At 33.8% G+C, this 1,153,433-nt stretch overlaps 6 protein-coding genes and 3 long non-coding RNA genes across 12 annotated transcripts; 7 read left to right on the top strand and 2 right to left on the bottom strand.

Moving 5' to 3' along the window:
* Positions 1 to 398: 398 nt before the first annotated feature.
* LOC139863198 (uncharacterized) lies at positions 399 to 809 on the top strand. Its single transcript, XM_071851845.1, has one exon. The coding sequence runs from the start codon at positions 399 to 401 to the stop codon at positions 807 to 809; it is 411 nt and encodes a 136-aa protein (XP_071707946.1).
* Positions 810 to 15,661: 14,852 nt separating this feature from the next.
* Positions 15,662 to 16,890, top strand: LOC139863071 (transcription factor MYB14-like). Its single transcript, XM_071851715.1, has 3 exons — positions 15,662 to 15,834; positions 16,123 to 16,252; positions 16,411 to 16,890. Exons 1-3 carry the CDS (start codon positions 15,702 to 15,704, stop codon positions 16,793 to 16,795), a joined length of 648 nt encoding a protein of 215 aa, XP_071707816.1. The 5' UTR covers positions 15,662 to 15,701; the 3' UTR covers positions 16,796 to 16,890.
* Positions 16,891 to 17,338: 448 nt separating this feature from the next.
* Positions 17,339 to 21,043, bottom strand: LOC139864804 (beta-fructofuranosidase, soluble isoenzyme I-like). The gene is made up of 7 exons (XM_071853372.1): positions 20,647 to 21,043; positions 20,079 to 20,087; positions 18,620 to 19,479; positions 18,363 to 18,527; positions 18,030 to 18,265; positions 17,852 to 17,939; positions 17,339 to 17,761 (listed from the first exon to the last, which is right to left on the bottom strand). The coding sequence occupies exons 1-7, from the start codon at positions 21,011 to 21,013 to the stop codon at positions 17,555 to 17,557; spliced, it is 1,932 nt and encodes a 643-aa protein (XP_071709473.1). The 5' UTR covers positions 21,014 to 21,043; the 3' UTR covers positions 17,339 to 17,554.
* A 424,563-nt stretch (positions 21,044 to 445,606) lies between these two features.
* Positions 445,607 to 451,031, top strand: LOC139862093 (uncharacterized). 3 transcript variants are annotated; one of them, XR_011764047.1, is made up of 7 exons: positions 445,613 to 445,938; positions 446,042 to 446,122; positions 446,216 to 446,380; positions 446,617 to 447,663; positions 450,578 to 450,655; positions 450,813 to 450,881; positions 450,971 to 451,031. It is a non-coding gene; the product is annotated as an uncharacterized lncRNA (long non-coding RNA). The 3 variants fall into 3 exon arrangements; XR_011764048.1 differs by having other exon boundaries at positions 445,607 to 445,938; positions 446,216 to 447,663; positions 450,733 to 450,881; XR_011764046.1 differs by having other exon boundaries at positions 446,216 to 447,663.
* A 103,043-nt stretch (positions 451,032 to 554,074) lies between these two features.
* Positions 554,075 to 558,699, top strand: LOC139864847 (uncharacterized). The gene is made up of 2 exons (XM_071853416.1): positions 554,075 to 554,934; positions 558,008 to 558,699. Exons 1-2 carry the CDS (start codon positions 554,075 to 554,077, stop codon positions 558,645 to 558,647), a joined length of 1,500 nt encoding a protein of 499 aa, XP_071709517.1. The 3' UTR covers positions 558,648 to 558,699.
* Positions 558,700 to 673,183: 114,484 nt separating this feature from the next.
* Positions 673,184 to 677,219, bottom strand: LOC139861717 (uncharacterized). 2 transcript variants are annotated; one of them, XR_011763909.1, is made up of 5 exons: positions 677,020 to 677,219; positions 676,671 to 676,826; positions 675,341 to 675,561; positions 673,793 to 673,838; positions 673,184 to 673,645 (listed from the first exon to the last, which is right to left on the bottom strand). It is a non-coding gene; the product is annotated as an uncharacterized lncRNA (long non-coding RNA). The 2 variants fall into 2 exon arrangements; XR_011763908.1 differs by having other exon boundaries at positions 673,184 to 675,561; positions 677,020 to 677,218.
* Positions 677,220 to 687,886: 10,667 nt separating this feature from the next.
* Positions 687,887 to 690,056, top strand: LOC139861431 (uncharacterized). The gene is made up of 6 exons (XR_011763764.1): positions 687,887 to 687,999; positions 688,692 to 688,904; positions 689,084 to 689,175; positions 689,259 to 689,287; positions 689,744 to 689,831; positions 689,952 to 690,056. It is a non-coding gene; the product is annotated as an uncharacterized lncRNA (long non-coding RNA).
* Positions 690,057 to 824,369: 134,313 nt separating this feature from the next.
* On the top strand, positions 824,370 to 826,497 carry LOC139863195 (uncharacterized). Its single transcript, XM_071851843.1, has 3 exons — positions 824,370 to 824,492; positions 824,880 to 824,947; positions 825,927 to 826,497. The coding sequence occupies exons 1-3, from the start codon at positions 824,370 to 824,372 to the stop codon at positions 826,495 to 826,497; spliced, it is 762 nt and encodes a 253-aa protein (XP_071707944.1).
* Positions 826,498 to 1,006,601: 180,104 nt separating this feature from the next.
* Positions 1,006,602 to 1,009,028, top strand: LOC139863194 (uncharacterized). Its single transcript, XM_071851841.1, has 4 exons — positions 1,006,602 to 1,007,225; positions 1,007,271 to 1,007,626; positions 1,007,722 to 1,008,101; positions 1,008,508 to 1,009,028. Exons 1-4 carry the CDS (start codon positions 1,006,602 to 1,006,604, stop codon positions 1,009,026 to 1,009,028), a joined length of 1,881 nt encoding a protein of 626 aa, XP_071707942.1.
* The last annotated feature ends 144,405 nt before the right edge of the window (positions 1,009,029 to 1,153,433 follow it).

Raw genomic sequence — 1,153,433 nt, 5'->3', positions numbered from 1 at the left:
TTAGTTCTTATCATGTCGGTCCTCTCGAGCCTCCCGTTGTACTACTTCTCGCTCTTCCGAGCCCCGCCTTGCGTAATTAAATCTCTCGAGTGTGTAAGAAAATCTTTCTTTTGGGGCGGGACGGGGTCGGGCTCTAAAATTTCATGGATCAAGTGGGAAAATGTTTTAAATACGTACGGGAACGGGGGTTAACTATCGGGTCTTTGAAAAATAAAAACCTTGCATTACTGGGAAAGCGGTGGTGGAGGTTTAAAACCCAAACCAACACTTTATGGGTTAAGGTTATTCATAGCATCTATGGTTCTAGTGGCGGTCTTATGCCGGGAAGTGAGATATCTCACTCCCCGACATCCGGTACTTAGCGAAACATTATTTTCTTGAGTTCTCTGATCGATGATATGCAAGTGCCCTTTAGAAGTTCATTTGTCAAATCTATTGGAGATGGCGGTGATACATCTTTTTGGCATGAACATTGGATCGGTGAGGATATGTTATGTAACCTTTTTCCTAGACTTTACATGCTTGAAATCGACAAAGATACTTTGATAAAAGAAAGAATGAAAGTGGAAGGCGGGTGTACTAATTTCGAATGGAACTGGATGCGTCAACCAAGCGGGCAAACTTCGAGCAAATTCGATCAGCTGCTGCAGCTCGTTTCTTATCATACTCATGACAACAACAGTAACGATCAATGGAAGTGGGTGTTAGCTTCGAATGGGCAGTTTACCGTTAAAAGGCTATCCTCCTTTATTGATGAGCATTTGATCGGTGCATTTTCTCTCCACAACCTACTATACGCAATAATCTAATCCCAAAAAAATTGAAATAATGGTTTGGAGGCTGATAAAAAAACGTATGCCCGTGCAGATGGAACTCGATAAAAGAGGTATAGACTTATATACGGTACGTTGTCCTATTTGTGATGACGATTTAGAGTCGGTGGATCATCTTTTCATCTTTTGCAAACATAGTCGTGACATTTGGGATATGGTATTTAAATGGTGGAACTTGGGTAATGTCAATTCATATAACCTACCCGATCTTCTAAATGATACGACGCCCATCCCATCTTTGTGTTTTGGTACCAAAATTTGGCAAGCTCTTAAATGGGTTTGCGCATACATGATTTGAAAATTGAGAAATGATGTGGTCTTCAAAAGAAAAGAGTGGTGTGTTCCGGTTGTTCTGTAAGACCCGTTTATCCGTACGACTTATATATGTATATATATATATATATATATATATATATATATATATATATATATATATATATATATATATATCGTATATATATACACGTGGAGTTCATGCGACGTATAAATAATACATGTAAATGTATATATATGCTATATATATGTAGCGTACGATAGGTAGACAAAACGTGTATGTACATGGTGCGTATCGAAGTTATGAAGTGTATGTACGCACGCATGAATGAGAATAGATGTGTGCATGGGAATGTATATATATACATATATGAATGGCGAGATTATGAAAGTATTCATGCGTTGGAACGAGACGTGTAAGCACATGTGCGTATATGTATAGAAAATACCTACAGCGAGTATCGAATACATATATGGTTATAGAGTGCGTGGATTGTTCAAGGCATGGTTTAAGTGTTTTTATATGGATGTAAGTTGCATGAATGAAGGGCACATGTGTGTATGCATGAGTACGTGTTTGACGAGTTAAAAACTGGACGAAACACGCCCAAGGTCGTGGCGCGACCGAGGGAACCGCGACTCGGTTAACCAAGCAATCCAGGATCAGGAGCCCGACAAAACAACCACCAGACCATGACTAATCTCGTAGCACGGAGAAAGGTGGCCGTGGCGCGGCTCTTCTGGGAGTCTGGTTCCAGATTTTTGTAATTTTAAAGGGGGAAGTGAGGGCGTTTTGGTCATTTAACGTATAAGGCAGAATTAAGCCCCAATTCTGGTCCACTCATTCATTTTATTTCATTTCTTTTTCTTCTCCATTTTCTCTCATTTCCTTCAAAACCTCAATTGATTCAAAGTGTGATTTGGAAGGGAAGAAGCGGGTTTCAATCTTTGGAGCAAGAAGAAACGTTGTTCTCCCCGTTCTTAGCTACGTATTGATACCAGCGGTAAGCTCTAACTCCGAATTTTTTTTGCGTGTTCATCATCTAAATTTAGGGCTTTAGATTGTATGTTCATAAATGGAACCCCACTAGTTGTTAATAGAATATGATAACTAGGGTTCGGGTTTATAAGTGATGAAGGCGGGTTTTGGGTTTGGTATGCAAGTTTAAACATGTGAGACTTGCAAAGAGTGAATAATCACTAGTATTACTGATTATTGATGTATTGGAAACCATTTGAGTTCGATTGGTTGACTAATTTTGAATATAGTCAAAATTAGGGTTTGATGATGATTGTGGCTCGATTGTCATTTTAGTTGAGTTTATAAACTTAAAATGAGTTAAGTTAAAGTATAAACTTGAGTTAATGGCGTTTTGAAGTCAAAACTAGCAAATGGTGAGATGTTGACTTTTAAGGGTCAAAATGAGTTTTCGAGCGAAACTCGAGTTAAAATGTGTTCGAGTGCTAAAGTTGGTACTTTTAGGTATGTTGGGTACGCGGGAATTGGTCTTGTTGGTTTCGGACCTTCGAGTAGCGTTAAAAGTGCAGAAGGGTGTAATTTGCACTTGTTGTTCATTTGGGCGGGTCGAGAGTTCAAATGAGTTTATATTGATGATTATGTGATAAATGGAATAGGTACGTTCCATTGGCGAGTTGCTGGATTGGATTGCACTTCATCGAGGCGTTTAAGGTGAGTGTAAATTTACTATACGTGTATGTATGCATAGGATGGGTGCGTGTGTGTAGAGTGACCCTTGCCCGGGTTTACTCTATATTTGTGTAGGAGAATGGACCCCTCTTGTGCTTCGGGACCATGTGACGCCTATGCGTTTTGGGTTACTACCATTGATGTTGTGATTGGCTAGCGTATTGGATAAAAACTTTGGCGATGGATTTTGCTAGCATTTGTCGTGGAGATGATTCAGGTAGTGAATCGCGTGAAGTTCGGATTCACTAAGGCGCGTGAAGTTCGACCAACCCTATTGTGATGTTTGACTAAGGTATGAGTCGCGTGATGTTCGGATTCATAAAGGCGCGTGAAGTTCGGCCATCCTTAATAGACAAGTTGTTTGAAGGTAGTGAGTCGCGTGAAGTTCGGATTCACTAAGGCGCGTGAAGTTCAGCCAACCTTCATGTGATTTAGGTTAAGGGGTTAACCTTATTGATGTTGTTGATTATATTTATTGTATATGCGTATATACTTATTGTTGTGTTGTAGCTAATCTTGTGGCGTTAGCTTGGTGATTACGTAGTGTGTAGCTACTTTGTGTATGTGCTCTTTTGTAGCTTGTTTACCATGCGGAGGCGTTATGTGTTTACTTTTGTGCTTGGTGATGCGTAGTCATTTTATGCATATGTATGTGTATATTTGCATTCACTAAGCATTAGCTTACCCTTTCGTTGTTGATATTTTTATAGGCTCGCGTGATGGCGGCTCGGGTAAGCGTGGTGATTTGAGATCTTGGCTAGGATGCTTTAGAAGATTTTGCTTTTGGTTAGGATTGGGTAGCGTAGTCCCAATCACCATGCTCGGTTTTGTGTAAAAGTAACTAGTCGGGTCATGAGTAATAACCCAGTTTATGATTTAATTATGTAATGTACGTTTTATTAAAGTCGTTAGACGTAATGTGATAACAAATACGTTTTGGAGATTGTGTAATGAGACCTAAAGTGTTATTTAATGTATATTAAAAAGGAAAATTTTTTATGGGCCGGAAATCGACGGGTTGGGTCGTTACATGTTCTAAACGATATTCAAGTTAAATCCTTCGAGTGGATCTCTTCAAGATCAAAGGCGAAAAATCTCGATTGGCTCATGTGGTTATCAAATCCTTCGGTTTATTTAAATATCTCGTGATTATTTTATTTTCTATTAGTTTGCTAGTTGCGGTCTTTGCAACTTGTATTGTTTTTTCTATGTAATTGTTAGCTAGTGGTCGTGGTCATGTGATCCATTGTTGTAAGGATCACATGTTGTACTCGCTCGTGTATTCTTTTCGTTTTGTTTAATGAAATTTACCTTTGATGGAAAATCGTGTGTACTTTTACCAAAACAGATTAACGCAGCGGATAGTTAAAATAATAATCTTTTATTATTTTATGAACAAAATTTAACAAGATTAAATTTTCACTTATTTAATGAAACATGCACATGATTAACGATCCCAAAAATCCAGTTACACCATAATAATTGTCATGAATATAAATCATAAGATGAGTAAACGATATACCTTTCTTGAAGAAACTGATTGAAGGAGAGAAACCTTTCTTGAAGAACCTGATTGAAGGAGAGAAACCTACGATCAAAAATATGACCGTCTCTTTGGATAGTCCACACTACACTTCAAACAACGTCAATGGATGCTAGTCCAAACCCAAGTAATAATCAATCAACCTTTGATTAATATTATGAACCCAAAATATGTAATATGTGTTTTTCCTTTTAGTTCATCGAAAGCATTAGAATGATTCAAAAATTACTTCGTAATATGATACACATATATGAATATATAATATATCCCATTTGTTTGGTAGCATAAAGTAAATCAAAAGAAATCAAGATTCGTTTGTTTGATAGCAAAAAGCAAATCAAAAGAAATCAAGATCATTTTCAAATACAATGCTATATTTTAAAAAGTCGTATTTCTCAAATACTTTAGGGGTAGTTTATGAAACTTATAATTAATAATTTCTATCATGTCACTTTCATGTGAATAGTAAATTAATTAATTTCGTTTCATTTACTATTCACATGAATAGTAAATGAATTAATTTCGATTTACTATTTTGTTACTTGAGTAATATATATACATCATATATATATTTTATTTGACGTCTCGGTGTATATGTGTGTGACCCCGAAGGCTCAAATGAGGTTGGCCATATAGTTATATGTTGTACCTTGCACATTAATCCTTCAGACTCCCACTTGTGCATGGCACAACACCAAGTAACTATACAAACAATGATAAGCGTCTAGCAACACGTCATTGTCCCCAAATTCACGTGAGGATAGTTTCTCGAAACCGTTTATGGTAAGTGTTAAATGTCATTCGTTCTTTTGTTTCAGATACTTTAGTTAAACTTGAGATATGGATCATCGGTCATTCTCATTTGTTTAACAATTTTGTTTCTCGATCTTAGAACTGAATTAGATCACCAATTTAATTAAGTATCATCTTAATTACATCTGGGTGCGGCCACACAAATATCTTATTCATTCATCGAGGAGCTCAAAAAGTATCTAACTCCAAACATTTTAGAGGAACAAATCCTATATTGCATACACGTGTCTATCACGAGCTTTACATTATACCCAATAATGGCCTTTATAACAGCCTTATTCAGGACAGCGTTTAACCATATCAAAGTACAATGCTACACTCATCAAGACGGGCGTGCATCTCAAGTCTAAGGACACAAAAACATAATCACTAAAAGATTCACTACTGACTATTATCCATGTAGTGACATCTCATGGTTGGGTCATTCCAATATTCATCATCAACGAATACATATGAATTTTGGTCTCAACAAGTTGACTATTCATCATCAATGAATATAACCAAAATTTCACATTAATCTTAATTCATGTTATTCCCATAACATGGCCGATTATGGAGATTTTGAATAATCAACAATTATTCATGGATTAAACATGCTAATATAGAACACAGTGATATAAATGAAAACGACCATATCAAGTATTTCAATTCATTAATATAAAACTGCTTAATGTTCCAAAAATATTCAAATATTAAATTACAAATGAAAAGGATCAGCAGCATAACGAAGTCCAATACTACTAGCATGATCATCATGCTTGTTGTGCATCATGGGCTTCGTGAACGGGTCAACCACATTATCATTTGTATAAACCTTTAAGAATACTAATATCATTCCTCTTAATGACTTAATGAATGTAGTCAAATTTTTTGAAGAATGTGCCAGATACTTTTATGTACATGTGATTCTTTCAAAAGTATATTAACACTCGAACTATCACAGTACATATTATAGAAGGTTAAATGTTGTGTACTACTCTGAGTATAACAACAAACTTCCTTATCCAGACAGCTTTCTGAGCAGCTTCTCAGTCAACAATGTATTCTACTTTTGTTGTAGATTGTTCAATAGTGCTCTGCCTAGAGCTCTTCCAATCAACTGTCTTGCCCATCATGACAAAGAAACAACGTGACTGGATCGAGAATCATCTTGATCAGTTTGGAAACTAGAATCAGTATAAAACTTAATACTTAACTCTTCTTTCAAACCACCGTAAACCAAGAACATGTCATTAGTACTCTGCAATACTAAAGAATATTCTTAACAAGAATCCAATATACTTTACCTGGATTATGTTGACAATGACTCGTCAAACTCAAAACTAATGAAACATCGAGTATAGTACATATCATGGCATACATAATGGATCATATAGTCGAAGCATATGTGATACATTTCATTTGTCTCATCTCATCTGTTGTGATAGGACTTTTGAGACTTTCTCACGATTATGCCCTTTTGCATTGGCAAAGCTCCATGCTTGGAGTTTTGCATGCTAAATCTCTTCAAGATAATGTATGTACTTTGATTCAAACTAATAAGCCAATTGAATCTATTGTATAGATCCTCATTCCAATAATATAAGTAGCTTCATCAAGATCCTTTATGGAAATACATTTTCCAAGCCAAGACTTGACATCTTGCAAGTTGGAATGTTATTTCTAATAAGTAATATGTCATCAACATATAAGATCAAGAAGACTACTTTGCTCCCACTAGCTCTAATGTAAACTCAGGACTTATCTTAGTTTTGAGAAAAATTAAATACTTTGATTTTCTCATTAAACTTAAGATTCTAGCTCCTGGATGCTTGCTTTTATCCATAAATGGATTTTAGAAGATTGTATACTTTATTAGGATGCTTAGGATTCATAAACCCTTCCGGATGAACCATATATACGTCCTCGCTTAGGTCGCCATTTAGGAAAGCGGTTTTGATATCCATTAGCCATATTTTATTATCATGAAAAGTAACTATGACAATAAGTATCCTAATTGTTTTAAGGCTCGCGACTGGTGAAAAACTTTCATCATAACATTTTGTCACCAATCGAGCTTTAAAAGTGTTTACATACCGTCCATATCAGTCTTCTTTTGAAGACCCATTTTTACCTCATTGTCTTACAATTGGGTAGAAGATCAATCAAGTCTCATACTTGATTATCCTTCATGGACTGCATATCTGTATTCATAGAATCTAGTCATTTTCAGATTCAGGATCTGATATGGCCTCACACAGCTAGAGGGTTTATCAAAATCCCTTAGTTGAGGTTTATCTGAATTAATCAGATAATTAAACCTCATAAGCCGATGAGCTCTACTAGATCTATAAAGTGCAGGTGTAACACGTTCTGGATTACCAACAGTGTGCTCAGTTTCAACGTGTGGATTGCTAGTGCTTATTGAAGGTATGTTACTTTAAAGTACTTGAATTTCTTCAAGATCTACTTTACTCCCACTGACTTCTTGTAAGAGAAGATCTCTTTCTAGGAATTCAGTAGACCGAGCAGAAAACACGTTGTCTTCAGCTTGGTAGTAAAAGTAGTAACATATTGTTTCCTTTATGTATCATACAAAGTAACATTGGATAGTTCTGGGTACTAATTTGTTTGAAGTGTCATGCTTCACATACGCTTCACAACCCCAGACTTTGAGATAAGACAACTTGGGATTCTTCCCATGCCATAACTCATATGGTGTCTTTTCTACCTTCATAGTTGGAATCACATTGAGTATGCCTCCATCAGACTCTCATACATATCCCTAAAAGACGGTAGTAGAGAAATCAGACTCATCATAAATCAAACTATATCAAGTAAAGTTGATTCCTCTTACTCAGACACACCATCATGTTGTGGTGTGTAAGGTAGAGTGAACCATGAGACAATCCCACAATTCTTTAGGTGGTCCAAAAACTCTTGACTCATAAACTCACTTACTCCATCGGAGCGAAGTGCTTTAATGGTCTTTCCAAGCTGATTATCTACTTCATTTTGGAATACTTTTGAATGGTAAAATAGTTGTATGTTTATGTTTCAGCAAGTGAACATAATCATAGCTACTGTACTCATCAGTAAATGTAATGAAGTAAAATTAACTAAATCTATACATTGTTCTTAAAGGGCTACATACAACAGTATGTATTAGTCCTAAAAGATCTTTAGCTCTTTTACCTAAATCGGAGAAAGAAGCATTTGTCATCTTTTCACATAAACATGACTCGCATACATCAAATGACTCAGAGCCAATTGATTCCAAAAGTCCATTAGACTGGAGTTTTGAAATGCATTGTTTGTTTATATGACTCATATGACAATGTCATAGATAGGTCTTATTCAAGTCTTGCTTGAAGACTTTGGCGATGTAGGTATACACAGAATTCTCATTTGAAATTACACTATGCATATCAATTTCAAAAATACCATCACGTTGATAGGTATTAAGATAAATATATTATCCTTAGAAACTGAAATATCTAAGTGTGTAAATGCAAGTTCAAAACTAGCATCTTTCAAACTATGTCGCTCGCAGTATTGAGAGCATAATGCTATTGTTCCAACAAAACAATAAGACCACTTAGAGAAGTAAGTTCAGAGGTACCAATAGCTTTAACAAAAGCTTGATCCCCCTTGCCTACTTGTAAATCCAGTGTGCCTTTCTTTAGTCTATTACTTCTTCTCATTCCCTTCATATTGTTACAGGTGTGAAGGCCACAACCAGTTAACAAAGATATAGGAATCACTAGAAGAAGTATATAACTATTTATGGAATATACCTGATTTGCTAGTCTCACCAGCGTTGCCTTTTCTCAGCTCAGATTGGAAGATAGGACAACTTCCTTCTCCAATTGCCAACCTTTCCACAATAGAAACATTCGGCGTCTTTTGTTGGGCTTTCCTTCTTGGAAGGTGGAATATTTTTCCTAGCAAATGATTTGTCATTTTCCTTCCACAAAATATTCGGCTTATTCTTTTTCACCCTTCAATCATATTTCTTCCTGATCATCGAACAACATCCGATAGGAATTTTGCTGAGCAGCAGCAACTGCCACAACAGGAAGTATGAATAAGGGTTCTAAATTTTGTTCAACTTCCATGTATGCTTGAGAACAATTCTCAGGTTGCAGTGTCAGTCTAGGAAGTTTGAACATTGAGTTTATCCTTCTCCAACAAAGAAGGAAGTGTGTTTTGGTTTACGTTTTGATTATTTGACATCTACAATAGATATAAGATTCAATTTAGTATTTTCGATATTGAGCTTTAATAAATTAACTACCCAAGTTTTTTTATAATATTTTAAAAAATAATTAATTTACGAAAGCCTAAGATCCACATAGAGGTTCCATAGCCACATCTGTTGATCAGCTAGCAGTTATGGAGTCTATTGGTAGGTAACGGGTACCAATTGCATTACAAGTGCAACTCTTAGATCTTTATGAGACCTTGAGATATGTGTAGTTCAACAAACCACTATTATCTACTAACATGTTTGTCTCATCCTTGCCTCGAACTCAGGTCTCACCGTGAATACGATTAAGTCGTCCAATTTGAAAACAGTGGAAATTCACGCTAGTCTCACTAGATCGAAAAATCCACCTCGTGGCTATAATTCAGCCTAGTCTCACTAGATCAGAAAAATAACGAGGAGTGTTTGCAAGCTCATTGGATGGCATGACTTAAATTTAACGGGTATTTTGGAAAAAGTTTGTGTCAACGAATAATGCATGCACACAAGATTCGTTACACTATTAGTTAAAAAACATTTTAACCAATTGTATATGTCGATTATGTTTGTGATCTAATTTGTTATTTAATTTATAGGATATAAAAATAACAAATACACAAACGTGTATCGTTTTAAAACAGTTTTAAAAGATGTCGTCCATATATTTTATTTGAGTTTCAAAATCATTTAACATTAAACTCGTTAGAGTTTAACTTATTTTAAAATCATCAATTTTAATCTTTGAAACTCGTTTAGAGTTTTAGTTAATGTTTTCATCAAAAAACATATATATAATTTGAGTCTCAAAATTATTTAACTTTAAACTCGTTAGAGTTTAACCTTTTAAAATCATCAATTTTAATATTTGAAACTCGTTACCAGTTTTATTTAATGTTTTCATCAAAAACATTTAGCATATATTATAATCAACCATTAAATATAAATGCGTAAAATAAAACACAACCATGCATCACACACACATAGCCTAGCCCAAAAATCCTATGCTTGATCCCATGAGCCGACATGGGATCAAGAGGTCAAACTAAGGGTAATATCGTAGCTCCCACTTAATTCAAGAATCAAGTGAAAACTTGACAAACGCCATCGTTGTCAAATTGACCTGTTCGCCATCTTCTAAGTCAAACTTCGCGTTGCATCCTTATCTTCAATTTTCATCTTGTTACATTTATTTAAAATTGAAAAATATAACTAATCTAATACTTTTACAATTTAGAATAAACTTAAAAACAGTACTATGAAAATGAAAAATAAATACAATACAACTTTGGCTTCAAAATGGCCTTTCTAATAAAATAAATAATCAACATGATATAATATTGCCGTAATCAACAATCACAACAATCACATAGGTCGGGGCATTACGGGCTATGTATGCAATCACAATTTTAATAACTACATTATTAAAACCTATATATGGCTTGTCCATGGTTACAATGCATGTGTATAACCATGGAATATAACAATCAATAATTATAATAAATATTCAAGCCATAACAATTAAATCTACAATTTAAAATAGTGATATTCTTTCAATCATATTTGTGCGTCATGAGGTTATGTCTAAATCAACCGCGTTGACTTTAAAAACCAAAAAGGTTTCGACTTTTACCAATTCACCACAAAGCTAAATTTAAAGAAAATCACGCGACAATTAAGATGGTGTAAAAGCGGCTCGGATACCACTGATGGAAAATCGTGTGTACTTTTACCAAAACAGATTAACGCAGCGGATAGTTAAAATAATAATCTTTTATTATTTTATGAACAAAATTTAACAAGATTAAATTTTCACTTATTTAATGAAACATGCACATGATTAACGATCCCAAAAATCCAGTTACACCATAATAATTGTCATGAATATAAATCATAAGATGAGTAAACGATATACCTTTCTTGAAGAAACTGATTGAAGGAGAGAAACCTTTCTTGAAGAACCTGATTGAAGGAGAGAAACCTACGATCAAAAATATGACCGTCTCTTTGGATAGTCCACACTACACTTCAAACAACGTCAATGGATGCTAGTCCAAACCCAAGTAATAATCAATCAACCTTTGATTAATATTATGAACCCAAAATATGTAATATGTGTTTTTCCTTTTAGTTCATCGAAAGCATTAGAATGATTCAAAAATTACTTCGTAATATGATACACATATATGAATATATAATATATCCCATTTGTTTGGTAGCATAAAGTAAATCAAAAGAAATCAAGATTCGTTTGTTTGATAGCAAAAAGCAAATCAAAAGAAATCAAGATCATTTTCAAATACAATGCTATATTTTAAAAAGTCGTATTTCTCAAATACTTTAGGGGTAGTTTATGAAACTTATAATTAATAATTTCTATCATGTCACTTTCATGTGAATAGTAAATTAATTAATTTCGTTTCATTTACTATTCACATGAATAGTAAATGAATTAATTTCGATTTACTATTTTGTTACTTGAGTAATATATATACATCATATATATATTTTATTTGACGTCTCGGTGTATATGTGTGTGACCCCGAAGGCTCAAATGAGGTTGGCCATATAGTTATATATTGTACCTTGCACATTAATCCTTCAACCTTGTCTTAAAAAAAAAAAAAAAAAAAATACAAACGTTTAACGTCGTAAGTTAGTTGGCCAAAGATTGAACCCATGATCATAAAAGAAAGTTCGGTTGACATATTAAGCTATGATTTTTGCCCAAAAAAAAAAATAATAATAAAAAAAAAAATCAATGATTTATGAGCATTAATTACCATATTTAATCAAGAACATATATACACAAGATTGGCAATCGGAGGTGATACAATTATTTTCCATTCTTATTCTTATCTCCATCTATTTCTAAAAATGTCTCATAACTATTACTAACTATTACTCGTAAAAGGTTTATGGGTCAGAAAAAAAAAAGGGACCATAGTAACCATAGTAAACATGCTTAAATGTATTCCAGTGGCAAAATCAGAATTTTTTTTCTTAGGGTGAAATTTTTATAAAAGTGTAGCAATTTTTTTAACAAAATATGTAGATTTTTGAGGAAAATATAAAGGTTTTAAAAGATAATATGAAGTCTTTTAAATAAAATATAGAGACTACCAGGGCAAAATATGAAAACTTTTGGGTAAAAAAAGTTCACTTGGGCATATGCCCCATCACCCCTATGTAGTTTTGCCAATGTGCATACGTATTTTTAAAATGAAATTATGTTCAAAAAATTATCATGATTACATACATACACTTGTTCATCACGAATATACAAATTTTCCCAACCCTAAAACTCGAAGTTTCAATTTTATTATTGTTGTAAATCCAATTGATAGTTTTGTGATTGAAATTTTCCCAGTAGATATCAAAGGTTTTTTTTTTTTTTTTTTTTTTTTTTTTAGAAAGGCAGTAGATATCAAAGTTTAATCCTTATAGACTACAACTTTATGGTCTTGCTATAAGAAAATTTATTGACTTTTTTTATTTTTATTATTTTTTTATGAACGGGAGCTAATGACTTTTTAATGAATATTACTACATCCAACTCATTGTAATAGATGATTGAAATTATTTAACAATAGTAATTTGAGATGAACAACTAGTTAATTCAATTAAAATTCATTGTACACCTTTACACTTCAAAGTCCACACGTTTATACTTGAACAATATTAAGGGGTCATTTTTGTTCTCTAAAAACTGCAGGGTTTCATATGTAACGTTGACAAATAATAGAAGTACGAGTTTTGTAATTCATGGTAATAAATTATTATTAAGGTTAGGTAGAGTATGGTATGACTAATGACCTTTTTATTCAACAACTCTAGAAAACAAAAGGTGGCATACAATAATAATATTAAATTAATTAATGGAGTGGAAGTGTTGGGTGAATCAAATCCGCCTGGCCGGTACAGAAATTAAATAATGAGGGTCGCCACAAAATCGCGGCTAAGTTACATTTAGATGCCTTAACGAATCATATATTTACTTTTAGGGCAACTAAATTATACGAAATAAATTACTACATCTATCATTTTTTGTACAGGACCAAGACCAAAAGTAGACTCAAAAGGTGTTTGAATCTAGATTTTAGAAGATAATTATATATTTTAGATAATTAAAATTAAATAATCAGCTGTAAGAAAACTTGTCACAATATAAATTAAAGTTGTTTGGATTTGATTTCGCTGTTTGATAATGCAATATCAAATAATCAGTTTTTAGGTGTTTGGTAAATCAGATTACCACGAGTATTTGTTAACAAGTTAATATGGGGAAAATAGGTGGAAAGAGAAAATCTGATTATAATGTTTTGGTGTAGTAATGAGTGACTTACTTTTTCATTTTTATTACTATAATTTTGTTGTTTAACTAGTCAAACATTAATATTTAATTATATACGATTTTTAATGTTTAAAAATTAAATTTTTTTTTATCCTAAACGCAAATCCAAAAACACATGTACATATTAAAAACATGTTATTATTTTAATTGTTAGATCTTATGAGCATCTTTACTCAAGTTTCCGTCAAGAAGGTTATTATTTTGAGTAAACTAAGTCATCGTATAAAGGAGATAGTGCGTGTTTAAATTACATATTACATAAACTTTTTATATGTAATGGATAACTTGTAAATAAAGATGGTTTCGTTGTTCAAAGTTATATAGGGAGAACAAATATATATTATTTTAGATGTGCGTGATTTAATTGAACTTGTTCTAAAACGCAAATTCAAAAACTTCATATACATACTAAAAACATATCATTATTTTATATGTTAACCCTTTTGAGCATTGTTATTCAAGTTAGCGTTAAGAAGGTTGTAATTTTTGAGTAACTAAGTTAGCGTATAAAGAAGAAAGTGTGGGTTTAAATTACATAAATTTTTTATTTCTAATGGATAGCATGTAAATAAAGATGGTTTCGTTGTTCAACTTATATAGTGATAACAAATATACTTTATTTAGATGTATGTGATTTAACCCAACTATTAGTGATCGTTTACAAATTTTTTCCTTTTTTTTTTGGTTAACCAGGGAACCCGCCCCGCAACACCCACATTGGAGCCCTACGGACCGGTAAACCCTCAGGTACCCGAGCCCCCAGGCTTACCCGGATCCCAGATGAAGCATCCTCAGGTGAGCTCCCTTTTTGAACGAAATGACTTCACCAAGATTCGAATCAGGGTGGCTCCCTTCACAGGAAGTCCTGGTGGTCATCCAAGCTATACCTTAGTCATTTCAAGTTACACTATTTGTAGGGTTTGAACCTTAAACTTTTTTCCATTGAGGTAAATTTGTAACAAAAAAGTTTAATTATGTCAATGAAGAATAGAAACATGTTGATTTTTTTCTTCAACCTTTCCAACAATTGAACATGGTTATATCATTAACATGAATGAAAATAGTACTCCCCTTAGTTCCTAAATAATTGTTTCATTATAAAGTTATGAGTATTTTTTCTTCAACTTTAGCTTTGAATATAATTATTTGTATTATAAATTTTCTCAATATTATATAACATAAATAATATATATAATATATATATATATATTTTACCTGGGTTTTCTCCACGCTATGCGAGTCGACTATATCCCAGGGCGACTACCCGCTTTGCGGGCAGCCCAGAGTCATCGCGGGTGAACCTCTGTGGCCAAGAGGGGGTTTAATAGCTTGCATGGACTGGAACCTATGATTCCCTACTTAGAAGGTAGGCCCTTGTCCACTCCACCACCACCAACTTGGTTAATAAAATATTTAATGTATGTAAAAGTTAAGAAAGAAAAACTTTTAAAAGTAAAAATAACACAACTATTTTGAAAAAGAGAAAATACATTGAAGAATGAAGTTTTATTTTAGGTAGCACTAACAATGTAATTTTTTTTTTTTTTTTAACATCAATCTATCTTAAAGAAGGAAAAGTACCAAGTCAAATAATATAAGTTTAGGTTACTAACATGATAAATTTAATAGTGGTCCTACATTTATAATGCAAAGAGACAATAAATTAGTAATGCTTGATTCATTTTAATCATGAACTTGTTAATATTATGAATAAATTGTACAACCGAGTTATGGTGGCTAAGCGACTGACCCATACGCCATATATTACATAACATGAAGGGCTGAACAGTAAACTCATCAGATCTAAAAGGGGATATTTAGTAAATGACATAAGATGAGGTGGTAAGACTGTAAATCAAAAAATAAAATAAAATAATGAATGCTGATTGCTAACAAACCTAGAGTTGGAGTCATGATGAAAGAGAAGAAAAAAGAAGAGAGATCTGAAGAAGAAAATGGTTCGGGCACCTTGCATCGACAAAAATGGCATGAAAAAAGGAGCGTGGAGTGAAGAAGAAGATAACAAGTTACGTGATTACATTGAACGCTATGGTCACTGGAATTGGCGTGAACTCCCTAAATATGCAGGCATGTATCACAATCATCAATCATCAATCATCTTCAATTTTTCATTAATTCATTTTGATTAGATTGATTTAGAAACGAAATTTTGACCTAGCGGTATCTGTAGTTCCTTCTATTTTGTTAAATTATTTGATTTGATGAACTGAATGTGGAAATTAATGTTCGATTTGAAATTAGGTTTGACTATAGAGTTATGATATGCGTTTATGTATAGATTTTGGTTTGATCTGTTCAGTTTCTGATAGTTTGATTTGATTTGGGGAATCTGAAGGTATTAATTTGTGTAATTAGGTTTAGCAAGATGTGGCAAGAGTTGTAGATTGAGATGGATGAATTATCTTAGACCGAGTGTAAAACGAGGGAATTTCACTAAGGAAGAAGAAGAAGTCATTATCAAATTTCATCAGGATATGGGAAACAGGTATGTGATTATAATTATATCTTGAATTGTACATATATTTGTAATAAATGAATCAGGGGAAATATTTAGGACTGTAAATGAACAGTTTGTTTTGCAAATTGTTACTGTATTTTAATTTGCTATAAGAATAAGATATAAGATTTTAATGCGATCTGTAGATGGTCAGCAATTGCTGCACTATTACCAGGCAGAAGCGATAACGAGATCAAGAATCACTGGCACACACACTTGAAAAAACGCAGCAACAAACTAAATCATCAGGCTGTTAATGAAGTGAAACATGAACCAAAATTCAACGTTGATCGGATGATCAACTTTTCTTCTTTAGCTTTGAGCGTTGTGTCAACGTCGAGTGAGAACAGGATTTCAAATGAATCTACAGCGTCTCACATTGTATCTCATGGGTCTACAACATCACAAAGAGTCTGTGATGATTCAACGTCCCGACCCTGTTTGCAACAACGATTGTTGATTGATTTGAATCAAGAATATGTAGAGTCTTGGGAGGAGGATTCCAGTTTAAAGAAAGAGTTTGAATGTTGATACAATTTTAATTAGGAAGATACAATTGTTGTTTACCAAATAGGTTACATCTTTCATTCCCCAATTAGAGGATTGAAAACTATCTAAAATGTTGTTTTGTACATGAACATCAATTCCTTCAAGTTTTGATATATAAAATTGTTATTTCTTTTGAATTTTGGGTTTATATGTACCAGAATTGTACTTTAGAAATAATCAATGTTGTTAGTATGTTTTGATGGACTTTTTGGTCCACAAACACTAACAGCCAAATCTTTATAAGATGTAGTATCTTTGTAATTTGATTGATAATTTGTTTTTTTCTTCTAAAACTTTAGTCTCAACACTCATTATGAGAATGCACAACTGAGTGATTTACAAAGGCAAATGATATCATAATAGACTATGATCAAAATGTTGAATACCTTATCAAAGGGGATGTTTAAAATTACTTATGCAAGTGTTTATGCTTGTATGAAGAAGAAGAATAGTTGAACTTACACACTAGTTATTTATTAAGCAGATAAACACTTTAATATATCAAAAAACACCCCAAGGGACGAAATAAGCTACTTTTTATTTTGCATAGAAATAGTTTCAAACAGGAACAATAATTGAATTAATAACCTCACAAAGAGAAGTACAGAAACAAGGTACATTAAATTACCAAAACACCCCCACCAATCATGCATCGTGCCACTATACCCCACAATAGTGTCGTACATTCATCTTCATCTTCGTCTTCATTCTTCATTATCATAATATCTAAACTCTACAGAATCAAGAAGCCCATCCAGGAAGAGGAAATGGATCAAGTTGTGCTTCTGCCATTTTCCATATTTTTAAAGATGCCTTCACACTTATTCCTGTTGCATTGTTGAACAAAAACAACTTAGCAGCACCATATATAGCCTTTGTCGGATACACCCTTGATGTCACAACCGTTCTTCCGCCTTGTGCAAAACCCTCAACTATCGAATGATCCACCTATAACCAATGTCCACATTTATATTAAAGTTACTAAGCTGAAAATTAAAACGTATTTTAATGTATTAACAGTTATTTATTGTCACATACCAGTAGCCTCATGTTGAAATTTTCGCCTTCTAGAACAGGAACACTGCTTCCGTATACCCATTTCCCTACTTGCTTATCCTTTGATGATCTGCATAAGTTCATATTTAAGAATGATCAATTTTTAAATATACAAAAAACTCAAATGACTGAAATAATTGTTTTGGTATAGGCTAGAAACCTTGTTTCATCAGCACAAAAGTAAGTTTTTGAGGATCCATCTGTATCTTTTGCAATATAGAAGTAAACAGGAAGTTGCTCAGTTCGTTCAGCATCCGCTAGAACCACTATACCAAATGGTCCCAATACGCCTCTCCCCACTGAACCTTCACTAGTCGTGCAATTAAACAAAACGTCTGCTTCAAGTGTTGATTCTAGCTTCTTTTGATCAATTTCAAATGTCGCAACTATATCCAGCTGCAACAAAAATCAAGAAAAAAATACAAACAGTATAAGTTAAGGATGTTATAATAACATAAGAATGAAAACCAAATACGACGATAGGTCTAGTCACCTGTGTGGCCGAGCCTATCTCAAGTGGAATGAGTGATCCGGGTTGGAGCTCCACATTTTTAAATTCATTATACGTTTTAGATCTCAGTTTATCTGTTTCCTCAATTGGCCACTGTATCAAATTTGATTGTGTTTTTGTATCCAAAACGATCGTCCTTGGCATATTCTGCAGACAAAAAGATTTTTTTTTCTTTAATTTTAATTATTTCATATGGCCGCGCTTAAAAATGAGATTATTTGCGGTTTAGAGTTGCATACCAAAATGTTAGCCCATCCTTTCTTAAGGTCATATGTTTGGGGGTCGGTTTCTCCGACGTAACCCCAAAGTACCCTTCGCTTCTTATGTTGGTCATAAAACGTCTTAGACGCATAAAATTTTCCAAAATCGTATCTCAACCCAATACCCACATCATTTTCCGGGTCATCCGGATACCACTTATCATTAACCACGTCATAGGACCCAATTGCATACCAATCATGTCGATCTTCATCTCCACTTTGTTTCAACACATATTTAACATTCTGATCATGATCCCCCATGGCTAGCCCGTTTGTGTGTTCAGTCGAAACTGGATACAGATCCACACATTCCCACATACCCGTATGTTCAACACCATGAAGTACCTCCTCGTTAAGTTCAAAATGTGTAAAATTAGTAGTATGGTAAATCAAAGCACAACCAATTGTCACATTGTGCTTTGACCCCATTACCATTCTATATTCACCATCCGGACCCAACCATAATGTGGATGGATCCCGAAAATCCTTTAATCCCACCCCAGGTGGTGGGAACAGAATAGGGTTACCCTCGTATTTTTTCCACTCTAATAAGAGTGGATCAGATGAGTTGACAGCGTACGCTAAGCATTGTAATTGAGATAAATCATAAGCGTTGCCCGTGTAGAGCATGATGATTTGACCGTTTGGGAGTACTGTGGCGGACCCAGTCATAACTCCTTCGATATCGTACCAGTGGTCCGGGACCATGGCGAAAGGGAGATGGAACCAGTTGATCATGTCTTTGGATACTGAGTGGCCCCATGTGATGTTGCCCCAGATGGCAGATTCTGGGTTGTACTGATAGAACAGATGATACCACCCCATGTGATACATTGGGCCTGCATCACATTCAATCATTTTCGTTTATTTTAGGAAACATTCCTAACATCCTTAAATTTTGTCCGTACAATAATTGAACAATGAACATCATATGAAATCACCAACAACAATTATGTCTTGTCTTTTCTTTTTTTCCTTATTTATTTTTTTATTCTAACTCTTCTCTTGATAACATATTTAAATCAAGCTTTTATCATAACAAAAGTTTCCCGGAATAAATGTATTCATTTTTCTTGAAAGAACATATTATTGCTTTAATTAAAAATTGGAAAATGATGGTTTTATTATTCAACAGTGTTACTTTTTTCAAAAATTTCTATAAAGATATTCTCATTAACATCTTTGGTTTTTCAATTAACTTGGTTTCATATTACAAGTGGGCTTAGAGTTAATTTACTATTTCATAATGTCTTTACTTTAATTGAATTCTAAAAGAAATTGGATTCTAAAAGAAATTATCTACTTTCTAAGTGTAGCTATTACTGTGTCCTTAATAATTACTAGCAAAAAGCAATAAGAATAAAGTAAACAAATAATATAATATATGAATATGATTATCATGAGTATAATTAATTATGTTCAGATGTTGAAAGCTTACCATCAGGATCTGAAAGCCGGAATCGTCAATATCATCAAGAATATGTCGTCAACATGACAAAAAGACAAGGTAAAGAATATGTATCAGTTGAAAGAAACTTGAAATAAATATTAAATTAATAAAATAGCACTTTGAATCTTGCAAAATATCACTTATAAAGTCATGTATCTCTTTCAACTATATACATAACTATATTCAAGAATGTTTATGATTCAAGAAATTTAGTCTAGTATCATATCTTTTGACTTTAATTGATTTATTAAATTTATTCACAATATTTTTTTTAGATTTTATCTATTCAAAGAACATGATAAGAATAACACGAAGAAAAAGCTTTTTTGAAACATATAGAATTCCAAAACATGGATCATAATTTAATCTCATTTTTTTTTGCTCTGCAGTTTATCAACTTTTTATAAGTTTTTTTCATGGTCTTTTTACTAGCTAGTAAAACGTTTATATATTTTTTAACGATTAAAAAGTTTGTGAAGGCCGGCTGTATTTTATTGAAAATGTTACAAGTTAATTATTACTGTATTACTCTACATTTTATTAGCATCATTCGTACCGCTAATAAAATTTTTATCAGGCTGAAAATGGTACGCAGAGCGTTGCCACACTTCAGCATTAGCATCCGAAATTCCAGGAAACCGCTCTTTCAACTCGATTATTGGCAACTCCTCAGTAATTTCAAACTTAGTATCAGTGGAGGATTTAATGATATATCCTCCATGAACGTTGTTTTCCACCCGCGCTTGTTGTTGTTGTGGTTGTTGCGTTTGGTTGTTGAATACAACAAGCGCACAAATTACTAGTACGGAAACAAGGATCCCGGAAACAACTTTGGTCGTAGATAAACTACGACCAGCTTCCGATGATCCGGAAAGTTCTTTCCGATTTTGCTGGGGAATGAGAGGGGTGGTAGAGGAAGCCATAAATGTGATATAGTGTACACACAGTTGAGTGTGTTGTGGTAATTAGTGTGTGAAATAAGGTATGGTTAATGGAGGCTTTTATAGAATATTGGATTGGAATTGAAGTTTGATACAAGAAAGGGACGTATTGTTTTTGTGAAGTATCAACAGGAATATACGTCGTGTATTTGTTGGACATATACATATATACATATAATGGAAATATAAAAAAGGTAGTGACTTTTTGTTTTTGAACAGCAATACTTTATATAGTAATAAATGATAAATGATAAAGACGTACTTTTAAATATATTGTTTCAAGTTGGTCATAGAGATTAATTTTAATTTTAATTTTAATTTTAATCATCTGATGACTGTTGATGGTGTCAAAACCATGCCAAAAGAAAGATTTTTTTAAAACAGATTCAAGATCTTTCTAAGGTGACGTACTCAGGTAAATATTTTGGCATGGTTTGTTTGTGTTTACGAATGGGTTAAGTTATGTTCAATTTTAAGTATTAGTGTTCGAGTTAATTGAAATTTAAAGTCAAGTTGGCCGGGTCAAAAGTGTCATGTTAAGTTAATTTAGATTTAAGGTTTCGTATTACGAAAAACGTGTAGATTACTGGCAGGGACACGCTGACCCTTTGTTGCTATGCAACCCACGACTCCATACTCGATAGTATTATGCCTCACTATACCCTATCAACGAACCATACTGAGTATTAGGAGTGAACTAACCCCCTTCAAACACAAAGTATAAATACTTTGAGTTTCCAAGGACTCGAACTTGCGCTTGCATCTTCCAAAAGCGTGGCTTCCACTCAGTAGGGCCTAATGGCATTTGCAGGTACGAGTAGCGTTGAACCACAAGTTCTTTCGTATTACCAAATACTTAACATTCCTAAGACCAGTTTTATGGCAACAGCAAACATGGCCGTTAGGTGAGCTACAAATCAAGTGATGAACTTTGACGGAATTAACGCAGCAGTAGATGGAGGCATGAGTCAGGTAGGTGACGAAATCAGATGGAGGCGTGACATCCTCAACAACCAATCAGATTTTAGCACTCAATTAAATAAATATATATTTATATTATTAATTTATTTTTTCTACTCAACTCTTAATCAGATTTTATCACATCACCGTACAAATATTTGAGATAAAAATTTAACTTTTTGGATTAATGAAGGTCAAATATATTCACAGTAAAACACTCACTTTTTTCACAAATAAAGTGCACAAATTGCCTCTAACTTTACAGTCAGGTTAGAAATGATTTAACCACGTTAATTATTGGAAGTGTGACATATAGTTATTGGATCTATTCCCTCCCATAATTTTTTGATCAAACTAATTGTCAATAACTATCCGAGTCCCAACGAAAAGTGAATCTAGGCACAGAGCATTTTTGGGGGCGACCCTCCTTTTTTTGATAAATAGCTAGGTAAAATAGTTAGAAGGATAAATTATTTAAAAGTAAAATTTCAATGTTTGATTGTCAGAGTTATTTGATTTGTTGGAGTATAATTTTCTTAATTAAATTACGAAATGAATAATGAATTTTCTTATTTTTCTATGTGACACGCATGGTGTTGAAATAATTCATTACGGTATATTTTCAGTACTAAGAATAAGATAAAAACATTAAAGTATTTGGATATGTCCCTTATACATGGGAGGATGAGTGAAAAGAAATATAGTTTACTTTTAATACTCGAAATTGTCGACAGTCGACACTCCACTTGTCTCGTGTGAGTGACTTTGTGAAGGGATCTTTTTTATATTACAAAATGTTTAACACTCATCAGTCATCACACTTGCATGTGCTCAAAATTGAACTATTATAAAGTATTCACCCTTTGAAACTCTTACTTTAGTCACAAAATTATAAAATTCTTCGATTAACTTTATTTTTGTTCATAAAATATCATTTTTATTATTGAAATCACTTTTGATTGGTTATAAAAAGAAAATAGACACATATTGTTGTTGGAAATTTAGTGTAATTAAGGGATTTAGTCTACACTTCTAAATGAGAGGATATACGGAGTGTACACCCATTAAGTGATAGATTACCCGGACCCAAGTGATTTTTCTTTAGTCACTATAATGACTTAGTCAGCTCGAAATTTAACTAAGTGTTTTCGTGCTTAGTCTTTTTAGTAAGCACGAATTGTGGTGCTTAGTCTTCTTAGTAAGCACGATATGTTTTCGTGCTAGGTATTCTTAGTCAGCACGAAATTTCGTGCTTGGTATTCTTAGTCAGCACGAAAATGACTAAGTGTTTTCGTGCTTGATCTTCTTAGTAAGCACGAAATGTTGACTAAGTGTTTTCATGCTAAGTGACTAAAAGGATTGTGGTTAAAAAGCAATAATGATCTAATCATGAGTTAGTATCATTATGATGAGACTTTTAACCTTCTTGAAGATCAAAGGTCTTTGTGACTCTTGAGATGGATATACTTATGAAGGATCAATTGGCCATTAATTCACATAATGTCTTCCATGTTTTGGTGCCTATATAAGGAGAATGAACTATTCATGAGAAGAACACACAAGAAAATCACCTAATACTCTCTAGCATACAGGTTCTTACTTTGTGCCAAAAGTTAGAACATAATCTATTTCTTATCCCAAAGTGAATTCGTGTAACCCAGGCAATAAGGGTCGAATAGTTACTTTCAAAAAGTGATACCACGATTCAGTGATTTATCCGGTCATCGATTATTTTACCCTATCCAAAAACTCCAAAACCTCCAACACATATAACGTAATAGCTCATAATCAAAATTTCTAACATTCATAATGGTACGAAGGTCGTAAAAGCACGAGGAGTGGAGAATGTTTATTATCAGTGTTCGATGTTGAGTGTGAAGTTCGAATTAAACAAGAAAAACAAGTCGACTAAAACAAGGGTTCTGAATTGTGGGATTATCGCGACCGCGAGAATTAAAAGGAGAAGACCTTCGCGATCCAGAAGAAGAATCTAGGCAGCCAGAATTGTTACAGGATTTGGAGTTCACGTTTGATTCTAATTCGTCTTAGTTTAGCACTATAAATATATTCTAGACAAAATTACACGGGAGGTCCCTGTGGTATGTTCATAACTACAATCAGAGTCCAAAAGAATTTTTTCGACATTAGGGTCACTGTGGTATAAATGTCTCCGTTAAATCTCATCATGTGCCAATCATGTAAGTAACTAGAGAGCGGGGGGGGGGGGGGGGGTTGAATAGTTACTTAATACGACTTTTAAAGCTTTTTCGATGATTAATAAGATTTGAACAATACTTGATCACATTAATCAACTCAAACCATTGTGTGGTGTGTTTATGTTTGTAATAGTGCGGAATGTAAAGTAAAGAACATAAACACGAGGATTTATAGTGGATCGGGTGGATGTTAACTAATCCACCTTAATCCACTCCTCGATTCACTAATCGGAATTTTTGCTTCACTAAGCACTTTTCTCCAAATCCGGTGGAGATCTGATTTACAAGCCTTGTACTTATCCTTAGATAATAAACCTAATCCTTCCATCCCTTTGAAAGATTACCTCCATCTTAGATCAACTTGTCTTCACCTTGGACAAATATTAATTTCTAATGAGATTAATCAACTCCCTAATTCCCTTTAAGGAAGAAGATAGCTAAGCTAGTATATACTTCTAATTACAAAGTACAAAGACTCACCATTTTCTAGTTATGCCAATCCTAAGATAATTCTAAGGATTATTACAACACTATGCAAACTTACAAAGATAAGAATTTGAAAGTAAGTTTACAAACACCCCTTTTATAATCTATGAGATTATAAAACTTCTCTTGCTAATCACAAACATATGTAGAAGTGTTATGTTCTTGTGATTCTCTGATGATTTTGAGTTGTAGCATGCAAGAGGTCCAAGTCTTCAAAGTTCTCCAAGTCTTGCTATTTATATGGAGAGATAAACAAGTCAGCCGTCACTGCAGCTTGGACCACGGTCGACCGTGGGTTGAACGCACGTAGTCCAGTCCAAAATATGTATCCATTATATAGCCGTTTGAATCAGTTTTGGACATCACTCTTTGGACACTTTACTTCATTTAACACCTGCAAAAGATACCCAACATCCTATACAAGTACAATATGCATTAAATGTCCATTTACCTTAGATGTATTGCATTGATAGTGACTTATCATGCTCAAAGTGGAAAGTCTAACATTCTTGGATACAACTCATGATAATCATTTAAGGCAATATCAGTTTTGTCATAATCCTTTATTTGTAATTAACACATTTGCTAAATATCTATTGGTTGGTCAACATGTCATTGATGACACAAACCCACTTTAACCACAAAGCATGCTAGTATTCAAATTTGAACTTGTTTGCAATTAATTAAGTGTATTAATGATGTCTTGACAATTTAAGCAAGTAATAACAATTGAGCATGTTGCAAGACATCAAGTTAAATCAAGTTTAAACTTATTCATAAACTTAATTTTAGACTTAGACAAACCTATTGTTGAGTCCCCAAAATAATTAAGGATTTAATTATGACAAAACTGTAATTTATTTGCACTAAAATGTTATGTGCAACTAGCACAAGTTTGTTTATAGACAGCAAATATTGCTGTGTCAAGTGTTCAGTATGCTGCCTAGTCTACCAGCACAAGGTAGAGTGTATTCTTCGAATCAGCACAGGATGAGTACTCAGCAATTCAAGAATATCAAGTGACTCAGCATAAAAAGAACTAGTAAACCTGGTAAGCAGCATACAACACAAGACAGCTATGCTCCATTACAAGCATGGTGGTTTCCTGAGTGGTCTACATCAATTGTACTATTCAACAGAAGTCAAAGACAAAGTTGAACAGGAAAGGACACGCGTCGGCGGCTGACAAGTGACCTTACAAGACCACGTGGGAATGCAGAAGTTTAACGCATGTACAGACATGTGCTATACTTTGTCAATGCCTAGGGAACACAACATTCTATTTGTTTAAACAAATAGTGGTGCCAAACCAAATTGGGGTGTTCCTGCAAATAACTACCAAAGAGGAGAGCATGCTCTCTGATGCAGTTGTCCCCACAAGTACATACATCCTATGTACCAGTGGATAATAGAACCATTTCACGATCAATAGGACTACTATATGAAATGTCCCGTTCATATCAGTTATAAATGTTTCATATTAATTGGTTTCGTTGCGAGGTTTTGACCTCTATATGAGACGTTTTTCAAAGACTGCATTCGTTTTTAAAATAAACCATAACCTTTTTTTTTATCGATAAAGGTTTAAAACATTACGAAGATTATCAAATAATGATAATCTAAAATATAGCGTTTTCACTCGACCATTACATAATGGTTTACAATAATATTACACAATAACTTAAGTCTTCGAATGCAGTTTTTAAACAATATTATACAAGCATGCTGACTCCAATTCTTGTCCTTAATTTAGCATGCAACAGCGGAAGCTCTTAATAATCATCTGAGAATAAACATGCTTAAAACGTCAATAAAATGTTGGTGAGTTATAGGTTTAATCTATATATATCAAATTGTAATAATAATAGACCACAAAATTTCATTTTATAAACATAATCCTCAAGCAGAATCCTTTCGTCTGCATTAAGGTAAAATCATTCATATGATGAACACCTGGTAACCGATGTGACGATCGCTCCAAATTCATATGGACGAACACGTCATTTATCGATTTTATTGCGAGGTATTTGACCTCTATATGACACGTTTTGTAAACATTGCATTCTTTTGAAAAGGCACACTATAAATGAATATTTAAATCAAAGGTTTTCGACATCTGATGATTTCTACATATAGACAATCACCGTAAATAATAGTTTACAATAGTACTTCCGTTGACAATACAGTCAAAATAAGATACATGGTGATGATTTGGTGAATGCAACATTTCCTTGAAAAATATGCCATGTAAGACTCCATGCACATAGCTTGTCTAACATATAAGCAAACAGCGGAAGACTTCTAGGGAACCTGAGAATAAACATGCTAACAAGTGTCAACACAAAGGTTGGTGAGTTCATATTTTTAATGTTTTGCATAATCTGTACATAAAGGTGGATCACAAGATTTCAGTTGTTTCATCCAGAAACGTTTATCAAAATATTCTACAAAATTGAGCACCCTGGTAACTAAGCTTTAACGTTATAATAAGTACCCATGTTTTAACATACATGCAATCAACATGTACAATACACGCAAACCAATGTGCACGCTTCTCAAATAGCATACGTCCGTTAAAAGGCTAGTGCTCTAGCTCGGACGGGGATATCAAGCCCTATGGATCTATATACTACTACTCGCGCCCACCAGTTCTTATAACACTTTGTTACGTTTTCAAGGTATAGTATATGTATCTATTTACATATAATTGTTCGCGAATCGTTGAGAACAATCGAAGGGTAATTGAATAATTTAAAATTTTGAGATTCAACTTCATAGACTTTGCTTATCGTGTCAGAGACGTTAAAGATTAAGTTTAAATTTGGTCAGAAATTTCCGGGTCATCACAGTACCTCCCCGTTTAAGAAATTTCGTCCCGAAATTTGAGTGAGGTTGTCATGGATAACAATAAAAATGTTTTCATGACGAATATGAGTTGATAAATAGAATTTTTATTACTGTTGAATAATATGGATAAAAAAATCTAATTACCCGAAGCGTATGAGAGAAGTTATCGTAATAAAGTGAAATGAGGGAATAGAGATTCATCTTAACTTTTGACGTATTAACGATTGATTTCCGGAATTTAAGAAATAGAAAATCTTCATAATCTATATAAGATTTGATTCTTCGGAATTTTCGGAAATTAGGATTTTCTTTGATTAAATGCGTAATCTGCCTCGATTGCTATATCTGATATTTCGCTATAAATTGACCTCTTCCTTTTCATTTATTTTCACCACTCCTATAATCTTCTTTCTTATTTCATACATCCCAATAAATTGTGAAAATGCTTAATTCAGTTCTGATTCTTGATATTTTCCTGGCTATCGTATCCTTCATTCTTCTTTTTCATCTGCCACCAGAGGAAGTTATTTTCTTCTACTATTACCTTGGGGTTATAGTGTTTTTCATTCTCCCGTGTCTTTATATTGCAATACGCATTGATATACACAGTTTGTAATTTTGGGGTTGTTATCGGGCTTTATATTCTCCATTATATTTCGGAGCTTCATGCTTTCGTTTTCTCTTCCCGACCTTAAGTCAAGCGGATAATGGTCCAGAATTCATAGGTATGAAGTTTCAGATGAACATAACTAATGTTCTAAGAAAGAAATGGTAATAGCACGATCTTGATTTGTCAAATTATCAGAATTCACGGAAAAGACCGAATCATCAAGAAAAATATTTTCTTGATATTTTTAGAGATTATATAGAATGAAAGAGTTATGTAACATGGTTCATGATGAGAGTATGATCTGTGAACCTTTATCACGTTCTATTAGAAACTCAGCATGACTTACTGTAATATAATCACGTTGATCAGGTGTCATTATATTATACTAACTCATTCTTCAGTTCCCAAACACTACTTCAAAAACATTCGTATTTTAAATTCGAATTTTTCAGAATCTAGAAACTAAAACAGTTTCTTTTATGATATAACACAGATAGCGTGAAGAGATAAATAATCTCGGACAATGATAGTTATGAAGATATCTTCAGAAATATCGAAGATATTTATAATGAAAGATATGATAATATCTTAGAATTTCTAATATCAACAGATGGTGAAGAAGATTTATCTGTGAAGGTTTAGAGTCAGGAGTAAGGTATTCGTTAATGACTTCAGCAGACACTGAATCATTTGGATTCTTTGAAGGCACGTTTAGTATTTGTGATTTGTCCACAACCTTCTTCATAGTTTGCTCAATCCGTTTTCCAGTTCCAAACCTTCTCTTTTTCTGTGCTTTTCCAACACACTACTCTTTATCATCCAACTTTTGACTGTTAAGGTCGTTTATAGTTTTTGCTGCTTCATTAGCATTTTTCCAAAATTTGGAGGACTAGTTTCACAGTTTGGGGTGTTTTTCAGAAACTTCACATTCGAAGTAAGTAAGTCTAGGAGATAGACATTATATGTATATATATAACTGTTGGCGTAGAATTGCTGCGAGATTCAAAATACTGATTGCTAATTCCCGGTAGATGGTATGGAAATTATTGTTACAAGATGTGGATGAGTACATGATAGGGTTTCTATGAGTATAATGATTTTTCGAAACATCAAGGATAAATGAAGTTGTTGGTAAATTTACTGCTAATGTGGTGGAACATGAAAGGTTCCCCAGTAATAAGAACGTATATGTCAAGGTTACAATAAAGTTAATCTGAAAAGTTGAAGTTGACTGGTTGGAAGTGTGATGAAAATTGATATCTTGAAAAGAATTGCAAGATTATTTTTGGTATTAACAACATTAAAGGATCTTGCACAGTTTTGAAGTCAAAGTATAGCTTTGAAAGATGTAGAGATCTAAGAATGATGTCACCGGTTCAGAGTTATGACTTGGTTTCTGATTCGTCAATATCAGAATATGTAATTGAATTTGTATGAAAATGATTGTATATCGTTGTGAGTATTGTTAATAATTTTTGAATCAAAGTTGAAGAATGTACAGTGTAACATATTAATTGCAAACTTAAATATTTCCCGGGTATTACCTACCCGTAAAAAAAAAATTTCACAATTAATACTTTGTACAAAGAATTTTCATTACAGTCTTTATGAAAATATCTGTATGTATATTTTCTTCAGATGTAATACAGATTTAAAGAGTTAATATCATATTAAGCTCATTTGATTTTTGGCTTGAATTAGAAATGAATAATCTCCAAAACATTAGAGATTACCTAATCTTCGCGGAGTATTTCACTAATGAAATCAATACTTCATTATTTATTCTTATTGATATTCCTTGGTGAAGGATGTTGATGCTCGTGGAATTTTTTTGTGAACCTTACAAGGCACAGATGATGTTTTCTGGAAAGTTTCGAGTACATCGAAAATGAAAATGTAAAATCAATTATGTAATTGAATAATACACTTGGTTTATTATGAAATGGAATTCATTAAGTTGAAACAGAGATTGTAGTTAACAATGGTTAAGTTGTTAAGGAAGGATGTACATCATTGCATATTAGTAATATGAACTAGCCGAGTAGTACCTACCAGTTAAGATTCACACGTAATAGCTTAGTACGAAAAGATTTATTTTGATTTCAAAATTCATATATATTAAATATACATAAAATTTCTTCAGGGGAAATGAGTTAATACTTCATCGGTTATTGTTGCTGGTATTTCTTGGTAACTACGGTGAATATGACATTGATGCTCGTGGAACAGATTGTGAAGTTGAGGTTTGCGATGCGGTTGTTGTTGGTGGTGGTAATGGTACTGTTGGTGTTGTTGTCGGTGGTATTGTTGATGCCGGTGATGCTGCTGGTGCTTGTAACCTTTGCACCATATTCTCCAAAGCCACTACCCGAGCGCGAAGCTCGTTGACTTCTTCTATTACACAGGGATGATTGTTGATTCAGACGAGCGGATGAATAAGATCCAGAATTTGAGAGAGTATATAATCATGATGAGATACTCTGGAGATGAGAGAGAAAATGGTGTCTCGAACAGGTTCGTCGGTAAGTGCTTCAGGTTCTTCGCCAAGAGGGTAATGTGGTGGATGGAAGGGATCGCCTTCTTCTTGTCTCCAATGATTAAGTAAGCTACGAATCCATCCCCAATTCATCCAGAATAGGTGATGGCTGATTGGTTGATCCATTCCAGTTACACTGTCTTCGGAGTTCAGGTGAATATCCATATCGGAATAGCTCTCGGAGTTTAAGGAATTTGAACTAGATACGGGATCCATCTTGTATAATTAGAGAGATATTTTTGATATGAAATAGATTATAGAATTTAGATTGGTACTCTTCAATACATAATTTACATATGTATATATAATACCAAAATTTCATAAATCACGGAGGAATTTTCGGAAGATGTCAAGAAAAGTTTACAGTAACAGATACGCTAAGATATGAATTTTTGCCTATACATTATTTATGCAATAAATGCAGGAAAACGTGTCCAGACTTAAGAATGATAAGCATGTAATTTCCGACAAGAAATGATAAGCAAAACTTTTAACATGCAGACACGGTCGAAGTCCAGACTTACTAATGCATCCTAACCACTATCAGTTAGACACACTCATGCAAGACCTGATTCGCTAGGACCAACGCTCTGATACCAACTGTGACGATCGCTCCAAATCCATATGGACGAATAAGTCATTCATCGATTTCATTGCGAGGTATTTGACCTCTATATGATACGTTTTGTAAACATTGCATTCTTTTGAAAAGGCACACCATAAATGAATATTTAAATCAAAGGTTTTCGACATCTGATGATTTCTACATATAGACAATCACCGTAAATAATAGTTTACAATAGTACTTCCGTTGACAATACAGTCAAAATAAGATACATGGTGATGATTTGGTGAATGCAACGTTTCCTTGAAAAATATGCCATGTAAGACTCCATGCACATAGCTTGTCTAACATATAAGCAAACAGCGGAAGACTTCTAGGAAACCTGAGAATAAACATGCTAACAAGTGTCAACATAAAGGTTGGTGAGTTCATAGTTTTAATGTTTTTCATAATCTGTACATAAAGGTGGATCACAAGATTTCAGTTGTTTCATCCAGAAACATTTATCAAAATATTCTACAAAATTGAGCACCCTGGTAACTAAGCTTTAACGTTATAATAAATACCCCTGTTTTAACATACATGCAACCAACATGTACAATACACGCAAACCAACGTGTACGCTTCTCAAATAGCATACGTCCGTTAAAAGGCTAGTGCTCTAGCTCGGACGGGGATATCAAGCCCTATGGATCCATATACTACTACTCGCGCCTACCAGTTCTTATAACTGGCAGTTACTAGTTACCAAAGCTAAGGGATTTCGGTTTAAACTCAGTGTAGAATTTAGTATGTACTTGTATCCATTGCGTTTAAAATAAATTGCATGTATTCTCAGCCCAAAATATAGATTGCAAAAGCAATTAAAAAGGGAGCAAATGAAACTCGCCTTAGCAGCACATAAAGTCGTTCACCGAAATGTGACCGAAACTCGGAATACCAAATAACCGTAGATCTCAACCTAGAGAACATATGTTGGTCAATAAATGTATATCAAGCTAGGTCAGGTCATAGTGTAACACAATCCTAATGCTCGAGATCGACATACAAAAGTTATCCAAAGTCGTTTCAAAAAGTCAATTTTGACAATAGTTCAACAAAACGAGACGTACCTTATTTAAGGATTCATTTACTCGGTTGGTAATATACAAAAATCTCATTTATCAATCTTACAAAAAAGTTGTTTAAATATTAATTGCGGATTCAAAAGCAATTCCAATTAACGTCAATTATAATTCAGTTGACCATATCTTTTAATTCGTTCATCGAAATTACGCGATTTCTAAATGAAAAGTTATTGATTTTTCGCCAGCTTTCCAAAAACATGTATATCATATACATTTTACCAGTAATATATGTATTTAATTCGTGATTCATTGTAAACTGTTTAACGACAAAATTTAGCATACAAGCATGTATAAATATATATACTCGAGCACTAGACATAGATACACAATTAATATATAAAAGATAAGATATAAATTCTCACGTATCAATATTGTGATTCAATATTGCAGGAAAGTATGTAGATGCAACAGATATGATAAACACTAGTTTGACTTACGAGCAAAACCCTCAAACCATACCCATAACCTCCATAGCTATAACCCATAATTTCCTTAGCTATAACCCATAATTTCCTTAGCTCTATCCCGCTTGAAAAACCATTTTGAAAGTGACACGTTTATAACCTCGTCGTAGTATTTTATGTATAATACTAATAATAACGATATCTAAAAATACTAATAATAATAATAAGATTAATAATAATAATATTAATCTTAATAATAATAATAATAATAATAATAATAATAATAATAATAATAATAATAATAATAAATATAATATAGAGGGAGTACGAGATAGATAGAAGTGAAGAATGAATCACAAAACAGAAATCGTTCAAATTTATAGCACTTGGCCTGTCCCTGCCTTCCATGCGATCGCATGGGTCTGAGGCACAATGGCCATGCGATCGCATGGCCCCTTTTTCCAGCTCAGATTCGTTTTATCGTGTAGCTTGTCGGCATATTTAAATATTAATATAATATATATAATTTAAATTAATTAATTATATATTATATTATATTCTCGTGCATAGTTGATTTGTAATTTTTGTTCCGATAAGTCGTACGTCATCACGCGACTTATTTCCCGGTTCCGATTTTTCGAATGTCCCTTCGTACGCCGAGAAAATTGTACTTTACGTTTCGTGACTCGTACTTTTTCCAAAATATAGACTTAAATTATCAATAAACTATATCACTAGAATTGTAACTTATTCACTTAGGTGTTTTGGTCATTTACTTCTATAAATCATCTTCTCGTTATCAAAGTATATATAGTTTTAAATCAAAACGTTTTACAACCAAGTTAATATTATATTTTATCGTATTGTTAAATATATATTTTCAATATTAATAAACACGTTTTAAAATACATATCGCAAGTTATTCATATATCTAATTCCAACAGTTAATATTCCTTATTATTGTATGTGTTCAAATTACGTTATTTAAACAAATACTTTAACATTTATTTCGAATATCGTTAAAATGAACGATTTCCCAAATCAACGTGGACCTCACAACAGAGACTCATAATAATATTATAATCCTTAAGGGACTCAATAAATATCTTTTAATTCAATCGTTTGGCATAATCTTTTAACTCCGTAGTTAAATATATCAATGAGATAATCAAACCAATAAGTTTAATGCACAGTATCATTTACTTAACACTTTGTTACGTTTTCAAGTTATAGTATATGTATCTATTTACATATAATTGTTCGCGAATCGTTGAGAACAATCGAAGGGTAATTGAATAGTTCAAAATTTTGAGATTCAACTTCATAGACTTTGCTTATCGTGTCGGAAACCTTAAAGATTAAGTTTAAATTTGATCAGAAATTTCCGGGTCATCACAACCGACATTAACAAGATTCATATAGAATATCCCCAAAACAGAATCCTCTCGTCTGTATAATAGAATCCTCTCGTCTGTATAAAAATTGAAGTCCTAAAGCATCCGTACCTCGGATGGGGTTTGTTAGGCCCATAGATATATCTTTAAGATTCGCGTCAATTAGGGGTATTGTTCCCTAATTTTTAGGCTACCAAGCTAAAAAGGGAGATATTCGGTATTCATAATCCAACATAGAATATAGTTTCAAGTACTTGTGTCTATTTTGTAAAATATTTATAAAACTGCATGTATTCTCATCCCAAAAATATTAGATAGTAAAAAATGGGACTATAACTCACTTTCACAGATTTTTTCTTCGTTGGAAATAAGACTTGGCCACTGGTTGTAGTGACCCGTCCTAATCCACCTGGACGAAGTCTTCATCAGATGGTCCCATTGCGAGGTTCTGACCTCTATATGCCATGAACGACTCCATGTAATATCTTTAGAATGAGCAAATGCACAGCGGAAGATTTCTTTCGTACCTGAGAATAAATATGCTTTAAAGTGTCAACCAAAAGGTTGGTGAGTTCATAGGTTTATCATAAAACAATAAAATTCATCATTTTAATAGACCACAAGATTTAAATCCTGCATGGTACAAATGGGCCCGGATCCTTTACCCACCTGTAATGTACATGCTATATCTTTTAAATACAGTACACCTTTCTCGTGTACGAAATCATCTTTCATAAATCTTAGTAACCGTACACATATCTTGTGCACAAAAATAACATACACATAACCTGTGTATAAAATCATTCTCTCGATACATAACATTCACTTTTCATTCATTGCTTGGCTTGGTAACCGACCTTAACATATAATGCGCATAATAATATCCCCAAAACAGAACATCTCGTCTGTATAATAATCATATAAACTTCGAAGTACTAAACACCACGCCCACTAGCCCTTCCGTATAGTGAACATTTTGGGTGGGGGTGTTAAACTCGGTAGCTACCTTTAGGATTCGCGTCAATTAGGCGTGTACTAATTCTCAAAATTAGTGATGTTCTCTAATTCTTAGGTTACCAAGCAATAATAATCAGGGGAAAAATATTCATATCAATTGTGGCAATTATCACGTCCACATAATTCAATGGTGGCAATTATCATGTCCACATAATTCATTCGAGGAATGTTTTGCTTGTGTCTATCTCATCAAACATTTATAAAAGCATTTCATGTATTCGCAGTTCAAAAATGTATTTCAAAAGCATTTAATAAAGCAGTTGTAAAAGTAGCGCATGTATTCTCAGTTCCAAAAATGTAAAGAGTAAAAGGAAATCAAATGAACTCACAATACGATATTTTGTAAAAAAAATATGCATACCACGATACTGAACAATGCAGGATTGGCCTCGAATTCACGAACCTATATCATGTATATATATTAACACATATTATGGTAATCGAACAATTTATATATTATGAGTGATGTGATTTATACGCTTCATTGATTCTTTTATTAATATTAATATAATATATTTAAGGTAGTTTAATAATTTATTTGTAATTATAATATCTATCCTTCATTAGTAATAAGAACTTATTTTAAGGTTTATTTGACAAAAATATATATTAATTAATATAATTTATATATAGTTTAATTAATATCATTTTAGTGATAACATATAGTATTATGTAATTATGTATTATAGTTGTATGTATTTTTTTAAAAATATATATATTTGCAATAATAGTAATACTAATAATAATAATAATAATAATAATTAATAATAATAATAATAATAATAATAATAATAATAATAATAATGATAATAATAATGAATAATAATGGTAATAGTAGTACTACCTCACAGGAGTAGCCCTTAAAAATAATGCTCAAGTCCGGGTTTGAACTCGCGACGTCCCGCTAACCCAATAACATCTTTGACCATTCGTCCGTTTCAATTTTTCTGAAATAATATCACCTAAATTTATATATAACTCGTTCTTGCTAACAACACAACACCCTAACCATTAATCCGTTAACGTTTTTCTGATCTACTTAGCAATTTAATAGATTATAACCCATCGTAATTGCATCTAATCTTTCATTCATCATCATCAACATCATAACTTCATTATCATTATCAAATCATCTTATCATCATTTTCTATCATGACTCACAGGAACTATCATCATCATCGTTTACATCATAATACTATCATCATCTTCTACCATTCGATCATCATATCAACACCATCATAATACTTAATCTATTATTATCATCTAACTTACTCTATTTATCATCATTTTCATTCTTTCATCATCGCCACTCCATGTATCATGTATCATGTATCATTCATGAATCATCAAACTTATCACTACAACCCACTGTGATTTTATGTATTAACTTATAATATTCCTATCTTCATTGCGTAAATAAAAAGTATAGAAACAGAAATGTGGCTAGCGAGTACAACTCCAACAATTCACTTGGCCTAACATCTAAATTATAAACCGTGGCCCAAACCTAAAACGTCAGCCCAACAACCAATCTTGCCCAAACTTTCTGTTTTGTTTACATGGCACAAAGGGATTTGCAAATTGAAACTAGCAATCAATCACTTAAGCCACGTATAAAGTTAATCAATAACATAAAGGGAATTCGGTGCTTTTACTTTCTTTAAACAATGAATGTGGTTCGGTTACCAGAAAAGTAATAAACAACTCCTTCTTTACGTGATTTAATAATGCAATGAAACATTACCTCAAATATCCATGTCGGCCACTTAAATCTCTTTATGTTTCATTCTTATATTAAAACCGAGTTTTGTTTATTTCGAATAGAAAGATACAGCATCAGTTATTCATGATTTACAGCAGTAGCAGCTGTAGTCCTCAACGAAACAAGTGGGTTTCGTTGTGCTTCTATTTGAACACAATCAAGTAGCTACAGAAATAGAAAGAACAGTTGGTGATGGTTCGGGTTGGTGGTGAGAGGTTGTTATGGTGACGGGTTGATCCACAACATGGTTCGTGTTTTGGAGATTTCATGAAGGAGGAGGAGAAGAGTGAGAGGGAAGTGGTGTGAAGGTGATTGATCCTCGATGTTGGATGACCATGGTTATTTCAAGGTGATTCGATGATGTGCTGAAACAGAAATAAAAGAAGCAATAACATTATCAACCAAGTGGGTTTTGTTGGTGATAGAGGTGGATGATGTGTTTGAAATGAAAAAAGAAAAACAGCAGTAGTAGTCGTGAGTTCTTAGAAGAAAGAAAGAAGAGAGAGAGTGATGAGTGAGAGAGAAAGGTGAAGGAGATGGTGATAATCAAGTAAGTTTTGGTTTCGTAAATTTCTGTTTTCCTTCCCATTAGTAGGAGTTAATAGCAGTTATATAAACGAAACAAATGAGGTTAAACGTATAATTGTAGCTGTATACTTGTTTGTTATCTAGTAATGGTGGTCGACAGAAAATTCGAGGCCAGAAGGAATGAAACAACGAAAAAGAAAAGGATTTGATAAAGCTGATGCGATTGCTAACTGATTTCAATTATCTGACTGTATGATTATAGTGATAAATTTTGTTTGCATTGTGAAGGGATTTGGATGTGTAGCAAGAATCAGACAGGAAGTACATGATTTATTCGATCAGAGAAAATAATATAAAGCTTGATCATGATGGTTAACAGATTGGAATCAATTGCAGCTGTTTTGTAGTGAATGTAGTGATCAGCAGTTTCAATCAGTTTCAATCAAGAGCAGAGAAAACGAATCAAAGAAGAGAAGAAAGACAAAACTGAGAAATCGATGGCTAACAGAATTTGTCACCATGTCAATGATCAATTGTTTATAGTACTGAAAGAATAAAGATTGACAGAGATGTGTAACAAATTGTACTCGTAAGTATCTGTTGTTATTATCTGTTGTCCTTCGATTCTTGTAGACAAGAAACAAAAAAAATTGAAAAGTTTGACCGTGATTGGAAACAGAATTCAATTATCCGATTTATGTATCTATCAATTTTTATTTTGATAATGATAAAAGAATCATCCAGTTGTATTTAGCAGACAAGAAGGACAATAGAATAAGATAAATAAATAAATTGATGTTGATTTGAAACTGATTATTGCTTTATCTGTGATTCAATTGATATGGTAACGTGATTGAAGACAACTTAACACAATCATATACAGTTGAAAACGATTTGAAACCGAATTGGATCTATATTTCGTATGTATGAATTATATAATTATTATTAATATTTATAATCATATTAATAATAATCTAATTACAAATAATAATAATAATATTGGTAATAATAATAAGAGTAATATTAATAATAATTCATATTAATCTTAATGAAATTAATGATAATTATAGTAATACTACTAATTATGTTAATACTAATTATATTAATACTACTTATGATAATATTAATAATAAAAATAATAATATAACAATTAATATCATATTTGTATCATAATATCATGATATTAATATTTATTTCAAGAATGAAAGTAATAATATTATAACATATATATTTTAACTTGTATTTTATATATATATATTTATATTTATATATATATATATATATATTGATAAATTTTATTAGATAATTATTATTTATATATTTTATTACAATATAGAAATATAAAAATCTTATATATTTATATATAGATTCATTTTAAATTACATTTAATTACTTTGTATCTTATTTTACATATTCAATTCTAAAGATTAAGTTTTTAAATTTCAATATATTTTGGATACTTACATTTATATATACATATTTATTTACAAACAATTGTTCGTGAATCGTCGGGAATAGTCAAAGGTCAAATGCATATAAGAAACAGTTCAAAATTTTTGAGACTCAACATTACAGACTTTGCTTATAGTGTCGAAACTATATAAAGATCAAGTTTAAATTTGGTCGGAAATTTCCGGGTCGTCACACTGGTCGATTCATGAACCTATAACAAATGTGTACATATATATCAAAGTATGATTGAAATATATTCACAATATTTTTTATTACGTTTTTATGATTTAAGTTTGTTAAGTTAGCAGTCCTCATCAGTAACCTACAACTAGTTGTCCACAGTTAGATGTACAGAAATAAATCAATATATATTATCGACCTAGTGTATACACGTCTCAGGCTAGATCACAACTCAAAGTATATATATATATATATATATATATATATATATATATATATATATATATATATATATATATATATATATATATATATATATATATATATATATATATATATATATATATATTTGGAATCAACCTCAACCCTTTATAGCGAACTCGAACATTACAACATATAGAGTGTCTATGGTTGTTCCAAATAATATATATAGATGTGTCGATATGATATGTCAAAACATTGTATACGTGTCTATGGTATTCCAAGATTACATAATATATGTTAGAATACATGTATAATACAATATAAGTTAGCTAGGATATGATTAGTGTAGATTTGTTGTAAAATTTTCGTAGCTACAAAAATTTTCCAATTTTGTTTTACCCATAATTTCTTCGTTTTAAATCCTTTTTGAGTGATTCAAGTTGCTATGGTTTCATAATGAACTTTAATTTATGAAACTAAACAAAAAAAGTATAAGTTTATAGTCAGAAATACAGGTTACAAGTCATTTACTAAAGAGGTAGTCATTTCCGTCGAAAGAACGACATCTTGATGACCATTTTGAAAAACATACTTCCACTTTGAGTTTAACCATAATTTTTGGATATAGTATCTTGTTCATATGAAATATCATTTTTCCAGAAAACAAACTTCCAATTCAAAGATTAAGATAGTTTTTATTTTTCTAACCCAAAACAGCCCCCGGTTTCACTACGACGGCGTATGTCCAGTTTTACGGTGTTCATCGTGTTTTCAGGTTTTAAATCATTAAGTTAGCATATCATATAGATATAGAACATGTGTTTAGTTGATTTTAAAAGTCAAGTTAGAGGGATTAACTTTATTTGCGAACAAGTTTAGAATTAACTAAACTATGTTCTAGTGATTACAAGTTTAAATCTTAGAATAAGATGGTTTTATATGTATGAATCGAATGATGTTATGAACATCATTACTACATTAATTTTAGTAGGTAAACCTACTATAAATAAGAAATATAGATCTAGTTTCAAAGGATCCTTGGATGGCATGAACGTTCTTGAAGCAGAATCATGACACGAAAACAAGTTCAAGTAAGATTTCCACTCGAAATAAGATTGTTATAGTTATAGAAATTGATTCAAAGTTTGAATATGAGTATTACCTTGAATTAGAAAGATATCTTATTGTAAATAAGAAAGATTTCTTGAGATTAGATGATCACTTGAAATGGATTTGCAAGATTGGAAGTAAGCTAGTAAACTTGAAAGTGTTTTTGGTGTGTTCTTGAGTAGTTATTTTGTAAGTTGATCTAGGTTAGGATTTATGAGCTAGATTGAGCTAGATTTTGAAGAAGGTGATGAAGAACACTTAGAACATCAAGAGAGAACAAGAGAGAGATAAGTTTGATGCATGAAAGTTGAAAAATGAAAGTGTAATGGTTGGTGAAGAAAAATGTGATCCTACCCTTGAATATAAGGTTCCATTAGTTTGTATTTTTGTTAGATAATTCATGCTAGTTGCCAAATGATGGTTCCCACATGTTTAGGTGACTCATTAAGGCTGCTAAGAGCTGATCATCGAAGTGTATATACCAATAGTATATACGTCTAGAGGCTGGGTATTGTACGAGTACGAATACGAGTAAATTGTGTTTACTGTAGCAAATAGTATTTCAATGCAGCAAATAGTGTTTTAATGTAGCAAATAGTGTTTTACTGTAGCAAATAGTGTTTTACTGTAACAAATAGTGTTTTACTTGTACATCTTTGATTTAATTGTATTTCTTCATATATATATATATATATATATATATATATATATATATATATATATATATATATATATATATATATATATAAAATAAAAACTTACATCATAAAAAAATAAAACGATTATATAATTATCACAAGTTATGATGTTCGTGAATCATCAGGCAAACTGGGTGGTCAATTGTCTACATGAAACTCATTTCAAATAATCAAGTCTTAACAAGTTTGATTGCTTAACATGTTGAAAACATTTAATCATGTAAATATCAATTTCATTTAATATATAATCATGAAAAAGTTCGGGTCACTACAGTACCTACCCGTTAAATAAATTTCGTCCCGAAATTTTAAGTTGTTGAAGGTGTTGACGCATCTTCTGGAAATAGGTGCGGGTATTTCAGCTTCATTTGATCTTCAAGCTCCCAGGTGAACTCGGGTCCTCTACGAGCATTCCATCGAACCTTAACGATTGGTATTTTATTTTGCTTAAATCTTTTAACCTCAAGATTCATTATTTCGACGGGTTCTTCAATGAATTGTAGTTTTTCGTTAATTGTAATCTCGTCTAATGGAATGATGAGATCTTCTTTAGCAAAGCATTTCTTCAAATTCGAGACGTGAAAGGTATTATGTACACCCGCGAGTTGTTGAGGTAACTCAAGTTGGTAAGCTACTGGCCCGACACGATCAATAATTGAATGGTCCAATGTACCTCGGATTTAATTTCCCCCGTTTACCAAATCGAACAACGCCTTTCCAAGGTGAAACCTTAAGCATGACCATGTCACCAATTTCAAATTCTATATCCTTTCTTTTACTGTCCGCGTAGCTCTTTTGTCGACTTTGAGCGGTTTTCAACCGTTGTTGAATTTGAATGATTTTCTCGGTAGTTTCTTGGATAATTTCTGGACCCGTAATTTGTCTATCCCCCACTTCACTCCAACAAATCAGAGACCTGCACTTTCTGCCATAAAGTGCCTCAAACGGTGCCATCTCAATACTCGAGTGGTAACTATTGTTGTAGGAAAATTCTGCTAACGGTAGATGTCGATCCCAACTGTTTCCAAAATCAATAACACATGCTCGTAGCATGTCTTCAAGAGTCTATATCGTCCTTTCACTTTGCCCATCAGTTTTTGGATGATAGGCAGTACTCATATCTAGACGAGTCCCCAATGCTTGTTGTAACGTTTGCCAAAACCTTGAGACAAATCTGCCATCCCTATCAGAGATAATAGAGATTGGTATTCCATGTCTGGAGACAACTTCCTTCAAGTATAGTCGTGCTAACTTCTCCATTTTATCATCTTCTCTCATTGGCAGAAAGTGTGCTGACTTGGTGAGACGATCGACTATTACCCAAATAGTATCATAACCACTTGCAGTCCTTGGCAATTTAGTAATGAAATTCATGGTAATGTTTTCCCATTTCCATTCCGGGATTTCAGGTTGTTGAAGTAGACCTGATGGTTTCTGATGTTCAGCTTTGACCTTAGAACACGTCAAACATTCTCCTACGTATTTAGTAATATCGGTTTTTATACCCGGCCACCAAAAGTGTTTCTTTAGATCTTTGTACATCTTCCCCGCTCCGGGATGTATCGAATATCTGGTTTTATGTGCTTCCTTAAGTACCATTTCTCTCACATCTCTAAATTTTGGTACCCAAATTCTTTCAGCCCTATACCGGGTTCCGTCTTCCCGAATATTAAGATGTTTTTCCGATCTTTTGGGTATTTCATTCTTCAAATTTCCCTCTTTTAAAACTCCCTGTTGCGCCTCCTTTATTTGAGTAGTAAGGTTAGTACGAATAATTATATTCATAGCTTTTACCCGCATAGGTTCTCTGTCTTTTCTACTCAAAGCGTCGGCTACCACATTCGCCTTTCCCGGGTGGTAACGAATCTCAAAATCGTAATCATTTAACAATTCAATACACCTACGCTGCCTCATGTTTAGTTGTTTCTGATTAAGTATGTGTTGGAGACTTTTGTGATCGATATATATAATACTTTTGACCCCATATAAGTAGTGCCTCCAAGTTTTTAATGCAAAAACAACCGCGCCTAATTCCAAATCATGCGTCGTATAATTCTGCTCGTGAATCTTCAATTGTCTAGACGCATAAGCAATTACCTTTGTTCATTGCATTAATACACAACTGAGGCCTTGCTTTGAGGCGTCACAATATATCACAAAATCATCATTCCCTTCAGGCAATGACAATATAGGTGAAACGCTTTCTCCTGCTCATCCTTCCATTCAAATTTCTTCCCTTTATGCGTTAATGCAGTCAAGGGTTTTGATATTTTGGAAAAATCTTGGATGAATCTTCTGTAGTAACCAGCCAATCATAAAAATTGACGTATATGCTTCGGAGTTTTTGGGGTTTCCCACTTTTCAACGGTTTCAATCTTTGCCGGATCCACCTGAATACCTTCTTTGTTCAATATGTGACCGAGGAATTGAACTTCTTCTAACCAAAATGCAAACTTTGAAAACTTAGCGTACAGGTTTTCTTTCCTCAGCAACTCTAGCACTTTTCTCAAATATTCTTCGTGTTCTTGATCATTCTTTGAGTAAATGAGTATGTCATCAATGAAAACAATGACAAACTTGTTAAGGTATGGTCCACACACTCGGTTCATGAGGTCCATGAACACGGCTGGTGCGTTAGTTAAACCAAACGGCATAACCATAAACTCATAATGACCATAACGTGTTCTAAATGCAGGCTTTGGAATATCATCCTCCTTCACCCGCATTTGATGATACCCAGAACGTAAATCGATCTTCGAATAAACCGACAAACCTTGCAGTTGATCGAATAAGTCGTCGATTCTCGGTAGTGGATAACGGTTCTTGATGGTAACTTTGTTCAACTCTCGGTAGTCGATACACAATCTATATGTACCATCTTTCTTCTTGACAAACAAAACAGGAGCTCCCCATGGTGATGTGCTTGGTCGAATGAAACCACGTTCCAAAAGTTCTTGTAATTGGCTTTGTAATTCCTTCATTTCACTGGGTGCGAGTCTGTATGGAGCACGAGCTATTGGTGCAGCTCCGGGTACAAGATCTATTTGAAATTCAACGGATCGATGTGGAGGTAGTCCCGGTAATTCTTTCAGAAATACATCGGGAAATTCTTTTGTGACGGGAACATCACTGATGTTCTTTTCTTCGGTGTTGACTTCCTCGATGTGTGCTAAAATGACATAGCAACCTTTTCTTATTAGTTTTTGCGCCTTCAAGCTACTAATAAGATTTAACATCGCGTTGCTCTTTTCTCCGTACATCATTAAGGGTTTTCCTTTTTCGCGTACAATGCGAATCGCGTTTTTGTAACATACAACCTCTGCTCTCTCCTTTTTCAACCAATCCATGCCAATTATCACATCGAAACTCTCTAACTCTACTGGTATCAAATTAATCTTAAATGTTTCGCCAACTAATTTAATTTCCCAGTTCTGACATATTTTATCCGCTGTAATAAATTTACCGTTTGCTAGTTAGAGTAAAAACTTATTATCCAAAGGCATTAATGGACAATTCAATTTAGCACAAAAATCTCTACTCATATAGCTTCTATCCACACCCGAATCAAATAAAACATAAGCAGGTTTTTCATCAATAAGAAACGTACCCGTAACAAGCTCTGGGTCTTCCTGTGTTTCTGCCGCATTAATATTGAAGACTCTTCCATGGCCTTACCCATTAGTATTCCCTTGGTTCGGGCAGTTAGTCCTGAAGTGGCCCGGTTTCCCACATCCATAACAAATAATGGCGGCATTATTTGTTCCGACATTATTTGTTCTGACGTTATTTGTTCTTTTAATTCTGTTGGTCATTGGTCCGTAGACTTCACACTTCATCGCACTATGACCATTTCTCTTACACTTGGTGCAAAATATCGTGCAGAACCCATTCGGATGGTATCCTTCACACCTCTGGCACGGTTTCTGCCCCCTTGTTGTTATTGTTGGGATTGTTGTTGTTGTTGTGGTTGTTATTGTTGTTGGAACGGTTGTTGTAGTTGTTGTTGTAGAGATGGTTGTTGTTGCATTTGTTTTTGCGAAAAATGGTGAGATTGTAGTTGTGATTGTTGGGCTGACTGTTGAAGCGATAGTTACTGTTGTTGTGTTGGTGACCCTTGTCACTGTTTTCTTCCCACTTCCTCTTGACTTGTTTCATTTTGGCCTCCTCGGCCGCCTGCTCTTTAATCCTCCCCTCGATCTGATTTATAAGTTTGTGAGCCATTCGACTTGCCTTTTGCATTGAGGTAGGCGCGATCGCACTCACATCCTCCTGAATTCTCTCTGGTAACCCTTTTACAAACGCATCGATCTGCTCTTCTTCATCTTTGAACACTCTTGGACACAATAAACACAACTCTGTGAATCATCGTTCGTATGTGGTAATATCGAATCCTTGCGCTCGTAATTCTCTAAACTCTGTCTTGAGCTTATTGACTTCATTTCTGGGACGATACAGCATCTTGTCCCACCTGTTCGAGGCAGGTGTTCCACCATGTTAACGCAGTACCTGTGAAGGTATGCGTGGCGTACTTAACCCTGTCTTATTTGGCACATTTGCTTATAGCAAACACAGATTCGACCTTCTCGGTCCATCATTTCAGTTCGACTGGTCCTTCAGTTCCATCAAATTCTAGAGGTTTACAGGCAGTGAAAGCCTTGTAGGAGCATCCTACACGGTTTCCTGTGGAGTTAACTCCACTGCTAGACCCAGAGTTATTGTTATTGTTTTGCATCGTAGCCTGAACTGCAGCTATGTTTGCTGCAAGGAATGCACGGAAATCTTCCTCACTCATATTCAAATTCTGACGAGTAGTCGGTGCCATTTCCTTCAAAAATAGCCAAAAGAATTGAGTTAATCATATAGAATTTTAAGAGTAGTCAATAGTATTTCATAGCATAATATGAACTTATTTATAAAAGCTTTTTCTTCATATTAGCGTTTTATAATTTTTAATTCGGGTAGTACCTACCCGTTGTGACGACCCGGAAATTTTCGACCAAATTTAAACTTAATCTTTATATGTTTCCGACACGATAAGCAAAGTCTGTAATGTTGAGTCTCGAAAACTTTGGAACAGTTACATGAATGCATTTGACCTTTGACTATTTTTCGACGATTCACGAACAACTAATTTTAAATAGATTTGTGTGTATATATTTGTATTGAAAAGCTATTCTTTCTTTCTTGTTATCTGTCCACTTCACCTCCCACTTGAAACTGGAATGAGAGCATTCTAATTTTTATTTTCTCTATTACACGTTTAATTTTTTTCTTTATAGTTTTGTATTCATATCCACTAGCTTAATTAATACTACCTCCGTCCCATTACAAGTGTCCACTCACTTTTTGCACACAGTTTAAGGAAATCCCACTAACTCCATTCTCCACCAATCAGAAATTTTCTCTCTCCAGAATAACCCCTTCTCATTGGTTGAAATACAAAGTGGACACTTGAAATGGGACATTCCAAAATGGAAATGTGGACACTTATGGTGAGACGGAGGGAGTAATTATTATGTATACATGCATATGTTGACAATTATCACCAATTATTATCACAATTTTTTTTTCCTTCAACAAACCACTTGTGAAATAATAACATTTTGTGATAATTGATTTGTGATTGAACATTTTTGTGTTTACTTTATGTTGTATTCATCAACTTGAGGGATATAGATATATTATATATATACATCCACAACTTATAAGACAAACACATAAACACACACACAAAATATCACTCGGAGAATTATTCAACCCGTGATTGAAATTACTAATTGATGGGATTACTTTTCTTTCAATCAACATCTAAAAAGCTATGTAATTACATAAGCATGTGAGGTATACTTATTTATGATAGATTCCTTCCATCACTCATTAACCTCTTTTCTTTTTCTGCATTATCCTCAAACCCATATAATTACTTGATACTACCATTTCTGTTTCTAAACTAACCAAAAACCACCGCTTGAAAACCTTTGTTGATCGTTGGACACAAACCCAACTTCATCACTCTTGTGAAACCACTCGATCACCACATCTATTTCACCTCTTAAATACTCGGTCCACTTAAATGACCAAGTTACCAATTACTCCAACACCTGCTGCTGTTTTACCACAGAACACCCTCCACATTCGACCAACATCCACCATAATTACCATTTAAACACCACTTGCCATCCTAACCTTTACATTGAACCCACTAATCTGAAAAACCCTCGGAAGACTGCTGTAGCTAGACTCTAATGTTCTATTATCATCGAATACCCAACACCGCCATTAAACCTCATCAAACTGCCACCATAGTTGCTGCAGTCAATATGAGCCAAACCACCATTATCGTTTGTTTACTTCTGTCCGTCCCAGAACAAGCCTGCAATGATAAAAGATGGTTAGTATCGATAATAACTGCTATTGTAATGTCTCTATTTTCTATCGAAATAATCAAATCCCACAAATCATTGAGCAGACTACTGCTATTTAATTACGGTCACTGTAGTTTCATCATTCTATTAATGTTTCGAGCTTCATTGTTGCTACTGCTGCTTAGTTGTTGCTATTATTAATCGAAACACCCTGGTCAAATAATTGTTACTGCTACTACCTTTTCCTAATTCAAGCTCGACATAAAAATACATCCATCAAAACTCAAATTCAAAATTAAACGCAGAACACAATTCACAAATACTTCTGAGATCATATCAAATAAATTATCATCTTCAATTCATCTCAGATTCTAAAAACCGAAACATAAGTATCAAATTCATATATTCAAATTCTACAACTTCAGTTCTTCGAGTTTAACAACTTAGGTTCAAATACTCAAACTTACAACTGATTTCTTTTAATCCTATTTAACTCCGAATTAGTGATTCTAATCCTACACCGAAACATCTTCTATCCTTCTAATCTATTAACAGCTTCAAATTTGTAGAAATTTAGATTGATGTTCTTCTCTTAACCGAACACGTGACTAATTGGATCACTAAATCTTTCTACAACGATTGAAGACTAACAATACCAAATTATCGTGGGTTATACTATTTTTGCTTCTTGTTCTAAAACCATAAACATAACCATAATCATAATCGAAGTTATTACCTGTAATTGTGATCCTGATCAACGAATTCCTTCACCATCAGGATCATCTCTTTTTCTGCTGCTCGAAGTCATGGGTTGATTGAAGATGTTGATTGCTAATATTCAGTCGCTAACCTTGGTTACTTCTCTGTCTCGGGTATGATGAGGAATTATGAAGATGATGAAACGATGATAATGATGCAACGATGGCCGATTATATTTCATTAATTGTTGCTTGATCGATTGAAGAACCAAAGGCCAAGAACTGTGAGGGTTTCCTGCATTTTGGGTTTCTGCTTCTTCGATCTATTTTGGAGCCAACAACGAGATCCCCAATTTCCTCCTTATTAGGTATAAATATAAATATAATTATAATTATAATAATAATTATTACTATTATATTATATTATTCTAATTCTTATTATTATTATTTTATTATTATTATTAATGTTATTAAAATTGTTAAAATTATTGTTATTATAAGTATTGTATGACAAATAATACGAATATCATCATCATTATTACTAATATGTATAAGATTTATTATTATTAAGAATTATTGTTATTCATTATTATTATTATTATTATTATTATTATTATTATTATTATTAATATTATTATCATTATAATTATTAATAAATATTAGTATTATTATTATTAATAAAATAATGAATTTTTTATCGTTAGTAAATGTAATAATAATTATTATTATCATTAATATTATCATTTTTATTGTCATTATCAATTTTTATTAGAAGTATCTTTATTATTAAAATTTTCATTTTTATTAAAACTACCTTTTTTATTTAAAATTTCATTATCATTATTATTATTATATTATCATAATAAATAAATATTTTGTATATAAATATATACTCATACTATAATAATATTAATATTACCTATAATTACATATGAAAAATATTTACATTTCTATTATGTATATACAAAATAAATACATATATAACACGTAATTTAAGATATAATATATATTAGAATTTAGTACAAATTATTTATAAACTACAACACTAAATATATGAATATTATATAATTAATAGATTGAATTATTTGATTTTCATTATATATATTAATATAAATATAAATGATATAGGTTCGTGAATCCGAGGTCAACCCTACTCTTGTTCAATGTCGTCATATGTATTTTTACTACAAAATACATTAAGTGAGTTTCATTTGCTCCCTTTTTTAAATGCTTTTGCAATATATATTTTTGGGACTGAGAATACATGCGCTGCTTTTATAAATGTTTTACGAAATAGACACAAGTACTTAAACTTACATTCTATGGTTGGATTATTAACCGAATATCGCCCTTCAAGTCTGGTAACCTAAGAATTTAGGGAAATGGCCCCTGATTGACGCGAATCCTAAAGATAGATCTATGGACCTTGACAAGTCCCATTCGGGGTACGAATGCTTTAGTACTTCGAGATTATTATTATACAGACGAGAGGTTCTATTTTGGGGATATTCTATGCATTAAGTTAACGTCGGTTACCAGGTGTTCAATCCATATGAATGATATTTTTGTCTCTATGCATGGGACGTTTATTTATGAGAACTGAAAATAAAAATCTTGTGGTCTATTAAAATAATGGAAATGATTATTTATGTTAAACTAATGAACTCACCAACCTTTTGGTTGACACTTTAAAGCATGTTTATTCTCAGGTATGAAAGAAATCTTCCGCTGTGCATTTGCTCATTTTAGAGATATTACTTGGAGTCATTCATGACATATTTCAAAAGACGTTGCATTCGAGTCATTGAGTTCATCAAGATTATTATTAAGTCAATTATAATTGGATATATTATGAAATGATATGCATTCCGTCAACTTTCGATGTAAAGCAAGTTTATCTTTTAAAAACGAATGCAATGTTTGTAAAATGTATCATATAGAGGTCAAGTACCTCGCGATGTAATCAACTATTACGAATCGTCTATAATCAATATGGACTTCGTCCAAATGGATTAGGACGGGTCTCTACAGTTGGTATCAGAGCGGTGGTCTTAGCGAACCAGGTCTTGCATTAGTGTGTATAACTGATAGTTGTTAAGATCCATTAGTGAGTCTAGACTTCGACCGTGTCTGCATGTCAAAAGTTTTGCTTATCATTTCGTGTCGAAAATTATCTGCTCATCATTCTTAGAGAATCACTTGCTTATCATTCTTAGTCTAGACACGTTTTACTGCATTGACTGCATGAATAGTGTATAGACAAAATTCATATCTTAGCGTATCTGCTACTTCATATCTTAGCGTATCTGTTACTGTAACTTTGCCTGACATATTCTGTAGATTCCTCCGTAACTTATGGGATTTTAGTATTATATATGCATATGTAAATTGTGTATTGCAGGGTACTAATCTACATCCTATAATCTATTTCTTATCGAAAATCCTTCATCTGATTGTACGAGATGAATCCCTCAACCAGTTCGAGTCCCTCAGATTTTGATAGCTATTCCGATAGTTATTCCGGCAGCTATTCCGACATAGATATTCATCTAAGCTCTGAAAGCGGTGTCACCAGAATGAATCAATCAATCAGTCATCCCCAATTCATCTGATGCATTCGTAGTCGACTTAATCAATGGAGACGCGAAGAAGGCGATCCCTTCCACCAACCGAATTCACCTCTTGACAATGAACCTGAAGCGTTTACCGACGAACCTGTTCGAGACACCATTTTCTCTCTCATTTCTAGAATATCTCGTCACGATCATATACTATCTCAGATTCTAAACCTCATTCATCCGCTCGTTCCGACCGACAATCATCCCGGAATAATAGAAGAAGTCAACGAATTTCGCACTCGAGTATTTGGAGAATATGGTGCAAAATGTACCAGCTTCAGCAACATCACCGGCACCAACAGTACCATCAGTAACAGCACCAGTATCATCAACAATCCAAGCCTCAATATCTCATTCTGTACCTCGAGTATAATTATCGTTCTACGAATCGTTCTACATCATTTATCTTCGTTCGACATGGCGATTATGTAATCTCTAATGTTTTAGAGGTTATATATTCTTATTCTAACCGTAAATCAAATGAGTCTAATATCTTATTGACTCATTAAATCCCTGACTACATCTGAAGAAAATATATATGTTTTCATAAGGATTGTAATTAAAAATTCTTTCGTACAAACTGTTAATGGTGAAAATATTTTAACGGGTAGGTAATACTCGAGAAATATTCAGATTTCACATTAATAAGTTACACTGTACATTCTTCGAAGCTGATTCAACAGTCATTTACTATCCTACTTACATTCACCGATATACAAATCCGTTCACCACAGAATAACCATATTCATCCAATTTCATATTTGGATTTTGATTTATCAGAATCCAACAAGTGGCATAATGAAGAAAACATTTGACAAAATAAAATTTGTTAGAAACAAACAAATTAACTATGAGAAATTTTGTTAAGAATCCACGCTAACTGTTCCTAGCTAATTGTTCCCAGCTAACTGATTACACTTTATTTATCGCAATTTAATTATCGCAAATTACATTCTCACAATTTTATTTAGCGTCATTTAATTTCTGTTATTTACTTTACGTATTTTATTTATCGTCATTTAAATTCTGTATTTATTTTACGCACTTTAAATATCGGGACACGTATACTAGGTTTTGACATATCATATCGACGCATATATATATATATATATATATATATATATATATATTATTTGGAATAACCATAGACACTCTATATGCAGTAATGATCGAGTTCTCTATACAGGGTTGAGGTTGATTCTATAATAATATATATACTTTGAGTTGTGATCGAGTCTGAGACATGTACACGGGTCACGATACGTATTAATTAATTCAAATATTATATATTAAATTATATATGAAGTATTGGACTGTCAACTGTGGACTATCGACTGTGGACTAATAACACTGGACAATTAAAATAAATTAAAATATTGAATATAACATATGAAACTAAACATTTCTTCAAGTTTGCCACTTGATTTCATCTTAAACCTCATTTGTATCTTGACGATTACAACATGCGTTCAAACCTTTCATAATTCTTGAAAACACCTCAATCGAGAGGATGAACCAACCGCATTTCATCTACATAAGAAAAGGTTAATGTATATAGTATTGCACCTAACTCTCGTAAACTGAGTAAACGTTTAACGTGTAGCTGTGCTAATTCCTTTAGCGTTACTATTACTGAAAATAACTTTGCAATCCCTCTCTAAAGTAGCCAATTTTGTCACAGCTCCAGCAAGTCAACTTCGACTTTTCAATCGTACTAGTCATATTATAACCTTGATGTATACGATTGCCTTTTTCGTCATCGTTACCGGAGAACCGTTTATATTCCACCACATTAGCAGAAAACTTACCAGCAACTTCATTAATCTTTGACTTCCTGAATGGTTATTATATTCATTGAAACCCTATCACCTACTCATTCGCATCTTGTAATGAGAAATGTCATACCAATTACCAGGAATTAGAAATCAGTACTTTGAAAACTCACAGCATGACTACATCAACAGTTATACGTATACATATAACATTTATCTCTTAGAATTATGATCCTTCATTCTGAAATTCTGAAAAGCACTCTAGCCTACGAATCAGTTCTTTGAATTTTGAGAAAGCTAATAAAGCAGCGAAAACTGTTGATGACTTTAACAGTCAAAAGTATGATGATAAAGAATAGTATGTTGGTAAAGTTCAGAAAAGTGGGAACTGGAAAACGAATTGAGCTAATCACGAAGGAGACCAAGGATAAATACAAGGACCATACCCTATATTCAAAGAATCCAGGTAATTCTGGATTCGTTAAAATCTTTAGAGAATATCTTGCTCCGAATTCATGTTAAAATCTTGCGAAAAATTTTTCTTCATCAACCATCGAAATTAGAAATTCCAAGATATCATCGTATTTTTCATTATAAATATCCTCCATATCTCTAAAGATATTTTCATAACTATTCTTATCTGAATCATTAATCTATTAGTGCTATCAGTGTTACATCATATAGAAACTGTTAGTTTCTATATTCTATAAACTTTCGAGCTTAAAATATGAATGTTATTGAAGTAATGTTGGGAACTGATGCATGAGTTAGTATAATATAATGACACTTGATCAACGTGATTATATTACAGTAAGTCATGCTGAGTTTCTAATGGAACATGATGATTCACAGATCATAACGTCATCATGTGCCATGTTACATGACTCTTTCATTCTGCTTAACTTCTGAACATATCAAGAAAGTATATTCTTGATAGTTTTATTCTCAATGATTCTAATAATTTGACAAATCAAATCGTACGATTTCGTTCTTTCTTGGTTAGAACATTAAGTTCATTCGAAACTCCGTACTTACGAATTCTGGACCGTTGCTCGCTTTACTAGAGGTCGAGAGGATAATAAAAAGGCAAAGAGATCCAAAATATAAGAGAAAATATAAAGCCCAATAACAACACGGAAGTTACAAACCATGGATATTAATAAGAATAGCAATATAAAGACACGGTATAATTAAGAATAGTATCATCTCAAGGTAATAGTAGAAGTAAATAGATTCTTTTGGAGAAAGATTGAAAAGAAGGATGACAGAAATGATAATTAGGAAAATATCAAGGATTAGAACGGGATTAAGCATTTTCACAATCTTTTGGATTTAAGAATTAAGAAAGAAAGTATAGGAACGGTGAGAATAATAGAACAAAAGAGCTTAATTTATAATGGAAATATCAGATAGAGTAATCGAGGCAGATCACCGTATTTAATTATAGAAATCTTAATTTCCTTACTCGCCGAAGAATCAAATCTTTTAGATTTCGAAGATTTCCTTTAATCCCTTGAATTCCGAAATTCAACCAAGACAACGTCAAAAGTGAAGACTCACCTTATTTTCTAAATTCAACCCTGACTCTGTCAAAAGTTAAGACGAATCTTTACTTTTCCTATTTCAATCTTTTGAGGTAGCTTCACTCATACGCTTCAAGTAACCGAATCGTTTAATCTATATTACTCGGTAATGATTAAAATCTATATATCAACTCATATTCGTCATGAAAACATTTTTATTGTTTGCCATGACCACCTCACTCAAATTTCGGGACGAAATTTCTTTAACGGGTAGGTACTGTGACGACCCGAAAATTTCCGACCAAATTTAAACTTAACTTTTCTATGTTTCCGGCACGATAAACAAAGTCTGTAATGTTGAGTCTCGAAAACTTTGGAACAGTTACATGAATGCATTTGACCTTTGACTATTTTTCGACGATTCACGAACAACTAATTTTAAATAGATTTGTGTGTATATATTTGTATTGAAAAGCTATTCTTTCTTTCTTGTTATCTGTCCACTTCACCTCCTACTTGAAACTGGAATGAGAGCATTCTAATTTTTATTTTCTCTATTACACTTTTAATTTTTTCTTTATAGTTTTCTATTCATATCCACTAGCTTAATTAATAATTATTATGTATACATGCATATGTTGACAATTATCACCAATTATTATTACAATTTTTTTTTCCTTCAACAAACCACTTGTGAAATAATAACATTTTGTGATAATTGATTTGTGATTGAACATTTTTGTGTTTACTTTATGTTGTATTCATCAACTTGAGGGATATAGATATATTATATATATACATCCACAACTTATAAGACAAACACATAAACACACACACAAAATATCACTCGGAGAATTATTCAACCCGTGATTGAAATTACTAATTGATGGGATTACTTTTCTTTCAATCAACATCTAAAAAGCTATGTAATTACATAAGCATGTGAGGTATACTTATATATGATAGATTCCTTCCATCACTCATTAACCTCTTTTCTTTTTCTGCATTATCCTCAAACCCATATAATTACTTGATACTACCATTTCTGTTTCTAAACTAACCAAAAACCACCGCTTGAAAACCTTTGTTGATCGTTGGACACAAACCCAACTTCATCACTCTTGTGAAACCACTCGATCACCACATCTATTTCACCTCTTGAATACTCGGTCCACTTAAATGACCAAGTTACCAATTACTCCAACACCTGCTGCTGTTTTACCACAGAACACCCTCCACATTCGACCACCATCCACCATAATTACCATTTAAACACCACTTGCCATCCTAACCTTTACATTGAACCCACTAATCTGCAAAACCCTCGGAAGACTGCTGCAGCTAGACTCTAATGTTCTATTATCATCGAATACCCAACACCGCCATTAAACCTCATCAAACTGCCACCATAGTTGCTGCAGTCAATATGAGCCAAACCACCATTATCGTTTGTTTACTTCTGTCCATCCCAGAACAAGCCTGCAATGATAAAAGATGGTTAGTATCGATAATAACTGCTATTTAATTACGGTCACTGTAGTTTCATCATTCTATTAATGTTTTGAGCTTCATTGTTGCTACTGCTGCTTAGTTGTTGCTATTATTAATCGAAACACCCTGGTCAAATAATTGTTGCGGCTACTACCTTTTCCTAATTCAAGCTCGACACAAAAACACATCCATCAAAACTCAAATTCAAAATTAAACGCAGAACACAATTCACAAATATTTCTGAGATCATATCAAATAAATTATCATCTTTAATTCATCTCAGATTCTACAAACCGAAACATAAGTATCAAATTCATATATTCAAATTCTACAACTTCAGTTCTTCGAGTTCAACAACTTAGGTTCAAATACTCAAACTTACAACTGATTTCTTTTAATCCTATTTAACTCCGAATTAGTGATTCTAATCCTACACCGAAACATCTTCTATCCTTCTAATCTATTAACAGCTTCAAACTTGTAGAAATTTATATTGATGTTCTTCTCTTAACCGAACACGTGACTAATTGGATCACTAAATCTTTCTACAACAATTGAAGACTAACAATACCAAATTATCGTGGGTTATACTATTTTTGCTTCTTGTTCTAAAACCATAAACATAACCATAATCTTAATCGAAGATATTACCTGTAATTGTGATCCTGATCAACGAATTCCTTTACCATCAGGATCATCTCTTTCTCTGCTGCTCGAAGTCATGGGTTGATTGAAGATGTTGATTGCTAATATTCAGTCGCTAACCTTGGTTACTTCTTTGTCTCGGGTATGATGAGGAATTATGAAGATGATGAAACGATGATAATGATGCAACGATGGCCGATTATATTTCATTAATTGTTGCTTGATCAATTGAAGAACCAAAGGCCAAGAACCGTGAGGGTTTCCTGCGTTTTGGGTTTCTGCTTCTTCGATCTATTTTGGAGCCAACAACGAGATCCCCAATCTCCTCCTTATTCGGTATAAATATAAATATAATTATAAATATAATAATAATTATTACTATTATATTATATTATTCTAATTCTTATTATTATTATTTTATTATTATTATTATTATTAATGTTATTAAAATTGTTAAAATTATTGTTATTATAAGTATTGTATGACAAATAATACGAATATCATCATCGTTATTACTAATATGTATAAGATTTATTATTATTAAGAATTATTGTTATTCCTTATTATTATTATTATTATTATTATTATTATTATTATTAATATTATTATCATTATAATTATTAATAAATATTAGTATTATTATTATTAACAAAATAATGAATTTTTTATCGTTAGTAAATGTAATAATAATTATTATTATCATTAATATTATCATTTTTATTGTCATTATCAATTTTTATTAAAAGTATCTTTATTATTAAAATTTTCATTTTTATTAAAACTACCTTTTTTATTTAAAATTTAATTATCATTATTATTATTATATTATCATAACAAATAAATATTTTGTATATAAATATATACTCATACTATAATAATATTAATATTACCTATAATTACATATGAAAAATATTAACATTTCTATTATGTATATAAAAAATAAATACATATATAACACGTAATTTAAGATATAATATATATTAGAATTTAGTATAAATTATTTATAAACTACAACACTAAATATATGAATATTATATAATTAATAGATTGAATTATTTAATTTTCATTATATATATTAATATAAATATAAATGATATAGGTTCGTGAATCCGAGGTCAACCCTACTCTTGTTCAATGTCGTCATATGTTTTTTTACTACAAAATACATTAAGTGAGTTTCATTTGCTCCCTTTTTTAAATGCTTTTGCAATATATATTTTTGGGACTGAGAATACATGCGCTGCTTTTATAAATGTTTTACGAAATAGACACAAGTACTTAAATTTACATTCTATGGTTGGATTATTAACCGAATATCGCGTTTCAAGTCTGGTAACCTAAGAATTTAGGGAAATGGCCCCTGATTGACGCGAATCCTAAAGATAGATCTATGGATCTTGACAAGTCCCATTCGGGGTACGAATGCTTTAGTACTTCGAGATTATTATTATATAGATGAGAGGTTCTGTTTTGGAGATATTCTATGCATTAAGTTAACGTCGGTTACCAGGTGTTCAATCCATATGAATGATATTTTTGTCTCTATGCATGGGACGTTTATTTTTGAGAACTTAAAATGAAAATCTTGTGGTCTATTAAAATGATGGAAATGATTATTTATGTTAAACTAATGAACTCACCAACCTTTTGGTTGACACTTTAAAGCATGTTTATTCTCAGGTATGAAAGAAATCTTCCGCTGTGCATTTGCTCATTTTAGAGATATTACTTGGAGTCATTCATGACATATTTCAAAAGACGTTGCATTCGAGTCATTGAGTTCATCAAGATTATTATTAAGTCAATTATAGTTGGATATATTATGAAATGATATGCATGCCGTCAACTTTCGATATAAAGCAAGTTTGTCTTTTAAAAACGAATGCAATGTTTGTAAAATGTATCATATAGAGGTCAAGTACCTCGCGATGTAATCAACTATTACGAATCGTCTATAATCAATATGGACTTCGTCCGGATAGATTAAGACGGGTCTCTACACCTGTTAAGTTCATACTTAGTAGCTAACATACAATTCAACGACTACAATTCTATATGAAAAACTGATTATAATAATATTTTGCGTTCAAACTTTTATACAATATTTTACAAACTTACAATACCGCTATTATACATATAGCATGAAATATAGCACACAATAACTTTGATACAAAATAGTTGTGGCAACAATCCTAGTTAATACGCAAGTCATTCAACAAAGGCAATAAAAACACGTAATTCATAAGTCCAGAAACAAGTCATGCATTCTGGTTTTACTAAGACTACTTCCCATCCTTGGTCTTGTGGAACATAACCATTGTGGCCGTTGACAAGACAGCATGTTGTAACGTCATCAAAGGGACGAGGGTTTCGTAATGTCCAACAGCCCCATAATAATCTAAAAACGTTGTTTTTCACCCCAACTACTGAATCCGTCACTTGTGGGAAGGTTTTATTTAAAAGTTGTAATCCGATGTTCTTTTTCTCACTTTTTTGAGAAGCGAACATCACTAACCCGTAAGCATAACACGCTTCTTTATGTTGCATGTAAGAAGCTCTTTCTAACTCACGAAGTCCTACGTTGGGATATGTTGAGTCAAAATAGGTTCTTAACCCGTAGCGTAAAATTGCATTTGGGTTCCCCGCATTTAACGCTTTAAAGAAAACACGGCGTAACTTACGGTGTCCCCAATGTGATATACCCCATCTTTCAAATGAAAGCCTTTTATAAACTAAGGCATGCCTGGAACGTTCTTTAAATGTTCTACAAACTAATTTTGCCGTAAATAATTGCACCGACGAATTCTGACTGACTTTAGACAAGGTTTCATCATTCATGTCCCTGGGTAGGTCTTCTAAAATATTCGGTTGTCTATCCTTAACGTCCATTGTGTGTTTTTATACTGTGAAATAGACGAGGATTAGATTCGTAAAAGATAATTAACAAACAATACAAGCAATTTTTACATATAACATGAAAATACAAGCACACTACAATACATATATTACACAACATGATTACAACTCTTTATTCCGACTCACTCGTTTCTTCCTCTTCGGACTTGGTTCGTTTTGCTAATTTCCTAGGGATATATGATGTTCCTCTAATATGAGCCGTTGTTTTCACAAATGGTTTAGAAAAATCTGGTAGCTTAGAGGTTCCCGGGTTATTGTTAAAACTTAAGAAATACGGGTGTTGACGATACATATAAAATTCATCGGGGTTGGAATCAGGTTTCTCTATTTTGATGCCCTTTTCCTTATTATTTTCTTTTGCTTTTTCAAATTAGGTCGAGGTAATTTCTATAACATCATCGGAATCCTCATCGGAATCCGATTCATCAGAAAATTGGTAATTTTCCCAATATTTTGCTTCCTTAGCGGAAACACCATTGACCATTATTAACTTTGGTCCATTGGTTGAGGATTTTCTTTTATTTATCTGTTTTTCTGTGGTTCCTAATATTTCCCCCACCGGAATCTCTTCTTCCGGTTCCTCCTCTTCCGGTTCCTCTTCTTCCGGTTCCTCCTCTTCCGGTTCCTCCTCTTTCGGTTCCTCTTCTTCCGGTTCCTCCTCTTCCGGTTCCTCTTCTTCCTGTTCCTCCTCTTCCGGTTCCTCTTCGAGAATTTGTGAATCTTCCTAATATATATTCGACTCTTCATTATTATTATGTGAGTCGATGAGATTTGTACTAGAGGTAGACATCTATCACACAATATCAAACACGTTAAGAGATTAATATATCACCTAATAGTTACATGTTAACAATATATAGTTTCCAACAAAAAAATGTTAAGCAATCATTTTTCAAGTAAACACGGTCGAAGTCCAGAATCACTAATGCATCCTAACGAACTCGATAAGACACACTAATGCAAATTTCTGGTTCTCTAAGACTGTAACGACCCGGAAATTTCTGACCAAATTTAAACTTTATCTTTAAAATCATTTAATGTTTTTGACACGATAAGCAAAGTCTGTAATGTTGAGTCTCAAGTTTTGGAACTATATTCATGTAATCAATTATTCTTTGATTGTTCTCGAAGATTCACGAACAATATATATAACTTAATGTGCATATATATATATATGATTTCAAGTTATTTAGTAAACGATAGTAACATTCGATTATTGATTTGATTGATATTTAGATAAGTTAACTAAAACGTTTAAGATGAACCAGTAAAACACTAATTTGCTACAGTATTTTGGAATTTCTACAGTACCCGAAAAGCTACAGTGTTTTCGAAAATCACTATTTGCTACAGTAAAAAATGTATATATGTATATGTATATGTATATACTACGAGACGATGATTTATAGAAGCAAATAACCAAAACACTTAATTGATTGAAGCTACACTTCGAGTGACATAGTTTATCAATGATTAAGTTTAATTTTTGATAAGGTACACGTCGCGTAACGAAAAGTACTAGTTTTCTAAGCATACGAAAATGCATTCGAGAAACCGGAACCAGGACATAAGTCGAGTGACAACGTACGAGTCAACGGACCAAAAATTATAAGTCAACTATGCACGTGAATATAATATAATATATAATTAATTATATAAATTAAATATATTATATATATATTATATTTAAATACGTCGACAAGCAAAACAACAAAATAATGTGAGCTGTAAAGAGAGGCCATGCGATCGCATGGCCAAAGGCCTTCGAAACCATGCGATCGCATGAGGCAAAATTTCAGGAAAGGCCTATAAAAGTCGAGCTCGTTCACTGAATTGCACACACACATATATCATCCATCTTACTCTGTATTTATTTATTTAATTATTATTATTATTATTATTATTATTATTATTATTATTATTATTATTATTATTATTATTATTATTATTATTATTATTATTATTATTATTAAGATTAATATTATTATTATGATTATGATTATTAGTATTATTATTAGTAGTATTATTATACATAAATTACTACGACGAAGTCATGAGCGTGTCACTTTCAAAATGGGTTTTCAAGCGGGATAGATCTAAGGAAATTATGGGTTATAGCTATGGAGGTTATGGGTAATGTACGTGGGTATTATTGGCAAGTCAAACCTAGTGTTTATCATCTCTGTTGCGTCTATGTACTTCCCTGCAATATTGAATCACGATATTGATACGTGAGCATTCATATTTTATCTTTTATATATTAATTATGTATCCATGTCTAGTGCTCGAGTATATATATTTATGCATACTTGTATGCTAAATTTCTTCGTTAAACAGTTTATAATGAATCATGAATTAAATACATATATTACTAGTAAAAGGTATATGATATACATGTTTTTGGAAAGCTGGCGAAAAATCAATAACTTTTCATTTAGAAATCGCGTAATTTCGATGAACGAATCAAAAGATATGATCAACTGAATTATGATTGACGTTAATTAGAATTGCTTTTGAATCTGCAATTAATATTTAAACAACTTGTTTGTAAGATTGATAAATTAGATTTTTGAATATTACCAACCGAGTAAATGAATCCTTATATAAGGTACGTCTCGTTTTGTTGAACTATTGTCAAAATTGACTTTTTTAAACGACTTTGGATAACTTTTGTATGTCGATTTCAAGCATTAGGATTATGATACACTATGACCTGACCTAGCTTGATAGACATTTATTGACCATCATATGTTCTCTAGGTTGAGATCTACGGTTATTTGGTAATCCGAGTTCGGTCACATTTTGGTGAACGACTTTATATGCTACTAAGGTGAGTTTCATTTGCTCCCTTTTTAATTGCTTTTGAAATCTATATTTTTGAGCTGAGAATACATGCACTTTATTTTAAATGCAATGGACACAAGTACATACTAAATTCTACACCGAGTTTGAACCGAAAATCCCTTAGCTTTGGTAACTAGTAACTACCGATTATAGGAACTGGTGGGCGCGAGTAGGTATATATGGATCCATAGGACTTGATATCCCCGTCTGAGCTAGAGCGCTAGCCTTTTAACGGACGTATGCTATTTGAGAAGCGTACACGTTGGTTTGCGTGTATTATTAAGATGATTATACAAAGGGTACAAATTATATATACGTTAAGTTTAGTTACCAGGGTGCTCATTTTCATAGAATATTTTGATAAATGTTTCTGGATGAAACAACTGAAATCTTGTGATCCACCTTTATATACAGATTATACGATACATTAAAACTATGAACTCACCAACCTTTGTGTCGACACTTGTTAGCATGTTTATTCTCAGGTTCCCTAGAAGTCTTCCGCTGTTTGCTTATATGTTAGACAAGCTTTGTACATGGAGTCATACATGCTTTATTCAAGAAAACGTTGCATTCACAAAACCATCATCATGTATCTATTTTGACTGCATTGTCAACGGAAGTATTATTGTAAACTATTATTTACGGTGATTGTCTATATGTAGAAATCATCAGATGTCGAAAACCTTGGATTTAAATATTCATTATGGTATACCTTTTCCAAAGAATGCAATGTTTATAAAACGTATCATATAGAGGTCAAATACCTCACAATGAAATCAATGAATGACGTATTCGTCAATATGGATTTGGAGCGATCGTCACAAAGACTAACTCTCTGATACCAACTGAAATGTCCCGTTCATATCAATTATAAACGTTTCATATTAATTGGTTTCGTTGCGAGGTTTTGACCTCTATATGAGACATTTTTCAAAGACTGCATTCGTTTTTAAAACAAACCATAACCTTTTTTTATCGATAAAGGTTTAAAACATTACGAAGATTATCAAATAATGATAATCTAAAATATAGCGTTTTCACTCGACCATTACATAATGATTTACAATAATATTACACAATAACTTAAGTCTTCGAATGCAGTTTTTAAACAATATTATACAAGTATGCTGACTCCAATTCTTGTCCTTAATTTAGCAAGCAACAGCGGAAGCTCTTAATAATTATCTGAGAATAAACATGCTTAAAACGTCAACAAAATGTTGGTGAGTTATAGGTTTAATCTATATATATCAAATTGTAATAATAATAGACCACAAGATTTCATTTTATAAACATGATCCTCAAGCAGAATCCTCTCGTCTGCATTAAGGTAAAATCATTCATATGATGAACACCTGGTAACCGACATTAACAAGATGCATATAGAGTATCCCCAAAACACAATCCTCTCGTCTGTATAACAGAATCCTCTCGTCTGTATAAAAATCGAAGTACTAAAGTATCCGTACCTCGGATGGGGTTTGTTAGGCCCATAGATCTATCTTTAGAATTCGCGTCAATTAGGGGTACTGTTCCCTAATTCTTAGGCTACCAAGCTAAAAAGGGCGATATTCGGTATTCATAATCCAACATAGAATGTAGTTTCAAGTACTTGTGTCTATTTTGGAAAACATTTATAAAACTGCATGTATTCTCATCCCAAAAATATTAGATAGTAAAAAATGCGACTATAACTCACTTTCACAGATTTTTCCTTCGTTGGAAATAAGACTTGGCCACTGGTCGATTCACGAACCTATAACAAATGTGTACATATATATCAAAGTATGATTGAAATATATTCACAACATTTTTTATTACTTTTTTATGATTTAAGTTTGTTAAGTTAGCAGTCCTCGTTAGTAACCTACAACTAGTTGTCCACAGTTAGATGTACAGAAATAAATCAATATATATTATCTTGAATCAATCCATGACCCAGTGTATACACGTCTCAGGCTAGATCACAACTCAAAGTATATATATATATATATATATATATATATATATATTTGGAATCAACCTCAACCCTGTATAGCGAACTCGAACATTACAGCATATAGAGTGTCTATGGTTGTTCCAAATAATATATATAGAAGGGTCGATATGATATGTCAAAACATTGTATACGTGTCTATGGTATCCCAAGATTACATAATATATGTTAGAATACATGTATAATACAATATAAGTTAGCTAGGATACGATTAGTGTAGATTTGTTGTAAAATTTTCGTAGCTACAACAAGTAAAATTTTCCAATTTTGTTTTACTCATAATTTCTTCGTTTTAAATCAGTTTTGAGTGAATCAAGTTCCTATAGTTTCATAATGAACTGTAATTTATGAAACTAAAAAGAAAAATTATAAGTTTATAATCGGAAATACAGGTTACAAGTCATTTACTAAAGAGGTAGTCATTTCAGTAGAAAGAACGACATCTTGATGACCATTTTGAAAAACATACTTCCACTTTGAGTTTAACCATGATTTTTGGATATAGTATCTTGTTAATATGAAATATCATTTTTCCAGAAAACAAACTTCCAATTCAAAGATTAAGATAGTTTTTATTTTTCTAACCCAAAACAGCCCCCGGTTTCACTATGACGACGTATGTCCGGTTTTACGGTGTTCATCGTGTTTCCAGGTTTTAAATCATTAAGTTAGCATATCATATAGATATAGAACATGTGTTTAGTTGATTTTAAAATTCAATTTAGAGGGATTAACTTTATTTGCGAACAAGTTTAGAATTAACTAAACTATGTTCTAGTGATTACAAGTTTAAATCTTAGAATAAGATGGTTTTATATGTATGAATTGAATGATGTTATGAACATCATTACTACCTTAATTTTAGTAGGTAAACCTACTGGAAATGAGAAATATAGATCTAGCTTCAAAGGATCCTTGGATGGCTTGAAAGTTCTTGAAGCAGAATCATGACTCGAAAACAAGTTCAAGTAAGATTTCCACTCGAAATAAGATTGTTATAGTTATAGAAATTGAATCAAAGTTTGAATATGAGTATTACCTTGAATTAGAAAGATATCTTACTGTAAATAAAAAAGATTTCTTGAGATTAGATGATCACTTGAAATGGATTTGCAAGACTGGAAGTAAGCTAGTAAACTTGAAAGTATTTTTGGTGTGTTCTTGAGTAGTTGTTTTGTAAGTTGATCTAGGTTAGGATTTATGAGCTAGATTGAGCTAGATTTTGATGAAGGTGATGAAGAACACTTAGAACATCAAGAGAGAACAAGAGAGAGATAAGTTTAATGCATGGAAGTTGAAAAATGAAAGTGTTATGGTTGGTGAAGAAAAACGTGATCCTACCCTTGAATATAAGGTTCCATTAGTTTGTATTTTTGTTAGATATTTCATGCTAGTTGCCAAATGATGGTTCTCACATGTTTAGGTAACTTATTAAGGCTGCTAAGAGCTGATCATTGAAGTGTATATACCAATAGTATATACGTCGAGAGGCTGGGTATTGTATGAGTACGAATACGGATTGAATACGAGTAAATTGTGTGTACTGTAGTAAATAGTATTTTACTGTAGCAAATAGTATTTTACTGTAGCAATTAGTGTTTTGCTGTAACAAATAGTGTTTTACTTGTACATCTTTGATTTAATTGTATTTCTTCTCATATATATATATATATATATATATATATATATATATATATATATATATATATATATATATATATAAAATAAAAACTTACATCATAAAAAAATAAAACGATTATATAATTATCATAAGTTATGACGTTCGTGAATCATCAGGAAAACTGGGTGGTCAATTGTCTACATGAAACTCATTTCAAATAATCAAGTCTTAACAAGGTTGATTGCTTAACATATTGAAAACATTTAATCATGTAAATATCAATTTCATTTAATATATAATCATGGAAAATTTCAGATCACTACACTATAAATTGTTGTATCTACTATTGTAACAACTAGTGGTGTGGGTTTATTTATTTAGAGTCTAAAACGTGTAATAGCTTTAAGTTTATCCTCATAGCTATACTTAGGTAATTCTGTATCAACCAACTATCATTTCGCCAAGGATAGTTGTAATTCTTTGTGATTTAATCAATAAAGAATAACAGTTGAAAAATTACCTTTGATTCTATTTACATTACATGCTTGAATACTAAACTGTGTTTAATTGGTTAGTTAATTAAAAGAAATTGTATTCTCCCCCTACAATACTCCTGTTGTTAAACAAGGGACCAACAACTGGTATCAGAGCTTCAGTCTTGATAATTTAATATCTTGGATCTGAATTCTCTCATGGCTACATACTCAAATACAACTTACCTTGAAAATGGCTCATCCAATAGACCACCCAAATTTGATGAAGATGAGTATGAATCTTGGAAGGCAAGGTTCATGCTTCACCTGGAGTCTATTGACCCACTTATGCCTGGTATTGCCACAGATGGTCCATTTATCCTAACTGAGACTATTGATAGCATCCCAGCTACTGCTGACACTCCTGCCGTTCCTGGCAGAGAGTTTATTCTCACTCCAGCCAGATGGCATGCTGAGGACAAACGTCGTGTTGGACTTGACCCTAAGATCAGAACTCTGTTAGCTATAACTTTACCTAACCACCTGTTCAAACTGATTAAGGGAAAGCTAAATGCTAAGCTTATGTTAGACTATCTAGATGTCACTTATGAAGGCATGGATAAGGTTAGGCAGAACAAGATTATTGCTTTGAAAAGAGAGTATGAAATGTTTTTTTGCCTATAAGAATGAGACCCTTAAGCAAACCTTCATTAGGTTTAACTCCTTAGTTGCTAACTTGCTTACTTTAAAAACCACATATACTGATTTTGAACAAGTAAACAAATTCATTGACTCACTGCCTACTAAATGGAAACCTGTCACTGACCCCTTAAGAACCACCCAGACCTTAAAGAACTTTAACATGTCCTCTCTTTATGGTAAACTTTGGAACCATGAGAAGGCAGAAGCTAAACGTGAACTGAATTTAAATGAAAACTTTAAGTCTGCCCCCACCACCTCAAAATCCTCAAAAACTGATGATACTGCTCTTATTGCGGCTGTTAAAAAGAAAGATCAAAAAGCTTTACTGGTTCAAAAGTTGATGGCAGAAGATGAGTCAGCTGAAGATGAGGTGGATAGTGGTACTGGGTCTGAAGAAAGCAGTGATGATGAAGATGATGTGGAAGGGTTTGCTGAAGGTATGGCTTTACTGGCTAGGCAGTTCAAAAGGTTCAATTGTAATAGAACCAGCAAGTCATACAAAGGGAGTAAGAAACTAAGTGCTAGGTATATCAGCAAATCAATCAAGGGTCCTAAATCTGAGTGTTACAATTGTGGGAAGGTTGGACATTTTGCTGCTGAATGCATGTCCAGGAAACCTTCAACATCACATGCTAACTCCTTCTTAAAAGCTAATAAATACAAGAACAAGTACAAAGCTATGAAGTCTCAGATAAAGGAAAGTGCAAAGGCTGATAAGAAGGGAAAGAAGACAGAAAAGGTTCTAGTTGCTGAGCATCATGATTGGGATGAAACCTGCTCTTCTTCATCTTCTGACAGTGATACTGATGATGATGATGCTGGTTATGCTTCTGGTAAAAAGCTGTGTTTGATGGCCAAGGAGGTCGAGGAGTCTGATGAGGATGATAATGGTAGTATGTTTTTGGCTGATATGAGGGAAGTTGATCAGAAAAAGGATTCACCTCAATGAAAATCTGAAATGCTGTATAAGGTTGATAATTTTCGAACTTATACTGATGATGAAAAAGCTGAAATGTTTGAGTACCTAAGAGTTGATTTATGTAGAGGCAGTAAACGTGAAAAAGTTTTTAAAAATGATAACAAATCTTTAAATGTTAATCTTAAAAGCAAAATTGATGAAATTAAGATCTTGAAGGATGAAATTTCAAAACTTGAAAAACAAAATTTTGCTTTAAAGTCTCTTCATGTTGACGCAACAGATGTTAAGAACAAGCTAAAAGACCTCAAGAAGGTTGTTGCTTCATGGTGTACATCTGCTCAACGCACAGCTAAGTGTGTAAATGAGCAGGTGCCTACCCAAGTTGAAGCTTTCTTTGCTGGTGACTATGCTGCTGCTGCTGCTCTCGCAGAAGTTACTTACATGGACCCCATTCTTAAAATAGATCCTAAAGCTGTCTTGCCAAATACCTTTGCCAAGATAGTTAAGGGTAAAAAGGTCTTAACAAATAAGTTTGTCAGACCTACTGAGATCTCACCACCGTCCATGAAAGAAATTTTGGAGGATGAAGTAAAAGCCAAGGAAACCAGTACTTCAATTGATGAAACTACTGATCCCTCAAGCATTTACTATATGACTCCAAAGGAAAGACGCATTAAAAGGGAAATCACTGAAAACAATCAAAGAAAGTTAAAATCAATTGATTCCCCTTCGTGTTCAAATTCCACCAATGCTGAGCCAGCTGATGAAAATTGTACTGGTAAACCAGTAGCTGCTAACAAGACAGCAAAACACAATATTGGCAAGTCAAAGGCAGCAATCAAGATTCACAAGAATTGACCAGCATCAGCTGACGGGTCAGTAACTTCCCACACTGACTCATCAAACAAAGGCAAAGCAGTATACCATGATTATGGTACTGGTTCTAAAAGGAAAGCTGCCCTTAAGGGAAAAGCTAAAGTGAACCAAATTGTGGAATCAAGTGTTGGGTCATCTATCACTGAGATAATGACTGTCAAGCTTGACCAGCTCATAGCTGCCATATCTAAAAGTAGACCCAATCTTACTGCACCCATTTACTCAGTGTATGACCAGTCACCGATACCAAATGTGAGAAAATGCTACAAATGTGGCAGCAAGTTTTACTTAGCCAACCGGTGTACTCTAACCCTAACCCCATCTGCTACTGCTTCTTCAAGCAAACTAGCTGATAGGAAGAGATCATCAAAGATGACCCTTCTAGAACCCATCCTTGGATGGGTTCCCAAAAAGAACTAATTTCTTAGCTACTGTGCAGGGCATTCAAAACAAGCAAATCTGGTGTAAGATCCTAATATTTATTGTACAGAGATGTAAATAGGGTACATGAAGTGTGGGTGACCTTGTGTATTTAAACAGAAGTCAGAGAGTGATCTGGGTAAGGTGCGCTCAGCGCACACCTAATGGTGCGCGTGGCGCACTGTTCACTGTAGCCGGGTTCTGCCTGTTTTAATCAGATATTTTGATGGGCTTTTTGGTAATTTCACTTGGGGACGAGTTAAAGACTACCAGATCAATTTGGGGAGAGTCATAACTCCATTATCAACAACCTTATCCTTTTCCACTTCAATTTTAGAGAGAGAGTGAGATTCTTGTGTGAGAAAGTTCAAGCAAGGGAAGAAGGAGCTAGTTTTAAGTCTTAGCTCGAGTTATAAAGTTGTTCATCTCCTCTCTAGCTACATTTTGGTTGTAGTGGTATGTTCTAACTTTGATTTCCTTACTTTGATTTTGTGTAAGGGTTAGGGTTTAGGTAAATGAAGAACACAAAACCCATATTTGTTGATCTTGGGTGTTCTTGGGTAAGATTGAGTCATGAGGACTCAAGAATGACTAACCTAGGGTTTCAAAGTGTTAATTGGTGTTCATGAACCTTAATTGGTTAGTTAATTACTAGCACACCTAGTTATTTAGCAAATGGGTGTGTTGGTTTTAAAATGGTCAAAATGTTAATGATTGACCTAGTTGGGAAATATGGGTATAAAATACCCTTATTGTGTATTAGTTAGTGTTGTGGGATCTTAATCACTAGCTTTGAGTGATTTATGATGGTCTTGACCTTAATGGGATAGTTTTGGCGATAATGGGGCATTTAATGCATTTAAGTCATTAAATGCACATAAGTGAATTGTTAGTATTTAATCCGACTAGTTTGTGTGTTGATTGAGTACTTATTGTATTAGGTACTTTGCCTTGAAGCTTATGGAAGTATAAAACATTCACCGAAGCGTTAAGGTGAGTGGAATGATTATATGCGTATGTATATAATGTATTTATTTGTATGCTATGGTATGCACCAAAGAGCCGGTAGTGCCATAGTATGTGCGATTGTGCTATGATGTGAACCAAAGAGCCGGTAGCATCATAGTACGTGTGTTGTAGTGTGAACCAAAGAGCCGGTAGCACTACGGCACGAGTTGTTAGAGTGTGAACCAAAGAGCCGGTAGCACTTTAACGCGAGTATGACTCGGGTTGTGATGTGAACCAAAGAGCCGGTAGCATCATAACCGATGCGTATGGTGTGAACCAAAGAGCTGGTTGCACCATGACGCGAGAATGGTTAGCCATGGTTGTGTTTTGTTTTGTAGCATTTTGTATTATGTCGATTATATGTTATTGATTACGCTAGTTGTGGTTTGTTGGAGATTATTAGCTTTGTACATGAGATGGTATGCTAATTGTATTGCTAGCGTGTATGCAGTATATGTGTAAGTGATTGCAAGTAGGTATATTATATATATATATATATATATATATATATATATATATATATATATATATATATGTGTATAATTATTGCATTCACTAAGCTTTGCTTACCCTCTCGTTGTTTATCTTTTTATAGGCTCCGGCGGAGACAAGGGTAAGGGCATTCGTACGGATTAGAGATCCCGTTTGTTTGTTAGGGGACGCTTTTGGATGTTATAGCTTTTGGAGTTCGGCCGAGATTTGGGTAGTTTAACCCCCAAACACCATGCTCATAGTGTCGTTTGGAATTTAAACTAGTGTAGTCGAAACTCATATTTTTGTACGAAACTCTTATTACGGAATATGTGGGCCCGGTTTCGTAAAACTTATTTTGTTATTGAATCGTGTGAGTTTTAACCATTATAACGTGTTGTGAAAAGCGTTTCATCTAAATATGTCGGGAAGTGAGAGATCTTTATTTGAAAATTGACAAAACCGGACAGAACTGAATTGGGCGGCGCGCACCCTGAGGTGGTGCGCGTGGCGCACTCTTCTGAAATAAAAAAAAAATTTGTTTCGCGTAATCGGTTGGTTATTGGTTTGGGTTGTTACAAGTGGTATCAGAGCATGGTCTAAGGGATTTAGGCGACTTGAGATAGGTGCCTAGACTTAGACTTATTTGTGTATGCGCTTTATGTGGGACTTTTAGGAGACGGGTCGGACCGAAAGTTGACTTGTGTTTAGGTTTATGAGAACTAACCTTGCGCTAATTTGTGTTGTGTTAACAATCATCAAGCGAGTTAGACGTTGTACTATCAAGTTAATGCGACGTGCTCGCGTAACAATGATTAACTACCATTGTTACGGGTTCAAATCGTGTCAAACAAGCGATGTACAATGATTGTTGAGCAAAATGTGGTAGTGTGGTGTATATGTATATACATATGTGTTAAGTCCTTTCGTTTCGTTGCTTAATCTTTTCCGTTTTATAGTATGAAGACGGAAACGGACCCGAGAACAATGAAGGGGGTACGAGTGAGGATGTTGAGTTTACGGCCAAGGTTGAGGCCATTATGCAAAGGCGTCATGCGGCCTTCTTAGAGGATGTTAAGAAGATGTTCTTGGATTCGATTGACGAACAAGTAGTCAATCTAGTCAATGAACAAGTTAAGATTGTTCTTAAAGAGGATAACGCCGGAAAGCGAGATTTCCACTATAAAAACTTCAAAGATGCTCAACCTCCCACCTTTGAAGGTGAACGAGACCCACTCAAGAGTGCTCGATGGATCTCTGATAATGCTAAAAACCAACATATATTTCATAGCATTATCCATCAAGAAAGACAAGCTTTCAGTTGCAATTGTTCTATTTACAAGTGATATTCGTTTAAATAATAAAAGGTGAAGACAAAAGACAGATTCGACGAATTGAAGACGCAAACGACCAAAAAGCTCAAAAGTACAAAGTACAATCCAAGAGGTCCAAATTTTTGAGAAACATCTAAAAGTTACAAAAGTACGAGCCGCGAAACACAAAATACAAGATATTAAATTGTACGAAAGGACGTTCGAAAATCCGGAACCGGGACCAGAGTCAACTCTCAACGCGCGACGCAACGGAGCTAAAATTACAAGTCAACTATGCATATAAATATAATATAATATAAATATAATTATATAAAAATTATATATATATTATATTTATATTTATAAGTGTCGGCAAGCTAGGAGCCAAGAGTACCTGAGCTGGAAAAAGAGGCCATGCGATCGCATGGCCTGGAAGTGAAAAACCCATGCGATCGCATGGTGAACAGTATCACGTGACATCCTATAAATTTCGCAGTTTTTGGTTGAACTTAACACATCTTTATCTTTCTCCATCTCTCAAACGTATATATATATATATATATATATATATATATATATATATATATATATTATAATTTTAATTTTAATTTTAATTTTAATAATAATAAGGTTATGTTAGCGAATGTTGTAAGTGTGTAAGTCGAAATTCTGCCCGTGTAACGCTACGCTATTATTAATCATTGTAAGTTATGTTCAACCTTTTTAAATTAATGTCTCGTAGCTAAGTTATTATTATGCTTATTTAAGCCGAAGTAATCGTGATGTTGGGCTAAATATTAAAATTGGGTAATTGGGCTTTGTACCATAATTGGAGTTTGGACAAAAGAACGACACTTGTGACTATGGGCTATTAATGGGCTTTATATTTGTTTAATTAAATGATAGTTTGTTAATTTAATATAAAGATTTACAATTGGACGTACCTATAAATAACCATATACACTCGATCGGACACGATGGGCGGGATATTTATAAGTACTAATAATCGTTCATTTAACCGGACATGGGAATGGATTAATAGTCTATGGACTTATAAAAACAGGGGTGAATTATATACAAGGAAAATTGGTGTAATTATAGTTTAAGTCACCAATTATTTGGAATATTTGACTTCGGATATAAGAATAATTTGACGAGGACACTCGCACTTTATATTTATGACTGATGGACTGTTATGGACAAAAACCAGACGGACATATTGAATAATCCAGGACAAAGGACAGTTAACCCATGGTAATAAACTAAAATCAACACGTCAAACATCATGATTACGGAAGTTTAAATAAGCATAATTCCTTTATTTCATATTTAATTGCACTTTTAATTATCGCACTTTAATTTATTGTCATTTTATTTATCGTACTTTTTAATTATCGCAATTTTATTTTATCGCACTTTTATTTATCGCAATTTCATTATCGTTATTTACTTTACGCTTTAAATTAAGTTATATTTATTTTTAATATTTTACATTAGGTTTTAACTGCGACTAAAGTTTTAAAATCGACAAACCGGTCATTAAAAGGTAAAAAACCCCCTTTTATAATAATAATACTACTTATATATATTTATATATTTACAAATATAGTTTTAAAAATATAGCGTTAAACTTGGCGAGTTCCCTGTGGACGAACCGGACTTACTAAAAACTACACTACGGTACGATTAGGTACACTGCCTATAAGTGTTGTAACAAGGTTTAGGTATTTCCACTCTATAAATAAATAAATAACTTGTGTAAAATTGTATCGTATTTAATAGTATTTTGTAGTAAAAATACAACTATTTTGTACCCCTTCGCTTTAACATCAATCTCCGATATGGAGGGGGCTTTTCGTACTAGTGAGCGCCCTCTCGATAAAAAGACGAGGTTTGGTAGTAGCATGATGAGAGGTGATGCCAAGTTGTGGTGGGACGCAAAAATCCGACTTTATGGCGAAGAACAAAGTATGGGTTTGACGTGGGACTAGTTTAAGGAAGAATTTTTCAAGGAGTACCGAACTTTGGCCGATCTTTCAAAGCTTAAGGACGAGTTACGTACTTTTAGGTAAGGGTCAATGGATTTGAACACTCTCAAGTCCACTTTCTTATCAAAGACACAATTTTGCCCGGAGTACGACGGGAATGATCATATGTTGAAAGAAGATTTCTACCGAACCTTGAATGATAACTATCAAGAAAGGATTAGTAGGAATTCGGTGAAGACTTTTGATGAATTAGTTGATATCGCTAAGGGTTTTGAGTCGCTTGCTCCAAGAAAGAGTGACTTCACCTTTGGCAAACGAAAATTTGAAGCTACTAGCCACTCGAACAAGAAGAGCAAGAGTGTGACCGAGAGCGTCGGTAGTGTGAGGAAGGGGGCTTCTAAGAGTTTTGGACCCACGTGCTACAATTGTGGTCGACAAGGGCACTTGGCTCGTGATTGTACGAACTCATCTTCCAACAAAATCGTTTGTTTTAATTATAATAAAGAAGGGCACAAGAGGCCGGAGTGTCCCGATTTGCGCAACGATAATGTTAAGCGGCTAGAGAAGGCGGCGGGTACGGCTAGGGGTCACAATTATTTGATGACCAATGAGGAAGCCAAGCAATCTAACAAAGTCGTCTCAGGTACTTTCATGGTTAATTCTAATCCGGCAAGGATACTCTTTGATAGTGGTGCAAACTTGTCGTTTGTGTCACCAAAATTTGTGTCTAAACTTAATAAACCGTTAGCTAAGTTAAGTCATTCGATAGAAGTTGAAATAGTGGATGGCAAGACGGTGCTAGTGGTTGATGTGTGTAAAAATTGTAATGTTGTGTTTGGTGCCGAAAACTTTAAAATTGATCTCGTTCCGATGACTTTGGGTGATTTTAAAATCGTGGTTGGTATGGATTGGCTCGACCATAATAAAGCCGATATTGCATGCCATGAAAAATCTATTCGTGTGAAAACCCCCTAGTGGGGGAGAGTTAATTATTCATGGCGATAAGCGAAGAAGACTTGTGCCGATATGCACTTTTGCACGGACACGTCGTTTCCTTGTTAGTGGTGACATGGATTTTCTTGCCCATGTTGTTGATACTCGTGATAAGCCACCACCCATTCATGAAATTCCGGTGGTTAATGAATTTGAAGACGTTTTTCTGGATGAGTTACCGGGTGTTCCGGCGGAAAGACAAGTTGAATTTCGCATTGAGTTGGTTCCGGGGGCTACCCCCATTGCTAAAATTCCTTATCGTTTAGCGCCGACAGAAATGCAAGAGTTGTTAAATCAAACCCAAGAGTAACTTGAGAAGGGTTTTATTAGACCGAGTGCTTCGCCATGGGGCGCTCCGGTTTTATTCGTGAAGAAGAAGGATGGTAGTATGCGGATGTGCATCGATTATCGGGAGTTGAACAAAGTGACGATCAAGAATCGTTATCCATTGCCTAGGATTGACGATTTGTTTGACCAAATCCAAGGTGCAACGTATTTCTTTAAAATCGACCTACGGTCCGGTTATCACCAAATGCGGGTCCGTGAGGAAGATATTGAGAAAACGGCTTTTCGAACGCGTTATGGGCATTTTGAGTTTGTGGTAATGCCTTTTGGTCTTACGAATGCACCGGTGGCATTTATGGATCTTATGAACCGAGTGTGCCAACCTATGTTGGACAAGTCGGTAATTGTGTTCATTGACGAGATACTTGTTTATTCGAAGAGTATGAAGGAACACGAACATCATTTGCGTGGTGTGTTAAAGTCGTTGCGGAAGGAGAAGTTGTATGAAAAATTCTCCAAATGTGAATTTTGTCTAAGGGAAGTTCAATTCCTTGGCCATATTGTGAACAAGGATGGTATTCAAGTAGATCCGGGGAAGATATAGACGGTGAAGAGTTGGGGACGACCGACTACGCCTACGGAAATTCGAAGTTTTCTCGGATTGGCCGGTTATTATCGTCGGTTTATCCAAGACTTTTCTAAGATCGCTTCTTCATTGACGAAATTGACGAGGAAGAACGCGAGATTTAATTGGGAAAACGAGCAAGAAATTGCTTTTCAATTGTTAAAAGAGAAATTGTGTCAAGCTCCAGTGTTAGTGTTACCGGAAGGTGTGGAAGACATGACGGTTTATTGTGATACTTCTCTAAATGGGCTCGGGTGTGTTCTAATGCAAAGGGGTAAAGTCATCGCTTACGCCTCTCAACAATTAAAGGAACACGAAAAGAGATACCTGATGTTTTAGCAGAGTAGTATATAAAATAGCTTATATTTTTACAGGAAATACTATTAAATACGATACAATTTTACACAAGATATTTATTTATTTATTGAATGGATATACTTAAACCTTGCTACAACACTTATAGGCAGTGTACCTAATCGTAAAGTAATGTAGTTTTTAGTAAGTCCGGTTCGTTCCACAGGGAATCTTTTTAAACAAAGTTTAACGCTATATTAGTTTACTTTTATAAAAATACAAATATATATATAAGTAATATTATTATTATAAAGGGGGGGGGGGGGTTTTACCGTTTAATGACCGGTTTGTCGATTTTAAAACTTTAGTCGCAGTTAAAACCAAATGTAAAATAATAAATAAATACAAGACTTAATTTAAAGCGTAAAGTAAATAACGATAATGAAATTGCGAATAATAAAAGTGCAATAAAATAAACTTGCGATAATTAAAAAAATACGATAATTAAAAGTGCAATTAAATAAAATAACAATAAAAATGCGATAATTAAAAGTGCAATTAAATATAAAATAAAGGAAATTAAATATGAAATAAAAGAATTATGCTTATTTAAACTTCCGTAATCATGATGTTTGACGTGTTGATTTTAGTTTTATGCCCATGGGTTAATTGTCCTTTGTCCTGGATTATTTAATATGTCCATACGGATTTGTCCATAATAGTCCATCAGTCATAAATATAAAGAGCGAAAGCCTTCGTCAAATTATTCTTATTCCCGAAGTCAAATATTCCAACTAATTGGGGATTCGAATTGTAACAAGGTTTTAATACTTTGTTTAATGAATACACCAGGTTATCGACTGCGTGTAAACTAAGGTTTTACTACTTTGTTAACAATTACACCAATTACCCTTGAATGTAATTCACCCCTGTTTCAACAAGTCTATTAACTATTAATCCAGTTCCGTGTCCGGTAAAATGAATAATTATTGGTATTTATAGATATCCCGCCCACCGTACCCAGTCAAGCATATGTGGTTATATATAAATACGTCGAATTATAAGTTTGTATATTAAATTAACAAGGTATTGTTTAATTAATATAAAACCCATTAATAACCCATAGTCTAATTTCCACAAGTGTCGTTCTTTTATCCAAACCCCAATTATGGTACAAAGCCCAATTACCCAATTTTAGTAATTAGCCCAACATCATGATTACTTCGTTTAAATAAGCATAATAATAACTTAGCTACGAGACATTAATGTAAAAAGGTTGAACATAACTTACAATGATTAAAAATAGCGTAGCGTTACACAGACAGAATTTCGACTTACACCCTTACAACATTCGCTAACATACCCTTATTATTAGAATTAAAATTAAAATTAAAATTAAAATTATAATATATATATATATAATACGTTTATGAGAGAAGAAGAAAAAAAGATGATTTTTACGATCAGAATGCGCGAGCTTTATAGGGACTTTCAGAATTTGGGCCTCCGCGACTCGTGGCCCATTTTGCCTTCAAACTCCGCGAGTCGCGGAGTTTGCTTTTACAGCTCACACAAGTTTGGCTCTTTGTTTACCGACGGTTTTATAAATAAATATAATATATTAAATAATTATAAGAATTATTTAAATATTATATTATATTTATGTGCATAGTTGACTTGTAATTTTTAGTCCGTTGCGTCGAGCGTTGAGAGTTGACTCTGGTCCCGGTTCCGGATTTTCGAACGTCCTTGCGTACAATTTAATATTTTGTACTTTGCGTTTTGAATCTTGTACTCTTGTAATTTCGAGACGTTTCTTATCAATAATTGGAACCTCTTTGATTGTATTTTGTACTTTTGAGCTTTTTGGTCGTTTGCGTCTTCAATTCGTCGAATCTGTCTTTTGTCTTCACCTTTTATTATTTAAACGAATATCACTTGTAAATAGAACAATTGCAACTAAAAGCTTGTCTTTCTTGAGGAATAATGCTATGAAATATATGTTCGTTTTTAGCATTATCAAATATTCCCACACTTAAGCGTTGCTTGTCCTCAAGCAATATCGTCTTGAAATACTAGAATCACTTCTTTATTCTTCACACTTTGTACATCAGTGATTTCTATACGGCGATATAAACAATGGTAGTAACGATATGGTTTACAGTCCCACATGACTATAAAAATTTAGATCCATTAAGGAAATTGGATCTTTATGAAAACATTTGATCTTTTGAAAATTAAATCTAGTTTTTACCCTAGATAAGTTTTCCGGAATAACCCTTTACCGGTGTTTGCAAATTATTTTTGTGGGTTTGGTGGGTTTCAGATTTGAAAATTTTAGCTCAAAACTTGCGGTTTTGTGTCACCCACTTGCTAACCTTGTATTTGGAAAGCAACACATCCAGTTTACTTGTCCCGTATATTACCTTTCGATAAACTACCGTCCGGTTGTAAAGGAAAGCGTTGAACAAGCAACTGTTAAGGCAATGTCCCCTGACATGCTTTTAATTATGGTCTATAACGTGTCGGACGCAATTACTATCCTTGGTAGGAGCAATAGTAAAGCTCACCCTTATGATTTTTCGGTCTGGCACAAGGTCCTGTCTTTGACCACTATGCAACCACCGTTCTTACGGTTGACACCCGATTTGGTTCAGGTGACCTAATGAATTCCAGGTGAATTCCTAGGATTTTACGTTCAATGGTAATGAACGCATTGAAAATAGGGTTTTCAGAAAACAAATCGGTTTTATTTTTGATCAAAATATTTTCTCGTTCAAGCTCGAGTTTAGATATCATTGAATTCCATGAGTTTGAATTCTCAATCTTTAAGGTCAATCTCTAGGATTGAGTAATATCAGTCTTAAAAGCTGATTTTTAATCTTTAAGGAGATTATCCTTTCTGGGGATCTGATTCATTAGTCTTATCCAGCTAATTTGCATGGTGCCCCCCATTGTACGAGATAAATCCTTCTCATGGTTAGGATAAATATGACCACTTGCAGACCCTGTTTGATGCTGAGGTCCGTGGATTTCCTGCTGATTTTAGTGATGACTTTTCTAGATTTTTCGTCAACCTACAGCTGGTCTGGACGACAACTTCTTGACCTAAATCAAGAAGCGCGTTTCTTTTTCGGAAGACTTTACTTCCTTTTAATGATGGAATTGATTCATCGTGTAGATCCATCTTTCTTACAGTAAATCAGGTAAAACCTTTTAGTTTAGTTCCAAAGCAAAAGTATTTTCAGTTATTTGTACAAAAATATGTGATATATGTTTTGAATAACTTGGAGAATTTTCCCACACTTGGCTTTTATTTTCCTTTTTATTGTCCTCTATTCCATTTTAAATGAATTTTAACATTTTGGTTTGTTTCTCAATTTATGTCCTTTCCGAAGTAACAATAATTTCGGTGTTAAAACCTAGTTTTATCGTTCATAAATATGTATAAACATGATTTTGAGTTCATTTAATTGAAAATTTTGAAAATTTTTACTAGAATTGGGTAGTCAGTATATAAGACTAGGGCTGTTCTTTATTATCAGAGAGCACTAGATTCTAATACAACTACTGCTTTACTAGTATTTTTAATGGTAACCAAGTGTTTAAGATAAAAATTTTAAAATCCGAAAGAATTTAACCCCTTCCCACACTTAAGATCTTGCAATGCCCTCATTTGCAAGAAATCAGTAACAATTTAAATTATTGAGGGTGATTTGTGTGAAAATGATTAAATTTTTACCAAAGTTTCTAAATATATTGGCGTTTGTTTGCTGAATGATAAATGGTGCACATCATTTGTTCATTCCGTCTTGTTGTTATTTCACATATATTTTGCATCTTGTCATCAAAATTAGTTGCTTTTGCTGAACTTAATGCCAGTCTTTGAAAATGCGTTGTTTTACCCTGTTGTGTACATAAGATAAACTGCAAACATATATACATATTTTTGAAATTTGGTATATTACCCCACATTCAAAAATTATTAAAATCTAAGAATAAAAGTTAGAAAATTATAAAAACTATTACAATATTAACATAAGTATTAAACGTATCAATATTACAAATTACAAAATAAATAAAACTAAGTAGACTAGGGATGATATTGATACCAATAGGGGTTCCAAGCATAACCATAGGTGCTATAAAATGCTTCGGCAGGGTTATACGTAGGATACGGTGGTTGCATCTCTATTGACCAGGGAGGGAATATGGGTTTTGGTGTAGGAATATAGTTTCTACCTATATGTTGGCAATGAGCTATGATTTGGTTTTGATGAACTTGCCAATCTTCAAATGCTCTCTGTCTAGCATTTTCGTACTCCTGTGAAGCTATAAACCATTGCATTTCTTGCATCTCATTTCCCCCTCCTACATTACCTTGCTGTTGGTTTCTCTCAACCTGTGGATGTCTACCATGGTATTGTACTGCGGCGTTATTTCGCCTCTTCAAAACTTTCGCACCATGGTATACATTTAAACCTATTGTATCGCGGGGTTCTGGTTCTTCGACTAATAATCCCCCCCGACTTATATCCACACCGAGATATTCAGCAATCAAAGTAATAAAAATACCACCTCCTATTATGCTATGCGGTCTCATCCCCCTAACCATAGCTGATAAATAATAACCCACACAATAAGGTATACTTACAGTGCTTTGTGGGTCTCGAATACACATATGGTAAAACAAATCCTGTTCATTTACCTTTTCCTTGTTCTTACCTCTTTGTGTAATCGAATTAGCTAAAAACCTATGAATTACTCTTAATTCAGCTCTATCTATATCCAAATAAGAGTAATTTCCCCCTTTGAATCGGTGATGGCTTGTCATTTGACTCCATACACCGTGTGTATCAAAATTTTCATCTATCTTTCTACCATTTAGTATCAACCCTCTACAATCGGCAGATGCTAACTCCTCAGGCGTATATATATGTAAAGCCTGAGCCATGTCTAGTAAAGACATGTGACGCATCGAACCTCCTAACAAAAATCTAATAAAAGATCGATCGGTTAAACTAGCTACCCGATCATTTAATTCTATACTACACAACAATTCTTCACACCATACTTTATATACAGGTCTACGCATGGTGAATAAACGTACCCAGTCGTCAAAAGTAGAATTACCATACCTCTGTGCAAGTAATTCCCTAATTGGCCCGGCCAATTCTACAGCTTCTAAGGGTCCCCATTCTATGACCCTAGGTACCTCAACAACTTTAGAATGAAGAGTATGCAACCCCCTTTGATACTTTGGATAATCTATCCAAAGTCTGTCAAATCTCAGGTTCGGGTGCAATTCTTCCAAGTGCATATCAGAAAATGTCATGACTGGGTGAGGTATATCTTGCTTGTAGTAGTTATCCACCTCCTGTTGTTCCGCATTCTCAGCAGGAGCATTGCGAGCTTGGGATGAAGATTCACCCCTTTCAGTCTGCAAAACACATCAAACACAATTTTTGTGCATCCAAATATGCATTAGTGTCAGCAAAATCATCAATCTAAATAATTACAATGACGTGATCAATTTATATCAAACTTAAGCTCATTTTCACATTTTCATCAAATCTACACTTTTTCAAATAAGCATATACGAAAATGTTCGCCAAGTTCATAAGCATTCGACTCAAATAACATGTCAAAATAATCATTATTAGCAATTAAACAAGTTTCAAATGGCATTATCTTTCAAAAATCAAGTTCATGAATTTTAGACTTGAAAAAGTCCACTTTAATTCTCAAAATCATGTTTAGGCTCAAAGTTTGGATCATTTAACTACCTAAACATGTTACACTACTTAATTTAGCAACAATTCATGACAAAAATCGGCCATAACCTGTTTATATCAAAAAGCCCCAAATTTGCTCAAGAACACAAACCCTAGATTACTCTAAATTTGAAGTTTAAGGCTTCTAATCATGTTAAATAGCATCAATCTAGGTTATACAAGCATAATACATAAACAATTTAAGCATAATTACACTAAAAAGCATCAAAATCAAATTGGGGAAAAAATTGCTCAAGAACACAATTTTCGGATTAAATGGTGTTTAGGTGTAGAAATTTACCGTTTTTCTTGAGTAATTCCTTGATAGCATCCTTCTCAACATGATTTTAGTAAAATATTTGATGATTAACGGTTAAAAATTGTGATTTTGGGGGTGTATTTTCGAGTTTTTTCGGAGTGTTTTCGCAGTGTTTTCTGTTTTTGTGGGTTGGGACTGAGCTGTTCGACCAGTATAAATTTTTTTTGGTTTTTTCATCCTCCGCGAGTCGCGGTGTTTGGACCCTTCAAACTCCGCGACTCGCGGAGTTTGTATTTTTATTTATTTATTTATTTATTTATTTTTTTTACATCTTATACTAATTAAAACAATTATGTAATTAATTTTAAAATTTTGTTTCCCTTGTTATTTAGGACGAGGTCGTTTCGGATCGATGTCCTAGTCCGTCCCTCGACAAAATTTTAAAATTTGTCTTTTTGTAGCTATTGTTTTAAAAGCTAAGATTTTTGGTTTTTTTTAATGTTTTTGGCATACCTTAATTCAATAAGATTAAAAATAATGATAATAAAAGTTCTCGTCCCTCCCTTGGGTAAAGCAATTTCGGTTCAAAGACCTAGTCTTCAACTTACGACGAATTTTAAAAATCATATTTTTAACTTAATGAGATAAAGTAAATTTTTATTTTTAAATTCACACAACTTAAATATAAAATTCAAAATTAATATTAAAAATTCACACCAAACTTACAATTTAAAATGCATAAAATTAAAAATTCATATTTTAAAAAAAAAAATTCACACCAATCTTAATTTAAAAATTCATATTATAAATTCACACCAAACTTATATTAATTTTTCAAATATTTACAATTTTAAATATATTGTTTTTACAAAGTTTACAATATTAATTTAAGATTTATGTATTAATTTTAAAAACATGGTAAAAATAAAATTAAAAATCTTGTTAGCTTTTTATCCCACTTTTATCAATCAAATATTATCAAAAATATGCGCCCCTATTTTCGGTAAAGTAATTTCGGTTCCAAGACCTAATTTAACTCATGACGAATTTTTGAAATATTTTGGGTTGATTGATTAAAGATATTTATACCTTAAGAATAAACGTTAAATTTCGCAGTGATGTAATAAATTTTTGAATGACATCAATAATTTCGGTCGCCAAACCTAATTTTATTCAATACCAATTTAATACTTTATAGTGAACAAATTAGCGTTTATTATCAAAAGGTTAAAAATAAAAAAATAAAATAAAAACTGTACAAACATACCTGTGAAATAGATTTCTTAGTTATATGATCTATCCCATTCATAAGATAGTCGGTTTAATTGGTTTTCCATGGCTACATAGGCGTAACCTCGAGCATTCAGTGTCTTTTCTTCTAAACATATGAACGGTCCGTCTCTACATAAAGTAAGAAATTCGGTGTTTGAATAGGTTTGATTATTTGAACATTTACCTCCATGTGACCATTTTCCGCATTTGTGACATCTTTCTAGGTGCCGTGCTCTTCTTTTCGCTGCGGATTTTGATTTTCCTTTACCAAATTGTAACTTATTATCTTCGCATCTGGATTCTTTTCTAACTCCGTCCATTCTTTCTCTGATTACTGATACTATTTCACTCGGTAGTATGTCATTATTACGTTTAGTGATCAAAGCGTGTAGCATTAGACCATGGTTTAGTTCACAGGCAGTCTTCATTTTGTAAAAACCTAAAAAAATAAAAATTCAGAATGGGGGGAGAAGACTAGTTCTTTAGGGTCTGCTAGGGAAAGACCATTCGGGTTCCATTTTCGAGAACTACACGAAAACAGACAATCTAACTCTAACAGAAATACATAAATCCCCTATACTTAGTTGAAATTGTGATTAACATTATTTTCAATTGAATCATCAACAACTTGTATATCTTTGACCTTTACTTCAATCCATTTGTTGATTTCCTCCGTAACTTTCACAAATTCAACAAACATTGCCTTTTCTTTTGACGATAAATTGGATATTAATCGGTTATATAACTTAAAGTTTCCTTTAATCTTAGCATCGTGAATCCGTTTATAAAGTTTCTTCGTTGAACTGTTAAAAATGGGTTCATCTAATTTCGTATCATCAACGGCATTCTTTGTGATTGGATCATCATTAAGTGTTTCTTCATCTTCCCCACACTTATGCATTTTTATTGGTCTAACAGTTTTGGTTTGTGGAGATCTAAACTTTCGGTTCACAAAGGTGATCGATGTATCACCATCCCTAAGTGTTATTCTACCTTCTCTTACATCAATGAATGCCTCGGTGGTTGCTAAAAATGGGCGACCTAGAATTAGAGGAATATCAAGGTTTTCCTCCATATTAATCACTATGAAGTTTGCAACAAAGGTCAAACTTCCCACGTTAACAAGTAAATTATTTGCTATTCCAACCGGGTGTTTAATGGTTTGGTCAAATGATTGAACACCTATTTTGGTTGGTTTTAATTTACCCATGCCTAATCTTTTGTATAAGGAAAGAGGCATAATATTTGCACTTGCTCCTAAATCTGCGAGTCCATTATATACAGCACCATCATTAAGTAAGCAAGAAATGATAAATTCACCCGGGTCTCCTGCTTTAGTAAGTCGAGTTGGTTTGTAAACTCTTTTCAGGTGTTCTTTCCTTGATTCTTTCATTTCTATTTGAATTTCTTGTTCACATTTTTCTTCGTTTCTTGGAATGGGAGGTTTGTATAGGAATTCTTCTTCATCACTCAAATTTGAATCCTCCCTATATTTCAATTTTGATTTTTCATATGTTGTTGATAACATATTTATGTTTTCATTTTGAAGGTTTCCTTGGGTGGTGAAATTATGATTAACTTCATTGTCAACTTCCATCGGACCATGTATGTAATGTTTAACTCTGTGACCATTAACTTTAAATTCAATCCCATTTGAATTTATTAATTCTATTGTTCCGTATGGGAAAACTCTTTTGACTATGAATGGTCCAGACCATCTTGATTTCAATTTTCCAGAAAATAGCTTGAATCGTGAATTGAAAAGAAGAACTATGTCTCCTTCTTTAAATTCTTTTGAACTTCTGATTCTTTTATCATGCCATTTCTTCGTTCTTTCTTTATAGATTAACGAATTATCGTATGCTTCATGTATTAATTCTTCTAATTCGTTTAGTTGACTTAATCGTAAACGTCCAGCTTCATGTAAATCAAGATTACATGTCTTCAAAGCCCAAAATGCTTTGTGTTCAATTTCTACTGGAAGATGACATGCTTTTCCATAAACAAGTCTAAAAGGTGTGGTTTCAATTGGAGTTTTGTAGGCTGTTCTAAAAGCCCATAGTGCATCCTCCAATTTAATGGACCATTCCTTCGGATTTGATCCTACGGTTTTCTCTAGAATACGTTTTAAAGCTCGGTTGGTATTTTCAACTTGTCCACTTGTTTGTGGATGATATGCGGTGGAGATTTTATGAGTTACTCCATATCTTTTAAGAACTTTCTCAAGTTGATTATTACAGAAATGAGTACCCCGATCACTTATTAAAGCTTTCGGTGTTCCAAACCTTGCAAAAAGACATTTTAAAAAGTTGACTACAACTCGTGCATCGTTAGTTGGGAGAGCTTGTGCTTCCGCCCATTTAGATACATAATCAATGGCTACGAGTATATATAGATTATTATGAGATTTTGAAAATGGACCCATAAAGTCAATACCCCAAATGTCAAATACTTCACATACTTGGATGACATTTGGGGCATTTCATCACGTTGACTTATTTTTCCGGCCCTTTGACAAGCATCACAGGATTTGCAAAGAAGGTGTGCGTCTTTGTAAATTGTAGGCCAATAGAATCCAGCATCATAAACTTTTCTTGCTGTTAGTTGAGGCCCATAATGCCCTCCTGTTGGTCCTGTGTGACAATGGTTTAATATTTTACTAGCTTCATCTCCAAATACACATCGGCGTATTATTCCATCTGGACAACTTTTAAACAGATGCGGATCTTCCCAAAAATAGTGTTTTATATCACTGAAGAATTTCTTTCGTCTTTGGTACGATAATCCTTTTTCAAGGAATCCACATACTAAATAGTTTGCATAGTCTGCAAACCATGGAATTTATTTATAATCTATCTTCAATAGATATTCATCAGGAAAGTTGTCTTGTATGGCCGATTCATTTAGAACTTCTAACTCAGGATTTTCAAGACGAGAAAGATGATCAGCGGCGAGATTTTCTGCTCCTCTTTTATCTCGGATTTCAATATCAAACTCTTGTAAGAGTAAGATCCAACGGATTAATCTTGGTTTAGCATCTTGTTTCGAAAATAGGTATCTAAGAGCAGAATGGTCGGTATAGACCACCGTTTTTGCTAGAACGAGATATGATCGAAATTTGTCAAAAGCAAAGACAATAGCAAGGAGTTCTTTTTCAGTAGTTGTATAGTTCGTTTGTGCTCCTTGTAACGTCTTACTAGCATAATATATAGGTTGAAATCGTTTTTCAATCCTTTGTCCTAAAACGGCTCCCATTGCAAAATCACTTGCATCGCATATTAGTTCAAATGGTAGATTCCAATTTGGTGTTATCATGATCGGCACATTAGTGAGTTTCTCTTTAAGAATATTAAAAGATTTGATACACTCATCTGAAAAGATGAATGGAGCATCCTTTTCTAGGAGTTTATTCATAGGAGTGGCAATTTTTGAAAAATCTTTTATGAAACGTCGGTAAAAACCGGCATGCCCTAGAAAACTCCTAACTCCTCTAACATTGGTGGGATGTGGAAGTTTAGCAATTACATCTACTTTAGCTCTATCCACTTCAATTCCTTCTTTTGAAATTTTATGACCAAGAACGATGCCTTCTTTAACCATGAAATAGCATTTCTCCCAATTAAGAACTAGATTTGATTTTTCGCATCTAATAAGCATTCGTTCCAGATTAACTAGACATGATTCAAATGTATCACCGAAGACTGAAAAGTCATCCATGAAAACTTCCATGCATTCTTCTATCATGTCGTGAAAAATCGCCATCATACACCTTTGAAAGGTTGCAGGGGCGTTGCAAAGTCCAAATGGCACGCGTTTGTAAGCAAAAGTACCATAAGGGCACGTGAATGTGGTTTTCTATTGATCTTCGGGTGCTATTGGAATTTGAAAATATCCGGAAAATCCATCTAGAAAACAATAGTAACTATTTCCGGCTAATCTTTCCAACATTTGATCTATGAAAGGTAAGGGAAAGTGATCTTTTCTGGTGGCGTCATTTAATTTTCTATAATCAATACACACACGCCATCCTGTTACAGTCCTAGTAGGAATAAGCTCATTTTTTTCATTTGTAATGACAGTCATGCCACCCTTCTTAGGTACGCATTGAACTGGGCTTACCCATGGACTATCAGAAATTGGATATATCAAACCTGCATCTAGCAGTTTAATAATCTCTTTCTTAACTACATCTTGCATATTAGGATTTAGTCTTCGTTGGCGTTGCACATACGTTTTATGACCTTCTTCCATAAGGATTTTATGTGTGCAATACGAAGGACTTATTCCTTTAATATCATGAATCTTCCATGCAATGGCTGGTTTATGAGCTTTCAATACAGAAATGAGTTGTGATTTCTCATTTTCAGTAAGAGAAGACGATATTATTACAGGTAATTCAGATTCACCATGTAAATAAGCGTATTCTAAATGGTTTGGAAGTGGCTTTAACTCTAATTTCAGAGGTTCTTCTATCGATGATTTGTATCGATATCTGTCTTCTTCTTTTACCATTTGAATTTCTTCTGTTGTTGGTTCATATCCATTAGCTATAAGTGTAGCTAACATTTCAGCTTCATCAATTAGTTCATTACCTTCTCCTAAAGAACATTATCATGTTCCTTGTAATTCTGGAAATTCTTCTAATAATTCTGCATGTGCATCTATAGTTTGAATATAATAACATGTATCATCTGCAGATTGTGGTTGTTGCATTGCTCTATCAACTGAAAAGGTAACACTCTCATCCTCTATACTTAGGGTCAATTTCTTACCGAACACGTCTATCATTGCTTTAGCCGTGTTTAAGAATGGTCTTCCTAATATGAGAGGAACTTGAGAATCTTCTTCCATGTCCAAAACAACAAAATCTACTGGAAATACTAAAGTACCAACTTTAACTAGCATGTTCTCCATTATCCCTCTAGGATATTTTATTGATCTATCGGCTAGTTGTATGCTTATTCTGGTTGGTTTCAATTCTCCAAGGTCTAGTTTAGTGTATAGTGAATACGGCATTAGATTTATACTAGCACCTAAGACTGCCAATGCTTCTATTGAACTAAGACTACCCAGAAAACATGGAATCGTGAAACTTCCTGGATCAGATAATTTTTCTGGTATCTTATTCAACAGCACTGCTGAACAATTAGCATTCATAGTAACAGCCGAGAGTTCTTCCATTTTCTTTCTATTTGAGATTAGATCTATCAAGAATTCAGCATATCTAGGCATTCCTGAAATCACATCAATGAAAGGAAGATTTACATTTATCTGTTTAAACATATCCAAGAAATTGGATTGCTCGGCTTCAAGTTTCTCTTTCTTCATTTTACTCGGGTAAGGAAGTGGTGGTTGGTATGGTTTAACATAAGGTTTAGCCTTAACTGTGTTATCTTCATTAACCTTTTCAACTACCGGTTCTTTTTCCTTATCTTGATCAGGTTGTGGTTCTTGTGGAGTAGGAATAGTTTCATCAGAAGTTACAGGTATTTCAGGTGGTTTAAGTGTTGTACCACTTCTTGTGGTAATGGCTTTAGCTGTTTCATTCCGGGGGTTAGCATTTGTATCACTAGGTAGACTTCCCGGTTTTCTTTCACCTATTAACCTTGCTAGGTTACTTACTTCTTGTTCCAGATTTTGAATAGAAGCTTGTTGATTTCTAAATGCTTGAGCATTTTGTTCATTGGTTTGTTTTTGAGATGTGAAAAACTGCGTTTGAGTTTCAACTAGCTTTGTCATCATATCTTCTAAATTCGGCTTTTTATCATCGGTTTGTTGTGGTGGTTTGTTTTGAAAATTAGGTCTTTGCTGATTATAAGTATTATTGGATACTTGTTGATTGCTAGGACCTTGTTGGTTGTTGTATGGAATATTTCGGTTATAATTCTGGTTTTGATTGTAAATCGGTCTTGGCGGTTGATAATTATTCTGATAATTATTTCCAGGCCTTTGGTTTATGTATGAAATATTCTCTCTTTGTTCCATTGTTAATTCAATACTGAGACAATCTTTTGTTAAATGTGGTCCTCCACACTGCTTACAACTAATTCGTATTGAGTGAATATCCTTAGTCATCTTTTCCATTCGTCTCTCGACAGCATCTATCTTTGCGGAAATGGAATCTAAGTCGTGGCTAGAATCGGCTCTAGCTGCTTTAGATGATCTAACGATATCTTTTTCTTGGTGCCACTCATGTGAGTGGGAAGCAGTGTTATCAATAATTTTGTAAGCATCAGTTTCGGTTTTCTTCATAATAGAACCACCAGCTGCTATATCTATGTCTTTCCTTGTAGTGATGTCGCATCCTTGGTAGAATATTTGTACTATTTGACAGGTGTCTAAACCATGTTGCGGACATCCTCTTAATAACTTTCCATATCTTGTCCACGCCTCATATAGAGTTTCATTCGGCTTCTGTGTGAACGTAACAATTTCTGCTTGAAGTCTTACGGCTTTAGATGCAGGAAAGAATTGTTTAAGAAAATTTTCAACTAAAACGTCCCATGTATCGATCGCCCCTTCAGGTAACGATTCCAACCAATCTTTGGCTTCTCCCTTTAAAGTCCAGGGAAATAACATGAGATATATCTGTTCATCCTCCACTTCTCTTATTTTAAATAGTGTGCAGATCCTATTAAAGGTACGTAGATGTTCATTTGGATCTTCCTTCGGCGCACCACTAAATTGGCATTGATTAGTCACCATGTGTAGAATTTGTCCTTTGATTTCATAATCTGGCGCATTAATGTCTGGATGAGTAATTGCGTGACCTTGGCCAGTGCGTTTAGCTCTCATTCGGTCTTCCATACTTAAAGGTTCCAGATTCTCCATAATTGAATTTGTTGAATCGGAATCACTAGAGGATTCTGATTTAATGGTTCGTTCCTCAACAATCTCTGTTTGAATGATTGGTGGTTCCGGAGGAAAGTTTAGTGGTTCAGGATCTACGAATCGTTCCTGAATATTCTCCGGATTCTCAATTGTGAGGTCGGGTTCAAAAAATGGATTATCGGAAATTTGAACTGGAGTACTTGGTCGACTGGATGACGATTCTAAAGAAAAATCAACGGCAGTAATATTTGCTAAATGTCTTGATCTAGTTACAGGTGGTGAACGTACAAAAGGTGGTGAACGTCTTGCTCGGTGCATTCACTGAATATCCTATTAGTTTTTAAAAGGAAAGAAAAATTATAATAAGTTATCCAATCAATAGACTTTTTCTGATTTTGCCCACGTTTCGAATAGCCAAAAGATGCAGAAGAGGGGCAGGATTCGTTTGGTCTCAATATAATTGAGGACTGTTTGGCTCCAATAACCCGGTCCACGTACAAATCCAACTATTACTACGAACCAGAAAATTTTGATGTCTATCAATTTAACCACTTAAAATAAATTTTCGTAATTTTAAGAAATTTAGATAAGAAGTAGAATAAAAATCTATGTCCTAAAACTAGAATAGCGAGAAATAAGAAAGAAAAAGAGCGTGTCGGAAAAAGGTCGAAAAAGAAAAATGGTTGAAAAATAAAAGGTGACAGAAAAATAAAAGAAACTTATAAAATTTAAAAACACTTGACTAACCTAACCTTATTACTACAACTAACTTAAAATTATAATCGCAAATTGAGATTACTAATTGGAATGATAATTGATACATAGGTAAAAGTCGTCTAAAAATATTAAAGCTTACAGGAAAAACTATATCCCAAATGGAAATAACTTAAAAAGAAACTAAAACTTAAAAAGGCGTCTCAAAATTCTAAAGTACTTAAATCTTAGTCTAAAGAAAAAGTACTTAAGGAATTCTACGGCAAGGCCTAAAAATCTAGAAGTAAAAATAACTATGGCAAAAACTAAGTTTAAAACTAAATATGAGTTAAAAATACAAATATTACGCTAAAACGATTAAAAAGGGACAAAATATAAAAATATACAAAAAGTTGTAAAAAGTACAAATTTTTATAAAAATATTATTTTTATATTATTTATTTATTAAAACTATTAATTTTATATTTAAATTAAACTAATTAAACTAAATACATAAATTAATTAAAACTTAAATTAAATACTAAATTAATTAAATATTTAACCCTAATAAAAATTAATTAATAATAATTAATAATACTCCGTATTTAAAGCAGATTAGGGTTCTGTCAGGCGCGTGTCAGAGTGTCTCCGCGAGTCGCGGTATATAAAGCAGCAAACCCCGCGAGTCGCGGGGTTCCAGTTTTCAACTCTGGTACAGTTTAAATTGACGCGTTTTTTTTTTATTTTCTGTTTATAAAATCTAAATATTTGTATAATAAAAACTTATATTTAAAAACTTAAATAAAAATAGAACTACTTTATAATTTTATAAATAAAAATCTTAAAGCTAGATTTATATATATATTTTTTTTCGGTTTTATATTTATAAAATATATTTATAAAATAAATTAAATAAAACTTATATTTTTACAAACTAAAGAAACTTAATAAAACTTAAATATTTATCATACTCCTAAAAATATTTATATTTTTGTTTTTCTTTTTATATTTTCGAATATTTAAAACGTATTTTTATAAAAACGAATTTTAATAAAAGTAAACTAAATTTTTTTTTTTTATATTAGCGTTGCGCTTCCGGCTTTTAAGCGAGATTCCCCGGCAGCGGCGCCAAAAATACTTGATGTTTTAGCAGAGTAGTATATAAAATAGCTTATATTTTTACAGGAAATACTATTAAATACGATACAATTTTACATAAGATATTTATTTATTTATTGAATGGATATACTTAAACCTTGCTACAACACTTATAGGCAGTGTACCCAATCGTACAGTAGTGTAGTTTTTAGTATGTCCGGTTCGTTCCACAGGGAATCTTTTTAAACAAAGCTTAACGCTATATTAGTTTACTTTTATAAAAATACAAATATATATATAAGTAATATTATTATTATAAAGGGGGGGGGGGAGGTTTACCGTTTAATGACGGTTTGTCGATTTTAAAACTTTAGTCGCAGTTAAAACCAAATGTAAAATAATAAATAAATACAAGACTTAATTTAAAGAGTAAAGTAAATAACGATAATGAAATTGCGAATAATAAAAGTGCGATAAAATAAACTTGTGATAATTAAAAAAATACGATAATTAAAAGTGCAATTAAATAAAATAACAATAAAAATGAGATAATTAGAAGTGCAATTAAATATAAAATAAAGGAAATTAAATATGAAATAAAAGAATTATGCTTATTTAAACTTCCGTAATCATGATGTTTGACGTGTTCCTTTGTCCTGGATTATTTAATATGTCCATACGGATTTGTCCATAATAGTCCATCAGTCATAAATATAAAGAGCGAAAGCCTTCGTCAAATTATTCTTATTCCCGAAGTCAAATATTCCAACTAATTGGGGATTCGAATTGTAACAAGGTTTTAATACTTTGTTTAATGAATACACCAGGTTATCGACTGCGTGTAAACCAAGGTTTTACTACTTTGTTAACAATTACACCAATTACCCTTGAATGTAATTCACCCCTGTTTCAATAAGTCTATTAACTATTAATCCAGTTCCGTGTCCGGTAAAATGAATAATTATTGGTATTTATAGATATCCCGCCCACCGTACCCAGTCAAGCGTATGTGGTTATATATAAATACGTCGAATTATAAGTTTGTATATTAAATTAAAAAGGTATTGTTTAATTAATATAAAACCCATTAATAACCCATAGTCTAATTTCCACAAGTGTCGTTCTTTTATCCAAACCCCAATTATGGTACAAAGCCCAATTACCCAATTTTAGTAATTAGCCCAACATCATGATTACTTCGTTTAAATAAGCATAATAATAACTTAGCTACGAGACATTAATGTAAAAAGGTTGAACATAACTTACAATGATTAAAAATAGCGTAGCGTTACACGGACAGAATTTCGACTTACACCCTTACAACATTCGCTAACATACCCTTATTATTAGAATTAAAATTAAAATTAAAATTAAAATTAAAATTATAATATATATATATATATATATAATACGTTTATGAGAGAAGAAGAAAAAAAGATGATTTTTACGATCAGAATGCGCGAGCTTTATAGGGACTTTCAGAATTTGGGCCTCCGCGACTCGCGGCCCATTTTGCCTTCAAACTCCGCGAGTCGCGGAGTTTGCTTTTACAGCTCACACAAGTTTGGCTCTTTGTTTACCGACGGTTTTATAAATAAATATAATATATTAAATAATTATAAGAATTATTTAAATATTATATTATATTTATGTGCATAGTTGACTTGTAATTTTTAGTCCGTTGCGTCGAGCGTTGAGAGTTGACTCTGGTCCCGGTTCCGGATTTTCGAACGTCCTTGCGTACAATTTAATATTTTGTACTTTGCGTTTTGAATCTTGTACTCTTGTAATTTCGAGACGTTTCTTATCAATAATTGGAACCTCTTTGATTGTATTTTGTACTTTTGAGCTTTTTGGTCGTTTGCGTCTTCAATTCGTCGAATCTGTCTTTTGTCTTCACCTTTTATTATTTAAACGAATATCACTTGTAAATAGAACAATTGCAACTAAAAGCTTGTCTTTCTTGAGGAATAATGCTATGAAATATATGTTCGTTTTTAGCATTATCAATACCCGACTCATGATCTTGAATTGGCGGTGGTGGTTCATGCGTTGAAAATTTGGTGCCATTACTTGTATGGTGTCAAGTGTACGATTTATTCGGATCATAAGAGTTTGAAACATCTCTTTAACCAACGAGATTTTAATTATCACCAACGTAGGTGGATGGATGTAGTAAAAGATTATGACTGTGAAATACTTTATCATCCGGGCAAGGCGAATGTGGTCGCGGATGCGTTAAGTCGAAAGAGTCATCACCCGGCATTACGATTGGGATTGTTACGTATGATTATTACTAATGAATTTCTTGTAAAGCTTGGCGAGACTGAAATCGAAGATTTTGTTAACAATAAGCATGAGGAACGAGTCGTGGGACAAACGGAGTTTATTACCTTAGGTCCGCATGGTTTGTTATCTTTTCAAGGAAGGGTGTTGGTGCCTAAAATGGGTGATCATCGACGAGTGCTACTTGATGAAGCACATAAGTCAAAGTATTCCATTCACCCGGGCACGATGAAAATGTATCTTGATTTGAAGAAAGAGTATTGGTGGCCGAGCATGAAACGTGATGTTGTAAAGTATGTTGAACAATGTGTCACGTGCTTGCAAGTTAAAGCCGAACACCAAAAGCCGTATGGTAAGTTACAACCGTTGGAAATTCCGAAATGGAAATAGGAGCACATTACCATGGATTTTATTACAAAGTTACCAAAGACGGTGAGAACCCAATTTGACTCGATTTGGGTAATATTTGATCGATTGACGAAGAGTGCCTTGTTTCTTCCCATTCGGGAAGCGATATCGTCGGAGACCTTGGCTAAGTTATTTATCAATGAGGTGATACTGAGACACGGGGTTCCTATATCTATTATTTCGGATCGAGATACTCGTTTCACATCTTGGTTTTGGGAAAAGTTTCATGAAGATATGGGCACACAATTGAAATTGAGCACGGCGTATCATCCTCAAACTGACGGTCAAACCGAACGTACGAATCAAACTTTGGAGGATATGTTACGGGCGTGTATTATTGATTTCGGTGGTAGTTGGGATGAGTACTTACCTTTGGTGGAATTCTCGTACAATAATAGTTATCATACTAGTATCGGAATGCCACCTTACGAGATGCTCTATGGGCGGAGGTGTCAAACTCCGATTTGTTAGGGTGAATTGGGACAAAAGGAAATCGGGAGTACTGATTTGGTTTTAGAGACGAATAACAAGATTGATATGATTCGGACTCATTTGAAAAAGGCCCAAGATAGACAAAAATATTATGCCGATAAGCGAAGACGACAAATTGAGTTCCAAGGAGGTGACATGGTGATGCTTAAAGTTTCACCATGGAAAGGTGTTATTCGGTTTCGAAAATGGGGAAAGTTAGCTCCTCGGTTTATTGGGCCATTCAAGGTTTTAGCTCGTGTTGGTGAAGTCGCGTATCATTTGGAATTACCCGAAGAGCTTGCGGGGATCCATAATACATTTCATGTTTCCCATCTCCGTAAGTGTCTTGCGGATGATTCATCTTGGGTACCTTTAGACGAGATTGAGCTAAACAATAAGTTAGAGTATATTGAGGAGCCGATTGCTATACTCAATGAGAAGGTCAAAAAGTTGAGAAATAAAGAGGTGAGAACTTTTAAAGTTCAATGGCGTCGTAGTAAAGGTTCCGAGTTTACTTGGGAGCCCGAAGAGTTCGTATTGGTTTACCTTCCCTCTTGTCATGCAGCTTGGATCGCAAGGACGCGCTCCGATTCAAGTGGGGGAGAGTTGTAAGACCCTGATATTTATTGTACAGAGATGTAAATAGGGTACATGAAGTGTGGGTGACCTTGTGTATTTAAACAGAAGTCAGAGAGTGATCTGGGCAAGGTACGCTCAGCGCACACCTAATGGTGCGCGTGGCGCACTGTTCACTGTAGCCAGGTTCTGCTTGTTTTAATCAGATATTTTGATGGGCTTTTTGGTAATTTCACTTGGGGACGAGTTAAAGACTACCAGATCAGTTTGGGTAGAGTCATAACTCCATTATCAACAACCTTATCCTTTTCCACTTCAATTTTAGAGAGAGAGTGAGATTCTTGTGTGAGAAAGTTCAAGCAAGGGAAGAAGTAGCTAGTTTTAGGTCTTAGCTCGAGTTATAAAGTTGTTCATCTCCTCTCTAGCTACGTTTTGGTTGTAGTGGTATGTTCTAACTTTGATTTCCTTAATTTGATTTTGTGTAAGGTTTAGGGTTTGGGTAAATGAAGAACACAAAACCCATATTTGTTGATCTTGGGTGTTCTTGGGTAAGATTGAGTCATGAGGACTCAAGAATGACTAACCTAGGGTTTCAAAGTGTTAATTGGTGTTCATGAGCCTTAATTAGTTAGTTAATTACTAGCACACCTAGTTATTTAGAAAATGGGTGTGTTGGTTTTAAAATGGTCAAAATGTTAATGATTGACCTAGTTGGGAAATATGGGTATGAAATACCCTTATTGTGTATTAGTTAGTGTTGTGGGATCTTAATCACTAGCTTTGAGTGATTTATGATGGTCTTGACCTTAATGGGATGGTTTTGGCGATAATGGGGCATTTAATTCATTTAAGTTATAAATGCACATAAGTGAATTGTTGGTATATAATCCGACTAGTTTGTGTGTTGATTGAGTACTTATTGTATTAGGTACTTTGCCTTGAAGCTTACGGAAGTATAAAACATTCACCGAAGCGTTAACGTGAGTGGAATGATTATATGCGTATGTATATAATGTATTTATTTGTATGCTATGGTATGAACCAAAGAGCCGGTAGTGCCATAGTATGTGCGATTGTCCTATGATGTGAACTAAAGAGCAGGTAGCGTCATAGTACATGTGTTGTAGTGTGAACCAAAGAGCCGGTAGCACTACGACACGAGTTGTTAGAGTGTGAAACAAAGAGCCGGTAGCACTTTAACGCGAGTATGACTCGGGTTGCGATGTGAACCAAAGAGCCGGTAGCATCATAACCGATGCGTATGGTGTGAACCAAAGAGCCGGTAGCACCATGACGCGAGAATGGTTAACCATGGTTGTGTTTTGTTTTGTATCATATTGTATTATGTCGATTATATGTTATTGATTAAGCTAGTTGTGGTTTGTTGGAGATTATTAGCTTTGTACATGAGATACTATGCTAATTGTATTGCTAGCGTGTATGCGGTATATGTGTAAGTGATTGCAAGTAGGTATATTATATATATATATGGGTATAATTATTGTATTCACTAAGCTTTGCTTACCCTCTCGTTGTTTATCTTTTTATAGGCTCCAGCGGAGACAAGGGTAAGGGCATTCGTACGGATTAGAGATCCCGTTTGTTTGTTAGGGGACGCTTTTGGATGTTATAGATTTTGGAGTTCGACTGAGATTTGGGTAGTTTAACCCCCAAACACCATGCTCATAGTGTCGTTTGAAATTTAAACTAGTGTAGTCGAAACTCATATTTTTTTACGAAACTCGTATTACGGCATATGTGGGCCCGGTTTCGTAAAACTTATTTTGTTATTGAATCGTGTGAGTTATAACCATTATAACGTGTTGTAAAAAGCGTTTCGTCTAAATATGTCGGGAAGTGGGAGATCTTTATTTGAAAATTGACAAAGCCGGACAGAACTGAATTGGGCTTGTGCGCGCCGCACCCTGAGGTGGTGCGCGTGGCGCACTCTTCTGATATAAAAAAAAAATTTTGTCTCGCGTAATCGGTTGGTTATTGGTTTGGTTTGTTACATCTGGTATCTCGATAGTGGTTGTTCGAGACATATGACCGGATGTAAGTCCCTGCTGATGGACTATCAAGAAAAGGATGGTCCAGTTGTATCATATGGAGATAATTCATTGGGTTACACAAAGAGTTTTGGTACTTTAACAAATGGGAATGTTACTTTTTCAAATGTAGCATATGTCGTTGGGCTTAAACATAATCTACTCAGCATAAGCCAACTGACAAGCAAAAGTAAGATAGACCAGTTCAGAAGGAAGATTGGCACTATTTGTGATAAGACAGGGAAGCCACTGCTGACAGCAAAAAGACATGAGAACATGTATCAAATTGACATGAACACAGCAGTTACAACAACTGATACTTGCTTTTATTCAAAGGCAGCAGACAACCTCAAGTGGTTATGGCACAAGAGACTCTCACATCTCAACTTCAAAGATATTCATAGTTATCTAGTAAAAGTTTGGTGTCCGGGCTACCCACAATGTCTTATGTGAAGGACAGATTATGTCCTGGATGTGAAAAAGGGAAACATCACCATGCCTCATTCAAATCAAAGCAGATTTCATCTGTTGAGAAACCATTTCACCTTCTTCATATGGATCTTTTTGGTCCTGTTAATATAGCCAGCTGTATTGGGAAGAAGTATACACTGGTGATTGTTGATGAATATTCCAAATACACTTGGGTGTTCTTTTTGAAGCAAAAGAGTGAAGCTGCTGATGAAATTATCAATTTCATCAAAAGAATGGAACTACTGAATGGGCAATTGGTGAAGCAGCTTAGAAGTGATCATGGTACAGAATTCAGAAATGCAACATTGGAAGAATTTTGTGCTGACAATGTGAAGAATTTTGTGCTGACAAAGGTATTTCACAGAATTTTTCTGCTGTGAGAACACCTCAACAGAATGGTGTTGCAGAAAGAAGAAACAGAACTCTCATTGAAGCAGCAAGATCTATGTTGGCTGAGTCAGGGCTAAAAAATTCATATTGGGCAGAAGCTGTGAACACTGCATGTTTTACCCAGAATAGATCTTTAATAGTGAAAAGACATCAGAAAACTGCTTATGAAGTTCTCAAAGGCAGAAGACCCTCAATTTCATTTCTTCATGTATTTGGCACTCCCTGTTTCATTCTAAACAATAGGGATCAGCTAGGCAAGTTTGATGCTAAGGCTGATGAAGGTATATTCTTGGGATATTCCAACATGTCAAAGGCATATAGGGTTTTAAATAAAAGAAGGGGTTGTTTTGAAGAATCCATTAATGTTACCTTTGATGAAACTGCCCCTACTTCATCCTCTGATCAAGAAGATGAGGAGTTACTGTTTGAGGAGCCAACTCAGCAAGCTCTTGATGATGAAGAAGAACCAGCAGCAAATCCCTCACCAATCCATGTTGCTAGGTTCTCTGATGATGAGATGGAACACTCTGTTCCATCTATGTCTAAACCATGTCGACCAACTGGCTCTACTGAAGTTTTACAACTGGAGCATAGGTCTACTGGTTCTGAAGGATCTCAAGCTAGTACTGGTTACACTCAAAATGAACAGCTGTCTCCTACTGCTGCTCATTCCTCTGAGCCAGCTGATGATCAAGATGCTGTGTGTTCCACAACAAGCTCACCTGTCCATAACACTAGATGAACAAAGGAGCATCCAATTGAACAAGTTATTGGTAATCTGGCAAGCGGTGTTAAAACAAGAAGACATGTAACCAGCAACTTTTGTATGCATGTAAACTTTGTGTCTACCATTGAACCTACATGTCCTGATGAAGCAATCAAAGATCCAAGCTGGGCAGGAGCTATGCAAGAAGAGATCTCCCAGTTTGATAGGAATAAGGTTTGGACATTGGTACCTAAACCTAATGATGAAACTAAGAAGATCATTGGTACCAAGTGGGTTTTCAAGAATAAGATGGATGAAGATGGGATTGTGATCAGAAACAAAGCTAGATTAGTAGCTCAGGGTTTCAAACAGGAAGAAGGATTGGATTATGGAGAGATATATGCTCCAGTGGCTAGGATGAAAGCTATCAGATTGTTCATGGCATATGCTGCTAAGATGAACTTTAGGGTATTCCAGATGGATGTTAAATCTGCATTTCTAAATGGGAAGCTGCAAGAAGAAGTTTATGTCAAACAGCCTCCTGGTTTTGTAAGCAGTAAATATACAAACCATGTCTACAAGTTAGACAAAGCTCTTTATGGCCTCAAACAGGCACCAAGAGCATGGTATGAGACACTTCATGTGTATCTCACTGGTATAGGTTTTAAAGTTGGAACAATTGATACCACTTTGTTCTCAAAAGAGATAGATGGTGATCTCTTGCTGGTACAGATATATGTGGATGATATTATTTATGGATCTAAAAATGAGAAACATTGTCAAGATTTTTCAAAATTTATGTCGAAGACATATGAAATGAGCTTACAAAGAGATTTGCAATACTTTTTAGGATTGCAAATTAAACAACTTGATGATGGAATTTTTATAAGTCAAGATAAATATATCAAAGATATGTTAAAGAAATTTGGTCTGGCCTGTTTAAAAGATATAGGAACCCCAATGGCAGCATCTATTAAAATAGATGCTGATCCCAATGGTGAACCAGTCAATATCACTGAATATAGAGGTATGATTGGATCCCTACTGTATCTTACAGCCAGTAGACCAGATATTATGTTTGGCACATGTCTCTGTGCCAGATATCAAGCTGATCCTAAAGAGTCACACTTGCTAGCAGTAAAAAGGATATTTAGGTATCTGAAAGGTACTGCTAAACGTGGTCTTTGGTACCCCAAAGATCAGGATTTTGAGCTAATTGGGTATTCAGATGCTGACTTTGCAGGGTGTAAAATAGACAGGAAAAGTACTACTGGTGGTTGTCAGTTACTAGGTGGTAGGCTAGTCAGCTGGATGAGCAAAAAGCAAAATACTGTGTCCACATCTACTGCGGAGGCAGAATATGTTTCTGCTGGTAGTTGTACTACTCAAGTACTATAGATGCAAAGCAAGCTGAAGGACTATGGTGTTCATGTTACAAAAACTCCAATATATTGTGACAACACAAGTGCTATTGCTATCACCAACAATCCTATGATGCATTCAAGAACTAAGCACATTGACGTTCGATATCACTTCATAAGGGATCATGTTCAAAAGGGAGATGTGGAGCTACATTTTATTTTAACAGACCAGCAGTTAGCAGATCTTTTCACAAAGCCCTTAGATAAGAAATGTTTTAACTATCTCATCTCTGAGTTGGGAATGCTTGAACTTTAAAATAAAAGGCAACTTTGTTGGTGTGCTGGCTCTACAACATGTAGGGCAAACCAGTAAGTCAAAATTTCTTTCACTTACTGCCTACATGTTAAACAGCTTTTATATCATGGTTATTCAATGTTTAAAACGAAATAATAAATAGCTCACAATACTTAAATGATACCTTAAATCTGAAACTCATTTACTCCCAATGATTTAAAATTAAATTCATTACATATTAAATGTCACAAATAATTTTTGTATTTAATACAAAATTTATCTTATGGTTTTTAACTTCAAATTGATTTGAAAACTGGTGCATTTAATTCTTAATGAGAGGTATGAGTGTTCAAGCCAATTAAACGTCATGTCAACAGTCTGTGTCCCCTCGAAAATGTGCCAGCCTGTCACATCTGCCCACGCGCCTGCAGATGACAGTTGCCATTTTCTCTCTCATTCACTTTTTCCACCAATCTGAAAGGTTAAATAAGGTGATCAATTCCACATTATAACCTTCGGTTATTAACTCTTTAATTTACCTTTCAAATACACACTATTCTCTCTAAAAATCCCAAATCTTCAAATACTTCATACATTCATCTTCAACATTTCATCAAAGGTAGAACAACAACACCAATCACCACCTGCTGAGAATCATCCAGAGGAACAACAACAGCAATAACAACCGGTGAAACAACAACACCAACAACAACACCCTCCTCTGGTCATTAAGGAACAAGTTGTACAGGGGTTCACTATTCAACCTTCACCCCAATCTGATCAAGGCTGCTAATGCACCAGATCAAGCATTGATTTGCCTATCGAGAGGTAATGCAGCACATGCTCTTTCAATTCCCAAGTCTAAAGCCAACATTGGCTATGAGGCTTTGACCGACTACATCAGGCGTTGTCCCTTGGCAAGGTCCATCATTAGAGTTCCTTCCCGTCTCTATCCGGCATTTTTAGCAAGATTCTGGTATACTGCCACCATGGCCACCACTCAACAGGATGCTCAATGTATTCGTGGCATGGTGACTCAAACCCTCCACTGCTCGATCACTGTTGATGCCATCCGTCGTGCCCTTCAATTACCCGGTGGTCCATTTATTAATTCACCAACGAGTGATGATTTCAGGAGGGAAGTGCTGTAAACGATCGGATATGCTGGTCCAATTGCTCATACACCACTAAGGAAGAACATGCCACCTCTATGGTATTACTTCTTTGGACTGCTGACCCAGTGCATCAGCCAAAAGTCTGGTAGTTTTGATCAGTGCTCAGATTTTGAGCTCAAAATTGGTCATGGTTTACTGTTCAACAGGAACATTGAATACGCAGCTGAGATCTACCTCAAGTTAAGGGAAATGGTTCTTGCACCCAAACGAACACATCTAATCCCCTTTCCAAGGTTCTTGAGCCTTGTTTTTGAAAATGAGCTGGGTGAAGCTTACCAGCAGATTGCTGATCAATCATTCGACCTGCCTCCAAAACAAGGGGGAATGCCAAAAGATGCTCCTGCTGCTCCATATACTGGTTTAACACCAGGCATGCTCGAGTATCTTGCTGCTCGGGGTGGAGTAAACCCAATGACTACCTCTGGTGTTGCACCAGCTGAGGGAGAGGGACCTCAGTGAAAGCCAGCTGTGAAAAGAAAGAAGCTAGCTACCTTAACTAGTACAACCACCGTCTCACATACTGGTAAAGCAGTAGTTGTATTAGAATCTAGTGCTCTCTGATTATAAAGAACAGCCCTAGTCTTATATACTGAGTACCCACTTCTAGTATTGGAATCCTTTACTTAACTATTTCTTGGTAACAGGCAAATCAAATCGAGCTAATGTTGGCTCCAAGCAAACCACATGAGGGATTGCCCCAGTCTCAACTGCTGCTTCTGCAAAGAAAGCTGTTATGGAACCTGGTGCGTCTCTAGACCAAACAGCAGAAATCTCTAACTTAATTAAAAATCTTTTAACTGCCGACTTGAAAAATAAAAGTGGAGTTAAAGGCACAACCTTTACTCCCAAGCTGACTGGTTTTAAAACTAGTGTTAAGAAGAGTAGCAACCCATACTTTTCTAACTAGGCACTTCCACATGTTTCTAAAATGAACATAATGCAATATCCTCTGCTGACAGTACAACCAGCAGAGAACATAACTAACCCCCAAAGCAGTCTTGAGCTGGTTCCTCATCGTGTTGAATCAGCTCAGGCCACTGCACAGCCTAAATGTTACTTGGATCATGCTAAGAGTCTCACTCCTACATCATTACCAGCCAGAACTCTTACACTATCTGGGTCAAGATGTGTTACCAATGAGTTAGCAGAGTCACAGCTGTACTTACAGACACCTAACTCTGTCTCAATCGAAAGGCTGACTAAATCACCAGTCTGTCCTCAGAGACCAACAACAGATGCAATTGTTGAGTCAAATTTATTTCGTTCAATAGTTGTTAACATAAAATGTTCTTTTGTTTTAGTTCTTAGCAGGGTAGATGAACATGCAGAGGGGGAGCAAGAAAAGGATGTTATTGTTTCTACTAATGAGCTCTTCGTTTCTGCTACTGGTGTTGGTGCTACTGATTTGTCTACTGGTGGTACTGATACTGGTACTGTTGCTTCTACGGCTGCTGGCTCTACAGGAGACAATGTGGTTGCTAGTTCCACTGTTCTTACTGATAATGAGGAGCGAGCTACTGTTGATATTATTGCTACTCCTCCTACTGTCTGTGGTATTGCTGCTTCAACCACTGATTCTGTAGTGGTTGAGGAGATGTTAATGGAACCTCCTCCTGTACTTGAAAAGGTCACTGGTAATATTGTTAAGGAGGTTCTTGATGTTGATATTTCTGGCACTACCACTGTTACTTCTCCAACTGCTTCTATTGAGGAGATTATCACAGGTAATGACCAAGATGATGTGGCGCTGACTGATGAGCTTCTTGCAGCACATACTACCTATTCTACACATGTCCCTGGTTCTACGGAACCCACTATGGATGATGGTACCTCTGCTACTGCCACCACTGACTCTTCTCAGGCTACTGCTTCTGCTGAGAAGAAACCATATATGTGCCAGGTAACAGATCCTGATGAAGTTGTACCTAAATTCATCTATAGGGGAGCATCCATCACTTCCAGAGTTTCCTTACTGGTGGATCAGCTTACTATTGATCCCCAAAGTGCTATAGTCTCAGCCAGCAAGTTACCAGAAGAGGAGCTGACTGAGCTATTATCTCAGCTGGATCGACTAGCAAGAGAAGAGATATATGAGAGGTTGGCCACGCTACAACAAGTTAATGAGTAGCCATACTATCATTACTTTAGTATGGCTCCAGCTGCTTCTTCATGGCCTGGTACATGGAGACCTCTCAAGTTCATCATAGATCCTGCTACTGGTAAATGTGTTATGCAAAATGTCCCTGATTCGCCAGTACCTTCTGATTCATCAGCTTCTTCCTCATCACCTTCTTCATCTGATGGTGATGCTGATAAAGGTACTGGTAAGGGCGGACCAGTCACTCATGATAATGTGACTGGTTCCAAAGACAAACCAGTGGATCTAACTGATGATGCTGATAATGATGCTGACAAGAATACCAGTGGTTCTAAACCTTCGGGTGAAGGTAAAAATGATGGTAATCATGGTAACGAGTCAGATTCTGACCTTCCACCTCCACCACCCCACGGAGGTACTTCTATGTTAGCTGCTAGTGATCGCCCCTCAACCAGCAGTTTTAATGCTGATGAGGTGGCTGCCAACTTCACTCTGGCTGTCTATAAGACGTTAGCCGAGGTTACACCAGATCTACAAAGCACCATTTGCTCTGCCATTATTGATAGAATGACTGAACCCATACGCAGAGCTGAGGAGGTTACTACTTCTACCATTAAAAACCAGCTCAAACAAGTATGTGCTTTTGCTGATCTAGTGGTGAAAGCTATTGTCAAACAATTTAAAGAAGAGGAGGATCTCAAAAGGTGAATCCTCTCTCATAATGAATATGCTGATCATATTGCCCGTCTTCAAACTGATCTTGATGCTGCTAATCGAAGGAATCTTTTTCTTAATGAAGTGAATCGGGTATTGACAGAGAGGTTGGATTCGCAGGAACAGCAAATGGCCAACATGGTTCCTGTCTCTGCTTATCTTCAATTGGTGGAGACTATGCAACAAATGGTTGCCCTACAAGCAGATGCTAGGACCACTGTTAATCAAATGGCTATGGGTGTTGCAAGAAATGAAGTTTGAACTTCAAAACTGTGTCTCCGACAATATGGTGTAGATCCTGGTGCCCATCTTTCTCCTACTGATACTGACTGGAACAACTTTGCATTTTCGGTTCCTGAGTCAGATAGTGACCTTGATGCGCACGTTTCCCCTGATCACCCTTCTGCCCCTGCTGATGACAAAAAGGGGGAGAAGAAGTCTAAAAAGAAGTCTAAAAAGAGAAAACAATCTGCGGGGGAGCATGAGCATGAAAAGGCTCCTAAACAGCAAAGGAGAGATGGTGATGATGATGGTACTGGTACTGGTCAAGGTGCTAGCACTAAGTCTAGCAACGCTCATACTGAAGCTGGTGTACAGGCTGCTGGTGAATCTCAACCCAGTGTGTCTGCAACATCAGTGGATGATATTGGTTCTGGCAGTAAGCCCAGTGATGTTTCTGAGCTGGCTGTTGCTAAATCTTTTGTTGTCTCTCAAACGATTGAAAGGAAAATGAAAAGAAAACTGGAGAGACATCAGAAGAGACAGCAAGATTTAAATGATGCCTTTAATGCCAAATGGTAGGCTTATGTTGCTCGTAAACAACACAGAATTAAACATAGAAGAAGCCTGAACCCAGACAAGTTGGATATTAATGATGAACTAACCAGCATTAAAAAGTACAAAAGAGATGCTCATAAAAGAAATGCTAAGTTCATGGTTAAGTATGACAAGAAAAGGGAAAAGCTATACGCTGAGCGAGCAGACAGGATCAAAAGAATGACCCCTGAAGAAATGAAAGATTATCTGCAATCTACTGGGTCAGGAGGAGTCAGAGCTAACGTGTTCATGAAATGGCCAGATGAAATGTTAGAAACCAGCTCATCTTCTCGACCAGCATCTTCTGCTCAGCCACCTACACAACAACAGCCAGCAGAAATAACAGACTTTGATGTTGATGATGTTAAGGGGGAGCATCTTGCTATTGTTCCCTATCTGCCTCCACAAGAACCAGTATCAACACAAGAACCATCAGCTGAACCCATTCCAATCGACAGACAAAGGGTGAAATCTGCTCCTAGGGACAACCAGCCCCTAAGGAAAGGACCCGTATTTGAGGCAGCTGATGAAGATACTGTGGCAGGTGTGCCAGCTGATACTAATCAGTCAGTTGGTACTGAAGACATAGCAAGGAGTGTTGTTGTAGAAGACCCAGCCAGTAGTGTGCTGCTGGGTGAAACAAGTGTTGATGATCCAGCCAAGGCGGCAGAGCTGGGTGCTAAACAAGATGATGATACTGCTGATCCTGCTAACTTCACGGTCTGGGGTAGAGGAGATCACTTATTTGTTCAATCACCTATCTCTCCCCGGACTCTTGCTTATTTTAACAGAACACATGATGAACGTATTAATCAGTTTTTTGTGAGTTCTTCAGGCATATCAAAATCAATCATGTATCCTCCATCTTCCCCAAAACCACATGATAAATACACAACTTGGGAAGATGATTCAGTTGCCCGTGGTGAGCCAGATCTATTTAGGATGAATCCAGATGAAATAGAGGCTTACAGGTTGGAGATCACTAGTCCTGAATTACTTGAGCAAAGACAAGCAGCTATTTCTGAAAGGATACACCAAGTTAGATTGCTGCATCATCCTCTTGATCAGCCATTCTACGTCACTGCATTAACTTATGGCATTAAAATTGGCGTGAATCTAGATACCAGTGGTCAAAGGCTACATACTCATGAAGAGAAAGCTCAATTTCATGAGGCTCGACAGCTGGGTATGGATCTAAGGCAGTATCGTGATGCCCTTAGAACTGAAGAGGGAAGGAAAATGATTGAAACAGCAAAGTCCCTAAATATTACTGCCGATGATTATCTTTTGGGCTTAGAAGTTGAAAGGCAAAGAAGGGAGGATGCTGATGCTGAATATGCTGAAAGGGTAAGGCTTCAGGAAGTAGAAGCTAAATTGGCTGCTGATAGAAAGCAAGAAGGTGAGTCCCTCAAGCTAGCCAAAGCTATTGTTAAGGAACAAGATAAAGCTCTTGATAAACTGGAAGCTGCTGAGAAAGCACCTGCTACTGCTCCTATATAAACTGAACGAACTATTGAGATATCTGATCACTATTATAGGAGCAAGTATGGTGATGTACTAACCAGGAGATCAAATCCCAGCAAGATCATCAAAGTGCACAGAGGCACAAAAAGAGCTTTCAGTATCAGCAGGGAAGATAACATTCAAGAGAGGGTAGACTACATTGATTTGAGAACCTTTGGATTCAGTGAATGGATGGAGATATTGGAGTACTTCATTGGTAAAGCTGAAAGTGGTATTAAAAAGACATTGAACCCAGAACTCTAAGAGCTCTTCAACAAAATTTGGGAATGCACCAGTAGTAAATGTAGAAGAAGTTCTTTCTCAAAAGCCAAAAAGAAAGAAATCTACTGGTGAAGGCCCATACAGAAGAGATCCCATCATTCTACCTCCTCATGTTTCAGTTTATGACCCTGCTGAGCTGCCTTACTTGTTTCCTGAAGCCTGGGCTCCTTGAAAGTGAAAGAAGAAGAGCTATCTGGTGATGAACTAGAAAAGGATAAAGATAAAGACAGATAGCCTTCTAGTGCTTAAATTGTATCTTTGTTACTTCATTATTCATTATGATGTTTTGTAATTACTGTATATACTCTGTTGTAATGAAGATGAAATGAGTTATTCTTCAAAATCATATCAAGTTATAAGATATAGATAACTCAGCAAAAGATCCCAAAAAAAAACTTAAAAGGGACAAATTTACTGCCTATTTTTCATTAGGTCCCTCAGTACTGGCTTTAGTGTTTTCTCTAAATGTCATAAGTTTTGTCATCATCAAATAGGGGGAGATTGTTGAGTCCCCAAAATAATTAAGGATTTAATTATGACAAAACTGTAATTTATTTGCACTAAAATGTTATGTGCAGCCAGCACAAGTTTGTTTATAGACAGCAAATATTGATGTGTCAAGTGTTCAGTATGCTGCCTAGTCTACCAGCATAAGGTAGAGTGTATTCTTCGAATCAGCACAGGTTGAGTACTCAGCAATTCAAGAATATCAAGTGACTCAGTATAAGAAGAACCAGTAAACCTGGTAAGTAGCATACAACATAAGGCAGCCATGCTCCATTACAAGCATGGTGGTTTCCTGAGTGGTCTACATCAATTGTTGTTAGGACCCCGAAGTTGTATAGTGTTAATGTGAAAATAAGCTTAAATGAAGGTTCCTTAGAAGAGGGCTATATAAGGAACCTAAGTAGTCCTAATTAGATAGCCATTTCATTGTAAACGAGTTCTAGAAGCTGTGGAATGTAATTGTACCGATTCTCTCTAATACCGAGTCTCATGCTTACATACCGAATCTCTCTTTATCTTATCATTTCTCTCAATCTCAACATGATCTGACCTATCATTTGGTATCAGAGCTTCCAGGAAGTGATTCTACATCACTATATCTATCCAGAGATTGTAGATTACAGAATCTGAATACTCTCGGTATTTTGAATCACATTCGGTGTCATCGAATTTGATAATCTGACGTTCAGATTCTTGTGATAAGTGCAGCAAAGGTGCATTAGGTATTTTAGAAAGAGTTTCGATCATCATTACAGCTTTTTAACTTCAATTATGGAGAATCAAGTTGATTTTTAGAGTTTGTGGCTAAAACTCTCGGTATTGCTTAATTCAAGCTTGATTCTGGATTTTTGTGAAGATTTAAGGATTCAGTTGTGTTCGTGAGGTGTTAAATCACATTTCTGACGGTTCAATTTCTTCAATTCATTAAGTTTTGAAGATTTGATCAACACTCAGTATCGTAACTGTCATACCGAGTCTGCTTCATTACTTAAATTCATCTTAAGTGTTGCAGATTGTGGTGTGATTGTGATTCTATCACATTCGGTTTGATTATACGCAGCTAATTGGTGTGGTTTGAGAAAGGATTCTGTCAAATTTCTAAGTTTTAAACTTAGACTCGGTATTGTCAACTGCTACAGTTGACATTCGGTATCCTATACTTTCGGTATCTTTGATATTTTGTGTGATACTAATGTGTTTCCTTGTGCAGCAAGGTTACAGAATCTAATTCAAAAGGATTGAATTGAGTTTGAACTTCAAATTCATTCAGAATCTGACTACCGAATCAAATACAGAATCTGAGTTTCTGTATCACTTAATCCATTATTTTAAGTGGTTACAGGCTACAATTCTTGTGATTATCGAATCTATACTGAATCTGGGTGTGTCTCTTGTATTTTTGATCAGTTTCTTTTACAGAATCTGATATACAGAATCTTTACCGAATCTGCTACTTTACCGAATCTGCTACAGTACCGAATCTGTTACAGAATCTGACATTCTGATCAGATTGTTGTGATTTTTCATCTTAGATTTGTGTAATACAGAATCTTTACCGAATCTACCTCATTTTCAAGATGTCTACTCAAGATACTTTGATCATTGGATCAGATTCCCGTCCTCCAGTGTTGTTTGATGGCAAATACACTCAGTGGCTTCACTGTATCACTCAGTACATAGACTATAAGGGTGAGAAAGCAAAACACATTTGGGCTTCTCTGAGAGATGGTCCAGTTGTTGATTATCATCCGTGTGAAGACCCGTCCTAATCCATCCGGACGAAGTCCATATCGATTATAAACGATTCACAACAGTTGATTACATCGCGAGATACTTGACCTCTATATGATACATTTTACAAACATTGCATTCGTTTTTGAAAAGACAAACTTTCATTACATCGAAAGTTGACAGGCATGCATACCATTTCATAATATATCCAACTATAATTGACTTGATAATAATCTTGATGAACTCGACGACTCGAATGCAACGTCTTTTGAAATATGCCATGAATGACTCCAAGTAATATCTATAAAATGAGCAAATACACAGCGGAAGATTTCTTTCGTACCTGAGAATAAACATGCTTTAAAGTGTCAACCAAAAGGTTGGTGAGTTCATTAGTTTAACTTAAACAATCGTTTCCATCATTTTAATAGACCACAAGATTTCAGATTTCCATTTCTCATAAACATACGTCCCATGCATAGAGACAAAAATATCATTCATATGGATTGAACACCTGGTAACCGACATTAACAATATGCATATATAAGAATATCCCCATCATTCCGGGATCCTCCTTCGGACATGATATAAATTTCGAAGTACTAAAACATCCGGTACTTTGGATGGGGCTTGTTGGGCCCGATAGATCTATCTTTAGGATTCGCGTCAATTAGGGTGTCTGTTCCCTAATTCTTAGATTACCAGACTTAATAAAAAGGGGCATATTCGACTTCGATAATCCAACCATAGAATGTAGTTTCACGTACTTGTGTCAATTTCGTAAAACAGTTATAAAAGTTGCGCATGTATTCTCAGCCCAAAAATATAAAGGGTAAAAAGGCAAATGAAACTCACGATACTGTATTTTGTAGTAAAAATACATATGACGTCATTGAACAATGCAGGGTTGGCCTCGGATTCACGAACCTATATCAATTGTGTATATATTAATACGTATAATGTAAGTTACAAAATTTCATTTATTAATATGTATTATTTATATATTATAGTTTTGTAGAATTTATTCTAACCTTTATTTTAAAACGTATACTTATATTATATTTTAAGTTATATTTTATATATATATATCGATTTTATGTATATATATCTATAATGATTTACGTTTATATAAATAATGACATTAATATATTTATATACATATATTTGTGGTTAGTATTGTATTTATGAAATTTTATTAGTTTGTTATGTGAATTATTAATACAATCCTAGTATATACCATAAGTATATATATAGTGTACAAAAGATTTATTTGTTAAAATAATAATTTAGATAATAATGATTTACTAATAATAATAATAATTTTATTAATAATGATAATACTAATAGCAAAAAAAATGAAAATGATAACTGTTAATGATACTAATAATAATAACTCTAAAATAATATTAATACTAATACCATACTTATGTTAATAATAAGGGTTCTAATATTTATAAAATGATAAATGATAATCATAATAATACTAGTAAATATTAATGATGATACTGATAAATATGATATTATTAATTGTAAATGTACTGATGATACTATTATTTATAAACCGGTACAAATTCTAATATTGATGATAATAATATATTTTTATTTCCTTCATAATAATAATAATGATAATCATAATCCTAATGATGATAAAATACTAAAATGATAAGTTTATTACTAATAATAATATTATTAATACCTATCATAATAATAATAGTAATGTCTATAATACTTTCAAATATGATAACAAGTATGATACTAATAATAACAATAACAATAACAATCAAAACAATCACAATAATAATAATAATACTAATAATAATTAATATATAATAACAATAATAAAATTAGAAAAGAAAACTACCTCACATGAAAAGAGTTTCAAAAAAAAAAAGAAACTACCGTCCTCTGGACTCGATCTCGTGACCACATGCTCACACGCAAACACTCTCGACCATCCCACCAATTCTGATTCTCTGTACTAATATCGAATTTAAATTTTATATATAAACTGTTTTTCTTCTATTCCTCTTCTTCTCCACAAGTCTCATGGATTCAACAAAACATCAATAACCAAAAAAAAAAAAAAAAATCAGGGTTCCTTTTAAAGCTTCAAAACATTACAGAAAAAAAAATAATTTGGGTTCTAAAAAAAAAAAAAAAAAACACTAAAGGCCTACTGCAGCGTCGGTTCTTGGAACAAAACAAAAAAAATTGATTTCGTAATAGATAACATTATAGATAATGTTTATAACACGAAATAGTTTTCTAAACATGTATAAAAACTACTGGAATCGTCAATTTGATCAGAAACATATACACGAACGCGAATTTGTCTCAAGAACAATTGTTGACTTTTTTTAAACTAAACTTTGACTTCAAAATTCAAGATCGATATAAAGATTTGAGAGTTGAGATTTTGCAGATAGATTCAAAGAAAGATTTCTAACCTTTCTGCATTTTTAGATTTTGAAACTTTATTCGAAATTGAATTAAGAGAAAAAAAATTGGAGCGTGCAGAGAAGAAGAAAAAAAAAATATCGCTGTGCTCTTTAATCCCATTGGATTTCCTTTTTATTTGATTTGCAATTATACATAATCATTTTGTAATAATAGAGATCGGTTGATAAAAAATGGAGAAAATGTCAACACAGGTTCACGAGTTTGGAGCAGGAAAGAAACAAAAAAAATAATAATAATAGAGATAAAGGATACAGAGGTCAAGCGTATAATATAGATCCCTACTGTTTTTTTTAATTAATAATAATAATATATAATAACAATACTATTAATATCTAATAATATTATTAAAATTAATAATAATGATAAATATAATATTAATGATAATAATAATTGTAAAAATGATAATAATAATAATAATAATAATAATAATAATACCATACTAATTATGATAATATTAATATTTTATCGATAATAATAATATTAGTAATAATAATCTAATTTATACATCCAATTTCATCTTTATATGATATAAAGTGATATTATGAATACAAATATTGATATTTGACGATACAAATAACATTACTACAACAACTATATTTGTATTTAAATTTAATTTATTAATATCATCTATTATTATGTAATATTTAATAATTATGTAATATGTATTGTAACATATACTGAATATTATATATTTATGCATTTTAATATAAATATATTATAATATTTATTTACATACTAATTATATTATACTTATGTATGTAATTATGAAAAATATAAATGTTTTATATATGTAAGTATTATATATATTTATTAAAATAGTACATTATTTCATCATAGATATATTATAAATTTCTACATATACATAATATAATAATTATGTATAAAATCATATATATATAGTTATATTTATGTATATATGTATACTACCATATATATAAAATCATGTTTTAAATGTTGAGTAGATGATTAATTATGTATATTAAACAATTAACTACAAAGTATAACATTGTACATTTAATATTTTGATAACGTTGGTAAAATATGTTTGAATCATTTATATACAATATACTATATATATTCAAAATGAAAATCTTTAGTTATTAAATGTTATCTTTTATAATAACAAAATTACTTAATAGTTCATTAATACTAATATAATTAGTTTTATATATAATTATTTATATTTACATTCTTAGTTACAATTAAAGGTTCGTGAATCGTCGGAAATAGTTAAAGGTCAAATGTTATCATGAAATAGTTCAAACATAATGAGACTCGGTTTAATAGACTTTGCTTATCGAGTCGAATCATATAAGATTATGTTTAAATTTGGTCGGAAATTCCCGGGTCATCACAATCCGGATACTGGTATGCCAATTCCAGTCTATGAACTTTCTGGTGATAAGCGTGAGAGAGCTCAGGGTGACATAGAGGCAAATAATATTGTTATGCAAGCTATCCCGTATGAATTATTTGAAAATGTTGATAGCAACACAACAACAAAAGATATATGGGATGAGATCAAACGACAGCAAGAAGGTTATGACATGTCAGACGTTACTAAATTGAATAAGGCTCTGGGATTCTATGAAGATTTCAAGCAGGAAACTGATGAACCACTCAAGGATACCTATCGTCGTTTTAATGGTGTTCTCAATGAGTTTAAAAGGTGCAAGATCATAAAAGTAAATGCTGAAGTCAAAATGAAGTTTCTCAAAAAGCTCAATGCTGATTGGCTTCCTTATGGAACCATTGTTCGATCTACTAAAGAGATTGACAAGTTGACTATTCATGAGCTTGTTGGAGTTCTTATGCATTACCAACCTGAAGTGTCTAAACTTCAAGAAGGAAGGAAAGAGTCTTCTCCGGGCGATCCACTTGCCCTAATTGCCAAAAAGAAGAGCAAATCGTTGACGTCTTCCAAAAGCTTGTCCAAGAAAGTGCTTGTTGAAGAATCAACTGATTCAGAAGATTTGAATCTTTCTGATGTTGATGATTCTCATCTTGAATTAGTCAAGATGGCAGCCATGTTCACAAAAGCCTTGAACAAACACAAGTTTAAAGGCAAATCAAGCAATCAACGCAAAAACTCGTCATCTTCCTCGTACTACAAGAAAGGTGATCAATCTAAACAACAACGTGCTGATGATTCCAAGAAGGAAGATTCAATTTGTTTCAATTGTGGCAAAGCTGGTCATTACTCTCGTGAGTGCAAGATGCCTAAGAAGAAGGACGCAGCTTACTACAAGAAGAAAATGTTGATGGCTAAGATTGTGGAAACTGGGGGAGAGCTAAAACCGGTTGATGATACTTGGTTTAACTAGACTGACGATTCAGATTCAGAGGTGGAACATGCAAATGTTTGCAAGGTGACAAAGCTCATCAAAGCTAAAGAAGCAATGGAGAATTCTGACTCAACATCCGATGATGATGAGGTACAATCATCTGAAATCTCACCTGATTTTATAAAAATGCAAAATGACTTGATGAAGAATCTGGTCTCAATGTCAAAAGAAGTCAAAGGCTTAAAATCTGAAAACACAGTTTTAAAAGATAAAATCAAAATGAATGAGACCAGACCTTCCTCATCCAAATTGCAAACGGATGTGCAACAATTGACTCTCCAACTCAACTCTAAGGAAACTGAGTTGGAAGATCTGAAAAAGACAATTCATCCAATTAAAGTTGAAAGAACTGATTATCGTTTAAAATCAGAACGACTTGTAGAAAAAGTTCAATTTTTAGAAAAAGATCTTTCTGATTTGAAAAACCAACATGAACCCACACTTTCAAAACTAAACAAGAAAATCGTTCAATTGGAAAACACCATAATTGAAAAGAACACTGAAATTTCTTTATTGTCAAAAGAATCTTTTCAAATGAAAACACAACTTGCTCGATATGAGGAAAAACTCTATTGAACAGAGCAATCAAAAGCTATCATGGATATGGAACTTTCAAAACAAACGATTTTAATGAATAGACCAAAAATGATTCATGGTGAAAAGTGGGGGTTGGGTTATGAAGATCCAAAAATTTTGGAAGATGCTTCCAAAAAGATTCCAGGATTATATCATTATGATTATTTTCAAGCTGGTTTACCATCGCATTTTGTACATGCTTCTGATGCTGATTTTGATGATATTATTGTAAATCGTAAATCTAGGAAATACCATCAAATTAGCTTAATGTATGAAAAAATCAATGCTAAGATAGGTAAATCGAATCCTGATTTCTTGAAAAATCTTGTTGAAACTAAAAAGAACATGCAACATGAAGATTATGTGCCTAAGCGTAGACTGGTTTATATCCCAACACTCATGCTAGAGAAATACATTTTAATGCTTGAGAAGTGTTTAACAAACCTAGTTCTAGCATTACTGCAATAGATGAGGTGTTTGATGAACCAATTTTTGATGTGAAACCAATTCTACCAACTTTACCTGCATGTCCAGATGATGTTTTTCGTGCAGACCTAGCACATGAACTAACTGTCTTCTTTGAGACAGATTCTCTAGGTCAAAATTCTTTAGATGATAAAGTAGAACCTCAGGATGAACCGAACATTGAACCTTTGATAGATTTTGAAAGTCAACTTGATCCTTTGCATGATTATTACTTGCATTTGCCTGCTGTACGTAATTTGAATCGTATAGTAGCTCAACTTGAACAGGAGAATATTGACTTGCAACTTAAGTGCCAATCATTAGAACAAATGCTTGCTTTGTGTGATAAATTGCCTTCACTGCCTAAGAAAGAATGTACTTATGCTTTTAAGGAGGGTGAAGTGATAGTTTCTGCTGAAGAATTATGTCTTGAGATTAAAAGCTTAAAACAAAAGATAATTCAAATGAAACAGGCTAACACACTTAAGCAAACGTCTAATGTTGCAACCAATGTGCTTGAATGTACTGGTGGGATTACTAAGAAGGGGAAGGGAACAACAACATCTAAGGATGTAAAACCCATTACTATTCTTAAAAATCCTCTACGTTCTCAATTTGGCAATCATGGTTCAAAAGTTGTTTCTACAACTCAGTATATTGTTAAAAAGGTTTATTCTCCAAATGGTTCTGTGTTAACTGAAAAGATTCTTATGATTCCTATGACAAAAACTTCAAAAGAGAGTCTTTTAAAGAAATCAGTTAAGTCCACAACACACACAAGTTCTAAACCTGATTTAAGTGAGTATTGAAATGTCCCGTTCTTATTGATTAAAAACGTTCCATATTAATTGATTTCGTTGCGAGGTTTTGACCTCTATATGAGACGTTTTTCAAAGACTGCATTCATTTTTAAAACAAACCATAACCTTTATTTCATAAATAAAGGTTTAAAAAGCTTTAGGTAGATTATCAAATAATAATAATCTAAAATATCCTGTTTACACACGACCATTACATAATGGTTTACAATACAAATATGTTACATCGAAATCAGTTTCTTGAATGCAGTTTTTACACAATATCATACAAACATGGACTCCAAATCTTGTCCTTATTTTAGTATGCAACAGCGGAAGCTCTTAATATTCACCTGAGAATAAACATGCTTTAAACGTCAACAAAAATGTTGGTGAGTTATAGGTTTAACCTATATATATCAAATCGTAACAATAGACCACAAGATTTCATATTTCAATACACATCCCATACATAGAGATAAAAATCATTCATATGGTGAACACCTGGTAACCGACATTAACAAGATGCATATATAAGAATATCCCCATCATTCCGGGACACCCTTCGGATATGATATAAATTTCAAAGTACTAAAGCATCCGGTACTTTGGATGGGGTTTGTTAGGCCCAATAGATCTATCTTTAGGATTCGCGTCAATTAGGGTGTCTGTTCCCTAATTCTTAGATTACCAGACTTAATAAAAAGGGGCATATTCGATTTCGATAATTCAACCATAGAATGTAGTTTCACGTACTTGTGTCTATTTTGTAAATCATTTACAAAACCTGCATGTATTCTCATCCCAAAAATATTAGATTTTAAAAGTGGGACTATAACTCACTTTCACAGATTTTTACTTCGTCGGGAAGTAAGACTTGGCCACTGGTTGATTCACGAACCTATAACAATATATACATATATATCAAAGTATGTTCAAAATATATTTACAACACTTTTAATATATTTTGATGTTTTAAGTTTATTAAGTCAGCTGTCCTCGTTAGTAACCTACAACTAGTTGTCCACAGTTAGATGTACAGAAATAAATCGATAAATATTATCTTCAATCAATCCACGACCCAGTGTATACGTATCTCAGTATTGATCACAACTCAAACTATATATATTTTGTAATCAACCTCAACCCTGTATAGCTAACTCCAACATTCACATATAGAGTGTCTATGGTTGTTCCGAAATATATATAGATGTGTCGACATGATAGGTCGAAACATTGTATACGTGTCTATGGTATCTCAAGATTACATAATATACAATACAAGTTGATTAAGTTATGGTTGGAATAGATTTGTTACCAATTTTCACGTAGCTAAAATGAGAAAAATTATCCAATCTTGTTTTACCCATAACTTCTTCATTTTAAATCAATTTTGAGTGAATCAAATTGCTATGGTTTCATATTGAACTCTATTTTATGAATCTAAACAGAAAAAGTATAGGTTTATAGTCGGAAAAATAAGTTACAAGTCATTTTTGTAAAGGTAGTCATTTCAGTCGAAAGAACGACGTCTAGATGACCATTTTAGAAAACATACTTCCACTTTGAGTTTAACCATAATTTTTGGATATAGTTTCATGTTCATAATAAAAATCATTTTCTCAGAATAACAACTTTTAAATCAAAGTTTATCATAGTTTTTAATTAACTAACCCAAAATAGCCCGCGGTGTTACTACGACGGCGTAAATCCGGTTTTACGGTGTTTTTCGTGTTTCCAGGTTTTATATCATTAAGTTAGCATATCATGTAGATATAGAACATGTGTTTAGTTGATTTTAAAAGTCAAGTTAGAAGGATTAACTTTTGTTTACGAACAAGTTTAGAATTAACTAAACTATGTTCTAGTGATTACAAGTTTAAACCTTCGAATAAGATTGCTTTATATGTATGAATTGAATGATGTTATGAACATCATTACTACCTTAAGTTCCTTGGATAAACCTACTGGAAAAGAGAAAAATGGATCTAGCTTTAACGGATCCTTGGATGGCTCGAAGTTCTTGAAGCAGAATCATGACACGAAAACAAGTTCAAGTAAGATCATCACTTGAAATAAGATTGTTATAGTTATAGAAATTGAACCAAAGTTTGAATATGATTATTACCTTGTATTAGAATGATAACCTACTGTAAGAAACAAAGAATTCTTGAGGTTGGATGATCACCTTACAAGATTGGAAGTGAGCTAGCAAACTTGAAAGTATTCTTGATTTTATGTAACTAGAACTTGTAGAATTTATGAAGAACACTTAGAACTTGAAGATAGAACTTGAGAGAGATCAATTAGATGAAGAAAATTGAAGAATGAAAGTGTTTGTAGGTGTTTTTGGTCGTTGGTGTATGGATTAGATATAAAGGATATGTAATTTTGTTTTCATGTAAATAAGTCATGAATGATTACTCATATTTTTGTAATTTTATGAGATATTTCATGCTAGTTTCCAAATGATGGTTCCCACATGTGTTAGGTGACTCACATGGGCTGCTAAGAGCTGATCATTGGAGTGTATATACCAATAGTACATACATCTAAAAGCTGTGTATTGTACGAGTACGAATACGGGTGCATACGAGTAGAATTGTTGATGAAACTGAACGAGGATGTAATTGTAAGCATTTTTGTTAAGTAGAAGTATTTTGATAAGTGTATTGAAGTCTTTCAAAAGTGTATAAATACATATTAAAACACTACATGTATATACATTTTAACTGAGTCGTTAAGTCATCGTTAGTCGTTACATGTAAGTGTTGTTTTGAAACCTTTAGGTTAACGATCTTGTTAAATGTTGTTAACCCAATGTTTATAATATCAAATGAGATTTTAAATTATTATATTATCATGATATTATCATGTATGAATATCTCTTAATATGATATATATACATTAAATGTCTTTACAACGATAATCGTTACATATATGTCTCGTTTAAAAATCATTAAGTTAGTAGTCTTGTTTTTACATATGTAGTTCATTGTTAATATACTTAATGATATGTTTACTTATCATAGTATCATGTTAACTATATATATATATATCCATATATATGTCATCATATAGTTTTTACAAGTTTTAACGTTCGTGAATCACCGGTCAACTTGGGTGGTCAATTGTCTATATGAAACATATTTCAATTAATCAAGTCTTAACAAGTTTGATTGCTTAACATGTTGGAAACATTTAATCATGTAAATATCAATCTCAATTAATATATATAAACATGGAAAAGTTCGGGTCACTACAGTACCTACCCGTTAAATAAATTTCGTCCCGAAATTTTAAGCTGTTGAAGGTGTTGACGAATCTTCTGGAAATAGATGCGGGTATTTCTTCTTCATCTGATCTTCACACTCCCAGGTGAACTCGGGTCCTCTACGAGCATTCCATCGAACCTTAACAATTGGTATCTTGTTTTGCTTAAGTCTTTTAACCTCACGATCCATTATTTCGACGGGTTCTTCGATGAATTGGAGTTTTTCGTTGATTTGGATTTCATCTAACGGAATAGTGAGATCTTCTTTAGCAAAACATTTCTTCAAATTCGAGACGTGGAAAGTGTTATGTACAGCAACGAGTTGTTGAGGTAACTCAAGTCGGTAAGCTACTGGTCCGACACGATCAATAATCTTGAATGGTCCAATATACCTTGGATTTAATTTCCCTCGTTTACCAAATCGAACAACGCCTTTCCAAGGTGCAACTTTAAGCATGACCATCTCTCCAATTTCAAATTCTATATCTTTTCTTTTAATGTCAGCGTAGCTCTTTTGTCGACTTTGGGCGGTTTTCAACCGTTGTTGAATCTGGATGATCTTCTCGGTAGTTTCTTGTATAATCTCCGGACCCGTAATCTGTCTATCTCCCACTTCACTCCAAAAAATTGGAGACCTGCACTTTCTACCATAAAGTGCTTCAAACGGCGCCATCTCAATGCTTGAATGGTAGCTGTTGTTGTAGGAAAATTCTGCTAACGGTAGATGTCGATCCCAACTGTATCCGAAATCAATAACACATGCTCGTAGCATGTCTTCAAGCGTTTGTATCGTCCTTTCGCTCTGCCCATCAGTTTGTGGATGATAGGCAGTACTCATGTCTAGACGAGTTCCTAATGCTTGCTGTAATGTCTGAAAGAATCTTGAAATAAATCTACCATCCCTATCAGAGATAATAGAGATTGGTATTCCATGTCTGGAGACGACTTCCTTCAAATACAGTCGTGCTAACTTCTCCATCTTGTCATCTTCTCTTATTGGCAGGAAGTGTGCTGATTTGGTGAGACGATCAACTATTACCCAAATAGTATTAAAACCACTTGCAGTCCTTGGCAATTTAGTGATGAAATCCATGGTAATGTTTTCCCATTTCCATTCCGGGATTTCAGGTTGTTAAAGTAGACCTGATGGTTTCTGATGCTCAGCTTTGACCTTAGAACACGTCAAACATTCTCCTACGTATTTAGCAACATCGGCTTTCATACCCGGCCACCAAAAATGTTTCTTAAGATCCTTGTACATCTTCCCCGTTCCAGGATGTATTGAGTATCTGGTTTTATGAGCTTCTCTAAGTACCATTTCTCTCATATCTCCAAATTTTGGTACCCAAATTCTTTCAGCCCTATACCGGGTTCCGTCTTCCCTAATATTAAGATGCTTCTCCGATCCTTTGGGTATTTCATCCTTTAAATTTCCCTCTTTTAAAACTCCTTGTTGCGCCTCCTTTATTTGAGTAGTAAGGTTATTGTGAATCATTATATTCATAGATTTTACTCGAATGGGTTCTCTGTCCTTTCTGCTCAAGGCGTCGGCTACCATATTTGCCTTCCCAGGGTGGTAACGAATCTCAAAGTCGTAATCATTCAACAATTCAATCCACCTACGCTGCCTCATATTCAGTTGTTTCTGATTAAATATGTGCTGAAGACTTTTGTGGTCGGTATATATAATACTTTTGACCCCATATAAGTAGTGCCTCCAAGTCTTTAATGCAAAAACAACCGCGCCTAATTCCAAATCATGCGTCGTATAATTTTACTCGTGAATCTTCAATTGTCTAGACGCATAAGCAATCACCTTCGTTCGTTGCATTAATACACAACCGAGACCTTGCTTTGATGCGTCACAATAAATCACAAAATCATCATTCCCTTCAGGCAATGACAATATAGGTGCCGTAGTTAGCTTTTTCTTCAATAACTGAAACGCTTTCTCTTGTTCATCCTTCCATTCAAATTTCTTCCCTTTATGCGTTAATGCAGTCAAGGGTTTTGCTATTCTGGAAAAGTCTTGGATGAACCTTCTGTAGTAACCAGCTAGTCCTAAAAACTGGCGTATGTGTTTCGGAGTTTTCGGGGTTTCCCACTTTTCAACAGTTTCTATCTTTGCCGGATCCACCTTAATACCTTCTTTGTTCACTATGTGACCGAGGAATTGAACTTCTTCCAACCAAAATGCACACTTTGAAAACTTAGCGTACAATTCTTCCTTCCTCAATACTTCTAACACCTTTCTCAAATGTTCACCGTGTTCTTGGTCATTGTTTGAGTAAATAAGTATGTCATCAATGAAAACAATGACAAACTTGTCAAGGTATGGTCCACACACTCGGTTCATAAGGTCCATGAACACAGCTGGTGCATTAGTTAAACCAAACGGCATGACCATAAACTCGTAATGACCGTAACGTGTTCTGAAAGCAGTCTTTGGAATATCATCTTCTTTCACCCGCATTTGATGATACCCGGAACGTAAGTCAATCTTTGAATAAACAGACGAGCCTTGTAGTTGATCAAATAAGTCGTCGATTCTCGGTAGTGGGTAGCGGTTCTTGATGGTAAGTTTGTTCAACTCTCGGTAGTCGATACACAACTTGAATGTACCATCTTTCTTCTTGACAAACAAAACAGGAGCTCCCCACGGTGATGTGCTTGGTCGAATGAAACCACGCTCTAAAAGTTCTTGTAATTGGCTTTGCAGTTCTTTCATCTCGCTGGGTGCGAGTCTGTAAGGAGAACGAGCTATTGGTGCAGCTCCTGGTACAAGATCTATTTGAAATTCAACGGATCGATGTGGGGGTAATCCCGGTAATTCTTTCGGAAATACATCGGGAAATTCTTTTGCGACGGGAACATCATTGATGCTCTTTTCTTCAGTTTGTACTTTCTCGACGTGTGCTAGAACAGCATAGCAACCTTTTCTTATTAGTTTTTGTGCCTTCAAATTACTAATAAGATGTAGCTTTGTGTTGCCCTTTTGTCCGTACACCATTAAGGGTTTTCCTTTTTCTCGTATAATGCGAATTGCATTTTTGTAACAAACGATCTCTGCTTTCACTTCTTTCAACCAGTCCATACCGATTATCACATCAAAACTCCCTAACTCTACTGGTATCAAATCAATCTTAAATGTTTCGCTAACCAGTTTAATTTCTCGATTCCGACATATATTATCTGCTGAAATTAATTTACCATTTGCTAATTCGAGTAAAAATTTACTATCCAAAGGCGTCAATGGACAACTTAATTTAGCACAAAAATCTTTACTCATATAGCTTCTATCCGCACCCGAATCAAATAAAACGTAAGCAGATTTATTGTCAATAAGAAACGTACCCGTAACAAGCTCCGGGTCTTCCTGTGCCTCTGCCGCATTAATATTGAAAACTCTTCCGCGGCCTTGTCCATTCGTGTTCTCCTGGTTCGGGCAATTTCTAATAATGTGGCCCGGTTTTCCACATTTATAACAAACTACATTGGCATAACTTGCTCCGACACTACTTACTCCGCCATTACTCGTTCCGACACCATTTGTTCCTTTCGTTCTATTAACCCCTGGTCCGTAGACCTCACACTTCGCCACGCTATGACCATTTCTTTTACACTTGTTGCAAAATTTGGTGCAGAACCCCGAGTGATTCTTTTCACACCTTTGGCATAGCTGCTTCTGATTGTTGTTGTTGTTGCGGTTATTATTGTTGTTGGGATGATTGTTGTAGTTGCTGTTGTTGTTGTTGTTGTTGTTGTTGTTGGGCCGTTTGTTGTAGTTGCGATTGATGTTGCAATTGTTGGGATAATTGTTGCGATTATTGTTGTAATTGCTGTTGTTGTTGTATTGGTGATTCTTATCACCGTTTTCCTCCCACTTTCTTTTGACTTGCTTCACATTGGCCTCTTCAGCAGTCTGTTCTTTAATTCTTTCTTCAATTTGGTTCACGAGTTTGTGAGCCATTCTACATGCCTGTTGTATGGAGGCGGGCTCGTGTGAACTTATATCTTCTTGGATTCTTTCCGGTAATCCTTTCACAAACGCGTCGATCTTCTCTTCCTCATCTTCGAATGCTCCCGGACATAATAGGCACAATTCTGTGAATCGTCTTTCGTACGTGGTAATATCAAATCCTTGGGTTCGTAACCCTCTAAGTTCTGTCTTGAGCTTATTGACCTCGGTTCTGGGACGGTACTTCTCGTTCATCAAGTGCTTGAATACTGACCACGGTAGTGCGTACGCATCATCTTGTCCCACTTGCTCTAGATAGGTATTCCACCATGTTAATGCAGAACCTGTGAAGGTATGCGTAGCGTACTTCACTTTGTCCTCTTCAGTACACTTACTTATGGCAAACACCGATTCGACCTTCTCGGTCCACCGTTTCAATCCGATCGGTCCTTCGGTTCCATCAAATTCCAAAGGTTTGCAGGCAGTGAATTCTTTGTAGGTGCATCCTACACGATTTCCTGTACTGCCAGATCCAAGGTTATTGTTGGTATGTAGCGCAGCCTGTACTGCGGCTATGTTTGAAGCTAGAAAAGTACGGAATTCCTCTTCATTCATATTCACGGTGTGTCGAGTAGTCGGTGCCATTTCCTTCAAAATAGTCAAATGGAACAAGTTAATCATACAGAATATTAAGAGTAGTTAATAGTATTTCGTAGCATAATATGAACTCATTTATAAAAGCTTTTTCTTCATATTAGCGTTTTATAAGTTTAAATTCGGGTAGTACCTAGCCGTTAAGTTCATAATTAGTAGCTAATATACAATTCAACTACTACAATTCTATATGAAAAACTGATTGTAATAATATTTCGCGTTCAAACTTTTATACAATATTTTACAAACTTACAATACCGCTTATTTTACATAAAGCATGAAATATAGCACACAATAACTTTGATACAAGATAGTTGTGAAGATAATTCTAGCTAGTACACAAGTCGTTCAGCAAAGGCAATAAAGACACGTAATTCATACGTCCAGAAACAAGTCATGCATTCTGGTTTTACTAGGACTACTTCCCATCCTTGGTCTTGTGGAACATAACCGTTATGGCCGTTGATAAGACAGCGTATTGTAACGTCGTCAAAGGGACGAGGGTTACGTAATGACCAACAGTCTCGTAATAACCTAAAAACCTCATTTCTTACCCCAATTACCGACTCCGTCACTTGTGGGAACGTTTTGTTTAATAGTTGTAGCCCGATGTTCTTGTTCTCACTTTGGTGAGAAGCGAACATTACTAATCCGTAAGCATAACATGCTTCTTTATGTTGCATGTTAGCCGCTTTTTCTAAATCACGAAGTCCTATATTCGGATATACTGAGTCAAAATAATTTCTTAACCCGTTGCGTAAAATAGCATTTGGGTTCCCCGCAATATATGCGTCAAAGTAAACACATCGTAACTTATGGATTTCCCAATGTGATATCCCCCATCTTCCGAACGAAAGCCTTTCATAAACTAAGGCATTCTTGGAACGTTCTTCGAATGTCTTACAAACTGATCTCGCCTTAAATAGTTGTGCCGAGGAATTCTGACCGACTCTAGACAAGATTTCATCAATCATGTCTCTGGGTAGGTCTCTTAAAATATTGGGTTGTCTATCCATTTTGTGTTTTTATACTGTAAAATAGACAAGAGTTAGATTCATAAAAAAATACTTATTAATACAAGCAATTTTTACATATATCATAAAGCATAAGCACACTATATTACATATATTACACAACACGAATACAACTATCTTATTCCGACTCGCTCGTTTCTTCTTCTTCGGTTTTGGTTCGTTTTGCCAAGTTTCTAGGGATATATGATGTTTCCCTAATACGAGCCGTCGTTTTCCACATTGGTTTAGAAAAACCTGGTGGTTTAGAGGTTCCCGGGTCATTGTTACAACTTAAGGACTTCGGGGGTTGACGATACATATAAAGTTCATCGGGGTTGGAATTAGATTTCTCTATTTTTATGCCCTTTCCCTTATTATTTTCTTTTGCCTTTTTAAATTCAGTTGGGGTAATTTCTATAACATCATCGGAATTCTCGTCGGAATCCGATTCATCGGAGAATTGGTAATCCTCCCAATATTTTGCTTCCTTAGCGGAAACACCATTGACCATAATTAACCTTGGTCGGTTGGTTGAGGATTTTCTTTTACTTAACCGTTTTATTATTTTCCCCACCGGTTCTATTTCTTCACCCGGTTCCGATTCTTCTTCCGGTTCCGATTCTTCTTCCGGTTCCGACTCTTCTTCCGGTTCCTCTTCGGGAACTTGTGAATCAGTCCACGAATCATTCCAATTTACATTTGACTCTTCATTATTATTAGGTGAGTCAATGGGACTTGTTCTAGAGGTAGACATCTATCACATAATATCAAACACGTTAAGAGATTAATATATCACATAATATTCATATGTTAAAAATATATAGTTTCCAACAAAAATGTTAAGCAATCATTTTTAAAGAAAACACGGTCGAAGTCCAGACTCACTAATGCATCCTAACAAACTCGATAAGACACACTAATGCAAATTTTCTGGTTCTCTAAGACCAACGCTCTGATACCAACTGAAATGTCCCGTTCTTATTGATTAAAAACGTTCCATATTAATTGATTTCGTTGCGAGGTTTTGACCTCTATATGAGACGTTTTTCAAAGACTGCATTCATTTTTAAAACAAACCATAACCTTTATTTCATAAATAAAGGTTTAAAAAGCTTTACGTAGATTATCAAATAATGATAATCTAAAATATCCTGTTTACACACGACCATTACATAATGGTTTACAATACAAATATGTTACATCGAAATCAGTTTCTTGAATGCAGTTTTTACACAATATCATACAAACATGGACTCCAAATCTTGTCCTTATTTTAGTATGCAACAGCGGAAGCTCTTAATATTCACCTGAGAATAAACATGCTTTAAACGTCAACAAAAATGTTGGTGAGTTATAGGTTTAACCTATATATATCAAATCGTAACAATAGACCACAAGATTTCATATTTCAATACACATCCCATACATAGAGATAAAAATCATTCATATGGTGAACACCTGGTAACCGACATTAACAAGATGCATATATAAGAATATCCCCATCATTCCGGGACACCCTTCGGATATGATATAAATTTCGAAGTACTAAAGCATCCGGTGCTTTGGATAGGGTTTGTTAGGCCCAATAGATCTATCTTTAGGATTCGCGTCAATTAGGGTGTCTGTTCCCTAATTCTTAGATTACCAGACTTAATAAAAAGGGGCATATTCGATTTCGATAATTCAACCATAGAATGTAGTTTCACGTACTTGTGTCTATTTTGTAAATCATTTACAAAACCTGCATGTATTCTCATCCCAAAAATATTAGATTTTAAAAGTGGGACTATAACTCACTTTCACAGATTTTTACTTCGTCGGGAAGTAAGACTTGGCCACTGGTTGATTCACGAACCTATAACAATATATACATATATATCAAAGTATGTTCAAAATATATTTACAACACTTTTAATATATTTTGATGTTTTAAGTTTATTAAGTCAGCTGTCCTCGTTAGTAACCTACAACTAGTTGTCCACAGTTAGATGTACAGAAATAAATCGATAAATATTATCTTGAATCAATCCACGACCCAGTGTATACGTATCTCAGTATTGATCACAACTCAAACTATATATATTTTGGAATCAACCTCAACCCTGTATAGCTAACTCCAACATTCACATATAGAGTGTCTATGGTTGTTCCGAAATATATATAGATGTGTCGACATGATAGGTCGAAACATTGTATACGTGTCTATGGTATCTCAAGATTACATAATATACAATACAAGTTGATTAAGTTATGGTTGGAATAGATTTGTTACCAATTTTCACGTAGCTAAAATGAGAAAAATTATCCAATCTTGTTTTACCCATAACTTCTTCATTTTAAATCAATTTTGAGTGAATCAAATTGCTATGGTTTCATATTGAACTCTATTTTATGAATCTAAACAGAAAAAGTATTGGTTTATAGTCGGAAAAATAAGTTACAAGTCATTTTTGTAAAGGTAGTCATTTCAGTCGAAAGAACGACGTCTAGATGACCATTTTAGAAAACATACTTCCACTTTGAGTTTAACCATAATTTTTGGATATAGTTTCATGTTCATAATAAAAATCATTTTCTCAGAATAACAACTTTTAAATCAAAGTTTATCATAGTTTTTAATTAACTAACCCAAAACAGCCCGCGGTGTTACTACGACGGCGTAAATCCGGTTTTACGGTGTTTTTCGTGTTTCCAGGTTTTATATCATTAAGTTAGCATATCATGTAGATATAGAACATGTGTTTAGTTGATTTTAAAAGTCAAGTTAGAAGGATTAACTTTTGTTTGCGAACAAGTTTAGAATTAACTAAACTATGTTCTAGTGATTACAAGTTTAAACCTTCGAATAAGATAGCTTTATATGTATGAATTGAATGATGTTATGAACATCATTACTACCTTAAGTTCCTTGGATAAACCTACTGGAAAAGAGAAAAATGGATCTAGCTTTAACGGATCCTTGGATGGCTCGAAGTTCTTGAAGCAGAATCATGACACGAAAACAAGTTCAAGTAAGATCATCACTTGAAATAAGATTGTTATAGTTATAGAAATTGAACCAAAGTTTGAATATGATTATTACCTTGTATTAGAATGATAACCTACTGTAAGAAACAAAGAATTCTTGAGGTTGGATGATCACCTTACAAGATTGGAAGTGAGCTAGCAAACTTGAAAGTATTCTTGATTTTATGTAACTAGAACTTGTAGAATTTATGAAGAACACTTAGAACTTGAAGATAGAACTTGAGAGAGATCAATTAGATGAAGAAAATTGAAGAATGAAAGTGTTTGTAGGTGTTTTTGGTCGTTGGTGTATGGATTAGATATAAAGGATATGTAATTTTGTTTTCATGTAAATAAGTCATGAATGATTACTCATATTTTTGTAATTTTATGAGATATTTCATGCTAGTTTCCAAATGATGGTTCCCACATGTGTTAGGTGACTCACATGGGCTGCTAAGAGCTGATCATTGGAGTGTATATACCAATAGTACATACATCTAAAAGCTGTGTATTGTACGAGTACGAATACGGGTGCATACGAGTAGAATTGTTGATGAAACTGAACGAGGATGTAATTGTAAGCATTTTTGTTAAGTAGAAGTATTTTGATAAGTGTATTGAAGTCTTTCAAAAGTGTATAAATACATATTAAAACACTACATGTATATACATTTTAACTGAGTCGTTAAGTCATCGTTAGTCGTTACATGTAAGTGTTGTTTTGAAACCTTTAGGTTAACGATCTTGTTAAATGTTGTTAACCCAATGTTTATAATATCAAATGAGATTTTAAATTATTATATTATCATGATATTATCATGTATGAATATCTCTTAATATGATATATATACATTAAATGTCTTTACAACGATAATCGTTACATATATGTCTCGTTTAAAAATCATTAAGTTAGTAGTCTTGTTTTTACATATGTAGTTCATTGTTAATATACTTAATGATATGTTCACTTATCATAGTATCATGTTAACTATATATATATATATATATCCATATATATGTCATCATATAGTTTTTACAAGTTTTAACGTTCGTGAATCACCGGTCAACTTGGGTGGTCAATTGTCTATATGAAACATATTTCAATTAATCAAGTCTTAACAAGTTTGATTGCTTAACATGTTGGAAACATTTAATCATGTAAATATCAATCTCAATTAATATATATAAACATGGAAAAGTTCGGGTCACTACAAGTATGATGCAAAAGAACGTACAATCAAATTTGAAATTCTGCAAGATCAGTCATCTCATGTGTCAATTGAAAAGTTTGGACGTCTAACTAACAAAGGTGTTTTTTGTGTCACAGGTCATAATCCAAACATGAATTACAAATCTGTATGGGTTCCTAAGTCCATGACTAAGAAAGTAGCAACCAAACCAAAGCAATCTGCTAGTCGGCCTAGGAAATCATCTCATGTTTTTCAATTTTCGTCTGTGAACAAAACATCTACTTGGAATAAATTGTGTGTTAAGACTTCTGATAACGATGTAAAGATTGATATTGCGTATGATGCTTCATGTAATGTGGTTTTAAATGATGCTTTATTGTCTAAACTGCATGATGCTTTACGTGATTATTTCATCATTGATCCAAAGTTTGTTGTTAATCCAAAGTTTATTGTTGGTACTAACCGAAAAGGACCCAAAAAACTTTGGGTACCTAAACTCTAGGAAATTCACATTTACAGGGTTTCGACGTCTGTGTTTGGTATATCGATTCCGGTTGTTCTCGACACATGACGGGCGATAAATCCTTGCTTGTCAACTTCATTGACAAATTCCTAGGAACGATTACATTCGGAAATGATGAGATTGCAACAATAACGGGTTACGGAGATTTTGTGCAAAATGGCATAACAATTAAACGGGTTTCATATGTTGAGGGTTTGGGGTGTAGTTTATTTAGTGTGAGCCAATTCTGCGATGGAGATCTCAAAGTTTTGTTTGAACGTCGACAATGCTCGGTGCAATCCACCGGAGGGAATGATCTTCTTGTTGGTAAACGTTGTGCTTCACTATATACTATTGACCTCAATGATGCACCATCACATGCAACCATGTGTTTGGCCACTCGTTCTACCAAAGAAAATTCATGGTTATGGCATCATCGGATGTCACACCTGAATTACAAGGGTATCAATCGACTAGTCTCTAAAGATTTAGTTGATGGTATTCCAACCTTTCAATATGATAAGCATCATGTGTGTCCATCATGTGCGATGGGTAAGCTGAAACGGACTAATCATCCGCTTAAGCAAAACCCCTGTACTTCATCGTCTTTTCAATTATTTCATATGGACTTATGTGGACCCATGCGTATTTCTAGCCTCGGTGGCAAGAAACATGTGCTTGTCATTGTTGATGACTATACCCAGGTTACATGGATTTTTCTTTTGCGAACTAAGTCAGAAACCCCCGCCATTATCATTGAATTCATTAAAAAGATTCAACGCTCTTTTAACAAACATGTTAAGAGCATCAGAACTGATAATGGGACGGAATTTAAGAATGACCCACTTGATAGTTATTTGAAAGACAAAGGCATTGAACATCAGTTCTCTGCTGTTCGAACCCCCCAACAAAATGGAGTAGTCGAACGACGTAATCGTACGTTGTGCGAAGCAGCACGAACGATGCTTGCCTACTCCAAATTACCTCCAAAAATGTGGGGGGAGGCCATTTCAACTGCATGCTATACCCAAAATCGTTGTATTGTAAACAAACGTTTTGATAAAACTCCATATGAGTTATTATATGGTAGACGCCCGAATGTCAAATATTTCCGTGTTTTTGGTTGTATATGCTATGTGCTTAATGATTTTGACAGCCTCGGAAAGTTTGATCCTCATGGCGATCAGGCCATATTTCTTGGTTATTCCTCGAACAAAGTTGCTTATCGTGTTTATCATAAGCGGACAAAGATGATTAAAGAGAGCATTAACGTCAAGTTCGATGAATTTTCGGGAATGGCTTTTGAACAACTCAGTTCAAAACCCGATCCTAACCTGGCTATTACTTCTTCCGCGCAAAACTCAATTTTCTCGAAGAAGGGTGTTCCTACGGTTACATCAGAGGAACTGGATATCATGTTTGATAGTCTTTATACTCCTCAACGGGATTCAAATGTTCAAGCCGTACCGGTTAAACCATCACAGCCAACTACTGTGGAGACTCTTCAAAGTCTTTTTGATGAAGATTCAACACCAACTGATTCATATGTTGCTTCTTCATCCTCCCTCCAACCTCCTGTTACTGATAATCTTGAACCAATTCAAGATTCATCAGTTGATACAACTCCAGCTGTTTCTCTAGAAACTCTATTGAATCCATTAGTTAATGTTACATCAGATCCAGCGGATCAAGGCTCAACGTCAACAACGGTTGATGTTTCAATGGATACCACTGATGTACAACTTCTTCCACACACCCGATGGACTAAAAGTCATCCAATAGATCTTATTATTGGTGACGCATCTGCTCCAGTGTCAACTCGAAGGGCTACTCAGAATATGTGTCTATTCACAGCCTTTCTTAGTAAGATTGAACCAACAACGGTTGCTCAAGCTTTACTAGATCCATACTGGGTAGTTGCAATGCAAGATGAGATCAATCAATTTGAACGATTGAAAGTATGGCGATTAGTTCCAAGACGAACGGGTCAACGACCAATAGGGGTAAAGTGGATTTTCAAGAACAAGAAAGATTCTGATGGAATTATGGTTCGAAATAAGGCACATCTTGTGGCCAAAGGATATCGACAACAAGAAGGCATTGATTATGACGAAATGTTTGCTCCGGTCGCTAGGATTGAGGCAATTCGTCTTTTCCTTGCATTTGCTTCTCATATGTGTAGTGACCCGAACTTTTCCATGTTTATATATATATATATTAAATGAAATTGTTATTTACATGATTAAGTGTTTCCAACATGTTAAGCAATCAAACTTGTTAAGACTTGATTAATTGAAATAGGTTTCATATAGACAATTGACCACCCAAGTTGACCGGTGATTCACGAACGTTAAAACTTGTAAAAACCATACGATGACATATATATGGTTATATATATAGTTAACATGATTTTATTATAAGTATGTATCTCATTAGGTATTTTAACAATGAGTTATATACATAAAAATGAGACTATTAATTTAAGAAACTCGAAAACGATATATATAACGATTATCGTTATAACAACGTCTTACTAGGTACATATGAATCATATTAAGATATTGATACACTTGGTTAATTATGTTAAATGATAATTAAATATATTATTAAGTGTATTAACAATGAAATACATATGTAAAAATAAGACTACTAACTTAATGATTTCGAAACGAGACATATATGTAACGATTATCGTTGTAACGACATTTAACTGTATATATATCATACTAAGATATATTATATATCATAATATCATGATAAAATAACAATTTAACATCTCATTTGTTATAATAAACAATGGGTTAACAACAATCAACAAGATCGTTAACCTAAAGGTTTCAAAACAACATTTACATGTAACGACTAACGATGACTTAACGACTCAGTTAAAATGTATATACATGTAGTGTTTTAATATGTATTCATACACTTTTGAAAGACTTCATGACACTTATAAAAATACTTCTACTTAACAAAAATGCTTACAATTACATCCTCCTTCAGTTTCATCAACAATTCTACTGGTATGCACCCGTATTTGTACTCGTACAATACACAGCTTTTACATGTATGTACTATTGGTATATACACTCCAATGATCAGCTCTTAGCAGCCCATGTGAGTCACCTAACACATGTGGGAACCATCATTTGACAACTAGCATGAAATATCTCATAAAATTACAAAAATATGAGTAATCATTCATGACTTATTTACATGAAAACAAAATTACATATCCTTTATATCTAATCCATACACCAACGACCAAAAACACCTACACACACTTTCATTCTTCAAATTTCTTCATCTAATTGATCTCTCTTAAGTTCTATCTTCAATTACTAAGTGTTCTTCATAAATTCCAAAAGTTCTAGTTTCATAAAATCAAGAATATTTCCAAGATTGCAAGTTTACTTCCAAGTTTTCTAAATCCATTCCTAGTAATCATCCAAGATCAAGAAACCTTTGTTACTTATAGTAGGTTATATTTCTAATACAAGGTAATAATCATATTCAAACTTTAATTCAATTTCTATAACTATAACAATCTTATTTCGAGTGGAAATCTTACTTGAAATTGTTTTCGTGTCATGATTCTGCTTCAAGAACTTTCAAGCCATCCAAGGATCCTTTGAAGCTAGATCTATTTTTCTCATTTCCAGTAGGTTTATCCAAGGAACTTGAGGTAGTAATGATGTTCATAACATCATTCGATTCATACATATAAAGCTATCTTATTCGAAGGTTTAAACTTGTAATCACTAGAACATAGTTTAGTTAATTCTAAACTTGTCCGCAAATAAAAGTTAATCCTTCTAACTTGACTTTTAAAATCAACTAAACACATGTTCTATATCTATATGATATGCTAACTTAATGATTTAAAACCTGGAAACACGAAAAACACCGTAAAATCGGATTTACGCCGTCGTAGTAACACCGCGGGCTGTTTTGGGTTAGTTAATTAAAAACTATGATAAACTTTGATTTAAAAGTTGTTATTCTGGGAAAATGATTTTTATTATGAACATGAAACTATATCCAAAAATTATGGTTAAACTCAAAGTGGAAGTATGTTTTCTAAAATGGTCATCTAGACGTCGTTCTTTCGACTGAAATGACTACCTTTACAAAAACGACTTGTAACTTATTTTTCTGACTATAAACCTATAATTTTTCTGTTTAGATTCATAAAATATAATTCAATATGAAACCATAGCAATTTGATTCACTCAAAACGGATTTAAAATGAAGAAGTTATGGGTAAAACAAGATTGGATAATTTTTCTCATTTTAGCTACGTGAAAATTGGTAACAAATCTATTCCAACCATAACTTAATCAACTTGTATTGTATATTATGTAATCTTGAGATACCATAGACACGTATACAATATTTCGACCTATCATGTCGACACATCTATATATATTTCGGAACAACCATAGACACTCTATATGTGAATGTTGGAGTTAGCTATACAGGGTTGAGGTTGATTTCAAAATATATATAGTTTGAGTTGTGATCAATACTGAGATACGTATACACTGGGTCGTGGATTGATTCAAGATAATATTTATCGATTTATTTCTGTACATCTAACTGTGGACAACTAGTTGTAGGTTACTAACGAGGACAGCTGACTTAATAAACTTAAAACATCAAAATATATTAAAAGTGTTGTAAATATATTTTGAACATACTTTGATATATATGTATATATTATTATAGGTTCGTGAATCAACCAGTGGCCAAGTCTTACTTCCCGACGAAGTAAAAAATCTGTGAAAGTGAGTTATAGTCCCACTTTTAAAATCTAATATTTTTGGGATGAGAATACATGCAGGTTTTATAAATGATTTACAAAAAAGACACAAGTACGTGAAACTACATTCTATGGTTGAATTATCGAAATCGAATATGCCCCTTTTTATTAAGTCTGGTAATCTAAGAATTAGGGAACAGACACCCTAATTGACGCGAATCCTAAAGATAGATCTATTGGGCCTAACAAACCCCATCCAAAGTACCGGATGCTTTAGTACTTCAAAATTTATATCATATCCGAAGGGTGTTCCGGAATGATGGGGATATTCTTATATATGCATCTTGTTAATGTCGGTTACTAGGTGTTCACCATATGAATGATTTTTGTCTCTATGTATGGGATGTGTATTGAAATATGAAATCTTGTGGTCTATTGTTACGATTTGATATATATAAGTTAAACCTATAACTCACCAACATTTTTGTTGACGTTTAAAGCATGTTTATTCTCAGGTGAATACTAAGAGCTTCCGCTGTTGCATACTAAAATAAGGACAAGATTTGGAGTCCATGTTTGTATGATATTGTGTAAAAACTGCATTCAAGAAACTGATTTCGATGTAACATATTTGTATTGTAAACCATTATGTAATGCTCGTGTGTAAACATGATATTTTAGATTATCATTATTTGATAATCTACGTAAAGCTTTTTAAACCTTTATTTATGAAATAAAGGTTATGGTTTGTTTTAAAAATGAATGCAGTCTTTGAAAAACATCTCATATAGAGGTCAAAACCTCGCAACGGAATCAATTAATATGGAACGTTTTTAATCAATAAGAACGGGACATTTCAGTTGGTATCCGAGCATTGGTCTTAGAGAACCAGAAAATTTGTATTAGTGTGCCTTATCGAGTTTGTTAGGATGCATTAGTGAGTCTGGACTTCGACCGTGTTTTCTTTAAAAATGATTGCTTAACATTTTTGTTGGAAACTATATATTATTAACATGTATATATTATGTGATATATTAATCTCTTAACATGTTTGATATTGTGTGATAGATGTCTACTTCTAGCACAAATCCCATTGATTTACCTAATAATAACGAAGAGTCGAATATATATTGGACTGATTCACAAGTTCCCGAAGAAGAACCGGAAGAAGAATCAGAACCGGAAGAAGAATCAGAACCGGAAGAGGAGGAACCAGAGGAGGAAATAGAACCGGTGGGGGAAATAATAAAACGGTTAAGTAAAAGAAAATCCTCAACCAACCGACCAAGGTTAATTATGGTCAATGGTGTTTTCGCCAAGGAAGCAAAATATTGGGAGGATTACCAATTCTCCGATGAATCGAATTTCGACGAGAATTCCGATGATGTTATAGAAATTACCCCAACTGAATTTAAAAAGGCAAAAGAAAATAATAAGGGAAAGGGCATAAAAATAGAGAAATCTAATTCCAACCCCGATGAACTTTATATGTATCGTCAACCCCCGAAGCCCTTAAGTTGTAACAATGACCTGGGAACCTCTAAACCACCAGGTTTTTCTAAACCGTTGTGGAAAACGACAGCTTGTATTAGGGGAACATCATATATCCCTAGAAACTTGGCAAAACGAACCAAAACCGAAGAAGAAGAAACGAGCGAGTCGGAATAAGATAGTTGTATTCGTGTGGTGTAATATATGTAATATAGTGTGCTTATGCTTTATGATATATGTAAAAATTGCTTGTATTAATAAGTATTTTTTTTATGAATCTAACTCTTGTCTATTTTACAGTATAAAAACACAAAATGGATAGACAACCTAATATTTTAAGAGACCTACCCGGAGACATGATTGATGAAATCTTGTCTAGAGTCGGTCAGAATTCTTCGACACAACTATTTACGGCGAAATCAGTTTGTAAGACATTCGAAGAACGTTCCAAGAATGTCTTGGTTTATAAGAGACTTTCGTTTGAAAGATGGGGGATATCACATTGGGAAACCCATAAGTTACGATGTGTTTACTTTGACGCATATATTGCGGGGAACCCAAATGCTATTTTACGCAACGGGTTAAGAAATTATTTTGACTCAATGTATCCGAATATAGGACTTCATTGTAGTTACCCGAACTTTTCCATGTTTATATATATTAATTGAGATTGATATTTACATGATTAAATGTTTCCAACATGTTAAGCAATCAAACTTGTAAAGACTTGATTAATTGAAATATGTTTCATATAGACAATTGACCACCCAAGTTGACCGGCGATTCACGAACGTTAAAACTTGTAAAAACGACATGACGATATATATATATGGATATACATATGGTTAACATGAGAATATGATAAGTAAGTATCTCCATAAGTATATTAACAATGAGTTATATACATATAAACAAGACTACTAACTTAAGGATTTCGAAACGAGACATATATGTAACGATTATCGTTGTAACGACATTTAAATGTATATATATCATATTAAGATATATTAATATATCATAATATCATGATAATATAATAATTTAACATCTCATTAGATATAATAAACAATGGGTTAACAACATTAATTGAGATCGTTAACTTAAAGGTTTCAAAACAACACTTACATGTAACGACTAACGATGACTTAACGACTCAGTTAAAATGTATATACATGTAGTGTATTTAGATGTATTAAAATACTTTTGGAGGACTTCAAAACATATATCAAAACACTCATACTTAACGAAAATGGTTACAGTTACTTTTCCATTCTTTTCTTTCATCAAGAATTCTAGTCGTATTCTTACCCGTATTATACACAGCTTCAAAACGTACTTACTATGAGTATATACCAATAGGAACTAGCATGGGATTCCACTCTTGATTATGTCATGTATGACTAATCAATTTTAACTTCTACCATGAGCTAGTCAACTAACTAGAACTCCTTTTAACCCCACTCACCACTCACCAATTACCACTCATCATTCACTCCATTTCACTTCCAATTCTCTTTTTAATTCTCTCTCGACACACACACACACTATTATGAACGTATTTTTCCAGTAGTTAATCATCATCTTCATCAAAAATCACTTCAAGAATCAAGCTACAATCATCATAGGAAGAACACTTCAAGAACACTTCAAAAATCCCTTCAAGTTTACTAATTTACTTCCAAGCTTTCTAATCCATTCCAAGTAATCATCTAAGATCAAGAAACCTTTGTTATATACAGTAGGTTATCTTTCTTATTCAAGGTAATATTCATATTCAAACTTTGATTCAATTTCTATAACTATAAACTATCTTAATTCGAGTAAAAATCTTACTTGAACTTGTTTTTGTGTCATGATCCTACTTCAAGAACTTTCAAGCTATCCAAGATCCTTTGAAGCTAGATCATTTCTTGTCACTTCCAGTAGGTTTACCTACTAAACTTGAGGTAGTAATGATGTTCATAACATCATTCGATTCATATATATAAAACTATCTTATTCGAAGGTTTAAACTCGTAATCACTAGAACATAGTTTAGTTAATTCTAAACTTGTTCGCAAACAAAAGTTAATCCTTCTAACTTGACTTTTAAAATTAACTACACACATGTTCTATATCTATATGATATGCTAACTTAATGATTTAAAACCTGGAAACACGAAAAACACCGTAAAACCGGATTTACGCCGTCGTAGTAACACCGCGGGCTGTTTTGGGTTAGTTAATTAAAAACTATGATAAACTTTGATTTAAAAGTTGTTATTCTGAGAAAATGATTTTTATTATGAACATGAAACTATATCCAAAAATTATGGTTAAACTCAAAGTGGAAGTATGTTTTCTAAAATGGTCATCTAGACGCCGTTCTTTCGACTGAAATGACTACCTTTACAAAAACGACTTGTAACTTATTTTTCCGACTATAAACCTATACTTTTGTGTTTAGATTCATAAAATAGAGTTCAATATGAAACCATAGCAATTTGATTCACTCAAAACGGATTTAAAATGAAGAAGTTATGGGTAAAACAAGATTGGATAATTTTTCTCATTTTAGCTACGTGAAAATTGGTAACAAATCTATTCCAACCATAACTTAATCAACTTGTATTGTATATTATGTAATCTTGAGATACCATAGACACGTATACAATGTTTTGACCTATCTTGTCGACACATCTATATATATTTCGGAACAACCATAGACACTCTATATGTGAATGTTGGAGTTAGCTATACAGGGTTGAGGTTGATTCCAAAATATATATAGTTTGAGTTGTGATCAATACTAAGATATGTATACACTGGGTCGTGGATTGATTCAAGATAATATTTATCGATTTATTTCTGTACATCTAACTGTGGACAACTAGTTGTAGGTTACTAACGAGGACAGCTGACTTAATAAACTTAAAACATCAAAATATATTAAAAGTGTTGTAAATATATTTTAAATATACTTTGATATATATGTATATATTGTTATAGGTCCGTGAATCAACCAGTGGCCAAGTCTTACTTCCTGACGAAGTAAAAATCTGTGAAAGTGAGTTATAGTCCCACTTTTAAAATCTAATATTTTTGGGATGAGAATACATGCAGGTTTTATAAATGATTTACAAAATAGACACAAGTACGTGAAACTACATTCTATGGTTGAATTATCGAAATCGAATATGCCCCTTTTTATTAAGTCTGGTAATCTAAGAATTAGGGAACAGACACCCTAATTGACGCGAATCCTAAAGATAGATCTATTGGGCCTAACAAACCCCATCCAAAGTACCGGATGCTTTAGTACTTCGAAATTTATATCATATCCGAAGGGTGTCCCGGAATGATGGGGATATTCTTATATATATGCATCTTGTTAATGTCGGTTACCAGGTGTTCACCATATGAATGATTTTTATCTCTATGTATGGGATGTGTATTGAAATATGAAATCTTGTGGTCTATTGTTACGATTTGATACATATAGGTTAAACCTATAACTCACCAACATTTTTGTTGACGTTTAAAGCATGTTTATTCTCAGGTGAATACTAAGAGCTTCCGCTGTTGCATACTAAAATAAGGACAAGATTTGGAGTCCATGTTTGTATGATATTGTGTAAAAACTGCATTCAAGAAACTGATTTCGATGTAACATATTTGTATTGTAAACCATTATGTAATGGTCATGTGTAAACAGGATATTTTAGATTATCATTATTTGATAATCTACGTAAAGCTTTTTAAACCTTTATTTATGAAATAAAGGTTATGGTTTGTTTTAAAAATGAATGCAGTCTTTGAAAAACGTCTCATATAGAGGTCAAAACCTCGCAACGAAATCAATTAATATGGAACGTTTTTAATCAATAAGAACGGGACATTTCAGTTGGTATCCGAGCGTTGGTCTTAGAGAACCAGAAAATTTGCATTAGTGTGTCTTATCGAGTTTGTTAGGATGCATTAGTGAGTCTGGACTTCGACCGTGTTTTCTTTAAAAATAATTGCTTAGCATTTTTGTTGGAAACTATATATTTTTAACATATGAATATTATGTGATATATTAATCTCTTAACGTGTTTGATATTATGTGATAGATGTCTATCTCTAGAAAAAGTCCCATTGACTCACCTAATAATAATGAAGAGTCAAATGTAAATTGGAATGATTCGTGGACTGATTCACAAGTTCCCGAAGAGGAACCGGAAGAAGAATCGGAACCGGAAGAAGAATCGGAATCGGAAGAAGAAATAGAACCAGTGGGGGAAATAATTAAACGGTTAAGTAAAAGAGAATCCTCAACCAACCGACCAAGGTTAATTATGGTCAATGGTGTTTCCGCCAAGGAAGCAAAATATTGGGAGGATTACGAATTCTCCGATGAATCGGATTCCGACGAGAATTTCGATGATGTTATAGAAATTACCCCAACTGAATTTAAAAAGGCAAAAGAAAATAATAAGAGAAAGGGCATAAAAATAGAGAAATCTAATTCCAACCCCGATGAACTTTATATGTATCGTCAACCCCCGAAGTCCTTAAGTTGTAACAATGACCCGGGAACCTCTAAACCACCAGGTTTTTCTAAACCAATGTGGACAACGACGGCTCGTATTAGGGGAACATCATATATCCCTAGAAACTTGGCAAAACGAACCAAAACCGAACAAGAAGAGACGAGCGAGTCGGAATAAGATAGTTGTATTCGTGTGGTGTAATATATGTAATATAGTGTGCTTATGCTTTATGATATATGTAAAAATTGCTTGTATTAATAAGTATTTTTTTTATGAATCTAACTCTTGTCTATTTTACAGTATAAAAACACAAAATGGATAGACAACCCAATATTTTAAGAGACCTACCCGGAGACATGATTGATGAAATCTTGTCTAGAGTCGGTCAGAATTCCTCGGCACAACTATTTAAGGCGAGATCAGTTTGTAAGACATTCGAAGAACGTTCCAAGAATGCCTTGGTTTAGAAAAGGCTTTCGTTCGAAAGATGGGGGATATCACATTGGGAAATCCATAAGTTACGATGTGTTTACTTTGACGCATATATTGCGGGGAACCCAAATGCTATTTTACGCAACGGGTTAAGAAATTATTTTGACTCAGTATATCCGAATATAGGACTTCGTGATTTAGAAAAAGCGGCTAACATGCAACATAAAGAAGCATGTTATGCTTACGGGTTAGTAATGTTCGCTTCTCACCAAAGTGAGAACAAGAACATCGGGCTACAACTATTAAACAAAACGTTCCCACAAGTGACGGAGTCGGTAATTGGGGTAAGAAATGAGGTTTTTAGGTTATTATGAGACTGTTGGTCATTACGTAACCCTCGTCCCTTTGACGACGTTACAACACGCTGTCTTATCAACGGCCATAACGGTTATGTTCCACAAGACCAAGGATAGGAAGTAGTCCTAGTAAAACCAGAATGCATGACTTGTTTCTGGATGTATGAATTACGTGTCTTTATTGCCTTTGCTGAACGACTTGTGTACTAGCTAGAATTATCTTCACAACTATCTTGTATCAAATTTATTGTGTGCTATATTTCATGCTTTATGTAAAATAAGCGGTATTGTAAGTTTGTAAAATATTGTATAAAAGTTTGAACGCGAAATATTATTACAATCAGTTTTTCATATAGAATTGTAGTAGTTGAATTGTATATTAGCTACTAAGTATGAACTTAACGGGTAGGTACTACCCGAATTTAAACTTATAAAACGCTAATATGAAGAAAAAGCTTTTATAAATGAGTTCATATTATGCTACGAAATACTATTAACTACTCTTAATATTCTGTATGATTAACTTGTTCCATTTGACTATTTTGAAGGAAATGGCACCGACTACTCGACACACCGTGAATATGAATGAAGAGGAATTCCGTACTTTTCTAGCTTCAAACATAGCCGCAGTACAGGCTGCGCTACATACCAACAATAACCTTGGATCTGGCAGTACAGGAAATCGTGTAGGATGCACCTACAAAGAATTCACTGCCTGCAAACCTTTGGAATTTGATGGAACCGAAGGACCGATCGGATTGAAACGGTGGACCGAGAAGGTCGAATCGGTGTTTGCCATAAGTAAGTGTACTGAAGAGGACAAAGTGAAGTACGCTACGCATACCTTCACAGGTTCTACGTTAACATGGTGGAATACCTATCTAGAGCAAGTGGGACAAGATGATGCGTACGCACTACCGTGGTCAGCATTCAAGCACTTGATGAACGAGAAGTACCGTCCCAGAACCGAGGTCAATAAGCTCAAGACAGAACTTAGAGGGTTACGAACCCAAGGATTTGATATTACCACGTACGAAAGACGATTCACAGAATTGTGCCTATTGTGTCCGGGAGCATTCGAAGATGAGGAAGAGAAGATCGACGCGTTTGTGAAAGGATTACCGGAAAGAATCCAAGAAGATATAAGTTCACACGAGCCCGCCTCCATACAACAGGCATGTAGAATGGCTCACAAACTAGTGAACCAGATTGAAGAAAGAATTAAAGAACAGACTGCTGAAGAGGCCAATGTGAAGCAAGTCAAAAGAAAGTGGGAGGAAAACGGTGATAAGAATCACCAATACAACAACAACAGCAATTACAACAATAATCGCAAAAATTATCCCAACAATCGCAACATCAATCGCAACTACAACAAACGGCCCAACAACAACAACAACAACAGCAACTACAACAATCATCCCAACAACAATAATAACCGCAACAACAACAACAATCAGAAGCAGCTATGCCAAAGGTGTGAAAAGTATCACTCGGGGTTCTGCACCAAATTTTGCAACAAGTGTAAAAGAAATGGTCATAGCGCGGCGAAGTGTGAGGTCTACGGACCAGGGGTTAATAGAACGAAAGGAACAAATGGTGTCGGAACGAGTAATGGCGGAGCAAGTAGTGTCGGAGCAAGTTATGCCAATGTAGTTTGTTATAAATGTGGAAAACCGGGCCACATTATTAGAAATTGCCCGAACCAGGAGAACACGAATGGACAAGGCCGCGGAAGAGTTTTCAATATTAATGCGGCAGAGGCACAGGAAGACCCGGAGCTTGTTACGGGTACGTTTCTTATTGACAATAAATCTGCTTACGTTTTATTTGATTCGGGTGCGGATAGAAGCTATATGAGTAGAGATTTTTGTGCTAAATTAAGTTGTCCATTGACGCCTTTGGATAGTAAATTTTTACTCGAATTAGCAAATGGTAAATTAATTTCAGCAGATAATATATGTCGGAATCGAGAAATTAAACTGGTTAGCGAAACATTTAAGATTGATTTGATACCAGTAGAGTTAGGGAGTTTTGATGTGATAATCGGTATGGACTGGTTGAAAGAAGTGAAAGCAGAGATCGTTTGTTACAAAAATGCAATTCACATTATACGAGAAAAAGGAAAACCCTTAATGGTGTACGGAGAAAAGGGCAACACGAAGCTACATATTATTAGTAATTTGAAGGCACAAAAACTAATAAGAAAAGGTTGCTATGCTGTTCTAGCACACGTCGAGAAAGTACAAACTGAAGAAAAGAGCATCAATGACGTTCCCATTGCAAAAGAATTTCCCGATGTATTTCCGAAAGAATTACCGGGATTACCCCCACAGCGATCCGTTGAATTTCAAATAGATCTTGTACCAGGAGCTGCACCAATAGGTCGTGCTCCTTACAGACTCGTACCCAGCGAGATGAAAGAACTGCAAAGCCAATTACAAGAACTTTTAGAGCGTGGTTTCATTCGACCAAGTACATCACCGTGGGGAGCTCCTGTTTTGTTTGTCAAGAAGAAAGATGGTACATTCAGGTTGTGTATCGACTACCGAGAGTTGAACAAACTTACCATCAAGAACTGCTACCCACTACCGAGAATCGACGACTTATTTGATCAACTACAAGGCTCGTCTGTTTATTCAAAGATTGACTTACGTTCCGGGTATCATCAAATGCGGGTGAAAGAAGATGATATTCCAAAGACTGCTTTCAGAACACGTTACGGTCATTACGAGTTTATGGTCATGCCGTTTAGTTTAACTAATGCACCAGCTGTGTTCATGGACCTTATGAACCGAGTGAGTGGACCATACCTTGACAAGTTTGTCATTGTTTTCATTGATGACATACTTATTTACTCAAAGAATGACCAAGAACACGGTGAACATTTGAGAAAGGTGTTAGAAGTATTGAGGAAGGAAGAATTGTACGCTAAGTTTTCAAAGTGTGCATTTTGGTTAGAAGAAGTTCAATTCCTCGGTCACATAGTGAACAAAGAAGGTATTAAGGTGGATCCGGCAAAGATAGAAACTGTTGAAAAGTGGGAAACCCCGAAAACTCCGAAACACATACGCCAGTTTTTAAGACTAGCTGGTTACTACAGAAGGTTCATCCAAGACTTTTCCAGAATAGCAAAACCCTTGACTGCATTAACGCATAAAGGGAAGAAATTTGAATGGAATGATGAACAAGAGAAAGCGTTTCAGTTATTGAAGAAAAAGCTAACTACGGCACCTATATTGTCATTTCCTGAAGGGAATGATGATTTTGTGATTTATTTTGACGCATCAAAGCAAGGTCTCGGTTGTGTATTAATGCAACAAACGAAGGTGATTGCTTATGCGTCTAGACAATTGAAGATTCACGAACAAAATTATACGACGCATGATTTGGAATTAGGCGCGGTTGTTTTTGCATTAAAAACTTAGAGGCACAACTTATATGGGGTCAAAAGTATTATATATACCGACCACAAAAGTCTTCAACACATATTTAATCAGAAACAACTGAATATGAGGCAGCGTAGGTGGATTGAATTATTGAATGATTACGACTTTGAGATTCGTTACCACCCGGGGAAGGCAAATGTGGTAGCCGATGCCTTGAGCAGGAAGGACAGAGAACCCATTCGAGTAAAATCTATGAATATAATGATTCATAATAACCTTACTACTCAAATAAAGGAGGCGCAACAAGGAGTTTTAAAAGAGGGAAATTTAAAGGATGAAATACCCAAAGGATCGGAGAAGCATCTTAATATTCGGGAAGACGGAACCCGGTATAGGGCTGAAAGGATTTGGGTACCAAAATTTGGAGATATGAGAGAAATGGTACTTAGAGAAGCTCATAAAACCAGATACTCAATACATCCTGGAACGGGGAAGATGTACAAGGATCTCAAGAAACATTTTTGGTGGTCGGGTATGAAAGCCGATGTTGCTAAATACGTAGGAGAATGTTTGACGTGTTCTAAGGTCAAAGATGAGCATCAGAAACCATCAGGTCTACTTCAACAACCCGAAATCCCGGAATGGAAATGGGAAAACATTACCATGGATTTCATCACTAAATTGCCAAGGACTGCAAGTAGTTTTGATACTATTTGGGTAATAGTTGATCGTCTCACCAAATCAGCACACTTCCTACCAATAAGAGAAGATGACAAGATGGAGAAGTTAGCACGACTTTATTTGAAGGAAGTCGTCTCCAGACATGGAATACCAATCTCTATTATCTCTGATAGGGATGGCAGATTTATTTCAAGATTCTGGCAGACATTACAGCAAGCATTAGGAACTCGTCTAGACATGAGTACTGCCTATCATCCACAAACTGATGGGCAGAGCGAAAGGACGATACAAACGCTTGAAGACATGCTACGAGCATGTGTTATTGATTTCGGAAACAATTGGGATCGACATCTACCATTAGCAGAATTTTCCTACAACAACAGCTACCATTCAAGCATTGAGATGGCGCCGTTTGAAGCACTTTTTGGTAGAAAGTGCAGGTCTCCGATTTGTTAGAGTGAAGTGGGGGATAGACAGATTACGGGTCCGGAGATTATACAAGAAACTACCGAGAAGATCATCCAAATTCAACAACGGTTGAAAACCGCCCAAAGTCGACAAAAGAGCTACGCTGACATTAAAAGGAAAGATATAGAATTTGAAATTGGAGAGATGGTCATGCTTAAAGTTGCACCTTGGAAAGGCGTTGTTCGATTTGGTAAACGAGGGAAATTAAATCCAAGGTATATTGGACCATTCAAGATTATTGATCGTGTCGGACCAGTAGCTTACCGACTTGAGTTACCTCAACAACTCGCGGCTGTACATAACACTTTCCACGTCTCGAATTTGAAGAAATGTTTTGCTAAAGAAGATCTCACTATTCCGTTAGATGAAATGCAAATCAACGAAAAACTCAAATTCATCGAAGAACCCGTAGAAATAATGGATCGTGAGGTTAAAAGACTTAAGCAAAACAAGATACCAATTGTTAAGGTTCGATGGAATGCTTGTAGAGGACTCGAGTTCACCTGGGAGCGTGAAGATCAGATGAAGAAGAAATACCCGCATCTATTTCCAGAAGATTCGTCAACACCTTCAACAGCTTAAAATTTCGGGATGAAATTTATTTAACGGGTAGGTACTGTAGTGACCCGAACTTTTCCATGTTTATATATATTAATTGAGATTGATATTTACATGATTAAATGTTTCCAACATATTAAGCAATCAAACTTGTTAAGACTTGATTAATTGAAATATGTTTCATATAGATAATTGACCACCCAAGTTGACCGGCGATTCACGAACGTTAAAACTTGTAAAAACGACATGACGATATATATATGGATATACATATGGTTAACATGAGATTATGATAAGTAAGTATCTCCATAAGTATATTAACAATGAGTTATATACATATAAACAAGACTACTAACTTAAGGATTTCGAAACGAGACATATATGTAACGATTATCGTTGTAACGACATTTAAATGTATATATATCATATTAAGATATATTAATATATCATAATATCATGATAATATAATAATTTAACATCTCATTAGATATAATAAACAATGGGTTAACAACATTAATTGAGATCGTTAACTTAAAGGTTTCAAAACAACACTTACATGTAACGACTAACGATGACTTAACGACTCAGTTAAAATGTATATACATGTAGTGTATTTAGATGTATTAAAATACTTTTGGAGGACTTCAAGACATATATCAAAACACTCATACTTAACGAAAATGGTTACAGTTACTTTTCCATTCTTTTCTTTCATCAAGAATTCTAGTCATATTCTTACCCGTATTATACACAGCTTCAAAAAGTACTTACTATGAGTATATACCAATAGGAACTAGCATGGGATTCCACTCTTGATTATGTCATGTATGACTAATCAATTTTAACTTCTACCATGAGCTAGTCAACTAACTAGAACTCCTTTTAACCCCACTCACCACTCACCAATTACCACTCATCATTCACTCCATTTCACTTCCAATTCTCTTTCTAATTCTCTCTCAACACACACACACACTATTATGAACGTATTTTTCCAGTAGTTAATCATCATCTTCATCAAAAATCACTTCAAGAATCAAGCTATAATCATCATAGGAAGAACACTTCAAGAACACTTCAAAAATCCCTTCAAGTTTACTAATTTACTTCCAAGCTTTTTAATCCATTCCAAGTAATCATTTAAGATCAAGAAACCTTTGTTATATACAGTAGGTTATCTTTCTTATTCAAGGTAATATTCATATTCAAACTTTGATTCAATTTCTATAACTATAAACTATCTTAATTCGAGTAAAAATCTTACTTGAACTTGTTTTTGTGTCATGATCCTACTTCAAGAACTTTCAAGCTATCCAAGATCCTTTGAAGCTAGATCATTTCTTGTCACTTCCAGTAGGTTTACCTACTAAACTTGAGGTAGTAATGATGTTCATAACATCATTCGATTCATATATATAAAACTATCTTATTCGAAGGTTTAAACTCGTAATCACTAGAACATAGTTTAGTTAATTCTAAACTTGTTCGCAAACAAAAGTTAATCCTTCTAACTTGACTTTTAAAATTAACTACACACATGTTCTATATCTATATGATATGCTAACTTAATGATTTAAAACCTGAAAACACGAAAAACACCGTAAAACCGGATTTACGCCGTCGTAGTAACACCGCGGGCTGTTTTGGGTTAGTTAATTAAAAACTATGATAAACTTTGATTTAAAAGTTGTTATTCTGAGAAAATGATTTTTATTATGAACATGAAACTATATCCAAAAATTATGGTTAAACTCAAAGTGGAAGTATGTTTTCTAAAATGGTCATCTAGACGTCGTTCTTTCGACTGAAATGACTACCTTTACAAAAATGACTTGTAACTTATTTTTTCGACTATAAACCTATACTTTTCTGTTTAGATTCATAAAATAGAGTTCAATATGAAACCATAGCAATTTGATTCACTCAAAACGGATTTAAAATGAAGAAGTCATGGGTAAAACAAGATTGGATAATTTTTCTCATTTTAGCTACGTGAAAATTGGTAACAAATCTATTCCAACCATAACTTAATCAACTTGTATTGTATATTATGTAATCTTGAGATACCATAGACACGTATACAATGTTTCGACCTATCATGTCGACACATCTATATATATTTCGGAACAACCATAGACACTCTATATGTGAATGTTGGAGTTAGCTATACAGGGTTGAGGTTGATTCCAAAATATATATAGTTTGAGTTATGATCAATACTGAGATACGTATACACTGGGTCGTGGATTGATTCAAGATAATATTTATCGATTTATTTCTGTACATCTAACTATGGACAACTAGTTGTAGGTTACTAACGAGGACAGCTGACTTAATAAACTTAAAACATCAAAATATATTAAAAGTGTTGTAAATATATTTTAAACATACTTTGATATATATGTATATATTGTTATAGGTTCGTGAATCAACCAGTGGCCAAGTCTTACTTCCTGACGAAGTAAAAATCTGTGAAAGTGAGTTATAGTCCCACTTTTAAAATCTAATATTTTTGGGATGAGAATACATGCAGGTTTTATAAATGATTTACAAAATAGACACAAGTACGTGAAACTACATTCTATGGTTGAATTATCGAAATCGAATATGCCCCTTTTTCTTAAGTCTGGTAATCTAAGAATTAGGGAACAGACACCCTAATTGACGCGAATCCTAAAGATAGATCTATTGGGCCTAACAAACCCCATCCAAAGTACCGGATGCTTTAGTACTTTGAGATTTATATCATATCCGAAGGGTGTCCCGGAATGATGGGGATATTCTTATATATATGCATCTTGTTAATGTCGGTTACCAGGTGTTCACCATATGAATGATTTTTATCTCTATGTATGGGATGTGTATTGAAATATGAAATCTTGTGGTCTATTGTTACGATTTGATACATATAGGTTAAACCTATAACTCACCAACATTTTTGTTGACGTTTAAAGCATGTTTATTCTCAGGTGAATACTAAGAGCTTCCGCTGTTGCATACTAAAATAAGGACAAGATTTGGAGTCCATGTTTGTATGATATTGTGTAAAAACTGCATTCAAGAAACTGTTTTTGATGTAACATATTTGTATTGTAAACCATTATGTAATGGTCGTGTGTAAAAGGATATTTTAGATTATCATTATTTGATAATCTACGTAAAGCTTTTTAAACCTTTATTTATGAAATAAAGGTTATGGTTTGTTTTAAAAATGAATGCAGTCTTTGAAAAACGTCTCATATAGAGGTCAAAACCTCGCAACGAAATCAATTAATATGGAACGTTTTTAATCAATAAGAACGGGACATTTCATTCATGATTTAGAAAAAGCAGCTAACATGCAACATAAAGAAGCATGCTATGCTTACGGGTTAGTAATGTTCGCTTCTCACCAAAGTGAGAAAAAGAACATCGGGCAACAACTATTAAACAAAACGTTCCCACAAGTGACGGAGTTGGTAATTGGGGTAAGAAATGAGGTTTTTAGGTTATTACGAGACTGTTGGTCATTACGTAACCCTCGTCCCTTTGACGACGTTACAACACACTGTCTTATCAACGGCCATAACAGTTATGTTCCACAAGACTAAGGATGGGAAGTAGTCCTAGTAAAACCAGAATGCATGACTTGTTTCTGGACGTATGAATTACGTGTCTTTATTGCCTTTGCTGAACGACTTGTGTACTAGATAGAATTATCTTCACAACTATCTTGTATCAAAGTTATTGTGTGCTATATTTCATGCTTTATGTAAAATAAGCGGTATTGTAAGTTTGTAAAATATTGTATAAAAGTTTGAACGCGAAATATTATTATAATCAGTTTTTCATATAGAATTGTAGTAGCTGAATTGTATATTAGCTACTAAGTATGAACTTAACGGGTAGGTACTACCCGAATTTAAACTTATAAAACGCTAATATGAAGAAAAAGCTTTTATAAATGAGTTCATATTATGCTACGAAATACTATTAACTACTCTTAATATTCTGTATGATTAACTTGTTCCATTTGACTATTTTGAAGGAAATGGCACCGACTACTCGACACACCGTGAATATGAATGAAGAGGAATTTCGTACTTTTCTAGCTTCAAACATAGCCGCAGTACAGGCTGTGCTACATACCAACAATAACCTTGGATCTAGCAGTACAGGAAATCGTGTAGGATGCACCTACAAAGAATTCACTGCCTGCAAACCTTTGGAATTTGATAGAACCGAAGGACCGATCGGATTGACACGGTGGACCGAGAAGGTCGAATCGGTGTTTGCCATAAGTAAGTGTACTGAAGAGGACAAAGTGAAGTACGCTACGCATACCTTCACAGGTTCTACGTTAACATGGTGGAATACCTATCTAGAGCAAGTGGGACAAGATGATGCGTACGCACTACCGTGGTCAGCATTCAAGCACTTGATGAACGAGAAGTACCGTCCCAGAACCGAGGTCAATAAGATCAAGATAGAACTTAGAGGGTTACGAACCCAAGGATTTGATATTACCACGTACGAAAGACGATTCACAGAATTGTGCCTATTGTGTCCGGGAGCATTCGAAGATGAGGAAGAGAAGATCGACGCGTTTGTGAAAGGATTATCGGAAAGAATCCAAGAAGATATAAGTTCACACGAGCCCGCCTCCATACAACAGGCATGTAGAATGGCTCACAAACTAGTGAACCAGATTGAGGAAAGAATTAAAGAACAGACGGCTGAAGAGGCCAATGTGAAGCAAGTCAAAAGAAAGTGGGAGGAAAACGGTGATAAGAATCACCAATACAACAACAACAGCAATTACAATAATAATCGCAACAATTATCCCAACAATCGCAACATCAATCGCAACTACAACAAACGGCCCAACAACAACAACAACAACAACAACTACAACAATCATCCCAACAACAATAACAACCACAACAACAACAACAACAATCAGAAGCAGCTATGCCAAAGGTGTGAAAAGTATCACTCGGGGTTCTGCACCAAATTTTGCAACAAGTGTAAAAGAAATGGTCATAGCGTGGCTAAGTGTGAGGTCTACGGACCAGGGGTTAACAGAACAAAAGGAACAAATGGTATCGGAACGAGTAATAGCGGAGCAAGTAGTGTCGGAGCAAGTTATGCCAATGTAGTTTGTTATAAATGTGGAAAACCTGGCCACATTATTAGAAATTGCCCGAACCAGGAGAACACGAATGGACAAGGCCGCGGAAGAGTTTTCAATATTAATGCGGCAGAGGCACAGGAAGACCCGGAGCTTGTTACGGGTACGTTTCTTATTGACAATAAATCTGCTTACGTTTTATTTGATTCGGGTGCGGATAGAAGCTATATGAGTAGAGATTTTTGTGATAAATTAAGTTGTCCATTGACGCTGTTGGATAGTAAATTTTTACTCAAATTAGCAAACGGTAAATTAATTTCAGCAGATAATATATGCTGGAATCGAGAAATTAAACTGGGTAGCGAAATATTTAAGATTGATTTGATACCAGTAGAGTTAGGGAGTTTTGATGTAATAGTTGGCATGGACTGGCTGAAGAAGGTGAAAGCAGAGATCGTATGTTATAAAAATGCAATTCGCATTGTACGAGAAGAAGGAGAACCCTTAATGGTGTACGGAGAAAAGGGCAACATGAAGCTACATCTTATTAGTAATTTGAAGGCACAAAAACTAATAATAAAAGGTTGCTATGCTGTTCTAGCACACGTCGAGAAAGTACAAACTGAAGAAAAGAGCATCAATGATGTTCCCGTCGCAAAAGAATTTCCCGATGTATTTCCGAAAGAATTACCGGGACTACCTCCACATCAATCTATTGAATTTCAAATAGATCTTGTACCAGGAGCTGCACCAATAGCTCGTGCTCCTTATAGACTCGCACCCAGCGAGATGAAAGAACTGCAAAGCCAACTGCAAGAACTATTAGAACGTGGTTTCATTCGACCAAGCACATCACCATGGGGAGCTCCTGTTTTGTTTGTCAAGAAGAAGGATGGTACATTTAGGTTGTGTATTGACTACAGAGAGTTGAACAAACTTACCATCAAAAACCGTTATCCACTACCGAGAATTGACGACTTATTTGATCAACTACAAGGCTTGTCGGTTTATTCGAAGATCGATTTACGTTCTGGATATCATCAAATGCGAGTAAAGGAGGATGATATTCCAAAAACTGCTTTTAGGACGCGTTATGGTCATTACGAGTTTATGGTTATGCCGTTTGGATTGACTAACGCACCAGCTGTGTTCATGGACCTTATGAACCGAGTGTGTGGGCCATATCTTGACAAGTTTGTCATTGTTTTCATCGATGACATACTTATTTACTCAAAAAATGATCAAGAGCACGAAGAACATTTGAGAAAAGTGCTAGAAGTATTGAGGAAAGAAAAACTGTACGCTAAGTTTTCAAAGTGTGCATTTTGGTTGGAAGAAGTTCAATTCCTCAGTCACATATTGAACAAAGAAGGTATCCAGGTGGACTCGGCAAAGATCAAAACTGTTGAAAAGTGGGAAACCCCAAAAACTCCGAAGCATATACGTCAATTTTTAGGATTGGCTGGTTACTACAGAAGATTCATCCAAGATTTCTCCAAAATAGCAAAACCCTTGACTGCATTAACGCATAAAGGGAAGAAATTTGAATGGAAGGATGAACAAGAGAAGGCGTTTCAATTATTGAAGAAAAAGCTAACTACGGCACCTATATTGTCATTGCCTGAAGGGAATGATGATTTTGTGATTTATTGTGACGCATCAAAGCAAGGTCTCGGTTGTGTATTAATGCAACGGACGAAGGTGATTGCTTATGTGTCTAGACAATTGAAGATTCACGAGCAAAATTATACGACGCATGATTTGGAATTAGGCGCGGTTGTTTTTGCATTAAAGACTTGGAGGCACTACTTATAAGGGGTCAAAAGTATTATATATACCGACCACAAAAGTCTTCAACACATATTTAATCAGAAACAACTGAATATGAGGCAGCGTAGGTGGATTGAATTGTTGAATGATTACAACTTTGAGATTCCTTACCACCCGGGGAAAGCAAATGTGGTAGCCGACGCCTTGAGCAGAAAGGATAGAGAACCCATTCGAGTAAAATCTATGAATATAATGATTCACACTAACCTTACTACTCAAATAAAGGAGGCGCAACAAGGAGTTTTAAAAGAGGGAAATTTAAAGGATGAAATACCCAAAGGATCGGAGAAGCATCTTAATATTCGGGAAGACGGAACCCGGTATAGGGCTGAAAGAATTTGGGTACCAAAATTTGGAGATATGAGAGAAATGGTACTTAGAGAAGCTCATAAAATCAGATACTCAATACATCCTGGAATGGGAAAGATGTACAAGGATCTTAAGAAACATTTTTGGTGGCAAGGTATGAAAGCCGATATTGCTAAATATGTAGGAGAATGTTTGACGTATTCTAAGGTCAAAGCTGAACATCAGAAACCATCAGGTCTACTACAAAAACCTGAAATCCCGGAATGGAAATGGGAAAACATTACCATGGATTTCATTACTAAATTGCCAAGGACTGCAAGTGGTTATGATACTATTTGGGTAATAGTTGATCGTCTCACCAAGTCAGCACACTTCCTGCCAATAAGAGAAGATGACAAGATGGAGAAGTTAGCACGACTGTATTTGAAGGAAGTCGTCTCCAGACATGGAATACCAATCTCTATTATCTCTGATAGGGATGGCAGATTTATTTCAAAATTCTGGCAGACATTACAGCAAGCATTGGGAAATCGTCTAGACATGAGTACTGCCTATCATCCACAAACTGATGGGCAGAGCGAAAGGATGATACAAACGCTTGAAGACATGCTACGAGCTTGTGTTATTGATTTCGGAAACAGTTGGGATCGACATCTACCGTTAGCAGAATTTTCCTACAACAACAGCTACCATTCAAGCATTGAGATGGCGCCGTTTGAAGCACTTTATGGTAGAAAGTGCAGGTCTCCCATTTGTTGGAGTGAAGTGGGGGATAGACAGATTACGGGTCCGGAGATAATACAAGAAACTACCGAGAAAATCATCCAAATTCAACAAAGATTGAAAACCGCCCAGAGTCGACAAAAGAGCTACGCGGACAGTAAAAGAAAAGATATAGAGTTTGAAATTGGAGAAATGGTCATGCTTAAGGTTTCACCTTGGAAAGGCGTTGTTCGATTTGGTAAACGGGGGAAACTAAATCCAAGGTACATTGGACCATTCAAGATTATAGATCGTGTCGGACCAGTAGCTTACCAACTGGAGCTACCTCAACAACTCGCGGCTGTACATAACACTTTCTACATCTCAAATTTGAAGAAATGTTTTGCTAAAGGAGATCTCACTATTCCGTTAGACGAAATCCAAATCAATGAAAAACTTCAATTCATTGAAGAACCCGTTGAAATAATGGATCGTGAGGTTAAGAGACTTAAACAAAACAAGATACCGATTTTTAAGGTTCGATGGAATGCTCGTAGAGGACCCGAGTTCACCTGGGAGCGTGAAGATCAGATGAAGAAGAAATACCCGCATTTATTTCCAGAAGATACGTCAACACCTCCAACTGCTTAAAATTTCGGGACGAAATTTATTTAACGGGTAGGTACTGTAGTGACCCGAACTTTTCCATGTTTATATATATATTAAATGAAATTGTTATTTACATGATTAAGTGTTTCCAACATGTTAAGCAATCAAACTTGTTAAGACTTGATTAATTGAAATAGGTTTCATATAGACAATTGACCACCCAAGTTGACCGGTGATTCACGAACGTTAAAACTTGTAAAAACTATACGATGACATATATATGGTTATATATATAGTTAACATGATTTTATTATAAGTATGTATCTCATTAGTTATTTTAACAATGAGTTATATACATAAAAATGAGACTATTAATTTAAGAAACTCGAAAACGATATATATAACGATTATCATTATAACAACGTCTTACTAGGTACATATGAATCATATTAAGATATTGATACACTTGGTTAATTATGTTAAATGATAAGTAAATATATTATTAAGTGTATTAACAATGAAATACATATGTAAAAATAAGACTACTAACTTAATGATTTCGAAACGAGACATATATGTAACGATTATCGTTGTAACGCCATTTAACTGTATATATATCATACTAAGATATATTATATATCATAATATCATGATAAAATAACAATTTAACATCTCATTTGTTATAATAAACAACGGGTTAACAATATTCAACAAGATCGTTAACCTAAAGGTTTTAAAACAACATTTACATGTAACGACTAACGATGACTTAACGACTCAGTTAAAATGTATATACATGTAGTGTTTTAATATGTATTCATACACTTTTGAAAGACTTCAAGACACTTATAAAAATACTTCTACTTAACAAAAATGCTTACAATTACATCCTCATTCAGTTTCATCAACAATTCTACTCGTATGCACCCGTATTTGTACTCGTACAATACACAGCTTTTAGATGTATGTACTATTGGTATATACAATCCAATGATTAGCTCTTAGCAGCCCATGTGAGTCACATAACACATGTGGGAACCATCATTTCGCAACTAGCATGAAATATCTCAAATAGTTTAGTTAATTCTAAACTTGTAATCACTAGAACATAGTTTAGTTAATTCTAAACTTGTTCGCAAATAAAAGTTAATCCTTCTAACTTAACTTTTAAAATCAACTAAACACATGTTATATATCTATATGATATGCTAACTTAATGATTAAAAACCTGGAAACACGAAAAACACCGTAAAACCGAATTTACGCCGTCGTAGTAACACCGCGGGCTGTTTTGGGTTAGTTAATTAAAAACTATGATAAACTTTGATTTAAAAGTTTTTATTCTGGGAAAATGATTTTTATTATGAACATGAAACTATATCCAAAAATTATGGTTAAACTCAAAGTGGAAGTATGTTTTCTTAAATGGTCATCTAGACGTCGTTCTTTCGACTGAAATGACTACCTTTACAAAAATAACTTGTAACTTATTTTTCCGACTTTAAACCTATACTTTTTCTGTTTAGATTCATAAAATAGAGTTCAATATGAAACCATAGCAATTTGATTAACTCAAAACGGATTTAAAATGAAGAAGTTATGGGTAAAACAAGATTGGATAATTTTTCTCATTTTAGCTACGTGAAAATTGGTAACAAATCTATTCCAACCATAACTTAATCAACTTGTATTGTATATTATGTAATCTTGAGATACCATAGACACGAATACAATATTTCGACCTATCATGTCGACACATCTATATATATTTCGGAACAACCATAGACACTCTATATGTGAATGTTTGAGTTAGCTATACAGGGTTGAGGTTGATTCCAAAATATATATAGTTTGAGTTGTGATCAATACTGAGATACGTATACACTGGGTCGTGGATTGATTCAAGATAATATTTATTGATTTATTTCTGTACATCTAACTGTGGACAACTAGTTGCAGGTTACTAACGAGTACAGCTGACTTAATAAACTTAAAACATCAAAATATATTAAAAGTGTTGTAAATATATTTTGAACATACTTTGATATATATATATGTATATGTTATTATAGGTTCACGAATCAACCAGTGGCCAAGTCTTACTTCCCGACGAAGTAAAAATCTGTGAAAGTGAGTTATAGTCCCACTTTTAAAATCTAATATTTTTGGGATGAGAATACATGCAGGTTTTATAAATGATTTACAAAATAGACACAAGTACGTGAAACTACATTCTATGGTTGAATTATCGAAATCGAATATGCCCCTTTTTATTAAGTCTGGTAATCTAAGAATTAGGGAACAGACACCCTAATTGACGCGAATCCTAAAGATAGATCTATTGGGCCTAACAAACCCCATCCAAAGTACCGGATGCTTTAGTACTTCGAAATTTATATCATATCCGAAGGGTGTCCCGGAATGATGGGGATATTCTTATATATGCATCTTGTTAATGTCGGTTACCAGGTGTTCACCATATGAATGATTTTTATCTCTATGTATGGGATGTGTATTGAAATATGAAATCTTGTGGTCTATTGTTACTATTTGATATATATAGGTTAAACCTATAACTCACCAACATTTTTGTTGACGTTTAAAGCATGTTTATTCTCAGGTGAATACTAAGAGCTTTCGCTGTTGCATACTAAAATAAGGACAAGATTTGGAGTCCATGTTTGTATGATATTGTGTAAAAACTGCATTCAAGAAACTGATTTTGATGTAACATATTTGTATTGTAAACCATTATGTAATGGTCGTGTGTAAACAGGATATTTTAGATTATCATTATTTGATAATCTACGTAAAGCTTTTTAAACCTTTATTTATGAAATAAAGGTTATGGTTTGTTTTAAAAATGAATGCAGTCTTTGAAAAACGTCTCATATAGAGGTCAAAACCTCGCAACGAAATCAATTAATATGGAACGTTTTTAATCAATAAGAACGGGACATTTCAATATGAAGTTCACGGTGTTTCAAATGGATGTCAAAACTGCTTTTCTGAATGCATATCAACCAGAGGGCTTTATCGATCCCATTCATCCAAACCACGTTTACTACTTGGAGAAAGCTTTATACGGTCTGAAGCAAGCACCGCGTGCATGGTACGAGACCTTAACAAAGTATTTGCTGGACAATGGCTTCTCTTGTGGAACGATTGATACAACGCTATTCATCCGTAAAAACCACGGTCACATTCTCTTGGTTCAAATTTACGTTGATGATATTATTTTTGGTTCCACGTCCCCGGCCTTATGCAAAGAATTTGGTGACCTTATGGCCAGCAAATTCGAAATGAGCATGCTTGACCAGTTAACTTTCTTCTTGGGGTTACAAGTAAAACAATTACCAAATGGGATTTTTATCAGTCAAACAAAGTATATCAATGATATGCTAAAACGTTTTAAAATGACTGCTTTAAAACCAATGACAACCCCAATGAGGACTTTACTGGATGCTGATACTAATGGGGAACCCTTTGATATTACGCTTTATCGAAGCATGGTTGGTTCTTTAATGTATCTGACTGCAAGTCGACCAGACATTACACTTGCCGTAACTGTCTGTGCCCGCTTTCAGTCCAACCCTAAGAAATCTCACTCCAAAGCGGTTGTTAGGATTTTTCAATACCTTAAAGGTACACCTAACCTTGGGATCTGGTATCCTCATGGATCCGATTTCAATCTCACTGCTTATACTGATGCGGATCATGGTGGTTGCCATGTTGATAGAAAAAGCACATCTGGATCAATTCAGATGTTGGGGAATAGGCTAGTTGGTTGGTCATCCAAAAAGCAGAACTGTGTGTCTTTATCAACAGCTGAGTCTGAGTACATTGCTGCAGCTCACTGTTGTTCACAAGTTTTGTGGATGCAAACTCAACTCTTGGACTATGGATTTAAGATTTCTAAGACCCTGATCTATTGTGATTCACAAAGTGCTATTGCAATAACAAGTAACCCGGTTCAGCATTCTAAAACTAAACACATAGATATTCGTTATCATTTCATTAAGGACCATGTAGAGAAAGGGGATGTAGAATTATACTTTGTGCCTACTAAAGTGCAGTTAGCTGACATGTTCACTAAACCTTTAGATGAACTTAGGCTAAAATTCTTGATCAAAGAGATTGGCATGGTAGAGTATAGTGCTTGATATTCCTTAGATCTGTTGGGACTTATTTTTAGGATCTTGTGTTTAGGGGGAGTAGATACTTTCTAGGGGGAGCAACTAAGTTTCAGTGCTTTAGATAATTTTCCTTTAAGGGACTGCCTTTAGATTAATGATAACTTCCTAGGTACATTTGTTCAATGGTTACGCAAGGGGGAGGTAACTCATTGATATCCTATTTCAAGGGGGAGTTGATTCATTTTCTTGGGAACATAATCAAAATGTTGATTTACTTTCTTGTATATCACATTTTGAGGGGGAGAAAAAGGGAGAAAATGAGAAAATTATTCAAAAATATTGTTTTTCAAAAGTGAATTCAAAATTTCTTTGTTTTTATCTGAAATAATTCACTATGGCTTGTATACATCTCAGTATGCAACCCGTGTCAACAATTGGTATCACTGGAGATTTGTACTTTGTATAAAATTCAAAGTTCTTTTAAGTACAAATCTTATTTTGAAAAATTCATAAAAATTGGAAAAGATAAAATCCAAAAATATTTAAATTTTACTGAATAAATGCTATTTTTAGCATTTTACCGAGTCTGACAACCAACTGTACAGATTCGGTAAGTTCAAAGTTTTTTAAAAAAAAATTGTCTCAGAATTGTTTTTCATGAAAAGATTGAAATGGATTTCAAGAGGAAAAATCAATTTGTCAAGATTTGGAGTTAAATTGTTTATGTTTTGAAAAATTGACTGAATTCGGTATATTAGGCCCATTCTGTAAAGCCCATTCGGTATTTTACCTTCGGTATCTATAAAAGGAGAGTCAAAGTCAAACATTACTCTTACTGTTATTAATTACCTACCGAGTCTGTTGATTATACCGAATCTGCCTAATTCTACCGAGTCCGTCATTCTGTTTCTTCAAATTCTTGGTAATTGTTCATTTTAATCAATGTTTAAGATATATTATTGTAGATCTGAGATAATTATGTTTTTATCAACCAAAAAAGTTCAAAATAACTGGATTATGATCTTTAATTTTTGAAATCTTGTTGATTATACCGAGTCTGAGTCGATTTCAATTAATCTTTGATTAAACTCAATTAATTTGGAAAATCAACATGAAATCTTGTCTAATCTGAGTTAAATTGACTGATCTATCATTTGACCGAGCCTGATTACATGTTTAATTGCTTATTTGATGGATTCTGTATCTACCGAATGTGTTCTTATCTTGATAACGAATTTGTTCATACAATTAACATGTTAATATGCTTGTAATTGAATGGTTGTTTGATCATGGTTGTGAAATTACATGATATGTGATAGAATATGCATGTTTGAGTGACTTTCTGTTAATTGTTGAAGATACCGAATCTGGTTTTCCTTCTTGATACCGAGTCTGAAATTTGGTACCTTGAAATTTTTTGATTTTTATCTTCAAACACTTAACATGTTTATTCTATATTTTTCTGATATGAAAACTCAAGCTTATTTGGTTATAGAATCTAAAGTTTTCATAACTACCGAATCTGCTTGAATTGTGCTGAAATTGACTAAGTGTTGTTTTGATTCCTTGTGTTATATAATTGACTTTGGATGATGATTTTGTACCAAGATGAATATCATATGAATGTCATGGTTGTCAATTATTTGTTCATATTTGAGAATAAAAGACTTTTATATTTGAAAAACCATAAAAATCTTAAAATTTAAAAATATAAAAAGGATTTCAAAGGCAAATAAGAATAGAGATATATGCTTTTTGTTAAATATCTTGTGGTCTTCTATTTCTTATTTATACAGCTAAATGGCGAACAATCACTTTATAAACTCTGAAACCAATATTCCCTGCAAATATTGGACTGCAATTCTAGAGAGGCATACTTTATGGCCTGCTCTGAGCTCCACAGTTAGTGTGCCAGAAATAGACTTGGATATTCTTAACAGATCAATCAGATTTATGGAGGCCACACAACCAAATGCTACTAATCCACAGGGCGAACCAGCCAGATTTGAATTTAGGCTCAGAGGAGTACAAGGATTCAGGAGTATCACAAAAGCAGACTTCAGGAGGATATTCAGACTTCCTCTTGTACAGAATGCTCCTGCTTTTCCTGCTACTCAGCAAATGATGACTTATGTCTTTGATCTTGGTTATGTTGGAGCTACCAATGTTCCACCAGCTAAGTTTCAGAAGAAATATCTGCACTCAAGGTGGTATGTGATCTTCTCAATCATCAACAGATGCTTGTTGATGACAAGAAGTAGATCTGATAGCTTAACTGTGCCGATGCTCAAACTTTTCTACTCATTCACAAGAGTAGAGAATCCTGATTATGCAGAACTTATATGGGATTTGGTTCAGGCACAGGTTGAAAAGCCAAGGTGTTCATACATCCCTTGCGAAAGGTTTTTCTGTATCTTTATCCATGATGCTATCAATGCTTGCAGAAATGCAAATATCTTTGTACCAGGTACACATGGATTACAGATGAAAAGCTTTAGAGAGCTGAAGATGAACACCCCTATGGTATCTGATAATCAATTCACTGCGCCAATTTCAAATTGGCTAGTGAGGCTATCTGAACCCCAAGACGCTCGTATGCGTTCTTATTTTTAGGCTGTAGGAATACCTCTTCCGAACCCGGTACAACAAGAACAAGTTGAACCTGTCGTGGTTCCAGCCCCAGAGGTTGTAGAGGAACCTGTAGTTCAACCACCCGGGCCAGCTAATCCTCCACTTAGGGTGAACCTCAAACGATCTAGGGTAGCACACCAAGCTCAACCCGTGAGGATCAGGGAACCTAGTCCAACTAGGATTGAACCAACCCTTTCCACAACACCCGAAGTAAGTAGTGACACTTCAGCAACAACATCTGAATCATCTCATGAACATTCTCCTAAGAGAACTCGATACATGCCTGATGAGATGATTCAGACTCCGCCAACCCAACGAGTAACTAGATCTAAGACTTCGACACCCATCGTCCGCCAAACAGTTACTCCAACCAGTGGTGATACGGACCAAGACCTAGAGCCAATTAGGTCACCCTCACCCATCTCCGTATCACATTCAAGAATAATAGTAAGCCCTACGCTAAATGAAGCGCAAGCTTCGGTAGGCAAGAGATCTAAACGCACGGATGGTAAAACAACCACTAAGCCCATCCAATCTAAACAGGACTTAATAATAAATCCTACAAAGCAAGGTGCTTCGGCATCTAAGGAAGTAAAGTCTTCCTCTGCAGTAAAGTCTGCGTTGACTCAATCGATTGAGGAAACTCAATCATTGAAGTCCATAACGGCCGAAGGGGAGCCAAAAAATCTTGAAAAGGCACCCTGCGTATCGGCTGGAAATCCTCCTGTACTTCAACGTACAATAGGGTCTCGAGGTCCAGCTTATCTTGACGAGGAAGATCTGCCGCGTCCCATGGAAATGAGTCAACATGACAATCCTTCGGGATATTTATCAGACTTCTAGCAGACTGTTCCCTTGGTTCATGAAAGTGATCCATTGGTTCAAACCACTTCTCTTCCGGATTCTGAATCTCAGGGTCTGGAGGAAGAGTCTTTAACTGAAAGAGATGTGCCACCTCATGGTATATCAATGATTTCAGGAGTCGGGGATAGCAATATCTCTGCGAGAACTAAACAGACGGGTAGTTCTACTACTCTGTCAGAGTCCCATGAGACCAAAGTCATGGAGGCGGATGCTTCGAAAGAAACTTCGCCGGTGACAACTCCGGTTGTTACCCAACCTCCATTAGAAGGGGATATCAAGAATCTGACTAGTAGTATGTACAGCCCTACATATAAGAATAATATCGCACAATCATCCTTACCTGCCCTCACGGCAACTCAAACACTTCCACCGACATCGCCTTCAACAGTTGCTGCTGATGCTGCTTTTGTTCATGGTTACACTGTTGTTTCACCAACTGGGTCACCTTCTCGAAGTTTAAATAGATATGGATTACAGTATCTCTCTGACAATGAGGTGGAGGAGCTCTATCTTGCTGAGTTTGCTAAACGAACTGATCTTGATGAAGTTCATGAAACTATGATGATTTATCTTGAGCAAGCAAGGATAGTGTATCCTTTATCTCCATGCAAGTCACCTGGACCAATTCACATGCCTGATCATGATGATTTCGATCTCGAAAATCTTCATGAGGGGGAGAATAGACAAGGTGGTTATCGGTCCAGTGTTTTTCAAAGATCAACTTATGAAGCTGGTACATCTAGTCAACAGAAGGATAAAGATGTTGTTGATATATCTGATTCCAGTGATGAAATTGAAGAAATTTAGTGTGAAAGTTTTCTAGATGAATCGGAAAGTCAGAGAGAGGGTGACTCAGGAATGTTAATGATTATGGATTCAGCTGATCTATCATAGAAAAAGTTAACTCAAGAGGACAATCAAAACTTTGACAACATTGAAGATATTTTGAAGGGGTCATCGAGTGTCGCCAATGAATTCAATGATCATCAATTTGTTAATTTGACATCTCCAACTGACAAATTTGGAATACACTTCGAAAAGGAGATTTTCTCTAATGGCAAAGAAGATACCACGACTCCTCCCGATTTGAATGTTCCTTTTCAAATTGCAGAGATTGTTCTTAAACGTGATGCAAATTACCAACTGAGTGAGGATGAAGAGAAAAATATTCTTCGTTCACCATTCATTGAACAACAAGCATATAGAATTTATGGTAATTCTGATCTCGTCCTTTCTGCATCAATGAGTGTTCTGGGTGCATGGAAATATCATAAGAAACCAGAATTTCTCAAAGCTTATCTGAGTGTTCGTGACAAATTCAAATTGAAGAATGAAGAGAAACTTCAAATTCAGTGGAGTTCAGAGATTAAAAGCATAAATAAGATTTTGATGATTAATAAGGATGGAGTGAAGATGCCATTGTTTCAAGTTACAAGAATGGATGATGAGGATTATCAATTCTCAGAAGCGGATTTTGATAAACTGAAGATGGATGACATTATTTTCATTTACAACTATCTGATTAACTTGAATGAATCTGCAACAATTTATCATGCTACTGCAATGAAGGCAGTCTACAGGTTTATTCTTGATTCGATGAGATGGATGTCAGTTCATGATTTTCAGTGGGGATTGGAATCTGGACACAAAAAGCTCGGAATCAAACCACCAAATCAAGTGATTGAAGAGCTAAGATACATGTCCTTACTTGAAGTGAGCGACTGTCCATATGGGTTTGTATTTGTCAATTCTCACTATACAAAGATCTTCATCAGAGTCTCAGATTTCAGAAGATACTCAGACGGAACATTGATGTATGCTTTCAAGTACATGAGATGAAGATTGATCAATAACTGCTATTCAACTGAAGATATTGAGATTGTCAAATACATTCTCACAAGATTAAAAAGTCGTCTCAAAACAAGAGTGAATATACGATGATATGAGAATCTCAAGGGATTCAAATCTAAAGTTCACTTCAGAGGAACAAAGTTCCTTTAGATGTTTCAAAATAGGATTATGTTGTAAAGTTCACATTTACCACTAAGGGGGAGATTGTTAGGACCCCGAAGTTGTATAGTGTTAATGTGAAAATAAGCTTAAATGAAGGTTCCTTAGAAGAGGGCTATATAAGGAACCTAAGTAGTCCTAATTAGATAGCCATTGCATTGTAACTGAGTTCTAGAAGCTGTGGAATGTAATTGTACCGATTCTCTCTAATACCGAGTCTCATGCTTACATACCGAATCTCTCTTTATCTTATCATTTCTCTCAATCTCAACATGATCTGACCTATCAATTGTACTATTCAATAGAAGTCAAAGAAAAAGTTGAACATGAAAGGACACGCGTCGGCAGCTGACAGGTGACCTTACAAGACCACGTGGGAATGCAGAAGTTTAACGCATGTGCAGACATGTGCTATACTTTGTCAATGCCTAGGGAATACAACATTCTATTTGTTTAAACAAATAGTTGTGCCAAACCAAATTGGGGTGTTCTTGCAAATAGCTACCAAAGAGGAAAGAGGAGAGCATGCTCTCTAATGCAGTTGTCCCCACAAGTACAGACATCCTATGTACCAGTGGACAATAGAACCATTACACGGTCAATAGGACTGCTATAAATTGTTGTATCCACTATTGTAACAACTAGTGGTGTGGGTTTATTTATTTAGAGTTCATAACATGTAATAGCATTAAGTTTATCCTCATAGCTATACTTAGGTAATTCTGTATCAACCAACTATCATTCCGCCAAGGATAGTTGTAATTCTTTGTGATTTAATCAATAAAGAATAACAGTTAAAAAATTACCTTTGACTCTATTTACATTACATGCTTGAATACTAAACTGTGTTTAATTGGTTAGTTAATTAAAATAAATTGTATTTACCCCCCTCTACAATACTCCTGTTATTAAACAAGGGACCAACACCTATGTGTGTTAATTATTCATTGTCTTTTAAGATCATTAGATTATGACATTTTAAGCATTATCAAAGTAGCAAATGCATATATTGAAGTAGTCCAAATACTAGTTGGTGGAATCCAACTTGTAACACATAGCAAGACATGGTTCATACATACACATATTAAATAACTACGTAGCATTTAGCACTTAGCACATAGTCAAATAATACACATGTATTAATAGCAAGTAGTCAAGTAATATTCATGTAATGACTAGCAAGAGATCACTAAATAATTTAGAGTTAAACATATAGTGATAACATAGCATTAAGCTAAGGCTATGTAAGTTTTACTTGCAAAGTGACATTTGCAAGATTAATGTATAAGTATACATTATTATCCAACACATGTACAAGGAAGGAGCAATTCTTGGTTGGGACTTGGTGACCATCCTAAGAATCTCTAGATACATTTTAGATGTACATATTTTCCTAAAACACGTATGTATTATCCTTAATCAAGGCTTAATCGTCATTAAGATGTCATTAGGTGTGATTAAAAAAGGTTAGTGTTCTAGTGACAAAAACTCCTTTGGGTATGAAGGAGGCAACTATTCTAAGCATGTTTGAACAGGTTTCATGAATTATAGGTGCCCCGAAGTAGTCGAACTAAAATCCATGGAATTTGGGACAGAGGCTTCTACGGTCGACCCACGGTCAGCCGTGAAGTTTTAACGCCCCGTCCTAATCCATCCGAACGAAGTCCATATCGATTATAAATGATTCACAACAGTTGATTACATCGCGAGGTACTTGACCTCTATATGATACATTTTACAAACATTGCATTCGTTTTTGAAAAGACAAACTTTCTTTTCATCGAAAGTTGACAGGCTTGCATACCATTTCATAATATATCCAACTATAATTGACTTGATAATAATCTTGATGAACTCGACGACTCGAATGCAACATCTTTTGAAATATGCCATGAATGACTCCAAGTAATATCTATAAAATGAGCAAATACACAGCGAAAGATTTCTTTCGTACCTGAGAATAAACATGCTTTAAAGTGTCAACCAAAAGGTTGGTGAGTTCATTAGTTTAACATAAATAATCATTCCATAATTTTAATAGACCACAAGATTTCATATTTCCATTTCTCATAAACATACGTCCCATGCATAGAGACAAAAATATCATTCATATGGATTGAACACCTGGTAATCGACATTCACAATATACATATTAGAATATCCCCATCATTCCGGGATCCTCCTTCGGACATGATATAAATTTCGAAGTACTAAAGCATCCGGTACTTTGGATGGGGCTTGTTGGGCCCGATAGATCTATCTTTAGTGTTCGCGTCAATTAGGGTGTCTGTTCCCTAATTCTTAGATTACCAGACTTAATAAAAAGGGGCATATTAAGTTTCGATCATTCAACCATAGAACGTAATTTCGATTACTTGTGTCTATTTCGTAAAACAGTTATAAAAGTTGCGCATGTATTCTCAGCCCAAAAATATAAAGGGTAAAAAGGTAAATGAAACTCACAATACTTTATTTTGTAGTAAAAATACATATGACGACATTGAACAATGCATGGTTGGCCTCGGATTCACGAACCTATATCAAGTATTAACACATTATAGTATAAATCAATTAAGTTTATATATTTGTTATGTATTAATTATTCTTATAATATATTATGATACTTATTTGATATTTAATTAATGTTATATCAATAATATTAGTTGAAACATAATTTTATATAATATTAGTATATTTTATGTAATAATATATTTACATATATATCTTTTGTTTTGCAAAATTAATAATTGTATAAATACCTGACTAAGGATAATAATAATAATAATATTAATAATAATAATAATAATAATTTTTAAAAGTATAAAACTACCTTAGGAGTCAGTTTTAAAAAGATTGCACCAAGCCGGGCTCGAACCCGAGACCTCTCGCTCACTCATCAACACCCTTAACCATTCCTCCATTTCAGTTTTTCTGATTTATAATACAAACCCAAATACTTATCTATTACATGTTTCAACCCACTTCATCTTCTTCACCAAAATCTAAACAATCAAACAACTTCATTCTTAATAGTCAATCATCAAAATGGTTTTAGGACTTCTAAACAAACATGAAACAAAAAATAAAAATGTGTTCATGATATAAAAAAAATGAGAAAAAAAACAAAAAAAAATCCTACTGCTTGCTGGTAGCTAGAAAAAAAAATTTTGTTTTCAATTTTGAGTTCGTTTTGGACAATCTTTACAACATGAAACATGTTTCAAATCATTCCTAAAAACTATTGAAATCATCAATTGAACTTAAAACATCAAAACAAGCTCTAATTTCTCCAAGAACAAAACAGTTGACTTTTGACAATTTAACTTTGACTCGCAAATTCGAATTCGTTATTAAGAATTGGAACTTGAGATTTTGCAGGAAGTTTAAGTAAATGATTACTAACAACTCTGAATTTTTAGTTTTTGAAATTTGTTTCGAATTTACGTTAGTGTATATTACTGTGAAGAACTCAAGAACTCAAAAATTGATTTTTAGATTAAGAGTGTTATAGTTTATGATTACAACATGAATTGTGTTGCAAATCATTCCTATAAACTTTATGGATCATCAAATTAACTGGAGATATCAAAACAAACTCGAATTTGATTCAAGAACACTTAGTTGACTTTGAAAACCAAAACTTTGACTCTCAAATTAGAAATTGATAGAAAGAAATGAAGATTGAAAACTTACAGATAGTTTAGATAGACGATTCCTAACAAGACTGCATTATTACATTTTGGAAATTCATTCGAAATCAAAATATGGTGAAAAAGATGAATGTACAGAGTGTCAAGCTTATTTTGTGATTTTTTATGTTTTACTTAATGAATTGCAGAATAATTCTTTTATAGAGTGATTGCATTGATCCTAATTGAGTTGTGAAATGGACATCTAACAGATTACAGACAGAAAACAAAATTTGAAAAAGTTGGATTGAAATGGGTAACGGAATGGCACTAGTTCTTGACTTTTTTTTTTAGATTAATATTAATAATTAATAAATATATTAATAATAATAATAATAATAATAATAATAATAATAATAATAATAATAATAATAATAATAATAATAATAATAATAATAATAATAATCATCATAATAATAATAATAATAATAATAATAATAATAATAATAATAATAATAATAATAATAATAATAATAATAATAATAATAATAATAATAATAATAATAATAATAATAATAATCACCATCATCATCATCATCATTATATCCATAATAATAATAAGTAATAATGATACAAAAATCATAAAAAATGATAATAATATTATTAATGATAAAAAAAATAATGGTTTCTTTAATAATAATATCTAATTCACGGAGTATTATATTGTGTCCATTGCTAAACAGTTAACATATAAAAGTGTTCCTAAAAATCCCAATTTTTTTAATTAAACATATTTAATTATTTCACTCATTACCTGTTTGAAACCTGATCAAAAAGGTTCGAAAAATATTTATTTTCTGTTCCAATTTATATGTACGGAGTACAAAAACTTAGATTGAAATGGTAAAAAAAATATTTATCAAAACTATTGTCTTTTTAATCAAATTTTGAAACAACATTTATTTTAGAACTTCTTATATATATATATATATATTAGATCTATTTTAAAATAATTAAACGTCAACCGAAAGTTACAGACATTTACCATTTAAGCTCAAAATTAAATATATTTAATATACACTATGTATATATATAAACAGTTTTAAATAACAAAATTTACTATTCACATAAATATATATTAAATGATTAAAATATATATACATATAAAATAATAGTTTTTATTACAATGTATTTTATTGTACATATTTATTTATAACAATAAATGTATATAATAGTTTATTAATGTTCATGTTATTATATATATTATACATATATTTATATATACACATATTTATATATATCCACATATTTACAAGCAATGGTTCATGAATCATCGGAAACAGTCGAAAGTCAATTGAATATATGAACATTGTTTCAAAATTTTCTAGACTCAACATTACATACTTTGCTTATCGTATCGAAATCATATCAAGATTAAGTTTAAATTTAGTCAGAAATTCCCGGGTCATCACAGTACCTACCCGTTAAAGAAATTTTGTCCCGAAATTTGAGTGAGGTCGTCATGACTAACGATAAATATGTTTTCCTGACGAATATGAGCTGATAAATAGAGTTTTATCATTATTGCATAATACAGATAAAATAATTCGATTATTCGAAGAGCACGAATGAAGCTATCACCAAAGAGTGAAATAGGAAAGTAAAGATTCATCTTAACTTTTGACAGAGTCAGGGTTGAATTTAGAAAATAAAGTTTGTCTTAACTTTTGACGTCGTCTTGATTAAATTCCGGAATGAAAGGGATATAAAGAAAATCTTCGAAATCTAAAAGATTTGATTATTTGGCGAATAAGGAAATTAAGATCTCTATAATTAAATGCGACGATTTATCCCGATTACTACATCTGATATTTCCATTATAAATTTACCTTTTCGTTTCCATTAGTTTTCACCACTTCTATACTCAATTTCCAAATCCAGAAGATTGTGAAAATGCTTAATCCAATTCTAATCCTTGTCCTTATCCTGACTGTCGTAACAATCATTCTCTTTTTCCAACTTCCACAGAATGAATATGTTTATTTCTACTATGCTCTAGGGATTATTGTATTTATAATCCTCCCGTGTCTTTATATTGCTATACGCACTGATATCCACATTTTGTAATTTCGGTGTTGTTGTTGGGCTTTATATTCTTCCTTATATTTCAATGTCCCTATTCATGTCTCCTATAATCACTGTCATCCACAGTTAATACTTCTCCCCTTATTTGCTGCGATTTATACTCCAATTTATATTTCGGAGCTTTGTCCCTTCGTTTCTTCTTCTTCTTGCGATTGTGCATCTCTGATAATGGTCCAGAATTCGCAGATATAAGTTTCAGAATGAACATTGTTAGTGTCCTAAGAAAGAAACGGTAATAGCACAATTTGATTTGTTAAATTACCAGAATTCAAGGAAAGATAGGACTATTAAGAAAAATATGTTCTTAATATGTTTATAGATTAGACAGAACGTAAGAATCGTGTAACATGGCACATGATGACGTTATGATCTGTGAATCATCATGTTCCATTTAGAAACTTAGCATGACTTATTGTAATATAATCACGTTGATCAAGTGTCATTATATTATACTAATTCATGCTTTGGTTCCGAACATTACTTCAATAACATTCATATTTTAAGCTCAAAAGTTTACAGAATATAGAAACTAACAGTTTCTATATGATGTAACACTGATAGCACGAAGAGATTAATGATTTCAGATTAGAATAGTTATGAAAATATCTTCAGAAATATAGAGGATATTTATAATGAAAGATACGATGATATCTTGGAATTTCTAATATCGAAGGGTGGTGAAGAAAATTTATCCGCAAGAGTTTGGAGTCAGAAGCAAGGTATTCGCTAAAGATTTCATCAGAAACAGAATCATCAGGATTCTTAATGTACAAGCTTAGTTCTTGTGATTTGTTCAAAGACTCCTTCGTAGTTTGCTCAATCAGTTTTCCAGTTCTAAATTTTCTGAGCTTTTCCAACATACTATTCTTTATCATCAAACTTCCTATGATTAAGGGCGTTTATGGTTGTCTATGGTTTCTGCTGCTTCATTCAGGTTTTTTTCAACATTCAGAGTATTGATTTGTGACTGAGTGCTTTTCAGAATTTCAGAATGAGAGATCATAATTCTAAGAGATAAATGTCATACATATAACTGTTGATGTAGATATGTTGTGAGTTTTCAAAGTACTGATGGCTGATTCCCGGTAATTGGTATGGCAGTTCTCGTTACAAGATGCGGATGAGTATATGGTAGGATTTCAATGAATAAATATAATGATTTGTCAGAGAGATTTAAGCCAAGAAGCAACAAGGTTGCTGGTACATCTGCTGGTAATATGGTGGAATATAAAAGAATTCTCCGGTATCAAAAGGGTAATTGTATATATCAGGATTTATAGTAAGGTTACTTCGAATGAAAAGTCGAAGTTGACCTGCTGGAGCTGTGACAAAATTGGCTACTTTGAAAAGGGATCGCAAAGTTATTTTTGCTAATAAATGCCAAAGGATCTGATGCGGCTACGTGTTAAACTTTTACTCAATTGCCGAGAGTTTCTTAGGTGCATAACTATATGCATAAATATTTTCTTCCGTAGATGAAGTGTGGTTGGTTCATCCTCTCGATTGAGGTGTTTTCAAGAATCATGAAAGGTTTGAACGCAGACTGTAATCGTCAAGATACAAATGAGGTTTACGATGAGACTAAGTGGCAAACTTGAAGAAATGTTTAGTTTCATATGTTATAATCAATATTTTAATTCATTTTAATTGTCCAATGTTGATAGTCCACAGTTAGCAGTGTACAAATAATAATTCATATATAGTTTACTATATAATATTCGAATTAATTAATACGTGTCGTGACCCTTATACGTCTCAGACTCGATCACAACTCAAAGTATATATATTATTATAGAATCAACCTCAACCCTGTATAGCTAACTCCCGCATTACTGCATATAGAGTGTCTATGGTTATTCCAAATAATATATATAGATGGGTCGATATGATATGTCAAAACCTTGTATACGTGTCCCGATATTTAAAGTACGTAAAAATAAATAACATAAATTAAATAACGATAAATAAAGTGCGTAAAGTAAATAACAGAAATTAAATGACGATAAATAAAATTGCGAGAATGTAAATTGCAATAATTAAATTGCGATAAATAAAGTGTAATCAGTTAGCTGAGAACAATTAGTTAGGAACAGTTAGCGTGGATTCTTAACAAAATTTCTCATAGTTAATTTGTTTGTTTCTAACAAATTTTATTTTGTCAAATGTTTCCTTCATTATGCCACTTGATTTTTGATAAATCAAAATCCAAATATGAAATTGGATGAATATGGTTATTCTGTGGTGAACGGATTTGTATATCGGTGGACGTAAGTAGGATAGTAAACGACTGTTGAATTATATTCGAAGAATGTACAGTGTAACTTATTAATGTGAAATCTAAATACTCCTCGGCTATTACCTACCCGTTAAAATATTTTCACCATTAACAGTTTGTACACAAGAATTTTTAATTACAATCTTTATGAAAATATATATACATATATATTTTCTTCAGATGTAATCATGGATTTAATGAGTCAATATGATATTAAACTCATTTGATTTACCGTTGGAACAAGAATATATAATCTCTAAAACATTAGAGATTACATAATCGCCATGTCGAACGAAGATAAATGATGTAGAACGATACGTAGAACGATGATTATACTTGAGGTACAGAGTGAGATGTTGAGGCATGGATTGTTGATGGTACTGGTACTGCTATTGATGGTACTGTTGATGCCGGTGATGTTGCTGAAGCTGGTAAATTTTGCACTATCTTTTCCAAGGCTACAACTCGGGCGTGAAGCTCGTTGACTTCTTCTATTATACTAAGATGATTGTCGGTTCGAACTAGCGGATGAATGAGGTTTCGAATCTGAGATAGTATATGATCGTGACGAGACACTCTGGAAGTGAGAGAGAAAATGGTGTCTCGAATAGGTTCGTCGGTAAACGCTTCAGGTTCATTGTCAATAGGTGAATTCGTTTGATGGAAGGGATCGCCTTCTTCGCATCTCCATTGATTAAGTCGACTACGAACCCATCAGATGAATTGGGGATGACTGATTGATTGATTTATTCCGGTGACGCTGATAGGTGAAACTTCATATCGGAATAGCCATCGGAATCCGAGGAATTCGAACTGCTTGAGGAATTCATCTCGTACGATCAGATGAAGGATTTTCGATAAGAAATAGATTATAGGATGTAGATTAGTACCCTGCAATATATAATTTACATATGCATATATAATACTAAAATCCCATAAATTATGGAGGAATCTACGGAAGCTGTCAGGCAAAGGTAACAATAATATATACGCTAAGATTTGAACTTATCTATACACTGTCTATGCAATAGAGGCAGTAAGACGTGTCTAGACTTTAAGGATGATAAGCAAATAATTTTCGACACTAAATGATAAGCAAAACTTTTGACATGCAGACACGGTCGAAGTCCAGACTCACTAATGCATCCTAACGACTTATCAGTTAGGCACACTAATTCAAACCTGGTTCGCTAAGACCACCGCTCTGATACCAACTTTAACGCCCCGTCCTAATCCATCCGGACGAAGTCCATATCGATTATAAACGATTCACAACAGTTGATTACATCGCGAGGTACTTGACCTCTATATGATACATTTTACAAACATTGCATTCGTTTTTGAAAAGACAAACTTTCATTTCATCGAAAGTTGACAGGCTTGCATACCATTTCATAATATATCCAACTATAATTGACTTGATAATAATCTTGATGAACTCGACGACTCGAATGCAACATCTTTTGAAATATGCCATGAATGACTCCAAGTAATATCTATAAAATGAGCAAATACACAGCGAAAGATTTCTTTCGTACCTGAGAATAAACATGCTTTAAAGTGTCAACCAAAAGGTTGGTGAGTTCATTAGTTTAACATAAATAATCATTCCATAATTTTAATAGACCGCAAGATTTCATATTTCCATTTCTCATAACATACGTCCCATGCATAGAGACAAAAATATCATTCATATGGATTGAACACCTGGTAACCGACATTCACAATATACATATTAGAATATCCCCATCATTCCGGGATCCTCCTTCGGACATGATATAAATTTCGAAGTACTAAAGCATCCGGTACTTTGGATGGGGCTTGTTGGGCCCGATAGATCTATCTTTAGTGTTCGCGTCAATTAGGGTGTCTGTTCCCTAATTCTTAGATTACCAGACTTAATAAAAAAGGGCATATTCAGTTTCGATCATTCAACCATAGAACGTAATTTCGATTACTTGTGTCTATTTCGTAAAACATTTATAAAAGTTGCGCATGTATTCTCAGCCCAAAAATATAAAGGGTAAAAAGGTAAATGAAACTCACAATACTGTATTTTATAGTAAAAATACATATGACGACATTGAACAATGCATGGTTGGCCTCGGATTCACGAACCTATATCAAGTATTAACACATTATAGTATAAATCAATTAAGTTTATATATTTGTTATGTATTAATTATTCTTATAATATATTATGATACTTATTTGATATTTAATTAATGTTATATCAATAATATTAGTTGAAACATAATTTTATATAATATTAGTATATTTTATGTAATAATATATTTACATATATATCTTTTGTTTTGCAAAATTAATAATTGTAGAAATACCTGACTAAGGATAATAATAATAATATTAATAATAATAATAATAATTTTTAAAAGTATAAAACTACCTTAGGAGTCAGTTTTAAAAAGATTGCACCAAGCCGGGCTCGAACCCGATCAACACCCTTAACCATTCCTCCATTTCAGTTTTTCTGATTTATAATATAAACCCAAATACTTATCTATTACATGTTTCAACCCACTTTATCTTCTTCACCAAAATCTAAACAATCAAACAACTTCATTCTTAATAGTCAATCATCAAAATAGTTTTAGGACTTCTAAACAAACATGAAACAAAAAATAAAAATGTGTTCATGATATAAAAAAAATGAGAAAAAAAAACAAAAACAAATCCTACTGCTTGCTGGTAGCTAGAAAAAAAAAATTTTGTTTTCAATTTTGAGTTCGTTTTGGACAATCTTTACAACATGAAATATGTTTCAAATCATTCCTAAAAACTATTGAAATCGTCAATTGAACTTAAAACATCAAAACAAGCTCTAATTTCTCCAAGAACAAAACAGTTGACTTTTGACAATTTAACTTTGACTCGCAAATTCGAATTCGTTATTAAGAATTGGAACTTGAGATTTTGCAGGAAGTTTAAGTAAATGATTACTAACAACTTTGAATTTTTAGTTTTTGAAATTTGTTTCGAATTTACGTTAGTGTATATTACTGTGAAGAACTCAAGAACTCAAAAATTGATTTTTAGATTAAGAGTGTTATAGGTTATGATTACAACATGAATTGTGTTGCAAATCATTTATATAAACTTTATGGATCATCAAATTAACTGGAGATATCAAAACAAACTCGAATTTGATTCAAGAACACTTAGTTGACTTTGAAAACCAAAACTTTGACTCTCAAATTAGAAATTGATAGAAAGAATTGAAGATTGAAAACTTACAGATAGTTTAGATAGACGATTCCTAACAAGACTGCATTATTACATTTTGGAAATTCATTCGAAATCAAAATATGGTGAAAAAGATGAATGTACAGAGTGTCGAGCTTATTTTGTGATTTTTTATGTTTTACTTAATGAATTGCAGAATAATTCTTTTATAGAGTGATTGCATTGATCCTAATTGAGTTATGAAATGGACATCTAACAGATTACAGACAGAAAACAAAATTTGAAAAAGTTGGATTGAAATGGGTAACGGAATGGTACTAGTTCTTGACTTTTTTTTTTTTAGATTAATATTAATAATTAATAAATATATTAATAATAATAATAATAATAATAATAATAATAATAATAATAATAATAATAATAATAATAATAATAATAATAATAATAATAATAATAATAATAATAATAATAATCATAATCATCATCATTATATCCATAATAATAATAATAAGTAATAATGATACAAAAATCATAAAAAATGATAATAATATTATTAATGATAAAAAAAAATATTGGTTTCTTTAATAATAATATCTAATTCACGGAGTATTATATTGTGTCCATTGCTAAACAGTTAACATATAAAAGTGTTCCTAAAAATCCCAATTTTTTTGATTAAACATATTTAATTATTTCACTCATTACCTGTTTGAAACCTGATCAAAAAGGTTCGAAAAATATTTATTTTCTGTTCCAATTTATATGTACGGAGTACAAAAACTTAGATTGAAATGGTAAAAAAAATATTTATCAAAACTATTGTCTTTTTAATCAAATTTTGAAACAACATTTATTTTTGAACTTCTTATATATATATATATATATATATATATATATATATATATATATATATATATATATATATATATATATATATATATATATATATATATATATATATATATATATATTAGATCTATTTTAAAATAATTAAACGTCAACCGAAAGTTACAGACATTTACCATTTAAGCTCAAAATTAAATATATTTAATATACACTATGTATATATATAAACAGTTTTAAATAACAAAATTTACTATTCACATAAATATATATTAAATGATTAAAATATATATACATATAAAATAATAGTTTTTATTACAATGTATTTTATTGTACATATTTATTTATAACAATAAATGTATATAATAGTTTATTAATGTTCATGTTATTATATGAATTATACATATATTTATATATACACATATTTATATATATCCACATATTTACAAGCAATGGTTCGTGAATCATCGAAAGCAGTCGAAAGTCAATTGAATATATGAACATTGTTTCAAAATTTTCTAGACTCAACATTACATACTTTGCTTATCGTATCAAAATCATATCAAGATTAAGTTTAAATTTAGTCGAAAATTCCCGGGTCATCACAGAAGTCAACCGTGCAACCCTGATTTCATAAATCTGGGTTCAAGTCTCAACGGTCTGACCTGCGGCCGACCGTGGTCCTAATCGTGTAGCTCAGTTTTCATTTTAAGCTTTATTTGATTTTGGTCTTTTGCTAGAGTAAGTGTAGATTAGTGAGCTTGTATATTTATGTTAAGATGTCTACCATCACCTTTAGTTATGTTCATATGTCATCATCAAAACACTTATTATTATGGATTAAGATTAGTATAGTGATTAAGCATAATCCCACATTAACCCACATTCTTTCCCAACAAAGCACATGAGAGTAAAAAGGTCACATTCATTTTTCTCAATTATCTACCTATGTGGTAAATTACAAATCCGTCATCCCCCATCACCCCTCTTGCTTTTAGAGAGAGAAACATAGTTTAAAGAACCCATTTGAAGTACTCATCTCTCGATCTTTTTTCACTCACTAACAGTATAGCAAAATCAAATTCATATGCCTAAAAAACAATTGTTAAAACACCCATTTTACATAAACAAAAAGTATAAGTCAGTAATTCCAAAACATCAATTTTATTACTCAAAAATAGCACCGGTGGTAATGGTGGACTTCCATTTGCGAGAGGTTCCAAAAATTCTGATATGCATTAATTACGACGAGTTTCAATCCAGATCCGGCGAGTTCCATTAATCGGTCAAGCTCAGTAGTGTTTGACAGGAGCTCCGATGGCGGTGTTCAATATTGAGATGAGTGAGATGAGTTGCATGTTATGTTTGATGAGAAAAATTGACATATCAAATAGAAAAATAAAAAATTCAAAAGACAATTTTACCCTCACAAATTTGGCACATGAGATATTTAACGGACAAATTTAACAGCCATTAGTGAAATAGACTCCCCATGAAACAAGTGCATTCAGTGACCCCTAATGTCAAAAAAATTCATTTTGACTCCGGTTGTAGTTTTGAACATACCACAGGGACCCCCGTGTAATTTTGTCTATATTCTATCTACTTGTAACTTATGTGCACAAAATTTATGAAAGAAAATATCTGCTTTCCACCAGTGGACCACGTTAAATCTCGTTGGGATATAACCGCGTTTTGGAGTTGAGATATAACCACGTTAAATCTCGTGTCGTTTTATGCATTTATTTATCGTTCGTATGCTTTAGCAATATCGTTTATGCTTGCACGTGAGTGATTGGTTTAAGTCACTTATCTTCGGTCGAATAATCCGATCCTAACATTCGGGTGGAACACTAAAGGTGAAAAAGTGAAGATATGAATGTCAATGTTCAAATCAGTATACAAAAGTTAAAGACCAAAAAAAATAATAATAATAAAAATCAACCAAAAAGAAAATGGAGAAAGGAAAAAGTAAAAAGTGTTGCAAATTTAGTAGTTAAATATGGATGGTAATTAGTCAAATATGGATAGTAAAATTTGTACTATATATATGTGCATAATGTAAGTTACAAAAACATACATATACATTAAATACATCACACCTCTTCAACCTCTTTCTCTCCTATATCTTCTACAACACATCTCTCTTTTATTGGTTCTTTCAATTTGAATATATTGAACTAGGCCACTAAAGGTAGTTATAAGCCTACTAAAATATAACACGTTATCAGCACGAAGTGCTCCGTATAATCAAGGTTTATCTAAGCAAGCACATGTCACTAATCAAGGTAAGAAATTATCTAACTTTTATTAACTTCACTAACATTTATATTTAAGTTATATATGGTCGGTTATACCGCCTGAATTATATTTCTGTAATCTAACTTTTATTAACTTCACTAACATTTATATTTATGTTATTTAAGTTATATATGGTCGGTTATACCGCCTGAATTATATTTTCTGTAATCTAACTCTTATTAACTTCACTAACATTTATATTTATGTTAATAAGACCTCATGATTGTACGCAACACGTCATTTGATAATACGGTACTTTATGTACGCAACACGTAATTTGACAACACGGTACCATGGGTCGAGATTAATTCCGATCAATACGAATACGATGGGGTCTTTATATGTTATCTAACATTTATGATTACTTATGCAATTAATCATTATTTATTTCATGCATACTAATGTTTATTCTTAAAAGTAAATCTTAAAAGTTAAAATAAGAAAAAATAGTTTGTATTTTTATTAAAAGTAAATCTTAAAAGTTAAAATAAGAAAAAGTAGTTTATATTTTTATTAAAAGTAAATCTTAAAAGTTAAAATAAGAAAAAGTAGTTTGTATTTTTATTAAAAGTAAATCTTAAAAGTTAAAATAAGAAAAGTAGTTTGTATTTTTATTAAAAGTAAATCTTAAAAGTTAAAATAAGAAAAGTAGTTTGTATTTTTATTAAAAGTAAATCTTAAAAGTTAAAATAAGAAAAAGTAGTTTGTATTTTTATTAAAAGTAAATCTTAAAATTTAAAATTAAAAAAAAAAATCTTGTCCTTTATATTACTCATACGCGTTTTGATATAGTGACTTTATTCGTTAACGTCAACTAACGACGTTACAACGGTCATATATACATAACGGTTGTTAACGTCAACTGACGACGTTACAACAACTATATTTTTCAAATATAAAATAAACATCTCCGTTTTCACATTTTCACAAATCAATCTTCATTTTTCAGATTACTACTCTCAAAAAGTTTTTGCAAAAATGATTCACACAAGGATGATTTTTCCTATTGTATTGGTCATATTAACTATCATCATTGTTGCTAATATACCACCGGGTGAACCTATATTCTATCCTGCCCTTGTGGTTTTATTATTTGTAATCATACCATTATTCTGTTGTTTGCTACTTATGAATTTAAAATGATTCTAATTTCATTTTATTATTTGTCTATGAATAGAAGTTGATTATGATTATGATTTATGTTATTCATCTTTTTGATAATAGAAAATGTCGAATTTGAAAATGCTTAAATTTGCTCATTTAGAACAAGTGGGAACAACTACTTAACATGGGTTATGAATGTAGAAAAACATCTCGAATCAAACGGTATTTTAGAAACCCTGAATGAAAATAACAATTATTCCGAACAAGAGAAAGCAATAGTAAGTATTTTTCTTAGCAAACATATTGACGAGTCCTTAGAATCTACATATTATATGATCGAAAATCCAAGTGTATTATGGAAAATACTCAAAGATAGATACGATATTAATTATCAAAAAAAAATAATAATAATAACGGTGATCCATGAAAGAATAAAATTAAAGATATTAGTAGACGCTCTTATAAGAATTCCGGAGATTCTTATTAATGATCTGGTAACGTGGATCATCAGTCTAGTATTTCTTGAATACATGAACATCTTGTTTAGCTCTACAAATAAGTCCCAAAAGAAAAGAAAACGAGAGTGAATCTGTTGACAAATCTTGATTAAATTAACCCCGAGCTACCTTGAGACTTGAATGGTTTGAATTTTCTAAGATGCCTAGTTTTTTTTTTATGTATCACTCATAAATAAATGGTTTTAGACCATAACGCATATGTTTTATTAAGTGTTATCTTTTATGTACTTCAGATTATAACTTGTTTGCAGGTAATATAATTTGATTATCTTGCTAAAATATAACTCATTATTTGCTTATCTTATTTGAAGTTTTAGTATGAATCCTGCTGAAATACAACATCAATTAAATGGTAAAGACCTATGTATTGCAGATAGTAGTAACATACACACTATGATCAAATCTAAGAAATATTTCATTGATTTAAATCAAATGAAGGAATTATAAATACTATATCAGCTCTTGCAAACTTGATATAAGGAACGAAAAAGGCAAAATTTCATATTACCAAATGGTACGAATTTTTTGGTAAACAATGTCTTGTTTTCTCCCAAATCAAAGAGAAATTTGTTAAGTTTCTCTGATATATATCATAATGGATATGATTATCAGTCAATGATAATCGAAAATGAGAAATATCTATGTAGCACCGAAAAGCGCATATGATAAAAAGCGCATATGATGAAAAGCGCAGCGCATAGGATTAAAAGCGCATATGATAAAAGGCGCATATGATGAAAAGCGCAGCGCATATGATTAAAAGCGCATATGATAAAAAAACGCATATGATGAAAAGCGCAGCGCATATAATTAAAAGCGCATATAATGAAAAGTGCATATGACGAAAAGCGCAGCACATATGATTAAAAGCGCATATGGTGAAAATGATATATGATGAAAAGCACATATGGTGATTAATGAAAATCACATATGGTGATTAATGAAAAGCATATATAGTGATTAATGAAAAGCACATATAGTGATTAACGAAAAATACATATGGTGATTAATGAAAAGCACATATGGCGATTAATGAAACGCACATTGAGAAATATTCACCAATGTTTCTTGAAAGAATTCAAGGGTATATATATGGACCAATTCATCCATCATGTGGACCATTTTTCTAATAGACGCATCTAACGCATGGTCTCATGTTTGTGTGTTATCAAGCCGTAATATGGCATTTGCAAAGTTTCTTGCACAAATTATTAAATTAAGAACACATTATTCTGATTACACCATTAAAAGGATGAGACTTGACAATGCTGGTGAGTTAACATCTCAAGCTTTTAATGATTATTATATGTCTACAAGGATTGTTGTTGAACATCCAGTTGCTCATGTGCATACACAAAATTGGTTTAGCTGAATCAATAGATAAACGCTTACAGCTAATAACTAGACAATTAGAAATAAGTACAAAACTCTCAATATTTATATGGGGACATGTAAATTTACATGATGTGACATTAATTCGCATTAAATCAAGTGCAAGTTATAAATATTCTCCATTACCAACTTAATTTTGGTGGAGACCGAATATTTTCCATCTTAGAACATTTGGTTGTGCAGTGTATTTTTAATTGAACAATCACAACAAATGGTTCCTCAAAGAAGGATTGAAATATATGTTAGATATGAAACATCTTCAATCATAAGATATATTGAACCCATGACGGGTGATGTTTTTACAGCAAGTTTTGTCGATTGTCACTTTAATGAAACATTGTTCCCTATATTAGGGGGAGAAATGAAATATAAATAAAATGATGTTTCATGGTGTGAACATCAATTAAGGAATATTGATCATCGCACAAAAGAATGCGAAGAGAAAGTTCAAATATAATGCATATGCAAGAACTTGCAAATTAATTACTTTATGCATTTAAAGATACAAAAAATAAGTGACTAAATCATATATACCAGCAGTAAATGCTTCAGCTAGAATTGAAATTACAAAAGCTGGCAATAATGTCACTTATGAGTCTTTGCTACGGCAGAAATGTGGAAGACCAATTGGTTCCAAAGATAAAAATGCTCGAAAAAGAAAATCAGCTGATAATGAGGTAAAAGAAAGTGTTCAAGAAGAACCACAAATCAATACTCCTTCTGCAGAGGATATTGATAAATGTAAATACATAAATTGCAATAAATTATGCAATATTATGAAACTGAAATGAAATGAAAAATCTTGATGAGATATTTTCATATAATGTTACAATGACATCATGAATAAAGATGATGATCTGGAACCAAAATCTGTCATTGAATATCAAAATAGACGTGATTGAACTCAACGGAAAGGAGCAATACGAGCTGAATTAGAATCGCTCAATAAAAGAAAAGTTTTTGGATCAATCGTTATCACTTTTAAAGATGTGAAACAATGGGATACCAATGAATTTTTATCCGAAAAGAAATGTGCAAATGAAGTTACAAGGCAAAACTTGACTTGTAACTCAAGATTTCCCACAAAGGCCAGAAATGAATTAGGAGAAAAACTTATCCTCCTATAATGAATACAATTACTTATTAGATACTTAATCAACCTGGTAGTTATTTAAATGCATCTCATGGATGTTGTTACTACTTATCTGTATGGATCACTTAATAATGATATATATATATGAATATACCTGAAGGGTTAAGGTATCATAAGCATCTAATGCAAAACCCAATGGAATATATTCCATTAAATCACAAAGATTTCTAAATGGGTTTATACAATCGGGACGTATGTGGTATAATCGATTAAATTACTACTTGATAAGAAAAGGGTATACATATAAACTTATTTGCACGTGTGTTTTATAAAAACAATGTTCGGATATGTGATCATAGCTGTTTATATCAATTATCTTAAATAAATAAATCTATGAAGCCATTCAACTTCTAAAGAAAGATTTTAAAATATAAAAAAATCAAGTATTACGTTGATTTACATATTGAGCATATAACTAATGACTTACTTATACATCAAACAACTTATACCGAAAAGATTTTAAAATATTTTAATATGGACAAGACAAAAACCATTAAGTACTCATATGGTTGTTAGATCTTAATATTGATACTAATCCATTTCATCCTCTAGAAGATCATGAAGATCTTCTTGGTTCAGAAGTTCCATATTTTAGTGCAATTGGGGCTCTTATGTATCTTACAAATTATACAAGATCTGACATTTCTTTTACAGTTAATTTGTTGACAAGGTTCAACTCAGCCCCTACCAAAAGACATTGGAATGGGATCAAACAAATAGTTTGATACCTTCGGGGAACTACTGATTTATAATTATTTTATTCTAACAACTCGAAACAAGATTTGTTTGGTTATACAGATGCAGATTATTTATCTGATCTACATAAAGCTAAATCTCAAACTGGATATGTATTCCTAAATGGAGGCACCGCAATATCATGACGTTCTCAAAACAAACACTTATTGCAACATCATCAAATCATGCCGAAGTGATTGCATTACATGAAGCTACTCGGGAATGATTTTAGTTAAGATCAATGATACAAATCATTATTGATTCTTGTGGACTAGAACGCTATAAAAGCCCAACAACTATCTATGAAGATAATACAGCTTACATAGTACAAATGAAAGAAGAGTATCAAAAATGACAGAACAAAACATAAATGCTGACGAGGCGCTAAAGCTATAAACGGTCTTAACGGTCATAAGTTTGATGGAAAAGAATGGTATATTGGTAAGGCTCAGAAAAAGACTGAAAGGGAATAGGAATTGAAACAACAGTTTGAGCAAACCATGAAGGAGACTGTAGACAAATCACATGGGTCAAACTTGTACATAAAAGATTTAGATGATACAGTTTCAGATGAAAACCTCATATTCTTCTCATATACTCAAGATCGCGTAAAAGACAACCAGATTAAAATGAGATACGTTCAATCAACAACTCTACTGATCTTTATACCAAAGCACTGTCAATCGCTGTTTTCAAAACATACGTTCACAATATTGGCATGAGGCAAGTTCAAAAGATGTAACGACTCAGCGTTGTCTACTTGAGGGGGAGTCAACTCTATGCTGCACTCTTTTTCCCTTAGCTAAAGTTTTATCCCACTGAGTTTTCTTTAGCAAGGTTTTTAACGAGGCAGTATTAATTGCTCTTTAAAAAAATTACCATCCAAGGGGGAGTGTTGTAAATTTAGTAGTTAAATATGGGTGGTAATTAGTCAAATATGGATAGTAAAATTTGTACTATATATATGTGCATAATGTAAGTTACAAAAACATACATATACATTAAATACATCACACCTCTTCAACCTCTTTCTCTCCTATATCTTCTACAACACATCTCTCTTTTATTGGTTCTTTCAATTTGAATATATTGAACCAGGCCACTAAAGGTAGTTATAAGCTTACTGGAATATAACAAAAAGAAAATTTCATCGTCTTGTAGGGAATTCCTCGATGAAACGTCAAATGGGAGTGGGGAAAAGTCAGTGTCATGCGTTTCAGATGTTGAACACTAATGTAACTTTGCTGGCATGCTATAATTATTACTCGTACAATTTGAAGTAGTGAATTGAAGTGTATAACTTTCCATTAAAAGTACATGCAATTTCCATAATTTGATCATTCTTGTAGAGGTTTGTAAATTAATGGGAGAATGAAAATGTTAGTAAATCATCCTGAAAGTGGACATTTCTTATAAGGAGGTGCATCGTTAATTTGGAACTAAATTAATGGTCTGTTCAATTCGGTTGAACAAAATGTTTTGGCACAGAAACGATGTTGAATGTAATTCTAAGATCCTTCGAAGAGTTGGTCAATGGACCACTAGATGTTATTCTAAGTGCCTATGTAACGACCCGTCAAAATCGCTATTGACGCGGCACGTTAATTATTGATTCCACAGTGAGGTTTTGACCTCTATATGATACGTTTTGATAAAATATTACATTTATTAAAATAAGTGACTTTCTAAACATAGAAAGTTATAAGCATGTGGGCAAGTGCTTAGGTTGTAACGACCTAACCCGTTAATCCTTCCAAAAACGTGTCATAAAAAAAAAATTCTGGAACAACACATCTAGACGGCGTCCAGATTTCTGGACGGCGTCCAGCTCTGAAGGACTGGACGGCGTCCAAGCCCTTTGGACAGCGTCCAAATGGTCTGCTAGAATCTGATCAGTTTTACAATTACACACGGGCGAAAAACCCGCTTCCCGATACTTTTAAACCAAAACACTTTCGCAATATGTTATAATAGTTAAACCTAAGAGTTTTCCACAATAAAACCGATTTTTACAACACCGGGCCCACATCGACCCAATTTAGTTTATACAAAACATAGACCGAGCATGGGATTAGGGATACGCTACCCAATCCTAATCAAATCCAAAAGCAAGTCTTCTAAAGCAAACTACGCAAGTTCACTAGTTCCCACGCTTACCCGAGCCACCGCATCCATGCAATCTATAAAAATATAAACAACGAGAGGGTAAGCTAACGCTTAGTGAGTGAGAATATACTACATACATATATATGCATAAAATGGACACGCCACAACAATAAACAAATAACGCATACCGGAGCATCCAAATATAAGGCAAGCTAATCTAAGCATACCGTACGATCACTAAGCAACAAGCTAACAACAATAAAGTAAGTTCACCAACGACGATGTGAACAACGCCAATAATCTACACCCGGAGGGTTAGCTACATCACAACAATACATTAATATATATATATATATATATATATATATATATATATATATATATATATATATATATATATATATATATATATATATAACAATATATAAACATCCGAGGTTAACCCCTTAACCCAATATCGCAAACCGAATACCATAATGAAGATTGGCCGAACTACACGAGCCTTAGTAAATCCGCATCCACACGAGACTACTATCTTCACTATCACAACAACATCGAGGTTGGCCGAACTACACGCGTCATCGTGAATCCGAACTACACGAGACTCACTTCCGATAAGATGACCGAACTACACGCATCATCGTGAATCCGAACTACACGAGACTCACTTCTCCAACTCAAAACTCAAGGTCACGGGATTATAAAATCCACCACATCGGGGTTATCCACATCACAACAATATCAACCCTTCGCCATTGGGGTCATATCTCCACATCACAAACACGTGTGATAACGTACACACAAAAGGTGGTCAACTAAAACGCACAACCGTGCCATTTGGACCTATACACAAGTCCATCAAATCCACCTACATGTGGAGTGAGCTCTATAACCGAGAACCACTTCACCCGACGCGCACCCATCCTACACATACATATGCACATAGGATATTAACACTCACCTTGTCACCTTGAAGAAAGCAACCGAAAGATCCGCAACCCGTCGATGGAATGTACCTATTCCATAATCACAAATACAACAATACAATTAGGGTGGACTTACAAACCAACCCAATTGACACTTAGTGCAATTTCGACCCAAATGCACTTCCCAGCACAAACCGCGCCCAAACTAACCAACATTCACTAACACGAGTGAAAATGGTCCTAACACACCGATTAAACCCGAACACAAGTGTTAAACACGTGTCATACCCATTTTGACACCAAAACCCTAATTCGACCCTTTTCAAAATTAGGTAACCAACACACCCAAAAGTGTTCCAACACTTCCATAATCACTAAACCTAGTGATTAAAACTCAAGATCAAAGCCTTATCAAGGCCAAATCGTCAACCAACCCCAACCCCAAACTCGCCAAGTGACAAGAATAACTAGTCACCATGAACCTATTTCATTACCTAAAAGGGTTTCACAACAAATCTAGCTCAAACCCTAACTTGAATATCAAATCTAACAAATGAAATTCGGAGTTTGAACTTACCAATACTACCACGACGTAGCTAGGAGCGAGATGAACAACTTTAGAAGCCGAGCTTTAGCGAGAATCTGACTCCTTCTTCTCCAAATCAAGTTCTCTCTCTCTAAAACTCTCCTCTCTCACTAGATATGGATGAGAGTGTTTGTGTTGGTGAAGATAAGGTTGAATGAGCTCAACCTTTGCCCATTTGTAGCTTAAAACCGGCCACCAAGTGAAAACACCAACATACCCCTTATTAAAAACTAAAATATCACAAATGGCCCGACAGACCAACTGGACGGCGACCCAAATATTGGACGTCGTCCAGCTCTTCTTTGCTGGACGGCGTCCTGATCAACTGAAATGGAAACAAGGTCTTACAACTCACCCCCACTTAGACATGATCGCGTCCTCGCGATCTGCACCACTTAACCGAACGAACCACACTCAACGGTCCTCAAACATAAGTCCCAATCCGACTTTCCTAGACAATTCTTCCTAATGAATCGCCTTTAACAACCAAAATCGTCACACGCGATTTATCAAATCACAATCCGAGCACTAAACCTTGCTCAATCGCTCACATCGGGAAAAACTCAACCAATCTCGAACCGAGATAGCAACCCCTAGCATACCATACCAAGTACACCGTTAGTAACCACCGCTCATCAAAATAAAGTCAACCATCTAAACCGACGAAAACCGAATAGAAGTGAATCCCTACGGATAACACTCACCACTTAACATCCTTTGTAGTGCGCAACACGACCAATACGCAACTACCGTAACATCATAAACAAACGGCTAAAACCGATAGCGCCCAACGACTATGGCAATGCTATCCCAGGGTGTACAAAATCGACTATCGGCACACCCGTAACATCATGTGAGCGAAACACGGCTATTGCATCACGAATCCTACAACACGGTCCTCACGGCCCCACCATTGGCGTATAAAACAACCAATAGATCAAACATCATGGTCCTTACGACCCCACCATCGGTGTGTAAAACAACCGATAGATCAAACAACATGGTCCTTATGACCCCACCATCGGTGTATAAAACAACTGATAGATCAAACAACATGGTCCTTACGACCCCACCATTGGCGTATAAAACAACCAATGGATCACACATCCATCAACATGAAGGCTGGCCGAAAACTACACGCGCCTTAGTGAATCCGCAACCACACGCTACTCACCACCTCCACCGCACAACAATCGGGATTGGCCGAACTACACGCGCCTTAGTGAATCCGAACTACACGAGAGTAACTATCCCAATAGAATGACCGCAACCACACGCGTCACTTGTGAATCCGAACTACACGAGACTCACTTCTCAATACAATGACCGAAACCACACGAGTCATTTGTGAATCCGAACTACACGCGACTCACTTGCACAAAACAATGACCGAAACCACACGAGTCATTTGTGAATCCGAACTACACGCGACTCACTTCCACAATAAGATGACCGAAACTACACGCGTCATCGTGAATCTGCAAACACACGCGATCCACTTCCAAATCTCAACACCGGATGAAGTCAGCGGACCCCGTCAACGGTCATGCTTCACCGATATAACACTACACCCATGATGAAGTCAGCGGACCCCGAAGGTCATGCTTCACCAATATGGCACTACTCCCATGATGAAGTCAGCGGACCCCGAAGGTCATGCTTCACCAATCACATACTCCCATGATGAAGTCAGCGGACCCCGAAGGTCATGCTTCACCAATCAACGCCCTTTTGGCCTCGAACAACGAGTAGTGTAACATCGCGCTCTGCTATGCCATAGTGAATGCTAACCATTCACCTTGCTCGCCAAACACGTCCATTATCTCTCAACGAGATTTACCACATTACCACCTCGGTGATAATTCATATCCAAGATCGTAAGTATAATTTAACCGAAATTGTACTCTACCACAAATCGACCAAAACTAGGTCCCAACACAAATTTCGGATCAACTAAAAGCGTCATCCGAAATCTCACACTAAAACCTCCTCGTGCGGGAGTGTAACTCCCCCACTTGGAACTACGTTCCATAATCGCATCTTGTACAACCGTACAATGCTACCAAAGGTAGACTTTACCAACAACTGGGTTCACACGACCCATCATTACATCTTGCTCCAACCTTGAGCATACGAAGGATTTTAACCAATCCCTAAACACTTCGAACGAAGAGCTCATCACAAACTACACAAACTTTACTCTCGCAATCATCCAATTGCTATAGTTTTTCAAATTTCACCCATAACCTAAGGGTTTCACTTCGGTACCCTAAGTACAATGTAACCGCAATACAATCGAAGTCGAATCACCACGCTAGTAGGTATGAAAGAGGCACCTAATTTCACGTCACGTAGACTCCTTTACCAACATACATCGAGATCAAACACTCGATCTCTTTCGGGTTCCAATCCACCCGACGAACCTCATGGTTCATCAACTTCAACACGAAAGCGAACACGCGCTTAATAACCGAACACCAAAACCCAGGCTTGGTAGAAACATTTCCCAAATACTAAGGAATGCTTGGTTGCACCAAGTCTTACGCCCTTCGCCTGACAATCAAACGTCACCATAGGGTACCACCCGTGCTCACTGATAATGCTAAAAACGAACATATATTTCATAGTATTATCCCTCAAGGAAGACAAGCTTTTAGTTGCAATTGTTCTATTTATAAGTGATATTCGTTTAAATAATAAAAGGTGAAGACAAAAGACAGATTCGACGAATTGAAGGCGCAAACGACAAGAAGCTCAAAAGTACAAAGTACAATCAAAGTGGTTCAAATTATTGATGAGAAACGTCTCAAAATTACAAGAGTACAATACGCAAAACGCAAAGTACAAGATATTAAATTGTACGCAAGGACGTTTGAAAATCCGAAACCGGGACCAAAGTCAACTCTCAACGAGCGACGCAACGAAGCAAAAATTATAAATCAACTATGTACATAAATATAACATAATATATAAATAATTCTTAAATTTATTTATATATTATATTTATTTATTAAAACATCGGCAAATAAACAAACAAAATCATGTGAGCTGGAAAAGCAGGCCATGCGATCGCATGGCCTGGCAGTTATAATTCCATGCGATCGCATGGCACACTTTTTCAGCTCAGGTCCTATAAATTACAAAGTTTGGTCGACGAATTTTACATCCTTTTTCTATCTCTCACTCTACGATATATATATATATACATATATATATATATATATATATATATATATATATATATATACATATATATATATACATATATATATATATACATATATATATATATATCTATATATATTATAATTTTAATTTTAATTTTAATAATAATAAGGGTATGTTAGCGAATGTTGTAAGGGTGTAAGTCGAAATTCTGTCCGTGTAACGCTACGCTATTATTAATCATTGTAAGTTATGTTCAATCTTTTTAAATTAATGTCTCGTAGCTAAGTTATTATTATGCTTATTTAAGCCGAAGTAATCATGATGTTGGGCTAAAAGATTAAGACGGGGTACTTGGGCTTTGTACCATAATTGGGGTTTGGACAAAAGAACGACACTTGTGAAAATTAGACTATGGGCTATTAATGGGCTTTATATTTGTTTAATTAAATGATAGTTTGTTAATTTAATATAAAGATTTACAATTGGACGTACCTATAAATAACCACATACACTCGATCGGACACGATGGGCGGGATATTTATAAGTACTAATAATCGTTCATTTAACCGGACACGGGAATGGATTAATAGTCAATGCACTTATTAAAATAGGGGTGAATTATATACAAGGACACTTGGTGTAATTATAGTTTAAGTCCCCAATTAGTTGGAATATTTGACTTCGGATATAAGGATAATTTGACGAGGACACTCACACTTTATATTTATGACTGATGGACTGTTATGGACAAAAAAACCAGACGGACATATTGAATAATCCAGGATAAAGGACAATTAACCCATGGTAATAAAATAAAATCAACACGTCAAACATCATGATTACGGAAGTTTAAATAAGCATAATTCCTTTATTTCATATTTAATTGCACTTTTAATTATGGCACTTTTTAATTATCGCAATTTTATTTATCGTCATTTTATTTATCGCACTTTTATTTATCGCAATTTCATTATCGTTATTTACTTTACGCTTAAAATTAAGTTATATTTATTTTTAATATTTTACATTAGGTTTTAACTGCGACTTAAGTTTTAAAATCGACAAACCGGTCATTAAACTGTAAAAACCCCCTTTCTATAATAATAATACTACTTATCTATATTTATATTTTTACAAATATAGTTTTTAAAAATATAGCGTTAAACTTGGCTAAGATCCCTGTGGAACGAACCGGACTTACTAAAAACTACACTACTATACGATTAGGTACACTGCCTATAAGTGTTGTAGCAAGGTTTAGGTATATCCACTCTATAAATAAATAAATAACTTGTGTAAAATTGTATCGTATTTAATAGTATTTTGTAGTAAAAATACAACTATTTTGTATACCCCTCGAATAATATCAAGTATTTTTTGGCGCCGCTGCCGGGGAAATACTTAAAAGCCGGAAGCGAAACGCTATATATAAAAAAAAAGAAATAAAGTAATCGGGCCGAGAACTGTAGCAGCCCAACACCTTGCCCGAAACCCTACTCCATGCGACCGCATGGATTTATAACGCAAAGACCATGCGATCGCATGGCCTGATCTGACACGCCACATCTGATCCTAGTACTGCATTAATTACGGATTAATTATTATTATTATTATTAAAACCCTAATTAGGGTTTATTAGTTAATTAATTTCTAATATTAATTTAGTTTTTAGTTTTAATTTATAATTTAAGTTTTAATTAGTTTTATTAAATATAAAATTTATACTTTTATAAAATATTAATATAAAAATAATATTTTTATAAAAAATTGTACTTTTTATAACTTTAAGTTTATTTTTAAATTTTGTATCTTTTTATTTGTTTTAGCGTAATATTTGTATTTTTCGTTCGTATTTAGTTCTAAGTCATAGTTTTTGCCTTAGTTAATTTTATTTCTAGATTTTTAGGCTTTTCCGTAAAATCCCTTAAATACTTTTCCTTTAGACTAAGATTTAGGTGCTTTAGAATTTTGCGACGCCGTTTTAAGATTTTAGTACTTTTTAAGTTTATACCGTTTTGGATATAGAATTTCTTTTAAGCTTTAATACCTTTAGACGTAAGTTTTAATTTTTAGTTTTTAGACTTTTAAGTTTCGACGTGCTACGTTCTTTTTATTATTTTTCGACCTTTTATTTTTCTATGTTTTCCGACGCGCTCTTTTTCTTTCTTATTTTTCGCCGCTCTAGTTTTTAGGACATAGAATTTTGTATTTCTTCTCTAAAATTTCTTTAAATTTCAACGAAAAATTATTTTAAGTGGTTAAATTGATAGACATCCAAAATTTTCTGGTTCGTAGTAATAGTTGGATTTGTTAGTGGTGAGTTGTGGGCTTCCGATTTAAAGGGTCCTGGCTACCTGCTGCATCTATTGGCTATTCGAAACGTGGGCAAAATCAGAAAAGTCTATTAATTTGATAACTTATATAATTTTTATTTTTAAAACTAATAGGAAATTCAGTGAATGCACCGAGCAAAACGTTCACCACCTTTTATACGTTCACCACCTGTAACCAGATAAAGACATCTAGCCAATATTGTCGCCTTTGATTTTTCTTTAGAATCGTCATCCAGTCGACCAAGTACTCCAATTCAAATTTCCGATAATCCATTTTTTAAACCCGACCTCACAATTGAGAATCCGGAGGATATTCAGGGACAATTCAGAGATCCTGAACCACTAATCTTTTCTCTTGAACCACCAATCATTCAAATGGAGATTGTCGAGGAACAACCCATTAAATCAGAATCCTCTAGTGATTCAGATTCAACAAATTCAATCATGGAGAATCTGGAACCTCTAAGTATGGAAGACTGAATGAGAGCTAAACGCACTGGCCAAGGTCACGCAATTACTCAACCAGACATTAATGCGCCAGATTATGAAATCAAAGGACAAATTCTACACATGGTAACTAATCAATGCCAATTTACTGGTGCGCCGAAGGAAGTTCCAAATGAACATCATCGTACCTTTAATAGGATTTGTACTTTATTCAAAATAAGAGAAGTGGAGGATGAACAGATATATCTCATGTTATTTCCCTGTACTTTAAAGGGAGAAGTCAAAGATTGGTTAGAATCATTACCTGAAGGGGCGATTGATACATGGGACGTTTTAGTTGAAAATTTTCTTAAACAATTCTTTCCGGCATCTAAAGCCGTGAGACTTCAAGGAGAAATTGTTACGTTCACACAAAAGCCAAATGAAACTCTATATGAAGCGTAGACAAGATTTTGAAAGTTATTGAGAGGATGTCCGCAACATGGTTTAGACACTTGTCAAATAGTACAAATATTCTACCAAGAATTCGACATCACTACAAGAAAAGACATCGATATAGCAGCTGGTGGTTCCATTATGAAGAAAACCGAAACCGACGCTTACAAAATTATTGATAACACTGCTTCCCACTCACATGAGTGGAATCAAGAAAAAGATATTGTTAGATCATCTAAAGCAGCTAGAGCCGATTCTAGCCATGACTTTGATTCCATTTCTGCAAAGATAGATGCTGTCGAGAGATGAATGGAAAAGATGACTAAAGATATTCACTCAATACGAATTAGTTGTGAGCAGTGTGAAGGACCACATTTGACAAAAGATTGTCTCAGTATTGAACCAACAATGGAACAAAGAGAGAATGTTTCATACATGAACCGAAGGCCTGAAAATAATTATCAAAATAATTATCAACCGCCAAGACCAATCTACAATCAAAATCAGAATTATAACTGAAATGTTCTATACAACAACCAACAAGGTCCTAGCAATCAACAAGTATCCAACAATACTTACAATCAGCAAAGACCTATTTTTCAAAACAAACCACCACAAACCGATGATAAAAAGCTAAATTTAGAAGACATGATGTCGAAGCTAGTTGAATCTCAAACTCAATTTTTCACATCTCAGAAACAAACTAATGAACAAAATACTCAAGCATTTAGAAATCAACAAGCTTCTATTCAGAATTTGGAACAAGAAGTAAGCAACCTAGCAAGGTTAATAGGTGAAAGAAAACCGGGAAGTCTACCTAGCGATACAAATGCTAACCCCCGGAATGAAACAGCTAAAGCCATTACCACAAGAAGTGGTATTACACTTAAACCACCTGAAATACCTGTAATTTCTGATGACGCTATTCCCACTCCACAAGAACCACATTCTGAGCAAGAAAAGGAAACAGAACCGGTAGTTGAAAAGGTTAATGAAGATAACACAGTTAAGGCAAAACCTTATGTTAAACCATACCAACCACCACTTCCTTACCCGAGTAAAATGAGAAAAGAAAGACTTGAAGCCGATCAATTCAAATTCTTGGATATGTTTAAACAAATAAATGTCAATCTTCCTTTCATTGATGTGATTTCAGGAATGCCTAGATATGCTAAATTCTTGAAAGATCTAATCACAAATAGAAAGAAAATGGAAGAACTCTCGGCTGTTACTATGAATGCTAATTGTTCTGCAGTGCTGTTGAATAAGATACCAGAAAAATTATCAGATCCAGGAAGTTTCACGATTCCATGTTTTCTGGGTAGTCTTAGCTCAATAGAAGCATTGGCAGATTTAGGTGCTAGTATAAATTTAATGCCATATTCACTATACGCTAAACTAGACCTTGGAGAATTGAAACCAACACGAATAAGTATACAACTAGCCGATCGATCAGTAAAATATCCTAAAGGGATAATGGAGAACATGCTAGTTAAAGTTGGTACTTTAGTATTTCCAGTAGATTTTGTTATTCTGGACATGGAAGAAGATTCTCGAGTTTCTCTCATATTAGGAAGACCATTCTTAAACACGGCTAAAGTAATAATATACGTGTTTGGTAAGAAATTGACCCTAAGTATAGAGGACGAGAGTGTTACCTTTTCTGTTGATAGAGTCATGCAACAACCGCAATCTGTAGATGATACATGTTATTATATTTAAACTATAGATTCACATACAGAATTGTTAGAAGAATTTTTAGAATTACAAGGAACATGAGAATGTTCTTTAGGAGAAGGAACTGAACCGATTGATGAAGCTGAAATGTTAGCTACACTTATGGCTAATGGATATGAACCTACAACAGAAGAAATTCAAATGCTAAAAGAGGAAGATAGATATCGATATAACTCATCGATAGAAGAACCACCGACATTAGAGTTAAAGCCACTTCCAAACCATTTGGAATATGCTTATTTACATGGTGAATCTGAATTACCTGTAATAATATCATCTTCTCTTACTGAAAATGAAAAATCTCAACTCATTTCTGTGCTAAAAGCTCACAAACCAGCTATTGCATGGAAGATTCATGACATTAAAGGCATAAGTCCTTCATATTGCACACATAAAATCCTCATGGAAGAAGGTCATAAAACGTATGTGCAACGCCAATGAAGACTAAATCCTAATATGCAAGATGTTGTTAAGAAAGAAATAATTAAACTGCTAGATGCAGGTTTAATTTATCCAATCTCTGATAGTCCATGGGTAAGCCCAGTTCAATGCATACCTAAGAAGGGTGGCATGACTGTCATCACAAATGAGAAAAATGAGCTTATTCCTACTAGGACTGTAACAGGATGACGTGTTTGTATTGATTATAGAAAATTAAATGACGCCACCAGAAAAGATCACTTTCCCTTACCTTTCATTGATCAAATGTTGGAAAGATTAGTCGAAAATAGTTATTATTGTTTTCTTGATGGTTTTTCCAGATATTTTCAAATCCCAATAGCACCCGAGGACCAAGAGAAAACCACGTTCACGTGCCCTTATGGTACTTTTACTTACAAACGCATGTCATTTGGACTTTGCAACGCCCCTGCAACCTTTCAAAGGTGCATGATGGTGATTTTTCACGACATGATAGAAGAATGCATGGAAGTTTTCATGGATGACTTTTCAGTCTTCGGTGATACATTTGAATCATGTTTAGTTAATCTTGAACGAATGCTTATTAGATGCGAACAATCAAATCTAGTACTTAATTGGGAGAAATGCCATTTCATGGTTAAAGAAGGCATCGTTCTTGGTCATAAAATTTCAAAGGAAGGAATTGAAGTGGATAGAGCTAAAGTAGATGTAATTGCTAAACTTCCACATCCCACCAATGTTAGACGAGTTAGGAGTTTTCTAGGGCATGCTAGTTTTTACCGACGTTTCATAAAAGATTTTTCTAAAATTGCCACTCCTATGAATAAACTCCTAGAAAAGGATGCTCCATTCATCTTTTCAGATGAATGCATCAAATCTTTTAATATTCTTAAAGAAAAACTCACTAATGCTCCGATCATGATAACTCCAAATTGGAATCTACCATTTGAACTATTGTGTGATGCAAGTGATTTTGCAATAGGAGCCGTTTTAGGACAAAGGATTGAAAAACGATTTCAACCTATTTATTATGCTAGTAAGACGTTACAAGGAGCACAAACGAATTATACAATCCTTGACATTGTCTTTGTTTTTGACAAATTTCGTTCATATCTCGTTCTAGCTAAAACGGTGGTCTATACCGACCATTCTGCTCTTAGATACCTATTTTCGAAACAAGATGTCAAACCAAGATTAATATGTTGGATCTTACTCCTACAAGAGTTCGATATTGAAATCCGAGATAAAAAGGGAGCAGAAAATCTCGCCGCTGATCATCTTTCTCGTATTGAAAATCCTGAATTAGAAGTTCTAAATGAATCGGCCATACAAGACAACTTTCCTGATGAATATCTATTGAAAATAGATTATAGTGAAATTTCATGGCTTGCAGACTATGCAAACTACTTAGTATGTGGATTCTTTGAAAAAGGATTGTCGTACCAAAAACGAAAGAAATTCTTTAGTGATATAAAATACTATTTCTGGGAAGATCCACATTTGTTTAAAAGTTGTCCCGATGGAATAATACGCCGATCTATATTCGGGGATGAAGTCAGTCAAATCTTAAACCATTGTCACACAGGACCAACAGGAGGACATTATGGGCCTTAACTCACAGCAAGAAAAGTTTACGATGCTGGATTCTATTGGCCTACAATTTTCAAAGATGCACACCTTCTTTGCAAATCCTGTGATGCTTGTCAAAGGGCCGGAAAAATAAGTCAACGTGATGAAATGTCACAAAATGTCATTCAAGTATGTGAAGTATTTGACATTTGGGGTATTGATTTTATGGGACCATTTCCAAAATCTCATAATAATCTATACATTCTCGTTGCCATTGATTATGTATCTAAATGGGCGGAAGCACAAGCTCTTCCAACTAACGATGCAAGAGTTGTAGTCAACTTTTTAAAACATCTTTTTGCAAGGTTTGGAACACCGAAAGCTTTAATAAGTGATCGGGGTACTCATTTCTGTAACAATCAACTTGAGAAAGTTCTCAAAATATATGGAGTAACTCATAAAATCTCAACTGCTTATCATCCACAAACAAGTGGACAAGTTGAAAATACCAACCGAGCTTTAAAATGTATTCTAGAGAAAACAGTAGGATCAAATCCGAAGGAATGTTCCATAAAATTGGAGGATGCACTCTGGGCTTTTAGAACAGCCTACAAAACTCCAATTGGAACCACACCTTTCAAACTCGTTTACGGAAAAGCATGTCATCTTCCGGTAGAAATTGAGCACAAAGCATTTTGGGCTTTGAAGACATGTAATCTTGATTTACATGAAGCCGGACGTCTACGATTAAGTCAACTAAATGAATTAGAAGAATTAAGACATGAAGCATATGAAAATTCATTAATCTATAAAGAAAGAACGAAGAAATGGCGTGATAAAAGAATCAGAAGTTCAAAAGAAGTTAAAGAAGGAGACAGAGTTCTTCTTTTCAATTCACGATTCAAGCTATTTCCTGGAAAATTGAAATCAAGATGGTCTGGACCATTCATAGTCAAAAGAGTTTTCCCATACGTTACTGTAGAATTAATAAATTCAAATGGAGTTGAATTTAAAGTTAATGGTCACAGAGTTAAACATTACATAGATAATCTAATGGAAGTTGAAGATGAAGTTAATCACAATTTCGACACCACGGCTAACTAAGTGTGGGAAGGTTCGAATCTTTTTAGGGTAATATATATTTCTGTTAGAGTTAGATATTCTGTTTTCGTGTAGTTCTCTAGAATGGAATCCGAATGGTCTTTCCCTCGCAGACCCTAAAGAACTAGTCTTCTCCCCTCATTGTGAATTTTTATTTTTTTAGGTTTTACGAGATGAAGAATTCCTTTGATCTGAACCATGGTCTAATGCTACACGCTATGATTACTAAACGTAATAATGACACACTTCCGAGTGAATTGGTATCATTCATAAGAAGCAAAATGGACGGAGTAAGAAAAGAACTCAGAAAAGATCATCATAAGATACATTTTGGTAAAGGAAAATCAAAATCCGCAACAAAAAGAAAAGCAAGATACCTTGAAAGATGTTATAAATGCGGAAAATGGTCACACGAAGGTAAATGTTCAAATAATCAAACATATTCAAATACCGAATTTGTTACTCTATGCGGAGAAGGACCATTCATATGTTTAGAAGAAAAGATATTGAAGATTCGAGGTTATGCTTATGTAGCTATGGAAAACCAAATCACACGACTCTCATATGAGTCAGCTAAAGCAGGTCTCTGAGAATTCTATCTCACAGGTAAGTATGTACAGTTTTTATTTTTATTTTTATTGCTTTTAAACTTTTGATAATAAACGCTGAATCGTTCGCTATAAAGTATTAAATTGGCATTCAATAAAATTAGGTATGCGTAACCGAAATTATTGATATCATAAAAAAATTTATTACATCACTGCGAAATTTACCGTTTATTCTTAAGTTATAAATATCTTTAATCAATCAACCCAAAATATTTCAAAAATTCGTCAGGAGTAAAACTAGGTTATGGAACCGAAATTACTTTACCGAAAAGAGGGGCGTATATTTTTGATAATATTTGATTGATTAAAGTGGGATAAAAGACCAAAAAGATTTTTAATTTTATTTTTACTTTGTTTTTAAAATTAATATTAAATTATTATTGTAAACTTTTTAAAATTAATATATTTAAGTTTGTAAATATTTGAAAAAAATTAATATTTTTAATATAAAGTTTGTATGTATAAAAATATTAATAATATGAATTTTTAATTTTATTCATTTTAAATTTAAGTTTGGTGTGAATTTAAAAACAAAAATTTACTTTATTTCACTAAGTTAAAAATTTGATTTTTCAAATTCGTCGTGAGTTGAAAACTAGATCGTTGAACTGAAATTGCTCTACCCAAGGGAGGGACGAGAATTTTTATAATCATTATTTTTAATCTTATTGAATTAAAGTATGCAAAAAAAAAATCTTTACTTTTAAAATCGCGCTTAAAAATGACAAATTTTAAAATTATGTCAAGAGACGGACTAGGACAACAATCTGAAACGACCTCCTCCTAAATAAAAAGGAAAGCAAAATTTTAAAATTTAATTTAATTATTTTGTGTTAAAAGTAAAAGGTTTTATAAAAAAAAAAACAGTACCCGGACCCCATACGATCGCATGGGGTTTACACCTCAATTCCATGCGATCGCATGGAGAGAGAATACTGGTCAGGAACTTATACCCAGCGAGCTTGCCCTCTGTCTCTACTTCACACACACATAAACACACGAACTCACACACACAAATCACTCTAAATTCATCATTTTTACACCAAATTTCTCACAAAACTTCGCTACAATCATGCCTAGGTTCGGATTTTTCAACAAGAAGGTAAAAATTACACCCCTAAACTCTTAAATTTCTTAATTTCTGTGATATTTATCAATATTTTACCTAATTTGATTTTGTTAATTTCTAGTGTAATTAGAGTTAAATTGTTAGTATATTATGCATATATAACCTAGATTGATGCTATTTAACATGATTTGAAGCCAAAAACTTAAAAAAATTTAGGAATCTAGGGTTTGTGTTCTTGAGCAATTTGGGGCATTTTGATATAAACAGGTTATGATCGATTTTTGTCATGAATTATTGCTAAATTAAGTAGTGTAACATGTTTAGATAGCTAAATGATCCAAACTTTGATCCTAAACATGATTTTTGAGAATTAAAGTGGACTTTTAGGTCTAAAATTCATGAACTTGATTAAATTGATATAAATGCTATTTGAAACTTGTTTAATTGCTAGTAATGGTTATTTTAACATGTTATTTGAGTTGAATTCTTATGAACTTTGTAAACATTTTCATATATGCTTATTTGAAAAAGTGTAGAATTGTTAAAATTGTGAAAATGTGTATAAGTTTAATTTTGATTAAACATGTTATTGTAATTGTTTCAAGTTGTTATTTTGCTAACACTAATGCATATTTGGATGCACAAATCTTGTGTTTAATGTGTTTTGCAGAGAAATACCTATACTGATGGTGCTTCATCATCATCTAGACAACCTGCTCCAGAACCTGAACTAGAAATGCAATATGAACCTGAAGCTGAGCAACAACAGGAACAACAACAACAACAACTTGATCAACACATTCCATATTATGATCCGTAAATAGAATATGTTGATGCCTACATAGTATTTCCGATGCATCCAATAGTACAACACCCAACAATTCATGAAGAACAGTTGCATCCAAATCTGAGATTTGATCGAAGTTGGAGAGATTACCCATCATATCAAAGTAACAAATTCAAACTGGTACCGAAAAATGTAGAAGTACCAAGGATAATCGATTGGGAGCCTTTGGAAAGGGTCCAACTAGCTAACCGAGTTAGACTCCATCTGATCCAAAGGTATGGCAGCTCTTCTTTTCCCGATTGGGAACGTTTATTCACCATTCGTAGGCCTGTATATAAAGAATGGTGCGTTGAGCTTATGAGTACTATAGCGTTAAATGCGGATGTAGATAGGTTAGATGATAGAAGTTTTCTTAGATTTAAACTTGGCCGTAGGATGTACAGGATGTCCATGCTGGACATGGCCAGGGCTTTACAGATATATACGCCCGCTGAATTACTATTACCCGATTGTACAAACTTGATTTATCATGGTGAAAGGGTAGATAGGAATTTTGATGCTCACGCCGTCTGGAGGCGTATGTCAGATTTCAATGTTTTTGGGCGGGCAGGAACACATACCTACTTACATATTAACAAAGCCGAACTTCGTATAATTCATAGATTTCTGGCTAACTCGATTACACAGAGAGGTCACAACAAGGAGAAAATGACCTCACATGATTTATTTTACCTAAAGTGTATTCGAGACCCAAGAGGCTTTGTTAATATCCCTTACTGTGTTGGTTTTTATTTGTCTAAGATGGTGGAAGGAATACAGGAAGGGGGAGTAATAGGAGGAGGTATTTTTGTTACTCTCATTGGAGAGTATTTGGGTGTAGATAGGGAACAAGGGGGTCCACTTTTGTTATGTAGAGAACAGGTTGAGCCTTTAGGATTGAGGGTCTATCAGGGTGCTAAGGTATTAAAGAGCAGATGAAATCAGGCAGTACCATATGATGGTAATCATTCACAGGTAGAGAGAGGTTCAGATGAGGAAATGGAGGAAGCGGATGACATTAGGGATGTCATTAGGGAGGCTATGACTGATGTCTACCAGCGTATAGATGAGGTAGAAATGACAAACGAGGATAGATTTAGTCGGTTAGAGATGTGGCAAGCCCGGAATGATTACGAGCATTCCTGGCAATGACAGCATGATAGATGGGACTGTCATCAGTGTCAGATCATGAGTCGGCTATCACCTCAGGATCATTACGTACCGACCCGACCCGCTTACTATCCTCCACACTAGCCCGAGATGAGACCACCATATACTCTTTACGACCCTAACCAGGCCTACCAGTACACCTATCACCAACCATGGAACCCGACCGACGAAATGAACTGGAACCCCTATCCAGATTGATATGGTTCCCGTTGGTGATTTCTATGATTTTTATCTTTTTATTATTTTTATTTATTTATGTTTAAACATATAATATTTGTGATACTTTTATTGTAATGTTTAATATTTTTATTATGTTGTACTAATATTTCATATTTGATTTGAAAGTGGGATGTTAAAGTCCCATATCAAATTACCATGCATGTTATTATTTGTATTGTATGTATATTGTCCATTGTACACAACAGGGTAAAACAGCGCATTTTCAAAGACTGACATTAAGTTCAGCAAAAGCTACTAATTTTGACGACAAAACAAAAAACAAATGTGATGTAACAACAAGACGGAATGAACAAATGATGTGCATCATTTATCATTCAGCAAATAAACGCCAATATGTTTGAAAACTTTGGTAAAATTTAATCATTTTTCTACACTAATCACCCTCAATAATTTAAATTGTTACTGATTTCTTGCAAATAAGGGCATTGCAAGATCTTAAGTGTGGGAAGGGATTAAATTCTTTCGGATTTTTAAAATTTCAACTTATACACTTGGTTACCATTAAAAATACTAGTAACGCAGTAGTTGTATTAGAATCTAGTGCTCTCTGATAATAAATAACAGCCCTAGTCTTATTTACTGACTACCCAATTCTAGTAAAAATTTTCAAAATTTTCAAATAAATGAATTCAAAATCATGTTTATACATATTTATGAACGGTAAAACTAGGTGTTAACACCGAACTTATTGTTACCTCGGAAAAGACATAAATTGAGAAACAATCCAAAATCTTAGAATTCATTTAAAAAGGAATAGAGGACAATAAAAAGGCAAAGAAAGGAAAATAAAAGTCAAGTGTGGAAAAAATTTACCAAGTTATTTAAAACATATATCACATATTTTTGTACAAATAACTGAAGATACTTTTGTTTTGGACAATTTTATCAGTTTTACCCAATTTCTTAAAATATATTTGAAAGAAAAGATGGATCTACATGATGAATCAATTCCATCATTAAAAGGAAGTAAAGTCTTCCAAAAAAGACACGCGCTTCTTGATTTAGGTCAGGAAGTTGTCGTCCACACCAGTTGTAGAGTCTACGAAAAACCTTGAAAAGTTTTCTCGAAAATCAGCTGGAAATCCACGGACCTCAGCATCAAACAGGGTCGACAAGTGGTCAAACTTATCCTAACCATGAGAGGATCTGTCTCGTAAAATGGGGAGGGCGCCGTGCAAATTAGCTTGATAAGACTAATGAATCAGATCCCCAGAAAGGATAATCTCCTTAAAGATCAAAAATCAGCTTTTAAGACTGATATTACTCAATCCTAGAGATTGACCTTAAAGATTGAGAATTACAAACTCATGGAATTCAATGATATCTAAACTCGAGCTTGAACGAGAAAATATTTTGATCAAAATTACAAATCGATTTGTTTTCTAAAAACCCATTTTTAATGCGTTCATTACCATTGAACGTAAAATCTTAGGAATTCACCTGGAATTCATTAGGTCACCTGAATCAAATCGGGTGTCAACCGTAAGAACGGTGGTTGCATAGCATGGTCAAAGACAGGACTTTGTGCCAGACCGAAAAAGCATAGGGTGAGCTTTACTATTGCTCCTACAAAGGATAGTAATTGCATCCGACACGTTATAGACCATAATTAAAAGCATGTCACGGGACATTGCCTTAACAGTTGCTTGTTCAACGCTTTCCTTTACAACCGGACGGTAGTTTACCGAAAGGTAATATACGGAGCAAGTAAACTGGATGTGTTGCTTTCCCAATACAAGGTTAGCAAGTGGGTGACACAAAACTGCAAGTTTTGAGCTAAAATTTTCAAATCTGAAACCCACCAAACCCACAAAAACAATTTGCAAACACCGGTGAAGGGTTATTCCGGAAAACTTATCTTGGGTAAAAGATAGATTTAATTTTCAAAAGATTAAATGTTTTCATAAAGATCCAATTTCCTAAAGGATCTAAATTTTCATAGTCATGTGGGACTGTAAACCACATCGTTACTACCATTGTTTATACCGCCGTATAGAAATCAAGTGATGTACAAAGTGTGAAGAATAAAGAAGTGATTCTGGTATTTTTATGTCAAGACTATATTGCTTGAGGACAAGCAACGCTCAAGTGTGAGAATATTTGATAATGCTAAAAACGAACAAATATTTCATAGCATTATCCCTCAAGAAAGACAAGCTTTTAGTTGCAATTGTTCTATTTACAAGTGATATTCGTTTAAATAATAAAAGGTGAAGACAAAAGTCAGATTCGACGAATTGAAGACGCAAACGACCAAGAAGCTCAAAAGTACAAAGTACAATCAAAGTGGTACAAATTATTGATGAGAAACGTCTCAAAATTACAAGAGTACAAGACGCAAAACGCAAAGTACAAGATATTAAATTGTACGCAAGGACGTTTGAAAATCCGAAACCGGGACCAAAGTCAACTCTCAACGCGCGACGCTACGGAGCAAAAATTATAAGTCAACTATGTACATAAATATAATATAATATATAAATAATTCTTAAAATTATTTATATATTATATTTATTTATTAAAACGTCGGCAAATAAACAAACAAAATCATGTGAGCTGGAAAAGCAGGCCATGCGATTGCATGGCCGGGCAGTTATAATTCCATGCGATCGCATAGCAGACTTTTTCAGCTTAGGTCCTATAAATTGCAAAGTTTGGTCAACGAATTTTACATCCTTTTTCTATCTCTCACTGTACGATATATAAATATATATATATATATATATATATATATATATATATATATATATATATATATATATATATATATATATATATATATATATATATATATATATATATATATATATATATATATATATATATATATATTATAATTTTAATTTTAATTTTAATAATAATAAGGATATGTTAGCGAATGTTGTAAGGGTGTAAGTCGAAATTCTGTCCGTGTAACGCTACGCTATTATTAATCATAGTAAGTTATGTTCAACCTTTTTAAATTAATGTCTCGTAGCTAAGTTATTTGATAATGCTAAAAACGAACATATATTTCATAGCATTATTCCTCAAGAAAGACAAGCTTTTAGTTGCAATTATTCTATTTACAAGTGATATTCGTTTAAATAATAAAAGGTGAAGACAAAAGACAGATTCGACGAATTGAAGACGCAAACGACCAAAAAGCTCAAAAGTACAAAAGACAATCAAAGAGGTTCCAATTATTGATAAGAAACGTCTCGAAATTACAAGAGTACAAGATTCAAAACGCAAAGTACAAGATATTAAATTGTACGCAAGGACGTTCGAAAATCCGGAACCGGGACCAGAGTCAACTCTCAACGCTCGACGCAACGGACTAAAAATTACAAGTCAACTATGCACATAAATATAATATAATATTTAAATAATTCTTATAATTATTTATATATTATATAAATAAAATAAACCGTCGGCAAGAAAGACTCCAAAATGGAGTGAGCTGTATTTTCAAACTCCGCGACTCGCGGAGTTTGAAGGCAAAAAATACCGCGAGTCGCGGAGTATACCTGAACTCAATTCCCTATAAAGCCAACTGAATTCTGATCATTTTTTCACACATATATCCATCTCTCTATCTATATCGTAATATTTATATTTATAATTTATATTTTAATTTTTATTTTTATTATAATTCTAATAATAAGGGTATGTTAGCGAATGTTGTAAGGGTGTAAGTCGAAATTCTGTCCGTGTAATGCTACGCTATTTTTAATCATTGTAAGTTATGTTCAACCTTTTTAATTTAATGTCTCGTAGCTAAGTTATTATTATGCTTATTTAATCCGAAGTAATCATGATGTTGGGCTAATTACTAAAATTGGGTAATTGGGCTTTGTACCATAATTGGGGTTTGGACAAAGGAACGACACTTGTGGAAATTAGACTATGGGCTATTAATGGGCTTTATATTTGTTTAACTAAATGATAGTTTGTTAATGTTAATATAAAGATTTACAATTGGGCGTCCCTATAAATTACCATATACACTCGATCGGACACGATGGGCAGGGTATTTATATGTACGAATAATCGTTCATTTAACCGGACACGGGAATGGATTAATAGCCACTAGAATAATTAAAACAGGGGTGAAATTATGTACAAGGACACTTGGTATAATTGATAACAAAATATTAAAACCTTGGGTTACACTCAGTCGACATCCTGGTGTAATTATTAAACAAAGTATTAAAATCTTGTTATAGTTTAAGTCCCCAATTAGTTGGAATATTTAACTTCGGGTATAAGGATAATTTGACGAGGATACTCGCACTTTATATTTATGACTGATGGACTGTTATGGACAAAAACCAGACGGACATATTAAATAATCCAGGACAAAGGACAATTAACCCATGGGCATAAAACTAAAATCAACACGTCAAACATCATGATTACGGAAGTTTAAATAAGCATAATCCTTTTATTTCATATTTAATTTCCTTTATTTTATATTTAATTGCACTTCTAATTATAGCACTTTTATTTATTGTTATTATATTTAATTGCACTTTTAATTATCGTACTTTTTAATTATCGCAAGTTTATTTTATCGCACTTTTATTATTCGCAATTTCATTATCGTTATTTACTTTACGCTTTAAATTAAGTCTTGTATTTATTTATTATTTTACATTTGGTTTTAACTGCGACTAAAGTTTTAAAATCGACAAACCGGTCATTAAACGCTAAAAACCCCCCTTTATAATAATAATATTACTTATATATATATTTGTATTTTTATAAAAGTAAACTAATATAGCGTTAAGCTTTGTTTAAAGATTTTCCCTGTGGAACGAACCGGACTTACTAAAAACTACACTACTGTACGATTAGGTACACTGCCTATAAGTGTTGTAGCAAGGTTTAAGTATATCCATTCTCTAAATAAATAAATATCTTGTGTAAAATTGTATCGTATTTAATAGTATTTTCTTGTAAAATTTAATAGTATTTCGTACACACTCCGCTACCACATCAAGTTAATTTTGGCGCCGCTGCCGGGGAACTCTTAAACGCCGGAAGCGCAACGCTAAAAAAAAAAAGATTTTTAGTTTACTTTTATTAAAATTCGTTTTTATAAAAATACATTTTAAATATTCGAAAATATAAAAAGAAAAGCAAAAATATAAGTATTTTTAAGATTTTGTTAAATATTTAAGATTTAAAAAAGTTTCTTTATTTTTACATAAGTTTTATTTAAGTGTTTTGTTTTTATTTAAAACATATAAAAAAACCGAAAAAAATAAAATAAAATATATATATAAATCTAGTTTTACGATTTTTATTTATAATATTATAAAGTAGTTCTATTTTTATTTTAGTTTTTAAATATAAGTTTTTATTATATATTTAGATTTTAAAACAGAAAAATATAAAACAGAAAAAAAAACGCGTCAATTTAAACTGTACCAGAGTTGAATTTTGGAGCCCCGCGACTCACGAGGTTTTCTGCTTGGAATACCGCAACTCGCAGAGCCGTCTGACACGGGCACACAGCAACCCTAATTTGGCATTTATTACGGAATTTTAATTATTATTATTAATTAATTATTATTTAGGGTTAATTAATTTATTATTTAGTTTAAAGATTTAATTAATTTGTAATAATTATTGTTAATTAGTTTTATTATATGTAAAATTAATAGTTTTAATAAATAAATAATATAAAATTAATATTTTTATAAAATTGTACTTTTTACAACTTTTTGTATATTTTTATATTTTGTCCCTTTTTAATCGTTTTAGCATAATATTTGTATTTTTCGCTCATATTTAGTTTTAAACTTAGTTTTTGCCATAGTTATTTTTACTTCTAGATTTTTAGGCTTTGCCGTAGAATTCCTTAAGTGCTTTTTCTTTAGACTAAGATTTAGGTACTTTAGAATTTTGCGACGCTTTTTTTAAGTTTTAGTTTCTTTTTAAGTTATTTCCATTTGGGATTTAGTTTTTCCTGTAAGCTTTAATATTTTTAGACGACTTTTACCTATGTCTCAATTATCATTCCAATTAGTAATCTCAATTTGCGATTATAATTTTAAGTTAGTTGTAGTAATAAGGTTAGGTTAGTCAAGTGTTTTTAAGTTTTATAAGTTTCTTTTATTTTTCCGTCACCTTTTATTTTTCAACCATTTTTCTTTTTCGACCTTTTTCCGACGAGCTCTTTTTCTTTCTTATTTCTCGCTATTCTAGTTTTAGGACATAGATTTTTATTCTACTTCTTATCTAAATTTCTTAAAATTACGAAAATTTATTTTAAGTGGTTAAATTAATAGACATCAAAATTTTCTGGTTCGTAGTAATAGTTGAATTTGTACGTGGACCGGGTTATTGGAGCCAAACAGTCCTCAATTATATTGAGACCAAACGAATCCTGCCCCTCTGCTGCATCTTTTGGCTATTCGAAACGTGGGCAAAATCAGAAAAGTCTATTTGATTGGATAACTTATTATAATTTTTCTTTCCTTTTAAAAAACTAATAGGATATTCAGTGAATGCACCGAGCAAGACGTTCACCACCTTTTGTACGTTCACCACCTGTAACTAGATCAAGACATTTAGCAAATATTACCGCCGTTGATTTTTCTTTAGAATCGTCATCCAGTCGACCAAGTACTCCAGTTCAAATTTCCGATAATCCATTTTTTGAACCCGACCTCACAATTGAGAATCCGGAGAATATTCAGGGACGATTCATAGATCCTGAACCACTAAATTTTCCTCCGGAACCACCAATCATTCAAACAGAGATTGTTGAGGAACGAACCATTAAATCAGAATCCTCTAGTGATTCCGATTCAACAAATTCAATTATGGAGAATCTGGAACCTTTAAGTATGGAAGACCGAATGAGAGCTAAACGCACTGGCCAAGGTCACGCAATTACTCATCCAGACATTAATGCGCCAGATTATGAAATCAAAGGACAAATTCTACACATGGTGACTAATCAATGCCAATTTAGTGGTGCGCCGAAGGAAGATCCAAATGAACATCTACGTACCTTTAATAGGATCTGCACACTATTTAAAATCCGAGAAGTGGAGGATGAACAGATATATCTCATGTTATTTCCCTGGACTTTAAAGGGAGAAGCCAAAGATTGGTTGGAATCGTTACCTGAAGGGGCGATTGATACATGGGACGTTTTAGTTGAAAAATTTCTTAAACAATTCTTTCCGGCATCTAAAGCCGTAAGACTTCAAGCAGAAATTGTTACGTTCACACAGAAACCAAATGAAACTCTATATGAGGCGTGGACTAGATTTGGAAAATTATTAAGAGGATGTCCGCAACATGGTTTAGATACCTGTCAAATAGTACAAATATTCTACCAAGGATGCGACATCACTACAAGGAAAGACATAGATATAGCAGCTGGTGGTTCTATTATGAAGAAAACCGAAACTGATGCTTACAAAATTATTGATAACACTGCTTCCCACTCACATGAGTGGCACCAAGAAAAAGATATCGTTAGATCATCTAAAGCAGCTAGAGCCAATTTTAGCCATGACTTAGATTCCATTTCCGCAAAGATAGATGCTGTGGAGAGACGAATGGAAAAGATGACTAAAGATATTCACTCAATACGAATTAGTTGTGAGCAATGTAGAGGACCACATTTGACAAAAGATTGTCTCAGTATTGAATTAACAATGGAACAAAGAGAGAATATTTCATACATAAACCAAAGGCCTGGAAATAATTATCAGAATAACTATCAACCGCCAAGACCTATTTACAATCAAAACCAGAATTATAACAGAAATATTCCATACAACAACCAACAAGGTCCTAGCAATCAACAAGTATCCAATAATACTTACAATCAGCAAAGACCTAATTTTCAAAACAAACCACCACAACAAACTGATGATAAAAAGCCGAATTTAGAAGATATGATGACGAAGCTAGTTGAAACTCAAACGCAGTTTTTCACATCTCAAAAACAAACTAATGAACAAAATGTTCAAGCATTTAGAAATCAACAAGCTTCTATTCAAAATCTGGAACAAGAAGTAAGTAACCTAGCAAGGTTAATAGGTGAAAGAAAACCGGGAAGTCTACCTAGTGATACAAATGCTAACCCCCGGAATGAAACAGCTAAAGCCATTACCACAAGAAGTGGTACAACACTTAAACCACCTGAAATACCTGTAACTTCTGATGAAGCTATTCCTACTCCACAAGAACCACAACCTGATCAAGATAAGGAAAAAGAACCGGTAGTTGAAAAGGTTAATGAAGATAACACGGCTAAGGATAAACCTTATGTTAAACCATACCAACCACCACTTCCTTACCCGAGTAAAATGAAGAAAGAGAAACTTGAAGCCGAGCAATCCAAATTCTTGGATATGTTTAAACAGATAAATGTAAATCTTCCTTTCGTTGATGTGATTTCAGGAATGCCTAGATATGCTAAATTCTTGAAAGATCTAATCTCAAATAGAAAGAAAATGGAAGAACTCTAGGCTGTTACTATGAATGCTAATTTTTCAATAGTGCTGTTGAATAAGATACCAGAAAAATTATCTGATCCAGGAAGTTTCACAATTCCATATTTTCTGGGTATTCTTAGTTCAATAGAAGCATTGGCAGACTTAGGTGCTAGTATAAATCTAATGCCGTATTCACTATACGCTAAACTAGACCTTGGAGAATTGAAACCAACCAGAATAAGCATACAACTAGCCGATAGATCAATAAAATATCCTAGAGGGATAATGGAGAACATGCTAGTTAAAGTTGGTACTTTAGTATTTCCAGTAGAATTTGTTGTTTCGGACATGGAAGAAGATTCTCAAGTTCCTCTCATATTAGGAAGACCATTCTTAAACACGGCTAAAGCAATGATAGACGTGTTCGGTAAGAAATTGACCCTAAGTATAGAGGATGAGAGTGTTACCTTTTCAGTTGATAGAGCGATGCAACAACCACAATCTGCAGATGATACATGTTATTATATTCAAACTATAGATGCACATGCAGAATTATTAGAAGAATTTCCAGAATTACAATGAACAGGAGAATGTTCTTTAGGAGAAGGTAATGAACCAATTGATGAAGCTGAAATGTTAGCTACACTTATAGCTAATGGATATGAACCAACAACAGAAGAAATTCAAATGCTAAAAGAAGAAGACAGATATCGATACAAATCATTGATAGAAGAACCTCCGAAATTAGAGTTAAAGCCACTTCCAAACCATTTGGAATACGCTTATTTACATGGTGAATCTGAATTACCTATAATAATATCATCTTCTCTTACTGAAAATGAGAAATCACAACTCATTTCTGTGTTGAAAACTCATAAACCAGCCATTGCATGGAAGATTTATGATATTAAAGGAATAAGTCCTTCGTATTGCACACATAAAATCCTTATGGAAGAAGGTCATAAAACATATGTGCAACGCCAACGAAGACTAAATCCTAATATGCAAGATGTAGTTAAGAAAGAGATTATTAAACTGCTAGATGCAGGTTTGATATATCCAATCTCTGATAGTCCATGGGTAAGCCCAGTTCAATGCGTGCCTAAGAAGGGTGGCATGACTGTCATTATAAATGAAAAAAATGAGCTTATTCCTACTAGGACTGTAACAGGATGGCGTGTGTGTATTGATTATAGAAAATTAAATGACGCCACCAGAAAAGATCACTTTCCCTTACCTTTCATTGATCAAATGTTGGAAAGATTAGCCGGAAATAGTTACTATTGTTTTCTAGATGGATTTTCCGGATATTTTCAAATTCCAATAGCACCCGAGGACCAAGAGAAAACCACATTCACGTGCCCTTATGGTACTTTTGCTTACAAACGCATGCCATTTGGACTTTGCAACACCCCTGCAACCTTTCAAAGGTGTATGATGGCGATTTTTCACGACATGATAGAAGAATGCATGGAAGTTTTCATGGATGACTTTTCAGTCTTCGGTGATACATTTGAATCATGTCTAGTTAATCTGGAACGAATGCTTATTAGATGCGAAGAATCAAATCTAGTACTTAATTGGGAGAAATGCCATTTCATGGTTAAAGAAGGCATCGTTCTTGGACATAAAATTTCAAAAGAAGGAATTGAAGTGGATAGAGCTAAAGTAGATGTAATTGCTAAACTTCCACATCCCACCAATGTTAGAGGAGTTAGGAGTTTTCTAGGGCATGCCGGTTTTTACCGACGTTTCATAAAAGATTTTTCTAAAATTGCCACTCCTATGAATAAACTCCTATAAAAGGATGCTCCATTCATCTTTTCAGATGAATGTATCAAAACTTTTAATATTCTTAAAGAGAAACTCACTAATGCGCCGATCATGATAACACCAAATTGGAATCTACCATTTGAACTAATGTGCGATGCAAGTGATTTTGCAATGGGAGCCGTTTTAGGACAAAGGATTGAAAAACGATTTCAAACTATATATTATGCTAGTAAGACGTTACAAGGAGCACAAACGAACTATACAACTACTGAAAAAGAACTCCTTGCTATTGTCTTTGCTTTTGACAAATTTCGTTCATATCTCGTTCTAGCAAAAACGGTGGTCTATACCGACCATTCTGCTCTTAGATACCTATTTTCGAAACAAGATGCTAAACCAAGATTAATCCGTTGGATCTTACTCTTACAAGAGTTTGATATTAAAATCCGAGATAAAAGAGGAGCAGAAAATCTCGCCGCAGATCATCTTTCTAGTCTTGAAAATCATGAGTTAGAAGTTCTAAATGAATCGGTCATACAAGACAACTTTCCTGATGAATATCTATTGAAGATAGATTATAAAGAAATTCCATGGTTTGCAGACTATGCAAACTACTTAGTTTTTGGATTCCTTGAAAAAGGATTATCGTACCAAAGACGAAAGAAATTCTTCAGTGATATAAAACACTATTTTTGGGAAGATCCACATCTGTTTAAAAGTTGTCCGGATGGAATAATACGCCGATGTGTATTTGGAGATGAAGCTAGTAAAATATTAAACCATTGTCACACAGGACCAACAGGAGGGCATTATGGGCCTCAACTAACAGCAAGAAAAGTTTATGATGCTGGATTGTATTGGCCTACAATTTACAAAGACGCACACCTTCTTTGCAAATCCTATGATGCTTGTCAAAGGGCCAGAAAAATAAGTCAACGTGATGAAATGCCACAAAATGTCATCCAAGTATGTGAAGTATTTGACATTTGGGGTATTGACTTTATGGGTCCATTTCCAAAATCTCATAATAATCTATATATACTCGTAGCCATTGATTATGTATCTAAATGGGCGGAAGCACAAGCTCTCCCAACTAACGATGCACGAGTTGTAGTCAACTTTTTAAAACTTCTTTTTGCAAGATTTGGAACACCGAAAGCTTTAATAAGTGATCGGGGTACTCATTTCTGTAATAATCAACTTGAGAAAGTTCTTAAAAGATATGGAGTAACTCATAAAATCTCCACCGCATATCATCCACAAACAAGTGGACAAGTTGAAAATACCAACCGAGCTTTAAAACGTATTCTAGAGAAAACCGTAGGATCAAATCCGAAGGAATGGTCCATTAAATTGGAGGAAGCACTCTGGGCTTTTAGAACAGCCTACAAAACTCCAATTGGAACCACACCTTTTAGACTTGTTTATGGAAAAGCATGTCATCTTCCAGTAGAAATTGAACACAAAGCATTTTGGGCTTTGAAGACATGTAATCTTGATTTACATGAAGCCGGACGTCTACGATTAAGTCAACTAAACGAATTAGAAGATTTAAGACATGAAGCATACGAAAAATCGTTAATCTATAAGGAAAGAATGAAGAAATGGCATGATAAAAGAATCAGAAGTTCAAAAGAATTTAAGGAAGGAGACAGGGTTCTTCTTTTCAATTCACGATTTAAGCTATTTCCTGGAAAATTGAAATCAAGATGGTCTGGACCATTCATAGTCAAAAGAGTTTTCCCATACTGAACGATAGAATTAATAAATTCAAATGGGATTGAATTTAAAGTTAATGGTCACAGAGTTAAACATTACATACATGGTCCAATGGAAGTCGACAACGAAATTAATCACAATTTCGACACCACAGCTAACTAAGTGTGGGGAGAATCAAGTCTTTAAAGGATAATATGTATTTCTGTTAGAGTTAGATTGTCTGTTTTCGTGTAGTTCTCGAAAATGGAACCCGAATGGTCTTTCCCTAGCAGACCCTAAAGAACTAGTCTTCTCCCCCCATTCTGAATTTTTATTTTTTTTTAGGAAATGAAGACTGCCTGTGAACTAAACCATGGTCTAATGCTACACGATTTGATCACTAAATGTAATAATGACACACTTCCGAGTGAAATAGTATCAGTAATCAGAGAAAGAATGGACGGAGTTAGAAAAGAATCCAGATGCGAAGATAATAAGTTACAATTTGGTAAAGGAAAATCAAAACCCGCAGCGAAAAGAAGAGCACGACACCTAGAAAGATGTCACAAATGCGGAAAATGGTCACATGGAGGTAAATGTTCAAATAATCAAACCTATTCAAACACCGAATTTGTTACTTTATGCAGAGACGGACCGTTCATATGTTTAGAAGAAAAGACACTGAATGCTCGAGGTTACGCCTATGTAGCCATGGAAAACCAATTAAACCGACTATCTTATGAATGGGATAGATCATATAACTAAGAAATCTATTTCACAGGTAAGTCAGTACAGTTTTTATTTTTTTTATTTATTTATTTTTATTTTTAACCTTTTGATAATAAACGCTAATTTGTTCGCTATAAAGTATTAAATTGGTATTGAATAAAATTAGATTTGGCGACCGAAATTATTGATATCATTCAAAAATTTATTACATCACTGCGAAATTTAAACGTTTATTCTTAAGGTATAAATATCTTTAATCAATCAACCCAAAATATTTCAAAAATTCGTCATGAGTTAAATTAGGTCTTGAAACCGAAATTACTTTACCGAAAAGAGGGGCGCAAATTTTTGATAATATTTGATTGATTAAAGTGGGATAAAAAGCCAAAAAGATTTTTAATTTTATTTTTACCATGTTTTTAAAATTAATATTTAAATCTTAAATTAATATTGTAAACTTTGTAAAAACAATATATTTAAAATTGTAAAAATTAATATAAGTTTGGTGTGAATTTATAATATGAATTTTTAAATTAAGTTTGGTGTGAATCTTTAATTTTTAAAAAAATATGAATTTTTAATTTTATGCATTTCAAATTTTAAGTTTGGTGTGAATTTTTAATATTAATTTTGAATTTTATATTTAAATTGTGTGAATTTAAAAATAAAAATTTACTTTATCTCATTAAGTTAAAAATATGATTTTTAAAATTCGTCGTAAGTTGAAGACTAGGTCTTTGAACCGAAATTGCTTTACCCGAGGGAGGGACGAGAACTTTTATTATCATTATTTTTAATCTTATTGAATTAAAGTATGCCAAAAACATTAAAAAACCCAAAAATCTTAGCTTTTAAAACAATCGCTACAAAAAGACAAATTTTAAAATTTTGTCGAGTGACGGACCAGGACATCGATCCGAAACGACCTCGTCCTAAATAACAAGGAAAACAAAATTTTAAAATTAATTACTTAATTGTTTTAATTAGTATAAGATGTTTATAAAATATATATATATATATATATATATATATATATATATATATATATATATATATATATATATACAAACTCCGCGAGTCGCGAAGTTTGAAAGGGAAATCCACCGCGACTCGCGGAGAATGAAAAATCCAGAAAAAAAATATATACTGATCGAACTGATCAGTCCCAACACAGAAAAAAAAAACTGCGAAAATAAAGCCGAAAAAACCCGAAAAAACACCCCCAAAATCACAATTTTTAACCGTTAATCATCAAATCTTTTACTAAAATCATGTTGAGAAGGATGCTATCAAGGAATTACTCAAGAAAAACGGTAAATTTCTACACCTAAACACCATTTAATCCGAAAATTAGTGTTCTTGAGCAATTTTTTCCCCAATTTGATTTTGATGCTTTTTAGTGTAATTATGCTTAAATTGCTTATGTATTATGCTTGTATAACCTAGATTGATGCTATTTAACATGATTAAAAGCCTTAAACTTCAAATTTTGAGTAATCTAGAGTTTGTGTTCTTGAGCAATTTGGGGCTTTTTGATATAAATAGATTATGGCCGATTTTTGTTATGAATTGTTGTTAAATTAAGTAGTGTAACATGTTTAGGTAGTTAAATGATCCAAACTTTGAGCCTAAACATGATTTTGAGAATTAAAGTGGACTTTTTCAAGTCTAAAATTCATGAACTTGATTTTTGAGAGATAATGCCATTTGAAACTTGTTTAATTGCTAGTAATGATTATTTTGACATGTTATTTGAGTTGAATGCTTATGAACTTGGCGAACATTTTCGTATATGCTTATTTGAAAAAGTGTAGATTTGATAAAAATGTGAAAATGAGCTTAAGTTTGATATAAATTGATCATGTCATTGTAATTATTTTGATTGATGATTTTGCTGACACTAATGCATATTTGGATGCACAAAAATTGTGTTTGATGTGTTTTCCAGACTGAAAGGGGTGAATCTTCATCCCAAGCTCGCAATGCTCCTGCTGAAAATGCGGAACAACAGGAGGTGGATAACTACTACAAGCAAGATATACCTCATCCAGTCATGACATTTTCTGATATGCACTTGGAAGATTTGCACCCGAACCTGAGATTTGACAGACTTTGGATAGATTATCCAAAATACCAAAGGGGTTTGCATACTCTTCATTCTAAAGTTGTTGAGGTACCTAGGGTCATAGAATGGGGACCATTAGAAGCTGTAGAATTGGCCGGGCCAATTAGGGAATTACTTGCACAGAGGTATGGTAATTCTACTTTTAATGACTGGGTACGTTTATTCTCCATGCGTAGACCTGTATATAAAGTATGGTGTGAAGAATTGTTGTGTAGTATAGAATTAAATGATCGGGTAGCTAGTTTAACCGATCGATCTTTTATTAGATTTTTGTTAGGAGGTTCGATGCGCCACATGTCTTTACTAGACATGGCTCAGGCTTTACGTATATATACGCCTGAGGAGTTAGCATCAGCCGATTGTAGAGGGTTGATACTAAATGGTAGAAAGATAGATGAAAATTTTGATACACATGGTGTATGGAGTCAAATGACAAGCCATCACCGATTCAAAGGGGGAAATTACTCTTATTTGGATATAGATAGAGCTGAATTAAGAGTGATTCATAGGTTTTTAGCTAATTCGATTACACAAAGAGGTAAGAACAAGGAAAAGGTAAATGAACAGGATTTGTTTTACCATATGTGTATTCGAGACCCACAAAGCGCTGTAAGTATACCTTATTGTGTGGGTTATTATTTATCAGCTATGGTTAGGGGGATGAGACCGCATAGCATAATAGGAGGTGGTATTTTTATTACTTTGATTGCTGAATATCTCGGTGTGGATATAAGTCGGGGGGGATTATTAGTCGAAGAACCAGAACCCCGCGATACAATAGGTTTAAATGTATACCATGGTGCGAAAGTTTTGAAGAGGCGAAATAACGCCGCAGTACAATACCATGGTAGACATCCACAGGTTGAGAGAAACCAACAGCAAGGTAATGTAGGAGGGGGAAATGAAATGCAAGAAATGCAAAGGTTTATAGCTTCACAGGAATACGAAAATGCTAGACAGAGAGCATTTGAAGATTGGCAAGTTCATCAAAACCAAATCATAGCTCATTGCCAACATATAGGTAGAAACTATATTCCTACTCCAAAACCCATATTCCCTCCCTGGTCTATAGAGATGCAACCACCGTATCCTACGTATAACCCAGCCGAAGCATTCTATAGCACCTATGGTTATGCTTGGAACCCCTATTGGTATCAGTATCATCCCTAGTCTACTTAGTTTTATTTATTTTGTAATTTGTAATGTTGATAAGTTTAATACTTATGTTAATATTATAATAGTTTTTATAATTTTCTAACTTTTATTCTTAGATGTTAATAATTTTTGAATGTGGGGTAATATACCAAACTTCAAAAATATGAATATATGTTTGCAGTTTATCTTATGTACACAACAGGGTAAAACAACGCATTTTCAAAGACTGGCATTAAGTTCAGCAAAAGCAACTAATTTTGACGACAAAATGCAAAATATATGTGAAATAACAACAAGACGGAATGAACAAATGATGTGCACCATTTATCATTCAGCAAACAAACGCCAATATATTTGGAAACTTTGGTAAAAATTTAATCATTTTCACACAAATCACCCTCAATAATTTAAATTGTTACTGATTTCTTGCAAATGAGGGCATTGCAAGATCTTAAGTGTGGGAAGGGGTTAAATTCTTTCGGATTTTATAATTTTATCTTAAACACTTGGTTACCATTAAAAATACTAGTAAAGCAGTAGTTGTATTAGAATCTAGTGCTCTCTGATAATAAAGAACAGCCCTAGTCTTATATACTGACTACCCAATTCTAGTAAAAATTTTCAAAATTTTCAATTAAATGAACTCAAAATCATGTTTATACATATTTATGAACGATAAAACTAGGTTTTAACACCGAAATTATTGTAACCTCGGAAAGGACATAAATTGAGAAACAAACCAAAATGTTAAAATTCATTTAAAATGGAATAGAGGACGATAAAAAGGAAAATAAAAGCCAAGTGTGGGAAAATTTACCAAGTTATTCAAAACATATATCACATATTTTTGTACAAATAACTGAAAATACTTTTGCTTTGGACTAAACTAAAAAGTTTTACCCGATTTACTGTAAGAAAGATGGATCTACACGATGAATCAATTCCATCATTAAAAGGAAGTAAAGTCTTCTGAAAAAGACACGCGCTTCTTGATTTAGGTCAAGAAGTTGTCGTCCAGACCAGCTGTAGGTTGACGAAAAATCTAGAAAAGTCATCACTAAAATCAGCAGGAAATCCACGGACCTCAGCATTAAACAGGGTCGCCAAGTGGTCAGATTTATCCTAACCATGAGAAGGATTTATCTCGTACAATGGGGGGCACCATGCAAATTAGCTTGATAAGACTAATGAATCAGATCCCCAGAAAGGATAATCTCCTTAAAGACTAAAAATCAGCTTTTAAGCATGATATTACTCAATCCTAGAGATTGACCTTAAAGATTGAGAATTCAAACTCATGGAATTCGATGATATCTAAACTCGAGCTTGAACGAGAAAATATTTTGATCAAAATTACAAACCGATTTGTTTTCTGAAAACCCTATTTTCAATGCGTTCATTACCATTGAACGTAAAATCCTAGGAATTCAACTGGAATTCATTAGGTCACCTGAACTAAATCGGGTGTCAACCGTAAGAACGGTGGTTGCATAGTGGTCAAAAACAGGATCTTGTGCCAGACCGAAAAATTATAAGGGTGAGCTTTACTATTGCTCCTACCAAGGATAGTAATTGCGTCCGACACGTTATAGATTATAATTAAAAGCATGTCAAGGGACATTGCCTTAACAGTTGCTTGTTCACCGCTTTCCTTTACAACCGGACGGTAGTTTACCGAAAGGTAATATACGGGACAAGTAAACTGGACGTGTTGCTTTCCAAATACAAGGTTAGCAAGTGGGTGACACAAAACCGCAAGTTTTGAGCTAAAATTTTCAAATCTGAAACCCACCAAACCCACAAAAATATTTTACAAACACCGATAAAGGGTTATTCCGGAAAACTTATCTAGGGTAAAAACTAGATTTAATTTTCAAAAGATCAAATGTTTTCATAAAGATCCAATTTCCTTAATGGATCTAAATTTTTATAGTCATGTGGGACTGTAAACCATATCGTTACTACCATTGTTTATACCGCCGTATAGAAATCACTGATGTACAAAGTGTGAAGAATAAAGAAATGATTCTAGTATTTCAAGACTATATTACTTGAGGACAAGCAACGCTCAAGTGTGGGAATATTTGATAATGCTAAAAACGAACATATATTTCATAGCATTATTCCTCAAGAAAGACAAGCTTTTAGTTGCAATTGTTCTATTTACAAGTGATATTCGTTTAAATAATAAAAGGTGAAGACAAAAGACAGATTCGACGAATTGAAGACGCAAACGACCAAAAAGCTCAAAAGTACAAAAGACAATCAAAGAGGTTCCAATTATTGATAAGAAACGTCTCGAAATTACAAGAGTACAAGATTCAAAACGCAAAGTACAAGATATTAAATTGTACGCAAGGACGTTCAAAAATCCGGAACCGGGACCAGAGTCAACTCTCAACGCTCGACGCAACGGACTAAAAATTACAAGTCAACTATGCACATAAATATAATATAATATTTAAATAATTCTTATAATTATTTATATATTATATAAATAAAATAAACCGTCGGCAAGAAAGACTCCAAAATGGAGTGAGCTGTATTTTCAAACTCCGCGACTCGCGGAGTTTGAAGGCAAAAAATACCGCGAGTCGCGGAGTATACCTGAACTCAATTCCCTATAAAGCCAACCGAATTCTGATCATTTTTTCACACATATATCCATCTCTCTATCTATATCATAATATTTATATTTATAATTTATATTTTAATTTTAATTTTAATTATAATTCTAATAATAAGGGTATGTTAGCGAATGTTGTAAGGGTGTAAGTCGAAATTCTGTCCGTGTAACGCTACGCTATTTTTAATCATTGTAAGTTATGTTCAACCTTTTTAATTTAATTTCTCGTAGCTAAGTTATTATTATACTTATTTAATCCGAAGTAATCATGATGTTGGGCTAATTACTAAAATTGGGTAATTGGGCTTTGTACCATAATTGGGGTTTGGACAAAGGAACGACACTTGTGGAAATTAGACTATGGGCTATTAATGGGCTTTATATTTGTTTAACAAAATGATAGTTTGTTAATGTTAATATAAAGATTTACAATTGGGCGTCCCTATAAATTACCATATACACTCGATCGGACACGATGGGCAGGGTATTTATATGTACGAATAATCGTTCATTTAACCGGACACGGGAATGGATTAATAGCCACTAGAATAATTAAAACAGGGGTGAAATTATGTACAAGGACACTTGGTATAATTAATAACAAAATATTAAAACCTTGGGTTACACTCAGTCGACATCCTGGTGTAATTATTAAACAAAGTATTAAAATCTTGTTATAGTTTAAGTCCCCAATTAGTTGGAATATTTAACTTTGGGTATAAGGATAATTTGACGAGGATACTCGCACTTTATATTTATGACTGATGGACTGTTATGGCCAAAACCAGACGGACATATTAAATAATCCAGGACAAAGGACAATTAACCCATGGGCATAAAACTAAAATCAACACGTCAAACATCATGATTACGGAAGTTTAAATAAGCATAATCCTTTTATTTCATATTTAATTTCCTTTATTTTATATTTAATTGCACTTCTAATTATAGCACTTTTATTTATTGTTATTATATTTAATTGCACTTTTAATTATCGTACTTTTTAATTATCGCAAGTTTATTTTATCGCACTTTTATTATTCGCAATTTCATTTTCGTTATTTACTTTACGCTTTAAATTAAGTCTTGTATTTATTTATTATTTTACATTTGGTTTTAACTGCGACTAAAGTTTTAAAATCGACAAACCGGTCATTAAACGGTAAAAACCCCCCTTTATAATAATAATATTACTTATATATATATTTGTATTTTTATAAAAGTAAACTAATATAGCGTTAAGCTTTGTTTAAAGATTTTCCCTGTGGAACGAACCGGACTTACTAAAAACTACACTACTGTACGATTAGGTACACTGCCTATAAGTGTTGTAGCAAGGTTTAAGTATATCCATTCTCTAAATAAATAAATATCTTGTGTAAAATTGTATCGTATTTAATAGTATTTTCTTGTAAAATTTAATAGTATTTCGTGCACACCTCGCACGACATCATTATTATTATGCTTATTTAAGCCGAAGTAATCATGATGTTGGGTTAAAAGATTAAGATGGGGTAATTAGGCTTTGTACCATAATTGGGGTTTGGACAAAAGAACGACACTTGTGGAAATTAGACTATGGGCTATTAATGGGCTTTATATTTGTTTAATTAAATGATAGTTTGTTAATTTAATATAAAGATTTACAATTGGACGTACCTATAAATAACCACATACACTCGATCGGACACGATGGGCGGGATATTTATAAGTACTAATAATCGTTCATTTAACCGGACACGGGAATGGATTAATAGTCAATGGACTTATTAAAACAGGGGTGAATTATATACAAGGACACTTGGTGTAATTATAGTTTAAGTCCCCAATTAGTTGGAATATTTGACTTCGGATATAAGGATAATTTGACGAGGACACTCGCACTTTATATTTATGACTGATGGACTGTTATGGACAAAAAACCAGACGGACATATTGAATAATCTAGGACAAAGGACAATTAACCCATGGTAATAAACTAAAATCAACACGTCAAACATCATGATTACGGAAGTTTAAATAAGCATAATTCCTTTATTTCATATTTAATTATCGCACTTTTTAATTATCGCAATTTTATTTATCGTCATTTTATTTATCGCACTTTTATTTATCGCAATTTCATTATCGTTATTTACTTTACGCTTAAAATTAAGTTATATTTATTTTTAATATTTTACATTAGGTTTTAACTGCGACTTAAGTTTTAAAATCGACAAACCGGTCATTAAACGGTAAACACTCCCTTTCTATAATAATAATACTACTTATATATATATATATATATATATATATATATATATATATATATATATATATATATATATATATATATATTTATATTTTTACAAATATAGTTTTTAAAAATATAGCGTTAAACTTGGCTAAGATCCCTGTGGAACGAACCGGACTTACTAAAAACTACACTACTATACGATTAGGTACACTGCCTATAAGTGTTGTAGCAAGGTTTAGGTATATCCTCTCTATAAATAAATAAATAACTTGTGTAAAATTGTATCGTATTTAATAATATTTTGTAGTAAAAATACAACTATTTTGTATACCCCTCGAATAACATCACTCACGCTCGGACCCTTAGTCCTCTTACTTGGAGCACCATACGAAACAACCCTTCTCTCACTTGAAGGTTCACCCATCTTCGATCGCGAATACGACTCGAAACCTCTAGCCAAGTTGAATAATTCCGCAAACGATTTCGCTTGACCTCGGCTAATTTTACTCTTCAAGTAATCATTCAAGGTCCGATAGAAATCCCCCATCAACAAACGATCATTCCCCAAATACTCCGAGCAAAAACGAGCCTTCGCCATAAAGGTCGTCTTGAGAGTATTCAAGTCCATAGAACCCTGTTGCAAATTTCGCAACTCATTACGTAATTCCCACAAATCGGCTGAAGTCTGGAACTCCTCGAATAATTCCTCCTTAAATTCGTCCCACGATAACGCCATAAACGGTTCACCACCGACAAGATCAATCTTACCATCCAACCAATCCTTCGCCCTACCCCGCAACAAACTAGTAGCGAGTCTTGTCTTTTTCTCGGGAGGGCATTCAATAGTACGAAAACACCCTTCGACATCCGAGATCCAAGTTGTGCTTACCAAAGGATCCGGTTTTCCGTCATACATTGGGGGTTTAGTCCTCATAAAGCTCTTAAGACAACGCTCCATTTCACCACTACACTGAAGTTCGGAATACTTCCTATCCATCTCTTCTCAAAACGCACTCATTGGCTCCGCAACGGCGGCCGCAACTCTAGCGTCAAACTCCAAATCGTTCATCTCGATCCCGTTTCCCGTCGCCATTCTAAGGAATGCAAAGTGATTAGATCACGAACGTATAAAGCACATACACAACACCGCCCCCATCTTGCTAAACACTCGTCGTACATCACTTGCTAGACACGATTTGCACCCGTAATAAGGTTTGAAAATTCTTATTACGCACACACACCGTATCAACTCGTTAATACAACGACCGCCTCGCTCGATGATATGAACAAACACAAACAAAATTCTACGCGATATAAACACACACGAGAATTATTATCACAACACAATAGTATATTAATAATATCCGCATTACTAATATAACGTTAGTCCATCTACAAAGAAGGCACTAACTATAACCCATTCCGACTCGTACTCCTACAAGTCCCGAAACAAATAAGCACACACAAAAGTCTAAGTCTAGGCACCTACCTCAAGTCACCTAAATCCCTTAGACCATGCTCTGATACTACTTGTAACGACCCAACCCGTTAATCCTTCCAAAAATGTGCCATAAAAAAAAAATTGGAACAACACATCTGGACGGCGTCCAGATTTCTGGACGGCATCCAGCTCTGAAGGACTGGACGGCGTCCAAGCCCTTTGGACGGCGTCCAAATGGTCTGCCAGATTCTGATCAGTTTTACAATTACACGCGGGCGAAAAACCCGCTTCCCGACACTTTTAAACCAAAACACTTTCGCAATATGTTATAATAGTTAAACCTAAGAGTTTTCCACAATAAAATCGAGTTTTACAACACCGGGCCCACATCTACCCAAGTTACCACAAAGTGACCATTTCGACCCAATTTAGTTTATACAAAACATAGACCGAGCATGGGATTGGGGATACGCTACCCAATCCTAATCAAATCCAAAAACAAGTCTTCTAAAGCAAACTACGCAAGTTCACTAGTTCCCACGCTTACCCGAGCCACCGTATCCATGCAATCTATAAAAATGTAAACAACGAGAGGGTAAGCTAACACTTAGTGAGTGAGAATATACTACATACATATATATGCATAAAATGGACACGTCACAATAATAAACAAATAACGCATACCGGAGCATCCAAATATAAGGCAAGCTAATCTAAGCATACCGTACGATCACTAAGCAACAAGCTAACAACAATAAAGTAAGTTCACCAACGACGATGTGAACTACGCCAATAAGCTACACCCGGAGGGTTAGCTACATCACAACAATACATTAATATATATATATATATATATATATATATATATATATATATATATATATATATATATATATATATATATATATATATAAACATCCAAGGTTAACCCCTTAACCCAATACGCAAACCGAATACCACAATGAAGATTGGCCGAACTACACGAGCCTTAGTAAATCCGCATCCACACGAGACTACTATCTTCACTATCACAACAACATCGAGGTTGGCCGAACTACACGAGCCTTAGTGAATCCGAACTACACGAGATCACTACCTCAATAAGATGACCGAACTACACGCGTCATTGTGAATCCGAACTACACGAGACTCACTTCTGATAAGATGACCGAACTACACGAGACTCACTTCTCCAACTCAAAACCCACGGTCACGGGATTATAAAATCCACCACATCGGGGTTATCCACATCACAACAATATCAACCCTTCGCCATTGGGGTCATATACTCCACATCACAAACACGTGTGATAACGTACACACAAAAGGTGGTCAACCAAAACGCACAACCGTGCCAATTGGACCTATACACAAGTCCATCAAATTCACCTACATGTGGAGTGAGCTCTATAACCGAGAACCACTTCACCCGACCCGCACCCATCCTACACATACATATGCACATAGGATATTAACACTCACCTTGTCGCCTTGAAGAAAGCAACCGAAAGATCCGCAACCCGTCGATGGAATGTACCTATTCCATAATCACAAATACAACAATACAATTAGGGTGGACTTACAAACCAACCCAATTGACACTTAGTGCAATTTCGACCCAAATTCACTTCCAAGCACAAACCGCGCCCAAACTAACCAACATTCACTAACACGAGTGAAAATGGTCCTAACACACCGATTAAACTCGAACACAAGTGTTAAACACGTGTCATACCCATTTTGACACCAAAACCCTAATTCGACCCTTTTCAAAATTAGGTAACCAACGCACCCAAAAGTGTTCCAACACTTCCATAATCACTAAACCTAGTGATTAAAACTCAAGATTAAAGCCTAATCAAGGCCAAATCTTTAACCAACCCAAAACTCGCCAAGTGACAAGAATAACTAGTCACCATGAACCCATTTCATCACCTAAAAGGGTTTCACAACAAATCTTGCTCAAACCCTAACTTGAATATCAAATCTAACAAATGAAATTCGTAGTTTGAACTTACCAATACTACCACGACGTAGCTAGGAGCGAGATGAACAACTTTAGAAGCCGAGCTTTAGCGAGAATCTGACTCCTTCTTCTCCAAATCAAGTTCTCTCTCTCTCTAAAACTCTCCTCTCTCACTAGATATGGATGAGAGTGTTTGTGTTGGTGAAGATAAGGTTGAATGAGCTCAACCTTTGCCCATTTGTGGCTTAAAACCGGCCACCAAGTGAAAAGACCAACATACCCCTTATTAAAAACTAAAATATCACAGCTGGCCCGACAGACCAACTGGACGGCGTCCCAAATATTGGACAGCGTCCAGCTCTTCTTTGCTGGACGGCGTCCTGAATCCTGGGCGGCGTCCCAATCAACTGAAATAGAAGCAGGGTCTTACATAGGTATAAGAAAATCCCCAAAATACATAAGTCTTTATTTTACAGGTTGACATCACAGTCAATTTATTTATTACACAACGTGGTTTTGTTTTAAATGCAATAAACTTTATACAAAGCATGAGAGACTCCATGTAGACAACAAGCACATCACAACGGAAGCACTCTAAGGACCTGAGAATAAAACATGCTAAAAAGGTCAACACGAATGTTGGTGAGTTATAGGTTTAATTGCTCGAGTCATAAGTATATAAAGATAGACCACAAGATTTCATCAAAAGTTTATCAATAGATTCTACATAACAGAGTATCCTGGTAACTAAACTTAACATTATAATGATAATTACCCTATTCATTTTAATACACGCAAACCAACGTGCCATAAACTCAAATAACATACGTCCGTTAAAAGGATAGCGCTCTAGCTCGGACGGAGATGTCAAGCCCTATAGATCCATATACAATTATTGGCGCCCACCAGTCCATATCCTATGTCCTGGTAGCTACTAGTTACCAAAGCTAAGTTATTTTTGGTTTAACTCAGTGTAGAATTTATTATGTACTTGTGTCCATTGCGTTTAAAATAAATTGCATGTATTCTCAGCCTAAAAATATTTAAAGTATTTAAAAAGGGAGGCTATAAACTCATAGTTCAATATTGAGATTCAATATCGTAGGCAAGTAGCGTAGACGTAATGATGGTATACGACTGTATGGTTGGCCTTGGATTCAAGAACAATACCCCGATATTTTCTTATTTAAAAACGGTTTGAAACCCGAATTAAAACACCCTCGTATATATTTTATTATTATTAAACTTAAATTAATATTAAATTATAATTATAAATATAAATATAGATTACAGAAGAAAGAAAAGAAAGAGTGTGAAGGTGTAAAGAACTCGTCGAGCAAACTGGCGTATTTATAGTACTTTTCCATTTCCTGTAGCCCATGCGATTGCATGGGCTTTTGGTGTATCTGCCATGCGATCTCATGGCCAGTCTGGCCAGCTCACCTTGTTTTGTTTGCTAGTTTGTCGACATAATATTTACTGTAGTAAATAGTATTTTTGGTCCCCATGCGATCGCATGGGCTTTTGATGTATCTGCCATGCGATCGCATGGCTAGTCTGGCCAGCTCACTTTGTTTTGTTTGCTAGTTCGTCGACATAATATTTACTGTATCAAATAGTGTTTACTGTAGCAAAATGATTTTTACTGTAGCAAATAGTGTTTCACTTGTACATCTTATATTATATATATATATATATATATATATATATATATATATATATATATATATATATATATATATATATATACATATAATTGTTCGTGAATCGTCGAGAGCAGTCAAAGGTAATTGAATATATGAAACAGTTCTAAAATTTTGAGACTCAATCTAACAGACTTTGCTTAACGTGTCAAAATAATAAATCGTATAGAGAATTGGTTTAAATAAGTCGAAATTTTTCGGGTCATCACAGTACCTCTCCGTTAAAGAAAATTTCGTCCCGAAATTTTGAGTAGTACCTGTTTTATGAGCGATATCAGTGAACAAATGTGGATACTTTTGCTTCATTTGATCTTCACGTTTCCTAGTAAACTCGGGTCCTCGTCTTGCATTCCAACGAACTCTAAATATCGGTATTTTGCTTTGTTTTAATTGTTTGACCTCACGGTACATGATTTCAACAGGTTCTTCGATAAAATGGAGTTTATCATTGATTTGCATTTCGTCAAGAGGAATTACGACATCCTCTTCAGCTAAAAATTTCTTCAAATTTGACACATAAAATGTGTCGTGAACACTACTAAGTTCTTGCGGTAGTTTTAATCGATAAGCAACTACTCCAATTCTTTCGGTGATTTCAAAGGGTCCTACGTACCTAGGACTTAGCTTTCCTCGTTTACTAAATCGTACAATGCCTTTCCAGGGTTTTCAACATAACTTTGTCGCCCACTTGAAATTCTAGCGGTTTTCTTCTTACATCAGCATAACTCTTTTGGCGACACATGGCCGTTTTCAATCGCTGTTGTATTTGAATGATCTTTTCGGTGGTTTCATGAATAATTTCTGGTCCAGTCAGTTGTCTTTCTCCTACTTCACTCCAACAAATAGGAGATCTGCACTTTCTACCGTAAAGTGCTTCAAATGCCACTGCGTTGATGCTCGTATGATAGCTGTTATTATATGAGAATTCTGCCAAGGGTAAGTGTCGATCCCAACTGGTTCCAAAGTCAATCACGCATGTCTGTAACATGTCTTCTAATGTTTGTATTGTTCTTTCACTTTGACCATCTGTCTGTGGGTGATAAGCGGTGCTCATATCTAATCGAGTTCCTAATGCTTTTTGTAATGACTGCCAGAAATGTGATATGAATCGGGTGTCATGATCAGATATGATGGAGATAGGTACACCATGCATGGAAACTACTTCCTTCAAATATAAGCGTGCTAATCTCTCCATACTGTCTGTCTCCTTTATTGGTAGAAAGTGAGCTTATTTAGTTAAACGATCAACTATCACCCAAATAATATCGTGACTACTTGCAGTCCTCGGAAATTTCGTAATGAAATCCATGGTTATCCTTTCCCATTTCCACTGAGGAATTTCTAGTTCTTGTAGTAATCCTGACGGCTTTTGGTGCTCAGCTTTGACCTTGGCACATGTCAAACATTTGCTTACATAAGTAGCAATTTCTGTCTTCATATTAGGCCACCAATAGAACTTCTTAAGATCGTGGTACATTTTCCCGTTTCCTGGGTGAATTGAGTACCTCGTTTTGTGTACTTCATCCAGTACTAGCTGTCTTAGGTTACCATGTTTTGGTACCCATATCCTACCAGCAATATACAGGATTCCATCGGCTTTTACTTCAAGCTGTTTTTCTAACCCTTTACTCATTACGCCTTTTTCATTTTCTTCTTTTAAAGCTTCTAACTGTGCTGCTTGAATTTGCATTGTGAGATCAGTACGAATTGTAATGTTCAAAGCTCAGACCCTAAGAGGTTTTACTTTTTCTTTCCGACTTAGGGCATCAGCTACAACATTAGCCTTTCCGGGGTGGTAACGGATTTCACAATCGTAATTGTTCAATAACTCTACCCAGCGACGTTGCCTCATATTAAGTTGTTTTTGATCAAAAATATGCTGAAGACTCTTATGGTCGGTGTACACTATACACTTGGTGCCATATAGATAGTGTCTCCATATTTTGAGTGCAAAAACTACTGCTCCAAGTTCCAAATCGTGCGTCGTATAGTTCCCTTCGTGAATTTTTAATTGTCGTGAGGTGTATGCGATAACTTTTGTGCGTTGCATTAATACACATCCTAAACCTTAGCGCGAAGCGTCACAATAGATCACGAAATCATCATTTCCTTCTGGTAATGACAAAATGGGTGCAGACGTTAACTTCTTCTTTAATAACTGGAATGAGGATTCCTGTTCCGTGGACCAATCATACTTCTTTCCCTTTTGAGTCAATGCAGTTAAGGATTTGGCGATTTTAGAGAAATCTTGAATGAATCTTCGGTAGTAACCAGCAAGACCTAAGAATTGGCGGATTTGTGTTGGAGTCTTCGGTATTTTCCATTTACTAATGGCTTCGATCTTGGCAGGGTCAACTTTAATTCCATGTTTACTGACAACATGGCCTAAAAATTGTACTTCTTATAACCAGACACTTCGAAAATTTTGCTTACAGTTCTTCTTTCTTGAGTACCTCTAGTACCAGTCTTAAGTGTTGCTCATGTTCTTCCTTGTTCTTCGAGTAAATCAATATGTCGTCGATAAAAACAATAACAAATTTATCTAAATACGGTCTACAGATGCGATTCATTAGATCCATGAATACTGCTGGAGCATTAGTCAATCCAAAAGGAATGACTAAAAACTCATAGTGACCATAACGGGTTCTGAACGCGGTTTTAGGAACATCTTCTTCCTTCACTCTCAGCTGATGATATCCGGAGCGTAGATCAATCTTAGAATAAATACTTGATCCTTGCAATTGATCAAACAAATCATCAATCCTCAGTAATGGGTACCGATTCTTGATCATTAATTTTTTTAATTCCCGGTAATTTATGCACATCCTCATAGATCCATCCTTCTTCTTGACGAACAGAATAGGAGCACCCCAAGGTGAAAAACTGGGGCGAATAAATCCACGGTCCGATAATTCTTGTAACTGGTTTTACAATTCTTGCATCTCAGAAGGTGCAATTCTATATGGGGATCGGGCTACAGGTGCGGCTCCTGATACGAGATCAATCTGGAATTCTACACATCTATGTGGAGGTAGCCCTGGTAATTCTTCTGGAAATACTTCAGGATATTCTCTTACAACCGGCACGTCTTCAATACTTCTTCCTTCGGTATTGATCTTCTTCACGTGTGCCAGAATAGTATAACAACCTTTTATTATAAGTTTCTGAGCCTTCATACAACTGATAAGGTTCAGCTTCGAGTTGCTCTTATCCCCATAAATCATTAATGACGTTTCATCCTTTCGAGGGATGCGGATCGCTTTCTCAGTGCAAACAACTTCCGCTCTTGTTTTGGACATCCAGTCCATGCCAACAATTACGTCAAAACTTTATAATTCTACGGGTATCAAATCGATTTTGAAGGTTTCACCAGTGAGATTTATTTCACAACCATGTCAAATTTTATCGACTTTTATCAGTTTACCATTAGCTAATTCAATAGTGTATTTATCGTCTAGAGGCAATGATGCACATTTTAGTTTAGAACTAAAGTCTTTACACATATAACTTCTATCAGCACCCGTATTAAACATAATAGAAGCTAGTTGATTATTAACGGTAAATGTACCCGTAACAAGATTAGGGTCCTCACGTCCTTCGCTGACATTAATGTTAAATGCCCTCCCACATGCGGGTTCTTTGTTCTTCTCCTTATCAGGGCATTAATTTATAAAGTGACCAGACTTTCCGCATCCAAAATATTTCTTGACATCGGTCGGTTTCATCTTTACTTCAGAAATGGTGGCATAACAATCTTTAGCCACATGTCCTTTCTTATTGAACTTATTACAGACCACCTGGCAATAACCTAAATAGTGGGTGTAACATCTTTTGCAAAATGGATGGGGTCCCTTATAGTTTGGACTAGCAGTTGCCCCTTCTTGTTTACCTTTAAAAGTTTCTCGCCTCTTCAGGTGAGTACTTTTGCCCTTATAGTCTTCTCATTTCCTCTTTTCTTCAGTTGTCTTGACTTCGGTAATTGGTACCTTAATCGAACTCTCCGTGATCTGGTCCATGAGTTGGTGTGCCATTGTCATGGCTTCCTGCATCGTATTCGGTTTAGACGATGTAACATTTTCTTCGATATTGATCGATAAACCGTCAATATACATCTCTATCTTTCGTTTCTTGTTTGGCACCAATTCGGGACACAACAAGGCTAGTTCTATGAAACGCTTTTCATAGTTCTTGAGATTCGCACCGAAAACCTTCAGATTACGTAACTCATATTCCATTTTTCTGATCTCGTTTCGAGGACAGTATTCCTCGATTAACATCTTTTTCAATTCTTCCCAAGAGATATCGTATGCCGTATCTACTCCTTCTGCTTTAGCATAATTGTTCCACCAAGTAAGTGCACCATCTTGCAATGTGCACGAAGCATACTTTGACTTGTCTCCGTCCGCACAATTACTAATTTTGAAAACGGACTCCATCTTTTCGAACCATCAGGTTAGACCGACTGGTCCCTCGGTTCCACGAAACATCTGTGGTTTGCATCCTTGAAAAGTTTTGTATGAGCATCCGTTTCGTGAGTTTGTGTTCACAGCTGCTGCTTTGGCTGCTGCTTCAGTTGCTGCTTTTGCTGCCTCGGCTGCAACAATTCTTTCATTCACACGTTTCTCGACTAGTTCCTCAAACTCATCATCCGACATTTGAGACATGTTTCTTCAATAAACACAACAGAGATAAATTAATCATATAGAATATTATAGGTAAAATGAGTTGTCAATAGTTAATCGTAGCATATTAATAATATGAACCAATTATTATAAAAGCCTTTTCTTCTTATTAACGTTTTATAATTATTTCTAGGGTATAATTAATCGTAGCAATCTCTTTATTCGTCGAATCAGGAGAGGGAGGACTCTCTTCACTCTTGTGAGTGTTTCACTCGGGGTGGAGAAATGACTTCTCTTTATTCAATGATAGAGGAAGGATTGTCTACGTCTCACCTCCCCCATACCCCACATATATGGGATTGGGTTTTGTTGTTGTTGTTGTGTATTATCTACACGTTAAAGTTCATACTTAATAGCTTAGTACAACAATTAACTACTACAATTCAAATAATATTCTATTATGAAAAGCTAATGCATTATCATTTCACGCTTTATTCTTCAATGCATTATGGTACAACGATACAATACCACTTATTCACATAAGTTTATTTTACATAAAACATATGTAGAATAAAGTAAAGCACACTAATTAATATTATACAATACGTGAAGTGATGTCGTAGCGGAAATGGTTTTTAAAAGCGGCGAGACTTCTTGTTATCAGGTACTGGAATATCGCTTATTCGAGCGGTAGGTTTATATTTTTGTCGGGGTTCTGAGGTACTTGATACCTCAATAGAGTTGGTAAGAGAAGGGTGACTAGGGGTAGCAATATTAGGAGCAACAATTGCTTTATTAATTTTTGGATTCGGCAATTCTGGGTTGGTGACTACAGGTTCCTTTCCTTTGTTAACTTTTTTTTTCCAGTAATTTCCTTTACTTCCTCCTCCTCCTCCTCCTCACTGATCTCATCTAATGAACTGTCTGAGTCATGTGTAGGAGAATATGTTTGACCGGCGGTCATGAGCCGATATCTGCCAGGCGTAATCAGCACAACCCGCCCGTCGACGGTGTATCTGGCCCAGTGTCCATGTTCGTTAAGAAATGGACGGCCCTCATTTATCCCAGGGATCACGGTACCATCGAAACGATACTGTGGCTCCGGGAAACTAGAGCTGGGTGGAGTTGGGACCTCCTCTGGGTGAACCGGGAGTTGAGATTCCCCGGCTACCACAATTTCTTCTTTAATAGGTATTGGAACGCCCTTTTCAGTTATAGAGAGAATAGATTCAGTGTCCGATTCCGAGTCGCACAAAATGATAGGATTAGAAGAAGTCATCTATCACATAATTGAAACAATAATTACGTTAGCATATAAATATATCACATATAATGTTTTTGACAAAATGATAAGCAAAAATCGGTAAAAACAAATATAGTCATAGTCCAGACTCACTAATGCATCCTAACAATTACCAGTTAAACACATTAATGCAAATTCTGGTTCCCTATGACCTCAAGCTCGGATACCAACTGTAACGACCTGTCAAAATCGCTATTGACATGGCACGTTAATCATTGATTCCACAGTGAGGTTTTGACCTCTATATGATACGTTTTGATAAAATATTGCATTTATTAAAATAAGTGACTTTCTAAACATAGAAAGTTATAAGCATGTGGGCGAGTGCTTAGGTATAAGCAAATCTCCAAAATACATAAGTCTTTATTTTACAGGTTGACATCACAGTCAATTTATTTATTACACAACGTGGTTTTGTTTGGAATGCAATAAACTTTATACAAAGCATGAGAGACTCCATGCAGGAAACAAGCACATCACAGCGGAAGCAGTCTAAGGACCTGATAATAAAACATGCTAAAAAGGTCAACACGAATGTTGGTGAGTTATAGGTTTAATTGCTCGAGTCATAAGTATATAAAGATAGACCACAAGATTTCATCAAAAGTTTATCAATAGATTTTACGTAACAGAGCACCCTGGTAACTAAACTTAATGTTATAATGATAATTACCCTATTCGTTTTAATACACGCAAACCAATGTGTCATAAACTCAAATAACATACGTCCGTTAAAAGGCTAGCGCTCTAGCTCGGACGGAGATGTCAAGCCCTATGGATCCATATACAATTATTCGCGCCCACCAGTCCATATCCTATGTACTGGCAACTACTAGTTACCAAAGCTAAGGGATTTTCAGTTTAACTCAGTGTAGAATTTAGTATGTACATGTGTCCATTTCGTTTAAAATAAATTGCATGTATTCTCAGCCCAAAAATATTTAAAGTATTTAAAAAGGGAGACTATAAACTCACAGTTCAATATTGAGATTCAATATTGTAGGAAAATTGCGTAGATGTAATGATGGTAGACGACTGTATGGTTAGCCTTGGATTCAAGAACAATACCCCGATATTTTCTTAGTTTAAAATGGTTTGAAACCCGAATTAAAACACCCTCGTATATATTTTATTATTATTAAACTTAAATTAAAATTATAATTATAAATATAAATATAGATTACAGAAGAAAGAAAAGAAAGAGTGTGAAGGTGTAAAGAACTCGTCGAGCAAACTGGCGTATTTATAGTACTTTTCCATTTCCTGTAGCCCATGCGATCGCATGGGCTTTTGGTGTATCTGCCATGCGATCTCATGGCCAGTCTGGCCAGCTCACTTTGTTTTGTTTGCTAGTTTGTCGACATAAAATTTACTGTAGTAAATAGTATTTTTGGTCCCCATGCGATCGCATGGGCTTTTGATGTATCTGCCATGCGATCGCATGGCTAGTCTGGCCAGCTCACTTTGTTTTGTTTACTAGTTCGTCGACATAATATTTACTGTATCAAATAGTGTTTTACTTGTACATCTTATAATATATATATATACATATAATTGTTCGTGAATCGTCGAGAGCAGTCAAAGGTAATTGAATATATGAAATAGTTCTAAAGGTAATTGAATATATGAGACTCAATCTAACAGACTTTGCTTAACGTGTCAAAATAATAAATCGTATAGAGAATTGGTTTAAATAAGTCGAAATTTTCCTGGTCATCACAGCCTACAAGTAATTATCTTAAAGCATATTATACTTGATTATTGTGCAATCAATTAATCCACAAATTGCAACTTGGATAGTTGCGGGGGAGGCCCGACGGGAAAACAAAGTGAGCGATCGCTTAGAGTTGATGATTTTCAGGGGCCCAATTTTTTTTATATATACATACATTATCAGAGATTTGAGAAGTAGAGGAACTAGGGAAGCACAACTAAAACTGCGAAGGTAAAGCATAATAGGCCAAAAATAACAATCAAAGGCTCCAGTAAAAAAAATCTAAGTCCACTGCATTCTAGCAATAACGAAAGGGCCCTTTTTCTCACATTGTTCAAGGTACTTAAATTCTCGGGGCCGACCCTAGATGGTTGGATCAATTAGTAGAACACGAGTTATGATCATATGCGTAGTCATGCATATACTGAAATGTCCCGTTCTTATTGATTAAAAACGTTCCATATTAATTGATTTCGTTGCGAGGTTTTGACCTCTATATGAGACGTTTTTCAAAGACCGCATTCATTTTTAAAACAAAACATAACCTTTATTTCATAAATAAAGGTTTAAAAAGCTTTACGTAGATTATCAAATAATGATAATCTAAAATATCATGTTTACACACGACCATTACATAATGGTTTACAATACAAATATGTTACATCGAAATCAGTTTCTTGAATGCAGTTTTTACACAATATCATACAAACATGGACTCCAAATCTTGTCCTTATTTTAGTATGCAACAGCGGAAGCTCTTAGTATTCACCTAAGAATAAACATGCTTTAAACGTCAACAAAAATGTTGGTGAGTTATAGGTTTAACCTATATATATCAAATCGTAACAATAGACCACAAGATTTCATATTTCAATACACATCCCATACATAGAGATAAAAATCATTCATATGGTGAACACCTGGTAACCGACATTAACAAGATGCATATATAAGAATATCCCCATCATTCCGGGACACCCTTCGGATATGATATAAATTTCGAAGTACTAAAGCATCCGGTACTTTGGATAGGGCTTTTGGGCCCAATAGATCTATCTTTAGGATTCGCGTCAATTAGGGTGTCTGTTCCCTAATTCTTAGATTACCAGACTTAATAAAAAGGGGCATATTCGATTTCGATAATTCAACCATAGAATGTAGTTTCATGTACTTGTGTCTATTTTGTAAATCATTTATAAAACCTGCATGTATTCTCATCCCAAAAATATTAGATTTTAAAAGTGGGACTATAACTCACTTTCACAGATTTTTACTTCATCGGGAAGTAAGACTTGGCCACTGGTTGATTCACGAACCTATAACAATATATACATATATATCAAAGTATGTTCAAAATATATTTACAACACTTTTAATATATTTTGATGTTTTAAGTTTATTAAGTCAGCTGTCCTCGTTAGTACCTACAACTAGTTGTCCACAGTTAGATGTACAGAAATAAATCGATAAATATTATCTTGAATCAATCCACGACCCAGTGTATACGTATCTCAGTATTGATCACAACTCAAACTATATATATTTTGGAATCAACCTCAACCCTGTATAGCTAACTCCGACATTCACATATAGAGTGTCTATGGTTGTTCCGAAATATATATAGATGTGTCGACATGATAGGTCGAAACATTGTATACGTGTCTATGGTATCTCAAGATTACATAATATACAATACAAGTTGATTAAGTTATGGTTGGAATAGATTTGTTACCAATTTTCACGTAGCTAAAATGAGAAAAATTATCCAATCTTGTTTTACCCATAACTTCATCATTTTAAATCTGTTTTGAGTGAATCAAATTGCTATGGTTTCATATTGAACTCTATTTTATGAATCTAAACAGAAAAAGTATAGGTTTATAGTCAGAAAAATAAATTACAAGTCATTTTTGTAAAGGTAGTCATTTCAGTCGAAAGAACGACGTCTAGATGACCATTTTAGAAAACATACTTCCACTTTGAGTTTAACCATAATTTTTAGATATAGTTTCATGTTCATAATAAAAATTATTTTCCCAGAATAACAACTTTTAAATCAAAGTTTATCATAGTTTTTAATTAACTATCCTAAAACAGCCCGCGGTGTTACTACGACGGCGTAAATCCGATTTTACGGTGTTTTTCGTGTTTCCAGGTTTTAAATCATTAAGTTAGCATATCATATAGATATAGAACATGTGTTTAGTTGATTTTAAAAGTCAAGTTAGAAGGATTAACTTTTATTTGCGAACAAGTTTAGAATTAACTAAACTATGTTCTAGTGATTACAAGTTTAAACCTTCGAATAAGATAGCTTTATATGTATGAATCGAATGATGTTATGAACATCATTACTACCTTAAGTTCCTTGGAAAAACCTACTGGAAATGAGAAAAATAGATCTAGCTTCAAAGGATCCTTGGATGACTTGAAATTTCTTGAAGCAGAATCATGACACGAAAACAATTTCAAGTAAGATTTCCACTCGAAATAAGATTGTTATAGTTATAGAAATTGAATTAAAGTTTGAATATGATTATTACCTTTTATTAGAAAGATAACCTACTGTAAGTAACAAAGTTTTCTTGATCTTGGATGATTACTTGGAATGGATTTAGAAAACTTGGAAGTAAACTTGCAATCTTGGAAGTATTCTTGATTTTATGAAACTGGAACTTTTGGAATTTATGAAGAACACTTAGAACATGAAAATAGAACTTGAGAGAGATCAATTAGATGAAGAAAATTGAAGAATGAAAGTGTTTGTAGGTGTTTTTGGTCGTTGGTGTATGGATTAGATATAAAGGATATGTAATTTTGTTTTCATGTAAATAAGTCATGAATGATTACTCATATTTTTTTAATTTTATGAGATATTTCATGCTAGTTGCCAAATGATGGTTCCCACATGTGTTAGGTGACTCACATGGGCTGCTAAGAGCTTATAATTGGAGTGTATATACCAATAGTACATACATCTAAAAGCTGTGTATTGTACGAGTACGAATACGGGTGCATACGAGTAGAATTGTTGATGAAACTGAACGAGGATGTAATTGTAAGCATTTTTGTTAAGTAGAAGTATTTTGATAAGTGTCTTGAAGTCTTTCAAAAGTGTATGAATACATATTAAAACACTACATGCATATACATTTTAACTGAGTCGTTAAGTCATCGTTAGTCGTTACATGTAAATGTTGTTTTGAAACCTTTAGGTTAACGATCTTGTTGAATGTTGTTAACCCATTGTTTATTATAACAAATGAGATATTAAATTGTTATATTATCATGATATTATGATATATAATATATCTTAGTATGATATATATACAGTTAAATTTCGTTACAACGATAATCGTTATATATATGTCTCGTTTCGAAATCATTAAGTTAGTAGTCTTATTTTTACATATGTATTTCATTGTTAATACACTTAATAATATATTTACTTATCATTTAACATAATTAACCAAGTGTATCAATATCTTAATATGATTCATATGTACCTAGTAAGACGTTGTTATAACGATAATCGTTATATATATCGTTTTCGAGTTTCTTAAATTAATAGTCTCATCTTTATGTATATAACTCATTGTTAAAATACCTAATGAGATACATACTTATAATAAAATCATGTTAACTATATATATAACCATATATATGTCATCGTACAGTTTTTACAAGTTTTAACGTTCGTGAATCACCTGTCAACTTGGGTGGTCAATTGTCTATATGAAACCTATTTCAATTAATCAAGTCTTAACAAGTTTGATTGCTTAACATGTTGGAAACACTCAATCATGTAAATAACAATTTCATTTAATATATATATAAACATGGAAAAGTTCGGGTCACTACAGTACCTACCCGTTAAATAAATTTCGTCCCGAAATTTTAAGTAGTTGGAGGTGTTGACGTATCTTCTGGAAATAAATGCGGGTATTTCTTCTTCATCTGATCTTCACGCTCCCAGGTAAACTCGGGTCCTCTACGAGCATTCCATTGAACCTTAACAATCGGTATCTTGTTTTGTTTAAGTCTCTTAACCTCACGATCCATTATTTCGACGGGTTCTTCAATGAATTGAAGTTTTTCATTGATTTGGATTTCGTCCAACGGAATAGTGAGATCTTCTTTAGCAAAACATTTCTTCAAATTTGAGACGTGGAAAGTGTTATGTACAGCCGCGAGTTGTTGAGGTAGCTCCAGTTGGTAAGCTACTGGTCCGACACGATCTATAATCTTGAATGGTCCAATGTACCTTGGATTTAGTTTCCCCCGTTTACCAAATCGAACAACGCCTTTCCAAGGTGAAACCTTAAGCATGACCATTTCTCCAATTTCAAACTCTATATCTTTTCTTTTACTGTCCGCGTAGCTCTTTTGTCGACTCTGGGCGGTTTTCAATCTTTGTTGAATTTGGATGATTTTCTCGGTAGTTTCTTGTATTATCTCTGGACCCGTAATCTGTCTATCCCCCACTTCACTCCAACAAATCGGAGACCTGCACTTTCTACCATAAAGTGCTTCAAACGGCGCCATCTCAATACTAGAATGATAACTGTTGTTGTAGGAAAATTCTGCTAACGGTAGGTGTCGATCCCAACTGTTTCCGAAATCAATAACACATGCTCGTAGCATGTCTTCAAGCGTTTGTATCATCCTTTCACTCTGCCCATCAGTTTGTGGATGATAGGCAGTACTCATGTCTAGACGAGTTCCCAATGCTTGTTGTAATGTCTGCCAGAATCTTGAAATAAATCTGCCATCCCTATCAGAGATAATAGAGATTGGTATTCCATGTCTGGAGATGACTTCCTTCAAATACAGTCGTGCTAACTTCTCCATCTTGTCATCTTCTCTTATTGGCAGGAAGTGTGCTGACTTGGTGAGACGACCAACTATTACCCAAATAGTATCATAACCACTTGCAGTCTTTGGCAATTTAGTAATGAAATCCATGGTAATGTTTTCCCATTTCCATTCCGGGATTTCAGGTTGTTGTAGTAGACCTGATGGTTTCTGATGTTCAGCTTTGACCTTAGAACACGTCAAACATTCTCCTACATATTTAGCAATATCGGCTTTCATACCTGGCCACCAAAAATGTTTCTTAAGATCCTTGTACATCTTCCCCGTTCCAGGATGTATTGAGTATCTGGTTTTATGAGCTTCTCTAAGTACCATTTCTCTCATATCTCCAAATTTTGGTACCCAAATTCTTTCAGCCCTATACCGGGTTCCGTCTTCCCGAATATTAAGATGCTTCTCCGATCCTTTGGGTATTTCATCCTTTAAATTTCTCTCTTTTAAAACTCCTTGTTGCGCCTCCTTTATTTGTGTAGTAAGGTTAGTGTGAATCATTATATTCATAGATTTTACTCGAATGGGTTCTTTATCCTTTCTGCTCAAGGCATCGGCTACCACATTTGCCTTCCCCGGGTGGTAACGAATCTCAAAGTCGTAATCATTCAATAATTCAATCCACCTACGCTGCCTCATATTCAGTTGTTTCTGATTAAATATGTGTTGAAGACTTTTGTGGTCGGTATATATAATACTTTTGACCCCATATAAGTAGTGCCTCCAAGTCTTTAATGCAAAAACAACCGCGCCTAATTCCAAATCATGCGTCGTATAATTTTGCTCGTGAATCTTCAATTATCTAGACGCATAAGCAATCACCTTCGTTCGTTGCATTAATACACAACCGAGACCTTGCTTTGATGAGTCACAATAAATCACAAAATCATCATTCCCTTCAGGTAATGACAATATAGGGGCCGTAGTTAGCTTTTTCTTCAATAATTGAAACGCCTTCTCTTGTTCATCCTTCCATTCAAATTTCTTCCCTTTATGCGTTAATGCAGTCAAGGGTTTTGCTATTTTGGAGAAATCTTGGATGAATCTTCTGTAGTAACCAGCCAATCCTAAAAATTGACGTATATGCTTCGGAGTTTTTGGGGTTTCCCACTTTTCAACGGTTTCGATCTTTGCCGGGTCCACATGGATACCTTCTTTGTTCACTATGTGATCGAGGAATTGAACTTCTTCCAACCAAAATGCACACTTTGAAAACTTAGCGTACAGTTTTTCTTTTCTCAATACTTCTAGCACTTTTCTCAAATGTTCACCGTGTTCTTGGTCATTCTTTGAGTAAATAAGTATGTCATCAATGAAAACAATGACAAACTTGTCAAGGTATGGTCCACACACTCGGTTCATAAGGTCCATGAACACAGCTGGTGCATTAGTTAAACCAAACGGCATGACCATAAACTCGTAATGACCGTAACGTGTTCTGAAAGCAGTCTTTGGAATATCATCTTCTTTCACCCGCATTTGATGATACCCGGAACGTAAGTCAATCTTTGAATAAATAGACGAGCCTTGTAGTTGATCAAATAAGTCGTCGATTCTCGGTAGTGGGTAGCGGTTCTTGATGGTAAGTTTGTTCAACTCTCGGTAGTCGATACACAACCTGAATGTACCATCTTTCTTCTTGACAAACAAAACAGGAGCTCCCCACGGTGATGTGCTTGGTCGAATGAAACCACGCTCTAAAAGTTCTTGTAATAGGCTTTGCAGTTCTTTCATCTCGCTGGGTGCGAGTCTGTAAGGAGCACGAGCTATTGGTGCAGCTCCTGGTACAAGATCTATTTGAAATTCAACGGATCGATGTGGAGGTAATCCCGGTAATTCTTTCGGAAATACATCGGGAAATTCTTTTGCGACGGGAACATCATTGATGCTCTTTTCTTCAGTTTGTACTTTCTCGACGTGTGCTAGAACAGCATAGCAACCTTTTCTTATTAGTTTTTGTGCCTTCAAATTACTAATAAGATGTAGCTTCGTGTTGCCCTTTTCTCCGTACACCATTAAGGGTTCTCCGTCTTCTCGTACAATGCGAATTGCATTTTTATAACATACGATCTCTGCTTTCACTTCTTTCAACCAGTCCATACCGATTATCACATCAAAACTCCCTAACTCTACTGGTATCAAGTCAATCTTAAATGTTTCGCTAACCAGTTTAATTTCTCGATTCCGGCATATATTATCTGCTGAAATTAATTTACCGTTTGCTAATTCGAGTAAAAATTTACTATCCAATGGCGTCAATGGACAACTTAATTTAGCACAAAAATCTCTACTCATATAGCTTCTATCCACACCCGAATCAAATAAAACGTAAGCAGATTTATTGTCAATAAGAAACGTACCCGTAACAAGCTCCGGGTCTTCCTGTGCCTCTGCCACATTAATATTGAAAACTCTTCCGCGGCCTTGTCCATTCGTGTTCTCCTGGTTCGGGCAATTTCTAATAATGTGGCCCGGTTTTCCACATTTATAACAAACTACATTGGCATAACTTGCTCCGACACTACTTGCTCTGCCATTACTCGTTCCGACACCATTTGTTCCTTTCGTTCTGTTAACCCCTGGTCCGTAGACCTCACACTTCGCCGCGCTATGACCATTTCTTTTACACTTGTTGCAAAATTTGGTGCAGAACCCCGAGTGATACTTTTCACACCTTTGGCATAGCTGCTTCTGATTGTTGCTGTATGTTATTGTTGTTGGGATGATTGTTGTAGTTGCTGCTGTTGTTGTTGTTGTTGTTGGGCCGTTTGTTGTAGTTGCGATTGATGTTGCGATTGTTGGGATAATTGTTGCGATTATTATTGTAATTGCTGTTGTTGTTGTATTGGTGATTCTTATCACCATTTTCCTCCCACTTTCTTTTGACTTGCTTCACATTGGCCTCTTCAGCCGTCTGTTCTTTAATTCTTTCCTCAATCTGGTTCACTAGTTTGTGAGCCATTCTACATGCCTGTTGTATGGAGGCGGGCTCGTGTGAACTTATATCTTCTTGGATTCTTTCCGGTAATCCTTTCACAAATGCGTCGATCTTCTCTTCCTCATCTTCGAACGCTCCCGGACATAATAGGCACAATTCTGTGAATCGTCTTTCGTACGTGGTAATATCAAATCCTTGGGTTCGTAACCCTCTAAGTTCTGTCTTGAGCTTATTGACCTCGGTTCTGGGACGGTACTTCTCGTTCATCAAGTGCTTAAATGCTGACCACGGTAGTGCGTACGCATCATCTTGTCCCACTTGCTTTAGATAGGTATTCCACCATGTTAACGCAGAACCTGTGAAGGTATGCGTAGCGTACTTCACTTTGTCCTCTTCAGTACACTTACTTATGGCAAACACCGATTCGACCTTCTCGGTCCACCGTTTCAATCCGATCGGTCCTTCGGTTCCATCAAATTCCAAAGGTTTGCAGGCAGTGAATTCTTTGTAGGTGCATCCTACACGATTTCCTATACTGCTAGATCCAAGGTTATTGTTGGTATGTAGCGCAGCCTGTACTGCGGCTATGTTTGAAGCTAGAAAAGTACGGAATTCCTCTTCATTCATATTCACGGTGTGTCGAGTAGTCGGTGCCATTTTCTTCAAAATAGTCAAATGGAACAAGTTAATCATATAGAATATTAAGAGTAGTTAATAGTATTTCGTAGCATAATATGAACTCATTTATAAAAGCTTTTTCTTCATATTAGCGTTTTATAAGTTTAAATTCGGGTAGTACCTACCCGTTAAGTTCATACTTAGTAGCTAATATACAATTCAACTACTACAATTCTATATGAAAAACTGATTATAATAATATTTCGCGTTCAAACTTTTATACAATATTTTACAAACTTACAATACCGCTTATTTTACATAAAGCATGAAATATAGCACACAATAACTTTGATACAAGATAGATGTGAAGATAATTCTAGCTAGTACACAAGTCGTTCAGCAAAGGCAATAAAGACACGTAATTCATACGTCCAGAAACAAGTCATGCATTCTGGTTTTACTAGGACTACTTCCCATCCTTGGTCTTGTGGAACATAACCGTTATGGCCGTTGATAAGACAGCGTGTTGTAACGTCGTCAAAGGGACGAGGGTTACGTAATGACCAACAGTCTCGTAATAACCTAAAAACCTCATTTCTTACCCCAATTACCGACTCCGTCACTTGTGGGAACATTTTGTTTAATAGTTGTAGCCCGATGTTCTTTTTCTCACTTTGGTGAGAAGCGAACATTACTAACCCGTAAACATAGCATGCTTCTTTATGTTGCATGTTAGCCGCTTTTTCTAAATCATGAAGTCCTATATTCGGATACATTGAGTCAAAATAATTTCTTAACCCGTTGCGTAAAATAGCATTTGGGTTCACCGCAATATATGCGTCAAAGTAAACACATCGTAACTTATGGGTTTCCCAATGTGATATCCCCCATCTTTCAAACGAAAGTATCTTATAATCCAAGACATTCTTGGAACGTTCTTCGAATGTCTTACAAACTGATTTCGCCGTAAATAGTTGTGCCGAAGAATTCTGACCGACTCTAGACAAGATTTCATCAATCATGTCTCCGGGTAGGTCTCTTAAAATATTGGGTTGTCTATCCATTTTGTGTTTTTATACTGTAAAATAGACAAGAGTTAGATTCATAAAAAAAAATACTTATTAATACAAGCAATTTTTACATATATCATAAAGCATAAGCACACTATATTACATATATTACACCACACGAATACAACTATCTTATTCCGACTCGCTCGTTTCTTCTTCTTTGGTTTTGGTTCGTTTTGCCAAGTTTCTAGGGATATATGATGTTTCCCTAATACGAGCTGTCGTTTTCCACAACGGTTTAGAAAAACCTGGTGGTTTAGAGGTTCCCGGGTCATTGTTACAACTTAAGGGCTTCGGGGGTTGACGATACATATAAAGTTCATCGGGGTTGGAATTAGATTTCTCTATTTTTATGCCCTTTCCCTTATTATTTTCTTTTGCCTTTTTAAATTCAGTTGGGGTAATTTCTATAACATCATCGGAATTCTCGTCGGAATCCGATTCATCGGAGAATTGGTAATCCTCCCAATATTTTGCTTCCTTGGCGGAAACACCATTGACCATAATTAACCTTGGTCGATTGGTTGAGAATTTTCTTTTACTTAACCGTTTTATTATTTCCCCCACCGGTTCTATTTCCTCGTCCGGTTCCTCCTCTTCCGGTTCTGATTCTTCTTCCAGTTCTTCTTCGGGAACTTGTGAATCAGTGCAATATATATTCGACTGTTCGTTATTTTTAGGTGAGTCAATGGGATTTGTGCTAGAGGTAGACATCTATCACACAATATTAAATATGTTAAGAGATTAATATATCACATAATATATACATGTTAATAATATATAGTTTTCAACAAAAATGTTAAGCAATCATTTTTAAAGAAAACACGGTCGAAGTCCAGACTCACTAATGCATCCTAACAAACTCGATAAGACACACTAATGCAAATTTTCTGGTTCTCTAAGACCAACGCTCGGATACCAACTGAAATGTCCCGTTCTTATTGATTAAAAACGTTCCATATTAATTGATTTCGTTGCGAGGTTTTGACCTCTATATGAGACGTTTTTCAAAGACCGCATTCATTTTTAAAACAAACCATAACCTTTATTTCATAAATAAAGGTTTAAAAAGCTTTACGTAGATTATCAAATAATGATAATCTAAAATATCATGTTTACACACGACCATTACATAATGGTTTACAATACAAATATGTTACATCGAAATCAGTTTCTTGAATGCAGTTTTTACACAATATCATACAAACATGGACTCCAAATCTTGTCCTTATTTTAGTATGCAACAGCGGAAGCTCTTAGTATTCACCTAAGAATAAACATGCTTTAAACGTCAATAAAAATGTTGGTGACTTATAGGTTTAACCTATATATATCAAATCGTAACAATAGACCACAAGATTTCATATTTCAATACACATCCCATACATAGAGATAAAAATCATTCATATGGTGAACACCTGGTAACCGACATTAACAAGATGCATATATAAGAATATCCCCATCATTCCGGGACACCCTTCGGATATGATATAAATTTTGAAGTACTAAAGCATCCGGTACTTTGGATGGGGCTTGTTGGGCCCAATAGATCTATCTTTAGGATTCGCGTCAATTAGGGTGTCTGTTCCCTAATTCTTAGATTACCAGACTTAATAAAAAGGGGCATATTCGATTTCGATAATTCAACCATAGAATGTAGTTTCATGTACTTGTGTCTATTTTGTAAATCATTTATAAAACCTGCATGTATTCTCATCCCAAAAATATTAGATTTTAAAAGTGGGACTATAACTCACTTTCACAGATTTTTACTTCGTCGGGAAGTAAGACTTGGCCACTGGTTGATTCACGAACCTATAACAATATATACATATATATCAAAGTATGTTCAAAATATATTTACAACACTTTTAATATATTTTGATGTTTTAAGTTTATTAAGTCAGCTGTCCTCGTTAGTAACCTACAACTAGTTGTCCACAGTTAGATGTACAGAAATAAATCGATAAATATTATCTTGAATCAATCCACGACCCAGTGTATACGTATCTCAGTATTGATCACAACTCAAACTATATATATTTTGGAATCAACCTCAACCCTGTATAGCTAACTCCAACATTCACATATAGAGTGTCTATGGTTGTTCCGAAATATATATAGATGTGTCGACATGATAGGTCGAAACATTGTATACGTGTCTATGGTATCTCAAGATTACATAATATACAATACAAGTTGATTAAGTTATGGTTGGAATAGATTTGTTACCAATTTTCACGTAGCTAAAATGAGAAAAATTATCCAATCTTGTTTTACCCATAACTTCATCATTTTAAATCCGTTTTGAGTGAATCAAATTGCTATGGTTTCATATTGAACTCTATTTTATGAATCTAAACAGAAAAAGTATAGGTTTATAGTCAGAAAAATAAGTTACAAGTCATTTTTGTAAAGGTAGTCATTTCAGTCGAAAGAACGACGTCTAGATGACCATTTTAGAAAACATACTTCCACTTTGAGTTTAACCATAATTTTTGGATATAGTTTCATGTTCATAATAAAAATTATTTTCCCAGAATAACAACTTTTAAATCAAAGTTTATCATAGTTTTTAATTAACTATCCCAAAACAGCCCGCGGTGTTACTACGACGGCGTAAATCTGATTTTACGGTGTTTTTCGTGTTTCCAGGTTTTAAATCATTAAGTTAGCATATCATATAGATATAGAACATGTGTTTAGTTGATTTTAAAAGTCAAGTTAGAAGGATTAACTTTTATTTGCGAACAAGTTTAGAATTAACTAAACTATGTTCTAGTGATTACAAGTTTAAACCTTCGAATAAGATAGCTTTATATGTATGAATCGAATGATGTTATGAACATCATTACTACCTTAAGTTCCTTGGATAAACCTACTGGAAATGAGAAAAATAGATCTAGCTTCAAAGGATCCTTGGATGACTTGAAAGTTCTTGAAGCAGAATCATGACACGAAAACAATTTCAAGTAAAATTTCCACTCGAAATATGATTGTTATAGTTATAGAAATTGAATTAAAGTTTGAATATGATTATTACCTTGTATTAGAAAGATAACCTACTGTAAGTAACAAAGTTTTCTTGATCTTGGATGGTTACTTGGAATGGATTTAGAAAACTTGGAAGTAAACTTGCAATCTTGGAAGTATTCTTGATTTTATGAAACTAGAACTTTTGGAATTTATGAAGAACACTTAGAACTTGAAAATAGAACTTGAGAGAGATCAATTAGATGAAGAAAATTGAAGAATGAAAGTGTTTGTAGGTGTTTTTGGTCGTTGGTGTATGGATTAGATATAAAGGATATGTAATTTTGTTTTCATGTAAATAAGTCATGAATGATTACTCATATTTTTGTAATTTTATGAGATATTTCATGCTAGTTACCAAATGATGGTTCCCACATGTGTTAGGTGACTCACATGTGCTGCTAAGAGCTGATAATTGGAGTGTATATACCAATAGTACATACATCTAAAAGCTGTGTATTGTACGAGTACGAATACGGGTGCATACGAGTAGAATTGTTGATGAAACTGAACGAGGATGTAATTGTAAGCATTTTTGTTAAGTAGAAGTATTTTGATAAGTGTCTTGAAGTCTTTCAAAAGTGTATGAATACATATTAAAACAGTACATGTATATACATTTTAACTGAGTCGTTAAGTCATCGTTAGTCGTTACATGTAAATGTTGTTTTGAAACCTTTAGGTTAACGATCTTGTTGAATGTTGTTAACCCATTGTTTATTATAACAAATGAGATATTAAATTGTTATATTATCATGATATTATGATATATAATATATCTTAGTATGATATATATACAGTTAAATGTCGTTACAACGATAATCGTTATATATATGTCTCGTTTCGAAATCATTAAGTTAGTAGTCTTATTTTTACATATGTATTTCATTGTTAATACACTTAATAATATATTTACTTATCATTTAACATAATTAACCAAGTGTATCAATATCTTAATATGATTCATATGTACCTAGTAAGACGTTGTTATAACGATAATCGTTATATATATCGTTTTCGAGTTTCTTAAATTAATAGTCTCATCTTTATGTATATAACTCATTGTTAAAATACCTAATGAGATACATACTTATAATAAAATCATGTTAACTATATATATAACCATATATATGTCATCGTATAGTTTTTACAAGTTTTAACGTTCGTGAATCACCGGTCAACTTGGGTGGTCAATTGTCTATATGAAACCTATTTCAATTAATCAAGTCTTAACAAGTTTGATTGCTTAACATGTTGGAAACACTTAATAATGTAAATAACAATTTCATTTAATATATATATAAACATGGAAAAGTTCGGGTCACTACATATACGAAATAAATTTTATGCGTTGCGCAACAAGAATTGCGTAAATATCATACGCTTGCGTACTAATTAGCATATAATCCGCATGATTCGGTTGTATCAATGCACAGTACGCATGATTTAAGAAACTTACAAATAGAAGACTTTAGTTCCCATTTTAAGGTTGTTAAACCCGAATTCTTAGAGAACATATTGTTGCTATTTCATGTGTTCATCTCAACTCAAGTAATCGTAACGTCTTTGTTAAAGGTTTCAAAGGTTCAACACCGAGACATGGTGATTGACTGTTCGAGATTATATTTCGAATAAAAAATGACCATAAGGTCTCCAAAACATCACAACAACACCAACATCAATGCAGTAGATCCTAGTTTAATTAGTAATAGTTGAATTTGAGCTCGATCTAGTGACAAGTAACAGAGCAGCAATTTCAACAAAGTTTAATGTTGAGAACGGTATTCTACGTTAATATTCTATGGCAGTTTCGGCTCTACGTTATGTTTCATATTTTATTCTTTCAATTCTTTTCATTGATTGTAACGAGTTGATAGATAGTCGCGCGTTGCTGCGAAAATTATTTTCGCTAAATACTTTAAATGCAGTCTCTTTATTTATAATTACATTACGCACATCGACGATTGCTACAAACAGTTTATCATAAGAAACGTATGAAAATAAAATACACCGCAAATATAGTAACCAAATTAGAAAGGCACACGGAGAAATGGTTTCGTTCTATACCTTTTTATTACAATCTAGTGAAATGACCCGTGGAAACACGGGTTTGTTTAAACGAAACAGTTTAATGATATGTTTTACGTATTAAATGAATGAAAATGTTAAAGTCATTTAGTTTATTGCCCCGTGGAACCACGGATTCTGACTAAGAAACTTGTCGTTGATTTAACCAACATAAAGTTCCCTCAAAATTGAGTATTTATATTTATATTTTTAATAATAATAATAATAATAATAATTAATAATAATAATAATAAATTCCTTTTAAGTTTTTTAGAAAAAAATTACAATTTAAGGGAGATTAATATTTCCTTTTATAAAAGATTTTGTATTATTTTTTAAATTAAATTAATATATAATTATGACATCATCATTATGAAAATTAAGTTTAATGATAACATCATCATTTTAGAGGTTTATTAGACTATATAGATTCGTACATCGACGATTAGTACAATATATAATATTGTAGTAGTAGTAGTAGTAGTAGTAGTAGTAGTAGTAGTAGTAGTAGTAGTAGTACTACTACTACTACTACTACTGAAATGTCCCGTTCTTATTGATTAAAAACGTTCCATATTAATTGATTTCGTTGCGAGGTTTTGACCTCTATATGAGACGTTTTTCAAAGACTGCATTCATTTTTAAAACAAACCATAACCTTTATTTCATAAATAAAGGTTTAAAAAGCTTTACGTAGATTATCAAATAATGATAATCTAAAATATCCTGTTTACACACGACCATTACATAATGGTTTACAATACAAATATGTTACATCGAAATCAGTTTCTTGAATGCAGTTTTTACACAATATCATACAAACATGGACTCCAAATCTTGTCCTTATTTTAGTATGCAACAGCGGAAGCTCTTAGTATTCACCTGAGAATAAACATGCTTTAAACGTCAACAAAAATGTTGGTGAGTTATAGGTTTAACCTATATATATCAAATCGTAACAATAGACCACAAGATTTCATATTTCAATACACATCCCATACATAGAGATAAAAATCATTCATATGGTGAACACCTGGTAACCGACATTAACAAGATGCATATATATAAGAATATCCCCATCATTCCGGGACACCCTTCGGATATGATATAAATTTCTAAGTACTAAAGCATCCGGTACTTTGGATGGGGTTTGTTAGGCCCAATAGATCTATCTTTAGGATTCGCGTCAATTAGGGTATCTGTTCCCTAATTCTTAGATTACCAGACTTAATAAAAAGGGGCATATTCGATTTCGATAATTCAACCATAGAATGTAGTTTCACGTACTTGTGTCTATTTTGTAAATCATTTATAAAACCTGCATGTATTCTCATCCCAAAAATATTAGATTTTAAAAGTGGGACTATAACTCACTTTCACAGATTTTTACTTCGTCGGAAAGTAAGACTTGGCCACTGGTTGATTCACGAACCTATAACAATATATACATATATATATCAAAGTATGTTTAAAATATATTTACAACACTTTTAATATATTTTGATGTTTTAAGTTTATTAAGTCAGCTGTCCTCGTTAGTAACCTACAACTAGTTGTCCACAGTTAGATGTACAGAAATAAATCGATAAATATTATCTTGAATCAATCCATGACCCAGTGTATACGTATCTCAGTATTGATCACAACTCAAACTATATATATTTTGGAATCAACCTCAACCCTGTATAGCTAACTCCAACATTCACATATAGAGTGTCTATGGTTGTTCCGAAATATATATAGATGTGTCGACATGATAGGTCGAAACATTATATACGTGTCTATGGTATCTCAAGATTACATAATATACAATACAAGTTGATTGAGTTATGGTTGGAATAGATTTGTTACCAATTTTCACGTAGCTAAAATGAGAAAAATTATCCAATCTTGTTTTACCCATAACTTCTTCATTTTAAATCCGTTTTGAGTGAATCAAATTGCTATGGTTTCATATTGAACTCTATTTTATGAATCTAAACAGAAAAGTATAGGTTTATAGTCGGAAAAATAAGTTACAAGTCGTTTTTGTAAAGGTGGTCATTTCAGTCGAAAGAACGACGTCTAGATGACCATTTTAGAAAACATACTTCCACTTCGAGTTTAACCATAATTTTTGGATATAGTTTCATGTTCATAATAAAAATCATTTTCTCAGAATAACAACTTTTAAATCAAAGTTTATCATAGTTTTTAATTAACTAACCCAAAACAGCCCGCGGTGTTACTACGACGGCGTAAATCCGGTTTTACGGTGTTTTTCGTGTTTCCAGGTTTTAAATCATTAAGTTAGCATATCATATAGATATAGAACATGTGTGTAGTTAATTTTAAAAGTCAAGTTAGAAGGATTAACTTTTGTTTGCGAACAAGTTTAGAATTAACTAAACTATGTTCTAGTGATTACGAGTTTAAACCTTCGAATAAGATAGTTTTATATATATGAATCGAATGATGTTATGAACATCATTACTACCTCAAGTTTAGTAGGTAAACCTACTGGAAGTGACAAGAAATGAACTTGCTTCAAAGGATCTTGGATGGCTTGAAAGTTCTTGAAGTAGGATCATGACACAAAAACAAGTTCAAGTAAGATTTTTACTCGAATTAAGATAGTTTATAGTTATAGAAATTGAATCAAAGTTTGAATATGAATATTACCTTGAATAAGAAAGATAACCTACTGTATATAACAAAGGTTTCTTGATCTTAGATGATTACTTGGAATGGATTAGAAAGCTTGGAAGTAAATTAGTAAACATGAAGGGATTTTTGAAGTGTTCTTGAAGTGTTCTTCCTATGATGATTATAGCTTGATTCTTGAAGTGATTTTTGATGAAGATGATGATTAACTACTGGAAAAATACGTTCATAATAGTGTGTGTGTGTTGAGAGAGAATTAGAAAGAGAATTGGAAGTGAAATGGAGTGAATGATGAGTGGTAATTGATGAGTGGTGAGTGGGGTTAAAAGGAGTTCTAGTTAGTTTACTAGCTCATGGTAGAAGTTAAAATTGATTAGTCATACATGACATAATCAAGAGTGGAATCCCATGCTAGTTCCTATTGGTATATTGTAACGACCCGTCAAAATCGCTATTGACGCGGCACGTTAATCATTGATTCCACAGTGAGGTTTTAACCTCTATATGATACGTTTTGATAAAATATTACATTCATTAAAATAAGTGACTTTCTAAACATAGAAAGTTATAAACATGTGGGCGAGTGCTTAGGTATAAGCAAAACCCCGAAATACATAAGTCTTTAATTTACAGGTTGACATCACAGTCCAATTATTTATTACACAACGCAGTTTTATTTTGAATGCAATAAACTTTGTACAAAGCATGAGAGACTCCATGCAGGCAACAAGCACATCACAGCGGAAGCATTCTAAGGACCTGAGAATAAAACATGCTAAAAAGTCAACACGAATGTTGGTGAGTTATAGGTTTAATTGCTCGAGTCATAAACATGTATAAAGATAGACCACAAGATTTCATCAAAAGTTTATCAATAGATTCTACGTAACAGAGCACCCTGATAACTAAACTTAACGCTATAGTGATAATTACCCCATTCGTTTTAATACACGCAAACCAACGTGTCTTAAACTCAAATAACATACGTCCGTTAAAAGGCTAGCGCTCTAGCTCGGACGGGGATGTCAAGCCCTATGGATCCATATACAATTATTCGCGCCCACCAGTCCATATCCTATGTACTGGCAGCTACTAGTTACCAAAGCTAAGGGATTTTCGGTTTAACTCAGTGTAGAATTTAGTATGTACTTGTGTCTTATCGCGTTTAAAATAAATTGCATGTATTCTCAGCCCAAAAATATTTAAAGTATTTAAAAAGGGAGACTATAACTCACAGTTCAATATTGAGACTCAATATTGTTGGCAAATTGCGTAGACGTAATGATGGTAGACGACTGTATGGTTGGCCTTGGATTCAAGAACAATACCCCGAACAATACCCAATATTTCCTTAGCTTAAAGCGGTTTGAAACCCGAATTAAAATACCCTCGAATATACTTTATTATTATTAAACTTAAATTATAATTATAATTATAAATTAAAATTTAAGTTACAGAAATAATTATGAAAAATTTCGTCGAGCAAAACTGACCTTTTATAGTACTTTTCGATTCACTGTAGCTCATGCGATCGCATGAGTTTTCAGTGTTTTTGCCATGCGATCGCATGGCCGCCCTTTCTGTTTTTGTTTGCTAGTTCGTCGACATCAAATAGTGGTATCAAATCAATCTTAAATGTTTCGCTAACCAGTTTAATTTCTCGATTCCGACATATATTATCTGCTGAAATTAATTTACCATTTGCTAATTCGAGTAAAAATTTACTATCCAAAGGCGTCAATGGACAACTTAATTTAGCACAAAAATCTCTACTCATATAGCTTCTATCCGCACCCGAATCAAATAAAACGTAAGCAGATTTATTGTCAATAAGAAACGTACCCGTAACAAGCTCCGGGTCTTCATGTGCCTCTGCCGCATTAATATTGAAAACTCTTCCGCGGCCTTGTAGTTGCGATTGATGTTGCGATTGTTGGGATAATTGTTGCGATTATTGTTGTAATTGCTGTTGTTATTGTATTGGTGATTCTTATCACCGTTTTCCTCCCACTTTCTTTTGACTTGCTTCACATTGGCCTCTTCAGCAGTCTGTTCTTTAATTCTTTCTTCAATCTGGTTCACTAGTTTGTGAGCCATTCTACATGCCTGTTGTATGGAGGCGGGCTCGTGTGAACTTATATCTTCTTGGATTCTTTCCGGTAATCCTTTCACAAACGCGTCGATCTTCTCTTCATCATCTTCGAATGCTCCCGGACACAATAGGCACAATTCTGTGAATCGTCTTTCGTACGTGGTAATATCAAATCCTTGGGTTCGTAACCCTCTAAGTTCTGTCTTGAGCTTATTGACCTCGGTTCTGGGACGGTATTTCTCGTTCATCAAGTGCTTGAATGCTGACCACGGTAGTGCGTACGCATCGTCTTGTCCCACTTGCTCTAGATAGGTATTCCACCATGTTAACGCAGAACCTGTTAAGGTATGCGTAGCGTACTTCACTTTATCCTCTTCAGTACACTTACTTATGGCAAACACCGATTCGACCTTCTCGGTCTACCGTTTCAATCCGATCGGTCCTTCGGTTCCATCAAATTCCAAAGGTTTGCAGGCAGTGAATTCTTTGTAGGTGCATCCTACACGATTTCCTGTACTGCTAGATCCAAGGTTATTGTTGGTATGTAGCGCAGCCTGTACTGCGGCTATGTTTGAAGCTAGAAAAGTACGGAATTCCTCTTCATTCATATTCACGGTGTGTCGAGTAGTCGGTGCCATTTCCTTCAAAATAGTCAAATGGAACAAGTTAATCATACAGAATATTAAGAGTAGTTAATAGTATTTCGTAGCATAATATGAACTCATTTATAAAAGCTTTTTCTTCATATTAGCGTTTTATAAGTTTAAATTCGGGTAGTACCTACCCGTTAAGTTCATACTTAGTAGCTAATATACAATTCTACTACTACAATTCTATATGTAAAACTGATTATAATAATATTTCGCGTTCAAACTTTTATACAATATTTTACAAACTTACAATACCGCTTATTTTACATATAGCATGAAATATAGCACACAATAAATTTGATACAAGATGGTTGTGAAGATAATTCTAGCTAGTACACAAGTCGTTCAGCAAAGGCAATAAAGACACGTAATTCATACGTCCAGAAACAAGTCATGCATTCTGGTTTTACTAGGATTACTTCCCATCCTTGGTCTTGTGGAACATAACCGTTATGGCCGTTGATAAGACATCGTGTTGTAACGTCGTCAAAGGGACGAGGGTTACGTAATGTCCAACAGTCCCGTAACAATCTAAAAACCTCATTTCTTACCCCAATTACCGACTCCATCACTTGTGGGAACGTTTTGTTTAATAGTTGTAGCCCGATGTTCTTGTTCTCACTTTGGTGAGAAGCGAACATTACTAATCCGTAAGCATAACATGCTTCTTTATGTTGCATGTTAGCCGCTTTTTCTAAATCACGAAGTCCAATATTCGGATATATTGAGTCAAAATAATTTCTTAACCCATTGCGTAAAATAGCATTTGGGTTCCCCGCAATATATGCGTCAAAGTAAACACATCGTAACTTATGGATTTCCCAATGTGATATCCCCCATCTTTCGAACGAAAGCCTTTTATAAACCAAGGCATTCTTGGAACGTTCTTCGAATGTCTTACAAACTGATCTCGCCTTAAATAGTTGTGCCGAAGAATTCTGACCGACTCTAGACAAGATTTCATCAATCATGTCTCCGGGTAGGTCTCTTAAAATATTGGGTTGTCTATCCATTTTGTGTTTTTATACTGTAAAATAGACAAGAGTTAGATTCATAAAAAAAATACTTATTAATACAAGCAATTTTTACATATATCATAAAGCATAAGCACACTGTATTACATATATTACACCACACGAATACAACTATCTTATTCCGACTCGCTTGTTTCTTCTTCTTCGGTTTTGTTTCGTTTTGCCAAGTTTCTAGGGATATATGATGTTCCCCTAATACGAGCCGTAATTTTCCACATTGGTTTAGAAAAACCCGGTGGTTTAGAGGTTCCCGGGTCATTGTTACAACTTAAGGACTTCGGGGGTTGACGATACATATAAAGTTCATCGGGGTTGGAATTAGATTTCTCTATTTTTATGCCCTTTCCCTTATTATTTTCTTTTGCCTTTTTAAATTCAGTTGGGGTAATTTCTATAACATCATCGGAATTCTCGTCGGAATCCGATTCATCGGAGAATTGGTAATCCTCCCAATATTTTGCTTCCTTGGCGGAAACACCATTGACCATAATTAACCTTGGTCGGTTGGTTGAGGATTTTCTTTTACTTAACCGTTTTATTATTTCCCCCACCGGTTCTATTTCTTCATCCGGTTCCGATTCTTCTTCCGGTTCCGATTCTTCTTCCGGTTCCGACTCTTCTTCCGGTTCCTCTTCGGGAACTTGTGAATCAGTCCACGAATCATTCCAATTTACATTTGACTCTTCATTATTATTAGGTGAGTCAATGGGACTTGTTCTAGAGGTAGACATCTATCACATAATATCAAACGCGTTAAGAGATTAATATATCACATAATATTCACATGTTAAAAATATATAGTTTCCAACAAAATTTGTTAAGCAATCATTTTTCAAGTAAACACGGTCGAAGTTCAGACTCACTAATGCATCCTAACAAACTCGATAAGACACACTAATGCAAAATTCTGGTTCTCTAAGACCAACGCTCGGATACCAACTGAAATGTCCCGTTCTTATTGATTAAAAACGTTCCATATTAATTGATTTCGTTGCAAGGTTTTGACCTCTATATGAGACGTTTTTTTCAAAGACTGCATTCATTTTAAAACAAACCATAACCTTTATTTCATCAATAAAGGTTTAAAAGCTTTACGTAGATTATCAAATAATGATAATCTAAAATATCCTGTTTACACACGACCATTACATAATGGTTTACAATACAAATATGTTACAACAAAATAAGTTTCTTGAATGCAGTTTTTACACAATATCATACAAGCATGGACTCCAAATCTCATCCTTATTTAAGTATGCGACAGCGGAAGCTCTTAATAATCACCTGAGAATAAACATGCTTAAAACATCAACAAAAATGTTGGTGAGTTATAGGTTTAACCTATATATATCAAATCATAATAATAGACCACAAGATTTCATATTTCAATACACATCCCATACATAGAGATAAAAATCATTCATATGGTGAACACCTGGTAACCGACATTAACAAGATGCATATATAAGAATATCCCCATCATTCCGGGACACCCTTCGGATATGATATAAATTTCGAAGTACTAAAGCATCCGGTACTTTGGATGGGGTTTGTTAGGCCCAATAGATCTATCTTTAGGATTCGCGTCAATTAGGGTGTCTGTTCCCTAATTCTTAGATTACCAGAGTTAATAAAAAGGGGCATATTCGATTTCGATAATTCAACCATAGAATGTAGTTTCACGTACTTGTGTCTATTTTGTAAATCATTTATAAAACCTGCATGTATTCTCATCCCAAAAATATTAGATTTTAAAAGTGGGACTATAACTCACTTTCACAGATTTTTACTTCGTCGGGAAGTAAGACTTGGCCACTGGTTGATTCACGAACCTATAACAATATATACATATATATCAAAGTATGTTCAAAATATATTTACAACACTTTTAATATATTTTGATGTTTTAAGTTTATTAAGTCAGCTGTCCTCGTTAGTAACCTACAACTAGTTGTCCACAGTTAGATGTACAGAAATAAATCGATAAATATTATCTTGAATCAATCCACGACCCAGTGTATACGTATCTCAGTATTGATCACAACTTAAACTATATATATTTTGGACTCAACCTCAACCCTGTATAGCTAACTCCAACATTCACATATAGAGTGTCTATGGTTGTTCCGAAATATATATAGATGTGTCGACATGATAGGTCGAAACATTGTATACGTGTCTATGGTATCTCAAGATTACATAATATACAATACAAGTTGATTAAGTTATGGTTGGAATAGATTTGTTACCAATTTTCACGTAGCTAAAATGAGAAAAATTATCCAATCTTGTTTTACCCATAACTTCTTCATTTTAAATCCGTTTTGAGTGAATCAAATTGCTATGGTTTCATATTGAACTCTATTTTATGAATCTAAACATAAAAAGTATAGGTTTATAGTCAGAAAAATAAGTTACAAGTCATTTTTGTAAAGGTAGTCATTTCAGTCGAAAGAACGACGTCTAGATGACCATTTTAGAAAACATACTTCCACTTTGAGTTTAACCATAATTTTTGGATATAGTTTCATTTTCATAATAAAAATAATTTTCTCAGAATAACAACTTTTAAATCAAATTTTATCATAGTTTTTAATTAACTAACCCAAAACAGCCCGCGGTGTTACTACGACGGCGTAAATCCGGTTTTACGGTGTTTTTCGTGTTTCCAGGTTTTAAATCATTAAGTTAGCATATCATATAGATATAGAACATGTGTTTAGTTGATTTTAAAAGTAAAGTTAGAAGGATTAACTTTTGTTTGCGAACAAGTTTAGAATTAACTAAACTATGTTCTAGTGATTACAAGTTTAAACCTTCGAATAAGATAGCTTTATATGTATGAATCGAATGATGTTATGAACATCATTACTACCTTAAGTTCCTTGGATAAACCTACTGGAAAAGAGAAATATGGATTTAGCTTCAACGGATCCTTGGATGGCTCGAAGTTCTTGAAGCAGAATCATGACACGAAAACAAGTTCAAGTAAGATCATCACTTGAAATAAGATTGTTATAGTTATAGAAATTGAACCAAAGTTTGAATATGATTATTACCTTATATTAGAATGATAACCTACAGTAAGAAATAAAGATTTCTTGAGGTTTGATGATCACCTTACAAGATTGGAAGTGAGCTAGCAAACTTGAAAGTATTCTTGATTTTATGAAACTAGAACTTTTGGAATTTATGAAGAACACTTAGAACTTGAAGATAGAACTTGAGAGAGATCAATTAGATGAAGAAAATTGAAGAATGAAAGTGTTTGTAGGTGTTTTTGGTCGTTGGTGTATGGATTACATATAAAGGATATGTAATTTTGTTTTCATGTAAATAAGTCATGAATGATTACTCATATTTTTGTAATTTTATGAGATATTTCATGCTAGTTGCCAAATGTTGGTTCCCACATGTGTTAGGTGACTCACATGGGCTGCTAAGAGCTGATCATTGGAGTGTATATACCAATAGTACATACATCTAAAAGCTGTGTATTGTACGAGTACGAATACGGGTGCATACGAGTAGAATTGTTGATGAAACTGAACGAGGATGTAATTGTAAGCATTTTTGTTAAGTAGAAGTATTTTGATAAGTGTATTGAAGTCTTTCAAAAGTGTATAAATACATATTAAAATACTACATGTATATACATTTTAACTGAGTCGTTAAGTCATCGTTAGTCGTTACATGTAAGTGTTGTTTTGAAACCTTTAGGTTAACGATCTTGTTAAATGTTGTTAACCCAATGTTTATAATATCAAATGAGATTTTAAATTATTATATTATCTTGATATTATCATGTATGAATATCTCTTAATATGATATATATACATTAAATGTCTTTACAACGATAATCGTTACATATATGTCTCGTTTAAAAATCATTAAGTTAGTAGTCTTGTTTTTACATATGTAGTTCATTGTTAATATACTTAATGATATGTTTACTTATCATAGTATCATGTTAACTATATATATATATATCCATATATATGTCATCATATAGTTTTTACAAGTTTTAACGTTCGTGAATCACCGGTCAACTTGGGTGGTCAATTGTCTATATGAAACATATTTCAATTAATCAAGTCTTAACAAGTTTGATTGCTTAACATGTTGGAAATATTTAATCATGTAAATATCAATATCAATTAATATATATAAACATGGAAAAGTTCGGGTCACTACAGCGTTGATGCTCGTATGATAGCTGTTATTGTATGAAAATTCTGCCAACGGTAAGTGTCGATCCCAACTGGTTCCAAAGTCAATCACGCATGCCCGTAACATGTCTTCCAATGTTTGTATTGTTCTTTCACTTTGACCATCTGTCTGTGGGTGATAAGCGGTGCTTATATCTAATCGAGTTCCCAATGCTTTTTGTAATGACTGCCAGAAACGTGATGTGAATCGGGTGTCGCGATCAGATATGATAGAGATGGGTACACCATGCCTGGAAACTACTTCCTTCAAATATAGGCGTGCTAATTTCTCCATACTGTCTGTCTCCTTTATTGGTACAAAGTGAGCTGATTTAGTTAGACGATCAACTATCACCCAAATAGTATCATGACTACTTGCAGTCCCTGGCAATTTCGTAATGAAATCTATAGTTATTCTTTCCCATTTCCATTGCGGAATTTCTGGTTGTTGCAGTAATCCTGACGGCTTTTGGTGCTCAGCTTTGACCTTTGCACACGTCAAACATTTGCTTACATAAGTAGCAATTTCTGTCTTCATATTAGGCCACCAATAAAACTTTTTGAGATCGTGGTACATTTTCCCGTTTCCTGGGTGAATTGAGTACCTCGTTTTGTGTGCTTCATCTAGTACTAGTTGCCTTAGATTACCATGTTTTGGTACCCATATCCTATCAGCAAAATACAGGGTTCCATCTGCTTTTACTTCAAGCTGTTTTTCTAACCCTCTGCTCATTTCGCCTTTTTCATTTTCTTCTTTTAAAGCCTCTAACTGTGCTGCTTGAATTTGCTTTGTGAGATCAGTACGAATTGTAATATTCAAAGCTCGGACCCTAAGAGGTTTTACTCTTTCTTTTCGACTTAGGGCATCAGCTACAACATTAGCCTTTCCGGGGTGGTAACGGATTTCACAATCGTAATCGTTTAACAACTCTACCCAGCGACGTTGCCTCATATTGAGTTGTTTTTGATCAAAAATATGCTGAAGACTCTTATGGTCGGTGTACACTGTACACTTGGTGCCATATAGATAGTGTCTCCATATTTTGAGTGCAAAAACTACTGCTCCAAGTTCCAAATCGTGCGTCGTATAGTTCTTTTCATGAATTTTTAGTTGTCGTGAGGCGTATGCGATGACTTTTGTGTGTTGCATTAATACACATCCTAAACCTTGGCGTGAAGCATCACAATAGATCACGAAATCATCATTTCCTTCCGGTAATGACAAAATGGGTGCAAACGTTAACTTCTTCTTTAATAACTGGAATGAGGATTCCTGTTCTGTGGACCAATCATACTTCTTTCCCTTTTGAGTCAATGCAGTTAAGGGTTTGGCGATTCTAGAGAAATCTTGAATGAATCTTCGGTAGTAACCAGCAAGACCTAAGAATTGGCGGATTTGTGTTGGAGTCTTCGGTGTTTCCCATTTACTAATGGCTTCGATCTTGGCGGGGTCAACTTTAATTCCATGTTTACTGACAACATGGCCCAAAAATTGTACTTCTTGTAACCAGAAATCACACTTCAAAAATTTTGCGTACAATTTTTCTTTCTTGAGTATCTCCAGTACCAGTCTTAAGTGTTGCTCATGTTCTTCCTTGTTCTTCGAGTAAATCAATATGTCGTCGATAAAAACAATGACAAATTTGTCTAAATACGGTCTACAGATGCGATTCATTAGATCCATGAATACTGCTGGAGCATTAGTTAATCCAAAAGGCATGACTAGAAACTCATAGTGACCGTAACGGGTTCTGAACGCGGTTTTAGGAACATCTTCTTCCTTCACTCTCAGTTGATGATATCCGGAGCGTAGATCAATCTTAGAATAAACACTTGATCCTTGCAATTGATCAAACAAATAATCAATCCTCGGTAATGGGTACCGATTCTTGATCGTTAATTTGTTTAATTCTCGGTAATCTATGCACATTCTCATAGATCCATCCTTCTTCTTGACGAACAGAATAGGAGCACCCCAAGGTGAAAAACTAGGACGAATAAATCCACGGTCCGATAATTCTTGCAACTGGTCTTGTAATTCTTGCATTTCTGAAGGTGCAAGTCTATATGGAGATCGGGCTACAGGTGCAGCTCCTGGTATGAGATCAATCTGGAATTCTACACATCTGTGTGGAGGTAGCCCCGGTAATTCTTCTGGAAATACTCCGGGATATTCTCTTACAACCGGCATGTCATTAATGCTTCTTTCTTCAGTATCGATCTTCCTTACATGTGCCAGAATAGCATAACAACCTTTTCTTATAAGTTTCTGGGCCTTCATACAGCTGATAAAGTTCAGCTTTGAGTTGCTCTTCTCCTCATAAATCATTAATGACGTTTCATCCTTACGAGGGATGCGAATTGCTTTCTCAGTTCAAACAACTTCCGCTCTTGTTTTGGACATCCAGTCCATGCCAACAATTACGTCAAAACTTCCTAATTCTACGGGTATCAAATCAATTTTGAAGGTTTCACCAGCGAGATTCATTTCGCAACCATGGCAAATTTTATCGGCTTTTATCAGTTTACCATTAGCTAATTCAATAGTATATTTATCGTCTAGAGGTAATGATGCACATTTTAGTTTAAAACTAAAGTCTTTATACATATAACTTCTATCAGCACCCGTATCAAACATAATAGAAGCTAGTTGATTATTAACGGTAAACGTACCGACAAGATTAGGATCCTCACGTGCTTTACTGGCACTAACATTAAATGCCCTCCCACGTGCGGGTTCTTTGTTCTTCTCCTTATCAGGGCATTGATTTATAAAGTGACCAGACTTCCCGCATCCAAAACATTTCTTGATATCGGTCAGTTTTGTCTTTACTTTAGAAACGGTAGCATAACAATCTTCCGCCACATGTCCTTTCTTGTTGCACTTATCACAGACCACTTGACAATAACCTGCATGATGTGTGTAACATCTTTTGCAGAACGGATGGGGTCCCTTATAGTTTGGACTTGCAATTGCCCCATCTTGTTTACCTTTAAAAGTTTCTTGTTTCTTCAGGTGAGTACTTTTGCCCTTATAGTCTTCCCATTTCCTCTTTCCTTCAGTTGTCTTGACTTCGGTAATTGGTGCCTTAATCGAACTCTCTGTGATCTGGTCCATGAGTTGGTATGCCATTGTCATGGCTTCCTGCATCGTATTCGGTTTGGACGATGTAACATTTCCTTTGATATTGATAGATAAACCGTCAATATACATTTCTATCTTTCGTTTCTCGTTTGGCACCAATTCGGGACACAACAAGGCTAGTTCCATGAAACGCTTTTCATAGTTATTGAGATTCGCGCCGATAACCTTCAGATTACGTAACTCAGATTCCATTTTTCTGATCTCGTTTCGAGGACAGTACTCCTCGATTAGCATCTTTTTCAGTTCTTCCCAAGAGATATCATATGCCGTATCTATTCCTTCTGCTTTAGCATAATTGTTCCACCAAGTAAGTGCACCATCTTGCAACGTGCACGAAGCATACTTTGACTTGTCTCCGTTCGCACAATTACTGATTTTGAAAACGGACTCCATCTTTTCAAACCATCGGGTTAGACCGACTGGTCCCTCGGTTCCACTAAACGTCTGTGGTTTGCATCCTTGAAAAGTTTTGTATGAGCATCCTTTTCGTGAGTTTGTGTTTACGGCTGCTGCTTTGGCTGCTGCTTCGGCTGTTGCTTTTGCTGCTTCGGTTGCAGCAATTCTTTCATTCACACGTTTCTCAACTAGTTGCTCAAACTCAGCATCCGACATTTGAGACATGTTTCTTCAATAAACACAACAGATATAATTTAATCATATAGAATATTATAGGTAAAATGAGTTGTCAATAGTTAATCGTAGCATATTAATAATATGAACCAATTATTATAAAAGCCTTTTCTTCTTATTAGCATTTTATAATTATTTCTAGGGTATTACCTACCCGTTAAGTTCATACATAATAGCTAGTACAAGGAATTAACTACTAAAATCCTAATAATATTCCACTATGAAAAATTATAGCGAGTTACTACATTATTATGTAATAATAATAATAAGAAGTAGTAATAATAATACAAATAATCATTCCATGCATTTATTATTAATAAACCAAAATAATACAATACCATACAATACTGATATTTTACATATGCTTATTTTACATAACAAGATAGAGTAGCACACATAAGCAATAAAATAGCGCATGGAAGATTTATGGTTGCGAGGTCGTTTATTCAGAAGTATCAGAAACTTCTTCCCATTTGGCTCTCTCTGCCAATTGTTTGTGTGCACATGGTCCGACAGACATTCTGGCAGTGTATTTTATTTTTAGTTGGGGTTTTGAGGTACCCGTTACCTCAGTGGGTTTAATACAATAAGGGTGGTTACGGATCGAATGGTCCTGTTCTTTTTTAATAATTAAGGACATTTTATTATTGTGGTTGTTTTTATTATCTATAGCAAGTTGGAATTTCTCCTTAGTGATCTCTTTTATTTCATTAGCGAAATCCTCCTCCTTACTGATCTCGTCTGATGACGAACTGTCTGAGTCATGTGTAGGAGAATATGATGACGAACTGCAAGAATATGTACCGGTGGTCATGAACCGAAATCTGCCAGGCGTAATCGGCATAACCCGCCCGTCGGCGGTATATCTGGACCAATGTCCATATTTGTTTAGAAATGGACGATCCTCGTTTACTCCAGGGATCATAGGTCCATGCCAACGATACTGTGGCTCCGGAAAACTAAAGCTGGGTGGAGCTGGAACCTCCTCTGGGTTTACCGGGAGTTGAGATTCCCCGGCTAACACAATTTCTTCTTTAATAGGTATTGGAACGCCCTTTTCAGTTGTGGATAGAATAGATTCAGTGTCCGATTCCGAGTCGTACAAAATGATAGGATTAGAGGAAGTCATCTATCACATAATTGAAACAACAATTACGTTAGCATATAAATATATCACATATAATGTTTTTGACCAAATAATAAGCAAAAATCAGTAAAAACAGATATGGTCATAGTCCAGACTCACTAATGCATCATAACAATTACCAGTTAAACACACTAATGTAATTTCTGGTTCCCTATGACCTCAAGCTCGGATACCAACTGTAACGACCCGTCAAAATCGCTATTGACGCGGCACGTTAATCATTGATTCCACAGTGAGGTTTTGACCTCTATATGATACGTTTCGATAAAATATTGCATTCATTAAAATAAGTGACTTTCTAAACATAGAAAGTTATAAACATGTGGGCGAGTGCTTAGGTATAAGCAAAACCCCGAAATACATAAGTCTTTAATTTACAGGTTGACATCACAGTCCAATTATTTATTACACAACGCAGTTTTATTTTGAATGCAATAAACTTTGTACAAAGCATGAGAGACTCCATGCAGGCAACAAGCACATCACAGCGGAAGCATTCTAAGGACCTGAGAATAAAACATGCTAAAAAGTCAACACGAATGTTGGTGAGTTATAGGTTTAATTGCTCGAGTCATAAACATGTATAAAGATAGACCACAAGATTTCATCAAAAGTTTATCAATAGATTCTACGTAACAGAGCACCCTGGTAACTAAACTTAATGCTATAGTGATAATTACCCCATTCGTTTTAATACACGCAAACCAACGTGTCTTAAACTCAAATAACATACGTTCGTTAAAAGGCTAGCGCTCTAGCTCGGACGGGGATGTCAAGCCCTATGGATCCATATACAATTATTCGCGCCCACCAGTCCATATCCTATGTACTGGCAGCTACTAGTTACCAAAGCTAAGGGATTTTCGGTTTAACTCAGTGTAGAATTTAGTATGTACTTGTGTCTTATCTCGTTTAAAATAAATTGCATGTATTCTCAGCCCAAAAATATTTAAAGTATTTAAAAAGGGAGACTATAACTCACAGTTCAATATTGAGACTCAATATTGTTGGCAAATTGCATAGACGTAATGATGGTAGACGACTGTATGGTTGGCCTTGGATTCAAGAATAATACCCCGAACAATACCCAATATTTCCTTAGCTTAAAGCGGTTTGAAACTCGAATTAAAACACCCTCGAATATACTTTATTATTATTAAACTTAAATTATAATTATAATTATAAATTAAAATTTAAGTTACAGAAATAATTATGAAAAATTTCGTCGAGCAAAACTGACCTTTTATAGTACTTTTTGATTTACTGTAGCTCATGCGATCGCATGAGTTTTCAGTGTTTTTGCCATGCGATCGCATGGCCGCCCTTTCTGTTTTTGTTTGCTAGTTCATCGACATCAAATAGTGGTATCAAATCAATCTTAAATGTTTCGCTAACCAGTTTAATTTCTCGATTCCGACATATATTATCTGCTGAAATTAATTTACCATTTGCTAATTCGAGTAAAAATTTACTATCCAAAGGCGTCAATGGACAACTTAATTTAGCACAAAAATCTCTACTCATATAGCTTCTATCCGCACCCGAATCAAATAAAACGTAAGCAGATTTATTGTCAATAAGAAACGTACCCGTAACAAGCTCCGGGTCTTCATGTGCCTCTGCCGCATTAATATTGAAAACTCTTCCGCGGCCTTGTCCATTCGTGTTCTCCTGGTTCGGGCAATTTCTAATAATGTGGCCCGATTTTCCACATTTATAACAAACTACATTGGCATAACTTGCTCCGACACTACTTGCTCCGCCATTACTCGTTCCGACACCATTTGTTCCTTTCGTTCTATTAACCCCTGGTCCGTAGACCTCACACTTCACCGCGCTATGACCATTTCTTTTACACTTGTTGCAAAATTTGGTGCAGAACCCCGAGTGATACTTTTCACACCTTTGGCATAGCTGCTTCTGATTGTTATTGTTGTTGCGGTTATTATTGTTGTTGGGATGATTGTTGTAGTTGCTGTTGTTGTTGTTGTTGTTTTTGTTGGGTCGTTTGTTGTAGTTGCGATTGATGTTGCGATTGTTGGGATAATTGTTGCGATTATTGTTGTAATTGCTGCTGTTGTTGTATTGGTGATTCTTATCACCGTTTTCCTCCCACTTTCTTTTGACTTGCTTCACATTGGCCTCTTCAGCAGTCTGTTCTTTAATTCTTTCTTCAATCTGGTTCACTAGTTTGTGAGCCATTCTACATGCCTGTTGTATGGAGGCGGGCTCGTGTGAACTTATATCTTCTTGGATTCTTTCCGGTAATCCTTTCACAAACGCGTCGATCTTCTCTTCCTCATCTTCGAATGCTCCCGGACACAATAGGCACAATTCTGTGAATCGTCTTTCGTACGTGGTAATATCAAATCCTTGGGTTCGTAACCCTCTAAGTTCTGTCTTGAGCTTATTGACCTCGGTTCTGGGATGGTATTTCTCGTTCATCAAGTGCTTGAATGCTGACCACGGTAGTGCGTACGCATCGTCTTGTCCCACTTGCTCTAGATAGGTATTCCACCATGTTAACGCAGAACCTGTTAAGGTATGCGTAGCGTACTTCACTTTGTCCTCTTCAGTACACTTACTTATGGCAAACACCGATTCGACCTTCTCGGTCTATCGTTTCAATCCGATCGGTCCTTCGGTTCCATCAAATTCCAAAGGTTTGCAGGCAGTGAATTCTTTGTAGGTGCATCCTACACGATTTCCTGTACTGCTAGATCCAAGGTTATTGTTGGTATGTAGCGCAGCCTGTACTGCGGCTATGTTTGAAGCTAGAAAAGTACGGAATTCCTCTTCATTCATATTCACGGTGTGTCGAGTAGTCGGTGCCATTTCCTTCAAAATAGTCAAATGGAACAAGTTAATCATACAGAATATTAAGAGTAGTTAATAGTATTTCGTAGCATAATATGAACTCATTTATAAAAGCTTTTTCTTCATATTAGCGTTTTATAAGTTTAAATTCGGGTAGTACCTACCCGTTAAGTTCATACTTAGTAGCTAATATACAATTCTACTACTACAATTCTATATGAAAAACTGATTATAATAATATTTCGCGTTCAAACTTTTATACAATATTTTACAAACTTACAATACCGCTTATTTTACATAAAGCATGAAATATAGCACACAATAAATTTGATACAAGATGGTTGTGAAGATAATTCTAGCTAGTACACAAGTCGTTCAGCAAAGGCAATAAAGACACGTAATTCATACGTCCAGAAACAAGTCATGCATTCTGGTTTTACTAGGATTACTTCCCATCCTTGGTCTTGTGGAACATAACCGTTATGGCCATTGATAAGACATCGTGTTGTAACGTCGTCAAAGGGACGAGGGTTACGTAATGTCCAACAGTCCCGTAACAATCTAAAAACCTCATTTCTTACCCCAATTACCGACTCCGTCACTTGTGGGAACGTTTTGTTTAATAGTTGTAGCCCGATGTTCTTGTTCTCACTTTGGTGAGAAGCGAACATTACTAATCCGTAAGCATAACATGCTTCTTTATGTTGCATGTTAGCCGCTTTTTCTAAATCACGAAGTCCAATATTCGGATATATTGAGTCAAAATAATTTCTTAACCCATTGCGTAAAATAGCATTTGGGTTCCCCGCAATATATGCGTCAAAGTAAACACATCGTAACTTATGGATTTCCCAATGTGATATCCCCCATCTTTCGAACGAAAGCCTTTTATAAACCAAGGCATTCTTGGAACGTTCTTCGAATGTCTTACAAACTGATCTCGCCTTAAATAGTTGTGCCGAAGAATTCTGACCGACTCTAGACAAGATTTCATCAATCATGTCTCCGGGTAGGTCTCTTAAAATATTGGGTTGTCTATCCATTTTGTGTTTTTATACTATAAAATAGACAAGAGTTAGATTCATAAAAAAAATACTTATTAATACAAGCAATTTTTACATATATCATAAAGCATAAGCACACTGTATTACATATATTACACCACACGAATACAACTATCTTATTCCGACTCGCTTGTTTCTTCTTCTTCGGTTTTGGTTCGTTTTGCCAAGTTTCTAGGGATATATGATGTTTCCCTAATACGAGCCGTAATTTTCCACATTGGTTTAGAAAAACCCGGTGGTTTAGAGGTTCCCGGGTCATTGTTACAACTTAAGGACTTCGGGGGTTGACGATACATATAAAGTTCATCGGGGTTGGAATTAGATTTCTCTATTTTTATGCCCTTTCCCTTATTATTTTCTTTTGCCTTTTTAAATTCAGTTGGGGTAATTTCTATAACATCATCGGAATTCTCGTCGGAATCCGATTCATCGGAGAATTGGTAATCCTCCCAATATTTTGCTTCCTTGGCGGAAACACCATTGACCATAATTAACCTTGGTCGGTTGGTTGAGGATTTTCTTTTACTTAATAGTTTTATTATTTCCCCCACCGGTTCTATTTCTTCATCCGGTTCCGATTCTTCTTCCGGTTCCGATTCTTCTTCCGGTTCCGACTCTTCTTCCGGTTCCTCTTCGGGAACTTGTGAATCAGTTCACGAATCATTCCAATTTACATTTGACTCTTCATTATTATTAGGTGAGTCAATGGGACTTGTTCTAGAGGTAGACATCTATCACATAATATCAAACGCGTTAAGAGATTAATATATCACATAATATTCACATGTTAAAAATATATAGTTTCCAACAAAATTTGTTAAGCAATCATTTTTCAAGTAAACACAGTCGACGTTCAGACTCACTAATGCATCCTAACAAACTCGATAAGACACACTAATGCAAAATTCTGGTTCTCTAAGACCAACGCTCGGATACCAACTTAAATGTCCCGTTCTTATAGATTAAAAACGTTCCATATTAATTGATTTCGTTGCGAGGTTTTGACCTCTATATGAGACGTTTTTTTCAAAGACTGCATTCATTTTAAAACAAACCATAACCTTTATTTCATCAATAAAGGTTTAAAAGCTTTACGTAGATTATCAAATAATGATAATCTAAAATATCCTGTTTACACACGACCATTACATAATGGTTTACAATACAAATATGTTACAACAAAATAAGTTTCTTGAATGCAGTTTTTACACAATATCATACAAGCATGGACTCCAAATCTCGTCCTTATTTAAGTATGCGACAGCGGAAGCTCTTAATAATCACCTGAGAATAAACATGCTTAAAACGTCAACAAAAATGTTGGTGAGTTATAGGTTTAACCTATATATATCAAATCATAATAATAGACCACAAGATTTCATATTTCAATACACATCCCATACATAGAGATAAAAATCATTCATATGGTGAACACCTGGTAACCGACATTAACAAGATGCATATATAAGAATATCCCCATCATTCCGGGACACCCTTCGGATATGATATAAATTTCGAAGTACTAAAGCATCCGGTACTTTGGATGGGGTTTGTTAGGCCCAATAGATCTATCTTTAGGATTCGCGTCAATTAGGGTGTCTGTTCCCTAATTCTTAGATTACCAGACTTAATAAAAAGGGGCATATTCGATTTCGATAATTCAACCATAGAATGTAGTTTCACGTACTTGTGTCTATTTTGTAAATCATTTATAAAACCTGCATGTATTCTCATCCCAAAAATATTAGATTTTAAAAGTGGGACTATAACTCACTTTCACAGATTTTTACTTCGTCGGGAAGTAAGACTTGGCCACTGGTTGATTCACGAACCTATAACAATATATACATATATATCAAAGTATGTTCAAAATATATTTACAACACTTTTAATATATTTTGATGTTTTAAGTTTATTAAGTCAGCTGTCCTCGTTAGTAACCTACAACTAGTTGTCCACAGTTAGATGTACAGAAATAAATCGATAAATATTATCTTGAATCAATCCACGACCCAGTGTATACGTATCTCAGTATTGATCACAACTCAAACTATATATATTTTGGAATCAACCTCAACCCTGTATAGCTAACTCCAACATTCACATATAGAGTGTCTATGGTTGTTCCGAAATATATATAGATGTGTCGACATGATAGGTCGAAACATTGTATACGTGTCTATGGTATCTCAAGATTACATAATATACAATACAAGTTGATTAAGTTATGGTTGGAATAGATTTGTTACCAATTTTCACGTAGCTAAAATGAGAAAAATTATCCAATCTTGTTTTACCCATAACTTCTTCATTTTAAATCCGTTTTGAGTGAATCAAATTGCTATGGTTTCATATTGAACTCTATTTTATGAATCTAAACAGAAAAAGTATAGGTTTATAGTCAGAAAAATAAGTTACAAGTCATTTTTGTAAAGGTAGTCATTTCAGTCGAAAGAACGACGTCTAGATGACCATTTTAGAAAACATACTTTCACTTTGAGTTTAACCATAATTTTTGGATATAGTTTCATTTTCATAATAAAAATCATTTTCTCAGAATAACAACTTTTAAATCAAAGTTTATCATAGTTTTTAATTAACTAACCCAAAACAGCCCGCGGTGTTACTACGACGGCGTAAATCCGGTTTTAAGGTGTTTTTCGTGTTTCCAGGTTTTAAATCATTAAGTTAGCATATCATATAGATATAGAACATGTGTTTAGTTGATTTTAAAAGTAAATTTAGAAGGATTAACTTTTGTTTGCGAACAAGTTTAGAATTAACTAAACTATGTTCTAGTGATTACAAGTTTAAACCTTCGAATAAGATAGCTTTATATGTATGAATCGAATGATGTTATGAACATAATTACTACCTTAAGTTCCTTGGATAAACCTACTGGAAAAGAGAAATATGGATTTAGCTTCAACGGATCCTTGGATGGCTCGAAGTTCTTGAAGCAGAATCATGACACGAAAACAAGTTCAAGTAAGATCATCACTTGAAATAAGATTGTTATAGTTATAGAAATTGAACCAAAGTTTGAATATGATTATTACCTTGAATTAGAATGATAACCTACAGTAAGAAATAAAGATTTCTTGAGGTTTGATGATCACCTTACAAGATTGGAAGTGAGCTAGCAAACTTGAAAGTATTCTTGATTTTATGAAACTAGAACTTTTGGAATTTATGAAGAACACTTAGAACTTGAAGATAGAACTTGAGAGAGATCAATTAGATGAAGAAAATTGAAGAATGAAAGTGTTTGTAGGTGTTTTTGGTCGTTGGTGTATGGATTAGATATAAAGGATATGTAATTTTGTTTTCATGTAAATAAGTCATGAATGATTACTCATATTTTTGTAATTTTATGAGATATTTCATGCTAGTTGCCAAATGATGGTTCCCACATGTGTTAGGTGACTCACATGGGCTGCTAAGAGCTGATCATTGGAGTGTATATACCAATAGTACATACATCTAAAAGCTGTGTATTGTACGAGTACGAATACGGGTGCATACGAGTAGAATTGTTGATGAAACTGAACGAGGATGTAATTGTAAGCATTTTTGTTAAGTAGAAGTATTTTGATAAGTGTATTGAAGTCTATCAAAAGTGTATAAATACATATTAAAATACTACATGTATATACATTTTAACTGAGTCGTTAAGTCATCGTTAGTCGTTACATGTAAGTGTTGTTTTGAAACCTTTAGGTTAACGATCTTGTTAAATGTTGTTAACCCAATGTTTATAATATCAAATGAGATTTTAAATTATTATATTATCTTGATATTATCATGTATGAATATCTCTTAATATGATATATATACATTAAATGTCTTTACAACGATAATCGTTACATATATGTCTCGTTTAAAAATCATTAAGTTAGTAGTCTTGTTTTTACATATGTAGTTCATTGTTAATATACTTAATGATATGTTTACTTATCATAGTATCATGTTAACTATATATATATATCCATATATATGTCATCATATAGTTTTTACAAGTTTTAACGTTCGTGAATCACCGGTCAACTTGGGTGGTCAATTGTCTATATGAAACATATTTCAATTAATCAAGTCTTAACAAGTTTGATTGCTTAACATGTTGGAAATATTTAATCATGTAAATATCAATATCAATTAATATATATAAACATGGAAAAGTTCGGGTCACTACAGTACCTACCCGTTAAATAAATTTCGTCCCGAAATTTTAAGCTGTTGAAGGTGTTGACGAATCTTCTGGAAAAAGATGCGGGTATTTCTTCTTCATCTGATCTTCACGCTCCCAAGTGAACTCGGGTCCTCTACGAGCATTCCATCGAACCTTAATAATTGGTATCTTGTTTTGCTTAAGTCTTTTAACCTCACGATCCATTATTTCGACGGGTTCTTCGATGAATTGAAGTTTTTCGTTGATTTGGATTTCATCTAACGGAATAGTGAGATCTTCTTTAGCAAAACATTTCTTCAAATTCGAGACGTGGAAAGTGTTATGTACAGCCGCGAGTTGTTGAGGTAACTCAAGTCGGTAAGCTACTGGTCCGACACGATCAATAATCTTGAATGGTCCAATATACCTTGGATTTAATTTCCCTCGTTTACCAAATCGAACAACGCCTTTCCAAGGTGCAACTTTAAGCATGACCATCTCTCTAATTTCAAATTCTATATCTTTTCTTTTAATGTCAGCGTAGCTCTTTTGTCGACTTTGGGCGGTTTTCAGCCGTTGTTGAATTTGGATGATCTTCTCGGTAGTTTCTTGTATAATCTCCGGACCCGTAATCTGTCTATCCCCCACTTCACTCCAACAAATCGGAGACCTGCACTTTCTACCATAAAGTGCTTCAAACGGCGCCATCTCAATGCTTGAATGGTAGCTGTTGTTGTAGGAAAATTCTGCTAACGGTATATGTCGATCCCAACTGTTTCCGAAATCAATAACACATGCTCGTAGCATGTCTTCAAGCGTTTGTATCGTCCTTTCGCTCTGCCCATCAGTTTGTGGATGATAGGCAGTACTCATGTCTAGACGAGTTCCTAATGCTTGCTGTAATGTCTGCCAGAATCTTGAAATAAATCTACCATCCCTATCAGAGATAATAGAGATTGGTATTCCATGTCTGGAGACGACTTCCTTCAAATACAGTCGTGCTAACTTCTCCATCTTGTCATCTTCTCTTATTGGCAGGAAGTGTGCTGATTTGGTGAGATGATCAACTATTACCCAAATAGTATCAAAACCACTTGCAGTCCTTGGCAATTTAGTGATGAAATCCATGGTAATGTTTTCCCATTTCCATTCCGGGATTTCGGGTTGTTGAAGTAGACCTGATGGTTTCTGATGCTCAGCTTTGACCTTAGAACACGTCAAACATTCTCCTACGTATTTAGCAACATCGGTTTTCATACCCGGCCACCAAAAATGTTTCTTGAGATCCTTGTACATCTTCCCCGTTCCAGGATGTATTGAGTATCTGGTTTTATGAGCTTCTCTAAGTACCATTTCTCTCATATCTCCAAATTTAGGTACCCAAATCCTTTCAGCCCTATACCGGGTTCCGTCTTCCCGAATATTAAGATGCTTCCCCGATCCTTTGGGTATTTCATCCTTTAAATTTCCCTCTTTTAAAACTCCTTGTTGCGCCTCCTTTATTTGAGTAGTAAGGTTATTATGAATCATTATATTCATAGATTTTACTCGAATGGGTTCTCTGTCCTTCCTGCTCAAGGCATCAGCTACCACATTTGCCTTCCCCGGGTGGTAACGAATCTCAAAGTCGTAATCATTCAATAATTCAATCCACCTACGCTGCCTCATATTCAGTTGTTTCTGATTAAATATGTGTTGAAGACTTTTGTGGTCGGTATATATAATACTTTTGACCCCATATAAGTAGTGCCTCCAAGTCTTTAATGCAAAAACAACCGCGCCTAATTCCAAATCATGCGTCGTATAATTTTGTTCGTGAATCTTCAATTGTCTAGACGCATAAGCAATCACCTTCGTTCGTTGCATTAATACACAACCGAGACCTTGCTTTGATGCGTCACAATAAATCACAAAATCATCATTCCCTTCAGGCAATGACAATATAGGTGCTGTAGTTAGCTTTTTCTTCAATAACTGAAACGCTTTCTCTTGTTCATCATTCCATTCAAATTTCTTCCCTTTATGCGTTAATGCAGTCAAGAGTTTTGCTATTCTGGAAAAGTTTTGGATGAACCTTCTGTAGTAACCAGCTAGTCCTAAAAACTGGCGTATGTGTTTCGGAGTTTTCGGGGTTTCCCACTTTTCAACAGTTTCTATCTTTGCCGGATCCACCTTAATACCTTCTTTGTTCACTATGTGACCGAGGAATTGAACTTCTTCCAACCAAAATGCACACTTTGAAAACTTAGTGTACAATTCTTCCTTCCTCAATACTTCTAACACCTTTCTCAAATGTTCACCGTGTTCTTGGTCATTCTTTGAGTAAATAAGTATGTCATCAATGAAAACAATGACAAACTTATCAAGGTATGGTCCACACACTCGGTTCATAAGGTCCATGAACACAGCTGGTGCATTAGTTAAACCAAACGGCATGACCATAAACTCGTAATGACCGTAACGTGTTCTGAAAGCAGTCTTTGGAATATCATCTTCTTTCACCCGCATTTGATGATACCCGGAATGTAAGTCAATCTTTGAATAAACAGACGAGCCTTGTAGTTGATCAAATAAGTCGTCGATTCTCGGTAGTGGGCAGCGGTTCTTGATGGTAAGTTTGTTCAACTCTCGGTAGTCGATACACAACCTGAATGTACCATCTTTCTTCTTGACAAACAAAACAGGAGCTCCCCACGGTGATGTGCTTGGTCGAATGAAACCACGCTCTAACAGTTCTTGTAATTGGCTTTGCAGTTCTTTCATCTCGCTGGGTGCGAGTCTGTAAGGAGCACGAGCTATTGGTGCAGCTCCTGGTACAAGATCTATTTGAAATTCAACGGATCGATGTGGGGGTAATCCCGGTAATTCTTTCGGAAATACATCGGGAAATTCTTTTGCAATGGGAACATCATTGATGCTCTTTTCTTCAGTTTGTACTTTCTCGACGTGTGCTAGAACAGCATAGCAACCTTTTATTATTAGTTTTTGTGCCTTCAAATTACTAATAAGATGTAGCTTCGTGTTGCCCTTTTCTCCGTACACCATTAAGGGTTTTCCTTTTTCTCGTATAATGCGAATTGCATTTTTGTAACAAACGATCTCTGCTTTCACTTCTTTCAACCAGTCCATACCGATTATCACATCAAAACTCCCTAACTCTACTGGTATCAAATCAATCTTAAATGTTTCGATAACCAGTTTAATTTCTCGATTCCGACATATATTATCTGCTGAAATTAATTTACCATTTGCTAATTCGAGTAAAAATTTACTATCCAAAGGCGTCAATGGACAACTTAATTTAGCACAAAAATCTCTACTCATGTAGCTTCTATCCGCACCCGAATCAAATAAAACGTAAGCAGATTTATTGTCAATAAGAAACGTACCCGTAACAAGCTCCGGGTCTTCATGTGCCTCTGCCGCATTAATATTGAAAACTCTTCCGCGGCCTTGTCCATTCGTGTTCTCCTGGTTCGGGCAATTTCTAATAATGTGGCCCGATTTTCCACATTTATAACAAACTACATTGGCATAACTTGCTCCGACACTACTTGCTCCGCCATTACTCGTTCCGACACCATTTGTTCCTTTCGTTCTATTAACCCCTGGTCCGTAGACCTCACACTTCGCCGCGCTATGACCATTTCTTTTACACTTGTTGCAAAATTTGGTGCAGAACCCCGAGTGATACTTTTCACACCTTTGGCATAGCTGCTTCTGATTGTTGTTGTTGTTGCGGTTATTATTGTTGTTGGGATGATTGTTGTAGTTGCTGTTGTTGTTGTTGTTGTTGTTGTTGTTGTTGTTGTTGGGTCGTTTGTTGTAGTTGCGATTGATGTTGCGATTGTTGGGATAATTGTTGCGATTATTGTTGTAATTGCTGTTGTTGTTGTATTGGTGATTCTTATCACCGTTTTCCTCCCACTTTCTTTTGACTTGCTTCACATTGGCCTCTTCAGCAGTCTGTTCTTTAATTCTTTCTTCAATCTGGTTCACTAGTTTGTGAGCCATTCTACATGCCTGTTGTATGGAGGCGGGCTCGTGTGAACTTATATCTTCTTGGATTCTTTCCGGTAATCCTTTCACAAACGCGTCGATCTTCTCTTCCTCATCTTCGAATGCTCCCGGACACAATAGGCACAATTCTGTGAATCGTCTTTCGTACGTGGTAATATCAAATCCTTGGGTTCGTAACCCTCTAAGTTCTGTCTTGAGCTTATTGACCTCGGTTCTGGGACGGTACTTCTCGTTCATCAAGTGCTTGAATGCTGACCACGGTAGTGCGTACGCATCGTCTTGTCCCACTTGCTCTAGATAGGTATTCCACCATGTTAACGCAGAACCTGTTAAGGTATGCGTAGCGTACTTCACTTTATCCGCTTCAGTACACTTACTTATGGCAAACACCGATTCGACCTTCTCGGTCTACCGTTTCAATCCGATCGGTCCTTCGATTCCATCAAATTCCAAAGGTTTGCAGGCAGTGAATTCTTTGTAGGTGCATCCTACACGATTTCCTGTACTGCTAGATCCAAGGTTATTGTTGGTATGTAGCGCAGCCTGTACTGCGGCTATGTTTGAAGCTAGAAAAGTACGGAATTCCTCTTCATTCATATTCATGGTGTGTCGAGTAGTCGGTGCCATTTCCTTCAAAATAGTCAAATGGAACAAGTTAATCATACAGAATATTAAGAGTAGTTAATAGTATTTCGTAGCATAATATGAACTCATTTATAAAAGCTTTTTCTTCATATTAGCGTTTTATAAGTTTAAATTCGGGTAGTACCTACCCGTTAAGTTCATACTTAGTAGCTAATATACAATTCTACTACTACAATTCTATATGAAAAACTGATTATAATAATATTTCGCGTTCAAACTTTTATACAATATTTTACAAACTTACAATACCGCTTATTTTACATATAGCATGAAATATAGCACACAATAAATTTGATACAAGATGGTTGTGAAGATAATTCTAGCTAGTACACAAGTCGTTCAGCAAAGGCAATAAAGACACGTAATTCATACGTCCAGAAACAAGTCATGCATTCTGGTTTTACTAGGATTACTTCCCATCCTTGGTCTTGTGGAACATAACCGTTATGGCCGTTGATAAGACATCGTGTTGTAACGTCGTCAAAGGGACGAGGGTTACGTAATGTCCAACAGTCCCGTAACAATCTAAAAACCTCATTTCTTACCCCAATTACCGACTCCGTCACTTGTGGGAACGTTTTGTTTAATAGTTGTAGCCCGATGTTCTTGTTCTCACTTTGGTGAGAAGCGAACATTACTAATCCGTAAGCATAACATGCTTCTTTATGTTGCATGTTAGCCGCTTTTTCTAAATCACGAAGTCCAATATTCGGATATATTGAGTCAAAATAATTTCTTAACCCATTGCGTAAAATAGCATTTGGGTTCCCCGCAATATATGCGTTAAAGTAAACACATCGTAACTTATGGATTTCCCAATGTGATATCCCCCATCTTTCGAACGAAAGCCTTTTATAAACCAAGGCATTCTTGGAACGTTCTTCGAATGTCTTACAAACTGATCTCGCCTTAAATAGTTGTGCCGAAGAATTCTGACCGACTCTAGACAAGATTTCATCAATCATGTCTCCGGGTAGGTCTCTTAAAATATTGGGTTGTCTATCCATTTTGTGTTTTTATACTATAAAATAGACAAGAGTTAGATTCATAAAAAAAATACTTATTAATACAAGCAATTTTTACATATATCATAAAGCATAAGCACACTGTATTACATATATTACACCACACGAATACAACTATCTTATTCCGACTCGCTTGTTTCTTCTTCTTCGGTTTTGGTTCGTTTTGCCAAGTTTCTAGGGATATATGATGTTCCCCTAATACGAGCCGTAATTTTCCACATGGGTTTAGAAAAACCCGGTGGTTTAGAGGTTCCCGGGTCATTGTTACAACTTAAGGACTTCGGGGGTTGACGATACATATAAAGTTCATCGGGGTTGGAATTAGATTTCTCTATTTTTATGCCCTTTCCCTTATTATTTTCTTTTGCCTTTTTAAATTCAGTTGGGGTAATTTCTATAACATCATCGGAATTCTCGTCGGAATCCGATTCATCGGAGAATTGGTAATCCTCCCAATATTTTGCTTCCTTGGCGGAAACACCATTGACCATAATTAACCTTGGTCGGTTGGTTGAGGATTTTCTTTTACTTAACCGTTTTATTATTTCCCCCACCGGTTCTATTTCTTCATCCGGTTCCGATTCTTCTTCCGGTTCCGATTCTTCTTCCGGTTCCGACTCTTCTTCCGGTTCCTCTTCGGGAACTTGTGAATCAGTCCACGAATCATTCCAATTTACATTTGACTCTTCATTATTATTAGGTGAGTCAATGGGACTTGTTCTAGAGGTAGACATCTATCACATAATATCAAACGCGTTAAGAGATTAATATATCACATAATATTCACATGTTAAAAATATATAGTTTCCAACAAAATTTGTTAAGCAATCATTTTTCAAGTAAACACGGTCGAAGTTCAGACTCACTAATGCATCCTAACAAACTCGATAAGACACACTAATGCAAAATTCTGGTTCTCTAAGACCAACGCTCGGATACCAACTGAAATGTCCCGTTCTTATTGATTAAAAACGTTCCATATTAATTGATTTCGTTGCGAGGTTTTGACCTCTATATGAGACGTTTTTTTCAAAGACTGCATTCATTTTAAAACAAACCATAACCTTTATTTCATCAATAAAGGTTTAAAAGCTTTACGTAGATTATCAAATAATGATAATCTAAAATATCCTGTTTACACACGACCATTACATAATGGTTTACAATACAAATATGTTACAACAAAATAAGTTTCTTGAATGCAGTTTTTACACAATATCATACAAGCATGGACTCCAAATCTCGTCCTTATTTAAGTATGCGACAGCGGAAGCTCTTAATAATCACCTGAGAATAAACATGCTTAAAACATCAACAAAAATGTTGGTGAGTTATAGGTTTAACCTATATATATCAAATCATAATAATAGACCACAAGATTTCATATTTCAATACACATCCCATACATAGAGATAAAAATCATTCATATGGTGAACACCTGGTAACCGACATTAACAAGATGCATATATAAGAATATCCCCATCATTCCGGGACACCCTTCGGATATGATATAAATTTCAAAGTACTAAAGCATCCGGTACTTTGGATGGGGTTTGTTAGGCCCAATAGATCTATCTTTAGGATTTGCGTCAATTAGGGTGTCTGTTCCCTAATTCTTAGATTACCAGACTTAATAAAAAGGGGCATATTCGATTTCGATAATTCAACCATAGAATGTAGTTTCACGTACTTGTGTCTATTTTGTAAATCATTTATAAAACCTGCATGTATTCTCATCCCAAAAATATTAGATTTTAAAAGTGGGACTATAACTCACTTTCACAGATTTTTACTTCGTCGGGAAGTAAGACTTGGCCACTGGTTGATTCACGAACCTATAACAATATATACATATATATCAAAGTATGTTCAAAATATATTTACAACACTTTTAATATATTTTGATGTTTTAAGTTTATTAAGTCAGCTGTCCTCGTTAGTAACCTACAACTAGTTGTCCACAGTTAGATGTACAGAAATAAATCGATAAATATTATCTTGAATCAATCCACGACCCAGTGTATACGTATCTCAGTATTGATCACAACTCAAACTATATATATTTTGGAATCAACCTCAACCCTGTATAGCTAACTCCAACATTCACATATAGAGTGTCTATGGTTGTTCCGAAATATATATAGATGTGTCGACATGATAGGTCGAAACATTGTATACGTGTCTATGGTATCTCAAGATTACATAATATACAATACAAGTTGATTAAGTTATGGTTGGAATAGATTTGTTACCAATTTTCACGTAGCTAAAATGAGAAAAATTATCCAATCTTGTTTTACCCATAACTTCTTCATTTTAAATCCGTTTTGAGTGAATCAAATTGCTATGGTTTCATATTGAACTCTATTTTATGAATCTAAACAGAAAAAGTATAGGTTTATAGTCGGAAAAATAAGTTACAAGTCATTTTTGTAAAGGAAGTCATTTCAGTCGAAAGAACGACGTCTAGATGACCATTTTAGAAAACATACTTCCACTTTGATTTTAACCATAATTTTTGGATATAGTTTCATTTTCATAATAAAAATCATTTTCTCAGAATAACAACTTTTAAATCAAAGTTTATCATAGTTTTTAATTAACTAACCCAAAACAGCCCGCGGTGTTACTACGACGGCGTAAATCCGGTTTTACGGTGTTTTTCGTGTTTCCAGGTTTTAAATCATTAAGTTAGCATATCATATAGATATAGAACATGTGTTTAGTTTATTTTAAAAGAAAAGTTAGAAGGATTAACTTTTGTTTGCGAACAAGTTTAGAATTAACTAAACTATGTTCTAGTGATTACAAGTTTAAACCTTCGAATAAGATAGCTTTATATGTATGAATCGAATGATGTTATGAACATCATTACTACCTTAAGTTCCTTGGATAAACCTACTGGAAAAGAGAAAAATGGATTTAGCTTCAACGGATCCTTGGATGGCTCGAAGTTCTTGAAGCAGAATCATGACACGAAAACAAGTTCAAGTAAGATCATCACTTGAAATAAGATTGTTATAGTTATAGAAATTGAACCAAAGTTTGAATATGATTATTACCTTGAATTAGAATGATAACCTACAGTAAGAAATAAAGATTTCTTGAGGTTTGATGATCACCTTACAAGATTGGAAGTGAGCTAGCAAACTTGAAAGTATTCTTGATTTTATGAAACTAGAACTTTTGGAATTTATGAAGAACACTTAGAACTTGAAGATAGAACTTGAGAGAGATCAATTATATGAAGAAAATTGAAGAATGAAAGTGTTTGTAGGTGTTTTTGGTCGTTGGTGTATGGATTAGATATAAAGGATATGTAATTTTGTTTTCATGTAAATAAGTCATGAATGATTACTCATATTTTTGTAATTTTATGAGATATTTCATGCTAGTTGCCAAATGATGGTTCCCACATGTGTTAGGTGACTCACATGGGCTGCTAAGAGCTGATCATTGGAGTGTATATACCAATAGTACATACATCTAAAAGCTGTGTATTGTACGAGTACGAATACGGGTGCATACGAGTAGAATTGTTGATGAAACTGAACGAGGATGTAATTGTAAGCATTTTTGTTAAGTAGAAGTATTTTGATAAGTGTATTGAAGTCTTTCAAAAGTGTATAAATACATATTAAAATACTACATGTATATACATTTTAACTGAGTCGTTAAGTCATCGTTAGTCGTTACATGTAAGTGTTGTTTTGAAACCTTTAGGTTAACGATCTTGTTAAATGTTGTTAACCCAATGTTTATAATATCAAATGAGATTTTAAATTATTATATTATCTTGATATTATCATGTATGAATATCTCTTAATATGATATATATACATTAAATGTCTTTACAACGATAATCGTTACATATATGTCTCGTTTAAAAATCATTAAGTTAGTAGTCTTGTTTTTACATATGTAGTTCATTGTTAATATACTTAATGATATGTTTACTTATCATAGTATCATGTTAACTATATATATATCCATATATATGTCATCATATAGTTTTTACAAGTTTTAACGTTCGTGAATCACCGGTCAACTTGGGTGGTCAATTGTCTATATGAAACATATTTCAATTAATCAAGTCTTAACAAGTTTGATTGCTTAACATGTTGGAAATATTTAATCATGTAAATATCAATATCAATTAATATATATAAACATGGAAAAGTTCGGGTCACTACAGCGTTGATGCTCGTATGATAGCTGTTATTGTATGAAAATTCTGCCAACGGTAAGTGTCGATCCCAACTGGTTCCAAAGTCAATCACGCATGCCCGTAACATGTCTTCCAATGTTTGTATTGTTCTTTCACTTTGACCATCTGTCTGTGAGTGATAAGCGGTGCTTATATCTAATCGAGTTCCCAATGCTTTTTGTAATGACTGCCAGAAACGTGATGTGAATCGGGTGTCGCGATCAGATATGATAGAGATGGGTACACCATGCCTGGAAACTACTTCCTTCAAATATAGGCGTGCTAATTTATCCATACTGTCTGTCTCCTTTATTGGTAGAAAGTGAGCTGATTTAGTTAGACGATCAACTATCACCCAAATAGTATCATGACTACTTGCAGTCCTTGGCAATTTCGTAATGAAATCTATAGTTATTCTTTCCCATTTCCACTGCGGAATTTCTGGTTGTTGCAATAATCCTGACGGCTTTTGGTGCTCAGCTTTGACCTTTGCACACGTCAAACATTTGCTTACATAAGTAGTAATTTCTGTCTTCATATTAGGCCACCAATAAAACTTTTTGAGATCGTGGTACATTTTCCCGTTTCCTGGGTGAATTGAGTACCTCATTTTGTGTGCTTCATCTAGTACTAGTTGCCTTAGATTACCATGTTTTGGTACCCATATCCTATCAGCAAAATACAGGGTTCCATCGGCTTTTACTTCAAGCTGTTTTTCTAACCCTCTGCTCATTTCGCCTTTTTCATTTTCTTCTTTTAAAGCCTCTAACTGTGCTGCTTGAATTTGCTTTGTGAGATCAGTACGAATTGTAATATTCAAAGCTCGGACCCTAAGAGGTTTTACTCTTTCTTTTCGACTTAGGGCATCAGCTACAACATTAGCCTTTCCGGGGTGGTAACGGATTTCACAATCGTAATCGTTTAACAACTCTACCCAGCGACGTTGCCTCATATTGAGTTGTTTTTGATCAAAAATATGCTGAAGACTCTTATGGTCGGTGTACACTGTACACTTGGTGCCATATAGATAGTGTCTCCATATTTTGAGTGCAAAAACTACTGCTCCAAGTTCCAAATCGTGCGTCGTATAGTTCTTTTCATGAATTTTTAGTTGTCGTGAGGCGTATGCGATGACTTTTGTGTGTTGCATTAATACACATCCTAAACCTTGGCGTGAAGCATCACAATAGATCACGAAATCATCATTTCCTTCCGGTAATGACAAAATGGGTGCAGACGTTAACTTCTTCTTTAATAACTGGAATGAGGATTCCTGTTCTGTAGACCAATCATACTTCTTTCCCTTTTGAGTCAATGCAGTTAAGGGTTTGGCGATTCTAGAGAAATCTTGAATGAATCTTCGGTAGTAACCAGCAAGACCTAAGAATTGGCGGATTTGTGTTGGAGTCTTCGGTGTTTCCCATTTACTAATGGCTTCGATCTTGGCGGGGTCAACTTTAATTCCATGTTTACTGACAACATGGCCCAAAAATTGTACTTCTTGTAACCAGAAATCACACTTCAAAAATTTTGCGTACAATTCTTCTTTCTTGAGTATCTCCAGTACCAGTCTTAAGTGTTGCTCATGTTCTTCCTTGTTCTTCGAGTAAATCAATATGTCGTCGATAAAAACAATGACAAATTTGTCTAAATACGGTCTACAGATGCGATTCATTAGATCCATGAATACTGCTGGAGCATTAGTTAATCCAAAAGGCATGACTAGAAACTCATAGTGACCGTAACGGGTTCTGAACGCGGTTTTAGGAACATCTTCTTCCTTCACTCTCAGTTGATGATATCCGGAGCGTAGATCAATCTTAGAATAAACACTTGATCCTTGCAATTGATCAAACAAATAATCAATCCTCGGTAATGGGTACCGATTCTTGATCGTTAATTTGTTTAATTCTCGGTAATCTATGCACATTCTCATAGATCCATCCTTCTTCTTGACGAACAGAATAGGAGCACCCCAAGGTGAAAAACTAGGACGAATAAATCCACGGTCCGATAATTCTTGCAACTGGTCTTGTAATTCTTGCATTTCTGAAGGTGCTAGTCTATATGGAGATCGAGCTACAGGTGCAGCTCCTGGTATGAGATCAATCTGGAATTCTACACATCTGTGTGGAGGTAGCCCCGGTAATTCTTCTGGAAATACTCCGGGATATTCTCTTACAACCGGCATGTCATTAATGCTTCTTTCTTCAGTATTGATCTTTTTTACATGTGCCAGAATAGCATAACAACCTTTTCTTATAAGTTGCTGGGCCTTCATACAGCTGATAAAGTTCAGCTTTGAGTTGCTCTTCTCCCCATAAATCATTAATGACGTTTCATCCTTACGAGGGATGCGAATTGCTTTCTCAGCGCAAACAACTTCCGCTCTTGTTTTGGACATCCAGCCCATGCCAACGATTACGTCAAAACTTCCTAATCATTTTCACTGTAGAACTGTAGCAAAATACGGTTTCACTGTAGCAAATAGTGTTTTACTGTAGCAAATTGTGTTTTACTGTAGCAAAGTAACTTTTACTGTAGCAAATAGGGTTTTACTGTAGGAAAGTCGTTTTTACTTGTACATATATATATACATACATATAATTGTTCATGAATCGTCGAGAGTAATCAAAGGTAATTGTATATATGAAACAGTTCTAAAATTTTGAGACTCAATCTAACAGACTTTGTTTCGCGTGTTAAAATAATAAATCGTATAGAGAATTGGTTTAAATAAGTCAAAAAATTTCGGGTCATCACATATATACTCATAGTAAGTACGTTTTGAAGCTGTGTATAATACGGGTAAGAATACGACTAGAATTCTTGATGAAAGAAAAGAATGGAAAAGTAACTGTAACCATTTTCGTTAAGTATAAGTGTTTTGTTATATGTCTTGAAGTCTTCCAAAAGTATTTTAATACATCTAAATACACTACATGTATATACATTTTAGCTGAGTCGTTAAGTCATCGTTAGTCGTTACATGTAAGTGTTGTTTTGAAACCTTTAAGTTAACGATCTCAATTAATGTTGTTAACCCATTGTTTATTATATCTAATGAGATGTTAAATTATTATATTATCATGATATTATGATATATTAATATATCTTAATATGATATATATACATTTAAATGTCGTTACTGTAGTGACCCGAACTTTTCCATGTTTATATATATTAATTGAGATTGATGTTTACATGATTAAATGTTTCCAACATGTTAAGCAATCAAACTTGTTAAGACTTGATTAATTGAAATAGGTTTCATATAGACAATTGACCACCCAAGTTGACCGGTGATTCACGAACGTTAAAACTTGTAAAAAACTATATGATGACATATATATGGTTATATATATAGTTAACATGATATTATGATAAGTAAACATATCATTAATTATATTAACAATGAACTACATATGTAAAAACAAGACTACTAACTTAATGATTTTGAAACGAGACATATATGTAACGTTTATCGTTGTAACGACATTTAATGTATATATATCATATTAAGAGATATTCGTACATCATAATATCATGATAATATAATAATTTAAAATCTCTTTTGATATTATAAACATTGGGTTAACAACATTTAACAAGATCGTTAACGTAAAGGTTTCAAAACAACACTTACATGTAACGACTAACGATGACTTAACGACTCAGTTAAAATGTATATACATGTAGTGTTTTAATATGTATTTATACACTTTTGAAAGACTTCAATACACTTATCAAAATACTTCTACTTAACAAAAATGCTTACAATTACATTCTCGTTCAGTTTCATCAACAATTCTACTCGTATGCACCCGTATTCGTACTCGTACAATACACAGCTTTTAGATGTATGTACTATTGGTATATACACTCCAATGATCAGCTCTTAGCAGCCCATGTGAGTCACCTAACACATGTGGGAACCATCATTTGGCAACTAGCATGAAATATCTCATAAGATTACAAAAATATGAGTAATCATTCATGACTTATTTACATGAAAACAAAATTACATATCCTTTATATCTAATCCATACACCAACGACCAAAAACACCTACAAACACTTTCATTCTTCAATTTTCTTCATCTAATTGAACTCTCTCAAGTTCTATCTTCAAGTTCTAAGTGTTCTTCATAAATTCCAAAAGTTCTAGTTTCATAAAATCAAGAATACTTTCAAGTTTGCTAGCTCACTTCCAATCTTGTAAGGTGATCATCCAACCTCAAGAAATCTTTGTTTCTTACAGTAGGTTATCATTCTAATACAAGGTAATAATCATATTCAAACTTTGGTTCAATTTCTATAACTATAACAATCTTATTTCAAGTGATGATCTTACTTGAACTTGTTTTCGTGTCATGATTTTGCTTCAAGAACTTTGAGCCATCCAAGGATCCATTGAAGCTAGATCCATTTTTCTCTTTTCCAGTAGGTTCATCCAAGGAACTTAAGGTAGTAATGATGTTCATAACATCATTCGATTCATACATATAAAGCTATCTTATTCGAAGGTTTAAACTTGTAATCACTAGAACATAGTTTAGTTAATTCTAAACTTGTTCGCAAACAAAAGTTAATCCTTCTAACTTGACTTTTAAAATCAACTAAACACATGTTCTATATCTATATGATATGCTAACTTAATGATTTAAAACCTGGAAACACGAAAAACACCGTAAAACCGGATTTACGCCGTCGTAGTAACACCGCGGGCTGTTTTGGGTTAGTTAATTAAAAACTATGATAAACTTTGATTTAAAAGTTGTTATTCTGAGAAAATGATTTTTATTATGAACATGAAACTATATCCAAAAATTATGGTTAAACTCAAAGTGGAAGTATGTTTTCTAAAATGGTCATCTAGACGTCGTTCTTTCGACTGAAATGACTACCTTTACAAAAACGACTTGTAACTTATTTTTCCGGCTAGAAACCTATACTTTTTTTGTTTAGATTCATAAAATAGAGTTCAATATGAAACCATAGCAATTTGATTCACTCAAAACGGATTTAAAATGAAGAAGTTATGGGTAAAACAAGATTGGATAATTTTTCTCATTTTAGCTACGTGAAAATTGGTAACAAATCTATTCCAACCATAACTTAATCAACTTGTATTATATATTATGTAATCTTGAGATACCATAGACACGTATACAATGTTTCGACCTATCATGTCGACACATCTATATATATTTCGGAACAACCATAGACACTCTATATGTGAATGTTGGAGTTAGCTATACAGGGTTGAGGTTGATTCCAAAATATATATAGTTTGAGTTGTGATCAATACTGAGATACGTATACACTGGGTCGTGGATTGATTCAAGATAATATTTATCGATTTATTTCTGTACATCTAACTGTGGACAACTAGTTGTAGGTTACTAACGAGGACAGCTGACTTAATAAACTTAAAACATCAAAATATATTAAAAGTGTTGTAAATATATTTTGAACATACTTTGATATATATGTATATATTGTTATAGGTTCGTGAATCAACCAGTGGCCAAGTCTTACTTCCCGACGAAGTAAAAATCTGTGAAAGTGAGTTATAGTCCCACTTTTAAAATCTAATATTTTTGGGATGAGAATACATGCAGGTTTTATAAATGATTTACAAAATAGACACAAGTACGTGAAACTACATTCTATGGTTGAATTATCGAAATCGAATATGCCCCTTTTTATTAAGTCTGGTAATCTAAGAATTAGGGAACAGACACCCTAATTGACGCGAATCCTAAAGATAGATCTATTGGGCCTAACAAACCCCATCCAAAGTACCGGATGCTTTAGTACTTCGAAATTTATATCATATCCGAAGGGTGTCCCGGAATGATGGGGATATTCTTATATATGCATCTTGTTATTGTCGGTTACCAGGTGTTCACCATATGAATGATTTTTATCTCTATGTATGGGATGTGTATTGAAATATGAAATCTTGTGGTCTATTGTTACGATTTTATATATATAGGTTAAACCTATAACTCACCAACATTTTTGTTGACGTTTTAAGCATGTTTATTCTCAGGTGATTATTAAGAGCTTCCGCTGTCGCATACTTAAATAAGGACAAGAATTGGAGTCCATGCTTGTATGATATTGTGTAAAAACTGCATTCAAGAAACTTATTTTGTTGTAACATATTTGTATTGTAAACCATTATGTAATGGTCGTGTGTAAACAGGATATTTTAGATTATCATTATTTGATAATCTACGTAAAGCTTTTTAAACCTTTATTGATGAAATAAAGGTTATGGTTTGTTTAAAAATGAATGCAGTCTTTGAAAAACGTCTCATATAGAGGTCAAAACTTCGCAACGAAATCAATTAATATGGAACGTTTTTAATCAATAAGAACGGGACATTTCAGTTGGTATCAGAGCGTTGGTCTTAGAGAACCAGAAAATTTGCATTAGTGTGTCTTATCGAGTTTGTTAGGATGCATTAGTGAGTCTGGACTTCGACCGTGTTTTCTTTAAAAATGATTGCTTAACATTTTTGTTGGAAACTATATATTTTTAACATATGAATATTATGTGATATATTAATCTCTTAACGTGTTTGATATTATGTGATAGATGTCTACCTCTAGAACAAGTCCCATTGACTCACCTAATAATAATGAAGAGTCAAATGTAAATTGGAATGATTTGTGGACTGATTCACAAGTTCCCGAAGAGGAACCGGAAGAAGAGTCGGAACCGGAAGAAGAATCGGAACCGGAAGAAGAATCGGAACCGGATGAAGAAATAGAACCGGTGGGGGAAATAATAAAACGGTTAAGTAAAAGAAAATCCTCAACCAACCGACCAAAGTTAATTATGGTCAATGGTGTTTCCGCCAAGGAAGCAAAATATTGGGAGGATTACCAATTCTCCGATGAATCGGATTTCGACGAGAATTCCGATGATGTTATAGAAATTACCCCAACTGAATTTAAAAAGGCAAAAGAAAATAATAAGGGAAAGGGCATAAAAATAGAGAAATCTAATTCCAACCCCGATGAACTTTATATGTATCGTCAACCCCCGAAGTCCTTAAGTTGTAACAATGACCTGGGAACCTCTAAACCACCAGGTTTTTCTAAACCAATGTGGACAACGACGGCTCGTATTAGGGGAACATCATATATCCCTAGAAACTTGGCAAAACGAACCAAAACCGAAGAAGAAGAAACGAGCGAGTCGGAATAAGATAGTTGTATTCGTGTGGTGTAATATATGGAATATAGTGTTCTTATGCTTTATGATATATGTAAAAATTGCTTGTATTAATAAGTATTTTTTTTATGAATCTAACTCTTGTCTATTTTACAGTTTAAAAACACAAAATGGATAGACAACGCAATATTTTAAGAGACCTACCCGGAGACATGATTGATGAAATCTTGTCTAGAGTCGGCCAGAATTCTTCGGCACAACTATTTAAGGCGAGATCAGTTTGTAAGACATTCGAAGAACGTTCCAAGAATGTCTTGGTTTATAAGAGACTTTCGTTTGAAAGATGGGGGATATCACATTGGGAAACCCATAAGTTACGATGTGTTTACTTTGACGCATATATTGCGGGGAACCCAAATGCTATTTTACGCAACGGGTTAAGAAATTATTTTGACTCAATATATCCGAATATTGGACTTCGTGATTTAGAAAAAGCGGCTAACATGCAACATAAAAAAGCATGTTATGCTTACGGATTAGTAATGTTCGCTTCTCACCAAAGTGAGAACAAGAACATCGGGCTACAACTATTAAACAAAACGTTTCCACAAGTGACGGAGTCGGTAATTGGGGTAAGAAATGAGGTTTTTAGATTATTACGGGACTGTTGGACATTACGTAACCCTCGTCCCTTTGATGACGTTACAACACGCTGTCTTATCAACGGCCATAACGGTTATGTTGCACAAGACCAAGGATGGGAAGTAGTCCTAGTAAAACCAGAATGCATGACTTGTTTCTGGACGTATGAATTACGTGTCTTTATTGCCTTTGCCGAACGACTTGTGTACTAGCTAGAATTGTCTTCACAACTATCTTGTATCAAAGTTATTGTGTGCTATATTTCATGCTTTATGTAAAATAAGCGGTATTGTAAGTTTGTAAAATATTGTATAAAGGTTTGAACGCGAAATATTATTACAATCAGTTTTTCATATAGAATTGTAGTAGTTGAATTGTATATTAGCTACTAAGTATGAACTTAACGGGTAGGTACTACCCGAATTTAAACTTATAAAACGCTAATATGAAGAAAAAGCTTTTATAAATGAGTTCATATTATGCTACGAAATACTATTAACTACTCTTAATATTCTGTATGATTAACTTGTTCCATTTAACTATTTTGAAGGAAATGGCACCGACTACTCGACACACCGTGAATATGAATGAAGAGGAATTCCGTACTTTTCTAGCTTCAAACATAGCCGCAGTACAGGCTGCGCTACATACCAACAATAACCTTGGATCTAGCAGTACAGGAAATCGTGTAGGATGCACCTACAAAGAATTCACTGCCTGCAAACCTTTGGAATTTGATGGAACCGAAGGACCGATCGGATTGAAACGGTGGACCGAGAAGGTTGAATCGGTGTTTGCCATAAGTAAGTGTACTGAAGAGGACAAAGTGAAGTACGCTACGCATACCTTCACAGGTTCTGCGTTAACATGGTGGAATACCTATCTAGAGCAAGTGGGACAAGATGATGCGTACGCACTACCGTGGTCAGCATTCAAGCACTTGATGAACGAGAAGTACCGTCCCAGAACCGAGGTCAATAAGCTCAAGACAGAACTTAGAGGGTTACGAACCCAAGGATTTGATATTACCACGTACGAAAGACGATTCACAGAATTGTGCCTATTGTGTCCGGGAGCATTCGAAGATGAGGAAGAGAAGATCGACGCGTTTGTGAAAGGATTACCGGAAAGAATCCAAGAAGATATAAGTTCACACGAGCCCGCCTCCATACAACAGGCATGTAGAATGGCTCACAAACTAGTGAACCAGATTGAAGAAAGAATTAAAGAACAGACTGCTGAAGAGGCCAATGTGAAGCAAGTCAAAAGAAAGTGGGAGGAAAACGGTGATAAGAATCACCAATACAACAACAACAGCAATTACAACAATAATCGCAACAATTATCCCAACAATCGCAACATCAATCGCAACTACAACAAACGGCCCAACAACAACAACAACAACAACAACAGCAACTACAACAATCATCCCAACAACAATAATAACCGCAACAACAACAACAATCAGAAGCAACTATGCCAAAGGTGTGAAAAGAATCACTCGGGGTTCTGCACCAAATTTTGCAACAAGTGTAAAAGAAATGGTCATAGCGCGGCGAAGTGTGAGGTCTACGGACCAGGGGTTAATAGAACGAAAGGAACAAATGGTGTCGGAACGAGTAATGGCGGAGCAAGTAGTGTCGGAGCAAGTTATGCCAATGTAGTTTGTTATAAATGTGGAAAACCAGGCCACATTATTAGAAATTGCCCGAACCAGGAGAACACGAATGGACAAGGCCGTGGAAGAGTTTTCAATATTAATGCGGTAGAGGCACAGGAAGACCCGGAGCTTGTTACGGGTACGTTTCTTATTGACAATAAATCTGCTTACGTTTTATTTGATTCGGGTGCGGATAGAAGCTATATGAGTAGAGATTTTTGTGCTAAATTAAGTTGTCCATTGACGCCTTTGGATAGTAAATTTTTACTCGAATTAGCAAATGGTAAATTAATTTCAGCAGATAATATATGTCGGAATCGAGAAATTAAACTGGTTAGCGAAACATTTAAGATTGATTTGATACCAGTAGAGTTAGGGAGTTTTGATGTGATAATCGGTATGGACTGGTTGAAAGAAGTGAAAGCGGAGATCGTTTGTTACAAAAATGCAATTCGCATTATACGAGAAAAAGGAAAACCCTTAATGGTGTACGGAGAAAAGGGCAACACGAAGCTACATCTTATTAGTAATTTGAAGGCACAAAAACTAATAAGAAAAGGTTGCTATGCTGTTCTAGCACACGTCGAGAAAGTACAAACTGAAGAAAAGAGCATCAATGATGTTCCCATTGCAAAAGAATTTCCCGATGTATTTCCGAAAGAATTACCGGGATTACCCCCACATCGATCCGTTGAATTTCAAATAGATCTTGTACCAGGAGCTGCACCAATAGCTCGTGCTCCTTACAGACTCGCACCCAGTGAGATGAAAGAACTGCAAAGCCAATTACAAGAACTTTTAGAGCGTGGTTTCATTCGACCAAGCACATCACCGTGGGGAGCTCCTGTTTTGTTTGTCAAGAAGAAAGATGGTACATTCAGGTTGTGTATCGACTACCGAGAGTTGAACAAACTTACCATCAAGAACCGCTACCCACTACCGAGAATCGACGACTTATTTGATCAACTACAAGGCTCGTCTGTTTATTCAAAGATTGACTTACGTTCCGGGTATCATCAAATGCGGGTGAAAGAAGATGATATTCCAAAGACTGCTTTCAGAACACGTTACGGTCATTACGAGTTTATGGTCATGCCGTTTGGTTTAACTAATGCACCAGCTGTGTTCATGGACCTTATGAACCGAGTGTGTGGACCATACCTTGACAAGTTTGTCATTGTTTTCATTGATGACATACTTATTTACTCAAAGAATGACCAAGAACACGGTGAACATTTAAGAAAGGTGTTAGAAGTATTGAGGAAGGAAGAATTGTACGCTAAGTTTTCAAAGTGTGCATTTTGGTTGGAAGAAGTTCAATTCCTCGGTCACATAGTGAACAAAGAAGGTATTAAGGTGGATCCGGCAAAGATAGAAACTGTTGAAAAGTGGGAAACCCCGAAAACTCCAAAACACATACGCCAGTTTTTAGGACTAGCTGGTTACTACAGAAGGTTCATCCAAGACTTTTCCAGAATAGCAAAACCCTTGACTGTATTAACGCATAAAGGGAAGAAATTTGAATGGAATGATGAACAAGAGAAAGCGTTTCAGTTATTGAAGAAAAAGCTAACTACGGCACCTATATTGTCATTGCCTGAAGGGAATGATGATTTTGTGATTTATTGTGACGCATCAAAGCAAGGTCTCGGTTGTGTATTAATGCAACGAACGAAGGTGATTGCTTATGCGTCTAGACAATTGAAGATTCACGAACAAAATTATACGACGCATGATTTGGAATTAGGCGCGGTTGTTTTTGCATTAAAGACTTGGAGGCACTACTTATATGGGGTCAAAAGTATTATATATACCGACCACAAAAGTCTTCAACACATATTTAATCAGAAACAACTGAATATGAGGCAGCGTAGGTGGATTGAATTATTGAATGATTACGATTTTGAGATTCGTTACCACCCGGGGAAGGCAAATGTGGTAGCCGATGCCTTGAGCAGGAAGGATAGAGAACCCATTCGAGTAAAATCTATGAATATAATGATTCATAATAACATTACTACTCAAATAAAGGAGGCGCAACAAGGAGTTTTAAAAGAGGGAAATTTAAAGGATGAAATACCCAAAGGATCGGAGAAGCATCTTAATATTCGGGAAGACGGAACCCGGTATAGGGCTTAAAGGATTTGGGTACCAAAATTTGGAGATATGAGAGAAATGGTACTTAGAGAAGCTCATAAAACCAGATACTCAATACATCCTGGAACGGGGAAGATGTACAAGGATCTCAAGAAACATTTTTGGTGGCCGGGTATGAAAGCCGATGTTGCTAAATACGTAGGAGAATGTTTGACTTGTTCTAAGGTCAAAGCTGAGCATCAGAAACCATCAGGTCTACTTCAACAACCCGAAATCCCGGAATGGAAATGGGAAAACATTACCATGGATTTCATCACTAAATTGCCAAGGACTGCAAGTGGTTTTGATACTATTTGGGTAATAGTTGATCGTCTCACCAAATCAGCACACTTCCTACCAATAAGAGAAGATGACAAGATGGAGAAGTTAGCACGACTGTATTTGAAGGAAGTCGTCTCTAGACATGGAATACCAATCTCTATTATCTCTGATAGGGATGGCAGATTTATTTCAAGATTCTGGCAGACATTACAGCAAGCATTAGGAACTCGTCTAGACATGAGTACTGCCTATCATCCACAAACTGATGGGCAGAGTGAAAGGACGATACAAACGCTTGAAGACATGCTACGAGCATGTGTTATTGATTTCGGAAACAGTTGGGATCGACATCTACCGTTAGCAGAATTTTCCTACAACAACAGCTACCATTCAAGCATTGAGATGGCGCCGTTTGAAGCACTTTATGGTAGAAAGTGCAGGTCTCCGATTTGTTGGAGTGAGGTGGGGGATAGACAGATTACGGGTCCGGAGATTATACAAGAAACTACCGAGAAGATCATCCAAATTCAACAACGGTTGAAAACCGCCCAAAGTCGACAAAAGAGCTACGCTGACATTAAAAGAAAAGATATAGAATTTGAAATTGGAGAGATGGTCATGCTTAAAGTTTCACCTTGGAAAGGCGTTGTTCGATTTGGTAAACGAGGGAAATTAAATCCAAGGTATATTGGACCATTCAAGATTATTGATCGTGTCGGACCAGTAGCTTACCGACTTGAGTTACCTCAACAACTCGCGGCTGTACATAACACTTTCCACGTCTCGAATTTGAAGAAATGTTTTGCTAAAGAAGATCTCACTATTCCGTTAGATGAAATCCAAATCAACGAAAAACTCCAATTCATCGAAGAACCCGTCGAAATAATGGATCGTGAGGTTAAAAGACTTAAGCAAAACAAGATACCAATTGTTAAGGTTCGATGGAATGCTCGTAGAGGACCCGAGTTCACCTGGGAGCGTGAAGATCAGATGAAGAAGAAATACCCGCATCTATTTCCAGAAGATTCGTCAACACCTTCAACAGCTTAAAATTTCGGGACGAAATTTATTTAACGGGTAGGTACTGTAGTGACCCGAACTTTTCCATGTTTATATATATTAATTGAGATTGATGTTTACATGATTAAATGTTTCCAACATGTTAAGCAATCAAACTTGTTAAGACTTGATTAATTGAAATAGGTTTCATATAGACAATTGACCACCCAAGTTGACCGGTGATTCACGAACGTTAAAACTTGTAAAAAACTATATGATGACATATATATGGTTATATATATAGTTAACATGATATTATGATAAGTAAACATATCATTAATTATATTAACAATGAACTACATATGTAAAAACAAGACTACTAACTTAATGATTTTGAAACGAGACATATATGTAACGTTTATCGTTGTAACGACATTTAATGTATATATATCATATTAAGAGATATTCGTACATCATAATATCATGATAATATAATAATTTAAAATCTCTTTTGATATTATAAGCATTGGATTAACAACATTTAACAAGATCGTTAACCTAAAGGTTTCAAAACAACACTTACATGTAACGACTAACGATGACTTAACGACTCAGTTAAAATGTATATACATGTAGTGTTTTAATATGTATTTATACACTTTTGAAAGACTTCAATACACTTATCAAAATACTTCTACTTAACAAAAATGCTTACAATTACATTCTCGTTCAGTTTCATCAACAATTCTACTCGTATGCACCCGTATTCGTACTCGTACAATACACAGCTTTTAGATGTATGTACTATTGGTATATACACTCCAATGATCAGCTCTTAGCAGCCCATGTGAGTCACCTAACACATGTGGGAACCATCATTTGGCAACTAGCATGAAATATCTCATAAGATTACAAAAATATGAGTAATCATTCATGACTTATTTACATGAAAACAAAATTACATATCCTTTATATCTAATCCATACACCAACGACCAAAAACACCTACAAACACTTTCATTCTTCAATTTTCTTCATCTAATTGAACTCTCTCAAGTTCTATCTTCAAGTTCTAAGTGTTCTTCATAAATTCCAAAAGTTCTAGTTTCATAAAATCAAGAATACTTTCAAGTTTGCTAGCTCACTTCCAATCTTGTAAGGTGATCATCCAACCTCAAGAAATCTTTGTTTCTTACAGTAGGTTATCATTCTAATACAAGGTAATAATCATATTCAAACTTTGGTTCAATTTCTATAACTATAACAATCTTATTTCAAGTGATGATCTTACTTGAACTTGTTTTCGTGTCATGATTTTGCTTCAAGAACTTTGAGCCATCCAAGGATCCATTGAAGCTAGATCCATTTTTCTCTTTTCCAGTAGGTTCATCCAAGGAACTTAAGGTAGTAATGATGTTCATAACATCATTCGATTCATACATATAAAGCTATCTTATTCGAAGGTTTAAACTTGTAATCACTAGAACATAGTTTAGTTAATTCTAAACTTGTTCGCAAACAAAAGTTAATCCTTCTAACTTGACTTTTAAAATCAACTAAACACATGTTCTATATCTATATGATATGCTAACTTAATGATTTAAAACCTGGAAACACGAAAAACACCGTAAAACCGGATTTACGCCGTCGTAGTAACACCGCGGGCTGTTTTGGGTTAGTTAATTAAAAACTATGATAAACTTTGATTTAAAAGTTGTTATTCTGAGAAAATCATTTTTATTATGAACATGAAACTATATCCAAAAATTATGGTTAAACTCAAAGTGGAAGTATGTTTTCTAAAATGGTCATCTAGACGTCGTTCTTTCGACTGAAATGACTACCTTTACAAAAATGACTTGTAACTTATTTTTCCGACTAGAAACCTATACTTTTTTTGTTTAGATTCATAAAATAGAGTTCAATATGAAACCATAGCAATTTGATTCACTCAAAACGGATTTAAAATGAAGAAGTTATGGGTAAAACAAGATTGGATAATTTTTCTCATTTTAGCTACGTGAAAATTGGTAACAAATCTATTCCAACCATAACTTAATCAACTTGTATTATATATTATGTAATCTTGAGATACCATAGACACGTATACAATGTTTCGACCTATCATGTCGACACATCTATATATATTTCGGAACAACCATAGACACTCTATATGTGAATGTTGGAGTTAGCTATACAGGGTTGAGGTTGATTCCAAAATATATATAGTTTGAGTTGTGATCAATACTGAGATACGTATACACTGGGTCGTGGATTGATTCAAGATAATATTTATCGATTTATTTCTGTACATCTAACTGTGGACAACTAGTTGTAGGTTACTAACGAGGACAGCTGACTTAATAAACTTAAAACATCAAAATATATTAAAAGTGTTGTAAATATATTTTGAACATACTTTGATATATATGTATATATTGTTATAGGTTCGTGAATCAACCAGTGGCCAAGTCTTACTTCCCGACGAAGTAAAAATCTGTGAAAGTGAGTTATAGTCCCACTTTTAAAATCTAATATTTTTGGGATGAGAATACATGCAGGTTTTATAAATGATTTACAAAATAGACACAAGTACGTGAAACTACATTCTATGGTTGAATTATCGAAATCGAATATGCCCCTTTTTATTAAGTCTGGTAATCTAAGAATTAGGGAACAGACACCCTAATTGACGCGAATCCTAAAGATAGATCTATTGGGCCTAACAAACCCCATCCAAAGTACCGGATGCTTTAGTACTTCGAAATTTATATCATATCCGAAGGGTGTCCCGGAATGATGGGGATATTCTTATATATGCATCTTGTTATTGTCGGTTACCAGGTGTTCACCATATGAATGATTTTTATCTCTATGTATGGGATGTGTATTGAAATATGAAATCTTGTGGTCTATTGTTACGATTTGATATATATAGGTTAAACCTATAACTCACCAACATTTTTGTTGACGTTTTAAGCATGTTTATTCTCAGGTGATTATTAAGAGCTTCCGCTGTCGCATACTTAAATAAGGACAAGAATTGGAGTCCATGCTTGTATGATATTGTGTAAAAACTGCATTCAAGAAACTTATTTTGTTGTAACATATTTGTATTGTAAACCATTATGTAATGGTCGTGTGTAAACAGGATATTTTAGATTATCATTATTTGATAATCTACGTAAAGCTTTTTAAACCTTTATTGATGAAATAAAGGTTATGGTTTGTTTAAAAATGAATGCAGTCTTTGAAAAACGTCTCATATAGAGGTCAAAACCTCGCAACGAAATCAATTAATATGGAACGTTTTTAATCAATAAGAACGGGACATTTCAGTTACAACGATAATCGTTACATATATGTCTCGTTTCGAAATCCTTAAGTTAGTAGTCTTGTTTATATGTATATAACTCATTGTTAATATACTTATGGAGATACTTACTTATCATAATCTCATGTTAACCATATGTATATCCATATATATATCGTCATGTCGTTTTTACAAGTTTTAACGTTCGTGAATCGCCGGTCAACTTGGGTGGTCAATTGTCTATATGAAACATATTTCAATTAATCAAGTCTTAACAAGTTTGATTGCTTAACATGTTGGAAACATTTAATCATGTAATTATCAATCTCAATTAATATATATAAACATGGAAAAGTTCGGGTCACTACAGTACCTACCCGTTAAATAAATTTCGTCGCGAAATTTTAAGCTGTTGAAGGTGTTGACGAATTTTCTGGAAATAGATGCGAGTATTTCCTCTTCATCTAATCTTCACGCTCCCAGGTGAACTCGGGTCCTCTACGAGCATTCCATCGAACCTTAACAATTGGTATCTTTTTTTGCTTAAGTCTTTTAACCTCACGATCCATTATTTTGACGGGTTCTTCGATGAATTGGAGTTTTTCGTTGATTTGGATTTCATCTAACGGAATAGTGAGATCTTCATTAGCAAAACATTTCTTCAAATTCGAGACGTGTACAGCCGCGAGTTGTTGAGGTAACTCAAGTCGGTAAGCTACTGGTCCGACACGATCAATAATCTTGAATGGTCCAATATACCTTGGATTTAATTTCCCTCGTTTACCAAATCGAACAATGCCTTTCCAAGGTGCAACTTTAAGCATGACCATCTCTCCAATTTCAAATTCTATATCTTTTCTTTTAATGTCAGCGTAGCTCTTTTGTCGACTTTGGGCGGTTTTTAACCGTTGTTGAATTTGGATGATCTTCTAGGCAGTTTCTTGTATAATCTCCGGACCCGTAATCTGTCTATCCCCCACTTCACTCCAACAAATCAGAGACCTGCACTTTCTACCATAAAGTGCTTCAAACGGCGCCATCTCAATGCTTGAATGGTAGCTGTTGTTGTAGGAAAATTCTGCTAATGGTAGATGTCGATCCCAACTGTTTCTGAAATCAATAACACATGCTCGTAGCATGTCTTCAAGCGTTTGTATCGTCCTTTCACTCTGCCCATCAGTTTGTGGATGATAGGCAGTACTCATGTCTAGACGAGTTCCTAATGCTTGCTGTAATGTCTGCCAGAATCTTGAAATAAATCTACCATCCCTATCAGAGATAATAGAGATTGGTATTCCATGTCTGGAGACGACTTCCTTCAAATACAGTCGTGCTAACTTCTCCATCTTGTCATCTTCTCTTATTGGCAGAAAATGGGCTGATTTGGTGAGACGATCAACTATTACCCAAATAGTATCAAAACCACTTGCAGTCCTTGGCAATTTAGTGATGAAATCCATGGTAATGTTTTCCCATTTCCATTCTGGGATTTCGGGTTGTTGAAGTAGACCTGATGGTTTCTGATGCTCAGCTTTGACCTTAGAACACGTCAAACATTCTCCTACGTATTTAGCAACATCGGCTTTCATACCCGGCCACCAAAAATATTTCCTGAGATCCTTGTACATCTTCCCCGTTCCAGGATGTATTGAGTATCTGGTTTTATGAGCTTCTCTAAGTACCATTTCTCTCATATCTCCAAATTTTGGTACCCAAATCCTTTCAGCCCTATACCGGGTTCCGTCTTCCCGAATATTAAGATGTTTCTCCGATCCTTTGGGTATTTCATCCTTTAAATTTTCCTCTTTTAAAACTCCTTGTTGCGCCTCCTTTATTTGAGTAGTAAGGTTATTATGAATCATTATATTCATAGATTTTAATCGAATGGGTTCTCTGTCCTTCCTGCTCAAGGCATCGGCTACCACATTTGCCTTCCCCGGGTGGTAACGAATCTCAAAGTTGTAATCATTCAATAATTCAATCCACCTACGCTGCCTCATATTCAGTTGTTTCTGATTAAATATGTGTTGAAGACTTTTTTGGTCGGTATATATAATACTTTTGACCCCATATAAGTAGTGCCTCCAAGTCTTTAATGCAAAAACAACCGCGCCTAATTCCAAATCATGCGTCGTATAATTTTGTTCATGAATCTTCAATTGTCTAGACGCATAAGCAATCACCTTCGTTCGTTGCATTAATACACAACCGAGACCTTGCTTTGATGCGTCACAATAAATCACAAAATCATCATTCCCTTCAGGCAATGACAATATAGGTGCCGTAGTTAGCTTTTTCTTCAATAACTGAAACACTTTCTCTTGTTCATCATTCCATTCAAATTTCTTCCCTTTATGCGTTAATGCAGTCAAGGGTTATGCTATTCTGGAAAAGTCTTGGATGAACCTTCTGTAGTAACCAGCTAGTCCTAAAAACTGGCGTATGTGTTTCGGAGTTTTCGGGGTTTCCCAGTTTTCAACAGTTTCTATCTTTGCCGGATCCACCTTAATACCTTCTTTGTTCACTATGTGACCGAGGAATTGAACTTCTTCCAACCAAAATGCACACTTTGAAAACTTAGCGTACAATTCTTCCTTCCTCAATACCTCTAACACCTTTCTCAAATGTTCACCGTGTTCTTGGTCATTCTTTGAGTAAATAAGTATGTCATCAATGAAAACAATGACAAACTTGTCAAGGTATGGTCCACACACTCGGTTCATAAGGTCCATGAACACAGCTGGTGCATTAGTTAAACCAAACGGCATGACCATAAACTCGTAATGACCGTAACGTGTTCTGAAAGCAGTCTTTGGAATATCATCTTCTTTCACCCGCATTTGATGATACCCGGAACGTAAGTCAATCTTTGAATAAACAGACGAGCCTTGTAGTTGATCAAATAAGTCGTCGATTCTCGGTAGTGGGTAGCGGTTCTTGATGGTAAGTTTGTTCAACTCTCGGTAGTCGATACACAACCTGAATGTACCATCTTTCTTCTTGACAAACAAAACAGGAGCTCCCCACGGTGATGTGCTTGGTCGAATGAAACCGCGCTCTAAAAGTTCTTGTAATTGGCTTTGCAGTTCTTTCATCTCGCTGGGTGCGAGTCTGTAAGGAGCACGAGCTATTGGTGCAGCTCCTGGTACAAGATCTATTTGAAATTCAACGGATCGCTGTGGGGGTAATCCCGGTAATTCTTTCGGAAATACATCCGGAAATTCTTTTGCAATGGGAACATCATTGATGCTCTTTTCTTCAGTTTGTACTTTCTCGACGTGTGCTAGAACAGCATAGCAACCTTTTCTTATTAGTTTTTGTGCCTTCAAATTACTAATAATATGTAGCTTCGTGTTGCCCTTTTCTCCGTACACCATTAAGGGTTTTCCTTTTTCTCGTATAATGCGAATTGCATTTTTGTAACAAACGATCTCTGCTTTCACTTTTTTCAACCAGTCCATACCGATTATCACATCAAAACTCCCTAACTCTACTGGTATCAAATCAATCTTAAATGTTTCGCTAACCTGTTTAATTTCTCGATTCCGACATATATTATCTGCTGAAATTAATTTACCATTTGCTAATTCGAGTAAAAATTTACTATCCAAAGGCGTCAATGGACAACTTAATTTAGCACAAAAATCTCTACTCATATAGCTTCTATCCGCACCCGAATCAAATAAAACGTAAGTAGATTTATTGTCAATAAGAAACGTACCCGTAACAAGCTCCGGGTCTTCCTGTGCCTCTGCCGCATTAATATTGAAAACTCTTCCACGGCCTTGTCCATTCGTGTTCTCCTGGTTCGGGCAATTTCTAATAATGTGGCCCGGTTTTCTACATTTATAACAAACTACATTAGCATAACTTGCTCCGACACTACTTGCTCCGCCATTACTCGTTCCGACACCATTTGTTCCTTTCGTTCTATTAACCCCTAGTCCGTAGACCTCACACTTCGCCGCGCTATGACCATTTCTTTTACACTTGTTGCAAAATTTGGTGCAGAACCCCGAGTGATACTTTTCACACCTTTGGCATAGCTGCTTCTGATTGTTGTTGTTGTTGCGGTTATTTTTGTTGTTGGGATAATTGTTGTAGTTGCTGTTGTTGTTGTTGTTGTTGTTGTTGTTGGGCCGTTTGTTGTAGTTGCGATTGATGTTGCGATTGCTGGGATAATTGTTGCGATTATTGTTGTAATTGATGTTGTTGTTGTATTGGTGATTCTTATCACCGTTTTCCTCCCACTTTCTTTTGACTTGCTTCACATTGGCCTCTTCAGCAGTCTGTTCTTTAATTCTTTCTTCAACCTAGTTCACTAGTTTGTGAGCCATTCTACATGCCTGTTTTATGGAGGCGGGCTCGTGTGAACTTATATCTTCTTGGATTCTTTCTGGTAATCCTTTCACAAACGCGTCGATCTTCTCTTCCTCATCTTCGAATGCTCCCGGACACAATAGGCACAATTCTGTGAATTGTCTTTCGTACGTGGTAATATCAAATCCTTGGGTTCGTAACCCTCTAAGTTCTGTCTTGAGCTTATTGACCTCGGTTCTGGGACGGTACTTCTCGTTCATCAAGTGCTTGAATGCTGACCACGGTAGTGCGTACGCATCAACTTGTCCCACTTGCTCTAGATAGGTATTCCACCATGTTAACGCAGAACCTGTGAAGGTATGCGTAGCGTACTTCACTTTGTCCTCTTCAGTACACTTACTTATGGCAAACACCGATTCGACCTTCTCGGTCCACCGTTTCAATCCGATCGGTCCTTCGGTTCCATCAAATTCCAAAGGTTTGCAGGCAGTGAATTCTTTGTAGGTGCATCCTACACGATTTCCTGTACTGCCAGATCCAAGGTTATTGTTGGTATGTAGCGCAGCCTGTACTGCGGCTATGTTTGAAGCTAGAAAAGTACGGAATTCCTCTTCATTCATATTCACGGTATGTCGAGTAGTCGGTGCCATTTACTTCAAAATAGTCAAATGGAACAAGTTAATCATACAGAATATTAAGAGTAGTTAATAGTATTTCGTAGCATAATATGAACTCATTTATAAAAGCTTTTTCTTCATATTAGCGTTTTATAAGTTTAAATTCGGGTAGTACCTACCCGTTAAGTTCATACTTAGTAGCTAATATACAATTCAATTACTACAATTCTATATGAAAAACTGATTGTAATAATATTTCGCGTTCAAACTTTTATACATTATTTTACAAACTTACAATACCGCTTATTTTACATAAAGCATGAAATATAGCACACAATAACTTTGATACAAGATAGTTGTGAAGATAATTCTAGCTAGTACATAAGTCGTTCAGCAAAGGCAATAAAGACACGTAATTCATACGTCCAGAAACAAGTCATGCATTCTGGTTTTACTAGGACTACTTCCCATCCTTGGTCTTGTGGAACATAACCGTTATGGCCGTTGATAAGACAGCGTGTTGTAATGTCGTCAAAGGGACGAGGGTTACGTAATGACCAACAGTCTCGTAATAACCTAAAAACCTCATTTCTTACCCCAATTACCGACTCCGTCACTTGTGGGAACGTTTTGTTTAATAGTTGTAGCCCGATGTCCTTGTTCTCACTTTGGTAAGAAGCGAACATTACTAACCTGTAAGCATAACATGCTTCTTTATGTTGCATGTTAGCCGCTTTTTCTAAATCACGAAGTCCTATATTCGGATATACTGAGTCAAAATAATTTCTTAACCCGTTGCGTAAAATAGCATTTGGGTTCCCCGCAATATATGGGTCAAAGTAAACACATCGTAACTTATGGATTTCCCAATGTGATATCCCCCATCTTTCGAACGAAATCCTTTTATAAACCAAGGCATTCTTGGAACGTTCTTCGAATGTCTTACAAACTGATCTCGCCTTAAATAGTTGTGCCGAGGAATTCTGACTGACTCTAGACAAGATTTCATCAATCATGTCTCCGGGTAGGTCTCTTAAAATATTGGGTTGTCTATCCATTTTGTGTTTTTATACTGTAAAATAGACAAGAGTTAGATTCATAAAAAAAATACTTATTAATACAAGCAATTTTTACATATATCATAAAGCATAAGCACACTATATTACATATATTACACCACACGAATACAACTATCTTATTCCGACTCGCTCGTTTCTTCTTGTTCGGTTTTGGTTTGTTTTTCCAAGTTTCTAGGGATATATGATGTTCCCCTAATACGAGCCGTCGTTGTCCACATTGGTTTAGAAAAACCTGGTGGTTTAGAGGTTCCCGGGTCATTGTTACAACTTAAGGACTTCGGGGGTTGACGATACATATAAAGTTCATCGGGGTTGGAATTAGATTTCTATATTTTTATGCTCTTTCCCTTATTATTTTCTTTTGCCTTTTTAAATTCAGTTGGGGTAATTTCTATAACATCATCGGAATTCTCGTCGGAATCCGATTCATCGGAGAATTGGTAACCCTCCCAATATTTTGCTTCCTTGGCGGAAACACCATTGACCATAATTAACCTTGGTCGGTTGGTTGAGGATTCTCTTTTACTTAACCGTTTTATTATTTCCCCCACCGGTTCTATTTCTTCTTCCGGTTCCGATTCTTCTTCCGGTTCCGATTCTTCTTCCGGTTCCGACTCTTCTTCCGGTTCCTCTTCGGGAACTTGTGAATCAGTCCACGAATCATTCCAATTTATATTTGACTCTTCATTATTATTAGGTGAGTCAATGGGACTTGTTCTAGAGGTAGACATCTATCACATAATATCAAACACGTTAAGAGATTAATATATCACATAATATTCATATGTTAAAAATATATAGTTTCCAACAAAAATGTTAAGCAATCATTTTTAAAGAAAACACGGTCGAAGTCCAGACTCACTAATGCATCCTAACAAACTCGATAAGATACACAAATGCAAATTTTCTGGTTCTCTAAGACCAACGCTCGGATACCAAATGAAATGTCCCGTTCTTATTGATTAAAAACATTCCATATTAATTGATTTCGTTGCGAGGTTTGGACCTCTATATGAGACGTTTTTCAAAGACTGCATTCATTTTTAAAACAAACCATAACCTTTATTTCATAAATAAAGGTTTAAAAAGCTTTACGTAGATTATCAAATAATGATAATCTAAAATATCATGTTTACACACGACCATTACATAATGGTTTACAATACAAATATATTACATCGAAATCAGTTTCTTGAATGTAGTTTTTACACAATATCATACAAACATGGACTCCAAATCTTGTCCTTATTTTAGTATGCAACAGCGGAAGCTCTTAGTATTCACCTGAGAATAAACATGCTTTAAACGTCAACAAAAATGTTGGTGAGTTATAGGTTTAACCTATATATATCAAATCGTAACAATAGACCACAAGATTTCATATTTCAATACACATCCCATACATATAGATAAAAATCATTCATATGGTGAACACCTGGTAACCGACATTAACAAGATGCATATATATAAGAATATCCCCATCATTCCGGGACACCCTTCGGATATGATATAAATTTCGAAGTACTAAAGCATCCGGTACTTTGAATGGGGTTTGTTAGGTCCAATAGATCTATCTTTAGGATTCGCGTCAATTAGGGTGTCTGTTCCCTAATTCTTAGATTACCAGACTTAATAAAAAGGGGCATATTCGATTTCGATAATTCAACCATAGAATGTAGTTTCACGTACTTGTGTCTATTTTGTAAATCATTTATAAAACCTGCATGTATTCTCGTCCCAAAAATATTAGATTTTAAAAGTGGGACTATAACTCACTTTCACAGATTTTTACTTCGTCGGAAAGTAAGACTTGGCCACTGGTTAATTCACGAACCTATAACAATATATACATATATATCAAAGTATGTTCAAAATATATTTACAACACTTTTAATATATTTTGATGTTTTAAGTTTATTAAGTCAACTGTCCTCGTTAGTAACCTACAACTAGTTGTCCACAGTTAGATGTACAGAAATAAATCGATAAATATTATCTTGAATCAATCCACGACCCAGTGTATACGTATCTCAGTATTGATCAAAACTCAAACTATATATATTTTGGAATCAACCTCAACCCTGTATAGCTAACTCCAACATTCACATATATAGTGTCTATGGTTGTTCCGAAATATATATAGATGTGTCGACATGATAGGTCGAAACATTATATACGTGTCTATGGTATCTCAAGATTACATAATATACAATACAAGTTGATTGAGTTATGGTTGGAATAGATTTGTTACCAATTTTCACGTAGCTAAAATGAGAAAAATTATCCAATCTTGTTTTACCCATAACTTCTTCATTTTAAATCCGTTTTGAGTGAATCAAATTGCTATGGTTTCATATTGAAATCTATTTTATGAATCTAAACAGAAAAGTATAGGTTTATAGTCGGAAAAATAAGTTACAAGTCGTTTTTGTAAAGGTAGTCATTTGAGTCGAAAGAACGACGTCTAGATGACCATTTTAGAAAACATACTTCCACTTTGAGTTTAACCATAATTTTTGGATATAGTTTCATGTTCATAATAAAAATCATTTTCTCAGAATAACAACTTTTAAATCAAAGTTTATCATAGTTTTTAATTAACTAACCCAAAACAGCCCGCGGTGTTACTACGACGGCGTAAATCCGATTTTACGGTGTTTTTCGTGTTTCTAGGTTTTAAATCATTAAGTTAGCATATCATATAGATATAGAACATGTGTGTAGTTAATTTTAAAAGTCAAGTTAGAAGGATTAACTTTTGTTTGCGAACAAGTTTAGAATTAACTAAACTATGTTCTAGTGATTACGAGTTTAAACCTTCGAATAAGATAGTTTTATATATATGAATCGAATGATGTTATGAACATCATTACTACCTCAAGTTTAGTAGGTAAACCTACTGGAAGTGACAAGAAATGATCTAGCTTCAAAGGATCTTGGATGGCTTGAAAGTTCTTGAAGTAGGATCATGACACAAAAACAAGTTCAAGTAAGATTTTTACTCGAATTAAGATAGTTTATAGTTATAGAAATTGAATCAAAGTTTGAATATGAATATTACCATGAATAAGAAAGATAACCTACTGTATATAACAAAGGTTTCTTGATCTTAGATGATTACTTGGAATGGATTAGAAAGCTTGGAAGTAAATTAGTAAACTTGAAGGGATTTTTGAAGTGTTCTTGAAGTGTTCTTCCTATGATGATTATAGCTTGATTCTTGAAGTGATTTTTGATGAAGATGATGATTAACTACTGGAAAAATACGTTCATAATAGTGTATGTGTGTGTTGAGAGAGAATTAGAAAGAGAATTGGAAGTGAAATGGAGTGAATGATGAGTGGTAATTGGTGAGTGGTGAGTGGGGTTAAAAGGAGTTCTAGTTAGTTGACTAGCTCATGGTAGAAGTTAAAATTGATTAGTCATACATGACATAATCAAGAGTGGAATCCCATGCTAGTTCCTATTGGTATATACTCATAGTAAGTACGTTTTGAAGCTGTGTATAATACGGGTAAGAATACGACTAGAATTCTTGATGAAAGAAAAGAATGGAAAAGTAACTGTAACCATTTTCGTTAAGTATAAGTGTTTTGATATATGTCTTGAAGTCTTCCAAAAGTATTTTAATACATCTAAATACACTACATGTATATACATTTTAGCTGAGTCGTTAAGTCATCGTTAGTCGTTACATGTAAGTGTTGTTTTGAAACCTTTAAGTTAACGATCTCAATTAATGTTGTTAACCCATTGTTTATTATATCTAATGAGATGTTAAATTATTATATTATCATGATATTATGATATATTAATATATCTTAATATGATATATATACATTTAAATGTCGTTACAACGATAATCGTTACATATATGTCTCGTTTCGAAATCCTTAAGTTAGTAGTCTTGTTTATATGTATATAACTCATTGTTAATATACTTATGGAGATACTTACTTATCATAATCTCATGTTAACCATATGTATATCCATATATATATCGTCATGTCGTTTTTACAAGTTTTAACGTTCGTGAATCGCCGGTCAACTTGGGTGGTCAATTGTCTATATGAAACATATTTCAATTAATCAAGTCTTAACAAGTTTGATTGCTTAACATGTTGGAAACATTTAATCATGTAAATATCAATCTCAATTAATATATATAAACATGGAAAAGTTCGGGTCACTACAACTACTACTACTACTACTACTACTAATAATAATAATAATAATAATAATAATAATAATAATAATAATAATAATAATAATAATAATACTGTAATAATAATAATAATAATAATAATAATAATAATAATAATAATAATAATAATAATAATAATAGTTAATAATATTAATAATTAATAATAATAATAATAATAATAAATAATAATAATAATAATAATAATAATAATAATAATAATAATAATAATATGTGTGATTTTAAAAAATATTTTAAAAAAGTGTCAAATCAGACTCGAAAATGATACCATCAACAACATCAACGCCATCTCAAGTCAATACACAACAAAGTCATCTCAAGTCGATACACAAGGCACAACAAACATCTCACTAAACTTCATTATGTATAAATTGGTTAAGTTAATTAGAATCGCTATAACAAACCCGTGCATATATCTATGTATATATATGTAATAGTGTAGGCTTTGTACGGTTAATGAATTCTTATAAAACCAATTCAATTCCACGTGATGTTATGGAAAATATATTTTCGGACTGGTTTTAACTACGATAACACTTTAAATTCAATGTTTTCATTTTCAATAACGATGCTTTCTTCAAACATTTATAAATAAAGTATGTTTTTTGTTAACATGACGATGAAGAAAGAGTTTTTTTTCTTTAATTCCTATTTGTAGTGTTTCTTTTGATTGAATTCATATTAGAAGTTCATGGAATTTGCGATGAGATTCTTGGCTCATGAAGCCATTGTAACCTTTTTTTCAACCTCTCATAATTTCTCGTTGGGGGGGCTAATAAAATTTGTTGTTCCAAATAAAAGGTTACTGGCGGGGGCCATTAGCCACCTGTCTGATCATTTCCAGGAAGTCACATGCTCACTTCCTATACCCGTTAAGAGGAAATCACAGGATATTGCACCCAAGGAAATCTCTGCCGAGAGAACCTTGCTAGATATGGACAGAATCTACAATTTGCAAGACATCCACAAAAGACTTCACAACCAACTGCAAGCAAATTGCATTATAAAATCGTCACGTGAGACTCGAACTCGATACCTCATGGACTCTTAAAAGAGTTGTAATCACTCAGCTAAATGGAGATGGTTGTATAAATAAAGCATTATTTTTTTAATGAAATATGTAATACATATTATATAACATATAATATATAAAATATATTATACAATACGGAGTATATGATATTAAATATTTAAGATAGTAGAATATGATACAATTTTTTTAATTAATGATAAAAGAACTAACGTATGTCATTTAATAATTTAATAGGTAGTAATATATAATAACATTAATATTTTTTTTGTGGTTATGTATATGTACATTTTTAGGGGATTTTTATTTTGATGATTCTTTCTATAAGTTATAAAACTTTTTCGTTTCTTCACCTAAAAGAAAATAAATAACAATAATATTAATGATTGAAGTCTCTCATAAATTAACTGTAGAGAGATTTTTCATTTTGAACAAACTGTAGTAACATTTCTAAGGACATGAAAAAAGACAAGAGTTAATATTTTTAAGAACTTGATGACAAATGAGTACGAAACCTTTATCAGCCGTCAAATAAAATTCTGGGAAAAAAATATATGAAAATTTGAGGAATAATAACCACCGTTGAGTGTTCTCAACCACTCCATAAATATATTTTTTTTTGAAAAGCAATTTTATTAAACACGAAAGAGTACACGATAGGGCAACCAAATATAGTTGCATATACACGAAATAGAACACTTAAATACAGCAGTGTGGTAATATGGGTTGCAAAGATTGCAACATCCACCTTTGGTCAATCTAGTGTTAAATAGTAGCTAGGATTTGAAAGCCACACATGCCAATCAAGCTTAATCTTCCGCGATCTAAGAGAGAGCCACTCGAAGGATTTGAGTTGAATTTCATTTAGGGACATTGGAACGTTCCATTTTTTGTTCCGAAAGACGAGGTTATTCCTATTCTTCCAAATGAAGTATGCACACATCCAACGGGTGGCTTGCCAAATCGATTTGCCAAAACTTGAGAAGTTATTTGAATCCGATAGCCTGAGAAGTTCATCGAGTGATACCGCATTGCATGGACCCAAATTCCACCACTTGAACACATTTTTCCAAAGATCCCGAACCTGTTTGCACGAAAGGAGCGCGTGATCAACCGATTCTAGACCGTCGTCACAGTTTGGGCACCGAATAGAGTGTAAATCGATGCCCCTTTTATCGAGTTCAGTTCTTGCCGGTAATCGGTTTTTTTGCGCCCTCCAAATAAAAATCTCCACTTTTTTAGGAACCAATTTATTCCTTAGTGTTTCCTGCACATTACTACTACCTTGAAGCAACGAACCGTCTATATTTTGAGACATTATCTTGACCGAGTATATCCCATCCGAAGCCAAGCTCCAGCGCCACGAATCTGACTTGTTTTCATCGAGTCTGACTTGTCCTATTAAAACTTTGAGCTGTTCGAATTCACTGTGTGTTCTACCAGTCGGTTCACGAATCCAGCTCCAGTTTCGATCATAGCCATTGAGACGATCAGAGACAGAGACTGATTTGAGTGCTTCTAACCTGTAGAGACGAGGGAAGAGCAGACAAAATTTTCCACAGCCTAACCAATCTTCCTCCCAAAATCGACATGTGGAGCCATTACCAATCCTTTTGACGAACGTATCCCGAAAAGAGACTTGAAGCTGGTCGAGTTTGCTTCCAACATTAATTATATCTTGCCAAGCGCCTGCACCACCTGAATAAATAGAGCTACCAGAATCGAGAACAAGACCCCCGCGGGGACCGTAAATACTTCGAATAACTTTTACCCAAAGAGTGTTGGTTTCGGTTAAAAACCTCCACCACCACTTTCCGAGCAAAGAAAGGTTTTTGCTTGAGAGCGACCCAATATTTAACCCCCCTCCCGCATAAGGTGACAGAACATAATCCCATTTAAACCAGGCCATTTTGTTATTGCCCGACCCCGACCCGCCCCAAAAAAAAGTACGCCTTAAACTTTCAAGGATACTGAGAACACTCGATGGAGCACGGAAAAGTGAGAAAAAGTACAACGGTAAACTCGATAGAACAGATTTCAACAAGACTAGTCTTCCCCCAAATGACATCGAACGCATTCGCCACTCCGAAAGCTTACCCTTTAACTTATCTATAACCGGTTGCCATGCTTTCACCTTATTCATTTTGGCACCTATCGGGATCCCAAGGTAAGTAAACGGAAAAGAGCCCATTTGACAACCGAATCTAGATGCAACATCATTAAGCTCAGATTGTGACACGCCTATTCCAAACAATGAACTTTTATGGAAGTTGACTCTTAGCCCCGATGCCATCTCAAAACACTTAAGAAGTTTCATTAGGTTAGAAATGTTTGCACGAGACCAATTACCGAAGAAAATTGTGTCGTCCGCATATTGGAGATGCGAGACTACAACGTTATCATTTCCCACTTCAACACCATTAAACATCCCGTTCTCCACCGCAGATTTAGCTAGGATATTGAGCCCTTCCGCTGCTAATATAAAAAGAAACGGGGATAAGGGATCACCTTGGCGGATTCCACGACTAATAGAGAATTCATTTGAAGGCGAGCCATTTATTAAGATAGAGATGCGAGCCGACATTACACAAGCAGATATCCACTTAATCCAACGATCTCCGAAACCCATTGATCGCATTGTTTCCACTAAAAAGTCCCAATTTAAGCTGTCGAAAGCTTTCTCGAAGTCGACTTTGAAGACGAAGCTTTTCGATTTATTTCTTCTCAAGAACCCGATTGTTTCGTTTGCAATTAATGCCCCGTCCAAGATGAACCTACCTTTTAGGAACGCACTTTGTTCCACACCAATTAAATCCGGAATGACACGTCTAAGTCTATTAGAAAGAATTTTAGCTACTATTTTATAGTAACTATTTATCAAACTAATAGGCCTATAATCGTTGAAAGTTAAAGGATCCGGTTTTTTTGGAATTAAAGTAACAAATGAAGAATTACAGCCTCTCGAAATTACTGCATTGCCCCAAAACCAGTTTAAAGCTTCGACGAGATCACCTTTTAAAACATTCCAAAACTTCTTGAAAAATTTAATGTTGAAGCCATCGGGCCCGGGTGCCTTGTTACTTCCACAATCTCGTATAGCGGAGAGTATCTCTTCTTCTGAAAATGCATCCTCGAGTTCTTTAGCCGCCTCTGCTGAAATTGACGGGTATGACAGCCCCTCAAAACAAGGTCTCTCTCCGCTTCGGTTTTCGAATAAGTTTTTAAAGTGTTGCATCGCTTCATTCTTGATATCCGATGGGTTTTCATTCCATACACCATTGATGTTGATCCCACGAATATTTTTCTTGTTGTAATTACCACGTATTACCGAGTGAAAATATCTCGTATTTTCATCCCCCTCTAATACCCATTTAATTCTCGCTTTCTGTTTCAACATACATGTTTTGATTTTTTCTTTTTCGAACCAAGTTTTTCGATACAACAGCCACTCTTTCTTTTCGGTTTCCGAAAGACTTTGCTGTTCCGCTTTTATCTCCAAGTCCATTGCCGCTTTTTTGGCCTGCACGATTTCTTGATCCAGTTTACCATAACTTTGCAAACTCCAGGCTCTCAAAGCACTTTTGACGCTTTTTAACTTATTACAAAATACCTTATCCTTAGCATTAATGTTCTGAGAGTTAGTATGCCAAGCTTCCAACACAACCTGCTCCACCTCTTTATTGTCTAACCATGCATCGAAGAATTTGAAAGGTTTGGGACCGAAATTCTTTTCTTCACTTTTTAAGATAATGGGGCAGTGGTCCGAATGTTTACGCTCTAGTGCAACTACCGAAATGTCTCCCCACGTGTTTAAGAACTTTTCAGAAACTAGGAACCGATCGATTTTGCTGAATTTAACCCCGTCATCACTAACCCTAGTGAAACTTCTCCCGCCAAGAGGAATGTCGATTAAATTATTTGCCTCAATAAAGTTGTTGAACATAGTTGCCCGATTCACAATGAAGTCACAGTTGAGCCTCTCCTCCGGATATCGAACCTCATTAAAGTCTCCGCACAATACCCACAGGTCATCGTTTATTGTCTTTGATAAGGTTTCCCAAAGTATCTTTTTCCTGGGATCATCATGCGGCCCATACACGTTTAACACATTAAGTTCTTCCCCACTAGTTTTCCAAATACCTCGAATGCCAATAACACGGTCAAAAACAATTGCGTTAGTGGCAGCAAAATAAGAAGTGTCCCAGATGAGAAGTTGCCCACCCGACTTCCCAATTTTCTCCTTTTGCAAAAAGTCACAGTTATTATTCCCCCAAAGTCTTTGAACCCACTCTCGATCAATCAAATTAAGCTTAGTTTCTTGAAACGCCACGAATATAGGTTTTTCTTTAAGTAACAATTGCTTTGCCCACGACAACTTATCCTCACCATTCCCAATCCCGAAACCCCTAATGTTTAGAGATAATATCTTCATAATTGAACATAAGATTCGAAGAAGAAAGGAAAAAAAACTTACATAGTGGTGGGTTTTTCCACCCACTTCAACCCAATTCGAGTGCCGTATTCCTTCACACCATTCGAGTTGATTGAGCAGAAAGAATCACTGCTATGGTTCTCAATTGGGTCAGGATGACTAGCACATGCGTTACACTTGGATTGTAATTGACTCGAATTTGGTTTGATTTTCCTGGCCGAATTCTTTGCGTTCATGAATCTGGACGAAGCACTCCAAGTTCTAATTTTTTCCCAGCAACAGTCTTTCTTTACACCATCTGAACGTTTGTATCGAATACCCTGCTTCGATGTTTCTTTTTTCTTAGGTTTGGAACCGATTGTCGGTGGTTTTCGGTTTTTATTGCATTGATTTGGGTTCACCGGATCATTGCTACCTTTGGCCTGTTTAGGCGAACCGCATTTTGGGCTTACAGGCCCACCAGACACTTCATCACTTTGGTTCTGAGAACAATTATGTAAAGGTGGGCTTTCCAGGGGTTTGGGCTTGTTTGTTGCTGGCCCATTTATGTTACTGGGTGAATAAAATATACCAGGTTGTTTAAAGGAATTTGGGGAGTCGTGGTTTGAAACCGTCTCCACGTCATCTTTATTAGAATTAAATGCCTCGTTAGTAGGGTTTTTGGGAATAGGTGAACCCGTGCCCCCAACATCATCGTTAGTAGGGTTTTTGGGAATAGGTGAACCCGTGCCCCCAACATCATCATGCTTGCCTTCGTTGAACAGCTCACGGATACCGAAACAGCCAGATTCTTCGTCTTCTCTGTTTGACTCACCGGAGCAATTTGGTTTGCCATTGACGACGTTATCCATCGGAAAAATGGTTTCTTGAACATCCATAAGAGAATCGTCATCATCATTCTCGTCTTCGGACTGATCGAATGTATCTTCCACAAAGTCTTCATCTGAAAAATCATCATTCTCCTTCTGACTTTCTTCATTATATTTGTTGAGAACTTCCATAGTGACAACTTTATCAGGAATTTCTTTGACATGAGCATGAACATAAATGTTATCTGCTATCAGATTTACCCACCCATCTATGTATGCCCTTTCTTTAGTTAGCAATAGAACTTGTCCTTCTAAGAGATTTTGATTACCCGGCTCTAATTTACAGTTCACCATATCGATTGGTTCGCCCCACCAGTTTGTTGCAGATCTGAAGGTAGTTTCATTCCAACATGTGACCGGAATGCCCTTAACACTAACCCATATTAAATTGCTTTGTGACCAGAAGGTTTTAGTTAGGATGTCTACTTCATCACACCACTTCCATATGGCATGATCCTTATTCTCAATCAATTTCGAGGCTTGTTCATTAGATGAGCAGACTAAAATAAAATGCAATCCTCCAATATATTTGATCGATACGTCTATCAAGCCTTCGGCTCTGCAAAGTGTGGGTAGTTGATCCAGCATATCCAAGCACTTCAATTTCCCAACAATGGAATTACCCAATATATTATGATTGTAATGGCAATCTTTGATGAACACTGTCCTATTGTCTTCGAATTTGGGTAGACCTACAGGCACCTCTTCTTGCTTAGCTTTATGATTATTGAGTTTTGCCCTAAGGTCACCTTTCTTCTTTGACAGCTTTTCACGAAGATCGCCTTTGTTTTTTGAAAGTTTTTCGCGAAGATCTTCATTACTAACAACATTGTAGAAGCTTCTGTCGTCCCGATACGAGTTGTTAGCAAACTGGAACTGCTTTCTATGTTGGTTATGATTATCACCATTTCTTCTATCAACCCCTTCACCTTCTTTCATTCTAACAACCCCTTCTTCTTCTTTCTGTCTATCTCTTGCCTTGAATATCCGAATGGGGTTATCATTGAATCGAATACCTTCCAAAGATCGTAGCAATTTATCAGCATACAAAACATTTGCATATCTAACAAATGCGAATCTTTGTCCACCTTTGAGTCTCTTGTTCGCCACATAAATGTCACGAAGGTCACCAAACGGTTTAAAGACCTTCCATAGATCTGCAACACTCCAGCGATCCGAGAAATTGAAGAACATGAACGACGTTAGTTGGATTCCGAATAGCCTTGCTGTGTAGTCTCGAGTAAAACCGTTGTACCTATCTCCTAAACCATTGCTCACACCTGATGAATCCCGCCTCTCTCTCCTCACTTTCTCTCTCCTCACTTTCTCTCTCACACACCCCATTTTTTGATTAAATGAGCTAACCACTCCATAAATATCAAGTCTTATACGATTAATTTTTAATATACTAAAGTAACATGTATATTACGAGTACGTTAACATATGTAATAATATTAATTTAATATCTACGTATTAAAATTGAATTGTGAATTCAACGGACCAAGTGATTCAACAAGGTTGAAAACATAATTAATAATTAATAATACTACATTACTACACCACACCAACCTCTAAATATGACTAACTGAGATGACACCACATTGTATTTTTTTTGTTGGTGATTTTAGTGTCATCCAACGTACATTTTAGTTAATTGCGATTTACTTGAATGCAGGTGTTAGCTAGCTATACTTACCAACGGGTTCGGAGAGTGTGGAGTACACGCCCGTAAGAGTTGGCTACTAACTGTCGCGTAAAATGCGGGGGTCAAGGGGGTTGCGCCCCCTTGCGGGGTCCAAGGGGCAGCGCCCCTGGCTGGGGTCTCGCTCCCAGGTGAGCGGGCAGGGGTCGAGGGGGCAGCGCCCCTCCCGGGGCTCGGGGCAGCGCCCCTCGCGGGGCTCGGGTGTGATGACCCGGAAAATTCTGACCAAATTTAAACTTAATCTTGTATGATTAACATTTCCGACACGATAAACAAAGTCTATGAAGTTAAATCTCAAAATTTTGAACTGTTCAATTAATCTTCGATTGTTCTCAACGAAACGCGAACAATTATATATAGATACATATACTATAACTTGAAAACGTAACAAAGTGTTGAGGATATGATACTGTGCATTAAACTTATTGGTTTAATTATCTGATTGATATATTTAACTACAGAGTTAAAAGATTATGCCAAACGATTCAAGTAAAAGATATTTACCGAGTCTCTTAAGAATTATGATATTATTACGAGTCTCTGTTGAGAGGTCTACTTGATTTGAGAAATCATTCATTTTAACGGTATTCGGAATAAATGGTGAATTATTTGTTTAAATAACGTAATTTGGACACATACAATAATAAGGAATATTAACTGTTAAGAATTAATTATATGAATAACTTGCGATACGTATTTTAAAACGTGTTTATAAATATTGAGAATAGATATTAACTTGGTTATGAAACGTTTGATAAATACTATTATATTAATAAATAACGAGACAATGATTTATAGAAGTAAATGACCAAAATACTCTAAAGTTTAAGATATACTCTGGGTGGTATAATTTAGGGATAATTTAAGGCTATATTTTGACAAAGGTACGTGTCCCAAAATGAAAATTACAAGTTTTCTCAGCGTACGAAGGGGCACTCAAAAAAACGAAACCGGGACATAAGTTGCGTAACAACGTACGACTTATCGGAATAAAAATTACAAGTTAACTATGCATGTGAATTTAATATAATATATATTTAATTATATAAATTAAATATATTATATATATTATTAATTATTATGTCGACAAACAAAAAAACAAAAATATGTGAGCTGGATCTGACGGCCATGCGATCGCATGAGAAATAGGCATAAAACCCATGCGATCGTATGGGCATCAGAATCAGGAATTATGCCTATAAATACCAGGTTTCTGCGCGAGTTGTTTTACACATATATTACTATGTGTAAATTTATTTATTTAAATTATTATTATTATTATTATTATTATTATTATTATTATTATTATTATTATTATTATTATTATTAAGATTATTATTATTTATTTTATTATTATTAATAGTATTATTATTATTATTAATTATATCACTTAAAATACTACGACGAGGTCATGAGCGTGTCACTTTCAAAATGGGTTTTCAAGTGGGATGGAGCTAAGGAAACTATGGGTTATTACTAAGGAGGTTATGGGTATTGTTCGAGGGTTTTGCTCGTAAGTCAAACCTAGTGTTTATCATCTCCGTTACTTCTACGTACTATCCTACAATATTGAATCTCAATATTGATACGTAAGCACTCATATTTTATCTTTTATATATTAATTGTGTATCCATGTCTAGTGCTCGAGTATATATATTTATACATACGTGTATGCTAAATTTCGTCGTTAAACAGTTTATAATAGATCACGAATTAAATACATATATTACTGTTAAAAGGTATATGATATACATGTTTTTGAAAAGCTGGCGAAAAATCAATAACTTTTCATTTAGATATCGAATAATTTCGATGAACGGATTAAAAGATATGAGCAACTGAATTATGATTGATGTTAATTGAAATTGCTTTTGAATCTACAATTAAGATTTAAACAACTTGTTTACGAGATTGATAAATTGGATTTTTGAATATTACCAACCGAGTAAATGAATCCTTATATAAGGTACGTCTCGTTTTGTTAAACTATTGTCAAAATTGACTTTTTGAAACGACTTTGGATAACTTTTATATGTCGATCTCGAGCATTAGGATTGTGATACACTATGACCTGACCTAGATTGATAGACATTTATTGACCAACATATGTTCTCTAGGTTGAGATCTACGATTCTTTGATATACCGAGTTTCGATTACATTACGATGAACAACTGTATGTGCTGCTAAGGTGTGTTTCATTTGCTCCCTTTTTAATTGCTTTTGCAATCTATATTTTTGGGCTGAGAATACACGCACTTTATTTTAAACGCAATGGATACAAGTACATACTAAATTCTATACTGAGTTTGAACCGAAAATCCCTTAGCTTTGGTAACTAGTAACTGCCGGTTATAAGAACTGGTGGGCGCGAGTAGTAGTATATGGATCCATAGGGCTTGATATCCCCGTCCGAGCTAGAGCACTAGCCTTTTAACGGACGTATGCTATTTGAGAAGCGTACACGTTGGTTTGCGTGTATTATTAAGATGATTATACAAAGGGTACAAATTATATATACGTTAAGTTTAGCTACCAGGGTGCTCAATTTCGTAGAATATTTTGATAAACGTTTCTGGATGAAACAACTGAAATCTTGTGATCCATCTTTATTTACAGATTATGCGAAACATACAAACTATGAACTCACCAACCTTTGTGTTGACACTTGTTAGCATGTTTATTCTCAGGTTCCCTAGAAGTCTTCCGCTGTTTGCTTATATGATAGACAAGCTATGTGCATGGAGTCTTATATGGCATATTTTTCAAGAAAACGTTTCATTCACCAATTCATCATCATGTACCTTATTTTGACTGCATTGTCAACGGAAGTACTATTGTAAACTATTATATACGGTGATTGTCTATATGTAGAAATAATCAGATGTCGAAAACCTTTGATTTAAATATTCATTTATGGTATGCCTTTTCAAAAGAATGCAATGTTTACAAAACGTATCATATAGAGGTCAAATACCTCGCAATGAAATCAATGAATGACGTGTTCGTCCATATGGATTTGGAGCGATCGTCACAGTTGGTATCAGAGCGTTGGTCCTAGCGAATCAGGTCTTGCATGAATGTGTCTAACTGATAGTTGTTAAGATGCATTAGTAAGTCTGGACTTCGACCGTGTCTGCAAGTTAAAAGTTTTGCTTATCATTTCTTGTCGGAAATTACATGCTTATCATTCTTAAGTCTAGACACGTTTTCCTGCATTTATTGCATAAATAGTGTATAGACAAAAATTCATATCTTAGCGTATCTGTTACTGTAAACTTTTCCTGATATCTTCCGAAAATTTCTCCGTGATTTATGGAATTTGGTATTATATATACATATGTAAATTATGTATTGAAGAATAACAAACTAAATTCTATAATCTAATTCATATCAAAAATCATCTCCCTATTTATACAAGATGGATCCCGTATCTAGTTCAAACTCTGACAGCGATTCCGATATGGATATTCACCTGAATTCCGAAGACAGTGTAACCGGAATGGATCAACCAATTAGCCATCATTTATTCTGGATGAATTGGGGATGGGTTCGTAGCCTACTTAATTATTGGAGACAAGAAGAAGGCGATCCCTTTCACCCACCACATTGCCCTCTTGGCAAAGAACCTGAAGCACTTACCGGCGAACCTGTTCGAGACACCATTTTCTCTCTCATTTCCAGAGTATCTCGTCACGATAATATACTATCTCAAATTCTGGATCTTATTCATCCGCTCGTCCGAACCGCCAATCATCCCGGTGTAGTAGAAGAAGTCAACGAGCTTCGTGCTCGGGTAGTGGCTTTGGAGAATATGGTGCAAAGGTTACAAACACCAGCAGCATCACCGGCATCAACAGTACCACCGACAACAACACCAACAGTACCATTACCACCACCAACAACATCCGCATCGCAAACCTCAACTTCACAATCTGTTCCACGAGCATCAACGTCATACGCACTGTAGTTACCAAGAAATACCAGCAACAATAACCGATGAAGTATTAACTCATTTCCCCTGAAGAAATTTTATGTATATTTAATATATATGAATTTTGAAATCAAAATAAATATTTTCGTACTAAGCTATTACGTGTGAATCTTAACTGGTAGGTACTACTCGGTTAGTTCATATTACTAATATGCAATGATGTACATCCTTCATTAACGGCTTAATCATCGATAACTACAATCTCTGTTTCAATTCAATGAATTTCATTTCATAATAAACCAAGTGTATTATTCAATAACATGGTTGATTTTACACTTTCATCTTCGATGCACTCGAAACTTTCTAGAAAACATCATTTGCACCTTGCGAAGTTTGCAAGAATTCCACGAATATCAACACCCTTCACCAAGGAATATCAATAAGAATAAATAATGAAGTATTGATTTCATTAGTGAAATACTCCGCGAAGATTATGTAATCTCTAATGTTTTAGAGATTATTCATTTCTAATTCAAGTTGAGCTTAATATGATATTAACTCATTAAATCTGTATTACATCTGAAGAAATATACATACATATATTTTCATAAAGACTGTAATGAAAATTCTTTTGTACAAAATATTAATTGTGAAATCTTTAACGGGTAGGTAATACTCGGGAATATATAAGTTCACAATTAATATGTTACACTGTACATTCTTCAACTTTGATTCAAAAATTATTAACTATGCTCACAGCGATATACAATCGTTTCTATACAAATTCAATTACATATTCTGATATTGACGGATCAGAATCCAAGTCAAGATTTAACGGGTGACATCATTCTTAGATCTCTACATCTTTCAAAGCTATACTTTGACTTCAAAAATGTGAAAGATCCTTTAGCATTGTTATTACTTTAAATAATCTTGCCATCCTTTTCAAAGTATCCAGTTTTATCACACTTTCAACCAGTCAACTTCGACTTTTCAGATTAACCTTATTGTAACCTTGACATATACGTTTTTGTTACCGGGAAACCTTTTATGTTCCACCACATTAGCAGTAAATTTACTAACAACTTCATTAATCCTTGACCTTCTGAAAAATCATTATACTCATTAAAACCCTATCATGTACTCATTCACATCTTGTAACAATAATTACCATACCAACTACCGGGAATTAGTAACCAGTATTTTGAATTTCGCAGCAATTCTACGCCAACAGTTATATATATATACATATAATGTCTATCTTCTAGACTTACATACTTCGAATGTGAAGTTTCTGAAAAACACCCCAAACTACGAAACTAGTTCTACGAATTTCGAAAAAATGCTGATGAATCAGCAAAAACTATAAACGACTTTAACAGTCGAAAGTTTGATGATAAAGAGTAGTGTGTTGGAAAAGCACAGAAAAAGAAAAGGTTTGAAACTGAAAAACGGGTTGAGCAAAGTATGAAGGAAGCTGTAGACAAATCACAAGGACGAAATCTACCTTCAAAGAATCCAAATGATTCAGTGTCTGCTGAAACCATTAGTAAGAATCTTACTTCTTATTCTAAACCTTCACAGACAGATTTTCCGCATCATCCTCCGATATTAAAAATTCTAAGATATCATCGTATCTTCCATTATAAATATCCTCCATATTTCTGAAGATATTTTCATAACTATTCTTATCTGAAATCATTTATCTCTTCACGCTATCTGTGTTACATCATAAAAGAAACTATTTTAGTTTCTAATTTCTGAAAATTTCGAAAAATGGATGTTTTTGAAGCAGTGTTGGGAATTGAAGCATGAGTTAGTATAATATAATGACACTTGATCAACGTGATTATATTACAGTAAGTCATGCTGAGTTTCTAATGGAATGTGATAAAGGTTCACAGATCATACCCTCATCATGAACCATGTTACATAACTCTTTCATTCTATATAATCTCTAAAAATATCAAGAAAATATTTTCTTAATGATTCGGTATTTTTCAAGGTATTCTGGTAATTTGACAAATCAGATTGTGCTATTACCGTTTCTTTCTTAGAACATTAATTATGTTCATTTCGAAATGTATAGCTACGAATTTAGGACCATTATTCGCTTGACTGAAAGTCGGGAAGAGAAAACGAAAGCATGAAGCTCCGAAATATAATGGAAAATATAAAGCCCGAAAACAACCCTGAAATTTACAAACCGTGTATATCAATACGTATTGCAACGTAAAGACACGGGAAAATTAATAACACTATAACCCCAAGATAAAAGTAAAAGTAAATAAAATCCTCCGGCGGTAAATGAAAGAGAAGAATGACAGATATGAAGGTTAGGAGTATATCAAGAATCAGAACTGGATGAAGCATTTCACAATCTTTTGGAAGTATGAAATGAGGAAGAAGATGTGGGAGTGGTGAAAATAATGAAACGGAAGTGGGCAATTTATAGCAAAATATCAGACATAACAATCGAGGCAGATTACGTAATTAATCAAAGGAAATCTTAATTTTCTTAATTCCCGAAGAATCAAATCTTATTTAGATTATGAAGATTTTCTATTCCTTAAATTCCGAAAATCAATCGTTACCACTTCAAGAGATAAGACACATCTCTATTCTCCATTTCACTTTATTACGACGGCTTCTCTCATACGCTTCAAGTAATTGGATTGTTTTATCCATATTATTCAACGGTGATAAAACTCTATTTATCTATTCATATTCGTCATAAAAACTTTTTTTTATTGTTAGCCATGACAACCTCACTCAAATTTCGGGACGAAATTTCTTTAACGGGTAGGTACTGTGATGACCCGGAAAATTCTGACCAAATTTAAACTTAATCTTGTATGATTAACATTTCCGACACGATAAACAAAGTCTATGAAGTTAAATCTCAAAATTTTGAACTGTTCAATTAATCTTCGATTGTTCTCAACGAAACGCGAACAATTATATATAGATACATATACTATAACTTGAAAACGTAACAAAGTGTTGAGGATATGATACTGTGCATTAAACTTATTGGTTTAATTATCTGATTGATATATTTAACTACAGAGTTAAAAGATTATGCCAAACGATTCAAGTAAAAGATATTTACCGAGTCTCTTAAGAATTATGATATTATTACGAGTCTCTGTTGAGAGGTCTACTTGATTTGAGAAATCATTCATTTTAACGGTATTCGGAATAAATGGTGAATTATTTGTTTAAATAACGTAATTTGGACACATACAATAATAAGGAATATTAACTGTTAAGAATTAATTATATGAATAACTTGCGATGCGTATTTTAAAACGTGTTTATAAATATTGAGAATAGATATTAACTTGGTTATGAAACGTTTGATAAATACTATTATATTAATAAATAACGAGACAATGATTTATAGAAGTAAATGACCAAAATACTCTAAAGTTTAAGATATACTCTGGGTGGTATAATTTAGGGATAATTTAAGGCTATATTTTGACAAAGGTACGTGTCCCAAAATGAAAATTACAAGTTTTCTCAGCGTACGAAGGGGCACTCAAAAAAACGAAACCGGGACATAAGTTGCGTAACAACGTACGACTTATCGGAATAAAAATTACAAGTTAACTATGCATGTGAATTTAATATAATATATATTTAATTATATAAATTAAATATATTATATATATTATTAATTATTATGTCGACAAACAAAAAAACAAAAATATGTGAGCTGGATCTGACGGCCATGCGATCGCATGAGAAATAGGCATAAAACCCATGCGATCGCATGGGCATCAGAATCAGAAATTATGCCTATAAATACCAGGTTTCTGCGCGAGTTGTTTTACACATATATTACTATGTGTAAATTTATTTATTTAAATTATTATTATTATTATTATTATTATTATTATTATTATTATTATTATTATTATTATTATTATTATTAAGATTATTATTATTTATTTTATTATTATTAATAGTATTATTATTATTATTAATTATATCACTTAAAATACTACGACGAGGTCATGAGCGTGTCACTTTCAAAATGGGTTTTCAAGTGGGATGGAGCTAAGGAAACTATGGGTTATTACTAAGGAGGTTATGGGTATTGTTCGAGGGTTTTGCTCGTAAGTCAAACCTAGTGTTTATCTTCTCCGTTACTTCTACGTACTATCCTACAATATTGAATCTCAATATTGATACGTAAGCACTCATATTTTATCTTTTATATATTAATTGTGTATCCATGTCTAGTGCTCGAGTATATATATTTATACATACGTGTATGCTAAATTTCGTCGTTAAACAGTTTATAATAGATCACGAATTAAATACATATATTACTGGTAAAAGGTATATGATATACATGTTTTTGAAAAGCTGGCGAAAAATCAATAACTTTTCATTTAGATATCGAATAATTTCGATGAACGGATTAAAAGATATGAGCAACTGAATTATGATTGATGTTAATTGAAATTGCTTTTGAATCTACAATTAAGATTTAAACAACTTGTTTACGAGATTGATAAATTGGATTTTTGAATATTACCAACCGAGTAAATGAATCCTTATATAAGGTACGTCTCGTTTTGTTAAACTATTGTCAAAATTGACTTTTTGAAACGACTTTGGATAACTTTTATATGTCGATCTCGAGCATTAGGATTGTGATACACTATGACCTGACCTAGATTGATAGACATTTATTGACCAACATATGTTCTCTAGGTTGAGATCTACGATTCTTTGATATACCGAGTTTCGATTACATTACGATGAACAACTGTATGTGCTGCTAAGGTGTGTTTCATTTGCTCCCTTTTTAATTGCTTTTGCAATCTATATTTTTGGGCTGAGAATACATGCACTTTATTTTAAACGCAATGGATACAAGTACATACTAAATTCTATACTGAGTTTGAACCGAAAATCCCTTAGCTTTGGTAACTAGTAACTGCCGGTTATAAGAACTGGTGGGCGCGAGTAGTAGTATATGGATCCATAGGGCTTGATATCCCCGTCTGAGCTAGAGCACTAGCCTTTTAACGGACGTATGCTATTTGAGAAGCGTACACGTTGGTTTGCGTGTATTATTAAGATGATTATACAAAGGGTACAAATTATATATACGTTAAGTTTAGTTACCAGGGTGCTCAATTTCGTAGAATATTTTGATAAACGTTTCTGGATGAAACAACTGAAATCTTGTGATCCATCTTTATTTACAGATTATGCGAAACATACAAACTATGAACTCACCAACCTTTGTGTTGACACTTGTTAGCATGTTTATTCTCAGGTTCCCTAGAAGTCTTCCGCTGTTTGCTTATATGATAGACAAGCTATGTGCATGGAGTCTTATATGGCATATTTTTCAAGAAAACGTTGCATTCACCAATTCATCATCATGTACCCTATTTTGACTGCATTGTCAACGGAAGTACTATTGTAAACTATTATATACGGTGATTGTCTATATGTAGAAATCATCAGATGTCGAAAACCTTTGATTTAAATATTCATTTATGGTATGCCTTTTCAAAAGAATGCAATGTTTACAAAACGTATCATATAGAGGTCAAATACCTCGCAATGAAATCAATGAATGACGTGTTCGTCCATATGGATTTGGAGCGATCGTCACATCGGGGCAGCGCCCCGAAACCTCAACAGAAATTGCACTATTCGTTAACTAGAAAAGTTGCGTTCGAATAAGTGTCAGCGAACAGGTATGCCTTTTGGTATAACCGATTTTCCCGCCAAAACTGAAGGGTTACACCCTTTCGGTTTAACTGTTTTCCTATAAACAGTTTATGAACGTCTTTGTTCATTCATTCTGCATTCATAAAAACCAACAGAAACACACACATATTCTCTAACAATTTGATCAGTGATTTCGTTGCCCAAAACACTGATTGCGTTCTTGTTTGATCCCTGTAAAGATTTCGTGCAACCGTGGCAATCGTAGGGTCGAAATACTTTATAGAGATAGTGATTACACGATTCAAGAACGAATCCGGCAGTCAATTCATACCCGATTTCTAACATTTTTTTTGTAATTTGTACGCTCTATTCTATTAATATTTATATTTAATTCCCATTAATTCAATTTAATATATTTCTTGATAAACAAGAATTCTAGATTTCATAAATAATAAATAATTGTTTATGAAAAAGGTAGTAAGTACAATGATTAAATATACTTCACTTTTCCAAACACAATAGTAATTAACAAAACACCGCGACATTCGGACCTAAAACTCTACTATGGTGTGCTTCATAAAACTGAATAATTTAACGCTAAATAGTTCATAATCTAAATGATTCAATGTTTCTGAATAAATCCGATTATAAATGAAGATACGTTGTTTCATTTTGAATGAACTATATGAATTGGATAAAATTACCTTATTAACATTTTACATGAATAAAAAAATCAATATATTTGATTGTTAAGTGTGCTAGATATTTTGTGTAGCATATTGGTGTGAATTCGGGTGCTTAATGGTTAAGAAAGTATTTCAACTCTTAATTATTCAACACTGAATCCTAAACCATTCAACATTATATGTCATTCAGAGACCATAAGCAAACGCGTCGGATGCTGAATGATTCAACATTCAGCGCTGAACCATTTAATTAGGAGGTAAACAAACACACCCTACGACCTAAAAGGGCATTGCAGCAAAAACTCAAATAACTACCACACATACTCCAAACAATATGAGAATCGACTCATTATCAGTGGCAGAACACAGATGGGGGCAGGGGCCACCTGCCTCCAGTGAATTTCATTATTTAGTGCAAAAAATTTGGGTTTTCTCATTTTACCTCTAGTGGATATATTTTTTTTGTCCAAAAATCTTTATATTTTGCCCCCAAAATTTTCAGATTTTGGCTAAAAACTTTCGTATTTTGCCCAAAAGCCTCCATATTTTGCCTCGAAACCATCTTATTTTTTCTAAAAACCTTCATATTTTGGGCAAAAAAAATTGCTACGTTTTTAATTTTTTTTACCACCGGTGAAGAAAATTTATGTTTTCGCCACTGCTCGTTATGCAAATCTACTTCACACAAGACCATATAAAGATAATCACTCACTAAAAAGCATGACAATGAATGAAAAACCTACCATGACCATCCCAAAGTTCATTAAGAAAAAAAAATCGTTAACCCTTTAAACCGAATAGTACCAAGCATATTACTTTTTCATGTGTATTAATTAAAAAAAGGTTGATATTGATGTTTAAAAACTATAAGAGCTCATTATATCCAACTCGTTACAAACTCATCATAAATTTGTTTAGAATGAGATAAGAAGCTTAAAATGAGCAAATAACAGGAACATGTAAATGATGTTGGGGGCTTGGGAGACTTAACTTACCGAAGAACACGAAAACACTACGGACTACGGAAGGGTTTCTGCAAGGTGTTAGTGATTTGTGGGCCCACGTATATCATAGTTGTCGTTTGTAGTATGGCCCACTATTAACTATCCGCCAAAAATGAAATTAAAACCCAGCTTCAATTATTGGATTATTGGATCTAAATTATCAAAGAAGTGTTAAAAAAACAAATGAGTGGCAGCTGAAAATGGACGTGATGGACTCCTCACTTCATGGCAGCCGTTCTTTTTCCCCTAATCATTATTTTATTTTCATCATTTCACGTTATTTATTTCCTTAATAATAATAAATTGTAAACTACTTTTTTTTTTTTTTTTTGAAAAGCAAGAAGGACTTATATTAAACAATCACGAATAGTACATGGTTGACTGGGCAACCTTAACAACACAATACATCACGAAAGAAATAGAGAAAACAAATTACACCGCCCTAAGCTAATTGCAAAGATTGCAACTAACAAAAGAGAGAAACTAAGGTTGTGAGAACCATTGAAGCCAATCCATAATATGACCCTTGCAACGTCGTGAAATCCAATCGTATGAAAGAACTTGAACCTCGCTAAATAAAGATGGGACCGTCTCGAGCTTATTCTTGAACACCTTTGCATTTCGATTCTTCCATATAATGTAACAAACCACCCAACAAACCGCTTGCCATTGGTTCCTTTTGTGATCATGTGCTACGTAGCCGAAGGTACCATTAAAAATATCCTCATACCCGAATAAAGCCGAATTATACCCCCACCATTTAAGGACTTGCGCCCATATGTCTTTGGCCATTTGACAAGAAAAAAGTATATGTTCCACCGTCTCAATGTCACCATCACAAATCGGACATCTCACGCTGTTCAAATCGATGCCCCGTTTATCTAACTCGAACCTTACCGGTATACGACCTAATCTCGCCCGCCAAATAAACACCTCTACTTTTTTTGGAACCAAACCATTTCGCAACGACTCAATTGAATTAACCGCACGTGGTAGGATGACTTTGTCCACTAGAACCGAACAGTCCTTGACCATATATGTACCCTTCGAATTGAGATTCCAGCTCCAACAGTCTTTTTTATCTTCGATCAGCTGCAAGTTCCGAACAGTATCTCGCAATTCAGTTAGTTCACTATTCGTTCGTCCCATAGGTGGATAGGCCCAATTGCCGAGCCCATCTCCCTTAAATTCTTCGGTTTTGTTACTGATGTTGATATCTTTGTCAATCTCGAGCCTGTATAATCTTTTGAATTTGTCTTTGAGGCTTGCGTTCCCCACCCAAATGTCATTCCAAAAGGAGGTGCTTTTCCCGTCCCCGAGCAAGCGTATGAAAGACTTAGAGAAAGAAATCCCTAACCCGTCCACATGTTTTCCTGCAACACAAATAGAATTCCACATGTTTCCCGTCCACATGTTTTTATATGTCGCCTGAATCTACTTGAGTAAACAGGTTAAATAAAGTAAGCATCATAAATATTTTACTTAGTTAGAATAACTTTATAAATTCGTTGACCGATCTTATATAAATAATAAAATACAATATTACGATTTGGCAAGCGCGGAAAATATCTTATTTCGACCATTGTAACATCAAGAAATGGAATAATCAAGAATCTCAAGTTCGGTCAGGATGCTAAATTAGCTAATGTAGTGATAAGTCATTTTGTGGTAAAATAGAGATTCATTTGGATATAAGCTTTCTTTGTTTGAATATTTTTTTGAATGATTTAATAGAATCCAAGAGGTATTTGATGGTTGGAGGCTTAGAATATTCAGAGAATGTCCTAGTTAAATTGCCATAGACCACAACTTTTAGGTGTTGAGTTTCACAACAAAAGCTATAAATAATAAATAAAAATAATAATAATAATGAATAAGAAAATACTGTCATAAGAAACTGCAAAATAGTTATATAAATATGGCATCTCCTTCCATTTGATGTTTCGATGGAGAAAATATAGTTTGTGTATTTAATAGTTTCATCTCTTAACGTTGTCTAATATGTGGGTAAAATTAGAAATTAAACATTTTACGTAGTAGCTGCAAAAGCAGCCCACAATAACGTGATTTTATATCTTAGTGTGGAAGTTGTGTATATGGGCCAGGCCCATGATATAGACTACTCGAAGAACTTGTCCAAAATATGAGATTTATCTCAATAGTTTGTTTTGTTTAGGTGTTCTTGTTTTTATAAGATGCTTTTATAAGAAATTCTTCAAACTATGTCTGATAGTGAAGAATGTTTTTATGTCTGCACAATGATATAATCATGTCTGTATCACTAATCAAAAAACATGTTTATAAGTTTGCGGGTATGCAGTCAGAATAAGACTATTATTTTATCTTAGATCATTCTTAATGGTGTGTTATACACCATGTCATCAAAAGTGTCACATGAGGGCGCCGATGGCATTGGTCCCGCCCTCGGCCGCCCTCAACCGCCCTCGTCACCATCGCCCTGAAAATTTTCATCCATAAGCATAATTGAGGACGGAAAGCTGCAATATTTTGGGGCTTTTTCAAGTTTATATCTAATGTTTAAGTGTATTTCTAATTAATTTTTACTCTTTGGTTGATGGCAACTGATTTTTTTTTTAATTTAAGAAAAATGGAGGTTTTAAAAAATGGGTTAAAGGAAGAAGATGAAGTAGGTGGCCATTTTTATTTTATATTTATATTTATATTTATATATTTAATTAATAATTAATATTTAATATATGAGGGACCCATAAACATTTACTCTTTGATTCCAGTTTTTTTTCTTACTAATTACCATTATTTGATTTATTTATTTAATTATTTATTTGATTTTATTTTATTCTAATACTAATGTAATTTTAAAAATAATAAAAATATGAGGAAGTATGTCAAGGTTGGCAATGGCGTGTCCTGTGTGTAGTGACCCGAACTTTTCCATGTTATATATTAAATGAAAACTATATTTGTATGATTAAATGTTTCCAACATGTTAAGCAATCAAACTTGTTAAGACTTGATTATTTGAAATGTGCTTCATATAGACAATTGACCACCCAAGTTGACCGGCGATTCACGAACGTTAAAAATTTATAAAAACTACATGATGATATATATATATGGATATATATATATGGTTAACATGAGATTATGATAAGTAAGTATCTCACTAAGTATATTAACAATGAGTGATATACATAAAAATGAGTTTATTGAATTAAGAAACTCGAAACGATATATATAACGATTATCGTTATAACAACGTCTTACTAAATACATATGAATCATATTAAGATATTGATACACTATGTTTAACATGATAAAATGATAATTAAGTATATCATTAAGTGTGTTAACAATGAACTACATATGTAAAACAAGACTACTAACTTAAGAATTTCGAAACGAGGCATATATGTAACGATTATCGTTATAACGACATTTTAATGTATATATATCATATTAAGATATATTCATACATTATAATATCATGATAATGTAATAATTTAACATCTCTTTTAAGTATAATAACAATGGATTAATTACATTTAACAAGATCGTTAACTTAAAGGTCTTAAAACAACACTTACATGTAATGACTAACGGTGACTTAACGACTCAGTTAAAATATATATACATGTAGTGTATTAAGATGTATTAATACACTTTTGAAAGACTTCAAGAAATATATCAAAGTATTTCTACTTAGCAAAAATGCTCAAAATTACATTCTCATTCGTTTCCATCAACAATTCTACTCGTGTACACCCGTATTTGTACTCGTACAATACACAGCTGCTAGATGTATTTACTATTGGTATATACACCTTTAATCATTCATTCTTAGCAGCCATCTTAGAGTCAAAAACATGTGGAACCATTATTTAACAACTTGTATGACTAATGAGATAAAAACAAACTTAAGGATTTTTTTTTCTTTATAACAAATAATTTCGTTTTTATGATTTCACCCCATTTTTTCATTCCATTTTCTCATACTTACACTCCAAATTCTCTCTCAAAATACTCCTAACATCATACTTGATCATCTCCAAGCATTTTCACCATCTTTTAGCTTCAATTACAAGCTTTAATCATCATAAAAACAACCATTCAAGAACACTTCAAGAAATCTTGCTAGCTTACTTCCAATCTTGCAAATCCATTTCAAGTGATCATCCAATCTCAATAAATCTTTCTTATTTACAGTAAGATATCTTTCTAATTCAAGGTAATACTCATATTCAAACTTTGATTCAATTTCTATAACTATAACAATCTTATTTCGAGTGGAAACCTTACTTGAACTTGTTTTCGTGTCATGATTCTGCTTCAAGAACTTTCAAGCCATCCAAGGATCCTTTGAAGCTAGATCCATTTTTCTCTTTTTCAGTAGGTTTATCCACAAAACTTGAGGTAGTAATGATGTTCATAACATCATTCGATTCATACATATAAATCTATCTTATTCGAAGGTTTAAACTTGTAATCACTAGAACATAGTTTAGTTAATTCTAAACTTGTTCGCAAACAGAAGTTAATCCTTATAACTTGACTTTTAAAATCAACTAAACACATGTTCTATATCTATATGATATGCTAACTTAATGATTTAAAACCTGGAAACACGATGAACACCGTAAAACCGGACATACGCCGTCGTAGTAACACCGCGGGCTGTTTTGGGTTTGATAATTAAAAACTATGATAAACTTTGATTTAAAATTTGTTCTTCTGGGTAAATAATTTTTCTTATGAACATGAAACTATATCCAAAAATCATGGTTAAACTCAAAGTGGAAGTATGTTTTTCAAAATGGTCATCAAGACGTCGTTCTTTCGACTGAAATGACTACCTCTTACAAAAATGACTTGTAACTTATATTTCTAACTATAAACCTATACTTTTTCTGTTTAGATTCATAAAATAGAGTTCAATATGAAACCATAGCAATTTGATTCACTCAAAACGAATTTAAAAAGAAGAAGTTATGGGTAAAACAAGATTGGATATTTTTTGATTGTTGTAGCTACGGGAAATATTGTAACAAATCTATATTAATCATATCCTAGCTAATTTATATTGTATTATACATGTATTCTAATATATTATGTAATCTTGGGATACCATAGACACGTATGCAAATGTTTTGACATATCATATCGACCCATGTATATATATTATTTGGAACAACTATAGACACTCTATATGCAGTAATGTTGGAGTTAGCTATACAGGGTTGAGGTTGATTCCAAAAATATATATACTTTGAGTTGTGATCTAGCCTGAGACGTGTATACACTGGGTCATGGATTGATTCAAGATAATATATATATCGATTTATTTTTGTACATCTAACTGTGGACCACTAGTTGTAGGTTACTAACGAGGACAGCTGACTTAATAAACTTAAAACAGTAAAACGTATTAAAAATGTTGTAAATATATTTTGAACATACTTTGATATATATGTACATATTTGTTATAGGTTCGTGAATCGACCAGTGGCCAAGTCTTACTTCCCGATGAAGTAAAAATCTGTGAAAGTGAGTTATAGTCCCATTTTTAAAATCTAATATTTTTGGGATGAGAATACATGCAGTTTTATAAATGTTTTACAAAATAGACACAAGTATGCGAAACTACATTCTATGGTTGGATTATTAAACCGAATATCGCCCTTCAAGTCTGGTAGCCTAAGAATTAGGGAAATGGCCCCTAATTGACGCGAATCCTAAAGATAGTTCTATTGGGCTTAACAACCCCCATTCAGGTTATGGATGGTTTAGTACTTCGAGATTATTATACAGACGAGAGGTTCTGTTTTGGGGATATTCTATGCATTAAGTTAACGTCGGTTACCAGGTGTTCAACATATGAATGATTTTTATGCACTTGCGAGTGTAATGATATTTATGAAAAATAAGAAATCTTGTTGTCTATTATTATGATTTGATAATATATAGGTTAAACCTATAACTCACCAACATTTTTGTTGACATTTTAAGCATGTTTATTCTCAGGTGATTATTAAGAGCTTCCGCTGTTGCATACTAAAATAAGGACAAGATTTGGAGTCCATGCTTGTATGATATTGTGTAAAAACTGCATTCAAGAAACTTACTTTGATGTAATATATTTTTATTGTAAACCATTATGTAATGGTCGTGTGTAAACGGTATATTTTAGATTATCATTATTTGATAATCTACGTAATGCTTTTTAAACCTTTATCGATAAAATAAAGGTTATGGTTGTTATAAAAATGAATGCAGTCTTTGAAAAACGTCTCATATAGAGGTCAAAACCTCGCGACGAAATCAATTAATATGGAACGTTTATAATCAATATGAATGGGACATTTCAGTTGGTATCCGAGCATTGGTCTTAGAGAACCAGAAAATTTGCATTAGTGTGTCTTATCGAAGTTGTTAGGATGCATTAGTGAGTCTGGACTTCGACCGTGTTTTCTTTAAAAATGATTGCTTAACATTTTTGTTGGAAACTATATATTATTAACATGTAAATATTATGTGATATATTAATCTCTTAACGTGTTTGATATTGTGTGATAGATGTCTACCTCTAGCACGAATCTCATTAACTCACCTAATAATAATGAAGAGTCGAATATATATTGGGAAGATTCACAAATTCCCGAAGAACCGGAAGAAGAAGAACCGGAAGAAGAGGAACCGGAAGAAGAGGAACCAGAAGAAGAGGAACCGGAAGAAGAAGAGGTTCCGGAGGGGGAAATATTAGGAACCACAGAAAAACGGTCAAATAAAAGAAAATCCTCAACCAATGGACCAAAGTTAATAATGGTCAATGGTGTTTCCGCTAAGGAAGCAAAATATTGGGAAGATTACCAATTCTCCGATGAATCGGATCCCGATGAGGATTCCGATGATGTTATAGAAATTACCCCGACCCAATTTAAAGAGGAAAAAGAAAATAATAAGGGAAAAGGTATAAAAATAGAGAAACCTGATTCCAACCCCGATGAACTTTATATGTATCGGCAACATCCGTATTTCCTAAATTGTAACAATAACCCGGGAACTTCTAAACCACCAGGTTTTTCTAAACCATTGTGGAAAACGACAGCTCGTATTAGGGGAGCACCATATATCCCTAGAAAATTAGCGAAACGAACTAAGTCCGAAGAAGAAGAAGAAACAAGCGAGTCGGAATAAAGGGTTGTAATCATGCGGTGTAATATATGTAATATAAGTGTGCTTGTACTTTTATGTTGTATGTAAAAAAAAATTTTGCTTGTATTATTTGATAATTATCTTTTACAAATCTAATCCTCGTCTGTTTTACAGTATAAAAACACAATGGACGTTAAGGATAGATAACCAAAAATTTTAGAAGACCTACCCGGGGACATGATTGATGAAATCTTGTCTAAAGTTGGTCAGAATTCGTTGGCACAATTATTTACGGCGAAATTAGTTTGTAGAACATTTGATGAAAGTATCAAGAATGCCTTAGTTTATAAAAGGATTTCATTTGAAAGTTGGGGTATATCACATTGGGGAGACCGTAAGCTACGCCGTGTTTTCTTTAAAGAATTAAATGCGGGGAACCCAAGTGCAATTTTACGCTACGGATTAAGAACCTATTTTGACTCAACTTATCCCAACATAGGACTTCGTGAATTAGAAAGAGCTTCTAACATGCAACATAAAGAAGCATGTTATGCTTATGGGTTAGTGATGTTCGCTTCTCACCAAAGTGAGAAAAAGAACATCGGATTACAACTATTAAATAAAATATTCTCACAAGTAACAGACTCAGTAGTTGGGGTGCGAAACAAGGTTTTTAGATTGTTACGGGGATGTTGGGCATTACGAAACCCTCGTCCCTTTGACGATGTTACAACATGCTGTCTTATCAACGGCCACAACGGTTATGTTCCACAAAACCAAGGATGGGAAGTAGTCTTAGTAAAACCAGAATGCATGATTTGTTTCTAAACTTATGAACTACGTGTCTTTATTGCCTTTGTTGAACGACTTGCGTATTAACTAGGATTGTCATCGAAACTGCTTTGTATCAATGATATTGTGTGCTATATTTTATGCTATATAGCAGTATTGTAAGTTTGTAAAATATTGTGTAATAGTTTGAACGTGAAATATTATTATAATCAGTTTTTCATATAGAATTGTAGTGGTTGAATTGTATAGTAGCTACTAAGTATGAACTTAACGGGTAGGTACTACCCGAATGAAAAAAAAAAACTATAAAACGCTAATATGAAGAAAAAGCTTTTATAAATAAGTTCATATTATGCTACGAAATACTATTGACTACTCTTGATATTCTATATGATTAACTAAATTTTTTTGGCTATTTTTGAAGGAAATGGCACCAACTACTCGACACACCCTGAATATGAGCGAGGAAGAATTCCGTGCTTTCCTTGCAGCAAACATAGCCGCAGTACAGGCTGCGATGCAAAATAACAATAACTCTAAATCCAGCAATGGAACTAACGCCACGAGAACTCGTGTAGGATGCTCCTACAAAGAATTCACTGCCTGTAAACCTTTGGAATTCGATGGAACCGAGGGTCCAATTGGATTAAAACGGTGGACTGAGAAGGTTGAATCGGTATTTGCCATAAGTAAGTGCACTGAAGAAGACAAAGTTAAGTACGCTACACATACCTTCACGGGTACTGCGTTAACATGGTGGAACGCTTATCTAGAACAGGTGGGACAAGATGCTGCTTACGCACTACCGTGGTCAGCATTCAAACACTTAATGAACTAGCAGTACCATCCCAGAAACGAGGTTGATAAGCTCAAGGTAGAGCTTAGAGGGTTACGAACACAAGGGTTTGATATTACCACGTACGAACGACGATTCACAGAGTTGTGCCTATTGTGTCCGGCAGCGTTCGAAGATGATGAAGAGAAAATCGACGCATTTGTAAAAGGGTTACCGGAAAGGATCCAAGAGGATATAAGTTTAAACGAGCCCGCCTCCATACAAAAGGCTAGTCAAATGGCTCATTATAAATCAAATTGAGGAAAGGATTAAAGAACAGGCGGCCGAAGAAGCCAATACGAAATAAGTCAAGAGGAAATGGGAAGAAACCAGTGACAAGGGTCACAATTTCAATAATCAACCCAACAATCATAACTACAATTGCACCAATTTTTGCAACAACAAACGCAACAACAACAACCACCCCAGCAACAACTACAACAACCGTTTCAACAATAATAACAACCGCAACAACAACAATCCCAACAATAACAACAAGAGGCAGAAATTCTGCCAGAGATGTGAAGGATACCATCCAACTGGGCTATGTACAGCAGTGTGTACTAAGTGTAATAGAAAGGGCCATGGTGCGACAAAGTGCGAAATCTACAGATCAATGGCTAAGGGAACAAATAATGTCGGAACAAGTTATGCCGACATTACCTGTTTTAGATGCGGGAAGAAGGGCCATTACAAAAATATGTGTCCAAATCAGGGGGATAATAATGGGCAAGGCCGAGGAAGAGTCTTCAACATTAATGCGGTTGAAGCACAGGAAGACCCGGAGCTTGTTACGGGTACGTTTCTTATTGACAATACATCTGCTTATGTTTTATTTGATTCGGGTGCGGATAGAAGCTATATGAGTAAGGATTTCTGTGCTAAATTAAGTTGTCCATTGACGCCTTTGGATAATAAGTTTATACTAGAATTAGCAAACGGTAAATTAATTGCAGCAGATAATATATGTCGCAATCGAGAAATTAAACTGGGTAGCGAAACGTTTAAGATTGATTTGATACCAGTAGAGTTAGGGAGTTTTGATGTGATAATCAGCATGGACTGGTTGAAAGAGGTGAAAGCAGAGATCGTATGTTACAAAAATGCAATTCGCATTGTACGAGATGAAGGAAAACCCTTAATGGTGCACGGAGAAAAGAGCAACGCGAAGCTAAATCTTATTAGTAATTTGAAGGCGCAAAAGCTAATAAGAAAGGGTTGCTATGCTGTCTAGCACAAGTCGAGAAAGTACAAACTGAAGAAAAGAGCATCAATGATGTTCCCGTCGCAAAAGAATTTTCTGTTGTATTTCTGAAAGAATTACTGGGATTACCTCCACACCGATCTGTTGAATTTCAAATAGATCTTGTACCGGGAGCTGCACCAATAGCTCGTGCTCCATACAGACTCGCACCCAGCGAAATGAAGGAACTTCAAAGCCAATTACAAGAACTTCTAGAGCGTGGTTTCATACGACCAAGTATATCAACATGGGGAGCTCCTGTTTTGTTTGTCAAAAAGAAGGATGGTACATTCAGGTTGTGTATCGACTACCGAGAGTTGAACAAACTTACCATCAAGAACCGTTACCCACTATCGAGAATCGATGAATTATTTGATCAACTACAAGGCTCGTATATTTATTCGAAGATCGATTTACGTTTCAGATATCATCAAATGCGGGTAAAGGAGGATGGTATTCCGAAGACTGCTTTCAGGACGCGATACGGTCATTACGAGTTTGTGGTTATGCCATTTGGTTTGACTAACGCACCAGCTGTGTTCATGGACCTCATGAACAGAGTGTGTGGACCATATCTCGACAAGTTTGTCATTGTCTTCATCGATGACATACTTATTTACTCAAAGAATGATCAAGAGCATGAAGAACATTTGAGGAAAGTACTGGAATTGTTGAGGAAAGAAAAACTGTACGCTAAGTTTTCAAAGTGTGCATTTTGGTTGAAAGAAGTTCAATTCCTCGGACATGTTGTGAGCAAAGAAGGTATTCAGGTTGATCCGGCAAAGATTGAAACCGTTGTAAACTGGGAAACCCCAAAAACTCCGAAGCATATACGTCAATTTTTAGGATTGGCTGGTTACTACAGAAGATTCATCCAAGATTTTTCCAAAATAGCAAAACCCTTGACTGCATTAACGCATAAAGGAAAGAAATTTGAATGGAAGGATGAACAGGAGGAAGCGTTCCAATTGTTGAAGAAAAAGCTAACTACGGTACCTATATTGTCATTGCCTGAAGGGAATGATGATTTTGTGATATATTGTGACGCCTCAAAGCAAGGTCTCGGTTGTGTATTAATGTAACGAATGAAAGTAATTGCTTATGCGTATAGACAATTGAAGATTCACGAGCAAAATTATACGACTCACGATTTGAAATTGGGCACTGTTGTTTTTGCATTAAAGACTTAGAGGCATTACTTATATGGGGTCAAAAGTATTATATATACCGACCACAAAAGTCTCCAACATATATTTGATCAGAAACAACTAAACATGAGGTAGCGTAGGTGGATTGAATTGTTAAATGACTACGACTTTGAGATTCGTTACCACCCGGGAAAGCCGAATGTGGTAGCCGATGCTTTGAGTAGAAAGGACAGAGAACCTATACGGGTAAAAGCTATGAACATAATTATTCGTACTAACCTTACTACTCAAATAAAGGAGGCGCAATAGGGGGTTGTAAAAGAAGGAAAGTTGAAGAATGAGATACCCAAAGGATGGGAGAAACATCTTAAAATTCGGGAAGATGGAACCCGATATAGGGCTGATAGAATTTGGGTACCAAAGTTTTTAGAGATGTGAGAGAAATGGTACTTAAGAAAGAACATAAAACGAGATACTCAATACATCCCGGAGCAGGAAAAATGTACAAAGATCTCAAGAAGCACTTTTGGTGGCCGGGTATGAAAGCCGATATTGCTAAATATGTAGGAGAATGTTTGACGTGTTCAAAGGTCAAAGCTGAAAATCAGAAACCATCAGGTCTACTCCAACAACCTGAAATCTCAGAATGGAAATGGGAAAACATTACCATGGATTTCATTACTAAATTGCCAAGGACTGCAAGTGGTTATGATACTATTTGGGTAATAGTCGATCGTCTCACCAAGTCAGCACACTTCCTGCCAATGAGAGAAGATGACAAAATAGAGAAGTTAACACATCTATACTTGAAGGAAGTTGTCTCCAGACATGGAATACCAGTCTCTATAATCTTTGATAGGGATGGCAGATTTGTTTCAAGGTTTTGGCAGACACTGCAACAAGCATTGAGGACTCGTCTAGACATGAGTACTGCTTATCATCCACAAACTGATGGGCATAGTGAAAGGATGATACAGACCCTTGAATACATGCTACGAGCATGTGTTATCGATTTCGGAAACAGTTGGGATCGACACCTACCGTTAGCAGAATTTTCCTACAACAACAGTTTTCATTCAAGCATTGAGATGGCGCCGTTTGAAGCACTTTATGGTAGAAAGTGCAGGTCTCCGATTTGTTGGAGTGAGGTGGGGGATAGACAGATTACGGGTCCGGAGATTATACAAGAAACTACCGAGAAAATCATCCAAATTCAACAACGATTGAAAACCGCACAGAGTCGACAAAAGAGCTATGCGGACAGTAAAAGAAAAGATATAGAATTTGAGATTGGAGAGATGATCATGCTTAAAGTTTCACCTTGAAAAGGCGTTGTTCGATTTGGTAAACAGTGGAAACTAAATCCAAGGTACATTGGACCATTCAAGATTATAGATCGTGTCGGACCAGTAGCTTACCAACTGGAGTTACCTCAACAACTTGCGGCTATATATAACACTTTTCATGTCTCGAATCTGAAGAAGTGTTTTGCTAAAGAAGATCTCACTATTCCGTTAGACGAAATCCAAATCAACGAAAAACTTCAATTTATTGAAGAACCCGTCGAAATAATGGATCGTGAGGTTAAAAGACTTAAGCAAAACAAGATATCAATTGTTAAGGTTCGATGGAATGCCCGTAGAGGACCCAAGTTTACCTGGGAGTGTAAAGATCAGATGAAGAAGAAATACCCGCACCTATTTCCAGAAGATGCGTCAACACCTCCAACTGCTTAAAATTTCGGGACGAAATTTAATTAACGGGTAGGTACTGTAGTGACCCGAAATTTTCCATGTTATATATTAAATGAAAACTATATTTGTATGATTAAATGTTTCCAACATGTTAAGCAATCAAACTTGTTAAGACTTGATTATTTGAAATGTGCTTCATATAGACAATTGACCACCCAAGTTGACCGGCGATTCACGAACGTTAAAAATTTGTAAAAACTACATGATGATATATATATATGGATATATATATGGTTAACATGAGATTATGATAAGTAAGTATCTCACTAAGTATATTAACAATGAGTGATATACATAAAAATGAGTTTATTGAATTAAGAAACTCGAAACGATATATATAACGATTATCGTTATAACAACGTCTTACTAAATACATATGAATCATATTAAGATATTGATACACTATGTTTAACATGATAAAATGATAATTAAGTATATCATTAAGTGTGTTAACAATGAACTACATATGTAAAACAAGACTACTAACTTAAGAATTTCGAAACGAGGCATATATGTAACGATTATCGTTATAACGACATTTTAATGTATATATATATATCATATTAAGATATATTCATACATTATAATATCATGATAATGTAATAATTTAGCATCTCATTTAAGTATAATAACAATGGATTAATTACATTTAACAAGATCGTTAACTTAAAGGTCTTAAAACAACACTTACATGTAATGACTAACGGTGACTTAACGACTCAGTTAAAATATATATACATGTAGTGTATTAAGATGTATTAATACACTTTTGAAAGACTTCAAGAAATATATCAAAGTATTTCTACTTAGCAAAAATGCTCAAAATTACATTCTCATTCGTTTCCATCAACAATTCTACTCGTGTACACCCGTATTTGTACTCGTACAATACACAGCTGCTAGATGTATTTACTATTGGTATATACACCTTTAATCATTCATTCTTAGCAGCCATCTTAGAGTCAAAAACATGTGGAACCATTATTTAACAACTTGTATGACTAATGAGATAAAAACAAACTTAAGGATTTTTTTTTCTTTATAACAAATAATTTCGTTTTTATGATTTCACCCCATTTTTCCATTCCATTTTCTCATACTTACACTCCAAATTCTCTCTCAAAATACTCCTAACATCATACTTGATCATCTCCAAGCATTTTCACCATCTTTTAGCTTCAATTACAAGCTTTAATCATCATAAAAACAACCATTCAAGAACACTTCAAGAAATCTTGCTAGCTTACTTCCAATCTTGCAAATCCATTTCAAGTGATCATCCAATCTCAATAAATCTTTCTTATTTACAGTAAGATATCTTTCTAATTCAAGGTAATATTCATATTCAAACTTTGATTCAATTTCTATAACTATAACAATCTTATTTCGAGTGGAAACCTTACTTGAACTTGTTTTCGTGTCATGATTCTGCTTCAAGAACTTTCAAGCCATCCAAGGATCCTTTGAAGCTAGATCATTTTTCTCTTTTTCAGTAGGTTTATCCACAAAACTTGAGGTAGTAATGATGTTCATAACATCATTCGATTCATACATATAAATCTATCTTATTCGAAGGTTTAAACTTGTAATCACTAGAACATAGTTTAGTTAATTCTAAACTTGTTCGCAAACAGAAGTTAATCCTTCTAACTTGACTTTTAAAATCAACTAAACACATGTTCTATATCTATATGATATGCTAACTTAATGATTTAAAACCTGGAAACACGATGAACACCGTAAAACCGGACATACTCCGTCGTAGTAACACCGCGGGCTGTTTTGGGTTTGATAATTAAAAACTATGATAAACTTTGATTTAAAATTTGTTCTTCTGGGTAAATGATTTTTCTTATGAACATGAAACTATATCCAAAAATCATGGTTAAACTCAAAGTGGAAGTATGTTTTTCAAAATGGTCATCAAGACGTCGTTCTTTCGACTGAAATGACTACCTCTTACAAAAATGACTTGTAACTTATATTTCCGACTATAAACCTATACTTTTTCTGTTTAGATTCATAAAATAGAGTTCAATATGAAATCATAGCAATTTGATTCACTCAAAACGGATTTAAAACGAAGAAGTTATGGGTGAAACAAGATTGGATATTTTTTGATTGTTGTAGCTACGGGAAATATTGTAACAAATCTAAATTAATCATATCCTAGCTAATTTATATTGTATTATACATGTATTCTAATATATTATGTAATCTTGGGATACCATAGACATGTATGCAAATGTTTTGACATATCATATCGACCCATGTATATATATTATTTGGAACAACCATAGACACTCTATATGCAGTAATGTTGGAGTTAGCTATACAGGGTTGAGGTTGATTCCAAAAATATATATACTTTGAGTTGTGATCTAGCCTGAGACGTATATATACTGGGTCTTGGATTGATTCAAGATAATATATATCGATTTATTTTTGTACATCTAACTGTGGACAACTAGTTGTATGTTACTAACGTGGACATCTGACTTAATAAACTTAAAACAGTAAAACGTATTAAAAATGTTGTAAATATATTTTGAACATACTTTGATATATATGTACATATTTGTTATAGGTTCGTGAATCGACCAGTGGCCAAGTCTTACTTCCCGACGAAGTAAAAATCTGTGAAAGTGAGTTATAGTCCCATTTTTAAAATCTAATATTTTTGGGATGAGAATACATGCAGTTTTATAAATGTTTTACAAAATAGACACAAGTATGCGAAACTACATTCTATGGTTGGATTATTAAACCGAATATCGTCCTTCAAGTCTGGTAGCCTAAGAATTAGGGAAATGGCCCCTAATTGACGTGAATCCTAAAGATAGATCTATTGGGGTTAACAACCCCCATTCAGGTTATGAATGGTTTAGTACTTCGAGATTATTATACAGACGAGAGGTTCTGTTTTGGGGATATTCTATGCATTAAGTTAACGTCGGTTACCAGGTGTTCAACATATGAATGATTTTTATGCACTTGCGAGTGTAATGATATTTATGAAAAATGAGAAATCTTGTGGTCTATTATTATGATTTAATAATGTATAGGTTAAACCTATAACTCACCAACATTTTTGTTGACGTTTTAAGCATGTTTATTCTCAGGTGATTATTAAGAGCTTCCGCTGTTGCATACTAAAATAAGGACAAGATTTGGAGTCCATGCTTGTATAATATTGTGTAAAAACTGCATTCAAGAAACTTACTTTGATGTAATATATTTTTATTGTAAGCTATTATGTAATGGTCGTGTGTAAACGGTATATTTTAGATTATCATTATTTGATAATCTACGTAATGCTTTTTAAACCTTTATCGATAAAATAAAGGTTATGGTTGTTATAAAAATGAATGCAGTCTTTGAAAAACGTCTCATATAGAGGTCAAAACCTCGCGACGAAATCAATTAATATGGAACGTTTATAATCAATATTAACGGGACATTTCACTGTGAGTGTTATGGGAGGAAGTGGTGAGAAATGAGGAGAGAGAAAGCTGACGTGGCGCTGAGGAAATGCCCATTACAGCGTCATGGCTGGGATTGGTCTTATGCCCTCAAAAAATAAATAGTGTTCTATAAAAACGTCCGTTGACGCACATACATAAGACAATAATGACATAATAATCTACAATAATGGCAGGAAATCTAGTTGTCTAATAAAATCTCTTCATCAACTAAATTTTTCTCCTCATTTCACATGGAATACGTAGCTTAATAGAATCTAAAAAACTTTTCGTATGATTAATTGATATGTTTATCTGATCGTCAGGTTTAACCTGTCCGGAGGTCGCCAAAACATAAGGTGAAATCAGGATGAACATGACGAGAAGCAATGGAAGGAGACGGGCGGGACGACGGTGAACATGTTTAGACATCGGTAATGTGTGAAATTGTGATGCAAAGGAGTTGAGACTTGATAGGAAGTAGTATAATGAGTAGAGAAATACTAATAAACAGTGTTGCAAAAGTCGGTCGATGCGTCAGCCGATACGTCGGGTTTTTAGGCATGGTCGATGCGGCGTGGCTAAAAAGTCAGCAATAGTAAAAAGTCGGTTAAAATCAGTCAAATTCGATCAAAATAAAAAATATTATATTTTTATTTTGTAATATTTATAATAATTGTTAATTGTTCATGTTTATTGTATATATAGTTTATATTTTAGGATTGGAATTCTATATAGCACGTGTCCCATTTAAAAGACCAAAATGCCCCCGTTACTGTTCACTGGTGCCGGTTGTTATACTTATTAGAGAATATATATATATATATATATATATATATATATATATATATATATATATATATATATATATATATATATATATATATAATAATAATAATAATAATAATAATAATAATAATAATAATAAACTATTTTAAAAAGTCAACGCTGGTCAACGCCTGACGCGTCCTCGTTGCGTCCACGTCTCGACCGACTTGCCTTCCAAGTTCTCGACCTACGCGTCCCCGACTCGCGTCTTTTACGACCTTGCTAATAAATATGGAATATTCGATTGATATATTGAATATATTTTTATTGATTATCGAAAACAAATGGATATACATGATTTGAGTCATGAGATAGGGAGAGGTCATGAGTTTGATCCTTAAGGATTACATGTTTTTCTTTAAATCAATTGAACAACAATAATGGTGATATATATTGACCTTACACAGAGGTTTCACCGGATTCATTCACGAATCTCTACCCAGAACACCGCCCGAATGAATGTGTTCTAGGGTACCGTCGACCGGGTTCGGGTTTCCACCCGAACGTGTGTGTTACGTGCAAATGATAAGGGTCGTTAAAATAAATGACCTCCTAATAACAAAAAATCGCGATTAAAAAAAATACATAAGAGGTTGAAAAATCATTTCTCGTATAATAAAAAATAAAATATAAATAAATTAATGCAAGTTTGAAAATGTCAAACGTGGTACAAAGTCAACGGGATGGATGGGAACTACTACGACTACGCCCTTTGCGGGTTTCGTTTGTGACTTCGTTATGGCGGTGGTCACAGGTTTTAATGGAAATTGGTTTTTGAAGTATGATTTGGTTATCAACAAGTATGAGTACAATTCATCGTCATCATACTCAATAAATAAAATATTAACAATTGAAAAAAATAATAATCACCATTCAGAGAGAATTTGTCAATTACACTAATACAACCTTAACATGTTAGGATAACTATCTTGAAGAATTGATAGAGGAAAAACAAGTATTTACATGTCAAGAACCCAATATCCGAAAGTTTTTAAGTTAAATTCTTTTTCAAGGGTAATTTCGAATGGAGAAAATACTTCATTTTGAAAAGATGTTTGGATTGACGATGTAATGCTTTGCGAAAAGTTTGAAATAATTTTCAGGTTAGAATCCAATAAAGATGTAACGATTGCGGATAGAATTGTATGGAATGGTTCAGAAATCTCGTTTGCGTGGCAATGGACAAGAAACCCTACGGGACGAGCACATGGTGATTTGCAACAACTTCAACAGTTGGTCCAGTCATACTCTTTCGGGAACGATGGCTCAGATTCATGGAGATGGAATCTTCGAAGTAACGGTATTTTTACTACCCATTCTCTAACTCTTATGATTGATGAAAAAATTGGTTCGAACTTGCCCGTGCAAGAAGAAACTTTGTGAAACCATTATTTGCCACAAAAGATTGGTTTATTTATTTGGAGAGTCCGGAAAAAAAAAATCCCCATCCGAGTGGAACTAGATAAGCGGGATATCGACCTCGATACGGTGTTGTGTCCATTTTGCAACTCATTTCCAGAATCTGTCGAGCACGCTATGTTACATTGTCCGGTTGTTAACGACTTATGGATCCGAATATTTCGTTGGTGGAATGGCAACAGATCATATTACTCCGATTTGGCACAAATGTTTTTAGGAAAGTCATCTACCTCATGTGCCAATGGCTCGATCGTACGGCAAGCGATATAATGGGTAACCGGTTATTTGATTTGAAAACATAGGAATATGAGGGTATTTGAAAACAAGAAGTTAAATGTTCCAATGGTGGTAAACGAAATACAAGCAAAAAGCTTCCTTTGGATAACCGCTCCATCGAAATATTTGAAGCTTGATTGGAATTCTTGGCTCCTCAATCCAAGCATCTATGATGATCACGGGTAACAGGGCGTTTCAAGATGGTTTTATTCGATGAGGCTCCTGGTTCATTGGCTCTCTTTCGATCTCATGTTCAAAAATTATGACGTGCTTATGTTCTTGTATATTTCCTTGTTTTGCTCTGTCCATTTTGTAGTTGGCTCTAGTTTCTTTTGCGCATTAGCTTAATGTGCTCTTTGTATCTGTATCTTTCTCTTATATTAATAAAAAATTTGCATTTACCTTTCCAAAAAAAAAAAAAAAAAAAAAAAAATAGAAAAAAACTAGTAAGATACTGTATAACAAGTATTGCACTTAGGCTACTCCCTATCGTAACTAAACTATTCATCCTCTTAACCTGCCACATCAGCGTCACATCAACATTCAAATTCTATAACTAACTCATAAAATCTTATAACTAAACCCTGCCTATCATGACTAAAACATATTTCCTCAACTGCCACCTCATTAATTAATTTATATTTATATTTATTTTAATTTTTAACTAGCACAAAAAATAAACATACATATAATCATATTTTGCGTAAAAAAAAGACAATTGAGAAGTGTGTCGGAGGTACAATTGGATAATACGGGGTAGTTTCTTCATCAATGTACAATGACTCATGCATAATGTACAACTAGTTATAACTATAATGAAAAGTTAAATATAAATGAAATATATACTCCGTAAATATCTATCTATCATCATTCATCACCTACCATCTTCAATCTTCTACTCATCTTTTTTTTTCACCTACCATAATAAAAGTTGTACAAAATGCATATCAACTTGTACAAATAGTGAAAGGGGGTGTTTTAATGTAAAAAGTGATATGTTGGGAACCAAGAAAGTTAAGAAACGTTCGTTAAATTCATGGTGAAGCCCTATGGTGAAGAGCTATGATGACTTGGTGCCTATGGCATCATGTGGGTAATGAATGATTTGGCAAGTTGGCAACTGGTAACGAAGGAAGAGGATACCATAGGGGGTGGTCTTAGTGACTTGTATGACTTTGATATGTTTCACCTTCTTCAGCTGCTTAGGCCACTCCCTATCGTAACTAAACTATTCATCATCTTAACATTCTACATCAGCGCCACATCAACACCAATATCATATAACTAACTCATAACTAAACACTCCCTATCATGGCTAAAACAATACTCCTCTTAATATACAACGTACAAGCAATAAAGCATCAAATCCAACAATAAAAATTCATTGGGACTCACAATTCATATAACTAACCAAAACTCTTCCATTAAATCCATGGTGAGTGCGGGTAACTAAGCCGTGTCTATGGTTCATTACGGGTAACTACGGGTAATGAGCGGGTAACTACGGGTAATGGAACTATAGGGAGTGGTCTTATATTAACTACGTATATTATAAATTTAGATTTTAAGATATCTCATACATAGGCCTAAACTTATGCTACCGGATCATGTGTGTAACACCCCGTCAAAAACCATTAACGGCGATGTTAACTCTGGTCCCAGTGCTTGGCTTGACTTCTATGTAACAGTAAAGTTTTACAGCGGAAACAAAAAGTACCTAGGAATAAACATGCTTAAAAAGTCAACACGAGGTTGAGTGAGTTCATAGGTTTGTCATAATTAATGATTTTGATAATAGTAATAGATCACAAGATTTCAATTTTCATAAATATCCTTACACCGCAGTGTAATAAAAAGATTCTACAACCATGGGCACCTGGTAACAGCCTTAACGATAATAATATAATAATGAATACCCCTGATGTCTATAGAGCACAGAATCAAGTGCGAAAAATACCCTCGAAGTACTAAACATCCGTTGACTGCTAGCGCGACTAGCCCGGATGGGTTGTCAAACCAGATAGATCTATCAATAGGATTCGCGCCTACGGTACAGAGACCAATAGATTACGTTACCAAGCTAGGGGAATATTTGTGATTCTAACTCACGTAGAATTAAGTTTAATACTTATATTTATTTTGTAAAACAGATATAAAATAGTGCATGTATTCTCAGCCCAACAATATATATAAAAAGGGAACTATGAAAACTCACGATACGATATTTTGTATTTTGTAGTAATTATGCATATGAGCGGCACTGAACAAGTGCAGAGTTGTCCTCGGATTCACGAACCTATATCAGTTTTATATATATTAAAACATGTAATCGTAATTGGACAATTTCACATTTTATAATTTATATTATATATTATGTATATTTAATTTGTGTATATGTATTTAAAATGATAAACGTTTATATAGTTATATTAATATATATTTCGTTAGTATTATATTAAAAATACCTAATTTGTTATATATGAATAGCGTATAAAAATTGTTAATATGGTTAATATATATTTATATGTAATATTACTTATAAATACGTTTTTATATACGTAATATTTATTTAGTAAAATAATATTAATATTGGTAATCAAAAGTTGTATTTGATTATAAGGGTAATATTTATAATAAAAATACTGATAGTAATTTATAACAATAATGATAATAATAATACTAGTAGTAAAAATGATAATAATAGTAATAATAATATAGTTTTGATGATAACAGAAATGATAATTTTTGTAAAAATGATAATAACGATAATACTTTTTAATAATAATAATACTAATAAAGATAATCATATTAGTAATAATAATAATGATAACATTAATAATAGTACTTATAAATATAAAATGATAATAATACTAATAAAATGATAATAATAATAATTTTTATTGTTTTCAAAATAATAATAATAATAATAATAATAATAATAATAATAATAATAATAATAATAATAATAATAATAATAATAATAATAATAATAATAATAATAATTCTACTCATAATAATGATAATAATGTTTAAAATGATAATAATTATGATAGTTAGTAATAATACTAATAATCTTAATGATATTAATAATAATACTTTTAATGATGTTAATAGTAATAATAATAATAATAGTAATAATAATAATAATAATAATAATAATAATAATAATAATAATAATAATAATAATAATAATATAGAAATAGAAAACTACCTTGAAAAGCTTTTCTAAAAAAAATGCCCAAGACGGGACTCGAACCCGTGACCTCTCGTTCAACACACAGTACCCAACAAATCCTCTATTTTATATTTTCTGTTTTAATAACCCATTTAAATTTATTTAACACTTTTCTGTTTCAAGTTCTTCTTCTTCTTCTCAAATTGAAAGTCGACCATGGTTGAAAACTTACAACCAATAAATTTTCGTTTTAGGTTTAGAAATTTCAGAGAAACAGATTAACAACCTTGTTGATGTTTAATAGACGCGAAAAAAGAATAAAAAAAATTTAAAACAGACTTGCTGTTCGACGAAAAGAAAAGAAACAAAATATATTGATTTCGATTTTTAGAGCTTTTTAGATCACGCTCTCTTCATGAAATATTTTCCAAATCACCATTATAACACTCTGGAACCATCAATTGAACTGGAAACAACATATAATTCGTGAATTCGAAGGAAGAAGAAACAGTTGACTTTTTGAAATTAAACTTTGACTTCAAAATTAAGAATCGTTACGAGGAATTGGGAGATCAAACTTTCCAGAAAGTTTGACTGGATGAATCCTAACACAAATACATTTATACATTTTGATATGGAATTCGAATTTGATTTATGGCAGAAATATACAAGAACAAAGGTTTAAAGGTATTTTTTTATTTCTGTTTGATTTCCAAGTAGCATCGATCATTACCAGTTATATAAACGATTATGATGATATTAAACAAATAATTAATGCAGCATACTTTGTTGTTATCAAGTGATAATCAGCGCACACAAGAAGAAAATAATAAAAAGCAGAATAAAAATAATCAGGAGAAAAGATAATATAAAAAAAATAGAAAGCTGATTGAGATCGATCTGGAGTTCATGAATAGCAGATAGGAATCACAATTAAATAAAAAATATATTAAAAAATAGATAATAAAAAAATGGAAGCAGGTAGATAAAAATAAAAAAATAATATAAAAGCAGAATCATGGGTTTAAAAAAATAAAAAGCTGATCAATGATATAAAAAAATAAACAGATTCGTACATGTATCTTGACTTTTAATTTATTTTTAATTAATATTAATAATTAGTATTAGTATTAATAATAATAATACTAATAATGATAATTATATTAATAATAATAATAATACTTTTAATATTATTAAGAGTAATACTGCTAATAATAATATAAATAATAATAATATAAATGACAAAATTATTAATAATATCAATAACGATAGTACTAGTTATTATAAAATGATACAAATTCTAATATTAATGATAATAATAATAAATTTTATTACTTTCATAATAATAATAATAATAATAATAATAATAATAATAATAATAATAATCATCATAATCATAATCATAATCATAATGATGTTAATAATACTAAAATGATAAGATTACTAATAATAATATTATTAATACTTATAATAATAATGATAATGATTATAATACTTTTACATACGGTAATGATAATAATAATTATAACACTAATAATAAAAATAATAATAATAATAATAAATAATAGATAATAATGAATATAATATTGATAATAATAATATTTGTAAATGATAATGATTAGTGATAAAAATGATATTAATAATATTATTAATATAACGAATTAATACAAATGCATAATTATTTATGAATAATTGTTCGTGAATCGTCGGAATTTGTTGAAGTTTAAATGAATCGTCTCAAAGATTTTGTTCAAATTTTGTCGAAAATTTCCGGATTGTCATAGTACCTACCCGTTAAAAGAAATTTCGTCCCGAAATTTAGTTGTTGCCATCAATCGGCGTTGTTTGTAAACAGGTGATGATATTTTCATTTTATTTGGTCTTCACGTTCCCAGGTATACTCGGGGCCATGCGTGAATTCCAACAGATAGAATATTGTTCTGTTTCAAACGTTTAAATCATACGAACCATAAATTCTACAGGTTCTTCGATGAAGTGCATTTTATTATTAATGTGGAGATCATTCAAAATGATGATGTTATACAAGTCATTTCAGTAAATTGGATACATGAAATGTGTTATGAATAATATTGAGCTCATTTAAACCTTGAGCGTTTATGTCACAATATTAGGGTAGACAAAATAGAGAGGAGTTCGTGAAAATCACGGTCATGAAATTTGATAGAGATCGTCATTGTTTACAACAAGAATGATGAATATGAGTTGAAAAATGAAATGTCCCGTTCATATCGATTATAAACGTTTCATATTAATTGATCTCTTTGCGAGGTTTTGACCTCTATATGAGACATTTTTCAAAGACTGCATTCGTTTTTAAAACAAACCATAACCTTTATTTTATCGACCAGGTTAAAAGGAAACCACCTAGTTTATCAAGAAATGATAATCTAAAAAATATCACACTTACACACTACCAATACATATTAGTTTATAATATTAATATGTTACAACAAAGTAAATCTCGAATGCAGTTTTAAACAATATTATACAAGCATGCTGACACCAAATCTTGTCCATATTTTAGCATGCAACAGCGGAAGCTCTTAATAATCACCTGAGAATAAACATGCTTTAAACGTCAACAAAAATGTTGGTGAGTTATAGGTTTAACCTATATATTTATCAAATCGTAATAATAGACCACAAGATTTCATATTTCAATATACATCCCATACATAGAGATAAAAATCATTCATATGGTGAACACCTGGTAACCGACATTAACAAGATGCAAATAAGAATATCCCCTATCATTCCGGGACATCCATCGGACATGATAAAAAAATTCGAAGTACTAAAGCATCCGGTACTTTGGATAGGGTTTGTTATGAAATGTCCCGTTCTTATTGATTAAAAACGTTCCATATTAATTGATTTCGTTGCGAGGTTTTGACCTCTATATGAGACGTTTTTTTTAAAGACTGCATTCATTTTTAAAACAAACCATAACCTTTATTTCATAGATAAAGGTTTTAAAAAAAACTTTACGTAGATTATCAAATAATGATAATCTAAAATATCCTGTTTACACACGACCATTACATAATGGTTTACAATACAAAAATGTTACAACAAAATAAGTTTCTTGAATGCAGTTTTTACACAATATCATACAAGCATGGACTCCAAATCTCGTCCTTATTTAAGTATGCGACAGCGGAAGCTCTTAATATTCACCTGAGAATAAACATGCTTAAAACTTCAACAAAAATGTTGGTGAGTTATAGGTTTAACCTATATATATCAAATCATAATAATAGACCACAAGATTTCATATTTCAATACACATCCCATACATAGAGATAAAAATCATTCATATGGTGAACACCTGGTAACCGACATTAACAAGATGCATATATAAGAATATCCCCATCATTCCGGGACACCCTTCGGATATGATATAAATTTCGAAGTACTAAAGCATCCGGTACTTTGGATGGGGTTTGTTAGGCCCAATAGATCTATCTTTAGGATTCGCGTCAATTAGGGTGTCTGTTCCCTAATTCTTAGATTACCAGACTTAATAAAAAGGGGCATATTCGATTTCGATAATTCAACCATAGAATGTAGTTTCACGTACTTGTGTCTATTTTGTAAATCATTTATAAAACCTGCATGTATTCTCATCCCAAAAATATTAGATTTTAAAAGTGGGACTATAACTCACTTTCACAGATTTTTACTTCGTCGGGAAGTAAGACTTGGCCACTGGTTGATTCACGAACCTATAACAATATATATATATATATATCAAAGTATGTTCAAAATATATTTACAATACTTTTAATATATTTTGATGTTTTAAGTTTATTAAGTCAGCTGTCCTCGTTAGTAACCTACAACTAGTTGTCCACAGTTAGATGTACAGAAATAAATCGATAAATATTATCTTGAATCAATCCACGACCCAGTGTATACGTATCTCAGTATTGATCACAACTCAAACTATATATATTTTGGAATCAACCTCAACCCTGTATAGCTAACTCCAACATTCACATATAGAGTGTCTATGGTTGTTCCGAAATATATATAGATGTGTCGACATGATAGGTTGAAACATTGTATACGTGTCTATGGTATCTCAAGATTACATAATATACAATACAAGTTGATTAAGTTATGGTTGGAATAGATTTGTTACCAATTTTCACGTAGCTAAAATGAGAAAAATTATCCAATCTTGTTTTACCCATAACTTCTTCATTTTAAATCCGTTTTGAGTGAATCAAATTACTATGGTTTCATATTGAACTCTATTTTATGAATCTAAATAGAAAAAATATAGGTTTATAGTCGGAAAAATAAGTTACAAGTCGTTTTTGTAAAGGTAGTCATTTCAGTCGAAAGAACGACGTCTAGATGACCATTTTAGAAAACATACTTCCACTTTGAGTTTAACCATAATTTTTGGATATAGTTTCATGTTCATAATAAAAATCATTTTCTCAGAATAACAACTTTTAAATCAAAGTTTATCATAGTTTTTAATTAACTAACCCAAAACAGCCCGCGGTGTTACTACGACGGCATAAATCCGGTTTTACGGTGTTTTTCGTGTTTCCAGGTTTTAAATCATTAAGTTAGCATATCATATAGATATAGAACATGTGTTTAGTTGATTTTAAAATTCAAGTTAGAAGGATTAACTTTTGTTTGCGAACAAGTTTAGAATTAACTAAACTATGTTCTAGTGATTACAAGTTTAAACCTTCGAATAAGATAGCTTTATATGTATGAATCGAATGATGTTATGAACATCATTACTACCTTAAGTTCCTTGGATAAACCTACTGGAAAAGAGAAAAATGGATCTAGCTTCAACGAATCCTTGGATGGCTCGAAGTTCTTGAAGCAGAATCATGACACGAAAACAAGTTCAAGTAAGATCATCACTTGAAATAAGATTGTTATAGTTATAGAAGTTGAACCAAAGTTTGAATATAATTATTACCTTGTATTAGAATGATAACCTACTGTAAGAAACAAAGATTTCTTGAGGTTGGATGATCACCTTACAAGATTGGAAGTGAGCTAGCAAACTTGAAAGTATTCTTGATTTTATGTAACTAGAACTTGTAAAATATATGAAGAACACTTAGAACTTGAAGATAGAACTTGAGAGAGATCAATTAGATGAAGAAAATTGAAGAATGAAAGTGTTTGTAGGTGTTTTTGGTCGTTGGTGTATGGATTAGATATAAAGGATATGTAATTTTGTTTTCATGTAAATAAGTCATGAATGATTACTCATATTTTTGTAATTTTATGAGATATTTCATGCTAGTTGCCAAATGATGGTTCCCACATGTGTTAGGTGACTCACATGGGCTACTAAGAGCTGATCATTGGAGTGTATATACCAATAGTACATACATCTAAAAGCTGTGTATTGTACGAGTACGAATACGGGTACATACGAGTAGAATTGTTGATGAAACTGAACGAGGATGTAATTGTAAGCATTTTTGTTAAGTAGAAGTATTTTGATAAGTGTCTTGAAGTCTTTCAAAAGTGTATGAATACATATTAAAACACTACATGTATATACATTTTAACTGAGTCGTTAAGTCATCGTTAGTCGTTACATGTAAATGTTGTTTTGAAACCTTTAGGTTAACGATCTTGTTGAATGTTGTTAACCCATTGTTTATTATAACAAATGAGATGTTAAATTGTTATATTATCATGATATTATGATATATAATATATCTCAGTATGATATATATACAGTTAAATGCCGTTACAACGATAATCGTTACATATATGTCTCGTTTCGAAATCATTAAGTTAGTAGTCTTGTTTTTACATACGTAGTTCATTGTTAATATACTTAATGATATGTTTACTTATAATAGTATCATGTTAACTATATATATATCCATATATATGTCATCATATAGTTTTTACAAATTTTAACGTTCGTGAATCACCGGTCAACTTGGGTGGTCAATTGTCTATATGAAACATATTTCAATTAATCAAGTCTTAACAAGTTTGATTGATTAACATGTTGGAAACATTTAATCATGTAAATATCAATCTCAATTAATATATATAAACATGGAAAAGTTCGGGTCACTACAGTACCTACCCGTTAAATAAATTTCGTCCCGAAATTTTAAGCTGTTGAAGGTGTTGACGAATCTTCTGGAAATAGATGCGGGTATTTCTTCTTCATCTGATCTTCATGCTCCCAGGTGAACTCGGGTCCTCTACGAGCATTCCATCGAACCTTAACAATTGGTATCTTGTTTTGCTTAAGTCTTTTAACCTCACGATCCATTATTTCGACGGGTTCTTCGATGAATTGGAGTTTTTCGTTGATTTGGATTTCATCTAACGGAATAGTGAGATCTTCTTTAGCAAAACATTTCTTCAAATTCGAGACGTGGAAAGTGTTATGTACAGCCACGAGTTGTTGAGGTAACTCAAGTCGGTAAGCTACTGGTCCGACACGATCAATAATCTTGAATGGTCCAATATACCTTGGATTTAATTTCCCTCGTTTACCAAATCGAACAATGCCTTTCCAAGGTGCAACTTTAAGCATGACCATCTCTCCAATTTCAAATTCTATATCTTTTCTTTTAATGTCAGCGTAGCTCTTTTGTCGACTTTGGGCGGTTTTCAACCGTTGTTGAATTTGGATGATCTTCTCGGTAGTTTCTTGTATAATCTCCGGACCCGTAATCTGTCTATCCCCCACTTCACTCCAACAAATCGGAGACCTGCACTTTCTACCATAAAGTGCTTCAAACGGCACCATCTCAATGCTTGAATGGTAGCTGTTGTTGTAGGAAAATTCTGCTAACGGTAGATGTCGATCCCAACTGTTTCCGAAATCAATAACACATGCTCGTAGCATGTCTTCAAGTGTTTGTATCGTCCTTTCGCTCTGCCCATCAGTTTGTGGATGATAGGCAGTACTCATGTCTAGACGAGTTCCTAATGCTTGCTGTAATGTCTGCCAGAATCTTGAAATAAATCTGCCATCCCTATCAGAGATAATAGAGATTGGTATTCCATGTCTGGAGACGACTTCCTTCAAATACAGTCGTGCTAACTTCTCCATCTTGTCATCTTCTCTTATTGGCAGGAAGTGTGCTGATTTGGTGAGACGATCAACTATTACCCAAATAGTATCAAAACCACTTGCAGTCCTTGGCAATTTAGTGATGAAATCCATGGTAATGTTTTCCCATTTCCATTCTGGGATTTCGGGTTGTTGAAGTAGACCTGATAGTTTCTGATGCTCAGCTTTGACCTTAGAACACGTCCAACATTCTCCTACGTATTTAGCAACATCGGCTTTCATACCCGGCCACCAAAAATGTTTCTTGAGATCCTTGTACATCTTCCCCGTTCCAGGATGTATTGAGTATCTGGTTTTATGAGCTTCTCTAAGTACCATTTCTCTCATATCTCCAAATTTTGGTACCCAAATCCTTTCAGCCCTATACCGGGTTCCGTCTTCCCGAATATTAAGATGCTGCTCCGATCCTTTGGGTATTTCATCCTTTAAATTTCCCTCTTTTAAAACTCCTTGTTGCGCCTCCTTTATTTGAGTAGTAAGGTTATTATGAATCATTATATTCATAGATTTTACTCGAATGGGTTCTCTGTCCTTCCTGCTCAAGGCATCGGCTACCACATTTGCCTTCCCCAGGTGGTAACGAATCTCAAAGTCGTAATCATTCAACAATTCAATCCACCTACGCTGCCTCATATTCAGTTGTTTCTGATTAAATATGTGCTGAAGACTTTTGTGGTCAGTATATATAATACTTTTGACCCCATATAAGTAGTGCATCCAAGTCTTTAATACAAAAACAACCGCGCCTAATTCCAAATCATGCGTCGTATAATTTTGCTCGTGAATCTTCAATTGTCTAGACGCATAAGCAATCACCTTCGTTCGTTGCATTAATACACAACCGAGACCTTGCTTTGATGCGTCACAATAAATCACAAAATCATCATTCCCTTCAGGCAATGACAATATAGGTGCCGTAGTTAGCTTTTTCTTCAATAACTGAAACGCTTTCTCTTGTTCATCCTTCCATTCAAATTTATTCCCTTTATGCGTTAATGCAGTCAAGGGTTTTGCTATTCTGGAAAAGTCTTGGATGAACCTTCTGTAGTAACCAGCTAGTCCTAAAAACTGGCGTATGTGTTTCGGAGTTTTTGGGGTTTCCAACTTTTCAACAGTTTCTATCTTTGCCGGATCCACCTTAATACCTTCTTTGTTCACTATGTGACCGAGGAATTGAACTTCTTCCAACCAAAATGCACACTTTGAAAACTTAGCGTACAATTCTTCCTTCCTCAATACTTCTAACACCTTTCTCAAATGTTCACCGTGTTCTTGGTCATTCTTTGAGTAAATAAGTATGTCATCAATGAAAACAATGACAAACTTGTCAAGGTATGGTCCACACACTCGGTTCATAAGGTCCATGAACATAGCTGGTGCATTAGTTAAACCAAACGGCATGACCATAAACTCGTAATGACCGTAACGTATTCTGAAAGCAGTCTTTGGAATATCATCTTCTTTCACCCGCATTTGATGATACCCGGAACGTAAGTCAATCTTTGAATAAACAGACGAGCCTTGTAGTTGATCAAATAAGTCGTCGATTCTTGGTAGTGGGTAGCGGTTCTTGATGGTAAGTTTGTTCAATTCTCGGTAGTCGATACATAACCTGAATGTACCATCTTTCTTCTTGACAAACAAAATAGGAGCTCCCCACGGTGATGTGCTTGGTCGAATGAAACCACGCTCTAAAAGTTCTTGTAATTGGCTTTGCAGTTCTTTCATCTCGCTGGGTGCAAGTCTGTAAGGAGCACAAGCTATTGGTGCAGCTCCTGGTACAAGATCTATTTGAAATTCAACGGATCGATGTGGGGGTAATCCCGGTAATTCTTTCGGAAATATATCGGGAAATTCTTTTGCGACGGGAACATCATTGATGCTCTTTTCTTCAGTTTGTACTTTCTCGACGTGTGCTAGAACAGCATAGCAACCTTTTCTTATTAGTTTTTGTGCCTTCAAATTACTAATAAGATGTAGCTTCGTGTTGCCCTTTTCTCCGTACACCATTAAGGGTTTTCCTTTTTCTCGTATAATGCGAATTGCATTTTTGTAACAAACGATCTCTGCTTTCACTTCTTTCAACTAGTCCATACCGATTATCACATCAAAACTCCCTAACTCTACTGGTATCAAATCAATCTTAAATGTTTTGCTAACCAGTTTAATTTCTCGATTCCGACATATATTATCTGCTGAAATTAATTTACCATTTGCTAATTCGAGTAAAAATTTACTATCCAAAGGTGTCAATGGACAACTTAATTTAGCACAAAAATCTCTACTCATATAGCTTCTATCCGCACCCGAATCAAATAAAACGTAAGCAGATTTATTGTCAATAAGAAACGTACCCGTAACAAGCTCCGGGTCTTCCTGTGCCTCTGCCGCATTAATATTGAAAACTCTTCCGCGGCCTTGTCCATTCGTGTTCTCCTGGTTCGGGAAATTTCTAATAATGTGGCCCGGTTTTCCACATTTATAACAAACTACATTGGCATAACTTGCTCCGACACTACTTGCTCCGCCATTACTCGTTCCGACACCATTTGTTCCTTTCGTTCTATTAACACCTGGTCCGTAGACCTCACACTTCACCGCGCTATGACCATTTCTTTTACACTTGTTGCAAAATTTGGTGCAGAACCCCGAGTGATACTTTTCACACCTTTGGCATAGCTGCTTCTGATTGTTGTGGTTGTTGCGGTTATTATTGTTGTTGGGATGATTGTTGTAGTTGCTGTTGTTGTTGTTGTTGTTGTTGTTGTTGTTGTTGTTGGGCCGTTTGTTGTAGTTGCAATTGATGTTGCGATTGTTGGGATAATTGTTGCGATTATTGTTGTAATTGCTGTTGTTGTTGTATTGGTGATTCTTATCACCATTTTCCTCCCACTTTCTTTTGACCTGCTTCCCATTGGCCTCTTCAGCAGTCTGTTCTTTAATTCTTTCTTCAATCTGGTTCACTAGTTTGTGAGCCATTCTACATGCCTGTTGTATGGAGGCGGGCTCGTGTGAACTTATATCTTCTTGGATTCTTTCCGGTAATCCTTTCACAAACGTGTCGATCTTCTCTTCCTCATCTTCGAATGCTCCCGGACACAATAGGCACAATTCTGTGAATCGTCTTTCGTACGTGGTAATATCAAATCCTTGGGTTCGTAACCCTCTAAGTTCTGTCTTGAGCTTATTGACCTCGGTTCTGGGACGGTACTTCTCGTTCATCAAGTGCTTGAATGCTGACCATGGTAGTGCGTACGCATCGTCTTGTCCCACTTGCTCTAGATAGATATTCCACCATGTTAACGCAGAACCTGTGAAGGTATGCGTAGCGTACTTCACTTTGTCCTCTTCAGTACACTTACTTATGGCAAACACCGATTCGACCTTCTCGGTCCACCATTTCAATCCGATCGGTCCTTCGGTTCCATCAAATTCCAAAGGTTTGCAGGCAGTGAATTCTTTGTAGGTGCATCCTACACGATTTCCTGTATTGCCAGATCCAAGGTTATTGTTGGTATGTAGCGCAGCCTGTACTGCGGCTATGTTTGAAGCTAGAAAAGTACGGAATTCCTCTTCATTCATATTCACGGTGTGTCGAGTAGTCGGTGCCATTTCCTTCAAAATAGTCAAATGGAACAAGTTAATCATACAGAATATTAAGAGTAGTTAATAGTATTTCGTAGCATAATATGAACTCATTTATAAAAGCTTTTTCTTCATATTAGCGTTTTATAAGTTTAAATTCGGGTAGTACCTACCCGTTAAGTTCATACTTAGTAGCTAATATACAATTCAACTACTACAATTCTATATGAAAAACTGATTGTAATAATATTTCGCGTTCAAACTTTTATACAATATTTTACAAACTTACAATACCGCTTATTCTACATAAAGCATGAAATATAGCACACAATAACTTTGATACAAGATAGTTGTGAAGATAATTCTAGCTAGTACACAAGTCGTTCAGCAAAGGCAATAAAGACACGTAATTCATACGTCCAGAAACAAGTCATGCATTCTGGTTTTACTAGGACTACTTCCCATCCTTGGTCTTGTGGAACATAACCGTTATGGCCGTTGATAAGACAGCGTGTTGTAACGTCGTCAAAGGGACGAGGGTTACGTAATGTCCAACAGTCCCGTAACAATCTAAAAACCTCATTTCTTACCCCAATTACCGACTCCGTCACTTATGGGAACGTTTTGTTTAATAGTTGTAGCCCGATGTTCTTGTTCTCACTTTGGTGAGAAGCGAACATTACTAACCCGTAAGCATAGCATGCTTCTTTATGTTGCATGTTAGCCGCTTTTTCTAAATCATGAAGTCCTATATTCGGATACATTGAGTCAAAATAATTTCTTAACCCGTTGCGTAAAATAGCATTTGGGTTCCCCGCAATATATGCGTCAAAGTAAACACATCGTAACTTATGGGTTTCCCAATGTGATATCCCCCATCTTTCGAACGAAAGCCTTTTATAAACCAAGGCATTCTTGGAACGTTCTTCGAATGTCTTACAAACTGATCTCACCTTAAATAGTTGTGCCGAGGAATTCTGACCGACTCTAGACAAGATTTCATCAATCATGTCTCCGGGTAGGTCTCTTAAAATATTGGGTTGTCTATCCATTTTGTGTTTTTATACTGTAAAATAGACAAGAGTTAGATTCATAAAAAAAAAATACTTATTAATACAAGCAATTTTTACATATATCATAAAGCATAAGCACACTATATTACATATATTACACCACACGAATACAACTATCTTATTCCGACTTGCTCGTTTCTTCTTGTTCGGTTTTGGTTCGTTTTGCCAAGTTTCTAGGGATATATGATGTTCCCCTAATACGAGCCGTCGTTGTCCACATTGGTTTAGAAAAACCTGGTGGTTTAGAGGTTCCCGGGTCATTGTTACAACTTAAGGACTTCGGGGGTTGACGATACATATAAAGTTCATCGGGGTTGGAATTAGATTTCTCTATTTTTATGCCCTTTCCCTTATTATTTTCTTTTGCCTTTTTAAATTCAGTTGGGGTAATTTCTATAACATCATCGGAATTCTCGTCGGAATCCGATTCATCGGAGAATTGGTAATCCTCCCAATATTTTGCTTCCTTGGCAGAAACACCATTGACCATAATTAACCTTGGTCGGTTGGTTGAGGATTTTATTTTACTTAACCGTTTTATTATTTCCCCCACCGGTTCTATTTCCTCCTCCGGTTCCTCCTCTTCCGGTTCTGATTCTTCTTCCGGTTCCGACTCTTCTTCCGGTTCCTCTTCGGGAACTTGTGAATCAGTCCACGAATCATTCCAATTTACATTTGACTCTTCATTATTATTAGGTGAGTCAATGGGACTTGTTCTAGAGGTAGACATCTATCACATAATATCAAACACATTAAGAGATTAATATATCACATAATATTCATATGTTAAAAATATATAGTTTCCAACAAAAATGTTAAGCAATCATTTTTAAAGAAAACACGGTCGAAGTCCAGACTCACTAATGCATCCTAACAAACTCGATAAGACACACTAATGCAAATTTTATGGTTCTCTAAGACCAACGCTCGGATACCAACTGAAATGTCCCCTTCTTATTGATTAAAAAAGTTCCATATTAATTGATTTCGTTGCGAGGTTTTGACCTCTATATGAGACTTTTTTTTTAAAGACTGCATTCATTTTTAAAACAAACCATAACCTTTATTTCATAGATAAAGGTTTTAAAAAAACTTTACGTAGATTATCAAATAATGATAATCTAAAATATCTTGTTTACACACGACCATTACATAATGGTTTACAATACAAAAATGTTATAACAAAATAAGTTTCTTGAATGCAGTTTTACACAATATCATACAAGCATGGACTCCAAATCTCGTCCTTATTTAAGTATGCGACAGCGGAAGCTCTTAATATTCACCTGAGAATAAACATGCTTAAAACGTCAACAAAAATGTTGGTGAGTTATAGGTTTAACCTATATATATCAAATCATAATAATAGACCACAAGATTTCATATTTCAATACACATCCCATACATAGAGATAAAAATCATTCATATGGTGAACACCTGGTAACCGACATTAACAAGATGCATATATAAGAATATCCCCATCATTCCGGGACACCCTTCGGATATGATATAAATTTCGAAGTACTAAAGCATCCGGTACTTTGGATGGGGTTTGTTAGGCCCAATAGATCTATCTTTAGGATTCGCGTCAATTAGGATGTCTGTTCCCTAATTCTTAGATTACCAGACTTAATAAAAAGGGGCATATTCGATTTCGATAATTCAACCATAGAATGTAGTTTCACGTACTTGTGTCTATTTTGTAAATCATTTATAAAACCTGCATGTATTCTCATCCCAAAAATATTAGATTTTAAAAGTGGGACTATAACTCACTTTCACAGATTTTTACTTCGTCGGGAAGTAAGACTTGGCCACTGGTTGATTCACGAACCTATAACAATATATACATATATATCAAAGTATGTTCAAAATATATTTACAACACTTTTAATATATTTTGATGTTTTAAGTTTATTAAGTCAGCTGTCCTCGTTAGTAACCTACAACTAGTTGTCCACAGTTAGATGTACAGAAATAAATCGATAAATATTATCTTGAATCAATCCACGACCCAGTGTATACGTATCTCAGTATTGATCACAACTCAAACTATATATATTTTGGAATCAACCTCAACCCTGTATAGCTAACTCCAACATTCACATATAGAGTGTCTATGGTTGTTCCGAAATATATATAGATGTGTCGACATGATAGGTCGAAACATTGTATACGTGTCTATGGTATCTCAAGATTACATTATATACAATACAAGTTGATTAAGTTATGGTTGGAATAGATTTGTTACCAATTTTCACGTAGCTAAAATGAGAAAAATTATCCAATCTTGTTTTACCCATAACTTCTTCATTTTAAATCCGTTTTGAGTGAATCAAATTGCTATGGTTTCATATTGAACTCTATTTTATGAATCTAAACAGAAAAAATATAGGTTTATAGTCGGAAAAATAAGTTACAAGTCGTTTTTATAAAGGTAGTCATTTCAGTCGAAAGAACGACGTCTAGATGACCATTTTAGAAAACATACTTCCACTTTGAGTTTAACCATAATTTTTGGATATAGTTTCATGTTCATAATAAAAATCATTTTCTCAGAATAACAACTTTTAAATCAAAGTTTATCATAGTTTTTAATTAACTAACCCAAAACAGCCCGCGGTGTTACTACGACGGCGTAAATCCGGTTTTACGGTGTTTTTCGTGTTTCCAGGTTTTAAATCATTAAGTTAGCATATCATATAGATATAGAACATGTGTTTAGTTGATTTTAAAATTCAAGTTAGAAGGATTAACTTTTGTTTGCGAACAAGTTTAGAATTAACTAAACTATGTTCTAGTGATTACAAGTTTAAACCTTCGAATAAGATAGCTTTATATGTATGAATCGAATGATGTTATGAACATCATTACTACCTTAAGTTCCTTAGATAAACCTACTGGAAAAGAGAAAAATGGATCTAGCTTCAACGGATCCTTGGATGGCTCGAAGTTCTTGAAGCAGAATCATGACACGAAAACAAGTTCAAGTAAGATCATCACTTGAAATAAGATTGTTATAGTTATAGAAGTTAAACCAAAGTTTGAATATAATTATTACCTTGTATTAGAATGATAACCTACTGTAAGAAACAAAGATTTCTTGAGGTTGGATGATCACCTTACAAGATTGGAAGTGAGCTAGCAAACTTGAAAGTATTCTTGATTTTATGTAACTAGAACTTGTAAAATATATGAAGAACACTTAGAACTTGAAGATAGAACTTGAGAGAGATCAATTAGATGAAGAAAATTGAAGAATTAAAGTGTTTGTAGGTGTTTTTGGTCGTTGGTGTATGGATTAGATATAAAGGATATGTAATTTTGTTTTCATGTAAATAAGTCATGAATGATTACTCATATTTTTGTAATTTTATGAGATATTTCATGCTAGTTACCAAATGATGGTTCCCACATGTGTTAGGTGACTCACATGGGCTGCTAAGAGCTGATCATTGGAGTGTATATACCAATAGTACATACATCTAAAAGCTGTGTATTGTACGAGTACGAATACGGGTGCATACGAGTAGAATTGTTGATGAAACTGAACGAGGATGTAATTGTAAGCATTTTTGTTAAGTAGAAGTATTTTGATAAGTGTCTTGAAGTCTTTCAAAAGTGTATGAATACATATTAAAACACTACATGTATATACATTTTAACTGAGTCGTTAAGTCATCGTTAGTCGTTACATGTAAATGTTGTTTTGAAACCTTTTGGTTAACGATCTTGTTGAATGTTGTTAACCCATTGTTTATTATAACAAATGAGATGTTAAATTGTTATATTATCATGATATTATGATATATAATATATCTTAGTATGATATATATACAGTTAAATGCCGTTACAACGATAATCGTTACATATATGTCTCGTTTCAAAATCATTAAGTTAGTAGTCTTGTTTTTACATATGTAGTTCATTGTTAATATACTTAATGATATGTTTACTTATCATAGTATCATGTTAACTATATATATATATCCATATATATGTCATCATATAGTTTTTACAAGTTTTAACGTTCGTGAATCACCGGTCAACTTGGGTGGTCAATTGTCTATATGAAACATATTTCAATTAATCAAGTCTTAACAAGTTTGATTGCTTAACATGTTGGAAACATTTAATCATGTAAATATCAATCTCAATTAATATATATAAACATGGAAAAGTTCGGGTCACTACATGTTAGGCCCAATAGATCTATCTTTAGGATTCGCGTCAATTAGTAGATCGGTTTACTAATTCTTAGGCTACCAAGCAAAATGGGCATATTAGGCTTCGATCATTCACCCATATAATGTAGTTTCATTTACTTGTGTCTATTTCGTAAAACATATATAAAACTGCATGTATTCTCATCCCAAAATATTAGATTTTTAACAGTGGGACTATAACTCACTTTCACAGATTTTTATTTCGTCGGGAAGTAAGACTTGGCCACTGGTCGATTCACGAACCTATAACAAATATGTACATATATATATCAAAGTATGTTCAAAATACATTTACAACATTTTTAATACGTTTTACTGTTTTAAGTTTATTAAGTCGGATGTCCTCGTTAGTAACCTACAACTAGTTGTCCACAGTTAGATGTACAGAAATAAATCGATATATATATTATCTTGAATCAATCCACGACCCTGTGTATACACGTCTCAGGCTAGATCACAACTCAAAGTATATATATTTTTGGAATCAACCTCAACCCTGTATAGCTAACTCAAACATTACTGCATATAGAGTGTCTATGGTTGTTCCAAATAATATATATACATGGGTCGATATGATATGTCAAAACATTTGTATACGTGTCTATGGTATCCCAAGATTATATAATATATTAGAATACATGTATAATACAATATAAGTTAGCTAGGATATGATTAATATAGATTTGTTACCAATTTTCACGTAGCTACAACAAGCAAAATTATCCAATCTTGTTTTACCCATAACTTCTTCGTTTTAAATCCGTTTTGAGTGATTCAAGTTGCTATGGTTTCATATTGAACTTAAATTTATGAATCTAAACAGAAAAAGTATAAGTTTATAGTCAAAAATACAGGTTACAAGTCAATATTATATGAGGAAGTCATTTCAATCGAAAGAACGACATCTTGATGACCATTTTGAAAAACATACTTTCACTTTGAGTTTAACCATGATTTTTGGATATAGTTTCATGTTCATAAGAAAAATCATTTTCCCAGAAGAACAACTTTTAAATCAAAGTTTATCATAGTTTTTAATTAACTAACCCAAAACAGCCCGCGGTGTTACTACGACGGCGTATATCAGTTTTTACGGTGTTTTTCGTGTTTTCATGTTTTAAATCATTAAGTTAGCATATCATATAGATATAGAACATGTTTCTAGTTGATTTTAAAAGTCAAGTTAGAAGGATTATGTCATAACCCGTCCTTAACCATAAGAACGAGTTAGATAACGTATGATTTCATTGCGAGGTATTGACCTCTATATGCGACATTTTTAAAAGAACAACTGCATTTATTTTACATTACAAACCATAACTCTTATGTTAATACAAGCTTTAGACAATATAAAGATGATTATCGTTTAGCGATAATCTTAGACTTACAAACTTTACATGTGATGATAACAATACGATTTCTAGCATATTTTACATTACAATTCCTCGGATATGCAGTTTTATTTTTGACACAAATATGCATACTCAAGATCTTGCTTAAATTCAACATGTTGCAGCGGAAGCTTTTAGTTATCACCTGAGAATAGACATGTTTAAAACGTCAACATAAAGTTGGTGAGATATAGGTTTAATGCCGGCAGCGGTATAAATATAGACCACAAGATTTCATATGTAAACATTTTAATAAAAATATTCTAAGTGGTTGAGCACTTGGTAACCATACTTAACATTTAATCACGTCGCATATTCCCTTTATTATGAAATCTTACTACACCGTACCAAGTGTAGTCACGAAACGAAGTACTGTGCAACCGTTGAATACTGGTCGTCCAGTCCGGTTGGGGTTGTCAGGCCCGATAGATCTATCAACAGGATTCGCGTTTACAATACCGCTATAAATAGTAGTTACCAAGCTACAGGGAAGTATGCCAGTGGTACAACTCAACTTAGAATATATTTTTCAGTTACTTGTGTCCATAACGTAAAACATAAAATACATGTATTCTCATCCCGAAATACTTAGAGTTTAAAAGTGGGACTATATACTCACTTTTGCCTTGAAGATATATATATTTTGACTTGGTCTCCGGTTGATATCACGAACCTATCCATATATAGTTTATCAATATATTTCCATTTTAAACAATCGTCACATATATATACTTATTATACTTTTAATAGTTTTAATAATTTCTTAGTCCGTAGTTAGCAGTCCGATGTTAGTAATTCAATTTTAATGGTTCATATTTAGGTGTTTAATAAATAAAACCCCCATCGAAATAAATAAAACCCCATCGTATTTGTATTGGTCGGGATTAATCTTGACCCACGGTACCGGTGTTGTCAAATGACGTGTTGCGTACATAAAGTACCGGTGTTGTCAAATGACGTGTTGCGTACAATCATGGGATCTTATGATTAATCTTCTCGTATTGTTTACGGGTGGTCCTGAAATATATAAAATTAAATTATGAGTACATATATATAAAATATCATGTTATTTTAGAAAGATGTGATTCATTTAATTTTTCTCCAATTATTTTCGTGGCTAAACTAGTTTTGGATATCCGATCTTGTTTTGGTCATAGTTTCTTCGTTACAACTCCGTTTTCGTTGGTTCAACTTGCCACTTCCTTGGATCGAGTCCCTCTTTAAGAATATGAACTGTAAATACCTTAGTTTGTATTCGAAATCACAGGTCATAGGTCAAACTTTGGTGAAACTTATGAAGTTAATCATTTTCCATCATATAAACAATATTAAATGATTATTTTTCTAAAAATACTTATACTTTGAGTTAAATCATGAAATTTTTATGTGTTATCATATTCATAGTAAATATCATTTTTCCAGAAAATAAACCTCCAATTCAAGGTTCAAAATAGTTTTTAATTATCCAACCCAAAACCGCCCCCGGTTGCACTCCGACGTTGTAAAAACAGTTTTTAAGGTGTTCTTTGAAAAACCAAGTTATACCTTGTTAAATTAGCATATATTTATGATATATTACATGTCTTGAAGTATTTTAAAAGTTAAGTTAGAAGGATCTATTTAGTTTGCAAACAAGTTTGAAAAAATTCAAACTATGTTCTTGTTGTTAAAATTTTATACCATAAAATAAGATAGCTATATATATATATATGAATCAAATAAGGTTATGAGCAAAGTTACTACCTCAAGTTACTTGGACAAGATTGCTGTAAAAGAGGAGTAAAAACCTAGAACCAAAAGAGTGATGGAATTGGATGAAAGATTGGAAGTAAACTTGTGTTCTTGGAAGGATTCTTGAAGTATTTTTGTAAGGGTTTTCTTATGATGATTAAGTGATGTTTTTGGAACTAGATCTTCATGGTTGTGAGCTGAGATGGTTAAGGGGTTTAAGGCTCATAAGTGTGTGTGTTTTTAGCTAGAGAATTGAAGTAAAAATGAATCAAAATGATGATCCCCCATGGCTCTTAAAAAACGTGAATGGGGGATGAACCAAGACAAAATTTTAGTTTGTAATTTTATGTATTTAGTCAAGCAATCATACAAAAGTAATTACCTTATACATAAGGCATGAACAAGGGCTGGTTGGTGGTGATTTGATGTTTATTTACTAATAGTAAATACGTATAGAAGCTAGGTATGATACGAGTACATATACTCTAGATATACGTATAGAAATCTTGTGAAAACGGAATGAGAATTCAAATATAGCTATCTTTTGTAAATATACTTATATGGTTTTATGTATTTAAGTCCTTAAAAAGTGATTAAATACATTATATATACGATATATGTATAAACATTATAGGTCATAAGTATTTATGTCAAATAACGTTACGTATGGTTATCGTTTTGAAAACTTAAGTTAGTAGTTTCAAAATATACTTATAACTTATTGTTATTAATACAAAATGAGATATTAAAACATCCATAAATCATGTTAAATATGTATATATACATATATATACACAAACGTATAATTATCATATATTATATAGTTCGTGATATCATCGGTCAAACTAGACGGTCAAACGTTGTGTAAAACTCTTTTCGAAAACATAAGTTTCAATAATTTGGATTGCTTATCATGTTGGTAAGGTTTAATTTATGTAAATATTAATCTTATAAGTATAAATTGATCGAAAAAGTCCGGGTCATTACAGTACCTACCCGTTAAATAAATTTCGTCCCGAAATTTTAAAATTTTACCTATTTTGTGTCATCGGGAAACAAATGTGGATATTTTTGTTTCATCTGATCCTCCCGTTCCCATGTAAACTCGGGACCCCTTCGAGCATTCCAACGAACCTTAACGATCGGTATATTGCTCTGCTTGAGCCGTTTAATTTCACGATCCATGATTTCGATTGGTTCTTCGATAAATTGTAGTTTCTCGTCGACATGGATTTCTTCAAGAGGAATGGTGAGATCTTCCTTTGCAAGACACTTCTTAAGGTTTGAGACGTGAAATGTATTATGTACTCCGGCGAGTTGTTGCGGTAACTCGAGTCGATAAGCTACCGGTCCAATGCGTTCGATGATCTTGAACGGGCCTACGTACCTTGGGTTCAGTTTACCCCTTTTGCCGAAACGTATTACACCTTTCCATGGTGATACCTTTAACATAACCATGTCACCGATCTGAAACTCTAATGGTTTCCTTCGAACATCAGCGTAGCTCTTTTGGCGACTACGGGCTGTTTTCAATCTCTCCTTAATTTGTACTATCTTTTCAGTAGTTTCATGTATGATCTTGGGACCAGTTAATTATCGATCTCCTACTTCATTCCAACAAATAGGAGATCTACACTTCCTTCCATACAGTGCTTCGAATGGTGCAGCTTTAATGCTCGCATGATAACTATTATTATACGAGAATTCTGCTAACGGTAAATACTTATCCCATCCGTTTCCAAAATCGATCACACATGCCCTGAGCATGTCTTCAAGAGTCTGAATTGTTCTTTCACTCTGCCCGTCAGTTTGCGGATGATATGCGGTACTCATATCCAAACGAGTTCCTAGTGCCTCCTGTAGTGATTGCCATAACTTTGAGGTAAATCTACTATCACGATCGGATATAATGGAAATAGGTATTCCATGCCTTGAAACAATTTCTTTTATATATAATCGTAATAATTTCTCCATTCTATCCGTTTCCTTTATAGGCAAGAAATGTGCAGATTTGGTAAGACGATCAACAATCACCCAAATGGTGTCGTATCCCCAGGCAGTCTTTGGTAACTTCGTGATGAAATCCATGGTAATACCATCCCATTTCCATTCTGGGATTTCTGGTTGTTGAAGTAACCCTGACGGCTTCTGGCGTTCTGCTTTGACCTTGGAACAAGTTAAGCACTCCCCAACATATGTTGCAACGTCTGTCTTTAAATTAGGCCACCAATAATGTGTCTTAAGATCTTGGTACATCTTTCCAACTCCAGGATGTATCGAGTATCTTGTCTTATGTGCCTCATTCAATATCAACTTCCTTAATCCACCCAACTTCGGTACCCAAATACGGTTTGCAAAATATCGAATTCCGTCTTCCCGTATAACGAGTTGCTTCTCATACTTCTTCATTATTTCATTTCTTATGTTTTCTCTAGTAAGTGCTTCTCGTTGAACTTCTTTGATTTGTGAGTTGAGATTCATGCGAATTTTTATGTTCATTGCTCGTACTCGAATTGGTTCTCGTTCCTTTCTGCTTAGAGCATCGGCCACCACATTCGCCTTCCCGGGATGATAACGAATTTCACAATCATAGTCGTTTATCAGCTCGACCCACCTACGTTGCCTCATGTTCAGCTGTTTCTGATCAAAAATATGTTGAAGACTTTTATGATCAGTGAACACAGTGCATTTAACCCCATACAAGTAGTGTCTCCATATCTTCAATGCAAACACGACTGCTCCCAGTTCTAAATCATGCGTCGTATAATTCCGCTCGTGAATCTTCAATTATTGGGATGCGTATGTAATAACTTTCTTCCGTTGCATAAGAACGCAACCAAAACCTTGTCGCGAAGCGTCACAATATATTTTAAAATCATCGTTCCCTTCTGGTAACGATAAAATAGGCGCCGTAGTTAACTTCTTCTTTAGTAATTGAAATGCACTCTCCTGCTCAGATGTCCATTCATATTTCTTCCCTTTTTGCGTTAACGCTGTCAACGGCTTAGCAATTCGGGAAAAATCTTGAATAAACCTTCTATAATAACCGGCTAAACCCAAAAATTGGCGTATCTGCGTTGGTGTCTTAGGAGTCTCCCATTTTTCAATGGCTTCAATTTATGCTGGATCAACCTGAATTCCTTTGCTACTAACAACGTGGCCAAGAAATTGCACTTCTTTCAACCAGAAAGCACATTTAGAAAATTTAGCATATAGCTGTTCTTTTCTCAACAACTCTAATATCAACCTTAAATGCTGCTCATGCTCTTGCTCACTCTTGGAATAGATAAGAATATCATCAATGAAAACGATAACAAACTTATCTAAATATGGACTACAAACTCGATTCATGAGGTCGATGAATACAGCTGGCGCATTTGTCAACCCAAACGGCATGACCAAAAATTCGTAATGACCATAACGTGTCCGAAAAGCAGTTTTCGGTATATCTTCTTCTTTGACGCGTAATTGATGATAGCCCGATCTTAGGTCAATTTTCGAGTACACACATGATCCTTGGAGTTGATCAAATAAGTCGTCAATTCTCGGTAGTGGATACCGATTCTTGATAGTTAACTTATTTAATTCACGATAATCTATACACATCCTAAAAGATCCATCTTTCTTTTTAACAAATAGAATCGGAGCTCCCCACGGTGAATTACTTGGTCGTATGAATCCCCGATCCAGTAATTCTTTTAACTGACTCTGAAGTTCTTTTAACTCGGACGGTGCAAGTCTATATGGAGCATGGGCAACTGGTGCAGCTCCTGGTACTAAATCTATTTGAAATTCTACAAATCTAAATGGAGGTAATCCCGGCAACTCTTCCGGAAAAACTTCAGGAAAATCTCTTGCCACAGGCACGTCGTTGATGCACTTCTCTTTTTCTTTCTTTTCAACTTTATTAACATGTGCTAGAATAGCATAACATCCCTTTTCTAAACACTTCTTGGCTTTCAAACAGCTAATGAGTTTTAGCTTTGAGTTACCCTTCTTTCCATAAATCATCACCGGCATTTTATCCTTACAAGGAATGCGAATTGCCTTCTTGGCACACACAACTTCAGCTCCTACTTTGGACATCCAGTCCATGCCGACTATTACATCAAAACTTCCTAATTCTACGGGTATTAAGTCAATTTTAAATGTTTCTCCGGCTAAATTTATTTTACAATCACGGCAAATTTTATCGGCTTTAATTAGTTTACCATTAGCTAACTCAATCATGTACTTAGCATCTAGAGGTAATGATGAACAATTCAATTTAGCGTAAAAGCCTCTACTCACGTAACTTCTATCGGCACCAGTATCAAATATAATAGATGCGGATAAGTTATTAATGGTAAACGTACCCGTAACAAGCTCCGGGTCTTCACACGCCTCTCTAGCATTAATAACAAATGCTCTTCCACGTGCAGATCCATTATTCTTCTCTGGATTCGGACACTGGCTCTTATAGTGACCTTGTTTTCCACACCCATAACAAGTAATGGTAGCCAAAGCAGTTCTATTTGCATTGGTGGCAGGAGTCTTGGTACCATTTGTATTTGTAACGAGAGCCCTACAATCTTCAGCAAGATGACCCTTTCGATTACATTTGTTGCATACCACATTACAGTAGCCAGAGTGATGTTTGTGGCATCGGTTACATAAAGGATTTTGTCCTTTGTAACCAAAGCTTAAACCACTACCCGCACCTTGCGTGATTTCTTGTTTCTTAAAAGATTGTTGTTGGTTACCTCGATCATAATTTCCATTCCACTTTCTTTTGTTACCTGATACCTTCACATCAGTATTGGATACTTTCTTATCCATGATGACCTGATCCATTAGCTCATTTGCCATGGTTATAGCTTCATGAATTGTCTTAGGTTTCGATGCTGTAACATTTGCCTTGACCTTTTTGGGCAAACCATCTTTGTACATTTCAATCTTCCGTTCTTCGGTTGGAACCAATTCAGGACATAGCAAAACTAATTCCAAGAATCGCTGATTGTAGTTGGTGATTTCAGTACCAACAACCTTCAGGCTTCGTAATTCATCTTCCAACTTCCTAACCTCGTTCCTTGGACAATACTCGTTGATTAACATTATTTTGAATTCTTCCCATGGGGTATCATAAGCTACATCTCCTCCTACAGCCTTCACGTAATTTTTCCACCACGTGAGTGCACTATCTTGTAAAGTGCACGATGCATACTTGGTCATGTCCTTTTCAACACAACCACTGATTTTAAACACAGTCTCCATCTTTTCTATCCACCGGGTTAAACCGATCGGTCCTTCCGTTCCACTGAATGATGAGGGCTTGCAAGCTTGAAAAGTCTTGTAGGTACATCCTACACGAGGATTTGGGTTAACTGCAGCAGCTCTTGCAGCTTCAACCCATAACATTCTGTCGTTCACTCGCTGGTTGATGAATTCCTCGACTTCTTGTTCCGTCATTCGATTCAATCGCGCCATTTCCTAATGAAAGAAAATAATTATTCACATGGAATATTATAGATGTAGTGTGTATTTATAGTACATTATAGCTTGTTAACAATATGAACCAGGTATTATTATAAAAGCCTTTTCTTCTTATTAGCATTTTATAATTATATCTAGGGTAGTACCTACCCGTTAATGTTCATACTTAATAGCTTAGTACAGAACCAATTACTACAATCTAAATAATACTTAACCATGGAAAATTATTGCATTTCATACTTCACTATTTTACCTATGCTTATCTTACATCGAACATTAAGCAAACCACACTAATAATATTATACAAAACATTATATGATCCCATGGTTTAATACGGCAGCGCATCGTTTGGTCTATTTTCTAGGACGTTTAGGTTCAAGGAATGGCCTAACGCTTATCCTAGCTGTCTGCCTATATTTTTGCTGTGGGGCTGAAGAACTAGATGCCGGGATAGAACGAATAGGAATAGCGGGAATAGGGGTGGTAGTGTCTAGTGGAGTTGGTGCCACATCATCCTTACTAAACTCAGGATTTGAATTTTCTAATTCATTAGCCTTTCGTTTCTTTCCTAGTTCGAACTTGTCTTTCGTAATTTCTTGTATTTCTTCCTCGGGTTCACTTTCCTCCTCGAGTTCACTTTCCTCCTCGGGTTCACTTTCCGGGTTCTTTATTGTTGGTTCATCCGGAATTTGTGAGTCTTCCCCAAAGATATTATTTTCGTCATCGGATAGGTTAATGACTGAAACACCATCTGAAGATTCTGATTCGGAGTCGCTGAATGTGATAATAAGTTTTGAGCCCGACATCTATCACACAACAACTAACCCATTAGTACTACATAATATTTACATATAAATTTTAACCAACAATGATAAGCAATGGTTGTTAAATCAGATCCGGTCAAAGTCCAGAATTACTAATGTATCCTAACGACTTATCAGTTAGACACACTAATGCAAACCTGGTTCGCTAAGACCACCGCTCTGATACCACATGTCATAACCCGTCCTTAACCATAAGAACGAGTTAGATAACGTATGATTTCATTGCGAGGTATTGACCTCTATATGCGACATTTTTAAAAGAACAACTGCATTTATTTTACATTACAAACCATAACTCTTATGTTAATACAAGCTTTAGACAATATAAAGATGATTATCGTTTAGCGATAATCTTAGACTTACAAACTTTACATGTGATGATAACAATACGATTTCTAGCATATTTTACATTACAATTTCTCGGATATGCAGTTTTATTTTTGACACAAATATGCATACTCAAGATCTTGCTTAAATTCAACATGTTGCAGCGGAAGCTTTTAGTTATCACCTGAGAATAGACATGTTTAAAATGTCAACATAAAGTTGGTGAGATATAGGTTTAATGCCGGCAGCGGTATAAATATAGACCACAAGATTACATATGTAAACATTTTAATAAAAATATTCTAAGTGGTTGAGCACTTGGTAACCATACTTAACATTTAATCACGTCGCATATTCCCTTTATTATGAAATCTTACTACACCGTACCAAGTGTAGTCACGAAACGAAGTACTGTGCAACCGTTGAATACTGGTCGTCCAGTCTGGTTGGGGTTGTCAGGCCCGATAGATCTATCAACAGGATTCGCGTTTACAATACCGCTGTAAATAGTAGTTACCAAGCTACAGGGAAGTATGCCAGTGGTACAACTCAACGTAGAATATATTTTTCAGTTACTTGTGTCCATAACGTAAAACATAAAATACATGTATTCTCATCCCGAAATACTTAGAGTTTAAAAGTGGGACTATATACTCACTTTTGCCTTGAAGATATATATATTTTGACTTGGTCTCCGGTTGATATCACGAACCTATCCATATATAGTTTATCAATATATTTCCATTTTAAACAATCGTCACATATATATACTTATTATACTTTTAATAGTTTTAATAATTTCTTAGTCCGTAGTTAGCAGTCCGATGTTAGTAATTCAATTTTAATGGTTCATATTTAGGTGTTTAATAAATAAAACTCCCATTGAAATAAATAAAACCCCATCGTATTTGTATTGGTCGGGATTAATCTTGACCCACGGTACCGGTGTTGTCAAATGACGTGTTGCGTACATAAAGTACCGGTGTTGTCAAATGACGTGTTGCGTACAATCATGGGATCTTATGATTAATCTTCTCGTATTGTTTACGGGTGGTCCTGAAATATATAAAATTAAATTATGAGTACATATATATAAAATATCATGTTATTTTAGAAAGATGTGATTCATTTAATTTTTCTCCAATTATTTTCGTGGCTAAACTAGTTTTGGATATCCGATCTTGTTTTGGTCATAGTTTCTTCGTTACAACTCCGTTTTCGTTGGTTCAACTTGCCACTTCCTTGGATCGAGTCCCTCTTTAAGAATATGAACTGTAAATACCTTAGTTTGTATTCGAAATCACAGGTCATAGGTCAAACTTTGGTGAAACTTATGAAGTTAATCATTTTCCATCATATAAACAATATTAAATGATTATTTTTCTAAAAATACTTATACTTTGAGTTAAATCATGAAATTTTTATGTGTTATCATATTCATAGTAAATATCATTTTTCCAGAAAATAAACCTCCAATTCAAGGTTCAAAATAGTTTTTAATTATCCAACCCAAAACCGCCCCCGGTTGCACTCCGACGTTGTAAAAACAGTTTTTAAGGTGTTCTTTGAAAAACCAAGTTATACCTTGTTAAATTAGCATATATTTATGATATATTACATGTCTTGAAGTATTTTAAAAGTTAAGTTAGAAGGATCTATTTAGTTTGCAAACAAGTTTGAAAACATTCAAACTATGTTCTTGTTGTTAAAATTTTATACCATAAAATAAGATAGCTATATATATATATGAATCGAATAAGGTTATGAACAAAGTTACTACCTCAAGTTACTTGGACAAGATTGCTGTAAAAGAGGAGTAAAAACCTAGAACCAAAAGAGTGATGGAATTGGATGAAAGATTGGAAGTAAACTTGTGTTCTTGGAAGGATTCTTGAAGTGTTTTTGTAAGGGTTTTCTTATGATGATTAAGTGATGTTTTTGGAACTAGATCTTCATGGTTGTGAGCTGAGATGGTTAAGGGGTTTAAGGCTCATAAGTGTGTGTGTTTTTAGCTAGAGAATTGAAGTAAAAATGAATCAAAATGATGATCCCCCATGGCTCTTAAAAAACGTGAATGGGGGGGGAACCAAGACAAAATTTTAGTTTGTAATTTTATGTATTTAGTCAAGCAATCATACAAAAGTAATTACCTTATACATAAGGCATGAACAAGGGCTGGTTGGTGGTGATTTGATGTGTATTTACCAATAGTAAATACGTATAGAAGCTAGGTATGATACGAGTACATATACTCTAGATATACGTATAGAAATCTTGTGAAAACGGAATGAGAATTCAAATATAGCTATCTTTTGTAAATATACTTATATGGTTTTATGTATTTAAGTCCTTAAAAAGTGATTAAATACATTATATATACGATATATGTATAAACATTATAGGTCATAAGTATTTATGTCAAATAACGTTACGTATGGTTATCGTTTTGAAAACTTAAGTTAGTAGTTTCAAAATATACTTATAACTTATTGTTATTAATACAAAATGAGATATTAAAACATCCATAAATCATGTTAAATATGTATATATACATATATATACACAAACGTATAATTATCATATATTATATAGTTCGTGATATCATCGGTCAAACTAGACGGTCAAACGTTGTGTAAAACTCTTTTCGAAAACATAAGTTTCAATAATTTGGATTGCTTATCATGTTGGTAAGGTTTAATTTATGTAAATATTAATCTTATAAGTATAAATTGATCGAAAAAGTCCGGGTCATTACAGATTAACTTTTGTTTGCGAACAAGTTTAGAATTAACTAAACTATGTTCTAGTGATTACAAGTTTAAACCTTCGAATAAGATAGTTTTATATATATGATTCGAATGATGTTATGAACATCATTACTACCTCAAGTTTTGTGGATAACCTACTGGAAATGAGAAAAATAGATCTAGCTTCAAAGGATCCTTGGATGGCTTGAAAGTTCTTGAAGCAAAATCATGACACGAAAACAAGTTCAAGTAAGATTTCCACTCGAAATAAGATTGTTATAGTTATAGAAATTGAATCAAAGTTTGAATATAAGTACTACCTTGTATTAGAGAGATATCTTACTGTAAATAAGAAAGATTTTTTAAGGTTGGATGATCACTTGAAATGGATTTGCAAGATTGAAAGTAAGCTAGCAAACTTGGAAGTGTTGTTGGTGTGTTCTTGAGTAGTTGTTTTGTAACTTAGTTTATGTATGGATTTATGAACTAGATTGAGCTAGATTTTGATGAAGATGATGAAGAACACTTAGAACAAAGGAAGAACACTTGAGAGAGAGTAATTTAATTCAAGAAAATTGCAAAGTGAATGTGTTTGTGGTACTCATCATTCACGTGAATATGGGGTAGTCATATAGGCTCCACTAGTTTGTAATTTTGTTAGATATTTCATGCTAGATGTTAAATGATGGTTCCCACATGTGTTGGTGACTCATAATGGCTGCTAAGAGCTGATAATTGGAGTGTATATACCAATAGTAAATGCATTTAGAAGCTGGGTATTGTACGAGTACGAATACAGGTGCATACGAGTAGAATTGTTGATGAAAATGAACGAGTATGTAATTGTAAGCATTTTTGTTAAGTAGAAGTACTTTGATAATCGTCTTGAAGTCTTTCAAAAGTGTATGAATATATATTAAAACACTACATGTATATACATTTTAACTGAGTCGTTAAGTCATCGTTAGTCGTTACATGTAAATGTTGTTTTGAAACCTTTAAGTTAACGATCTTGTTAAATGTTGTTAACCCATTGTTTATTATATCTAATGAGATGTTAAATTATTACATTATCATGATATTATGATGTATTAATATATCTTAATATGATATATATACATTTAAATGTCGTTACAACGATAATTGTTACATATATGTCTCGTTTCGAAATCCTTAAGTTAGTAGTCTTGTTTTTACATATGTAGTTCATTGTTAATACACTTAATGATATGTTTACTTATCATTTATCATGTTTATATATAGTGTATCAATATCTTAATATGATTCATATGTAATTAGTAAGACGTTGTTATAACGATAATCGTTATATATATCGTTTTCGAGTTTCTTAATTCAATAGTCTCATTTTTATGTATATAACACATTGTTAAAATACCTAATGAGATACATACTTATCATAATATCATGTTAACTATATATATATATCCATATATATGTCATCATATAGCTTTTACAAGTTTTAACGTTCGTGAATCGCCGGTCAACTTGGGTGGTCAATTGTCTATATGAAACCTATTTCAATTAATCAAGTCTTAACAAGTTTGATTGCTTAACATGTTGGAAACACTTAATCATGTAAATATCAATTTCATTTAATATATATAAATATGGAAAAGTTCGAGTCACTACAAAAAAATAGAGTCTTATCAACATTGGGTAATATGGATGAAATGATTCGATTACAGAAAGAATATAAACCAAGCTATCACAAAAGAGTGAAATGAGGAAATTAAATGTTCGCCTTAACTTTTGACATAGTTAAAGTTGATTTCCGGAATTCAAGGGATTTAAAGAAATCTTTGTAATCTTTATAAGATTCGATTTTTCGGTAATTAAGGAAATTAAGATTTTCTTTAATTTAATGCGGTGAATTTGCCTCAATTGCTGTGTCTGTAATTTCGCTATAAATTAGCTTCTTCCGTTTCATTATCTTCACCACTTCTATAATTTCTTCCTCAATTCATACTTCTAAAAGATTTGTTAATATGCTCAATCCAGTATTGATACTTGTTATTATATAGACCATATATGCAGTCATTCTTCTTTTTTATTTACCACCAGAGGAATCTGTTTACTTCTACTATGCTCTTGGTTTTATAGTGTTTTTAGTTCTCCCGTGTCTTTATATTGCTATACGCATTGATATACACGGTTTGTAATTTCGGTGTCGTTATCGGGCTTTATATTTTCCCTTATATGTCGAAGCTTCATGCATTTGTAAAGCAAGTAATGGTCCAGAATTCGTAGGTATGAAGTTTCGAGTGATTATGATGTTCTAAGTAGAAAGGAACATAATATCATGATTTAATTTGTTAAATTACCAGAATTACTGAGGATAGAACTATCAAGAATATATGTTCTTGATATGTTCAGAGGTTAAGTAGAATGTAAGAGTCGTGTAACATAGCAAATGATGATTATAAAGTCTATGAATCATCATCTTCCATTAAAAATTTAGCATAACTTAGTGTAATATAATCATGTTAGCCTAACGTCATTATATTATACTAACTCATGCTTCAATTTCCAACACTTCTTTAAAACATTTATAATTTAAACCTGAATTTTACAGAATATAGAAACTAAAACAATTTCCTTTATGATGTAATAAAGATATCGCAAAGAGATAATTAATTGCGGACAAGAATCGTTATGAAGATATCTTCAGAAATATAGAGGATATTTATAATGAAAGATACGATGATATCTTAGAATTTACTAAGATCAAATGATGAGGAAAATTCTTCTGTAAGGATTTAAGATAAATAAGGAGCAGGGTAATTGCTAATGATTTCAGCAGATACTGAATCATCTAGATTCTTTGAATACAGCTTTAGGAGGATAATACCCGCTAAAGTTTTACTCGGATTCTGATATGTCAAAATTAGAGTATGTAATTTGATTTGTATGTAAATGGTTGTTCTTTAGTGAACGGATACATATATCTGTGGATGTAAGTAGTATAGTTACTGATTATTGAATCAGAATTGAAGAATGTACGGTGTAACATATTAATGTGAAATCTAAATATTTCTCGAGTATTACCTACCCGTTAAAATATTTTCACAATTATCAGTTTGTACAACAGAATTTGTAATTACAATCTTTATGAAGATATACGTTCATATATACATTCTTCAGATAAAATCATGTATTTAATGAGTTTATATAACATTAAACTCATTTGATTTGCGGTTTCAAACGAGAATAAATAATCTTCAAAAATTTAGTGATTACATATCGTCGCGAATATTTCTTTAATGAAGTTATGAATCAATACTTCATCGTTCATTGTTATTGATATACCTCGGTATATGATGTTGGTGCTCGTGGATTTCTTGTGAAATTCACAAGGCACGAATAATGTTTTCTAGAAAGTTTCGAGTATATCGAAAATAAAAGTATATAATCAAACATGAATTTGAATAATACACTTGGTTTATTATGAAATGGAGTTTATTGTGTTGAAGCAGTGATTAACGACTGTTAAGTCATTAACGAAGGATGTACATTATAGCATATTAGTGATATGAATTAACCAAGTAGTACATACTAGTTAAGATTCACACGTAATAGCTTAGTACGAAAAGATTTATTATTGTTCCAAACCATATATATATAAAGTATACATATATAATTCTTCAGGAAGAATGAGTCAATACATCTTAACTCATTATTACTAATATTCCTTGGTATCTATGGGGCGTATGATGTTGATATCCGAGGTACCGAGTGTGATGTTGAGGCGTGGAATGCAGATGTTGTTGTTGGTGAAGCTGATGCTGTTGGGGGTGATGCTGATGGTACTAGTGGTGCTGGTTATGCTGCTGGTGCTGCTGATGCTCTCAGATTTTGCACCATATTCTCTAAAGCCACTACTCGAGTGCGAAGCTCGTTGACTTCTTCTATTATTCTGGGATGATTGGCGGTTCAGACGAGTGGATGAATAAGATCTAGAAATTTTGATATTATATAATCGTGACGGGATATTCTGAAAATGAGGGTGAAAATGGTGTTCCGAATTGGTTCGTCGGTAAGTGCTTCAGGTTCTTCGCCAAGTGGTGAATTCAGTTGGTGGAAGGGATCACATTCTTCTTGTCTCCATTGATTAAGTCGATTACGAACCCATCCCCAATTCATCCAAAATAGATGATGGCTAATTGGTTCGTTCGTTCTGGTTACGCTGCCATTGGAGCTCGAGGAATCAAGTGAGAATTCCATATTATGTGATTGGAATTAGGGTTTGATATGAAATGAGTGTTGAATACTGATTAATATATTTGTCTCCTCGAATACGTATATAGCAAAAAGATTTTTGAAATTTACGGAGAAAATTTAGGAAAAGTGTCAGACAAAGTCTATTGATATAGATAAGATATGATTTGTCTATACTCCATTTATGCAATAATTGCAGTATGACGTGTCTAGATTAAAAATGATAAGTATGTAATCAGATAAACTTTCGATTAAAGACTTTCAATTCGTAATGGCCTATTCAGGTCTAGGGGCTTGAGCTATAGGATCCTTTAAATCGGTAATCCAAACCCTTCCATTCTAGAGTTTCGTAGACGCCACCCGTCAAGAAAGTTCAATAATAAAAAATAACGAGAAAACAAAATTTTTAGAAGTAACGAATATGAATAGTGATGACATTATAATGTCTTTGAGTTATCGAGAATCTTTATGAGTCAATAATGACATTTTACGGTTCGCAAACTAATGTACAAAGGCATAAGGGCACATAGGTACGTGATATAACAAGGAGGTTATATACGTTTGAGTATGAGTAGTAACAAACATAGGAGTTTCAAAAATCAGGGATGACATTTCATGTAATACATACGTAATACACAAAACCAGGATAGATGACATAGGAATGTCAAGAATTTCAGAAATCATGAGTGACATCCCTCGGTTTCACCAACCGAGGTGATCTTATAAAGATAATGCGCGTGAGTTATAGAATATTGTGAATCACAATGGGATTTCCTCCCGGAGTGACAGAATAAGAGATATGCATATATGTGATGCAAGTAATAATGTTCTAAAGCTATAGGTCAGGCTGTAGACTAGACTTTAATGCACCCTATAAATCTGGGTTATCCATGAAATTTCAGCCAACATGTCCTAGATGACCCACTCATAAAAATTTGATTTTTTTTTATAAATTAGCCTGACGATTAAACGAGCGCGATTCGAAAAAAATACCGCTACGCAAATTAAATACGCGGGAAGAATAATAATTCAAGAAATAAAACATAGGAATATTTTATTAACTCATACGACATCGGAATATCGTATTAAAATAATTCGGATTTGGAAATCTCGAAAGTCTAATCGTTGGTTTGGAAACCGAGACGATTCATCGAATAAAAACATTATACGTAGGAACGTACAAACACATAGTCACACCTTTTTATTTAATAGATAATATAGGAATATTAGAATATAATATAGTCACATAAATGACTTCATAAAACCTTTCAAAATTTTGAGACTCATAATAACAAGTTTGCTCATCGAGTCGAAAGCATTCAATCATGTAGAGAATAGACTTAAAAATAAGTTGAAATTTTCCGGCAAGAAATGATAAGTAAATTTTAAAATAAACACGAACGGTCAAAGTTCAGACTCACTAATGCATCCTAACAACTACCGGTTAGACACACTAATGCAAATTCTGGTTCCCTAAGACCAAAGCTCTGATACCAACTGTAATACTCCATCAAAAACCATTAACGGCGATGTTAACTCTGGTCCCAGTGCTTGGCTTGACTTCTATGTAACAGCAAAGTTTTACAGCGGAAGCAAAAAGTACCTGAGAATAAACATGCTTAAAGAGTCAACACGAGGTTGAGTGAGTTCATAGGTTTGTCATAATTAATGATTTTGATAAAAGTAATAGATCACAAGATTTCAATTTTCATAAATATCCTTACACCGCAGTGTAATAAAAAAATTCTACAACCATGGACACCTGGTAACAGCCTTAACGATAATAATATAATAATGAATACCCCTGATGTCTATAGAGCACCGAATCAAGTGCGAAAAATACCCTTGAAGTACTAAACATCTGTTGACTACTAGCGCGACTAGCCCGGATGGGGTTGTCAAACCCGATAGATCTATCAATAGGATTCTCGCCTACGGTACATAGACCAATAGATTACGTTACCAAGCTAGGGGAATATTTGTGATTCTAACCCACGTAGAATTAAGTTTAATACTTATATTTATTTTGTAAAACAGATATAAAATCGTGCGTGTATTCTCAGCCCAAAAATATATATAAAAAGGGAACTATGAAAACTCACGATACGATATTTTGTATTTCGTAGTAATTATGCATATGAGCGGCACTGAACAAGTGCAGAGTTGTCCTCGGATTCACGAACCTATATCAGTTTTATATATATTAAAACATGTAATCGTAATTGAACAATTTCACATTTTATAATTTATATTATATATTATGTATATTTAATTTGTGTATATGTATTTAAAATGATAAACGTTTATATAGTTATATTAATATATATTTGGTTAGTATTATATTAAAAATACCTAATTTGTTATATATGAATATTCGTATAAAAATTGTTAATATGGTTAATATATACTTATATGTAATATTACTTATAAATACGTTTTTATATACATAATATTTATTTAGTAAAATAATATTAATATTGTTAATCAAAAGTTGTATTTGATTATAAGGCTAATATTAATAATAAAAATACTGATAGTAATTTATGTGACGACCCAAGAATTTTCGACCAAATTTAAACTTAATCTTTATATGATCTCGACATGATAAGCAATGTCTATTAAATCGAATATCAAAATGTTTGAACTATTTTTTTTAATGCATTTGACTATTCTCTACGATTCACGAACCTTTAATTGTAAATAGAGATGTATATATAAATAACTAAACGTATAAATATTTATATAGTAAATATATTAATGAACTATTTTATGATTATGAAAGAAACTTAAATTTGTTATTTAAACTATTTATGTAAATACAGAAAAGTAGATTGAATATATATATATATATATATATATATATATATATATATATATATATATATATATATATATATATATATATATATATATATATATATATATATATATATATATATATATTGTGTTAATATTAACAGCGTATTAAATGTTATACTCTCAAATTAATTATTTCAACATATATAAAATATTTACCTTCTTAATAATTAAAACTTAATTATTTATAGTAGTTGAAGAATTTTTGTGATATCTGTACCTGATTGGTACTGCGTGTATATTGTTAAAATGTATAAAATATATAAGATGCTATATAAATAATTAGTTAAAAATAAATGTAGCTACAATATAAGGTATAGATATTATATTAATATTGTTATTAATATTATTAGTAATATCATTATTAAGTATTACTTGTATGATTATTATTATTATTATCTTTATTTCATATTATTATTATTATTATTACTCTTGTCATTATTCTTATTCTTATTAGTATTATTTTGATATTATTATTAATATTATTTGTATTATTATTAGTTTCAATATTATTAATAGAATTAATATGAAATACTAATGATTATATAATGAATATTATTTTGTTTCTTTATATATATATATATATATATATATATATATATATATATATATATATATATATATATATACACACATATATAACATTTTATAATGATGCAAACGCAGATATATACGTACATACATATGCATATCCGAAATACAAGTATACATATAATACATGTACAGAACATATATATTTTATATATATATATATATATATATATATATATATATATACACCAGAATACAGTATCATACAAAATTATAGATAAAGCTATATTCTATTTAACATCACAATCCAAGGATCTTCCTTGTCTCTAATCTTGTAAAAAGAGTCGGATTAAATCTGATATATCTAAAAATCTAGCTAGGAATCGACATCAGACTCTATTATTCTCTTGCTACTTTATGTCTTTCCTCTCTAATTTGATTTTCTTTGTCAACCACTACCTTCACAACAAGACAAGAGTTGAATAATTCAGTCACAGCAAATATCATTCTAATGCACCCTTTAAGTCCTGTACTACTAATTGAGAAAATCAAACAAGAATTGAAGAAACTGCTTCTGCAGCTATAACAGTCGGGTACATTTTATTTCGAGATCAAGCTCAACACAAGCACCATCACTGTACTACTAAATTGCTGTTATTACACCTGCAAACCATCAAACCAACACATATATACGACTATATACATATATCCCAAATGGAAAACATTACTTACCTACTTGTTCAACCAAATAATTACCAAAAGACCTGCAGCTCGTTCCTGTCATCACTGCTACAGCCCTTGTTATTACTACAGCTACTCGAAACTTCTGTTTTCTGTTTAGTTCAATTCAAAACCACCAACAATAATCCATACCCAACTCATTGTGTTACCTGCTACTTCCACTATTATATATGCTCCTGGTAAACCTGCAACATAACCAAATACCTGTCAACCACTGTGGTACGTTTTCAATTTCTGATTTGAATAAAATATCAAACCACCTCTAATCACTGACATTTATATATATATTATCATTAACATTAACTAACAGAAACTAAATCATAATAATCACCATCAAACCGTAACTAATAAATCCTAATTGTCTTTGAACAAAAATTATGACCATCGTTGTGTTACACTAAATCAAAACCCATCAGGGACCCAATTTAATACGGTTTAGGTTTGATTTTTTTTAGAAATACAGAAAATTATAGAAGGATTAAAGAAATCTAGGAAAACATAATGAAAGGACCAGTTCATATACATTATAAACGATTCACAATAGTTGATTACATCGCGAGGTATTTGACCTCTATATGATACATTTTACAAACATTACATTCGTTTTTAAAAGACAAACTTTCTTTACAGCGAAAGTTGACGGCATGTACACCATTTCATAATACATCCAACTATAATTGACATAATAATAATCTTGATGAACTCAATGACTCGAATGCAACGTCTTTCAAAATATGCCATGAATGACTCCAAGTAATATCCTTAAAATGAGCTAATGCACAGCGGAATATTTCTTTAATACCTGAGAATAAACATGCTTTAAAGTGTCAACCAAAAGGTTGGTGAGTTCATAGGTTTATCATAACAATCATTTCAATATATTAATAGACCACCAGATTTCTGTTTATAAATATATGTACACTCGCAATTGTATAAAAGTATTCTATAAATTGTAGGCACCCGGTAACAAGCCTTAACGTTCATGTTTGACCCTCTGAAGTACACCAGATCAGGTGTGTTTAAAATAACCTCGAAGTACTAAAGCATCCCATAGTCAGGATGGGGTTTGTCAGGCCCAATAGATCTATCTTTAGGATTCGCGCCTACCGTACATAGACAAGTAGTTTAATGTTACCAAGCTAAGGGTATATTTCTGGTTTAAACCCACGTAGAATTAGTTTTAGTACTTGTGCCTATTTCGTAAAACATTTATAGAAACAGCGCATGTATTCTCAGTCCCAAAATATATATAAAAGGGAGCAAATGAAACTCACCATACTGTATTTCGTAGTAAAAATACATATAACGTCATTTAACAAGTGCAAGGTTGGCCTCGGATTCACGAACCTATATTAATTATATATATTTATATGTTGGTCAATATTTGTCTAACAATTTTTGGTCAAGTCATAGTGTACCACAATCCTAATGCTCGAGACTAATATGCAAAAGTCAACAAAAGTCAACTTGACCCAAAATGACTTTTAAAATTTATACGTGTTTATTATATAACTTAACTGTAATCGTTTTATATATTTAAATATATTTATTAGATTTTATAATAATAAAAGTCATTTATTAATAAAAATTTATATTAACGTTTATATATGATAAAATATACTTTTATATATCTTAAGTAGTAAAATTTATAAAGTTCACTTAATATCGTAAAACTATAGTGGTAAGTATTATTAATGTAATTATATTACGCGTGGTGAAAAATATCTGTGTATCCCCTATTTATTTGATAAAATAATATTGATCATAATAATAATAAGTAAAAGTTGTATTATTTTGTAATAATAATTATTATTATTCTATAAAAAATAACAATATTTATATTTACTAAAAATGTTATTATGATAAAATGATAATACTAACATAATAGTAATAATGATATTTTATAATAACAATGATATTTCTATTAAAATAATAACGACGATAGTAATAATAATCATTTTAACAATAATACTAAAATTCAGTTGACTATAACTTCAGATCCGTTCATCGAAACCATTCGATATCTAAATGAAAAGTTCTTAATTTTTCGCAAGCTTTCCAATGACATGCATATCATATACCCTATCTCAGTAGCATATGTATCTAATTCAGGATTCAACAAACCTATCTAAGGACAATATCGAATGTACAAGCATGCATAATCCTATATACTCGAGCACTAGTCAGGGATACACTATTGATATATAAAAGTTAAGTTATGAGTGCTCACTTATCAATATTGAGATTCAATATTGCAGGAAAGTACGTAGACGCAACAGAGATGATAAACACTAGATTGACCTCACGAGCATACCCATGAACCATACCCATCACCTCTATAGCTATAACCCATAATTTCCTTAGCTTCGACTCATTCAAAAAAACTATTTTGAAATCACTCGGACATCACTCCGTCGTAATATTTTATGTATACTAATAATATCTTGAAATAATACAGAGCAAATATATATATATATATATATATATATATATATATATATATATATATATATATATATATATATATATATATATATATATATATATATATATATATATATATGTGTGTGTGTGTGTGTGTGTGTGTGTGTAAATCGACTGAGAGAGTTTAGAGAAATATATTTTCAAGTTTCTATGAAATAATGAAACCTATTGAATTCTATTTATAATAGATTTTTGAATTATTAAATTGAATTATTAAAGTATGAATTATTAAAGTGAATTATTAAAGTATGAATTATTAAAGTGAATTATTAAAGTATGAATTATTAAAGTGAATTATTAAAGTATGAATTATTAAAGTGAATTATTAAAGTATGAATTATTAAAGTGAATTATTAAAGTTAAAGTATAGTAAAAGTATAAAAACTATGTATGTATAATACACGTATAAATATATATAATATTAATTTAAATCGTTATATATATTTAATGAAATAAAATATAAATATCGTTATATTTATTATACTGGTTAAGTAATGAGTTATCAAAAGTGATTCTAGATATTTATAAAAGTTATATACGTTTTAATAATAAAGTTCTTTTTAAACTGAAAACGTTTTTGTACGTTTGAAAATAGATTAATAGAATATTATGAAAACCAATTCTCCACTAGCTTTTGTCTAACTTTCGTAAATGACACTTTTAATTTTTATTTATAAATAGCTTTACAAATTATTCCGAATATCGTTAAGAGGAATAGATTTTCTCAAATCATAGTGGACCTCTCAACAGAGACTTGTAATCATAATTCAATGTTTCTGATAATTCAATCATTTAATATATTTTTTTAATTTCGTCGATAATCATATTGAAACAAATACGTTCATATAAAGCATTATACGTTTAAATACTTTGTTGACATTTTCAATTTATAACATATACACATATACATACATATTCATATATGTTCATTTAATGGTTCGTGAATCATTGGAATTTGGTCGAGGTTTAAATGAATGTATAAACATAGTTTAAAATCCTTGAGATTTAACTTAACAAACATTGCTTATCGTGTCAGAATAATATAAAGATAAAGTTTAAATTTAGTCGGAAATTTTCGGGTCGTCACAGTACCTACCCGTTAAAGAAATTTCGTCCCCGAAATTTGATAGAGGTCGTTATGGCTAACAATGAGAATGTTATTATGACGATTATGAAGTTTTATCATGTCTAAGAAGTATGGATAAAATAATTCGATTACTCGAAGCGTATGAGGGAAGTTATCGTAAATGAAGGAAATAAGATTATAGTGATTCGTCATATCTTTTGACGTCATCACAATTGATCTCCGAATTTAAAGAAAATTTTTGTAATCTATGTTGGATTTGATGCTTTGGTGATTAAGGAGATTATGATTCTCTTCGAATTAATACGATAATCCATCTTGATTTCTCTGTCGGGTATTTCACTATAAATCCACCTTCTTCATTTTCTTACAACTCACACCTTCTATTATTTCTCCCTCAACTCATATTTTAAAGTATTTGTCAATATGCTTCATCCAGTACTGATTCTCGATTATTCCTCACTTTCATATCTGTCGTTCTTCTTTTTCATCTGCCTCCGGAAGAATCTATTTACTTCTACTATACTCTCGGTTTTATAGTGTTTTTAGTTCTTCCGTGTCTTTATATTGCTATATGCATCGATATATACGGTTTATAATTTTTGGGTGGTTGTTGGGTTTTATATCTTCCCTTATATTTCAAAGCCCATGCTTTTGTCTTCTATAATCATTGACATCCACAGTTAATGCTCCCTTCTATTTGCTGCGATTTATACTCCAATTTCTATTTTGGAGTTTTGTCCTTTAGTTTCTTCATCTTGCGATTAAGCAACGTTTGTAATGGTCCAGTTTTCGCAGATATGAATTTCAGAACGAACATAGTTAATGTTCTAAGAAGGAAATGGTAATGGCACGATCTTGATTTGTTAATTTACCAGAATACCCTGAAAAGACCGAATCATCAAGAAAATATATTCTTGATATTTTTAGAGATTAAATAGAATACAAGAGTCATGTAACATGGAACATGATGACGGCATGGTCTGTGAATTGTCATGTCCCATTAGAAACTCAGCATGACTTACTGTAATATAATCACGTTGATCAAGTGTCATTATATTATACTAACTCATTCTTCAGTTCCCAACACTACTTCAAAACATTCATAATTTAAACTCGAAAGTTTATAGAATATAGAAACTAATAGTTTCTTATATGATGTAACACTGATAGCGCAAAGAGATAAATGACTTCAGATAAGATTAGTTGTGATAATATCTTCAGAAATATCGTGGATATTTATAATGAAAGATATGATAATATCTTAGAATTTCTAATATTGATGGATGATGATGAAGATTTGTCTGTAAAGGATTAGAATAAAGAGTAAGGTATTCGTTAATGACTTTAGCAGGCACTGAATCATTTGGATTCTTTGAAGGCAGATTTAGTCTTTGTGATTTGTCCACAGCCTCCTTCATAGTCTGTTCAATCCATTTTCCAGTTCCAAACCTTCTCTTTTTCTCTGCTTTACCACCTTACTATTCTTTGTCATCAAACTTTTTACTGTTAAGCTCGTTTACAGTTTTTGATGCTTCGTTAGTATTTCAAGAACTAGTTTGCAGTTCAAAATATTTTTCAGAACTTCACATTCAAAGTATGTAAGTCCAGGAGATAGACGTTTTACGTACACATATAACTGTTAGCGTAGACATGCTGCGAGATTTCAAAATACTGGTTACTGTTTTTCGATGATTCATATGACAATTCTCGTTACAAGATGCGAATGAGTAAAAGATGTGATTTCACTAAATATAATGATTTTTTGAAAAGTCAAAGATAATTGAAGTTGTTGGTAAGTTTATTGCTAAGGTGGCGAGATATGAAAGGTCCCCAGTAACGATGACGAAAGGGCAACGTATCTATCGAGGCTATAATAAGACTAGTCCGACTGAAAAGTCAAAGTTGACTTGCTGGAGCTGTGACAAAAATGTCTACTTTGAAAAGGAATTGAAAAGTCATTTTAGCTAATAAATGCCAAAGGGTCTGACACGGATACGCATCGAACTATGACTTTGGATTCGAGAGCTTTTTAGGTACATAAATGTGGGTAATATGTGGTTGGATCATCATCTCGATTGTTCATTGTTTGAAGTGTCTTCAAAAACTTCGGAGAGTTTGAACACAGTTTGTAATCGTTAATATACATATGATGTTCTAACACAGTTTTGAAGTCAAAGTTTAGCTTTGAGAGATGTAGGAATCTAAGAGTGATGTCTTCTGTTAAATCATGACTTGGATTTTGATTTGTCAAAATCAGAATGCGTAATCAAATTTGGGTGAGAATGGTTGTTTTGATTTCTATACAAGAATGTATATTGTTGTGAGATTTTGGGAGTATAGTTGATGATTTGCTTAATCAGATTCGAAAAATGTAACATATTAATTGTGAATTTATATATCTCTCGGGTATTACCTACCCGTTAAAAAAAATTTCACAATTAATATTTTGTACAACAAAATTTTATTACAGTCTTTATGAAAATATATATGTGCATATTTTCTTCAGATGTAACATAGATTTAATGAGTTAATATTAAATTAAACTCATTTGATTTACAGTTGAAACTAGAACTGAATAATCCCTAAAGACTTTAGAAATTACATAACTTTTACGGAGTATTTATTCAATAAAATTAAAATTATGAATTAATACTTCGTTATTTGTTGGTGTTTGTAACCCTTACACCATATTCTCTAAAGCCACTACTCGAGCGCGAAGCTCGTTGACTTCTTCTATTACACCGAGGTGACTATCGGTTCGGACGAGCGGATAAATAAAATCTAGAATTTGATGTAGTATATAATCGTGACGAGATACTCTGGAAATGAGAGAGAAAATGGTGTTTCGGACCGGTTCGCCGGTAAGTGCTTCAGGTTCATCGCCAAGAGGGCAATGTGGTGGATGGAAGGGATCACCTTCTTCTTATCTCCAATTATTGAGGAGGCTATGAACCTATCCCCAATTCATCCAGAATAGATGATGGCTAATTGGTTGATCCATTCCGGTCACACTGCTTTCGGAGCTTGAGTGGGAATCCATATCGGAATTCGAGGGACTTGAACTAATGACAAATTCCATTTCGTTCGATTGAATAAAGGATTTTTCGATATGAAATGATTTTTCGGCTATCGGGTGGTATTCTAATTACATAGAATATCTATATATATAGCGCAAAAGATTTCGTAGATTACGGAGGAAATTACGGGATATGTCAGACAAAGTTTACAGTAACAGATATGCTAAGATATGGATTAGCAGATATGCTAAGATATGAATTTTGTCTATACACTATTCATGCAATCAATGCAGTAAGACGTGTCTAGACTAAGAATGATAAGCAGGCAATTTCCGACAAAAATGATAAGCAAAACCTTTGACATGCAGACACGGTCGAAGTCCAAGCTCACTAATGCATCCTAACGACTATCAGTTAGACACACTAATGCAGACCTGATTCGCTAAGACCACCCCTCTGATACCAACTGAAAGGACCCGTTCATATACATTATAAACGATTCACAATAGTTGATTACATCGCGAGGTATTTGACCTCTATATGATACATTTTACAAACATTGCATTCGTTTTTAAAAGACAAACTTTCTTTACAGCGAAAGTTGACGGCATGTACACCATTTCATAATACATCCAACTATAATTGACATAATAATAATCTTGATGAACTCAATGACTCGAATGCAACGTCTTTCAAAATATGCCATGAATGACTCCAAGTAATATCCTTAAAATGAGCTAATGCACAGCGGAAGATTTCTTTAATACCTGAGAATAAACATGCTTTAAAGTGTCAACCAAAAGGTTGGTGAGTTCATAGGTTTATCATAACAATCATTTCAATATATTAATAGACCACAAGATTTCCGTTTATAAATATATGTACACTCGCAATTGTATAAAAGTATTCTATAAATTGTAGGCACCCGGTAACAAGCCTTAACGTTCATGTTTGACCCTCTGAAGTACACCAGATCAGGTGTGTTTAAAATAACCTTGAAGTACTAAAGCATCCCATAGTCAGGATGGAGTTTGTCAGGCCCAATAGATCTATCTTTAGGATTCATGCCTACCGTACATAGACAAGTAGTTTAATGTTACCAAGCTAAGGGTATATTTCTGGTTTAAACCCACGTAGAATTAGTTTTAGTACTTGTGCCTATTTCGTAAAACATTTATAAAAACAGCGCATGTATTCTCAGTCCCAAAATATATATAAAAGGGAGCAAATGAAACTCACCATACTGTATTTCGTAGTAAAAATACATATAACGTCATTTAACAAGTGCAAGGTTGGCCTCGGATTCACGAACCTATATTAATTATATATATTTATATGTTGGTCAATATTTGTCTAACAATTTTTGGTCAAGTCATAGTGTACCACAATCCTAATGCTCGAGACTAATATGCAAAAGTCAACAAAAGTCAACTTGACCCAAAATGACTTTTAAAATTTATACGTGTTTATTATATAACTTAACTATAGTCGTTTTATATATTTAAATATATTTATTAGATTTTATAATAATAAAAGTCATTTATTAATAAAAATTTATATTAACGTTTATATATGATAAAATATACTTTTATATATCTTAAGTAGTAAAATTTATAAAGTTCACTTAATATCGTAAAACTATAGTGGTAAGTATTATTAATGTAATTATATTACGCGTGGTGAAAAATATCTATGTATCCCCTATTTATTTGATAAAATAATATTGATCATAATAATAATAAGTAAAAGTTATATTATTTTGTAATAATAATTATTATTATTCTATAAAAAAATAACAATATTTATATTTAATAAAAATGTTATTATGATAAAATGATAATACTAACATAATAGTAATATTGATATTTTATAATAACAATGATATTTCTATTAAAATAATAACGACGATAGTAATAATAATCATTTTAACAATAATACTAAAATTCAGTTGACTATAACTTCAAATCCGTTCATCGAAACCATTCGATATCTAAATGAAAAGTTCTTAATTTTTCGCTAGCTTTCCAATGACATGCATATCATATACCCTATCTCAGTAGCATATGTATCTAATTCAGGATTCAACAAACCTATCTAAGGACAATATCGAATGTACAAGCATGCATAATCCTATATACTCGAGCACTAGTCAGGGATACACTATTGATATATAAAAGTTAAGTTATGAGTGCTCACATATCAATATTGAGATTCAATATTGCAGGAAAGTACGTAGACGCAACGGAGATGATAAACACTAGATTGACCTCACGAGCATACCCATGAACCATACCCATCACCTCCATAGCTATAACCCATAATTTCCTTAGCTTCGACTCATTCAAAAAAACTATTTTGAAATCACTCGGACATCACTTCGTCGTAATATTTTATGTATACTAATAATATCTTGAAATAATATATATATATATATATATATATATATATATATATATATATATATATATATATATATATATATATATATATATATATATATATATATATATATATATATATGTGTGTGTGTGTGTGTGTGTGTAAATCGACTGAGAGAGTTTAGAGAAATATATTTTCAAGTTTCTATGAAATAATGAAACCTATTGAATTCTATTTATAATAGATTTTTGAATTATTAAATTGAATTATTAAAGTATGAATTATTAAAGTGAATTATTAAAGTATGAATTATTAAAGTATGAATTATTAAAGTGAATTATTAAAGTATGAATTATTAAAGTGAATTATTAAAGTATGAATTATTAAAGTGAATTATTAAAGTATGAATTATTAAAGTGAATTATTAAAGTTAAAGTATAGTAAAAGTATAAAAACTATGTATGTATAATACACGTATAAATATATATAATATTAATTTAAATCGTTATATATATTTAATGAAATAAAATATAAATATCGTTATATTTATTATACTGGTTAAGTAATGAGTTGTCAAAAGTGATTCTAGATATTTATAAAAGTTATATACGTTTTAATAATAAAGTTCTTTTTAAACTGAAAACGTTTTTGTACGTTTGAAAATAGATTAATAGAATATTATGAAAACCAATTCTCCACTAGCTTTTGTCTAACTTTCGTAAATGACACTTTTAATTTTTATTTATAAATAGCTTTACAAATTATTCCGAATATCGTTAAGAGGAATAGATTTTCTCAAATCATAGTGGACCTCTCAACAGAGACTTGTAATCATAATTCAATGTTTCTGATAATTCAATCATTTAATATATTTTTTTAATTTCGTCGATAATCATATTGAAACAAATACGTTCATATAAAGCATTATACGTTTAAATACTTTGTTGACATTTTCAATTTATAACATATACACATATACATACATATTCATATATGTTCATTTAATGGTTCGTGAATCATTGGAATTTGGTCGAGGTTTAAATGAATGTATAAACATAGTTTAAAATCCTTGAGATTTAACTTAACAAACATTGCTTATCGTGTCAGAATAATATAAAGATAAAGTTTAAATTTAGTCGGAAATTTCTGGGTCGTCACACATAATCAACTAATTACCTCTTTCATCGATTAAAGAACCGATTTCATGAATGATGGATGGTGATGTGATGCAATCCCTGGTACTACCCGATGCGGTGATTAATCTTTCTTCTTAAGTTGAACGAACATCAATTACACCAACTGCTACTTTAATTATCTTTGATTGTTCTTCGATGACAAAGAGGATTAGGGATTGATGATGACGATGACCGAACGATGACGATAATGAATCGATGCGTATTAAACATTTATGATTATTGATTAATTGATCCGTTGATGGATCAAAAAACCCTAGATTGTGAATTGTTCTTCTCTGCTTTTCTTTTTATTTTTTTCTCTCGATCTGAATTGGGAACCGATACAAACGCGTACAGATCCTTATTTATTATTATTATTTATTTATTTATTATTATTATTATTATTATTATTATTATTATTATTATTATTATTATTATTATTATTATTATAAACATTACTAATAGAAATATCACTAAAAAGTGTATCATTATGATAGTTATTATTATTATTATTAAAATTTTCATATAAAGATTTCAAAATACATTACAAATTATTATATTTAATACGTTAATACTATTTAAATTTGCATATAATATTATTAATAACATGGATATAATTATTATATATTAACTAAATATATTCATAAAAGATAAATCGTAATATATATATTATAGAACATTGATATAATATTAATTAGACATTATTATAAAATTTTATAGATATAAATTAAAACATTATATAACTTTCATGAACATTAAAAAATAATACAGTATCAATAACATAAACATAAATATATTATAATAAGTTATAGATAAAATTATTAAAAGGTTTTACCGAAGAAATTCTATCTTTGTATTAATAATTGAATAATATGATTACTTAATATTAATGTATATAAAAAAAATATATTTAGTACACATATATAACATATAAATTAAGGATGTAATAAATAAATAAAGTACATATTGGAATTTAACCTAAAACTTTTATAAATATTAAATAATTAATATTTGATTTATTATCATTATACGTTTATGATATTAACTGATATATAATACTAATATAGGTTCGTGAATCCAAGGCCAACCCTACACTTGTTCATTGTCGTTAGATGTATTTTTACTACAAAATACAATATGGTGAGTTTCATTAATCCCTTTTTAAATGCTTTCGCAATATATATTTTTGGGACTGATAATACATGCGCTGCTTTTATAACTGTTTTACGAAATAGACACAAGTACTTAAAACTACATTCTATGGCTGGATTATTAAACCGAATATGCCCATTTTTAGTCTGGTAATCTAAGAATTAGGGAACAGACACCCTAATTGACGTGAATCCTAAAGATAGATCTATCGGGCCCAACAAGCCCCATCCAAAGTACCGGATGCTTTAGTACTTCGAAATTTATATCATGTCCGATGGAGGATCCCGGAATGATAGGGATATTCTTATATGTATATTGTGAATGTCAGTTACCAGGTGTTCAATCCATATGAATGATATTTTTGTCTCTATGTATGGGACGTTTATTTATGAGAAATGGAAATATGACATCTTGTGGTCTATTAAAACTTATGAAATGATTATTTATGTTAAACTAATGTACTCACCAACCTTTTGGTTGACATTTTAAAGCATGTTTATTCTCAGGTATTAAAGAATTCTTCCGCTGTGCATTTGCTCATTTTAGAGATATTACTTGGAGTCATTCATAACATATTTAAAAAGAAGTTGCATTCGAGTCGTTGAGTTCATCAAGATTATTATTAAGTCAATTATAGTTAGATATATTATGAAATGGTATGCATGCCGTCAACTTTCGATGTAATGAAAGATTGTCTTTTCAAAAATGAATGCAATGTTTGTAAAATATATCATATAGAGGTCAAGTACCTCGCGATGTAATCAACTGTTGTGAATCATTTATAATCGATATGGACTTCGTCCGGATGGATTAGGACGGGTCTTCACAGTTGGTATCAGAGCGGTGGTCTTAGTGAATCGGGTCTTGCATTAGTGTGTCTAACTGATAGTCGTTAGGATGCATTAGTGAGTCTGGACTTCGACCGTGTCTGCATGTCAAAAGTTTTGCTTATCATTTTTGTCAGAAATCATCTGCTTATCATCCTTAGGAAATTACATGCTCATTATTCTTAGTCTAGACACGTTTTACTGCATTGACTGCATGAATAGTGTATAGACAAAATTCATATCTTAGCGTATCTGACAATTCATATCTTAGCGTATCTGTTATTGTTACCTTTGCCTGACAGCTTCCGTAGATTCCTTCATAACTTATGGGATTTTAGTAATATATATGCATATGTAAATTATGTATTGAAGAGTATTAATCTACATCCTATAATCTATTTCTTATCGAAAATCCTTTGTCTGATCGTACGAGATGAATCCCTTAACCAGTTCGAGTCCCTTAGACTTCGATAGCTATTCCGATAGTTATTTCGATAACTATTCTGACATAGATATTCACCTAAGCTCCGAAAGCAGTGTCACCAGAATGAATCACCTAATTCATCTGATGAGTTCGTAGTCTATTAAATCAATGGAGATGCGCAGAAGGCAATCCCTTCCACCAACCGAATTTACCTCTTGACAATGAACCTGAAGCAGTTACCGGCGAATATGTTCGAAACACTATTTTCAGTCTCATTTCCAGGGTAACTCGACAAGATTATACTATATCCACAATTCTGAACCTTATTCATCCGCTCGTTCTGACCGACAATCATCCTGGAGTAATAAGTCAACGAACTTCGCGCTCGAATAATCAATTCGGAGAATATGGTGCAAAATGTACCAGTTTCAGCAACATCACCGGCACCAACAGTACAATCAATAACAGCACCAGTACCATCAACAATCCATGCTTCAATATCATCAAATGTACTTTGAGTATGATCTTCATTCTACGTATCGTTCTACCTCATTTATCTTCGTTCGACATGGCGAATATGTAATCTCTAAAGTTTTAGAGATTATTTATTCTAGTTCCAACCAAAAAGCAAATGAGTTTAATATCATATTAACTCATTAAATCCATGAATACATCTGAAGAAAATATATATGTGATGTCGTAGGGGGTGTATACAAAATAGTATTATTTTTAGTGCGAAATACTATTAAATATGCTACAATTTTACACAAGTTATTTATTTATTTATCGAGTGGATATACTTAAACCTTGCTACAACACTTATAGGCAGTGTACCTAATCGTATTATAGTATAGTTTTTAGTAAGTCCGGTTCGTTCCACAGGGAGCTCGTGAAGTTTAACGCTATATTTTTTACACACAATATTTGTAAAAATACAAAAATATATATGTACTAGTAGTATTATTATTATAAAGGGGGGTTTTTACCGTTTAATGACCGGTTTGTCGATTTTAAAACTTTAGTCGCAGTTAAAACCAAATGTAAAATATAAATACAAGACTTAAATTAAAGCATAAAGTAAATAACGATAATGAAATTGCGAATAATAAAAGTGCGATAAAATAAACTTGCGATAATTAAAAAGTACGATAATTAAAAGTGCAATTAAATACAATAACAATAAAAATGTGATAATTAGAAGTGCAATTAAATATAAAATAAAGGAAATTAAATATGAAATAAAAGAATTATGCTTATTTAAACTTCCGTAATCATGATGTTTGACGTGTTAATTTTAGTTTTATGCCCATGGGTTAATTGTCCTTTGTCCTGGATTATTTAATATGTCCGTCTGGTTTTTGTCCATAACAGTCCATCAGTCATAAATATAAAGTGCGAGTGTCCTCGTCAAATTATCCTTATACCCGAAGTTAAATATTCCAACTAATTGGGGACTTAAACTGTAACAAGATTTTAATACTTTGTTTAATAATTACACCAGGATGTCGACTGAGTGTAACCCAAGGTTTTAATATTTTGTTATCAATTATACCAAGTGTCCTTGTACATAATTTCACCCCTGTTTTAATTATTCTAGTGGCTATTAATCCATTCCCGTGTCCGGTTAAATGAACGATTATTCGTACATATAAATACCCCGCCCATCGTGTCCGATTGAGTGTATATGGTAATTTATAGGGACGCCCAATTGTAAATCTTTATATTAACATTAACAAACTATCATTTAGTTAAACAAATATAAAGCCCATTAATAGCTCATAGTCTAATTTCCACAAGTGTCATTCTTTTGTCCAAACCCCAATTATGGTACAAAGTCCAATTACCCAATTTTAGTAATTAGCCCAACATCATGATTACTTCGGATTAAATAAGCATAATAATAACTTAGCTACGAGACATTAATGTAAAAAGGTTGAACATAACTTACAATGATTAAAAATAGCGTAGCGTTACACGGACAGAATTTCGACTTACACACTCAAACGATCTCTATCATAAATCTTATTATTATCATAATTTAAAATTAAAATTAAGATTATTGTTATATCTGATTACATTAACATTATGATAGAGAATTATAGATATTGATATTGATAATAGATTTTTAGGATAGAAAAAGGGATCCTCTATCATAACGAAATACGTCGCCTTTTATAGGCAAAATATTAAATTGAATTTTCACTTATGACCCCTGAACTATGCTCAATTAACAACTTTTTATTATTTAATATTATTCTTGTTATGAATTATTTAAATATTATATTTTATTCTTGTGCATAGTTGACTCATAATTTTTACACCGTTGCGTCGAGCATTGAGAGTTGACTCATGTCCCGGTTCCGGATTTTCGAACGTCCTTGCGTACTATTTTATATCGTGTACTTTGCGTTTTGTAACTTGTACTCTTGTCATTTTTAGACGTTCTTCATCAATAATTTGAACCTTTTTGATTGTATCTTGTACTTTTGAGCTTTTTGGACCTTTGTGTCTTCAATTCGTCGTTTTCGCCTTTTGTCTTCGCACTTATTTAATATAAACGAATATTACTTGAAAATGGAACAATTGCAACTAAAATCTTATATTTCTTGGGGGATAATGCTATGAAATATATGTTCCTTTTTAGCCTTATCAATATTCCCACACTTAAGCGTTGCTTGTCCTCAAGCAATATAGTCTTGAAAAACACTTGAATCACTTCTTTATTCTTCACACTTTGTACATCAGTGATTTCAATATGGCGGTATGAACAATGGTAGTAACAATGTAACCATGGTTAAAGGTGGGTGTGTCATCCACATTTGCCTCGGGTTTAGGTCAACGACACTTGCAATCAAATAGCCGATTTACTTTCGGTTTCCAAAGCAAAGTGCACATTTGAAAGGCGGTTTACAGTCCCACATGACTATAAAAATTTAGATCCTTAAGAAAATTGGATCTTTATGAAAACATTTGATCTTTGGAAAATTCAAGCTAGATTTTACCCTAGACAAGTTTTCTGATTTGATCCATCATTGGTGTTGCAAAATATATTTGTGGATCAATATTTTGGCTAAAACTTTTAGGTTCGTGTAATCCACTGCTATCCCGGTATCGGAAAGCACACATCCAGTTTACTTGTTCCGTATATTACCTTTCGGTAAACTACCGTCCGGTTGTAAAGGAAAGCGATGAACAAGAAACTGTTAAGGCAATGTCCCGTGACATGCAGATGATTATGGTCTTTTAACGTGTCGGATGCTAGAACTATCCTTGGTAGGAGCAATAGTAAGGATCATCCTATGATTTTTCGGTCTGGCACAAGGTCCTGTCTCCGACCATGCTATGCAACCACCGTTCTTACGGTTGACACCCGATTTTGTTCAGGTGACCTAATGAATTCCAGGTGAATTCTTAGGATTTTACGTTCAATGGTAATGAACGCATTGAAAATGGATTTTCAGAAAACAAATCGGTTTGTATTTTTGATCAAAATATTTTCTCGTTCAAGCTCGAGTTTAGATATCATCGAATTCCATGAGTTTAAATTCTCAATCTTTAAGGTCAATCTCAAGGATTGAGTAATATCAGGCTTAAAAGCTGATTTTTAATCTTTAAGGAGATTATCCTTTCTAGGGATCTGATTCATTAGTCTTATCCAGCTAATTTGCATGGTGCCCCCCCATTGTACGAGATAAATCCTTCTCATGGTTAGGATAAATCTGACCACTTGGCGACCCTGTTTAATGCTGAGGTCCGTGGATTTCCTGCTGATTTTAGTGATGACTTTTCTAGATTTTTCGTCAACCTACAGCTGGTCTGGACGACAACTTCTTGACCTAAATCAAGAAGCGTGTGTCTTTTTCGGAAGACTTTACTTCCTTCAAATGATGGAATTGATTCATCGTGTAGATCCATCTTTTTATCTTTTCTTTCATCGGATAAAACAGTTGATTATTGATTATTGTTCAAAACAAAAGTATTTTCAATTATTTGTACAAAAATATGTGATATATGTTTTGAATAACTTGGTAAAGTTTTCCCACACTTGGCTTTTATTTATGTTTTTCTTTGCCTTTTTCTCCTCTATTCCATTCTTAAATGAATTCTAACATTTTAGTTGTTTCTCAATTTATGTCCTTTCCGAGGTAACGATAATTTTGGCTCAATGACCTAGTTTTCATCGTTCATAAATATGTATAAACATGATTTTGAATTCATTTTGTTGAAAATTTTGAAAAATTTACTAGAAGTGGGTAGTCAGTATATAAGACTAGGGCTGTTCCTTGTTATCGGAGAGCACTAGATTCTAATACAACTACTGCGTTACTAGTATTTTTAATGGTAACCAAGTGTTTAAATCAAAAAAAATTTTTAAAATCCGAAAGAATTTAACCCCTTCCCACACTTAAGATCTTGCAATGCCCTCATTTGCAAGAAATCAGTAACAATTTAAATTATTGAGGGTGATTAGCGTAGTAAAGTGATTAAATTTTACCAAAACTTCCAAACATATTGGCGTTTGTTTTGAATGATAAATGGTGCACGTCATTTGTTCATTCCGTTTGTTGTTACATCACATATAATTTTGCATCTTGTTGTTAAAATTAGTTACTTTTGCTGAACTTAATGCCAGTCTTTGAAAACGCGTTGTTTTACCCTGTCTTGTAAGATAAACTACAAACAAATATATACATACTATTTTTTTTATTTATAAAACCTTTAACTTATAAAACAAATATTAATTAATTTTAAAAATTTGTTTCTTTTAAGAATGAGGGCGTTTCGGAACGATGCCCTAGTCCGTCCCTCGACAAAATTTTAAAATTTGTCTTTTTGTAGCGATTGTTTTAAAAGCTAAGATTTTTGGGTTTTTTTTAATTTTTTTGGCATACTTTAAATCAATAAGATTAAAAATAATGATAATAATAACTCTCGTCCCTCCCTCGGGTAAAGCAATTTCGGTTCAATGACCTAGTCTTCAACTTACGACGAATTTTAAAAATCATATTTTTAACTTAATGAGATAAAGTAAATTTTTGTTTTTAAATTCACACAATTTAAATATAAAATTCAAAATTTAAAAATTCACACCAAACTTAAAAATTTGAAATGCATAAAATTAAAAATTCATATTTTAAAAATTAAAAATTCACACCAAACTTAATTTTAAAAATTCATATTATAAATTCACACCAAACTTATATTAATTTTTCAAATATTTACAATTTTAAAAATATTGTTTTTACAAAGTTTACAATATTAATTTAAGATTTATATATTAATTTTAAAAATATGGTAAAAATAAAATTAAAAATCTTTTTGGCTTTTTATCCCACTTTAATCAATCAAATATTATCAAAAATATGCGCCCCTCTTTTCGGTAAAGTAATTTCGGTTCCAAGACCTAATTTAACTCATGGCGAATTTTTAAAATATTTTGGGTTGATTGATTAAAGATATTTATACCTTAAGAATAAACGTTAAATTTCGCAGTGATGTAATAAATTTTTGAATGATATCAATAATTTCGGTCGCCAAACCTAATTTTATTCAATACCAATTTAATACTTTTTAGCGAACAAATTAGCGTTTATTATCAAAAGGTTAAAAATAAAAATAAAAATAAAAACTGTACAGACATACCTGTGAAATAGATTTCTTAGTTATATGATCTATCCCATTCATAAGATAGTCGGTTTAATTGGTTTTCCATGGCTACATAGGCGTAACCTCGAGCTTTCAGTGTCTTTTCTTCTAAACATATGAACGGTCCGTCTCTACATAAAGTAACAAATTCGGTATTTGAATAGGTTTGATTATTTGAACATTTACCTCCATGTGACCATTTTCCGCATTTGTGACATCGTTCTAGGTGTCGTGCTCTTCTTTTCGCTGCGGATTTTGATTTTCCTTTACCAAATTGTAACTTATTATCTTCGCATCTGGATTCTTTTCTAACTCCGTCCATTCTTTCTCTGATTACTTATACTAATTCACTCGGGAGTATGTCATTATTACGTTTAGTGATCAAAGCGTGTAGCATTAGACCATGGTTTAGTTCACAGGCAGTCTTCATTTTGTAAAAACCTAAAAAAAAATAAAAATTCAGAATGGGGGGAGAAGACTAGTTCTTTAGGGTCTGCTAGGGAAAGACCATTCGGGTTCCATTTTCGAGAACTACACGAAAACAGACAATCTAACTCTAACAGAAATACATATTATCCTTTAAAGACTTGATTCTCCCCACACTTAGTTAGCTGTGGTGTCGAAATTGTGATTAACTTCGTTGTCGACTTCCATCGGACCATGTATGTAATGTTTAACTCTGTGACCATTAACTTTAAATTCCATCCCATTTGAATTTATTAATTCTATCGTTCCGTATGGGAAAACTCTTTTTACTATGAATGGTCCAGACCATCTTGATTTCAATTTTCCAGGAAATAGCTTGAATCTTGAATTGAAAAGAAGAACTCTGTCTCCTTCTTTAAATTCTTTTGAACTTCTGATTCTTTTATCATGCCATTTCTTTGTTCTTTCTTTATAGATTAACGAATTTTCGTATGCTTCATGTCTTAATTCTTCTAATTCGTTTAGTTGACTTAATCATAGACGTCCAGCTTCATGTAAATCAAGATTACATGATTTCAAAGCCCAAAATGCTTTGTGTTCAATTTCTACTGGAAGATGACATGCTTTTCCATAAACAAGTCTAAAAGGTGTGGTTCCAATTGGAGTTTTGTAGGCTGTTCTAAAAGCCCAGAGTGCATCCTCCAATTTAATGGACCATTCCTTCGGATTTGATCCTACGGTTTTCTCTAGAATACGTTTTAAAGCTCGGTTGGTATTTTCAACTTGTCCACTTGTTTGTGGATGATATGCGGTTGAGATTTTATGAGTTACTCCATAACGTTTGAGAACTTTCTCAAGTTGATTATTACAAAAATGAGTACCCCGATCACTTATTAAAGCTTTCGGTGTTCCAAACCTTGCAAAAAGACGTTTTAAAAAGTTGACTACAACTCGTGCATCGTTAGTTGGGAGAGATTGTGCTTCCGCCCATTTAGATACATAATCAATGGCTACGAGTATATATAGATTATTATGAGATTTTGGAAATGGACCCATAAAGTCAATACCCCAAATGTCAAATACTTCACATACTTGGATGACATTTTGTGGCATTTCATCACGTTGACTTATTTTTCCGGCCCTTTGACAAGCATCACAGGATTTGCAAAGAAAGTGTGCGTCTTTGTAAATTGTAGGCCAATGGAATCCAGCATCATAAACTTTTCTTGCTGTTAGTTGAGGCCCATAATGCCCTCCTGTTGGTCCTGTGTGACAATGGTTTAATATTTTACTAGCTTCATCTCCAAATACACATCGGCGTATTATTCCATCGGGACAACTTTTAAACAGATGTGGATCTTTCCAGAAATAGTGTTTTATATCACTGAAGAATTTCTTTCGTCTTTGGTACGATAATCCTTTTTCAAGGAATCCACAAACTAAGTAGTTTGCATAGTCTGCAAACCATGGTATTTCTTTATAATCTATCTTCAATAGATATTCATCAGGAAAGTTGTCTTGTATGGCCGATTCATTTAGAACTTCTAACTCAGGATTTTCAAGACGAGAAAGATGATCAGCGGCGAGATTTTCTGCTCCTTTTTTATCTCGAATTTCAATATCAAACTCTTGTAAGAGTAAGATCCAACGGATTAATCTTGGTTTAGCATCTTGTTTTGAAAATAAGTATCTAAGAGCAGAATGGTCGGTATAGACCACCGTTTTTGCTAGAACGAGATATGATCGGAATTTGTCAAAAGCAAATACAATAGCAAGGAGTTCTTTTTCAGTAGTTGTATAGTTCGTTTGTGCTCCTTGTAACGTCTTACTAGCATAATATATAGGTTGAAATCGTTTTTCAATCCTTTGTCCTAAAACGGCTCCCATTGCAAAATCACTTGCATCGCACATTAGTTCAAATGGTAGATTCCAATTTGGTGTTATCATGATCGGCGCATTAGTGAGTTTCTCTTTAAGAATATTAAAAGATTTGATACACTCATCTGAAAAGATGAATGGCGCATCCTTTTCTAGGAGTTTATTCATAGGAGTGGCAATTTTAGAAAAATCTTTTATGAAACGTCGGTAAAAACCGGCATGCCCTAGAAAACTCCTAACTCCTCTAACATTGGTGGGATATGGAAGTTTAGCAATTACATCTACTTTAGCTCTATCCACTTCAATTCCTTCTTTTGAAATTTTATGTCCAAGAACGATGCCTTCTTTAACCATGAAATGGCATTTCTCCCAATTAAGTACTAGATTGGATTGTTCGCATCTAAGAAGCATTCGTTCCAGATTAACTAGACATGATTCAAATGTATCACCGAAGACTGAAAAGTCATCCATGAAAACTTCCATGCATTCTTCTATCATGTCGTGAAAAATCGCCATCATGCACCTTTGAAAGGTTGCAGGGGCGTTGCAAAGTCCAAATGGCATGCGTTTGTAAGCAAAAGTACCATAAGGGCATGTGAACGTGGTTTTCTCTTGATCTTCGGGTGCTATTGGAATTTGAAAATATCCGGAAAATCCATCTAGAAAACAATAGTAACTATTTCCGGCTAATCTTTCCAATATTTGATCAATGAAAGGTAAGGGAAAGTGATCTTTTCTGGTGACGTCATTTAATTTTCTATAATCAATACACACACGCCATCCTGTTACAGTTCTAGTAGGAATAAGCTCATTTTTCTCATTTGTAATGACAGTCATGCCACCCTTCTTAGGCACGCATTGAACTGGGCTTACCCATAGACTATCAGAGATTGGATATATCAAACCTGCATCTAGCAGTTTAATAATCTCTTTCTTAACTACATCTTGCATATTAGGATTTAGTCTTCGTTGGCGTTGCACATACGTTTTATGACCTTCTTCCATAAGGATTTTATGTGTGCAATACGAAGGACTTATTCCTTTAATATCATGAATCTTCCATGCAATGGCTGGTTTATGAGCTTTCAACACAGAAATGAGTTGTGATTTCTCATTTTCAGTAAGAGAAGACGATATTATTACAGGTAATTCAGATTCACCATGTAAATAAGCGTATTCCAAATGGTTTGGAAGTGGCTTTAACTCTAATTTCGGAGGTTCTTCTATCGATGATTTGTATCGATATCTGTCTTCTTCTTTTAGCATTTGAATTTCTTCTGTTGTTGGTTCATATCCATTAGCTATAAGTGTAGCTAACATTTCAGCTTCATCAATTGGTTCATTACCTTCTCCTAAAGAACATTCTCCTGTTCCTTGTAATTCTGGAAATTCTTCTAATAATTCTGCATGTGCATCTATAGTTTGAATATAATAACATGTATCATCTGCAGATTGTGGTTGTTGCATTGCTCTATCAACTGAAAAGGTAACACTCTCATCCTCTATACTTAGGGTCAATTTCTTACCGAACACGTCTATCATTGCTTTAGCCGTGTTTAAGAATGGTCTTCCTAATATGAGAGGAACTTGAGAATCTTCTTCCATGTCCAGAACAACAAAATCTACTGGAAATACTAAAGTACCAACTTTAACTAGCATGTTCTCCATTATCCCTCTAGGATATTTTATTGATCTATCGGCTAGTTGTATGCTTATTCTGGTTGATTTCAATTCTCCAAGGTCTAGTTTCGCGTATAGTGAATACGGCATTAGATTTATACTAGCACCTAAGTCTGCCAATGCTTCTATTGAACTAAGACTACCCAGAAAACATGGAATTGTGAAACTTCCTGGATCAGATAGTTTTTCTGGTATCTTATTCAACAGCACTGCTGAACAATTAGCATTCATAGTAACAGCCGAGAGTTCTTCCATTTTCTTTCTATTCGTGATCAGATCTTTCAAGAATTTAGCATATCTAGGAATTCCTGAAATCACATCAATGAAAGGAAGATTTACATTTATCTGTTTAAACATATCCAAGAATTTGGATTGCTCGGCTTCAAGTTTCTCTTTCTTCATTTTACTCGGGTAAGGAAGTGGTGGTTGGTATGGTTTAACATAAGGTTTATCCTTAACTTTGTTACCTTCATTAACCTTCTCAACTACCGGTTCTTTTTCCTTATCTTGATCAGGTTGTGGTTCTTGTGGAGTAGGAATAGCTTCATCAGAAGTTACAGGTATTTCAGGTGGTTTAAGTGTTGTACCACTTCTTGTGGTAATGGCTTTAGCTGTTTCGTTTCGGGGATTAGCATTTGTATCACTAGGTAGACTTCCCGGTTTTCTTTCACCTATTAATCTTGCTAGGTTACTTACTTCTTGTTCCAGATTTTGAATAGAAGCTTGTTGATTTCTAAATGCTTGAGCATTTTGTTCATTGGTTTGTTTTTGAGATGTGAAAAACTGCGTTTGAGTTTCAACTAGCTTTGTCATCATATCTTCTAAATTTGGCTTTTTATCATCGGTTTGTTGTGGTGGTTTGTTTTGAAAATTCGGTCTTTGCTGATTGTAAGTATTATTGGATACTTGTTGATTGCTAGGACCTTGTTGGTTGTTGTATGGAATATTTCTGTTATAATTCTGGTTTTGATTGTAAATCGGTCTTGGCGGTTGATAATTATTTCCAGGCCTTTGGTTTATGTATGAAATATTCTCTCTTTGTTCCATTGTTAATTCAATACTGAGACAATCTTTTGTCAAATGTGGTCCTCCACACTGCTCACAACTAATTCGTATTGAGTGAATATCTTTAGTCATCTTTTCCATTCGTCTCTCCACAGCATCTATCTTTGCGGAAATGGAATCTAAGTCATGGCTAGAATCGGCTCTAGCTGCTTTAGATGATCTAACGATGTCTTTTTCTTGGTGCCACTCATGTGAGTGGGAAGCAGTGTTATCAATAATTTTGTAAGCATCAGTTTCGGTTTTCTTCATAATAGAACCACCAGCTGCTATATCTATGTCTTTTCTTGTAGTGATGTCGCATCCTTGGTAGAATATTTGTACTATTTGACAGGTGTCTAAACCATGTTGCGGACATCCTCTTAATAACTTTCCATATCTTGTCCACGCCTCATATAGAGTTTCATTTGGTTTCTGTGTGAACGTAACAATTTCTGCTTGAAGTCTTACGGCTTTAGATGCAGGAAAGAATTGTTTAAGAAATTTGTCAACTAAAACATCCCATGTATCAATCGCCCCTTCAGGTAACGATTCCAACCAATCTTTGGCTTCTCCCTTTAAAGTCCAGGGAAATAACATGAGATATATCTGTTCATCCTCAACTTCTCGGATTTTAAATAGTGTGCAGATTCTATTAAAGGTACGTAAATGTTCATTTGGATCTTCCTTCGGCGCACCACTAAATTGGCATTAATTAGTCACCATATGTAGAATTTGTCCTTTGATTTCATAATCTGGCGCATTAATGTCAGGATGAGTAATTGCGTGACCTTGGCCAGTGCGTTTAGCTCTCATTCGGTCTTCCATACTTAAAGGTTCCAGATTTTCCATAATTGAATTTGTTGAATCGGTATCACTAGATGATTCTGATTTAATGGTTCGTTCCTCAACAATCTCTGTTTGAATGATTGGTGGCTCCGGAGGAAAGTTTAATGGTTCAGGATCTACGAACCGTTCCTGAATATTCTCTGGATTCTCAATTGTGAGGTTGGGTTCAAAAAATGGATTATCGGAAATTTGGATTTGAGTACTTGGTCGACTGGATGACGATTCTAAAGAAAAATCAACGGCGACAATATTTGCTAAATGTCTTGATCTAGTTACAGGTGGTGAACGTACAAAAGGTGGTGAACGTCTTGCTCGGTGCATTCACTGAATATCCTATTAGTTTTTAAAAAGGAAAGAAAAATTATAATAAGTTATCCAATCAATAGACTTTTCTGATTTTGCCCACGTTTCGAATAGCCAAAAGATGCAGCAGAGGGGCAGGATTCGTTTGGTCTCAATATAATTGAGGACTGTTTGGCTCCAATAACCCGGTCCACGTACAAATCCAACTATTACTACGAACCAGAAAATTTTGATGTCTATCAATTTAACCACTTAAAATAAATTTTCGTAATTTTAAGAAATTTAGAGAAGAAGTAGAAAAAATTCTAAGTCCTAAAAACTAGAATGGCGAGAAATAAGAGAGAAAAAGATTGCGCGTCGAAAAGTGTCGAAAAATGAAAAAGACGAAGAGTGGTTTGTAAACACGCGGTTAATCCAACCGTATAACTATCACTATCTTAAAATTAAAACTACAAATAGAGATCACTAATTGGAATTGTAATTGATACATAGGTAAACGGCGTCGAAAGATAAATAAAAATAAGAAAGTAGCACGAAAAATGGCGTCGCAAAATTCTAAAGCGCCTAAAACTTAGTTTAAGGAATAAGCACTTAAGGAATTTTACGGCAAAGCCTAAAAATTCTAGAAGTAAAAAAAAATACTACGGCAAAAAAAACTAGACTTAAAACTAAAAGTTGTGACTATAGTCTAAAAAAAACTAAAGGTAATAAAACTTAAAATATATTTTTTTTTTAATTTTATAGACAAAATCTTAAAAATATAATTTTTTTTTTTTTTAAACTAATTTTTTTTCTTAAAAAAAAAACGTTTTTTTTTTACAATTTTTTTTTTTAAATATATATATTTTACAAGAACTAAAAAAAACTTAATAAAAAAAAACTTTTATGTGGCGTTTCGCTTCGGCGTGTCCCCGGCAGCGGCGCCAAAAATACTTGATGTCGTAGGGGGTGTATACAAAATAGTATTATTTTTAGTGCGAAATACTATTAAATATGCTACAATTTTACACAAGTTATTTATTTATTTATCGAGTGGATATACTTAAACCTTGCTACAACACTTATAGGCAGTGTACCTAATCGTATTATAGTATAGTTTTTAGTAAGTCCGGTTCGTTCCACAGGGAGCTCGTGAAGTTTAACGCTATATTTTTTACACACAATATTTGTAAAAATACAAAAATATATATGTACTAGTAGTATTATTATTATAAAGGGGGGTTTTTACCGTTTAATGACCGGTTTGTCGATTTTAAAACTTTAGTCGCAGTTAAAACCAAATGTAAAATATAAATACAAGACTTAAATTAAAGCATAAAGTAAATAACGATAATGAAATTGCGAATAATAAAAGTGCGATAAAATAAACTTGCGATAATTAAAAAGTACGATAATTAAAAGTGCAATTAAATACAATAACAATAAAAATGCGATAATTAGAAGTGCAATTAAATATAAAATAAAGGAAATTAAATATGAAATAAAAGAATTATGCTTATTTAAACTTCCGTAATCATGATGTTTGACGTGTTAATTTTAGTTTTATGCCCATGGGTTAATTGTCCTTTGTCCTGGATTATTTAATATGTCCGTCTGGTTTTTGTCCATAACAGTCCATCAGTCATAAATATAAAGTGCGAGTGTCCTCGTCAAATTATCCTTATACCCGAAGTTAAATATTCCAACTAATTGGGGACTTAAACTGTAACAAGATTTTAATACTTTGTTTAATAATTACACCAGGATGTCGACTGAGTGTAACCCAAGGTTTTAATATTTTGTTATCAATTATACCAAGTGTCCTTGTACATAATTTCACCCCTGTTTTAATTATTCTAGTGGCTATTAATCCATTCCCGTGTCTGGTTAAATGAACGATTATTCGTACATATAAATACCCCGCCCATAGTGTCCGATTGAGTGTATATGGTAATTTATAGGGACGCCCAATTGTAAATCTTTATATTAACATTAACAAACTATCATTTAGTTAAACAAATATAAAGCCATTAATAGCTCATAGTCTAATTTCCACAAGTGTCGTTCTTTTGTCCAAACCCCAATTATGGTACAAAGCCCAATTACCCAATTTTAGTAATTAGCCCAACATCATGATTACTTCGGATTAAATAAGCATAATAATAACTTAGCTACGAGACATTAATGTAAAAAGGTTGAACATAACTTACAATGATTAAAAATAGCGTAGCGTTACACGGACAGAATTTCGACTTACACACTCAAACGATCTCTATCATAAATCTTATTATTATCATAATTTAAAATTAAAATTAAGATTATTGTTATATCTGATTACATTAATATTATGATAGAGAATTATAGATATTGATATTGATAATAGATTTTTAGGATAGAAAAAGGGATCCTCTATCATAACGAAATACGTCGCCTTTTATAGGCAAAATATGAAATTGAATTTTCACTTATGACCCCTGAACTATGCTCAATTAACAACTTTTTATTATTTAATATTATTCTTATTATGAATTATTTAAATATTATATTTTATTCTTGTGCATAGTTGACTCATAATTTTTACACCGTTGCGTCGAGCGTTGAGAGTTGACTCATGTCCCGGTTCCGGATTTTCGAACGTCCTTGCGTACTATTTTATATCGTGTACTTTGCGTTTTGTAACTTGTACTCTTGTCATTTTTAGACGTTCTTCATCAATAATTTGAACCTTTTTGATTGTATCTTGTACTTTTGAGCTTTTTGGACCTTTGTGTCTTCAATTCGTCGTTTTCGCCTTTTGTCTTCGCACTTATTTAATATAAACGAATATTACTTGAAAATGGAACAATTGCAACTAAAATCTTATATTTCTTGGGGGGATAATGCTATGAAATATATGTTCCTTTTTAGCCTTATCAATATGTACATATGTTTTCATAAAGATTGTAATTAAAAATTCTCTTGTACAAACTGTTAATGGTGAAAATATTTTAACGGGTAGGTAATACCCGAGGACTATTTAAATTTCACATTAATAAGTTACATTGTACGTTCTTCGAATCTGTTTCAAAAGTCATTTACTATTCTACTTACATCCACAGATATACGAATCTGTTCACCACAGAATAACCATTTTCATTCAATTTCATATTCGGATTTTGACATATCATAATCTAACAAGTGGCATAATGAAGAAAACATTTGACATAATAAAATTTGTTAGAAACAAACAAATTAACTATGAGAAATTTTGTTAAGAATTCACGCTAACTGTTCCTAGCTAATTGTTCCCAGCTAACTGATTACACTTTATTTATCGCAATTTAATTATCGCAATTTACATTCTCGCAATTTTATTTATCTTCATTTAATTTCTGTTATTTACTTTACGCATTTTATTAATTGTCATTTAATTTCTGTATTTATTTTACGCACTTTAAATATCGGGACACGTATACAAGGTTTTGACATATCATATCGACGCATCTATATATATTATTTGGAATAACCATAGACACTCTATATGCAGTAATGATCGAGTTCTCTATACAGGGTTGAGGTTGATTCTACAATAATATATATAGTTTGAGTTGTGATTGTAGTGACCCGAACTTTTCCATGTTTATATATATTAATTGAGATTGATATTTACATGATTAAATGTTTCCAACATGTTAAACAATCAAACTTGTTAAGACTTGATTAATTGAAATATGTTTCATATAGACAATTGACCACCCAAGTTGACCGGTGATTCACGAACGTTAAAACTTGTAAAAACTATATGATGACATATATATGGATATATATATATATATAGTTAACATGATACTATGATAAGTAAACATATCATTAAGTATATTAACAATGAACTACATATGTAAAAACAAGACTACTAACTTAATGATTTTTAAACGAGACATATATGTAACGATTATCGTTGTAAAGACGTTTAATGTATATATATCATATTAAGAGATATTCATACATGATAATATCATGATAATATAATAATTTAAAATCTCATTTGATATTATAAACATTGGGTTAACAACATTTAACAAGATCGTTAACCTAAAAGTTTTAAAACAACACTTACATGTAACGACTAACGATGACTTAACGAATCAGTTAAAATGTATATACATGTAGTGTTTTAATATGTATTTATACACCTTTGAAAGACTTCAATACACTTATCAAAATACTTCTACTTAACAAAAATGCTTACAATTACATCCTCATTCAGTTTCATCAACAATTCTACTCGTATGCACCCGTATTCGTACTCGTACAATACACAGCTTTTAGATGTATGTACTATTGGTATATACACTCCAATGATCAGCTCTTAGCAGCCCATGTGAGTCACCTAACACATGTGGGAACCATCATTTGGCAACTAGCATGAAATATCTCATAAAATTACAAAAATATGAGTAATCATTCATGACTTATTTACATGAAAACAAAATTACATATCCTTTATATCTAATCCATACACCAACGACCAAAAACACCTACAAACACTTTCATTCTTCAATTTTCTTCATCTAATTGATCTCTCTCAAGTTCTATCTTCAAGTTCTAAGTGTTCTTCATATATTCTACAAGTTCTAGTTACATAAAATCAAGAATACTTTCAAGTTTGCTAGCTCACTTCCAATCTTGTAAGGTGATCATCCAACCTCAAGAAATCTTTGTTTCTTACAGTAGGTTATCATTCTAATACAAGGTAATAATCATATTCAAACTTTGGTTCAATTTCTATAACTATAACAATCTTATTTCAAGTGATGATCTTACTTGAACTTGTTTTCGTGTCATGATTCTGCTTCAAGAACTTCGAGCCATCCAAGGATCCGTTGAAGCTAGATCTATTTTTATCTTTTCCAGTAGGTTTATCCAAGGAACTTAAGGTAGTAATGATGTTCATAACATCATTCGATTCATACATATAAAGCTATCTTATTCGAAGGTTTAAACTTGTAATCACTAGAACATAGTTTAGTTAATTCTAAACTTGTTTCACAAACAAAAGTTAATCCTTCTAACTTGAATTTTAAAATCAACTAAACACATGTTCTATATCTATATGATATGCTAACTTAATGATTTAAAACCTGGAAACACGAAAAACACCGTAAAACCGGATTTACGCCGTCGTAGTAACACCGCGGGCTGTTTTGGGTTAGTTAATTAAAAACTATGATAAACTTTGATTTAAAAGTTGTTATTCTGAGAAAATGATTTTTATTATGAACATGAAACTATATCCAAAAATTATGGTTAAACTCAAAGTGAAAGTATGTTTTCTAAAATGGACATCTAGACGTCGTTCTTTCGACTGAAATGACTACCTTTACAAAAACGACTTGTAACTTATTTTTCCGACTATAAACCTATAATTTTTCTGTTAGGATTCATAAAATAGAGTTCAATATGAAACCATAGCAATTTGATTCACTCAAAACGGATTTAAAATGAAGAAGTTATGGGTAAAACAAGATTGGATAATTTTTCTCATTTTAGCTACGTGAAAATTGGTAACAAATCTATTCCAACCATAACTTAATCAACCTGTATTGTATATTATGTAATCTTGAGATACCATAGACACGTATACAATGTTTCGACCTATCATGTCGACACATCTATATATATTTCGGAACAACCATAGACACTCTATATGTGAATGTTGGAGTTAGCTATACAGGGTTGAGGTTGATTCCAAAATATATATAGTTTGAGTTGCGATCAATACTGAGATACGTATACACTGGGTCGTGGATTGATTCAAGATAATATTTATCGATTTATTTCTGTACATCTAACTGTGGACAACTAGTTGTAGGTTACTAACGAGGACAGCTGACTTAATAAACTTAAAACATCAAAATATATTAAAAGTGTTGTAAATAAATTTTGAACATACTTTGATATATATGTATATATTGTTATAGGTTCGTGAATCAACCAGTGGCCAAGTCTTACTTCCCGACGAAGTAAAAATATGTGAAAGTCAGTTATAGTCCCACTTTTAAAATCTAATATTTTTTGGATGAGAATACATGCATGTTTTATAAATGATTTACAAAATAGACACAAGTACGTGAAACTACATTCTATGGTTGAATTATCGAAATCGAATATGCCCCTTTTTATTAAGTCTGGTAATCTAAGAATTAGGGAACAGACACCCTAATTGACGCGAATCCTAAAGATAGATCTATTGGGCCTAACAAACCCCATCCAAAGTACCGGATGCTTTAGTACTTCGAAATTTATATCATATCCGAAGGGTGTCCCGGAATGATGGGGATATTCTTATATATGCATCTTGTTAATGTCGGTTACCAGGTGTTCACCATATGAATGATTTTTATCTCTATGTATGGGATGTGTATTGAAATATGAAATCTTGTGGTCTATTATTATGATTTGATATATATAGGTTAAACCTATAACTCACCAACATTTTTGTTGACGTTTTAAGCATGTTTATTCTCAGGTGATTATTAAGAGCTTCCGCTGTCGCATACTTAAATAAGGACGAGATTTGGAGTCCATGCTTGTATGATATTGTGTAAAAACTGCATTCAAGAAACTTATTTTGTTGTAACATATTTGTATTGTAAACCATTATGTAATGGTCGTGTGTAAACAGGATATTTTAGATTATCATTATTTGATAATCTACGTAAAGCTTTTTAAACCTTTATTGATGAAATAAAGGTTATGGTTTGTTTTAAAATGAATGCAGTCTTTGAAAAACGTCTCATATAGAGGTCAAAACCTCGCAACGAAATCAATTAATATGGAACGTTTTTAATCAATAAGAACGGGACATTTCAGTTGGTATCCGAGCGTTGGTCTTAGAGAACCAGAAAATTTGCATTAGTGTGTCTTATCGAGGTTGTTAGGATGCATTAGTGAGTCTGGACTTCGACCGTGTTTTCTTTAAAAATGATTGCTTAACATTTTTGTTGGAAACTATATATTTTTAACATATGAATATTATGTGATATATTAATCTCTTATCGTGTTTGATATTATGTGATAGATGTCTACCTCTAGAACAAGTCCCATTGACTCACCTAATAATAATGAAGAGTTAAATGTAAATTGGAATGATTCGTGGACTGATTCACAAGTTCCCGAAGAGGAACCGGAAGAAGAGTCAGAACCGGAAGAAGAATCGGAACCGGAAGAAGAATCGGAACCGGAAGAAGAAATAGAACCGGTGGGGGAAATAATAAAACGGTTAAGTAAAAGAGAATCCTCAACCAACCGACCAAGGTTAATTATGGTCAATGGTGTTTCCGCCAAGGAAGCAAAATATTGGGAGGATTACCAATTCTCCGATGAATCGGATTCCGACGAGAATTCCGATGATGTTATAGAAATTACCCCAACTGAATTTAAAAAGGCAAAAGAAAATAATAAGGGAAAGGGCATAAAAATAGAGAAATCTAATTCCAACCCCGATGAACTTTATATGTATCGTCAACCCCCGAAGTCCTTAAGTTGTAACAATGACCCGGGAACCTCTAAACCACCAGGTTTTTCTAAACCAATGTGGATAACGACGGCTCGTATTAGGGGAACATCATATATCCCTAGAAACTTGGCAAAACGAACCAAAACCGAACAAGAAGAAACAAGCGAGTCGGAATAAGATAGTTATATTCGTGTGGTGTAATATATGTAATATAGTGTGCTTATGCTTTATGATATATGTAAAAATTGCTTGTATTAATAAGTATTTTTTTTATGAATCTAACTCTTGTCTATTTTACAGTATAAAAACACAAAATGGATAGACAACCCAATATTTTAAGAGACCTACCCGGAGACATGATTGATGAAATCTTGTCTAGAGTCGGTCAGAATTCCTCGGCACAACTATTTAAGGCGAGATCAGTTTGTAAGACATTCGAAGAACGTTCCAAGAATGCCTTGGTTTATAAAAGGCTTTCGTTCGGAAGATGGGGAATATCACATTGGGAAATCCATAAGTTACGATGTGTTTACTTTGACGCATATATTGCGGGGAACCCAAATGCTATTTTACGCAACGGGTTAAGAAATTATTTTGACTCAGTATATCCGAATATAGGACTTCGTGATTTAGAAAAAGCGGCTAACATGCAACATAAAGAAGCATGTTATGCTTACGGGTTAGTAATGTTCGCTTCTCACCAAAGTGAGAACAAGAACATCGGGCTACAACTATTAAACAAAACGTTCCCATAAGTGACGGAGTCGGTAATTGGGGTAAGAAATGAGGTTTTTAGGTTATTACGAGACTGTTGGTCATTACGTAACCCTCGTCCCTTTGATGACGTTACAACACGCTGTCTTATCAACGGCCATAACGGTTATGTTCCACAAGACCAAGGATGGGAAGTAGTCCTAGTAAAACCAGAATGCATGACTTGTTTCTGGACGTATGAATTACGTGTCTTTATTGCCTTTGCTGAACGACTTGTGTACTAGCTAGAATTATCTTCACAACTATCTTGTATCAAAGTTATTGTGTGCTATATTTCATGCTTTATGTAAAATAAGCGGTATTGTAAGTTTGTAAAATATTGTATAAAAGTTTGAACGCGAAATATTATTACAATCAGTTTTTCATATAGAATTGTAGTAGTTGAATTGTATATTAGCTACTAAGTATGAACTTAACGGGTAGGTACTACCCGAATTTAAACTTATAAAACGCTAATATGAAGAAAAAGCTTTTATAAATGAGTTCATATTATGCTACGAAATACTATTAACTACTCTTAATATTCTGTATGATTTACTTGTTCCATTTGACTATTTTGAAGGAAATGGCACCGACTACTCGACACACCGTGAATATGAATGAAGAGGAATTCCGTACTTTTCTAGCTTCAAACATAGCCGCAGTACAGGCTGCGCTACATACCAACAATAACCTTGGATCTGGCAGTACATGAAATCGTGTAGGATGCACCTACAAAGAATTCACTGCCTGCAAACCTTTGGAATTTGATGGAACCGAAGGACCGATCGGATTGAAACGGTGGACCGAGAAGGTCGAATCGGTGTTTGCCATAAGTAAGTGTACTGAAGAGGACAAAGTGAAGTACGCTACGCATACCTTCACAGGTTCTGCGTTAACATGGTGGAATACCTATCTAGAGCAAGTGGGACAAGATGATGCGTACGCACTACCGTGGTCAGCATTCAAGCACTTGATGAACGAGAAGTACCGTCCCAGAACCGAGGTCAATAAGCTCAAGACAGAACTTAGAGGGTTACGAACCCAAGGATTTGATATTATCACGTACGAAAGACGATTCACAGAATTGTGCCTATTGTGTCCGGGAGCATTCGAAGATGAGGAAGAGAAGATCGACGCGTTTGTGAAAGGATTACCGGAAAGAATCCAAGAATATATAAGTTCACACGAGCCCGCCTCCATACAACAGGCATGTAGAATGGCTCACAAACTAGTGAACCAGATTGAAGAAAGAATTAAAGAACAGACTGCTGAAGAGGCCAATGTGAAGCAAGTCAAAAGAAAGTGGGAGGAAAACGGTGATAAGAATCACCAATACAATAACAACAGCAATTACAACAATAATCGCAACAATTATCCCAACAATCGCAACATCAATCGCAACTACAATAAACGGCCCAACAACAACAACAACAACAGCAACAGCAACTACAACAATCATCCCAACAACAATAATAACCGCAACAACAACAACAATCAGAAGCAGCTATGCCAAAGGTGTGAAAAGTATCACTCGGGGTTCTGCACCAAATTTTGCAACAAGTGTAAAAGAAATGGTCATAGCGCGGCGAAGTGTGAGGTCTACGGACCAGGGGTTAATAGAACGAAAGGAACAAATGGTGTCGGAACGAGTAATGGCGGAGCAAGTAGTGTCGGAGCAAGTTATGCCAATGTAGTTTGTTATAAATGTGGAAAACCGGGCCACATTATTAGAAATAGTCCGAACCAGGAGAACACGAATGGACAAGGCCACGGAAGAGTTTTCAATATTAATGCGGCAGAGGCACAGGAAGACCCAGAGCTTGTTACGGGTACGTTTCTTATTGACAATAAATCTGCTTACGTTTTATTTGATTCGGGTGCGGATAGAAGCTGTATGAGTAGAGATTTTTGTGCCAAATTAAGTTGTCCATTGACGCCTTTGGATAGTAAATTTTTACTCGAATTAGCAAATGGTAAATTAATTTCAGCAGATAATATATGTTGGAATCGAGAAATTAAACTGGTTAGCGAAACATTTAAGATTGATTTGATACCAGTAGAGTTAGGGAGTTTTGATGTGATAATCGGTATGGACTGGTTGAAAGAAGTGAAAGCAGAGATCGTTTGTTACAAAAATGCAATTCGCATTATACGAGAAAAAGGAAAACCCTTAATGGTGTACGGAGAAATGGGCAACACGAAGCTACATCTTATTAGTAATTTGAAGGCACAAAAACTAACAAGAAAAGGTTGCTATGCTGTTCTAGCACACGTCGAGAAAGTACAAACTGAAGAAAAGAGCATCAATGATGTTCCCATTGCAAAAGAATTTCCCGATGTATTTCCGAAAGAATTACCGGGATTACCCCCACATCGATCCGTTGAATTTCAAATAGATCTTGTACCAGGAGCTGCACCAATAGCTCGTGCTCCTTACAGACTCGCACCCAGCGAGATGAAAGAACTGCAAAGCCAATTACAAGAACTTTTAGAGCGTGGTTTCATTCGACCAAGCACATCACCGTGGGGAGCTCCTGTTTTGTTTGTCAAGAAGAAAGATGGTACATTCAGGTTGTGTATCGACTACCGAGAGTTGAACAAACTTACCATCAAGAACCGCTACCCACTACCGAGAATCGACGACTTATTTGATCAACTACAAGGCCCGTCTGTTTATTCAAAGATTGACTTACGTTCCGGGTATCATCAAATGCGGGTGAAAGAAGATGATATTCCAAAGACTGCTTTTAGAACACGTTACGGTCATTACGAGTTTATGGTCATGCCGTTTGGTTTAACTAATGCACCAGCTGTGTTCATGGACCTTATGAACTGAGTGTGTGGACCATACCTTGACAAGTTTGTCATTGTTTTCATTGATGACATACTTATTTACTCAAAGAATGACCAAGAACACGGTGAACATTTGAGAAAGGTGTTAGAAGTATTGAGGAAGGAAGAATTGTACGCTAAGTTTTCAATGTGTGCATTTTGGTTGGAAGAAGTTCAATTCCTCGGTCACATAGTGAACAAAGAAGGTATTAAGGTGGATCCGGCAAAGATAGAAACTGTTGAAAAGTGGGAAACCCCGAAAACTTCGAAACACATACGCCAATTTTTAGGACTAGCTGGTTACTACAGAAGGTTCATCCAAGACTTTTCCAGAATAGCAAAACCCTTGACTGAATTAACGCATAAAGGGAAGAAATTTGAATGGAAGGATGAACAAGAGAAAGCGTTTCAGTTATTGAAGAAAAAGCTAACTACGGCACCTATATTGTCATTGCCTGAAGGGAATGATGATTTTGTGATTTATTGTGACGCATCAAAGCAAGGTCTCGGTTGTGTATTAATGCAACGAACGAAGGTGATTGCTTATGCGTCTAGACAATTGAAGATTCACGAGCAAAATTATACGACGCATGACTTGGAATTAGGCGCGGTTGTTTTTGCATTAAAGACTTGGAGGCACTACTTATATGGGGTCAAAAGTATTATATATACCGACCACAAAAGTCTTCAACACATATTTAATCAGAAACAACTGAATATGAGGCAGCGTAGGTGGATTGAACTGTTGAATGATTACGACTTTGAGATTCGTTACCACCCGGGGAAGGCAAATGTGGTAGCCGATGCCTTGAGCAGAAAGGACAGAGAACCCATTCGAGTAAAATCTATGAATATAATGATTCATAATAACCTTACTACTCAAATAAAGGAGGCGCAACAAGGAGTTTTAAAAGAAGGAAATATAAAGGATGAAATACCCAAAGGATCGGAGCAGCATCTTAATATTCGGGAAGACGGAACTCGGTATAGGGCTGAAAGGATTTGGGTACCAAAATTTGGAGATATGAGAGAAATGGTACTTAGAGAAGCTCATAAAACCAGATACTCAATACATCCTGGAACGGGGAAGATGTACAAGGATCTCAAGAAACATTTTTGGTGGCCGGGTATGAAAGCCGATGTTGCTAAATACGTAGGAGAATGTTTGACGTGTTCTAAGGTCAAAGCTGAGCATCAGAAACCATCAGGTCTACTTCAACAACCCGAAATTCCAGAATGGAAATGGGAAAACATTACCATGGATTTCATCACTAAATTGCCAAGGACTGCAAGTGGTTTTGATACTATTTGGGTAATAGTTGATCGTCTCACCAAATCAGCACACTTCCTGCCAATAAGAGAAGATGACAAGATGGAGAAGTTAGCACGACTGTATTTGAAGGAAGTTGTCTCCAGACATGGAATACCAATCTCTATTATCTCTGATAGGGATGGTAGATTTATTTCAAGATTCTGGCAGACATTACAGCAAGCATTAGGAACTCGTCTAGACATGAGTACTGCCTATCATCCACAAACTGATGGGCAGAGCGAAAGGACGATACAAACGCTTGAAGACATGCTACGAGCATGTGTTATTGATTTCGGAAACAGTTGGGATCGACATCTACCGTTAGCAGAATTTTCCTACAACAACAGCTACCATTCAAGCATTGAGATGGCGCCGTTTGAAGCACTTTATGGTAGAAAGTGCAGGTCTCCGATTTGTTGGAGTGAAGTGGGGGATAGACAGATTACGGGTCCGGAGATTATACAAGAAACTACCGAGAAGATCATCCAAATTCAACAACGGTTGAAAACCGCCCAAAGTCGACAAAATAGCTACGCTGACATTAAAAGAAAAGATATAGAATTTGAAATTGGAGAGATGGTCATGCTTAAAGTTGCACCTTGGAAAGGCGTTGTTCGATTTGGTAAACGAGGGAAATTAAATCCAAGGTATATTGGACCATTCAAGATTATTGATCGTGTCGGACCAGTAGCTTACCGACTAGAGTTACCTCAACAACTCGCGGCTGTACATAACACTTTCCACATCTCGAATTTGAAGAAATGTTTTGCTAAAGAAGATCTCACTATTCCGTTAGATGAAATCCAAATCAACGAAAAACTTCAATTCATCTAGGAACCCGTCGAAATAATGGATCGTAAGGTTAAAAGACTTAAGCAAAACAAGATACCAATTGTTAAGGTTCGATGGAATGCTCATAGAGGACCCGAGTTCACCTGGGAGTGTGAAGATCAGATGAAGAAGAAATACCCGCATCTATTTCCAGAAGATTCGTCAACACCTTCAACAGCTTAAAATTTCGGGACGAAATTTATTTAACGGGTAGGTACTGTAGTGACCCGAACTTTTCCATGTTTATATATATTAATTGAGATTGATATTTACATGATTAAATGTTTCCAACATGTTAAACAATCAAACTTGTTAAGACTTGATTAATTGAAATATGTTTCATATAGACAATTGACCACCCAAGTTGACCGGTGATTCACGAACGTTAAAACTTGTAAAAACTATATGATGACATATATATGGATATATATATAGTTAACATGATACTATGATAAGTAAACATATCATTAAGTATATTAACAATGAACTACATATGTAAAAACAAGACTACTAACTTAATGATTTTTAAACGAGACATATATGTAACGATTATCGTTGTAAAGACGTTTAATGTATATATATCATATTAAGAGATATTCATACATGATAATATCATGATAATATAATAATTTAAAATCTCATTTGATATTATAAACATTGGGTTAACAACATTTAACAAGATCGTTAACCTAAAAGTTTTAAAACAACACATACATGTAACGACTAACGATGACTTAACGAATCAGTTAAAATGTATATACATGTAGTGTTTTAATATGTATTTATACACCTTTGAAAGACTTCAATACACTTATCAAAATACTTCTACTTAACAAAAATGCTTACAATTACATCCTCATTCAGTTTCATCAACAATTCTACTCGTATGCACCCGTATTCGTACTCGTACAATACACAGCTTTTAGATGTATGTACTATTGGTATATACACTCCAATGATCAGCTCTTAGCAGCCCATGTGAGTCACCTAACACATGTGAGAACCATCATTTGGCAACTAGCATGAAATATCTCATAAAATTTCAAAAATATGAGTAATCATTCATGACTTATTTACATGAAAACAAAATTACATATCCTTTATATCTAATCCATACACCAACGACCAAAAACACCTACAAACACTTTCATTCTTCAATTTTCTTCATCTAATTGATCTCTCTCAAGTTCTATCTTCAAGTTCTAAGTGTTCTTCATATATTCTACAAGTTCTAGTTACATAAAATCAAGAATACTTTCAAGTTTGCTAGCTCACTTCCAATCTTGTAAGGTGATCATCCAACCTCAAGAAATCTTTGTTTCTTACAGTAGGTTATCATTCTAATACAAGGTAATAATCATATTCAAACTTTGGTTCAATTTCTATAACTATAACAATCTTATTTCAAGTGATGATCTTACTTGAACTTGTTTTCGTGTCATGATTCTGCTTCAAGAACTTCGAGCCATCCAAGGATCCGTTGAAGCTAGATCTATTTTTCTCTTTTCCAGTAGGTTTATCCAAGGAACTTAAGGTAGTAATGATGTTCATAACATCATTCGATTCATACATATAAAGCTATCTTATTCAAAGTTTTAAACTTGTAATCACTAGAACATAGTTTAGTTAATTCTAAACTTGTTTCACAAACAAAAGTTAATCCTTCTAACTTGACTTTTAAAATCAACTAAACACATGTTCTATATCTATATGATATGCTAACTTAATGATTTAAAACCTGGAAACACGAAAAACACCGTAAAACCGGATTTACGCCGTCGTAGTAACACCGCGGGCTGTTTTGGGTTAGTTAATTAAAAACTATGATAAACTTTGATTTAAAAGTTGTTATTCTGAGAAAATGATTTTTATTATGAACATGAAACTATATCCAAAAATTATGGTTAAACTCAAAGTGAAAGTATGTTTTCTAAAATGGACATCTAGACGTCGTTCTTTCGACTGAAATGACTACCTTTACAAAAACGACTTGTAACTTATTTTTCCGACTATAAACCTATAATTTTTCTGTTTAGATTCATAAAATAGAGTTCAATATGAAACCATAGCAATTTGATTCACTCAAAACGGATTTAAAATGAAGAAGTTATGGGTAAAACAAGATTGGATAATTTTTCTCATTTTAGCTACGTGAAAATTGGTAACAAATCTATTCCAACCATAACTTAATCAACCTGTATTGTATATTATGTAATCTTGAGATACCATAGACACGTATACAATGTTTCGACCTATCATGTCGACACATCTATATATATTTCGGAACAACCATAGACACTCTATATGTGAATGTTGGAGTTAGCTATACAGGGTTGAGGTTGATTCCAAAATATATATAGTTTGAGTTGCGATCAATACTGAGATACGTATACACTGGGTCGTGGATTGATTCAAGATAATATTTATCGATTTATTTCTGTACATCTAACTGTGGACAACTAGTTGTAGGTTACTAACGAGGACAGCTGACTTAATAAACTTAAAACATCAAAATATATTAAAAGTGTTGTAAATATATTTTGAACATACTTTGATATATATGTATATATTGTTATAGGTTCGTGAATCAACCAGTGGCCAAGTCTTACTTCCCGACGAAGTAAAAATATGTGAAAGTGAGTTATAGTCCCACTTTTAAAATCTAATATTTTTGGGATGAGAATACATGCAGGTTTTATAAATGATTTACAAAATAGACACAAGTACGTGAAACTACATTCTATGGTTGAATTATCGAAATCGAATATGCCCCTTTTTATTAAGTCTGGTAATCTAAGAATTAGGGAACAGACACCCTAATTGACGCGAATCCTAAAGATAGATCTATTGGGCCTAACAAACCCCATCCAAAGTACCGGATGCTTTAGTACTTCGAAATTTATATCATATCCGAAGGGTGTCCCGGAATGATGGGGATATTCTTATATATGCATCTTGTTAATGTCGGTTACCAGGTGTTCACCATATGAATGATTTTTATCTCTATGTATGGGATGTGTATTGAAATATGAAATCTTGTGGTCTATTATTATGATTTGATATATATAGGTTAAACCTATAACTCACCAACATTTTTGTTGACGTTTTAAGCATGTTTATTCTCAGGTGATTATTAAGAGCTTCCGCTGTCGCATACTTAAATAAGGACGAGATTTGGAGTCCATGCTTGTATGATATTGTGTAAAAACTGCATTCAAGAAACTTATTTTGTTGTAACATATTTGTATTGTAAACCATTATGTAATGGTCGTGTGTAAACAGGATATTTTAGATTATCATTATTTGATAATCTACGTAAAGCTTTTTAAACCTTTATTGATGAAATAAAGGTTATGGTTTGTTTTAAAATGAATGCAGTCTTTGAAAAACGTCTCATATAGAGGTCAAAACCTCGCAACGAAATCAATTAATATGGAACGTTTTTAATCAATAAGAACGGGACATTTCAGTGATCGAGTCTGAGACATGTACACGGGTCACGATACGTATTAATTAATTCGAATATTATATATTAAATTAAATATGAATATGAATTATTGGACTCTCATCTGTGAACTATCGACTGTGGACTAATAACATTGGATAATTAAAATGAAGTAAAATATTGACTATAACATATGAAACTAAACAATTCTTCAAGTTTGCCACTTGATTTCATCTTAAACCTCATTTGTATCTTGACAATTCCATTCTGCATTTAAACCTTTCATGATTCTTGAAAACACCTCAATCGAGAGGATGAACCAACCGAACTTCATCTACGGAAGGAAAAATTTATGCATATAGTTATGCACCTGAGAAACACTCGACAATTGAGTAAAATTTTAACACGTAGCCGCATCAGGTCCTTTGGCATTTATTAGCAAAAATAACTTTACGATCCCTTTTCAAAGTAGCCAATTTTGTCACAGCTCCAGCAAGTCAACTTCAACTTGTCATTCGAAGTAGCCTTATTATAATCCTGATATATACGATTACCCTTTTGATACCGGAGAATTCTTTTATATTCCACCATATTATCGGCAGACGTACCAGCAACCTCGTTGCTTCTTGGCATAAATCTCTCTGACAAATCATTATATTTATTCATTGAAATCCTATCATATACTCATCCGCATCTTGCAACAAGAACTGCCATACCAATTACCGGGAATCAGCAATTAGTATTTTGAAAACTCACATCATATCTACATCAACATTTATATGTATGACATTTATCTCTTAGAATTATGATCTCTCATTCTGTAATTCTGAAAAACACTCAGTCATAAATCAATACTATGAATGTTGAAAAAGTTTAATGAAGCAGCAGAAACCATAGACAACCGTAAACGACCTTAATCATCGGAAGTTTGATGATAAAGAATAGTATGTTGGAAAAGCTCAGAAAAGTTGGAACTGGAAAACGGATTGAGCTAACCACGAAGGAGACCAAGGACAAATACAAGGACCAAACCCTATATTCAAAGAATCCAGGTAATTCTGAATCTGATGAAATCTTTAGAGAATATCTTGCTCCGAAGTCATGATTAAAATCTTGCGGAAAATCTTTCTTCATCAACCATCGAACTTAGAAATTCCAAAATATCATCATAAATATCTTCGATATTTCTGAAGATATTTCCATAAATATTCTCGTCTGAAATTATTTATCTCTTCGTGCTATCTATATTACATCATAAAAGAAACTACTTTAGTTTCTAAAATTCATTAAAATTCGAGTTTAAATTATGAATGATTTCTGGAGTAGTGTTGGAAATTGATGCATGGGTTAGTATGATATAATGACACTTGATCAACGTGATTATATTACAGTAAGTCATGCTGAATTTCTAATGGGACGTGATGATTCACAGATCATAACTTCATCATGTGCCATGTTACATAACTCTTTCATTCTAATTAACCTCTGAACATATCAAGAAAAATATATTCTTGATAGTTCTATTCTCAATGATTCTGGTAATTTGACGAATCAAATCGTACTATTACGTTCTTTCTTGATTTTAACATTAAATTCATTCGACACTCCATACTAACGAATTCTGGACAATTACTCGTTTTACTAGAGATCGAGAGGAGATTAAAAAGACAAAGAGCTCCGAAACATAAGGGAAGATACAAAACTCGACAACAACACTGAAATTACAATAATTAAAAATTAAAACATCACAACAATTAAAAATTAAAAGATTACGACAATTAATCTAAAAATACAAACTACTTGTCACCGTCGTCGTCATCTACGATGTAGCGTTCACCAGTCATTTCATCATCTGTGAGTTACTCTGGAGACATCTGAATTTCTCTTGCTGCTTCAGCTGATTCATCGAGGTAACGATAACCCAATGTCTCTTCATCTTCAAGAACCACATACAGAGAAATACGTTTACCGCGATCTTCAATGGTATCTTTTATAAAGTACCATTGATCATCGGTACACAGAAAACTTGCCCTACAATCTACATCATAATCGTCTTTATAAAAGAACACAGTCGTGAATTCACACGGAACTTTTTCCTTCAGAAAGGATAGCAAGTCTTGCAAACCAACATCACGAATGTCGATATCTTCTAACGAAATACTGTCACCTCACTTGTATTCCTTCATTTGATTACGAAAATCACCTCCGTAATGAACATCGAATGAAACAATCATTGGGGGAATTGTTAGCATTTTACAGTTTGGGAGTGTTTGATTTTGATTTTGAGAGAGGTGGAAATATAAAAGAAATATATGTTTGAGTGTATAAAATGTAGTTTATGGTTGATGTTTATATAATGTAAAAGTGGCCGTTGGGATAGCCGTTGGGATTTTTTTTATAAACGGCTAAAAAAAAAAATAATTTAGGCGAGTTTTTGGGCAGAGATGGACAATGCCGTTGGGACCTCTCTTATGATAGTTTCACTCATACTCGTCGATTAATCGAATTGTTTTATCCATATTACTCAATGATGATAAAACTTTAATTTTCAACTCATAATCGTCATGAAAACATTTTTATTGTTAGCCATGACCATCCTAATCAAATTTTGGGATGAAATTTCTTTAACGGGTAGGTACTGTGACGACCCTAGAATTTACGACCAAATTTAAACTTAATCTTTATATGATCTCGACATGATAAGCAATGTCTATTAAATCGAATCTCAAAATGTTTGAACTATTATTTTTTTTAATGCATTTGACTTTTGACTATTCCCTACGATTCACGAACCTTTAATTGTAAATAGAGATGTATATATAAATAACCAAACGTATAAATATTTATATAGTAAATATATTAATGAACTATTTTATGATTATGAAATATATATATATATATATATATATATATATATATATATATATATATATATATATATATATATATATATATATATATATATATATATATATATATATATATATATATATATATATATATATATATATATATATATATATATATATATATATATATTGTGTCAATATTAACAGCGTATTAAATGTTATACTCTCAAATTAATTATTTCAACATATATAAAATATTTACCTTCTTAATAATTAAAACTTAATTATTTAAACTTAATTATTTATAGTAGTTGAAGAATTTTTGTGATATCTGTACCTGATTGGTACTGCGTGTATATTGTTAAAATGTATAAAATATATAAGATGCTATATAAATAATTAGTTAAAAATAAATGTAGCTACAATATAAGGTATAGATATTATATTAATATTGTTATTAATATTATTAGTAATATCATTATTAAGTATTACTTGTATGATTATTATTATTATCTTTATTTCATATTATTATTATTATTATTATTATTATTATTATTATTATTATTATTATTATTATTATTATTATTATTATTATTATTATTATTATTATTATTATTATTATTAATCTTGTCATTATTCTTATTCTTATTAGTATTATTTTGATATTATTATTAATATTATTTGTATTATTATTAGTTTCAATATTATTAATAGAATTAATATGAAATACTAATGATTATATAATGAATATTATTTTGTTTCTTTATATAATTAATATTCAATATATATATATATATATATATATATATATATATATATATATATATATATATATATATATATATATATATATACATATATAACGTTATATAATGATGCAAACGCAGATATATACGTACATACATATGCATATCCGAAATACAAGTATACATATAATACATGTACAGAACATATATATTTTATATATATATATATATATATATATATATATATATATATATATATATATATATATATATATATATATATATATATATATATACACACACACACCAGAATACAGTATTATACAAAATTATAGATAAAGCTATATTCTATTTAACATCACAATCCAAGGATCTTCCTTGTCTCTAATCTTGTAAAAAGAGTCTGATTAAATCTGATATATCCAAAAATCTAGCTAGCAATCGACATCAGACTCTATTATTCTCTTGCTACTTTATGTCTTTCCTCTCTAATTTGATTTTCTTTGTCAACCACTACCTTCACAACAAGACAAGAGTTGAATAATTCAGTCACATCAAATATCATTCTAATGCACCCTTTAAGTCATGTACTACTAATTGAGAAAATCAAACAAGAATTGAAGAAACTGCTTCTGCAGCTATAACAGTCGGGTACATTTTATTTCGAGATCAAGCTCAACACAAGCACCATCGCTGTACTACTAAATTGATGTTATTACACCTGCAAACCATCAAACCAACACATATATATGACTACATACATATATCCCAAATGGAAAACATTACTTACCTACTTGTTCAACCAAACAATTACCAAAAGACCTGCAGCTCGTTCCTGTCATCACTGCTACAGCCCTTGTTATTACTACAGCTACTCGAAACTTCTGTTTTCTGTTTAGTTCAATTCAAAACCACCAACAATAATCCATACCCAACTCATTGTGTTACCTGCTACTTCCACTATTATATATGCTCCTGGTAAACCTGCAACATAACCAAATACCTGTCAACCACTGTGGTACGTTTTCAATTTCTGATTTGAATAAAACATCAAACCACCTCTAATCACTGACATTTATATATATATTATCATTAACATTAACTAACAGAAACTAAATCATAATAATCACCATCAAACCGTAACTAATAAATCCTAATTGTCTTTGAACAAAAATTATGACCATCGTTGTGTTACACTAAATCAAAACCCATCAGGGACCCAATTTAATACGGTTTAGGTTTGATTTTTTTTAGAAATACAGAAAATTATAGAAGGATTAAAGAAATCTAGGAAAACATAATAAACTAATTACCTCTTTCATCGATTAAAGAACCGATTTCATGAATGATGGATGGTGATGTGATGCAATCCCTGGTACTACCCGATGCGGTGATTAATCTTTCTTCTTAAGTTGAACGAACATCAATTACACCAACTGCTACTTTAATTATCTTTGATTATTCTTCGATGACAAAGAGGATTAGGGATTGATGATGACGACGACTGAACGATGACGATAATGAATCGATGCCTATTAAACATTTATGATTATTGATTAATTGATCCGTTGATGGATCGAAAAACCCTAGATTGTGAATCGTTCTTCTCTGCTTTTCTTTTTATTTTTTTTCTCTCGATCTGAATTGGGAACCGATACAAACGCATACAGATCCTTATTTATTATTATTATTATTATTATTATTATTATTATTATTATTATTATTATTATTATTATTATTATTATTATTATTATTATTATAAACATTACTAATAGAAATATCACTAAAAAGTGTATCATTATGATAGTTATTATTATTATTATTAAAATTTTCATATAAAGATTTCAAAATACATTACAAATTATTATATTTAATACGTTAATACTATTTAAATTTGCATATAATATTATTAATAACATGGATATAATTATTATATATTAACTAAATATATTCATAAAAGATAAATCGTAATATATATATTATAGAACATTGATATAATATTAATTAGACATTATTATAAAATTTTATAGATATAAATTAAAACATTATATAACTTTCATGAACATTAAAAAATAATACAGTATCAATAATAAACATAAATATATTATAATAAGTTATAGATAAAATTATTAAAAGGTTTTACCGAAGAAATTCTATCTTTGTATTAATAATTGAATAATATGATTACTTAATATTAATGTATATAAAAACAAATATATTTAGTACACATATATAACATATAAATTAAGGATGTAATAAATAAATAAAGTACATATTGGAATTTAACCTAAAACTTTTATAAATATTATATAATTAATATTTGATTTATTATCATTATACGTTTATGATATTAACTGATATATAATACTAATATAGGTTCGTGAATCCAAGGCCAACCCTACACTTGTTCATTGTCGTTAGATGTATTTTTACTACAAAATACAATATGTGAGTTTCATTAATCCCTTTTTAAATGCTTTCGCAATATATATTTTTGGGACTGATAATACATGCGCTGCTTTTATAACTGTTTTACGAAATAGACACAAGTACTTAAAACTACATTCTATGGCTGGATTATTAAACCGAATATGCCCCTTTTTAGTCTGATAATCTAAGAATTAGGGAACAGACACCCTAATTGACGTGAATCCTAAAGATAGATCTATCGGGCCCAACAAGCCCCATCCAAAGTACCGGATGCTTTAGTACTTCGAAATTTATATCATGTCCGATGGAGGATCCCGGAATGATGGGGATATTCTTATATGTATATTGTGAAAATCGGTTACCAGGTGTTCAATTCATATGAATGATATTTTTGTCTCTATGTATGGGACGTTTATTTATGAGAAATGGAAATATGACATCTTGTGGTCTATTAAAACTTATGAAATGATTATTTATGTTACACTAATGAACTCACCAACCTTTTGGTTGACATTTTAAAGCATGTTTATTCTCAGGTATTAAAGAATTCTTCCGCTGTGCATTTGCTCATTTTAGAGATATTACTTGGAGTCATTCATAACATATTTCAAAAGAAGTTGCATTCGAGTCGTTGAGTTCATCAAGATTATTAATAAGTCAATTATAGTTAGATATATTATGAAATGGTATGCATGCTGTCAACTTTCGATGTAATGAAAGATTGTCTTTTCAAAAACAAATGCAATGTTTGTAAAATATATCATATAGAGGTCAAGTACCTCGCGATGTAATCAACTATTGTGAATCGTTTATAATCGATATGGACTTCGTCCGGATGGATTAGGATGGGTCTTCACAATTTATAACAATAATAATAGTAATAATGATAATAATAATACTAGTAGTAAAAATGATAATAATAGTAATAATAATATAGTTTTGATGATAGCAGAAATGATAATTTTTGTAAAAATGATAATAACGATAATACTTTTTAATAATAATAATAATACTAATAAAGATAATCATATTAGTAATAATAATAATGATAACATTAATAATAGTACTTATAAATGTAAAATGATAATAATACTAATAACAATGATGATAATAATAATTTGTATTGTTTTCAAAATAATAATAATAATAATAATTCTACTCATAATAATGATAATAATGTTTAAAATGATAATAATAATTATAGATAGTAATAATACTAATAATCTTAATGATATTAATAATAATAATTATTATAATAATAACAACAATAACAACAACAACAACAACAATAATAATAATAATAATAATAATAATAATAATAATAATAATAATAATAATAATAATAATAATAATAATAATAATAATAATAATAATAATAATAATAATAATATAGAAATAGTAAACTACCATGAAAAACTTTTCTAAAAAAAATGCCTAAGACGGGACTCGAACCCGTGACCTCTCGTTCAACACACAGCACCCAACCAATCCTCCATTTCGTATTCTCTGTTTTAATAACCCATTTAAATTTATTTAACACTTTTCTGTTTCAAGTTCTTCTTCTTCTTCTTAAATTGAAAATCGACCATGGATGAAAACTTACAACCAATAAATTTTCATTTTAGGTTTAGGAATTTCAGAGAAACAGATTAACAACCTTGTTGATGTTTAATAGAAGCGAAAAAAATTAGAAAAATTTAAAACAGACTTGCTGTTCGACGGAAAGAAAAGAAAAAAATATATATATTAATTTCGATTTTTAGAGCTTTTTAGATCACGCTCTCTTCATGAAATATTTTCTAAATCACCATTATAACACTCTGGAACCATCAATTGAACTGGAAACAACATATAATTCGTGAATTCGAAGGAAGAAGAAACAGTTGACTTTTTAAAATTAAACTTTGACTTCAAAATTAAGAATTGTTACGAGGAATTGGGAGATCAAACTTTGCAGAAAGTTTGACTGGATGAATCCTAACACAACTACATTTATACATTTTGATATGGAATTCAAATTTGATTTATGGCAGAAATATACAAGAACAGAGGTTTAAAGTTATTTTTTTTATTTCTGTTTGATTTCCAAGTAGCATCGATCATTACCAGTTATATAAACGATTATGATGATATTAAACGAATAATTAATGCAGCATACTTTGTTGTTATCAAGTGATAATCAGCACACACAAGAAGAAAATAATAAAAAGCAGAATAAAAATAATCAGGAGAAAAGATAATATAAATAAAATAAAAAAGAAAGATTATTGAGATCGATCTGGAGTTCATGAATAGCAGATAGGAATCACAATTAAATATAAAAAAAACAGATAATAAAAAAATGGAAGCAGGTAGATAAAAATAAAAAAATAATATAAAAGCAAAATCACGGGTTTAAAAAAATAAAAAGCTGATCAATGATATAAAAAAAATAAACAGATTCGTACATGTATCTTGACTTTTAATTTATTTTTAATTAATATTAAAAATTAGTATTAATAATAATAATACTAATAATGATAATTATATTAATAATAATAATACTTTTAATATTATTAAGAGTAATACTACTAATAATAATATAAATAATAATAATATAAATGACAAAATTATTAATAATATCAATAACGATAGTACTAGTTATTATAAAATGATACAAATTCTAATATTAATAAAAATAATAATAAATTTTATTACTTTCATAATAATAATAATAATAATCATAATCATAATCATAATCATAATGATGTTAATAATACTAAATTGATAAGATTACTAATAATAATATTATTAATACTTATAATAATAATGATAATGATTATAATACTTTTACATACGGTAATGATAATACTAATTATAACACTAATAATAAAAATAAGAATAATAATAAATAATAGATAATAATGATAATAATATTGATAATAATAATATTTGTAAATGATAATGATTAGTGATAAAAATGATATTAATAATATTATTAATATAACGAATTAATACAAATGCATAATTATTTATGAATAATTGTTCGTGAATCATCAGAATTTGTTGAAGTTTAAATGAATCGTCTCAAAGATTTTGTTCAAATTTTGTCAAAAATTTCCAGGTTGTCATAATGTGAAATATAAAAAACGGACTACTCTCAAACAGATAGTAATTCTCCGAATATAGACAGATAGATTCATGATTTGGCATGCGGTAAAGTGGGCTTGTGGCTATTTGATATAAAAAGGACATAATCAGAAATTGTTTCATGGATCAGAATAGAGGACGACGATAATTTTTAATGAAATCCAATAGATAATGGGTTTGTAATTGGGGATTTTGATTTATTCTTCACATCTAAATCGGTAGGATAAATCCTACGTGTCAGTCCCACGTTCAACCTCACATTTATCTTTTTTCTCATTAATCCTGAATTATTAGCCCTGATTACCTAATTACGCCACGTGTCCACTACTTATCCCAACCTAATTACAATTACCACATACACAACGATCGATTCATTCAAGAAGATGAAAAAATCATCAATCAATCAAACACCGATCAATAATTCGTCATTCACCGATCGTTTCATTCACAACTAACACCGATCGTTTCATTATCAGATCGAATGAACCCTGAAATTCATCAATCAATCACACCGAAGATGAAAAAATCAAACCTTGAAAATCAGAAATTCGTCAATTTCATCAATCAATTAGGTTTGCCGGCATACCGTTGAATGATATTCCCTCAAATTGTTCTTGACTGTTCTGATTTTCAAATTATTTGAATGATATGAACCCTGAAATGTTCTGTGTTCATATTAATTGACGTGTTATAAAAACCCAAATATTTTTATAAATTTCATCGCAGGTAATTTGATAGAATGAATGTGCTTTTAGGGTTCTGAAGGTAAATTTATTTCAAAGTTTATGTAGTTCCTAACTGTTTTATAATTTATTTTGAGAAATGATACACCAACACAAATTTTTTACACAAATTAATTCACACGGTGAGTTGGCATGATGACATGTACCTGCACGTTAAACTTGCATCTGTAACTGCTATCATTTATTTTTGGCTTATTATTTCAACTTCAAATTACTTATCTTTTCCATAAAAAAACTAATGTAATACCTACACTTTAAGCGTATTCTTGACGTTAAGCTCTTGGTATTAGCATGTTCTCGGACTATTTAATCCTATTCTAAACCAGTAAAACTTCCCATTGATTCAGTAAAATCCAATTAATGTTACAGAAATCTCCAGTTTGACCCATATTTTCATAAACGTCTCTCAATTGAATCTAGTTTGAGCATTAAATATCGAGTACGGTATGTGCGTCTTTTTTCTTGTGTTTAACTGAGAGATCTGATGCAATCTGGACACCCACTGTTTGGGAGTGTTTCTTATAATTATTGCACATTGGTTATGTGAATTTAAACTTCATCATCCTCATGTACTCTTGTATCTCATTACTCGTTATTCATATGTATTATAAGACTACAGATAACGCATGCGTTTGTTGCCTGAATTCGCCCACAAACGCCCGGAATGGGGCGTTTGTGGGCGTTTGTATTGGGGCGTTTGTCAAGAAAGCACGGACATGAAAATGTGCGTTTGTGATTTTTTATTTTATTTTAATTCTTTTCTACCTTTTTTCACCACTTTTTAACCCAACATCCAATCATATTTTGACACATCACCCACAAACGCCCTTACAAAATCCCCCCATTACAACTCCCCCCAAAATGTCATGGCCCAGTCACAGTTTTTCCCCAAAAAGTGCATCTCACCCACTCCACGTCACAATCACCAATATCTGTGGTCTAAGGAGTAAGATGTAAACCGTTGTATAATTATATGCGTATATATTTGATTTTCAAAAAATTGATGTTAGAGAAATTTTAATATTGGCCGGGGAAGAAAGAGAGTCTGTGAAGAAGGATGAAAAACTAATACAGTAAGAGGTATATGGATGAGAAACTAATTCGCTAGGTATTTTTTAATGGAAAAGATAAGAAATTAAATATTGAAATAATTAGCCGAAAATAATTGAAGGCAGTTACTTAAACGTGGAGGTACAAGCTTACGTGGAGTTAGAGGTCATTTGTGTTAATTGATGAAAGGTGTGGAATATTATTTCTGAATAATCATAGAAGCGCATTACATACATATAAATAGGAATGAGCAAAGGCTAAACCTAGTGGACTAGATAAGCTAACGGGCCCTTATAGAACACGGGCTAAATAATCCAATATATAAATTCATAAACAATATCCATCTAACATCCCCCCGCAATTGTAGCGGGAGATGGGCGAACGCTTAAACTGGATCGAAATTCATCAAAAAGTGCAGTAGGTAGACCTTTGGTGAAGATGTCTGCAAACTGATACCGAGAAGGAACGTGAAGGACTCGAACATGACCCTTAAGAACCAAATCACGGACAAAATGGATGTCAATCTCAATGTGTTTGGTGCGCTGGTGTTGCACTGGGTTACCAGACATGTACACAGCACTAACGTTGTCACAGTAGACAAGAGTAGCAGATGAAAGCGGGCAATGGAGTTCACATAGAAGATTACGAATCCAGCATGTATCTGCAACGGCGTTTGCGACGCCGCGGTATTCAGCTTCGGCACTGGAGCGTGATGGAGTATGTTGTCGTTTAGAGGACCAAGATAGTAGATTATTACCCAAAAATACACAGTATCCAGATGTAGAGCGGCGAGTAGAGGGACAACCAGCCCAATCAGCATCAGAATAAGCAACCAATGAGCAAGTGCTAGATGAAAACAACTGTAGACCAAGATCCAAAGTCCCCTGGACATAGCGAATGATCCTTCGAAGAGCAGCCATATGAGGCTCTCGAGGATCATGCATAAACAAACAGATCTGCTGGACAGCATAAGAGATGTCAGGCCTTGTAAAAGTGAGATACTGGAGAGCACCGGCAAGACTACGATATAAAGTGGGGTCCTTAACTGGGGGACCAGCAGTGGCCAGTTTGGTGCCAATATCGATCGGTGTGCGACTAGAATTACAACCAACCATGTCTGCACGCTCAATGATTTCAGATGCGTACTTCTTCTGAGAGAGAAACATGCCAGAAGGAGTACGAGTGACAGAAATGCCAAGAAAATAATTTAGCTGTCCAAGATCAGTCATGGAGAACTCCTGATGTAATGAGGTGATAACCCGATGAAGAAAGGCTGTAGACGAGGCAGTCAAGATGATGTCGTCCACATATAATAACAAATAGGCCGTGTCTGCGCTGTGCTTGTATATGAACAAAGAGGTGTCACATCTACTATGTTGGAATCCAACACGCTGAGCATACTCGGCAAATCGCTGAAACCAAGATCTAGGAGCTTGCTTCAATCCGTATAAAGATTTCTGCATAAGGCAGACATGATCGGGACGAGTAGGGTCACGAAAACCAGGGGGCTGATGCATGTAGACTGTCTCAGAGAGAGTACCATGGAGAAATGCATTCTTAACATCTAACTGATGAATGGGCCACTGTCGAGATGCAGCAAGACTAAGTACAGTCCTAATAGTAGCCGGTTTGACAACCGGGCTGAAAGTCTCATCACAATCAATACCAACCTGCTGGCTTCGACCGTTAGCGACAAGTCGAGCCTTATACCTGCTCAGTGTACCGTCCGCATTAAACTTGTGCTTAAATAACTACATGGAGCGAACAATGTTCGTGTCCGTAGGGCGAGGCACTAGAGTCCAAGTACTATTTTTAATTAAAGCATTATATTCCTCAGTCATAGCGTTACGCCAGTTAGGGTCGTTAAAGGCTTTGGAATATGATTTTGGTGCAGGAGAAGGTGTGGAAACGTGGAGGTTAAGATGTTGAACGGGTTTGGTGGTGCCAAGGCGGTGTCTAGTAACCATAGGGTGAGTGAAGGTCGTATTTTGAGGTGGTGGGGGGGCGAGAGTGGGAGGAGAAGGAGGGGTAGGAGGAGAAGGAGGGGTGGGAGGAGGGTTAGGAGGAGTAGAAGTGTTGACAGGAGGTGGAGATATGTCTGAGAGAGTGCGAGAGAATAGATTTGGAGGAGGGTCGAGAAACTCATATGATGGGGGTGGGGAGGTAGTAGTGGAGCTATAAGGGAAAGAAGTTTCATCGAAGGTGACATGACGGGAGAGAATGATTTTGTGAGTGGCGAGGTCAAGACATCGGTATCCGCGATGATTCGATGGATAACCGAGGAAGATACACGGGGTGGAGCGTGGAGCGAGTTTGTGAGTGTTGTTGAGGTGAGGGTAGCAAAGGCAACCGAAAACATGGAGAGTGAAGTAGTTAGGTGGATATTTGTAGAGGCGTGTGTGGGGAATATCGTGGTTTATTGCGGATGATGGTAGGAGATTGAGTAGATAAGTGGCCATGTGAAGGGCCTCGACCCAGAAAGTTGGAGGTAGGTTTGCTTGAAAGAGAAGGGTGCGTATGAAGTTATTGATAGTGCAAATCATCCGTTCAGATTTCCCGTTTTGTTGGGAGGTTTGTGGGCAAGAAAAGCGTATTTGAATACCGTTGTTTTGGAATAATTATTTTAGTTGATTGTTGTCGAATTTGCCGCTAAGGTCACATTGGAAGGCTTTAATTTCAGAATTGAATTGAGTTTTAATGTATGCACGAAATTGAGTGAATTTATCAAAGACTTCAAACTTATTGCGTAATGGAAAAACCCATAAGTAATGCGAGTAATGATCTAGGAAAATGACATAATATTTGTAACCACTAAGGCTCGAAATAGGTGAAGTCCATAAATCCAAGTGAACAATATCAAATAACGAATTAACATGAGAAACAGAACTACTAAACGGAAGTCTCACATGCTTGCCAAGTTGACATGCATGACAGAGAACAGGAGACTTTGTATTATTACATGTAATAGAATTATTAGAAATAAGACGACGAAAAACATCAGTGCATGGATGTCCAAGGCGCTGATGCCAAATGCTGGGTGTGGCAATGAGATCATGATGAGGTGTAGATGGTGTCGGATTCGTGAATGGGTAAAGATCTCCGGTGCTATCACATCGGAGGAGTAGGCGGTGAGTCAAGTAGTCTTTCACAGAAAAACCAAACTCGTCAAATGAAACAGAAACTTTATTATCACGAGCAAAATGGCGAACGGAAATAAGATTTTTAACTATGTTAGGTGTAACGAGAACATTAGACAAGTGTAGGGGTCGGTTACCATTAGGCAAAACGCTATGACCAGTGTTGACAACGGGGATGTGGTTCCCGTCACCAACAGCAACAGAAGGATAAATGCAATGATTAAAAACAGTACCTAAATTTTTAATGCTAGATGTGAGGTGAGTTGACGCACCGGTGTCCATAGTCCAACCGGAATTCCCGTAGTCCGGAGGAGTGTTGGCATTAAATGTCATCGGTATAAAAGTCTCTTGATGCATTGGACCGATAAATGGGCTGTTAGCAGGTGTAGCCGGTCCGCTGAAAAAGACCGTAGGTCCAATACCGTGTTGATGTCGATAGGACTGCATAATTTTGTGGATTTTTCAATCTTCTATCACCACGTAGCCAACAAGCAAAAAAAAAAAGGGTACACTCCCTTTGTCTTTTCTCTTGATATTTTTTTTTTTGGAAACACAACGGAATCAATTACTGTATTTTTTTTTTTTGGGATTTTATGCAAAGAAAAGAGATAGATGGTTGGTTATTGGGGAGTGGCAGTGATCGATAGGTTTAGGGGTGAACGTGCTTGATAGGTAAAACACAAATCAAAAGTTGAAAGAATAGAGTGCATACGTGTATTTAGATCAAAAGAAATTGTTGATTGCAAGTGGTGTACTCACAAAAAGGTTTGAGATATTGATACGTGTTGAATGAGTAACAAATTGAAGCGGTGGACCTTTTGATTAAAAGAAAAAACAAATGAAGTAGTTGATGGAATTAACAGCGTAAATTGCAGAATTGGTGCGGCGGTGTTTTTTTTTTTTTGGGTTGACGGTGGTTTTGATTTGCAAGTTTAGGGTTTACAGGTATTTGTCTGATACCACGTTAATTGATGAAAGGTGTGGAATATTATTTCTGAATAATCATAGAAGCGCATTACATACATATAAATAGGAATGAGCAAAGGCTAAACCTAGTGGACTAGATAAGCTAACGGGCCTTTATAGAACACGGGCTAAATAATCCAATATATAAATGCATAAACAATATCCATCTAACAATTTGGCCAACTCAGTGTGTGAATTAATTTGTGTAAAAAAATGAGTGGATATAGCATTTCTTATTTATTTTTATGCAACCTGCAAATAAAAGTAAAATATTACTTCTTGATTTGTAAACGGTTTGATTTTTAATTGATTTTTTGGTAGTTTAGTTACTATTTTGTGTTAAAAACCTGCTGAATTAACAAACCTTGCTGATTTTAAATTATTATAGATACCTAGAACTTTTTTTCGGTAGGTGTCGTTGGTAAATTAGTACCGTATGTAAATGTGTTGATCTTTTCGTTCGATTTTTAGTATTTTAGTTACCCTTTGGTGTTTATCTAACTATATAATGTCATTGTTGTAGGTTCTTTGATTGCATCTGTCATAAGATCAGTTTAAAATGAAATGAGTCTAACAGGTGAAATTTGGACAAAGTGAAGATTACCACCTATGTTTATTATTTGTATGTTTATATTGTGTTGATATCTTATTTGTTCAATTGTGATCCGTGTCACTGTTGCAAATCTAAAAGGAGTGTATTACGGTATGCCAATTATGTTGTGCAGCTGTGTGCTCAAAGCTTATGTTGCATTGGGTAAACCTATTGTTCATCCTGCCACGGTGGATCTAAGAGGCAAAGTATACGAGTATGTCAAGTTTCACTTCACTCTGAAATATATCTAACTAAACTAAAAGTGTTACATTATTATGAAATTTGGTGATTTATGGTGCAACTACAGGCTCCTTCGAAAGAATGCAACTAGATTCTTATGGATGATATTTACAGGAACCCTGGTCCCCTTCAGTTTGAAGATCCAGGTGCTGATTCTAAGGTTGTTATCTTGTGTGTCGATGACTTGGATTACATGGGCCGTATTAAGGAATTGAACGACTATCTTGATAAGGTATTATATTATATGGTATTTAAGTGTTAGTCACAAGTTGCAATATGGCAGGTCAGTTAACGGGTGGTTAAAGTTAGTCGTCTCTTTAGTATGCGTCAAATACGTTTTCTACTATCCGTTATTTTTTCTAAACAATATTATTATTAGTATCATCATCATCATGTCAAATACTTTAACGAGCACAAAGGTCTTATTAATTTTGGTAATACACTAAATATATGAATAACTTTGTACAGGCAAGAACGATTATGAAACCAGCTTGTTCTCAGGACGTTCTGAAAGCTGCATTGAGTGTATTTGTTGATATGTTGTACTGAGATATTCATCTCAAGTGATGACTTGGCATTCAGAAGAACTTTAGATATAGTTGTTGGCCTTATATAAAAATATAGGTATCGAGTAGATTTATAGTTTCTATTGTTGACCGGTAGTCGTATTTGTTGTTAGTCGTTATAGTCATTAGATGTTATTGATGAGTATGACCGGATCATGATGATAAATCATGATAATTATGCAGTTTACTATGCAGAATCATGATGATAAATCATGATATTTATGCAGTTTATCATGCCGAATCATGATGGTAAATCGTGATTGTTATGCCGGATCATGATGGTAAATCATGATTATTTTGTAGATTACTATGCCGGATCATGATGGTAAATCATGATTTTGATGTAGTTTACTACGGAATATGTTGGATCATGATGGTTAATCGCGATCGTTATGCAGTTTACTATGCCGGATTATGATGATGACCATCATGCAGTTTTTATGTCGGATCATGGTGGTTGAAGTGGGTTGAGTATCCAGTAATTTGTTGTACAGGTTGCAGTGGCTGTGGTCCGCCAGGGTTGACCCGAAGCATGTTATATTTCATTTTCTTGATTCTTAAAACAGGATTAGCGTGTCATTTTTTACAATAATTGTTTCATTTCAATTATTTTTGGTTATTTATAACATTTATTCGGGAGATCTTAGGTATTAAAAATAATCTTTGGGCGAATTTTGACCCATTTGACATGTTTTGTCTCTTCATAGCCATAAGCCAGATTGACCTATTCATAAGTAAATGGGTTTTAGTATTTACCTGTAACTATCATGCAATTCAGTCTGATTGCTTTAAGTTGCAGTTTGAGCTAAACTTGCTTATGTTGGGTCACTATTTGAATCCTTTTATGTGTATGTAGTTTGGGCGTTGATGACTTTTCCACCATTCTGCATACCGAGTTCTCCTTAAACACAAGGAAAGACAAATCTTAAGCACTTTAAATGTTGAAGAGGTTAGTTTTATCACTTCACATAAACCATATATCCATAGTATGGTTTTGTTATATTCTTGTGACGATCGCTCCAAATCCATATGGACGAACACGTCATTCATCGATTTCATTGCGAGGTATTTGACCTCTATATGATACGTTTTGTAAACATTGCATTCTTTTGAAAATGCACACCATAAATGAATATTTAAATCAAAGGTTTTCGACATCTGATGATTTCTACATATAGACAATCACCGTAAATAATAGTTTACAATAGTACTTCCGTTGACAAGGCAGTCAAAATAAGATACACGGTGATGATTTGGTGAATGCAACGTTTCCTTGAATAAAGCATGTATGACTCCATGCACATAGCTTGTATAACGTATAAGCGAACAGCGAAAGACTTCTATAAACCTGAGAATAAACATGCTTAAAAGTGTCAACACAAAGGTTGGTGAGTTCATAGTTTTAATGTTGCACATAAATCGTATGTAAAGGTGGATCACAAGATTTCAGTTGTTTCTTCCAGAAACGTTTATCAAATGATTCTACGTAACAGAGCACCCTGGTAACTAAACTTAACGTATATATAATTTGTACCCTTTGTATAATCATCTTAATAATACACGCAAACCAACGTGTACGCTTCTCAAATAGCATACGTCTGTTAAAAGGCTAGCGCTCTAGCTCGGACGGGGATATCAAGCCCTATGGATCCATATACTACTACTCGCGCCCACCAGTTCTTATAACTGGCAGTTACTAGTTACCAAAGCTAAGGGATTTTCGGTTTAAACTCGGTGTAGAATTTAGTATGTACTTGTATCCATTGCGTTTAAAATAAAGTGCATGTATTCTCAGCCCAAAAATATAGATTGCAAAAGCAATTAAAAAGGGAGCATATGAAACTCACTTTAGCAGCACATAAAGTCGTTCACCGAAATGTGATCGAAACTCGGAATACCAAATAACCGTAGATCTCAACCTAGAGAACATATGTTGGTCAATAAATGTCTATCAAGCTAGTTCTGGTCATAGTGTATCACAATCCTAATGCTCGAGATCGACATACAAAAGTTATCAAAAGTCATTTCAAAAAGTTATTCTTACTTAATACTATAGTTAAATGATCATGGCAATCGAAACATTTTAACATTTTACATAGTTTCTCAATTCTTGTAAAATTAGTCTATAGTTTTTATAAGGCTTTAAAACATGATAAAACAGTCAATTTTGACAATTGTTCAACAAAACGAGACGTGCCTTAAATAAGGATTCATTTACTCGGCTGGTAATATTCAAAAATTCAAATTATCAATCTTACATACAAGTTGTTTAAATATTAATTGCAGATTCAAAAGCAATTCCAATTAACGTCAATCATAATTCAATTGACCATAACTTTTAATTCGTTCATCGAAATTACGCGATTTCTAAATGAAAAGTTATTGATTTTTCGCCAGCTTTCCAAAAACATGCATATCATATATCTTTTATCAGTAATATATGTATGTAATTCGTGATTCATCATAAACTGTTTAACGATGAAATTTAGTATACAAGCATGCATAAATATATATACTCGAGCACTAGACATGGATACACAATTAATATATAAAAGATAAGATATGAATGCTCACGTATCAATATTGTAGAAAAGTACGTAGACGCAACGGAGATGATAAACATTAGGTTTGACTTGCGAACAATACTCATGAACATTACCCATAACCTCCATAGCTATAACCCATAGTTTCCTTAGCTCTATCCCGATTGAAAACCCATTTTGAAAGTGACACGCTCAAGACCTCGTCGTAGTATTTTATGTATAATATTAATACTACTAATAATAATAATAAGATTAATAATAATATTAATCTTAATAATAATAATAATAATAATAATAATAATAATAATAATAATAATAATAATAATAATAATAATAATAATAATAATAATAATAATAATAATAAAAAATAAATACGGAGTAAAAATGAATATATGTGTGTGTGATTAAGCCTGAACTCGCTCGAATTTATAGATGTTTGCTGATCCCTGTGGTCATGCGATCGCATGACTCTGGAGTGCAATACTCATGCGATCGCATGAGATCAATTGCCAGCTCAAATTGTTTTTGTAATCTAGCTTGTCGACATAATAAATAAATATATAATATATATAATTTAAATAATTAATTATATATTATATTAAATTCACGTGCATAGTTGATTTGTAATTTTAATTCCGATAAGTCGTACGTCATCACTCGACTTATGTCCCGGTTCCGGTATTTCGAACGTTCTTTCGTACATTTAGAAAACTTGCATTTTACGTTTCGTGTCACGTACCTTTGTCAAAATATAGCCTTAAGTTACCCATAAACTATACCACTCAAAGTATATCTTAAACTTTCGAGTGTTTTGGTCATTTACTTCTATAAATCATCGTCTCGCTATTTGTTAATATATATATATATATATATATATATATATATATATACATTTTCATTTTGAAATAGTGTTTTACTGTAGCAAATAGTGATTTTCGAAAACACTGTAGCTTTTCGGGTACTGTAGCAATTCGAAAATAATGTAGCAAATTAGTGTTTTACTGGTTCATCTTACACGTTTTAGTTAACTTATCTAAATATTAATCGAATCAATAATCGAATGTTAATATCGTTTACTAAATAACTTGAAATCATATATATATGCACATTAAGTTATATATATATTGTTCGTGAATCGTCGAGAACAGTTAAAGAATAATTGATTATATGAATATAGTTCCAAAACTTTCGTGACTCAACATTACAGACTTTGCTTATCGTGTCTAAAACATTAAATCATTTAAAGATAAAGTTTAAATTTTTTCGGAAATTTTCGGGTCGTCACAGTTCTAAATGTGTTTCTGCTGACTGTAATTTCAGAACCGCTACAAGCAAAGGGTTTGGATACGAGGAGTTCGAAATGAGGAAAAAGAAACGTTTCAGTTTACCATTGTTCAGGTATGTGAGTGGACAATTTTCAACTGATATTTGTTTGAATACATGAATATACTCTCAAAAGTTTCTTAATTGGACAGGTTGAAAGAATTATTGTTAAAGACACCTTTGTTTCAAATTAGTTAAAATGGTATTACTAAAAGAGTTTTTTGGATCGAAGGTAGTTAGTGAAAGTGTTACTGTAAGATTCTATGTATCCTTTAAGTTTGAAGTAAAGTCAACTTAACAGGTTATTTTTTATAATGGTAAAGTTATCTCAATTAGATGATGTTTAAATATTAATAAGTAACTTCTAATGAATTATTATATGTTTTGCAGGTGACACGATCATTCGAATTCACTAACAAAGAAAGATGCATTGAGAGAATGGGTGGAATTAACAATATCATATTATGACATGTTGTATAGGAACCGATGAGCTGATGTTGCTCGATATACCAAGTATCAGGTAAAAATAACTATTCTTATTTTCTGAGACATATAAACGGCATTAAGAGTTTTATGAATTTTAATAATGAATCATTATTGTAATTCATATTACCTTTTTAATTTACTACCTCTTTAATTAATTGTAAATGGTACAAAGGGATTGTCAATTTCTGAAACATATCATAAATAAGTCCAAATAATTTGGTTTAGCGATATATTAAGCAATGCAAGTTGTTAAATTCTTGGTGGATGGGTTGTAGTTAAAGTTAATTTCAAAAGCAAAGATATTGTTCTTGTGTGTTTTTTTTTTTACAGGAACACGTGTATGATGGTAGAAGAAGGTTTGCTTGAGTGCTTATTATGTATACATGTTTTAAAGACAAGTTTGAAGGTAGTGTTCTATTACTCTGGTGATTTTCGGGTCCGGTGGATTAATAAGCGGTTTAACTCGATGATACCACTAATGATACCATGTTAAGGAATATATGTATATAAATTACGGACCCGAAATTAAGCTATTGACATCACCTTTGAATCACTTTATGGCAGTGCTATATTCAAAGTGGTACGTTCTAATATGTCAAGTAGTTTATTACTCCATATTAAAGGTATTTTAACATAGTTATTAACATCACTATGTAATGGTCAAAATTTTATAATGTTTGTGTTATTTGGGATCTATATGGAAAATAATAACATTTGTTGACAAAGTCAAAATAGTCACTCCTAACCATGCCTTGGTATATAATGTCTAAACATGTTAGTTTATACGTGTATGGGGTCAACCGTGTAAAGATTGAGTTGTTGTGTTCGTCCTACGTATCAAACTTTTTTTTTATACTACATTTAGGTAATTTTGTCTAATATCTTTATCTATATTATTTTTTAATTTAGTTTTTTTGAATTAGAAAGATTACAAGTTCATAACTAGGGATGGCAATGGGTGTTTCATCCATGGACATCCACCCGATCTGATCCATTTATAATGGATATGGATGACGTAAATGGACGATAAACAGATATGGATATTGATATGGATGACAACTTATCATTCACGGATATATCCATTACCATCCGAAATACATCTATATATACATATATACGTACTAAAATATAAGCATATGCCTCTAAATATTGTTGTACATTTACATATAACTTATAAATTCTTAAATTATCAACGAAAATAAGAATTGTGATAGTCACTTTTTTTTTTTAAATTGTTACTAATAATAATCAAAGTTACGTATAACATGTTTTGTGGATCGCATATGGATGACAAATATTTCGTGGATCGCATATGGATGACAACTTATCATTCACGGATATATCCATTACCATTCGAAATACATCTATATATACATATATACGTACTAAAATATAAGCATATGCCTCTAAATATTGATGTACATTTACATATGACTTATAAATTCTTAAATTATCAATGAAAATAAGAATTGTGATAGTCACTTTTTTTTTTTAAATTGTTACTAATAATAATCAAAGTTACGTATAACATGTTTTGCTCATTTAAATTCACAATCGGCGAAAATTACAATCAAAATATTTGTAACAATCAAAAACATAAAGATTAAATATTTACATTTATTATGATCTATATTAAATTGATAAAGTCGTCGTTAGATTAACATTTCATTTGATTGTCAACTGATATTCATTAACCCGCTTAATCCATCGGATATGGATATGGACGGATGAATTAAAATTAAATGGATATGGATGAGCAAAAATTAAATGGATATGACATCATCCGATCCATATTTGATCCATCGTCATCCCTATCCATAACTATACTCTTGAAAGCTCACATATTTTCTGTTTATGATCACGTTTTGTTACCCCCGTGATGTACTCATTTTTTACCACATATGAATAAATCTGAGTGAATAGAATTTTTGTATACACGAAAGAGCTAAAACTTTGGAGGTGGCTCAACACTTTAAATTATATTCATTTTTTAGTGACGTGGAACAAGTATATGATGACTTTTTATCTATAAATAATTCATTGTTACATTGTAATTTTATTTATTAACAACGTTTACGTCATTAATCAGTATCAATATTAAGTTTTTCGCATAATACTTTTAGAGCTAGTGTGCAACGCACGAGCTAATGTTTACAAAAATTAATAACGTTAAATGATATAACATTTTCTGTTTAGTTGATGCACAACAGTACTTGTGACATTGTCCGCATTATATCGTTAATTCATATATAATTTCTAAATTTAATATATTGTTTGCGGAAGAGTACCCGTGCAATGCACGTGCTCATAAATCTAGTATAAATGTATTTCTAATTTGATTTGTTAGTCATTGTTGTTAATTTAGGGCAGTGGGTTTTAGATAATGGGTTTGTAATTGGAGATTTTGATTTTTAGAATGAATTTGATGTTTTAATGGAAGATCTGTAATAACATTAAGAATTAGTATAAACTAAGTTTCTTTGGGTTAAAGAATAGTTAATGTGTATGAACTGTAAACCTCAAATTCACGTTTATGATAGAATTTTGGGATGAATATTAGGGTTTGGTATGGGAGGTTTGTGAAAATGAAGATTGATAATTGTAGGGAGAAATCAAAGAAAAAGGTAAATTGACGAAAATCAACGTCAGTTGGATGGAGGGACGAGAAATGTAGTTAGTTAATACAATAGGGACGAGGAATGCTGAAAAATTGAGAAAAGGACGAGGATTGATTTTTGAGGTATACTTCATGGACTAGGAGCGTAATTTTGTCAAAATTAAATTGCTTAAAATACTTGACCCAAAACACATTAAATTAGTAAAATTTAAAAGAAAGCAAAGCGTTTACCTGAACAAGTTATCAATTAAATTAGTGAATTAATGTGCTTAACATCAATCCAGTTCCTAAAAATCTCCACGCATCGCATCAGACCTCTAAAAAATCTAGAGCTGCTTGACTCTTGGAAGCACTAACGACGGGTGAGGAGTGCAACACATTTCAAGTAGTCTGTTAGTTGATATATCCCGTTTTCTCAATCTTTCTTTCAAAGCTTCAATCTCTTTATCTTTTGTCTTAAGTTGCTTTTTATCTCCTTGATGCATGGCATGCATAGTTTTCAACTCTTTTGCCTTAGTTGTTGTGGCATCTTAAAATGATTTTTTATCCCTTATCCACGATTTAACTTTGACTTATGTATTATCTTGAGTTTTTCAATTTCTGTTTTGAAATTTTCACGACCCTTTCTTAGTTTGGACACTTTTTCAGAAGCAGATAGTAACTTCTGATTCAATGCTTCATCTCATCATTAAGTTTTACTTTTCCTATTCTGCCTTTTAACATCTTCTTGCTCTTTTGCGTAGTTGCACAAACCAGTTTTTACAACTATCTCCAACGTTTCATGGCAATCATTCAATTCCTCTATTTTATTGCTAAACGTAAATTTCCGTTCAGTATCTTCACTATGTTATCGGTAGTTTTATGAAGTCATGTACCAAAAACAAAATTGGTAATATTTAATAACTAGTACACGTACGTAAGATACATATTATTTGTCATAAAACGTATAGTCGACAATTAATTAATTGAAGTACTAGTTAATTGTAGTGATAAATACTCACCATAGAAACCATGTTCACCATAGAAACCATGTTGAAGTTTATCATCAATAGGTTGGTAACCCAAAAGTAATGTGTCTATTGATTACATTGCTTATGTATCTTTTCATCTCCTTCTCAGGTCATCAACCAGTCTAATTTCTCTTCTTATATTCTCTCAATGTTCGATTTATGTATCGACGATATAAAATTTAACGCATATTTTATAACTTCTTTGTCTCTCATTGTATCATGTTATACATTCTCAAGTAAGTCCTCTTGAACAAAAGCATTTGTATTTTGAATATCATTAATCATATAATCACGTGAGCTAACGAATCCCGATTATCCATTTTAAGAAACCTACAAAGACATAATTTGCATACAATTGAAAATACAATCATCAAATATCGATTGATCTCAGCATAATTATATGCCTATTGTGTTAGTAGGTTTCTTAAAACGGACGATCATGATTTGTTAGTTCACATGATTACATATGACGATGTTTACAAAGAGATGATGGATGATATTCAAAATATAAAAACTTTTGTACAAAACAACTTAATCGAGAATGTACAACATAATACAATGAGAGAAGAAGAAGTTAAAAGATATCTTGAGTTATATATCGTCGATACATAAATTGAAAATTGAGAGAATAAAAGCAGAAAAATTAGACTGGTCGAAGACCTGGGGAGATGAAACAAGACATAAGCAATGGAATCAACTGCCACATGACCTTTGGGTTAACCACTCTATTACTGACAAACTTCAACATGGCTTCTATCGTGAGTATATATATCCCTACAATTAACTAGCAGTTTTATTAATTGATTAATTGTTGACTATACATTTTATGACAAATTATATGTATGTCACGTATGTGTACTAGTTATTAAAATTTACTAGTTTTGATTTTGGCACAGGACTCCATAAAACTATCGGTAACATATAAGGGATATGGATAACGACGGTAATGAATGGAAAGTTACGTGTAGCAATAAAATGGATGAATTGAATGATTGGCATGAAACATCGAATATAGCTCTAAAGAATGGTTTGTGCAACCATGCGAAAAGTTAGGAAGATGTTAAAAAGGCAGAAAAAGAGAAAAACACTTGACGAAGAGGTGAAGCATCAAATCACAAGCTAGAATCTGTCATCGAATTTGCTTCTAAAAATGAATCCAAACTAAGAAAGAGTCGAGAAAATTTCAAAACACAGATTGAAAAAATCAAGAAGATACACAAGTCAAAGTTGGAATCGTAGAAAGTAGAACAAAATCATTAGAAGATGCCACAATTGTAGACGCTGAGAGAGAGGATCTTAGAATCAACCTAACACGATCTAGAGGCGGAATAACAATAGAAAGAGCTTAAACGAATATCTATGGGTTTTCGGGTTCGTACAAGTCAAACCAAGACTAGATCTTGATAAACACGAAGCCTAGACTGACATTCTGTGGTATTTGGACATGAAGATTGAGAGAGACTCGACCCAGAAGAGTTTTTCGTGTGTGTGTAATGTGCTAAGTAGTTCACCAAATTAATGAAGATTAATTAGGCTTAAATACCTCAGTTCCTATGTCGGTCGACAGTGAATGACAGTCGGTCGACTGACCATGTCAGTCGGCCGACTGTCGAGTACTATTACGAATTATATTTAAACGTTTACAAATATAAAATAACACATCGACAATCAACGTTTAACAATATTACAGGTTACAACATGATCGAATAAAACGTTCAAGTTCATGGAACTAGGGATTACAAAATATGCACTAACAAACTCCCCCTAAGACCTAGTTCCTCATAAGTCTTCGATCTGCTTCAATCTCTGTACGGATCTGTAACCATATTGTTCAAATAGCAAACCTTTGCAACACGAATGTACTGTTGTGCTTGAACTCTATTTTCTGGCCTGTACAGCATCCGATTGTAGTACAATGTGAAGATGTCAGCTTCACAGCAATTTCTCAACCAAACGGGATCTAAAACCCGTATCGAGTCTGTCTCATCTTCCTTCAATTTGTCCAACACGATGACTGCCTCCTCTGAGCGTTCATCGTAGTACCACCAGCGAAAACGTGGGCTAAAGTTCTGCGGCATTTTCATCACAGGAACCTTTCTCATATAATTTACTGGCTTGTATTTGACAATCTTTCTTCGTTCGCCCGTTTTCTTGTTTGTTCGATAAGTGATCGTGGGAAATTGAGGGCCGAATCCCTCAAAGTTCTTTGACAAGTACGAGTGTCTTATCTTCTTGCAGACAATATTAGGAATTCCGTCATAATCCCTATATAACATTTTGAGCCTAGCCACCTGCATAAATTCAAAGTACGGTAGAGACGTGAACTCGTATCCATGTTTGATGTAATCCACTCCGTACTCCTTCTTTATTGCGTATATATTCAACTCTTTAATGTAGGCCCACGCAATTATTTTTCTTTTAGCCAAAAGATTCGCCGGTCTATTAATGTAATTCATCCATTCAGGTTCCGGTGCTGGCTTCTCACAATATTTTCTGATCCTCAACAGGATCTTCCACTCAGCTTCTAGAACTTCTATCTTTTCTTTATTTATCTTGACCGGTAAAAACCCTGGAGGTAAATCTTCGGTCTTTTCTTTTTCTTCGCATTTACGGTTTAGAAGCTCTTCATTCATTTTGAAGTAGTCTTGAAATGTAGGTAGATCTTTATCGTTATTACATTCGTACTCTGGAAAATCACCTATTGGTTCATCTTCAATAATTACTTCATCAAAATCTTTGTCGTTTTCATTACTTACGACAATTTCCTCAAAATCATCACTAGAATCGTAACGATTCTCAAAAGATGAGCTAGCAGTTGCGTCAGCTGAAGTACTTGCTTGTTGCTCTTGACGCACTAGCTCGGCCTGCTCCTCAGTGCTTAGATCCGGCGGGATCTCCCCTTCTTAGTGGGTTCTCGCTTGTGCCTTTAGCAATATCCAAACCTAGCTCATCCTCGCCTTGATCGTTAAAATTACCAAAGTCTATATCCTCCTCGAGATCAACAGCCTCAATATCGAAATTATTTTCCCACTCAAGCACCTTCGAAAGTGCCTTGTTCGCTGTAGTCTCAGCCTTTACAATCAGCAAATTCTGAGCATCAAACTTAGTTTGTAACTTCTTCAATTCAACCTGTTGATCTTCAACCTGCTTGGTCAGTTTGGCAATCTCAGCATCCTTTCTTCTCTCTCGTTCATCAGCTTTTTCTTTAAACTTTTCAAATTCAGAAGCCATATTGACAACCTTCTCACTTAATATAGAAACCACAGCATCTTGTGTAATAGCAGTCGTGGATGCAGCAGCATGAACTCCTGTATCAGTTTCAGCACGTGTTTCTTGAGTAGCAGCAGCTGAAGGTTGTCGTTGTGGTTGTGATTGCTGTGATTGTCGCTGTTCAGTAGCGGAGGACGACTCAGTCCTTTTTGCCTTCTTAATGAATCTTATGCGCCTCTGCTTCGGCTTTGTTGTAACCGAAGGACCCTCAGATTGTTTTCGCTTTCTCAGCTCGAATTGATCAGGGTCAAGGTCATCTCCTTCATCGTCTTCATCAACCAGTATCTGTTCAATTGGAACAACTGGCGGTGGCTGATTAACCTCTTGATCGTCTTCACCAACTGCGACGATATCATCTTCATTACCAGACGTACTGTTCTCATGACGACAAGCAGCACCTGGTGGACATACATAGTTTTCATTTGCGAGGTGGCCAACCAATCTCTTGAATGGTTCATCCGGACCTCTCTTTTGCTTGACTCGATTGAAAGTCAAATCGTTCAGATGATTCAGCTTAATCTCATCCTCCCAAACCTTATTCAAACCTTGCACTTGCTTTTCAATCATCACCTGCAAGAACCTAGGAAACATTAAGTGGCTCTTCTTTTTCACGTTCACCAACATGCTTCTGAAAATTACTTCGGAGAAGTTGAAGTCCGCATGAAGAACTAGTGCTACAAACATTGAGCTATACGTCTCATTCAGCTCATCAAAACCGCCTACCATTGGACTCATGCATCTCAACAACACCAAAGTTAGGTATTTGTATTGATGACAAAATCGAGTTCTCTTAACAGCTCCTTTCATTGGATCACCAGAGTATCCACATCTTACTAGACACCTTTGGACCTTAGTTCTATTCAGTGTGACTGGCATAGAATCATTATCTGGAAAACCTAAGTCTTCACGAACTGTCTGTGCCGAGATCTTTACAATTGTACCACCAACGCTGCTTCGTATTACCTTTCTTCCTTGTTCAGTGACGATAGAAGCATTGTTCCAGAATTCTCGTTGGTGTGAGTAGTATGCTTTGCATTTTAGAGTTATTGCAGTATGAATCCTGGACCTTTTCAAGAATTTGATAATATCAACGAAGCCTTCCTTTGCTTCAGGTCCTTCCTCGTTTAGACATGCCTCTAGATTAGCATTTTCGCTTGCCGTCAGGCCTGGAAGATTCTTGGACAGAATCACCTCTTCCTCATGTACATCTTCGTTCACTGGACTACCTAGTTGAGCCATTTATTCTGCTATACAAACATATATACAATAATCGAAAAGCGTTAAATCGAAAAATTAAAAAAAAAAACAGGAAACAACAGTCGGTCGACATACTATGTAATTCGGTCGATTTTCAAGGACAGTCGACCGATATTTCGTACAAATCGATCGACTTATAAAGTCGCCCGACATAGGGTAAATCGGTCGACTTAGGAAGTCAATCGGTCGATTTAGGAAGTCAATCGGTCGATTTATCTAACGAAGCAAAAACGCAGATCCAAACTCAAATCCACCGATTTTATGGTGTTTTGTTTCAATCAAAGACTAAAAAAGATCCAGAGAAAGCCGATATACATGATCTAGTATTCAACTAACTCTAACAGATCCTAATTCGTACCAATTTAATCGAAAATGAAAAATAAATAAGAAAACTTCAATAACTTTCGATTGAAAAAGAATTACCTTGATTGGTTAACGGCGCTGGAATCACAATTCAAAGATGTATACGAAAAACACGATCAAAAACTCTTTGTCGTAAAATTCGAATTTTTGGTAAATCAACACAATCGCACGAGATAAAGAAAATCGGCCGTCTTTGGTGTTATGTCGACCGACATATGTGACAATCGGTCGATACACGTGACAAACGAGTAAGTCGGTCGATTTTTGTTCAATGTCGACCGACTTATAGTACAAATCGGTCGACTGTCTCCTCCTAATTAAAAAATAATTTTTCGATACATAACCCCCGATAATTCCCTCTATTCTCATCCACTGGCTGATTTTACGCGCAAAATATTTTCGTTTTGAAGACTTTAACAAGTTTATGATTTGAGATGTGTAGTTCGTTTCTTTTTGACGTCGAGACACTATTTGTAACTTCAAGGAAATATACACATATTCACATAAGCAAGCAAACAAATAAAATGTTTTTGTATTTTTCAAAATAAATATCAACACACTGAAAAATCTTTTTGTAGTTTTTAGGATTTTAAAACATTTCACAATAACAATGCAAATGAAGTACAATTCATGTCAGAAAGTCAATGATCAAGGTTAAGAAAGATCCAAGATTGTATGGCATAAAACATGTTATTTACAGGAAGCAGTTTCTGTAAGTCATAAGCCTAAGGAAGCTAAATTATCAAAAAGTATACATTAATCTCACAAGTAAAAGCAAATAAAACCAGAGAAATTGATCTTAACATGGTATCTATCTTCATTAACCTTTTACAGACTTTCCTCTTAGACATTTTGATGATCAAGTTAATTAATTACATTAACATATTGCTATGTTAGATTCAATCAATGACTTAGACATCATTTGAGATCGCACGATTTATTAGGTAGTCAATTGAGCACAAGTCTATTGACGCTTTCCGTTACCACAAGCACATACGATAGGTCTAATTGAACAGGAAGATTCTCATAGTAATTTTGGAATATCCCTGTCAGCCATTAGCTTCTATCGTAACGTATACTTTTCAATTCATATGATTCTGATGGATCTCATAGTATATTCAATATTCTATCAATCGTGCAATCAACCAACTGCTATCAATCTCATTCCTTCTTTATTATTAAAGTTATTGGAGGAAACGGAATGAAAGACGTATCTTTCTTAATAAGTGAGTATTCAGAATATCTCTCTGAAAACATCTTTCGCTGTCTAGGCCTTAATGGGTACAGTCCCATATCACAGACAATGATAATAAGTCCAATAGAATGGTTTTGTTGAAGTATGAATGATTTAAGTTCTTCTTGGTAATCTTCACACTCATTTGTATTCTTGCAAAGACTTCTCTTCTTGATTTCATCATTATCTTAACCTTGATATTTTCGTCTTCCATGATTTCACTTTTGTTTTCATGATATAATAACTTGATATGCAATGTGCCCCCCCCCCCCTTTTTTTTTTTAAAACAACACATTGCAGTCTTGACTTTGATTTAGTTCTCGAATTGACTTCCTTGCGATGAAGATCTCTTTTCTTTATTTGTGTATCAATTAACTTAAATCATTCATTCATGGACTGTCTGTAATATAGAACCACACTTTTCAACCCGTTCACAGGAAAGACACTCTTATTGAGATAAACTTACTATTTTGGAGTTTAGGTACGATTCAAGAAATAAAGTTTGATAGAAGTCGGTATGCATAGTCAATTAGAACATTTTCAACGCTTAATGATCGCTTGAATATCCCAATTAGTCGTGAGACTCAATGGTGCATCAATTTGGAATTTGCTTGGGGATATTCTACATCATGTGTTTCTAGATTATACGTCATGATAGGGGATACCCTCACCTTTTGTTGATTTCCTCAACAATTTTCTTTAAAGTATGCACCTGTGGTAATTAAGTGACTACCCTCAACCGCTGTAAACCTTTCCATGAGTTCCTTATCAAGATATTTACATGATTGTGATTATGATCATCTCATTCTATGATTAAGTCCGTATCCCATTTTTATATAGATCAAACTCGTTTTTTATTTTTATTTTCTGAATATCTGATGTTGCATTCATTACTCCCCCTAAAATACTAAAAATCTAAAATCTTTTTGGTTTTTGGATTTTAAACACACAGAAACAATCAGAAAGAAAAGAAATATAACCACACAGTATATACAGCTATGCAAGCAGAACACATAAAATGAAGTTACTCGTTGGTCTCTTCGTCAGAAATGACATCTGACAATATTTTGACACTTAACTCAGTTAACAAGAAATCAAAACGCGGTTTATCAAAAGCTTTTGTGAAAAGATCAGCCCTTTGCTTAGTTGTGCCAATTTGTATAACATCAATTAGCCTTTTCTCATAACAGTCTCGAATAAAATGATATTTAATCCCTATGTGTTTGGTCTTAGAGTGATTCACAGGATTTTTCGTAACAGCTATGGCAGCAGTATTATCAACAAAAATAGGAGTGTTAGAAATATGCAAACCGTAGTCACGAAGCTGCTGCTGTATCCACACAACCTGAGATGCACAGCTTGCTGCAGCAATGTATTCAGCTTCACAAGTGGACAAAGCCACTGCTGTCTGCTTCTTGCACTGCCATGTAACTAGTCTGATTCCAAGGAATTGACAACCTCCTGATGTTGACTTAAAATCTTTCTTGCATCCACCATAGTCGGAATCACTATAAGCCGTCAGTACAAAATCATTATCACAGGGATACCATAGGCCCAAATTCGGAGTTTGCTTTAAATAACGCATAATCTTTTTCACCACAAGCAAATGATGTACATTCGGATTTGCTTGATAGCGAGCACATAAACAAACTGCGAACATGATATCAGGGCGAGACGCTGTTAGATACATCAACGAACCAATGATGGCTCTATATAAGGTTTGATCAACCTTATCACCTTCCTTATCCGGTGTAATCCCGTGATTCACCGATAGCGGCGTCCTTGCAGGACGCTCATCTTCCATTTTGAATCTTTTCAGAATATCTGATACATATTTTGTCTGATGTAAAAAGATACCCTGATTTGTTTGTACAACCTGAATACCAAGGAAGAATTTGATAGTTCCCATTGAACTCATCTTGAACCGTTTCTGCATTACCTCCTCAAAATCATCCACCATCGTCTTATCTGTAGATCCAAAGATAATATCATCCACGTACACCTGTACTAGCATTATATGCTTGCCCTTTTCTTTGATGAAAAGTGTCTGATCGATGACACCTCTTCTGAAACCATTATCAATCATATAGTTGGACAACGTACCATACCACGCTCTTGGAGCTTGATGAAGCCCATACAGTGCTTTTTCTAGACGATATACCTTTTCTGGAGAGTGTGGATCTGTAAAACCCGGTGGTTGTTTAACAAACACGGTCTCATTGAGAGTCCCGTACAAAAAGGCGCTTTTGACATCCATTTGATAGACCTTGAAGCCTTCAAAAGATGCGAATGCCAAAAATATTCGAATTGCCTCAAGTCTAGCCACTGGTGCAAATACTTCATCATAATCTATATCAGGGATCTGCTGATATCCCTTCACAACCAATCTAGCTTTATTTCAAATTACAATACCTTGCTCGTCCTTTTTATTCTTCCATACCCATCTAAGCCCATAAGGTTTGCAACCATGCGGCGGAGTCACTAGTTTCCATACTCCTAAATGCTTGAATTGCAAAAGCTCTTCTTGCATGGCATTTACCCAATCATCATAAAGAAGAGCTTCCTCAACAGAATTTGGTTCAATTTGACACACAAAGCATGAATATGCATGTAAGAAGAGTTTGCCTGACCTATTTAGTGAAGAATAGAAAGCTTGCATAACATTCTCAGTTGAAGCTTTCTGATTTTCAGACGTTGAGGCATCATTTGATGGTGCTCCAGAAACTCCCTTCGAATCAACAATAAAATCATCTAAGTGTCGAGGTAGGACAACTGTTCGTGATGATCTACGAACACCTTCAGGTCCTGGTTGTTCTTCCTGAACTTCTACATTTTGTGGCAGATTATGAACACTTTCGCCACTGTCTATAGGTTGTGACTCCTCTTCAGAATCAGATCCATCATAAGATGGATCATCTTGATAATCACCGGATTCTTCATCATCTTGAACAAGTTGTTGTTGCGGCACTGGGTGATGTTGTGGTGCCGTTTGAGATTTCGGAACCATTTGTGATGGAGACGTCTGCATTTCATTCAGTAATCTTGCAATAACTTCATCATCAGTAGCAACAGACGGAAGACCAAAAGAATCAAACAAATTTTCATAATCAAACTGCCATGAAAAACCTTTCCCAGCAGGAATAGCAGCATTTCTTTGAACATCTACTTCAAAATGTTCTTCAACACGTTTAGATACAGTGTTGAAAACTCTTTTGTTTGGATTCCCATAACCAAGAAATATACCAGGAACAGCCTTAGGATTAAATTTTCCTCCAGTATCTCGTATCATGATTGAACACGGTGCACCAAAGGGTTCGAAATGTTTAATGTTAGGCTTCCTTTTATGTAGCAATTCATAGCAAGTCTTTGCATATCTCTTGACTACTAACAATCGGTTCATTGTATAACATTCTGTAGCCACAGCTTCACTCCAGAAGTTAACCGGAAAACTTGAGTCGGCTAACATAGTTCTCACAGTTTCAATTAACGTTCTGTTACGTCTTTCAGCAACACCATTTGATTGCGGAGTATAAGCTGGACTGAACTGTTGTTGAATGCCTTTCTCATTGCAGAAACTCTCCATCTGCTGATTCTTGAATTCAGTACCATTATCTGTTCGAGTCTTCCTAACCTTTAACTTGTACAAAGATTCCAGCTTCAAAAACAACAACTTTATATTGTCAAACGTGTCAGACTTCCTTTTTAACATCACTACCCAAGAGTATCGTGAGTATTCATCAGTCACTACCAAACAATATGAATCTCCAGAGATGCTTGTTCGATTAATCGGACCAAAGAGATCCATATGTAACAACTCTAGAGGAACAACAATTGAATGATGTTTCTTTGTTGCATGTGACTTTTTAGTCTGTTTCCCTTTCTTACACGGAAGACATCCTTCAGGAATTTGAAAACTCTTAACATTTACTCCCTCAATCATATTATTATGAACAAGATTGTTCATCTTTCTCAAGCTCAAATGACCCATACGCTTGTGCCATGAAATTGATTCTTGTTCTGTAGCTTTGGATATGAAAGCTTGATGACCTGTTGCAGCTTTAACATGGGCTGTTGACATATCCAAAATATACAAATCTTTATTTCTGGGAGCTGTCATAAGAATCATCTCTTCCGGTATTACATACTCTTTCTTCAAAATGTAGCATCTTTGATCATCAAAGGCAACCTTATGCTTTTTATCTGCTACTTGCGAAACTGACAGCAGATTATTTGACATCTGCTTCACAAAATTCACTTTATCAAAACTAACATTAGCATTAGCAATCACACCCTGAGCTGTAATAAAACCTCCTTCATCTCCTGCAAAAGAAACAGATCCTCCATTTACTGATTTGACATTAGAAAGTAAGGACATATTTCCTGTCATGTGCCGGGACGCCCCACTATCAACAATCCATGTATTTCTACTCGGATCGTAGGCGACCTGCACAACAAGAAAAGAAGTTAGTTTGAGATGGACACCCATGCCCGAATGGCAGTGGGTTTCCCATCGACACCAATAACTTGCACATCCATCCATTGACCCTTTGATCCCGATGGATCATTGGACTTGTCAATAACCTTTGTCTCGGTTTTAGGCTTCCAAACGGTACGTTTACCAACAGATTTCTCATAATAGTCATTCGTTTGAAAAATTTTATTCACACCTGATTGTACCCTTGTGGATGAATTAGCAATAGAATTTGACTTTGGTTTATAAAAACCTTTTGAACTATTACTTGAAGTACCTATGGAACTGGAACTAGAATCGTAGTGTGTAGTTTTCTTTTCAGTGTCAGATTTTCTTTTTGGTGTTTTCCAACGCTGTTGACAGTTAACAGCACAGTGACCCTTTTTCCCACATTTATTAAAGTTTTGAGTTTCTTTTGTACGTGTTTTTGAACTCAGATGCTTATTGGGAAAAGACTGTTTCATGGGTGGCATAGGCTTCTCAACATGATGTTTCAAGCCTGGTCGACGGTTAGGATGCACATATTTAGGCACATTGTTAGTATTAGGGCTCCTTTTATTAAATAGTTCTTCAGGTGCTTGTGTAAGAACATATTCTTTATCTAGGTTGAGTCCCTGCTGATACTTGACAGGTGTCTGAAATATTTTCTTTCCATTAGCGTTCCTAGAGTTTACTTGTTTTCTAGGTGTGGGTTGTCCGCTTTCACTAGCCTTACTAGCATTCAATGGATTTTTCAGGATAGTAATTGGTTTGGATTTTGGTGTCACAAACTCTGAAACTTTTTCATACTCTGAATCAGATTTACTGTCCTCAGCTAAGTATTCAACAATCGGCTTAGTGCTGTCTGATTTTTCATTCTCTACAGGCTTAACACTTAGTATTTCACTAAGGCAAGAATCAGAAGGTTTATTAATGTACTCATTCCTAAGAGGAGGAGGACACTCTTTATAACCTAAACCCTTTTTACCATCATTCTTGTTATAGACAGTATAGTCAATGACATATGACATTCGCTGCCAAGTGTCATTTCTAGCCTTTTCTGACTCATACTTAATCTTAAACTCTTCCTTTTCTCTCTTAGCACATTCAAGTTGATTTAAGTACATCATTATGGCCTTTTGGTCACCTGAAATTGTAGCTCTTAAATCGTGAACTTGATTTTCTAGAATTTTGATTGTCTCCCTGAATTCCTTTTTATTGTTAAACTGAGTTAAATTAGTCTCGTATAGGCCTTTTACCTCAAGATAAGCTGCTTTAACAATCCTAAGTTCCTGTTTTACTTCGGGACAGTATATACATCCTAAGGGAATATCATTCAGTTTAGAAACTATGGATTCAAGTTTAGCAATTTCTAACTTATGATCAGCACAATCGTTACATACCAAAGGAAATTCAGTTTGTACCTTAGAGTCACTTGATGTGTTTGCCATGAACGCATACTGCTTTTCTTCAGTCTCTGATTCAGGTTCAGATTCTGAACTAGAACTGGAACAGTCAGAATTATTCAACTCAACTGAAATCTTGACATCATCTATTACAATAGTTTCTCCATCTGATGAAGACGAACTACTGTAATCCGTCCATACATCGCCATCATTGTGCATTGCGTATTTGAACTTCTCATACACTCTCTTGTTAAGAACACCTCTTCTAACATATCTGATCATTGCATAAGTTCGCTCAATTCTTGCTTCCATCTTGCAGATGTAACACATGCATTCTTTCGCAGTACCAACACAACCAGCTTTCTCTCTTTCTTGTTTCTCACTTTTAGTTTCTTCTTCGGTCTTAGGCATTCTAACAACGTTAGCATGATTTTCATCATCAGCAAATACTGTCCAATCACAACCTTCGTCTGAATATGTTGCAATTAAGCCTTTTGCTTTATCATTTCTGATAGTATCACCGCTCGTTGTTTCAACTGGCACATTAACCTTTGTCTTATTATACTGATTGTGAAATGGGTTGTGAAAACCAGTTTTCTGTGGCCTGGTACATGTTCTTTTGAAGTGTCCTAACTCATTGCAATTAAAACATCTCACTTTTGACATATCAAAACCTAACTTAGTATCTCTAGTAACACCTAAGCTCTGTTGACCTGTCCTTTTCAGAAATTTCTTCGCTCGTCTAATCACACTACCCATAGCCCAGAGGATATCCATCTTTTCAAGTTCATCCTCATCAATCTGCTCATAATCTTCTGCTTCTAAATGAGCATTACCAATTTGACCACCAACCATTTCATTATAAGAATTAACTACCAAAGCAACTAAAGCCATATCTTCCTCTACAACTGAAAGGGGCCTAGTTCTTAAATTCTCAGTGTTGAGAACTACAGTTTTTGGCTCCTGTCTAATGGTGGACTGATTTGTATTACTAGGCTTATTTACTTGGGTTGGAAACATCACATTTTGAGCAGGTTGTGATCTATTTACAGCACTCTCATTAGAAACAAACGCTGTTTGTAGGGGAGCATGAACATTGCTCAATCCAGAAGTACCAGCTTTGTAAATTATAGGACTCTGTTGACCCTCAAGACGTTTCTTCTTGGTTTCCATATCCAAGTCCTTTACCATCAATTTTGATGTGAATTTATCTAGGGTCAGTGATTCACCAGCAGACGAAGCTCTGTCTTCTATCTGTTCAATAAACGCATCCAACTTGTGTGGTAAACCATCTGTTAATTGTTTGATAGCTTTCTGTTCTGTAACTTCTACACCTAAGTTACCCAATTCAGAGACAAGATGACGATAGCGAATGATTGTCTCTTCTAACGTTTCATGACTTAGAGCAGCAAACCTTTTCCATTCACTTTTGATTACTTTAGCTTTCTTTTCACGATACGCCTTATTTCCTTCGACACCTATCTTAATAGCATTCCAAAGAGAATATGAAGTTAAGTGCATTTGATATTGATGATAAATATCACCGTCTAAACCCTGGGTCAATTGAGCATAACATCTACATTCTAAGGCATATGTTTCTTTTTCTGTCACGCTATAATCTTCATACTTTTTACTATTACCATCAGTACCTAAAGGCTCTTTATATTCATGTTGTATCAAATCCCACATTCTAGGATCAAGGCCTCTAATGTAATTCATGAACCTAGCCCTCCATCTAATGTAATCATTTGTATTATCAAGTCTAGGAGCACGATTGGCACTGCCTGATTCACTATCAGATAGTAAAATGTTTTGAACGCCGGAAGTAATTGCCATTGCCTGATCAGACATTTTAAATTTTGATTAAAGTTGAATCTGATCCTAAGTCGGTCGACTGTTGGTGACAGTCGGTCGATGAACAGATACAGTCGGTCGATGAACAACTACAGTCGGTCGATGAACAACAACAGTCGGTCGACTGTCAATGACTTCTTGGTCGAAGTTCTGTTTACATTTAGGCAAATGGTAGTACTTTTTCAATCGGTCGATGTTCCTTCAATCGGTCGGTTTAATACTTAAGTCGGTTGGTTTATCTTATGTCGGTCGGTTTAAAGACAATCGGTCGAACTAATGACAATCGGTCGAAATACATGAAAATCGGTCGATTGTCTCCTAAGTCGGTCGACTGTACTTTCTTTCAGAGCCAAAATCAAAACCGAAGGTTTAACGTAAAAGTATACAAAATTCAATCCAAAACCAATTTTTTGACCCAAAAATATACCAAGAACTCGTTTAAAACAATTGATTCAGCAAGCCAATGCTCTGATACCACTTTGTAGACGCTGAGAGAGAGGATCTTAGAATCAACCTAACACGATCTAGAGGCGGAATAACAATAGAAAGAGCTTAAACGAATATCTATGGGTTTTCGGGTTCGTACAAGTCAAACCAAGACTAGATCTTGATAAACACGAAGCCTAGACTGACATTCTGTGGTATTTGGACATGAAGATTGAGAGAGACTCGACCCAGAAGAGTTTTTCGTGTGTGTGTAATGTGCTAAGTAGTTCACCAAATTAATGAAGATTAATTAGGCTTAAATACCTCAGTTCCTATGTCGGTCGACAGTGAATGACAGTCGGTCGACTGACCATGTCAGTCGGCTGACTGTCGAGTACTATTACGAATTATATTTAAACGTTTACAAATATAAAATAACACATCGACAATCAACGTTTAACAATATTACAGGTTACAACATGATCGAATAAAACGTTCAAGTTCATGGAACTAGGGATTACAAAATATGCACTAACAACAATAACTAAGGAAAAAAGTTGAAAACTATGGATGGCTTGCATCAAGAGCATAAAAAGCAACATAAGACAAACGATAAAGAGATTGAAGCTGTAAAAGAAAGATTGAGAAAACATAATATCAACATTAGCAGAAATATGACACACGTTTTCAAAGGAAAATGAAAAGCTTCGTAAGAAACTACTTGAAATGTGTTGCACTCCTTACCTGTCATCGGTATTTCTATGAAAGATGATACTTTGAATGCCAAACTAGAACAAAACTAGAAGACTCTCGTAGATGTTTTGCACTCCTCACCTGTCATTGGTATTTCTATGAAAGATGATATGAAAGATGATACTTTGAATGCCAAACTATAATAAAACAAGAAGACTTATCTGATTACTAAGTATGACGATGAAATGGAAAAGCAGAACATAATCCAAGCCCTGAAAACAGAAAACGAGGAGCTAAGTGAGAAAAACGTTTTGTTATAATTAACCAAAAGATTGGAAGCACCGACCGGGAGAGATCGATCAGATAAGTAATGAAGAATAAATAGCAAAACAAAATAGTTAAAGTACATAACATGTATTAGGTAGTAGTCATGTTATTTAGTTGTTTGATATTTTAGTCATATGGATGGATGGATGGATGTTATTCAACCTGACGTGCCCATATAACCGGTAGTGGTGGTGGTGGTGGTGGTGGCGGCGGCGGCGGTAGCAGCAGCAACTAATGGTGGTGGTGGTGGTGAAAACGGTTAAGATGTGACTCGTACGAGTCCCTGGTCACTCGTGTGGTGAACCGTACGGATCACGTAAGTCACTGTAGGATGTTTGGTCATAGACCAAACGTACGAGTGAGTTGTCAACCGCACGGTTGAGTGTTCTCAAACGTGCATGTGATGGTGTTACTCGTACGGTTTCCAGGCCAGTTGTAAAGTGATTAAGTGTTGGTATTGGTGTTTTTATCTTGTTGTCAAGTTGTTATCAAGACATGATTACTGACTGTGTTATGTCTATTCTCAGGTGATAAGAACAAGGAAGAAGCTCAGAGTTAGATAACTGAGCTGTTTCTGGTAATCGGTGAGTGAGATTATCTCCTGGTGTAGTATAGAGTAGCAAGTTGCGCTACTATGTTTATATTGTTGTTAGTTGCCATGTTTAGTAGTTTTGTTGTACAGTTGATCTCAGTTAGGGTTGCCATGATTTTAGTAGTAGTAATTGTAGTGGTAGTGGTAGTGGTAGTGGTAGCGGCAGCGGCGGCGGCAGCGGCGGCAACAACAGTAGTAGCAGCAGCGGTAGTAGTAATAATAATAATAATAATAATAATAATAATAATAATAATAATAATAATAATAATAATAATAATAATAATAATAATAATAATAATAAAATTAAATGGAGTAATACGAAGAGAGTATGATTGATACTATAGAAATCAGAACTTCAACATGCTTTATTTATTGGAGAATGGAATGATTTAAATGTCAAGAACCTCATCTTGATTTTGAACTATTTCTATACTGTTTCGGGTCTTCAACTAAATGTCCATAAATCTAATTTATTGGACATCAGCATTCCTTCAATGGAGCTTAACAGACTCGCAGCCATTATTGGTTGCAACCCTGCTCCATTCCCTTTCGTATACCTTGGAATTCCCATTGGAGCGAACATGAGACTCATTGCTAATTGGAACCCAATCATTTGCAAGGTAGAAAAACGTCTTTCAAAATGGAAGATGAATCTTTTATCCTTTGGCAGTCGCTTGACCTTAATTAAATCCGTATTGGGATCGCTCGGAACGTATTTCTTCTCCTTATTTAAGGCTCCGAAGGGAGTTATCAAAAAGATGGAATCCATTCGTTCAGACTTTTTATGGGGTGGGGGGGGGGGGGGTTCTAAGGATGACCAGAAAATTCATTGGATCAAATGGGATGATATTACTAAGAGCAAAGAAAAAGGTGGTCTTGGTGTTGTGTAACGACCCAACCCGTTATCCTTCCAAAAACGTGCTATAAAAAAAAAATTCTGGGACAGTTCATCTGGACGGCGTCCAGTTGTGAAGACCAGGACGGCGTCCAAATGTACTAAAATGTTCTGATCAGTTTTCAAACACACGCGAGCAGAAAACTCGTTTCCCGACACTTTTAAACCAAAACACTTTCACAACATGTTATAATAATTCAAACTAAGAGTTTTCCACAATAAAACCGAGTTTTACAACACCGGGTCCACATCGACCCAAAGTGACCATTTCGACCCAACTTAGTTTATACAAAACATAGACCGAGCATGGGATTGGGGATACGCAACCCAATCCTAATCAAATCCAAAAGCAAGTCTTCTAAAGCAAACTATGCAAGTTCTCTAGTTCCCACGCTTACCCGAGCCACCGCATCCATGCAATCTATAATAATGTAAACAACGAGATGGTAAGCTAACGCTTAGTGTGTGAGAATATACTACATACATATATATGTATAAAATGAACACGCCACACAAATAATCAAATAGTGCATACCGGAGCATCCAAGTATAAGGCAAGCTAAACTAAGCATACCGTACGTTCACTAAGCAACAAGCTAACAACATCAACAATAAGGTAAGTTCACCAACGACGATGTGAACAACGCCAAAATAAGCTATACCCGGAGGGTTAGCTACATCACAACAATACGTTAATATATATATATATATATATATATATATATATATATATATATATATATATATATATATATACACACAACAATATATAAACGCCCAAGGTTAACCCCTTAACCCAATACCGAAAACCAAATACTACAATGAAGATTGGTTTAACTACACGAGCCTTAGTAAATCCGCATCCACACGAGACTACTATCTTCATTACCACAACAACATCGAGGTTGGCCGAACTACACGAGCCTTAGTGAATCCGAAACCACACGAGATCACTACCTCAATAAGATAACCGAACTACACGCGTCATCGTGAATCCGAACTACACGAGATCCACTTTCATAATTCAATAAGATGACCGAAACTACACGCGTCATCGTGAATCCGCATCCACACGCGACTCACTTCTCAACATCAAAACCCTTCGCCATTGGGGTTATATCATCCACATCACAACTACGTGTGATAATGTACACACAAAACGTGTACCTCGCCAAAGGTGGTCAACCAAAACGCACAACCGTGCCAATTGAACCTATACACAAGTCCATCAAATCCACCTATATGTGAAGTGAGCTCTATAATCGAGAACTACTTCTCCCGACCCGCACTCATCCTACACATACATATGTACATAGGATATTAACACTCACCTTGTCGCCTTGACGAATGCTTCCGAATAATTCGCAACTCGCCGATGGAATGTACCTATTCCATCATCACAAATACAACAACACAATTAGGGTGGATTTACAAACCAACCCAATTGACCCTTAGTGCAATTTTGAGCCAAATGCACCTCCAAGCACAAATCACGCCCAAACTAACCAATAATCACTAACACGAGTGAAAATGGTCCTAATACACCGATTGAACCCGAACACAAGTGTTAAACACGTGTCTTACCCATTTTGACACCAAAACCTTAATTTTAACCCATTTCAAAATTAGTCAACCAAACGCACCCAAAAGTGTTCCAACACTTCTATAATCACTAAACCTAGTGATTAAACTTAAGATCAAAGCCTAATCAAGGCCAAATCGTCAACCAACCCAAAAACTGCCAAGTGACAAGAATAACTAGTCACCATGAACCCACTTCATCATCTAAAAGGGTTTTACAACAAACTAGCTCAAAACCCTAACTTGAATATCAAATCTAACAAATGAAATTTGGAGTTTGAGCTTACCAATACTACCACAACGTAGCTAGGAGCGAGATGAACAACTTTAGAACCTGAGCTTTGGTGAGAATCCGACTCCTTCTTCTCCAAATCAAGCTCTCTCTCTCTCTGAACTCTTTCTCTCTCACTAGAACAAGATGAGAGGGTTTGTGTGGGTGATAGTGGAGCAAATGATGCTCCTAGAACTAATCTTGTAGCCTTAACTCGTTCCACATGTGAAAATACCAATTTCCCCCTCTAAATATCTTTAAGTAAAACAGCTGGCCCGTCAGTTATGTTGGACGGCGTCCCAAAACTTGGACGGCATCCCACTCTTCTTTGCTGGACGGCATCCCAAAGTCTGGACGGCGTCTCGATCAACTGAAACGAAAACAGGGTGTTACATGTTGTTAGCTTTGAATCTCTCAATAAAGCGCTCATTTACAAATGGCGGCGGAGATATGTTAACTGTTCAGGGTGGCTTTGGACATCGATCATCTAAGCAATTTATGGCATCCAAACTGATGGTTTGTATCCGTAACTGAAGAAACGGTGTGCAGGCACTTGGGCTCAAATTAACCGCTTCATTTTTTGCATACATGCTCAAAATCCGAATGTGTCTAACATTCTGTCAAAAAGAATCGGTAATGGCAAGAACTCACTTTTTTGGCTCGATAATTGGCTTGGTGATATCCCTTTTTGTGACAAATTCCCACGTCTTTTTGCTCTAGAGATGGACAAGTCTTGCAAAGTTTTTGATAGACGTTCAAATGATGGCTGGAAATGGGTTTGGCGTTGTGACATCAGATCAGGGGTAGAACTCCAGCAACTTCAAGAGTTAACTGATGTGCGTAGAGGTGTATACGAAATAGTTATATTTTTACAACAAAATACTATTAAATACGATACAATTTTACACAAGTTATTTATTTATTTATAGAGTGGATATACCTAAACCTTGCTACAACACTTATAGGCAGTGTACCTAATCGTACAGTAGTGTAGTTTTTAGTAAGTCCGGTTCGTCCACAGGGAACTCGCCAAGTTTAACGCTATATTTTTAAAACAAAATTTGTATAAATATATATATATATATATAAGTAGTATTATTATTATAAAAGGGGGTTTTTACCGTTTAATGACCGGTTTGTCGATTTTAAAACTTTAGTCGCAGTTAAAACCTAATGTAAAATATTAAAAATAAATATAACTTAATTTTAAGTGTAAAGTAAATAACGATAATGAAATTACGATAAATAAAAGTGCGATAAATAAAATTGCGATAATTAAAAAGTACGATAATTAAAATGACAATAAATAAAAGTGCGATAATTAAAAGTGCAATTAAATATGAAATAAAGGAAATTAAATATGAAATAAAGGAATTATGCTTATTTAAACTTCCGTAATCATGATGTTTGACGTGTTGATTTTAGTTTATTCTCATGGGTTAATTGTCCTTTGTCCTGGATTATTTGATATGTCTATACGGTTTTGTCCATAATAGTCCATCAGTCATAATCATAAAGTGCGGAAGTCTTCGTCAAATTATTCTTATTCCCGAAGTCAAATATTCCAACTAATTGGGGATTCAAATTGTAACAAGGTCTTAATACTTTGTTTAATGAATACACCAGGTTATCGACTGCGTGTAGACCAAGGTTTTAATACTTTGTTAACAATTACACCAATTACCCTTGAATGTAATCCACCCCTATTTTAACTAGTCCATTAACTATTAATCCAGTCCCGTGTCCGGTAAAATGAAATTATTGGTATTTATAGATATCCCGCCCACCGTACCCAGTCAAGCGTATGTGGTTATATATAAATACGTCAAATTATAAGTCTATATATTAAATCAACGAGGTATCATTTAGTTAATATAAATTCCATTAATAGCCCATAGTCTAATTTCCACAAGTGTCGTTCTTTTATCCAAACCCCAATTATGGTCCAAAGTCAAATTACCCAATTTTAATATTTAGCCCAACATCACGATTACTTCGGCATTAAATAAGCATAACAATAACTTAGCTACGAGACATTAATTTAAAAAGGTTGAACATAACTTACAATGATTAATAATAGCGTAGCGTTACACGGACAGAATTTCGACTTACACCCTTATAACATTCGCTAACATACCCTTATTATTAAAATTAAAATTAAAATTAAAATTAAAATTAAAATTAAAATTAAAATTAAAATTAAAATTATAATATATATATATATATATATATATATATATATATATATATATATATATATATATATATATATATATATATATATATATATATATATATATATACGTGAGAGATAGAGAGATAGATCATATTTGATCAACCAAAACTGCGAATTTATAGGAGTGTGTCCTAATACCTACTGCCATGCGATCACATGGAAAATGCACCTCCAGGCCATGCGATCGCATGGTGATAGTGTTCCAAATGAACATATATTTAGTAGCAATATCGTTCCAATATGTAAAGTTTTTAAATGTAATTTCCTTATTTTTAGTTGTAATAGTTAAATAAATAAGTGCGAAGACGAAAGACGCAAATCGCTCGAAAATGAAGATTTAAAGACAAAAACGAAGATTTGAAAGACCAAAACGTCCAAAAAGCTCAAATGTACAAGATACAATTCAAAAGGTTCAATTTATTGATGAAGAACGTCTAAAAATGACAAGAGTACAAGTTACAAAACGCAAAGTACACGATATAAAATTGTACGAAAGGACGTTCGAAAATCCGGAACCGGGACATGAACCAACTCTCAACGCTCGACGCAACGGTGTAAAAATTACGAGTCAACTATGCACAAGAATAAAATATAATATTTAAATAATTTATAATAAGAATAATATTAAATAATAAAAAGTTGTTAATTGAGCATAGTTAAGGGGTCATAAGTGAAAATTTCAATTCAAAATTCGTCTATAAAAGAAACGAATTCTGATTGATTTTATCACCCCTTTTCAATCTCAAAAATCTATCTCTCTCTCAATTATGTAAACGTATATATATATTTATTATAATTTTAATTTTAATTTTAATTTTAATTTCAATAATAATAATTTAGTTATGTAACAAATAATTTACGGGTTTTAAGTCAGAACTCTGTCCGTGTAACGCTACCAAATTAATCACCACTGTAAGCTATGTTCTTCCTTTTTAATTTAATGTCTCGTAACTAAGTTATTATTATGCTTATTTGAGCCGAAGTAATCGTGATGTTAGGCTAAAATATTAATATGGGGTTATTGAACTTTGGACCATAATTAAGGTTTGGGCAAAAGACCGACACTTGTGGAAATTGGACTATTGACTATTAATAGATGGGGGGTATTGTCTAATTGAGTGACAACTCATTGGAGTCTGTCGAACCTATCTTCAAATTAATTAACCTAATAATTAATAATGATTATGGTTGTCCTATTTAGTGACGTTCATATGGAATCTGTTATAATCATTTAATTAATCAATTGGGTTGGGTAATTGATTATTCATTCTGATCAAGTGGATGAATTAATATTCATAAACTAATTAAAACAGGGGTGGATTACATACAGTGATAACTGGTGTAATTGTTGACAGAAGTGATAACTGCGTCACAGTTTAAATCCTTAATCAGTTGGAATATTTGACTTCGGGTATAAGGGTAATTTGACGAGGATACTCGCACTTTATATTTATGACCGATGGACTATTATGGACAAAAACCAGATAGACGTATCAAATAAACCAGGACAAAGGACAATTAACCCATGGTAATAAATTAAAATCAACACGTTAAACATCATGATTACGGTAGTTTAAATAAGCATAATTCTTTTATTGTATTTCTCATCGTATCTTTATTTACTGTCATTTTATTACTCGCAATTTTATTTACTGTCATTTTATTTATTGTCATTATTTTACGCACTTTAATTATCGTCATTTATCTTTGCGCTTAAAATATAGAATCGACAAACCGGTCATTAAACGGTAAAACTCCCCTTTTATAATATATTACTACTTATATAATTATATATATTTTGTATAAATATAGTTGTTAAAAATATAGTAAGTATCACCAGCTCCCTGTGGAACGAACCGGACTTACTAAAAACTACACTACTCTACGATTAGGTACACTGCCTATAGTGTTGTAGCAAGGTTTAGGTATATCCCACTCTATAAATAAATAAATAACTTGTGTAATTTGTAACGTATTTTGTATTAAAAATAATAGTATATTTCGTACCCTCACGCTACATCATCACATGGCCTCTTTTTCCAGCTCACATGAGCTTGTTTTCTTTCTTGCCGACGGTTTTTAATATAATATATAATATATAAATAATTTATAGAATTATTTAAATATTATATTATATTTGTGTGCATAGTTGACTTGTAATTTTTAGTCCGTTGCGTCGAGCGTTGAGAGTTAACTCTGGTCCCGGTTCCGGATTTTCGAACGTCCTTGCGTACAATTTAATATCTTGTATTTTGCGTTTTGCGTCTTGTACTCTTGTAATTTTGAGACGTTTCTTATCAATAATTTGAACCACTTTGATTGTACTTTGTACTTTTGAGCTTTTTGGTCGTTTGCGTCTTCAATTCGTCGAATCTGTCTTTTGTCTTCACCTTTTATTATTTAAACGAATATTACTTGTAAATAGAACAATTGCAACTAAAAGCTTGTCTTTCTTGAGGGATAATGCTATGAAATATATGTTCGTTTTTAGAATTATCAAATATTCTCACACTTGAGTGTTGCTTGTCCTCAAGCAATATAGTCTTGAAAAAAAAATATACTAGAATCACTTCTTTATTCTTCACACTTTGTACATCAGTGATTTCTATACGGCGGTATAAACAATGATAGTAACGTTGTGGTTTACAGTCCCACATGACTATGAAAATTTAGATCCTTAAAGAAATTGGATCTTTATGAAAACATTTGATCTTTTGAAAATACAATCTAGCTTTTACCCTAGATAAGTTTTCCGGAATAACCCTTCACCGGTGTTTGCAAATTGTTTTTGTGGGTTTGGTGGGTTTCAGATTTGAAAATTTTAGCTCAAAACTTGCGGTTTTGTGTCACCCACTTGCAAACCTTGTATTGGGAAAGCAACATGTCCAGTATACTTGCTCCGTATATTACCTTTCGATAAACTACCGTCCAGTTGTAAAGGAAAGCGTTGAACAAGCAACTGTTAAGGCAATGTCCCCTGACATGCTTTTAATTATGGTCTATATCGTGTCGGATGCAATTACTATCCTTTGTAGGAGCAATAGTAAAGCTCACCCTTTGGTTTTTTCGGTCTGGCACAAGGTCCTGTCTTCGACAATGCTATGCAACCACCGTTCTTACGGTTGACACCCAATTTGGTTCAGGTGACCTAATGAATTCCAGGTGAATTCCTAGGATTTTACGTTCAATGGTAATGAACGCATTAAAAATGGGTTTTTCAGAAAACAAATCGGTTTGTAATTTTGATCAAAATATTTTCTCGTTCAAGCTCTAGTTTAGATATCATCGAATTCCATGAGTTTGAATTCTCAATCTTTAAAAGTCAATCTCAAGGATTGAGTAATATCAGTCTTAAAAGCTGATTTTTGATCTTTAAGGAGTTTATCCTTTCTGGGGATCTGATTCATTAGTCTTATCAAGCTAATTTGCACGGTGCTCTCCCCATTTTACGAGACAGATCCTCTCATGGTTAGGATAAGTCTGACCACTTGGCGACCCTGTTTGATGCTGAGGTCCGTGGATTTCCAGCTGATTTTCGAGAAAACTTTTCAAGGTTTTTCGTAGACTCTACAACTGGTCTGGACGACAACTTCCTGACCTAAATCAAGAAGCGCGTTTCTTTTTCGGAAGACTTTACTTCCTTTTAATGATGGAATTGATTCATCGTGTAGATCCATCTTTCTTTCAAATATATTACAGTTTTCCGGGTAAAACGGTTAATTTTGTCCAAAACAAAAGTATCTTCAGTTATTTGTACAAAAATATGTGACATATGTTTTAAATAACTTGGTAAATTTTTCCCACACTTGGCTTTTATTTTCCTTTCTTCGCCTTTTATTGTCCTCTATTCCATTTTAAATGAATTCTAACATTTTGGTTTGTTTCTTAATTTATGTCCTTTCCGAGGTAACAATAATTTCGGTATTAACACCTAGTTTTATCGTTCATAAATATGTATAAACATGATTTTGAATTTATTTATTTGAAAAATTTTGAAAAATTTTACTAGAATTGGGTAGTCAGTATATAAGAATAGGGCTGTTCTTTATTATCAGAGAGCACTAGATTCTAATTCAACTACTGCGTTACTAGCATTTTTAATGGTAACCAAGTGTATAAGTTAAAATTTTAAAAATCCGAAAGAATTTAAGCCCTTCCCACACTTAAGATCTTGCAATGCCCTCATTTGCAAGAAATCAGTAACAATTTAAATTATTGAGGGTGATTAACGTAGAAAAATGATTAAATTTTACCAAAGTTTCCAAACATATTGGCGTTTGTTTGTTGAATGATAAATGGGGCACATCATTTGTTCATTCCGTCTTGTTGTTACATCACATTTGTTTTTCGTTTTGTCGTCAAAATTAGTAGCTTTTGCTTAACTTAATGCCAGTCTTTGAAAATGCGCGGTTTTACCCTGTTGTGTACATAAAATAAAATACATACAATAATAACATGCATGGTAATTTAAAATGGGACTTTAAATCCCACTTTCAAATCAAATATGAAATATTAGTACAACATAATAAAAATATTAAACTTACATAAAAGTATCAAAATATAATGTGTTCAAACATAAATAAATAGAAATAATAAAAAGATAAAAATCATAAAAATCACCAACAGGAACTATATCAATCTGGATAGGGGTTCCAGTTCATGTCGTCGTCCGGGTTCCATGGTTGGTGATAGGTGTACTAGTAGGCCTGGTTAGGGTCGTAGAGAGTATATGGTGGTCTCATCTCGGGCTGGTGTGGAGGATAGTAAGCGGGTCGGGTCGGAACGTAGAGATCCTGAGGTGACAGCCCCCTCATGATCTGATGCTGATGATAGTCCCATCTATCATGCTGTCGTTGCCTGGAATGCTCGTAATCATTCCGGGCTTGCCACTGCTCCATCCGACTAAATCTCTCCCCGTTTGTCATATCTACCTCATCTACACGCTGGTAGATGTAGTGACCCGAACTTTTCCATGTTTATATATATTAATTGAGATTGATATTTACATGATTAAATGTTTCCAACATGTTAAGCAATCAAACTTGTTAAGACTTGATTAATTGAAATATGTTTCATATAGACAATTGACCACCCAAGTTGACCGGTGATTCACGAACGTTAAAACTTGTAAAAACTATATGATGACATATATATGGATATATATATAGTTAACATGATACTATGATAAGTAAACATATCATTAAGTATATTAACAATGAACTACATATGTAAAAACAAGACTACTAACTTAATGATTTTTAAACGAGACATATATGTAACGATTATCGTTGTAAAGACATTTAATGTATATATATCATATTAAGAGATATTCATACATGATAATATCATGATAATATAATAATTTAAAATCTCATTTGATATTATAAACATTGGGTTAACAACATTTAACAAGATCGTTAACCTAAAAGTTTCAAAACAACACTTACATGTAACGACTAACGATGACTTAACGACTCAGTTAAAATGTATATACATGTAGTGTTTTAATATGTATTTATACACTTTTGAAAGACTTAAATACATTTATCAAAATACTTCTACTTAACAAAAATGCTTACAATTACATCCTCGTTCAGTTTCATCAACAATTCTACTCGTATGCACCCGTATTCGTACTCGTACAATACACAGCTTTTAGATTTATGTACTATTGGTATATACACTCCAATGATTAGCTCTTAGCAGCCCATGTGAGTCACCTAACACATGTGGGAACCATCATTTGGCAACTAGCATGAAATATCTCATAAAATTACAAAAATATGAGTAATCATTCATGACTTATTTACATGAAAACAAAATAACATATCCTTTATATCTAATCCATACACCAACGACCAAAAACACCTACAAACACTTTCATTCTTCAATTTTCTTCATCTAATTGATCTCTCTCAAGTTCTATCTTCAAGTTCTAAGTGTTCTTCATAAATTCCAAAAGTTCTAGTTTCATAAAATCAAGAATACTTTCAAGTTTGCTAGCTCACTTCCAATCTTGTAAGGTGATCATCCAACCTCAAGAAATCTTTGTTTCTTACAGTAGTTTATCATTCTAATACAAGGTAATAATCATATTCAAACTTTGGTTCAATTTCTATAACTATAACAATCTTATTTTAAGTGATGATCTTACTTGAACTTGTTTTCGTGTCATGATTCTGCTTCAAGAACTTCTAGCCATCCAAGGATCCATTGAAGCTAGATCCATTTTTCTCTTTTACAGTAGGTTTATCCAAGGAACTTAAGGTAGTAATGATGTTCATAACATCATTCGATTCATACATATAAAGCTATCTTATTCGAAGGTTTAAACTTGTAATCACTAGAACATAGTTTAGTTAATTCTAAACTTGTTCGCAAACAAAAGTTAATCCTTCTAACTTGACTTTTAAAATAAACTAAACACATGTTCTATATCTATATGATATGCTAACTTAATGATTTAAAACCTGGAAACACGAAAAACACCGTAAAACCGGATTTACGCCGTCGTAGTAACACCGCGGGCTGTTTTGGGTTAGTTAATTAAAAACTATGATAAACTTTGATTTAAAAGTTGTTATTCTGAGAAAATGATTTTTATTATGAACATGAAACTATATCCAAAAATTATGGTTAAACTCAAAGTGGAAGTATGTTTTCTAAAATGGTCATCTAGACGTCGTTCTTTCGACTGAAATGACTACCTTTACAAAAATGACTTGTAACTTATTTTTCCGACTATAAACCTATACTTTTTCTGTTTAGATTCATAAAATAGAGTTCAATATGAAACCATAGCAATTTGATTCACTCAAAACGGATTTAAAATGAAGAAGTTATGGGTAAAACAAGATTGGATAATTTTTCTCATTTTAGCTACGTGAAAATTGGTAACAAATATATTCCAACCATAACTTAATCAACTTGTATTGTATATTATGTAATCTTGAGATACCATAGACACGTATACAATGTTTCGACCTATCATGTCGACACATCTATATATATTTCGGAACAACCATAGACACTCTATATGTGAATGTTGGAGTTAGCTATACAGGGTTGAGGTTGATTCCAAAATATGTATAGTTTGAGTTGTGATCAATACTGAGATACGTATACACTGGGTCGTGGATTGATTCAAGATAATATTTATCGATTTATTTCTGTATATCTAACTGTGGACAACTAGTTATAGGTTACTAACGAGGACAGCTGACTTAATAAACTTAAAACATCAAAATATATTAAAAGTGTTGTAAATATATTTTGAACATACTTTGATATATATGTATATATTGTTATAGGTTCGTGAATCAACCAGTGGCCAAGTCTTACTTCCCGACGAAGTAAAAATCTGTGAAAGTGAGTTATAGTCCCACTTTTAAAATCTAATATTTTTGGGATGAGAATACATGCAGGTTTTATAAATGATTTACAAAATAGACACAAGTACGTGAAACTACATTCTATGGTTGAATTATCGAAATCGAATATGCCCCTTTTTATTAAGTCTAGTAATCTAAGAATTAGGGAACAGACACCCTAATTGACGCGAATCCTAAAGATAGATCTATTGGGCCTAACAAACCCCATCCAAAGTACCGGATGCTTTAGTACTTCGAAATTTATATCATATCCGAAGGGTGTCCCGGAATGATGGGGATATTATTATATATATGCATCTTGTTAATGTCGGTTACCAGGTGTTCACCATATGAATGATTTTTATCTCTATGTATGGGATGTGTATTGAAATATGAAATCTTGTGGTCTATTGTTACTATTTGATATATATAGGTTAAACCTATAACTCACCAACATTTTTGTTGACGTTTTAAGCATGTTTATTCTCAGGTGATTATTAAGAGCTTCCGCTGTCGCATACTTAAATAAGGACAAGATTTGGAGTCCATGCTTGTATGATATTGTGTAAAAACTGCATTCAAGAAACTTATTTTGTTGTAACATATTTGTATTGTAAACCATTATGTAATGGTCGTGTGTAAACAGGATATTTTAGATTATCATTATTTGATAATCTACGTAAATCTTTTTAAACCTTTATTGATGAAATAAAGGTTATGGTTTGTTTAAAAATGAATGCAGTCTTTGAAAAACGTCTCATATAGAGGTCAAAACCTCGCAACGAAATCAATTAATATGGAACGTTTTTAATCAATAAGAACGGGACATTTCAGTTGGTATCCGAGCCTTGGTCTTAGAGAACCAGAATTTTGCATTAGTGTGTCTTATCGAGTTTGTTAGGATGCATTAGTGAGTCTGGACTTCGACCGTGTTTACTTGAAAAATGATTGCTTAACAAATTTTGTTGGAAACTATATATTTTTAACATGTGAATATTATGTGATATATTAATCTCTTAACGCGTTTGATATTATGTGATAGATGTCTACCTCTAGAACAAGTCCCATTGACTCACCTAATAATAATGAAGAGTCAAATGTAAATTGGAATGATTCGTGGACTGATTCACAAGTTCCCGAAGAGGAACCGGAAGAAGAGTCGGAACCGGAAGAAGAATCGGAACCGGAAGAAGAATCGGAACCGGATGAAGAAATAGAACCGGTGGGGGAAATAATAAAACGGTTAAGTAAAAGAAAATCCTCAACCAACCGACCAAGGTTAATTATGGTCAATGGTGTTTCCGCCAAGGAAGCAAAATATTGGGAGGATTACCAATTCTCCGATGAATCGGATTTCGACGAGAATTCCGATGATGTTATAGAAATTACCCCAACTGAATTTAAAAAGGAAAAAGAAAATAATAAGGGAAAGGGCATAAAAATAGAGAAATCTAATTCCAACCCCGATGAACTTTATATGTATCGTCAACCCCCGAAGTCCTTAAGTTGTAACAATGACCCGGGAACCTCTAAACCACCAGGTTTTTCTAAACCAATGTGGAAAATTACGGCTCGTATTAGGGGAACATCATATATCTCTAGAAACTTGGCAAAACGAACCAAAACCGAAGAAGAAGAAACGAGCGAGTCGGAATAAGATAGTTGTATTCGTGTGGTGTAATATATGTAATATAGTGTGCTTATGCTTTATGACATATGTAAAAATTGCTTGTATTAATAAGTATTTTTTTTATGAATCTAACTCTTGTCTATTTTACAGTTTAAAAACATAAAATGGATAGACAACCCAATATTTTAAGAGACCTACCCGGAGACATGATTGATGAAATCTTGTCTAGAGTCGGTCAGAATTTCTCGGCACAACTATTTAAGGCGAGATCAGTTTGTAAGACATTCGAAGAACGTTCCAAGAATGTCTTGGTTTATAAGAGACTTTCGTTTGAAAGATGGGGGATATCACATTGGGAAACCCATAAGTTACGATGTGTTTACTTTGACGCATATATTGCGGGGAACCCAAATGCTATTTTACGGAACGGGTTAAGAAATTATTTTGACTCAATATATCCGAATATTGGACTTCGTGATTTAGAAAAAGCGGCTAACATGCAACATAAAGAAGCATGTTATGCTTACGGATTAGTAATGTTCGCTTCTCATCAAAGTGAGAACAAGAACATCGGGCTACAACTATTAAACAAAACGTTTCCACAAGTGACGGAGTCGGTAATTGGGGTAAGAAATGAGGTTTTTAGATTGTTACGGGACAGTTGGACATTACGTAACCCTCGTCCCTTTGACGACGTTAAAACACGCTGTCTTATCAACGGCCATAACGGTTATGTTGCACAAGACCAAGGATGGGAAGTAGTCCTAGTAAAACCAGAATGCATGACTTGTTTTTGGACGTATGAATTACGTGTCTTTATTGCCTTTGCTGAACGACTTGTGTACTAGCTAGAATTATCTTCACAACTATCTTGTATCAAAGTTATTGTGTGCTATATTTCATGCTTTATGTAAAATAAGCGGTATTGTAAGTTTGTAAAATATTGTATAAAAGTTTGAATGCGAAATATTATTATAATCAGTTTTTCATATAGAATTGTAGTAGTTGAATTGTATATTAGCTACTAAGTATGAACTTAACGGGTAGGTACTACCCGAATTTAAACTTATAAAACGCTAATATGAAGAAAAAGCTTTTATAAATGAGTTCATATTATGCTACGAAATACTATTAACTACTCTTAATATTCTGTATGATTAACTTGTTCCATTTGACTATTTTGAAGGAAATGGCACCGACTACTCGACACACAGTGAATATGAATGAAGAGGAATTCCGTACTTTTCTAGCTTCAAACATAGCCGCAGTACAGGCTGCGCTACATACCAACAATAACCTTGGATCTAGCAGTACAGGAAATCGTGTAGGATGCACCTACAAAGAATTCACTGCCTGCAAACCTTTGGAATTTGATGGAACTGAAGGACCGATCGGATTGAAACGGTGGACCGAGAAGGTCGAATCGGTGTTTGCCATAAGTAAGTGTACTGAAGAGGACAAAGTGAAGTACGCTACGCATACCTTCACAGGTTCTGCGTTAACATGGTGGAATACCTATCTAGAGTAAGTGGGACAAGACGATGCGTACGCACTGCCGTGGTCAGCATTCAAGCACTTGATGAACGAGAAGTACCGTCCCAGAACCGAGGTCAATAAGCTCAAGACAGAACTTAGAGGGTTACGAACCCAAGGATTTGATATTACCACGTATGAAAGACGATTCACAGAATTGTGCCTATTGTGTCCGGGAGCATTCGAAGATGAGGAAGAGAAGATCGACGCGTTTGTGAAAGGATTACCGGAAAGAATCCAAGAAGATATAAGTTCACACGAGCCCGCCTCCATACAACAGGCATGTAGAATGGCTCACAAACTAGTGAACCAGATTGAAGAAAGAATTAAAGAACAGACTGCTGAAGAGGCCAATGTGAAGCAAGTCAAAAGAAAGTGGGAGGAAAATGGTGATAAGAATCACCAATACAACAACAACAGCAATCGCAACAATTATCCCAACAATCGCAACATCAATCGCAACTACAACAAACGGCCCAACAACAACAACAACAACAACAACAACAACAACAACAGCAACTACAACAATCATCCCAACAACAATAATAACCGCAACAACAACAACAATCAGAAGCAGCTATGCCAAAGGTGTGAAAAGTATCACTCGGGGTTCTGCACCAAATTTTGCAACAAGTGTAAAAGAAATGGTCATAGCGCGGCGAAGTGTGAGGTCTACGGACCAGGGGTTAATAGAACGAAAGGAACAAATGGTGTCGGAACGAGTAATGGCGGAGCAAGTAGTGTCGGAGCAAGCTATGCCAATGTAGTTTGTTATAAATGTGGAAAACCGGGCCACATTATTAGAAATTACCCGAACCAGGAGAACACGAATGGACAAGGCCGCGGAAGAGTTTTCAATATTAATGCGGCAGAGGCACAGGAAGACCCGGAGCTTGTTACGGGTACGTTTCTTATTGATAATAAATCTGCTTACGTTTTATTTGATTCGGGTGCGGATAGAAGCTATATGAGTAGAGATTTTTGTGCTAAATTAAGTTGCCCATTGACGCCTTTGGATAGTAAATTTTTACTCGAATTAGCAAATGGTAAATTAATTTCAGCAGATAATATATGTCGGAATCGAGAAATTAAACTGGTTAGCGAAACATTTAAGATTGATTTAATACCAGTAGAGTTAGGGAGTTTTGATGTGATAATCGGTATGGACTGGTTGAAAGAAGTGAAAGTAGAGATCGTTTGTTACAAAAATGCAATTCGCATTATACGAGAAAAAGGAAAACCCTTAATGGTGTACGGAGAAAAGGGCAACACGAAGCTACATCTTATTAGTAATTTGAAGGCACAAAAACTAATAAGAAAAGGTTGCTATGCTGTTCTAGCACACGTCGAGAAAGTACAAACTGAAGAAAAGAGCATCAATGATGTTCCCATTGCAAAAGAATTTCCCGATGTATTTCCGAAAGAATTACCGGGATTACCCCCACATCGATCCGTTGAATTTCAAATAGATCTTGTACCAGGAGCTGCACCAATAGCTCGTGCTCCTTACAGACTCGCACCCAGCGAGATGAAAGAACTGCAAAGCCAATTACAAGAACTTTTAGAGCATGGTTTCATTCGACCAAGCACATCACCGTGGGGAGCTCCTGTTTTGTTTGTCAAGAAGAAAGATGGTACATTCAGGTTGTGTATCGACTACCGAGAGTTGAACAAACTTACCATCAAGAACCGCTACCCACTACCGAGAATCGACGACTTATTTGATCAACTACAAGGCTCGTCTGTTTATTCAAAGATTGACTTACGTTCCGGGTATCATCAAATGCGGGTGAAAGAAGATGATATTCCAAAGACTGCTTTCAGAACACGTTATGGTCATTACGAGTTTATGGTCATGCCGTTTGGTTTAACTAATGCACCAGCTGTGTTCATGGACCTTATGAACCGAGTGTGTGGACCATACCTTGACAAGTTTGTCATTGTTTTCATTGATGACATACTTATTTACTCAAAGAATGACCAAGAACACGGTGAACATTTGAGAAAGGTGTTAGAAGTATTGAGAAAGGAAGAATTGTACGCTAAGTTTTCAAAGTGTGCATTTTGGTTGGAAGAAGTTCAATTCCTCGGTCACATAGTGAACAAAGAAGGTATTAAGGTGGATCCGGCAAAGATAGAAACTGTTGAAAAGTGGGAAACCCCGAAAACTCCGAAACACATACGCCAGTTTTTAGGACTAGCTGGTTACTACAGAAGGTTCATCCAAGACTTTTCCAGAATAGAAAAACCCTTGACTGCATTAACGCATAAAGGGAAGAAATTTGAATGGAATGATGAACAAGAGAAAGCGTTTCAGTTATTGAAGAAAAAGCTAACTACGGCACCTATATTGTCATTGCCTGAAGGGAATGATGATTTTGTGATTTATTGTGATGCATCAAAGCAAGGTCTCGGTTGTGTATTAATGCAACGAACGAAGGTGATTGCTTATGCGTCTAGACAATTGAAGATTCACGAACAAAATTATATGACGCATGATTTGGAATTAGGCGCGGTTGTTTTTGCATTAAAGACTTGGAGGCACTACTTATATGGGGTCAAAAGTATTGTATATACCGACCACAAAAGTCTTCAACACATATTTAATCAGAAACAACTGAATATGAGGCAGCGTAGGTGGATTGAATTATTGAATGATTACGACTTTGAGATTCGTTACCACCCGGGGAAGGCAAATGTGGTAGCCGATGCCTTGAGCAGGAAGGACAGAGAACCCATTCGAGTAAAATCTATGAATATAATGATTCATAATAACCTTACTACTCAAATAAAGGAGGCGCAACAAGGAGTTTTAAAAGAGGGAAATTTAAAGGATGAAATACCCAAAGGATCGGAGAAGCATCTTAATATTCGGGAAGACGGAACCCGGTATAGGGCTGAAAGGATTTGGGTACCAAAATTTAGAGATATGAGAGAAATGGTACTTAGAGAAGCTCATAAAACCAGATACTCAATACATCCTGGAACGGGGAAGATGTACAAGGATCTCAAGAAACATTTTTGGTGGCCGGGTATGAAAGCCGATGTTGCTAAATACGTAGGAGAATGTTTGACGTGTTCTAAGGTTAAAGCTGAGCATCAGAAACCATCAGGTCTACTTCAACAACCCGAAATCCCGGAATGGAAATGGGAAAACATTACCATGGATTTCATCACTAAATTGCCAAGGACTGCAAGTGGTTTTGATACTATTTGGGTAATAGTTGATCGTCTCACCAAATCCGCACACTTCCTACCAATAAGAGAAGATGACAAGATGGAGAAGTTAGCACGACTGTATTTGAAGGAAGTCATCTCCAGACATGGAATACCAATCTCTATTATCTCTGATAGGGATGGCAGATTTATTTCAAGATTCTGGCAGACATTACAGCAAGCATTAGGAACTCGTCTAGACATGAGTACTGCCTATCATCCACAAACTGATGGGTAGAGCGAAAGGACGATACAAACGCTTGAAGACATGCTACGAGCATGTGTTATTGATTTCGGAAACAGTTGGGATCGACATCTACCGTTAGCAGAATTTTCCTACAACAACAGCTACCATTCAAGCATTGAGATGGCGCCGTTTGAAGCACTTTATGGTAGAAAGTGCAGGTCTCCGATTTGTTGGAGTGAGGTGGGGGATAGACAGATTACGGGTCCGGAGATTATACAAGAAACTACCGAGAAGATCATCCAAATTCAACAACGGTTGAAAACTGCCCAAAGTCGACAAAAGAGCTACGCTGACATTAAAAGAAAAGATATAGAATTTGAAATTGGAGAGATGGTCTTGCTTAAAGTTGCACCTTGGAAAGGCGTTGTTCGATTTGGTAAACGAGGGAAATTAAATCCAAGGTATATTGGACCATTCAAGATTATTGATCGTGTCGGACCAGTAGCTTACCGACTTGAGTTACCTCAACAACTCGCGGCTGTACATAACACTTTCCACGTCTCGAATTTGAAGAAATGTTTTGCTAAAGAAGATCTCACTATTCCGTTAGATGAAATCCAAATCAACGAAAAACTTCAATTCATCGAAGAACCCGTCGAAATAATGGATCGTGAGGTTAAAAGACTTAAGCAAAACAAGATACCAATTGTTAAGGTTCGATGGAATGCTCGTAGAGGACCCGATTTCACCTGGGAGCGTGAAGATCAGATGAAGAAGAAATACCCGCATCTATTTCCAGAAGATTCATCAACACCTTCAACAGCTTAAAATTTCGGGACGAAATTTATTTAACGGGTAGGTACTGTAGCGACCCGAACTTTTCCATGTTTATATATATTAATTGAGATTGATATTTACATGATTAAATGTTTCCAACATGTTAAGCAATCAAACTTGTTAAGACTTGATTAATTGAAATATGTTTCATATAGACAATTGACCACCCAAGTTGACCGGTGATTCACGAACGTTAAAACTTGTAAAAACTATATGATGACATATATATGGATATATATATAGTTAACATGATACTATGATAAGTAAACATATCATTAAGTATATTAACAATGAACTACATATGTAAAAACAAGACTACTAACTTAATGATTTTTAAACGAGACATATATGTAACGATTATCGTTGTAAAGACATTTAATGTATATATATCATATTAAGAGATATTCATACATGATAATATCATGATAATATAATAATTTAAAATCTCATTTGATATTATAAACATTGGGTTAACAACATTTAACAAGATCGTTAACCTAAAAGTTTCAAAACAACACTTACATGTAACGACTAACGATGACTTAACGACTCAGTTAAAATGTATATACATGTAGTGTTTTAATATGTATTTATACACTTTTGAAAGACTTCAATACATTTATCAAAATACTTCTACTTAACAAAAATGCTTACAATTACATCCTCGTTCAGTTTCATCAATAATTCTACTCGTATGCACCCGTATTCGTACTCGTACAATACACAGCTTTTAGATGTATGTACTATTGGTATATACACTCCAATGATCAGCTCTTAGCAGCCCATGTGAGTCACCTAATACATGTGGGAACCATCATTTGGCAACTAGCATGAAATATCTCATAAAATTACAAAAATATGAGTAATCATTCATGACTTATTTACATGAAAACAAAATAACATATCCTTTATATCTAATCCATACACCAATGACCAAAAACACCTACAAACACTTTCATTCTTCAATTTTCTTCATCTAATTGATCTCTCTCAAGTTCTATCTTCAAGTTCTAAGTGTTCTTCATAAATTCCAAAAGTTCTAGTTTCATAAAATCAAGAATACTTTCAAGTTTGCTAGCTCACTTCCAATCTTGTAAGGTGATCATCCAACCTCAAGAAATCTTTGTTTCTTACAGTAGGTTATCATTCTAATACAAGGTAATAATAATATTCAAACTTTGGTTCAATTTCTATAACTATAACAATCTTATTTTAAGTGATGATCTTACTTGAACTTGTTTTCGTGTCATGATTCTGCTTCAAGAACTTCGAGCCATCCAAGGATCCATTGAAGCTAGATCCATTTTTCTCTTTTCTAGTAGGTTTATCCAAGGAACTTAAGGTAGTAATGATGTTCATAACATCATTCGAGTCATACATATAAAGCTATCTTATTCGAAGGTTTAAACTTGTAATCACTAGAACATAGTTTAGTTAATTCTAAACTTGTTCGCAAACAAAAGTTAATCCTTCTAACTTGACTTTTAAAATAAACTAAACACATGTTCTATATCTATATGATATGCTAACTTAATGATTTAAAACCTGGAAACACGAAAAACACCGTAAAACCGGATTTACGCCGTCGTAGTAACACCGCGGGCTGTTTTGGGTTAGTTAATTAAAAACTATGATAAACTTTGATTTAAAAGTTGTTATTCTGAGAAAATGATTTTTATTATGAACATGAAACTATATCCAAAAATTATGGTTAAACTCAAAGTGGAAGTATGTTTTCTAAAATGGTCATCTAGACGTCGTTCTTTCGACTGAAATGACTACCTTTACAAAAATGACTTGTAACTTATTTTCCGACTATAAACCTATACTTTTTCTGTTTAGATTCATAAAATAGAGTTCAATATGAAACCATAGCAATTTGATTCACTCAAAACGGATTTAAAATGAAGAAGTTATGGGTAAAACAAGATTGGATAATTTTTCTCATTTTAGCTACGTGAAAATTGGTAACAAATATATTCCAACCATAACTTAATCAACTTGTATTGTATATTATGTAATCTTGAGATACCATAGACACGTATACAATGTTTCGACCTATCATGTCGACACATCTATATATATTTCGGAACAACCATAGACACTCTATATGTGAATGTTGGAGTTAGCTATACAGGGTTGAGGTTGATTCCAAAATATGTATAGTTTGAGTTGTGATCAATACTGAGATACGTATACACTGGGTCGTGGATTGATTCAAGATAATATTTATCGATTTATTTCTGTATATCTAACTGTGGACAACTAGTTATAGGTTACTAACGAGGACAGCTGACTTAATAAACTTAAAACATCAAAATATATTAAAAGTGTTGTAAATATATTTTGAACATACTTTGATATATATGTATATATTGTTATAGGTTCGTGAATCAACCAGTGGCCAAGTCTTACTTCCCGACGAAGTAAAAATCTGTGAAAGTGAGTTATAGTCCCACTTTTAAAATCTAATATTTTTGGGATGAGAATACATGCAGGTTTTATAAATGATTTACAAAATAGACACAAGTACGTGAAACTACATTCTATGGTTGAATTATCGAAATCGAATATGCCCCTTTTTATTAAGTCTGGTAATCTAAGAATTAGGGAACAGACACCCTAATTGACGCGAATCCTAAAGATAGATCTATTGGGCCTAACAAACCCCATCCAAAGTACCGGATGCTTTAGTACTTCGAAATTTATATCATATCCGAAGGGTGTCCCGGAATGATGGGGATATTCTTATATATATGCATCTTGTTAATGTCGGTTACCAGGTGTTCACCATATGAATGATTTTTATCTCTATGTATGGGATGTGTATTGAAATATGAAATCTTGTGGTCTATTGTTACGATTTGATATATATAGGTTAAACCTATAACTCACCAACATTTTTGTTGACGTTTTAAGCATGTTTATTCTCAGGTGATTATTAAGAGCTTCCGCTGTCGCATACTTAAATAAGGACAAGATTTGGAGTCCATGCTTGTATGATATTGTGTAAAAACTGCATTCAAGAAACTTATTTTGTTGTAACATATTTGTATTGTAAACCATTATGTAATGGTCGTGTGTAAACAGGATATTTTAGATTATCATTATTTGATAATCTACGTAAAGCTTTTTAAACCTTTATTGATGAAATAAAGGTTATGGTTTGTTTAAAAATGAATGCAGTCTTTGAAAAACGTCTCATATAGAGGTCAAAACCTCGCAACGAAATCAATTAATATGGAACGTTTTTAATCAATAAGAACGGGACATTTCAGTAGACGTCAGTCATAGCCTCCCTAATGACATCCCTAATGTCATCCGCTTCCTCCATTTCCTCATCTGAACCTCTCTCTACCTGAGGATGACTACCAACATAGGGTATTGCCTGATTGCGTCTGCTTTTTAATACCTTAGCACCCTGATAGACCCTCAATCCTAAAAGCTCAACCTGTTCCCTACATACCATAAGTGGACCCCCTTGGTCCCTATCTACACCCAAATACTCTCCAATGAGAGTAACAAAAATACCTCCTCCTATTATTCCCCCTTCCTGTATACCTTCTACCATCTTAGACAAATAAAAACCAACACAGTAAGGGATATTAACAAAGCCTCTTGGGTCTCGAATACACTTTAGGTAAAATAAATCATGTAAGGTCATTTTCTCCTTGTTATGACCTCTCTGTGTAATCGAGTTAGCCAAAAATATATGAATTATACAAAGCTCGGCTTTGTTAATATGTAAGTAGGAGTGTTTTCCTCCCAGCGTAAAAACATTATAATCTGACATACGCCTCCAGACGGCGTTTGCATCAAAATTCCTATCTACCCTTTCACCACGATAAATCAAATTCATACAATCGGGTAGTAGTAATTCACCAGGAGTATATATCTGCAAAGCCCTGACCATGTCCAGCATGGATATCCTGTACATCCTACGGCCAAGTATAAATCTAATAAAACTTCTATCATCTAATCTATCTACATCCGCATTTAATGCTATAGTACTCATAAGCTCAATGCACCATTCTTTATATACAGGTCTACGAATGGTGAATAAACGTTCCCAATCGTGAAAAGAAGAGCTGCCATACCTTTGGATCAGATGCTCCCTAACTGAGTTAACTAGTTGGACCCTTTCTAAAGGCTCTCAATCGATTACCCTCGGCACTTCTACATTTTTCGGTATCAGTTTGAATTTGTTACTTTGATATGTCGGGTAATCTCTCCAGCTTCTATCAAATCTCAGATTAGGATGCAACGTGTGTTCAGGAATCGTTGGGTATTCTACTGGCGGATGCATCGGAAATACTATAAAGGCATCAACAAATTGTAGCAGATCATAATAAGGTACGTGTTGATCAGGTTGTTGTTGTGGTTCCTGTTATTGTTCCGGTTCAGGTTTATATTGCATTTCTGGTTCAGGTTCTGGAGCAGGCTGTCTAGATGATGATGATGCACCTCCAGTTTCAGTATTAGTAAATCTCTGTAAAACACATTAAACACAAAATTTGTGCATCCAAATATGCATTAGTGTTAGCAAAATAACAACTTGAAACAATTACAATAACATGTTTAATCAAAATTAAACTTTTACACATTTTCACAATTTTTTACAATTCTACATTTTTTCAAATAAGCATATATGAAAATGTTTACAAAGTTCATAAGCATTCAACTCAAATAACATATTAAAATAACCATTACTAGCAATTAAACAAGTTTCAAATGGCATTTACATCAATTTAATCAAGTTCATGAATTTTATACCTAAAAAGTCCACTTTAATTCTCAAAAATCATGTTTAGGATCAAAGTTTGGATCATTTAGCTACCTAAACATGTTACACTACTTAATTTAGCAATAATTCATGACAAAAATCGGCCATAACCTGTTTATATCAAAAAGCCCCAAATTGCTCAAGAACACAAACCCTAGATTCCTAAAAATTTTGAAGTTTTTGACTTCAAATCATGTTAAATAGCATCAATCTAGGTTATACATGCATAAAATACTAACAATTTAACTCTAATTACACAAGAAATTAACAAAATCAAATTAGGTAAAATATAGCTCAAGAACACTAAAAATCAAATTTAAAGAGGTTTAGGGGTGAAATTGTTACCCTTCTTGATAAACTTCTTATCAAATTCATGATTAGAGCGGATTGTAGCGAGAAATTTGGTGAAATTTGGGTGAAAAATGGTGATTTTTGGTGATAATATGTGTGTGTTTTCGTATATGTGTGTGTGTAAAATATGGAGACAGAACACAGCTCGCTGGAGCTTTTGATCCTGGCCAGATATTGGCCTCCATGCGATCGCATGGATTTGTAGGCCAAACCCTATGCGATCGCATGGGGGTCTGGTATTTTTTTTATTTATATAAAAACCTTATACTAATAAAACATAAATTAATAAAATTTTAAAAATTTGTTTCTTTTTAGGATGAGGGCGTTTCGGATCGTTGTCCTAGTCCGTCCCTCGACAACATTTTAAAATTTGTCAATTCAAAGCTCAGTTTTAAAAGCAAAGAGTTTTGGGTTTTTTAAATGTTTTTGGCATACTTTAATTCAATAAGATTAAAAATAATGATAATAAAGTTCTCGTCCCTCCCTTGGGTAGAGCAATTTCGGTTTAACGACCTAGTTTTCAACTCACGACGAATTTTAAAAATCAATTTTTAACTTAGCGAAATAAAGTACATTTTTATTTTTAAATTCACACCAAACTTAAATTTAAAATGCATAAAATTAAAAATTTATATTATTAAAATTTAAAAAATTCATAACAAACTAATATTATATTTTTGATTTTATACATAGAAACTTATATTAAAAACTTAAATTTTTTAAATATTTACAAACTTAAATATATTGATTTAAAAAGTTTACAATAATAATTTAATATTAATATATTAATTTTAAAAACAAAGTAAAAATAAAAATTAAAAATCTTTTTGGTCTTTTATCCCACTTTAATCAATCAAATATTATCAAAAATATACGCCCCTCTTTTCAGTAAAGTAATTTCGGTTCAACGACCTAGTTTTACTCCTGACGAATTTCTGAAATATTTTGGGTTGATTGATTAAAGATATTTATACCTTAAGAATAAACGGTAAATTTCGCAGTGATGTAATAAATTTTTGTATGATATCAATAATTTCGGTTACGCATATTGATAATGCTAAAAACGAACATATATTTCATAGCATTATTCCTCAAAAAAGACAAGCTTTTAGTTGCAATTGTTCTATTTACAAGTGATATTCGTTTAAATATTAAAAGGTGAAGACAAAAGACAGATTCGACGAATTGAAGACGCAAACGACCAAAAAGCTCAAAAGTACAAAATACAATCAAAGAGGTTCCAATTATTGATAAGAAACGTCTCGAAATTACAAGAGTACAAGATTCAAAACGCAAAGTACAAGATATTAAATTGTACGCAAGGACGTTCGAAAATCCGGAACCGGGACCAGAGTCAACTCTCAACGCTCGACGCAACGGACTAAAAATTACGAGTCAACTATGCACATAAATATAATATAATATTTAAATAATTCTTATAATTATTTAAATATTATAATATATTAAAAATTCGTCGGCAAAGAAAGACTCCAAAGTTGGTGAGCTGGAAAATCAAACTCCGCGACTCGCGGAGTTTGAAGGCAAAAATTACCGCGAGTCGCGGAGCCCCAAATGTTGAAACTGCCTATAAAGCTCGCGCATTCTGATCGTAAAAAATCATCCAATATATCAATCTCTCTATATCTATATACGTAATATTTATATTTATAATTTATATTTTAATTTTAATTTTAATTTTAATCCTAATAATAAGGGTATGTTAGCGAATGTTGTAAGGGTGTAAGTCGAAATTCTGTCCGTGTAACGCTACGCTATTTTTAATCATTGTAAGTTATGTTCAACCTTTTTAATTTAATGTCTCGTAGCTAAGTTATTATTATGCTTATTTAAAACGAAGTAATCATGATGTTGGGCTAATTACTAAAATTGGGTAATTGGGCTTTGTACCATAATTGGGGTTTGGACAAAAGAACGACACTTGTGGAAATTAGACTATGGCTATTAATGGGCTTTATATTTGTTTAACTAAATGATAGTTTGTTAATTTTAATATAAAGATTTATAATTGGACGTACCTATAAATAACCACATACACTCGATCGGACACGATGGGCTGGGTATTTATATGTACGAATAATCGTTCATTTAACCGAACACGGGAATGGATTAATAGTCACTAGAATTATTAAAACAGGGGCGAAATTATGTACAAGGACACTTGGCATAATTGTTAACAAAGTATTAAAACCTTGGGTTACACTCAGTCGACATCCTGGTGTAATTATTAAACAAAGTATTAAAATCTTGTTACAGTTTAAGTCCCCAATTAGTTGGAATATTTAACTTCGGGTATAAGGATAATTTGACGAGGACACTCGCACTTTATATTTATGACTGATGGACTGTTATGGACAAAAACCAGACGGATATATTAAATAATCCAGGACAAATGACAATTAACCCATGGGCATAAAACTAAAATCAACACGTCAAACATCATGATTACGGAAGTTTAAATAAGCATAATTCTTTTATTTCATATTTAATTTCCTTTATTTTATATTTAATTTCACTTCTAATTATCGCATTTTTATTGTTATTGTATTTAATTGCACTTTTAATTATCGTACTTTTTAATTATTGCAAGTTTATTTTATCGCACTTTCATTTATCGCAATTTCATTATCGTTATTTACTTTACGCTTTAAATTAAGTCTTGTATTTATTTATTATTTTACATTTGGTTTTAACTGCGACTAAAGTTTTAAAATCGACAAATCGGTCATTAAACGGTAAAAACCCCCCCTTTATAATAATAATATTACTTATATATATATATATTTGTATTTTTATAAAAGTAAACTAATATAGCGTTAAGCTTTGTTTAAAGATTTTCCCTGTGGAACGAACCGGACTTACTAAAAACTACACTACTGTACGATTAGGTACACTGCCTATAAGTGTTGTAGCAAGGTTTAAGTATATCCATTCTATAAATAAATAAATATCTTGTGTAAAATTGTATCGTATTTAATAGTATTTTCTTGTAAAATATAAAGCTATTTTATATACACCTCGCACGACATCAAGTATATTTTTGGCGCCGCTGCCGGGGAACAATCAAACTTAAAAGCCGGAAGCGCAACGCTAAATAAATAAAAAAAAAGATTTTTAATTTTAGTTTACTTTTATTAAAATTCACTTTTGTAAAAATACGTTTTTAATTATTCAAAAATATAAAAAGAAAACAAAAATTTATATATTTTTTAAGATTTTGTTAAATATTTAAGTTTTATAAAGTTTCTTTATTTTTATTTTATAAAAATATAAGTTTTATTTAAATATTTTTATTTAAAACATAAAAAAATCGAAAAAAAATTTAATATATATATAAATCTATTTTTAAGATATTTTTAAAATTATAAAGTAGTTCTATTTTTATTTTAGTTTTTAAATATAAGTTTTTATTATATAAATATTTTTATTTAAACAGAAAATATAAAACAGAATATAAAAAAAAAAACGCGTCGAATTTTAATCAACCTGTCATCTGAAAATTGAAACCCCGCGACTCGCGGAGTTTGCAGCTTCGAATACCGCGACTCGCGGAGACACTCTGACACGCCGACATAAACCCTAATCAGCATTAAATACGGGATAATTATTATTTATTTATTATTATTAACCCTAATTACTTATTTATTATAATAATTAGTTTTAAGTTTTTAAATTAAATTGTATTTTAGTTAAATTAGTTTAATTAAAATATAAAATTAATAGTTTAATAAAATAAATAATATAAAAATAATATTTTTATAAAAATTGTAATTTTTACAACTTTTTGTATATTTTTATATTTTGTCCCTTTTTAATTGTTTTAGCGTAATATTTGTATTTTTCGCTCGTATTTAGTTTTAAGATATAGTTTTTGCCATATTTATTTTTTACTTCTAGATTTTTAGGCTTTGCCGTAAAATCCCTTAAGTGCCTTTTCTTTAGACTAAGATTTAGGTACTTTAGAATTTTGCGACGCCTTTTTAAGTTTTAGTTTCTTTTTAAGTTATTGCCATTTGGGATATAGTTTTTCTTGTAAGCTTTAATATTTTTAGACACCTTTTACCTATGTATCAATTATCATTCCAATTAGTAATCTCAATTTGCGATTATAATTTTAAGTTAGTGATAGTAATAAGGTTGGGTTAATCTAGTGTTTTTAAGTTCTATAAGTCACTCTTTTTCTTTCTTATTTTTATTTTTCGATCTTTTTCCGACACGCTCTTTTTCTTTCTTATTTCTCGTCATTCTAGTTTTAGGACATAGATTTTTATTCTACTTCTTATCTAAATTTCTTAAAATTACGAAAATTTATTTTAAGTGGTTAAATTGACAGACATCATAATTTTCTGGTTCGTAGTAATAGTTAGATTTGTACGTGGACCGGGTTATTGGAGCCAAACAGTCCTCAATTATATTGAGACCAAACGAATCCTGCCCCTCTTCTGCATCTTTTGGCTATTCGAAACGTGGGCAAAATCAGAAAAGTCTATTAATTGGATAACTTATATAATTTTTCTTTCCTTTTTAAAAACTAATAGGATATTCAGTGAATGCACCGAGCAAGACGTTCACCACCTTTTGTACGTTCACCACCTGTAACTAGATCAAGACATTTAGCAAATATTACCGCCGTTGATTTTTCTTTAGAATCGTCATCCAGTCGACCAAGTACTCCAGTTCAAATTTCCGATAATCCATTTTTTGAACCCGACCTCACAATTGAGAATCCGGAGAATATTCAGGGACGATTCATAGATCCTGAACCACTAAACTTTCCTCCGGAACCACCAATCATTCAAACAGAGATTGTTGAGGAACGAACCATTAAATCAGAATCCTCTAGTGATTCCGATTCAACAAATTCAATTATGGAGAATCTGGAACCTTTAAGTATGGAAGACCGAATGAGAGCTAAACGCACTGGCCAAGGTCACGCAATTACTCATCCAGACATTAATGCGCCAGATTATGAAATCAAAGGACAAATTCTACACATGGTGACTAATCAATGCCAATTTAGTGGTGCGCCGAAGGAAGATCCAAATGAACATCTTCGTACCTTTAATAGGATCTGCACACTATTTAAAATAAGAGAAGTGGATGATGAACAGATATATCTCATGTTATTTCCCTGGACTTTAAAGGGAGAAGCCAAAGATTGGTTGGAATCGTTACCTGAAGGGGCGATTGATACATGAGATGTTTTAGTTGAAAAATTTCTTAAACAATTCTTTCCTGCATCTAAAGCCGTAAGACTTCAAGGAGAAATTGTTACGTTTACACAGAAACCGAATGAAACTCTATATGAGGCGTGGACAAGATTTGGAAAGTTATTAAGAGGATGTCCGCAACATGGTTTAGACACCTGTCAAATAGTACAAATATTCTACCAAGGATGCGACATCACTACAAGAAAAGACATCGATATAGCAGTTGGTGGTTCCATTATGAAGAAAACCGAAACTGATACTTATAAAATTATTGATAACACTGCTTCCCACTCACATGAGTGGCACCAAGAAAAAGATATCGTTAGATCATCTAAAGCAGCTAGAGCCGATTCTATCCATGACTTAGATTCCATTTCCGCAAAGATAGATGCTGTCGAGAGACGAATGGAAAAGATGACTAAGAATATTCACTCAATACGAATTAGTTGTGAGCAGTGTGGAGGACCACATTTGACAAAAGATTGTCTTAGTATTGAATTAACAATGGAACAAAGAGAGAATATTTCATACATAAACCAAAGGCCTGGAAATAATTATCAGAATAATTATCAACCGCCAAGACCGATCTACAATCAAAACCAGAATTATAACAGAAATGTTCCATACAACAACCAACAAGGTCCTAGCAATCAACAAGTGTCCAACAATAATTACAATCAGCAAAGACCTAATTTTCAAAACAAACCACCACAACCCGATGATAAAAAGCCGAATTTAGAAGATATGATGACGAAGCTAGTTGAAACTCAAACGCAGTTTTTCACATCTCAAAAACAAACAAATGAACAAAATGCTCAAGCATTTAGAAATCAACAAGCTTCTATTCAAAACTTGGAATAAGAAGTAAGTAACCTAGCAAGGTTAATAGGTGAAAGAAAACCGGGAAGTTTACCTAGTGATACAAATGCTAACCTCCGGAATGAAACAGCTAAAGCTATTACCACAAGAAGTGGTATAACACTTAAACCACCTGAAATACCTATAACTTCTGATGAAGCTATTCCTACTCCACAAGAACCACAACCTGATCAAGATAAGGAAAAAGAACCGGTAGTTGAAAAGGTTAATGAAGATAACACAGTTAAGGCTAAACCTTATGTTAAACCATACCAACCACCACTTCCTTACCCGAGTAAAATGAAGAAAGAGAAACTTGAAGCCGAGCAATCCAAATTCTTGGATATGTTTAAACAGATAAATGTAAATCTTCCTTTCATTGATGTGATTTCAAGAATGCCTAGATATGCTAAATTCTTGAAAGATCTGATCACGAATAGAAAGAAAATGGAAGAACTCTCGGCTGTTACTATGAACGCTAATTGTTCAGCAGTGCTGTTGAATAAGATACCAGAAAAATTATCTGATCCAGGAAGTTTCACAATTCCATGTTTTCTGGGTAGTCTTAGTTCAATAGAAGCATTGGCAGACTTAGGTGCTAGTATAAATCTAATGCCGTTTTCACTATACACTAAACTAGACCATGGAGAATTGAAACCAACAAGAATAAGCATACAACTAGCCGATAGATCAATAAAATATCCTAGAGGGATAATGGAGAACATGCTAGTTAAAGTTGGTACTTTAGTATTTCCAGTAGATTTTGTTGTTCTGGACATGGAAGAAGATTCTCAAGTTCCTCTCATATTAGGAAGACCATTCTTAAACACGGCTAAAGCAATGATAGACGTGTTCGGTAAGAAACTGACCCTAAGTATAGAGGACGAGAGTGTTACCTTTTCAGTTGATAGAGCAATGCAACAACTGCAATCTGCAGATGATACATGTTATTATATTCAAACTATAGATTCACATGCAGAATTATTAGAAGAATTTCCAGAATTACAAGGAACAGGTGAATGTTCTTTAGGAGAAGGAACTGAACCAATTGATGAAGTTGAAATGTTAGCTACACTTATAGCTAATGGATATGAACCAACAACAGAAGAAATTCAAATGCTAAAAGAAGAAGACAGATATCGATATAAATCATCGATAGAAGAACCACCGAAATTAGAGTTAAAGCCACTTCCAAACCATTTGGAATACGCTTATTTACATGGTGAATCTGAATTACCTGTAATAATATCATCTTCTCTTACTGAAAATGAGAAATCACAACTCATTTCTGTGTTGAAAGCTCATAAACCAGCCATTGCATGAAAGATTCATGATATTAAAGGAATAAGTCCTTCGTATTGCACACATAAAATCCTTATGGAAGAAGGTCATAAAACGTATGTGCAACGCCAACGAAGACTAAATCCTAATATGCAAGATGTAGTTAAGAAAGAAATTATTAAACTGCTAGATGCAGGTTTAATATATCCAATTTCTGATAGTCCATGGGTAAGCCCAGTTCAATGCGTACCTAAGAAGGGTGGCATGACTGTCATTACAAATGAGAAAAATGAGCTTATTCCTACTAGGACTGAAACAGGATGGCGTGTATGTATTGATTATAGAAAATTAAATGACGCCACCAGAAAAGATCACTTTCCCTTACCTTTCATTGATCAAATGTTGGAAAGATTAGCCGGAAATAGTTACTATTGTTTTCTAGATGGATTTTCCGGATATTTTCAAATTCCAATAGCACCCGAAGATCAAGAGAAAACCACATTCACGTGCCCTTATGGTACTTTTGCTTACAAACGCATGCCATTTGGACTTTGCAACGCCCCTGCAACCTTTCAAAGGTGTATGATGGCGATTTTTCACGACATGATAGAAGAATGCATGGAAGTTTTCATGGATGACTTTTCAGTCTTCGGTGATACATTTGAATCATGTCTAGTTAATCTGGAACGAATTTTTATTAGATGCGAACAATCAAATCTAGTACTTAATTGGGAGAAATGCCATTTCATGGTTAAAGAAGGCATCGTTCTTGGACATAAAATTTCAAAGGAAGAAATTGAAGTGGATAGAGCTAAAGTAGATGTAATTGCTAAACTTCCACATCCCACCAATGTTAGAGGAGTTCGGAGTTTTCTAGGGCATGCCGGTTTTTACCGACGTTTCATAAAAGATTTTTCTAAAATTGCCACTCCTATGAATAAACTCCTAGAAAAGGATGCTCCATTCATCTTTTCAGATGAATGTATCAAATCTTTTAATATTCTTAAAGAGAAACTCACTAATGCGCCGATCATGATAATACCAAATTGGAATTTACCGTTTGAATTAATGTGCGATGCAAGTGATTTTGCAATGGGAGCCGTTTTAGGACAAAGGATTGAAAAACGATTTCAACCTATATATTATGCTAGTAAGACATTACAAGGAGCACAAACAAATTATACAACTACTGAAAAAGAACTCCTTGCTATTGTCTTTGCTTTTGACAAATTTCGTTCATATCTCGTTCTAGCAAAAACGGTGGTCTATACCGACCATTCTACTCTTAGATACCTATTTTCAAAACAAGATGCTAAACCAAGATTAATCCGCTGGATCTTACTCTTAAAAGAATTCGATATTGAAATCCGAGATAAAAGAGGAGCAGAAAATCTCGCCGCTGATCATCTTTCTCGTCTTGAAAATCCCGAATTAGAAGTTCTAAATGAATCGGCCATACAAGACAACTTTCCTGATGAATATCTATTGAAAATAGATTATAATGAAATACCATGGTTTGCAGACTATGCAAACTTCTTAGTATGTGGATTCCTTGAAAAAGGATTATCGTACCAAAAACGAAAGAAATTCTTTAGTGATATAAAACACTATTTTTGGGAAGATCCACATCTGTTTAAAAGTTGTCCAGATGGAATAATACGCCGATGTGTATTTGGAGAAGAAGCTAGTAAAATTTTAAACCATTGCACACAGGACCAACAGGAGGGCATTATGGGCCTCAACTAACAGCAAGAAAAGTTTATGAAGCTGGATTCTATTGGCCTACAATTTACAAAGACGCACACCTTCTTTGCAAATCCTGTGATACATGTCAAAGGGCCGGAAAAATAAGTCAACATGATGAAATGCCACAAAATATCATTCAAGTATGTGAAGTATTTGACATTTGGGGTATTGACTTTATGGGTCTATTTTCAAAATCTCATAACAATCTCTATATTCTCGTAGCCATTGATTATGTATCTAAATGGGCGGAAGCACAAGCTCTCCCAACTAACGATGCACGAGTTGTAGTCAACTTTTTAAAACGTCTTTTTGCAAGGTTTGGAACACCGAAAGCTTTAATAAGTGATCGGGGTACTCATTTCTGTAATAATCAACTTGAGAAAGTTCTTAAAAGATATGGAGTAACTCATAAAATTTCCACCGCATATCATCCACAAACAAGTGGACAAGTTGAAAATACCAACCGAGCTTTAAAACGTATTCTAGAGAAAACCATAGGATCAAATCCGAAGGAATGGTCCATTAAATTGGAGGATGCACTCTGGGCTTTTAGAACAGCCTACAAAACTCCAATTGGAACCACACCTTTTAGACTTGTTTATGGAAAAGCATGTCATCTTCCAGTAGAAATTGAACACAAAGCATTTTGGGCTTTGAAGACATGTAATCTTGATTTACATAAGCTGGACGTCTACGATTAAGTCAACTAAATGAATTAGAAGAATTAAGACATGAAGCATACGAATATTCGTTAATATATAAGGAAAGAACGAAGAAATGGCATGATAAAAGAATCAGAAGTTTAAAAGAATTCAAAGAAGGAGACAGAGTTCTTCTTTTCAATTCATGATTCAAGCTATTTCCTGGAAAATTGAAATCAAGATGGTCTGGACCATTCATAGTCAAAAGAGTTTTCCCATACAGAACAGTAGAATTAATAAATTCAAATGGAATTGAATTTAAAGTTAATGGTCACAGAGTTAAACATTACATAGATAGTCCGATGGAAGTCGACAACGAAGTTAATCACAATTTCGACACCACAGTTAACTAAGTGTGGGGAGAATCAAGTCTTTAAAGGATAATATATATTTCTGTTAGAGTTAGATTGTCTGTTTTCGTGTAGTTCTCGAAAATGGAACCCGAATGGTCTTTTCCTAGCAGACCCTAAAGAACTAGTCTTCTCCCCTCATTCTGAATTTTTATTTTTTTAGGTTTTTACGAAATGAAGACTGCCTGTGAACTAAACCATGGTCTAATGCTACACGCTTTGATCACTAAACGTAATAATGACACACTACCTAGTGAAATAGTATCAGTAATCAGAGAAAGATTGGACGGAGTAAGAAAAGAATCCAGATGCGAAGATAATAAGTTACAATTTGGTAAAGGAAAATCAAAATCCGCAGCGAAAAGAAGAGCACGACACCTTGAAAGATGTCACAAATGCGGAAAATGGTCACATGGAGGTAAATGTTCAAATAATCAAACCTATTCAAATACCGAATTTGTTACTTTATGCAGAGACGGACCGTTCATATGTTTAGAAGAAAAAACACTGAATGCTCGAGGTTACGCCTATGTAGCCATGGAAAACCAATTAAACCGACTATCTTATGAATGGGATAGATCGTATAACTAAGAATACTATCTCACAGGTAAGTCTGTACAGTTTTTATTTTTATTTTTATTTTTAACCTTTTGATAATAAACGCTAATTTGTTCGCTCTAAAGTATTAAATTGGTATTGAATAAAATTAGGTTTGGCGACCGAAATTATTGATATCATACAAAAATTTATTACATCACTGCGAAATTTAACGTTTATTCTTAAGGTATAAATATCTTTAATCAATCAACCCAAAATATTTCAAAAATTCGTCATGAGTTAAATTAGGTTATGGAACCGAAATTACTTTACCGAAAAGAGGGGCGTATATTTTTGATAATATTTGATTGATTAAAGTGGGATAAACAGCCAAAAAGATTTTTAATTTTATTTTTACCATGTTTTTAAAATTAATATATAAATCTAAAATTAATATTGTAAACTTTGTAAAATCAATATATTTAAAATTGTAAATATTTGAAAAATTAATATAAGTTTGGTGTGAATTTATAATATAAATTTTTAAATTAAGTTTGGTGTGAATTTTTAATTTTTAAAATACGAATTTTATTTTTATGCATTTTAAATTTTAAGTTTGGTGTGAATTTTTAATATTAATTTTGAATTTTATATTTAAGTTGTGTGAATTTAAAAATAAAAAATTTACTTTATGTCGCTAAGTTAAAAATATGATTTTTAAAATTCGTCGTAAGTTGAAGACTAGGTCTTTGAACCGAAATTGCTTTACCCGAGGGAGGGACGAGAACTTTTATTATCATTATTTTTAATCTTATTGAATTAAAGTATGCCAAAAACATTAAAAAAAACCAAAAATCTTAGCTTTTAAAACAATCGCTACAAAAAGACAAATTTTAAAATTTTGTCGAAGGACGGACTAGGACATCGATCCGAAACGACCTCATCCTAAATAACAAGGGAAACAAAATTTTAAAATTAATTACTTAATTGTTTTAATTAGTATAAGATGTTCAAAAAAAAAAATACAAACTCCGTGACTCGCGGAGTTTGAAGGTCAAACACCGCGACTCGCGGAGGGACCAAAACCCAGAAAAAAATAAAAACGTAATCAGCTCAGTCCACACACCACAAAAACAAAAATACTGCGAAATAACACCCGAAAATACACGAAAAAGACCTCCCAAATTCACAATTTTTCACCGTTAATCATCAAATCTCTTACTAAAATCATGTTGAGAAGGATGCTATCAAGGAATTACTCAAGAAAAACGGTAAATTTCTACACCTAAATACCATTTAATCCGAAAATTGGTGTTCTTGAGCAATTTTATACCCAATTCGATTTTGATGCTTTTTAGTGTAATTATGCTTAAATTGCTTATGTATTATGCTTGTATAACCTAGATTGATGCTATTTAACATGATTAGAAGCCTTAAACTTCAAATTTTGAGTAATCTAGGGTTTGTGTTCTTGAGCAATTTGGGGCTTTTTGATATAAACAGGTTATGGCCGATTTTTGTCATGAATTGTTGCTAAATTAAGTAGTGTAACATGTTTAGGTAGTTAAATGATCCAAACTTTGAGCCTAAACATTATTTTGAGAATTAAAGTGGACTTTTTCAAGTCTAAAATTCATGAACTTGATTTTTGAGAGATAATGCCATTTGAAACTTGTTTAATTGCTAGTAATGATTATTTTGACATGTTATTTGAGTTGAATGCTTATGAACTTGGCGAACATTTTCGTATATGCTTATTTGAAAAAGTGTAGATTTGATGAAAATATGAAAATGAGCTTAAGTTTGATATAAATTGATCATGTCATTGTAATTATTTTGATTGATGATTTTGCTGACACTAATGCATATTTGGATGCACAAAAATTGTGTTTGATGTGTTTTGCAGACTGAAAGGGGTGAATCTTCATCCCAAGCTCGCAATGCTCCTGCTGAGAATACGGAACAACAGGAGGTGGATAACTACTACAAACAAGATATACCTCATCCAGTCATGACATTTTCTGATATGCACTTGGAAGATTTGCACCCAAACCTGAGATTTGACAGACTTTGGATAGATTATCCAAAATACCAAAGGGGTTTGCATACTCTTCATTCTAAAGCTGTTGAAGTACCTAGGGTCATAGAATGGGGACCATTAGAAGCTGTAGAATTGGCCGGGCCAATTAGGGAATTACTTGCACAGAGGTATAGTAATTCTTCTTTTAACGATTGGGTACGGTTATTCAACATGCGTAGACCTGTATATAAAGTATGGTGTGAAGAATTGTTGTGTAGTATAGAATTAAATGATCGGGTAGCTAGTTTAACCGATCGATCTTTTATTAGATTTTTGTTAGGAGGTTCGATGCGCCACATGTCTTTACTAGACATGGCTCAGGCTTTACGTATATATACGCCTGAGGAGTTAGCATCTGCCGATTGTAGAGGGTTGATATTGAACGGTAGGAAGATAGACGAAAATTTTGATACGCATGGTGTATGGAGTCAAATGACTAGCCATCACCGATTTAAAGGGGGAAATTACTCTTATTTGGATATAGATAGAGCTGAATTAAGAGTAATTCATAGGTTTTTAGCCAATTCGATTACACAACGAGGTAAGAACAAGGAAAAGGTAAATGAACAGGATTTGTTTTACCACATGTGTATTCGAGACCCACAAAGCGCTGTAAGTATACCTTATTGTGTGGGTTATTATTTATCAGCTATGGTTAGAGGGATGAGACCGCATAGCATAATAGGAGGTGGTATATTTATTACTTTGATTGCTGAATATCTCGGTGTGGATATAAGTCGGGGGGATTACTAATCGAAGAACCAGAACCCCGAGATACAATAGGTTTAAATGTATACCATGGTGCGAAAGTTTTGAAGAGGCGAAATAACGCCGCAGCACGATATAATGGTAGACATCCATAGGTTGAGAGAAACCAACAGCAAGGTAATGTAGGAGGGGGAAATGAAATGGCAGAAATGCAAAGGTTTATAGCTTCACAAGAGTATGAAAATGCTAGACATAGAGCATTTGAAGATTGGCAAGTTCATCAAAACCAAATCATAACTTATTGCCAACATATAGGTAGAAACTATATTCCTACTCCATCGCCCATATTCCCTCCCTGGTCTGTAGAGATCCAACCACCGTATCCTACGTATAACCCAGCCGAAGCATTTTATAACACATATGGTTATGCATGGAACCCCTACTGGTATCAGTATCATCCCTAGTCTACTTAGTTTTATTTATTTTATAATTTGTAATGTTGATACATTTAATACTTATGTTGGATTTGTATTAGTTTTTATAATTTTCTAAATTTTATTATTAGATTTTAATAATTTTTGAATGTGGGGTAATATACCAAACTTCAAAAATATGTATATATGTTTGCAGTTTATTTTATGTACACAACAGGGTAAAACAACGCATTTTCAAAGACCGGCATTAAGTTCAGCAAAAGCAACTAATTTTGACGACAAGATGCAAAATAAATGTGATATAACAACAAGACGGAATGAACAAATGATGTGCACCATTTATCATTCAACACAAACACAAATATGTTTGGAAAATTTGGTAAAATTTAATCATTTTCACCCAAATCACCCTCAATAATTTAAATTATTACTGATTTCTTGCAAATGAGGGCATTGCAAGATCTTAAGTGTGGGAAGGGGTTAAATTCTTTCGGATTTTTAAAATTTTTATCTTAAACACTTGGTTACCATTAAAAATACTAGTAAAGCAGTAGTTGTATTAGAATCTAGTGCTATCTGATAATAAAGAACAGCCCTAGTCTTATATACTGACTACCCAATTCTAGTAAAATTTTTCAAAATTTTTAATTAAATGAACTCAAAATCATGTTTATACATATTTATGAATGATAAAACTAGGTTTTAACACCGAAATTATTGTTACCTCGGAAAGGACATAAATTGAGAAACAAACCAAAATGTTAAAATTCATTTAAAATGGAATAGAGGACAATAAAAAGGAAAATAAAAGCCAAGTGTGGGAAAATTTACCAAGATATTTTAAACATATGTCACATATTTCTGTAACAAATAACTGAAAATACTTTTGCTTTGGACTAAACTAAACTGTTTTACCCGATGAAAGAAAAGAAGAGATGGATCTACACGATGAATCAATTCCATCGTTAAAAGGAAGTAAAGTCTTTTAAAAAAGAAACGCGCTTCTTGATTTAGGTCAGGAAGTTGTCGTCCAGACCAGCTGTAGGTTGACGAAAAATCTAGAAAAGTAATCACTAAAATCAGCAGGAAATCCACGGACCTCAGCATTAAACAGGGTCCCCAAGTGGTCAGATTTATCCTAATCATGAGAAGGATTTATCTCGTACAATGGGGGGCACCGTGCAAATTAGCTGGATAAGACTAATGAATCAGATCCCCAGAAAGGATAATCTCCTTAAAAGATCAAAAATCAGCTTTTAAGCCTGATATTACTCAATCCTTGAGATTGACCTTAAAGATTGAGAATTACAAACTCATGGAATTCGATGATATCTAAACTCGAGCTTGAACGAGAAAATATATTGATCAAAATTACAAACCGATTTGTTTTCTAAAAACCCATTTTCAATGCGTTCATTACCATTGAACGTAAAATCCTAGGAATTCACCTGGAATTCATTAGGTCACCTGAACCAAATCGAGTGTCAACCGTAAGAACGGTGGTTGCATAGCATGGTCAAAGACAGGACCTTGTGCCAGACCAGAAAATTATAAGGGTAAGCTTTACTATTTCTCCTACAAAGGATAGTAATTGCGTCCGACACATTATAGACCAAAATTAAAAGCATGTCAGGGGACATTGCCTTAACAGTTGCTTGTTCAACGCTTTTCTTTACAACCGGACGGTAGTTTACCGAAAGGTAATATACGGGACAAGTAAACTGGACGTGTTGCTTTCCTAATACAAGGTTAGCAAGTGGGTGATACAAAACCATAAGTTTTGAGCTAAAATTTTCAAATATGAAACCCACCAAACCCACAAAAATATTTTGCAAACACCGGTGAAGGGTTATTCCGGAAAACTTATCTAGGGTAAAAACTAGATTTAATTTTCAAAAGATCAAATGTTTTCATAAAGATCCAATTTCCTTAATGGATCTAAATTTTTATAGTCATGTGGGACTGTAAACCATATCGTTACTACCATTGTTTATACCGCCGTATAGAAATCACTGATGTACAAAGTGTGAAGAATAACGAAGTGATTCTAGTATTTCAAGACTATATTGCTTGAGGACAAGCAACGCTCAAGTGTGGGAATATTTGATAATGCTAAAAACGAACATATATTTCATAGCATTATTCCTCAAGAAAGACAAGCTTTTAGCTGCAATTGTTCTATTTACAAGTGATATTCGTTTAAATATTAAAAGGTGAAGACAAAAGACAGATTCGACGAATTGAAGACGCAAACGACCAAAAAGCTCAAAAGTACAAAATACAATCAAAGAGGTTCCAATTATGATAAGAAACGTCTCGAAATTACAAGAATACAAGATTTAAAACGCAAAGTACAAGATATTAAATTGTACGCAAGGACGTTCAAAAATCCGGAACCGGGACCAGAGTCAACTCTCAACGCTCGACGCAACGGACTAAAAATTACGAGTAAACTATGCACATAAATATAATATAATATTTAAATAATTCTTATAATTATTTAAATATTATAATATATTAAAAATTCGTCGGCAAAGAAAGACTCCAAAGTTGGTGAGCTGGAAAATCAAACTCCGCGACTCGCGGAGTTTGAAGGCAAAAATTGCCGCGAGTCGCGGAGCCCCAAATGTTGAAACTGCCTATAAAGCTCGCGCATTCTGATCGTAAAAAATCATGCAATATATCAATCTCTCTATATCTATATACGTAATATTTATATTTATAATTTATATTTTAATTTTAATTTTAATTTTAATCCTAATAATAAGGGTATGTTAGCGAATGTTGTAAGGGTGTAAGTCGAAATTCTGTCCGTGTAACGCTACGCTATTTTTAATCATTGTAAGTTATGTTCAACCTTTTTAATTTAATGTCTCGTAGCTAAGTTATTATTATGCTTATTTAAAACGAAGTAATCATGATGTTGGGCTAATTACTAAAATTGGGTAATTGGGCTTTGTACCATAATTGGGGTTTGGACAAAAGAACGACACTTGTGGAAATTAGACTATGGCTATTAATGGGCTTTATATTTGTTTAACTAAATGATAGTTTGTTAATTTTAATATAAAGATTTATAATTAGACGTACCTATAAATAACCACATACACTCGATCGGACACGATGGGCGGGGTATTTATATGTACGAATAATCGTTCATTTAACCGAACACGGGAATGGATTAATAGTCACTAGAATTATTAAAACAGGGGCGAAATTATGTACAAGGACACTTGGCATAATTGTTAACAAAGTATTAAAACCTTGGGTTACACTCAGTCGACATCCTGGTGTAATTATTAAACAAAGTATTAAAATCTTGTTACAGTTTAAGTCTCCAATTAGTTGGAATATTTAACTTCGGGTATAAGGATAATTTGACGAGGACACTCGCACTTTATATTTATGACTGATGGACTGTTATGGACAAAAACCAGACGGACATATTAAATAATCCAGGACAAAGGACAATAAACCTATGGGCATAAAACTAAAATCAACACGTCAAACATCATGATTACGGAAGTTTAAATAAGCATAATTCTTTTATTTCATATTTAATTTCCTTTATTTTATATTTAATTGCACTTCTAATTATCGCATTTTTATTGTTATTGTATTTAATTGCACTTTTAATTATCGTACTTTTTAATTATCGCAAGTTTATTTTATCGCACTTTCATTTATTGCAATTTCATTATCGTTATTTACTTTACGCTTTAAATTAAGTCTTGTATTTATTTATTATTTTATATTTGGTTTTAACTGCGACTAAAGTTTTAAAATCGACAAACCGGTCATTAAACGGTAAAAACCCCCCTTTATAATAATAATATTACTTATATATATATATATATATATATATATATATATATATATATATATATATATATATATATATATATATATATATATATATTTGTATTTTTATAAAAGTAAACTAATATAGCGTTAAGCTTTGTTTAAAGATTTTCCCTGTGGAACGAACCGAACTTACTAAAAACTACACTACTGTACGATTAGGTACACTGCCTATAAGTGTTGTAGCAAGGTTTAAGTATATCCATTCTATAAATAAATAAATATCTTGTGTAAAATTGTATCGTATTTAATAGTATTTCCTTGTAAAATATAAAGCTATTTTATATACACCTCGCACGACATCACATACCTAATTTTATTGAATACCAATTTAATACTTTATAGCGAACGATTCAGCGTTTATTATCAAAAGGTTAAAAGCAATAAAAATAAAAACTGTACATACTTACCTGTGAGAAAGAATTCTCAGAGACCTGCTTTAACCCACTCATAAGATAGTCGGACTAATTGGTTTTCCATAGCTACATAGGCATAACCTCGAGCATTCAACGATTTTTCTTCAAAACATATGAACAGTCCTTCTCTACATAAAGTAACGAACTCGGTATTGGAATATGTCTGATTCGTCAAGCATTTTCCTTCGTGTGACCATTTTCCGCATTTGTGACATCTTTCAAGGTGTCGTGCTCTTCTTTTCGCTGCGGATTTTGATTTTCCTTTACCAAAATGTAACTTATTATGATCGTTTCTGAGTTCTTTTCTTACTCCGTCCAATTTGGCTCTTATTACTGATACCAGGTCACTCGGGAGTGTGTCATTATTACGTTTAGTGATCAAAGCGTGTAACATTAGACCATGGTTTAGTTCACATGAATTCTTCATCTCGTAAAACCTAAAAAAATAAAAATTCAGAATGGGGGGAGAAGACTAGTTCTTTAAGGTCTGCTAGGGAAAGACCATTCGGATTCCATTCTCGGAAACTACACGAAAACATAATATCTAACTCTAACAGAAATACATATTACCCTAAAAAGATTCGAACCTCCCCACACTTAGTTAGATGTGGTGTTGAAATTGTGATTAATGTTATTTTCAATTGGATCATCAACAACTTGTATATCTCTGACTTTTGCTTCAATCCATTTGTTGATTTCCTCCGTAACTTTCACAAATTCAACTAACATTGCCTTTTATTTTGGCGATAAATTGGATATTAATCGGTTACATAACTTAAAGTTTCCCTTAATCCTAGCATAGTGAATCCATTTATAAAGTTTCTTCGTTGAACTGTTAAAAACGGGTTCATCTAATTTCGTATCATCAACGGGGTTCTTTGTGATCGGATCATCATTAAGTGTTTCTTCATCTTCCCCACACTTATGCGTTTTTATTGGTCTAACAGTTTTGGTTGATGGAGATCTAAACTTTCGGTTCATAAAGGTGATCGATGTATCACCATCCCTAAGTGTCATTCTACCTTCTCTTACATCAATGAACGTCTCGGTGGTTGCTAAAAATGGGCGACCTAAAATTAGAGGAATATCAAGGTTTTCCTCCATATTAATCACTATGAAGTTTGCAACAAAGGTCAAACTTTCCACGTTAACAAGTAAATTATTTGCTATTCCAACCGGGTGCTTAATGGTTAGGTCAAATGATTGAACACCTATTTTGGTTAGTTTTAATTTACCCATACCTAATCTTTTGTATAAGGAAAGAGGCATAATATTTGCACTTGCTCATAAATCTGCGAGTCCATTATATATAGCACCATCATTAAGCAAGCAAGAAATGCTAAATTCGCCCGGGTCTCCTGCTTTAGTAAGTCGAGTTGGTTTGTAAACCTTTTTCGGGTGTTCTTTTCTTGGTTCTTTCACTTCTATTTGAACTTCTTTTTCTTCATTTCTTGGAATGGGAGGTTTGTATAAGAATTCTTCTTCATCACTCCAATTTGAATCCTCCCTATTTTCCAATTTTGATTTTTCATATGTTGTTGATAACATATTTATGTTTTCATTTTGAAGGTTTTCTTGGGTGGTGAAATTATGATTGACTTCATTGTCAACTTCCATCGGACCATGTATGTAATGTTTAACTCTGTGACCATTAACTTTAAATTCAATCCCATTTGAATTTATTAACTCTATTGTTCCATATGGGAAAACTCTTTTGACTATAAATGGTCCAGACCATCTTGATTTCAATTTTCCAGGAAATAGCTTGAATCGTGAATTGAAAAGAAGAACTCTGTCTCCTTCTTTAAATTCTTTTGAACTTCTGATTCTTTTATCATGCCATTTCTTCGTTCTTTCTTTATAGATTAATGAATTTTCATATGCTTCATGTCTTAATTCTTCTAATTCGTTTAGTTGACTTAATCGTAGACGTCCGGCTTCATGTAAATCAAGATTACATGTCTTCAAAGCCCAAAATGCTTTGTGTTCAATTTCTACTGGAAGATGACATGCTTTTCTGTAAACGAGTCTAAAAGGTGTGGTTCCAATTGGAGTTTTGTAGGCTGTTCTAAAAGCCCAGAGTGCATCCTCCAATTTCATGGACCATTCCTTCGAATTTGATCCTACGATTTTCTCTAGAATACGTTTTAAAACTCGGTTGGTATTTTCAACTTGTCCACTTGTTTATGGATGATAAGCGGTTGAGATTTTATGAGTTACTCCATATCTTTTGAGAATTTTCTCAAGTTGTTTGTTACAGAAATGAGTACCCCGATCACTTATTAAAGCTTTCGGTGTTCCGAACCTTGTAAAAAGACGTTTTAAAAAATTGACTACAACTCGTGCATCGTTAGTTGGGAGAGCTTGTGCTTCCGCCCATTTAGATACATAATCAATGGCAAAGAGAATGTAGAGAGTATTATGAGATTTTGGAAATGGACCCATAAAGTCAATACCCCAAATGTCAAATACTTCACATACTTGAATGACATTTTGTGGCATTTCATCACGTTGACTTATTTTTCCGGCCCTTTGAAAAGCATCACAGGATTTGCAAAAAAGGTGTGCGTCTTTGAAAATTGTAGGCCAATAGAATCCAGCATCATAAACTTTTCTTGCTGTTAGTTGAGGCCCATAATGCCCTCCTGTTGGTCCTGTGTGACAATGGTTTAAGATTTTACTAGCTTCATCTCCGAATACACATCGGCGTATTATTCCATCGGGACAACTTTTAAACAAATGTGGATCTTCCCAGAAATAGTGTTTTATATCACTGAAGAATTTCTTTCATTTTTGGAACGACAATTCTTTCTCAAGGAATCCACAAACTAAGTAGTTTGCATAGTCTGCAAACCATGGTATTTCATTATAATCTATCTTTAATAGATATTCATCAGGAAAGTTGTCTTGTATGGCCGATTCATTTAGAACTTCTAATTCAGGATTTTCAAGATGAGAAAGATGATCAGCGGATTTTCTGCTCCCTTTTTATCTCGGATTTCAATATCGAACTCTTGTAAGAGTAAGATCCAACGGATTAATCGTGGTTTAGCATCTTGTTTCAAAAATAGGTATCTAAGAGCAGAATGGTCAGTATAGACCACCGTTTTAGCTAGAACGAGATAAGAACGAAAATTGTCAAAAGCAAAGACAATAGCAAGGAGTTCTTTTTCAGTAGTTGTGTAATTCGTTTGTGCTCTTTGTAACGTCTTACTAGCGTAATAAATAGGTTGAAATCGTTTTTCAATCCTTTGTCCTAAAACGGCTCCCATTGCAAAATCACTTGCATCGCACATAAGTTCAAACGGTAGATTTCAATTTGGAGTTATCATGATCGGCGCATTAGTGAGTTTCTCTTTAAGAATATTAAAAGATTTGATGCATTCATCTGAAAAGATGAATGGAGCATCCTTTTCTAGGAGTTTATTCATAGGAGTGGCAATTTTAGAAAAATCTTTTATAAAACGTAGGTAAAAACCGGCATGCCCTAGAAAACTCCTAACTCCTCTGACATTGGTGGGATGTGGAAGTTTAGCAATTACATCTACTTTAACTCTATCCAATTCAATTCCTTCCTTTGAAATTTTATGACCAATAACGATACCTTCTTTAACCATGAAATGACATTTCTCCCAATTAAGTACTAGATTTGATTGTTCATCTAATAAGCATTCGTTCAAGATTAACTAGACATGATTCAAATGTATCACCGAAGACTGGAAAGTCATCCATGAAAACTTCCATGTATTCTTCTATCATGTCATGAAAAATCGCCATGATGCACCTTTGAAAGGTTGCAGGGGCGTTGCAAAGTCCAAATGGCATGCGTTTGTAAGCAAAAGTACCATAAGGGCACGTGAATGTGGTTTTCTCTTGTTCCTTGGGTGCTATTGGAATTTGAAAATATCCGAAAAAACCATCAAGAAAACAATACTAACTATTTCCGGCTAATCTTTCCAACATTTGATCAATGAAAGGTAAGGAAAAGTGATCTTTTCTGGTGGCGTCATTTAATTTTCTATAATCAATACAAACACGCCATCCTGTTACAGTCTATAACAACCCTCATATTTCCATACCTGAATTGACTAATTTGACTATAGGGTTGTTATCCATACGTAATATATAATTAAATTTGACATTGATCAAATATTTATTTTTAGTCGACACTTTTTGTTACCTAAAATATACACTAATTATATAAAATAACTTTAGTTAATATTAATATTAATATTAATGCGTATTATATTTAAAACTATATGAAACATAATTATTAATTAAATGATAAGTTATTTTAATCATTATATATATATATATATATATATTTAGCTTATAAAAAAAGAGATTTTTTTTATAAATTAAATAATGAGCCCATGAATTTTGACTAAATATTTTCAAAAACAAAAACTTATTAAAAACATTTTTAACATGTTTTTATTTTTTGTCAAAATTGGCACCTTTATTTTATTTATATTTTTTCTTTTCACCAACCATTTTTTTCCTATAAATACTCACTTCCATTTCATAAAAAACTTGTATCAAATATTTGGAAAAACTCTCTCAAAAACTTGGGAAAGTACTTGAGGTATTTTCTATATTTTTATCGAATTGCTTTTATTTTTTTGTATATTCTTTAAAAATTCGAATTTAATATATATATATATATTATTTTTACATGTTATAATTAGTATTATAAGTATTATGATGTATAAAAATAATTTTGATAATTTATGGAATATTATTTATAATTAAATACGAATTATGTAGTATTTAAACATAAAAACAATATAAAATTCGTAATAAAATATTAAACAGTAATAAAAATAATTATAAATTTTTTTTGAGATTATTATATTTTTATAAACAAGTAAAAATTATAAAAATTAAATAAATGGGACGATTAGTATTTAAAAAGAATTTACTTTTGCATTATTCTAAATCGAGAGAAATAATAAAGAAAATACAAATAAATACAAATGTGTATTAAATATTTTTATAAAATTTTTATATGATTAGTAGCATCACTGGATACTTTAAAAAAATATAAAAATTAATTTTAAATTAATTTTCCAATTTATTTAATTATAGGCCGATTACAATGGTTAAATAATTAGAAAACATTAAATAAATAATATTTTGATATAAAATTTGATTTAATAATTTTTATAACATTTTTACATAATATAGAACCTGTAAAAAATATAAAATTATTTATTTAGGTCGATTTAATATTTATTACCTAATTAAATTTGATTAATATAAACCGAGTATATATATAAAGAAAAGTGGGAAATAAATACAAAAACTTGATAAAATTATTTTTATAAAATATCCTACTGAATTGTATAATTAACTAAGTTTATAAAAATTATAAATATAATATTTAATGAATTAATATTCGAATTAACATATATTAGTATGATTTTCGATTAACATAAGTATATTACATATACTAAATTAATATTATTATTATAACTTACGGTTAATAACTAAGTATACTATATAATAAAGTATAATGCTTATAATGTAAGTTAATAACAATACATTATTAATAAACACTTATTTTATAACTATACTAATTTAATAATAATAACTTATAGTATATAATATAAGATAATCAAATTGTTAATACATTAATAAATATAATATAACATATATAATAACATATAAACCTAAAGTGAAGGTTAATCAAAGATAATGTACGATTCATGTGAACATCATCGCTACTCATGGTCGTAAGTGAATGATGTCTAGGTTGCCATTTATGGGTAAGCTTGTGGATCTCGAATGCCATGACTTAGATTCTGGTCAAGAGTCTTGGGCTCCCGGTTACATCTGGTCATTCCTAACTTATTTGATAGCAATGAAGTTTAAATAAAGTTATACAACGTCTTGCTAAAGATTAACCCGAACTTTTTAAAATTGGAAAATTACTATAAGTGGAAACTTTTCATAAATAGTAACCTTCTGAAAATGGAAATTATTTAGTGAACCATTACTATCAATATAGTACTATATACTATTGTCTGTTAGGCAATGTCTGATCATACGTTCTATCTCTAGGTTGAGATCTCGGTCACGTCCTTCTGTTCAATTCTTTTGTGGAATACTCTTTTGTGCTACTAAGGTGATTTTTATAGCCCCACTTTTACTGTTTACTTAACTATTTATAACTTTTGGGGTGAGACACATGCTTGCTTTATAACTGTTTTACACTTAGACACAAGTACTAAATTGTTAACTATGCTGTCATGCTTTGATTCATGCTAAATCCCTACCGTAATATCGTCAATTGCTACGTTTAAATACAAACTTAATTATTGTGAGTAGGCCTATTGAGAGTAACGTCTCTAACCATTCGACCGTTGGTCTTTGGTTACATAATAATGATTCCACGACACTGACAGTACAAGGTGTCATAGGGTAAACTTGTTTAGTAGCGATATTACAAAATGCAGCAACACTTTTAGATTGATATTTCTATATCAATCAACTTTAAACTAAATCTTGTGGTCTAAAACTTTGGATATTATTTATAAACCTGTGAATTTCACTCAACCTTTTTGGTTGACACTTTAAGCATGTTTTGTCTCAGGTGATGATTGAGCTAGCTATTTGCAACTTTGTGATGATAGATTTGATGCTTGCATGGAGTCCACATCGCATATTATATTTTAGTTCATAAACATTTATTTTACGTTTTAATACTGCTTCCGCTGTTTTATTAACAAAGGTTTTATTTAAAAAGTCTCATATAGAGTCGTTCTCGTTTATACAACTGTGTTATGATATGATTGGTCACAATTACCCCTGGTCCATTTTGGGGGGTGTGACAGATTGGTATCAGAGCAGGCTGTTGTAGAGAACCAGGATTGCATTTTAAGTGTGCCTTATACAATTAGGTACCTTAGCAATGTAGGACTACAACTTCCTTTGACTATAGTGTCTTTAATTATTGCCTTTAACTGTTAAATGCTACACTATACTTTAGAAACTTTACTTATCTTAGAATGCCGAGCCAATCTAAGAACTTTGCTCATTCTCCTAAGTACTATTTAATTCTGCCACCACATTTAAATGCGACACCGTTCTCGACATTCCTATGTCATCTATCATGGTTTTGTGTATTACATATGTATTACATGAAATATTATCCATAATTTTTGAAACTCCAATATTTGTTACTATTCATACTCAAACGTATATAACCTCCTTGTTATACCACGTACCTATATGCTTTATGCCTTTATGCATCGGTTTGCGAACCAGAAAATGTCATTGAGTTATCGAGAATCTCAAAGATATTATAATGTCATCACTACTCATATTCGTTACTTTTAAGTCTTTGTTTTCTCATTATTTTTGATCATTGAATTTTCTTGACGGATGGCGTCTACGAAACTCTAGAATGGAAGGGTTTGGATTACCAATTTAAAGGATCCTATAGCTCAAGCCCTAGACCTGAATAGGCCATTACGAATTGAAAGTCTTTAATCATTATCTGATTACATACTTATCATTTTTAATCTAGACACGTCATACTGCAATTATTGCATAAAAGGAGTATAGACAAATCATGTCTTATCATATCTATCCCAATAGACTTTGTCTAACACTTTTCCTAAATTTCCTCCGTAAATTACGGAAATCTTTTTCTATATATACGTATTCAAGGAGACGAATATATCATTCAATATTCAACACCCATTTCATATCAAACCTTATTCCAAACACATAATATGGATTTCTCACCTGATTCCTCAAGTTCCTCTAGCTCCGAAGATAGCGTGACGGGAGCACACCCACCGATCAATTACCGAGATTTCTTCAGAAAATGGGGATGGGTTCGCGAAATACTCACCCTATGGAGAAATGAAGAAGGTACTCCTTATCACGAGCCAAACTTACCACCAAACGTCGGAGTACTCGATCCGCTTACCGGCGAACCTGTTCGCAATACCACTTTCACTCTTTTCGCAAGGATTTTCCGCCTCGAAGGTCGACTGGATGTAGCCCAAGACAGTATTCGTCCTCTACTCCCGAATTCTAACCAGATAGGGTTATTAGAAGAAGTTAGAAGACTTCGAACTAAATATCAAGAATTGACAAACCTTACGGAGGAATGGGTAGAATAAATCCATAGACTCGAGCAAAAAGTAGAAACCCTGGAGGAAACAGTGCACGATTTGGAAGCTAGGCTCACACCTACTACCCAAGTACCACAAGCAACACCAGCAACATAACCAGCACCACTAGTACCAACAATACCACCAACATCACCAACACCACAAGCATTGTAAGCATCATCAGCATCACCACCAAGAGCATCAGCATCACCAACAACAACATCTGTATTTCACGCCTCAACATCACACTCAGTACCTCGGATATCAACATCATGCGCCCCATAGATACCAAGAAATATTAGTAATAATGAGTTAAGATGTATTGACTCATTCTTCCTGAAGAATTATATATGTATACTTTATATATATATGGTTTGAAACAATAATAAATCTTTTCGTACTAAGCTATTACGTGTAAATCTTAACTAGTATGTACTACTTGGTTAATTCATATCACTAATATGCTATAATGTACATCCTTCGTTAATGACTTAATGATCGTTAATCACTGCTTCGGCACAATAAATTCCATTTCATAATAAATCAAGTGTATTATTCAAATACATGTCTGATTTTACACTTCCATTTTCGATGTACTCGAAACTTTTTAGAAAACATTATTCGTGTCTTGTGAATTTCACAAGAATTCCACGAGCACCAACATCATATACCGAGGTATATCAATAACAATGAAAGATGAAGTATTGATTCATAACTCCATTAAAGAAATATTCCGCGACGATTATGTAATCTCTCAAGTTTTGAAGATTATTTATTCTTGTTCCAACCGCAAATCAAATGATTTTAATATTATATTAACTCATTAAATCTATATTATATTTGAAGAATACATATATGAACGTATATCTCCATAAAGATTGTAATTAAAGTTCTTTTGTACAAACTGTTAATTGTGAAAATATTTTAACGGGTAGGTAATACCCGAGAAATATTTATATCTCACATTAATATATTGCATTGTACATTCTTCAATTCTGTTTCAATAATCAGTAATTATACTACTTACGTTCACAAGATATATGTACCCATTCACTAAAGAACAACCATTTTCGTACAAATTCAATTACATATTCTAATTTTAACATATCAGAATCCAAGTAAAGCTTTAGCAGGTGTTATCTTCCTAAAGATTACTAAATTCATATATATATTCATTCGTATTTTGTGATGAATTATCACGTCAAACCACCAAAATTAGAACCATTGATGGTTACATCCTACGCTTAAACACTTCAAATTCAAAATTCTTGAAAACACCTCGGATTGATAATCAATGATTCAGATTCGTTAACCTTGAGAATGCTAACGAAGCAGCAAAAGCTATAGGTGGTCTTAATGGCCAAAAGTTTGATGATAAAGAATGACATATTGAAAAAGCTCAGATTTAGAACTGAAAAATGGATTGAGCTAACCATGAAGGAGACCATGGACAAATCACAAGGACTAAACCTGTAATCAAAGAATCTAGATGATTCAAATTCTGATGAAAACCACAAAAGATCTCCTTACGCATTCTAAATCCTTACAGAAGAATTTTCCTCATTATCATTGGATCTTAGAAAATTCTAAGATATCATCGTATCTTTCGTTATAAATATCCTCTATACTTCTGAAGATACCTTCATAACTATTCTTGTCCGAAATTATTTATCACTTCGCACTATCTGTGTTACATAATAAAGGAAATTGTTTTAGTTTCTATATTTCTATAACATACAAGTTTAAATTTTGAATGATTTGAGGTAGTGTTGGGAATTGAAGCATGAGTTAGTATAATATAATGACGTCAGGCCAACGTGATTATATTACAGTAAGTCATGCTAAATTTTTAATGGAAGATGATGATTCATAGACTTTATAATCATCATTTGCCATGTTACATGACTTTTACATTCTACTTAACCTCTGAACATATCAAGAACATATATTCTTGATAGTTCTATCCTTAGTAATTCTAGTAATTTGACAAATCAAATCGTGCTATTACCTTTCCTTCTGCTTTATATATTATGATCATTCGAAACTCCATACCTATGAATTCTAGACCATTATTCGCTTGACTTGAAGTCGGGAAGGAAAAACAAGAGCATAGAGCTCCGACATATAAGGGAAAATATAAAGCCCGATAACAACACGGAAATTACAAACCGTGTATATCAATGCGTATAGCAACATAAAGACACTGGAGAATTAAAAACACTATAACTCCAAGGTAATTATAGAAGTAAACAGATTCCTCTGGGGGTAAATGAAAAAGAAGAATGACAGAAACGATAGTCAGAAAAATATCCAGGATAAGAACTGGATGGAGCATTTTCACAATCTTTGGAAGTATGAATCGAAAAAGAAAGTATAGAAGTGGTGAAGATAATGAAACAGAAGAAGCTAATTTATAGCAAAATTCTAGACACAACAATCAAGGCAATTTTAATTTCCTTAATTACCGGAGAATCAAATCTTATACAGATTATAAAGATTTCCTTTAAATCCCTTGAATTCCAGAAATCACCTTTAATTATGTCAAAAGTTAAGGCAAATTGATATTTCCTTATTTCAAACTTTTAAGATAACTTCATTTATACTCTTCCTATAATCGAATCGTTTTATCCATATTACCCAATGTTGATAAAACAATATTTTCAACTCATATTCATCATTCTTGTTGTAAAGAATGACAATCTCTATCAAATTTCACGACTATGATTTTCATGAACTCCTCTCTATTTTTTCTACCCTAGCGTGGTGGCATAAACGCTCAAGGTTTAAATGAGCTCGATATTATTCATAACACATTTTATATATTCAATTTACTGAAATGACTTGTATAACATCATCATTTTGAATGATCTCCGCATTAATAATAAAATGCACTTCGTAGAAGAACTTGTAGAAATTATGGTTTGTATGATTTTAATTCTTGAAACAGAACAATATTCTATCCGTTGGAATTCACGCAAGGCCCCGAGCATACCTGGGAACGTGAAAACCAAATAAAACGTAAATATCCTCGTCTATGTACGAACAACACCGATTAATGGCAACAACTAAATTTCGGGATGAAATTTCTTTTAACGGGTAGGTACTATAACAACCCTCATATTTTCATACCTGAATTGACTAATTTGACTATAGGGTTGTTATCCATACGTAATATATAATTAAATTTGACATTGATCAAATATTTATTTTTAGTCGACACTTTTTGTTAACTAAAATATACACTAATTATATAAAATAACTTTAGTTAATATTAATATTAATGCGTATTATATTTAAAACTATATGAAACATAATTATTAATTAAATGATAAGTTATTTTAATCATTATATATATATATATTTTTAGCTTATAAAAAAAAGAGATTTTTTTTATAAATTAAATAATGAGCCCATGAATTTTGACTAAATATTTTCCAAAACAAAAACTTATTAAAAACATTTTTAACATGTTTTTATTTTTTGTCAAAATTGGCACCTTTATTTTATTTATATTTTTTCTTTTCACCAACCATTTTTTTCCTATAAATACCCACTTCCATTTCATAAAAACTTGTATCAAATCTTTGGAAAAACTCTCTCACAAACTTGGGAAAGTACTTGAGGTATTTTCTATATTTTTTATCGAATTGCTTTTATTTTTTGTATATTCTTTAAAAATTCGAATTTAATATATATAAATTATTTTTACATGTTATAATTAGTATTATAAGTATTATGATGTATAAAAATAATTTTGATAATTTATGGAATATTATTTATAATTAAATACAAATTATGTAGTATTTAAACATAAAAACAATATAAAATTCGTAATAAAATATTAAACAGTAATAAAAATAATTATAATTTTTTTTTTGAGATTATTATATTTTTATAAACAAGCAAAAATTATAAAAATTAAATAAATGGGATGATTAGTATTTAAAAAGAATTTGCTTTTGCATTATTCTAAACCGAGAGAAATAATAAAGAAAATACAAAATAAATACAAACGCGTATTAAATATTTTTATAAAATTTTTATATGATTAGTAGAATCACTGGATACTTTAAAAAAAATATAAAAATTAATTTTAAATTATTTTTCCAATTTATTTAATTATAGGCCGATTACAATGGTTAAATAATTAGAAAATATTAAATAAATAATATTTTGATATAAAATTTGATTTAATAATTTTTATAACATTTTTACATAATATAGAACCTGTAAAAAATATAAAATTATTTATTTAGGTTGATTTAATATTTATTACCTAATTAAATTTGATTAATATAAACCGAGTATATATATAAAGAAAAGTGGGAAATAAATACAAAAACTTGATAAAATTATTTTTATAAAATATCCTACTGAATTGTATAATTAACTAAGTTTATAAAAATTATAAATATAATATTTAATGAATTAATATTCGAATTAACATATATTAGTATGATTTTCGATTAACATAAGTATATTACATATACTAAATTAATATTATTATTATTATAACTTACGGTTAATAACTAAGTATACTATATAATAAAGTATAATGCTTATAATGTAAGTTAATAACAATACATTATTAATAAACACTTATTTTATAACTATACTAATTTAATAATAATAACTTATAGTATATAATATAAGATAATCAAATTGTTAATACATTAATAAATATAATATAACATATATAATAACATATAAACCTAAAGTGAAGGTTAATCAAAGATAATGTACGATTCATGTGAACATCATCGCTACTCACGGTCGTAAGTGAATGATGTCTAGGTTGTCATTTATGGGTAAGCTTGTGGATCTCGAATGCCATGACTTAGATTCTGGTCAAGAGTCCTGGGCTCCCGGTTACATCTGGTCATTCCTGACTTATTTGATAGCAATGAAGTTTACATAAAGTTATACAACGTCTTACTAAAGATTAACCCGAACTTTCTAAAATTGGAAAATTACTATAAGTGGAAACTTTTCATAAATAGTAACCTTCTGAAAATGGAAATTATTTAGTGAACCATTACTATCAATATAGTACTATATACTATTGTCTGTTAGGCAATGTCTGATCGTACGTTCTATCTCTAGGTTGAGATCTCGGTCACGTCCTTCCGTTCAATTTTTTTGTGGAATACTCTTTTGTGCTACTAAGGTGATTTTCATAGCCCCACTTTTACTGTTTACTTAACTATTTATAACTTTTGGGGTGAGACAAATGCTTGCTTTATAACTGTTTTACACTTAGACACAAGTACTAAATTGTTAACTATGCTGTCATGCTTTGATTCATGCTAAATCCCTACCGTAATATCGTCAATTGCTACATTTAAATGCAAACTTAATTATTATGAGTAGGCCTATTGAGAGTAACGTCTCTAACCATTCGACCGTTGGTCTTTGGTTACATAATAATGATTCCACGACACTGACAGTACAAGGTGTCATAGGGTAAACTTGTTTAGTAGCGATATTACAAAATGCAGCAACACTTTTAGATTGATATTTCTATATCAATCAACTTTAAACTAAATCTTGTGGTCTAAAACTTTGGATATTATTTATAAACCTGTGAATTTTACTCAACCTTTTTGGTTGACATTTTAAGCATGTTTTGTCTCAGGTGATGATTGAGCTAGCTATTTGCAACTTTGTGATGATAGATTTGATGCTTGCATGGAATCCACATCGCATATTATATTTTAGTTCATAAACATTTATTTTACGTTTTAATACTGCTTCCGCTATTTTATTAACAAAGGTTTTATTTAAAAAGTCTCATATAGAGTCATTCTCATTTATACAACTGTGTTATGATATGATTGGTCACAATTACCCCTGGTCCATTTTGGGGGGTGTGACACTGTCCTAGTAGGAATAAGCTCATTTTTCTCATTTGTAATGACAGTCATGCCACCCTTCTTAGGTACGCATTGAACTGGGCTTACCCATGGACTATCAGAGATTAGATAAATTAAACCTGCATCAAGTAGTTTAATAATTTCTTTCTTAACAACATCTTGCATATTAGGATTTAGTCTTCGTTGGCGTTGCACATACGTTTTATGACCTTCTTCCATAAGGATTTTATGTGGGCAATACGAAGGACTTATTCCTTTAATATCATGAATTTTCCATGCAATAGCTGGTTTATGAGCTTTTAGCACAGAAATTAGTTGAGATTTTTCATTTTCAATAAGAGAAGACGATATTATTACAGGTAATTCAGATTCACCATGTAAATAAGCATATTCCAAATGGTTTGGAAGTGGCTTTAACTCTAATGTCGGTGGTTCTTCTATCGATGATTTGTATCGATATCTGTCTTCTTCTATTAGCATTTCAATTTCTTCTGTTGTTGGTTCATATCCATTAGCCATAAGTGTAGCTAACATTTTTGCTTCATCAATTGGTTCAGTTCCTTCTCCTAACGAACATTCTCCTGTTCCTTGTAATTCTGGAAATTCTTCTAACAATTCTGCATGTGAATCTATAGTTTGAATATAATAACATGTATCATCTGCAGATTGCGGTTGTTGCATTGCTCTATCAACAGAAAAGGCAACACTCTCGTCCTCTATACTTAGGGTCAGTTTCTTACCGAACACGTCTATTATTGCTTTAGCCGTGTTTAAGAATAGTCTTCCTAATATGAGAGGAACTCGAGAATCTTCTTCCATGTCCAGAATAACAAAATCTACTGGAAATACTAAAGTACCAACTTTAACTAGCATGTTCTCCATTATCCCTCTAGGATATTTTACTGATCGATCGGCTAGTTGTATACTTATTCGTGTTGGTTTCAATTCTCCAAGGTCTAGTTTAGCGTATAATGAATACGGCATTAGATTTATACTAGCACCTAAATCTGCCAATGCTTCTATTGAACTAAGACTACCCAGAAAACATGGAATTGTGAAACTTCCTGGATCTGATAATTTTTTTGGTATCTTATTCAACAGCACTGCAGAACAATTAGCATTCATAGTAACAGCCTAGAGTTCTTCCATTTTCTTTCTATTCGTGATTAGATCTTTTAGAAATTTAGCATATCTAGGCATTCCTGAAATTACATCAATGAAAGGAAGATTGACATTTATCTGTTTAAACCTATCCAAGAATTTGGATTGCTCAGCTTCGAGTCTCTCTTTTCTCATTTTACTTGGGTAAGGAAGTGGTGGTTGGTATGGTTTAACATAAGGTTTAGCCTTAACTGTGTTATCTTCATTAACCTTTTCAACTACCGGTTCTGTTTCCTTATCTTGCTCAGATTGTGGTTCTTGTAGAGTAGGAATAGCTTCATCAGAAATTACAGGCATTTCAGGTGGTTTAAGTGTAATACCACTTCTCGTGGTAATAGCTTTAGCTGTTTCATTCTGGGGGTTAACATTTGTATCACTAGGTAAACTTTCCGGTTTTCTTTCACCTATTAACCTTGCTAGGTTACTTACTTCTTGTTCCAAATTTTGAATAGAAGCTTGTTGATTTCTAAATGCTTGAGCATTTTGTTCATTGGTTTGTTTCTGAGATGTGAAAAATTTAGTTTGAGATTCAACTAGCTTCGACATCATATCTTCTAAATTTGGCTTTTTATCATCTGTTTGTGGTGGTTTATTTTGAAAAATAGGTCTTTGCTGGTTGTAAGTATTATTGGATACTTGTTGATTGCTTGGACCTTGTTGGTTGTTGTATGGAAAATTTTGGTTATAATTCTAGTTTTGATTATAGATTGGTCTTGGCGGTTGATAATTATTCTGATAATTATTTCCAGGCCTTTGGTTCATGTATGAAACATTCTCTCTTTGTTCCATTGTTAGTTCAATACTGAGACAATCTTTTGTCAAATGTGGTCCTCCACACTGCTCACAACTAATTCGTATTGAGTGAATATCTTTAATCATCTTCTCCATTCGTCTCTCGACAGCATCTATCTTTGCGAAAATGGAATTAAAGTCATGGCTAGAATCGGCTATAGCTGCTTTAGATGATCTAATGATATCCTTTTCTTGGTGCCACTCATGTGAGTGGGAAGCAGTGTTATCAATAATTTTGTAAGCGTCAGTTGCTGTTTTCTTCATAATGGAACCACCAGCTGCTATATCGATGTCTTTTCTTGTAGTGTTGTCGCATCCTTGGTAGAATATTTGTACTATTTGACAAGTGTCTAAACCATGTTGCGGACATCCTCTTAATAACTTTCCAAATCTTGTCCACGCCTCATATAGAGTTTCATTTGGCTTTTGTGTGAACGTAACAATTTCTCCTTGAAGTCTTACGGCTTTAGATGCCGGAAAGAATTGTTTAAGAAATTTCTCCTTGTCCACGCCTCATATAGAGATCCTGAATATCCTCCGGATTCTCAATTGTGAGGTCGGGTTCAAAAAATGGATTATCGGAAATTTGAATTGGAGTACTTGGTTGACTGGATGACGATTCTAAAGAAAAATCAACGGCGACAATATTGGCTAGATGTCTTGATCGAGTTACAGGTGGTGAACGTATAAAAGGTGGTGAACGTTTTGCTCGGTGCATTCACTGAATATCCTATTAGTTATAAAAGATAAAAAAATTATATAAGTTATCAAAATAATAGACTTTTCTGCTTTTGCCCACGTTTCGAATAGCCAATAGATGCAGCATGGAGCCAGAACCCTTTAAATCGGAAGCTCACAACTCAGCCACTAACAAATCCAACTATTACTACGAAGCAGAAAATTTGGATGTCTATCAATTTAATCACTTAAAATAATTTTTTGTTGAAATTTTAAAGAAATTTTAGAGAAGAAATAGAAAATTCTATGTCCTAAAAACTAGAGCGGCGAAAAATAAGAAAGAAAAAGAGCGCGTCGGAAAAACGTCGAAAAATAAAAGGTCGAAAAATAAAAATAAGAAAGTAGCGTGTCGAAACTTAAAAGTCTAAAAACTAAGAATTAAAAGTTGCGTCTAAAAATATTAAAGCTTAAAAGAAATACTATATCCAATACGGTAATTACTTAAAAAGGTACTAAAATTTATAAAAACGGCGTCGTAAAATTCTAAAGCACCTAAATCTTAGTCTAAAGAAAAAGTACTTAAGGGATTTTACAGCAAAGCCTAAGAATCTAGAAATAAAAATAACTACGGCAAAAACTATGACTTAAAACTAAATACGAGCGAAAAATATAAAAATATTGCGCTAAAACAAATAAAAAGAAACAAAATATAAAAATTAACTTAAAGTTGTAAAAAGTACAATTTTTATAAAAATATTATTTTATATTATTTATTTTATAAAACTATTAATTTTATAATTTATGAAACTAATTAAACTTAATAATACAAAATAAATAATAAAACTAAACTAAATAATATTAAATATAACCCTAATTAGGGTTTAATAATAATAATTATTAATAATAACTGTAATTAATGTTATACAATGTTCAGATGTTGCGTGTCAGGATGCCTCATGCGGTCGCATGGAATTTTGCCTTCGGGTTCATGCGATCGCATGGGCTAGAATTTCGGGCCAGGTGTTGGGCTGCTACAGTACCAGGCCGAGTAATTTTATATTATTTTTTCTGTTTTAATTTTCTGTTTTAAAATTTATAAAAAGTATTTATATAAATTAAATAATATTTATATTTTTACAAACTAAAAATAGAAATAGAAATATTTTATAATTTTATATATTTTTGAACAACTCTTAAATATATATATATTTTGTTTTTCTTTTTATATTTTTGTATTTTTAATATTTAAAACGTATATTTTTTTTATACAAAGAACTTAATAAAAAAATCTTTTTTTTATATAGCGTTGCGCTTTCGACGTTGTTTTTCCCCGGCAGCGGCGCCAAAAATACTTGATGTGCGTAGAGGTGTGTACAAAATAGTTATATTTTTACAACAAAATACTATTAAATACGATACAATTTTACACAAGTTATTTATTTATTTATAGAGTGGATATACCTAAACCTTGCTACAACACTTATAGGCAGTGTACCTAATCGTACAGTAGTGTAGTTTTTAGTAAGTCCGGTTCGTCCACAGGGAACTCGCCAAGTTTAATGCTATATTTTTAAAACTAAATTTGTATAAATATATATATAAGTAGTATTATTATTATAAAAGGGGGTTTTTACCGTTTAATGACCGGTTTGTCGATTTTAAAACTTTAGTCGCAGTTAAAACCTAATGTAAAATATTAAAAATAAATAAAACTTAATTTTAAGCGTAAAGTAAATAACGATAATGAAATTGCGATAAATAAAAGTGCGATAAATAAAATTGCGATAATTAAAAAGTACGATAATTAAAATGACAATAAATAAAAGTGCGATAATTAAAAGTGCAATTAAATATGAAATAAAGGAAATTAAATATGAAATAAAGGAATTATGCTTATTTAAACTTCCGTAATCATGATGTTTGACGTGTTGATTTTAGTTTATTCCAATGGGTTAATTGTCCTTTGTCCTGGATTATTTGATATGTCTATACGGTTTTGTCCATAATAGTCCATCAGTCATAATCATAAAGTGCGGAAGTCTTCGTCAAATTATTCTTATTCCCGAAGTCAAATATTCCAACTAATTGGGGATTCGAATTGTAACAAGGTCTTAATACTTTGTTTAATGAATACACCAGGTTATCGACTGCGTGTAGACCAAGGTTTTAATACTTTGTTAACAATTCACCAATTACCCTTGAATGTAATCCACCCCTGTTTTAACTAGTCCATTAACTATTAATCCAGTCCCGTGTCCGGTAAAATGAACAATTATTGGTATTTATAGATATCCCGCCCACCGTACCCAGTCAAGCGTATATGGTTATATATAAATACGTCAAATTATAAGTCTATATATTAAATCAACGAGGTATCATTTAGTTAATATAAAGTCCATTAATAGCCCATAGTCTAATTTTCACAAGTGTCGTTCTTTTATCCAAACCCCAATTATGGTCCAAAGCCCAATTACCCAATTTTAATATTTAGCCCAACATCACGATTACTTAGGCATTAAATAAGCATAATAATAACTTAGCTACGAGACATTAATTTAAAAAGGTTGAACATAACTTACAATGATTAATAATAGCGTAGCGTTACACGGACAGAATTTCGACTTACACCCTTACAACATTCGCTAACATACCCTTATTATTAAAATTAAAATTAAAATTAAAATTAAAATTATAATATATATGTGTGTGTGTGTGTATATATATATATATATATATATATATATATATATATATATATATATATATATATATATATGTATACGTGAGAGATAGAGAGATAGATCATATTTGATCAACCAAAACTGCGAATTTATAGGAGTGTGGCCTGATACCTACTGCCATGCGATCGCATGGAAAATGCACCTCCAGGCCATGCGATCGCATGGCCTCTTTTTCCAGCTCACATGAGCTTGTTTTCTTTCTTGCCGACGGTTTTTAATATAATATATAATATATAAATAATTTATAGAATTATTTAAATATTATATTATATTTGTGTGCATAGTTGACTTGTAATTTTTAGTCCGTTGCGTCGAGCGTTGAGAGTTGACTCTGGTCCCGGATTTTCGAACGTCCTTGCGTACAATTTAATATCTTGTATTTTGCGTTTTGCGTCTTGTACTCTTGTAATTTTGAGACGTTTTTTATCAATAATTTGAACCACTTTGATTATACTTTGTACTTTTGAGCTTTCATTTGGAGAGCGGGGTTAAACAGATTGCCGGACAAGTGTAGTTTGATTGATAAAGGTGTCAATTTGCAAAACGTCCTTTGCTCTTCTTGTAATGAGCATGGTGAAGATTTAACACATATATTCTTTGAATGCGATGTGGCCTCTCAAGTCTGGACGAATATCGCTTCCTGGTTGGACTTAGTTCTTCCTGTTTGGCAGTCTGTAAACGATATGTGGCAATGGATTATGACAACTCAACTAGCTCCTACGAAAGTCATTGTTCTGGAAGTTATATGCTATGCTACTCTTTGGTCCCTTTGGCGGTTTAGAAACGGATGCATTTTTGATCCTTCGAAGTTTAAAAAATGTCACATTCTAGATTTTATTGTTTCATCCTCTTTTGATTAGCTTTCCTCTCGTTATAAGAAGGCTAATCTTAATTGGAATTCTTGGGTTCTAAACCCTTTAATGTCTTTGTAATTTTCTAACTTCTTGCTAGTTTTTATTTAATTTTTCTCAGCTGTTCAAAAAAAAGAACTTCAAACACCAAAAGTACATCCAAACTATCTCTTTTCACTAATTATTACCACTAATAATAATAATAACAATTAATAATGAAATAATGATTCTAATCCTACTATTCCACACTCAGTTTCTAAACCGATTCACAACCCCAAACTAATTTACCGAACAAATATGGTGATAAAATTATCATAAATAATGAAACCATGTAATAATTTATAATTAAAAATCAACAATAAATAAGTTCATGTTTGCGTACCCTCATCACGAAAGAGGTCATCAATCCATCCCTTAAAAAAAGATAGGTCATGAAGAACTCCAAATAACCTAGCAACATTTTTAAGTGTAAACTAATCTAGATGAGTTCATCAAACTATCTCTTTAAAAAAGATGTCATAAACTCTCTCTTTAAAAAAGATGTCATAAACTCTCTCTTTAAAAAAGATGAGTCATAAAGAACTCCAATTAACTTACCAACATTTTCAAAGGTCCATCCTATTTGTATCTCGGTAACTTTCAACTAATTACAAGAAGTTACAATTACTGTACAAATGTACAATAAAATAAGAGAAAGAAGAGTTTCACATGTTGATCAAGCATACATTTGATCTTTAGGGTTCTATCTACACTTGGTCAACAAAAGAAGGGGATTTTAGGGTCATTCGAGTTTAACTCTTCGGCCCAGTACACCGTGAATAACCTCAATGTGCAATGATGATCTTAACAGAAGTGGTTAAACGTCAATCCACCAACATCGGGCTAACCGGTATTGATGGTTCAAGAGAGGTGTTAGGATTTATGTTCATATAGAACGTTACATGTAACCGTGAAAGTAAACGTTAAGATTCCAGTAGCGCGGGTTAGAGTCTTGAAGATAAAAATAATGATATAATCGTGAGTGATAAGTGCAAGTGTGTGTAGAATGTGATGTGTGCAACGTGTGCTGGGTTTGATGCCCTATTTATAGGTGGACATCTTTGTCCTTTAGTGTCACGTAATAGAACAAAAGGGAACATGCTCTTGCCATGTCGTACTATATGGTTTACAAAAGCTAGAAAAGTATGTACGGTCCCCACGCAGTCTCTCAGACTCAACTGTCTACCACAGCCTGGGGATCGTACGGGATCGTGCCAACTACATGTGGTGTCTTTTGTTGGTTTGTACTCTTCATGTAAACTGTACGTGATAGTCCTTGATTCAGTATTAGCAGGGGCGAAAGTGTGTGGGGGCAGGGGGCGGCCGCCCCCCAGTGAATTTTTTTTTTCAATGTAAAAATTTTGGGTTTTTCGACTTTGCCCGCGGTGGATTTTTATTTTTTTTGCCCCCAAACCTACATATTTTGCCCAAAAATCTTTAAATTTTGCCCCAAATTCTCCAACTTTTGCCCCAAAATCTCCAACTTTTGCCCCAAAATCTTCAAATTTTGTCCAAAAAAATTGCTACGGTTTAATTTTTTTTTTTGGCCCCTGGTGAAAAAAATCCTAGTTTCGCCTCTCTGTATTAGTATTGTCGACAATTATGGTTTAGCGCAGGTAACATTAGCTTTAGGCGCACACATGTTGATAGTGCTTGATGGATCATGGGTGCGTTGTACTTGTTAGCGCATTGCAATGTTATAAGTTCCCACTTGGCAACTTGTTGATTATGTAGTGTTAGGCACATGCAAGTCGCGTGTGAAGCGTGTAAATGGAGCGTGCAAGTATGTGCATCATTACATTTCAAACTCTGATTATAAGTTAGCATTATCAAATATAGACACCTACACATTTAAAGCAACAAAAAACAAAGATATATCTCCGAATAGCAAACTCGGTTTTTAAATGTTAAAAGTTGACAAATGGGTCAAATAAAATACATTAATAGCAGAAGAAAAAATGGATCAAAAGTTACCCAACTCTTTTTATTTATGCATTCAGCAGAGTAAAGTGTGAAAATGGGTTAATTTTATTAGATGTGAAAAATGGGACAGGGCTTAGTCAATATGCGAGCACTTGTATCCATTCTCTCAATAAGTCTAACAATCTGCCCCAACCGAATGTGGGAAAAAAAAGTACACTAAATTTTTTTTTTTTTTTACCAAAAAATAAAGTTTATTTTAGTGTTTAACACCGGTGACAATGATAAATTGATTAAATTTTTTACACCCGTCTCAGTATTCGGGTTTAAGTTCCGCAGCCACTGAGTGCATTCTCAATAAAAACCTTTTAAATACTGTTGTACTAAATAATTATACAGTGATCTACTCATCTAATTAAGCAAAACTTTGAAATACCAGTAAGCATCTAATTAAGCAAAACTTTGAAATACTAGTAATAAATAACATCTTACAGTCGATTGACACACATTAAAAAAAAAAAAAAAAAAACTGATACCTCGTGCAGACCTGCAGAGTGTATATACTTATCTAGAGTTCTGCAGAGTCTAAACACACCAACAGCGGCGCCCATGGGGGTTGTCCAGCAACTCAGAACGAGGGTGCTTAAACACCGGCGGCCGTGAACAACCGAAAGGCTACCAGCTGTGGCACCATCAACGATGATCTAGTAGTTGGAGGGATCACACACACAATAGCGGAGACAGGGGGTGGCAGGGTGGTGCTGAGCCACCCTCAATAGGCCCAAGTCTCCACTTAATATTAGCCGTAAATTTTATTTAACACTAATGGAGAAAAAGGTAATGTACAATATGTAATTGAATTTTAATGGAGGTTCGCTGAAAAGTCTCAGGAGAAAGATGAACTTTTATTATACTTTTCATTTTAAGTCCTTATACTATTGTAATATATACTATTTTAGCCTCTTAAATTGGTAGTATATCAAATTAACATATTGAATATTGCTTAAAGATTTTATAAATCAATTATTTTACACTAGTTATCATTAATTGTTTAAAGATTTTATAAATCTAATTGTTATTGAGTTTATATATATGGACAACTTTAAAGAATTTATTTTCACTAAGTCCTACTTTAATTTCAATTTACCGTTAAAGTTATCTAGAAGGACAAATATTTTAACCCTATGTATGTTTAAACAAAATTTGATTACTCGTGAACGTTTCAAATCCTTTATCTGACTATACAAGATTTGAACTTAATACTTCTTACAACGATCTAATGGACTCAACCACTAAGTATAATTAAGGGTATGATAATAAATTAGGTGTAGATGGATCAAAAAGTAATGTGTGAGGATCACCTCCCATGATTAAATAAAAAATATAATATAATACGAAATTTTTTATTTTAATATATTAGTAGCCCCCCTCAATCGAGATTTCTGGCTCCGTCTCTGCACACACAACAGGTAAAGGGTTAAGGTTCGAATAAAACCCTTTCCCTTACTCTGACCTTTTCCATCTTTCGTTTAACTTAACGGATAAAAACAATTATCATCATAATTTAGTGGGTAAAAAAGGAAAGGGTTGATATAAACCGTAATTCAGCCACAAGAGGTGAATGTAGAGAAGAGAGGGTGGAAATGAAAGATTTTAAACACTAATTTTGTGTCTGACACACACATAGCAATCACCAAACACGTTTATTTTATGAATCAAAACTACCTGTACACACTTTTTGTCCCACAACCGGTCAAATGTGGCCGGGCCCAATGCAAAGCACAAATTTTTTTCTGAAGGGATAAATGTGAATAGCCCATAACCAAGCCCAATAGGCTTAAATAAGGCTTGAATTTTATAGCTTGATCATACATATTTCGAATAGCATAAAAGTTGTATGATGTTTTGATTTCAAGCCACTTTCATGGTTAAACGAATATGTTCCATTGAATGTGAAGTCCAAAAGTACTTTTATTACTACTAATTAACCTTTTTTAGTCAATCTACTGGTTACATACTCTGAGCTATATTGTTTTATATATATGCTTGTATTGGTAAGGAACAATGTAGTAAAATCTACAAGGTTACTTACTCTGAACTAGAACATTTATCACCGATCATTTCAGAGGTCCATTATAGGTAAAATGTAATAGCATGACTAATAATCTCATTCATTTATTTATACAAAAAATCATTCAGTTGACTGTGTTAAGTCAATTATCTAAAGTAACTTGTAACAATGATGAGTGACGGAATTTGAAGAATTTTATAAGGGGGTCGAATATGACATGTTTTATCAAGAAGACTCGATGATTTAAGCGTACAATACAAATTTTAGTGCGTTGATGATATCATGGGCAAAATAGAGACTCTTCCCCGGACGGAATAATCTGAACTTATGGTAACCAGAACTTGTAGCTCTTTGAGTTCAAGCGTTTGAATTTTTGAATCAATCAAATTCGAATTAGTATGAAGGAGATATGACCAAAATTGTGACAACTCACGATTTTTGTGAGCCTTCACCATTTTGATTATATCACCGTTATATGGAATCTGATTTAGTTGATTTTAAAGTCCGAACGCTCGCTCTGTCCTTGACAACAACATAATATCATAAGCTCAAGAGTTTATTAGTACTTTAAAACTAATTGATGATAGAGGAAAATTCTCAATTGATTATATTCATATGGTAATTCTCTTTAACTTTCAATATGGGACTATGGTTTGCATTCATTTATCGATTATCTCTAATAGTTTTTGCTACCTTTGCGAAGGTGGCTTCAACACCATCTTCATGCTCATATGGCTACCAATGGAGTAGTCTCATATTTGTAGTATCAGCAGTTAGAAATATTAACTACAAACACCGCATACAAAAAGTCTAACAACATTTGCAGTTTGTATTATTTCGTTCTTTATACTCTAATAGAGAAATTCAATTCAATATAGTGTATTTTTTTTTTTTTTTACAAATTCATTTACTCCGTATTAATTTTAATATGTATTTTCAGGACCTTCTTATGTTTTTAACAACCAGATTCCCAAGCCCAAACAGAGGCCTATTAAGAAAGTTTTTTTATACTAAATATATTTTCATAGATCTTTCCCAAGGACCCCAACAACAACAACAACAACAACAAAACTCAATACCACATAAGTGATGTATAGGTCCCAAGAACCCCAACTCATACATACAATTCTTAAAAACCTTGAGATTCCTAGTAATAATATATCTATAATTTGTTGAAATAAAAAAAGGTGACACATAAAGTTGTGATGGAGTAGATGAATTGTGGAGTTGATAAACTAAATCAATACAATTGATGCCAAAATATTGTGAAGACTTATGGTTCACTAACTATACATAATCTCATTCTCTTCTAGTTTAAATAGAGAGCAATGGAAGCATATTCAAATCATCCCAAAAAAACATTCAACCTTCTTTCTCATATCTTCTTGTGTTCTAATAGTATAATTGAGAGTTTGAGAGATTAATCTCCTAATTACAAGAGATATAAAGATTAGTGATTATACTTGTAATTAGAGAGAAGTGTAATTCCTATTATTCATATTAGTGAAACGTTTCTTTCCTTGCCCGTGGTTTTTACCCTATTGAGGTTTTCCACGTTAAATCTTGGTGTTCCTTTATTGTCATTATTTCAAGTATTACTAGCGGTTTACTATAATTCGGTGTCACTTTTCTCAACAAATGGTATCAGAGCTAAGATCTAATATCTAGTGTGTATTAATCTACTTATCGTATGCTCTGTGGTTGCCACGGGAGTGGATCGTCCACATCAGAAAATAAGTAAGATTATTTTCACTCGGTAAAAGTCCTTGGGTGTTATTTCAAGAAAAATAGTATTGTCGAAAAGAAGATTGTAATTATAGCAATGTCTACGAAATTTGAAATTGAAAAGTTCAACGGGGGTAACTTCTCGTTATGGAAACTAAAGATGAAAGCTATCCTGAGAAAGGATAAGTGTTTGGCGGCCATCAGTGGACGTTCCGCCGAAGTCACTGATGAAAAATGGGAAGAGATGGACGGCCAGGCTATCGCAAATCTTCATCTGGCACTAGCAGATGGTGTTTTGTCTAGCATTGAAGAAAAGAAGACGGCGAAAGAGATTTGGGATCACCTCGTAAAATTGTACGAGACCAAATCACTCCACAACAAGATATTCCTTAAGAGAAAACTTTATGCGCTACGCATGAATGAATCTACTTCAGTTAATGAGCACATTAATTCTTTGAATACTCTATTTTCTCAACTCGCTTCATTAAGTTGCAATATAGAGCCAAAAGAACGTGCTGAACTTTTACTTCAGAGTCTACCTGACTCGTATGATCAACTCATTATTAACTTAACCAATAATGTTCTCTCGGAGTATCTAGTCTATGATGAAGTTGCGGCTGCTATTCTAGAAGAAGAAAATCGGCGCAATAACTAGGAGGACAAACAGGCCGGTTCACGACAAGTGGAGGCCTTGGTGGTGTCAGGAGGGAGATCAATGGAACGTGGCCCAAGTGGGAGTCACAATCATGGTAAACCGAAGTCTAAAAAGAAGAAGACCTATACATGCTACAATTGTGGCAAAAAAGGTCACCTGAAGAAGGATTGTCGGAGTTTAAATAACTCAAATCCTCAAGGAAATATTGCAAGCACTTCAGATGATGGGACTGCTTTGGTTAGTGAGGCAGTGGTAGCAAATGAAGGCAGAAAGACATTTGTTGATGTCTGGTTATTTGACTCGAGAGCTACTTTTCACATGACCCCTAGGAGAGAATGGTTCAAACAATATGAACGTATCTCAGGAGGATCTGTATACAATTGCAATGATCATGAACTAAAGATCATTGGAATCGGAGATATCATTCTGAAGATGCACGATGGTACAGTTCTTACTATTCAAGGTGTACGACACGTGGAGGGTTTAAAGAAGAACTTATTGTCTTTAGGACAATTGGATGATCTTGGTTGTAAGATGGAGATACAAGACAAGATCATGAAAATCATGAAAGGCGCAGTTGTACTTATGAAAGGAGAAAATGTGGGTGCTAATCTATACATTCTGAAAGGCGAGACGGTACGGGAAGCGGAAGCATCTGTTGCTTCAAATAGTTTAAGTGATAAAACTGCTATAACATGGCATCAAAAGCTTGGACACATGTCTGAACAAGGTATGAAGATTCTTGTTGAAAGAAATCTTACTCCTGGTCTTACAAAGGTATCGCTACCTTTCTGTGAGTATTGTGTAATCAGCAAGCAGCATCGCCTGAAGTTTAACACATCAAATTCTAGAAGTAAATTGGTTCTAGAATTGGTTCACTCTGATGTGTGGTAAGCACCAGTTCAATCCCTAGGAGGAGAAAAGTATTTTGTATCATTTATTGATGATTACACTAGGAGATGTTGGGTGTAGCCAATCAAAAGGAAAGCAGATGTGTTTGAAGTTTTCAAAGTTTACAAAGCGCGGGTTGAACTTGAATCTGGTAAAAAGATCAAGTGTTTGAGGACAGATAATGGAGGAGAATACACTGGTGATGAATTTGATAAGTTCTGAAAACAAGAAGGTATCAAAAGACAATTCACGACGGCATACACTCCTCAACAAAATGGAGTGGCAGAGTGGATGAATAGGACCTTGTTAGATAGAACAAGGGCGATGATGGCAACTGCAAGCTTGGGAAAATCATTCTGGGCAGAAGCAGTAAGTACTGCCTGTTACGTGATAAATCGGTCACCGTCAACTGCAATTGAGTTGAAGTCACCGATGGAGATGTGGACTGGAAAAACAGTTGATTATTCAGACCTTCATATATTTGGAAGTCCTGTGTACGCAATGTACAATTCTCAAGAAACGACAAAGTTGGATCCGAAGTCCAGAAAGTGTTTATTCTTGGGGTATGCTGATGGAGTTAAGGGGTATTGCTTGTGGGACCCCACTACCCACAAAGTAGTCATCAGCAGAGATGTTGTCTTTACAGAAGACAAAGATCTTGAAGATGTTAGCACTTCAAAAGAAACTATACCGATACAGGTGGGTAATAAATTTCATAAAGATTCTTCTGAAGCAGTACCAAGCACGATGAAAATTAAGTAGTCGTTGAAGAAGCTCCATCGACTCGTATTTCTAATCGGGAAAGGAAACGTCCAGGGTGGCACTCGAATTATATTATGGAAAGCAATGTTGCATATTGTCTTCTAACAGAGGAAGGAGAGCCAACAACTCTTCATGAGGCACTGAATCATTCAAATGCATCTCAGTGGAAGACGGCTATGCAGGAAGAAATTGAAGCTCTTCATAAAAATAAAACATGGGAACTTGTGCCATTGCCGAAAGGTAGAAAACCTATTGGAAATAAATGGGTGTATAAGATCAAGCGAAATGGCGATGATCAAGTGGAGCAGTATCGTGCTAGACTGGTGGTTAAAGAATATGCTCAGAAAGAAGGTACAGACTTTAATGAAATATTTTCTCCTGTGGTTCGACTTACAACAATTCGAGTAGTTCTAGCGATGTGTGCTACATTTGATTTGCATCTAGAGCAGCTAGATGTGAAAACTGCATTTCTTCATGGAAATCTTGAAGAAGAAATTTATATGCTTCAACCAGAAGGTTTTGAACTACAAGGAAAAAAGAACTTGGTTTGCAGGTTAAAGAAATCTCTGTATGGTCTCAAACAGGCGCTGAGATGCTGGTACATGAGATTTGATTCTTTCATAATGAGCCTTGAATATAACAGACTTTATGCAGACCCTTGTGCATATTTCAAGAGGTTTGGAGACAATGATTTTGTCATTTTGCTGTTATATGTAGACGACATGTTGGTTGCAGGCCCCAACAAAGATCGTATTAATAAGCTAAAGGCTCAATTGGCTAGGGAGTTTGAAATGAAAGACTTGGGTGCCTCAAACAAGATTCTAGGGATGCAAATTCACCGAGACAGAGATAATAGGAAGATTTGGCTTTCTCAAAAGAATTATTTGAGGAAAATCTTGGAGCGTTTCAATATGCAAGATAGTAAGCCAATCTCAACCCCACTTCCTACTAATCTCAAGTTATCCTCCGTTATATGTCCTAGCAGTAACTACGAGAGGAAGGAGATGTCTCGCGTACCGTATGCATCAGCAGTGGGAAGTTTAATGTTCGCAATGATATGTATAAGACCGGACATTGCACATGCAGTAGGAGTAGTTAGTCGGTACATGGCGAATCCTGGTAAAGAGCATTGGAATGCGGTAAAGAGGATCCTAAGATACATTAAGGGTACCTCGGATGTTGCATTATGTTATGGGGAACCAGAATTTATTGTCAAAGGGTATGTTGATTCTGATTATGCGGGTGATATCGATAAAAGTAAATCTACCACCGCATATGTTTTCACACTTTGTGGTGGAACGGTAAGTTGGGTTTCAAAACTGCAGTCAGTTGTAGCCACGTCAACAACAGAGGCAGAATATGTAGCAGCTACTCAAGCTACTAAAGAGGCAGTATGGTTGAAGATGTTGTTGGAGGAACTCGGACACAAACAAAAGAATATCACTCTATTTTGTGACAACCAGAGTGCCTTGCATCTTCCAAGGAATCCAGCATTTCATTCAAAGACAAAGCATATACGAGTTCAATATCACTTCGTTCGTGAGAAAGTGGAAGAAGGAACCGTTGATGTGCAGAATATTCATACCGACAACAATGTGGCTGATTTTCTTACAAAGTCAATCAACAGTGACAAGTTTTTTTGGTGCCGTTCCTCATGCGGCCTAGCAGAAACGTAAGCAACATCATTGGCAAGGAAGGATCATCGTGTGAAGATTGATTGAGCTTCAATCAAATCTTCAAGTGGGAGATTGTTGAAATAAAAAAAGGTGACACATAAAGTTGTGATGGAGTAGATGAATTGTGGAGTTGATAAACTAAATCAATACAATTGGTGCCAAAATATTGTGAAGACTTATGGTTCACTAACTACACATAATCTCATTCTCTTCTAGTATAAATAGAGAGCAATGGAAGCACATTCAAATCATCCCAAAAAACATTCAACCTTCTTTCTCATATCTTCTTGTGTTCTAATAGTATAATAGAGAGTTTGAGAGATTAATAGCCTAATTACAAGAGATATAAAGATTAGTGATTATCCTTGTAATTAGAGAGAAGTGTAATTCCTATTATTCATATTAGTGAAACGTTTCTTTCCTTGCCCGTGGTTTTTACCCTATTGGGGTTTTCCACGTTAAATCTTGGTGTTCCTTTATTATCATTATTTCAAGTATTACTAGCGGTTTGCTATAATTCGGTGTCACTTTTTTCAACATAATTTACATATGTATGTATAGTTTTGCGACATTGCTTAATATTTGTTATATTAAATCCGTACTTTAATTGCTTTTCGACTAATGTCTTTGAAAATACGCGGGTAAGATTATAACTTCACTGAAGTATCCATAATTCAAATATAAGCGTTACTTATACCATCTTCTAGTTGAAGACGGGCTCATAGACTGATAGTACGCTAGACAACTCTGACTCTTATTGTGCGCGTGCGTTTTATGACATTCTAGACCATGAAATTATCATACTTGGCAGATGAATATATATGATGTTGAAATCACAATAAGAAAAGTTCTAAAAACATGTTTAGCTTGCGAGTCTTGTAACCTTCGTCAAGGTGCTATGATTAACCAAAGCAGAAATATCTCTATTTGTCGTGACTAAAATTTAAATAAGTAAATAATATAATAAGTATATAATTTATACATGCGCGATTTCGTGCACGTCTAACATTTTATACCTTATTTTTCGTAGGCTATATTCGTTTTGTTTGGATCATGATCAACACAATGTAAGTAATGTTATCTTGACACATAAATTTATTCCCAAAACTCATAAAACTTTAATGCATATAAATCTAGTACTTTTAGAAATTTTGTAGCTAGGGACCATATTGTACAATGTAAAGTGAATGCACCTAATAAGGTTTTTCTATATACATTCACCATTTTGGACAAGCAAGTAAAAGCCAGGAATCGTATTCTTAAAGCATATTTTTATGCCTTAACTTTATCATTAGTCACATACACGTAGTCTCACCCATAGTGTATTTCACCCCAACACCCAATGACCTCAATGGTAATTGGTTGATTGGTTCTCCTAAACCTAAACATGGTAATTTCTAAATTAAAATTTTATAATTGTTAAGTTTTACCAGCATACGTTACACGTTAGAAAAAACTTATTTCGCAATTTGAACCGTATATGTGATTTTAGCCTTTATTAATTAGGGGGAGAGTTAATTATATTTTCGTTGTTGTTGACTCGTTCTTTTTAAATAAATCATTACAATTAGTTATTGTAAAAAAATGATGGAAAACATTATATCATTTGAAGATATGGTTTTAAATAAATTATGTAAACAACTTAGACACTGAAAGAAAACTGTTGTATACTAGAGTTTCGAATTCGGATTTCTGAAAGTCGTGTAATCACTTTCAGATCAAAGTATTTCGATGGTACTATCGAAATCTCTAATCGGATAAAACTCAGAATTATTAAACAGAGAATATGTGTTTTGTATATATCAATTTGATAAAACGTATCAGACTAAATAACCAAAAACGGGAGTTACATAACTGCCGAATGGCAGTTCTATCTGTAACTGCCGAATGTCAGTTTCATAACTGCTAAAAAAGTTCAAAACCGGGCTCTGCCCCTTGGACCCCGCCAGGGGTTGCCACCCATTGGACCCTGAAAGGACCCGTCCTAATCCACCTGGACGAAGTCATCAACATTTGGTCCCATTGCGATGATCGGCTCCAAGTAATGTCCTTATATTGAGCAAATGCACAGCGGAAGACTTAATTCGTACCTGAGAATAAACATGCTTTAAAGTGTCAACCAAAAGGTTGGTGAGTTCATAGGTTTATCATAACAATCATTTCAATATGTTAATAGACCACAAGATTTCATAATCATAAACATAATACACTCGCAAGTGTATGTAAAGCATTCTAAGTGGTTGAGCACTTGGTAACCATACTTAACATTTAATCAACGTCGCATATTCTCTTTATTATGAAATCTCACTACACCGTACCAAGTGTAGTCACCAAAATGAAGTACTGTGCAACCGTTGAATACTGGTCGTCCAGTCCGGTTGGGGTTGTCAGGCCCGATAAATCTATCAACAGGATTCGCGTTTACAATACCCATGTAAATAGTAGTTACCAAGCTACAGGGAAATATGCCAGTGGTACAACTCAACGTAGAATATATTTTTAAGTACTTGTGTCTATTTTGTAAACATTTATAAAAGCAGCGCATGTATTCTCAGCCCAAAAATATATATTGCAAAAGCAATTAAAAAGGGAGCAAATGAAACTCACTTTTGCCTTGAAGGTATTTAATTCGACTTGGCCTCCGATAGATATCACGAACCTAACCATATATATAATATATCAACATATTTTCTTTTTAAGTAATCGTTACATATATATATATTTTTAATACTTTTAATATTTTCTTAGTCCGTAGTTAGCAGTCCGATGTTAGTGGTCCACAATTAGTTGCTTAAATAAAATAAATAAAGACCCCATTGTATTCGTATTGATCAGAATTAATCTCGACCCATGGTACCATGTTGTCAAATGACGTGTTGCGTACATAAAGTACCGTGTTGTCAAATGACGTGTTGCGTACAATCATGAGGTCTTATGATTAATCTTCTCGTGTTGTTTACTGGTGGTCCTGAAATATATAAAATCAAATCATAAGTAATTATATATAAAATATCATATTAATTAGAAAAGATATGATTAATTTACTTTTTCTCCAAATATTTTCGTAGCTAAACTAGCTTCGGATACCCAATCTTGTTTTAGTCGTAGTTTCTTCATTACAACTCCGTTTTTGTTGGTTCAACTTGCCACTTCCTTGGATCGAGTCAAATTTTAAGAATATGAACTGAAAATACCTTAGTTTGTATTCGAACTCATAGGTTATAGGTCAAACTTTGGTGAAACTTATGAAAGTGATCATTTTCCATCATAAAAACAACATTTAATGATCATTTTTTCTAAAAATACTTACACTTTGAGTTAAACCATGAAATTTTTATGTGTTAACATATTCATAAGAAATATCATTTTTCCAGAACATGAACTTCCAATTCAAAGTTCAAGATGGTTTTTAATTATCCAACCCAAAACAGCCCCCGGTTGCACTCCGACGACGTAGATTCAGTTTTTAAGATGTTCTTTGTAAAACCAAGTTATATCTTGTTAGGTTAGCATATCATTATGATATATTACAGGTCTTGAAGTGTTTTAAAAGTCAAGTTAGAAGGATCTATTTAATTTGCGAACAAGTTTGAAATCACTCAAACTATGTTCTTGTTGTTAAAATTTTATACCACAAAATAAGATAGCTATATGAATATGAATTGAATAAGATTATGAACAAGGTTACTACCTCAAGTTACTTGGACAAAGTTACTACAAAAGATAAGAAATAATCTTGGAATCAAAGAGTGGTGGAGTTAGATCAAAAGGTTGGAAGTAAACTTCTTCAAATTGGTGGTTATTTTGATATGTTCTTGAAAGAGTTTTCTTATGGTGTTTAAAGCTTGTAATTGAAGCTAAATGATGGGGAAAATGCTTGGAGATGATCAAGTATGAAGTTAGGAGTATTTTGAGAGAGAAATGAGGGTGTAGGTATGAGAAAATGGAGTGAAGAAATGGTGTTCATTTATAAAAACGTTTTTAGTTTATAAAGAAAGAAAAGGATTCCTAATTTTGTTTTCTTACTAATAATTCATACTACTTGACAAATCTGTAGCGACCCCGACAAATCGTCAAGTGACGGCGTCGTCTACGTAGGTCCCATTGCATGGTCATAAGTCTTTAAGACAAAGTTTGACCAAAATATGTCGCCTTCATTTCAAAATAAAGATTGTTTCCAAAGTTTACAAGAATTGTTCAACCAAAAGTTAAGTTACAAGATTATAAGTACAAAGGAAATCTAGGCGACACGGTTTAAAGTAAAGTCATAAGACGCTCCATGAAAAGCATGTATACTCGACATCCAATGCAAGTATCAAATAATGAGCGGAAGCATGTATCACATATCGTGCAAGACCTGAGAAAAACATAGAAATCTGTCAACGAAAACGTTGGTGAAATCATAGGTTTAAGTAAGTTTGTGAGTAAAAGTAAAGTAAGTCGAACCACAAGGTTTGCAAAGTTGAAATAATAGTAATACATTCTAAAAGTTAATATTCACGAGCACCCAATTATCAAAGCTTAACATTCCATCCATTGTATACCCCATCCATAGTGCTAGAACAAACACTGATTCTCGAAAATATATTTCATCCGTAGACGGTAGCGAACCGTCAAAGATGAGGGTTGTCAACCCATATGGCCATATAACATAAGTTCTCGCTTACACCCGTCAAGTGTAACTAATGATAATCGAATTGAGGATTTTTGTTCTAAACTCGTATGTAGAATGTTTGTTTTCCCGTTCTTGTGTTCACTTAATTCAAAAGAATCGTTTATGTTTTCTCATCCCAAATATAAGTTCAAAAAGAGTAAAAGTGGGACTATGATCTCACCTTGTATGCACGAACCAAAAAGTACTTCGACAAGTAACGTGTGCAAAGAACAATGCTAGTCTTGACCTAAACAAATAGGTTGTATCAATAACGATAGTCACGAAGGGTCAAAGATGTTCAATTAGTCCTATGGCTCAATACGACTCGATTATGTAGCATGTGCAATCAAATTGTCAAGTTTCATGCAAGGTACAAGTATATAAACAAGTTAGGAGGGTTGCATAATCATTTGGTTAAGTTTGACAAAAAGTCAAACTTTGGTCGGTCAAAGTCAACAAAAAGTCAACACGTTCGGGTCGGGTCTCGGACAAATTTTCTATGCTAGTTATTCATATATAAGCATTTTAAAACAAGTTACATGTAAATTGGAGGTCTAGAACATGCCAAACATTTTTTGTCAAAAGGTCAAGCAAACAGCCAGTTTTAGGCAAACGGGACGGCGTCCCATATAGCTGGACGGCGTCCAGGTTTTAAAGGTGGGACGGCGTCCTGAGATGCTAGACGGCGTCCAGGTTCTAAAAGTGGGACGGCGTCCTGAGTATCTGGACGGCGTCCAAGGGGGTTTCCCAGGCCTTGTTTGCTGCAACTCTTAAATGCACGAATCAAAACACAAACCAACACATTTCATGACCCGCAAACAATCAAGATATGTATCTTATATCATCGGAAAGGTAATTTGACAAGGAACATAACTAAGCACTTTTCATTAATCAAAATTCCACTTACAATTACCAAAAACCGCCATCAATGTTCCTCATTCAATGCATACAAGTCATAAATGCCATTTAATGATTCGGTAACCAAATTACATGAACAATATGCCGTTTCGAAGGTAATTAAGCATACAACACAACCTAACACTTACAACTAACATTCCATGTCATTCAAATCATTAAAAGTCCATTTTAAGTTCATGAAACCTTAACCTAAATTCACCAAATTTCATAATCAAGTTTAGGAGGTTTCATAAATCAAACTATACATCATAATGAAGCTAGTAACACTAGAAACACAATTAAAACATGAACTCTTAGCATCAAACAACATATGAACACTCAAATTTCAAGATTAAGCATGTCATCTTTCAATATGAACTAGTTACATCAAAATATCAAAAACGAGCATACAAATCACATAAACAAACTAGACTCGAGCCATAGACACTAATTAACACACTTTTAAGTCAAGAACACAAATTTAAAGAAATCTAGTGTTTTAGAAATGTTACCCAAAATCGAAGTAGTTAGCATCAAATCGAAGAGGATGATGAGAGGATCAAGAATATGTAATTTATTTGGTTGCTAGCTCCCTAATCCGGATTTAGATGATGAATTTATGTTAGAAAGTTGAGAGGATTTGGAAGTATCAAAAGGAGAAAGAGAGAGATGAATGAGAGGAGGAGGTTGAAGGTTTGACTAGTTGACCTAGTCAAATCTTTGGCCTCTTTGCAAGTTTGGTCCCTCTAGTTTCAAAGCGGGTGCGGGAAATAACCAAACGAATATTTAAAACGCTCGAGTAAACGGGTGACGTTATAATTAAATAACGAGGATATTATGAACGTTAGTTAACGAAAGATGCCAAATTAAATGACGAAAGATATTATTTAAAAAAAAAAACGGTGTTAAAATAAATTTAACGGAAAAACGCGGGATGTTACAAAATCCTAGTTACCTCATATCTAGGGCAGTAATAATGTTGATTAGGATGTTGATTTGATGTGTATATACCAATAGTAAATACGTATAGAAGCTGGGTATGATACTGGTACATATACCCTAGATATACATATAGGAATCTTGAGGAAACGGAACGAGAATTCAAATATAGCTATCTTTTGTGAATATACTTATATTGTTTTATGTATTTAAGTCCTTAAAAAGTGATTAAATACATTATATATACGATACATGAATAAGCATTATAGATTATAAGTATATATATCAAAGAATGTTACGTATAGTTATCGTTTTGAAAACTTAAGTTAGTAGTTTCAAAATATACTTATAACTCATTGTCATTAGTACACAATGAGATGTTAAACCATACTTAGATCATGTTAAATATATATAAATACATATATATACACAAACGTATAGTTATCGTATGTTATATAGTTCGTGATATCATTGGTCATATTGGACGGTCAAACGTTGTGTAAAACTCTTTTCAAAAACATAAGTCTCAACAATTTGGATTGCTTATCATGTTGGTATAGTTTAATTTATGTAAATATTAATCTCATAAGTATAATTTGGTCAGAAAATTCCGGGTCATTACAGACCCCGCTATCGGGGACGCTGCCCCCGAACCCCAGTCATAATCAAGATAAGTTCAAACAAGTGTGCACTCCACACTTTCCCGAACTTGTTCGATATTTATCAAGATTATTTTGGTTAACAAATTAATCCCATTACACTTAAATCATATCGGTGACACAAATCGCCAACAAAAACCATAAACACTTCATCTGTGAATTGAACCGTCAGATACATTAATATCATTTCAGCACTTAATCTCAAAACTGTAAGAAGACTGAACTCGTACTATAAATGACACACTTCTTAAAATAACTGAATCAACTATATAATTTAATTCAACTAAAGGTAAAAGTTGTAATGGAAATTGTAAAATCATTATAAGTCACATTAAGAACGAACCTTCTGAAATAAGTTTGAAAGGGCGAAAGTCAGAATGGCAAAGGTAAGTAAGACATTTTGAGAAAGCTGGCCATGACATTGGTGTTTTCTAGATCACGATTTAGCGAATTGTCACTGTATCTCTTTCATAAGAATATCAATTTAGTTGATTTTAAATTCAAACGCCGATAGAGACATAACTTATTTTTATTAGGAGGCTTACAATCACTAATGCTCCTTCCTCTAAATCTCGTACTGCTGTTAAAAAAAAAAAAAAGGAACATATATAGTAGTGGAACATGAAGTCTTCTTTGAAAATGGTCACTAGTTAGAACATGAATTTCTGTAGTAGGTCTAAATTATTGGTGGTAAGTTAATGTATTAAAATGATTGATGATAGATACCAATTACTAGTATGAATATGAAAGATGGAAAGTTTGCCGTGCGTGCCAATAGATGAAATCAAAGTTGAGGCATAACATGCCTATTTAGGCTAGCTTAGCTAGATCCTTAAGACTTGTGTAAGTTTTGACAAAAAGATTTCATTGATCAAATTGACCCTGATTTGACCCATACCGATCCATCGTTCATGTAGGCTAAAAATGGAAAACTGTGAGTTTCCAACCGCATCCACAAAACTTTTTAACCAATATAATTATTCACTCAGATAAATTTAGGGGGTTAACAAGTGAAACCGTTACACACAAAAGTGATCGGAAATGTAAAATTACATGCCAATAAAAAACAACCACTTACTTAATTCAGGCAATTTTATAATTAATACTCCATCGTTCACAAAATTATTGTCTATGTTGACTTTTTATTGAATTTAAAATATTTTTATTAGTATTTTATTATGCCCTTCATTTAATGAGTTATTTCAACTAAAAGAAATTTATTATAAAGAATGATTGATAAATTTGTTTCTATATTAAATGTTATATTTCAATTATAAAAAAAAAAGTTTAATTGAAATTTAAGTTATTTCTTATTGTTATTTAAAATAAGAAACAAAATTTTTAGGAAAATCAAAATAGTAAGGTGACAAATATTTTAGGACGAAGAGACTAGTTTCTAACTACTAACCCATTGGTCGAGTCACTTCGTCCCTTATCATCTTGATGAAAGTCTGCTTAGCAGCCCCTATAGAGGCTCACTTCATGCCTTTACGAGCCTACCATATCTCTCAGGCCTCAACTAGAGAAAAGTCAACAAACATCTTTGTAACCTAATAGTTCTAAAAAGGATGGTCTTTTTGAGAAGAAAAACATATCTATCTTGGGAATCTTCTTGAAAGTAGCCTATGCAATGAGCAAACTCAACCAATACGAGCCAATACTTGTCTTTCAGAGAGTAGCCCTGCGTATTAATTTATTACCGACTGAACGATAAATGCTCGCTTCTATTCTCTCCTCTCGAACCATAAGAAATGTGAAGTATAAAAAACTGGAAAGGGTGCAAAAGTAGAATCATTTCTTTATTGTTGATAGTTATTCAAGAAGGATTTAACAATTAAGTCAAGTAAGTTATATTTTCAAAACTTATCTTTTTATCAAGCTTTTAAGTTTGTTAATCAAAGAATCCGTATATCTTGAATTAATAAGATTAATAAGAGAATGCATGATTCGGTACTTATTTAGGCTCGAATAAATAAAACACCACGTATTCATAGTATTCTTAATAATTTTTTTCGTTAGTTTTGGATTTATTATACTTCCATAACAAAAAGTGTTTACCTTTTTGTTTCGTTGGTCCTTAAGTTATACATGAAATTGCAATCTGAGTACCTTAAGTTTTTAATTGAATTTTCGAGTCCTTTTAATTGCATAATTTGGCAATCCTAGTCCCTCCGCCTACCTGCCATCTAAATTGGCCGTTAACTCTTGACATGTGTCATGCATGTGAGGGTATAAAACCGGTTCCAAAAGCCCTAAAACAGGTTTTTCTTAACCGATTCTATATTAGATAAACCCTACTCATAGGAACTGATTATAAAACTGGTTCCAAAAAGTCCTAAAAACAGGTTCTTCTTCCTCCTTTTTAGAAGCAGTGACAAACATTTGAGAGGGACAATGAAATAACTAGAATTAGATCCCATATTCCCATATGTTTGTATATAGATATTTGATCTCTTCAATAACTTATTATTAGGCGTGTTACTATTGATAGAATGTTGATTAAATAGGCTATAAAAAAAATATTCTACTGAATAAAGAAATTCACAAAATGAAATATAAAAACCCTTCACCAATAGCAACTACTCGATGCATATTTCTATCATTTGACCTCCCTCTATACGTATCTCTAAGAAAGTGTTATTTTGTATCAGGGGCGGAGGCATGCTTTACCTTATGGTAGCACGTGCCCCCAATGCCGATCGTGATATAAGTTCAACATGTATCTAATTTATACAACAATAGGCATTAGTAAGCATTCATGCACCCACTATTTCCGTAAAATCTCCACGTGAACTTTATAATCATGGGGCACTCTCACATATTTATCATTTTTGTGCAATGTTAGATACTACTCCTACTTGCTTATTTCAGTTAGGTGCTATAAGTTTTTATAATTTATTTACCAAGTTAACACAAATCTAATTATAATTTAATTTAGTGACTTTAGAAATAGTTTAACTTGAGAGTTAAAACTTGAAAATTTTGTAAGATTCAATACTGTTGTTATACAATGTATATTACTATATTAGGCTTGCTTAATTGTTCATTTGTTTCTAGTTTTATCGTATGCTATTATACCGATTTTTGAATCGTTTATAATAGGCTTGAAATTTGTGCCACCAGCGATTAAAAATCCTGGCTCCGCCCCTGTTTTGTATGTCCACATATTCAAAAAAGAAAGAAAGAAAAACATACCAGCATCTAATTCATCACGCATTCATTTTCATTCTCTCTCTATATATACAACCAAATTGTTTCCCTAGCTTGATTACAAAATAAAGTATACTATATTGAATATATTCTTTCAACATGGCTTTTTGTTCATTTCCTGATATATGGTCTTGGATACAAAACCTACCACCACCAACACAATGGCAAACAAATATGAAATCTATATGTATTTGTTCTTCATCAACTTCATCTCAACCATCTCTTGAAATCTCTATATCCAAAACCCTAATTCACCCTTCTTCATTTTCCTTCTCTATTCTTGCTAATTTCAACTTACTCATCACTCTTTGGACCTCTAAACCACTCAAATTCACCATTGACAATAACTTACTTCAAGATCAATACACCATTACTAAACTCTTAACTAATATCATCAAAGACATCCTTAATTACACTCCTATCAAACCCTCAAGTTCTTTCCTAAGGCTCCCGGAACCTAATTCGATCCCCAATCTTAAAGACATAGTGAATTTCTCGTTTCTTGCACTTGCTTTTATCGTATCGATATACGAAGCTCCTCAAGATATTCGGTGTGATTCTATAAACACGCTTAAAGAGCAATTTGCATGTCCATGGGCAAGAAATACGTCTAAAAGATTGATGAGGTTGATAGGGTCGAACGCCGAAGAACAATGGATGAGATCAATGAATCTTGCAATCACGAATTGGATTACGGAACTACGAGCAATGAATCACGGGTTGAAAGCGCCATCAACGATGTATTCTTCCGCGATTTCAGGATTAGGGTTATGGAAAGTTCAGCTGTATTGTCCAGTTGTTGCTATGGATATTGATAAGTGTAATAGTAATCGACAAGATGATCAAAAACTCGAGTTTTCGTTGAATTATCATCAACTTGAAGGAGTAATCCAGTTGAATTATCAAGTCATGGTTCGGGAAAAGTGGATTGATGTCTTGGTTAGCATCGATAACGTGAGGTATGAAAGATTTCTATTTCCATAAATTACTGTGTTCTATAGATATCATTTTGTTGCTATTTTGTGTGTTTTGTTTACATGGCACCCATTTACAGTCAATTTTTGTTTTACACAACTCAAACTTAGGGTTACTTAGATAACTTACCACTCAAACTTCCGTAATATCTTATCGTACAAATTGTAAAATAGTAAAGATAGTGTTATACTTTATCTCGTCCATTATATGTGTTTAAACTACTATTATAGTTTTATTTTGTTGTTTAATCTTTCATACGACTTTAGTTAAGAAAGACGAAATTTAATCGGTTAAAACTGTAGCTAATGAGATTTTCTGAACTGTATTGAATATGAATATTTGAGTGAGATACATAGAGTACATTTTAAGAATTTTTTTTTTTTTTTTTAATAATGGATATGGATGTATAGCCACTAAAGTTGTCGTTGATAACGTAATTATCATAATCATGCATACACCGTTAGTGGACCGAGTTAAGGCTAACGAAATTGATTATGAAAACCCACATTATAGTGTAGTAAATAAAATTTGAATTTGACTAACATTAGAAGTTTAGAACGACCGTTAACGTTTAAAAGTATAAACTTCAATAATGGTCTTATATAGTAAGTCAAAATAAATCATCATGTACAACTCATTAATGCACACTAACAACAACTCTTAGAAAAATTTATAAAATTAAACTAACTTTGATCGCCAACACTTTTTATTGCGTTTTGTAACTTTTAGATGTTAATTTTAATAACTTACAGAAGATCATATATCATATACCTAGTATATTTTATTTTATTTTATTTTTTTCCCTTTTTTTATAAGAGAAATGTTAACTAGTAATTTTTTTTAGTAAGCCAGAAAATCGTCCTATAAACGAGCATATTGGCTCCCGCATAGAAGGTAAAACATCGGGTAATCAAGCTCTCCGAGCACAACACCTGGTACCGGGTGAATTGCGCATTATGCGTACCCTCTAGTCACACTTCATTTTTGAACAATTTGATATAGCCATGAATTAAACTCATGTAGTGTATTTCATTGGACAACTCGGTTGTTAACTAGTACTTTTAAGGGTCCATGTTAACAACAATTAACGAAGTCTAACTTTTTCATAAATAGTAAAATTCATAGGGAGTAATTAATAACGCTTGTGTTATAAATATTGTAAGCAATTAAAGAGGAATCTTTAGGGGGTAAAAATTTAACACGTTTAAAAAAATTGAAACATAAGAATCATCAAATTAAGCAACTGAATATTGTTGACACAAATGGTTTTGATGACCTTAATTGTTTTAGATTGCTTAAAAGCAAAGAAGACCATTATTATGAATTAGGTTTGTTACCAAGACAACGCATTGTCATGATCCCTTCTGTTGAATTTCCTCGAAAAAGAGAGATCGAGCTCAGTGGAGGGTCCTTCATAAAAATTAACCACACACATGTCTTATTAACTTATAGCGTTAGTATGTAGAAATATATAAGAAAACGTATATTACATTTTATCCTTGGTCCTTAATCTTAGTAAAGAATTTCGTAAACGAAAAATTCTTCTTCAGAGCTATTAACTTTGCATATGTTAATAGTATTACGAAAGTAGTTAGTTACCAAATTATGTCATAGCAATAGTATCTACTAGCTAGCATTAAACTCTAATCTAAATGACCAAATATATTTGATTGACCAACAAAAAATATGTATTAAAAACGTATATGGGTACCTCTTTTAATATACAACTAGTGTATATCCGCAATTTCATAAAATTAAATATTTTAAAAATTATAATTACAATAGTAATAAAAATAAAATATGTTTTCTACATGTATGAAAGAATAAAGATTTTGTTTTTATATATGAGAGGAATAATAATATATTTTTAAAATTCAAAAGTTAAATTTAAATCTATTATTGAAATATCTAATAAGTTATTAACTTGAATAGAGGACAATTATGATATAATCATGCAAATTAATAATTGAAAATTACAATTTCAAATTCATTTAATCATTTAAAGATCAATATTCAATTCAAATTTTTAATAAAGGATAACATAATTATAATTTTCATTAAGATTTTATTTAATCTATTTAATACATAGTGGATATATATCATTGAATCTTGAAAAGTTAAAAATTGCATACGAATTGAATGACTTGTTGTGTAATAACTTTGCCTTTTGGGTGCAAAGAAACCCCACCCGGATCACCTAAACTTTTGATGTTCGATCAAGTAACACTGAAATAATTACGATATGATATGATCGTACGTATATAGTTAAACAAAAAAATTCTTATTTCTCGTACCGATAAAATCAATCAAATCGGGGAGATACGACGAGTCAAAATACGTGTCTCCAATGGATTGGATAATAATACTTGTAACTATATTAATTAAAAAATAAATACATGGCTTCGCGTTTCCTTTTTTAGATATATATAAATAAATAAAACAACCGAAAATGCATGATAATAGTGTCGTCCAAGTGGCACCTGGGGTGTGCCTGTTTAGTGTTTCTCTAGAGAAGATGTCAAAAGCACAAATCAATTCATCGAACTGTTTGTAAACAGTGCACGAAATGAATAATGTTGTTTTGAATGGGTTTTGTGATGTGTCGTTATAATGGAAATATATTGGTCTCATAATGTTACTAAAAATAAACCTAGTCGTACGTTATTGAAAGTTTACTGAAAATTATCATCTCCTAAATTAAATGTTATACAATAATCATTACTTTGATAGTATTATAAATATCATTAACATTAATTAGCTTAAGTCATTTCAATGACTATGTAATTTCTTATGCCAATTAATAATTTCTCATGTGGATATGTATCTATTATAAGTAACAAACGTTACGGATTACGGTAGATGGTGTTGTTTTATAGAGCGTAGGTTGGGGTCCCATATTAAAATGGGTCGCTAATTAATTAGAATATTCAGTTTGTAGGCTTTTTGGTTTCGTAGTTAAACTTGTGATATTCATTTGAATTTTCCTTTTTTGCGTAGTATCATAGTTCGTTGCTACTTTTTCGTTCATTAATCAAATTTCGCCTTTCAAAAAATCAGGTGTGACGTTATACGACTCGTGAACGATCTTCTTTTAAAAGAACGAGGAGCAGGTAAAGATGAAAAACACTTCCCATCGCGCATTTCGCTACAACTAACTCCAACGAATCAAACCAATATCATAAGTGTTTCCGTTAGTCGATCGTCTGAAAACCCTGCTCGAGAAATAGGAGTCGAGAGATCTATCGAAGGCTCATTCGAACCGCCAAATCCTCACATTGGAATATCCGTATCCGCTGGTGAATCATACACCACAAATCTCAAACCATGGAAATTTGAACAATCCGTGTATGGAAATAGCGGCACTTTTAATTGGTTTTTACACGATAGTATAAACGGGCGTGAGGTGTTTTCGTCTAAGCCTTCAAAAGTTGCGATGTTACACCCGAAATCGTGGTTTAAGAACCGGTATTCGAGTGCTTATAGACCGTTTACGAGACAAGGGGGAGTTATATTTGCGGGAGATGAGTATGGAGAAAGTGTGTTGTGGAAATTTGGAAAAAGTGCGATTGGTGAAACAATGGAGTGGGAAGCAAAGGGGTGGATTTGGTTGACTTATTGGCCTAATAAATATAAGACCTTTTATACTGAAACTAGGAGATTGGAGTTTAGTGAGATTCTTCACCTTAAACTTGCCTGAATATATATCTTATGATTGATTGATTAATTGATGATAAATAAGATAAGATAAGACGAGATTGTATATATATTTAATTATTCTGTTTTGTACGAAATAAGTTGTGTATTGTTATGATTATATATTTTGCAGAAATATAAAGTGTGGATATATATATATTTTGCTAATCATGGAATGAACAAGATGTACACAAACAATTAAGAACTCCAGGAATTCAATGATGGAACTTGAACTTGTTTATTCGGAGCCCCGAATCACTAATATATAATTAGAGGTTGAACTTCTTTATAATGGAACCAAGATAACTATTATATTTAACGATAAAAAATTCGACTATGCAAGATGTACCAACATTTTTACATTTTTTAATGTTTGTTGCTCTTTGAATTGGCGTGAGACATAAAGAAAGATTCAGATTGTTTTAAATCATCAACTAAAGAGTGAACTTTTTGCGTGGATTATGATGTTTACTGATTAATAAGCCATGTTACATGTCATTTTTACGAGCTTTTTTTTTAACGTGAAAAAACATCAAATTTTATAACCAAATGGGTGAACTTCATCTAAAAAATAAAGTCCCTAAAGAAACATACAAACAACAAAAAAGGGAAATATCTGAGCTCAACTACAAACGAAAAAAATATAATCTTGCTGGTAGCTACCGGAGTAACAAACGGTCTCGATGTTCAACAATTAATAGGCATCACATATCACATATAGCACATTATATTTCAAATAGAATGAAAAATTCACCATAGTAAAGCGGTTGTAATTCTATTTGTATGTTTGCTTTTTGCCTTATAGTATCTTACTAGTGTTGGAAAAATTAGTTTCCAAGTGTATTTTTACCCAAATTTTGGACCTAAATATGTATACGTATATAAGATATTTATGCATAATATTTTATATGGTTACGTAGCTCTTTACAAGGGCTTCAAGACGTTATATTATGTGTCCAAAGTTATATAATGGTGAATGAGATATCGTATTTCAAAGTGAGGTATTTGATGTTAGATTAAAGGAATAAAAGTGGATTGTAAGACCTACTTCCTTAAAAATCAAAATCACATTATTTAAGGATCTCATTTAAGGAGTTTTTTTTTTTTTTTTTTTTTTTGGCGAAAAAGAGATAATATATTAAACCAAGCGTTAACTTCATCAAAGAGATGAAAGAAAACGAGAATCGTTACAATGACGGACTAAAGTCGGTCATAAAGCATTACAAAAAGCATAATACAAATAGCTTATTGAGTAAGAAGTAATGGGTTAATCTCCCAAACATGAGATTGAACACCATGTACGAACTTAAGATTGGACGCCCAAAGAAATACTTTAAGCTTGATGTTACGAACAATCATTGACCGGCACAAGAATTTTCCATTCAACACGATGTCGTTTCTAGCCATCCAAATAGCCCAAATAGTGGCGGGACCTATCATGTGACGATCGCTCCAAATCCATATGGACGAATACGTCATTCATCGATTTCATTGCGAGGTTTTGACCTCTATGTGATACGTTTTGTAACATTGCATTCGTTTGTAAAGGTATTTCATAAATGAATATATAAATTCCAAGTTTTTAACATCTGATGATTCCTACGTATAGATAATCTCCATTTAAATGGTTTACAATAATACATCTGTTGACAATACAGTCAAAATAAGGTACATGGTGAATGCAAGTTTCTTGTATATAGCATGTATGACTCCAAGCACATATCTTGTATCACGTATAAGCAAACAGCGGAAGACTTCTAGAAACCTGAGAATAAACATGCTTCAAGTGTCAACACAAAGGTTGGTGAGTTCATAGTTTTAATATTACACATAATCCGTATATCAATGTGGATTACAAAAGTTCAGTTGTTTTATTCAAAACGTTTATCAATAGGTTTTACATAAAAGGTGGATCACAAGATTTCAGTTGTTTCATCCGAAACGTTTATCAATCGGTTCTACAAAATTGAGCACCCTGGTAACTAAACTTTAACGTTTATATAATTTGTACCCTCTGTATAATCATCTTAATAATACACGCAAACCAACGTGTACGCTTCTCAAATAGCATACGTCCGTTAAAAGGCTAGCGCTCTAGCTCGAACGGGGATGTCAAGCCCTATGGATCCATATACTACTACTCGCGCCCACCAGTTCTTATAACTGGCAGTTACTAGTTACCAAAGTTAAGGGATTTTCGGTTCAAACTCAGTGTAGAATTTAGTATGTACTTGTATCCATTGCGTTTAAAATAAAGTGCATGTATTCTCAGCCCAAAAATATATTGCAAAAGCAATTAAAAAGGGATCAATGAAACTCACGCATATAAATATTGTATATCGGTTAATAAAGCATTTGCATGTATTCTCAGCCCAAAAATGTAGAGAGTAAAAGGGATCTTATGAAACTCACGCATATAAATATTGTATATCGGTTAATAAAGCATTTGCATGTATTCGCAGTTAAAAATATATTTCAAAAGCATTTAATAAAGCAGTTGTAAAAATAGCGCATGTATTCTCAGTCCCAAAAATATAAAGAGTAAAAGGGAATCAAATGAACTCACTGTTTAATATTGATATACAATATTGCAGGAAAGCACGTAGACGCATCGGAGATGATAAACACGAGGTTTGATTCAGAAAAAAAATACCCCCGAACATTACCCATAACCTCCTTGGCAATAACCCATAATTTCCTTAGCTCTAGCTTGCTCGAAAACTCATTTTGAAAATTACTTGGACAGCACTCCGTCGTAATATTTGATGTACATTATTATTTTTGTATCGCAAAAATAATAACACTAATAATAAAAAATAATAATAAGATTAATAATAATCTTATTAATAATAATAATAATAATAATAATAATAATAATAATAATAATATAAATAATAAATAAAATAAATACGGAGTAATATGTATGTGTGTGTTTTTTTTTCTTTCTTTACTCGGCAGAAAATGTTGCAATTTATAGAACCTGGCCTGAAATCTGGAGTCATGCGACTCGCATGGAAATGGCCTTCTGGCCATGCGACTCGCATGAGGACCAGGGACAGCTCACATTGTTTTGGCTCCTAGCTTGTCGACATAATATAAAATAAATATAAATATATAAATAATTAATATAATTATTTATATATTATATTTTATTCTTGTGCATAGTAGACTTGTAATTTTTGTTCCGATAAGTCGTACGTCATCACTCGACTTATGTCCCGGTTCCGGTTTCTCGAACGCATTTTCGTACGCTTAGAAAACTTGCATTTTACATTTCGTGACACGTACCTTTGTCAAAATATAGCCTTAAATTATCCCTTAATTATATCACTCAAAGTGTATCTTAAACTTTCGAGTGTTTTGGTCATTTACTTCTATAAATCATCGTCTCGCTATTTGTTAAAACACATTTTTATAATAGTGTTTTACTGTAGCAAAGTTACTGTAGCAAAGTCAAATTTTACTGTAGCAATTCACTGTAGCAAAGTCAATTTCACTGTAGCAAATAGTGATTTTCGAAAACACTGTAGCATTTTGAGTAATGTGGCAATTTGAAAACACTGTAACAAATTAGTGTTTAACTGGTTCATCTTAAACGCTTTAGTTAACTTAACTAAATATCAATTGAATCAATAAACGAATGTTACTATCGTTTATTATATATATGTATATATCTTTTTAATATACATAAATCAGTTTTTAAATACACATTGGAAGTTATTTATAAATAAATTTTAATAATAAATATTTCAACTTATCATATACATTCGAATAGATATTTAAACCAATAAGTTTAATGTACGGTATCAAACAATTAATACATTGTTACCTTTTCATGTTATAGTATATATGTATCTATTTACATATAATTGTTCGCGAATCGTCGAAAACAACCGAAGGGTATTTAAATATATAAAAGTAATTCAAAAATTTTGAGATTCAGTTTTACAGACTTTGCTTATCGTGTCGGAAATGTTAATCATACAAAGATTAAGTTTAAATTTAGTCGAAATTTCTGGGTCATCACAGTACCTACCCGTTAAAGAAATTTCGTCCCGAAATTTGAGTGAGGTCGTCATGGCTAACAATAAAAATGTTTTCATGACGAATATGAGTTGATAAATAGAATTTTATTACCGTTGAGTAATATGGATAAAACAATCCAATTACTCAGAGCTTATAAGAGAAGTTATCGTAATTGAGTGAAATGGAGAATAGAGATGCGTCTTATCTCTTGATGTAGTAACGATTGATTTCCGGAATTTAAGGAATAGAAAATCTTCATTATCTAAATAAGATTTGATTCTTCGGGAATTAAGGAAATTATGATTTCCTTTGATTAAATGCGTAATCTACCTCGATTGCTATGTCTGATATTTCGCTATAAATTGACCTCTTCCGTTTCATTTATTTTCACCACTTCTACTTTCTTTCCCAATTAATACATTCAAAAGATTGTGAAAACGTTTAATCCAGTTCTGGTTCTTGACCTAATATTGACGTTTGCCACACTCATCCTTCTTTTCCAGCTCCCACCAGAAGAATCTGTTTATTTCTATTATGCTCTAGGGATAGTTGTATTTATCATTCTCCCGTGTCTTTATATTGCTATACGCATTGATATACACGGTTTGTAAATTTATGTGTTTTTATCTGGCTTTTATTTTCCATTATATTTCGGAGCTTCATGCTTTCGTTTTCTCTTCCCGACCTTAAGTCAAGCGGATACTGGTCCAGAATTCGTAGCTATACATTTCAGAATGAACATAGTTAATGTTCTAAGAAGGTAATCGTAATGGCACGATCTTGATTTGTCAAATTACCAGAATATCCGGAAAAGACCGAATCATCAAGAAAATATTTTCTTGATATGTTTAGAGGTTAAATAGAATAAAAGAGTTATGTAACATGGTTCATTATGAGGGTGGGATCTGTGAACCTTTATCACGTTCCATTAGAAACTCAGCATGACTTACTGTAATATAATCACGTTGATCAAGTGTCATTATATTATACTAACTCATGCTTCAGTTCCCAACACTACTTCAAAAACATCCATTTTTCAAAATTTTCAGAAATTAGAAACTAAAATAGTTTCTTTTATGATGTAACACAGATAGCGTGAAGAGATAAATAATTTCGGATGATAATAGTTATGAAGATATCTTCAGAAATATCGAAGATATTTATAATGAAAGATATGATAATATCTTAGAATTTCTAATATCGAAGGATGATGAAGAATATTGTCCGTAGGGGTTTAGTATCAGGAGCAAGGTATTCGTTAATGACTTCAGCAGATACTGAATCATTTGTATTCTTTGAAGGCAGGTTTAGTCTTTGTGATTTATCCACAACCCTCCTTCATACTTTGCTCAATCCGTTTTCCAGTTTCAAACCTTCTCTTTTTCTCAGCTTTACCACCATATTATTCTTTATCATCAAACTTTTGACTGTTAAGGTCGTTTACAGTTTTTGCTGCTTCATCAGCATTGTTCCAATTTCAGAGAACTAGTTTCATAGTTTGGGGTGTTTTTCAAAAACTTCACATTCGAAGTATGTAATTCGAGGAGGTAGACGTTATATGTACACATATAACTGTTGGCGTAGACGTGCTGCAAGATTTCAAAATACTGATTGCAAATTCCCGATAGTTGGAATGGAAACTATTGTTACAAGATGTGGATGAGTACATGATAGGGTTTCAATGTATATATAGTGATTTCCGGAGAGTTTCAAATAGCAGAGTGACGGAGTCGCTGGTACATTTACTGCTAATATGGTGGAACATAAAAGGTTCCCCAGTAACAAAAACGTATATGCCAAAGTTATAAGTCTGAAAGGTCGTCGTTGACTAGTTGAATGGGTGATAATACTGGATACTTTTAAAAAGGAATTGCAAGGTTACTTTCAGTAATAATAATGCCGAAGGATTTATCACAGATACGTGTTAAAGTTTTACTTAGGTTTCGAGAGCTTTCCAGATATATGATTATAAGTACAAATCTTTCTTCTCGTAGATATCGTGTAGTTGGTTTGTCTTCTCGTTTGTTCATTAGTTGAAGTGTTTCCAAGAATTTCGATGGGTTTGATTCTTCTTCCGGTTCCGATTCTTCTTCCGGTTCCGACTCTTCTTCCGGTTCCTCTTCAGGAACTTGTGAATCAGTCCACGAATCATTCCAATTTACATTTGACTCTTCATTATTATTAGGTGAGTCAATGGGACTTGTTCTAGAGGTAGATATCTATCACATAATATCAAACGCGTTAAGAGATTAATATATCACATAATATTCACATGTTAAAAATATATAGTTTCCAACAAAATTTGTTAAGCAATCATTTTTCAAGTAAACACGGTCGAAGTCCAAACTCACTAATGCATCCTAACAAACTCGATAAGACACACTAATGCAAAATTCTGGTTCTCTAAGACCAACGCTCGGATACCAACTGAAATGTCCCGTTCTTATTGATTAAAAACGTTCCATATTAATTGATTTCGTTGCGAGGTTTTGACCTCTATATGAGACGTTTTTCAAAGACTGCATTCATTTTTAAACAAACCATAACCTTTATTTCATCAATAAAGGTTTAAAAAGCTTTACGTAGATTATCAAATAATGATAATCTAAAATATCCTGTTTACACACGACCATTACATAATGGTTTACAATACAAATATGTTACAACAAAATAAGTTTCTTGAATGCAGTTTTTACACAATATCATACAAGCATGGACTCCAAATCTTGTCCTTATTTAAGTATGCGACAGCGAAAGCTCTTAATAATCACCTGAGAATAAACATGCTTAAAACGTCAACAAAAATGTTGGTGAGTTATAGGTTTAACCTATATATATCAAATCGTAACAATAGACCACAAGATTTCATATTTCAATACACATCCCATACATAGAGATAAAAATCATTCATATGGTGAACACCTGGTAACCGACAATAACAAGATGCATATATAAGAATATCCCCATCATTCCGGGACACCCTTCGGATATGATATAAATTTCGAAGTACTAAAGCATCCGGTACTTTGGATGGGGTTTGTTAGGCCCAATAGATATATCTTTAGGATTCGCGTCAATTAGGGTGTCTGTTCCCTAATTCTTAGATTACCAGACTTAATAAAAAGGGGCATATTCGATTTCGATAATTCAACCATAGAATGTAGTTTCACGTACTTGTGTCTATTTTGTAAATCATTTATAAAACCTGCATGTATTCTCATCCCAAAAATATTAGATTTTAAAAGTGGGACTATAACTCACTTTCACAGATTTTTACTTCGTCGGGAAGTAAGACTTGGCCACTGGTTGATTCACGAACCTATAACAATATATACATATATATCAAAGTATGTTCAAAATATATTTACAACACTTTTAATATATTTTGATGTTTTAAGTTTATTAAGTCAGCTGTCCTCGTTAGTAACCTACAACTAGTTGTCCACAGTTAGATGTACAGAAATAAATCGATAAATATTATCTTGAATCAATCCACGACCCAGTGTATACGTATCTCAGTATTGATCACAACTCAAACTATATATATTTTGGAATCAACCTCAACCCTGTATAGCTAACTCCAACATTCACATATAGAGTGTCTATGGTTGTTCCGAAATATATATAGATGTGTCGACATGATAGGTCGAAACATTGTATACGTGTCTATGGTATCTCAAGATTACATAATATATAATACAAGTTGATTAAGTTATGGTTGGAATAGATTTGTTACCAATTTTCACGTAGCTAAAATGAGAAAAATTATCCAATCTTGTTTTACCCATAACTTCTTCATTTTAAATCCGTTTTGAGTGAATCAAATTGCTATGGTTTCATATTGAACTCTATTTTATGAATCTAAACAAAAAAATTATAGGTTTCTAGTCGGAAAAATAAGTTACAAGTCGTTTTTGTAAAGGTAGTCATTTCAGTCGAAAGAACGACGTCTAGATGACCATTTTAGAAAACATACTTCCACTTTGAGTTTAACCATAATTTTTGGATATAGTTTCATGTTCATAATAAAAATCATTTTCTCAGAATAACAACTTTTAAATCAAAGTTTATCATAGTTTTTAATTAACTAACCCAAAACAGCCCGCGGTGTTACTACGACGGCGTAAATCCGGTTTTACGGTGTTTTTCGTGTTTCCAGGTTTTAAATCATTAAGTTAGCATATCATATAGATATAGAACATGTGTTTAGTTGATTTTAAAAGTCAAGTTATAAGGATTAACTTTTGTTTGCGAACAAGTTTAGAATTAACTAAACTATGTTCTAGTGATTACAAGTTTAAACCTTCGAATAAGATAGCTTTATATGTATGAATCGAATGATGTTATGAACATCATTACTACCTTAAGTTCCTTGGATGAACCTACTGGAAAAGAGAAAAATGGATCTAGCTTCAATGGATCCTTGGATGGCTCAAAGTTCTTGAAGCAAAATCATGACACGAAAACAAGTTCAAGTAAGATCATCACTTGAAATAAGATTGTTATAGTTATAGAAATTGAACCAAAGTTTGAATATGATTATTACCTTGTATTAGAATGATAACCTACTGTAAGAAACAAAGATTTCTTGAGGTTGGATGATCACCTTACAAGATTGGAAGTGAGCTAGCAAACTTGAAAGTATTCTTGATTTTATGAAACTAGAACTTTTGGAATTTATGAAGAACACTTAGAACTTGAAGATAGAACTTGAGAGAGTTCAATTAGATGAAGAAAATTGAAGAATGAAAGTGTTTGTAGGTGTTTTTGGTCGTTGGTGTATGGATTAGATATAAAGGATATGTAATTTTGTTTTCATGTAAATAAGTCATGAATGATTACTCATATTTTTGTAATCTTATGAGATATTTCATGCTAGTTGCCAAATGATGGTTCCCACATGTGTTAGGTGACTCACATGGGCTGCTAAGAGCTGATCATTGGAGTGTATATACCAATAGTACATACATCTAAAAGTTGTGTATTGTACGAGTACGAATACGGGTGCATACGAGTAGAATTGTTGATGAAACTGAACGAGAATGTAATTGTAAGCATTTTTGTTAAGTAGAAGTATTTTGATAAGTGTATTGAAGTCTTTCAAAAGTGTATAAATACATATTAAAACACTACATGTATATACATTTTAACTGAGTCGTTAAGTCATCGTTAGTCTTTACATGTAAGTGTTGTTTTGAAACCTTTAGGTTAACGATCTTGTTAAATGTTGTTAACCCAATGTTTATAATATCAAAAGAGATTTTAAATTATTATATTATCATGATATTATGATGTACGAATATCTCTTAATATGATATATATACATTAAATGTCGTTACAACGATAAACGTTACATATATGTCTCGTTTCAAAATTATTAAGTTAGTAGTCTTGTTTTTACATATGTAGTTCATTGTTAATATAATTAATGATATGTTTACTTATCATAATATCATGTTAACTATATATATAACCATATATATGTCATCATATAGTTTTTTTACAAGTTTTAACGTTCGTGAATCACCGGTCAACTTGGGTGGTCAATTGTCTATATGAAACCTATTTCAATTAATCAAGTCTTAACAAGTTTGATTGCTTAACATGTTGGAAACATTTAATCATGTAAACATCAATCTCAATTAATATATATAAACATGGAAAAGTTCGGGTCACTACAGAACTGATCAAACATCTCCATGATAATGTCTTCGAGAAAATGCCACGATTTCTTAAAAAATTGAAGGGAGAAACCATCCGGGCCCGGAGCTTTGTATCCGTCGAAAAATTTAATCACATTGAACACTTCAGAAGAGTTGAAGTTGACTTCTAACATGGACCGAAAATGGGCTGAAAGTTGGGCCAAGTTTAGATTAGTCCAATTAATATCATGAACAGACACTTGAACAGAAGGTTGGGAGGCAACGTCAGAAGAGAATAAATTCTCAAAATAAGACACGGCGTATTCTTTTACCACAACAGGATCATTAACCCACGAATCTTGAATTTGAAGGCCAGATATATGGGAAAATTGGCATCTAATTCGTGCCATGATGTGAAAAAACTTGGAATTTTTATCGCCGAGTTTTAGCCAACGATACCGAGATTGAATTCTATTTTTTGATTCGATACGAATTGACAAGGCTCTCTTTCTTAACTTTAAATCTGCAAGAGAGGTGATTTCTGCCTCTGACAGGTCTCTAGACTGAAAACAAGACTTTAGATGTCGTATTTGTTGCTCACAAGAATTGAACTCGACCCGATCTTGATTAGAAGCACTCCACACTTTTAAATCGTTTTTCAACAGCCTGAGTTTCTTATTAATAACAAAAGCAGCCCAACCATGGATGTTGTACCCATTCCAGAAGGTTTCGTATAAATCCAAAAAACCAAACTTCGTTAACTACAGATTATCAAAACGAAAGGGTTTGGGGCCCCAAGAGCAGAGTTTATTTCCCCATATAATGGGCTTATGGTCATATCGATCTGGGTAGTCTGTTTGTAAAATTGCATCAGGCCAAGCATTAACCCAATCATGATTGCATAGCATTCTATCTATACGCGAAAATTTACCCGACGGGCCTTCTCGAGTAAAACGATCATTGGTTAAATTTTGATCGAGTAAAGAAGCATTGGTGATGAACTCATTAAAAGAAGCAATGCAATTGAGGTCGATAGACTCACGTAATCTTTCCTCCGGACAACAAACCACATTAAAATCACCCACGATACAAAGTGGACTCGGCCACTTTGTAGCAATCCCAGAAAGTTGAGACCACACAAATATCTTCTTATGTTCTTGTTGAGGTGCATAAACATTTATGATAAGAACAATCCGATTGGAAGGGGAATACCTCATTATAGTGGCGATCCAATGCTTTCGTTTCCAAGCTTTGACTAAGGAGAATATGCCCGTTCTCCAAATCGAGAGGAGGCCGTCGGACCTACCACATGCTCCTATCTGAATAGAATCGAAAGCATAATGGTTGGATTGGATGATGCTCATTTAATATCTCATTTAATGAGTTAGCTGGAATATTTCATTTAATATCTCATTTAATGAGTTAGTTGGAAATTGAAGTATTTAGTGTATAAATAATACTGCATCCATCCATAAAAAGAGAATAAAAAAAAAGGAAAACACACACCAAACACTCTCCTGCATTTTCAGGCAAGTTCTCAACTCCGGCTGTACAGAGCTTTAGCCGTTGTACCCTGGGAAACACACGACGTGTAGACGGCGAATCTGTTTTAAGGGAATCGTGTTAAACACGAGACTCAGCTCATCATCATGTGTTGATGAATCTCCTATTACTCTACTCAGGTATGAATCCGTTATAACATATTTATATATTTGATGATCCATTTAGTTGTTAATCTAAATACGTTTCGGGTACTATATATGAATAACAATCTTAAAACAGATTCTTGTAAAAGAAATTGTACCTGAATAATTTTCATAGAAATTTTGATAGATTTCAATAGTAGAAAACGGTTCGTACTATACAGTGAATTTACCCATTGTTTTCTAATGTTTCAGACGAGTTTATATGGCTTAAATCTTGAGAAATGGTTTGGATGACTTATTTATTTTGAGATATATGTTATAATGTTTATCTGAACAATTTGTGTACATGGGTATTATGAAAACATATTTATGTAAAAAGTATACAAACGGAAAATAATAGGAAGAATGATATAAATCAATTTTTTTTTCTTCGATGATTTTTCAAAAATAGAATCGGAACTGGTAAAGGAAAAAAATGAAAAAAGAAAATAGAACAGAACAGAAATTAGTGGCGTTCCCTGGATAAAATAAGACTTCTAAAGCATATCACTTTCGAACATTTATAAAGAATCACGGATTACAAGTGTTTGTCGTATTCTTTTTGGAATATTAAGAGCTGTTTGTATAAACTTAAACTCGGGAGTATGTAATAGACTAGTATAATTTTATTTGAGGGATGGTATGTCGGTTATGTTTCGCATGGGTTGTGTATCGAGATGGATATTGATTATCATTCTGCAAATAACAAGATATCTTCTCTGTGATTTTATTTGTATCAGTCTATGTATTGTTTACTAGTTAGCCGGGTTTTATGTTACTCATGTTTGTCTCTATTTAGATTAAACTAGTGTTCGAACCCTCGCTTCGCGCCGGGGATCGGTTTTCAATGTATTATATTGCGTTTAGTTTGTAAAATTATTTCGTGGCTAAAGATGATATCGTTGAAGCGCAATTCGATTCGAACTAAAAGGTATAATCCGTGAAAGATTTAAATGTTATTTTAAATTAACAATATATGTAGATCTCCGCGTTTCATTATGGAATTGTCGACTTTTAAAAATTTAACGCAAAATCGACGTGTATGAAAAGTACCTCAAATATTTAGCGTTTTTTAAAAAGCGTCTGTTTTGCGTATAGTTAGTGACAGTGTGCTCCTAAAATTATTTCGAGTTTAACGATGGTGTCAGAAAAATTTAACTCGCTGCGAGCGAGAAGATATGGTCCGTTGAATATTTGGGTGGAGTTTAATTAATTTTTTTTATGAAAATGAGTATTTGACACTTTGGGGGGTCGATTTTAATATTTGAACAAACTATGAGGGCTTTTTTGAAAGAAAAAAAGGTGGGTAAAGGGAAAAAAGTGAAAGGACAAAAACGCCCCTGGTGACTATTAATCGTTTTTTGTCTATTAGATAGTATATAAAGTATGTGGTCGATTTATAATGAATGAGAAATTTAATGGGTAAAGTACAAAATGTTAAAAGTTTTTGGTAAATTTATAAAAGCTATAAAGTTAACTATTATATATGTTGAGGCTAAAATGTAAATAAGTAAAAAATTGAGGGTAGTTTGTGTAACTTGTGAGGTTTACTATTCACTTTAACTATACATTTTAAATATATAGATATAACTAGTTGTGGAGCTCTCGCTTCGCGCCGGGGGCTACGTTTTGAATGCGAGTTAAAAAAAAAGTCTTGATCTATTTTGTAAAAAAGAATTTTTTTTCGACATAACATTGAAGGGTTGTTCCTTTTGTGAAAAGTTGCTTCTTTTAGCGTTCGGGTTTTATTTTAAAAAAAAAAAAATTAGTAAAGTGGGGGTTCGATTTGTATTTTAATAAAAGTTAGTGGGTTAAGTTTGTGAAATTTGAAAAAACTGTACGTATAAAGTGGGGGTTCGATTTTTATTTTAATAAAAGTTAGGGGGTTAAGTTTGTGAAAATTGAATATTAGTAAAAAAAAAAAAAAAGTTAGTAAAGTGGGGGTAAAGTTAGGGGGTTAAGCTTGTGAAATTTTGGGAAAGATATACGTATAAAGTGGGGGGGTTCGATTTGTATTTTAATGAAAGTTAGGGGGTTAAGTTTGCGAAAAGTGGAAAAATGAATAGTACTATTCATTTCCACTTTACCTTTTAGGGGTTCGATTTGTATTTTAATGAAAGTTAGGGGGTTAAAAAAAATTAGTAAAGTGGGGGTGCGATTTGTATTTTAATAAAAGTTAGGGGGTTAAGCTTGTGAAATTTTGGGAAAATATACGTATAAAGTGGGGGGTTCGATTTGTATTTTAATGAAAGTTAGGGGGTTAAGTTTGCGAAAAGTGGAAAAATGAATAGTACTATTCATTGCCAATTTACCTTTTAGGGGTTCGATTTGTATTTTAATGAAAGTTAGGGGGTTAAGTTTGCTAAAAGTGGAAAAATGAATAGTACTATTCATTTCGTATTTTAATGAAAGTTAGGGGGTTAAGTTTGCGAAAAGTGAAAAAATGAATAGTACTATTCATTTCCACTTTACCTTTTAGATATAGGGATATAATAGATATTAAATATTAAAACCTCCTTTTTATGGCCGACAAATTTTGATATGAACATGAGTTTTAATTTTTAATTTAAAGTACCTTTTGGATGTGCATGTTAGGTGTCAAAACTTTGTGGTTTCATCTCATCATGATGTCACGGACTTATCTCAATAAGCTCACGTGCGGCACTTAGTCTCTACTAAGTCAGTCTTACTATAGAACAAGTGGAATTGAAGAAAATACTTATATTGCTTGAGAATGCTTTACAAGAGAGAATGTTTGAGATTTGAGGTGTGGTGTGCCAAATGAGACCACCCCTATTTATACTACTTCTAACACAAAATGGATGTCTAAGATTAATCTAAATCAATGGTTAGGATCTAAGTACTAGAAACTTCAAGTATATACATGGAGATAGATATTTTCATGAACATTCCATACCATTCCATGAAAGAACTCATGAGAAAGTTCTAGGGAGCTTCCATGATGTTCTTGGGCCTTCCATGAAGTTCTTGGGTTAAAACCCTTAATTGGGTCATAATCTTAGTGGGTTGGGCCACAAACTTATTGGGTTGTGACATTCTCCCCCACCTAAGCTCGCGACGTCCTCGTCGTGTGATCCTCGTGATACTTCTTGATTTTGTCTGTGAACTGCCACAATAAGTCTTCGGCTTCCCAGCTTGCTTCACTATCGGACAAGTTACGCCACTTAACCAGGTATTCTCTATAGCTCGGCACACCTCGTCTCCGTACCGTTCGATGCAACAAGATATCTTCCACTTCACGATCGAACGAAGTCGCAACTGCCATTGGTGCTCGTTTGAAAACTCCTCGTTCTGGGTCTTCCTCGTCCCCATGATAAGGTTTTAGAAAACTTACGTGGAAGACTGGATGAATCTTTAACTTGGGCGGTAGTTGAACTCGATAAGATACGTTCCCAACACGTCCAATTACCGGGAATGGGCCTTCATATCTCCGGATCAATCCTTTGTGCACCTTCCTAAATGTTTTGAATTGTTGAGGTAAAAGCTTCACCATCACCTGGTCCCCAACTTTGAACTCAACATGTCGTCTTTTCTCATCCGCCCATCTCTTCATTTTCTTGGCCGCCTTATCTAGTGATGCTCGCGCCAAGTCGGCTTGTTCGTGCCACTCCTTCATCGTTCTATAAGCGGCTGGGCTGCTTCCATCATATGAAGCGGCCAAAGCATTCGGGGTCAATGGTTGGCGTCCTGTCACCAACTCAAAAGGACTCTTCCCCGTGGACTCACTCCTTTGCATGTTATAAGAGAACTGAGCAATATCAAGAAGCTTAGACCAATCATGTTGATTTGCACTTACATAGTGTCGAAGATAGAGCTCCAATAGTGCATTCACCCTTTCCGTCTGTCCGTCTGTTTGGGGATGAAAACTCGTGGAGAAATTCAAGTCCGTCCCCATGATCTTGAACAACTCCGTCCAAAAACGCCCTGTGAACCTCGGATCTCGATCACTTACTATCACATGCGGTATCCCCCAATACTTCACCACATTCTTGAAAAATAGTTTTGCGGTTTCATCCGCGGTAACTTCGGATGATGCGGCTATGAAGGTACCATACTTAGAAAACCGGTCTACCACGACTATAATACTCCCACACCCTTCCGACTTAGGTAAGCAAGTAATGAAGTCCATGGAAACACTCTCCCATGGTCCTTTCGGTGTAGGTAGCGGCTGTAATAGTCCTCCTGGTTGGCGTTGCTCTATCTTATCTTGTTGGCATATTAGGCATGTTCGCACGTACGTCTCTACGTCGTCTTCCATCCTTGGCCAATAATAAGTGCCTTCTACTAATGCCAGTGTCCTCTTGATACCTGGATGACCAGCCCACTTTGAATCATGACACTCCTTCAAGATTGTCCGTCTAAGATCACCCCACTTAGGCACATATAACCGGTCTCCTTTGGTGAATAATAGATCACCCTTGAGCCAAAACCTTCGCGTTTTCCCATCTCGAGCCAATCCAACAAGGTTTTTGGCTATAGGATCATGCTCTAATCCCTCCTTTATACGATCTTGAAGGAAGAATTGTGGTTTTGTGATCGCTGCAAACTCCGCCTTACGACTTAGGGCATCAGCTACCACATTGGCTTTTCCAGGCTTATACTCCAACACATAGTCAAATTCGGCTAGGAAGTCTTGCCAACGAGCTTGTTTGGGACTCAGCTTCTTTTGGGTTTGAAAATAACTCGTTGCCACATTATCCGTCTTAATCACGAACCTTGATCCCAAAAGATAATGCCTCCATGTCCTCAAACAATGAACCACTGCCGTCATCTCCTTCTCCTGCACAGTGTACTTCCTTTCCGCCTCGTTAAGTTTTCGGCTTTCGAACGCGATTGGGTGACCCTCTTGCATTAGAACTCCTCCAATAGCAAAGTCCGATGCGTCTGTATGTAACTCGAACGGAATGGTCACATCCGGAAGTCTCAACACCGGTTCTTCCATGACCGCTCCTTTCAACTCTTCGAATGCTGCTTGACATTTCTCATCCCACAACCAAGCTTTGTTCTTCTTTAACAATTCTGTCAATGGAGCCGCTTTCGCCGAGTATCCCTTGATAAAACGACGATAGTAGTTTACTAAACCAAGGAAAGATCGTAAATCAGTAACCTTGGTTGGTGCCTCCCACTCTTGGATTGCCTTGATCTTAGCCCCGTCCATCAGCAACTTCCCATCTTTTATTCGATGTCCAAGAAATTCCACCTCTTTTAATCCAAATGAGCATTTCTCTAGTTTCACATACAACTCATTATCCCTTAGTACTTGAAAAACTTGTTTCAAGTGCCTCACATGATCTTCCATGGTGTCGCTATATACGACTATGTCATCTAAGTACACCACGACAAACTTGTCGAGGAACGGGTGGAATAATTTGTTCATCAAAGTACAAAATGTGGCAGGGGCATTGGTTAAACCAAAGGGCATGACTAGGAATTCATAAGCACCATACCTCGTCACGCATGTGGTCTTAGCCTCATCTCCTTCGACAATTCGGACTTGATAATATCCCGATCTCAAGTCTAACTTGGAGAAGTATCTCGCCTTCCCAAGTTGATCGAACAAATCAGCAATAAGTGGGATTGGGTATTTGTTCTTGATAGTTACCTTGTTAAGTGCCCGGTAATCTATACACATCCGCAAGGACCCATCCTTCTTTCTTTGAAATAGTACCGGAGCACCATACGGGGATTTTGACGGTCGGATGTATCCCGCATCCAGCAACTCCTTGAGTTGTCTTTGCAACTCCTCCAACTCGGGTGGTGGCATTCGGTATGGGGCTTTGGAAGGTGGTTTTGATCCCGGCTCCAACTCGATCGCATGGTCAACCTCCCTCCTAGGTGGTAACTTCTTTGGTAACTCCTTGGGCATGATATCCTTGAACTCATCGAGGACCTTCTCAATTTCCTTGGGTACCTCTAGTTTTCACTTATCTTCGACCGTCTCTTGCTTTGCTACCGCTAAATAGCATGTCTCATTCTTGTTGTACCCCTTCTTGATTTGCATGGCCAAAAGTGACTTGGATGCACTCTTGCTTCCACGTTCGGTTGACACCATACAAGTCTTCTCACCATCCAAGATACACAGTGAATTAGCAAACGGCATAGGAAAACCGCGTACCTTATCTAGGAACTCCATCCCAAGTACTAACTTGAAGTCGTCCATAGACACGACTGAGAGATCAATCATTCCTTCCCATTCTCCAATCTTCACATATACGTCTTTAGCCACCCCACTAATCGGTCTGGCACTCGTGTTCACCGTCTTCATCATGCCACTCTCTTTTGTTTCCTTAAGTCCTAGCCTTTTGGCTTCATCGGTGGAGATAAAGTTATGAGTTGCTCCCGTATCCACCAAAGCTCGTACCCGATCTCCACAAATGTTAATATCTACGAATTGGAGTCCTTTAGCCACTACCTTGGGTATCTCCGTCTTGGCCTTGATTGCGTTGAGGATATGCATTGATCCTATGCACCGCTCCTCATCCTGACAACTCGCCTTTTGAGCTTCCATAGCATGAAGGCTAGCTTTCTTCGGACAATCTCGGGCTCTATGCGGTCCATCACATATGAAACATCCATCATTCTTGTAAGAAGTTTTTATGCTCTTATTATTCCCGGTTGGTGGCTTACGTGTATTATCATTCCTTGATTGGGCGGGCTTATCTCCCCCACCTTTCTCATGGCTCACCTTCTTATCTTTTGACTTGAACGAATCTTTCCTATTAGCATGGTCGACTAGTGCCTCCGCTTGAGCAATTGCGGTGGCAAGGTCTAGGACTCCTCGTCTCTCCAACTCCGTTTTAGCCCAAGGTTGCAAACCATCGAGAAAATAGAAGAGGAGAATATCATCGGGAATATCTGGGACCTCCAGGCTAAGGTTCGTGAATTCTTTAATATACTCCCGAATCATCCCGGAATGATGTAATTTACGTAGACGACTCATCGCATCCTTTTGAGCATTCTTGGGGTAGAATTGACTCTTAAGTTCAGTAAGGAAATCATCCCAAGTATCAATAGTAACCGTACCTTTCTCGATATCTCCATATCGACGACGCCACCATAACGCTGCGGTATCCTTCAGGTAACGGGTTGCCGTCTTGATCTTCATTGCATCATCCACTATGTTGACTCCCTTCAAGTATTGTTCCATCTCCCATATAAAATCATCAACCGCTCGGGCTTCCCGCTTCCCCACGAACGGTGACGGCTTGGGAACGTCCACCTTCGGATCATTGCATCCAGTGTTGCTACCCCCACTAGCCATGAATCTCAAACAAGAGTTCATGTTAGTTTGTAAATCCACAAGGCGTTGGTGAATAGTAGAGACCTCCCCCTCCATTTCGCCTCGCAACTTCGTAATCTCACCCATGAGCATACCCCTTAAGTCATGGATCTCACGTTGCATGTCAACGTCTAGCACGTTGATTGCACTCTTGCAATCATCTTTCAATTCGTCAAAGTCCCCGTCCAAACCATCCAAACGTTGGTGGACGTCTTCGACCTTTGCTTTCACGTCGTCCATGGATGTCTCTACATCCATGATCCTCTTGTCCAAGTTTGCGACAAAGTCTTTGGACATACCTCGGTTCTTCTTGGCTCCTTGTCGAGTCTCTACCCGACCACGAGTCTCATCACCCATCACACCACTTGTTGCGCTCACATTCTTCTCGGTCTCAGTTGCCATCTCCTTGAATCGAACTGGCTCTGATACCAAATGTCACGGACTTATCTCAATAAGCTCACGTGCGGCACTTAGTCTCTACTAAGTCAGCCTTACTATAGAACAAGTGGAATTGAAGAAAATACTTATATTGCTTGAGAATGCTTTACAAGAGAGAATGTTTGAGATTTGAGGTGTGGTGTGCCAAATGAGACCACCCCTATTTATACTACTTCTAACACAAAATGGATGGCTAAAATTAATCTAAATCAATGGTTAGGATCTAAGTACTAGAAACTTCAAGTATATACATGGAGATAGATATTTCCATGAACATTCCATACCATTCCATGGAAGAACTCATGGGAAAGTTCTAGGGAGCTTCCATGATGTTCTTGGGCCTTCCATGAAGTTCTTGGGTTAAAACCCTTAATTGGGTCATAATCTTAGTGGGTTGGGCCACAAACTTATTGGGTTGTGACAATGATATCATATTTAATTGATATATTTAAAAAAATAAATTCGACTATTTAAATCTATTTTGTTAGATAATCATGTGATCTGTTTGACTTGATGATTTTACTGGTCAAAAGATTTTATGATAGTAATCAAAATATTTTGTGATTACAAAATTGTTAATTTTTGTCGAGTTTGTATCTACATTTGAGAATGGTAATAACTTTTGTCTTTGGCAAAATAAATTTATTGGTATAGAGTTCGTCTCTATATAAGCAAAGGTTTTTGGAAAATGTCGCATAACATTATTCCATTTAACAAATTACATGTTAAACGAGGAGTATTTGAGGAAACGTTTGTATGTGCCAAGTATGGAAAAACACATATGTGTTTCGTTAGAATGGTTAAAACGTAATATTGGAAACAAAACATATATGTTTTGTTGTATTGGTTTTTACATACAATGTTCTTTGGGATAATCCATTATTAAGGATATAATGATGTGTGGAGTATGTTTCTACACAAAATATTTCTTTACATATGGTAAAGATTACTGACTTTTGTTAAAATTATTTTGGATGATGGATTTAACAACATGATGTAGTTTGAGAAAGAATTCAAACATTTTGGGTTGGAATAAAATTATATTAAAAGCATAAGTTTTAGTGACTTATTCATCTTTTGGATAAATTTTATTCAAATTATAAGGTTTAGTACCTTCGAAAATATAATTGATATTCAAAACATAAGGTTTAGTAGCTTCTTGGTTTTAGAATCTATAAACCTATAAAAGTTGACTCCTATTTCCATTAATTAGGTTAGTTACCCATGTTCTTGACTAAGGTTAGTTTCTTAACCATCCCACTCACCACACACCATATATTATTTTTAATATTTACATTACAGTAACGAATTATTATTAATAATTTATTGAAGACTAAAAAAAGAATACGAATAGACATGTATTAGATTGTCAAGGATATGATGTATTAGTCAACAAGATTTGATTTATTAGTCAACACAAAAATCTTAACCGTCCCCATCATCTCCAACATCAAAGTCATGGAACCAAACAACTGGATTCTTATTTCACCTATCTCATCTCCACCGGTTCTTCACAACCACCCACATGCAGTCTCCGACATCCAACCAACAGCCGTTTAATCCCAACCGGTCGGCCGGCTGAACATGAGATCTTTGATTCGCCACCGTTGGCGTCGCACAAAGTACCATCGTTTGGAATTGATGGTCTTTCACATGCAGATCCAGAACCAAACGGTTACTTTCATTTATTTGGATCTTAAAACATTAAGTTATGCTTCAATGGAATTCAATTGAGACCCAAATTATGTCAATATTTATTAATTGTCGTTAATTGGGTAAGTCAAATAAAATCAAGGATTTTCAACAATCGCATAAACGATTCAGTTACACTTTAAATTGAATAAAATTTAACCCAGGTTTGTAACTCTATGAATGAATTGAATTAGCAGGTTTGTAGGCCCCTATATATTGTTGGCCGTTTGTTATGCAACAAATCCAATTCCCAGTCAGACCATGTTACGCTATGAAGATTAACAAAAGCCAGGGCCAGTCACTAAATTTGGTCGATATCTACCTCCCTAAACCGGTATTTAGCCACGGTTAACTATCTGTCGCTTTTTCACGGTCAACTATCAAGAGGTAATAATGGAAACATGTTTGTCTTAAGGATTGGAAAAGCAATCTATGAAACTCGATTGACCATTATCCATTCATTAACAGGTTAGTGCAGGTGGGAAACAGCTCATAGTGTGGTATGATTAATTGTGTGATTTGTAGTTACCCCTGTGTTTAGACATTTTAACTTACTTTGTTCCCACACAAACTTTATTTGGATGGTTAGCATAGTCATTGTTATATATTTGTACCATTTGCCATCATCAGAATGCCTAATATTGCTATTTTCAAATCTACAATACAACACGTTTACGACTCTTACTAACTGTTTACAGGTACTGTAGGTAAGACGTTTAGAGTCATCGCCCCAGGACCACAACGGAGATTTAGCTAATATATGTTTTTGACAACAAGTTTGGTTTAGCAGAAGTGGTGTGTTAAGGATTTTCGTACCCAATTTAATTAGACTAAATTGTAATGATTCATCTATACTATAGCTGTAACATTTATAATCATCACCACATGTAGACGCCACCTATTTATATATCATTGGTTTCCTTCATTAACTTTGATATTCATAGAAGTACTGTGTTAGGCACTTTAGTATGCACTTTCATGTGACTAAATTGTGATATTTAGTCTTACTACATCTACTACAAACAGTAATATAAGGATCCATTTCTTTTATTGCAAGCCTTTTTTTACACTAGATTGTTGTTACAAACAAGCCAATGGTTTAATAGAACCAACATGTTACCCGTCACTCCGATTACAGCCTGCTACAGACAACCACCATCACAAAACACAGGCGTCGTACACAAATCCTAACCATGTACGTGCAACGCACGGGCATTGCGTACTAGTATAATAGTAAGGTTGTGTACCTTCATTAATAATATGTGGATAGCTACTCGAAAATGATGTAGTTTGTTAATCATTTAAAGGTAGAACTTTAGAACTTTTAGTTTATTGTTCAAAGTTTGTTTTCTTAATGAAACACTAATACGAGAAGATGGATGTATCCCTAACTAAGGGAGAATCAATATACACTCCACGAAAGAATGTGATGTGTATTATGTGAATATATTATATTTCTCATAACTACGAGTGATAAATGACATGTTCGATTGTATCGATTATCATTTGAATGTGATAATGATTATGGATGCAATTTGCATATCCTATCATGAAAGTGAAAACGGCATTTATCATCTCCATGGTTTCTCTTTTTAACTTGTAATGAAATTATTTTGTATCCGTTAAAATTGCGAGTATGTATAAAACTTTGAAATGAAATAATTATAGTTGGTTTATGATTAAATGAGTATTTTGTAATTCATTTAATCTACATATAAACATAATATATTTCGAAAGTAGTTCTAAACAATAGCATTGTGTTTCCATCTTTAGAATTTTATTTTAATGGAATGTTACCAGAAATGATTTCAGTTATATTAATTGTAAAGTTTTTTCATGAAAACTGTAACGACCCGGCTTTTTCGACTTGCTTTTGTGCTTTGTGCTTTCACGAAACTGCGTATTTGTGCGTACTGAGCTATATTATACTCTGGGATCTTACTACATGTGGATTACTTTCGTTTATATGTTAAAACGTACCTTTAAGTAGGGTACTTAACTTGATCCCCGGAAGCCTTTACGACCGTTGGTGTCACTTGACGTTTTAACGAACTGCGTACTGCGTACACGTTTAACTTTTGTCGTAACCGGAACATTACTACTACGAAATATTAATTGTTATTTTATAATAACAATTACTTGGGTTTTTGGATGCTTAATTACGCTTAGTAATTTACTAGAGCACAATAGTTAGTCTTGTTGGACTTTCTACCTTATTGGACCTTAGCCCACCCTACACTAGTTAGTGGACTATTTAATTAGTCCAATTACAATTAACTAGTGACCCATTAATAAGTAAGACAAATGCCCATTTATTAGAGAGAACATACTAGCATTTTTGTCAAGTATTATCCTTAATGTTGCATGTGATCCTAACATAAGCATCAACTTTAGACAACCATTAACCAAAAAGCAAAAAGGTGTCCCTCCTTGTTCCCCCCATAACCCACGGCCATGTACCCCTCCCCACACCCTCACCACCTATAAATACAAGCCTTATTCCATTCATTTTACACTTGCTCTCATTTGCATTTCACACACATTTACTCTCTAATTCTTTCTCTAGTCTTTCTCTCTCTAAAAAGTGTAAGTATTTGATTTTTCTTCTTCTTCTTCCCTTGCCTTTCACGAAATCATCATCGTCATCTAAGGGTCTAGCTTTTTTAGCTTTGATCTTGATTACATCTTGTAGATTCAAATATAGATTTGAATCATTCAAGAACATGGAAGATTCAAGCTTTCTAGCTTTGAATCTTCACCTACTTTGTAGATCTGAATCTTTTAACTTTAATCTTGTTATTTTGTTATAAAGATTCAAACTTGTATTTGTAATCTTCATGTAACTTAAAGATCCAAGCTTTATGATTCAAGATCTTCAAGAACAACCAAGATGCAAGCTTTCTAGCTTAAATCTTCATATCTTTTGTTGGATCTAAGTTTTATAACTTATGATCTCATTATTTTGTTGTAAAGATCAAAACTTGTGTTTATGGTCTTCATGTAACTTAAAGATCTAAGCTTTATGCTTCAAGGTCTTCAAGAACACTAAAGGTTCAAGCTTTCTAGCTTTGTGACCTTATAACTTGTGTGAAAAGGATCCAAGCTCTCTAGCTTAGGGTTCCATCACTTTATTTGACTTAGATTTTGTTCATACTTTTTTAATTGAAGTAAAGTTTGTAGCTTTAGTAAATGTAACTTGTAATTGTGTTAAGACTAAGGATATGATGTAACCTTGGTTCATCATCCATCTAAGACTCTTAAATGAGTTGTGTTCTTACTTGGTCTTAACATATTGTGTGTTGATAGTAGAATCTTGGTCAAGGTGATGCTAACCCATCAACGAGTTGTACACTTGAAGCTACAAGCATCAAGGATGAGAACCGTGATGAGCATCAAGCACCAAGAACCCCACCGGAGCACTTGTTTAACTATTTTTCGGGATCTGATCAGATTCCTGGACTTCTGTAAAATTGATTTTCAGTTATTTTGTTTCGATTAGATGACTTTTCGTTTAAGCCTCGGCTTAATCCGATATACGGTTTAGGATTTATAGCCCTCCGAAAGTCACTACGCCGTTGTAACGTTGTGCTGAAATTTCTGACCTACTCGCACTTAAACCATCGCCACATTCAAACGAAGACGAGTTAGGTTTTGAAAATTGGTCAGCGGTTAGAGGACTCATATACGGAGCCATAGCCACTGACTATGCGTCTTTTCGTTTTGTATAGAGGTCGTAGCAGCTGACCGAAGTCAGCCTATTGTTTCGATCTCTATTCTTGTCAAACTTACTTAGCTTTTATGATGATGAATGATGATGATGACACTTAAACTTAATTTATGCACTTTCAAACCTTTTTGGGACAACATACTAACTTAGTGACCTTTGGCTTAGGTTGACGACCTTTCGGACCGACTTACTACTTGCACACTTTCGTGACGACTTTTACTGCTTATTCACTGTAAGTTATAGCATCCCTTTTTTACTTTAACTATTTTTGGGACTGAGAATACATGCGCTTTTTACGTTTTACATACTAGGCACGAGTACTTAAACTTTATATATGTGTGGGTTATACAACGGCATAAACTTTCCCCTTAGCTCGGTAACGTTTAGTCATTGGTTTTTGAACCGGTGAATGCAAATCTTAGATATGGATCCATAGGGTTTGACATCCCCACTCGGGTTAGTCGCGCTAGCATTTAACGGGTGTTTAATACTTTGTAAACTTACGCACTCGCCAAGTGTACTTTTAGGGGGTAATATTACGTTAAGTTAGTTACCGGGTGCCCACGGATAAGCATATACTTTATCATACTGATTTGAATTACTGATTTAAACTGCTGGTTGAAGCACTGAAATCTCGTGACCTACATTACGTTACTGATATATAAACAAACTATAGCTCACCAACATTCGTGTTGACTTTTTAAGCGTGTATTTCTCAGGTGCTTAGACGATGTTGCTTCCGCTGTTAGACTTGCTGTCTTGGTGTTATAGACTTTCTGTTATGGACCTGCTGTGTTAGATTTTCGCTGCATTACTTAGAGATGTCTCAATCATGAAACTTTTATCTTGCATTCACAACTTATGTTATTTGAATAATGGCTTTGTAATGACCTCTGTGTCACGTTATCTTTTGTAAACGCTATCTTTTTATGAATGCAAAACTGGTTTTCAAACAGCATATAGTGTTTGACCGTGTAAAGATCCTCTTGTTGACGAATCGTACACGATGGTTTTGTACGGGGCGTCACATTTGGTATCAGAGCATTGGTTGTAGAGAATTAGGTTGCATTAGTGAGTCTAGACCAGGCCGAGTAGGATTCACTAATAGGACTAATCTACAACTTGCTTGTTTACTTGTTTCTGCGGAACTTGCTGCATGCTACTGCTTACTTGTACTGCTATGTAAACTTACTGTATGCTACTGCTTATCCTCGCTACTACATGCTACTATCTGCTTCCGCATGTTACTTCGGCTTGATACTGTTATTATTGCCATGCTATGTACTGCTGTAGACGATCTAGGCTGCTGTAGTTATTATGCCTGATTACGCTCTTGCTCCATGTCTGCTATTCGCTGTGTCGACTTGGAAAACTTATCCTTCCTAGTTCAGATGTTTTTCTGAACCCTTTTCCCACTCGTCTAACCCTAAGAAATAGTGTTGTAATCCACCTGTTACTACCGTTCCACCGTTCCAGAGATCGAAACATTACTTCATGCAATCTAAAAGGAGTACCCCTCGGATTACACGCCCACTAGAGTTGATCCTCAGAGGAGGAGATATTGGAGGACTTTTCGGAATAACCATACCTCGAGCTCACTCTAATTAGCCACATAAAACGTATGAACATTAGAAGGTTGTTCAGTTTCAGCAAGTTGACCCGTATCCCGTATGCTTTCATGACCATCACTTTTCTCTTTCATTCTTCCCCACTACTCGACGATCTAACGACACTTCTGGACTTAGGTCCCCAACACTCTTAGGGATTGGAGAAGTCGGGAGGACATCTCCTTTCACAAGGCCGTAGTGTCTTCCACTGATGCTCAGCCATACCCAAAGACTTGGGAGTCGCCTCAAAACATATCGTATTACTACTTGTTACACGTACAACTCGACACGAGACCCAGATTGAATTTCTAGAAAGGAACCTAACGACATTACCTGAACCCGAACATTTTGAAGAAATTTCGGGACAATTAGGCATTGATGCATGACCTACGGAACCTACGTACCCACACCGAGAAACCGTGAGATTAATTATGTAGATTTTGTTTTGGGATAGCATAAATAAAGCACCGTTAGATGAAATTGAGTAGAACTTGAAGTGATCACGTTACATTGACCATATGGAGTGATATTAGAATGAACGTACGATTTAGTACAATATAATGACGCCAGGCCAGCGTGACTATATTGAAGTAAATCATGCAGAAGTCCCAATGTTACTATATAAGGAATATGAAGTGATTCAAATGGAATTTTGGTAGGAACCACTTGAGTATACGCATTATGGTCTATTAGAGGTAGGGAAAGAATAACCACTTAGCCCAGGTACTGCACAAGCAGGGCCTTGATTGCAGAATTTGTAACCCGAAAATTTGTTATAGATTTAGACACCCTGATACTTAAGGAAAAAGTTCTGAGATAGGAAAAAAACCTTGGACTCACTTGCGGTAGAGCAATCGTTATCTCAGCTATGGAGACTCGCATGAATCCTGATTTTAGTTAGGGTACGTTTCATCACAACGTTCTATTGTGTCGGAGTTGTTTAGTACTAGAGCGATAGAAACCTTATATCTAAGGACCTTAGTGTTATGACTAATAAGCCATTAACAACCATGAGGGTTAAGTATTCTATAGGACAAGCAAATGGTAAGCGGGCAGGATAGAGGAATAATTTAAGGTAGTACCTTAAAATTAACAGGTGGGTCATTTAGAGATGACCTCATGTCAACAAAACTTGGAAGTTTTAAATTAGAAGTTGGAAAGGATTAGTTACCTATGCACAAGCAGATGTTATTTGAGAAGATTGATAGAGTTTTTCACAGCAGTATAATAAGATTTGGTTGGAATGAACCTTAAGATTTACCTAACACCCATCAAGTTAGGAAGCTTGATGTAGAAGTTGGAATGAACTTTAGGATTAACTTAATACTCATCAAGCTAGAAAGCTTGAATGAAATAGTTGGAATGGACTGACTTTCAAGGATGAAAGCGAAAGCTATTTATAGATTATTCATATACCTCGTGAGTATGGTGAGCCATTAATAGTTTACGAGAAGAGAAGTAGCCGAAGCTAAACCTTATTAGTTGCATGAAGGCATAAAAGGTCAAAGCCGAATACCAAAAGCCATCTGGGTTACTTCAACAGCCCGAAATCCCACAATGGAAATGGGAATGAATAACAATGGATTTCATCACGAAGCTACCGAAAATGGTAGGCGGTTATGACACTATCTAGGTTACTGTTAACCATCTCACCAAACCTGCTCACTTTCTAGTCATGAAAGAAACCAAAGCAATGGATAAACTTGCACAACAATACATAAAGGAAATTGTATCCCGGCACTTCAGTGATTCAAATTCTATCTTAAGGACTACCCAAGAATCTTATCTGATACTCATTCTTACGCGACTCTGGATCCTAACTTATTCCGAGAGATTTCTTATTCGATGATAATCACAACATCATCCTTCCTACTTCGATATTAGTCATACCAGTTCAAAATCTTCCAAAATCAATGAGTGGTAAATTCTCATCCTCATATTCTCCCATTCGTATCTCACTTATAAGCAACAACTTCACACTTAAGCATTTTTGGTCGAAGGACTTATGCCCTAATAATAGTCATCAACCACATTTAAACTAAACAGTTTTCATTACCACGTAACATTTTTGCTCAAATATCACCCGAAAATTTTCAAAAATCTTTTACTCATGAATCTTTTTCCAACTTATAACCTCCGAAATATGTAAATTTTGTTTGCCAAAATTTTACTCACACTATTTTATGGTACGATCCCCTCAAAGTTTTATAAAAGTAAATTTATTTTATTTACCATTCGTGCAAATTTTTGAAATCGTATATAAAATAAAGTAAATGATTTCCTATCTTTGACAAATACATATGAAATTTTACTTTCACTTTTACAAATTAAATCTTTTATTCAAAAGATATCTTACTTTGAATGGTACGTGTTGTATGTAGTGACCCGAACTTTTCCATGTTTATATATATTAAACGAAATTGATATTTATATGATTAAGTGTTTCCAACATGTTAAGCAATCAAACTTGTTAAGACTTGATCAATTGAAATAGGTTTTATATAGACAATTGACCACCCAAGTTGACCGGTGATTCACGAACGTTAAAACTTGTAAAAACTATATGATGTCATATATATGGATATATATATAGTTAACATGGTATTATGATAAGTAAACATATCATTAAGTATATTAACAATGAACTACATATGTAAAAACAAGACTACTAACTTAATGATTTCGAAACGAGACATATATGTAACGATTATCGTTGTAACGACATTTAATTGTATATATATCATATTAAGATATATTAATATATCATAATATCATGATAATGTAATAATTTAACATCTCATTTGATATAATAAACAATGGGTTAACAACACTTAACAGGATCGTTAACCTAAAGGCTTCAAAACAACATTTACATGTAACGACTAACGATGACTTAACGACTCAGTTAAAATGTATATACATGTAGTGTTTTAATATGTATTTATACACTTTTGAAAGACTTCAAGACACTTATCAAAATACTTCTACTTAACAAAAATACTTACAATTACATCCTCGTTCAGTTTCATCAACAATTCTACTCGTATGCACCCATATTCGTACTCGTACAATACACAGCTTTTAGATGTATGTACTATTGGTATATACACTCCAATGATCAGCTCTTAGCAGCCCATGTGAGTCACCTAACACATGTGGGAACCATCATTTGGCAATTAGCATGAAATATCTCATAAAATTACAAAAATATTAGTAATCATTCATGACTTATTTACATGTAAACAAAATTACACATCCTTTATATCTAATCCATATACCAACGACCAAAAACACCTACAAACACTTTCATTCATCAATTTTCTTCATCAAATTGATCTCTCTCAAGTTCTATCTTCAAGTTCTAAGTGTTCTTCATAAATTCTATAAGTTCTAGTTTCATAAAATCAAGAATACTTCCAAGTTTGCTAGCTTACTTCCAATCTTGTAAAGTGATCATCCAACCTCAAGAAATCTTTCTTATTTACAGTAAGATATCTTTCTAATACAAGGTAATACTCATATTCAAACTTTGATTCAATTTCTATAACTCTAACAATCTTATTTCGAGTGGAAATCTTACTTGAACTTGTTTTCGTGTCATGATTCTGCTTCAAGAACTTTCAAGCCATCCAAGGATCCTTTGAAGTTAGATATATTTTTTTTCATTTCCAGTGGGTTTGTCCACAAAACCTGAGGTAGTAATTATGTTCATAACATCATTCGATTCATATATATAAAACTACCTTATTCGAAGGTTTAAACTTGTAATCACTAGAACATAGTTTAGTTAATTCTAAACTTGTTCGCAAACAAAAGTTAATCCTTCTAACTTTACTTTTAAAATCAACTAAACACATGTTCTATATCTATATGATATGCTAACTTAATGATTTAAAACCTGAAAACACGAAAAACATCGTAAAACTGGATATACGCCGTTGTAGTAACACAGCGGGCTGTTTTGGGTTAGTTAATGAAAAACTATGATAAACTTTGATTTAAAAGTTGTTCTTCTGGGAAAATAATTTTCTTATGAACATAAAACTATATCCAAAAATCATGATTAAACTCAAAATGGAAGTATGTTTTCCAAAATGGTCATCTAGACGTCGTTCTTTCGACTGAAATGACTACCTTTACAAAAATGACTTGTAACCTGTATTTCCGACTATAAACTTATACTTTTTCTGTATAGATTCATAAACTTAATTTCAATATGAAACCATAGCATTTGTATTCACTCAAAACGGATTTAAAACGAAGAAGTTATGGGTAAAACAAGATTGGATATTTTTACTTGTTGTAGCTACGTGAAAATTGGTAACAAATCTATACAAATCATATCCTAGCTAACTTATATTGTATTATACATGTATTTTAATATATTATGTAATCTTGGGATACCATAGACACGTATGAAAATGTTTTGACATATCATATCGACCCATCTATATATATTATTTGGAACAACCATAGACACTCTATATGCAGTAATGTTGGAGTTAGTTATACAGGGTTGAGGTTGATTCCAAAAATATATATACTTTGATTTGTGATCTAGCCTGAGACGTGTATACACTGGGTCATGGATTGGGTCAAGATAATATATATCAATTTGTTTCTGTACATCTAACTATGGACAACTAGTTGTAGGTTATTAACGAGGACAGCTGACTGAAAATATTTAAAACATTAAAACGTATTAAAAAAATGTTGTAAATATATTTTGAACATATTTTGATATATATGTACATATTTGTTATAGGTTCGTGAATCGACCAGTGGCCAAGTCTTACTTCCCGACGAAGTAAAAATCTGTGAAAGTGAGTTATAGTCCCACTTTTAAAATCTAATATTTTGGGAAGAGAATACATGCAGCTTTATAAATGTTTTACAAAATAGACACAAGTATGCAAAACTACATTCTATGGTTGGATTATTAAACCGAATATCACCCTTCAAGTCTGGTAGCCTAAGAATTAGGGAAATGGCCCCTAATTGACGCGAATCCTAAAGATAGATCTATTGGGCTTAACAACCCCCATTCAGGTTATGGATGGTTTAGTACTTCGAGATTATTATACAGACGAGGTTCTATTTTGGGGATATTCTATGCATTAAGTTAACATCGGTTACCAGGTGTTCAACATATGAATGATTTTTATGCACTTGCGAGTGTAATGATATTTATGAAAAATGAGAAATCTTGTGGTCTATTATTATGATTTGATAATATATAGGTTAAACCTATAACTCACCAACATTTTTGTTGACGTTTTAAGCATGTTTATTCTCAAGTGATTATTAAAAGCTTCCGCTGTTGCATACTAAAATAAGGACAAGATTTGGAGTCCATGCTTGTATGATATTGTGTAAAAACTGCATTCAAGAAACTTACTTTGATGTAATATATTTTTATTGTAAACCATTATGTAATGGTCGTGTGTAAACGGTATATTTTAGATTATCATTATTTGATAATCTACGTAATACTTTTTAAACCTTTATCGATAAAATAAAGGTTATGGTTGTTATAAAAATGAATGCAGTCTTTGAAAAACGTCTCATATAGCGAAATCAATTAATATGGAACGTTTATAATCAATATGAACGGGACATTTCAGTTGGTATTCGAGCGTTGGTCTTAGAGAACCAGAAAATTTGCATTAGTGTGTCTTATTGAGTTTGTAAGGATGCATTAGTGAGTCTGGACTTCGACCGTGTTTTCTTTAAAAATGATTGCTTAACATTTTTGTTGGAAACTGTATATTATTAACATGTAAATATTATGTGATATATTAATCTCTTAACGTGTTTGATATTGTGTGATAGATGTCTACCTCTAGCACGAATCCCATTGACTCACCTAATAATAATGAAGAGTCGAATATATATTGGGAAGATTCACAAATTCCCGAAGAACAGAAGAAGAAGAAGAAGAACCGGAAGAAGAGGAACCAGAAGAAGAGGAACCGGAAGAAGAAGAGGTTCCGGAGGGGGAAATATTAGTAACCACTGAAAAACGGTCAAATAAAAGAAAATCCTCAACCAATGGACCAAAGTTAGTAATGGTCAATGATGTTTCCGCTAAGGAAGCAAAATATTGGGAAGATTACCAATTCTACGATGAATCGGATCCCGATGAGGATTCCGATGATGTTATAGAAATTACCCCGACCCAATTTAAAGAGGCAAAAGAAAATAATAAGGGAAAAGGTATAAAAATAGAGAAACCTGATTCCAACCCTGATGAACTTTATATGTATCGGCAATATCCGTATTTCCTAAATTGTAACAATAACCCGGGAACCTCTAAACCACCAGGTTTTTCTAAACCATTGTGGAAAACGACAGCTCGTATTATGGGAGCACAATATATCCCTAGAAACTTAGCGAAACGAACTAAGTCCGAAGAAGAAGAAACAAGCGAGTCGGAATAAAGGGTTGTAATCATGCGGTGTAATATATGTGATATAAGTGTGCTTGTACTTTTATGTTGTATGTAAAAAAAATTTGCTTGTATTATTTGATAATTATCTTTTACAAATCTAATCCTCGTCTGTTTTACAGTATAAAAACACAATGGACGTTAAGGATAGACAACCAAAAATTTTAGAAGACCTACCCGGGGACATGATTAATGAAATCTTGTCTAAAGTTGGTCAGAATTCGTCGGCACAATTATTTACGGCGAAATTAGTTTGTAGAACATTTGATGAAAATTTCAAGAATGCCTTAGTTTATAAAAGGCTTTCCTTTGAAAGTTGGGGTATATCACATTGGGGAGACTGTAAGCTACGCCGTGTTTTCTTTAAAGCATTAAATGCGGGGAACCCAAGTGCAATTTTACGCTACGGATTAAGAACCTATTTTGACTCAACTTATACCAACATAGGACTTCATGAATTAGAAAGAGCTTCTAACATGCAACATAAAGAAGCATGTTATACTTATGGGTTAGTGATGTTCGCTTCTCACCAAAGTGAGAAAAAGAACATCAGATTACAACTATTAAACAAAACATTCCCACAAGTAACTGACTCAGTAGTTGGGGTGAGAAACAAGGTTTTTAGATTGTTACGGGGCTGTTGGGCATTACGAAACCCTCGTCCCTTTGACGATGTTACAACATGCTGTCTTATCAACGGCCACAACGGTTATGTTCCACAAAACCAAGGATGGGAAGTAGTCTTAGTAAAACCAGAATGCATGATTTGTTTCTGGACTTATGAACTACGTGTCTTTATTGCCTTTGTTGAACGACTTGCATATTAACTAGGATTGTCATCGAAACTGCTTTGTATCAATGTTATTGTGTGCTATATTTTATACTATATAGTGGTATTGTAAGTTTGTAAAATATTGTGTAATAGTTTGAACGCGAAATATTATTATAATCAGTTTTTCATATAGAATTGTAGTGGTTGAATTGTATAGTAGCTACTAAGTATGAACTTAACGGGTAGGTACTACCCGAATGAAAAAAAAACTATAAAACGCTAATATGAAGAAAAAGCTTTTATAAATAAGTTCATATTATGCTACGAAATACTATTGACTACTCTTGATATTCTATATGATTAACTAAATTCTTTTGGCTATTTTTGAAGAAAATGGCACCAACTACTCGACACACCCTGAATATGAGCGAGGAAGAATTCCGTGCTTTCCTTGCAACAAACATATCCGCAGTACATGCTGCGATGCAAAATAACAATAACTCTGAATCCAGCAATGGAACTAACACCACGAGAACTCGTGTAGGATGCTCCTACAAAGAATTCACTGCCTGTAAACCTTTGGAATTCGATGGAACCGAGGGTCCAATCGGATTAAAACGGTGGACTGAGAAGGTTGAATTGGTGTTTGCCATAAGTAAGTGCACTGAAGAAGACAAAGTAAAGTACGCTACGCATACCTTCACGGGTACTGCGTTAACATGGTTGAACACTTATCTAGAACAGGTGGGACAAGATGCTGCTTACGCACTACCGTGGTCAGTATTCAAACACTTAATGAACGAGCAGTACCGTCCCAGAAACGAGGTCAATAAGCTCAAGGTAGAGCTTAGTGTAGCGACCCGACAAAATCATCATTGACGGCGCCGTCTACTTAGGTCCCGTTACGTGGTCATAAGTCTTTAAAACAACGTTTGACCAAAAGTATGTCGCATTCATTTCAAAAGTAAAGATGTTCCAAGGTTTACAAAGTAGTTCGACAACTAGTTACGTTACAAAGTTTAAAGTACAAATGAAACATATGCAACACAATTTAAAAGTAGCCAAAAAACGCTCCACGTATGCATGTATACTCGACATCCAAGCAAGTATCAAAAGTAATGAGCGGAAGCATGTATCACACAAATGTTTAAGGACTTGAGAAAAACATAGAAATCTGTCAACGAAAACGTTGGTGAAATCATAGGTTTGAGTAAGTAAGTACAAGTGAACCACAAGATTTGCAACAATGATATAATAGTAATACATTCCAAAAGTTTATTTCACGAGCACCCAATTGTCAATGCTTAACATTCCTTCCATAGAACCCCATCACAATAGTGTTAGAACATACACTGTTTCTCGAAAATATATTTCATTCGTAAACGGTAGCGAACCGTTTGAATGAGGGTTTGTCAAACCCATATGGCCATATAACATAAGTTCTTGCTTACACCCGGCAAGTGTAACTAATGATAATCGAATTGAGGATTTTTGTTCAAACTTGTATGTAGAATGTTTGTTTTCTTGTACTTGTGTTCACTTAGTAAAAAGAAACGTTTATGTTTTCTCATCCCAAATGTAAGTGTAAAAGAGTAAAAGTGGGACTATGATCTCACCTTGAGCGCAAGAGCAAATAAGTACTTCGACAAGTAACGTGTGCAAGGAACAATGCTAGTCTTGACCTAAACAAATAGGTTGTATCAATAACGATAGTCACGATTGGTCAAAGATGTTCAATTAGCCCTATGGCTCAATACGACTCGATTATGTAGCATGTGAATCAAATTGTCAAGTTTCATGCAAGATGCAAGTATAGAATCATGTTAGAAAGATTGCATAATCATTTGGTTAAGTTTGACAAAAAGTCAAACTTTGGTCGGTCAAAGTCAACGAAAAAGTCAACACGTTCGGGTCGGGTCCCGAACTATTTTTCTGAGGTTTTTAATCATATATGAGCATGTTAGAACAAGTTTCATGTGAATAGGAGGTCCATAGCATAGCAAACATTTTTCGTAAATTGACCAAGCAAAACAGAATCTGATAGTGCAATTGGACGGCGTCCCAGAGTCTGGACGGCGTCCAAGTCTGAAGGTCTGGACGGCGTCCAAGTCTGAAGGGCTGGACGGCGTCCCAGAGTCTGGACGGCGTCCAAGTCTGAAGGTCTGGACGGCGTCCCAGAGTCTGGACGGCGTCCAAGTCTGAAGGTCTGGACGGCGTCCCAGAGTCTGGACGGCGTCCAAGTCTGAAGGGCTGGACGGCGTCCCAGAGTCAGATCAGTATACAGACCCTGTTTTGCTGAAACACAAGTGCACGAACCAAAAACCAAACAAACTCAAATCATGATCCGCAAACAACCAAAACATGTATCATACACCGTTGGAAAGGTATTTTGACGAAGAAAACGACTAGACACATTTCAACAAGTAATTCAACACTTACAAAAACCCAAAACCGCATTAAACGTTCATAATCAAAGGTTCAAGTTCTAAAAACGCATTTCATGATTCGGGCAACCAATTTACATGTATGATATGCCGTTTCGAAGGTAATCAAACACACATTACAACAAAACACTTATCAATAATATTTCATAGCATTTGATACATCAAAAGTTCATATAAAGCTTATCAAACCCTAACCAAAATCTCAAAACCAATAATCATGTTAATGTAAGGTTTTCATGTCAATCAACACACCAAAACGAAGCTAATGAAGTAATTAACACTTTGAACACACAACCATTAACATCTAAACACATTTCATCATCCAAAATCAAAGATTTAACAAGCTCTTTTTCAAGTTCATGCTAGTTATGTCAATTCACAAGATCGAGCATACAAATTACATATACGACATCACAATGAGCCATAGACACTAATTAACACACCTTTAAGTCAAGAACACTAAGATTATGAAATTTAGAGTTTTTATAAAGTTACCCAATCGAGATGAAATTTGTATCAAAATGTAGAGAATGAAGAGAGGGTTCCAAATATGTAATTTGTTTTGATGTTAGCCTCCAAAATCGGATTTAGATGATGAATTAAGGATTGAATGTTGAGAGGATTTGGAAGTAGTAAAAGATGAGGATGAAAATGAATGGATGAAAGGGGTTTGACCCTTTGACCTAGTCAAGGGTTTGATCCCTTGTCAAGTTTAGTCCCTCAACTTTCGTTCGGGTGCGTGAATTACCTAAACGAGATAATTTAAAACGCGTATCAACGGGAGATGTTATAAACATATAACGGACTTTAAAATGAACAAACGGAAAGTAAACGAAAAAAAAGGCGGGATGTTACACTTAGAGGGTTACGAACACAAGGGTTTGATATTACCACGTACGAATGACGATTCACAGAGTTGTGCCTATTGTGTCCGGGAGCGTTCGAAGATGAAGAAGAGAAAATCAACACATTTGTAAAAGGGTTACCGGAAAGGATCCAAGAGGATATAAGTTCACACGAGCCCGCCTCCATACAAAAGGCAAGTCGAATGGCTCATAAACTTATAAATCAAATTGAGGAAAGGATTAAAGAACAGGCAGCCGAAGAAGCCAATACGAAACAAGTCAAGAGGAAATGGGAAGAAACCAGTGACAAGGGTTACAATTTCAATAATCAACCCAACAATCATAACTACAATCGCACCAATTTTCGCAACAACAAATGCAACAATAACAACAATAACAACAACCACCCCAGCAACAACTACAACAACCGTTTCAACAATAATAACAACCGCAACAACAACAATCCCAACAATAACAACAAGAGGCAGAAATTCTGCCAGAGATGTGAAGGATACCATCCAACTGGGCTCTGTACAGCAGTGTGTACTAAGTGTAATAGAAAGGGCCATGGTGCGACAAAGTGCGAAATCTACGGATCAATGGCTAAGGGAACAAATAATGCTGGAACAAGTTATGCAGACATTACCTGTTTCGGATGCGGGAAGAAGGGCCATTACAAAAATATGTGTCCAAATTTGGGGGATAATAATGGGCAAGGCCGAGGAAGAGTCTTCAACATTAATGCGGTTGAAGCACAGGAAGACCCGGAGCTTGTTACGGGTACGTTTCTTATTAACAATACATCTGCTTATGTTTTATTTGATTCGGGTGCGGATAGAAGCTATATGAGTAAGGATTTCTGTGCTAAATTAAGTTGTCCATTGACGCCTTTGGATAATAAGTTTATACTAGAATTAGCAAACGGTAAATTAATTGCAGCAGATAATATATGTCAGAATCGAGAAATTAAACTGGGTAGCGAAACGTTTAAGATTGATTTGATACCAGTAGAGTTAGGGAGTTTTGATGTGATAATCGGCATGGACTGGTTAAAAGAGGTGAAAGCAGAGATCGTATGTTACAAAAATGCAATTCGCATTGTACGAGATGAAGGAAAACCCTTAATAGTGTACGGAGAAAAGAGCAACGCGAAGCTAAATCTTATTAGTAATTTAAAGGCGCAAAAGCTAATAAGAAAGGGTTGCTATGCTGTTCTAGCACACGTCGAGAAAGTACAAACTGAAGAAAAGAGCATCAATGATGTTCCCGTCGCAAAAGAATTTCCCGATGTATTTCCGAAAGAATTACCGGGATTACCTCCACACCGATCCGTTGAATTTCAAATAGATCTTGTACCGGGAGCTGCACCAATAGCTCGTGCTCCATATAGACTCGCACCCAGCGAAATGAAGGAACTTCAAAGCCAATTACAAGAACTTCTAGAGCGTGATTTCATACGACCAAGTACATCACCATGGGGAGCTCCTGTTTTGAGAGGATTTGGAAGTAGTAAAAGATGAGGATGAAAATGAATGGATGAAAGGGGTTTGACCCTTTGACCTAGTCAAGGGTTTGATCCCTTGTCAAGTTTAGTCCCTCAACTTTCGTTCGGGTGCGTGAATTACCTAAACGAGATAATTTAAAACGCGTATCAACGGGAGATGTTATAAACATATAACGGACTTTAAAATGAACAAACGGAAAGTAAACGAAAAAAAAAGGCGGGATGTTACATTACCTACTCCTTAAAAGAAATTTCATCCCGAAATTTAAGTAGGCGTAGCAGTCGTGGTTTCTTCCTCGGGATCTTGCGTTTCCGAGTTTGCGAATAGATGAGGATATTTCCTTTGCATTTGATCCTGTCTTTCCCAAGTAAACTCGGGTCCCTTTTTGGCGTTCCAATGGACTTTAACAATCGGAATTCGGCTTTGTTTCAATGTCTTGACGGAGGTGTCCACAATTTCAACCGATTCCTCCACAAAATGGAGTTTGTCATCGATAGTAAGCTCCTCGAGAGGAATGATGATATCGGGTTCGGCAAGACATTTCTTCAAGTTAGATACATGGAAAGTAGGGTGAACGGAGCTCAATTGAGGCAGAAGTTCTAAACGATAAGCAACGGTTCCGACACGCTCCAAGATTTCGAAAGTACCAATATACCGCGGATTTAGCTTCCCGCGTTTCCCGAAACGAATTACACCTTTCCAAGGCGCGACTTTCAACATTACGCGGTCATCGACTTGAAATTCAAGGTCGTTGCGTCATTTGTCGGTATAGCACTTTTGACGACTTCGGGCCATCCTAAGCCTATCTCGGATTTCAACGATCTTCTCGGTTGTTTCATGAATGAGTTCGGGTCCGGTGATTTGTGTGTCACCTACTTCGGCCCAACAAAGAGATGAACGACATTTTCGGCCATATAAAGCTTCGAATGGTGCGGCGTTAATACTCGCGTGATAACTATTGTTGTAGGAGAATTCGTTGAGAGGCAAGTGCTTATCCCAAGCTTTTCCAAAGTCGATGACACAAGCTTGTAGCATGTCTTCCAAGGTTTGAATTGTACGTTCACTTTGTCCGTCGGTTTGCGGATGGTATGCGGTGCTCATGTCTAAACGCGTTCCCAACGCTTCTTGCAAGGTACGCCAAAACCTAGAAACAAAACGGCCATCTCAGTCGGAGATAATCGATAAAGGTACACCGTGTCGGGCTACGATCTCCTTGATGTAAAGATGTGCAAGTTTCTCCATTTTGTCGGTCTCCTTCATGGCGAGAAAGTGTGCGGATTTGGTGAGACGATCAATAATAACCCAAATAGTGTCATAACCACCCGTCGTTTTTGGTAGCTTGGTGATAAAATCCATTGTTATTCCTTCCCACTTCCATTACGGGATTTCGGGTTATTGAAGTAACCCTGACGGTCTTTGGTGTTCGGCTTTGACTTTGGAACATGTCAAACACTTGGCAACATAAGTAGCTACGTCCCTTTTGATGTTCGGCCACCAATATTGTTTTTTAAGGTCGTGGTACATCTTATTGGCACCAGGGTGAATCGAGTATCGTGACTTATGTGCTCCATCTAAAATAAGGCTTCGTAGGTCCCCATAACTAGGCACCCAAATCCTCCTGGTGAGAATATTCAAGAGCTCGTGTGAAATGTTTTCATCCTTGAGAGCCTCATCTTGGGCTACCCGAATTTGGCTATTAAGGTTGGTGTGAATGGTGATGTTTAAAGCTCGGACACGAAGAGGCACCGCTCTTTCCTTTCGACTTAAGGCATCGGCTACTACATTTGCCTTTCTCGGATGGTAACGAAGCTCACAATCGTAATCGTTCAAAGTTTCAATCCACCGTCGTTGTCTCATGTTTAGTTGCTTTTGATCGAAGATGTGTTAGAGGCTTTTGTGATCGGTAAATATAGTACTCTTGGTTCCATAAAGATAGTGCCTCCACATTTTAAGTGCAAAGACAACGGCTCCGAGTTCGAGATCATGTGTCGTGTAGTTTCGTTCATGAATTTTGAGTTGTCGAGAAGCATAAGAAATGACTTTCGTTCGTTGCATCAACACACACCCAAAACCATGTTTCGAGGCGTCGTAATACACAACAAAATCGTCATTGCCTTCGGGAAGTGACAAGATAGGAGCGGTGGTTAGCTTTGTTTTCAAGATTTAAAATGCGGATTCTTGTTCGGTCGCCTAAAAGAATTTCTTTCCCTTGTGAGTTAATGCGGTTAGAGGACGAGCAACCAAAGAGAAATCCTTGATGAATCTACGGTAGTATCCGGCGAGACCTAAGAATTGACGAATGTGAGTAGGTGTAGTAGGAGTCTCCCATTTACTAATGGCTTCGATTTTCGATGGATCGACTTTAATACCTTGGTCACTTACAACATGACCAAGAAATTGAACTTCCTTCAACCAAAATTCACACTTGGAGAATTTGGCATAGAGTCGTTCTTGTCTTAAAAGTTCGAGCACAAGTCGGAGATGTTGTTCGTGCTCTTCTTCACTTTTAGAATAGACCAAGATGTCATCGATGAACACAATAACGAATTTATCGAGATACGGTTTGCACACGCGGTTCATAAGATCCATGAACACCGCCAGTGCGTTAGTGAGACCAAATGGCATAACAAGAAATTCATAACTACCATAACGAGTTCGGAAAGCGGTTTTGGAGACATCTTCCCCCTTAACCCTTAATTGATGATAACCCAAGCGGAGATCGATTTTCGAATATACACAAGATCCTTGTAGTTGATCAAAGAGGTCATCGATGCGAGGAAGAGGATACCGGTTCTTAACCGTCAATTTATTTAGTTCACGATAATCAATACACATTCGTAGGGATCCGTCTTTCTTTTTAACAAACAAAATCGGAGCGCCCCAAGGTGAATGGCTAGGTTGGATAAAACCACGGTCAAGTAGTTCTTGGATTTGACTTTGCAATTCTTGCATTTCGGATGGAGCAAGTCTATATGGTGCGCGTGCTACGGGTGCGGCTCCCGGAATAAGATCGATTTGGAATTCTACCGGTCGATGAGGTGGAAGACCCGGCAATTCGTCGGGAAATACATCGGAAAAGTCACTAACAATTTGCACATCATCGATATGCTTCTCATCGGACTCAACTTTCTTAACATGGGCAAGGATCGCAAAACAACCCTTACGGAGTAGTTTTCTAACTTTAAGGCAAGAAACGAGGTTGAGTCCGGTGCGATTCTCATCGCCATAGACGATCAAGGGTTCACCATTCTCGATAGGAATTCGAATTGCGCGAAGATCGCAAAGAATGTGAGATTTATTTTTGACCATCCAATTCATACCGATTATTACATCAAAACTCCCTAGTTCCATGGGTATCAAGTCAATTTCAAACTCGTTACCCAAAATGTTTAATGTGCACCCCCGGTAATATGTGTCGGCACTCAATAGTTTCCCGTTGGCCACTTCAATGGTATAAGTGGTATCTAGTGGGAGTGGTGGAGTGCTAAAAGAATGAATCAAAGTCTTGGATACAAAGCATTTATCGGCACCCGAATCGAATAGACAAGTAACATAAGTGTTATTGAGAAGAAACGTACCCATGACTAATTCATTTTCATCTCGGGCTTCCTCAGTGTTGATGTTGAAAGCTTGGTCGCGCGTATTGAGGTTATCTTTCCTCTTCGGGCATGCATTTCTATAATGGCCCGTTTGGCCACATTCATAACAAGTGCCCGTTTTTGGTGCATTGGGCCCCTTTCGAGCGATGGGGGAAACACTTTTACACTCATTGGCCTTATGACCAACTCCTTGGCACCGGTGGCAAATTAACTTGCCACATTCACCAAAGTGATGTTTGTTGCATTTGTTGCAAAGAGGTAGGTTCCCGGCATAACCCTTCTTGCCGTCGGAGGTGTAAGGCTTCATAGCAAAGTTGTTGTTGCTTGTTTGGGGGGCTTCCCACTTTCTTTTATTGTTACCCGACTTATCCTCGGCTTTAGGTGCTGGCACTACAATTTCGTCCACCGTTTCTATCAATTTGCGGGCCATGTTCAAAGCTTCTTGATGATTAGTGGGTTTGGATGACATTACTCCTTGTTTGATGCTCTTTGGAAGACCATCCATGTAAAGTTCAACCCTTAAAGCTTCGGGGTTCACAAGATTTGGGCACATCAAGGCTAGTTCGTAAAATCGTTGATTATAAGCCTTGAGATCATTTCCGACCGCCTTTAAAGTTCTTAGCTCTTGTTCGAGCCTTCGGGTTTCTTCACGAGGGAAATATTCGACAATCATCTTTTCCCTCAAGTCGGCCCAAGAGAGGGCGTGAGCTTCATCGGTACCCACCAATTGTACATAGGTGTTCCACCACGTGAGGGCGATACCGGCAAAGGTGTGGGTGGAATATTTGACTTTATCTTGGTCTCGACAACCGCTTATGCTAAAAACGGCTTCCGTTTGTTCGAACCATCGAGTGAGTACAACCGGTCCCCCGGTTCCATCAAAAGTGTGAGGTTTGCACCCCATGAAGGCTTTGTAGGAGCACCCTTCGCTTGAGTTACCGGCCCCTTGATTGTTGTTGTTGTTGTGGTTGTTGTTATTGTTGGAGGAGTGATCGGCCATGGCCGCTTCCACGGCGGTGGCTATCATTCGTTGTAGAGCTTGTTCGGGAGTCTAATGGCGTGGCACACGACGAGGAGGCATTGTTCCTTCAAAACACAAGAATACCGTTGATTAGTATTTTCAATAATACTAATCATGATATGGAAATAGGATAGAGAGAAAAATTTTCCTTGACTCGCCTTAAATTCTTTGTGTCATAATGTCGGAACGTTCATATGAGTCACCGTAATATAATCCCGGAAATTATATTACCCTAATTCATATGTGCATTCGACATTACTTCACTAAGTCAAGGTGGCGCGTCAATCAAATTAAACAACGTGAGATTAAGATGAAATAAAGGTAGATATGAGTAGAAACGTTCGAGTATAGATGTACAAGTAGTCAACTAATTCCTACTTCAAGTCTATATGCCGGTTGTAGTCTAGACTCACTAATGTACCCTATGACTCGGGGTTAATACCAATGAACTCTAAATCCCTACAACCAACGCTCTGATACCATCTGTAGCGACCCGACAAAATCATCATTGACGGCGCCGTCTACTTAGGTCCCGTTACGTGGTCATAAGTCTTTAAAACAACGTTTGACCAAAAGTATGTCGCATTCATTTCAAAAGTAAAGATGTTCCAAGGTTTACAAAGTAGTTCGACAACTAGTTACGTTACAAAGTTTAAAGTACAAATGAAACATATGCAACACAATTTAAAAGTAGCCAAAAAACGCTCCACGTATGCATGTATACTCGACATCCAAGCAAGTATCAAAAGTAATGAGCGGAAGCATGTATCACACAAATGTTCAAGGACCTGAGAAAAACATAGAAATCTGTCAACGAAAACGTTGGTGAAATCATAGGTTTGAGTAAGTAAGTACAAGTGAACCACAAGATTTGCAACAATGATATAATAGTAATACATTCCAAAAGTTTGTTTCACGAGCACCCAATTATCAATGCTTAACATTCCTTTCATAGAACCCCATCACAATAGTGTTAGAACATACACTGTTTCTCGAAAATATATTTCATTTGTAAACGGTAGCGAACCATTTGAATGAGGGTTTGTCAAACCCATATGGCCATATAACATAAGTTCTCGCTTACACCCGGCAAGTGTAACTAATGATAATCGAATTGAGGATTTTTGTTCAAACTCGTATGTAGAATGTTTGTTTTCCTGTACTTGTGTTCACTTAGTAAAAAGAAACGTTTATGTTTTCTCATCCCAAATGTAAGTGTAAAAGAGTAAAAGTGGGACTATGATCTCACCTTGAGCGCAAGAGCAAATAAGTACTTCGACAAGTAACGTGTGCAAGGAACAATGCTAGTCTTGACCTAAATAAAGATGTTCAATTAGCCCTATGGCTCAATACGACTCGATTATGTAGCATGTGAATCAAATTGTTAAGTTTCATGCAAGATGCAAGTATAGAATCATGTTAGAAAGATTGCATAATCATTTGGTTAAGTTTGACAAAAAGTCAAACTTTGGTCGGTCAAAGTCAACGAAAAAGTCAACACGTTCGGGTCGAGTCCCGAACTATTTTTCTGAGGTTTTTAATCATATATGAGCATGTTAGAACAAGTTTCATGTGAATCGGAGGTCCATAGCATAGCAAATATTTTTCGTAAATTGACCAAGCAAAACAGAATCTGATAGTGCAATTGGACGGCGTCCCAGAGTCTGGACGGTGTCCAAGTCTGAAGGTCTGGACGGCGTCCCAGAGTCTGGACGGCGTCCAAGACTGAAGGGCTGGACGGCGTCCCAGAGTCTGGACGGCGTCCAGATCAGTATACAGACCCTGTTTTGCTGAAACACAAGTGCACGAACCAAAAACCAAACAAACTCAAATCATGATCCGCAAACAACCAAAACATGTATCATACACCGTTGGAAAGGTATTTTGACGAAGAAAACGACTAGACACATTTCAAAAAGTAATTCAATACTTACAACAACCCAAAATCGCATTAAACGTTCATAATCAAAGGTTCAAGTTCTAAAAATGCATTTCATGATTCGGGCAACCAATTTACATGTATGATATGCCGTTTCGAAGGTAATCAAACACACATTACAACAAAACACTTATCAACAATATTTCATAGCATTTGATACATCAAAAGTTCATATAAAGCTTATCAAACCCTAACCAAAATCTCAAAACCAATAATCATGTTAATGTAAGGTTTTCATGTCAATCAACACACCAAAACGAAGCTAATGAAGTAATTAACACTTTGAACACACAACCATTAACATATAAACACATTTCATCATCCAAAATCAAAGATTTAACAAGCTCTTTTTCAAGTTCATGCTAGTTATGTCAATTCACAAGATCGAGCATACAAATTACATATACGACATCACAATGAGCCATAGACACTAATTAACACACCTTTAAGTCAAGAACACTAAGATTATGAAATTTAGATTTTTTAGAAAGTTACCCAATCGAGATGAAATTTGTATCAAAATGTAGAGAATGAAGAGAGGGTTCCAAATATGTAATTTGTTTTGATGTTAGCCTCCAAAATCGGATTTAGATGATGAATTAAGGATTGAATGTTGAGAGGATTTGGAAGTAGTAAAAGATGAGGATGAAAATGAATGGATGAAAGGGGTTTGACCCTTTGACTTAGTCAAGGGTTTGATCCCTTGTCAAGTTTAGTCCCTCAACTTTCGTTCGGGTGCGTGAATTACCTAAACGAGATAATTTAAAACGCGTATCAACGGGAGATGTTATAAACATATAACGGACTTTAAAATGAACAAACGGAAAGTAAACGAAAAAAAAAGGCGGGATGTTACACTTAGAGGGTTACGAACACAAGGGTTTGATATTACCACGTACGAATGACGATTCACAGAGTTGTGCCTATTGTGTCCGGGAGCGTTCGAAGATGAAGAAGAGAAAATCGACGCATTTGTAAAAGGGTTACCGGAAAGGATCCAAGAGGATATAAGTTCACACGAGCCCGCCTCCATACAAAAGGCAAGTCGAATGGCTCATAAACTTATAAATCAAATTGAGGAAAGGATTAAAGAACAGGCTGCCGAAGAAGCCAATACAAAACAAGTCAAGAGGAAATGGGAAGAAACCAGTGACAAGGGTTACAATTTCAATAATCAACCCAACAATCATAACTACAATCGCACCAATTTTCGCAACAACAAACGCAACAACAACAACAACCACCCAGCAACAACTACAACAACCGTTTCAACAATAATAACAACCGCAACAACAACAATCCCAACAATAACAACAAGAGGCAGAAATTCTGCCAGAGATGTGAAGGATACCATCCAACTGGGCTCTGTACAGCAGTGTGTAGTAAGTGTAATAGAAAGGCCATGGTGCGACAAAGTGCGAAATCTACGGATCAATGGCTAAGGGAACAAATAATGCCGGAACAAGTTATGCAGACATTACCTGTTTTGGATGCGGGAAGAAGGGCCATTACAAAAATATGTGTCCAAATTAGGGGGATAATAATGGGCAAGGCCGAGGAAGAGTCTTCAACATTAATGCGGTTGAAGCACAGGAAGACCCGGAGCTTGTTACGGGTACGTTTCTTATTAACAATACATCTGCTTATGTTTTATTTGATTCGGGTGCGGATAGAAGCTATATGAGTAAGGATTTCTGTGCTAAATTAAGTTGTCCATTGACGCCTTTGTATAATAAGTTTATACTAGAATTAGCAAACGGTAAATTAATTGCAGCAGATAATATATGTCAGAATCGAGAAATTAAACTGGGTAGCGAAACGTTTAAGATTGATTTGATACCAGTAGAGTTAGGGAGTTTTGATGTGATAATCGGTATGGACTGGTTGAAAGAGGTGAAAGCAGAGATCGTATGTTACAAAAATGCAATTCGCATTGTACGAGATGAAGGAAAACCCTTAATGGTGTACGGAGAAAAGAGCAACGCGAAGCTAAATTTTATTAGTAATTTGAAGGCGCAAAAGCTAATAAGAAAGGGTTGCTATGCTATTCTAGCACACGTCGAGAAAGTACAAACTGAAGAAAAGAGCATCAATGATGTTCCCGTCGCAAAAGAATTTCCCAATGTATTTCCGAAAGAATTACCGGGATTACCTCCACACCGATCCGTTGAATTTTAAATAGATCTTGTACCGGGAGCTGCACCAATAGCTCGTGCTCCATACAGACTCGCACCCAGCAAAATGAAGGAACTTCAAAGCCAATTACAAGAACATCTAGAGCGTGGTTTCATACGATCAAGTACATCACCATGGGGAGCTCCTGTTTTGTTTGTCAAAAAGAAGGATGGTACATTCAGGTTGTGTATCAAGTACCGAGAGTTGAACAAACTTACCATCAAGAACCGTTACCCACTACCGAGAATCGACGACTTATTTGATCAACTACAAGGCTCGTCGGTTTATTCGAAGATCGATTTACGTTCGGGATATCATCAAATGCGGGTAAAGGAGGATGATATTCCGAAGACTGCTTTCAGGACGCGATACGGTCATTACGAGTTTATGGTTATTCCGTTTGGATTGACTAACACACCAGCTGTGTTCATGGACCTCATGAACCGTGTGTGTGGGCCATATCTTGACAAGTTTGTCATTGTTTTCATTGATGACATACTTATCTACTCAAAGAATGATCAAGAGCACGAAGAACATTTGAGAAAAGTGCTAGAGTTGTTGAGGAAAGAAAAACTGTACGATAAGTTTTCAAAGTGTGCATTTTGATTGGAAGAAGTTCAATTCCTCGGTCACATAGTGAACAAAGAAGGTATTCAGGTGGATCCGGCAAAGATTGAGACCGTTGAAAAGTGGGAAACCCCTAAAACTCCGAAGCATATACGCCAATTTTTAGGACTGGCTGGTTACTACAGAAGATTCATCCAAGATTTTTCCAAAATAGCAAAACCCTTGACTGTATTAACGCATAAAGGGAAGAAATTTGAATGGAAGGATGAACAAGAAAAAGCGTTTCGATTGTTGAAGAAAAAGTTAACTACGGCACCTATATTGTCATTGCCTGAAGGGAATGATGATTTTGTGATATATTGTGACGCCTCAAAGCAAGGCCTCGGTTGTGTATTAATGCAACGAACAAAGGTAATTGCTTATGCATCTAGACAATTGAAGATTCACGAGCAAAATTATACGACACACGATTTGGAATTAGGCGCTGTTATTTTTGCATTAAAGACTTAGAGGAACTACTTATATGGGGTCAAAAGTATTATATATACCGACCACAAAAGTCTTCAACATATATTTAATCAGAAACAACTGAACATGAGGCAGCACAGGTGGATTGAATTGTTGAATGATTATGACTTTGAGATTCGTTACCACCCGGGGAAGGTGAATGTTTTAGCCGACGCTTTGAGTATAAAGGACAGAGAACCCATTCGAGTAAATGCTATGAATATAATGATTCACAATAACCTTACTACTCAAATAAAGGAGGCCCAACAAGGAGTTTTAAAAGAGGGAAATTTAAAGGATGAAATACCCAAAGGATCGGAGAAGCATCTTAATATTCAGGAAGACGGAACCCGGTATAGGGCTGAAAGAATTTGGGTATCAAAATTTGAAGATATGAGAGAAATGGTACTTAGAGAAGCACATAAAACCAGATACTCAATACATCCCGGAGCAGGAAAAATGTACAAAGATCTCAAGAAGCACTTTTGGTGGCCGGGTATAAAAGCCGATATTGCTAAATATGTAGGAGAATGTTTGACGTGTTCAAAGGTCAAAGCTGAACATCAGAAACCATCAGGTCTACTCCAACAACCTAAAATCCCAGAATGGAAATGGGAAAACATTACCATGGATTTCATTACTAAATTGCCAAGGACTGCAAGTGGTTATGATACTATTTGGGTAATAGTCGATCGTCTCACCAAGTCAGCACACTTCCTGCCAATAAGAGAAGATGACAAGATGGAGAAGTTAGCACGACTGTATTTGAAGGAAGTCGTCTCCAGACATGGAATACCAATCTCTATTATCTCTGATAGGGATGGCAGATTTGTTTCAAGGTTTTGGCAGACATTACAACAAGCATTGTGGAACTCGTCTAGACATGAGTACTGCCTATCATCCACAAACCGATGGGCAGAGCAAAAGGACGATACAGACTCTTGAAGACATGCTACGAGCATGTGTTATTGATTTTGGAAACGGTTGGGATCGACATCTACCATTAGCAGAATTTTCCTACAACAACAGTTACCACTCGAGTATCGAAATGGCACCGTTCGAAGCACTTTATGGTAGAAAGTGCAGATCTCCAATTAGTTGAAATGAATTGGGGGATAGACAGATTACGGGTCCGGAGATAATCCAAGAAACTACAGAGAAAATCATCCAAATTCAACAACGGTTGAAAACCGCTCAGAGTCGACAAAAGAGCTACGCGGACCTTAAAAGGAAAGATATAGAATTTGAAATTGGGGAGATGGTCATGCTTAAGGTTTCTCCTTGGAAAGGCGTTGTTCGATTTGGTAAACGGGGGAAACTAAATCCAAGATACATTGGACCATTCAAGATTTTAGATCGTATCGGACCAGTAGCCTTGAATTACCTCAACAACTCGCCAACGTACATAATACCTTTCACGTCTCGAATCTGAAGAAGTGCTTAGCTAAAGAAGATCTCACTATTCCTTTAGACGAAATTAAAATCAATGAAAAACTACAATTCATTGAAAAACCCGTCGAGATAATGGATCGTGAGGTTAAAAGGCTTAAGCAAAACAAGATACCAATTGTTAAGGTTCGATGGAATTCTCATAGAGGACCCGAGTTCACATGGGAAAGAGAAGATCAGATGAAGAAGAAATACCCGCATTTATTTTCAGAAGATACGTCAACACCTCCAACTGCTTAAAATTTCGGGACGAAATTTATTTAACGGGTAGGTATTGTAGTGACCCGAACTTTTCCATGTATATATATATTAAATGAAATTTATATTTGAAAGGACCCGTTCATATACATTATAAACGATTCACAATAGTTGATTACATCGCGAGGTATTTGACCTCTATATGATACATTTTACAAACATTGCATTCGTTTTTAAAAGACAAACTTTCTTTACAACGAAAGTTGACGGCATGCACACCATTTCATAATACATCCAACTATAATTGACATAATAATAATCTTGATGAACTCAATGACTCGAATGCAACGTCTTTCAAAATATGCCATGAATGACTCCAAGTAATATCCTTAAAATGAGCTAATGCACAGCAGAAGATTTCTTTAATACCTGAGAATAAACATGCTTTAAAGTGTCAACCAAAAGGTTGGTGAGTTCATAGGTTTATCATAACAATCATTTCAATATATTAATAGACCACAAGATTTTCGTTTATAAATATATGTACACTCGCAAGTGTATAAAAGTATTCTATAAGTTGTAGGCACCCGGTAACAAGCCTTAACGTTCATGTTTTACCCTCTGAAGTACACCAGATCAGGTGTGTTTAAAATAACCTCGAAGTACTAAAGCATCCCATAGTCAGGATGGGGTTTGTCAGGCCCAATAGATCTATCTTTAGGATTCGCGCCTACCGTACATAGACAAGTAGTTTAATGTTACCAAGCTAAGGGTATATTTCTGGTTTAAACCCACGTAGAATTAGTTTTAGTACTTGTGCCTATTTCGTAAAACATTTATAAAACAGCGCATGTATTCTCAGCCCAAAAATATATAAAAAAGGGAGTAATGAAACTCACCATACTGTATTTCGTAGTAAAAATACATATAACGTCATTTAACAAGTGCAAGGTTGGCCTCGGATTCACGAACCTATATTAATTATATATATTTATATGTTGGTCAATATTTGTCTAACAATTTTTGGTCAAGTCATAGTGTACCACAATCCTAATGCTCGAGACTAATATGCAAAAGTCAACAAAAGTCAACTTGACCCAAAATGACTTCTAAAATTTATACGTGTTTATTATATAACTTAACTATAGTCGTTTTATATATTTAAATATATTTATTAGATTTTATAATAATAAAAGTCATTTATTAATAAAAATTTATATTAACGTTTATATATGATAAAATATACTTTTAAATATCTTAAGTAGTAAAATTTATAAAGTTTACTTAATATCGTAAAACTATAGTGGTAAGTATTATTAATGTAATTATATTACGCGTAGTGAAAAATATCTTTGTATCCCCTATTTATTTGATAAAATAATATTGATCATAATAATAATAAGTAAAAGTTGTATTATTTTGTAATAATAATTATTATTCTATAAAAAATAATAATATTTATATTTACTAAAAATGATATTATGATAAAATGATAATACTAACATAATAGTAATAATGATATTTTATAATAACAATGATATTTCTATTAAAATAATAACGACGATAGTAATAATAATCATTTTAACAATAATACTAAAATTCAGTTGACTATAACTTCTAATCCGTTCATCGAAACCATTCGATATCTAAATGAAAAGTTCTTAATTTTTTGCTAGCTTTCCAATGACATGCATATCATATACCCTATCTCAGTAGCATATGTATCTAATTCAGGATTCAACAAACCTATCTAAGGACAATATCGAATGTACAAGCATGCATAATCCTATATACTCGAGCACTAGTCAGGGATACACTATTGATATATAAAAGTTAAGTTATGAGTGCTCACGTATCAATATTGAGATTCAATATTGCAGGAAAGTACGTAGACGCAACGGAGATGATAAACACTAGATTGACCTCACGAGCATACCCATGAACCATACCCATCACCTCCATAGCTATAACCCATAATTTCCTTAGCTTCAACTCATTCAAAAAACTATTTTGAAATCACTCGGACATCACTCCGTCGTAATATTTTATGTATACTAATAATATCTTGAACTAATACAGAGCAAAAATATATATATATATATATATATATATATATATATATATATATATATATATATATATATATATATATATATATATATATATATATATATATATATATATATATATATATGTATATATATGTATATATGTAAATCGATTGAGAGAGTTTAGAGAAATATATTTTCAAGTTTCTATGAAATAATGGAACCTATTGAATTCTATTTATAATAGATTTTTGAATTATTAAAGTGAATTATTAAAGTGAATTATTAAAGTATGAATTATTAAAGTATGAATTATTAAAGTGAATTATTAAAGTATGAATTATTAAAGTATGAATTATTAAAGTGAATTATTAAAGTTAAAGTAAAGTAAAAGTAAAGTAAAGGTAGAGTTAAAGTATAGTAAAAGTATAAAAACTATGTATGTATAATACGCGTATAAATATATATAATATTAATTTAAATCGTTATATATATTTAATGAAATAAAATATAAATATCGTTATATTTATTATACTGGTTAAGTAATGAGTTGTCAAAAGTGATTCTAGATATTTATAAAAGTTATATACGTTTTAATAATAAAGTTCTTTTTAAACTGAAAACGTTTTTGTACGTTTGAAAATAGATTAATAGAATATTATGGAAACCAATTCTCCACTAGCTTTTGTCTAACTTTCGTAAATGACACTTTTTATTTTTATTTATAAATAGCTTTACAAATTATTCCAAATATCGTTAAGAGGAATAGATTTTCTCAAATCATAGTGGACCTCTCAACAGAGACTTGTAATCATAATTCAATGTTTATGATAATTCAATCATTTAATATATATATTTTTAATTTCGTCGATAATCATATTGAAACAAATACGTTCATATAAAGCATTATACGTTTAAATACTTTGTTGACATTTTCAATTTATAACATATACACATATACATACATATTCATATATGTTCATTTAATGGTTCGTGAATCATTGGAATTTGGTCGAGGTTTAAATGAATGTATAAACATAGTTTAAAATCCTTGAGATTTAACTTAACAAACATTGCTTATCGTGTCAGAATAATATAAAGATAAAGTTTAAATTTAGTCAGAAATTTCCGGGTCGTCACAGTACCTAACCGTTAAAGAAATTTCGTCCCCGAAATTTGATAGAGCTCGTTATGGCTAACAATGAGAATGTTATTATGACGTAACGATTATGAAGTTTTATTATGTATAAGAAGTATGGATAAAATAATTCGATTACTCGAAGCCTATGAGGGAAGTTATCGTAAATGAAGGAAATAAGATTATAGTGATTCGTCATATCTTTTGACGTCATCACAATTGATCTCCGAATTTAAAGAAAATCTTTGTAATCTATGTTAGATTTGATGCTTCGGTGATTAAGGAGATTATGATTCTCTTCGAATTAATACGATAATCCATCTTGATTTCTCTGTCGGGTATTTCACTATAAATCCACCTCCATCGTTTCCTTACAACTCACACCTTCTATTCTTTCTCCCTCAACTCATATTTTAAAGTATTTGTCAATATGCTTCATCCAGTACTGATTCTTGATATACTCCACACTTTCATATCTGTCATTCTTCTTTTTCATCGGCCTCCGGAAGAATCTATTTACTTCTACTATACTCTCGGTTTTATAGTGTTTTTAGTTCTTCCGTATCTTTATATTGCTATATGCATTGATATATACGGTTTATAATTTTTGGGTGGTTGTTGGGTTTTATATCTTCCCTTATATTTCAAAGCCCCTGCTTTTGTCTTCTATAATCATTGACATCCATAGTTAATGCTCCCTTCTATTTGCTGCGATTTATACTCCAAATTCTATTTTGGAGTTTTGTCCTTTCGTTTCTTCTTCTTGCGATTAAACAACGTTTGTAATGGTCCATTATTCGCAGATATGAATTTCAGAATGAACATAGTTAATGTTCTAAGAAGGAAATGGTAATGGCACGATCTTGATTTGTTAATTTACCAGAATACCCTGAAAAGACCGAATCATCAAGAAAATATATTCTTGATATTTTTAGAGATTAAATAGAATACAAGAGTCGTGTAACATGGAACATGATGACGGCATGGTCTGTGAATCATCATGTCCCATTAGAAACTCAGCATGACTTATTGTAATATAATCACGTTGATCAAGTGTCATTATATTATACTAACTCATGCTTCAGTTCCCAACACTACTTCAAAACATTCATAATTTAAACTCGAAAGTTTATAGAATATAGAAACTAATAGTTTCTTATATGATGTAACACTGATAGCGCAAAGAGATAAATGACTTCAGATAAGATTAGTTGTGAAAATATCTTCAGAAATATCGCGGATATTTATAATGAAAGATATGATAATATCTTAGAATTTCTAATATTGATGGATGATGATGAAGATTTGTCTGTAAAGGTTTAGAATAAAGAGTAAGGTATTCGTTAATGACTTTAGCAGGCACTGAATCATTTGGATTCTTTGAAGGCAGATTTAGTCTTTGTGATTTGTCCACAACCTCCTTCATAGTCTGTTCAATCCGTTTTCCAGTTCCAAACCTTCTCTTTTTCTCAGCTTTACCACCTTACTATTCTTTGTCATCAAACTTTTTACTGTTAAGATTGTTTACAGTTTTTGATGCTTCGTCAGCATTTCAAGAACTAGTTTGCAGTTCAAAATATTTTTCGGAACTTCACATTCAAAGTATGTAAGTCCAGGAGATAGACGTTTTACGTACACATATAACTGTTGGCGTAGACATGCTGCGAGATTTCAAAATACTGGTTACTGTTTTCCGATGATTCGCATGACAATTCTCGTTACAAGATGCGAATGAGTAAATGATGTGATTTCAATAAATATAATGATTTTTCGAAAAGTCAAAGATAATTGAAGTTGTTGGTAAGTTTATTGCTAAGGTGGCAAGATATGAAAGGTCCCCAGTAACGATGACGAAAGGGCAACGTATCTATCGAGGTTATAATAAGACTAGTCTGACTGAAAAGTCGAAGTTGACTTGCTGGAGCTGTGACAAAACTGTCTACTTTGAAAAGGAATTGAAAAGTCATTTTAGCTAATAAATGCCAAAGGGTCTGATACGGATACGCGTCAAACTATGACTTTATCTTCGAGAGCATTTTAGGTACATAAATGTGGGTAATATGTGGTTGGATCATCATCTCGACTGTTCATTGTTTGAAGTGTCTTAGAAAACTACGGAGAGTTTGAACACAGTTTGTAATCGTTAATATACATATGATGTTCTAACACAGTTTTGAAGTCAAAGTATAGCTTTGAAAGATGTAGGAATCTAAGAGTGATGTCTTCTGTTAAATCATGACTTGGATTTTGATTTGTCAAAATCAGAATGCGTAATCAAATTTGGGTGAGAATGGTTGTTTTGATTACTATACAAGAATGTATATTGTGGTGAGATTTTGGGAGTATAGTTGATGATTTGCTTAATCAGATTCGAAAAATGTAACATATTAATTGTGAATTTATATATCTCTCGGGTATTACCTACCCGTTAAATTTTTTTTTCACAATTAATATTTTGTACAACAGAATTTTATTACAGTCTTTATGAAAATATATATGTGCATATTTTCTTCAGATGTAACATACATTTAATGAGTTAATATTAAATTAAACTCATTTGATTTACGGTTGAAACTAGAACTGAATAATCCCTAAAGATTTTAGAAATTACATAACTTTTACGGAGTATTTATTCAATAAAATTGAAATTATGAATTAATACTTCGTTATTTGTTGGTGTTTGTAACCCTTGCACCATATTCTCTAAAGCCACTACTCGAGCGCGAAGCGCGTTGACTTCTTCTATTACACCGGGGTGATTGTCAGTTCGAACGAGCGGATAAATAAAATCTAGAATTTGATGTAGTATATAATCATGACGAGATACTCTGGAAATGAGAGAGAAAATGGTGTTTCGGACCGGTTCGCCGGTAAGTGCTTCAGGTTCATCGCCAAGAGGGAAATGTGGTGGATGGAAGGGATCACCTTCTTCTTGTCTCCAATTATTGAGGAGGCTACGAACCTATCCCCAATTCATTCAGAATAGATGATGGCTAATTGGTTGATCCATTCTGGTCACACTGCTTTCGGAGCTTGAGTGGAATTCCATATCGGAATTCGAGGGACTTGAACTAATGACGAATTCCATTTTGTTCGATTGAATAAAGGATTTTTCGATATGAAATAATTTTTCGGCTATCGGGTGGTATTCTAATTACATAGAATATCTTTATATATAGCGCAAAAGATTTCATAGATTACGGAGGAATTTACGGGATATGTCAGGCAAAGTTTACAGTAACAGATACGCTAAGATATGGATTAGCAGATACGCTAAGATATGAATTTTGTCTATACACTATTCATGCAATCAATGCAGTAAGACGTGTCTAGACTAAGAATAATAAGCAGGCAATTTCCGACAAAAATGATAAGCAAAACTTTTGACATGCAGACACGGTCGAAGTCCAGGCACACTAATGCATCCTAACGACTATCAGTTAGACACACTAATGCAGACCTGGTTCGCTAAGACCACCGCTCTGATACCAACTGAAAGGACCCGTTCATATACATTATAAACGATTCACAATAGTTGATTACATCGCGAGGTATTTGACCTCTATATGATACATTTTACAAACATTGCATTCGTTTTTAAAAGACAAACTTTCTTTACAACGAAAGTTGACGGCATGCACACCATTTCATAATACATCCAACTATAATTGACATAATAATAATCTTGATGAACTCAATGACTCGAATGCAACGTCTTTCAAAATATGCCATGAATGACTCCAAGTAATATCCTTAAAATGAGCTAATGCACAGCGGAAGATTTCTTTAATACCTGAGAATAAACATGCTTTAAAGTGTCAACCAAAAGGTTGGTGAGTTCATAGGTTTATCATAACAATCATTTCAATATATTAATAGACCACAAGATTTTCGTTTATAAATATATGTACACTCGCAAGTGTATAAAAGTATTCTATAAGTTGTAGGCACCCGGTAACAAGCCTTAACGTTCATGTTTTACCCTCTGAAGTACACCAGATCAGGTGTGTTTAAAATAACCTCGAAGTACTAAAGCATCCCATAGTCAGGATGGGGTTTGTCAGGCCCAATAGATCTATCTTTAGGATTCGCGCCTACCGTACATAGACAAGTAGTTTAATGTTACCAAGCTAAGGGTATATTTCTGGTTTAAACCCACGTAGAATTAGTTTTAGTACTTGTGCCTATTTCGTAAAACATTTATAAAACAGCGCATGTATTCTCAGCCCAAAAATATATAAAAAAGGGAGTAATGAAACTCACCATACTGTATTTCGTAGTAAAAATACATATAACGTCATTTAACAAGTGCAAGGTTGGCCTCGGATTCACGAACCTATATTAATTATATATATTTATATGTTGGTCAATATTTGTCTAACAATTTTTGGTCAAGTCATAGTGTACCACAATCCTAATGCTCGAGACTAATATGCAAAAGTCAACAAAAGTCAACTTGACCCAAAATGACTTCTAAAATTTATACGTGTTTATTATATAACTTAACTATAGTCGTTTTATATATTTAAATATATTTATTAGATTTTATAATAATAAAAGTCATTTATTAATAAAAATTTATATTAACGTTTATATATGATAAAATATACTTTTATATATCTTAAGTAGTAAAATTTATAAAGTTTACTTAATATCGTAAAACTATAGTGGTAAGTATTATTAATGTAATTATATTACGCGTAGTGAAAAATATCTTTGTATCCCCTATTTATTTGATAAAATAATATTGATCATAATAATAATAAGTAAAAGTTGTATTATTTTGTAATAATAATTATTATTCTATAAAAAATAACAATATTTATATTTACTAAAAATGATATTATGATAAAATGATAATACTAACATAATAGTAATAATGATATTTTATAATAACAATGATATTTCTATTAAAATAATAACGACGATAGTAATAATAATCATTTTAACAATAATACTAAAATTCAGTTGACTATAACTTCTAATCCGTTCATCGAAACCATTCGATATCTAAATGAAAAGTTCTTAATTTTTTGCTAGCTTTCCAATGACATGCATATCATATACCCTATCTCAGTAGCATATGTATCTAATTCAGGATTCAACAAACCTATCTAAGGACAATATCGAATGTACAAGCATGCATAATCCTATATACTCGAGCACTAGTCAGGGATACACTATTGATATATAAAAGTTAAGTTATGAGTGCTCACGTATCAATATTGAGATTCAATATTGCAAGAAAGTACGTAGATGCAACGGAGATGATAAACACTAGATTGACCTCACGAGCATACCCATGAACCATACCTATCACCTCCATAGCTATAACCCATAATTTTCTTAGCTTCGACTCATTCAAAAAACTATTTTGAAATCACTCGGACATCACTCCGTCGTAATATTTTATGTATACTAATAATATCTTGAAATAATACAGAGCAAATATATATATATATATATATATATATATATATATATATATATATATATATATATATATATATATATATATATATATATATATATATATGTAAATCGATTGAGAGAGTTTAGAGAAATATATTTTTCAAGTTTCTATGAAATAATAAAACCTATTGAATTCTATTTATAATAGATTTTTGAATTATTAAAGTGAATTATTAAAGTATGAATTATTAAAGTATGAATTATTAAAGTGAATTATTAAAGTATGAATTATTAAAGTATGAATTATTAAAGTGAATTATTAAAGTTAAAGTAAAGTAAAAGTAAAGTAAAGGTAGAGTTAAAGTATAGTAAAAGTATAAAAACTATGTATGTATAATACGCGTATAAATATATATAATATTAATTTAAATCGTTATATATATTTAATGAAATAAAATATAAATATCGTTATATTTATTATACTGGTTAAGTAATGAGTTGTCAAAAGTGATTCTAGATATTTATAAAAGTTATATACGTTTTAATAATAAAGTTCTTTTTAAACTGAAAACGTTTTTGTACGTTTGAAAATAGATTAATAGAATATTATGGAAACCAATTCTCCACTAGCTTTTGTCTAACTTTCGTAAATGACACTTTTTATTTTTATTTATAAATAGCTTTACAAATTATTCCAAATATCGTTAAGAGGAATAGATTTTCTCAAATCATAGTGGACCTCTCAACAGAGACTTGTAATCATAATTCAATGTTTCTGATAATTCAATCATTTAATATATATATTTTTAATTTCGTCGATAATCATATTGAAACAAATACGTTCATATAAAGCATTATACGTTTAAATACTTTGTTGACATTTTCAATTTATAACATATACACATATACATACATATTCATATATGTTCATTTAATGGTTCGTGAATCATTGGAATTTGGTCGAGGTTTAAATGAATGTATAAACATAGTTTAAAATCCTTGAGATTTAACTTAACAAACATTGCTTATCGTGTCAGAATAATATAAAGATAAAGTTTAAATTTAGTCGAAAATTTCCGGGTCGTCACAATATTTATATGATTAAGTGTTTCTAATATATTAAGCAATCAAACTTGTTAAGACTTGATCAATTGAAATAGATTTTATATAGACAATTGACCACCCAAGTTGACCGGTGATTCACGAACGTTAAAACTTGTAAAAACTATATGATGTCATATATATGGATATATATATATATATATATATATATATATATATATATATATATATATATATATATATATATATATATATAGTTAACATGGTATTATGATAAGTAAACATATCATTAAGTATATTAACAATGAACTACATATGTAAAAACAAGACTACTAACTTAATGATTTCGAAACGAGACATATATGTAACGATTATCGTTGTAACGACATTTAATTGTTTATATATCATATTAAGATATATTAATATATCATAATATCATGATAATGTAATAATTTAACATCTCATTTGATATACTAAACAATGGGTTAACAACACTTAACAGGATCGTTAACCTAAAGGCTTCAAAACAACATTTACATGTAACGACTAACGATGACTTAACGACTCAGTTAAAATGTATATACATGTAGTGTTTTAATATGTATTTATACACTTTTGAAAGACTTCAAGACACTTATCAAAATACTTCTACTTAACAAAAATGCTTACAATTACATCCTCGTTCAGTTTCATCAACAATTCTACTCGTATGCACCCGTATTCGTACTCGTACAATACACAGCTTTTAGATGTATGTACTATTGGTATATACACTCCAATGATCAGCTCTTAGCAGCCCATGTGAGTCACCTAACACATGTGAGAACCATCATTTGGCAACTAGCATGAAATATCTCATAAAATTACAAAAATATTAGTAATCATTCATGACTTATTTACATGTAAACAAAATTACACATCCTTTATATCTAATCCATATACCAACGACCAAAAACACCTACAAACACTTTCATTCATCAATTTTCTTCATTAAATTGATCTCTCTCAAGTTCTATCTTCAAGTTCTAAGTGTTCTTCATAAATTCTATAAGTTCTAGTTTCATAAAATCAAGAATACTTTCAAGTTTGCTAGCTTACTTCCAATCTTGTAAAGTGATCATCCAACCTCAAGAAATCTTTCTTATTTACAGTAAGATATCTTTATAATACAAGGTAATACTCATATTCAAACTTTGATTCAATTTCTATAACTCTAACAACCTTATTTCGAGTGGAAATCTTACTTGAACTTGTTTTCGTGTCATGATTCTGCTTCAAGAACTTTCAAGCCATCCAAGGATCCTCTGAAGTTAGATATATTTTTTTCATTTCCAGTGGGTTTGTCCACAAAACCTGAGGTAGTAACGATGTTCATAACATCATTCGATTCATATATATAAAACTACCTTATTCGAAGGTTTAAACTTGTAATCACTAGAACATAGTTTAGTTAACTCTAAACTTGTTCGCAAACAAAAGTTAATCCTTCTAACTTGACTTTTAAAATCAACTAAACACATGTTCTATATCTATATGATATGCTAACTTAATGATTTAAAACCTGAAAACACGAAAAATACCGTAAAACTGGATATACGCCGTTGTAGTAACACCGCGGGCTGTTTTGGGTTAGTTAATGAAAAACTATGATAAACTTTGATTTAAAAGTTGTTCTTCAGGGAAAATGATTTTTCTTATGAACATGAAACTATATCCAAAAATCATGATTAAACTCAAAATGGAAGTATGTTTTCCAAAATGGTCATCTAGACGTCGTTCTTTCGACTGAAATGACTACCTTTACAAAAATGAATTGTAACCTGTATTTCCGACTATAAACTTATACTTTTTCTGTATAGATTCATAAACTTAATTTCAATATGAAACCATAGCAATTGGATTCACTCAAAACGGATTTAAAACGAAGAAGTTATGGGTAAAACAAGATTGGATATTTTTACTTGTTGTAGCTACGTGAAAATTGGTAACAAATCTATACAAATCATATCCTAGCTAACTTATATTGTATTATACATGTATTCTAATATATTATGTAATCTTGGGATACCATAGACACGTATGCAAATGTTTTGACATATCATATCGACCCATCTATATATATTATTTGGAACAACCATAGACACTCTATATGCAGTAATGTTGGAGTTAGCTATACAGGGTTGAGGTTGATTCCAAAAATATATATACTTTGATTTGTGATTTAGCCAGAGACGTGTATACACTGGGTCGTGGATTGGGTCAAGATAATATATATCAATTTATTTCTGTACATCTAACTATGGACAACTAGTTGTAGGTTACTAACGAGGACAGCTGACTGAAAATATTAAAACATTAAAACGTATTAAAAAAATGTTGTAAATATATTTTGAACATACTTTGATATATATGTACATATTTGTTATAGGTTCGTGAATCGACCAGTGGCCAAGTCTTACTTCCCGACGAAGTAAAAATCTGTGAAAGTGAGTTATAGTCCCACTTTTAAAATCTAATATTTTGGGATGAGAATACATGTAGCTTTATAAATGTTTTACAAAATAGACACAAGTATGCAAAACTACATTCTATGGTTAGATTATTAAACCGAATATCGCCCTTCAAGTCTGGTAGCCTAAGAATTAGGGAAATGGCCCTTAATTGACGCGAATCCTAAAGATAGATCTATTGGGCTTAACAACCCCCATTCAGGTTATGGATGGTTTAGTACTTCGAGATTATTATACAGACGAGGTTCTGTTTTGGGGATATTCTATGCATTAAGTTAACGTTGGTTACCAGGTGTTCAACATATGAATGATTTTTATGCACTTGCGAGTGTAATGATATTTATGAAAAATGAGAAATCTTGTGGTCTATTATTATGATTTGATAATATATAGGTTAAACTTATAACTCACCAACATTTTTGTTGACGTTTTAAGCATGTTTATTCTCAGGTGATTATTAAAAGCTTCCGTTGTTGCATACTAAAATAAGGACAAGATTTGGAGTCCATGCTTGTATGATATTGTATAAAAACTGCATTCAAGAAACTTACTTTGAAGTAATATATTTTTATTGTAAACCATTATGTAATGGTCGTGTGTAAACGGTATATTTTAGATTATCATTATTTGATAATCTACGTAATGCTTTTTAAATCTTTATCGATAAAATAAAGGTTATGGTTGTTATAAAAATGAATGCAGTCTTTGAAAAACGTCTCATATAGAGGTCAAAACCTCGCGACGAAATCAATTAATATGGAACGTTTATAATCAATATGAACGGGACATTTCATTGTACATAACCCAGTTTACTAAGAACTTCGTTTCTTTTCTTACGTTGTCACCTTAAACGATTTCTATAAAAAAATTTGTTGCTTATTATACAAAATTCTTCGTTGCTTATTCGTATCCAAGTCATCATGAAGACTTTACAACCGTCGAAATTGAGAGTTTCGTGTGTGTGTGTGTATGTGATGAAGACACTTACTACCACGTCATGCAGGCCTTCAGGCATCCACTAACACTTAAACCATTCAAAATTTCTGCGTTACCTCAGGGATCTTATTTGTCACACCTGTCGGAGCGATGCTCTTTCTTACATAACTCTAAGTCCTGACTTATTCCAAGGGATTCTCATTTAGTGATATTAACACCATCAGTATTCCGACTTTAATATTAGTCATAACCTGTTTGGCATCTTGCAAAGTCAAGAAGCGATTAACTTCTCATCCTCATACTCTATCCTTCATACCTCACTTTTTAGCAACGGCTTCGCACGTGAACGTTTTTGGGCCAAAGACTTAAGTCCCTGATAATCATCAAAACTACATTTAATTCATTAGTTTTCATTACCTAGTAACATGACAACCGATGATTCAAAGATTTTTCACTCGACCTTTTTCAACTCGTAACCTCTGAAATACGAAAAACTATGTTTATCAAAATTTTTACACGTTGTTTATTGTAAGGTCCTCACGAGATTTATGGACAAACGAAAGTAATAAAATTTTTCTGTCACTTATGCGATTTATAATCATATATGTACATATATAATGAAGTTAATAAGTTTACCCTTACCTATTTTGGTTAGTACATACTAAGTTATACCTTCACATTATTTAAAAACCACTCCTTTATTGAGTTGTTTAACTTAAGTCAAATAGTTTTGTGCAAAATGGTACGCGTCGTACATACTTCTAAATTTACTAGGAACTTCGTTCCGTTTATGTTGTCACATCAAACGTTTAAAGGTTTTCAAAACGTCATCGGTTGATTTTATTAATGGTTTTTGTATTAAACTACACCATGTATGGATCACACTTCTTCTCACCCTCTGTTAGGGATGAAACTGACCATCAAGATCTTTGTTAAAAACTCTTGAGCCACTTTGGATGGCAGATTTACAAAATTTGTTAGGAAGTCTCTGCACTCGTAAAATGTTCCTTTTAAGGTTAGACATGGCAAAAACGCGGGTCGATAAATCAGTTTTCTGGGGTATGCTTAGTGGTCACCCTATCGTAGGAAAGGCACTATGCGGGTTTCTACTCTCAATATTTCACGACTAATCACAACACCCTCGTAAACTTCATCTCCAGGATTCATTATTTTGAGGTACAAGAAATCATTTTTGGGGATTCTTTCCACTTGGAGTAAACCATTCTTTATGACCTAGGGTTCACATATCTTCTAATCCGCGCATCTCCTTAAGTATAAGGATAAATTCGGTTCAATCCGCTCGAAGAGTTCACTCTCATTCAAAGATTACACCTTTCGTGCTTTTCTTTCAGAAATGTAGTATAAAATACTTTAAGAATCTATGAATCTTGTTATCCTCTTGGAAGGGACTGCTTAAAATGTCTGTAACACGGATATGGTTACTCTACACATTCCTTCCTTCGTTAGCTGCAACTATATGTTGTTCTAGTCGATGTTAACCCTAACTTCAACATGTAACTGAAAGGATAAAGCTACATTATGGAACTGTGCTTCCATTCCATCTAAGGATAAGTTCACCTGCAGTATGGTGAACTGGGCGATATCCTTCATTGTTCATTCAGACCGTCCCGAAGACACTATAAATATGGCTTGCATTGCATATAAGTCCGATTAGTCACTTTCAGCTAAAATTTCAGTTCATTTAGTCAAGTGAAACGTTCTTAAATATCGGGTTCTTCGTACCTATGGTCTCCTTCTGAAATTAAGGGATTAGTACAAAATCCGTGGCTAACACTATCCAGACATCAAATCGCATGGTTATGATCACCATGTTTTCCATTCTACCTGTCAGCTTTGTATTGAGACATAAGCGCTCAATGTTTTAGATGAGTTTGGTAACATTCATGATGTATTCCATGCATCCAGCTTACTGAAGATGCCTGTAAGGCTAAAAACATCATCTTTCCTTTTGTGGGTATATATTCGGATGACATATTCGTGTTAGCAAGAAACGAAACCAAACTATTGATCTCTTAGGACATGAGACTAAATTAATGGCATATACCTATTCTTACTTTTATACGCCCAAGTACCTTTCATGGTAAATAGCTCACTTCTGAGCTCACGAGTCCCTCGAAACTTTGATACGCTACTTCTTATTCAAACACGGTACCATTGTTGGTCACTCCTCAAAATTTCGGGACGAAATTTTCTTTAAAAGGTGGGTAATGTAATGACCCAGCTTTTTCGACTTGCTTTTGTGCTTTGTGCTTTCACGAAACTGCGTATTTGTACGTACTGAGCTATATTATACTCTGGGATCCTACTACATGTGGATTACTTTTGTTTATATGTTAAAACATGCCTTTAAGTACGTAGGGTACTTAACTTGATCCCCGGAAGCCTTTACGACCGTTGTGTCACTTGACGTTTTAACGAACTGCGTACTGCGTACACGTTTAACTTTTGTCGTAACCGGAACATTACTACTACGAAATATTAATTGTTATTTTATAATAACAATTACTTGGGTTTTTGGATGCTTAATTACGCTTAGTAATTTACTAGAGCACACTAGTTAGTCTTGTTGGACTTTCTACCTTATTGGACCTTAGCCCACCCTACACTAGTTAGTGGACTATTTAATTAGCCCAATTATAATTAACTAGTGACCCATTAATAAGTAACACAAATGCCCATTTATTAGAGGGAACATACTAGCATTTTTGTCAAGTATTATCCTTAATGTTGCATGGGATCCTAACATAAGCACCAACTTTAGACAACCATTAACCAAAAAGCAAAAAGGTGTCCCTCCTTGTTCCCCTCATAACCTACGGCCATGTACCCCTCCCCACACCCTCACCACCTATAAATACAAGCCTTATTCCATCCATTTTACACTTGCTCTCATTTGCATTTCACACACACTTACTCTCTAATTCTTTCTCTAGTCTTTCTCTCTCTAAAAAATGTAGGTATTTGATTTTTCTTCTTCTTCTTCCCTTGCCTTTCACGAAATCATCATCATCATCTAAGGGTCTAGCTTTTTTAGCTTTGATCTTGATTACATCTTGTAGATTCAAACATGGATTTGAATCATTCAAGAACATGAAAGATTCAAGCTTTCTATCTTTGAATCTTCACCTACTTTGTAGATCTAAATCTTTTAACTTTAATCTTGTTATTTTGTTATAAAGATTCAAACTTGTGTTTGTAATCTTCATGTAACTTAAAGATCCAAGCTTTATACTTCAAGATCTTCAAGAACAACCAAGATGCAAGCTTTCTATCTTGAATCTTCATATCTTTTATTGGATCTAAGTTTTCTAACTTATGATCTCATTATTTTGTTGTAAAGATCAAAACTTGTGTTTATGGTCTTCATGTAACTTAAAGATCTAAGCTTTATGCTTCAAGGTCTTCAAGAACACTAAAGGTTCAAGTTTTCTAGCTTTGTGACCTTATAACTTGTGTGAAAAGGATCCAAGCTCTCTAGCTTAGGGTTCCATCACTTTATTTGACTTAGATTATGTTCATACTTGTTTGATTGAAGTAAAGTTTGTAGCTTTAGTTGTAAATGTAACTTGTAATTGTGTTAATACTAAGGATATGATGTAACATTGGTTCATCATCCATCTAAGACTCTTACATGAGTTGTGTTCTTACTTGGTCTTAACATATTGTGTGTTGATGGTAGAATCTTGGTCAAGGTGATGCTAACCCATCAACGAGTTGTACACTTGAAGCTACAAGCATCAAGGATGAGAACCGCGATGAGCATCAAGCACCAAGAACCCCACCGGAGCACTTGTTTAACTATTTTTCGGGATCTGATCAGATTCCTAGACTTCTGGAAAATTGATTTTCAGTTAGTTCGTTTCGAGTAGATGACTTTTCGTTTAGGCCTCGACTTAATCCGATATACGGTTTAGTATTTATAGCCCTCCGAAAGTCACTACGCCGTTGTAACGTTGTGCTAAAATTTCTGACCTACTCGCACTTAAACCGTCGTCACGGTCAAACAAAGACGAGTTAGGTTCTGAAAATTGGTCAGCGGTTAGAGGACTCATATACGGAGCCATAGCCACTGACTATGCGTCTTTTCATTTTGTATAGAGGTCGTAGCAGCTGACCGAAATCAGCCTATTATTTCGATCTCTATTCTTGTAAAACTTACTTAGCTTTTATGATGATGAATGATGATGATGACACTTAAACTTAATTTATGTACTTTCAAACCTTTTTGGGACAACATACTGACTTAGTGACCTTTGGCTTAGGTTTACGACCTTTCGGACCGACTTACTACTTGCACACTTTCGTGACGACTTTTACTACTTATTCACTGTGAGTTATAGCATCCCTTTTTACTTTAACTATTTTTGGGGCTGAGAATACATGCGCTTTTTACGTTTTACATACTAGGCACGAGTACTTAAAATTTATATATGTGTGGGTTATACAACGGCATAAACTTTCCCCTTAGCTCGGTAACGTTTAGTCATTGGTTTTTGAACCGGTGAACGCGAATCTTAGATATGGATCCATAGGGTTTGACATCCCCACTCGGGCTAGTCGCGCTAGCATTTAACGGGTGTTTAATACTTCGTAAACTTACGCATCGCCAAGTGTACTTTTAGGGGGTAATATTACGTTAAGTTAGTTACCGGGTGCCCACGGATAAGCATATACTTTATCATACTGATTTGAATTACTGATTTAAACTGCTGGTTGAAGCACTGAAATCTCGTGGCCTACATTACATTACTGATTACAAACAAACTATAGCTCACCAACATTCGTGTTGACTTTTTAAGCGTGTATTTCTCAGGTGGTTAGACGATATTGCTTCCACTGTTAGACTTGCTGTCTTGGTGTTATAGACTTGCTGTTATGGACCTGCTGTGTTAGATTTTCGCTGCATTACTTAGAGATGTCTCAATCATGAAACTTTTATCTTGCATTCACAACTTATGTTATTTGAATAATGGCTTTGCAATGACCTCTGTGTCACGTTATCTTTTGTAAACGCTATCTTTTTATGAATGCAAAACTGGTTTTCAAACAGCATATAGTGTTTGACCGTCTAAAGATCCTGTTGTTGACGAATCGTACACGATGGTTTTGTACTGGGCGTCACAAAAACAATTGAAAGAGAGAAGTTGGTTATATGTCATTATATGACTTGGATCATATTTGAAAAAATTTGGTAGGATGTGATTCAAATGTGTGATTATAAGACGCACATTACTGTGAATGACATGGCTCGAGGTATGTCATAATATGAGAATACTTCATATGTGAATTAAAAATACGACACTATAATGTAGAACCTAACGAGATTAATATCTCTGTGGTAGAAATTTATACCTTGAGGGTCCGATTAGGTATCGGAATATATTATAAGTGACTTGGCATTAAGGGGTCAATATTATAATAAATAATTATATGTACCATTTATGAGTGAACATCTTAAGATTATGATGTTGAAATTAATTCGGTTTATCTTGTGATGATAAATTGAATTATATGATAAGGACTCTGAAGAAGTCCAAGAGAAATTCTCTTGATGGAGAATTAAAGGAACTTCCTTCATATTTGGAATATCATTATTCATATGATTGAAGTGAGACTGAATGATTGATAAGAGACATTATTTATAAGACACTCAGGATGATGTCTTTGTCTCAAGTGAATTTTGTCATGATACAAGGGACATGTTTTGAGATTCCTTGTTTGAAATGCTATGGAGAATTAGAATGATGCATCTTCTATTCTCATGATTTGGTCTTGAAGTCTATAACATGCTAGACTTAGACTTATTAATGATGATCACCTGCAGAGATCAATTAACAACGAATATCTCATTGTGTGAAATTTATGTTAAGACAAAATCAGTGTTTCATTCAGTATAGAAGGATTTGGTATATTGTAAAACCAAATTAGTAACAACAATGATGTTGATTATTTCCATTATATATGGAATTCAATTAGAGGTTTGCAATTGAGTGCGAAAACTTTTGTTAAGTTTTCAAATTTTGACGTCTCTAGGCCAAGCCTAGAATATGACTAAGAATTGCTCAGAATGTGTTAAAATCTGGATCACATGAGATGTAAATCTCATGTGGGGGAATCTATCGCATCATTGATTACAATCATATTTGAATTATATGATTATTGTTGAAATTTACATCAAATTGCAAGACATGTGGGGGAAGCTTTGAAAGGATAAGTAACTCGTGTTTGTTGTGTAAAGTATACACAAAATGTGGGGGTGTCTTGCATTTTGATATTAGTTCATGATTCATGATAAAAATGGTTCATTGGATGAAAAATAATAAGAATTTAGTTGATGCTATATTTCTTTTTAAACCAATGATTGGTAATTAAGATTGACAATAGTCGATATAATTACAGTAGAACAACTAATCTCTTGGTTATCTTAGTTAACTTTTTAAGGTTAAATGATAATATTTCGGATCCGACAACCACGGGGTTGAGAAGAGATTATGTTGTGGAATGAGACTAAAGCCCTTGAAATGATAGTTTATATGAAGGAAACCTAACCCAGCTGACTGGAGATCCCAAGATCTGGGTTCAATAGGACAACCTAATTATATAAACTGAGGTCACTGTGGGGGAGTTGTTAAACTTCTTAAATCATATAAGGGAGTTATTGAGCTCCCTAGTCCATTCCTATAACTAATTTTGACAGTGATGTAAGGTTAAGCACTAAGCTTTTAATGATTTCTAAAGATACACATAAGGTGGTGGAAGATCTTTAAGAAATCACCTATGTGAGAGAGAAGTGGGGTCGCTTCAAAAGGAATTATTGGGCATAATTCTTAGAGCTCTCGCAGAACCAGGCTAGTGTTCAGGACCATAATGGACACGACTATGAGGAGTTGAAATTGTCAGGGAGAGTCATGTGTGAAATGTATTGTCGTCTACACAAGCGGCAGATCAGTTCAAGGACATCGCGTCTACTGAGAGCCAGGAGACTAAGTATGTTTCATAAGGAAAGGTTCAAAGGGTAACACCTACCTATCCTATGCAAGACTCAACTGTTGAAAATACGGTATGTTTGTGTGTTTTAAATCTATATCTATTCATGTGGGGGATTGTTGGAAAAATTAGTTTCCAAGTGTATTTTTTCCCAAACTTTGGACCTAAATATGTATACGTATATAAGATATTTATGCATAATATTTTTTATGGTTACGTAGCTCTTTACAAGGGCTTCAAGACGTTATATTATGTGTCCAAAGTTATATAATGGTGAATGAGATATCGTATTTCAAAGTGAGGTATTTGATGTTAGATTAAAGGAATAAAAGTGGGTTGTAAGACCTACTTCCTTAAGAATCAAAATCACATTATTTAAGGATCTCATTTAATGAGTTAGTTGGATTGGATGATGCTCATTTAATATCTCATTTAATGAGTTAGCTGGAATATTTCATTTAATATCTCATTTAATGAGTTAGTTGAAAATTGAAGTATTTAGTGTATAAATAATACTGCATCCATCCATAAAAAAAGAATAAAAAAAAACAAGGAAAACACACACCAAACACTCTCCTGCATTTTCAGGCAAGTTCTCAACTCCGGCTGTACACAGCTTTAGCCGTTGTACCCTGGGAAACAGACGACGTGTAGACGGCGAATCTGTTTTAAGGGAATCGTGTTAAACATGAGACTCGGCTCATCATCATGTGTTGATGAATCTCCTATTACTCTACTCAGGTATGAATCCGTTATAACATATTTATATATTTGATGATCCATTTAGTTGTTAATCTAAATACGTTTCGGGTAATATATATGAATAACAACTAGAGGCGTAATAAAGTTGCTTTTGCCGTTAAAAAAAAATGAAAAATTCACCATAAACAATAAGATGTTTCAATTTTTTATTTTTTTCTCGAATGGTTGCTCAATGTATAAAAGATGGAAGCCATCGTAGACTATCTAATTTTAAGCTAGATCACCTCAATCGGCATTAAATTGTCCAACTTGGGAAACCTTTCCTCCCCATTCTATTTAATATCTTGACATCTACTCTCTGTTTCTTAAAACACTGTTTTCCTTCTGAAGTAACTTTTGGGCAATCCGTCATGTATAACACGGATAACAATTTGCAACCATTACCCAAAGCTAATAATCCTTTATCGCAAAGGTCCTCGGATTCATTCACATGTAGTCTCACCAAATTTTGACAATGCAATCCGATCGAAATCCAATCAGGGATCCCAATTCCACTACAACATCTGAAGCTCAACCCTTGAAGATAAGGACACCCTTTCGATATTTTCACGATGATGCAATCGTCAATAACAAAAGACAACTTCCAAAAGGTTAGGATTTTAAGATTTTTAGCAATTCCTGAACCAATTGCCGCTGAACCAATTGTCGCTGAACCACATTGATTCTCATTAAGGTTATCACGCTGAAAAACTTGTAGATACTCAAGACCGCATCCACTTAATAATCCAGACGGGTAAAGGACGTGTGAATCGACTTCTAAATAACTCAAAGTTGACGAAAAACCTTGTTCGGATCTTACTCCAACAACTTTAATACATTCGAATATTTTGAGTGCTCGAAATTGAGGACAATTTTGTTTAAGTTTCGAAATTCCAGTGTCTGTTACGTGATGGCAACCAATAAGACTCACGCTCACTAAGAATTTATTACCATATTTGGTCAAAGTTTCCAATCCGTTGTCCGTAATGGTAGAAAAAAAAAGTTTAAGAACCGATATAAATAACGGTGACCCAAAATGCGTAAAGCGATAAAGGTTTCTACCAAGCACAATCGAATCACAAGGGTTGTATGACGAGCTTTTAACATCTAAGCATTGACAACTAAAAATTGTAATATAAAAAAAACGATGACATGTTTGTCTAAAAGACCTTTCATAGCGCACTCGGCTTAGTTTCCGGTAAATCAAGCTCAGAAGGTCATCAGGAAGTTGTGTAATTAAACACAAACTCTGTTTTCCCTCGTCACTTACATCCATTTATCTGTAAACAACTCTCGATCAATATCAATGTTATATATTACTGTAAATGGATCAAAAGGAAAACAACATCAAATCAGTTAAATTGCATTGCATTGCATTAATTAAAGAATACAATATGGATGCTAATTATAATTAATTTGTTTAAAAACAATACCTGTTTTAATCAATGAAATTAAATTGCACCTTGAATAACCTACCTACTTTGTATATAGTATACATAAAAAAGAAACACAAATCCCAGATAAGATTTCACATTTCCAGCCGTTATGCACTTGATAGGGGGATGAAATACCGAGTAATTCATTTGAGTAGAAAGAATCCTAAATTCCTAATAATCTAATGCACAGTGCACCAATCCTTATCCTAATATTAACTATAAATAACAGTACATGTCACGCCTGTTGTTGTTGTTGTTGTACTGAAACGAGATACAAATATCGAATTTCGGACTGATATCTAACAGGTCGCTAAAAGGCACTTTGGAATAGGGTGTTAAGCGTTTATCTAAGTTAGTTCAGATCATTTACACACCCTGATTTAACGGGATAGACATAACGTTTGAAAAAAAAAAAAAAAAAAAGTATAAAAAATTGGAATATATCAATGGGTTACAGATTAACTACAATTATGTAAGGCTTTAACAAATTGTAAATATCCTGCTGCAAACTAAAACCATTAAAGAATATATATATCATGAAGGCAGATTATAATTTAATATAATTATGATTAAAATTAAAATTGATTTAAATCGATTACCTGGTCGGGACTGAAAGCGACGCAATCCAGTTCTCCTAACAGATACGGAGGATGTTTCACAACTTATCATCGTTTGAAACCTAAAAGTATCAAAAAAAAAAAAAAAAATTCAAATATCGTACATGGGCTCTAATACTAATGAATCTGGCAAGCCCAACTTCAGGCCCATTACTAAAAGGATCACTCTAGCTCGACTTTTTTATACTGAAACTAGGAAATTGGAAAAATGTGCGGCTGGTGAAACAGTGGGGTGGGAAGCAAAAGGGTGGATTTCGTTGACTTATTGGCCTAATAAATATAAGACCTTTTATAGTGAAACTAGGAGATTGGAGTTTAGTGAGATTCTTAACCTTAAACTTGCCTGAATATATATTTTATGATCGATTAAAACAAGTACCGGACAGGGCCGCGCGTTGCGGCGGGATTTTTTGGCTTGAATATTCATATTTAACGTAGCGTTATGTGTCTACAGACGGAAAAACGGGTCATGTTGTAAGCCCCGTTTTGAATGTCGTTGTGTTTAGATTTTTTTAAAAAGTGTCTGTTTTCAACGCTGCTAGTTTCATGTTGTTCGTAAAATTATTTTGAGTTTAATGGTGGTGTCGATGAACGATAACGCCAGGCAAACATAAAGATAAGGCCGGTTAAGAATCGTGGTGGATTTTGTGGGTTATTTATGGATTTAATATTGAAGTTACGCTTTATACCCCTGAAATTTACAATTGTAACCCCTGCAGAATTTAAAGGTTGAAGATAGTTAAGGGCTGGTAAGTGAAAATTTGTAGTGTGAACTTGTGGATTGTACGGCAATTTTTTAGACTGATATTAACCGTGCGTCACTTTCATCTCGTCAGATGATGTGGCCCGCTTGACGGTTATTGACCGCGCGTCATTTTTTAACACTTTCGTCGATTAGTCAAAAAATTGACGATAGCTTGACAGACCAACCAACCAATTATCAATTAATATTTAAATATATTTTTGTTATTTATTTATTTTTTCCCACCCAATTTTCAATCAGATTATACCACGTCACCCTCCAAATATTTGACAAAAAAACTTGACATTTTGGGTTAACGGGAGTCACAAAAACCTACTTTTTCACCAAAAAGTACACAATTTACCTCTGACATCACCGTCAGGGTTATGAATAGTCTTATGGGTACGACAACAAATCACACCTCTTATAGTATATGTATAATAAAATAATAATAATAATAATAATACGAGATTGTATATGTATTTAATTATTATGTATTACAGTACTATTATTTAGTATTATGTAATTTAATACAGTACTATTATTTTGTACGACATAAGTTGTGTATTATTATCGTTATACATTTTGCAGATTTTGCAGAAATATAAAGTGTGGATATAGTATATATTAACGTTTACGTTGAAATATGGGGCAACGTACGGGATTGTATATTGAAATATTTAGTAATGTTTCATGTTTATGTGTTTTTAATGGGGATTTGGGTTGTCGGTTAAGATATAATGGTCATACAATTGGGTTTGGATCTTTTGTTTAGCCTTTTCCTTTTCTCCGATCTTCTAACTATTCCGGCTTCTCTTTTTCCTCATCTCCTGGTAAGTTTTTTATAATTCTAATTTGTCTTCCTCAATCAATAGCTACAACAAACCTAGATCTAAAAAGTCTCTTTTAGGCAACTCATCTCCATCTTCACGGTTACCCTAATTTTTAGAGGCGCCACCTCTTTCCTTCGTGCTTTACCATCGACGGTTTGTAGTCCTCTCTTCGCCTCCATCTCTGACCACTGGCGTCTCGTTGGTGGTTCGTTTTTTACTGTGTTGTGTGTTGAAATAAGATCAACTGGTATCCTCTTCTTTCGGTGACATTTTTTTGACATTTTTTAGCTAGAATAACCTTCTACGGTCACCCTTACGGTTTCCTGGCGACGATTCCGTTTGGGGTAACCACGGGATCTGGGATCTGTAAAGGTTTGGGTTTGGATTTCCGTGTTATTTTCCGTCATTGTGTTGGGCTGGAGGGCTTCACTGTGTTGGGGTAACCTTCGATGTAGTTGTCTCACTTTTAGGTGGTGTAGGCAACGAGTTCCGCTGGAACTCTACATCTTCCTTGGTCTGATTTCGAAGTCGATTTGGGGTAGAGTGTGTGGTTGGCTTGGCTTGTAGTTGATGTGTTTTGTGTGTTGAAATCCGGTAGATCCGGTGGTCTCACCGCAGCCTGCGGCTATTGTGAGTTGTCGGCAGCAGTTGACGGCCACAGGTGTGTGGTTGCTAGCTGCTACTTGCGGTTTGGGATGGCTATAGCCGGTGGTTGGCGGCCCATGCTTGTTGCTATTGATGGTTATTGAGCGACCTCTAGTGTTTGCCATCAGCAGATGGTGACGATGTTTGCTGATGATGCTATTGGTGACTGCTAGAGGTTGCCTCTGGCCTAATGTAGTGCTTGTGGTAGTTGTTTTGTTTTCTACTGGTGGTTGTAAGTTGTCTACAAATTCCCATGATAGCTAAGACGCATCAGATAGACTTGACATACATGTTAGGCACATTCGGGGCTAAATAATTATGGAGTTAGCACATTGATAGTGGCGCGCTAGCGGTAAAGCTTGCGGTGTGCATCGAACAATTACGTGACTTCAAACCACGGTGTCCCGAGATTACGAGATCATCACCGTCAAGAGAGTAACTCGTCTTAACCGGAATCTTCATAGCTTCGGGGCTGATTTTCAGCAGTGACAGGTAATGTTCCTTAAACATAAATCCTAACACTTCTCAACGAGCCATCGATATTGGCTATCCCAAATGATGGTGGGTTACATTTAACAACCCCGGCTGAGATCATCATCTCACATTGAGGTTATTCACGGTGCACCCGACCGGAGAGTTAAATACAAAAAACCCTTAAATCCCCCTTTCTTTGATGACAAGACGGGACAAACCCAAAGATCGTTCATATATTTGAGACGTGCACCACGACTAAGCGTTACGCAATAACAGATGACTACTTCAACACATGTGCATGCCCGTATCATGTAGTGCTTGGTAGCACGGAACATTGTAATGTTCCATGGCGCATGCTCCACTGAAGCACTTCGCGCTTCAATAAGAGTTGATATGAGAGCGCACCCGGAATTATGGCAGTGACGCACTTGCAAGTTTAACATGATATATCTTCAACATATCATACCGAACTTGGGGGACTTGATGATGTGCATAGCCTACCAGGCTAATTCTTGAACTTGCACTTGAACTTGACTCATGAAAAGCCCACAAGTGCAAGCGTTTTTTTGCCTTCTAGGCTCTTTCCCTCATGGCTAATCGACCTGATCCGACCGGACGATTCAACCGGACGACCCTCAACCATTAACTACCCGCTCGAGATCATCATCTCGATTCCGGTTATCAAGGTAACCGGACCGGAGAGTTAATGTCGTTGACCCCCCAAAACCCCTCTTTCGTTGATCCAAGTTCTTAGCCGCGGATTTATTCTTGATCAATCGAGTTGTTCATTGTCATCTTGAATCCAAATGCATATCGTATTCAAAGTTCAAAGCAAGCATGCATTCCATTCTTCATATATATTATACTCTTTGTTACAACTTTCTTCTTTTTTCTATAGTTCTTATGCATTGGAATGATAATGGTTGATAAGCTATCGGTATACAAGTGTTTGTAGATATTCAAAATGAACGTGTTGTTATGGGTACGCCTTTGCAGATTGAGATGTTTAATAACTAACAGAACCGAACGGCACGCCTTTATAGATTGAGATGTTTAATAACTAACTTGTGCATGCAGTGAGCTACTTAAACGGTGTATCTACTTATACAACATTATACAACAAAACAAATAGAACTATTGGGAAGAAAATCTGTCTAATGACATCTTGCACTACACAATTAGATAAGTGGATGTTCAGAACATGATATTAGGTAACAATATAATATTTCAGATAAGAAATGATCCTACCTACAATAAAGAACAAACCTTACATTTTACCTTATGTTCATGACTGCAAATGTTCTTTCACACATTCAATGCTAACCATACACTAGTTTCAATCTCAAAATTACAAATGTAAGGTTTTTTATTCAAACCTGAATAACTTTGTCATTGACATTTTCCCCTTCACACGTGCATGATTCCATACATCAAATATTTGGGCTTAATAATTTGAAACCAGATCTAATTGATGAAGCGGTTGATGAAGTGGTTGCAGCTGCTGGCAAGGGTGTCATCTAGGGCAGTTGACCCCGGTGGCAAAATTGTATTTAATGTTATTAGTTGATTTTGAACTTCACACTTTCGGCCCAAAAGGAAAAATGACCACAATGGGCTAAGCAAAAGCATTAACTTATTAGGATGAATTTGTGTTTATATAAAAGATGAAATAGTGGGATAAATACGACGTGTATGTGTAGATGTGGGACTCTACTTCCATTTGTTTATATAAAAATGAAATATTGGGACAAATATGTGTAGATTTGGGGCAATTTCTACATGTTTGTGATAAGCTCTTTCATCTTCATACTTGTGAAGCTTGATCTTGAAGGTGCGACAATTTCTACATATTTTATTGGTATTGTTTTTCATTGCATGTATTAAATTATTTCTTTGAATGTCTTTAATAGATGTGGAATTATTGGTAAAACAAAACATAATCCAAAAGGTAAAAAACGATCCAAAAGAAGATACATAGCTGCTCATATATTGTTTCTCTAATGCTCAATGCATTCGTTGAGCAAATAAACGTTGAAGTTAGACAATGGGGAGGGGGGGGGGGGGGGGGGGGGGGGGGGGGGTGGGTTGTACTATGACGGAGAACAACATACATGTTGGAGAAAGATACCAGAAAATGGTCAATTTCTACATATTTTATTGGTATTGTTTTTCATTGCATGTATTAAATTATTTCTTTGAATGTCTTTAATAGATGTGGAATTATTGGTAAAACAAAACATAATCCAAAAGGTAAAAAACAATCCAAAAGAAGATACATAGTTGTTCAGATATTGTTTCTCTAATGCTCAATGCATCCGTTGAGCGAATAAACGTTGAAGTTAGACAATTGGGGAGGGGGGGTGTACTATGACAGAGAACAACATACATGTTGGAGAGAGATACCAGAAAATGGTCAATTGGGTCATGAAATAGTTGTTGGACGTGTTTTTGAGTGTTTCCAAAAATTGCAACAAAAGTTGAAATCATAAGAAAGGAACTGAATGAACAAGAGGATTTACGTACATGGATGATGACGTGTGATCAATCCTTAATTAATGATGTTGCTTAATTACGGATCGAGTGCAATAAGATTATAATGGAGGATGGGATGTTCGATGATTATTTTGGGCCCCGATGATCGTTTTTCACTTTAACTATCAAGTGATCAACCACCCCGACCCGGTCTTCGTTATCGATTAACATGATTCACCTTAACTCAATGTAAGAAGTCCTTGGGCAAAGTCACAAGTGAAATCTACAAAGGCTTAGGCAAATTGCAGAGAATCAACAACCCATAAATGAGAGGCCAAGCTCCCTATTTATAGTATCCGTGATATCCGCGGTCTGCGAGATGCTCGGCTCTCCACGGAAAGTCAGCGGATCAAACCGCAGTTTGGTATTTCAGAGAATACATAACCGCAGTATTTATTTTCAGCGAATATTGCATAACTGTGCCTTATAATCCACGTAGTTCCGTCCTTAGCTTTTAGAAAATAAAATATACATATACAATGCTATGTATATGATCAAGTCCCCCCAGTTTATTACGATGTATTTTCGCGAAGCAAATGCATCATGATAAACTCTAAAATTCGCAATGTTCGCAGTTATTTTCCGCTTTAATTAATGTCGCGTTAGCATAGTTACCGTTGTAAAAATTACCGTTGTTTCCTGCTAACTCAAATATTACCGTTTGAGTTTTTTACAACGGAAAATTAAAACACTTGATTACCCCTTGCATTCGCCTATATATATTGTGGTTCACAATCACCAACGTCACACTTACCCTCGCTATTCTCACTTTCTTTCGCTTATTCTCAATTCATTTGTTCTCTTTGAAACATTATCAAGTCGGCAATCACAACCTTCAATCATTAATCATGAAGATGGATGAAGTTGATCGAAAGGTGGACCCAAAAATGCTAATTAACAAGCTACTCGTAAGCCCGGAGGCGAAGTCAGTATTATCCGGCAGTCAAATTAAACAAAAGAAGCCTGACATTCCTTTTGTGGATTTGACGGCGAAGTCACCACCGCCCCAGTCAAGTACTGGTAAATGACCGCTCGAAAACCCGCCTTCTACGCAAAGCAAGAGGGCCAAACAAAGTTCTCCCCTTTTCGATAATCCGATATCAGCGGATTATGAAGGAGAACAACAAACAGGTATAAATCTAATAACCATGATCTCATACCTTTATCTGAAATATTTATTGTTATGATTATAATCCGCGTTTCTTTTTTTGTTTGCAGAAGGCGCATCCTTCAATCCTTTGTTTCCCAGCCCGAACACTGTGGTGCAGATCACAGAGCTTCTTCGCACTCCTCCTGATTCATATGGAGTGCGAATTGATGGGTTATCGGGATATACTTACGCTTCTCCCGGCGCTGCTGCAGATCAGCGCGAACAAATGAAGCTTGCAATTCCGAGCGAACTTCGTCGTGAATTCGCCAAACGCTCTGCCTTTGATGCACATAATAGTTTTGTACAAAACTTTTACATGTGCTTTAACTCGGCATATGATATGATTTTGCGCGAAGAAAAATTCTTCGACATCCTCGACACTGAGCAGCAAAAATATAACTCTGAGCGGATCAGAGCTGAAAATAGCGAGAAGCGCGCTGTTGACTTAGCTTATCAACTTACTGCGGCGAAGACTACCGCAGAGGATTTGCAATCTCAAGTTTCAGCCGCTGCTGAAAATGAGAAGAAACTGGAATCTTCTATTTCCTCACTCAAGTTTCAGCTCACCGCAGAGCGGGATAATGCTCTGGCTAAAGCGGCTGCTGCAAAGCATGAATTTTCTCTACTCCGCCAACACTTACCGGAGTTTTCGAAAAAGGTGCTTAATTCAGCACCCGTGAACGCGCAGTTCACAACTTATGCATCTGCCTTGCAATTGCGCGAAAGGGTAGAGTTTCTGCATGAAATTGCACCGCTTTGCCCCATACCAGACCCTCTTCCCTCCGCAATTAGTGACCGCATTTGTGCTCTTGAAGACGCACGGAACGCAGCTGCTGTGGCAGAAGCTAAGTTAGCGGATATCCCTATTGACAAAGTCGTTGCTATTAGTTATGCAGAGGATGCTACTGCTCAAGACATCATAGCACTTGACTTGTCAAAATTAGATTAGGGATATGTAATATAGCACGCAGCTATCTCTGCGGTTTTGTTAATAAAATTTCAGCGTTTTATCTTTATTTGCGAGTACTCAATATTTATATAGCGCTTTTTATTTTAGCAATATTCATAACACAAACTTGTCCTTTGCAATTTCCAACACTTTATTATTGTGCACATAAGAAGCGCGTACTTTCGCGAAACAATTTGTATGCGTATATACTTATACGTTATGAATCTTCTAAGTCCGTCGTAACGATCCTTAGGTATGTAATCAGCATTGCGAAGCATCTAAATATTGGCAAGATCAAATATTTAGGAGATAATATTCCTTTCGCAATAATTCGCGTGCAAAAGTGGGCAATTTCATCACTTTGCTATATAAACAATGCGGAATATAAAAATATGAAATTAACTGCAAAACATATCATATTTATTCGCATTAGAACTTTCGCATAGTTTTACAAGTGAGTATTCTTAAAATTTTAACAAGCGTGATCAAGACTTGCAAAAAATTAAAAACAAGGACACTTAATAAGTATTTCAGCCATGTGTATTGAATATAATTTTAGCGATTTTTTACATATACAATTGTTAATTTCCGCAAAACTATGCATAATATCGCTTTAAAAGGACAACATGCCATGCATTAGGCAAAGTTCGCCCTTCCACGTCCGCGAGCTTATATGAGCCTGCCGCATTAATTGCCACAATTTGATAAGGGCCTTCCCAATTAGGACCCAATTTGCCTAGCTTTTCTGCTCTGCTTGCCTCATTATTACGCAACACCCATTCACCTATAGCGAATGATAAAGCTCGCACTCTTTTATTATAATACTTAGCAATTTGCTGTTTATTATTCGCTTCTCTGATAGCAGCTATTAATCTCCGCTCTTCTATAAAATTAAGATTTTCGCACAACGCAGCATCATTTGCTTCTTCATCAAAGTTAGCGATTCGATGCGTTGGTACTAAAATTTCAGCGGGGATTACTGCCTCAGAGCCATAAACCAGGCTAAATGGTGTTTCACCTTTACTCTTTTTGAAAGTTGTACGATGTGCCCATAAGACATTGGGTAATTCATATACCCAACCAGTTCGCCTTTCGCACAACCTCTTTTTTATTCCGCTTACAATATCGCGATTTGTTACCTCGCATAAACCATTAGCTTGCGGGTGCGCTACTGACGTGAACTTTTGTATTATGTTTAAGTCAGTACACCACGTCTTAAATGGATCTTTCGCTATTTGTGCGCCATTATCGCTAACCAATTCTCGCGGAATACCAAATCTGCACACAATGTATTCCCACACAAAATTTCGCACCTGCACACCAGTGACTGTGCGAACCGCTTTCGCTTCAACCCATTTAGTAAAATAATCAATTGCAACGATTAGGAATTTAACATTGCCAGGTCCTGCAGGAAATGGTCCCACAATGTCAATGGCCCATTTACTAAACGGCCATGGCGAATTAACAGGGATCATATCATGCCGCGGTATTCGATTCTGCGGAGCATGCCTTTGGCAACTTTTACAGCGTTTAACAATTTTTGCCACATCGCGGTATAGGGACGGCCAAAAGTATCCCATCCGCATAATTTTCGCAGCAATAGTCTTGTATCCTGAATGTAGCGCACAAGTACCATTATGCACTTCTTCAACAAGCATTTCCGCCTCAATTGGTCCAACACACCGCATCATCGGTCCGCAGTACGATTTGCGATATAAGACATCATCTTGTATGAGATACATCGGCATTCGCTCTCGCACTAAACGAGCTTCGCGACTATCCTCTGGCAAAATATCATTGCGAATATATTGCAGGATTGGTTCCATCCAATTTGGCTGCGCCTCTGTAACAGATGCTACCATTAAATCACTATCAATTGACTTACTTGGCAATTCCTCAACCCATACTTGTTTTTGAAAATGCGAAAATGTTAGAGCGGCTAATTTGCTCGAAGCATCTGCCTTTTTGTTTTGACTTCTAGGCACTTGCGCGAGTTCAAAGTATTCGAACCGCGCAGTAGTTTCTTTTAGCAGTTGCAAGTACTTCTGCATAGAAGGATCATGCGCTTCAAAAGATCCGCTAAACTGATTCGCTACTAGTTACGAATCTGTAAATGCACGCAACTTAACAATATTCATTTTTTGCGCGATATTTAAGCCTGCAAGCAATGCTTCATATTCTGCCTCATTGTTTGTCACATCAAAATTAAACCGTAGTGCGTAAGTGTGCTCTTCGCCGTTAGAACTTACCAAAACTAAACCCGCACCTGCACCTTCCGCACAAGAAGCACCATCAGTATATAACTCCCAAGTTTCATTAACTGCTGGTTTTAGCGCGGTTCGCTCATTAATTACTTCCAACTCTCCAGACAGCTCTGCGAGATAATCTGCCATAACTTGACCTTTTTCCGCACTTCGCGGAAAGTAGGATATTTGATAGGCACCCAACTCCACTGCCCATAATGCGAGTCTACCGGAAATCTCCGGTTTTGTTAAGACTTGCCTGATTGGCAGATTGGTTAGCACATGCACTGGATGCCCCTGAAAATATCTACGTAGCCTTCGCGTTGTTAAAATGAGCGCATATACAAAATTTTCGATCGGCGCATAGCTTATTTCGCTTCCCGTAAGAGCTTTGCTAATAAAATACACTGGCTTTTGTATTTTGTTCCTTTCCGCTATCAAGACTGAGCCAAACGCTTCATTTGCTACTGAAATATATAGATAGAGAATTTCGCCATGAATTGGCGCTGTTAGTGTAGGCAAAGTTTTCAACAAGTTTTTCATCTCTTGAAACGCAGAATCTGCTTCAGCGGTCCAAACAAAATTCTTCTGCTTCAAGCAACCTTTTAAAGTTTTGAAAAATGACAATTGTCGCTCAGCAGCTTTAGACAAAAAACGCGTTAGGGCGGCCAATTTGCCTGTTAAACTTTGCACTTCCTTAACCGTCTTTGGCGCGGTCATATTTTCGATAGCCGCGATCTTTTTTGGATTAGCTTAAATACCTTGTTCCGTAACAAGATATCCTAAAAACTTTCCTTCAGTTTCGCCGAAACTGCATTTCAGCGGATTGAGCTTCATGTTTATCTCACGCAGTTTATCAAATGTTTCGCGTATATCTTCAACGATTCGCTCTTGCGTTGTACTTTTGATGACTAAATCATCGACATAGGCCTCAAGATTACGCCCTATTTGTTTATCAAACGCGGTGTCAATCAAGCGCTGATATGTCGCACCCGCATTGATTAGTCCAAAAGGCATCATTATATAACAATATATGCCTTTGCTTGTGTGAAACGCGGTTTTATCTGCGTCCTCTTGCGCCATAGGGATTTGATGATAACCTCTTGCCGCATCCAGAAAACATTTATATGGAAATGCATGCAAAGATTCCACCTTTAAATCAATTTCTGGTAGCGGATAATTATCTTTGGTGCACGCTTTATTCAGATCTTTGTAGTCAATACACATTCGCCAGGAATTATCTGGTTTTTTCACCAATACTGGATTCGCGATCCATGACTGATATTGTACTTCGCGCAAAATTCCAGCTCGGACTAATTTTGTGACTTCTTCGCACAACCATTTGACGCGATCTGGGGCCATACCCCTTCGCTTTTGCGCTACTGGTTTTAGAGCTGGATTTACATTTAGCTTGTGTTCCGCAATGTGACACGGAACACCGGTCATATCGTTTTCGCACCAGGCAAAAACATCCATATATTCATCAAGTAATTGCACAATTTGCTTTCGAGTATCCGCACTAAGATTGCGACCTACTTTGATTTTCTGTTCTGGATATGCAGGATTAACTATTTCCATGCTATCCTCCTTATCCGCAATATCCTCAGGTTTCTGACCTGCGGTTTTTACATTGACAGCCGCGCAAATAGGCACTATGCTCGCTGAACATATTGCGGCGATTCCTTTATATGTTGGAAATTTAATCATGCCATGAATTGTGGGCGGTACAATTCCAAATTTGCTTATAGCGGTCCTTCCTAGCAACATGTTATAGCGAGAAGAAGCTCGCATAACATAGAAATCTAGCCGTGCTTGTCGCGCTAAAGCATTATCATTTACATCGGCTAGCTCGATGTTCAGCGACAAGACACCGATTGGTAGCGAAAATTCTCCTGCAAAACCGGTTAGCGAAACCGCAGTCGTTTGCAGATTTGCTTTAATATCCTCTGGCAACTGAGCGAAACATTGTTCGTAAATAATATCAACACTACTACCATTATCAACATGAACTTTCATCACTGTGATATTAGCGTCCGCAATTTTACACGATACTATTATCGGCATTTCAGAAAAATCGTCGCTCTGCATTTTTGGAAAGCTAATTGGCGCTGATTGCCAATTATGATACATTTTGGCAGATTTTCGCTTCTTTCCTCTTTTTTGGACATTCATTCGCATAGTGGCCATGTTATCACTATTATCGCCAATGTTATTCATTATTTACTGCCAATTTGAAAACACGCACCTGCAAATCATCGCAACAAAAACACGATTGAAATTAAACCGCCTAATTAATTGTTTAACAGCGTAAAACAAAAATTTTCAGTTTAATTCGTAAAACGTGTCCCACGGATGGCGCCAATTGATCAATCCTTAATTAATGATGTTGCTTAATTACGGATTGAGTGCAATAAGATTATAATGGAGGATGGGATGTTCGATGATTATTTTGGGCCCCGATGATCGTTTTTCACTTTAACTATCAAGTGATCAACCACCCCGACCCGGTCTTCGTTATCGATTAGCATGATTCACCTTAACTCAATGTAAGAAGTCCTTGGGCAAAGTCACAAGTGAAATCTACAAAGGCTTAGGCAAATGGCAGAGAATCAACAACCCATAAATGAGAGGCTAAGCTCCCTATTTATAGTATCCGTGATATCCGCGGTCTGCGAGATGCTCGGCTCTCCGCGGAAAGTCAGCGGATCAAACCGCAGTTTGGTATTTCAGCGAATACATAACCGCAGTATTTATTTTCAGCGAATATTGCATAACTGTGCCTTATAATCCACGTAGTTCTGTCCTTAGCTTTTAGAAAATAAAATATACATATACAATGCTATGTATATGATCAACGTGCCTTACCAAGTTTCTGAGTATATATCAGCAATTAATGCAAGTTTTTGAAAAAGGCATGTACGATTTATGAAGAAGATGAGTGGGAAGATTTTAACAATAAAGAAATGCATGGCTTTTCAAATCGACAACTAAAACATAGAGCAAAATCACTGAAAAGGAGCCCGAATTAGCTAAAAAGACCATTTTGGAATCATAAGAAAAGCTAAATCAAAATGTGAAAATGACATCAGAGAACTCAAAGAGTGCCAACTATCCAAATAGAGATCGGCCGACACAAAACGTCAGTCATTGGAAGATCAGTGAAGAGTTAAAACTGGCAAGTTAGAAAAACAGCTGAAAAGCATGCATACTAAAGTGGATTCGGATGATATGGTGACAAAAGTTATACAAATAGTAATACAGATGCAATCAACGACTTGAATATTTGAGACGGTCAAAATAAGACAAAAATTACTAATCTAAAAGGAGAAAATGGAAAATGTTAAACTTCAGTTGAAGTTAGACACAAAAGCAAGAAGATCTTATTACGAAAACCAAACGAAAATAGAGGCTTTGGAGTGCCAACTAGAGAAACAAAGGAATTTTCTTCTAACAGGAGTGAAACTCAGTGAGGATAAATCGATATTGTCACTACAGCATTATAAATAATTTCCCTATCGGAAATCATACATTTGTATGATGTCGTGACAATATCGATTTGATCCTCATTGGGTTTTACACTTGTTAAAAAACAATTCCCTTGTTTCTCCAGTTAACACTCCAAAGCTTCTATTTTTGTTTAGTTTTCATAATAAAATCTTCTTGCTTTTGTGTCTAACTTCAACTCAAGTTTAGTTTCCACATCAACTCAAGTTTAGTTTAGTCTCCCTCTATACTAACAATTTTCCTCGGACCGTTTCGGATATTCAAGTAGCCGATTACAACTTTATTACTTTGTGTTTGTACACATTTTGTCACCACATCATCCAAATCCACTTTCGTATGCATGCGTTTCAGCCGTTTTTCTGACTTATCAGTGAAATTAGTTTCCACTGATGTTTCAACAACTGAAGTTTCGTGTCAGTCGATTCCGATTTTAGCTTGGATAATTGGGGCACTCTTTGAGCTCTCTGATGTCATTTTCACATTTTGATTGAGTTGGTCTTATCTTGTCTTTTAATTCTAAAATGGCGTTTTACCTAATTCCAACCCCTTATTCACTGATTTTGCTCTATGTTTTAGCATTCGATTTGAAAAGCCCTGCATTTCTTCATTATCTAAATCTTCCCACTCGTCTTCTTCATAATCAAACATGACTTTTTTCAAAAACTTGCATTAATTGCTTGTACGTACTCAGAAACATGGTAAAGCACGTCGTAATCCATGCATGTAAATCCTCTTGTTCATTCAGTTCTTTTCTTATGATTTCAACTGTTTCTTGCAATTTTTGGAAACGCTTCAAAAGACGTCCGACTGTTTCACGATCCAATTGCCCATTTTCTAGTAAATCTCTCCAACATGTATGTTGTTCTCCGTTCCAGTACAACCCCCATTATCTAACTTCTACGTTTATTCACGCAACGAATGCATTGAGAATCGAAGAAACAATATCTAAGCAACTCTTTATACGTTCTCTATCTTCTTTTGGATCGTTTTCACCTTTTGTATTATGTTTTGTTTTACGAATAATTCCATATCCATCAAAGACATTTAAAAATTATTTTAATACATACAATGAATAAACAATTACCAAAAAAATAAAAATAATAAAAAATATGTAAAATGTGCCGCACCTTGAAGATCAAGCTTCACAAACATGAAGATGACAGAGCTTATCACATGCTTATTAGTAGCCATGTTAACAAACCTATTAGAAACATTTAAAGATTATATACAATACATAAAATGGTTATGGTTATATTAGAAAAATAAAAATAAAAATAATACTTCATCGAATATGTTGTAACACTTTGTTTTTCCCCATGTGAATAGATCAAGATTTAATTTTTTATGTGTGTTAAATCTTAAAGAAATTTACAAAAATAAACAAGTTATAATCATTTAGTATTCAAAATCCACTTTAACATAAAATCAATCACATAATAAAATCGTAAAATAAACAGAGATCTGCAATTTAAAAAGTACATGTTGTAACCTGTTGTTTCAAAATACAATTATCAAAACTTTTGTGTGAATCTTTTCGAATTTGCAGAAAACCCTAAATTATAAAAACCAATTTTGCGCAAGTCTTAAAGAAATTTACAAGAATAAACAAATTAAAATCAATTAGTATTCAAAATCCATCCATTCCATTTTCCATTTTAACATGAAATCAATCCCATAATAAAATCGTAAAACAAAGACTTACAATTCAAAAAGTACATGTTGTAACCCTGTTGTTTCATGATACAATTATCAAAACTCAATTTGTGTAAATCTTTCCGAATTTATAAAAAACCCTAAATATTGAAAATCAATTGTGCATAAATCTTAGAGAATTTATAGAAAAACCAGAGTCGGTAATGCTTACAGTTATTGGTTGCGTAAAAATTCAACATGAACACTAGAGTGTGTAATTGCAAGAAATCGGAATGTATGTGGTGTTTGAAAATGTTGTTGGAAAATGAACGAAGGTAGAGATATTTAGGTGAAAATTGACTCTTAATTGAGAAACAAATAAGAAATAAGATGGTAGGGTTGGATGTACCCTTAGCGGTGAGGAGTATGTGTTTGTGGGCTTCAAAAGCAGCCCAGAGTGATGTTTGTGGGCCTGGCCCATGATATACAATGCTCGTAGAATTTGTGCAACTGAAATAGGAGATTTATAATGTCATTAATATGTTCATAGAGCTTGAATCACAGGAATTAAACTTATCTGATAAGTAAAATGACATAACTGAAATCATAAATCTGGAGATTACATATTCTCACGTTGAAATGTATAAACTGGTCTTTAAGTATGAATATTTAAACCATACATAAAAGTGTTAATTAACTTTAAAGTTAGTATCGACTTATGATAGTAACAATTTGAGTTTTTGATGTAGGTAAACAACTTGGATAATTAAAAATATTTATAACTGATGCGAGAGTCAAATTCTTAGGATTATACGACATTTTCAAAGTGAGGAAAACATGAACACCTTGATTATCGAATAATTATTTCAATCACTTATTAATTTATGGGAGATTTCCCTTGGACAAAAACCCATATTGATGCTCATCATTTCATTAATTAAAACGTGAGGCATAGCAAGGAAGCTTGGATATTTTTTCGTCCATTCAATATTGGTAGCTTCTAATTAATTATTTGTTAATGCAAGTGCCGAGTGACATCTTTTTTGTGTTTAATTCGTTTGATTCAGTGGCGGAGCCATGTTTTAAGGATGAGGAGGGCTCAGTGTCACAGATGTATCTCGATAATCTCATAGTGCGACACTTGGTCACTACTAAGTCAACTTTACTCGGACCTTCCAACGATTTGAGTAACCTATAACAAACAAATGGGAATAACGGATAATACTTATAGTGATTGAAAGAACTTTACAATAGAGGATAGCAGAAATTTGATATGTATTTTGCCAAATGAGGTTGCCCATATTTATATTACTCTTACTACGTAATGGATGAATAAGATTAAATGAAATGAATGACTAGGATCAAAGTATTAGAAACTTCAAAAATGTACATAATTCTAGAGATATCCATAGAGTTTTTACATCATTTCAAATATGAACTAAGGAGAGCATTCTAAAAACATTCTATGAAAATCTTGGTTCTTTCGATTTTAGGTTAATATCACACAATTGGGCTACAAGGTGAATGGGTTAAGCCACAAGCTTAGTGAATTGTGACATCAACCAATATTTAAGTAATTACAAATTCTATCTATAAAATGTAACAAAATATCTAGAAAATGAGTTAACAATCATCACAAAGTTTTAAATACAATATAAATATGAGTGAAACATATAAATAAATTATATTAAATATAATATATAACAATTAGTTAATTCTGCACACACATAGGCATTTATCATGAACTAGCTTGTTGATAATAGTTAAATAGTTATGATTAGTTAACTATTCATATAACTTACAATAAAATACAAGATCATTTGAAAAAATGTTATCTTTTATATGAATAGTTGAACGTGCTTACACTTCTTGAAAGTAAAAACAACTGTAGAAAATATATCATTAATTTTTCTTTAAATATAAAGTATCAAATAAGTTTTAATTGTAACATAAATACCAGTAATCATAAAATGGTTACCTCCATTAATCGCAACAATTTTCATTAGAAAATATACATCTAAAATAAATTACTAAAATGTTTATAATTAAGTGTATCTTATCTTATTTAATAGACGTAAAACAAACACAATTACTACATGGAATGAAATTTTTTAAAAATGAAAAATTAAAAGGAAAACTTACAATCGAAAGTGACTAATTGCATTTTTTTAAGAGAAATTTAATTGCTCCGTAAAGTATCTTTAATACGTAAAAGGCAATTAAAATTCAATGTATAATGGCTTGGTAAATTAGATATAATTGTCGTATAATAGGCTTGTTTACTCAACATATTAGTGTTTGTTTAGTTGAGATAAATTTTGTGTAAACTCAACGTATAATAGAACTCTTTGTTTAGTTAGACTTAGTAGTATATTATATTACGTAAATAAGAGACATTGTGGGAGGCTTAGCACTACCATGTCCCCCTTGTCTCCGACTCTGGTTTGATTATGCGTTCATTTACCCTTATGATATGAGTTTTTAACTTTTAGATTTAATTTTTTCTTTTTTGAAAGGCAATAAAAACTAATTATATTAATATTAATAAAAACTAGCAAGATGCTAGGTAATACAAAAGCGAATTACATGTGTGACGACCTCCGCCGACCATCTACAATGCAATGACTTCAACACGAAACGACTAACACACAAATTCAAACATAAAGCTCAATTAAAAACCTACAACATCAACGATTCTAAAACTCTCATTCGAACATGTATCCTAACAAAAAAAGGCACAACAAATGAGCGGGCCAACCATCCAAGGAAACCACAATGTTAACCAAAAACATATCACATTACTGCTTCAGAGCAGCACCCTAATGAAAGCATGGAAACGGATCACATTGACTATAAACCCAAATATCACACCAAGAAAACCACGAAAATCAAAATCAAAATTTTGATCACACAATCAAATTGAGTGGTGATAAAGTAGTATTTGAATGTGATTAACAAATAAATAACCTGCCGTAAATTGATCACCACATGACGAAACACATACGACCACGAACCAAACAATACCCATGACAAAGGACCAAGATGCGAGGATCCACCTACTGAAAGGCTGAAACACATGAATTAATTGAAGCCATCCACCCAAGACCTTCAAATTGGGGTCCATCGACTAGCTATAAACACGAGAACTTTCACGAGTACATTACATTTCGATTGTAGCATTCAAACCTCATTTGAAGTACTGTTTTTAATATCCAGCATAACATGGGATGTTACTCCACAATAATATAATAAAGACTTCCCACATGATGAATTAAATTCTTCCAAGCCTTCTGCGAAACATAGCTCGTTCAAAATAAAAGAATCGATATATTACATCTAAAGATCTGTTCTTACACATACTTAACGATTAGAAACACGTCTACATAAAACAACAACAACCAACCAACAATCACGAATTGACAGCCACGCACCCACGAATCAAAACCCACAATCACGAAACCCACAAACCGCGAAATCCACAACCACGACCCTAAACCACAAAAATACCTAAAGTCAAGAGCAGAAGGAAGACAATTGAGGAAGAGAAACCCGTACCGGCCGGCGACCGAGTTCGGAAAACGAAACCACCGGCAATCACGAACCTCAGGCAAATCATAAAAAGTCACCCTTCGCAAACCTGAAGATCTGCGCCGGAAAAAATGAGGAGACAAGATCTGACTGAACCGCCAGAAATGACTCACCAATGCAACCTTAATTGTTAATCTAAACCACGACCTAACCACCTGAAAATTAGCGGCCGACAACGATACACTCGAATAAAAAAAAGACACCTAAAACGAATAATACATAAGTGAAACCAAAGAAAAGAGATTACGGAATAAAAAATAAAGGATAAAGGGTGAGGAAGGGAGGTCCTCCGGACTGCCGGTGAAAACCTGCGACTGGAGGAGGAGAATTAGGGGTGGCGGCGACTACATTTAATTAAAAAATCTGATCGGTTAATAAAATTTAATTTTTAAATAGATAGAAAAAACTAAAAGCTAATATAAATAGCGTTGAGAAAAAAAAAACTAATAGTTTTTTTTATCATTTTATCTTTTTTAACGAATACAGTTATTAGTTATTGTGTCAAAAAGATAAATACATCAAAAAATTTACTGCCTTAAGTTCCATCTATCAGCTACTTTTGTTAAACATCTCGTATTTTAAAAAATCATCTACGTTTTGATATATATATATATATATATATATATATATATATATATATATATATATATATATATATATATATATATATATATATATATATATATATATATAGTGGTAGGATCAAGAGGGAAGTAGCCATTCGGGGGGGAAGCGGGGGGAAGCAATTTTTTTTTTTTTTGTTTTTTGAAAAAACTTTGTTCACGAACATTATAGATGAGATGAAAATATGAACATTTAGTAGAGACACTTTGTGATAAATGTTTTTATTTTGGCGGGAAAACTCTCGAAGAAGTAATATATAACAATTATCGTGTTTTTCGAGCGTATTTTGAGGTTTTAGCTATTGGGGTTTAGATATTAGGGTTTAGATATTAGGGTTTATAGGGGTTAGATATTAGGGTTTAGAAATTTCGGGTTTAGGGTTTAGATTTAGGGTTTAGATTTAGGATTTAGATTGAGTTTTTAACACGAACGGTTTAGAGTTTATGGTTTAGGGTTTAGGGTTTGGTGTTTTGGGTTTATGGAATAAACCCAAAACACCCCATAAACCAAAAACACCAAACCCTAAACCCTAAACTCTAAATCGGGTTAAATTTTACTTCATAAAACATGGGAAAAAAAAACGTTCATATTCTTTACGAACAATATTATCTTGAATGTTATTTTAGTCGATCGTTTTCCCGCCTAAATAATAACATTCATCACGAAGTGTCTCTTCTAAATGTTCATATTTTCGTCTGATCTTGATGCCGGAAAAAAAAATTCAAAAAAACGAAGAAAAAAAAAATTGCTTCCCCCGCTTCCCCCCGATTGGTTATATATATATATATATATATACATATATATATATATCTACATATAATGGTTTGCGAATCGTTGAGAACAACCGAAGGGTACTTGAATAGTTCAAAAATTTTGAGATTCGGTTTACAGAAACGCGCGTTTTCGCGGGCCGTCCGGAAACGCGCGTTTCCGCGGGCGCCCGGAAACTCGCGTTTTCGCGGGGCGCCCGAAACACGCGTTTTCGCGGGGCGCCCGGAAACGCGTCTTTTCGCAGGGCACCTGGAAACGCCCGGAAACGCGCTTTTGCAGGGCACCCGGAAAGCGCGCTTTCGCGGGGCGCCCGGAAAGCGCGCGCTTTCGCGGGGCGCCCGGAAAGCGCGCGCTTTCGCGGGGCGCCCGGAAAACGCGCGCTTTCGCTGGCAGCCCGATAACGCGCGCTTTCGCGGGCCGCCCGGAAACGCGCGCTTTCGCGGGCCGCCCGGAAACGCGCGCTTTCGCGGGCCGCCCGGAAACGCGCGCTTTCGCGGGGCGCCCGGAAACGCGCGCTTTCGCGGGGCGCCCGGAAACGCGCGTTTTCGAGGCCGCCCGAAAACGCGAGTTTTTGCGGGCGCCAGGAAACGCACGTTTTCGCGCACGCCCGGAAACACGCGTTTTTGCATCTCGCCCGGAAACGCGCGTTTCTGGATCCCCTGCTGAAACGTGCGTTTGCGCAGGGCGTCCAGAAATGCGGATTTTCGCAGCGCATACGACACACGCGATCTCGCAGCGCGTCCAAAAACGCACGATCTTGCAACGCACTCGAAAACGCTCTTTTTCACAGCAGAAAACACGCGTTTTCGACACGCGTTCTCAAATCGCGAATCTAATTTTTTTTTTTTTTTTTTTTTTTGAAAAAGTGAGTCTAGAAATGAACACAAAATTTAGAAACGTAATCCTTTTTATAGCTTTTTAATTATTTTATAAAATGAAATTTAATTCCATTCCATGTAAAATAGAACACATTTTTCACATTCTGCGGAATATATCAATTCCAATTCCTTCGGATTCCAATTCCTTCGGATTCCAATTCCTTTGACACATTCCATTCCATCAAAAAACATTCCACGAGCGAAACGAGGCCTAAGTGTTTATCTCAGTTAGTTCAGATCAGTTAGACACCCTGATTTTACAGGATAGACATAACGTATGAAAGAAAAAAAAAGAAAAAAAAAAGTATGAAGCTTAAAGTAATTTCCTTTTACCCGTTAAAGAACAAAAGATTTAATCTTGTAAGATATTGAACCCACACCTCACCCAGTTCCAAATGTTAACCTAATTTTGTCAACACCTGACCCCCTTACAAAAAAGTAACAAACAAACTGAATAAGAAAAGATCACAATCACATACTCGTCAACTATATCAAATCAACATATGAATAAATAACAAACAAACCAAATTAAAATTACAATTACAATTACACTATGATTACAATCAAAATTAAAATTATAATTACAATTAAAATTAAAAATGTTTAAGTCGATTACCTGATCGGGACTGAAAGCGCCGCAATCCAGTTCTCCTACGAAGTACTATTTGTTTCACAACTGGTTTCGTAGAATTTAAGGATGAGGATTGTAGGTTGAAACCTAAACGTACAATTAAATTTCAAGTTTCGTACATGGGCTATTAATACAAATGGACTCTAGCAAGCCCAACAACAGGCCTATTATTTAAAGAATCACTCCAGCTCGAGCTAGAGTCCATTGTTGGGACAACATTTTATTAATCCAAAAGTCGAGCTGGAGTGATTCTTTAAATAATAGGCATGTTGTTGGGCTTGCTAGAGTCCATTTGTATTAATAGCCCATGTACGAAACTTGAAATTTAATTGTACGTTTAGGTTTCAACCTACAATCCTCATCCTTAAATTCTACAAAACCAGTTGTGAAACAAATAGTACTTCGTAGGAGAACTGGATTGCGGCGCTTTCAGTCCCGATAAGGTAATCGACTTAAACATTTTTAATTTTAATTGTAATTATAATTTTAATTTTGATTGTAATCATAGTGTAATTGTAATTGTAATTTTAATTTGGTTTGTTTGTTATTTATTCATATGTTGATTTGATATAGTTGACGAGTATGTGATTGTGATCTTTTCTTATTCAGTTTGTTTGTTACTTTTTTGTAAGGGGGTCAGGTGTTGACAAAATTAGGTTAACATTTGGAACTGGGTGAGGTGTGGGTTCAATATCTTACAAGATTAAATCTTTTGTTCTTTAACGGGTAAAAGGAAATTACTTTAAGCTTCATACTTTTTTTTTTCTTTTTTTTTCTTTCATACGTTATGTCTATCCTGTAAAATCAGGGTGTCTAACTGATCTGAACTAACTGAGATAAACACTTAGGCCCCGTTTCGCTCGTGGAATGTTGGATGAACAGGCTTGAGTGTCGATAGGTGACTTTAAGGTAGGCGCCTATCTCTTGTTATACTATAGCAACGGGATCAGTCGGGATTGGTGCCCTAAATGAAGGGAAATCTATAAAAAAATTAGCATTTTGCCCAGATAGAACTTTTTCAATTCATGATCTGCTCTACGAAGGGAAAAGTGAGTTGCAAGTCGAGAAAGAGAGAGAACTGCCTAAAAGGAGAAGTCAAAAAATGAGTCCTCATAAAGCCTAAGGTAAGGAAGGCAGTTCACCAGGTAAGGCCTCCCATCCGCTGCTAGTTCGGTCGTTAGGTCGAGAAGAAAGGGATTCCTTTGAAAGTGTTTTTTGATGGAATGGAATGTGTCAAAGGAATTGGAATCCGAAAGAATTGGAATTGATATATTCCGCAGAATGTGAAAAATGTGTTCTATTTTACATGGAATGGAATTAAATATCATTTTATAAAATAATTAAAAAGCTATAAAAAGGATTACGTTTCTAAATTTTGTGTTCATTTCTAGACTCACTTTTTCAAAACAAAAAAAAAAAAAAAAAAAAAAATTAGATTCGCGATTTGAGAACGCGTGTCGAAAACGCGTGTTTTCTGCTGTGAAAAAGAGCGTTTTCGAGTGCGTTGCAAGATCGTGCGTTTTCGGACGCGCTGCGAGATCGCGTGTTTCGTATGCGCTGCGAAAATCCGCATTTCTGGACGCCCTGCGCAAACGCACGTTTCAGCAGGGGATCCAGAAACGCGCGTTTCCGAGCGAGATGCAAAAACGCGTGTTTCCGGGCGTGCGCGAAAACGCGCATTTCCTGGCGCCCGCAAAAACTCGCGTTTTCGGGCGGCCTCAAAAACGCGTGTTTCCTGGCGCCCGCGAAAAAGCGCGTTTCCGGGCGGCCCGCGAAAATGCGCGTTTCCGGACACCCCGCGAAAAACGCGTGTTTCCGGACGCCCGCGAAAGCGCGCGTTTCCTGACGACCCGCGAAAACGCGCGTTTCCGGGCGGCCCGCGAAAGCGCGCTTTTCCGGGCGGCCCGCGAAAGCGCGCGTTTCCGGACGCCCTGCGAAAGCGAGCGTTTTTCGGACGCCCTGCGAAAGCGCGCTTTCCGGGCGCCCTGCGAAAGTGCGTTTCCGGGCGTTTCCAGGTGCCCTGCGAAAACACGCGTTTCCGGGCGCCCCGCGAAAACGCGCGTTTCCGGGCGCCCCGCAAAAACGCGCGTTTCCGGGCGCCCCGCGAAAACGCGAGTTTCCGGGCGCCCGCGAAAACGCGCGTTTCCGGACAGCCCGCGAAAACGCGCGTTTCTGTAAAACCGAATCTCAAAATTTTTGAACTATTCAAGTACCTTTCGGTTGTTCTCAACGATTCGCAAACCATTATATGTAAATAGATACATATATATACTATAACTTGAAAACGTAACAAAGTTTTAATTGTTTAATACCGTACATTAAACTTATTGGTTTAAATATTTATTTGAATATATATGATAAGTTGGAATATTAATTGTATGAATAACTTGCGACGTATATTTAAAACGTGTTTATGAATGTTGAAAATATATATTAACTTAGTCATAAAACGATTTGTTATTATATATATATATCAACAAATAGCGAGACAATGATTTATATAAGTAAATGACCAAAACACTCGAAAGTTTAAGATACACTTTGAATGATATAGTTTATTGATAATTTAAGACTATATTTTGACAAAGGTACGAGTCACAAAACGTAAATTGCGAGTTTTCTAAGCGTACGAAAATGCGTTCGAGAAATCGGAACCGGGACATAAGTCGAGTGACAACGTACGAGTCATCGGAACGAAAATTACAAGTCAACTATGCATGTGAATTTAATATAATATATAATTAATTATTTAAATTAAATATATTATATATATTATATAAAATTATGTCGACAAACAAAAAGTTAAAAGTTTGTGAGCTGGATCAGAGAGCCATGCGATCGCATGGCCTTGAAGCACAAATCCCATGCGATCGCCTGGGGTACTTTTTCAGAAAAGGTTCTATAAATTGCTCAACTTTTGGATCAGTTTTCACACATCATATATTACTCCGTATTTATTTTATTATTTATTATTATTATTATTATTATTATTATTATTATTATTATTATTATTATTATTATTATTATTATTAAGATTAATATTATTATTAATCTTATTATTATTAATATTATTAATTAGTTTTATACATAAAATACTACAACGAGGTTATGAGCGTGTCACTTTCAAAATGGTTTTCAAGCGGGATAGAGCTAAGGAAATTATGGGTTATTGCCAAGGAGGTTATGGGTAATGTTCGGGGGTATATTTGTGAATCAAACCTAGTGTTTATCATCTCCGTTACGTCTACGTACTTTCCTACAATATTGAATCTCAATACTGATACGTAAGCACTCATATCTTATCTTTTATATATTAATTATGTATCCATGTCTAGTGCTCGAGTATATATATTTATATATGTTTGTATGCTAAATTTCGTTGTTAAACAGTTTATAATGAATCACTAATTAAATACATATATTACTGGTAAAAGGTATATGATATACATGTTTTTGAAAAGCTGGCGAAAAATCAATAACTTTTCATTTAGATATCGAATAGTTTCGATGAACGGATTAAAAGATATGATCAACTGAATTATGATTGACGTTAATTGAAATTGCTTTTGAATCTCCAATTAAGATTTAAACAACTTGTTTACGAGATTGATAAAGTGAACTTTTAAATATTACCAACCGAGTAAATGAATCCTTATATAAGGCACGTCTCGTTTTGTTGAACTATTGTCAAAATTGACTTTTTGAAACGACTTTGGATAACTATTATATGTCGATCTCGAGCATTAGGATTGTGATACACTATGACTTGACCTAGCTTGATAGACATTTATTGACCAACATATGTTCTCTAGGTTGAAATCTACGATTAATTGGTAATCTGAGTTTCGGTCACATTTTGGTGAACAACTTTATATGCTGCTAAGGTGAGTTTCATTGCTCCCTTTTTAATTGCTTTTGCAATATATATTTTTGGGCTGAGAATACATGCAATTTATTTTAAACGCAATGGATACAAGTACATACTTAATTCTACACTGAGTTTGAACCGAAAATCCCTTAGCTTTGGTAACTAGTAGCTGCCAGTACATAGGATATGGACTGGTGGGCGCGAATAACAGTATATGGATCCATAGGGCTTGACATCCCCGTCCGAGCTAGAGCGCTAGCCTTTTAACGGACGTGTGTTATTTGAGTTTAGGACATGTTGGTTTGCGTGTATTAAAACGAATGGGGTATTTATCATTATAACGTTAAAGCTTAGTTACCAGGGTGCTCTGTTATGTAGAATCTATTGATAAACATTTCTGGATGAAACAACTGAAATCTTGTGATCCACTTTTATATACAGATTATGCGAAACACTAAAACTATGAACTCACCAACCTTTGTGTTGACACTTGTTAGCATGTTTATTCTCAGGTTCCCTAGAAGTCTTCCGCTGTTTGCTTATATGTTATACAAGCTATGTGCATGGAGTCTTACATGGCATATTTTTTGAGGACACGTTGCATTCACCAAATCATCACCATGTATCTTATTTTGACTGCATTGTCAACGGAAGTACTATTGTAAACTATTATTACGGTGATTGTCTATATGTAGAAATCATTAGATGTCGAAAACCTTTGATTTAAATATACATTTATGGTGTGCCTTTTCAAAAGAATGCAATGTTTACAAAACGTATCATATAGAGGTCAAATACCTCGCAATGAAATCGATGAATGACGTGTTCGTCCATATAGATTTGGAGCGATCGTCACAGTTGGTATCAGAGCCTTGGTCCTAGCAAACCAGGTCTTGCATGAGTGTGTCTAACTGATAGTAGTTAGGATGCATTAGTAAGTCTGGACTTCGACCGTGTCTACATGTTAAAAGTTTTGCTTATCATTTCTTGTCGGAAATTACATGTTTATCATTCTTAAGTCTAAACGCGTCTTATTGCATTGATTGCATAGATAGTGTATAGACAAAATTCATATCTTGGCATATCTATTATAGTAAACTTTGACTGCCATCTTCTGAAAATTTCTCCGTAATTTACGGGATTTTGGTATTATATATACATATGTAAATTATGTATTGAAGAGTACCAATCTAAATTCTATAATCTATTTCATATCAAAAATCATCTATCTAATTATACAAGATGGATCTCGTATCTAGTTCAAATTCCTTAAATTCCGACAGCTATTCCGATATGGATATTCACCTGAACTCTGAAGAAAGTGTAACCGGAATGGATCAACCAATCAGCCATCACCTATTCTGGATGAATTGGGGATGGATTCGTAGTCTACTTAATCATTGGAGACAAGAAGAAGGTGATCCCTTCCATCCACCACATTGTCCTCTTGGCGAAGAACCTGAAGCACTTACCGGAGAACCTGTTCGAGACACCATTTTCTCTCTCATTTCCAGAATATCTCGTCACGATAATATACTATCTCAAATTCTAGATCTTATTCGTCCACTCGTCCGAACCGACAATCACCCCGGTGCAATAGAAGAAGTCAACGAACTTCGCGCTCGGGTAGTGGCTTTGGAGAATATGGTGCAAAAGTTACAAGCACCAGCAGCATCACCGGCATCAACAGTACCACCGACAAAAACACCAACAGTACCATTACCACCACCAACAACATCCGCATCGCAAACCTCAACTTCACAATCTGTTCCACGAGCATCAACGTTATACGCACTGTAGTTACAAAGAAATACCAGCAACAATAACCGATGATGTATTAACTCATTTTCCCTGAAGAAATTTTATGTATATTTAATATATATGAATTTTGAAATCAAAATAAATCTTTTCGCACTAAGCTATTAAGTGTGAATCTTAACTGGTAGGTACTACTCGGTTAGTTCATATTACTAATATGCAATGATGTACATCCTTCCTTAACAACTTAACAATTGTTAACTACAATCCCTGTTTCAACTTAATGAATTCCATTTCATAATAAACCAAGTGTATAATTCAATTACATAATTGATTTTACATTTTCATTGTCGATATACTCGAAACTTTCCAGAAAACATCATTTGTACCTTGCGAAGTTAGCAAGAGTTCCATAAGCACCAACATGATTCACTGAGGAAATATCAATAAAACTGAATAACGAAGTATTGATTACATTAGTAAAATACTCCACAAAGATTACAAAATCTTTAATGTTTTAGAGATTATTCATTTCTAATCCAGCCAAAAATTAAATGAGCTTAATATGATATTAACTCATTAAATCTATGTTACATCTGAAGAAAATATACATACATATATTTTCATAAAGACGGTAATAAAAATTCTTTTGTACAAAGTATTAATTGTGATATCTTTAACGGGTAGGTAATACCCGGGAAATATGTAAGTTCGCAATTAATATGTTACACGGTATATTCTTCAACTTTGATTCAAAAATTATTAACAATGCTTACAACGATACACAATTATTTCATACAAATTCAATCACATATTCTGATATCGACGAATCAGAATCCAAGCCATAACTCTGAACCGGTGACATCATTCTTAGATCTCTACATCTTTTAAAGCTATACTTTGACTTCAAAACTATGCAAGATCCTTTAGCATTGTTTTTACCGAAAATAACCGTGCAATTCCTTTTCAAAGTATTCAGTATTATCAACCATTCAACCAGTCAACGACGACCTTTCAGACTTGTAACTTTGGCATATACGTTTTTGTTACTGGGGAACCTTTCATGTTCCACCACATTAGCAGTAAATTTACCAACAACTTTATTGATCTTTGACCTTTCGAAAAATCCTTATACTCATTGAAACCGTGTCATATACTCATCCACATCTTGTAACGGCAATTTTCATACCAACTATCGGGAATTAGCAATCAGTATTTTGAAATCTTGCAGCACGTCTACGTTAACAGTTATATGTGTACATATAACGTCTACCTCCTGGACTTACATACTTCGAATGTGAAGTTTCCGAAAAACACCCCAAACTACGAAACTAGTTCTCCGAATTTTGGAAAAATGTTGATGAAGCAGCAAAAACTGTAAGCGACCTTAACAGTCAAAAGTTTGATGATAAAGAATAGTATGGTGGTAAAGCTGAGAAAAAGAGAAGGTTTGGAACTGAAAAACGGATTGAGTAAAGTATGAAAGAGGCTGTGGATAAATCACAAAGACTGAACCTGCCTTCAAAGAATTCAAATGATTCAGTGACTGCTGAAACCATTAGTAAGAACCTTACTTCTTATTCTAAACCTTCACAGACAGATTTTCCGCATCATCCTCTGATATTAGAAATTCTAAGATATCATCGTATCTTTCATTATAAATATCCTCGATATTTCTGGAGATATCTTCATACCTATTCTTATCAGAAATCATTCATCTCTTCGCACTATCTGTGTTACATCATAAAAGAAACTATTTTAGTTTCTAAAATCTGAAAAATTCGAAAAAATGGATGTTTTGAAGTAATGTTGGGAACTGAAGCATGAGTTAGTATAATATAATGACACTTGATCAACGTGATTATATTACAGTAAGGCATGCTGAGTTTCTAATGGAACGTGATAAAGGTTCACAGATCCCACCCTCATCATGAACCATGTTACATAACTCTTTCATTCTATATAATATCTAAATATATCAAGAAAATATATTTCTTGATGATTCGTTCTTTTTCGGATATTCTGGTAATTTGACAAATCAAGATCGTGCCATTATAATTCCCTTCTTAGAACACTAACTATGTTCATTTTAAAATCCATACCTACGAATTCTGGACCATTATTCGCTTGACTTAAGGTCGGGAAGAGAAAACGAAAGCATGAAGCTCCGAAATATAATGGAGAATATAAAGCCTGACAACAACACATATATTACAAACCGTGTATATCAATGCGTATAGCAATATAAAGACACGGGAGAATGAAAAATACTATAACCCCAAGGTAATAATAGAAGAAAATAACTTCCTCTGGTGGCAGATGAAAAAGAAGAATGAAGGATACGATAGCCAAGAAAATATCAAGAATCAGAACTGGATTAAGCATTTCACAATCTTTTGGAAGTATGAAATAAGAAAGAAGATTATAGGAGTGGTGAAAATAAATGAAACGGAAGAGGTCAATTTATAGCGAAATATCAGACATAGCAATCGAGGTAGATTACGCATTTAATCAAAGAAAATCCTAATTTTCGCAAATTCAGAAGAATCAAATCTTATTTAGATTATGAAGATTTTCTATTCCTTAAATTCCGGAAATCAATCGTAACTACGTCAAAAGCTAAGACGAATCTCTATTCTTTCATTTCACTCTTTTACGAAAACTTCTCTCGTACGCTTCGAGAAATCAGATTGTTTTATCCATATAATTCAACGGTGATAAAATTCTATTTATCAACTCATATTCGTCATGAAAACATTTCTATTGTTAGCCATGACGACCTCACTTAAATTTCGGGACGAAATTTCTTTAACAGGTAGGTACTGTGATGACCCGGAAATTTCTGACCAAATTTAAACTTTATCTTCAAATGATTTAATGTTTTCGCCATGATAAGCAAAGCCTGTAAAACCGAATCTCAAAATTTTTGAACTATTCAAGTACCCTTCGGCTGTTCTCAACGATTCGCAAACCATTATATGTAAATAGATACATATATATACTATAACTTGAAAACGTAACAAAGTTTTAATTGTTTAATACCGTACATTAAACTTATTGGTTTAAATATTTATTTGAATATATATGATAAGTTGGAATATTAATTGTATGAATAACTTGCGACGTATATTTAAAACGTGTTTATGAATGTTGAAAATATATATTAACTTGGTCATAAAACGATTTGTTATTATACATATATCAACAAATAGCGAGACAATGATTTGTAGAAGTAAATGACCAAAACACTCGAAAGTTTAAGATACACTTTGAATGATATAGTTTATTGATAATTTAAGACTATATTTTGACAAAGGTACGAGTCACAAAACGTAAATTGCGAGTTTTCTAAGCGTACGAAAATGCGTTCGAGAAACCGGAACCGGGACATAAGTCGAGTGACAACGTACGAGTCATCGGAACGAAAATTACAAGTCAACTATGCATGTGAATTTAATATAATATATAATTAATTATATAAATTAAATATATTATATATATTATATAAAATTATGTCGACAAACAAAAAGTTAAAAGTTTGTGAGCTGGATCAGAGGGCCATGCGATCGCATGGCCTTGAAGCACAAATCCCATGCGATCGCATGGGGTACTTTTTCAGAAAAGGTTCTATAAATTGCTCAACTTTTGGATCAGTTTTCACACATCATATATTACTCCGTATTTATTTTATTTATTATTATTATTATTATTATTATTATTATTATTATTATTATTATTATTATTATTATTATTAATTATTATTATTATTATTATTATTATTATTATTATTATTATTAAGATTAATATTATTATTAATCTTATTATTATTAATATTATTAATTAGTATTATACATAAAATACTACGACGAGGTTATGAGCGTGTCACTTTCAAAATGGTTTTCAAGCGGGATAGAGCTAAGGAAATTATGGGTTATTGCCAAGGAGGTTATGGGTAATGTTCGGGGGTATATTTGTGAATCAAACCTAGTGTTTATCATCTCCGTTACGTCTACGTACTTTCCTACAATATTGAATCTCAATATTGATACGTAAGCACTCATATCTTATTTTTTATATATTAATTATGTATCCATGTCTAGTGCTCGAGTATATATATTTATATATGCTTGTATGCTAAATTTCATCGTTAAACAGTTTATAATGAATCACTAATTAAATACATATATTACTGGTAAAAGGTATATGATATACATGTTTTTGGAAAGCTGGCGAAAAATCAATAACTTTTCATTTAGATATCGAATAGTTTCGATGAACGGATTAAAAGATATGATCAACTGAATTATGATTGACGTTAATTGAAATTGCTTTTGAATCTCCAATTAAGATTTAAACAACTTGTTTACGAGATTGATAAAGTGAACTTTTAAATATTACCAACCGAGTAAATGAATCCTTATATAAGGCACGTCTCGTTTTGTTGAACTATTGTCAAAATTGACTTTTTGAAACGACTTTGGATAACTATTATATGTCGATCTCGAGCATTAGGATTGTGATACACTATGACTTGACCTAGCTTGATAGACATTTATTGACCAACATATGTTCTCTAGGTTGAGATCTACGATTAATTGGTAATCTGAGTTTCGGTCACATTTTGGTGAACAACTTTATATGCTGCTAAGGTGAGTTTCATTGCTCCCTTTTTAATTGCTTTTGCAATATATATTTTTGGGCTGAGAATACATGCAATTTATTTTAAACGCAATGGATACAAGTACATACTTAATTCTACACTGAGTTTGAACCGAAAATCCCTTAGCTTTGGTAACTAGTAGCTGCCAGTACATAGGATATGGACTGGTGGACGCGAATAACGTATATGGATCCATAGGGCTTGACATCCCCGTCCGAGCTAGAGCACTAGCCTTTTAACGGACGTGTGTTATTTGAGTTTAGGACACGTTGGTTTGCGTGTATTAAAACGAATGGGGTATTTATCATTATAACGTTAAAACTTAGTTACCAGGGTGCTCTGTTATGTAGAATCTATTGATAAACATTTCTGGATGAAACAACTGAAATCTTGTGATCCACTTTTATATACAGATTATGCGAAACACTAAAACTATGAACTCACCAACCTTTGTGTTGACACTTGTTAGCATGTTTATTCTCAGGTTCCCTAGAAGTCTTCCGCTGTTTGCTTATATGTTATACAAGCTATGTGCACGGAGTCTTACATGGCATATTTTCGAGGAAACATTGCATTCACCAAATCATCACCATGTATCTTATTTTGACTGCATTGTCAACGGAAGTACTATTGTAAACTATTATTACGGTGATTGTCTATATGTAGAAATCATCAGATGTCGAAAACCTTTGATTTAAATATACATTTATGGTGTGCCTTTTCAAAAGAATGCAATGTTTACAAAACGTATCATATAGAGGTCAAATACCTCGCAATGAAATCGATGAATGACGTGTTCGTCCATATGGATTTGGAGCGATCGTCACAGTTGGTATCAGAGCGTTGGTCATAGTGAACCAGGTCTTGCATGAGTGTGTCTAACTGATAGTAGTTAGGATGCATTAGTAAGTCTGGACTTCGACCGTGTCTACATGTTAAAAGTTTTGCTTATCATTTCTTGTCGGAAATTACATGTTTATCATTCTTAAGCCTAAACGCGTCTTATTGCATTGATTGCATAGATAATGTATAGACAAAATTCATATCTTGGCATATCTATTATAGTAAACTTTGACTGCCATCTTCCGAAAATTTCTCCGTAATTTACGGGATTTTGGTATTATATATACATATGTAAATTATGTATTGAAGAGTATCAATCTAAATTCTATAATCTATTTCATATCAAAAATCATCTATCTAATTATACTAGATGGATCCCGTATCTAATTCAAATTCCTTAAATTCCGACAGCTATTCCGATATGGATATTCACCTGAACTCTGAAGAAAGTGTAACCGGAATGGATCAACCAATCAGCCATCACCTATTCTGGATGAATTGGGGATAGGTTCATAGTCTACTTAATCATTGGAGACAAGAAGAAGGTGATCCCTTCCATTCACCACATTGCCCTCTTGGCGAAGAACCTGAAGCACTTACCGGCGAACCTGTTCGAGACACCATTTTCTCTCTCATTTCCAGAATATCTCGTCACGATAATATACTATCTCAAAAATCTAGATCTTATTCGTCCACTCGTCCGAATCGACAATCACCCCGGTGCAATAGAAGAAGTCAACGAGCTTCGCGCTCGGGTAGTGGCTTTGGAGAATATGGTGCAAAAGTTACAAGCACCAGCAGCATCACCGGCATCAACAGTACCACCGAAAACAACACCAACAGTACCATTACCACCACCAACAACATCCGCATCGCAAACCTCAACTTCACAATCTGTTCCAAGAGCATCAACGTTATACGCACTGTAGTTACAAAGAAATACCAGCAACAATAACCGATGATGTATTAACTCATTCTCCCTGAAGAAATTTTATGTATATTTAATATATATGAATTTTGAAATCAAAATAAATCTTTTCGCACTAAGCTATTACGTGTGAATCTTAACTGGTAGGTACTACTCGGTTAGTTCATATTACTACTCCGAAACCGCGCGCCCAATAGCTCCCTGAAAACGTGCCTCGAAAATGAGCGCCAAAAAGGCGCTCTAGAGTCGCGTCCCGAAAAATTTAATGTTGAAAGGAATTCAAATCCCTCAACATCTTGAAGGAATGAACATTCCATAGATGAAGGAATCTCAAAATTCCAAGGAATATAATTCCTTCCAAATTATGTCAGCCAAACGGAGCGGTCTAAGGAATTCAATTCCAATTCCATCAAATTCTAAAGAATTCAAACGGAGCTGTCTAAGGAATTTAATTCCAATTCTAACTGATCTGAACTAACTGAGATAAACACTTATCACCCAACTACGCATCTTGATGAAGTACACGATTGTGGATTAATCCAAAGTTCCTTTTATCGATCTGTTAGATGTCTGTCCGAAATTCGATATTTGTATATCGTTTCATTATTTGCATAATAATGAGTTAATTAATTAATGACTCAAAAAATGTGAATTTTTTTTTATTTGAGATTTGAGTTTCTTGATAATATGTACTGTTATTTATAGTTAATAAGGATAAGGGTTGCTGCAGTCTGCATTAGATTAGTAGGATTATTTTCTACTCAAATTGTATACCATTTTCGAGTGGGGATAAATAATGGCTGAAGATGTGAAAATTGTAGTTAATAAGGATAACCTAATGCCATTATTTATCCCCACTCGAAAATGGTATTACAATATGAGTAGAAAATAATCCTAATAATCTAATGCAGACTGCAGCAACCCTTATCCTTATTAACTATAAATAACAGTACATATTACCAAGAAACTCAAATCTCAAATAAAAAAAAATGTGAAGTATAGATATCTGAGTTTCTTTCATTTGTTGTCCGTAATCGCTTTATTAACAAGTCGTTAATAAAGCAGAAGACTGAGTTTTTTCTTTTTTTTTTCCTGCTGAAAATTGTAGTGTGAAGTATAGATATCTGAGTTTCTTTCATTTGTTGGCTTTTCCCCGATTGATTATATATGTTTTGTATATTCACTATCTATTGTTTCAACTGGGATTTGCAGGAGGCACTAAAAGGAAAAGGTGCAATTTAATTTAATTCATTAAAACAGGTAATCGTTTAAACAAATTAATTAGAATTATAATTAGCGTTCATATTGTCTTCTTTGTTTAATTAATGCAATGCAATTTAGCTGATTTATTTTTTATTTTTTTATATATGATGTAGCAAGCAGAGATCTTGCTTTCACATGGGGCGTTCATGTTATCTTCTTTGTTTAATTAATGCAATGGCTGCTGATCACTCTTTATCGGCTGCCTCCTCTCAGTTGGCGGCTTGGGACAAACTTTCTTCCAGCCAAGACCTTATGATTGAAATCCTAAAAAGATTACCGGTAAGATGTTTACTTGGGTTTAAGTCTGTAAACGCAGTGTGGTACTCTCTAATCACGTGCCACCTAAATCGTAACCCCGATCCTCCTTCCGGTATGTTCCTCCGATCAGTAAAGAAGAAATCGGACTCGGGATATGTTTTTGTTCCGTTTGACGTCAATAGTCCGGTAAAATTCCCTGATTTCACAACTCTCATCCGAAACATCGATCCAGATGCCGACTATATAAAACTTAAGCATTCTTGTAACGGTTTAATGCTTTGTATTACCGAAAATATTAGACATTCTGATTATAAAGCGATTACGGACAAACATTACGTATTCAACCCAACCATCAACCAATTAACTATGGTTCCCGGCTCAGGAAAGTTTGACTTAGGTATGAGCTTAGCTTTTGATCCTTTAAAGTCACCTTATTACAAAATCATATATGTTTCTAGTTGTATAAACATAGAATCACTAGAAGAAACTCGAATGTTGACTTTAAGAGCGGTGTTTACTGGAACAATGCCATTCATTAGATTGACCGATTTGGGTTTATTGTGTATTTTGATTTGGATCAAGAGATGATTTACGAAATAAAAACACCAGCTTTTGCTTGTTTTGATTTAAAAGACATCTTGAAGTATAGAAGTTATATATTTGAATCTCGGGATGAGTTACTTCTTGTTGAAATTTATTGTCCTCTCATTACTAAGTTCAAGATTTATGAATTAAAAAGAGATTGTCCAGAATGGTTAGTCAAGTACCATGTTGATCTTGAAGAATTTGATGGATCATTATTCCCTAAAAGCATGAAAACATCTCTTAAAGCTAATCATTTCTTTGAGTTTGATGTATTATCTCTTGTTTTGGGTGTTGAATCCTTCTTGGTGGTGGAAACACCTACGAAAATCCTGAGGTTAAACTTGGATTCCAAGACTTATCACATTCTTCTTGATTATACTTCTCCTCGCATTATAAACTTGGATTCTAAAATTTCTTTATCATCTTCTAATCTTAAATATTTTAAATGCTAAGATTATATATTGGATTATTGGACTACTAACATTGGATTACTAACTTTGGACAATTAAAAAGTATTAAAAGAGTAGGAAATATTGATTATAACATTTTGATTTAAAATATCGTTAATAAATTACACTTTCTACAGTTAAACATTCCTTCAAGTTTGCCACTTGATTCAATCTTAAACATCATTTGTATCTTGACAATTACAATCCTCATTCAAACCCTTCAAACTCTTGAAAACACCTCGGATTGATAACCAATGATTCGAATATGAGAAAATGCTGAGGAAGCAGCAAAAGTTGTAGATGGTCTTAATGGCCAAAAGTTGATGATAAAGAATGGAGTGTTGGAAACACTCAATAAGAAAATTGGTACTCGAAAACTGATTGAGCAAACTAGGAAGGAGACTGTGGACAAATCACAAAGACTAAACCTGTATTTAACGAATCCAGATGATTTAGTATCTGCTGAAACCTTTAAACAAATATCTTGCTCCTACTTATTCTAAATTCTTGAGAAAAAGTTCTGCAACATCCTTTGATTCTAAATATTTTAAATTCTAGGATATCATCGTATCTTTCGTTATAACTATCTTTGATATTTCTGAAGATACCTTCATAAATATCTTTGTTCAAAATTATCTATCTCCTCGTGCTATCTATGTTATATCATAACATAAACTATTTTAGTTTCTAAATTTCTTTAAAATTTAAGTTTAAATTATGAATGATTTTTGGAGAAGTGTTGGGAATTGAAGCATGAGTTAGTATAATATAATGACGTCCGGCCAACGTGATTATATTACAGTAAGTCATGCTGGAATTCCTAATGGAACGTGATGATGGTTCACAGACCATACCCTCATCACGTGTCATGTTACATAACTCTTTCATTCTACTTAACCTCTGAACATATCAAAAAAAATATTCTTGATAGTTCCATCCTCAGGGATTCTGGTAATTCGACAGATCAAATCGTGCTATTACCTTTCCTTTCTGCATAATATATTATGATCATTCGAAACTTTATACCTACGAATTCTGGATCATTATTCGCTTTACTTAAGATCGAGAAGAGAAAACAGAAGTATAAAGCTTCGAAACATGAATAGGCGTATAAATCACCGCAAATAGGAGAGATCATTAACCATGGATGTCAATAATTATGAAAAGATAGAGGCACGGTAGGATTATGAAAACCACCAACTCAAGAGCATTGTAGAAGTAAAAAAAAATATATTCTTCTGGTGGGAGATAGAAAAGAAGAATGACGATAAATATGGTTAATGTAATAGCAAAGATCAATACAGGATTAAGCATATTAACGGATCTTGTAAAAGTATGAATTGAGGAAGAAAGTACAGGAGTGGTGAAAATAATGAAACGGAAGAGGTGAATTTATAGTGAAATACCAGACGTAGCAATCGAGACAGATTACCGCATTTAATTAAAGAGAAATATAATTTCCTTAATTACCGAAGAATCAAATCTTATATAGATTATGAAGATATTCTCTAATTTCCTTGAATTCCGGAAATCAACCGTGACTACGTCAAAAGTAAGATGAATCTTTATCCTCCACATTTCACTCTTTTGTGATAGCTTCACTCGTACGCTTCGAGTAATCGAATTGTTTTATCTATATTAATTAATAATGATAAAATATATCTATCAACTCATATTCGTCATGCAAACATTCTTATTGTTAGCCATGACAACCTCGATCAAATTTCGGGACGAAATTTCTTTAACGGGTAGGTACTGTGACGACCCGGAAATTTTCGATCAAATTTAAACCTTATCTTATTATGATTTCGACATGATAAGCAAAGTCTATTAAACTGAATCTCAAAAATTTTGAACTGTTTTCATATATGCAATTAACCTTCAACGGTTTTCGACGATTCACGAACAATTAATTGTAAATAGATATGTGTGTATATATATAAATAATAATTCTAAATATAATTTGAAGTATTATATGTTGTTGTTACTAAAATTAATAAAATAAAAATAGAATATTATAATAATAATTATTAAAATATATCTAAAGTATATTAAAAATAAATATTAGATGATTGTAACACTCGTTTGATGATCCGATTGATATTTAAGCAAGTTAAATTCAAACTTATATAATTTTAAAATAAACAGTGATCCGAAAATGGGTTATATAAATCACAGGCCTATTAAAAATATATTTAGAAGCTAAATAATAAATTTTAACACTTTTTATATTTTACCCTGGATCGAGCGCGGACAGTGATTTAAATTTTATTTAATAATTTGAACAACAATTAATGACCAATTTTATACCATAATTAGAATAAATAAAGATATTTAATTTGAGATTTTTACGAAGACTTTATCTGCGACTAATTAACGATTGAACACGAAATCCGGCCCGCGAATTACAAATATCTAAAGTGTCGGTATAATATGTTAAATAGATGGCTACTGTACCTATTTAATACAATTTAAGTTCAATTAGTTTTCACTGTTTTAGGATGCTTTCACTTTTTGACAATGCATATAATACATTCCACCAATCTATCATTCTTTCCTCCTTTCACTGCAGAAGACCCATTCAACAAATAATTCATTCCACCCATTTTTGTTTTGCTTCGATGGAACCCTACAATTTTAAACAACATGCCACTACTACTATCAAATTAATACTACTTTATCATATTATAATATCATATATGTATATATGCATGATTGAAGAGATTACAACCCATTCTACTTTCTACATACTATTGTTTCTGTTTGGTGATCGAGCAAAACCACATTTGAATAAGTCTCGATGCATAAAAAGCCTTACACGAATTAGCCGAACCCATTTGGTGTTCTGAATCTTTCACCACCGGACAACTACCACTCAAACCGTCATTTATGTTATTGTTGTTGCTATTCGAACGGGCTTTTTCACCGTCATTGTTACTGCTATTTTGCAGCTCAAAACTACCACAACCACCGCCACTCTCTCTCTTTCTCTCTCTCTCCCTTTCTTCTTCAATTGAATCACCACCCATTTCGCCATCTTACCACCACCACCAAACACCTTCATAACCACCATGAATCACCGGTTAACCACATCATCGAAGCCATAATATTCGCATCTGTTTTCGCACACCATCTCAAACACCAACACCACCTTGACCCATTCGTGACCCTTCTGCTCAATAATCAACGAACAACCATCACCACTATATTAGTTTTCTATTTAAATCACCACCGTAAATTATCACTAAACTACCAATTGAAAACCTACTTAAATATTTCGACTATGGTACCTCCAGTTACTATAAATATTCGGTCATCAACACCATCATTTTTTTCTGTTGAAAGGACACCGGAGCACCACCAACTGCTTGTTCATACTTCTGTTACGATCACCATGATTTTGATGAGTATGCTATGATTACGATGTGGTAATGCTATGATTATTCGATGATGAAAGAAATAATTGATGAGTGCTAGCGTGTGTATATATATATATATATATATATATATATATATATATATATATATATATATATATATATATATATATATATATATATATATATATATTTGCATCTTCTACCGTTACAAGCTTCCTAGAACCAAAACCCAAAAACCACTCCGGCTAGCTATGGGGTTTGTCGACCTACTACTACTGTTTGTTTGTTATTCGAACCCACCCAAGAAAGACCACGTGAGCAGCAACTTCCATCATATTTTTTTTTTTTGTTTCAGCCGTTATTTAGTAAAGGCCCAACAGAGATTAGCTTAGGCCCAACTATTTAGTTCTGGCCCAACAAGGAGTATATCGAGCAGCTGCTGTTACCGTAAACCATTGATTGCCTTTGGATCGTTTTATTTTTTTGGGGCCGATTAATGCAATTATTATTGGCCAAATGATTTTCCTTTGGACTAAAACAACTTAGGCCGTTTATGATTTACTATATGGAATTAGATGTTGCGCCAAAGCAAATACTTTAGATGATTATGATATAGGTGGCGGTTTGATAATATATAGGATGATGGATAATGGGTTATGATGCGGGAATGATGATCGAGAGATTATGATGATAAAATTATTAGGATTATGAGGATAAGATAAATGAGATGATGATAAATGATACATGTTAATGAAGAAAGTGAAATATGGGATAAAAGAAATTAGAATCTTCATTGAAACAGAAAATGATGAACAGTGGAATGGTTAAAGATGTATCAGGTTAGTGGGAGGTCGCGGGTTCAAACCCGTACTTGAGCATTTTTTTAAGGCTACTTCTTTGAGGCAGTATTACTATTACCATTATTACTACTGCCGCAGCCGCCGCCGCTATCATTATCATTATTATTATTTTATTAATATTATGATTATTACTATCATTTTTACTATTACTAGTATTATTATTATTATTATTATAAGAACTATATTATTATTATTATTACAAATAAATATTATCTATATAAAATGATACATATTCATTTCATATATCATAACTAAATTAATATTACATACTAATTTTTAAATAAAATGTTAATATCTATAAAAATATAAAATAGTTATAATTAATCTAGTTATTACAATAACATATAAATTATTAAGATAACAAGTATATTAATATTAATTAATAAATTTGTTTGAATATTATTACATGTTTTAATATATATAAATGATATAGGTTCGTGAATCCGAGGCCAACCTGCATTGTTCAGTTCAGTCGTATGCATAATTTTACTACAAAATATCATATCGTGAGTTCATTTGCTCCCTTTTACTCTTTACATTTTTGGGACTGAGAATACATGTGCTGTTTTTATAACTGTTCTATTAAATGCTTTTACAATCTATATTTTGAAACTGAGAATACATGAAATGCTTTTATAAATGTTTGACGAGATAGACACAAGAAAAACATTCCTCGAATGAATTATTATGCAGACAGAAGTTCTGTGAATTATTATTGAATTAGTTGGACGTGATAATTGCCACTAATTGTTGTGAATATTTTCCCCTAATTATAATTGCTTGGTAACCTAAGAATTAGAAATGGGTATCGCCCTAATTCACGCGAATTCTAAAGGTAGCTACTGAGTTTAACACCCCCACCCAGAATGTTCACTAGACGGAAGAGCTAGTGGGCGTGGTGTTTAGTACTTCGAAGTTTATATATTATACAAACGAGATGTTCTGTTTTGGGGATATTATTGATGCACATTATATGTTAAGGTCGGTTACCATGTTGAGCAATGAAATCAAATCGAATGTTATGTATCGAGAAAATAATTTTTATACACAGGTTATGTGTATTATTTTTGTGCACGAGATATGTGTACGGTTATTAAAAATCGCGAGGAACCTACGGGGGAGAAAAGGATACGAACCTACTCTGCCAAGCATTATGAAAAATGGTTTAGTACACGAGATATGTGTACTATATTTAAATCTTGTGGTCTATCAAAATGATGAATTTTATTGTTTATGATAAACCTATAAACTCACCAACCTTTTGGTTGACACTTGAAAGCATGTTTATTCTCATGTATGAAAGAAATATTCCGCTGTGCATTTGCTCATTTTAGAGATATTACTTGGAGTCATTCATGACATATTTCAAAAAACGTTGCATTCGAGTCGTTGAGTTCATCAAGATTATTATTAAGTCAATTATAGTTGGATATATTATGAAATGGTATGCATGCCGTCAACTTTCGATGCAATGAAAGTTTGTCTTTTAAAAACGAATGCAATGTTTGTAAAATGTATCATATAGAGGTCAAGTACCTCGCGATGTATTCATTTGTTATTGTATTCGTCCTTATGGATTCGGACGAGTCGTCTCACAAAATGCACAATTCCTACTATTTTGTGTCTATTTATGCATCTGCATCAACAGTTTAGTATGAGGTTACAAATCTAATACATATAAACTTTTGAATTTTTATTACTGATACATTTTAATTAATACTCCCTCCGTCCCAGATTAATTGTCCCCAGACAAAAAACACACAGTTTAAGAAATGTCATTATCACACTGTACTTTTTCTGTACTTTTTTCTTACTTTACTGTTTTACCCTCAACTAATTAATTAGAAATCTCTCTCACCTTTGTAATTTAATTAATTCATTAGGGACAATATTGTAAACATCATCAAATTTACTTTCCATATTTGTAAGTGGACAATTAATTTGGAACGTCCCAAAAAGGAATACTGGACAATTAATCCGGGACAGAGGGAGTAGTTGGTATGCATAAAGTATGGTTGGAATGAAGTTGAAATAATAGTAAACCACATCAAAGTTGTTGCATAAACGGTTGCAAATTCACCATTTAGGAATAAAATACATCTCGAATTTGCTCAAATCAACAAATATGCCAACATGACTAATCATGGATTTTTTCTATATAGAATGATTCAAGAGGTATTGACCCGATGCTTAAGATCCGTGGGCCCACCATGTGTTTGGCTTGAATCAGAAACAGGCGCAGGTTCGAACCCATTTCTTCACATTATGGGTATCCAGGGGAGATATTTTAAAGGCACACGTCCCTTTCGGGGTGGGTCTGGTGGATGCCATAGGCAAACAGGGTTAAGGCGTCCTTGTCAAAATACACTTTTTTTGAATCAGAACAGGTATTGACCCATTAACATTAAAAATTCCATTTGATCTACTTTCAGCCCATTTGAATCATTCAATCCATTTAAGCTGTTCCAACATTAGTTAAATTCTTTAGTATAACCCATATGACCCCTTAAGAAAGAATAATAAAGTAGATCAAACAGTTCATAGACTATTGGGTCAAAATTGACACCTCTACTTAAAATGGGCACGAATAAATAAGATATTATGTACCTGTAGTGCCAATCGATATATCACCAGGGTTCCACCAATTAAAGAGCTGGAGCATGGTAAATTACCCAAAAAATCAGTTGCAACAATATAAAAACCATGCACACAAATCAAAAGTCACGAAAGAAAAAGCATATAGTAGACAAAATAAATGCAATTCAGCACATATCACACATAAAGAGCTGACCGTATGTTCTACATTCACAATTTTATCTCAAAATGATATCATATGATAATCAAACAATAAAAGTAGAAAGTATGAAATGTGAATAAAAAATGTATGTTTGTTCTCCATTTTGAATCATTTAAATATGAATGGGTCGATATGGTTTAAATCTTTTTTGTAACAGGTCAAATGAGTAGACATTGAAATTCTAAAAGGAAACAGGTCAAAAAATTTCAAGCATAAAACTACCTAAACTATTTTAGTATGATAGTATATAGTAAATAAATCGTAATCATATTTTATAAGATAATCAATTACTTCAAATAAGGGTATGTATGAAACTTGCCCATTTTTAACCTAATTTGTTTGGACCCATTGCCTATATTCTTCCCAACTGACCCATCTTATTGAAATAATATAGATTTTTTTTATTCATATTTGACGCACAACTTGTATAAAATTTAAACAACTGTTGGATAAGTGTTCAGATCAACCTTCCCCAGCCCGTATTGACACTAAAATTTTGCATATTGAGTTTTGACCCAATTTTAATCCATTTGTTTTCCATATTGAGTTTTGACCCATATATAATCCATTTGACCTATTAACCCACTGACCCGCCCATTATCCACCTCTAGAAAACAACACCTATTGATTTATTGGATGCATTTGAGTTACACCAAACAAAGTAGTCAGTTCACATATCCACGACTGACTATAAGCACCTCCAGTACTGTTAATCCATCGGTAACAATAGCAGCTGCTTCAAGATCAGAACACATGATTAAACCTTTTAACGTTGACTTAATTTGTCAATTCAAACATATACAGAATATGATACCGTTTCAATTACCCTATACTATAGATCATGAACATTAGCAGCAACAACATGCTCTTGCAATTAAAAAAGTCAACAAGTGGAGTCTGTTTGTGAACACAGGTAATAATAGAATAAGATATGAAGACATAGTGAAACCGTAATATAGTGAAAATAGAATAACCAATGCGAAGAAATGAGCTTAGAATCATCACCTCGTAAGTTTTTCCTTTTCTAACTTGAAGATCTCAACAAAACAAATATATATATATTTTTTTACTTTTTTATTTGAAAAAAAAAAGTCAAAGCTGACCAAATGTTTATATGAAGTATGTTAGGCCATTGGATTATGAGTCCATGTACAGAAGAAAGAGCACATTGATTAGATATAAAAATGAGTTCATGTACAGAAGAAAGAGCATATTATCAGAGCATACTATGGATTAGATAATGTACGGTGTTTCAACTCTAAAGGAAAGGAGAAGAGGGTATCTGACTTTCAACATTCACTTACTAATGTCTTGTATTTACCCTTTATACTAAGAATATGCTATGAGGGTTGTAGTACCTGTAGAAATTGAGTATTTCACAACCTTTTGAACGTAGTGATCTGGGAATTCATTAGCTCGGATGTTTTCAAATTTAACGAATCTTCCGAATAATCAGATACGTTGGGTCATATGGTGGCAAGGTGTTCTGCTCCTTCCCTCAAAGCTTCACAACATTGCTCCTATGCTCGTGAATTACAGCGTTGTAACTTTTTAGATCTAATAAGCATATCCTGTACGTCTACACATGTAACATTATAATGAAAAATATAATTAGATGTGATCATGAAATACTACATGTAAGGGTGCAAACCAAAGTCCCACATCGGTCATGGGACAAAAACAAATGTATGTATATAAGTCTAAGGGGAAGTCCCTCTATCACCAATTGGTTTTAGAAAAGGATGGACTCTTGGGCTTATATTGCAGGACATTGTGTTTGGGCTATGCGATCTTACAAGTGTTATCAGAGCTAGGCTATAGCCCCGATGTGGTGGACGGCGCATTAGGGCGCACCCCTGAGCGCACGCAGCGACGTGGCGCACCCCTCGGTCTTTAGCAGCGATGAGTGGACCCAGCTCTCGTTCGAGGGAGACCCTGGCACGATGAGTTGATCCTGGAAGCCTTGTATCAAAATCTCCCTGCCCTACCCACCAGGTTGAGAGTTAACCAAAGTCCCACATCGGTCATGGGACAAAAACAAATGTATGTATATAAGTCTAAGTGGAAGTCCCTCTATCACCAATTGGTTTTAGAAAAGGATGGACTCTTGGGCTTATATTGCAGGACATTGTGTTTGGGCTATGCGATCTTACACTACAAACAGGTCATAATGAAGACATCTTATAAAATTAATATTAAACAAAGTAGTGGAAGATACTTGGAAAAAAATTAAACCTTCAAAGTGAAAATCAATCCTGTCCTCATATTGGGCTTGTTTAGTTAAGAAATCAACTCGAATTTTAGCCTTGTACTGATTACTAAACCTTCAAATGTTACATATATGTATATTACCAAAATATAAGAAACATAAAACTACTACATGTCACTTTTAAGAGCATACTCATATGATTATACCTACTTCAAACCATTATCACTGTTTTTCTTTGAATGGTATTATTATTACTATATATAATGTTATAGTATGACTTTTAGCTTAACTTTCTTTGTGTTGCTATAGCTCATTACCCCACTCTCAGAATAGAACACAAATGACAGTTGACAGGTCAACCTTTTATTTTATTTATTATTTGAATTTGATTTTGAATGGCATTTTCATTAGCATATATGTTACACGCGACAAAGTTCATTATAGCTAATCGGTACGACTAATTGGAAAATTGGAGTTACCAAATTGGTCTTTTAGGATGCTTTGCTCTGACTCCATACTTTGTGTAGGCTTTCTTCCAAATATTGAAGAAAATTAAATTTATCTTCAACATCTTTCCAATTGTGGAGTTGGGTCCTATTGCGGGACGGTATTGTTGTGGAACTACTCAGACGCAACTATTTTTTCAAATAGAACAATACCAAAAATGATATGAACTTCAGCAATTTATGTTACTGTAAAAATCGAAAGGAAAAATAGAAGAAAAGAACAGGAAACCTAATCGAAACGAAAACCCTAGGATCAACCTCCAAATTCAGGAGAAAGAGTATTTATTTTTATCTTTTTTTTAAATAAAAAGAAGAAACGTACGTGGATCTCCTTGTTGGTGGGGGCGCTGGTGGCGGTGATGGTGGTGGTGCTGGTGGCGGGGGTATTTGTGGCGGTGGTGCTGGCCGTGGTTGCGCTGGTGGTGGCGCTGGAGGTGGCCGTGGTTGCTGGTGGTGAGAGGTGGGTTCTGAAAGGGGAAGTGAGGGGTGTTTGAGTTCCGGGGGAAAAAAAAAAAAAAGGCTACAGTATATGTGGTGGTATCGTATTGGGTGACGTTTACAAGAATCATATCTTATCTTATCTTATCTTATACATCATATAAAGCACAAGAACACTGCCACGTGTCCTTCTGCTAATCACTCTCTAATCCCTTAATCCACATGTTAACCTCTGATTAGTGAACTTAATTATCCTTAACACTGCTGAAATCAAGCCACGTGTCACATAAACATCCGGCAATTAACTGCCTCCATTTATCATTCTCCTCTCTCTTTCTTCCAAATTCTATCCACCACAAGATTTTCATCGGCGATTATGGCCTCCGACGGCCGTAATAGCTGTAGCCGGTACAACAGATCAATTCCCTACACTTTTACAAACCGAATGGTACAAATTTTATGTTATAACTCCGGTATACTTTAACTCGCCGGAAGGTTTTCCTGTAAAAAAATCTCAAAGCGTATGACGATGCAATCATATCTTCTTCCGTTACTTCAAAATTAGGGTTCAAGTCATCGTCATCTGTATCTCTCCTTCACAATAGTTGTCACGCCCTTCTTAGAACAAAAAAACCCCTAAAAGAACGACGCTACAATTCATCGAATTCTTCTTGATGATGACGGTGATGTTAATAGTTTGTTTCGATTGTTATTATCCGATATTTTTAATTTTCAATTAGTTATATTGGTACATCTTTTTGAAAAATACGGGTTGATGATTATTGTTTGTGTTTTTGTGCAGAGAACAACGTTATTTTCATTTCGTACGTCATCTGGTATGATATTTGATTCATCTCATGTAATATTAAAAGAACTTGATGTATATGTATATGTGTGATATTTATTGCGTGAGTATTTTTAGATTGATGATGATGCAATATGTGTACTTCACTAATAAACATTTTTAAAATCATATCTTAAACGTCACTGGTCTACTCATATTGATCATAAATCATTATAAAGCTTTGTTGTGTTAGGGTTGATTTATATAGTTAAAAAATAAAAAGTGCTTAAGTTCATACTTCGAATGATAATTTAATTTTTAAAGTATATGATTGTGATGATGATCAAGTGGTTTAAGCCTTCCCTGAAGGCATACGGTTATGCAGGCAACATTTTTTAAAACTGTTGCTCAAAATCATATTTTTTGTTCTTTACAGTAAATTGAATTTTTTTAAATAAAATGATGGAAAGTCAAACTAAATGATTTGAGACTATCAATGATAACTGATATGTAATAGAGTCATTGTAATAAGGAAGAAGCGTGTATGCTAACAGGAGCCGCTAATACTAACCCTTCAATATGTGACAGATTGTGTGGTGGACTGAGGCCGCCTATATGTGTACAATCTTTTCTACTTTTGTGAAATTTACAAATTACTAGAAATGCACATAGAAGACGACTCGGTTCATTGGCACCTACCCAGACGACTTCCAAAAATCCTCTAGATGAGTGGTTTAAATATATACAGTGCGTTGGGCTTCATGAGTTGACAGTTAACACGGTAATGGTTTTTTCCATGGTCTAAATTATGTTTTTTTCAGTAACATTTCAATAAATCAGCTGGTCACCTTCATTGTGCATTGTTCAACTAGATGAACTATGATGAACTTCCAACAGTCAACATGTCATGTTTCTGATAAAATGATCCCCATTGGAATGTGTAGAATGGTTACTAGAGCACAATTCAGGGTTTTTGCAGGAAAGTTGACTTCCAACAGTCAACATGTCAAATGGCAGAATATTGGACCAAGGTTGGAGCTGCAAAGTTAGAGACTAAACTTGGTGATATCATGATCATGGTCCATGGACACATTTATTGAACCATGGTATACTAATCGTGAACTACCAAAGATTTCAAAAAGTTAATGGATTAAGTTTTGGCACTCTGACTTTTTGCCCAGGTATGTGAAGAACTTTAAATAGGGTAGTTTGGTATTTGATTCATGTGCACAAGGTTGCATCGGAGGGGGTTGGATTTGCTTATACTACCATTATTTATCTTATAAAATTGATCAAGACCTTCAATGCTTTATTTTTGCTGATTTATTGACTTTTAAACGTCGATATTTTTTGTTTTTAGGGCTGCATTTATTGACTTGTTACGGGTTCAATTTTTTGTTTTTAGGGCCACAAATACCCCCGCCACCAGCACCACCACCATCACCGCCACCAGCGCCCCCACCAACAAGGAGATCCACGTACGTTTCTTCTTTTTATTTAAAAAAAAGATAAAAATAAATACTCTTTCTCCTGAATTTGGAGGTTGATCCTAGGGTTTTCGTTTCGATTAGGTTTCCTGTTCTTTTCTTCTATTTTTCCTTTCGATTTTTACAGTAACATAAATTGCTGAAGTTCATATCATTTTTGGTATTGTTCTATTTGAAAAAATAGTTGCGTCTGAGTAGTTCCACAACAATACCGTCCCGCAATAGGACCCAACTCCACAATTGGAAAGATGTTGAAGTTTGATTCTTGATGTTATAATTCAGTAGGCTTATAACTACCTTTAGTGGTTTGATTCTTGATGTTATAATTCAGTAGGCTTATAACTACCTTTAGTGGTTTGATTTTTGATGTTATAATTCAGTAGGCTTATAACTACCTTTAGTGATTTGATTCTTGATTTAGAATACTAATAATGAAGTGTAAGAACAAAGATGATAATGGAGAGAAAGAAAGAAACACTTTGTAAGTGTGAGAAATGGTGCAAGTTTAATGCTTGCATTCATGAGTATTTATAGCCTAAAATCTCAATATAAAAATACATACTTTGTGTACCAAAATTGACTATATGTATACACCAAAATTGACTATCCATATCTATATTATTATTATTATTATAACACTCCCCCTTGGATAGCAATTTTATTTTGTTGAAGATCAACTATAAATTACTGCCTCGTTAAAAACCTTGCTAAAGAAAACCCAGTGGGAAAAAACTTTAGCTAAGGGAAAAAGAGTGCAGCATGGAGTTGACTCCCCCTCAAGTAGACATCGCTTCAGCTGTTACATCTTTTGAACATGTCTCATGCCAATGTTATGAACGTGTGTTCTGAAAATAGCAGTTGGAAGTGCTTTCGTGAAAAGATCAGCAGAGTTTTTGCTAGATTGCACATATCTCATTTCAATCTGGTTGTCCTTAATGAGATTTTGAGTGTATGAGAAGAATCTAGGTGGTATGTGTTTTGTTCGGTCACTTTTGATATACCCTTCTTTCATCTGTGCTATGCAAGCTGCATTATCTTCATAGATAGTTGTTGGACTTTTATCGCGTTCTAGTCCACAAGAATCAGTAATGAGTTGTGTCATTGATCTCAACCAAAAACATTCTCGAGTAGCTTCATGTAATGCAATCACTTCGGCATGATTTGACGATGTAGCAACAAGTGTTTGTTTTTGAGAACGCCATGATATTGCAGTACCTCCATTTAGGAATACATATCCAGTTTGAGATTTAGCTTTATGTGGATCAGATAAATAACCTGCATCTGCATAACCAACCAAATCTTGTTTTGATTCGTTAGAATAAAATAATCCTAAATCAGTAGTTCCTCGAAGGTATCGAAATATGTGTTTGATCCCATTCCAGTGTCTTTTGGTAGGAGCAGAGCTGAACCTTGCCAACAAATTAACTGCAAAAGAAATGTCAGGTCTTGTACAATTTGTAAGATACATAAGAGCTCCAATTGCACTAAGATATGGTACTTCTGGTCCAAGAATGTCTTCTTGATCTTCACATGGACGAAATGGATCAGCTTCAACATTGAGTGATCTAACAACCATAGGAGTACTTAATGGTTTTGCCTTGTCCATATTGAAACGTTTCAAAATCTTTTCAGTATATGTTGTTTGATGTACAAGTAAACCATTAGGCATATGCTCAATTTGTAAACCAAGGCAATACTTGGTTTTTCCGAGATCTTTCATTTCAAATTCTTTCTTTAGAAGTTGAATGGCTTCATGGATCTCTTTATTTGTACCTATGATGTTAAGATCATCAACATAAACAGCTATGATCACATATCCGGATGTTGTTTTCTTAATGAAAACACAAGGGCAAGTAAGATTATTTGTATACCCTTTGCTTATCAAGTAATCACTTAATCGGTTATACCACATACGTCCCGATTGTTTTAACCCATATAAAGATCTTTGTAATTTAATCGAATACATTTCTTTGGGTTTTGCATTTGATGCTTCTGGTACCTTAAATCCTTCAGGTATCTTCATATATATATCACTATCAAGTGATCCATATAGATAAGCAGTCACAACATCCATGAGATGCATTTCTAAATTTTTAGAAACTGCCAGACTGATTAAGTACCTAAAAGTAATTGCATCCATAACAGGAGAATAAGTTTCTTCATAATCAATTCCCGGTCTTTGAGAAAAACCTTGAGCTACAAGTCTAGCTTTATACCTTGTAACTTCATTTTTCTCATTTCTTTTTCGGACAAAAATCCATCTGTATCCTACAGGTTTCACATCTTTAGGAGTGAGAATGATGGATCCGAAAACTTTTCTTTTATTGAGTGATTCTAATTCAGCTCGTATTGCTTCTTTCCATTGAGCCCAATCATGTCTATTTTGACATTCAACCATAGATGTTGGTTCTGGATCATCATCATTATTCATGATGTCATATGCAACATTAAATGAAAATTTCTCATCAAGATTTTTCATTTCATTTCGGTTCCATAATATTTTTGAATATGCATAATTGATTGCAATTTCTGTATTGACATCATCAATCTCCTCTGCAGTAGGAGTACTGATTTGTGGTTCTTCTTGAACACTTTCTTTTACTTCATTATCAGCTGATTTTCTTTTTCGAGGATTTTTATCCTTTGAACCGATTGGTCTTCCACGTTTCTGACGTGGCAAAGATTCATGAGTGACGTTATTGCCAGCTTTTGGAATTTCAATTCGAGCTGGAGTATTTACTGCTGGTATATATGATTTTGTCACCGTTTTTGTATCTGTAAATGCATCAGGCAATTGATTTGCAAGTTCTTGTATATGCATTATCTTTTGAACTTCTGTCTCGCATTCTTTTGTGCGAGGATCAAGATACTTTAATTGAGGTTCACACCATGAAACATCATTTTCTTTATTTTTCATTTCTCCCCCTAATCTAGGGAACAATGTTTCATTAAAATGACAATCAGCAAAACGTGCTGTAAAAACGTCACCTGTCATAGGTTCAATATACCTTAATATTGAAGATGTTTCATATCCAACATATATTCCCAACCTCCTTTGAGGACCCATTTTTGTACGTTGTGGTGTCGCAATTGGAACATACACTGCACAACCAAATGTTCTAAGATGGGAAATATTTGGCTCTTGACCAAAAGCAAGTTGTAGGGGGGAATATTTATGACTTGCACTTGGTCTGATGCGAATCAATGCAGCAGCATGTAAAATTGCATGACCCCATATAGATACAGGGAGTTTTGTTCTCATTATCAATGGTCTAGCGATTAACTGTAAACGTTTAATCAATGACTCGGCTAAACCATTTTGTGTATGCACATGAGCAACAGAATGTTCAACAACAATTCCTATAGACATGCAATAGTCATTAAATGCTTGAGATGTAAATTCACCAGCATTATCAAGTCTCACCCTTTTAATGGTGTAATCAGGAAAATGAGCTCTCAATTTAATAATTTGGGCAAGAAATTTTGCAAATGCCACATTACGGCTTGATAACAGACAAACATGAGACCATCTGCTAGATGCGTCTATTAGAACCATGAAATATCTAAATGGTCCACATGGTGGATGAATTGGTCCACATATATCACCTTGAATTCTTTCAAGAAACATTGGTGATTCTTTCTCAACCTTAAGTGGTGAGGGTCTAGTTATCAATTTTCCAAGAGAGCAAGATGTACATGGAACCATTGTATCATGATGGATTTTTCTATCCTTTAGTGGATGTCCATGAGTACATTCAATAATCCTTTTCATCATTGTTGATCCTGGATGGCCTAATCTGTTATGCCATAAACTGAATACACCAAGATCAATATATTTTTCGTTAACTACCATATGTATTTCTGGTACATTTATATGTGTATAATGTAATCCAGAACTAAGTCTTGGCAGTTTTTCAACCACATGACTCTTGTCAGTGATACTTAAATATTTCTCATTTTCTGTTGTCACTGACTGATAATCATACCCGTTAAGGTATATGTCGGAGAAACTCAATAAATTTCTGCTTGACTTGGGAGAAAATAAGGCATCATTTATTAAAAATTTTGTACCATTTGGTAGTATGAAATTTGCCTTTCCTATCCCTTTTATCAAGTTAGCAGGTCCTGATATTGTATGTATAGTTCCTTCCGTTGGTTTTAGATCAATAAAATATTTCTCGGATTTAAGTATAGTGTGTGTAGTTCCACTGTCTGCTATACAGAGATCTCCACCACTTGATTGATGTTGTATTCCAGCAAAATTCATATTGAACTTCATATATAAGAAATAAATAGTGAGTACATTAATATTACACAATATTTTAAACGCAAATAGATAGTACTGAAACATTTAGCAAACATAATGACAAAGACAGACGATATTAAATCGTTTATTTTTCAAAAGACACACAACTTAAACATTCAAGAAATCTTCATATAAATCAGATGGTTTCTCAGTGACTGTTGGATCAATATTATCCACAAAATTTACTTCCTTTTCTTTACCTTTCAGCGAATCCTGATACATCTTAACAAGATGTTTAGATGTTCGGCAAGTATTAGCCCAGTGGCCCATTCTACCACATCTGTAGCAAGATTCTTCAGAATTTTTAGAAGAATTTTCTTCAACATCTTGTTTAATGGGCTTGTTTTGTGGTTGATATTTATATTTTCGTGGATTACTATTTCTTTGACCACCACGGCCACGACCACGACCACGTCCACGCCCATTACCATTACCATAAGGATGGTTTCTACCATAGTTATGGCTTTTGGCATGATGATGGTGATGGTTATTATAACCACGACCTTGCCCGCGTCCTTGTCCCTGTTTATAATTATTTGCAGTATTTGCTTCAGGGATTGCAAGTGTACCAGTAGGACGGGATTGCTGATTTTTCATTAATAGCTCATCATTTTGCTCTGCAACTAAGAGATATGAATTAAGTTCAGGATATGTTTTGAACTTTAGCATTCTCAAATTTCTTTGCACTGTGATGTTTGCAGCATTCATTGTGGAGAAAGTTTTCTCCATCATGTCTGCATCACTAATTTCATGTCCACAGAATTTAAGTTGTGAACATGTATTATACAGAGCTGAGCTGTATTCATTTACTTTCTTAAAGTCTTGGAACCTTAATGTTCTCCATTGTTCCATTGCAGCTGGAAGTAAAATTTCTCTTTGATTATTGAATCTGCTTTTGAGACCTTCCCATAAAACATGGGGATCTTCTACAGTCACATAATTATTTTGTAAGCATTCATCAATATGTTGATGAATAAAGCAACATGCCGTAGCTTGTTCTTTTTCAGAACAAGTGTTGTTTTCATTTATGGTTTCAAGAATGCCCATTGATTTAAGATGCATTTTTACTTTTATAACCCATGGCATGTAGTTGTTTCCAGTTGATTCTAAAGGAGTAAATTTAAGCTTTTCCAGATTCGACATTTTCTATTATCAAAAATTAAAACAAACATCATGATAAATTAGAGTCAATTTATATTCATAAGTATATAAACATTAAACATAAATTTAATATAACATAAATGATAAGTAGGTGACAGTGTCGACCATGTGTAAGCAATCATAAATAAATGTTATATAACAAAAATATAAATATTAGTAAACATAAATGAAAATTTGGCGACAGTGTCGACCATATATTTTTTCAGGTGGTATAACCGACCTATATCATTCTGGTGGTATAACCGACCATATATCATTTTGGTGGTATAACCGACCATATATCATTTTGGTGGTATAACCGACCATATATCATTTTGGTGGCAGAGCCAACCATATTTAGTATTAAGATTATCGTGCTGATAACGTGTTATAATTCAGTAGGCTTATAACTACCTTTAGTGGTTTGATTCTTGATGTTATAATTCAGTAGGCTTATAACTACCTTTAGTGGTTTGATTCTTGATGTTATAATTCAGTAGGCTTATAACTACCTTTAGTGGTTTGATTTTTGATGTTATAATTCAGTAGGCTTATAACTACCTTTAGTGATTTGATTCTTGATTTAGAATACTAATAATGAAGTGTAAGAACAAAGATGATAATGGAGAGAAAGAAAGAAACACTTTGTAAGTGTGAGAAATGGTGCAAGTTTAATGCTTGCATTCATGAGTATTTATAGCCTAAAATCTCAATATAAAAATACATACTTTGTGTACCAAAATTGACTATATGTATACACCAAAATTGACTATCCATATCTATATTATTATTATTATTATAACAAAAACTACTACATGTCACTTTTAAGAGCATACTCATATGATTATACCTACTTCAAACCATTATCACTGTTTTTCTTTGAATGGTATTATTATTACTATATATAATGTTATAGTATGACTTTTAGCTTAACTTTCTTTGTGTTGCTATAGCTCATTACCCCACTCTCAGAATAGAACACAAATGACAGTTGACAGGTCAACCTTTTATTTTATTTATTATTTGAATTTGATTTTGAATGGCATTTTCATTAGCATATATGTTACACGCGACAAAGTTCATTATAGCTAATCGGTACGACTAATTGGAAAATTGGAGTTACCAAATTGGTCTTTTAGGATGCTTTGCTCTGACTCCATACTTTGTGTAGGCTTTCTTCCAAATATTGAAGAAAATTAAATTTATCTTCAACATCTTTCCAATTGTGGAGTTGGGTCCTATTGCGGGACGGTATTGTTGTGGAACTACTCAGACGCAACTATTTTTTCAAATAGAACAATACCAAAAATGATATGAACTTCAGCAATTTATGTTACTGTAAAAATCGAAAGGAAAAATAGAAGAAAAGAACAGGAAACCTAATCGAAACGAAAACCCTAGGATCAACCTCCAAATTCAGGAGAAAGAGTATTTATTTTTATCTTTTTTTTAAATAAAAAGAAGAAACGTACGTGGATCTCCTTGTTGGTGGGGGCGCTGGTGGCGGTGATGGTGGTGGTGCTGGTGGCGGGGGTATTTGTGGCGGTGGTGCTGGCCGTGGTTGCGCTGGTGGTGGCGCTGGAGGTGGCCGTGGTTGCTGGTGGTGAGAGGTGGGTTCTGAAAGGGGAAGTGAGGGGTGTTTGAGTTCCGGGGGAAAAAAAAAAAAAGGCTACAGTATATGTGGTGGTATCGTATTGGGTGACGTTTACAAGAATCATATCTTATCTTATCTTATACATCATATAAAGCACAAGAACACTGCCACGTGTCCTTCTGCTAATCACTCTCTAATCCCTTAATCCACATGTTAACCTCTGATTAGTGAACTTAATTATCCTTAACACTGCTGAAATCAAGCCACGTGTCACATAAACATCCGGCAATTAACTGCCTCCATTTATCATTCTCCTCTCTCTTTCTTCCAAATTCTATCCACCACAAGATTTCCATCGGCGATTATGGCCTCCGACGGCCGTAATAGCTGTAGCCGGTACAACAGATCAATTCCCTACACTTTTACAAACCGAATGGTACAAATTTTATGTTATAACTCCGGTATACTTTAACTCGCCGGAAGGTTTTCCTGTAAAAAAATCTCAAAGCGTATGACGATGCAATCATATCTTCTTCCGTTACTTCAAAATTAGGGTTCAAGTCATCGTCATCTGTATCTCTCCTTCACAATAGTTGTCACGCCCTTCTTAGAACAAAAAAACCCCTAAAAGAACGACGCTACAATTCATCGAATTCTTCTTGATGATGACGGTGATGTTAATAGTTTGTTTCGATTGTTATTATCCGATATTTTTAATTTTCAATTAGTTATATTGGTACATCTTTTTGAAAAATACGGGTTGATGATTATTGTTTGTGTTTTTGTGCAGAGAACAACGTTATTTTCATTTCGTACGTCATCTGGTATGATATTTGATTCATCTCATGTAATATTAAAAGAACTTGATGTATATGTATATGTGTGATATTTATTGCGTGAGTATTTTTAGATTGATGATGATGCAATATGTGTACTTCACTAATAAACATTTTTAAAATCATATCTTAAACGTCACTGGTCTACTCATATTGATCATAAATCATTATAAAGCTTTGTTGTGTTAGGGTTGATTTATATAGTTAAAAAATAAAAAGTGCTTAAGTTCATACTTCGAATGATAATTTAAATTTTAAAGTATATGATTGTGATGATGATCAAGTGGTTTAAGCCTTCCCTGAAGGCATACGGTTATGCAGGCAACATTTTTTAAAACTGTTGCTCAAAATCATATTTTTTGTTCTTTACAGTAAATTGAATTTTTTTAAATAAAATGATGGAAAGTCAAACTAAATGATTTGAGACTATCAATGATAACTGATATGTAATAGAGTCATTGTAATAAGGAAGAAGCGTGTATGCTAACAGGAGCCGCTAATACTAACCCTTCAATATGTGACAGATTGTGTGGTGGACTGAGGCCGCCTATATGTGTACAATCTTTTCTACTTTTGTGAAATTTACAAATTACTAGAAATGCACATAGAAGACGACTCGGTTCATTGGCACCTACCCAGACGACTTCCAAAAATCCTCTAGATGAGTGGTTTAAATATATACAGTGCGTTGGGCTTCATGAGTTGACAGTTAACACGGTAATGGTTTTTTCCATGGTCTAAATTATGTTTTTTTCAGTAACATTTCAATAAATCAGCTGGTCACCTTCATTGTGCATTGTTCAACTAGATGAACTATGATGAACTTCCAACAGTCAACATGTCATGTTTCTGATAAAATGATCCCCATTGGAATGTGTAGAATCAGGGGCGGAGCCAGGATTTCCTAATGGGGGAGGCTCACGCACAGTGGCAGAACCACGATTTTTTTTCACCGGGGCTAAAAATTTTTTTAAAACCATAGCAATTTTTTGGGCAAAATAGGGAGGTTTTGGGGCAAAAAATGGAGGTTTTTAGGCAAATTATGGAGGTTTTGGGGCAAAATTGAAGATTTGTGGTAAAAATTTGAAGGTTTTGGAACAAAATTTGGAGATTTTTGGGTATATTTGAAGGTTTTTGAGGCGAAGGTAACTTCTATATTTAAATAAATTAAATAGAATCATATTGCATGTATTGGAAAGTATATGATTAATAATTTTATAGGCTTGAATAAGGGAGGCTTGTTAATTTTATGGGCTTGAATAAGGGAGGTTTGTTAATTTTATGGGCTTGAATAACAAATACCAAGTATATATATTGAGCTGATTAATCTTGTTGGGGGTGGCACAGCCTCCCTTGGCTACCCCACTCCCTCCGCCCCTGTGTAGAATGGTTACTAGAGCACAATTCAGGGTTTTTGCAGGAAAGTTGACTTCCAACAGTCAACATGTCAAATGGCAGAATATTGGACCAAGGTTGGAGCTGCAAAGTTAGAGACTAAACTTGGTGATATCATGATCATGGTCCATGGACACATTTATTGAACCATGGTATACTAATCGTGAACTACCAAAGATTTCAAAAAGTTAATGGATTAAGTTTTGGCACTCTGACTTTTTGCCCAGGTATGTGAAGAACTTTAAATAGGGTAGTTTGGTATTTGATTCATGTGCACAAGGTTGCATCGGAGGGGGTTGGATTTGCTTATACTACCATTATTTATCTTATAAAATTGATCAAGACCTTCAATGCTTTATTTTTGCTGATTTATTGACTTTTAAACGTCGATATTTTTTGTTTTTAGGGCTGCATTTTCTGGCATGGGTGATAATCTTTAAAAGTCAATTGACCATAATTAGTCAACTGGAAAGTCATTTGCAGGTCCATGGTTTTAAGGTTAGTTTATTGACTGTATAAATTTACATACACTATCACAGAAGATAACCTAATTCTTAACCTAATTCTTTTGATTTCTGCAGGTTTAAGCATTAATTTTAGACTTGACAAGGTAATTTTCTGAATTCTATTTTGCAATTTCGTTATTGTTAACTAAATTAATTCGGACATGTTTGTGGTTTGTTTTGTTGACCCAATACATATGGTTTTGAAATACTTTGCAAGATGTGAGAGCAGACAAAAATCAAAGTTTTCATCTTGTGATGTAACATCTGAACATTTAATATTTGGCTTTATAAATTGTATGGTGGGTGTTCTATAAATTAGAAAGTTTCCTTGATAGTGTCATTTACGCTAACCGAGTTTATAGGTTTTGTAATCAATTCCAAAGGTCTTAATTATGATTCAAAAATACAAGAAAACGACAATATTGTGTGTTTATGTGATAAGTACATTGTATCAAATTTCAGCTTTAAAGTGTTCTAAAAAACTAATTTGTATGCAGTTCCCATGGCGGATCTAAAACTTCGTATTTTTGCTTCATTGATGAAATCATGCTCATTTATAGGTTTGGATCATTTCTAAATCAAGGAACTCAGTGAGAAAGTAAGATCGGGGAAGGTTACACCAAAGGAGTTCCAGTGGTTCACTTTAAGGTTAGTTTTTGTATATAACTGCGTTTTGAAGTTAACAATATCCTCATACTTGTGTGCGTTGTGCAATGTAAAGATTATAATTGCTGATATAGTGTGACTTTCTTGCCAAATGAGTTGCAGTGTTGCACATCAGCGGGCTCTATTTTTTGCTTCGATCATGCGTTTTATTTATTAAACCATTTCACATGCAAACATACTTATTCAATCATGTTCCTTATTTTATGCTTTTTTCGTAATTGTGTAAAATTTTTCATAATAATATAAATCTATTTGGGTAAAAAAATTATATTGCTTTAGTAATTTGGGTCAACATTACCTTTGCATGAATAAGATGGATACATTGGGGTTTAAATACTTCTGAATAGCTGATTTGTGTGACCTGTGTCATCGTTCCTGTTAATTGGGTCAAGGTTACTGCTGCTACTTAATCTTTGATAATGGTCAAACTTGCTACTGATATGGGTTTCGGGTCAACATTACTACTGTTTAATTATTCTGGGTCAAGAATGATTCAATTTGGGTCAAGCCTGGTATGGTTATAAAGACACTGGTAAAAGGCTTGTGATAAATTGGATGAGCAAATATGGTTGGCAAAAGGTTTGGAATCTAAATATGAGGACAATTATTAGATTAGTTTTTGGATTTTGAGTTTGGGAGTTTCATTAAAAACTCCCCTATGTGGTATACTACTAGAAATGTATGACTTTTATAAGATGTAATTAAGAGGTAAGCATACAAAGACAGTGTGTGACAACCCGGAAAATTTCCGATTAAATTTAAACTAAAACTTCGACTGTTTCCGACGATTCACGAATAACCGGTTATAAAAAGATATGTAAATATATATGTGTGTGTATATACATCATTTACAATCATTATTATTATCAGTATTATAATTATTATTAATAATTATCATAAATATAATTACTAATATATTATTAATATTATTAGTATTAGTATTAATACTTAACTTTAATATTAAAATAATGAAATATCATTATTATTATTATTAATATTATTATTACTAGAATTATTAAAAATTCTATAAATATTATTATCACCATTATAAAACAACTTATTAATATTTTCATTTAATATAATTATTATTATTATTATTATTATTACTATTATTGATATAATTATTATTATTGTTATTATTATTATTATTTAATATTATTATTAATTATTAATCTTAATTAAATAAAATGAAAAAGAACAAATACCTAATTTAGGTCACGTATAATTTTTTTTATTTTTGTGATCTACTTTTGACTTTTCATATATTTTATATAAAAAAAGCAAAATTAGGTATCTGCTTTTAGTTTTTTATATAATCGTGATTTATTTTTTATATGATCGTGATTTGCTTTTAATTTTTTTAATTAATCGTGATACATATTTTTTCCTTCTCTGCTGTAATCTAGTCAACACACGCTCACATTCGTGTATAAATTGAACCGTTCGAATGTTTCATCATCATCAACAATTATCAATTATACTGATAAATTAAACAGTCTTTTTTTTAGCTCGAAAAACTCTGTTACGAATGGTTTAAATCAAAAGTTCAATTTCAAACGAATTAGAAAAATATGGAAATGCAGAGTTGTTAGGAATCATCCACTTAATCTTTCTGCAAAGTTTCAACCTCCAATTCCTCTTTATCATTTCGAATTTTTGAGTCAAACTTCTAAATCAAAAAGTCAAAGTATTTGTTCTTCGTGAAATTCGAAGTCTAGTTAACGTTTCTGATTCAATTGAGGATTCAAAAAGTTTCTAGGAGTGATTTGAAACACATTTCGTATTATAATATTTGTCTATAACGTTCTCAAAATCAAAAATTGAATTTTTTTTAAAGAAACCGCGAGCAGCAGCAGGTCTGTTACATATATTTTTAATTTTTTTTATTTGTTTGATTAAAGAATAAAATCCAACACAGGTCGTTTCTCTCCATTTACAATCAAATAAGTAATTCGTGTTTATGATTTGATTTGATTCTTGTCAAATTGAGTTGAAGAAGATGATGAACACATAAAAAGAAGTTAAATATATTTGAAATACGTAATAAATCAGAAAAACTGATTTGGAGGAGTGGTTTGTGGTGTTACGGGTTAGCGAGAGGTTACGGGTTCGAGTCTCGTCTTGGGCATTTTTTTTAAAAAAAGCTTTATAAGGTAGTTTCCATTTCTATTATTATTATTATTATTATTATTATTATTATTATTATTATTATTATTATTATTATTATTATTATTATTATTATTATTATTATTATTATTATTATTATTATTATTATTATTATTACTATTATTACTATTACTACTATTACTACTATTACTATTATTATTATTATTATTATTATTATTATTATTATTATTATTATTATTATTATTATTATTATTATTATTATAAGTATTATTATTAATATCATTAAGATTATTAGTATTATTATTAAAACTATCATTATTATTATCATTTTAAATATTATTTTCATTATTATGATTAGAATTATTATTATTATTATTATTATTATTATTATTATTATTATTATTATGAAAACAAAACAACTTATTATTATTTTCATAAATATTGGTATTAGTATCATTTCCTAAATATTAAGATTATTATTATTATTATTATCATAAATACTATCATTAATATTATCACTATTATTATTAGTATGATTATTACTATTGTTATTATTAAAAGGTATTATCATTATTATTACTAATATGATTATCTTTATTAGTATTATTATTATTAAAAAGTATTATCATTATTATCATTTTTACAAAAATTATCATTTTTGCTATTATTAAAACTATATTATTATTATTATTATTATTATTATTATTATTATTATTATTATTATTATTATTATTATTATTATTATTATTATTATTATTATTTTTACTACTAGTATCATTATTATTATTATTATTATTATTATTATTATTATTATTATTATTATTATTATTATTATTATTATTATTATTATTATTATTATTATTATTATTATTTCTATTATAACTATTATATCAGTGTTGTTATTATTAATATTATCATTATAATCAAATACAACTTTTAGCTACTATTATTAATAGTATTTTACCAAATAAATATTGCGACTCTCCTAGTAGCGAAGGTGCCGGGGCATTCGGGAAGCGACTAGTCGCTTCTGACGAAGCTTCTAGAAGGCCGACCACTACATAGAGAGATCCATATACCAGTCATGAGCGATAGCGAAATTGGATATGTAAAAATTTTTATCCATATTTTCATCAATATGATTATCTTTATTAGTATTATTATTATTAAAAAGTATTATCATTATTATCATTTTTACAAAAATTATCATTTTTGCTATTATTAAAACTATATTATTATTATTATTATTATTATTATTATTTTTACTACTAGTATCATTATTATTATTATTATTATTATTATTATTATTATTATTATTATTATTATTATTATTATTATTATTATTATTATTATTATTATTATTATTATTATTATTATTATTATTATTATTATTATTATTATTATTATTATTATTTCTATTATAACTATTATATCAGTGTTGTTATTATTAATATTATCATTATAATCAAATACAACTTTTAGCTACTATTATTAATAGTATTTTACCAAATAAATATTATGTATATATTCATAAGTAATATTACATAAAAGTATGTAATAATCACATTAACAATTTTTATATAAATATTCAAATATAACAAGTTAGATAATTTAATATAATACTAATTAAATATATATGTATATATATATGTGTGTCTGTATATATATATATATATATATATATATATATATATATATATATATATATATATATATATATATATATATATATATATATATATATATATATTAACATAACCATATAAATATTAATCATTTTGTATACACAAATTAAATATATAAGATATATAATTTAAGATATAATATATAAACTTATTCGATTACGAGTATATGTGTTTATATATATATATATATATATATATTTTTTTTTTGAAACGACCGGTCCATATTACTATAAACGCAGTACGTTATTCATTGGTCTCATAGCGAGGTATTTGACCTCTATATGATACGTTTTAGAAAATATTGCATTTGTTTCATAAAAAAAAACACACCATTATTTTACATAATGCATGTTTTAAACAATTGGACGATTATTTAAGGAATAATCCCCATAATACATCGATTTTTAAATACTACACACTTGACATAACAGTCAAATATAATACATGACAAAGGTTTTATTGAATGCAACACTTTATTTAATTAAAAGCATGAGACTCCGTGCACAGCTTGCTCAGATTATGCAACAGCGGAAGACTTTCTTAAGGACCTGAGAATAAACATGCTTAAACAGTCAACACAAAGGTTGGTGAGATATATAGGTTTAGCATCGATATAAATATAGACCACAAGATTTCATAGTTATAAATATATGTACACTCGCAAGTGTATAAAAGTATTCTATAAGTTATTGAGCGCTTCGGTAACCATACTTAACCATTAATGTAGCATATTCCCTTTATTATGAAATCTCCCTACACTGTACCAAGTGTAGTAAAAATGAAGTACTATGCAACCGTTTACGATACTAGAGCGACTAGCCCGGTTGGGGTTGTCAAACCCGATAGATCTATCAATAGGATTCGCGCTTACATGTTCTTACAACATATAAATATTAGTTACCAAGCTATTAGGGAAGATATGCAAGGTGGTACAACTCAACGTAGAATATATTTTAAGTACTTGTGTCCATGGCGTAAAACATAAAATGCATGTATTCTCATCCCAAAATATTTTTAGAGTTTAAAAATGGGACTATATATACTCATAGTAGTAAAAGTATATTAATAATAAGTTTTCAACTTATGAAAAATATGGTCGTCGTCCTTGGATTCACGAACCTATAACAATAATAATGTTTCAGAAAATAATACGACATGTGAATAAAATAAAACAAGTTCATAGAATACTTATATATTAAGTTTTTAAAATTTTTATGTTAGTAGTCCTTTGTTAGTAGTCCAAAATAGTCCAAAATGTCCAACAGTCCAATAATCGGTATATATATAATCTTAGAATTACCCCACGACGTATTGTATACGTATTGTCTTTGCATCAACCCAGAGATGTATTGTATACGTATTGTCATAGAATTTATCAAAACGTATTGTATACTTATTGTCTTAGGATTTATCAAAACGTATTGTATACTTATTGTCATGGAATGTACCAAGATTATTATATATATATATATATATATATATATATATATATATATATATATATATATATATATATATATATATATATATACAATCTCGGAATTAACTAAGATTATAATATTTTGTTATACTAATGATAACATGTTCAAATATATATATATAGGATATAGAAAAAGTTATCAAGGATATGGTTAATATAGTTTTTACAATATAAATTTCGTCCATACAACGTTAATTTTAGCAGATTTTGTTTTGCTCGCCAAATATTCATTACAACTCCGTTTAAAGTGAATCAAATTGCTATGGATTTCTTAAGAAGTTAATTTTTCAAAAATAATTCGAAAAGTTCAGCCCATGTATTAATATTCAGAGTTTTACCCTCTTTTTATGCCGGTGGATAGATTTGGAAGAATCCCGGCACCCACCCAATATATGATTTTTGATAAAATACTTCCACTTTGTCTAAAATCATGAAAAAAATACTGAAAGTCTTATTTACATATATTAACATATTTCCAAAGTCTTAGTCTCGAAATCAAAGTCTAAGATAGGTTTTTAATTCCCAACCCAAAACAGCCCGCTTTTTACCAAATGGAGATTAAACAATATATGTTAAGTTTCAAGGTGTTCTTTATATGTACAAGTTATAAGTTCTTATATTAACTTAATATAACATCATAATACATATAAATAAGTGTTATTAGAGTTAAGTTAGAAAGATTAGATTAGTTCTTCAAACAAGTTTAGAATCAACTAAACTATGTTCTAGTTTATAAACTCTTATATAGATAGCTATAAATATATGAATTGAACAAGAGTTCAAGTAGAGTTTTTACCTCAAGTTTAGAATGTAAAGTTGCTAGAAATAAGTAGTAGAATAAAACTTGAGATAGTTCTTGCAAGTGTGTGTGAAAATTGGAAGTAAAATTTAGAAAATGAATGTATAAAAATAAGTTAGAAATGGTGCTTATTTATAGGCTTAAAAATTTGGTTTTTAGTGAAAATATCTAAGATAAAGTAAAATGTATTAAGTCATGGATGACATATTAAATTGATTAGGTCATGGATGACATATTACACAAATAATTGCAGATTTCTATTGATATATACTAATAGTAAATACTTCTAGAAGCTGTGTATAATACGGGTAAAAATACCGTATGAATGCGAGTAGAATTCTTGAGGAAATTGAACAAAAATACGAGTATAGCTATCCTTTATATGTATTGGTATATTATAAAGTGTATTTAATACTTGTAAGGATGTATTTACACTCGTAATACTTTATATGTAAATACATTATAACATAAGTTAATTACGTCGTTTAAATAGTAACATATATATTGTTCAAAAACTCTTTAAATTAGTAGAATGAAAATATATATATAATACTTTGTTAATATACTTAATGAGATATATTTTCAAGTTAAATCTATATATATATATATATATATATATATATATATATATATATATATATATATATATATATATATATATATATATATATATATATATATATATATATATATATATATATATAATACAAGTTATGACGTTCGTGAATCGTAAGAATAAAAGGGTGGTCAAACGTTTACATAAATTCCGTTTCAATTAATCAAGTCTTAACAAGTTTTATTGCTTAACATGTTGGAAACATTTAATTGTGTAAATATTAATCTCATATATATTAACGGAAAAATCCGAGTCGTTTTACACATAATTGTTAGTGAATCGTCAAGAGTAGTCGATGGGTAAATGAATACATGAACACAATTCAAAGTTTTTGAGATTTCAACATTACAGACTTTGCTTATTGTGTCGGAAACATATAAAGATCAAGTTTAAATTTGGTCGGAAATTTCCGGGTTGTCACAGTACCTACCCGTTAAAGAAATTTCGTCCCGAAATTTGATTGGGATGGTCATGGCTGACAATAAGTATGTTTTCATGACTCATATGAGTTGGAAATTAGATTTTTATTATCATTAAGTAATATGGATAAGACAATGTGTTTATGTGAAGAGTACGAGTGAAGCTACCACAAAAGAGTGAAATGAGTAAGTGTAGATTCATCATATCTCTTGACGTAGATAGGATTATTTTCCAAGTTCAAGAGATTTGGAGAAAATCTTCATAATAAGATTTGATTCTTCGGTAATCAAGGGAATTAGGATTCGCTTTAAATGCGATCATCTGTTTTGATTGTTCTGTCGGATATTTTACTATAAATCCAACCCCTTCGTTTCCTTACAACTCACACCTTCTATTCTTTCTCTCTCAACTCATACTTTAAAGTATTCGTCAATATGCTCCATCCGGTTCTAATTCTTGATATACTCCTAACTTTTATATCCGTCATTCTTCTTTTTCATCTGCCGCTGGAAGAATCTATTCACTTCTACTATACTCTTGGTTTTATAGTGTTTTTAGTTTTCCCGTGTCTTTTTGTTGCAATACATATTGATATACACGGTTTGTAATATATGTATTGTCGTCGGGCCTTATATCTTTCCTTATTTTTCGGAGTCCCTGCTCCTGTTTTTCCATAATCATTGACATCTACGGTTAATGGTCTTTTCTGTTTGCTGCGATTTATACCCCCTTTCTATTTCGGAGCTTCATGCTTTTGTTTTTTTTTCACAAGTAATGGTCCAGAATTCGTAGGTATGGAGTTTCGAATTATCATAATATACAAAGTAGAAAGGAAAGGTAGTAGCACGATTTGATTTGTCAAATTACCAGAATATCCGGAAAAGACCGAATCATCAAGAAAATATTTTCTTGATATTTTTAGAGGTTAAATAGAATGCAAGAGTCATATAACATGGCACATGATGACGTTATGATCTGTGAATTATCACATTCCATTTAGAAACTCAGCATGACTTACTGTAATATAATCACGTTGATCAAGTGTCATTATATTATACTAACTCATGCTTCAGTTCCCAACACTACTTCAAAAATATTCATATTTTAAACTCGAAGGTTTCAGAATTTAGAAACTAAAATATTTTCTTTTATGATGTAACACAGATAGCGCAAAGAGGTAAATGATTTCAGATAACAATAGTTATGAAGATATCTTCAGAAACATCGAAGATATTTATAATGAAAGATATGATGATATCTTAGAATATCTAAGATCAGAGGATGATGAAGAATATTGTCCGCAAGAGTTGAGAGTAAGGAGCAAGGTATTCGCTAAAGACTTCAGCAGACACTGAATCATTTGGATTCTTTGAAGACATATTTAGTCTTTGTGATTTGTCCACAGCCTCCTTCATGGTTTGCTCAATCCGTTTTCCAATTACAAACCTTCTCTTTTTCTGAGCTTTGCCAACACACTATTCTTTATCATCAAACTTTTGACTGTTACAGTTGTCTACCGTTTCTGCTGCTTCATTCAGCTTTTTCAAAATTCAGGGTATTGATTCGTAGACTGGGTGCTTTTCAGAAATTCAGAATTGAAGATCAAAATTTCCAGGAGTTACACATTATATGTATACATATAATTGAAGTGAAAACGCTGCGAGATTCGAGATTGATGATTGATGATTCTCGGTAATTGGTATGGCAATTATTGTTACAGGATGTAGGTGAGTACATGATGGGGTTTCATGAATAATATAGATATTTTTCAGAGAGACTAAAGCCGAAGTTGCTGGTACATCTGCTGATAATATAGTGGAATATAAAAGGTGCTCCGGTAACGATGGTGAAAGGGCAACCTATATATTGAGGTTATAATACGGCTAATCCGATTGAAAAGTCAAAGTTGACTTGCTGGAGCCTTGACAAAACTGGCTACTTTGAAAACGAATTACAAGGTTATTTTCGGCAACAACAACGCTAATGGCTCACGGATTTGTGTTAAACTAGGAGTTTCCCAGATGCATGATTGTGGATAACATGTGGTTGGATCATCATCTCGATTGTTTCTTAATTGAGGTGTTTTCAAGAATCATGAAGGGTTTGAATGTAGATTGCAATGAATTTTTGAATAACACAAAAATTGTTTTATGGGTTTAATGAATAGAAGTGATGTTTTAGCACAGTTTTGAAGTCGAAGTATAGCTTTGAAAGATGTAGAGATTTAAGAGTGATGTCTCCCGTTGAGTCTTGACTTGGATTCTGATCTGTCAAAATTAGAATATGAAATTAAATTTAGATGAGAACGGTTGTTTTGATTTCTATGAAAGAATGTATATCGTTGTGAAAGTAGTGAGTATAGTTGATGATTGCTGAATCAGATTCGAAGAATGCAATATATTAATTGTGAATTTATATATCTCTCGGGTATTACCTACCCGTTAAAAGTTTCACAAGTAATATTTTGGTACAGGAGAATTTTTATTACAGTCTTTATGAAAATATATGTATATTTTCTTCAGATGTAATACAGATTTGATAAGTTAATATTAAATTAAGCTCATTTGATTTTCGGTTGGAATTAGAAATAAATAATCTCTAAAACAATAGAGATTACATAATCTTCGCGGAGTATTTCACTAATGTAATCAATACTTTATTATTTATTCTTATTGACATTCCTTAGTGACGAATGTTGATGCTTGTGAATTCTTGCGAACTTCGTAAGATATGAATGATGTTTTCTAGAAAGCTTCAAGTATATCTAAGTGTAAAATCAAACATGTAATTGAATAATACACTTAGTTTATTATGAATCGGAATTCATGGAGTTGAAACAGAGGTCGTAGTTAACGATGGTTAAGTTGTTAAGGAAGGATGTACATCATAGCATATTAGTAATATGAATTTAACCGAGTAGTATCTACCCTTATTTAATTTATACATAATAGCTTAGTACGGAAAGATATATTTTGATCTCAAAATTCATATATATATATAAAATATACATATAATTTCTTCAAGGGGAATGAGTTAATACTTCATAACTAGTTGATACAATATACGCGTTGTTGATTTGTGATGATGGTGATGATTATGGAATTGGCGGAGCTCGTAGTGCTACAAGTTTTGCCGGTGTTGGTGACACTGATGGTGATGCTGGTGGTACTACCAGTGGTGCTTGTATAAAAAGTCTAGCTTGTAAACCATGCACCATTCTTGTCAGGGTTTCTACTCTTCCTTCTATCATTTCGGTCCACTCATCTGATTTATGGTTAAGGTTGGAATAGATAATCTCTAAGACTTTAGAGATTACATAATCGTCGCAGAATTTTTCTCCAATGAAGTTATGAATCAATACTTCATCGTTGATTTTTATTAGTACTCCTTGGTATCTATGGTGCATATGACGTTGATGCTCGAGGTACAGATTGTAACATTGAGGTGTGGGATGTGGATGTTGTTGTTGATGGTGGTAATGGTACTGTTGATGTTGCTGATGGTGGTATTGTTGATGCTGGTGATGCTGCTGGTGCTTGTAACCTTTGCACCATATTCTCCAAAGCTACTACTCGAGTGCGAAGTTCGTTGACTTCTTCTATTACACTGGGATGATTGTCGGTTCGGACGAGCGGATGAATAAGATCTAGAATGTGAGATAGTATATAATCGTGACGAGATACTCTGAAAATGAGAGAGAAAATGGTGTTTCGGACAGGTTCGCCGGTAAGTGCTTCAGGTTCTTCGCCAAGAGGAAAATGTGATGGATGGAAGGGATCATCTTCTTCTTATCTCCAATGATTAAGTAGACTGCAAACCCATCCCCAATTCATCTAGAATAGATGATGGCTAATTGGTTGATCCATTCCAGTCACACTGGTTTTGGAGCTCGAGTGAAACTCCATATCGGAATTCGAGGGACTTGAACTAGTGGCGAGTTCCATTTCGTACGATTGAATAAAGGATTTTTCGATATGAAATGATTTCCAGCTATCGGATGGTATTCTAATTACATAGAATATCTATATATATAGAACAAAAGATTTCGTAGATTACGGAGGAATTTACGAAATATGTCAGACAAAGTTTACAGTAACAGATACGCTAAGATATGATTTAGCAGATATACTAAGATATGAATCTTGTCTATACACTATCTATGCAATAATTGCAGTAAGACACGTCAAGACTTAAGATGATAAACAGGTAATTTCCGACAAGAAATGATAAGCAAAACTTTTGACATGTAGACATGGCCGAAGTCCAGACTCAGTAATGCATCCTAACAACTATCAGTTAGACACACTAATACAAGACCTGGTTCGCTAAGACCACCGCTCTGATACCAACTGAAACGACCGGTCCATATTACTATAAATGCAATATGTTATTCATTGGTCCCATAGCGAGGTATTTGACCTCTATATGATACGTTTTAGAAAATATTGCATTCGTTTCATAAAAAAAACACACCATTATTATATATAATGCATGTTTTAAACAATTGGATGATTATTTAAGGAATAATCCCCATAATACATCGATTTTCAAATACTACACACTTGACATAACAGTCAAATATAATACATGACAAAGGTTTTATTGAATGCAACACTTTATTTAATTAAAAGCACGAGACTCCGTGCACAGCTTGCTCAGATTATGCAATAGCGGAAGACTTTCTTAAGGACCTGAGAATAAACATGCTTAAACAGTCAACACAAAAGTTGGTGAGATATATAGGTTTAGCATCGATATAAATATAGACCACAAGATTTCATAGTTATAAATATATGTACACTCGCAAGTGTATAAAAGTATTCTGTAAGTTGTTGAGCGCTTCGGTAACCATATTTAATCATTAATGTATCATATTCCCTTTATTAAGAAATCTCCCTACACTGTACCAAGTGTAGTAAAAACGAAGTACTCTGCAACCGTTTACGATACTAGAGCGACTAGCCCGGTTGGGGTTGTCAAACTCGATAGATCTATCAATAGGATTCGCGCTTACATGTTCTTACAACATGTAAATATTAGTTACCAAGCTATTAGGGAAGATATGTAAGGTGGTACAACTCAACGTAGAATATATTTTAAGTACTTGTGTCTATGGCGTAAAACATAAAATGCATGTATTCTCATCCCAAAATATTTTTAGAGTTTAAAAATGGGACTATATACTCACAGTAGTTAAAGTATATTAATAATAAATTTTCAACTTATTAAAAATATGGTCGTCGTCCTTGGATTCACGAACCTATAACAATAATAATGTTTCAAAAAATAATACGACATGTGAATAAAATAAAACAAGTTCATAGAATACTTATATATTAATTTTTTAACATTTTTATGTTAGTAGTCCTTTGTTAGTAGTCCAAAATAGTCCGAAATGTCCAACAGTCCAATAATCGGTATATATATAATCTTAGAATTACCCCCACGATGTATTGTATACGTATTGTCTTTGCATCAACCCAGAGACATAGTATATACGTACAAGTTATAAGTTCTTATATTAACTTAATATAACATCATAATACATATAAATAAGTGTTATTAGAGTTAAGTTAGAAAGATTAGATTAGTTCTTAAAACAAGTTTAGAATCAACTAAACTATGTTCTAGTTTATAAACTCTTATATAGATAGCTATAAACATATGAATTGAACAAGAGTTGAAGTAGAGTTTTTACCTCAAGTTTAGAATATAAAGTTGCTGGAAATAAGTAGTAGAATAAAACTTGATAGAGTTCTTGCAAGTGTGTGTGAAAATTGGAAGTAAAATTTGGAAAATGAATGTGTAAAAATGAGTTAGAAATGGTGCTTATTTATAGGCTTGAAAATTTGGTTTTTAGTGAAAATATCTAAGATAAGTTAAAATGTATTAAGTCGTGGATGACATATTAAATTGATTAGGTCATGGATGACATATTACACAAATAATTTCAGATTTCTATTGGTATATACCAATATTAAATACTTTTAGAAGCTGTGTATAATACGGGTAAAAATACCGTATGAATGCAAGTAGAATTCTTGAGGAAATTGAACGAAAATATGAGTATAGCTATCCTTTATATGTATTGGTATATTATAAAGTGTATTTAATACTTGTAAGGATGTATTTACACTCGTAATACTTTATATGTAAATACATTATAACATAAGTTAATTACGTCGTTTAAATAGTAACATATATTGTTCAAAAACTATTTAAATTAGTAGTATGAAAATATATATATAATACTTTGTTAATATATACTTAATGAGATATATTTTCAAGTTAAATCTATATATATATATAATACAAGTTATGACGTTCGTGAATCGTAAGAATAAAAGGGTGGTCAAACGTTTACATAAATTCCGTTTCAATTAATCAAGTCTTAACAAGTTTGATTGCTTAACATGTTGGAAACATTTAATTGTATAAATATTAATCTCATATATATTAACGAAAAAATCCGGGTGGTTTTACACATAATTGTTGGTGAATCGTCAAGAGCAGTCGATGGGTAAATGAATACATGAACACAATTCAAAGTTTTTGAGATTTCAACATTACAGACTTTGCTTATTGTGTCAGAAACATATAAAGATCAAGTTTAAATTTGGTCAGAAATTTTCGGGTTGTCACAATATTTGATATAGGTTCGTGAATCCGAGTTCAACTCTGTACTTGTTCAGTGCCGTCCTATGCATATTTACTACAAACTATCGTATCGTGAGTTTTCATAACTCCCTTTTTATATATATTTTTGGGCTGAGAATACATGCGCAACTTTTATAACTGTTTTACACGCTAGACACAAGTACTCAAACTTTTATGCTATATACGTGCTTTGTCATGCTAAATCCCTGCCGTAATATCATTAATTGCTGAGGTATAAGATGCAAACTTAGTTATTATGAATAGCGCTATTGAGAGTAACGTCTCTGTCCATTTGACCGTTGGTCTTTGGATACATAATAATGATTCAACGACACTGACTGAAAGGACCCGTTCATATACATTATAAACGATTCACAATAGTTGATTACATTGCGAGGTATTTGACCTCTATATGATACATTTTACAAACATTGCATTCGTTTTTAAAAGACAAACTTTCTTTACATTGAAAATTGACAGGCATGCATACCATTTCATAATATCCACTATCCAACTATAAATTGATTTAATAATAATCTTTGATGAACTCAATGACTCGAATGCAACGTTCTTCGAAATATGCTATGAAAGACTCCAAGTAATATCTTTAAAATGAGCAAATGCACAGCGGAAGATTTCTTTAACACCTGAGAATAAACATGCTTTAAAGTGTCAACCAAAAGGTTGGTGAGTTCATTAGTTTATCATAATCATTTATTTTCATCATTTTAATAGACCACAAGAATTTCATTCCCAGTTCTCATAAATATACGTCCCATGCATAGAGACAAAAATAATCATTCATATGGTGAACATCTGGTAACCGACATTAACTAGATACATATAAGAATATCCCCTATCATTCCGGGATCCTCCTTCGGACATGATATAATTTTCGAAGTACTAAAGCATCCGGTACTTTGGATGGGGTTTGTTAAGCCCAATAGATCTATCTTTAGGATTCGCGTCAATTAGGGTGTCTGTTCCCTAATTCTTAGATTACCAGACTTTAATAAAAAGGGGCATATTCGATTTTGATAATTCAACCATAGAATGTAGTTTCAATTACTTGTGTCTATTTCGTCAAACATTTATAAAAGCGCATGTATTCTCAGTCCCAAAAATATAAAGGGTAAAAAGGCAAATGAAACTCACCATACTGTATTTCGTAGTAAAAATACATATAACGTCATTGAACAAGTGCAAGGTTGGCCTCGGATTCACGAACCTAAATTAATTATATATAATTATGTGTTGGTCAATATTTGTCTAACAAATTAGGTCAAGTCATAGTGTACCACAATCCTAATGCTCGAAACTAATATGCAAAAGTCAACAAAAGTAAATTTGACTCAAAATAATTTCCAAAAATCTATACATGATTAATATATAGTTTAAATATCGTCGTTTTATATTTTTAAATATTTTTAAAAGATTTATTAGAGTAATAATATAATTTATTTATTAATAAATAAAATTTTATATTAAATTTATGTAATAAAATATACTTTTATATATATTAAGTAATAAAATTTATAGGGTTCATTTAGTATCATAAAGATAATATGATAGGTATTATTAAAGTAAGTTATTACACGTAGTAAAATATGTTTGTATCACATATTTATTTGATAAAATAATATCTATAATGATAGTAAGTAAAAGTTGTATTATTTTGTAATAATAATTATTATTATAAAAAATATATTATTATAAAAATATCAATATTTATAATTACTAAGATGACATTATGATAAAACGATAATTCTAATTATGATAACTTTAATATTTACGATAATTTTTAATATTATCTTTAAAATAATAATTCTATTTAAAATAATAATAATAATGATATTTTATAGTAACAATGACATTTCTATTAAAATGATAATTTTTGTTAAAATGATAGTTTTAATACTAACGATACTTTTAATAATAATAGTAATGATAAAAATAATAAGAACGATAATTTTACCTAAATCAATATCTTATAATATTTTGATTTCATCATGATACTCTTACTCATTATTTCCTAATCGTTTCGTTTAATAGCTTTTAATCGTCTTTTATATCGTGTTTATAATAATGATAATAATAGTAATCAAAATAATTAGGTGTTACCAATATTTGTTTTAATTACACTTATATTAATAATGATAGTTACTATAACATTATTAACGATAATACTAATAATTATCTTAATGATAATATAGTAATAATAATAATAATAACAATAACAATAACCATTTTTAAATAATGATATATATATATTAATAATGATAATAATAATAATAATACTAATAATAATAATAATAATAATAATAATAATAATTGGATAATAATAATAATACTAATTATAACTTTAACGATAATAACGATAGTAATAATAAAAAAAAATAACAATTTTTAATGATAAATCCCTTTTATTGATAAAGATAATAATAATGATAATAATAAGATAAAACTAGAACGACGATAAAAAAACGACGATAATAATAATCATTTTTAATAAAAATATCGATAATTCAATTGATTATAACTTCTAATCCGTTCATCGAAACCATTCGATATCTAAAAGAAAAGTTCTTAATTTTTCGCTAGCTTTCCAAGGACATGCATATCTTATACCTTATCTCAACCGCAAGTGTAACTAATTCAATATTCAACCTAACCTGTCTAAGGGCAATATCAAAAATACAAGCATGCATAATCCTAAATACTCGAGCACTAGTCAGGGATACACTATTAGTATGTAAAAGTTAAATTATGAGTACTCACGTATCAATATTGAGATTCAATATTGCAGGAAAGGTACGTAGACGCAACGGAAATGATAAACACTATATTGACCTCACGAGCATACCCATGAACCATACTCAATCACCTCCATAGCTATAACCCATAATTTCCTTAATCCTATCCTACTCGAAAAACAATTTCAAAATCACTCGGACAGCACTCCGTCGTAATATTTTATGTATACTAATAATATCTTAAAATAATACGGAGTAAATATATATGTACATTGATTGAGAGAGTTTAGAGAAAAATATTTTCAAGTTTCTATGAAATAATGAAACCTATTGAATTCTATTTATAATAGATTTTTGAATTATTAAAGTGAATTATTAAAGTGAATTATTAAAGTATGAATTATTAAAGTGAATTATTAAAGTATGAATTATTAAAGTGAATTATTAAAGTTAAAGTAAAGTAAAAATAAAGTAAAGGTAAAGTTTAAGTATAGTAAAAGTATAAAATTATGTACGTATAATACGCGTATAAATATATATAATATTAATTTAAATTGTTATATATATTTAATAAAATAAAATATAAATATCGTTATCTTTATCATACTAGTTAAGTAATGAGTTGTAAAAAGTGATTCTAGATATTTATAAAAGTTATATACGTTTTAATAATAAAGTTCTTTTTAAATTGAAAACGTTTTTGTACGTTTGAAACTAAATAGATCAATCGAGTCTTTATGAGATTCAATCTTCCACTATCCTTTGTCTAGTTCTCAATGATTGACAATTTATTCTTATTTATAAATCACTTTACCATTTTTCAAATATTGTTAAAATGGAAAAATTTCTCAAATCAACGTGGGCCTTTCAACAGAGACTTATAATCATAATTCAATATATCTGATAATTCAATCATTTGATCATATCTTCTAATTCCATTGATAAACATTTTGAAACAGATACAATCATATAAAGTATTTAATCTAATATTTTGTTTACGTTTCAAGTTATAATATATATACACATATACATATATAATCATATTCGTTTAATGGTTCGTGAATCGTTGGAACTTGGTCGAGGTTGAATGAATATATGAACATAGTTTAAAATTCTTGCAATTTAACTTAACAAATATTGCTTATCGTGTCGGAAACATATAAAGATTAAAGTTTAAATTTGGTTGGAAATTTCCGGGTTGTCACACTGACAGTACAAGGTGTCATGGGGTAACTTTTGTTTAGTCGCGATATTACAAACAACAACTCTTTCGATTGATATATTTGGTATTAATCAACTTTAAACTAAAATCTTGTGGTCTAATGCTATATTGAAATATTAATTTATGATAAACCTATGAACTCACTCAACCTCGTGTTGACTTTTTAAGCATGTTTATTCTCAGGTACTTAAATATTGCTTCCGCTGTATATCTGCTGCTTTGATGATGATTTCTTGCAATGCTTGGAGTCTTCATGTATTACTTACCAATTCATTTAAAAACACTTAATGCTCTAAATACAATGTAATCTATTTATCTTCCGCTGCAAAACTCAATAAAACGTCTCATATAGAGTCGTTCTCGTTTATACAACTGTAATTTGATATAATTAGTCACAAATACCCCAGGCCCTATTTGGGGGTGTGACAGATTGGTATCAGAGCAGTATTGTTGTAGAGAACCAGGATTGCATTTTAAGTGTGCCTTATACAATTAGGTACCTTAGCAATGTAAGACTACAACTTTCCTTGACTATAGTGCCTTTAATTGTTGCCTTTAATTGTTAAATGCTACACTATACCTTAGAAACTTACTTATTAAATTCTTTAATCTTTCTTAGAATGTCGAGCCACCCTAAGAACTCTGCTCACTCTCCTAAGTACTATCTAATTCCGCCACCACATTTAAATACGACACCGTTCTCGACATTCCTTTGTCATCTATCATGGTTTTGTGTATTACATATGTATTACATGAAATGTTATCCATGATTCTTGAAATCTCTACTATTCATATTCATTACTTTCAAAATCTTTGCTTTCTCGTTATTTTTTATCATTGAATTTTCTTGACGGATGGCTTCTACGAAACTCTAGAATGGAAGGGTTTGGATTACCGATTTAAAGGATCCTATAGCTCAAGCCCCTAGACCTGAATAGGCCATTACGAATTGAAAGTCTCTAATCGAAAGATTATCAGATTACATACTTATCATTTTATTATCTCGACACGTCATACTACCATTATTGCATAAATGGAGTATAGACACATCATATCTTATCATATCTATCCCAATAGACTTTGTCTAACACTTTTTCCTAAATTTCCTCTGTAAATTACGGAAATCTTTTTGCTATATATACGTATTCGAGGAGACAAATATATCATTCAATATTCAACACTCATCTCATATCGAAACCCTTATTCCGATCACATAATATGGATTTCTCAACTGATTCCTCGAGCTCAAATGGCAGCGTAACCGGAATGAACCAACCAATTAGTCATCATCTATTTTGGATGAATTGGGGATGGGTTCGTAGTCAACTTAATCAATGGAGAAGTGAAGAAGGTGATCCTTTTCACCCACCACATTGCCCTATTAGCGAAGAACCTGAAGCGCTTACCGGCGAACCAATCCGGAACACCATTTTCACCTTCATTTTCAGGATATCCTGCCACAATTATATAATATCCAGAATTCTAGATCTTATTCATCCACTCGTCCGAACTGCCAATCATCCCGGTATAATAGAAGAAGTCAACGAGCTTCGCGCTCGAATAGTGGCTCTAGAGAATATGGTGCAAAATCTAAGAGCATTAGCAGCATAACCAGCACCGACATCACCACCAGTATCAGCAACAGCAACACCACCAACAGCACCAGTACCAACAACAACAACAACAACAATAACAACAACAACAACAATCACATCGCAAGCCTCAACATCACAATCTGTACCTCAAACATCAACATCATACGCCCCATAGATACCAAGGAATATTAGTAATAATGAGTTAAAATGTATTGACTCATTCTTCCTGAAGAATTATATATATATATATATATATATATATATATGAATTGGAACAATAATAAATCTTTTCGTACTAAGCTATTACGTGTGAATCTTAACTAGTATGTACTACTTGGTTAATTCATGTCACTAATATGCTATGATGTACATCCTTCGTTAATGACTTAACAATCATTAATCACTGCTTCAACACAATAAACTCCATTTCATAATAAACCAAGTTTATTACTCAAATACATGATTGATTGTATACTTTCATTTTTGATGTACTCGAAACTTTCTAGAAAACATCATTCGTGCCTTGCGAATTTCACAAGAATTCCACGAGCACCAACATCATATACCTAGGTATATCAAAAACAATGAACGATAAAGTATTGAATCATAACTTCATTAGTGAAATATTCTTCGACAATTATGAAATCTCTAAGGTTTTGGAGATTATTTATTCTCGTTTCAACCGTAAATCAAATGTGTTTAATATTATATTAACTCATTAAATCTATATTATATCTGAAGAATATATATATGAACGTATATCTTCATAAAGATTGTAATTAAAAATTCTTTTGTTCAAACTGTTAATGGTAAAAATATTTTAACGGGTAGGTAATACCCAAGAAATATTTTGATTTCACATTAATATGTTACACCGTACATTCTTTAATTTCGATTCATAAATCATTAACTATACTCAATACCTTCACAGTGATACACAATCACTTTCATACAAATTCAATTACATATTCTAATTTTGACAGAACAGAATCCAAGTCAAGATTTAACAGGACATCACTCTTAGATTCCTACGTCTTTCAAAGCTATACTTTGACTTCAAAACTGTGCTAGAACATCACTTCTATTCATAAAACCCAGAAAAATATTCGTTCAAAATTCTAGAACATTATATGTATCTTGACGATTACCATATGCGTTCAAACTCTTCAAAATTCTTGAACACACCTCGGATTGATAACCAACGATTCAGATATGTTAACGTTGTGAATGCTGATGAAGTAGCAAAAGCTATAGATGGTATTAATGGCTAAAAGTTTGATGATAAAAGAATGACTTATTGAAAAAGCTCAGATTTGGAACTGAAAAACAGATTGAGCTAACCATGAAGGAGACCAAGGACAAATACAAGTACCAAACCCTGTATTCAAAGAATTCAGGTAATTTTGGATCCGATGAAATCTTTAGAGAATATCTTGCTCCGAAGTCATGTTAGAATCTTGCGGAAAATTTTTCTTCATCAACTTTCGAACTTAGAAATTCCAAAATATCATCATAAATATCATCGATATTTCTGAAGATATTTTCATAAATATTCTCGTCCAAAATTATATACCTCTTCGTGCTATCTGTATTACATTATATTGGAAACTTCTGTAAAACCTAAGTATAAATTATGAATGAATTCTGGAGAAGTGTTGGGAATTGAAGCATAAGTTAGTATAATATAATGACGTCGGGCCAACGTGATTATATTACAGTAAGTGATGTTGAGTTTCTAATGGAACGTGATAAAGGTTCACAGATCATACCCTCATCATGAACCATGTTACATAACTCTTTCATTCTATTTAACCTCTAAACATATCAAGAAAATATTTTTCTTGATGATTCGGTCTTTTCCGGATATTCTGGTAATTTGACAAATCAAATCGTGCTATTACGTTTCATTTCTGCTTTATATATGATCATTTGAAACTCCATACCTACAAATTCTGGACCATTATTCGCTTGACTTGAAGACGGGAAGGAAAAACAAAAGCATGGAGCTCCTAAATATAAAGGAAATATAAAGCCCGATAACAACACTGAAATTACAAACCGTGTATATCAATGCGTATAAAGACACGGGAGAACTAAAAACATAATAAAACCAAGAGCATAGTAGAAGTAAACTGACTCTTCCGGCGACAGATGAAAAAGAAGCACGATAGATATAAAAGTCAGGACTATATCCAGAATTAGAATTGGATGAAGCATATTGACAAATCTTTTGGAAGTATGAATTGAGGAAGAAAGTATAGAAGTGGTAAAGATAATGAAATGGAAGAAGCTAATTTATATCGAAGTTCCAAACACAGCAATCGAGGCAATTCACCGCATTTAATCAAAGAAAATCCCAATTTCCGTAATTACCGGAGAATCAAATCTTATAAAGATTTCGAAGATTTCTTTAAATCCCTTGAATTCCGAAAATCAACTTTAACCATATCAAAAGTTAAGGCGAACATTTAATTTTCACATTTCACTCTTTTGTGATAGCTTCGCTTATACTCTTCCTATAATCGAATCGTTTTATCCATATTATTCAAAGGTGATAAAACTCTATTTTTCAACTCATATTCATCATTCTTGTTGTAAACAATGACGATCTCTATCAAATTTCATGACCGTGATTTTCACGAACTCCTCTCTATTTGTCTGCCCTAATATTGCGGCATAAACGCTCAAAGTTTTTAATAAGCTCTATACTATTCATAACACATTTTATGTATCCAAATTACTGAAATGCTTGTATAGCATCATCATCCCTTTTTGAGGAAAACCTAATCAATGACATTTTTGTTAAATCCTTTAGATAACCTCCGCGTTAATAATAAAATGCACTTCGTAGAATTTATGGATCGTAAGATTTAAACTCTTAAAACAAAACAACATTCTATCCGTTGGAATTCATGCAAGGCCCCGAACATACCTGGGAACGTGAAAACCAAATAAAACGAAAATATCCTCACCTGTTTACAAACAACACCGACTGATGGCAACAACTAAATTTTGGGACGAAATTTCTATTAACAGGGGGATACTGTGACAACCCGGAAAATTTCCGATTAAATTTAAACTAAAACTTCAACTGTTTCCGACGATTCACGAATAACCGGTTATAAAAAGATATGTAAATATATATGTGTGTGTGTATATACATCATTTACAATCATTATTATTATCAGTATTATAATTATTATTAATAATTATCATAAATATAATTACTAATATATTATTAATATTATTAGTATTAGTATTAATACTTAACATTAATATTAAAATAATGAAATATCATTATTATTATTATTATTAATATTATTATTACTAGAATTATTAAAAATTCTATAAATATTATTATCACCATTATAAAACAACTTATTAATATTTTCATTAATATAATTATTATTATTATTATTATTATTATTATTATTAATATAATTATTATTATTATTGTTATTATTATTATTATTATTATTAATATTATTATTAATTATTAATCTTAATTAAATAAAATGAAAAAGAAAAAATACCTAATTTAGGTCACGTATAATTTTTATTTTATTTTTGTGATCTACTTTTAACTTTTCATATATTTTATAAAAAAAAAGCAAAATTAGGTATGTGCTTTTAGTTTTTTATATAATCGTGATTTATTTTTTTATATGATCGTGATTTGCTTTTAATTTTTTTAATTAATCGTGATACATATTTTTTTCTTCTCTGTTGTAATCTAGTCGACACACACTCACATTCATGTATAAATTGAACCGTTCGAATGTTTCATCATCATCGACAATTATCAATTATACTGATAAATTAAACAGTCTTTTTTTTAGCTCGAAAAACTCTGTTACGAATGGTTTAAATCAAAAGTTCAATTTCAAACGAATTAGAAAAATATGGAAATGCAGAGTTGTTAGGAATCATCCACTTAATCTTTCTGCAAAGTTTCAACCTCCAATTCCTCTTTATCATTTCGAATTTTTGAGTCAAACTTCTAAATCAAAAAGTCAAAGTATTTGTTCTTCATGAAATTCGAAGTCTAGTTAACGTTTCTGATTCAATTGAGGATTTAAAAAGTTTCTAGGAGTGATTTGAAACACATTTCGTATTATAATCTTTGTCTATAACGTCCTCAAAATCAAAAATCGAATTTTTTTAAAGAAACCGCGAACAGCAGCAGGTCTGTTACATATATTTTTAATTTTTTTATTTGTTTGATTAAAGAATAAAATCCACATAGGTCGTTTCTCTCCATTTACAATCAAATAAGTAATTCGTGTTTATGATTTGATTTGATTCTTGTCAAATTGAGTTGAAGAAGATAATGAACACAGAAAAAGAAGTTAAATATATTTAAAATACGTAATAAATCAAAAAAACTGATTTGGAGGAGTGGTTTGTGGTGTTACGGGTTAGCGAGAGGTTGCGGGTTCGAGTCCCGTCTTAGGCATTTAAAAAAAAAAACTTTATAAGGTAGTTTCCATTTCTATTATTATTATTATTATTATTATTATTATTATTATTATTATTATTATTATTATTATTATTATTATTATTATTATTATTATTGTTATTATTATTATTACTATTAACATCATTATAAGTATTATTATTAGTATCATTAAGATTATTAGTATTATTATTAAAACTATCATTATTATTATTATCATTTTAAATATTATTTTCATTATTATGATTAGAATTATTATTATTATGAAAACAAAACAACTTATTATTATTTTCATAAATATTAGTATTAGTATCATTTTCTAAATATTAAGATTATTATTATTATCATAAATACTATCATTAATATTATCACTATTATTATTAGTATGATTATATGATTATTACTACTGTTATTATTAAAAGGTATTATCATTATTATTACTAATATGATTATCTTTATTAGTATTATTATTATTAAAAAGTATTATCATTATTATCATTTTTACAAAAATTATCATTTTTGCTATTATTAAAACTATATTATTATTTTTATTTTTACTACTAGTATCATTGATGTCAAAGCTAAGGGGTATAAAATACTATTAAATTTTACAAGGAAATACTATTAAATACGATACAATTTTACACAAGATATTTATTTATTTATAGAATGGATATACTTAAACCTTGCTACAGTACTTATAGGCAGTGTACCTAATCGTACAGTAGTGTAGTTTTTAGTAAGTCCGGTTCGGTCCACAGGGAATCTTTTAAACAAAGCTTAACGCTATATTAGTTTTATTTTATAAAAATACAAATATATATATAAGTAATATTATTATTATAAAGGGGGATTTTTACCGTTTAATGACCGGTTTGTCGATTTTAAAAACTTTAGTTGCAGTTAAAACAAAATGTAAAATATTAAATAAATAAAAGACTTAATTTAAAGCGTAAAGTAAATAACGATAATGAAATTGCAAATAATAAAAGTGTGATAAAATAAACTTGCGATAATTAAAAAGTACGATAATTAAAAGTGAAATTAAATACAATAACAATAAATAAAAGTGCGATAATTAGAAGTGCAATTAAATATAAAATAAAGGAAATTAAATATGAAATAAAATAATTATGCTTATTTAAACTTCCGTAATCATGATGTTTGACGTGTTGATTTTAGTTTTATGCCCATGGGTTAATTGTCCTTTGTCCTGGATTATTTAATATGTCCGTCTGGTTTTTGTCCATAACAGTCCATCAGTCATAAATATAAAGTGCGAGTGTCCTCTTCAAATTATCCTTATACCCGAAGTCAAATATTCCAACTAATTGGGGACTTAAACTGTAACAAGATGTTAATACTTTGTTTAATAATTACACCAGGATGTCGACTGAGTGTAACCCAAGGTTTTAATACTTTGTTAACAATTATGCCAAGTGTCCTTGTACATAATTTCACGCCTGTTTTAATAATTCTAGTGGCTATTAATCCATTCCCGTGTCCGGTTAAATGAACGATTATTCGTACATATAAATACCCCGCACATCGTGTCCGATTGAGTGTATATGGTTATTTATAGGGACGTCCAATTGTAAATCTTTATATTAAAATTAACAAACTATCATTTAGTTAAACCAATATAAAGCCCATTAATAGCCCATAGTCTAATTTCCACAAGTGTCGTTCTTTTGTTCAAACCCCAATTATGGTACAAAGCCCAATTGCCCAATTTTAATATTTTTAGCCCAACCTCATGATTACTTCGGATTAAATAAGCATAATAATAACTTAGCTACGAGACATTAATGTAAAAAGGTTGAACATAACTTACAATGATTAAAAATAGCGTAGCGTTACACGGACAGAATTTCGACTTACACCCTTACAACATTCGCTAACATACCCTTATTATTAGAATTAAAATTAAAATTAAAATTAAAATATAAATATAAATATAAATATATACTACGTATATAGATAGAGAGATTGATTATATGATGATTTTTACGATCAAACTGCGTTTGCTTTTATAGGCATTTTCATTTTTTGGGGCTCCGCGAGTCGCGGCCCTCTCGTTCCTCAAACTCCGCGAGTCGCGGAGATATCAAATCCAGCTCACAAAGCCTTGGCTCCTAGCTTGCCGACGGATTTAAATATAAATATAATATATAAATAATTATAAGAATTATTTAAATATTATATTATATTTATGTGCATAGTTGACTTGTAATTTTTAGTCCGTTGCGTCGAGCGTTGAGAGTTGACTTATGTCCCGGTTCCGGATTTTCGAACGTCCTTGCGTACTATTTTATATCTTGTACTTTGCGTTTTGAATCTTGTACTCTTGTAATTTCGAGACGTTTCTTATCAATAATTGGAACCTCTTTGATTGTATTTTGTACTTTTGAGCTTTTTGGACCTTTGCATCTTCAATTCGTCGAATCTGTCTTTTGTCTTCACCTTTTATTATTTAAACGAATATCACTTTTAAATAGAACAATTGCAACTAAAAGCTTGTCTTTCTTGAGGAATAATGCTATGAAATATATGTTCGTTTTTAGCATTATCAAATATTCCCACACTTGAGCGTTGCTTGTCCTCAAGCAATATAGTCTTGAAATACTAGAATCACTTCTTTATTCTTCACACTTTGTACATCAGTGATTTCTATACGGCGGTATAAACAATGGTAGTAACGATATGGTTTACAGTCCCACATGATTATAAAATTTAGATCCATTAAGGAAATTGGAACTTTATGAAAACATTTGATCTTTTGAAAATTTTAATCTAGCTTTTACCCTAGATAAGTTTTCCGGAATAACCCTTCACCGGTGTTTGCAAAATATTTTTATGGGTTTGGTGGGTTTCAGATTTGAAAATTTTAGCTCAAAACTTGCGGTTTTGTGTCACCCACTTGCTAACCTTGTATTAGGAAAGCAACACGTCCAGTATACTTGCTCCGTATATTACCTTTCGGTAAACTACCGTCCGGTTGTAAAGGAAAGCGTTGAACAAGCAACTGTTAAGGCAATATCCCCTGACATGCTTTTAATTATGGTCTATAACGTGTCGGACGCAATTACTATCCTTGGTAGGAGCAATAGTAAAGCTCACTCTTATGATTTTTCGGTCTGGCACAAGGTCCTGTCTTTGACCATGCTATGCAACCACCTTTCTTACGGTTGACACCCGATTTGGTTCAGGTGACCTAATGAATTCCAGGTGAATTCCTAGGATTTTACGTTCAATGGTAATGAACGCATTGAAAATGGGTTTTCAGAAAACAAATCGGTTTGTAATTTTGATCAAAATATTTTCTCGTTCAAGCTCGAGTTTAGATATCATTGAATTCCATGAGTTTGTAATTCTCAATCTTTAAGGTCAATCTCTAGGATTGAGTAATATCAGTCTTAAAAGCTGATTTTTAATCTTTAAGGAGATTATCCTTTCTGGGGATCTGATTCATTAGTCTTATCCAGCTAATTTGCACGGTGCCCCCCCCATTTTACGAGATAAATCCTTCTCATGGTTAGGATAAATCTGACCACTTGGCGACCCTGTTTTATGCTGAGGTCCGTGGATTTCCTGCTGATTTTAGTGATGACTTTTCTAGATTTTTCGTCAACCTACAGCTGGTCTGGACGACAACTTCCTGACCTAAATCAAGAAGCGCGTTTCTTTTTTGGAAGACTTTACTTCCTTTTAATGATGAAATTGATTCATCGTGTAGATCCATCTCTTCTTTTCTTTCATCGGGTAAAACAGTTTAGTTTAGTCCAAAGCAAAAGTATTTTCAGTTATTTGTTACAGAAATATGTGACATATGTTTAAAATATCTTGGTAAATTTTCCCATACTTGGCTTTTATTTTCCTTTTTATTGTCCTCTATTCCATTTTAAATGAATTTTAACATTTTGGTTTGTTTCTCAATTTATGTCCTTTCCGAGGTAACAATAATTTCGGTGTTAAAACCTAGTTTTATCGTTCATAAATATGTATAAACATGATTTTGAGTTCATTTAATTGAAAATTTTGAAAAATTTTACTAGAATTGGGTAGTCAGTATATAAGACTAGGGCTGTTCTTTATTATCAGAGAGCACTAGATTCTAATACAACTACTACTTTACTAGTATTTCTAATGGTAACCAAGTGTATAAAGTAAAAATTTAAAATCCAAAAGAATTTAACCCCTTCCCACACTTAAGATCTTGCAATGCCCTCATTTGCAAGAAATCAGTAACAATTTAAATTATTGAGGGTGATTTGTGTGAAAATGATTAAATTTTACCAAAGTTTCCAAACATATTGGCGTTTGTTTGCTGAATGATAAATAGTGCATATCATTTGTTCATTCCGTCTTGTTGTTATATCACATTTATTTTGCATCTTGTCGTCAAAATTAGTTGCTTTTGCTGAACTTAATGCCAGTCTTTGAAAATGCGTTGTTTTACCCTGTTGTGTACATAAGATAAACTGCAAACATATATACATATTTTTGAAGTTTGGTATATTACCCCACATTCAAACATTATTAAAATCTAAAAATAAAAATTTGTAAATTATAAAAACTAATACAATTCCAACATAAGTATTAAATGTATCAACATTACAAATTATAAAATAAATAAAACTAAGTAGACTAGGGATGATACTGATACCAGTAGGGGTTCCATGCATAACCATATGTGTTATAAAATACTTCGGCTGGGTTATATGTAGGATACGGTGGTTGGATCTCTATAGACCAGGGAGGAAATACGGGCGATGGAGTAGGAATATAGTTTCTACCTACATGTTGGCAATGAGCTATGATTTGGTTTTGATGAACTTGCCAATCTTCAAATGCTCGATGTCTAGCATTTTCATACTCTTGTGAAGCTATAAACCTTTGCATTTCTGTCATTTCATTTCCTCCTCCCACATTACCTGGCTGTTGGTTTCTCTCAACCTGTGGATGTCTACCATGGTATTGTACTGCGGCGTTATTTCGCCTCTTCAAAACCTTCGCACCATGGTATACAATAGGGGTACTGGTTCTTCGACTAATAATCCCCCCCGACTTATATCCACATTGAGATACTCAGCAATTAATGTAATAAATATACCACCTCCTATTATACTGTGTGGTCTCATCCCCCTAACCATAGCTGATAAATAATAACCCACACAATACGGTATACTTACAGTGCTTTGTGGGTCTCGAATACACATGTGGTAAAACAAATCCTGTTCATTTACCTTTTCCTTATTCTTACCTCGTTGTGTAATCGAATTGGCTAAAAACCTATGAATTACTCTTAATTCAGCTCTATCTATATCCAAATAAGAGTAATTTCCCCCTTTAAATCGGCGATGGCTAGTCATTTGACTCCATACACCATGCGTATCAAAATTTTCGTCTATCTTTCTACCATTTAGTATCAACCCTCTACAATCGGCAGATGCTAACTCCTCAGGCGTATATATACGTAAGGCCTGAGCCATGTCTAGTAGAGATATGTGGTGCATCGAACCTCCTAACAAAAATTTAATAAAAGATCGATCGGTTAAACTAGCTACCCGATCATTTATTTCTATACTACACAATAATTCTTCACACCATACTTTATATACAGGTCTACGCATGTTGAATAAACGTACCTAATCGTTAAAAGTAGAATTACCATACCTCTGTGTAAGTAATTCCCTAATTGGCCCGGCTAATTCTACAGCTTCTAACGGTGCCCATTCTATTACCCTAGGTACTTTAACAGCTTTAGAATGAAGAGTATGCAAACCCCTTTGGTATTTTGGATAATCTATCCAACGTCTGTCAAATCTCAAGTTCGGGTGCAAATCTTCCAAGTGCATATCTGAAAGTGTCATGACTGGATGAGGTATATCTTGTTTGTAGTAGTTATCCACCTCCTGTTGTTCCGTATTCTCAGCAGGAGCATTGCGAGCTTGGGATGAAGATTCACCCCTTTCAGTCTGCAAAACACATCAAACACAATTTTTGTGCATCCAAATATGCATTAGTGTCAGCAAAATCATCAATCAAAATAATTACAATGACATGTTCAATTTATATAAAACATAAGCCCATTTTCATATTTTTATCAAATCTACACTTTTTCAAATAAGCATATACGAAAATGTTCACCAAGTTCATAAGCATTCAACTCAAATAACATGTCAAAATAATCATTACTAGCAATTAAACAAGTTTCAAATGGCATTATCTCTCAAAAATCAAGTTCATGAATTTTAGACTTGAAAAAGTCCACTTTAATTCTCAAAATCATGTTTAGGCTCAAAGTTTGGATCATTTAACTACCTAAACATGTTACACTACTTAATTTAGCAATAATTCATGACAAAAATCGGCCATAACCTGTTTATATCAAAAAGCCCCAAATTTGCTCAAGAACACAAACCCTAGATTACTCAAAATTTGAAGTTTAAGGCTTCTAATCATGTTAAATAGCATTAATCTAGGTTATACAAGCATAATACACAAGCAATTTAAGCATAATTACAATAAAAAGCATTAAAATCGAATTGGGGAAAAAATTGCTCAAGAACACTAATTTTCGGATTAAATGGTGTTTAGGTGTAGAAATTTACCATTTTTCTTGAGTAATTCCTTGATAGCATCCTTCTCAACATGATTTTAGTAAAAGATTTGATGATTTTCGGTGAAAAAAATTCGATTTTGGGAGTAATTTTTCGGTATTTTTCGCAGTTTATGTGGGTGTTGTGTGTGGACTGAGCTGATTCCAGCGATTTTATTTTTTTTTCTGTATTTTGGTCTCTCTGCGAGTCGCGGCGTTTGGCAGTTTCAAATACCGCGATTCGCGGTGTTTGGTTTTTTTTTTTTTTTTTTTTTTTTTTTTTTTTTTTATATAAGCCTTAATTTATAAAACAAATATAAAATAAATTTAAAATTTTGTTTTCCTTTGTTTTAGGACGAGGTCGTTTCGGATCGATGTCCTAGTCCGTCCTTCGACAAAATTTTAAAATTTGTCTTTTTGTAGCGATTGTTCTAAAAGCTAAGATTTTTGGGTTTTTTTTTTTTTTTTTAATGTTTTTGGCATACTTTAATTCAATAAGTTTAAAAATAATGATAATAAAAGTTCTCGTCCCTCCCTCAGGTAAAGCAATTTCGGTTCAAAGACCTAGTCTTCAACTCACAACGAATTTTAAAAATCATATTTTTAACTTAGCGAAATAAAGTAAATTTTTGTTTTTAAATTCACACCAAACTTAAATTTAAAATGCATAAAATTAAGAATTCATATAATAAAAATTAAAAATTCACACCAAACTTATATTATATTTTTGTTTTTAAACATACAAACTTATATTAAAAAGATTAATTTTTCAAATATTTACAATTTTAAATATATTAATTTTAAAAAGTTTACAATATTATTTTAATTTTTATATATTAATTTTTTAAAACATGGTAAAATTAAAAATCTTTTTGGCTTTTATCCCACTTTAATCAATCAAATATTATCAAAAATATACGCCCCTCTTTTCGGTAAAGTAATTTCGGTTCCATGACCTAATTTAACTCATGACGAATTTTTGAAATATTTTGGGTTGATTGATTAAAGATATTTATACCTTAAGAATAAACGTTAAATTTCGCAGTGATGTAATAAATTTTTGAATGATATCAATAATTTCGGTCGCCAAACCTAATTTTATTCAATACCAATTTAATACTTTATAGCGAACAAATTAGCGTTTATTATCAAAAGGTTAAAAATAAAAATAAAAAAATAAAAACTGTACAGACTTACCTGTGAGATAGTATTCTTAGTTATATGATCTATCCCATTCATAAGATAGTCGGTTTAATTGGTTTTTCATGGCTACATATGCGTAACCTCGAGCATTCAGTGTTTTTTCTTCTAAACATATGAACGGTCCGTCTCTGCATAAAGTAACAAATTCGGTGTTTGACTAGGTTTGATTATTTGAACATTTACCTCCATGTGACCATTTTCCGCATTTGTGACATCTTTCTAGGTGTCGTGCTCTTCTTTTCGCTGCGAATTTTGATTTTCCTTTACCAAATTGTAACTTATTATCTTCGCATCTGGATTCTTTTCTTACTCCGTCCAATCTTTTTCTGATTACTGATACTAGTTCACTCGGAAGTGTGTCATTATTACATTTAGTGATCAAAGCGTGTAGCATTAGACCATGGTTTAGTTCACAGGCAGTCTTCATTTCATAAAAACCTAAAAAAAATAAAAATTTAGAATGGGGGGAGAAGACTAGTTCTTTAGGGTCTGCTAGGGAAAGACCATTCGGGTTCCATTTTCGAGAACTACACGAAAACAGACAATCTAACTCTAACAGAAATACATAAAATCCTTAAAAGACTTGATTCTCCCCACACTTAGTTAGCTGTGGTATTGAAATTGTGATTAACTTCGTTGTCGACTTCCATCGGACTATCTATGTAATGTTTAACTCTGTGACCATTAACTTTAAATTGAATTCCATTTGAATTTATTAATTCTATCGTTCCGTATGGGAAAACTCTTTTGACTATGAATGGTCCAGACCATCTTGATTTCAATTTTCCAGGAAATAGCTTGAATCGTGAATTGAAAAGAAGAACTCTGTCTCCTTCTTTAAATTCTTTTGAACTTCTGATTCTTTTATCATGCCATTTCTTCGTTCTTTCTTTATAGATTAACGAATTTTCGTATGCTTCATGTCTTAATTCTTCTAATTCGTTTAGTTGACTTAATTGTAGACGTCCAGCTTCATGTAAATCAAGATTACATGTCTTCAAAGCCCAAAATACTTTGTGTTCAATTTCTACTGGAAGATGACATGCTTTTCCGTAGACGAGTTTAAAAGGTGTGGTTCCAATTGGAGTTTTGTAGGCTGTTCTAAAAGCCCAGAGTGCATCCTCCAATTTAATAGACCATTCCTTCGGATTTGATCCTACGGTTTTCTCTAGAATACGTTTTAAAGCTCGGTTGGTATTTTCAACTTGTCCACTTGTTTGTGGATGATATGCAGTGGAGATTTTATGAGTTACTCCATATCTTTTAAGAACTTTCTCAAGTTGATTATTACAGAAATGAGTTCCCCGATCACTTATTAAAGCTTTCGGTGTTCCAAACCTAGCAAAAAGATGTTTTAAAAAGTTGACTACAACTCGTGCATCGTTAGTTGGGAGAGCTTGTGCTTCCGCCCATTTAGATACATAATCAATGGCTACGAGAATGTAGAGATTATTATGAGATTTTGAAAATGGACCCATAAAGTCAATACCCCAAATGTCAAATACTTCGCATACTTGAATGACATTTTGTGGCATTTCATCACGTTGACTTATTTTTTCGGCCCTTTGACAAGCATCACAGGATTTGCAAAGAAGGTGTGCGTCTTTGTAAATTGTAGGCCATAGAATCCAACATCTGCGTATTATTCCATCGGGACAGCTTTTAAACGGATGTGGATCTTCCCAAAAATAGTGTTTTATATCACTGAAGAATTTCTTTCGTTTTTGGTACGATAATCCTTTTTCAAGGAATCCACATACTAAATAGTTTGCATAGTCTGCAAACCATGGAATTTCATTATATTCTATCTTCAATAGATATTCATCAGGAAAGTTGTCTTGTATGGCCGATTCATTTAGAACTTCTAATTCGGGATTTTCAAGACGAGAAAGATGATCAGCGGCGAGATTTTCTGCTCCTCTTTTATCTCGGATTTCAATATCAAACTCTTGTAAGAGTAAGATCCAACGGATTAATCTTGGTTTGGCATCTTGTTTCGAAAATAGGTATCTAAGAGCAGAATGGTAGGTATAGACCACCGTTTTTGCTAGAACGAGATATGAACGAAATTTGTCAAAAGCAAAGACAATAGCAAGGAGTTCTTTTTCAGTAGTTGTATAATTTGTTTGTGCTCCTTGACGTCTTACTAGCATAATATATAGGTTGAAATCGTTTTTCAATCCTTTGTCCTAAAACGGCTCCCATTGCAAAATCACTTGCATCGCACATTAGTTCAAACGGTAGATTCCAATTTGGTGTTATCATGATCGACGCATTAGTGAGTTTCTATTTAAGAATATTAAAAGATTTGATACATTCATCTGAAAAGATGAATGGAGCATCCTTTTCTAGGAGTTTATTCATAGGAGTGGCAATTTTTGAAAAAGCTTTTATGAAACGTCGGTAAAAACCGGCATGCCCTAGAAAACTCCTAACTCCTCTAACATTGGTGGGATGTGGAAGTTTAGCAATTACATCTACTTTAGCTCTATCCACTTCAATTCCTTCTTTTGAAATTTTATGTCCAAGAACGATGCCTTCTTTAACCATGAAATGGCATTTCTCCCAATTAAGTACTAGATTTGATTGTTCTTATCTAATCAGCATTCGTTCAAGATTAGCTAGACATGATTCAAATGTATCACCGAAGACTGAAAAGTCATCCATGAAAACTTCCATGCATTCTTCTATCATGTCGTGAAAAATCACCATCATACACCTTTGAAAGGTTGCAGGGGCGTTGCAAAGTCCAAATGGCATGCGTTTGTAAGCAAAAGTACCATAAGGGCACGTGAACGTGGTTTTCTCTTGATCTTCGGGTGCTATTGGAATTTGAAAATATCCGGAAAATCCATCAAGAAAACAATAGTAACTATTTCCGGCTAGCCTTTCCAACATTTGATCAATGAAAGGTAAGGGAAAGTGATCTTTTCTGGTGGCGTCATTTAATTTTCTATAATCAATACATACACGCCATCATGTTACAGTCCTAGTAGGAATAAGCTCATTTTTTTTTCATTTGTAATGACAGTCATGCCACCCTTCTTAGGCACGCATTGAACTGGGCTTACCCATGGGCTATCAGAAATTAGATAAATTAAACCTGCATCTAGCAATTTAATTATTTCTTTTTTAACAACATCTTGCATATTCGGATTTAGTCTTCGTTGGCGTTGCACATACGTTTTATGACCTTCTTCCATAAGGATTTTATGTGTGCAATACGAAGGACTTATTCCTTTAATATCATGAATCTTCCATGCAATGGCTGGTTTATGAGCTTTCAACATAGAAATGAGTTGTGATTTCTCATTTTCAGTAAGAGAAGACGATATTATTACAGGTAATTCAGATTCACCATGTAAATAAGCGTATTCCAAATGGTTTGGAAGTGGCTTTAACTCTAATTTCGATGGTTCTTCTATTGATGATTTATATCGATATCTGTCTTCTTCTTTTAGCATTTGAATTTCTTCTGTTGTTGGTTCATATCCATTAGCTATAAGTGTAGCTAACATTTCAACTTCATCAATTGGTTCAGTTCCTTCTCCTAAAGAACATTCTCCTGTTCCTTGTAATTCTGGAAATTCTTCTAACAATTCTGCATGTGAATCTATAGTTTGAATATAATAACATGTATCATCTGCAGATTGCGGTTGTTGCATTGCTCTATCAACTGAAAAGGTAACACTCTCGTCCTCTATACTTAGGGTCAATTTCTTACCAAACACGTCTATCATTGCTTTAGCCGTGTTTAAGAATGGTCTTCCTAATATGAGAGGAACTTGAGAATCTTCTTCCATGTCCAGAACAACAAAATCTACTGGAAATACTAAAGTACCAACTTTAACTAGCATGTTCTCCATTATCCCTCTAGGATATTTTATTGATCGATCGGCTAGTTGTATGCTTATTCTTGTTGGTTTCAATTCTCCAAGGTCTAGTTTAGCGTATAGTGAATACGACATTAAATTTATACTAGCACCTAAGTCTGCCAATGCTTCTATTGAATTAAGACTACCCAAAAAACATGGAATTGTGAAACTTCCTGGATCAGATAATTTTTCTGGTATCTTATTCAACATCACTGCTGAACAATTAGCGTTCATAGTAACAGCCGAGAGTTCTTCCATTTTCTTTCTATTCGTGATCAGATCTTTCAAGAATTTAGCATATCTAGGCATTCCTGAAATCACATCAATGAAAGGAAGATTTACATTTATCTGTTTAAACATATCCAAGAATTTGGATTGCTCGGCTTCAAGTTTCTCTTTCTTCATTTTACTCGGGTAAGGAAGTGGTGGTTGGTATGGTTTAACATAAGGTTTAGCTTTAACTGTGTTATCTTCATTAACCTTTTCAACTACCGGTTCTTTTTCCTTATCTTGATCAGGTTGTGGTTCTTGTGGAGTAGGAATAGCTTCATCAGAAGTTACAGGTATTTCAGGTGGTTTAAGTGTTGTACCACTTCTTGTGGTAATGGCTTTAGCTGTTTCATTCTGGGGGTTTGAATTTGTATCACTAGGTAAACTTCCCGGTTTTCTTTCACCTATTAACCTTGCTAGGTTACTTACTTCTTGTTCCAAGTTTTGAATAGAAGCTTGTTGATTTCTAAATGCTTGAGCATTTTGTTCATTAGTTTGTTTTTGAGATGTGAAAAACTGCGTTTGAGTTTCGACTAGCTTCGTCATCATATCTTCTAAATTCGGCTTTTTATCATCGGTTTGTGGTGGTTTATTTTGAAAATTAGGTCTTTGCTGGTTGTAAGTATTGTTAGATACTTGTTGATTGCTAGGACCTTGTTGGTTGTTGTATGGAATATTTCGATTATAATTCTGGTTTTGATTGTAGATCAGTCTTTGCGGTTGATAATTATTCTGATAATTATTTCCAGGCCTTTGGTTTATGTATGAAATATTCTCTCTTTGTTCCATTGTTAATTCAATACTGAGACAATCTTTTGTCAAATGTGGTCCTCCACACTGCTCACAACTAATTCGTATTGAGTGAATATCCTTAGTCATCTTTTCCATTCGTCTCTCGACAGCATCTATCTTTGCGGAAATGGAATCTAAGTCATGGCTAGAATCGGCTCTAGCTGCTTTAGATGATCTAACGATATCTTTTTCTTGGTGCCACTCATGTGAGTGGGAAGCAGTGTTATCAATAATTTTATAAGCATCAGTTTCGGTTTTCTTCATAATGGAACCACCAGCTGCTATATCGATGTCTTTTCTTGTAGTGATGTCGCATCCTTGGTAGAATATTTGTACTATTTGACAGGTGTCTAAACTATGTTGCGGACATCCTCTTAATAACTTTCCAAATCTTGTCCACGCCTCATATAGAGTTTCATTCGGTTTCTGTGTGAACGTAACAATTTCTCCTTGAAGTTTTACGGCTTTAGATGCCGGAAAGAATTGTTTAAGAAAATTTTCAACTAAAACATCCCATGTATCAATCGCCCCTTCAGGTAACGATTCCAACCAATCTTTGGCTTCTCCCTTTAAAGTCCAGGGAAATAACATGAGATATATCTGTTCATCCTCAACTTCTCTTATTTTAAATAGAGTGCAGATCCTATTAAAGGTACGAAGATGTTCATTTGGATCTTCCTTCGGCGCACCACTAAATTGGCATTGATTAGTCACCATGTGTAGAATTTGTCCTTTGATTTCATAATCTGGCGCATTAATGTCTGGATGAGTAATTGCGTGACCTTGGCCAGTACGTTTAGCTCTCATTCGGTCTTCCATACTTAAAGGTTCTAGATTCTCCATAATTGAATTTGTTGAATCGGAATCACTAGAGGATTCTGATTTTAATGGTTCGTTCCTCAACAATCTCTGTTTGAATGATTGGTGGTTCCGGAGGAAAATTTAATGGTTCAGGATCTATGAATCGTCCCTGAATATTCTCCGGATTCTCAATTGTGAGGTCGGGTTCAAAAAATGGATTATCGGAAATTTGAATTGGAGTACTTGGTCGACTGGTTGACGATTCTAAAGAAAAATCAACGGCGGTAATATTTGTTAAATGTCTTGATCTAGTTACAGGTGGTGAACGTACAAAAGGTGGTGAACGTCTTGCTCGGTGCATTCACTGAATATCCTATTAGTTTTTAAAATGGAAAGAAAAATTATATAAGTTATCCAATTAATAGACTTTTCTGATTTTGCCCACGTTTCGAATAGCCAAAAGATGCAGCAGAGGGGCAGGATTCGTTTGGTCTCAATATAATTGAGGACTGTTTGGCTCCAATAACCCGGTCCACGTACAAATCCAACTATTACTACGAACCAGAAAATTTTGATGTCTATCAATTTAACCACTTAAAATAAATTTTCGTAATTTTAAGAAATTTAGATAAGAAGTAGAAAAAAAAAAATCTATGTCCTAAAACTAGAATAGCGAGAAATAAGAAAGAAAAAGAGTGCGTCGAAAAAGAAAAAGAAAAGGGTTGAAAAATAAAAGGCGTCGGAAAATAAGAAATAAAAAGAAATGACTTATAGAACTTAAAAACACTCGACTAACCCAACCTTATTACTATCACTAACTTAAAATTATAATCGCAAATTGAGATTACTAATTGGAATGATAATTGATACATAGGTAAAAGGTGTCTAAAAATATTAAAGCTTACAAGTAAAACTATATCCCAAATGGCAATAACTTAAAAAAAACACTAAAATTTAAAAAGGATTCGCAAAATTCTAAAGCACCTAGATCTTAGTCTAGAGAAAAAGCACTTAAGGGATTTTACGACAAAGCCTAAAAATCTATAAATAAAAATAACTATGGCAAAAATTAAGTTTAAAACTAAAAACTAGCGAAAAACACAAATATTACGCTAAAACAATTAAAAAGGGACAAAATATAAAAATATACTAAAAGTTATAAAAAGTACAATTTTTATAAAAATATTATTTTTATATTATTTATTTTATAAAATTATTAATTTTATAATTTAATTAAACTAAATAAAATTAAATAAAACAAAGTAAACTAATTAAAACTAAATATTATAATAAAAATACCCTAATTAGGGTTTAAAATTAATAATAATAATAATAATTATCCCGTAATTAATGCTGTTAGGGTTCCTGTGTACCCGTGTCAGGGCTGCTCCACGACTTGCGGTGCCCGAGGCTGGAAAAATCCGCGAGTCGTGGAGTTTTAAATTTCAGATCAGGTTGCTTCGTTTGACAGGTTCAACGTAATTTTATTTATATATATTTTTTTATTTTTCTGTTTTTAATTTAATTAAAATATTTATATAATTTAAATAAAACTTATATTTTAAAAACTAGAATAGAAATAAAAATATGTTACAATTTTATAAATAAAAATCTTAAAACTAGATTTATATATAATTTTTTTTCGGTTTTTTGATTTTATGTTTTAAATAAAAACAAAATATTTAAATAAAACTTATATTTTTAGAAAATAAAAATAAAGAAACTTTATAAAACTTAAATATTTAACAAACTCTTAAAAATATTATATTTTTGTTTTTCATTTTATGTTTTTGAATATTTAAAACGTATTTTTAAAAAAGCGTCTTTTTATAAAAGTAAACTAAAAATAATTTTTTTTTTATATATTTATTAGCGTTGCGCTTCCGGCTTTTAAGCTAGATGATCCCCGGCAGCGGCGCCAAAAATACTTGATGTCAAAGCTAAGGGGTATAAAATACTATTAAATTTTACAAGGAAATACTATTAAATACGATACAATTTTACACAAGATATTTATTTATTTATAGAATGGATATACTTAAACTTTGCTACAACACTTATAGGCAGTGTACCTAATCGTACAGTAGTGTAGTTTTTAGTAAGTCCGGTTCGGTCCACAGGGAATCTTTTAAACAAAGCTTAACGCTATATTAGTTTTATTTTATAAAAATACAAATATATATATAAGTAATATTATTATTATAAAGGGGGGTTTTTACCGTTTAATGACCGGTTTGTCGATTTTAAAAACTTTAGTTGCAGTTAAAACAAAATGTAAAATATTAAATAAATAAAAGACTTAATTTAAAGCGTAAAGTAAATAACGATAATGAAATTGCGAATAATAAAAGTGCAATAAAATAAACTTGCGATAATTAAAAAGTACGATAATTAAAAGTGTAATTAAATACAATAACAATAAATAAAAGTGCGATAATTAGAAGTGCAATTAAATATAAAATAAAGGAAATTAAATATGAAATAAAATAATTATGCTTATTTAAACTTCCGTAATCATGATGTTTGACGTGTTGATTTTAGTTTTATGCCCATGGGTTAATTGTCCTTTGTCCTGGATTATTTAATATGTCCGTCTTGTTTTTGTCCATAACAGTCCATCAGTCATAAATATAAAGTGCGAGTGTCCTCGTCAAATTATCCTTATACCCGAAGTCAAATATTCCAACTAATTGGGGACTTAAACTGTAACAAGATTTTAATACTTTGTTTAATAATTACACCAGGATGTCGACTGAGTGTAACCCAAGGTTTTAATACTTTGTTAACAATTATGCCAAGTGTCCTTGTACATAATTTCACCCCTGTTTTAATAATTCTAGTGGCTATTAATCCATTCCCGTGTCCGGTTAAATGAACGATTATTCGTACATATAAATACCCCGCCCATCTTGTCCGATTGAGTGTATATTGTTATTTATAGGGATGTCCAATTGTAAATCTTTATATTAAAATTAACAAACTATCATTTAGTTAAACAAATATAAAGCCCATTAATAGCCCATAGTATAATTTCCACAAGTGTCGTTCTTTTGTCCAAACCCCAATTATGGTACAAAGCCCAATTACCCAATTTTAATATTTTTAGCCCAACATCATGATTACTTCGGATTAAATAAGCATAATAATAACTTAGCTACGAGACATTAATGTAAAAAGGTTGAACATAACTTACAATGATTAAAAATAGCGTAGCGTTACACGGACAGAATTTCGACTTACACCCTTACAACATTCGCTAACATACCCTTATTATTAGAATTAAAATTAAAATTAAAATTAAAATATAAATATAAATATATACTACGTATATAGATAGAGAGATTGATTATATGATGATTTTTACGATCAAACTGCGTTTGCTTTTATAGGCATTTTCATTTTTTGGGGCTCCGCGAGTCGCGGCCCTCTCGTTCCTCAAACTCCGCGAGTCGCGGAGATATCAAATCCAGCTCACAAAGCCTTAGCTCCTAGCTTGCCGACGGATTTAAATATAAATATAATATATAAATAATTATAAGACTTATTTAAATATTATATTATATTTATGTGCATAGTTGACTTGTAATTTTTAGTCCGTTGCGTCGAGCGTTGAGAGTTGACTTATGTCCCGGTTCCGGATTTTCGAACGTCCTTGCGTACTATTTTATATCTTGTACTTTGCGTTTTGAATCTTGTACTCTTGTAATTTCGAGACGTTTCTTATCAATAATTGGAACCTCTTTGATTGTATTTTGTACTTTTGAGCTTTTTGGACCTTTGCGTCTTCAATTCGTCGAATCTGTCTTTTGTCTTCACCTTTTATTATTTAAACGAATATCACTTTTAAATAGAACAATTGCAACTAAAAGCTTGTCTTTCTTGAGAAATAATGCTATGAAATATATGTTCGTTTTTAGCATTATCAATCATTATTATTATTATTATTATTATTATTATTTTTTCTATTATAACTATTATATCAGTGTTGTTATTATTAATATTATCATTATAATCAAATACAACTTTTAGCTACTATTATTAATAGTGTTTTACCAAATAAATATTATGTATATATTCATAAGTAATATTACATAAAAGTATGTAATAATCACATTAACAATTTTTATATAAATATTCAAATATAACAAGTTAGATAATTTAGTATAATACTAATCAAATATATATATATATATATATATATATATATATATATATATATATATATATATATATATATATATATATATATATATATATATATATTAACATAACCCTATAAATATTAATCATTTTGTATACACAAATTAAATATATAAGATATATAATTTAAGATATAATATATAAACTTATTCGATTACGAGTATATGTGTTAATATATATATATATATATATATATATATATATATATATATATATATATATATATATATATATATATATATATATATATATATATATTGATATAGGTTCGTGAATCCGAGGTCAACTCTGTACTTGTTCAGTGATGTCCTATGCATATTTACTACAAACTATCGTATCGTATCGTGAATTTTCATAACTCTCTTTTTATATATATTTTTGGGCTGAGAATACATGCGCAACTTTTATAACTGTTTTACACGTTAGACACAAGTACTCAAACTTTTATGCTATATACGTGCTTTGTCATGCTAAATCCCTGCTGTAATATCGTTAATTGTTGAGGTATAAGATGCAAACTTAGTTATTATGAATAGTGCTATTGAGAGTAACGTCTCTGTCCATTTGACCGTTGGTCTTTGGATACATAATAATGATTCAACGACACTGACAATACAAGGTGTCACGGGGTAACTTTTTGATATGCCACTAACGGACGGTTTTATTTCTGCGGTGTCGTTAGGTCGCAGGATGCCCGATTCGGTAGCACACAATGTCTTCGTTTATTTATATTATGCGGGGCCTAAATTTACTTTTACTTTCTAAGGTGTAGAAGGGGTAAGTTAACCTAGTGTCGAATTTTATGCTGATTAACGAATTGAAGATCAAGTGGATAATTGTCTTTTAGTTAAATTACCTGGATAGAATATAGTAGTTGATTTTAGGTAAAGGTCCTAAATGCAGAAAAGTAAATAAAGTGGGAGGATATCTGGAGTATGCAGATCAAGGAAATGTTAGCCAAGATATCAGTATTGGGTTAGGGAAAGGTAATTATGCTTATGTTAAGACTATGCTTGGATTGTTGTAGATCTGGTTGGATGAGCCAATTACACAGACCTACTTATCTCTGAACTCTCGGAGTTCTCTTTGAGCAGTGAGAAGTATGTCACGTGGCCTTATAACTGAAGTGTAATAATACCTTGTGGGTTATCCTCAGTAAATTACTAGGTTTATTAGTGAGTTAAGCTCTAATCCTAACCCTCGTTATCAGTTTAGATAACTGAATAACAATGTGCTGTGTTGATTGAACACTGATCACAAACGAAAGGAGTCCGTCGGGTTAAGTTGGAAAAACCTTAAATGAAAATTAACAACCATTTCATCATACTAGTGAGATCACAACAAGTCAAATATTATACAGCATCACAGTTAATATACTGATAGTAAAGCAGATAGAAACCTAATGAGTACCTGAACAGTTGATATGACTAAGACCTAGGGCAACAATCAGACAAGAACATGCAATAGGCTTGGGTCATACAGTAAAGGCACTAACTAGATCTTAACAGCTCCTAAGAGGTCTCTTCGGAATAGTCAATAGGCATACTAGGTCATTCATGTCTCAATTCCTAGGTTCAGTGTCCTAAAAGTGCATCAGATGCCTCTCGGGAACTCCGGCCATACCGAGTTCATAGAATCTTCAGATACAGTATAACCAGGGGTCTTAATCCTATGAAGTAGCTAATTTCATATAGGTGGACAAGTCCTGATCACAACCTAAGTTGGTCAATCCTTAAGATGCTAGCATACTAATCTATCAGACTTCCTAGTTCAGCATTATAACAGTAACCGTACTATATTAACATAATTACGCTAACCCAAACTTCTATCATGGCAACATACAGATAAATTAAGCTATCATGGCAATATCGAAATGCATTATTAAACATAAAAGATAAGAATACATGTTTAATACAAAAGACAAGCATTTCGGATAAAAACCTGAAAAAGCCGAACTAATCTGCCCGGGATCGCAGGGACTCGCCGGGATATCCTCCGGAAAATAAAAGCTAAGCTAACTACTAACTAAAAACTAACTAAAAATTGAAAATGTAAATTGAATTGTAAGTTGAGTGTGTCTTGGAATGAATGGAGAAGGCCCTTTAAATAGACCAGAATTTTGCCAAATACGCCTGGCAGGCCGTATGGCAGGCCGTATGGTGGGGCGTATTTGGTGAAGGAACTTGGTGGGGCGTATTTAGCAGGCCATACCCATACAGGCAGGCCGTATGGCAGGCTGTATGGCAGGCCGGATTTGATGCTGGTCAGCCTTGATTCACTGGATCGTAACTTGATTTCTTGTCTTTCACCGTTTTCGCTCTAGAATCTTCGTTTTAGCTCCGTTTTACTCGATTCTTTTTGCATCGCCTTTGTAATTACTTAATATACAAAATCAAATGAAAAAACGATAATTTTGCCAACAAAGTTTTAATCTTTATTGTTTTAGGGCTTAACTTAGGGGGTAAAAACGTGACTTTTTGCCCGATATCAAATACCTCACACTTAGCTTTGCTTGTCCTCAAGCAAGAAAGCGGGAATATCAGGATCTTTTTACTAAATTCTCCCTTTCCCCACCTGTAGATATTTTTATTATGCCTTCATCAGAAGTTGGCACATCTTTCGAAAGTATTAGAAAAAGTTTCGAGCTTCGATGATTTGGCCGCTAGATTTCAATTGCGTCCATAGTGAAAAAGGCGTACTTTCCAACTCTCGGATGTAGAGTATACATGATCAGGCTCCTCACTAACAGATCACTCATATCACTCAAGTGTTTAGGGTGTCCTATTCTAATTGTAGTGTCGCTCAGAAACCAGTCGTGTAACAGTGTCCATCATAGGCTTGGTAAAGCATCGATATCTCCACCGGTTAAGTAAGGACGGCACTGATCTTCTCCCTAAGTATTCTTTCAAGAAGAAGACGAGTTATAGGGTTTGGATGGAAATTTATGAATTTGGTGAAAGGTATCCAGATCTTTTGATTTGAGAGAATTGATAGACTTTGATTCTTCAGAGTATCCATTTTGGATAGATAACGGCTGAGAATTCCGTAAAGGTTTTCTTCGGAAGAGGCGGATGTTGCTAAGACTTTGTCTAGAATTTTCTTTTGCTCTTCCAGCATTCTTCTTCAGGGCATCTTCTCGGGTTTCTTTTTGCCTTATTAGAGACTTTGTTCTTAGAGACTTTGCTCTTTCATAAACACATTTTTTTTTGGCATACCCTTTCTTCATAACTTTTGTCTTTCGTTCCTGATGCCCAGAGAGGAAGTGATAATACACTGAAAATAGGTCTTTGACCTATCAAAAACAATCAGGGGTTTAGAATCTTTTGACTAGTGCTTTTGAAGCGAATTTTGATCGATCTATCTCTTCATTTATCTCTGGATCTTTGGATGAATGGAAAGGGGAATGAATGGTGTATTTTGGGAGTGAATTTGGGGTGAATATTTCTAATTCATCAACTCTTTGATGTGAGTTGGTCGGTTTAAATTGCATGGAGTGGAAATGGAAATGGATGGCTTTTTGTCTTCTCTATTCAGAATGATTTCGGAAGGAGTATCGCACCTGCACCACGTATGGCGCTTACTAACCATTAGTCTTGAAACGTATGACTGGACCAAGTTCTAATTTGAACCGCACACCGGCACGCTCATCAATTGAAAGAACAAAGTACTGTAGATTTGATGGGTCATACAGATACTTTGGGTCCAAGATTCCTCACTTTTTAGAGTAGGGGTCATGCTTGATCATGCGTAGCCTTTAACATATTTTCTTAAAAGAAATCTTTTGACACAAAACATTAGTTTAAGCTTAATCGTTCCGTTCTAATAAATGTTCCGAAAACCGATTTCTAGCAATTTTATTAGATCTTTTGGGTAAAAACAAAGTAAGAATTCTTCAAAATTACCCAATATCCATTGCTTAATTACTTTTGGACAAAAGAATTTTTCAAAACCTGGCATTTTATGGTTACTTGACTATTAAAACTTTCGACCTTTAAAAACATTACCCATTACCCCACACTTAGAAGAACATTGTCCCTAATGTTCTCTAGAAAGAATATTTTGATACTATATAAATTAAGGACATGACTTCTAAAATTCTAAGTTAGTTGCGGGGGTTACCCCACACTTAGAAATTTTATTGCGTTATAATTGAAATAGGTTTGAGGAAGGATTACTTCCCTATGGTCGTGTTACTTTCCTAGCGCTGGTCCTTCCTACGGTCAATCTCCTACTTACCAGTCTCTTTTAATAATATTTCTGCATGAAGAACAAAAAGAGAAAGACAACATTTCCACTATATATAATTTTTAGTACAATGCTTCAAAAAGATAAAAACTAAAAATAAAATAAAATAAAGTAGTCTATGGGATACTATCCTGGTCAATGTGTATCGGCTCTGCGAAGTATCTGAAGATCTCGTCATCCTCTAGGTTTGGCAAGTACTCGAGAGGTTGCCCTATATCCAACTCAGGGCCAAGTAATGAATCTAGACATAAGTCTGTCGGCATCTCCAGGTGGGATAAGTCTGGGAAAGGCTCCTCGTCAGGTATGCTCCCAGTGATCTCAAATGCCTGGGCCGTTGGCGGCTCCACTGAAATAGGAATAATGACTAGGTGACAACCCTCTGGTAACTCAGTGACTGGAACTAGCTCTGTGACTGGGGCAGGCGGTGTGATGGGGATAGGAGTAGCGTGTGCAGGCATAGCAGCTGAGGTAACGGAGTGAACTGAAGCTGGTGAGGAGCGCCTGGGCGTAGCTCATCGTGTCGGATGAACACGCCGTGCTAGCCTAAATGAAGATGGGCCTAGAATGCTACGTGGCATCCCCTCACGCTGGAGGTATGCTCTCAGAGCCTTGTAAAGTCTCTGTTGATCTCTGAGTAGTGCCCATGCAACATCAGGGTCACTCAACGTAGCTCCGTAATGTATCACTATCTTTGGCTCATGCGTATCTGGCAACTGTGTGTGCTAGGCTGGTCTCCTGGCTAAACGTCTAGATCGTCGAACGGGAGGAGCTGGCGGTGATGTGCCGATATCCTCCTCTACACTCTCTAATATCAATTGCCTTGGGCCTAATTGCCCTGTTGATGGCCTGTTCTGATCAGTACTGTTTTCGGATGAGTAAACTACAGGAGTCCTCCTCCTGCGAACTGGAATGTAAGCTGATGCTCCTGAACTTGGCATTTCGCCTAAACACATTCAACAAACTTGTAAGTACTAAGCGCAAGTATGACGCTTAGTTGTTAGTACAGAAATAATATCTTAAGACTGAAAATAAAAGTAAAAATAAGTGATAAAAAGGATAAGCAAGGGGTGCCTCCCAAGAGCGCTTTGTTTATCAAGTCGTTACTGCTCAACTTTTCCTTGCAAGATCTTCAGAATGGATCAAAGGAGAAGAGGTTCTCCTCTTTATCGTGATCTTCTAAATAAACTTTCAACCGGTGACCATTGACCTTGAAATTACCAGTAGGTCCTTCCAATTTCACGGCACCATATGGAAAAGCGTGTACAAATTTGTATGGGCCACTCCATCTTGATCTAAATTTTCCCGCGAACTTCTTGAACCGGGAATTGAAGAGAAGAACTTTATCTCCAGGGGCGAACTTTGTAGGGATTAATTTTGCATCATGCGTAAGCTTCGTTCGTTCCTTGTAGATGTATGACGCTTCATATGCTTGGTCTCTCAATTTGGCGAGTTCATTCATTTGCATTTTCCTATGTCTTCCGGTAACTGAGGGATCGAGGTTGCGGGTCTTCAGCGCCCAGAGAGCTTTATATTCGAGTTCTAGCGGAAGGTGACAAGCTTTTCCATAGATCATTCGGTATGGTGTAGTTCCTAGAGGATTCTTGTAAGCAGTCCGGAATGCCCACAGAGCATCATCTAGCTTCTCGGCCCATTTATTTCCATGACGGCCGACAGTTCGTTCTAAGATTCTTTTGAGTGCTCAGTTCGTGACCTCTGCTTGTCCGTTGGTCTGCGGATGATAGGCAGTGGACATCTTGTGGGTAACTCCGTATTGTTGCATCACCTTCATAAACTGAGTGTTACAAGGTGTGTGCCTCTATCACTTATTATCGCACGGGGAGCTCCAAATCTGCAGAATAGTCTCTTTAGGAAGTTTGTGACGACTTTGGCATCATTAGTTGGAAATGGTTGAGCTTCGACCCATCTGAAGACGTAATCTACTGCTACGAGGACATATTCTTTCCCGATAGACTTTGGGAATGGGCCTATGAAGTCTAACCCCCATATATAGAAGATTTCGCAAGCTTGGATATTAGTCCGAGGCATCTCATTCTTCATAGAGATATTGCCTTGTCTTTGGCATGCGTCGCAACGCTTTACAAGCTCTTGCGCATCTCGAAATATAGACGGCCAATAAAATCCTAATTCGTAGACTTTCCTCGCGGTTAAGTTCGCTCCATGATGACCTCCAGTTGGTCCATGGTGACATTGGTGAAGAATCCCTGCTGCTTGCTTTTCATCTACGCAACTCCTGATTATCTAATCAGGGCAAATTCTAAACAGGTAGGGATCTTCCCAGTAGTAGTACTTGGCATCCCTGAAGAACTTCCTTCTTCGAGAGGTACTCATCCCCTTTTGTACTACTCCGGAAACTAGGTAGTTGGCCATGTCAGCATACCAAGGAGTGTCAGCAAACTGTGATCCTATGTGAGTTTGTCCTAAACTCATAAGCTGTTCTTCCGGAAATTTATCTCTGATATCTTGTTCTACAAGTTTTTCCATCGTTGGGTTCTCCAAACGACTAAGATGATCTGCTAGGATGTTCTCTGCTCCTTTCTTGCCTTTAATCTCAATGTCGAATTCTTGAAGGAGTAAGATCCATCGTAGGAGTCTTGGCTTTGCGTCCTGCTTTGTGAACAGATATTTGAGGGCTGAATGATCTGTATAGACTGTAGTCTTGGACAGGATAATATAGGAACAGAATTTGTCGAAGGCGAATACTACGGCTAGCAGCTCCTTTTCCGTGGTAGTGTAATTCTCTTGAGCTCCGGTTAAGGTTTTGCTTGCGTAATAGATTGGATGAAAGTGTTTATCTACCCGTTGTCCAAGCACTGACCCAACTGCGAAATCGCTAGCATCACACATGATCTCAAAGGGTAGACTCCAATCAGGAGCTATCATGATCGGTGCATGTGTTAGCTGCTCTTTCAGATAGTTGAATGCTTTTCGACATTCTTCATTGAAGACAAACGGGACTTCCTTTCCTAAGAGATGAGTGAGTGGTCGTGTGACCTTTGAAAAATCTTTAATGAAACGTCGGTAAAAACCGGCGTGTCCTAGGAAAATCCTTATTGCTCTTACTGTGGTAGGTTCTGGAAGTTTAGTGATAGTCTCGATCTTAGCCTTAACAACTTCTATTCCTGCTTTAGAGATCTTATGTCCTAAAACTATCCCTTCTTTTACCATGAAGTGACATTTTTCCCAATTTAGAACTAGATTTGACTCTTCACACCGGGTGAGCATCTTGTCAAGGTTTGAAAGGCACGAATCAAAGGTACTACCAAAGACTGGGAAGTCATCCATGAAGACTTCCATACAACGCTCAATCATGTCGTGGAATATTGCTACCATGCATCGCTGGAATGTAGCTGGTGCATTGTGTAGTGACCCGAACTTTTCCATGTTTATATATATTAATTGAGATTGATGTTTACATGATTAAATGTTTCCAACATGTTAAGCAATCAAACTTGTTAAGACTTGATTAATTGAAATAGGTTTCATATAGACAATTGACCACCCAAGTTGACCGGTGATTCACGAACGTTAAAACTTGTAAAAAAACTATATGATGACATATATATGGTTATATATATAGTTAACATGATATTATGATAAGTAAACATATCATTAATTATATTAACAATGAACTACATATGTAAAAACAAGACTACTAACTTAATGATTTTGAAACGAGACATATATGTAACGTTTATCGTTGTAACGACATTTAATGTATATATATCATATTAAGAGATATTCGTACATCATAATATCATGATAATATAATAATTTAAAATCTCTTTTGTTATTATAAACATTGGGTTAACAACATTTAACAAGATCGTTAACCTAAAGGTTTCAAAACAACACTTACATGTAACGACTAACGATGACTTAACGACTCAGTTAAAATGTATATACATGTAGTGTTTTAATATGTATTTATACACTTTTGAAAGACTTCAATACACTTATCAAAATACTTCTACTTAACAAAAATGCTTACAATTACATTCTCGTTCAGTTTCATCAACAATTCTACTCGTATGCACCCGTATTCGTACTCGTACAATACACAGCTTTTAGATGTATGTACTATTGGTATATACACTCCAATGATCAGCTCTTAGCAGCCCATGTGAGTCACCTAACACATGTGGGAACCATCATTTGGCAACTAGCATGAAATATCTCATAAGATTACAAAAATATGAGTAATCATTCATGACTTATTTACATGAAAACAAAATTACATATCCTTTATATCTAATCCATACACCAACGACCAAAAACACCTACAAACACTTTCATTCTTCAATTTTCTTCATTTAATTGAACTCTCTCAAGTTCTATCTTCAAGTTCTAAGTGTTCTTCATAAATTCCAAAAGTTCTAGTTTCATAAAATCAAGAATACTTTCAAGTTTGCTAGCTCACTTCCAATCTTGTAAGGTGATCATCCAACCTCAAGAAATCTTTGTTTTTTACAGTAGGTTATCATTCTAATACAAGGTAATAATCATATTCAAACTTTGGTTCAATTTCTATAACTATAACAATCTTATTTCAAGTGATGATCTTACTTGAACTTGTTTTCGTGTCATGATTTTGCTTCAAGAACTTTGAGCCATCCAAGGATCCATTGAAGCTAGATCCATTTTTCTCTTTTCCAGTAGGTTCATCCAAGGAACTTAAGGTAGTAATGATGTTCATAACATCATTCGATTCATACATATAAAGCTATCTTATTCGAAGGTTTAAACTTGTAATCACTAGAACATAGTTTAGTTAATTCTAAACTTGTTCGCAAACAAAAGTTAATCCTTCTAACTTGACTTTTAAAATCAACTAAACACATGTTCTATATCTATATGATATGCTAACTTAATGATTTAAAACCTGGAAACACGAAAAACACCGTAAAACCGGATTTACGCCGTCGTAGTAACACCGCGGGCTGTTTTGGGTTAGTTAATTAAAAACTATGATAAACTTTGATTTAAAAGTTGTTATTCTGAGAAAATGATTTTTATTATGAACATGAAACTATATCCAAAAATTATGGTTAAACTCAAAGTGGAAGTATGTTTTCTAAAATGGTCATCTAGACGTCGTTCTTTCGACTGAAATGACTACCTTTACAAAAACGACTTGTAACTTATTTTTCTGACTAGAAACCTATACTTTTTTTGTTTAGATTCATAAAATAGAGTTCAATATGAAACCATAGCAATTTGATTCACTCAAAACGGATTTAAAATGAAGAAGTTATGGGTAAAACAAGATTGGATAATTTTTCTCATTTTAGCTACGTGAAAATTGGTAACAAATCTATTCCAACCATAACTTAATCAACTTGTATTATATATTATGTAATCTTGAGATACCATAGACACGTATACAATGTTTCGACCTATCATGTCGACACATCTATATATATTTCGGAACAACCATAGACACTCTATATGTGAATGTTGGAGTTAGCTATACAGGGTTGAGGTTGATTCCAAAATATATATAGTTTGAGTTGTGATCAATACTGAGATACGTATACACTGGGTCGTGGATTGATTCAAGATAATATTTATCGATTTATTTCTGTACATCTAACTGTGGACAACTAGTTGTAGGTTACTAACGAGGACAGCTGACTTAATAAACTTAAAACATCAAAATATATTAAAAGTGTTGTAAATATATTTTGAACATACTTTGATATATATGTATATATTGTTATAGGTTCGTGAATCAACCAGTGGCCAAGTCTTACTTCCCGACGAAGTAAAAATCTGTGAAAGTGAGTTATAGTCCCACTTTTAAAATCTAATATTTTTGGGATGAGAATACATGCAGGTTTTATAAATGATTTACAAAATAGACACAAGTACGTGAAACTACATTCTATGGTTGAATTATCGAAATCGAATATGCCCCTTTTTATTAAGTCTGGTAATCTAAGAATTAGGGAACAGACACCCTAATTGACGCGAATCCTAAAGATAGATCTATTGGGCCTAACAAACCCCATCCAAAGTACCGGATGCTTTAGTACTTCGAAATTTATATCATATCCGAAGGGTGTCCCGGAATGATGGGGATATTCTTATATATGCATCTTGTTATTGTCGGTTACCAGGTGTTCACCATATGAATGATTTTTATCTCTATGTATGAGATGTGTATTGAAATATGAAATCTTGTGGTCTATTGTTACGATTTGATATATATAGGTTAAACCTATAACTCACCAACATTTTTGTTGACGTTTTAAGCATGTTTATTCTCAGGTGATTATTAAGAGCTTCCGCTGTCGCATACTTAAATAAGGACAAGATTTGGAGTCCATGCTTGTATGATATTGTGTAAAAACTGCATTCAAGAAACTTATTTTGTTGTAACATATTTGTATTGTAAACCATTATGTAATGGTCGTGTGTAAACAGGATATTTTAGATTATCATTATTTGATAATCTACGTAAAGCTTTTTAAACCTTTATTGATGAAATAAAGGTTATGGTTTGTTTAAAAATGAATGCAGTCTTTGAAAAACGTCTCATATAGAGGTCAAAACCTCGCAACGAAATCAATTAATATGGAACGTTTTTAATCAATAAGAACGGGACATTTCAGTTGGTATCAGAGCGTTGGTCTTAGAGAACCAGAAAATTTGCATTAGTGTGTCTTATCGAGTTTGTTAGGATGCATTAGTGAGTCTGGACTTCGACCGTGTTTTCTTTAAAAATGATTGCTTAACATTTTTGTTGGAAACTATATATTTTTAACATATGAATATTATGTGATATATTAATCTCTTAACGTGTTTGATATTATGTGATAGATGTCTACCTCTAGAACAAGTCCCATTGATTCACCTAATAATAATGAAGAGTCAAATGTAAATTGGAATAATTTGTGGACTGATTCACAAGTTCCCGAAGAGGAACCGGAAGAAGAGTCGGAACCGGAAGAAGAATCGGAACCGGAAGAAGAATCGGAACCGGATGAAGAAATAGAACCGGTGGGGGAAATAATAAAACGGTTAAGTAAAAGAAAATCCTCAACCAACCGACCAAAGTTAATTATGGTCAATGGTGTTTCCGCCAAGGAAGCAAAATATTGGGAGGATTACCAATTCTCCGATGAATCGGATTCCGACGAGAATTCCGATGATGTTATAGAAATTACCCCAACTGAATTTAAAAAGGCAAAAGAAAATAATAAGGGAAAGGGCATAAAAATAGAGAAATCTAATTCCAACCCCGATGAACTTTATATGTATCATCAACCCCCGAAGTCCATAAGTTGTAACAATGACCCGGGAACCTCTAAACCACCAGGTTTTTCTAAACCAATGTGGACAACGACGGCTCGTATTAGGGGAACATCATATATCCCTAGAAACTTGGCAAAACGAACCAAAACCGAAGAAGAAGAAACGAGCGAGTCGGAATAAGATAGTTGTATTCGTGTGGTGTAATATATGGAATATAGTGTTCTTATGCTTTATGATATATGTAAAAATTGCTTGTATTAATAAGTATTTTTTTTATGAATCTAACTCTTGTCTATTTTACAGTTTAAAAACACAAAATGGATAGACAACCCAATATTTTAAGAGACCTACCCGGAGACATGATTGATGAAATCTTGTCTAGAGTCGGCCAGAATTCTTCGGCACAACTATTTAAGGCGAGATCAGTTTGTAAGACATTCGAAGAACGTTCCAAGAATGTCTTGGTTTATAAGAGACTTTCGTTTGAAAGATGGGGGATATCACATTGGGAAACCCATAAGTTACGATGTGTTTACTTTGATGCATATATTGCGGGGAACCCAAATGCTATTTTACGCAACGGGTTAAGAAATTATTTTGACTCAATATATCCGAATATTGGACTTCGTGATTTAGAAAAAGCGGCTAACATGCAACATAAAGAAGCATGTTATGCTTACGGATTAGTAATGTTCGCTTCTCACCAAAGTGAGAACAAGAACATCGGACTACAACTATTAAACAAAACGTTTCCACAAGTGACGGAGTCGGTAATTGGGGTAAGAAATGAGGTTTTTAGATTATTACGGGACTGTTGGACATTACGTAACCCTCGTCCCTTTGATGACATTACAACACGCTGTCTTATCAACGGCCATAACGGTTATGTTGCACAAGACCAAGGATGGGAAGTAGTCCTAGTAAAACCAGAATGCATGACTTGTTTCTGGACGTATGAATTACGTGTATTTATTGCCTTTGCTGAACGACTTGTGTACTAGCTAGAATTGTCTTCACAACTATCTTGTATCAAAGTTATTGTGTGCTATATTTCATGCTTTATGTAAAATAAGCGGTATTGTAAGTTTGTAAAATATTGTATAAAAGTTTGAACGCGAAATATTATTATAATCAGTTTTTCATATAGAATTGTAGTAGTTGAATTGTATATTAGCTACTAAGTATGAACTTAACGGGTAGGTACTACCCGAATTTAAACTTATAAAACGCTAATATGAAGAAAAAGCTTTTATAAATGAGTTCATATTATGCTACGAAATACTATTAACTACTCTTAATATTCTGTATGATTAACTTGTTCCATTTAACTATTTTGAAGGAAATGGCACCGACTACTCGACACACCATGAATATGAATGAAGAGGAATTCCGTACTTTTCTAGCTTCAAACATAGCCGCAGTACAGGCTGCGCTACATACCAACAATAACCTTGGATCTAGCAGTACAGGAAATCGTGTAGGATGCACCTACAAAGAATTCACTGCCTGCAAACCTTTGGAATTTGATGGAACCGAAGGACCGATCGGATTGAAACGGTGGACCGAGAAGGTTGAATCGGTGTTTGCCATAAGTAAGTGTACTGAAGAGGACAAAGTAAAGTACGCTACGCATACCTTCACAGGTTCTGCGTTAACATGGTGGAATACCTATCTAGAGCAAGTGGGACAAGATGATGCGTACGCACTACCGTGGTCAGCATTCAAGCACTTGATGAACGAGAAGTACCGTCCCAGAACCGAGGTCAATAAGCTCAAGACAGAACTTAGAGGGTTACGAACCCAAGGATTTGATATTACCACGTACGAAAGACGATTCACAGAATTGTGCCTATTGTGTCCGGGAGCATTCGAAGATGAGGAAGAGAAGATCGACGCGTTTGTGAAAGGATTACCGGAAAGAATCCAAGAAGATATAAGTTCACACGAGCCCGCCTCCATACAACAGGCATGTAGAATGGCTCACAAACTAGTGAACCAGATTGAAGAAAGAATTAAAGAACAGACTGCTGAAGAGGCCAATGTGAAGCAAGTCAAAAGAAAGTGGGAGGAAAACGGTGATAAGAATCACCAATACAATAACAACAGCAATTACAACAATAATCGCAACAATTATCCCAACAATCGCAACATCAATCGCAACTACAACAAACGGCCCAACAACAACAACAACAACAACAACAACAACAGCAACTACAACAATCATCCCAACAACAATAATAACCGCAACAACAACAACAATCAGAAGCAACTATGCCAAAGGTGTGAAAAGAATCACTCGGGGTTCTGCACCAAATTTTGCAACAAGTGTAAAAGAAATGGTCATAGCGCGGCGAAGTGTGAGGTCTACGGACCAGGGGTTAATAGAACGAAAGGAACAAATGGTGTCGGAACGAGTAATGGCGGAGCAAGTAGTGTCGGAGCAAGTTATGCCAATGTAGTTTGTTATAAATGTGGAAAACCAGGCCACATTATTAGAAATTGCCCGAACCAGGAGAACACGAATGGACAAGGTCGTGGAAGAGTTTTCAATATTAATGCGGTAGAGGCACAGGAAGACCCGGAGCTTGTTACGGGTACGTTTCTTATTGACAATAAATCTGCTTACGTTTTATTTGATTCGGGTGCGGATAGAAGCTATATGAGTAGAGATTTTTGTGCTAAATTAAGTTGTCCATTGACGCCTTTGGATAGTAAATTTTTACTCGAATTAGCAAATGGTAAATTAATTTCAGCAGATAATATATGTCGGAATCGAGAAATTAAACTGGTTAGCGAAACATTTAAGATTGATTTGATACCAGTAGAGTTAGGGAGTTTTGATGTGATAATCGGTATGGACTGGTTGAAAGAAGTGAAAGCGGAGATCGTTTGTTACAAAAATGCAATTCGCATTATACGAGAAAAAGGAAAACCCTTAATGGTGTACGGAGAAAAGGGCAACACGAAGCTACATCTTATTAGTAATTTGAAGGCACAAAAACTAATAAGAAAAGGTTGCTATGCTGTTCTAGCACACGTCGAGAAAGTACAAACTGAAGAAAAGAGCATCAATGATGTTCCCATTGCAAAAGAATTTCCCGATGTATTTCCGAAAGAATTACCGGGATTACCCCCACATCGATCCGTTGAATTTCAAATAGATCTTGTACCAGGAGCTGCACCAATAGCTCGTGCACCTTACAGACTCGCACCCAGCGAGATGAAAGAACTGCAAAGCCAATTACAAGAACTTTTAGAGCGTGGTTTCATTCGACCAAGCACATCACCGTGGGGAGCTCCTGTTTTGTTTGTCAAGAAGAAAGATGGTACATTCAGGTTGTGTATCGACTACCGAGAGTTGAACAAACTTACCATCAAGAACCGCTACCCACTACCGAGAATCGACGACTTATTTGATCAACTACAAGGCTCGTCTGTTTATTCAAAGATTGACTTACGTTCCGGGTATCATCAAATGCGGGTGAAAGAAGATGATATTCCAAAGACTGCTTTCAGAACACGTTACGGTCATTACGAGTTTATGGTCATGCCGTTTGGTTTAACTAATGCACCAGCTGTGTTCATGGACCTTATGAACCGAGTGTGTGGACCATACCTTGACAAGTTTGTCATTGTTTTCATTGATGACATACTTATTTACTCAAAGAATGACCAAGAACACGGTGAACATTTGAGAAAAGTGTTAGAAGTATTGAGGAAAGAAGAATTGTACGCTAAGTTTTCAAAGTGTGCATTTTGGTTGGAAGAAGTTCAATTCCTCGGTCACATAGTGAACAAAGAAGGTATTAAGGTGGATCCGGCAAAGATAGAAACTGTTGAAAAGTGGGAAACCCCGAAAACTCCGAAACACATACGCCAGTTTTTAGGACTAGCTGGTTACTACAGAAGGTTCATCCAAGACTTTTCCAGAATAGCAAAACCCTTGACTGCATTAACGCATAAAGGGAAGAAATTTGAATGGAATGATGAACAAGAGAAAGCGTTTCAGTTATTGAAGAAAAAGCTAACTACGGCACCTATATTGTCATTGCCTGAAGGGAATGATGATTTTGTGATTTATTGTGACGCATCAAAGCAAGGTCTCGGTTGTGTATTAATGCAACGAACGAAGGTGATTGCTTATGCGTCTAGACAATTGAAGATTCACGAACAAAATTATACGACGCATGATTTGGAATTAGGCGCGGTTGTTTTTGCATTAAAGACTTGGAGGCACTACTTATATGGGGTCAAAAGTATTATATATACCGACCACAAAAGTCTTCAACACATATTTAATCAGAAACAACTGAATATGAGGCAGCGTAGGTGGATTGAATTATTAAATGATTACGATTTTGAGATTCGTTACCACCCGGGGAAGGCAAATGTGGTAGCCGATGCCTTGAGCAGGAAGGATAGAGAACCCATTCGAGTAAAATCTATGAATATAATGATTCATAATAACATTACTACTCAAATAAAGGAGGCGCAACAAGGAGTTTTAAAAGAGGGAAATTTAAAGGATGAAATACCCAAAGGATCGGAGAAACATCTTAATATTCGGGAAGACGGAACCCGGTATAGGGCTGAAAGGATTTGGGTACCAAAATTTGGAGATATGAGAGAAATGGTACTTAGAGAAGCTCATAAAACCAGATACTCAATACATCCTGGAACGGGGAAGATGTACAAGGATCTCAAGAAACATTTTTGGTGGCCGGGTATGAAAGCCGATGTTGCTAAATACGTAGGAGAATGTTTGACGTGTTCTAAGGTCAAAGCTGAGCATCAGAAACCATCAGGTCTACTTCAACAACCCGAAATCCCGGAATGGAAATGGGAAAACATTACCATGGATTTCATCACTAAATTGCCAAGGACTGCAAGTGGTTTTGATACTATTTGGGTAATAGTTGATCGTCTCACCAAATCAGCACACTTCCTACCAATAAGAGAAGATGACAAGATGGAGAAGTTAGCACGACTGTATTTGAAGGAAGTCATCTCCAGACATGGAATACCAATCTCTATTATCTCTGATAGGGATGGCAGATTTATTTCAAGATTCTGGCAGACATTACAGCAAGCATTAGGAACTCGTCTAGACATGAGTACTGCCTATCATCCACAAACTGATGGGCAGAGCGAAAGGACGATACAAACGCTTGAAGACATGCTACGAGCATGTGTTATTGATTTCGGAAACAGTTGGGATCGACATCTACCGTTAGCAGAATTTTCCTACAACAACAGCTACCATTCAAGCATTGAGATGGCGCCGTTTGAAGCACTTTATGGTAGAAAGTGCAGGTCTCCGATTTGTTGGAGTGAGGTGGGGGATAGACAGATTACGGGTCCGGAGATTATACAAGAAACTACCGAGAAGATCATCCAAATTCAACAACGGTTGAAAACCGCCCAAAGTCGACAAAAGAGCTACGCTGACATTAAAAGAAAAGATATAGAATTTGAAATTGGAGAGATGGTCATGCTTAAAGTTTCACCTTGGAAAGGCGTTGTTCGATTTGGTAAACGAGGGAAATTAAATCCAAGGTATATTGGACCATTCAAGATTATTGATCGTGTCGGACCAGTAGCTTACCGACTTGAGTTACCTCAACAACTCGCGGCTGTACATAACACTTTCCACGTCTCGAATTTGAAGAAATGTTTTGCTAAAGAAGATCTCACTATTCCGTTAGATGAAATCCAAATCAACGAAAAACTCCAATTCATCGAAGAACCCGTCGAAATAATGGATCGTGAGGTTAAAAGACTTAAGCAAAACAAGATACCAATTGTTAAGGTTCGATGGAATGCTCGTAGAGGACCCGAGTTCACCTGGGAGCGTGAAGATCAGATGAAGAAGAAATACCCGCATCTATTTCCAGAAGATTCGTCAACACCTTCAACAGCTTAAAATTTCGGGACGAAATTTATTTAACGGGTAGGTACTGTAGTGACCCGAACTTTTCCATGTTTATATATATTAATTGAGATTGATGTTTACATGATTAAATGTTTCCAACATGTTAAGCAATCAAACTTGTTAAGACTTGATTAATTGAAATAGGTTTCATATAGACAATTGACCACCCAAGTTGACCGGTGATTCACGAACGTTAAAACTTGTAAAAAAACTATATGATGACATATATATGGTTATATATATAGTTAACATGATATTATGATAAGTAAACATATCATTAATTATATTAACAATGAACTACATATGTAAAAACAAGACTACTAACTTAATGATTTTGAAACGAGACATATATGTAACGTTTATCGTTGTAACGACATTTAATGTATATATATCATATTAAGAGATATTCGTACATCATAATATCATGATAATATAATAATTTAAAATCTCTTTTGTTATTATAAACATTGGGTTAACAACATTTAACAAGATCGTTAACCTAAAGGTTTCAAAACAACACTTACATGTAACGACTAACGATGACTTAACGACTCAGTTAAAATGTATATACATGTAGTGTTTTAATATGTATTTATACACTTTTGAAAGACTTCAATACACTTATCAAAATACTTCTACTTAACAAAAATGCTTACAATTACATTCTCGTTCAGTTTCATCAACAATTCTACTCGTATGCACCCGTATTCGTACTCGTACAATACACAGCTTTTAGATGTATGTACTATTGGTATATACACTCCAATGATCAGCTCTTAGCAGCCCATGTGAGTCACCTAACACATGTGGGAACCATCATTTGGCAACTAGCATGAAATATCTCATAAGATTACAAAAATATGAGTAATCATTCATGACTTATTTACATGAAAACAAAATTACATATCCTTTATATCTAATCCATACACCAACGACCAAAAACACCTACAAACACTTTCATTCTTCAATTTTCTTCATCTAATTGAACTCTCTCAAGTTCTATCTTCAAGTTCTAAGTGTTCTTCATAAATTCCAAAAGTTCTAGTTTCATAAAATCAAGAATACTTTCAAGTTTGCTAGCTCACTTCCAATCTTGTAAGGTGATCATCCAACCTCAAGAAATCTTTGTTTTTTACAGTAGGTTATCATTCTAATACAAGGTAATAATCATATTCAAACTTTGGTTCAATTTCTATAACTATAACAATCTTATTTCAAGTGATGATCTTACTTGAACTTGTTTTCGTGTCATGATTTTGCTTCAAGAACTTTGAGCCATCCAAGGATCCATTGAAGCTAGATCCATTTTTCTCTTTTCCAGTAGGTTCATCCAAGGAACTTAAGGTAGTAATGATGTTCATAACATCATTCGATTCATACATATAAAGCTATCTTATTCGAAGGTTTAAACTTGTAATCACTAGAACATAGTTTAGTTAATTCTAAACTTGTTCGCAAACAAAAGTTAATCCTTCTAACTTGACTTTTAAAATCAACTAAACACATGTTCTATATCTATATGATATGCTAACTTAATGATTTAAAACCTGGAAACACGAAAAACACCGTAAAACCGGATTTACGCCGTCGTAGTAACACCGCGGGCTGTTTTGGGTTAGTTAATTAAAAACTATGATAAACTTTGATTTAAAAGTTGTTATTCTGAGAAAATGATTTTTATTATGAACATGAAACTATATCCAAAAATTATGGTTAAACTCAAAGTGGAAGTATGTTTTCTAAAATGGTCATCTAGACGTCGTTCTTTCGACTGAAATGACTACCTTTACAAAAACGACTTGTAACTTATTTTTCTGACTAGAAACCTATACTTTTTTTGTTTAGATTCATAAAATAGAGTTCAATATGAAACCATAGCAATTTGATTCACTCAAAACGGATTTAAAATGAAGAAGTTATGGGTAAAACAAGATTGGATAATTTTTCTCATTTTAGCTACGTGAAAATTGGTAACAAATCTATTCCAACCATAACTTAATCAACTTGTATTATATATTATGTAATCTTGAGATACCATAGACACGTATACAATGTTTCGACCTATCATGTCGACACATCTATATATATTTCGGAACAACCATAGACACTCTATATGTGAATGTTGGAGTTAGCTATACAGGGTTGAGGTTGATTCCAAAATATATATAGTTTGAGTTGTGATCAATACTGAGATACGTATACACTGGGTCGTGGATTGATTCAAGATAATATTTATCGATTTATTTCTGTACATCTAACTGTGGACAACTAGTTGTAGGTTACTAACGAGGACAGCTGACTTAATAAACTTAAAACATCAAAATATATTAAAAGTGTTGTAAATATATTTTGAACATACTTTGATATATATGTATATATTGTTATAGGTTCGTGAATCAACCAGTGGCCAAGTCTTACTTCCCGACGAAGTAAAAATCTGTGAAAGTGAGTTATAGTCCCACTTTTAAAATCTAATATTTTTGGGATGAGAATACATGCAGGTTTTATAAATGATTTACAAAATAGACACAAGTACGTGAAACTACATTCTATGGTTGAATTATCGAAATCGAATATGCCCCTTTTTATTAAGTCTGGTAATCTAAGAATTAGGGAACAGACACCCTAATTGACGCGAATCCTAAAGATAGATCTATTGGGCCTAACAAACCCCATCCAAAGTACCGGATGCTTTAGTACTTCGAAATTTATATCATATCCGAAGGGTGTCCCGGAATGATGGGGATATTCTTATATATGCATCTTGTTATTGTCGGTTACCAGGTGTTCACCATATGAATGATTTTTATCTCTATGTATGAGATGTGTATTGAAATATGAAATCTTGTGGTCTATTGTTACGATTTGATATATATAGGTTAAACCTATAACTCACCAACATTTTTGTTGACGTTTTAAGCATGTTTATTCTCAGGTGATTATTAAGAGCTTCCGCTGTCGCATACTTAAATAAGGACAAGATTTGGAGTCCATGCTTGTATGATATTGTGTAAAAACTGCATTCAAGAAACTTATTTTGTTGTAACATATTTGTATTGTAAACCATTATGTAATGGTCGTGTGTAAACAGGATATTTTAGATTATCATTATTTGATAATCTACGTAAAGCTTTTTAAACCTTTATTGATGAAATAAAGGTTATGGTTTGTTTAAAAATGAATGCAGTCTTTGAAAAACGTCTCATATAGAGGTCAAAACCTCGCAACGAAATCAATTAATATGGAACGTTTTTAATCAATAAGAACGGGACATTTCACATTGCATAACCCAAAGGGCATGTGTCGATAAGCAAACATTCCATAAGGACAGGTAAAGGTTGTTTTCTCTTGGTCCTTTGGATCGAGGGGGATTTGAAAGTAGCCGGAAAAACCGTCTAGGAAACAGTAGTACTCATTTCCTGATAGACGTTCCAACATTTGATCAATGAAAGGTAATGGAAAATGATCCTTCCGGGTTGCATCGTTTAATTTACGATAATCTATACAAACCCTCCAACTGGTGACTTTCCGACTTGGAATAAGCTCATTATTCTCATTTGGAATTACGGTCGTCCCTCCCTTTTTGGGTACCACTTGAACAGGACTGACCCATGGTGAATCAGAGATGGGATAGATCAGACCGGCATCCAGAAGTTTGATTACTTCTTTTTTGACGACTTCTTGAATCATAGGGTTGACCCTTCTTTGCCTCTGAACTGATGGTTTGAAATTATCCTCCATGAAGATCTTGTGGGTGCAATAGTTGGGGCTGATTCCTTTGATGTCGAAGATCTTCCAAGCAATTGCCTTCTTATGTGATTTCAAAACTTGAATCAATTTCGCCTTCTCTTGTGGCGCGAGGTCTTTCGATATGATCACAGGGAGTTGCGATTCCCCTTCTAAGAATGCATACTCCAGATTGTCGGGTAACTTCTTCAATTCTAACTCCAGAGGCTCCTCGATAGATGGTTTCATCCTAGCTATTTCCTTTCAGTCTAACGAGTCGTATCTCTCCTGGAATTCTGATTCTTCAGTAGCGGTCACTAATGCTATATGTTCTTCATTTTTGGAAATTGTCCTTCTTAATGCTTCCTCTTTAGAAACGTCTTCTTTAGTTTCGAAGGTAGGTTCAGGAAACTCCTCACAGTCTTCCCTTGACTGGGGTTCCTGATATACCGGAATGAAATCTGTTTCTTCATTCGGTCTTCTCCTTAATAGAGGTAAAGGAATGCCTTATCCTAGCGGTGCTATTTGAATAGTATTGCCAAGAAAGTCACTTTCAGAGAGGGGAGATATGGGATGACTAAGGTCTATGGCTGAATGGTTGTCGAGATTTCCTTCAGGAGGTGTAAAGAACAAATCTTTAGAAATTTGATCTTGACTGCAAATAGCCATAGTCTCTTCCAGGTATTCGTTGACGAGTTCTTGAAAAGAATCAGAGAGATTCACATCTTCTTCTGCAGGATGGTTCATGAGGCGATCAACATTGAATGTGATTTCTTCTCCTCCAACCCTTAACTTTAGAGATTTCTCGTGAACGTCAATTACGGCCTTGGCAGTATTTAGGAATGGTCTGCTAAGAATGAGTGGGACCTTCGTGTCTTCCTCAATATCCATAATGACGAAATCAACGGGAAACGCGAACTTATCCACTCTAACTAGGACATCCTCAGCTATTCCCCTGAGAATCTTAACGGATCTGTCCGCGAGTTGGATAGTCATTCTGGTTGGCCTTAAGTTATTTAATCCTAGCTTCTTGAATAATGAATATGGCATTAGGTTTACACTGGCTCCTAAGTCTGCTAACGCATTGCTAATTTGGACATCTTGCAAGTAGCAAGGTACCGTAAATCTTCCTATATCTCCTAACTTAGGGGGAATTCCATGCTGCAACACTAACGAGCATTCTTCACTTAAGGGCAAGATAACTATCTCTTAATCTCTCTTTGTTTGAAAGCAGTTCTTTGAAAAATTTAGCGCAGTTTGGCATCTCTACTAAAGCATCTACTAGACGTACATTCAAATGCAAATTCTTAATAATATCCCAATACTTAGCAAATTGTGCTTCTTGTTTTTCTTTCCTAAGCCTACCTGGGAAAGGTATACGGGCACGCGGAATAATTTCTGGGGCCTTAGGAGAGATAGGTTCCGGTGGATTGACGACTGGGTCAATTGGCACAGGTTCCTTATCAGAAAAATCTTGTATGGGTATGTTGACAGTTGTTCCTTTTCCTCCTCTAGTAATTACTAGGGCATCAAACTCACTACACTCTATATCAATTTTAGTGATTAATCGTTTAAGCGTAAGCTGAAAATTAGTGATTAATTCTTCAAAAGTCTTTATCAAAGTGTCGAACTTGTTCTGGCGTTCTATAACTTGAAGGTTTATCATATATTGCTTTTTCATAAATTCGGCTAAAATTTCCTTAGAGAGGAGAGTAGGTTTGTGCAATGGAAAAATTATATTATAATCCGAGCTATTTTGCTGTTTGTGTGCCCATCTAGGGTGAGATCTTGTAACCTGGTTTCCAGCATTTTTTCCGTATGAGCAAAGACGTCATCCTTCTCAGCAGCTTCATTGTTCCAATCCTCCTGTTGTACAGCTATCCTGTCCAAGAGATCCCATGCTTCATCCGCCGTTCGAGACATGAAATTGCCTTGCGAAGCCATGTCTAGGAGAGACTTATCATCCTTGGTCAAACCATTGTAAAGCGTACAGACTATGTCTGCCCGACTTAACAAATGATTCGGACATCTTTTAAGCATCATCTTTACTCTATTCCATGCTAGACACAATGACTCATTATCTTTTTGAGAAAAGTTAGTGATGTCATTTCTTAAACAGGTTTGCAGGGAGGGTGAATAAAATTTGTTTAGAAATTTAGTAGCTAAATCTTCCCATGTATGAATCGAATTTGGATTAAGTGCGTCAAACCATGCTGAAGGTGTGCAGAAAGTGAATATTGAAAAAGATGAAGTTTTAAAATATTTTTCTCATTTGATTCCTCCTTAAAAAGGTCAACCAGACTGATAAATTTGTTTATGTGAAAGTTAGGATCGTCAGTCGGTAATCCTTGAAATTGACAGATCATTCTGACTAGTTTAATCATGTGTGAAGTGATTTCAGGAATCTCTTCGGTTCCTAAGGTGATTGGTCCTCCTCTTTCCTCTAAGCATGACTTATGCATAGAAGCAAGGGCGTCTTGTTGTTCCATTTTTTTTTAGTTTTTCTGTTTATAAAAAGACTTAAAAGTAACTTTTAGAAAATATTAATTTACTAAAAGGATCGATAATTTAATAAAAACAATTATTCTTGAAATTCGGTCGCTAACCAGATCGGATATCTTAACTGATAGGACTTCTCACAGATTACTTGTATCTAGGTGGCCAGGCCGACTACGGAGAGGCAGGATCCTTTTGGTTCCAATATAATTGGAGACTGTTCGGAAAATCCAATAACCAAGTCCGTGTATAATTGTCTTTCTTAGACACCACCAAACAATACTTTGTCTGTTTAAAATCTTTCTCGATCAAAATATTCGATCCCCGGCAGTGGCGCCAAAGAAGATAGAACAGCAATGATATGCCACTAACGGACGATTTTATTTCTGCGGTGTCGTTAGGTTGCAGGATGCCTGATTCGGTAGCACACAGTGTCTTCGTTTATTTATATTATGCGGGGCCTAAATTTACTTTTACTTTCTAAGGTGTAGAAGGTGTAAGTTAACCTAGTGTCGAATTTTATGCTGATTAACGAATTGAAGATCACGTGGATAATTGTCTTTTAGTTAAATTACATGGATAGAATATAGTAGTTGATTTTAGCTAAAGGTCCTAAATGCAGAAAAGTAAATAAAGTGGGAGGATATCTGGAGTATGCAGATCAAGGAAATTTTAGCCAAGATATCAGTATTGGGTTAGGAAAAGGTAATTATGCATATGTTAAGACTATGCTTGGATTGTTGTAGATATGGTTGGATGAGCCAATTACACAGACCTACTTATCTCTGAACTCTCGGAGTTCTCTTTGAGCAGTGAGAAGTATGTCACGTAGCCTTATAACTGAAGTGTAACAATACCTCGGGGATTATCCTCAGTAAAGTACTAGGTTTATTAGTGAGTTAAGCTCTAATCCTAACCCTCGTTATCAGTTTAGATAACTGAATAACAATGTGCCGTGTTGATTGAACACTGATCATAAACGGAAGGAGTCCGTCGGTTTAAGTTGGCAAAACCTTAAATAAAAACTAACAACCATTTCATCATACTAGTGAGATCACAACAAGTCAAACATTATACAGCATCACAGTTAATATACTGATAGTAAAGCAGATAGAAACCTAATGAGTACCTGAACAGTTGATATGACTAAGACCTAGGGCAACAATCAGACAAGAACATGCAATTGGCTTGGGTCATACAGTAAAGGCACTAACTAGATCTTAACAACTTCTAAGAGGTCTCTTCGGAATAGTCAATAGGAATACTAGGTCATTCATGTCTCAATTCCTAGGTTCCGTGTCCTAAAAGTGCTTCAGATGCCTCTCGGGAACTCCGGCAATACCGAGTTCATAGAATCTTCAGATACAGTATAACCAGGAGTCTTAATCCTATGAAATAGCTAATTTCATATAGGTGGACAAGTCCTGATCACAACCTAAGTTGGTCAATCCTTAAGATGCTAGCATACAAATCTATCCGACTTCGTAGTTCAGCATTATAACAGTAACCGTACTATATTAACATAATTACGCTAACCCAAACCTCTATCATGGCAACATACAGATAAATTAAGCTATCATGGCAATATCGAAACGCATTATTAAACATAAAAGATAAGAATACATGTTTAATACAAAAGACAAGCGTTTCGGATAAAAACCTGAAAAAGCCGAACTAATCTGCCCGGGATCGCAGGGACTCGCCGGGATATCCTCCGGAAAATAAAAGCTAAGCTAACTACTAACTAAAAACTAACTAAAAATTGAAAATATAAATTGAATTGTAAGTTGAGTGTGTCTTGGAATGAATGGAGAAGACCCTTTAAATAGACCAGAATTTTGCTAAATACGCCTGGCAGGCTGTATGGTGGGGCGTATTTGGCAGCCCGTTTTGCTGGCAGGCCGTTTGGTGAAGGCACTTGGTGGGGCGTATTTGGCAGGCTGTACCCATATAGGCAGGCCGTATGGCAGGCCGGATTTGATGCTGGTCAGTCTTGATTCACTGGATCGTAACTTGATTTCTTGTCTTTCACCGTTTTCGCTCTAGAATCTTCGTTTTAGCTCCGTTTTACTCGATTCTTTTTGCATCGCCTTTGTAATTACTTAATCTACAAAATCAAATGAAAAAACGATAATTTTGCCGACAAAATTTTAATCTTTATTGTTTTAGGGCTTAATTTAGGGGGTAAAAACGTGACTTTTTGCCCAATATCACTTTTGTTTAGTTGCGATATTACAAATAGCAACTCTTTCGATTGATATATTTGGTATTAATCAACTTTAAACTGAAATCTTGTGGTCTAATGCTATATTGAACTATTGATTTATGATAAACCTATGAACTCACTCAACCTCGTGTTGACTTTATAAGCATGTTTATTCTCAGGTACTTAAATATTGCTTCTGCTGTATATCTGCTGCTTTGATGATGATTTCTTGCCATACTTGGAGTCTTCATGCATTACTTACCAATTTATTTAAAAACACTTAATGCTCTAAATACAATGTAATCTATTTATCTTCCGCTGCAAAAGTCAATAAAACGTCTCATATAGAGTCGTTCTCGTTTATACAACTGTGATTTGATATAATTAGTCACAAATACCCCAGACCCTATTTGGGGGTGTGACACAGTGTATAAGGGAATTTGATAGTGGACGTTCTATGTAAAAAATAATATGAAAATAAGAATAGTGAGACCATGTAAACTGGATATTATTTCTTTTATATATTGAACTAATAATTGATTTTATTTTGGTATTAGAGTAATGAGTTAAGATACTAACATAAATGTGAAACATAGAGGACTATAAGTTTTCTCTATTTTAATTTATGTTTAATCTTTCACTACGTCACCTAGGGTTGGCCTTATATTAAGTTTACAAAACGAAAAAGTTAAGGATGACTTACGTTTTGTGATGTTTAAGTGTAGAGAACAGTTACCAGAAATTTAATTCATCATGTACAAGATGTGTTGATGTGGGTCTCACAAATAACACTAGAGCTCTATTTGTTCTCTTTGCTATCGGTTTTGTATCCATTGTAACACGTCAGCTATCATCAACATCTGGTGAGACTGTTACGTATGAGGTCTGTCTTGGTGCCCACTACATGTGGCTAAATTCAATTTTTATTTTATTTTATTTTATTTTATTTTTATTTAAGTTTTATTTAGAGTGCTATTCGGGTTATGTTACATCTCTCACAGGTCAAGCAGCTAAATTTGTAATTTTTTTTTTGCTAAACAGGAATAGGGTCAAATAGGTCAAAATTTGCACAGAGTGTACCTGTAATGCATAAAACCTCATAAATCGCTTTAACCAAATATTTTAGAGTATCATCTAAGTAGCATAGTTTCTTCAATCATCTTTGACACACTAATCGATAGTAAAAGCTGTATTATTTTGGATAAAATTGGGTTGGGTCAACTTGACCCATGGTTTGGCCCGTCACTCAACCTGTGTGACCCTACTTACAATGGTCCCTTGAACAAAGTTTAGTTCCTGCCAACTGAATGTAAAGTGCGTAAAATGAAATGTACCGTTCATATTGACTATAAACGTTCCATATTAATTGATTTCGTCGCGAGGTTTTGACCTCTATATGAGACGTTTTTCAAAAACTGCATTCATTTTTAAAACAATCATAACCTTTATTTTATCGATAAAAGTTTAAAAAAGCATTACGTAGATTATCAAATAATGATAATCTAAAATATACCATTTACACACGACCATTACATAATGGTTTACAAAATGAATATATTACATCAAAAATAAGTTTCTTGAATGCAGTTTTACATAATATTATACAAGCATGGACTCCAAATCTTGTCCTTATTTTAGTATGCAACAGCGGAAGCTTTTAATAATCACCTGAGAATAAACATGCTTAAAACGTCAATAAAAATGTTGGTGAGTTATAGGTTTAACCTATATATTATCAAATCATAATAATAGACCACAAGATTTCATATTTCAATACATCCCATACATAGAGATAAGAATCATTCATACGGTGAACACCTGGTAACCGACATTAACAAGATGCATATAAGAATATCCCCATCATTCCGGGACATCCATCGAACATGATATAAAAACTCGAAGTACTAAAGCATCCGCTACAACGGATGGGGTTTGTTGGGCCCAATAGATCTATCTTTAGGATTCGCGTCAATTAGTAGACTGGTTTACTAATTCTTAGGTTACCAAGTAAAAGGGGCATATTCGGCTTCGATCGTTCAACTATAGAAAGTAGTTTCATGTACTTGTGTCTATTTTGTAAAACATTTATAAAGCTGCATGTATTCTCATCCCAAAAATATTAGATTTTAAAAGTGGGACTATAACTCACTTTCACAGATTTTTACTTCATCGGGAAGTAAGACTTGGCCACTGGTCGATTCACAAACCTATAACAAATATGTACATATATATCAAAGTATGTTCAAAATATATTTACAACATTTCTAATACGTTTTAATGTTTTAAGTTTATTAAGTCAGCTGTCCTCGTTAGTAACCTACAACTAGTTGTCCATAGTTAGATGTACAGAAAGAAATTGATATATATTATCTTGACCCAATCCACGACCCAGTGTATACACGTCTCAGGCTAGATCACAACTCAAAGTATATATATTTTTGGAATCAACCTCAACCCTGTATAGCTAACTCCAACATTACTGCATATAGAGTGTCTATGGTTGTTCCAAATAATATATATAGATGGGTCGATATGATATGTCAAAACATTTGCATACGTGTCTATGGTATCCCAAGATTACATAATATATTAGAATATATGTATTATACAATATAAGTTAGCTAGGATATGATTAATATAGATTTGTTACCAATTTTCATGTAGCTACAACAAGTAAAAATATCCAATCTTGTTTTACCCATAACTTCTTCGTTTTAAATCCGTTTTGAGTGAATCCAATTGCTATGGTTTCATATTGAACTTAAGTTTATGAATCTATACAGAAAAAGTATAAGTTTATAGTCATAAATACAGGTTACAAGTCATTTTTGTAAAGGTAGTCATTTCAGTCGAAAGAACGACGTCTAGATGACCATTTTAGAAAACATACTTCCACTTTGAGTTTAATCATGATTTTTGGATATAGTTTGATGTTCATAAGAAAAATCATTTTCCCAGAAGAACAACTTTTAAATCAAATTTTATCATAGTTTTTAATTAACTAACCAAAAACAGCCCGCGGTGTTACTACGACGGCGTATATCCAGTTTTACGGTGTTTTTCGTGTTTTCAGGTTTTAAATCATTAAGTTAGCATATCATATAGATATAGAACATGTGTCTAGTTGATTTTAAAAGTCAAGTTAGAAGGATTAACTTTTATTTGCGAACAAGTTTAGAATTAAATAAACTATGTTCTAGTGATTTCAAGTATAAACCTTCGAATAAGGTAGTTTTATATATATGAATCGAATGATGTTATGAACATCATTACTACCTCAGGTTTTGTGGATAAACATACTAGAAATTAGAAAAATAGATCTAGCTTCAAAGGATCCTTGGATGGCTTGAAAGTTCTTGAAGCAGAATCATGACACGAAAACAAGTTCAAGTAAGATTTCCACTCGAAATAAGATTGTTATAGTTATAGAAATTGAATCAAAGTTTGAATATGAGTATTACCTTGTATTATAAAGATATCTTACTGTAAATAAGAAAGATTTCTTGAGGTTGAATGATCACTTTACAAGATTGGAAGTAAGCTAGCAAACTTGAAAGTATTCTTGATTTTATGAAACTATAACTTATAGAATTTATGAAGAACACTTAGAACTTGAAGATAGAACTTGAGAGAGATCAATTTGATGAAGAAAATTGAAGAATGAAAGTGTTTGTAGGTGTTTTTGGTCATTGGTATTGTAGTGACCCGAACTTTTCCATGTTTATATATATTAATTGAGATTGATATTTACATTATTAAATGTTTCCAACATGTTAAGCAATCAAACTTGTTAAGACTTGATTAATTGAAATATGTTTCATATAGACAATTGACCACCCAAGTTGACCGGCGATTCACGAACGTTAAAACTTGTAAAAATGACATGACGATATATATATGGATATACATATGGTTAACATGAGATTATGATAAGTAAGTATCTCCATAAGTATATTAACAATGAGTTATATACATATAAACAAGACTACTAACTTAAGGATTTCGAAACGAGACATATATGTAACGATTATCGTTGTAACGACATTTAAATGTATATATATCATATTAAGATATATTAATATATCATAATATCATGATAATATAATAATTTAACATCTCATTAGATATAATAAACAATGGGTTAACAACATTAATTGAGATCGTTAACTTAAAGGTTTCAAAACAACACTTACATGTAACGACTAACGATGACTTAACGACTCAGTTAAAATGTATATACATGTAGTGTATTTAGATGTATTAAAATACTTTTGGAAGACTTCAAGACATATATCAAAATACTCATACTTAACGAAAATGGTTACAGTTACTTTCCCATTCTTTTCTTTCATCAAGAATTCTAGTCGTATTCTTACCCGTATTATACACAGCTTCAAAACGTACTTACTATGGGTATATACCAATAGGAACTAGCATGGGATTCCACTCTTGATTATGTCATGTATGACTAATCAATTTTAACTTCTACCATGAGCTAGTCAACTAACTAGAACTCCTTTTAACCCCACTCACCACTCACCAATTACCACTCATCATTCACTCCATTTCACTTCCAATTCTCTTTCTAATTCTCTCTCAACACACACACACTATTATGAACGTATTTTTCCAGTATTTAATCATCATATTCATCAAAAATAACTTCAAGAATCAAGCTATAATCATCATAGGAAGAACACTTCAAGAACACTTCAAAAATCCCTTCAAGTTTACTAATTTACTTCCAAGCTTTCTAATCCATTCCAAGTAATCATCTAAGATCAAGAAACCTTTGTTATATATAGTAGGTTATCTTTCTTATTCAAGGTAATATTCATATTCAAACTTTGATTCAATTTCTATAACTATAAACTATCTTAATTCGAGTAAAAATCTTACTTGAACTTGTTTTTGTGTCATGATTCTGCTTCAAGAACTTCGAGCCATCCAAGGATCCGTTGAAGCTAGATCCATTTTTCTCTTTTCCAGTAGGTTTATCCAAGGAACTTAAGGTAGTAATGATATTCATAACATCATTCGATTCATACATATAAAGCTATCTTATTCGAAGGTTTAAACTTGTAATCACTAGAACATAGTTTAGTTAATTCTAAACTTGTTCGCAAACAAAAGTTAATCCTTTTAACTTGACTTTTAAAATCAACTAAACACATGTTCTATATCTATATGATATGCTAACTTAATGATTTAAAACCTGGAAACACGAAAAACACTGTAAAACCGAATTTACGCCGTCGTAGTAACACCGCGGGCTGTTTTGGGTTAGTTAATTAAAAACTATGATAAACTTTGATTTAAAAGTTTTTCTTCTGGGAAAATGATTTTTCTTATGAACATGAAACTATATCCAAAAATCATGGTTAAACTCAAAGTGTAAGTATGTTTTCTAAAATGGTCATCTAGACGTCGTTCTTTCGACTGAAATGACTACCTTTACAAAAATAACTTGTAACTTATATTTCTGACTATAAACCTATACTTTTTATGTTTAGATTCATAAAATAGAGTTAAATATGAAACCATAGCAATTTGATTCACTCAAAACGGATTTAAAATGAAGAAGTTATGGGTAAAACAAGATTGGATAATTTTTCTCATTTTAGCTACGTGAAAATTGGTAACAAATCTATTCCAACCATAACTTAATCAACTTGTATTGTATATTATGTAATCTTGAGATACCATAGACACGTATACAATGTTTCGACCTATCATGTCGACACATCTATATATATTTCGGAACAACCATAGACACTCTATATGTGAATGTTGGAGTTAGCTATACAGGGTTGAGGTTGATTCCAAAATATATATAGTTTGAGTTGTGATCAATACTGAGATATGTATATACTGGGTCGTGGATTGATTCAAGATAATATATATCGATTTATTTCTGTACATCTAACTGTGGACAACTAGTTGTAGGTTACTAACGAGGACAGCTGACTTAATAAACTTAAAACATCAAAATGTATTAAAAGTGTTGTAAATATATTTTGAACATACTTTGATATATATGTACATATTTGTTATAGGTTCGTGAATCGACCAGTGGCCAAGTCTTACTTCCCGACGAAGTAAAAATCTGTGAAAGTGAGTTATAGTCCCACTTTTAAAATCTAATATTTTTGGGATGAGAATACATGCAGGTTTTATAAATGATTTACAAAATAGACACAAGTACGTGAAACTACATTCTATGGTTGAATTATCGAAATCGAATATGCCCCTTTTTATTAAGTTTGGTAATCTAAGAATTAGGGAACAGACACCCTAATTGACGCGAATCCTAAAGATAGATCTATTGGGCCTAACAAACCCCATCCAAAGTACCGGATGCTTTAGTACTTCGAAATTATATCATATCCGAAGGGTGTCCCGGAATGATGGGGATATTCTTATATATGCATCTTGTTAATGTCGGTTACCAGGTGTTCACAATATGAATGATTTTTATCTCTATGTATGGGATGTGTATTGAAATATGAAATCTTGTGGTCTATTGTTACGATTTGATATATATAGGTTAAACCTATAACTCACCAACATTTTTATTGACGTTTAAAGCATGTTTATTCTCAGGTGAATATTAAGAGCTTCCGCTGTTGCATACTAAAATAAGGACAAGATTTGGAGTCCATGTTTGTATGATATTGTGTAAAAACTGCATTCAAGAAACTGATTTCGATGTAACATATTTGTATTGTAAACCATTATGTAATGGTCGTGTGTAAACAGGATATTTTAGATTATCATTATTTGATGATCTACGTAAAGCTTTTTAAACCTTTATTTATGAAATAAAGGTTATGGTTTGTTTTAAAAATGAATGCAGTCTTTGAAAAACGTCTCATATAGAGGTCAAAACCTCGCAACGAAATCAATTAATATGGAACGTTTTTAATCAATAAGAACGGGACATTTCAGTTGGTATCCGAGCGTTGGTCTTAGAGAACCAGAATTTTGCATTAGTGTGTCTTATCGAGTTTGTTAGGATGCATTAGTGAGTCTGGACTTCGACCGTGTTTACTTGAAAAATGATTGCTTAACAAATTTTGTTGGAAACTATATATTTTTAACATGTGAATATTATGTGATATATTAATCTCTTAACGCGTTTGATATTATGTGATAGATGTCTACCTCTAGAACAAGTCCCATTGACTCACCTAATAATAATGAAGAGTCAAATGTAAATTGGAATGATTCGTGGACTGATTCACAAGTTCCCGAAGAGGAACCGGAAGAAGAGTCGGAACCAGAAGAAGAATCGGAACCGGAAGAAGAATCGGAACCGGATGAAGAAATAGAACCGGTGGGGGAAATAATAAAACGGTTAAGTAAAAGAAAATCTCAACCAACCGACCAAGGTTAATTATGGTCAATGGTGTTTCCGCCAAGGAAGCAAAATATTGGGAGGATTACCAATTCTCCGATGAATCAGATTCCGACGAGAATTCCGATGATGTTATAGAAATTACCCCAACTGAATTTGAAAAGGCAAAAGAAAATAATAAGGGAAAGGGCATAAAAATAGAGAAATCTAATTCCAACCCCGATGAACTTTATATGTATCGTCAACCCTCGAAGTCCTTAAGTTGTAACAATGACCCGGGAACCTCTAAACCACCAGGTTTTTCTAAACCAATGTGGAAAACGACGGCTCGTATTAGGGGAACATCATATATCCCTAGAAACTTGGCAAAACGAACCAAAACCGAAGAAGAAGAAACAAGCGAGTCAGAATAAGATAGTTGTATTCGTGTGGTGTAATATATGTAATATAGTGTGCTTATGCTTTATGATATATGTAAAAATTGCTTGTATTAATAAGTATTTTTTTTTTATGAATCTAACTCTTGTCTATTTTACAGTATAAAAACACAAAATGGATAGACAACCCAATATTTTAAGAGACCTACCCGGAGACATGATTGATGAAATCTTGTCTAGAGTCGGTCAGAATTCTTCGGCACAACTATTTAAGGCGAGATCAGTTTGTAAGACATTCGAAGAACGTTCCAAGAATGCCTTGGTTTATAAAAGGCTTTCGTTCGAAAGATGGGGGATATCACATTGGGAAATCCATAAGTTACGATGTGTTTACTTTGACGCATATATTGCGGGGAACCCAAATGCTATTTTACGCAATGGGTTAAGAAATTATTTTGACTCAATATATCTGAATATTGGACTTCGTGATTTAGAAAAAGCTGCTAACATGCAACATAAAGAAGCATGTTATGCTTATGGATTAGTAATGTTCGCTTCTCACCAAAGTGAGAACAAGAACATCGGCCTACAACTATTAAACAAAACATTCCCACAAGTGACGGAGTCGGTAATTGGGGTAAGAAATGAGGTTTTTAGATTGTTACGGGACTGTTGGACATTACATAACCCTCATCCCTTTGACGACGTTACAACACGCTGTCTTATCAACGGCCATAACGGTTATGTTCCACAAGACCAAGGATGGGAAGTAATCCTAGTAAAACCAGAATGCATGACTTGTTTCTGGACGTATGAATTACGTGTCTTTATTGCCTTTGTTGAACGACTTGTGTACTAGCTAGAATTATCTTCACAACTATCTTGTATCAAAGTTATTGTGTGCTATATTTCATGCTTTATGTAAAATAAGCGGTATTGTAAGTTTGTAAAATATTGTATAAAAGTTTGAACGCGAAATATTATTATAATCAGTTTTTCATATAGAATTGTAGTAGTTGAATTGTATATTAGCTACTAAGTATGAACTTAACGGGTAGGTACTACCCGAATTTAAACTTATAAAACGCTAATATGAAGAAAAAGCTTTTATAAATGAGTTCATATTATGCTACGAAATACTATTAACTACTCTTAATATTCTGTATGATTAACTTGTTCCATTTGACTATTTTGAAGGAAATGGCACCGACTACTCGACACACCGTGAATATGAATGAAGAGGAATTCCGTACTTTTCTAGCTTCAAACATAGCCGCAGTACAGGCTGCGCTACATACCAACAATAACCTTGGATCTAGCAGTACAGGAAATCGTGTAGGATGCACCTACAAAGAATTCACTGCCTGCAAACCTTTGAAATTTGATGGAACCGAAGGGCCGATCGGATTGAAACGGTGGACCGAGAAGGTCGAATCGGTGTTTGCCATAAGTAAGTGTACTGAAGAGGACAAAGTAAAGTACGCTACGCATACCTTCACTGGTTCTGCGTTAACATGGTGGAATACCTATCTAGAGCAAGTGGGACAAGACGATGCGTACGCACTACCGTGGTCAGCATTCAAGCACTTGATGAACGAGAAGTACCGTCCCAGAACCGAGGTCAATAAGCTCAAGACAGAACTTAGAGGGTTACGAACCCAAGGATTTGATATTACCACGTACGAAAGACGATTCAGAGAATTGTGCCTATTGTGTCCGGGAGCATTCGAAGATGAGGAAGAGAAGATCGACGCGTTTGTGAAAGGATTACCGGAAAGAATCCAAGAAGATATAAGTTCACACGAGCCTGCCTCCATACAACAGGCATGTAGAATGGCTCACAAACTAGTGAACCAGATTGAAGAAAGAATTAAAGAACAGACTGCTGAAGAGACCAATGTGAAGCAAGTCAAAAGAAAGTGGGAGGAAAACGGTGATAAGAATCACCAATACAACAACAACAGCAATTACAACAATAATCGCAACAATTATCCCAGCAATCGCAACATCAATCGTAACTACAACAAACGGCCCAACAACAACAACAACAACAACAACAACAACAGCAACTACAACAATCATCCCAACAACAATAATAACCGCAACAACAACAACAATCAGAAGCAGCTATGCCAAAGGTGTGAAAAGTATCACTCGGGGTTCTGCACCAAATTTTGCAACAAGTGTAAAAGAAATGGTCATAGCGCGGTGAAGTGTGAGGTCTACGGATCAGGGGTTAATAGAACGAAAGGAACATGTTGTGATTTAGCACACTTTCAAGACCCCGAGAAATTAATAGAACAATTAAGCAATAAATAAAGACACAAGGATTTACGTGGTTCGGCGTGAGGCCTAGTCCACGGGCGGAAGCAGAGATGGATTTTACTAGCAAATATGGCAAACCCGAGGTTACAATGTATCACTCAATCTAGGCTTCGAAAATACTAACAAAGTATTTGGACCACTCACTAGATTATTACACTTCCCTCGTAACTCACTCGTATAGAATTTTATTTAACAATTCTATACTCTCTCTATTTTCTACAATACTTCTCACAAGAGTGTTATAGACTCTTTCAAGTATTATGTAACTTGAGATGGGATTTAAGATGTGAAGAATGAGATGCCTAAATGAAGTTCCAAGCATTTCCTTTTATAGTTGAAATGAGCCATATGAATGCATGTATGAATTCAAGACATTTCATGGCCAACCTTGAATAATCCCATGTATTGAATGCATATTTCAACAACCACCCATGTGATCTATCTAGATGTGTTAGGTGGCCTAACTCATAATCCAAATTGGAATTGAGTCAAATTAGTCCAACAAATCTCCACCTTGACGAACATTCCATTCCTTTGCTATCTTTTCTCAATCTCCGCTTCCCGTCAGCCCTCCCGGGCTCATCACTTTCTTCGAACGCCAACCAAGTCCAAACAGTGTTCGAACTTGTTTGTAGTAACGGGCTTAGTCAACATATCTGCCGGATTATCTGCCGTGCAAATCTTCTTGACAATTATAACTCCTTTTGATATGACTTCTCGAATAAAGTGATACCGTACATCAATGTGTTTGGTTCTCTCATGATACACTTGGTTTTTAGTCAAATGTATGGCACTCTGGCTATCACAATGCACTACAGTTTCATCCTGTTGCAAACCCAGATCACCAACCAAACCCCTCAGCCACTTTGCTTCTTTCACACCCTCAGTCAGAGCCATGTATTCCGCTTCAGTTGTCGACAAAGCAACCGTCGATTGTAATGTTGCTTTCCAACTAATAGCACATCTTCCGAGAGTAAAAACATACCCCGTCTGAGACCTTCTCTGATCCAAATCACCAGCATAGTCTGAATCAACGTATCCGGTAACATTAGTATTACCACCGCTATCAAATACTAAGCCAATATCTGTTGTCCCTCTGAGGTACCGTAGAATCCATTGCACCGCTTTCCAATGAGCTTTCCCTGGACAATCCATATATCTACTCACCACGCTTACCGCCTGTGCAATATCCGGTCTAGTACATACCATAGCATACATGATGCTACCCACAGCACTAGCATATGGAACATGTGACATATACTCTATCTCCTCCTCAGTTTCTGGTGATAACGCCGATGAAAGTTTGAAATGTGCAGCAAGTGGAGTACTAACCGGTTTGGAGTTATCCATCCCAAAACGCTGAAGAACCTTCTCAATATATTTCTTTTGTGACAAATACAATTTTCCTTCACGTCTATCTCTGATAATCTCCATTCCCAATATCTTCTTAGCTGCACCTAAATCTTTCATCTCAAACTCACTTTTGAGTTGAGATTTTAACTGATCGATCTCAGACATGTTTTTCGAAGCAATCAACATATCATCCACATATAACAGCAAATAAACGTACGAGCCATCTGGAAGCTTCTTGTGATATACACAACTATCATAATCACTCCGCGAGTAACATTTACTAGTCATGAATACGTCAAACCGCTTATACCATTGTCGAGGTGATTGCTTCAAGCCATATAATGACTTTTTCAGCAAACAAGCATAATCTTCCTTTCCTTTGACCACAAATCCCTCTGGCTGGTGCATAAAGATCCGTTCCTCCAACTCACCATGTAAGAATGCTGTCTTGACATCTAGTTGCTGCAGCTCCATATCAAGTAAAGCAACCATGGCAAGTAACACGCGAATAGATGTATGCTTTACGACCGGTGAGAAAACTTCATTAAAGTCAACTCCCTCTCTCTGAGTAAAGCCTTTTGCTACAAGGCGTGCTTTAAACCTTTCATCTTCTACACCCGGAATTCCATCCTTCTTTTTGAAGATCCATTTGCATCCAACAATCTTCTGACCTTTTGGCGGTTTCACCAGCTCCCACGTATGATTGTTATAAAGAGACTCCATCTCTTCATTCATAGCTACAGACCACTTTGCAGATTCTGGGCCACTTATAGCTTCACGATATGTAGCAGGTTCTTGGACTTCTATATCTTCTGCCATACTCAGGGCATAAGCTACCAAATCTGCATGCCCGAACCGTTGTGGTGGTTTTATTGCTCGTCGTTCTCTATCTCTTGCTAGATTATAATTCTGTAGATCATGTTGTTCATCTGACTGATCTTCTGGTGTCATTTAATCAACACCAGAGTCATGTACATCTTCTACAACGGGCTCGACAGGAGTATCTTGTACTACTCCTTGTGAAACTTCTATTTCTTGCTCCACCTGCTCTTCAACTTCACGATTTTTTTCCAGCAACTACTTGTTCCTCCTCTGTCTTTTTCAACATAGCAGACTCATCAAATGTCACATCCCTGCTGATGAGAAATCGGGATGATTTACCATCAGGGCACCACAATCTATAACCCTTCACCCCATCTACATACCTTAGAAATATGCATCTCTTAGCCCTCGGTTCAAGTTTACCATCTTTCACATGAGCATAAGCAGGACAACCAAATATCTTCAAATCACTGTAACTTGCAGGGGAACCTGACCATTTCTCCAAAGGAGTTTGACAATCAATTGCCGTTGATGGAGACCGATTTACCAAATAACAAGCTGTGTTGACAGCTTCAGCCCAAAATATATTTGGTAATTTTGCATTTGAGAGCATACACCTCGCTCGCTCAAGGAGCGTTCTATTCATCCGTTCTGCAACGCCATTCTGTTGTGGTGTAAACCGCACTGTGTGGTGTCTCACAATGCCTTCATTCTTACAGAACTCATTGAATTCGCCTTTGCAGAATTCCAGTACATTGTCAGTTCTCAAGCGCTTAATGAACTTTCCAGTCTGCTTCTCTATCATCATCTTCCATTGCTTGAAATTGACAAAGACTTCATCCTTACGTTTAAGGATATAAACCCATACTCTTCTCGAATAGTCATCAATAAAGGTTAACATGTATCTCGCACCACCTTTTGAAGGAACATGAGATGGACCCCAAAGATCTGAATGGATATAATCCAAAGTACCTTTCGTCCTGTGAACGGCTGTGCCAAACTTTATTCGGCTCTGTTTTCCGAATACACAATGCTCGCAGAATTCCAATTTTCCGATATTCTGACCGCACAGCAAACCTCGTTTACTAAGCTCCATCATTCCTCTCTCGCTCATGTGCCCAAGGCGCATGTGCCATAACTTGGTGGTATCTACATCTTTAGCCGATGAAGAAACTCCAGACGCACCAGTAACCGTGCTACCTTTTAACAGGTAAAGGCCGTTACACCTTTCACCTTTCATCACGACAAGTGCACCTCTAGAGACTTTTAGTACTCCACCTCGGGCTCGATACTCGCAGCCGATGGAGTCCAGCGTACCCAAGGAAATAAGATTCTTCTTCAATTCTGGAACATGCCTGACATCTGTCAACGTCCTCACCGTGCCATCATACATCTTGATTTGGATCGTTCCTATGCCAACAACCTTACAAGCTACATCATTTCCCATAAGGACTTTACCACCATTTATTTGTTGATAGGTAGTAAACCAGTCCCTAATAGGACACATATGATAAGAACAACCCGAGTCAAGAATCCACTCATTACTTGAGAGGCCATCGGTAACACTAAGAACATTTGCACCATCAGAATCATTTTCTGCAACCGCGGCAACTTTATCGGCTCCCGCTGCATTCCAAGTCTCTCTTTTTCCTTTTAAGTCTGGACAGTCTCTACACATGTGACCTTCCTTGTGACAATTGTAACACTTGATCTTTCTAGATCTTGGTTTCGATCTAGAACGACCTTTGTTGTTACTACTTGATGCTCTATCGTTACGTCTTCCTCTTGCCACCAAACCTTCTGCACTCTCTTCCAGATAATCCGCCGAGGATTTCTTCCTTAACTCGCTAGAGTTCAAGGTAGATTTGACATCCTCCATGGAAATAGTTTTTCTACTATATAGTAGAGTTGTAACCAAATGCTCGTACGATTTTGGCAAGGAACATAAGAAAATTAATGATTGATCTTCATCATCAATTTTCACACCAATATTATTCAAGTCCAAAATTATTTTATTGAACTCATCGATGTGATCATTTAGTGAACCTTCTTTCATCCGAAGAGTATACAACCGTTGTTTCATATACAACCGGTTCGTGAGACTCTTAGTCATATATAGAGTTTCTAGCTGTTTCCAAAGTCCAGCCGGTGTGGTTTCTGCCGCAACTTCTCTAAGCACACAATCGGCAAGATTTAGAATAATCATGCCGTGTGCCTTTTCCAGAAGTTCATCCTTCTCTTCATCTGTCAACTTTTCGGGTAGATGTTCTCTCCCTTTCAAAGCTAACAAATAACCTTGTTGGCTCAGTAGAGCCCGCATCTTCATTCGCCAAAGACCAAAATCGTTCTGGCCATTAAATTTCTCTACGTCGGACCTTATTATCGTCATCTTGTATATTTAATCACAGCTATAGCTCTGATACCAGTTTGTTGTGATTTAGCGCACTTTCAAGACCCCGAGAAATTAATAGAACAATTAAGCAATAAATAAAGACACAAGGATTTACGTGGTTCGGCGTGAGGCCTAGTCCACGGGCGGAAGCAGAGATGGATTTTACTAGCAAATATGGCAAACCCGAGGTTACAATGTATCACTCAATCTAGGCTCCGAAAATACTAACAAAGTATTTGGACCACTCACTAGATTATTACACTTCCCTCGTAACTCACTCGTATAGAATTTTATTTAACAATTCTATACTCTCTCTATTTTCTACAATACTTCTCACAAGAGTGTTATAGACTCTTTCAAGTATTATGTAACTTGAGATGGGATTTAAGATGTGAAGAATGAGATGCCTAAATGAAGTTCCAAGCATTTCCTTTTATAGTTGAAATGAGCCATATGAATGCATGTATGAATTCAAGACATTTCATGGCCAACCTTGAATAATCCCATGTGTTGAATGCATATTTCAACAACCACCCATGTGATCTATCTAGATGTGTTAGGTGGCCTAACTCATAATCCAAATTGGAATTGAGTCAAATTAGTCTAACAGAACAAATGGTGTCGGAACGAGTAATGGCGGAGCAAGCAGTGTCAGAGCAAGTTATGCCAATGTAGTTTGTTATAAATGTGGAAAACCAGGCCACATTATTAAGAATTGCCCAAACCAGGAGAACACGAATGGACAAGGCCATGGAAGAGTTTTCAATATTAATGCGGCAGAGGCACAGGAAGACCCGAAGCTTGTTACGGGTACGTTTCTTATTGACAATAAATCTGCTTACGTTTTATTTGATTCGGGTGCGGATAGAAGCTATATGAGTAGAGATTTTTGTGCTAAATTAAGTTGTCCATTGACGCCTTTGGATAGTAAATTTTTACTCGAATTAGCAAATGGTAAATTAATTTCAGCAGATAATATATGTCGGAATCGAGAAATTAAACTGGTTAGCGAAACATTTAAGATTGATTTGATACCAGTAGAGTTAGGGAGTTTTGATGTGATAATCGGTATGGACTGGTTGAAAGAAGTGAAAGCAGAGATCGTTTGTTACAAAAATGCAATTCGCATTATACGAGAAAAAGGAAAACCCTTAATGGTGTACGGAGAAAAGGGCAACACGAAGCTACATCTTATTAGTAATTTGAAGGCACAAAAACTAATAAGAAAAGGTTGCTATGCTGTTCTAGCACACGTCGAGAAAGTACAAACTGAAGAAAAGAGCATCAATGATGTTCCCGTCGCAAAAGAATTTCCCGATGTATTTCCGAAAGAATTACCGGGATTACCCCCACATCGATCCGTTGAATTTCAAATAGATCTTGTACCAGGAGCTGCACCAATAACTCGTGCTCCTTATAGACTCGCACCCAGCGAGATGAAAGAACTGCAAAGCCAATTACAAGAACTTTTAGAGCATGGTTTCATTCGACCAAGCACATCACCGTGGGGAGCTCCTGTTTTGTTTGTCAAGAAGAAAGATGGTACATTCAGGTTGTGTATCGACTACCGAGAGTTGAACAAACTTACCATCAAGAACCGCTACCCACTACCGAGAATCGACGACTTATTTGATCAACTACAAGGCTCGTCTGTTTATTCAAAGATTGACTTACGTTTCGGGTATCATCAAATGCGGGTGAAAGAAGATGATATTCCAAAGACTGCTTTCAGAACACGTTACGGTCATTACGAGTTTATGGTCATGCCGTTTGGTTTAACTAATGCACCAGCTGTATTCATGGACCTTATGAACCGAGTGTGTGGACCATACCTTGACAAGTTTGTCATTGTTTTCATTGATGACATACTTATTTACTCAAAGAATGACCAAGAACACGGTGAACATTTGAGAAAGGTGTTAGAAGTATTGAGGAAGGAAGAATTGTACGCTAAGTTTTCAAAGTGTGCATTTTGGTTGGAAGAAGTTCAATTCCTCGGTCACATAGTGAACAAAGAAGGTATTAAGGTGGATCCGGCAAAGATAGAAACTGTTGAAAAGTGGGAAACCCCGAAAACTCCGAAACACATACGCCAGTTTTTAGGACTAGCTGGTTACTACAGAAGGTTCATCCAAGACTTTTCCAGAATAGCAAAACCCTTGACTGCATTAACGCATAAAGGGAAGAAATTTGAATGGAATGATGAACAAGAGAAAGCGTTTCAGTTATTGAAGAAAAAGCTAGCTACGGCACCTATATTGTCATTGCCTGAAGGGAATGATGATTTTGTGATTTATTGTGACGCATTAAAGCAAGGTCTCGGTTGTGTATTAATGCAACGAACGAAGGTGATTGCTTACGCGTCTAGACAATTGAAGATTCACGAACAAAATTATACGACGCATGATTTGGAATTAGGTGCGGTTGTTTTTGCATTAAAGACTTGGAGGCACTACTTATATGGGGTCAAAAGTATTATATATACCGACCACAAAAGTCTTCAAAACATATTTAATCAGAAACAACTGAATATGAGGCAGCGTAGGTGGATTGAATTGTTGAATGATTACGACTTTGAGATTCGTTACCACCCGGGGAAGGCAAATGTGGTAGCCGATGCCTTGAGCAGGAAGGACAGAGAACCCATTCGAGTAAAATCTATGAATATAATGATTCATAATAACCTTACTACTCAAATAAAGGAGGCGCAACAAGGAGTTTTAAAAGAGGGAAATTTAAAGGATGAAATACCCAAAGGATCGGAGAAGCATCTTAATATTCGGGAAGACGGAACCCGGTATAGGGCTGAAAGGATTTGGGTACCAAAATTTGGAGATATGAGAGAAATGGTACTTAGAGAAGCTCATAAAACCAGATACTCAATACATCCTGGAACGGGGAAGATGTACAAGGATCTCAAGAAATATTTTTGGTGACCAGGTATGAAAGCCGATGTTGCTAAATACGTAGGAGAATGTTTGACGTGTTCTAAGGTCAAAGCTGAGCATCAGAAACCATCAGGTCTACTTCAACAACCCGAAATCCCGGAATGGAAATGGGAAAACATTACCATGAATTTTATCACTAAATTGCCAAGGACTGCAAGTGGTTTTGATACTATTTGGGTAATAGTTGATCGTCTCACCAAATCAGCACACTTCCTGCCAATAAGAGAAGATGACCAGATGGAGAAGTTAGCACGACTGTATTTGAAGGAAGTCGTCTCCAGACATGGAATACCAATCTCTATTATCTCTGATAGGGATGGTAGATTTATTTCAAGATTCTGGCAGACATTACAGCAAGCATTAGGAACTCGTCTAGACATGAGTACTGCCTATCATCCACAAACTGATGGGCAGAGTGAAAGGACAATACAAACGCTTGAAGACATGCTACGAGCATGTGTTATTGATTTCGGAAACAGTTGGGATCGACATCTACCGTTAGCAGAATTTTCCTACAATAACAGCTACCATTCAAGCATTGAGATTGTGCCGTTTGAAGCACTTTATGGTAGAAAGTGCAGGTCTCCGATTTGTTGGAGTGAAGTGGGGGATAGACAGATTACGGGTCCGGAGATTATATAAGAAACTACCAAGAAGATCATCCAAATTCAACAACGGTTGAAAACCGCCCAAAGTCGACAAAAGAGCTACGCTGACATTAAAAGAAAAGATATAGAATTTGAAATTGGGGAGATGGTCATGCTTAAAGTTGCACCTTGGAAAGGCGTTGTTCGATTTGGTAAACGAGGGAAATTAAATCCAAGGTATATTGGACCATTCAAGATTATTGATCGTGTCGGACCAGTAGCTTACCGACTTGAGTTACCTCAACAACTCGCGGCTGTACATAACACTTTCCACGTCTCGAATTTGAAGAAATGTTTTGCTAAAGAAGATCTCACTATTCCGTTAGATGAAATCCAAATCAACGAAAAACTCCAATTCATCGAAGAACCCGTCGAAATAATGGATCGTGAGGTTAAAAGACTTAAGCAAAACAAGATACCAATTGTTAAGGTTCGATGGAATGCTCGTAGAGGACCCGAGTTCACCTGGGAGCGTGAAGATCAAATGAAGAAGAAATACCCGCATCTATTTCCAGAAGATTCGTCAACACCTTCAACAGCTTAAAATTTCAGGACGAAATCTATTTAACGGGTAGGTACTGTAGTGACCCAAACTTTTCCATGTTTATATATATTAATTGAGATTGATATTTACATGATTAAATGTTTCCAACATGTTAAGCAATCAAACTTGTTAAGACTTGATTAATTGAAATATGTTTCATATAGACAATTGACCACCCAAGTTGACCGGCGATTCACGAACGTTAAAACTTGTAAAAACGACATGACGATATATATATGGATATACATATGGTTAACATGAGATTATGATAAGTAAGTATCTCCATAAGTATATTACCAATGAGTTATATACATATAAATAAGACTACTAACTTAAGGATTTCGAAACGAGACATATATGTAACGATTATCGTTGTAACGACATTTAAATGTATATATATATCATATTAAGATATATTAATATATCATAATATCATGATAATATAATAATTTAACATCTCATTAGATATAATAAACAATGGGTTAACAACATTAATTGAGATCGTTAACTTAAAGGTTTCAAAACAACACTTACATGTAACGACTAACGATGACTTAACGACTCAGTTAAAATGTATATACATGTAGTGTATTTAGATGTATTAAAATACTTTTGGAAGACTTCAAGACATATATCAAAACACTCATACTTAACGAAAATGGTTACAGTTACTTTCCCATTCTTTTCTTTCATCAAGAATTCTAGTCGTATTCTTACCCGTATTATACACAGCTTCAAAACGTACTTACTATGGGTATATACCAATAGGAACTAGCATGGGATTCCACTCTTGATTATTTCATGTATGACTAATCAATTTTAACTTCTACCATGAGCTAGTCAACTAACTAGAACTCCTTTTAACCCCACTCACCACTCACCAATTACCACTCATCATTCACTCCATTTCACTTCCAATTCTCTTTCTAATTCTCTCTCAACACACACACACACTATTATGAACGTATTTTTCTAGTAGTTAATCATCATCTTCATCAAAAATCACTTCAAGAATCAAGCTATAATCATCATAGGAAGAACACTTCAAGAACACTTCAAAAATCCCTTCAAGTTTACTAATTTACTTCCAAGCTTTCTAATCCATTCCAAGTAATCATCTAAGATCAAGAAACCTTTGTTATATACAGTAGGTTATCTTTCTTATTCAAGGTAATATTCATATTCAAACTTTGATTCAATTTCTATAACTATAAACTATCTTAATTCGAGTAAAAATCTTACTTGAACTTGTTTTTGTGTCATGATTCTGCTTCAAGAACTTCGAGCCATCCAAGGATCCGTTGAAGCTAGATCCATTTTTCTCTTTTCCAGTAGGTTTATCCAAGGAACTTAAGGTAGTAATGATATTGATAACATCATTCAATTCATACATATAAAGCTATCTTATTCGAAGGTTTAAACTTGTAATCACTAGAACATAGTTTAGTTAATTCTAAACTTGTTCGCAAACAAAAATTAATCCTTTTAACTTGACTTTTAAAATCAACTAAACACATGTTCTATATCTATATGATATGCTAACTTAATGATTTAAAACCTGGAAACACGAAAAACACTGTAAAACCGAATTTACGCCGTCGTAGTAACACCGCGGGCTGTTTTGGGTTAGTTAATTAAAAACTATGATAAACTTTGATTTAAAAGTTGTTCTTCTGGGAAAATGATTTTTCTTATGAACACGAAACTATATCCAAAAATCATGGTTAAACTCAAAGTGTAAGTATGTTTTCTAAAATGGTCATCTAGACGTCGTTCTTTCGACTGAAATGACTACCTTTACAAAAATAACTTGTAACTTATATTTCTGACTATAAACCTATACTTTTTATGTTTAGATTCATAAAATAGAGTTAAATATGAAACCATAGCAATTTGATTCACTCAAAACGGATTTAAAATGAAGAAGTTATGGGTAAAACAAGATTGGATAATTTTTCTCATTTTAGCTACGTGAAAATTGGTAACAAATCTATTCCAACCATAACTTAATCAACTTGTATTGTATATTATGTAATCTTGAGATACCATAGACACGTATACAATGTTTCGACCTATCATGTCGACACATCTATATATATTTCGGAACAACCATAGACACTCTATATGTGAATGTTGGAGTTAGCTATACAGGGTTGAGGTTGATTCCAAAATATATATAGTTTGAGTTGTGATCAATACTGAGATATGTATATACTGGGTCGTGGATTGATTCAAGATAATATATATCGATTTATTTCTGTACATCTAACTGTGGACAACTAGTTGTAGGTTACTAACGAGGACAGCTGACTTAATAAACTTAAAACATCAAAATGTATTAAAAGTGTTGTAAATATATTTTGAACATACTTTGATATATATGTACATATTTGTTATAGGTTCGTGAATCGACCAGTGGCCAAGTCTTACTTCCCGACGAAGTAAAAATCTGTGAAAGTGAGTTATAGTCCCACTTTTAAAATCTAATATTTTTGGGATGAGAATACATGCAGGTTTTATAAATGATTTACAAAATAGACACAAGTACGTGAAACTACATTCTATGGTTGAATTATCGAAATCGAATATGCCCCTTTTTATTAAGTCTGGTAATCTAAGAATTAGGGAACAGACACCCTAATTGACGCGAATCCTAAAGATAGATCTATTGGGCCTAACAAACCCCATCCAAAGTACCGGATGCTTTAGTACTTCGAAATTATATCATATCTGAAGGGTGTCCCGGAATGATGAGGATATTCTTATATATGCATCTTGTTAATGTCGATTACCAGGTATTCACCATATGAATGATTTTTATCTCTATGTATGGGATGTGTATTGAAATATGAAATCTTGTGGTCTATTGTTACGATTTGATATATATAGGTTAAACCTATAACTCACCAACATTTTTGTTGACGTTTAAAGCATGTTTATTCTCAGGTGAATATTAAGAGCTTCCGCTGTTGCATACTAAAATAAGGACAAGATTTGGAGTCCATGTTTGTATGATATTGTGTAAAAACTGCATTCAAGAAACTGATTTCGATGTAACATATTTGTATTGTAAACCATTATGTAATGGTCGTGTGTAAACAGGATATTTTAGATTATCATTATTTGATGATCTACGTAAAGCTTTTTAAACCTTTATTTATGAAATAAAGGTTATGGTTTGTTTTAAAAATGAATGCAGTCTTTGAAAAACGTCTCATATAGAGGTCAAAACCTCGAAACGAAATCAATTAATATGGAACGTTTTTAATCAATAAGAACGGGACATTTCAGGTATATGGATTAGATATAAAGGATGTGTATTTTTGTTTACATGTAAATAAGTCATGAATGATTACTAATATTTTTGTAATTTTATGAGATATTTCATGCTAGTTGCCAAATGATGGTTCCCACATATGTTAGGTTAATCACATGGGCTGCTAAGAGCTGATCATTGGAGTGTATATACCAATAGTACATACATCTAAAAGCTGTGTATTGTACGAGTACGAATACGGGTACATACGAGTAGAATTGTTGATGAAACTGAACGAGGATATAATTGTAAGCATTTTTGTTAAGTAGAAGTATTTTGATAAGTGTCTTGAAGTCTTTCAAAAGTGTATGAATACATATTAAAATAATACATGTATATACATTTTAACTGAGTCGTTAAGTCATCGTTAGTCGTTACATGTAAATGTTGTTTTGAAGCCTTTAGGTTAACGATCCTGTTAAGTATTATTAACCCATTGTTTATTATATCAAATGAGATGTTAAATTATTACATTATCATGATATTATGATATATTAATATATCTTAATATGATATATATACAATTAAATGTCGTTACAACGATAATCGTTACATATATGTCTCGTTTCAAAATCATTAAGTTAGTAGTCTTGTTTTTACATATGTAGTTCATTGTTAATATACTTAATGATATGTTTACTTATCATAATACCATGTTAACTATATATATATATATATATATATATATATATATATATATATATATATATATATATATATATATATATATATATATATATATATATATATATATATATATATATCCATATATATGACATCGTATAGTTTTTACAAGTTTTAACGTTCGTGAATTACCGGTCAACTTGGGTGGTCGATTGTCTATATAAAACCTATTTCAATTAATCAAGTCTTAACAAGTTTGATTGCTTAACATGTTGGAAACACTTAATCATATAAATATAAATTTCATTTAATATACATAAACATGGAAAAGTTCGGGTCACTACAGTACCTACCCGTTAAATAAATTTCGTCCCGAAATTTTAAGTAGTTGGAGTTGTTGACGTATCTTCTGGAAATAAGTGCGGGTATTTCTTTTTCATCTGATCTTCTCGTTCCCAGGTGAACTCGGGTCCTCTACGAGCATTCCATTGAACTTTAACAATTAGTATCTTGTTTTGCTTAAGTCTTTTAACCTCACGATCCATTATTTCGACGGGTTTTTCGACGAATTGAAGTTTTTCGTTGATTTGGATTTCGTCTAACGGAATAGTGAGATCTTATTTAGCAAAACATTTCTTCAAATTTGAGACCTGGAAAGTGTTATGTACAGCCGCGAGTTGTTGTGGTAATTCAAGTCGGTAAGCTACTGGTCCGACACGATCAATAATCTTGAATGGTCCTATATACCTTGGATTTAATTTCCCTCGTTTACCAAATCGAACAACGCCTTTCCAAGGTGCAACCTTAAGCATGACCATCTCTCCAATTTCAAATTCTATATCTTTTCTTTTAATGTCGGCGTAGCTCTTTTGTCGACTTTGGGCGGTTTTCAACCGTTGCTGAATTTGGATGATCTTCTCGGTAGTTTCTTGTATTATCTCCGGACCCGTAATCTGTCTATCCCCCACTTCACTCCAACAAATCGGAGACCTGCACTTTCTACCATAAAGTGCTTCAAACGGCGCCATCTCAATGCTTGAATGGTAGCTGTTGTTGTAGGAAAATTCTGCTAACGGTAGATGTCGATCCCAACTGTTTCCGAAATCAATAACACATGCTCGTAGCATGTCTTCAAGAGTTTGTATCGTCCTTTCGCTCTGCCCATCAGTTTGTGGATGATAGGCAGTACTCATGTCTAGAAGAGTTCCTAATGCTTGCTGTAATGTCTGCCAGAATCTTGAAATAAATCTGCCATCCCTATCAGAGATAATAGAGATTGGTATTACATGTCTGGAGACGACTTCCTTCAAATACAGTCATGCTAACTTCTCCATCTTGTCATCTTCTCTTATTAGCAGGAAGTGTGCTGATTTGGTTAGACGATCAACTATTACCCAAATAGTATCAAAACCACTTGTAGTCCTTGGCAATTTAGTGATGAATTCCATGGTAATGTTTTCCCATTTCCATTCCGAGATTTCGGGTTGTAGAAGTAGACCTGATGGTTTCTGATGCTCAGCTTTGACCTTTGAACACGTCAAACATTCCCCTACGTATTTAGCAATATCGACTTTCATACCTGGCCACCAAAAATGTTTCTTGAGATCTTTGTACATCTTCCCTGTTCCAGGATGTATTGAGTATCTGGTTTTATGAGCTTCTCTAAGTACCATTTCTCTCATATCTCCAAATTTTGGTACCCAAATTCTTTCAGCCCTATACCAGGTTCCATCTTCCCGAATATTAAGATGCTTCTCCGATCCTTTGGGTATTTCATCCTTTAAATTTCCCTCTTTTAAAACTCCTTGTTGTGCCTCCTTTATTTGAGTAGTAAGGTTATTGTGAATCATTATATTCATAGCTTTTACTCGAATAAGTTCTCTGTCCTTTCTACTCAAAGCATCGGCTACCACATTCGCCTTCCCCGGGTGGTAACGAATCTCAAAGTCATAATCATTCAACAATTTAATCCACCTGCGCTGCCTCATGTTCAGTTGTTTCTGATTAAATATATGTTGAAGACTTTTGTGGTCAGTATATATAATACTTTTGACCCCATATAAGTAGTGCCTCCAAGTCTTTAATGTAAAAACAACCGCGCCTAATTCCAAATCATGAGTCGTATAATTCTGCTCGTGAATCTTCAATTGTCTAGACGCATAAGCAATTACCTTCGTTCGTTGCATTAATACATAATCGAGACCTTGCTTTGAAGCATCACAATATATCACAAAATCATCATTCCCTTCAGGTAATGACAATATAGGTGTCGTAGTTAACTTTTTCTTTAACAATTGAAACGCCTTCTCTTGTTCATCCTTCCATTCAAATTTCCTTCCTTTATGCGTTAATGCAGTCAAGGGTTTTGCTATTCTGGAAAAATCTTGGATGAACCTTCTGTAGTAACCAGCTAGTCCTAAAAATTGGCGTATATGCTTCGGAGTTTTCGGGGTTTCCCATTTTTCAACGGTTTCAATCTTTGCTGGATCCACCTGAATACCTTCTTTATTCACTATGTGACCGAGGAATTGAACTTCTTCCAACCAAAATGCACACTTTGAAAACTTACGGTACAATTTTTCTTTTCTCAGCAACTCTAGCACTTTTCTAAAATGTTCTTCATGCTCTTAATCATTCTTCGAGTAAATAAGTATGTCACTCCCTATCCTATTACTCATCTATAGGGCTATCATCCTAGCTTTCCCTGTCTCTGCCTTTTTTTCCTAGTCCTGAGTTTTTCTTCTTGACTATTGCTTGGGATTGGGTTTGACACTATTTAATACTAAATATCTACTCGTGGAGGGAGGGGAGGCAATAGATTCATCTTAGGCGGTAAGCGAAGGAACTGTAGGGCTTAGGGCAGCGAGTGAGCCTCGGATTTTTCTTCAATAGGCTCTAGGGGAGGTGAGAAGAGAGCCAATAGCTATTATAGAAGGACTTAACAATTCATGGCATGAATTAGAGTTGAAGGAAGAAAGACATGAAATGCTAGAAAGATGGAATCTATGAATGAGCTCTTTCGTCTAAGCCTATAACTAGGCAAGAGCAAGGAATGGACTTTAAGTGAGTTAAACCCGAAAGGAGGGGACAAAGATCAGTTCTATTAGGCAAGAAAGCAAGATCAGGAGAAGGAGCAATGCAGAATAACTAAGCATGACAAGGAGAGGATAGCTAGACTTTCAAAGACAGTAGCAATGATAAGGAGACTAATCCCGATATTCTTTCCCTAGTAAATTGACGGAGGGAAGGGAAATGTTGGACTTGTCCTCCCTCTCAAAAGAATGAAAACAATGACAAACTTGTCAAGATATGGCCCACACACTCGGTTCATGAGGTCCATGAACACAGCTGGTGCGTTCGTCAATCTAAACGGCATAACCATAAACTCGTAATGACCATAACGTGTTCTAAAAGCAGTCTTTGGAATATCATCCTCCTTCACCCACATTTGATGATACCCAGAACGTAAATCAATCTTCGAATAAACCGACGATCCTTGTAGTTGATCAAATAAGTCGTCGATTCTCGGTAGTGGGTAGCAGTTCTTGATGGTAAGTTTGTTCAACTCTCGGTAGTCGATACACTACCTAAATGTACCATCCTTCTTCTTGACAAACAAAACAGGAGCTCCCCACGGTGATGTTCTTGGTTGAATAAAACCACGCTCTAAAAGTTCTTGTAATTGACTCTGAATTTCCTTCATTTCGCTAGGTGCGAGTCTGTATGGAGCACGAGCTATTGGTGCAGCTCCCAGTACAAGGTCTATTTGAAATTCAACGGATCGGTGCGGAGGTAGTCCCGGTAATTCTTTCGAAAATACATCGGGAAATTCTTTTGCGACTGGAACATCATTGATGTTCTTTTCTTCGGAATTGACTTTCTCGACGTGTGCTATCACAGCATAGCAACCTTTTCTTATTAGTTTTTGTGTCTTCAGGTTACTAATAAGATTTAACTTCGCGTTGCTCTTTTCTCCGTACACCATTAAAGGTTTTCCTTTTTCTCGTATAATGCGAATTGCATTTTTGTAACAAATGATCTCTGCTTTTACTTCTTTCAACCAGTCCATACCGATTATCACATCAAAACTCCCTAACTCTACAGGTGTCAAGTCAATCTTAAATGTTTCGCTAACCAGTTTAATTTCTCGATTCCGACATATATTATCTGCTGTAATTAATTTACCGTTTGCTAATTCGAGTAAAAATTTATTATCCAAGGGCGTCGGTGAACAACTTAGTTTAGCACAAAAATCTCTACTCATATAGCTTCTATCCGCACCCGAATCAAATAAAACATAAGCAGATTTATTGTCAATGAGAAACGTACCCGTAACAAGCTCCGGGTCTTCCTGCGCTTCTGTCGTATTAATATTGAAAACTCTTCTGCGGCCCTGCCCATTAGTATTCCCATGATTCGGGCAATTTCTACTAATGTGGCCCGGTTTTCCACATCCAAAACAAACTATGGCGGTATTATTTGTTCCGACATTATTTGTTCCTTTAGTTCTGTTATGCATTGGTCCGTAGATTTCGCACTTCTTCGTGTTATGACCATTTTTTTTACACCTGTTGCAAAATCTCGTGCAGAACCCCAGGTGATGCTCTTCACATCTTTGGCATGGCTGTTTTTGGTTTTTGTTGCCATTGTTATTATTGAGATTTTTGTTGGAATTGTTATTGTTGTTGTTGTTTTTGTTGTTATTGTTGTTGGGCCAGTTATTTTAGTTGTTGTTGGGACGTTTGTTGAAGTTGTTGTTGCGATTGATGTTGCGGTTATTGGGATAGTTGTTGCAATTTTGGTTGTGATTGTTGTTGTTGTATTGGTGACTCTTGTCATTGGTTTCTTCCCACTTTCTCTTGACTTGTTTCATGTTAGCCTCTTCGGTCGCCTGCTCTTTAATCCTTCCTTCGATCTGGTTCACTAATTTGTGAGCCATTCGACTTGCCTTTTGTATGGAGGCGGGCTCGTGTGAACTCACATCTTCTTGAATTCTTTCCGGTAACCCTTTTACAAATGCGTCGATCTTCTCTTCTTCGTCTTCAAACGTTCTGGGACACAATAGGCACAATTTTGTGAATCATCGTTCGTACGTGGTGATATCGAAACCTTGCGTTCGTAATCCTCTAAGCTCTACCTTGAGCTTATTGACCTCGTTCCTGGGACGATACGGCTCGTTCATCAATTGCTTGAATGCTGACCATGGTAGTGCGTAAGCAGCATCTTGTCCTACCTGCTCGAGATAGGTATTCCACCACGTTAACGCCGTACCTGTGAAGGTATGCGTAGCGTACTTAACTTTGTCCTCTTCAGTACACTTACTTATGGCAAACACCGATTCGACCTTCTCGGTCCACCATTTCAATCCAATTGGTCCTTCGGTTCCATCAAATTCCAAAGGTTTGCAGACAGTGAATTCTTTGAAAGAGCATCCTACACGATTTCTTGCAGAATTGGTTCCACTGCTAGATCCAGAGTTATTGTTATTTTGCATTACAGCCTACACTGCGGCTATGTTCGCAACAAGGAAAACACGGAAGTCTTCCTCACTCATGTTCAAGTTCTGACGAGTCGCCGGTGCCATTTCCTTCAAAATAGCCAAAAGAATTGAGTTAATCATATAGAATTTAAGAGTAGTCAATAGTATTTCATAGCATAATATGAACTTATTTATAAAAGCTTTTTCTTTGTATTAGCATTTTATAGTTTTAATTCGGGTAGTACCTACCCGTTAAGTTCATACTTAGCAGCTATTATACAATTCAACTACTACGATTCTATATGAAAAACTTATTACAATAATATTTCATGTTCAAACTTTATACAATATTTTACAAACTTACAATACCGCTATAATACATATAGGATGAAATATAGCACATAATAACTTTGCTACTCGGCAGCTATGAAGGCAATTCTAGTTAACACGCAAGTTGTTCAGCAAAAGAAATAAAGACACGTAATTCATAAGTCCAGAAACAATTCATGCATTCAGGTTTTACTAAGACGACTTCCCATCCTTGATCTTGTGGAAAATAACCGTTAAGACCATTGGCTAGGCAGCATGTTGTAATGTCGTCAAAAGGACGAGGGTTTCGTAATGTCCAACAGCCCCGTAATAATCTAAAAACCTTGTTTCTCACCCCAACTACAGAATCCGTCACTTGTGGGAAGGTTATATTTAAAAGCTGCAATCCGATGTTCTTTTTCTCACTTTGGTAAGAAGCGAACATCACTAACCCGTAAGCATAACATGCTTCTTTATGTTGCATGTTAGAAGCTCTTTCTAATTCACGAAATCCTATGTTGGGATATGTTGAGTCAAAATAGGTTCTTAACCCGTAGCGTAAAATTGCATTTGGGTTCTCCGCATTTAACGCTTTAAAGAAAACACGGCGTAACTTACGGTCTCCCCAATGTGATATACCCCACCTATCAAAGGAAAGCCTTTTATAAACTAAGGCATTTCTGGAAAGTCTTTCAAATGTTTGACAAGTTAATTTGGCCATAACTAAATGTGCTGATGAATTCTGACCGACTCTAGACAAGATTTCCTCAATCATATCCTCTGGTAGGTCTTCTAAAATATTCGGTTGTCTACCCTTAACGTCCATTTTGTTTTTATACTGTAAAATAGACAAGGATTAGATTCGTAAAAGATAATTAACAAACAATACAAGCAATTTTTACATAGAACATAAAAGTACAAGCACACTACAATACATATAATACACAACATGATTACAACCCTCTAATATGAATCACTGGTTTCTTCTTCTTCGGACTTGGTTCGTTTTCCTAATTTTTTAGGAATATATGGTGTTCCTCTAATACGAGCCGTCGTTTTCCACAATGGTTTAGAAAAACCTGGTGGTTTAGAGGTTCCCGGGTCATTGTTACATTTTAGGAAATACGGATGTTGCCGATACATATAAAGTTCATCGGGGTTGGAATTGGGTTTCTCTATTTTTATACCTTTTCCATTATTATTTTCTTTTGCTTTATTAAATTGGGTCGAGGTAATTTCTATAACATCATCGGAATCCTCATCGGGATCCGATTCATCGGAAAATTGATAATCTTCCCAATATTTTGCTTCCTCGGCGGAAACACCATTGACCATTATTAACTTTGGTCCGTTGGTTGAGGATTTTCTTTTATTTAATCGATTTACTATAGGTATCAATATTTCTTCCTCCGGAACCTCCTCTTCTTCCGGTTCCTCCTCTTCCGGTTCCTCCTCTTCATGTTCCTCTTCTTCCGGCTCCTCCTCTTTCGGTTCCTCCTTTTCCGGTTCCTCTTCGAGAATTTGTGAATCTTCCCAAAATATATTCGACTCTTCATTATTATTATTAGGTGAATCGATGGGATTTGTACTAGTGGTAGACATCTATCACACAATATCAAACACATTAAGAGGTTAATATATCACATGATATTTACATGTTAATAATATATAGTTTCCACCAAAAGTGTTAAGCAATCGTTTTTAAAGAAAACACGGTCGAAGTCCAGACTCCCTAATGTATCCTAACAAACTCGATAAGACACACTAATGCAAATTTCTGGTTCTCTAAGACCAACGCTCGGATACCAACTGAAATGTCCCGTTCATATTGATTATAAACGTTCCATATTAATTGATTTCGTCGCGAGGTTTTGACCTCTATATGAGACGTTTTTCAAAGACTGCATTTATTTTTAAAACAACCATAACCTTTATTTTATCGATAAAGGTTTAAAAAATATTACGTAGATTATCAAATAATGATAATCTAAAATATACCGTTTACACACGACCATTACATAATGGTTTACAATATGAATATATTACATCAAAAATAAGTTTCTTGAATGCAGTTTTACATAATATCATACAAGCATGGACTCCAAATCTTGTCCTTATTTTAGTATGCAACAGCGGAAGCTCTTAATAATCACCTGAGAATAAACATGCTTAAAACGTCAACAAAAATGTTGGTGAGTTATAGGTTTAACCTATATATTATCAAATCATAATAATAGACCACAAGATTTCATATTTCAATACATCCCATACATAGAGCTAAAAATCATTCATACGGTGAACACCTGGTAACCGACATTAACAAGATGCATATAAGAATATCCCCATCATTCCGGGACATCCATCGAACATGATATAAAAACTCGAAGTACTAAAGCATCCGCTACAACGGATGAGGTTTGTTAGGCCCAATAGATCTATCTTTAGGATTCGCGTCAATTAGTAGACTGGTTTACTAATTCTTAGGTTACCAAGTAAAAGGGGCATATTCGGCTTCGATCGTTCAACCATAGAAAGTAGTTTCATGTACTTGTGTCTATTTTGTAAAATATTTATAAAGCTGCATTTATTCTCATCCCAAAAATATTAGATTTTAAAAGTGAGACTATAAATCACTTTCACAGATTTTTTACTTCGTCGGGAAGTAAAACTTGGCCACTGGTCGATTCACAAACCTATAACAAATATGTACATATATATCAAAGTATGTTCAAAATATATTTACAACATTTCTAATACGTTTTAATGTTTTAAGTTTATTAAGTCAGCTGTCCTCGTTAGTAACCTACAACTAGTTGTCCATAGTTAGATGTACAGAAATAAATTGATATATATATTATCTTGACCCAATCCACGACCCAGTGTATACACGTCTCAGGCTAGATCACAACTCAAAGTATATATATTTTTGGAATCAACCTCAACCCTGTATAGCTAACTCCAACATTACTGCATATAGATGTCTATGATTGTTCCAAATAATATATATAGATGAGTCGATATGATATGTCAAAATATTTGCATACGTGTCTATGGTATCCCAAGATTACATAATATATAAGAATATATGTATTATACAATATAAGTTAGCTAGGATATAATTAATATAGATTTGTTACCAATTTTCACGTAGCTATAACAAGTAAAAATATCCAATCTTGTTTTACCCATAACTTCTTCGTTTTAAATCCGTTTTGAGTGAATCCAATTGCTATGGTTTCATATTGAACTTAAGTTTATGAATATATACATAAAAAGTATAAGTTTATATTCAGAAATACAGGTTACAAGTCATTTTTGTAAAGGTAGTCATTTCAGTCGAAAGAACGACGTCTAGACGACCATTTTGGAAAACATTCTTCCACTTTGAGTTTAATCATGATTTTTGGATATAGTTTCATGTTCATAAGAAAAATTATTTTCCCAGAAGAACAACTTTTAAATCAAAGTTTATCATAGTTTTAAATTAACTAACCCAAAACAGCCCGCGGTGTTACTACGACGGCGTATATCCAGTTTTACGGTGTTTTCGTGTTTTCAGGTTTTAAATCATTAAGTTAGAATATCATATAGATATATAAAATGTGTCTAGTTGATTTTAAAAGTCAAGTTAGAAGGATTAACTTTTGTTTGCGAACAAGTTTAGAATTAACTAAACTATGTTCTAGTGATTTCAAGTTTAAACCTTCGAATAAGGTAGTTATATATATATGAATTGAATGATGTTATGAACATCATTACTACCTCAGGTTTTGTGGATAAACCTACTGGAAATGAGAAAAATAGATCAAGCTTCAAAGGATCCTTGGATGGCTTGAAAGTTCTTGAAGCAGAATCATGACACGAAAACAAGTTCAAGTAAGATTTTCACTCGAAATAAGATTGTTATAGTTATAGAAATTGAATCAAAGTTTGAATATGAGTATTACCTTGTATTAGAAAGATATCTTACTGTAAATAAGAAAGATTTTTTGAGGTTGGATGATCACTTTACAAGATTGGAAGTAAGCTAGCAAACTTGAAAGTATTCTTGATTTTATGAAACTAGAACTTATAGAATTTATGAAGAACACTTAGAACTTGAAGATAGAACTTGAGAGAGATCAATTTTATGAATAAAATTGAAGAATTAAAGTGTTTGTAGGTGATTTTGGTCGTTGGTATATGGATTAGATATAAAGGATGTGTAATTTTGTTTACATGTAAATAAGTCATGAATGATTACTAATATTTTTGTAATTTTATGAGATATTTCATGCTAGTTGCCAAATGATGGTTCCCACATGTGTTAGGTGACTCACATGGGCTGCTAAGAGCTGCTCATTGGAGTATATATACCAATAGTACATACATCTAAAAGCTGTGTATTGTACGAGTACGAATACGGGTGCATACGAGTAGAATTGTTGATGAAACTGAACGAGGATGTAATTGTAAGCATTTTTATTAAGTAGAAGTATATTGATAAGTGTCTTGAAGTCTTTCAAAAGTGTATAAATACATATTAAAACACTACATGTATATACATTTTAACTGAGTCGTTAAGTCATCGTTAGTCGTTACATGTAAATGTTGTTTTGAAGCCTTTAGGTTAACGATCCTATTAAGTGTTGTTAACTCATTGTTTATTATATCAAATGAGATGTTAAATTATTATATTATCATGATATTATGATATATTAATATATCTTAATATGATATATATATATATACAATTAAATGTCGTTACAACGATAATCGTTACATATATGTCTCGTTTCGAAATCATTAAGTTAGTAGTCTTGTTTTTACATATGTAGTTCATTGTTAATATACTTAATGATATGTTTACTTATCATAATACTATGTTAACTATATATATATATATCCATATATATGTCATCATATAGTTTTTACAAGTTGACCCAAGTTGACCGGTGATTCACGAACGTTAAAACTTGTAAAAACTATATGATGACATATATATGGATATATATATATAGTTAACATGATATTATGATAATTAAACATATCATTAAGTATATTAACAATGAACTACATATGCAAAAACAAGACTACTAACTTAATGATTTTGAAACGAGACATATATGTCACGATTATCGTTGTAACAACATTTAATGTATATATATCATATTAAGATATATTAATACATCATGATATCATGATAATGTAATAATTTAACATCTCATTTGATTTAATAAACAATGGGTTAACAACATTTAACAAGATCGTTAACCTAAAGGTTTCAAAACAACACTTACATGTAACGACTAACGATGACTTAACGACTCAGTTAAAATGTATATATATGTAGTGCTTTAATATGTATTCATACACTTTTGAAAGACTTCAAGACACTTATCAAAATACTTCTACTTAATAAAAATGCTTACAATTATATCCTCGTTCAGTTTCATCAACAATTCTACTCGTATGCACCCGTATTCGTACTCGTACAATACACAGCTTTTAGATGTATGTACTATTGGTATATACACTCCAATGATCAGCTCTTAGCAGCCCATTTGAGTCACCTAACACATGTGGGAATCATCATTTGGCAACTAGCATGAAATATCTCATAAAATTACAAAAATATGAGTAATCATTCATGACTTATTTACATGAAAACAAAATTACATGTCCTTTATATCTAATCCATATACCAACGACCAAAAACACCTACAAACACTTTCATTCTTCAATTTTCTTCATCTAATTGATCTCTCTCAAGTTCTATCTTCAAGTTCTAAGTGTTCTTCATAAATTCTACAAGTTCTAGTTTCATAAAATCAAGAATACTTCCAAGTTTGCTAGCTTACTTTCAATCTTGTAGAGTGATCATCCAACCTCAAGAAATCTTTCTTATTTACAGTAAGATATCTTTCTAATACAAGGTAATACTCATATTCAAACTTTGATTCAATTTCTATAACTATAACAATCTTATTTCGAGTGGAAATCTTACTTGAACTTGTTTTCGAGTCATGATTCTACTTCAAGAATTTTCAAACCATCCAAGATCCTTTGAAGCTAGATCCATTTTTCTCATTTCCAGTAGCTTTATCCCGAAAACTTGAGGTAGTAATGATGTCCATAACATCATTCGATTCATACATATAAAGCTATCTTATTCCAAGGTTTGAACATGTAATCACTAGAACATAGTTTAGTTAATTCTAAACTTGTTCGCAAACAAAATTTAATCCTTCTAACTTGACTTTTAAAATCAAATAAACACATGTTCTATATCTATATGATATACTAACTTAATGATTTAAAACCAGAAAACACGAAAAACACCGTAAAACCGGATATACGCCGTCGTAGTAACACCGCGGGCTGTTTTGGGTTAGTTAATTAAAAACTATGTTAAACTTTGATTTAAAAGTTGTTCTTCTGAAAAAATGATTTTTATTATGAACATGAAACTATATCCAAAAATCATGGTTAAACTCAAAGTGGAAGTATGTTTTCTAAAATGGTCATCTGGACGTCGTTCTTTCGACTGAAATGAATACCTTTACAAAAACGAATTGTAACTTATATTTTAGACTATAAACCTATACTTTTTCTATTTAGATTCATAAAATAGAGTTCAATATGAAACCATAGCAATTTGATTCACTCAAAACGGATTTAAAATGAAGAAGTTATGGGTAAAACAAGATTGGATAATTTTTTCTTGTTGTAGCTACGTGAAAATTGATAACAATTCTATATTAATCATATCCTAGCTAACTTATATTGTATTATATATGTATTCTAATATATTATGTAATCTTGGGATACCATAGACACGTATACAAATGTTTTGACATATCATATCGACCCATGTGTATATATTATTTAGAACAACCATAGACACTCTATATGCAGTAATGTGGGAGTTAGCTATACAGGGTTGAGGTTGATTCCAAAAATATATATACTTTGAGTTGTGATCTAGCCTGAGACGTGTATACACTGGGTCGTGGATTGATTCAAGATAATATATATCATTTTTTTTCTGTACATCTAACTTTGGACAACTAGTTGTAGGTTACTAACGAGGACAGCTGACTTAATAAACTTAAAACATCAAAATGTATTAAAAGTGTTGTAAATATATTTTGAACATACTTTGATATATATGTACATATTTGTTATAGGTTCGTGAATCGACCAGTGGCCAAGTCTTACTTCCCGACGAAGTAAAAATCTGTGAAAGTGAGTTATAGTCCCACTTTTAAAATCTAATATTTTGGGATGAGAATGCATGCAGTTTTATAAATGTTTTACGAAATAGACACAAGTAATTGAAACTACATTATATGGGTGAATGATAGAAGCCGAATATGCCCCTTTTGCTTGGTAACCTAAGAATTAGTAAACCGATCTACTAATTGACGCGAATCCTAAAGATAGATCTATTGGGCCTAACGAACCCCATCCAAAGTACCGGATGCTTTAGTACTTCGAATTCGTTTTTATCATGTCCGAAGGATTTCCCGGAATGATAGGGGATATTCTTATATGCATCTTGTTAATGTCGGTTACCAGGTGTTCACCATATGAATGAATTTTATCTCTATGTATGGGATGTATATTGAAATATGAAATCTTGTGGTCTATTATTATGATTTGATAATATATAGGATAAACCTATAACTCACCAACATTTTTGTTGACGTTTTAAGCATGTTTATTCTCAGGTGATTATTAAGCTGTTGCATACTAAAATAAGCACAAGATTTGGAGTCCATGCTTGTATGATATTATGTAAAAACTGCATTCAAGAAACTTATTTTTGATGTAATATGTTCTTATTGTAAACCATTATGTAATGGTCGTGTGTAAACGGTATATTTTAGATTATCATTATTTGATAATCTACGTAATGTTTTTTAAATCTTTATCTATAAAATAAAGGTTATGGTTATTTTAAAAATGAATGCAGTCTTTGAAAAAACGTCTCATATAGAGGTCAAAACCTCGCGACGAAATCAATTAATATGGAACGTTTATAATCAATATGAACGGGACATTTCACTTGGTATCAGAGCGTTGGTCTTAGAGAACCAGAAAATTGCATTAGTGTATCTTACCGAGTTTGTTAGGATGCATTAGTGAGTCTGGACTTCGACCGTGTTTTTTCTTAAAAAAAAAAAATAATAAAAACGATTGCTTAACATATTTTTTTGTTGAAAACTATATATTGTTAACATGTAAATATTATGTGATATATTAATCTCTTAACGTGTTTGATATTGTGTGATAGATGTCTACCTCTAGTACAAATCCCATTTGATTCACCTAATAATAATGAAGAGTCGAATATATTTTGGGAAGATTCACAAATTCCCGAAGAGGAACCGGAAGAGGAGGAACTGCAAGAAGAGGAACCAGAAGATGAGGAATCGGAAGAGGAGGAACCAGAAGAAGAAGAGGTTCCGGAGGAAGAAATATTGATACCTATAGTAAATAGATTAAATAAAAGAAAATCCTCAACCAACGGACCAAAGTTAATAATGGTCAATGGTGTTTCCGCCGAGGAAGCAAAATATTGGGAAGATTACCAATTTTCCGATGAATCGGATCCCGATGAGGATTTCGATGATGTTATAGAAATTACCTCGATCCAATTTAATAAAGTGAAAGAAAATAATAAGGGGAAAAAGTATAAAAATAGAGAAACCCGATTCCAACCCCGATGAACTTTATATGTATCGACAACATCCGTATTTCCTAAAATGTAACAATGACCCGGGAACCTCTAAACCACCAGGTTTTTCTAAACCATTATATAAAACGACGGCTCGTATTAGAGGAACACCATATATTCCTAGAAAATTAGGAAAACGAACCAAGTCCGAAGAAGAAGAAGAAACCAGTGATTCAGATTAAAGGGTTGTAATCATGTTGTGTATTATATGTATTGTAGTGTGCTTGTACTTTTATGTTCTATGTAAAAATTGCTTGTATTGTTTGTTAATTATCTTTTACGAATCTAATCCTTGTCTATTTTATAGTATAAAAACAAAATGGACGTTAAGGGTAGACGACCGAATATTTTAGAAGACCTACCAGAGGATATGATTGAGGAAATCTTGTCTAGAGTCGGTCAGAATTCATCAGCACATTTAGTTATGGCGAAATTAACTTGTCAAACATTTGAAAGACTTTCCGGAAATGCCTTAGTTTATAAAAGGCTTTCCTTTGATAGGTGGGGTATATCACATTGGGGAGACCGTAAGTTATGCTGTGTTTTCTTTAAATCGTTAAATGCGGGGAACCCAAATGCAATTTTACGCTACGGGTTAAGAACCTATTTTGACTCAACATATCCCAACATAGGATTTCGTGAATTAGAAAGAGCTTCTAACATGCAACATAAAGAAGCATGTTATGCTTACGGGTTACCAAAGTGAGAAAAAGAACATCGGATTGCAGCTTTTAAATAAAACTTTCCCACAAGTGACGGATTCAGTAGTTGGGGTGAGAAACAAGGTTTTTAGATTATTACGGGGCTGTTGGACATTACGAAACCCTCGTCCTTTTGACGATGTTACAACATGCTGCCTAGCCAATGGTCATAACGGTTATTTTCCACAAGACCAAGGATGGGAAGTCGTCTTAGTAAAACCAGAATGCATGACTTGTTTCTGGACTTATGAATTACGTGTCTTTATTTCCTTTGTTAAACAACTTGCGTATTAACTAGGTTTATCTTCAAAACTGTCCTGTATCAAAGTGTACTATATTTCATGTTATATGTAATATAGCGATGTTGTAAGTTTGAAGAATATTTATATGTGATATATTATTATAATCAGTTTTTCATATGGAATTGTAGTAGTTGAATTGTATATTAGCTACTAAGTATGAACTTAACGGGTAGGTAGTACCCGAATTTAAACTTATAAAATGCTATTATGAAGAAAAAGCTTTTATAAATGAGTTCATATTATGCTACAAAATACTATTGACCACTCTTAATATTCTGTATGATTAACTCGATTCAGTTGGCTATTTTGAAGGAATTGGCACCGATGACTCGACAAACCATGAATATGAGCGAAGAGGAATTTCGTACCTTTCTTGCTGCAAACATAGCCGCAGTACAGGCTGCGCTACATACCAACAATAACTCTGAATCTAGCAATGCAGCTAACGGTGAAAGAAATTGTGTAGGATGCACCTACAAAGAATTCACTGCCTGCAAACCTTTGGAATTTGATGGAACCGAAGGACCAATTGGATTGAAATGGTGGACCGAGAAAGTCGAATCGGTGTTTGCCATAAGTAAGTGTACTGAAGAGGACAAACTTAAGTACGCTACGCATACCTTCACAGGTACTGCGTTAACGTGGTGGAACACCTATCTTGAACAGGTAGGACAAAATGCTGCTTACGCACTACCGTGGTCGGCATTCAAGCAATTGATGAACGAGCAATACCGTCCTAGAAACGAAGTCAATAAACTCAAGGCAGAACTTAGAGAGTTAAGAACACAAGGGTTCGACGTTACCACATACAAACGACGATTCACAGAGTTGTGCCTATTGTGTCCGGGAGCATTCGAAGATGAAGAAGAGAAGATCAATGCGTTTGAAAAAGGGTTACCAGTAAGGATTTCAAGAAGATGTGAGTTCACACGAGCCCGCTTCTATACAGAAGGCAAGTCGAATGGCTCATAAACTCATAAATCAGATTGAGGGAAGAATTAAAGAGCAGGCGACTGAAGAAGCCAACACGAAACAACTCAAGAGGAAGTGGGAGGAAAACGGTGACAAGAGTCACCAGTACAACAACAATAACAATTATAACCACAATCGCAACAACTATCCCAACAACCGCAACGACAATCGCAACAATAACCGCAATCCTAACAATAACTACAACAAACATCCCAACAACAACAACAACAACTACAACAACCGTTTCAACAACAATAACAATCCCAACAACAACCTCAATAACAACAACGGCAACAAAAACCAAAAACAGCCATGTCATAGGTGTGAAGAAAATCACCAGGGGTTTTGCACGACATTTTGCAACATGTGTAAAAGAAATGGTCATAGCGCGACAAAGTGTGATGTCTACGGACCAAAGTTTAACAGAACTAAGGGAGCGAATAATGCCGGAACAAGTAATGCCGAAACGAATAGTGTCGGAGCAAGTAATACCAACGCTGTTTGTTATAAATGTGGAAAATCGGGCCACATTATTAGAAATTGCCCGAATCAGGGGAACACTAATGGGCAGGGCCGTGGAAGAGTTTTCAATATTAATGCAGCAGAAGTACAGGAAGACCCGGAGCTTGTTACGGGTACGTTTCTTATTGACGATAAATCTGCTTATGTTTTATTTGATTCGGGTGCGGATAGAAGCTATATGAGTAGAGAATTTTGTGCTAAATTAAGTTACCCATTGATGCCTTTGGATAGTAAATTTTTACTCAAATTAGGAAATGGTAAATTAATTTCAGTAGATAATATATGTCGGAATCGAGAAATTAAACTGGTTAGTGAAACATTTAAGATTGACTTGATACCAGTAGAGTTAGGGAGTTTTGATGTGATAATCGGTATGGCCTGGTTGAAAGAAGTGAAGGTAGAGATCGTTTGTTACAAAAATGCAATTTGCATTATACGAGAAAAAGGAAAACCCTTAATGGTGTACGGAGAAAAGAGCAACGCAAAGTTAAATCTTATTAGTAACTTGAAGGCACAAAAACTAATAAGAAAAGGTTGCTATGCTATGCTAGCACACGTCGAGAAAGTCAATTCCGAAGAAAAGAACATCAATGATATTCCCGTCGCAAAAGAATTTCCTGATGTATTTCCAAAAGAATTACCGGGACTACCTCCACACCGATCCATTGAATTTCAAATAGACCTTGTACCGGGAGCTGCACCAATAGCTCGTGCTCCATACAGACTCGTACCTAGCGAAATGAAGGAACTTCAGAGCCAATTACAAGAACTTTTAGAGCGTGGTTTCATTCGAGCAAGTACATCACCATGGGGAGCTCCTGTTTTGTTTGTCAAGAAGAAAGATGGTACATTCAGGTTGTGTATCGACTACCGAGAGTTGAACAAACTTACCAACAAGAACTGTTACCCATTACCGAGAATCGACGACTTATTTGATCAACTACAAGGCTCGTCTGTTTATTCGAAGATTGATTTACGTTCTGGGTATCATCAAATGCGGGTGAAGGAGGATGATATTCCAAAGACTGCTTTTAGGATGCGTTACGGTCATTACGAGTTTATGGTTATGCCGTTTGGATTGACTAATGCACCAGCTGTGTTCATGGACCTCATGAACCGAGTGTATGGGCCATATCTTGACAAGTTTGTCATTGTTTTCATCGATGACATACTTATTTACTCGAAGAATGATCAAGAGCACGAAGAACATTTGAGAAAAGTGCTAGAGTTGCTGAGGAAAGAAAAACTGTACGATAAGTTTTCAAAGTGTGCATTTTGGTTGGAAGAAGTTCAATTCCTCGGTCACATAGTGAACAAAGAAGGTATTCAGGTGGATCCAGCAAAGATTGAAACCGTTGAAAAGTGGGAAACCCCAAAAACTCCGAAACACATACGCCAGTTTTTAGGACTAGCTGGTTACTACAGAAGGTTCATCCAAGACTTTTCCAGAATAGCAAAACCCTTGACTGGATTAACGCATAAAGGGAAGAAATTTGAATGGAAGGATGAACAAGAGAAAGCGTTTCAGTTATTGAAGAAAAAGTTAACTACGACACCTATATTGTCATTACCTGAAGAGAATGATGATTTTGTGATATATTGTGATGCCTCAAAGCAAGGTGTCAGTTGTGTATAAATGCAACGAATGAAAGTAATTGCTTATGCGTCCAGACAATTGAAGATTCACGAACAAAATTATACGACGCATGATTTGGAATTAGGCGCGGTTATTTTTGCATTAAAGACTTGGAGGCACTACTTATATGGGGTCAAAAGTATTATATATACCGACCACAAAAGTCTTCAACACATATTTAATCAGAAACAACTAAATATGAGGTAGCGTAGGTGGATTGAATTATTGAATGATTACGACTTTGAGATTCGTTACCACCCGGGGAAGGCGAATGTGGTAGCTGACGCTTTGAATACAAAGGACAGAGAACTTATTCGAGTAAAAGCTATGAATATAATGATTCACAATAACCTTACTACTCAAATAAAGGAGGCGCAACAAGGAGTTTTAAAAGAGGGAAATTTAAAGGATAAAATACCCAAAGGATCGGAGAAGCATCTTAATATTCTGGAAGACGGAACCTGGTATAGGGCTGAAAGAATTTGGGTACCAAAATTTGGAGATATGAGAGAAATGGTACTTAGAGAAGCTCATAAAACCAGATACTCAATACATCCTGGAATAGGGAAGATGTACAAAGATCTCAAGAAAAATTTTTGGTGGCCAGGTATGAAAGCCGATATTGCTAAATACGTAGGGGAATGTTTGACGTGTTCTAAGGTCAAAGCTGAGCATCAGAAACCATCAGGTCTACTTTAACAATCCGAAATCCTGGAATGGAAATGGGAAAACATTACCATGGATTTCATCACTAAATTGCCAAGGACTGCAAGTGGTTTTGATACTATTTGGGTAATAGTTGATCGTCTCACCAAATCAGCACACTTCCTGCCAATAAGAGAAGATAACAAGATGGAGAAGTTAGCATGACTGTATTTGAAGGAAGTCGTCTCCAGACATGGAATACCAATCTCTATTATCTCTGACAGGGATGGCAGATTTATTTCAAGATTCCGGCAGACATTACAGCAAGCATTAGGAACTCGTCTAGACATGAGTACTGCCTATCATCCACAAACTAATGGGCAGAGCGAAAGGACGATACAAATGCTTGAAGACATGCTACGAGCATGTGTTATTGATTTCGGAAACAGTTGGGATCGACATCTACCGTTAGCAGAATTTTCCTACAACAAAAGCTACCATTCAAGCATTGATATGGCGCCCTTTGAAGCAATTTATGGTAGAAAGTGCAGGTCTCCAATTTGTTGGAGTGAAGTGGGGGATAGACAGATTACGAGTCCGGAAATAATACAAGAAACTACCGAGAAGATCATCCAAATTCAACAACGGTTGAAAACCGCCCAAAGTAGACAAAAGAGCTACGCCGACATTAAAAGAAAAGATATAGAATTTGAAATTGGAGAGATGGTCATGCTTAAGGTTGCACCTTGGAAAGGCGTTGTTCGATTTGGTAAACGAGGGAAATTAAATTCAAGGTATATTGGACCATTCAAGATTATTGATCGTGTCGGACCAGTAGCTTACCGACTTGAGTTACCTCAACAACTCGCGGCTGTACATAACACTTTTCACGTCTCGAATTTGAAGAAATGTTTTGCTAAAGAAGATCTCACTATTCCGTTAGACGAAATCCAAATCAACGAAAAACTTCAATTCATCGAAGAACCCGTCGAAATAATGGATCGTGAGGTTAAAAGACTTAAACAAAACAAGATACCAATTGTTAAGGTTCGATGGAAAGCTCGTAGAGGACCGAGTTCACCTGGGAACGAGAAGATCAGATGAAGAAAAAATACCCACACTTATTTCCAGAAGATATGTCAACACCTCCAACTGCTTAAAATTTCGGGACGAAATTTATTTAACGGGTAGGTACTGTAGTGACCCGAACTTTTCCATGTTTATATATATTAAATGAAATTTATATTTACATGATTAAGTGTTTCTAATATGTTAAGCAATCAAACTTGTTAAGACTTGATTAATTGAAATAGGTTTCATATAGACAATTGACCACCCAAGTTGACCGGTGATTCACGAACGTTAAAACTTGTAAAAACTATATGATGACATATATATGGATATATATATAGTTAACATGATATTATGATAAGTAAACATATCATTAAGTATATTAACAATGAACTACATATGTAAAAACAAGACTACTAACTTAATGATTTTGAAACGAGACATATATGTAACGATTATCGTTGTAACGACATTTAATGTATATATATCATATTAAGATATATTAATACATCATGATATCATGATAATGTAATAATTTAACATCTCATTTGATTTAATAAACAATGGGTTAACAACATTTAACAAGATCGTTAACCTAAAGGTTTCAAAACAACACTTACATGTAACGACTAACGATGACTTAACGACTCAGTTAAAATGTATATACATGTAGTGTTTTAATATGTATTCATACACTTTTGAAGGACTTCAAGACACTTATCAAAATACTTCTACTTAATAAAAATGCATACAATTACATCCTCGTTCAGTTTCATCAACAATTCTACTCGTATGCACCCGTATTCGTACTCGTACAATACACAGCTTTTAGATGTATGTACTATTGGTATATACACTCCAATGATTAGCTCTTAGCAGCCCATGTGAGTCATCTAACACATGTGGGAACCATCATTTGGCAACTAGCATGAAATATCTCATAAAATTACAAAAATATGAGTAATCATTCATGACTTATTTACATGAAAACAAAATTACATATCCTTTATATCTAATCCATATACCAATGACCAAAAACACCTACAAACACTTTCATTCTTCAATTCTCTTCATCTAATTGATCTCTCTCAAGTTCTATCTTCAAGTTCTAAGTATTCTTCATAAATTCTACAAGTTCTAGTTTCATAAAATCAAGAATACTTCCAAGTTTGCTAGCTTACTTCTAATCTTGTAGAATAATCATCCAACCTCAAGAAAACTTTCTTATTTACAGTAAGATATCTTTCTAATACAAGGTAATACTCATATTCAAACTTTGATTCAATTTCTATAACTATAACAATCTTATTTCGAGTGGAAATCTTACTTGAACTTGTTTTCGTGTCATGATTCTACTTCAAGAACTTTCAAGCCAACCAAGATCCTTTGAAGCTAGATCCATTTATCTCATTTCCAGTAGCTTTATCCAGAAAACTTAAGGTAGTAATGATGTCCATAACATCATTCGATTCATACATATAAAGCTATCTTATTCGAAGGTTTGAACATGTAATCACTAGAACATAGTTTAGTTAATTCTAAACTTGTTCGCAAACAAAAGTTAATCCTTCTAACTTGACTTTTAAAATAAAATAAACACATGTTCTATATCTATATGATATGCTAACTTAATGATTTAAAACCGGAAAACACGAAAAATACCGTAAAACCGGATATACGCCGTCGTAGTAACACTGCGGGCTGTTTACTATGTTAAACTTTGATTTAAAAGTTGTTCTTCTGGGAAAATGATTTTTATTATGAACATGAAACTATATCCAAAAATCATGGTTAAACTCAAAGTGGAAGTATGTTTTCTAAAATGGTCATCTAGACGTCGTTCTTTCGACTGAAATGACTACCTTTACAAAAATGACTTGTAACTTATATTTTAGACTATAAACCTATACTTTTTCTGTTTAGATTCATAAAATAGAGTTCAATATGAAACCATAGCAATTTGATTCACTCAAAACGGATTTAAAATGAAGAAGTTATGGGTAAAACAAGATTGGATAATTTTTTCTTGTTGTAGCTACGTAAAAATTGGTAACAATTCTATATTAATCATATCCTAGCTAACTTATATTGTATTATATATTTATTCTAATATATTATGTAATCTTGGGATACCATAGACACGTATGCAAATGTTTTGACATATCATATCGACCCATGTGTATATATTATTTAGAACAACCATAGACACTCTATATACAGTAATGTGGGAGTTAGCTATACAGGGTTGAGGTTGATTCCAAAAATATATATACTTTGAGTTGTGATCTAGCCTGAGACGTGTATACACTGGGTCGTGGATTGATTCAAGATAATATATATCATTTTTTTCTGTACATCTAACTTTGGACAACTAGTTGTAGGTTACTAACGAGGACAGCTGACTTAATAAACTTAAAACATCAAAATGTATTAAAAGTGTTGTAAATATATTTTGAACGTACTTTGATATATATGTACATATTTGTTATAGGTTCGTGAATCGACCAGTGGCCAAGTCTTACTACCCGACGAAGTAAAAATCTGTGAAAGTGAGTTATAGTCCCACTTTTAAAATCTAATATTTTGGGATGAGAATACATGCAGTTTTATAAATATTTTACGAAATAGACACATGTAATTGAAACTACATTATATGGGTAAATGATCGAAGCCGAATATGCCCTTTTTGCTTGGTAACCTAAGAATTAGTAAACCGATCTACTAATTGACGCGAATCCTAAAGATAGATCTATTAGGCCTAACGAACCCCATCCAAAGTACCGGATGCTTTAGTACTTCGAATTCGTTTTTATCATGTCCGAAGGATTTCCCGGAATGATAGGGGATATTCTTATATGCATCTTGTTAATGTCGGTTACCAGGTGTTCACCATATGAATGAATTTTATCTCTATGTATGGGATGTATATTGAAATATGAAATCTTGTGGTATATTATTATGATTTGATAATATATAGGATAAACCTATAACTCACCAACATTTTTGTTGACGGTTTAAGCATGTTTATTCTCAGGTGATTATTAAGAGCTTCCGCTGTTGCATACTAAAATAAGGACAAGATTTGGAGTCCATGCTTGTATGATATTATGTAAAAACTGCATTCAAGAAACTTATTTTTGATGTAATATGTTCTTATTGTAAACCATTATGTAATGGTCGTGTGTAAACGGTATATTTTAAATTTTCATTATTTGATAATCTACGTAATGCTTTTTAAACCTTTATCGATAAAATAAAGGTTATGGTTGTTTTAAAAATGAATGCAGTCTTTGAAAAAACGTCTCATATAGAGGTCAAAACCTCGCGATGAAATCAATTAATATGGAACGTTTATAATCAATATGAACGGGACATTTCATTTATTATGCATTGGTCCGTAGATTTTGCACTTCTTCGCGCTATGACCATTTCTTTTACACCTATTGCAAAATGTCATGCAGAACCCCAGGTGATGCTCTTCACATCTTTGGCATGGCTGTTTTTGGTTTTTGTTGCCATTGTTGTTATTGAGTTTGTTATTGGGATTGCTATTGTTGCTGTTGTTGTTGTTGTTATTGTTGTTGGGCCAGTTATTGTAGTTGTTGTTGGGACGTTTGTTGAAGTTGTTGTTGCGATTGATGTTGCGGTTATTGGGATAGTTGTTGCAATTTTGGTTGTGATTGTTGTTGTTGTATTGGTGACTCTTGTCATTGGTTTCTTCCCACTTTCTCTTGACTTGTTTCATGTTAGCCTCTTCGGTCGCCTGCTCTTTAATCCTTCCTTCGATCTGGTTCACTAATTTATGAGCCATTCGACTTGCCTTTTGTATGGAGGCGGGCTCGTGTGAACTCACATCTTCTTGAATTCTTTCCGGTAACCCTTTTACAAATGCGTCGATGTTCTCTTCTTCGTCTTCAAACGTTCTGGGACACAATAGGCACAATTCTGTGAATCTTCGTTCGTACGTGGTGATATCGAAACCTTGCATTCATAATCCTCTAAGCTCTACCTTGAGCTTATTGACCTCGTTCCTGGGACGATACTGCTCGTTCATCAATTGCTTGAATGCTGACCATGGTAGTGTGTAAGCAGCATCTTGTCCTACCTGCTCGAGATAGGTATTCCACCACGTTAACGTCGTACCTGTGAAGGTATGCGTAGCGTACTTAACTTTGTCCTCTTCAGTACACTTACTTATGGTAAGCACCGATTCGACCTTCTAGGTCCACCGTTTCAATCCAATTGGTCCTTCGGTTCCATCAAATTCTAAAGGTTTGCAGGCAGTGAATTCTTTGTAAGAGCATCCTACACGATTTCTTGCGGAATTAGTTCCACTGCTAGATCCAGAGTTATTGTTATTTTACATTGCAGCCTGCACTGCAGCTATGTTCGCAGCAAGGAAAACACGAAAGTCTTCCTCACTCATGTTCAAGTTCTGACGAGTCGCCGGTGCCATTTCCTTCAAAATAGCCAAAAGAATTGAGTTAATCATATAGAATTTAAGAGTAGTCAATAGTATTTCATTGCATAATATGAACTTATTTATAAAAGCTTTTTCTTCATATTAGCATTTTATAGTTTTAATTCGGGTAGTACCTACCCGTTAAGTTCATACTTAGCAGCTATTATACAATTCAACTACTACGATTCTATATGAAAAACTTATTACAATAATATTTCGCGTTCAAACTTTATACAATATTTTACAAACTTACAATACCGCTATAATACATATAGGATGAAATATAGCACATAATAACTTTGCTACTCGACAGCTATGAAGGCAATTCTAGTTAATAGGCAAGTTGTTCAGCAAAAGAAATAAAGACATGTAATTCATAAGTCCAGAAACAAGTCATGCATTCAGGTTTTACTAAGACGACTTCCCATCCTTGATCTTGTGAAAAATAACCGTTATGACCATTGGCTAGGCAGCATGTTGTAATGTCGTCAAAAGGACGAGGATTTCGTAATGTCCAACAGCCCCGTAATAATCTAAAAACCTTGTTTCTCACCCCAACTACTGAATCCGTCACTTGTGGAAAGGTTTTATTTAAAAGCTGCAATCCGATGTTCTTTTTCTCACTTTGGTAAGAAGCGAACATCACTAACCCGTAAGCATAATATGCTTCTTTATGTTGCATGTTAGAAGCTCTTTCTAATTCACGAAATCCTATGTTGGGATATGTTGAGTCAAAATAGGTTCTTAACCCGTAGCGTAAAATTGCATTTGGGTTCCCCGCATTTAACGCTTTAAAGAAAACACGGCATAACTTACGGTCTCCCCAATGTGATATACCCCACCTATCAAATGAAAGCCTTTTATAAACTAAGGCATTTCTGGAAAGTCTTTCAAATGTTTGACAAGTTAATTTCGCCATAACTAAATGTGCTGATGAATTCTGACCGACTCTAGACAAGATTTCCTCAATCATATCCTCTGGTAGGACTTCTAAAATATTCGGTTATCTACCCTTAACGTCCATTTTGTTTTTATACTGTAAAATAGACGAGGATTAGATTCGTAAAAGATAATTAACAAATAATACAAGCAATTTTTACATAGAACATAAAAGTACAAGCACACTATAATACATATAATACACAACATGATTACAACCCTCTAATATGAATCACTGTTTTCTTCTTCTTCAGACTTGGTTCGTTTTCCTAATTTTCTAGGAATATATGGTGTTCCTCTAATACGAGCCGTCGTTTTTCACAATGGTTTAGAAAAACCTGGTGGTTTAGAGGTTCCCGGGTCATTGTTACATTTTAGGAAATACGGATGTTGCCGATACATATAAAGTTCATCGGGGTTGGAATCGGGTTTCTCTATTTTTATACCTTTTCCCTTATTATTTTCTTTCGCTTTATTAAATTGGGTCGAGGTAATTTCTATAACATCATCGGAATCCTCATCGGGATCTGATTCATCGGAAAATTGATAATCTTCCCAATATTTTGCTTCCTCGGCGGAAACACCATTGACCATTATTAACTTTGGTCCGTTGGTTGAGGATTTTCTTTTATTTAATCGATTTACTATAGGTATCAATATTTCTTCCTCCGAAACCTCTTCTTCTTCCGGTTCCTCCTCTTCCGGTTCCTCCTCTTCCAGTTCCTCTTCTTCCGGTTCCTCCTCTTCCGGTTCCTCTTCGGGAATTTGTGAATCTTCCAAAAATATATTCGACTCTTCATTATTATTAGGTGAATCGATGGGATTTGTACTATGTGACGACCCAGAAATTTCTAACCAAATTTAAACTTAATCTTTAACTGATTTCGATACGATAAGCAAAGTCTGTAATGTTGAAATCTCAAAAACTTTGAACTGTATTCATGTATTCATTTACCCTTTGACTATTTTCGACGATTCACGAACAATTGAATTGTAAATAAAATTGTATGTATATATATATATATATATAAATAAATGTAAGTATATATAGTAATTTAAAATTATAAAATATAACTTAAACATTAAAATGAAATATGTAAAAATAAGATATAAAATAATTATGTGTATTTTAAAATAAATCATATATAAACATATATGATTTCTATAGATAATTATTATTATATGTATATTGTAAAATATATAAAATTTATAAATAATAAACATTCAATAAAAATTAGTATATGATTATTAAATATTATATAATTAATATATGACTCAAGTTAAAATATAATTGTTATATTAATATTATTACTCTCATAAATATTATTAATATCAGTATTATTAAATTAATTTGAAATAATTGATTTGTTATATTATTATTATTGTGTTAAAAATACAAATATGAAATTTGATATATAAATATTAATATCAATATTAATATAATTATTATCATTATTATAATTATCATCAAATTCACAAAAGTTATTATTATTGTGATTTATTATTATTACCCTTATTATTTGTATTGTTATTATTAATAGAATTATTATTAATAATATTAACTTTTATAAATGAAAACAAAATAAATAAATAAATATATATATATATATATATATATATATATATATATATATATATATATATATATATATATATATATATATATATATATATATATATATATATATATATATATATATATATATATATATATATATATCAAGGAAAGAGTCCAAATTCTGTTTGAGGTTTCTATCAACTTTAATTAAAGATTATTCCTATCTCTAATGCCGTTAAAAACAGATTAAATCACAGATTGGACAATATAATATTTAGAAGATCTGCTTTATTTATTTTACTTCATTTTTCGTACCATCTCCTGCTCCTGGGTTTTGTATCTGTCGGTAATTTGTTACACATCTATGTCATTGATATTATCAAACCAAGAAAAATTCGTTCATATAGTACTTGGGAAGATAGAATGAAGGAAAACACGGAAAATTAACAAACTGGAAACAAAAACCTCTGTACTTCACCTTTTCGACCATTTTTCTAATTCAAACGAATTTTCAAAATGTAATAATGCATTCTTGTTAGGAATCGCCTATCTAAACTATCTGTAAGCAGTGTTGTAAATCTCCTTATTTCTCCCCGAGATCTCTCCGAGATCTCGTTTTTTGGAAGTCCACCGAGACGAGATGTCCATCTCCTGAGATTTCATGGTCACGGGGTCAAACTTGGTCAAAGCCACGATTTCTCGAATTTTCTCGCTCATTTATCGAATATTCCCATAAAATCTCGTAATTTTTCGAATTTTCTTGCTCTTTCTTGAAATTTCCTGTAAAATCTTGTAGAAATGTATATAAATATACATAAATTTATTTATTTGTATATATTTATATTATAAAAACTAAAAAGTCAATGTAATTCAACGTTCGATATCTCCCCGAGATTTTTCTGAGATGCCGAGATCTCCCAAAAAATATCCAAACGATATCTCTCCGAGATCCGAGATCTCCAACCTTGTCTGTATGTTTTCAATCCTCAATTCTTTCTATTAATTTCTAATTTGAGAGTCAAAGTTTTGGTTTTCAAAGTCAACTAAGTGTTCTTGAATCAAATTCGAGTTTGTTTTAATATCTCCAGTTAATTTGATGATCCATAAACATTATTGAAATGATTTGCAACACAATTCATGTTGTAATCATAACCTAAAACAATCTTAATCTAAAAATCAATTTTTTTGAGTTCTTAAGTTCTTCACAGTGATATACACTAACGTAGATTCGAAACAAATTTCAAAAACTAAAAATGCAGAGTTGTTAGGAATCATTTACTTAAACTTCCTGTAAAATCTCAAGTTCCAATTCTTAATAACGAATTCGAATTTGCGAGTCAAAGTTATTTTGTCAAAAGTCAACCAATTTGTTCATCGAAAAATTAGAGCTCGTTTTGATGTTTCAAGTTCAATTGACGATTCTAATAGTTTTTAGGAATGATTTGAAACTAAATTCGTGTTGTAAGAATTGTCCAAAACGTATTCGAAATGGAAGAACATATTTTTTTTTAAGAAGCTACAGGCTTGAGATTTTTTTGAGTTTTTTTTGAATTTTCTTAATTACAAGAACACTTATTTTTTTTGTTTCATGTTTGTTTAAAAGTTCTAAAACCATTTTGATGATTGACTATTAAGAATGAAGTTGTATGATCGTTTGAATTTTGGTGAAGAAGATGAAGTGAGTTGAAACATGTACTAGATAAATACTTTGGGTTGTATTATAAATCAGATAAACAAGACAGAGGGAATGGTTAAGGGTGTTTGTGGGTGAGCGAGAGATCTCGGGTTCGAGCCCTGTTCGGGACATGTTTTTTGTTTTAGAAAAGCTTTGGAAGGTTGATTTCATTACCAAAATTATTATTATTATTGTTATTGTTACTAAAATTATAATTTTTATCATTATTATTATTACTAATATGTGTATTATTACTATTATTATGATTAAGATTATTATTATTATCAAAATAACACAAATTGTTATTATTATTATTCATATTAGTATTAGTATCATTATGTACTTATTAGTATTATTAAAATCATTATTAACATATGTATTATCATTATTATCATTATCATTTTTATTATTAGTATTATCATTATTAATAAAGTTATTATTAGTAGGACTATTATTAGTAAAATCATTAATATCAAAACTATCATTTTTAACAAATAGATATTTGGTACATAAAACCTACTTATTATATATACTACAACTATATTAATAATCTATATAACTATATACAAGACATATTAACATTTCTTATATAAATACCGACATACAACAAATTTGATATTTTTAATATAATACTAAATATATATATATGTATATATGGATATATTAATATAACTAAATGTATAGATTCTAATCATTTTAAATATATATAAAATAAATATATATAACATATACTTTAAAATATAATATAAGTATATATTTTTAAATGAAATTTAATATAAATTATATAAACTACAAACACATAAATAATACGTAGTATATAATTAATAAAGGAAATTATGTGATTTCCATTATATGTTTTAATAGATATACAATTGATATAGGTTCGTGAATCCGAGGCCAACCCGGCATTGTTCAGTTTCGTCATATGTATTTTTACTACAAAATACAGTATTGTGAGTTTCATTTGCCTTTTTACCCTTTATATTTTTGGGCTGAGAATACATGCGCAATTTTTTATAAATGTTTTAAGAAATAGACACAAGTAATCGAAACTACATTATATGGTTGAATGATCGAAGCCGAATATGCCCCTTTTTGCTTGGTAACCTAAGAATTAGTAAACCGATCTACTAATTGACGCGAATCCTAAAGATAGATCTATTGGGCCTAACGAACCCCATCCAAAGTACCGGATGCTTTAGTACTTCGATGTTGTTTTATCATGTCCGAAGGATATCCCGGAATGATAGGGGGTATTCTTATATGCATCTTGTTAATGTCGGTTACCAGGTGTTCAATCCATATGAATGATATTTTTGTCTCTATGCATGGGACGTATATTTATGAGAAATGAGAAATGAAAATCTTGTGGTCTATTAAAATGATGGAAATGATTATTTATGTTAAACTAATGAACTCACCAACCTTTTGGTTGACACTTGAAAGCATGTTTATTCTCAGGTATGAAAGAAGTATTCCGCTGTGCAATTGCTCATTATAAAGATATTACTTGGAGTCATTCATGACATATTTCAAAAGACGTTGCATTCGAGTCGTTGAGTTCATCAAGATTATTATTAAGTCAATTATAGTTAGATATATTACAAAATGGTATGCATGCCGTCAACTTTCGATGTAATGAAAGATTTTCTTTTCAAAAACGAATGCAATGTTTGTAAAATGTATCATATAGAGGTCAAGTACCTCGCGATGTAATCAACTGTTGTGAATCGTTTATAATCGATATGGACTTCGTCCTGATGGATTAGGACGGGTCTCTACATACTAGTGATAGACATCTATCACACAATATCAAACACATTAAGAGGTTAATATATCACATAATATTTACATGTTAATAATATATAGTTTCCAACAAAAGTGTTAAGCAATCATTTTTAAAGAAAATACGGTCGAAGTCCAGACTCACTAATGTATCCTAACAAACTCGATAAGACACACTAATGCAAATTTCTGGTTCTCTAAGACCAACGCTCGGATACCAACTGAAATGTCCCGTTCATATTGATTATAAACGTTCCATATTAATTAATTTTGTCGCGAGGTTTTGACCTCTATATGAGACGTTTTTCAAAGACTGCATTCATTTTTAAAACAACCATAACCTTTATTTTATCGATAAAGGTTTAAAAGCATTACGTAGATTATCAAATAATGATAATCTAAAATATACCGTTTACACACGACCATTACATAATCGTTTACAATATGAATATATTACATCAAAAATAAGTTTCTTGAATGCAGTTTTATATAATATCATACAAGTATGGACTCCAAATCTTGTCCGTATTTTAGTATGCAACAGCGGAAGCTCTTAATAATCACCTGAGAATAAACATGCTTAAAACGTCAACAAAAATGTTGGTGAGTTATAGGTTTAACCTATATATTATTAAATCATAATAATAGACCACAAGATTTCACATTTCAATACATCCCATACATAGAGATAAAAATCATTCATACGGTGAACACCTGGTAACCGACATTAACAAGATGCATATAAGAATATCCCCATCATTCCGAGACATCCATCGGACATGATATAAAAACTCGAAGTACTAAAGCATCCGCTACAACGGATGGGGTTTGTTGGGCCCAGTAGATCTATCTTTAGGATTCGGGTCAATTAGAAGACTGGTTTACTAATTCTTAGGTTACCAAGTAAAAGGGGCATATTCGACTTCGATCGTTCAAGTAGAGAAAGTAGTTTCATGTACTTGTGTCTATTTTGTAAAACATTTATAAAGCTGCATGTATTCTCATCCCAAAAATATTAGATTTTAAAAGTGGGACTATAACTCACTTTCACAGATTTTTACTTCGTCGGGAAGTAAGACTTGGCCACTGGTCGATTCACGAACCCTATCAAAGTATGTTCAAAATATATTTGCAACATTTCTAATACGTTTTAATGTTTTAAGTTTATTAAGTCAGTTGTCCTCGTTAGTAACCTACAACTAGTTGTCCATAGTTAGATGTACAGAAATAAATTGATATATATTATCTTGGCCCAATCCACGACCCAGTGTATACACGTCTCAGGCTAGATCACAACTCAAAGTATATATATTTTTGGAATCAACCTCAACCCTGTATAGCTAACTCCAACATTACTGCATATAGAGTGTCTATGGTTGTTCCAAATAATATATATAGATGGGTCGATATGATATGTCAAAACATTTGCATACGTGTCTATGGTATCCCAAGATTACATAATATACTAGAATATATGTATTATACAATATAAGTTAGCTAGGATATGATTAATATAGATTTGTTACCAATTTTCACGTAGCTACAACAAGTAAAAATATCCAATCTTGTTTTACCCATAACTTCTTCGTTTTAAATCCGTTTTGAGTGAATCCAATTGCTATGGTTTCATATTGAACTTAAGTTTATGAATATATACAGAAAAAATATAAGTTTATAGTTGGAAATACAGGTTACAAGTCGTTTTTGTAAAGGTAGTCATTTCAGTCGAAAGAACGACGTCTAGATGACCATTTTGGAAAACATACTTCCACTTTGAGTTTAATCATGATTTTTGGATATAGTTTCATGTTCATAAGAAAAATCATTTTCCCAGAAGAACAAATTTTAAATCAAAGTTTATCATAGTTTTTAATTAACTAACCCAAAACAGCCCGCGGTGTTACTACGACGGCGTATATCCAGTTTTACGGTGTTTTTCGCATTTTTGTGTTTTAAATAATTAAGTTAGCATATAATATAGATATAGAACATGTGTCTAGTTGATTTTAAAAGTCAAGTTAGAAGGATTAACTTTTGTTTGCGAACAAGTTTAGAATTAACTAAACTATGTTCTAGTGATTTCAAGTTTAAACCTTCGAATAAGGTAGTTTTGTATATATGAATCGAATGATGTTATGAACATCATTACTACCTCAGGTTTTGTGGATAAACCTACTGGAAATGAGAAAAATAGATCTAGCTTCAAAAGATCCTTGGATGGCTTGAAAGTTCTTGAAGCAGAATCATGACACGAAAACAAGTTCAAGTAAGATTTCCACTCGAAATAAGATTGTTATAGTTATAGAAATTGAATCAAAGTTTAAATATGAGTATTACCTTGTATTAGAAAGATATCTTACTGTAAATAAGAAAGATTTCTTGAGGTTGGATGATCACTTTACAAGATTGGAAGTGAGCTAGCAAACTTGGAAGTATTCTTGATTTTATGAAACTAGAACTTATAGAATTTATGAAGAACACTTAGAACTTGAAGATAGAACTTGAGAGAGATCAATTTGATGAAGAAAATTGAAGAATGAAAGTGTTTGTAGGTGTTTTTGGTCGTTGGTATATGGATTAGATATAAAGGATGTGTAATTTTGTTTACATGTAAATAAGTCATGAATGATTACTAATATTTTTGTAATTTTATGAGATATTTCATGCTAGTTGCCAAATGATGGTTCCCACATGTGTTTGGTGACTCACAGGGCTGCTAAGAGCTGATCATTAGAGTGTATATACCAATAGTACATACGTCTAAAAGCTATGTATTGTACGAGTACGAATACGGGTGCATACGAGTAGAATTGTTGATGAAACTGAACGAGGATGTAATTGTAAGCATTTTTGTTAAGTAGAAGTATTTTGATAAGTGTCTTGAAGTCTTTCAAAAGTGTATGAATACATATTAAAACACTACATGTATATACATTTTAACTGAGTCGTTAAGTCATCGTTAGTCGTTACATGTAAATGTTGTTTTGAAGCCTTTAGGTTAACGATCATGTTAAGTGTTGTTAACCCATTGTTTATTATATCAAATGAGATATTAAATTATTACATTATCATGATATTATGATATATTAATATATCTTAATATGATATATATACAATTAAATTTCGTTACAACGATAATCGTTACATATATGTCTCGTTTCGAAATCATTAAGTTAGTAGTCTTGTTTTTACATATGTAGTTCATTGTTAATATACTTAATGATATGTTTACTTATCATAATACCATGTCAACTATATATATATATATATATATATATATATATATATATATATATATATATATATATATATATATATATATATATCCATATATATGATATCATATAGTTTTTACAAGTTTTAACGTTCGTGAATCACCGGTCAACTTGGGTGGTCAATTGTCTATATAAAACCTATTTCAATTAATCAAGTCTTAACAAGTTTGATTGCTTAACATGTTGGAAACACTTAATCATATAAATATCAATTTCATTTAATATATATAAACATGGAAAAGTTCGGGTCACTACATAAAACATATGTTTTTTTAACCTAATCTCTTGGTAAGTAAAATATTTATTTGTATTTTGTTAATGCAGGGACTATTTGAGATCCTATCTCTTTCTGGTTCATATATGACTTTAGAGATTGCTGGTCAATGTAGTAGAACATGTAGTGACCCGAACTTTTCCATGTTTATATATATTAAATGAAATTGATATTTACCTGATTAAATGTTTCCAACATGTTAAGCAATTAAACTTGTTAAGACTTAATTAATTGAAATGAGTTTCATGTAGACAATTGACCACCCAAGTTGACCGGCGATTCACGAACGTTAAAACTTGTAAAAATGACATGATATATATATATATATATATATATATATATATATATATATATATATATATATATATATATATATATATATATATAGTTAACATGATATTATGATAAGTAAGTATCTCACTAGGTAGATTAACAATGAGTTATATACATAAAAATGAGATTATTAAATTAAAAAACTCGAAACGATATATATAACGATTATCGTTATAACAACGTCTTACTAAATACATATGTATCATATTAAGATATTGATACACTATATTTAACATGATAAAATGATAATTATATATATCATTAAGTATGTTAACAAAGAACTTCATATGTAAAGCAAGACTATTAACTTAAGAATTTTGAAACGAGACATATATGTAACGATTATCGTTGTAACGACATTTTAATGTATATATATCATATTAAGATATATTCATACATCATAATATCATTATAATGCAATAATTTAACATCTCATTAGATATAATAAATAATGTATTAACAACATTAAATGAGATCGTTAACTTAAAGGTTTCAAAACAACATTTACATGTAACGACTAACGATGATTTAACGACTCTGTTAAAATGTATATACATGTAGTGTTTTAATATGTATTCATACACTTTTGAAAGACTTCAAGATATATATCAAAGTACTTCTACTTATCAAAAATGCTTACAATTACGTTCTCGTTCAATTCCATCAACAATTCTACTCGTATGCACCTGTATTCGTACCCGTACAATACACAGCTTTTAGATGTATTTACTATTGATATATACACTCCAATTATCAGCTCTTAGCAGCCCTTGTGAGTCACCTAACACATGTGAGAACCATCATTTGGAAACTAGCAGGAAATATCTAACAAAACAACAAACTAATGGAACCATATATGCTAGCTAAACATCACGTTTTTCACCATCATCATAAACACATTCACTTTTCAATTTTTATGCATCAAACTCATCTCTCTCAAGTTCTCTCTTGGTGTTCTAAGTGTTCTTCATCATTTTCTTCATAATCTAACTCAATCTAGCTCAATCTAGTTAACCTAGATCAACATACAAAACAACAACTCAAGAACACATCAAGAACACTTTCAAGTTTACTAGCTTACTTCCAATCTTGCAAATCCATTTCAAGTGATCATCCAATCTCAAGAAATCTTTCTTATTTACAGTAATATATCTTTCAAATTCAAGGTAATACTCATACTCAAACTTTGATTCAATTTCTATAACTATAACAATCTTATTTCGAGTGGAAATCTTACTTGAACTTGTTTTCGTGTCATGATTCTACTTCAAGAACTTTCAAGCCATCCAAGAATCCTTTGAAGCTAGATCAAATTTTGTCACTTCCAGTAGGTTTACCTACTAAACTTGAGGTAGTAATGATGTTCATAACATCATTCGATTCATACATATAAAACTATCTTATTCGAAGATTTAAACTTGTAATCACTAGAACACATTTTAGTTAATTCTAAACTTGTTCGCAAATAAAGTTAATCCTTCTAACTTGACTTTTAAAATCAAATAAACACATGTTCTATATCTATATGATATGCTAACTTAATGATTTAAAATCTGGAAACACGAAAAATACCGTAAAACCGGACATACGCCGTTGTAGTAACACCGCGGGCTGTTTTGGGTTTGATAATTAAAAACTATGATAAACTTTGATTTAAAAGTTGTTCTTCTAGGAAGATGATTTTTCTTATGAACATGAAACTATATCCAAAAATCATGGTTAAACTCAAAGTGGAAGTATGTTTTTCAAAATGGTCATCAAGATGTCGTTCTTTCGACGAAAATGACTACCTCTTTAAAAAATGACTTGTAATCTGTATTTTCGACTATAAACTTATAATTTTTCTGTTTAGTTTCATAAATTTCAGTTCATTATGAAACCATACCAACTTGAATCACTCAAAATGGATTTGAAACAAAGAAATGACGGGTAAAACAAAATTGGATAAATTTGCTAGTTTTAGCTACAAAAATTTTGTAACAAATCTAGACTAAACATATCATAACTAATTTATATTGTATTATACATATTATGTAATCTTTGGATACCATAGACACGTATACAATGTTTTGACATATCATATCGACCCATCTATATATATTATTTGGAACAACCATACACACTCTATATGCAGTAATGCTTGAGTTAGCTATACAGGGTTGAGGTTGATTCCAAAATAATATATATACTTTGAGTTGTGATCTAGCCTGAGACTTGTATACACTGGGTCATGGATTGATTCGAGATAATATTGATTTATTTCTGTACATCTAACTGTGGACAACTAGTTGTAGATTACTAACATTGGACTGCTAACTTAACAAACTTAAATCATTAAAACATAATAAAAAATGTTGTGAATATATTTCGATCATAATTTGATATATATGTACATATTTATTATAGGTTCGTGAATCGACCAGTGGCCAAGTCTTATTTTTCGACGAAGTGAAAATACATGAAAGTGAGTTATAGTCCTACTTTTAAAATCTAATATTTTTGGGATGAGAATACATGCAGTTTTATAAATGTTTTACGAAATAGACACAAGTAATCGAAACTACATTCTATGGGTGAATGATCGAAGCCGAATATGCCCCTTTTTGCTTGGTAGCCTAAGAATTAGAGAACTGGCCCCTAATTGACGCGAATCCTAAAGATAGAACTATTGGGCCTAACAAACCCCATCCATGGTTGCGGATGCTTTAGTACTTCGAGTTTTTTATCATGTCCGAAGGATGTCTCGGAATGATGGGGATATTCTTATATGCATCTTGTTAATGTCGGTTACCAGGTGTTCACCATATGAATGATTTTTATGCATGCATGTTGTTTACAAGAAATGGAAATATGAAATCTTGTGGTCTATTATTACGAATTGATAAATATATAGGTTAAACCTATAACTCACCAACATTTTTGTTGACATTTAAAGCATGTTTATTCTCAGGTGATTATTAAGAGCTTCTGCTATTGCATGCTAATTTATGGACAAGAGTTGGAGTCAGCATGCTTGTATAATATTGTTTAAAAACTGCATTCGAAGATTTAAATTGATGTGTAATATTATTGTAAACCGTTATGTAATAATCGTGTGAAAACGCTATATTTTAGATTATCGTTATTTGATAATCATCGTACTATTTTTAAACCTTTATCGATAAAATAAAGGTTATGGTTTGTTTTAAAATCGAATGCAGTCTTTGAAAAACGTCTCATATAGAGGTTAAAACCTCGCAATGAAATCAATTAATATGGAACGTTTATAATCGATATGAACGGGACATTTCAGTTGGAATCCGAGCGTTGGTATTAGAGAACCAGAAATTTGCCTTAGTGTGTCTTACCGAGTTTGTTATGATGCATTAGTGAGTCTGGACTTCGACCGTGTTTTCTTCAAAAACGATTGCTTAACACTTTTTGTTGGAAACTATATATTATTAACACGTAAATATTATGTGATATATTAATCTCTTAACGTGTTTGATATTGTGTGATAGATGTCTACCTCTAGTACAAATCCCATCGACTCACCTAATAATAATGAAGAGTCGAATATATTTTGGGAAGATTCACAAATTCCCGAGGAAGAACCGGAAGAGGAGGAACCGGAAGAGGAGGAACCGGAAGAAGAAGAGGTTCCGGAGGAAGAAATATTAATAACTACAGAAAAACAGTTAAATAAAAGAAAATCCTCAACCAATTGACCAAAGTTAAAAATGGTCAATGGTGTTTCCGCCAAGGAAGCAAAATATTGGGAAAATTACCAGTTTTCTGATGAATTGGATCCCGATGAGGTTTCCGATGATGTTATAGAAATTACCTCGACCCAATTTGAAAAAGTAAAAGAAAACAATAAGGGAAAAGGCATTAAAATAGAAAAACCCGAGCCCAAAACCGATGAACTTTATGTTAACATGAAGTACCCTGATGGGGTGTACCGTAAACACCCGTATTTCTTAAACTTTCACTATAACCCGGGAACATCTAAGCCACCAGGTTTTTCTAGACCATTTGAGAAAAGAACGGCTCGTATTAGGGGAGCACCATATATCCCTAGGAAATTAGCGAAACGAACCAAGTCCTAAGAGGAAGAAACGAGTGAGTCGGAATAAAGAGTTGTAATCATGTTGTGTAATATATGTATTGTAGTGTGCTTGTATTTTCATGTTATATGGAAAAATTGCTTGTATTGTTTGTTAATTATCTTTTACGAATCTAATCCTCGTCTATTTTACAGTATAAAAACACACAATGGACGTTAAGGATAGACAACCAAATATTTTAGAAGACCTACCCGGGGACATGATTGATGAAATCTTGTCTAGAGTCGGTCAGAGTTCATCGGCACAATTATTTTTGGCAAAATTAGTTTGTCAAACATTTGAAAGACGTTCCAGGCATGCCTTAGTTTATGAAAGGCTTTCCTTTAATAGATGGGGTATATCACATTGGGGAGACCATAAGTTACGCTGTGTTTTCTTTAAAGCATTGAATGCGGGGAATCCAGATGCAATTTTACGCTACGGGTTGAGAGCCTATTTTGACTCTACCTATCCCAACATAGGACTTCGTTCTTTAGAAAGAGATTCAAACATGCAACATAAAGAAGCATGTTATGTCTACGGGTTAGTAATGTTCGCTTCTCACCAAATCGAGAAAAAGAACATAGGATTGCAACTACTAAATAAAACATTCCCACAAGTGACGGATTCAGTAGTTGGGGTGAGAAATAAGATTTTTAGATTATTACGGGACTGTTGGGCATTACGAAACCCTCGTCCTTTTGATGACATTACAACATGCTGCCTAGCCAAAGGTCATAACGGTTATTTTCCACAAGACCAAGGAAGGGAAATAGTCTTAGTAAAACCAGAATGCATGACTTGTTTCTGGACTTATGAATTACGTGTCTTTATTGCATTTGCTGAACGACTTGCGTACTAGCTAGAATTATTTTGTATCAAAGTTATTGTGTGATATATTTCATGCTATATGTAAAATAGCGGTATTGTAAGTTTGTAAAATATTGTATAAAAGTTTGAACATGAAATATTATTATAAACAGTTTTTCATATAGAATTGTAGTAGTTGAATTGTATATTGGCTATTAAGTATGAACTTAACGGGTAGGTACTACCCGAATGAAAAATTATAAAACGCTAATATGAAGAAAAATCTTTTATAAATAAGTTCATATTATGCTACGAAATACTATTGACTACTCTTAATATTCTATATGATTAACTTAATTCTTTTGGCTATTTTTGAAGGAAATGGCACCGACTACTCGTCAGAACTTGAACATGAGTGAGGAAGACTTTCGTGTTTTCCTTGCAGCAAACATAGCCGCACTACAGGCTGCGATGCAAAATAACAATAACTCTGGATCTAGCAGTGGAACTAATTCCACAAGAAATCGTGTAGGATGCTCCTACAAAGAATTCACTGCCTGCAAACCTCTGAAATTCGATAGAACCGAGGGTCCAATTGGATTAAAACGGTGGACCGAGAAGGTCGAATCGGTGTTTGCCATAAGTAAGTGCACTGAAGAAGATAAAGTAAAGTACGCTACGCATACCTTCACAGGCACTGCATTAACATGGTGGAATACCTATCTCGAGCAGGTGGGACAAGAAACTGCCTACGCGCTACCGTGGTCAGCATTCAAACACCTGATGAATGAACAATATCGCCCCAGAAACGAGGTCAATAAGCTCAAAGTAGAGCTTAGAGGATTACGAATGCAAGGATTCGACATTACCACGTATGAACGATGATTCACAGAGTTGTGTCTATTATGTCCAAGAGTGTTCGAAGATGAAGAAGAGAAGATCGACGCATTTGTTAAAGGGTTACCAGAAAGGATTCAAGAAGATGTGAGTTCACACGAGCCCAGCTCCATAGAAAAGGCAAGCCGTATGACTAACAAACTAGTAAACCAGATTGAGGGAAGGATTAAGGAGCAGGCGGCCGAAGAGGCCAACATGAAACAGGTCAAGAGAAAGTGAGAAGAAACCAGTGACAAGGGTCACCAATACAACAACAACAACAATCACAACCACAATCACAATAACAATCATAACAACCGCAACAACAATCGCAACAATAACCGCAATCTTAACAATAAATACAACAAACGTCCCAACAACAACAACAACAACTACAACAATCGTTTCAACAACAATAAAAATCCCAACAATAATCTCAACAACAACAATGGCAACAAAAACCAAAGGTGTGAAGAGCATCACCAGGGGTTCTGCACAACATTTTGCAACAGGTGTAAAAGAAATGGTCATAGTGCGACGAAGTGTGAGGTCTACGGACCAATGTATAACAGAATTAAAAGAACAAATAATGTCGGAACAAATAATGTCGCCATAATTTGTTTTGGATGTGGAAAACCGGGCCACATTAATAGAGATTTCCCGAATAAGGGGAATACTAATGGGCAAGGCCGTGAAAGGGTTTTCAATATTAATACGACAGAAGCGCAGGAAGACCCGGAGCTTGTTACGGGTACGTTTCTTATTGACAATAAATCTGCTTATGTTTTATTTGATTCGGGTGCGGATAGAAGCTATATGAGTATAGATTTTTGTGCTAAACTAAGTTGTCCACCGACGCCCTTGGATAATAAATTTTTACTCGAATTAGCAAACGGTAAATTAATTACAGCAGATAATATATGTCGAAATCGAGAAATTAAACTGGTTAGTGAAACGTTTAAGATTGATTTGATACCAGTAGAGTTAGGGAGTTTTGATGTGATAATCGGCATGGACTGGTTGAAAAGGGAGAGAGCAGAAATCGTATGTTACAAAAATGCAATTCTCATTGTACGAGAAAAAGGAAAACCCTTAATGGTGTACGGAGAAAAGAGCAACGCGAAGTTAAATATTATTAGTAACCTGAAGGCGCAAAAACTAATAAGAAAATGTTGTTATGCTATTCTAGCACACTTCGAGAAAGTCAATACCGAAGAAAAGAACATCAATGATGTTCCCGTCGCAAAAGAATTTCCTGATGTATTTTCGAAAGAATTACCGGGACTACCTCCACACCGATCTGTTGAATTTCAAATAGATCTCGTACCAGGAGCTGCACCAATAGCTCGTGCTCCATACGGACTCGCACCCAGCGAAATGAAGGAACTTCAAAGCCAATTACAAGAACTTTTAGAGCGTGGTTTTATACGACCAAGTACATCACCATGGGGAGCTCCTGATTTGTTTGTCAAAAAGAAGAATGGTACATTCAGGTTGTGTATCGACTATCGAGAGTTGAACAAACTTACCATCAAGAACCGTTACCCACTACCGAGAATCAAAGACTTATTTGATCAACTACAAGGCTCGTCGGTTTATTTGAAGATCGATTTACGTTCCGGGTATCATCAAATGCGGGTGAAGGAGGATGATATTCCGAAGACTGCTTTCAGGACGCGTTACGGTCATTACAAGTTTATGGTTATGCCGTTTGGTTTGACTAACGCACCAGCTGTGTTCATGGACCTCATGAACCGAGTGTGTGGACCATACCTTGACAAGTTTGTCATTGTTTTCATCGATGACATACTTATTTACTTAAAGAATGATCAAGTTTGTGATTTATTGTGACGCTTCGAAGCAAGGTCTTGGTTGTGTATTAATGCAGCGAACGAAGGTAATTGCTTATGCGTCCAGACAATTGAAGATTCACGAGCAAAATTATACGACTCACGATTTGGAATTGGGCGCTGTTGTTTTTGTATTAAAGACTTGGAGGCACTACTTATATGGGGTCAAAACTATCATATATACCGACCACAAAAGTCTCCAACATATATTTGATCAGAAACAACTGAACATGAGACAGCGTAGGTGGATTGAATTGTTGAATGATTACGACTTTGAGATTCGTTACCACCCGGGGAAGGCAAATGTGGTAGCAGACACTTTGAGTAGAAAGGACAGAGAACCTATGCGGGTAAAAGCTATGAATATAATTATTCGTACTAACCTTACTACTCAAATAAAGGAGGCACAACAAGGAGTTTTAAAAGAGGAAAATTTGAATAATGAAATACCCAAAGGTTCGGAGAAACATCTTAATATTAGGAAAGACGGAACCCGGTATAGAGCTGAAAGAATTTGGGTATCAAAGTTTGGATATGTGAGAGAAATGGTACTTAATTAAGCACATAAAACTAGATACTCAATACATCCCGGAGCGGGAAAGATGTACAAAGATCTCAAGAAACACTTTTGGTGGCCGGGTATGAAAGCCGATATTGCTAGATATGTAGGAGAATGTTTGACGTGTTCTAAGGTCAAAGCTGAACATCAGAAACCATCAGGTCTACTTCAACAACCCGAAATCCCAGAATGGAAATGGAAAAACATTACCATGGATTTCATTACTAAATTGCCAAGGACTGCAAGTGGTTATGATACTATTTGGGTAATAGTCGATCGTCTCACCAAATCAGCACACTTTTTGCCAATAAGAGAAGATGATAAAATGAAAAAGTTGGCACGTTTATATTTGAAGGAAGTCATCTCCAGACATGGAATACCAGTCTCTATTATCTCTGATAGGGATGGCAGATTTGTTTCAAGATTCTGACAGACGTTGCAACAAGCATTGGGGACTCGTCTAGACATGAGTACTGCTTATCACCCACAAACTGATGGGAAAAGTGAAAGGACGATACAGACCCTTGAAGACATGCTACGAGCATGTGTTATCGATTTCGGAAACAGTTGGGATCGACATCTACCGTTAGCAGAATTTTCCTACAACAACAGTTATCATTCGAATATTGAGATGGCACCATTCGAGGCACTTTATGGTAGAAAGTGCAGGTCTCCGATTTGTTGGAGTGAAGTTGGGGATAGACAGATTACGGGTCCAGAAATTATCCAAGAAACCACAGAGAAAATCATTCAAATTCAACAACGGTTGAAAATCGCCCAAAGTCGACAAAAGAGCTACGCGGACATTAAGAGAAAAGATATAGAATTTGAGATTGGAGAGATGGTCATGCTTAAGGTTTCATCTTGGAAGGGTATTGTTCAATTTGGTAAACGAGGGAAGCTAAATTCAAGGTACATTGGGCCATTCAAGATTGTAGATCGTGTCGGACCGGTAGCTTACCGACTTGACTTACCTCAACAACTCGCCGGGGTACATAATACTTTTCATGTCTCGGAATGATGGGGATATTCTTATATGCATCTTGTTAATGTCGGTTACCAGGTGTTCACCATATGAATGATTTTTATGCATGCATGTTGTTTACAAGAAATGGAAATATGAAATCTTGTGGTCTATTATTACGAATTGATAAATATATAGGTTAAACCTATAACTCACCAACATTTTTGTTGACGTTTAAAGCATGTTTATTCTCAGGTGATTATTAAGAGCTTCCGCTGTTGCATGCTAGTTTATGGACAAGAGTTGGAGTCAGCATGCTTGTATAATATTGTTTAAAAACTGCATTCGAAGATTTAAATCGATGTGTAATATTATTGTAAATCATTATGTAATAATCGTGTGAAAACGCTATATTTTAGATTATCGTTATTTGATAATCGTCGTAATATTTTTAAACCTTTATCGATAAAATAAAGGTTATGGTTTGTTTTAAAATCGAATGCAGTCTTTGAAAAATGTCTCATATAGAGGTCAAAATCTCGCAACGAAATCAATTAATATGGAACGTTAATAATCGATATGAACGGGACATTTCAGAACAGGTGGATAAGAGTGGCTTTGTCTGGTCTAAATGGTTGTGTCTTAGGTTGTAATGTGGCTGGCCTTTTAACTGCCACATCAACATTTCAATCAACATTTCAGGTCTGTCTTCCCTGTTCACTTTTCCAGTAAACCCTCTTAGTAGAAGTATCAGTTTGGATACATTTACTTTTGATGGGTCGAATTTGGGTAATTTATCATGTCTAACAAGCAAAATGGATAAAATAAGCTAACCTGAATGGGTTGAAAACGTCAAACAGGTTAAACTCGAAAGTCATCCACGATGTATCCATAAAGTGTATGTTTTGGTCGGATTGTAAACAAGTAAACAATGAATAGATCCACTTAGGCTCATATGTTGTGTTTTTGGTATCAAGAAATTGATCAGTTGGTTCGACTATTAACATGCTACTACTTCTTATTTTTAAATCAAATTTTGAATGTTTAGGTGTCAAATACATTAATTTTGGTTAAATAACTTAAATTCAGTATGGGAACTATAAAACTTTAGTATCATCCTGCTCTAACTTTTTCAAACATCTTTTTGTCTCGACAAAGTAACTTACTTTTTACTAGATAACACCATCACAAGTAAAGAAACCTCTCTACATATACGTTTCCAGTTTTTCTGAATAAGAGTCTCCGTGCAACCCACGGGCTCTTAAAAGTAGAAGAGGACTATATAAAAGCAATAGATATGATTCAATTCACGAATCAATCTAAAATAAGTTATAGATTAATAGATAGATAGTGAGGCGTCTTTATTTAGAAAAACTCAAATTATTACCTTTATAATTTTAAGAAATTTTTTATTTGTGCTTAGTTAGTAACTTTGATATCTCATTATAAAGAAATGTTGTTATCATATCGTTAATTGATATAACATTATGTGTTTCCACTTTTTTTGATTAAGCATCGCCGTGCAACACACGGGCTCTTAAAGGCTAGTTAGTATATATAGTAATGGTGTTGTCCAAGTAGCACCTGGTCCTGGTGTGCCTGTTTAGTGTTTCTCTAGAGAAGATGTCAAAAGCACAAATCTATTCATCGAACTGTTTGTACACAGTGCACGAATTGAATAATGTTGTTTTGGATGGGTTTTGTGATGACTGATGTATCGTTATAACGGAAATATCTTGGTCTCATAATGTTACTAAAAATAAACCTAGTCGTACGTTATTGAAAGTATACTGAAAATTATCATCTCCTAAGAGTTATATTCATTACTTTGATAGTATTATAAATATCATTACTTAGCTTAATTCAACTCAATGGTTATGTAATTTCTTATGCCAAAAAATAATTTCTCACGTGGATATGCATCTATTATAAGTAACAAACGTTACGGGGTCTCATATTAAAATGGGTCGCTAATTAATTAGAATATTCAGTTTGTAGGCTTTTTGGTTTGGTAAGGTCGTGTAGTGAGTGGTGTTAAACTTGTGATATTCATTTGAATTTTCCTTTTTTGCATTTTATCATAGCTCGTTGCTAGTTTTTCGTTCATTAATAAAATTTTGCCTTTCAAAAAATCAGGTGTGACGTTATACGACTCGTGAACGATCTTCTTTTAAAAGAACGAGGAGCAGGAAAAGACGAAAAACACTTCCCATCGCGCATTTCGCTTCAACTAACTCCAACAAATCAAACCAAGATCATAAGTGTTTCTGTTTGTCGATCGTCTGAAAACCCTGCTCGAGAAATAGGCGTGGAGAGATCTATTGAAGGCTCATTCGAACCGCCAGCTCCTCACATTGGAATATTCGTATCCGCTGGTGAATCATACACTACAAATCTCAAACCATGGAAATTTGAACAGTCCGTGTATGGAAATAGCGGCGCGTTTAATTGGTTTCTACACTATAGTATAAATGGGCGTGAGGTGTTTTCGTCTAAGCCTTCAAAAGTTGCGATGTTGCACCCGAAATCGTGGTTTAAGAACCGGTATTCGAGTGCTTATAGACCGTTTACGAGACAAGGGGGAGTTATATTTGCGGGAGATGAGTATGGAGTAAGTGTGTTGTGGAAATTGGGAAAAAGTGCAATTGGTGAAACAATGGAGTGGGAAGCAAAAGGGTGGATTTGGTTGACTTATTGGCCTCAATAATATGACCTTTTATACTGAAACTAGGAGATTGGAGTTTAGTGAGATTCTTCGTCTTAAACTATTAGCTTGAATATATATTTGATGATTGATTGATTGATTAATTAATACTCCGTACTCCGTAATAAATAAGACGAGACGAGATAGTATATATATTTAATAATATTATCTAATACAGTACTATTATCTTGTACGAAATAAGTTGTGTATTGTTATGGTTATATAGTTTGTAGAAATATAAAAGGGTGGATACATATATTTAGCAGATTGTGCTACTAGTACTTGTATTAAACAAAAAAGACTTCAACAAAAAATAAGCCTCAAATAAACAAACAACCAACGATAACCAAGCATAAAACAAGAACCACAACTTAAAACGATAACCGAGTATTAGTGGCATTTTTATTTTTAATGTTAAGTTAGTTAAGTTAGTTAATTTAATTAAGTTGTTTTTCAATTTCCATTTGTGTAATGTTGTATTTGTATTAGTGGTATGTTTTAAGTTATTTTCAGTTCCGTTGTGTAATGTTGTATTTCTATTAGTTAAATGAAAACGTTAAATTGAGTATTATTTGTATCGTTTTTATTATTATAATTAAAACATATTTAAAATAAATGCATTGAATATTACACAGAGATAGTGAATTAAACACTACAAACGATGAACATTAAATGAAGATCATACAAATTTACTTAATTAAACACACATTTTAACGACAAACATTAGATGAAGATCATACAAAGTTACTGAAATTAAATCACACTAATAACGACGATGATGACTACGAGCATCCGACCTAGTCGACGAAGTTTCTGAACTTGAACTCGATGCTGCCGAAGTTTCATCAACGAAGGAAATGTCGATAGGTAACGTAGTTATCGGTAGTCGTCCCACAGAACCATCAACCAAACCAATATTAGTAAATAAACGGTTCAGAAACGCTCCGTACGGAAGATGTCTTGTTTCTGTATAATGAAGCTCATTCATTCGGGAAGCGACCAAATGAGAAATATTTACTTCAGTATTGTGAGTCATGTACGAGTGAAGACAGGTTTCAGTCATTGACAAACGAGTGACATATGGTTCAGTGTGGTACATGTTACTCCTGATAATTGCATTTCTTATAGCAATTTCAGAACGGAGATATTCGTCAAGGATGACCGTACGCACTATGGTATTGTATGGAATACAAGTACGGCATAGAAGTATGGTCATTTGATGTGGTGGAATATCCTCAGGAAGAGCTTGAAGTTCTTCACCGGGATAATAGACATTTCTACCAACAAATGGTACGCCCAATAGCTCACCAATTTGTTGAAGAATATACTGGTGTGGCCATTTAAAGATTTGCAATTTCACTACTCGTTCATCAGTGAGTTCAAAGTTGGAAAAGAATTCATGCACGAGTATATGAAAAAAGAAGTTATCAACCAAAAGCACAGGAAGCCAATTCATTCTTCTAAATTCATGGCCCATCTGTAGAAATTCTTCCAGATTGACTTCACGACCTTCACTAATAGGTCTACCGATCATTCTAGATCGGTTGTACTGAGTGAGTCTGGCTGAATTACTTGGTGGTGCATATGGATTAGAAGGGTGATTCATAGTGTAATAGTGAGAGAGAATTAAATGGGTGGATATGGATCAGATGGGTGCATATGGCTACTCTTTGAATAGACATAAACTGCCACCAAGAGTTTCGCGCTCAAGATTTACCACCAAGAGTTTTTCGCCAAGAGTTTCCCGCCTAATTAGTTGATCGGTAACGTCGTTATCGGATGTCAGTGTAGCATAACAGAAACACACATGTTAACTAGATACTTAAACTAATTTAACTTTTCATTTCATCCAACTAGAAACTAGAACTTAAACTAGAAACTAATGTATGAAAGTGTGTACGAAGTGCTTAGCTTTAGTTCAACTTTTAAATTTATATTATCTTAATTTATTTTTTACTTTAACACCCTAAGGAGCAACAAAACTCGATCAAGGTAGTATAGTAAATAGCAAGTTAAGGATTGTCTCATGAGATCATGGGTCGCATATGTAAGTTATTGTTATTCCAATTATTATTTAAGAGTAATTTATTAGTATTATAACTTGTCCTTGTTTTAACTTTAATAAGACTATATTGAGAAAGATAGAATACGAATAAACTTGAATTAAAATAAATTAAAAGAAAATAATAGAAACACAATAAAGTAAAAGCAAGTGGTTACTAGGACATATAAATTATGAGAGATTTAATATTGGATAGTTTCATTACTGATATTAATAAATAGCAAGATAACAATCATAGAAAAATTATTATCCCTAACGGTTAAGCTAATGTTTGCATAAAGTTCACAAAGCAGGACTTAAATAATATATTAACTAAGTAGGTGCTCAAAGCTAATATGAATAATCACATGATAAATATCTTCTTAATCTTGTGGTGTGGACTAAGGCAACATTCAATTGGACTTACAATTAGATAAGCTAATAAACCTAATCATATCAATTCAAGTTACTAGCTGAAAATCAATCTTTGACTAAGTTTTCATTTAATTAACAATTGAATTCAAATAAGCAAGGGATCTTCGATTAAGCCTAACAATAGTGAGTATATTATATGAGCATAATTAATGTTAATCTTGATTCATTAGTACACATGATCTTTAGCAAAACCTCATTCAATCCAAATACTTTATTGATGTGATTAATCTCTAAAGTTAGATGAATCAAGCAAAAGAATATTTTAGAATTAATTACTAGTTAACCCTAGTTCTTATTACATAATCATTTAGCATGCAAATTAAGATCTAGAACATAGCAGTAATAAACAGATAAAACAGCAATCGCATAAACATTATACAGTTCTGGAAAAAAAACCAGAAACTGTACAAACTGAAGAAGGAACCCGATGGCTCTGTGTGATCCAGCCGACGGCTAGGATCATCTATCCGGCGGCTTCATCTTAAACCTCAAATAATTTTCAATTTCATCCCAATAACCACTATCCACGTTTAGTTCATAATGGTTGTAACAGACTGAAACCCGGGCTAGTTGTAAGTGGACTATTTTGACCTTAGAGTTTGTGTCGAGTCTTATGTGATTTTATTTTAATTATTTGTTTAATGTCATCTGATTGTTTGGTTAGGACCAGTTTGTGACAAGGATCACATAACAAGTTTGTTTGTTTAATTTAAACACCGTTAGAACCACCTAACGAAGTACGAAAGAATTCAGCTAACTGGTAAATAACCATGTGATATGGGGTATGGGTTCTAACCCTCATTTATGCATTGTGCTTGATTCATTTCTCCACTTTTCTCGAGAAATTCCAAACACACCGTACCTTGTTTCCATCACCCCCTCAAACCCTAGCTTTGATTCTTGAGGTGTTGTTGAAATTCGAGTTTAGATTCAACTTCCTTGTGTTCTTATGATCATCCTAAGGTAAGATTGCTACAGATTCAACATTTTACTCTTGTGTTAATTGGGGTTTTATGGGTTTTGTGCAAAAGTGTGATTTAGTGCTTGAATCTTGATGTTTTGGTGTTTTTTATGTTGATTGTTGTTAGATAGTTAATGTATGTATATTATGTATGCTTCGTGAGCCTTGTATTTGGCAGAAACATCTTGATTTAGTGATTTTGGATGTAAACCCGTCACTTTTGCAGCTGTTGCTGCTGAAGAACTACCCTCGATCGATGGTCGTTGACCATCTACCGATGGTTGTTGAAAGACGGCCGACTGTCTCTGATAGTCGACCGATGGTGATTGACTGTCGATCGGTGGAGTTTGACTTTGACAATCGGCTGATGGAGTAGACCATTGACCGATGGTATGACGATGTAATGGTGTTAGAAAAGTATATAGATTATATTATTAATAAGAAAACGACAACTATTAGCGGCGATCATCGCCGCAATTGCAAAATCTCAAAATTTTCACGAAAACTTGAATTTCCCTCTCTGGAAATTAAAGTGTCCGCCAAATTAAAATGCGGCGATGTGAAGACCATTAGCGGCGAGCATCGCTGCAAAAGGTGCGTGGGTAAAATAAGACAGACGAGCTTATTCACTTTCCCCATTTCACACCAAACTCAAACCAAAAACTACCTCCGACGATTTAGGGTTTCTTACACCAAAATCCGTCAATTTCCACCTTATTTATTCAAGAATTCGTCATCAAGGTTAGTAATTTACTCATCTTTTCTTGATTTTTATTGTTACCAACCTTTAAACTTTATTAGACACCAAATTTCGGATTAGTGCAATTTTGTTGTTAAATAGGCTACAATTGCTTCTTTAAACTTCTTTCTCATGTTAGATTACACTACAATTTCGATTTATGTTGTTAGGGTTCATAATTTTGGTTAGATGGTTGTTAGTAGTGTTCTTAATTAGGGGTTTGTACATATGTTGTTAGTGTTGATAATTTTCTTAGATGATTGTTACTTTATTGGTGTTAATTCCATTTTTTATTATTAAAGTCAATGTTAGTGAGTTAATTATTAGTTAGTAACTTGTAATTAAGTTAATAACTTGTTAGTTAGTAACTTGTAAGTTAGTTACTTGTTAGTTAGTAACTTAATGTGTAATGATAAATTGTTTATGTTGATAAATTGATAATTTGAATGATAAATTGTATGATAACATGTATGATTAGTAACTTGCAACTTAGTTAGTAACTTAGTAACTTGTAAGTTTAATGATAAATTGTTTATGTTGATTAATTGTGTATGATATACTTTGTATGATGTTAGTTTAGTAGTTACTTGTAAGTTTCATGATAGATTGTTTATGTATTGTGTATACTTTGTATGATGTTAGTTTAGGTATGTTAATTCTTCGTCGTTTTAAACCATAGGTCACTCGTCCAAAATTAATTTAGAAATTAATTCCGGATTGTCCCCGTTTTGGGACTACTTTTCGAATGTTTTGTCTCATTTTGGATATGAGTGCGTATATCTGATTTACTATCTATAAATATTCGCTACCATTTTCCTTTTGCCCTACGAATATGTGTTTCATACATTTATTTGGGGGCTAAGGGGAAATGCTGCCGAATTTTTCTTAAATAGTAAACCATTTATACGCATTCGTATGTGAGACACATTTTCAAAAAGTGGGTTAGGCAACCAACCTGCTACACTCCACTAGCCTTAGTTTAATATTTACCAAGTCAATGTTTGATTTGTGATTGACTGTTAAATAATTTGTTGACTTAATATATATGTGATTTTTGTATGTATGTTTATGTCATTTTTTACTTGTAAATCTGTAAATGCAGTAAATGTCAATTGATAAGAGTTGGACTACTCGTATTTCTACATAATTTTGGTCAGGTCTTGATTTGTTCATCAATATATGTAACGAATACCTTAATACCGAAGGGGAATGTCGTCCATGTGAAGATTGGGATAGCCATGAATAGCAGAAGACTTAATAGGTCAGACAAAAATGCTTATGCTTCAGTTCCCCCATGTAAGCATTATGTCTTTTAGTCAGTTTGTAGACCTATTAGTAAAGGTGAAGATGTAGTATTGGATCCTGACACTAAGGCTAAAATTGATTGGTTCACACTTAACAACAGCTCCGAGATTGACAAATAATATACATGAGTAAGTTTTATTTTCCCTCATATTTTTGTTGTAAGTTATATATTCGATGATTATACTAATATATTGAATATTTGCAGTGACTTTACAAATGAAATGTCGTGGAGTGCTGGTGTGACGTTTTTTGCTCAACTTATAATATAAAAACAATGATCAAATAACCTTACTAATTAACGCAAACGTTGGGGCAACAATATTCCGATCATTATTGCAACTAGCAACTATTCAAGCAAGGTTCGTTCCACAGGGAGCAGTTTAGATGAATCTCAAAACACTAATAATTATCCTAAGGTTTTGATAAAGTGTTGATTAAACTAATATTAACCTAAGAGAGATTAACAAATTAGAGAAATACGCATTCACTTGATTGATCCACCTTTTGACATGAATTACCCATTTTGCGTTTGTAAAATCACAATGTTCAAATATATAGTTTCATTTCCATTCGGCAACTTCCATAAAAGCTCAATCAAATGAAATTCGTTAACTCGCGTAGACTAATTTCAAAGATCAAACTATGTTGGATAAAATCATTGAGACTTGATCTTGAATTAGACTCGTATCAAATTCTTAACCTTAACAATCACTTGAAAAGGCTAATCACCACTATGTTGACTAAAAGCTATTTTGACCACCAATTAAGTCAATGACCCACTCACTTGAACCAAATTCCTAATTGTCTAGATCACCAAACGGTGTTGAAGCATTAACTAAATCACATATCAAATCACTAAGATAGTTTGACAATCAATATAATCAAAATGAGGCTTAAAACAATCATAGCTAGGGATGACAATGGATCGGATATGGATCGGATGGGGCCTTATCCATATCTATATCCATATCCATTTAGTTTTGTTCATCCATATCTATATCCATATCCATTTAAATTCAGTTCATACATCCATATCCATATCCATATCCAATGTGTGGCGACCCGAAAAAATCGTCATTGACGGCGCCATCTACTTAGGTCCCGTTACGTGGTCATAAGTCTTTTAAAACAACGTTTGACCAAAATATGTCGCATTCATTTCAAATGTGAGGATGTTTCAAGGTTTACAAAGTAGTTCAACAACTAGTTACATTACAATGCTTAAAGTACAATTGAAACATATGCGACACAATTTAAGAATAAGTCAAAAGACGCTCCACGTATGCATGTATACTCGACATCCAAGCAAGTATCAAAAAGTATAGTGCGGAAGCATGTATCACTTAGCATTCAAGGACCTGAGAAAAACATAGAAAAATATGTCAACAAAAACGTTGGTGAAATCATAGGTGTATTTGTAAAGTATGTATTTGAACCACAAGATTTAGTATAAAATGATTATCAAGCTTATACATCCCAAAGATGTTATTTATATCACGAGCACCCAATTACCAAAGCTTAACTGAATTTTACCTCTACATAATAGTGTTAGAACATACACTATACCGATAAAATTATATTTCATTCGCTAACGGTAGCAAACCGTCCGAATGAGGGTTCGTTAAACCCGTATGGCCACACAACATAAGTTCTCGCTTACACCCTACAAGTGTAACTAATGATAATTGGACTTGAGGATTTTTTTTTTCTAACTCGTATGTATCTTTGCTTTCGTATTTGTGTTCAAAGTATAAAAGTATGAATCGTTTATGTTTTCTCATCCCAAGTATAAGTATAAAAGAGTAAAAGTGGGACTATGATCTCACCTTGAGTGCACGAATGTAAATGTACTTCACAAAGTAAACGTGTGCAAGAAAGAATGCTAGTCTCGACCTAAACAATAGGTTGTATCAATATCAGTAAGCATGAAGTTGGTCAAAGTGTTCAATTAGTCCTATGGCTCCTTATGACTCGATTAATAAATAGCATGTGAATCACGTTGTCAAGTTTCATACAAGATACAAGTATAAAATCCTGTTAGAACGATTGCATAAGTATTCGGTTAAGTTTGAATAAAAGTCAACTTTCGTCAAGTCAAGGTCAATGAAAAAGTCAACACATTCGGGTCGGGTCTCGGACAATTTTTCCGAGTTTTATAATCATATATGAGCATGTTAGAACAAGTTACATGTTAATCGGAGGTGCGTAGCATAGTTAGAATTAAACGGTGAACGAACATCCAAAACAGAATCTGGTAGTTCATCTGGACGGCGTCCAGATTAGCTGGACGGCGTCCAGCAATGAAGGGCTGGATGGCGTCCAGGATTTTGGATGGCGTCCAGATTGGTACACAGACCCTGTTGCTGAAATCACACAAGTACACGAACCAAACTTCAAACAATCACATTTTATGATCCGCAAACAATCAAAACATGTAACTTATGTCCTCGGAAAGGTATTTTGACGAGAAAACAACTAAACACATTTCATCAATCAAATCAACATTTAAAACAACCAAAACGCATTAAATGCTCACCATTTATTACATTCAAGTTCATTGAATGTGTCTCATGATTCGGGCAACCAATTTACATGTACGATATGCCGTTTTGACAGTAATTAAACACACATTGCAACTAAACACTCACCAACAACATTTCATGGCATTTGGTGCATCAAAAATTCATTTTACTCCTATCAAACCCTAACTCAAAATCATAATTTCATCAATCATGTTAATGGAGTCTTTCCAAGTCAACCTACACATCAAATTGAAGCTAGTGATGCTAATAACACATTTAATACATGCACTTTTAATATCTAACAACATTTAAGCAACCAAATCACAAAATCAAACACACCAACTCTCAAGTTCATGCTAGTTACTTAAAATAACAAGGTCGAGCATATAAATCACATATTCATGTTAGACTTGAGTCATAGACACTAATTAACACTTTTATAAGTTAAAAACATGAAGAACACAAAATCTAGTGTTTTTAGAAACTTACCCAAATGCAAGAAAGTTGGTATGGATTCGAAGAGGAAGATGCAAGGATTCCGAATATGTAATTTTTTTGAGTTGATGCTTGCTAGATCTTGAATAGATGATGAATCTTGGTTTCGGTGTTTGAGAGAAAAAGAATGGAAGTATTAGAGAGGGAGGTGATGAATGAATGGAGAGGATAAGGTTTGACCATTTGACCTAGTCAACTCTTTGGCATCTTGGCAAGTTTAGTCCCTCAAGTTTAAAAGCGGGTGCGTGAATTACCTAAACGAGATATTTTAAAATGCGTATTAACGGAAGATGTTATAATTATATAACGGACTTTAAAATAATATAACGGAAGGTAAACGGAAAAAGGCGGGATGTTACATTACCTACTCCTTAAAAGAAATTTCGTCCTGAAATTTAAGTAGGCGTAGTAGTCGTTGTTTCTTCCTCGAGATCTTGCGTTTCCAAATCCACGAATAAATGAGGGTACTTCTTTTTCATTTGATCTTGTCTTTCACAAGTAAACTCGGGTCCTCTCTTGGTGTTCCAACGGACTTTAACAATCGGAATTCGGCTTTGTTTTAGCGTTTTGACGGAGTGATCCACAATTTCAACCGGTTCCTCCATAAAATAAAGTTTGTCATCAATAGTAAGCTCCTCGAGAGGGATGATGAGTTCGGGTTCGGCAAGGCACTTCTTCAAATTTGATACATGGAAAGTAGGATGAACGGAGCTCAATTGAGGCTGAAGATCTAAACGATAAGCAACGGTTCCAACACGCTCCAAGATTTTGAAAGGATCAATATACCGCGGATTTAATTTCTCGCGTTTCCCGAAACGGATTACACTTTTCCAAGGTGTGACTTTTAACATTACGCGGTCACCGACTTGGAATTCGAGGTCGTTGAGTCTATTGTCGGTATAGCTCTTTTGACGACTACGGGCCGTCCTAAGCCTATCTCGGATTTGAACGATCTTCTTGGTTGTTTCATGAATGAGTTCGGGTCCGGTGATTTGTGTGTCGTCTACCTTGGCCCAACAAAGAGGTGAACGACATTTTCGGCCATATAATGCTTCGAATAGTGCGGCGTTAATACTCGCGTGATAACTAGTGTTGTAGGAGAATTCGGCGAGAGGAAAGTGCTTGTCCCAAGCTTTTCCGAAATCGATAACGCAAGCACGTAGCATGTCTTCCAAGTTTTGAATTGTGCATTCGCTTTGTCCGTCAGTTTGCGGATGGTATGCAGTGCTCATGTCTAATCGTGTTCCCAACGCTTCTTGTAAAGTACGCCAAAATCTAGAAACAAAACGGCCATCTCGATCGGAAATAATCGATAATGGTACACCGTGACGGGCTATGATCTCTTTAATGTAAAGTTGTGCAAGTTTCTCCATTTTTTCGGTTTCCTTCATGGCTAGGAAGTGGGCGGATTTTGTGAGACAGTCGACAATAACCCAAATGGTATCATAACCGCCTATTGTCTTGGGTATTTTGGTGATAAAGTCCATCGTTATTCTTTCCCACTTCCATTGCAGGATTTCGGGTTGCTGAAATAACCCGGATGGCCTTTGATGTTCGGCTTTGACCTTGGAGCAAGTTAGGCATTTTCCAACATAAGTAGCGACGTCCCTTTTAATGTTCGGCCACCAATATTGTTCTTTGAGGTCGTGGTACATCTTATTGGCACCGGGGTGAATCGAATATCTTGACTTATGGGCTTCATCTAAAGTAAGGTTTCGCAAGTCCCCATAACTAGGCACCCAAATTCTTCCGGCGATATATCGGAGTCCGGTCTCCTTAACTTCGAATCGAGAGGTGAGGACATTCAAGCGTTCGAGAGAAATGTTTTCATCCTTGAGAGCCTCATCTTGGGCTACCCGAATTTGGTTATTGAGATTGGTGTGGATGGTGATGTTTAAAGCTCGGACACGAAGAGGCACCGCTCTTTCCTTTCGACTTAAGGCATCGACTACTACATTTGCCTTTCCCGGATGGTAACGAAGCTCACAATCGTAATCGTTCAAAGTTTCAATCCACCGTCGTTGTCTCATGTTTAGTTGCTTTTGATCAAAGATGTGTTGAAGGCTTTTGTGATCGGTGAAGATGGTACTTTTGGTCCCATAATGAAATGTCCCGTTCTTATTGATTAAAAACGTTCCATATTAATTGATTTCGTTGCGAGGTTTTGACCTCTATATGAGACGTTTTTCAAAGACTGCATTCATTTTTAAAACAAACCATAACCTTTATTTCATAGATAAAGGTTTTAAAAAAACTTTACGTAGATTATCAAATACTGATAATCTAAAATATCCTGTTTACACACGACCATTACATAATGGTTTACAATATAAATATGTTACAACAAAATAAGTTTCTTGAATGCAGTTTTTACACAATATCATACAAGCATGGACTCCAAATCTCGTCCTTATTTAAGTATGCAACAGCGGAAGCTCTTAATAATCACCTGAGAATAAACATGCTTAAAACGTCAACAAAAATGTTGGTGAGTTATAGGTTTAACCTATATATATCAAATCATAATAATAGACCACAAGATTTCATATTTCAATACACATCCCATACATAGAGATAAAAATCATTCATATGGTGAACACCTGGTAACCGACAATAACAAGATGCATATATAAGAATATCCCCATCATTCCGGGACACCCTTCGGATATGATATAAATTTCGAAGTACTAAAGCATCCGGTACTTTGGATGGGGTTTGTTAGGCCCAATAGATCTATCTTTAGGATTCGCGTCAATTAGGGTGTCTGTTCCCTAATTCTTAGATTACCAGACTTAATAAAAAGGGGCATATTTGATTTCGATAATTCAACCATAGAATGTAGTTTCACGTACTTGTGTCTATTTTGTAAATCATTTATAAAACCTGCATGTATTCTCATCCCAAAAATATTAGATTTTAAAAGTGGGACTATAACTCACTTTCACAGATTTTTACTTTGTCGGGAAGTAAGACTTGGCCACTGGTTGATTCACGAACCTATAACAATATATACATATATATCAAAGTATGTTCAAAATATATTTACAACACTTTTAATATATTTTGATGTTTTAAGTTTATTAAGTCAGCTGTCCTCGTTAGTAACCTACAACTAGTTGTCCACAGTTAGATGTACAGAAATAAATCGATAAATATTATCTTGAATCAATCCACGACCCAGTGTATACGTATCTCAGTATTGATCACAACTCAAACTATATATATTTTGGAATCAACCTCAACCCTGTATAGCTAACTCCAACATTCACATATAGAGTGTCTATGGTTGTTCCGAAATATATATAGATGTGTCGACATGATAGGTCGAAACATTGTATACGTGTCTATGGTATCTCAAGATTACATAATATACAATACAAGTTGATTAAGTTATGGTTGGAATAGATTTGTTACCAATTTTCACGTAGCTAAAATGAGAAAAATTATCCAATCTTGTTTTACCCATAACTTCTTCATTTTAAATCCGTTTTGAGTGAATCAAATTGCTATGATTTCATATTGAACTCTATTTTATGAATCTAAACAGAAAAAGTATAGGTTTATATTCGGAAAAATAAGTTACAAGTCGTTTTTGTAAAGGTAGTCATTTCAGTCGAAAGAACGACGTCTAGATGACCATTTTAGAAAACATACTTCCACTTTGAGTTTAACCATAATTTTTGGATATAGTTTCATGTTCATAATAAAAATCATTTTCTCAGAATAACAACTTTTAAATCAAAGTTTATCATAGTTTTTAATTAACTAACCCAAAACAGCCCGCGGTGTTACTACGACGGCGTAAATCCGGTTTTACGGTGTTTTTCGTGTTTCCAGGTTTTAAATCATTAAGTTAGAATATCATATAGATATAGAACATGTGTTTAGTTGATTTTAAAAGTCAAGTTAGAAGGATTAACTTTTGTTTGCGAACAAGTTTAGAATTAACTAAACTATGTTCTAGTGATTACAAGTTTAAACCTTCGAATAAGATAGCTTTATATGTATGAATCGAATGATGTTATGAACATCATTACTACCTTAAGTTCCTTGGATAAACCTACTGGAAAAGTGAAAAATGGATCTAGCTTCAATGGATCCTTGGATGGCTCGAAGTTCTTGAAGCAGAATCATGACACGAAAACAAGTTCAAGTAAGATCATCACTTGAAATAAGATTGTTATAGTTATAGAAATTGAACCAAAGTTTGAATATGATTATTACCTTGTATTAGAATGATAACCTACTGTAAGAAACAAATATTTCTTGAGGTTGGATGATCACCTTACAAGATTGGAAGTGAGCTAGCAAACTTGAAAGTATTCTTGATTTTATGAAACTAGAACTTTTGGAATTTATGAAGAACACTTAGAACTTGAAGATAGAACTTGAGAGAGATCAATTAGATGAAGAAAATTGAAGAATGAAAGTGTTTGTAGGTGTTTTTGGTCGTTGGTGTATGGATTAGATATAAAGGATATGTAATTTTGTTTTCATGTAAATAAGTCATGAATGATTACTCATATTTTTGTAATTTTATGAGATATTTCATGCTAGTTGCCAAATGATGGTTCCCACATGTGTTAGGTGACTCACATGGGCTGCTAAGAGCTGATCATTGGAGTGTATATACCAATAGTACATACATCTAAAAGCTGTGTATTGTACGAGTACGAATACGGGTGCATACGAGTAGAATTGTTGATGAAACTGAACGAGGATGTAATTGTAAGCATTTTTGTTAAGTAGAAGTATTTTGATAAGTGTCTTGAAGTCTTTCAAAAGTGTATAAATACATATTAAAACACTACATGTATATACATTTTAACTGAGTCGTTAAGTCATCGTTAGTCGTTACATGTAAGTGTTGTTTTGAAACCTTTAGGTTAACGATCTTGTTAAATGTTGTTAACCCAATGTTTATAATATCAAATGAGATTTTAAATTATTATATTATCATGATATTATCATGTATGAATATTTCTTAATATGATATATATACATTAAATGTCTTTACAACGATAATCGTTACATATATGTCTCGTTTAAAAATCATTAAGTTAGTAGTCTTGTTTTTACATATGTAGTTCATTGTTAATATACTTAATGATATGTTTACTTATCATAGTATCATGTTAACTATATATATATCCATATATATGTCATCATATAGTTTTTACAAGTCTTAACGTTCGTGAATCACCGGTCAACTTGGGTGGTCAATTGTCTATATGAAACATATTTCAATTAATCAAGTCTTAACAAGTTTGATTGCTTAACATGTTGGAAACATTTAATCATGTAAACATCAATCTCAATTAATATATATAAACATGGAAAAGTTCGGGTCACTACAGTACCTACCCGTTAAATAAATTTCGTCCCGAAATTTTAAGCTGTTGAAGGTGTTGACGAATCTTCTGGAAATAGATGCGGGTATTTCTTCTTCATCTGATCTTCACGCTCCCAGGTGAACTCGGGTCCTCTACGAGCATTCCATCGAACCTTAACAATTGGTATCTTGTTTTGCTTAAGTCTTTTAACCTCACGATCCATTATTTCGACGGGTTCTTCGATGAATTGGAGTTTTTCGTTGATTTGGATTTCATCTAACGGAATAGTGAGATCTTCTTTAGCAAAACATTTCTTCAAATTCGAGACGTGGAAAGTGTTATGTACAGCCGCGAGTTGTTGAGGTAACTCAAGTCGGTAAGCTACTGGTCCGACACGATCAATAATCTTGAATGGTCCAATATACCTTGGATTTAATTTCCCTCGTTTACCAAATCGAACAACGCCTTTCCAAGGTGAAACTTTAAGCATGACCATCTCTCCAATTTCAAATTCTATATCTTTTCTTTTAATGTCAGCGTAGCTCTTTTGTCGACTTTGGGCGGTTTTCAACCGTTGTTGAATTTGGATGATCTTCTCGGTAGTTTCTTGTATAATCTCCGGACCCGTAATCTGTCTATCCCCCACCTCACTCCAACAAATCGGAGACCTGCACTTTCTACCATAAAGTGCTTCAAACGGCGCCATCTCAATGCTTGAATGGTAGCTGTTGTTGTAGGAAAATTCTGCTAACGGTAGATGTCGATCCCAACTGTTTCCGAAATCAATAACACATGCTCGTAGCATGTCTTCAAGCGTTTGTATCGTCCTTTCGCTCTGCCCATCAGTTTGTGGATGATAGGCAGTACTCATGTCTAGACGAGTTCCTAATGCTTGCTGTAATGTCTGCCAGAATCTTGAAATAAATCTGCCATCCCTATCAGAGATAATAGAGATTGGTATTCCATGTCTGGAGACGACTTCCTTCAAATACAGTCGTGCTAACTTCTCCATCTTGTCATCTTCTCTTATTGGTAGGAAGTGTGCTGATTTGGTGAGACGATCAACTATTACCCAAATAGTATCAAAACCACTTGCAGTCCTTGGCAATTTAGTGATGAAATCCATGGTAATGTTTTCCCATTTCCATTCCGGGATTTCGGGTTGTTGAAGTAGACCTGATGGTTTCTGATGCTCAGCTTTGACCTTAGAACACGTCAAACATTCTCCTACGTATTTAGCAACATCGGCTTTCATACCCGGCCACCAAAAATGTTTCTTGAGATCCTTGTACATCTTCCCCGTTCCAGGATGTATTGAGTATCTGGTTTTATGAGCTTCTCTAAGTACCATTTCTCTCATATCTCCAAATTTTGGTACCCAAATCCTTTCAGCCCTATACCGGGTTCCGTCTTCCCGAATATTAAGATGCTTCTCCGATCCTTTGGGTATTTCATCCTTTAAATTTCCCTCTTTTAAAACTCCTTGTTGTGCCTCCTTTATTTGAGTAGTAATGTTATTATGAATCATTATATTCATAGATTTTACTCGAATGGGTTCTTTGTCCTTCCTGCTCAAGGCATCGGCTACCACATTTGCCTTCCCCGGGTGGTAACGAATCTCAAAATCGTAATCATTCAATAATTCAATCCACTTACGCTGCCTCATATTCAGTTGTTTCTGATTAAATATGTGTTGAAGACTTTTGTGGTCGGTATATATAATACTTTTGACCCCATATAAGTAGTGCCTCCAAGTCTTTAATGCAAAAACAACCGCGCCTAATTCCAAATCATGCGTCGTATAATTTTGTTCGTGAATCTTCAATTGTCTAGACGCATAAGCAATCACCTTCGTTCGTTGCATTAATACACAACCGAGACCTTGCTTTGATGCGTCACAATAAATCACAAAATCATCATTCCCTTCAGGCAATGACAATATAGGTGCCGTAGTTAGCTTTTTCTTCAATAACTGAAACGCTTTCTCTTGTTCATCATTCCATTCAAATTTCTTCCCTTTATGCGTTAATGCAGTCAAGGGTTTTGCTATTCTGGAAAAGTCTTGGATGAACCTTCTGTAGTAACCAGCTAGTCCTAAAAACTGCCGTATGTGTTTCGGAGTTTTCGGGGTTTCCCACTTTTCAACAGTTTCTATCTTTGCCGGATCCACCTTAATACCTTCTTTGTTCACTATGTGACCGAGGAATTGAACTTCTTCCAACCAAAATGCACACTTTGAAAACTTAGCGTACAATTCTTCCTTCCTCAATACTTCTAACACCTTTCTCAAATGTTCACCGTGTTCTTGGTCATTCTTTGAGTAAATAAGTATGTCATCAATGAAAACAATGACAAACTTGTCAAGGTATGGTCCACACACTCGGTTCATAAGGTCCATGAACACAGCTGGTGCATTAGTTAAACCAAACGGCATGACCATAAACTCGTAATGACCGTAACGTGTTCTGAAAGCAGTCTTTGGAATATCATCTTCTTTCACCCGCATTTGATGATACCCGGAACGTAAGTCAATCTTTGAATAAACAGACGAGCCTTGTAGTTGATCAAATAAGTCGTCGATTCTCGGTAGTGGGTAGCGGTTCTTGATGGTAAGTTTGTTCAACTCTCGGTAGTCGATACACAACCTGAATGTACCATCTTTCTTCTTGACAAACAAAACAGGAGCTCCCCACGGTGATGTGCTTGGTCGAATGAAACCACGCTCTAAAAGTTCTTGTAATTGGCTTTGCAATTCTTTCATCTCGCTGGGTGCGAGTCTGTAAGGAGCACGAGCTATTGGTGCAGCTCCTGGTACAAGATCTATTTGAAATTCAACGGATCGATGTGGGGGTAATCCCGGTAATTCTTTCGGAAATACATCGGGAAATTCTTTTGCAATGGGAACATCATTGATGCTCTTTTCTTCAGTTTGTACTTTCTCGACGTGTGCTAGAACAGCATAGCAACCTTTTCTTATTAGTTTTTGTGCCTTCAAATTACTAATAAGATGTAGCTTCGTGTTGCCCTTTTCTCCGTACACCATTAAGGGTTTTCCTTTTTCTCGTATAATGCGAATTGCATTTTTGTAACAAACGATCTCCGCTTTCACTTCTTTCAACCAGTCCATACCGATTATCACATCAAAACTCCCTAACTCTACTGGTATCAAATCAATCTTAAATGTTTCGCTAACCAGTTTAATTTCTCGATTCCGACATATATTATCTGCTGAAATTAATTTACCATTTGCTAATTCGAGTAAAAATTTACTATCCAAAGGCGTCAATGGACAACTTAATTTAGCACAAAAATCTCTACTCATATAGCTTCTATCCGCACCCGAATCAAATAAAACGTAAGCAGATTTATTGTCAATAAGAAACGTACCCGTAACAAGCTCCGGGTCTTCCTGTGCCTCTGCCGCATTAATATTGAAAACTCTTCCACGGCCTTGTCCATTCGTGTTCTCCTGGTTCGGGCAATTTCTAATAATGTGGCCTGGTTTTCCACATTTATAACAAACTACATTGGCATAACTTGCTCCGACACTACTTGCTCCGCCATTACTCGTTCCGACACTATTTGTTCCTTTCGTTCTATTAACCCCTGGTCCGTAGACCTCACACTTCGCCGCGCTATGACCATTTCTTTTACACTTGTTGCAAAATTTGGTGCAGAACCCCGAGTGATTCTTTTCACACCTTTGGCATAGTTGCTTCTGATTGTTGTTGTTGTTGCGGTTATTATTGTTGTTGGGATGATTGTTGTAGTTGCTGTTGTTGTTGTTGTTGTTGTTGTTGTTGGGCCGTTTGTTGTAGTTGCGATTGATGTTGCGATTGTTGGGATAATTGTTGCGATTATTGTTGTAATTGCTGTTGTTGTTGTATTGGTGATTCTTATCACCGTTTTCCTCCCACTTTCTTTTGACTTGCTTCACATTGGCCTCTTCAGCAGTCTGTTCTTTAATTCTTTCTTCAATCTGGTTCACTAGTTTGTGAGCCATTCTACATGCCTGTTGTATGGAGGCGGGCTCGTGTGAACTTATATCTTCTTGGATTCTTTCCGGTAATCCTTTCACAAACGCGTCGATCTTCTCTTCCTCATCTTCGAATGCTCCCGGACACAATAGGCACAATTCTGTGAATCGTCTTTCGTACGTGGTAATATCAAATCCTTGGGTTCGTAACCCTCTAAGTTCTGTCTTGAGCTTATTGACCTCGGTTCTGGGACGGTACTTCTCGTTCATCAAGTGCTTGAATGCTGACCACGGTAGTGCGTACGCATCATCTTGTCCCACTTGCTCTAGATAGGTATTCCACCATGTTAACGCAGAACCTGTGAAGGTATGCGTAGCGTACTTCACTTTGTCCTCTTCAGTACACTTACTTATGGCAAACACCGATTCAACCTTCTCGGTCCACCGTTTCAATCCGATCGGTCCTTCGGTTCCATCAAATTCCAAAGGTTTGCAGGCAGTGAATTCTTTGTAGGTGCATCCTACACGATTTCCTGTACTGCTAGATCCAAGGTTATTGTTGGTATGTAGCGCAGCCTGTACTGCGGCTATGTTTGAAGCTAGAAAAGTACGGAATTCCTCTTCATTCATATTCACGGTGTGTCGAGTAGTCGGTGCCATTTCCTTCAAAATAGTTAAATGGAACAAGTTAATCATACAGAATATTAAGAGTAGTTAATAGTATTTCGTAGCATAATATGAACTCATTTATAAAAGCTTTTTCTTCATATTAGCGTTTTATAAGTTTAAATTCGGGTAGTACCTACCCGTTAAGTTCATACTTAGTAGCTAATATACAATTCAACTACTACAATTCTATATGAAAAACTGATTATAATAATATTTCGCGTTCAAACTTTTATACAATATTTTACAAACTTACAATACCGCTTATTTTACATAAAGCATGAAATATAGCACACAATAACTTTGATACAAGATAGTTGTGAAGACAATTCTAGCTAGTACACAAGTCGTTCAGCAAAGGCAATAAAGACACGTAATTCATACGTCCAGAAACAAGTCATGCATTCTGGTTTTACTAGGACTACTTCCCATCCTTGGTCTTGTGCAACATAACCGTTATGGCCGTTGATAAGACAGCGTGTTGTAACGTCATCAAAGGGACGAGGGTTACGTAATGTCCAACAGTCCCGTAATAATCTAAAAACCTCATTTCTTACCCCAATTACCGACTCCGTCACTTGTGGAAACGTTTTGTTTAATAGTTGTAGCCCGATGTTCTTGTTCTCACTTTGGTGAGAAGCGAACATTACTAATCCGTAAGCATAACATGCTTCTTTATGTTGCATGTTAGCCGCTTTTTCTAAATCACGAAGTCCAATATTCGGATATATTGAGTCAAAATAATTTCTTAACCCGTTGCGTAAAATAGCATTTGGGTTCCCCGCAATATATGCGTCAAAGTAAACACATCGTAACTTATGGGTTTCCCAATGTGATATCCCCCATCTTTCAAACGAAAGTCTCTTATAAACCAAGACATTCTTGGAACGTTCTTCGAATGTCTTACAAACTGATCTCGCCTTAAATAGTTGTGCCGAAGAATTCTGGCCGACTCTAGACAAGATTTCATCAATCATGTCTCCGGGTAGGTCTCTTAAAATATTGGGTTGTCTATCTATTTTGTGTTTTTAAACTGTAAAATAGACAAGAGTTAGATTCATAAAAAAAAATACTTATTAATACAAGCAATTTTTACATATATCATAAAGCATAAGAACACTATATTCCATATATTACACCACACGAATACAACTATCTTATTCCGACTCGCTCGTTTCTTCTTCTTCGGTTTTGGTTCGTTTTGCCAAGTTTCTAGGGATATATGATGTTCCCCTAATACGAGCCGTCGTTGTCCACATTGGTTTAGAAAAACCTGGTGGTTTAGAGGTTCCCGGGTCATTGTTACAACTTAAGGACTTCGGGGGTTGACGATACATATAAAGTTCATCGGGGTTGGAATTAGATTTCTCTATTTTTATGCCCTTTCCCTTATTATTTTCTTTTGCCTTTTTAAATTCAGTTGGGGTAATTTCTATAACATCATCGGAATTCTCGTCGGAATCCGATTCATCGGAGAATTGGTAATCTTCCCAATATTTTGCTTCCTTGGCGGAAACACCATTGACCATAATTAACTTTGGTCGGTTGGTTGAGGATTTTCTTTTACTTAACCGTTTTATTATTTCCCCCACCGGTTCTATTTCTTCATCCGGTTCCGATTCTTCTTCCGGTTCCGATTCTTCTTCCGATTCCGACTCTTCTTCCGGTTCCTCTTCGGGAACTTGTGAATCAGTCCACAAATCATTCCAATTTACATTTGACTCTTCATTATTATTAGGTGAGTCAATGGGACTTGTTCTAGAGGTAGACATCTATCACATAATATCAAACACGTTAAGAGATTAATATATCACATAATATTCATATGTTAAAAATATATAGTTTCCAACAAAAATGTTAAGCAATCATTTTTCAAGTAAACACGGTCGAAGTCCAGACTCACTAATGCATCCTAACAAACTCGATAAGACACACTAATGCAAAATTCTGGTTCTCTAAGACCAACGCTCTGATACCAACTGAAATGTCCCGTTCTTATTGATTAAAAACGTTCCATATTAATTGATTTCGTTGCGAGGTTTTGACCTCTATATGAGACGTTTTTCAAAGACTGCATTCATTTTTAAAACAAACCATAACCTTTATTTCATAAATAAAGGTTTAAAAAGCTTTACGTAGATTATCAAATAATGATAATCTAAAATATCCTGTTTACACACGACCATTACATAATGGTTTACAATACAAATATGTTACATCGAAATCAGTTTCTTGAATGCAGTTTTTACACAATATCATACAAACATGGACTCCAAATCTTGTCCTTATTTTAGTATGCAACAGCGGAAGCTCTTAATATTCACCTGAGAATAAACATGCTTTAAACGTCAACAAAAATGTTGGTGAGTTATAGGTTTAACCTATATATATCAAATCGTAACAATAGACCACAAGATTTCATATTTCAATACACATCCCATACATAGAGATAAAAATCATTCATATGGTGAACACCTGGTAACCGACAATAACAAGATGCATATATAAGAATATCCCCATCATTCCGGGACACCCTTCGGATATGATATAAATTTCGAAGTACTAAAGCATCCGGTACTTTGGATGGGGTTTGTTAGGCCCAATAGATCTATCTTTAGGATTCGCGTCAATTAGGGTGTCTGTTCCCTAATTCTTAGATTACCAGACTTAATAAAAAGGGGCATATTCGATTTCGATAATTCAACCATAGAATGTAGTTTCACGTACTTGTGTCTATTTTGTAAATCATTTATAAAACCTGCATGTATTCTCATCCCAAAAATATTAGATTTTAAAAGTGGGACTATAACTCACTTTCACAGATTTTTACTTCGTCGGGAAGTAAGACTTGGCCACTGGTTGATTCACGAACCTATAACAATATATACATATATATCAAAGTATGTTCAAAATATATTTACAACACTTTTAATATATTTTGATGTTTTAAGTTTATTAAGTCCGCTGTCCTCGTTAGTAACCTACAACTAGTTGTCCACAGTTAGATGTACAGAAATAAATCGATAAATATTATCTTGAATCAATCCACGACCCAGTGTATACGTATCTCAGTATTGATCACAACTCAAACTATATATATTTTGGAATCAACCTCAACCCTGTATAGCTAACTCCAACATTCACATATAGAGTGTCTATGGTTGTTCCGAAATATATATAGATGTGTCGACATGATAGGTCGAAACATTGTATACGTGTCTATGGTATCTCAAGATTACATAATATATAATACAAGTTGATTAAGTTATGGTTGGAATAGATTTGTTACCAATTTTCACGTAGCTAAAATGAGAAAAATTATCCAATCTTGTTTTACCCATAACTTCTTCATTTTAAATCCGTTTTGAGTGAATCAAATTGCTATGGTTTCATATTGAACTCTATTTTATGAATATAAACAGAAAAAGTATAGGTTTATAGTCGGAAAAATAAGTTACAAGTCGTTTTTGTAAAGGTAGTCATTTCAGTCGAAAGAACGACGTCTAGATGACCATTTTAGAAAACATACTTCCACTTTGAGTTTAACCATAATTTTTGGATATAGTTTCATGTTCATAATAAAAATCATTTTCTCAGAATAACAACTTTTAAATCAAAGTTTATCATAGTTTTTAATTAACTAACCCAAAACAGCCCGCGGTGTTACTACGACGGCGTAAATCCGGTTTTACGGTGTTTTTCGTGTTTCCAGGTTTTAAATCATTAAGTTAGAATATCATATAGATATAGAACATGTGTTTAGTTGATTTTAAAAGTCAAGTTAGAAGGATTAACTTTTGTTTGCGAACAAGTTTAGAATTAACTAAACTATGTTCTAGTGATTACAAGTTTAAACCTTCGAATAAGATAGCTTTATATGTATGAATTGAATGATGTTATGAACATCATTACTACCTTAAGTTCCTTGGATAAACCTACTGGAAAAGTGAAAAATGGATCTAGCTTCAATGGATCCTTGGATGGCTCGAAGTTCTTGAAGCAGAATCATGACACGAAAACAAGTTCAAGTAAGATCATCACTTGAAATAAGATTGTTATAGTTATAGAAATTGAACCAAAGTTTGAATATGATTATTACCTTGTATTAGAATGATAACCTACTGTAAGAAACAAATATTTCTTGAGGTTGGATGATCACCTTACAAGATTGGAAGTGAGCTAGCAAACTTGAAAGTATTCTTGATTTTATGAAACTAGAACTTTTGGAATTTATGAAGAACACTTAGAACTTGAAGATAGAACTTGAGAGAGATCAATTAGATGAAGAAAATTGAAGAATGAAAGTGTTTGTAGGTGTTTTTGGTCGTTGGTGTATGGATTAGATATAAAGGATATGTAATTTTGTTTTCATGTAAATAAGTCATGAATGATTACTCATATTTTTGTAATTTTATGAGATATTTCATGCTAGTTGCCAAATGATGGTTCCCACATGTGTTAGGTGACTCACATGGGCTGCTAAGAGCTGATCATTGGAGTGTATATACCAATAGTACATACATCTAAAAGCTGTGTATTGTACGAGTACGAATACGGGTGCATACGAGTAGAATTGTTGATGAAACTGAACGAGGATGTAATTGTAAGCATTTTTGTTAAGTAGAAGTATTTTGATAAGTGTCTTGAAGTCTTTCAAAAGTGTATAAATACATATTAAAACACTACATGTATATACATTTTAACTGAGTCGTTAAGTCATCGTTAGTCGTTACATGTAAGTGTTGTTTTGAAACCTTTAGGTTAACGATCTTGTTAAATGTTGTTAACCCAATGTTTATAATATCAAATGAGATTTTAAATTATTATATTATCATGATATTATCATGTATGAATATTTCTTAATATGATATATATACATTAAATGTCTTTACAACGATAATCGTTACATATATGTCTCGTTTAAAAATCATTAAGTTAGTAGTCTTGTTTTTACATATGTAGTTCATTGTTAATATACTTAATGATATGTTTACTTATCATAGTATCATGTTAACTATATATATATCCATATATATGTCATCATATAGTTTTTACAAGTCTTAACGTTCGTGAATCACCGGTCAACTTGGGTGGTCAATTGTCTATATGAAACATATTTCAATTAATCAAGTCTTAACAAGTTTGATTGCTTAACATGTTGGAAACATTTAATCATGTAAACATCAATCTCAATTAATATATATAAACATGGAAAAGTTCGGGTCACTACATTTAATACATGCACTTTTAACATCTAACAACATTTAAGCAACCAAATCACAAAATCAAACACATCAACTCTCAAGTTCATGCTAGTTACTTAAAATAACAAGGTCGAGCATATAAATCACATATTCATGTTAGACTTGAGCCATAGACACTAATTAACACTTTTATAAGTTAAAAACATCAAGAACACAAAATCTAGTGTTTTTAGAAAGTTACCCAAATGCAAGAAAGTTGGTATGGATTCGAAGAGGAAGATGCAAGGATTCCGAATATGTAATTTGTTTGAGTTGATGCTTGCTAGATCTTGAATAGATGATGAATCTTGGTTTGGGTGTTTGAGAGAAAAATAATGGAAGTATTAGAGAGTGAGGTGATGAATGAATGGAGAGGATAAGGTTTGACCATTTAACCTAGTCAACTCTTTGGCATCTTGGCAAGTTTAGTCCTTCAAGTTTAAAAGCGGGTGCGTGAATTACCTAAACGAGATATTTTAAAACGCGTATTAACGGAAGATGTTATAATTATATAACGAACTTTAAAATAATATAACGGAAGGTAAACGGAAAAAGGCGGGATGTTGCACAATGTATTAAGCGGGTTAATGGATATCCATTGAATTCTAAAGAAATGTTTAAACTTTGTCGAAGATCGAACACAATTGGTTAAAATTTACTATCAAATAAAGATTATGACAAATTATATGTGTAATTTTTATGTTTATTAGGTTAGATATGCAAAGATTATGTTTTATCGTATTTGTAGAAGTTGTTGATGTTATTATCGTTACATATGTTGGAAAATTGATCACAAACAGGTTGCGATGAAACGCCCGAATTATCGGGTGGGAAGCTGCAAAAACGGCAGAATCCTACTGCAGATACAGTAGTATTTGCGGCGATCATCGCCGCTATTATTAATGCATCGCCGCTATTATTACAACATTCAGGATTAGAGTCCACAAGTTGCGGCGAAGATCGGCGCAGAAACTCGCTGCAATTAGTCCACAACACACACGACGAACCGGGTCCCACTATTAAATCGCCGGAAATGGCCGTCACAATTTTTTTTCTTTTTTTCTTTTCTTTAAAACAATGTGGGTCCCACTCTTTAGCGTCACAAACAGCCGTCGCAAAAGACCTTTTACGGTGAACCTATGGAGTCGGTGTATTTGCAGCGAGATATAGCCGCAAAAGGTTTTGCGGCGATTTTAAGGGTCTGATACGGCGATAAAAATGGCCTCAAATGTGTCGATTTCCTGTAGTGAAAACATACAAAAATAACCATACAAGATTGAAAAAAGAGTATGACCAATCGAACATAAGATCGACGAGCGAATAACAACCATCTTCACCCGGGCTTCTTTAAACGCCCTTGATGAAAACTCCAAACTTAGTAATGTTGTTTTGAGTGAAGTACTATCAAAGCTTAATGAATTGTTTTTTGCGATAAATCGGTGATTTTATTTTTTTGGTTAGTAGAGGAAACCTCCCTAGCGACAACTGCATTGGGTCCCCACTAGCGAGTAAAACCCCTGGGTGACGAGCCCCTCGAGCGATGAAACATGTAACCGGGTGAATTGCGGAAATTGGCGCCCCCTTTAGTCAAAGAGCCCAATTAATTCAAGAGATTCGTAACCTGGGTCTCCAATCGACAATTTTAGAAAGAGACTGATATTCGTTTCAATACAGTAGGTAGCATGGTCTTGTTTTAAAACCTCGTGTTGAAGTTACTAAAACGTAGTTAATCAATTCTCAAACTAGACTTGCCAAATAATAAAAGTTATTATTATTATTTACAACTTACAATAGTGATAATAAAAAATCACTATCAAAATGCTACCTCAAACACCCCCTAAATAAATATACAGAGTACTTATTTTAAGTTATTTCTAAATAAAATGTAACATCCTAATTTTTATAGGGATTAATTTATTGTTAAAATTATTAGTTTGACCCACATTTGACTAGTTAGGGACCTATTTTTGTAAAAATCTTAAGTGAGAAGGGTAAAAGGGTAATCTTACCCATTATAAGTCTCTAGAGGAGTCTAAACACTCCCTTATTTTCTCATTTGTGCAGAATTTTTAGGGAAAGAGTGTGTGAGATAGTGGGTGGCGATTTTGGGAGGAAGAAGCTCAAAACCCTTGAATCTCTAACATGCAACTTGATCTAGGAGTATAATCTACATCACTAATGCTTGCTAGCACCATTAGAAGTCTTGTTTCTTCCATCTTCTTCATCTTCATAGAATTAATTTGGGGTTTGAAACCCTAACTTGAGATATGATTAAATTATGCTTTGTGGTTGATTTTATGAGTCTAGATGGTGTTATTATTGTTAGTAATCAAAGTTTTAACACCTTTGGAAACCCTAATTCGAAATTAGGGTTAGGGTTTGAGAATTGGGGGTTTTGATAAAGATGAACTAGTTTAATGAAATTGGTAGTTTTAACTAGTAAATTGTAAGTGGTTTAGTTTGGGTCAAAATCTAAGTCTTCACTTTTAGAAGAAATTGTTGATTATGTTAAGAAAGTTCATGTGCAAGTTAAATGCTTGTATGATTTTGGTAATGAGATAAGAAGACTTACAATTTGTAAGTCTTGTGTTTATGTTTAGAAGATGTCAAAATGGGTTTTGTGAGTTTAAAGGATAAACTCTAGTTTCAATTGGTCTTGGTTGACCAAATTGGAGTAATTTGTGTTTTGATAAAATGGTGTCAAAATGGGTTTTATGGGTCAAGTAAGTTTAGAAGTGGATGTGAGATGAATTGGGAAGACTTGTGGTTATAAGTCTTGATAATAGTTAAAAGATGTTAAAATGAGTTTATGAATTAAAATGGTTAATCTTAGAGTAGTCGGTCTTTTTTGACCGAATATGAATGAATTGTGATATTTGTGTATGTATATGCTTATTATTAGGTGAAATTGTGCTTGATAACGGATACGTTGACTTCTTGACCGGAAGTGTTTGATAAATGGTTGTTGAATAGTTGCTTGAAACTTGTTTGTTGCATAAATTGCTCGGATTTGAGGTGAGTACAATGTGTGTTTACATGTTAATAATATTTGTATTGGTATGCGGTTGTTTGTATTACGATTGGTATGAGGGCTCGGTTCACGCTGAGAACGCATCGGGCAGGTTCTCGGTTCACGTTGAGAACGCATCGGGATCCATGGTAGACACATGCGCATTGTGACAATTGGTTTGATGGTAGGGTTCTCGGTTCACGTTGGGAACGCATCGGGAACCATATGTGTATTGTATGACTTGAATGGTTGTGGTATGCGAATAATTGTTTATCTATATAAATGTTGTTGAGTATGCATATATTGTATTCACTAAGCGTTTCGCTTACTCCATTGTAATTTAACATTTTGTAGGAATTGGGCAAGATAAAAGTAAGCAAGTGGAGAATTTAGAATGATCATGGACACTTGTTATGTTTTGGCTTGGCTTGTTAATATGCGTAGTTTAAGTGCTATACTTTTGGTTGGTGAAGCTTAGGCGTAGATGATCCCCGAAGCCACGCTCGAGTACTCGTTGTAATTGTCTCTTGAATATTATGGGTTGTAAATACTCAAACTTGTTAAATTGTGCGTTTTGAAGTCAATTGAAACGTCTATGCAGGTTTTTGGGACATTTTTACCACTTTGGCAATGAGTATAACACTTAAGAAAATTTTGGAATTGTGCTAGGAAATTAAATAAAAAGTTTCTGATTTCAGTTTATCTTTATTTGCACAAGTGTGCAAGAATATGCACAATTGTGCAGATTAGTGCATTTCGTGCTCAGCTACAAAAGGGGGTTTCTGATTTCAGTTTATCCTTACTTGCACGAGTGTGCAAGAATTTGCACAATTGTGCAGATTAGTGCATTTCGTGCTCAGCTAAAAAAAAAAAAAAATTAGTCGGTTTTTAATTAAACGGTTTGGAGTCGTTTCATAAAATAACGTTATTCGAGAGTGTATTATCCTTTTTATGACGAAGTATGATAAAATTGGATTGAATTTTTATCATCATCTGTTTTGATTGATCAAAATGAAAGTCACACGACTAGCAAATACAAGGTGGTAATTTCACATTTACACTACACATTTTTTTTTTTAACATTCATTCATTAAGCTCGGTTACCAATCGCGAACATTTAAAAAGTGAAGTGACCAAACAAAAAAGTTACGCCAGTCCACGCATTTTGGAGCAAACTAGAGGGACCAACGCCGTAATTTTGTCATTAAATTATTAAAGAAATAGTGGCTTGTCCTGTTCGGTACAACATTTGTGACGCGTTAAATGGATAAGATCGGGTGGTGAAAACTACTCCTTCCGTTCTATAAAAAGTGTCATGTTTTGACTTTTCAAAGTCAATATTTCTCAACTTTGACATTAAATATATTTTATTTTAAAATATAATATTTGATAAAATTATATGCGTGGGTTGAGTTTTAAATGTACTTTTTATTTGTATAAGTATCATCAACTATTGTATAACACAAATAAAGATATTCGTGGTCAAAGTTGAAAAGAATTGACTTTGAAAAGTCAATATAGGACACTTATTATGAGACGGAGGGAGTACTTTAATGTCTCTAATCTCGCCGTTAAAAAAAAAAAAATAGATTCTTAAATTATATAACCTACAAATTCATATCAAAACCCATCCATCTAAAAACAACTCACGAATTTAATTTGAGAAAAGACGTGGTAAACACAAAATTAATCACAAACCCTCACACGCCACCGGTGTAAATCAGGAAGAATGAAAAGACTCACTCTTAAACCCTAGATTTTCATGATGGGTTGATGGGTAGGTACTAAAGCAAGCTTATAAAGGCATAAAGCACTTGATTTTTCGACAGTAGCTTATAAAACACTCATTTTTCGGTAGTAGCTTATAAATGATAGAAAGCCAAAAAAATAAATTGATGTTCGTTGAAAGGGGATAACACACCAATTTTCCAGCCGAAGATCTACATCGAGTTTCGATTTTCCATCTGGATATCAAAATCGATGAGATCCACACCGAGTTTCGATTTTTCGACGAGATTAGGGTTTTGTAGTCTATATACGTTCGTAGGAGGCTTACCATAGACGAAGTTTTGATGCTATGTTAGCTAGTGTTTCGTTTTGTGAACGATTTTCTTCTTAATATTTCATTCAACAAGGAGCGTACAATTACAAAGGAAAATAACTGGAATTAAACTTTAAACTGCAAACGATTACATGGCACGAACCAACACAGAATGGGTCTGTAATTGGGCCGAATATTGGCCAACACTTTATTAATCCAAAAGTCGAGTTGGAATGATCTTTTTAAAAATGGGCCTGAGGTTGGGCTTTCTAAATTCATTAGTATTAGAGCCCATGTACGGAATTTGTACTTTTTTAGGTTTCAATCGATCGATCCTAATTCTTATCCTTAAATTCTATGAAACAAATACTGAATTGAGGCGTTTCAGTCTCAGGTAATCGATTTAAACAATGTTAATTTTAAGGGGCTGATTCGTACACCACCAAATTTAGCCATACACCACCAAATATGCATTACAATGTTGTACAGTACAATGTTTTAATGCACTTTTGGTGGTGTATGGCTAAAATTTAGCTATGTACGAATCACCTCTCTAATTTTAATCATAATTATTTATCTATTGTGTGCCCTAAGGGCAAAGCTTATTACATCCACTCCTAAAAATTAGGTAATCTCAAATGATTTTATTGTTTTAATTTTTTTGGTGTACCAATTCTACCCTTTGTTTATTTGTATTAAAAATAATCTTTTATCAATTTAAATATAACAACCGACTCCCACATTTTAGGTACCGAGCTAGTTTTCTTGACTTTACTTTCAGGGGACGTTTGGTTCAAGAATTTCAATTCCCAGGATTTGAAATCCTGGAAATTGAAATCCTATATTCTGTTTGGTTCGAGGTTTTCAAATCTTAGAATTTGTAATGCGAACCCGAAACGGGAACACGATTGCAAAACACAAACTCGAAATCGAAACATGAATCCAAAATGGGAATGCAACTGTGATATGCGAACCCGAAACCGAAATGCGAACCCAAGATCGAAATGCGAACTTGAAATGGAACACAAAACGTGAACCCGAAACGCGAACCCGAAACGCGAACCCGAAACTCGAACCCGAAATGCAAACCCGAATCGCGTATCCGAAATGTGAATCCGAAACGTGAACCCGAAACGCGAACCCAAAACTCGAACCCGAAACGCGAACCCGAAATGGAACCCGAAACGCGAGCCCGAAACGCGAGCCCGAAACGTGAACCCGAATCGCGAACCCGAATCGCGAACCCGAAACTCGAACCCGAAACGCAAACCCGGAAAGCGAATCCGAAACGCGAACCAAAACGTGAACGCGAAACGTAAATCGTAAACGTAAAATCTTAGAACATGGGATTTCAAATCCCTCAAATATACAAAGGATTTTCAAAGAAGTATTGTCTAGTTCCCTCAATAAAAAATCCTTCATATATTACGAAGTATTATCTAGTTCCCTCAATAAAAAATCTTCGGTACCTTTAAATCTTTAATATGTATTTAATATAGTTGGTTTGAACTGTTTCGATTAAAACTGCATCAACATTTCGTTTGTGCCATCCACCAATTATTTATATTTAACGGCGAGAATGAATTGCCAATGACAATTTTTTTCGATTAAAACTGACTCTCCTAAAAATCAGAATAAATGTGGAAAGAAATTGACGAAGCATACAAGGCAATGCGGACTTTGCACGTGTTTAGGTAATTGTAGTTCTTTATATCTTTCAATTCCGTGCATCTAACCACTGGATGGTTGAATAAAAATTAGAAGTTTTCTAATGACAACCCTTAGCATGAAGAAAAGTAATCGAATGCTAAAGAAATTGAAGTTGCTCTTCATTCATCATACGTAGTATATTATTATATAGAGTAGTAGTTTTTTAGAAATATGTGATTTTTGAGAAAAATTGGCTCCATGAAAAGTCGTGAAATTTTTACGTGGAATGTGAGAGTCGATTGTTATATTTAATTTAAATTTAAATAGATAAAGGAGTTTTTATTAATATAAAATAAATAAAAGGGTAAAATTGGTACACCAAAAAAAATTAAAACCATTTTACATCTCTTAATTTTTAGGAGTGAATGTAATAAGCTTTTAATCTATGCCGGTGAAACTTGGATCAAGTTCTCATTGAGGCAACATATGTACTTTTGAGTTTTCAGGTTAAACAAACTATTTATATACTCCTACTTAAAAGGTAACAGAGTTCCCTTAATAGTCTAAAGAAAAACCATGATAGTAGATTGAGAAAAAACTCACAGTGCAATCGAAGTTATTTACATAAAAATAATTAAGCACACAAGCACCATGACCTGGTATCAAAGTTATTTACTGATTTAATTCATTAGTTCACAAACTTAGCCGGAGATCTATCGGTGACTCTCCGACGAAAAACTTCACTGTCTTCTTCAAATGTAGTGGTTGAAATAGTCTCACTCAGATTACTACAGATCTCGGAGACTTCGCCGGAAACATTAATTTCATCAAGATTCTAACTTTGTTGATTTTGGATCTTGGTTAGGCTATTTCTCTGTGTAATTTTTTTGGGTTGGTTTTAGATTTTAGTGAAATGGTTTGAGTTGGGGGTTTCGGAAAGCACTTCTTTCACCGTTTCTTCATCTACCGGTAGCGGAGCTCGGCTTGATTTTGATGATTGCAGTTGGAATTGAGGAAAGGGTGTAATTTATTTGTGCTAGCACAACAACCAATTTTGTAAAAACAGAAAAAGATTGGATCCTTAAAAATTTTGAATCTTGAAAATGGTAGTGGTTTGCGGCGGTGTTACATGGTGATACGGTGGTGTCATGTTTCTGAGTTGCAGGGTTTTACAGTTACAATACAACGATATACTATCTAAAAGGGGATACTATTAGAATGGATAATTTCAGATGAATTTTTATTGAATTAAATTATTAAACGGACGATATTACCATCACATGCATGGCACATGTGAGGGGTTAACCTTTAAAATTTGATTGTAGTTAGTTAGGGGTACCAACCACGCAAGTTAAACAAACTTTAGGTACCAACTACGCAAAAAATAAAGCTTAGGTGTTGTGATGATATTGTAAACAAACCACAGGTACCAACGGCGTAATTTTTTCTTATTATATAGAGTAGTAGTTTTTTAGAAATAGGTGATTTTAGAGAAAAATTGGCTCCATTAAAAGTCGTGAAATTCTTACGTGGAATGTGGGAGTCGGTTGTTATATTTAATTTAAATTTAAATTTAAATAGATAAAGGATTTTTTATTAATATAAAATAAATAAAAGGGTAAAATTGGTACACCAAAAAAAAAAATTAAAACCATTTTACATCTCTTAATTTTTAGGAGTGAATGTAATAAGCTTTTAATCTATGCCCGTGAAATCACATATTAGTTTAAGAAAAATTGTGAATGATACTACGTATATTATAGTTGACAAATATTATTAAACCCAATTATGAATGAATATAACTAACTAAAGCATATATGTATATATCTATCTATAGTTAATACTCCCTCCGTCCCACTTCAAGTGTCCACCTTTCCATTTTAGGCTGTCCCATATCAAATATCCACTTCATATTTCAACCAATAAAAAAAGGTTATTCTGGAGAAAGAAGATTTCTGATTAGTGGAGAATGGAGTTAGTGGGATTTCTTAAAACTGTGTGCAAAAAGTAAGTGGACACTTGTAATGGGACGGAGTTAGTATTAAAATTCTATAATGATGATGTCATTATTAGGCTAATTCTTTTGTTAAATAAAAATCAAAAAGAAAAAGAAACAAATTTAAGCATGGTGGATGATGTTATTAATCTAAATAATTTTAAATTAAAATTAAATCTTATTAATTAATTATTATTATTAAATCTAAATTTATATCTTAATTTACACTTTTAAAATAAAATGACAACCAACATTATCTCTAATGATTGAATGTGAATTGTTTAATATGCATTTTAAGTGTTTGATGAAATGTTCAACTGACGAGTTTCTTATTCGGACTCTGTGGTTCCACGGGTCATTAAACTAAATGACTTTAGCATTTACGTTCACTTAATACATAAAACATATTATTAAACTGTTTCGTTTAAACAAACTCGTGGTTCCACGGGTCATTTCACTAGTATATATATATATATATATATATATATATATATATATATATATATATATATATATATATATATAGTAACTAAATTACATGGAAGAGAGGGATTAGATTTACAGCTAAGTACTCACTGTCCTCCAAAAGCACCATAACTATCTTACAAATTTACACAATCAATTGGATGTAACTAGACCTTACAATTCATTATTTATTATTCAAGTTAATTAAAAACGATAAGACTAAAGTATCAAAGAAGCAAACATCCATCCATCCACAAGACTAAAGTATTGTATGTATCAATCAAAGAAATCAACATAAAAGTATCAAACAAACATCCATCGACAAGACTAAAGTATTTATACGTATCAGACAATGAAATCAAAATGAAGGGAGACTACCTGAGAGATTGTTTTGTTTCTTCTTGCTAGCCTGATCGGTCTGTAGCAGATGGTGCCTCCAATCTTTTGCTAAATTCTCTTAAAAGGTCGTTATCACTTAATTCCTTGTTTAGTGTAAACATGGCTTGGATCTCATCTTCATCAACAGCAGCAGCAGCATCGTCGTCGTCGTCATCATCATCATCATCATCATCATCATCATCTGAACACAGAACAAAGAGACATATAAAAGGGATTACTGTAATTATATTAAACTATTAGTAGTAAATTGTAGGGAAATATGTATAACTTACCATAAAATATATCTTTAAGTTCCTTAGCAGTTGAATGAGTTTCCCAAAACTCACTGGGCAACTGATACCATTCTTCATGTCTGATTTTATCATCATCTTTCAAATTCAACCACCACTCCAGTGTTTCAGCTTTGACTCTTTCCAGATTGGATTTATGAATTGCACATACGTATTTCAACAGATCCTTCGCAACTAACATGTCATTAACTGCATCAAGGTCAAGTTGTAGATCATTAATCAAGTTATCTTCTACATAACTTTTTACATTTTCAACATCCTGCATCATGTCCTTGTAAACTTTATATCGAATCACATTATCAACAGCTAACGAATCTTCCATTTTATAAGACCTGCAAACAAATAAAAATTTGGCAATTAATTAAAAAAATTAGTTATATAAAGACATTTTTGATTTAGGAAATAAGCACCTCAATAACAAAAAATCATGTATAATTAATTCAACTAAATTCCTAATGGAATTTAACATTGGAGAGCTAGGTCCTCACCCTAAAGTCAATGATCCAAGTTGCTCCAAACCTTAATCAATAGCGTCCATCCAATTGGAAGGAAATCGTGTTTAAACACACAAAAGGTACATTTACAATTGATTGTCTTTCCAAATTAATTGATAGGAAGTTGATTGTTATGGGGAATGACTGACTTAAAGGAGATGCAAATGTAAATGGCTAACTTGTGTAGCAAAGAAAGTAAATGTGGTGTTCATTTGGTGTTTGGGTTTGAATATACGCCCGAGTGTGTTGATTGATCATTTATTCGCTAGGTTCATTACTCCCACTATGAAGAAGTCTTTTCAATTCGTGGGTGGGCATAACCTACCTGATATTAACTCACCTGTAAATCTCCAGCAGAAGCAATTGAAGCAACCTTCTAGTATATTTTACTATCTACTTTACCAATACCAGGTCAAATATGATTATATAAAATCTACAAGTCAAACTTTAATTCACTCAATACACTCATCTTCATAGCCTAACCTACTTTACAAACAATCAAGTTTTATAGATTTTTAGCTGCAAGACTTAACCCTAAATTGCACATAACTAGTCTATTATACTATCTCATTCACAAACCAATCAAACAACCAAGTTTAATTAAGTTTACCCTAAATTGCACATAACTGGTCACAAAATCCAATAGAATCTACTCTATTTTACCATCGATTTTACATATACAGGTCAAATATAATCATAATTATAACTCTAATTACATATCTACAACGAATCAAAGAAATCATATACACATACAGTCAAATATTATTTCGGTAACTAGATTCATCTTCATAGCCTAACGATGAATAATCAATTTCATCCTATTATTATTATTATTATTATTATTATTATTATTATTATTATTATTATTATTATTATTATTATTATTATTACTATTACTATTACTATTACTATTACTATTACTATTACTATTACTATTACTATATATATATATATATATATATATATATATATATATATATATATATATATATATATATATATATATATATATATATATATATATATATATATATATATATATATATATATATATCGCATCACGATTATATATACATACTCGAACATATTCAACAAAACGTAATAGAAATTTGTTCCAAACAATAAAATTATTACGTGCAAATATAATGTAAATGTAAAAATCACATACGATAATCTCTGATGGAAGCGATTCTGTTCCGTTATCTCTGATTCCTTCAACTTCTGAGCTACAATTTTTAACGAAACACGAAGATTAAATTCGGATTATTAATTTGATAACAATACAATGCGAAACTACTAAAATTGCAGTTCAAATCGATACCTGTTTCGGATGAGGTTTGGAAGAGAGGATTCGAAATATTGAAAAATGAAAATGAATTGAAGCGCCAATAGATGATAGTGACACTGTATAAATGGGAACTTAGAAATAAACTAAACCATGATTAGATGATAGTTAACCTGTGGTTAATAGTTAACATGCAGAAGCTGATGTTTTAATAAAACTGTTACGGCGTTAAAAAGGATTTACTACTTAATTGTGGTAAATTATATTCATTGAATTGAACATTTGAACTTGTAGATCGTTTTGCTACTTGTAGTTAGAACTAGTAGAGTAGAGGGATCGGTCCGTTTCGCTTGGCCTGTAAAAAATTATACGAGTATATTATTATATTTAAAATATGCTAAAAAATAAAAATATTAATATTTTTTCTTTCTGAAACTCCTGATCTCCCTTAAAAAAGTCAGGCCACCCACCGCTGGACCACATTACTAACTCAAAATATTATTAATAGTTAAGCTTAATAAATTCACACAAATTAATTTTTTTATAATTTGATCAATCAAACTTTTGGTGCATAAAGTAAGGCTCATGTTCATTTTGAGTTGTCCAAGTGTTAGCATTTAACGTATCATTTATATAAGATATGGACTGCGAGAAACCATCCGTACGTATAGGCATGCATCCGTATGGATAGAGATCTGTAGCACGGATATGTTACATTCGTACGGATGTAGAACACATCCGTACGGATACATCTGCAGACCATATAAATAGAGGATGTCGGGGTCATTGTTGGGGTTACGAACCTTAACTCCTCTAGTCGCATCTTATCGTTCCTAAAGGTCTAATCAAACTCTGATCGATTTCCATTCGTTCCAAGTCATATCTCATGGTTAATCGATAGTATAATCAAGTTTTTTCGATCTAAAACACTATATCGAGGATTCCACACTCGATATAGCATCAAACGGTTGTTTAATTCTGTTTAGACGATCCTACAAAGTGGTATCAGAGCCGGATCGTGTCAAAACAATCGTGTTTTCGTCGAATTTAATCTTTGATTTTTTGGGTTTTTGAGTGTTTAGTCGATTTTTGCTAAATAGGGTAAATTTTTACGTTATATTTGTGTTTTTGTTCGAGTCATTCTGTTTTATAGGTGTTTTTGAGTCAATCTAACGTTTTACATTAAGTTTTTTGTCAAAGAATTGGGTCAGAGATCGATTTGGAACAAAAACCCTAATATTCTGCAGTTTTTCTTATCTGCACAGCCAAGAACACCATCCGTATGGATATACCTTGTATTCGTATGATTACAGCATCCGTATACTCATTCGTACGTATAGGTTTCCATTTGTACATATACATCCCATCTGTAACATCAATCCATTCGTAAGATGCATCCGTACGCTTACTCCATCCGTAAAGCCACATCTGTATGTATAGAATATATCTGTACGTATATCCTATCCGTGAGACCCATCTGGACATATAGACCATATTCGGACGTATATTCCATCTGTAACCTACATCTGTACCTTGATTCCATCCGTATAGATACCGTATTCGTGTGTTAGATCCGTACCCTATATTCATACGAATACTACATCCATATAGATACCGTATCCGTATGCCAATTAATACTCGTGCACGGTTTCGTCGATGAATAGCATAACTCATCACGAGCTTATATGGCTTTTTCCTTGTTTTTATTTAATATTCTTTGATTATTTATTGAAGTTACAGACAGAAGTATATATGTATATGTGTAGATACAGAGAAAGGAAATAAGAAAGAGGACGATTAAGTTGAAATTGTGTTCTCAATTTTTTTTTAGCAAAGAAAGGAAAGGGGAGAGAAGGATAAACACTAATCAAGCATTCTTGAGTTTTTTTTATAATAGATAGGAAAGTAGAGGAGAGGGTTAGAGGGGAAATCATATAGGCTTTTTTCCGTAATTACTATCACCTCAATATTGAGGTGATTTGAACGGATTGTAATTTTTATATACTTACAATTATATACGGAGCACCTAATAACCCTATTTCTTCGTAATATTTATCTTTTCTACTGCTACGACTCTTCACAGCATCTAGCCATCCACCATTGGTTTTTTACTCATAAAAATTTGCAGCGTATATATATATGTACCAATCCTTAGTCAACAATTACAACGTATATTTACTCATCACATTTGTCATTATATTGAAATTATTATTATATATATTATAATTCAGTTTAGATATCAAAGATCAATTCATCGTTAAGATTGTTATTCAATAAATAATAAATAAAATTCTGTGTGCTTTTTAAAAAATATAATTAATACTCTATATAAAAAAGTTATTTCTCTATCTTCTCTTTTACTTTCACTCCAACTCAAGAATACACAAAAACTATTTTATAATACTATCCTTTCCATCCATATACTCTCAATCCCTTTCAACCCCACTCATTTCACCTTAAAAAAAACTCGAGAAACAATATTATAGTATTTTGTTATAGTGGTGGGGTCCACTGAGTGTATATCTTCTATTTTTTATATAATAAAAATATGAATGTCATACGGAGTATGATTTAAATCCATGAAGTTTTATTTATTTATATAAATACATAAATAATATTAATAGTAATAATAATAATGTATTATACACTTATAATAATTAATTTAAATACAATAATAATAATAATAATAATAATAATAATAATAATAATAATAATAATAATAATAAAATTATGTTTAATAATAAAATTAAAATAAAGTGGGTCCATGTGATGATATGTCATGGTTATGAGTGAATTGTGATGAGTTAGTGATGAGAAGTAAATGTGAAGAAAATAATGATGTGATGCTGATGTGACAGTTTGTTAATATGAAAAAGAATGTCATGAATGTAAATGTTCTTAGAGAAAAAAAAACTGTACGTTAACCAACTCAAAACAATATAATGACTTTTTTTATTATTATTATAAAACCATCTAAGAAATGTTCATATATAGCCAAACGGCTATCAACCCCATTGTAATTTTACTTAAGAATTTGCATGTGTAATATAAAATTCAAAGGCGAATAACTATAGTACGTGTGAAAGTGGAAACGTAATACGGAGTATTATTATAGATTATAATATATTAACAATTTAACAAAATAAGAGAGTAAGACCACTCCCAACCATGACATGCTTCTTTAAAAAGATTGAGTGACACATCAGCACCACCTCAACACTTTCTTAAAAAGACTGAAAAAGACTAACTACTACAAACAATAATACACTTCAAAAGAATTGGACCCACTTATCAATATATAAATAAAAGATCATACTTAAAAAAAAGAATAAAAATATTAAATAATAGTGAATGAGTGGATATGGACAGATTCTAAAATACTAAGGTCACTCCCTATCGTAACTAAACTATTCATCCTCTTAACCTTCCACATCAGCGCCACATCAACACCAATATCCTATAACCAACTCATAACTAAACACTCTCTATTATGACTAAAATAATACTCCTCTTAATATACAACGTACAAGCAATAAAGCATCAAGTCCAACAATAAAAAGCCACTGGGACCCACAATTCCTATAACTAACCTAAACATTTCCATTAAATCCATGGTGAAGGCGGGTAACTAAGACGGGTAACTAATGCGTGCCTATGGTTCATTACGGGTAATGACGGATAATATGCGAGTAACTAGCGGGTAATTGACCATAGGGAGTGGTCTAAGGGCCCACTAAACTCATAAGTTACCGTCTTCTTTGGTTTGTAAAATGATTGAGATTTAATTTTATCTAGAAAAGGACGAAAAAGACTATCATACCTTATAAAAAATGACGACATGAAAGAAGTAACCGTTGGTACTAGTCTAATGGAAACGGTAGGGCAATTAAAAGGATCGAGGGTAGCATTGTAATTAAAAACCCTCTGAATGGTCAAGAGTTTAATATAACTCTGAAAGATTCCGAGGAAATGATTCAATTCAGAAGAGATATATTTTGATACAAAACACTAGTCACGTTGACCGAATCAGAGGAATGTCATTGAACTGAACCATTCAAAGCAAATCAAACACACCCTTAGCTTAGCTTGGCAGCAGGTGATAGTACCATATGAGTAGCAATAAGGTAACTCATTTGAAATCCAAATCACGGATGAGTTATATAGTAACATACGAGTCTTAATGATTAGTTATGATACAAAATGGGTTTAGGAAATGTGGTGTTTGGATGCATTTCTACAACTTAAGTTTGTAATTAGCTATTCTGACATATTAGTTTTTGGAAATTTGTTATTATTTGAATAATAATAATAATAATTACTTAATATTGTAATGAAAAAAAAAAAAAAAAAAATAGAAGTTTCGATTTTATGATGCAATAGGGTAAGTAAAACTCGTTTAGTTCAGATTTTATTTCCATATAAAAACTACACTGAATAATTGTAAATCGTAACCTGTAGCACCAATATGTTGACCTAACACAGAAGCTCCTATGAACATTAGACCATATCTAACCGAGCGTCAATTTACCCCATTAGTCTCTGTTGGCATTAACTGAGGAAAACTGACGGTTGTTAACGTGACGTCAGTTAGAGGGGCGTTAGTCGAGCCCTCAACGCAAAAAAATTCCCGTCAGTTTGCTTTTTAACCAATCAATGATTTTCCTATTTTAATTAATACGTAGTATATATTTTTTATAATTAATTTATTTTTCCCACCCCATTTTCAATCAGATTTTACCACATCACCATATCCAATATTTAACACAAAAAACTGACACACACGGTTATAAAATGTCAGAAACTGACATTGCCAAATCACAGTCGGATTGCACGTTTTGGCCAAAAAGTGTCAAAACCGCCTATGACGTCACAGTAACGGTTAGAAATGGTCTTAGGAAAGCTTGAAAAAGTTTTTAGCTCATTTTACAAAACAAAAATGGAAATTAATGTCTCGTCTTTTCAACAACTTCCCTCGTAAGACAAGTGATCAATATCCAACAACATGCTTTAATTGTCAACTCTGTGTCCATACTTACCAAAACCAGAGAATTGCAACTCCCTACATACGTAGAGCAGCACCTTCATTATACTAAAAACTACTCCAAACAAATACTATGGGTTAAATCGACACCTATAATAGATAATATTGTTATTTATCATAAAGCATGATAAAACGGATATGTGAAGTTAAGGGGGAAAAAAAAGCCATTATGGAGCATGATGACTTCATACTTTGACAGGTGCCTCTGGGTCAAAAAATTAGATTTTTGTGGAACAACATATGCACATTGATCGAGTCCCGTGTAGACGAAGATTTACGGATCTTAGGTCGCTTGCTAACAATCTTAGAAGCGGAATACACTAGAATTGGGTTAAACCGAGATATGGGTCGTATCGGGATCGATTAGATCAAAACTAGAGTGCATACTAGATTAGATCGATACCTAAACGAAGTATTTCAGTGGTATAAGGTGTTAGGGTTCTGGAGAGGCGAAAACCAGTCAACTAGAGTGATTGGAATGTGTAACCCTACAAAGGAGAAACAAACCCGTATATATACTAAGTATCAGACACACTCGGTCGGCTGTGTATGTTTATTAACATATTGATCATTTAAATAATAAAGCACACACAAACACAAACGTAATCAATAGTCACATGTAATAGTTATTACATAACCAAATGTATTAAACGTCGAAATAATCTACGGCTGGGGATTCATGCACCAACAAACTCCCCCTAAGACCTAGCCGTAGAACAGAAAAATTCAGTTATCAATCAGTAAACGGATCTGTCACCCAGTTCTTCAAATAGCAAAGTTTCACAACTCTGCAGTACTGTTCAGCCTGCACACGATTTTCTGGGTGATACAGCATCCGGTTGTAGTATAAGGTGAACATATCTTCCTCACAGCAGTTCCTTAACCAAACTGGATCCAAAACCCTTATACTATCATTTTCATCTCCTCCATCCTTGTCTAACACTATAACCGCTTCCTCTGAGCGTTCATCGTAATACCACCAACGAAAATGAGGGCTGAAGTGTTGCGGCATTTTCCTCAATGGAACCTTTCGCATATACTTCACAGGTTGATATTTAACAATCTTCCTTCTGATGCCCGTTTTCTTGTTCATCCTGTAAGAGATCTTCGGAAATTGAGGTCGAAAACCTAAGAAATTAGGTGACTTAAATGATCTTCTTATCTTACGAACCAAAAGATCAGGAATACCAACATAATCCTGATATAACATCTTGAGCCTTGCAATCTGCATAACTTCAAAATATGGTAACGAAGTGAACTCGTATGCATATCTGATATAATCCACTCCGTATTCTTTCTTGATCGTGTAAATATCAAACTCTTTGATGTAGGCCCAAATGATAATCTTCCCTTTAGCACGCAAACTCTCGCAGTGCTCAATCAACTTCAAAAATTGAGGCTCCACATCAGGTTTCATCACATATTTACGAATTCTCATTGAAATCTTCCAATCCTCTTCCAAAACTTCCACTTTTTCTTTATTGATCTTTACTGGCAAAAACCCTTCCGGGAGCACACTCTCTTGCTCTTTCTGTTCTTTCTCTTTGCATTTTCTATTCAAAAGCTCATCATTCATTTGAAAGTAATCAGCAAAAGTTAGAAGATCATCATCAGCAAAACCTTCATAACGAGGATACGGGTCTGTCGGCTCATCCTCAATTATTACCTCATCAAAACTGTTATCACTCTCATCAACAACATCAGAATCACTCAAATCCTCATCAAACTTATGAGCCCCTGAAGTCGAGGCTTTTGATGTCGCGTCAGCAGATTCCTTAGCTTCTCGCTCTAGACGCTCCATCAATTCCTGTTCAGTCTCGATTAGATCCGGAGGGATCTCCCCTTCTTCTAAATCATTGTAAATAGTAGAGTGATTAAGTTGATCCTGCATAGCTAAAAAGTTAGATACAGCTATAACTTGAAGTGGAGTTACATACAGTGGGTTATCCTCCGTATATCCCTTAGCAACTTCCAGAGCTCTGTCCTCCTCTTCATCACCTAGAGTACCAAAAGGATCTGGTTCTCCGTCGTCCTCCTCAATCACAATCTTCTTCTCCCATTCATTTAACCTCTCAGTAAAATCTTGGTTTTGAGTCTGAAGAGCCAGGATTTCACCAGCCTGACTTCCCACATTCTTCTCAAGTTCATCAATCCTCAACTGCTGTCTATCAACTAACTACCTCATTGCAGACATTTCGGTTTCTCTCTTTTGCTTGTCTTCCTCAGCGGCCTTTTGGAACTTAGCAAAATCAGCAGTCAACTGAATCAACCGTCGATTAACTATTCCAGTCAAATCACCTGTTACAACTTCAGGACGCTGAGAAGCTTGAACTTGTTGAGTAAATGGAGTTTGCGGTTGTTGAGTGGGTGGAAGTTGAGTAGAACCACCAGCATCACCTGTAGCTTGAACAGTTGGAGCAACCTTTGGTTGAGACTTTGTTGTGGAAGATGAACTTCTATCTTTGACCAAAATTCTCAAACGCTTCTGTCGCTGTTTAGTAGAAACCTTTGGAGCTTCATCCAATTTCCTCTTGATCAAATTAACTTGACTGTCATCAAGAGCAGTCACATCTGTAGTGACCCGAACTTTTCCATGTTTATATATATATTAAATGAAATTGTTATTTACATGATTAAGTGTTTCCAACATGTTAAGCAATCAAACTTGTTAAGACTTGATTAATTGAAATAGGTTTCATATAGACAATTGACCACCCAAGTTGACCGGTGATTCACGAACGTTAAAACTTGTAAAAACTATACGATGACATATATAAGGTTATATATATAGTTAACATGATTTTATTATAAGTATGTATCTCATTAGGTATTTTAAAAATGAGTTATATACATAAAAATGAGACTATTAATTTAAGAAACTCGAAAACGATATATATAACGATTATCGTTATAACAACGTCTTACTAGGTACATATGAATCATATTAAGATATTGATACACTTGGTTAATTATGTTAAATGATAAGTAAATATATTATTAAGTGTATTAACAATGAAATACATATGTAAAAATAAGACTACTAACTTAATGATTTCGAAACGAGACATATATGTAACGATTATCGTTGTAACGACATTTAACTGTATATATATCATACTAAGATATATTATATATCATAATATCATGATAATATAACAATTTAACATCTCATTTATTATAATAAACAATGGGTTAACAACATTCAACAAGATCGTTAACCTAAAGGTTTCAAAACAACATTTACATGTAACGACTAACGATGACTTAACGACTCAGTTAAAATGTATATACATGTAGTGTTTTAATATGTATTCATACACTTTCGAAAGACTTCAAGACACTTATCAAAATACTTCTACTTAACAAAAATGCTTACAATTACATCCTCGTTCAGTTTCATCAACAATTCTACTCGTATGCACCCGTATTTGTACTCGTACAATGCACAGCTTTTAGATGTATGTACTATTGATATATACACTCCAATGATCAGCTTTTAGCAGCCCATTTGAGTCACCTAACACATGTGGGAATCATCATTTGGCAACTAGCATGAAATATCTCATAAAATTACAAAAATATGAGTAATCATTCATGACTTATTTACATGAAAACAAAATTACATATCCTTTATATCTAATACATACACCAACGACTAAAAACACCTACAAACACTTTCATTCTTCAATTTTCTTCATCTAATTGATCTCTCTCAAGTTCTATCTTCAAGTTCTAAGTGTTCTTCATAAATTCCAAAAGTTCTAGTTTCATAAAATCAAGAATACTTCCAAGATTGCAAGTTTACTTCCAAGTTTTCTAAATCCATTCCAAGTAATCATCCAAGATCAAGAAACCTTTGTTACTTACAGTAGGTTATCTTTATAATACAAGGTAATAATCATATTCAAACTTTAATTCAATTTCTATAACTATAACAATCTTATTTCGAGTGGAAATCTTACTTGAAATTGTTTTCGTGTCATGATTCTGCTTCAAGAACTTTCAAGCCATCCAAGGATCCTTTGAAGCTAGATCTATTTTTCTCATTTCCAGTAGGTTTATCCAAGGAACTTGAGGTAGTAATTATGTTCATAACATCATTCGATTCATACATATAAAGCTATCTTATTCGAAGGTTTAAACTTGTAATCACTAGAACATAGTTTAGTTAATTCTAAACTTGTTCGCAAATAAAAGTTAATCCTTCTAACTTGACTTTTAAAATCAACTAAACACATGTTCTATATCTATATGATATGCTAACTTAATGATTTAAAATCTGGAAACACGAAAAACACCGTAAAACCGGATTTACGCCGTCGTAGTAACACCGCGGGCTGTTTTGGGTTAGTTAATTAAAAACTATGATAAACTTTGATTTAAAAGTTGTTATTCTGAGAAAATGATTTTTATTATGAGCATGAAACTATATCCAAAAATTATGGTTAAACTCAAAGTGGAAGTATGTTTTCTAAAATGGTCATCTAGACGTCGTTCTTTCGACTGAAATGACTACCTTTACAAAAATGACTTGTAACTTATTTTTCCGACTATAAACCTATACTTTTTATGTTTAGATTCATAAAATAGAGTTCAATATGAAACCACAGCAATTTGATTCACTCAAAACAAATTTAAAATGAAGAAGTTATGGGTAAAACAAGATTGGATAATTTTTCTCATTTTAGCTATTGGTAACAAATCTATTCTAACCATAACTTAATCAACTTGTATTGTATATTATGTAATCTTGAGATACCATAGACACGTATACAATGTTTCGACCTATCATGTCGACACATCTATATATATTTCGGAACAACCATAGACACTCTATATGTGAATGTTGGAGTTAGCTATACAGGGTTGAGGTTGATTCCAAAAAATATATAGTTTGAGTTGTGATCAATACTGAGATACGTATACACTGGGTCGTGGATTGATTCAAGATAATATTTATCGATTTATTTCTGTACATCTAACTGTGGACAACTAGTTGTAGGTTACTAACGAGGACAGCTGACTTAATAAACTTAAAACATCAAAATATATTAAAAGTGTTGTAAATATATTTTGAACATACTTTGATATATATGTATATATTGTTATAGGTTCGTGAATCAACCAGTGGCCAAGTCTTACTTACCGACGAAGTAAAAATCTGTGAAAGTGAGTTATAGTCCCACTTTTAAAATCTAATATTTTTGGGATGAGAATACATGCAGGTTTTATAAATGATTTACAAAATAGACACAAGTACGTGAAACTACATTCTATGGTTGAATTATCGAAATCGAATATGCCCCTTTTTATTAAGTCTGGTAATCTAAGAATTAGGGAACAGACACCCTAATTGACGCGAATCCTAAAGATAGATCTATTGGGCCTAACAAACCCCATCCAAAGTACCGGATGCTTTAGTACTTCGAAATTTATATCATATCCGAAGGGTGTCCCGGAATGATGGGGATATTCTTATATATGCATCTTGTTAATGTCGGTTACCAGGTGTTCACCATATAAATGATTTTTATCTCTATGTATGGGATGTGTATTGAAATATGAAATCTTGTGGTCTATTATTATGATTTGATATATATAGGTTAAACCTATAACTCACCAACATTTTTGTTGACGTTTTAAGCATGTTTATTCTCAGGTGATTATTAAGAGCTTCCGCTGTCGCATACTTAAATAAGGACAAGATTTGGAGTCCATTCTTGTATGATATTGTGTAAAAACTGCATTCAAGAAACTTATTTCGTTGTAACATATTTGTATTGTAAACCATTATGTAATAGTTGTGTGTAAACATGATATTTTAGATTATCATTATTTGATAATCTACGTAAAGCTTTTTAAACCTTTATTGATGAAATAAAGGTTATGGTTTATTTTAAAATGAATGCAGTCTTTGAAAAACATCTCATATAGAGGTCAAAACCTCGCAACGAAATCAATTAATATGGAACGTTTTTAATCAATAAGAACGGAACATTTCAGTTGGTATCCGAGCGTTGGTCTTAGAGAACCAGAATTTTGCATTAGTGTGTCTTATCGAGTTTGTTAGGATGCATTAGTGAGTCTGGACTTCGACCGTGTTTACTTGAAAAATGATTGCTTAACAAATTTTGTTGGAAACTATATATTTTTAACATGTGAATATTATGTGATATATTAATCTCTTAACGCGTTTGATATTATGTGATAGATGTCTACCTCTAGAACAAGTCCCATTGACTCACCTAATAATAATGAAGAGTCAAATGTAAATTGGAATGATTCGTGGACTGATTCACAAGTTCCCGAAGAGGAACCGGAAGAAGAGTCGGAACCGGAAGAAGAATCGGAACCGGATGAAGAAATAGAATCGGTGGGGGAAATAATAAAACGGTTAAGTAAAAGAAAATCCTCAACCAACCGACCAAGGTTAATTATGGTCAATGGTGTTTCCGCCAAAGAAGCAAAATATTGGGAGGATTACCAATTCTCCGATGAATCGGATTCCGACGAGAATTTCGATGATGTTATAGAAATTACCCCAACTGAATTTAAAAAGGTAAAAGAAAATAATAAGGGAAAGGGCATAAAAATAGAGAAATCTAATTCCAACCCCGATGAACTTTATATGTATCGTCAACCCCCGAAGCCCTTAAGTTGTAACAATGACCCGGGAACCTCTAAACCACCAGGTTTTTCTAAACCGTTGTGGAAAACGACAGCTAGTATTAGGGGAACATCATATATCCCTAGAAACTTGGAAAAACGAACCAAAACCGAAGAAGAAGAAACGAGCGAGTCGGAATAAGATAGTTGTATTCGTGTGGTGTAATATATGTAATATAGTGTGCTTATGCTTTATGATATATGTAAAAATTGCTTGTATTAATAAGTATTTTTTTATGAATCTAACTCATGTATATTTTACAGTTTAAAAACACAAAATGGATAGACAACCCAATATTTTAAGAGACCTACCCGGAGACATGATTGATGAAATCTTGTCTAGAGTCAGTCAGAATTCTTCGGCACAACTATTTAAGGCGAGATCAGTTTGTAAGACATTCGAAGAACGTTCCAAGAATGTCTTGGTTTATAAAATGCTTTCGTTCGAAAGATGGGGGATATCACATTGGGAAATCCATAAGTTACGATGTGTTTACTTTGACGCATATATTGCGGGGAACCCAAATGCTATTTTACACAATGGGTTAAGAAATTATTTTGACTCAATATATCCGAATATTGGACTTCGTGATTTAGAAAAAGCGGTTAACATGCAACATAAAGAAGCATGATATGCTTACGGATTAGTAGTGTTCGCTTCTCACCAAAGTGAGAACAAGAACATCGGGCTACAACTATTAAACAAAACGTTCCCACAAGTGACGGAGTCGGTAATTGGGGTAAGAAATGAGGTTTTTAGATTGTTACGGGACTGTTGGACATTACGTAACCCTCGTCCCTTTGACGACGTTACAACACGCTGTCTTATCAACAGCCATAACGGTTATGTTCCACAAGACCAAGGATGGGAAGTAGTCCTAGTAAAACCAGAATGCATGACTTGTTTCTGGACGTATGAATTACGTGTCTTTATTGCCTTTGCTGAATGAATTGTGTACTAGCTAGAATTATCTTCACAACTATCTTGTATCAAAGTTATTGTGTGCTATATTTCATGCTTTATGTAAAATAAGCGGTATTGTGAGTTTGTAAAATATTGTATAAAAGTTTGAACGCGAAATATTATTATAATCAGTTTTTCATATAGAATTGTAGTAGTTGAATTGTATATTAGCTACTAAGTATGAACTTAACGGGTAGGTACTACCCGAATTTAAACTTATAAAACGCTAATATGAAGAAAAAGCTTTTATAAATGAGTTCATATTATGCTACGAAATACTATTAACTACTCTTAATATTCTGTATGATTAACTTGTTCCATTTGACTATTTTGAAGGAAATGGCACCGACTACTCGACACACCGTGAATATGAATGAAGAGGAATTCCGTACTTTTCTAGCTTCAAACATAGCCGCAGTACAGGCTGCGCTACATACCAACAATAACCTTGGATCTAGTAGTACAGGAAATCGTGTAGGATGCACCTACAAAGAATTCACTGCCTGCAAACCTTTGGAATTTGATGGAACCGAAGGACCGATCGGATTGAAACGGTGGACCGAGAAGGTCGAATCGGTGTTTGCCATAAGTAAGTGTACTGAAGAGGACAAAGTGAAGTATGCTACGCATACCTTCACAGGTTCTGTGTTAACATGGTGGAATACCTATCTAGAGCAAGTGGGACAAGATGATGCTTACGCACTACCGTGGTCAGCATTCAAGCACTTGATGAACGAGAAGTACCGTCAAGAACGAGGTCAATAAGCTCAAGACAGAACTTAGAGGGTTACGAACCCAAGGATTTGATATTACCACGTACGAAAGACGATTCACAGAATTGTGCCTATTGTGTCCGGGAGCGTTCGAAGATGAGGAAGAGAAGATCGACGCGTTTGTGAAAGGATTACCGGAAAGAATCCAAGAAGATATAAGTTCACACGAGCCCGCCTCCATACAACAGGCATGTAGAATGGCTCACAAATTAGTGAACCAGATTGAAGAAAGAATTAAAGAACAGACTGCTGAAGAGGCCAATGTGAAGCAAGTCAAAAGAAAGTGGGAGGAAAACGGTGATAAGAATCACCAATACAACAACAACAGCAATTACAACAATAATCGCAACAATTATCCCAACAATCGCAACATCAATCGTAACTACAACAAACGGCCCAACAACAACAACAACAACAACAACAACAACAACAACAACAACAACAACAACAACAACAACAACAACAACAATAACAACAACAACAGCAGCAACTACAACAATCGTCCCAACAACAATAACAATCGCAACAACAACAACAATCAGAAGCAGCTATGCCAAAGGTGTGAAAAGTATCACTCGGGGTTCTGCACCAAATTTTGCAACAAGTGTAAAAGAAATGGTCATAGCGCGGCGAAGTGTGAGGTCTACGGACCAGGGGTTAACAGAATGAAAGGAACAAATGGTGTCGGAACGAGTAATGGCGGAGCAAGTAGTGTCGGAGCAAGTTATGCCAATGTAGTTTGTTATAAATGTGGAAAACCGGGCCACATTATTAGAAATTGCCCGAACCAGGAGAACACGAATGGACAAGGCCGCGGAAGAGTTTTCAATATTAATGCGGCAGAGGCACAGGAAGACCCGGAGCTTGTTACGGGTACGTTTCTTATTGACAATAAATCTGCTTACGTTTTATTTGATTCGGGTGCGGATAGAAGCTATATGAGTAGAGATTTTTGTGCTAAATTAAGTTGTCCATTGACGCCGTTGGATAGTAAATTTTTACTCGAATTAGCAAATGGTAAATTAATTTCAGCAGATAATATATGTCGGAATCAAGAAATTAAACTGGTTAGCGAAACATTTAAGATTGACTTGATACCAGTAGAGTTAGGGAGTTTTGATGTGATAATCGGTATGGACTGGTTGAAAGAAGTGAAAGCAGAGATCGTTTGTTACAAAAATGCAATTCGCATTATACGAGAAAAAGGAAAACCCTTAATGGTGTACGGAGAAAAGGGCAACACGAAGCTACATCTTATTAGTAATTTGACGGCACAAAAACTAATAAGAAAAGGTTGCTATGCTGTTCTAGCACACGTCGAGAAAGTACAAACTGAAGAAAAGAGCATCAATGATGTTCCCATTGCAAAAGAATTTCCCGATGTATTTCCGAAAGAATTACCGGGATTACCCCCACATCGATCCGTTGAATTTCAAATAGATCTTGTACCAGGAGCTGCACCAATAGCTCGTGCTCCTTACAGACTCACACCCAGCGAGATGAAAGAACTGCAAAGCCAATTACAAGAACTTTTAGAGCGTGGTTTCATTCGACCAAGCACATCACCGTGGGGAGCTCCTGTTTTGTTTGTCAAGAAGAAAGATGGTACATTCAGGTTGTGTATCGACTACCGAGAGTTGAACAAACTTACCATCAAGAACCGCTACCCACTACCGAGAATCGATGACTTATTTGATCAACTACAAGGCTCGTCTGTTTATTCAAAGATTGACTTACGTTCCGGGTATCATCAAATGCGGGTGAAAGAAGATGATATTCCAAAGACTGCTTTCAGAACACGTTACGGTCATTACGAGTTTATGGTCATGCCGTTTGGTTTAACTAATGCACCAGCTGTGTTCATGGACCTTATGAACCGAGTGTGTGGACCATACCTTGACAAGTTTGTCATTGTTTTCATTGATGACATACTTATTTACTCAAAGAATGACCAAGAACACGGTGAACATTTGAGAAAGGTGTTAGAAGTATTGAGGAAGGAAGAATTGTATGCTAAATTTTCAAAGTGTGCATTTTGGTTGGAAGAAGTTCAATTCTTCGGTCACATAGTGAACAAAGAAGGTATTAAGGTGGATCCGGCAAAGATAGAAACTGTTGAAAAGTGGGAAACCCCGAAAACTCCGAAACACATACGCCAGTTTTTAGGACTAGCTGGTTACTACAGAAGGTTCATCCAAGACTTTTCCAGAATAGCAAAACCCTTGACTGCATTAACGCATAAAGGAAAGAAATTTGAATGGAATGATGAACAAGAGAAAGCGTTTCAGTTATTGAAGAAAAAGCTAACTACGGCACCTATATTGTCATTGCCTGAAGGGAATGATGATTTTGTGATTTATTGTGATGCATCAAAGCAAGGTCTCGGTTGTGTATTAATGCAACGAACGAAGGTGATTGCTTATGCGTCTAGACAATCGAAGATTCACGAACAAAATTATACGACGCATGATTTGGAATTAGGCGCGGTTGTTTTTGCATTAAAGACTTGGAGGCACTACTTATATGGGGTCAAAAGTATTATATATACCGACCACAAAAGTCTTCAACACATATTTAATCAAAAACAACTGAATATGAGGCAGCGTAGGTGGATTGAATTGTTGAATGATTATGACTTTGAGATTCGTTACCACCCGGGGAAGGCAAATGTGGTAGCCGATGCCTTGAGCAGGAAGGACAGAGAACCCATTCGAGTAAAATCTATGAATATAATGATTCATAATAACCTTACTACTCAAATAAAGGAGTTTTAAAAGAGGGAAATTTAAAGGATGAAATACCCAAAGGATCGGAGAAGCATCTTAATATTCGGAAAGACGGAACCCGGTATAGGGCTGAAAGAATTTGGGTATCAAAATTTGGAGATATGAGAGAAATGGTACTTAGAGAAGCTCATAAAACCAGATACTCAATACATCCTGGAACGGGGAAGATGTACAAGGATCTTAAGAAACATTTTTGGTGGCCAGGTATGAAAGCCGATATTGCTAAATATGTAGGAGAATGTTTGACGTGTTCTAAGGTCAAAGCTGAACATCAGAAACCATCAGGTCTACTACAACAACCTGAAATCCCGGAATGGAAATGGGAAAACATTACCATGGATTTCATTACTAAATTGCCAAGGACTGCAAGTGGTTATGATACTATTTGGATAATAGTTGATCGTCTCACCAAGTCAGCACACTTCCTGCCAATAAGAGAAGATGACAAGATGGAGATGTTAGCATGACTGTATTTGAAGGAAGTCGTCTCCAGACATGGAATACCAATCTCTATTATATCTGATAGGGATGGCAGATTTATTTCAAGATTCTGGCAGACATTACAGCAAGCATTAGGAACTCGTCTAGACATGAGTACTGCCTATCATCCACAAACTGATGGGCAAAGTGAAAGGATGATACAAACGCTTGAAGACATGCTACGAGCATGTGTTATTGATTTCGGAAACAGTTGGGATCGACATCTACCGTTAGCAGAATTTTCCTACAACAACAGCTACCATTCAAGCATTGAGATGGCGCCGTTTCAAGCACTTTATGGTAGAAAGTGCAGGTCTCCGATTTTTTGGAGTGAAGTGGGGGATAGACAGATTACGGGTCCGGAGATTATACAAGAAACTACCGAGAAGATCATTCAAATTCAACAACGGTTGAAAACCGCCCAAAGTCGACAAAAGAGCTACGCTGACATTAAAAGAAAAGATATAGAATTTGAAATTGGAGAGATGGTCATGCTTAAAGTTGAACCTTGGAAAAGCGTTGTTCGATTTGGTAAACGAGGGAAATTAAATCCAAGGTATATTGGACCATTCAAGATTATTGATCGTGTCGGACCAGTAGCTTACCAACTGGAGCTACCTCAACAACTCGCGGCTGTACATAACACTTTCCACATCTCGAATTTGAAGAAATGTTTTGCTAAAGAATATCTCACTATTCCGTTAAATGAAATCCAAATCAACGAAAAACTTCAATTTATCGAAGAACCCGTCGAAATAATGGATCGTGAGGTTAAAAGACTTAAGCAAAACAAGATACCAATTATTAAGGTTCGATGGAATGCTCGTAGAGGACCCGAGCTCACCTGGGAACGAGAAGATCAGATGAAGAAGAAATACCCGCATTTATTTCCAGAAGATACGTCAACACCTCCAACTACTTAAAATTTCGGGACGAAATTTATTTAACGGGTAGGTACTGTAGTGACCCGAACTTTTCCATGTTTATATATATATATATTAAATGAAATTGTTATTTACATGATTAAGTGTTTCCAACATGTTAAGCAATCAAACTTGTTAAGACTTGATTAATTGAAATAGGTTTCATATAGACAATTGACCACCCAAGTTGACCGGTGATTCACGAACGTTAAAACTTGTAAAAACTATACGATGACATATATAAGGTTATATATATAGTTAACATGATTTTATTATAAGTATGTATCTCATTAGGTATTTTAACAATGAGTTATATACATAAAAATGAGACTATTAATTTAAGAAACTCGAAAACGATATATATAACGATTATCGTTATAACAACGTCTTACTAGGTACATATGAATCATATTAAGATATTGATACACTTGGTTAATTATGTTAAATGATAAGTAAATATATTATTAATTGTATTAACAATGAAATACATATGTAAAAATAAGACTACTAACTTAATGATTTCGAAACGAGACATATATGTAACGATTATCGTTGTAACGACATTTAACTGTATATATATCATACTAAGATATATTATATATCATAATATCATGATAATATAACAATTTAACATCTCATTTGTTATAATAAACAATGGGTTAACAACATTTAACAAGATCGTTAACCTAAAGGTTTCAAAACAACATTTACATGTAACGACTAACGATGACTTAACGACTCAGTTAAAATGTATATACATGTAGTGTTTTAATATGTATTCATACACTTTTGAAAGACTTCAAGACACTTATCAAAATACTTCTACTTAACAAAAATGCTTACAATTACATCCTCGTTCAGTTTCATCAACAATTCTACTCGTATGCACCCGTATTTGTACTCGTACAATGCACAGCTTTTAGATGTATGTACTATTGATATATACACTCCAATGATCAGCTCTTAGCAGCCCATTTGAGTCATCTAATACATGTGGGAACCATCATTTGGCAACTAGCATGAAATATCTCATAAAATTACAAAAATATGAGTAATCATTCATGACTTATTTACATGAAAACAAAATTACATATCCTTTATATCTAATCCATACACCAACGACCAAAAACACCTACAAACACTTTCATTCTTCAATTTTCTTCATCTAATTGATCTCTCTCAAGTTCTATCTTCAAGTTCTAAGTGTTCTTCATAAATTCCAAAAGTTCTAGTTTCATAAAATCAAGAATACTTCCAAGATTGCAAGTTTACTTCCAAGTTTTCTAAATCCATTCCAAGTAATCATCCAAGATCAAGAAACCTTTGTTACTTACAGTAGGCTATCTTTCTAATACAAGGTAATAATCATATTCAAACTTTAATTCAATTTCTATAACTATAACAATCTTATTTCGAGTGGAAATCTTACTTGAAATTGTTTTCGTGTCATGATTCTGCTTCAAGAACTTTCAAGCCATCCAAGGATCCTTTGAAGCTAGATCTATTTTTCTCATTTTCAGTAGGTTTATCCAAGGAACTTGAGGTAGTAATGATGTTCATAACATCATTCGATTCATACATATAAAGCTATCTTATTCGAAGGTTTAAACTTGTAATCACTAGAACATAGTTTAGTTAATTCTAAACTTGTTCGCAAATAAAAGTTAATCCTTCTAACTTGACTTTTAAAATCAACTAAACACATGTTCTATATCTATATGATATACTAACTTAATGATTTAAAACCTGGAAACACGAAAAACACCGTAAAACCGGATTTACCCCGTCGTAGTAACACCGCGGGCTGTTTTGGGTTAGTTAATTAAAAACTATGATAAACTTTGATTTAAAAGTTGTTATTCTGAGAAAATGATTTTTATTATGAGCATGAAACTATATCCAAAAATTATGGTTAAACTCAAAGTGGAAGTATGTTTTCTAAAATGGTCATCTAGACGTCGTTCTTTCAACTAAAATGGCTACCTTTACAAAAATGACTTGTAACTTATTTTTCCGACTATAAACCTATACTTTTTATGTTTAGATTCATAAAATAGAGTTCAATATGAAACTATAGCAATTTGATTCACTCAAAACGGATTTAAAATGAAGAAGTTATGGGTAAAACAAGATTGGATAATTTTTCTCATTTTAGCTACGTGAAAATTGGTAACAAATCTATTCCAACCATAACTTAATCAACTTGTATTGTATATTATGTAATCTTGAGATACCATAGACACATATACAATGTTTTAACCTATCATGTCGACACATCTATATATATTTCGGAACAACCATAGACACTCTATATGTGAATGTTGGAGTTAGCTATACAGGGTTGAGGTTGATTCCAAAATATATATAGTTTGAGTTGTGATCAATACTGAGATACGTATACAATGGATCGTGGATTGATTCAAGATAATATTTATCGATTTATTTCTGTACATCTAACTGTGGACAACTAGTTGTAGGTTACTAACGAGGACAGCTGACTTAATAAACTTAAAACATCAAAATATATTAAAAGTGTTGTAAATATATTTTGAACATACTTTGATATATATGTATATATTGTTATAGGTTCGTGAATCAACCAGTGGCCAAGTCTTACTTACCGACGAAGTAAAAATCTGTGAAAGTGAGTTATAGTCCCACTTTTAAAATCTAATATTTTTGGGATGAGAATACATGCAGGTTTTATAAATGATTTACAAAATAGACACAAGTACGTGAAACTACATTCTATGGTTGAATTATCGAAATCGAATATGCCCCTTTTTATTAAGTCTGGTAATCTAAGAATTAGGGAACAGACACCCTAATTGACGCGAATCCTAAAGATAGATCTATTGGGCCTAACAAACCCCATCCAAAGTACCGGATGCTTTAGTACTTCGAAATTTATATCATATCCGAAGGGTGTCCCGGAATGATGGGGATATTCTTATATATGCATCTTGTTAATGTCGGTTACCAGGTGTTCACCATATGAATGATTTTTATCTCTATGTATGGGATGTGTATTGAAATATGAAATCTTGTGGTCTATTATTATGATTTGATATATATAGGTTAAACCTATAACTCACCAACATTTTTGTTGACGTTTTAAGCATGTTTATTCTCAGGTGATTATTAAGAGCTTCCGCTGTCGCATACTTAAATAAGGACAAGATTTGGAGTCCATTCTTGTATGATATTGTGTAAAAACTGCATTCAAGAAACTTATTTCGTTGTAACATATTTGTATTGTAAACCATTATGTAATAGTTGTGTGTAAACATGATATTTTAGATTATCATTATTTGATAATCTACGTAAAGCTTTTTAAACCTTTATTGATGAAATAAAGGTTATGGTTTATTTTAAAATGAATGCAGTCTTTGAAAAACGTCTCATATAGAGGTCAAAACCTCGCAACGAAATCAATTAATATGGAACGTTTTTAATCAATAAGAACGGGACATTTCAACATCATCCTCATCAACTAACCGAGGACCGGTTTACTTTGGTGGTGGCTGATTCACCTCTTCCTCACCTTTGATAGTAATGTCGGTCTCATCTCCAGAAGTACTATTTTCATGTCCGCATCTCAAACCTTCAGGACATACATACTTTTCATTAGACAGATGGCCAATCAACCTCTTCTCCGGAATCTCAATAGAACCAACCGTGTTCTGCATAAACCTATTGAAAGACTGATCATTCAGATGATTCTGTTTCAGCTCATCCTGGGAAATTTTCACTAACCCTTGAACTTGCTTCTCTAGCATTATCTGAAGAAACCTTGGAAATACTAGATGAATTTTCCTCTTCACATTCAACAACATCTCATCAGAAATAAGTTGAGAAAAGTTAAAATCCGCATTCAGAACTAACGCGACAAACATCGAACTGTATTTCGCAGTCATTTCATCAAAACCACCCTGCATCGGGCTCAAGCACCTCAAAATAACGTACGTAAGGTATCTGTACTGTCTTCTGAACTTTGTACGCTTTACAGCCTTAGTTATATCTCCAGCATAACCACATCTCTTCAAACACCTTCTTACTTTCAGAACTGGTAAAGAAGTCGGCATTGGGTCATCATCTGGAAACCCTATATCTTCCCTGATAGCCTGAGCTGAGATTCTAATGATAGTATTGTTGACCGAACTTAAAAGCACCTTCTTGTTATCCTTAATAACTATGCTAGCAACTTCCCAAAACTTTCTCTGATGTGAATAGTATGGAGTGCACTCAGCTGTAATTGCCATGAAGATTCTGGATCGCTTCAAGAACGCGATAATTGGACCAAAACCTCCTCTTTGAGCTTTAGTCCCAGTGTCATCAACATAAGCTAGCACGTTAGTATCTTCACGTCCGATTAGACCTGGTAGTTCAGAAGATAGCGGGATCTGTTGTTCTTCTACTTCCTCTGCCATATGTTGTTGTTCTTGAGACATCTCGAATAATCTGTACGAAACTCAAAACAATACAAATATTAAGCGTTTACCACCATGAATCATGGGGTATCAAGTTAATTTCATGAATCCATTGATAACCAAACATAATAAACACATTTACTAATAAACGCACAATTACATCGTTCAGAGGTTATCGTTTATTACAAATCATAGTTCCAAGGCTAACAGACTAGCCTTATCAAATTACACATTACACCAAACTAAGCATAAAAACTGAAACTCAAAATCACTTATCCCACAATGGGATTCTCTGGCACCAGCCTTGTGGCATATTGCACCACGCCAAGTTTTTCAAACAAGTTATGTAATAAGGCTGCATAGGGAAACTATAGTGACCCGAACTTTTCCATGATTATATATTAAATGAAAACTATATTTGCATGATTAAATGTTTCCAACATGTTAAGCATTCAAACTTGTTAAAACTTGATTAATTGAAATGAGTTTCATGTAGACAATTGACCACCCAAGTTGACCGGCGATTCACGAACGTTAAAAACTTGTAAAAACTACATGATGATATATATATATGGATATATATGGTTAACATGAGATTATGATAAGTAAGTATCTTACTAAGTGTATTAACAATGAGTGATATACATAAAAATGAGATTATTGAATTAAGAAACTCGAAACGATATATATAACGATTATCATTATAACAAAGTCTTACTAAATACATATGAATCATATTAAGATATAGATACACTATGTTTAACATGATAAAATGATAATTAAGTATATCATTAAGTGTGTTAACAATGAACTACATATGTAAAAACAAGACTACTAACTTAAGGATTTTGAAACGAGACATATATGTAACGATTATCGCTGTAATGAAATTTTAATATATATATATATATATATATATATATATATATATATATATATATATATATATATATATATATATATATATATATATATATATATATATATATATCATATTAATATATATTCATACATCATAATATCATTATAATGTAATAATTTAACATCTCATTAGATATAATAAACAATGGGTTAACAACATTAATGTAACAACTCAAACCGTTATCCAACCGAATATGCAACATAAATTTTAAATATGATATTTTAAGATCATATAATTATATATAGTATTTATATTTATTTTTCGTCGCGTATTCGTTATCTCTCGGAATTTTTAATCGCGTAAGCGTGTTTTCGCGTTTTGGGTTTCGTTTGGGCTTCCGGGCCACAAGGAATTTACATGTTAGAGTTTTGGGCTAAGTGGGGCCCACCCCACTATCATTTTCAGCCGAAGCCTCATGGGGGGGAGGGAGTAATCCCTTGATTTTTCTTTTTGCAATCCATTTTCTCATTTTCATCTTAAACCTAAAACTTATTTTTATTCTCTCCTCCCTCTTGCTCCCTCTTATGGCCGTCGCCCTTCACACTCACCATCATCATCATCTTGCATCAAATCAAGGCATGGATCATCCATTGTTATACATAAACGCGTTCTACTAATCATCCTCTACACGATTCTATCATTTGTTTCTCGATTAGGGTATAAACCCTAACCCTACAACTTTTAATTTTTCATTATTTTTTTATTTTTGATGTCTATTTTAATAGTATGATGATTATTTGTTGTTGTAATGATGTTTGTATGCGTAGAATTACTCAAATACATTTGTTTTCGGTTTGATTTAATTGGGACAGCAGCTTTATGTTCAATTATGGATTTGTGACTTATATAAAAGTGAAAATAAAGTAGTTAGATGAGTTCCTCTCATCAAGACATTAATTTTAGACTCCGGATTCATGTCGTTTCGATTTCCGGAGCCCTAGATATGATCAAAATGGTATTTTGTTAAGATTGAAATGTGATATTGATATGAACCAGGTTTGTTCTGACTTTGTGACCATATTTGGTGACTTTAGGGTGTGTTAGTGTGCTAGGATTAATGATGGGACGAATCTTCATGTTCGGGTCATCTAAATCCGAGCCACGAATAACCCGTTATGGCTAAAACACGATTTTGATTGAATTGAAGTTCCAAGTGGTGTCATGGCTGATCACCACGACTTGTGGATAGTTCTTGGTGTGTTCTTGAGTGCACCAATGTGTCGGGTGGTTTTATTAGGCGGAGATATATATAAGGCTCGCCGAAAACCGACACCCGAGGCTCAAGATACGACCCGATGAACTTTTGATTTAAAACTTATGATTAATTATTAAACTTATGATATAAATAATGAATTTCATTATCATTTAATTACTTATGATATAAAAAGTAATTATTATTATTTAAGACTTATGATATATATTTATTATATCATTTAATTATTACTATTGATTTAAGTAACATTTTAATTAAACTTATGATTAATAATACTCTTATTATTAATGGAAAATACTTATGATAAGTATTAAACTATTATTATGAAATTATTATAATAATAAGACTTATAATAAGAATTAAATAATTATTTAATTATTATAAGGCTTAGTTATTATTTAATTATAATTTAATTATTAAATACTTATGATTTAATGTTTATAATTAGAAACTTATGATATAATTAATAATTCATTATTAATTAATAATACTTATGAGATGATTTAAAATTGATTATTTATTTAATAATACTTACATTATGATTAATATTTAATTAATTAATTAAATATTTATGTTATATTAATTATATTATTTAAACTTATATTAACTTTAATAATTCATTTTAATTTAATTAAACTTATGTTATGACATAATTAGGCATATTTAACTTTAAATAACATTATAACTTACATTGTTATTATAACTTACACTTTTAAAATTAACGTTGACTATGTTTGACCAAGGTTGACTTTTGAGTTGACTTTTGGTTGACTTTGACTTTCAGTTGACTTTCTAATTAAGGAAACTTTCCTAACTTATAAACTTTCCAAAAATAGAAACTTTTCAAAAATAGAAACTTTCCAAAAATGGAAACCTGCTAAAAATAGAAACTTTTCAAAAATAGAAACTTTCCAAAAATAGAAACTTTCCAAAAATGGAAACCTGCTAAAAATAGAAACTTTCTAAAAATAGAAAGTGTGTGTCCGTAAGTTGTTCCGATCAAACCGATGCATGCTGAGTATTGTTCTATGACTACTTGCAACATGTACAATAGATATCATACTAAGACTTGACCTAAGTTAGTTATTTATATCGACCTGCTTTATTTATAGGTCGGCGTTGTGATCATTCCTGATCACGGTACTCATTGCTGCTCGCTTATTTGTGTTGGTTACTTCGTTACTAATAAGGTGAGTTATAGTCCCGTTTTTACATACTTTTCAAAATATATTTTTGGGATATGATTACATGCATTTTACCTTACGTTTAGACACAAGTGACAATTAAATATAAATTATTCATTGTGAGTTAGACAAAAATATTCCCTAGTCTGGTAACTGTAATCACTGGTTTCTACTGGTGAACACGAATCCTACGGATAGATCTATCGGGTTTGACAACCCCATTTCGAGCTAGTCGCGCTAGCAATTTATAATCGGAATGTTTAGTACTTCGTATTTTGTTGTAGATACACTGTCCGGTGTATATCATTTATTGTGTTTGGCAAGGGTAAATAAAGGGTTAAGTGGTTACCAGGTGGCTCATTGATAATGGAATAATGTTTAATGTTTTCTAACATTTTTAAATCTTGTGGTTTAAAGTTTATTCAATTATTTAAACCTATAATTCACTCAACCTTTGTGTTGACAGTTACTCGCATGTTTTCACAGGTACTTGAGTTTATGTGATGCTTCCGCTGTATTTAGAAGAGTCTGCATGCATTTGGGCAGATTTTATTGAAACAATTTATAAAACTTAAGATTGCATTCTGTTTTTGGATAATTTAAACTTGTGGTTTGTTGACAATGTTTCATGTCAACTTTGGTTAATTTATATGTTGGGTTACTTTTAAACTACATATTTTGGTATGCTTTCCTTTTTGGGAAACTTTTGAAATAAAAGAATGCAATGTCGTTTGTTAAATTCATTTAAGTTCAATCAAGCTGTGGGCTCGAGTGACGGAGCCGTTAAGTGTTTTGACGGGGCCATCACAGCCTGACACTCAATTTGTTCCCAAGGAGCATAGGTCCGTCGAGTCGCAATGACATTCTGTTCCACTAGAATGCATCGATTACTAGCTAGAATTCTCCTACGCTCAATGTCAAACATCCATTGTCCAACAAAAGAACCACCTGACATTCTTACACAATGCTATACAGAACATTCAGAATAATATGGCATGAACTCAACAAAGCAACCAAAAACAGTAAAAATCAAAATCAGGGTTTCAATTCACTCGGTCGAGTGTGTATACACACACGGTCGTGTGTGTAGTCAACCGGTCGAGTGTGTGAACTCAATCGGTCGAGTGTGTCACACACTCTGTCGAGCTTGTTCTTCAGATATGAGATCACCCAAATCCACAAATCGATTAAATCTATTGTTTTTACTTGAATCCTGATCACTATAGCCTCCAAAAGGCCGATTATCACAATTACACCATCAATTTTAACAAACAAAGTCTAAAAAACATTTGATTAGAGTTTTAAGCTTCGAAGATAAAATAAAAGATTTAAAACGAATGGAAACGAGTTAGATTACCTCGTTTATGGCGCTGCAATCACAAAGAAAAGTTGTGTCTAAAACGCAAGATCAAAAGCTCTTTCCTTAACTTTGAAAAATCTAGGTAAAATTCGTCTCAAACATACCAAAGTGTTCTGAGCCGTTCGTGACTCAATCCTTTTTATACCCTCAGACACACTCAGTCGAGTGTGTCACTCACTCGACCGTGAGAGTTACATACTCGGCCGAGTGTGTTTATAAAACAAAACACAACATTTTCCACATCAGTCGGTCGTGTGAGTGAGTTACACGGCCGTGTGTGTACACTCACTCGGTCGACTGTCTCTTGGCTTTAAAACTTAAAAATTTTAACTTTCAACTTCACAGACTTTCCCTGTCCACTCCCCCTGGGACCGATCTTCACAGTATAAACACAAACACGCTTTGTTCCTTTCAGCTCCAAACAACTTATTTTCAAGTTTAAGATAAAACATAGGATTCCTTTCACAGTAAACCTTTCCGAGAACTGAGTTGCTAAGCTTAGTACACAAAACAGAAAAGCACATGCTGCTAACTTATAAATGCAAATATTTTAGATTTTTCAGATATGTATGTACATGCAAATTTACAAAGTGAACAACTGTACAAGATTCGGCGTGTCATGATCAGCAGTATTATAACAGACATATTCAATAACTTTTAACCTTACAGGTCTGCAATAATTCAACTTCTAACATCGGTTTCATTAAACAATAGCACAAACAGATATATGATGTTATTAGCATAAGAACAAGTGATACTGCTTTTCATGAAGCACACTAAGAGAAGCATAACATATGTTTTTGCGAGTTGACATATCAAATTGATTTAATCTTTTGATTCGGGGATCAGAACTGAACTATGTTGACATGTTGTTCCACAATTTATTCATTAACGTATTTGATAAATCATATACAGAACAACTTACGAATATATCAATAAACATTTACCAACTTTCACCCTAGACTTCGATGATCACGTTAAATTAATTACATTAACATTTTCAATGTTAGATGAATTTGATCATAAAGTCATTCCTCATTTGAGATCGCACGATGTATCAGGTAGAACAATTGAGCACAAACCTGTTGACGCTGTCCTCTTATCACATCAATGTACTTTCAATTTGATTGAACAGAACCATCTCATGATGTTTCTAGCAACCCTGTCAGCCATGAGCTTCTACCTTAAACTCATACTTTTCGTTTCAGATAACATTGTTTATCTCAAATTTATTGCATACCTTGAAAAGACGCATACCGGCCGCTATAAACTCCATACTTAAACGGAAATCATATGATGTTGGATGGTTGGTAGTGATATATATTTGAGTGATGAAACGCTAAGATATCCTCCAGACGATATTCCCTGCTATCCAGGTCAATAGGTACAATCCCATATCACAGAATGATTTAAATTCTATATATCTGAAGATCTGATATATATCTCCCCCTCGGATGTAGATAATTAAATCATCAAAACCGTTTTCACATGGAAATGTCTTATTTGATTCCTTCAAATTTGTTCAATTCTTGATCCATGATTCTCTTACAATAATAAGGTACATCGATTGATTTACAACTGGAGTAACAAACCATAAGCCACAATTTTTTTTTATGTATATATATTTTCTGATGTTGCAATTATCTCCATGCTAGAGTACAAAATGTAAACAAAATAAATAAAATAAATATAACTGTACATGACTTTTGTGGTGTCTGCACAGAAAATCAATATTCTGATGTTGAAGTCTATAACCCGATGACGTTGCGTTGTTCAAATCATTCTATGTCTGTGATACAGAATTTCACTTCTCAACCCATCTAGAGAGAACACCTCCCTTTGGATACCCGACATGTATGTTGTTGACTTTCGGTCCAAGTAATAAAGGTAAATAAAAACAAGTATGCATCCTAGACAAAGTATACTCACCTTGGGGACTCACAAAATTATCCTTTTCTACCAGGTATAAGCCGTAGTAGAGGAGACCTCAACCGTCTGTTGAGTTTCTGAACAACCATTTCTCAGTACATATTCAGTGATAAGTAAGTGACTATGTGACGACCCGGAAATTTCTGACCAATTTAAACTTTTATCTTTATATTATTCCGACACGATAAGCAAGGTTTGTTAACTTAAATCTCAAGAATTTTAAACTGTGTTCATACATTCATTTAACCTCGGCCAAATTCTAATGATTCACGAACCATTATATGAACGGATATGATTATATATGTATATGTGTATATATTATAACTTGAAAACATTAACAAAGTATTAGACGTATAATACTTTACATAAATGTATTTGTTTCAGAATATATTTATCAGTGGAGTTAGAAGATAATATTAAATGATTGAATTATCAGATACATTGAATGATGATTACGAGTCCCTATTGAGAGGTCCACTTTGATTTAGAAAACCTTTCCTTTTTAACGATATTCAGAATAAATGGTAAAGTGATCTTCGAGTAAGGACAAAGTGTCAAGTAGCGAGAGCAAGTCAGATTGGTGGAAATTTCTGTTAAATTCCAATACATGCCTTACAATAATTGCCACGTGACTTTTGATAAGATAAATTAATTAACCTTCATATTAGGTATTGTGAAAGTGAAATTAGGGAATATAGGTAAATTAGAAAATAGATATTGACAAGTTAAATAGATCGACATTTTACATTAAGATGATTCCTTACGTTTGATTTTTCCTTTAGACTTAATCCTACGAGTCATGATTAAACTAGAAATTAAAACCTTGAAACCTGATAAGATTCATATATGATTTTACGTTCATAAACGAAAACGTCATTTCGATAGAATAGACTTTTTAAGAATTTCTTATGACATAACAACTTATACTATTATAACCTTTGTGATAAAATGATTTGGAATATAAAGTAATTGGAATATTAAAATGACTTTGTAAACATTTTTTTTATATAAATAAAGTATATCAATTTTAAACTTTAAAATTACAAATGTTACGAAATAATATTTCTTATTACTTAAACGATTTCAAGATATATAAATTTGAATATTATTAGTTTTGAAAAACTATATATTATATATTGTCCTAAATTTATATTTCGAAATGAAAATATAAAAATATATATATTTTAACTTAGTCATAAAACGTCTTGATTTAAAATAATATATTTTGATAAACAAAGAGCCACTGATTTATCGAAGCAAATGACCACAACGCTCAATTTTATAAGTTACATTTTTTTATAAGATAATTTATTGATGAGTAAATCAAATTATTAATAAGAGTACACGTCGCGAAACGTAAAAGGCTAGTTTTCTAAATGTACGAAAATGCTTTCGAAAAACCGAAAGTGGTACATGAGTCGAGTGACAACGTACGAGTCATTTGAACAAAAATTACATTTTTACCATGAACGAAAATATAATATAATATATAAGTAATTATATAAATTAAATATAATATATATATTAATATATATTAAACCGAGTGTCGGCAGGAGATTAAGTGCATATGAGTTGTATGTAAGGGCCATGCGATCGTATGGAAGCCCCTCACACAAGTCATGCGATCGCATGGCAGAAGATGGGTGGCCAAGTCTTTAAATCAAACGAATTCGCTTCAGTTTACACACACACATATACATCGATATATTACTCCCTATGTTCTTATTATTATTATTTATATTTATATTATAATTATTATTATTATTATTATTATCAAGATTAATATTATTATTATTATTATTATTACTAGTGTTATTATTAGTATTTATACATAAAATACTACGACGGAGTACTGTTCGAGTAATTTTCAAAACTAGTTTGCGAGTAGGATAGGGCTAAGGAAATTATGGGTTATAGCTATGGAGGTTATGGGTATGGATCAGGGGTATGCTCGTGAGGTCAATTTAATGTTTATCATCTCCGTTGCGTCTACGTACCTTTCCTGTAATATTGAATCTCAATATTGATACGTGAGTACTCATAATTTAATTTTTACATACTAATAATGTATCCCTGACTAGTGCTCGAGTATATAGGATTATGCATGCTTGTACTTTTGATATTGCCATTAGATAGGATATGTTGAATTTTGAATTAGTTACATATGCGGTTAAGATAAGGTATAAGATATGCATGTCGTTGGAAAGCTAACAAAAAATTAAGAACTTTTCATTTAGATATCGAATGGTTTCGATGAACGGATTAGAAGTTATAGTCAATTGAATCTTTGTATTATTATTAAAAATGATTATTATTATCGTCGTTATTATCGTCGTTATATTTTTTATCTTATTATTATTATTATTATTATTATTATTATTATTATTATTATTATTATTATTATTATTATTATCATCATCATTACCAATAAAAAGTATTATCATTAAAATTGTTATTTTTATTATTATTACTATCGTTATTATCGTTAAAGTTATAATTAGTATTATCATTAATATTATCGTAATATTTATTACCATTAGTATTATTGTAATTAGAAACTAATATTAGTAACACCTAATTATTATAATTACTATTATTATCATTAACACGAACGTGATATAAAAGACAATTTAAAAGCTATTAAATGAATCGATTAGGAAATATTGAGTATGAGTATCATGATGAAATTAAAATATTGTAAGATATTTATTTAGATAAAATTATCGTTCTTATTATTTTTATCATTACTATTATTATTTAAAGTATCGTTAGTATTAAAACTATCATTTTAAAAATATTATTATTTTAATAGAAATGTCCTTGTTATTATAAAATATCATTATTATTATTATCATTTTAAATAGAATTATTATTTTAAAGTTAATATTCAAAAGTATCGTAAATATTAAAGTTATCATAATTAGAATTATCATTTTATCATAATGTCATTTTTAGTAAATATAAATATTGATATTTTTATTAATAGAATAATAATAATTATTATTACAAAATAATACAACTTTTACTTATTATTATTATCAATGTTATTTTATCAAATAAATATGTGATACAAAGATATTTTACTACTTGTAATATAATTACATTAATAATACCTATCATATTATTTTTATGATATTAAATGAACTTTACAAATTTCATTATTTAAGATATATAAAAATTATATTTTATTATATAATTTTAATATAAAATTTTATTTATTAATAAATGAATTATATTATTTACTCCAATAAATCTATTAAAAATATTTAAAAATATAAAACGACGATATTTAAACTATATGATAATCATGTATAAATTTTGGAAATCATTTTGAGTCAAATTGACTTTTGTTGACTTCTGCATATTAGTCTCGAGCATTAGGATTGTGGTACACTATGACATAACCTAAATTGTTAGACAAATATTGACCAACATATAAATATATATAATTAATATAGGTTCGTGAATCCGAGGACAACCTTACACTTGTTCAATGACGCTATATGTATTTTTACTACGAAATACAATAGATGAGTTTCATTTGCCTTTTTACCCTTTACATTTTTTGGGCTGAGAAATCGAATATGCCCCTTTTAGCTTGGTAGCCTAAGAATTAGGGAACTGGCCCCTAATTGACGCGAATCCTAAAGGTAGATCTACGGGAACTAACAACCCCCATTCTGGAATTTGGAATGCTTTAGTACTTCGAGTTTATCATGTCCGATGGGTGTCCCGAAATGATAGGGATATTCTATATGCATCTTGTTAAGGTCGGTTACCAGGTGTTCACCATATGAATGATTTTTATCTCTATGCAGTTTGCGAAATGCCTGATATGAGATGTATATTTACGGAAAAATTGAAATCTTGTGGTCTATTAAAATTATGGAAACGATTGATTACGATAAACTAATGAACTCACCAACCTTTTGGTTGACACTTTAAAGCATGTTATTCTCAGGTGTTAAAGAAATCTTCTGCTGTGCATTTGCTCATTTTAAAGATATTACTTGGAGTCATTCATGGCATATTTCAAAAGACGTTGCATTCGAGTCCTTGAGTTCATCAAGATTATTATTAAGTTAATTATAGTTGGATAGTGGATATTATGAAATGGTATGCATGCCTGTCAATTTTCGATGTAAAGAAAGTTTATCTTTTAAAAACGAATGCAATGTTTGTAAAATGTATCATATAGAGGTCAAATACCTCGCGATGAAATCAACTATTGTGAATCATTTGTAATCGATATGGACTTCATCCAAATGGATTAGGACGGGTTATGAAAGTTGGTATCAGTGCGGTGGTCTTAGCGAACCAGGTCTGCATTAGTGTGTCTAACTGATAAGTCATTAGGATGCATTAGTGAGTCTGGACTTCGACCGAGCCTGTATGTCAAAAGTTTTGCTTATCATTTTGTGTCGAAAATCATCTACTTATCATCCTTAGGAAAATTACTTGTTTATCATTCTTAGTCTAGACACATCTTGCTGCATTGATTGCATGAATAGTGTATAGACAAAATTCATATCTTAGCGTATCTGCTAATTCATATCTTAGCGTATCTGTTACTGTAAACTTTGCCTGATATATTCCGTAAATTCCTCCGTAATCTACGAAAATCTTTTGCTCTATATATATAGATATTCTATGTAATTAGAATACCACATGATAGTCGGAAAATCATTTCATATCGAAAAATCCTTTATTCAATCGTACGAAATGGAATTCATCATCAATTCAAGTCCCTCGGATTCCGAAATGGAATCCCACTAAAGCTCCGAAAGCAGTGTGACCGGAGTGGATCAACCAATCAGCCATCATCTATTCTGGATGAATTGGGGATGGGTTTGTAGCCTCCTCAATCATTGGAGACAAGAATAAGGTGATCCCTTCCATCCACCACATTGCCATCTTAGCGATGAACCTGAAGCACTTACCGGCGAACCTGTCCGAAACACCATTTTCTCTCTCATTTCCAGAGTATCTCGTCACGATTACATACTACATCAAATTCTAGATTTTATTTATCCGCTCGTCCGAATCGACAATCACCCTGGTGTAATATGAAAGGACCCGTCCTAATCCATCCGGACGAAGTCCATATTGATTATAAACGATTCAAAACAGTTGATTACATCGCGAGGTACTTGACCTCTATATGATACATTTTACAAACATTGCATTCGTTTTTGAAAAGACAATCTTTCATTTACATCGAAAGTTGACGGCAGGCATACTATTTCATAATATATGTAACTATAATTGACTTTAAATAATCTTGATGAACTCAACGACTCGAATGCAACGTCTTTTGAAATATGTCATGAATGACTACAAGTAATATCTTTAAAATGAGCAAATACACAGCAGAAGATTTCTTTCGTACCTGAGAATAAACATGCTTTAAAGTGTCAACCAAAAGGTTGGTGAGTTCATTAGTTTAACATAAATAATCATTTCATAATTTTAATAGACCACAAGATTTCATATTTCCATTTCTCATAAACATACGTCCCATGCATAGAGACAAAAATATCATTCGTATGGATTGAACACCTGGTAACCGACCTTAACAAGATGCATATAGAATATCCCCATCATTCCGGGATCCTCCTTCGGACATGATATAAATTTCGAAGTACTAAAGCATCCGGTACTTTGGATGGGGCTTGTTGGGCCCGATAGATCTATCTTTAGGATTCGCGTCAATTAGGGTATCTGTTCCCTAATTCTTAGATTACCAGACTATAAAGGGGCATATTCGGTTTAATAATCCAGCCATAGAATGTAGTTTCATTTACTCGTGTCTATTTCGTAAAACAGTTATAAAAGCAGCGCATGTATTCTCAGCCCAAAAATATAAAGGGTAAAAAGGCAAATGAAACTCATCTAATGTATTTTGTAGTAAAAATACATATGACTATATTGAACAATGCAGGGTTGGCCTCGGATTCACGAACCTATATCATTTGTATATCTATTAAAACATATAATCGTATTTGAACAAGTTTATATATATTATTATTAATAATGTACTGGTTATCTCATATGTTATATAGTTTTTAATATATTTAGTTTATATATTTTATATAGATAATATAACAATTTATTTTAGGGTTTATACTTGATAAAAATATATATTTATCTATATAATGTTAATATGTAGTTATATGAGATGTTAATATCGTTATAGTATATGTACTAAATATATTTTGTATAAAAATATTTATTTCTTAAAAAATGATAGTTTTTATATTAATGAGTTACTAATAATAATAACTTTATTAATAATATTAATACTAATAATAATAATGATATCGTTAATAATGATAATAATAACCCTAATCATGTTAATAATAAAAACACTCATATTAGTAATGATATTAATTTTTAGTAATAACAATATATATCATCATTGTAATTATAATCGTATTAATAATAAATTATATTTACTAATTGTATTAGTAATAACAATAATAATAGTAATAATTTTATTACTTATGCAAGTGATAATAATAATAATCTTTATAACATTAATAACAACAATAATAACAAAACTAACAACAACAATAATAATAATAATAATAATAATAATAATAATAATAATAATAATAATAATAATAATAATAATGATAATAATAAAATAACAAAGTATACCCTTTAAAATCCTTGAGTAAAAAGAATTGCTGCGGACGGGACTCGAACCCACGACCTCACGCTCCTTCAAAACACCCTTAAACCATCCGTCTATCTTGGTTTTTCTAAGAATATACTACGTCCATATGTATTTAGCCCGTTTAATACAATTCTCAGTTTATCACTCAATTTATAACTCTGGCCCAACAGAAAGTGGAGCTCAGCCCAACATCAATATTGGCCCAAACTATGAGCTGAAATCGTTTTGATTTAAAAAAAAAGAACGAGGGTTTAGTGAGAAGTGGCGTCTGCATTTCGCCGACAGAAGAGAAGAAAGAAAGAAAAAAAAATTAATAAAAATTCTTAATCTTGCATTCCTTCGATTGTCATCATCCTTTCATTGAACATCATCACCGATTGATTTCATAGCCTCTATCAGGGTGGGGTTCGATTTAAGAAGATATCGATGAACAGGAGTAACTTGTACAAGTTTAAATTTCAAATTGATTTTGAGATGAAGATCGAATTGGATATGGGTTTATTCATAAGGTTTATTGATAATCACAACCCGATCAGAAACATATATATATATATATATATATATATATATATATATATATATATATATATATATATATATATATATATATATGTATATATTTTGTTTTCTTCGATGTGCAGTAGATGGGTTTATGTTGGGTTCGAAGAAACAGAATAATATCAAGCAAAGTCGCAGCTCTTAGTGATTCAACGATTTCTTGAGGTTCAAAGGTAATGATTTAACTTGATTTAATTATTTAATGGATTAGGGGTAGTCGATTTACAGGAAGCCTGGTTTGGGATAAGTGTCGATTTATTGGAAGAAGAAATTAATTGAAAAATTAACTCTAAATAATCGACTAACTTTTGATGATAGTTTTGATTTAAAAAAAAAAAAAAACTGCATCAATTATTTAAAATGGTGATTGTTGCAGGTTAATTAGAAATAGAAAACGAACCTAATTATGAAGATAATGGTGATTGTGTGGGTTCTTATTAAATGTTTGATGATGGATTGCGACAATTTAGCTGGAATAGAAATAAGAATATAAAAACTGCAGTAGCAGGTACCTCCTGTTGTTGAATTGGGCTGTAACAGAAAGAGTAATAGCAGAAAGGTAGGGATCATTGGTGGTGGTATTTTGTCGACGAGTAGAGGGAAGCAGCACAATAGCTATGATCGTTGGTTTGATGTTGCAGTTTTTAGATCGAAGGGTTGTTATCGGTTGTTAATAGCAGTAACTTGTAGGTGTTCTTAGGTGTGTTTTTGAGTCGAAAGGCAGCCATCAAGATACAGTTTGTTAGTGACATAATTGATGATAATTGAATATGATGATAGAAAATTGAATGGTTGTTTCTCAGTAAAAGAATCGATTTTTGTATTACCAGTATTGACCATGAATCACATGTAACATAAATACAAAAAGAAAATATATCTTGAAAGGGATGCAAAAAAACTTCTTATTTCTTGTCTGTACGATTATGATATTTTAATTGATATTAATAATTCTTAAATAAATTAATAATAATAATAGTAATAATAATATTATTTAAAAATACTAATAACAATAATAACAATATTAATTGATATTTATAATAATAATGATTAATAGTAAAACATGTTGTAGGTTTCAATTTTTATATATGTTATATATTATTAATAGTAATAGTAATACTGATAATAATAATAATAATAATGTTTAAAAATAAATATAATAATGATATTAGTTATTATAATAGTATTTTTTTTATAATGAAAATTGATTAGGTTTAAAAAAAAAATAATGATAACAATAATATTACAATATACATGTAATAATATTGATGTATAGAATTCATATTCATATATTTTCAAATTACTATATCTATAATCATGTTTTTCTCAAATTTTATTATATAGATAAGTTTATATTAATTGTATATATTGAAACAAATAAATTTAAAATATACATTTATATTCATCTACAAACAGTTGTTCGTAAATCGTCGGGAATGGTCGAAGGTCAAATGAATCTATAAAATTAGTTCACAGTTTTTGAGACTTCACTATTACAGACTTTGCTTATCGTGTCGAAATCAATAAAGATTAAGTTTAAAATTTGGTCGAAAATTTCCGGGTCATCACAGTACCTACCCGTTAAAGAAATTTCGTCCCGAAATTTGAGTGAGGTGATCATGGTTAACAATAAAAATGTTTTTCATGACGAATATGAGTTGATAATTAGAGTTTTACCAACATGGAGTAATATAGATATAATAAATCAATTATTCGAAGCGTATGAGTGAAGCTATCACAAAAGAGTGAAAATGAATAAATGTTGATTCGTCATATCTTTTGACGTAGATAGAATTGATTTCTAGAGTTCAAGGGATTTGGAGAAAATCTTCGTAATAAGATTTGATTCTTCGGTAATCAAGGAAATTAGATTCCGCTTTAAATACGATCATCTGTTTTGATTGCACTGTCGGATATTTTACTATAAATTCACCCTCGTCGTTTCCTTACAACCCACACCTTCTATTATTTTTCCTCAATTCATACTTTAAAGCATTCGTTAATATGCTTCATCCCATCCTGATCCTTGATATCCTCTTAACTTTCATATCTGTCATTCTTCTCTTTCATCTACCACCGGAGGATTTTATTTACTTCTACTATTATCTTGGGGTTATAGTGTTTTTATTTTTTTATTTTTTTTTATTTTTTATTTTTTTTTCCCGTGCCTTTACGTAGCAATACGTATTGGTATGCACGGTTTGTAATTTGTGTCTTGTTGTCGAGTTTTATATCTTCTTTTATATTTCAGAGTTCCATACTTTTGTCTCCTCTTCCCGACTTCAATTCAAGCGAATAATGGTCCGGAATTCGTAGGTATGGATTTTGAAATGAACATAGTTAATGTTCTAAGAAGGAAATCTGTAATGGCACGATCTTGATTGGGTAAATTACCAGAATATCCGAAAAGATAGAACTATCAATAAGATATGTTCTTAATATGTTTAGAGATTGGGTAGAATGTAAGATTCGTGTAAATGGCACATGATGACGGTATGTTCTATGAATCTTCACGTTCCATTAAAACTCAGCATGAATTACTGTAATATAATCACGTTGATCAAGTGTCATTATATTATACTATCTCATGCATCAGTTCCCAACATTACTTCAATAACATTCATATTTTAAGCTCGAAAGTTTACAGAATATAGAAACTAACAGTTTCTATATAATGTAACACTGATAACATGAAGAGATTGATGATTTCAGATATGATTAGTTATGGAAATATCTTCAGAAATATGGAGGATATTTATAATGAAAGATACGATGATATCTTGGAATTTCTAAGATCAAAGGATGATGAAGAATATTGTCCGCAAAGGTTTAGAGTAAGGAGTAAGATATTCGCTAAAGACTTCATCAGGCATTGAATCATTTGGGTTCTTTGAAGTCAAACTTATTCTTTGTGATTTGTCTACGGTTTCCTTCATAGTTTCGCATAATCCGCTATTCGGTACTAAATTTTCTCTTGAATGTTTCCAATATAATGATACACAGGAAGCACGAAGAGGTATATAATTTCGGACGAGAATATATTTTTTTTTTTTGAAAATATCCTCAGAAATATCGAGATATTGATGATGATATTTTGGAATTTCTAAGTTCGATGGTTGATGGAGAAAGATTTTCCGCAAGATTTTAACATGACTTGGAGCAAGATATTCTCTAAAGATTTCATCGGATTCAGAATTTCCTGGATTCTTTGAATATAGAGTTTGGTCCTTGTATTTGTCCTTGGTCTCCTTCGTGGTTAGCTCAATCCGTTTTCCAGTTCCAACTTTTCTGAACTTTTCCAACATACTATTCTTTATCATCAAACTTCCGATGATTAAGGTCGTTTACGGTTGTCTATGGTTTCTGCTGCTTCATTCAACTTTTTCAACATTCATAGTGAGTGCTTTTCAGAATTTCAGAATGAGAGATCATAATTCTAAGAGATAAATGTCATACATATAACTGTTGATGTAGATATAATGTGAGTTTTCAAAGTACTGATTGCTGATTCCCGGTAATTGGTATGGCAGTTCTCGTTACAAGATGCGGATGAGTATACGATAGGGTTTCAATGAATAAATATAATGATTTGTCAGAGAGATCTAAGCCAAGAAGCAACGAGGTTGCTAGTACGTTTATTGCTAATGTAGTGAGATATAAACGGTCTTCCGGTATTGATGACGAAAGGCAACTTTTATATCAGGGTTATAATAAGCTAAACCGAGTGAAAAGTCGAAATTGGCTTGTTGGAGCTGTGACAAAATTTACTACTTTGAAAAGGGATTGTGAAGTTATTTTGGGTAATAATAATGCTAAAGCATCTAACACAGATATATGTTAAACGTTTACTCAGGTTTCGAGTATTTTCAGGTGCATAGCTATATGCATCACTCTTTCCTTCCGTAAATGATATGCGATTGGTTCATCCTCTCGATTGAAATGTTTTCAAGAATCATGAAAGATTTGAACACATATTGAAATCGTCAAGATACAAATGAGGTTTAAAATGAGATCAAGTGGCAAACTTGAAGAAATGTTTAGTTTCATATGTTATAGTCAATATTTTAATTCATTTTAATTGTCCAATGTTGGTAGTCCACAGTTGGTAGTCCACAGTTAGCAATTCAATAATTCATGTATAGTTTAATATATAGTATTCGAATTAATTAATGCGTAACGTGACCCGTATACGTCTCAGACTCGATCACAACTCAAAGTATATATATTATTATAGAATCAACCTCAACCCTGTATAGAGAACTCGATCATTACTGCATATAGAGTGTCTATGGTTATTCCAAATAATATATATAGATGCGTCGATATGATATGTCAAAACCTTGTATACGTGTCCCGATATTTAAAGTGCGTAAAATAAATGCAGAATTTAAATGACGATAAATAAATTGCGTAAAGTAAATTACAGAAATTAAATGACAATAAATAAAATTGCGAGAATGTAAATTGTGATAAAATAAATGCGATAAATAAATTGCGATAATTAAATTACGATAAATAAATTGCGATAAATAAATTGCGATAAAATAAAATGTAATCAGTTAGCTAGGATCTTGTTAGCGTGGTTTCTTAACAAAATTTCATATTGTTAATTAGTCTGTTTCTAAGCAATTTTTATTGTGTTCATTATTTCTTCATTATGCCACTTGTTGGATTCTGATAAATCAAAATCCAAATATGAAATTGGATGAAAATGGTTATTCTTTGGTGAACGGATTCGTATATCGGTGGTTGTAAATAGGATAGTAAATGATTGTTGAATCAGATTCGAAGAATGTACAATGTAACTTATTAATATGAGATCTAAATATTCCTCGGGTATTACCTACCCGTTAAAATATTTTCATCATTAACAGTTTGTACAAAAAAAATTTTAATTACAATCTTTATGAAAACATATATACATATATTTTCTTCAGATAAAATCACGGATTTAATGAGTTAATGTGCTATTAATCTCATTTGATTTACTATTAGAACAAGAATATATAATCTCTAAAACATTAGAGATTACATAATCGCCATGTCGAACGAAAATAACATAGATAGAACGATACGTAGAACGATGATTATACTTGAGGTACAGAATGAGATGTCGAAGCTGGTGATGCGGGTGTTGTTGGTGGTGGTACTAATTCATACTTTAATAATTCACTTTAATAATTCATACTTTAATAATTATCTTTAACGGGTAGGTACTAATGCTTTTGGTGCTAAGGTTGGTGATGTTACTGGTGTTGGTGATACGGTTAGTGCTTGCAAATTGTGTATCGTGTTCTCTAAAGTTAACACTCGAGTTCGGAGTTCTTTAACTTCTTCTACTAACCCTGGTTGGTTATCAGTGTGAAGTAGAGATCGGATATCTTCTCTAGTTCCATTAATGGTAGTCTCAAGACGAAAAATTCTGGCAAAAAGGGTATAAACGGTGTTGCGAACAGGTTCGCCGGTGAGCGGGTCGAGTACTCCAAGGTTAGGTGGTAGATTCGGTTCATGATATGGAGTACCTTCTTCCCTTCTCTATAAGGTGAGTATATCATGAACCCACCCCCATTTTCTCCAGTAATCACGGTAGTTGATTGGTTGGTGTGCTCTAGTCACGCTGTCTTCGGAGTCAGAGGAACTTGGTCGATTCGTAGAGGTCATCTTACGCGATCTCAGGAAAAAATTTTAGTATGAAGAGTTTAGTGACAGAAATTGATAGTTGGATGGTATTCTCAATGCATAATTTGCATAGATATATATAGTACCAGGATCCCTTAAATTAAGGAGAAATTTACGAGAGATATCAGGCAAGGTCTACAGTAACAGATACGCTAAGATGTGAATTGTCAGATACGCTAAGATATGAATTTTATCTATACACTATTCATGCAGTCAATGCAGTAAAACGTGTCTAGACTAAGAATAATGAGTAAGTGATTTCCTAAGGATGATAAGCAGATGATTTTCGACAAAAATGATAAGCAAAACTTTTGACATGCAGTCACGGTCGAAGTCCAGACTCACTAATGCATCTAAACAACTATCTGTTAGACATACCAATGCAAGACCTGGTTCACTAAGACCACCGCTCTGATACCAACTGAAATACAGTTGGGGACAACCACCGTCCTACCCAGTGCCTTCCCAGCTAACCACCTGGTGACCACTGAGTGTACCTCAGATACTGATTTTAGGGCCTGCCTCTCGGCTACTGCCAACCCTCGTAAGGGATCGCAAGGAGTAAGAGCCAATGCTTCGTCACAGGTAACACTGTGAGAACCTCCTTTACGACTAACCCGCCACACATGGACGGCGTTATACCAGCTCTGATACCAAATGAAAGGACCCGTCCTAATCTATCCGGACGAAGTCCATATTGATTATAAATGATTCACAACAGTTGATTACATCGCGAGGTACTTGACCTCTATATGATACATTTTACAAACATTGCATTCGTTTTTAAAAAGACAATCTTTCATTTACATCGAAAGTTGACGGCAGGCATACTATTTCATAATATATGTAACTATAATTGACTTTAAATAATCTTGATGAACTCAACGACTCGAATGCAACGTCTTTTGAAATATGTCATGAATGACTCCAAGTAATATCTTTAAAATGAGCAAATACACAGCGGAAGATTTCTTTCGTACCTGAGAATAAACATGCTTTAAAGTGTCAACCAAAAGGTTGGTGAGTTCATTAGTTTAACATAAATAATCATTTCATAATTTTAATAGACCACAAGATTTCATATTTCCATTTCTCATAAACATACGTCCCATGCATAGAGACAAAAATATCATTCATATGGATTGAACACCCGGTAACCGACCTTAACAAGATGCATATAGAATATCCCAATCATTCCGGGATCCTCCTTCGGACATGATATAAATTTCGAAGTACTAAAGCATCCGGTACTTTGGATGGGGCTTGTTGGGCCCGATAGATCTATCTTTAGGATTCGCGTCAATTAGGGTGTCTGTTCCCTAATTCTTAGATTACCAGACTATAAAGGGGCATATTCGGTTTAATAATCCAGCCATAGAATGTAGTTTCATTTACTCGTGTCTATTTCGTAAAACAGTTATAAAAGCAGCGCATGTATTCTCAGCCCAAAAATATAAAGGGTAAAAAGGCAAATGAAACTCACCTAATGTATTTTGTAGTAAAAATACATATGACTATATTGAACAATGCAGGGTTGGCCTTGGATTCACGAACCTATATCATTTGTATATCTATTAAAACATATAATCGTATTTGAACAAGTTTATATATATTATTATTAATAATGTACTGGTTATCTCATATGTTATATAGTTTTTAATATATTTAGTTTATATATTTTATATAGCTAATATAACAATTTATTTTAGGGTTTATACCTGATAAAAATATATATTTATCTATATAATGTTAATATGTAGTTATATGAGATGTTAATATCGTTATAGTATATGTACTAAATATATTTTGTATAAAAATATTTATTTCTTAAAAAATGATAGTTTTTATATTAATGAGTTACTAATAATAATAACTTTATTAATAATGTTAATACTAATAATAATAATGATATCGTTAATAATGATAATAATAACCCTAATCATGTTAATAATAATAACACTCATATTAGTAATGATATTAATTTTTAGTAATAACAATATATATCATCATTGTAATTATAATCGTATTAATAATAAATTATATTTACTAATTGTATTAGTAATAACAATAATAATAGTAATAATTTTATTACTTATGCAAGTGATAATAATAATAATCTTTATAACATTAATAACAACAATAATAACAAAACAAACAATAATAATAATAATAATAATAATAATAATAATAATAATAATAATAATAATAATAATAATAATGATAATAATAAAATAACAAAGTATACCCTTTAAAATCCTTGAGTAAAAAGAATTGCTGCGGACGGGACTCGAACCCACGACCTCACGCTCCTTCAAAACACCCTTAAACCATCCGTCTATCTTGGTTTTTCTAAGAATATACTACGTCCATATGTATTTAGCCCGTTTAATACAATTCTCAATTTATCACTCAATCTATAACTCTGGCCCAACAGAAAGTGGAGCTCAGCCCAACATCAATATTGGCCCAAACTATGAGCTGAAATCGTTTTGATTTAAAAAAAAAAGAACGAGGGTTTAGTGAGAAGTGGCGTCTGCATTTCGCCGACAGAAGAGAAGAAAGAAAGAAAAAAAATTAATAAAAATTCTTAATCTTGCATCTCCTTCGATTGTCATCATCCTTTCATTGAACATCATCACCGATTGATTTCATAGCCTCTATCAGGGTGGGGTTCGATTTAAGAAGATATCGATGAACAGGAGTAACTTGTACAAGTTTAAATTTCAAATTGATTTTGAGATGAAGATCGAATTGGATATGGGTTTATTCATAAGGTTTATTGATAATCACAACCCGATCAGAAACATATATATATATATATATATATATATATATATATATATATATATATATATATATATATATATATATATATATATATATATATATATATATATATATATATTTTGTTTTCTTCGATGTGCAGTAGATGGGTTTATGTTGGGTTCGAAGAAACAGAATAATATCAAGCAAAGTCGCAGCTCTTAGTGATTCAATGATTTCTTGAGGTTCAAAGGTAATGATTTAACTTGATTTAATTATTTAATGGATTAGGGGTAGTCGATTTACAGGAAGCCTGGTTTGGGATAAGTGTCGATTTATTGGAAGAAGAAATTAATTGAAAAATTAACTCTAAATAATCGACTAACTTTTGATGATAGTTTTGATTTAAAAAAAAAAAAAAACTGCATCAATTATTTAAAATGGTGATTGTTGCAGGTTAATTAGAAATAGAAAACGAACCTAATTATGAAGATAATGGTGATTGTGTGGGTTCTTGTTAAATGTTTGATGATGGATTGCGACAATTTAGCTGGAATAGAAATAAGAATATAAAAACTGCAGTAGCAGGTACCTCCTGTTGTTGAATTGGGCTGTAACAGAAAGAGTAATAGCAGAAAGGTAGGGATAATTGGTGGTGGTATTTTGTCGACGAGTAGAGGGAAGCAGCACAATAGCTATGATCGTTGGTTTGATGTTGCAGTTTTTAGATCAAAGGGTTGTTATCGGTTGTTAATAGCAGCAACTTGTAGGTGTTCTTAGGTGTGTTTTTGAGTCGAAAGGCATCCATCAAGATACAGTTTGTTAGTGACATAATTGATGATAATTGAATATGATGATAGAAAATTGAATGGTTGTTTCTCAGTAAAAGAATCGATTTTTGTATTACCAGTATTGACCATGAATCACATGTAACATAAATACAAAAAGAAAATATATCTTGAAAGGGATGCAAAACAACTTCTTATTTCTTGTCTGTACGATTATGATATTTTAATTGATATTAATAATTCTTAAATAAATTAATAATAATAATAGTAATAATAATATTATTTAAAAATACTAATAACAATAATAACACTATTAATTGATATTTATAATAATAATGATTAATAGTAAAACACGTTGTAGGTTTCAATTTTTATATATGTTACATATTATTAATAGTAATAGTAATACTGATAATAATAATAATAATAATAATGTTTAAAAATAATAATAATAATGATATTAGTTATTATAATAGTATTTTTTTTATAATGAAAATTGATTAGGTTTAAAAAAAAAATAATGATAACAATAATATTACAATATACATGTAATAATATTGATGTATAGAATTCATATTCATATATTTTCAAATTACTATATCTATAATCATGTTTTTCTCAAATTTTATTATATAGATAAGTTTATATTAATTGTATATATTGAAACAGATAAATTTAAAATATACATTTATATTCATCTACAAACAGTTGTTCGTAAATCGTCGGGAATGGTCGAAGGTCAAATGAATCTATAAAATTAGTTCACAGTTTTTGAGACTTCACTATTACAGACTTTGCTTATCGTGTCGAAATCAATAAAGATTAAGTTTAAAATTTGGTCGAAAATTCGCGGGTCATCACATAATAGAAGAAGTTAACGAACTTCGTTCTCGGGTAGTGGCTTTAGAGAATATGGTGCAAAGGTTACAAACACCAGCAGCAGCACCAGCAGCATAAACAGTACCACCATCAGCACTACCAATAGTATCATCACCACCACCAACAACAACATCCGCATTCCATACCGCAACATCACGATCAGTACTTCAAGTCTCAACGTCATATGCACCATAGAGTGCCAACAATAACCGATGAAGTATTAATCTATCACTTCATTGAAGAAACCTTCTATGGCGAATATGAAATCTCTAAAGTCTTAGAGATTATCTATTCTAGCCCTAACCATAAATCAGATAAATGAACCAGAATGATAGGAGGAAGAATAGAAACCCTGACAAGAATGGTGCGTGATTTACAAGCCAGACTTGTTTTACCAACAACATCAACATTACCGTTAACATCACCAGCACAGTCAGTGCCGTCAGCATTGTCAGAATCAGCAGCACCTGTAACATCACAAACTCCATCAGTTCAAGAATCACTATGGACATCATTACGAATCAATAACGCGTATATTGTATCAATGAGTTATGATGTAATAACTCATTCCATCTAAAGAAATTATATGTATATATAAATTTTAAGATCAAAATAAATCTTTCCGTACTAAGCTATTATGTGTGAATCTTAACTACTCGGTTAATTCATATTATTAATATGCTATGATGTACATCCATCGTCAACAAATTCACTATCGTTAACCACAATCTCTGTTTCAACTCAATGAATTCCGCTTCATAATAATCCAAGTGTATTATTCAATTACATGTTTGATTTTACATTTTCAATATACTCGAGACTTTTTAAGAAACATCATTCGTAACTTGCGAAGTTCACAAGTATTCCATGAACACCAACATTATGCATCAACAAATAACGAAGCATTGATTCATAATTTCAATAGAATTGGAGAAATACTTATGTAATTTCTAAAGTTTTAGGGATTACTCAATTCTAGTTTCAACCGTAAATCAAATGAGTTTAATTTAACTCATTAAAATCTATGTTACATCTGAAGAAAATATACACATATATATTTTCATAAAGACTGTAATAAAATTCTATTGTACAAAATATTAATTGTGAAATTTTTTTTAACGGGTAGGTAATACCCGAGAGATATATAAATTCACAATTAATATGTTACATTCTTCGATTCCGATTCAACAAATCATCAACTATACTCACTACTTTCATAACAATATACATTCTTTCATAGAAATCAAAACAACCATTCTCAATCAAATTCAATTACATATTCTGATTTTAACCCATCAAAAACTCAAGTCAAGATCTAACCGAAGACATCACTCTTAGATTTCTACATCTTTCAAAGCTATACTTTGACTTCAAAACTGTGTTAGAACATCATATGTATATTAACAATTATAATCCGTGTTCAAACCCATCAAAATTCCTAAAGACACTTCAAGAAATGAACAATCGAAATGATGATCCAACCACATGTTACCCACAGTCATGTACATGAGAAACTCTCGAAACCAAAGTAAAAGTTTAACACATATCTACGTCAAATCCTTTGGCATTTATTAGCAAAAATAACCATGCGAATCCTTTTCAAAGTAGCAAATTCTGTCACAGCTCCAGCAAGTCAACTCCGATTCTTTTTCATTCAGAGTAACCTTATTATAACCCTGATGTATACGATTACCATTTTGTTACCGGGGAACCTTTTATATTCCATGACATTATCAGCAGATGTACCAGCAACTCGTTACCCCTTTGGCGTAAGTCTCTCCGAAAAATCATTATATGTACTCATTGAAACCTTATCATCTACTCACCTGCATCCTGTAACAATAATTGCCATACTAACTGTTGGAAACCATCAATCATCAATTGCTAAGACCCGTCCTAATCCATTCGGACGAAGTCCATATCGATTATAAACGATTCACAACAGTTGATTACATCACGAGGTACTTGACCTCTATATGATACATTTTACAAACATTGCATTCGTTTTTGAAAAGTCAATCTTTCATTACATCGAAAATTGACGGCATGCATACTATTTCATAATATATCTAATTATAATTGACTTAACAATAATCTTGATGAACTCAACGACTCGAATGCAACGTCTTTTGAAATATGTCATGAATGACTCCAAATAATATCTTTAAAATGAGCAATTGCACAGCGGAAGATTTCTTTCGTACCTGAGAATAAACATGCTTTCAAGTGTCAACCAAAAGGTTGGTGAGTTCATTAGTTTAACATAAATATCATTTCCATCATTTTAATAGACCACAAGAATTTCATTTCCAGTTCTCATAAACATACGTCCCATGCATAGAGACAAAAATATCATTCATATGGATTGAACACCTGGTAACCGACATTCACAATATGCATATAAGAATATCTCCATCATTCTGGGATCCTCCTTCGAACATGATATAAATTTCGAATGTACTAAAGCATCCGGTACTTTGGATGGGGCTTGTTGGGCCCGATAGATCTATCTTTAGAGTTCGCGTCAATTAAGGTGTCTGTTCCCTAATTCTTAGATTACCAGACTATAAAGGGGCATATTCGATTTCGATCATTCAACCATATAATGTAGTTTCGATTACTTGTGTCTATTTCGTAAAACAGTTATAAAAAGTTGCGCATGTATTCTCAGCCCAAAAATATAAAGGGTAAAAAGGCAAATGAAACTCACCTAATGTATTTTGTAGTAAAAATACATAGAACGACATTGAACAAGTATAGGGTTGGCCTTGGATTCACGAACCTATATTATTCATATATTTATTAACACATATAATTGAAATCGACAATTTACATATTGAGCAGCCTTCTATAAATGAACATTATGTTTGCGAAGCTTTAGTTTATTATTATTATTATTATTAATCTTTTTTTTTAAACGCAACATGCCATTATCCTAATTATAGATATCATATCTTCACCTTATTATTTGCCATCATCTTCATTCTTGACATCATTGTCTTCATCGTACGTCACCTTAATCACGCTCATCATTTTATCATCACGTCTTTCATCATCATCTTCTTTCGATATTCCTCAAGTTCTATCATCACATCGCTAAGCTCTTCTTACGTCTCGAAAGCCATTTCGAGACAATCGTGAAATGCACCATCCTCACGTTTGGTGAGACCTTTGTGATGGGTAAGCTTTTCGATCTTTAAACGGTTTTGTTGTACGAATTTTGATGTGGTATTAACAGCAAGTTCAATGGCTTCTTTTTTGTGATTTGACCTCGACAACAATTCCGATTAGAGCTGGGGCTAAAAGGTTTGAAGCAAAAGCGGTTAAATTTGGATCGGCTCATGATCACGTACTAAGATTAGTTTGAAAGAAAAGAATTCCTAGTGGGACGCAGTTTTGTGAGTTTAATGAGGTAGTTAAATTGGGTTTAAACAAGTGGTCTGTAGGAATATTAATAGCTAGTGTAAATAGATATATTATTAGCAAGTGGTGAATCAAATTGATCATATAATAATAAGAGTATAAATAATAAAACGTGTGTAGGAAAAAGAGAGCAGCCACCTATTTGGTCTTTTATGCCGACACTTCAGATATTTTAAATTTCCAGATTATATTTCGTGCTCCGTTGTTAATCAGTGGCGGATAAAAAGATCTCAGAAAAATCCCAAATTTTAAGATTAATTATCTTTAATTATTTTAGTCTTTTTGGGTGTAAAATTGGTCATTAATTATATACAATTATTTAAATAAAAATTAAATTGATTATGAGCTCCCAACCCCAAGTAAAAATACTAAATGTTAAAATTAAACAAATAGATTCTAATTATATTTTTAACAAAGCTATAATCCATTTAACTTGTTTTCGGATCACCGTTTATTTCGAAATTACAATAGTTTGAATTTAACTTGCTTAATATTGATCGAATGATAAATTAGTGACACCGTCGTTCACTAAATAATTTCAAAATCACATATATATAGTATACTTTATATATTCATAAAATTTATTATATCTTATATTAATTTACATATAATTAATAACAACAATAGCATATAACAGTTTCTTATATATATAATTATTTATATTTACCTATTGATATATATATATACCTATCTATTTACAAATAATGGTTCGTGAATCGTCGGAAATGGTCGAAGGTCAATGAATACATGAACACAGTTCAAAGTGTTTTGAGACTTAACCTAACAGACTTTGCTTATCGTATCGAAATCATATAACGATTAAGTTTAAATCTGGTCGGAAATTCCCGGGTCGTCACAGTACCTACCCGTTAAAGAAATTTCGTCCCGAAATTTGAGTGGGGTCGTCATAACTAACAATAAGAATGTTTTCATGACGAATATTAATTGATAAATAGAGTTTTATCATTATTGAATAATATAAATAAAACGATTTAATCACTCGAAGCGTACGAATGAAGTTATCACTAAATAGTAAAATGAGATAGAAAAGTTTCATCATAACTTTTCACTAGTTATGGTTGAATTCCGGATTTCAAGGGATTTAAAGATAATCTTCAAAATCTAAAAGATTTGATTTTTCAGCGAGTAAGAAAATTAAGATCTCTATAATTAAATACGGTGATCTGCCTCGATTACTCCGTCTGATATTTTCATTATAAATTAAACTCTTTCGTTCCTTTATTCTCACCATTCCTATACTTTTTTCCTTATTTCATACATCCAAAAGATTGTGAAAATGCTTAATCCCATTCTAATCCTTGTTCTTATTCTGACTATCGCAATGATCGTTCTTCTTTTCCAACTCCCACCGGAAGAATCTGTTTATTGTTACTATGCTCTAGGGATTATTATATTTATAATCCTACCGTGTCTTTATATTGCTATACGCACCGATATACACGGTTTGTGATTTCGGTGTTGTTGTTGGGCTTTGTATTTTCTCTTATATTTTGGAGCTCTTTGCCTTTTTATTATCCTCCCGACCTTTAGTAAAGCGAGTAACGGTCCAGAATTCGTAAGTATGGAATTTCGGATAAACCTCATGCTCTAAATAAGAAAGAATGTATTAGCACGATTTGATTTGTCAAATTACCAGAATCACTGAGAATAGAACTATCAAGAATATATTTTCTTGATATGTTTAGAAGTTAAGCAGAATGAAAGAGTTATGTAACATGGCACATGATGACGTTATAATCTGTGAATCATCACATTCCATTAGAAACTCAGCATGACTTACTGTAATATAATCACGTTGATCAAGTGTCATTATATTATGCTAACTCATGCATCAGTTCCCAACATTACTTCAATAACATTCATATTTTAAGCTCAAAAGTTTACAGAATATAGAAACTAACATTTTCTATATGATGTAATATTGATAGCACGAAGAGATTAATGATTTCAGATAAGAATAGTTATAAAAATATCTCCAGAAATATGGAGGGTATTTATAATGAAAGATACGATAATATCTCGGAATATCTAAGGTCAGCGGATGATAGAAACTATTGTCTGCAAGGGTTTAGAGTAAGGAGCAAGATATTCACTAAAGACTTTAGTAGACATTGAATCATTTGGATTCTTTGAAGTCAAACTTATTCTTTGTGATTTGTCCACGGCTTTCTTCATAGTTTCGCATAATCTGCTTTTCGGTACTAAATTTTCTCTTGAATGTTTCCAATATAATGATACACAGGAAGCACGAAGAGGTATATAATTTCGAACGAGAATATTTATGAAAATATCCTCAGAAATATCGAAGATATTGATGATGATATTTTGAAATTTCTAAGTTCGATGGTTGATGGAGAAAGATTTTTCGCAAGATTTTAACATGACTTCGGGGCAAGATATTCTCTAAAGATTTCAACGGATCCAGAATTATCTGGATTCTTTGAATATAGGGTATGGTCCTTGTATTTGTCCTTGGTCTCCTTCATGGTTAACTCTATCCATTTTCCAGTTCCAACGTTTCTGAGCTTTTCCAACATATTATTCTTTATCATCAAACTTCCGATGACTAAGGTCATTTACGGTTGCCTACAGTTTTTGCTGCTTCATTCAGCTTTTTCAACATTCAGAGTATCGATTCGTAAACTGGGTGCCTTTTCAAAATTTCCGAATTGAAGGTCGTAATTCTAGGAGATAATTGTTATATGTATACATTTAACTATTGATGTAGAAATGCTACGAGATTCGAAATACTGATTGCTGATTCCCGGTAATTGGTATGGCAATTATTGTTACAGGGTATAGATGAATACAAGATGAGGTTTCAATGAATATAATAATTTTTCGGAAAGTCCAAATTCATTTAAGTTGCTGGTAATTTTACTGCTAATATGGTGAAATATAAACGGTTCTTCGGTAACGATGACGACAGGCAAACTTATATATTGAGGTTATAATAAGGCTAATTCGAATGGAAGTTGAAGTTGATTTGTTGAAGCTGTGATAAAATTGGCTAATTTGAAAAAGAGTTGCAATGTTATTTTCGGTAATAACAATGCCAAAGGAGCTAACACAGACACGTGTTAAACTTTTACTTAGGGTCCGGGAGTTTTCAGGTGCATAACTATATGCGTCAATCTTTTCTTCCATAGATGAAGTGCGGTTGGTTCATCCTTTTAATTGAGGTGTTTTCAAGAATCATGAAAGGTTTGAACGCAGATTAGAATTGTCAAGATACAAATGGCGTTTAAGATGAAATCAAGTGGCAAACTTGAAGATATGTTTAATTTCATATGTTATGATCAATATTTTAATTCATTTTTTATTTATCCAATGTTGATAGTCCTCACTTGATAGTCCTCAGTTAACAGTGTACAAATAATAATTCATATATAGTTTACTATATAATATTCGAATTAATTTATATGTATCGTGACCCGTGTACATGTCTCAGACTCGATCACAACTCAAATTATATATATTATTGTAGAATCAACCTCAACCCTGTATAGAGAACTCGTTCATTACTGCATATAGAGTGTCTATGGTTATTCCAAATAATATATATAAATGCATCGATATGATATGTCAAAACCTTGTATACGTGTCCCGATATTTAAAATGCGTAAAGTAAATAACAAAAATTAAATAACGATAAATAAAATGCGTAAAGTAAATAACAGAAATTAAATGACGATAAATAAAATTGCGAGAATATAAATTGTGATAAATAAACTGTGATAAATAAAATGTAATCAGTTAGCTAGGAACAGTTAGCTGGAAACAGTTAGCGTGGATTCTTAACAAGATTTTTCGTAGTTAATTTGTTTGTTTCTATCAAATTTTATTTCGTCAAATGTGTTCTTCATTATGCCACTTGTTGGATTCTGATAAATCAAAATCCGAATATGAAATTGAATGAAAATGGTTATTCTGTGGTGAACGGATTCGTATATCGGTAGATGTAAGTAGGATAGTAAATGACTGTTGAATCAGATTCGAAGAATATACAGTGTAACTTATTAATGTGAAATTTAAATGTTCCTCGGATTTTACCTACCCGTTAAAATATTTTCATCATTAACAGTTTGTACAAAAGAATTTTTAATTACAATCGTTATGAAAAAATATATATACATATATATTTTCTTCAGATGTAATCATGGATTTAATGAGTTAACATGATATTAAACTCATTAGATTTACGGTTAGAACTAGAGTACATAATCTCTAAAACATTAGAGATTATATATTATCGCCATGAAGGACGAAGATAATCGATGTAGAACGATACATAGAATGATGATTATACTCGAGGTACAGAATGAGATGTTGAGGCATGGATTGTTGATGGTACTGGTGCTGTTACTGATGGTACTGTTGGTGCCGGTGATGTTGCTGAAGCTGGTACATTTTGCACCATATTCTCCAAATTGATTACTCGATCGCGAAGTTCGTTGACTTCTTGTATTATTCCGAGATGATTGTCGGTATGAACGAGCGAATGAATAATGTTTTGAATCTGACTTGTGATATAGTCGTGGCGAGATACTTTGGAAATGAGAGAGAAAATGGTGTTACGAACAGGTTCGTCGGTAAGTGTTTCAGGTTCTTCACCAAGAGTGCAGGTTGGTGAGTGGAAAAACTCGCCTTCTTCTTGTCTCCATTGATTTAGTTGACTACGAAACCATCAGATGAACTGGGGATGGATGATTGGTTGATTCATTCTGGTGACGTTGTTTCCGGAGCTTAGATGACTATCCATTCGGAATAACAGTCGGGATAACTATCGGAATAGCTGTCAGAATCCGAGGGACTCGAACTAGTTGAGGGATTCATCTCGTACGATCAGATGAAGGATTTTCAATAAGGAATAGAATATGATGTAGATTAGTAACCTGCAATACATAATTTACATATGCATATATAATACTAAAATCCCATAAGTTACGGAGGAATCTACGGAAGATGTCAGGCAACGTCTACAGTAACAGATAAGCTAAGATATGAATTATCAGATACGCTAAGATATGAATTTTGTCTATACACTATTTATGCAATCATTGCAGTAAGATGTGCCTAGACTAAGAATGATAAACAGGTGATTTCCTAAGGATGATAAACAGATGATTTCCGACAAAAATGATAAGCAAATCTTTTGACATGCAGACACGGTCGAAGTCCAGACTCACTAATGCATCCTAACGACTATCAGTTAGACATACTAATGCAAAACCTGGTTCGCTAAGACCATCGCTCTGATACCAACTGTCAAGACCCATCCTAATCCATCCGGACGAAGTCCATATCGATTATAAATGATTCACAACAGTTGATTACATCGCGAGGTACTTGACCTCTATATGATACATTTTACAAACATTGCATTCGTTTTTGAAAAGTCAATCTTTCATTACATCGAAAAATGACGGCATGCATACCATTTCATAATATATCTAATTATAATTGACTTAACAATAATCTTGATGAACTCAACGACTCGAATGCAACGTCTTTTGAAATATGTCATGAATGACTCCAAATAATATTTTAAAATGAGCAATTGCACAGCGGAAGATTTCTTTCGTACCTGAGAATAAACATGCTTTCAAGTGTCAACCAAAAGGTTGGTGAGTTCATTAGTTTAACATAAATATCATTTCCATCATTTTAATAGACCACAAGAATTTCATTTCCAGCTCTTATAAACATACGTCCCATGCATAGAGACAAAAATATCATTCATATGGATTGAACACCTGGTAACCGACATTCACAATATGCATATAAGAATATCCCCATCATTCTGGGATCCTCCTTCGGACATGATATAAATTTCGAATGTACTAAAGCATCCGGTACTTTGGATGGGGCTTGTTGGGCCCGATAGATCTATCTTTAGAGTTCGCGTCAATTAAGGTGTCTGTTCCCTAATTCTTAGATTACCAGACTATAAAGGGGCATATTCGATTTCGATCATTCAACCATATAATGTAGTTTCGATTACTTGTGTCTAGTTCGTAAAACAGTTATAAAAAGTTGCGCATGTATTCTCAGCCCAAAAATATAAAGGGTAAAAAGGCAAATGTAACTCACCTAATGTATTTTGTAGTAAAAATACATAGAACGATATTGAACAAGTATAGGGTTGGCCTTGGATTCACGAACCTATATTATTCATATATTTATTAACACATATAATTGAAATCGACAATTTACATATTGAGCAGCCTTCTATAAATGAACATTATGTTTGCGAAGCTTTAGTTTATTATTATTATTATTAATCTTTTTTTTTAAATGCAACATGCCATTATCCTAATTATAGATATCATATCTTCACCTTATTATTTGCCATCATCTTCATTCTTGACATCATTGTCTTCATCGTACGTCACCTTAATCACGCTCATCATTTTATCATCACGTCTTCCATCATCATCTTCTTTCGATATTCCTCAAGTTCTATCGTCACATCGCTAAGCTCTTCTTACGTCTCGAAAGCCATTTCGAGACAATCGTGAAATGCACCATCCTCACGTTTGGTGAGACCTTTGTGATGGGTAAGCTTTTCGATCTTTAAACGGTTTTGTTGTACGACTTTTGATGTGGTATTAACAGCAAGTTCAATGGCTTCTTTTTTGTGATTTGACCTCGACAACAATTCCGATTAGAGCTGGGGCTAAAAGGTTTGAAGCAAAAGCGGTTAAATTTGGATCGGCTCATGATCACGTACTAAGATTAGTTTGAAAGAAAAGAATTCCTAGTGGGACGCAGTTTTGTGAGTTTAATGAGGTAGTTAAATTGGGTTTAAACAAGTGGTCTGTAGGAATATTAATAGCTAGTGTAAATAGATATATTATTAGCAAGTGGTGAATCAAATTGATCATATAATAATAAGAGTATAAATAATAAAACGTGTGTAGGAAAAAGAGAGCAGCCACCTATTTGGTCTTTTATGCCGACACTTCAGATATTTTAAATTTCCGGATTGTATTTCGTGCTCCGTTGTTAATCAGTGGCGGATAAAAAGATCTCAGAAAAATCCCAAATTTTAAGATTAATTATCTTTAATTATTTTAGTCTTTTTGGGTGTAAAATTGGTCATTAATTATATACAATTATTTAAATAAAAATTAAATTGATTATGAGCTCCCAACCCCAAGTAAAAATACTAAATGTTAAAATTAAACAAATAGATTCTAATTATATTTTTAACAAAGCTATAATCCGTTTAACTTGTTTTCGGATCACCGTTTATTTCGAAATTACAATAGTTTGAATTTAACTTGCTTAATATTGATCGAATGATAAATTAGTGACACCGTCGTTCACTAAATAATTTCAAAATCACATATATATATATATATAGTATACTTTATATATTCATAAAATTTATTATATCTTATATTAATTTACATATAATTAATAACAACAATAGCATATAACAGTTTCTTATATATATAATTATTTATATTTACCTATTGATATATATATACCTATCTATTTACAAATAATGGTTCGTGAATCGTCAGAAATGGTTGAAGGTCAATGAATACATGAACACAGTTCAAAGTGTTTTGAGACTCAACCTAACAGACTTTGCTTATCGTATCGAAATCATATAAAGATTAAGTTTAAATTTGGTCGGAAATTCCCGGGTCGTCACATCAATCTCGAATCTCGCAGCGGTTTTACTACGAAAGTTATATATACATATAATGTCTATTTCGAATGTAGTTTCTGAAAAACACCCCAGTCTATGAATCAGTACTATGAAGTTTGAAAAGAAACTGATAAAGTAATAAAGACTGTAGACAGCAATTACGGTCAGAAGTTTGATAATAAAGAGTAGTAGATTGGGAAAGCTCAAACGAAAAATTTGGTACTGGAAAACGGATTGAGCAAAGTACGAAGGAAGCTGTGGACAAATCACAAAGACTAAATCTGCCTTCAAAGAATCCAAATGATTCAGTGTCTGCTGAAGTCATTAACGAATACCTTACTTCTGACTCTGAAACCCTGCGGACAATATTCTTCATCATCCTCTGATATTAAAAATTCGAAGATATCATCGTATCTTCCATTATAAATATCCTCTATATTTCTGAAGATATTTTTATCTGAAATCATTTATCTCTTTGCGCTATCTGTAATACATCAAAAAGGAAACTGTTTAGTTTCTATATTCTGTAAACCTCCGAGTTTAAAATATGAATGTTTTTAAAGTAGTGTTGGGAACTGAAGCATGAGTTAGTATAATATAATGACACTTGATCAACGTGATTATATTAAAGTAAGTCATGCTGAGTTTCTAATGGGTCATGACGATTCACAGATCATAACGTGTGACGATCGCTCCAAATCCATATGGACGAACACGTCATTCATCGATTTCATTGCGAGGTTTTGACCTCTATGTGATACGTTTTGTAACATTGCATTCGTTTGTAAAGGTATTTCATAAATGAATATATAAATTCCAAGTTTTTAACATCTGATGATTCCTACGTATAGATAATCACCATTTAAATGGTTTACAATAATACATCTGTTGACAATATAGTCAAAATAAGGTACATGGTGAATGCAAGTTTCTTGTATATAGCATGTATGACTCCAAGCACATATCTTGTATCACGTATAAGCAAACAGCGGAAGACTTCTAGAAACCTGAGAATAAACATGCTAACAAGTGTCAACACAAAGGTTGGTGAGTTCATAGTTTTAATATTACACATAATCCGTATATCAATGTGGATTACAAAAGTTCAGTTGTTTTATTCAAAACGTTTATCATTATGTTTTAAATAAAAGGTGGATCACAAGATTTCAGTTGTTTCATCCGAAACGTTTATCAATCGGTTCTACAAAGTTGAGAACCCTGGTAACTAAACTTTAACGTTTATAATAAGTACCCCTCGTTTAACATGCAACCAACATGTACAATACACGCAATCCAACGTGTACTAACTTCAAATAGCATACGTCTGTTTTATAGTTCAGGCTAGAGTTTCTTTCTATACCTGGAACAGACGGGGATGTCAAGCCCTATGGATCCATATATAACTACTCGCGCCTACCAGTTCTTATAACCGGCAGTTACTAGTTACCAAAGCTAAGGGATTTTCGGTTCAAACTCGGTGTAGAATTTAGTATGTACTTGTATCCATTGCGTTTAAAATAAAGTGCATGTATTCTCAGCCCAAAAATATAGATTGCAAAAGCAATTAAAAAGAAAGCAAATGAAACTCACTCATATAAATCTAGTATTTTTAGTATTTATAAACAGTCGCATGTATTCTCAGCCCAAAAATATATTGAGTAAAAGGGATCATATGAAACTCACTGTTTAATATTGATATACAATATTGCAGGAAAGCACGTAGACGCATCGGAGATGATAAACACGAGGTTTGATTCACAAAAATACCCCCGAACATTACCCATAATTTCCTTGGCAATAACCCATATTTTCCTTAGCTCTAGCTCGCTCGGAAACTCGTTTTGAAAATTACTTGGACAGCACTCCGTCGTAATATTTTTTGTACATTATTATTTTTGTATCGCAAAAATAATAACACTAATAATAATAACAAAATAATAAGATTAATAATAATCTTATTAATAATAATAATAATAATAATAATAATAATAATAATAATAAATAATAAATAATATTACGGAGTATATATATATTTGTGTATGTGTGTGATTTAAATCGAGCGAAAACACTGAAATTTATAGATGTGGCCTGAAATCTGGAGTCATGCGACTCGCATGGAAATGGCCTTCTGGCCATGCGACTCGCATGAGGACCAGGGACAGCTCACATTGTTTTGGCTCCTAGCTTGTCGACATAATATAAAATAAATATAAATATATAAATAATTAATATAATTATTTATATATTATATTTTATTCTTGTGCATAGTAGACTAGATATTTTTGGTCCGTTGCGTCGGGCGTTTCTTCTTGACTCGGGTCCCGGTTCCGGATTTTCAGACGTCCTTGCGTACTATTTTATATCGTGTACTTTGCGTTCCGCAACTTGTACTCTTGTCATTTTTAGACGTTCTTCATCAATAATTTGAACCTTTTTAATTGTATCTTGTACATTTGAGCATTTTGGACCTTTCCGTCTTCAATTCTTCGTTTTCGCCTTTTGTCTTCGCACTTATTAAATATAAACGAATATTACTTGAATATGGAACAATTACAACTAAAATCCTGTCTTTCTTGGGGGATAATGCTATGAAATATATGTTCCTTTTTAGCCTTATCAATAGCCTTAAATTATCCCTTAATTATATCACTCAAAGTGTATCTTAAACTTTCGAGTGTTTTGGTCATTTACTTCTATAAATCATCGTCTCGCTATTTGTTAAAATACATTTTTATAATAGCGTTTTACTGTAGCAAAGTTACTGTAGCAAAGTCAAATTTTACTGTAGCAATTTACTGTAGCAAAGTCAATTTCACTGTAGCAAATAGTGATTTTCGAAAACACTGTAGCATTTTGAGTAATGTGGCAATTTGAAAACACTGTAACAAATTAGTGTTTAACTGGTTCATCTTAAACGCTTTAGTTAACTTATCTAAATATTAATTGAATCAATAAACGAATGTTACTATCGTTTATTATATATATGTATATATCTTTTTAATATACATAAATCAGTTTTTAAATACACATTGGAAGTTATTTATAAATAAATTTTAATAATAAATATTTCAACTTATCATATACATTCAAATAGATATTTAAACCAATAAGTTTAATGTACGGTATCAAACAATTAATACATTGTTACCTTTTCATGTTATAGTATATATGTATCTATTTACATATAATTGTTCGCGAATCGTCGAAAACAACCGAAGGGTATTTAAATATATAAAAGTAATTCAAAAATTTTGAGATTCAGTTTTACAGACTTTGCTTATCGTGTCGGAAATGTTAATCATACAAAGATTAAGTTTAAATTTAGTCAAAATTTCTGGGTCATCACATAACGTCATCATGTGCCATGATACACGACTCTGATATTGTATTTAATCTCTAAAAATGTCAAGGAAATATTTCTTGATGATTCAATCTTTTCCAGGGTATTCTGGTAATTTGACAAATCAAGATCATGCCATTACAATTCTCTTCTTAGAACATTAACTATGTTCATTTTGAGATCTATACCTACGAATTTTGTATCGTTATTCGCTTGACTTGAAGTCGGGAAGAGGAGACAAAAGTTTGGAACTCTTGAATATAAAAGAAAATATAAAGTTCGACAACAACATGTAAATTACAAACCGTGCATATCAATACGTATTGCAACGTAAAGGCACGGGAGAATTAAAAATACTATAACCCCAAGGTAATAGTAAAAGTAAATAAAATCCTCCGGTGGTAGATGAAAAAGAAGAATGACAGATATGAAAGATAGAGTATATCAAGGATCAGAACTGGATGACGCATATTGACGAATACTTTAAAATATGAGTTGAGGAAGAAAGAATAGAAGGAATGAGTCGTAAAGAAACGAAAGGGAGGTGGATTCATAGTGAAATATCCGACAGAGAAATCAAGATGGATTATCTCATTAAATCGAAGAGAATCATAATTTCCTTAATAGCTGAAAAATCAAATCCAATATAGATTACAAAGATTTTCTTAAATCTGGAGATCGATTGTGATGACGTCAAAAGATATGACGAATCACTATTATCTTATATCGTTCATTTACGATAACTTCACTCATACGCTTCGAGTAATCGAATTATAACTTCTTGAACATGATAAAACTCTATAATCGTCATAATAACATTCTCATTGTTAACCATGACGACCTCTATCAAATTTCGGGGACGAAATTTCTTTAACGGGTAGGTACTGTGACGACTCAGAAATTTCCGACCAAATTTAAACTTTTATCTTTATATTATTCCAACACGATAAGCAAGGTTTGTTAACTTAAATCTCAAGAATTTTAAATTGTGTTCATACATTCATTTAACCTCGACCAAATTCTAACGATTCACGAACCATTATATGAACGGATATGATTATATATGTATATGTGTATATATTATAACTTGAAAACATTAACAAAGTATTAGACGTATAATACTTTACATAAATGTATTTGTTTCAGAATATATTTATCAGTGGAGTTAGAAGATAATATTAAATGATTGAATTATCAGATACATAGAATGATGATTACGAGTCCCTATTCAGAGGTCCACTTTGATTTAGAAAACCTTTCCTTTTTAATGATATTCGGAATAAATGGTAAAGTGATCTTCGAGTAAGGACAAAGTATCAAGTAGCAAGAGCAAGTTAGATTGGTGGAAATTTCTGTTAAATTTCAATACATGCCTTACAATAATTGCCACGTGACTTTTGATAAGATAAATTAATTAACCTTCATATTAGGTATTGTGAAAGTGAAATTAGGGAATATAGGTAAATTAGAAAATAGATATTGTCAAGTTAAATAGATCGACATTTTACATTAAGATGATTCCTTACGTCTGATTTTTCCTTTAGACTTAATCCTACGAGTCATGATTAAACTAGAAATTAAAACCTTGAAACCTGATAAGATTCATATATGATTTTACGTTCATAAACGAAAACGTCATTTCGATATAATAGACTTTTTAAGAACGTCTTATGACATAACAACTTATACTATTATAACCTTTGTGATAAAATGATTTAGAATATAAAGTAATTGGAATATTAAAATGACTTTGTAAACATTTTTTTTATATAAATAAAGTATATCAATTTTAAACTTTAAAATTACAAATGTTACGAAATAATATTTCTTATTACTTAAACGATTTCAAGATATATAAATTTGAATATTATTAGTTTTGAAAAACTATATATTATATACTGTCCCAAATTTATATTTCGAAATGAAAATATAAAAATATATATATTTTAACTTAGTCATAAAACGTCTTGATTTAAAATAATATATTTTGATAAACAACGAGCCACTGATTTATAGAAGCAAATGACCACAACGCTCAATTTTATAAGTTACATTTTTTTATAAGATAATTTATTGATGAGTAAGTCAAATTATTAATAAGAGTACACGTCGCGAAACGTAAAAGGCTAGTTTTCTAAATGTACGAAAATGCGTTCGAAAAACCGAAAGTGGTACATGAGTCGAGTGACAACGTACGAGTCATTTGAACAAAAATTATATTTTTACCATGAATGAAAATATAATATAATATATAAGTAATTATATAAATTAAATATAATATATATATATATTAATATATATTAAATCGAGTGTCGGCAGGAGATTAAGTGCATAAGAGCTGTATGTAAGGGCCATGTGATCGCATGGAAGCCCCTCACACAAGTCATGCGATCGCATGGCAGAAGATGGGTGGCCAAGTCTTTAAATCAAACGAATTCGCTTCAGTTTACACACACACACATATACATCGATATATTACTCCCTCTGTTCTTATTATTATTTATATTTATATTATAATAATTATTATTATTATTATCAAGATTAATATTATTATTATTATTATTACTAGTGTTATTATTAGTATTTATACATAAAATACTACGACGGAGTACTGTTCGAGTAATTTTCAAAACTAGTTTGCGAGTAGGATAGGGCTAAGGAAATTATGGGTTATAGCTATGGAGGTTATGGGTATGGATCAGGGGTATGGTTGTGAGGTCAATTTAGTGTTTATCATCTCCGTTGCGTCTACGTACCTTTCCTGCAATATTAAATCTCAATATTGATACGTGAGTACTCATAATTTAATTTTTACATACTAATAGTGTATCCCTGACTAGTGCTCGAGTATATAGTATTATGCATGCTTGTACTTTTGATATTGCCATTAGATAGGATATGTTGAATTTTGAATTAGTTACATATGCAGTTGAGATAAGGTATAAGATATGCATGTCGTTGGAAAGCTAACGAAAAATTAAGAACTTTTCATTTAGATATCGAATGGTTTCGATGAATGGATTAGAAGTTATAGTCAATTGAATCTTTGTAATATTATTAAAAATGATTATTATTATCGTCGTTATAATTGTTATCTTATTATTATTATTATTATTATTATTATTATTATTATTATTATTATTATTATTATTATTATTATTATTATTATTATTACCAATAAAAAGTATTATCATTAAAATTGTTATTTTTATTATTATTACTATCGTTATTATCGTTAAAGTTATAATTAGTATTACCATTAATATTATCGTAATATTTATTACCATTAGTATTATTATAATTAGAAACTAATATTAGTAACGCCTAATTATTATAATTACTATTATTATCATTAACACGAACGCGATATAAAAGACAATTTAAAAGCTATTAAATGAATCGATTAGGAAATAATGAGTATGAGTATCATGATGAAATTAAAATATTGTAAGATATTTATTTAGATAAAATTATCGTTCTTATTATTTTTAACATTACTATTATTATTTAAAGTATCGTTAGTATTAAAACTATCATTTTAACAAAAATTATTATTTTAATAGAAATGTCATTGTTATTATAAAATATCATTATCATTATTATTATCATTTTAAATAGAATTATTATTTTAAAGTTAATATTAAAAAGTATCGTAAATATTAAAGTTATCATAATTAGAATTATCATTTTATCATAATGTCATTTTTAGTAAATATAAATATTGATATTTTTATTAATAGAATAATAATAATTATTATTACAAAATAATACAACTTTTACTTATTATTATTATCAATGTTATTTTATCAAATAAATATGTGATACAAAGATATTTTACTACGTGTAATGTAATTACATTAATAATACCTATCATATTAATTTTATGATATTAAATGAACTTTACAAATTTCATTATTTAAGATATATAAAAGTATATTTTATTATATAATTTTAATATAAAATTTTATTTATTAATAAATGAATTATATTATTTACTCCAATAAATCTATTAAAAATATTTAAAAATATAAAACGACGATATTTAAACTATATGATAATCATGTCTAAATTTTGGAAATCATTTTGAGTCAAATTGACTTTTGTTGACTTCTGCATATTAGTCTCGAGCATTAGGATTGTGGTACACAATGATATAACCTAAATTGTTAGACAAATATTGACCAACATATAAATATATATAATTAATATAGGTTCGTGAATCCGAGGCCAACCTTACACTTGTTCAATGACGCTATATGTATTTTTACTACGAAATACAATAGGTGAGTTTCATTTGCTTATTTACCCTTTACATTTTTGGGCTGAGAATACATGCGAATTTTTATAAATGTTTGACAAAATAGACACAAGTAATTGAAACTAATGAACTCATCAACCTTTTAGTTGACACTTTAAAGCATGTTTATTCTCAGGTGTTAAAGAAATCTTCCGCTGTGCATTTGCTCATTTTAAAGATATTACTTGGAGTCATTCATGGCATATTTCGAAAGACGTTGCATTCGAGTCATTGAGTTCATTAAGATTATTATTAAGTTAATTATAGTTGGATAGTGGATATTATGAAATGGTATGTATGCCTGTCAATTTTCGATGTAAAGAAAGTTTATCTTTTAAAAACGAATGCAATGTTTGTAAAATGTATCATATAGAGGTCAAATACCTCGCGATGAAATCAACTATTGTGAATCATTTGTAAACAATATGGACTTCGTCCAGATGGATTAGGACGGGTTATGAAAGACTACCCTCAACCGCTGTAAATCTTTCCATGATTTCCTCATCATGATATTTACGAGTTGTTAGTGTGATCATCTCTATCTAGAATTAGGTCAATAAAGTCTACCAACACATTATCAATCATTCTGTATTACTTGTTTTTCACAACTTACACGTCAGTTCAGTATTGCAATCACTTCCCCACGAATAGAATAAGCAACTCATTTTTTTCAAATTATTCAACATTTTATTTGATTTTCTGGTTTTATAATTTTTTTTGTCTTTTTGATTTTATCTGTACAAAAACACAAAAACAAAACAAAACAAAAACACAAACTAGCATACAGTACTATCAGAAAATAAAAAATGATCATGCAAACAAGAATTAAGCATGCAAATGACCTACCAACTACTATGCAAGGTACACATACTGTACAGGCAGTTCTAGGGCATTCACAACTCAGTTTCTTTGGGAGGTTCCTCTGTGTTAGGAGCCTCAGTTTCAGGAACCACGTCAGTTAGCAATTTAATTCCGATTTCTTTTAATAAGAACTCAAAGCGTGGTTTATTAAAAGCTTTAGTGAAGAGATCAGCCCGTTGGGTTGTACTGTCTATTTGTACTACATCTATTAATTTTTTCTCATAGTAATCTCTAATGAAATGGTATTTAATCCCTATATGTTTCGTTTTAGAGTGATTTATGGGATTTTTAGTGACACCTATAGCAGCAGTATTATCAACATAAATAGGAATGTTAGAAATATGCAAACCGTAGTCACGTAGCTGCTGTTGAATCCAAATAACCTGTGATGTACAGTTGGCCGCGGCAATATATTCTGCTTCACAAGTGGACTGTGCCACTGCTGTCTGCTTCTTACACTGCCAAGTAACTAGCTTGCTACCAAGGAACTGACAACCTCCTGATTATGACTTGAAATCTTTCTTGCAGCCGCCATAGTCGAAATCACTATACGCTGTGAGATCAAACCCATCCTCACATGGATACCATAACCCCAAACTTGGTGTATCTTTCAAATACCTCAAAATCTTCTTAACCACAAACATATGATGAACATTCGGATTCGCCTGATAACGTGCACACAAGCAAACCGCAAACATAATATCTGGTCGAGAAGCGGTTAGATACATTAGAGATCCTATGATCGCCCTGTATAACGTAGGATCTATAGGAGCACCTTCACAATCTGGTGAGATCTCATGATTCACTGACAACGGAGTCTTAGCTGGTATTTCTGCTTCCACTTGAAATCTCTTCAGAATATCAGTAACATACTTGGTCTGATGCAAGAAGATGCCTTTATCCGTCTGAGCTACCTGCAAACCTAAGAAAAACTTTATAGTTCCCATGGAACTCATTTTAAACTTCCGCTGCATGACCTTTTCAAATTCATCAACCATTCCCTGATCCGTTGACATAAACCTGCACTAACATAAGATGTTGCCCCTTTTTCTTAATGAAAAGTGTCTGATCAATGACACCTCTCCGAAATCCGTTTTCAAGCATATAGTTGGACAATGTGGCATACCACGCTCTAGGAGCTTGGTGAAGACCATAAAATACCTTTTCAAGTCAAGAAACCTTTTTTGGGAAATGCGGATCTTCGAAACCAGGTGGTTGCTCAACATAGACCTTCTCGTTAATCTCTCCATACAAAAATGCGCTTTTAACAATCATCTGAAATACTTTAAAACCCATGAAGGATGCAAAAGCCAAGAAAATTAGAATTGCTTTCAGTCTAGCAACCGGAGCAAAAACCTCATCATAGTCAATCTCAGGGATTTGTTGATATCCCTTTACCACCAATTTAGCTTTATTTCTGATGACGATACCCTGTTCATCTTTCTTGTTCTTCAACACCCATCGAAGACCATAGGGTTCACAACCATGCGGTGGATTGACTAGTCTCCAAACTTTCAAATGTTTAAACTGTAATGTGACAACCCGGAAATTTCCAACCAAATTTAAACTTTAATCTTTATATGTTTCTGACACGATAAGCAATATTTGTTAAGTTAAATTTCAAGAATTTTAAACTATGTTCATACATTCATTCAACCTCGACCAAGTTCCAACGATTCACGAACCATTAAACGAATATGATTATATATGTATATGTGTATATATATTATAACTTGAAACGTAAACAAAATATTAGATTAAATACTTTATATGATTGTATCTGTTTCAAAATATTTATCAATGGAATTAGAAGATAAGATCAAATGATTGAATTATCAGATATATTGAATTATGATTACAAGTCTCTGTTGAAAGGCCCGCGTTGATTTGAGAAATCTTTCCATTTTAACAATATTCAGAAAATGGTAAAGTGATTTATAAATAAGAACAAATTGTCAATCATTGAGAACTAGACAAAGGATAGTGGAAGATTGAATCTCATAAAGACTCGATTGATCTATTTAGTTTCAAACGTACAAAAACGTTTTCAGTTTAAAAAGAACTTTATTATTAAAACGTATATAACTTTTATAAATATCTAGAACCACTTTTGACAACTCATTACTTAACTAGTATGATAAAGATAACGATATTTATATTTTATTTTATTAAATATATATAATGATTTAAATTAATATTATATATATTTATACGCGTATTATACGTACATAGTTTTATACTTTTAATATACTTAAACTTTACCTTTACTTTATTTTTACTTTACTTTAACTTTAATAATTCACTTTAATAATTCATACTTTAATAATTCACTTTAATAATTCATACTTTAATAATTCACTTTAATAATTCATACTTTAATAATTCACTTAAATAATTCATACTTTAATAATTCATACGACGGAGTGCTGTCCGAGTGATTTCAAAATTGTTTTTCGAGTAGGATAGGATTAAGGAAATTATGGGTTATAGCTATGGAGGTGATTGAGTATGGTTCATGGGTATGCTCGTGAGGTCAATATAGTGTTTATCATTTCCGTTGCGTCTACGTACCTTTCCTGCAATATTGAATCTCAATATTGATACGTGAGTACTCATAATTTAACTTTTACATACTAATAGTGTATCCCTGACTAGTGCTCGAGTATTTAGGATTATGCATGCTTGTACTTTTGATATTGCCCTTAGACAGGTTAAGTTGAATCTTGAATTAGTTACACTTGCGGTTGAGATAAGGTATAAGATATGCATGTCCTTGAAAAGCTAGCGAAAAATTAAGAACTTTTCCTTTAGATATCGAATGGTTTCGATGAACGGATTAGAAGTTATAATCAATTGAATTTTCGATATTTTTATTAAAAATGATTATTATTATCGTCGTTTTTATCGTCGTTCTAGTTTTATCTTATTATTATCATTATTATTATCTTTATCAATAAAATGGATTTATCATTAAAAATTGTTATTTTTTTTTATTATTACTATCGTTATTATCGTTAAAGTTATAATTAGTATTATTATTATTATCCAATTATTATTATTATTATTATTTTTATTATTAGTATTATTATTATTATCATTATTAATATATATATCATTATTTAAAAATGGTTATTGTTATTGTTATTATTATTATTACTATATTATCATTAAGATAATTATTAGTATTATCGTTAATAATGTTATAGTAACTATCATTATTAATATTAGTGTAATTAAAGCAAATATTTGTAACACCTAATTATTTTGATTACTATTATTATCATTATTATGAACACGATATAAAAGACGATTAAAAGCTATTAAACGAAATGATTAGGAAATAATGAGTAAGAGTATCATGATGAAATTAAAATATTATAAGATATTGATTTGGATAAAATTATCGTTCTTATTATTTTTATCATTATTATTATTAAAAGTATCGTTAGTATTAATACTATCATTTTAACAAAAATTATCATTTTAATAGAAATATCATTTTTACTATAAAATATCATTATTATTATTATTTTAAATAGAATTATTATTTTAAAGATAATATTAAAAATTATCGTAAATATTAAAGTTATCATAATTAGAATTATCGTTTATCATAATGTCATCTTAGTAATTATAAATATTGATATTTTTATAATAATAATTATTATTACAAAATAATACAACTTTTACTTACTATCATTATAGATATTATTTTATCAAATAAATATGTGATACAAACATATTTTACTACGTGTAATAACTTACTTTAATAATACCTATCATATTATCTTTATGATATTAAATGAACCCTATAAATTTTATTACTTAATATATATAAAAGTATATTTTATTATATAAATTTAATATAAAATTTTATTTATTAATAAATAAATTATATTATTTACTCTAATAAATCTTTTAAAAATATTTAAAAATATAAAACGACGATATTTAAACTATATATTAATCATGTATAGATTTTTGGAAATTATTTTGAGACAAATTTACTTTTGTTGACTTTTGCATATTAGTCTCGAGCATTAGGATTGTGGTACACTATGACTTGACCTAATTTGTTAGACAAATATTGACCAACACATAAATATATATATTTAATTTAGGTTCATGAATCCGAGGCCAACCTTGAACTTGTTCAATGACATTATATGTATTTTTACTACGAAATACAGTATGGTGAGTTTCATTTGCCTTTTTACCCTTTATATTTTTGGGACTGAGAATACATGCGCTTTTATAAATGTTTGACGAAATAGACACAAGTAATTGAAACTACATTCTATGATTGAATTATCGAAATCGAATATGCCCCATTTTATTAAAGTCTGGTAATCTAAGAATTAGGGAGCAGACACCCTAATTGACGCGAATCCTAAAGATAGATCTATTGGGCCTAACAAACCCCATCCAAAGTACCGGATGCTTTAGTACTTCGAAATTTATATCATGTCCGAAGGAGGATCCCGGAATGATAGGGGATATTCTTATATGTATCTAGTTAATGTCGGTTACCAGGTGTTCACCATATGAATGATTATTTTTGTCTCTATGCATGGGACGTATATTTATGAGAACTGGAAATGAAATTCTTGTGGTCTATTAAAATGATGGAAATAAATGATTATGATAAACTAATGAACTCACCAACCTTTTGGTTGACACTTTAAAGCATGTTTATTCTCAGGTGTTAAAGAAATCTTCCGCTGTGCATTTGCTCATTTTAAAGATATTACTTGGAGTCTTTCATAGCATATTTCGAAGAACGTTGCATTCGAGTCATTGAGTTCATCAAAGATTATTATTAAATCAATTTATAGTTGGATAGTGGATATTATGAAATGGTATGCATGCCTGTCAATTTTCGATGTAAAGAAAGTTTGTCTTTTAAAAACGAATGCAATGTTTGTAAAATGTATCATATAGAGGTCAAATACCTCGCAATGTAATCAACTATTGTGAATCGTTTATAATGTATATGAACGGGTCCTTTCAGTTGGTATCAGAGCGGTGGTCTTAGCTAACCAGGTCTGCATTAGTGTGTCTAACTGATAAGTCGATAGGATGCATTAGTGAGTCTGGACTTCGACCGTGTCTGCATGTCAAAAGTTTTGCTTATCACTTTGTGTCGAAAATTAACTACTTATCATCCTCAGAAAATTACCTGCTTATCATTTTTAGTCTAAGACACGTCATGCTGCACTGATTGCATGAATAGTGTATAGACAAAAATTCATATCTTAGCATATCTGCTAAATCATATCTTATCGTATCTGTTACTTTAAACTTTGCGTGACATATCCCGCAAAGTCCTCCGTGAAAGGACCCGTTCATATACATTATAAATGATTCACAATAGTTGATTACATTGCGAGGTATTTGACCTCTATATGATACATTTTACAAACATTGCATTCATTTTTAAAAGACAATCTTTCTTTACATCAAAAATTGACAGGCATGCATACCATTTCATAATATCTACTATCCAACTATAAATTGATTTAATAATAATCTTTGATGAACTCAATGACTCGAATGCAACGTTCTTCGAATTATGCTATGAAAGACTCCAAGTAATATCTTTAAAATGAGCAAATGTACAGCGGAAGATTTCTTTAACACCTGAGAATAAACATGCTTTAAAGTGTCAACTAAAAGGTTGGTGAGTTCATTAGTTTATCATAATCATTTATTTCCATCATTTTAATAGACCACAAGAATTTCATTTCCAGTTCTCATAAATATACTTCCCATGCATAGAGACAAAAAAATAATCATTCATATGGTGAACACCTGGTAACTGACATTAACTAGATACATATAAGAATATCCCCTATCATTTCGGGATCCTCCTTCAGACATGATATAATTTCGAAGTACTAAAGCATCCGGTACTTTGGATGGGGTTTGTTAGGCCCAATAGATCTATCTTTAGGATTCGCGTCAATTAGGGTGTATGTTCCCTAATTCTTAGATTACCAGACTTTAATAAAAGGGGCATATTCAATTTCGATAATTCAACCATAGAATGTAGTTTCAATTACTTGTGTCTATTTCGTCAAACATTTATAAAAGCGCATGTATTCTCAGTCCCAAAAATATAAAGGGTAAAAAAAAGTAAATGAAACACACCATACTGTATTTCGTAGTAAAAATACATATAACATCATTGAACAAGTGCAAGGTTGGCCTCGGATTCACGAACGTATCAATATTGAGATTCAATATTGCAGGAAAGGTACGTAGACGCAACGGAGATGATAAACACTATATTGACCTCACGAGCATACCCATGAACCATACCCAATCACCTCCATAGCTATAACCCATAATTTTCTTAATCCAATCCCACTCGAAAAACAATTTTGAAATCACTCGGACAGCACTCTGACGTAATATTTTATGTACACTAATAATATCTTGAAATAATACGGAGTAATATATATATATGTAAATCGATTGAGAGAGTTTAGAGAAAAATATTTTCAAGTTTCTATGAAATAATGAAACCTATTGAATTCTATTTATAATAGATTTTTGAATTATTAAAGTGAATTATTAAAGTATGAATTATTAAAGTGAATTATTAAAGTATGAATTATTAAAGTGAATTATTAAAGTATGAATTATTAAAGTGAATTATTAAAGTATGAATTATTAAAGTGAATTATTAAAGTATGAATTATTAAAGTGAATTATTAAAGTTAAATTAAAGTAAAAATAAAGTAAAGGTAAAGTTTAAGTATAGTAAAAGTATAAAACTATGTACGTATAATACGCATATAAATATATATAATATTAATTTAAATCGTTATATATATTTAATAAAATAAAATATAAATATCGTTATCTTTATCATACTGATTAAGTAATTAGTTGTCAAAAGTGGTTCTAGATATTTATAAAAGTTATATACGTTTTAATAATAAAGTTCTTTTTAAACTGAAAACGTTTTTGTACGTTTAAAACTAAATCAAATAAATATAATAATTTTGTTTTCCAAAACCAAATATATTTTTAAGAATCATTTTGTTTAAAGGTTAAAATAATGGAAATCGTTATATCATAAAATGTTTTAGAAAAGTAGAATCATATATATTCATAATAGGTTTCAAGTTTTTAAATTACAGTTTGTTGGTGAAGCATGGGATAAAATTCAAAGGTTAAATAAACGTATGAAATCATCTTAATGAAAAATGTCGAGTTACTTAACTTGTCGATATCCAACATCTAAGTTATTTACACTTCACGTTCTTACTTATAAATCACTTTACCATTTTCCGAATGTTGTCAAAAAGAATAGATTTCTTAAATCACAGTGGACCTCATAACATAGACCCGTAATCATATCATAATGTATCTGATAAATCAATCATTTGATATTATCTTCTAATTCCATCGATAAACATGTTGAAACAAATACGTTCATGTAAAGTATTATACGTTTAATACTTTATTAATATTCTCAAGTTATAATATATATATATACATATATATATACATATTTATTTATATATAACGGTTCGTGAATCGTCGGAATTTGGTCGAGGTTATAATGAATGTATGAACACAATTTAAAATTCTTGAGATTTAACTTAACAAACTTTGCTTATCGTGTCGGAATAATATAAAGATAAAGTTTAAATTTGGTTGGAAATTTCCGGGTTGTCACAGTACCTACCCGTTAAAGAAATTTCGTCCCGAAATTTGGGTGGAAAGGTCATGAATGATAATAAGTATGTTTTCATGATGCATACAGGCTGAAAATTAGAGTTTTATCATCAGCGAATAATTTGGATAAACAATCCATTTATATGAAGAGTACGAATGAAGCTAACATAGAAGAGTGAAATGAGTAAATGTAGATTCATCTTATCATTTGACGTAGATATGATTGATTTCCAGATTTCAAGGGATTTGAAGAATATCTTTGTAATAAGATTTGATTCTCCGGTAACAAAAGGAATTAGGATCCGCTTTAAATGCGATCGTCCATTTTAATTGTTCTGTCGGAGATTTTCTTATAAATTCACCTCCTTCGTTTTCTTACAACTCACACCTTCTATTGATGCATTTTATGCAAGTCCCTAGACATCTACCCACGTCCATTGCAGGTACAACAGTTTACAGGCCACCATGATCGTTCGTTATTATCCTATCCGTGTTTGTATGTGGTTACAGCAACTGCAGGAACGAGATTTGGATGTTTGACTATGTTAGACTTAGTCAGACGTCCGAGTGAAGCCTCACTCGTACGGCTGATAGGCTCATACTCAAGGTTGATGCTGAGCTAAGTCACAATTACAACCTAAATGAGAAGACACGAGTGAGTGATCACCTGTACGGCTGATGAAGCCAACTCGTATGTGTGATGGATGAAATGTACGGGTGAGTCAACAGCAGGGATATATAAAGTCTTATGTTCTTCATTTTAGGTTAAGCCTCTCATTTGTTACACACACTCAGATCTGGTGAGCTCCTCCGATTCTCTCTCAACCCAAATCACCCAGGTGGTGAATAATAGCTCTAGGTGTTGATCTAATCACACTTAATTTAGTTGTGGTATGACTAAATTAATCCCAAAAAGCTTAACCTATTCACTAGAGGGTTTGATTCACTTATTCTGTCATTGTGTGAGTTAAATCTGTTGATTTCTAAGTTCCTAGTCATGTTTCATCACCTTCTATTCTTTCCCCCTCAACTCATATTTTAAAGTATTCATCAATATGCTCCATCCAGTTCTGATCCTCGATATACTTATAACTTTCATATTGGTCATTCTTCTTTTTCATCTACCGCCGGAAGAATCTATTTACTTCTACTATACTCTTGGGTTTATAGTGTTTCTAGTTCTCCCGTGTCTTTATATTGCTATATGCATCGATATATATGGTTTATAATTTTTGGTTTGTCGTTGGGCTTTATATCTTCCCTTATATTTCAAAGTCTCTATTTTGTATCTTCTATAATCATTATCATCCACAGTTAATGCTCTCTTTTATTTGCTGCAATTTATACCTTAATTTCTATTTCGGAGTTTTGTCCTTTCATTTCTTCTTCTTGCGATTAAGCACCGCTTGTAATGGTCCAGAATTCACAGATATGAATTTCGGAATGAACATTGTTAATGTTCTAGGAAGGAAATTGTGATGGCACGATCTTGACTTGTCAAATTACTAGAATACCTTGAAAAAGGCCGAATCATCAAGAAATATTTTCTTGATATTTTAGAGGTTAAATAGAATACAAGAGTCGTATAACATGGCACATGATGATGTTATGATCTGTGAATCATCACATTTCATTTAGAAACTCAGCATGAATTACTGTAATATAATCACGTTGATCAAGTGTCATTATATTATACTAACTCATGCTTCAGTTTCCAACACTACTTCAAAAACATTCATATTTTAAACTCAAAGGTTTACAGAGTATAGGAACTAAACAGTTTCCTTTTTGATGTAATACAGATAGCGCAAAGAGATAAATGATTCCAGATAAGAATAGTTATGGAAATATCTTCAGAAATATGGAGGATATTTATAATGAAAGATACGATGATATCTTAGAATTTCTAATATCAGAGGATGATGAAGAATATTGTCTGTAAGGGTTTAGTGTCAGGAGCAAGGTATTCATTAATGACTTCAGCAGACACAGAATCATTTGGATTTTTTGAAGGCAGGTTCAATCTTTATGATTTATCCACAGCCTCCTTCATACTTTGCTCAATCCGTTTTCCAGTTCCAAAACTTCTCTATTTCTGAGCTTTGTTAATACACTAATCTTTATCATCAAACTTTTTACTGCTAAGGTCGTTTACAGTTTTTATTGCTTCATCAGCATTTCGAGAACTAGTTCGCGGTTCAGAGTGTTTTTCAGAAACTTCACATTCGAAGTATGTAAGCCTTGGAAATAGACGTTATGTATAACTGTTGGCTTCAACATGCTGTGAGATTTCAAAATACTGATTGCTAATTCCCAATGATTCGTATGGCAATTCTCGTTACAAGAGGCAGATGAGTAAATGATGAGGTTTCGATAAATATAAAGATTCTTTGGAATGCCCAAGATCAGTGAAGTTGTTGGTAAGTTTATTGCTAATGTGGTGGAATATGAAAGGTTCTCTGGTAACAAAAGGGTAATCACATATATCAAAATTATGATAAGGCTACTCCGAATGAAAAAATCGAAGTTGTCTTGCTGGAGCTGTGATATAATTTGCTACTTTGTAAAGGAATTGCAAGGTTATTTTTGCTAATAAATGCCAAAAGATCTGACACAGATATGTGTTGAATTATAACTTTGGTTTCGAGAGCTTTTTAAGTACATAACTGTGGGTAATATGTGGTTGGATCATCATCTCGATTGCCCATTATTTGAAGTGTCTTCAGAGATTTTCGAAGGGTTTGAACACAGATTGTAATCGTTTGTATACATTTGATGTTCTAACACACTTTTGAAGTCAAAGTATAGCTTTGAAAGATGTAGGAATCTAAAAGTGATGGTACTGGTTATATCTCGAATTGAATTCTGAGATTTTAAAATCAGAATATGTAATTGGGTTTGAATGAGTATGGTTGTTTTGATTTCTATGAAAGAATGTATATTATTGTGAAAGTAGGAAGTATAATTGATAATTTGCTTAATCTGATTCGAAGAACGTAACATATTAATTGTGAATTTATATATATATCTCGAGTATTACCTACCCGTTAAAAATTTTTCACAATTAATATTTTGTACAAAATAATTTTATTACAGTCTTTATGAAAATATATATGTATATATTCTCCTCAGATGTAACATAGATTTTAATGAGTTAATACTAAATTAAACTCATTCGATTTATGGTTGGAACTAGAATTGAATAATTCCTTGAAGGCTTTAGAGGTTACATAAGTATTTCTTCAATAATATTGAAATTATGAATCAATACTTCGTTATTTGTTGAGATGTGATGTTGGTTTTCGTTAAATTCTTGTGAACTTCGCAAAGTACGAATGATGTTATCTGAAAAGTTTCGGTTACATCAATGATGAAGTGTAAAATCAAATATATACTTGATTTATTAGGAATTGGAATTTGTTGAATTGAGACAGAGATTGTAGTTAATGATGTCCACAGTGAGGGACGTACATTATTGCATATTTGTAATATGAATTAACCGAGTAGTTAAGATTCATACACAATAGCTTAGCACGGAAAGATTTATTTTTTATTTCAAAATATATATATATATATATATATATATATATATATATATATATATATATATATATATATATATATATATATATATATATATATATATATATATATATATATATATATATATATATATATATATATATATAATTTCTTCAGAGGGAATGATTAATTCTTCATAACTTGTTGATACAATATACACGTTATTGATTCGTAATGATGTCCACAGTGATTCTTGAACTGACGGAGTTTGTGATGTTATAGGTGTTGTTGATTCTGATGTTGACTGTACTGACGATGCTGGTGACGTTGACGGTACTGTTGATGCTGTTGGTAAAACAAGTTTAACTTGTTAATCACACACCATTTTTGTCAGGGTTTCTACTCTTCCTTCTATCATTTTGGTTCGCTTAACTGATTTATGGTTAGGGCTAGATTAGATAATCTCTAAGACTTTAGAGATTATATAATCACCGCGGAATGTTTCTCTAATGAAGTTATGAATTAATACTTCGTCAGTTATTGTTGTTGGTACTCCTTGGTATCTATGGTGCGTATGACGTTGATGCTCGTGGGACAGATTGTGAAGTTGAGGTTTACAACGCGATTGTGGTTGGAGGTGGTAATGGTACTATTGGCGTTGATGATGGTGGTACTGGTTATGCTGCTGGTGCTGGTGCTGGTGTTTGTAATCTCTGCACCATATTCTCCAAAGCCACTACCCGAGCGCGAAGTTCGTTGACTTCTTCGATTATTCCAGGATGATTGTCGGTCGGAACGAGCGGATAAATAAAATCTAGAATTTGGTGTAGTATATAATCGTGACGAGATACCCTAGAAATGAGAGAGAAAATGGTGTCTCGAACAGGTTCGCCGGTAAGTGCTTCAGGTTCTTCGCCAAGAGGGCAATGTGGTGGATGGAAAGGATCGCCTTCTTCTTGTTTCCAATGATTGAGGAGGCTACGAACCCATCCCCAATTCATCCAGAATAGGTGATAACTGATTAGTTGATCCATTCCGGTCACACTGCTTTCGGAGCTTAAGTGAGATTCCATTTCGGAATCCGAGTGACTTGAACTGATGACAAATTCTATTTCATACGATTGGATAAAGGATTTTCGATATAAAATGATTTTTTGGCTATCGGGTGGTATTCTATTTACATAGGATATCTATATATAGAGATCAAAAGATTTCATAGATTATGGAGGAATTTGCGGGATATGTCAGGCAAAGTTTAAAGTAACAGATACGATAAGATATGATTTAGCAGATACGCTAAAATATGAATTTTGTCTATACACTACTCATGCAATTAATGTAGCAAGACGTGTCTAGACTAATAATGATAAGCAGGTAATTTCCTATGGATGATAAGCAGATGATTTCTGACTAGAAATGATAAGCAAAACTTTTGACATGCAGACACGGTCGAAGTCCAGACTCACTAATGCATCCTAACGACTTATCAGTTAGACACACTAATGAAGACCTGGTTCGCTAAGACCACCGCTCTGATACCAACTGAAAGGACCCGTTCATATACATTATAAATGATTCACAATAGTTGATTACATTGCGAGGTATTTGACCTCTATATGATACATTTTACAAACATTGCATTCGTTTTTAAAAGACAATCTTTCTTTACATCAAAAATAGACAGGCATGCATACCATTTCATAATATCTACTATCCAACTATAAATTGATTTAATAATAATCTTTGATGAACTCAATGACTCGAATGCAACGTTCTTCGAATTATGCTATGAAAGACTCCAAGTAATATCTTTAAATTGAGCAAATGTACAGCGGAAGATTTCTTTAACACCTGAGAATAAACATGCTTTAAAGTGTCAACCAAAAGGTTAGTGAGTTCATTAGTTTATCATAATCATTTATTTCCATCATTTTAATAGACCACAAGAATTTCATTTCCAGTTCTCATAAATATACGTCCCATGCATAGAGACAAAAAAATAATCATTCATATGGTGAACACCTGGTAACCGAAATTAACTAGATACATATAAGAATATCCCCTATCATTCCGGGATCCTCCTTCAGACATGATATAATTTCGAAGTACTAAAGCATCCGGTACTTTGGATGGGGTTTGTTAGGCCCAATAGATCTATCTTTAGGATTCGCGTCAATTAGGGTGTCTGTTCCCTAATTCTTAGATTACCAGACTTTAATAAAAGGGGCATATTCGATTTCGATAATTCAACCATAGAATGTAGTTTCAATTACTTGTGTCTATTTCGTCAAACATTTATAAAAGCGCATGTATTCTCAGTCCCAAAAATATAAAGGGTAAAAAAAAGTAAATGAAACTCACCATACTGCATTTCGTAGTAAAAATACATATAACGTCATTGAACAAGTGCAAGGTTGGCCTCGGATTCACGAACGTATCAATATTGAGATTCAATATTGCAGGAAAGGTACGTAGACGCAACGGAGATGATAAACACTATATTGACCTCACGAGCATACCCATGAACCATACCCAATCACCTCCATAGCTATAACCCATAATTTCTTTAATCCAATCCCACTCGAAAAACAATTTTGAAATCACTCGGACAGCACTCTGACGTAATATTTTATGTACACTAATAATATCTTGAAATAATACGGAGTAATATATATATGTAAATCGATTGAGAGAGTTTAGAGAAAAATATTTTCAAGTTTCTATGAAATAATGAAACCTATTGAATTCTATTTATAATAGATTTTTGAATTATTAAAGTGAATTATTAAAGTATGAATTATTAAAGTGAATTATTAAAGTATGAATTATTAAAGTGAATTATTAACGTATGAATTATTAAAGTGAATTATTAAAGTATGAATTATTAAAGTGAATTATTAAAGTATGAATTATTAAAGTGAATTATTAAAGTTAAATTAAAGTAAAAATAAAGTAAAGGTAAAGTTTAAGTATAGTAAAAGTATAAAACTATGTACGTATAATACGCGTATAAATATATATAATATTAATTTAAATCGTTATATATATTTAATAAAATAAAATATAAATATCGTTATCTTTATCATACTGATTAAGTAATGAGTTGTCAAAAGTGGTTCTAGATATTTATAAAAGTTATATACGTTTTAATAATAAAGTTCTTTTTAAACTGAAAACGTTTTTGTACGTTTGAAACTAAATCAAATAAATATAATAATTTTGTTTTCCAAAACCAAATATATTTTTAAGAATCATTTTGTTTAAAGGTTAAAATAATGGAAATCGTTATATCATAAAATGTTTTAGAAAAGTAGAATCATATATATTCATAATAGGTTTCAAGTTTTTAAATTACAGTTTGTTGGTGAAGCATGGGATAAAGTTCAAAGGTTAAATAAACGTATGAAATCATCTTAATGAAAAATGTCGAGTTACTTAACTTGTCGATATCCAACATCTAAGTTATTTACACTTCACGTTCTTACTTATAAATCACTTTACCATTTTCCGAATGTTGTCAAAAAGAATAGATTTCTTAAATCACAGTGGACCTCATAACATAGACCCGTAATCATATCATAATGTATCTGATAAATCAATCATTTGATATTATCTTCTAATTCCATCGATAAACATATTGAAACAAATACGTTCATGTAAAGTATTATACGTTTAATACTTTATTAATATTCTCAAGTTATAATATATATATATATATATATATATATACATATATATACATATTTATTTATATATAACGGTTCGTGAATCGTCGAAATTTGGTCGAGGTTATAATGAATGTATGAACACAATTTAAAATTCTTGAGATTTAACTTAACAAACTTTGCTTATCGTGTCGGAATAATATAAAGATAAAGTTTAAATTTGGTTGGAAATTTCCGGGTTGTCACAGCTTTACCAACAGCATCAACAGTACCGTCAGCGTTACCAGCATCGTCAGTACAGTCAACATCCGAATCAATAACACCGATAACATCACAAACTCCGTCATTTCAAGAATCACTGTGGACATCATTACGAATCAATAACGTGTATATTGTATCAACGAGTTATGCAGAATTAACTCATTCCCTCTGAAGAAATTATATGTATATTATATATTATATATATATATATATATATATATATATATATATATATATATATATATATATATATATATATATATATATATATATATTTTGAAATAAATCTTTCTGTGCTAAGCTATTGTGTGTGAATCTTAACTACTCGGTTAATTCATATTACAAATATGCAATAATGTACATCCTTCGGTCGCAACTTAACCAGTATTAACTACAATCTCTGTCGCAATTCAACAAATTCCAATTCATAATAAATCAAGTATATATTTGATTTTACACTTTCATCATCGATGTACCCGAAACTTTTCAGATAACATCATTCGTACTTTGCGAAATTCACAAGAATTCTACGAACCGAACATCATACATCAACAAATAACGAAGTATTGATTCATAATTTCAATGTTATTAAAGAAATACTGCGTAAAAGTTATGTACTTTTTAAAGCCTTTAGGGATTATTCAATTCTAGTTTCAACCGTAAATCAAATGAGTTTAATTTAACATTAACTCATTAAATCTATGTTACATCTGAAGAAAATATACATATATATATTTTCATAAAGACTGTAATAAAATTCTTTTGTACAAAATATTAATTGTGAAAATTTTTTTAACGGGTAGGTAATACCCGAGAGATATATAAATTCACAAGTAATATGTTACATTCTTCGAATCTGATTCAGCAAATCATCCATTATACTCCCTACTTTCACAACAATATACATTCTTATATAGAAATCAAAACAACCATACTCATTCAAAATTTAATTACATATTCTGATTTTGAAATCTCAAAATTCAACTTGAGATATGACCAAAAATCATCACTCTTAGATCCTTACATCTTTCACAAGCTATATTTTGACTTCAAAACTGTGTTAGAACATCAAATGTATGTTAACGATTACAATCTGTGTTCGAACCCTTCGAAAATTTCTGAAGACACTTCGAATGATGAGCAATCGAGATGATCCAACCACATGTTACCCACAGTTATGTACCCGAAAAACTCTTGAAACCAAAGTAAAAGTTTAAACAACGTATCCGCGTCAGATTCTTTGGCATTTATTAGCAAAAATAACTTTGCGACTCCTATTCAAAGTAGCCAGTTTTGTCACAGCTCCAGCAAGTCAACTTTGACTTTTCAATCAAACTAACCTTATTATAACCTTGAGATATACACCATCGTTACCAGGGAACCTTTTACATTCTACCACATTATTAGCAGATGTACCAACAACTTCATTACCCTTTGACTTTAGCCTCTCCAAAAAGTCATTATAATTATTCATTGAAACCCCATCATCTACTCATTCGCATCTTGTAATGAGAATTGCCATACGAATCATTAGGACTTAGCAATCAGTATTTTGAAATCTCGCAGCATGTCTACGCCAACAGTTATATGTGTATATATAACGTCTATCTTCTGGACTTAATTTGAATGTGAAGTTTCTGAAAAACACTCCGAACTACGAATTGGTTCTCCGTAAATGGAAAAAAAAATGCTGATAAAGCAGCAAAAACTATAAACGACTTTAAACGGTAAAAGCTGGATGATAATGATGAAGTGTGCTGGCAATGCGCAGAAAAAGAGAAGTTTTGGAACTGGAAAACGGATTGAGCAAAGTAGGAAGGAGGCTGTGGACAAATTACAAAGACTGAACCTGACTTCAAAGGATCCAAATGATTCAGTACCTGCTGAAGTCATTAACGAATACCTTGATCCTGACTCTAAACCCCTGCGGACAATATTCTTCATCATCCTCTGATATTAGAAATTCTAAAATATCATCATATCTTTCATTATAAATATCCTCCATATTTCTGAAGATATTTTCTTAATTTTTCTTATTTGAAATCATTTACCTCTTCGCGCTATCTGTATTACATCATAAAAGAAACTATTTTAGTTTCTAAATTCTGAAACATTCAAGTTTAAAATAGGAATATTTTGAAGTAGTGTTAGGAACTGAAGCATGAATTAGTATAATATAATGACATTTGATCAATGTGATTATATTACAGTAAGTCATGCTGAGTTTCTAAATGGAACGTGATGATTCACAGATCATAACATCATCATGTGCCATGTTATATGACTCTTGTATTATATTTAACCTCTAAAATATCAAGAAAATATTTCTTGATGATTTGGCCTTTTCCAAGGTATTCTAGTAATTTGACAAGTCAAGATCGTGCCATCACAATTTCCTTCCTAGAACATTAACAATGTTCATTCCAAAATTCATATCTATGAATTCTGGACCATTACAAGCGGTGCTTAATCGCAAGAAGAAGAAACGAAAGGATAAAACTCCGAAATAGAAAGTGGGGTATAAATTGCAGTAAATAAAAGAGAGCATTAACTGTGAATGATAATGATTATAGAAGACAGAAGCAGAGACTTTGAAATATAAGGAAACATATAAAGCCCAACGACAAACCAGAAATTATAAACCATATATATCGATGCATATAAAGACACGGGAGAACTAGAAACACTATAAACTCAAGAGTATAGTAGAAGTAAATAGATTCTTCCAGCGGTAGATGAAAAAGAAGAATGACCGATATGAAAGTTAGAAGTATATCGAGAATCAGAACTGGATGGAGCATATTGATGAATACTTTAAAATATGAGTTGAGGGGGAAAGAATAGAAGGTGATGAAACATGACTAGGAACTTAGAAATCAACAGAGTTAACTCACACAATGGCGGAACAATGAATCAAACCCTCTAGTGAATAGGTTAAGTTTTTTTTTGATTAATTTAGTCAAACCACAACTAAATCAAGTGTGATTAGATCAACACCTAGAGCTATTATTCACCACCTGGGTGATTTAGACTGAGAGAGAATCGGAGGAACTCACTAGATCTGAGTGTGTGTAACAAATGAGAGGCTTAACCTAAAATGAAGAACATAAGACTTTATATACCCCTGCTGTTGACTCACCCATACGATTCATTCATCACACGTACGAATTGGCTTCATCAGCCGTACGGGTGATCACTCACTCGTGTCTTCTCATTTAGGTTGTAATTGTGACTTAGCTCAGCATCAACCGTGCGTATGAGCCTGTCAGCTGTACTAGTGAGGCTTCACTCGTACGTCTGACTAAGTCTAACATAGTCAAACATCTAAATCTCGTTCCAGCAGTTCATGTAACCACATACAAACACGGATAGGATAATAACGAGCAATCATGGTGGCCTGTAAACTGATGTACCTGCAATGGACGTGGGTAGATGTCTAAGGACTTGCATAAAATGCATCAACAGAATGTGTGAGTTGTAAGGAAACGAATGAGGTGAATTTATAAGAAAATCTCCGACAGAACAATTAAAATGGACAATCGCATTTAAAGCGGATCCTAATTCCCTTGTTTACCGGAGAGTCAAATCTTATTAAGAAGATTTTCTTCAAATCCCTTGAAATCTGGGAATCAATCATATCTACGTCAAATGATAAGATGAATCTACACTTACTCATTTCACTCTTCTATGTTAGCTTCATTCGTACTCTTCATATAAATGGATTGTTTATCCAAATTATTCGCTGATGATAAAACTCAAATTTTCAGCCCGTATGCATCATGAAAACATACTTATTATCATTCACGACCTTTCCACTCAAATTTCGGGACGAAATTTCTTTAACGGGTAGGTACTGTGACAACCCGGAAATTTCCAACCAAATTTAAACTTTAATCTTTATATGTTTCCGACACGATAAGCAATATTTGTTAAGTTAAATTTCAAGAATTTTAAACTATGCTCATACATTCATTCAACCTCGACCAAGTTCCAACGATTCATGAACCATTAAACGAATATGATTATATATGTATATGTGTATATATATTATAACTTGAAACGTAAACAAAATATTAGATTAAATACTTTATATGATTGTATCTGTTTCAAAATATTTATCAATGAAATTAGAAGATAAGATCAAATGATTGAATTGTCAGATATATTGAATTATGATTACAAGTCTCTGTTGAAAGGTCCGCGTTGATTTGAGAAATCTTTCCATTTTAACAATATTCAGAAAATGGTAAAGTGATTTATAAATAAGAACAAATTGTCAATCATTGAGAACTAGACAAAGGATAGTGGAAGATTGAATCTCATAAAGACTCGATTGATCTATTTAGTTTCAAACGTACAAAAACGTTTTCAGTTTAAAAAGAACTTTATTATTAAAACGTATATAATTTTTATAAATATCTAGAACTACTTTTGACAACTCATTACTTAACTAGTATGATAAAGATAACGATATTTATATTTTATTTTATTAAATATATATAACGATTTAAATTAATATTATATATATTTATACGCGTATTATACGTACATAGTTTTATACTTTTAATATACTTAAACTTTACCTTTACTTTATTTTTACTTTACTTTAACTTTAATAATTCACTTTAATAATTCATACTTTAATAATTCACTTTAATAATTCATACTTTAATAATTCACTTTAATAATTCATACTTTAATAATTCATACTTTAATAATTCACTTTAATAATTCAAAAATCTATTATAAATAGAATTCAATAGGTTTCATTATTTCATAGAAACTTGAAAATATTTTTCTATAAACTCTCTCAATCGATTTACATATATATATTTACTCCGTATTATTTCAAGATATTATTAGTATACATAAAATATTACGACGGAGTGCTGTCCGAGTGATTTCAAAATTGTTTTTCGAGTAGGATAGGATTAAGGAAATTATGGGTTATAGCTATGGAGGTGATTGAGTATGGTTCATGGGTATGCTCGTGAGGTCAATATAGTGCTTATCATTTTCGTTGCGTCTACGTACCTTTCCTGCAATATTGAATCTCAATATTGATACGTGAGTACTCATAATTTAACTTTTACATACTAATAGTGTATCCCTGACTAGTGCTCGAGTATTTAGGATTATGCATGCTTGTACTTTTGATATTGCCCTTAGACAGGTTAGGTTGAATCTTGAATTAGTTACACTTGCGGTTGAGATAAGGTATAAGATATGCATGTCTTGGAAAGCTAGCGAAAAATTAAGAACTTTTCCTTTAGATATCGAATGGTTTCGATGAACAGATTAGAAGTTATAATCAATTGAAATTTTGATATTTTTATTAAAAATGATTATTATTATCGTCGTTTTATCGTCGTTCTAGTTTTATCTTATTATTATCATTATTATTATCTTTATCAATAAAATGGATTTATCATTAAAAATTGTTATTTTTTTTATTATTACTATCGTTATTATCGTTAAAGTTATAATTAGTATTATTATTATTATCTAATTATTATTATTATTATTATTATTATTATTATTATTATTATTATTATTATTATTATTATTATTATTATTAGTATTATTATTATTATTATTATCATTATTAATATATATATCATTATTTAAAAATGGTTATTGTTATTGTTATTATTATTATTACTATATTATCATTAAGATAATTATTAGTATTATCGTTAATAATGTTATAGTAACTATCATTATTAATATTAGTGTAATTAAAGCAAATATTTGTAACACCTAATTATTTTGATTACTATTATTATCATTATTATGAACACGATATAAAAGACGATTAAAAGCTATTAAACGAAATGATTAGGAAATAATGAGTAAGAGTATCATGATGAAATTAAAATATTATAAGATATTGATTTAGATAAAATTATCGTTCTTATTATTTTTATCATTACTATTATTATTAAAAGTATCGTTAGTATTAAAACTATCATTTTAACAAAAATTATCATTTTAATAGAAATGTCATTGTTACTATAAAATATCATTATTATTATTATTTTAAATAGAATTATTATTTTAAAGATAATATTAAAAATTATCGTAAATATTAAAGTTATCATAATTAGAATTATCGTTTATCATAATGTCATCTTAGTAATTATAAATATTGATATTTTTATAATAATAATTATTATTACAAAATAATACAACTTTTACTTACTATCATTATAGATATTATTTTATCAAATAAATATGTGATACAAACATATTTTACTACGTGTAATAACTTACTTTAATAATACCTATCATATTATCTTTATGATATTAAATGAACCCTATAAATTTTATTACTTAATATATATAAAAGTATATTTTATTATATAAATTTAATATAAAATTTTATTTATTAATAAATAAATTATATTATTTACTCTAATAAATCTTTTAAAAATATTTAAAAATATAAAACGACGATATTTAAACTATATATTAATCATGTATAGATTTTTGGAAATTATTTTGAGTCAAATTTACTTTTGTTGACTTTTGCATATTAGTCTCGAGCATTAGGATTGTGGTACACTATGACTTGACCTAATTTGTTAGACAAATATTGACCAACACATAAATATATATATTTAATTTAGGTTCATGAATCCGAGGCCAACCTTGAACTTGTTCAATGACGTTATATGTATTTTTACTACGAAATACAGTATGGTGAGTTTCATTTGCCTTTTTACCCTTTATATTTTTGGGACTGAGAATACATGCGCTTTTATAAATGTTTGACGAAATAGACACAAGTAATTGAAACTACATTCTATGGTTGAATTATCGAAATCGAATATGCCCCTTTTTATTAAAGTCTGGTAATCTAAGAATTAGGGAACAGACACCCTAATTGACGCGAATCCTAAAGATAGATCTATTGGGCCTAACAAACCCCATCCAAAGTACCGGATGCTTTAGTACTTCGAAATTTATATCATGTCCGAAGGAGGATCCCGGAATGATAGGGGATATTCTTATATGTATCTAGTTAATGTCGGTTACCAGGTGTTCACCATATGAATGATTATTTTTGTCTCTATGCATGGGACGTATATTTATGAGAACTGGAAATGAAATTCTTGTGGTCTATTAAAATGATGGAAATAAATGATTATGATAAACTAATGAACTCACCAACCTTTTGGTTGACACTTTAAAGCATGTTTATTCTCAGGTGTTAAAGAAATCTTCCGCTGTGCATTTGCTCATTTTAAAGATATTACTTGGAGTCTTTCATAGCATATTTCGAAGAACGTTGCATTCGAGTCATTGAGTTCATCAAAGATTATTATTAAATTAATTTATAGTTGGATAGTGGATATTATGAAATGGTATGCATGTCTGTCAATTTTCGATGTAAAGAAAGTTTGTCTTTTAAAAACGAATGCAATGTTTGTAAAATGTATCATATAGAGGTCAAATACCTCGCAATGTAATCAACTATTGTGAATCGTTTATAATGTATATGAACGGGTCCTTTCATGTAACAGCTCTTCCTGCATAGCACTAGCCCACTCATCATATTTCAATGCTTCAAATGAATCTTTCGGTTCAATTTGACACACATAGCATGAATGAGCATGCACAAATACTTTCCCTGTCTTGTTCAACGAAGAATAGAAAGCTGTTACCACATTAGCACTTTCTGATTCAACACCTTCTACTGCCGATTGACTCTCACTTACTACAGGAGCCTCAGATGTAGTAGGAACTTCAGACGTAGATGTTTCATTAGTCATGGCATGAGGAATCCCAATATGAGGTATGCCTCTTGTATCAACACAGTAATCATCTAAACGTTTTGGAGGCATGATAACACGATTTGACCTACGTACTCCTCCTGCTTCAGTTGGCTGTTCAGATCCTGTTACAGTTGGAGGTTGATTATAAAGAGGATTTAAGTGCTCTTCTGTCAACCGTGCTCGATTAACACCCTCATCTTCTTCTGAATCACTATCTTCATCTGTCTCATACACCATTTCCACATTAGGATTAGCATTAGAATTGTCACTCTGCGTACTTTACCGCTGACTCTGAATCGGACTCTGATGAGAACTTTGAGTCTGGACCAGAGTCTGGCTAGGAATAGAGATAACATTCTCTGGGGAATTCTGAGAATCATACAGCATCTGAGTTAGGATCTCATTGTCTGTAGCCTCCGGTGGAAAGTTAAAAGAGTCAAACAGTTTATCATATTCAAATTGCCATGCGAATCCTTTACTAATGCGAGCTGGAGCGTTGTCATAACCCGACCTTAACCATAAGGACGAATACAATAACATATGATTTCATCGCGAGGTATTGACCTCTATATGCGACGTTTTTCAAAAACTGCATTCGTTTTTACAATACAAACCATAGCTTTTATTACAAATACAAGGTTTAAACAACATAATAATGATTATCGTTTAGCGATAATCTTAGCCTTACAAATTTTACATGTGATGATAACAACACGATTTCCAACATATTTTACATTACAAATTCTCCGATATGCAGTTTTATTTTTGACACAAATATGCATACTCAAGATCTTGCTTAAATTCAACATGTTGCAGCGGAAGCTTTTAGTTATCACCTGAGAATAAACATGCTTAAAACGTCAACATAAAGTTGGTGAGATATAGGTTTAATGTCGGCAGCGTTATAAATATAGACCACAAGATTTCATATATAAACGTTTTAATAAAAAATATTCTAAGTTGTTGAGCACTTGATAACCATACTTAACATTTAATCAACGTCGCATATTCCCTTTATTATGAAATCTTACTACACCGTACCAAGTGTAGTCACCGAAATGAAGTACTGTGCAACCGTTGAATACTGGTCGTCCAGTCCGGTTAGGGTTGTCAGGCTCGATAGATCTATCAACAGGATTCGCGTTTACAATACCGCATGTAAATAGTAGGTACCAAGTTACAGGGAGGTATGCCAGTGGTACAACTCAACGTAGAATATATATTTTTAATCACTTGTGTCCATAACGTAAATCATAAAATGCATGTATTCTCATCCCGAAATATTTAGAGTTTAAAAGTGGGACTATATACTAACTTTTGCCTTGAAGATATATAACACGACTTGGTCTCCGATTGATATCACGAACCTAACCATATATATAATATATCAACATATTTTCTTTTTAAGTAATCGTTACATATATATATATATATATATATATATACTTGTAATACTTTTAATATTTTCTTAGTCCGTAGTTAGCAGTCTGTTGTTAATGGTCCACAATTAGTTGCTCAATAAAATAAATAAAGACCCCATCGTATTCGTATTGATCAGAATTAATCTCGACCCATGGTACCATGTTGTCAAATGACGTGTTGCGTACATAAAGTACCGTGTTGTCAAATGACGTGTTGCGTACAATCATGAGGTCTTATGATTAATCTTCTCGTTTTGTTTACGGGTGGTCCTGAAATATATAAAATCAAATAATAAGTAAATATATATAAAATATCATATTAATTAGCAAAGATATGATTAGTTTAGTTTTACTCTAATTAATTTCGTAGCTAAACTAGCTTCGGATACCCGATTTTGTTTTAAAAGTTAAGTTAGAAGGATCTATTTAGTTTGCGAATAGGTTTGAAAACATTCAAACTATGTTCTTGTTGTTAAAAATTTTATTACACAAAATAAGATAGCTATATAAATATGAATAGAATAAGATTATGAATAAGGTTACTACCTCAAGTTACTTGGACAAGGCTACTGGAAAAGATAGGAAATAATCTTGATTAAACTTTCTTATGATGATTATAGGTTGTTCTCGAAGCTAGTTCTTCATGAGTATTTGCTGAGATTGTGAAGAACACTTAGAGTTCCTAAGAGTGTGTTTTTGGTTAGAGAAAGATGGTTGTAAAAATGAAATGAAAAACCAAGGTGATGGTGATACTTATAGGACAGTCTGGTTGTTGAGGGAACAAGGACAAATTTTTGTGTTGAATTTTTGAGTAATAATGTATGCTAGCTTACAAATAAGATTCCCTCTTATCTAGGGCAGATCTAAGGCAGATAAGGATGTGGATTTGATGTGTATTTACCAATAGTAAATACGTATAAATGTTGGGTATGATACGGTAAAAGAAGCTCAAAACCGGGCTTTTATTTTGGGTCAAATCGGGCCGAAAATAAAATTTTAAGACATTTTTAATAAAGCAATGTTAGCCCAAAAATAAATTCTGAAGTGAAAGGTGCCTAAAATTCTGAATGTCTTTCCGGATCTACGGGACAATGGGTGAAATTGCCAGTGGTTGGCGTTGATGGGAAACCCACTGCCATTCGGGCATGGGTGGCCCTTTCTAACTAAGGGCACATAAAAATAAGGAGATTAGTTAGAAAGGGCCACCCATGCCCGAATGGCAGTGGGTTTCTCATCAACGCCAACCACTGGCAATTCCACCCATTGTCCCTTAGATCCGGAAAGACCTTCAGAATTTTAGGCACCTTTCACTTCAGAATTTTTTTTTAGGCTAACATTGCTTTATTAAAAATGTCTTAAAATTTTATTTTCGGCCCGGTTTGACCCAAAATAAAAGCCCGGTTTTGAGCTTCTTTTACCGTATCATACCCAGCATTTATACATATTTACTATTGGTAAATACACATCAAATCCACATCCTTATCTGCCTTAGATCTGCCCTAGATAAGAGGGAATCTTATTTGTAAGCTAGCATACATTATTACTCAAAAATTCAACACAAAAATTTGTCCTTGTTCCCTCAACAACCAGACTGTCCTATAAGTATCACCATCACCTTGGTTTTTCATTTCATTTTTACAACCTTCTTTCTCTAACCAAAAACACACTCTTAGGAACTCTAAGTGTTCTTCACAATCTCAGCAAATACTCATGAAGAACTAGCTTCGAGAACAACCTATAATCATCATAAGAAAGTTTAATCAAGATTATTTCCTATCTTTTCCAGTAGCCTTATCCAAGTAACTTGAGGTAGTAACCTTATTCATAATCTTATTCGATTCATATTTATATAGCTATCTTACTTTGTGTTATAAAATTTTTAACAACAAGAATATAGTTTGAATGATTTCAAACCTGTTCGCAAACTAAATAGATCCTTCTAACTTAACTTTTAAAACAAAATCGGGTATCCGAAGCTAGTTTAGCTACGAAATTAATTAGAGTAAAACTAAACTAATCATATCTTTGCTAATTAATATGATATTTTATATATATTTACTTATGATTTGATTTTATATATTTCAGGACCACCCGTAAACAACACGAGAAGATTAATCATAAGACCTCATGATTGTACGCAACACGTTATTTGACAACACGGTACTTTATGTACGCAACACATCATTTGACAACATGGTACCATGGGTCGAGATTAATTCTGATCAATACGAATACGATGGGGTCTTTATTTATTTTATTGAGCAACTAATTGTGGACCATTAACAACAGACTGCTAACTACGGACTAAGAAAATATTAAAAGTATTATAAGTATATATATATATATATATATATATATATATATATATATATATATATATATATATATATATATATATATATATATATATATATATGTAACGATTACTTAAAAAGAAAATATGTTGATATATTATATATATGGTTAGGTTCGTGATATCAATCGGAGACCAAGTCGTGTTATATATCTTCAAGGCAAAAGTGAGTATATAGTCCCACTTTTAAACTCTAAATATTTCGGGATGAGAATACATGCATTTTATGATTTACGTTATGGACACAAGTTCCATTCGATGAGTTGTTTATTTGATGGGGATTTTAAAAGATTTTGGATAAATCAGGTGTAGGTGTTGAATATAATTTGTGAAAGCTTCAAAACTGATCTATTTTGACAGTTGTTTAGCGAGGCATCTGTCGGGGGTTGAAATGTTGTGGCGGCAATTAACGATAAGTACATCATTATAAGAAAGATTAATTATGAATTATTATGATTATGAATATGATAGTCATTCGGATGACATGTCTATTTTAATAGTCATGATGTAACTAGGGATGGATCGGATGATGCCATTAGGTTCATCTATATCCATATCCATATTCAATTAAGTTCATACATATCCATCACGAAGCAGGTGGATCGGGTGGATATCTACCGGATCGGGTGACCATTGCCATCCCTAGATGTAACCGATTATCTTAAATGGAAGGCTCATATTAATTTCTTTTTTGATGATAAATAAATAAAAAAATGTATAGAAAGATTATTTTTTCAGTGCAAAATTTTGCTTTGAATTAATGCATGTAAGTTTAGGTAGGGATGGCAACGGATAACAAAAAAAAAACCCATAACTATTAAAATATGTGTTTACATTTACATATTTTTATATATGTACTCTATAAACGGTTACAATGTTATCAAAAACATAGAATGTGAAAATACAACACAGTGAATAATATTAAATTAATATATCTTTCATATATTACGTATCTTTGTTAAAAATACTTTAATGATTTCATTTCATAATAGGAATACTTTTAGAATAACTTAATATCCAACGGACATCCGTTTATCCGCTTCATCTAACGGATATGGATATAGATGGGTGAATTATATTTAAATGTATATGGATATGGATATGGATTTTAAAAATTAAATGGATATGGATATGAATATAGACTCATCTGATCCATATTCGATCCATTGTCATGCCTAATAAGGATAGATATGATAAAATCCCTTCTTGTTCAAACGTTTTTTGACAGAAACAAAAAGGTTTATCACCTCTTTTGAAATTCACACACTTGAGAGAAATTAGGGTTCTCTATTTTGAATCGTGACATGCGATTTAGGATCTAGATAAATTATGTTTAGTGAATGTTTTAGACACAAAATTAAGGTTTTTATTTTCCAACCCAACCTTTTACCCACCATGACAGTTGTAATTTGGGGTTTAAGGGTTATTCCCTCACCCATTTGACCGTTTTACGCGAATTAAACAAAGGAATATTTGTATTGTGCATAACCTGTAATGAAATTGTTGCTTTCCGGTTAACTCTTAATGTGTTATTGCTGCGAACCTTCTGGTCTCCGCCGGCCACCGCTGCTGCTCCCTTCTCCTTTTGGTGCCAGGTAATCTCCCATGGTCATCGTTAACTATTGATGATTGGTGGTAGTCACCGTTGTTGGTAGCCTCTTGGTTACCCACGGCTGCATATCCCACGCTTTCTTTGTTCTAAAGCCGTAATATAATCACCATGGCAACATCAACTTTTCTTTGTGGTTTGATGACCCGTGATTTTGAGGCTTGATTTGAGCTACCTTCATTTTTGACATGGTAGTTTGGTTACAGAAGCTTATTGCTTCGACATTTTTGAGCTACCGTCAGTTCTTTGACATGACAGCTTGGATGTTGATAATTCTGAGTTCTTTATCGCCCCTCCTGTGACAGTCTCTCATTTTGACCTTTCCATAAGAGTTCATTGGCAAAGAACAACGGGTCATTAAGGTAATTGGTAATCTGCTCGTTGAGCAGTTAAATCATGGCTGAAGTAACCCTTGAAAGGTGATTGCTTTGACTCATTAGCAACCCGTCGGCTCTTTCTATTGCCTGAATTTTGTTGGGTTTCGAAACAGTTTTTGAGCTACCGTCAATTGACATGGCAACATGTACAGTTTGGTAAATAATTGATTGCTTTGATTTCGGATCAGCAAACCGTAAGCTCTGATACCTGATATGCGAAAATACTTAAGATAAAGAACTAAATTGAATATTCACTGATTTGATTATGAACTAAGAAACTAAAGGAGTAAACTTTAGAGACTACATTGTGACTTGGATGGTTATCTTTCAGATATTGCATCATCTGTTTTTTCTAGACAAAATTACATCGTTAGTCCTTGTTTACCTTTCTTCACCTTCTATCATCTTCTTTTTTTTTTTCCAACTTTTTCCCAAGACTATATCAAGAATTATAAAATCAACTTCTTTACTAACCAAAAAATCTGAAACCTAAAACCTGATTAAATCATTTTCTAAAACCTTATTTTCACTTTTTTTCATTTTCATCATTTTTGGTGATGAAGATGAAGATGTAAGTGGATGAGATTGAAGATGAAGGTATTCTTGAAGATGAAGATGTTTTTGAAAATGATGAAGGGAATGGTAAGATTAGAAAAGACATACCAAAAATTTTTAAGAGACATTAAGTCTAGGGACCAACCACGAACTTTTTTCAGCAACATATTACCTGATACCTTCTTTACAAGTTACTTAATACATTCAATCTAAAAATTTCTTCACAGATTTTTAGTTGATTATATTGTATGAAGAACAGAAGAAGATTTTTAAAAAATCTCACAACTTTCAAACTATGGTATCTCTAATAAGTGTAAATTATAATTTGGTTTAATAAAAGAAGATACGGTAGTTTTTAGAATAGTTGTTATTATATTATGTAATTGCTTAGTTACATTTTATGTTCAAGTAGCCAGACCATGATAAAGACTGAAGTAGGATACAACCCACCACTAAACTCTGAAAGTTAATACGAACAATATAGATAACAAATGATCTTGTGTTTGTTTTTTATTTATTATTTATAATTTATATAATCTATAATTTTTTATTAAAATGCTATAATGATGATGTCATTAATAGACTAATTTTTTTATTAAAAAAAATCAAAAAACAAAAGAAAAAAATCTAAACATGGTGGGTGATGTCATTAATCTACATAATTTTGAATTAAAATTAAATCTTATTAATTAATTATTAAATTATTAAATCTTATTAATAATTGTTTTAATTATTTAAATTAAATAATTTTAAATAATTTTAATTAATTATTTTGAATTGAGTACGAGAAGTTATAAATGCTAGACAGAAGAAAACCAAATCAAAATTTATATTTTACTTTACATTTTTAAAATAAAATGACAACCAATATTATCTCTTATGATTGGATGTGGATTGTTTAATATGCATTTTAGGTGTTTGATGAAATGTTCAGCTGACGAGTTTCTTAGTCGGATTCTGTAGTTTCACGGGTCATTAAACTAAATGACTTTAGCATTTACGATCACTTAATACCTAAAACGTATCATTAAATTGTTTCGTTTAAACAAACCGGTGGTTCAACGGGTAGTTGTATACTTAGAACCAAACTAAATACTAGTAGTACATTTTTTTAGTTTAAACATAACTATTAACCGTCATACAACACTCCACCCACCATATTTCCAAGCCATTACAAGTTACAAGAAATGGAAGAGAGGGATTAGATTTACAGCTAGCTACTCGATCACTGTCCTCCAAAAGCACCACAACTATCTTACAAATTTACACAATCAATGCCTCACAATGGATGTGACTAGACCTTACAATTCATTATTCATTATTCAATTAAAAGCGATAAGACTAAAGTATCAAAGAAGCAACCATACATGATCCATCCATCCATAAGACTAAAGTATTGTATGTATCAATCAAAGAAATCGACATCGACATAAAAGTATCAAACAAACATCCAAAAAGTATCAAACAAACATCCATCGATAAGACTAAAGTATTGTACGTATCAGACAATGAAATCAAAATGAAGGGAGACTACCTGAGAAATTGTTTTGTTTCTTCTTACTCGCCTGATCGTTCTGTAGCAGATGGTGCCTCCATTCTTTTGCTAAATTTCTGTTAAAAGGTCGTTATCACTTAATTCCTTGTTTAGTGTAAACATGGCTTGGATTCCGTTCAGGATATCATCTTCATCATCAGCGTCAGCATCATCATCATCAACCACAGCAGCAGCTGCTGCATCATCATCTGAGTTTGACAAATTCTCCCCTAGTCTCATACGAAGTCTTTCAATATCTCTGTCCAAAACATCGATACGTGTCATAGATCTACTGATCCTGATATTCCCATTTGTCTCTCTTTGTTTCCAAGTTTCAATCACTTTCTGTTTTTTCTTGAGTTTTCTTTGATCCTTCTGATTCAAGTAACGCATGTTCTTCAACTTCATTGCCTCGGCATTATTGGCCTCTTCTAATTTCTTTTGTTCTTTTTTCCACCCATTCAAGCTTACTCTGTGATTGTTCTTGAGGTATTTCTTATCATATTTGAAGTTTGCCCGAAACTGTTTTAATTTTTCCGTTTTATCTTTTGCAGACTTTTCCTCAGACTTTATCATGTATGTCAATGTTTTCACCTCGTCTCTGAGCTTCTTTTTTTCTGCAATTTTTTCTTTTTTAGTTTCTTCCGTTAGACTGCAACAACAAAAGAAGTCAACATAAGTCAAATAACCAAAAATGGTTATTTGACTTATTGGGATCAGATTGTATTCTCATCATTTCCCTTTTAAGAAAAGTCACAAGGGCACCTTAGCAACAACAGACATAGCAACGGATATATCAGCAGACAAAGCAACCTTTTTTAGAGTATAAATACACTACTCTTGTGTAATTGTAAAGCACACAATAGTATCAATTCAAGTTCATATTATACAAACTGATCAATACATTCATAGATCTTTAATTATTAACATGGTATCAGAGCTGAAGGAATCGATCCATTGATCAAGATTCTCGTTTATGGCTCAATCATCTACCGAAAATAAAGCTTCCATGTCCAAAATTGACGGTAGCTCAAACCAAGCTGCCATGTCAAGATTGGACGGCAGCCAGTTACCATTCTCAACCCAATTAACCCATATTAGCCAAATTAATGACCTAATGGGTCAATTGGCTAATTTCTTGAAAAGAAATATTCAGTTTTTAAAGGAACTAGATCGAAAATTAGGGCTATCATCAAGTGTACCTTCAACCAGCCATGAAATCGCTAGAGAACTAGCAAATGACGGCAAAGGGACATCACATCACTTAACCCAGATGAACCGAAACGGTCACAAAGCAGCGACGGGTGAAGCAGCGACGGAGCCTTATTTGGTTCCACAATGCTTTAAATTGAAAAGGGATCCGGATTGGTGGACAAAACCGGGCAAAGCAGCGACGGTAGCGGCGGCAAACGAGCCAACCACCACCATCTCTGATCACGACTTCGGTGGAGGCGTCACCATACCCGAAACCACTGGTACCAAACTCAAACCTTTTGCTTCTCTATTTACAAATACTGAAGAAATTGAATCTAGGGTTCATACAAATAGAAACCCAGATGATAAATTAAATTGTGATTATAAGGATAACAAAAGATTTGGGGATAATAAGTGTAAGATACAGAGTAGTTTACCTAGGGACAAGATGGAACGACCTGGGAAACAGGATTATAATACTCTGTCCAATACATACACTGTACCCAACGCGTTGAAGAAACAAATAGGAATAAATAAAAGGATAAATACTGTGGGTGGGATTGGGGTAATAGACAGGTTGCATAATGGACCAAGTGTCAATAAACCAAGCCCAATACCCACATCGATGGCCCATGACCCTGAAACTATGGACTGGTCTGATAAACCTGATTTATTTAAAAATGAGGTGGGCCTGTTCAAACAGAAAAATGGACCTAACAAGCCCACTAAACCTGTTGGGCTTAATAAAGATATTTGGATTAAATGCTTTGGACCTAAAAATAAAAAGGTTACTAAATCCGTTTCAACTATTCCGTGTCAAAACACGTACTCCGTCTTATCCGAAATGCAAGATTCTTTACCCAAAGTAAACGTTGTTTCAAATATTTCAAAATTCACATCATGGATTCTTGATTGTGGAGCAACAGACACTATGACTTTTGATAAAAATGACATTCTTTTTAAAACTAAACCTAGAAAAAATAAAGTACAAACGGCTAATGGTGGGATTGCTGAAGTTAAAAGTGGTGGAACTATTGAAATTTCACCTACAATTAAACTACCTAATTGTCTATATATTCCAACTTTATCCCATAAGTTGTTATCGGTAAGTCATGTTACCAAAGAATTAAACTGTAAAGTCCTGATTTACCCGACTTTCTGCATCCTGCAAGACATTCGGACAGGACAATTAATTGGGCGTGGCACTGAGAAAGGGGGGTTGTACTATGTCGATGAGGTTTCTCAGCAAGGTACCGTGTCTCTGGCTCACGGAACACCTACGAGGGAAGCCTGGTTATGGCATAGGAGATTGGGTCACCCATCAGCCGGATATTTACATGCTTTATTTCCTAGTTTATTTTCATCTAATGTTAAATTAAATTGTGAGACTTGCATTTTGGCTAAGAGCCATCATAGTACCTTTAAACCTAGTGATTCTAGAAAAGATGTTCCATTTGCTTTAATTCATTCCGACGTATGGGGTCCAGCCCCAGTTATTGGGGGGAAAAATTACCGATATTTTGTCCTATTTATTGATGACCATACCCGGATGACTTGGATTTATTTTTTAACCCACAAATCCGAAGTGTTTGAAAAATTCTCTCAATTTTATAAAATGATAAAAACTCAATTTAATAAAAACATACAAGTTTTAAGATCCGATAATGGGGGGGAATTTGTTAATACCTCAATGAAATTGTTTTGCGAAAACAATGGGATTATTCATCAAACCTCTTGTGCTCATACGCCCGAATAAAATGGAGTAGCCGAACGAAAAAATAGGCTACTCTTAGAAATGACAAGAGCTCTATTAATTGAATCTAAGGTTCCGAAAAGTTTTTGGCCCGAAGCTCTTGCTTCCGCAACCTACCTTATTAACCGTTTACCTACTAAAGTTTTGGGCACAAAAACTCCTAAAGATGCTCTTTCCCAGTTTTATAATCTGCCTAACACACTTAGTCTCGAACCTCGAATATTTGGGTGCTCGGTCTTTGTTCACATCTCAAAAAATGAACGCAACAAACTTGATCCTTGTGCCGAAAAATGTGTTATGGTTGGTTATGGGATAAATCAAAAAGGATACCGGTGTTATAGCCCTAGAAGACGTCATGTCTTTACTACCATGAATTGCGACTTTATTGAAACCGAATACTTCTATAACAATACCCAACTCACGAGTGAGGGGGAGAAAGAAGATAATGACACTCTAAGTTGGGTACAATGGACACCTCAACCTAACAATATCCAAGTATTATCACCAAATCCTAGTCCTGATCCCGAATCACCTAAATCACCAAGCCCTGATCCCGAAGCACAAAACCCTGATCCCGAATCACCTGAATCATCAAGTCCTGATCCTGAATCACCTAAATCACCAAGCCCTGATCCCGAAGCACAAAACCCTGATCCCGAATCACCTGAATCATCAAGTCCTGATCCCGAAGCACCAAACCCTGGTCCCGAATCACCGAATATTGAACCAAATGAAATCTCCTCCAATAATGAACAAGGAGAACAAAATAATTCAACTTCCGCTGAAACCACACAAAGATATGTTCTACCACAAAGAGCCAACAGAGGAGTACCACCAAAGAGATACTCTCCAGAAAAAGAAGCTCAAAGATCAAGGTACCCTATGGCTAATATTGCACAAGGAAACCTATCCAGCGAAGCTCGAAAATTTAACTCTGCCTTATACTCTGAAGAAATTCCAACAAGTGTTGATCAAGCCATGAAATCTAGAAAATGGAAGAAGGCCATGGAAGAAGAGATGGAAGCACTCAGGAGAAGTGACACATGGGAAAAATGTGTCATTCCTCAAGGGAAAAAACCAGTTAGTAATCGATGGGTGTTTACAATAAAACACAAACCAGATGGTACCATTGAAAGATACAAAGCCCAGCTAGTTGCCAAGGGATATACTCAAAAATATGGATTAGATTATTCCGAGACTTTCTCACCAGTTGCGAAGATTGATACCATCAGGGTTCTTTTCTCAGTTGCTGCAAATGAAGATTGGCCACTTCACCAATTTGATGTGAAGAATGCCTTTCTACATGGTGAACTAAAAGAAGAAGTCTATATGGAAGCTCCTCCAGGATTCTCCGAAAACTTCAAAAATGGGGAAGCTTGTCGACTTAAGAAATCTTTATATGGGTTGAAACAATCCCCACGGGCTTGGTTTGGGAGATTTACTTTATTTATGAAAAAATATGATTTCAAACAAAGCAACTCGGATCATACTCTCTTTTTTAAACGAAAAGGAAATTTGATTACATGCTTAATCATTTATGTTGATGATATGATAATAACAGGAAATGATAACGAGGAAATTTCTAACTTAAAAATGAACTTATTTAAAGAATTTGAAATGAAAGATTTGGGCAGACTTAAGTATTTTTTGGGGATTGAGGTATTACGATCCCAACAGGGAATATTTATCTGTCAAAAGAAGTATGTTCTTGATTTTCTTGCAGAAACAGGTATGATCGATTGCAAACCAGCTGATACTCCAATGATTCCAAACCAAAAGTTATATATGGAAGACGAAGCTGATCTTGCTGACAAAGGGCAATACCAAAGGATGGTGGGAAAACTCATCTATCTTGCTCACACTCGGCCAGATATAGCACATGCAGTTGGAGTTGTGAGCCAGTTTATGCATCAACCACAGGTTCACCATATGGAAGCTGTAATGAGGATCATCAGATACTTAAAGAAAACAGTAGGCAATGGATTTGTATTCAAAAAGAATGGTCACCTTGAAGCGCAAGTTTATACAGATGCAAGTTGGGCCGGAGAAAAAGGAGATAGACGATCAACTTCCGGTTTCTTCACAATAGTTGGAGGAAACTTAGTTGCGTGGAAGAGTAAGAAACAAAAGGTCGTTTCCCTATCAAGCGCTGAATCAGAATTTAGAGGAATCGCAAAGGGAGTGGTGGAAGCTTTATGGATTCGAAAACTCTTGATAGAAATAGGATTCCCTCCAAAAGAAGCTATTCAGATCCTCTGCGATAATGAAGCAGCAATCGCTATCTCAGAAAATCCAGTTCAACATGATCGAACAAAACATGTTGAAGTGGATAGACACTTTATCAGAGAAAAGTTGGATGCAGAAATAATTTCTTTACCACATATAAGATCAGAAGACCAATTGGCCGACATCCTCACCAAATCAGTCAACGGAAGACTCTTCAGTGAAGTTCTTGGCAAGTTGAATATCGGGAACCCCACTATTCAACTTGAGGGGGAGTGTTAGACTGCAACAACAAAAGAAGTCAACATAAGTCAAATAACCAAAAATGGTTATTTGACTTATTGGGATCAGATTGTATTCTCATCATTTCCCTTTTAAGAAAAGTCACAAGGGCACCTTAGCAACAACAGACATAGCAACGGATATATCAGCAGACAAAGCAACCTTTTTTAGAGTATAAATACACTACTCTTGTGTAATTGTAAAGCACACAATAGTATCAATTCAAGTTCATATTATACAAACTGATCAATACATTCATAGATCTTTAATTATTAACATCTTCTTCTTCTTTTGAATAGGCTTTCAAACCATTATCAAGAACAATCTTCAGTTCTTCATGCCCAGCATTCAATTCTTTAATTTCATTGGGAAAGTTAAGTTCCCAGTCTGTACCTTGACTTTCCATATCCCTTACCATGTTATCACAAGTTGTAAAAAGTCCTGTGCCAAAAAACAAAGTTAGTCAACAATCAATAAATAATGACTGTAATTAAACTTTTATTTCGGAAAGCCAACAGATTATTGGAGTATTATTATTATAACTATATATATGATGAATATATGATGGGGGATGATTCTCACACACACTTTTTTGATCCTCACACACCTATTTTAACTTTTTACTCTTCTAATAATACTCAATTGGTGTGTGAGGATCAAAAAAGTGTGTGTGAGAATCGTCCCCCATATATGATAGGATGATATGATATGTACAGTGTACATGGTTTACCCATGATTCCCATACTACCAACAGCACTAAATACACAGACTATCACAGCTATATATATTTTCATACATCATCTGAACACAGAACAAAGAGACATATAAAAGGGATTACTGTAATTATATTAAACTATTAGTAGTAAATTGTAGGGAAATATGTATAACTTACCATAAAATTTATGTTTAAGTTGCTCAGCAGTTGAGTGAGTTTCCCAAAACTCACTAGGCAACTGATACCATTCTTTATGTCTGATTTTATCATAGTCTCTGTAATTCAACCACCAGTCCAGTGTTTCAGCTTTGACTCTTTCCAGATTAGATAATTATGTATGGCACATATATACTTCAGCACATCTTTAACAACTTCACCACCACTCGGTCCATTAGGTAAAAGATTCTCCTTACAGTTTTCTTGTAAAAAAACTGTTGCATTCTGAATATCATTGATCAAGTCCTTGTAAATTTCATACTGAATCACGTGATCAGCAGCTAACAAATCTTCCATTGTATAAAACCTGCCAACACATAATAATAATATTATACAAAAGATATTTTGAATTACACCTAGGAAATAACTAATATAACAAATCAGTTGAGTTATGAGTAACTATTGCCCTAAGAGTTATCATTATGAATTGATGATTTATTCTTTTTTTGAACTAGCTGCTAACGGTGTCAATGCCCAGGATAAAAGAGATTGGATAAGACTTATGTCCAGACTTGAGATTACTCATATCCACCCTCTTATTATTAATGTCTTACACTGAACATGTTGAGTCTTTATCATCCGAGTCACTCTAAGTACGCACCCTCACATATTCCGCATACGCCTTAAATTTTGGAGACTTTTCTTCCCTCTCTGCCCACTACCAATCTCCTTATGAACACATTAGGATTGTTATTCGCATTAGGGTCCTTAAGGTTCAGGTGACTAAGGTTTTCCTTATTCATGGAAACAGAGTTAAGTCACTCTCAGTACGCACCCTAGATGCTGTTTGCGTAACTTTTTACCCCCCATCGTCTTAGGGACCAGTTCAGTAACCACAGGAATGATCAAATACTATGTGTAATGAAGAAAAACACGACAGAAAAGCTACATTTACAGTTGATTGTCTTTCCAAATTAATTGATAGGAAGTTGATTGTTATGGGGAATGACTGACTTAAAGGAGATGTAAATGTAAATGGCTAACTTGTGTTGCAAAGAAAGTAAATGTGGTGTTCATTTGGTGTTTGGGTTTGAATATACGCCCGAATCTGTTGATTGATCATTTATTCGCTAGGTTCGTTACTCCCACTATGAAGAAGTCTCCCAGCAGAAGCAATTGAAGCAACCTGCTAGTCTATTTTACTATCTACTTTACCAATACTAGGTCAAATATGATTATATAATCTACAAGTCAAACTTTAATTCACTCAGTACACTCATCTTCATAGCCTAACCTACTTTACAAACAATCAAGTTTTATAAATTTTTAGCTGCAAAACTTAACCCTAAATTGCACATAACTAGTCTATTTTACTATCTAGTTCACAAACCAATCAAACAACCAAGTTTAATTAAGTTTACCCTAAATTGCACATAACTGGTCACAAAATCCAATAGAATCTACTCTATTTTACCATCGATTTTACATATACAGGTCAAATATAATCATAATTATAACTCTAATTACATATCTACAACGAATCAAAGAAATCATATACACATACAGTCAAATATTATTTCGGTAACTAGATTCATCTTCATAGCCTAACGATGAATAATCAATTTCATCCTAATATTATTATTATTATTATTATTATTATTATTATTATTATTATTATTATTATTATATATATATATATATATATATATATATATATATATATATATATATATATATCGCATCACGATTATATATACATACTCGAACATATTCAACAAAACGTAATAGAAATTTCTTCCAAACAATAAAATTATTACGTGCAAATATAATGTAAATGTAAAAATCACATACGATGATCTCTGATGGAAGCGATTCTGTTCTGTTATCTCTGATTCCTTCAACTTCTGAGCTACAATTTTTAACGAAACACGAAGATTAAATTCGGATTATTAATTTAGTAACAATAGAATGCGAAACTACTAAAATTGCAGTTCAAATCGATACCTGTTTCGGAGGAGGTTTGGAAGAGAGGATTCGAAATATTGAAAAATGAAATTAATTGAAGCGCCAATAGATGATGGTGATACTGTATAAATGGGAACTTAGAAATAAACTAAACCATGATTAGGTGATAGTTAACCTGTGGTTAATAGTTAACATGCAGAAGCTGATGTTTTTATAAAACTGTTACGGCGTTAAAAAGGATTTACTACTTAATTGTGTGGTAAATTATAGTCATTGAATTGAACTTGTAGATCGTTTTGCTACTTGTAGTTAGAACTAGTAGAGGGATCGGGGTCATGTTTGTTTTTAATTTAACGGACTTAATAGAATGAAACTTATTATGGAAAATCATGAAGGGCGTTTGTTTTTAATTATTAAATAGACTTTTTTGCTCAGCTGGTCCCTCTATTATACCCCAAATCGCTAGTTTGGTCCATCGGTTTTTTATTTGGCAATCAGAGTCCCTGAGTTATTTTGATTTTGCAATTGGCGTCTTCCGTCAAATGGACATCCAAATCAAACGTTAACTCCCATCACGTGAGTTACACGTGATGGGTATTATCGGAATTAATTTAAGTTTTTGGTATTTAATAAACCCAAACGGGTATGGTCCCCCACTTTCATCCACCTCTTTTCACTCTCCATCCCTCCAATTACTGTTACGACGAACAAAACCCTAAAATCAAAATTGATTATAAATGGATGATTCATGGACTATTCGTACATCAGAAAATGATCAAAAGGATATCGATCAATTATACGGTATGGTTTATGCACCCTAAAGCTCATAATTCTGCAGAACCCTAAATATTATTAGTTAATTGTTTTGTTAACTTTATTTTTTTTACATTTTTCAGAGGTATACCCTGATTTGTTCACGGTTGTGTTACATCACGGTTGTGTACACACAAGTGAGTGGAAAAGTTAATCAATATGTTGTGGATATGGAGACTAGGTCATGTGCATGTAGAAAGTGGGAACTAACAGGATTACCTTGTAAGCATGCAATTGCAGTGTTTTATAACATGTGTGAAAATGGTTTGGAAACTGGTGAACCAGAAACATGGGTTCATCCAGTGTATTTGTTAAATACATGGATCAACGCTTACCAATATACCATTGAGCCATTGAATGGGAGAAGCTTATGGCCAAAGGCAGAAGGCATGTTCAAACTGGTATCACCAAAGAATATTTCCACACCTGGTCGTCCAAAAAAGAAAAGAAGGTTGTTAAAGAAGACAGTGAAAGAAAAGCTATCTCCTTCAAAGAAGACAATGGCAGTTGGAAAAGGGAAGAAGAAGATGTGAATGTTGGTGGTGGTTTGTTTTTTATCATGTGTTTTATGTTTAGTTAAAACTTGTTATGTAACTTGGTACAATGTTAGTATTTTATTATGGTGTGTTGTTGTCTTTTGGTAACTTTAAGCACTTTGGCACAATATTGGTGGTTTGTTGGTATCACATTTGGTAACTGGTACTATGTAGTCTTTTGGTACAATGTATGACATTTGGTAATGCTTATGTTTTTTATATCACTTTAGTTACAACTAGATTTATAGAGCCCGTGAGTTGCACGGGTATTCATCCGAAAATTTTATATAATATATTGCAAATGTATATGAAATAACGATATTATATGGTTTTAGAGTCCGTGCGTTGTACGGGTTGGTACCAAACCGTGCAAAAACCGTTACATATATCATTTTAGTGTGTCCATAGCGATAATAATATAAATTTATGAAAATATAAATATAATCAATGGCACCAATCATATATTACAATACCACACATTAATCCATTACAATATAGTTTTTGTAATGATATTTCACTCGTTTATTATTTATAAAACCAAAAAATTCATTTTTTGGGCAAATACTATTTTGTGTCAACTTTAACCCAACCCACCAAACTTTGAAACCACAATAGATAAATGCCACATACCTAAAGAAGTCCAATGATTGTGTCGTCACTGAGATCATACATCTGTTGAAGCATATGCAAACCGTTGATGAAACACTCTAGGGCCCCAACAGTTATCATACATGCAAGATCATGTTCTACCACAATGGCTTTCGTGTGTCTGTCTCTGTACATGCTGGGAAAAATCATTTCACCTACAAAGAACCACCTCAAGCATGTAATATTCTCATCCTAAAAACCACACCACCGATCTTAATTCCATTAGCTACAAGGCATTTAATTTTTTTCCCTTGGTCATCCTTTCCACCCCTTGAACTCAAAATTTGTTTCCCACATATCAATCTTGTAATATTGTTGAATGCCTCTGATCCCAAATAACATCGCATCAGTCTTCTTCATCGGTTATTTGCACGTAAGATAGAAAATGAATCAATTATGGTTATATATTCATAACGCTAATCGAAAAGGCTGTAAATGTTTAAGATGTACAATAACTTTCAGGTAACGAAAAGAAATTTACCTTGAGGAATCGATTGTTACACAAACTTGCGTATAGAGACTTTGACATAAACTAACGGTTCTCTTGTGTAAACTTGCATTGAGAACATGATCGCAAGAGAAGCTGTTATCAGGATTAGTTTGTGCAAGATCAACCATTAGTATAAGTACTGAAAACTCAGCAATATATAGTGCATTATATTCTAAATGTAACCTGCATATATATAGCAGAAACAGTAGAGCAAAAACGGATAGATTAAGTCAAATGAAGTTACATACAATCTACCATTCATTAACAATGAGTCACTACCAAGGTTATATGTATAATCCAGTGAGTTATTTGCAAACGATTGATCATTTAATAAGCATAAAGTTAGACCAAACAGACTTTAACATTGTTCTAAAAAAACACATATTGCAAACGCTAGATGGCATACTTTTTTGATTTTTCAACTTATCTTATTATCCTTTCAATAATTTTTTTTTTCAGTTTCTATAATGCTTAATGAACCGTAATTGAGGCCTAATTTATTCGACTCAGTAAGACTGAATTGAGACTGAACCCATGAATATACATAGTATAAGGGAGTTGTTACTCACGAAAGCAACTTACAGTATTACTCATGATTGGGTATAGATGTAAACTTGCAAGTATAATGTGTAATCTTTGTGAGACCGCAGTTAAATAAAAACTTGATGCTAATTATGTAGTTGGGGTTGATTTACACAAATAGGACAGAAGCACGAATATGATACTAATAATCTAGGTAAAGCAAAGACTAAACTTACGATAAAAAATGGGTGGCGAAAGTTGTTCCGCACAGGCCTGCCACAACCGAATAGTGAAAAAGGTATATTAGATTATAGAAACCCAAATAAAGCCCGAGTTTTCAGATTGAGAACATAAATTAATGGCAAACAAAATAAAAACATTTATCGAAGGTGACTGAATTATGGAAAGCAACAAATTTTAGGGGACAATCTAAATCTGTGTTAGAATTTTTTTTTAAAAAAAGACACAAAGATTCCTAAAAATAACAATACAAACCCCAAAGACAATTCACGGATATGCACTTATTATGTGACCCAGTCGCACCATTGGCAACAGAGATATGTGTGTACCTCTTTAGTGCTCATTTAAAACACTTTGTGCTGTCCCGAGCGCGGTCTGCGTTGTCCTAAATGCATTATTTTGTTGCTCGGTTAAGCTCAATTATCACCTTGAAAACACCGCCCTTTGCGCATTTTTGAGGCTGATTCACCACATCCTTAGCATAGTATTTTTGCGACTGATTTACACCGCATTCAAAAGCGAAAATCAAGCTCTTAAACCTATAGGAGAAGTGCAGAAATATGACATTTGTAACTTTTTAATATTACACTAATAAATAGATGCAACAACAATAAACGAACAATTGTGGCACACACAAAACAACCACGGTCGTATACCTTTACGTTCAAGCTGAATAGACGGGCCACTCAAGTGCAATTGCTGATAAATGATAGCGGGACCAAAAGCGTGTGCAAGAACATTATGTGCGCTACAATTTTGAGCCTCCAATGCTTTAATCATGAACGTAATACAATACCAGCGACCTAAATAGATCACAACTAACCACACATCATTAAACATTCAAAACACACAAAACAACAAACCTGATTATGATTATGATAGACGATGACGTCCCAAAACCAACTGGAGAAGTGGAATCATAAAGAACCAACAGTAGCACATTTCATAGCTGCAGCAACATCTAATACATATGCGTGTAAAGTCAATCAAAATTAGTAATATAATCGATATATTGCTTTTTTTAATCATACGTGCAAAAATAAGATAACACAATCAAAAAGGCGATAAGAACTCAAAAAACAATCAACAAAAGAACCGATTATGACTATATAAACCACAATGAACCGATTATGATTAACTCAAAAAACTCAAAACCTTAAATGGCATTAGATGCTAAAACCTCCAGAAACTTCACGCACCTTCATCCTGTGATAAACCAAGTATATCGTCAAAGATTCAATTGATATATATTCAGTTAACAGTAAAGGGTTAGATTCAATTGATATATATTCAATTAGCTTACCAATAATCATGTAGGATCAACCATTACACTGTTACGTAAAACGGAATAATTAAAATAATAATACAGGAGGATGCGGTTTTTAGTATCATTGAAAGAATCGCAATTACGTTTTAGCATATGCAAAACATCCTCAATAATATACCTCCAATAACAAATTGTAGAAATACAACATTAGAGTCAAATATGTATATGTAAAGGTGTAGAACATACCTAGAGCTGTGTCGATTAATGTTTGAGGATGAACAAAAATTTTCAAGTTATTAAGATTTACTTTACCAGATGAATGATTTGGCGATGATTTTGATAGCCCTAATTCATCTTCTATACGTTGCAAACCCTAAATCGCGAATGAGAAGTAATGAAGTAATCATCAACATCCATATTGTTGTTGTGAGCTGTGGCCGATGAAAAATCAACATAATTTTAGGAAAATATCAAATTAGGAGGTTTTGTTGTTAAAAAAGATTATCGGGTTTGAAAAAAAAGGAGTAAACTGATCAATTCGGGGACACGCGTCAGTATGAGGATTTTTCTGAATTTTTTAATTGAAAACTCTGATAAAAAGGTATTGTGTGAGAATGCATAAGGTGCTGACACGTGGATGTTTTATGCCTGTGATTTATCAAGATAAAAGATGTATTGTATTGTCTTGTGTTTTTTGGTTACAATGTATGACTTTAGTTGCAATTTATTGTATTGTCTTATGTTTTTTGGTTACTGAAATACAGAAAAAAACAGATGCAAAATTGAATAAAACAATCTTCATTCCATTACCATTACCATTCTACAAAGTATAGAATACATGCTTTCACAAAACAAACAAACTACACCACAATTTCAATGACTGAAAAAATAAATACCAAACACAATTCAGCTAAGTATACACATCATCTTCCAATTCGTCTCTCTTTTTTCTGCATCTTTAAGCTTTTCATCAACTTCAATTTTGGCATTCATAAGTGTAGCTAGGGCATTCATTGTATTTGGAGGATCATACCAAGCAAAGAAGTCGCACCTCGTGATCTGAGCAACAACAGAAACATGAAATGCTAACATCTTGTTAATTATTTCATAAAATTCGAATCAACATAAACATTCTTACCTTTTTTCACAAGTATAGAATCGACGTCCAGGGTTAGATTCAGTGCCAGAAATTCGAATTACACAAGGTCGACCACACCAGCATTCCATTGTTAACGATTTTTAGCTCCAATTTTGTAACATCCCGCCTTTTTCCGTCAACTTTTCCGTTTAACTATTTAAACTCCGTTATATGTTTATAACATCTCCCGTTGATACACGTTTTAAATTATTTCGTTTGGTTAATTCCCGCACCCGACTACAAACATGAGGGACTTAAGTTGACAAGTGGGCAAAGTGGTGACTAGGTCAACTAGTCAACCACTTCACCTCCTCCATCCATTTCCATCCATCTCCCTCATCTCTCTTTCTCTCTAGCAAGAACACACACACAACACCCAATTCAATCATTCATCATCTAAATTCGATTTAGGAGGCTTACAACAAAACAAATTACATATTTGGAATCCTCTCTTCATCCTCTACAATTTGATACCAACTTCATCTCGTTTGGGTAACATTTCTAAAACTCTAGATTTCTCTAAATTCGTGTTTTTGATTTGAAATGGTGTTAGTTAGTGTCTATGGCTCAAGTCTAACATGAATATATGTTTGGTTTGCTCGATTTGTTGTTTTTGGAGTAACTAGCATGAACTTGAAATGGGTTTGCTTAATCCTTGATTTTGGATGAGTTAATGTTGTTAGATTGTTAAAGTGCATGTTTTAATTGTGTTACTAGTATCACTAGCTTCGTTTTGATGCGTAGGTTGATTAAGAAAACTTCAAAAACATGAATATTGATTTTGTGATGTTTGACTAGGGTTTGATAGTTCTTGACATGAACTTTTGATGCTTGAATGCCATGGAATGTTAATTGTTAGTGATTAGTTGTAATGTATGCTTAATTACCTTCGAAACGGCATATCGTATGTGTAAATTGGATTCCCGAAACTTAAAATGCAATTGATGAACTTGAAACTTTGAAAATGGACTTTTAAACGATCACTTGACGAGAAATCGGTTATGGAAAATGTTGTTTTTGTTTGATGAAACATGTTTAGTTGTGTTCCTTGTCAAAAGAGCTTTCCAACGGTATAAGATACGCTTCCTAATTGTTTACGGTTTGAGTTTTGCGTTTGTTTGAAATTTTACCAAGCCTTGAACAAGTGAAACATGCCAGGGACCAGGCCACGGCCATTGTCGCGCCGCGGAGCAATTTGTCGCGCCGTGGCCCAAAGGGTGATTTTAGAACATGTTTTTCAAGCTTTCTGACCTTCAACATAGGCATTTGTCGCGCCGCGGAGCAATTTGTCGCGCCGTGACAATTGCCTGTTTCATCCGAACTTCAGCAAACTTGTTTTGGCCATAACTTTTTGACCGTAACTCCGTTTTCGATGAATCAAATATCGTTGGAAACGTAATAAGATTTCCTTTCTAATGGTAAGGTTTTGAAATGTCAACTCAAACTTTATTACAATCGTTCTAACATGCTTTTATACTTGATTCTTGCATGAAACTTGACAACGTGATTCACATGCTATACTATTCGAGTCGTAACGAGCCATAGGACTAATTGAACACATTTCACCCGACCTTGTGTCGTAACCGGTTAATTGATATAACCTATTTGTTTAGGTCAAGACTAGCATTGTTCTTTGCACACGTTACTTGTCGAAGTACTTTTTGGTTCGTGCATACAAGGTGAGATCATAGTCCCACTTTTACTCTTTTAAACTTACTTTTGGGATGAGAAAACATAAACGATTCTTTTGAACTAAGTGAACACAAGAACGGGAAAACAAACATTCTACATACGAGTTTAGAACGAAAATCCTCAATCCGATTATCATTAGTTACATCAGATGGTGTAAGCGAGAACTTATGTTATATGGCCATATGGGTTTGACAAACCCTCATTCAAACGGTTCGCTACCATTTACGAATGAAATATATTTTCGGGAACAGTGTTGTTCTAGCACTAATTGATGGGGTATTCAACGGACGGAACGTTAAGCTTTGATAATTGGGTGCTCGTGAATATTAACTTTTAGAATGTACTATGGCTTTATCGATGTTGCAAATCTTGTGGTTCAACTTACTATTACTCATTTACTTATTTAAACCTATGATTTCACCAACGTTTTCGTTGACAGTTTCTCTATGTTTTTCTCAGGTCCTTGAACTTAGGTGATACATGCTTCCGCTCATACTATTTGATACTTGCATTGGATGTCGAGTATACTTGCATACGTGGAGCGTCTTTTTGACTACTTTTAATCGTGTCGCATGTGTTTCATACAAACTTTAAACATTGTTATGTACTTGTTATGGAAACTACTTTTGTAAACTTTGAAACACCCTTATTTATGAAATGAATGCGACATACTTTTCGGTCAAACTTTGTTATAAAGACTTACGACCATGTAATGGGACCATACGTAGATGACGCCGTCATTTGACGATTTGTCGGGGTCGCTACAAGTGATATCAGAGCTTTGGTTGTAGGGATTTAGAGTTCATTGGTGTCAACCCCGAGTCTTAGGGTACATTGGTGAGTCTAGACTACAACCGGCATATAGACTTGACGTAGGAATTACTTGACTATTTGTGCATTTATACTCGAACTCTCTTACTCATATCTACTCTTATCCTATCTAAATCTTGCGTTGTATAATTTAATTGACACGCCACCTTGACTATATGATGTAATGTCGAATGCACATATGAATTAGGGTAATATAATTCCCGGAAATTATATTACGGTGACTCATATGAACATACCGACATTATGACATAAAGAATTTAAGGCGGGTCAAGGATAATTTTCTCTCTATCTTTATCCCATATCACGGTTAGTATCATTTAGAATACTAACCAACGGTATTCTTTTGTTTTGAAGGAACAATGGCTCCTCGTCGTGTACGCCGCAATGAAACTCCCGAACAAGCTCTCGAACGGATGATAGCTACCGCCGTAGATGCGGCCATGGCCGGTCACTCTTCCAACAACAATAACAATAACAACAACCACAACAACAACAACAACAATGGGGCCGGTAACTCAAACGAGGGATGCTCCTACAAAGCTTTCATGGGGTGCAAACCTCACACTTATGATGGAACCGGTGGACCGGTTGTGCTTACTCGTTGGTTTGAACAAACCGAGGCCGTCTTTAGCATAAGCGGTTGTCGGGATCAAGACAAGGTCAAATACTCCACCCACACGTTCTCCGGTGTTACTCTCACTTGGTGGAACACCTATGTTCAATCGGTGGGTACCGATGAAGCTCATGCCCTCTCTTGGACCGATTTGAAGGAAAAGATGATTGTCGAATATTTTCCGCGCGAAGAAACCCGAAAGCTTGAAGAAGAACTAAGAACTTTGAAAGCGGTCAGAAACGATCTTAAAGCTTATAATCAACGCTTCGCCGAACTATCCTTGATGTGTCCTAATCTTGTTAACCCCGAATCTCAAAGGATTGAGCTCTACATGCTCGGTCTTCCAAAAAGCATCAAACAAGGGGTGATGTCATCCAAACCCACTACTCATCAAGCCGCTATGAACATGGCTCGCCAACTAATTGAAACGGTTGACGAAATCGTAGCGCCGGCTCCTAAGGCCGAGGACAAGTCGGGTGGCAACAAAAGGAAATGGGAAGCCACTCCATCAACCAACTACAACAACAACACCTTCACCAAAAAGCCCTTCAACAACGACGGCAAGAAGGGTTATGTCGGAAACTTACCTTTGTGCAACAAGTGCCACAAACATCATTACGGCGAATGTAACAAGCTAATTTGTCACCGTTGCCAAGGAGTTGGTCATAGGGCCAACAATTGCACAAGCACCGCCCCCGTCGCTCGAAAGGGGCCCAATCCTCCAAGGACGGTCACTTGTTATGAATGTGGCCAAACGGGCCATTATAAGAACGAATGCCCGAAAAAGAAAGCCAACCCCAACAACCGAGGCCGAGCCTTTAACATCAACACCGAGGAAGCCCGAGATGACAATGAACTAGTCACGGGTACGTTTCTTCTCAACAACTCTTATGTTACTTGCTTATTCGATTCGGGTGCCGATAAATGTTTTGTGTCCAAGACTTTAGCTCCTACCCTTTGCACTCCACCACACCCTTTAGATACTACTTATTCCATCGAAGTGGCCGACGGAAAACTCTTAAGTGCCGACACATATTACCGGGGGTGTACTTTGAACATTTTGGGTAAGGAATTTGAAATTGACTTGATACCCATGGAACTAGGAAGCTTTGATGTAATAATCGGTATGAATTGGTTAGTCAAAACGAAATCTCACATTCTTTGTGATCTTAACGCAATCCGAATCCCTATCGAGAATGGTGAACCTTTGATCGTCTATGGCGATAAGAGTTGCACCGGACTCAACCTCGTTTCGAGTATTAAAGTTAGAAAACTACTCCGTAAGGGTTGTTTTGCGATCCTTGCTCACGTTAAGAAAGTCGAGTCCGATGAGAAGCACATCGATGATGTGCCAATTGTTAGTGACTATTCCGATGTATTTCCCGACGAATTACCGGGTCTTCCACCTCATCGACCGGTTGAATTTCAAATCGATCTTATTCCAGGAGCCGCACCCGTAGTGCGTGCACCATATAGACTCGCTCCATCTGAAATGCAAGAATTGCAAAGTCAAATCCAAGAACTACTTGATCGTGGTTTTATCCAACCTAGCCATTCACCTTGGGGCGCTCCGATTTTGTTTGTTAAAAAGAAAGACGGATCCCTACGAATGTGCATTGATTATCGTGAACTAAATAAATTGACGGTTAAGAACCGATATCCTCTTCCTCGCATCGATGACCTCTTTGATCAACTACAAGGGTCTTGTGTATATTCGAAAATCGATCTCCGCTCGGGTTATCATCAATTGAGGGTTAAGGGGGAAGATGTCTCCAAAACCGCTTTCCGAACTCGTTATGGTAGTTATGAATTCCTTGTCATGCCATTTGGTCTCACTAACGCACCGGCGGTGTTCATGGATCTTATGAACCGCGTGTGCAAACCGTATCTCGATAAATTCGTTATTGTGTTCATCGATGACATATTAATCTATTCTAAAAATGAAGAAGAGCACGAACAACATCTCCGACTTGTGCTTGAACTTTTAAGACAAGAACAACTCTATGCCAAATTCTCCAAGTGTGAATTTTGGTTAAAGGAAGTTCAATTTCTTGGTCATGTTGTAAGTGACCAAGGTATTAAAGTCGATCCAACGAAAATCGAAGCCATTAGCAAATGGGAGACTCCTACTACTCCTACTCACATTCGTCAATTTTTGGGTCTCGCCGGGTACTATCGTAGATTCATCGAAAATTTCTCTTTGGTTGCACGTCCTCTAACCGCATTGACTCACAAGGGAAAGAAATTCATTTGGGCGACCGAACATGAATCCGCATTCCAAATCTTGAAAACGAAGCTAACCACCGCTCCTATCTTGTCACTTCCCGAAGGCAATGATGACTTTGTTGTATATTGCGATGCCTCAAAACATGGTTTTGGGTGTGTATTGATGCAACGAACGAAAGTCATTGCTTATGCTTCTCGACAACTCAAAATTCATGAACGAAACTATACGACACATGATCTCGAACTCGGAGCCGTTGTCTTTGCACTTAAAATGTGGAGACACTATCTTTATGGAACCAAGAGTACTATCTTCACCGATCACAAAAGCCTTCAACACATTTTCGATCAAAAGCAACTAAACATGAGACAACGAAGGTGGATTGAAACCTTAAACGATTACGATTGCGAGCTTCGTTACCATCCTGGGAAGGCAAATGTAGTAGCCGATGCCTTAAGTCGAAAAGAAAGAGCGGTGCCTCTTCGTGTCCGAGCCTTAAACATCACTATCCACACAAACCTTAATAGCCAAATTCGGGTAGCCCAAGATGAGGCTCTCAAGGATGAAAACCTTTCACACGAGCTCTTGAACATTCTCGTCTCTCGATTCGAAATTAGGGAGACCGGACTCCGATATTACGCCGGAAGGATTTGGGTGCCTAGTTATGGGGACCTACGAAGCCTTATTTTAGACGAAGCCCATAAGTCACGATACTCGATTCACCCCGGTGCCAATAAGATGTACCACGACCTTAAACAACTATATTGGTGGCCGAACATCAAAAGGGACGTAGCTACTTATGTTTCCAAATGTTTGACATGTTCCAAAGTCAAAGCCGAACACCAAAGACCGTCCGGACTACTTCAACAACCCGAGATCCCGCAATGGAAGTGGGAAAGGATAACGATGGATTTTATCACCAAGCTACCAAAAACGACGGGCGGTTTTGATACCATTTGGGTTATTGTTGACCGTCTCACCAAATCCGCACACTTCCTTGCCATGAAAGAAACGGACAAAATGGAGAAACTTGCACAACTTTACATTAAGGAGATCGTAGCCCGACACGGTGTACCATTATCGATTATCTCCGACCGAGATGGCCGTTTCGTTTCTAGATTTTGGCGTACATTGCAAGAAGCGTTGGGAACGCGTTTAGACATGAGCACCGCATATCATCCTCAAACCGATGGACAAAGCGAACGTACAATTCAAACCTTAGAGGACATGTTACGAGCTTGCGTGGTTGATTTCGGAAAAGCTTGGGACAAGCACTTACCTCTCGCCGAGTTCTCTTACAACAATAGTTATCACGCGAGTATTAAAGCCGCACCTTTTGAAGCGCTATATGGCCGCAAATGTCGTTCACCTCTTTGTTGGGCCGAGGTAGGCGACGTGCAAATCACCGGACCCGAACTCATTCACGAAACCACCGAGAAAATCGTTCAAATCCGAGATAGGCTTAGGATGGCCCGAAGTCGTCAAAAGAGCTATACCGACAAACGACGCAACGATCTTGAATTTCAAGTCGGTGACCGAGTAATGTTAAAAGTCGCACCTTGGAAGGGTGTAATCCGTTTTGGGAAACGCGGGAAGCTAAATCCGCGGTATATTGGTCCTTTCGAAATCTTGGAGCGTATTGGAACCGTTGCTTATCGTTTAGATCTTCCGCCTCAATTGAACTCCGTTCATCCTACCTTCCATGTATCTAACTTGAAAAAGTGTCTTGCCGAACCCGATATCGTCATCCCTCTCGAAGAACTTACTATCGATGACAAACTTCATTTTGTGGAGGAACCGGTTGAAATTGTGGACACCTCCGTCAAGACATTGAAACAAAGCCGAATCCCGATTGTTAAGGTTCGTTGGAATGCCAAAAGAGGACCCGAGTTTACTTGGGAAAGACAAGATCAAATGCAAAGGAAGTATCCTCATCTATTCGTGAATTCGGAAACGCAAGATCTCGAGGAAGAAACAACGACTACTACGCCTACTTAAAATTTCGGGACGAAATTTCTTTTAAGGTGTAGGTAATGTAACATCCCGCCTTTTTCCGTCAACTTTTCCGTTTAACTATTTAAACTCCGTTATATGTTTATAACATCTCCCGTTGATACACGTTTTAAATTATTTCGTTTGGTTAATTCCCGCACCCGACTACAAACATGAGGGACTTAAGTTAACAAGTGGGCAAAGTGGTGACTAGGTCAACTAGTCAACCACTTCACCTCCTCCATCCATTTCCATCCATCTCCCTCATCTCTCTTTCTCTCTAGCAAGAACACACACACAACACCCAATTCAATCATTCATCATCTAAATTCGATTTAGGAGGCTTACAACAAAACAAATTACATATTTGGAATCCTCTCTTCATCCTCTACAATTTGATACCAACTTCATCTCGTTTGGGTAACATTTCTAAAACTCTAGATTTCTCTAAATTCGTGTTTTTGATTTGAAATGGTGTTAGTTAGTGTCTATGGCTCAAGTCTAACATGAATATATGTTTGGTTTGCTCGATTTGTTGTTTTTGGAGTAACTAGCATGAACTTGAAGTGGGTTTGCTTAATCCTTGATTTTGGATGAGTTAATGTTGTTAGATTGTTAAAGTGCATGTTTTAATTGTGTTACTAGTATCACTAGCTTCGTTTTGATGCGTAGGTTGATTAAGAAAACTTCAAAAACATGAATATTGATTTTGTGATGTTTGACTAGGGTTTGATAGTTCTTGACATGAACTTTTGATGCTTGAATGCCATGGAATGTTAATTGTTAGTGATTAGTTGTAATGTATGCTTAATTACCTTCGAAACGGCATATCGTATGTGTAAATTGGATTCCCGAAACTTAAAATGCAATTGATGAACTTGAAACTTTGAAAATGGACTTTTAAACGATCACTTGACGAGAAATCGGTTATGGAAAATGTTGTTTTTGTTTGATGAAACATGTTTAGTTGTGTTCCTTGTCAAAAGAGCTTTCCAACGGTATAAGATACGCTTCCTAATTGTTTACGGTTTGAGTTTTGCGTTTGTTTGAAATTTTACCAAGCCTTGAACAAGTGAAACATGCCAGGGACCAGGCCACGGCCATTGTCGCGCCGCGGAGCAATTTGTCGCGCCGTGGCCCAAAGGGTGATTTTAGAACATGTTTTTCAAGCTTTCTGACCTTCAACATAGGCATTTGTCGCGCCGCGGAGCAATTTGTCGCGCCGTGACAATTGCCTGTTTCATCCGAACTTCAGCAAACTTGTTTTGGCCATAACTTTTTGACCGTAACTCCGTTTTCGATGAATCAAATATCGTTGGAAACGTAATAAGATTTCCTTTCTAATGGTAAGGTTTTGAAATGTCAACTCAAACTTTATTACAATCGTTCTAACATGCTTTTATACTTGATTCTTGCATGAAACTTGACAACGTGATTCACATGCTATACTATTCGAGTCGTAACGAGCCATAGGACTAATTGAACACATTTCACCCGACCTTGTGTCGTAACCGGTTAATTGATATAACCTATTTGTTTAGGTCAAGACTAGCATTGTTCTTTGCACACGTTACTTGTCGAAGTACTTTTTGGTTCGTGCATACAAGGTGAGATCATAGTCCCACTTTTACTCTTTTAAACTTACTTTTGGGATGAGAAAACATAAACGATTCTTTTGAACTAAGTGAACACAAGAACGGGAAAACAAACATTCTACATACGAGTTTAGAACGAAAATCCTCAATCCGATTATCATTAGTTACATCAGATGGTGTAAGCGAGAACTTATGTTATATGGCCATATGGGTTTGACAAACCCTCATTCAAACGGTTCGCTACCGTTTACGAATGAAATATATTTTCGGGAACAGTGTTGTTCTAGCACTAATTGATGGGGTATTCAACGGACGGAACGTTAAGCTTTGATAATTGGGTGCTGGTGAATATTAACTTTTAGAATGTACTATGGCTTTATCGATGTTGCAAATCTTGTGGTTCAACTTACTATTACTCATTTACTTATTTAAACCTATGATTTCACCAACGTTTTCGTTGACAGTTTCTCTATGTTTTTCTCAGGTCCTTGAACTTAGGTGATACATGCTTCCGCTCATACTATTTGATACTTGCATTGGATGTCGAGTATACTTGCATACGTGGAGCGTCTTTTTGACTACTTTTAATCGTGTCGCATGTGTTTCATACAAACTTTAAACATTGTTATGTACTTGTTATGGAAACTACTTTTGTAAACTTTGAAACACCCTTATTTATGAAATGAATGCGACATACTTTTCGGTCAAACTTTGTTATAAAGACTTACGACCATGTAATGGGACCATACGTAGATGACGCCGTCATTTGACGATTTGTCGGGGTCGCTACAAATTTTAGATTAATACGGTATGTAAAAGAACTAGGGTTTCAATTGAGAAGAGTGGAAAGAGGTGGATGAAAATGGGGGACCATACCCGTTGGGTTTATTAAATACCAAAAAATAAAAATTAATTTCGATAATACCCATCACGTGTAACTCACGTGATGGGATTTAACGTTCGATTTGGATGTCCAGTTGTCGGAAGGACGCCAATTGCAAAATCAAAATAACTCAGGTACTCTGATTGCCAAATTAAAAACCGAGGGACCAAACTAGCGATTTGAGGTATAATAGAGGGACCAACTGAGCAAAAAAGTCTATTAAATAAGTCATGTCTTAATGAAAAAAACTCAAAAATGTGAATTTCTAACTGGATCCTCATTTTTAGTAACTGCTATTATAACTACCCACATGCAGGGTTAATTTAGTAAATTCAATTATTCAGACGTTTATTCAGCATATAAAACAAACACTAATTATTTTTCATCATTTATTCCTCACAGAAATCATATATTAATTCAGACAAATAAACTTAATAAGAAAAAAACAAGCGAGCCCCGGGTCCGTTTCGCTTGGCCTGTAAAAAAAAATTATACGAGTATATCATATTTAAAATATGCTTAAAAATAAAAATATTAATATCTTTTTTTTTCTGAAACTCCTGATCTCCCATAAAGGAGTCAGGCCACCAACCGCTAGATCACATCACTACTTCAAAATATTATTAATAGTTAAGCTTAATAAATTCACACAATTTAATTTTTTTTTATAATTTGATCAATCAAACTTTTGGTGCATAAAGTAAGGCTCATGTTCATTTTGAGTTGTCCAAGTGTTAGCATTTAACGTATCATTTATATAAGTTATGGACTGCGAGAAACCATCCATACGTATAGGCAATGCATCCGTACAGATAGAGATCTGTAGCACGGATATGTTACATTCGCACTGATGTAGAACACATCCGTACGGATACATCTGTAGACCATATAAAATAGAGGATGTCGGGTTCATTGTTGGGGTTACGAACCTTAACTCCTCTAGTCAATTATTGTCGGGTTCATTGTTGCAGTCGCGAGGTGCGTGTCTGTAACGACCCGGAAATTTCCGACCAAATTTAAAAATGTTGAGTCTAGAAAGTTTGAAAATCTATATTCGGTTAATCAGTTACCCTTCGACCAAGCCTGACGATTCACAGACAATTAAATTGTAAATAGTTATGTGTGTAGGTATAAATAATAATTCGAAATATAAATTGAAGTATTATATGTTGTTGTTATTAAAAATAAATAAAATAAATATAGGATTTTTTTTCTGAACACTTTTATCCGCCACTGATTATTAACGGTGTACGGAATAACACCTCTAATAAAAGTGTTGGCTCAATAAATCAATTGATTCTTCAAATTTACACGATTTTTTTTTATATTATTAGTTTAATTTAATATTACTTTTGATTGATGAATCACGGAATTAGAGTAGGTATATGCATAATTGATATATTGATAATTTAGTACTGTACGTGTTGTTAATGGTCTTTTTCAATCCTTTTCCACTTGAAAGTTGTGATTTAATAATAATATGATTAAGAAATACTGTGTTTGTAGGTATATGTATGTGTTATGCAAATAATCGAATCTATCTAGCTGTATATTGTTTCTTTTCATATTTAGACATCTAGTATATATATATTCATATAAATATGCAAGATATATTACACCACCTAATCTATTCTATATATATATCTACTTATACATATACATTTTTCATAAGTTATCAAACCCACTTGTGGCATATATTTTATTTCTTGTTCTTCAAAGTTGCCGAGCACCCCTAAACCAACACTATACCACCAACACATGAACACTTGTAAGCAATAATCTATTCGGTTTCTACTTCTTCGTTTAGGTTGACAAGCAGCCCCGAAGAACCCATCAAAGAACCACCTCAACCGAACTCATCATCTTCAACCATTTACATTTGTGTTTCTTTAGATCACCACACCTTTTGCTGCAACTCGATAACCCCATCACCTAAACCACTTTTAACTGTTGCACCATTCGTTTTTTCTTTCTGTTTTCGAGACCGTCACCACACACTCACAAAAACACACGTACACAATCACAACCCTCTCCTGTCACCACCATAACCGGCCCATGTTTCCCTTTTCTATTTTTTTCGAGCATCACACCCTCGCCAACAAGATCAATTCCTATAACAAACTATCACCATAATCATGAATAACACTATGTTCTATTTCTTTTTCGTAACCCATCAATACGATACCACCATCTCATCATCGACATCCTTATTCCTTTCCTTCTTTTCTCACACGACCATCACTAGACCCACATGCTATTCATCATCTTCACTAAACAAGAAAACCCATTATCTTACGGTTTTATATTTTTCTCTGTTATCCTTTGATCACCATCATCGATTTAACAAGACTACAACACAAGTAAACCACAAATCATCATCCACCACTTGAGACGATACCACTGTTATTACCTTTGTTCCTGCTGCTACAGTTGTACGCACCCAACAAACCACATCTTGCACTCGCCACCACCATGAGTCACCTATAAACCGCCATGATTTCTGTTTCAATTATGTAATCGAACCCACAACCAACTGCAACCTTTCAAAACCCAAAAACCCCTTTGAAATCAGCTACATACCTTCTGTTACTAGAACCTGTTTCTGTTTATTTCTTTAAGTCGACACCCACACGAACCCTTGTTACTGCTGTAATCCATTTTATTCTGTTGAGTTCGATCAACAAAACCCAGAACCGTCGAAGTTACCTGCTGCTGCTCGATGTTCCTGTTTACCATCGAAACCCTCATTCGTTTTGTGCCATAGTATTGCTTCTATATTTTTGTTATTCCACGAAGATAGATGATGAAGCAAGGAATGAGATGTGCTGAATAAATAAAGAGGAAGTGACAATTAAAGATGATAAATGATTAATGACTAATCATAAAGGAAGTTGTATGGGTTTCAGCTATTGTTTTAAGATATTAAACAGATTTGTTTTATATTTTCTTTTGGCCACGTACGTATACGATTAGGTAGGGTTCATCTTGAAGTGTCGGGCTTCGGTTCTGTAACGAACTACAAACTGTTTTGGGGTGTGCAATCCATTAAACTTTGATATCAGATTTAGATTTTGAGTTGGGCCGAGTGTGTGTGGTGATGTTGGGCCGTAGCCTTTTCCTGAGGTTGGGCCGAATCAAAACAAAAACGGGTTATAAAAATTAAGAGGGGTTTAAATTCAGAAAAACTGACTTGGATCGATGGCTGTGTGTGTTTGTGGGATATCAAGGGGTCGTATGTTCGAGTCTGACTTGCAGCACGTTTCATATATATTTTTTTTAGCCATTTAATGGAGGTAGTCATTCATCTAATCAATTATTACTACATTTATTAGTATTATAAATATTATTATATGTATCAAAAATGATAAGTTAATTATTACTATTATTATTATTAACACAATTAAATATTATTATCATTAACATTAAAATTTTCATTTTTATTAAAATTATTACTATCGTTATTATTATTTTCAATAACATGATTTTAATATGTGATCTTATTTACATTATTTTATTATCATTAATATTATTATAATTATAGTAATATTATTACTACAAACATAATAACAGTTTTCACATAAATATTTATATAACAAATTTTGATTTAACAATATAAGTATATAGATATATATGTATAAATATTAATATACGAAATAAATATATAACCTTTAAAATAACAGATATATTACTAAAATAGATAAGTAATATATAAACTGGTTTGATTATTATTACTGTTAATTATATGTGTTAATATAAATATATAATTAATATAGGTTCGTGAATTCAAGGCCAACCCTACACTTATTCAATGATGTTATATGTATTTTTACTACAAAATACATTGGGTGAGTATATAGTCCCTTTTAAACTCTAAATATTTTTGGGCTGAGAATACATGCGCTGTTTTTATAAATGATTTACGTTATGGACACAAGTGACGAAAATATATATTCTACGTTGAGTTGTACCACTGGCATATTTCCCTGTAGCTTGGTAACTACAATTTACATGGGTATTGTAAACGCGAATCCTGTTGATAGATCTATCGGGCCTGACAACCCCAACCGGACTGGACGACCAGTATTCAACGGTTGCACAGTACTTCGTTTCGTGACTACACTTGGTACGGTGTAGTAAGATTTCATAATAAAGGGAATATGCGACGTGATTAAATGTTAAGTATGGTTACCAAGTGCTCAACCACTTAGAATATTTTTAATTAAATGTTTACATATGAGATCTTGTGGTCCATAGTTATAACGCTGCTAGTATCAAACCTATATATCTTACCAACTTTATGTTGACATTTTAAAGCATGTTATTCTCAGGTACGAATTAAGTCTTCCGCTGCGCATTTGCTCAATTTGAGGACATTACTTGGAGTCGATTATCGCAATGGGACCAAATGTTGAAGATATCGTCCGGATGGATAAGGACGGGTCTTCACAGGTGGTATCAGAGCGGTGGTCTTAGCGAACCAGGCCTTGCATTAGTGTGTCTGACTAGTAGTTGTTAGGATACATTAGTGAGTCTGGACTTTGACCGTGCCTACATGTCAAAAAGTTTTGCTTATCATTTCTAGTCAGAAACCATCTGCTTATCATCCTTAGGAAATTGTCTGCTTATCATTTTTAAGTCTAGACACATCTTACTGCATTTAAAGCATTGATAGTGTATAGACAAAATTCATATCTTAGCGCATCTGTAGACTTGCCTGACATGTCGTAAATTCCTCCTTAGTATACGGAATCTTTAGTACTAAACATATAGATATTCTATGAAGATAGAATATCATTCCATAGTCGAAAATCATTTCACATCGAAGATCCCTTCCCTCCACCAAATTGCTCTTTTGGCAATGAATCTGAAGTGCTTACCAGCGAACCTGTTCGAAACATCATTTTCTTTCTCCTTTCTAGTGTATCTCGTCACGATTATATATTATCCTATATTTCGAATCTTACTCATCCGCTCGCTTCAATCATCAATCATTCCGGCATAAGAAGTCAACGAACTCCGTGCTCGGGTAGTGGCTTTGGAGAATATGGTGTGAAGGTTACAAACACCAACAGCAGCACCAGCAGCATAATCCGTACTACCATCATCAACGCCGACAGTACCCTTATCACCCCAATCACAACCGCGCCTTAAATCTCGACATCACAATCTGTATCTCGGATATCAACATCATACGCCTTAATATCTGTACTTCGAGTATGAACTTCTTTCTACATCGATTATTTTCGCTTTACGTATCGTTCTACCTCATTTATCTTCGTTCGACATGGTGATTATGAAATCTCTAATGTTTTAGAGATTATGTACTCTAATTCTAGCCAAAAATCAAATGAGTTTAATGTCTTATTGACTCATTAACTCCATTATTACATCCGAAGAAAATATATATGCAAGTATATTTTCATAAAGATTGTAATTAAAATTTCCTTCGTACAAACTATTAATGACAAAAATATTTTAACGGGTGGGTACTACCCGAGGAATATTTAGATTCCACATTAATAAGTTACACTGTACATTCTCCGAAGCTGATTCAACGGTCATTTGCTATCCTACTTACAACCACCGATATACGTATCCGTTTACCATAAAATAACCATTTCTGTTCAAATTTCATATTTGGATTTTGATATATCAGAATCCAACAAGTGGCATAACGAAGAACAACATTGGACAAAATAAAAAGTGTTAGAAACAAACAAATTAATTATGAGAAATTCTGTTAGGAATCCACGCTAACTGTTCCTAGCTAACTGTTCCCTACTAACATTTAATTTATCGCAATTTACATTCTCGCAATTTTATTTCTGCACTTTACATACCGTCGGGACACATGTACAACAATACGTCGGATTAATTCTGAGACAACACGTTGTATAATGGGTCATGATATATATTTATTTATTTTACGCATTTTAAATAACGGGACACGTATGCAAGGTTTCGACTTATCATATTGACCCATATATATATATATTTTGGAACAACCATAGACACTCTATATGTGAAGGTGGGAGTTGGCTATACAGGGTCGGAGTTGATTCCAAAATATATATATACTTTGAGTTGTGATCGACACTGAGACCGGTACACGGGTCACGATACGTATTAATTATGTATATATATGAATATATTGAACTGTTGAACTATTGGACTATTGGACTATCGGACTATTGGACTGCTAACTTTGGACAATTAAAATGAATTAAAATGTTGATTATAATATATGAAACTAAAACAATTCTTCAAGCTTGCCACTTGATTTCAACTTAAACCTCATTTATACCTCGACAATTACAATCCGCGTCCAAATCTTTCATGATTCTTGAAAACACCTCGATCGGGAAGATGAACCAACCGCACTTCATCTACGGAAGAAAAGATTTATGCACCTGAAAAACTCTCGAATCCAAATTCATAGTTTAACACATACCGTGTTGAATCCTTTGCCATTTATTAGCAAAAACAACCCTACAATTCCTTTTCAAGAAGCTAATTTTGTCACAGCTCCACTTCGGCTTCTCAGTGAGACTACTCCTACTATAATCTCGATATTTATACCTTGTCCTTTCGCCGTCGTTACCGGAGAACCTTTTATATTTCACAACATCATCAGCAGATGTACCAGCAACTCGTTATCTCTTTGGTGAAATCCGCAATCAGTATTTTGAAAATCTCGTAGAAATTCTCCCAGTTATACCAAAAACGTCTATCCCTAAGAATTACATATTTCGAAGGTGAAGTTTCTGAAAAACACTCTGGACTATGAAGTAGTTCTTGAAATGCTGATGAAGCAGCAAAAACCGTAAACGACCTTAATAGTCAAAAGCTTACGATGAAGTACAGTATGTTGGAAAAACCCAGAAAAAAAGAAGGGTGGAAACTGGAAAACGGATTGAGCAAAGTATGAAGGAGACCGTGGACAAATCATGAAAACTAAATTCGACTTCAAAGAATCCAAACGATTCAGTGCCTGCTGAAACCGTTAGTAAGAACCCTACTCCTTATTCTAAACCTTTCCAGATGATATTCTTCATCATCATCTTATCTTGGATATTATAAGATATCTTCATATCTTCCGTTATACATATTCTCCATATTTCTGAAGATATTTTCACAACTATCTTTATCTGAAAACATTTACCACTCCGTAACATCTGCGTTATAACATAAAAGAAACTGTGTTAGTTTCTAAGTTCTAAAATCTTCGAGTTTAAATATGAATGTTTTGAAGTAGTGTTGGGAACTGATGCATGAATTAGTATAATATAATGAAACTTGATCAACTTCATTATATTACAGTAAGTCATGTTAAGCTTCTAATGGAATGTAATGATTCACAGTACCGTCATCATGTGCCATGTTACACGGCTCTTACATTCTATCCAATCTCCAAACATATCAATAATATATCATCTTGATATTTCTATCTTTCTGGATATTCTGGTAATTTGACAAATCAAAATCGTGCCATTACCAATTCTTTCTTAGAACATTAACAATGTTCATCCCAAAATCCATATGTGTGAACTCCGAACCATAACAAGAGATACTTAGTTGAAAAGGAGGAAAAGAAAAAGAATAAAGCTCCGAAATAAAAATTGTAGTAAAAATCGCAGCAAATAGGGAAGAGCATTAACTGTGTATGACAATGGTTATAGAAAACAAAAGCAAGGACATCTAAGTATAAGGGAAGATATAAAATCCAACAACCACCCAGAAATTACAAACCGTGTATATCGATACAGATAGCAATATAAAGACACGGGAGAACTAGAAACACTATAAACCCAAGAGTATAGTAGAAGTAAATAGATTCTTCTGGCGGTAGATGAAAAAGAAGAATGACAAATACAAAGGTTAGGAGTATATCAAGGATCAGAATAGGATGGAGCATATTAACAGGTACTATAAAGTATGAAGTAAGAAGAAGACTAGAAGGTATGAGTTGTAAGGAAACAAAAGGTGTGGATTTATAGTGAATTATCCGACAAAGCAATCGAAATAGATTATTTCATTCAAATAAAGAAGATCTTTATTTTTTTTCCAAATCGCCGAAGGACCAAATCTTGTTACGTAAGATTTTCTTTAAATCCCTTAAATCCCGGAAATCAATAGTAACTACGTCATCGGTTGAAACGAATATAATTATTTACTCGTTTCACTCTTTTGTGATAGCTTCACCCGTACGCTTCACATGATTGAATCGTTTTATCTATATCTCTCGATAATGATAAAACTCCATTATTACCTCATATTCGTCATGAAAACATTCCTATTGTTATCCATGATGACCTCTAACAAATTTCGAGGACGAAATTTCTTTAACGGGTGGATAATGTAACGACCCGGAAATTTCCGACCAAATTTAAAAATGTTGAGTCTAGAAAGTTTGAAAATCTATATTCGGTTAATCAGTTACCCTTCGACCAAGCCTGACGATTCACAGACAATTAAATTGTAAATAGTTATGTGTGTAGGTATAAATAATAATTCGAAATATAAATTGAAGTATTATATGTTGTTGTTATTAAAAATAAATAAAATAAATATAGGATTTTTTTTCTGAACACTTTTATCCGCCACTGATTATTAACGGTGTACGGAATAACACCTCTAATAAAAGTGTTGGCTCAATAAATCAATTGATTCTTCAAATTTACACGATTTTTTTTTATATTATTAGTTTAATTTAATATTACTTTTGATTGATGAATCACGGAATTAGAGTAGGTATATGCATAATTGATATATTGATAATTTAGTACTGTACGTGTTGTTAATGGTCTTTTTCAATCCTTTTCCACTTGAAAGTTGTGATTTAATAATAATATGATTAAGAAATACTGTGTTTGTAGGTATATGTATGTGTTATGCAAATAATCGAATCTATCTAGCTGTATATTGTTTCTTTTCATATTTAGACATCTAGTATATATATATTCATATAAATATGCAAGATATATTACACCACCTAATCTATTCTATATATATATCTACTTATACATATACATTTTTCATAAGTTATCAAACCCACTTGTGGCATATATTTTATTTCTTGTTCTTCAAAGTTGCCGAGCACCCCTAAACCAACACTATACCACCAACACATGAACACTTGTAAGCAATAATCTATTCGGTTTCTACTTCTTCATTTAGGTTGACAAGCAGCCCCGAAGAACCCATCAAAGAACCACCTCAACCGAACTCATCATCTTCAACCATTTACATTTGTGTTTCTTTAGATCACCACACCTTTTGCTGCAACTCGATAACCCCATCACCTAAACCACTTTTAACTGTTGCACCATTCGTTTTTTCTTTCTGTTTTCGAGACCGTCACCACACACTCACAAAAACACACGTACACAATCACAACCCTCTCCTGTCACCACCATAACCGGCCCATGTTTCCCTTTTCTATTTTTTTCGAGCATCACACCCTCGCCAACAAGATCAATTCCTATAACAAACTATCACCATAATCATGAATAACACTATGTTCTATTTCTTTTTCGTAACCCATCAATACGATACCACCATCTCATCATCGACATCCTTATTCCTTTCCTTCTTTTCTCACACGACCATCACTAGACCCACATGCTATTCATCATCTTCACTAAACAAGAAAACCCATTATCTTACGGTTTTATATTTTTCTCTGTTATCCTTTGATCACCATCATCGATTTAACAAGACTGCAACACAAGTAAACCACAAATCATCATCCACCACTTGAGACGATACCACTGTTATTACCTTTGTTCCTGCTGCTACAGTTGTACGCACCCAACAAACCACATCTTGCACTCGCCACCACCATGAGTCACCTATAAACCGCCATGATTTCTGTTTCAATTATGTAATCGAACCCACAACCAACTGCAACCTTTCAAAACCCAAAAACCCCTTTGAAATCAGCTACATACCTTCTGTTACTAGAACCTGTTTCTGTTTATTTCTTCAAGTCGACACCCACACGAACCCTTGTTACTGCTGTAATCCGTTTTATTCTGTTGAGTTCGATCAACAAAACCCAGAACCGTCGAAGTTACCTGCTGCTGCTCGATGTTCCTGTTTACCATCGAAACCCTCATTCGTTTTGTGCCATAGTATTGCTTCTATATTTTTGTTATTCCACGAAGATAGATGATGAAGCAAGGAATGAGATGTGCTGAATAAATAAAGAGGAAGTGACAATTAAAGATGATAAATGATTAATGACTAATCATAAAGGAAGTTGTATGGGTTCCAGCTATTGTTTTAAGATATTAAACAGATTTGTTTTATATTTTCTTTTGGCCACGTACGTATACGATTAGGTAGGGTTCATCTTGAAGTGTCGGGCTTCGGTTCTGTAACGAACTACAAACTGTTTTGGGGTGTGCAATCCATTAAACTTTGATATCAGATTTAGATTTTGAGTTGGGCCGAGTGTGTGTGGTGATGTTGGGCCGTAGCCTTTTCCTGAGGTTGGGCCGAATCAAAACAAAAACGGGTTATAAAAATTAAGAGGGGTTTAAATTCAGAAAAACTGACTTGGATCGATGGCTGTGTGTGTTTGTGGGATATCAAGGGGTCGTATGTTCGAGTCTGACTTGCAGCACGTTTCATATATATTTTTTTTAGCCATTTAATGGAGGTAGTCATTCATCTAATCAATTATTACTACATTTATTAGTATTATAAATATTATTATATGTATCAAAAATGATAAGTTAATTATTACTATTATTATTATTAACACAATTAAATATTATTATCATTAACATTAAAATTTTCATTTTTATTAAAATTATTACTATCGTTATTATTATTTTCAATAACATGATTTTAATATGTGATCTTATTTACATTATTTTATTATCATTAATATTATTATAATTATAGTAATATTATTACTACAAACATAATAACATTTTTCACATAAATATTTATATAACAAATTTTGATTTAACAATATAAGTATATAGATATATATGTATAAATATTAATATACGAAATAAATATATAACCTTTAAAATAACAGATATATTACTAAACTAGATAAGTAATATATAAACTGGTTTGATTATTATTACTGTTAATTATATGTGTTAATATAAATATATAATTAATATAGGTTCGTGAATTCAAGGCCAACCCTACACTTATTCAATGATGTTATATGTATTTTTACTACAAAATACATTGGGTGAGTATATAGTCCCTTTTAAACTCTAAATATTTTTGGGCTGAGAATACATGCGCTGTTTTTATAAATGATTTACGTTATGGACACAAGTGACGAAAATATATATTCTACGTTGAGTTGTACCACTGGCATATTTCCCTGTAGCTTGGTAACTATAATTTACATGGGTATTGTAAATGCGAATCCTGTTGATAGATCTATCGGGCCTGACAACCCCAACCGGACTGGACGACCAGTATTCAACGGTTGCACAGTACTTCGTTTCGTGACTACACTTGGTACGGTGTAGTAAGATTTCATAATAAAGGGAATATGCGACGTGATTAAATGTTAAGTATGGTTACCAAGTGCTCAACCACTTAGAATATTTTTAATTAAATGTTTACATATGAGATCTTGTGGTCCATAGTTATAACGCTGCTAGTATCAAACCTATATATCTTACCAACTTTATGTTGACATTTTAAAGCATGTTATTCTCAGGTACGAATTAAGTCTTCCGCTGCGCATTTGCTCAATTTGAGGACATTACTTGGAGTCGATTATCGCAATGGGACCAAATGTTGAAGATATCGTCCGGATGGATAAGGACGGGTCTTCACAGTGTCGAGCAGCAGTTTTTGTAACACCTTGATTTTTTTTTCTAAAACAGCGGAAGTACATGTAATTACTAAAATAACCCTAGTTAACGTTTACAAACTATAGTTAAGAAATCAACATAGTTAACATTGATTACAACTTTACAAAATGACGGTGTTACGTGAAAACAGTACAAAAAGAGAAAATATCAGAGTTCGGCTTATAGTCAAACATGTCTTCTTTCCCGTCCGCAACACCCTTCTAACCATCAGTACCTAAACCTGCAAGGGATGAAAATATGGAGGAATTAGCACAACTGCTAAGTGAATGGATACTGTAATAACCCGTCCTAATCCACCTGAACGAAGTCATCAACATTTGGTCCCATTGCGAGGTACTGACCTAAATATGCCATGTACGACTCCATATAATATCTTTAAGATGAGCAAATGCACAGCGGAAGACTTCTTTCATACCTGAGAATAAACATGCTTAAAAGTGTCAACCAAAAGGTTGGTGAGTTCATAGGTTTATCATAACAATCATTTCAAGATATTAATAGACCACAAGATTTCCGTATATAAATATATGTACACTCACAAGTGTATTAAAGTATTCTATAAGTTGTAGGCACCTGATAACAAGCCTTAACATTCATGTTTTACCCTCTGAAGTACACCAGATCAGGTGTGTTTAAAATAATCTCGAAGTACTAAAGCATCCCATAGTCAGGATGGGGTTTGTCAGGCCCAATAGATCTATCTTTAGGATTCGCGCCTACCGTACATAGACAAGTAGTTTAATGTTACCAAGCTAAGGGTATATTTCTGGTTTAAACCCACATAGAATTAGTTTTAGTACTTGTGCCTACTTCGTAAAACATTTATAAAACAGCGCATGTATTGTCAGCCCAAAAATATATATTGCAAAAGCAATTAAAAAGGGAGCAAATGAAACTCACCATACTGTATTTTGTAGTAAAAATACATATGACGACATTGAACAAGTGTAGGGTTGATCTCGGATTCACGAACCTATATCATTTATATATATATTAACACCTATAATTGAAATCGAACAAATTTGTGTATTATTCTTAGTGATATAATTATTACATTTAATAATGTATAAGTTTCATTAATAATATATTTACTTTAGAGAGATAATTATTATTTATTATAAAAATACTAATATAGTTGGGTTAATAAAAATAATAATAATAAAATAATTAAAATTATAAATAACAAGGTTGTATTCTTTTTACAATAAAAGTACTAATTTTGATAAAAATTATTAATACTAAATATACTTAATAATAATACTTGTATTATGATAGTAATAATAATGGCTATCTTAACAATAATAACATTAACTAATAATAATAACTAATAGTAATAATAATAAGATAAGAGTGTATACCCCTTTTATAGCTTTTTCTAAAAAGAATGCCCTGAGCGGGACTCGAACCCATGACAACTAGCTAACTCGACACCATACTTAACCATTGAACCGTTTTCGATTTTCTGTAATAATACCATATGCGAATATATATAAAACCCATTTTCGTTTTATTTTGGCCCAACAAACCAAAGCCCAACTGGAAACAAACACTCGGCCTAACAAACAAACTTGGTGGCCTTATGATCTGGTATCTGAATTGCAAATGGGCAGAACATAAAAAAAAAATATACTCGTACCCTAATCAATGTTTCATCCTCATCGTTTAACATAGCTGCGTATCATCATCATCTTGGACGTTATCATCATCATTCACAGCTCAATCGACATCATAATTAAGATTTATATCTCGGCCCACCATTTAAATTATCTAAGTCCACTTGTGTAACCTATTAACACTAAATTTATTCCATTTGATGAGTGATTGAATCGGCCCACCACAAGAACAAAGAAATAGGAGGATCGAGCATAGGGTTCGTTTCTTTTCTTTTCTTTTTAATCGATTAAAAACAAGTAGTGGCTCCAAAATAGGTAGGGTATAGTAGCAAATAAAGCAACGACAATATAATTATCTATGTTATACCAACCATCATACAACTCATCAACTCATCATCATTATCCTTGCTCTCTTTTTGTCTTCAATTTCGGTAAACAGAAAAAAAAAGACTGCAGTTGCAAGTGGGTTTCAATAAAGCGAAGAAAAAGAAAAAAAAATAAGAGTGTTGGCGGTTTGGTTTGATCTTAATGGAAACTGGATATCAGCGATTCATTAGTGGTTGTGTGAGTGGAGGTGAGGTCTTGGATGGAATATGGAGCTTGAGAGAAGTGTTTGGTTTTTAATGGTGTTGGGTTGGGATCGAACACAAAAAAAAAAAAAATAGCGTAACAATGATGGTTTGATGATGATCGAAATAATCAGGAAAAAAATACAGAAATGTTTGGCGATGGTTTATGGTAGTTCAAATGGTGAAGTGGTGGCGGTTTAGGGTGAAAGGTTTACGTTGGTTGTTGTGGTTTTATGGTTGTCCCGATTGTTTGGCTCGAATAGGAAACTGACCCAAGATAGTTGCAGCAGCAGGTAGTTAAAATGGGTTGTGGGTGAAAGGTGGTGGCGAGTTTGGGTTGTTCACTTATGGATCAAGAAAACGAAAAAAAAAATGGTAATGGTGATGTTCGTTGATGGTTGTTCTTGGTTGAAGATGGTGAGTAGCCGAGTGGTATTGATGATCGTTTTCAAGGTGATGATGTCCGGTTGTGTTTTATGTCTATCGAACAAGAATAGATGCTGAAGATAATTGATGGTGGGTTATGGTTTGGTGTTCTTGTTGTTGCAACCGAGCTATAAAAAGAAAAGGGAGAAAGAAAGAGAGTGAAGATGGTGTTTTTGGTTCTTCATCTCTAAATATACGTATATAAATATAGGTGGAAAATAAGTAGTAGTGAATGCGACTTAAAACAGAAAGCATGCTAATTAAATAAAGCATTCAATCAATATGCAATTAGAAACAGTGGGGAATTTGTCTTGATTGTGGACATAAAATCATGAAGAATTCAGAAAACATATCAAACTGATTTAGTGCTTAACAATATATTTCTTTTAATTTTTTTTAATTAATATAATAATAATAATAATGATACTGTTAATAGTATTTACTATAATAATAATAATGGTAATATTATTTATTAATAAGAATGTTAATAATAATGTTAATATAATGAATTAATACATAATTATTTACAAAAATGAAACATTTATAAATTTATATCTTTTGATATTAATCTTAATAAAACTATTAAATAAAAGTTTTGTCGCTTACTTGATTTCAGTCACAACAAAAATATACAAGTATTAAATTCATATTATCAAAGTGAATGTATAAACTTTTAATTTACATAATCTATCTACAGGCCAACGATTTTAATCATTATATTCGAAACCATTTATATTCAATATGCCATTTATAACTATGTTTTAGTAATATTTATTTTTAGTATAATTAATATATATGTATATATATATATTTTCATATTGAATACTAATAAGTTCATAGAATTGCACGTGTAATTATATTTGATATACTTTATATATATATATATATATATATATATATATATATATATATATATATATATATATATATATATATATATATATATATATATATATACGTTTTAATAACAAGTTCTATTATATTACATAATATTTTACAGAATTAGTTTTAACAACTAAATTAATTAATATTTTATTAATGTAGTTCAAGTCATACATATTTATTTACAAATAGTTGTTCGTGAATCGTCGAGAACAGTCGAAGGTCAATTGAATATATGAAACAGTTTCAAAATTTTTGAAACTCAACATTACAGACTTTGCCTATCGTATCGAAATCATATGAAGATTAAGTTTAAATTTGGTCGGAAATTTCTGGGTCGTTACAGATACTATCTAACAGACTAAGCATAAGCAACTGAACATGCAAGGGTCACAGATATGCTAACATCCTGAACTAGCATATAACAAACAACTGACAGTATGAGGATCGGCGGCTTGTTCGAGCACACGACTTAGCTGATCAGGCTACAGTCTACCGATAGTCCGTTTTACTGAATCCACTGCATAACCGTCCAGATGCAACACATGTGTCCTTCTATGATATACTGAACAATCAGTAACATCATGACCCGACCAGGCTACCACGGTCGACCTCACACAAACCCTACCTTGCCGCCTCGGTGGGTTCCCAACATTGCCGCATCGGTTGGTGTCCAACAAACAGTGCACACATAAGATCACAGATAATTAGTCATGCAATCGTCCTAACTAGCATGGCAATATCTAACTACACAAGGTATTCATACTGAGCATAAACATAATATAAAGAGCCTGAACAAGTAGTGTGTCAGCTACTTAATACTCTATCCAGAGATAGACCCACTCACTGAATACCAGCAACTAGCTCAGGTAATCTATCACTGAGCGCCTTCTTTATCCTTATCACTTGAACATAAGGCAAATCAAGTTAGTTTATGTCCGTTAACACCAAACAACACAGTACAGTAAATCAGTCACAAAAGTGTCACTAAAAGTCCACGTAACACTTATGCATTTTCAGAATTTACATCCTGATTATCATAAATCGTGCGGACAGCATAACAGCTAGAAAACAACCAAATTACACAACAATGCAACACTTATCTGTATCCATACGGTTGCACATGCATCCGTACGGTTGCAAGTCCATCCGTACGGTTACATCATGTATCCTTACGGTTGCACACATATTGCTCAGTTGCACCAATAACACTGCATCTGTACGGTTTCGCATGCAGCTGTACGGTTGCACCATGTACCTGTGTGGTTGCGAGCTGCAACCGTACGATTGTGTTCATCGTGCAGCAGCAGCAGCAGAAAACTGACGGGTTTCACCCCGAATTCACCCAATCTCGATTTTGGACTCGTTTTTGACCCTGAAAATGGTCATACCTTTTATACAAAACTTTTTGGAACTTGAACCCACAAATCTTACACATCAAACAACATTAAAATCAACCAATTTGACATAAAAACCCACTTTGACAAAACCTAACTTAAAACCACAAGAATCCATCAATTTGAAGCTGAAAATCATGGATTGTTACCTTGAAACAAACACAAAATCAGTAGAAACAAGCTTTTTAACACAATTTCAAATCCAAAAGACAAGATTGAAGATTAGGGTTTCAAGTAGTAAGATTTTTAGGTACGAGGTGTTTAAGAAATTTCCAGAAAATGAAGGAAGTGAGCTGAATCCAGCTTATATATGTGGTTTAAATACCATACCCCATCACACACGGGTATTTACCAGTTATCTGATAACTTTCATACTTAATTTGACTGCCTTAACGAAGTCCAAATTAAATAAACGAATATGTTCTGTGACCCTTGTCACAAACTGGTCTTAATTAAATAATAAAATAATACTAAACATATAATTAAAATAAAGGCATAAATAACCACACAATTATGCCTAAGGGCAAAAAGGTTATCTTACGTCTAGGCCCGATCTGAGAATGTTACAGTTTTGAGCTTGTTTTTGGGGTTTTTAAAGAGGCATAGTGGTCTTTTCACTTATGGACATGATTTATACCCCAAAACTGATCCAAAACTCAATCTTATTTTCATTTCTACCAACCAAATCCTAAAGAGAGAGATGCGGGTTTCTAGAGAGAGGAAGCTTGAGTGGGAGAAGATGGTGATGATTCTTGCCCAAATTGGAGTGGATCTAGGTGCATCTTGATGTTTTTAGCTACTAGGACTCGTTTTGGTGCTAAGGTAAACCATATATCTGAATTTTAGTGTTTGATTCTTGATTTGAGTTAGGGTTTGTGTTAGTGATAGGTTATAAACCCCATTTCTTATGAAATTGGGGGTTTTGTTGTTGTATTGTGTAAGTAAACCCGATTATTATAGATTTAGGGTTAGATGACGAAGTTGGAAGTATTTGTCATGGTTTGATTGTTAATCACTAGGTTGTAAGTGTAGTAGTGATTTTGATGTTCATAAGAAATGTTTGTTGGTCAAAATGGTTGTTGACCTTGATTTGGTGTCAAACTAGGATTTGAGGCTAGTGTTGGTGTAATAAGTACTTAAGTACTTGGTTTATGTTGTTAATTGGTGGATTAAGACCTAATCACTAGCCATTAGTGATTTTGAGTTGAATTTGACATAAGTCAAAGGAGGTCAAGTGTGATATGGGTCAATATTTCACGTGTAGTAGTTTTGGTGTAAATGGCGTTTTGAAATGATCACAACCTAATTAGTAATCTAGTGTCGGGACCTAGGTTGGTCTAATTGGTATCAAGTACAATTTGGGTTAAATTGTACTTTGTTGAGTGGGTTTGAATTATCACCCGAAGTGGTAATTAGATGTTGTCCATTAGGTGTTAAATGGGTGGGTTTTGGCGAGCAAGGTGTGATCCCTTCGGCTAAGGGATGATTGTGTCAGATTCTTTTTTAGAGAATGTATATTTATGTGTATATTGTATCTATGTGTGATATAGGTGGTTGCTTGCTCGGATATGAGGACAGAGATCATGTTATACATGACTTGTGCGGGAATTCTAAGGTGAGTGGTATACGTGTATGTATATAGTGTATTTATTTTTGTGTTATGGTATGAACCAAAGAGTCGGTAGTACCATAGCATGTGCGAAGGGGTGCTATGATGTGAACCAAAGAGCCGGTAGCATCAAGGCATGTGTGTTGTAATGTGAACCTGTAATGCCCTAAAAGTTAAGGTAATTTTAATTATCAGTTTATATTATAGTTAGTAAGTTAAATGAATTAAATAATCATCAATTATGTATTAATCAAAAGGACTATGAATGTAAAAAGTAAAGAAGGTCAAGTCAGTTAAAAAGAATTAGGACCTCTTAAGCTAGAAGGTGATGGAGAGGGACTAATTATGTCAAACTAGTAAAAAATTAACTAATAAAAGAAATGGAATTGAGGAGGTTAGTCATACTTTGTTCCAGAGATTTTTATAACACACACATACACACGGCTAGTCTCTGTACCAAATTAGGGTTCTTTCAACTTGCAAATTAATCTTGTTTGGGCTTGATTTCAAGAAATTTGAGGTAGTCTAAAGCATAAGGAAGCAAGAAAGTAGTTGTTCTTTATCTATCCTTACTAGTTTCAAGTTAGAGTTTTAAGGTAAAGATTTAATACTTGAACTTTTAATTATGCTTATTCTTTATAAATATGTATTTCATGAAATTGAGCAAGATATATGTATGTACATGTTTAAAATCGGATTTAAGGGTTGTGAGATGTGTAAAATGGGTTTTTGAGTAAAAAATAGAAGTATAACAATGAAGTGTGATAGGTTTATGATATAATTATATGTTAACATTAGTTTTATGATGTTGAAACTTATAAAAATGATAAAACTAGTTAAAGAATTGTAAAAGAGGGAAGTAAGGGTTTACATAGATTATGTAATGGGTTAATGAAGGTGTATGCACACCAAGTGTTTGGTGAAATGTTTGAATGAGTTTATCTTATAAATTTTAAATAATTAGATCATGGAATTGAATAAACTTAATGAAAATGACCAAATTATGATATGTCTATGTGATTAATGAAAGAATAATCAATTGAGTGAATAAGCTAAGTAATAGTTAATTATGAGGTATAATGTAAGAAATTAATAGAAGACTTTTAATGATCATAAAACTAATAAGATAAGAAATGATATAGGTGCTAATACAAGAGAAGGTCAAGGAAAGCTATCAAGTCTCCAAGAAGGTCGAGGTGAGTTGTATAAGTGGTAATATGGGCGGGCATGGTGTGGTCACAAATGTTCCGAATTGTATACGTGCAAAAGGTCATTTATGATCATACGAAAATGTAATGCTTAGGTTGTTATACTTAATTGTGAATTGATGCATAAAGTGTGCTAATGATGCAAGCGGTAAGTTTGACTTATTACTTGTACAAGGAAGAAATGAAATGATGCAAGTGATAGATTAACTATCACTTGTACAGGTTACAAGTGTTAATGATGCAAGTGATGGGTTAACCATTGCTTGTACGAACAAAAGATGTAAATGATGCAAGTGAAGGGTTTGACCATTCACTTGTACGAGAGAAAGTATAAGTTCACGAGTATACTCAATGTGATGTTTTAATCATGGTTTGAATCAAGACTTAAGTATGAGGCTCTATGTATATGACATGCCATATTATGATATTAATGTTGCCTATTACTCATTATACTCTCACTAAGTAAATTGCTTACGTTGTATGTAATTATGATATGTAGGTACTCGCAGGCATCAGGAGGGTAAGGAACCTATCAAGGATTAGAGGAGCATTGGCTAGTGTAAGTGGTATGCAAGTCTTCTTTTGGATCATATCTTTGGTAACCGCTTGTGTAGACGCTAAAGTTTGTCAACGTTTAACTATGTTTTAAAAAGTGGTCCAATATTGATCAAATATTAACGTTTGTATATGTTAATGTCATGTAGCTTGATATGTCTTAACTTGTTATGTCGAGTTATGAAGATGGTTATGTTATAATGTTTAATGACTTGTAAATGTTAAACCTAAGTTATGAGTGAAATGTATGTTATTTTGGAAAATCTAGGAATGATTTACATGTTAGAAAACTGCGGGTTAAAAGCCAATACTAGCGCGGCAGTATTGTAAAAAAAATTAAAAAATTGTCGCTTTTTCTGAAGTAGGGTTTTAGGGCGTCTCAATGTAGTGACCCGAACTTTTCCATGTTTATATATATTAATTGAGATTGATATTTACATGATTAAATATTTCCAACATGTTAAGCAATCAAACTTGTTAAGACTTGATTAATTGAAATATGTTTCATATAGACAATTGACCACCCAAGTTGATCGGTGATTCACGAACGTTAAAACTTGTAAAAACTATATGATGACATATATATGGATATATATATATATAGTTAACATGATACTATGATAAGAAAACATATCATAAAGTATATTAACAATGAACTACATATGTAAAAACAAGACTACTAACTTAATGATTTTTAAACGAGACATATATGTAACGATTATCGTTGTAAAGACATTTAATGTATATATATCATATTAAGAGATATTCATACATGATAATATCATGATAATATAATAATTTAAAATCTCATTTGATATTATAAACATTGGGTTAACAACATTTAACAAGATCGTTAACCTAAAGGTTTCAAAACAACACTTACATGTAACGACTAACGATGACTTAACGACTCAGTTAAAATGTATATACATGTAGTGTTTTAATATGTATTTATACACTTTTGAAAGACTTCAATACACTTATCAAAATACTTCTACTTAACAAAAATGCTTACAATTACATCCTCGTTCAGTTTCATCAACAATTCTACTCGTATGCACCCGTATTAGTACTCGTACAATACACAGCTTTTAGATGTATGTACTATTGGTATATACACTCCAATGATCAGCTCTTAGCAGCCCATGTGAGTCACCTAACACATGTGGGAACCATCATTTGGCAACTAGCATGAAATATCTCATAAAATTACAAAAATATGAGTAATCATTCATGACTTATTTACATGAAAACAAAATTACATATCCTTTATATCTAATCCATACACCAACGACCAAAAACACCTACAAACACTTTCATTCTTCAATTTTCTTCATCTAATTGATCTCTCTCAAGTTCTATCTTCAAGTTCTAAGTGTTCTTCATAAATTCCAAAAGTTCTAGTTTCATAAAATCAAGAATACTTTCAAGTTTGCTAGCTCACTTCCAATCTTGTAAGGTGATCATCCAACCTCAAGAAATCTTTGTTTCTTACAGTAGGTTATCATTCTAATACAAGGTAATAATCATATTCAAACTTTGGTTCAATTTCTATAACTATAACAATCTTATTTCAAGTGATGATCTTACTTGAACTTGTTTTCGTGTCATGATTCTGCTTCAAGAACTTCGAGCCATCCAAGGATCCATTGAAGCTAGATCCATTTTTCTCTTTTCCAGTAGGTTTATCCAAGGAAATTAAGGTAGTAATGATGTTCATAACATCATTCGATTCATACATATAAAGCTATCTTATTCGAAGGTTTAAACTTGTAATCACTAGAACATAGTTTAGTTAATTCTAAACTTGTTCGCAAACAAAAGTTAATCCTTCTAACTTGACTTTTAAAATCAACTAAACACATGTTCTATATCTATATGATATGCTAACTTAATGATTTAAAACCTGGAAACACGAAAAACACCGTAAAACCGGATTTACGCCGTCGTAGTAACACCGCGGGCTGTTTTGGGTTAGTTAATTAAAAACTATGATAAATTTTGATTTAAAAGTTGTTATTCTGAGAAAATGATTTTTATTATGAACATGAAACTATATCCAAAAATTATGGTTAAACTCAAAGTGGAAGTATGTTTTCTAAAATGGTCATCTAGACGTCGTTCTTTCGACTGAAATGACTACCTTTACAAAAACGACTTGTAACTTATTTTTCCGACTATAAACCTATACTTTTTCTGTTTAGATTCATAAAATAGAGTTCAATATGAAACCATAGCAATTTAATTCACTCAAAACGGATTTAAAATGAAGAAGTTATGATTAAAACAAGATTGGATAATTTTTCTCATTTTAGCTACGTGAAAATTGGTAACAAATCTATTCCAACCATAACTTAATCAACTTGTATTGTATATTATGTAATCTTGAGATACCATAGACACGTATACAATGTTTCGACCTATCATGTCGACACATCTATATATATTTCGGAACAACCATAGACACTCTATATGTGAATGTTGGAGTTAGCTATACAGGGTTGAGGTTGATTCCAAAATATATATAGTTTGAGTTGTGATCAATACTGAGATACGTATACACTGGGTCGTGGATTGATTCAAGATAATATTTATTGATTTATTTCTGTACATCTAACTGTGGACAACTAGTTGTAGGTTACTAACGAGTACAGCTGACTTAATAAACTTAAAACATCAAAATATATTAAAAGTGTTGTAAATATATTTTGAACATACTTTGATATATATGTATATATTGTTATAGGTTCGTGAATCAACCAGTGGCCAAGTCTTACTTCCCGACGAAGTAAAAATCTGTGAAAGTGAGTTATAGTCCCACTTTTAAAATCTAATATTTTTGGGATGAGAATACATGCAGGTTTTATAAATGATTTACAAAATAGACACAAGTATGTGAAACTACATTCTATGGTTGAATTATCGAAATCGAATATGCCCCTTTTTATTAAGTCTGGTAATCTAAGAATTAGGGAACATACACCCTAATTGACGCGAATCCTAAAGATAGATCTATTGGGCCTAACAAACCCCATCCAAAGTACCGGATGCTTTAGTACTTCGAAATTTATATCATATCCGAAGGGTGTCCCGGAATGATGGGGATATTTATATATATATGCATCTTGTTAATGTCGGTTACCAGGTGTTCACCATATGAATGATTTTTATCTCTATGTATGGGATGTGTATTGAAATATGAAATCTTGTGGTCTATTGTTACGATTTGATATATATAGGTTAAACCTATAACTCACCAACATTTTTGTTGACGTTTAAAGCATGTTTATTCTCAGGTGAATACTAAGAGCTTCCGCTGTTGCATACTAAAATAAGGACAAGATTTGGAGTCCATGTTTGTATGATATTGTGTAAAAACTGCATTCAAGAAACTGATTTCGATGTAACATATTTGTATTGTAAACCATTATGTAATGGTCGTGTATAAACAGGATATTTTAGATTATCATTATTTGATAATCTACGTAAAGCTTTTTAAACCTTTATTTATGAAATAAAGGTTATAGTTTGTTTTAAAATGAATGTAGTCTTTGAAAAACGTCTCATATAGAGGTCAAAACCTCGCAACGAAATCAATTAATATGGAACGTTTTTAATCAATAAGAACGGGACATTTCACTCAAGTTGGTATCAGGGCTGTGGTTTAAGAGACTTGAATAATCCACTGTAGGATTATCTAAACTTAAACCGAATGAAAAAATGAACAAGCAGTTTGAGACTTGCATGTTAGATGTAATCGTTAGTTGCCATGCTCCTTAGGAATGTAATGTAATATAATGTAATGTAAATATTATTAATTGTGCTTGTGAATGAATGATAGGTTTCATTTTATAAGTGTGCGAGTTGTCAATGAATCAAATGTGACTCAAAGTGATGTGATGACGCTTGGCCAACATCATTATGTCACCTTGGTGCACATAGAAGTTCATGGTGACCACATAATATGGGTGATTTGTTAGGATGTAAGTTATGAATTTAATATTTGACATGGATTGAATGACATAGATTTAATCCATTAAATTGTTGTATCAGTAAGAAAGATATGTCGTCACTTGCACCTAATCGAGAAGAAGAAAGTGAAGATGAGCGTGTCTTCACACCATCAACTAGTGAAAGCGATGAATGTATGGAAGGTGAAGATAGTCTAACGGTGCAAATAGGAAAGGCATTGAAACGGTTTGGGCCAGTGCTTTTGGATCAAATAGAAAAGAGAATGAAAGCGATGATTGATACGAAGTTAGAGGCCTTTGCCTCCAAGTACCCAATTCAAAAGGGGGAAGGGGGCAGTGGTGCTCAGGATAAGGAACACGAAGCTCCAAAAGAAAAGAAAGAAGAGAGATTCGGGTTTAAAATTTTTTCTGCGTGTAACCCTCCATTGTTTCATGGGGAAACTAACCCACTAACTAGTCAATGATGGATAGATGAAATTGAAGGGACGTTTATGTTGTGTTCGTGTCTCGAGCATTTGAAGATGATTTATGCTGCCCACCAAATGAAGGACCGGGGTTACGAGTGGTGGGATTTCTTATCAAAGTCCCTTGGAAAAGATGAGGCATCTAAAATTCCATGGGCCGACTTCCGACAAAGGTTCATGGGACAATTTGCCCCACCAGCAGAAGTATCCAAACTGAAGCAAGAATTCCTTAATATTTCACAAGGAAGTAAGACAGTGATGGAGTTTAATAGTGAGTTTAATGATAAATCGCAATTTTGCCCTGAATATTTGACAAATCCCACTTTGTTAAAGGAGCATTATCGCGAGAAATTGAACCCGGAGATTAATGAGTTTATTGACTTGAGTGCTTGTAAGACTCTTGCTGATATGATAGATAAGGCCTTGAATCAAGAACGTGATCTTATGAAAAAGGTGGCAATGAAAAGAACGGCTGATCTGGAAGTAACATGTAAAAGCCTTAGTCCGAAAAAGGCTAAATACGATTCGAGGTCATTTCAAAAGTCGAAACCACCCTTTAAGGTGGGAAAGAGTGGTACAAAAGAAGTGAAGGCATGTCCCAAGTGTGGTAAATATCATTTTAGGGAATGTAAGGCGGGAACAAATGCTTGTTACAAGTGTAGAAAAGTGGGTCATAAAGCGGTATAGTGTAGAAGAAAGGGCAAGTCTTGTTATTACTGTTTTTAGGAGGGACACTTCCTTGCGGATTGCCATGAGTATAAGAAAGATATGCAGAAGGGTGAAGTGAAAAATGTGATTAAGAAAGAAAAAGATACGGGTGCATACAAGCCGAAGCCCCGCATTTATCAAATCACGACGGATGAAGCCAAAGAGTCCCATGATGTGGTGTCAAGTACCTTTATTGTAAACTCTATGCATGCAAACATCATGTTTGACTCTGGCGCCTCGAGGTCTTTTGTTTCTTTTAATTTTTGTAAGAGTCTTAATGTACCTATGAGCAAATTAAAACACCCTTTAGATGTGGAAGTAGTTGGAGATAAAACTGTCTTAGTTAATGATGTGTATAGAGGGTGTAATATTGTGTAAGACGATGAAATGTTTTATATAGATTTAATCCCCATTCAATTGGGGGAGTTTCAAGTGATTGTAGGAATGGAATGGCTTGGAGCTAATGAAGGGGTGATCTTGTGTCACAAGAAGATGGTCCAAGAACGTCAGCTGGGAAGGTCATTCGAATCCATAGGGAAAGAGCAAAACATGCTATTCCTATTTGCACTTATGCCAAAGTAAAACGGTCTTTATCACACGGGTGTCAAGCTTTCTTAGCACACGTGGTGGACAATACTATGGTCATTCCTGAAATTAGTAAAATTCCCGTTGTTAATGAATTTTTAGAAGTGTTTCCTAATGAATTACCTGGTGTACCTCCTGAAAGAGAAGTTGAGTTTCGAATTGACCTAATTCCGGGGGCCATCCCCATTGCAAATACTCCTTACCGATTAGCTCCATCGGGGATGAAGGAAATGATGACTCAGTTACAGGAGTTACTAGATAAAGGTTTCATACGTCCAAGTAGTTCTCCTTGGGGAGCTCCGGTTCTCTTTGTAAAGAAGAAAGATGGCACACTGAGGATGTGTATAGACTACCGAGAACTGAATAAGGTTACTATAAAGAATAGGTATCCTTTGCCTAGAATTGATGACCTATTCAATCAGTTGTAAGGGGCAAGATGGTTTTCAAAAATTGATTTGAGGTACGGGTATCATCAATTGAAGGTAAAAGAGGAGGATGTTCCAAAGACGGCTTTTCGTACAAGGTATGGCCACTATGAATTTGTGGTCATGCCATTTGGTTTGACCAATACTCCTGCCGCCTTTATGGACTTAATGAATCGAGTATGCCGTCCGATGCTTGATAAGTTTGTTATTGTGTTCACTGATGATATACTAATTTACTCGAAAAGTGAAGAAAAGTGAAGAAGAACATGCTGGACACTTAAGGCAACTCTTGGAAACATTGAAGCAAGCGAGACTTTATGCTAAATTTTCAAAATGCGAATTCTGGCTACGAGAAGTGCAATTCCTAGGTCATGTCATTAATGATCGAGGCATTCAAGTTGATCCAGCAAATGTGGAGGCAGTTACGAAATGGGAACCACCTTTAAACCCCTCAGAAATTAGAAGTTTTCTTGGATTGGCGGGATATTACCGTCGATTTATTCAAGATTTTTCAAAAATTGCTACTCCACTTACAAAATTGATGAGAAAGGGTGTGTCATGGAAATGGGAAGACAAGCAAGAGCGAGCCTTCCAAACATTAAAAGAAAAACATGTTCAAGCCTCGGTGTTAGTGCTATCGGAAGGAAATGATGATATGGTGGTATATTGTGATGCATCAAAACAAGGATTAGGGTGCATAATAATGCAGAGAGGGAAAGTTATAGCTTATGCTTCTTGTCAATTGAAACCTCATGAAAAACGTTAACCTACTCACGATTTGGAGTTAGCGAATGTAGTTTTTGCCTTGAAAATATGGCGACACTACCTTTATGGTGTAAAATTTTTGATTTACACAGACCACAAAAGTTTAAAGTATTTCGGTGACCAGCGAGATCTGAATAATTGTTAGAGAAGATGGCTAGATTTGGTAAAGGATTATGATTGTGAAATTCTTTACCATCCGGGAAAGGCAAATGTGGTGGCCGATGCTTTAAGTAGAAAGGCTACTCATCAGATATTGAAGGTACAATGTTTTGCAATGGTGATAACTCCACAACTTCTTGACGATATTCGTGTTGCTCAGAATGAAGCATTAACTCCCGATATTGTACAACGAGAAGGAGTAAAGGGGCAAATAGAGAAATTTTTTGAAGACTCTCTGGAGCTAAAGCTTAGATATGGACGAATCTGGGTTCCGTTGGAAAATGAAGTCCGTGATAAACTTCTTGATGCAACGCACAAATCTAAGTATTCGATACATCCTGGCAGTGTTGTAAAAAACCCGATTACTTGCCAATTAATCCCTGATTATTCATTTTTAAGAACAATCTGTTCCGATTTTTAAAAATTCGTTTAATTAAACGGTCAACATGAATTGATGGATCAAAATCGAATTTGGTAATCAAAGTCAGTCAAAGTAAACAATGGTTAACATTTTAACATGAATTTAAGCTAGAATTTTGTAGTTTTGAAGCAAAATGAACAATTGTAGACAATTATGTTAAAAATTATCTTTATATTTATGGTTTTTTCCTATAATTACTCATATAAATATTAAAATTTAATATTTAAATGTATACAGTACAATCTGATTAATCTCCGATTAATCCCCGAATTTCCGATTAATCCTTCCAAAGTCCCGACCGATTAATCCCCGAATAACGAATTTTGCAACCTTGCATCCTGGTGCTACTAAAATGTATCTAGATATGAAAAGAGATTATTGGTGGCCGGAAATGAAAAGAGATATTGTCAGGTATGTTGAAAAATGTCTTACATGTCTACAGGTAAAAGCAGATCATCAAATGCCTTATGGTAAGCTCCAGTCTTTAGATGTACCAATGTGGAAATGGGAGCATATTACTATGGATTTGGTGACAAAGCTACCTAGAACGCCCCGCAACATGACTCAATCTGGGTTATTGTTGATCAATTGACGAAAAGTGCTTTGTTCTTGCCAATAAAGGAAGCCTCATCATCGGAAACGCTATCAAAATTATATTTGCAAGAAGTAGTGGCGTGGCACAGAGTGTCGGTGCCGATTGTTTTGAACCGTGATACCCGATTTACATCTCGGTTCTGGAACAAGTTTCAAGAAGAAATGGGTACAAGATTGCATATTAGTACCGCCTTTCTCCCGCAAACGGACGAGCAAAGTGAACGTACGATACAAACGCTCGAGGACATGTTAAGCGCATGTGCTATAGACTTTGGAGGTAGCTGGGATACACATTTACCCTTAGCTGAGTTTTCATACAATAACATCTATCATTCCTCTATTGGTATGCCCCCGTATGAAATGCTTTACGGGAGAAAATGTAGGACCCCAATATGTTGGAACGAGGTGGGTCAACGTGAGGTAGGGAGCACCGATGTAGTCCTCCAGACCACAGAAAGATAAATCAAATTCGGGAAAGGTTGAAAATGGCCCAAGATTGATAGAAATCATATGCTGATAAAAGACGAAGACCCATTGAGTTCCAAGTAGGAGATAAGCTGATGTTGAAAGTTTCTCCATGGAAGAGTATTATTTGTTTCAGAAAAAGGGGTAAACTTGGTCCGAGGTTTATTAGACCATTTGAAATAGTAGCAAGAGTCGGGAAGGTAGCTTATCGGCTAGCCTTGCCTGAGGAGCTATGTACTATTCATAACACTTTCCATGTGTCACAGTTAAGGAAGTGTTTAGCGGACGATGCAACCTATGTACCATTGAATGAAATAGAGGTTGATGATAAGTTGAGATATGCCGAGAAACCAGTGAAAGTTTTAGACCACAAGGTTAAACAGTTAAGAAATAAGACGGTTACCTTACTGAAGATTGTAAGATTCTGTTTTCCCAGATGGTTGGGATGCCGTCCAGTATTCTGGACGCCGTCCAGATGAACTGGCGGGTCAACTGTTGGTTTTATGATATTTTAAAGGGGCTTTTTGGTAATTTCACATTTGGGACGAATTTAAGGCCACAAGATCAGTTAGTGGAGTGTCATAACTCCATTATCACCTACCTTCATCTTTCCACTTAAATTCTAGAGAGATAGAGAGAGAGAGGAGTTCTAGAGTGAGAGAGCTCAAATCAAGAAGGAAGAAGGTTGCTTCGGGTCAAAGTGCGTGTTTTAAAGTTGTTCATCTAGTCACTAGCTACGTTGTGATAGTGGTGGTAAGTCATAAACCTAATTTCTTTACTTGATTAGTGATAAGGGTTAGGGTTTGGGTAAATGGTGAACATAAAACCCATTTGATAGTGATTTGGGGGTTTTTGGGTAAGATTGGGTCATGAGGACTCAAAGATGTCAAACCTAGGGCTTTGAAATGATGAACGAGTTTACGGGTCTTAAATGTTTAGTAAATCACTAGCACACTTAGTGGTTAAGTCGAATAGGTGTATTTGGGTATGATGGTGACCCAAACGAGTAGGTTAACCTTGAAAAGGGTCAAATGAGTCTTTGATGACCTAAGTGGGTTAATGTGTGCAAAAATGCGAGAACCTTGTGTTAAAAGGGTGTATTAAGACCATAATCGAACTAATGATAAGGGTTTGACATAATCCCGACCTAGTGTTAGCGTTAATGGTGCAAATGGGTCACGTTTACACTATGGGTCAAATGACACCTGGATGGCGAGTAAGTTGGTTGACTAACTTGAATGTATGATTGATATATGTGCATAATGTAATAGGTACGTTATTTTGAAGTTGCGAGCTTGGTTTATCAATTCACCGAAGGCGTAAGGTGAGTGGAATACTTATGCACGTATGTATATAATGTACTTATTTGTGGGGCGTGAAATGTGGGTTAGTCGCGGTGTTAAGACACCACATAATGCGTAACGAGTAGACTAGTTACGGTGTTAAGACACCACTCCAGAAATTAATGAATGTGGGGTAGTCGCGGTGTTAAGACTCCACATAATACGTAACGAGTGGGGTAGTCGCGGTGTTAAGACACCACTCCAAAAATTAATGAATGTGGGGTAGTCGCGATGTTAAGACACCACAAATGTGTAACGAGTGGATTAGTCGCGGTGTTAAGACACCACTCCGGAAATGAATGGCATGTGGGTTAGTCGCGGTGTCAAGACACCACATTGTCTTAAAGGGAGGGTGAGTCACGGTGTTAAGACACTACCCAGGGGTTGGGGCCTTAGCAATACATGGTGTTAAGTACGCTAATGAATGTTACGAATTCCGATGGTCTTTTGTGAGTACCATCTACGGGAATGATTTGGTTAACCATGTTTTGTGAAATAGTATAGCATATTGTATAGTTTGGAATATATGCTAATATATGTGCTAGCTCGTGGTTTGGAGACTTAGCATTATACTTGAGTTGATATGCTATTTAATTGCTAGCGTGTATGCGGTAATGTGTAAGTGCTTGCTAGTAGGTATATTATATATGTATGTGTATAACTATTGCATTCACTAAGCGTTTTGCTTACCCTCTCGTTGTTTACTCTTTTTATTCTTCGGCGTGGACAAGGGAAAGGGTATTCGTTTGGAATAGTGGCCTCCCGCTTTGTTTTGATAGGGGACGCTTTTGGGTGACTAGCTTTTGGAAGTTTGACCGAGAATTGGGTAGTTTAACCTCCAAACACCATGCTCTAGTGTCGTTTGGAAATTAAAATCTAATGGTCGAAACTTGTATTTTGTACGAAAAGTGTAATTTGGGTCGATGTGGGCCCGACGACGTAAAACATGTTTTGATGATGGAAATCTCTTAGTTTTACTTATTATGACATGTTATAAAAGGGGTTTCGTTTAAAAGTGTATGGAAGCGGGTTTTTCGCTCATGTAAGTTGGACCCCTTGATCAGAATTCTGTAGTTCATTTGGACGCCGTCCCAACTGGTTGGATGCCGTCCTGGCCTTCAGTATTGGATGTCGTCCAGATAATTGGACGCCGTCCAGATGTGCTAAAACAGAATTTTTTTTTTGGGTCGTGTTTTTGGCATAACGAGGGTTGGGTCATTACAAGTGGTATCAGAGCATGGTCTAAGGGATTTAGTGAAATGTCCCGTTCTTATTGATTAAAAACGTTCCATATTAATTGATTTCGTTGCGAGGTTTTGACCTCTATATGAGACGTTTTTCAAAGACTGCATTCATTTTTAAAACAAACCATAACCTTTATTTCATAAATAAAGGTTTAAAAAGCTTTACGTAGATTATCAAATAATGATAATCTAAAATATCCTGTTTACACACGACCATTACATAATGGTTTACAATACAAATATGTTACATCGAAATCAGTTTCTTGAATGCAGTTTTTACACAATATCATACAAACACGGACTCCAAATCTTGTCCTTATTTTAATATGCAACAGCGGAAGCTCTTAATATTCACCTGAGAATAAACATGCTTTAAACGTCAACAAAAATGTTGGAGAGTTATAGGTTTAACCTATATATATCAAATCGTAACAATAGACCACAAGATTTCATATTTCAATACACATCCCATACATAGAGATAAAAATCATTCATATGGTGAACACCTGGTAACCGACATTAACAAGATGCATATATAAGAATATCCCCATCATTCCGGGACACCCTTCGGATATGATATAAATTTCGAAGTACTAAAGCATCCGGTACTTTGGATGGGGTTTGTTAGGCCCAATAGATCTATCTTTAGGATTCGCGTCAATTAGGGTGTCTGTTCCCTAATTCTTAGATTACCAGACTTAATAAAAAGGGGCATATTCGATTTCGATAATTCAACCATAGAATGTAGTTTCACGTACTTGTGTCTATTTTGTAAATCATTTATAAAACCTGCATGTATTCTCATCCCAAAATATTAGATTTTAAAAGTGGGACTATAACTCACTTTCACAGATTTTTACTTCGTCGGGAAGTAAGACTTGGCCACTGGTTGATTCACGAACCTATAATAATATATACATATATATCAAAGTATGTTTAAAATATATTTACAACACTTTTGATATATTTTGATGTTTTAAGTTTATTAAGTCAGCTGTCCTCGTTAGTAACATACAACTAGTTGTTCACAGTTAGATGTACAGAAATAAATCGATAAATATTATCTTGAATCAATCCATGACCCAGTGTATACGTATCTCAGTATTGATCACAACTCATACTAGATATATTTTGGAATCAACCTCAACCCTGTATAGCTAACTCCAACATTCACATATAGAGTGTCTATGGTTGTTCCGAAATATATATAGATGTGTCGACATGATAGGTCGAAATATTGTATACGTGTCTATGGTATCTCAAGATTACATAATATACAATACAAGTTGATTAAGTTATGGTTGGAATAGATTTGTTACCAATTTTCACGTAGCTAAAATGAGAAAAATTATCCAATCTTGTTTTACCCATAACTTCTTCATTTTAAATCCGTTTTGAGTGAATCAAATTGCTATGGTTTCATATTGAACTCTATTTTATGAATCTAAATAGAAAAAGTATAGTTTTATAGTCAGAAAAATAAGTTACAAGTCGTTTTTTTAAAGGTAGTTATTTCAGTCGAAAGAACGACGTCTAGATGACCATTTTAGAAAACATACTTCCACTTTGAGTTTAACCATAATTTTTGGATATAGTTTCATGTTCATAATAAAAATCATTTTCTCAGAATAACAACTTTTAAATCAAAGTTTATCATAGTTTTTAATTAACTAACCCAAAACAGCCCGCGGTGTTACTACGACGGCGTAAATCCGGTTTTACGGTGTTTTTCGTGTTTCCAGGTTTTAAATCATTAAGTTAGCATATCATATAGATATAGAACATGTGTTTAGTTAATTTTAAAAGTCAAGTTAGAAGGATTAACTTTTGTTTGCGAACAAGTTTAGAATTAACTAAACTATGTTCTAGTGATTTCGAGTTTAAACCTTCGAATAAGATAGTTTTATATATATGAATCGAATGATGTTATGAACATCATTACTACCTCAAGTTTAGTAGGTAAACCTACTGGAAGTGACAAGAAATGATCTAGCTTCAAAGGATCTTGGATGGCTTGAAAGTTCTTGAAGTAGGATCATGACACAAAAACAAGTTCAAGTAAGATTTTTACTCGAATTAAGATAGTTTATAGTTATAGAAATTGAATCAAAGTTTGAATATGAATATTACCTTGAATAAGAAAGATAACCTACTGTATATAACAAAGGTTTCTTGATCTTAGATGATTACTTGGAATGGATTAGAAAGCTTGGAAGTAAATTAGTAAACTTGAAGGGATTTTTGAAGTGTTCTTGAAGTGTTCTTCCTATGATGATTATAGCTTGATTCTTGAAGTGATTTTTGATGAAGATGATGATTATCTACTGGAAAAATACATTCATAATAGTGTGTGTGTGTGTTGAGAGAGAATTAGAAAGAGAATTGGAAGTGAAATGGAGTGAATGATGAGTGGTAATTGGTGAGTGGTGAGTGGGGTTAAAAGGAGTTCTAGTTAGTTGACTAGCTCATGGTAGAAGTTAAAATTGATTAGTCATACATGACATAATCAAGAGTGGAATCCCATGCTAGTTCCTATTGGTATATACCCATGGTAAGTACGTTTTGAAGTTGTGTATAATACGGGTAAGAATACGACTAGAATTCTTGATGAAAGAAAAGAATGGGAAAGTAACTGTAACCATTTTCGTTAAGTATGAGTGTTTTGATATATGTCTTGAAGTCTTCCAAAAGTATTTTAATACATCTAAATACACTACATGTATATACATTTTAACTGAGTCGTTAAGTCATCGTTAGTCGTTACATGTAAGTGTTGTTTTGAAACCTTTAAGTTAACGATCTCAATTAATGTTGTTAACCCATTGTTTATTATATCTAATGAGATGTTAAATTATTATATTATCATGATATTATGATATATTAATATATCTTAATATGATATATATACATTTAAATGTCGTTACAACGATAATCGTTACATATATGTCTCGTTTCGAAATCCCTAAGTTAGTAGTCTTGTTTATATGTATATAACTCATTGTTAATATACTTATGGAGATACTTACTTATCATAATCTCATGTTAACCATATGTATATCCATATATATATCGTCATGTCGTTTTTACAAGTTTTAACGTTCGTGAATCGCCGGTCAACTTGGGTGATCAATTGTCTATATGAAACATATTTCAATTAATCAAGTCTTAACAAGTTTGATTGCTTAACATGTTGGAAACATTTAATCATGTAAATACCAATCTTAATTAATATATATAAACATGGAAAAGTTCGGGTCACTACAGTACCTACCCGTTAAATAAATTTCGTCCCGAAATTTTAAGCTGTTGAAGGTGTTGACGAATCTTCTGGAAATAGATGCGGGTATTTCTTCTTTATCTGATCTTCACGCTCCTAGGTGAACTCGGGTCCTCTACGAGCATTCCATCGAACCTTAACAATTGGTATCTTGTTTTGCTTAAGTCTTTTAACCTCACGATCCATTATTTCGACGGGTTCTTCGATGAATTGGAGTTTTTCGTTGATTTGGATTTCATCTAACGGAATAGTGAGATCTTCTTTAGCAAAACATTTCTTCAAATTCGAGATGTGGAAAGTGTTATGTACAGCCGCGAGTTGTTGAGGTAACTCAAGTCGGTAAGCTACTGGTCCGACACGATCAATAATCTTGAATGGTCCAATATACCTTGGATTTAATTTCCCTCGTTTACCAAATCGAACAACGCCTTTCCAAGGTGCAACTTTAAGCATGACCATCTATCCAATTTCAAATTCTATATCTTTTCTTTTAATGTCAGCGTAGCTCTTTTGTCGACTTTGGGCGGTTTTCAACTGTTGTTGAATTTGGATGATCTTCTCGGTAGTTTCTTGTATAATCTCCGGACCCGTAATTTGTCTATCCCCCACTTCACTCCAACAAATCGGAGACCTGCACTTTCTACCATAAAGTGCTTCAAACGGCGCCATCTCAATGCTTGAATGGTAGCTGTTGTTGTAGGAAAATTCTGCTAACGGTAGATGTCGATCCCAACTGTTTTCGAAATCAATAACACATGCTCGTAGCATGTATTCAAGCATTTGTATCGTTCTTTCGCTCTGACCATCAGTTTGTGGATGATAGGCAGTACTCATGTCTAGACGAGTTCCTAATGCTTGCTGTAATGTCTGCCAGAATCTTGAAATAAATCTGCCATCCCTATCAGAGATAATAGAGATTGGTATTTCATGTCTGGAGACGACTTCCTTCAAATACAGTCGTGCTAACTTCTCCATCTTGTCATCTTCTCTTATTGGCAGGAAGTGTGCTGATTTGGTGAGACGATCAACTATTACCCAAATAGTATCAAAACCACTTGCAGTCCTTGGCAATTTAGTGATGAAATCCATGGTAATGTTTTCCCATTTCCATTTCGGGATTTCGGGTTGTTGAAGTAGACCTGATGGTTTCTGATGCTCAGCTTTGACCTTAGAACACGTCAAACATTCTCCTACGTATTTAGCAACATCGGCTTTCATACCCGGCCACCAAAAATGTTTCTTGAGATCCTTGTACATCTTCCCCGTTCCAGGATGTATTGAGTATCTGGTTTTATGAGCTTCTCTAAGTACCATTTCTCTCATATCTCCAAATTTTGGTACCCAAATCCTTTCAGCCCTATACCGGGTTCCTTCTTCTCGAATATTAAGATGCTGCTTCGATCCTTTGGGTATTTCATCCTTTAAATTTCCTTCTTTTAAAACTCCTTGTTGCGCCTCCTTTATTTGAGTAGTAAGGTTATTATGAATCATTATATTCATAGATTTTACTCGAATGGGTTCTCTGTCCTTCCTGCTCAAGGCATCGGCTACCACATTTGCCTTCCCCGGGTGGTAACGAATCTCAAAGTCGTAATCATTCAACAATTCAATCCACCTACGCTGCCTCATATTCAGTTGTTTCTGATTAAATATGTGTTGAAGACTTTTGTGATCGGTATATATAATACTTTTGACCCCATATAAGTAGTGCCTCCAAGTCTTTAATGCAAAAACAACCGCGCCTAATTCTAAATCATGCGTCGTATAATTTTGCTCGTGAATCTTCCATTGTCTAGAAACATAAGCAATCACCTTCGTTCGTTGCATTAATACACAACCGAGACCTTGCTTTGATGCGTCACAATAAATCACAAAATCATCATTCCCTTCAGGCAATGACAATATAGGTGCCGTAGTTAGCTTTTTCTTCAATAACTGAAACGCTTTCTCTTGTTCATCCTTCCATTCAAATTTCTTCCCTTTATGCGTTAATGCAGTCAAGGGTTTTGCTATTCTGGAAAAGTCTTGGATGAACCTTCTGTAGTAACCAGCTAGTCCTAAAAACTGGAGTATGTGTTTCGGAGTTTTCGGGGTTTCCCACTTTTCAACAGTTTCTATCTTTGCCGGATCCACCTTAATACCTTTTTTGTTCACTATGTGACCGAGGAATTGAACTTCTTCCAACCAAAATGCACACTTTGAAAATTTAGCGTACAATTTTTCCTTCCTCAATACTTCTAACACCTTTCTCAAATGTTCACCGTGTTCTTGGTCATTCTTTGAGTAAATAAGTATGTCATCAATGAAAACAATGACAAACTTGTCAAGGTATGGTCCACACACTCGGTTCATAAGGTCCATGAACACAGCTGGTGCATTAGTTAAACCAAATGGCATGACCATAAACTCGTAATGGCCGTAACGTGTTCTAAAAGAAGTCTTTGGAATATCATCTTCTTTCACCCGCATTTGATGATACCCGGAACGTAAATCAATCTTTGAATAAACAGACGAGCCTTGTAGTTGATCAAATAAGTCATCGATTCTCGGTAGTGGGTAGCGGTTCTTGATGGTAAGTTTGTTCAACTCTCGGTAGTCGATACACAACCTGAATGTACCATCTCTCTTCTTGACAAACAAAACAGGAGCTCCCCACGGTGATGTGCTTGGTCGAATGAAACCATGCTCTACAAGTTCTTGTAATTGGCTTTGCAGTTCTTTCATCTCGCTGGGTGCGAGTCTGTAAGGAGCACGAGCTATTGGTGCAGCTCCTGGTACAAGATCTATTTGAAATTCAACGGATCGATGTGGGGGTAATCCCGGTAATTCTTTCGGAAATACATCGGGAAATTCTTTTGCTACGGGAACATCATTGATGCTCTTTTCTTCAGTTTATACTTTCTCGACGTGTACTAGAACAGCATAGCAACCTTTTCTTATTAGTTTTTGTGCCTTCAAATTACTAATAAGATGTAGCTTCGTGTTGCCCTTTTCTCCGTACACCATTAAGGGTTTTCCTTTTTCTCGTATAATGCGAATTGCATTTTTGTAACAAACGATCTCTGCTTTCACTTCTTTCAACCAGTCCATACCGATTATCACATCAAAACTCCCTAACTCTACTGGCATCAAGTCAATCTTAAATGTTTCGCTAACCAGTTTAATTTCTCGATTCCGACATATATTATCTGCTGAAATTAATTTACCATTTGCTAATTCGAGTAAAAATTTACTATTCAAAGGCGTCAATGGACAACTTAATTTAGCACAAAAATCTCTACTCATATAGCTTCTATCCGCACCCGAATCAAATAAAACGTAAGCAGATTTATTGTCAATAAGAAACGTACCCGTAACAAGCTCCGGATCTTCCTGTGCCTCTGCCGCATTAATATTGAAAACTCTTCCGCGGTCTTGTCCATTCGTGTTCTCCTGGTTCGGGCAATTTCTAATAATGTGGCCCGGTTTTCCACATTGATAACAAACTACATTGGCATAACTTGCTCCGACACTACTTGCTCCGCCATTACTCATTCCGACACCATTTGTTCCTTTCGTTCTATTAACCCCTGGTCCGTAGACCTCACACTTCGCCGCGCTATGACCATTTCTTTTACACTTGTTGCAAAATTTGGTGCAGAACCCCGAGTGATACTTTTCACACCTTTGGCATAGCTGCTTCTGATTGTTGTTGTTGTTGTTGCGGTTATTATTGTTGTTGGGATGATTGTTGTAGTTGCTGTTGTTGTTGTTGTTGTTGTTGTTGTTGTTGTTATTGTTGGGCCGTTTGTTGTAGTTGCGATTGATGTTGCGATTGTTGGGATAATTGTTGCGATTATTGTTGTAATTGCTGTTGTTGTTGTATTGGTGATTCTTATCACCTTTTTCCTCCCACTTTCTTTTGACTTGCTTCACATTGGCCTCTTCAGCAGTCTGTTCTTTAATTCTTTCTTCAATCTGGTTCACTAGTTTGTGAGCCATTCTACATGCCTGTTGTATGGAGGTGGGCTCGTGTGAACTTATATCTTCTTGGATTCTTTCCGGTAATCCTTTCACAAATGCGTCGATCTTCTCTTCCTCATCTTCGAATGCTCCCGGACACAATAGGCACAATTCTGTGAATCGTCTTTCGTACGTGGTAATATCAAATCCTTGGGTTCGTAACCCTCTAAGTTCTGTCTTGAGCTTATTGACCTCGGTTCTGGGACGGTACTTCTCGTTCATCAAGTGCTTGAATGCTGACCATGGTAGTGCGTACGCATCGTCTTGTCCCACTTGCTCTAGATAGGTATTCCACCATGTTAACGTAGAACCTGTGAAGGTATGCGTAGCGTACTTCACTTTGTCCTCTTCAGTACACTTACTTATGGCAAACAACGATTCGACCTTCTCGGTCCACCGTTTCAATCCGATCGGTCCTTTGGTTCCATCAAATTCCAAAGGTTTGCAGGTAGTGAATTCTTTGTAGGTGCATCCTACATGATTTCCTGTACTGCTAGATCCAAGGTTATTGTTGGTATCTAGCGCAGCCTGTACTGCAGCTATGTTTGAAGCTAGAAAAGTACGGAATTCCTCTTCATTCATATTCACGGTGTGTCGAGTAGTCGGTGCCATTTCCTTCAAAATAGTCAAATGGAACAAGTTAATCATACAGAATATTAAGAGTAGTTAATAGTATTTCGTAGCATAATATGAACTCATTTATAAAAGCTTTTTCTTCATATTAGCGTTTTATAAGTTTAAATTCGGGTAGTACCTACCCGTTAAGTTCATACTTAGTAGCTAATATACAATTCAACTACTACAATTCTATATGAAAAACTGATTATAATAATATTTCGCGTTCAAACTTTTATACAATATTTTACAAACTTACAATACCGCTTATTTTACATAAAGCATGAAATATAGCACACAATAACTTTGATACAAGATAGTTGTGAAGATAATTCTAGCTAGTACACAAGTCGTTCAGCAAAGGCAATAAAGACACGTAATTCATACGTCCAGAAACAAGTCATGCATTCTGGTTTTACTAGGATTACTTCCCATCCTTGGTCTTGTGGAACATAACCGTTATGGCCGTTGATAAGACAGCGTGTTGTAACGTCGTCAAAGGGACGAGGGTTACGTAATGTCCAACAGCCCCGTAACAATCTAAAAACCTCATTTCTTACCCCAATTACCGACTCCGTCACTTGTGGAAACGTTTTGTTTAATAGTTGTAGCCCGATGTTCTTGTTCTCACTTTGGTGAGAAGCGAACATTACTAATCCGTAAGTATAACATGCTTCTTTATGTTGCATGTTAGCCGCTTTTTCTAAATCACGAAGTCCAATATTCGGATATATTGAGTCAAAATAATTTCTTAACCCATTGCGTAAAATAGCATTTGGGTTCCCCGCAATATATGCGTCAAAGTAAACACATCCTAACTTATGGATTTCCCAATGTGATATCCCCCATCTTTCGAACAAAAGCCTTTTATAAACCAAGGCATTCTTGGAACGTTCTTCGAATGTCTTACAAACTGATCTCGCCTTAAATAGTTGTGCCGAAGAATTCTGACCGACTCTAGACAAGATTTCATCAATCATGTCTCCGGGTAGGTCTCTTAAAATATTGGGTTGTCTATCCATTTTGTGTTTTTATACTGTAAAATAGACAAGAGTTAGATTCATAAAAAAAATACTTATTAATACAAGCAATTTTTACATATATCATAAAGCATAAGCACACTATATTACATATATTACACCACACGAATACAACTATCTTATTCCGACTCGCTTGTTTCTTCTTCTTCTTCGGTTTTGGTTCGTTTTACCAAGTTTCTAGGGATATATGATGTTCCCCTAATACGAGCCGTCGTTTTCCACATTGGTTTAGAAAAACCTGGTGGTTTAGAGGTTCCCGGGTCATTGTTACAACTTAAGGACTTCGGGGGTTGACGATACATATAAAGTTCATCGGGGTTGGAATTAGATTTCTCTATTTTTATGCCCTTTCCCTTATTATTTTCTTTTGCCTTTTTAAATTCAGTTGGGGTAATTTCTATAACATCATCGGAATTCTCGTCAGAATCCGATTCATCGGAGAATTGGTAATCCTCCCAATATTTTGCTTCCTTAGCGGAAACACCATTGACCATAATTAACCTTGGTCGGTTGGTTGAGGATTTTCTTTTACTTAACCGTTTTATTATTTCCCCCACAGGTTCTATTTCTTCATCCGGTTCCGATTCTTCTTCCGGTTCCGATTCTTCTTCTGGTTCAGACTCTTCTTCCGGTTCCTCTTCGGGAACTTGTGAATCAGTCTACGAATCATTCCAATTTACATTTGACTCTTCATTATTATTAGGTGAGTCAATGGGACTTGTTCTAGAGGTAGACATCTATCACCTAATATCAAACGCGTTAAGAGATTAATATATCACATAATATTCACATGTTAAAAATATATAGTTTCCAACAAAATTTGTTAAGCAATCATTTTTCAAGTAAACACGGTCGAAGTCCAGACTCACTAATGCATCCTAACAAACTCGATAAGACACACTAATGCAAAATTCTGGTTCTCTAAGACCAACGCTCGGATACCAACTGAAATGTCCCGTTCTTATTGATTAAAAACGTTCCATATTAATTGATTTCGTTGCGAGATTTTGACCTCTATATGAGACGTTTTTCAAAGACTGCATTCATTTTTAAAACAAACCATAACCTTTATTTCATAAATAAAGGTTTAAAAAGCTTTACGTAGATTATCAAATAATGATAATCTAAAATATCCTGTTTCTACACGACCATTACATAATGGTTTACAATACAAATATGTTACATCGAAATCAGTTTCTTGAATGCAGTTTTTACACAATATCATACAAACACGGACTCCAAATCTTGTCCTTATTTTAATATGCAACAGCGAAAGCTCTTAATATTCACCTGAGAATAAACATGCTTTAAACGTCAACAAAAATGTTGGTGAGTTATAGGTTTAACCTATATATATCAAATCGTAACAATAGACCACAAGATTTCATATTTCAATACACATCCCATACATAGAGATAAAAATCATTCATATGGTGAACACCTGGTAACCGACATTAACAAGATGCATATATAAGAATATCCCCATCATTCTGGGACACCCTTCGGATATGATATAAATTTCGAAGTACTAAAGCATCCGGTACTTTGGATGGGGTTTGTTAGGCCCAATAGATCTATCTTTAGGATTCACGTCAATTAGGGTGTCTGTTCCCTAATTCTTAGATTACCAGACTTAATAAAAAGGGGCATATTCGATTTCGATAATTCAACCTTGTAAATCATTTATAAAACCTGCATGTATTCTCATCCTAAAATATTAGATTTTAAAAGTGGGACTATAACTCACTTTCACAGATTTTTACTTCGTCGGGAAGTAAGACTTGGCCACTGGTTGATTCACGAACCTATAACAATATATACATATATATCAAAGTATGTTTAAAATATATTTACAACACTTTTAATATATTTTGATGTTTTAAGTTTATTAAGTCAGCTGTCCTCGTTAGTAACCTACAACTAGTTGTCCACAGTTAGATGTACAGAAATAAATTGATAAATATTATCTTGAATCAATCCACGACCCAGTGTATACGTATCTCAGTATTGATCACAACTCAAACTAGATATATTTTGGAATCAACCTCAACCCTGTATAGCTAACTCCAACATTCACATATAGAGTGTCTATGGTTGTTCCGAAATATATATAGATGTGTCGACATGATAGGTCGAAATATTGTATACGTGTCTATGGTATCTCAAGATTACATAATATACAATACAAGTTGATTAAGTTATGGTTGGAATAGATTTGTTACCAATTTTCACGTAGCTAAAATGAGAAAAATTATCCAATCTTGTTTTACCCATAACTTCTTCATTTTAAATCCGTTTTGAGTGAATCAAATTGCTATGGTTTCATATTGAACTCTATTTTATGAATCTAAACAGAAAAAGTATAGGTTTATAGTCAGAAAAATAAGTTACAAGTCGTTTTTGTAAAGGTAGTCATTTCAGTCGAAAGAACGACGTCTAGATGACCATTTTAGAAAACATACTTCCACTTTGAGTTTAACCATAATTTTTGGATATAGTTTCATGTTCATAATAAAAATCATTTTCTCAGAATAACAACTTTTAAATCAAAGTTTATCGTAGTTTTTAATTCACTAACCCAAAACAGCCCGCGGTGTTACTACGACGGCGTAAATCCGGTTTTACGGTGTTTTTCGTGTTTCCAGGTTTTAAATCATTAAGTTAGAATATCATATAGATATAGAACATGTGTTTAGTTAATTTTAAAAGTCAAGTTAGAAGGATTAACTTTTGTTTGCGAACAAGTTTAGAATTAACTAAACTATGTTCTAGTGATTACGAGTTTAAACCTTCGAATAAGATAGTTTTATATATATGAATCGAATGATGTTATGAACATCATTACTACCTCAAGTTTAGTAGGTAAACCTACTGGAAGTGACAAGAAATGATCTAGCTTCAAAGGATCTTGGATGGCTTGAAAGTTCTTGAAGTAGGATCATGACACAAAAACAAGTTCAAGTAAGATTTTTACTCGAATTAAGATAGTTTATAGTTATAGAAATTGAATCAAAGTTTGAATATGAATATTACCTTGAATAAGAAAGATAACCTACTGTATATAACAAAGGTTTCTTGATCTTAGATGATTACTTGGAATGGATTAGAAAGCTTGGAAGTAAATTAGTAAACTTGAAGGGATTTTTGAAGTGTTCTTGAAGTGTTCTTCCTATGATGATTATAGCTTGATTCTTGAAGTGATTTTTGATGAAGATGATGATTAACTACTGGAAAAATACGTTCATAATAGTGTGTGTGTGTGTTGAGAGAGAATTAGAAAGAGAATTGGAAGTGAAATGGAGTGAATGATGAGTGGTAATTGGTGAGTGGTGAGTGGGGTTAAAAGGAGTTCTAGTTAGTTGACTAGCTCATGGTAGAAGTTAAAATTGATTAGTCATACATGACATAATCAAGAGTGGAATCCCATGCTAGTTCCTATTGGTATATACCCATAGTAAGTACGTTTTGAAGTTGTGTATAATACGGGTAAGAATACGACTAGAATTCTTGATGAAAGAAAAGAATGGAAAAGTAACTGTAACCATTTTCGTTAAGTATGAGTGTTTTGATATATGTCTTGAAGTCTTCCTAAAGTATTTTAATACATCTAAATACACTACATGTATATACATTTTAACTGAGTCGTTAAGTCATCGTTAGTCGTTACATGTAAGTGTTGTTTTGAAACCTTTAAGTTAACGATCTCAATTAATGTTGTTAACCCATTGTTTATTATATCTAATGAGATGTTAAATTATTATATTATCATGATATTATGATATATTAATATATCTTAATATGATATATATACATTTAAATGTCGTTACAACGATAATCGTTACATATATGTCTCGTTTCGAAATCCCTAAATTAGTAGTCTTGTTTATATGTATATAACTCATTGTTAATATACTTATGGAGATACTTACTTATCATAATCTCATGTTAACCATATGTATATCCATATATATATCGTCATGTCGTTTTTACAAGTTTTAACGTTCGTGAATCGCCGGTCAACTTGGGTGATCAATTGTCTATATGAAACATATTTCAATTAATCAAGTCTTAACAAGTTTGATTGCTTAACATGTTAGAAACATTTAATCATGTAAATATCAATCTCAATTAATATATATAAACATGGAAAAGTTCGGGTTACTACATTTAGGTGACTTGAGATAGGTGCCTAGACTTAGACTTTATTGTGTATGCGCGTTATGCGGGACTTGTAGGAGATGGTTCGGACCGGGGATTGGTTAGTGCCTAGGTTTAGGTGAACTAACTATGCGCTAATTGTTTTGTGTCGTGTTTTGCAATCATCAAGCGAGATAGACGTTGTACTAGTGAGTTAATGCGACGTGCTCACGTAACAATGATTAGCTACCATTGTTACGGGTTCAAATCGCGTCAAACGAGCGATGTACGATGATTGTTGAGCAAGATGGGGCGGTGTGGTGCATATGAATTTTATGTCTTGTCCTTTCGTTTCATTGTTTAACCTATTTCCGTTTTATAGTATGAAGAAGAGAAACGGACCTGAAAACCATGACGGAGGTACGAGTGAGGACGCCGAGTTCACGGCTAAGGTTGAGGCCATCTTTAAACGTCAAAAGGCGGAGTTTCTCGAAGACGTTAGAAAGATGTTCCTAGATTCGATCGACGAGCAAGTGGTCGACCTAGTTAAGGAACAAATTGGGATTGTTCTACATGAAGACAATGTTAGAAGGAAGGACTTCTTTTATAAGAATTTCAAGGATTCTCAACCTCCTACCTTTGAAGGCGAACGGGACCCACTTAAGAGTACCCGTTGGATCTCTGATATGGAGGGGGCTTTTCGTACTTATGAATGCCCTCTCGATATGAAGATAAGGTACGGGTGTAGTATGTCAAGGGGTGATGCCAAGTTGTGGTGGGACGCGAAAATCCAACTTTATGGTGAAGAGCAATGCATGGAATTCACATGGGATGAATTCAAGGCGGATGATAATGCTAAAAACGAACATATATTTCATAGCATTATCCCTCAAGAAAGACAAGCTTTTAGTTGCAATTGTTCTATTTACAAGTGATATTCGTTTAAATAATAAAAGGTGAAGACAAAAGACAAATTCGACGAATTGAAGACGCAAACGACCAAAAAAGCTCAAAAGTACAAAGTACAATCCAAGAGGTTCAAATTATTGATGAGAAACGTCTCAAAATTACAAGATTACAAGACGTAAAACGCAAAGTACAAGATATTAAATTGCACGCAAGGACGTTTGAAAATCCGGAACTGGGACCAGAGTCAACTCTCAACGCTTGATGCAACGGACTAAAAATTACAAGTCAACTATGCACATGAATATAATATAATATATAATTAATTCTTAAAATTATTTATATATTATATTATTTAATAAAACCGTAGGCAAGAAGCAAACAAACATTTGTGAGCTGGAATCCCAGGCCATGCGATCGCATGGCCAGGAAGAAGAAAATCCATGCGATCGCATGGCCCCAAATTTTGGGTCAGGTCCTATAAATTTCGCAGTTTTGGTCGAACAAAAACACATCTTTTTCTTTCTCCATCTCTCACGTATATATATATATATACATATATATATATATACATATATATATATATATATATACATATATATATATACATATATATATATATATATATATTATAATTTTAATTTTAATTTTAATTTTAATAATAATAAGGGTATGTTAGCGAATGTTGTAAGGTGTAAGTCGAAATTCTGTCCGTGTAATGCTACGCTATTATTAATCATTGTAAGTTATGTTCAACCTTTTTAAATTAATGTCTCATAGCTAAGTTATTATTAATCGTGATGTTGGGCTAAATATTAAAATTGGGTAATTGGGCTTTGTACCATAATTGGGGTTTGGACAAAAGAACGACACTTGTGGAAATTAGACTATGGGCTATTAATGGGCTTTATATTTGTTTAATTAAATGATAGTTTGTTAATTTAATATAAAGATTTACAATTAGACGTACCTATAAATAACCATATACACTCGATCGGACACGATGGGCGGGATATTTATAAGTACTAATAATCGTTCATTTAACCGGACACGGGAATGGATTAATAGTCAATGGACTTATTAAAACAGGGGTGAATTATATACAAGGACACTTGGTGTAATTATAGTTTAAGTCCCCAATTAGTTGGAATATTTGACTTCGGATATAAGGATAATTTGACGAGGACACTCGCACTTTATATTTATGACTGATGGACTATTATGGACAAAAACCAGACGGACATATTGAATAATCCAGGACAAAGGACAATTAACCCATGGTAATAAACTAAAATCAACACGTCAAACATCATGATTACGGAAGTTTAAATAAGCATAATTCCTTTATTTCATATTTAATTGCACTTTTAATTATCGCACTTTAATTTATTGTCATTTTATTTATCGTACTTTTTAATTATCGCAATTTTATTTATCGTCATTTTATTTATCGCACTTTTATTTATCGCAATTTCATTATCGTTATTTACTTTACGCTTTAATTTAAGTTATATTTATTTTTAATATTTTACATTAGGTTTTAACTGCGACTAAAGTTTTAAAATCGACAAACCGGTCATTAAACGGTAAAAATCCCCTTTTATAATAATAATACTACATATATATATTTATATACAAATATTTTTTTTTTAAAATATAGCGTTAAACTTGGCTAGCACCCTGTGGAACGAACCGGACTTACTAAAAACTACACTACTGTACGATTAGGTACACTGCCTATAAGTGTTGTAGCAAGGTTTAGGTATATCCACTCTATAAATAAATAAATAACTTGTGTAAAATTGTATCGTATTTAATAGTATTTTGTAGTAAAAATATAACTATTCCGTATACACCTCTACGCACATCAAGTATTTTTGGCGCCGCTGCCGAGGACATAACATCGCCGAAAGTGCAACGCTATATATAAAAGAAAAATTAATTTACTTTTATAAAAATAGGTTTTAAAAATACAAAAATATAAAAAGAAAAACAAAATATATATATTTTTTAGAGTTGTTCAAAATATAAAAAGAATTAAAAAGTTTGTATTTTCTTTTAGTTACAAAAAAACTAATAGATAGTTTTTTTTTATAAAATATAAGTTTTTATTTAATTTTATATAAATACTTTAATTAATTATAAAACAGAAAATTAAAAAAAAAAAGTAAAAGAATCGGGCTACACTGTAGCAGCCCAATTTGTGACCTGAATATTTGGGCCATGCGATCGCATGGATCCGAAGGCAAAAACTCATGCGACCGCATGAAGTGCTCTGACACGCCACATCTGATCCTAGTACTGCATTAATTACGGAGTAATTATAATTATTATTATTATTAAAAACCCTAATTAGGGTTAATTATAATATTAACTAGTGGGCAATGCCCGTGCGTTGCACGTAGTAGGATACGTTTGTTGTATGTACCATGTGTTGCACGTCTTGTTCCACATTGCAGTATTATATTACTCATGCGAACTGGTATAAGATAAAGATGAAACTTGAAATTACATAAGAAGGTTTGGTAATATCATCATGAGGTTGGGGATGTTAATGAAGAGGCCAAAAGACTCCTTGTCACCAAACTACTACTAACCATATGCAAAACTCTTACTCCGTACTTAAATATTGGACTTTATATTAGGCACGTGCCTTGCACGTAATTTCCCACACTTCAGTATATTGATATTCACGTTCTGAATTGTTAAGCAATAAATATGTTAAATCCTTAGGTTGCATATTAAAGTTTGCGTATTCATGTTACTTTTTAAAACTCTATACTTTGATTGTATTCGATAATTGAGACGAATGGATTGAAATGAAAAAATGTTTTCAAACACCTAAATTGATATTGATAGTAATATATAACATGTTGTTTAACATCTATTCATTTTCTTCCACTCATAATATTTATAAATAATACATAATAAGTTTTTTATACTTAACTGTGTGTGTGTGTGTGTGTGTATATATATATATATATATATATATATATATATATATATATATATATATATATATATATGTGTGTGTGTGTGTGTGTGTGTGTGTGTGTGTGTGAGAAGAGTGTGTGTTTAGTATCTCATCGATTCTATATTACAAAATAGCAAATTTGATAATTAGCATGTTCATTACATATTACATATATTTAATTCAAAAATAAAAAATAAAATACAAATGTCAAAATTATACGTTATCATCCTTTTATTTTTTTTTACATTTTTACCATCATTTATTAAACATTTTAATAATAAAATAACTAATAGGACAAATAATTTATGTGTAAGTTAGGATGAACATTTTTATTTTAATTCATCATTATTTTACTTTCTTTGTCATTATTTTAAATCAGAAAATATTATTGATCTATTGAATCCGTTTACGATATGAGTTATCTTAATTTATTTTTTTTAAATCAAATCTGATATTTCTATTATTCCTATCAAGAAAATGATCAAATATTTGTTTCATAGTCTACTTTAACCACTCAATGTATATTGTAAAATGTTACACAATTTATTTTCATAGTCCCTTTCGTTAATTTCTTGATTATGTTATTGTTTATTTTCTAAATGGACAATTATATATATATATATATATATATATATATATATATATATATATATATATATATATATATATATATATATATATATATATATATATATATATATATATATATATATATATATATATATATATTGTTGATGGATGCATGACATAAAAGATTCGTAGTTTTAAAAAAAAATTCTAATAAAAAAAATATAATGGAATGTCTATAACGACGTAAAAGAAATGCCAAATCAAGCATGCTCATATACAATTTAAAAATTGGACACAAATCAAAAATACAACTATAAATGAACTCTAAATAACAATCTACGAAGATAAAAATTACATTAAAAGGAAACGATACAATGAATACCAATAACATAACATCTAAATAGAGCGTTACCATAACATCGATTTAACGTTAAGGTGATGGATGGATATTATATTCGAGTAAAAGAACATATCATCTTATTAAAATGATCATGATGATGAAACATGAATATCTGTAAAACTATCTATTATATAATTTTTGAAGTATGAGTAATGTTGAAATGAAAAATGAGTAAAGTGAAAATGAAAAATCTTATTTATAGGCAATATTGTATCAACTTAATTAACTATTATTTTGAAAAATGAGTAATTGAAACTTATCTATTTATTATAAGAAAATTGAAAGGATTAAAACCTAACTATTTAATACACATAAAAAGAAAGGATTAAAACTTATCTATTTAATATAAAGAAAATGAAAGGATTGAAACTTATATTTATACTTAATATTAGAAAATTAAAAGGATTAAAACAATTATAAGTTAATTTTAGTATTTTGCTTTTACGCTTTTATGACAAAACTTATAATTATATAGACCACATTTATTAGTTAACATTCGTTTTCAAAAGATCATTTTTTTAATCATGACATGGTTAATAAATCAGTCAATTTTATCATTTAAAAATATATCTAAAATAATATTTTTAATTATAATATTTTACCTTTTAATTTATCCCTTATAATTGAAGCTAATCAGGTTTTTAATGACCTTGGACTCAATATATTTTTTTGTATTGAAAAATAAAAGGATCTAAACAATTACTCCGTATAACTTAATTTTATTACAGCTTTTATGCTTTTATTACAAAAAATATGATTATATAGACCACGGAACAATAACAATAAAAATAATTGATGGAAAAATATTAACAACAATAATTATTAGTTATAATCATAATCATAATTATCAATCATTATAATACAATATAACATTTTTAGGACTCAATATATATAATAATATATTGGGAGATTTTTATTTTATTTTTAACCCTATTTAATACATAATATACTTAATATAACATTTTTATAGATATAATATTTTATTTTATTTATTTAACCCTATTTAATACAAACTCTATTAACACACCATATTTAATTTTACCATCTAATATATTTTTTTACTACTATCATGATGAGTGGATGAAGTGGTTAATTTTTTTACCATAATAATTAATAACATGAGTAAATTATCATATTTGTGAAAGTTGAAGTCACTTAATTTAAAAATTGGACACAAATAAAAAATACAACTATAAATGAACTCTAAGTAACAATCTACGAAGATAAAATGTATATTAGAAGGAAACAATACAATGAATACCAATAACATAACATCTAAATAGAGCATTACCAAAACATCGATTTAACGTTAAGGTGATGGATAGATATTATATTTGAGTAAAAGAACAAATCATCTTATTAAAATGATCACGATGATGAAACATGAATATTTGTAAAACTATCTATTATATAATTTTTGAAGTATGAGTAATGTTGAAATGAAAAATCTTATTTATAGGCAATATTGTATAAACTTAATTCACTATTATTTTGGAAAAGTGAGTGATTGAAACTTATCTATTTATTATAAGAAAATTGAAAGGATTAAAACCTATCCTATTTAATACACATAAAATGAAAGGATTAAAACTTATCTATTTAATATAAAGAAAATGAAAGGATTGAAACTTATATTTATACTTACTATTAGAAAAATAAAAGGATTAAAACAATTATAAGTTAATATTAGTATTTTGCTTTTACGCTTTTATGAAAAAACTTATAATTATATAGACCACATTTATTAGTTAACATTCGTTTTCAAAAGATCATTTTTTTAATCATGACATGGTTAATAAATCAGTCAATTTAATCATTTAAAAAAATATCTACAATAATATTTATTAATATAATATTTTACCTTTTAATTTATCCCTTATAATTGAAGCTAATCAGATTTTTAATGACCATGGACTCAATATATTTTTTTGTATCAAAAAATAAAAGGATCTAAACGATTATAACTTAATTTTATTATAGCATTTATGCTTTTATTACAAAAAATATGATTATATAGACCACATAACAATAACAATAATAATAATTGATGGAAAAATATTAACAACAATAATTATTAGTTATAATCATAATCATAATTATCAATCATTATAATACAATATAACATTTTTAGGAATCAATATATATAATAATATATTGAGAGATTTTTATTTTATTTTTTAACTCTATTTAATACATAATATACTTAATATAACATTTGTATAGATATAATGTTTTATTTTATTTATTAAATCTATTTAATAAAAACTCTATTTAATACACCATATTTAATTTTACCATATAATATATTTTTTACTACTATCATGATGAGTGGATGAAGCAGTTACTTTTTTTTTTACCATAATAATAAATAACATGAGTAAATAATCATATTTATGAAAGTTGGAGTCACTTTTTATAGATATATAGATTATTTTAGTTTTTAGTTTTAATTTATATTTTAAGTTTTATTTAGTTTTATTAATATATAAACTTAATACTTTTATAAAATAAATAATATAAAAATAATATTTTTATAAAAATTAGTAATTTTATCATTTTTGTCTCTTTTTATAAATTGTATCTTTTTATTATTTAGTACGTAATTTATTTTTATCTCTCATAATTAGTTTTTAATTTAGTATTTGCCGTAGTTATTTTTATTTCTAGATTTTTAGGCTTTGCCGTAAAATCCCTTAAGTGCTTTTTCTTTAGACTAAGATTTAGGTGCTTTAGAATTTTGCGACGCCATTTTATAAATTTTAGTACTTTTTAAGTTATTACCATTTTGAATATAGAATTCCTTTAAGCTTTAATAGTTTTAGACGCAACTTTTAATTTTTAGTTTTTAGACTTTTAAGTTTTGACGTGCTACGTTCTTTTTATTATTTTTCGACGCACTCTTTTTCTTTCTTATTTTTCGACGTTCTAGTTTTTAGGACATAGAATTTTCTATTTCTTCTCTAAAATTTCTTTAAATTTCAACGAAAAATTATTTTAAGTGGTTAAATTGATAGACATCCAAAATTTTCTGGTTCGTAGTAATAGTTGGATTTGTTAGTGGCGAGTTGTGGGCTTCCGATTTAAAGGGTCCTGGCTACCTGCTGCATCTATTGGCTATTCGAAACGTGGGCAAAATCAGAAAAGTCTATTAATTTAATAACTTATATAATTTTTATCTTTTATAACTAATAGGATATTCAGTGAATGCACCGAGCAAAACGTTCACCACCTTTTATACGTTCACCACCTGTAACTCGATCAAGACATCTAGCCAATATTGTCGCCGTTGATTTTTCTTTAGAATCGTCATCCAGTCGACCAAGTACTCCAATTCAAATTTTCGATAATCCATTTTTTGAACCCGACCTCACAATTGAGAATCCGAAGGATATTCAGGGACAATTTAGAGATCCTGAACCACTAATCTTTCCTCCGAAACCACCAATCATTCAAACAGAGATTGTCGAGGAACAAACTATTAAATCAGAATCCTCTAGTGATTCAGATTCAACAAATTCAATCATGAAAAATCTGGAACCTCTAAGTATGGAAGACCGAATGAGAGCTAAACGCACTGGCCAAGGTCACGCAATTACTCAACCAGACATTAATGCGCCAGATTATGAAATCAAAGGACAAATCCTACACATGGTAACTAATCAATGCCAATATAGTGGTACGCCAAAAGAAGATCCAAACGAACATCTTCGAACCTTTAATAGGATCTGTACTCTATTCAAAATCAAAGAAGTTGAGGATGAACAGATCTATCTCATGTTGTTTCCCTGGACTTTAAAGGGAGAAGCCAAAGATTGGTTAGAATCGTTACCTGAAGGGGCGATTGATACATGGGATGTTTTAGTTGAAAATTTTCTTAAACAATTCTTTCCGGCATCTAAAGCCGTGAGACTTCAAGGAGAAATTGTTACATTCACGCAAAAGCCAAATGAAACTCTATACAAGGCATGGACAAGATTTGGAAAGTTGTTAAGAGGATGTCCGTAACATGGTTTAGACACTTATCAAATAGTACAAATATTCTACCAAGGTGTCAACGTCGCTACACGAAAAGACATCGACATAACAGCTGGTGGTTCCATTATGAAGAAAACCGCAACTGAAGCTTACAAAATTATTGATAACACAGCATCCCACTCGCATGAGTGGCATCAGGAAAAAGATATTTTTCGTTCATCTAAAGTGGCTAGAGCCGATTCTAGCCATGACTTTGATTCCGTTTTCGCAAAAATAGATGCTTTCGAGAAACGAATGGAAAAGATGAATAAAGATATTCACGCAATACGAATCAGTTGTGAGCAATGCGGTGGACCACACTTAACGAAAGATTGTCACATTGAGCAAACGATGGAACAACGTGAGAATGTTTCCTACGTGAACCAAAGGCCGGGAAATAATTATCAAAATAATTATCAACCGCCAAGGCCAAACTTCAATTGAAATCAAAACATTCTTTACAATCCAAATGGACCCAACAATAACTCGTACAACCAACAAGGTCCGAATAACCAACCAACTCAAAACAACACTTTCAATCAACAAAGACCTGGCTTATATAAATCACCACAACAAACCGAAGAGAAAAATCTAAATCTGGAAGAAATGATGGCAAAGCTAATGGAATCTCAAACACAATTTATTACATCTCAAACTTAAACAAAAATGGAGGTTTGATCAGTCATTAAGAACTCAACAAGCTTCCATTTTGAATCTAGAAAAACACGTAGGTACTCTTGCTAGCATGATGAGCGAGAGGGAACAAGGAAAGCTACCGAGTAATACTGAAGTAAATCCTCGGAATGAGAATGTTAATATGGTGTCAACAAATTCTGAAAAACTAGCTCCAGAAGATGGGAAGGTTTTAGATGTGAGTAACAATGAAGAAGTTACACCACCATCACCACCTGAGTATGTAAAACCAGTGGTGGCACCATACAGACCACCCATCCCGTTTCCAAGAAAAGGAGTTGAGTATGAGCAAGTAATAGGTAATAAAGTTTGTGATACCTCTGGAAAGAAGAAGAAGAATAAGAAAGTACAAGAAACAAAAACCGTAAAAATAAATCCGGTGAAGACAGTTCCACCAAAAGTTCCACCCATGATGGGTGATCCGGGTGAATTTATTGTTCCTTGTCTACTTAGTGATTGTGTCATGTATGATGCACTAGCAGATTTAGGTGCGAGTGTGAGTGTTATGCCTCTTTCATTATATAAAAGATTAGGAATAGGTGAGCTAACTCCAACGGATATGAGTGTTCGACTCCTTGATCAAACCATTAAGCACCCAGTTGGAATTGCTAATAACCTACCCGTTCAAGTAGGTAATTTAACATTTCTAGTCGAATTCATTGTCATTGACATAGAAGAGGACTCAAACGTTTCTCTAATTTTAGGTCGACCATTCTTAGCGTCCACCGGGGCGTTATTTGATGTAAGAAAGGGTAGAATGACACTTAGTGATGATGAAAAATTGATCACCTTTGTGATTCGAAAGACTAAATCTCCACCAACCAAAACCGTTGAACCAACAAAAATGATTGGTAAGAACCGTGTTGTTTTACCAACTCCAACGGTAGTGCTTAACAATAATAAAACGCCTAAATGTGGGGAAAATGAAGTAACAACTAATGATGACCTGATAACAAAGAACCCCATTGTTGATACAAAATTAAATGACCCCGTTATTAATAGTTCAATAAAGAAACTTATTAAACGGATTCGCAATGCTAGAACCATGGGGAACTTTAAGTTATGTAACCGGTTAGTATCCAATCTTTCGCCTAAAGAAAAGGTGAAACTAGTTGAATTTGTGGAAATTACACAGGAATCCGACCAATGGCTTAATGAAAAAGTCACAGATATGCAAGTTGATTATGGTCCAAAAGAAATTGACAATGAAGTTAATCACAATTTCAACACCACAGTTACCTAAGTGTGGGGAGATTCAAATGTTCTAAAAAGAAAATGCTGTCTAGAGTTAGTTGTTCTGTTCTCGTGTAGTTTCGAGAATGGAATTCGATTGGTCTTTTCCGCTAGCAGACATTAAAGAACTAGTTTTCTCCCCCCATTCTGAATTTTTTGTTTTGTAGGTTTTGTATGAAATTAATATGCATTTTTAAATTTAAGTTTTGTGTGAATTTAAAAAAAAAATTTATTTTATATCATTAAGTTTAAAAAAATGATTTCTAAAATTCATCGTAAGTTGAAGACTAGGTCATGGAACCGAAATTGCTTTACCCGAGGGCGGGGCGACAAATTTTGTTAGCATTATTTTTAATATTATTGATCTAAAGTATACCAAAAAAAAAAAAAAAATTAAAAAACCCAAAAATATTTGCTTTTAAAACAATCGCTTTAACGACAAATTTTAAATTTTGTCAAGGGACGGACAAGGTAAACATACCGAAACTACTTAAAGTAAAAGGAAACAAAATTTTAAAAAAAAATATTCATTGTTTTAATAAATAAAGGTTTTATAATATATATATATATATATATATATATATATATATATATATATATATATATATATATATATAAATATTATGTATGTTTGTAGTTTATCTTATGTACAAAACAGGATAAAACAGCGCACTTTCAAAGACTGGCATTAAGTTCAGCAAAAGCTACTAATTTTGATGACAAGACGTAAAAATATCAAATGTGATATAAAATAATATGTTTGCAAACTCGGTATTTTTAATCACTTTTCTACACTAATCACCCTCATGAATTTATAATTATAGTCTGATTTCATGCAAATGAGGGCATTGCATGATCTCAAGTGTGGGGAAGGGTTATAAATTCTCTCGGGTTTACACTTAGTTTAATTGCCAAATTTTGTGAAAATTTGAAAATTTTTCAACTAAATGAATTCAAAATCATGTTTATACATATTTATGAATAATAAAACTAGGTGTTAATGCCGAAATTATTGTTACCTCGGAGAGAACATAAATGGAGAAACAACCCAAAACGTTAGAATTCATTTAAAATGGAATAGAGGAGAATAAAAAGGCAAAGAAAAAAAATAAATAAAAGCTAAGTGTGGGAAGAATTTACCAATTTATTTAAAACACATATCACATATTTGGTACAGATTATTGCAGGTACTTTTATTTTGGACGATTTTAATCAGTTTTACCTAATTTACTGTAATATATTTGGAAGAATAGATGGATCTACACGATGAATCAATTCCATCATTAAAAGGAAGTAAAGTCTTCCGAAAAAGACAGGCGCTTCTTGATTTAGGTCAAGAAGTTGTCGTCCAGACCAGCTGTAGGTTGACGAAAAATCTAGAAAAGTCATCTCTTAAATCAGCAGAAAATCTACGGACCTCAGCATCAAATAGGGTCGCCAAGTGGTCAGACTTATCCTAACCATGAGAGGATCTGTCTCGGAAAATGGAGAGGGCGCCGTGCAAATTAGCTTGATAAGACTAATGAATCAGACCCCCAGAAAAGAATAATCTCCTTAAAAGATTAAAAATCAGCTTTTAAGACTGATATTTAATAGCCGAATATATTCTCTATATATATACGGGTGTTATATTTGCATAATATTGTATTTATTATAGTATAGATAGCATAGGAGATCATTCCCAAGAATAGAGGATTGTTTGTTAGTCTTGTATCTAGAATACTCTGTACGGTGTATATAAACAATGGGATGCTAATGAGAAACACACGACATTCATATACTCTTTCATGGTATCAATCGCCTAAGTTCATCCTTCACCTTCTATTCTTCTTTTCTTTTCTGTTTTACTTGTTCTTCGTTAATCTTTAACCATGACTGATACTCATCGTCTTCACCTAGCCGTAACAGTGAATAACATCCGAAACTTCATCCCTATTACCCTTGAAATGATCAATGGCAAATATGAGTCTTGGTCTGAATTATTTCAAATTCATTGTCGAGCCTTTATGGTGATCGATCATATTATACCGTCTGAAGCCTCTGCTGCTTCTACAACCACTTCTGTCACAGATAACACCACCGATCCAACACAATCTTGGGATCGGATCGATGCTATAGTGCTTCAGTGGATCTATGGTACGATCTTGAATGAATTATTAGGTACTGTTCTTGTTGCTGGATCCACTGCCAAGGAGGCATGGGATAGACTTAAGAGCATGTTTCATGACAATCAACACACTCGGGCCGTTTATCTAACACACAAGTTCACCAATACTCGTCAGGATGATTTTCCTAATATTTCAGCATATTGTTCAGAACTCAAAAATCTTGCTGATCAACTATCCAACGTTGGTCCAAAGATCGACGATGATCGTCTTGTTTTACAACTTGTAATCGGCTTGAACGAATCTTATGATTCTATCGCTTCCCAGATTAATCATATGGTGAAGCTTCCAACCTTCTATGAGGTTAGATCCAAGCTTATTTTAGAAGAGAGTCGTAAGGCAAAACAGGCAGCGAATTCGGCATCAAGTTCTGGAACAGCTTTGGTTTCGGTCACTTCATCTCCTGCTCCCGTGAAGTCATCAATACCGCCACCCAACATTCAACGAAACTATGGTTAATCTGCTCGAGGGCGTAACAATAACCGAGGCTCTTATCATGGTTCATACCGTGGTCGTGGGGGTTATGGTCATGGCTGGGGTCAAGGATTTAATCATGGGAATTTTTCTAGTTTTGCACCGCAGGCTCAATACCCACAGGGAAACAATTTTGGGCAGCCTCCCAATTGGACTTGGCAACAATCACAATGGCCTTCGGCCCCTTGCCCTTACCCTACTATGTCTTGGCCCAGGCCCAACAACAATTCAAATGGGCAGCCTGGAATCCTTGGTTCACGACCCCCTTATAACAATTATGCCCCATCTGTTGGTTCTCATACCCCCACTGACATCGAATCCGTAATGTACACCATGAGTTTGAACCCGCTGGATAACAACAATTGGTACATGGATACCGGGGCAAGCTCTCACATGACGGGGTCGCAAGGTAACCTTTTGTCTTATTGTCATTCGAGTCATCAAAAATATATTTTAGTTGGTAATGGTACTCGCATGCCTATACATGGTTTCGGACATTCCTATATTTCTTCTCCACGCAAACCTTTATTATTATCTAACGTTCTTTATGCTCCCCAACTTATTAAGAATCTTATCTCTGTACGTTGTTTAACTACTGATAATGCAATTTCTATTACCTTTGACCCTTTTGGTTTTACTATGAAGGATTTTCCGAAGGGGACCACACTCCTAAGATGTAATAGCACCAGTGATTTATACCCTCTTCACTCTTCCTTGCTGCGTCAACTTCAATCTCCATCAACTTTTATTGCTTTAAGTCAAGATTTATGGCATCACCGATTAGGACATCCTGGCAGTGATGTGTTAAAATCTCTTAGAAATAATGCTTTGATTAAATGCACTTCAAAGTCTAGTAATAAAGTTTGTCAATCATGTATTTTTGGCAAACACATCAAGTTACCTTTTTCTACTTCTCATTCGCATACTTATTTACCTTTTGATATTATTCATAGCGATTTGTGGACTTCACCTATATTAAGTAGTAGTGGTCATAAATATTATATTCTTTTTCTTGATAATTTCACCAATTTTCTATGGACTTTTCCTCTCGGCCAAAAGTCACAAGTATTCTCAATATTTAAGGCTTTTCACTCTTATGTACAAACTCAATTTGCAACTAAAATTAAGCAACTACAATGTGACAATGGTACCGAATATAATAATTCAATGTTTCGACAATTTTGTGATCAAAATGGGATGTTCTTTCGCTTTTCATGTCCCTACACGTCCCCTCAAAATGGGAAAGCGGAACGTAAAATTCGTGCAATTAACAATGTCATGCGCACCCTACTTGCTCACTCTAGTGTTCCGCTTGCTTTTTGGCACCATGCTCTAGAAATGGCTACCTATCTTCTCAACATCATACCTAGCAAACTACTTAATAATATCTCCCCCACTCAAAAACTATACAATAAACTTCCATCTTATGACCACTTACGCATCTTCGGGTGTTTATGTTATCCTCTTTTTCCTTTCTACTAAGATACATAAACTCGAGTCTCGCTCAACTCCTTGCGTTTTCTTAGGCTATCCTTTTAATCATCGTGGCTACAAGTGCTATGATCTCTCATCTCGTAAAATAATAGTATCCCGCCATGTGATTTTTGATGAGACAATTTTTCCTTTCACCAATCACGTACCCTCTATTCCAAACCACTATCACATACTTACAAATACAGACTCTCTTCACCCTTACCTATTTTTGCCAACCACCAGCTCCTCTAATTCAAATACTAACATACCAGGCTCTTCTGATTCAGGCCCACTTACATCTAATCCACTCGAACCCAACTCTCCCTCTCAAGCCAGCCCAACTCCTTCTAGTCCAATAAATCAAAATTCGATTCCCTCCAGCCCAACACCTTCTTGTGACACTCCCACTCCCAATCTGCCAACCTCGTCGCCTTCTGTTCCAAATACCCATTCGACTACAAATACTTCTCCTGATCCACCTCCTCGAACCATACACACACGTAGTATGTTCGGCATTTTCAAACCTAAAACCATCTTCAATCTCTCGGCCACCTCTCCTATCTCTCATATTCCTAAAACTCCAAAAGATGCTCTAATTGATCCTAATTGGCAGCGATCCATGGCCGACGAATATACGGCCTTAATGGATAATAATACATGGGTTCTTGTACCTCGTTTAACTAATATGCAGGTTATTAGAAGTATGTGGATTTACAGGCATAAGACGAAATCTGATGGATCTTTTGAACGTTACAAGGCTAGGTTGGTTGGTGATTGTCGCTCGCAACAAGCAGGGATCGATTGTTATGAGACTTTTAGTCATGTGGTTAAACCCGCTACTATTCGTATGGTTCTTAGTATTGCTGTGTCTAAGTCTTGGCAGATTCAACAACTTGATGTTAAAAACGTTTTTCTTCATGGTCACCTAAATTGTGATGACCCGGGAATTTCCGACCAAATTTAAACTTAATCTTTATATGTTTCAGATACGATAAGCAAAGTCTGTAATGTTGAGTCTCGAAAACTTTAGAACAGTTTACATGAATGCATTTGCACATTTACCAATCCCGACGATTCACGAACAATTGTTTGTAAATAAATGTGTATATATAAGTATATAAATATAAATATATATGTATATATAATAACGTGAAATAATAAAATGCAAATTAATCAGTAGAATTAAATATAAAAAAATGAGTATATATATATATATATATATATATATATATATATATATATATATATATATATATATATATATATATATATATATATGATTGGATACATTTAATTATTACTATTATTGATATCATTACTAATATCATTATCATCGAAACTAGAAGTAAGAATTATGAACCTTGTTATTATTTTATAATTATTATCATTATTACTATTATAGTTATCATCATTATAAAAATCATATGATTTATTATTACTAAAGATTATCATTATCATTTTTTTTTACCTTGATCATTATAATTATATTTAGTATTATTAAGTATTATTTTGATATTATTATCATTAATAATATTATTATTAATGCTATTATTATTAGTAGTAGTATATTTATATAATTAATATTAATTAGTATTACAATTAATAATATTAAATATAAGTAAGTAAGTAAATATAAGAATTAGTGAATGATAACAAAAAAAATAGATGCTTTCTCCATCTGCTTTTATCTTTTTCCATTCTCTACAGTACTAAGCTTGTTTCTATCTGATAAATAATACTCCGTACCAGTCGAATCTGATCACAGGTAGAAGACAATTTCTGTTATGAGTCATATTCTGCTTTTATTTTATTTTTTGTATATTTTTCTTCCTGGCTCGATTAGCATCTATCAATACATAGGATATGTAATAATTCAATTAATTTAATGTTTTGGATTAAATGTTCAACACTTCACTCTCTATTATCCTATATCAAGTATAATTGTCATCGTCAGTAAAAAAAAGAAAGAAAAGAAACTGCACAACGATATCTTGTTCTTCAACTTTTAGGCCAAGTCACGATTTTGTAACAAATTTCAAAAAGTGGAATTGCAGTGTTGTTAGTTATCTTATACTTAAACTATGTGCAAATTCCTAGCTTCCAATTCCTTCTATCAAATTCTAATTCTTAAGTCAAAGTTTTAAATTGAAAAAGTCAAACAATGTTCTTCAGTCGAATTCAAACTTTCTATTATGATTTAGGTTAAGTTGAGGGTTCCTGTAGTTCCTAGGAGGGATTTAAAAACTTTTTCATGTTATAATCTCGGCCTAAAACATTCAAATATCTCGAATTTGATTCTGTGTTTAGGAACGCGTTCATGTGAACTGTTACAACTCAATTCGTTTCTGTTTTACTTAAATTGATTTATCCGAGATTGAGAGTAGTTTCTGTATCAATTTCTAGTCTTAAAACTAATTAAGAAACTCGTTGATAACATGGTTTGATCCTTGATTGATTTTCAAATTGAAGAGGATAAAGAGAAACTGGGAACGTACGGGTTATATGTTATGTTTTCAGTAAGATTTCGAAAGAAAGGGCTTCAGCCCAACTGGTTTCATGTGGTGTCGGGGTATTGAGAGATCGTGGGTTCGAGTCCCGTCTGCTGCAATTCTTTTTAGGGAAACTTTAAAAGGGTATAATCTTTTTAACTTTCATTTCTTATTATTATTATTATTATTATTATTATTATTATTATTATTATTATTATTATTATTATTATTATTATTATTATTATTATTATTATTATTATTATATTATTATTATCATATTTACAAATTATAAGTATTATAATTATGGTTATCATAAATATTAATATATGTATCATGGATATTAATATCATTTTAGTATTATCTTTAAGTATTATCATTATTGTTATTATCATTATCATTAAATTATTATTATCATAAGCATTACTAATATGTATTATTATTGTCATTATTGTCATTTTGATTAGGAGTATTACTATTATTGTTATTAATGTTTTCATTAATATTAGTATTAGTATTGTCTTATAATTATTAGTATTAGTGTTATTATTATTAATCACATATGTATTACTATAAATATTATCATTTTTATTATTATTAGTATCATGCTACTAGTATTATTATTACTACTAACTATATAAGTATTATTATTATTGTTAATATTATCATTTGAATTGTTATCATTATTAGTATTATCATTAAGATAAATATTAGTAGTACCATTATAATTAAAACTATTATATTAGTATTATTATCATTACTATTAAAATTATTGTTATTACCATTATTATTAATAATTAGTATTATTTTAAAAGTATCCCTAAATATTAAAATTATCACTTTTAATAAAACTATCATTATTTTTATTACTATTATCATAATTAATATTTACTATATTATACTCTTAATGAATTTATTATAGCTTAATAACCGGTATTAATTATATTTTATATATAAAAATGCAAACATATCAAATTCATATACCTATATATCTAACTTATAATTATATATATTATTTAAATTAATATATATATAACTGGTTCGAATACTATTATATGTTATTATATTATTTGACATATATAAAATGATATAGGTTCGTGAATCGCAGGCCAACCCTGCATTGTTCTGTTGTTCAAAGTCGTCATATGTATTTTTACTACAAAATACAGTATTGTGAGTTTCATTACTCACTTTTTAAATGCTTTTGCAATATATATTTTTGGGACTGAGAATACATGCGCTGCTTTTATAACTGTTTTACGAAATAGACACAAGTAATCGAAACTACATTATATGGTTGAATTATCGAAATCGAATATGCCCCTTTTTATTAAGTCTGGTAATCTAAGAATTAGGGAACAGACACCCTAATTGACGCGAATCCTAAAAATAGATCTATTGGGCCTAACAAACCCCATCCAAAGTACCGGATGCTTTAGTACTTCGAAATTTATATCATGTCCGAAGGAGGATCCCGGAATGATGGGGATATTCTTATATGCATCTTGATAATGTCGGTTACCAGGTGTTCAATCCACATGAATGATTTTTATCTCTATGTATGGGATGTGCATTGAAATATGAAATCTTGTGGTCTATTAAAATTATGAAATGATTATTTATGTTAAACTAATGAACTCACCAACCTTTTGGTTGACACTTAGCATGTTTATTCTCAGGTACGAAAGAAATCTTCCGCTGTGCATTTGCTTATTTTATAGATATTATTTGGAGTCATTCCGGGCATATTTCAAAAGACGTTGCATTCGAGTCGTCGAGTTCATCAAGATTATTGTTAAGTCAATTATAGTTAGATATATTATGAAATGGTATGCATGCCTATCAACTTTCGATGAAATGAAAGATTGTCTTTGCAAAAACGAATGAAATGTTTGTAAAATGTATCATATAGAGGTCAAGTACCTCGCGATGTAATCAACTGTTGTGAATCGTTTATAATCAATATGGATTTCATCCGGATGGATTAGGATGGGTCTTCACAGTTGGTATCACAGCGGCGGTCTTAGCGAACCAGGTCTGCATTAGTGTGTATAACTGATAAGTTGTTAGGATGCATTAGTGAGTCTGGACTTCGACCGTGTCTGCATGTCAAAAGTCTTGCTTACCATTTTGTGTCGAAAATTATCTGCTTATCATTCTTAGTCTAGACACGTCTTGTTGCATTGATTGCATGAATAGTGTATAGAGAAAAATTCATATCTTAGCGTATCTGTTACTGTAAACCTTACCTGGCGTATTCCGTAAATTCCTCCGTAATCTACGAAACCTTTTGTTCTATATATATGGATATTCTATGCAATTAGAATACCATCCGTTAGCCAGAAAATCATTTCATATCTAAAATTCTTTATTTAATCGTACGAAATGGAATTCATCATTAGTTCAAGTCACTCGAATTCTGAAATGGAAACCCACTCAAGCTCCGAAAGCAGTGTGACTGGAATGGATCAACCAATCAGTCATCATCTATTCTGGATGAATTGGGGATCGGTTCGTAGCCTCCTCAATCATTGGAGACAAGAAGAAGGTGATCCTTTCCATCCGCCATATTGCCCTATTGGCGAAGAACCTGAAGCACTTACCGGTGAACCTGTTCGAAACACCATCTTTTCTCTCATTTCCAGAGTATCTCGCCACGATTATATACTATACCAAATTCTAGATTATATTTATCCGCTAGTCTGAACCGAAAATCACCCCGGTGTAATAGAAGAAGTCAACGAGCTTCGCGCTCGGGTAGTGGCTTTAGAGAATATGGTTCGAAGGTTACAAACACCAGAAGCAGCACCAGCAGCATAACCAGTACCACCACCAACGCCAACAGTACCATTACCACCACCAAGAACAACCGCATCGCAAACCTCAACTTCACAATCTGTCACGCGAACATCAACGTCATACGCACCATGGATACCAAGGAGTACCAACAACAATGAACGATGAAGTATTAATCCATAACTTCATTAAAGAAATATTCTACGAAGAAGAAATATTCTGCGAAGAATATGTGGTTTCTAAAAGTTTTAGAGATTACTTATTTTAGCTCAAACCGAAAAGCAAATGAGATTAATATCATGTTAACTCATTAAATCCATGATTACATCTGAAGAAAATATATATATATATATATTTTCATAAAGATTGTAATTAAAAATTCTTTCGTACAAACCATTAATGGTGAAAATATTTTAACGGGTAGGTAATACCCAATGAATATTTAGATTTCACATTAATAAGTTATACTGTACATTCTTCGAATCTGATTCAACAGTCATTTACTATCTTACTTACAACCACCTATATACGTATCCGTTCACCGCAGAATAACCATTTTTTTATTCAATTTCATATTTGGATTTTGATTTATCACAATCCAACAAGTGGCATAATGAAGAAAACATTGAACAAAATAAAAGTTGTTAGAAACAAACGAATTAACTAACTGAAATTCTGTTAAGAATCCACGCTAACTGTTGATGTCGTAGCGTGGGGGTACGTGATAGTACTATATTTTACTACGAAATACGTTACAAATTACACAAGTTTTAATTATTTATTTACAAATGGGATATACCTAAACCTTGCTACAACACTATAGGTAGTGTACCTAATCGTAGAGTAGTATAGTTTTTTGTAAGTCCGGTTCGTTCCACAGGGAGCTGGCTTATTTCACACTATATTTTAAACAATTATATTCGTACAAAATATATTATATTAATAATATATAAAAGGGGGTTTTACCGTTTAATGACCGGTTTGTCGATTTTATATTTTAAGCGAAGCGTAAAGTAAATGACTATATTTAACTAACAATATAAAATAAATAACAATAATTAAAATGACAATAAATAAAAGTACGAGGAAAAAATGAAATAAAATATATTATGCTTATTTAAACTTCCGTAATCATGATGTTTGACGTTTTGATTTTAATTTATTGTCCTGGGTTAATTGTCCTTTGTCCTGGATGTATTTAAAACCTATCTGGTTTTTGTCCATAATAGTTCATCGGTCATAATTATAAACTGCTCGGCAAATTTAACCTTATACCCGAAGTCAAATATTCCAACTAACTGGGGATTCGAACTGTAACAAGGTCTTAATACTGAAATGTCCCGTTCTTATTGATTAAAAACGTTCCATATTAATTGATTTCGTTGCGAGGTTTTGACCTCTATATGAGACGTTTTTCAAAGACTGCATTCATTTTAAAACAAACCATAACCTTTATTTCATCAATAAAGGTTTAAAAAGCTTTACGTAGATTATCAAATAATGATAATCTAAACTATCCTGTTTACACACGACCATTACATAATGGTTTACAATACAAATATGTTACAACAAAATAAGTTTCTTGAATGCAGTTTTTACACAATATCATACAAGCATGGACTCCAAATCTCGTCCTTATTTAAGTATGTGACAGCGGAAGCTCTTAATAATCACCTGAGAATAAACATGCTTAAAACGTCAACAAAAATGTTGGTGAGTTATAGGTTTAACCTATATATATCAAATCATAATAATAGACCACAAGATTTCATATTTCAATACACATCCCATACATAGAGATAAAAATCATTCATATGGTGAACACCTGGTAACCGACATTAACAAGATGCATATATAAGAATATCCCCATCATTCCGGGACACCCTTCGGATATGATATAAATTTCGAAGTACTAAAGCATCCGGTACTTTGGATGAGGTTTGTTAAGCCCAATAGATCTATCTTTAGGATTCGCGTCAATTAGGGTGTCTGTTCCCTAATTCTTAGATTACCAGACTTAATAACAAGGGGCATATTCGATTTCGATAATTCAACCATAGAATGTAGTTTCACGTACTTGTGTCTATTTTGTAAATCATTTATAAAACCTGCATGTATTCTCATCCCAAAAATATTAGATTTTAAAAGTGGGACTATAACTCACTTTCACAGATTTTTACTTCGTCGGGAAGTAAGACTTGGCCACTGGTTGATTCACGAACCTATAACAATATATACATATATATCAAAGTATGTTCAAAATATATTTACAACACTTTTAATATATTTTGATGTTTTAAGTTTATTAAGTCAGCTGTCCTCGTTAGTAACCTACAACTAGTTGTCCACAGTTAGATGTACAGAAATAAATCGATAAATATTATCTTGAATCAATCCACGACCCAGTGTATACATATCTCAGTATTGATCACAACTCAAACTAAATATATTTTGGAATCAACCTCAACCCTGTATAGCTAACTCCAACATTCACATATAGAGTGTCTATGGTTGTTCCGAAATATATATAGATGTGTCGACATGATAGGTCGAAATATTGTATACGTGTCTATGGTATCTCAAGATTACATAATATACAATACAAGTTGATTATGTTATGGTTGGAATAGATTTGTTACCAATTTTCACGTAGCTAAAATGAGAAAAATTATCCAATCTTGTTTTACCCATAACTTCTTCATTTTAAATCCGTTTTGAGTGAATCAAATTGCTATAGTTTCATATTGAACTCTATTTTATGAATCTAAACAGAAAAAGTATAGGTTTATAGTCGGAAAAATAAGTTACAAGTCGTTTTTGTAAAGGTAGTCATTTCAGTCGAAAGAACGACGTCTAGATGACCATTTTAGAAAACATACTTCCACTTTGAGTTTAACCATAATTTTTGGATATAGTTTCATGTTCATAATAAAAATAATTTTCTCAGAATAACAACTTTTAAATCAAAGTTTATCATAGTTTTTAATTAACTAACCCAAAACAGCCCGCGGTGTTACTACGACGGCGTAAATCCGGTTTTACGGTGTTTTTCGTGTTTCCAGGTTTTAAATCATTAAGTTAGCATATCATATAGATATAGAACATGTGTTTAGTTGATTTTAAAAGTCAAGTTAGAAGGATTAATTTTTGTTTGCGAACAAGTTTAGAATTAACTAAACTATGTTCTAGTGATTACAAGTTTAAACCTTCGAATAAGATAGCTTTATATGTATGAATTGAATGATGTTATGAACATCATTACTACCTTAAGTTCCTTGGATAAACCTACTGGAAAAGAGAAAAATGGATCTAGCTTCAATGGATCCTTGGATGGCTCGAAGTTCTTGAAGCAGAATCATGACACGAAAACAAGTTCAAGTAAGATCATCACTTGAAATAAGATTGTTATAGTTATAGAAATTGAACCAAAGTTTGAATATGATTATTACCTTGTATTAGAATGATAACCTACTGTAAGAAACAAAGATTTCTTGAGGTTGGATGATCACCTTACAAGATTGGAAGTGAGCTAGCAAACTTGAAAGTATTCTTGATTTTATGAAACTAGAACTTTTGGAATTTATGAAGAACACTTAGAACTTGAAGATAGAACTTGAGAGAGATCAATTAGATGAAGAAAATTGAAGAATGAAAGTGTTTGTAGGTGTTTTTGGTCGTTGGTGTATGGATTAGATATAAAGGATATGTAATTTTGTTTTCATGTAAATAAGTCATGAATGATTACTCATATTTTTGTAATTTTATGAGATATTTCATGCTAGTTGCCAAATGATGGTTCCCACATGTGTTAGGTGACTCACATGTGCTGCTAAGAGCTGATCATTGGAGTGTATATACCAATAGTACATACATCTAAAAGCTGTGTATTGTACGAGTACGAATACGGGTGCATACGAGTAGAATTGTTGATGAAACTGAACGAGGATGTAATTGTAAGCATTTTTGTTAAGTAGAAGTATTTTGATAAGTGTATTGAAGTCTTTCAAAAGTGTATAAATACATATTAAAACACTACATGTATATACATTTTAACTGAGTCGTTAAGTCATCGTTAGTCGTTACATGTAAGTGTTGTTTTGAAACCTTTAGGTTAACGATCTTGTTAAATGTTGTTAACCCAATGTTTATAATATCAAATGAGATTTTAAATTATTATATTATCATGATATTATCATGTATGAATATCTCTTAATATGATATATATACATTAAATGTCTTTACAACGATAATCGTTACATATATGTCTCGTTTAAAAATCATTAAGTTAGTAGTCTTGTTTTTACATATGTAGTTCATTGTTAATATACTTAATGATATGTTTACTTATCATAGTATCATGTTAACTATATATATATCCATATATATGTCATCATATAGTTTTTACAAGTTTTAACGTTCGTGAATCACCGGTCAACTTGGGTGGTCAATTGTCTATATGAAACCTATTTCAATTAATCAAGTCTTAACAAGTTTGATTGCTTAACATGTTGGAAACATTTAATCATATAAATATCAATCTCAGTTAATATATATAAACATGGAAAAGTTCGGGTCACTACAAATACTTTGCTTAATGAATACACCAGGTTATCGACTGTGTGTAAACCAAGGTTTAAATACTTTGTTAATAATTACACCAATTACCCTTGAATGTAATCCACCCCTGTTTTAATGAGTCCATTGACTATTAATCCATCCCCGTGTCCGGTCAAATGAACAATAATTCGTACTTATAAATATCCCGCCCATCGTGTCCGATTAAGCGTATGTAGTTATATATAGATACGTCAAATCATAACCTTTATATTAAATTAACGAGGTATCGTTAATTTAATATAAAGCCCATTAATAGCCCATAGTCTAATTTCCACAAGTGTCGTTCTTTTGTCCAAACTCCAATTATGGTACAAAACCTAATTACCCCGTCTTTAATATTTAGCTCAACATCATGATTACTTCGGCTCAAATAAGCATAATAATAACTTAAGTACGAGACATTAATTTAAAAAGGAGAACATAGCTTAAATTGATTATTTATCGCGTAGTAGTACACGGACAGAGCTCCGACTTTAAAAACCCGTAAAATAACCTTTACATAACCCGAACTAATCTAATATAACACTAATCTATATTATATATATATATATATATATATATATATATATATATATATATATATATATATATATATATATATATATATATATATATTATATTTATTTATATTATACTAGGGAGTATTATTATTATTATGTTATTTTTACTCGCAGAATTCGTGACCTTTTATAGGAGTTTTGATTTCTGACAGCTCCGCGAGTCGTGGAGTTTTTAGCCTTCAAACTCCGCGAGTCGCGGAGTTTGAAAATCCAGCTCAGGATATTTGTCTCATAGCTTGTCGACATAATTTTTAAATATATATAATATATAAATAATTTATATAATTATTTAAATATTATATTATATTCTTGTGCATAGTTGACTTGTAATTTTTGATCCGTTGCGTCGGGCGTTGATAGTTGACTCATGTCCCGGTTCCGGATTTTCGAACGTCCTTGCGTACAATTTAATATCTTGTACTTTGCGTTTTGTAACTTGTACTCTTGTCATTTTTAGACGTTTTTCATCAATAAATTGAACCTTTTGAATTGTATCTTGAACATTTGAGCTTTTTGGACGTTTGTGTCTTCAAATCTTCGTTTTCGCCTTTTGTCTTCGCACTTATTTATTTAAACAATTACAATGAAAATATAATACAATTACATATGAAAACCTATTATTTAGGAGGGATATTGCTATGAAATATATGTTCCTTTTTAGCCTTATCAAACATCCTCACACTTGAGCGTTGCTTGTCCTCAAGCAATACAGAACTTGAAATAAAAACATACATGAATCACTTTTTTATTCATCACACTTTGTACATCAGTGATTTTGATATGGTGGTATAAACAATGATAGTAACGATAGAACCATGGTTAAAGGTGGGTGTGTCATCCACAGTTGCCTCGGGTTTAGGTCAACGACACTTGCAATCAAATAGCCGATTTACTTTCGGTTTCCAAAGCAAAGTGCACATTTGAAAGGCGGTTTACAGTCCCACATGACTATGAAAATTTAGATCCGTAAGGAAATTGGATCTTTATGAAAACATTTGATCTTTTGAAAATTCAATCTAGTTTTTACCCTAGATAAGTTTTCCGGAATAACCCTTCACCGGTGTTTGCAAATTATTTTTGTGGGTTGTGTGGGTTTCAGATTTGAAAATTTTAGCTCAACACTTGTGGTTTTGTGTTACCCACTTGCTAACCTTGTATTGGGAAAGCAACACGTCCAGTATACTTGCTCCGTATATTACCTTTCGGTAAACTACCGTCCAGTTGTAAAGGAAAGCGATGAACAAGAAACTTTTAAGGCAATGTCCCCTGACATGCTTTTAATTATGGTCTATAACGTGTCGGACGCAATTACTATCCTTTGTAGGAGCAATAGTAAAGCTCACCCTTATAATTTTTCGGTCTGGCACAAGGTCCTATCTTCGACCATGCTATGCAACCACCGTTCTTACGGTTGACACCCGATTTGGTTTAGGTGACCTAATGAATTTCAGGTGAATTCCTAGGATTTTACGTTCAATGGTAATGAACGCATTGAAAATGGGTTTTTAGAAAACGAATCGGTTTGAAATTTTGATCAAAATATTTTCTCGTTCAAGCTCGAGTTTAGATATCATCGAATTCCATGAGTTTGTAATTCTCAATCTTTAAGGTCAATCTCTAGGATTGAGTAATATCAGTCTTAAAAGCTGATTTTTGATCTTTAAGGAGATTATCCTTTCTGGGGATCTGATTCATTAGTCTTATCAAGCTAATTTTCACGGCGCCCTCCCATTGTACGAGATAAATCCTTCTCATGGTTAGGATAAATCTGACCACTTGGCGACCCTGTTTGATGCTGAGGTCCGTGGATTTCCTGCTGATTTTAGAGATGACTTTTCTAGATTTTTCGTCAACCTACAGCTGGTCTGGACGACAACTTCATGACCTAAATCAAGAAGTGCGTGTCTTTTTCGGAAGACTTTACTTCCTTTTAATGATGGAATTGATTCATCGTGTAGATCCATCTTTTCTTTCAAATATATTACAGTAAATCGGGTAAAACAGTTAATTTAGTCCAAAACAAAAGCACCTGCAATAACTTTACAGAAACATGTGATATATAGTTTTTAATTGAATAACTTGGTACATTCTCCCCACACTTAGTTTCTTTCTTTGCCTTTTTATTCTCCTTTATTCCATTTTAAATGAATTCAATCGTTTTAGGGTGTTTCTCAATTTATGTCCTTTCCGAGGTAACGATAATTTCGGTATTAACACCTAGTTTTCACCGTTCATAAATATATATAAACATGATTTTAAATTCATTTAGTTGAATTTTTTTTTAAAATTTTCACAAAATTTGGCAAATAAAACCAAGTGTAAACCCGAGAGAATTTATAACCCTTCCCCACACTTAAGATCATGCAATGCCCTCATTTGCATGAAATCAGACTATAATTGTAAATTCATGAGGGTGATTAGTGTAGAAAGTAGTTAAAGATACCATAAAATTGCAGGATAATAGATGGTGCACCTCATCGTTCATTCCTTCTTGTTTTATCACACATGTTTTTTTCAAAAACGGTTGCTTTTCTGAACTGTTTGATAATTTTTGAAAATGCGTCTTTTACCCTAATCGTGCATTTTTATTAACAAGTTATGCACTAACCCGAACCCCTAATTTAACGTTAAGTGGGGTTAAACTTCCCCACTCTTAGCTGACGACATGTGAAGTCGGTAGAATAAGTTCCACGAATTAGAGTAGTGAGCCAATTATTTACATCTCGGGTGGTGTATAATATATCAATGGGTTTAAAGTTTAGACTCGCCCGATTGTCACTACTTAATTCTTTTTTAAGTGTAGCTTTTAGTAAATGGATATGTCTCTTTTCTGGTTCTTGGTCAAATGGATCGATATACATCGACATACATATTTCTATAGGGTGGATAATTCCTAACATTTCCTTCCGTTCATTCTCGGGATCAAAGGTTTCACCTCTATTACCCAATTGGGTGAAATTCGAGGTGTCATTATCTATTAAAGCTCGTAGTTCATCTTCGGTAGATGACTCGTCTATTGAGAATATTGGGTTGGAAGGTTGTGGAATGGTGAATTTCGGGATTGGAGTAGATTCTTCTTCATTAACGGTACTTATTGTTCTCACCATTTTGGTCTCGGGGGTAAAATTTTCAACGTTATCGTTTTCCCAAGAGTACCAATTTGTCACCCTTACTTCTTCTTTATCCATTGATGGATCGATGATTTCGTCGGTAAAGGCTAATGTGTCGATATGTTGTGAAATTGGTGAGACTGAATAAAAAGTATCATCGGGATAGTTGGTGATTTCGGAGCTCTCGAATTCATCAAAATTCGATGATATGAGATTTTCTTGTACAATACTCCTCAGATCAACAGGTGTGTAGTCTGATAGAGTTTCAGCTTGTCGGTTTACAAACTCTCTCATTTGTTCATTTTGAGCATTGAGTTCTTCGAGTTTGATTTTCATATTGTCTAATAAATTTTCAGACACGTAATTTTCCTCGTCTACTGGTTGTTGAGTTTGGATATATTCTTAGGAATAATCCCAATTTGAATTGTATTCTTCATAATCATTCCATTCAGGTTCCGTGGGTGCGTAATTTTTCATAGGAACGTAATAATAACATTCCCATGTTGAGTGATAATCTCCACAGATTTCACAACCAGTTATTGTTTCGTCATTCGTGATCCAAGATTGACCGAACGAATTGTCATCAACACTCGTTTGAGAGTATTGATTTAATTGATTTTGGATATCAAAAAGAGTTTCCATAGCCTTGTTTTCAAAATTTTCCATTTTATTGCGATGGCCAAATTTTAGCTACAATGTGGTGCATTTACTAATTATCCTATTAGTTATAAAAATAGAAAAACTTATATAAGTTGTCCAATTAATAGACTTTTCTGCTTTTGCCCACGTTTCGAATAGCCAAAAGATGCAGCAGGGAGCCAGAACCCTTTAAATCGGAAGCTCACAACTCAGCCACTAACAAATCCAACTATTACTACGAAGCAGAAAATTGTCAACGTCCATTAATTTAACCACTTAAATAATTTTTCTTTCTGTTTGAGATGTTAGATAAGAAATAGAGAAAATTTCTAAGTCCTAAAAACTAAAGCGTCGAGAAATAAGAAAGAAAAAGAATGCGCGTCGAAAAATGTCGAAAAATAAAAATAAGAAAATAGCGCGTCGTAACTTAAAAAGGAATTAAAAACTAAGAATTAAAAGTTGCGTCTAAAAATATTAAAGCTTAAAAGAAAAACTATATCCCAAATGGTAATAACTTAAAAAGGTGCTAAAATATAAAAACGGCGTCGCAAAATTCTAAAGCACCTAAATCTCAGTCTAAAGAAAAAGCACTTAAGGGATTTTACGGCAAAGTCTAAAAATCTAGAAGTAAAAATAACTATGGCAAAAACTAAGTTTAAAACTAAATATGAGCTAAAAATACAAATATTACGCTAAAACGATTAAAAAGGGACAAAATATAAAAATATACAAAAAGTTGTAAAAAGTACAATTTTTATAAAAATATTATTTTTATATTATTTATTTATTAAAACTATTAATTTTACATATAATAAAACTAATTAAAATTTAAAATACAATTTAATTAAAAAAAACTTAAACTAATTATAATAATTAAACTAATTAGGGTTTATTAATAATAATAATAATAAAATCCGTAATTAATGTGAAATTAGGGTTCTGTCACGTGTGTCAGAGTGTCTCCGCGAGTCGCGATATTTCAAGCAGCAAACCCCGCGAGTCGCGGGGTTCCAAAATTCAACTCTGGTACAGTTTTTAATTTGACCTGTTTTTTTTTTTTCTGTTTTATATTTTTCTGTTTTAAAATCTAAATATTTATATAATAAAAACTTATATTTAAAAACTAAAATAAAAATAGAACTACTTTATAATTTTATAAATAAAAATCGTAAAACTAGATTTATATATATATTTTATTTTTTATTTTTTTTCGGTTTTTTTTTAAATTTGATATTGTTTTTCTAAAAATATATTTATACAAATATATATTAAAAATATAGCGTTTCGCCAAGTCCCCGGCAGCGGCGCCAAAAACTTGATGTCGTAGCGTGGGGGTACGTGATAGTACTATATTTTACTACGAAATACGTTACAAATTACACAAGTTTTAATTATTTATTTACAAATGGGATATACCTAAACCTTGCTACAACACTATAGGCAGTGTACCTAATCGTAGAGTAGTATAGTTTTTAGTAAGTCTGGTTCGTTCCACAGGGAGCTGGCTTATTTCACACTATATTTTAAACAATTATATTCGTACAAAATATATTATATTAATAATATATAAAAGGGGGTTTTACCGTTTAATGACCGGTTTGTCGATTTTATATTTTAAGCGAAGCATAAAGTAAATGACTATATTTAACTAACAATATAAAATAAATAACAATAATTAAAATGACAATAAATAAAAGTACGAGGAAAAAATGAAATAAAATATATTATGCTTATTTAAACTTCCGTAATCATGATGTTTGACGTTTTGATTTTAATTTATTGTCCTGGGTTAATTGTCCTTTGTCCTGGATGTATTTAAAACCTATCTGGTTTTTGTCCATAATAGTTCATCGGTCATAATTATAAACTGCTCGGCAAATTTAACCTTATACCCGAAGTCAAATATTCCAACTAACTGGGGATTCGAACTGTAACAAGGTCTTAATACTTTGTTTAATGAATACACCAGGTTATCGACTGTGTGTAAACCAAGGTTTAAATACTTTGTTAACAATTACACCAATTACCCTTGAATGTAATCCACCCCTGTTTTAATGAGTCCATTGACTATTAATCCATCCCCGTGTCCGGTCAAATGAACAATAATTCGTACTTATAAATATCCCGCCCATCGTGTCCGATTAAGCGTATGTGGTTATATATAGATACGTCAAATCATAACCTTTATATTAAATTAACGAGGTATCGTTAATTTAATATAAAGCCCATTAATAGCCCATAGTCTAATTTCCACAAGTGTCGTTCTTTTGTCCAAACTCCAATTATGGTACAAAACCTAATTACCCCGTCTTTAATATTTAGCTCAACATCATGATTACTTCGGCTCAAATAAGCATAATAATAACTTAAGTACGAGACATTAATTTAAAAAGGAGAACATAGCTTACATTGATTATTTATCGCGTAGTAGTACACGGACAGAGCTCCGACTTTAAAAACCCGTAAAATAACCTTTACATAACCCGAACTAATCTAATATAACACTAATCTATATTATATATATATATATATATATATATATATATATATATATATATATATATATATATATATATATATATATATATATATATATATATATATATATATATATATATATATATATATATATATATATATTATATTTATTTATATTATACTAGGGAGTATTATTATTATTATGTTATTTTTACTCGCAGAATTCGTGACCTTTTATAGGAGTTTTGATTTCTGACAGCTCCGCGAGTCGTGGAGTTTTTAGCCTTCAAACTCCACGAGTCGCGGAGTTTGAAAATCCAGCTCAGAATCATTTATCTCATAGCTTGTCGACATAATTTTTAAATATATATAATATATAAATAATTTATATAATTATTTAAATATTATATTATATTCTTGTGCATAGTTGACTTGTAATTTTTGGTCCGTTGCGTCGGGCGTTGATAGTTGACTCATGTCCCGGTTCCGGATTTTCGAACGTCCTTGCGTACAATTTAATATCTTGTACTTTGCGTTTTGTAACTTGTACTCTTGTCATTTTTAGACGTTTTTCATCAATAAATTGAACCTTTTGAATTGTATCTTGAACATTTGAGCTTTTTGGACGTTTGTGTCTTCAAATCTTCGTTTTCGCCTTTTGTTTTCGCACTTATTTATTTAAACAATTACAATGAAAATATAATACAATTACATATGAAAACCTATTATTTAGGAGGGATATTGCTATGAAATATATGTTCCTTTTTAGCCTTATCAACTGTTCCTAGCTAACTGATTACATTTTAGTTATCGCAGTTTATTTATCGCAATTTAATTATCGCAATTTTATTTATCGTTATTTAATTTCTGTTATTTACTTTACGCATTTAAATTATCGTCATTTAATTTCTGTTATTTATTTTACGCACTTTAAATATCGGGACACGTATACAAGGTTTTGACATATCATATCGACGCATCTATATATATTATTTGGAATCACCATAGACACTCTATATGCAGTAATGATCGAGTTCTCTATACAGGGTTGAGGTTGATTCTATAATAATATATATACTTTGAGTTGTGATCGAGTCTGAGACGAATACGGGTCACGATACGTATTAATTAATTCAAATATTATATATTAAACTATATAAGAATTATTGAACTGTCAAGTGTGGACTATTGACTGTGGACTAATAATATTGGACAATTAAAATGAATTAAAATATTGATTACATTATATGAAACTAAACAATTCTTCAAGTTTGCCACTTGATTTCATCTTAAACCTCATTTGTATCTTGATGATTCTAATCTGCGTTTAAACCTTTCATGATTCTTGAAAACACCTCCATCGAGAGGATAAATCAACCGCACTTCATCTACGGAAGAAAAGATTTATGTATATAGTTATGCACCTGAGAAACTCTCGGCAACTGAGTAAAAGTTTAACACGTAGCCGCGTCAGATCCTTTGGCATTTATTAGCAAAAATAACTTTGCTATCCCTTTTCAAAGTAGCCAATTTTGTCACAGCTTCAACAAATCAACTTCGACTTTTCGTTCGAAACAACCTTATTATCACCTTGATTTATATGTATGTTCTTTTATTGTTACCGGGAAACTTTTATATTCCACCATATTACCGTCAGCGTTTAATCATCTAAAAACACAATTTTCTTGAAATCACCTCGGATCGATAACCAATGATTCAAATATGGTAGCAGTAAATGTAGAGGAATCGACAATCAGTACTTTGAAAACTCACAGCATATCTACATCAACAGTTATATGTATAACATTTATCTTTTAGAATAATGATCTTCCATTCTGAAATTTTGAAAAGCACCCAGCCTACGAATTAATACATTGAAATTTGAAAAAGCTGAATGAAGCAGCAGAAACTGTAGATAATCGTAAACGACCTTAACCGTCGAAAGTTTGACGATAAAGAATGGAGTATTGAAAACACTCAATAGAAAATTTAGTACCGAAAAGCGGATTATGCGAAACTATGAAGGAAGCCGTGGACAAATCACAAAGAATAAGTTTGACTTCAAAGAATTCAAATGATTCTGTTTCTGATGAAATCTTTAGTGAATACCTTGCTTCCGAATCTAAACCCTTACGGATAAATCTTCTTCATCACCTATCGATATTAGGAATTCCAAAATATCATCGTATCTTTCCTTATAAATATCCTCCTTATTTCTGAAGATATTTTCATAGCTATTCTTATCTGAAATCATTAATCTCTTCGTGCTATCAGTGTTACATCATATAGAAACTGTTAGTTTCTATATTCTGTAACTTTCGAGTTTAAAATACAAATGTTTTAAAGTAGTGTTGGGAACTGATGCATGAGTTAGTATAATATAATGACATTTGATCAACGTGATTATATTACAGTAGGTCATGCTGAGTTTCTAATGGAATGTGATGATTCACAGAACATACCGTCATCATGTGCTATGTTACACGACTCTTACGTTATGTCTAATCTATAAACATATCAAGAACATATTTTTCTTGATAGTTCTATATTTCCCGGATATTCTGGTAATTTGTTAAATCAAATCGTGCCATTATGATTTCTTTCTTAGAACATTAACAATGTTCATCCGAAGTTTATATCTACGAATTCTGGACCATTACAAGAGATGCCCAATCGCAAGAAGAAGAAACGAAGAGACAAAACTCCAAAATAGAAATTGGAGTATAAATCACAGCAAAAAGGAGGGAGTATTAACGGTGAATGACAGTGATTATAGGAGACAGGAATAGGAACATTGAAATATAAAGGAGAATATAAAGCCCGATAACAACACATAAATTACAAACCATGTTTATCACGACATAAAGACACGGGAGAATTAAAAACATTATAATCTCAAGGGCGAAGTAGAAGAAAACAGATTCCTCCGGTGGGAGTTGGAAGAGGAAAATGAATGTCGCGATAGTCAGAATAAGAACAATGATCAGAACTGGATTAAGCAATTTCACAATCCTTGGAAATGTAAATCAAGGAAAGAAAATATAGAAGTGGTGAAAATAATGGAACGGTAGAGGTAAATTTATAATAAGAGTATCCAACATAGCAATCGAGGCAGATATCCACATTTAATTTAAGAGATCTTAATTACCGTTTTCAATGAAGAATCAGATCTTATAGATTTTCAAGATTTTCTTTTAAATCCATTGAATTTCAGAATTCAAACCTGACTACGTCAAAAGTTAAAAACAAATCTTTGTTTCTCATTTCATTCTTTTATGAATAGCTTCACTCGTGCTCTTCGAATAATCAAATTGTTTTATCCATATTACTCAATGATGATAAAACTCTATTTATCAACTCATATTCGTCATGAAAACATTTTTATAGTTAGCCATGACGACCTCACTTAAATTTCGGGATGAAATTTCTTTAACGGGTAGGTACTGTGATGACCCGGGAATTTCCGATCAAATTTAAACTTAATCTTTATAAGTTTCAGATAAGATAAGCAAAGTCTGTAATGTTGAGTCTCGAAAACTTTAGAATAGTTTACATGAATGCATTTGCCCATTTACCAATCCCGACGATTCACGAACAATTGTTTGTAAATAAATGTGTATATATAAGTATATAAATATAAATATATATGTATATATAATAACGTGAAATAATAAAATGCAAATTAATCAGTAGAATTAAATATAAAAAATGAGTATATATATATATGTATATATATATATATATATATATATATATATATATATATATATATATATATATATATATATATATATATATATATATATATATATGATTGGATACATTTAATTATTACTAATATCATTATCATCGAAACTAGTAGTAAGAATTATGAACCTTGTTATTATTTTATAATTATTATCATTATTACTATTATAGTTATCATTATTATAAAAATCATATGATTTATTATTACTAAAGATTATCATTATCATTTTTTTTTTACCTTGATCATTATCATTATATTTAGTATTATTAAGTATTATTTTGATATTATTATCATTAATAATATTATTATTAATGCTATTATTATTAGTAGTAGTATATTTATATAATTAATATTAATTAGTATTACAATTAATAATATTAAAAATAAGTAAGTAAGTAAATATAAGAATTAGTGAATGATAACAAAAAAATAGATGCTTTCTCCATCTGCTTTTATCTTTTTCCATTCTTTACAGTACTAAGCTTGTTTATGTCTGATAAATAATACTCCGTACCCGTCGAATCTGATCACAGGTAGAAGACAATTTCTGTTATGAGTCATATTCTGCTTTTATTTTATTTTTTGTATATTTTTCTTCCTGGCTCGATTGGCATCTATCAATACATAGGATATGTAATAATTCAATTGATTTAATGTTTTGGATTAAACGTTCAACACTTCACTCTCTATTATCCTATATCAAGTATAATTGTCATCGTCAGTAAAAAAAAAAAAAGAAACTGCACAACGATATCTTGTTCTTCAACTTTTAGGCCAAGTCACGATTTTGTAACAAATTTCAAAAAGTGGAATTGCAGTGTTGTTAGTTATCTTATACTTAAACTATCTGCAAATTCCTAGCTTCCAATTCCTTCTATCAAATTCTAATTCTTAAGTCAAAGTTTTAAATTGAAAAAGTCAAACAATGTTCTTCAGTCGAATTCAAACTTTCTATTATGATTTAGGTTAAGTTGAGGGTTCCTGTAGTTCCTAGGATGGATTTAAAAACTTTTTCATGTTATAATCTCGGCCTAAAACATTCAAATATCTCGAATTTGATTCTGTGTTTAGGAACGCGTTCATGTGAACTGTTACAACTCAATTCGTTTCTGTTTTACTTAAATTGATTTATCCGAGATTGAGAGTAGTTTCTGTATCAATTTCTAGTCTTAAAACTAATTAAGAAACTCGTTGATAACATGGTTTGATCCTTGATTGATTTTCAAATTGAAGAGGATAAAGAGAAACTGGGAACGTACGGGTTATATGTTATGTTTTCAGTAAGATTTCGAAAGAAAGGGCTTCAGCCCAACTGGTTTCATGTGGTGTCGGGGTATTGAGAGATCGTGGGTTCGAGTCCCGTCTGCTGCAATTCTTTTTAGGGAAACTTTAAAAGGGTATAATCTTTTTAACTTTCATTTTTTCTTATTATTATTATTATTATTATTATTATTATTATTATTATTATTATTATTATTATTATTATTATTATTGTTATCATATTTACAAATTATAAGTATTATAATTATGGTTATCATAAATATTAATATATGTATCATGGATATTAATATCATTTTAGTATTATCTTTAAGTATTATCATTATTGTTATTATCATTATTATTAAATTATTATTATCATAAGCATTACTAATATGTATTATTATTGTCATTATTATCATTTTGATTAGGAGTATTACTATTATTGTTATTAATGTTTTCATTAATATTAGTATTAGTATTGTCTTATAATTATTAGTATTAGTGTTATTATTATTAATCACATATGTATTACTATAAATATTATCATTTTTATTATTATTAGTATCATACTACTAGTATTATTATTACTACTAACTATATAAGTATTATTATTATTGTTAATATTATCATTTGAATTGTTATCATTATTAGTATTATCATTAAGATAAATATTAGTAGTACCATTATAATTAAAACTATTATATTAGTATTATTATCATTACTATTAAAATTATTGTTATTACCATTATTATTAATAATTAGTATTATTTTAAAAGTATCCCTAAATATTAAAATTATCACTTTTAATAAAACTATCATTATTTTTATTACTATTATCATAATTAATATTTACTATATTATACTCTTAATGAATTTATTATAGCTTAATAACCGGTATTAATTATATTTTATATATAAAAATGCAAACATATCAAATTCATATACCTATATATCTAACTTATAATTATATATATTATTTAAATTAATATATATATAACTGGTTCAAATACTATTATATGTTATTATATTATTTGACATATATAAAATGATATAGGTTCGTGAATCGAAGGCCAACCCTGCATTGTTCTGTTATTCAAAGTCGTCATATGTATTTTTACTACAAAATACAGTATTGTGAGTTTCATTACTCCCTTTTTAAATGCTTTTGCAATATATATTTTTGGGACTGAGAATACATGCGCTGCTTTTATAACTGTTTTACAAAATAGACACAAGTAATCGAAACTACATTATATGGTTGAATTATTGAAATCGAATATGCCCCTTTTTATTAAGTCTGGTAATCTAAGAATTAGGGAACAGACACCCTAATTGACGCGAATCCTAAAGATAGATCTATTGGGCCTAACAAACCCCATCCAAAATACCGGATGCTTTAGTACTTCGAAATTTATATCATGTTCGAAAGAGGATCCCGGAATGATGGGAATATTCTTATATGCATCTTGTTAATGTCAGTTACCAGGTGTTCAATCCATATGAATGATTTTTATCTCTATGTATGGAATGTGCATTGAAATATGAAATCTTGTGGTCTATTAAAATTATGAAATGATTATTTATGTTAAACTAATGAACTCACCAACCTTTTGGTTGACACTTGAAAGCATGTTTATTCTCAGGTACGAAAGAAATCTTCCGCTGTGCATTTGCTTATTTTATAGATATTACTTGGAGTCATTCCGGGCATATTTCAAAAGACGTTGCATTCGAGTTATCGAGTTCATCAAGATTATTGTTAAGTCAATTATAGTTAGATATATTATGAAATGGTATGCATGCCTATCAACTTTCGATGAAATGAAAGATTGTCTTTTCAAAAACGAATGCAATGTTTGTAAAATGTATCATATAGAGGTCAAGTACCTCGCGATGTAATCAACTATTGTGAATCGTTTATAATCGATATGGATTTCGTCCGGATGGATTAGGACGGGTCTTCACATAAATGAGACTATTTATATGCACCAACCGATGGGGTTTCGAGATCCTAATTATCCAGATCATGTATGCTTGCTCAAACGTTCTTTGTATGGTTTGAAACAGGCACCACGTGCATGGTACCAACGGTTTGCTGACTTTGCCTCTACGATTGGTTTTACACACAGCAACTGTGATCATTCTTTGTTTATTTATCATCATGGTCATGACATTTCTTATCTTTTATTATATGTGGATGAAATTGTGCTTATTACATCCAATGATCTCTTGCATGGGCGTCTCATGCATTTGTTTTCTAAAGAGTTTGCTATGAAGGATATAGGGCCTCTACATTCTTTCTTGGGTATTTCGGTTACATTCTTTCTTAGCTACTTTCGTTTATTGTGACAACATTAGTGCTATCTATTTTGCAGGAAATCCCGTCCAACATCAACGGACTAAACATATTGAACTTGACATTCACTTTGTTCGTGAGAAGGTTGCTAAAGGTCAAGTTCGTGTTCTTCATGTTCCCACTCACTATCAGATTACTGACATCTTCACTAAAGGATTACCTCGCCTTCTATTTGAGGAATTTCAGTCCAGTCTTGGCGTTCGTTCCTCCTACGCTTCGACTGCGGGGGAGTAATATCCGAATATATTCTCTATATATATATATATATATATATATACGGGTGTTATATTTGCATAATATTGTATTTATTATAGTATAGATAGCATAGGAGATCATTCCCAAGAATAGAGGATTGTTTGTTAGTCTTGTATCTAGAATACTCTGTACAATGTATATAAACAATGGGATGCTAATGGGAAACACACGACATTCATATACTCTTTCAATATTACTCAATCCTTGAGATTGACCTTAAAGATTGAGAATTACAAACTCATGGAATTCGATGAAATCTAAACTCGAGCTTGAACGAGAAAATATTTTGATCAAATTAAAACCGATTTGTTTTCTGAAAACCTATTTTCAATGCGTTCATTACCATTGAACGTAAAATCCTAGGAATTCACCTGGAATTCATTAGGTCACCTGAACTAATTTGGGTGTCAACCGTAAGAACGGTGGTTGCATAGCATGGTCGAAGACAGGACCTTGTGCCAGACCGAAAAATTATAGGGTGATCTTTACTATTGCTCCTACAAAGGATGGTAATTGCATCCGACATGTTGTAGACCATGAACATCTGCATGTCATTAGACATCGCCTTAACAGTTGCTTGTTCAACGCTTTCCTTTACAACTGGACGGTAGTTTACCGAAAGGTAATATACGGAGCAAGTATACTGGACGTGTTGCTTTCCCAATACAAGGTTAGCAAGTGGGTGACACAAAACCATAAGTTTTGAGCTAAAATTTTCAAATTTAAAACCCACCAAACCCACAAAAACAATTTGCAAACACCGGTGAAGGGTTATTCTGGAAAACTTATCAAGGGTAAAAGCTAGATTAAATTTTCAAAAGATCAAATGTTTTCATAAAGATCCAATTTTTTTAAGGATCTAAATTTTCATAGTCATGTGGGACTGTAAACCACATCGTTACTACCATTGTTCATACCACCGTATTAAAATCACTGATGTACAAAGTGTGAAGAATAAAGAAGTGATTCTAGTAAAGTTTTATTTCAAGACTATATTGCTTGAGGACAAGCAACGCTCAAGTGTGGGAATGTTTGATAATGCTAAAAACGAACATATATTTCATAACATTATCCCTCAAGAAAGACAAGCTTTTAGTTGCAATTGTTCTATTTACAAGTGATATTCGTTTAAATAATAAAAGGTGAAGACAAAAGACAGATTCGACGAATTGAAGACGCAAATGACCAAAAAAGCTCAAAAGTACAAAGTACAATCCAAGAGGTTCAAATTATTGATGAGAAACGTCTCAAAATTACAAGAATACAAGACGCAAAATGCAAAGTACAAGATATTAAATTGTACGCAAGGACGTTCGAAAATCCGGAACCAGGACCAGAGTCAACTCTCAACGCTCGATGCAACGGACTAAAAATTACAAGTCAACCATGCACATGAATATAATATAATATATAATTAATTCTTAAAATTATTTATATATTATATTATTTAATAAAACCGTCGGCAAGAAGCGAACAAACATTTGTGAGCTGGAATCCCAGGCCATGCGATCGCATGGCCTGGAAGAAGAAATTCCATGCAATCGTATGGCCCCAAATTTTGGGTCAGGTCCTATAAATTTCGCAGTTTTGGTCGAACAAAAACACATCTTTTTCTATCTCCATCTCTCACGTGTATATATATATATATATATATATATATATATATATATATATATATATATATATATATATATATATTATAATTTTAATTTTAATTTTAATAATAATAAGGGTATGTTAGTGAATGTTGTAAGGGTGTAAGTCGAAATTCTGTCCGTGTAACGCTACGCTATTATTAATCATTGTAAGTTATGTTCAACCTTTTTAAATTAATGTCTCGTAGCTAAGTTATTATTATGCTTATTTAAAGCCGAAGTAATCGTGATGTTGGGCTAAATATTAAAATTGGGTAATTGGGCTTTGTACCATAATTGGGGTTTGGACAAAAGAACGACACTTGTGGAAATTAGACTATGGGCTATTAATGGGCTTTATATTTGTTTAATTAAATGATAGTTTGTTAATTTAATATAAAGATTTACAATTGGACATACCTATAAATAACCATATACACTCGATCGGACACGATGGGCGGGATATTTATAAGTACTAATAATCGTTCATTTAACCGGACACGGGAATGGATTAATAGTCAATGGACTTATTAAAACAGGGGTGAATTATATACAAGGACACTTGGTGTAATTATAGTTTAAGTCCCCAATTAGTTGGAATATTTGACTTCGGATATAAGGATAATTTGACGAGGACACTCGCACTTTATATTTATGACTGATGGACTGTTATGGACAAAAACCAGATGGACATATTGAATAATCCAGGACAAAGGACAATTAACCCATGGTAATAAACTAAAATCAACACGTCAAACATCATGATTACGGAAGTTTAAATAAGCATAATTCCTTTATTTCATATTTAATTTCACTTTTAATTATCGCACTTTAATTTATTGTCATTTTATTTATCGTACTTTTTAATTTTCGCAATTTTATTTATCGTCATTTTATTTATTGCACTTTTATTTATCGCAATTTCATTATCGTTATTTACTTTACGCTTTAATTTAAGTTATATTTATTTTTAATATTTTACATTAGGTTTTAACTGCGACTAAAGTTTTAAAATCGACAAACCGGTCATTAAACGGTAAAAATCCCCTTTTATAATAATAATACTACTTATATATATATATATTTATATACAAATATAGTTTTTAAAAAATATAGCGTTTAACTTGGCTAGCTCCTTGTGGAACGAACCGGACTTACTAAAAACTACACTACTGTACGATTAGGTACACTGCCTATAAGTATTGTAGCAAGGTTTAGGTATATCCACTCTATAAATAAATAAATAACTTGTGTAAAATTGTATCGTATTTAATAGTATTTTGTAGTAAAAATATAACTATTTCGTATACACCTCTACGCACATCAGCGGAATTTTTCAAAGAGTACCGAACTTCGGCCGATCTTACTAGACTTAAGGACGAGTTGCGTGCCTTGAGGCAAGGGTCGATGGATTTGAACACTCTCAAATCCGTTTTCTTGTCAAAGACCCAATTTTGCCCGGAGTATGTCGGGAATGATAAAATGTTGAAGGAAGACTTCTATCGAATCTTGAACGACAAGTATCAAGAAAAGATTAGTGTAACCACGGTGAAGACTTTTGATGAGTTGTTCGATATGGCCAAAGGTTTTGAGGCGCTCGTTTTGAGAAAGAGTGGCTTTACTTTTAGCAAAAGAAAGTTCGAAGCTACTTGTCATTCAAACAAGAAGAGTGGAGGTGCAACCGAGAGTTTCGGTAGTGTGAAGAAGAGTGTTTCCGGAGGGTTTCGTTATTCTTGTCACAATTGTGGACAAAAGGGGCATATGGCTCGTGATTGCCCGAAACCATCCTCCACAAAAATCACTTGCTATAATTGTAATCAAGAAGGACATCGAAAGTTGGAGTGTCCTGAATTGCGCACCGATAATGTTAAAAGACTAGAGAAAGCGGCGGGCACGACTAGGGGACGAAATTACTTAATGACCTATGATGAGGCCAAGCAATCCAACGAAGTTGTCTCAGGTACTTTCATGGTTAACTCTAATCCGGTAAGTATACTATTTGATAGCGGTTCTAATTTGTCGTTTGTATCTCAGCGTTTTGTGTCTAAGCTTGATAAACCACTAGCTAAGTTAAGTCATCCGGTAGAAGTTGAAATAGCGGATGGTAAGACGGTGCTAGGGGTTGATGTTTGTAATAATTGTGATGTTGTGTTTGGTGCCGAAACGTTCAAAATCGATCTTATCCCTATGACTTAGGGTGAGTTTGATATTGTTATTGGTATGGATTGGGTCGATCGTTATAGAACCGATATTGCATGCCATGAAAAGTCGATTCGTGTGAAGACCCCAAGTGGGGGAGAGTTAATTATTCATGGAGAGAAATGGAGAAGACTTGTGCCATTATGCACTTATGCACGGGCACGTCAATTTCTTAGTAGCGGTGGTATGGCTTTTCTTGCCCATGTAGTTGATACTCATATTGAGACAGCATCCATTCGTGAAATTCCGGTGGTTAGTGAATTCGAAGACGTTTTCCCGGATGAATTACCGGGTGTTCCGGCGGAAAGACAAGTTGAATTTCGCATTGAGTTGGTTCCGGGGGCTACTCCCATTGCTAAGACTCCTTATCGTTTAGCACCAACAGAAATGCAAGAGTTGTTGAATCAAACCCAAGAGTTGCTTGAAAAGGGTTTTATCCGACCGAGGTGACGATCAAGAATCATTATCCATTGCCTCAGATTGACGATTTGTTTGATCAACTCCAAGGCGCGACTTATTTTTCTAAAATTAACTTACAGTCCGGTTATCACCAAATGCGGGTCCGTGATGAAGATATTGAGAAAACAGCCTTTCGAACGCGTGACGGGCATTTAAAATTTGTAGTGATGCCTTTTGGTCTTACGAATGCACTTGCGGCATTCATGGACCTTATGAACCGAGTGTGCCAACCTATGTTGGACATGTAGGTAATTGTGTTCATTGATGACATACTTGTCTACTCGAAGAGTATGAAGGAACATGAACGTCATTTGCGTGAAGTATTGAATATGTTGCGGAAGAAGAAGTTGTATGCTAAATTCTCCAAATGTGAATTTTGGCTAAGGGATGTTCAATTCCTTGGCCATATTGTGAACAAAGAAGGTATTCAAGTAGACCCAGGAGGTAAGATAGAGACGGTGAAGAGTTGGGAATAACCGACTACGCCTACGGAGATCTGAAGTTTTCTCGGATTGGTCGGTTATTATCGTCGGTTTATCCAAGACTTTTCTAAGATCGCTTCTCCATTGACGAAGTTGACGAGAAAGAAAGCGAGATTTAATTGGGAAAATAAACAAGAGATTTCTTTCCAATTGTTGAAAGAGAAGTTGTGTCAAGCTCCGGTGTTAGTGTTGCTGGAAGGTGTAGAAGACATGACGGTCTCTTGTGATGCTTCTTTAAATGGGCTCGGGTGTGTTCTAATGCAAAGAGGTAAATGAAATGTCCCGTTCTTATTGATTAAAAACGTTCCATATTAATTGATTTCGTTGCGAGGTTTTGACCTCTATATGAGACGTTTTTCAAAGACTGCATTCATTTTTAAAACAAACCATAACCTTTATTTCATAAATAAAGGTTTAAAAATCTTTACGTAGATTATCAAATAATGATAATCTAAAATATCCTATTTACACACGACCATTACATAATGGTTTACAATACAAATATGTTACATCGAAATCAGTTTCTTGAATGCAGTTTTTACACAATATCATACAAACATGGACTCCAAATCTTGTCCTTATTTTAGTATGCAACAGCGGAAGCTCTTAGTATTCACCTGAGAATAAACATGCTTTAAACGTCAACAAAAATGTTGGTGAGTTATAGGTTTAACCTATATATATCAAATCGTAACAATAGACCACAAGATTTCATATTTAATACACATCCCATACATAGAGATAAAAATCATCCATATGGTGAACACCTGGTAACCGACATTAACAAGATGCATATATATAAGAATATCCCCATCATTCCGGGACACCCTTCGGATATGATATAAATTTCGAAGTACTAAAGCATCCGGTACTTTGGATGGGGTTTGTTAGGCCCAATAGATCTATCTTTAGGATTCGCGTCAATTAGGGTGTCTGTTCCCTAATTCTTAGATTACCAGACTTAATAAAAAGGGGCATATTCGATTTCTATAATTCAACCATAGAATGTAGTTTCACGTACGTGTGTCTATTTTGTAAATCATTTATAAAACCTGCATGTATTCTCATCCCAAAAATATTAGATTTTAAAAGTGGGACTATAACTCACTTTCACAGATTTTTACTTCGTCGGGAAGTAAGACTTGGCCACTGGTTGATTCACGAACCTATAACAATATATACATATATATCAAAGTATGTTCAAAATATATTTACAACACTTTTAATATATTTTGATGTTTTAAGTTTATTAAGTCAGCTGTCCTCGTTAGTATCCTACAACTAGTTGTCCACAGTTAGATGTACAAAAATAAATCGATAAATATTATCTTGAATCAATCCACGACCCAGTGTATACGTATCTCAGTATTGATCACAACTCAAACTATATATATTTTGGAATCAACCTCAACCCTGTATAGCTAACTCCAACATTCACATATAGAGTATCTATGGTTGTTCCGAAATATATATAGATGTGTCGACATGATAGGTCGAAACATTGTATACGTGTCTATGGTATCTCAAGATTACATAATATACAATACAAGTTGATAAGGTTATGGTTGGAATAGATTTGTTACCAATTTTCACGTAGCTAAAATGAGAAAAATTATCCAATCTTGTTTTACCGATAACTTCTTCATTTTAAATCCGTTTTGAGTGAATCAAATTGCTATGGTTTTATATTGAACTCTATTTTATGAATCTAAACAGAAAAAGTATAGGTTAATAGTCGGATAAATAAGTTACAAGTCGTTTTTGCAAAGGTAGTCATTTCAGTCGAAAGAACGACGTCTAGATGACCATTTAAGAAAACATACTTCCACTTTGAGTTTAACCATAATTTTTGGATATAGTTTCATGTTCATAATAAAAATCATTTTCCCAGAATAACAACTTTTAAATCAAAGTTTATCATAGTTTTTAATTAACTAACCCAAAACAGCCCGCGGTGTTACTACGACGGCGTAAATCCGGTTTTACGGTGTTTTTCGTGTTTCCTGGTTTTAAATAATTAAGTTAGCATATCATATAGATATAGAACATGTGTTTAGTTGATTTTAAAAGTCAAGTTAGAAGGATTAACTTTTATTTGCGAACAAGTTTAGAATTAACTAAACTATGTTCTAGTGATTACAAGTTTAAACCTTCGAATAAGATAGCTTTATATGTATGAATCGAATGATGTTATGAACATCATTACTACCTCAAGTTCCTTGGATAAACCTACTGGAAATGAGAAAAATAGATCTAGCTTCAAAGGATCCTTGGATGGCTTGAAAGTTCTTGAAGCAGAATCATGACACGAAAACAATTTCAAGTAAGATTTCCACTCGAAATAAGATTGTTATAGTTATAGAAATTGAATTAAAGTTTGAATATGATTATTACCTTGTATTAGAAAGATAACCTACTGTAAGTAACAAAGGTTTCTTGATCTTGGATGATTACTTGGAATGGATTTAGAAAACTTGGAAGTAAACTTGCAATCTTGGAAGTATTCTTGATTTTATGAAACTAGAACTTTTGGAATTTATGAAGAACACTTAGAACTTGAAGATAGAACTTGAGAGAGATCAATTAGATGAATAAAATTGAAGAATGAAAGTATTTGTAGGTGTTTTTGGTCGTTGGTGTATGGATTAGATATAAAGGATATGTAATTTTGTTTTCATGTAAATAAGTCATGAATGATTACTCATATTTTTGTAATTTTATGAGATATTTCATGCTAGCTGCCAAATGATGGTTCCCACATGTGTTAGGTGACTCACATGGGCTGCTAAGAGCTGATCATTGGAGTGTATATACCAATAGTACATACATCTAAAAGCTGTGTATTGTATGAGTACGAATACGGGTGCATACGAGTAGAATTGTTGATGAAACTGAACGAGGATGTAATTGTAAGCATTTTTGTTAAGTAGAAGTATTTTGATAAGTGTCTTGAAGTCTTTCAAAAGTGTATGAATACATATTAAAACACTACATGTATATACATTTTAACTGAGTCGTTAAGTCATCGTTAGTCGTTACATGTAAATGTTGTTTTGAAACCTTTAGGTTAACGATCTTGTTGAATGTTGTTAACCCATTGTTTATTATAACAAATGAGATGTTAAATTGTTATATTATCATGATATTATGATATATAATATATCTTAGTATAATATATATACAGTTAAATGCCGTTACAACGATAATCGTTACATATATGTCTCGTTTCGAAATCATTAAGTTAGTAGTCTTATTTTTACATATGTATTTCATTGTTAATACACTTAATAATATATTTACTTATCATTTAAAATAATTAACCAAGTATATCAATATCTTAATATGATTCATATGTACCTAGTAAGGCGTTGTTATAACGATAATCGTTATATATATCGTTTTCGAGTTTCTTAAATTAATAGTCTCATTTTTATGTATATAACTCATTGTTAAAATACCTAATGAGATACATACTTATAATAAAATCATGTTAACTATATATATAACCATATATATGTCATCTTATAGTTTTTACAAGTTTTAACGTTCGTGAATCACCGGTCAACTTGGGTGGTCAATTGTCTATATGAAACCTATTTCAATTAATCAAGTCTTAACAAGTTTGATTGCTTAACATTTTGGAAACACTTAATCATGTAAATAAAAATTTTATTTAATATACATATAAACATGGAAAAGTTTGGGTCACTACAGTACCTACCCGTTAAATAAATTTCGTCCCGAAATTTTAAGCAGTTGGAGGTGTTGACGTATCTTCTGGAAATAAATGTGAGTATTTCTTCTTCATCTGATCTTCACGCTCCCAGGTGAACTCGGGTCCTCTACGAGCATTCCATCGAACCTTAACAATCGGTATCTTGTTTTGTTTAAGTCTCTTAACCTCACGATCCATTATTTCGACGGGTTCTTCAATGAATTGAAGTTTTTCATTGATTTGGATTTCATCCAACGGAATAGTGAGATCTTCTTTAGCAAAACATTTCTTCAAATTTGAGATGTGGAAAGTGTTATGTACAGCCGCGAGTTTTTGAGGTAGCTCCAGTTGGTAAGCTACTGGTCCGACACGATCTATAATCTTGAATGGTCCAATGTACCTTGGATTTAGTTTCCCCCGTTTACCAAATCGAACAACGCCTTTCCAAGGTGAAACCTTAAGCATGACCATTTCTCCAATTTCAAACTCTATATCTTTTCTTTTACTGTCCGCGTAGCTCTTTTGTCGACTCTGGGCGGTTTTCAATCTTTGTTGAATTTGGATGATTTTCTTGGTAGTTTCTTGTATTATCTCCGGACCCGTAATCTGTCTATCCCCCACTTCACTCCAACAAATCGGAGACCTGCACTTTCTACCATAAAGTGCTTCAAACGGCGCCATCTCAATGCTTGAATGGTAGCTGTTGTTGTAGGAAAATTCTGCTAACGGTAGATGTCGATCCCAACTGTTTCCGAAATCAATAGCACATGCTCGTAGCATGTCTTCAAGCGTTTGTATCGTCCTTTCGCTCTGTCCAACAGTTTGTGGATGATAGGTAGTACTCATGTCTAGACGAGTTCCTAATGCTTGCTGTAATGTCTGCCAGAATCTTGAAATAAATCTGCCATCCCTATCAGAGATAATAGAGATTGGTATTCCATGTCTGGAGATGACTTCCTTCAAATACAGTCGTGCTAACTTCTCCATCTTGTCATCTTCTCTTATTGGCAGGAAGTGTGCTGATTTGGTGAGACGATCAACTATTACCCAAATAGTATCAAAACCACTTGCAGTCCTTAGCAATTTAGTGATGAAATCCATGGTAATATTTTCCCATTTCCATTCCGGGATTTCAGGTTGTTGAAGTAGACCTGATGGTTTCTGATGCTCAGTTTTGACCTTAGAATACGTCAAACATTCTCCTACGTATTTAACAACATCGGCTTTCATACCCGGCCACCAAAAATGTTTCTTGAGATCCTTGTACATCTTCCCCGTTCCAGGATGTATTGAGTATCTGGTTTTATGAGCTTCTCTAAGTATCATTTCTCTCATATCTCCAAATTTTGGTACCCAAATTCTTTCAGCCCTATACCGGGTTCCATCTTACCGAATATTAAGATGCTTCTCCGATCCTTTGGGTATTTCATCCTTTAAATTTTCCTCTTTTAAAACTCCTTGTTGCGCCTCCTTTATTTGAGTAGTAAGGTTAGTGTGAATCATTATATTCATAGATTTTACTCGAATGGGTTCTCTGTCCTTTCTGCTCAAGGCGTCGGCTACCACATTTGCCTTCTCCGGGTGGTAACGAATCTCAAAGTCGTAATCATTCAACAATTCAATCCACCTACGCTGCCTCATATTCAGTTGTTTCTGATTAAATATGTGTTGATGACTTTTGTGGTCGGTATATATAATACTTTTGACCCCATATAAGTAGTGCCTCCAAGTCTTTAATGCAAAAACAACCGCGCCTAATTCTAAATCATACGTCGTATAATTTTGCTCGTGAATCTTCAATTGTCTAGACGCATAAGCAATCACCTTCGTCCGTTGCATTAATACACAACCGAGACCATGCTTTGATGCGTCACAATAAATCACAAAATCATCATTCCCTTCAGGCAATGACAATATAGGTGCCGTAGTTAGCTTTTTCTTCAATAATTGAAACGCCTTTTCTTGTTCATCCTTCCATTCAAATTTATTCCCTTTATGCGTTAATGCAGTCAAGGGTTTTGCTATTTTGGAGAAATCTTGGATGAATCTTCTGTAGTAACCAGCCAATCCTAAAAATTAACGTATATGCTTCGGAGTTTTGGGGTTTCCCACTTTTCAACGGTTTCGATCTTTGTCGGGTCCACCTGGATACCTTCTTTGTTCACTATGTGACCGAGGAATTGAACTTCTTCCAACCAAAATGCACACTTTGAAAACTTAGCGTACAGTTTTTCTTTCCTCAATACTTCTAGCACTTTTCTCAAATGTTCTTCGTGCTCTTAATCATTCTTTGAGTAAATAAATATGTCATCGATGAAAACAATGACAAACTTGTCAAGATATGGCCCACACACTCGGTTCATAAAGTCCATGAACACAGCTGGTGCGTTAATCAATCCAAACGGCATAACCATAAACTCGTAATGACCATAACACATCCTAAAAGCAGTTTTTGGAATATCATCCTCCTTTACTTGCATTTGATGATATCCAGAACGTAAATCGATCTTCGAATAAACTGAAGAGCCTTGTAGTTGATCAAATAAGTCGTCAATTCTCGGCAGTGGATAACGGTTTTTGATGGTAAGTTTGTTCAACTCTCTGTAGTCAATACACAACCTAAATGTACCATCCTTCTTCTTGACAAACAAAACAGGAGCTCCCCATGATGATGTGCTTGGTCGAATGAAACCACGTTCTAATAGTTCTTGCAGTTGGCTTTGCAGTTCTTTCATCTCGCTGGGTGTGAGTCTATAAGGAGCACGAGCTATTGGTGCAGCTCCTGGTACAAGATCTATTTGAAATTCAACAGATCGATGTGGAGGTAGTCCTGGTAATTCTTTCGGAAATACATCGGGAAATTCTTTTGCGACGGGAACATCATTGATGCTCTTTTCTTCAGTTTGTACTTTCTCGACGTGTGCTAGAACGGCATAGCAACCTTTTCTTATTAGTTTTTGTGCCTTCAAATTACTAATAAGATGTAGCTTCATGTTGCCCTTTTCTCCGTACACCATTAAGGGTTCTCCTTCTTCTCGTACAATGCGAATTGCATTTTTATAACATACGATCTCTGCTTTCACCTTCTTCAGCCAGTCCATGCCAACTATTACATCAAAACTCCCTAACTCTACTGGTATCAAATCAATCTTAAATATTTCGCTACCCAGTTTAATTTCTCGATTCCGGCATATATTATCTGCTGAAATTAATTTACCGTTTGCTAATTCGAGTAAAAATTTACTATCCAACGGCGTCAATGGACAACTTAATTTAGCACAAAAATCTCTACTCATATAGCTTCTATCCGCACCCGAATCAAATAAAACGTAAGCAGATTTATTGTCAATAAGAAACGTACCCGTAACAAGCTCCGGGTCTTCCTGTGCCTCTGCCGCATTAATATTGAAAACTCTTCCGCGGCCTTGTCCATTCGTGTTCTCCTGGTTCGGGCAATTTCTAATAATGTGGCCCGGTTTTCCACATTTATAACAAACTACATTGGCATAACTTGCTCCGACACTACTTGCTCCGCCATTACTCATTCCGACACCATTTGTTCCTTTCGTTCTGTTAACCCCTGGTCCGTAGACCTCACACTTCGCCGCGCTATGACCATTTCTTTTACACTTGTTGCAAAATTTGGTGCAGAACCCCGAGTGATACTTTTCACACCTTTGGCATAGCTGCTTCTGATTGTTGTTGTTGTTGCAGTTGTTATTGTTGTTGGGATGATTGTTGTAGTTGTTGTTGTTGTTGTTGTTGTTGTTGTTGTTGTTGTTGGGCCGTTTGTTGTAGTTGCGATTGATGTTGCGATTGTTGGGATAATTGTTGCGATTATTATTGTAATTGCTGTTGTTGTTGTTGTATTGGTGATTCTTATCACCGTTTTCCTCCCACTTTCTTTTGACTTGCTTTACATTGGCCTCTTCAGCCGTCTGTTCTTTAATTCTTTCCTCAATCTGGTTCACTAGTTTGTGAGCCATTCTACATGCCTGTTGTATGGAGGCAGGCTCGTGTGAACTTATATCTTCTTGGATTCTTTCCGGTAATCCTTTCACAAACGCGTCGATCTTCTCTTCCTCATCTTCGAACGCTCCCGGACACAATAGGTACAATTCTGTGAATCATCTTTCGTACGTGGTAATATCAAATCCTTGGGTTCGTAACCCTCTAAGTTCTGTCTTGAGCTTATTGACCTCGGTTCTGGGACGGTACTTCTCGTTCATTAAGTGCTTGAATGCTGACCACGGTAGTGCGTACGCATCATCTTGTCCCACTTGCTCTAGATAGGTATTCCACCATGTTAACGCAGAACCTGTGAAGGTATGCGTAGCGTACTTCACCTTGTCCTCTTCAGTACACTTACTTATGGCAAACACCGATTCGACCTTCTCGGTCCACCGTTTCAATCCGATCGGTCCTTCGGCTCAATCAAATTCCAAAGGTTTGCAGGCAGTGAATTCTTTGTAGGTGCATCCTACACGATTTCCTGTACTGCTAGATCCAAGGTTATTGTTGGTATGTAGCGCAGCCTGTACTGCAGCTATGTTTGAAGCTAGAAAAGTACGGAATTCCTCTTCATTCATATTCACGGTGTGTCGAGTAGTCGGTGCCATTTCCTTCAAAATAGTCAAATGGAACAAGTTAATCATACAGAATATTAAGAGTAGTTAATAGTATTTCGTAGCATAATATGAACTCATTTATAAAAGCTTTTTCTTCATATTAGCGTTTTATAAGTTTAAATTCGGGTAGTACCTACCCGTTAAGTTCATACTTAGTAGCTAATATACAATTCAACTACTAAAATTCTATATGAAAAACTGATTATAATAATATTTCGCGTTCAAACTTTTATACAATATTTTACAAACTTACAATACCGCTTATTTTACATAAAGCATGAAATATAGCACACAATAACTTTGATACAAGATAGTTGTGAAGATAATTCTAGCTAGTACACAAGTCGTTCAGCAAAGGCAATAAAGACACGTAATTCATACGTCCAGAAACAAGTCATGCATTCTGGTTTTACTAGGACTACTTCCCATCATTGGTCTTGTGGAACATAACCGTTATGGCCGTTGATAAGACAGCATGTTGTAACGTTGTCAAAGGGACGGGGGTTACGTAATGTCCAACAGTCCCGTAACAATCTAAAAACCTCATTTCTTACCCCAATTACCGACTCCTTTACTTGTGAGAACGTTTTGTTTAATAGTTGTAGCCCGATGTTCTTGTTCTCACTTTGGTGAGAAGCGAACATTACTAACCCGTAAGCATAGCATGCTTCTTTATGTTGCATGTTAGCCGCTTTTTCTAAATCATGAAGTCCTATATTCGGATACATTGAGTCAAAATAATTTCTTAACCCGTTGCGTAAAATAGCATTTGGGTTTCCCGCAATATATGCATCAAAGTAAACACATCATAACTTATGGGTTTCCCAATGTGATATCCCCCATCTTTCAAACGAAAGTCTCTTATAAACCAAGACATTCTTGGAACGTTCTTCGAATGTCTTACAAACTGATTTCGCCTTAAATAGTTGTGCCGAGAAATTCTGACCGACTCTAGACAAGATTTCATCAATCATGTCTCCGGGTAGGTCTCTTAAAATATTGGGTTGTCTATCCATTTTGTGTTTTTAAACTGTAAAATAGACAAGAGTTAGATTCATAAAAAAAATTACTTATTAATACAAGCAATTTTTACATATATCATAAAGCATAAGCACACTATATTACATATATTACACCACACGAATACAACTATCTTATTCCGACTCGCTCGTTTCTTCTTCTTTGGTTTTGGTTCGTTTTGCCAAGTTTCTAGGGATATATGATGTTCCCCTAATACGAGCCGTCGTTTTCCACATTGGTTTAGAAAAACCTGGTGGTTTAGAGGTTCCCGGGTCATTGTTACAACTTAAGGGCTTCGGGGGTTGACGATACATATAAAGTTCATCGGGGTTGGAATTAGATTTCTCTATTTTTATGCCCTTTTCCTTATTATTTTCTTTTGCCTTTTTAAATTTAGTTGGGGTAATTTCTATAACATCATCGGAATTCTCGTCGGAATCCGATTCATCGAAGAATTGGTAATCCTCCCAATATTTTGCTACCTTGGCGGAAACACCATTGACCATAATTAACCTTGGTCGGTTGGTTGAGGATTTTCTTTTACTTAACCGTTTTATTATTTCCCCCACCGGTTCTATTTCCTCCTCCGGTTCCTCCTCTTCCGGTTCTGATTCTTCTTCCGGTTCCGACTCTTCTTCCGGTTCCTCTTCGGGAACTTGTGAATCAGTCCACGAATGATTCCAATTTACATTTGACTCTTCATTATTATTAGGTGAGTCAATGGGACTTGTTCTAGAGGTAGACATTTATCACATAATATCAAACGCGTTAAGAGATTAATATATCACATAATATTCACATGTTAAAAATATATAATTTCCAACAAAATTTGTTAAGCAATCATTTTTCAAGTAAACACGGTCGAAGTCCAGACTCACTAATGCATCCTAACAAACTCGATAAGACACACTAATGCAAAATTCTGGTTCTCTAAGACCAACGCTCTGATACCAACTGAAATGTCCCGTTCTTATTGATTAAAAACGTTCCATATTAATTGATTTCGTTGCGAGGTTTTGACCTCTATATGAGACGTTTTTCAAAGACTGCATTCATTTTTAAAACAAACCATAACCTTTATTTCATAAATAAAGGTTTAAAAATCTTTACGTAGATTATCAAATAATGATAATCTAAAATATCCTGTTTACACACGACCATTACATAATGGTTTACAATACAAATATGTTACATCGAAATCAGTTTCTTGAATGCAGTTTTTACACAATATCATACAAACATGGACTTCAAATCTTGTCCTTATTTTAGTATGCAACAGCGGAAGCTCTTAGTATTCACCGGAGAATAAACATGCTTTAAACGTCAACAAAAATGTTGGTGAGTTATAGGTTTAACCTATATATATCAAATCGTAACAATAGACCACAAGATTTCATATTTCAATACACATCCCATACATAGAGATAAAAATCATCCATATGGTGAACACCTAGTAACCGACATTAACAAGATGCATATATATAAGAATATCCCCATCATTCCGGGACACCCTTTGGATATGATATAAATTTCGAAGTACTAAAGCATCCAGTACTTTGGATGGGGTTTGTTAGGCCCAATAGATCTATCTTTTGGATTCGCGTCAATTAGGGTGTCTGTTCCCTAATTCTTAGATTACCAGACTTAATAAAAAGGGGCATATTCGATTTCGATAATTCAACCATAGAATGTAGTTTCACGTACTTGTGTCTATTTTGTAAATCATTTATAAAACCTGCATGTATTCTCATCCCAAAAATATTAGATTTTAAAAGTGGGACTATAACTCACTTTCACAGATTTTTACTTCGTCGGGAAGTAAGACTTGGCCACTGGTTGATTCACGAACCTATAACAATATATACATATATATCAAAGTATGTTCAAAATATATTTACAACACTTTTAATATATTTTGATGTTTTAAGTTTATTAAGTCAGCTGTCCTCGTTAATATCCTACAACTAGTTGTCCACAGTTAGATGTACAGAAATAAATCGATAAATATTATCTTGAATCAATCCACGACCCAGTGTATACGTATCTCAGTATTAATCACAACTCAAACTATATATATTTTGGAATCAACCTCAATCCTGTATAGCTAACTCCAACATTCACATATAGAGTGTCTATGGTTGTTCCGAAATATATATAGATGTGTCGACATGATAGGTCGAAACATTGTAAACGTGTCTATGGTATCTCAAGATTACATAATATACAATACAAGTTGATAAGATTATGGTTGGAATAGATTTGTTACCAATTTTCACGTAGCTAAAATGAGAAAAATTATCCAATCTTGTTTTACCCATAACTTCTTCATTTTAAATCCGTTTTGAGTGAATCAAATTGCTATGGTTTCATATTGAACTCTATTTTATGAATCTAACAGAAAAAGTATAGGTTTATAGTCAAAAAAATAAGTTACAAGTCATTTTTGTAAAGGTAGTCATTTCAGTCGAAAGAACGACGTCTAGATGACCATTTTAGAAAACATACTTCCACTTTGAGTTTAACCATAATTTTTGGATATAGTTTCATGTTCATAATAAAAATCATTTTCCTAGAATAACAACTTTTAAATCAAAGTTTATCATAGTTTTTAATTAACTAACCCAAAACAGCCCGCGGTGTTACTACGACGGCGTAAATCCGGTTTTACGGTGTTTTTCGTGTTTCCAGGTTTTAAATAATTAAGTTAGCATATCATATAGATATATAACATGTGTTTAGTTGATTTTAAAATTCAAGTTAGAAGGATTAACTTTTATTTGCGAACAAGTTTAGAATTAACTAAACTATGTTCTAGTGATTACAAGTTTAAACCTTCGAATAATATAGCTTTATATGTATGAATCGAATGATGTTATGAACATCATTACTATCTCAAGTTCCTTGGATAAACCTACTGGAAATGAGAAAAATAGATCTAGCTTCAAAGGATCCTTGGATGGCTTGAAAGTTCTTGAAGCAGAATCATGACACGAAAACAATTTCAAGTAAGATTTCCACTCGAAATAAGATTGTTATAGTTATAGAAATTGAATTAAAGTTTGAATATGATTATTACCTTGTATTATAAATATAACCTACTGTAAGTAACAAAGATTTCTTGATCTTGGATGATTACTTGGAATGGATTTAGAAAACTTGGAAGTAAACTTGCAATCTTGGAAGTATTCTTGATTTTATGAAACTAGAACTTTTGGAATTTATGAAGAACACTTAGAACTTGAAGATAGAACTTGAGAGAGATCAATTAGACGAAGAAAATTGAAGAATGAAAGTGTTTGTAGGTGTTTTTGGTCGTTGGTGTATGGATTAGATATAAAGGATATGTAATTTTGTTTTTATGTAAATAAGTCATGAATGATTACTCATATTTTTGTAATTTTATGAGATATTTCATGCTAGTTTCCAAATGATGGTTCCCACATGTGTTAGGTGACTCACATGGGCTGCTAAGAGCTGATCATTGGAGTGTATATACCAATAGTACATACATCTAAAAGCTGTGTATTGTACGAGTACGAATACGGGTGCATACGAGTAGAATTGTTGATGAAACTGAACGAGGATGTAATTGTAAGCATTTTTGTTAAGTAGAAGTATTTTGATAAGTGTCTTGAAGTCTTTCAAAAGTGTATGAATACATATTAAAACACTACATGTATATACATTTTAACTGAGTCGTTAAGTCATCGTTAGTCATTACATGTAAATGTTGTTTTGAAACCTTTAGGTTAACGATCTTGTTGAATGTTGTTAACCCATTGTTTATTATAACAAATGAGATGTTAAATTGTTATATTATCATGATATTATGATATATAATATATCTTAGTATGATATATATACAGTTAAATTCCGTTACAACGATAATCGTTACATATATGTCTCGTTTCGAAATCATTAAGTTAGTAGTCTTATTTTTACATATGTATTTCATTGTTAATACACTTAATAATATATTTACTTATCATTTAAAATAATTAACCAAGTGTATCAATATCTTAATATGATTCATATGTACCTAGTAAGGCGTTGTTATAACGATAATCGTTATATATATAGTTTTCGAGTTTCTTAAATTAATAGTCTCATTTTTATGTATATAACTCATTGTTAAAATACCTAATGAGATACATACTTATAATAAAATCATGTTAACTATATATATAACCATATATATGTCATCGTATAGTTTTTACAAGTTTTAATGTTCGTGAATCACCGGTCAACTTGGGTGGTCAATTGTCTATATGAAACCTATTTCAATTAATCAAGTCTTAACAAGTTTGATTGCTTAACATGTTGGAAACACTTAATCATGTAAATAACAATTTCATTTAATATATATATAAACATGGAAAAGTTCGGGTCACTACAGTAAAGTCATCGCTTACGCTTCTCGACAATTAAAGGAACACGAAAGGAGATATCCGACTCATGATCTTTCTAACAACCCGTCCTAATCCATCTGGATGAATACATTACATTTGGTTACATCCCGAGGTACTTGACCTCTATATGATACATTTTACAAACATTGCATTCATTTTTAAAAGACAAACTTTCATTACACCGACAGTTGACGGCATGCATACCATTTCATAATATATCCAACTATAATTGACTTAATAATAATCTTGATGAACTCTATGACTCGAATGCAACGTCTGTTGAAATATGCCATGAATGACTCCAAGTAATATCTCTAAAATGAGCAAATGCACAGCGAAAGATTTCTTTCATACCTGAGAATAAACATGCTTTAAGGTATCAACCAAAAGGTTAGTGAGTTCATTAGTTTATCATAAACAATCATTTCCATTATTTTAATAGACCACAAGATTCTCATTTTTTATAAATATCATTACACTCGCAAGTGTATAAAATCCATTCGTATGATGAACACCTGGTAACTGACATTAACATAATGCATATAGAATATCCCCGCATACTCGCAAGTATGCCATAAATATTGGCAATCGCAATCACCATTTAAATCGAAGTACTAAAGCATTCCAAATTCCAGAATGAGGTTTGTTAGGCTCATAGATCTATCTTTAGGATTCGCGTCAATTAGGGGCCATTTCCCTAATTCTTAGGTTACCAGACTTGAAGGAGCAATATTCGGTATAGTAATCCAACCATACAATGTAGTTTCAAGTACTTGTGTCTATTTCGTAAAACATTTATAAAAGCAGCGCATGTATTCTCAGTCCCAAAAATATATATTGCAAAAGCATTTAAAAAGGGAGCAAATGAAACTCACCATACTATATTTTGTAGTAAAAATAAATAAGACGACATTGAACAAGTATAGGGTTGGCCTCATATTCACGAACCTATACCAGTTATATATATTAAAACACATAATAACAATTAACAAGTTTATACTAATATTATTAATATACTTCTTATATTCATAATTTATATGTTATTTTGGTAAATAAATTAATAATCAATATTTATATATAACAGATTTCTAATAAAGTATATTAATTAGGTTATAATATATGTTATTATATATAAATGCTTAAAATGTATTAGAATTAATATTTATATATATGGTTTAACTTAAAAATATATTTATATATTATTTGTAACATAATTGTAATAACATTTTATTAGAACAAAATAGTACTTAATATTAATATAAATGTAAAAATATATATGTATTTTTTTATATAAATGTCTTTTAGTTTGTAAAGATTATAATAATTATGATAATAATGTTAATAATAATACCAATACTTATTTTAATGGCATTAGTAATAATAATAATAACGATAATAGTAATAATAATAATATTAATAATAATAATAATAATAATAATAATAATAATAATAATAATAATATTATTATTATTATTATTATTATTATTATTATTATTATTATTATTATTATTATTATTATTAATGGTAATAGTAGTACTACCTCAAAGGAGTAGCCCTTTAAAAATAACGCCCAAGTCCGGGTTTTAACCCGCGACGTCCCGCTAAACCGAAAACAATCCTAACCAATATGCCTTTTATGTTTTTCTGATATAATCACCATCTTAATTTCTTTTAATCTTTCTCTGTCACTTCTTCTACTTCCTAAAATTAACCAAAACCCATTTAACATTTTCATTATCATAACATCATGATTATCTTTATCATTCATCATCAAACATCATCATAATCATACCATAATGATCACCATAATACATACATCATCACCTCATCATCGTCACTATCACCTTCATAATCATGCATTATTATCGTTCTCATAATTATCGCCACTGTTGGACCCGGCCTAATAACATGTTAACCGTGGCCCAATCAATCAAAGGAATTTTGGATCAAGAAAAATCATCACAGCCCAACAATCGATTATTAATAATGGATAAAACAAATATCGGCTCTTTCTTCTTTTTATTGTGTCAAGTGGGATAGAGAATGAATTATTATTTAGATGACCCACCTTACTCCCACCAAAACTACCACTTCCCTTTAATTATTACGGTATCATCATACCTCTTCTCTTATTTTTATATTCTAACATACAGGTTAAGCGGACCACTAAATAACATAAATGATTTTCAGTTTGTGAGCAAAATCCTAGTGGATTATGAGGTGTCTATTCGCTTTTTAAAATGGAACAGATAAGTAGCTAGATGTTCATTGAATCTCATCAAACATGTGGGTATGTGTGGGGTTCGTTTGATAACAGCAACACAACCGCACCATTAGTCATATTACTTTAACAAAATAATGAAACACCACTTGTCTAAAGACCCAATCTAAATAAGTTGCAGTTCGGTTTCTAGGATTTAAAACAGAAGTAAAAGTCTCCATCACCTAATTATCTTCCTTGTGGTCCCTCATTATATTATGTCTCAAATAAAAATATATCAAGTGGACTTATCTTTGCTTGAGGATGTCGGCCATAATTAAAAGAAAGAGCACTTATTCTAGCTTGTAATATCATCTCAATATTCATACCTATTTTGTTGTGCTAGTTTGGAAGAGAGAAAAATACGCAGCAACATTTAAGGTGATCTCAAGTAGGGGTTAAATGAATTCAAGAGAAAAGAGAAAAAAAAAAGTGAGTGGTGGTTGTAGCAAGGGTGTTCGTGAAAGATGGTGGTGATGACGAGGGTAGTGATCGATGGTTGAAGAAGGTGTTAGCAGGGATTGTTGTTATTCAAAGTGATGGTGGGTTGGGTTTGTTCAAGTAGTTCATGAAGTGGTGATTGTTGTTTGTGATGAAGGTTTAAAACGAATTCGAAGGTGGCTCGATGTTTGTAGATATTGTTGTTGTAGTGGTGATTAGGCGATGGATGTAATATGGTAACCGGTGGTCGAATGACGAAGAAGAGTCATAATAATTGTAAGTGATATTAGTAGTAATGTATTGATTGATTTTTAAGATTTCTGTTTTTAATTTTCAATTTGAGTTGAATGTTAGCTGTATATAAAGATGATGATAGAGTAATTGGAGCTAGTACACATGATATAATCGATTTTTGTTTGGTATTGATAATGGAGGTCGATGATTACCCATTTGCAGACATGAAGTACTAAAATCATGTAGCAGATAAATAAAAGATAAAACTGATGGTGACGTTCAACAGATTTTTGTATATTTTGTGAGCTAAGATTGGCCTCTAACAAGATTACAGACAGGGAATGGATTTTTCAGCAAAATTCGTCGACAGATGAATCGATCGTACCAAAGAAAAATATAAAAAGTTGCAAGGGTTGTTACTGAATTAGACTCGTGCTAGTGATTGCAATCCTGATTAGTACGAATTTGGATACAGGAAATCACTTCACAAATAGATGGAAAGCGATGCACAACTGAATACGAATTTTCTTTATTTGTATATATATATATATATATATATATATATATATATATATATATATATATATATATATATATATATATATATATATATATATATATATATAATAAACCGTATATACGTGTGTATATATCACTGTATATGTACTTGTATATAAATATAATACTGAATACGTATTTGGATAATGATAACAGTTTATATGTATAGGTAAATCTGTTTTTATATATTTGTAATTATATTATATGTATTTTATATTTAATCTTATTATAATAACATTCTTAATGTTATAAATAATAATAATAAAACTTTATAATATAATATAATGATAATAATGTTATTGATAATAATATTTACAATATTATTATAGTAATATTAATTTATAAAGTTACTAATAGAATCACACATATACATATAGATTCATAATAATATCATGTATAGATTTATATATAAATACTTAATTTATTATTATTTTATATTTTTAATTCCGATTGATTAACGTTTATTTTATTAACTCCAAATATCATATATACACTTTTATATTTGTATATATTTATTTACATATTTACTTACCCAAAATGGTTCGTGAATCGTCGAGAATAGTTAAAGGATAACTGCATTCATGTAAACTGTTCCAAAATTGTAAGACCCAATATTATAGACTTGGCTTATCGTGTTGAAACCATATAAGAATTATGTTTAAATTTGGTCAGAAATTTTCGGGTCGTCACAGTACCTATCCGTTAAAGAAATTTCGTCCTGAAATTTGAGTGTGGTGGTCATGGCTAACAATAAAAATGTTTTCATGACGAATATGAGCTGATAAATAGAGTTTTATCATCGTTGAGTAATATAGATAAAACAATTCATTTATGTGAAGAGTACAAGTGAAGCTATCACAAAATAATGGAATGAGGAAAATAAGTTTCTTCATAACTTTTGGCGTAGTCATGGTTGAATTCCGGAATTCAAGAGATTCAAAAAACAATCTGTGAAATCTATAAGATCTTATTCTTCGGTGATTAGGGGAACTAAGATCTCTTTTTAATAAATACGTTGATCTGTCTCGATTGCTCTGTCGGATATTTCCATTATAAATTCACTTTTTCCGTTCCATTAATTTTTACCACCTCCATAGTTTCTTTCTTAGTTCATACATCCAAAAGATTGTGAAAATGCTTAATCCGGTTCTGATTCTTGTCCTTATCCTTACTATCGTAACAATCCTTCTCCTTTTCCAACTTCCACCGGAGGAATCTGTTTTCTTCTACTTCGCCCTTGGGGTTATAGTGTTTTTAATTCTTTTGTGTCTTTATGTTGCGATAAACATTGATATACAAGTTTTGTAATTTATGTGTTGTTGTCAGGCTTTATATTCTCAATTATATTTTGGAGCTCCATGCTTTTGTTTTTCTCTTTCCGACTTTAAGTCAACCGAATAATGGTCCAGAATTTATAAGTATGGAGTTTCAAATGAACATGGCTAATGTTCTAAGAGAGATTGTAATAGGACGATCTTGATTGGTCAAATTACCAAAATTCAAGAGAAAAGATAGAACTATCAAGAATTTTTTTTTTCTTGATATGTTTATAGATTAGATAGAATGTAAAAGTCGTGTGACATGGCACATAATGACGTTATAGTCTGTGAATCATTACGTTTCATTAGAAATTCAGCATGACTTACTGTAATATAATCACGTTGATCAAGTGTCATTATATTATACTAACTCATGCATCAATTTCCAACACTACTTCAAAACATTCATATTTTAAATTCGAAGATTTACAGAATATAGAAATAAAACAGTTTTCTTTTACGAGGTAACACAGATAGCGCGGAGAGATAATTAATATCGGACGAGAATATTTATGAAGATATCTTCAGAAATATTGAGGATATTAATGTTGAAAGATACGATAATATCTTAGAATTTTTGAATCAAATTGTGATGCAGAAATTCATTCACGATGATTTAGAGTGATTAAAGAACAAGGTATTCGCTAAAGATTTCATCAGAAATAGAATCATCAGGATTCTTTATGTACAAGTTTAGTCCTTGTAATTTGTTCAGCGTTTCAGGATGAGAGATCATAATTCTAAGAGATAAATGTTATATGTATATATAACTTTTGATGTAGAAACGCTGCGAGATTCAAAATACTAATTGCTGATTTCCCGATACTTGGTATGGCAATTCTCGTTACAAGATGCGGATAGGGTTTTGATAAATATAATGATTTTTCGGAAAGTCAAAGATCAACGAAGTTGTTGGTAATTTTACTGGTAAGATGGTGGGATATAAATGGTTCTTCGGTAACGATGACGAAGGGCAAACTTATATATCAAAGTTATAATAAAGCTAATTCGAATGAAAGTCGAAGTTGGTTTGCTAAAGCTGTGACAAAATTGGCTAATTTGGAAAGGAAATGCAAAGTTACTTTTGGTAATAACAACGCCAAAGGAGCTAGCACAGATACTTGTTAAACGTTTACTCAGTTTCCGAGTGTTTTCAGATGTATATTTATATGCATCAATCTCTTCTTCCATAGATGAAGTGTGGTTGGTTCCTCCTCTCGGTTGAGGTGTTTTCAAGAATCATGAAAGGTTTGAACGTAGATTGTAATTGTCAAGATACAATAAGGATTAAGATGAAATCAAATGGCAAACTTGAAGAATTGTTTAGTTTCATATGTTATAATGAATATTTTAATCCATTTTAATTGTCCAATGTTGATAGTCCTCGGTTGATAGTCCAATAGTTCATATATTGTTTAATATGTAATATTCGAATTAATTAATACGTATCGTGACCCGTGTACATGTCTCAGACTCGATCACAACTCAAAGTATATATATTATTATAGAATCAACCTCAACCATGTATAGCTAACTCTATCATTACTGCATATAGAGTGTCTATGGTTATTCCAAATAATATATATAGATGCGTCGATATGATATGTCAAAACCTTGTATACGTGTCCCGATACTTAAAGTGCGTAAAATAAATAACAGAAATTAAATGACGATAAATAAAATTGCGAGAACATAAATTGCGATAAATAAATTGCGATAAATAAAATGTAATCAGTTAGCTAGGAACAGTTAGCTAGGAACAGTTAGCTAGGAACAGTTAGCGTGAATTCTTAACAAAATTCTTCTCATAGTTAAATTGTTTGTTTCTAACAAATTTTATTTTGTTCAATGTTTTCTTCTTTATGCCACTTGTTGGATTCTGATATGTCAAAATCCAATTATGAAATTGAGTGAAAATAGTTATTCTGCGGTGAACGAATACGTATTTCGGTGGTTGTAAGTAGGATAGTAAATGACTGTTGAATCAGATTCGAAGAATGTACAGTGTAACTTATTAATGTGAAATCTAAATATTTCTCGGGTATTACCTACCCGTTAAAATATTTTCACCATTAATCGTTTGTACAAAAGAATTTTTAATTACAATCTTTATGAAAATATACTTACATATATATTCTCTTCAGATGTAATCATGGATTTAATGAGTTAATATGATATTAAACTCATTTGATTTACCATTAGAACGAGAATATATAATCTCTAAAACATTAAAGATTACATAATCGCCATGTCAAACGAAGGTAATTGATGTAGAACGTCATGTAGAACGATGATTATGCTCGAGGTATAGATTGCAATGTTGAGGTGTGGATTGTTGAAACTTGGGTTGTTGATGGTACTGGTGTCATTGGTGCTGAGGCTGGTGATGTTACTGGTGTTGGTGATACTGCTGGTGCTTGCAAATTGTGTACCTTGCTCTCTAAAGTTAATACTCGAGCTCGGAGTTCTCTAACTTCTTCTACTAACCCTGGTTGGTTATCAGTGTGAGGTAGAGGTTGGATATCTTCTCTAGTTCCGTTAATGGTAGCCTCAAGACTAAAAATTCTTGTAAAAATGGTATAAACGGTGTTGCGAACGGGTTCGCCGGTGAGCGGGTCAAGTACTCCAAGGTTAGGTGGTAGATTTGGTTCATGATATGGAGTACCTTCTTCCCTTCTCCATAGGGTGAGTATGTCGCGAACCCACCCCCATTTTCTCCAGTAATCACGGTAGTTGATTGGTTGATGTGCTCCTGTCACGCTGTCTTCAGAGTCAGAGGAACTTGGTCTATTCGTAGAGGCCATCTTACGCGATCTCAGGAAAGATTTTTGGTATGAAGAGTTTAGTGACAGCAATTGATAATAGGATGATATTCTCAATGCATAATATGCATAATATGCATATATATATATATATATATATATATATATATATATATATATATATATATATATATATATATATATATATATATATATATATAGTACCAGGATCCCTTAAATTACGGAGAAATTTACGGAAGATATCAAGCAAAATCTACCGTAATAGATACGCTAAGATATGAATTTGTCTATACACTATCTATGCAATAAAGGCAGTAGGACGTGTCTAGACTTAGAATGATAAGCAGGTAATTTTCGACACGAAATGATAAGCAAAACTTTTGACATGCAGACACGGTCGAAGTCCAGACCCACTAATGCACCTAAACAACTATCAGTTAGACACACTAATGCAAGACCTAGTTCGCTAAGACCACCGCTCTGATACCAACTCTAACAACCCGTCCTAATCCATATGGACGAATACATTACATTTGGTTACATTGCGAGGTACTTGACCTCTATATGATACATTTTACAAACATTACATTCGTTTTTAAAAGACAAACTTTCATTACACCGACAGTTGACGGCATGCATACCATTTCATAATATATCCAACTATAATTGACTTAATAATAATCTTGATGAACTCTATGACTCGAATGCAACGTCTTTTGAAATATGCCATGAATGACTCCAAGTAATATCTCTAAAATGAGCAAATTTACAGCGGAAGATTTCTTTCATACCTGAGAATAAACATGCTTTAAGGTGTCAACCAAAAGGTTGGTGAGTTCTTTAGTTTATCATAAACAATCATTTCCATTATTTTAATAGACCACAAGATTCTCATTTTTCATAAATATCATTACACTCGCAAGTGTATAAAATCCATTCGTATGATGAACACCTGGTAACCGACATTAACATAATGCATATAGAATATCCCCGCATACTGGCAAGTATGCCATAAATATTGGCAATCGCAATCACCATTTAAATCGAAGTACTAAAGCATTTCAAATTTCAGAATGGGGTTTGTTAGGCCCATAGATCTATCTTTAGGATTCGAGTCAATTAGGGGCCATTTCCCTAATTCTTAGGTTACCAGACTTGAAGGGGCAATATTCGGTATAGTAATTCAACCATACAATGTAGTTTCAAGTACTTGTGTCTATTTCGTAAAACATTTATAAAAGCAGCGCATGTATTCTCATTCCCAAAAATATATATTGCAAAAGCATTTAAAAAGGGAGCAAATAAAACTCACCATACTGTATTTTGTAGTAAAAATACATAAGACGACATTGAACAAGTATAGGGTTGGCCACAGATTCACGAACCTATACCAGTTATATATATTAAAACACATAATAACAATTAACAAGTTTATATTAATATTATTAATATACTTCTTGTATTCATAATTTATATGTTATTTTGGTAAATAAATTAATAATCAATATTTATATATAACAGATTTCTAATAAAGTATATTAATTAGGATATAATATATGTTATTATATATAAATGCTTAAAATGTATTAGAATTAATATTTATATATATGGTTTAACTTAAAAATATATTTATATATTATTTGTAACATAATTATAATAACATTTTATCAGAACAAAATAGTACTTAATATTAATATAGACGTAAAAATATATATGTATTTTTTTTATATATATAAATGTCTTTTAGTTTGTAAAGATTATAATAATTATGATAATAATGTTAATAATAATACCAATACTTATTTTAATGGCATTAGTAATAATAATAATGATAATAATGATAATAATAATAATAATAATAATAATAATAATAATAATTATAATAATTATAATTATAATAATTATAATAATAATAATAATAATAATAATAATAATAATAATATTAATAATGGTAATAGTAGTACTACCTCAAAGGAGTAGCCCTTTAAAAATAACACCGAAGTCCGGGTTTGAACCCGCGACGTCCCGCTAACCCGAAAACAATCCTAACCAATACGCCTTTTATGTTTTTCTGATATAATCACCATCTTAATTTCTTTTAATCTTTTTCTGTCACTTCTTCTACTTCCTAAAATTAACCAAAACCCATTTAACATTTTCATTATCATAACATCATGATTATCTTCATCATTCATCATCAAACATCATCATAATCATACCATAATGATCACCATAATACATACATCATCACCTCATCATCTTCACTTATACTATATATCACCTTCATAATCATGCATTATTATTGTTCTCATAATCATCGCCACTGTTGGACCCGGCCCAATAACATGTTAACCGTGGCCCAATCAATCAAAGGAATTTTGGATCAAGAAAAATCATCACAGCCCAACAATCGATTATTAATACTGGATAAAACAAATATTGGCTCTTTCTTCTTTTTATTTGTCAAGTGGGATAGAGAATGAATTGTTATTTAGATGACCCACCTTACTCCCACCAAAACTACCACTTCCCTTTAATTATTACGGTATCATCATACCTCTTCTCTCATTTTTATATTCGAACAGATAGGTTAAGCGGCCCACTAAATAACATAAATGATTTTCAGTTTGTGAGCGAAATCCTAGTGGATTATGAGTTGTCTATTCGCTTTTTAAAATGGAACAGATAAGTAGCTAGATGTACATTGAATCTCATCAAACAGGTGGGTGTGTGTGGGGTTCGTTTGATAACAGCAACACAACCGCACCATTAGTCATATTACTTTAACAAAATAATGAAACACCACTTGTCTAAAGACCCAATCTAAATAAGTTGCAATTTAGTTTCTAGGATTTAAAATAGAAGTAAAAGTCTCCATCACCTAATTATCTTCCTTGTGGTCCCTCATTATATTATGTCTCAAATAAAAATATATCAAGTGGACTTATCTTTGCTTGAGGATGTCGGCCATAATTAAAAGAAAGAACACTTATTCTAGCTTGTAATATCATCTCAATATTCATACCTATTTCGTTGTGCTAGTTTGGAAGAGAGAAAAATACGCAGCAACATTTAAGGTGATCTCAAGTAGGGGTTAAATGAATTCAAGAGAAAAGAGAAAAAAAAAAGTAAGTGGTGGTTGTAGCAAGGGTGTTCGTGAAAGATGGTGGTGATGACGAGGGTAGTGATCGATGGTTGAAGAAGGTGTTAGCAGGGATTGTTGTTATTCAAAGTGATGGTGGGTTGGGTTTATTCAAGTAGTTTATGAAGTGGTGATTGTTGTTTGTGATGAAGGTTTAAAACGAATTCGAAGGTGGCTCGATGTTTGTAGATATTGTTGTTGTAGTGGTGATTAGGCGATGGAGGTAATATGGTAACCGGTGGTCGAATGACGAAGAAGAGTCATAATAATTGTAAGTGATATTAGTAGTAATGTATTTATTGATTTTTAAGATTTCTGTTTTTAATTTTCAATTTGAGTTGAATGTTAGCTGTATATAAAGATGATGATAGAGTAATTGGACTAGTACACATGATATAATCGATTTTTGTTTGGTATTGATAATGGAGGTCGATGATTACCCATTTGCAGACATGAAGTACTAAAATCATGTAGCAGATAAATAAAAGATAAAACTGATGGTGACGTTCAACAGATTTTTGTATATTTTGTGAGCTGAGATTGGCCTCTAACAAGATTACAGACAGGGATTGGATTTTTCAGCAAAATTCGTCGACAGATGAATCGATCGTACCAAAGAAAAATATAAAAAGCTGCAAGGGTTGTTACTGAATTGGACTCATGCTAGTGATTGCAACCCTGATTAGTACGAATTTGGATACAGGAAATCACTTCACAAATAGATGGAAAGCGATGCACAACTGAATACGAATTTTCTGTATTTGTATATATATATATATATCTATAATAAACCGTATATACGTGTTTATATATCACTGTATATGTACTTGTATATAAACATAATACTGAATACGTATTTGGATAATTATAACAGTTTATATGTATAGGTAAATCTGTTTTTATATATTTGTAATTATATTATATGTATTTTATATTTAATCTTATTATAATAACATTCTTAATGTTATAAATAATAATAATAAAACTTTATAATATAATATAATGATAATAATGTTATTGATAATAATATTTACAATATTATTATAGTAATATTAATTTATAAAGTTACTAATAGAATCACACATATACGTATAGATTCATAATAATATCATGTATAGATTTATATATAAATACTTAATTTATTATTATTTTATATGTTTAATTCCGATTGATTAAAGTTTATTTTATTAACTCCAAATATCATATATACACTTTTATATTTGTATATATTTATTTACATATTTACTTACCCAAAATGGTTCGTGAATCGTCGAGAATAGTTAAAGGACAACTGCATTCATGTAAACTGTTCCAAAATTGTAAGACCCAATATTATAGACTTGGCTTATCGTGTTGAAACCATATAAAAATTAGGTTTAAGTTTGGTCGGAAATTTCCGGGTCGTCACAATCTTGAATTGGCGGCGGTGGTTCATGTGTTGAAAATTTGGCGCCACTATTTGTATGGTGTCAAGTGTACAATTTATTCGGATCACAAGAGTTTGAAACATCTCTTTGACCAACGGGATTTGAATTATCGCCAACGTTGATGGATGGATGTGGTAAAGGACTACGATTGTGAGAAACTTTATCTTCCGGGTAAGGTGAATGTGGTCACGGAAGCGTTAAGTCGAAAGAATCAACATCCGGCGATACAAGTAGGATTGTTACGCATGATTATTTCTAACGATTTTCTTGTAAAGCTTGGTGAGATTCAAATCAAAGCTTTTGTTAACAACAAACATGAGGAATGAATCGTGGGCCAAACAGTGTTTATTACCTTAGGCCCGCATGGTTTGTTGTCCTTTCAAGGACGAGTGTGGGTGCCTAGGATGGGAGATTACCGACAAGTGCTACTTGATGAAGCGCATAAGTCAAAGTATTCCATTCATCCGGGCGCGACAAAGATGTATCTTGATTTGAAGAAAGAGTATTGGTGGCCGGGCATGAAACGTGACATTGTTAAGTATGTCGAACAATGCGTCACGTGTTTGCAAGTTAAGGCCGAACACCAAAAGCCGTACGGTAAGTTACAACCGTTAGAAATTCCAAAATGGAAATGGGAGCACATTACCATGGATTTTATTACAAAGTTACCAAAGACGGCGAGAACCCAATTTAATACGATTTGGGTGATAGTTGATCGGTTGACGAAAAGTGCTTTGTTTCTTCCCATTCAGGAAACGATATCGTCGGAGACTTTGTCAAAGTTGTTTATCAAGGAGGTGATATCGAGACATGGGGTTCCTATATCTATTATTTCAGATCGGGATACTCGTTTCACATCTCGATTTTGGAATAAATTTCATGAAGATATGGGTACACAATTGAGAATGATCACGACGTACCATCCTCAAACGGACGATCAAACTGAACGTACGAATCAAACATTGGAGGATATGTTACGGGCGTGTATTATTGATTTCGGTGGTAGTTGGGATGAGCACTTGCCCTTGGTGGAATTCTCGTACAACAATAGTTACCATGCTAGTATTGGAATGCCACCGTATGAGATGCTTTATGGGTGAAGGTGTCGAACTCCGATTTGTTGGGGTAAAGTGGGACAAAGGGAAATCGGGAGTACCGATTTGGTTTTAGAGACGAATAGCAAGATTGAGATGATTCGGACTCATTTGAAAGTGGCTCAAGATAGACAAAAGTCATATGCTGATAAACGTAGGCGACTGATTGAGTTCCAAGAAGGTGACATGGTGATGCTTAAGGTTTCGCCATGGAAGGGTATTATTCGGTTTCGAAAATGGGGAAAAATTAGCTCCTCGGTTTATTAGGCCATTTAAAATTTTGGCTCGGGCTGGTGAAGTTGCGTAACGTTTGGAATTACCCGAAGAGCTTCCGGGGATCCATAATACATTTCATGTTTCCCATCTCCGTAAGTGTCTTGTGGATGATTCATCATGGGTGTCTTTAGACGAGATTGAGCTAAATAAAAAGTTAGAGTATGTTGAGGAGCCAATAGCAATACTAGATGAGAAGGTAAAAGTGTTGAGGAATAAAGCGGTAAGGACTTTTAAAGTTCAATGGCATCGTAGTAAGGGTTCCGAATTTACATGGGAATCCGAGAAGTTTGTTTTGGTGTACCTTCCTGCTTGTCATGCGGCATGGATTGCGATAGCGCAATCCGGTTCAAGTGGGGAAGAGTTGTAAGATCCTGTTTTCCCAGATGGTTGGGAGGCCGTCCAAAAGGTGGGACGCCATCCTGTTTTGAAGGGCTGGACGCCGTCCAGTATTCTGGACGCCGTCCAGTATTCTGGACATCGTCCAGATGAACTGGCGGGTCAGCTGTTGGTTTTATGATATTTTAAAGGGACATTTTGGTAATTTCACATTTGGGACGAATTTAAGGCCACAAGATCAGTTAGTGGAGTGTCATAACTCCATTATCACCTACCTTCATCTTTCCACTTAAATTCTAGAGAGAGTGGAGTTCTAGTGTAACGACCCTGGAATTTCCAACGTTTATTTATTAATAATTATTATTATTAATACGTGTGATTAAATGAATGTGCGTTATTACATTTACATGTTGCCATGATTGCCCGAACTTGACTTTAATTGCCCGAAACGTCTTTGTGACACCCGAAACTTTCACGAATAATATTTTTAGATATTATTTGCATTCATGATTAAGTTTATTAATCATTTTAATTAACTATGGTGATTAGTTAGTTACTTGGGCTTTAATTGGATTTATTTGTTAATAACTTGGAATTTGGGCTTTATATTTGTACATGGACTTAAAGAGCCCACCCTACACCATACATGGACTTAACTAGCCCATTCTACTTCATGTAAGTATCACTTTAATTTGTAACTAGTTAGTTAACTTGCATGGAATCTAGTTAACATGTAATCCCCATAAACAACCATCTAGTAACCACCTTTTATAAGCTTTACATGTATAAACCTAGTGGACTTATCCCTCCCCCTTGGAACCCCTCCTAACCGTCGGCATTGGGATGTAAAAAGGGTGAGTTTTCATTTTTTTTTACTACTTGTTCACTAGTACCTTTCATTCATTTCTCATTCTCAAAACACACACTTCAAACTCACTTTCAAATTTCTCTCATTTCTCTCTAACACTTGTAAGTAACATGAATCTTTTCTCTTTTCTTTCTTTGTCCCAAAACCGAATACTAAACACCCATAATCATCATCATACTTTGTTTGTTTTAATCTTGTTTACTTGTAATGATTTCTAGTAGTTGTTAGTTACTTACTTACTTTGTTACAAGAATAAACTTTCTAGTTTGATTCTTCTTTTATCTTGTATCTTCAAGAACACACAAGAACTTAACTTACTAGTTATGTTCTACATATACTTTCTTAAAGGATTGCAAGTTCATGTGTTGATTAAAATCATACATGTGATTCATGAAGTAAACTTTAAAGTTTACTTTCTTAAAGATCAAACTTTGGTTTGAATCTTTAAAGTATGAACAAACCATGAACTAATTACTTGTTTATTTAGTTTTACTTGCACTTTAATTTTATGATTTTGGTTGTTGTTGGTCAAGTACTACAAGTTAGTCTTGATCTCATTAATCTTGAACTAAAAGTTAACTTTGAAAGTTCAAGAACACACAAATAAGTTTTCTTTAAATATAACTTTGTATACTTATGCTTGATCTAGACTTTTGGGTCTTGGATATTCAAGATCTAACTAAGAACTATGTTCTACATCTTAAGATCTTGATTAGTTAGTTTACTTTCAAGTTTGTAACTTGTTATTAGCTTTAAAGTTCATGTATGTGTTAGATCTAAGACTTTGATGTGACTTTGGTTCATCAAAACACTTGCAACACTTAAGTGAGTTGTGCTTCATGTCTTAGACTTGCACTTGGGTTATGATGGTCAAATATTGGTCAATATGATGCAAACACATCAATGAGTTGTACACTTGAAGCAATATGCATCAAGGAAGAGAACCGTGATAAGCATCGAGCACCGGAACCCATTATTTTCTGTTTACTGTCTTCTACCTAATGTTTTGGTGATTCTGTAACAGACCAGTAGACCTGGTGTAGCGACCCGACAAAATCGTCATTGACGGCGCCGTCTACTTAGGTCCCGTTACGTGGTCATAAGTCTTTAAAACAACGTCTGACCAAAAGATATGTCGCATTCATTTCAAATGTAAAGATTGTTCAAAGTTTACAAGAATAGTTCCACCACAAGTTACGATACAAAGTTTTAAGTATAAATGAAATTTATGCGACACAATTTAAAAGTAGCCAAAAGACACTAAAGTATGCATATATACTCGACATCCAATGCAAGTATCAAAATAATGAGCGGAAGCATGTATCATGTATCGTTCAAGGACCTGAGAAAAACATAGAAATCTGTCAACGAAAACGTTGGTGAAATCATAGGTTTAGGTAAGTAAGTACAAGTGAACCACAAGATTTGCAACCATGAGATAATAGTAATACATTCCAAAAGTTTGTTTCACGAGCACCCAATTATCAATGCTTAACATTCCTTCCATAGAACCTCATCACAATAGTGTTAGAACATACACTGTTTCTCGAAAATACATTTCATTCGTAAACGGTAGCGAACCGTTTGAATGAGGGTTTGTCAAACCCATATGGCCATATAACATAAGTTCTCGCTTACACCCGGCAAGTGTAACTAATGATAATCGAATTGAGGATTTTTGTTCAAACTCGTATGTGAAATGTTTGTTTTCCTGTACTTGTGTTCACTTAGTAAAAAGAAACGTTTATGTTTTTCTCATCCCAAATGTAAGTGCAAAAGAGTAAAAGTGGGACTATGATCTCACCTTGAGTGCACGTATTAAAAGTACTTCACAAAGTAACGTGTGCGAAGGATAGTGCTAGTCTTGACCTAAACAAATAGGTCGTATCAATAACGGTAAACACGATAGGTCAAAGATGTTCAATTAGTCCTACGGCTCGTTACGACTCGATTATGTAGCATGTGAAATCAAATTGTCAAGTTTCATGCAAGATACAAGTATATAAACAAGTTAGGAAGGTTGCATAATCATTTGGTTAAGTTTGACAAAAAGTCAAACTTTGGTCGGTCAAAGTCAACGAAAAAGTCAACACGTTCGGGTCGGGTCCCGAACTATTTTTCTGAGGTTTTTAATCATGTATGAGCATGTTAGAACAAGTTACGTGTGAATCGGAGGTGCGTAGCATAGCAAACATTATTCGAAAATTGACAAAGTTGGACAGACCACTTTGGCGCGCCGCGCGGGTATATGGCGCGCCGCGCCATTACCTGTGCAGAGAATTCTGGCAGTTTTTAAGTTTTATGCACGAACCTAACTTCAAACAATCACCATTTATGATCCGCAAACAATCAAGACAAGTATCTTATACCGTTGGGAAGGTAATTTGACGAGGAAAACAACTAAACACATTTCATCAATCAATCTACCTATTACAACAACCAAAACCGCATCTAATGCTTAACATTAACCGCATACAAGTTCATAAATGCAATTTAATGATTCGGTCAACCAATTTACATGAATGATATGCCGTTTCGAAGGTAATCAAGCATACAATCCAACTAAACACTTACCAATAATAATCCATGGCATTCAATGCATCAAAAGTCCATTTCAAGTTCATCAAACCCTAACCCAAATTCACCAAAATCAATAATATAGTTCATGAAGTTTTCTAAAGCAACCTACACATCAAATTGAAGCTAGTGATACTAGGAACACAATTAGAACATGAACTTTTAACATCTAACAACATATGATCATCCAAAACTCAAGAACAACACACCAAAATTCAAGTTCATGCTAGTTACTTCAAAACAACAAGATCGAGCATACAATTCATATATTCATGTTAGACTTGAGCCATAGACACTAATTAACACTTTTATAAGTTAAAAACATCAAGAACATAAAATCTAGTGATTTTAGAAAGTTACCCAAATGAGATGAAATTGGTATCAAGTCGAAGAGGATGAAGAGAGGATTCCAAATATGTAATTTGTTTTGATGTTAGCCTCCAAATCCGAAATTAGATGATGAATCTTGGTTGAGTTCTTGAGAGGAAAATGAAAGTATGAAAAGAGAGAAAGAGAGAAAATGAGAGGAGGAGGTTGAAGGTTTGACTAGTTGACCTAGTCAAATCTTTGGCCTCTTTGCAAGTTTAGTCCCTCTAGTTCGGGTGCGGGTGCGTGAATTACCTAGACGAGATATTTTTAAAACACGTATTAACGGGAGATGTTATAAATATATAACGGGATTTAAATAGTTAAACGGAAAAGTAAACGGAAAAAGGCGGGATGTTACATTACCTACTCCTTAAAAGAAATTTCGTCCCGAAATTTAAGTAGGCGTAGTAGTCGTTGTTTGTTCCTCGGAATTTTGTGTTTCCTAAATCACGAATAGATGAGGATACTTCCTTTGCATTTGATCTTGTCTTTCCCAAGTAAACTCGGGTCCCCTTTTGGCGTTCCAACGGACCTTGACAATTGGAATTCGGCTTTGTTTTAACGTTTTGACGGAGGTGTCCACAATTTCAACCGGTTCCTCCACGAAATGAAGTTTGTCATCAATGGTAAGCTCCTCGAGAGGAATGACGATATCGGGTTCGGCAAGACACTTTTTCAAGTTGGATACATGGAAAGTAGGATGAACGGAGCTCAATTGAGGCGGAAGATCTAAACGATAAGCAACGGTTCCAACACGTTCCAAGATTTCGAAAGGACCAATATACCGCGGGTTTAGCTTTCCGCGTTTCCCAAAACGAATTACACCTTTCCAAGGTGCGACTTTTAACATTACGCGATCACCGACTTGAAATTCAAGGTCGTTGCGTCGTTTGTCTGTATAGCTCTTTTGACGACTTCGGGCCGTCCTAAGCCTATCTCGGATTTGAACGATCTTCTCGGTTGTTTCATGAATGAGTTCAGGTCCGGTAATTTGTGTGTCGCCTACTTTGGCCCAACAAAGAGGTGAACGACATTTTCGGCCATATAAAGCTTCGAACGGTGCGGCGTTAATACTCGCGTGATAGCTATTGTTGTAGGAGAATTCGGCAAGAGGCAAGTGCTTATCCCAAGCTTTTCCAAAGTCTACAACACAAGCTCGTAGCATGTCTTCCAAAGTTTGAATTGTGCGTTCGCTTTGTCCGTCGGTTTGTGGATGATATGCGGTGCTCATGTCTAAACGCGTTCCCAATGCTTCTTGCAAAGTACGCCAAAATCTAGAAATGAAACGGCCATCTTGGTCGGAGATAATCGATAAAGGTACACCGTGTCGGGCTACGATCTCCTTAATGTAAAGTTGTGCAAGTTTCTCCATTTTGTCCGTTTCTTTCATGGCAAGGAAGTGTGCGGATTTGGTGAGACGGTCAACAATAACCCAAATGGTATCATAACCGGCCGTCATTTTTGGTAACTTGATGATAAAATCCATCGTTATCCTTTCCCACTTCCATTGTGGAATCTCGTGTTGTTGGAGTAGTCCGGACGGTCTTTGGTGTTCGGCTTTGACTTTGGAACATGTCAAACACTTGGAAACATAAGTAGCTACGTCCCTTTTGATGTTTGGCCACCAATATAGTTGTTTAAGGTCGTGGTACATCTTATTGGCACCGGGGTGAATCGAATATCTTGACTTATGGGCTTCGTCTAAAATAAGGCTTCGCAAGTCCCCATAACTAGGTACCCAAATTCTTCCGGCGAAATATCGGAGTCCGGTTTCTTTAACTTCGAATCGAGAGGTGAGGACATTCAAGTGTTCGAGAGAGATGTTTTCATCCTTGAGAGCCTCATCTTGGGCTACCCGAATTTGGCTATTAAGGTTTGTGTGGATGGTGATGTTTAAGGCTCGGACACGAAGAGGCACCGCTCTTTCTTTTCGACTTAAGGCATCGGCTACTACGTTTGCCTTCCCAGGATGGTAACGAAGCTCGCAATCGTAATCGTTCAAAGTTTCAATCCACCGTCGTTGTCTCATGTTTAGTTGCTTTTGATCGAAGATGTGTTGAAGGCTTTTGTGATCGGTGAAGATAGTACTCTTGGTTCCATAAAGATAGTGTCTCCACATTTTAAGTGCAAAGACAACGGCTCCGAGTTCGAGATCATGCGTCGTGTAGTTTCGTTCATGAATTTTGAGTTGTCGGGAGGCATAAGCAATGACTTTCTTTCGTTGCATCAATACACACCCAAAACCATGTTTCGAGGCATCGCAATATACAACAAAATCATCATTGCCTTCGGGAAGTGACAAGATAGGAGCGGTGGTTAGCTTTGTCTTCAAGATTTGGAACGCGGATTCTTGCTCGGTCGCCCAAATGAATTTCTTTCCCTTGTGAGTTAATGCGGTTAGAGGACGTGCAACCAAAGAGAAGTTTTCGATGAATCTACGATAGTACCCGGCGAGACCCAAGAATTGACGAATGTGAGTAGGAGTAGTAGGAGTCTCCCATTTACTAATGGCTTCGATCTTCGTGGGATCGACTTTAATACCTTGATCACTTACAACATGACCAAGAAATTGAACTTCCTTTAACCAAAATTCACACTTGGAGAATTTGGCATAAAGTCGTTCTTGTCTCAAGAGTTCAAGCACAAGTCGGAGATGTTGTTCGTGCTCTTCTTCATTTTTAGAATAGATCAATATATCATCGATGAACACAATAACGAATTTATCGAGATACGGTTTGCACACGCGGTTCATAAGATCCATGAACACCGCCGGTGCATTAGTGAGACCAAATGGCATGACGAGGAATTCATAACTACCATAACGAGTCCGGAAAGCGGTTTTGGAGACATCTTCCCCCTTAACCCTTAATTGATGATAACCCGAGCGGAGATCGATTTTTGAATATACACAAGACCCTTGTAATTGATCAAAGAGGTCATCGATGCGAGGAAGAGGATATCGATTCTTAACCGTCAATTTGTTTAGTTCACGGTAGTCAATGCACATTCGTAGGGATCCGTCTTTCTTTTTAACAAACAAAATCGGAGCGCCCCAAGGTGAATGGCTAGGTTGGATAAAACCACGATCAAGTAGTTCTTGGATTTGACTTTGCAATTCTTGCATTTCGGATGGAGCGAGTCTATATGGTGCACGTGCTATGGGTGCGGCTCCCGGAATAAGATCGATTTGGAATTCAACTGGTCGATGAGGTGGAAGACCCGGCAATTCGTCGGGAAATACATCGAAAAAGTCACTAACAATAGGCACATCATCGATATGCTTCTCATCGAACTCGACTTTCTTAACGTGGGCAAGGATCGCAAAACAACCCTTACGGAGTAGTTTTCTAACTTTAATACACGAAACGAGGTTGAGTCCGGTGCAACTCTTATCGCCATAGACGATCAAAGGTTCACCATTCTCGATAGGGATTCGGATTGCATTAAGATCACAAAGGATGTGAGATTTCGTTTTGGCTAGCCAATTCATACCGATTATTACATCGAAGCTCCCTAGTTCCATGGGTATCAAGTCAATTTCAAATTCCTTACCAAAATGTTTAACGTACACCCCCGGTAATATGTATCGGCACTTAATAGTTTCCCGTTAGCCACTTCAATGGTATAAGTGGTATCTAATGGAAGAGGTGGAGTGCTAAAAGAATGAGTCAAAGTCTTGGATACGAAGCATTTATCGGCACCTGAATCGAATAAGCAAGAGACATAAGAATTGTTGAGAAGAAACGTACCCGTGACTAGTTCAGTGTCATCCCGGGCTTCCTCGGTGTTGATGTTGAAAGCTCGGCCGCGCATGTTGGGGTTATCTTTCTTCTTTGGGCATGCATTCCTATAATGACCCGTTTGGCCACATTCGTAACAAGTGCCCGTCTTTAGTGCATTGGGCCATTTTCGAGCGACGGGAGTGGCACTTTTACAATCTTTGGCCTTATGAACAATTCCTTGGCACCGATGGCAAATTAGCTTACTACATTCGCCAAAGTGATGTTTGTTGCATTTGTTGCAAAGAGGTAGATTTCCGGCATAACCCTTCTTGCCGTCGGAGGTGAAAGATTTCTTGGCAAAGTTGTTGTTGCTTGATTGGGGAGCTTCCCATTTTCTTTTGTTGTTACCCGACTTGTCCTCGGCTTTAGGTGCCGGTACTACGATTTCGTCCACCGTCTCTATCAATTTGCGGGCCATGTTCAAAGCTTCTTGATGATTAGGGGGTTTGGATGACATTACTCCGTGTTTGATGCTCTTTGGAAGACCATCCATGTAAAGTTCAACCCTTAAAGACTCGGGGTTCACAAGGTTTGGGCACATCAAGGCTATTTCAGAAAATCGTTGATTATAGGCCTTGAGATCGTTTCCGATCGCCCTTAAAGTTCTTAGCTCTTGTTCGAGCCTTCGGGTTTCCTCACGAGGGAAATATTCGACAATCATCTTTTCCCTCAAGTCGGCCCAAGAGAGGGCGTGAGCTTCATCGGTACCCACCGATTATACATAAGTATTCCACCATGTAAGAGCGACACCGGCGAAGGTGTGAGTGGAGTATTTGACCTTGTCTTGGTCCCGACAACCGCTTATTCTAAAGACGGCTTCCGTTTGCTCAAACCATCGGGTGAGCACGACCGGTCCCCCGGTCCCATCGAAAGTGTGAGGTTTGCACCCCATGAAAGCTTTATAGGAGCATCCCTCGTTTGAGTTACCGGCTCCATTGTTGTTGTTGTTGTTGTTGTGGTTGTTATTATTATTGTTGTTGGATGAGTGGCCGGCCATGGCCGCATCTAGGGCGGTGGCTATCATCCGTTCGAGAGCTTGTTCGGGAGTTTCATTGCGGCGTACACGACGAGGAGCCATTGTTCCTTCAAGACACAAGAATATCATTGATTAGTATTCTCAATAATACTAACCGTGATATAGAATAAAGATAAAGAGAAGTTTTTCCTCGACTCGCCTTAAATTCTTTATGTCATAATGTCGGAACATTCATATGAGTCACCGTAATATAATCCCGGCAATTATATTACCCTGATTCATATGTGCATTCGACATTATTCTATAAAGTTAAGGTGGCGTGTCAATCAATTTAAACAACGCGAGATTAAGATGAACTAAGAGTAGATATGAGTAGAAGCGTTCGAGTATAAATGCACAAGTAGTCAAGTAATTCCTACTTCAAGTCTATATGCCGGTTGTAGTCTAGACTCACCAATGTACCCTATGACTCGAGGTTGACACCAATGAACTCTAAATCCCTACAACCAACGCTCTGATACCATCTGTAGTGACCCGACAAAATCATCATTGACGGCGCCGTCTACTTAGGTCCCGTTACGTGGTCATAAGTCTTTAAAACAACGTTTGACCAAAAGATATGTCGCATTCATTTCAAATGTAAAGATTGTTCAAAGTTTACAAGAATAGTTCCACCACAAGTTACGATACAAAGTTTTAAGTATAAATGAAACTTATGCGACACAATTTAAAAGTAGCCAAAAGACACTCCATGTATGCATATATACTCGACATCCAATGCAAGTATCAAAATAATGAGCGGAAGCATGTATCATGTATCGTTCAAGGATCTGAGAAAAACATAGAAATCTGTCAACGAAAACGTTGGTGAAATCATAGGTTTAGGTAAGTAAGTACAAGTGAACCACAAGATTTGCAACCATGAGATAATAGTAATACATTCCAAAAGTTTGTTTCACGAGCACCCAATTATCAATGCTTAACATTCCTTCCATAGAACCCCATCACAATAGTGTTAGAACATACACTGTTTCTCGAAAATACATTTCATTCGTAAACGGTAGCGAACCGTTTGAATGAGGGTTTGTCAAACCCATATGGCCATATAACATAAGTTCTCGCTTACACCCGGCAAGTGTAACTAATGATAATCGAATTGAGGATTTTTGTTCAAACTCGTATGTGAAATGTTTGTTTTCCTGTACTTGTGTTCACTTAGTAAAAAGAAACGTTTATGTTTTTCTCATCCCAAATGTAAGTGCAAAAGAGTAAAAGTGGGACTATGATCTCACCTTGAGTGCACGTATGAAAAGTACTTCACAAAGTAACGTGTGCGAAGGATAGTGCTAGTCTTGACCTAAACAAATAGGTCGTATCAATAACGGTAAACACGATAGGTCAAAGATGTTCAATTAGTCCTACGGCTCGTTACGACTCGATTATGTAGCATGTGAAATCAAATTGTCAAGTTTCATGCAAGATACAAGTATATAAACAAGTTAGGAAGGTTGCATAATCATTTGGTTAAGTTTGACAAAAAGTCAAACTTTGGTCGGTCAAAGTCAACGAAAAAGTCAACACGTTCGGGTCGGGTCCCGAACTATTTTTCTGAGGTTTTTAATCATGTATAAGCATGTTAGAACAAGTTACGTGTGAATCGGAGGTGCGTAGCATAGCAAACATTATTCGAAAATTGACAAAGTTGGACAGACCACTTTGGCGCGTCGCGCGGGTATATGGCGCGCCGCGCCATTACCTGTGCAGAGAATTCTGGCAGTTTTTAAGTTTTATGCACGAACCTAACTTCAAACAATCACCATTTATGATCCGCAAACAATCAAGACAAGTATCTTATACCGTTGGGAAGGTAATTTGACGAGGAAAACAACTAAACACATTTCATCAATCAATCTACCTATTACAACAACCAAAACCGCATCTAATGCTTAACATTAACCGCATACAAGTTCATAAATGCAATTCAATGATTCGGTCAACCAATTTACATGAATGATATGCCGTTTCGAAGGTAATCAAGCATACAATCCAACTAAACACTTACCAATAATAATCCATGGCATTCAATGCATCAAAAGTCCATTTCAAGTTCATCAAACCCTAACCCAAATTCACCAAAATCAATAATATAGTTCATGAAGTTTTCTAAAGCAACCTACACATCAAATTGAAGCTAGTGATACTAGGAACACAATTAGAACATGAACTTTTAACATCTAACAACATATGATCATCCAAAACTCAAGAACAACACACCAAAATTCAAGTTCATGCTAGTTACTTCAAAACAACAAGATCGAGCATACAATTTATATATTCATGTTAGACTTGAGCCATAGACACTAATTAACACTTTTATAAGTTAAAAACATCAAGAACACAAAATCTAGTGATTTTAGAAAGTTACCCAAATGAGATGAAATTGGTATCAAGTCGAAGAGGATGAAGAGAGGATTCTAAATATGTAATTTGTTTTGATGTTAGCCTCCAAATCCGAAATTAGATGATGAATCTTGGTTGAGTTCTTGAGAGGAAAATGGAAGTATGAAAAGAGAGAAAGAGAGAAAATGAGAGGAGGAGGTTGAAGGTTTGACTAGTTGACCTAGTCAAATCTTTGGCCTCTTTGCAAGTTTAGTCCCTCTAGTTCGGGTGCGGGTGCGTGAATTACCTAGACGAGATATTTTTAAAACACGTATTAACGGGAGATGTTATAAATATATAACGGGATTTAAATAGTTAAACGGAAAAGTAAATGGAAAAAGGCGGGATGTTACACCTGGGCTGTTGTGATTATGATTTTCAAATAGCTCTTTTCGAGTATATAACCTTTAATATAGGACTCGTCTTAATCCGAGTTACGGTTTAGGATTTATGGCCCTCCGATCGTCACTATGTCCTTTTAACGTTGTGCAGAAATTTCTTACCTACTCGCACTTAGACCGTCGCCACGGTCAAACAAAGACGAGTTTGCTTTTGTAAATTTTACCACACTTAAAGGACTCATATACGGAGCCATGGCCACTGGTCTCACCTTAATTCAGTAAGGGTAGAGGCTGTGGTGACTGACTGAAGTCAGCTTTTGTTGTAAACTACTTTCATAAACGAAACTTACTTTACGCCTTTTGTTTGATGATGAATGATGATGACCTTTAAGACCTAATTTACATACTTCTAAACCTATTAAGACGATTTACTGACTTAATACTATTTGCCTTAGGTTGAGGACCTTCGGACCGATTACTTGCACACCTTTTCCGAACCGACTTTACGACTACTTTATCATTGTGAGTTATAGCATTCCCTTTTTACTTTAACTTATTTTAGGAACTAAGAATACATGCGGATTTTATGTTTTACATACTAGGCACGAGTACTTAAACTTTATATATGTGTGGGTTATACAACAGCATAAATATTCCCTTTAGCTCGGTAACGTTTTGTCATTGGTTTTTGAACCGGTGAACGCGAATCTTAGATATGGATCCATAGGGTTTGACATCCCCGCTCGGGCTAGTCGCGCTAGCATTTAACAAGTGTTTAATACTTCGTAAACATACGCACTTGCCAAGTGTACTTTCAGGGGGTATAAACGTTAAGTTAGTTACCAAGTGCCCACGGTTAACATATACTTTATCATACTGTTTTGAAACGCTCTTTGTAGCACTGAAATCCTGTGGCCTACCTTACATACTATTATACTTAAACTATAGCTCACCAACCTTTGTGTTGACATTTTAAAGCATGTTTTTCTCAGGTGCTTGAGGTTAGCTTCCGCTGTGTATTAGTCGTGCTGTAGACACCCGCTGCTTAGAGTTATTATCACATGAACTACTTTATTTTGCATTCAAACATTAGTACTTTTGAACTATGACTTGTAACGACCGTTGTGGTCATGTACACTTATTATTTGCTTCTACTTAGTGAAGCATGCTTTTGGATTGTAAAACATTCGATGTTGGTTTAGACATCACTTTATTAATGATTGCAAACTCTTTTGAAAAAGCATATAGTACTTAACCTTGTAATGATCCTGTTGTTGATGATTCGTACACGATAGTTTTGTATGGGGCATCACATTTGGTATCAGAGCATTGGTTGTAGGGAATTAGGTTGCATTAGTGAGTCTAAGACCGACCCGAGTAGGATTCACTAATAGGACTAATCTACAACTTGCTAGTTTACTTGTTTCTGCTGAACTTACTGCATGTTGCTGCTTGCTTTTACTACTATATGCCATATGCTATTACATGATTTCACTACTGCATGCTATTACTTGCTTTCGATTGCATGCTACCTTCGTACGATTTGCTGTTATTGCCATGCTACTTATTGTTATACACGATTTAAACTGTTGGCCTAATACGTGCTTGCTTTATGACTTACTGACATGAAAAATTTATTTTTCCTTGTTCAGATGTCAGATGTACCACCTGCTAGCGTTTTGGGCAGTTTAGACTCTTCAGCTACTCCACCTACCACTGTTGCCGATCCACCGATCCCGATACGTACGAGTGACCCCGGCGCTTCATCTTCCGGGACTAGCAGCCAGCCGCCTGCACCAGTGGCTACTTCTGATGGACACGTGAGCCCTACGGAGACTCCAGCTCCGTCTGCTCCCGGACCCTCGGATTCACAGCCCCGCATCGGTGGAGTTGTGATCCCCGCGGAGTTCGGGGAAGGGCCATTCCGCAACCATATGCGCATGCCGTGCCGACGCACTCCAGATGGACGTTTAGTGCCAATTCCGCCAGGCAGACACAGAGAGATGTTGGCCGCCTTCGGACTGCCAGTTCAGCCACCCGTGCCACCACCGCATGATTCGGATGACTCATCATCCACCGATTCTTCATCAGATGATTCTTCATCAGACTCCAGTGACGACGAAGACCCGGCTGACGTACCTATACAGGCACCCTCCACCCCACCGAAGAAGCGGTACCGTCCTGACGGCACCGTCATTCCAGGGGTGAATGGGGGTCGTGCTTTCACTGACGCTTTTGGTCGGCGTCGGAGGGTTACTGCCCGTAAGCGGCTTGTGCCGTACCCTGCCGACCCGCTCATACGTAAGGCACCTCATTACGTGCTGACTATTTCTGGAGCCGGGACATCTGCACCCCATTTCGTGCGGTCTGCACCACCCGCTCCATCAGCACCACCCGCTCCACCAGCACCACCCGCTCCACCAGCACCATCCGCTCCACCGGCCCCACCTGCACCACCAGCACCGCTTGCCCCACCAACTCCCACTGTCGAGGAATTGACAAGGGAGGTGGGAATCCTCCGAGCTCGGGTTACTGAGCTCGAGGAGCAGTTGGCTCAGGTTTTAGACATCCTTCACCCACCTTCACCGTAGGACTTTTGTATTTAGATTTCGTTATGTAATCTAGTTGTAGTTTATTGTATTACTCATGTATTGTACGAACTTATGCGGATGTATGAAAATTATTATTTATTAATGGAACTTTGCGTTATTAAATTCTTGCACAATGTTCTATTTACAGTACTGTACGATGATTCTGTGGTATTTGTTCCTAGATGCGTTATTTAATAACATATGATGTTTTGATTCCATGTTGGTTACTATATACTGTATTATTACTATTTGCATATTGGATTTTGACTTGAGTCAAAAAATTTGTTTAGAACATCATGGCTAACGATCGATCCACACCTACTGCTGCTCAAATTGAAGAGATGATCCAAGAACGTGTAGCCGCAGCCCTAGCAGAAAGAAACCTTCAAGCTCCACAGCCACCACCACCGGTTATCCCACCCGTTCGAAATGGGTGTACTTACAAGGAATTTCAGAGCTGCAAACCGCATAACTTCAGTGGAACCGAGGGACCGGTTGGTCTCACCAGATGGTTCGAGAAACTTGAATCAGTATTTCGAGTTAGCAACTGTTCGGAGGATAATAAGACCAAGTTTGCATCTTGCACGCTATCTGATGGTGCACTAACGTGGTGGAACACGTTAGCTAAAGCGAAAGGTATCGATGAGGCGTATGCTACGCCATGGGAGGAATTCAAAGCGGCAATGATTGATGAGTATTGTCCGAGAACTGAAATCCAGAAGATGGAGATGGAATTCATGCAGCTAAAGGCCGTTGGGAACGACCTTGATGGTTACAACAGGAGATTTTTGGAACTAGCTCTTATGTGTCTGACAATGGTCACCCCGGAATTCAAGCATATGGAGAGATACTTATGGGGACTCCCTAAGTCAATTAAAGGAAACGTCACCTCATCCAAACCCCCAAATGTTCCCGAAGCGATGCGCATGGCGCATACTTTGATGAATCAGATAACCATCGATGAACCGGAGAAAACTAAGTCTGAAGCGGGTACTAGTGAGAAACGTAAATGGGATAACCACAACAACAATAACAACAGGGGAAGGAACTATGATCAGAATCCGGCGAAACGACATGAGGGTTTCAGAGGAAACAACAACGGTGGAAACCCCAACCCCAACAACAACACCAACTCTAACCCGAACTACAAGGGAACCTTACCACAATGCAAGAGGTGTTACAAACACCACACTGGGTATTGCAATGTTATCTGCGAGAAGTGCCAACGGTCTGGGTATATCGGAAAAGACTGCAAGGTCACCACTTTGAATGGGAAGCCGAACCCCACAGGGCCGAATAAGTGTTACGAATGCGGGCAAACGGGCCATTTCAGAAATGCGTGCCCAAACAAGCGAAAAGACGGCGGACCACCCCGCGCTAGAGCTTTCAATGTTAATGCAAGGGACGCACGCGAAAACCCCGACTTGGTGACAGGTATATTCAAAATCAACAATCTTTTAGCTTCTATCTTGTTTGATACTGGTGCGGATAGAAGTTATGTATGTAGACATTTTTGCGATAAGATTAATTGGTCATTAGTCCCGTTAAAAGAGAGTATGCTTGTCAAGGTCGCCAATGGAAAACTTGAGAAAGTTGACCATATTAGTCGTGGAGCTATTATCAACATAGCTGGTGCAGATTTCGAAATTGATTTGATACCTATCAAACTGGGAAGCTTTGACGTGATCGTTGGTATGGATTGGTTGAGCAAGATAAAGGCCGATATTATCCGTGGAGATAAAGCACTTCACATACCACAAGGAGATTGTGAACCACTGGTTATCTATGGAGAGAGATGTACCTCGAAGTTGAACCTCATTAGTTGCGTGAAAGAGCAAAAGATTATGAAGAAGGGACGTTTTGCTGTCCTAGCACATGTGAAAGCAGTAGAAACTGAGGTGAAGAGCGTGAACGACGTTCGAATTGTGAACAAATTTTCCGATGTCTTCCCAGAGGAATTGCTTGGATTGCCGCCGCAGAGAGCAGTAGAGTTTCAGATTGATTTAGTGCCAGGAGCTGCACCTGTAGCTCGCGCACCTTATCGACTCGCACCTTCCGAGATGCAAGAATTACAAAGCCAACTACAAGAGCTATTAGACCGTGGATTTATTCAACCGAGTTTCTCGCCTTGGGGCGCACCTGTTCTATTTGTGAAGAAGAAGGATGGATCCTTCTGTATGTGTATCGACTACCGTGAACTCAACAAATTGACTATCAAGAATCGGTATCCTCTTCCATGAATTGACGATCTTTTTGATCAACTACAAGGATCGAGCGTTTACTCAAAGATCTATTTGCGATCCGGATATCACCAGCTGAGAGTAAAGGAAAGTGACGTGATGAAAACTGCATTCAGGACCCGTTATGGTCATTATGAGTTTCTCGTGATGCCATTCGGTTTGATAAATGCACCTGCCGTATTCATGGACCTCATGAATCGTGTCTGCAAGCCGTACTTGGATAAGTTTGTTATCGTCTTCATAGATGATATCCTCATCTACTCTAAGAGCGAAGAAGAACATGAGCAACACCTCCGATTAGTGCTTGAACTCTTAAGACAAGAGCAACTTTACGCCAAATTCTCCAAGTTCGAATTTTGGTTGAAAGAAGTACAATTTCTGGGTCATGTTGTGAGTGACCAGGGTATCAAAGTTGACCCCGCCAAGATTGAAGCTATCAGCAAGTGGGAGACCCCCACTACTCTGACGCATATTCGCCAATTCCTAGGTCTCGCCGGTTATTACCGAAGGTTTATCGAAGGATTTTCTCTGATTGTGCATCCTTTGACCGCGCTGACTCATAAGGGCAAGAAGTTCATTTGGGAACCCACACACAAATCAGCATTCCAAACTTTGAAGGAGAAGTTAACCTCCGCACCTATTCTATCGCTTCCCGAAGGCAGTGATGATTTCGTTGTTTATTGTGATGCATCGAAGAGTGGTTTTGGTTGTGTACTGATGCAACGATCAAAGGTTATTGCCTATGCCTCCCGCCAACTGAAGATTCACAAGCGGAACTACACTACGCATGATCTTGAACTTGGAGCCGTTGTCTTTGCACTCAAATTGTGGAGACACTATTTGTATGGAACTAAGAGCACTATCTTCACCGATCACAAGAGTCTCCAGCACATCTTTGATCAGAAGCAACTGAATATGAGACAGCGTCGATGGATCGAGATGCTTAACGACTACGATTGTGAACTCCGTTATCACCCTGGCAAGGCCAATGTTGTAGCTGACGCTTTAAGCCGAAAGGAGAGGACGACACCTCTTCGTGTTAGGGCTCTGAACATCACCATCCATTCGAACCTCAACAGTCAGATCAGAGTAGCCCAAGATGAGGCTCTCAAAGAGGAGAATATATCTCATGAACATTTGAACATACTTGTCTCTCGATTCGAGGTTAGGGAGTCTGGACTCCGATGTTATGCCGGAAGAATTTGGGTACCTTTTTATGGAGATCTACGGAACCTCATACTTGAGGAAGCACACAAATCGAGATATTCGATTCATCCTGGAGCTGGCAAAATGTACCACGACCTTAAAGAACAGTATTTGTGGCCGAATCTTAAGAAGGATGTTGCGACTTATGTTGGTAAGTGTTTGACTTGCTCGAAGGTTAAAGCCGAGCATCAGAGACATTCTGGGTTACTTCAACAGCCGGAGATCCCACAATGGAAGTGGGAAAGGATCACAATGGATTTCATTACCAAGCTACCAAAGACGGTGGGCAGATACGATACTATTTGGGTTATTGTTGACCGCCTTACCAAATCTGCACACTTTCTAGCGATGAAGGAAACAGATACAATGGAAAGACTTGCCCAATTATACATCAAGGAGGTTGTATCTCATCACGGTGTACCTTTATCGATCATCTCAGATCCCGATCCCCGTTTTACCTCTAGATTTTGGCGTTCTTTGCAAGAAGCCATGGGAACTCGACTTGACATGAGTACTGCTTATCATCCTCAGACTGACGGACAAAGTGAACGAATGATTCAGACATTGGAGGACATGTTGCGTGCATGTGTCATTGATTTTGGAAAGGCTTGGGAAAGGCATTTGCCATTAGCCGAATTCTCGTACAACAACAGTTATCACTCGAGCATTAATGCCGCGCCTTTTGAAGCATTGTATGGCCGTAAGTGCCGATCCCCTATTTGTTGGGCCTAAGTAGGCGAAAAGCAAATTACTGGACCCGAGGTAGTCCATGAAACAACGGAGAAGATTGCTCAGATTCAAGCTAGACTTAAGACTGCCCGTGATCGCCAAAAGAGTTATGCCGATCTTAAATGTAAAGACTTTGAATTCAACGTTGGTGATCGTGTAATGTTGAAGGTTGCACCTTGGAAAGGTGCGATCCATTTTGGAAAACGTGGAAAGTTAAACCCACGATACATTGGTCCTTTTAAAATCTTGGAACGTGTTGGACCCGTTACATTGGAACGTGTTGGACCCGTTACATACCGTTTGGATCTACCAGCACAATTGAGCTCAGTTCATCCTACCTTCCACGTGTCGAACTTGAAGAAGTGTCTTGCCGCACCTGAACTTATCATACCACTTGAGGAACTTACGATTGACGACAAACTCCACTTTGTGGAAGAACCAGTTGAGATTATGGATCGTGAGATCAAAACTTTGAAACGCAACAAGATTCCGATCATCCGGGTACGATGGAATGCTAAACGAGGACCTGAGTTTACTTGGGAGCAAAAGGATCAAATGATGCGGAAGTATCCTCACCTTTTCCCAACTCCTCCATCTACCTCAGCTTAAAATTTCGGGACGAAATTTTCTTTAACAGGTGGGTAATGTAACGACCCTGGAATTTCCAACGTTTATTTATTAATAATTATTATTATTAATACGTGTGATTAAACGAATGTACGTTATTAGATTTACATGTTGCCATGATTGCCCGAACTTGACTTTAATTGCCCAAAACGTCTTTGTGACACCCGGAACTTTCACGAATAATATTTTTAGATATTATTTGCATTCATGATTAAGTTTATTAATCATTTTAATTAACTATGGTGATTAGTTAGTTACTTGGGCTTTAATTGGATTTATTTGTTAATAACTTGGAACTTGGGCTTTATATTTGTACATGGACTTAAAGAGCCCACCATACACCATACATGGACTTAACTAGCCCATTCTACTTCATGTAAGTATCACTTTAATTTGTAACTAACTTGCATGGAATCTAGTTACAATGTAATCCCCATAAACAACCATCTAGTAACCACCTTTTATAAGCTTTACATGTATAAACCTAGTGGACTTATCCCTCCCCCTTGGAACCCCTCCTAACCGTCGGCATTGGGATGTAAAAGGGGTGAGTTTTCATTTTTTTTTACTACTTGTTCACTAGTACCTTTCATTCATTTCTCATTCTCAAAACACACACTTCAAACTCACTTTCAAATTTCTCTCATTTCTCTCTAACACTTGTAAGTAACATGAAGCTTTTCTCTTTTCTTTCTTTGTCCCAAAACCGAATACTAAACACCCATAATCATCATCATACTTTGTTTGTTTTAATCTTGTTTACTTGTAATGATTTCTAGTAGTTGTTAGTTACTTACTTACTTTGTTACAAGAATAAACTTTCTAGTTTGATTCTTCTTTTATCTTGTGTCTTCAAGAACACACAAGAACTTAACTTACTAGTTATGTTCTACATATACTTTCTTAAAGGATTTCAAGTTCATGTGTTGATTAAAATCATACTTGTGATTCATGAAGTAAACTTTAAAGTTTACTTTCTTAAAGATCAAACTTTGGTTTGAATCTTTAAAGTATGAACAAACCATGAACTAATTACTTGTTTATTTAGTTTTACTTGCACTTTAATTTTATGATTTTGGTTGTTGTTGGTCAAGTACTACAAATTAGTCTTGATCTCATTAATCTTGAACTAAAAGTTAACTTTGAAAGTTCAAGAACACACAAATAAGTTTTCTTTAAATATAACTTTGTATACTTATGCTTGATCTAGACTTTTGGGTCTTGGATCTTCAAGATCTAACTAAGAACTATGTTCTACATCTTAAGATCTTGATTAGTTAGTTTACTTTTAAATTTGTAACTTGTTATTAGCTTTAAAGTTCATGTATGTGTTAGATCTAAGACTTTGATGTGACTTTGGTTCATCAAAACACTTGCAACACTTAAGTGAGTTGTGCTTCATGTCTTAGACTTGCACTTGGGTTATGATGGTCAAATATTGGTCAAGATGATGCAAACACATCAATGAGTTGTACACTTGAAGCTATATGCATCAAGGAAGAGAACCGTGATAAGCATCGAGCACCGGAACCCATTATATTCTGTTTACTGTCTTCTACCTACTATTTTGGTGATTATGTAACAGACCAATAGACCTGGGCTGTTGTGATTATGATTTTAAAATAGATCTTTTCTAGTAGATAACTTTTCATATAGGACTCGTCTTAATCCGAGTTACGGTTTAGGATTTATGGCCCTCCGATCGTCACTATGTCCTTTTAACGTTGTGCAGAAATTTCTGACCTACTCGCACTTAGACCGTCGCCACAGTCAAACAAAGACGAGTTTGTTCTGTAAATTTTACCACACTTAAAGGACTCATATATGGATCCATGGCTACTGGTCTCACCTTAATTCAGTAAGGGTAGAGGCCGTGGTGACTGACTGAAGTCAGCTTTTGTTGTAAACTACTTTCATAAACGAAACTTACTTTACGCCTTTTGTTTGATGATGAATGATGATGACCTTTAAGACCTAATTTGCATACTTCTAAACCTATTAAGACGATTTACTGACTTAATACTATTTGCCTTAGGTTGAGGACCTTCGGACCGATTACTTGCACACCTTTTCCGAACCGACTTTACGACTACTTTATCATTGTGAGTTATAGCATTCCCATTTTACTTTAACTTATTTTGGGAACTGAGAATACATACGGATTTTATGTTTTACATACTAGGCACGAGTACTTAAACTTTATATATGTGTGGGTTATACAACGGCATAAATATTTCCTTTAGCTCGGTAACGTTTAGTCATTGGTTTTTGAACCGGTGAACGCGAATCTTAGATATGGATCCATAGGGTTTGACATCCCCACTCGGGCTAGTTGCGCTAGCATTTAACGAGTGTTTAATACTTCGTAAACATACGCACTTGCCAAGTGTACTTTCAGGGGGTATAAACGTTAAGTTAGTTACCAAGTGCCCACGGTTAACATATACTTTATCATACTGTTTTGAAACGCTCTTTGCAGCACTGAAATCTCGTGGCCTACCTTACATACTGTTATACTTAAACTGTAGCTCACCAACCTTTGTGTTGACATTTTAAAGCATGTTTTTCTCAGGTACTTGAGGTTAGCTTCCGCTGTGTACTAGTCATGCTGTAGACACCCGCTGTTTAGAGTTGTTATCGCATGAACTACTTTATTTTGCATTCAAACATTAGTACTTTTGAACTATGACTTGTAACGACCGTTGTGGTCATGTACACTTATTATTTGCTTCTACTTAGTGAAGCATGCTTTTGGATTGTAAAACATTCGATGTTGGTTTAGACATCACTTTATTAATGAATGCAAACTCTTTTGAAAACGCATATAGTACTTAACCTTGTAATGATCCTGTTGTTGATGATTCGTACACGATGGTTTTGTACGGGGCATCACATCTAGAGTGAGAGAGCTCAAATCAAGGAGGAAGAAGGTTGATTCGGGTCAAAGTGCGTGTTTTAAAGTAGTTCATCTAGTCACTAACTACGTTGTGATAGTGGTGGTAAGTCATAAACCTAATTTCTTTACTTGATTAGTGATAAGGGTTAGGGTTTGGATAAATGGTGAACATAAAACCCATTTGATAGTGATTTGTGGGTTTTTGGGTAAGATTGGGTCATGAGGACTCAAGGATGTCAAACCTAGGGTTTTGAAATGATGAACGAGTTTACGGGTCTTAAATGTTTAGTAAATCACTAGCACACTTAGTGGTTAAGTCGAATAGGTGTATTTGGGTATGATGGTGACCCAAACGAGTAGGTTAACCTTGAAAAGGGTCAAATGAGTCTTTGATTACCTAAGTGGGTTAATGTGTGCAAAAATGCGAGAATCTTGTGTTAAAAGGGTATATTAAGACCATAATCGAACTAATGATAAGGGTTTGACATAATCCCGACCTAGTGTTAGCGTTAATGGTGCAAATGGGTCACGTTTGCACTATGGGTCAATTGACACCTGGATGGCGAGTAATTTGGTTGACTAACTTGAATGTATGATTGATATATGTGCATAATGTAATAGGTACGTTATTTTGAAGTTGCAAGCTTGGTTTATCAATTCACAGAAGGTGTAAGGTGAGTGGAATACTTATGCAAGTATGTATATAATGTACTTATTTGTGGGGCGTGAAATGTGGGTTAGTCACGGTGTTAAGACACCACATAATGCGTAACGAGTGGACTAGTCGCGGTGTTAAGACACCACTCCGGAAATTAATGAATGTAGGGTAGTCGCGGTGTTAAGACACCACATAATACGTAACGAGTGGGGAAGTCGCGGTGTTAATACACCACTCTGGAAATTAATGAATGTGGGGTAGTCGCGGAGTTAAGACACCACAAATATGTAACGAATGGATTAGTCGTGGTGTTAAGACACCACTCCGGAAATGAATGGCATGTGGGTTAGTCGTGGTGTCAAGACACCACATTGTTTTAAAGGGCGGGTGAGTCGCGGTGTTAAGACACTACCCGGGGGTTGGGACCTTAGCGATACACGGTGTTAAGTACGCTAATGAATGTTACAAATTTCGATGGTCTTTTGTGAGTACCATCTCCTGGAATGATTTGGTTAACCATGTTTTGTGAAATAGTATAGCATATTGTATAGTTTGGAATATATGCTAATATATGTGCTAGCTTGTGGTTTGGAGACTTAGCATTATACTTAAGTTGATATGCTATTTAATTGCTAGCGTGTATGCGGTAATGTGTAAGTGCTTGCAAGTAGGTATATTATATGTATGTGTATAACTATTGCATTCACTAAGCGTTTTGCTTAACCTGTCGTTGTTTACTCTTTTTAGGCTCCGTCGTGGACAAAGGAAAGGGTATTCATTTGGAATAGTGGCCTTCTGCTTTGTTTTGATAGGGGACGCTTTTGGGTGATTAGCTTTTGGAAGTGTGACCGAGAATTGGGTAGTTTAACCCCCAAACACCATGCTCTAGTGTCGTTTGGAAATTAAACTCTAATGGTCGAAACTTGTATTTTGTACGAAAAGTGTAATTTGGGTCGATGTGGGCCCGGCCGATGTAAAACTTGTTTTGATGATAGAAATCTCTTACTTTTACTTATTATGACATGTTGTAAAAGGGGTTTCGTTTAAAAGTGTCGGGGAGCGGGTTTTTCACTCATGTAAGTTGGACCCCTTGAGCAGAATTCTGCAGTTCATTTGGACGCCGTCCTAACTGGTTGGACGCCGTCCTGGCCTTCAGTACTGGATGCCGTCCAGATAACTGGACGCCGTCCAGATGTGCTGAAACGGTTTTTTTTTGGTCGTGTTTTGGCATAACGAGGGTTGGGTCGTCACAAAGATCCAGTGGGAATTTAGAAAGGGCTCCAAATACACTTGGGAACCAGAAGAATGGTTGATGACTTACTTCCCGTCAGTGCATCAAGAATGGTTCGTGAGGACACGGACAGTTTAACGGGGGGAGAGTTGTAATGCACCAAAAGTTAAGGTAATATTAATTATCAGTTTATATTATATTTAGTAAGTTAAATGAATTAAATAATCATGAATTATGTATTACTCAAAAGGACTATGAATGTAAAAAGTAAAGAAGGTTAAGTCAGTTAAAAGGAATTAGGACCTCTTAAGCTAGAAGGTGATGGAGAGGGACTAATTATGTCAATCTAGTAAAAATTAAACTAATAATAGAAATGGAATTGAGGAGGTTAGTCATACTTTGTTCCAGAGATTTTTAGAACACACACATACACACGACTAGTCTCTGTACCAAATTAGGGTTCTTTCAACTTGCAAATTAATCTTGTTTGGGCTTGAATTCAAGAAATTTGAGGTAGTCTAAAGCGTACGGAAGCAAGAAAGTAGTTGTTCTTTATCTATCCTTACTAGTTTCAAGTTAGAGTTTTGAGGTAAAGATTTAATACTTGAACTTTTAATTATGCTTATGCTTTATAAATATGTATTTCATGAAATTGAGCAAGATAAGATATATGTATATACATGTTTAAAATCAGATTTAAGGGTTGTGAGATGTGTAAAATGGGTTTTTGAGCATAAAATGGAAGTATAACAATGAAGTGTGATAGGTTTATGATATAATTATATGTTAACACTAGTTTTATGATGTTGAAACTTATAAAAATGATAAAACTAGTTAAAGAATTGTAAAAGAGGGAAGTAAGGGTTTACATAGATTATGTAATGGGCTAATGAAGGTGTATGCACACCAAGTGTTTGGTGAAATGTTTGAATGAGTTTATGTTATATATTTTAAATAATTAGATCATGGAATTGAATAAACTTAATGAAAATGACCAAATTATGATATGTCTATGTGATTAGTGATAGAATAATCAATTGAGTGAATAAGCTAAGTAATAGTTAATTATGAGGTATAATGTAAGAAATTAATAGAAGACTTTTAATGATCATAAAACTAATAAGATAAGAAATGATATAGGTCCTAATACAAGAGAAGGTCAAGGAAAGCTATCAAGTCTTCAAGAAGGTCGAGGTGAGTTGTATAAGAGGTAATATGGGCGGGCATGGTGTGGTCACAAATGTTCCGGATTGCATACGTGCAAGAGGTCATTTATGATCATACGAAAATGTAATGCTTAAGTTGTTATACTTAATTGTGAATTGATGCATAGAGTGTGCTAACGATGCAAGCGGTAAGTTTGACTTATTACTTGTACAAGGAAGAAATGAAATGATGCAAGTGATAGATTAACTATCACTTGTACAGGTTACAAGTGTTAATGATGTAAGTGATGGGTTAACCATTGCTTGTACGAACAAAAGATGTAAATGATGCAAGTGAAGGGTTTGACCATTCACTTGTACGAGAGAAAGTATAAGTTCATGAGTATACTCAATGTGATATTTTAATCATGGTTTGAATCAGGACTTAAGTATGAGGCTCTATGTATATGATATGCCATATTATGATATTAATGTTGCCCATTACTCGTTATACTCTCACTAAGTAAATTGCTTACGTTGTATGTAATTATGATATGTAGGTACTCGCAGGCATCGGGAGGGTAATGAACCTATCAAGGATTAGAGGAGCATTGGCTAGTGTAAGTGGTATGCAAGTCTTCTTTTGGATCATATCTTTGGTAACCACTTGTGTAGACGCTGATATGCCACTAACGGACGGTTTTTTATTTTGTGAGGTGTCGTTAGGTCACACGGTGTCCGATTCGGTAGCACACAGCGTCTTCGTTTATTTATATTTTGCGGGGCCTAAATTTACTTTACTTTCTAAGGTGTAGAAGGTGTAAGTTAACCTAGTGTCGAATTTTATGCTGATTAACGAATTGAAGATTAAGTGGATAATTGTCTTTTAGTTAAATTACCTAGATAAAAGATAGTAGTTGATTTTAGCTAAAGGTCCTAAATGCATAAAAAGGTAAATAAAGTGGGAGGATATCTGGAGTATGCAGATCAAGGAAATGTTGACCAAGATATCAGTATTGGGTTAGGGAAAGGTAATTATGCTTATGTTAAGACTATGCTTGGATTGATGTTGATCTAGTTGGATGAGCCAATTACACAGACCTACTTATCTCTGAACTCTCGGAGTTCTCTTTGAGCAGTGAGAAGTATGTCACTTGGTCGTATAACTGAAGTGTAACAATACCGCGGAGGTTATCCTCAGTAGAGTACTAGGTTTATTAGTAAGTTAAGCTCTAATTCTAACCCTCGTTATCAGTTTAGATAACTGAATAACAACGTGCCGTGTTGATTGAACACTGATCACAAACGGAAGGAGCCCGTTGGTTTAAGTTGGCAAAACCTTAAATGAAAACTAACAACCATTACATCATACTAGTGAGATCACAACAAATCAAACATTATACAGCATTACAGTTAATATACTGATAGTAATGCAGATAAAAACCTAATAAGTACCTAAACAGTTGATATGACTAAGACCTAGGGAAACAATTAACCAAGAACATGCAATAGGCTTGGGTCATATAGTAGAGGCACTAACTAGATCTTAACAGCTCCTAAGAGGTCTCTTCGGAACAGTTAATAGGCATACTAGGTGTAGTGACCCGAACTTTTCCATGTTTATATATATTAATTGAGATTGATATTTACATGATTAAATGTTTCCAACATGTTAAGCAATCAAACTTGTTAAGGCTTGATTAATTGAAATATGTTTCATATAGACAATTGACCACCCAAGTTGACCGGCGATTCACGAACGTTAAAACTTGTAAAAACGACATGACGATATATATATGGATATACATATGGTTAACATGAGATTATGATAAGTAAGTATCTCCATAAGTATATTAACAATGAGTTATATACATATAAACAAGACTACTAACTTAAGGATTTCGAAACGAGACATATATGTAACGATTATCGTAGTAACGACATTTAAATGTATATATATCATATTAAGATATATTAATATATCATAATATCATGATAATATAATAATTTAACATCTCATTAGATATAATAAACAATGGGTTAACAACATTAATTGAGATCGTTAACTTAAAGGTTTCAAAACAACACTTACATGTAACGACTAACGATGACTTAACGACTCAGTTAAAATGTATATACATGTAGTGTATTTAGATGTATTAAAATACTTTTGGAAGACTTCAAGACATATATCAAAACACTCATACTTAACGAAAATGGTTACAGTTACTTTCCCATTCTTTTCTTTCATCAAGAATTCTAGTCGTATTCTTACCCGTATTATACACAGCTTCAAAACGTACTTACTATGGGTATATACCAATAGGAACTAGCATGGGATTCCACTCTTGATTATGTCATGTATGACTAATCAATTTTAACTTCTACCATGAGCTAGTCAACTAACTAGAACTCCTTTTAACCCCACTCACCACTCACCACTTACCACTCATCATTCACTCCATTTCACTTCCAATTCTCTTTCTAATTCTCTCTCAACACACACACACACACTATTATGAACGTATTTTTCCAGTAGTTAATCATTATCTTCATCAAAAATCACTTCAAGAATCAAGCTATAATCATCATAGGAAGAACACTTCAAGAACACTTCAAAAATCCCTTCAAGTTTACTAATTTACTTCCAAGCTTTCTAATCCATTCCAAGTAATCATCTAAGATCAAGAAACCTTTGTTATATACAGTAGGTTATCTTTCTTATTCAAGGTAATATTCATATTCAAACTTTGATTCAATTTCTATAACTATAAACTATCTTAATTCGAGTAAAAATCTTACTTGAACTTGTTTTTGTGTCATGATCCTACTTCAAGAACTTTCAAGCCATCCAAGATCCTTTGAAGCTAGATCATTTTTTGTCACTTCCAGTAGGTTTACCTACTAAACTTGAGGTAGTAATGATGTTCATAACATCATTCGATTCATATATATAAAACTATCTTATTCGAAGGTTTAAACTCGTAATCACTAGAACATAGTTTAGTTAATTCTAAACTTGTTAGCAAACAAAAGTTAATCCTTCTAACTTGACTTTTAAAATTAACTAAACACATGTTCTATATCTATATGATATGCTAACTTAATGATTTAAAACCTGGAAACACGAAAAACACCGTAAAACCGGATTTACGCCGTCGTAGTAACACCGCGGGCTGTTTTGGGTTAGTTAATTAAAAACTATGATAAACTTTGATTTAAAAGTTGTTATTCTGAGAAAATGATGTTTATTATGAACATGAAACTATATCCAAAAATTATGGTTAAACTCAAAGTGGAAGTATGTTTTCTAAAATGGTCATCTAGACGTCGTTCTTTCGACTGAAATGACTACCTTTACAAAAACGACTTGTAACTTATTTTTCCCACTATAAACCTATACTTTTTCTGTTTAGATTCATAAAATAGAGTTCAATATGAAACCATAGCAATTTGATTCACTCAAAACGGATTTAAAATGAAGAAGTTATGGGTAAAACAAGATTGGATAATTTTTCTCATTTTAGCTACGTGAAAATTGGTAACAAATCTATTCCAACCATAACTTAATCAACTTGTATTGTATATTATGTAATCTTGAGATACCATAGACACGTATACAATGTTTCGACCTATCATGTCGACACATCTATATATATTTTGGAACAACCATAGACACTCTATATGTGAATGTTGGAATTAGCTATACAGGGTTGAGGTTGATTCCAAAATATATATAGTTTGAGTTGTGATCAATACTGAGATACGTATACACTGGGTCGTGGATTGATTCAAGATAATATTTATCGATTTATTTCTCTACATCTAACTGTGGACAACTAGTTGTAGGTTACTAACGAGGACAGCTGACTTAATAAACTTAAAACATCAAAATATATTAAAAGTGTTGTAAATATATTTTGAACATACTTTAATATATATGTATATATTGTTATAGGTTCGTGAATCAACAGTTGCCAAGTCTTACTTCCCGACGAAGTAAAAATATGTGAAAGTGAGTTATAGTCCCACTTTTAAAATCTAATATTTTTGGGATGAGAATACATGCAGGTTTTATAAATGATTTACAAAATAGACACAAGTACGTGAAACTACATTCTATGGTTGAATTTTTCGAAATCGAATATGCCCCTTTTTATTAAGTCTGGTAATCTAAGAATTAGGGAACAGACACCCTAATTGACGCGAATCCTAAAGATAGATCTATTGGGCCTAACAAACCCCATCCAAAGTACCGGATGCTTTAGTACTTCGAAATTTATATCATATCCGAAGGGTGTCCCGGAATGATGGGGATATTCTTATATATGCATCTTGTTAATGTCGGTTACTAGGTGTTCACCATATGAATGATTTTTATCTCTATGTATGGGATGTGTATTGAAATATGAAATCTTGTGGTCTATTGATACGATTTGATATATATAGGTTAAACCTATAACTCACCAACATTTTTGTTGACGTTTAAAGCATGTTTATTCTCAGGTGAATATTAAGAGCTTCCGCTGTTGCATACTAAAATAAGGACAAGATTTGGAGTCCATGTTTGTATGATATTGTGTAAAAACTGCATTCAAGAAACTGATTTCGATGTAACATATTTGTATTGTAAACCATTATGTAATGGTCGTGTGTAAACAGGATATTTTAGATTATCATTATTTGATAATCTACGTAAAGCTTTTTAAACCTTTATTTATGAAATAAAGGTTATGGTTTGTTTTAAAAATGAATGCAGTCTTTGAAAAACGTCTCATATAGAGGTCAAAACCTCGCAACGAAATCAATTAATATGGAACGTTTTTAACCAATAAGAACGGGACATTTCAGTTGGTATCCGAGCGTTGGTCTTAGAGAACCAGAATTTTGCATTAGTGTGTCTTATCGAGTTTGTTAGGATGCATTAGTGAGTCTGGACTTCGACCGTGTTTACTTGAAAAATGATTGCTTAACAAATTTTGTTGGAAACTATATATTTTTAACATGTGAATATTATGTGATATATTAATCTCTTAACGCGTTTGATATTATGTGATAGATGTCTACCTCTAGAACAAGTCACATTGACTCACCTAATAATAATGAAGAGTCAAATGTAAATTGGAATGATTCGTGGACTGATTCACAAGTTCCCGAAGAGGAACCGGAAGAAGAGTCGGAACCAGAAGAAGAATCGGAACCGGAAGAAGAATCGGAACCGGATGAAGAAATAGAACCGGTGGGGGAAATAATAAAACGGTTAAGTAAAAGAAAATCCTCAATCGACCGACCAAGGTTAATTATGGTCAATGGTGTTTCCGCTAAGGAAGCAAAATATTGGGAGGATTACCAATTCTCCGATGAATCGGATTCTGACGAGAATTCCGATGATGTTATAGAAATTACCCCAACTGAATTTAAAAAGGCAAAAGAAAATAATAAGGGAAAGGGCATAAAAATAGAGAAATCTAATTCCAACCCCGATGAACTTTATATGTATCGTCGACCCCCGAAGTCCTTAAGTTGTAACAATGACCCGGGAACCTCTAAACCACCAGGTTTTTCTAAACCAATGTGGAAAACGACGGCTCGTATTAGGGGAACATCATATATCCCTAGAAACTTGGAAAAACGAACCAAAACCAAAGAAGAAGAAACAAGCGAGTCGGAATAAGATAGTTGTATTCGTGTGGTGTAATATATGTAATATAGTGTACTTATGCTTTATGATATATGTAAAAATTGCTTGTATTAATAAGTATTTTTTTTATGAATCTAACTCTTGTCTATTTTACAGTATAAAAACACAAAATGGATAGACAACCCAATATTTTAAGAGACCTACCCGGAGACATGATTGATAAATCTTGTCTAGAGTCGGTCAGAATTCTTCGGCACAACTATTTAAGGCGAGATCAGTTTGTAAGACATTTGAAGAACGTTCCAAGAATGCCTTGGTTTATAAAAGGCTTTCGTTCGAAAGATGGGGGATATCACATTGGGAAATCCATAAGTTACGATGTGTTTACTTTGACGCATATATTGCGGGGAACTCAAATGCTATTTTACGCAATGGGTTAAGAAATTATTTTGACTCAATATATCCGAATATTGGACTTCGTGATTTAGAAAAAGCGGCTAACATGCAACATAAAGAAGCATGTTATGCTTACGGATTAGTAATGTTCACTTCTCACCAAAGCGAGAACAAGAACATCGGCCTACAACTATTAAACAAAACGTTCCCACAAGTGACGGAGTCGGTAATTGGGGTAAGAAATGAGGTTTTTAGATTGTTACAGGACTGTTGGACATTACGTAACCCTCGTCCCTTTGACGACGTTACAACACGCTGTCTTATCAACGGCCATAACGGTTATGTTCCACAAGACCAAGGATGGGAAGTAATCCTAGTAAAACCAGAATGCATGACTTGTTTCTGGACGTATGAATTACGTGTCTTTATTGCCTTTGCTGAACGACTTGTGTACTAGCTAGAATTATCTTCACAACCATCTTGTATCAAATTTATTGTGTGCTATATTTCATGCTATATGTAAAATAAGCGGTATTGTAAGTTTGTAAAATATTGTGTAAAAGTTTGAACGCGAAATATTATTATAATCAGTTTTTCATATAGAATTGTAGTAGTTGAATTCTATATTAGCTACTAAGTATGAACTTAACGGGTAGGTACTACCCGAATTTAAACTTATAAAACGCTAATATGAAGAAAAAGCTTTTATAAATGAGTTCATATTATACTACGAAATACTATTAACTACTCTTAATATTCTGTATGATTAACTTGTTCCATTTGACTATTTTGAAGGAAATGGCACCGACTACTCGACACACCGTGAATATGAATGAAGAGGAATTCTGTAATTTTCTAGCTTCAAACATAGCCGCAGTACAGGCTGCGCTACATACCAATAATAACCTTGGATCTAGCAGTACAGGAAATCGTGTAGGATGCACCTACAAAGAATTCACTGCCTGCAAACCTTTGGAATTTGATGGAATCGAAGGACCGATCGAATTGAAACGGTGGACCGAGAAGGTCGAATCGGTGTTTGCCATAAGTAAGTGTACTGAAGAGGACAATGTAAAGTACGCTACGCATACCTTCACAGGTTCTGCGTTAACATGGTGGAATACCTATCTAGAGCAAGTGGGACAAGACGATGCGTACGCACTACCGTGGTCAGTATTCAAGCACTTGATGAACGAGAAGTACCGTCCCAGAACCGAGGTCAATAAGCTCAAGACAGAACTTAGAGGGTTACGAACCCAAGGATTTGATATTACCACGTACGAAAGACGATTCACAGAATTGTGCCTATTGTGTCCGGGAGCATTCGAAGATGAGGAAGAGAAGATCGACGCGTTTGTGAAAGGATTACCGGAAAGAATCCAAGAAGATATAAGTTCACACGAGCCCGCCTCCATACAACAGGCATGTAGAATGGCTCACAAACTAGTGAACCAGATTGAAGAAAAAATTAAAGAACAGACTGCTGAAGAGGCCAATGTGAAGCAAGTCAAAAGAAAGTGGGAGGAAAACGGTGATAAGAATCACCAATACAACAACAACAGCAATTACAACAATAATCGCAACAATTATCCCAACAATCGCAACATCAATCGCAACTACAACAAACGGCCCAACAATAATAACAACAACAACAGCAACTACAACAATCATCCCAACAACAATAATAACCACAACAACAACAACAACAATCAGAAGCAGCTATGCCAAAGGTGTGAAAAGTATCACTCGGGGTTCTGCACCAAATTTTGCAACAAGTGTAAAAGAAATGGTCATAGCGTGGTGAAGTGTGAGGTCTACGGACCAGGGGTTAATAGAACGAAAGGAACAAATGGTGTCGGAACGAGTAATGGCGGAGCAAGTAGTGTCGGAGCAAGTTATGCCAATGTAGTTTGTTATAAATGTGGAAAACCGAGCCACATTATTAGAAATTGCCCGAACCAGGAGAACACGAATGGACAAGGCCGCGGAAGAGTTTTCAATATTAATGCGGCAGAGGCACAGGAAGACCCGGATCTTGTTACGGGTACGTTTCTTATTGACAATAAATCTGCTTACGTTTTATTTGATTCGGGTGCGGATAGAAGCTATATGAGTAGAGATTTTTGTGCTAAATTAAGTTGTCCATTGACGCCTTTGGGTAGTAAATTTTTACTCGAATTAGCAAATGGTAAATTAATTTCAGCAGATAATATATGTCGGAATCGAGAAATTAAACTGGTTAGCGAAACATTTAAGATTGACTTGATACCAGTAGAGTTAGGGAGTTTTGATGTGATAATCGGTATGGACTGGTTGAAAGAAGTGAAAGCAGAGATCGTTTGTTACAAAAATGCAATTCGCATTATACGAGAAAAAGGAAAACCCTTAATGGTGTACGGAGAAAAGGGCAACACGAAGCTACCTCTTATTAGTAATTTGAAGGCACAAAAACTAATAAGAAAAGGTTGCTATGCTGTTCTAGCACACGTCGAGAAAGTACAAACTGAAGAAAAGAGCATCAATGATGTTCCCGTCACAAAAGAATTTCCCGATGTATTTCCGAAAGAATTACCGGGATTACCCCCACATCGATCCGTTGAATTTCAAATAGATCTTGTACCAGGAGCTGCACCAATAGCTCGTGCTCCTTACAGACTCGCACCCAGCGAGATGAAAGAACTGCAAAGCCAATTACAAGAACTTTTAGAGAATGGTTTCATTCGACCAAGTACATCACCGTGGGGAGCTCCTGTTTTATTTGTCAAGAAGAAAGATGGTACATTCAGGTTGTGTATCGACTATCGAGAGTTGAACAAACTTACCATCAAGAACCGCTACCCACTACCGAGAATCGACGACTTATTTGATCAACTACAAGGCTCGTCTGTTTATTCAAAGATTGACTTACGTTCCGGGTATCATCAAATGTGGGTGAAAGAAGATGATATTCCAAAGACTGCTTTCAGAACACGTTACGGTCATTACGAGTTTATGGTCATGCCATTTGGTTTAACTAATGCACCAGCTGTGTTCATGGACCTTATGAACCGAGTGTGTGGACCATACCTTGACAAGTTTATCATTGTTTTCATTGATGACATACTTATTTACTCAAAGAATGACCAAGAACACGGTGAACATTTGAGAAAGGTGTTAGAAGTATTGAGGAAGGAAGAATTGTACGCTAAATTTTCAAAGTGTGCATTTTGGTTGGAAGAAGTTCAATTCCTCGGTCACATAGTGAATAAAAAAGGTATTAAGGTGGATCCGGCAAAGATAGAAACTGTTGAAAAGTGGGAAACCCCGAAAATTCCGAAACACATACGCCAGTTTTTAGGACTAGCTGGTTACTACAGAAGGTTCATCCAAGATTTTTCCAGAATAGCAAAACCCTTGACTGCATTAACGCATAAAGGGAAGAAATTTGAATGGAAGGATGAACAAGAGAAAGCGTTTTAGTTATTGAAGAAAAAGCTAACTACGGCACCTATATTGTCATTGCCTGATGGGAATGATGATTTTGTGATTTATTGTGACGCATCAAAGCAAGGTCTCGGTTGTGTATTAATGCAACGAATGAAGGTGATTGCTTATGCGTCTAGACAATTGAAGATTCACGAGCAAAATTATACGACGCATGATTTGGAATTAGGCGCGGTTGTTTTTGCATTAAAGACTTGGAGGCACTACTTATATGGGGTCAAAAGTATTATATATACCGACCACAAAAGTCTTCAACACATATTTAATCAGAAACAACTGAATATGAGGCAGCGTAGGTGGATTGAATTGTTGAATGATTACGACTTTGAGATTCGTTACCACCCGGGGAAGGCAAATGTGGTAGCCGATGCCTTGAGCAGGAAGGACAGAGAACCCATTCGAGTAAAATCTATGAATATAATGATTCATAATAATATTACTACTCAAATAAAGGAGGCGCAACAAGGAGTTTTAAAAGAAGGAAATTTAAAGGATGAAATACCCAAAGGATCGGAGCAGCATCTTAATATTCTGGAAGACGGAACCCAGTATAGGGCTGAAAGGATTTGGGTACTAAAATTTGGAGATATGAGACAAATGGTACTTAGAGAAGCTCATAAAACCAGATACTCAATACATCCTGGAACGGGGAAGATGTACAAGGATCTCAAGAAACATTTTTGGTGGCCGGGTATGAAAGCCGATGTTGCTAAATACGTAGGAGAATGTTTGGCGTATTCTAAGGTCAAAGCTGAGCATCAGAAACCATCAGGTCTACTTCAACAACCCGAAATCCCAGAATGGAAATGGGAAAACATTACCATAGATTTCATCACTAAATTGCCAAGGACTGCAAGTGGTTTTGATACTATTTGGGTAATAGTTAATCGTCTCACCAAATCAGCACACTTCCTGCCAATAAGAGAAGATGACAAGATGGAGAAGTTAGCACGACTGTATTTGAAGGAAGTCGTCTCCAGACATGGAATACCAATCTCTATTATCTCTGATAGGGATGGCAGATTTATTTCAAGATTCTGGCAGACATTACAGCAAGCATTAGGTACTCGTCTAGACATGAGTACTGCCTATCATCCACAAACTGATGGGCAGAGCGAAAGGATGATACAAACACTTGAAGACATGCTACGAGCATGTGTTATTGATTTCGGAAACAGTTGGGATCGACATCTACCGTTAGCAGAATTTTCCTACAACAACAGCTACCATTCAAGCATTGAGATGGCGCCGTTTGAAGCACTTTATGGTAGAAAGTGCAGGTCTCCGATTTGTTGGAGTGAAGTGGGGGATAGACAGATTACGGGTCCGGAGATTATACAAGAAACTACCGAGAAGATCATCCAAATTCAACAACGGTTGAAAACCGCCCAAAGTCGACAAAAGAGCTACGCTGACATTAAAAGAAAAGATATAGAATTTGAAATTGGAGAGATGGTCATGCTTAAAGTTGCACCTTGGAAAGGCATGTTTCGATTTGGTAAATGAGGGAAATTAAATCCAAGGTATATTGGACCATTCAAGATTATTGATCATGTCGGACCAGTAGCTTACCGACTTGAGTTACCTCAACAACTCGCGGCTGTACATAACACCTTCCACGTCTCAAATTTGAAGAAATGTTTTGCTAAAGAAGATCTCACTATTCCGTTAGATGAAATCCAAATCAACGAAAAACTCCAATTCATCGAAGAACCCGTCGAAATAATGGATCGTGAGGTTAAAAGACTTAAGCAAAACAAGATACCAATTGTTAAGGTTCGATGGAATGATCTTAGAGGACCCGAGTTCACCTGGGAGTGTGAAGATCAGATGAAGAAGAAATACCCGCATCTATTTCCAGAAGATTCGTCAACACCTTCAACAGCTTAAAATTTCGGGACAAAATTTATTTAACGGGTAGGTACTGTAGTGACTCGAACTTTTCCATGTTTATATATATTAATTGAGATTGATATTTACATGATTAAATGTTTCTAACATGTTAAGCAATCAAACTTGTTAAGGCTTGATTAATTGAAATATGTTTCATATAGACAATTGACCACCCAAGTTGACCGGCGATTCACGAACGTTAAAACTTGTAAAAACGACATGACGATATATATATGGATATACATATAGTTAACATGAGATTATGATAAGTAAGTATCTCCATAAGTATATTAACAATGAGTTATATACATATAAACAAGACTACTAACTTAAGGATTTCGAAACGAGACATATATGTAACGATTATCGTAGTAACGACATTTAAATGTATATATATCATATTAAGATATATTAATATATCATAATATAATGATAATATAATAATTTAACATCTCATTAGATATAATAAACAATGGGTTAACAACATTAATTGAGATCGTTAACTTAAAGGTTTCAAAACAACACTTACATGTAACGACTAACGATGACTTAACGACTCAGTTAAAATGTATATACATGTAGTGTATTTAGATGTATTAAAATACTTTTGGAAGACTTCAAGACATATATCAAAACACTCATACTTAACGAAAATGGTTACAGTTACTTTCCCATTCTTTTCTTTCATCAAGAATTCTAGTCGTATTCTTACCCGTATTATACACAGCTTCAAAACATACTTACTATGGGTATATACCAATAGGAACTAGCATGGGATTCCACTCTTGATTATGTCATGTATGACTAATCAATTTTAACTTCTACCATGAGCTAGTCAACTAACTAGAACTCCTTTTAACCCCACTCACCACTCACCAATTACCACTCATCATTCACTCCATTTCACTTCCAATTCTCTTTCTAATTCTCTCTCAACACACACACACTATTATGAACGTATTTTTCCAGTAGTTAATCATCATCTTCATCAAAAATCACTTCAAGAATCAAGCTATAATCATCATAGGAAGAACACTTCAAGAACACTTCAAAAATCCCTTCAAGTTTACTAATTTACTTCCAAGCTTTCTAATCCATTCCAAGTAATCATCTAAGATCAAGAAACCTTTGTTATATACAGTAGGTTATCTTTCTTATTCAAGGTAATATTTATATTCAAACTTTGATTCAATTTCTATAACTATAAACTATCTTAATTCGAGTAAAAATCTTACTTGAACTTGTTTTTGTGTCATGATCCTACTTCAAGAACTTTCAAGCCATCCAAGATCCTTTGAAGCTAGATCATTTCTTGTCACTTCCAGTAGGTTTACCTACTAAACTTGAGGTAGTAATGATGTTCATAACATCATTCGATTCATATATATATAAAACTATCTTATTCGAAGGTTTAAACTCGTAATCACTAGAACATAGTTTAGTTAATTCTAAACTTGTTCGCAAACAAAAGTTAATCCTTCTAACTTGACTTTTAAAATTAACTAAACACATGTTCTATATCTATATGATATGCTAACTTAATGATTTAAAACCTAGAAACACGAAAAACACCGTAAAACCGGATTTACGCCGTCGTAGTAACACCGCGGGCTGTTTTGGGTTAGTTAATTAAAAACTATGATAAACTTTGATTTAAAAGTTGTTATTCTGAGAAAATGATGTTTATTATGAACATGAAACTATATCCAAAAATTATGGTTAAACACAAAGTGGAAGTATGTTTTCTAAAATGGTCATCTAGACGTCGTTCTTTCGACTGAAATGACTACCTTTACAAAAACGACTTGTAACTTATTTTTCCGACTATAAACCTATACTTTTTCTATTTAGATTCATAAAATAGAGTTCAATATGAAACCATAGCAATTTGATTCACTCAAAACGGATTTAAAATGAAGAAGTTATGGGTAAAACAAGATTGGATAATTTTTCTCATTTTAGCTACGTGAAAATTGGTAACAAATCTATTCCAACCATAACTTAATCAACTTGTATTGTATATTATGTAATCTTGAGATACAATAGACACGTATACAATGTTTCGACCTATCATGTCGACACATCTATATATATTTCGGAACAACCATAGACACTCTATATGTGAATGTTGGAGTTAGCTATACAGGGTTGAGGTTGATTCCAAAATATATATAGTTTGAGTTGTGATCAATACTGAGATACGTATACACTGGGTCGTGGATTGATTCAAGATAATATTTATCGATTTATTTCTGTACATCTAACTGTGGACAACTAGTTGTAGGTTACTAACGAGGACAGCTGACTTAATAAACTTAAAACATCAAAATATATTAAAAGTGTTGTAAATATATTTTGAACATACTTTAATATATATGTATATATTGTTATAGGTTCGTGAATCAACAGTTGCCAAGTCTTACTTCCCGACGAAGTAAAAATCTGTGAAAGTGAGTTATAGTCCCACTTTTAAAATCTAATATTTTTGGGATGAGAATACATGCAGGTTTTATAAATGATTTACAAAATAGACACAAGTACGTGAAACTACATTCTATGGTTGAATTATCGAAATCGAATATGCCCCTTTTTATTAAGTCTGGTAATCTAAGAATTAGGGAACAGACACCCTAATTGACGCGAATCCTAAAGATAGATCTATTGGGCCTAACAAACCCCATCCAAAGTACCGGATGCTTTAGTACTTCGAAATTTATATCATATCCGAAGGGTGTCCCGGAATGATGGGGATATTCTTATATATGCATCTTGTTAATGTCGGTTACCAGGTGTTCACCATATGAATGATTTTTATCTCTATGTATGGGATGTGTATTGAAATATGAAATCTTGTGGTCTATTGATACGATTTGATATATATAGGTTAAACCTATAACTCACCAACATTTTTGTTGACGTTTAAAGCATGTTTATTCTCAGGTGAATATTAAGAGCTTCCGCTGTTGCATACTAAAATAAGGACAAGATTTGGAGTCCATGTTTGTATGATATTGTGTAAAAACTGCATTCAAAAAACTGATTTCGATGTAACATATTTGTATTGTAAACCATTATGTAATGGTCGTGTGTAAACAGGATATTTTAGATTATCATTATTTGATAATCTACGTAAAGCTTTTTACACCTTTATTTATGAAATAAAGGTTATGGTTTGTTTTAAAAATGAATGCAGTCTTTGAAAAACGTCTCATATAGAGGTCAAAACCTCGCAACGAAATCAATTAATATGGAACGTTTTTAATCAATAAGAACGGGACATTTCAGTTGGTATCCGAGCGTTGGTCTTAGAGAACCAGAATTTTGCATTAGTGTGTCTTATCGAGTTTGTTAGGATGCATTAGTGAGTCTGGACTTCGACCGTGTTTACTTGAAAAATGATTGCTTAACAAATTTTGTTGGAAACTATATATTTTTAACATGTGAATATTATGTGATATATTAATCTCTTAACGCATTTGATATTATGTGATAGATGTCTACCTCTAGAACAAGTCCCATTGACTCACCTAATAATAATGAAGAGTCAAATGTAAATTGGAATGATTCGTGGACTGATTCACAAGTTCCCGAAGAGGAACCGGAAGAAGAGTCGGAACCAGAAGTAGAATCGGAACCGGAAGAAGAATCGGAACCGGATGAAGAAATAGAACCGGTGGGGGAAATAATAAAACGGTTAAGTAAAAGAAAATCCTCAATCAACCGACCAAGGTTAATTATGGTCAATGGTGTTTCCGCTAAGGAAGCAAAATATTGGGAGGATTACCAATTCTCCGATGAATCGGATTCTGACGAGAATTCCGATGATGTTATAGAAATTACCCCAACTGAATTTAAAAAGGCAAAAGAAAATAATAAGGGAAAGGGCATAAAAATAGAGAAATCTAATTCCAACCTCGATGAACTTTATATGTATAGTCGACCCCCGAAGTCCTTAAGTTGTAACAATGACCCGGGAACCTCTAAACCACCAGGTTTTTCTAAACCAATCGCGGGGATATCCTCCGGAAAATAAAAGCTAAGCTAACTACTACTAAAAACTAAAAATATTGAAAATATAAATTGTATTTCAAGTTGAGTGTGTGTTGAAATGGATGGAGAAAGACCCTTTAAATAGACTTGGAATTTGCTTGCATACGCCTGGCAGGGCGTATGGCAGGGCGTATGGCAGAACGTTTTTGGCAGGCCGTATGCTTGGCAGGCCGGATGGTGGCTCGTGTGGTGGCACGTATTTGGCAGGCCATTTTCATAGTGGCAGGCCATATGGCAGGCCGTATGGCTTGCTTGGTCAGGCTTGATTCACTGGATCGTAACTTGATTTCTTGTCTTTCACCGTTTTCGCTCTGGAATCTTCGTTTTAGCTCTGTTTTACTTGATTCTTTTTGCATCGCCTTTGTAATTACTCAATCAACAAAATCAACCGAAAAATGATAATTTTGCCGACAAAGCTTTAATCTTTATTGTTTTGGGCCTGATTTAGGGGGTAAAAACGTGACTTTTTGCCCGATATCAAATACCCCACACTTAGCTTTGCTTGTCCTCAAGCAAGAAAGCGGGAATATCGGATCTTTCTAACAGATTCTTACTTGCCCCACCTGTAGATCTTTTTATTATGCCTTCATCAGAAGTCGGTTCATCTTTCGAAAGTATTAGAAAAAGTTTCAAACTTCGATGATTTGGTAGCTAGATTTCAATTGCGTCCACAGTGAAAAAGGCGTACTTTCCAACTCTCAGATGTAGAGTATACATGATCAGGCTCCTCATTGACGGATCACTCATATCACTCAAGTGTTAAGGGTGTCCTATTCTAATTGTATTGTCGCTCAGAAACCAGTCGTGTAACAGTTCGCATCATAGGCTTGGTAAAGCATCGATATCTCCACTGGTTAAGTAAGGACGGCACTGATCTTCTTCCTAAGCATTCTTTCAAGAGGAAGATGGGTTATAGGGTGTGGTTGGAAATTTATGAGTTTTGGTGAAAGGTATCCAGATCTTTTGATTTTGAGAGAATTGATAGACTTTAATTCTTCAGAGTATCCATTTTGGATAGATAATGGCTGAGAATTCCGTAAAGGTTTTCTTCGGAAGAGGCGGATTATGCTAAGACTTTGTCTAGAATTTTCTTTTGCTCTTCCTTCATTCTTCTTCAGGGCATCTCCTTGGGTTTCTTTTTGCCTTAGTATAGACTTTGCTCTTTCATCAAATTTTTTTTTAGCATACCCTTTCTTCATAACTTTTGTCTTTCGTTCCTGGTGCCCAGAGACGAAGTGATAATCCACTGAAAATAGGTCTTTGACCTATCAAAAACAATCAGGGGTTCAGAATCTTTTGACTAGTGCTTTTGAAGCGAATTTGATCGATCTATCTCTTCATTGATCTCTGGATCTTTGGTAAATGGAAAGGGGAATGAAATGTGAATGGTATATTTTGAGAGTGAATTTGGGGTGAATATTTCTGATTCATCAACTCTTTATGTGAGTTGGTCGGGTTGAAATACGTGGAGTGGAAAAGAAACGGATGGCTTTTTGTCTTCTCTATTCGGAATGATTTCGGAAGGAGTATCGCACCTGCACCACGTATGGCGCTCACTAACCATTGGACTTGATACGTACGACTGAACCAAGTTCTAACTTGAACTGTACACCGGCACGCTCATCAATTGAAATAATAAAGTACTGTAGATTTGATGGGTCATACAGATACTTTGGGTCCAATATTCCTCACTTTTTAGAGTAGGGGTCGTGCTTGATCATGCGTAGCCTTTTACATATTTTCTTAAAAGAAATCTTTTGACAAAAAACATTAATTTCAGCTTAATCGTTCCGTTCTAATAAATGTTCCGAAAACCGATTTCTAGCAATTTTATTAGATCTTTTGGGCAAAAACAAAGTAAGAATTTTTCAAAATTACCCAATATCCATTGCTTAATTACTTTTGGACAAAAGAATTTTTCGAAACCTGGCGTTTTATGGTTACTTGACTTAAAAACTTTGACCTTAAAAACCTTACCCATTACCCCACACTTAGAAGAACATTGTCCCTAATGTTCTCTAGAAAGAATATTTATGTTATATAAATTAAGGACATGACTTCTAAAATTCTAAGTTGGTTGTGGGGGTTACCCCACACTTAGAGATTTTAGTACGTTATAATTGAAATAGGTTTGAGGAAGGATTACTTCCCTATGGTCGTGTTAACTTTCCTAGTGCCGGGCCTTCCTACGGTCCATCTCCTACATACCAGTCTCTTTTAATAATATTTTTGCATGAAGAACAAAGAGAGAAAGGCAGCATTTCCACTATATATAACTTTTTATACAATGCTTAAAAAAGATAAAAACTAAAACATAAAATAAAGATAAAGTAGTCTATGGGATACTATCCTGGTCAATGTGTGTCGGCTCTATAAAGTATCTGAAGATGTCATCCTCCAGGTTCGGCATGTGCTCGAATGGTTGCCCTATATCCATCTCAGGGCCTAGTAAAGACTCTAGACATAAGTCTGACGGTATCTCCAGGTGGGATAAGTCTGGGAAAAGCTCCTCGTCAGGCATGCTCCCAGTGATTTCAAATGCCTGGGCCGTTGGCGGCTCCACTGAAATAGGAATAGTGACTAAATGACAACCCTCTGGCAACTCAGCAACTGGAACTGGCTCTGTAACTGGGGCAGGCGGCACGATGGGAGTAGGAGTAGCGTGTGCAGGCATGGCAATAGAGTGAACTGAAGCTGGTGTGGAATGCCCGGGCGTAGACTGTCGTGTCGGCTGAACACGGCGTGCTAGCCTAAATGAAGATGGGCCCAGAGTACGTGGCATCCCCTCACGACGGAGGTATGCTCTCAGAGCTTTGTAAAGGCTCTGCTGATCTCTGAGTAGTGCCCATGCAACATCAGGGTCACTCAATGTAGCTCCGTAATGGATCACCATCTGTGGCTCATGTGTATCTGGCAACTGTGTATGCTCGACCGGTCTCCTGGCTAGACGTCTAGATCATCGGACGGGAGGAGATGGCGGTGCTATGCCGATATCTTCCTCAATGCTCTCTAATACTAATCTCCTTGGGCCTAATTGCCCTGTTGATGGCCTGTTCTGATCAGCACTACTTCCGAATGAGTAAACTACATGAGTTCTCCTCCTGCGAACGGGAATGTAAGCTGATGCTCCTGAACTTGGCATTGCACCTAATACACATTCAACAAACTTGTAAGCACTAAGCGCAAGTATGGAGCTTAGTTGTTAGTACATAAATAATATCTTAAGACTGAAAATAATTAAAAAGAAATTAATAAGAAATAATAAAAAGGATAAGCAAGGGGTGCCTCCCAAGAGCGCTTTGTTTATCAAGTCGTTATAGCTCGACTTTTCCTTGTCAGATCTTCAGAATGGATCAAAGGATAAGAGGTGCTCCTCCTTATCGTGGTCTTCTAAATAGGCTTTCAACCGGTGGCCATTGACTTTGAAATTACCAGTAGGTCCTTCTAATTCCATGGCTCCGTGTGGAAAAGCGTGTACAACTTTGTATGGGCCACTCCATCTTGATCTAAATTTTCCCGCGAACTTCTTGAACCAAGAATTGAAGAGAAGAACTTTATCTCCAGGGGAGAACTTTGTAGGGATTAATTTGGCATCATGCGTAAGTTTCGTTCGTTCCTTGTAGATGTATGACGTTTCATATGCTTGGTCTCTCAATTCGGCGAGTTCGTTCAATTGCATTTTTCTATGTCTTCCGGTAACTGAGGGATCGAGGTTGCAGGTCTTCAGCGCCCAGAGAGCTTTATATTCGAGTTCTAACAGAAGGTGACAAGCTTTTCCATAGATCATTCGGTAGGGTGTAGTTCCTAGAGGATTCTTGTAAGCAGTCCGGAATGCCCACAGAGCATCATCTAGCTTCTCGGCCCATTTATTTCCATGATGGCCGACAGTGCATTCTAAGATTCTTTTGAGTGCTCTGTTCGTGACCTCTGCTTGTCCGTTGGTCTGCGGATGATAGCAGTGGACATCTTGTGGGTAACTCCGTATTATTGCATCACCTTCATAAACTGAGTGTTACAAAAGTGTGTGCCTCTATCACTTATTAGTGTACGGAGAGCTCCAAATCTGCAGAATAGTCTCTTCAGGAATTTTGTGATGACTTTGGCATCATTAGTCGGAAATGCTTGAGCTTCGACCCATCTGGAGACGTAATCTACTGCTATGAGGACGTATTCTTTCCCGTTAAACTTTGGGAATGGGCCCATGAAGTCTAATCCCCATATATCGAAGATCTCGCAAGCTTGGATATTCGTCCTAGGCATCTCGTTCTTCATAGAGATATTGCCTTGCCTTTGGCATGCGTCGCAATGCTTTACAAGCTCTTGCGCATCTCGAAATATAGATGGCCAGTAGAATCCTGATTTGTAGACTTTCCTTGCGGTTAAATTTGCTCCATGATGACCTCTAGTTGGTCCATGGTGACAATGGTGAAGAATCCCTGCTGCTTGCTTCTCATCTACGCACCTCCTGATTATCTGATCAGGGCAAATTCTAAACAGGTAAGGATCTTCCCAGTAGTAGTACTTGGCATCCCTGAAGAACTTCCTTCTTCGGGAGGTACTCATCCCTTTTTGTACTACTCCGGCAACTAGGTAGTTGGCCATGTTGGCATACCAAGGAGTGTCATTAAACTGTGATCCTATGTGAGTTTGTCCTAAACTCATAAGCTGTTCTTCCTAAAATTTATCTCTGATATCTTGTTCTGCAAGTTTTTCCATCGTTGGGTTTTCCAAATGACTAAGATGATCTGCTGCAACGTTCTCTGCTCCTTTCTTGTCTTTAATCTCGATGTCAAATTCTTGAAGGAGTAAGATCCATCGTAGGAGTCTTGGTTTCGCATCTTGCTTAGTGAATAGATATTTGAGGGCTGAATGATCTGTATAGACCGTAGTCTTGGACAAGATAAGATAGGAACGAAATTTGTCGAAGGCGAATACTACGACTAGCAGCTCCTTCTCCGTGGTAGTGTAATTCTCTTGAGCTCCGGTTAAGGTTTTGCTTGCGTAATAGATTGGATGAAAGTGTTTATCTACCCGTTATCCAAGCACTGATCCAATTGCAAAATCACTCGCATCACACATGATTTCAAATGGTAGACTCCAATCAGGAGCTATCATGATCGGTGCATGTGTTAGCTGCTTTTTCAGGTAGTTGAATGCTTTTTGACATTCTTCATCGAAGATAAACGGAACTTCCTTTCCTAAGAGGTGAGTGAGAGGTCGTGTGACCTTTGAAAAATCCTTAATGAAGCGTAGGTAGAAACCGGCGTGTCCTAGGAAACTCCTTATTGCTCTTACCGTGGTAGGTTCTGGAAGTTTAGAATGGTCTTAATCTTAGCCTTATCAACTTCTATTCCTGCTTTAGAGATCTTATGTCCTAAAACTATCCCTTCTTTTACCATGAAGTGACATTTTTCCCAATTAAGAACTAAATTTGACTCTTCACACCGAGTGAGCATCTTGTCAAGGTTTGATAGACACGAATCAAAGGTACTTCCAAAGACTGAGAAGTCGTCCATGAAGACTTCCATACAACGTTCAATCATGTCGTGGAATATTGCTACCATGCATCGCTGAAATGTAGCTGGTGCATTGCATAACCCAAAGGGCATACGTCGATAGGCAAATGTTCCATAAGGACAGGTGAAGGTTGTTTTATCTTGGTCCTTTGGATCGAGGGGAATTTGAAAGTAGCCGGAAAAACCGTCTAGGAAACAATAGTACTCATTTCCTGATAGACGTTCCAACATTTGATCAATGAAAGGTAATGGAAAATGATCCTTTCGGGTTGCATCGTTTAGTTTACGATAATCTATGCAAACCCTCCAACCGGTGACTTCCCGAGTTGGAATAAGTTCATTATTCTCATTTTGAATTACGATCATCCCTCCCTTTTTGGGTACCACTTGAACAGGACTGACCCATGGTGAATCAGAGATTGGATAGATCAGTCCGGCGTCTAGAAGTTTGATTACTTCTTTCTTGACGACTTCTTGAATCATAGGGTTGATCCTTCTTTGCCTCTGAACTGATGGCTTGAAATCGTCTTCCATGAAGATCTTATAGGTGCAATAGTTGGGGCTGATTCCTTTGATGTCGGAGATCTTCCAAGCAATTGCCTTTTTATGTGATTTCAATTGAATCAATTTTGCCTTTTCTTGTGGCGTGATGTCATAACCCGACCTTAACCATAAGGACGAATACAATAACATATGATTTCATCGTGAGGTATTGACCTCTATATGCGACGTTTTTCAAAAACTGCATTCATTTTTACAATACAAACCATAACTTTTATTACAAATACAAGGTTTAAACAAGATAATAATGATTATCGTTTAGCGATAATCTTAGACTTACAAACTTTACATGTGATAATAACAATACGACTTCCAACATATTTTACATTACAAATCCTCCGATATGCAGTTTTATTTTTGACACAAATATGCATACTCAAGATCTTGTTTAAATTCAACATGTTGCAGCGGAAGCTTTTAGTTATCACCTGAGAATAAACATGCTTAAAACGTCAACATAAAGTTGGTGAGATATAGGTTTAATGCCGGCAGCGTTATAAATATAGACCACAAAATTTCATATATAAACATTTTAATAAAAATATTCTAAGTTGTTGAGCACTTGATAACCATACTTAACATTTAATCAACGTCGCATATTCCCTTTATTATGAAATCTTACTACACAGTACCAAGTGTAGTCACCGAAACGAGGTACTGTGCAACCGTTGAATACTGGTCGTCCAGTCCGGTTGGGGTTGTCAGGCCCGATAGATCTATCAACAGGATTCGCGTTTACAATACCGCATGTAAATAGTAGTTACCAAGTTACAGGGAGATATGCCAGTGGTACAACTCAACGTAGAATATATAATTTTAATCACTTGTGTCCATAACGTAAATCATAAAATGCATGTATTCTCATCCCAGAATATTTAGAGTTTAAAAGTGGGACTATATACTCACCTTTGCCTTGAAGGTATTTAACTCGACTTGGTCTCCGATAGATATCACGAACCTAACCATATATATAATATATCAACATATTTTCTTTTCAAGTAATCGTTACATATATATATATACTTATAATACTTTTAATATTTTCTTAGCCCGTAGTTAGCAGTCTGTTGTTAATGGTCCACAATTAGTTGCTCAATAAAATAAATAAAGACCCCATCGTATTCGTATTGATCAGAATTAATCTCGACCCATGGTACCATGTTGTCAAATGACGTGTTGCGTACATAAAGTACCGTGTTGTCAGATGACGTGTTGCGTATAATCATGAGGTCTTATGATTAATCTTCTCGTGTTGTTTACGGGTGGTCCTGAAATATATAAAATCAAATCATAAGTAAATATATATATTAAATATTATGTTAATTAGCCAAGTTATGATTAATCCGATTTTGTCATAATATGATATATTACAGGTTTTGAAGTGTTTTAAAAATCAAATTAGAAGGATCTATTTAGTTTGCGAACAGGTTTGAAATCATTCAAACTATGTTCTTGTTGTTAAAAATTTTATAACACAAAATGAGATAGCTATATAAATATGAATCGAATAAGATTATGAATAAGGTTACTACCTCAAGTTACTTGGATAAACCTACTGGAAAAGATAGAAAATAATCTTGATCAAACTTTCTTATAATGATTATAGGTTGTTCATGAAGCTAGTTCTTCATGCGTATTTGTTGAGATTGTGAAGAACACTTAGAGTTCCTAAGAGGGTGTTTTTGGTTAGAGAAAGATGGTTGTAAGAATGAAATGAAAAACCAAGGTGATGGTGATACTTATAGGACAGTCTGGTTGTTGAGGGAACAAGGACAAATTTTTGTGTTGAATTTTTGAGTAATAATGTATGCTAGCTTACAAATAAGATTCCCTCTTATCTAGGGCAGATCTAAGGCTGATAAGGATATTGATTTGATGTGTATTTACCAATAGTAGATACATATAGATGATGGGTATGATACGGTAAAAGAAGCTCAAAATTGGGCTTTTATTTTGGGTCCAACCGGGCTCTGCCCCTTGGACCCCGCCAGGGGTTGCCACCCCTTGAACCCCGCTTATCGGGGGCACTGCCCCCGAACCCCCGTCATAATCAAGATAATTCAAACAAGTGTGCACTCCACACTTCCCCAAACTTGTTCGATATTTATCAAGATTATTTTGGTTACAAATTAATCCCATTACACTTAAATCATATTGGTGACATAAATCACAACACATTATAGATTGTAAGTATATATGTCAAAGAACGTTACATATAGTTATCGTTTTGAAAACTTAAGTTAGTGGTCTCAAAGTATACTTATAACTCATTGTTGTTAGTTCGCAATGAAATGTTAAACCATCCTTAAATCATGTTAAATATGTATAGATATGTACATATACATAATCGTATAATTATCGTGTGTTATATAGTTCGTGATATCATCGGTCAAATTGTGACGACCCGGGAATTTCTGACCAAATTTAAACTTAATCTTATTTGATTTTGACACGATAAGCAAAGTCTGTAATGACGAGTCTCGAAATTTTGAACTGTTTCCTATATTCAATTGACCTTCGACTATTCTCGACGATTCACGAACAACTTTTTGTAAATAGATACATATATATTTTAAATATGTAAATGTATTTATATATATATATATATATATATATATATATATATATATATATATATATATATATATATATATATATATATATATATATATATATATATATATATATGTTTTAATTCAAAATATAAATTGAAATATTATATTATTTAATTATTAGAATTAATTTTGTAAAATAATAAACGATATAATAAAGTTTTTAATTAAAATGAATCCACATATATATATACAAATGTACATATAAAATATATTAAATTGAAATGTAATTTGAAGTAATATACAATTTAATTAATTGGGATAAAAAGGTAAAATGATATAAGATATAATAAAACTTATTATTAAAAAGTATATAGTTATAAGTGATAGTAATAAAATTTGCATACTTTGATACATGTATGCTTACTTTACATTCAACTAGGAAATTGTAAATTACAGTACATAATTGAGATCTAATTTTGTTGAGGCAAATTGATTGATGAACTTCACTATACCTACCATCTATCTATTTTTAGTCAAGCTAATGGGGTCACCGATCATTTTAATATAATTACACAGTTTAACAATATAATCGATGAATGAGATACTTTCATATGTATCACTATTCTCTTTTGACAAACATAACACCTATAATTGATCTGTTACTGTACTTGATTGTTAAATGATTCCATTATCATTATCAATCTATCTAAATTCTATCTTAAATATATATACATCCATTTCCTTATACAATGAGAGGATAAAAACACCATCATAGTGGCAGATTATACTTTCTATTTTCTCTTCAAACAAATTAAAAGCAAAACTAAGAAACCCATTTGAACCGTCACCCTCTCTAAACCACTGCTGCTGCTATCTTGGTTACAAATTCATAACACCAATAACAAACCTACTAAACCACCATCCCATCACTTTTCTTCTTTTACCTCACTGTTGTTGTGACCAAAGTAACCCATCACCATCATCTTTTTATTGTTGTTTATGCTTGTTTCCACCACAACCGTACACCATAGTAAGGACATCACTTTCAAAAACCACTTCAACTCGACACCACAATCGTGAAACCTACTTAGATACGTTTCTGTTTTGCTCAGCCACAACCATAAACTGTCATGGTGACCTGCAACAATCGACTCCACTTCTGTTTCTAGTTCGTTTCAATAACCACAAAACTCACACAAACTACTTCTGTTTTCTTGTTTACCACCGAAGAACACGCCTGCTTACTTTACTTCTGTTTCTATTCGATTTATAACCAAAACCATCAACTAACTCATGTTTCTGTTTCGGTTTGCAACAAACACCAAGACCCAAACAACACCACAACACCTCACAACTGTAACTACTATTGCTGCTGCACTACCGTACCTATTGCAGTCATTGAAACCACCCATAACAGCTGTAAATCACCACACCTCTCTTCTTGTTCTGTTTAGAAACCGAAAGCAAAATAGCCATCGCCTGTTACCAAAAGGTATTGAAACCCATCAATATAATCACTTTATGCCTATATACTTAATTTCTACTAATAGTTAATACCATGAACTGTAAAATTTATAATAACAATCAAAAGTAATTTTGTTATCACAAATCTTAAGCAATTAAAATTTTATGTGCATAACAATCCCTAAATCAGTAAAGACTATTAAAAAAAATTAATTAATAATAATAACATCATAATAATTTGATTATAGGGTATCTTACTTGATCGTCCACAAGAATCATCTCGAATGATGAGACCTGATATTGGGTTTATGTAGGTTTGTTTCCATAGCAGAAACACTTGCACAGAATTCTCTAGGGTTCTAAAAATCGAATGTTTAAAACGAACTGAAACCAATTTAGGGTTCGAATTAGAACATATCGTGAATAGAATACATAGGAAATTGTAAGCTGTTAGGATTCGATTTAGGGTTATCATATTAAGTAATTGAGCGGTTCATAAATTTTAGCGTGATCAGAGTTGAAAGGAAAGGGATTGTAAGGAGATGAGGAATTGATAGGGTTTGAGAAATAGAAGGAAAAGAAAAAGATGAATCGTGCTTGATCCATCTGATTATCTATCTGATAAAAAAATAATATATATATATATATATATATATATATATATATATATATATATATATATATATATATATATATATATATATATATATATATATATATATATATATATATATATAAATAACCAAATTTTAAATAAAATAAATATCGTTAAGTGGATCTCTATAAACTTGGGCTTAGGAGACTGCTGTTGGACCGAGATCAGATTATATATTGGGCCGAGACTCATTTTATTTTGGTGGGCTGGACTTTCAAATGATCATTACTTAATGAAGATAAAAACCGATATACGGTTTAATAAATTTAAGATACTAACTAATTTAGAAAATAGTAAATGGAGCAGATGGTTAAGAGTGTGGGTTGTTAAGTGAGAGGTCTCAGGTTCAAGCCAGGGCTATAGTAATTTTTTTTTTGGGAAAAGATTATAAACTCTTTTAAGGGTATTATTATTATTGTTATTATTATTATTATTATTATTATTATTATTATTATTATTATTATTATTATTATTATTATAAGTATCATTATCATTATTATTAATATTATTAATATTACTCCTATTAATAACATTATAACAATTAAATATTAATTATATCAAAATATATTTAATACGTATAACATAACTCTATTAGTATTTTTATAATAAATAATAATTATTTATGTAAAGTAAATAAAGTAAATATATCTACCTAAATTATTAAGGAAACCTATAAATTATTAAATATAATAATTACATCACTAAGAATAATACATAATTTTGTTCGATTACAATTATGTGGTTAATATATATATAAATGATATAGGTTCGTGAATCCGAGGCCAACCCTGCATTGATCAATGTCGTCATATGTATTTTTACTACAAAATACAATAGGTGAGTTTCATTACTCCCTTTTTAAATACTTTTGCAATATATATTTTTGGGACTGAGAATACATGCGTTTTTATAACTATTTTACGAAATAGACACAAGTACTTAAAACTACATTCTATGGTTGGATTATTAAACCGAATATGCCCTTTTTAGTCTGGTAATCTAAGAATTAGGGAACAGACACCCTAATTGACGCGAATCCTAAAGATAGATCTATCGGGCCCAACAAGCCCCATCCAAAGTACCGGATGCTTTAGTAATTCGAAATTTATATCATGTCCGAAGGAGGATCCCGGAATGATGGGGATATTCTTATATGCATCTTGTGAATGTCGGTTACCAGGTGTTCAATCCATATGAATGATATTTTTGTCTCTATGCATGGGACGTATTTTATGAGAAATAGAAATCTGAAATCTTGTGGTCTATTAAAATTATGAAATAATTATTTATGTTAAACTAATGAACTCACCAAGCTTTTGATTGACACTTTAAAGCATGTTTATTCTCATGTATGAAAGAAACATTCCACTGTGCATTTGCTCATTTTAAAGACATTATTTGGGGTTGATCATCGCAATGGAACCAGATGTTGGTGACTTCGTCCAGATGGATTAGGACGGGTCCTTTCAGTTGGTATCAGAGCGGTGGTCTTAGTGAACCAGGTCTTGCATTAGTGTGCCTAACTTATAGTCATTAGGATGCTTTAGTAAGTCTGGACTTCGACCGTGTCTGCATGTCAAAAGTTTTGCTTATCATTTTTGTCGGAAATCATCTGTTTATCATCCTTAGAAAATTACCTGCTTATCATTCTTAGTCTAGACACATATTACTGCAATGATTGCATGAATAGTGTATAGACAAAATTCGTATCTTAGTGTATCTGCTAATTCATATCTTAGCATATCTGTTACTGTAAACTTTGCCTGACAACTTCCGTAGATTCCTCTGAAACTTATGGGATTTTAGTATTATATATACATATGTAAATTATGTATTGCAGGGTACTAATCTATATCCTATAATCTATTTCTTATTGAAAATCCTTCATCTAATCGTACGAGATGAATCCATCAACAAGTTCGAGTCCCTCAGATTTCGATAGCTATTTCGATAGTTATTCCGACAGCTATTCTGACATGGATGTTCACCTAAGCTCCGAAAGCAGTGTCACCAGAATGAATCAATCAATCATCCATCCTCAATTCATCTGATGAGTTCATAGTCGACCTAATCAATGGAGACGCGAAAAAGGCGATCCCTTCCACCAACCGAATTCACCTCTTGACAATGAAGCTGAAACGTTTACCGGCGAATCTATCCGAAACACCATTTTCAGCCTCATTTCCAGAGTAATCGATACGATTATATTCTATCCACAATTCTAAACCTTATTCATCCACTTGTTCTGACCGACAATCATCCCGGAGTAATACAAGAAGTCAACGAACTTCGCACTCGAGTAATCAATTTGGAAAATATGGTGCAAAATGTACCAGCTTCAACAACATCACCGGCGCCAACAATACCATCAGTAACAGCACCATTACCATCAACAATCCATGCCTCAGAATCTCATTCTGTACCTCGAGTATAATTATCGTTCTACGAATTGTTCTACATCAGTTATCTTCGTTCGACATGGCGATTATGTAATCTCTAATGTTTTAGAGATTATATATTCTTGTACCAACGGTAAATCAAATGAGTTTAATATCATATTGACTCATTAAATCCATGATTACATCTGAAGCAAATATATATGTATATATATTTTCATAAAGATTGTAATTAAAAATTCTTGTTTACAAACTGTTAATGGTGAAAATATTTTAACGGGTAGGTAATACCCGAGGAATATTTAGATTTCACATTAATAAGTTACACTGTACATTCTTCGAATCTAATTCAACAGTCATTTACTATCCTACTTACGTCCACCGATATACAAATCCGTTCACCACAGAATAACCTTATTCATACAATTTCCTATTTAGATTTTGATTTATCAAAAATCAAGTGGCATAATGAAGGAAACATTTGACAAAATAAAATTTGTTAGAAACAAACAAATTAACAATGAGAAATTTTGTTAAGAATCCACGCTAACTGTTCCTAACTAATTGACCCCAGCTAACTGATTACACTATATTTATCGCAATTTAATTATCGCAATTTACATTCTCACAACTTTATTTATCATCATTTAATTTCTGTTATTTATTTTACGCACTTTAAATATCGGGACACGTATACAAGGTTTTGACATATCATATCGACCCATCTATATATATATATATATATATATATATATATATATATATATATATATATATATATATATATATATATATATATATATATATACTTTGAGTTGTGATCGAGTCTGAGACATGTACACGGGTCACGATACATATTAATCAATTCGAATATTATATATAAAATTATATATGAATTATTGGACTGTTAACTGTGGATTATCGACTGTGGGCTAATGACATTGGACAATTAAAATGAATTAAAATATTGATTATAATATATGAAACTAAATAATTCTTCAAGTTTGCCACTTGATTTCATCTTAAACCTTATTTGTATCTTGACGATTACAATCTGCGTTCAAAACCTTTCATGACTCTTGAAAACACCTCAATCGAGAGAATGAACCAACCGCACTTCATCTATGAAAGGAAGAACTTATGCATATAGTTATGCATCTGAAAACACTAGGAACCTGAGTAAACGTTTAACACGTAGTTGTACTAATTCCTTAGTGTTATTATTACCCAAAATAACTTTGAAATTTCCTTTTCAAATTAGTAAATTTTGTCACAGCTCCAGCAAGTCAACTTTGACTTTTCGTTCGAAACAACATTATTATAACCTTGATTTATATGTGTGCTCTTTTATTGTTACCAGGGAACCTTTTATTATATTCTACCATATTACCAGCAGATGTATCAGCAATCTCGTTGCTTCTTGGCTTAAATCTCTCTGATAAATCATTATACTTAATCATTGAAACCCTATCATATACTCATCCGCATCTTGTAACGAGAACTGCCATACCAATTACCGGGAATCAACAATTAGAACTTTGAAAACTCACAGCATATCTACATCAACAGTTATATGTATAAGATTTATCTCTTAGAATTATGGTCTTTCATTCTGAAATTCTGAAAAGCACTCAGTCTACAAATCAATACTCTGAATGTTGAAAAAGCTGAATGAAGCAGCAGAAACCGTAGACAATCGTAAACGACCTTAATCATCATAAGTTGATGATAAAGAATAGTATGTTGGAAAAGCTTAGAAAAGTTGGAACTGAAAAATGGATTGAGCTAACCACGAAGGAGACCAAGGACAAATACAAGGACCATACCCTATATTCAAAGAATCCAGATAATTCTGGATCCGTTGAAATCTTCAGAGAATATCTTGCTCCGAAGTCATGTTAAAATTCTGCGGAAAATCTTTCTCCATCAACCATCGAACTTAGAAATTCCAAAATATCATCATCAATATCTTTGATATTTCTGAGGATATTTTTACAAATATTCTCGTCCGAAATTATATACCTCTTCGTGCTTCCTGTGTATCATTATATTGGAAACATTCAATAGAAAATTTAGTACCGAAAAGCAGATTATGTGAAACTATGAAGAAAGCCGTGGACAAATCACAAAGAATAAGTTTAACTTCAAAGAACCCAAATGATTCAATGTCTGCTAAGGTCTTTAGTGAATATTTTGCTCAT

Source organism: Rutidosis leptorrhynchoides, chromosome 8, assembly GCF_046630445.1.
Source record: "Rutidosis leptorrhynchoides isolate AG116_Rl617_1_P2 chromosome 8, CSIRO_AGI_Rlap_v1, whole genome shotgun sequence".
In the NCBI taxonomy this organism is placed as follows: Eukaryota; Viridiplantae; Streptophyta; class Magnoliopsida; order Asterales; family Asteraceae; genus Rutidosis; species Rutidosis leptorrhynchoides.
The sequence above is the reverse complement of the archived record's forward strand: the minus strand, read 5'-3'. Positions and strand labels throughout refer to the sequence as shown.

What these genes read in the sequence shown, in the direction of transcription:
- LOC139864804 (XM_071853372.1), bottom strand. Translation starts at nt 21,013, where the DNA reads ATGGCTTCCTCTACCACCCCTCTCATTCCCCAGCAAAATCGGAAAGAA. An exon ending in AAGGATGGGCTAACATTTTG is followed by an intron (nt 18,528 to 18,619) that starts GTATGCAACTCT and finishes TTTTGTCTGCAG; the next exon opens with AATATGCCAAGGACGATCGT. An exon ending in TTTTGTGCTGATGAAACAAG is followed by an intron (nt 17,940 to 18,029) that starts GTTTCTAGCCTA and finishes GAACTTATGCAG; the next exon opens with ATCATCAAAGGATAAGCAAG.
- LOC139863194 (XM_071851841.1), top strand. Translation starts at nt 1,006,602, where the DNA reads ATGATTTATGCTGCCCACCAAATGAAGGACCGGGGTTACGAGTGGTGG. An exon ending in GAAAAGTGGGTCATAAAGCG is followed by an intron (nt 1,007,226 to 1,007,270) that starts GTATAGTGTAGA and finishes TACTGTTTTTAG; the next exon opens with GAGGGACACTTCCTTGCGGA. An exon ending in ACAGGAGTTACTAGATAAAG is followed by an intron (nt 1,008,102 to 1,008,507) that starts GTTTCATACGTC and finishes TTACTCGAAAAG; the next exon opens with TGAAGAAAAGTGAAGAAGAA.
- LOC139863198 (XM_071851845.1), top strand. Translation starts at nt 399, where the DNA reads ATGCAAGTGCCCTTTAGAAGTTCATTTGTCAAATCTATTGGAGATGGC.
- LOC139863195 (XM_071851843.1), top strand. Translation starts at nt 824,370, where the DNA reads ATGAACGGGACATTTCAGAACAGGTGGATAAGAGTGGCTTTGTCTGGT. An exon ending in CATTTCAATCAACATTTCAG is followed by an intron (nt 824,493 to 824,879) that starts GTCTGTCTTCCC and finishes ACTTAAATTCAG; the next exon opens with TATGGGAACTATAAAACTTT. An exon ending in CATCTTTTTGTCTCGACAAA is followed by an intron (nt 824,948 to 825,926) that starts GTAACTTACTTT and finishes TCAAAAAATCAG; the next exon opens with GTGTGACGTTATACGACTCG.
- LOC139863071 (XM_071851715.1), top strand. Translation starts at nt 15,702, where the DNA reads ATGGTTCGGGCACCTTGCATCGACAAAAATGGCATGAAAAAAGGAGCG. An exon ending in TGAACTCCCTAAATATGCAG is followed by an intron (nt 15,835 to 16,122) that starts GCATGTATCACA and finishes TTGTGTAATTAG; the next exon opens with GTTTAGCAAGATGTGGCAAG. An exon ending in CATCAGGATATGGGAAACAG is followed by an intron (nt 16,253 to 16,410) that starts GTATGTGATTAT and finishes TGCGATCTGTAG; the next exon opens with ATGGTCAGCAATTGCTGCAC.
- LOC139864847 (XM_071853416.1), top strand. Translation starts at nt 554,075, where the DNA reads ATGGCTTTTTGTTCATTTCCTGATATATGGTCTTGGATACAAAACCTA. An exon ending in GTTAGCATCGATAACGTGAG is followed by an intron (nt 554,935 to 558,007) that starts GTATGAAAGATT and finishes TCAAAAAATCAG; the next exon opens with GTGTGACGTTATACGACTCG.